Raw genomic sequence first — 1,113,964 nt, 5'->3', positions numbered from 1 at the left:
ACGTTGGCTTTGCTCATATGTTTGCCTGGATGGAGGAGCTGGAGGGCTGAACTCTAATGGGCTTTCGGGCGGTCTCCCCAGCTAAGTGATCTCAGGTAGTTATATAGTAACTCAGGGCTCCCAGAGAGAGCGTTTTCAGAGGTTCTGGGTAGGAGTCAAAAGTCTTCCTATAAAATTGTCTTGAAACTCCCAGCATGTCACTTATGCTGCATTCTATTGATCAAGCAAGTCACTGAGGCCAATCCAAATTCAAAGGAAAAGAGATTATTCACTTTTCAACGTGAAGAAAACCAAAGAATTTGTGGCCATCTTTAGTCTATTGCTCTGTTATAGAATTTTGAGGGAAGTGGTAACAAAGCTATTATAGATCCGCTTTCCCCATTTTAAGCCCAAAAACCATGTCAGTTTTTTAAGGTGAGAAAAATTGGGGTGGGAGTAGGACCTAAATTCTCATTTCTAAAAAATTAAGGCAAGTGGCTGGCTGTGCAGCTATGATACGGAGCAACAGTATCACAGACTTCCTCTATCAAAGAGTTAATCCAACTGTTTGAAAATTGTTGACCTCAAGATTCTAGGCTTACAATCAGGTTAGTTTCAGACTCTATTAAGATTCCAGTTTGACATTAAGAATGTGAGGGTTTTTTCAATATGAGTCATTTGAACTCTTACCACTACTAGCTACATTAAACCTTGGTTGGACCTTCAGTCATGCTCTGAAGGAATTGTGTTTCAGTTTAACTCTTTGGAGAAGCTTTCTTTTTAAAACAGACACCATTGACAATTATATTTCATTTCTCTTGTATTATTCTATATCTCATTAAATCTTACTACAGTCCTCAAAAAAATTTTAAATGTCAACATTTAAATAGACCCAGGAACTTACTGATTATTTTAGAGTTTAAGTTTTCTAAAAATCACCTAAGGGAGAAAGTACAAAACAACAGCAATTAATTAAAATGCAAGGCTCCAAAAGAATCCATGAATAGCTTCAAGCAATGATTTATAAAATACTATTAAACACATATATCTCATCATCCACCCTGATTCTGAGGTGGCAGAGTGGGTCAATCCTGAGGGGGTATACATATTTGAACTATTACCTCTTCCTATGCCAATTGAAGTGGGAAAAGACTACCATTTTTTTTTTTTTTTTTTTACCATTACCATTCTCTACCCTCCACTTATTGGAAAGTTAAAAATGTGCTGCTTACTCTGACATAGCCCAGCTCTGGTCTCTGTGGAATCTGAAAACTGGTCTCAGGATTGCCAGACAAAATATAAAACACCTAGTTAAATTTTGATTTCAGATAAATAATGAACAACTTTTAGTATAATATTTTAATAATTTTCATTATGATATTGCACATAGATTAATATGTTGCATAAATAAATATGCTATATCTGGGACATACTTATACTAAGAGAATATCTGCTGTCTATCTGAAATTCAAATTTAAGTGGCCAGCTTGTATTTTTATTTGCTAAATCTGGCAACCCTTGTCTCAGGAGCATCTCTCTTCTTCTCAAGTACCATAATCCTTCAGCAGAGAAGTGACCTCTTGGGTATTCAGAACTAAGTAATGAGTTTTTTTAAGGCACATTGTGCAATGCACTCACAAATAGGCAGAGGAAGGAACTTGCAATAAGTGAAAGTCAATGAGATATTGACATTGGATAGGACCAGGAGAGGGGAATTTGTAGCTGCAGATGCCTCTAACTTAAAGCTGCACTGATACCTGTTAAGCAAAATTAAAGTATTATAAAACCAAAAAACCCCAAAATTTGCATTTGTATTTTGCACCAAACATATCACCCCCGATTTGTTCCTTCTCTACCCTAAGAGAATTCTTATTTTCTGGAGCATAAATGTTTAGGGTTGGGTAGAATATTTCTCCCAGAAAGTTTTCCCAAGGAAAACTACCCTATAGTTTATATAGTTGAGAAAGAGAACCAAGGGATTCCCACTGGAGAAAAGAACAAAGGAGTAAGAGTTATTAGAACATCAGGTGAAAATCCTGTTGCCCTAAGTCTCCTTTTGGGAGTCTAAAAAGACTCACTGAGGAGAATGAATTTGGGGATGTTTTGAGGAATGGACGCCCGCTGTCTGGGATGCCATCAGACAGAGGGATCATGGAAAGAGGAAAGAGAGGGCCAGAAACTCTTTCAGATAAAGATTAAGTCACGCACACTTGATAAGCACTAGCATCTTCGGGTAACGAGTGGGGGATTTCGTTACACCTCAGTAGGTCTGCCATGTGGATTCTGGCCTCTCTTTACAGTTTTCCTTCCATCAGAACTTTGTTTTGTGAATATGATGGTGCTCAACTAATATCAGAGGTGACATGGCCTCTTTGGGAACGTGTCTGTTTGTGGAACCCTAGTGGGCTGAGTGCTGTGTATGCAAAGGAAAACACCGCAGGGGATGCTCCTCTTTGCCTCCTTCCTTCCTCCAAGTAATTAGCTCTGTGAGAGAATTCATCAGGGGAAGGATGCAGGTTCTCAGCACCTATGGAGTGTGACTGTCAGGCACTGCCCTGATTTATTTGGCTAAAATTTCTAAAGCCAGAGTGACAATATAATATGTTCTACTCCTCACTGAGTCCTCAACCGGCAGCAGAACTCTGGTTATCAGATCGATACCATCTGTGGATGCAATAAAAATATCTTAATGTTACATTATTCATTTTAAGGAAGTCACTTATCTACAGATGATTGGACAAGCTTTTCATTAAGCACCTGTTTTTCATTTTTATTGTAGTGAGAAAAAATAAGGATAGAAGAGAACTAAATAAGAATAATACATATTTTGCACTCAGAAGACCTGAATTGAAACTCTGGTCATGTCCCACACTTGTTAGTTCTGATTTAAGGTAATTTTCCCGGCAACTCAATTTTTTACATATATAAAACAGATACAATGGTACCCAACTCACAGGGTGGTTCTGGGAAGCAAATAAAATTAAACATGCAAAAATATTTCTGTAACTCACAGATTTAGAAAACAAACCTAAGGTTACCATAAGAGAAAGGTGGTGGGGGGATAACTTAAGAGTTTGGGATTAGCAGATACAAACAACTATATACAAAATAGATAAACAAGAACCTACTATATAGCACAGGGAATTATATTCAATATCTTTTAAGAACCTATAATGGAAAAAAATATATGAATAACTGAGTCACTTTGCTGTACATCAGAAACTAACACAACATTGTAAATATGTGTCTATAAAATTTTTTAAATAAAAATTTTTTAATGTTTCTATAAATTAGTTTGCTACACAAATTTTCATAAGTGGATAAATATAAATAATTTTTCTCATTTTAAATTTCTAAATTTTAAGTAAGATTCTCTCAAATTAGCCAACTTTGAGTCTTTAGCATTAACCTAGACTCAGAGAAAAATACATCTATAATGGAGACAAAATTCATTCATTGTAAGTTGATGTTCCTGTTCACAAAGGTATAATACAAATAGAAGTAATACTAAGATAATAAAGCCAAAGTAAATATAGAGTGTGTTTGCATATCACTGATTTGTCTGAATTTTATAAATTTTGTACTCCATATAACAAAAACAGAATTTCAAGTTGTGGAAATCTTTAGGTTGAAAAAAATTACTATTATTCTAAAAGGTAAATTTCTTTCTGATGTAGAAAATTTAAAAACACTATAAAAAGGATTTAAACATACAAGATAAACTAAGAAAATTATTTACAATCTATGTGACCTATACAGCTTCATATCCTTATTATACAGAGAAGTCGTAAAATGAGGTGGGTGGGGAAACTCTTTCAAAAAAGAAAAACAATCCAATAACCAAACAGGCAGAAAGGCAATCCAGAAAAGACAAAATATATACAAATGCTTAATAAATGTGAAAATATACTTGTCACCACTAAAGTAATACAAATGAAATCAACATTTTTTGATCTAACATATTGACAAATTATAAATTTTCTGAACTGCCTAACAGTGTGAGTGGGGAAATAGACCCATTCATGCATTGTTTGTAGTAATAACAATTGCTTTGACTTTTCTGGAATCACATGTATCATCATGTCAATTATCCATAAACTTTGGCCCAGGAATTCTATGTCCAAGATTTTATCCAAAGATATTAACCCTGTAAATTTAAAAAGATGTACACAGAAGTATGTTTCAAAATAGTGAAAAAATGTTCATAGGGAATGAGTAAATAAATTATGGAACTTGTGCAGGGGGAAACAGCACAACCATTTAAAATGATGACATAATTCTGTAACTGCTGACATGAAAAGATGTCCATGATATGTGACCTAGTGGGGGAAATAAAAGGTTACAGTGCATGCTGAATATGATCATATTCGTATTACATTTCAAAATTATATCTGTATGTTTGTATATATACATGGGGAGATGTCTGATAAAAGTGGTTATGCAGACCGATAGAAGAAGTTACCCTTGGGTTGTAGATTTTCATATGGCTTTATATTTTATTTATAATTTTTGGTTTAATTTAAATGTTTTACAATGAACACATCTGCCCTTTCAGAATCATATAATAAAATCAGTTGTCCCATGATAACCAACACAGATGATCTCCACCGTATAATAACAGAGAAGAAATCTCAAAAGACTCCAAGAAATTATAATTGGAAAATAAACATAATAAATACCAAATAAGAATAGTTCATTTTAAAAATAGAAAGCAAGGAAAGAGTTCTCCTTTATTTCAGATTTTTTTCTTCTTTGAGAAAAACTATTTTCCTGACATGTTGAGAAATTATAATACGTATAGTATATTTACATAAAGTATACAATACATATAATGTATTCAAAGTATAATTACTTTGAAAAAGGAAACAGTTGCATAAATAATGTAAATAGCATCTTAAGGTCTGTGATTCTCAGTGCCTCTCCCATGGATTCTTCCCATCTCTCTCCTATGTTCTGGGTTCTTCTATTGTTCAACCAATTCTGTGTCTCTTGTTACTACTAAACACCAATTCTGTGGCAATTGCATAACCAGTGCAGAGATTCAGATAGCTCCATTTTTTCACAGAAATTTTGCCCATTTGTTCTAGTAATGACATTATTATAAGATCAAAATACATTTGTCTTTCACTATTGACTGGAAGTGCATTTTAACTATAAAATACATAATTTGGTCAATAGGCCACCAGCTGGAAAAAAAGATTCCTTTTTCCGTCTATGAGATGACGATCATACGAGGCCCATTTGTCTGTTTCATTCTCCGCAGCTTAGGCAGTGGGGCAGAATCACACGTATAAAGAGCATAGACAGTGTAAGAACAAATAGCTGGTAAAATTTCCTTGAAGAGCAGCTGACAGCATTTAACCTACAAAGCCCAGACGTTTCAAATGATAAAAGGATGATGCAAAATACAAACTCTCCTTCCTGTCAAAGAGTCAGAATCCCATCCAGATACTTCCCCTAAGAGAAGCAGTTATTTGGATGCCAAAACTGTTTCGCTTTCCACTGCATATAAACTCATGGCATGTATGGGACTAAACGTTAAGATCGAAGCTTGCATGATAAATAGGAAAACCTAGGAAGAAACACTTCGCGCTTTGATTTCTGGCTTTCCAAAGTAAAGATCAGTAGGCTCCTCCTTTGTAGCTCCTGGTACTAGGAGGCTCCCCTGAGATGCGTTGTCATTACAGATAACAGGTAGTCAAGTTTATGCCTTCTTTGAAACAAAAGGTTGGCTTTAATTCTCACTCACAATTCACAACATGGCTGAACCCATTTTAAATCAATATACTGAGCAGTTAAGCACTGAAATTGGTTTGGAAGCAGATCACCAGACAAGAATGGAAAAGCAGCACTGATCTCAAGCCAGAAAGGAAGGCTTTTGTAGTAGGGTGGTTGCTTTGCTTTATCTGCAGGCAAAAACCTGAACTGACTGCTGAGTCTTCACTGAGGTGCAAAGTACAACCTGGACCACAGATCTTCAAACGGTAGTATGTAGAAGAAAGAATCACCTGGAAAGTTTGTTAAAATGAAGATTCCTGCCGCCTGCCCTAAGATTATTATTCAAGAAGGCAGGAGCGGTGCCCAGATAACTGCATCTTAATAGGTTCCCCCTCCCACCCCCTGCCCCAGTGTAACATGTAGAAGACAGAGAACAGTCTGGCTCAGAAACTTGAAGAAAGCATTATTGGCTTCAGGATACCTACTGGATTCCTGGGTCTAGGAAGTGCTGCGTATCAAGTTGAGATTAAAGCAATAAGCATTTCCAAAGATTATTTTGAGTGGACCAAATTTCAGACGAAGACTCCAAGGAAGTCCACATTTAAACGACCAAATACTTTTACACAAAGATTTTAAATGCCCTAGGAATCGATTCACTTGTTTTTCTCTATGCAAACAAAATCCTTACTTCAAAACCAAACAAATCGTTTGTAATATGGAGGATGACCTAGTGATTCAAGACAACCTCTGATTTAAGGAGAGAAGTAAGAGAAAAGAGGTTTCAGGTGTTTATGAAAGATTGCCAGTTAGATCTTAAGTAGCAATTCTAGAAAAGTAAGAGAATCATTGACTGTGGCTTTCAAAGCAAGATCTCTAAAATTTATCCATTATTGTTGTGGACTAGGAAAAGCATGGCTTTAAGCAAACATAGAAGAGTCTAGAATACATTTCAAGGAACCTTGCTATGCCCTGAACCTAATCTCTAATAAACCTCCTATGATGCTAAAATTTGGCTACAATAATACTTATAGGATAATACTGATCTATAAATCAGGGGATAAGTTATTCAAATAAGCTGATTTTTCACATACATTAACATTAGTCCCTTCAGAACCACATTTCCTTGGTTTTATTTAAACTTTTGGATGGAAACTTTTCTAAGAGTTATTATCTATTGTCCTGCCTTCTTAAGCATGTTATACTGTCTATAATCTTCTTGATGATTCAAATGCATCATTAAAACCATCATTTGTGGCACATATATAGAAGATATCATACAATTACAGAAAGAAAAATGGCCAAAAAATCAGAATTCCCAAATTCCAATCCCCAGAGCCTACTCTTACTTGGCATGTTACTTAAGCAAGTTTGAGAGTCAATATCCTCATCTATAAAATGGAGATGATACTACTTGTTCTGCATATTCCAAAATGTATTGTGAAGATCCAATAAAAACAATTAAAATAAATCTTTAATAAATTTTTAAGTATCACATTATGGGCATGACAGGCACTACACATACCCGAGAAACAGATGAGGAGCCAAAGTGGTAGAGACAAAGTAACTCACATGTTTATCTCTGTCAACCTCCTGCCAGCTCTGCACGACTACGTCACTGCTGTCAGAGTGTCTGACATCTCGTCTAAATCCTGGGAACCATTCGTAGAAACGCAGGGCCTGTGATCTACTTACAGAAGTTCCTGCTGAGACATGATATTTGAGTAATAAAAATGGGAAAGAGCTTTCAGTTTAGTCCCCTTTAAACACCCACTTATTGTTGAAGTCAGACTCTGGAAAAAGTGAACTGATAAGAATGGTTTCGGCCTTCAGGTTACTTAAAATGCTGGGAAACAGAGGAAGTGGTGGTGAAGACAACATGTGTGAACATTATTTCAATATATAATGAGAGCAAAGGGAAGATAAGGAGCCCATTGGGTAGGGATGGCTTGTGTGCAGATTAGTTGATGCCAAGGAAACTTCCTGGAGAACGAGATAGATAAAATGGTAAGAAGAAAGAGCATTCCCAAGAGGAGGAATGGCATGAGCAAAGGCACAGAAGTATGAAATACAGTGTATGGAGGGAACCGTGAGCAGCTCACAGAACTTGAAAATGAGAAAAAGGAGGGGTAAGAGGAAGTCAGGAGGTAGATGTGAATTCAGTCATGAAGACCCTCAACCGGAAGTCTGAGCGAAGTCTTGTAGCTTGTCGGGATCGTTAGAGGAATGGGAATAATATTTGCAGATTTGCATTTAGGGAGATCTTCTTGGTAGAAATATAAAGGAGGGAATGGGGAAGGTTATGTGGACCAGAGAGATGGTTATGTTGCCACACTGAGACCCAACTAGAGCCTTAGTAATAAAAATCTATGGGGTGATGGGTATAATAGGGGGATGGGTACAACTCAGTGGTAGAGTGCATGCTTAGCATGCACAAGGTCCTGGGTTCAACCCCCAGTACCTCCATTAAAAAAAAAAAAACTGAAGTGCTCTGGACAGCAAAAAATGAGAACTAAGCAGCAGCAGCATTACACTGCTGCACTGGGATACTCCCAGGAATAAAATGTATTAGAATCATTCTTAGACTTTTTGACATTTTAGCTGCTCAACTACAGCTTTTTTTTCCCATCTTACTTTCAGGTGTTCCATAGTGTTTGTAAGTTGAGGATGCCAAGAAATGACTTCTGGACATATATTACAAATCACTCTTGTACAATAAGACTAAACAATCTTAATTCATTCTACAAACGACAATGTGCCAGATGGTGGTGTTGAGAATACTAAAATAGACTCCCACCTGGCCCTAAAGGAGCTTATTAAGAACTTCAAAGAAAGGAAAGTCTTTGGTAGTCAGTCCCTCTTCACCTTTGTCTGTCTCTTTGTTTTAACTTGAATTCATTTATTCTGTTTTTGATAATCCTGAGATGAGTTTATTCCAGAGGCCTTCAACCTGGTGGAGGATCACCTGAGGAGCTTTCAAAAAATACCAACGCCATGGCCTCAATATCACATCAACTGAATCAGAATCTTGGGTGGTGAATCCCAGACATTTATAGGAAAACAAACACACGCTTCAGGTGATCTGAATGAGAAGCCAGGTTTGAGACCCATAAAATATTTAGAGCTAAAGAGGGACCACAACTAGGAAGGAGAGGAGTTTGTTGTCCCCGATAACAACTGAGGGCAAATACATCCCCCAAGCCTGAGGAACAACAAACAAAACACCCAGCTTTCTAGGTATGTGGGTCGTGGGGGGGAAGAATATTTGGTTAAATGATGTCTTTTTTTTTTTCCCTCAGTCAAATCATCATCTAATCCACTTACGTTTGGACCTACAGAGCATTTAAACTGTCATCTGGCACTATGGTCATGGAGATCTGGGGAGAAGAATGTTATCATTTATTGCTAAACTTCTGCTGGAAAAGAATAAACTGTGGAAGTAAATCTCCTAAAATTACTTATCTAAATTTGAAATTCCTAGATTATACATCATGACCAAGTGGGGTTCATCCCAGGGACACAAAGCTGGTTCAACATACGCAAATCAATCAGTGTAATACATCACATCAACAAGAGAAAGGACAAAAACCACATGATCATCTCAATCGATGCAGAAAAAGCATTTGATAAAATTCAACACCCATTTATGATAAAAACTCTCGCCAAAGTGGGTATAGAGGGAACATATCTCAACATAATAAAAGCTATATATGACAAACCTACAGCCAGCATAGTACTCAACGGTGAAAAACTCAAAAGCTTCCCACTAAAATCTGGGACAAGACAAGGATGCCCACTATCACCACTCCTATTCAACATAGCCCTGGAAGTCCTAGCCACAGCAGTCAGGCAAGAGAAAGAAATAAAAGGGATCCAAATTGGAAAAGAAGAGGTAAAAGTGTCATTATATGCTGATGACATGTTACTATATATAGAAAACCCTAAAAGGTCCACACAAAAGCTACTAGAGCTGATTGAAGAATTCAGCAAGGTAGCAGGTTACAAAATTAACGTTCAAAAATCAGTTGCATTTCTTTACACTAACGATAAATCAACAGAAAAAGAAAGTAAAGAAACAATCCCCTTTAAAATAGCACCCAAAGTAATAAAATATCTGGGAATAAATCTAACCAAGGAGGTGAAAGAATTATACACAGAAAACTATAAACCATTGATGAAGGAAATTAAAGAAGACTTTAAAAAATGGAAAGATATTCCATGCTCTTGGATTGGAAGAATCAATATTGTTAAAATGGTCACACTGCCCAAGGCAATCTACAGATTTAATGCAATCCCTATCCAATTACCCAGGACATATTTCACAGAACTAGAAAAAATCATAATAAAATTCATATGGAACCATCAAAGACCTAGAATTGCCAAAGCATTACTGAAGAGAAAGAAAGAGGCTGGAGGAATAACTCTCCCAGACTTCAGACAATACTATAGAGCTACAGTCATCAAGACAGCATGGTATTGGTACCAAAACAGACATATAGACCAATGGAACAGAATAGAGAGCCCAGAAATGAACCCACAAACTTTTGGTCAACTCATCTTTGACAAAGGAGGCAAGAATATACATTGGAATAAAGACAGTCTCTTCAGCAAATGGTGTTGGGAAAACTGGACAGCAGCATGTAAAACAATGAAGCTAGAACACTCCCTTACACCATATACAAAAATCAACTCAAAATGGATTAAAGACTTAAACATAAGACAAGATACAGTAAACCTCCTAGAGGAAAACATAGGCAAAACATTATCTGACATACATTTCAAAAATTTTCTCCTAGAAGAAATAAAAGCAAGAATAAACAAATGGGACCTAATGAAACTTACAAGCTTCTGCACAGCAAAGGAAACCAGAAATAAAACAAGAAGAAAACCTACGGAATGGGAGAAAATTTTTGCAAGTGAAACCGACAAAGGCTTGATCTCCAGAATATATAAGCAGCTCATACGACTCAATAAGAAAAAAATAAACAACCCAATCCAAAAATGGGCAGAAGAGCTAAACAAGCAATTCTCCAAGGAAGACATACAAATGATCAAAAAGCACATGAAAAAATGCTCCATATCACTAATTATCAGAGAAATGCAAATCAAAACTACAATGAGGTATCACCTCACACCAGTCAGAATGGCCGTCATTCAAAAATCCACAAATGACAAATGCTGGAGAGGCTGTGGAGAAAGGGGAACCCTCCTACACTGCTGGTGGGAATGCAGTTTGGTGCAGCCACTATGGAAAACAGTGTGGAGATTCCTCAAAAGACTAGGAATAGACTTACCATATGACCCAGGAATCCCACTCCTGGGCTTGTATCCAGAAGTAGACAAGAGCTTTTAAAGGGGAGTTTCAGGGGTGTTCAAGCAGAGGGAGGGGCTACATGCAGAACAGCGCAGTCAGCTCTGTCATCTTGAAATTACTCAAGTGGTGGTCTGATCAGGTCCTCTTGATTGTGTAAGTACAGTTAGTAATCTTCAGTTCCAGGGTCACTTTGTTCCCATTTCCTTGAGGCCATTGCTGAGAATTGTAGCAGCTTTTATTATGGCTACAGTGTGGTCATCCTGTAGTTAACCTCTCCCACCTGGTGGGGGTTTCAGTATCTACCAAATAGCTCAAAGCATATGGCTCAGAACATTAACTATAATCTTTGAGGAGGGTCTAAAGTTCTATGAGTTTGTTTAATGACTAAGCTATTAATATTTTGTTCTGCTTGACTATTTCCCTTTGCTTCTGTATTGTCTCATTTCTCTGACTAAACTTATTTTTTGACCAAAGTTTTTCTACAGACAAGAGGCAGGTGGGACATAGGATGGTGGGGGTGATGGGTGGTGTCTGTCCTGGGAAAGCCCCATAAGGTCCTGCTCCATTTCACTTTGAGTGTGAATCCTGCCAGCCTCCATGTGAGAACGTCATCTGATTTCCACTCTGAGATCTCGTGGCATTATGCTCAGAATCTATAAAGTGAGTCACAGGGGATCCTCACCCAGAGTCACATGCACTTTTAGTGCTGGAGGCAACAGCAGAACTGGATCATATTTCATGCAACAGAGAGCGACAGATGTGGGGGTGGGGTGAGAGAGGTGTTCTCCTTTCTCTTTCCTCTTGAATTTTGCACCACTTTGCTTGTCAAATACAAATGCTTTGGCAAAGTGCTTCTCATTTAGGGCAGACACTGTTGAATAATATCTCTTGCTTCGACTAGGAACATCTCACAGAAAAGTAGGGTGACTCCCCTTTCTACATCTGTTACAACACTTACTAAGGCAAAGCTGGAAAACAGGCATTACAGACAGAAAAGCAACCGTGTTCACCAAGGACTCCAAGCCCAGACTCCCATTATCTGTCTCTGCCTAAATGAGCCACTGAAGAGAGCAACCTACAGGTAAGGGAAGGCCTCCTGCACACGTTCTCATTCCCTCAACCCTGTGAGAGCAGGCCTGTGGAGGAGGTGAGCAGGGTTTGCACAAGAGAGCTGGCGGATGTGACTAGCTTGGCATCTCCAGGCAGGGAGAGCTGCAGCTGTGGGACCGCCCTCTGAGGCCTGCGCTCCCAGCCATTTCCCCCTAGGCCTCCCCACTCAGCATTTGATTCCCAAGCCTGCTCGCCCACTCCCAGCATCTCAGAAAATAGGTAAAAATAGTGCTTGCTGGAGACAAACACAGACAGTGGAGACGAGCTCTTAGGCAATGCTGGAACTGGACAGTTTAGGATGAGTCAGAGCCCCCAGGGGCAGGAGCAATCTGGTGTTTAGGATGCCCGGGAGTCCGGTGTGAGGAGCATGCGCTGTGCAACTATGAGGGCTCTGAGGCCGGGAAGCCTGTCCTGCTGCACAGCTCCCGCCTCAGGACAGTTCACTGAAGAAAGGGAACAGTCTGGAGCGACTGTGAACGTGCTTGGCTCCATTCACAAGAGCAGTGGGAAAGCTTGATCCAGCACATGCTGAATGCAGTGCAGTTTTCATTTCCTTCTCCAGGGAGCAGATGGGAACCATTACAACCAAAGGATCCAAGGGGAGAAGAAAGCCTGCAGTAAGTTGGGAGCAGTTTCCTGCTGTCCCCAAAGACACATGGAAGGAAATGGAATGTTCTAGGAAAAGATATACCAGCCATTTGCTAATTAATTGAACCATTTTGGAGCAAAAAGAAAGACAGGAGAATAAAAGAAAAGAAAGGATGGAATTAAGTATGAATCAATACATATTAAAGAAGTGTGAGACTGCCCCCGGAGGTAAGGCCTCCTCCCAAATGTCCTCCTGGCCCCTGGCCCCCTCCCACCACCATGCTTAGCCTGGGAGTGCCCTCTTCCAGGTGAGGACCATTCCCTTGCTTTAAACCAGTGCCCACAATCCCACTGGAGCTCAGTTTCAGGGGGCCCATGGTGAGTGTGCCTCTGAATCCCAGGACCTCCAAATCTCAGTAGTATTCTCTGAACTGTGCCTCATGCAGTGGCTTCCACAATTTAGTAGATTCCCCCTGACCTGATTGTGGGGATCATGAAGATGAAATGTTGCCCTTTTATTTGGTTATTTTACCTGTTCCCAGGCAATGTAGATAGGCAGTAAAATTAATTAAATCAACACACCCCATTACCACGCCTACTATTTCCTCAGAATAAGTTGTCACTCTCTCTAAGAAGGAGGATTTTCCCCTCCAAGGCTGTTTTAAAATGGTAATACAACCTCTACTACAAATGTAGGAGGACTGGCAATAAAATGTGCAAACTTATTTTTTCTAAATTTAATTAAACTCACGTAGCAAGGATGTCTTTTGGAGCCATAGTTTTCAGCTGGGTTCAGGTATATTTGAGAATGTTTAAAGTGTTTTGCAGGAGGGAGTCGGTGAGAAAAGTCTATTTGCAGAGCAGATCAAACAGACTTCTCTCACTGCTGCCTGCCCCAAGTGGAGGGGCCTAAAGATTCCCCCTGGGAAAGAGGACAGAGCTTTGGGGTAAGGAGTTTAATCTGGTAACAAAGCTTGGACGGGGGAGACAGTTCTTAATCTTTCAGTTCACGGACCCCTTTGAGGATCTGCTCAAAGCATTGGACCCTCTCCACAGAAAAATTTACATTTGCACCTACAACACTCAGTTTCTTACACAATGCCAGGAGCATTCTCAGACTCCTGGAAACCTATCTAGGGATCAGTATCTATGGTTTCACGGACTCAGGAAGGCAATTTCCTTAAAGTTCCTGCTTCTTGAGAATTGACTGAGAACAGCACAGCACGCCCTACCCAGTGCCCTGGATGCAGGCCTGGTTGTGGGCAGAGAGGAGGATATCTTCCTCAATTCTGTAGCACACTGGCCACCAAGTGACACTGTTTTGACATTTTGTGTCTGGATTCCATTCCAGGGGGCAAGACAGTTTCACCCACTCCACCCCAGGCACTCCAAGGACAGCCACCAGCACTGCACTCTGTGCCCAGCAGAGCACAGATGCCATGGATGTGGAACACCCGTGGAAGAGCCCACCAAATTGTTATTCACCCTCCCGAGTCCAACAAGGGTCCTCCTGCCCAGGGCCACTTGTGCCAATAGAAGGAGACCAAGTTTGGTTCAGAAGGAAAGAAAAGCTTTATTCCTTAAATCAAAGAATGGAGCCGAGCAAGCCTCCACTCTAGAACACACACCCTCCCCAGCAGGCCGTGGGCGGGGCTGCTTGTAGGGATCTCAACAGCCAGAAGGGGGCGGAGTTTTCCAGGGGAAGGCACAGCTGTGGTGTGCTTGCTGCCGATCTCAGCGCAGGCGCGGCGTTTCCGCCCACAGCCGGCGGCTGCCATCTTGATCGGGGGTGTAGGGCGCGTCCTTTTGTCTGAAGTGCCGGGACAAGGCCCCCACACCCAGCACCCTGTGAGCAACTGCAATTAGACTAAGCACCAAGGAAACAAAGGTTAGACCTTTTTTTTTTTTTTTTTTTTTTTTTTATCACCCAGATTCTGTTTATTTCCTGGTAATCTTAATGGGCTTTGCTGGTGACAAAAGCCTTGAGAGGTGGAACTCAAGTAAGCACGGGCAACATCACTACGCCAGTAAAAAGCGGGTATAAATCGTTCAGTGGTCTCATGTGTTCCCACAGGCTGGTGAGGCCCAGGGACAGTCAAGTTATACGTAATAATTGCCTTCTTTAAATTACTATTTGGAATTTGTTACTGGAAAATGTTAGTCTAAGATACGGGGGCATTTCTGGAGTAAAGAAGGCAAGCCCTCAAAACCCCACCTTACTAACTTATTTTTAGCACCTCAATTTAATGTTGTCACAACGATTAAAATAAACACTTAAGGCAGCCCTTGAAGTAGACGCCTTTGAACACAGCCCTCAGGAAGGAGGCGTGTGGCGGGGTGGCTAGAGTTCTGTGAGGGGCTGGCATGTCTGCATATGGCCAGGAGGAAGTCGTTTAATATGCAGAGGTTCAGTGTGCCCACAGTGTCAGGAAGCCACAGGGACTTGCTGAATTTTGGAACTAAATCTGCCCGCCAAAGAGGCTCTGTAATTGAGATCGTTGTCTTTCTGCTACTATTCTGATTTATCGAACTCCCTACTCCACAATTTACCGGCATTTTCTTTCTTTCAGTGCACTGAGCTATCTTATGATGGCATTGACAAAAAATAGAACTGCAACACTACTGTTATTAGAACCTGTGCCATCAATATAATGGGGAGAGGGTGGTGCAGGAGTGCTGGTAATACTGATGCCTGAAATAGAGCAAATTTAGATCCTGCTTGAGTTCACCTGTGAACTTGAGCAGGTCAGTTTACCAATCCCAATCCCTTAGATGCAAGATGCGGGGTTCTGATTATCTGGAATGTACCTTCTAATTATAATCATGACCATAATACTTTGATTTTGTATGGATCTTTGATGGTCACAAAACACTTTCTCTCATTCAATTTGGCCTGTTAAGAGCACAGGCTCTGGAGTCGTACATACTGCCTGCCTGGGTTCAATTTCTGGCTGTATCTCTTAGTAACTGTGTGACCTAGGACAAAGTATTAACCTCTCTGTGCCTCAGTTTCCTCTTCTGTAAAATGGTTGTATTCTTCATGATTGCTGAGAGGAGTAAATTAGTTGTTGCATATAGTAAGCTTAGAACCATATTTGTTTGGTATAGCATAACTACTCAAGGAATATAAATATTAATTTTTTTTAGTTTAATCCATATCTGGGTTAGTGCCTACTTTTAAGTTTTCATTTGATTTCTTTCCTTTATTATTTTGTTACATATTTGGGGGGGAGCTCTATGTTATCATTTGTGGAATTAATTAATTTGGTTAATAAATTTGAGTTTGTAATGGCCAGCTTAAGTGCATCCTGTAGCTGAGGGCTGAGGTCGTTTGAAGCTGATACTTACTATGATATCACTTGTAACTGTCCTTTTGTCCCATTTGTACCACTCAGATGTCCATAGTTTCTTAGGTAGTTTACTTTGCTCATACATAGAATTCAGCCAATAGGTCAGTATATATGTGCTGAGTCACTCTTCCATGGAGATGAAGTGGCTGAGCACCTACAAAGTGATTTAAAGGTCACTAAGTCCTATCTGCTGCAAATAACTTCAACCACCTATAACCGCTAACCACCTTATCCTCCTAACAGTGTCAGTGTTTCTTTCTGCATGGTCTGAAATATCCATTGTGACTGTTTTGGTGACAAAGGTATAAGTCACTTCTTTGGAGCCAAAGGGAAGGAACTGCTTCTAGAAGGTATAGACACCACACACACACACACACAGTCACACAGTCACACACTCACACACTCACACACTCTCTCACTGTAAGTTTACTTTTCAAAGCATTTTAATGTGAATGTTCTCATGTGTACCTCCCAGTACACCTGAAGAACCAGTTGATATTATCACAGTGTTACAGAGGAGGGAACAGAGAGAAGCTAGAAGAGTTTGTTATCAATTTGCTGAGCAACCAATAAACACCCAGCATTGTCTTCAGGGGACTCTTAAAAATAGAAGAGCTAAATTTAAAAGAATTAACAATTTAGATTTGCTTCCTTGCTCCCTTGGAAGGTAGAAATTATTTTGAGAATTTCTAGATGACTTGGATTAGTCACCTTGAAAAGTAAAGAGAACCAACTATGGAGGACAGGAAACTAAAACCAGGTGAGTTTCAGAGGAGAGGTCAAATAGAGGAGGGTATCAATGCATGATTCAAATGACCAGGATAGTCACAGTGAAGGTCCTTAGTAACCAGAAGCTATGGCAAAAGGCTGGGTAAGGGAAGGTGGACCCTGACTACAGGGTCAGATCCCCAACAATGCATTCAAGATAAGCAAAGCCAACAGCAGACAGTGTGTCCTGGGACCTGCCCTGTATCTCACACAGCCCATGTAAAGGCAAGGTTCTAGGTGCTGGTTTACTCACAGAAGCTCGAAATTCTGCCCATTCTGACTAGAGGATCAGTTGAGGGCATATTAATCACCAGGAGAACTGCTCCCTGATATTGCCTGATTGTGATGATCAATTTTGTATGTCAACTTGGCTGGGCCACAGTGCCCAGATATTTGGTCAGACATTATTCTGGATGTTTCTGTGAATGTGTTTTTTAGATGACACCACATTTTTTTTTTCTGTAAAAACACAGAAACATTGCAAGAATGGTAGAGAGAACTGAAACATAGACTTCATTTAGATTCGCAGATTATCATCAGTTTGCCCATTTGTTTTCCATATAATCTTACTTTCTTCTGAATCATTTCAGAGTAAGTTGCAGCCATCTTCACATCCTTGTGCCTGTAAGTAATTCATAGCCTGATTTTCTAAAATAGAGGACATTCACTTTAAATGTATAATGATCAAATCAGGAAATTTAACATTGATACAATATCATTACCCAATTTAGAGACCTCATTCAGACTTCACCAGTTGACCCCAAAATGTTCTTTATGTAATTTTTGTTTTTTTACCTGAATTGTGGATGAACACATTTCACACATTTTGACAACTGCCTTAACTTCTTTGATAATTCCATCATCTTTTATATATCTGTATTTACTTCTATTGACTAATTTTTTTTTTCAGGATCCAATCAAGGATCATGTACTACATTTAGCTTTTATGTATCTTTAGATTTCTTTAACCTACCATAATTACTCAGCCTTTCTTTGTCTTCTTTGACATTGACGTATTTGAAAGACACCAACATTTTAAATTGGTGGACTTTGTTAAAGCAGATTACTCTCCATAATGTAGGTCATCCTCATCCAGTCAGTTGAAGGCCTTAACAGAACAAAGACTTAGCTCCTCCAAGCAAGAAAGAATCCTGCCTTTGGACTTGGACTGCAACCCTCCCCTGCGTTTCCAGCTTGCCACCCTACTTTGAGGATTTTAGACTTACTGAAGACTGAGGGCCTCCTCAATAACGTAAGCCAATTTCCTTAAAATCAAGCTCCCTATATTTATTAAATTTTTATTTATATTTATATACTTAACATTCACATACATCCTGTTGGTTCTGTTTCTCTGGAAAACACTGACTAATGCGCTGACACATAGCTTTATACATTTCAGAGCAAAATGACTGGTTTCTCTGGAACCACTAAGCTTTAGTATGCTTAAAGACATGAGGTATTCTATTATGTCGAGAGGTAGTGTCATGCAATGAGTAAGCACATGGGCTCTGCCTGGTTTGAATCCTGGTTCCGAGACTTATTGACAGCAATAACTTAACCTCCCTTCTTCTCAGTTGTTCTATCTAATAATAATGGCTTTTACCTCATAGAATTCTTAAGGGGTAAATCAGCTAATACATATAAAGCATTTAATACAGAGTCAAGAACTTAATAAACTCTCAATGATATTAGCTATTATGTTTCTTGCTTCCCATATCTGGTGAATCATATTGTGTCAGGAATGAACAGACCGAATACTCAGAATCCCAAGAATCCCTATTAAACTCCTGCACCAACATATTGTGTGATTTCCGTGATGCCCCCACTTCTCTGCTATAAAATGGAGTAAAACAGATGGGTTGTGAGTTAATGAGCACATAAAGCACTGTGAAGTCCTTAGATAAAAGGTGCCCCTGAGCCCTGTTATCACGACAGGCAATTGAGTGTTATTTTAGGGCAGGTTTTATATTTTTAATATATTCTAAATGTTTTTTTGGTCAACATGTGAGGTGAGGTAAACAAAGAGGTGTTAGAACAAAAACTCATAAACAGTGGTATAATCACCTCTTGGCTTGCACTGCCTTATTGTATGCAATTCACTGCCCAAAGAGTTTGAAAGATAAAAATCCTGATTTTTCTGGGGTTTACATTTTCTGGAATCTGATTCTGATAAACAAGGCGATGCCAAGTCTACTTCTGTGACTTGGACAAGTTCAAGCATTTGTAAGTAAATCATAGCTATTCATTTTTTTAATTAGCATCAAGCCAGAATCAGCATCTTTTCCCAAGTGGACTGTTTTTTAGAGTATTTCAAAATTCCATAATACTTCCGAGGATACCAAGTCTTTTCTAATCTGTGAATTGCAAAGATGATCTTCTTTCAGTCATTAAAAGGAATATAATAAAATAACCATAATTATGCCCAATGCATAATAGACGCTTCCAGAGGTAGCATGGTTTAGAACGGGACCTGGATTTTAGTTCTCTTTCTGGCACTTACTAGGTTGTGACCTTGGCAAATTACTGACCTCGTTTTTTGGTAACATAAAGTAATGTGTAACTTCTAAGCTATTATGTAAAAATTATCTAACCCTGTGCCCAGCACATATTAAATATTTCCTCTTCTCTGGCCCTATGGTGAAGGATCTTACAACCTTGATGTGATCCGAGAGCCCTCAGTTTTTCAGGTTATTCTCTTGAGGGTTCACCTGAGTTCACAGCATATAAGAGAGTTATAATTTTGATTATTGCCCCCATGCCTTCTAGCAGAATTAACAGGAATCCCTGAACCTGTTTTTTTCCCTCATATTCCCCAGCTAGGAATTTTATGCAGTAATGAGAATCAGTGGGACCAAAGATAGCCTACTGTTCCTAAACCTGTTGCCAAGGACCACAGGCCAGAGCCTGAGGCAAGTGAACCCACAGCTTTCTGGTGCTCCCTGGAGGCTGCCAGCAGCCTGCTGCCTCGTGCAAGGAACTTCGGTCTCTAAAGAGCTATAAGGGGAAATTCAGAGCCTCACTTTTACATGTGTGATATATATATATATCTCTCTCTCTCAAGTTTTCACCATCAGGCACCAACATCCATTTTGATTTTCTCATATAGAGGTGTTATCTTTCTTTCTGTGTTCATTAACTTTCTATCTCTTGAGATGTCTGACTCCTTTAGAAGAAGTAATGATAAATATTGGAAAGATGGTCATAAAAACGAGCTACTGGGAAAATGCAAATCAAAACCACAGTGAGATACCACTTAACATTTTTAGGATGGCTATTATCAAAAAAGCAGAGAAAAACAAGTATTGGTAAGGATGTAGAGAAAATGAAACCCTAGTGCATTGCTGGTGGGCATGTAAAATGGTACAGTCACTATGGAGAATAGTTTGGTGGTTCTTCAGAAATTTAAAAATAGCATCATCGTATGATTCAGCAACTACACTTCTGGGTGTATACCCAAAAGAACTGAAAGCAGGGGCTTGAACAAATATTTACCACAATTTCTTTAAAAAAATTAATTTAAAATAATTTCTTTAAAAATTAGCCTACCAAGGAGAACTATATGTCTTTAATGAAAAAGTATACAGAGTACTTTTTTTAAAAATAGTAGATTTTAACCTCTAGAAGTAATGAATATTCTGTCCTTAGCTTGGGCAAATGTGTGGGCATATACAGAGTGTGATAATATACACTGTCTTTCTATCTACTTTTCTCCATTTCCTTTTTAACAAAAGGACCAGACCAGTCCCTCAGCTGAACTGTAGGTGGGTAGTGATTATCTTTAGCAGCTCCCTTCACACCCTAAAATTTCCTCTGCCTCCTTTTTCCATTCAAACAAGCTCTCTGGAAAGAGAGAAAACCCACTCATACTAGGGTAAAATAACTCATCACAGCTTAAATTGAGTGACACTCTCCTCTGGTAATGGAGAGGTAGATTTTGACTACCCTAAAAATCCTTAGCTGCAGGAATAGCATTCTTACATTGAAATCTGAGACTCCAGCCAGAGGATGAGATAGAGTACTAGGGGTTTAATTTCATAAGGCACTTGACATCACACCATGTCACTATTCAGTTATGGCTGGTCAGGCTCTGAGTCATGGAAAATTTATTTTAATGCTGTATCAATTGTATACCCTTAGTAAATTGAGATTAGGAACAATGTGATTTATGTGCTTTTCCATATTAGACCACATTAGTTCATTCACCCATTACATGACAACTGTGTGCCCAAAACCATACTAGGCTGTGGACATTCAAAAATGATGAGACATAGTGACTCGTCCAAAAGTAACAGGAGAGTTAGTCAAACACAAGATTATGAATAACTGTATGTAAATGGCCCTTTTCCCTTCTGCCAGGGCTGGCTTGGGTGAGCCTCACAGGATTGTGCCTGCTTTTATTGTAGTATTCACTGACTCATATTTAAATTATAGGTGTTTATGTCTGTCTTTTCCACGCTTCTGTAAGTATGAGATGCATCAAAACATAATGTTAGATTTGCATGTTAGAGTGATCCTTCACGTTTTCTGGCAGGTAGCACTGTCTCATTATCTGTTGTTGTGGAACAAATGACTTTAAAATTTAATGGCTTAAAGCAAGAATTTGTTACTTTTCATGATCTTATGAGTCAAGAATTTGGCATGGCTCAGCTGGTTTGTTCTGCTTCACATGACTTCAGTTAGGGTTACTAATGTATCTGCATTTAGCTGGGAGCTAAGCTAGGGCTGGAACCTCCAACGATGCCCTCTCATCCCACAGGGCTTCTCTCACTGTGGTCACTAGTCATTCATTAGTCTAGCCTACATTTCCCTGTAATAGGGTGGCTAGGCTCCAAGAAAAAGAAAGCAGAAGTTGCCAGAATTCTTAAGACCTTGGCTCGGAAGTCCTAGAATATTATTCCTACCACAGCCTACTGGTAAGACTCAAGAGGAAGAAAAATAGGCTCAGCTTCTTGACGCAAGGAGCAGCGTGAGCATACAAGAATGGGAGGAATTGTTGTCTGCCGTGTTTGGAGGTGATGTACCACAATAATGTTTTTTTAAAACCCTCTGAATTACCACAAAACCCAGAAATACAGAGTAAGTTATAATAAACATCTATTTAGATGAAAATCTGAGCTCTCAACAAAGTACTGAAAACCCTAGAGGCCAAAAATAAAGAAGGAACTAAAAACTAGTGTAATGATTCTGTGGCTGCCGTGGGGGAAGGGGACATTCAAATGATGAAATACCAGATAACAAAAATTGAAATTGAAATACTGAAATAAATTACTGAAATGGGAAACTTTGACATGGTTGAATTCCAAAAAAAAAAAAAAATGGTGAAATAAGTTGCAGAAGAATATGCATAGTATGATCCCACTTATGTGAAATTTTTAAAATTCATAATAATATATATGTTACAGATAAAATCCATGTATAGTAAACATGTAAAAACCAAAATAGGAAGGATAAACACCAACTGTAGTGATCTCTGAGGGGAGAGGGAAAGGGATGGGACAGAAGGAAGTATACAGATGACTATTGCCATATTTATAATGTTTTATTTCTTTTTAAAAAATATGAAGCAAATTTGCCAAATTAAGATTTAGCAAAGCTTAATGGTGAGGTATAGTTTTACTATAAACTACTTTAGATTTCTTCAATGCTTGAAATATTTCATGCACTTTGTATTTTTCAAGATAAAAATTATTGTGGCAGTCCAGGGGGTATTTGGGAAGGGATGTCAGTGGAGACATGGCGGCAAGTATAGGAGAGAGCGAAGGAAGAACTGAATTATGCTGTGGCACTGAGGATGGAGAGGGTCCTGGATGCAAGGCACAATCAAAAGCTGGTTTCAGTATACTTGTTGACCAGTTGAAGGTGAGTGATGTGAAGACAGGGAGGAGACTGAGATTGTGTTGCTGCTACCAAAATAAAAATTTCTGAAGAAGGAGCAGGAGAACATGTGAGGAATAATGCAATAAATTCAGAGTTGGATAGTTTGAGTTTGAGGTACCAGTGAAGCATTCATTACAATGGAGAGTCACGTACGTGGTTAGAAGTGTGGGTCTGCAGTTCAAAGAAAAAGTCCCTGGGCTAGAGATACAGAACGAGGAGTCGTCATAAAAGTGTTAGTTGATGCCATGCTGTTCCAAATCTTTGGTGAGACTTGAATGATATTCCAGCAAAGTTCAATGTTTTCTCACTGACAGGGAGTTCCTAATATATGATGGTCATGAACTGTGCAGAGATAAGTGTCAAAACATGGTATTCTGGATCATCTACAAGACCTCTCCTGTGTCTCAGAGCTTTTTCTGCTCTAGGAGAAGCAAGACATCCCTAAGAGAAGCATTTGCCAAATCCCAGACAGAATCTGCTCTGTTGGCTCTCTCTACATCTGTGCTCACCCTCAGTAGACCAAGGCCAAGGGACAGCTCTGAAAGCAGCTTAACTTTTAGTAGCCAGCATACATAGTAAGTAACAGCCAGGCTGGAATCTGGAAGCACCAGATAAGGAAAGGCCCAGATCTGTGGCTTCCAGAGCCAGTTCATAGGCATGCAACAGGTGCAGTCACACAAAGCCCCACTCTCAGAAGTGCCCTGTGCTTGGTGAATAGATCCATTGTTGCCACCTTGAATTCTTAATGACATTATCTTTGAACTTGTGAGTGAAGTTCAAAGAGACAGTGGAACAGAGGAGATAAACATGAGCATGTCCACAGTAACTTGCCAATCATCTACATACAGCATTCGTAATTGTTATGCAACTTCCACAGAAAATTTAACATGTACTTTGAGTCTTCCTAAACTGGTGTGCATCATGGGTCCACCAGAATTCTGTGCTTATTCTGTACTGACACACCTGTGGGGACCTTGTCGGTCCCAAGAGGTCATGCTTTTCATGTGAACCAGAACTTGTTTCAAAGAAAGTCATGGTATTCTAGGAAACACAAATATCCAAAAAACCCTATTAAATTCTTTCTTATTTGTACCACTTAGCTAAAAGTTATGCTAAAATTTATGACAGAAAAGAAAAGGGAAAGAATAGGACAACCCGGAGTCTCTTTTCCTCCATTTTCTTCCTTGCTCATCAGTAAGCCAAAGATAAAGAGTATTGGTAGAATGTCTGGGTAACAATAAATGAGCAAAACGGTTAGTGATTTCAATTGGTCAGGCAAGGAAGAAATACATATGTAGGTATGAACTGTAAAATATTGGTGATTCCACATATGAGTTAAATACTTACTAAAATTGGCACTGCACAATATCAAGATGAATAGTAAAATCCATGCTGATCAAAATTTTTATTTTTCTTTTCTTAGAATGATTATCCCTATTATGTTTTTCAAGTAATGAAATAGTTTAAAAGGCAAAGCTTTATATATTAGTAATTCTTAACAGCACTTTTTCCTGCTTGTTGAACAAGGCGCATACATTTTCATACTGCACTGAGACTTTTTTCCTTATTTACTTACCAACCTAGAACTTTTTATCCTTCTGCAATCACCAGGTTTCAACTTGTTACTAAGGTACTGAAAAAAGGTAGATGGAAAAACAACCGAGAGATGAGTAAGCATTAGAACACAAAATCAATGCTGAAATGCTCAAGTCACTGACATGTTTTAAAGAATGCATAGGTTAAATGCCTTCAAATTTACATTTTAGGATTTTCTAACAAGGATGTAAACAGATCATTTGAGCTCATACCCGTAACACACTTGAAAAAGAAACAACATATTCACAGTGTTTCTGTACTTTGGGATGCTCCATCCTACTCCATCTGTATCTTCCTGTCCTGCCTCAAGCCTGATGTAGGGTTTAAGAGAGAACCAACCTTCACTCCCAGCCTAAGACTCCAACATCTAGTGAATTAGATATGTGGTGTCCCCGTTAAATCGTGGTTCTCTTCAGAAAGGTATGTTCACTCTGTGTTCTATTCACACTCCTCTCCTTTTCCTTTCTTGGGTTTCTTGACTTCTTTCAGGATTCTTCTCAGGGACACTCCCCTTACTCGCAGGATTTGGAGCTGGGAGAGAGGGAGCTTCCCAGGAAGCCGTCCTGGTGTCCTACAAGTCCCGCCTGGAAGTGAGCTGGTTGTTTCCTTACAGATGTTGGTCATGTTTCTCTTCACAGTTGAGACAGACTTGGGATTGCTTCCCACCTCCACAGTTCTGGTCAGCCTAAGAGGTATTAATGAATCTGTTCCACCCATGCAGCAGTTTGAAAGATGCCCAGTAGTGAGTGGTGAAGAAGTTTATGACCCCCCTGTGACACATCTTGCCTCACTGTCAGCCTGATTAAGGCTAACGCCATTTCCTGGCAGCCCCATGTCAGGTGGAGGGGAGGAAAACCGGCCTTACCTGTGCTCCAAAATGCCACCTTTGCTTGGATCCCAACTCCACTTTTCCTCACAAGGCATTCAGAAATTTCAGGGCTCCAAGCATCACACTCTTGCCCCCTGGTGGACAACGTGGTGTAGTTTTCCCATGCTGAACACCTAGGTGGAGTATTTCTCCAAGCTTGGTTATTAATTTGACATCTGAATCCCAGTAAGTGACCACCCTAACACATGCTGTCTCTAGAGCAGTGAAGTATTTTGCCATAGATTGGGCAGTTTAGACTCTTACTTAGCTGTCAGTATTTCTCAGTCATCAGTGTTTTCCACCACTGAATTATGTATTGACATTTCTATTGCCCACAGAAAATCCATTTTTCTAGTCCCTGACAAGCTGCTTCTTGCAAAAAATTTTTAAGTAGCAATTACTCAGTACACAGCAGCCACTAAGCATCTAGGGGATCCAGTCCCCAGCAGTGAGGCTGGCCAGAAACTTCAAATTGTAAGAGCAGTTCAGTCACTGACCTCCTTTTCCCTTCCAGGAATGACCCCCATTTCTTAAGAATTAGGTGAGGGTGATGTTTGGGTCATAAAAAAATGAATGTCCAAGCATTTTTGGATAAAGTAACTATCCCACTAGAATACAACCAGATACTAGAAAACTCACGCAAAAAATTTTACTTCCTTGTCTTACAAAGGGTATCTACTCAAAACTACTGCAGTGCCATTCTTAATGGAGAAATTTTATAATTTTTCCATTAAAAAGCAGTATTGGGAAAAAGATAGATACTATAACCACTTGTATTCCACATTGTACATTGAGATACCCCATCCTAGCCCACCAATATTTTTTTTTATTCCAGCCAGCAAGCAAAGAATATAAGTAAAAAGATAAGGATTAAAGAAGAAGAAACTGAATTCTATTTATTTACAGGTGATATAAAAATACAAAGATTTTTTGAATTATTTGCGTTAATAAGAGTGACTGAACATAAAATCAGTATTCAAAAGTCAGTTGTATTTCTTTATGCCACCAGAAACCAAGATGTAAGAAAGTGTGCATTTTAAGAAAAGACAAATTTTTGGACCAATTAATCTTTTAAACATATTACTTTTAAGCAGCTAGTACTTAAACATAAAGTACATAGGAATTAATCTAATAAAATATATTTAAAACTTTAATGGAGAAAATTATAAAACTTTATTGCAAGTCATTAAAGAACATCTAAATAAATAAAGAGGATAACTTGATAGGGAAACTCAAATCCTAAAAGTCCCAACTGTCTAATTAATATATAGATTCCATACATTACAATCAAATTAACCTAAGGGTTATTCTAGAAATTTTAAAAATGTTTAAATTCCTAGGGAAAGGCCAAAGTCGGAATCACCCAGATGTTGCAAGGAAGGGAGATGAAGAGAGGAGGTAGAAGACTTGTCCTTGAGAGATTAATTATAAAGTCAAAGAATGATTGGCAAATTGGCAATGTAGCAGCGAAGAGAGCTCAGAAAGAGACTGACAGCATATATTTGGAAATGATGTGACAGAATTAGTACTGCACATGACAGGTAAAGAATAAACCACTCAGTAAACAGTACTGGGATGACTGGATATCCACTTTAAAATAAAACACAGTTTATCTCTACCTCACAGTGCACACAAAAATCCATTAAAATGACTTAAAGACTTGAATGTGAAAGGTAATTAAAATAGACATGATGAAATTTTATTTTTGGTTTGGGACTAGGTAATGATTTTAATCCAAAGGGCAGCCTAAGTCCAAAATCTCAGATGAGAGCTTTTAAAATGTAGTACAAATAAATCAAGGAGCCCAAGGGAAAGCAGCCAAGATGCAATGTACTATTCAAATAAATAGTCAGCAAATTAAAAGTAATTAAACCTATTAAATCTTCATTAAATCTGTGAAAATTATACCAAAGTGGAGAGGCATTCCTAGGTGCACACAGTCTTTAGCATCTTACAACTTCTTGTGAAATGTTCCTTTTATCATTAAAGAATAACCTGCTTTCGGTCTTAAGTGTTCTCCCCACAGACAAAAACACACACACATACACACACACAGAGTGGTAACTATGTGTGTGATAAATGTGTTAACTTGTTAGTGGTAATCATTTCACAATGTATACATATATTAAATCATCACATTATGCATTTTTAAAAATTACATCGTACAACCAGATAGATGGATAGATGGATAAAATTGCTTTTAAAATTTTTTTTTAAAAACCTCTTTGTCCTAATAAAACTTTTTATCTTAAAGTCTATTTAGTGTGATGTTGATACTACTACTGTCCTTTTCATTGGAATTTATTTGATATGTCTTTTTCCATCTGTTTACTTTCAACTTCCATGTTTTACTTTGCCTAGGTGTGTCTCTAATGGGAGTACGCATTTTAAAACCAAATAAGCTCTATCTTCTTAATGGTATGTTAGGCATTTGTTCCATTATCAGATTTATTTGAACTTATTTCTACCACCTTATTTTTTCTGTTAATCATGTTTTCTTTGCTTTTTTCTTTCAAAATCTCTATCTTTCTGCCAAACAGTAAAAGGACCTTGGAATACTGTCACAATGACAGCTTCTGCTCCACTGTTTTCTAATATTTTAGTCCAAATAATTCTTTTTATTACTGATTTCTACTTGAAGACCCTTTAGACTTACCACTGACTGTATTTGCTAACCATTGCTTCTTTATTCCACTCCTTTTTGAGTTTAATTTCTTCTTGAAGTACATTCCCTATCTGTATATTTGTTTCCACTTCGTTGATAGTTTAGCTGAGTATATTATTCCAGGCTGACAGAAAATTTTCCTTAGAACCTTGAAAATACTATTTCATCTTCAGGTATCTTTTATTGCTGATCAGAACCTGCTGTCAAATTTTCATCTCTTTATAAATAATCTATGTTTTCTCTCAGCTTGGTTTTTCTCTTTGCATTCTATAGTTTTACCATGTGTTTGGATGAATTTGTTCTATTCTGCTCACAACTTTGGTTTCTTTAATTTTGAGGATTCATATTTTTTATCACTTCAAGGAAAGTTTAAATATTCAGTATATGCACTTTTTGGTTCTATTCTCTATTTATCTTTCCTTTCAGTATTTTTCTTTCTTGGTGCTATATTCAAACAATTCTCTTGTCTTTCATCTTCAGATTACTATTATCTCTTGTGTCTAATCTGCTTAATCTGTGTTTTGAGTTTTCCATTTGTATGGCTGTATTTTTAATTTCTAGATACCCTAATTGATTCTTTTTTTTTAATCAGTCACTTTTTCATGGTGTCCTTGTTTGTAATAGTTCCAATTCCTTTTTTAAAAAAATCTCTTGACACAATTTGAACAATCCTATTTTAATTTTTTTAGTTTGTTCTATTATCTGCAGTTCTCAGGATACTAATTATGTTGTTTGTTGACTTTGTTGATATTCACTAAACTTATTTTTTGTGTGATGTGTATTTTTTATTGTGAGCTAATTTCCCGGAAGGAATTACTATTATTAATTATTTTATTTTAGAATTTCTTTTGTCATGAAAGTGTCTTACAGAATAGGTTTTTACTTGCTTCTCCCAGAATCCAACAGGTTTCAAAGATCCTAAATATGATTTTATGGTGTGTTCTTAGTTTGTGAGTTCCTGAGCCATGAATTATTACAAGTTTATGTCCCACATCTGGGGGTGGTACAAGCTTAAAATTATAATTTCTAATGTATGCCTTTTCTTTTCCACTCAAGGTAGTGGACAAATAAAAACATCTTCACTATTTCCTCTCATTAGTGATCAGAGTTTGATCCCCCTTTAACAAATGGGACAGTTCATCCAAGGTCCAGGCTTTGTCCAGTAGTCTCAGTTTCATTTTCTGTACATTCTCAGGACTGAGGCCACTGCTTATTCCAACAGGGCATTTAGAATCCCAGCTGACAGCTCCAGTTTGACTTCAGCCTTTGCTCATTACTTTAACTTTGATATTTCTCGTCATGTTTGGCACCTGAAGATTTCCTTTTCTTTATTTTGAGCTTGATTATATATTCACAATTTTTAAAAATACACCTTTTATCTAACATTTTTATGAGTTATGTTGTGGTAACCTATCTATGTTAACTTAGTCCACAATATTAGTAAAAGTTTCATCAAAGGAATTCTTTTTTTTTTACATTTTAATTCTCACTCAGTATTACGGGTATTGCTAGTTTATCTTTAATTGTCCTTATGAAATAATTAATACATACATAAAGGAACAAAGACTAATACAACAAAGAGAAATGCACCCACTACCAATCTTAAGAAAAAAGTACAAATAGAGCTACCTGTGTACTCATCTCTGATGGAATACCCTTCCCTCTTTCCCAGAATCCATTTTCATGAATTTGGTGTTGATTCTTCCCATGCATTTCTTTGTTCTTTTACTACAGACTTAAATATCCCTAATGGCATGATTGTGCATATTTTAAACTTTATATGTGTGTATGTGTCTGTATGTATAATATTAAATTGCTTCCTTTTACTCAATATTATGTTTTCAGGTTGTGTCATGTTAACATATATAGCTCTAGTTCATTAATTTTAACTGCTGTGTAGTATTCCTTTTTGTGGCCATTTCACAATTTATCCATTCTCATATTGATGGATATTTATATTTCCATTTTTTTGCTACTTTTGACAATGCTGCTCTAAACATTTCGTTGTGTATATGTACAAAGTTTCTATAGGAGAAGATATGCTAGGTTGTAGAACATTTGCATTTTTAGCATTATTAAAAATAACAAATTTATTCAGAGTTGTTGTATAAAATGTATAGGTAGTGCCTTCTTTGTACTCAGTAAACACAAATCTTCTCTCATTTTCTTCTGTCTCAGTAGTGTCCACATGGATTGCAGACCTTATACCAAATAATCTGTCCTATTCTCAGGTCCCAACTCCCAAATCTCCACACAATCTGGTCACCATCCTCCAGGTCTTCTACTTCCACAGGCTGAAACTCTCTCAGGTAGAAGGAGTACTTGGTTGGCTCTACCACCTCCCATTTTCTCTTGACTCAGTAGAGGAAAATATCCCAACCACCTAATAAGTGTACATTTTTTTTTCCTCCTTTCTAGCTCTTTTTTTTTTTTTTAAAGGAAATTCTCTTGTGAATTAAATTCTTCAAATTTTGACACAAGTGACTTTCCAGCTTAAATCAGTACATTAATCTGTGTGTCCTCTTTGGTCTTGTTTTACACGTTCATTTCAACACTTACTCAAGAGGAAACACTCATTCCTTTGCTTTGTACATAAAAAAAAACTTAGTCTGATCCAAAGATTCTGGGCTTCATAGCTGACCTTCAGAAATTATATAATAATGTGTATATGTGCTTATGTACATTATACTGGATGGAAGGTCTGTGATGTCCATCAGATTCTCAAAGAACTCCATGACCTCATGATAATGGATAATCACTTTTTACTGATAGAATGTATGTCAGGTGCATATGGATGAAGTCAGCCCCGCTGGAGCCTGATGGACTGGAAGGGTTCCTTGATATCTCTCCCTCAAAATAGACAGCTCCCTTGCATAGGCTGGGTCTGTTTCTTCAGGGAAACAACTATAAAACATAGGCTACAATTAAGTTTATCATTCTGGCCTATAATTTTTAAATGTAAATTATAAATCAATAACCTTGTCTGTCTTTGTGTTTCTAAACACAAAACCACAGATGAATAAAGTATCTAAAAGGTGGACACATCCGTATATTTCTTCTAGTCAACTGAAATGATTGTAATTAGTGAAACATTTACTCCTTTAAATGTAGTATCCTAGAGATTCTTTTTAAAAATCATTTAATATCTATCTCTATGGGACTTCAAAGAAATTGTTCAGTATTATAAAAATAATAATATTTTTAAACTTAAGCTGATTGCTAGGTATATGTCTTCTTAATTTACTGTAGAGAACACATTGATGAAGTTCCAACTAATATATTCATGGAATATGAGGCATATAGCCACCAAATTCATTTCTGAATCTCTCAATTGATAGAGTAAATTGCTCACAACAGAAACATTTGTATTGGCCAAGCACTGTGGTTTGATTAAGTTTGCTCATTTATTTTATAAATCTGTTGTAAAGCCATTAGAAGAGTTTTATTACTCAAATTACGAGGTTGAGTCAGAGTGGCCTTTTAAATCTATAAATTAATTAGAACTCTATTTCTAGAGCACTGAAATATTCACCCCTTTCTTTCGCAGAATTTATTTCCCTTCTCTATTACAAATAAACTGTGATTTAATTCACAATTCCCCAGTTGGCTGTCATTCATATGTATCCCTCTTGAATAGACCAGCAAATAGAATTATAAATTTTATTCACTATCCATTTCTAGGGAGATAAGAGAAGCATCTTATAGAAGAAATTAGCCTTAATCAAAACTTTGTCTATATTCAAGATGTAGCCTAAACACACATCCAAGAAAGGATGACCAATATTTGTTCTCTACACAGAATTCTTTTTAATTTCTTAATAACTTTATCGTGCAACTTGCCTCAGCTCAGCATTTCTACTTTCTCCTCTTTTTTTTTTTTTGCCATTGCTTTGTTCTTTCTACTACTTTATCATCACTTTCTTGATATCCTTTCTAATGTCATTTAACAGTTCATCTTTATTCAGTGTTTTTCCACAGCTAATCCTCTTATACCAGGTTTGGCTTGTGCTTTTTTTCTAACTCCATTCAAAATCATGCCTGATTGCACCCATGTGGTTTAGGCAGGACTGACTCGACCACCACTACCCCTCATCTCTGTCACGGTTGGTCCAGAGATAGGTAGAAGATCCAGGGTGAGTCAATCTGGGAAAAGAGTTAAAAGAGTTCTCTTTCTTCCAGAGTTTTCTAGACTGATAGGATTTAAGATGAGAGCTATTGAAATCTTACTACCACATTAGAAGAGATTGAGGACGATGCAGCCACAGAGGAGAGGAGAGGACAGAAAGCAAAAGAGACAGATTCAAAAGAGAGTGTTTTTGAACAACTAGATCCAGTTGTGCCTGATAAATTCTTTAACATTTAATTTCCATGTGAGTAGTGAGTTGCTTAGACCAGTTTGAATCATGTTTGTTTTATGTGAAAGTAAGATACCTTATTTTGTTTCAAAATGTGTTATTTCTATTTAAAAAAAAAAAGGCAAGATATTGCTACCAAAATTCTAAATATGCCCCATAGAGTAACATTACACCAGTCAGGACACACTGGATTACGAGGAAAGGAAGCCAGTTCCGAGCTTGTCTAAGTATTTGTTTTATCTCTGTGAAGTTTCAGAAGTGAAGCAAGCCTAGCCATGACCGGGTACCAGAACTCAAACACTCTTTTTATTACACTGATTCTCCATTAATTCCTCACTTCAGCTTGACATCATTTTCTTTTGCTTCAGACAGATTTTCTCCTTGTAGAAATTGTGTGACCACTGGCAGTTCCATAACTGCATCCACATTCGGGTTTCTTTGCTCTTTAAAAGAAAGGCTATGTTTTCTCCAGCTCCCAGTCATTTGATTATCCTTTCCTTGGTCATAGCTACACCTACCTGGGGGAAAAAAAAATCACATGGCAAATCTGTATAGTCTGTAACTAACCCACCCTGAGTTACATGTTCACCTCTGTGGTCAAGAGGAAGCCTCTTATGATTGGTGATCCCAATAGAACCACATGACATTAGGGCACATGGAAAGGGTTGGGAAGAAATTTTCCAAATGGAAAATAAGATGTGTAAGATTTCAATTAAAGATGTGGGGTTCACCATTCATGTTTAACTCTTCTCCCTCCCAAGACCCCACTAAAATGAGGAACTAACCCAATCAAAATCATGAGACTGGAAGAAGTAATACTAGTGGATGACAGAGCTCAATACAATGGAATGTAAAAATGAATGGAGGAATGGAAACCAATGATCTGGTTGGAAAACGTCAAATTCTTAAGAGTGGCAGAAAGTGATAATATCTGGAAGGACCTGAAATCAGCTGGCATGAATGAAGTTGGGGATAAAGTGAGGTGTTGTAAAAAGGCATAGGTTGAAGTCAATATATGGAGTGGTCAGTCTCCCCTGACTGCTCACAGGCAGCATTCCAGAAATTTTCATCCGCACACAGCACCATAACAATCCCCATTCAGGAGACTAAAAGTTCTTTCTCTACAGAATTTGGATGAGAGGCACTCAAGTCTCACAGACAGCCAGAAACACAGAGGTAGGGATGTGGGACATGAAGTTGATAATAGGGAATTAATTAACAAGCTGTATGTGAATCTCCCACCCCTGTGTTCCATTACATTTTTGTACAGAATGCTGGCAAATTGAATATACAGTCCCAAGAAAGAAAGGTAAGTTTCTACAAGAAAAACCATGTAGACCCAGAGAACTGGCACTTTGAGGTCAGTAAAATGGCTGGATCTCTGCACAAACCCAATAAGATAAAACCTGCCAAAAAATAAGGCCCACATTTTTAGAATCTTTTAATCAGAATTTGTAATGCCTCACTCTTAAATAGGAATGAACACTAAGAGATTACCAGACAGTTAAGACATTTCCAAAGTAAAAAAAAAAGACATTAAAAAAATGTATAAGGAAAACAGAGTATACAGAGATCAAAAGAGAACTTTTTAAAAACTGTAATTAGAATCCTGAAAAAGATAAGAAAATAATGGATGCATAAAACAAGAAAAGAATCATATAAAAAAGACACAGAATATTGGAAATTAAAAATATTCAAGGAAGTGGAAGAAAAAGTCACTGAAAACTCAAAGTTAAACAGAGAAAAAAGAAAACATTATATATATATATATATATAGAGAGAGAGAGAGAGAGAGAGAGAGAGAGAGAGAGAGAGAGAGCGAGAGAGAGCGCACAGAGGTTCAAGTTAAAAAGATCTACATCCAACCAAGATGAATTCCAGAAAGGGATCAAAGTACAAAAGAGAAGTTGTCAAAGAAACAATAGGAGACTATTTCCTATAATGAAAGGATGTGAGTCTCCAGATTTAAAGAGGTCACCGAATGCATGGCACATTAAATGGAAAAAGACCCACAACAATGCATCAGGAATAAAGAAGATAGTAAAACTTGCCAATATAAAAACTTTGAGGCACATAAAAATAATTGGGGCTGAAAATGGTGTTGATGTCTCAAGAAATAGTGTTCTAAATGATTAGACAATGGAGCAACACCTTCTAAATGATGAAGTAAGATAATTTTCCATTTCAAATTATCACTTAAATGTGAGTGTAAAATAAAGACATATTTGGATACACAGAGGATAAGACATGTTGCCTTCCATGCAGTCTTTCAAAAGGAGCCACTGAAGAATGGAACCCAGCAAAATCAGGGAGTAAAATGAAAAGGAAGACAATCAGAAATGTGAGGGAAAATGGAAACATCCCATTAAAGCAGCAAAAAGGGCTCCAGGTAACTGGCCCTGCAGCACATAGTGGAGTGAGAGAACAGAGACTTCAATCAGATGTCTTCTAGAAAAAAACTACTCAACAGTTTAGTTTCACTTATGGAGCGTTTTGGTTGAGGGCAAGGTTGGGGAGGATATATAGATACCCAGTGGTACAAGTGAAAAAATCTGACAAGGTGAAAAACTGCTGCAGAAAGGGAGAATGTATCATAGCATATGCTTTAGCTCTACAAAATAGTATTTGCAAGGTTAAAATGATTTTACACTAAGTATTGATTTAATTAAAAATAGCATATAATAGGAGATGGGGAGGAGGAGTAAGGTAGTATAACATCTGTCATAATGGGATGCCTAAAATTAATAATTTGAAGAAATAGTAGCCTAAGTTTGTCATTTAGAAATATGAACTTAAGAATAGAAGAAACAGCAAGAAGAGTCAAAAGACTGTATTTGAGTAGCAAGAAATGAAAGCCTAATGGTACTTTTTGATTTTTCGACCATCTGCATATATTACTGATTTGTGACTTCCTAAGTAAATTCTTTAAAGCAACAGGAGTTTAAAATGAAATGATCTTTTGATGCCTATTTCACTAACTTAGGCTTCATTTGTTTATCAGAGCTCTGAAGACAAGCCACATTGACAGACTCCTTTGGTTTTAAGTCTACACAGGCAAAATTCTAAATATTTAAAGACAAAATACATTTGTTGATTCCATCAGTGTAATCTATTTAAGTATATATAACTGATGTCTCACTTAATTTCACCTGGTACTTTACTGCATTTCTATGACAGGATTATAATGTAAGATTTGTACGGCTGCTGGCTCTGTTAGCGAAGCACTTGGCACCCCACAGTTAAGAGGCCCCTAAGATTTGTTAGCTCCTTGAAGTCTTGTGGGTTTTTAGACACACAAATCCTAAGTTTAAGAAATTGTCAAAGTAATCTCTAATAGACCAGGAATTTAGGTCAGAAAATACTCCAAATCCCTCAGACAGGAAAAGCTATAAATCCTTTAGATTTCTTTGGAGGGCCTGAAGAGAGGTGATGTGTTTAAATCTGTGAATTACATGACAATATTAGATTACCTTGGCAAATTCCTGCCATGATGCCACGCTCCTGGGGAGAGCAAGTCCATACGTGTTACATTATACCCATAGAGAAACAAAAAATTGCTGATTTCTTTCCACTACCCTGGCCCCTTCCACTGCCTGATCCTCAGAAGCCTCTGTAGAAATACTCAGTTGCCTTGGGTAGAAAAACCAGACCAAAAGGATTTGGCCAAAAAGTTGATGAGATTAAAACTTTTCGTCCTTTTACCTTCAACTCTTCAGCTCTTTCTAGTTATGTCCACCCAACTGCTCTCAGGAGGGGTCCACAGCTTAGGAGTATAAACCCCTGCTTAACCAGGGTTAGGGATAGGGGTATACCTTACGTTCCTCACTGGCAAATCATTCCCACCCTTCCCAATATCCATCCCCTCTGCCCAAGGTCAGACAAAGGGATCTTCTTATAAAAACAGAGGAAAAAAGACACACTTTATCTACCCTATAAATCACTCCCATTAAGTCTTCTCCACAACCCAGTAAAGAAACAAGCCAAAATGTTTATGGGAATAATCTGGCATTTCTCAGAGAGTCTGCCAGATTCTACCTCCCTGTGCCCCAGCCTAGAAATTAAAGGCAGTAAGCTCGGTGGTCAAGGGGCTGACCTCTGTTTTCTGTCTCAGCAATCACCAACTTTCGATGCCTGATGTCCAGCATCTTAAAAACTGAAAACTGTTTTTTTACATATTGTTTGTTTTTTTAATTTGTTCTGTTTCCTTCCTTTTTTTTTTTTTTAATTGTTTCAAACAGAGGATAAATCTGGCTGGAAGCAGATTGCTTCTTTTTGTTTAGGCTTAGGTGTCTTGTAGGAAATCTCATCAAAGTGAGATTAAAGAGCATGCAAAAATAAAGGACTAAGACTTGTAGAATTCTGGTGTAATCTGCCTGTCTACACACAAAAAAAATTATGCATGTAGCCTGTGTTTATTAAAAAATCACACTCTGAGACTATTTTATTAAGTTATATAATATATAAGATAATCTGGGTCTGGGTAACAGACAAGGCCTATGTGTCTTTAAGTTACTTACTCATTTATTCATTCAACAGCCAACAATTCATTAAGTATTTACTGATCACCTATTATAAGCTAGACACTAAGGGTACTGGAGGTAAGGCAAAAAAATCAGGCAAAGTCTTTGTCTTTATGTAGTTCACATTCTTTGAGGGGACACACAGAAAATAAATCACTTGAAATAGTTTTAAATACCATGAAGAAAATTAAACAGCACTATGAGACAGAAAGTGATGGGTGGTGGGGAAGAGAGGAAGTTCTGCTTTACCTGGCTCCTCGGGGAAGTTTTTGCTAAAGAGTTGGCATTTAAGTTTAGACTTTAAAAAGCAAAGAAGAAACTCTGTGACAGTATAGAATGCGGTGGGAAGTGGGGAGACATTCTAAGCAAAGAAACCCCAGGGTGGGCTAGAGCCTTGTGCATTTATGAGGTTAGAACAGGCCAGTGTGGTTGGAGACTAGGGGGAGGGAGGAAATGTGGGATGAGATGAGGTCTAAGAGCTAGCAGGGAGGTTGGCCATGGCAAGGCACTTCAAATTTATTTCATCTCCAATGGGAAGCCAGTAGGGGGATTTGGCATAATCAGATTTATGCTTTAAAAAGTTAACTCTGGCTGATGTGTGGGGCAGACATGGTCCAAGTATGATGGGATGGAAGCTTGGTCTACAGTTGTATCACTGGAATTGCTGAGAAGTGATCATGTTTGGGATATATTTTGCAGATAGAGCTTACAATACTTCATAAAGGATGGGTTGTAAAGAAAACAAGGAATCAGAGATATCTGTGGCCTGAGATGCTGGCATGATAGATGTAGCATTTTCTGGGAAGGGAAAATCTGGTGGATGAGCAGCCTTTTAGAGGTTGTCCAATGCCTGAGTGAATATGTCAGTTTAACAGTTGGACACAGAAGTTTAGAGCTGAGGAGAGAGGTCCCAGTTAGAGATTTAGGATTAACCAGCACATTTTGAGATCACCTAGTAAAAAACTATAGAAAAAGAAGAGACTCGGTATTTTGTTGTAACAGAATCATAGACACATCTTTCATAGATGTGGTTACCTGACCTCGGTTAGTAGACTTCACCACACCAAGGTTCTTTGACCAATCTGTTCTTAGTTCAAGAGACTTATGCTTTCATTTAATAGCTCAGCTGATCTGTTCACCTTGAGGTTAGTCCTCTCTATTTTATGTATGAGATATAGTATTGGGTTTCTGCATTATTCCTGAAACTAACCTCCTATTTTGTACCCAAACTCTAGAATGTGTGTTCTTGTCTTGCGCAGGGACTCATCTCTTTCTTCTGATACTAGCACCCCACTTTCCTATGGATAACCCATTCCATATGACTCAGGAGGGAACCTAACTAGGAGAACCAGTGAAAGAAACTCTTGCCCCAGGCCATAGTGATTGGGTTTAAAATCATCGCGTGATCCAAGACAGGCTTATCTGAACCAAATATAAGGACTTCTATAAGTGCTATCAGAAAAGACATCTTTCTTTGAGGGGTTTTAAACTCTTAAGATACATGTCTTTTTTTTTTAATTGAAGTTACAATGTGTCAGTCAGTTACAGAGTGTCAATTTCTGGTATACAGCACAATGTCCCAGTCATGCATATACATACATATATTCATTTCCATATTCTTTTCCATTAAAGGTTATTATAAGATATTTAATATAGTTCCCTGTGCTATACAGAAGAAACTTTTTAAAAATCTTTTTATGTATAGTGGCTAACATTTGCAAATCTCAAACTCCCAAATTTATCCCTTCCCACCCCCTTTCCCTGGTAACCATAAGATTGTTTACTATGTCTGCAAGTCTATTTCTGTTTTTTAGATGAGTTCATAGTGTCCTTTTCTTTTCTTTTTTTTTTTTTTTTAGATTCCACATATCATATTTTTCTTTCTCTTTCTGGCTTCACTTAGAATGACAATCTCTAGGTCTATCCATGTTGCTTCAAAGGGCATTATTTTATTCTTTTTTAAGGCTGAGTAGTTTTCCATTGTAGAAATATACCACAACTTCTTTATCCAGTCATCTGTCAATGGATATTTAGGTTGCTTCCATGTCTTGGCAGTTGTAAATACTGCTGGTGTGAACATTGGGGTGCATGTATCATAAGATACACGTCTTGAAGTAGTTAACAGCTAGGATATAAGTCTTCTAGTGCCAACAGAAATCTTGCCTGCCATTTGAAAGTCATTTGATAGAATATTTCTGAGAAATAGAGATACAGAACCTTCATAATCCCATTAAAATACTCCATCTTATCATGCCTAAAATTACTCCTGTTCTGTGGACTTTAGCTAAATAAGCTAAAAGGACTTTTCCTTAACTAATTTGAGTAGAATTTATATTACTTTCAACTAGAAGAGCCATGGCTAATATATAAACTTATACATGAAAATGGGATATGGCAGGCAATAGACCTTAAATTAAGGAGTTGACTGAGTCCAGGTGGAATGTTACGTGGTCATAGAATAGTTGATTAAAATTAGGTGTGTTTTGTTTAGGGCTACAAATCATGTGCTTACCCAGGCTGTAGCTTCAGGGAACTTTGTGAAAAAGATATCTGGAGACTACTGCTTCTGGCCAGGATGAAAAACCATAGAATAGAATTGCCCCTTTGCCTCAAACAACTGAAAAAATAAGAAGAAAAGAAGCAGTGGTTTTTCCTACACTGGACAGTAGGCAACACAGGACAGTGATTCCATAAGAGTTAAAAAAAAGAAGAAGAAGCCCACTGGAGTAAACTCTAAGATTGCTGCAGTTTACTGCCGAGAGAAATTGCTGCAGCTTACTGCTGAAAGAAAGTTTCCAGGATACAGTGTTGAGACGAAGAAGACAAGCAGAACCCAGGCTTCTCTTGAGTTGGAAAGGCAAAACTGGGGGTTCACAGAGGCCATGGAAGCTAGAGTTTTGGTAGAGCATCGGAGATGACAAGAACTGCAGTTAGAGGTCCCCACTGCAACCAAATCTTCACCTGAGTCTTGATCTTTGTATGTACGTGAGGAAACTGCCAAAGGCCCTAGAAAGAACCTCCTGAAGAGGAAAGGTAATCACTGGACCTTGCACAAAGCCAGGAAGAGTTGCTGTCTCCTCCAGTCAGAGTAGACAGGTGGCATAATGCATGAGGCATCAGGTGGAGTGCTCAGCAGGGCACTGACCCACTAGTGGGCAACATCGGCCCTAGACTAAAGGCTAATCGGGTTCCACATAACAGAGCTTAAAAACAAGCCTCAAAAGATTAAATTGTTACAAAGTTTATTAAACATTTATCTAGGTCCCAGAATAAAGTTAAAGAATATTTTTAAGTACACGAATATTCAGCAGCCAGCAAAATAAAATTTTCAATATCTGTCATATAAGCAAAAACTACCTACATTGAGAAAAGCAGGAAAATGGGATCCTTAATAAACAGAAAATCATTAAATCAAATTGAACCAGAAATGACACAAATGATAGAATTAGTAAACATCAACATGAAAATAATTATCACAACTATATTCTGTACGTTCACAAATGTGGAGGAAACATAAACATGTTACAGAAAGACATGAAGCATATACAAATGGTCCAAATTGATCTTCTAGATATGAATAATACAATGTCAGAGATTAAAAATACCTGAAAGAAACTGGAACCCAAATAGACCTGACAGATAATACCTTTGGAATCAAGTTCCACCATTATTCACTTTCTGCTCCATTTTTGCATAAGAGTAGCCATTAGAAGTATCCATTATATTGGGTGTTTTGAGGATTAAGTGAGCTGACAAGCAACTCAGAACAACCCCTGGCAAACAAAAAGAACTCATTAATACTAGCTACTAATAGTAGTGTAGGGGAGCAAAATTTGCCCCCTCAAAATGTGTCTTTCTGGTATGAGGATTAATTTAGGCTGATTATTTTTAAAAAACAGAAGACTCAGATGTTTTTCTTGTTATCTCCCCTTAACTGCCTAAAAAAATTTAAAGGACCTATTCCAAAAAATGGAGCTATCATCAGAGAGAGCTACAAAAAATATGGTTGGCAAGGGAACTTGGCAAGGTCCATGGTGTATACCATTGTCTCTGCCTGGTGTAGCAAACATTTGTTTATCAAACAATTGGTTTTTCCATCTCCATGAGAATTACCTTCCTCACCTTTGAAGTCCTAAACCACTACGCCAACACCTTCTTTAGTGTTTAGCTGAAGATGGTATTTAGGGTGGTGGCTTTGGCCATTTTGACAAGTTACTCAGTTTTCCTGGGTCTCTCCCATGTATACATGTTATTAAATTTGTGTTTGTTTTTCTTCTGTTAATCTGTTTCATGTCAATTTAATTCTTGGTCCAGCCAGAAGAACCTGAAAGGGTAGAGGAAAATTTCTTCTTCCCTGACAACAGTAATATATCTTATTTACATATTTCACCCAATTGCTCTGCTGTGTTCCAACTCTTTCTTGATTCCTCAGCTGCTAACTGTGCCTGCTTTGACCAACCAGTTACCTGTTGTCATTCTCATTGACACCTCCAGTTTGACTGAATTTCCTTTTGTCATCTGCAGCTGGTTATGATAACAATGCTTTACCCTTCCCAAGGGCCAGTCTAGTTTCTGCTTTTTTCCCTCCTTGCTTTAGTTTGTCCTGCTGTTTATCAAATTCACTGTTCTCTTTCTGACAACAGGGAACCTTGAAAGTCATCCAGTTCAATCACTAAAACTCCCACTGTGATATCTTTTATAAAGAATTATTTTATTTTTCTAGATTAAGAAGTTTATTTCAGGTAAAATATAATATACACAAATGAGTTTTGCAAAGGTTTTATTACTGAATAACTAGTTTGACTAAATCTTGAAATAAAAAACTTATATTTTAGTTAAATGTTCTTTAATACTCATATATCAATAATATGTGAAATAATAGTGTATTATATAACATATATTGCCTGGTATAGACTATTGAACTTCCACCCTGAATTTATTAATGCAGTTTCTGCTAATGAAAAATAATGAGCTAATTACATTAATAGTAGCTATAATTTTTGAGTAATTGATGTACCTGGGAAGGTTTTTATATGCTATCTCATTTCATTCTCAGCATAACTCTACGAGTTTTTACTATTGATATCTCTGTTTTATAGATGAGAAAATTAAGATTGAGAAAGGTTAAATGACATGAAATTCACATAATTGGGAAGTTGGTGATGCTGGATTCTAATCCATGTCTTTCTGATGCAAAAACCTGAGTTCTTAACCACTCTGTTATATGGGACAAAAATGAAGTAAATGCCTTAAATAGAGCTAGCACTTTCATTCCACTTTGAATAATGTATTACTGAAACACAAAATAGGAAGATACTTAAGATCAAGGTTAAGAGGGCTCTGGAAATCTACAGCTAGAAATAAATCTTGGAGAGAGAAGACAACTATACTGTACCTTGAATCATCCATGAAGTCAAAACAAGTATGAGGGCTAACTGTAGTTAGAAATCAATTTCTTTCTCATTTTTCATAGCTTCTCTTTCCCCACACTTTGAAGTGTCCTAATCTGCTTTCCTACTGTGGCTTATTTCTGGTAATGTATAGTTGGGATAACAGCATCCTCACACCTAGTGGGCTGTGTAGCTACTCATGCTGGGAATGGTAAGGATCGTGAGGAACTGTGGAGGAGAATACAAGCCACCATCACTTCAAGACAAAGACATAAGCTCTGGGATGGTGGGAACTGACTGAAGGCAATAACATCAAAACCACAGGAGCACCTTCACATGTGAAAACAAAACTCAGTCAGTAGCAGACTGACAGAGTACTTTGATGAGAAATAATATATTTTATTAAAGAAACTGCTTCTATTTGTTAAAAAGTGTGCCTTCAGTCATAAAATACATATTCATTTATCCTACAAACAAGTATCTAGGTAGGCACTATACTTGGTACAGAGTATGCCAAAATAGATAGATAGATAGATAAATGTCCTAGATCTCTAAGTCTTCATAGACTAGTAGAAAGATCAAATATGTAAATACTTTGATGCCCAACAGCAAAATACTACCAGAAATATACCTGCATTTAAACAAAATTGGGTTTATTATTTGCTGCAGCAAGGGAGACCTCACACCACAAACAAAAGGGAGCTTCAGAGGGTGCTGGGGAGACTTGTAGAATATTGGCTCATGTTAATAATTTGGGGGATGTTTCAAGGAAGCAGGGGTTTGCTCTGGACTAGGTGCTGCCAGAAAGTGGGAGCAATTCTATAATTGTGTATCTTAATACTCTTCATCTAGAAAGAGGGTGGAATGGAATGGGGTTAAACCTATAATTGGTTAGGAAGCAGCAGTTACTCAAGTTAGCTGGGAAAGAAGCAGATGTGACCATTTTTGTCATTAGCACAGTGTTTTTGTTTTTGCCTGTGCTTAAATGTGATTGTGGAGGGTTCTTGTTTTTGTTTTCCTTTTGTGATTTGCCACAAAGGAAACTCAGATGATTTTGGTGTTCTGTGAAAATGTTCCATTCAGCAGGAAACAGCATGGAGAATAGGGCTGCTTTTTTTCCCCTTATTGGGAGTTATACCATGCCTTGATAAGTGCTCAGTTATAAGAATACACAGGTATTGTGGGCGTTTGAGAAACTGATAACTTCTGCTTACAGATAGGTATCTTTAGAAAGGAGGTTCATGTGAACAGTGTCTTGAAGGATGCACAGGAATTTACTGGCTGAAGGAAAGATCAAAGGTCATTTCCAAGCAGAAGCAACGTGTGCAAGCAGATGTGGGCACACCCAGCATGATGAGGAACTTTGGGTAGTACAGTATGCTGGCATAAATGAGCTAACTGAGTTGAAATTGAGGCTGTCAGTTGGTGGTGGTGAAGTCATGAAGAAACTTGGACTTCATGCAGCTGGTACTATGGATCCATCAACAATTATTTGAATCAGAGGATGACATAATCATATCTGAGTTTTAGAAGGTAGATTTTGGCAGCCATGTGGAGAACAAATTAGTCTGAGGAGAGAAAAAAAGACAGAAATAATTAGAAAATTTGTTTAGGCAACAGATGATGAGTGTAAACTGAATCAGTAACAATGGAGATGAAGGACATAAAAGACATGAGACATTTCCAGTATAGAATCGACCAGACTTGGAGACTGTACCCTCTACTAAAATATGTAAGCTGCATAAGGGGAGGAATCGCATATAATTGCTCACCACTGTGCACCTAGCAACTAATACTACATCTGGCATGCGGTAGTTGCTCAATGAATATTTGTTGAATTAATAAGCAAATTGTGAGAAATGAGTTGGGGAAGAAAATTTCAATGAAGGAGAAGCAGTAGATGTTTCTAAGTTATGGTGCTGGGTGAATGGTGATTTAATAAACTGAGATAAAGGAGCATATTTGTGGAAGAAGAAATTAGTTTGATTTTGGATGAGCACACAAAACAAATAGACATTGCTGGCTTTATATGTTAAATTTTTTCAAGGACTATTTTTAAAATGAAAGTAACCTATAGTGTGTTGATTAGCCAAATAAGAACTCAAGAGTCCCAAGATGTTACCTTATAAGAGGTTAATAAGTTCCTTCCATGCTGAAAACTATTTTGCAATAGATGAAGGTCCCAGACTTATTTATTATATTTGGTCTCTAAAGAGACAGAGCTAAAAAGTAAAGTTCTGGAAAATATAACTGGCATAAGAATGAAAAATTTTCTTGTCTTTACCATAAATTATTTTCAGCTTTATGAAGGTATAATTGACATACAATAAATTGCACATATTTAAAATCTATATTTGATGAGTTCTGGCCTATTTACACATCCCTAAAATTGTCACCACAAACAAGATAATGAGATAATGAGTATATCCATCACCTCCAAAAGTTTCTTTGTTCACCTTTGAAATCCCTCCCTCCCTCCCTCCATTGCTCTGTCCCCTCAAACCCAGTCCCCAGGCAACAACTGATCTACTTTCTCTATATATGCAGTATTTAGAATTTTTATGTAAATGAAATCCTACAGTACGTCTTCTTTTATGTCTGACTGCTTTCATTTAGCATAATTATTTTGACATTGACTCATGTTGTTGCATATATCAAAACTTCCATTTATTTTTATTGCTGAGCAGTATTTCATTGTATGATATATGAACAATTTCTTTGTGGAATCTCCTGTTGATAAACACTTAGGTTGCGTGATGGTTTTAAAACAAATTCTTTGATACTGTTCCCTTCAAGAGGTGGAACCTAATTTTCCTCTGCTTTCCAGTATGGACTGGACTTAGTGACTGATTTCTAATGAATAGGATAAAGCAGAAGTGATGGCATGCAATTTTTGAATCTAGGTCATGTAAGGATTTTGGACTTCCTCCTTACTCTCTCCTAGATCACCTACTCTGTGGGAAGCTAGCTGCCATACTATGAGGAAACTCAGGCAGCTGTACAGAGAAGCCCATGTAATGGGAAACTCTGGTCTGTCAACAGTCATAAATGAGTCTTGCTGGAAGCAAATCCTCCAGTTTCAGTCCAGACTTCAGATGACTGTAGCTCCTTGACAGCTTGACTGCAGCTTCATGAGTTACCCAGAGCCAGAACTGCCCAGTTAAGCTGCTCCCGAATTCCTGATCCACAGAAACTGTGAAATAAATGTTTGTTATTTGAAGTCACTAAGTTTTAGGGTACTGTGTTACATAGCAATAAGAAACTAATGTAGGTTGTTTCAGGTTTGGGGCTATTGCAGGTAAAGCAGCTATAAACATTTGTATACAAGTATTTGTATAGATAAACATTTTCATTTATTTTGATTTACTGTATATTTTGGCACCGTTTTTATTTTGCCTTACATTGTTTCCATTCAAGTGTCAAGTTGACCAAGGTTATAAGCTCCAGGTACTTATTTACTATTCTACACAGTGCTTAGCCCCACCAGTTGCCTAGTATAAATGATCAATATTTTGAACTGGGATAAATTGAGAACAATAATAACTGCTCAAAGGACTTTCAGTAAGCATCTGAGAGGAGAAGGGAGAAGATGATTCAGTGTTGTTGGTGGGTGGACATACTGATTGACCTCCCCTATTTCCACCTGGTGAAAAATGAATTGATTTGCTTAAAGTCCAGAGAGAGAATGCAGTTTGGAGTCCACAAAGAACTTTACAGCCTCAGGTGATATGAATTCTAGTTCGAATACTACACATAAATGTGGAGAATTAATCCAACTTCATCCTGGTGAAAATCTGAAGTGGTATGTTTCTCAAAATAGAAATAAATGAACTTTATCACATTGCCAGAGAGTGTCTTCTCTCTTTCAGTTGCTTTTCAAGTAATCTAAGTTGTGCTTAAGTGAACTTATCATGGCATTGAGAATTTGAGTAAGATTTATCTTCCAGCTTTCAGACATGGCTGGAGAGAGCATGTATGCTGAAATACATGCAGGAATACCTTGATGTTGCTCAATAAGTGTCTGTGGATTCTGTTCCTTTATCTGATGGAAGACACTGAGATTTTTAAAGGGGTTGAAATGTGGGATTTGAAATAATCGGCTGCATAAAAAAAATGTTCTGAGCAAAGGGAATGATACCAAACTTAACCACAGTGTACTGAATGATTCAGTTGTTACTGGGAGGTGGGACTCACTGCGTAGTAATTCTTGAGAGCTAGTAATAATGGGAAGTTTTAAAAAATATTCTTGAGATTTTCTTTTTTACATTTTCTTATCCTACTCTTGCTTCCATTCTGCCAAAAGTTTGCCTGGGGGAGATTTAGAATTGTTAAAACAGGAATGTAAAAAGGAAAAAAAAATAGTATTACTATTCAGCTTTTGACACCAAAATTCAGCAACCTTTTTTGGAGAAAAATAGAGCAAACAGATTTTCTAAACTCCTTTATCTCCTCCTTTACAAAGCTGAGATTGGTAATCCTAGTCATGATGTCTTGCATAAGGGAGATCCCATCAGCACAGGGAGAGGAAGACAGAAAACAAACCCATTCTAGGCATGGCTGATTAGGAAGTGCAGTAGTCAGAGTGGAAGGAAGGAGAGTGAACAGGAAGAGCACCAAGGCTCCTGCTGGCACTGCTTACAATAAAGACATGGAGCAACCTAAATGTCCATCAACAGATGACTGGATAAACAAGCTGTAGTAGATACATACAATGGAATACTACTGAGCCATAAAAAATAATAAAATAATGCCATTTGTGGCAACATGGATAGACCTGGAGATAATCATTAGTGAAGTAAGCCAGAAAGAGAAAGAAAAATACCATATGATATCATTTATGTGTGGAATCTAAAAAAAATGATGCAAATGAACTTATTTATAAAACAGAAATGGACTCATAGACATAGAAAACAAACTTATGGTTGGGGTGGGGGAGGGGACTGACAAATTGGGAGTTCAGGATTTGTAGATACTAACTACTATATGTAAAATAGATAAACAACAGGGTCCTACTGTATAACACAGGGAACTATATTCAGTATGTTGTAATAGCCAATAATAGAAAAGAATATGAAAAGGAATATATATATATATATAAACTGAGTCACTATGCTGTGCACCAGAAATAAATCACAAAATTGTAAACTCGGTATACTTCAATATAAATTAAATAAATAAATAAATAAATAAATAAATAAATAAATAAATAAGGCTGCTGCCGCCCTCCCTGCCTCAAGTGCCCAACCTCAAAGCACAGACTCCTGGGTCAGAAACAAAAGACTATTAATCATAGCAATACCATTAGCTAGAGTGTCAGTATTTGCATAAACTCCTCAAGACTGAATGCCCACAGTGTGACAGGAAGGAAGCTACCTCACTCCTGCATATGTAGTTGACTGCACTTCTGAGGTTAGGAAATCTGGATCTTTTACAATGGACAGTGAGCCTGTCTGACCTCAGCCCTGGAGGGAGACGCTACCTTATTATCCCTATAGGGAAAGAAGGGATTACTATTGAAAAGATAATCTGTAGCAAGGCAGTCAGTGCCTCTAAAATGTTCAGAAATTTGGAACCCATAGAGAACTGTGTCCCAACAATCATGCCTGATTTAAAAAAAAAAGAAAAACCCATTAAGATAGGCATATGTCACTCATTTTGCAGAGAAGGTAGATGAGGGTCAGAGAAGTTAAGGATCTCACCATAGGCCCCATAGTGGTGCAGTTGGAATTTACACCTAGACCTATCTCCCTCCAAATCCTCTCTCTCCACCAAGCCACTCCCCAGACCCATGCACATTTATGGTCTATGTTTCTGACAAGCCAAAAATCATGACTGAATTCTTTTAGGAGGAAAATTTCTATCAGCTTATTGATCAGCTTACCCAGGATGAGAAATGTTATTTCCTGAAAGATATGCCAGAAGAACTAGAACAAAACTTTACAAATGAGTTTAGCATGCCTCCCCAAAAATGGGATGTGTTTACAGTAAGACCCCAAATTCCAATTGTCAACAAAAGGCAGAGAGGAAAGAAAGAGCTGTTGTCCAAAGTGAAGGAATATCCTATGAATGTGAATGGAGCATTTGTCTTCTGTTGTGCATTTCCAGAAATTGAGCTGCCGCAAGTCTGGGAGGAGTGGTAAAACTATATCCTAGGAGGATGGAAAAGAAGAGAGAGCATTTTTTTTAAACCTGGTCAGATTTGGTAGCTTATCTCCAAGATGGCCACCATCAATTTCTTCCCTCCCTATGTATACATTCCATTCCCCTCTGGAGAAATAATGACTATTCCTCTCTTTCTTTACCCACCACCTTGAGTCTGAGCTGGACTTAGTGAATTCCTGTACAGTAAAATGCAACAAAATTGGCATTGTTACCAAACTCAGGTTCAGCTGCTCATCCCTCAAGAATCCAATACTGAGAGACAACTGTTGGGTAAAAGGAAAGATAGCTTATTGAGGAAGCCAGCAATCCTGGGGAGAAGTGATTTCATGTTTCAAAGAACCAACTCCCCATGTCCATCAAGGGCAAGAGCTTTTAAAAGGGGGTTTCAGGGGTATTCAGGTCTGGGGTGGAGCACGTGTAGAACAGCACAGTCAGCTCTGACAGTCATCTTTGAATTGGTCATGGAGGGGACTGATCAGTGTCATCTTGCTTGTTTTAAGTGTAGTTTGTTCCATTTCCTTGGAACCAGTTCTTGGAATTGTGTAAGATGGAGCAGCTTATGTCATGGCTATCATCTGGTCATCATGTAGTTAACTTCTTCCACCTGGTGGGGGTTTCAATATCTGTTAAATAGCTCAAAGAATATGGCTTAGAATATTTTTGAGGAGAAACTAAAAGTCTTTGTTTAATGACTAAACTATTGTTATTTTGTGTTATTTGATTGTTTTCCTATGCTTCTGCATTTTCTCACTTCTCTGATTAAATTTGTTCTTTGGCTAAAGTTTTTCTACAGACAGGAGGCAGGTAGAGGACAATGGGTCTGTTCTGGGAAGGCCCTATAGGGTTCTGATCCATTGCAGCATTCCAGTACTTCTAAGACTAGATCATAAGAAGTCTTGGAGCTTCTCTACGGTTCTCCTAAAACACTTGCACTGGGGACAGTGTAAAAAGTCTAGCTACCCTGAGATTGTCATGCTGTACAGAAGCAGAAGCTGGCCTCATGAAGAGATAGATGTCCAGCCAGCCCCACACTTCCAGGCATGCTTGCGCATACACTGGTAATGTAAGCTAAGTAGTCATCATTTGCATTGGAAGATAATTGGAAGTTTAAAAGGGCAATTAAAACTTAAAAATAAATATTTTGCAGAGTTACTCTAATGATGTTTGAAATCTCTTTCAGGGACTGACTGACTGACTGGAGTTTGGTAAACATATCATTCAAGAGTGGCAACCAAGGGCAATTTTACCTGCCAGAGGACATTTGGCAATGTCTAGAGATGTGGTTTGGTTGTCACAACTAGGATCAGGAATGCTACTGGCTTCTAGTCAGTTGAAGCCAGGGATGCCTTTAAACATCTTATGGTGTACAGTACAGTTCCCCACAACACAGAATTATACAGCCCAACTGTTAATAGTGCTGTAGTTGAGGAACTGTGTTCTAAGATACCACAGGTAACTATATTTGAATAAGTGGTTTGGCAACCTATTTCTTATTTGAAGAGAGGCTTTTCTTGTTCAAATTTTCTTGTCATTTTAAATGTTTATATGAATCAGAACATATAGGTTGAGCCTAATTCATAAAGATACTTTTTTTTTTTTACTGATTTAGTTCATTATTTCACAGTTGATGTACAGAGATTGTTAGATTTCTACCCAATATCTAGTCTCCCTTTTCCCCTATTTTATTATAGAACAATAATTTTATTGTGGGCAGCAATGTGCTCAGCTGAGACTTTTTCTAGCCTCCCTTGCAGCTAGCTGGGGTGGTCTTGTGACATTGGTTTGGCCAATGAGATAAAACTTGGTTGTAACTGGGATGGGAGTGCTGAGGTTCTCAGCAAGCTTTTTAAAGGGGGCTGACTCAGCTGGTGCCTACACTTTGGTCTGTCCCCTTCTTGCCATCAAGAACATGAACATGACACAGAAGGTGGATCAGTAACCTTACGACCGCAAGGTGACAGGCACTCACTGAGGATGACTGAGGGGCAAGAGAAAAGGTATGTTGGTCCCAGAAGATGTTGTGGAATGGGAATGTCAGGTCTCTACTGCCCATCTTGCCTTTTCATTACAAGAGAAAATTAAACAATGTGTTTCTCCATAACTTTTTTCTTTTTTGTTTGTTTGTTGTGAAATATAGTTGGTTGACAATGTTGTGTTAATTTCTGTTGTACAGCATAGTGTTTCAGTTATACATATATTTATATTCCTTTTCATATTCTTTTTCATTGTAGGCTGTTACAAGTTATTGAATATAGTTCCCTATGCTATTCAGTAGGACCTTGTTGTTTATCTATTTTATATGTAGTAGTTAGTGTAGTATTTATTTGGCAGTTTCCTTGAGGCAAGCAATGCACTAGACACTGTGGATTTCAAAATAAGTTCTGTATCTTCTATAAGCTAGTATCTAATGTGGACAGAGACAGGGCAACAATCATATTATCGTAGAATAATTGTAGGACTAGAGATTGGAAAATAGGAGAAAGAACACCGAAGTAGGAAACAATGCAGGAAAGTCTTCAAGAAGGAAGAGCTCTGGACTGAAATTATGTGAATAAGTAGAAATATTTCAGACCAGAGGCTGGAGAAAAACAGACCTTATAGCAGGGACACCATGAAAAAACATACCTGATGTATAAGTCTAGTTGTAGAAAATAAATTGTGATTTCCTTTAATAGTATATGGAACAAATAGGAGTAAATCAAATCTAAAATCATTAGAGGCTTCTGAAATTTTGACTGGAAAAGTATTATGACTGATAACGTAAATCTCCAAAGAGAAAATCCCAAAAAATAAAGAAATTCAGAATCTAACTTTCTTCATCATCTAGAAGTTAAAAATAAAAGAAATAAAAAGCACAAAAACAAGTTTAGCCATAGCTAAGAAGAGAAGATTTAAGGCAGAAAAAAGCTTTTTAAGGACCCAAAGCCAGCATTAAATGTAGAGGTAAAGAATAAAGGAGCATTAAAACCAGCATGTAGGAAGCATTAAATGTAAAAGCGCAGGTTAAACTTTGGAAAATAAGTTTGCTTCTGTTGTTTTCTAAATTCTTTTTCAGGTTGGATCATTTTTTAAAATTCCATTTAAAACCCAGGAGATCTTTATGATCAACAATCTAAAGTCTCTTATGCTATCACATGTTTTCAATTTTCCCACATTTTCCCTTTAGAGACACACAAAAAAGGACCCAAAGACCATCATAGCATTTTTATAATCATTTGCTGCAATGAAAACACCCAAGAAAATGTACCTGATTTCAAGAGACACATTTCCCTTTGCAAAATACCTGTTTCAAAGTGGAACAAAGTTGTTTTCTTCAGAGAATACTTTGAAAGCATGGAATACCACTGAAGTGATGCGTGTTAAAGGGCTGTGGACTAACATAAAACCAACACCAGAACCCCAGTGCACCAGGTTGGCCTGGTTATGCTTAACTAGGATCCAGGCTCTCTCTCTAGGCACTGAGAAACCCTGTTTTTGAAAATTCAGTTATTATATAATGATTTCAAAGTAGGTAATTGGGACTTATGCTAGTATAACTAGTGTGTGAGTGTCCCAAATACAAAGTATACGATGTGATGATCCCTTTGCAGAAAGCAGAAGCCATGTCATCCCCAGAAGAGCTCATTTAGATTGTTCTCATCCATGCACAGCGGTTTTCTCAAAAATATTTCTCAAAGTGTGGTTCTCAGACCACTTGCACCCATAAAATCTGGTGTGCTTATTAGAAGTTTCCTTGGTGCTCTCTCAGACCTAGTGAATAAGAATCTTTAATTTGATTCTTAGGCATGCTAAAGTTTAAGACCCATGTCTTTATGTCAAGAGTCCAGCAAAATTTTGCATAAGGAATGTACTAACTTCGTGTTGAATTCACTCAGTATATAAAATAATACTGAAAATGTGAATATTCACTTCTTAAACTAATAGTATTGAGTGTTATTAGCCTGTGTTTACATGATGAGGTGTCTACATTTGAGGAGGAGAAATAACTAATGATTCTCTATTTAAGAAGTAAAATATTTCATCAGATTTGTCAGAGCCAGTGAGCCATCATGGTAGGTATTAATACCATGTCCTCAGTTCCCACTTTGGAAGAGTTTGGTGGCGGTATGTTTCTTTAGATGCAGGAGTCTGATTCACATATCTGACTTCTCTGGAAAAAAAAAAATTATTTTAAAGTACGAATGTGGCCTGGGCCAGGAAAGGATTGCTGATTTAATTTGAGAGGCAGAACAACCTGGGATAATAGCATTAAAAAGAGTTGAAGTATGTTGTACCTACAGGATATTTTTCAGACATGTGATATATCTATTAAAACACCAATCTTAAAAATCATGCTCCCCTATAGCTCTTTTCAGTATACCTCACTACCCCTAGCAAAATGTTATTAATACCTTGGGAGGGAGGGTAGGGTAGTGGAAGGAATTATATATTCATGACTGAATAAATAAAATACATCACCCGTCCCTTCACAGCTCATTGTTCCTAAGGTGGATTCCCAGAAGACCCGACCCGTTGGTTAGCCAAATACCTCTAGTTTCATGGAAATGTATAAGCTGGACCAGATTCCTCTTACTGCCGTTTTGAGGTCATGAGAAAGATGAGCGAGCAGGGGAAACTCCAATGAGAAAAAGTCCCAGGGGAACAGACACAAGCCAGAGACAGAGAAGAAGAGACTACAAAGCCTCTGAATGACTGAGGTTGGTTTTCCAGTTCTAGATGACAGGAGAACTAGGGGAATGCCTTTAGGTGTTCCTGTGTTCCTTGAGACCTCTGAGTACCTACAGGAGCACCTTTCCCCTTTGATGTGAGCTCTTTAGTGGGCCTCTGTTCTTGCAGCCTTGAAAAGAAAATAGAGTTCCTCATGGAATGTAATAAATAATCGTGTAACTTCCATTCAAAGCATTTACAATGGGGATCTGCCTCCTCACTTGATTTCATTAATAGCTTGGCCTCTCTAAAATAGCTTCTGGGTCTTTTATCAGCGTTTTGTTGCATATCTGGTGGATAAGAATTACACAGAGAGGAAGGTATTTGGACTCAACTTACACTGTCTTAACCTGGGTAACCATGATCTTTAATCAGATGAATTCTCTTTAAGGGATGGAAACTAACACTTAAGTACGTTGCATGTGCAAAGATCTTTACATAATTAGTTTTTAATCCTCACAACTTTAAAGGCTCAGACTCAGGGAGGTCTGTTGACTTGTTCAGTGATCAAAGTTAGAAAACAGTGATGTTCATACATAATCTAGGCCTCTGCTTCTTAATTCAGAACTCTTTCTACTAGAGCAGTGTCTCACAAAATATGGTACACCTATCAAATATGCTACCCAAGATTATTTCAAATACATTCTGAAGAAACATTTTTAAAGTTCAAAGTTATGCATTTAATATATATGAGAAAAATAATTTGAATCACATTTTATTGAATATAAGTGTTTATATGTATATAGTAAATAATAGCACAGATGGCATCTATATGGCAAAAATCTTGAAGAAAAATGATTGCAGTTTGAAACTCACATCATATCCAATTCATCTGAAATGATAACACCTCAAAAAACTGTTCAAAACTGATTCAGTGCCCATATTTTAATATTTGGTTATAAGTCAAATATTTAGGAAAGTATGGGACTATAGCAGCCTATCTTCATATTATGTTGCAATGATTCATGTGTAGAAGGCTGTTGTATTTTGTTTTTCTATAATCCCACTAATGTTGTTCCTGTTCCAGATACTAAAGCGTAAAAAATATGATCTTTTTCTACATCTAATACATATGCATTAAAATTGCTGAGTAATAGTATGAGCAAACAATATAAACTGTTCTAATGCTTTAACAAATTCTAAAAAGATTTAAGCATAGACTGAACAGCTTTGTACATTTTGAGAATGGTCTCCAAGTAATCAATAAAACAGGACAGGGTCATGTTATGATGAAGGCCAAGGGACTTCAACCTCTGAAGAAATATAATAATCCTTCAGTGATATACTGCCTAGGGTGTCATACCCAAATGATAAAATGGATCTGGGAAACTAAAATGACCAAGAAATCGAAATGGTTAGTTACTGGACACTTTGGGCACAAACACAGGAACACTCTCAGCCAAATAGAAAATCCTTCTTATATTAAGTCTGCAGTTCTTTCAGAGAAATGTAAATGTTCCATTAAGGAGATTTCTAACACTGAATCATTATAGGTGCACAGGAGCCAGAGTATGGTGGCAATAGGACTGGATTAAGAAGGAGTCCAAATTATATTCTCTCAGCTCCATCCTCTACTAACTGAGAGACTTTGAGTAAGGCTTTCACCACCCCAAGTCTCCATTTCACCACTCAGAAGTTAAGAATAAAAATACCTAACCCACCCAGATCAAAAGATTATTGTAAAGGTACATTATATATTGTAAAGTGCTATGTACCTATGTTAATGCTATGCTTAGAAAAGTAGTTACAAGAAGGTTCAAATTTTCCTCTTTATAGTGAACTTTGCTTGCTTTATTTTCTCCTGTTTTGCAATTTAGGAGAATTTTTGCAATTCTTTTAGGAAGCAGTTATTCTGGAACACAGAATAGCATTTAGTATTCAAAAGTTGGGAGAATGTTTATAATGGGAGATAGGGGAAATCCTGTATTAAAGAAAGGATTTTGTCCCCAGAACCATTACAGCAGATGAGGTGGTTTATTGAATGAGATGGTCCAACTTAAACAAAAAACTACTCTTCTTAGAATTCTAATGAGGAATATGTTTACTTTTCACAACATGGGCTCCACTTGTCTGGTGAAATATTGGAAGTGAGGAATTCAAGCTCTCTGCATCTGGCTCATGCCAGTTGTTACTAGTTGGTTTGAAAATGTTGTCTCTTTCTTTTAGTGCCAACGTGGATCTTGCTGAGGTTCTGAAAGTCTATGTCATCATTTGTTTTCTAAGCCCTTATGAGGTAAAATCACTCTAGGAGAAGCTTTAATCAGCAGGCTTGCTGAGTGAGATGGATGCACAGTTCCACGTAAGTATAAAAGGCACTTTTTTTTTTTCCTGTTTAATTACTTTAGAAGCAGTTCTGTATGCCTTGATAAAGTCCCTTTACTTTTGCCTAAGACAAACACTGCCCTTGAAAATCACTTGATACCTTCTGCTCTTGGTTAGATGTCAAATCTGATGAACATTTCTAAAAGCCATTTCTCTTCCAGATGACCTATGAAGGTTGTTTCAAGTACTGTGGTTCTGAATTGCATTTTATTTCTCAGTAATATTTTTCTGCTCAAATATTTGGAAGAAAGGTTGCTTATTGTACCCTCTAGTGGTGATTGTGACATTCTTCTTAAAAATATATTTATTTCATTCTTTGGCCTTTTCCTGTAAATTTACTACATATTTACTTAAATATATATGTATTTCATTCTTTGGACTTACATTGTAAATTGTACAGTGTAAAAGCAATTTATCAATCTTTAAAAAGACACAGATAATGAAAATCATTTGCATTACACTATTATGGTGTTTATAAATGCATCAAAAATGGATTCACAGGAGATTGACTTATTTTCCTCATATTTTATTAACCCAAATTTTATTCCACTTTTTAAAAATGTTCTAACTCTCCTTTCTTCCATTTTGGAATATTGTCAGTAGGCAGTTATTCACACCACTGGGAGGAAGTATATATAGAACTCTACATACCCTAAAATGTCATTCTATGTTGGTTTAGAGTTCCTTTTAATTCGTGCTTCGTTATGAGTACATCTCATTTTCTAAGAATTCACAATATTTGAAATAAAATAAAGCCACACATGAAACTTCTGATTCTACAGTAACTAGGAATTTATCCACTATTCCTTTCCTTTTTCACTCTGCGTTCCCCACCCCAAGATGGACCAGGGCACATTTTCAGACTGAGGAGAAACACAGGCTTGGGAAGAATATCTGCCAAGATTGTTGCTGTGTCTCTGTCTACATTCTTCTCAGGTAGAAATTTAATTAGATATTTTCTTCCAAAGTTCTTGCTTCCAAATTCTTAATCAGTTACAGTTTGTATATAGATGATGAGAATAAAGGCAGTTAAGAAAAACAAAGGAGATAATCAAGCAGAACAGGTGGTTCTCAACAAAAACTCGAAATTAAGACTTGTCTGCAACTGAGAGTAATCAAGAGATAACCATAAATTAAAATGACTTTAATAAATGGATAAAAATGTCTTGTTTCTGGATAAAAAGATTCAGTATTTTAAGTTTCAGTTTCCCTAGATTAATCTATAAATTCAACGACAACCCAATAGAATTTTAATAAACTTGACCAAATGTTTCTAAAGTTTATCTGAAAGAATGTGCAAGTGAAAATAGCCAAGAGCAACAACATTAAAATAAGAGTACCAGTGGGAAGGACTACATTTAATATGTGTTTAAAGGTGATATGAAGCCATAATAAATAAAACAATGTTATCAGCACAGTAAAAGAGAGGTGTATCAGTGGAATAGGAAAACAAACAGTAATATGTGGTATTTTAGTAAATGCTAATATTAACATTCTGAGTTAGGAAAAAGGGGGTTAGAACAACTAATTAACCATTTGGAGAAAAAATACAAAGTTTTCCTTCTCTCCTCACACCAAAATATATTCCAGTTAGATCCATGAATTAAAATTTGAAAGACAATAAAATACTAGAAATAAATAAGAATTAGTATTTAGTAAATCTTGGAGTGAGGAAAGTACTTATGAACATAAAATGAAACCCAGAGACCATAAAGAAAAATATCTATAAATGTACCACTACATATATTTAAACTTTGAAATTATTCATAAAAGTCTTCCATAATTATAGTCAGAAGGCCAAAACTGGAAAAATTCTCATAATATTTGTGAAAACAAAGTGCTAATTTTCTAACTTACAAAGAGCTCTCTTTAGTCACCAAGAGAAAGGCAACCCAATAGAAAAACAGGCAAAAGATGTACATAGGGAAACTATGGACAAACAAATACAAGTGCGCAGAAAACAATGAAAAATCTTGCTCAGCCTCACTATTGATTACAAAAACACAAATCTAAACAAGCTTAAAAACTTCACTGATCATCTTGGCAAAAATGAGAAGAGTTGATAATACAAAATTTGTGAAGCAGAGAATTTCAGGTAGGTAGGAATGTAAATTAATATAATCTTTGAGGAGGTAAATTTGGCAATATTTTTTAAAATGTTTTTGACTCAGTAATTTCACTTCTATACTTTTTAGGACTTTATTCTACAGGAATACTTTGCATGAACATTCTGAGATATATGTATAAAGCTGTTTTTATGTTATTAAAAATGACCCAGATGCCACTGTGGAAAATAGTATGGCAGTCCCTCAAAAATAAATAAATAAATAAACACAGTGACTTAATAAAACATAGTAATTTCATATGATCCAGCAATTCCACTTCTAGGTATATTATACCCAAAAGAAATGAAAGCAGGGACTCAAACAGCTATTTTGAACATGTACACCCATGTTCTTATCAGCAGTATTCACAATAGCCAAAGGTAGAAGCAACCCATGTCCATCTCTGAATGGATAAACAAAATGTAGTACAGTTTGACCCTTGAACAATGCAGATCTGAACTACATAGGTCCATTTATACTATAGTACTGCATGATCCATGGTTGGTTAAATCTGTGGACATGGAATGGCAGGTATGGAGGAACTTTGGATACGGAGGGCCAACTATAAGTTATATGAGAATTTTTGACTGTGCGGAGGCTTGGTTCCCTTAAACCCCCGTGTTGTTCAAGGGCCACTTGTATATACATACAATGAAATTTTATTCAGCCTTTAAAAAGAAGGAAATTCTAACGTATGCTACAACATGGGTGAACCTGTGAAAACATTATACCAAGAGAAATAAGCCAGTCATAAAAGGACAAGTATGGTATGATTCCATTTATATTAGGTACCTAGAATAGTCAAATTTATAGAGACAGAAAGTAGATTGGTAGTTGCCAGGAGCTGGGGAAAAGAGAGAATGGAGTTAATGTTTAATGGGTAAGTTTAGTTGGGGAAGATGAAAAAGTTCTGAGGCTGGATGGTGGTGATGGTTGCACGACAGCGTGAATGTACTAAATGCCACAGAACTGTACACTTAAAAAATAGTTAAAATGGTAAATTTTATGTTATGTATGTTTGACCACAATGAAAAAGTATTGGATGATATATGTTGGGGTACATATCACATTTATATTATCTATTAAAAATATTTGTGGCAGTATCCAAAAAATTATGAAAATGTTCATCAAAAAACTGTAGTATTGACACAACATTGTAAAATGATTATAAATCAATCAAAAATGTTAAAAAATAGTAACACAAGTGATACCATTTATTACTACTTTTTACTCCATCTTAACCTTCTCAGAATAAATTCAACTTGGTCATGGAAAAAAAAAATGACTATAGTATAACCATTTAATGGAATAGCATGCAGCTATTAAAAAGAATAATGTAAATATGTACTTATATGGAATGATGTACAAGATACATTGTCAAGTGAAATAAGGAAATGGAACAGAAATTATAGTTATTTTATATATTTCTTTTATAAAAATAATTTACATCAAGTTAATCAAGGGTAAGACTGTCTAACCTATATGATGGAAGAAGTGTCATCTTTGTGATTGTCTTCTTAGGAATACAGAGTCATATCTCACCCTTGTATATAGGAGTTGGGTTTCCCTGTAAGAGATGGATGTTCTTCACTGTCAGTCTTACTAGAAAGAGATTCATCCTGGGACAAAAAATGGGGGCTTAATGAGCAGGAATTAGACTGAGTTAAGGAGAAAATTTTCCTCCTTTCTCAGGGTTTGATAATGGGAGATTGTGAGAGGACAGGAGCCCTGACCTGTGCTCAACCACTTGGAAATAAGCTAATGACAAGTTAGGAAGGTGGCTCAGCCCAGAGAGGACCCCAGGCATTCTGTACACCAGCTGCAGCAGCTATTTATTTTTCATCTTGGATTTCCTTCACTTAGTACCTGTCCTTCTATAAGGTCAGCAGGCCAAGGACAAATTACTGGAGAGCCTCTGTCACTGTGAAAGGGCTGCTATGTCCTGTGGAGTCAGGATGGTGAGTTTCATGCCCAGGGCAAGAGGGGACAAGAGGGGAAGAACCCCAGGGACATGTTCCTTAACAGATGTTAGGGACCAAAAACCATTAGAAGTATCTGAGGGACATTCTTGTAGGGGATTCCATTTTAATCGATACAGAAGATGGGGAATGCAGAAAGACAACCTAAGGAATGGAAGAGAATATTTGCAAAAGATGAGACTGACAAAGGCTTAATTTCCAGAATATATAAACAGCTCATACAACTTAATAAAAAAACAAACAACCCAATCCAAAAATGGGCAAAAGACCTAAACAAGCAATTCGCCAATGAAAACATACATATGGCCAACAGGCACATGAAAAAATGCTCAATATCACTAATTATCAGAGAAATACAAATCAGAACTACAATGAGGTATCACCTCACACCCATCAGTATGGCCATCATTTAAAAGTCCACAAACGGTAAATGCTGGAGAGGGTTATGGAGAAAAGGGAACCCTCCTACACTGTTGGTGGGAATGTAGTTTGGTGCAGCCATTATGGAAAACAGTATGGAGATTCCTCAGAAGATTAAAAATGGACTTACCATATGATCCAGCATCCCATTCCTGGACATATATCTGGAGAGAACTTTATTTGAAAAGATACATGCACCCCAGTGTTCACAGTAGCACTGTTTACAATAGTGAAGGCATGGAAGCAACCTAAATGTCCATCGGCAGATGACGGGATAAACAAGTTGTGGTATATTTATACAATGGAATACTGCTCAGCCATAAAAAGATAATAATGCCATTTGCAGCAACATGGATGGACCAGAAGATTGTCATTCTAAGTGAACTAAGCCAGAAAGAGAAAGAAAAATACCATATGATACACTTACATGTGGGAATCTTAAAAAAAAAAAAAAAAAGACAAACTTATTTACGAAACAGAAACAGACTCACAGACATAGAAAACAAACTTATGGTTACCAGAGGGGAAAGGGGATGGGAAGGGATAAATTGGGAGTTCGAGATTTGCAGATACTAACTAACATGTATAAAATAGATAAACAAGTTCATACTGTATAGCACAGGGAACCGTATTCAATATCTTGTAGTACCTTATGGTAAAAAAGAATATGAAAATGAATATATGTATGTTCACGTATGACTGAAACATTATACTATATACTAGAAATTGACATAATATTGTAAACTGACTATACTTCAATAAATGTATATATACAAAAAAAAAAAAAGAAGACAGAGGAGAGGCCTCACCATCATGGTCTGAGTTAGAATAATTATAACCCAGATATTAACTAGAGTCTTTCTGACCTTTAAAAATAAAGGTGGTTCAACACGCAACCCCAGTTTAAGTCCTTTAGATCCTAAAACTTCCCCCAAGTGCTCTGCAAATTCAAGGGGATCAGGCAGCAAAGAAGGAAGGGATTTAGCTCTCACTGCCCCCTCTAGTGTGAACTCCTTTCACATAGCTGCAGTGCAGTTTGATACTCAGTCCAATGACCTGTTCTCACAAGGAAAGCTCCCTCGCATCCAAGCATTCAGTGGATACAACAATCTTTACTAGACCTCTGGGGGCCATGGAAGAGGCGGCATCACCACTGCACAGGAAGTGGCGTGAAGTCCCCATGAGAGATTTCTGGTCCCTATGTGCTTCCTGGAACCTCAGCAGCATGAATTCTCTTCACTCCTCTATGCAGTCTCACAACTTCCTCTCTCCTCCCCCTAATTTTTTCCTGCTGATTATTTCTTCTCAACTTTGCCTATTGCCCATTTTTGGATGAAAAAATGAGGAGAAAGAACTTTTCTCCCAGTCTCACACAGAGCAATTCTGTCCTAGTCTCTGAAGTTTAGGTATCAGCTTACACTTCAGCCAGAACCTTAAAGGTTCACCTTTCAACTCAGTCATATATTAAGGTGTTTTTTCAGCCACAATCTATAATGAATTTTCAGGTCAGCAGTTAACATAGAAATATTTCCACCTTGTCTAATATACATAAATTAATGATAGATGTGGATAGCCTCTCAAAGGACTAGGAGACAATTTACTGAACTGTCAACAATAAATTACTTTCATTGTTTTCATTGGATATTTTCAGTGACTTGAATTTTTACAACAAACTTCTACCTCTTTCCTCTGGAACTTCAAAGGTGTACCCCTTGCCTTTGGGGTGCTCACAGTGCACAGAGCTCAGCTATCAATGCCAGTGTGATACAGCTGATCAGTACAGCTTGTCCCTCGCCATCCAAAGAATGAAGATATTTAACTGCATTATCTGTACTTGTCTTATTAATTTTATATGCCTGTGAAACATTTTCTGAGTGACAACAGACCCACTTTCTGTCTCCCCAGAACCGTTAAGTTGCCACAAATTCCTAGTTTTGACCTATCTCCCTAATGGGATCCTTCTAAATAAAATCAGCATTTGATTTTCTCTGTCATTCATGCTGCAATTTACCTTTTGTCAGGTTTTAATTGGAAACATCCAAATATTTCCTCTAGAGCTATAATGCCTAGGAGCCAGTTATGGTGTTAGGTGTTACTTTTCTGCTTGTCCTGATAAGAAAGCCAGGAAATTTTAATTCTATCAATTTTTTCCTAGGTTTAGAATTTAAATTCTTTCAATGTATTTATGAAATGAGACAAGCTGATATCAAGAACAGTATTCAGTAATTGGAAAGTGAGTTACCTTTTATCTCTTGGTTGAAAAGAGGAAGTAGGTCAGTTCCTTGTTAAAATTATTAGCAAATACTATTAATAGCATGGTATAAATTACTAGAGGAAAGACAGCCTAATTTGGATATTCAAACAGGAGGCAATAGCTAATTCATTCTTATTCTTAAATATGTTAAGAATGCAGTGGACCTATTTTTCAGGAATCAAAGTCCTTTCTACCTTACAAAAATAAACTAATCATGTGCATCAAGCCATTTTCCCTACTCATATCAAATATCTGCTAGAAGGGTTTGTTACAGATGTATATTTTAGCCATGTATCTCAAGTGTATGTGATGGAGAGAGAGATAAACTTGAGAATATAATATTTATGACATGGAATTACTCATGCCCCTTTGTTTTAGATCCTTCTATGTGTGTTTCTGTCACAACTGTAAAACTAAAATTTGAGTAGATCTCTCTGCATTGGAGTCTTCTGGTGAAAAGATTTAAATTATCCATCCACCAAATTGTTTCCATTTGAAATAAATCTTGAGGTATTTATAAATATCATCATTTCAAAGGCCAGGAAATGATGTCTATGCCTTTGGCTTATTACTAATCCAAAAATAAAGTTGTCTTGGAGGTAACAAGATTCCCAAATAGCCTCAGTGTTTGCACACATCAGAATTGATGGCAATTTGGAAGCAAAATACAAAAGCAAACACTTCTCAGGAAGAACTATGATTTGCTGCTGTCTAATTCTGTCTAACTCTGTATGAAACATTACCAAAAACCTACTTTACTGCCTTACTTGTACATGACTTAGAAGGCTGGTGACACTGTCTTTCACTGTTTAGAAAAGGAGGAAACTATATTTCAACCAGACACAGAAGGAAACATCAAAACTTCTCTAACTGGAATTTTCCACAACATCTGACAACATACCAAAAGCCATTGGGACAAATGTGCTCTCAAGTGCTGTCCTACTTACAGTTTCCTGTCCTTTCTAAAGGTTCTTCATTTTCAGCTCTGCTTCTGGAGGAATACTGGCCAGAATTCCAGGGAAAATGCTTCCCTGAGTAATGCTTCACACTGAGCTCCTGCAGAGACCAGGGAGATCCTTGACACTATCCTGTGAACAGTTGCTCCAAGGGAAGTCAGAAATCTAATCTGCAGGAGGAGCCTTTGGATCTGTCATGGTCCCGGACTCCACAGGATTCTTTCTGAGCCTTTCGATTGGGGATTAAAGCAAGAACACTAGAGCTTGAGTCCCTGCCTTATATCAGTTTGAAAATTTAGAACAATCTTCAAAGATGCAGGGACTCAATTCTGAGTTACAATTTTGTCAGTAGTTTTCTCACCATTTCCACACTGAATGAATGTCTCTTCAAGCTCTGCAGTTCTGTAATCCCATGGATGATTTAACTTGAATCATGATTCTATTACTTGGTAGTTACGAGAAACAACCACAGATGAGATAGACTCAGTAGAGTCTCCATCTCCCCTCCCAAGGATATTTGTTCTCGGTTCTTGCTGATCCATTGGGCTTACATTGCCCTCAACCCCCAGTTCTTTATATTCCTGAAATATTTGACCACTTTATGTGATCGATTTCCAGAATGCTGATTTCCTTCAGTTAATTAAATTTACAGTTACATATTAGTTTATTGTTTTAGTTTTGAAGTATAGGAAAGAAAATATTTTCTCCATGTATTCTGTTTTTCTCCTATCTCTTTAAGTCATTATTTGGTCCCCATAAGTTCAATTTTGTTCTCTGATTTTTATCATGGCAGTGAGGTCTCTTTAGACTTGAAACAGTGTCAAGTTTCACTGTGTAGTATTTTGCATGTCCTGTAAATTGTTCATGTAGCTAATGCAACTTAATGAACACCCCAGGACTCATGAGAGAATTGCTTGAAGAAACAGATGACTTGCATGGTAAAATTTGAGAAAGTGGCCCCACAGTCCTCTCTATTAGCCAAACTAGGTCTTGTCCTCACATTCACCCCTTTACCAGCTACCGTAGTTCTATGAGAGCTTACACTGTGCACACATGCTTTTGATGCTAGTGTGGGCTAGTTGAAAAGTTAGAACCAGTATGGTCTTGTCTGTCTTGATGGAGTGCTTTTCTTCCAAAAAGTAAAGTAAGATGAAGCTCACTTTGGAACCTCATAGGGAGTTTTGTGTCCCGTCCATAATTCATATGTTGAAGTTCTAACCCCTAGAACCTCAGAATGTGACCTTATTAGGAAAGAGGGTCTTTCGAAATGAAGTCGTCAGGGTGGGCCTTCATCCAGTATGACTGGTGTCCTTATGAAAAGGAAAATTTGGACACAGAGACACACATAGAAGGAAGATGCTGTGAAGAGACACAGGGAGAAGACAGCCTTCTACAAGCCAAGGGGAGAAGCCTGGAACAGATCTTTTCCTCACAACCCTCAGAAGGAACCCACCCTGCCAACACCTTGATTTTGGACTTTCAGCCTTCAGAACTGAGAGACAGTAAAGTTCTGTTGTTTAAGCCACCCAATTTGTGATACTTTGTTATGGCAGCACTAGAAAGCTAATACAGAATCCAAATGTATTTAATTGCTTTCCTCTTTAACTTTCCTCCAGTACCTTTATTTTAATTGCTGAAATGTTCACTGTGATGGTCTCCTTTCTCCTTCCTGAAGCTTGAGTTGTAAGGTGCTAATTCTTTTAGATGCAGGCTACAGTGCTTAAGGTCTAGCACCTACAACTTGAACTTAGATTTTTGATGTCACAACTCTGGATAAACACCTCTGGAAGGTATTCATAATAGTAGCTATCATTTGGTGAGCCCTTTGTATGTGATAGCTCCTTTAAAGACATCACCTGTCACAGAAATTCTAGGAGATGGGCAATGACATTATTCCCACTATACAGGTGAAGAAACTGAGAATCAGAGAGGTTAAGTAACTTTCCCAGGGTCACACAGTGGTTGAACTGAGATTTGAACCCAAATAATGTGTGATTGCAGAGACTATATCTTTGCAGAAGTCAAGTAAGGTATGATCCCCTGACCAGAGTGACTGCAAAAAAAATTAAATGCCACAAATAGTGCAATGACTAAATAAGTTATGGTTTGCCCATGTAATGAAATATTAAGCAATAATAAAACATAATAATGATTTCATGAATATTTAATGGTATAGGAAAATGCTCACAATGTAATATTAAGTGAAAAAGTGCTGCACTATAAAATCTCAACTTTATACTTTAAAAAATGATAGATAATAGAACGTCAATGCTGATCGTCTCTAGCAATTGGATGAAAAGTGATTTTAATTTTTTCTTCATGTTTTTCTGTACTTCCTAAATTTTAAAAAAATGGCCATATATTACTTCTAAATTCCACAAATTAAGGTATAATGAAGCCTCAACATTTCTAAAATTAACTTCTCCCAATCTCTAGCATTGAAAAAAAAGGAATTTATCTTTGTTTTGTCTGAGACAGTCATGGCCACCTCAGTCCTGTGTTTGGATTAGACTCCTTAGTTTTCATAAGCAAATGTCAATTCTACCACCAGCTCAACTGACGCTGATAGATGTCCTTCATCACTGTCATAGATTACCTGTACTCGAACATCTCTCCACGGAGTGTAACCTTGAATTCCACTGTCCAAAACAGTTAAAAAGCTTGACTATTATACATTCTGGCAAAACTCCCTGATGGCCATGTAGTCTATTTCTCTGAGATTTGACATTTTACCACCGAGTCTTACAGCTGAATCCTACAAACACATTTCTGAGCTCCTTACAGAATTAGCCTTACTGAGCTGAATTTGGCCGTGAAATCATCGACTTGCGATGAGGGATCTTATTAGTAGCAATCCTGTGAAACCCATTACTGCATTAAATGCAGAAGTGCTGTTGAAACAGTTGTTCACCATCTCATTTCATCTTAGAAGGGAATTTTTCCCCAAGTCAAAATCACCGTGATATTTCTAAGCAGTGAGTTTGTTTTAATCTTATGGACACCGTAATTTGTATTATCAATTTAAAAATTACAGGCCCCCCCCCCCCCCCCCGTTTTAGCTGCTGTAGAGCTCTGGGCCAAATACATGGTATTCCTTTAGTGAATGTCTGGTTGTATGATCTCTGATTTTCTTCTGGCACTGATTTTCTTGGTTATTTTTTTTTCCATTTTTGTATGCTCCTTCGAAGTATATAAGGAAGGAGAGGAAAGAAATGAGTGAATAAGTAAATAAATCGATGGATGAATAAAAGCAAATTTTTGATGGGAAATTATGGCTGTGATTTCAAATGAACACAATGAGCAGGGGAGTTTGCTTGCTTCATCTGTTTTTCTAGAATAATCTACAGTGATTCAAGAATTACTGACATGATGAAAACATTACAAATGGAAGATTTTCCCACCACTTGTTTTCAAGAGGAAGAACAGAGTCCAAGTCCCAGATACTTGTACAGCTCTGAAAAGATCCCTTGTGACAATAGGAACAACCTAAAATGAACTATTTTCTCAGGGAATAGGCCAGCTACTTTGGCCTCAAGTGGACAAATCAGAAAGGCAGGAAAGAATGACTTTTTTCATTGTTTAAGGCAGAAGTGATTTTTTCTTTGTTTCTTTGTGATTTTCCAAGCTCAGATTCTGCATTGCATCCACTTGTTTCACAAACTCCTGTACTTACAAACTTTCAACGTTAGAAAAGTGAAGACGAAGCCAAAAATTAGAGCAAAGGAATGCATGCTCTGCCTACCCCACAACAGTGTGAGCACTTGATCAGAGCCCTCTTGCTCCTGGTACCAGTAAATCTACCTGTTCATACCTGAGAGAGCTTCTGCAGTTCCCCTCTCCATTCCCTTGTCCTCACAGGATTTCCGTCATCTGTTGTATTTTCCACTCAGCATTTAAGCACGGTGTTTCCACTTTCCCTGGAGGCAGCGCTTGAGCCCTTTCCTGTAAACAGCAATGTGACCTGTCTTAACACTCCCTCCAGACCAATTTTTCTCTCTCAGGTGCTGAGTCACTGAAGGGAGGCAAGAGAATTTCTGTGGGAAGCAGTAGTCAACTGAGAAAACAATCATTTCCCAGGACTTAAAAGGTTACTTTTAAGAGTGAGCAAATTCGGGGTGGAGGGTGGGGGTGGTTAGGAAAGTGGGCAGGAAGGTTGTGCAGGGTAAAAGGCACAAAGTCTTGTTTCACACAGTTTGTGGAAGATTACATTTCATAAATGAAAAGGGTGTGCATGGAAAATTCCCTTATTTAGCAGCAGAGAGGTAGTGCATCAGCCCTGTGGTGGGATGGCAGAGAGTTCTGTCGAGCTCTTACACTTTCCCACTGGCCTCCGCCTTCCGGTTTTTCTCCCTTTTAACAGGAAGATGACCTCTGCTCCTCCTATAAGAGAAGGATACCGACAGGGTGAGTGTCTAAAGAGTTCTGACCCTTTGGATACCTGGATTTAGCCATTGATCCTCAAATACCCACTGCTTCAAAATCAGTCTCAGTATATTGGAACTTTCTTTTTTATATTTCCCAAAGGCTACTGAATTAAACTTTTTAAGCAAAAGAATGAAGTGAGCAGGATATGCAGGGACAGTTTGATGCTATGAACTTTTTAAAATGGATATTGGTGTCAACTTCTTACGAATCCACAATAATGCAAAATAAAAGCAGTTTTAAAATGAGTACTAGTCCTACCCAAACACATGGGAATTTCCCACAAAATAATGTGTGAGTGTGATAATCCAACAGCCGCCCCTTGCAAATCCTTCCTGTATCCCAGTCATGGTGCCAGCTGCCATTTGAGGAGCAGGATCTCTTTATAAATACATTATCTTACCATCCTGGCAAGAACCTTATGAAGTAGGTAGAATTATCCCATATCTCCAACAAGAAAACTGAAGCTCAGAAAAGTTAGGTCATTTATCTAAGATTATAAGACAGTAAGAAACAGATGTCTGGTGTATCTTAACTCAAAGCCACTCTACTTCCATTGTTTGACTGACCAATCTGCTGTACTGACCTCTATCTAACTTCCTATTCTCAGCCACGCTGTGGCACAGTACAAAGTTTGGAGTTGTATTCCTTAATCATTCACCATTAACTGAACATGGTGCACAGTTGTCCAAGTCTTGATTTCCTCAGCTCTAAAATTTGGATAGCAATGTCTACCTACTGTGTTAAAACCATTAAATGAGATAATGCATGTAAAACATAGCACACATTGCCTGGCTCATACTAGGTGCTTAATAAGTATCAGAGCATTACCATGCCATTCTTTACTTACACTGAAATGCAGTGTGGTATTTAAACTTTTTTATGTGCTATGTTTCCCCCATTAAAAAAAAAATCCAATGGTTCATACTTCTTTTGTATCCTCTTTGTGTCAGAATGCTATTGATTACATTTTCTGGAAACCAAATTTATACTGAAGTAAACAGGAAGAAAATCAATTATCTCACATAGGAGGCTGGTCATGCTTGAGGGGTGGTTGATTCAACAATCAACAGTGTCATTAAGGAGCTAGAATCTTTTTCTCTGCTCCACCATCAACAGGATCTGCTTTACCCTAAGGCTTGTTAGTGGTGAAGGAGGGCTATGATAGCCTACAGTAACCAACAACAATCACACTTCATTTATTCTGAAAGGGAAGGAAGGCTACCTCCCTGTGGTTCCACTAAGGGCAGTAAGGCTTACTTTCTACAATCAACTAGTCTCTCCTTGCATCTCATTGACCACGTTGGCTTTAGCTTGCCCACCCTGACCCATTCACTGGTAAAGGGAGATGAATTTTCAGGATTAATTTGATTAACCATCTGAAGGGAAGTTGAATTTGTCCACTACCCTCCTCAAAGCTAATATACTGTAGAGCTCAGTTACTACTTCTTCAATGGATGAAAGACAGAATAAGCTTATTTATGACTACAGATGGAAATTCTAATAATATCCAGAAAAGAGATAATGAATTGTCACAAAAGTAAACTAAGTCTTTGATTCCAGAGCCCACAATGCCTCCATGCCATTGGATATGCAGAAAGGAGTGGTAAGAATATCCCTCTCATATATACTTTTGCCTTAGACCAGTTCTGTTGTGACACTGATTAACTTAGATTTATAAGTATGCTTTCTCAAGGGCAGAAGAAAAACAAGACCCTTAACACATTATCTATAGCTGGTTCCCCAAGAGATGATTTAGGTGGTGCACATCCAGTACATTAAATAACATTGAATTACAGAGGACTTGATTTCTACTCAGCTGCTTTTCAGTCCTCCTGAAACTATCAAAGCAAAAGCTAGTTTAATGCACTGAGTCTCTTAACATTCTTTAACATGTATGAATCTCCCTTTAACAAGGATTTAGGCTTGGAGCTTTGGAGGACCTCTACCTGGACTTTTTAAATCAAAGTACAGTCAGTTATAATGTGTGAATTTCTGGTGTACAGCATAATGTCCCAGTCATGTAAATATATATATATATATACATATATATATATATATATTTGTTTTATATTCTTTCATTAAAGGTTGTTACAAGATGTTGAATATAGTTCCCTGTGCTATACAAAAGATATCTGTATTTTATCTATTTTTATATTTAGTGGTTAACTTTTGCAAATTTCAAGCTTCCAAGTTTATCCCTTCCTACGCTCTTCTCCCCGTAACCATAAAATTGTTCACTATGTCTGTGAGTCTGTTTCTATTTTTAGATGAGTGCATTAGTGTCCTCTTTTTTTTTTTTTTTTAGATTCCACATATGAGTGATATCATATGGTATATTTTTCTTTCTCTTTCTGGCTTCACTTAGAAGGATGATCTCCAGGTCCATCCATGTTGCTGTCCTTTTATTTTTTATGGCTGAGTAGTATTCCATTGTATAAATATACCACAACTTCTTTATCCAGTCATCTGTTGATGGACATTTAGGTTGCTTCCATGTCATGGCTATTGTATATAGTGCTGCTGTGAACATTGGGGTGCGTGCATCTTTTTCAACTAGAATTCCCTCTGGATACATGCCCAGGAGTGGGATTGCTGGATCATATAAGTCCATTTTTAGTTTTTTGAGGAATCTCCATACTGTTTTCCATAATGGCTGCACCAAACTACATTCCCACCCGTGCAGTAGAGAAGGGTTCCCTTTTCTCCACACCCTCTCCAGCACTTATGTTTGTGGACTTTTGAATGATGGCCATACTGATGGGTGTGAGGTGATACCTCATTGTAGTTTTGATTTGCATTTCTCTGATAATTAGTGATCTGAACATCTTTTCATGTGCCTTTTGGCCATTTGTATGTCTTCATTGGAGAATTACTTGCTTAGGTCTTCTGCCCATTTTTGGGTTTGATTGTTTTTTTTCTTATTAAGTTGTATGAGCTGTTTATATATTCTGGAAATTAAGCCTTTGTCAGTCACATCATTTGCATATATTTTCTCCCATTCCATAGGTTGTCATTTTGTTTTACTTATGGTTTCCTTTGCTGTGCAAAAGCTTATAAGTTTAATTAGGTCCCATTTGTTTATTTTTGCTTTTATTTCTATTGCTTTTATTTATTTCTATTATTCTGTTATTTCTATTGCTTTTTATTTTTGCTTTTATTTTATTTCTATTGGTAGACTGCCCTAGGAGAACACTTACAAGATTTATGTCAGAGAATGTTTTGCCTATGTTTTCTTCTAGGAGGTTTATCATATCTTGTCTTATATTTAAGTCTTTAAGCCATTTTGAGTTTATTTTTGTGTATGATGTGAGGAAGTGTTCTATCTTCATTGATTTACATGCTGCTATCCAGTTTTCCCAACACCACTTGCTGAAGAGATTGTCTTTTATCCATTGTATATTCTTGCGTCCTTTGTCAAAGATTAATTGGCCGTAGGTCTGTGGGTTTATTTCTGGGCTCTGTATTCTGTTCCATTGATCCAGATGTCTGTTTGCATGCCAATACCATGCTGTTTTGATTACTTTAGCTCTGTAGTATTGTCTGAAGACTGAGAGGGTTATTCCTCCAGGTTTGTTATTTTTCTTTAGTATTACTTTGGCAATTCTGGGTCTTTTGTGATTCCATATATATTTTAGGATTATTTGTTCTAGTTTTGTAAAAAATGTCCTGGATAATTTGATAAGGATCACATTAAATCTGTAGATTGTCTTGGGCAGTATGGCCATTTTAACAATATTGATTCTTCCAATTCAAAAGCATGGGATATCTTTCCATTTCTTCAAGTCATCTTTAATTTCCTTAATCAGTGTTTTGTAGTTCTCCATGTGGAAGTCTTTCACCTCCTTGGACAGATTTATTCTTAAGTATTTTATTGTTTTGGATGCAATTTTAAAAGGGATTGTTTCTTTACTTTCTTTTCCTGCTATTTCATGGTTGGTGTAAAGAAATGCAACTGATTTCTGTATGTTAGTCTTGTATCCTGATACCTTGCTGAATTCTTTTATCAGCTCTAGTAGTTTTTGTGTGGAGCTTTTAGGGTTTTCTGTATATAGTATCATGTCATCCACATATAGTGACAATTTTCCATCATCTCTTCCAATTTGGATCCCTTTTCTTTCTTTTTCTTGACTGATTGCTGTGGCTAGGACTTCCAAAACTGTGTTCTCTTTTTCTAGATTTTAGTGGAAAGGCTTTCAGTTTTTCACCGTTGAGTATTATACTGGCTGTAGATTTGTGATAAATAGCTTTTATTATGTTGAGATATGTTCTCTCTGTACCCACTTTGGTAAGAGTTTTTATTATAAATGGGTGTTGAATTTTATCAAATGCTTTTTCTGCATCTGCTGAGATGATCATGTGATTTTTGTCCTTTCTTTTGTTGATGTGGTGTATCACTTTGATTGATTTGCATGTGTTGAACCATCCTATGTCCCTGGGATGAATCCAGCTTGATCATGCTGTGTGGTCTTTTTTAAGTGCTATTGGATTCTGTTGGGTAATAATTTGTTGAGGATTTTTGCATCTATGTTCATCAATGATACTGACCTGTAATTTTCTTTTTTGGTAGTGTCTTTGTCTGGTGTTGGAATCAGGGTGATGGTGGCTTCATAGAATGAGTTTGGGAGTACTCTCTTCTTTTCAATCTTTTGTAATAGTTTGAGAGGGATCGATATGACCTCTTTGTATGTTTGGTAGAATTCCCCAGTGAAGCCATCTGGTCCTGGACTTTTGTTTGTAGAGAGGTTTTCAACTGCTGATTCTGTTTCATTTCTAATGATCAGTTTGTTCAAGAGGTCTATTTCTTCTTAATTCAGTTTTGGTGGACTACATGTTTCCAGAAACTTGTCTGTTTCCTCTAAATTGTCCAATTTGTTTCCATATATATGCTCATAGTATTCTTTTATGGGTTTGTTTTTTGTATTTCTGTGGTATTGGTTGTAATTTCTCCGTGTCCCTTTATTATTTTGTTTACTTGTGTTCTCTCTCTTATTGGTGAGTCTGGCCATACCTGGCCTTTGAAACGTTGTTTCATTTTCCTTTCAATTAGTTTTACAGTTACCTTGTATTTGTGATAAACAGTACTGGTCTTTCCATTTGAGGTAATGATAATGAGGTAATGATGTAAAATTTCCTTTGAAAACAGTCTATTTAAGGAAAAAGTCAAGTAAAATAGTAATAAGTTTGGAGAAGAGGTTATACATGGATATGTTAAAAATTATGAACTAATATGTGGTGCTCATGGATATGGAAGAAATATGAAAGTTATAAAAAGACTAAAGTTTGAAGAACGTTTACCTGGGGTAATTAGAGAATGATTCCAAGAATAATTTAAATTCAAGAATAAAGTCTAGCACATAGAATACAAACTTGTGGTTGCCAAGGGGGCGGGGGTGGGAAGAGATAGACTGGGATTTCAAAATTGTAGAATAGATAAACAAGGTTATACTGTATAGCACAGGGAAATATATACAAGATCTTATGGTAGCTCACAGAGAAAAAGATGTGATAATGAATATATATATGTTCATGTATAACTGAAAAATTGTGCTCTACACTGGAATTTGACACAACATTGTAAAATGATTATAAATCAATAAAAAATGTAAAAAAAAAAAAAAAAAGAATAAAGTCTAGCAAAGAGGGTAATTACCTCAGGAGCCACAAGAGGGCACCGGATGAGTGACTATAAAGCCAATTCGATCAGTGCAGGTCTTCCTTACCTAAGTCCTTGTTCCTCAAAGTGTGGTCCAGAGCCAGCTGCATTAGCATTGCCTGAGAGCGTGTTAAAAAGGTAGTCTCTGGCCCCACCCCTGACTTACTGAATCAGAATCTGAATTTCAACAAGATCCCCAAAGTAATTCTTATGCACATTAGCATTTGAGAAGTACTGACTGAAGCTCAGCGCTTTGGGGTCTTCTTTGGGTACTCTTCTCTCTTTGGGAACAGGGCTGACGTAGTTATAATTTTGAAGAAGTATATTTGCCATGGATTCTACTACTGCTTAGTCATACTACTTAGGTCTGAGTCCCAGTTCCTCCTCTAACAGTACAATTTGGGCAAGAAAACTGCACTTCCAACACTTAAAACATTGCTTTGATAAACAGGTGCTCAACAAATGGATGGATAAATGAACAAACCATTCAGACACAGAAATCATATTTCCTGACAGTATTTCTGTGTTCCTGCCATCCTTTATTTTGGCAGTTTGATGGAAGATGAGGGTTTATTTGTGCCTTTTAGTACCAACTGCTTTAAATCTTTTTGTAACAAGACAGGAAATAGATGTTCCCACATATACACATACCTGTTCAAATATTTCTGCCACATTCAGGTGAGTTTTCTCAGGGCCTTCCCCCATATTCTGGTGTCTGCTCTTACTAATATATAAGACCCTGGCTGTGCAAAGCATGTATGGGTTGAGACAAGTAGAGTTTGAGCAAGAAAGGGTTCACATTCTGATTATTTCATTGGTTTCAGACTATCTAGGAAATCAAGGTAAAAATACATTTGTATTTCCTTGTCTAAAAATCAATAGGTTATCGAAGACAAATATTAAAAGTGACTTGTATACTTCAGGGAGTAGAGCTAACACCAAAAAGAATACTCCAGTATTTTCTCTTTTAATAGGTACAAGTGCATGGGATTTAAAAGGCGGTAGAATGCTCCAAAAAGTCTAAAATACAAGGCTTCCTGCCTCTGTAGGCTTTGTGTGTTTTCCAGTCATTTAACCACTACAAATCAATGAACAGTTGAATGGTTTATTCATTAGTTCTGGTGCCAGAAGATATTGAGAGTAAAGAGAAGTCTAATTGATGGGGTTATTCCTGGGCTGAGGTGAATCTTCCAGGCTCCATCATTGAAACAGTACAGGGCAACTGGCCAGTAACTCAAGAAGGAGGTTTTCATAACCCTAACCATAAAACCAGTGCACAGATCTTTCCCTACCATTAACGTCTAATAGTGGGATAACTCTTCTTCATTTCTAAAAATGTAACCTTATGATTTCATTTTTATCTCCATTCACTTATTCATCCATTCAACACATTTTTGAGTACCTTCTAAATGCTAGGGATAGAGAAGGAAAAAGACAAACAAGGTCTCTGCTCTGGGAAAACTGACTTCTAGAATGTGAAAGAGGAGAGAGGCAACAGCCAAAGAAACAAAGATTACTTCTGCAAGTTATAGAAAAAGGAAAAAAAAAATAACAGGGTAATGTGATTGCTCATGTGGAATGTGAGCACACTTAGAACGTCCCATCAGGCAAAGGCTCTCTGAGAATGTGACATTTGCTCCAAGATGCGAATGGGAGTTGGCCATGCAGGTGTTGCAGGAAGAGACTTCCAGTAGTGGACAGCTACAAAAAGGCCCCAAGGCAAGATCAGATTTGGCCTGTTTGAGGAAAAAAAAAGACTATCAGTGTGTCTGTATCACATTGATCAAGGTAGAGAGCGGTAGGTATAAAAATATATTGACAAAGTTTCAGTAAATGAATATATTTCTGTATGGTGGCGGGTAAGATGGAGATCACATGAGAGAACAACGTAATGAGCTTAGAAGCCCCAGGCTCTGCTGTGATTCCACTTGTTTGTACTGCCTATGGTTACCTAATGGTTGTAGGGAAAGAAAGATGCTTTGCATTATTGGGGTTGGGTTGACCCTCAGAAGTGGACCTATTGGAATGATCTTCACCATGAGCAGAAATGGTATCTGATCTTATCCATTTATGTTGTTATGTTGCACACTGAGTTATTTTGGAAGCTGCTCAATCATGGTGGAGCTTGAAGAGAAAATTACAGTGTAAAAAATCCACCCCACTCATGAAGAGTTTTAGATATTAAAAATGTTGTACCTATCAGTAACTGTTATAATTAGCTCCTGCTGAAAATCTGTGTTTTTTTCAGAGTATCATTTCTCTTCATAATTAGTTCCATAATTTCCCCATAGAATATGATCCATTTTATCTGAACTGCTAAAATTGAACACTAGGAGTTGATCACTGTCTGTCTGTAATTTGCATTGCTCTTTATCCAAGAAAATATTAGTTCTTATCAGCCAGATAGAGATCTATTATGAATGTCAATGTAACTTAATTAAAGCATAATATTAATCACAATACCATCTTCCAGACTCAAATATGTCCCCGATGATATTTACTTGCCTAGAAATTCACTGATGAAATGCAAAAATAAATCAGATAAAGGCATTTTTGATGAGTAGGGAGATTTAACCAAAGCCTTTCTTAATGAAAAAATAAGGTAATAGAAAGCACGGAAGGAACTGTATCTGCCAAATTATATCCAAAACAGGATCACAGTAAAATAAGAAATTGTTTTACTGATGTTAGACCTAAACATTAAGTAATATTTTTTAAAATTCCGCATTTTGTTGCACTGTGCTATAAACAACAAGTTCATAGCCTCTACTAGTTTCCTCATATTTTATTCATTACTTAAGATGCCCAAAGCAGTTTTGGACATTAGAAAAAGCTCAGGTATAATCACCATTTTTTACCTAGTGTTTATATATGTAAAAGCATAAAAAACTGAAGTGTATTCTGTATTAATGAGGGTGACTGCAACTTCTTTGGGGAAAATTGTCCATTTCTTTGGAAAAATATTTTAATGAATCTCTGGCTAGAAAAGATAAGGCCCAAAACTTGGTGCTAAAGCAGTATTTTGAGGTTAAGGGAGTATTCAGGCAATGAGGTATTATGGAGAGACAATAATTTTCTCCATATTTAGATAAAAAGTTACCTTCCCCGAATGTAGAGGTTTTGAAACTTCCTGGTTGGGGTGGAAGTTGTCCCAGAAGCAGCACAGTTGTCATCTTGAAAGAGGGAAAGAGAAATCTGAGAGTGGCCCTAGCCACAGGGGAAAAGGGGACAAGAGAACACCTAGAACAAGAATCATTTGCTGTCCATCCTCAGCACTTGGAAAGCACGTGGCCCTTCCAGCAGTTTCCTGGGGTGAGGGCCGGAATAAAGAAAGAGTGACTCCAGAAGGTTAAAGAAGTTTGTGTATACTCAGTTCGTACCTTCAGTTATGTCAGCTGAAATGCTTTTGGATGCAAATAGCAAAAAGCCAACCCAGACTGAACTAAACAGTAAATGGGAATTTGGGGCTCCACAGGCTGAACCTTTGTCCGGAGATTGTGTCGGGTGAGGCAAGATTCAGGGAACAGGCCCTGTAAGAAATGGTTCTTCAAGCCTGCCTTCCCTCATACATCAGCTTTGCCCTCAGGTTGGCTTCAGCAGACGGCTGCCAGCCTCAGCCGGGGCCACCTGCTCCTCATTCACATCTCAAGGAAGAGAAGAGGCAGGCTTCCCCCAACCACTTAGCAAAAAAATTTCATGTGCTGATTACCTAGGCCTGAATCACCTGATCTAATAAGATACCAGAGATACAGAATTACTCCAGTTGGGTTTAGATATAGCAGATCTAAGCCCCAGACCTGGAAATGGAGTCAAACCTACTTAGAATAGTGTGAGGGAGCCAGAGAGGATAATTAAAAGACAACTTTGATATCCTTTATAAAATCTAACAAACTTTCTGAACTTTGGCATCTAAAAGAGTTTTGGGAATGAGTTTTTGGTCCACTAAAATTTCAGTGAATACTCAAGAAAATTTAATTTTATTTATGTTTCCATAGCTGGTACATAATAAAATTATCTTAAACTTAACAGTCCTGTTTTCTGAGAGTTAAACAGTACCCATTTAAGCTCTAGTATTTTTTACTGAAACTTACCATACTTTAGAACAGAGCATTAATGAGCAATTTGAAAGCTGTTAAGAACCAACCAACTCAAGAATTCTCATGAAGACAGAAGCTGGGTCTTGAAAGAACTTGTCGGTCTTGAGACAGCACGGGGGTTGGCCTTTCATCCCCACAGACAGAAGCTAAAGCACACTGCCCACATACAATGCCAGCTGTGCAGCCCCAAAAGGGAGCCCAGCTGTGAAGCTCAAAAAGATTTTCCAGGACTCCCTCTGGGCATCCTTGCGCTAGAAGTTGAGGCTCTCCCAATAAATATCAAAAGTCTGAGCAGTAAGAATTCCTGCCAGCAGTGCACAGTTGGAGTGATGCTTTAAGCAGCAAGCAGTATTTTCCAGATATAGAGATTCAGCGTGCTGGGAGATTTGCATGGGGACTGCAGGCTGTTTATCCTCGCTGACTGACGAGGATACGTACGTGGCTACTGCCCTTTTAGACATGAATTAGATAGTTCAGTTGTATTTGTTTTAAAACAGTAAAGAAAGAACTAACAAATAATGAAGGTGAAGGTTTTTCAGATGGAGGAGACCCTGCACTCAACCTCAGGCTAAAATGGAGCATGCTTCACTTTCTTCCTGAATGATTTAGCCATTTGCTTATTTCTTCTTTGAATGTATACATGAGGTTGGGGAACACACCGATGAATATCTATACCACACTTTCAAAGACCTCATAGGAGTACATACGGAGATACAGGAGTCATTATCTTTACGATCTCTTTTTGATTTACACTAAAATTGGTCTGGCAAATGCTTCCCTTCTAAAGGCTTTCATGAACTACACTTGGTAGAACTGTATTTATTGTCTATTTAGCAAAGTCTTCAAAGATTAAGAAACGTGGATATTTGCATTTTAAAGAATGTTGACTCCCTTGTTTATGAACTCAGCCAGGAAAACAAAACAAAGTTGGGTGACAAATGCATTATGTATGTGAGTTTGTTTTAATTGATTGATTTGAATAATTTTCATCGTGCTGGTTTGGATTGACAGATAGTGCATGCTGTTCTGTAGCTGCTGCTGCAGACTGTATTAGCCTTTTCTGAAGGAGGGCAGTTTTTCACCTGGGCACACTGACCTTGGGCAGAAGAACAGACTGTGTGCGGTAAATTCATCTCAACTGTTGCAAAGATTCTCAGCTTCAAAAATATCTGCCTTGCAGGTGCTAAAATCCCTATCCCTGTACCTCACAGCTTAGAATTCATTGTAGGAGTCATCTCCTAAAATGTAAATATTACCGGGAAGATCCTTACATTTAGCCAACTCGCATCTGGTTTATATAGAATGTTTCCTTGAGTTTAATTTTTTGTCTTGCACATTCTGGCTGGGGGTGGTAGCTAAGATTTTTTCCCTTACTAACTAAATTCTCTATATTTGGGTTGTTCCTCCTTCCTATATACTTGGCTGTAAAATTGTAACTCACAGACACACACACACACACACCTATTTATGAAACCAATTCCCTGAAGCATGTGCCACAAATAACCATTTTTATTGATGTAATTATAAACTCATTGATAATAGTCATGCATTTTAGCCCTCCTGAGCTCAGTGTCACATCCTATTCTTGCTATTCTCATTTGCCATTTTCTAAAAACAACAACTACAACAACAAAATGTTGCCCTGTTGCTAGATAACTTTGGCAATATTGTATGTAGCCCTCTACTTTCTTCATTCTCCTCCTTCTTGTGGTCTAAGTATAATTGCCTTTCTTCTGAAGACTTTATCTCTATTCATGGTTGCCATTGTCATTGGGTAACTGTTATCACATTATTGTCACTATTGAATTCAGTGATGAGAAGTGACAATTTGCTCATCCTTCCACAGAATAGAGAATTGACATATTCTTATGATGCATCTGTGTGAAAGAGTTCTTTTCCTAGAGGTCACATTCCCAAAGAAGGCTTTCAACACTTGGCAACCTTCCCTCTCTAATTTGTCTCATCTTTCCAACCCCTATCATAATCCCTCCCTTTCAAGAAGTAGGTTTGTGAATAGAGCGTGGTCATGCTTTGTGTGTGATGATAAAATTCTGAGAGAAAGTAATTTTATAGATGTTTCACCATGAAGGATGCTCAGTCTATGAACTGGTAAACATCAGCAACAATAAAAATGACAATAACTATGACTTTAGCTGTGGGCCTGTTGTGTGCTGGGCGCTGCTAAGTGATTTATATACAGTATCTCATTAAATCTTCATAAACTCTATGAGATACTATCACTCCTGTTTTATAGATGAGGAAGCTGAGATGACACTCTGAGAGCCCAGATCATATGCTCAGGGGTAGCAGAACCTAGGTTTCTTCATCTATGATGTGACTGATTATAAGGAGCAACATCACTTTAATAATATTTTTACATTTAATGTAAATGTTCATCATAAGATGAATCGAATTCAGAAACATTAAACTATAGAAAAACATGCACATGAGAACAAAAAAATACTATATATACATACAACCTACTACCATTCTTTTGCTTATAAATTTAAAATTTCCCTAATTATTGTTCCAAGTAAATAATGTAACTAACAACCAGTATCCTTTAATTTCATTGTTTCCCTCATTGACACCTCAACCTCCATCTCCCCACTACCATTTAATAGGGCTCTTTCTAGTACATGTATGCCTAATAAGTAGTTTATTTTTTCCCATTTTTTAACTCAAATTTTTAAATTTTTTATTGAAATATAGTATGATTTACAGTGTTTCAGGTGTACAGCAAAGTCATTCAGTTATACATACATATGTATTCTTTTTCAGATTTTTTTCCATCATAGGTTATTAAAAGATACTGAATATAGTTCTGTGCTATACAGTAGGTCCTTGTTGTTTATCTATTTTCTATATAGTAATATGTATCTCTTAATCCCAAATTCTGAATTCATCTCTCCCCATCTTCCCCCTTTGGTAACCATAAGTTTGTTTTCTATATCAATGAGTCTGTTTCTGTTTTGTAAATAAGTTCATTTGTATCATTTTTTAAGATTCCACATATAAGTGATATCATATGATAATTTGTCTTTCTCTTCACTTAATTCACTTAATTCTACTTCTAGGTCCATCCATATTGCTACAAATGGCATTATTTCATTCTTTTTGTGGCTGAGTAATATTCCATTATATATGCCACATCTTTATTCATTCATCTGCTGATGGACATTTAGGTTGCTTCTATGTCTCAGCTACTGTAAGTAGTGCGACTATGAACATTTAGGTGCATGTACATTTTTGAATTAGAGTTTTCTCCAGATACATGCCCAGGAGTGGGATTGCTAGGTCATATGATAACTCTCATTTTCAGTTTTATGAGGAACCTCCATACTGTTTTCCATAGTGGCTGCATGAATTTACATTCCCACCACAATATAGGAAGGCTCCCTTTTCTCCACACCTTCCCCAGCGTTTATTATTTGTAGATTTTTTGATGATGGGCATTCTGACTGGTGTGAAGTGATACCTCATTGTAGGTTTGATTTGCATTTATCTAATAATTAAAGATGTCGAGCATCTTTTCATGTGCCTCTTGTCTATGTGTATGTCTTCTTTGGAGAAATGTCTATTTAGGTCTTCTGCCCATTTTTTGATTGGGTTGTTTGGTTTTTTGATATTGAGCTGTATGAGCTGTTTCTGTATTTTGGAAATTAATCCCTTGTCAGTCACATTGTTTCTATATATTTTCTCTCAGTTCATAAGTTGTCTTTTCATTTTGTTGAGGTTTCCTTTGCTGTGCAAAAGCTCTTAAGTTTAATTAGGTCCCATTTGTTTATTTTTGCTTCTTTACCATTACTCTAGGAGATGGATCCAAAAAAATATTGCTACAATTTATGTCAAAGAGTGTCCTGCCTGTGTTTTCCTCTAGGAGTTTTATAGTATGTACTCTTAAATTTAGGTCTTTAATCCATTTTGAGTTTATTTTTGTGTTTGGTATTAGAGAATGTTCTCATTTCATTCTTTAACATGTCCAGTTTTCCCAGCACCACTTACTGAAGAGACTGTCTTTTCTCCACTGTATATTCTTCCCTCGTTTGATGTAGATTAATTGACCAAAGTTGTGTGGGTTTATTTCTGGACTTTCTATCCTGTTCCAGTGATCAATGTAGGGATTTTTGTTGCCAGTACTATACTGTTTTGATTACTGTAGCTTTGTAGTATAGTCTGAAGACAAGGGAACCTGATTCCTCCAGCTTCATTCTTCTTTCTCAAGATTATTTTGGCTATTCAGAATCTTTTGTGTTTCCATACAAATTAAAAAGTTTTTAATTCCATTTCTGTGAAAAATTCCATTTGCAATTTGATAGAGATTGCATTGAATCTGTAGATTGCATTGGGTAGTATGGTCATTTTAACAATATTGATTCTTCCAATACAGGGATGTGGTATATCTTTCCATCTGTTTGTGTTGTGTCAATTTCTTTCAACAGTGCCTTACAGTTTTCAGGGTACAGGTCTTTTGCCTACTTAGGTTGGTTTATTTGTAGGTGTTTTATTCTTTTGGATGTGATGGTAAATGGGATTGTTTCCTTCATTTCTCTTTCTGATAGTTTGTTATTAGTGTATAGGAAGGAAGAAGTAATTATAAAAGAAGAAATAAAACTGTCACTGTTTGCAGATGATGTAATACTATGCATAGGAAATCCTAAAGATGCCACCAGAAAACTACTAGAGCTCATCAACGAAATCAGTAAAGTTTCAGGATACAAAATTAAAACACAAAAATCTGTTACATTTCTATACACTAACAACTATCAGAAGGAAAAATTAATAAGTATTTTCTAATTTGTGAAGAGGTACCTTTGCAATTAGTAAACCTGGAGGCAAATCCCACCTCCACCACTTGCCAGATAAATCATCTTGAGCAAGATGATTCGCTGATCTCACTTCTCTGGGTGTATTTTGTTTACCCTTATCAAATTTTTGATAGGGAGACAGATTTATATAAATGGCTAAGCCTCCCATTAGCCTGTGACTTCTTTGAAGTCTGTCTTTTGTTCCTGATATTTCTCTGTGGTACCTTGCACATACTGAGGTAGGTGTTCAGTAAAATTTATTTAATCACACTTGTTAATATGCTTTTTCCTCAAATGGTTAGCCACAGTGTACTGGTGTTATGAGAACTAATCAAGCGATTTGGGGAGAACTACTTTCCATTTCTTCCCTAAGAAACATCATCTTAGAGCTGTGCTTTCACTTGTTCCTTGAGGACTTGCTGCAAAAGGCAAAGACTTTGCCTTTTCTGAAACAAAACTCTTACCTTCTCGAAAGTTGGATTTGTGCCTTCTTCCTTGAAGAAGAAAAAAGGCACAAATGAATGATATAGGAAGATTGAAGACCTTGTAATCTTCAGTAAATTGGCTTTTAAAAATGTTTCATGGAATGAATAGAACAAATTTTGTCTGGGTCCTATAGATGAATTGAAACTTTACTCATCAAACATGGCATAATAACAGATGCACGTTTACAGTCACTCCTTTTTAAGAAAATAGCCAGTTTAAGTGCATAAATTAAGCTATAAAATATAGTAGGGGACATCTATTTCCTAAATGCTTTTACTTAGCTAGTGGTGAAATAAACAGATTAGCTTAATTGTGGCATTATTGTTTTGCAAAGCATACTAAACTCTTCATAAATGCATAGGTGTCAGCCATCTAAAAGGAAAGAGATAGGAGATAAGCCTCCAATTTAATTAGGTAATTAGTCATTTAATTTCCTTTGTCTTTTATTTGTTTTCTATTTCATTTCATCTCATAGTTCTTTTTATAAAATAACCCAAATTAAACTGAAAAGGAGAGATAGATACCCTGCTTGACAAGTTGCGAGAAAAGCTCTACTTGTAATCAGCCAAAAAATAAAGATAAACCAGAACAAGAACCTGAATGTCAAATATTTGTTTAAAATATGGGCTTATGTTGTATTTCCTTTAAGATTTTGAATTTTGGATATAGTGGAACGAATCGCTGACGTTTAGGTTTCCCAACTCTGGAAAACAGAAATACGCATTTTCCCTGTTGTGATTTATAGGTTTCCCATTACTTGTTTGATAATTAGCCTCTTGTATCATGCTATTTCAACCATATCAGAGTTCAAAAAGCCCAAACACACTAGGGTGTGGAGTCTACTTCAAGGGCTATTGATTACCTCTTCCCATAATAGACCTTGTCTTTTATCTAACCAAGGTTGTACCTATTTTGTGGGAGTTGTAAAATAGTTTTCTCCTTCTGTTTTCAGGAATCATGTTTTCATCGTAAGCTGCAGATTTTTTCAGCCTGATGGCAACACCATTAGACTCAGGTTGGTAAATACACTCTGTAAGTGCTATCCTCCCCCAAAGCCACACCCAAGCCAAGTATCACTCATTGATCTTTCCTGTGTAGCCTGTATTTAAACTTGGAATTTAATGCCACATACCAGACATCAGCTACTAAAGCAATCTCAGCATAAAACTTTTATGCCAATCTATTAGACATAATCTATCCCCTTCCTTTTATTATTCTATGTACTATGCTCTTAACTAAATTGTTTCAAGATTCCTTTTCTAGCTGATCAAATGGCCTCTTGCCTTAAAAATATTCTTCTCTTGAATTACAAAGTGATATTCATTCACTGGGACAAGGAAGAATTTCCTTCATGGAGGAAAAAGCCCTTCCGATAGGAATTGCAATCTTGAGATTTGCTTTGCACTTTGCCTGAAAGGAACGGGCAAAAATTTAATCTAGGGGCTTTGTAAATGAAGACACAGAATCAAAACTGTAAGGTAAACATGCAGTCTTAGATCTTTATATCTTTTATGTGTATCTGCTTCATGCATTCTTAGAGCATTTAAAAATCAATTGAGTCGGAAACGCAGTATTTATCTTTGCCCAGAATTTATACTTTCTTTCCTATGTTGCTTAAAATAGACTCAGCCAGTCAGAAGTGATCAGCTTCTAGAGACAAAATATGAATTTTGAGTTCCTGTAATAGCACAGTATTGTCCCTTTGATATTTTTATAATGTGCTCATTTGCCTTAAGTTGGAATGTGGAAACGTCTTCAGGATTTGTTTAGCAGCAGTGCAGAGCACATCAGTTTTCACTCATCATAAACTGTGGTGGGAAAAGGGCAGATATTTCTAGCATTTAATTAGGAGTTACGTCCCTATATGATCTGTTCCTCTAGATGAATTTTATCTAAGTTCTAACTAATTTTATTAGTTTAGGTAAAGTCAAGTAGATCCTGCTGGAGTTGTTAGAACCAGAAGATAAATGGCCCAGCACACCTTGACTGTGGTAGATTTTTTTTTCTTTCTTTTTTATTTTCATTGAGGTATAGTTGATTTACAATATTATATAAGTTTCAGGTGTACAACATAGTGATTCACAATTTTTAAAGGTTATACTCCACTTATAGTTATTATAAAATATTGTCTATATTCCCTGTGTTGTACAATGTATCCTTGTAGCTTATTTATTTTATATATAGTAATTTGTACTTCTTAACCCATACCCCCATTTTGCCTGTCTCCCCTTTCCCTCTCCCCACTGGTTAACACTAGCCTGTCCTCTATAGCAGCAAGTTTGTTTTTTGTTACAGTCACTAGTTTATTTTTTAGATTCCACATATAAGAGAATTCATACAGTGTTTGTCTTTCTCTGTCTGACTTATTTCACTTAGCATAATACCTCCAAATTCACCTATGTTGTTGCAGATGACAAAATTTCATCCTTTTTATAGCTAAATAGTATTCCATTGTGTATAAATTTATACCACACCTTTATTCATTCATATGTTGATAGACACTTAGGTTGCTTCTGTGTATTTGGCTACTGTAAACAATGCTGTTATGAACACTGTGGTGTGTGTATCTTTTTGAATTAGTATTTTTGTTTTCTTCAGGTATATATCCAAAGGTGTAATTGCTGGGTCATATGGTAGTTCTGTTTTTTGGTTTTTGAGGAACCTCTATACTGTTCTCCACAGTGGTTGCACCATTTTACATTCCTACCAACAGTGTACAGGGTCCGCTTTTCTCCACATCCTGGCCACAGATTTGTTATTTGTGATCTTTTTGATGACAGTTATTCTGACAAGTGTGAAGTGATATCTCATTGTGGTTTTGATTTGCATTTCTCTGATGATTAGTGATGTTGAGCATCTTTTCATGTGCCTGTTGGCCATCTGTATGTCTTCTTTGAAAAAATGTCTCTTCAGGTCTTCTTAAGTGGGCTGCTTGTTTTGTGTTGTTGATGTTAAAGTATATGAGCAAAGAGTGTTCTGCCTGTGTTTTCTTCTAGGAGTTTTATGGTTTCTGCTCTCACATTTTGAATTTATTTTTACATACGGTGTGAGGAAATTTCTAATTTCATTCTTTTACACGTAGCTGTCCAGTTCTCTCAGCAAGACTTACTGAAGAGACTATATTTTCTACATTGTATATTCTTGCCTTCTTTGTCATAGAGTAATTGACTATAAGTGTGTGTGGGTTTATTTCTGGGCTCTCTATTCTGTGGTAGATTCTTGATTAGTATTTTCTGAGTAGTTTGATGGTAGTGATAGAATACTGATATCTTCACGCAAATCTCAGTAAGATGTGGTACAAAAAATAGTGGTTTGAGCTCCCCATCTCCATGTGGTAAGCAGATCTCTCCTATAATCATGTCTGGTTGGAAACATAAAAATGAAGTTCAGATAAAATATGGGAGCTGAAAATATAACTTAATCACCTTCACATCCCTACTGGAAAAGGAAACATGGATCATATCTATAGGTGTTATACAAAGGTATAGAATGAATAAGGTTTCCTAGGGGAGAGAGAGTTAAACATTTTATAAAAGGCAACAATGGAATCCCAGAGTGAAACACTTCTTAAGAGCTAAATCAGCTCAGAGAAAGAATCTGAGAAGTGGTCTGAGAGTTAGGAAGAGAACCAGGAGGTAATGGTGATAGGGAAATCGAGGGAGAAGAGAGTTCCAAGAAGAAGGAAGGGGTTTACCTTATCAAAGCATTTTTGGATAGAAGAGTTAATGTATAGCAGGCTCAAATTTAGTTTACAAAGAAAAGAAGTATCAAAGAAAGTAAAGGTAAGCTTGTAGTTAAGATTGTGGAAGGTTGAGAAATTGTTTACCATGTCACTTCCATTTTTATGAGAAGTTGAAGGTAAAGTCATTTAATAAATATATATGGGGTGAACTGTGAAAGTTTGGGACAACTACTGTGCAGATGGGAAAAAGAGGCAAGTAGGAATAAGCAAAAATATTTTAGAGGGCTTTGAGAATCCAGGTGAGGCTAGAGGATACAAATTGTAGTGGCACTAATTTTAAGTTACCATACTAGTTCCTCTAGCAGCTCAGGTGCACATGGCAGCAGGGAAAGATTAGAATGAATTCATCCTTATAGTGCATTTATAACACAATGACTTCAAAAGATGGATCAGAAACTAATGGTAGCCAAGGTTGGACCTGGAATCCTTATTCAAAAATATCAAAGACATATGGAGTGTATTTTAAAGCTTGAACTGGAAGTCAGATCATCTGCATTCTATCCGTGACTCTGCCACTAACTGGCTGTGTGACTAGGTTAAGTGACTAGCTTACCTGTCCTTCACTTTTCTGGAACGTAGCCCATCTGTAAAATGAGAAAATAGAAGAGGTTGATCTTAAAGTCTCATAGAGCTCTAAAATATGAAGTCTATGAGTCTTTCTCTGTGATATTAATTTATTTATATAACAAGTGTTTATTAATTCACAGTATGTGCCAGTCACTATTTAAGACATGAATTATAGCAAAGAAAAACTAAGATGATTTCCTTTTCTAAATTCTAGAGGGAGAAAACAGCAATAAACAAATTAAATGTGTATATAATTTTAAACAGTAACAGGTGAGATGAAGGGAAAAAAACACAAAACACAGCTGACCCTTGAACAACATGGGAGGTTACGGGCATGTGCCCTTCAAGCGGTTGAAAATCTGTGTATAACTTAAAGTCGGCCCTCTGGCTATGTGGTTCCTTTGTATCCTGGGTTCTCTGCATCCACAGATTTAGCCAACCAGTGATTGTGTGGTGCTATAGTATTTACTATTGAAAAAAACCCATGTTTAAGTGGATCCGTGTGTTCAAACCCGTGTTGTTCAGGATCAACTGCAATGTGATAGAAAAGGACTAAAAGGGAGGTAATCTTAGATTGAATTGGGGAATGAGAAGTATTTCATTACAAATGGTAAGAGTTGCTTTGTTCTTATGGATTGGGAGTGCTCTCGTTCGATCATAAATCCATAGAGAGCAGGAGTGTGACTCTGAATTTCCAGTGCCTTGCTCATGTTAGATGTCCAAAAAACCCTTATTGTTGATGGAAAGAATGAATACAACAAGTGCTGTTCAGTTTACTTAGAAAACTACATTGTAATTAGGACTCACAATTCTAGTTTTTGCCCGCCTTTCTTTGGTTTAGTCTTCTGATTGACATTAATATTCTAGGTAATGTTGTTCATCTCCATGTTTCTTTGGTTGGTTTTACATAACAACAGTTTCCTTTCTTCCCTAAGGGTTTATAAAGTTGGGTATCTGTGTATCATCTTCTCTGGTCCTAAAAGCTCAGTGTCTAATCATTTTTTAATCTGGAGATACATTTGGATGTTAATACTAGCAACTTATGAATTAAAAATTGAGAACCTAGTCTTTCTTCAGGCATTATAGAAACATACAACAGTATTTACTCTAAGGAAATAATATTACTGTGTACATCATTTCTACATGCTGTACAGGATTGTATGGTTCAATGGCCTAAGCTTTGAATATAAGAACTGACTTTAATGTCTGTTTCTGAAGCTCCCTCTGTAGAAGTGACTTCATCTGGAAAATGAAAAGTGAGTCCTGTTGAATAGTTGATGTAATGGTGAACCCTTCCAAAACATCTGAAATATCATTTTAAACAGAAGATAAGAAAAAAAATGGTTAAGTTCCAATTAAGGAAACTATACTTAAGAGGCTATGCTTTAAGGTAAAAGATGAAAATTTAGTATAAAAATTTCAAGAGGAAAAAAAGTTACTGTATTTCTAACAGTGTTTTTGAAATGGTCTGTAATGTCCAAAGATATTTGACTCAGCCTTAAGTAAAATCTATTTCACTTAACAAGAGTTAAAAGTGATTTAAAAAAATCTAAAACAGGGAACAACTCAAACGGATAAGCAAAATACTCATAATCAAGGCATCTAGGATCCCTGACAACTTTTAGGAAACTTACTTTATTTGCCTATGATACATTGCACATCTGTAAAATTATTTGCCAGTAAAAACTTTAATAAAGGTAACTTTTAATGTCAGATAAAGTGCTTTGTGGAAAACTATGGAAATCTGGAATTTTAAAATCTGATTTTCCTTTAGAAAGTAAAATAATATCCCACTGGAGACTAGGTCAGTTTTGTGTTGGCATAATCTTAGTCATAGCTAAGCCAGAAATGAGGAGAAATGAAACGATTAGACTCAGCAGAGCAAGTACAAAATATCTAATTGGAAGCATGCAAGGAAATTTATGACATTTGAGATTTTTCCACCAAAATTAAACCCTTAAGATATGTGGCAGGGTTTGACTCTAAAACCAAGTCACACCTAATGACTCCTCTACCGCATAGGAACAAATGGAGCCCAGCCCAGATTCAGGCTAGTCACTTTATTACTGACACTTTCTATTGTGGGAATTTCCACTTTACAATTCATGGTAAAATCATAGAAAAGGAGCAAACATTTTTGCCACCACTGAGAAAGCATCTTGTTCTTAGCAAGCACCCACACATGGTGTCTAGAGGCTGCTGCAAACCTTATGTTTCCAAAGACAAAGGGAGAAAGTCATCCGTGGATTGAAGTTCAGTCTCTGGTTTGTAGTTCAAGCCTTGCTCAAAAGGATTTTGAGTTAAATGATGTCTGGAGCAGAGTATAGAAGAAAGAAAAAGTGGTCAAGAAGGCAGACTTGGGAAGTCATGAGACTAAAAAGATTGTTTTCTAGTATTTTGAAATTTTCAAAATGTAAAAAGTCAATTTACAGTTGACGGTTGAACAACATGGGTTTGAACTATGTGGATCCACTTAGTAAATGCTGTGGTACTATATGATCCACAGCTGATTGAATCCAAGGATAAGGAGGATTGACCATAAATTATACTTGGATTTTCAACTGGGCAGAGAGTCTGAGCCCCTAACTCGTGTGTTGTTCGAGGGTTCACTCTGCTTCATGTATTCCAAATGGCTTCTTTGATGCTTGGAGAAACATCTTTGTAAGGTGACCTCTAGAGGCCTTCCAGGGCTCCACTGATTATTTTGAAGTAAGAACCAGATGATAACTTCCTTTTGGAGTTTAACTTGTGCTTTTCAGTGTGCATGTCATGAGTGGGTGGGTGAAAATTTTATAGATGTTTTTGTATCATTTTACAGTTCTTCATTTTGTATCATAAATTGTAGGAAATGATATTTTAAATGTACTCATTGACATGGTGAACAAAGGGATATAAGCATGTATTCTCCAGGAAAGTCCGCAATCACCCTGCAGTCTCCTTTGTGTGAACTAGACATTCATAATTGTGTTTGATTAAAGCCAGGTCCTCATGTCTTATTAAACTCCATATTTATGTAGCAATTTTACTTCTTTGATGTAAAATCACTAATTATTTCCTCCAATGCTCCTTTGAGGTTGAGAGAGAAGCATTATTAATCCAATTTTATTTCTATATATGATTAACTAAACCACTTTGACCCAAAATGAAAGCTAGTTATTATCTCCCTATCATCCTGGTACAAAGTGTTGGCATACATAAATGGTGAATTTAAAACTGTCAGAGGTTTACCCATAAAACTGGATTTCTGCCTACGACTAACACTGTAATGTTCATTCTTTACCAGTAGAAGTGAATAAAAACATCATATTGAAAATATTTATAATATATATGACTCTAGCTTAGTACATGGCTTGTCAGACCCTGGCCTGCAGTTCAAATCCAGCCCACCATTTGCTTTTGTATGGCCCGCAAATGTAGTCTTTACATTTGTTAATGCTTGAAAAAATTCAACAGAAGACTATGTTGTCCCACATAAAAAGTATATGAAATTTAAATTTCATTGTCCATGAAAAAAGTTTTATAGTAATACAGTCACACTCTGTTTTCATACTGTCTGCAGCTGCTTTCACACTGCAAAGGTTAAAGTTGAGTAATTTTGACAGAAACCGTAATGACCCACAAAACCTAAAATATTTACTAGCTGACCCTTTACAAAAAAAGTTTGCTGAAACCTTACATATAATGTATAAAGTGGTTTGCATCCCAACAATAAATAGCCCCACAGTGAAGAACAGTATTCATATTTGATTCAAATGAAATATAAAATATAATAAAGTTGTCTGAGGTTGAAATGTTTAAATTATGTAGACATGTAAGAGCTGCTATTCCACAGAGAAAATATTCATTGAGACAGTGTATACACAGGTGATTTTAAAATGAAGTTAATTGCTGTTTTAATAAAAGAAAAATATTTAATTATATATAGACATGGAAATGAATCTATACATCATTTTCATTTGGAGGCACACTGATCTATGATATAAATTTCTTTTGGCTATAACTCAAAAAAGCAAAGGACAGAAAAAAATCAGTAAAGATCTTGGAGAGATAAATAATAACACAATTAGTATCACAACTGAGTGAGTTACAATAGAATAAACATGCTTGGTGAAGTTGTGAAATGCCTCCTGAATTCCACACATCTGCACATTTTTTCAATGTTTAGTTCTATTTTGGAAGTGTTGGCACTCTTTCTGATAATGATTAAAGACTAAATAAATAATTTTTGTTGGGGGAGGGCCTAACCCATTGGTGGAGCATGTGCTTAGCATGCATGAACGAGGTCCTGGGTTCAACCCCCAGTACCTTCATTAAAAATGAATTAAAAATAAAATAAATAGATAATTTTGTATCCTACTAAGTGTAGTAGCCATTTACAGTGCTACCTGGATAATCAGCATGAGTCCTTAGCCTATTTAACAGTTTGGATAATAGGCTGAAGCCAGACCCGGGCTTCTGAGGTAGTACAGTGTTCTGAGATAGGAGAATTTAGGATTATTCATATTTTAATGTAAAAAGGCTACACAATCAGAAAGGGAAATAAGATCACTCCTTGTTCATTGATTATACCTACTTGAAAATAAATGCTAATGTTTTTCAATCACACCTTGCTTGATGCTTTAATTCTAAAATTCTGTGCATGTTCTGGTCTTTACCTCCAATAATTTATAGGAAAGTAACAACTGGCAATAAAGAGAATGGGATTCTCATGGAAGGAATAAGAATGACATTACAGGAGAACCTCCAGGACACAGGAAAGGGGCTTGGCTAACTAGAACCCCCATAGCAGTGGGACTGGCTTGGCTAAGCAGAACCCCTCCCAGTGTAAGCCAAGAGTCACTGCATCAGCACAGCGGTTGCTTTACCTCCTTTCTTGATGGTGGCTTATTTCCTTCCATCATTGTTTCTGTGCCTATTTCCATGACTTGCTAAATTGAGATATTAATCTTCAGGATTCAGAAGCAAGAAATCAGAATGCCTGGAATTTCTCAGGAATTCCTAAAATCATAAGTTGTCTGTATTTTCCACAATACTTTATGTGTTGTTAGGTAATGATAAATGATCATAACTAAAGAATGAGTCGTTTTTCTGTGAGATCATATAGATTTTTTCAGAGTAATAATAGTTACTATTATTATGGTCCTAATATGCTAGTATATAAATATATATAATGTAAATATATATTAACATGCAAATATAAGCTATATAAAGTATATAAAATATATCATATATAAATATATTAATTATATACTAATATGTAAATGTATATAGCATGTAAAAATAATTTCCACCTGATTATAAAAAAGGCACTAAAAGAAGGCAAAATAACACAAAATAGATGTCAAATAAAAATAATTTTAAAATTAAAATAGAATGCCATAAATATTTAATATTTAAAATTTCATTCTTAAAGTAAAACTTCAAAATGCACCTAGAATTAATTGCCTGTTCAACCTAGAAAATGTTCTTTTATTTTGCATTGATATTGGTCCAATTAAAAGTGTGACCGTAAGTGTTCTCAAGTTGGGCACTAGAGTATAGATTGTTTCATAAAATTCATTTCTTTGTTTAATGATGAAATTATTTTGTCTGCTTCCCCTGATTTTGGTTTTGTTGTTGAAATCAATATGGCTTTTGATAATTCAGATCTTGGATCTTTTTCTGATTTCATATAGTAGTACTCCACAACACACACATCTTTTTCTCTCTGTATTTTTCTGTTATAGTGTTTACAAAGGTCTGTAGCCTACAGTGAATGTTCAAACGGTGAAAACAAACATTATTAAGTAATATTCAAATAATTTAACATTCAGATCTCCTAGCAAGGTTTATACAACTTCATAGAATTGTACATGAAAATTGCCAATTTAAGGACTCATTTTGCTTCCAAAGCTTGTTTTTTGGAACACTGCTCATAGGATTTGTATTAAGTGTACTATACATATAAACTTCTTAATTTCTTTTAATTTGCAAGAATAAGTCATCATTAACAAGAAATGGGTCTACACTTACAATATGGCCACAGCTACAAGCAGGACTGACTGGGTTGTAACCACTTCACTTCTGTATGTTCCTGTCCTGTTCCTGGGAATATTAATTTTTGACTCTACAAGTCAGTGTTTCCTGTTCCTTCCTGTTTGATTTGACACCAGTGGTTTCTTTGGGTCCAGCGATGTCTCCAGGTTGATTTTTCAGCTTTAATTCTCACAGGAGAATTACAATACCTGTCCCCATTTTCTCAATTTCTAAACTGACTTTCCTAGGGATTCAGCATACAGAAGCATACAAATTTCCTGAGAAATGCTGGGAAGGAATTTCCACAGGGAAATATTACAACCAACAAATCCCCCTCTCTCTATTGAAGCATCTTTACTGGGCCTCATAACACTTCTTACTCAGAGCTTTCTGCTTTCCTTGAGAATATGTTCTCCGACTGGCCCAGCTCACCTCCATTATCACCTCTTTAAGCAATGCTCTTCTTTCCAGCTTGGATCAGATGCTCATCTCTGGTCCAACCAGCTGTGGCTTGGAGGAAATAGTGTCAAAAGATCTAAAAGCTGCTGCCTCTACTTTGGTTAAGAGGAGGACAGCTTTTACTCAAACAGAATTTGTAGGCAAGCTGGGCACAGTGATTAACTGATATAATAGTATCCCTGTGGCTTGCTATAGCTTCCTGTTAGGGAAAATGCTGCCTGTAAACTGAAACAGCAAAATACCTCTACCTTGTGAAGAGTGGGTCCCTTTACCCTCCAGCCCTTTTAGTTATTCCGCACCTGAACACATACAGAAGGTTAAAACTGAGGCAAAGCTGAACTGCTCTGCAAAATAAAGAGAGGAGAAGGCATATTGGATTTGAGTATTACGGGAGGGAAACCCAGAAGACAGGAGCTAGGGAAGGGGAGGACCCTGTGAAGAGAAGAGTCCAGGAAGAGTCCAGGCACAACCAAGGAAAGGATTTGAAAATCAGCAAACAAAAAAAGCAAAGTAGGAATTGGGTGTCTTTTCTTCTAGTGGTATATCTTCTTCCTTTGGTTTATTTCCTTCCGTTCTTTTCCCTCTTTGCTTTTTCACATTGTTACAAGATAGTATTAAAACAGAGACTTTGGGTGGTCCTCCAAAATCTCTTCTCTCTTCTCCTCTGTTCATAGAGCCCCTGACTTTTGGCTACACACATGGCCATCCAGATTGGAGACTACACTTCCCAGCTTTCTTTGCAGCGAGGTGTGACCACTTGACTGGTTTCAGGCCATAGGGATCCAGGCAGATGGAAGGATCATGTGCCAACTTCTGGGAATCAAGCTTCAGAGACAGCACAGGTGTCCTTTGCCTTTTTTTCCCTTCATCTCTTTTTATCCTACTGCCTAAAACACAGATATTTCCATCCTCAACATTGAGGTTGAGTCCGTGCATATCAGAACATCAAGAGTAATATCTGTTATGTGTTACCTGTACTGGCCCTGGACAGCCAAATGGACTTTTATTTAACAAAGAAGTAAGCTTCTATATGCTTTAACCCACTGTTTTTTAGGAGTGTCTTCACACACATTTATACTTAAGTAATGTAGGTGCATGGATTTTGCTGTAATCCACCCTTTTCACTTAACACTATATCATACATTTTTTATTGCCAAATATTGTTTATAACTGCTATAGACTGAATGTTTGTGTCCCCTGCAATTCATATGCTAAAACCCTAACCCCAGTGTGATGGTATTAAGAGGTAGGACCCCCATGAATGGGATTAGTGCCCTTACTAAAGAGACCCCAGAGAGCTCCCTCACCCTTTCTATCATTGATATTGGAAGCATCTGGAATTGTGAGAAATAAATTTCTTTTGTTTATAAGCCATCCAATCTATGGTATGCTGTTAGCCTGAACAGATTAAGACAGTAATCATAATTTTTAATGGCTGTTTACAATTTCATCTCATAAATGTGCCACAGTTTATATAAGCACTTCTCCATTATTGAATGTTTAACTTGGCCTTAATTAATTAATTAATTTAGCTGTGAAAGCGTAATATACCCATTTCTACTAGAAACACTAGTATGTAGTATAAGATCTGGATAATTATTTTTGCAACTATCCAGTTACCATGACATTATTTATTCAATTTCATTCTCATCCCATTTTGATTTGTGCTGCCACTGTCATCTGATACTAAATTCTTGTATATTAATTTCTAGTTTATTTATTCTGTTCCATTAATCTATGTATTCTTAGGCCAATACTCTGTTTCAATTATCATACCTATAAAATGCCCTAACTATGAATAATATGTTAAAATATTTGAACTTTTTTTTCACTTGGGTCAAACTATCTTACCCATATATCTTATAACCACGGTTTCCTTTTTAGAGCTGAGTCTATTATTCAAAAACAATGCTACTAATAATGATACTTTGCTTTCTCACTAAACAATATTTATTTCACAGCTCCTTCATATGTATTGTTCCATTTGAGTTCTAAAGGGAGCTATTATGACATTATTCAGATTAGCCGCATTCAACTACTCTGTCTCCCCAAATTTGAAACCAGAGGATTTTAAAAAGAGGTTACAAGTCAGGCTCTCTGAAATTGTTCTGAAATGCTCCTAAGGAGACAGCTGCAGCCCCCAGTGTCTGCTGCAGATTATAGATGGTGTTCCGCAGTCAGGTCAGAGCCCGTTAGCTTCTTGCTAACTTTTGTTGCAGCTGTCTGTAGTCACGCTGAGCATGTGAGGTCCAGTAGCAGAGACCATCAAAAAACTGTTCTCTGCCTGCTTTAAAAATAAATCCTTATAAAGTAGGACAAGTAATTGAAGCTTTGTAATTTTTCAGCTTGGGGACTCAACTCTGATCTTAAGTTGATGAAGCATTAGTAGAAAAGAAGTGAGAAGCCGTTCTTTGAATAATAAAACATGAGACAGACATTTTAAAAGATTTTCAGTTTGTACTGCTGACAGCAGGACGATGTACTCAGAGTTCAGCGGACTTCTGAGAATAGCATCTTTTATGTACAAAGAGATATGGAGAGAGTATATTCTGTACTTTTAGTGTTTTAACTACCAATAAGATATGATTCAAGTGTGGTAGGACAAGAAATTCAAGCACTTCTAAGGTCATGTAGTTTTTAGAAAAGCTTCAGCGCCATCTAGGTTACTGGAAATGTTCTGTGACTGTATATCTATGCAAGTGTGTTTTTAAATGTTGTAAAGAAAACGTTATAGCCACTGTAATCAGTAGCAAGAAAGTAAAATAGAAGTCTGATAAGTCAAGAAATTCCATAGAAATTAACTTTTACATTGAGGCAGCCTAAACAGAAAAATGGGTTATGTGGGGATAACGATCAGATTGGAAAGGGATTGTTGAGGGTACTAATCAAGCCATGAAATAGCTGTCGCTTAAGTCAAGCTTCTTAAATCAATATGCTTGTGCATTTTGCATATGCTTATTCCTGTGCTTATAAAGTCATAGGAACTTGATGAGAAAAATGACACTGAGCAGTAGAAAGGCTGCTCCAAGCCAGAGTTTCCCAAATTGGTTCCATCAGAACAAATTGCCATAGGATTTAAACACATGTGCCATGGAAAAGTGTTCCATGCTTACCGTCGGGTAGGGAAATGCTGGACCAAGCACATTTCTACACTCCAGGACTTCTCTGAGCCTTCAGTAGACAAGGCAGATAGCGCACTTCAGAAAGGGCTTTAGGATGCTGCAGGTCCCCAAACTTAATTGACCTCTGCTGAGGCAACCTATTCCCATCTCCTGGAAAACTGGTTTGGAGAATACAGCTGAAAAGAAATAACATAGCTTTTCAGACTTCTTTCCCAAAAAAGGCAGGTAGGCCAAGAGAGCAAACAAACACTTTCACTGATATCTTGCAGACAGAAAGTTTGGGACTCTGGTCCTAGAGAATTGTGGAATAGCTTTTTAACATCAGAAAAATATTTTAAAATTACCTTAAAACAGAAGAAGAAAACTCAGAGTTCCATTATAAAGTTGTTTGTTTGCTTCATTTCTAAAATTGAATTTTAGATCTTGGAAAGATCTTAAAAGAACACCGCATTTAGCCAGTCCTCTGATTTTACAGAGTGGGAAACCGAGGTCCAGATCAGTTAAGAATTAAGGATTATTCAATTAGTAAGAACTCCAACGTGGGATGAGACCCCAGTTCTGACAACGCTCTGTTGTGCTCTTAGTGTCATAACTCCCGAGCAACAGGTCAGTTATTTTTCTGTTGTTTTTTGTTTTTTACTGAGGTATAGTCAGTTTACAGTGTTGTGTTAATTTCTGGTGTACAGAATAATGTTTTCTTTTTTATTAAACAAACAAAGAGAAGAGGGAAAATTCTTCCCTTACTCAACCCTTCATCCCACAACTCTCTCCAGAGTTAATCATTTTGTTGCTTTTTTATTTTGTGCCCAGATACCTGTACTTCTCCAATTTATTCAAAACTGTGTTGTTTATCTGTTCATTTATCCAATAAATGTTCAGTGAGCACTGACTATGTGCCAGCTATACACAGCTTGGCTTAGTTTAGTGTGTGATCTAGAACATTCGGTGATAAGCATCCCAACGAAAGTTAGATGGCCTTTTGTTGTCCCTTCTAGAAAGTCTCCCTTGATTTCTCACAAATCGAGAAACCTGGCCTTTAAGTTCTAGAAGGGACAAACTCTTAACTGAGTCTCTTAGGGGACAAATAGGTGTAAGGCAGATGAATAACGGCTGGTCACAGTGAGAGTAGCACAGAAGCAGGGAAAGCGTGTCATGTGTCTCACTGCTGCTAGGGGCTGTGGCAGGGAAGCAAGTTTGGAGACGTAGAGAAACACCAGATCATGACAGGCCTTGTATCCAGTGCTGAAGATCTGGATCTCACATGTTCAAACGATCTGACTGGCAGCAATGTAGAGAAAGGATTAGAGTGAACGAGGACAAGAGGCTGTGGCAGTGTTCCACGAGAAAAGTGATGAGGGCCTGAAATATGACATGGAAGCAAGAATAGAAGCAGAGAGCCTCTCCTTCCAAGAAATGTGAATGTGGCCTAAAACCAGGAGATGAAAGTGAGAGTGGAGAGGGGATTGGTTTGGGGTTTATTGTGAAGACATATCTCAGGGCTGACTGTTAGACTAGGTAGTCTGAGTGTAGACAGAGAGGGGAAGTAATTGAAGATGACTTCCAGGTTTCTGGCTTAAAGATAGATGACATTGCCCTGTCCTGAGCTACAGAGCAGTTCTAAGCACAGGCTTCAGGGTCAGATTGCCTGGGTTCACGTTCTATTCCATCATTCCTAGTCCAAGAACCTAAAACAAGTTACTTAATCGCTTTGTCATTTTGTTTTCTAATCTTTAATATGAGGTCATTTAAGTAGCCTCTATCTCATAGGGTTTTTATGAGAATTAGATGAGACAATTCATGTAAAGTGATATTCTGTAAGTGCTCAATAAATACTATCGTAGATGTTTGAATTTTTTTCCAGATTTATGGATTAAACAATACAGACACTCCTCTGTGATAGATGTATTTTGAAACAGATTAATTTGAGAAAATATATTGTTTATCAAAGAAAATTTATTTTCAGCTATGCACAAAAGACAAACATCCTGCTTCATTTACTCATTCAGTATTCAACGAATATTTGTTGAGCAGTTATTATGAGCCAAACACTATTTCAACTGTTTGGCACAGAGAATAAGCCAGGAAACAACAACAACAAAAACAAAGATCCCTGTTGTTGTGAAGCTTAAATTCTAGCAGGAGGAGATAGTCAATAAAAAATAAACTTAGTAAAAGAGTAATGTTAGAGTGTGGGGAAAGGTGGTTAATGCTATCAAAACAAAAAATGTAGAGCAGAGTAAAGGGGATTAAGAGTTGGGGTTGGAAAGTTGAGAACAGAGGGTGAACAAAGGAAAGTTGTAATTTCAAGTAGGGTCATCACAATTTAAAAAATGGGCAGAGGATCTGAATAGACATTTTTCCAAAGAAGACATACAGCTAACAAACACATGAAAAGATGCTTAACATCACTAATCGTCAGGGAAATGCAAATCAAAACACAATGAGATGCCACCTCACACCTGTCAGAATGGCTATCATCAAAAAGAAAAAAAAATAACAAGTATCGGCAAGGATGTGGAGAACAGGGAACTCTTGTGCACCATTGTTGGGATTGTAAATTTGTGCAGCCACTATGGAAAACAGTATGGAAGTTCCTCAAAAGATTAAAAATGGAACTGCCATATAATCCAGGAATCCCACTCTAGGGTATTTATCCCCTCCAAAAAACGAAAACACAAATTCAAAAAGATATACGCACTCCAGTGCATATATGCAGCATTATTTACGATAGCCAAGATATGGAAGCAACCTACGTGTCCATCCATAGATGAAGGGATAAAGAATATGCAGTAGGAGAGATGAAGGCCATGTGAGAACTGGGACAAAGATTGGAGTGATGCAGCCACAAGTCGAGGAATGCTTGGAGCCACCAAACCTGGAAAAGGGAAGGAAGCCTTTTCTCTTGAGCCCTTGAAGGGAGCAAGGCCCTGCTGACACCTTGATTTCAAACTTTTACCCTCTAGAACTGTGAGAAAATAAATTTCTGTTGTTTTAAGCTGCAAAAGAAAAAAATGAGATGCAGTGTATATGTATACACACACACACACTAGAATATTGCTCAGGCATAAAAAATGAAATTTGCTATTTGTGACAATATGGATGGATCTAGAGGGCATTATGATGTGAAATTATTATGTGAAATACATACACTGTTATGTGAAATGTCAGACAGAGAAAGACAAATACTGCATGATCTCACTTATATGTGGAATCTAAAAACAAAAACAAACAAAACAAAATAAAAATAGGCTCAGAGATACAGAGAACAAATGGGTGGTTGCCAGAAGAGAGGGGAGTGGAAGAGTGGATGATGTAGGTGAAGAAGATTAAGAGATACGAACCTCCAGTTATATAATAAATAAGTCATGAGGATCTAATATACAACATAAGGAATATCTATGGTCAGTAGTATAGTAATAACTTTGTATGGGGACAGATGGTTACTAGACTTATCTGTGGTAATCTTTTCATATGCAAGCATCGAATCATTATGTAGTATATATGAAACTAAATAATATTATACATCAACTATATTTAGATTTTTAAAAGATACTAAAAAATAAATGAATACACTGTTACACTGCTTTAAAAAATTAAATAATCAGGATAAACCTTATTGAAAATGAAACATTTTAAAAATCACTTGGAGAAAGTGAAAAAGTGAACCTTAGGGATCGTATTACTTTGCTAGGACTGCCATGACAAAGAACCGCAGACTAGGTTGCTTAAACAACAGAAATTTATTATTTTCTCACAGTTCAGGAGCCTAGAAGTCCAAGGTGAAGGTGTTGGCAGGGTTGGTTTTTTCTGAGGCTTCTCTCCTTGGCTTATAGATGGCCATCTTCTCCCTGTGTTCTCACATAGTCTTCCCACTCTGTGTGTCTGTCTAAATTTCCTTTTAGAAGGTGGATTAGGATCCACCTTGTTTGCCTCATTTTAACTTAATTACCTCTTTAAAAGTCCTGTCTCTAAATACAGTCACATTCTGAGGTACTGGGGGTAGGACTTCAACATGTGAATTTGCAGGAGACACAGTTCAGCCCATGGTAGGGATATTTCATGCAGACGGAATGGCTAGTACAAAGGCCTTAAACTGGGAATTTTCTAGAGGTATTTGAGGAACAGCAGGTATTTGAGGAACAGCATTTGAGGTATTTGTGGAGTGGAGTTGGCAGGGAGAGAGGGGAAGGACAGATTAGGTAGGGCCTTGCAAGCCATTGTAAGATCTTGGTGTGTTACTCTGAGTGAAATGGAAAATCATGGCCAGGCTTTCAAATAGGGAAGTGCTACATTTACTTTATATTTTAAGTCACTGGTTGCTGTGTTGAGAACAGACCACCAGGAATAACAGGAACAGGGGGACCAACTAAGAGCCTCCACCATGAGCAGGGACCCAGCAGAGGGGATGCTGAGAGGTGGAGAATGTCAGGATGCCTTTTGATATTTATATATTTATTGATCAAGCTTTTATTGAGTATCTGGTATTTGTCATGGTGGCTAATGGGGGTGGGGAATGGTCAGGAATGTGGCTGGAAAGATTCATAATAAAAATGAGGTATGAAAAGAGGAACTGAATGTTTTTTGTTCAAAGAGAAGAAAATAAGAGAAAGGCTTATAAAAGTAGTGGAATATAAAACCATTAAGTACTTAGAAGAAAATATAATTTATTAGAAATCCATTTCAAATATCAAGAAATGTGTTTATAAAACAATGAAGAATGTCATGCCAGTTCTTCCCAGGAGCTCTGGTACCACCAATTTCCCCTTACCTTTCAGCTTCTCTCTTCATTCCATTTAAAATAAAACTTGACATTTTCCTCTTTCATACATCCAGACATCTGGTTGCAGCATGTGGGGCATTTCTAAAGTACTGAAAGGGGAAGTACTGATATGAAACAAAGGACAAGACAAAAAGCGGGGAAGAATGGCTAAGAGGAAAGAAACAAGGGATGCTTAGTGAGGGTGATGGGCAGTTCAGCCAGCCTCCATGCCAGGGATTCACGGAACAAACAGAAACTTTAAACTGCATTTGATCAGGGATTAAAAGGAAAGTGATTTAGCTGTTACACTTTGGGTTAACAGCTACCACACTTTAAAAGTACACTCATTACAAAGCACCATGGACTGACTGAGTGGCTTAAAGAATGGAAATTTATTTTCTCATAGTTCTGGAGACTGGAAGTCCAAGATCGAGATGTGAGGGTTGAGTTCTGAGGCCTTTCTCCTTGGCTTGTGAATGGCCACCTTTACTGTGTCCTTGCAGGGCGTTTCCCCTGACTCACCCATTCCTGGTGTCTTTCCTTGTGTCCAAATTTCCTCTTCTTATAAGGACACCATTCAATCCCTGACAGTACTTAACCAATTTCATTTAATATTTTTTAAAAACTTCATATATTCCTTGAGTCTGTGTTGGAGTTTGACTTACAACTTTAAAGAGAATGCAAACTTATGAATGGAACATAAAATACTTTAGTCTTCAGTAGAATTGCAACAAAAATACAATAAACATTATTTGAACTCACTACCTTTTCAACATTAGGAAGCAAAAATTTGATTAGCAAAGTGAATCTTAGGACCATGTGTTAACAACCAGTTTTTTTTCCAGGTAGTTAGGTTAGTTAGCTCCTTCTATTGTTCTGTGAACAGAACAAAGACACAAGATTTATTTTAATTCCATGATATTATGTATGAATCCATGTATAAATCGTGGGAAGCTAAATGCGTAATTCCCATCATGATACAATGTGACCAGTTATTTTTCATTTATTACGTTTTCTTAGGATAATACATTTCAGAAATAAAATCAAAGGAGAACTTTCTGCATTTTCCTTTTTAAACATTCTTCCCAGCTTGAGAATAATAATTATGTCTATATTAAAGATTGGCTGATAAACTAGTTTGGAAGGATGTTAATTATAAAACTAAAAGCAAAAAAGTTCATTTAAAATACCGTGTGAAACCACTTCATATTTCTTAGCATACTTCACTCTTTGTGGAACAGAGGGAACTATAGTTTCGGCTAAGTTTGAATAGGAGTCAAAGTATTTATTACATTTTATGGAAATTGAAATGTGTGTGTATATCTGTTGTATTTTCTAAACATTTTACTTTCAAGTGCAAAGAAATATTTATCTCTCCAAAAGACACTTGTTTCTTTTCCTCCACCCTTCTTATCAAAGAAAATATGATCACTGAAGATATAGCAAAATCTAACTTCGACTTTACAGCTGTTGGAATTTCAGTCTCATAGCTGTCTTGTGCTCATGTCTGAACATTTGCTTATAACGATGCATTTAGGCAATGGCTGCTACCCTGTGTTAATTTCACAGTGGGCAATGCTGTCAGTCAGATTGCCCCATTTTTTCCAGCCTATTTTTTCAAGTTGCAAATTCTAAATAAGTAATCTGTTAAATTATTTCACATAATTTAAAAATGGCATGTCATCACCATCAGCCACCAAGTAGAATGATTTAATTTTAAATCTTTCCTACATTTGCTCACTGAAGAACTGATTTTGTGATCAGTTTGACCTTTTACCAGTGTAACTGCCAAATAATTAACAATGATAAATGATCACCATTTGAAACATTTTTAACCGATCATTAAAGGACAGCATACTTTTCATACAAACTATTTCTTTTCTATAAAATACTAGAAATACTTATTTATTTCATCCATTCAACACATACCAAGTGCCAGAAACTGTCCTCAAGTTTATATTCCTAAACTAAATAAAACAAATAAGGGATACAGTATATTAGAAGGTATTAAGTGGTATAGAAAAAAATATAAGCAGGAAAAGGGAATTGGGAGTATGTATGTGAGAGTCAGAGGGTGCAATTTAAACTAGGACGGTCAGAAAAGATGAGTGAAACGTGTGGGTGTCTGGAAGAGGTCTCAGTCTTCCTGACTTGTCTGGGACTAAGGAGTTTCCCAGGATGTATCACGGTGCTAAAACTAGGGCAGTCCCAGCCTGGGAAACCCAGACAATTGATCACCACAGGAGTGTTCCAGATAGAGGAAAAAGAAGAACAAAGGTCTTGAGAGGAGCGCATGCCTGGCAATTTCAGGAACTAGTAAGGAGGCCAGCATGGCTAGGGAGGAGGTGAAGTCTGTCATATGAAGGGATCACTTCATATACGGCTTTGGCGTGGATGCAGTGGCACTCCTCTGGAACCCACTCCTCAGGCTTGATCCCCTCGTCACTGGCTGCTGCCAGTTGGCTCAGCTGTGTCTTTCCCGAGTACTTGCCTTCAGCTGCAGCGGCCTGCCTCCCCCAAAGCTCTCTTTCAGGGAGCAGTCCATGACAAATGGCTAATATGGGAATACAGTGTCCTGGCCCCTGCCCTCAACCTGGTCCACCCCAGCTTAGACCTCTCCTTAATGCTGTCTGAGGCCTCATTTGTAACCAACTGCAGTTCCATTCTTCCCTCTGCCTCACTTTCTTACAGGTGTACTTCCTGGGAGCACTCCCCAGTAAACTTTCCAGATGCAGCTCTTCATTTTAGCAACTGTGTCTAATGAACCCAAGCTAAGACAGTTCTTGAAAGTGATTTTGAGAGATATGCAAAAGCTTTGAAAGGTTTTGAAAGAAACAGAACCCTGAAATATTTTCTCTGTCCCTCTTTTTTTAGGCATTGAAAAATATTGAACTTTCTTAGTCGCCTATTTAGGATTATTCTCCTGAACTTTGTTGCAATTATTGCATGGATGGGAGAACTGGGCTAAAACCCAACTGGAAATTTTAGGTCTGCTGAATAGTTGGCATTTCCCTCTGTGCCTCAGAATGTGGGCAGTGGGTGGATCAGCTCCTCAGCTGAGGCAGAGAAGTTCGTATTTTCCTAGATGGATTACATCATATGTTGAATTCCATTGTGTTACTGGAATGCCAGTTGCTGTTTTAAATAAAGTAGGTACATCAAAGTGCAACAAGCAAAAGGGAAATCTTTGCCCTCAAGGACTTTAGTCTCTGAGCTTCTTTATTGAAAATGTTCAATAATAAGTGGCTTACTCCAGCATAACTCAGGACTTTAATTTCCTGTGGAACAGCAACTTGTTGGTAGTAGTGAGGGAGATGAGGAAACATCAAATGGGAAAACAATTTCCTTCTTTCTAGTCACACACAGTCACTCCAACGTCCACCTACCCAGGACATGTAGTAGCTGCATTTAATATGTTCAGTATTTTCATATTTCAGGCATCACTGAAGAGCTTCGAGGCAAACAATAGGCTCCAAATTTATCATACTTAGGAAAACAATACATAGGAAAATATTAAGCAGGTAGTAGCTCTACTCTTTATTATGTACATGAAGAGGCCTTCGTCCTTCAGTTCAAATGGTGTTTTTGACAAACTTTCAGTGTAAAAGTCTTCCTGACATACGAATTTGTTCTGAGTACTTTTGGATTTTCTATATGATTGTAATTTTTTACAGCTGGTTTATGGTTAATTGTGTTTATGGTCTGTGTGTACAGTCTTAGTTGTTCAGACTCAGAAATGAAAAAAAGCAGGGTCTTTTTGCTTGGTAAAATATTTAGAAATCTGGGGAAAGTACAGCGGTTTGAGAATAAGTAGATCTGAATTTATTCCTGACTCTAAAACTTACTCAGGTGTAACAGACCTTGGACTGAGAGGTCCTGTAACATGATGAGGTTCTAAGAGACAAGCAGATTTCAAATTTATCTTCTACATGAATTTAATTTTAAAAATGGACAGTGGTGGGGACACAACTCTGGATTCTGGGGCTCACTAAACAGCTTCACAGCCTCTAGTAAATTCCTCAATCTTTCAGAGCCTTGGCTTCCTTGTCAATTTGACAAGATTGGTACCTACTCCGTATAAGAACTGATTACATGTATTCATAGATGTGAGCATGACTTGAAAACCAGAAAGAATAAGGTGTTATTTTTCATTTTTAAAATTTTTAAATGGAAATAAAGCCATGCATTCTCTACCCACGTTAATATATGAGAAATAGAGATTCCACAACAAACACATAGTCATCAGAAGGTCAAGTTCAGCTGCTATCTATGAGAAGTACACTAGTAGGGAAGATAAGAAAAATGCCTAAATCATATTCTGCCTTGAATTTTACTTAAATGCCATGTGGAATTGAAAATAAAATATCAAAGGAATTCCACCCCCTCCCACCAAAAGTTAAAAGAGAAATAACATACAATTAAGTAAGGTGAAGCTTCAAGAAAGAAGCGAAATTAAGACATGGACCTTGTGTAAAACGAAGGATTTCAACAGGCAGAAACAGGAGAAGGAAGTGTTCCAAAAGAACGGAAGCAGGAAAGCACGGACCTGCTTCTGAAAGCGTCAACAGACCAGTTTTCTTGTAGCACAGAAGACGGAAAAGTATGTAGAAGATACTGGTGTGGAGTCTTTGAATGCCCAGCTGAGAGGCAAACACTCAACTCAATCATCAATGATTTTAAACGGAGTTGTACTTTGATCTGAGTTATAATTTTAGGATAATAATCCTTTAAATGTGCACTGAAAAAGACAGATAAAAACTGAGAACAGGGAGAAAGAGGTGATGGATTAAGTCTGCTTGTGCTGCCACAACAAAATACAAGAGTGGATGTCTTAAACAACAGGAAGTTATTTTTCTCACAGTTCTAGAGACTTGAAGTCCAGGATCAGGGTGCCAGTATGGTTGAGTTCTGTTTGGAGCTCTCTTCCTGGCTTACAGGGGCCATCCTTTGATTTGTCCTTATGTGGCAGAAAGAGAACTCTGATGTCTCTTCTTATAAAGACATCAGTCAGGTTGGATTAGGGTTCCACCCTTATGACCTCATTTAACCTTAATCACTTCCTGAAAGGCCTTCTCTGAGATACAAGCACATGGGGTTTTAGGGCTTCAATATACGGATTTAGGGAGGACACACTTTAGTCCCTAGCAGATGGTTACTCTTACTAAAATACTGTAGAAGAATACAGTTATCTAAATGTGGGTGATAAAGTAGGAATAAAAAGGAAAGGCAGATGCTAGTGATAAGCTTAATTCGTAGGATTTGGAAAGTAGAAGTGAGAGATGAGAGTGAGGCAGCCTAGGAGGGAGGAAAAAGCCAAAACTAACTTTGAACTTCTCCATTGGCATGAATGTTTGCTACTACTAGAAAGTGAGGCTAAAATAGTTAAAAAAGAGAAGCTGGGCTGTGTGCAGAGCTGGCTTCATGGGCATAGGGCCTGTGTAGCCCAACAGGACCCCACTCTCAGAAGGGAGCCATGCAGATTTTAACACTCTGCTGTCTTGAAATTCTTAACAGTTTCATCCTTGAACTTTCATTTTGTAAGTAGTTCAGTGGGACAATGGAGTATGCCAGTGAGCAAAGGAGATACACACAAGTGCATGACCTCAGCATCTTGACATTGCATTTGTCTTCAAGTGTCCCACGGGCACAGAACTCTGGTGGACCTACCACGTGTGGAGTTTAATGAGACTTGAAGCATGTTCTGCCTACATCTGAGTAAATGGGACCCCAAGAGGCCACACCTTCCCTGAAAACCAGAACTTGTTGAAACAAAATGCAGATATAAGACGATACCACTCTAAGAAACATGAATGAGCAATAAACACTACAGGTCCTTTCTCATTTATGTTACTTCCCTTTTTAACCGACCAGTTAGGCTGAGAATGATGACGTAGAAGGAAAGGAAAAGACGGGATAAGCCATAGTCCCTTTCCTTTTACTCCTTCCTTATCAGTAAGCCAAAGGGACACAGTGCTGGTGGGATGCATGAGTATCAAGAAGTGAAATAAAACCAGCTGAGTTAGTTTTGTGTAGTGTTTCTACTGTTCTGTTAAGAACAAAATGAATATGCACATACACAAGTTGTGTGATTTCTGTGATTCTGCATATATTAAATTTTTTGTTTCTGTTTGAAACTGGCCTTGCATGACATAAAGATGAATGGTAAAATTCAGGCTAATCATTAAAATGTTTTGTCTTTCTTTATGTAGGATGACATTAAATATCAAATAAAAACACCACGACAAGTTGAAAGAGACATCATGGGAAGAAAGGAAAAGCTTTCTATTTTAGTACCTTTAATAGTACTTTTTTCCTACTTTTCCAACAAAGGGCCTTTCATTTTTATTTTGCACTAGGCCCCACTAGTTATATAGCTGGCTCTCAGTATGTGTGTGCCTATGTGACAGAGAGAGAGAAGTAAAGAAGGAAAAAGAGAGAAGGCAAACATGCAAGTGTTTCTACTCGTAAGATGTATAGAAATCTACTATGTGCCAGGCATGTGGTCCTGTATTAGGCACCTAATACAAAACTGAAGAAGATAGATTGCATTTGGCTGGTAGAGAGTGATGAGTCAGATTTGGCACTTGTTGACTTTAAAATAACAGTGGAACTTTCAAATGGAAACAATCTAAAAAACAGCTGGATGTGTATATGTGGTGCTTTTAAAAGACATGAAGATAGAGATATCAATTTGAAAGTGATTTGCATGGAAGGAATAGATGTTATAATAGAAACAAAAAGATGAAATTGGAAGAATAAACTTTAAAACAAATTGTATCACTTACATGAAAAAAAGCACTACTGAAAGACACAAAAGAAGACTTGAACAAATCAAAAACATATGTTCTTGTATATGTATAAATATATTTATACAATGGAATACTACTCAGCCATAAAAACCAACAACATAATGCCATTTGCAGCAACATGGATGCTCCTGGAGAATGTCATTCTAAGTGAAGTAAGCCAGAAAGAAAAAGAAAAATACCATATGAGATCGCTCATATGTGGAATCTAAAAAACAAAAACAAAAACAAACAAACAAAAACAAAGCGTAAATACAGGACAGAAATAGACTCACAGACAGAGAATGCAGACTTGTGGTTACCGGGGGGTGGAGGGTGGGAAGGGATAGACTGGGATTTCAAAATTGTAGAATAGATAAACAAGATTACACTGTATAGCACAGGGAAATATACACAAAATGTTATGATAACTCACAGAGAAAAAAATGTGACAATGAGTGTGTATATGTCGATGAATGACTGAAAAATTGTGCTGAACACTGGAATTTGACACAACATTGTAAAATGATTATAAATCAATAAAAAATGTTAAAAAAAATTAAAAAAAATAAAAAAACCATGTTCTTGTATTGAAATAATCAGCATCATAACAACGTTAATTCTTCCTAAATTAATCTATAAATTTAACCTAATCTTAATTTAACTGTAAAAATGCTTACATTTTAAAACTAGACAAGCTGATCCTAAAGTTTATATGTAAAATACATAAACAAGAATAGCCAGGAAAATGTCAGAAAAGAAGAAAAATGAGAAGGGACTCCCTTTTTATATAATATAAAAGTACAGCAATTAAAAACAGGTGGGAGCATGTTCATCAGTAAAACACAATAGAATGTTCAGAAATAGACCACAAAACACAAGGAGGTGATAAGAATGCACTTCAGATTGAGGAGGGAAGGGAAAATTATTTAACAAATGGTTCTGCAGTGAGTGGATAGCAATTAGGAAAAAAAATTGGATTCCTACCTTAAACTTTGCATATAAATGAATTCCAGACAGATCAAAGATCTAGGAATAAAAATAAACCCATAAAAGTACAAGAGTAAAACATGGGAGATTTTGTTTTAAATAATATCAGCATAGAAAGGGCTTTCTAAGTATAACCCAAAACAAAGATGCCATAAAGAAATGACTGATAAATCTGTTTACGTAACAATCACAGAAATCTTACAGGAAACAAGACACAATAAAACCATCTTACATAAACTAAAATTTGAGGAATAGTAAATACAACATATATTAGAAGCAAATTCCGATAAGTTAATAAGAAAAAAGACCAACTCTTCAATATAAAATAGGAGTGAGGGAGGCAAAGGATAGGAAAAAATAGTTTACTAAAAAGGAAATACAGATCACTCTTAAATGTATAAAAAAGATGCCAATCTTCACCCAATTATGTACTACATTAGATGCTATGTTTCACTTATCAGACTGGCAAAAACCAAAAAAATTTATAATACAGTTACCAAGCATTGCTGGAGGAGCTGTAAATTAGTATAATCTCAATAAAAGGCAAGTTCACAGTAATCAAAATAACAAATGCACTTTTAGCATTTCTAGTCCTAAGCAGTTATCCTTTAAGTACAAGATGATGTTTATGATAGATTGTAATAGAGTTGAAGCTGACTAAGTGTTTAGCATTAGAAGACTGGTTTAAAATGTTATATTTTCAAATAATGAAATACAATGCTGTCTCAGGTGTACTGGTAGGAAAAGAGCTCTAAAATCTATGTTAAGTACAAAAAGTAATATGTAGATCAGGGTACATATCATGCTAATATGTGTATGGGTAAATTGTACATATGTATGTAATTATATATATTGTAAATATATATATATATGCACAACATACATACACAGACTCACATTTATAAATGCATAGACTATTAGAAGGCTCCTCAGGAGACTATAATCATGGTTGCCTCCTAGAAGAGAAATTGCTTAGGTGGGGATCAGGGAGAAAAAGAGACTTATTTTTGGCTGTGTATTATTTTGCACTTTTGAATTTGACACTAAAGATGTATATTACTCAGAAAAAATCTTTTTATATTAAGAGGATCAATATTTAAAACCACTGAAAGATTTGAAATGGGTTCGATCTCTGAGTATAAGGACATTAACGTACAAAGTCCAAGGACCATGACAGATACCTCTATTTGAAAGGAGAAAGAAGTATCAGCTAGACATCAGAGCAAAGTGGACTGAGAAATAGGAAACAAGATAAAATGGTGTCACAGTCATTGAAAGAAAAGTGAGAAGGAAATAAAGATTTTTAAAGGAAAAGATAAATACATTTAACTCTAAAACAGTCTTAAAACCTTGCATATTAATATTTGCAGAAAAAAAGCATGACAGATAAAAAAGATCAATATACTTAATATAAATCAAGAAAAAACATTCTGATAAAAAGAATGATCAAAGAACATGAAGGGACAGTTCCCTAAACAAGAAAATACAAATTTCCAGTAAATGTAATTAACTTGTAATTCAGGAAATGCAAATTATATGAAGAAGAAATCTTTGCCTATACACTTAAAGAATTTTTTAAAAACTTAATACAATTCTCAGTGCTACTGGAAACATCAGTTGAGACAGGGTATTTGGAAAGCAGTTGGTCAGTGTATATCAAGAGGCTTTATAATTGTTAATAACTTTGACACTGTAATTTCTACTTCCAGGAATTTCTACCAAGGAAATAATCAGTGATCTAATGTTAATGTTGTATCACAACATTATATTTTATGGCAAAACAGAAGTCAATCTCAGTGTTCACCGATGTGTCAGTGTTCTCAATGTCTCCTTTCTCCAGCTTTATAGCCTTCCAATTAAGCCTCTATCTTCCTGCAAGGATATTGTTTCAAAATTACAAATGTAGTAAGAAAGACAAAAAAGAAGGACAACCCCTTTAGTGCTTTGTTGAATGCCGATAAGATAAAGTCCTTTGAATGAGTGAGTTCAAAGCCTTGCCTGAATTTGTGTTGCCTTTCATTCTGGCCTTTAATGCCCATCTTGATTCTTCTGTCCCAGGCATATTGAGCTGTTCATAATACCTTAACACACCTGGATGCTTTATGCCTCTGTACCTTTGCTCAGGTGCTTCCTGTGCCTCAAGTGATGCCTAAGTCTGTGCCCATTTGCCTGATCAGCACACACTATTATTTTAATTGAAGTATAGTCAGTTAATAATGTGTTAGTCTTTGGTGTACAGCATAATGATTCAGTTACACACACACACACATACACACACATATATATATTTTAGATCCTTTTTCCTTATAGGTTACTACAAGATATTGAATATAGTTCCCTGAGCTATACAGTAGGACCTTGTTGTTTATTTAATATACAGTAGTTAGTACTGCAAATCCTGAACACCCAATTTATCCCTCCCCTCTCCTACTCTCCTTGGTAACCGTACGTTTGTTTTCTATGTCTGTGCACTTTATTTTTCAAAAACTCAAGTGTACAGCCTTTCCTGACTCCTCCAGGTGGAAGCAATCACTTCCTCATTTGTGGTTCTACTTTTTCTTTTAGTGCTTTATTTCATTTCCTTACGCACATGTCTTCTTTGATAAGTAAACTGTAAATCACTTGATGTCAGAGAACTATCTTACGTTTTTATTTCCAGGGCCTGATTTAGAGACTAGAAAAACTTAACAAATATTTGTTTATTAAAAAAGAAGGAAATGAGTGGTAACAGTATCAAGTACTATAAAGAGGGAAAAGAGGAAGAAAATTCACTGAATATGATAAATAGTCATTGTTAACTTTGAAAGAACTGTTTCAGTTCATTAACTGGGGAGGCAGCAAGTAGTGAATGAATAGTGAACAAATAATCGTTTTAAGTCTGGATGACTTTTCCCCCCAAGAAATTTATTACTGAATGGAACAGGAAAGAAAAGATAATAGCTTAAAAGAATTTTTTGAGTTTTGGTTTTTTATAAATAGATAGAAACTTAAGTATGTCTATAGGCAAAGAAGAAGAAACTATACCCAAAGGAAAATCTGATGTCACATGGCAAGATTAGTTTTACAGGAAGATTTTAGTCCAGTCTTAAAATATGAACACTGTAAGCGGTTCCACTGTTTATGCATCACATTTACTACTGGTAACTAGGATGAGGAACTTCTATTGGCTCTGCCATTTTCCCAACCCAGCCTTCCTCAAAGGAGGGGATACTAATCAGATAAATCTAAAATTTGACCACACCTAGTCAGGCTCAGGGTCGGTGTGTATGGATCCTGGGGGTTTTATTTGTCCTCTGCTTGCCTACTTAGTAGTAGGCATTGGGAACAAACAGGCTTTCTCTTTTCCTCTTTCTTGTAATCTCATATGAGACTATTTCCATATCTGTTAACCTTTCATATTTTCCATTTGCTTATCTTCAGTATAATTTCTTCAGATTTGTCCTTTAATTGACCAGTATTTTTATTCAACTCTGCCTAATATGTGTTTTAACTAATTGAGTTTTTTTTACTTTGACAATTCTATTTTATATTTCTGAAAGCTTTATTTGGTTTGTTTCCTAATTTGCCTGGTCTTATAGGGGAGCCCCTTATTGCTTACTCATCTTGTATTTCATTAAAAAATTTTTTTTAAACATTTCATAGTAGTGTTTCATATTTTTTGTTTGGTAACTTGAATATTTGACACCCTTGGGGGACTAGAGCTGATGCTTGCTGTTTCTGATACTCTCATGAATTTGCTTGCTGATGTATTTCTTATACCTATTGATTATGAATTCTCGTTTAGTTGGTATTAATCTGTGGGAATCTTGAGGACTTAAACTAAGGGTGGGTTTCTCCAAAAATCCTCTTCTGTGTGGAGCTGCATGCCCTACTAGTGACCTGGGAACACTGTAACCTCTTTTCAGGTCTCCAGCTTCAGGAGAGAGCTAATCTTTCATAGTTCCCCAGCTTGCCCCCAAGCTGGGGTATTGGTAACCAGCATCAGGTCAGTCTGCCCTGGTGGCTTATAGCCCACTGCTGTGTTTTCTTTCCCCCATGTCCTGTGAACCCAGAAGTGTGTGACATTTCTCCTTCTGTTAGCTTGTAAACCCCTTCCAATCAAGCCTTCTCCTCCCATTTTTCTGCCAAACCCGTTCTTCCTAAGATTGCCAGTAGCCTGTATGTTGCTAAATACAACAGCCACTCCTCAGCCTCATCTTTGTTGCTGTAATGGTTAATTTTATGTGTCACCTTGGCTGGGACATGCTGCCCAGGTATTTGGTCTGGATGTTCTGGTGCAAGTGTTTTGGGAGGAGATTGACATTTAAATTGGTGGCCTTTGAGTAGAGTACATTGGCCTCCTTAATGTGGGTGGGCCTCATCCACTCAGCTGAAGTCCTGAATAGAACAAAAGACTGATGTTCCCACGAGAAAATTTCACATTAGAAAAACGTGAAACTGCATGTTTGAACTGCAGCATCAGTCCTGCTTAGGTCTCCTGCCTGCTAGCTCACTCTGCAAATCTTGGGCTTGGCAGCCTCTATAATAAGTATAAGCCGATTCTTGAAAACAAACACATTCAAATGTACTTACATACATCCTACCTCTTGGTTCTGTTTCTCTGGGAACTCTAATACACTCACCCTGTTAGTAGTATTTGACCGAGTTGATCATTTCCCTATTTTTGAAATATTTCTTTACTTGATTTCCATGATAATACACATGACTGGTTTTTCTCCATCCTCATAGTTTGTTCCTTTGAAGTCTCCTTTGTTGATTCCGCCTCATCTTCCCAGTCTCTAGATGTTGGACTACCCCAGAACTGACAACTGAGTCTTTAGACTTCTCTATACTTGCTCTCTTGTTAATCTCACTAAGTCTCATAATTGTGACATTATCTTTATGCTGATATACCAACAAATCCCAAATGTATATTTCCAGCCCAGACCTCTCCCTTTAACTCAGGCTCAAATTACTAGCTGCTTTATTCTAAATTTTTGCTCATTATCTGATAAGTATCTCAAAGTTAGTATTTCTGAAACCAAATCAATAAGCCCACCTCCCTTTCCATCCCCCTCTACCCAAACTATTCCTTCTTAAAATTTCCCCTTTATTAAATAGAATAATGTTGTTCTAATTGCTCAGGCCCCAAACCCCAGAGTTATCCTTGGATTCTCTTTTCTTTTCTTCTGACACCCCACATCCAATCTGTCATGGAATCCTGGATCCTTAACTTATAACCAGAATCTAACCACCACCCACCACCCGCTGCCTCAAGGCTGAGACAAGCCACAGTCACCTGGTCCTGAGTAGTAAATAGCTCTCACCTCTTGGCTAGCCTTTGAGTTTATTCTCTGGACCCAAGACATTCAGTTTCACATTCAGCAGCCAGAATAAGTCTTTAGAAGTACAAACCCCACCTATTACTCCTCTGCTGAAAACTATTCAAAGCTTTTTCAACTTGCTCAGAGCCAAAGCCTCAATCTTTAGAACTCCTTAAAAGACCCAACATATTCTCTTTTCCCCTCACCCCTACTCCCCTCCACCTCCCTGCCCCACAGGTATGGCTTCTCCTCGGGGCCTTGGATTTGTTGTTTCCTTTGCTTGAAATGCTCTTCCTGCAGATGTTTGCAGAGCTTCCTCCTTCACCTTACCCAGTCTTTGTTCGAGGGTCACTTCTGGTGATGCCTTCCTGATATACACTATAGAAAGTCCAACCTGTCTCCCATTCTCTATCTTTGTCTCTTCTTTGTTTTTCTCCAGAGCATGTCTCTGGCAACTGCAAATTTTACTTCTTTTTCTATCTCCCCCTCACTGGAGTATACGTTCCATGAGGGTAGGAATTTTTGTTTTTATCTCTGCTGTATCCTCAGTTCTTAATACCATCACTCACAATAGAAGACACTCAAGAAGTATTTGTTGCGTAAATGAAAAATATTGCTGTAAATAACCATTCTCAGCAAGGGTGTGGGGAAAGATGCAATCTCTCACATTTGGGAAGGTGAGTATAGTTTGGTGCAATATTTTTAGAGGTTGTGCGTTCTCCAGTGAGCCGCTCACTCACAGTGAATGTGTCTGCACCTAGATCTGCTCAGCTGTAACCATTTTCATAACCTGCCTGGCCTCTGCAGTCTGTTGAATTTTCCACCTTTGGCCCACAGGTACTTCTTATTTTGATCTTCCCTTAAATGACCCTCTCTCTGCTTATGCAGCCACAGCAAGAATGCTCAGAAATCTTCAACTAGCATGTTCTTTAGTGCCTCTGAGCCACTGTACATACTCTTCTGCTTTTCCTCCATTTTCCCAGCCTCAACAATGTCAACTCTTTCTTCTAGATTCTGTTCAAGTGTCAAAGCCTCCATGAAGCCTTCACTGGACATTGGTGATTACTCTTCCCTGGGTCCCCATAGAATTTTGTGTAGAACTTAATGATAAGTCCAGTATGTATCACATTGCATTGAGTGGTTGGGTTCCTGTCTCCCACTTAGACGGAGAGCAAACTCCTAACATCCTCAGCGTTGTCTCCAAGTCTCTAAAGCAGTGCTGGCACCGCATTTTTGGTTGCACGAAAACGTAAATCATTGAAAGTCTTTCCCATGTTTCTGTTCACTCCACCTTCTTTTCCAAGTGAAATGCTTTAAAGTTGGTCGTACAGCATTAAAATGGCCATGGAAGCCTCTAAGCATCATTTCCGTGCAGACAAGACACCCAGGATTGTTTCACAGGAGGGTAAGCTGAGCACTGGCAACAACTCTTGTCCCAAATTTGCTGCCATACTTTCAGTGAAAATGTCTAAACTGTAGTTGTTTTCATCTTAGGACTGGTGATAGAATACATTTGTTGGCTTATTTGCATGATTTTTTATACAAAAAAATAAAGGTTTCAGAATAAAATGGTCAACCAGGGCCCACCCCAGGGCTCCCTTTCTTCAAGTCCCCAAAGGGAAACATACCTTTTACTCCTTTCCTCCCCTAAATCTTAGATAATATTAATGAGGCATGAACCTAGCTTGTGTAACATGTTTTGAGCACTGATCCACAGTGCCGGAATCAAGTAACTCCACACCCTAAGAAGTGGCTCTAACCCAGGATGACACAATCTATGTTTGTCAAATTGCCAATTTAAAAAAAAAAAAAATTGTTTAAAGGCCCTTTGTTACATAATAATGTTTTATTCAGAAGGAGAAGAAAAGTTGACTGATACAAAAGGCAATTCTTTCCATTTTCTACTTTATCCCATAAGCAAATCAATCCTTTGCTTTTGTGTTGCTAGTGCCTTGTCCAACTTTATGCAATGGGACTTCTCCCAAGCTGCCATTCAGCTGCTAAAGTCACGGCCGAGTTTCACCACCTCTCCAGAGCAGCTGGAGAGAGTGACAACGTGGGAAGAGTCTGAACCATAGCTGGAGATTATTTTTAAATGTGATTTATCCCTCTTTTGTTCAAGAACACAGAATTTAAACACACACGCACAGAGATAAACAAGGGATTCGTTTCTGAGCACAAGAGAATTGAAGCTAGGAGACAACATTTTCGTCTCTGACCTCAGATTTTGAGAGTTTAGAGCAAAACACATTGCTTGATGGCTGAGGTAAATGTTGACTTTTGTAATCGGGCTGAAGACTGGAACACACTGGAAAAACAAAAGTAAACCTTATGACTTGGACCAAGCTTATTTTTAACATTCTTTTCTGTCTTACTAATAACTAGGACCTAGCCCCACATTGAAATACCATGTAACAGAAACTAAGGAACTTTTCTCTGTAACTTACCTCATAATACCTTTTAAATGAGACCTGACTCTCACTATGTGGATTAAACTTGATAATCAAGTGCTTTGACCTCTTCAGCTTTGAATAAGGTATTTTTAGATCTCAGTTTTTTAGACGTATAATGAACATAAGTAAAAAACATTCTGATCAAGCAAAATTGTGTTTTTTTACCCTAATCATGAATAAATTGAAGAATTTTTCTAGGCTAGGGTTTTAAAGACCCATGAACAAACCAGAAAAAGATGATACTTGAATGTAGGTTTTTAATATACACTGATGAGCCTAGAAGTAATTAACATAATTTTGATATTTGAGTGGGTAGTAAAATATGTCACAAAAATTGCCTTTCTAGTGTGGGGTTTAGAGAAGCACACATCCTGCAGTGACTGACTGTTCTTTTGTTGGCCTGGGTCCCATCTCTCCCCTTTTCCTCTCTTCTTTGGAGGAGACTTCCTCCTATGATGGGAGCTGCCAGTGATGATCTGCAGTCCTCTACTTCCCGGTCCAATCTTGTTCTACTGTTCACAGTGTTTGAACATTCATATGACCCAAAATATTAGCTACCCCTAATGTTTTTTCTACATGAATGAACCATCCTTAAGATGGAGGATATATACCCAGTGCCACCTGTGGCTCTTCTCCTTATAGCCTAAAACAGACTCATTTGCTGTCAAACAAATTGCAGACAAGTCAGAAACAAACAGGTTTGGAAGAAGGGGCTGAGAAAGATGCTGACTCTACTTGGGTGTCTGGTTGTGGTCTCTGAGGTCCTCAGGAATGCCATTCTTCCCTCAGTGCTCCCGAGCTACTTAAGTGTTGTTCCAGAAACTCCATCACGCTCCACGCTGATCCAGTTCAAGTTGGCTTTGGTACCTATAACCAAAGAGTTCTGATTCAGGAACAGATGTTTGGGGCATAAATTGTGTTAATATGTAATGGTACTTACTAGAAGAAAATATATTGGGCAGAAACTATAAAAATTGGCATAGCCAGTTTATTGTTCTCTATTATGCAATGTGTTGTATATTGCCAGAAGCATTGAAAACAGTTTGCCTGAACAATTTGCTTTTAACTTGGCCTCCTTAGTAAATCTGTTAGAAAGCTTATATTAACTGAGTGACAGTAAATTGATCATTGAAATTAGGGACTTCCTTAATCTGAAATTTTATTCCACTTTCTGTTACTCAGAATACTTTTAAAGCACTGTTGTTGCCCAAAGATCAGCCCCGTCCCTGATGAGCCAAATAATCCAGAGACAAGGTCTTGGAGTTTAGAAGAAAAGAGGCAGTTTTATTGCTTTGCTGGGCACAGCAGGCTAGTGCCTTCAGAACTGTGAACACACCTTTGGGATGGGTGGGGTGGTTATATAGCCAGAGCTCAAACAATAAAGCATAACAATCAACAGAATCATTTTCTCATCAGAAGACAGAATGGCGTCATGATGCTTCCAGGTGACCAATTCTGTGGAGGCTATCGGTTGGATCTCTTTATCTCCTAAGCACTCAAGGTGTGGTCTTGGTAATTCAGGCTATTTTGTAAGGTTAAAGTCCTGTGACCTTCTCCCTGGAGATCAACTCAGAGACCAAGCATGATTATAGCTTTTGATTATTGGAATAAAGTAGAAACAGTAAGATCAATAGCTTTAGTTTTAACAGTGGGCCTGAAACTGTGAGTAGCAACCAGTCAGTCAGGTCAGTTGACCGTTTTAAGGGCAAGCATAAAAACAAGCAATCTGTTAGCCTAAGTGCAGCCATTTTATTAATCCTCCTTCACTATTGATGTTCAAGATATAAACTTGTATTATTTCTAAATTATGCACCACGTCTCTTTACACACATATAGATGATACTGCAAGTATTAATAAACTTTCAGCTTTACCAGCTAGTAGTCAGGAGGCCTGGATTCCAGATGTTTTGTGAACTAAGTCTAGGGCTGGGTATGTTACTTAACTTTTCTGGGTCACAGGAAAATGAGGATGTTAGAATAGATGGGATGTCTTCCAGCTTTAAAATCCTATGACTCCACTACTATGAAAAGAAGTCAGTTTTGTTAGAAAAAGGTTTTGCTGATTTTATAAAAATTCAAACACTGCTTTTTACTCTTTCCTTTGACCTATTCACCAAAAACATTTTGTGAAAGTGTCATTGGGGGAAAAAAACCCACTTGATATGAGTGACTGCAAACTATGTTGGCCTTGGAAAAAGTTCTGTTGTCTAAAGGACTCCAAATACATTGGCTTAAATGATGAACTAATAGGTGGCCAAAAGCAACCGCCCCCAAAAAAACCCAAAACAAACAAACAAACAGAAACCTTAAAAGTGTTAATTATTTATATACTTTCAGAACCATGAAAGTACATTTTTAAAAAAACAGATCCTCTTAATTTCCTCAGTGAAAGAGAAATTTTAAGCTTGGAATTAAAATATCAAATATAAAAACTGGTAAAATGAGTACTCAAAGTAATTTATGATAAAATTATTAAATATTTTTCTTAAAAATTCACTAATGTGCAGTATATGTACATTGTTAAAATAAAACCTTTAGATTTGAAAATACAGTATCTTGACAATTTTTCCAATACTGATTTTTGAAATGTTAACTACTCCCAAAGGCAAGAGTTGCAGAATGAATACCAGCCCAGTGCTGCAGCTTTGGCATCACCATCTCATAGCTTTGTGATTGTGGTTTGTTAGGCAATTTTGATTGCAAGATACAGGAATTCAAACATGTGACCTCAGGGAGTAGGGTGTTGGAGTTTGGTTCCTATTCATGTGGTTTGTAAAGAATATATATGTAAATCAGAAAGACTGAAATCTCAGCCCTGATATCAGGCTTCCCTCTCAGGAATAACAGAAAAGTTGAACAACCAAGCCTCCTAGTGGGAAAGGAATGCAAGCTAAGTTGGGCTTTTTGGAGCACAGAATTGGAAGGCTATTCAGAACCCAAGGCTTCAGTAGGAACTTCTGGATCTCTTTTTTAGAGCTGGAGTCATCCCAATCACCTGAGAAGTGCTTCAGAATTACAGATTTTGAGGCCCCAACTGCGAAGGCTCTGGTCTAATGTACCTGGGAGAAGTGCTGTAAACACTGCTTTTTAAAAAGCTCCCAGGTAGATTTTGAATGCCCTGCTCTATGGGTTGTCTGTTTTGCTATTTTCTTGTGTCTGCTTGCTGATTGATCTGCTACCAGTTGACTCCCTCAGCTTCTCCTGTGTGTTTCTTATACACAGGCTCAGTGCCTCACCTTCTTCAAGCCTTAGCTCAAATGTCACCTTCTCAGATAGGCTTTCCCAGTTCATGTCATGGAAAGTTTTACCCCAGCTCCTGGCACTTCCTAGTTGCTTTCTCTGCATAATGTTTATCCACTACTTATCACCTTCTAATATGCTATTTGATTTATTTAGTTATTGTGTTTATTGCCTGTCCCATCCACCAGAATACAAGATCCATGCAGAACTGTTGTGTATTCTGTTCATACTGTACCCCCTGCACCAGAAACATGAAATGCTTAATAAATGTTTGTTGAACAGATGAGTGAAAGGATATGTGAATGGATGTTTTCCTCTTAGTCATTGGCTGACGTTATCTTCTGCTCACTGGTGACCTGTCAGAGCCCTTGTCACCACTGTCCACTCTCTGGGCCCCCTTTTGGATCCAGCTGCCCAACTTATTGTCTGATTGGACCAGCTTTTTTGGGTTGAGTTTTTTCCCAGGTCATTTTTTAAATGGGTGTGAATTGGCTGTTTATAGGTCAGGTACCTTCCTAGGGGTAATCAGCAGTGATTCAGGGATTACACAGCAGAGAAGAATATTTCCTGGGGCCACCCCTTCAGCGGGCCTGTGGGTGGGGCAGTTCCTCCAAGAAGCCTATTTTGGTGCAGAGTGAGTGTTCAGCAAATTACCTAACCCTGCTGAGCTTGGGTAAAATGGCATTAACAGTCTATCTTATCTCAGTGAGTTCTTCACAGTTTCCAGAGAACAATGTTTGGGAAACATATGCACATAAAATACTAACTTATTATAAAAATAAAACAAAATGAATGTGAGAAGTTGTATAATTTTAGATGACATTTAAATATGGCATTTCATGAAAAGCCTTAGTGGAGAAATTAGGAATTTAGGAACTTGGAATTTTTTTCTCCCCACTCCTGAATGTCGTTCAAATGTTATTCTTATTTCACATTGATTTCTATTTGGCAGGGGATCCCAGTGTTTCCAAAGTGATATTTAAGATGAATAAATGCAAAGATCCACACTCAATCTCCAAAAACAAATTGTACACAAACAGGTTAGAGGTGACATGGTTTTATAGGAGTGTATGTATTAAAGTCCTAAAAAGGATTTGAGGGGTTTTGTTTGTTTTAGTTGGCAAAAACATGATATTTATGAACAGTGTGGAGTAGTAGAAAAATATGAATGTGATATCAAGCTGAATTTTGAAACACCATCATAAAGATGCAGCAAACCGTATTTCTCTTCTCCTCTCTTTATACCTGGACTACTGGACTCAGTTCTAGATGCCACATTTTAAGAGGCCCTAGAGTATGTTTAGGTGAGAATGTATGGAGGAGATGAATGAGGCACGGGAGTGGAGGGTGGTGTGAGAAGTCATATGCTATGGTTGCTGACTTCAGATGTTTAAAAGGCTATGTATTATAGTAACCTATAATGAAGAAGAATATGAAAATGAATATATGTATGTATATGTATGACTGAAACATTATGCTGTATCCCAGAAACTGATGCAACGTTGTAAACTGACTATACTTAAAAAAAAAAAAAAAAGCCTGTGTATGAAAAAGGAACTGGGCTGTTCTGTACTCAGTACATCTTAGTACCAGATTCAGAGTGACTGGGCACTTTAATACACATTGTATTCATATTTATAATAATGATGTAGGATGTTATTATTGTCCTTTAGAGTTGAGCAAACTCATACTTGGAGTTGTTTTGTGCTTGTCCAAGGTCATACAGCTAGAAGTTATGGAACTAGGCTGTAACCATACCACTTTGGAGTTGAAATCCAGGGGTGTTTTCTACTAATACCATAGTTACCTACCAAATGTACAGGGAGACACATTTCAGTTCAAAGTTGGGACTCGCTGGGCTGTTCAAAGATGAGTATCATTGTGAAGTAGTGAGTGGTTCCCTATCACTCAGAGTTCAAGCAGATGCTGGACAGCTACTTTGCAAGGATCTGGTTCTCTTCAATTTATACATATATAAAGGATATATTTACCTTATTAACAAAATACTAAAAATGAAGCCTAATCATAGAGCCAGAGGAACTGCAGAGGTGAGGCCTGGTGAATTTAAGTGTTCATTCAGTAGTTACAGGAAAATACAGCACCCATACTTTGTTCTCTGCATTTAGGCTAATGTGTTTTCTGTTGCAGCTGTTGCCCCTTATCTAATAACTGGGTGATACAGTGTGGAACTAGAGGGTATGGAAAGAGGAAGGGCAGGGATGTTTGGTGAATTACTATAATAGGTTATTTGGCATGATCTTGCTTTATTAAAACAAGCAAAGAATGCAAGCAGTATTAGGACAGGGCTTAAAATGGTAAGTAGAGAATGCCAAATTGTAAAGGAAGGAGGAACAGAATACTGTGGAAGGTTAAGTAAGGAAGACAGGGACTGTGGATTGCACTGTAATTCTCTCTAGTTGGGTAAATGCTCAACATCTATTTGTTGGAATGAATGGTGACATTAGTACTTGAACAAATATTTAAAGAGAATCTTCTTAGTGCTGAGTCCTGTGCTATGTCTGAGAGACAAAAATGAACTAGATACAAATCTCTATCCTTTTAAGGAACTCACAGTCAAGTAAGAAAAGACCACCAAACAAAAGTAATGGGAAAAAACAAAGTGCTAAGGATTGTCGTAGAGAATAGATCAAAGGTTCCATGAAAGTAGAAAGGAAAGAGTAATTCAGTACAGGTGGGGAAAGTGAGGATGCAGGTGTGGAAGAAGGAGGGGATGTCGAGGAAGATTCCAATGAGGAAGTGATGCATTATCTTTACTGTGTTGAAGGGTAGTAGGAGTTCTCCTGATTAAATAAAGGATGGGTTTTGGACGGGGGTAAACATACAAAGTCATGGAGACAGAGCCTACTAAATCTGTGTGTATGTGGTGGGAGTTAAAGTTGGAGCTGAAGAGGTCTGGGAATCAGATCATAAATGGCCTTAGAAACCATGGTAATTTCTTGAACCTGATTATCCAGGTGGAGAATCTCGGAAGGATTTTAAAGAGGGAGGCTGTGTTTTTGGAGCATTCTCTGGCAGTCATGTGGAACAGAAGCAGAAGTGAAATTAGAAAGGCTTGACCTAAAGAATGGCAAAGAGGCTGAAGTTGTGGAGACAGATTATCAGTCACAGAATGAAGAGGAGATATTAATCCTTGAGATTTTAAATCAGAGAACTTTAGTAGAGAGAAACTTAGTTGCCGAGTTGTTAGAATGGTAAGATTTTTTTCCATGGAATTAGGTAGTACTTAAGTGAGTGGCACAGTGATTAATAAGTAAGGCCTGGGATTGGGACCACATGGCTGCCTTGAACTTGTGCGTATTAGCTGATGACTCTTGAACTGAATTCAGGAAATGACATAAAAACAGCGCAGTAAAATTGGAAGAGCAAGGACTCAGGTTAGTACATTGGGAGAACTAGAATTGGTGAAGATGGGGAAGTAGCCATTTGTAGATAAATTTTGGACTGTCCAGTGGAAAGATCCTCCACAAAATCAAACGCCCTGGATCCAGCCCCTTTTCACTATAACACATTCCTTTCCAGCTCCCTTTATCCTTCAGCCCCACCCCACACTGTGGGGAGACCTGTCTCCTGGAGTCTCCTAGCAGTGAGCACTTGGGGGCAAAGGAACCCCAACAAACCCGGGATGACAGTGTTAAAATTTTGAAAATCTTGGAGACCACAGACTCGACCGTATGTATTTCAACATGAGGACAGAGGACTTGCAAGGCGTCAGGTCGGGGGTGGTGGGGTCCTTCCTTCAGCCCAGGCTGCCTGACTCTAGGCCCAGTGCTCCTTCCACTGTACCCCACGCTGTTGGGGGGATTGGGAGCTGAGAGCTCGGCGAGTGGTGAGGATTGCTGGGGCTGCCCGGGGGGGTCAGAGGCCCCCTCCTCGCCCAGAGCCCAGCCCCCAGCCCGGGTGGGACTCCCCGCCCCGCCCCGCCCCGCCCCGCCCCTTTCCCGTGCTGGGCGGGGTCGCTGCGCCGCCGCTACCCGGGCGCGCGCGGGGTAGCGCGGACGCGGGTCGGGCCGAGGGTGTCGGGAGGTCGCAGGGCCGCCCGCGCTGCTGCCCCTTGCCTGACACACAGAGGGGCCGCGACGCGATTTGCCGCCAGTGACTGGAGCCGCCGCCGCCACACCGCCGCTCGGGCCCGCTCTGTCCCCAGCCCTCCTTCCTCCCGCCGGGCCCTCCGCCTCCGCCCGCGCCTCGCTCGCGTCTCCGCGTCCTCCCCACTGCTCCGGAGCCGCCGGCCGCCAGCGCCAGCACCAGCCAGGTGAGTGTGGCCGCCGCGCGGCCCGGGCGGCCCGGGCGGGAGGAGCGCGCAGGCCCCGCGGCCGGGCGGCGAGCGCGGGCGGGTGGAGGCGGCGGCGGCCGCGGGCCTGGCTTTCTTCTAGCGCGCGGGCAGCGCTACTGAGGGAGGGACGCTTCACCCCCTCTCCGCCGCCCCTCCCCCGCCGCCGCAGACAAAGCACCCGAGGTGGGGAGCCCAGCGGGTGGCTCCTGCCTCCGCGCCGCCTGCCGGGTGCGGCCGAGGCCCTCAGAGCCCCGGCGGCCCGCGTCTCCCGTCCTGAGCGCCCGCGTTCATTTCTGGGTGAAAGGAACCCGAATCATGCAACAGGTACGGGGGTTAATCCTTATTTTCCGGCGGGTCTCGTCTACCCGCCGTGAGGGGACCAGATGTGGCGTCCGGCTCGGCGGCGAGTCCCCGCGTCCGGCGTCCGCGGCTGGTTTCTTTGTGTGGCCGGTGACCAGCCCTGCCCGGTGGGTGTGGGGGACGCCGGCCCGAGATCCCCGGGCTGCGAAGAGGCTGCTGGACGCCTCGCTCGCGGCGTGGGGCTTGGTTTCCCTTGGGCTTGCGGGATGTTAACATCCCTTCAGCCTTTGGAGGAGTCACAAAGGGAAGGGAGAGCGGGTTGGCAAAAATACCTGGCTGTGCATTTATTTTTTTTTTTTTAATGTGAGGTAAATTCATATTGGAAAGGAACCGCAGTCTGGCCGGCTCTTAAGGGTTCTTGTGGCATTTCACCCTGGAATGTACGGTTTGGACTTGGCTGCTGCTGTGACAGCCCGCCTGGTTCTTTTGGTTCTTTGACATCTTTTTCTTTTACACAGACATAACCCGAGAAGTTGAAAGTGCTGTTGAGGGAGTAACTCGATAGCAGCTGTTTGACAGGTCGCCTCTTTCTTCACATTCTGTCTGTGCCAAGTATACCCACCATGCATCCTAGCATAGGTTGGCATACCCTCAAATTAAAATTGCCACTCAGAATACCCCCATGTTGGAAATACTATCCCGTATGGTTTTCTTTGGTTTGATGAGCTTTATTTTCTTAGGTGTGAGTAACTTTTTTCACCCCAAAAGGAAGAATACAAAATAAAGTACAGCTTATTTTTGTTTACATACCTTCGGTCATGCTGTTACCTAGCTGGTTTCATTGGTATGCTATTTTAGTACAACAATACTAAATGGAAGGAAAATATCTTCCTTTTGCTTTGAGCAATAAAATACTTCTTTGTTTTAGAACCAGGAAGCTTTTACGTAATACTTTGTGTGGACGAAAGTTGGTGACTGCCTTAACCCATGACCAAATTCATGAAAAATCCCCAAAGGACTTAGAAAGCATTACACAACTCTATAGGTTGTTTTTATATCCCAAATTCTGGGAAATCATTTTGTTGTATATTTATTCAAACAATCTAGACTAAATTTAACCTTAAAAATCGGGCCTACTCTGTAAATACCCCAGCATTAGGGAATGAAGTGATTTCATTTAAAGAATTTATCAAGCATTTTAACACCTGTGAATAATAATTGGAAAGAGCTGATGTTGGACCTAGAAATCTGACAGCAGAATGCAGAACGTAGAAGGTTACCACTGGTGGGTAGAGGTTGCAGAGTTCACCTGCTTGGGTTTTATGTGATTGATGAGCTTATCTGGAAACTAAATGTCTACTAATTAAAAAATATTTTTATTAAATACTACATTTTGACCTTTTTAAAAACGTATTCTATAAAGACTCTTTGAAGCTCTCTCTTCTCCCTAAAAACAAACGATATTAATAGGACTTTGAAGAAATAAAATCATACCAAATTAATCTGATTCGTAGAAAGTTTCTCTGGCATAATTAGTAATTTTGCTTTATAAAAAAATGCCATTCATCTGTGTAACATCTAACACCAACTTTCAAAGCTGTTAGAAGCAGCAGGAACAACCTCCTGAAAAAAGTAGGATATTTACTAATAAAAAGTAGCCCAAACTTAAATTTCTGCAGGTTTCTTTTATTGAGATATGTAACTCATATACCATAGGATTTGCTCTTCTAACATGTACAGTTCAGTGGTTTTAGTATATTCACAAGGTAGTGCAAACATCCCTAATTCAAGGAACATTTTCAGCATCCTGAAAGGAAACCTTCCTACCTAATAGCTACCACTCCCATCCCCACTCATCCAAACTTGGCGACCTCCAGCCTATTTTCTTTCTCTGGATTTGCTGATTCTGGACATTTCATATAAATGGAGTCATATAGGTATGTGGCCTTTTGTGTCTTTCACTGAACATAATATTTTCAGGGTTCATCCATATTTCATTCTTTTTAATGGCAGAATAATATTCCACTGTATGGATGTGCCACATTTTGTTATCCATTCATCAGTTGATGTACATTTGTATTGTTTCCACTTTTGGGCTATTATGAGTAATGTTGCTATGACCATTCATTTACAGGTTTTTGTTTGGACATATGTTTTCAGTTCTCTTGAGTGTATATTTAGATGTGTACTTGCTAGGTCATAAGGTAAATGTTACTCTTTGAGAAACTGCCGAACTATCTTCCGTGGCTGCTACACCATTTTACATTCCCATCATATAAGTATGAGGGTTGCATTTTCTCCAGCACTTGGTAATGTCTTTTTGATGGTAGTGATTGATTCTAGTGGGTGTGAAGTGGTATCCTGTGGTGGTTTTCATGTGTATTTCTCTAATGGCTAATGATGTTGAGCATCTTTATGTTCTTACTGGCTGTTTGTATATCTTCTCTGGAAAAATAACTAATTTATAATAGTTCCTAAGTTTACATTTCTGCATGTATTTTCTCATTTAGCCTTTGAAATATTCCTATAAAATAGGTTTATCCCTATTTTATTGCTAGGAAACTAAGGTGCAAAGAGGTTAAATAATTTGCTGATTTTTTAACCTTCCAGAGTTAGTAGGAGTCAGGGTGTGAATGTAAACTCAGGTCTTCTGACTGTGCTTCCTGCATTCTTTCCACTTTGTGAGGCATACAGAAGTTAAATTCTGTTTGCAGATTTGCTTGGCTAATCATTGACAGACTCGTGGGGAAATAAGTAAGTTAAACCAAACAACAGCAAAAAGCAGGTGCTGTGGCCACATTGCCTCATAATCACCAGATTTTATTATGCTTTTTTGAATATATTCTTTGATTTCTCCTTTCCTAATAAGGTAGATATGATTTCTATATTTTCTGTGGGGAAATAAGCCTAGGAATGGCTTCTTAGTGGCATAGCTAGTCCTAGTCCATGTTCGCTGAGACATCGTGCTTTCTATTCCTCTGCAGCTTCCATGTTCTCTATTTTCCCACTAATTTATTCTCTTTCACCTTAGAGTAATTGAACAATTTCACAGTTTTTGTGAACATTAGGATTTTTCTGGGTTACACTGAAATTAACTTTTATTTTTGAGCAGGGCAGTTTGCCAGTTTCACTTTGAAGTGCAGGATTACCAAAGTGTGTATTTCAGATTACGTACTACTTACTCTGTAGACATAGCAGGTATGCAGAATTCTTAACTCCCGAGAGGGTAGGTAGAAGGTCATGTTATTTATTCATCTTTGCATGTCCATTGTCCAGCATTGTGCCCAGAAATACAGCAGGGACACTAACCTTTGTTAAATGAATGAATACAAATGCACTTTTTCCCAGTTGCCAAAAATACCTAATAAAAGTTATCTGATAGTCCTTCTTAGAATAAAAGCAGTACAAACTCTAGATAAGGAAAGTATTTCTTATTCCTGGTATATAACCTAAAAAGCAGTAAGTGACAAAAATTAGAACTTAAAACTTACTAGCACGATATCTTATGGAAGAAAGTAACTGTTATTCCATCCTGGGGTTAGAAAAATAGGCTCTAAGAACCTGGTGGCTGGCAGCAGTGCTTAGCTCAGTGCCCATTTGGGAGTTGGACCCTGAGTGTTTGTTCAATAAATGAATGTCCAATGAATGAATGAAAGAATTATTTTTCACTATAACAAGTAGAGGAGATACATCAAATGAATATTAGGCCCTGCTTTTCATTTATGTATTTTAATTGTCAAAAATGATGCATGTTAATTATAACAATTCAAATAATACAGGGGTATATAGAGTAAAAGCCAAAAATCTCACTTTACTACTTGTCCCCTTACCTTCCTTCACCACCAAGACTCCTCCTGTCCCAGGTGACCTTTGTTAACAGTTTGAGCTTTTATTTCCAAACCCTTATCTTTATATTTATGTATGCATAAATACACATACATATACTCAGACATACTTAGTACATACATGTCTGTTCACAGTGGTTTTTCTCATACAAATGGGATCATACTACACATATGCCTTAGTTTTTCACTTAAATATATTAAAACTTCTGCATCTATCATCAGAAGATAAACAATATTTATGCTTCATTTTTAGTTTGCTGTTCTTGATTGGTTTTAGTGTCAAGATTAAGCTAACCTCTAAGAATGAATTGGTAAACTCCCTTTTTTTTCCTCTGTATTCTGGAATAGTTTAAACTCTTCTGCCCTCTAAACATTTGTTGGAAATTACTTGACAGTCTTGCAAGGAGGGAAGAGAGGTGGGACAGCCTTTCTGATTTTTCCTGTAGTTACTGTTCTATCAAGTTTTGGCCATTATTTTCTATTATATTTTTGATGAAGAAGGCCTTCCCACTCATACTTCCCTTTCTGCTCTGATGAATAAGTAGACAAAAGTAAATGATTAAATGAATCAATTAGATGCAAGAGTATAAGTGTTTTCTCTGCTCTTACTAGTTATATAACCTTAGGCAAGTTACTTTCTTAAGCTTGTTTCCTTATTGTAAAATGGTAATAATCCCTATATCACAGGAGTCTTGAAAGTGTCAAGCGAGATGTGAGCTAACATATGAAAAACTTCAATAGTTGCATCTAATAAAAATGAAAAGAATTATACTAGCCTGTAACATGCTATACAAATATAGATTTGTCACCATAGTTATTGTAAGTTGTTTTAGCTTAACAACAGGAACAAATTTAAGGATAAAGGATGGTGGAGCTAGGGAAGGTTTCCACTAATATATTGGAAGGATCTATAAAAATTTCCAGGCCATTTAGAATTTGCTTTTGGTAGACAATGATTTCTAGGTACTTGTATACTTTTGAGGCATACAAGTCGGGGAGAGTAGTAAACAGACGTGAATTAATTATGCACTGTCACTTACGATTTTGGATAAGTTAGTTTCTCTCAGTAAAATGGGATAAATACACCTACTTTACAGAGTAGTCATGAGGAAAGAGATTAGTTCCTGGCATCTAATACGTGTTCAAATTGTTAGGTTTTTTTTTTTTTTTTTTTTTTTGCCAGTAATGAATGCCCAACAGTGATGAATATGAGGTGTTGGGTTCTGCTATTTTAAGGCTGCTTGATGCAGTGGAAAGAACCCTAGTCCCTAAGTTTAGAGTTTTAGTCTGTATTACACTTTCTCGGCACTGACCTTGGACACGTCACCTGCTAAGCTCCTTCTATTTCTTTACCTATTAAAAAAAGAACAAGAGAACTGAACGCTTATTAAGGATCTGTTTTACATGCAGTTTACTAGGCAGTTTACAATTCTTACCTTATTTAATCCGCCCAGTAATCTTATCAGATAGAGGGGATTGTCATTTCTCAATTTTGTAGATGAAGAAACAAAGGCACAGGGATTAGATTTTCCAATGTCCATTTTGTGGACACCCAGTCCTGTCGATGTTCTTTCACTCATTACAGCTATCCCCTCCTGGGGTGATAGGGTGTGCTCCTGTGTACAGGGAATACCAAATGAGGAGCATATTGCCAACTGAAATACTAAGTGTATTAAAAAACTAAACCAATGAAGGATGAGACTACTTACTTATTAATGATTTCCATTAATAAAATGCAAACAGAATTGTTAATGTATTCTAATGCCTCTGCTTAAGAGTACTAATTTAATTTTTTTAATACTTGTATTGCTCATAATTGTTTTACCTAAATAATTTATTAAGCTTCATTCATTTCCAGTTTGACCAGGTAAAAGGAGAGGGGTTAGGGAGTGGTTGTAAAGGGAAAGATAAGCTTGTTTGATGGTGGGGTGTGTGTGTGTATTTATGTATGGATCTAGGTATGTGTATATATATATATATATTTGAAAGAGTTGAGAAGTACAGTTCTCTGACAGTTTGGCATTTACAGAAACTACGGATTCTTGGAAAGTAGGGAAAATCTGCATTATAATTCATTGTCTGCTAGAGGACTTATGGAGTCATTTAAAAAATGAACCTGCCTTTGTCAGCTGGTTTGTAAAGAGCTATTGATTATATTCTTCAAAGATAGTAATATTGTCTTTCCCTTTGTAGGGGTTGCCAAAGCGTTTGCTGTGAATTTTGTTTGATATGATATGATATTGATTTGGCATTTCTGCAAGCCTTATGCCAGGGATATGCAAAGCAAAAAATGCTGTTGGGACATCACAAATTAAATTGCGATTCAGTAGTAGTGTGGAAGGTTTAGAGATTATCTATTGAGGCTTCAGGTGTCGTTTTTATTCTGTTTAGTATGAGTGGGAATTCCTATGTTTTGGTTAGAATTTTTATCAGACTAGGCTTGAATTGCTCTCTGTTAATTCTCACTGATATTGAATGCTTTTTTTCCCCTGCAGGAAACAAAGCATTGTGAGCTATGTACTACAGAACATGTTACAGCACATGTTATGTTACAGCTGTGTTTCAGAACATGGTTCTTGCCTTCAGAGGATTTACATTTTGTTAGGGAGGCAATGAAGGTGGAAACCAAGTAAAAGGACACAGTTCTCAAAGCATTTGTCTGCTCTTTGTAAAATCAGTTTTGCTGCATTGGTCATTGGTAAGGCACCATAGATTCTCCTGATGGACACTATCAGAAACAGCCCAACCCTTTGAAAACAGTAGTTGTGAATCCTGTATATCTTGTTCATTCTGTAGCGTTCATTCTCTTTGCTTTGTAAAAATTATTGTTTGGTCTAAGTACCAAGAATAGTTTCTCTTCTGAGTACTTTTCTGTTTATCTCCTGGAGTGTGGACTGGGTTTTCCTTTTTGTGATGGCTACTGGAAAGCCAAAGCCAGATTTGTGGCCCACCCCAGAGCATATAGGTTTTATGCCGTACATTTTTTCAGTCTTTTTGTAAAAATAATTTTTGGTGTTTTCTTTATTCTTTTGTTGTTGTTTTTAATCTATTAACTTTTGTACTTCATGTATTCTTGAAAGGCTCATTAATCCTTTCAGAACAAAATAGGGGTATGTGAAAATAAATATATATGAAATCCATGGAGGAATGTATTAAGGCAAACAGATTAATGTAATAGAGACCAGATATGGTAAATAGGTTATATTTCATTGGCCAGCTTAATTGATAATGATGGCTACATGCAACACCGAGTTAAGAAGTAGTTGGAGGCAGTGTGTGGATTTAGTGGGAAAGGGTGCTGTAATCATTGAGTAGTGTTGTCATGGGTATAGGGGTAGTGATGGTGTGAGTTCCTGTATGTGCTATCCCTCTTATAAACAAAATATACAGGATGCTGAATAACACAATAGGTGGGTGACTTTAAAGTTAGGAGCTAGGTTTTGCTGGGAGAGATGCGAATTTGGGGGATAAGCTGACTTGTTGGGGTTGGTAGTCAGATTGGTTCAGCTACAGCAAAATTGCAGTGCATAAAGAAGTGAGGTTCATGGGAAGAGTGAGAAAGGGGATGTGGGAAGCCTTATTAACTGATAGATTGAGATTAGATTTTTTTAATCTCCTAAAATTTTCTAATTAATCCCCTATGTTATTTCTAGGACTTTGCATTAGCTCAGGTCCTTGTCATACTTTTCATTTAAAAAATTGAGTACATAATACATTTATATGTTTCAAAATTTAAGTACAAGAGGCCACAGTCAAAAGTATTTTATTCCTGTTCTTCAGTTACTGAGTTCTCTCCTCTACATAGTCAACCACTGTTACCAGATTCTTTTGTGTCTTTCCAGAAGTATTTTATATATGCATATGTGCTCTCCCTTCTGCATTACACAGATGATTATACCTGTGCACATACTGCTTCTTCCAGAAAGATTTTATATCTTTCACTTCTTGGAGATTTTTTTTTTTTAACAGAAAAATTCCATAAATACTACCAAAAGTTCCCATATACACTTCACTCAGTTTCATTTCCCCCTAATGTTATCATCTTATTGTGGTACATTTGTCAAAACTAAGAAATCAGCTTTGGTACATTACTGATAACTAAACTCCAGAGTTTATTTGTATATCATCAGTTTTTCAATTAATGTTGTTTCTGTTCCATGATCTCATCTAGAATACATTAATTTCACCTAGTTGTCATTTCTCCTTAGTCTCTTCTGGCAGTTTCTCAAGGACTTTTTTTTTTTTTTTTTTAATGACCTTGACAGTTTTGAGGAGTACCAGTCAGATAGTCTATAGACTGTTTCTCAGCTTGGGTTTGTGTGGTGTTTTCTTCATGATTAGAATGGAGCTACGGGTTTTTGGATATAATGCACAAAGTTGAGTTGTCTTTCTCATGTAAGGGTGTACTACCTGATATTTACAAGACATCACTGGTGATGTTTAACTTAGATCCTGTGGTTAAGGTAGTGTTTGCCAGGTTTCTCCACTGTAAAGTTGGTATTTTTCCCTTTCAGTACCTAATTTTTGAAAGTGAGTCACTAAGTTTAGCTTACCCTTAAAGTGGGAGGGGGAATTAAAAGCACTTTCTTTTTAAAAATGTAATATTCCTTTATATGAATGTAATATATGTTTTAGTCAGCTATTCTTCTGTTGATATGTAGTTTGATGAATTAGTATATCATGATAGTTAAGAGAATAGGCTCTGGAGCTATCCTCCTTGCGTTCAAATCCTGGCTCACACTAGCTGTTTGGTCTTGGGCTACTTTTACTTGGCTTCCTACTGTATCTGTACAGTATGAATGTTAATAGCACCTACCCCATAGGATTGTTGGGAAGATTAAATGAGCAACTGTATGAAGTGTTTGAACAGTGTTTGGCACTATACTAAGTGCTAAATAAATATTTGCTATTACTGTTATTGATTTTTAATAAATAATACAGCACTGAATAACTTTGCTATTTCAACACAGTGGTGGGGCATGTGAGTATACCATTGGATAAATTCCTAGGAAATGAGTACTTGTATTTGTAATTTTGATAGATATTGCTAAATTTCCCTCCATAGAGGTTACACCATTTTGTATATCCACAGGGGATGTATGAAAACATCTGTGTTTCTATGTCCCTTTTACCAGACTGTTTAATCTTTTCTCATTCATTGATGCATATCTTTTACTATGAATTCATTTGACCATTTTTTCATTGAGCCATTTTGAGAGTTTAGATTTTGAGGCTGCTTGTTGTGAAGCACAGACAAGCTGATGAATGCCTGTGCTTCATCAGCTGGGAAGTGATGATAAAAAATGTTGTTTGGGGGAAATAATTATAGTTACTAGAAAAGGAATACCTTGAACTGGGGAAAGACTGGCAGAAGCACTGTTGTTGCAAGATGGACAACATGAGAGTGGGACACCAAGTTGCTGGCCTCTTTTCTGGTGTGACAGCATGGTGTCTTGGTAATTGTTGTTTTAGGAAGAATCAGCATCTTACACTTGAGTAATGAATGAAGCTGCAAGGGTGGAGGTTGGTTGGAAAGGCTGCAGTTACCTTAAGGTAAAACTGGAAGTTAATCTGACATAGCCTTTATGATATTCATGTTTATTACACTGCATAATAATTAGGCAGAAATTAAAAGCCAGTCAAACATGTAATTGTAATTAACATTCAGTTTTAGAAGTTTTTCTTTCCCAGTACATTCTCCAGTATGTACAATCATTGCCAGTTGGTAGTTTTTTTTCCTGATATCATGTATTATGTGCTATTTAATTGTTGGTATTGCTGAAGTGCCTCCCACCCTGCAAATGCACTGTAAGAAACAAGAGTGCTGAATCTTACTTAGTTGGATGGCGGGATGGGAGAGGGAGTAATGGTCCTTTGCTCTTGTCCTTAGTTGGAGTTTCATGTTTGGGAGCCCATGAGCCCAACATAGCCACTCCTGTCTTACACACCCTTCCCTTCCAGACATTCATAGTTTGTTTTCTTCTCTCACACTGGAGGCTACAAGAACTCTGGGGCATGAGAACAGATTGCTGGGAGTTGGAGGGCAGGAGAAAATGACCACCATTCTGAAAGAAGGAAAGGAATATCACACCAAGAGAAGGAAGTGGTAGCTTGAAAATGGAATCTGGATCCTTGGAATTAGAGATTCCTTGGCTTCCGAATAAATAAGGTTAATAGAATGGACAGGGCAAAGGAGAGCTCAAGTAACCTATTAACTCTGTTGACCCAGTTCCTCTAGGCATGATATCAGCACTAAAGCAGTATTCCTAGTGGACTCAGCAAAATAAAAAACAAATGAAGCTCCTGCTCCCTCAGTCAATCTAAGTCAACCAAAAAGTGCACATTTCTCCTATCTGCCTTAAACTACAAAGTGAGTCTGTTGAAGAACAGTTCAGTCCTTGCTTAAGTCCTTTATTAATTTGAATGGGGAAGCTGAAAGATGATGGCCTTGTGAAGGCAGGAGGATGCAGGATACCCTGTGGGTGGTAGAGAACTTAGAACGCAGGAGAAAGGGGCACTTAGAGGCAGCTGAGAAGACAAACGGATTTTTTTTTAGAAGTTTTACCATGTCCTGGATTATATTTACTCACAGACAAGTAAAAGCACTGTTCCAAATATTTCCTCCCTGTAGGACAGGCAACTAACCAGACGTGAGTTTTGAGTTGTGGTGAAATGGAAGCTGTTACTACTGCTTTGAATTTAGATTTTGTATCCAGTTTACTTCAGAATACCTAAGAACTCCAAGATCAGAATGGGGAGTGTTGCTTTAGGGCATCTGAATTAAACAGATGACAACATTTGGACTGCAATTTAATTCTATCTTAAACATACAGTTTCTGTTAAAATGCCACTAGAGTTAACCTGCTTTTATACATTGTGACAATATTTAAACCTATTAGTTACTTACACATTAGCGTGAATATTTAAGCAGATAAAATTACTGCTTTTCTCATTAATACTTGACTGAGATCAGATACTAAGGAAATCAGAATATTGGTAGAAAAGGAGAGGTAATTTTATAATTTACATCTTTTGTGCAGGATCATGTGGGACACTGCACTTGTTAACTTTGGGTGACATTTAAGAATTGAGTGCAGCCAGGTGAAGTAGAGCAGATTGGAGCCAGGATAAGTCTGGATTAGCACAGGGCCTGGCCTCTTTAATCATTTCTGATATGGTGACTAATATCTCCCCATCCACCCCTATTTGATCATTGTTACCTAACTTATTTTGCAGCACATAATTCAAATATTAGAAAGTGGGAAAAGGTTTCAGTGAAGTTTTCCACCCATCTGTAGTAAGACAGAGAGAGTTTCCTTTAGTAGTTACACCTACTTCCTTCCTGCCTACCCCCTTTCTCCTTAATACCTGGTAACCATCAGTCTAGTCTCCATTTCTATAATTTTGTCATTTCAAGAGTGCTATATAAATGAAATCTATAGCATGTAACCTTTTGGGATTGATTTTTTTCATTCAGCATATTTCTCCATTCATTTAAGTTATTACACATTTAAGTAGTTTGTTCCTTTTTAATTACTGAGTAGTATTCCATGGTGTGGATATAACACAGTTGGTTTAAACATTCACCAATTGAAGGACATCTAGGTTGTTTCTATCGGCTGTTATGACTAGAGCTGCTATAACATTTGTGTATAGGTTTGTGTGTATGTGTGAATATGAATCTTCATTTTTGGGGAAAAAATGATCAAGAGTATATTTGCTGGGTCTTATGGTAGTTGCGTGTTTACTTTTTAAAAGAAATTGCCCAAATGTTTTCCAGAGTGGCAGTATTATTTTGCATTCCTAGTAGAATGTATAGAGCACTGTGAGCCGAGTTTTCTCTATTCCCCCTTCCCTGCCACTTATATGTTGAAACCCTAACTCCTAAAGTATCACAATGTGACTGTCTTTGGAGATAAGGCCTTTAAAGGGGTGATTCAGAGGTCTTTAGAGTGGATCCTAATCCAATTTGACTGATGTCCTTATAAGAAAGAAATTTGGACACACATCCTTGAGGGATATGCATACACAGAGGAAAGACCATGTGAGGATGCAGTGAGAAGTCAGCCATCTGCAAATCAAGGAAAGGGGCCTGAGAAGAAACCAAACAAGCTGACACCTTAATCTTGGACTTCTAGCCCCCAGAACTATGAAAAAATAAAATTCTGTTATTTAAGCCACCCAGTCTGAGGTATTTTATTGTGGCAACCCTAGCAGACTAAAACGGTGAGTGATCTAGTTTTTTTTGCATCCTTGGCAGTGTTTGTTTTTTTGACTTTTTAGTTTTAGCCATTCTGATAGGTATGTAGTGATGTTTCACTGTGGTTTTACTTCACATTTTCCTAATGATATTGAACATCTTTTCATGTGCTTATTTGTCATCTCTGTGTCCTTTATCGTGAAATGTCTTTTCACATTTTTTACCCATTTTCTGTTTGGATTGTTAGTTGTTGCACTGTTGAGTTTCAAGCATTCTTTTATATATTCTAGGTACTAGTTCTTTGGTAGGTATGTGGTTTGCAAGTATTTTTCCCACTCTGTAGATTGTCTTTTCATTCTCTTAATGTGGTCTTTCACAGATCAAAAGTTTTTAATTTTAATGAGGTCCAGTTTTTCAGTTTTTCCTTTTATAGATTGTGCTTTTGGTGTCAAATCTAGCTTAGCTCTAGATCCTGAAAGTTGATTCCTAAAGTTTTAGAAAAAATTTTTCTTAAAGTTTCATAGTTTTCTGTTTACATGTAAGTCCATGATCCATTTTGAGTTAATTTTTGTATAAGGTGTGATCAAGGTTCATTATTTTTGCCTATGCATATCCAGTTGCCCCAGAACCATTTGTGGGAAAGGCAATTTTCATTGAATTGTTTTTGAACCTTTGTCACAAAACGATTGAGCATCTTTGTATTTTCGGGTTCTCTGTTCTGTTCCGTTGATCTGTGTGTTTACCCCTCTGCCAGTGTCACAGTTTTGATTGCCACAGTGTATAAGTCTTGAAATCTGGTAAATGAATTCCTCCTGTTTTTATTCTTTTCTTAAATTTTTTAAGCTGTTCTAGTTCCTTTGCTTTTCTGTATACATTTTAGAATAATCTTTATGTCTACAAAGAATCTTAACAGGAGGGATTTTGTTAGAAATTACATGAAACTCATCTATCAATTTGGGGAGAATTGATATCTTTACTATATTGTCTTCCAATCCACGAACATGATATGTCTCTCCGTGTTTTATAGATCTTCGATTTCTTTCATCAGCGTTTTGTATTTTCAGTATGGAAGGATTGTACATCTTTTGTTAGATTTATACCTAAGTATTCCATTTTTTGGAGTAATTATAAACAGTGTTATTTTTCAGTGTTCACATGGTTTTTTTTTGCTAGTATATAGAAATATAATTGGTTTTTGTATATTTATCTTGTATCCTGCAATCTTGCTGAACTCACTTATTCTAGGAGTTTTTGGTAGATTCCTTGGGATTTCCTACATGAACATTGTCCTCAACGAGGCAGTCGTATTTCTTCCTCTTTGACCTGTATGCCTTTTATTTCTTTACATTGTCTTATTGCACTGATTAGAACTTCTAGTACTATGTTGAATAAGATTGGTGAGAGTAGATGTACTTGCCTTGTTCTTTATCTTAGGGAAGAGCATTCAGTCTTTCACCATAAAGTATGTTAGCTGTAGGTTTTTTTGTATAAGGTCTTTATCAAGTTGAGTGTGTTCCCCACCTTTCATAGTTTTCTGAGTTTTTATCATGTATGAATGTTGAATTTTGCCAGTTGTGTTTTCTATAACAACTGATACAGTTACGTGATTTTTCTCCTTCATCCTGGTACATGGTGGCTTACATTGATTGATGATTTTTGAATGTTGAACCAGCTTTGCATCCCTGGAATAAATCCCACTTGATTATCACCTTTTTATATATTGCTGAATATTATTTGCTGCTATTTGATTAAGGGTTCTTATGTTTATATTCATGTCTTTGATTTTCATAGTAATACTAACTTTAGAAGATGAATTGGGAAGTGTACCCTCTTATTCTGTTTTCTGGAATAGATTGTGTAGAATTGATATAATTCCTCTCTAAACATTTGGTAGAATTCTCCAGTGAAAACCATTTGGGTTCAGAGATTTTTTTTGAGTTCTGTAAATTATAAATGTATTTTCCTTGATAGCCTTTAAACAGCTATTCGTATCATCTGTTTCATATTAGATGAGTTGTAGTTTTTATTTTTTGAGAAAGTGACCCATTTAGTATGAGTTGTCAAAGTAAAGTGTGTAGAGATGTTCATGGTACTCCTTTCCCCTTTTGCTGTCTGCAGGCTATAGTGATAATCCTTGTTTCATTATTGATACTGGTAATTTGTGTTTCTTCTCTCTCTCTCTTTTTCCTTTGCTCCTTTTTTATCCTGCCTCCTTAAGGTTTTTTGCTCTTGAGGTGGGAGCTTAGATTATTGATTGGAGATTTTTTCTCTTCTGACATAATGACATATGCATTTAGTGTAACAGCTTTTCACATTTAGTTTAATAAGTAATAGCCGTGTTCCACATTTTTTGATATATTGTATTTTTATTTTCATTCAATTCAATGTATTTTTCCCCCCTTGAGACTTCCTGTTTGACTCTATGGGTTATTTAGGAATGTGTCACTTAGTTTCCAAGTGGTTGAAGATTTTTCCATTTATCTTTCTATTGGTGATTTCTAGTTGGATTCCATTGTGGTCAGAGAATCATCTGTGTGATTTCAGTTATTTTTAACTTGTTGAGGTGTGCTTTATGGCCTAGGGTCTATCTTAGTATGGTCTGTCTTAGTGTATGTTCCATGGGCATTTGGGAAGAAATACATATTCTGATGTTGTTTGGTGGAATGTTCTATGAATGTTAACTACATCATGTTGGTTGACAGTGTTGTTGAGTTCTGTATCCTTGCTGATTTCTGTCTAGCTGTTCTATCAAATTTTTTTTAATCAATCTTTTTTTTATTGAAGTATAGTCAGTTTACAATGTGTCAATTTCTGGTATACAGCATAATAGTTCATACATATACATACATACATTTATTTTCATATTCATTTTCATTATAGGTTACTACAAGACATTGAATATACTTCCCTGTATATATAATAACTATAGCAAATACCAAAACACTTTACTGTATGGAAGAAACTTGTTGTTTATCTGCTTCATGTATAGTAGTTAGTATCTGCAAGTCTCGAACTCCCAATTTATCCCTTCCCACCTCTCCCCCCACTGGTAACCAAAAAAATATGGAACGCTTCATGAATTTGTGTGTCATCTTTGCACCAGGGCCCTGCTATTCTCTGTCATTCCAATTTTAGTATATGTGCTGCCGAAGTGAGCACTGTTCTATCAATTGTTGAGAGAGGGATGTGGAAGTCTCCAATTATGATTCTGGAGCTGTCTTTTCAGTTCTTTCAGTTTTTGCTTCATGTATTTTTCAGTTCTGTCTTTTGGTACCAACATGTTTAGGATTGCTATGTCTTTTTTTTTAAACATTTTTTATTGATTCATAATAATTTTACAATGTTATGTCAAATTCTAGTGTAGAGCACAATTTTTCAGTTATACGTGAACATATATATATTCATTGTTACATCTTTTTCTCTGTGAGCTGCCATAAGATCTTGTATATATTGCCCTGTGCTATGCAGTATAATCTTGTTTATCTATTCTACATTTTGAAATCCCAGTCTATCCCTTCCCACCCTCTGCTATGTCTTCTTGATGGATGACCCTTTTATCATTCTGTAATATACCTTTCTGTCTCTAATAATTTTCATTTCTCCAAAGTCTATTTTATCTGATATTAATATAGCCACTGTTGCTTTCCTTTGGTTAATGTTTATATGATTTATTTTTTTCCATCCTTCTACTTTCAGTCTACCTTCATAGTTGTATTTGAAGTGTTTCTTTTTTTCCCAGCTTTTTTTAAACAAGTGTAGTTAATTTACAATGTGTTACTTTCAAGTGTACAGCAAAGTGATTCAGTTATACATGTGTGTATATATACTTTTTTTATTCTTTTCTGTTACGAGTTATTACAAGATGTTGAATATAATTCCCTGTGCTATACAGTAGGTCCTTGTTGTTTTGTATATTTATAAAATAGTCCTTGTCTATTTTGTATATAGTAGTGTGTATCTGTTAATCCCAAACTCCTCCTAATTTATCCCCTGAAGTGAGTTTCTTTTAGATACCATATAGTTTCTTATACGCATCATGTAGTTGGATCATGTTTTTTAATTCACTCTGCTAATATGTCTTAATGTATTTAGGCTTCAGTGTAATTTTAGATGTGTTACGGTTTAAGTGTGCCATTTTATTTATTGTCTTCTGTTTATCTCTCTTTTTCTTTTCTGTTTTTTTCTTTCTCTGTTTTCTTCTTTTCCTGTGGGTTACTTGAGTTTACTTTAGAATTCCATTTTGATTTATCTATTGCGTATTGGATGATACATAAAATCAGTTTTAGTGTTTGCTATAGGTATTATATATACAAAACCTATTATAGTCTCCTGTTGTCATTCTACCAATTTGAGTGAAGTATAGAAGCTTTACCTTCCTTTTCATAGTAAAGGATACAACAGTAATTTGTCTTAAAATGTTTTCTGCACATATATTTAGAACCACATGAGACAGTTATAACTTTTTTTTTTGTCAGACATAATTTAGAAAAGTCATGAGAACAAGGAAAGCCTATTGTATTTACCTTTTTTTTTTAACTTTTTATATTTATTTATAATCATTTTACAATGTTGTGTCAAATGTATTTACCTATATTTTCGCTAAACTGGTTTCTTTTTTCTTTCCTGATATTTGGAAGTTCCTTCTCTTATTATCATTATTTTTTTCTGTTTAGAGAACTTATTTTAGTTATTATTTTAGAGTATGTCTGTGGGGGACAAATTGGCTTGGTTTTTTTCATCTGAAAAGGTCTTACTTCTCTCTCGTGACTTAAGGTATTTTTGCCGAGTATAGCACTTGAATAATATTGGGCCACTTCCTTTTGGCCTGCATGGTTTCTGATGAGAAATCTCTGTCATTTGAATTGTTTTTCCCTTATGGGTAAGGTTTTGTTCTTTTTTGAATGCTTTCTCTGTCCTTAGTTTTCAGAAGTTTGTGATGTGATGTGGCATAGATTTCTTTGGGTTTATTCAATTTAGGGTTTATTCAGCCTCTTGAACCTGTAGGTTTATGTCTCTTGCCATACTTCTTTAAGTACTTTTTCAGTCACCCCCTCTCCCTTTCATCTTTACTTCTGGGACTCCAGTGACACAAATATTAGATCTTTTGTTGTAGTCCCACAGGTCCCTAAGGATACCTTTATTGGTTTTTCAGTCTATTTTCTTCCTGTTGTTAAGATTGGATAATTTCTGTTCTCTCTCCTAGTTCATTGGTTTTTTTCCCTCTGTCCCCACTATTCTGTTTGGAGTCCATCTACAGAGCTTTTTTAAATTTAGTTACTGTATTTTTCAGTTCTAAAATTTCCATTTGGTTCTTTATATCTTCTATTTCTTTGCTAAGATTTTTTTGTTTCTTTGTTGAAGCTTTCTATTTTTTCATTTGTTTTGAGCATGTCATAATTGCGCATTGAAGCATTTTTATCGTGGCTGCTTTAAGATCTTTGACAGATAATTCTAACAGCTTTTCATGTGGTCTCCACTGACACAGCAAGGATGAGGGGCACTGGAATATGGGGCTCATTATCAGATGAAAGTTGTGGCTCTGTATTTGGCCTTTTGTGACACCTGCTCCTAGCTGTGCCTCGTTATATACTCAAGAGGATGGAAGTCTAGGCGCCCATTCAGCCTTTTCTGGCATGAGTAGAGGTGAGGTCATGGTTTTTTTTTTCCTGTTGTTTGGCTAGAGTAGCGTTGTTATTGCCTAAAAGTTTTCTTTCTTGCTAGACTGTCTCTTCCTGGTCTTTTGGCTAAAGAGAGATACATGAAGCAAAAATAAAGTCCAAGAAACTCACCGCTGACTCGTTCCTTAGGTCCTTAGGTTCCTAGGCAGTCTGCCTTCCTCTCTCCACCTTTCATAGATTTCTTATGATTGTTTTATGTGTAATGTTTAGGGCTTTCAGTTGCACTTAGTGGGAGGAATAGGGTAAAGTACATCTTCTTGGAAGTAGAACGGCCTGTCATTCCTTTAAAAAAAACCTGTGACTCTCATTGCCTGTAGATGAATATCTTAAGTTTCTTAGTCTGTCATTCAGGAACCTCCCCAAACTATACACAATCTTAGCTTTTCTTTCTATTTCCAGTTACTCCTTCACACCATCATACTGAACTTTCTTCTGTTACAAACGGATTCTGCAGTTCTAGTCTTTATACCCTGACCTTGACCAATTTTTCTTTGGCTTGAAATGCCTCAGTCCTTCATCTCAAGGCTATAATTCTCACCTTGTAACTTGCAAACTTTATTAGGTGTTTGACTGCATCATCAGTTGTTTTGGAGGATATGAAGCTGAAATTGTTGTAAAATGTCAAAACAGTATGTTCTGTATTATAATAATTCCATATTCTTTTTCAAGTAAGGGAATCATTGTAATTTTAGTTGTTAAAATATTTGCATCACCAGCAAATGATCATGGAAGACCTACTCTGTTGAATAATAGACTTAAACATTGAAATGCTGTTAGGTAATTTAGAGATTTACATTTACTTGAATGACAGTTCTTGAGGAAACAATATTATTAGTGCTAAATGATACTTCAGTGTTTCAGTCTGTGTTAATAATTGCAAAGACATGGCCAATAGTTTTGAATCCTAGCAGCATGTTATTGTCAGCTGGGGCGCTTTAAAACAATTCCTTTGCCCAAGTCCAAACCCCAGAGATTCTGATTCAGTTAGCCTGCAGAGGATATATTTTTTTTCTCTATATATATTTTTATTGAAGTATAGTCAGTTTACAATGTTGTGTCAATTTCTGGTGTACAGCACAATACTTCAGTCATAATGGGAACATTTATTCATTTTCATGCAGTGGATAACTTTTAAAAGCTCCCCAAGTGATTCTGATATATATAGCTGGGTCTAGAATCAGACTATCCAGAAATGTAAGTGAACACCAGTGATTTCAGTTACTTTTAAGGTTTTGTCCTGGAATGCTTCCAGCTATGCAGCTTTGAATTTTGTCTTCCAATGTTTTTACTTTAGCATATTTTAAAAATCCATGTTGTATATCCTGTAAATGACTCACCCATGAGATCGTGGTATAAAGCATTATATGAAATATCATCTAGTTTGCAAAGAGAAGACAACATTTTGTGAAAATATTTCTTAAGACACTTAAAATTACTAAATCTAAGATTTTTTGAAAGATTTATTTTAATAAACTGTTAATTTTCTTTTTTAAAAAGATGGTTGTAGAAAGTGAGATAATATAGCATCCTATTTTACAGTCCATTTAACCTAGAGTTATTTGTTAATAGTATTAATCTAGGTGAGTATTTTTTGTAAAACTACAACACATAGGAAGAATATAGTATCTTAACTAGTTGTAAACAAGGCATTTGCCACTAGAGTAGAGAAATCAGACATTGGTAGTGACTAGTAAGCATAGCACTTGTGAATGTCTTATGATAAAATTGATGTAGGCATTTGGGATCTAAGTAGTTAGTATGTTTCACTAAAAAGGTTAACAGGACCTTCAGTTTCAATAATAAAATCGGTTACAGCTAAGGAAAGAAGGGCAAGTCAAAAGAAGAAAAAGAAAAAAGAGGTCAGTTAATAGAGAATGTAGAGAAAAAAATAGGATCAAAGACAAGAATTCAATTAACTTTTGTGACAACAAAGCCTTTCCTATGAGGAAGAAGAAATTAGGTGCTCTAGTTTGTTCTTTATCATAGGAACACTTAGTTTGGCTTATTCTATATGACCTCTATAAGCAAAATATAGAAGATTATAAAATAACACTGGCTTTTTTTCTAGGGTTAGTAATTTATTAAGTAATCTTTCCAGTAATATAGGAACTGGCATGACTGAGGGGACTACTTCAAAAGATCTGATGCTTTATATTAATTTAATGAATGATGGTGAGAAAATTATTGAATCAATTTCAAATTAGTACTTGCTAGATTTTCTGTTTTTCTAAATATAGTTTATAATGTAAGTATAATATTTTATTTAATATATTTTAAGTACTTAATATATTACTGATCATAGGAATTTTAAGGAAAAATCCAGATTCCAGAGTTTTCATCATGCCAAAAGTTTTCTAGGGCTTATTAGTATCATTATACTTAGAGATTCATTTCAAAATTTGTACACTGTAGTTGTATCTCAGCCCTTATGGTAGGAAATAGAGGTGCCAACTTCTGTAGACTTGTCTCTGGTGAGCTAGGCTAGGGGAAGTCTCTGTACTCCCAGACATTGAGGGGATGTTTTGAAGTTATTCTCTATGCTACTGAAAGTAGATCTGTTGCCATTTTTGGCACACATGTCTGATTACTAGTGCTTCTTATAAAAAATAATTTCTTATTCCTAAAGAGAAGGAGCTATATCTTTATGAAAGATTGTAACCACTTAAAATATCTCCAAACTAACTCAGCCATTTGTCTTCCATTATTGAGTTCCTTCTATGTGCTAGACAGTGTACTTGTCAAATGTCCTCATGCGATTGGACTGGCAAGTATTGTCTACAGGATGGGCTGGCAGGCTAGAGACGCAGGGAGAACTAATGTTTGACAGTCCATTGAACCAGTGTTTGAAGACCATTGGGCAGGAAGAGCTGATATTGCGGATTAAGTCCGAAAGCAGTCTATTTGGAGAATTGTCTCTTGTTAGGGGAGGGTCAGTCTTTTTGTTGTATTCAGGCCTTCGTCTATTTGGATGAGGCCCACCCATAGCATGGAATGCAGTCTGCTTTACAAACTAAAATGTTAATCTCACCTAAAAACATCCTTGCAGAAACATTCAGAATAATGTTTAATCAAACATCTGGGCACTCTGTGGCCTAGGCAGTTGACACATAAAATCAACCATCAGAGTCTTCTCAGTGGACAGAACTAAGACACGCACACCTACATCTATATTTATTAAAAACTATGAGTACATACTACTTTCTTCTATTCCAGCCATCATTGTGGGGTTCATTGGAGCCTCCCTCCCCACTTTCCATATTTATAACCCCCTTCTTTATCAGTGATAAGTCTGGCTCCCATTATCCACAGTTTACTTATTTATTTGCTCAACCCTAGGATACACAGAAAGTAATTCAGAATTATTGATCCTTAAAACACTGTGGAAAACAAAATAAAACGTTTCTTGGAAGCCACTGTTCAGTTTTTTGTTTGTTTATAGCCTGAGAGTACTAGTAAAAACACTGTATTCAAAATTTACTTGGGTTAGTTCTTCCCTTCCCCTTTCCTCTTTAGTGTAGTTGTATTTGTTATTTGAAATGCCACTAGAGACATTTGTTTTTGTTTGATTTCTATTTTAGGGTTTTTTTTTTTCCCCTTTCATCCTTGAGGATTTTATTTTTCTTTGAGGATGTGAAACATTCTCATGCTTATAAAAGTTAGAACTTTATAGAAAGAGCGGTGTTAGTCATCCCTCCCATCTCTTCTACTCCTTTTCCAATCCCCCATCCATTCCACCCATTCTCCCCTACTGCCCATAGGCAGTTACCCTAAATTTCTCTTTTATTTTTGGTTTCTCTTTGCACAAGATGAGCATATACAGGTATATAGTCTTCTTTCTCCTTTTACTGCACAAAAATGTATGTAGCACACGACAGGCATTCTTTGGCACTTCGCTTTTTCCACTTAACAATGTATACTGGATATCTGTATTATTTCATAGGGGATCTTCATTTATTTTTAGAGTCACAGAGTGCCCCATTGTGTGTCTGTACCAACTCTGTATTCAACTGTTACTATTCTGTGGACATTCAGGTTACTTCCTATTGTATTTTCCAATAACAAGTAATACTGCAATGGATAATTTTGTGTAATATGTTTTTATGTTGTTGAAAATGTCTTCCCCCTTATTTTGTATATTTGTATTTTCTCCTTGTTTTTTTCTGTTAACCTTGTCTATTTTCTTAATTTAAAAGTCCAAGATGTTGATTTATGAGTTAGATATAACTTTAGAAATTCTCTACCTCATTAATGTCTTTTTTAAATCTTTATTATTTCTATCCTTGTGTTTTTCCCTTTGGTTTATTTTACTCTTTTTGAATTAGGAATTTATTTTTATTATTGATGTAAATGTTCAAGAATATGGATTTTCCTGTTTTCAGCTTGTATCATTTTCATATTGTTTTTGAGAAAATCTGTAATTTTGGTTTGTACTTTTCTGTTTCATTCAAGTTGTTTAATAATAGAGAATTTTAAAAATTTGGGGTAAAGTGCCCTTTTGTTTTGTGATTCTGTTAGTAATGTCTAATATTTTAGACTTGTGAACAGCCTTTGTGTTATTTGTACTTCATAAATATACTGCTGCTTTCTTTAAGACATACATATAATCTTTTTTTTTGTCAGTATTCATATTCACTTGAAGAGGAGAGTAGTGTTTATTACCAGGGTATAAAGTTTGATATATATTATAAGATTTACCTTATTTTAAAAATTTATTCTTATTTTTTTAGCTTAAAACAGAAATTTATTCTTTCACAGTTCAGAAGGCCAGAAGTCTGAAATCAAAGTTTTGATAGGGTTGTTTCCTTCTAGAGCTCTGAGGGAGAATCATCCTGCACTTCTCTCTCAGATTCTGGTGGTTGCGGGTGATTCTTGGCATTTGTTGCTTGTAGATGCACAAGTCCAATCTCTGCATCTTTTTCTTCACATGACCTTCTCTCCCTGTATATCTGTCAAGAGTTACCTTGTTTATGTTGTATGTTATGTTTATGTTAAGTTGCTTATATTCTTAGTTAAGTTCATGAGTGTGTGTCAGTCATGTATTATTAAAGTTGTTTTTCTGAGTCTTTTTGCATCCCTTTTAGTTTCTGCTTTTTACAAATAGTTGCTGTGTTATTTGATGCATAGGTTTTTTTAATTGTTGTATCTTCATTGTGTAATTTGGCTTTTAACATTAAATGCTGTTTCTCTTTGTCACATCTAATGCTCTTTTGATTTGAATTCTTTAGTATCAGGATCACTACTTCTGCTTTTTTACTGCTTCTGTTTCTGTTTGCTTTGATATCCCTTTTCCTGTCTCTTTAATTTTTAGTCTTTTTGATTTACGTGGTTTTAGGTTGTCTTATTTTTATATTGAAGTATAGTTGATGTGCATACAATATTATAGTAAGTGTCAGGTGTACGACATAGTGATTCATAATTTTTAAAGGTTATATATTCCATTTATAGTTATAAAATATTGGCTACATTCCCTTATATCCTTATAGCTTATTTATTTTATACATAGTAATTTGTACTTCCTGATCCTCCACCCCTATCTTGCCCCTCCCTTAGGTTATCTCTTGCATATAGCATTTAATTAGGCCTGTTTTTAAGAGCTGTGTTAAAAATCATTTTCTGTTAATGACTGTTGAGTTTGATCTCAAGTTTGTCATATTAGTTTGTTATATGTATATTGTATGCATTGTTATATTTTTCTTTGTTTCTTTGTGATATGCTTTCTTTGCACTTCCATTTAAAAAATTTGTTATTATAGAAGTTACCTGTGTACTTATACCTTTTTAAAATGCCCTCTTCCTTGCTTTCTTGTTTAACTTTCTATTGTCCTTTATTTTAGTTTTTAATAGTATGCTTTGATTCTTACCTGTTGCTATTTCAACAGTGAGTTTATTCTACATCTTTCTTTTTCTCCCTCTTCGCCTATGTTTTTAGTTGAATTATATCTATTTCATTTTCAAATCTTAACTGCAGTGCTGTTTTGCTTTTAGTTCTGTAGTTAAATATGTTAAATCCTCACCATCAAACTTTCTCTGAAGTCTCCCAGTCATCTGTTGGTTAGATATATTTCAGTTTTTAGCAGATTTCTTAAGAAGAGCTTGTGGGCACAATTTTCTGAGTTCTTGCATAGCCTTGATACTGGAAGGACAGCTTGGCCAGAAACAAAATTCTTCATTTGCACTTTCTTTCCTTGTTTATTACAGTGTGGCCTTGCTTAATATGTTGTTTTTGAGAAGTCTGATGCCAGTCTTAATTTTTTTTGCCCTTATAAGTTATTTGACCCTTTTGCTTGGAATTCTTTGTTTTATTTTGCCCTTTTTTTTTTTTTTTAAGTCTTACAGTTTTACTGGGATATTTCTTATAGTTTATTGTAGCAGGTCAATTTTCCCTACTACCTAGTGGGTACTTTTAATATGTAGAGGTGGGTCTTTGGGTTTTGAAAACTATTTTTGGGTTATAGTTTTAAATATTCTATTCCAATGTTTTTTCTTCTTCAGGGACTCCAGTTACACGTAATTATATCTTCTTCGTCTATCTTTCATTTCAAAAACTTTCTATGTATTTTTACTTTATTAATTCATTTTTACCCTTTTGATTCTTTCACTGTTTTCTATCAATGCCTTTTTAAAAGTTTTGATTTGAATTTATTCTTGGGCACCTTGAATTTAGTCTTCAATTCTGGTAGGATTTTATCTTTTTCCTCTGTCTTTTTAACTGAGTTCAGTCATCACTTCTTTCATTTGTTTGTTTTTATTTTTTGGTTTTATATTTTTGATCCAAAGTGTTCTTTTCATATACTGAAGGTGTATTTAAAGAGATACAATTGAGTTTGGAATGTTTATTAATGTTTTGTGCTTTGTTATTGATTTAGGGGGTATTTTTCATCAGTTTAATTGTTCTGATTTAATTTTATAGTAGTTTTATATAGATGAAGATTGCTTATGCCTCTGCACTTCTATGAGCAAGACTAATGTTTTAGGGACTTGTGAGAATACTTATTTAAGAGTACCCTTCTCTGTCACTGTAGCAAAGTATAGTTTGTTTGTTGGACATCTTTATTTCCTTTGTAGTGGAGGATTTGTGTGTCTTTCAGTTTGCCTCAGTAGTTGATAGGTATCAAGGAAGATTCGTGGAAGGAGGGGAGGATCTTAAGGAAGGAGTTCAGGAACAGTGTTTGTTTTAGTTCTAGTCCTTTTAATTTAAAGCATTGAAGCCAATGTAATGAGCTTACTAAGCTAAAAGGGGATTTAATGAAAGAATTTTGGGATTTCACCCTACACAGAATGGCATCTGGGCCCTCTTAAGGTGCTGAAACCAGGGTGAGAGGTGAAGCAACCTGCTTGAGGTCACACAGTTGATAGGGGCAGAGTTAGGATTTGACCCCAGGTCGGTCTGACTCTAATTCTTAATCATTACAGCCTGCTACCTCTGCTTGTTTTCCAGGCCTGCACAAACAGTACAGAAGTCATTAAAAATGGAAGATGCTTCTTTGTTCCCTCTTACCTAACTGGTATGCTTTGTACTAGAATCAGTGGCCACTTCAGGAAAACCTCTTTAAACTTCAGTCGTTTTTCTGTAAAGTAAACAATTGGCATAGTTTCTCACTTTAAAAAATTTGATTTTGTGCGTTCTGTGCCTCAACAAAAATTAATACTCTTTCTAATTGTTGTTGCCACAGTCTCATTTCCAGACTGTAGTATTAGTTGATAGCAGAAATGATATTGCTTCAATTATTAGAAATACTTGCTGTCAAAAGCTTCTTTTTGACTGTATGGAGGAATCCCAAAGTTTTCTCTGTGGTTCTTTTGTGAATTTGACAGACCATATCATCTGCCAAGTGAGATGTGGGTGCTAGAGTCAGGAACCATCCAAATACTGCAAGAGAGAAGTAGAAGCTGGAGAGTATTTATAGATATTAAAGTGAGAAAGTGAGATAGAGGAGGGGCTGGTGAATACTGGGGCAAAAGTGAAGATACAATTTCAGAAAATGGAAAAAAAGGTTCATGTTAAATAGTGACTTTTTCCAAGTATTGAACTATAGATAGTGAAAACTCACTTAGGCTGTAAATGTAGTAAAGTTAAATAAGCCATTTCTAAAAGCCGAAATTTAGAGTTGGCTCAGCGTAAAGAAGGCTTTTTAAAATGCCTCTCTTCATTCATGATCCCAATGGACCTGGTCCCAAGATGTTTCAGTAAAGGTCCCTGAACTATGTAATTCAATATTCTTTTCAGAGTAAATGCATGGTCTATTCATAGTGCTTTGTCAAGTTTAAAATTATCTAAGCTTGGTTTTCCCTTGTTTTTTCTCCTACTTCCTAATTTTTCTGCCCAGTGGCACCTAAATGAGAAAGCTGGCAGGATTATAAGAAGGCAGTTTTCAGTGAACATTTATTGTGCATTGGTCATGTGCCAGCCTTGGTCCCAGGCAAACAAATGGACACATTCAAATGACAGCCAACACCTGCTATTAGATTTCAGAGATAACTTTTTTTGGCTTTATTGACTATATAGGTAAAATAAATTGTTACTAAATTTGGAACATGCTCTTAAGTGTTAATGTGTTACTTGCAAAACTTTTGCAATCTCTATTTTGGGTCAAACAATAATTAGAGTCTTCACCTAAGAGCTCTTCCTTTCTTCTGACCAGTCACTACTATTCATATGTTAGTGTCCTGTTCATACATCAGTGAATGCATATTGTAAACATAGATTTTTGTTTTCCTTAGTAATTTAATTACTTATAAAAGAGTATAATATAGTGATAGTGGGACGGAGACTGCTGAAAAAATGACTCCAGTCACAAAGTGAGAAAGACCCAAAGGGACAGGAAACAAGTTTCCAGTGCCAACAAAGCAGTCGTGAGAGCAGGGATTCCACCTGCCTATCTGCTTTGTATTTATTTATTTATTTATTTTATTTTAAAAAAGTTTTTTTTTTTGAGGTTATTTGTTTATTTTTTTAATTGACATATAGTCAGTTACAGTGTGTCAGTTTCTGGTGTACAGAAATGGGAACCCTCCTACACTGCTGCTGGGAATGTAGTTTGATGCAGCCATTATGGAAAACAGTTTGGAGATTCCTCAAAAATCTAAAAATAGACTTACCATATATGATCCGGCAATCCCCATCCTGGGCATATATCCGGAGGGAACTCTGATTTGAAAAGATATGTGCACCCCAGTGTTCATACCTGCTTCTTTTTATCTTGTTATTTTATGTGTAAGAATTTGTTTCCTTCTCAGCAGTCTTACATGGGGACCAAATCCTCAGATCTTTCTACAGAAAGAGCTTTAGGATATGATGGTGAATATGTGAATATTTTAAAATTATGTGTTGTCTGTGTCCTGTCTCTCCTTGATTTTGACCTAAAAAACTACTGCTCAATGCAAAAAAAAAAAAAAAAAAATTGTAAAGGATTGTAGCTTCCTCTTTCACAGTATTGGTATGTTTAAAGATTTAGTCTTCTTAGTTTTGTCATGGACATTTTCAGACATACAAGAGCAGAGAGAGTAGGAGTAGTAAAATGCACTCCTGTTTACCCATCATCTGTCTTCTTTCAACAGTTATCAACACATGACAAGTTCTATTCCATATATGTTCCCCCTGCCCATTATTGATGCAAATCCCAGACATACTTTATTTATAAATATTAAAGTGTCTGTCACTAAAAGATAAGGTGCTCTTTTTAATAAATTTAACCTTATTGTCCTTACACCTAAAAAATGAACAGTTCTATTTGAGAGATGTTGAAGACCTTTACTATTCATATTTTAATAAAGGTTGCTATGTTAAGAGCATGAGAAATAATGTCATTTAAACCTTAGACCCAGCCTTAGGTTTAAATGCCAGTTTTGCTGCTTATTAACTGCATGACCTTGGGCAGATTAACCTCTCTATCTCACTTAGCTTCAGTTTCCTCAGTTGCTCAATGGTAATAACAATAATTCTAACCTCATAGGATTGTTGTGAGTTATAAATAAAGCGATGAACACAAAGTGATTAGGATGCTGCTTTATATATAGAACATTGCCAGTAATATTAGTCATTATTGTTATTTTATTTGGAGGTATAAAGAATTATACAGATAACTAATTTTACATTCCACCTTTTATTGTAGGTGATGCTTCAAAGTGATTTGCATTCAGTGATCCTCTAAGCCTTTGATTTTTAGGGAATGCCAGAAAGTCTTAGTATTATTTTAATTCAAAGGCACAGTTTACACTTTCCTCAAAAGCAAACTTGATATTTTTTTAAGACATGTGATACTATTGGAAGTAATAAACATTTAACCTTTAATCAAATCTTGGATGCCTTCATGTGTGTTGGTATGAAAACTTAGAGATACCCTAAGAGATAAGACCATTATTTATAAATACCACTTTGGTTAAAAATAAAAAGCAAATCTAAATTCTCTTTATACTTAAAGTGATAGTTTGGGCAACTATGAACATAAAAGTGGTATCAGTATTATTGCATATACTCTCTTTTCTTCCCTCTATTTAATCCATTTACTCTTTTTTTTTTCTTATTATTTTACTCCATCCAGAATGTACCATGTTGAAAGAAATTTGTCTTTGCAGCTGAAGTTCTTTCATAGCAGTACGTTCTAATTATAGTGGGAGTCAGGGGGACAAATTGTTCAGCATATGCAGTTCATTTCACAGACTTTCTGGAACATATTGCTTACATATTTTTAGTTTAAAATTTTTAATACTTAAAATGAGCATCATTTTCATCCAGATTTTCCTGATTTACCAAATGGGCAACTCTGTTGTTTTTTTTTTAATTATTTTTTGACAGCTTTATTGAGGTAAAATTTATAGCCATAAAATTCATCCATTATAAGTATACAATTCAGTGATTTTTAAAAATAGATTTAGAGAGTCATCACCATGATAATTTTAAACATTTCCATCACCCCAAAAAAGAATTTGTGTGCCCATTACCAGGCATTCCTTATACCTACCTTAGCCCTAGGCAACCCATAATTTACTTTGTCTCTATCGATTTGCCTGTTTTGGACATTTCACATAAGTGGAATCTTAGAGTATGTGACCTTTTCTGTCTGGTTTCTTTCATTTAGCATAATGTTTTAAGGTTCATCCATGTTGTACCATGTATTTATACCTCATTCTTTTTTTTTTTTTTTTTTACTGCTGAATAATACTCCATTATATGGATGTACCAGTTTTGCTTATCCATTCAGAATTGGTGGACATTTGGGTTGTTTCCATGTCTTTAGTGTTATGGATAATACTGCTATGAACATTTTTGGGTAAGTTTTTGTGGGGACATATTCTGAAAAATTATTAACGTGTATAGAAATAATAGTTCTCTGTTATTTGTGTGTTTTTAGTTTTGATTTTATTATGCAGCAGTATAGTGTAGTTGTGCAGCTCTGTGCAGGGTTTTAGGAGCCTGGATTTGATGTTCCACCTCATTGACTTAGAAGGGGGAATCTATGTGTGTAGACCTCATTTTCTACTCTAGATTGAATGTGTGTATCCTCCCAAAATTCGTATGTTGAAAACTGGTTTCCAGTGTGATGGTATTTGGATAGGGCCTTAGGAAGTGGTTAGTACTCTTATGAAAGAGACCCCTGGAGAGCTCCCCTCTGTGGATCAGGAAGTGGGCAGACACTGAATCTGCCTGTTCCTTGATCTTGGACTTCCCAGACTCCAAAATTGTGGGAAATAAATCTCTGTTATTTTTAAGTCACCCACTTCATGGTATTTTTGTTATAGCAGCCTAAACGGAGCTGTGAGAAATAAATTCCTATTGTTTATAAGCCATTCAGTTTATAGTGTTTTTATTATAACAGCCCAAACATATTAAGAAAGTTTTCCTTATCATTATCAGTAAAATGAAAAAGTTGGAGTAGGTGCTCTTTATGGTTCTAAGTTCCTGGTAATAAATCAGCTAATTTCTGTATGACCTTGGGCACATTACTTCTGTGTGCCTCAGTCTTCTCATCAGGAAAAAATGGGGATATTAATGGTAATTGTATGTTGTTCTGAGAATGAAACACTATTCTTGAAACAAACTGTCAAGCTGTGTTACTTGTAATAAATTTGTGACCATTTTATTGTGTTAGTCCAAGAAGGCCTTAGTGGGAATGCTTTGACTGTGGCCTCTGTGGAGGATCAGTGATAGTAAACCAGTAATTGGTGGAGGAAGGAAAATTTAGTTGCTAAGAATAGTTGCCATTTACTGAGTGCCTACCATTCAGGAGTATGTGTCTTATATTACTTTGTTCCGTGTGATAGTGGTGGGACATTACACTAAAAAAGTCAAAGGATGTGTAATATGTTCAGTGTTGTTCTTGTAGTTTTACCTCAAAAAATACATTACAATGTACTTTTTTTTTTTTAAGTGGACTTTTAATCTGGTGGAAAATAACTTATGTCTCACTGGCTTTGTTCTGCTTGGGTAATGCCATAATAATTTCCATTATCTGAGCTGTTTTTACTCTTTTTAGTTAACTTAAACTTTTTTTGAACTTAAACTTTTTAAACTTTGTTTTTGTACTATGTTTTTAACTTTCTTTTCAGTGTGGTGTTTGGTATGTACCAAATGTTTTCATTACATAAACAAAAGAACTTACTGTACCAAAATCTTAATTAATGTTTTTTTATATATATATAAATATATATATATATTTTTTGTGTATATATATATATAAAAATTCATTTGAACAAAAGTACTCTTTTAGTGCTATCCAACATACAAACAATTGGATGCTAAAAATTAATTTGTATGCCAGTTATTTGGAATTAGAAACCTGATGTTACATCTGAGCCTCTGTTCAACTTTATTCGACTATTACAGGTCTGAATTAGATACAGTCTGAAATTAGCTCAATAAAAGGTATGTATGTTTGCCAAGTATAGAGGAAGAACACTTTTTTCTAGGATAAAGTTCAGTAGAGAAGAGGTTTAATGATGACCCAGAGAAATTTTGAGATAGAGGAAGGTAGGAAACACCTACAGCAGGTGAAGAGTAGTTGGGATCTAGAAATAAGACCATGAGTTTGTAAAGTTAATATGGTGGGTTGTACTTTACCTGATGATGAAGACCTACCTAGCCAGGTGAACTCAGTGGACACATCCATTGCCCTGGAGAAGGAAGTGTCCAGGCTTCTTGGAGCTCAGTGCAGTACTCAGATGCAGAAACCATGCAGGAAGAGAGTGCACCTCAGAGAGCTCTGGCAGCAGGTAAAGAGGCTCTAGTTGTGGGATGCTCTATAGCTGGGGATGCCAGAAATATCTTTACCTTACTGGAATTCCACAAGCCTCATTCAATTCTCTGAAGCAATATTCCTTTTTTCTTTTCCTGCTCCAATTTTGGTGAAGAAGCAGTCAAACTCCTGAGAATTTATCAATTAACACAGACAGGAAAAGCCAAAGATTTGAAAATTTCATACAGTTAAGGACTTTTGAAGCTGGACCTTCAAAAATGAACGTTTACAACTGCTGAGGACTTGATAAAATAGCTAGAGAGGTGAGGAAGTCCTCAAAGAACTGACTTCCCTGTGCTTTTGACTGTAAATATGTGTCAGTGGCTCCTGCTGAGAAAGGACAGGGCAGCAAGGGTAGGGGTAGCTGCTTATCTTGTGGGTTTCAAAAAAAATTTACTTTTATTGAACTACAGTCAATTTACAATGTTGTGTTAGCTTATATTATTTTTGAAAAGGGTTTTTAAGTGATAGGCTATCATAACCCTTAGCTTTTGAATTTTTGAAGTATAAATACAGTGTAGCACTTTTAATGTCCCACTGGACCTTTAATATAGAATTTTCTTGTTTTTCAAGGTAGATTGTATTTTCGAAGAAAACTCAAGGCTTTCTCTTTCCCTTTCTTTACTCTGTTTCTTCTTTTCCCCCTCCTTCACTGAATAAGCTAGGTCCTGAGCCATCTGTAAAAATGGTATTATACGGTGATGCTTTAACTTTCAATTTTATTTAGAAGAATTACTGTTTTGGATAGGTCTATCTTGTTGTGAAAGTTAACCATTTTATCATTTTCACTTAAAATCTATACAGAAGGATTGTTGTTCTTTCACTTAGAGCTGTAGATATTATTGTAAAACCAGATTAATAATCATACACTGTCACTTGCAATAACAAAAAAATGACATATTTTCAACTGTTGATCTGCTTTACTGATATATTTTTCCTAAAGTTGAGTAATGTTTACTTCTGCATGACTTTATATATGGATACATAATAGCATAATGGGCCCAGTTAGGTGGTAGTGAGTTCTTCTGTGTGCTGTTTTGCTTTAATTTCTAAAGATTGCTCTTGCTTCGTAACAATACTTGAAGGTATTCCTCATCTGAACCTAAGGACAGCTATAGTATTTCTTCTGGAAATACAAGGCTAAGGAGCCTGTGTTCTGATTTTGTTCATTGCCCTATGTGTCTACATGGTGTAGACTTATTAGGGATGATTTAGTTAGCCAGCCTCAGGCTATCCTAATGGGTTTCACTGATTGTTAAAAATGCTTTTCAAAGAATCTAACTACATTTTCCAAATAAACTGGTTGATTTATACTTACTGAGAGAGTAGTTCCAGTGCACCCACTCATATCATCAATTACAATCTCTTATAAAGTATAATTTGCCTAGTCTTGATTAAAAGGCCTGCAATTCTTTTTTCCTGCTGCTTAACAAATCCTCTGCTGCCCTCTTATGGCTGCCCATTGGTAGCAGCCATTGAGGTCCACTTTACCATCATCATGGGCCTGTCTTTCTCTGGGGTCCAGTAATTTATATGGCTGCTGGATCTGTGGGAGACTGTCCCACTAGAAGAACCTGCAAGGAGCTGCTTTGAAGGAAAAGTATTCACAGTGTGATCTACGATTACATCACAAGGTATTGACATTCAGGTAATTGTGATAATGTAGAGCTCCTGGGGTATGTATTTTACTTTATTGTTTGTTTCGTGTTTGTTCATTTGTTCTTTCATTTATCCATTCATTAATTAGATGTTTTTTGAATGCCAATGCTCAGCACCTTGCCTTGCCTCCATCTAGTAGGTGCTTATTATAGATTTGTTAAATGAGTGAATGAATGAGTAAATAAATAAAAAGATAAATGAGACTTGGTCTCTGCTCTTGGGGAGACAAAAATAGCAATTTAACTGCTTGGTTGCCCTAATTTTCTTTTTTTAACTCTTCAAGATCTTGAGAAAGATGTTCAAACTAGAAGATAGATACAAATATCAGATGAAACTTAGTTTCCTTCTATTTCTGAGAATTCATCATTCCTAACTGTAGAAGGGCTGTTTTAGATAGGATTTATTTTGCACCTAGGAATGATACTAATTTACTTCGATGTTTCTTGCTTTTGGTTGAAGGTAATGTGCAGTCATGGTTGCACATTTTTCTTTATGTTCATCGGTCTCCAGGGCACTTCACCTGCTATAAACTCTGGCTTTCTGCCTCTTTTGTATATAATAAATTGTGACTTAAAATAGGTCATTTTAAATGACCATATATGAAATGTGACATGTTTGTGTTAAGCATGTTGTGAATTGTTAAATTCTACCATTTTTAAACCTGCTTCTCTTGGCAAGTTTTTTTAAAAAACTTGTTTTCCTTGCCACTTTTCATTAATTCTTACCAGGTATATGTCCATCATTGACTTTATTCCTTCTTTGATAGTACAGTTCACTCAAATATTTTTAGGTTGAATAAGCTGCTTATGAAAAATAATGATCTATATCTACCCATTGGAGAAGAGCATTAGCAGATACCTCATGTTATTTAACATTTATTGTGGTGATGGTAGTAGATGGTTGTATTTTGCAAGATTTTCTGTTTCTTTTGTATGTTTTGTACATTATTTTAATTATTCTATGAATCAGAGATTAGGCAGATTTGGGTTTTTTTGTTTGTTTGTTTCTTATGTCTGTGTTAATGACTTGAAAAATCTAAAACAAATAAATTTTAAAAAACCAAATTGAATTGGAACTAGTAGTACAGTAATCATTGCTTTTCATTACCCATCAGTTTTATAACAACGAAAGAGATTAATGGAAAGGAGACTCTAGAAGGGAGGAAGATACAAAGAGTAAATCTTACAGCTTTCATCTCTTGACTGCTTCACAATTTTATCTATCAGTTTAGTTGATCTTGGCCCACACAGCCAAAAACCTATTATTTTTCATTATTTTAAATTACTTTTTCATCACTTTCAAGATGTTCTTTTAAAAAAAAAAAGCTGTTGGATTAAAAAAAAAATTTATTTTGCCATGCTGAGGTGGTTTTCTGAAGTCATGGAAAATTTGGATAAAGCATCTGTCTCTCAGGAGACTGATAAAATGTAAGAATGCTTCCGGATGTCAGAGCCTGCCAAGATAAATCTAGACCAGAGACTGAAACCATCGCCCTTTTGTGCTTTAAGTATTTGGAGAACACAGTGGTGAATATCTGGCACTTGTTGGCATAAAATTGATAACCTGACTTTCGAGGCTTGGGTAACAGGTATGACTTGAAGGGTCACCTGCAGCTATCATTATGTATGCTTTGTAGGATCTTTTGAATTCCAGATGTTATTTTCTCTTGGGCACTGGTTAATTGCGTTTTATTGTGGCCAGGCTTAAAACTTCTGTGTGTTGATGGACATTTTCATTCAGAATAAATGGCCACAGATCAAAACAAACAAACAAATAAGCAAACCCAACCACATAGAAGAAACTGCAGCATGGAGTGGTTGCAGATATGATCTACCAGACTCTAAAAATTGCAGTTTTGCTGCCTGTACCAGTCGAGTTTCTCCATTGACTAAAAGATAAGCCTGCTCTAGCTAATTTAAGGGGAAAAGGAATTTATTGGAAGGATCCTATATAACTCACAGAATTTCTATATATATATATATATATATATATATATATATATATATATATAAATTTGTGGTATATGTATTATTATATATAATTCTCTAGATTTTTTAAATTTTACATATAGCTAGAACTCCATCTAACTCAGTTGGCGAGATGTCACTGGATGTTTTCCAAAATTGTTTTATTGGTAAGCTGATAGTGTGATGTGTGAACATTGCTGCTGGAACCAGATTCCCTGGGTGTGAATCCTGACTTCCCTTCTTACTAGCTTTGAGATACTGGGCCACATTTAACTTACCTTTGTAAGCCCTACTGTACTTTTCTGTGGAGTTAATAATAGTAGTTACCTCACAGAAGTATTTGAAGAGAAATTAATCTAAGTAAATCATTTAGAACAGTGTTTGCCTTGTGGTAAACACTTGGTAAATGTTAATTTTCGTAATCATTATTGTAAGGTTTTCATATGTGGTATTTGACAAGCTGGTCACAAGAGAAAGGGACCTGAGATGTGTCTGAACCATCTGCTTCTTGTAGAGCTGGATAACAAACTCATCAGGTCAAGATAATGATCTGGAACCATGAAGTGCTACTATTTTAGATTAAAAATGTAAAACGTGAGCTTTCGCCTCATTCTTCATGCTAGATATCTGTTAGCATGGGCTGATACAGAACAAAAATGAGAAAACAATTGTAAACAAATATTCAAGGATAAAACTTGCAAAGAATGTATCATATTTACTTTGAGAGCATGCTTTCTTTTGTAGACAGGTGCAAAATAGTAGTGATTTGTTTTTAGTTGTATATGCAAAAGCTGTAAAATAATATACTTCTTTAATTAGTCTTGCTTATTATTTAGTTGCATCTGACAAGTATTAAGACTAGATTCTTTTTTTTTTTCTTAAAAATCTTGAAATTTTTTTTTTTTCCAAAAGGCAGGATTGTGACTTGAGTTTAAGCTCTAGCTGACAGCACATTGTTTGAAATGGGATAAGTTCATAGCGAGTGTTTGCTGAATAAGTAATATACTTTCATATAGAGACATTTTCTGCTCTGCTGGAGAACTATTTCCAAAAGCGTATGCTTTCTGGTAATAGTAGTTAAATTAATTACATTGTATCGCATATTTGAAAGACCTAAGAGAGTAGGTCTTGAAAGTTCTCATCACAATAAGAAAATTTTTGTAAGTGTGTGCTGTGTGCTAGATTTATCGTGGTGATCATTTAGCAATATATACAAATACTGAATCATACTTTATATCTGAAACTAATACCATTTTATATGTCAGTTATATCTCAATAAAAAAAGAGGAGGCTGTTTAAAAAAAGTATACTTTCACTAAACAATCCAATTTTACAGTGTCCTCCAAAAAACTCACTATGTAGTGATGGTAGGTGGATGTCAGGTGGGACAAGGGAAGGAAGGATAAAATGTGATGGAGAATACTGTTTCAGACATGAAACTAAGTTTAGGTGGATAATATAATAGAACCTTTCATTTTCTTGTTCTGTTTTGTTTGAAAGGTCCTGCTTTTTTTTTTTTTTTTTTTTTTTGAAATCCTGCTTTGATAGTGTACTAGGCTGGCCAAGCTTCCAGATGCCTGTCAAGCCAAAGCTCCCATTTAGGGGAAACTGTGCTGCCCTTAGCCTTTGCTGTATGCATAGTCCCATTTTGTATTTAGACATAACCCCTGGCTTTGCCTGAGTGGACACTGGAAAACTAAAGCAAGATAATAGGGCTTGGTACAGAGAGATCAATTGAGCTAACCAGATTTTTCTCTGGAGAATTTAAAATACAAAATGTGGAGTAATAGAGATAGTTAACAGTGGGGACAGAAATTAAAATAGTGTATTAGGAAATATCTTCAGGTAAACGTGAGGATAAGATGTGTTACCATGTATTATGCGGAAGCAAAAAAATATGAGAAATCTGGGAAAGCCATTAAATAGTGGATGTTAAAGAATCAGATGTTTGGAATTAAGTTGTGTCACTAATAAGGAGAGTACTAGAACATTGCCTGTTTGACTGATTGATTCATTCAACAAATAATATATTTAGTTACTGCTGTGTACCAGACACTGTTCTAGCCCAAGAGCATTGCTCTGAAAAGCAGTTAAGCCAGTGATTCTCAACTGGCTGTTACTTTGCGTCCGAGGATATTTAGCAATGTCTGTAGACGTTTTGGTTGTCACAACTGGGAAGAAGGAATGGTGTTGGTGTTCTAGTGGGTAGAGGCCAGAGGTGCCACTGAATATTCTACAGCGCACAGGACAACTCCTTACAAAAAAAGAATAAATAATCTGACTTAAAATGTCAATAATGCTCAGATTGAGAAACCTGGGTAAGCTGTAATAAGTACAGGCATACCTTGGAGATACTGCTAGTTGGGTTCCAAACGACGACAGTAAAAAGTAAATACGTCAGTAAAGCGAGTGTCATGAATTTTTTGGTTTCCTGGTACATGTGAAAGTTATGTTTATACAACACTGTAGTCTGTTAAATGTGCAATAACATATTTAAATAAATAACATACATACCTTAATTTAAAAATTTATTTTATTAGTAAAAAATGCTAACCATCATCTGAACTTTCAGCGAGTCGTAATCTTCTTACAGTGATAACATCAAAGATTACTGATCACAGGCCACTATGACAAATATAATAATAGTGAAAAAGTTAGGAATATTGCAAGAATTACCAAAATGTGGCACAGAAACACAAAATGAGCAAATGCTGGTGGGAAAATGGCCCCAGCTTGCATAACACAGGGTTACCACAAGCCTTCAATTTGTAAAAACAGTAAAGGAAAGCATAAAAAAATGAGGTATGCCTGTGGATATTTCATAGAGTAATTATCTTGTAGTAGACATTTAACTTTCTGTGTTTTCAGAAAGGAAGATTTACTGGAGGAAGTTTACTGGAGTGAAATGGAGGCCTCCGTAATATTACCCATTCTGAAGAAAAAACTAGCCTTCCTTTCAGGTATGTTTTCTTCTTAAGATTGTTAGTTTTTATTGTATAAACTTGTTTAAACTTTTTTTATTTGATAAGTTTTACAGAAATGCATTTCATTTTTCTGTGAAGGTTTTGTTTTAAAGGTATTTCTGAGACACTTTTTACTCAGAGTGGATAGCTATGCGAGCCAACTCTGTCACTGTTGGTACTTGGCAGGCCAAATTTTATTCTGTTCTGCAATTTGATTAAAATGACCTCTATAAGGTAAATGTCATGATGTCTCACTTCTCATATAAAAATGAAATAATTAATACAGGCTGAGAATAATTGACTAACCAGCATCTAAATTAGTTTCTGAAATACAGAGTGATTCGTTTTTATGATAGCTTCCGTCCTAGCTTTTGTCTTCCGTCTTCATACAAGGAGGAGTTATGAAATATACGTCACATGATTTTCGCTTTCTACTGTTCAAATTTGGATATACAGGCTTGAATTTACTGCCAGTTATTAACCCAAAGTCTACATGAACTAAGAAGAGTCAAAAGAGAAGCTTTCAGATATTTGACTAGTGTGAAAGCAGTGGTGACATTGAGTGTAGCGACTTTCTGGAATTTTAGATCATTGAGTAAATTTGCACATGTTTTATAATAGGTACTATGGCCCACCTATTTAAGATTGTTTATATTATTTTGCTCTTTCTCACTTACTCTTTTTAGATCCTATCAGAATTGATATTTAGGCTACTAATGTCCTTTTTCAATGTACATTGTATCTCTCTGTAAATTGACATGTTTTTCTAGTGTAGATTATAAAGGACAAAAGAAGATACTGAATTCTACTAGTATTATTGTTTCTTTATTTAATAGTATTTTCTTTTTTTAAAAAAACTTCTTCCCTTACCAGTTGACATGTACATTCTATTTTTTTAATGATATGAATGGTATTGTAGGAAATGTTCTTATTCATAGTTTGTGCATTTTGTACAAGTTTAGCAGTATAAATTCCTACAAGTGGAAGTGTTAAAAGACTTTACATTTAAATTTTTGTTAGGTTTTGTCAGATTGCCCTCTAATAATATTGCTTCAATTGTTATTTTTCCCACCAGTGTGTGAAAATGCCTGTTTGCCCATACTGTTGAATATTAACTATTTTTAAAAAGTCTTTATTAGTGACTTTTTTGCATTCTTATCACACTTGTCTCTGTGCAGCATTTGACTGTGATGACCATACCTATCTTGAAAATCTTTTTCTTCGTGGCATCTGCCTTCTTTTGCATGTACACTGGTGATTATTTTATTGTCCCTTAGTGAAAGCTGAAGGCATGAAATTAAATGCTGTCCTGATTGTTACACCTGTCCTCTGCAGACAATTTCACAGTGGGTCAGAATGCTGCAGTCCAGATATGAACCTATTTGCAAATGTTTAATGCAGGGATCAAGCTTAGTGATTTTCAAGGAGCAAATGAAACTTTTCTTAGCCCAACTCCTCTTGACTTTCTCTGTTGACTGTTAATTATTTCAACTAGTAATAATAGAGAAAAAAATTTCAAACCAAGAAAATCATTCAGGGGAGACCGTTTAAAAACCATGGGTACACCATTAAAAAAAAACCTGTATGCTAAACAAAAAAAATTTGCAGTTAAAGTTGAACCATTTGAAATTGCCATTTATTGAGATTAAACAAGGTGGTTGAATATCAGTAATTTATATGTTTAACCTGATAAAAGACAAATCGTTTATGGTTGGTACATCATGAATTGCATCCTTGTCATTCATAGGAGTCATTTTTTTCATTTCACTCCTTTCAGTTTTTAGTGTTAGAGATCATACAGAATTGTTTCTTTTAGTATTTGCTGGTTTTTTAAGCTTCTAAAATTGCCATGAATGTCAGTTGGGTCAAAAGATGGGCTTCAGTGTGAAAATCAATCATGTGGGGAACTTTCAAAGAAGCTATGTGGGTATTAAAGTATTGATTATATTCTAATGCTTATGGAAAATTGAGGAGGACTTGAACATCCATGAAATGTTGAACATCCATCAAATCTAAGTGCTTTCCACTACCTGGCTTTCAGACTTCTGTATCCAGGTCCCATACACTGCTCGGTCGCAAAGGGCTTTTCCCTTTATTGCCTCATAAGCAAAGAATGCCTGTCTGACCTTTGTGAGTTAACTTAGATCACGCCTCATCACAGAGTGTTCTTATGACTTGGTTTATAAATTCTACCCATTTTTCTTAAGTTTTAATTTTTCTGTGAAACTTTTTACATTTATCATAGCTCTTACCATTTTCTCCATTAAAAATCCCTTTTAATAATATTTTATATGTTTTGTACAACACAGCTTAGCAAATAAACTGTCATATTTCATTCTATTTATTATGTCTTAAAGCTTTTTTTCCTAGGTTGGTTGGAAATTTGTTTTGTTTTACTTGTAAATACTTACTGTGCTAGGCACACAATAGGTATTTGATGAACTGATTTGAATAAGAAGCAGACTAAATGGAAGAAGTTAAACAAAATGATAATTGCTGTGTTTAAATGAAGATTTCATGGGTGAACTTTTTTCCTCTTATTTTTTCCAAATTTTGAATAATTTTGCTATACTACTGTAAACATTTACAATGTATAAAATAAACAGCCATTAGATAGTTTTTACTGGTGTCTTAAACTTGTAATTGTTTTAGTAACATTGGATCCAAATATATATTACTCATTTAGTTCTTTAATATCTATTACATGTTAAATTTATGTATATTTCCCCTTAACAGGAGGAAAGGACAGACGAAGTGGACTCATTCTGACAATTCCATTATGCCTGGAACAGACAAATATGGATGAGCTGAGTGTCACCTTAGACTACCTACTCAGCATTCCAAGGTGACTCTAAAGGTGTCTTTTCTTAAATTTCAATATGTTTTCATTTACTTACTAATGATTCCTGCTTTTGTTAAAGTATACTTTGCTATATTATTTTATGAGCAGTGAAATTATAATTGAAAACACTAGAATCAGTAATTTATGATGCCACAGCAGATAAAATAGACTTTATGCTCCTGATGCAATGAATGATACAGATTTCCAAAATGTACGTACTGTCAATTTTTAAGGAACACAAAGATTGAGCATCTGTCTATATCCCATGTAATTTAAGAAAACTTAGAGAAATGAATTCAGTAGAAAGCATCTTATATTTAGGTAGCTATTTCACTAGATATAAATATATCTATGTTTTAATATATTGAGTGAAGGCTATTTGGAGTTTAAAACATTTTTATATTAAATGCAAAATTTTTTAAATATTTTAATCCAAAGATCCTTGAATTTTTAATTGTTATGTTTCTTGAGTGAAGACAAAACTTAAACCTTTATATTTGCATAAGCCTACCCATTACTTCAACAACAAGAACGAAAAGCCCCCTCCCCAGCTTCTTTTCCCATATGTGGTATTTGGGGGCTGAAGTATGACTACATGTTAGAATCATCTGGAGATGTTTGTTTGTTTGTTTGTTTGTTTTAATTTTAATGCCTGGGGGTCCACCTCCAGAGATTCTGATATAATTGTTCTTGGGAGGCCTGTTCATCGAACTTTTAAAGAATTCTTTAAGCTTCCCTGGTAATTCTAACGTACAGCCAGATTTGCAAACCACTGCCATAAAGCACGAGAACGAGGACAGATTTTTTTTGTTTGCAAAATACAGAGGTGGTAAAAGAAACAGAACTCTCTCTTATATTATTGTTATGTTATGCTCTTAAGCTCCAAAAAGTGAACTTTAAACATTTTATTCAGAGCAAACAATTCTTTGTATCATTTTCTTTTATTATTATTGGAATTACTGACGTAATAGATTATTTCATTTTAAACCACCTTGCAGAATACAGGGTTAAAATTATATTTTAGAACAATTGACTTTAATCACATCTACTTTCAATATTGATCAATAAAGTAATGATTCTATTACTGATCACTTTTTTCAATATTGGGGAAATAGAGGTCTTCAAGTGAAAATTCTCACTTTTTTTACTTTTTTGAAAGGAAAGTTATCAGACCTCACAGTGTATTGGTATTGAATAGCCTTGCTAATTCTCTGAGCTGCTTGTTGCTAATTTGTATTATTCGTCATTAGATAATAAACTACTTTTAGACACATTGCTAACAAATTATGAAAAGATATTCATAGATCCATAGATGGTTAAAAGTAGTTGGGGAATTTAGAGACCATCTGAACCAACTGCCTTATTTTATAGTTGAGGGAATTGAGACTCAGAGGTTAGTTACTTTAGTATTACACAGCTAATTAGTAGAAGAGCTAGGATTGACATCTGCAGTTCCTGACACCAATCCAGGGCTCTTCATACTGCAGATGAATAGAGTACAGTGTAGATGCATTTTAGGTGAGGTTTTGAAGTTAGAATGTAATGCAAAAATTACTGATAGTCAGAATTATCCTTGAAAGATGCCTAAGGGAGGATTAGAGACTAATAACCTATTTTTCCATGAATATGCTAGTTTTCCTCCAGCATTGGGACATACGACTGAGGGTGGGTTCCAGTAGGCTTGTGATTAGGTTTGTGATAAGAAAATGCACTCTTATATATTAGAATCACTCTCAACCCCCCAAGATGCTCACACTGTAAGAGACACTGGATCCCTGAGATGGGCTAAGGGACTAGCAGTTTCAGTTTTGTCTCCTGTCTGTTCACTGCTTGTGTGCAAGCAGAAAGTACAGTGGAGGGCAAAATAGCTAATACTGTTTAAATTTTCTCTCACTCTCTTTCTTTCTTACATATATATACATGTAATACTCTTTCAGTATAAATTATACATGACTTCTGCATATCTACACATACCTGCCAGCTAGTAGAGAAGATAAAAGTTGAAGCAAGATGGAAGAACTTATTCTAGCAAGACAAAACAGATACCTGGATACTTTATTTTTGATAATTTTTCTGCTAAAGTTTGACTTTCTCAAATATTTGTGAAAGCTCTGAATTGTTAGCTGTCTGCTTTCTTGGATCAAACTCCTGTAACTTTGGCATTTAAAATGTAATTGGCAGCTTTCTATCAGTACTTGCCATTTCATTAGAGAGTTAGAGTGTTTTTGAGCTCTACATTGCAACTCTGGACAGCAGTTTATTATGTGCAAACTTAAAAACTGGCTTTTCTCCTTCAGAATGCCTACCATTCAAAAACCACTTTTAGATTGTATTATGAGAAATTTCAAATATACAAAAAAGTTGAAAGAATTGTACAGTAAACACCATTTGCCCATTGCTTGGAAGCCTGCAGCCAACATTGTACTGCTTTATTTTATCACATGTCTATTATGTGTTTTCCACCCCTCTTTCCATCCCAGAACTGTTTTTAAGTTTATCCTTGTCACATTGGGCTCAGCTTGAGTCTGGAAGGGGTTTCCTCTTTTAGTGTGTCTGCAGTTTTTGTGTCATCTGCTTGTGTCTCCCATCCCCTGCTGTTAAAGCTTACTCCTCCCAGCTGTGAATGTCTCTAGACAGCTCCAGCTGTGTATGTAGCTAGCTAATGTGGCCTCTTCTTTATAGGAGATGTCCAAAAATAGCCTTTTTTGGCAACGAACATGTTAACATTTTGAAGATAACACCTTTCAAAGTTATGTAAAAATAAAAAAAACTATTCAGTTTCTTACTTGTATTTTAGGCTTATTTTAATGACCAGAGACAAGGTGTGATACATACCTATTTTAAATGGGTAACAGTTGAAAATGGGGGCATTTCCTGATTCCTTTTCACACAGGTTGGCCCTAAGCTTTTTTGTTTGTTTCAGACTCTTGGGCTGAGAATAGAGGAGAGATTCAGGTTAATTGTAGCTTGATCTGAATACTAGGTTATGTTCAGGTAACTCCTTGTATTCAGATCTATGTGGAGTTCAAGACTAGCATTGCTGCCCCACTTTCTGTAAAGGGCTTTTACTAAAGAGTAAGAAAGACTGACACATTTGGGCCAACCCGAGTGTTTAATTTTAGGAGATTACGGTAAACAGAATTTTTCTTTTGTTTTCCCAGCCATTGCTGTACCTTTTAGACATAAACAACAAGATCAGAAATTATGAGTCCATGATTCAGAGAGCAGAGTCAAATCCAAGATTCCCTTATGGAGGTAAAGACAAGAAATATAAATTAATCTGTAAATCTTTTCATTAGAAAGTAAATATTGAGATTAGCACTAACAAAAGCCTCACAAGTAGGTGTTTATATCATTTCTTTATGTATTTCAGAATTTTAAATCAACAGCATATTCACACTGAGTGTGTAGAATGAAATTTGTTTCAGTACTATTATACAAAGTGATTATAAGATACTGAGACTACCTGCTTTTTAAAAATACATGGTAAAACATATACATCAGTGTTTCTCAACCTTTTTTCCCACTATTACCTTTGTAAGGAGCCCTTTTAGGTGGTTTTTCCTATTCGCTTCTTGGTGTCATAGAGTTTACTGCGGAGTCACAGTCTTTATTAGACTGTGAGGTCCTTGAATGCAGAGCCATGTTTTATTTGTCTCTGTATCTACAATGCTCATAAAAATGATTTGGAGACCTTAGGTATTCGTTATATGCATATTGAAGGAACAAACCAGACTTAGCAATAGATATCATAGAAACGACCTAAAATAGATCATCAAAGGAAATACAACAACTGTATAGCTCTATAATTCTTTAAAATGGTGAAATTATCATATGAATCCCATACAAGTAGTTTTGTAACTACCAGAATTCTGTAGGGCATATATTCTGTATGTTCAGAATTTTAAAAAAACTATCTTTGGACATTTTATTTAAAGAAATTTATAGAACAGACAGAAGTGGAGGCCCACGGCCCTTTCTCCTCATCCCCAATTCCACTGCAGCGCTCCGTCCCCCACTTTTAAGGAGCCTCCTTGGAGCTTACAGCACTCTGCAGAGCAATTAGAAGGTAGTTTGAATATGTATGTGTGTGTGTGTGTGCGTGTGTGTGTGTGTGTGTATAAAAAACACTAATTTATCATTGATTTGTCTTTCTAGACTTTAAAAAGTTCAGTATAGTCTGTGAGGATGTGACTGGGATGGCTCTTCTCTGTTTTTTTTTTTTTTTTTTTTTTTTTTTTTTTTATGGGATAAGCATCTAAGAAAGTTTGAGCCTGTGCCTTCCTTTTTTCTCCTCAACAAATGCACTTGTGGCAAATAGAGATATAATTGTGTTGACCTCTTCAAAGCACTGTAGTTAATTGCTCTGAACATGCTTTTTCTGTTCATGAGTGCTTTTTAAATACTCATTTCATTCATTCAGTGAATATGTATTGAAAACTTACAGTGTCCCATTTTAAAATGTGACACCTAAGGTATTATTTCCTTTCTTTGCTGTATTTTTTTAAACATTTTTTATTGAGTTATAGTCATTTTACAATGTTGTGTCAAATTCCAGTATAGAGCACAATTTTTCAGTTATACATGAACATACATACATTCATTGTCACATTCTCTTTTGCTGTGAGCCACCACAAGATCCTGTATATATTTCCCTGTGCTACACAGTACAATCTTGTTTATCTATTCTACTTTTTGAAATCCCAGTCTGTCCCTTCCCACCCCCCGTCCCCCTGATAACCACAAGTTTGTATTCTATGTCTATGAGTCTCTTTCTGTTTTGTATTTATGTTTTTTGTTTTTTTTAGATTTCGCATATGAGTGATCTCATATGGTATTTTTCTTTCTATTTCTGGCTTACTTCACTTAGAATGACATTCTCCAGGAACATGCATGTTGCTGCAAATGGCATTATGTTGTCAGTTTTTATGGCTGAATAGTATTCCATTGTATAAATATACCACATCTTTTTCATCCAGTCATCTGTTGATGGACATTTAGGCTGTTTCCATGTCTTGGCTATTGTAAATAGTGCTGCTATGAACATTGGGGTACAGGTGTCATTTTGAAGTAGGGTTCCTTCTGGATATATGCCCAGGAGCGGGATTCCTGGGTCATACGATAAGTCTATTCCTAGTCTTTTGAGGAATCTCCATACTGTTTTCCACATTGGCTACACCAAACTGCATTCCCACCAGAAGTGTAGGAGGGTTCCCTTTCCTTCACAGCCTCTCCATTTGCCATATATTTTTAATTTTTTCTGTCTTCTCTGTTTCCTTTTCGAATGCTTAACTTCATGTAGTGGGATGGCTTAGTTGTCAAGCTGGACTAGTACAGCGGTAGCCAGGCTAATTTGTTGATACCAAGTTCAGACTTGTACACCATGCATTGTGAAGACAAGAAGGACTAGGTCTGCACTCTTAAGGGCAGTCTTTCAGCCTTAACTGCTATGCCAAGACCTTGAATGATTTGTCTCACCTTTTCGATTAATATTTCTAGAGCACTTACCATGCAAGGCACTTAGTTTTAAACTAAATACTTGTATTAACTCAATCTTCAAAATAAGGATAAGCTAGATACTACTATTACCCCTATTTCATAGATAAAGAAATGAGAGCAGAGAAATTAAGAAGCTTCCCCAAATTAATGAGCAGTACCTTTGCTTATATTCTGCTTGCTCTATACCTTGTTATGTTAAATTTTATTAGCTCCATTATATAGATACTTTCCAGAATCTTCCAGCTGTTGTCCAGACTTACAGCACTTTTCATTTCTGACTCTTTAGGCATTTAATCATAATGTGTTTAATAATTCTTGAATTTTTACATATATTATTTGTCTTACCTTAAAACAATTTTTCAAAGATGTATGTGGTTTCCCTAGTAACATTTAAAAAAAAAAGGTGATGTTTGTGAGTTTAAAGTAGTCCCCGCCTTTTCACCTTTCTGAGTGATCTTAAGCTCCTTGAGGGGAGAAACTGTGTTTTATAATTTGTAGTTTTTCATAGCCTTTTGCAGTACCTCATACTTAATCAGTGATAGGTAGTCACTGGGGTCAGTGGATTTGGGTTTCTCTTTTTTACTTTCTTTTACTGTTTCAGTTTCTTCAGAACTCTGTGTACTCAAAAGCAGACTGACTGAACATTCTCAGAGTATCTTACATTTTCTTGGAAAATCAAATAAACATATAGAAGTTGCAGCTCAGTAGAAGCTATTTTGATGGATGAGAAGTTTGTCTAGGCTGGTCTTGCTTTTATTTGAGAACTTTAAGTTAACAATGGACCTGAGAATTTCCTTATGGGTAATGATTGGGAGGCATTTATAAAAAGAATATCCTATATTTCAGGAAATAATAGGTTAATGGTAAGCCATTTAATTCTCATAACAGCCTTACGAAACGAGCACTATCATCCTTATCTCCATCTGACATATAAGGGAACTTAGGCATGGGAACAGTGGGTAATTTAAGTATCTAGACCAAGAAGATGTGGTAAAGTAGGGCTGGGAGGGGTTTTGGACCTGGCAGTCCGGCTCCAAGCCTGTGTTCCTAGTCACTGTTGCAGCTACCTCTGTTATAATCACAGTGCCATAGCTATTGATAACTGGTAATACTCATTCACGTTTAACCTGGATCTATCACAAGTGGTAGCCGACATATGAAAGTAACTCTGGTGAACATAGTACTATAATGGAAATGTTGAAAATCTTGTTTATTTGTTTTAAATATTTTCTTTCAACAGTATATTCAGTGTATATTTAAAATCATACCATTTTCTTGCTCAAAGAGAACTTACTGATCATCCAGTTATAGAATCATGGAATGTCAGGATTGGGAAGTACCTTAACAATCATCTAGACTAAGCACCTTCAGTCATCTAGACTAACCACTTTACCCATACTTAAATCCTCTTTATAGGAATGCTGCCAAGTACTTGCTAGGATGGATCTTGATCGGATTATTCTAATTCTGTAGAGATTCAACATCTACAGGAGTTACCTTTACATATTTCTCTCAAGTTTTGATTTTTTTTAATTCAAATTTGGATTTTAGGTCAGTTCTTCCTAATTGTAGAAAAACTCATTTATATTGTAGAAGAAACATCAGAATGCAGAGACTTAATGACTTGCCAAAAATCACACAAATTAAGCTTATAAGTCTTAGTCACTCAGTAAATATGTGAGATCCTACAGTGAGTTTCTTGTCTCATTCTAGGTGTTGAAGAAATGGGTGAACAAAGGCCCAGTCCTTGCCCTTATGGGCTTTATACCCTAATGATCAAATGAATATTATAAATGCACAGTATGTTGGATGTTCATGAGTGCTGTAGAACAGATAATGGAAAGAGTTAAGGCAGGGATGGAATGGGAAGGAGTGTGTGGCAGTGTTTTACACAATGGTAAGATAACATTTTACCAGAAATGATTGAAGTAAGGACCAGGCCCTACAGATAGCTGATGAAAGAGCATTTTAAAAAGGATGTTTTAGACACAAGGAGTAGTAAGTGCAAAGGCCCTGAGGCAGGAGTGGACTCAGCATGTTGTGGGATCAGTAAGGAGCGTAGTTGGGTGGAATTGTTTCAGAGAGCTTCAGAGGTTGGAGTCAGATCTTAGAGGACTGTAGGCCATGGTCAGGGCTTCAGTTCTGAATGAGAAGGAAAGCCATTGTTACATTCTGACTGAGGAGTGATGTGATGTGCATCACCTAACATTTTTAAAGTCCCTTTGTATTTAAAGCACTATGCTAGAATCTGCCATGTCAGTAAAAACAGTATTCTTGCTTTCTGGAAGTGTGCTGTCTAATGAAGGTAAGTTGTAAACAAGAATTATAAAGCATAACTGAGATTAGGGCCATTACTCAAGTATAAGCAGAGCTCTCTGGGTGGAAAAGGACCCCTTAGCTGTAATCAAAGGAATTAGTGAAGAGCTACAGAGTACTGAACCCAGAAAATCCGTTGATAGTCTCTTTCTAGTCAGAGTGAGTGAGCTTGTTAGGGAGCCTCTCCCCTCTTAATAGCTTTTTTAACTCAGTCACTTCACTCTTGAAAGGCTCTGATGGAGTAGAAACAAGGAGGCAGACAGGGTCTTAGTAGATTTTTTGTTGTTGTTACTGGTCTTAAAATGATAAACATGTTAATAGTAGTGCAGGAATTTATTTATATAGCACATCAGCTACTCTAACATGCCCTTTATAAGGGACATAATATGCTTCTAGATTAAGTATGTTCTTGTTAAAAACAATTTAAACCAGCACTCCACTTGGAGGAATGAAATTTTTAAAAAAATCATTCCTGTCAAGTAGTTGAAAGATCACTTGGTCTTGCAACTTTCAAATATGTAATATCTTTGGATTGTATGTTTTTTCTTTGTCTGTCTCAGTAAAATGTGAGAAAATTATGATTGTGTATTTTTAAGTACTCTAAAAGATAAATTTAGAGTATTTTATGCCATTAAGATCGCTGCACATGGTATTTGCAAGCTTCATTATTTTCTTTGTCTTAATACGCAGATTGATTTAGTGTGCTTTGAAATACTAAATATGTTGTTTGTGTAAAACTTACGTGTTTAACAAAATGATTGTTTAACCTGAGCCTCAAAGATATAGATGCCAGTGACAAGAAAGTGCCAGATTATGGGTATGGCACACTTCTCTTGGCTCTAGTCCTGAGCAGAGAAGGCCCTTCCCTGGACAGCTCTGTGTGTCTTAGCTCCCCTTCCTGCAAGTTTCCATAGTGCATTGCTAGAGTCCCTGAGTTGCTGCCACTTCTCTAAAGACCAACAGACGGCTGCCCTAATAGGCTGGTCTTTCTTGGGCTTGTATCTTCCCTAAGTCATAGTGTTCTTTCTTACCTGATCCCACAACTAGCAATTAGATGTCAGATTTGCTTCCCCCAGCAAGTCTTTATGTGCTGTTGCTAATCCAGAAGTGATCATTGTATTGCCTCACCCTTTTTACCCACTAAAGAATGCTTAGTGAATCCTTTTTTTTTATAATGCAAAATCCAAAAATAGAATACTATAACATTTTTATTAATATATGTCACTTATAAAAAAAATCACCCTTTTTAAAGTGTATAATTCAGTGGTTTTCAGTATATTCACAAGGTTGTGCGACCCTCACTCTCTAATTCCAGAGCGTTGTCATCAACCCTCAAAGAAATCATATACCCATTAGTAGTCACTCCTCATCCCATTCGCCCCTCCTCCCAGCCCTTGGCAGCCACTAATGGACTCTCTGTCTCTAGTGGCCATTCGTAAAATGGTATCATATGATATATGAGCTTGTGTATATGGCTTCTTTCACTTAGCGTAATGTTTTCAAGTTTTATCCATGTTGTAGCATGTATTAATACTTCATTTCTTTTTATGGTTGAATAATGCTCTGTTGAATGGATTACCACATTTTGTTTTTCTGTTCATCAGTTGTTGGACATTTGGGTTGTTTCTGATTTTGGCTATTATGAATTATGCTGCTATGAACATTTGTGTGCAATTTTTTGTATGGACATGTGTTTCGGTTTCCTTGTGTCTTGAACACTTCTCTATTTCCTTTGGAAGTTCAGCTTCTGTCCCTGCCTACAGAGGCACCTGTTCTTCTAAATCTTTCACAATATCATCGTCATTCTTGTTACCTTACTGTTCCTGTATAGAACTGGATGTCACTTCTCCAAGATTCCTCTTGAGGTTAATGTGAATGCTTGGAGTGAGTAAGGGAGGATTAGTAAAATTCCCTGGACTGTTGAATTTAAATCTCAGGAAAGGGTCTACTATTAACCTTTCCTATAATGTAGGTGATTGGGAGAACTTTGAGGAGAGATTTTACTACCAAATCCTTGACCTGCTAATAAGAAAACTATATTTTCTTCCACTGTGTTAGAGGAGGGCAGTTGAGATCCTTGCATTAAGCTGATTTTATAAGTAAAAATAATAATAATAATAATAATAATAATAATAATAATAATAATAATAATAATAATAAAGCTATGTAGTTTTTGGTCTTAGGATTAAGTTTTTCCACGTTGTTGCATTTTACTAGGGTAGTCTTCTAGGAAGTGTTTAGTCGGTACTGGAATAATTGAATATGATATATAACAACACATTTTCCAACACTCAAGATAATATTTTGTTGAGAGGCTAGTGAGACTATTTGAATGTTGCTTCCATTTCTTCTCTTTTTCAAAAGAACTCCAAGAAGCTCATTTTTAATGGTTTAATAATAGCTTACCTGTTTTAAACTATCACTTCACAAACCTTACACTTCAAGCAGGAAGGAGAGACAAGAACTATATACACACTTGGCGGTCATTAGACTTCACTGAGATCCCATTTTACAGATGAAGAAATTGAGAGGCTAGTGAGACTATTTGAATGTTGCTTTGATTTCTTCTCTTTTTAAAACATTGATTTACATGGTTTTAGGGTAATTTTCTTTCGAAATTAGCTTATTAAATTGTCAGTGTTTCCTGAAATGAGAAAAATAAATTGCTTGAGAAAACTGAGGATACTCTGAAGAATTTTCTTTATCGACAATGTAAACCAAACCAAGTGAGATTAATGCTGCTCCATTTATGATTCAGCTGTAAACTTTATTTAAGATTATGAAGAATAAAATATGAAGCTTGTTTTAATACTCTGATTTTGTTTTATTTCAGTGAAAAGTGTAAGGCTAGAGGATTTACTGTGATTGTGGACGGCAGAAAATCACAGTGGAATGTGGTGAAAACAGTAGTCTTAATGCTACAGGTAATTTTATTTTTGACTATCAGGAAATGGTCTTATTTTACAGCAATAGATAAGATGATAACAGCAAATGCATTTCATTTATTGGACTGTGCCCAGGCTTCTCAGGAGTGACCGAGTTCTGAAATGCACAGATCACTGTTGGACTGTTTAAATTCAGTTTTTACAGGTTAGACTCTTGAGTGGTAAAATAATTTTCAGCCACATTCCAAAGGTTTTGCAAATGATCAAAAATAATTTGTCATGTTTAAGTAATTTAAGCACGTAGGCAAGTGAGTCTCAGAGTGTGAGGGCAGAGGATATGAGACCCACCTGGGAGCTTGTGCACACTGCAGTATCTGCCTCATCCCCCTTCTGTCCCTTGATACTATAGGCAGGGAGTAGGACTGGTTAAGTCTAATCTGAAAAAGCCTCTCAGGTGGTTCTGATAGGGTTCTCCTCTCTGTTCCCCTCTTTCCTCCGAAAATACCAGGAGTCATGATAGTCTTATATTTACGTCTAATCCCGAAGAAATGTGCTGGAGAGCTGTGTCCTTGGAGCTTTAGCAGCTCACAAATAAGTATTCCATAAATAGCTGTGGATACAGAGCCCCTCATTTGGTCCTAGTCTTGTGTTTTAAATTTCCTCGTGCTCCTCACAGAATACTTCTGTGATCCCTTGCCTGTAGTAGGTACCTAGTAGATGTTTGTTGATTTATTATGAGGGTATTGAGGATATTGTGATCTGAAGTAGAAAAATAAAACATTTGAGTGATTGAAAGGGGGTAGATTGCTCTCATGTACCTGGGTTTCCTTAGAAGGGTTTGTACAGAAGGTAAAAGTTACATGAATTAAATAAAAGAGATTATCTAATTTAAATGAAAGAGAGTGGAAAGGGCATTCTTGGCACGGACCCTGACTTACTGATAGCTCAGAAATTAAGTGAATGCAGTGAAAGGAGCTGATGGCAGGCCAATTGGGGGAAATATGTTGGCTGTTAAGTGAATAGTAAACATTCAGTTAGGTAAATACCAGTGATTGAAAGAAAGGTCAAGAATTCTAAATGAATTGGGAAATAATTGGTAGCTGTTTTAGGGTTCTGTGGAAAGGAATATAATTAAGAATTTTAAATGATAACTAAGGAGGATGATTCTTAATGGTTTATTTTTTTATTTGGGATGATTAGGAAAAGGATTCGAGGGATGGAAATGGTGATTTTAGTTTTTAGCTTTTAGTTTTTGTGCTTAGTGTGACTCAGGTACTGTACTCGGCTTGAGATGTAAATGTGATCTCATTTAATTTCATCCTCCCAGACTTGAGAAGCAGGTTCTATTATCCCCAAAGGTCAACTGAGGCTCAGGGATTTTACATAACTTACCCAGGTTCTCATGGTGAACATGGGAGAGAGTCACGAGTGGAATTCAGCACAACCTAAGCCCCAGGTGTAGGCTCTATCCTTTCCAAGTGTGTATTTACCAAGTGGGATGTTTCTGAGGTGGTCCCCACATTATCTACTCATCATCTTGTTCTTAAATGGTTGGCCTAAACCTTCGTCATTAGAATCACTCCTTTGGTTTGGAAAGGACATAGCTCCAGTGGATCAGTTTTTTAGGGAGCACAGGTTCATGTCCCATAATAACTTTCTGTCAGATGTGTTCCCGGCACTTTTATATTCCAAACCCTGAAGATTAACTCTTCTCTGTAAAAGTTGTTAAGATAACTACTAGGTGAGAAATCCATTCTATATTTAAATTGAAAGATTTTCTATCCTCCTCGTCAATGATAATAATTATTATAATTATATAACTTATTCAGTAGTGCCAGTTATGGTCTAGAGTTTGTCAGTGAAGTTTTATTGTTTCCATGTTGTTGATGGTGCTTTCACACTACAGCAACAGAATTAAAACAGTTGCAGCAGAGACTGTATAGACCTTCAGAAAGAATTTACTGACCCCTGGTCCAGAACATCTGAAACGGTGTGGTGGAACTTTAAAATCAGATCTGGTTTCTGTTCCAGCGCCATCCTTTACAACTCTGTTCCCTTGGACAAGTTACTTTAGTTCTCTGAAGCTCAATTCATTCTTCTGTAAAATTGGGAGAATGAGATCCACTTGTCGTGAGTTTATTTATTCAACAAAGGTTTTGGAGTATTTTCTGTATACCAGGTACTGCCATAGGCACTGGAGATACAGGAGTGACATGGTAGACAAGGTACCTGCTGTTGGGAAGCCTGTATTCTGTTTGAGGAGTCAGACAATAAGCAGTTAGGCAAATTACTAAATAATGTAACATCAGATCATGAATGCTATTAAGAAAAATACATTGTAAAAGGAGACTGAGCAGATGTTGCTGCTTTTAGGTAAGGGTGGTCAGGGAAGGTCTCTCTGAAGAGGGAATATTTGAGTAGAATCCTAAATAAACTGAGGAAGTAGTCCTTCTAGGCATAGGGCAAAGAACATTCCAGACAGAAGAAACATCAAGGGCAAAGTCCTGAGGTGGGAACAGACTTGTCACATTTCAGGAGATGCCAGAAAGTCATCGTGGCTGGGGTGGAGAAGTGAGCTAAGAGGGGAGAGGTGTGAGATGAAGTCTGAGAGGTCATTAGGGCCCTGAGCTTGGAAGGCTATCTTGGCTTTGGTAAGGGGTTTGAATTTTGTTGTGAGCATGAGAAAATGTGAAGCAAGGAGGCCTGCTAAGAGGATATTTCAAAAGGCCGACTACTTTGGGGATGTTAGCAGTGCAGGTGGTAGAAATGTAAGATATATTTTAAAGATGGATTCTGTGGGACTTGCTGGTAAAATATATGTGGAATGTTCATTAACTCAGTAAATGTTAATTTTCATTCTTCAGGTGATATGAATAACCATACCTAGTAAATGTGAAATAGTATTTGTCAAAGATTAGCTTTGTCCTCTTCTTCAAGTTAATCACACAGAATCTTGGCTTCTTTATATAATGGCTGATAAACTTATTTTGTGAGAAAATTGCTTTTAAATTATTGGAAGAAATTCTCCAAGGTGATTGTGTTAGAAAAAATTTTTTCATATCATAGAAAGGCCAAATTTAATAATTTCTCAGCTTAAAATTGTCATGTGGTTTAAGTATATTCCTATTAGAGAGATTCAGTAAAACAAAAATAATTCACGTGTACTGTCTGTATTGCTTTGTCTTTTGAAACCTTTTCTGAATCAACTTATCTTTTAAGTATTTCTTTATTACTATGTATGTTTTGAATTTTGGAGTTATTTATCCTATTTTGTTATTTTAATTATTTTCCAAAGGTCTCTTAATTACTCTGCCTAATCATGAATATCTAATAATTTGTACTGTTAGTAAGTTATTCATTTATGTGTATAATTTATAATTTTCTGTATTTTATAGAATGTTGTTCCAGCTGAAGTATCCCTTGTTTGTGTAGTGAAGCCAGATGAATTTTGGGATAAGAAAGTAACACATTTTTGTTTTTGGAAAGAAAAGGATAGACTTGGCTTTGAGGTAAATATACTCTATTAAAAAAAGCAGAAGTGTGTTACATCTTTAAAAACAGCAGTTTGCTGGAGTGATTTTGTCTGTTCTGCGTTGGATACTAAGCAATGCTTAAATCAGTGCCTAAGTAATGATTAATCTGCAGTTGAGGCAGGGAGAGTAATAGCTCACTGGTAGAGCATGTGCTTAGCATGCATGAGGTCCTGGGTTCAATCCTTGGTACCTCCCATTTAAAAAAATATATAGAGTCAACATTTCAGATATTTGTTGAATGAATTATGATTCTTTGTCAAAGACCACAAATGCTCTCTTATTTTCATCACTCTTTGTGAACTCTTGAATAAGTAGAACCTTTTTATTAAAAACATTTTTATTATATTACATTATTACATAATGAGGGGGCATTTAACTAATACTTGGAAATCCTAAACATTTAGAAAATGAAGCTAGAGCCTATTTTGTATGATGTCATAATTATTTTTTAGTATCTGATTTGATTTTGATACATGAACACATTTATCCATCCTTTCCTATTGACATAACAATCTCCCTCTTTTTGTGTGTGAAACAGTCCTTCAACAACATGGATTTCAACTGCACATGTCCACTTATAAGTGGATTTTTTCAGTAAATATATTGTCAGCCCTCTGTGTTTTTGGTTTTAATATCTGCAGATGTGGAGGGCTGAATATATTCATTGTACTGTGCCGTTTTATGTAAGGGACTTGAGCATCCATGGGTTTTGGTATCTGCAGGGTATCCTGGGACCAGTTCCCTGCGGATACTGAGGGAGGACTGTACATCTTATTGTAGATCAGAAAGAAGTCCTAAGATGGAATATAAATTTAAATAAATCTGTTGTATTTTTCCTTCCACAACCTATTTATCCTAGATTCCTAGTAGGAGAATTGATAGATACTAAACAAAGTGTGGAGGCATTGAAGGGTACAAAGCCTAACCCACCCCTGTAGAATATAGAGCCTTGGAATGTTTATAGGAGTCAGACAATAGACTCATTTTGGACTTTACCATACTACATTAGTCATTTTTATTTTTAATAAAGTCAATGTCAGTGTGTTTTTGGTAGTGAGGAAAAGTTGCCAAGGTATCTCAGATAGATTTAAGAAAACCTAGTTAATTTTTAAGTGAGATAGCTTGAAATGTCTTAGAAATGTGTGAGATTTTTCTTCATTTAAAAAGGTAAGTGCAATAAAATTCATCAGTTTTAATGTGCAGTTCTGAGAGTTCTGACCAATACAAACACATCTGTAACCATCATCACAATCAAGAAATGGGGGAACGTCACATCACTCCAGAAGTTCTCTCATGGTCCTTTATAGTCAGTTCCTTCTTCCATCTTCCTGACGACCACTGATCTGTTTTATGTCCCTGTGGTTTTGCCTTGTTCAGAATGCCATATAGGTGGAATGATAAAGTAGGTGGCATTTTTAATCTGGCTTCTTTCACATAGGCATTTGCATTTGGGATTCACACATGTTGTTGGATGTATTGGTAGTTCCTTATTGCTCAATAGTAATCCATTTTGTAGATGTACCACAGTCTTTTTATTCATTCCCAGTTGGCTACACAGTTGAGGGACATTTGGGGTTATTTTAGATTTTGGTGATTACAGATAAAGTCACTATAATCATCTGTGTATAGGCTTTTGTGTGAATTTTTACTTTAAGGGATAAAATACCTAGGAGTGGGATTGCTGGGTCATATGGTAAGTGTATGTTTGTTTAACTTTATAAGAAACTTCCAAATTGCCAGTTCCATGGTGGCTGTATCATTTTGCATTCTTACCAGCAGTGTGTGAAAGTTCCAGTTGCATCTTTGTCAGCACTCAGTATTTCTTTGTTTTTAAATCGTAGTTACTCGAGTAGGTGTGTACAGGTATCTCAGTATGGTTTTAACTTGCATTTCTCTAATGATTAATGATGTGAGTATATTTTTAAGTGTTTATTCGCTATCTGTGTATGTTTGGTGTTGGCTGTTCAACTCTGTCCATTTTTAAGGCTTTTTGTTTTCTTATTAGTGAATTTTGAGAGTTCTTTATGTATTTTGGATAGAAGTTCTTTATCAGATATGTCATTTGCAAGTACTGCATCTCAGTCTGCTTGCTTTTTCATTCTCTTAACCTCATTTTTTGAGGAGTTTTTAACATCTAATCAAGTCTAATTTTTAAATTTCCTTTTTATGAATCAGGCTTTTGGTATCATAGCTGAGAAATCTTTTGACTAACCCAAGGTCACAAAGATTTTCTTGTTTTGTTCAAGATGTTGTATAATGTTAGGTTTTATATTTAGATCTGTAATCCATTTTGAGTTAATATTTGTAAGTTATAGTCTAACAATATGTGTTTTATGACTTTGGGTACTTTAAGTTTGTTAAGGTTTGGTTTTTGACACAGTATATGGTTTATCTTGCTGACTCCTTCGTGCATATGTATTCTGTGTGTACTGTTCTTGTGTATCCTGCCCTTGTGGGTGAAGTTATCTGTAAGCGTCAAGATTGTTCATACTGTTGTTCGGGTTTTCTGTGTTCTTTGTAATATTCTGTTTATGTATTCTGTCAATTACTGAAAGAGAAATATTGCACTCTCTGACTATAATTGTGGATGTGTTTCTCCTTTTCTTTCTATCAGTTTTTGCTTAATGTATTTTGAAGCTCTTTTACTGAGCTTATAAAAATTTAGGATCATTATGTCTTCTTGGTGAGTTGACCACTTTATCACTTCATTGTTAAATGTCTCTTCCTTATCCATGATAATATATCTGGTTCTGAAGTATACATTGTCTGATACTACTCCAGCTTCTCCAGCTACTCCAGCTTCTCCAGCTACTCCAGCTTCTTCTTTTTTGGGGTGGGGGAGAAGGGAGAGGTAATTAGGTTTATTTATTTACTTTTTTAGTGGTAGTATTGGGAATTGAACCCAAGACCTTGTACATGCTAAGCACGCACTCTGCCACTGAGCTACACCCTCCCCTCCCTACTCCAGCATCTTTTGATTGATGTTTGCAAATTTTATCTTTTTCCTTACTACCTGTTTACCTGTTATCTATTTACCTATCTGTTTCCTTACATTTAAAGTGGATTTCTTATAGATATAGTATATTTGGGTCTTGCTTTCATATCCACCCCAATAGTATTTGTCTTTTCAGTGGTTTATAAGACCATTTGTATTTAATGTAATTATTAATATTAATATAGTTGGATTTAAATCTACCATCTTGCTAGATTTTGTTTTTTTGTTCTTTTTCTGCCTTCTTTTAGATTAGGGATTTTTATTATTACATTTTTATTTCCGTTATTGACTTGTAATTTATATCTTAGTTTTTTTCCATTGGTTGCCATAGGTTTACAATATGGATTTTTAGTTAGTGAATTCTTATTTTCAAGTCACCACTTCACATACAGTGGAAGTTAAACAGTATATTTCTGATACTTTTCTTCATTATTTACATGCATTTTACTTTTACTGTACTGTAAGCATACAATATATTGCTACTGTTTTTGCTATTGACAGTGTGTTGTCTTTTATAGAAATTAAAATAGTAAAAATGAATTTCATACTTACCTACACTTATGCCATTTCCAGTGTTCTTCATTTCTTTTCAGTTTTTTGGCTGGTATATTCCTTTTGCCTAAGGAACTTACCTTTAACATATCTTGCATTGTAGTTCTGTTGGCATTAAATTTTCTCAGCTTTTCTTTGCCTGAAAAAAAAATCTTCATTTCTATTTCAGTTTTGAAAGATATTTTCATTGGGGATAGAATTTTTTTTCATTATTTGTTTAGTTCTTTCAGCACATGAAATATATCACACCATTGCCTTCTCATTTCCATGGTTTCTGAGAACTTTACTGTTATTTGTATCTTTGGTCCCCTGTGTGTTTTTGTTTGTTTCTTCCCCTTGGCCAGCTTCAAGATTTTCACTTTGTTTTTGGTTTTCAGAAGTTTTGTTTTATAACATCTAGGCATGTTTTATTTGGTACTTATTCTGTTTGGTGTTCCCTGCACTTATTGGATCTCTGTTTTGATGTCTGCCATCAATTTTGGAAAATTCTTGAAGACATTTTCTTTTTAAATATTTCCTCTGCCCCATTTTATTTTTCTATTCCTTCTAGAACTCCACTTGAATGTATGTTAGACCATTTAAAAATTTCTCTCCATTCTAGATTAGTGTTCTATTTCATTTCTAGCCTCTCCTTTTTTTTTTTTCTTTTGGTGTTTCAGTTTGGGTATTTTCTTCTGCTCTATTTTCAAGTTCACTGTTTCCTTCGCTGTGTTGAGTTTGTTGATGAGCCAGTTGTAAATTCACTTCATCTCCATTATCATGTTACTGATTTGTAGCATTTCTGTTTGGTTCTTCCTTACGGTTTCTGTATCTGATGAAATCCTCATTTGTTTTGCATGTTGTCTTGCAGTTTTTCCATGAGAACCTTTAGCATATATCATAGTTATCTTAAATTCCTTACCCAATAGTTCTAGTATCTGGTATGTCTTACTCTAGTTATGTTGTTTGGTTTTACTCCTGACAGTAGGTTGTTTACTTTCTTGCTTTTTATATGTTGAACATCTTGTTTAGGACTGAGAGAAATCATATTTCTTCCTGCACATGGGCCCATCTTTTTAGCAGGGTAAGGGAAGGGCTGATTTAGTCTAGCCAGGAGCTGAATTGGCTTTGGCTTTTGTTGTTGCTCTTACTTTCCTCAGTGCACCACAGGCTTCAAATTTCAAATTTCTCTGGAGTTACATTGTGTTGAAGATGGGGCTGATTTGCCAGAGAGCTTTTTTTTTTTTTTTTTTTAATTCAATGTTTGTCCTACCATCAGCTGTAGATCTTTCCTCTGTACTTGTGCCTCAGAAAAGGTCTCTCTTTGCAATAGACTGCTTTTACTTATTACTCAGTGTTTGTCGGTGGGGCACTTTCTGTTGCTCTGAGTTAGCCTCAGTCTGTGGCAGCTCTGTGACCATGGATCTGAGGGTAGGGCCCTCTTCCCCAGCTTTAGGGGGCCCGTGGTAGTCTGGGATCATAATATGTTCCTGCCTCCACTAGGATAGAGAGTTTTTCTTGCCGCTTCCTCCCAGCTGCAGTAGGGCTTTATTTGTGCTTTCTGGTCATTCAGGCTCGCTGACCTCCTTCAGGATAGAAGGCTTTGTTCTCTAGGGGAGATAGAGTTGAAGAATCTAGTCTGCGCTTCAGCTTCGTCTTTCCAGTGGTGATCGCTGTTCCCTCCCTCAGGTCTGTTTTCAAGTGTCTTATACTACGTACCCCCCATCTCTCTCATGAGTCCTCAGGAGGCCTGTGGAAAAGAGCTTGCAAGTGAGTTTGAATTTTTATTGTGTCTTTGCGTCTCGTGGGTTCTGTGCTTTCACACTGAACCACATTTGGCCTTTAGCAATTCATTAAAAATTTTAGCTGAATTCTTACCTGGCTTGTATCATGCCTGGTATTTTCCTCAGTAGGCAAATGCTCTGGCTCCATCTTTCCTGTAAGGATGGTATTTCTGTAGATTTCAGGTTAATTGGTTTTCCTGTGGACTTAACTCTGATGGATTAAAGAAAACTTACTAATTTGCATTAGTTTGTTGTTGTTGTAAGGATTGGAGCAATGCTCTTTCCAGCTTTCTACCTATCCTAAGCGGAAGCCAGATGATTTGTTTTGTTTTTCATTTTTATCTTGCAAATATTTGTCATTGGTTGACTTGACTGTGTTGTAGACTTACTAGAAGGGGTGTGCTGGCACTGTAAGGGAAGGCAGCCCTGGCTGCTGGATTGCGTTAGGAAAGGTATTACCCTGATCGTTGCATGGGAAACTGCATCCCAGGGAGGAGAATCAAAAGTGTAGTGAAGGAAGAAAGTAAAAGCTGAAAGCAGTAGGCCTGAATATTGCCATGGTGAGCGAGTACTTCAGATAGGCAGGGAATTCTGCCTTTCATGCCAGAGGCTTGCAGGAAGTGTTGCTCTGAGAGAATGCAGTGACCACAGGGTGGTGGTTCAGAAACTAATCCTGTGAACAATGGGTAGGAGCCAAGACCTCTTTTGTGAGGAGCCTGTCCCATCGTGCTTAAGTATAGGCATCTGCTCAGAAATGCTCTGCCTAGTTGAGTCTCACGCTGTATGAATTCATAGTGACTATATACTGTGTATCTTGGAGGATAAAAGTAGAAGACAGAATTCCTGTCTGCCTTGATCTGATGTCATAGATTGATGTTTTAAAACTTAAGTGTTAAAGTTCTTTATATCAATATATTTTCTTTGTAGACATTGAAGAGATTCAGCTAGACTATTTTCTCAAGTAAGTAAGCACTAGGCACTTAGTTAAAAGCCTAATGTCCTAATCAGATGAGTGTAGTTTCAAATGCTGGCTAATATTCTGCCAAACATATTCAGCTTTAAGGGGCAGTTCAACACCAGCCATTAAATGATACTTAGAGCAATGTATAATTAAGTTCAGCATAGATGTTTAATTAATAGTTATTTTTCTTGATGTTATTTTGGATCATTTGGGTTGTTACAATTAAGCCTCTGTTTTGTATGTATTCTAAGTAATTTTTAAAGGGTAACTTTATTATGAGTACTGTTCTTGTAAGCAAAAATTTGTGTTTTATTTTATAGAATTATTCACAAAAAAGATTTATTACCAGCTGTCCACAATATTCATCAAAGAAACACCAAGTCATCATTTTAATGACAACCTGTTCCCACAGTTTCACATTTTCTTGCCTTTGATCCTTCCTAAATTTTTTCTTCTAGATGACCTTCCTCTTCTTCACTTCCCTAATGTTTTCCATCAGCCACTGAATATTAATCTCTCATTGGTCACCTGAATAATTCTTTGTATATCCTTCCTGTCTCTGAAATAGATACCTTCTTGTTTAGTTTCCTTTTTAGCAACTCAGATATTCCAGTACTTTCTGATCTTCAGCAGCATTGTACCAAGTGGCTTTGATACTTTTTGCTGGTTAGATGATATAATTAACCTAATGATAAGGTAAAATTTAAGCAGTACTAGCATTAATCTTATCCTCAAATTGGGAGACTAATAATCAAGAGGATCTCACCTTCTCATTCTTTATTGTCATTCATGAGTATAAGTGGTTTTTTGTTTGTTTGTTTTTACTGGTATTGATAACCAGCCACCATTCTAAATTTGTTTCTTTTTCTCTTATTACTGCATCTGATCCTGTTCTTTTGAGACCATGGTAGTTAGGATTCAGGACCAAAGACTTCCTTCATGTTTCTGTCCAGAACAGTTCTGGCTCCATCTATTCTGACTTCTATTTAGTTTGCAGAAAGTTATTTTCTTCAGTGAGAAAAATATCCCCCAACAAACAGATACAAGCAGACATACACATTGAAATAGTATGTATATAACATACAACACACATATGAATCTGCACTAAGCACACAACGATACATACAAAGATGCATTTTCATTCCAGATCTTGCACACAAATTGTTAGCATAAGTAAAACAAAAAATAAAACATCTGAGTGCCTGTCCAGTAAAAGGTTCAGTCAGTCTTAGGTTCTTTGGAAATGTTTTATTAGGAAAGGGTAAGTGTTCTAGTTACAGATGGAAGAATAGGAGTAAAAGAGAAATAGGTTTTGAATGTTTCTGTAAGTTAGATTCCAGACTAAAAACTTTCACAAATGTTTTGACTAAAGACCATATGGTAAATACCTTTCTCCTCAAATTTGTTGAGCAATGGTATGTGCTAGTTAATAAACTATTGTGGTTTAGTAATTTAATTTGTCTTGTCTTAACCTCTCTAAATATATAAAATAAAGGAAAAAGTAATATTTATATAGGACTTTACTATTTTAAAAATGTCATGTTATTTCCTTTGAAAGGACTTGGCAGGAATGATCTTTTTCCCTCCTCTTTATAATTCCACTGTTTTATTCTTGTTCCCTTTGTGCTTGTACGGTTTCAGATTTCCTTGGAGATAAATCTGAAATTTAGATTTTTGCTTATTCAAGCGTATCTACTTTGAATGTAACTGATAAATCTTTTCTTCAAGAGTTTAATTGTGTCCATACATATTAGAATATTCATGGAGATGAGTATTTGAAGATAATTAACAGTTACTTACCAGGTAAAAATTAGAATATGATCCCCACCCACCACATTCTTGAATAATAAGATAAAGCTTATGTTGAAGTGTGATTTTCATAAGGATAAAATCATGATTCTCATGTAAATATAAAATAAGTGTAAGTCAAACATACGCAACTCATTAATGAAGTTGTCAGTAATTTGTGAGGTATGATTCAATCCCTACAGAGGTTAGTACCTATTAATTAGTCTGTAGAAAGTCAAAGGTACAAGCTCAGCACTGCATGAAAGAACATCCAGTAATACCTTTGCCCATTCCTAAGATTTAGATAGTTTTTCTGACATGTGAATTAATACTTTTTTATAGGAGGAGATTTTGTAAAATTTGAATCTGGATATTAGTGACATACTGAACACTCATATCACTGCAGAATAATAGAAGCTACTTTTTTTTAATGTATTTTGTTTTTTAATTTTTAATTTTTTTTGGTGGGGGGAGGTAATTAGGTTTGTTTGTTTATTTTTAGAGGAGGTACTGGGGATTGAACCCAGGACCTCATGCATGCTAAGCATGTGCTCTACTGCTTGAGCTATACCCTCCCCCCTTAGAAGCTACTTTTTGAAGTTAGATTTTTTTAATTTTTCTTATCTCTCTTTAAACTTTGTATTCCAAGACTGGACTATTGTTATTTAGTGTTTCCCCACGTGATTTTCCAAATTGTTAAATCCTTAAAGGAAGAATCATATTTTAAAATATTCCCCTTTTTAAAAATATAAGTAATTTTTTTCATTTCAAGTACATTAGTTGTTCTCTGTACTTTTGATCTTATTTTTGTTTTTGTTTTAAGATTCCACATTTTAAAAGAGATGCTGTTTGTCTTTCTCCTTCTGACTTAACTCACTTGGCATAATGCCTTCAGAGTCCATCTGTGTCCTCACAAAAGGCAAGACTTCATACCTTTTTTATGACTGACTAATATTCTATCACACACATGCACGCACGCATGCACGCACACATTAATCACAGTTTCTTTTTCCTTTCATCCATTGATGGACACTTAGGTTGTTTCCATATCTTTGCTATTGTAAATAATGCTGTGATGCTGCAGTGAACATGGGGGTCCTTGTATCTTTTGGAAGTGGTGTTTTTATTTCTTCAGATAAATACCCAGAGATGGAATTGTTGACTCACATGGTAGTTCAGCTTTTAATTTTTGGAGGAAACTCTGTACTGTTTTTCATAGTGGCTTTACCAATATGCATTCCCACCAACAGTGCACAAAGGCTCCGTTTTCTCCACACTCTCACTGACACTTGTTATTTCTTATCTTTTTTGATAATAGCCATTCTAACAAGTGTGAGATTATACCTCGTTGTGGTTTTAATTTGCATTTCCCTTATGACTGATGATATTGAGCATCAACTGTATGTCTTCTTTGGAAAATGTGTATTCAGATTTTCTGCCCATTTTTTAATAGATTGGAGGGTTTTTTGTTATTGAGCTGTATGAGGTCTTTATACTTTTTAGATATTAGTTCTTTATCAGATAAATGGTTTCCAAATATTTTCTCTCATTTAGTCGATTGGCTTCTCATTTGTTGATGGTTTCCTCTGCTGTGCAGAAGTTTTTTATTATGATGTAATCCCACTTAATTTATTTTTGCTTTTGTTGCTTTTGCTTTTGGTGTCAGATTTTTTAAAAAAATCATTGCCAAGGCCTCTGGGGAGCTTGCAGTTTGTGTTTTCTTATAGGAGTTTTATGGTTTCAGGACTTACATTCAGATATTTACACCATTTTGAGTTAAGTTTAATTGAGTTTAAAATCTTTTTAATTATTAGTTAACAAGTCAGTTGGAGATCTGTGATTCAAGATTTATCACTCAGCTAGAAATCATAACCAGTATGGTGGTTTTATTTCAAATGAAACACTGGTCAATAACAGCACAAGATTCATTGGTATTTGTTATATATAACAACTTAATAAGGAGCATAAGAATGGTAATAATTTTGAAAATTTTCCTCAAGATGGTTATCCCCAGATGTATAAATTATACTCATTTTATCAAAATTGTTGTTTCAGTATCATTATGTCTTTAGTATGCTAAAAATTATGGTAAAAATGATAGTATATAATGTTATTAAATCAAATTTGGGTGTTTAGTTATGAGGAATTGAAAGACTATACACAATCAGAGTTGTTTTTCAGGCCAGGCTTGCAAACCTTTTTTCGTGTATAGTTGCTTAAAAAGAAACATAAAAATTACAAAAATAAATGAGTTGGATTTTTGTAAAATATAAAAGTTAAATTTTAAAGATCAGATTATAAAAATAGTTCTTTTTTATGGGATAATGCCATTTTCCATCCTAATTTACATGTAGTCTTTTTTTTTCCAATTTACACATAGTCTTAAAATCCAATATGAAAGTAGATAATTTTAAAATTCTGTGTCTTACATAACTATTTTAAAATTAAAGATTATGCATTCCATTTGTTAGATGGAAAAAGCCAAAATTGGTCTTTCTTTTTACTTTGGTATAGTATGTTAAGATGGTATTATGAAGTTGACTTTAATTCAGTACTTTATAATAGTTTAGTAAATTCCTTTTTTAGGCTTAAAATAAGCTCATTGCATACCTATTCTATATTATGTTCTGGAAGAAATGATAAAATACTGTAGAAAGGAGATTTTCATTAATGGGAAATACTGCTTAAGTGGCGTGAACTATTGTAAAATGTTCAGTACCTTTGAAAAATAAAGTATTTTTTGAAAAATCAAATGTTGAGTTCATGGTTCCATCTTCTCCATAAGTAAGGAATTGTTTGATTTTTAAGGAGATTGGCTTTTAAGCTAGAATATGGTTTTTCTATCAGTTAATCACTTAATTAGAGTAGGTGACAATATCAGTAAATATTTGAAAGTTTTGTAGAAGATAGTGAAGAACTGACTATAGTGTGTTTAAAATAATATTCCAATACTATTATGTACACTTGTGTCTTTTTGTACTTTTAGTATTTTTGCTCTAATTCAGTGATTTTTTAATTTGCTCTATTTCTTATTCATTAAGTAGTCACTTACTAAAGATTTTCACAGCTTTTTCTGTAGCTTTGGAAAATACTTCTTTAGAATTTTCAGCAATTGTCATTATTTTGTGTTTTCATGTTTAGAATCATAGGGTGAAAAAGGGTCAGACATAATATATGTGACTTCAGTGTGATATTTTGGACCCTTATTTTCTAACCTTGCTTTTAATTTTGGTGGATTGCTTTAGGGGACTGGTTGTGTGTGTGTGTGTGTGTGCGCGCGCGCGTGTGTGTGTTTTCCCCAAATGGAGGTACTTGAGATTGAACCCAGGACCTTGGGCATGCTAAGCATGTGCTCTAACACTGAGTTATATTCCCACCCACCGTGGATTTTTTTTTTCAAATTATTATTTTTTCCCTCTTTGCCAGGTAATTAAAACATTTCCCGTAAGATAAAACAACTTCCTGATTTATATTGCTCTATGTTCAAACTTTTATACAGATATGCTGTATTAAGGGCTTCTTTAAGAACTGTAACAGAAAGGAATATAGGAAATCTTAGCTAGTATTTTGTAACTTAAAAAGCTGTAATGAGCACTTTAGAGAAAATCACCTAGTATGGGGTTCCAAATTTGTTTTCCACATTGACTCTGAATGTGTCAGTTTTATCTCTCTCTTTTTTTAATGCAGATCATTTGTGTTCTAATGTTTCTGTGCTTTTCTAACTTCCAGAAATCTCTCTGTAGTTTCCTTTTTTAGCACTCTTAATTTTACTTTAGGCCTAAGTTTCTCACCCTCCCACTCCCAGGAAAACATAGTGTCTTACTTTTGCTTGTGCGTTTGAACTTGCTCTTTTTTTTTTTTTTTTCTTGAAATCATATCCCTCTGTGACACTTGGTGTCACTTAGAATGGAGTTGAATTGTCTGTTTCTTTAAACTTGGTTTGTCCTCTTAGAAGCAGTTGTCTGTGGTTTGTATGATGCATTCTGGCAAGTGGTGTCATTTTCCAAATGCATGTGAATAGTTACTTTCCTTTGTAAACAGAATGTACTTTCACTGTGCATTGGGAGGAGGGCTTCTCTTTCCTCTTTAGGATGCCACTCCTGACTCACTTCAAAAAGGTGATTCTTAGGTGTATAGCGTTTTCATACAGTAAGATTCTTTCCTATTATTACAAGATCTTTCTAAAAGTTGTTTCTCTCGTTCTTTTTGAAACATACATTATCCAATAACATAGAAAAAGTTATGGCTGATTTGCCAGCCTCCTCTGCAATTTCTCCTCGCTCTCACTCTCTCAAGTAAAGATGAGATTATTGCAGTGGAAACTGAGATGCTTCACCCAGTAGATAGTTCTCTAAATTGTTAATTTGAAATGGTGGTGGTTTTGAGTCAGTTGACTGTTTAAATTACTATTTTTTTTTCACATAAAGTATCTTAAAAGCTAAATAATACCTGGTATACAATTCTGTGTATCTACATGGCATATCTACTATTTTCACTTTGAATAGCCATTAGTGAATTTTATAAGAATATGGATTCTATAAAATTTTTGTAATGATGGAGAAAATTCACTTTATGCAGGTCTCTGTAATTATGATGTTCCCTTGTTTATGTGTTTTGTGTAAGTAAAAATATCATAATAGCAATAATCCTAGCCAACTTTAAAAAAAATTATATTTAGTAAGGGATAGTAAATTCTCAAATATATTTTATGTCAAATTATATTTTATGGAAGGAAGTGAATCTGTGATATTTATATTTAAATTGATTTTAGGAAAAAAGAACTTGTAAGAGGAGTATTCAGATGTAAATAAACTTTTGCCGTGCATAACTGAATTTTCCATTTGGCTTACTAAACTTGAAATCCATTGCTAATGATTTTAATGTATTCAGGAACTGAAATGTAGAAAGTTTATATAATGAGATTAACCAGAGTGGGTAGAAAGTGACAAGTGCCCTTTATTGGGCAGGTCACAAGTCATATATTAGAGAGAATGGTCCAAATTAAATGTATACAATGACAGCTCATTAAAATTGTGTCCTCTTGGAGCCTAAAGAAACATCAGAGAGAGTTTAATGCGGCTGCCTTCTTTGGCACATTGGGAAAATATGCCTGGAGTGAATTCCTTTAGGTTGACTTCTACAAGTCTGTGAATTTATGGCAGAGCTAAGGCACAGACCTGGAATGGCTGGCTCCTGGCTTACTATCCTTCCATTTGTAATACAACAATGTTTAACCTAGGAAAGGAATTTAGAAATCATTTGGGGTATTCTAGTAAAGCCTTTGACCCTCTCTTCTATTACCACCAAAAGGACAACAACATTTAGATTTAGTTAGAGTATTTTCAGCAAACGTTTTAGAAACAAACCAAAAAACTTTAATCTACTTCTTTTTATGAAAGCATTATACAACTCTCTCTGGAATAGTGCAGAAATAAAAAGCTCACTTACTTTGTAGAAGCATAACTTATTTATCCTCATATTCCCAGCTCTAGAGTACATAGATTCTAATAAACAATACTTCCAATAAATAAATTTAACTTCCACTAAATAATGAATGTTGAATATTATTAAAATGGTAAGTTTATAAGATGCATGATAGCAGTTTTCCAAAAGATTTTTTTCAGTATTTAAATTGAATATTGTGCCAAATAAGGAGAGCAGACTAGAAGAGCAGAAGGACCATTCGTTATGTTTTACATCTGTCAAGTTTTCTCGTCAGTCATCTTTTCAGGAGAGAGTACTCTGGAAATGTTCTCTTTTCAGATATGAATTGACACTCAGTTTAGCTAGTAGTTTATTTCCTCATGGAGTTAATACATACTTTATTTCATTGTAAATATATATCTAGTTAATCGATTGCTAGACATTTTTGGAGCAGGAAAAGCCCCTCCCTGAAATCTGACTGTGTTTAGTTTTCCTAGTGTGGAAGTATCTGTCTTGATCCCAAGAGAGGAGTTGGTGGCAGATTAAATGGTTTCTATGGTCTAACTTCGCTTACTGTTTAATGATTAACATCATGCCTGTTTCTAACAACTAGTCTAAAGAAGTTGCATTAAACAAGAGGGTAAAATGAAGGCCCTCTGTGACAAATTTTTCACTAATGGAAGATGATTTTCTCTTTTCTTTTTATTCTGTTTGTTTTAAATTAGCTCCCATTATTACCTAAACAGGGGAACAGTGAAATTGAGATACACTCAACTCTTCATACTGGAAATAACATTCAGTTGTCTTTTAAAATAGATAAGCATAATAGTTTGCTGTTATTAAACTAACCAAAAGTATAATTTGCTGTTCTATTTTTTTTTAATGGAAAAATAAGAGGCACATGAACTCCCTCTGCTTTCCTGTCATCTCTGCCTCCGGATTTTCCATTTTTCTCTAACCTCCTTGCTTGCTGCCTCAGAAGAGTTACCTTTTTTTTAGTCTGAAGTTTAGAGCTCAGGGTGCCCCTTCTGTCAGTCATTCCCTTCTTCTGTTGATTCTTTATGTTTTTAGTATTTTAATGTCGTATTTAGTACATATTCTTTAAAAAATTCTTTAAAACATGAAGCTTAATAATAAAACAAACACTTGGATACCCACAACCCAACCTAAGAACCCAAATAACAATACCTTGAAACAAATTTGAGTGCCCCTCCCTGATCTCATTTACCTACCCTCCATCCCTTTATACCTGACTTATTTGTGCCTGTCCATCTTTTGTTCATGTTCTCGTTCTGTGTGTGTGTGTATTAAAAACATAAATGAGAACAAGACAAAATTTTTAGAAAAATAGGGAATGTTTGTCTTTTATTATTCTCTTATATTTATTTCTATAGAGTTGCCATTTAAGAATATTATTTATTCCTAAATAATATATTTAATTTCACTTAATTTTGGCTTTATAAAAATAGGATCATGATTTTAGTCTTCAGTGACTTGCTTTTTCTCACTCATCATTATATGTTCGATACATGCTATTCTTGTGGTAGATGTAGTTGATTCATTTTCACTGCTGAATGTTACTCCATTCTGTGGATAAAAACAATTTACTTGTTCTCCTGTTGATGGACATTCGTGTTGTTTCTAATTATTTTGCCATTATGCATGATACTTATAAACAGTCATATATGTCTCCTTATAAATATGTGTAAGATTTTTCTGTTTGCAGAATATTCAGGCATAGGTTATAGAAATGCTCAAATTTTCAAGATAATGCCATACTGTTTTTCAAAGAGGTGTTCTAATTTACATATCCACTTACAGTGTGTAAGAATTCATGCTGCCCAATAGCCTTGCTAACATTTTGATACTGGCTCAATCTGGATATTTATGAGTCATTGTAGCTTTTTCTTTTCTCACAGTGTTGTTGGGTATCAGTGTTTTTCTAGTCTCATCAAATGAGTTGGAGTGCTTCCTGCATTTCTATTCTCTGGAAGCGTTTGTTTAAGATTGAAATGATGGTTTTTGATACTGATTGATTAAAGTATAGTTGATGTACGTTGTTATATTAGTTTCAGCTGTACAACGTAGTGATTTAGAATTTTTATAGGTTATACTCCATTAAAAGTTATTACAAAATAATGGCTCTAAGTCCCTGTGCTGTACAATATATCCTTGTTGCTTATCTATTTTGTACATAGTAATTTGTGTCTCTAATTCCATGCCCCAATCTTGCCCCTCTCCCCTCCCCTGTCCGCGTTGGTAGCTGCTAGTTTACTCTCTATATCTGTGAGTCTGTTTCTGTTTTGCTGTATACATTTGTTTGTTCTATTTTTTGACAAATAGGTGATATCATATAATACGTGTTTTCTCTGTGACATTTCGCTAAGTATAGTCATCTCTCGATCCATCTATGTTGCTACAAATGGCAGAATTTGATTCTTTTTTAATGACTAAGAAATATTCCAGTATGTATAAATTTATACATATATATAAAATATTTGTATATACACATGTACACACATACATATATGTCTGTATATACACACACACCCACACACCACATCTTTATCCATTTGTCTATTGATGGACAATTGGGTTGCTTCCTTATCTTGGCTATTACAGTGTTGCTGTCAACATTGGGATGCATGTATCTTTTTAAATTAGTGTTTGTGTTTTTTTTCTGATTATATACCCAGGAGTGGAATTGCTGGGTTATATGGTAGTTCTGTTTTTAGTGGGTTTTTTTGAGAAACCTTCCTTCTGTTTTCCACAGTTGCTACACCAACTTACATTCCCACCAGCAGTGTACCAGGGTTCCCTTTTCTCCACATCCTCATCAACATTTTTTATTTGTGGTCTTTCTGATGATGGCCATTCTGACAGGTGTGAAATGATAATCTCATTGTGGTTTTGATTTGCATTTCTCTGATGATTAGCAAAATTGAGCATCTTTTCATATGTTTGGCCATCTGTATGCCTTTAGAAAAATGTCTGTTTAGGTCTTCTGCCCATTTTCAAGGTTATGCCAGAGATCTCTTAATCTGTTTTCATTTTTAAAAATTAGTTTTTCTTTTGGTTTTTCTGACTAGGGGATTTCCTTTATCTGTGCATTCCTGTGTATCAATCTGCTGTTCATTTCTTCTATTTTTTTTTAATTTCAGTTATTGAATTATTCATTTCTGATTGGGTTTTTTCTTTTTTCTACTTCCTTGTTAAGTTTCTCACTGTTCATCTATTCTTTTCCCTAACTCAGTTAACATTCTTACTACTAATGCTTTGATTTCTTTATCTGGTAAATTGTTTGTTTCTATCCCACTGTTTTTTTCAGGCTTCTTCTCTTGCTTTTTCAGTTGAGACCAGTTTTTCTGCCTTTTCATTTTGCTTAACTTTCTCTGTCTCTATGAATTTAGGTGAAACAGTTACCTATTGGGTCTTGAAGAGGTGTCCTTATGTGGGAACATTCCTGTACAGAATGCATATTCCCAGTGCCTTTGGTGAGAGCTGGATTTGACATGGATGTGGATTCTGTCTTTCCTCAGAGTGGCCGCTGTCACTTTGATAGGAGGTAGGGCTGGAAGTGGAAGGACTAGAGCTGCAGTCGGGTGTGAGGTGAGGCTTCTTTGCTAAGTGTCCATCATCGCCCTTTCAGGGGTGGGGTCTCATCCCAGTTTGATGGAGAAGAAGCCCTAAGAGTCAGGCTTGAGCTGGCTCTGTTCCCTTTAAGTGTGTACTTTCCCCAATCCCAACATCATGACCCTTGACCCGGAGTGGGGGAGTGCTGAAGCAAGTGGGGTCTTTGCGTACTCTCGGCTTATGTGGCCTGCAGACAGAGGTCTGAGCAGTGCAGTACTCTGCAGGCATCAGCAGTTGTTTCTCTCTCCCTGCTCAGATACAGCCTAAGATCCAGGTCTGCTTTGCCACTTACAGCCAATCACTGCCTACAGCCTCTGCCACCATTGTCTTGTTGTGAAGCTGCACCACAAGGCAGGCAGGGCCACGTGGACTCTCACTGTGTATCGGGGAGTGAGCTGTTGTGGAGTGGCCACCTTAGAGTTCTGGGCTGCTTCTGATGTGCTGCCTGAGTATGTGCCAACAGTGGCTGCTGCTACTCTGGGACCAAGTTGCCTATGCATCTCACAGCTGAGCTTTCTCCCGGTCATGGCACCCCTAGATCCAGTGCCGCCCCCAGGACTTGTCACCCAGTCTGTGGCTTGAACTGCTCACACTCCCCAGGATGGGTCTCCACCCATAAAATCTCTTCTTTCCTCTGCATCTCCTCCCAGGGACACAGGTCCTGACCTGATCTCTCCTCTTCCCTTCCTACCTAATTACATGTGGATCTTTCTTACAGCCTTTCTTGTACAGGAGTCTTTGCCGATTTCCAGTGAGAATTGTTCTACATGCAGATATATTTTTGATATGTTAATAGTGGGGAGATGAGTTCCATGTACTCCTTCTTGGCCATCTTGATTGATCCTTTGTTCTTTGACTTTTAAAACTCACTTGTAAGTTGAATGGGCCTGGCATTTTCTTTCTGGAAAGATTTTTTTAAAGAGAGTTTTTTATGTATCTTAGTTTTTTAGTATTCTTATTATAAGGAGTTATGAACACATAAAAAAGTAAACAATATTACAATTAAATCCGTGTATCCCTATATCCATTTCCAACAACCATCAACGCATGGTCCATCCTGCCCCATCCTTACCCCTGTCCACTTCCCCCAAGGAAGACTTGGGACATTATAGTGAAGGAAATTTAAGACATTTAAGTTTATCTGAAAAGTTTTCTAAAAAATAGCCCAATACCATTATCATTAATAATGATAATAATATCATAAATAATACCTTAAACAATTCCTTATTATCAAAGAGCCACTTGGTTTCAAATATCTAGTTATTTGGTGAATGTCATAAAAGGATTTAATCATATATAAAATATTATATATAAATAATACATTTTAAATTTTATTCATAAATTTATACATAAATTATGAATGCACACAGGATTGATAGATTTGAATCAGGATCCAGATATTGTCCACATATTGTGGTTGGTTTGAGATGTCTTTCCAAGTGGATAAATTTTAAAAATCTTGATGATTTCTGATTTGGTTGATTATTGATTTCTAACTTAATTTCATTGTAGTGTTAGAATGTTATGAGTTATTTTCTTTGAAATGTACATAAAAATTTTCTTTATGACCTGATACACAGTTGTTTTTAGATATTTTTGGCTTGAAAAGAGTATGTAATTCTCTTATTGGTTATGGGATTTTGTATTAGTCCATTAAATTAAGCTTTTTAATCTTAATTTTTCTTTCTCTTGAACATTTTTTTTCCTTGAAGAGACCATGATGTGTGTTTTGTAGGGTTTTTCCTTTTAGTGAGCATCCCTGTGATGTAATTTAACATATTATTCTGCTTTTTCAAATCTTTGTATTTCCATGAATTCATAGTTGGATTTAGACAGGTAATTATATTCATATTTGATTTTCTTTTTCCAAGGCTGTTCATTGGTGTTGATGTTTCTTTGATCATGAGGCTCATAATAGTTACCTTCTTTTTCGTGAAGTTAGTAGCCATTGATGTTCAGTGCCTAGATCCCTTAGTTTATTAAAGAGTTTAAATTGGTATGCAAATTGTTACATCTTTGGCCAGTGGAAGCCTTTTCAGGACCTTTTGGCACAACCCTAATGTCTTGAATGGCTTTCTTGATACCTGGATAAGAAGATGTTCCAGGCTCATCATGTGTATTTCCAGCCCCACACCTGGAATTGGCCTTTTCTCTGAAGATCATTGATTCCTTTAGTGGGAAATGGTATTTGAAGACAATAATCTGGATGCTAGGAGTATGCATTGGTCATTGTTTCTAAACATTTCAGTGGACAGAACTAGAAAATTTATGTTATGTGTGTGTGTGTGTGTGTGTGTGCGTTTATGTAAGATGATAACTTCAGTTCAAACTGAAGACCATAAGGGTAACTTTTTCCCTCTTATATCTTCCTTCTCAAGAATTCTGTTTTCTCTAGGGCATCAGGGATAGCACAATAAGAATACCCTATATTAGTCATTTGCTGTCTCTTCATTAAGTGATTTCTCAATAGCAGTGTTAAAACTACCAGTAGCAGTATGATGACTGAAAATGGAAAGAATCTAGTGATTCAGTTCACTTCATTGATTTGTAAGTGTTCTGTTTTTTCTTATGTCAGTTTTGAAAATTACCTTTTTTTGTAGGAATTTGTCCATTTCTTCTAAATTGACATAGTTATTGACAAGAGATTGTCCTATTCCGTATTATCTTTTAAACCACTACTGTCAGTGTAGCCATATTCTTTTTATTCTTACTAGATATTCATGCCTTTCTTTTCTTCTTGCTTTGTTTTATCAGGACTTTGTTGATTTTATTTTAGTTTTCAAGGAACAAGTTTTGGCTTTATTAATTTCTTAATTTCTCACCTCCTTTCTTCTCTTTTATTTGGATTTATTCTATTGTTCTCCTCCTACCCTCTGCCCCCTAACTTCTTAGGTAGGTCACTTAGCTCATACTGATCAGCCTCTCTTTTCTAACATGAATATTTAAGGCTCTTAATTTCCATTAAGTGTGTTGTTAACAGTTTGTTATAAACTCTAATTATGATAGGATATATTTTTCTCTGGTAGTTTTATGAACTTTTGGTATCATGGTTTTGTTAGCTTTGTAAGGTGATCCCCCCACCCCTCACCAAAGCATTTTGCAGTCTTGGTGATTTCTTTCCCTTCTTATTATTGTTTACATTATAAATTCACATATAGTATGAATGTACCTAGTTTTGCATATTGGATCTTTCCAAATTTTTCTTTCTCTGGAAGTTCTTTCACAAATCCTCCTTATGTTGTTATTGGTTTTTTCCTTTTTTTTCCCCCTAAGTTTGGTTTATTGAGGTATAATTTATATACAGTAAAATTCATCCCTTTCAGCCTACAGCTTTATGAGATTTGACAAACACAAATAGTCATAAATCCTTCACCACAGTTAAGGTACAGAATAGTTCCATCATCCCAAAAGGACTGCTCATGCCACTTAGTAGTCACCCCTTCCACCGTTCTCTCCATGGTGCTTGTCTTTTTATTTTCAGACTGGTTGGTTTCTCTGTAACCTTTGCACTCTAAAGAGTTTTCAGAAAAGTTACAGCTTTGTAGATTACCTGGCTTTTGTTGTTGTTAGGGTAGGAGTGGTGTTCCTTCCATCTGGACACATTGTTTTTCTTACCAAGTTGTTTTTTTTATTTTTTGTTTTTTGTTTTTTTGGTAATAGCAACTTTCCATGTATCATTTTTGCATTAATAATACCATTTGAATATTTTTCTCCCACATAATGTATTTTGTTTTATATTCATGTAAATCTTCATTAAAATTTTATTTAGTGCTAAAATGGTCTCGGTTCATTTTATAATTCTTTTTAAGTTTAGAATTAAAAAAATATCATGTTAATACGTAAGTTTCAAGTTTAATTAATTCTCTGACCTTCACCCTACTTTTTAGTTCTGTTTTTCAAATTAAATATTAGTGTATGTTAATTGAGTTTTACTCTGCTACTAGAGGGCATGTTTTGTTAATATATAATCAAAGGAATGTTAGAAAAACTTTACAGTGTATAACTTTTTGATTGCCAAATTTATTATTCATTTCTACTTATTATTTTAGTGTACGTAGCTAATTTTAAGGCCATATGAAAATTCTTTGCTGAATACATCATTGTACATCAATAAGGAATTGATTTTTATTGCCAAGAAATTATTGATATTTCCAAGTGTTTCACCTGAGCTGATAGTGTGTCTTATTTTTTACAGTGTGGTATTATAATTGGTTTATGATAGCTTATTTCTTAGTAGATATCCACAATTTATTGAATTGATTTTAATGTTGTTATATTCTTTAAATAAATGATAATATATCATCATGTTGGAAACAGTATTGCATATTTTAATCAATTTTATCTCATTAGTTTCACGACATTAATAGTGGCTCACTAAATTTTTTTAACCTTTTTAGGTTATTTTAGTGTCTGCCAATAAATTGACTCGTTATATAGAACCCTGCCAGTTAACAGAAGATTTTGGTGGGAGTCTCACCTATGATCACATGGATTGGTTAAATAAGAGGCTGGTTGGTATATTACAATGAGATAAAATGTTATTACATATAAATAAGATATATTTTGATAACTTTAATCAACTGAAATGTAGATTGTTTTCCTTTTTATAAAAATGAAGAAATATAATGCATACCACCTGATAGCATAATGCTTGAAGGCAAATGCTGTGGAGTTAGGTACTCAGCTATTATTGTTGTTATTAGTAGAAGTATTATAGTCAAAGTTGTAAATTTTTGAGTAGAATAAAAGAGCATAATTTCCTGAGAGATAATCTAATTGATACACCATTTTCAGAGAAGATATTTAGACATCAGTTCGAGTTGAAGAGTAGTTTGACCAGGTTAAGGTTTTCATTTCTGAAAATACATCTTCTTTTCCAGGCCAGACTTAGGAAATATGCTGCTCTGTATAATATAGCATTGTTTAATCAAATTGCTAGGGACTGAAAGAACAACCTTCAAATTAACTTAGTTTAGATTATATGCTAATTTTATTGAAGAATATTGAACTTTTGGATATTTCAGAATGGATAACCAATTCTATTTTCACCATACTTGAACAATGGTATCAGACAAATGAATGTCCATTTCATTGTAAAGACTTCCACAAATCCCTTTTTAGAAATATTTTGAGAAATTATGTTAAAATTATAACTAATTTATTTTTGTAATACATGCTTGTGTGTAAAACTCTTATTATGTGCAACCAGAATGATTAACAGAATAACATAAAGAAATGTTCCATAACTGGAATTAGAGCATTAGAACTGGTCTAGCTAATGTTCATGTAGTTAAAACTATAATTGGTGCAGATGTTTCTCAAAGAAACATAGGAATAAAAATAAACTTGTCTGATTAAGGAATAAAAGTAATTTATTAATGTATTTAAATTTTAAAAATTTATTATCCATTGAAATTATTAATTATTTTAGGAAGCAGTTTTGTCTTCATTGTTTTCGGAAGTGGTTGGTTTTTGTCTTCTGCGTTGTTGTGCTCCAGTGATTGAAGTCATTTAGAGAGGGAACCAGAATCCTGCATGGCTAATTCTATTGGTCTTAGTTGAAAATCCATACATATATATATATATATATATATATATATATATATATATACACACACACACACACACACATACACACATATATATGTATACATATATATCAACTTTTAAGATTATTCTTAATATGTTAATAAAATCTCATACTGTAGGTTTTTGAGAAGTTTACAAAGGAATCTACATCATTGTTAGATGAACTTGCTTTGATTAACAATGGAAGTGATAAAGGAAATCAGCAAGAGAAAGAAAGGTAAATGTGGCTAAGTTACACTTTTGCAAAGCTATGATTAATCTGATAAAAGATGACCTCTATTGTTAAGGCAAGCTGAAAGAACTAAGGTGAGCAAGTCTCCATTCAATCAAACTTACCATACAAAAGTTGAACTAAATTTATTTTTTAATTTTTGTGAATTTGCTTTACATGTAAAATTTACTGATTTGAATCCAAATTTCTTTACAGAAGACTTTTTTTTGATGAATAGTAATATATTTAGCTTTTTCTGACACTAAAATATTTGTTTTGCAAGAAAATGTTTTCAAAATGAAACAGTTTTCTGCCTTTTTAGAGTTTTACTTTGCTTGTAAAGAATATGGAAAAGGTTGCAGCCTGAAATAAAATCATTACAATCTTATTTAAATACATTAGCACTTAAATGCCGATCATGTAAAACTCCTGTGTCCTTGTAAAATATGTGATATTCATGAGTTCAGCTTGGGGAATTTAGTTTTTATGACATTGGATGAAGTATTTGTTCATTTGTATTATCTAAATGTAACTACCTAGATTTATTATTTTATATTGAATTTTTCACCCTTAACAGTTTTCATGCCAGTTCCCTTTCCCCAGGTAAAAAGCACTGTAGGAAGCAAATTAATCCTCAGTAACAAAGTAGTCACTAGAAGAGTAATTTTTCATTAAGAAATTTGAAAGTTTCAGTACTCATCCTTGTCTATCTTATTTGAACCTGAACTTAAACATACAGTGGGACCTTGATAGAATTCATCTTGTTATTCCATGAATCTAAATATAGTCACAGACTAGTTAACTGAGATAATAAGGTAAGAGAGATGTGAAGTCATAGTATAACACCAAATCTTGATTTAAAACAAAGTAAAGATATGAAAACAAATGGTTTGAATGTAAATCTAAAGTTACAACAGTTAGGAACATAACTGTCATATAGATAGAGACTATATAAAATGTAGATGTAAACATTTTACATATATGTAAATACAAATATCACACATACACACCTATATGCTGTGATTTAGGAATTGAAAATGTCACACAAGTTACTTGACAAAAATTTGCCGAACCTCTTACTTTTCTGAGTAGTGCAACAGAGGAAGTTTGGTGTTTCTCAAAACCACGTTCTTCAGGAAAGACATCCTAAGAGGGTGCCTGTAGAAAATGAATTTGCAGTTATCTAGTGTAATGCTGTTTATTATGATTCCCTCTTTGGGAATGACTGAACGTTTGCAGATTATAGGTTCTGAGAAAGCACTGCAGTCAAGAAACCTGTTTAATTGCTTCCTTTGTTTCCTATACTTACATACCAGTGGAACCCCTTTTTCTCCATCTAATAATGTCTCATTCAGTGTTTTGGGAAACACTGGAAAATGATTTGCGAGGCTGCGTGAAAATCAAGTAAAATCTTGTATTTGTTAACCCCTCCCCTAGGAACTCAAGTGTTATTACTTGGTGTCTTTTCCCAGGTAATAAAGTCCCTCTTGAAAATTTTCATCACCTTCTTTATGTCAGTCCTCAGGAAGCATCTAGATGTAGATCAGCTGACAAAAGTTTGAAAGCTACAGAGCAAGACCTGTCAGTTACAGCAGCAAGGTCCTAGGCTTTGATTTGCCATGCACCCTATCTTTCCTTCATCTTCTGCATATCATATGTGTTTAAGAAAATAAAGGCCATAGTCCAGCTTCAAATGAAACAGTTAGTACAGGGAAGAGAGTACAGCTGCTAGGGGGCACAAACACACAAATAATCAGAGACTGTTGGCAGCTCTCAAAGGTTGCTGTAGGTGAGTGAACTCTTGATGGGAGGATGGCTGCATGCATTTCTAGTGTTAACATTCTTGGGTTATTATGTAGTGACAAATTTCATTTTGAAGCAAATATCTTATCCAGGGGAAAGTACTAAAATTGATTCTTTCAATATATTTGAAATAATACTATACTTAATAATAAATTATATTTTTCCAAGTAGTGTATTTTGTCATTTGTCATGTAGAATATCTCTTTGTCTACTAGTGTTTCATTATCTCAAATGGACTTCCTAATGCTTAAGAGAAATTAGCCTGGTAGAACAGTATACTTCAGATTTTCATCCTTGTATGCCTCTGTTTTGATAAGTATGTATAAAGGATTTTCTTAAGTTGTATAGATAGAAATACATATTTTTTTTTTTTAACAAATCACTCTTTTGGTGCTTGCCAGGTCTGTGGATTTAAACTTTCTTCCATCAGTTGATCCTGAAACTGTTCTTCAGACAGGTGAGATGAAAAAAAAAAAACTTACCAGTGTTAGTCATAGTCCATTAAACCAATCATGTATTAATTGACTCCTGAAATAAACATTGACTGAGTGTATTATGTGGTAGAAACTTAATGGAAAGTTTTTCAAACTGCTCTTGGTTTAACCTGTGTTAATATACTCTACAATATAAAAAATTTGTTAATAATGATAAATTATCTCTCCTTGAAATATTTGAATTTATTTCTTAATCTGTGAAATGAAGATAAAAGTTTCTATTTCATTGGATTGCTATGAAGATCATTGAATACTCATTGTTTCTAGCATTGTATTTTTGTGTATTTTCATTTTCATTTCATTCTCTCAACAGCCCCTTGAGATAATTAGTATTATTTTCTCTATTTTGTACTTGAGGAGCCAAGGCTTAGAGAGATTAAAAAACTTGCTCAAGATCAAATAACTATTAAGCTCTATCACCACAGCATTAAAAATAGGTCTAAATCCAAAGCTAGTAGCTGTTTTACAGTCATCTGTGTAAAAACAGTTAATACTTTGTAATAGCCTTGTACATAGTGTGTGTTCAGTGCTGTGTGGCTTGTACATTCCAGTCCAAATAGCTCTAGTAGTAGTTTCACAAACTGTAGAACATGTTGGAATTCTTTTAAATGAAAATATATTTTGTTTCTAATTTATTTTTCTAGTAATAAGACGTAATTCTAATCCTACTGCATAGTAGGCAGTGTTCTAAGCACTTTACATATGCTAACTCATTTATCCTTCACCACAGCTCAGTGAAGTGTAGGTATTACTGTCATCCTAATATTAAATGGGGATACTCAGGCATTAAAAGTTTTAATAATTTATGCAGGTTTCACAGCTACTAATGATAGAGTTAGGACTTGAACCAAGGCAGTTTGGTTTCAAAGTATGGTCTTTGAAGTCATTATGTTTGTGCTGCATGGAAATGGTATCCACAAGGAAAACGTTAAAGGTACAGTTGTCAAAGTAAAAAAAAAAAAAAAAAATGTATTCTGATCCTAATGACTTTATGGAAATATATATGTGAATATATGTGTGTATATGTGTATAGAAAGACTTTGCATAAGTCTTTAAAAACAGATGTTTTATAATGTAATATAAAGAAATAAATTCTGAGTATCTTTGTTGTATTGATTCAGTTCTCCCAAGATTTTTCAGTATGATTTGGATCTTATTTCCTAGAAGAAAAAGAAATATTTGTAATCTGTGAATTTTGCTACATGTTTAGAAGATATAATAGACTGTCAGTAAAAATATTGCTTTAGATTTAAACTTAATCCCATGTTTGTATTTAACGTTTTAAAAGCTGCTTAAGCCATTGAATTAAGAAACTTTCTAGATTTGTATTTTAGAATGGAGTTTAAATGCCACTAAATTCTTTTTTACATGCTGTTAACTCAAAGTAGGGGTAGAAGGAGTTTAAAGAGGAGAGGTTTAGAACAATCTTGGATATTTGTCAGACATTGGAAATAACTCTGTCATAAAAATTCTGTTTCTATTACTGAAAGCCATTTTTTAAAAATTGAAGTATAGTTGATTTACAATTCCATGTTAGTTTCAGGTGTACCACAGAGTGATTCAAATATATATATTCATTCATATATAATTATATATATAACATAATGTATTTATATATATAGTATAATTATATACATTCTTTTTCATATTATTTTCCATTATAGGTTATTACAAGATATTGAATATAGGTTTTTGTGCTATCCAGTAGGTCCTTGTTTATCTGTTTTATATATAGTACTGTGTATATGTTAAAAAGCCATTTAAATTTAGGACATTTTCTTGAATAAAGATGAAGAGAAGAGAATTTAAATATCTGCATATTTATTGGCTCCTAAATAGTGATTGGAATAATATCCTGGAAAAACAATTTGCAGTTTATTTACTTTTTAATTTTAATATATGTAACAACTTTAGGTGTTGCACATTCTATAATTTTAATTACTCATGCATGAGAGATTTTCTGTATGAGTTTGCTGTAATCAAATAATATTGGATGTGGTTCTCAGACTGGTATGACCCCTCAAGATTCCTGGTCAATATGTTGTAGAGGTTCGTATAAGTAGAGATTATTAAAATACTATTTTGTACCAGGAAAGACTTCCCCCGTTTACTATAATCATACATTTGTTACACATCAACATTCCTTTTAGGTGCTATGATTTAAGTATATGGGTTAATACTGAAATCCTACAAGTTATTGCTTAGTATTGGTTATTACTGTCAGACAAAACATACTAATTAATACTATCAGATAGAAATCTCAGATTGTAATTGTGCTCCACAAGGAAGGAGGATTGGTTGGCACAATATCCTGAGCAGTGAATCCACCAATAACAAGATTGTGATAGATCTAGAAAATATATATTGCTATATATACACTATATATTTACTATATAGTGTAGCATATTTATTTATGACACATCTTCCTCGACTTACAGTGTAATTAGCACCCTGATAAACTATCATAAGTTGAAAATATGTCGAAAATGCATTTAATACACCTAAAGTACCAAACATCATAGCCTCGTCTAGCCCACCCTAAACTTGCTCAGAACACTTACATTAGCCTAAAGTTGGTCAAAATCATCTAAAACAAAGTATTTTTTGATAAAGTGTTGAATATCTGATACAATTTGTTGAATAATACGCTGAAAGTGAAAAACAGAATAGTTTATGGGTACAGGTTGGTTGTCAGTGAATGAGTTCTTTACCCTCATGTTCTTATTGCTGACTGGGAGCTGCAGCTCACTGCTGCTGCCCAGTATCACGAGAGAGGACTGTATCACATATTGTTAACCCAGAAAAAGAATACAAATTTTGAAGTACAGTTTCAACTGAATGCACCATCATAAAGTCAGAAAATTGTAAGTCAAACCATCTTAAGCCAGGGACCGGGATACAATTATGATATATGACATAGCATATAAATATACTATATAGTATATATATCCAAATATATGCAGTTTTCTATTTATTTATATATAAATTTAAAAATTGCATTTTAGTACTTATGACCATGGTAGGTAGGTAGGTAGGTAAACAAATAGGCAGGTACGTTCTAAAAATAAGGGGTTAGAATTGAGAAGATTAAGAAGGAAGGGTTGTATTTATGAATACTAACTATATGTATATGTATCTTTTCATTTTAAAGGACATGAATTGTTATCAGAATTACAGCAGCGCCGATTTAATGGCTCTGATGGAGGGGTCTCATGGTCTCCTATGGATGATGAACTGCTTGCACAGCCACAGGTTATGAAATTATTGGATTCACTGCGAGAGCAATATACCCGCTACCAGGAAGTTTGTAGGCAACGTAGTAAGCGTACACAGTTAGAAGAGATTCAGCAGAAAGTGATGCAGGTAGGTGTCTGATTGAATATATTTAACTCTTTTTTTATTCTAAATGTGGGGGGGGGGTTTAAATAACTGCTACTCTGTACTTGATTTTATACTAAGCCTTATTTACACTACATAGAGAACTTTAGAACTATCAAACCAGACTCTAAAATTATTTTAATATGTGTGTTTTTACATGATAGTATTTGCCTTTAAATTATATTACTTTTACAGTGATGACATTGAGCATTCAGCTCACTCTTTCAGAATGAACTTCAGAAATAACTAGTTGCTGGAAACATTACCTGTGGTACTGTATTCTTGCAATAAATATCATTTTATTATTGATTTTGATTTATTTTAAATTTCTAATAACTTTTTAGGTTTTTGTTGTTAATTTGGGCATTATGAAGAATTTTTCTATCCTAGCAAAATGGTAACATGTAATATTAGTAATTATAATGTTAAGTTCCATTATTTTATGATACTGATAAAAATTTTGAATATATTTAATACTTATGAATTTTAAGTTCCTTTTAAAATTGATTTTTATAAGTAGACTAAAAACACAAAAAATCAGTAATACTAAGAAAGACATTTGTATATTTAGACTACGTTCTGGATTTTCATCTGTTGAATTATTAAGAAGTAAATCCTAAGTATTTCACTTAAAAAATCCAGATTAGAAGTGTCCCAATGTTTCTATCTAGATTCATTCATTAGATAAGTATTTCTTAAGTGCTAATTATGTAGAAGACCTTGTGCTAGGTTTTCTATAGAATATAGAGGTAAACTTGGGTTTTGCTATTGTTAAGCTTAAGAGGGGATGAAGTGTTAGATGTCACAAGGATATGACTGGCATTCATAGGAGGGATTATTCCTCTGGTTGCAGGTGATTCAGGAAGACTTAGTAGAAGAGGTAGTGCTTGAGCTTGTCCCCTAAAACATGTGAAATTTCACCTGACACCTCCTGAGGTTTTAAAGGAGAATTGGCATTTTGTGGAGGAGGAAGAATAGATGAATAAAGAATAACAGCATGAAATCCCAAGTTCTGTTGAAGAAAAAGACAGCAGTAGGCACCAGGGGAAGTAGTTGGCCTTTGAGTCTTGGAACTTGATCAGCGAGCACAATCTGAATCCCAGTTCCTCCACTTACTTACTGTGTGATCATGGTCACACTATTCACCCACCTGAGCCTCAGTTTGACTTCTTTCTTTCTTTTTCTTCTTCTCTTTCCCTTCCTTCTGTTTTTCATTAACTAAAATAGGGATAACAGGATCTCTTCGGAAAGGTTTATTCAAAGAACCCAACACTCGATTAATGGTAGCTATTATATTTATTCCCGTTGAACTCGATTCCAGTTTAGCTGTTGGAAATGTTCTGTAAAGGGCCAAATAGTAAATGTTTAGGCTTTTGAATCATAAAATTTTTATTGCAGCTATGGCTGTTTAACTCTGCCATTGTTACTGTGTAGTCATTATGTAAACAAATGTGTTTGGCTGTGTTCCAATAAAACTTTATTTAAAAACAGATGATAGGCTAGAATTGGCTTGCAAGCTGTAGTTTGCTGACCCTTGACTAGAGCATCAGGGGGGAAAGGGCTGAAAAGAAGGAAGAAGTTAGATCATGGAAGGTTTTGAATTCCAGGAAAAAGGATTTAAGCTTTATCTCATGATGACTACTTAGAAACTGAAGATTTCTGAGCATACATTAATTACATACAACTTTTCCTATGTATTATATTTGTAAGTTAAAGATAGCTTGTTTTAAACCCAGGTAAACTTCAGCCAAGTAGCTGAGAGTATCTTTGGAAACTATAAATATGGAATAGCATAGTGGTATACAAGTTCCCCCGTAACCTGGTCCACCCTCTTGTACCACTTCCAAGGTCTTTGCTGGCTTGGGAAGGAATTATACTTCTCAATGCCCTAGCTTTCTCCTCAGTCCACTGAGGAAAACAATAATAATACCTACTAGATAGGGTTGTTATAAGGATTAAAGAAGATAGTTTTAACAAAATGTTTAGTGTCTGTCACATAATGAGTTTTTTTTTTTTAATGTCTATTTGTTCACCCATTTTTTAAAAAGTGAATATCTACAATAGTTTGACATTGTGCTAGGTGGAATGTAGTAGTAAGTAAAAACAGATAAGGTTCCCACCTTAATGGTACATGATTACATGATTACACAAATAGTTGTGAAATTGCCTCCATGCCAAGTCCCAGGAAGGAGAGTGGAGGGAATAAGGGTGAGAAAGAAGAAGATATCAGAGATGAATGATTTTTCTGGGTTGCAAGACTTGTGGATGGTGGTGTTGTCTAATTAGGGAACTCTGGACCCGGTTTGGGTGTTTGGGTGAAGAAGTTGTGGAAAATCATGAGTTTGGTTTTAGACATGTTGAATTTCAGGAGATGTTGAGACATCTAAGAGAAAAGATTTATAAAGGTAGTCCCAAACAGTTCCAGAAATGAGAAGTCTAGCCTGGTGACATACTTGTTTGCCATCTGTGTGTGAGTGGTAATTAAAGCATTGATGTGGGTGAGAATTGCCCAAGGAAGGAGCTGAGGGTAGGTGAGAAGAGGGCTTTTTCACTGAGCTTTGAGGAACTCTAGCATTGAATGATAAGATACAGGAGTGTACTCCTGAAAAGAAGGCAGCGTAGGTTTGACCAGAGATGAAAAAAAATGAAGAAAAATGTGAAGAGCTCTGTGTCATGGAAGCCAAAAGAAGAAAGCGTTTTGGGGAAGGAGTTGGGAACCCTGTTAAAAGACTGAATAAGAGGAAGACTTACCATGACCACTAAGAATCCATACAATCCAGGTCACTGATGATCCCAGGGCGTGGAGTGGCAGAGCCGGTAGCACAGTGGAGTGAATTGAGGACTGAGAGTGAGGGGTGGTGAAGGAGACACTAGGTGTAGAGACCCACTGACAGTGTTGTCCTTTGAGATGAGAAATAGAGCAATGCCCAGAAGTGGGTTGTATTAGTTTGCCAGGTCTGTGGGAGTGAAGTGCTACAGTCTAGGGGGCTTTTCTCGTACTTCTGGAGGTGAAAGTCCAGGGTCAGGGAGTTGGCAGGCTTGATTCCATCTGAGGGCAGTCAGGGAATGGTGTGCTCCAGGCCTCTCCTGGCGTGCTGATGCCCTTCTTCCCTCCGTGTCCTCACATCATCTTCCCCCATACCTCACTGTGTCCAAACTTCCTCTCCTTTTGAGGACACCAGTCGTATTAGATTAGGGCCCACTGTGATAACCTCTTTTTAATTTAATTTAATTGCCTCTTTAAAGACCCTGTTTTCAGATGTATATGGTTGCATCCTGAAGTACTAGGGGTTAGGATTTCAACATATGGATTGGGGGTGGGCAGTACAATTCAGCCCACAACTGAGAATGTGTAGTTTTGTTTGTTTGTTTGTTTGCTTGTTTGTGTAATATAGGAAACTGAGGTTTAAAGGCTAGTGAGAAGTGTCTGTTTGGAGGAAGGACGTGAGTATACAAGAGAGAAAGAATAGTTAATACTATCAAGTTCCTGACAAAGTGAAAATGGATGGACTCTAGAGCACAATTGAAGGGATTAGCTTTAGAATGAAAGAGGGAGAATTCCTCCTTTTGTAACAGGAGGGAGATGGGTAGGGTGAATCCAGAGGTGCCCCCATGTATAAGTCAGGCATCAGGAAGATGAAGAAGTTCCTGAGTGATGATTTCTTTTTCCTCCCCTCTTCACTCCCTCTCTATCCTTTTTTTTTTTTTTTTTTTTTTTTTTGATAAAGTAAGTGCCAAAGGTAATCTCCTTGGTGGTACAGGTTTGGGGGTGGGGGTACAATGGTTAAAGAGGATTAAAAGTTTAAATGGATGGGAGATGATTCTGAATTTTCTTTGTGGGGATTGGAATAGTAAAATTACCAGGGAAATGAAATTGTATTTTTAGATAGTGATGATCTTGAACTTATGGTGGAAACTTCCTGGCTTATTGTGTGACCCTGTCAATTCATGGCTGGCTGTTGACGTGTAGGCACAAGAGAACATGGGTGATGGTATTCCTTTAGCATTTGTGCTTTGCTACATCAGATTAATAGGTATGATAAAAAGACAGAGGGGCAAGGGAATTCATGTATTGACGTGCATTTTTGGAATGATGAACCAGCTCAGTTGAATAAAGAAAAAGAAATTAGAGAAAGAAGATGATGATATTTATAATGATGGTGATGATGGTAATGAGATTATTGTTAAAACCAAATAAACTTTATTACAGTTCAGTTTTCTTTATGACCATTGCATGTGAATTGGTTAGAACATTAATATTCATCATGTGATGGTTCCTGCACTCTGTTTATCACAGGTCACATTTTAGGGAAAGATCTGTTTCCTTTGCTGAAATGATCACTTAAGTTCAGCTATACAGTAACATATTGATCATGTCAGCACATTGAGAGCATAAACTGAACCATCTTTAGTCTTGCACATTTGGGGAAAATGAAGTTTTTTGTTGTTTATATGAGGACTATTATAGAATCAAAATCATAATCATAAAAAATACTTCTGCTTATGTAAAATTAGTGAAAATTGAAATTTTCCAAATCTTTTTTTACTGACTTATTACTGAAAACAAAAACATAATGAAAAAGAAACCAGTAGTTCTACTAGATAAACTGATAAGTAATAACCATTGTAGTTACCCGTCATTTATTCCCCACAGTTTAAATTGCTGCTACTACATGTAAAAGTCAGATTTCACGTGCTTGACATTTGCTTGATATGCCCTTCTGCCTGGTTTGACCTCACATTCTCTCATGCAGTCTTCAGAGATCAATCTGGCCATGAAAAAATGGTGGATAGTCACATACATTTTTGGCCTCTACAAATGTTTGTCATGGTGGATTTTAAGAGCATATCCAAGGATGTACTTTGCATAAAAATGTAACCATTTGAGAGGTCACATTGATATGGATTGTGCATGAAACTGGTTTTGCAGTAAGTTAATATTCAGATTGAGCAAGATGTCTTGATTAAAATTGAATTCTATAACCTAGTTTGGCAAACCACCATTATTAATGCATTTAAATAGACTTGTTTTCCTGGGGCATCAACCTCAATTTGCATAGTTTTTACTTGAAATAGTCATACATCGGTGTCTTCATTACTGATGTTGCATACTAAGGAAGATTACTTTCGGCATACATTAAAACTACATGTATACTTGACTATGTAACTAGCTTTTTGTGCCAAGGAGATGTCTTTGCTTTGTTGAAAATTTGAAAGTTCCATGCTGATGAATTGTTTTTTCCCAGGTAGCATGATGTATATTAACCTGCTTTTATTTCTAAAGTACTCTAAGTACTCAAAGTTTAAATGTTTATGTAATGCTGTCTTAGGTTTTTAAAAATAATATCTAACATATTAATTAGTTAAAATTTGAGATAATTTCATTCCACCCTTATTTTTAGAATTTAGAGATTTCTAATGAAATAATTTATTAAAAATTATTTAGAATACTTAAATACCATTCTGTGTCTGTTTCTGTATTGATATTCATAATATGTATGAGAATGAGCATTTGAGTCCCCAAAAGGGAATGGAAAATTGTTTCAAAATGTTTATATAAACTTCCTTAAAACCTACTTTTTATTTTAATTTTTTAAAAGCACAGAATAAAACATTTAGTTCAGGGATTTCCTTGAGAAACCTGTGGATTTTTCTGTAAAATGCAGATGTGAAACAAAGTTTATAGAGTGAATAAACATAAGGAGCTAGGCTTTTTCCTTCAGAAAAAGTGGGAGAAATCATAGAGGCTTACAATTATTAGTATCATCTACTGTGCTTAATTGTCTTACATATAATGACTGGTATAATCCTGACAACGGCCCTGTGTAGTAGGTAGTATTAACACCACTTTAAAGACGACAGGCCACCCAGTCTTTCAACTACTAGGAGCAGAGCCGGAAGTCAGAATTCAGAGGCATGCCTAATGCTTCTCCAGGCTGAACTGCTCATCTGTCTCTTTTGTGAAAGAGTATTACTTTCCACAGTCTAACAGAGACAGACAGGTTCCTAGTACCCTGCACCTCCAAAGATAGCTCATACAAAAGTGTAAAGCAGAAAGAGTGGAGATGTTGGGGAACAAAGCATTGTATTCTGAAGAGCACCTGACAGCGGTTTGTGGGTGAATTTAGTACTCTGAAAGCAGAATTTAGCTAAGTAAATTATAGCAGTTAGGTTATTCTAGTGAGTCACAGATAATACTTAAACTTACTTTGTGTTTTTGAATTTTTGCTTTCTATTATTAAAACCTTATAAGGAGAAGGTGGAAGCAATAAATATATTAATATTTAAGATACTAGGACATAAATGGGCACAGACACGAAGAGAGAAATCCCCAAAGATCATATACTGTTAGTAAGCAAACACTTGCAATTTATTCAGTCTCACTGCTATTTAGAAATGTATCTGAAGAGATTTCTGTTTTTCACTTGACAGAAGTATTTTAAAAGCAGTAGTCAGTTTGTATACCTTGAAAAGGTTATTCTCAGTTAAAACTTTTACGATTTGAATGTTTCAAATAGAAACAAGTGTTTTAGAGAGTAACTTTATAGTATATACTATTAACTGTTAACATTACATCATCATTGGACCCAAAATCTCTATTGAAAATGTTTTTCTAGGAAAATAGTAGAGAATTGGAGAGGGGGAAAAAGCTGTTATATAACTGCTATGTATATGTTCATCTTAGAATTACTTGGACTTGGTGGAAATTCTAAGTAATTCATGCTCAACAATAGAGAATTGGAGTTGTGAAAGCAGGTATAATAGTTATTTGAGGTAGTCCTTTGGGGTGGGTTGATTGGTTAGACAGATGGGAGGGAGTGAGGGAGGAAGGCAAGCAAAGAGGTTGGCCTTCTTAAAAAAGAAGTTCGCAACCATTGACAATTACAGTAACTGTAACTACATGGAAGTGAAAAATGTAGGATAGAACTTACCTGTACTCTGTGAAATTGGGCTGTAGCATTTAAATCTAGAGTAACCTGAAAATGAATGCATGTGAAAATTAATGGAAAGAAATATACATGATTTTTCCCTGTGATGTGGTACTTTCACATGATTGTTAAAATTACATGAACTGTTAGATTTTAAAACAAATATATTTTAACTTGGTGATAACTATGGAATGCACTAACAACTCTTATATAAAGTTCTAAGGTGAGCCTGTCTGTCCACTGGGTCTATAATGTGTTGCAGAGCCATCCTCATTCAATTCTTTGGAGCTGTCTCGAGTTTAGATTTAGAGCATAACCATACATCTTTTGTTGAATTCCTTATTCTAATTTAGCTTAATAAATAATTGAGCTTGGTAAAGCTTGAAAATATTATTTTTTCTGTTAGAATTACTTCACTGTGTCTGTATAGTTTTAGAATATATATGTTTGTGGGTAAACAAAACCCTTTTTCCTTCTGCATGAATTGGATCTTGGCTTTAACTGTCTAGCTCTGTTCCCTTGAAAACCTGATAAAAATTAAAATGTCGACTGTGTTACTAGGTTACAGTTCTTGCAGTAAAAATTGTTCTAGATCTGGACTAGGAGAACTGTTATGGACTAGGAGAACTGTTAATATTTGGTGGAAGGCGTAACTTCGGGCATCCTTGAGCTCAGTGACTTTTATAATGGGCATGACCCCTACGTGATACGAAGTTTTGATGCCAAAGTGTGTCCCGTATGGATCTCATCTCCTGAACTGTTGACTCGGCAGGGACTCGGCAGAAGAGAAACACCCAATGCTGCTATTCTGGCAAACATCCTTCTGAGTGTAGGTGGTGCCAGTGGGACTTCAGGTAGTCTTGTGGGTCTGAATGTTTAACTGATCCTAGGAAGACCCCTAGAGGGTATTGCAGTAGTATAATTCTATAGTTTAAAATTTTCTTTTCAAAGTGAGAAAAGCAGAATTTTAACTTTATATCAGTTAATTCATTCTGGTTTATCAATGCTTTGCAAAGAACATTAGACTATAAGTCAAGATACAAGGCTTCTAGAACTAGTTTTTAAATAATTATGTTACCTTAAGCAAGTCACTTAATCTCTCTGAAACTCAGTTTTCTTAAGTGTTAGTTTGACCTATGTCGTTTCTGATGTCCCTTCCAGTTCTAAATCCTATAATTCTCTGATTTTCTTATCATCATAAGTTAATTTTTAATCCTCTTTTATGGAAGCATTCCAGATTTCTTTTGACTTGGCAGATAGATAGCTGAAAACCTAAGGTGGTAGAGTGTGCATTCTTTCAGAGTTAGGCTTTGGAAAAGTTGTCATGTTATAGCTGTACAGTTCCAAAAGAAATGTTTACTGCCTAAACAATAGAATGTAAAGAATTTAAGTTAAAAATACTTGAGGAATAGTGGGAGGGGAAAACCAATTAGAATTAAAGTTTGGAAAGCTTTTGATTATTTTGAAATTTCATCTCAACTTCTATTCATAGGTTGTGAACTGGCTCGAAGGGCCTGGATCAGAACAACTACGAGCCCAGTGGGGGATTGGAGACTCCATTCGGGCTTCCCAAGCCCTACAGCAGAAGCATGAAGAGATCGAGAGCCAGCACAGTGTGAGAGGCTTTTTCCTTTGCAAGTTACAGTGCTGTTATTAATGTGTATAGTTAATGGCACATGTGGTACTAAGTGATAAGTTGCTATACTTTGATTTAGGGGCATGAAGTGTACGGTATATTTAATGTTTAATGGCCATCAAGTACATTTTGGCTACTTAGTACATATTCATTAGAAGTTTAGTTTTGGTTTTGTCTCCAGTATAATTTAATTATATATTTTTATAGAAACACAATTTGTAAAATTTTTAATTTAAAACTACCATAACAGAAGAGTAATAGTACAAAAATAGAACTTTCATCTGTAGTCCTGAATTTAAAAAGTATAACCTCAAGAACAGGGATTGTAAGTTAAATACAATTTATTCAGTATGTTTTTTTCAGCATAAAAGGAAGAACCGTTATGTTGGAACCTGTGAAATGCATGAAATAGTAGTTTTTTCATTTAAGGGATTTCATCTTTAAGTCTCTTACAAGTACTAATTAGGAAAATTGCAAAGACAATATATATATAGTTGGACCCTGCGAATCCACGAGTTCCACACACATCCGAGGATTCAACCAACCAGGGATTGAAAATATTCAGAAAAAAATTCCATCAAGTTCTAAAAAGCAAAACTTGAATTGTACTGTTTTAACCAATAGGTGGCACTGCATTGTCACCTTGTGACTAGGTTGTTTCATGCAGGTTGCGTGAGTTAGCTTATAATGTTTAAGATACTCTAATATTTTATTAAAAGTTTTCTCTTTGTGAATAAAAGTCAACACCTTAAAGCCTGTATTGGAATTCCGTTAGTCTTATGAAATTATAAGGACAAATTTCTAGAATATTGATTGCTTAATATGGGTAGAATTTGGAGAAATTTTTAATACGCCATGTTGTGTTAAAACAGTCAAGTATTAAATTTTACACTCTTTATAAAAACATAATTCAGAAATAAAGCTAAAAATCCAAATTGATTAGGATTTTCAGTACTAATATATGGAAAATAAAAATCCTACTAATATGTATTTTTTTGTTAAGGATTGACAATGAGAGTTTACTTGGTTTTTGAGTACTAGGCAAGCACAAAAGAAAAAATACTAAGGTATATAAAAATGATTATAGTAACTTAAATTTTAAAGTATTTTAGTTTAGTAATTTTATTTTATCTTTTTGGTGGAGGTAGATAAGTGGTAGGAAAAGCACATGATAAGAACATGCAGAAGCATAAATCTCTGAAGTTGCTTTAGGACTCTCTCAGTGTCCTCCATCCCACAGTACTGACCTCTGGTCTCCAGAGAGAATACTGGTGTGCTGTGCCTGGTAGTAAGCAGCAAAACAGGTCTACATGAAGAATCAAGACCTCATTTCTTTGTAACCTATTAGCCGAAGTGAGTTGGCAGTGTTCCCCCTAGATTAGGATTTCTGTATCATGGTAGGAAGTGTAAATACCCATCGTTTCACCAGCTGTGCAACACCACCAATTCGTACATGTTTCCAGAGTCGGTCCTGATGACCACCTCTGTCCTAGTATGTGAACATTCAAGTACATTTCTTACCTACCATCCTAATCCAGATCCCATATCTTGGGGTGTGTGTGTGTGTGTGTGTGTGTGTGTGTGTTATGAAATAATCATTTTCTATACAGTTAAATGTTCATAAGAGATACACCAGAGAATGACTATAAGAGATACACCAGAGAATGACTATAACTGAACAGACTTAGCCTGTTCACCTAAGGTTCTGTAAATTTCATATTCCCCTGTTTCTTCAGAAGGAATGTTTTGATTAATTACGTGTGTGTGTGTGTATGTATGTGTGCGTCTCAGATTTTTCCCCCCACATCCCAGAGAAACTGGTTATTTCTTTATGAAATCTCAGTTCTAATTTCAGGTGTTAGTTTTATGAAACATACTAGTTTTTAAATTGTTTACATCTTTGGTCTGGTTACTAAGGCCTGTATTTTGCAAGTTTAAACCAGGAAAAAAAGCAGCTTCAGGATGGTAATTCTTAAACCTTAGTGGTCATGAGAGTCACTTGATAAAATGCCTGTTGCAAAGCCCCACCCCTATAGACTCTGATTTAGTAGGTCAAGGGGGAGCTTAGGTATTTTTAATAAGCACCCCAGGTGAGCTGATGTAGATAGTTCTCCCTGTAACAAATACTATCCTAGGACTCTAATCCTTTTGTTTACTACTTTTCTCTGAATCATTGCTATTACTTCTTCAAAGAATTGGACCTATTTAGTTAGAGTATTAACTAAATTTGTAAGTACTATAGATAGACTGTGAAATCCCTTTCTGTTCTAGAACACAATGGTGATAATTTTCTCAGGCAGTGTTTCCTACTTTAAATCAGTCAGTCTCCATTAAGCTTTATAATCACTGTGTGGTTTTAAAAGTATTTTACATATATTACCTAACTAAATCCAAACAATATCCAATAAAGTAGGTAAGACAGATATTATCATCACTGTTGTACAGAAGGCCCTCTGTATCCATAGGTTCTGCACCTGCAGATATGGAGGGCTGGCTGTGGGGCTTGAGCATCCATGGGTTTTGGAATCCCCGGCACCAATCCCCCAAGGATACCGAGGGACAACTGTATAGAACAGGATTTCTTGACCTTAGCTTTATTGATTCATTTATTGATAAACCTTTGTTGTAGGGGCTGTCCTGTGATTGTAGGTATTTAGCAGCATCATTGGCCTCTACTCGCTGGATGCAGTAGTATCCCTCCCTCCCAGTTGTGACAGCCAAAATGTTTCTAGATACTGCAAAACATTTTCTAGGGAGCAAAATTGCCTCCAGTTGAAAATACTGTTGTTAAAAAGAAACAGCTTCTGAGAGACTGACTTGATGAAGATCACACCCTTAGTAAGGAAATAAGATACATCTTGAATGTCTTCCAGTGTTCTTTGCACTACATCGGCAGTGTTCTTTGAATATGAATACACAGATTGCATCATCCGTGTATTCATATTCAAAGATTCCATAGTAGTTCAAGCAATAAAACAAAATGGCAAATTTGAGAAACCCAGGTTTTAGGTATAGGGCACAAGAGTAGACGATGTTTAGACCAGTACCTGTTACCTACTTAATTTAATATCAACAAATCTTCAGTGCCTCATGTAAAGTGTCTTATATGTTCATTCAGTACATGCTAGTTGAACACATACTAGATGTCACATATTGTAGGCTCTTGGGTATATAGCACTGTCTTGTAATATAAACTTATATTCAAGTTGGGGAAAGAGCGAATGGAGAGCAATGTAGGAAAGGCTTCTCTGAGGTGATGACGTTTAATCGGAGACCTTGAAGTGATCTGAAGGAGTAATTCAAGCAATGGGCAATTCAGATGGAGGATGCAGCAGTGAAAACACCCTGTAACAGGTGCTTACTTGCCATGATAAAGGAAAAGCAAGTATGTTGGTGATGTTGTAGTGCAGTGAGCAAGGTAGGGAGTCACAGAAAACAAAGTTTTGAGAGGGGGAGTTGGGTCATGTGATTTTAGCCCACAAAAGGGAATTTGAAGTTTATTTTAAATGTTACATGAAATCATCGGAGGGATTTTTGAATAGAAAACTGATTCATGTTTTTAAAAGATCACCTGCTATTGAATGAAGAATAGGGAGAAGAGACAAACGATGAAATAGGAAAGTAGGAAGCTATAAGAATGGGGGCAGCAGCAGTGATGAGAAGTTGCCTGGTTCATGAAGTTGAGCCGGGAGGACTGGCTCTTGGAGGAGTCAGGTGTGTGGCCTATTGACAGTTAAGTGGGGAAAACTGGGAGAGAAGCGGGTTGGGAGGCTGGAGAATCAGAATCTTTGGGGGGTAGATTAAATTTTACACATCGACTAGTCATCCATGTGAAGATAGCTAGTAGACAGTTGGGTAGCAGTGTCTGAAATTCAGTAGATGGATCAAAGTTGAGGATTATTAATTTGCAAATTATCAGCCTATAGATGTTACTTAAAGGCATGGGACTAGATAAAAGCATTCCAAACCCAGTGAGTATTGATTTAGAAGAAAAGAGCCTTTGGTAAACTGAACCCTGGGTCACTCCTAAAATTAAGAGGGCAAGGAACCAGAAGGAAAGCCAGCAGAGGAGGGTGGAAAGGAGATGTGTGTCTCAGGAAATGAGAAAAAGTTGTTTCAAGGAGGAGGAAATGGTCAAGTGCAACTGCGAAGTCCAATAAGATAAAGACTGAGAATTTGAGAAGAGTGAGATGGACAATTCTGAGGAGAGTGAGTTGAAAAAAGAATAGGAAATGAGAAAACAGAGTGACTATAGAGAACTCCTCAAGAGAAGGGGGTGTTTTTTTTTAGTTTAATTTATCTGTAGTAAAATGCACATATCTTAAGTATTTATTTTATTTAATATAAGATATACAACTTATTTGTATGCTGATGAAAGTAATCCAGTTGAAAAGAGAGAAGATAATTACAAGAGCCAAGACTTAGTTAGACAATGGAGGGCAGTCTGTAGAGCTCAGTGGAGGGGTTGGGCTTACAATCAGGCACAGTTCCTTTGTTGTATTAGTAGGGAGGGCAAAGCATTGAGCTAAAGACACAGGCCAAGTCATAGATTTGTCAGTGAGAAAATGAAAGTTTTCTTCTGATGGCTTCCTAGTGAATTAAGAAGTTGGATTTTTGGCTGAGAGTGAAGAGGCAAAAAGAGAGTGGAGATTTAAGGAGTGAATAATCATGAGAATGGGAAACTGAATTGACTTGGGAACTGTAGTAGGGTTGCTAAAGGCTCATTTGAAGTTATTTGGTCATAACTTTAAAAAGACACCAGTCCATTTGGTTGAAGTAGTCACACAGATAGGTATTTGGAAAAGGGGGAAGTATTTTAGTATCTTTCTGACCATTATGGACATTCTTTTTTGATACTGCACTAAAATTTGAAAAATAACTGTATTTTCCCAAAAGACACCAACCCACATAGTTGTTTTTATCCATCATATTTAACTGTTCTAGGCACCCAGCAGACAGAGAAATCTTGTTTGAGGTTTTGCTGAGTGAATGTGATTGAAGGAAGGAGAGCAGGGCATGAGCATGGGTTGTGCCCCAGGAGGTAGTTACAGCCTCTGACCAAGGGTAGAAGTGAAGACATGAAGCTCCTGAGTGCTGGACGGTAAAATATGCTGAGGTCAGTGGGCTGGTGGACCTTGTGAGGCTGTAGGAGTGGACATAACTAAAGAATGTGAAATGGAGAGTGGGTAGCTGGTCGTCAAAGAATGAGATTCTTGAAATTAAGATTTAGGGGCTATAAGTAGCATGTGATAACGACAAGATTTTGTATTGGTTGGAGTAGGTAGCTGAGGTGGGGTGAGGACAGGGTAGCTGGAAATGAGGGAGGGAGTCAGGGAACTGAGAGTTCAATGTTGGATGGATGTCTACATGGTGGAAGTCAGTAGGTAGCTGGCACTGAGAGGAAGGCAGGGAAGTTCGTGCATGCAACAGGAACGGTTGGCAGAGTGTAATCTGACAACATGCATTTTACAGGAGGTGTGGTTTTTGAGAGAAGAGGAGAAGAAGAAATGGTCTGGAAATAGTAATGAGGAATGAGGCAGCCAACTCCCTCACCTCCAGCCTTGTGGTAGGTTGGCTATGGAGACAAAATTAGCAGTCATTTATGAGGGCTGCACGGTTACCTGCTTTCTCTAAGAGTGACAGGTTTCATGTAGAACAAAAAAGAGAAGGGGACCTCTAGAAGCCAGGATGAGGGAAAAGATTTTGCTATTGGCAGGAGTGAATTCCAGGGATCACAGTGGAAGGATTTGAGTGCTAGGGACTTTTTATCCTCAATTTAAATAATTTTGCTTTGGAAAATTCTCAGATATGTTACTTACCATATCCAGAGATAATAAACTGTAATGTGTAGTTCTTCAGGAACTGATTTGATCCTTTACAACATCTGTTTTACAGGAATGGTTTGCAGTGTACGTGGAACTTAATCAGCAAATTGCAGCACTCTTAAATGCTGGGGATGAGGAAGATCTTGTGGAACTGAAGTCACTGCAGCAACAACTTAGTGATGTTTGTTATCGACAGGCCAGTCAGCTGGAGTTTAGGCAGAATCTCTTACAAGCAGCTCTGGAATTTCATGGCGTTGCCCAAGACGTAAGTGTCTACTCTGATTGCTTTTCTTTTCTTCAGATTATCTGAATACTTATCTGCACATCATTTTTGCAGGTTTGCATGTCCCCTAATTATTTTTCCGGTACAATAAAGTAATTTTCTGGTGGGGGAAATAAGATAAATATCTTTGATTAAAAAAATGCTTTTTAATTTAAAATTTTAAGTTATTCTGCATGCAACTGAACTTATTTTTGTCTAAATAGTCCAAACTAATAGATATATTTCATTTTGATACTTTCTCAGTGTTCATGCTTTATAACATACATTGAATTGGAAGTTTCAATACTTTTTTACATTCTGCTGACCTGGACATACTTCTTTGTCTTTCTGATGCATGCATCTGTATGTTCTCTTTCAGAAAACATCTATTCTAATTATTTGTCCTTGTCTTTTAACAGCATAGTCTTTTTCAAGTATAATTGTAATAACCTCATTAGATATAAACCTCATTAATCATTAAACACTTTAGATGCTGATTACATCAGGGTTATCTCTTTGGTGTCCCTCTGCTTTAGTTGTCTCAGCAGTTGGATGGCTTATTAGGGATGTTGTGCGTAGATGTAGCACCAGCTGATGGAGCATCGATTCAGCAAACTTTAAAACTGCTTGAAGAGAAGCTGAAAAGTGTTGGTAAGCAGATTTTAAAAATGCTGAAAACATAAGGGTTCTTTTTTAAAGAATTATCATTTCCATAGTTAGACAAGTCAACTTATACTGAATTATGATTATTTATAAGGAACACAGAAAAAATTAGTATGAAAAAGGCTTTATTACCTTAAAGGGTGTAATTTATGCTACAATTTTTATTTTTCATTGTTGGTCAATCACCCTTCCTTCACTGGGCCTTTAGCCTTTCTTGTTTACCCAGCCATATCTACAGGTGCTATGTCTTGCATATAATATGAAGTTATTTGTAGTGCATGTATAAACTGTAATTAGCTGTGAAATGTTCTGTGGCAAACCTTGTATGCCCCAAACTGTGTTTTATGCAGTGAGTTTTGTTGCTCTATCCTAACCCTGTGAAAAAATGGTTGGTTTGGTTCTGTGCATTTGTTTCTCCGAACTGGGAATATTGCCAAGGTGACATACTCTCCCAGGAGAGGATGGTGCAGTTTCATTAAGCAAGTTCTCTCACTTGACACCAAAACCTTTTAAATTTTACTACGGTGGGAAATACGATGAATTTCCCTAGGTCATGACTGGGAGAAGTGGATAGTGGATGTAAAAATGGGAGGGCAGGGTGGTATTGAGAGGGACAGGAGGGCAAAGGGGACTGGAGGAGAAGAAGCAGAAACTCAAGGCAGAGATTTAGTAGAAAATGCTGACACATCATTGAACCAAATTAATTTTGAAGGGACTTGAGGCAGTGAGTTTGAAAATTATGTTTGTACTGTCATTTTATTTACTTATATAGTCATTAACATAATACGTCTAGTACATGTTTAGTATTTAATATGCCAAATGAAGTTTGTTTCAAAATGTCAGTTTTCTTGAGCTATACTTTTCCTTCAAAAAAGAAAAAAGAATTCCAGTGTACTTGCCTAATTTAGAGTCTTTTAAGCCTAAGTGTTACTTCTCTTTGGGTGTAAGCTGGACAGTGCCTATACTCAAAATGTTCAGTATCCTTTTACAGTGAGAATACATTACTTGAATGTTTCAAAGTCTTGCAACTCTTAAACATTTTTTTTGAACAAAGTATTTGTCTTGTTCTCCTAAAAATTGGATTACGTAAAAGGAAAATATTGGAATTTTTTCTCTTCAAAATAGAAATTCTCACACTCTCTTCCTGCTTTCAATTTTGAAAAGTAATTATTATCTATGGAAATACACCTTTTGGAAATTTTCTTTAGGGAGAATGAGTGAGAGGGAACTCCAGTTTGAGCCACATTTAAAAGGTTTTTATTGATTAAAGTATCCAGAGGGTTCCATCTCAAGATAGTTTAATGTACCAATGTTGTTATATTTGGAATCCAAGTACAGTATCTGCTGTAAGGATTTACTTGAGGGAGGGAAAGCATCTCTTGTTTAAGAGATTAAATCCAGTAACTTTTGTTTTAGATGTAGGATTGCAAGGTTTGCGTGAAAAAGGTCAAGGTCTTCTGGATCAGATCTCCAATCAGGCATCCTGGGCCTATGGAAAGGATGTAACCATTGAAAATAAAGAAAATGTGGACCACATACAAGGAGTGATGGAAGACATGCAGCTTAGGAAACAAAGGCAAAGTTTAATGTTAATTTTTGCTAAGACAACATAACATTAAAATGAAAAGTGATAGAATTTATGTTCTATAGTAGGCATGTAGTAGGTTTTTGGTGAATGTAATAATTGTTGTATATAATTGTACTAACAAATAATGACACTTTTTTCAAATAATGAGTACCTTTTCCCTTTTTACTCTCTCGTAAAAATTTCAGTTTTGCTCAGGTATATTCCACTTCATATCCCCAGTGTAGCCTATGACTCTTCTTTCTTCTAAGAAAACCCTTTTTTGGAGAATTTTGCTTTTTCCATTTTCATTTTGTTTATTTAGAGTTGCTATTAAGACTGCCATCTACATTGATCTGTTTCTTCATCTAAACGTCTCACAAATTGTCACTCATCCATTGTTCTTATTTTTGCTCTAGAAGGGTTAGACGGTATTCTCTGGGTAAGATGATGTTTAGTTTCATTTGATATTTGATATTGAACTAGGAATTTAAAGAATTCTTTGAAGATTCAGTCAGCAATGGTAATTGCAGAGTATTGCAAAGTAAAGGATTAAATTAATATATGCTAGTATACTCAATCTAGCATGATTGTGTGAAATTTTTGCACACTTAGAAATTTTAGGGTCTTCAAGAAAACCTCACAGAAACTCTCCCACTACATCACAGAGAAAATAGTCATTAGACAGAAAGTTTTTCTCCCCTCTTATCTGCAAACATATCCTTTCATTATTTATCATCACAAAGGAGGATATAGTTCTGCTCTTATCAGAGCCGTCTCCCCCCATGTCTCCTCACTCCATCAACTCCCATTCCCCATTCTGACCCCTGCTTTTCATTAAAATGCTTACATTCCTCCTATTAAAAGAAAGTTAAACAGTTACACACACACATATATACCTTTCTCTTAAACCCTTTGTCAGGAAAGAGAGCTAAATCTTTGAAGGTCTAATCTGCACTTATATAACTTGCTCACTACCTCCAATTTACTGTTCCACCCTTCTCAGTCTGACTTCTATCCTCACTGTTTCACTGAACTTTGTATTGCCACGTGTAATAAACACTTGATCTTGCTCAAAATCTAGGGAATACTTTTGGTCCCGACATTGCTTGACCACTCTGAATAGCATTAGGCACAATTGACTTTTTCTTTCTTCTTGAAACTCCTGACAGCCTTGTCTTCTTTGAAAACACCGTTATAGCTCTCATCCTGGCACTCTGTTTCTTCTTGGTTTTTTTCACTGATTTCTTGTCCTCCAGCTAATTTCACTGCTTTCAAGGTTTGTTCGGAGGCCAGATTTTCTTATTCCTCTGTCTTCTCCTTGGGCAGTCTTCACTACTTTAATGGCTTTCTTTAATATGACTATACTTAGTAGTTCTGGCTCTGACCCAGAAGCCTCTCCTGTGTTTTGGACCCATAATTCCTCTTGCTGTCTGAGTCTCTCCACCTGGATGCTCCATATATTACTTAAAACTAATACATACAGATTAGAATCCTTCTACTCCAAAACTTGTTCTTTTTCTTTAATTTCCTCTCCAGGTTAAAAATACCATCAGCTGTGGAACATGGGATTTATCCTAAGGATTTACTAAAATCCTTACTCATCCTCATCCCTTACTGCCTAATCAAATGCCTGAATTCTGCTCTCTCTGAGTCATGAACATTTCTTTTTTCATAATCTTAGCTCTTATCTGCCTCTGGCCTTGCTCCTCTACAGTCCGTTTACATAAAAGCAATTTCTGTAAAGCACACTTCTGTGTCACCTAACTTCCTTGTATAAAATTTCTCAGATGAAGTTCAGTCTCTTTGCAGTAGTGTGGGAGACCCTTCATAACCCAGTCCTGCACAATCTTACCTCCTTTTAACTTTCCCACAAAACCACACAGTTGTTTGTACTTTCCTGAATGTGTCATGCTGTTTCATGTATCCATGACTTAGAATGCTTCTTTCTTCATTTTCTGCCAAGTGGATTCCTAGTTAGTCTTCAAGACTCAGGAATGCTTATCTTTGGAAGCTTTTTTTAGATTTCTGAGGCAGGTTTGTTACTTTCCTCCCGATTCTCATACAGCTCCACAATAGTATTTATCACGTTGTTTAAAAGTCTGTCTCCCCAAATGGGACCATGTTAGTAGTGGAGACCACATTTTATGTTTTTCAGGCACATTATCCAATACCTGACAACGTGTTGAATATGTGTATAGTATTAACTTTCATCATTGGAGTGTCTTACATTGTCTTTTAGCCTAAGATTTTAAAAATACTTTCCTTCAGTCCCTTGTAGAATTACTTAACCAAGTTGCATTTCAACAATATATTATGGGTTTTTATTGAGGGGTTTCTTTAAAAAAAAAAGCCTTAAAGTGACAATGACTTCTCTATTATTATCAAGATTCTTTAAGAGCATCAACTGTGGTGGAGCCCACTGCCTCTTGGGCAACTTGGTATTGGTATTTGGTACTGCATTGAGTTTCCTCTGTCCCATCTAAAGCATATAGAACTGCAGGGGAATGAAGGGAATGGATCAGAGCTGAGCTAGATCAAGTCAGCTTAAAAGTGTAATCTGTATATTTTCCAGGCAGACCACGGCAAAATTAAAAAATGCCCTGAATTGTGTTTCTCTACACTCCGAAATCCATAGTTTCTTTTCTTAAGAACATAGATGGAGATTTTTTTTTTTAAATTAAGAATTAGATATTTCTGGATAATGTAATATAATGAAAAGTTAATTTTTAAAATTTCCTTTGAGCATCATCCTCTAAATTAATATTTGAGAAACTTTACATTTTTATTTTGAAGCTTGTTTAGTGCTAATTGGCAATGGATATTTCTTTGAGTTTTAGTGTACTACTGTGTTTATGCTTTGCTTCAGTATTTTTCAGAATCCATGCTATCCTCAAGAGGGTTTGTGATTCAGTATCATTCAGGTATTTTGAGGTTTTGATGTAATGTAGATACAGTTAAAATTCTTACAAATCAAAACGAAATAGTTGCAGTCTCCATAGTATAGGACTAAGTATTTTAGTTTACTGTAAAACAAGCGTGCCAGATGGTGGTGTAATAATAGTTATCAACAAAACTGAAATATTACCCTGATTTATGTTTGGATTTATTAGATGTGAAGACATGGTAGATGTACGAAGATTAAAAATGCTTCAGATGGTGCAGTTGTTCAAATGTGAAGAAGATGCTGCCCAGGTAAAGATCAATCAGACACATTATGCACTTGTCTTTTCTTAGAAGATTGATTTTTCCTAACTATAGAAATGTACTTTTCATGGGCCTAAGAAAGTGAATTTATTAAATCAGACTCTAGTTTATCCTGTTGAAATAATGAAGTTTTGTATTCCCAGTTATGTAACTGGTCTCATTTGACTTATCTTCTCAATGAAATGCTCTGTTGAGCTAGAAATTGGGGTTGTTTGTTATTTATTGCTATTGATTTGGTTGTCAGTTATATCCCAGGGTGAAGGCTGATGTAGCACATTGCCTTTTAAACCACAGGAGGGTTTTTAAGCTAGATAAACAATTTGCTATCTTTGTGTAGTTAGCATCAGAAAATGTGGTTCCAGCCTGACTTAGAGGAAACTTACTATTTTAAGTAGTAACAAAAATCTACAGTGACATTCCAATAAGATCTATATTACAGAAACACATGATCTTCCGTTAATATAAATCATGTAATAATATTTTTAAAGGAGTGCTTCTCTTTCATAGGTCTGGTCTTTAGATTTTATGTAGCTTGGCATTGAATGAAATAAGCTGTTAAGAACAACTTGGGTTATAACTAATGTGTTAATCACATTGTACTAATCTTTCTTTTTATAAATATGCTGTTTTGATATAAGAAGTAAAGAGTTATGAATCCAGCTTCACTGTTACTTATTTTCATTTAGGCAGTAGAATGGCTAAGTGAACTTCTGGATGCTCTGCTTAAGACCCACATCAGATTGGGCGATGATGCTCAGGAAACGAAAGTTTTACTGGAAAAGCATAGAAAATTTGTTGATGTTGCACAGGTGCGAAACTGGTTTATCTTCCTTTTCTACAAACTCAGCATTTGAATAGCTTTCTGCATGATTGTAAAGTAACTTAACCCTCCAAGTCCAGTAGGGTCAGTTATGTTATTCCAGAAATATCACAGAATGAAGAATATGTCAACTGGTGCATCAAAACTAGCCTGCATAAACTGTAGAGGGATTTTCTTTCCCTGAATACAGGTTCTGTTTGCTTCCTCTGGTTCGTCATATGTATTGTGGTATTTTTTAGGCAGTAACTGTTCATTCATGAAAGTTAATGTGAACTATGTGTTAATATCAGTAAATTGGAAACTCAAGTGTCTGCATCTCACCAGTGTTAGCATAACAACATAGGGTTTTTTTTTTGCATGTAAAAAGTATCTTAATTTATTTTCTGTAATTATTGAATTCACATTGCAACAGTGTGGTTTCCTATATAGAATTTTAAATGACCATTTCCACACACTTGTTTTGATCAAAGAGTGAGCAGACTTTTTTTTTTGGCCCATGGAACTGAAGTGGAAAAAACAGAATAAGAGAGGAAAGCCTAATAAGAAAAAACTCAACTAAAAATTAACTGAATGTATTGCTTCCCCTTCATTATTTATGCATGCAAATAATTTGTAGTAGTAAGTGCTGATGGAGTCATTCATTATTGATTTCTAGTAGTGTTACTTAATTGCAACCACAGTCCTCCTGCACACCTGTCCATCCCTCTTTTCAGAATTCTTTTATTGTAATTTTATGTTTACTTTGTCTTTTTTAGAGCACTTACGACTATGGAAGACAGTTGCTACAGGCCACAGTTGTGCTGTGCCAATCTTTGCGTTGCACATCTCGATCATCTGGGGATACACTTCCTCGACTGAACAGAGTATGGAAACAATTTACAATAGCATCTGAAGAGAGAGTACATAGGCTGGAAATGGCTATTGCATTTCACTCAAATGCTGAAAAGGTTTGCTTTTTTAAACATGTGGTTTCAATAGTGTTTATTATGTATGTTTAAAATCTGTTAATTTTAATAATGTAATTTTGTAATTAGTCTGTTTTTTAAAAATTTCTATTAATTCCATTATTAAAAGTTTGTTTAGATATAATGTATTGTCTTAGAGTGTCAAAGGCTCTTAGTAATCCATGCTAGTACTGGAGTACCATGGTTAGAGGAATGGAAACCATCCAGTAGTCCTCTGTCAGCAGTGCTTCTCTCCTTGCTAGACCTGATGCCTAGAATGTACTCTCTGTTCTTTCAGGTGTCATAACTCCCATCTGTTTCATGACTCCAGGAAAGGAAACTTGCTTTGGTGATTGCTACTAATTGTCATAAAATTTTTAAGAGGTCACTTTGTAATTTTGTAGTGTTAAAAGTAGAAACTGTCCAGCTAAAATTATGAGAATAAGGATAAAAATAAAACCTTTTTTATGTGTTATCTGTAAAGATTCATTTTAGAATTTATTATTTAATGAATTTATTAGTCCAAGAAACCAAAAATGAAATATGCTCGGTTATTTGGGCAATTTTCAAGAGAACCTTTTTCTCAACTGCACCCAAGCCTTATTTCCATTCCAGAGGGGAGCCTTACTATGTGGTTAACTTTGTTTGGATCTGTTAACAGTGAAAGTTTATATGTAGGGAATGTTCAGTACAATTTAAGACACTTAAGAGAAACCTAAGATGTAAATGTGATAGCTTTAGTCCATAGAGCAGAAGAGATGTTGCCAGGAACCTCAGGAAAGAGGTAGTCTCTGTCTGTGTTATGCAGTACCTTTGCTGGGAAATGTCCATAGTTAACTCTTTCTGAGCTGGTCACTTACTCTACCGGTATGTGTTTTAGTTTAAAATGGGCCTAATGATGATAAATGAAAGTATACAAAAGGTTTAGCTTGTCTGCTGAATGTTTTAATGAAAACTTTTTATTGAAGTATAGCATAGAAAAGTGTACAGCTCAAAAGTTACACTCAGTGAATTTTCAGAGTGAGCACACCTATATAATCAGTGCACTATTCAAACAACAGAACGTTACCAGCACCCTAGAGGCTCCCTGCCCTGTCTTAATCACACTGCTTCTGCTGCCCATTCCAGGGTGACCACTGGCTTAATTTGTAACACCACTGATAACTTTTTAAGATACTGGTTTTTAAATGTATCTGCAGGACATTTTAAAACCTAAATCTCTGTAAGAGGTCATGTAAGAATATGGTTGAGAGTTTTTTCATAGAAAATTAATATTCCAATATTTTTCTGCAATTTAGCCTTTATCATGCTTACAATAAGCTCCACTTAAGATCATATTTTATTGCATCAACCTATGTAAAGCTTTTTGTTATCAGATACTATTTTCCTCTTGACTGTGTTCTGTTTTATACCATTAAGCATAAATCCAACCACAGCTATAAGCTAATTATACAGTACAATGTTTGGGAAAATAGTTAAATTGAATCTAGACTTTCAGAATATGAAAATGTCCTTTATAAGTAACGCTGAAATAAACATAATTGGATAAAGTAAAGTATAATGCAAAAAAAAAGTTCCAAAAATACTTTTTCTTTCCCCCAACTTTTACGGTTTGTTTTCTTGTAGATAAATTTTTAAAATTATTATTATTTTTAATCTGGAGTGTATCTTAGACTCATAGCACATCTCTGTTCAGACTAGCAACTCTTCCAGTGCTCACTGGCCATATGAGCCTGGTGGCTGCTATATTGACTAGTGTGGGTCAGTACTTGTAGACTTAACTATTACACATTTCAGCATTTTTCTTTCTTTTCTTTTCTTTTGTACCTTTTAAGTTTAAATGGTAATTGTTAAGGAAAAAAAATATCAAGGACTATAAGAACTTCCTGTATTTGAATGATAACCTTATCAGTTTACATCAGTTAACTCAAATCAGCAGATCTGTTTTTAAAATAGCTGTAAAGTTTCTAGCTAAGTCATCACATCAGTTATGTGTTTGTACTTGGAGTATATGTTGTTAGTGTTTATGTTTTCTTTCATTTTTGAAGTCTCTAAGCTCTTTTAGGTCAAGTTCTATATCTCATTTCACATCCCAGGCTGCTACATCTACATAAAGTAAGTGTTCAATAAATAGTTGTTTAATGAATGACAGAATACTACTTGTTAAGCACAGTTTGAGCTTAGTTTCCAAATGGTAGTCTAGTATTATTTTTTCCTGGAACTCACTATAGACCTTTTTGTACTCCAATTATATTATTAGTAGGGATTATATATTTCATTTTGTTTGAATTTCTTGAGCCAGCTTTGTCAATAAGAGATCAAACTTCTACAGCAGCATACGTGAAGATGCTGAGAACAAAACTAAAACACCTTTAGTCTGCTGAATTTGCATGAACTTGATTCCCTTTCTGTGTCTCTTGATTGATATTGCACTTTTATTTATTGCAGATTTTGCAGGACTGTCCAGAAGAGCCTGAAGCTATTAATGATGAGGAGCAATTTGATGAAATTGAAGCAGTTGGGAAATCACTTTTAGATAGACTGACTGTTCCTGTAGTTTATCCTGATGGGTATGATACATGTTCTTATAATTTGTCTTTGTATCACTAAGGTCTTAAAGTGATGTCATCAAGAGAAGAAAATCTATTTTTTAAAAAGCCAAGTAAATTAGCTTTGGTCCACATCTTTAATTTCTACAATAGATTAGTTTAAAACGAAAAATCCATACTCGGCTCTTAACAGCAGTAGCAGTTGGTACTTGATGCTGTCAAATGTATTGCTTCTTAATAGCTTGCTGTAGAAGAAAGATCACTGACTGGGTTGACATCCTGGGTTCTAGCCTTGACTATGCTGATAAAGAGTTGGGGGACTTTGGGTTTCATTTAGGGAAGGGACTGATGGTTAGTGAGCTCAAAATATATTCCAAGCCCTGAGTTACTTCACCCTTATTACTTTTGACCAAACAGTGCTAGGCCAGTACAATTAATCCTGATTTCCAGATAAAGAAACTGAAGCTCAGAAAGATTAAGTAAGGAGCTCAGGATTTCATAGCTTCTAAGTGGAATTAAAATACAGTCTCAGGTCTGTCTGGCTCCAAACCCATTCTCTTTTCACTGTCTTATATGGTCTAATTTCTTCATTTGTAAAATGATGCGGTCATGATTCCCATGTTCCTTTCCATTTCAGATAGTCGATGATAGAAATAAAAAATAGTCTCATGCAAATAAGTGGACTGGTAAATAAATCAGGAGCTTTATCCCTGAGGAGCTAGACCTTCTCAATGAAAATAATATAGAGATAATCCAGAGGATATTTAATTCAAAGAATAGAGAAACCAAACCATTAAATAAACTATCCTTATACTGGAATATAGTGTAGTGGATACAGTTATGGGCTCAGGAACAGTATTTGTTGGGTTTAAATCTCAGCTCTACTGTTCACTAGCTGTGACATCTTGGGCAAGCCACCTAACCTTTCTGTGTCTCAATTTCCTCATCTAAAAACAGGTATATAGTATTCATACCTCCTTAGGTTACAGGGGTTAAATGAGCTAAATGAGCTAAATGTATGTAAACAACTTAAATCTGACACATGGTCAGTGCCACTTGTACTGTGTCATGAACTGAAGATGATTGTTTGGAATTGATACTGAGAAGATACAACTTTATTCCCATGAACAAATATTATGCATAGTCTGTACTTCGATAATCTCTACTCATACCTAAATTTGAACAATCAGAAGCAGCCTAAAGTCTTGTTGTACGTCTCCAGTGTATAAAAGATAATAAAATCTAACAATTTATAAATTGAGCCAGTAACAATATTAGTAGGGTGCTTCTGGTTGTTCCCTTCCAGAACACCCCCAAACCCTATTTCTGCATTTCACAGACAGTTGTCACATAGTCAGTTTCTCATTCTACTCAAGTAAGTCTAGGAGCATCTACCCCTGGTGTTTTTGTTTTTCTTTCTTTCTTTTTTTAAATGGAGGTAATGGGGATTGAACCCAGGACCTTGTGCGTGCTAAGCACACACTTTAGCACTGAGCTGTACCCAATTCCCTACCCCTGGTATTTTTCTTGGGTTTCTCCTGTGTTCCACAGCTTGTGTGTCATTTTCATTTTTAAGGTAAAAGAATAAGGTAATGCTGTATGTTCAAATTTCACAACTACCACCTTTAATATTTAGAATTGTTACTTTATTCCCTTTTATATCTTAATCTGTTTATGCTGTGTAAAGTTTGTTTGACAGTAGGTTTAGTCAGATTTCTCTTTTGTAACATTCTCCTAGAAAAATAAAAGAACTTTAATTAGATGGTCTTTCTGGATTCACTGCTTAAAGACCCAGGTTCAAATCCTGGTTTTCCCACTATGTGATTGTAGTTAAATCATTTAATTTTCCAGGCCTTAGTTTTCTCATCTAAAAAATGAAGAGCTTCACCACATTATTTCCACAAACTCTTGGAGCTCTAAAAGATTCTGTGACTCTGAATTACAAGAAATTTGCAAATAGAATAAAATTAAATGATTTTACCTATTAATGTCTCAAATAATGGCTTAACATTAAATGTATATTTTACTTGCCAGCTAGATTAGATAATTGGTGTTCATAGCCCTTCGCACGGAAGTACACATACAAATTTTACATTTGTGTATGCTTATGGGCCCCAGGCTGAAAGCAGAACGTCACTGTTGTAGTGTTTTGTTTATTGTTGCATTGTTTGGTTTATTAAGATTATCATAAGTACACATGATAAGACATTTGTACCACTAATTATTTTTCTCAGCATGTCTTTATATATTTTATGCCATTTTAAAAAAAAGTTTCTCCTACCGAATTGCTACTGAAAGATAAACAGTATGGTCTGCAAATGAACTAACGCCATATCATGTAGGTAATATTTATGGTAATTTTTGCTTCCTTTTGCATTCACTTCAGTCGGTGAATTTGTCTTGATCTGATTGGGGGTTTTCTGTTTTGACTTTTAGAACTGAACAATATTTTGGGAGTCCAAGTGACATGGCCTCTACTGCAGAACACATCAGAGACAGGATGAAACTAGTTAGTCTCAAAAGGCAGCAGCTGAGACATCCCGAAGTGATGACTACAGAGAGCTAATAGCTACCTTCTTCCCACAGATCCTGCAGTTCATGATCCCGCATGTCGTCAGCATTCTACAGCATTCGCTACAGTACTTAAAGATGCATTTCACAGCAGGATAAGCCTCATTTCTTTCCATTACACATTTCTTGCTACATGTTAACACCTTGCAAATACCAAGACATAATTATTTAACATGCTTTGAGACCATAGACTCCAAGTATCTTGAAAGAAGGAACTGTAAACATTGCACTGAAAACTTGCTTTAAAGCTTTACCTGACATGTCAGTTTGTAGATGAACAACTGATAATAAGCTTTGAATGGTGCTAATAAGAGTTTAGGAATTCTCTATATAAAAAATGGTTGCCCTTCCTCCCCAGGTGATGTAGTAAATTTAGACTGTAGTTAAACTGTTATTAGTAGACGGTGGTGTCCTCAAAATTTTCCTTTGTAATTCTTCAAAATTGCATTATTTTTATTGTGTCAGTATGAAGAAAACTTTCAGATCTTTGATATATCATATTCATTAAAAGACATTTTCCTATTTGTATTGATAATGTATTAAAAGTTGTTTGTGCTTAATAAAAGACTTCTTTTAAACATCTTATTTAATTTGGTGGTTATATCCTATTTCCAAACATGAGTGCCTTATTTAAAAGGGCATTCTTAGGGTTTTGAGGATGGTTTAATATTTGATAATTTGTTTTTCATGTTGATTGCATGTATTTTAGCCAGAAATCTCATATGTAAGCATGTGTATATAATAAGCATGTTTTATCATGAAAAATAATTGTTAAGAACAATTTAGATCTTTAAGAAGTTATGAATGGAATACTATTTCTAATTTTTCTCATCTTCAACTTGAAAAAATATCCAAACTATTAACTACCCTGAAGATATTTTGTCTTTGGGGGAGGAGGGCTGGGGAAGGTGGTGTATAAGTTACTTAAGTATAATCCTTTATATCAGAGTAATCTTTCTGGAACTAAAAATAGCAATTGTTAATAAAATTTAATTTCTCATGACAGACTAGAAGCAAGATTCTGAAGTAGTCTAATAACAAAAATTGTACAAGTCTTTTAGAAATAAAATTTATAAAATGTGCTTTTAAGTTTATTTTAAGTTTGAAATCATAAAATATGTAATTTTTGTGTTAATTTTTATTTCAGAAAATGTTTTTGAGAAAGATATTTTGTAGTCTGTGGTCAATACAAAATTATGCAAAGAATTGTATGCTGGTTCCTTTTCGTTGTCTACAAAAATGCTCATGTATCTTCCAATGCAAAAAACTTCCTCTGAGCCTGCTGGTTATCTCCAGCCTTCTTCACTGCCAGACTTCTTGGAGAAACCCGTATTCATTGCCTCTACATCCTCATCGCTCACTGCTAAGAGCAGCATCTGGCAGTCTGGTTTTACACAGCACTGCAATGAAACGGTTCTCAGTGGGCTCCCAGTTACTGAACTGAATGACTTTTTTTTTCCCCTCTGTCTGCATCCTTTGTTCATTTCTGCCTCTGCAACATTTATATCATTGAGCAGCCCTTCTTAGACAGTGTCTTCCTTGAGGTGTTATCCTCTGCCTAAGTATAGTCACATAGCTCTTACTTAAAATGTGTCTACTAAAACGTGCTCTCACAGCTTCTGTCATTACAGTGCTTCTGGAGGTATCTCATCCTTTGGCTTTCTTTTTTATCCCAGTGTCCTATGTTACGTATCTGGTCCAAAGTTCTAAACCTGTACTTGCAACTCCTGCTTGACATTGCAACCTGGGTGAAGTTATTAATTGTATTTTTCACCTTTCTCCTCTTAGATAATTTTGGTTAAAGATGCAGCCTTTTTTTAAATAGTCACATATGCCAGATAATCTGAGGGCCACATTCAGCTGGCTCCCTCTTATACTGCCATTGAGTCTGAGAACATCCAGGAAGTTTTTTCTATGTTTGATAATCCTCTCCGTCTTTTAGGTCATAACTTCTATGAGTATGAGCTTTTGTGATTCTTCATTTCAGTCTACATGATGGTGCTAATCACATGCTACAACTGTTCATGTCTCTCTACCTGCTACATTATAAGCTCTTTTGAGGGAAGGAATCTTGTGGGACTTCTCCAGTTCCCAGCCGTTTGCTCATGTGTAATAACTGCTCAGTTCCCCTGTATGTGAATGAATGTTCTGTTGTAGGCATTAGTGATAATCCCTCTTATATTGTAGTCTGAAGTATGTTTTAAACAGATTTCCTAAAGTTAGGGCTGAGTTATGAGTGAATCTACTCATCAGGAAGTCATTTGGTATTTTAGATGCTTAGATATTAGCTGATTTAGATACCTAGTTATAGTCAAGATCTGTTTCTTCTACTGAATTGCAGAGTAATTAGAATGTTTTTATTAAAGACTATGCCAGAAAGGAACTGGATTGTAAGTAATGAGACTCCTTAGTTCTACCATCAACTCACCTACTTATTGTCAAATGAGTTAATTTTTGTATGCCTTAAGCTGTCCTACCTACAGCAAGAGTAAAATAAGGCACACCTGGAATTTGCATATTTCAAATGAAGATGAATATGCTTTTAACGTAGTAAATATTGTTGCTTTTCATTTGTAACTTTGCTGCTACTTTCTATATGTATATCTGTATATACATAAACAGTTATGAATGAAAACCCAGCAATGCCCTAATGTGATTTTGTTCATAGAGTCACAGTTCACTTAGAGTACCTGTGAAGGAAGTGACTGCAGTCTGTTTGAAATCAACGTTGGCCTGCAAATATAATGGAGAAAGAACCATCTTTTCTAGTTGGTATATGGCACAACTTGCCACATTATTTTAGTGCATCTCAGGGAATTATTGAAGAGTTAATTGGGCTAGCTTCGTTTTGTTTTGGTCTTTTATCTTTTGCTTTTGTGTTGTGCATTTGTTCCTGTGTAAGCTCAGTTTATAAAGGCAGTTTTGGCATCCGTTCGTGAAGAACGGAGCTTTGATGAACAGAGTTAAGATGCGAAGGTGACTATCTCAGATAAAATTGACTTTGTTCCCAGGCCTCATTGTTGATGACCTTCCTCTGCTAGGTGACTTCCTGGTAGTGTTGATAAAACTGTGCACGCAGCCTGCCAGCGAGGAAGTCGATGGCAGTTCGAGACTTCCTTGCTGTGTAGAAGAATGGGTATTTCTCTGACTTTATAGGCCTTTAAATTGGCTACTGCTCCCAAGTGTTACCTAGTATTAATGTGTTTGTTGTTTGTTTCATTACCCTGTCAGTTGACATACGGAGTGTGCTACTTAGTGTATTAGTATTAATGTAGTTAGTGGCATACCCCTTAATAGGAACATGACAATTACTTTTCTGATAGTGCTCAATCCTACTCTCTGATCTAAACCCATTGTAACCAATGGCATGATTGTGAGATTAGTTGAGCCTGCCTTGCTGTGCATTCTGCATTTGGAGAAGGAATTCAGAATTCTCTGCTACATTGTAAGTTCCTTGTCAGAGTGGATACTGCTGTGTGCTCTTCCCATCCTCACAGGTCTGTAGTAAAAACGCTGTGGTTACTAAAAATTAAACATAGTATAGTTGCTAAATTCTTCCACATCTTGAGCCTATTGAAAACGGTATAGGAAATTATGATACATGGGTAAATATCTTCAGTGACGAGTTGTGTGATTGGGGTGTTTTTGTTAAACCCCCATGGCTGACCAGTTAACCTAATTAGCAAACTTAATCAGTGTTAAGTTTCGATTCTAAAAATAAAAAGTTTCAGTTGGGGTGGAAAATACGCTTCTGGTATGTAGGGCAGCACGTACCTTGATGAGGCAAAATGAAGTACAGATCTATCACATGACGTTATGACTTTAGTGTGTGCTACGGAAAATCCAGGTTTACCTGAGAAGAATAAATAATGGCAGGAATAGTAGAGAAAATATAAAGGTTAAAATAAGAACTGTAGTGAATATAATGAAAAGAGTTTGAAAGTTTAAATACCTGGCTTCAGAATCTGGCTTTGCCATTTACTGACCTTTGTAAAAATCACTAAACAACCCTGGGTCTGTAAAATAGAGAAGTCACATTAAATAATTTCAAGAATGAGATACAATCATGTTAAAAATGTTGAAAACTAAAATGTTCAAAATGGGAGGTATCATTGCTATAATTACCTTTTCAGAATAGAAAATGGAGCATTCTTAATCTTGTTCTTGTCCCACATGACAATCATAGGGAAAGGTAACATCTGTGGTCACTTCCTGATGCTCCATGTCCCTTAATTCAAAACTATATACTGAAAATACCAAGGATGGGGTCAGTGAGCACATCAGTAAATAACAAGATGCTCAAATCTGACAAATTAACTCTTTTATGACAGGACGATAGACCAGCCAGTTGGAAGACAAGTGAGGAATATCGTCTACTTGCGGCTGACAGGACAGGACAATTCCATTAATAAGTAAGTAGAAAGTAAGTGTTATGCTCAAGAGTGGATCTTAGTGAGTCAGCACCAACCTGCAGCAACAAGAGCACAAATCTGACCACTGTTAGTGCTGTTACGGTTAGAGAAGAGCAGTCTTGGTAACTTGAGTAGTAGCAATAACAGAAACAAACTGGTCCTATCATGGAGACTGGCAGAAGTAAGACGCTCCATGGAACAGCATAAATACAGGGGAATGCTGAAGACTGGGAGGGGCTCGTAGATATGACACTGAATGGCATGGCTGTACTATTTTAAAGCAGGCTTGAAAACTTGAAAAAACTAGTCCATGTGCTTCAAGAAAAAGCAGAGCCTGTCCTAGAACATGAAGAACTTAGAAATTGCAGGCAAAGCCAGAGCCATGACTACGTAGTGTGAAAGCAGTAAGTAAGTTTTTAAGAGAATCAAGATTATTTTTGTTAGAAAACTCTTTGGAGGCAATATACAACAATACCCACGTATAATGATACAGGAATTCTTAGCAAATAACTAAAAATACTTATGAACTGCTAGTTCTTACGAGCAGTATTGTTATGGATCTTAAATCAGGCATGTGGAAAACTACTACTGACAGAAGACTATTGAAGTCTGAAGCCGTTTTAGTGAATCTCAAGGTGCCACCTTAGAAGTATTTACAAGTCAAATGCCATCTCTTTAGAGTGACCCCCAAATGTGCCCCTCTTTGGAGAGATAGGCGAATGATTCAGATGTCAGGGCCTGTTCACCGTGTTCAAGCCTCACGTTATGTTTTGGGTCTACACGTTTATTACAGTTACCCTGATTCTTTCTCAGTTTTAGAAGTCAGGGTAAAAACAGAATCTCTGCTTGGTGTTTTCCCTGAAGAGAGTGTGTGGTGGTGTTTTTTTTTTAAATCTTAATTCTGACTCAACGTTAGTTACACAGCCAACAATGATCACTGTATGTATTAACATTTTTTTAAGGTGTGAGGAGATCCGTATGTTTGACAATTTTCAGCCAGCATAGATTTGAGAGCTGATTGCTCACCTCACACTCAGGAATATCCTTTCACAAGCTCAAGTTTCTAAATGGACACTATTGGGAAGAGTTTGATGATTATGTTGCTGTGAGATCAGTAATGAAATCCTCAGCATTATTTGGTAAGCATTGCACCCTGAGTTTTTCCCCTGTTTTATTGTAACATACAAAAAAGTTAAAATTTTACAGTGTACTTACCACCCAGATGCTAGTTAGCATTTAACTGTGCTTTATCACGTCTGTCCACCTATCAGTTCATCAAATCCAGATTATTTTTAATGCATTTTAAATTGCAGAAATCTCTACACTTTCTACTGTATTTAGCGTACATATTATTCACTAGAGTTCAGTATTTGCTTACATTTTAATTTTGATGTAAAGTGAGCATACAGTGAAATGCATAAATTTTACGTGTGTATCTGCTGGGTTTTGGCAAGTGCATACAGTGCTAACAAAATACAAAATGTTAGATAATTCCCACATGGCCATTCCAGTCAGTTCTTGTCCCCACGCCACCCCCTACAGGGAACCACTGTTCTTTTTTTTTCCTACCGTAAATCAGATTTGTTTGTTCTAGATCTTTGTGTAAATGGAGTCACACAGCATGTCCTCTTTCTAGATGGCTTCTTACCATGTTTTGGAGATTTATCTATGTGTTTGGGTATGTTATGTTAATAGTTCATTCCTTTTTTTTTATTGCTGAGTAATCTGTTGTATGACTATATTACAGTTTATCCATTATCCTATTTATAAATACGTGGTCTGTTTCCAGTATTGGTAATTATAAAGCTACTCTGATTATTCTTAACATAAATCTTATGTGAACATAGGCTTTCGTTTCTCTTGGATGAATATCTAGCATTAGAATTTGTGTCATAGGGTAGTTTTAAAAGAAACTGCCATAGCTTTTTTCAGTGTGGTTGTGCTGTGTCCTGGGTTTTAACTATATTTTGGATATGTAAGTTGTTAACTAATTTTATGACCCACATTTGAAATATGAGAAGTAGGTTTGGAATAGAAATGGCATTTTTATGGTTGGCAGTTGATGTTATTTGAGGGAAGCAAATGCCTGTCTGCCCAAAACAGTTCCCCAAGTGGTTCCTATCCCTGAAATGTTAGCATTGGTTTCACTCCTTGAAATATTAAAGCACTTACCCAAACATGGTGATATATTAACTATAAGAAACAGCACTGGTTTGTTATATTACAAACTTTTGCCACCCATTTTCAGTAGGTAAAGTAAGACTGGTAGCTGAACAGAAAAGATTACTTCTGTTTAGTAAGGGTAGAAGGGACAGTAAAAACATGTATGGCTAGTCAGTCCCAGGTACAGCAATGTGAGAGAACCATCTGGACAGGGAAGTCCTCCAAATGGTGGTCAAGAAACCAGAAAACTGGGTGGGGAGAATTCTACCTCAGAGTTGTGCATAGGGGATAGCTATGTTTTTGCAGGATATTTTAACCTTTGCAAGTCATATTTTTAATTTTGTCTTTTCAGTACCACCCAGCTATAGTTATTTCACACCCCCAGTGACTTCTATCCACTGTGTCTTACCCTCTCTGCCTGTTCTATTACATACTGCGGTTATCTGTATAAGCCTGTAAAAGTATAATCATATGTACGTTTCCAGTGCTTGTGTTCAAAGATTTATGTATGGTCCATCCAATCTTTCCTATTCGATTTTTAAGGGCTGGGATATTTGGCTTCTACTGTAAATCCTTATAATGTTCCATACGTTGTATATGCAATAAAAATGTTAAAAACTATAATTAATGGCAGCAGATTTTGATATGTATTTCCTTGTTATGTTATCACTTTGGACATTAAGTTTGGTTTCTGTTAATAAAGTATGTTCATCAAATCTAGGGAGAATTAAGTTATACTGGTCTCTATAACATAATCTCGTGAATTCAGCATCTTTGAATCTGTTCACTTTTTTCGTAAAACTTTAAATTTTTTTCTAACAATATTCTCTCTCTCTCTCAATCTTTGATTAAAGCAAAAATGTAACTCCTTTATTCTGAAATAATCTGGAGTCTTAGAAGATAGACTAAACACACTTTCCCTTGTGCCTCTCCTGTCTTCAGCAGCTCCCATCCTATGTTCCCACAGGCCTAGCACAGAAACTCAGGGCTTTCTCTTGAGTCCTACATTGTCAGAGATTGTTAGGTTCTCATTACAATAGGTAGTGGTTACATTTCTTTTGTTCCTAACAAGAAGACCATTTTTAAGACTGAAAAGACAGATGTGTATCTGGGATAGGGGAATACATATTAAAACAAAGTTGGCTATACTTAAAATAACACAATCATATTATGCTAAACATAATGACAGCTCCAGAATGGCTACTGGGAATTTAGAGTTGCCAGAATTTGGAAGTCAGCAAGCCTTACTCCTTGTCTAGTGATGTTAAGTGTATTTGAATGACAGTTGAACATATGAGCAAAATGTGTATATGAAAAAGAATGTAACTTTATTATTAATATTTTTTTTCATTTAATCTCCCATTAGACACGATGTATCCACAAAGTTGTTCCACCTTCTGTGTAAAGTGTACCCAGAAGTATTCTCATAAGCATAAACTCTTATGTGAAAGTTAAAATGAGCACAAGAAATACCCAGTTTTTGTCAGGACAGGAAGGAAGAGAATTAGAGTGATAAGAAGTCAAAAGTTATCTAATAAAAAAATAGATGGGAAAACTGGAAAAGAAGTAAACCATAATTTAACTATCTTTGGAAGTTTACCTTCTACTTTAATTACTTTGACTATTTTATTAAAAGAATCTAGTCTTCAAAAGATTGTTATAAATATGTTTATAAAACAACAAAATGTTGAAAACAACCCAAATGTTTAAATAAATTTATCCTGTATAGAATATTATACCACTGAAAATGTTGTTATAGAAGTATATTTATTGAAGTTGTTAAAAGTCTATTTATTGAAAAGGAAAGATATTCATGGTGTATTATTGGGTGAAAAAAGGCACATTCCAAAACTATAGAAATATTCATTTTACAAATAAAAATAGCTGTTTATAGAACTTGCATAAGTTATCTTTGAGATGTGGAATTAATAGATCATAATTTTCTTTGTTACTTTTATTTTCTGACTTTTTGTTAAAATGAGTGTTTTTGAAAGAGCTTCTAAGTATAAAAGGCCTAGCAAGTATATTCTTGTATTCTGAAATATCTGTTGCAAGAATTCTCAAGGTGAAGTAGGAAAAAATACATATGAAAATCTAGGGGGGTAGAATTTTAAAATTCAAATCAGTATAACTTTCATTTTCAAAATTCTACAAAAAGTAAATATTGAAGTCAATGTCTGAGATATGCAGAAGATAGCATCATGGGTTTAAATACCTTGAGAAAACAACGTGCATTGAACTCTGCTTACATCTCTCTTCAGGTCTATTCCAAATTATTTTGTATAGGACAAAACTGCATTTTAAGAATGGACAAGCAAAGAAAATATTCTGTATGGCGATTTCAGTGATAACTCTGTTGCTGCAGGTTGATGATAATGAAGCCATGCCTGTATTGGAAAGGTCAAGTACCTCAATCCCAGGATCACGTTTTCCTCCAAACCCCTGAAGATAAGTAATCTTGCCAATGTCTATTCTTAGTCAAAATGAAGACTAGAAGGAAACATGAGTCAGTAGCAACACTTGACATTCCTGTTTCTCTAATCCATTTTATTCTTCTAACCAGAACACTCTCAGAATAGGACTATTAGCTCTACCCGGTTGTCTACACAGTTGCATCTATGAGGAAGTCCTGTACTGTTGACACGACAAGGCTTTCTTAGAGTCTTGTGTTAGAACTGGGAACACATTTTTCCATCAAAATGATTAAAACGTAACTGGTCTCCTTCAGATACATTATGGATTAAGCAGGCGACTCTGTTGAATGACCTAGAAATTTAGTTAGGATTAATAATATTACTGTATGTTGCAAGTTGTGAACACCTGACCTACCAATAGATTTTTAGAATGTATTTATTATTTGGAAGCTGCTTTTGTGCTAAGAAAATGTTTAGAGCTCATAAACCATAAAGATACCTCTCAGGTAATTAGGATAGAAACATAGATTAAGTTTCAAAGGAGCAGCACAGTACATTATAAACATGTGGTTAGAACTAGAATATGTGTTCTAGATCAGTGTTTATGAAACTGGACCGTGCCCACAATCAACTGGAGATCTTATTAAAATGTAGATTCTGAATCAGTAAGTCTGGGATAGGACCTGAGGTTTTGCATTTCCAACAGTTTTCCAAGTGTTGCCAATGCTGCCAGTCTGCAAACCACACTTTGGATTGCAAGATTCTAGAATATCTTATAAAAATTTAATATGGAGACTTTTCAGAGACATTGATTATCTTTCAAATTATCTCATTTCTGTAATTTAAAAGAATGCAGATGTGGCATTTTGGGAAGTATGTAAAATAATTTTAGTGACCTCAGAAGTCAGATATATTTATGAAATCACCAGGTTCAGGAAAAGTATATGGTAAATTTTAGCAAATTCACAGTGAAGCCTGAACTTATATTTCTACTGTCTCATGACTGAGGGATGATGGTGGTCAACTGTGCCTTTTTGCTTTATTCTTTTAAATTATGTTTAATATAATAATAAAGTGTAGTTATTGTTTTTTAAAAAGTACTCTAGGAAATACAGAAAATACTCAGAGTAAAAACTGCCCGTAAGTCATCAATGCAGAAAACCCACTTATATTTGATGCATTTCCTTTGTGTATCATCTAACAAGATTATACCACTATTTAACTTTAGTTTCTGATTTTTACAATATTGTAACATAAAATTTTCCCATTAATATTTTCCCTGTGTAATTCAATATCTGTGTAATATTCAGTGATAAGTAGATATCATAACTATTATTGCTATTTGGCAAACATTTTTTCATTCCTTCTTTTTCTTTCTTAATGCTATGGTAAGTAATGCTACAGTGAACATCCTTGTACTTAATTTTGATTGCATCTGTCCTTGAGATTGATTCCTGAAAGTGGAAACATTTGTTTGGAATGTATCCATATTTTAAGGCTTTTGATAGTTATAACCAAATTGCTTTCCAGAATGTTAGGCAAATTTATACTTCCCATCAAAAGCTACAGTGCCCATTTCATGGCACTCCTTCCAGTACAAAATGTTACTGATAAAAACTCTTAACTGCCAGTGAGGGCAAAAATAATTTAATAATTTAGTAGTATTCATTGTGTTTCCCATTGGTGACTTGTCTATTATTATGTTTGTGTTCTTTTCCTTTGGAGTCTTATCATTTTTCATTTATTTGTAGAAGCTTTTTATACAACAAGGGTAATAATCCTTTATGATACTTAGAGCAGTACTGTTTGTAGTTTGTCATTTTTTTTAATCTTTATGAATTTTGGTATGTTAGTATGTTTATTTTTATAGTGAAATCTGTTAACTAACCTTCATTTTGATTTCTTACATTTCCTTAAAGCTTAGAAAAATTCTCCTTCAGCTTAAATTTTGTTTTCTTGTGCATTTTAATTTTTTACTTTTAAATACAAAAGCAATTTTGGTACATTATGTGAGATAATGACCTAATATGATAGATTTTTCTAAATATCAAGTGTTGTAAACATTACTTATTGAATAAGCTGTATCTCTCATTGATTTATGATACTACTTTGAAAATACACTGAGTTCTTAAGTTTCTTGGGCCTGCTTCTGGGTTAGCCGTTCTGTTCTGTTGACTAGTATATCTATTCTTCTGCCAGTACCACACTGCTTTTAGGATTTTTTTGGAAACAAAAGAAAAATCAGAAGTTCTTCTTACAGCATTACATAGAAGCAGATTTTACCTATTCAGATAATTTTTTTGGTGGCATAAGTAAATAAAGAAAACCTCGCTGAATGAGTATAGATATCAGAAGATTTAGAAGAGTGAAAAAAAAAGTTATATGCTTAAAGATGATTAAGACAGAAGAAGAAGGGAAGCAAAGAAACAGTAGCTGTAGAGCATGTTACTTGAATGGGCACAGTACACAGCACAGAGGGAGAACAAGACAGTATGCAGAATGCAGAGAAGAAAAGGTGTAAGAGAGAAGAACAAAATAGCCATAAAGTGACAAAAATGGAAAGGAAGGAGAAAATGGAGAAACAATGTGAAGATTTGTGAGAAGAGAATAATGTTTGTAGTGTTATAGTATAAATAGATGAAGTATATTTATAGTAGTATGTTTTCATATAAAATGTAATAATACACACATATAACAGGGCCCTACCATTGAAGTAAATAAAGATGGACAAAAATAGTATGTTGTATCAACATTAATGACAGATAAAATAGACTGAGACAAGAACCTAGGTCCCCAGACTAGCAAACCAGTTTTCTCTGTGGTCAGACTGATGGTAAAAAGAATTTACAAGTGTAGAACTTATCTGGACACACCTCTAATTATTAGTATACAGTGGCCCTTGAACAGCATGGGGTTAGGGGCACCATCCATCTGCTGCAGTTGAAAATCTGCATATAATTTTATAGTCAGCCCTCCATACCCACAGTTCCACATCCGTGGATTCAACCAAGTGCTGATTTTGTAATAGTGTAGTACATATTTATTGGAAAAAAATCCACATGTTAAGAGGACCCATACAGTTCAAACCCATGTTGTTTAAGGGCTAACAACTGTACGATGTTTGTTTATAGTTGTTCTGTATCTATTCAACATTGAGTTTGCCTTAGGACACGAAACACAGAAAACAGAATACAGGCTTTGGAGACAAACAAGCTTTGGCTCTGCCATCTAGAGCCAGTGATTAACAGTCCCTTTTTGGTGTTGAGTTGGCATGAGTTGTCACATTAACCTTGTAATTTTGGATAAGTTATTTAGTATATCTGGGTCAATTTCGTGAATAAAATGATAGGAAATCCCTCAAAGTGTTTCTCATAGTTATATGACATTGTAAACCCTTCAGGAGGGTAGCTGGCACATGGGCACTGCCCTATAATGAAATTTTTCCCATGATCTCCCTAGACTGCAAATTCCTTGCGGGCAAAGGCCTCATGTGTCTCCGTCCTTGATGTTTTTCTGGTACCTAAATCAATGCCTGGAACATCAGAAGTGCACAATAATTATTTGTTGAAAAGTGAGTATTTGCATGGACTCTAGTATGGCATCAAATTTTTGTTGTGTTTTGTTTTTTAACCCATCTGACCCTTTTAGAGGGCTTTTCCATATGGGATACAGTTATGATGGTAGAAGAGAGAGTAGGCAAGACCACAGATTTTCTTTCTGAGGTTCCACTTACTGAGTTTAAAAATGCCATCTCTTCTCATCAAGTGTCCTCTAAATGCAGGTTCTTCTGGAAGGGGCCACAGTTTAAGTCAGCATCAACTAACACATTAGGTTATGAACCCCCTGGTAGGGACTGGTTAACAAATAGGTAAGGGCAGGAGTGGATAGCACTGAGGCAAGGGGCCCTGGGCAGGTGGTTTGCAGAGGTGACAAGGAAAGAACAGAGACTGTGAGGGCACAAAAACAGACATACTGTGCAGTTCTCCATGAGCTGGTCTGTTTTATTCTGCAAAATTTCCACATCCAAATGTAGTTAGGAGATGGAATTCTGCAGTAAAGTTCTAAATAAAACATATATAATTCATTATTCTAGATCATACATTTTGAACCAAAAAGCTCCCTTCCAATTTCTTAATCTCAAAGTTTTGTTTTTAAAGAAGTGAGTTTGGATTCATACTTGAGTTTGATTTAAATGTGCCTTTTCTTCAGCCATGTTACTTATCCAGGCCTCCTGATGGCCATGACTGAGAAAATTAAGGAAACTGTCCAAATATTATTTAACTCATATGCTCTCAAGCCTAAGCAGTCTGTGGATGCTGATGGTGAGGATATTGTATTGCAATAATAATCAAATTTTCTGAGTTGAGTAATAACTCAAATTAACTGTATTATTTGTTCTACCACTTGTTTGACCAAACCTGTTTGGCTCACTCAGCCAAATCTACCTGTGGTCTATGGGTGACTGAGGATACAGCCAAACCATCCTCCCATCCTGTCCAGGTATCTACAAATCAAGGCAGACAAAAGTGATTTTAAAAGTAGGAAGAAAAATCTCCTGAACATCCAATAGTCGAAGAAGAAATCAAAAGGGAAATTTTTTAATGCCCTGAAACAAATGATAGTGGAATCACAACATACCAAAATCCATAGGTTGCTGGAAAAGCAGTTCTAAGATGAACACTTATAAACATCTAGATAAGGAAAAAGAACTCAAATAACGTACTACTTTGCACCTCAAGAAACTAGAAGAAAAAGAACAAACTAAGCCAAAGTTAAGAGAAGGAAGAAAATAGCAAAAATCAGAGCAGAAATACGTGAAATAGAGACAATAAAAACAATAGCCAAGATCAATACAACTAAGCTGTTTTTTGAAAAGATAAAACTAACCTTTAGCTAAACTATGAAAAAAAGAAGACTCAAATCAGAAATGAAAGAGTATATACCACAAATGATACCACAGAAATATGAAGGATCATAGAGACTACTTTGGACAAGTGTATGCCAACAAACTGGACAACCTTGAAAAAACTGATAAATGCTTAGAAACAGAACCTGCCAAGACTGAATCATGAAGAAGTAGAATATCTAAACTTTCCAATAACAAGGAGATTTAATTAGTAATCAACCCCCCCCCACCAAGGAAAATCTAAAACCAATGGCTTCACTGGTAGATCCTACCAAACATTTAAAGAATTAACAACTGTCAAATTCTTTTAAAAAATTGAAGAGGAGGAACATTCCCCAACTCATTTTACAAGACTAGTATCACTCTGATACCACAGCCAGATAAGGACAATTTAAGAAAAGGGAACTACAGGTCAATATCTCTAATGAATATAGATGCAAGAGGAGAGGGTTCAAGATGGCAGAGTAGAAAGATCCTGAACTCACCTCCTCCCAGGGATGCAATAAATCTACAACTAAATATGGAATAATACCCTCAGAAAGATACCTGAAAACTGGATGGACAGAGCCTCCACAACAAAGTTTAAAAGGACAGCATTAAGATGGGTAGGAGGGTTGAGATACAGTCTCACCAAGGGGGAAATAAACCACACCTCAGCCACAGCAATCCACAACTGAGAGGGATCACAAAGGTATGGATCTTTTCCAAGAAGAGTGAGGGAGCTGAACTCCACATCAGGCACACTAACTCCTAAATCCTGCACAGGAGAAAGGAACCCCCCAAATAAAATACCTTTAGCTTTGAAAACCAATGAGAAAGATGTCCAGAAAAACTGTAGAACTGCAGGGAATGGAAAACCTTCTCTTAAAAGGCCTACCTATCGGCTCACTCAACCCGAAAATAAACAAAAAACCCAAAAAGCAAAGAAACAAAAAAACACCACTAGATTGAAAAGTGTATGGACCATAGGTGAAGGGGACCCACTTACTAATCCTGAAGCATCTACCAGAGAGGCAGGAGCCAGTTGGGTTGCTCCCTGGGGATTGAGACAGGGCAGGAGCCATTTTTGTGATCTCAAGTTACCTTACTAATGTTGGCACTGGTGGGTAACATTTTGAAAATCTCCTTCTAACCTTTTAGTATCATTGGGCATGCCCAACTCAGAGTGCCACCCACCCCTGCATCTCAGCTGGGCCTCACAGCCAGGTAAGCAACAGCCCTGCCCATATCATGTATAGAAGCCATGGCTGGGCCCTGCAGCTGGTCTGGGTACCAACCCCACTAACCAGTGTGCTGCAGGGGCAGCTGTGGCCCCACCACAAGAGGCGGGCACACACAGCTCACAGAGGGGATGCCTCTTGAGCACCTGGCTCTGGTGTCTAGGCAGGATTGCACCTCTGAGCCCCACAGGACATCTCCTAAATAAAACTACTCCTTCAGGACTGTAAGAGATTGCTGATTTACCTAATACTTAGAAACAAACACAGAGAAATAGGCAAAGTGAGACAGAGGAGTATGTTCCTGAAGAAAGAACAAGACAAAACTCAAAAAAAGAACTAAACAAAATGGAGATGGGCAACGTACCTGATAAAGAGTTCAAATTAATGGTCATAAACATACTGAACTCAGGAGAAATGTGGATGAACATAGTGAAAATTACAACATGATGATAGAAAATATAAGAAAATACCAAGTAGAAGTTATAAATGAACTGAAAAATATACCAGACAGTTTCAGCAGCAGATTGAAGTCAGTGAGCAGGAAGACAAAGCAATAGAATGCAACCAGACAGAGTAGCAAAGTGAAAAAAATAATTTTAGAAAGTGAAGGTGTCTTAAGGGACCTTTGGAACAACATCAAGTGGAGTAACATTCACATATAGAGGTCCCAGAATTAGACAAGAGAGAAAAAGGACCAGAAAAATTATTTGAAGAATTAAGACTGAAAACTTTCCTAATTTGGGGAAGGAAACAGACATCCAGGTCCAGGAGTCCAAGAGAGTTCTAAATAAGATGAACCCAAAGAGAAACAAACCAAGACCTTATAATTAAAATAGTAAAAGGACATAAAGAGAATCCTAAAAGCAGCATGAGATAAACAACTTGCTACATACAAGGGAAACCCCATAAGGCTATTAGATTTTTCAGCAGAAACTTTACAGGCCAAAATGGGGCATGGCATTTTCAAAGTGCTTAAAGGAAAAACATTTCAAACAAGAATTCTCTATCCAGCAAGGTTTTCATTCAGAATTGAAGACAAAAGCTTCCCAGATAAGCAAAAATGTAAGAAGTATCACCACTAAACCAGTCCTACAAAAAAATACTAAAACAACATATTTAATCTAAAAAGAAACTGCACTAATTAATAATTAGAAAACAAAGAAAAATGAAAGTATCACTGGAAAAAAGTAATTATAGTAAATATATAATAAAGGTAGTAGATCAGTAATTTATAAAGTGAGCTTGAAGGTTTAAAGATAAAAGTAGTGAAGTTAACCAAAATTAGAATAGTTAACGGATGCATAAAAAAAGATGCAAAATGTTTCATCAAAAGTATAAAATGTAGGGGATATGTAAAAAGATAACGCTTTCGAATGTGTTCAAATTTAAGTTGCTACCAACTTAAAACAGGCTATTTACATAGGATGTTATATGTAAATTTCAGAGTCACCACAAGAAAAAAAAACCCTATAGTAAACACAAAAGAAAATGAGAAAGAAATCTAAATATAATACATGAAAACTGCCAAAATACAAGGGAAGAAAAGAAGAAACAGAGAGGAGGTACAGAAACAGCCAGAAAACTATTAACAAAATAGCAATAAGTACGTACCCATCAATAATTAGGTGCAAGTGCACTGAATTCACCAATCAAAGGATAGAGAGTGGCTGAATACATTTTTTATAAAAGATACGTCTATATGCTGCTTACAAGAGATTCACTTCAGAAGAAAGGACACACAAAAATTTGAAAGTGAAGGGACAGAAAAAGAATTCAATGGAAATGGAAATGAAAAGAAAGCTGGAGTACATATACTCAGATCAGACACAATATACTTTAAAACAAAGACTGTAATGAAAGAAGGACACTACCTAATGATAAAGAGGGCAATTCAGCAGAAGATGTAACATGTATAAATGTAAATGCACTCAACAGAGGAACACCAAGATATATAAAGCAAATATTGATGGACTTAAAGGGAGAAATTTAAAGCAATACAATAATAGTTGGAGACTTTAACACCCCACTTACATAAATAAATAGATCATCCAGACAGAAAATCTATGAAGAAACATCTGACTTACATGACACATCTGACTTTAAACCAGATAGACTCAATAGATACATACAGAATATTCTATCCCAATATTAGAATACACATTGGACAACTTGGGAGAAATTGATAATATACAATATTTCAAGACTAAATCATGAATAAATAGAAAATCTGAGCAGACTAATTACTAGTATTGAAATTGAATCAGTGAACAAAATTCTTTCAACAAAGAAAAGCCCAGGACCAGGCAATTTCACAGCAGAATTCTGCCAAAGATTTAAAGAAGAGTTAATACATATCCTTCTCAAACTATTTCAAAAAATTGAAGAGGAGGGAAACCATTCAAACACATTTTACAAAGCCAGCATTACTCTGATATCAAGACAAGGACACCACACACAAAAAAGAAAATTACAGGCCATTACCCTTGATGAATGTAAATACATAAATCCTCAACAAAACTAGTAAACTAAATCCAATAATGCATTAAACCAACCTCAAGTGGGATTTATTCCAGGGAAGCAAGGATGATTAAAAATCTGCAACTCAATCAGTGTTATACATAACATTAACAAAATGAAGAATAAAACTTACATGATAATCTCAATTGAGGCAGAAAAAATATTTGATGAAATTCAACATCCATTTATGATCAAGGTAACCTACAGAGTCAATGCAATCCCTATCAAAATTTCAATTGCATATTTCACAGAACTGAAACAAATTATTCTAAAATTGTATGGAACCACAAAATACCCGAGATAGTCAAAGCAATCTTGAAAAAGAACAAAGCTGGAGGTATCATGCTTCCAGATTTCAAGCTACACTACAAAGCTATAGTAATCAAAACACTATGGCACTGGCATGAAAAACAGAAACACAGATCAAGGGAACAGAACTGAGAGCCCCCAAGTTAACCTACACATGGATAGATAATTTTTGACAAAGAAGCAAAGGACATACAATGGAGAAAGTATAGTCTCCTCAGTAAATGGTGTTAGGAGAACTGGACAGCTACATGCAAAGGAATGGAACTAGATCCCTATCTTATACCATATACAAAAATAAATTCAAAGTGGATTAGGCTTGAATGTAATAATACCTGTAATACTTGAAGCCATAAAATTCCTAGAAGAAAACAAAGGCAGTAACCTCATTGACATGTCTTAGTGATGTTTTTGTGGCTCTAACTCCAAACACAAGGGAAGCAAAAGCAAACATAAACAAATGAGACTATATTAAACTAAAAAGCTTCTGCACAGAGAAGGAAACCATCATCAAAACAAAAAGGCAACCTACTGAGTGGGAGAAGGTATTTGCAAACCATGTATGTAATAAGAGATTAACATCCAAAATATATAAAAACTCATATAACTCAACAACAACAACAAAATCTGATTTAAAAATTGGCAGAGGATTGGAATAGACATACAGATGGCCAACAGGTACATGAAAAGATGTTCAACATCATTAATTATTAGGGAAATGCAAATCAAAACCACAGTATCACCTCACATCTGTAAGAATGGCTATTATCAAAAAGACAAGAAATAACAAATGTTGTAGAGGATGTAGAGAAAAAGGAACCCTTGTACACTGTTGGTGCAGCCACTATGAAAAACAGTATGGAGACCCCTCAAAAATTAAGAATGGACCTATCACATGACCCAACTGTCCCACTGTTTGGCATTTCCAAAGAACGTGAAAACACTAATTTGAACTTACATGCACTCCTATGTTTATTGCAGAGTTATTTACAATAGTCAAGGTATGGAAACAACCTAAGTGTTCATCAGTGGATGAATAGATAAAGAAGATGTGACACACACACACAGTGGAGTATTATTCAGCCATCAGAAAGAATGAACTGCTGCTGTCTATGAGAACATGGATGAACCTTGAAGATTTTATGCTGTGTGAAATAAGTCAGATGGAGAAAGACAAATGTCATATCATTTCACTCATATGTGGGATCTAGAAAAACAAAGCAAATGGACAAGCAAAATAAAAACAGACTCACAGATACAGTGATCAGATTAGTGGTTACCAGAGAGGGAAGGGGTTGTGGGATGGCAAAAATGGGTGAAAGAGGTCAAACTGTATGGTAAAGAATGGTAACTAGAGTTGCAGTGGTGATCACTTTGAAGAGTGCAGATGCAGATGCTGAATTATAATGCTGTATACCTGAAATATATAGAATAATAAAAAATATATGTATAAATGCAAAAATTCTCAACAAAATAGTATCAAACTGAATTCAACAGCACATTAAATGGGTCATACATCATCATCAAGCAGGATTTATCTCTGGAATACAAGAAATTTCAACATATGCAAATCAATAAATGTGATACATTACATTAATAGAATGAAAGGTAAGAATCGTGATTATCTTGAGATGCAGAAAAAGCATTTAACAAAATACAACATCCTTTCGTGATAAAAACTCTTAAATTGAGTATAGAAGGAATATACTTCAACATAATAAAGGCCATGTAGTACAAGCTTACAGCTAATATACTCAGTGGCGAAAGATTGAAAGCATTTCCTTTAAGTTCAGGAACTAGGCAAGGATGTCCACTCTCACCGCTCTTATTCAACATAGTACTGGAAATCTAGCCAGAGCAATGAGGCAAAATAATGAAAAAAAATGTATTTAATAGAAAGAAAGAAGTTAAATTATCTTTGTTGCAGATAGTATGATTTTATATACAGAAAACCCTAAAGGTTCCACCAAAAAAAATGAAATTAGTAAATTGCGTGATATAAAATCAACATACAATGAAATACCTGAAAAAAGAATAATGAAAACAATTCCATTTACAATGGCACTAAAAATAATAAAGCACTTAGGAATAAATTTAAACAAGAAGCTGAAAGATTTGTACACTGAAAACTACAAAACTCTGAAGAAAGAAATCGAAGGAGATACAAGCAAATGGAAAGATAGCCCATGTTCATGGATTGGAAGAATTAACATTATTAAAATGTCCATACTAAAAGTCATCTATAGATTCAATACAATCTCTATCAAAATTTTAATGGTGTATTTCACAGAACTAGAACAAACAATCGCAAAATTTGTGTAACCCCCAAAGGCCCTAAGTAGCCAAAGCAATCCTGGGAAATAAGAACAAAGCCAGAGGCGTCATACTTGCTGATTTCAAACTATACTACAAAGGCATAGTAATCAAAACAATAGACCAGAACAGAATTAGAGCTCAGAAATAAACTATCCCAGTTATGATCAACCAGTATTTGACAAGGAAGCTACTAAGAAGATTCAGTGGAAAAAAAAGAGTCTCTTCAGTAATTGGTGTTGGGATAACCAAAGGCAGAAAAATGAAATTGGACCCCTATCTTACAGCTCTCACAAAAAATAACTTATAATGGACTAAAGGCTTAAGCATAAAACCTGAAACTGTAAAACTCCTAAGAAAACGTAGGGGAAACTCTTGACATTGGTCTTGACAACTATTTTTAGATATGGTACCAAAAATCAATAAAAGCGAAAATGAATAGATCAGATGACATCAAACTGAAAAACTTCTGCACAGCAAAAGAAATAATCAACAAAATGAAAATGCAGCCTATGGAATGGAAGACATTATTTGCAAAGCATATATATGATAAATGGTTAATATACAAAGTATATAAAGAACTCATATGACTCAATAGCCAGAAAACGAATCCAATTAAAAATAAAAGAACTGAATAGACATTTTTCCAAAGAAGACATACAGATGGCTAACAGGAACATGAAAAGATGCTCAACATCACTAATCATCAGGGAAATGCAAGTCAAAACCACAATGAAGTACCATCTCACACCTGTTAGAATGACTATCATCAAGAAGACAGATGACAGGTGTTGGCAAGGATTTGGAGAAAAGGGAACCCTCATGTACTGTTGATGGAAATGTAAGTAATGCAGCCAGTGGAAAACAGTATGGAGGTTCCTCAAAAAATTAAAAATAGAACTACCATATGATTCAGCAATCCCAGTTCTGGGTGTATACCCAAAGGAAATGAAAACAGGATCTTGAAGAGATATCTTCACTCCCATTTTTATTGCAGTTTTATGCACAATAGCAAAGATCTGGAAACAACCTAAATGTCCGTCAGTGGATCAATGGATAAAGGAGATGTATAAATATGCAATGGAATATTATTCAACCATGAAACAGAAGGAAATTCTGCCATTTGCAACAACACGAATGGACCTTGAAGGCATCGCACTAAGTTAAACAAATCAGAGCAAGACAGATGTGAAATCAAAAAAAAAAAAAAAAAAAAAAATCCAAACTCCTAGAAACAGAATAGAATGGTAGTTACCAAGGACTGGGATATTGGGACAATGGGGGAGATATTGGTCAAAGGGTACAAGCTTCCAGTTAGAAGATAAATTCTGAAGATTTAACGCACAGCGTGATAATTATAGTTAACAATACTGTATTATGTACTTGAAAGTTGCTATGAGAGTACATCTTAAATATTCTCACAACAAAAAGAAGTGATAATCTGATACGATGGAGGTGCTAGCTAATGCTATTGTGGTAATCATTTTGCAATATATAAGTGTATCAAATCAGCACATTGTACACTTTAAACTTACACAATGTTATATGTCAAGAATATCTCAATAGGCTGGACAAAATAATTGCAATACTAACATTTCTAAGTCTAAAGTTTGTGATACTTCAAAGTATCTTTAAACATCTCCACAGGAATTTAAATACTTTTGCAAAACACCTTTTAAAATCTAATTAATGTTACAACACAGTTTACTCATTGATACACTGTTGGCAAGAAGGAGGAAGTGATGTATTAGTAATTTCACAAATTAAACTACAGAGTGTGGTAGTTTAAAGAAGGTTGGAAAATGTGACATTAACATATGACCTGAAAAACTAGTGAAAAGGCCAGGATTAGTGGATTAAGATAGTCAGGATGTCCCCAAGCTTTAAACATGGTCCTATATTCCTCTACCTTTTATCTGTATTATATTTATGTATGTATATATGTATGTATGTATGTATGTATGTATGTATGTATGTATATGTGTGTATGTGTATATATAGATAAAATAATCCAGTGAAAAAGCAAGTAAAGATAGGCTGAATATTCAATGTACTAGTAAATTTCAAAATGAATGCTAGTTATAGGTATTTCTCTCCTCATGGATTTTTTCTTAAATACCAGAGAGATACATGGAAAAATGGAAATCATGTATCTTATTTTAATTATTTATATTTACACTTACCTCTATGAACTATGGAGAAATTCGTAAAATACAGTTAAGAACCTGAGAAATTAAAAGAACATAAAATAAATTTTAAATGGACATTTGTTAAGCAAATACTTTCATGTTTTAAATACAGGAAAAGATGAGTATCAATGCAATAATTCATACAAATGATTATACAAATCACTAAACAATCCTACAGTGAATGTTGCTAGAAAAATTGATTTCCATTCTTCTGTGTGATAAATTCTTAATAATGTGATTTCATTTTAACCAAAAAAAAGGAAGTGCTATGAAAGCACACCCAAAGCAGTTTGTTTATATATTAATACAGTAATAATTTATATCCATGTATAAAACTGTTCTGTATTATGATTGCTCACATTGATTTAGGAAGTTCTTTAAATGGTTTCTTCTCATTTTCCAGGACATTTTAGTTTGGTATATTTTCTATATTATAAAGCTTTCTTGCCAAATTGCTTAGTGTGTGTATCTGTTTTTTCTAATGGAGAAAGCTGAGAACAGAGTTGTAGTTTTGTATTTGTGTTGTTGCCTTTTAATGATGCTTCATATAGTATTCCGATTCAGAGAGCTCTGTCCAGGAAGTGCTCAACCTGTGCAGGCTAATTGAGTGATGGGTTTGTATGGACATCTGTATAATTTTTTATCTAACATTAGGATAGAAGAACCTACTCCCTGTGGCATTAGAGCAAAAGACTAAGAGGGAAGTGGCTGGGTTCTCGACTCACTAGCTTCATGGACTTGAATAAACCACTTAATTTCTCTTGCCTCAGTTCTCCAGTATGACAGAATGAACCATTCTGCCCTGATTCAAGTACAGTTATCCCTCGGTATCCACGGAGGATTGGTTCCAGGACCTCCTGTGGATACTAAAATCTGCAGATGCCCAAGTCCCTTATGTAAAATCTTCAGATATGGAGGGCCAACTATACAAGGTTGTTGAGAGGTTCAACCAGGTTAATTGGTTATAAATTTTACAAATCTAAGGGATTTAATGAGGATGGGACTGATAAAGGAAATAAGGGCCTATGCACAGCAGGTATGCAACAAACATTAGTGGTGAGGCTGTCCATTTACCCTGATAGCAGGAGAGACATGCCAGAGCATAATGACAAAAAGTAAATTGACTGCTTTTGAAGTCCATCCTTTGTTAGGGTGGAATTTGTGATAGGAAACTGGTTTGCTTAGAGTGGTGTGAGTTGTGTGGGGTGGGGTGCAAATGACCTGCTACTTTTGTTTCCATTTTTGATTTCCAGGTTTTTGTGAGTTTCTCTCATCTTGTTTCCTGTTTTTCCTAAAAGCCTGAGTATATGAATATCTTTTTTCCTGCAGGTGTTAGTAACTTCTTCATCCTTCCGGACATTCTCAGCAATCATTGCCTTTCATGTGGGTTCTACGACTCGGGTGAGTGATGTATTACCAAAAACGGAGATTATGATAGCAAGGGGCTTCTGTAGGAACACTGGTGTGAGATGTTCTTACTGGGATGTGGATCTCAAAAAACATACAATAAATTTTTACAGACTCAGTTAAAAAAATATAATCTACAGTAGAATTCTGTTAAAATTGGCTTTGTCATTAAACTAATGCCAGTAAACATCACCCCATACAACTGAGAAAGCCCATTATAACACTAAAAGAGTCTTAATATATGTAACATGATCATCTGCACACATATGTATATTATGCATTTATAAAATATATACATATACTTTAATTTTTTTATGTCTTAGTGTTTCATAATAAAACATTATATAAAAAAACCACTTTCTCTTTTTAACTCTTTACATATTTCCTGGTTAGAATCCATCTTTCTATTTAGAGTATCTGATTCTTATACTTAGTTTTGTATTATTTTTCTTTTCTTGGCAAAAATTATAGCTGCAGAGAGAAGTGACAGCTCACCCTCAGTGCCACTGCTGGGTTTCCTAGCAGCTAGAAGGACTGCTGCTCTCAAGACCTCCCCAGAGATTACTCTGGGATGGAAATTCTCAGCCTCAACTGGAGTTTAGCAACAGTAAGGAAAACCAAAAGAAGTGTAATTTTCCAAAATCAAGTTAACTAAGACTCCTGTCCTCTTATGTACTCACCCTCCCTGAAGGGTTACTCTCAGGATACTTCTTTAAGGTAACAGGAATTATATCAGAGAGAGAACCCTGCTACATTGAAGCCTGGGTGCTCAGCTCAACACAGCTAGGAAGTCTGGTGAGTTTAAATTTTAAAAATAAAATTTGCACATGGAAGCTTTTCAGTGATTTAGGAAAAAAAAATCTTTCCTGGCTTGAAGTGTTGCATACCTCTCTCCCATTCAGAAAAAAGTTTTCTCAGACCAATAATAGCCACATATTTGCTATTTATTTTAACTAAAGCCTACACAAATATTTGACAGTTTTCTAGATTTCATTGCTCTAAATAGAGAATTTTAGGAAAAGATGTACATAATCACTGAACAAGTATTGATATCATTGCACTCATCATTTTTGGTAAACCATGGCTTAAAATTATAATAAATACAACCATCTTTGATCTTTCACCAAGCTAAGTATCCTTTGAACTTTCCCCAGTTTTCTTTTGCCTTGTTTTTCTTACCACTTAGAGGAGGGAAATTTGCTGTATATTAAAGTTGCTTGTTTATAATTCTCCCAGTTCTTATGGAGAGGCTAAGGATTTATATGTCATTAAACACATGTAATTGTAAGGAAATCTGTGGAAGTCAATGCACAGAGTGTAAAAATGTTACGAGTCATGATATTTCTTAAGTGAAACATAAGTATCTATAAAGAAACATCCCGAAGGGACACTGTATTGACAATTGTGCTTTGGGTGCTATGGAATTCATCCTACCTCTTGCTTTCATTTGACTCCTACAGTCTCTTCTCCATGGAGGGTTTCTTTAACAACGTTAAGTCAAATGATGTTATTCCTTGGATGAGAACCTTACAATAATGTCCCATCTCACTTAGAATGAATTCCAGACTCCTTACCGTGGTGTAAGAGCAGGGTTACCATGTAACTTAGCATCCAAACAGCACTCTTTCGAGAGTGAAAGGGGCCTTTACAAGTAGTTATGCCAGGGCAACAGGTGTCACCTCTGATTGTCCCAAGCAAGCCAGGGTGCTGCTTGGCAGATCTCATGTTCTATCAGTGTCCTCTTCCCTCAGTCCTCACTTAGCTCCAGCCACACTGACCTACTGGATGTTTTTCTGACAAGCATGTCCAGCCGCCTAGAGTGTTCTTCCCTGAGATATCTGCATGTCTTGCTCTTTTCAACTTAATCCTGGTCTCTACTCAAATCTCATCTATTCAGGAGAACTTTTCTGACTCCTTCCTGAGGTAGTGTCCCTCTTCCCCTGTTGACCCTTACCTTCTTACCTTGCCTTGTTTTTCTTCATAACACTTATAACATCCTGACATAATTATATATTTTTTGCTTATTTAATTCCTAAATTGGTTATGTCTCCCCCACCAGAAGGTAAGCTCCATCAGTGGACATACTTTGTTTCATTTATTGCTGTGTGCCTGGCATCTAGAACAGTCCTTGGCACCTAGCAGATATGTAATCATACTCAGTGAATGAACAAATGAGTACTGACATAGAAGAATAAGTTTATGGCTAGAATGGAGGCTGTTTTTAGAGGAAAGAGCAACTTCAGTTTACTTAATGGATGTTCATTAAGTGACAATGCTTGTAATCTAAGAAATAAATGAGAAGCACCAGGAAGAGTATTACATGATACAAAGAATTAGTTAAGGAAATTTTGTCTAAAGATGACGTTCTAGATATACTGATTTACAGTGAAATGTTTTAACCACCTAATTATATTGAAATAATTTCCTCCCTGGTAATGCATATTTTGTCTTTCTAATATATTTAATCCATCTGGGTTGCCTACCAAATGATGTAGTTCAACCTATTTTTTAAAATTTACTTCAAATTTTGTGGCAGTTACTAGATTTAGAAAATCCCTTAACAGATGTTGTATTAGAAGTAATAATGTATAACTATTAGAACACCACCTATGTACCAGGCATTAAGTGTTTTACAAATGTTATTTTATTTAATCCTCCCAGCAAACCTATATGATGTGGATATTCCCATTTTCTCCAGTTTGCATTGAGGAAACTGAGGCACAGAGAGTTAAAACAGTCTGACTTCAGAGCCCCTAAGTTGTTGCCTTTGCCAAATTGTATCATTTTGTTGTTGTTTTGGGATCACTCTCAGTTTATTATTCCTGTTAATCTCTGTATTCTGATAGAAATACCCTGAAAGTATCCCCTGATTTCTCTGGCAAATTCTAAATGTTATCTTTGGTGATTCAGTCTACTTAACCACTATCTGTTGTCTTTCCTTTAGCTTTTTATCACTGTGGATTTCTGTCTTGGTTATGTATTTCACGGTTTATGGTCTTTTTCACTGGAATGCCATCTTTTTGAAAGTAGAGACCTCTGTTTTGCCGGCTACTATATTACTACTGTGCAAGTGCTGGTATGTAGCAAATGCTCATAACTATTGGTTGCATGAATAAATAATGAATGAATGAGTTGTATTAAAACTGCCTTTTTTTCCTGTATGACTGATGTGATTCAGTCAGTCTGCCAATATTTATAAGCATCAATTCTGTGCCTAGTACTGTGCTCCATGTATATATATAGAGAGCATTTGCTAAATGTCAGATCCTCTTCTAAGCACTTTATGTAAAGAAACTCTTTCAGTTTCTACAATAGTTCTTTGAGGAGGTCTGCAAAGATCCCCCTCCCAAAAAAGAAAAAAAGTTAACACGTGACTCTTTATGTAGGGAGCTTTAAATCTAGTTAAGAAATAATACCAATGGAAGTGAAATAATTAGAAAACAATACAAGTTGATAATACAAGCATATAATTGTTAAACTGTGAGTTACAATTAAATTTTGAGGAGGGGGAATATAAATAGATATTTCAGCTTTTAAAAGGAGTTGATACCTTATCTTGGTCTTAAGTGATGGGAGGAATTTGGATAGATGAAGGGAAGAAGAGGATGATTTTTGTGGATAGGACAACTGAATTTAGGTAGATGATCTTTGGGGCTTGGGAATAATGGTGTATGTCATTAGGCAGGTAGGAGGGACCAGATCATAGACAGCTTTGAAACTCAGGTGGGAAAGGCTAGACCTGGGGTGGCTGGAATCAGTGAATCACTGTGTGTGACTGTGTGCTTGTGTGTGTATGCATGTGTGTGTGATTTACAAAGCCAGAAATATAAGTCTTTCCAGTCACTTAATTATGTGAATTAAATGCAATAAAGATTGTAAAGCACTTATCCCCGTTCCTGGCACATAATTAGCTAAATGGTAGCTGATATTATGACAGCTACTATTACTAACTACTATTATTATATACCTGGCAAAATTTGCCTTGAATTTTAACCTGGATAAATAGACTTATTCTGGGTTATTTATATCCCATCTATCTAATTTGTCTTTATAAAGTTGAATACAATTTAACTAGTAATAGTATTGATTAAGACAAACGCTCATGATGAAAAAATGAACAGACTCCACACATATTCCAGCAAAAAAAAAAAATGTTGTTTTAATGATACACCCATATTCAGAGTTAAAAAAAAAAATAATCACATGATAAAGTTTCCATGCTGTCAGCTACCTATATTTCATGAAAATGTGCTATGTGTCACTGTGGAAAGCAGTGTGGTATTTCCTCAAAAAATTAAAAAGTAGAATTACCATGTGATCCCCTAATTCCATTTCTGGGTATAGACCAAAAAGAACTGAAAGCAGGGTCTCAAAGAGATAATTTGTACACCTATGTTTATAGTAGCATTATTTGTAATAGATAAAGGTGGAAGCCACTCAAGTGTCCATCAGTGGATGAATGGATAAGCAAAATGTAGAATATATACGCAATGAAATGTTATTTAACCTTAAAAGGAAAGGAAATTCTGATATGCTACAATATGGATGAACCTTAAGGACATTGTGCTAAGTAAAGTAAGTCAGTCAAAAAAAGACAAATACTATATGATTCTACTTACATGAGGTACTTACAGTAATCAGTATCACAGAGATGGAAAGTAGAATGGTGGCTGCCAGAGGTTTGGGGGAGGAGGGAATGGAATTACTGTTTAATGTGTATAGAGTTTCGGTTTTACAAGATTAAAAGGCTTATGGAGATGAATGTATTTAATAACTCTGACCTGTACACTTAAAAATAGTTAAGCTAGTAAATTTGTTTTGTGGTTGTACCATAATAAAAGAAAAATTGGGTGGGGGGGGTGTGCTAACTCTACAGAATCCAGTTATAGCTTTTGATTCCCCATGGAGGATTTTTCACTAAAATTCAGCTAGTATAAAAACAGGCATTTCCCAGAGGGATAAACAGAGAAGGCATAATAACCTCTGCAAGATTTTCTATAAACTTCAAAGAATATGAGAATGCCTGTGAGCTTTATTTGTTTTGTTGTGTGTGTGTGTGTGTGTGTGTGTGTGTGTGTGTGTGTGTGTGTGTGATGATAGGGGAGGCAGAGTATAAACAAACTGTGGCTCAAAAAGCTTTAAAAAAAATCCATCTAATTATAGTGTAGCAATTTCTTTAGTACAATATATTTTATACTTACTGTTCTCCAAACTGTTTCCCAGAGTTAATAATGAAATTTATAATTAAATAGCTATACTAGATGAAGAGACATAAGCCAAGGTTCTAAATGAGCTAGATGTGGATGGAGAGGTCTGAACCACAGAGCTTCTGAAGGGAAAAGGACTAAAAAGTTGAAGAGAAGAGATGTAGAAAGCAAGGGAAGGAGAGAAAAAAGTGATTCAAGTCTTTTGAAGATTTTAAAGTCAAGAATTTGAATTTTTAAAAAAAATAGTTAGAAACCACTTAAGTTCATGTATGCAGTTTGCATTATTGCTCATGTCCACCAACGCAGAAAACATTTTCCATGCAACACTTGCCTGCTTCATCTCTTTAATAGAAAGAAAGGTTGTCAATACACAGAAAGGCACTACCTCTGCTGCTGAATTACTGGATTAATCTTTTAACAAAGTCTTAAAGTATTTCTAATTCCTTTGGCCCTTAAGCCTTGGAATTAATCAGAGTTTCAGCCATGTTCTTTCTCCTCACCACCTCTCTCCTTCTTTTCCCTTCATGTGAGCCTGACTCCACACATTCCACACTGCTCTCCACACCCTTTACACAATCATCCATCTTAAGTGGGGCTTTGTGAACATAACCGCTCTTCTCTAGCCGTGGTTGGGACAGCCTGCTGCCAAAAGCTCCCTTTGCCTCCTGAGAGCCTTTATGCAACTAGTGACACAAACTGAGTTTCTAACAGTAGGATTAACTTTGGGTGAAAGTCCACTATGTATTTTGGGTGTGGGTCACTATTTGCTGTTCTTGTTGGCAATGTACACAATGGCTTAAGCAAGGCTACTTTGAGCATTTTAGTTTAGGGTGTGGAAATTATGTGACATAGTTGTCAACTCTTGGTTTCTACTGAGGGCAGTTAGCTGAAAACTGGTCTTGCTCAGTTTCAGTTTGTTTGAACCATCTATTTTCAGGAGGAACCAACCTTCAACACTGAGGCAACCCCAGCGAAGAGGTTGGGTTGCTCCTCTGCAAACTCCCCATCCCTGCTGTAAAGTGAAACCATTTACAGTATTTCCTACATCGTGGCATCTCTTGGCATCTGCTCTCCTAAGCTTGCTCCAAATGCTCCCTTCGTGGCCTCAGGTAAAGTTTGTGGAGCTGGGAACTGGGATCCAGGGTGGTTTTCTTTTGCTGGAGCAGCAGGAGACCTGGGATAGCTACATAATTGCAGAGCAGCCAAGACATGCTCTGGGAAACAGAAATAATTGCTGAACACCAAAGTATATGTAAGAGCACTTTTCCTACTTTGATTCAAGAATATCATCATGAACCTTAGCAGAAAAAGCAGTGGTGCTAACTCAGTCTTCTGAACATTGGCCCTGAACCTGTTCGTGTTTTTAAATTAAGCTAAGGGTTTAAACAGCGAATGGACTCATTTAACTCTGTTTATTGCTATATCCTTGCTGTCTCCTCCATTCTGGCTTTGTGCCAGAGATTTCTGATGGCTCCAGCAGCTCTGGAGTCAGTATCTTTGATGTGTTTGCATCTGACCTCTGACCTAAGCTTCAGTGTTATTTTCAGCTGTTTCTTGACAGGGAATCCAACAGCTGCTGTTTAATACCACAGACAACTTGTGACACACGCTGAGTTTCTAGCAATAGGATTAATATGCTGATCTTGGGCTCTGATTTAAGCTGTCTATAATTTTCCTGCACAGGATGTGGGGGGAGAATAAAAACCAAACCTGAAGTACAGTGTTACCCTTTTGTAGAAAGTATAGCAAAATATACAGTGTTAACCTTTAATAAAAACAAACAAAACAAAAAAACCCCCAAACCCAAAACATTTTCTTGGTGCAATTAAAAGGTAACAGCAAAGTATGTTACTTCCTAGTAGCTGTGATCACCAAACTTGAAAACACTGTTCAGTGGAGTAGATGGTCACAAAGAAATCCTGAAATGGTAGATACCTATTGATAAATGCTCACTGAAATATTTTTTAAATGTCCCCAAGAAATCTGAGGCTCTGAGACAATGTGACCATTTCATATAAACTTCATTTGACAAAAGGCAGTGAGTTTTAGAAAAACAGATTAATCTAAAAATGTATTTCAAACAAATTTGTGGCTTAATCCCTAAACAAATACCATAACTTATTTTTAAAGTACATTTTTGGAAGTTTTCTTTGCATAAAGGAGACTTTATGAATCTGAAAAAGATTGATACCCAGGTTAATGCCTGGCTGGTTTCAGTCCATCATAACTGTATAGATTCAATGGCAGAAGTAATTTGGGTTGTTAGTATGTAATTCTTTTTCCATTTGCTATCAAACATCAGCTAATAGGCAGAGAGCTAGACGCTGCTCTCTGCATTTAAGATAATGGCCAAAATAACAGGCGCTCAGTGTTACCATACTAGGGGTGTGGCGATTCTTTCCCGTTCTTTCCTCTCTCTCTCATGATAAACTCAATGGGGTTGTCTATTTTTAACCTCCTGTTCTTTCCTTTTGGCAGCATAATCAGTATGAGCGGAGCTCTTTCCCTGAATGAATCCAAGTAACCCCAGTGGTTGCCTTCTGAAATGACCAGCAGACACACTTCTATACAGAGGCTGCCCAAAGTGTAAACTCTGGTTCTAACGTACCATGTCCAGCCAAGGAAGTCCTGGTGTGGAGTTTTCTACGACAACAGTCAGTTCAGTAGCTGTGCAGGCTGGGGACTCCAGAATCGTTATAGCTGTCATAAAGGTAAGCTAACAACTTCCTTTCCTTTGGGGGGCTATGGGCTTCTTGCCGTGTGTGGCTAATTCTAAAGAACAGTCCACACAGTTGGCAGTACACAACATGTAGAGAATAACCCAGCAAGTACATCTTACTGCTTTCTTAAATCAGCAGCTAAGTTTCAGCCAGTTACTAGAGTTTCTCTTTCAGTTAGTCAGAAAACATCTACAACAGCTTGATTTTTTAAAAAAGCAACAAAAATCTCTACCATATACTTTCAGTTTGGTTTTTAAAGATAAAGCATTTGTGATTACAAGTTCATGATTGCCAGGCTGAAAAGTCCGGTGAACCTGTGAAACGTTTGTGATTTTTGAGAGTAGGTGTGATGGAGGGAAAGAAGGTCCCAGCAGATAAGGGGTGGCATTGTTTTGAGCATGACAGAGCGCAGGGAATACCTAATAAGACGCTGCGACACGTGCCCTCTGCAGCATTGGTTTTGACATGGTAAAGACACTAATAAATCCTTGTCACGTTGTTGGGACAATGAACAGGGTTGCCAGCAAAAGTGCAAAGGGCATGTGTCAAATTTGCTTTTAACAGCAGGAAGTTAAATCCACTTGGGGCTTAAAGATTTTAGCATGTTTTGTGTCAAGAAGTTTGCCCTTCTGCAAAGACGACCATACATCCTTAGGCTGAAGAAGGGTCCATGATTTTATTTCCTATGAGGGTGTCTTGCAAAAATCTCTGAGGCATTGTGTTTGGATTTAGACGACTCCCCACGTGAAGAATTCAGTGTTTGATGAAGGGACTCCAGCAAACAAGCTGGTGTTCCCCAGCCCGTTACTTTCAGGACCACCCTACACCCCTGGGCTTAACTGAAAGATTTTTCTGGCCTTTTGTAAGAAGCATGGACAAGTCCTATTTAATTACACTTAATTGCTGTGAATCTTAATGTTAATGTGAAAATTTGTAACAGGAAAGCAGAACTTGACACTGAGCAGAACAATTCAGTCTAGAAGCACTGAATGCAAAGTGTTCCTACCAAGGCCGAGTCCCCAGGACTCATGAGTCTTGGCCCCACGTAAACAGGGCCTCTGCTGATTCTTTGACCTCTGTTATTTTCAAAGGCAATGAGTGGACATGGAAAGAAGCCTGAAGCAAAAGTAGCAAAAATGGATAATTTGCATGTGATTTTATGAATCTTTGAGTAATTGCAAATTCCAGCAGTGAGGGAAAAGAGGCTGACTTACTGTTGTTTTTTTTCTTTAAACTTCTTTCTCCTCAAATATGAAACATTTCCTAGAGTGGGATGAGGAAGAATGTGTGTAAATGATAAAAGAATCAGAGGTTAATTTCCAATAAGAAAAAAAATCTCTAAAATTATACTACAAACTCTTATTTTAAGTGTGTTTCTACGAATGTGCTCTCTGTCCTCCCTCCCCTGCTCCCTTAATTCATTGCCATCACATATGAAATAAACTCAAGCTACTCAAAGTGGAAAGTCCATCTGAAAGGAATAGAAGTACCTGTGTCTGATCTGTATGGGCTTATTGTTTCCACACAGCCTCAGGGCACCAATGATTGAGAATAGACGTGTGGTTTTCTCATTTCTCTTTAGCAATTCACATAGCCACACGTACTTGCCCAGTGGTGTTTCCCCTTGCATTACAGTTGTTGCTTCTTAGAAAAACAGTTCCTTAGGAAATGCAATGATGAACTATATCTTGGAGCAGTTAAAGGGTCTGGGTGTGGAAAACAAGTTGGCTGCATTCAAATGGCAGTAATCATACAATGAATTTCACTGACATTTTTGTACATGCTTTATTCAACAACAAAATTTGGAAAATATTATGTTTTAACTTGAAAGTAAGCGAAAAATCAGGTGCTTTGTCTGCTGATAATTCTTTCCGGTTGATTGAGCAAGGTCAGTGTGAAAATACTAATCAGCCCACATTGCATTTATGAAGCCTTTCCCCTTTGGTGAAGCTTGCACCCTACTTGTCCAAATCATGATTTTTATAGAATTTGGTTTTGTGAGTGGGAGAATGTAAAATTGTATGAATTATTCGATAACTTTGTACTACTTGATAATATATAATCTATTGTACATATTCCTCATTTGGGAATTTTTAATTTAAATCCAATAGGCTAAGAGAAAAGAATTTATCCCCCCAAAAAGTAAAAAAAAAAGACAGGGCATGGATTTATATTAAAACTGTTCTATTTCAATTTAAGTAAGGCCTAACTGGAAACTAAGGAAAAGGAGAAGGGGAAGGAACAAAAGGAACTAAAAGTGCATTTTATTTCACTTTTATTTTTAGTGTGGCAAATGGGTACAACTGCAGTTGGCTGAATCACAGCCCAATCTTTTAGAAATTGGAAGCAGTCAAGATGAAGCCAAAAAACTTCTTCATGATCATGAACTTCTTTTGGCCAAGCTCAAGGTAAGATATTCAGATATGAAGCAGATACGAAATTTAAAAACTAAAAGCTTTTTCTTACACTTCCCCTCGACTCCCCTGGTGTCACTGGCCTATGGCCATTTTAACATAGTGCCAGAGAGATAATGGAAAAACACTACAGTTATTTATGAGCAAACACCAGCATTGGAGAGAAGTAACAAGATTTTTTTTTTTAACTTTCTCCAATGTGATAGAATATATGGAGTGATAATATTTTCACTGTGGAGAAATAAGTAGTTTCTTTTTCCAGCTGCCTCAGTGAAAAAAAAAACCATAATTTTTCCATTTTAATGCATTATACTGTCAAGCCACAGCTACAGATCCAAACTTTCTATAGTTAATTATACCTGCCAGCAAAAATAATACAGAGGCTTTTTTCCTCTGTTGAACTGTTGGAAAGATCTGATTTTATATTTAATGTTAAGAGTTCGTGAAACCAAAGAATATCTTCAGTAAACAGAGTTATTATTACATATATGTTGTGGTTATTTAGTTAAGAATCTGAAAACAATGTTGGTTTGAGATTGCCAGATAAGGTATCTAATCAGGGACAGGAGACCCAGCGCAAAGTGAAAATGTGGGGCTCCCTGCTCAAAAAGCAGGAAAAAGCTTTTTCTTGACCTGTCATGGTGTTTTTTGTTTTTGCTTTTTAATATGCTTTTTGGTGTCTAGCTCCTTCAGGCATGGGCATATGTGTGGGTGAGTGCAGCCCCTCATAGGTGCTGAGCCTCAGCCACAGCTCAGTGCACAGGGTGTGGGCCTGACCCCAACCTGTCCCAGGCTGTGCCCTGACCCCTGTCAGGGAAGATGATAGAGGTCACTGAGCAGGGGCACAGGGGCAGATAGGATAGCCAAGAGATTCTCTCCTCCGGAGGCAGGACCACAAGTGAGATGAGATTCCCATCCCACAGCACTTCCTCTGTTGTCCTATTGGACTTCACTTATAAAACACACGTTCAAAGATAAAATTGTGAAGAATTTCAAGACAGTGAAAGGTAAAGAATAAACCCCAGGTAGCTTCCCCTTCTGAGAAGGCAGCCAACCTTGTGAGTAATAACCCCCGTAGGCAAATGAATGTCATCACTAAGATCAAAGAAGTTCGATTCAGAAGCCTGCAATGACTAGATGTTCTGTGTTTTCAGTCCTTTAATATTACTGGCTCCTCTGAACATCTAGGCTGGAATTTACACTTGCTTCCTAGATTTAGAGGCAGATCTGATCTGCATCTGACATACACCAATAGTGGTTTTCTGATTGGACTGTTGTAAAAGTAAATAGGTAAATCAGACTGAGGAGTTGAAGAAATTTCAGCCAGTGCTTCCAGGTCCACTGACGAACTGTGGGTGGTGGGGAAACTCACAGCAGTCTGGCTCTCTCAGGCTATCTCTTTTCCCCACAGCCCTATCCTTGTCCAGGCCCACAACTCCAGGGAGAATTCTTTCTTGAGCAGAGGAGTTCATCTCTCAACAACTATGCTCTAAAGTGCACACCTAAATCCATGCAGGAGCTCAGCTGGAAAAGGGTTTTCCAGTTAACAGTATCCATCTTCAGAAGGTGCTTGTAGTTCTCTGTTGTAAAGTCTTGTCCTTTTATGCCCATCTTCTGGCTGTGGACTAACCTTCTGGACTTCAGGCTTATTATCTGTGAAAATGATTGGGAGAGGATGAATCAAAGGTTCCTTTCTATAGTGGATCTTACCATAATGTGCAGTGGAATAGGGAGACCACTCTCCCTCTCTGCATGTGGGTCTAAGAACACGAGGTCTCAAGTAAAAAGCCTTCTGGCTTCACATAAGCCTCTACCCATGACCTCTTAATGTCCATCTTCTGTACCCTCCCTAGTCCCAACCACCCTATCAAACCAGCCTCTTTTCCCAAGAAATTTTAAGTAGTAGTATCATCTCCCAGTAGTATTAGTTTAAAAAAAAAAAAAAGGAGTCTGAAGTCTGTTTCAGACTTGCTTATATAAAGAGTTTTTAAAATAAGAAAAATGTGAATTCTATGTTGCAAATGGGTAGATCACTCATTTAATCAATTTACTTAGTTATTATTGCTGTTAGGATAGGTACAGTCTTAACCTATAGCAGGAAATTGTATCCAAGTTAGTTTTAATATGAGCTTTTTGAATGATAGGAACATTATTAGTTCAGTAAGCCAATAATATTTAATATTTAATGTTCATTCCAGTCCTTTTCCTCTGCACAGGACCTTGGGATTTGTTCTAATTATAAAGAAGAATATACTCTTAGGAGTGGTGGGAGTGTGTAATGGTTCTGTGCTGAGTCCACTTTGCTTTGGGCACAGCAGTTAGCCTCTCTGCTCTCAAGGTCTTTATTGGAAAAATTATGATAATAACAGATACCCTCAGACACCTAAGAAGGAAGTCTGGAGGAGAAATGCAATGATTTATGGACGTTCTTGCTGACTTTAAAAGAAAAAGTAGGGTAATTATTTTGTTAATAATTAATATATCAGAGAAGTTTGGATTTTAATTTGATAGAAAAGCTGTTTTCTGCGTTCCATTGAAAATTATCTCAAACCCTAATAGTTTAGACTAAAAGCAAAAATTCTGGAAACACAGAATTTTTATGAGTGTTTCTAATGTTGGTAATGTCTATACCCTGGAGATCGTATTTTCCTTTCAGCAGTGTACTTAACCATTCCAGTGGAGTACCCAAAGAAAAAATATTTCCCTATTTTCAGAGGGGAAAACATAGTCATGTGGAAAAAACATTTATTCCCTAAAGGCATCTAGATTCCCAAACCATTTTGATTATTTCTAGTGAGAAAGAAGAAATTCAGGAAATGGGAGAGGGAGATGTAAGCAGGCTAAGCTCTGTTTGTGGCCACTGTGAACACTGCATCCTCAGGTGGTTCAAGGAGGAAAAGAAGGGTTAGAGATACTTTAGAGATGTTGCTGAAGCTTTCTTCCCCTCAGCATCAGTCCTGCAAGTAACTACAATTGCTATTTGCCTGGAGGAATTACGACTATAAGAGCCAAGAAAACCTCTGGACCCTAGTTCCTATATTTGTAAATATATGATATTAGCATTCTGTTTACTTAAAAATGAAGAGTTAAAATATATTAGTAGTAAAGTTTAAAGTCTTACTAAAACTTATTCCTTAAATAAGAGATAGTATGGATTTCTGCTATAAACTGGAGTATTTACTATGAATGCATTATTTAAAAATTCATTATAGTAAAATATATGTAATAGAAATTTGCAATTTTAACCATTCTTAAGTGTACAATTCAGTGATAATTACATTCACAATGTTGTGCAACCATCACAACTATCAACTTCCCAAACTTTTTCATCACCCCAAACAGAAAGTCTGCACCTATTAAGCAATAACTCCCATTCCTCCCTTCCCTAGTTACCTCTAATCTACTTTCTGCCCTTGTGAATTTATCTGTTTTAGGTACTTCATGTAAATAGAATCATATAATATTTGTCCTTTTGTGTCTGGCTTATTTCACTTAGCATATGATGTTCTCAAGGTTCATCCATGTTGTAGCATATATCAGAAGTTCATTCCTTTTTATGCATGAATATTCAACTATATGGATATATCACATTTTATCTATTCATTCATTTGTCCATGGACACATGGGTTATTTCTACTTTCCAGGTATTGTAAATAATGCTGCAGTGAACATTGGTGTACAAGTATCTGTTTCAGTACCTGTTTTCAGTTCTTTTGGGTATATACCTAGGAGTGGATTGCTGGATCATAGAGTATTTCTATGCTAACTCTTTGAGGAAACACCAAAATATTTTTCACAGCAGCTGTGCCATTATATTCCCCCCGGCAATGTTCAGTTGTCCCAGTTTCTCCACATCCTTGCTGAACTTGTTTTCTCTCTTTCTCTCTCTCTCTCTCTCTCTCTCTCTCTCTCTCTCTCTCTCTCTCTCTGTGTGTGTGTGTGTGTGTGTTTAATTATAGCCATCCTATTAGATGTGAAGTGGTATCTCATGGTGGTTTTGATTTGTATTTCTCTGATGACTAATGATGTTAAACATCTTTTCATGTGCTCATTGGACAGTTATATATCTTCTTTGGAGAAATGTCTATTCAAGTCATTTGTCCATTTTTAAATTGAGGGTTTTTTTGAGTTATAGTTCTTTATATGGTCTGGATATTAATTCTTTATCAGATAAGGATTTACAAATATTTTCTCCCATTCTGTAGATGGTCTTTTCACTTTCTTGATGATGTTCTTTAATAATGTATTTTAATAAAGTAAGGCTGTGTGACTTGAACTATGTATATTTACATATTAGAGAAAATTTTATAGCATGTGTGTTGTGAACGTGATGAAACCCTTTAGGACAGTATTGGAAGAGGACTAACCCATTTTAAGTTAACTATTTCATAGCAGTGTTTTACCCTAAAGGTTTACTTCATATAAGAGATTCATTTTTATTCCTCCCTATTTTCTTGTAGGCCCACAAGTTAGGAAATTCTACTCTCTCAGAAATGTTGAAGAAGGTGCTTTCACCCATGTCTCCTCCTCCTTTCTCTTCCCTGTAGGAGTGAGGGGGACTGTGTCACCCAGTTGGTGATATTAGGAGAAGAAGTGGCCACCATGGGGAAGCCTCAAGGGCCCTCTCTGCAGACCCTGAATGCCCGTGGGCTGCAGGTTCTCTGTTTTCTCTGCTCCCGCTGATTTGACTAAATGTCTCTTCATGGCAGAGGCAAGCCATAATCCGACTTACACAAGGCAGCAGAATATGTGTCTGTACCTCAGACCCAGCTCTCTCTGTAGGTGGGTCCCAAAGACTAGATATTTAAAAAGAAAAAGTAGAAAGCCAAATTGACCCCATTCTCCAGTCCACCTTTACCAGTAATAAGAGCAGATGTTTTGATCCATATCTGACCTCAATGTCTATTTCTCAGTTGATTTGGAATCTTGAAGGGAGAGAAGTGAAGTTAGTTGGCACCTTCCAAATTCCAACACTTAATTCATCTGTGGTTCAAAGGCATCTGTGTCTTGGTGTTTCATACATGTAAAATACCTGTCATATTTTCACTAATCATTTTGAGAAAGGTCACCAAAATATGATAGGAACAATGCAGGGTTCCTGAGGGAGTGGAAACTAGTGGGCAGTATAATTTCTCTTTTAGGCTTTTGGAAATGGAGAACTTTTCCACTTAAAAACAAAAATAGTATTCTCACAACTATGAAACAGCAAAACTTCTTAGTGATTTTCCCTGATTGACTTAGCACTTTGCTAGTGTGCAGGGTGTTTCTTTTCCCAGATACTCAGTTCCACTGAATAGTATGGAGCTGTGGAGTGAAATAAAATTCGAATAACATCCTTTAGATTTGAAAAGTGCCATGTACTATCTTATAAGCTACTGTTTTATAAGATAAGTTGGCTTAAGAGAGGCTAAGGTGTCCATGAGCATAGGCTTCTCAGATATGGTGTTAAGGCACATTAATATAGCAAATATCACAAACAATTTGTTACTAGTTTGGCCTAAGCAGCAGATCAGAGTATGACTGTACCTAATGAAGTGTTGATGCAAGTTAATTTACTAGAGGGGAGGGAATTGTATAAGGAGAAAATTTTGTTGGCACAGAGACTGAAGAGTAAAATATTTGGAGAAGACACTGTCTTATCCCTGTCTTGGTTCAGCAGTTGGGGTTGGGTTGGACTCCCTGGCAGAAGCTGAAGGGCCTGAGGGAAACATGAGGCATTCACCATACTGCTTTGTGGCTTGGACACCAATTGCATAGAATCTGCAAGAAAGAGCAGCATCTCCCACATTTCTGCAGGGAACAGAGGCTTGGTTATAGCAAATACTGACAGCTTTGTTTGACAACTGTAGAAGGACCCAGTACACAGGGAGATTATGGTAGGTTAAAGATGGCCATAAATTCTTTGGCACTCCTGCCATTGAGAAGTGGGGTCTATGTTCATTCCCTTAAAACTGGACAGACTCTGGGACTGCTCTGACTAAGAGTTCAACATAGATCATATGGTGCCAGTTTCCAGGTCCAGTCTCAAGAGACTGGTCACTTTTACTTTCTGTGATTTCAAATAGTCAGTCCTGGAACCTAACCAAAGTGAGAAAGTCAAGGAGCACTAAAGAGAGGCCCATGTGAAGAACTGAGGGTCCTAGCAACAGCTCTGGCTGAACTGTCGGCTAACAGCTGACTGGCTTGCCAGTCCTGTGCATGAGCTGTCTGAGCCATCTTGGAAGTTGATTCTCCAGGCCTGACTGAGCTTGCCCTGAAGTCTTACCCACTAAGCCCTGCCCAAACAGAATCATGAGCAAAAGGAATAATTGTTGTATGGGGTCACTAGAATGTGCAGTGCTTTGTCACAGCGATACATAACTGGAAAAGACGGCAAGAGCAGTGGTGCCTTCCTCTGGGGAATCTGAAGCAGTACTCATGAATGGAACAGGGCAGGCAGAAGAAAACAAGGGTTTTCCTGGGGAGGCAGTTGAGAAGTAGAACTAAGATTCTCTAAAATGAAAGATGGTGTGATAGCACTAATGATAAATAAAAAGGAAATTCTGAAGTTTGTGAATAACCTACTTTTGGAAAAGTGAAAGCAGAGTCAAAGATGTCTATTACAACGTTAGTCTCTTTGACTTGCATTTTTATATACTTGATCAGGAGGAAAAGTTTGTGGTTACAATCTGGGGATTATGCGCAAAATATTATGGGTATATTTTGGAAGGAATGACTAATTCTGACAGGAAAGCTGGGGGAAGCTCGACAAAGAAAGTGATATATGTGCTGTCGTGGAGGTGAATATGAGTTTTCCTGACACCGTTGACCAATTTAAAGGACAAACAATGGACTGGAAGGAAAATATTTGCAATTTATATGACAGTCAAAGGGTTATAGTCCTTCACATTGATAAGAAAGACAAATAAACCAAAAATAAATAAATAAAAAATAGACAATTCACAGAAGAGAGGCAGATTGCCAATAATCCTGTAAAAAGATACTCAGCATCAGTAATGGCCTGCAAAATGAAAATAAACAGTGATAAAAGATAAATCATTAATTGCCTAATCATTGCCCAATGCACCATTAAAAATTCAAAATATTGATAACATCTAGTGATGGAGAGAATGTGAGGAAAGGGGCATTCTGCTTTACTGTTGGTGATTAACACAATCATTTTGGAAACTAGCAAGCACTGACATGTAAAATGCTCACATCCTGAGACTCAGCAACCTCCCCTCTGGGAATCTGTCGGTAAAGATGAAAGTACTAGTGAGGATATAGATATGAAAATACTTTGCTCTGATACTGAGCATCTTTTCACATGTTCTTCATACAGTAACCTAACTGGAGACTAAACAATGCCCAACAATATAGAAATCAATCTATAAGCTGATAATTTATGCTTCTTTTATACCGTGGAGGATTATGCGAAACCCTAGGCTTCTTGCTGTAAAAGAGACAAACTCTTGGTTGTTTAAACCAGTGTTGGTTTGGCCTTATATTATTTGTCAGCAAACACATTTCTGTTTAAAAACTGGGTCAAAAACCAGGATCACAACTTGTATTTTTGAGATCATGGTCCTGTAGCTCCCGAGCTATTAATTATTTAGAAAGTAGTGCATCTTTAAAATATAAATCTACAGGCAAAAAATTGTAATGAAAAGTAGGACCCATAGTCCTTATCAGTTATGATGAAAGGGTCCTGGTCCAAGATTTGGACTGGCAAGGCAGAACTCTGACAGTTCAAGAAGTATAAACGAGGGGTGGCAGAGGTAAGATGGTAGCACAGGACCCACTCACCCACGCTCCCAGTCTTTAACAGTACTGAGTTAGAATAAATGTTAGGATAAAAATACACTTTTTGCATTCCATCCAGAAAGCAACAGATATTTGTGCTCCAGAAAATACTTAAGTATGTATTGTGCTTAACCAAAAATGAGGGGATTTTATTTTGTTTTGCTTATTTGTTTTAAGACTACTACAACTTCTTCCTGATTAGCCTTACCCAGAATGCATCCTTTCTAAACTATAGGCATGTCTTAGATATACTGTAAGTATAAATATGTAAAACTGAAGAGGTTTTCAAATAACATGGCTATATCATTCTCATGACAAGTTCATCTAGCTACTAGTCCTCAGAAGAATAAGGTAAACCTCTTCTGATTCTGTGGTTAGCCCTGCCCTTCAAATTATCTCTGTCCTTCATCTCCTACCTAACACATACTTGAAGTTCAGGGACTTACTTGAGCAAGTTTAGAATTTTTGTCTTTAAAAATTTTTTTTTTCTTAAAATTGAATACTGGTTCCAGTTCCAGGCAAGATGGAATAAATAACCACCCCCCTACCTCCATTTAATGCAACTATAAACCCTGGCAGAATGTGTGTATGCTGAGGATGCTGAAAGGAGGAACTAGCAGATAGATTAGGGAAAGAGATCAGAATTCCGAGGACCACCAAGCCAGCAGTGTTATTGTTCTTCTCTCTTCAGTATTACCCAGCTTGGATTCAAAGGCAAGCTGACACCCTGTATGCATCAGATATGGTGAGAAAAGTATGCATCAGATATGGTGAGAAAAAGCTCCAGAAAAGTCTTCTCTTTTGGGTCTGAGCACTAGAAAGAGGACTTCGTGAGTCAGAGAGAAAGGAGGGAAATACTCTGCTTTTGTTTTTGCTTTGCGTTTTTTCTCTTCTCTGCCCCAGTCCAGACAGTCCCTTGAAGCCAGCAGGGGAACCTCTCTCTGACGAGAGGAACTGTGGTCCCAGAGCTTGTCATAAGTTCACATTCCTTTTTTCCTCCTCTGTTCTCCCCACTGCTTGGTCCTGCAGACACAGTGGTAGGAAGGAACCAAAGCCACAGGTTTCAAGCCAGAGGACCAGTAAGGGGGCTTCTAGGTACAGATTTCAGGTGCTGGGTCAAGCCTGTGAAATGGGAAGACAGAGAAGGTGAGAGAGCAGTCTCTTCTTTCAGCTCCATGACCCATGCTATGTAGATGGCTATCTGATTTTCTTAAAGAAATCGTAATTGCTCTGTCAGAAGAGAAAGACCTAAAGAAATGAAGCTGTTAGATTCAGTTTCATAGGATGTGTTTGTTTTTTTTAACTTTAAGTTTCAGCTCAAAACATATCCCAAGTTTTTACATAATTGAAGCTAGAGAAACACAAACCACTGAAGGCTATAGCTAACTGCTTTTTGAGAGCCTAAGTTCTTTTGGTTCAATGATCCCATAGGCTGTTAAACTTTTATTAATGTGTTGGTAAAAGAATACTTTGCTAGTGTGTTATACTTCTTAGAGCAGCCGTAAATAGAAATACATAATATGAACTACAAATGCAATTGCATATGTAATTTCATTTATTTATTTATCTAGTTTTATTGAGAAATAATTGGCATACATCACTGTAAATTTAAGGCATACAACATGGTGGTTTGAATTACATATATTGTGGAATGATCACCACAATAGATTCAGCTACATCCATCTTCTTATACAGATACAATAAAAAGGAACGAAAGAAGAAAAGGAAAAAGAAAAATTCTCCTTGTGATGAGAACTCCTAGGATCTACACTCTTAACAGCTTTCCTCTATATCATGCAGCAGTGTTAGCTACAGCATTGTGTTGTACATTACATCCCTAGTATCTTGTAACTGGAGGTTTGTAGCTTTTGACCACCTCTCTCCAATTCCTCCTCTCTACACCTTCTGCCACTGGTAACCACCAACATGTTCTCTATATCCGTAAGCTCAGTTCTTTTTGTTTTATTTTTAGATTCCACATGTAAGTGAGATCTTACAGTATTCCTCTTTCTATGTCTAACTTATTTCACTTAGCATAATGTCTTCAAGTTTCATTCATGTTGTTGCAAATGGTAAGATTTCTTTGTTTTTTGTGGCTGAATAATATTTCATTGTATGTATATACCACAACTTCTTTATCCATTCATCCATCGGTGGACATTTAGGTTGTATCTCTGTCTTGGTTATTAAAGAATGCTGTTATGAACATGGAGGTACAGATATCTTTTGAGTTACTATTTTCATTTCCTTTGGATATTTTCCCAGAGTATATCATTTGGGAGTTGTATTTTCAATATTTTGAGCATCTGCCATACTGTTTTCCACAGTGGCTGTACCAATTTAAAGTCTCACCAACAGTGCACAAGGATTCCTTTTTCTCCACATCTACACCACCATTGTTATCTCTCGTCTTTTTGATGATAGCCATTCCATCAGGCATGAGGTGTAACACTAAAAAAGTATCTGTGTAAATGTATTTGTGCATGTGTTTTAACTATTGCCATTGATTTTACTCAAAAAAGTAATTTCTTTAAAATAAATTATGTAAGCATTTTGAAGCAATGAAAATAAAACTTTGTGTTAATACAGTTTGAAAGGCTGACAGTAGAAGACAGTAATTAATGGTGAATTGTGTGGTTGTGAGTTCTGGAAGCATTATTGCACATTTCATTAATAATTTCACATACAATTAGTTTATTGTTCATTGTTCATTCATTGCTTAAATATTGCTCAGTGGACTTTTTATGATTTTGTTGCTTAATAGTGCTAATAACATGGGAGGCCAAATGCAATTCAGGTTCTAAAAATAGCTGGAAGGATTCTGTTAACATGCCTTGGTTAATTTTGCTTCATGTTGGTTAACAGATCATTAAAGATTGTATATTTTGTTAGTTCAATTATGAACATAAAGCAAGGATATACTTTTCATTAGCATATTTAAAACTTGGACTAACAAAGAATTTTTCTTTGTGTTGCTTAATTCATTTATTAATATTTCACATATGACCTGTTTTCCTTTCTGATTGTGGCTAATGGTTTAAGTCCTGAATAATAAACAAAAGAGAGGGTGCAAATGTTACTGAAAAAAATTATCTATAATAACCTGAGTGAGCTACCAATGTTTATTTGTTATTTAATGTTTTATGCTTGGAGAAGCACAACACGGTCTGTATATGGTTACCTATATAAATGAGGTAAAGGTTTAAATCTTTGGTAAAGCCTGCTTTTCAGAATTAAGTCACCCACCTGGAAAAAGTACTGGATAATTAATCAAGATTAGGAGGAAAAATTCTGGATTTTTTTTTCTTCCAAGATCAAAAAAGATTTCCATATTATCTGAGACTTAAAACTGTTCTGCAAAAAAGTTTAAGTAAACACAGGAGTGCCAGACAGCATTTTCAATCCTCAAATTCTCATTTTGGCCAATTCATTAGTCATTGTGAAAGATTACTTTTAACAGAGCAGGTTTATACTTCTCCAAAAAAAACTAGCTAAACTTGCAAATAGGATTTCACCATACCAGAATTTTCATCAGCTTAGGAACCCAGTATAGAGCTATAGAATATCCTCTGTGTACACAGCTCAGAATTGGGTGCACAGAGGGTTATGGGCATGAAACATTACAGAATAAGGACTAGTTCCTCCCCTTGAAAGGCTTGCAGAAGATACAATGTTTACTACCTATTGACGATCTACTATGTGCCAGTCATCCTACTCACATCAACATTGTGAGGTAAGAAATACTCACATTTAATAGATGATTAAACAAGTTCAATAGTGGCTTTTGACCAAGTTCCACAATGGCTTATGTTGCTACCATTCCAATTTATATAGAGTTAGGATTAATACTCAAAATATATCCATTGCCAGATAATTTATGAAAAACTGTATACAAAGTGCTGACAGATAGCTCATACAAGAGTTATCAGCCCAAGAGATGAGAGTGTTTGGCTCTCAAAGGAAGTAACAGGTAGAAATTGGGAGTCAAAATGATGTTCCAGATCAGAGAATGGATTGGCGAATCTGTTGAGACAAGTGTAAGCAAGATACGCAAAGGCATGTGAAGAGCTCTGCTGGGAACTATCCAAAGATGAGGCTAAATCAGTGTGGAGGATAAAGGTTTAGGTTGGAAGGCAGGACATGTGAGGCTGCGCCATTAGATTTGATGGTGGCCAGGAGTAGGTTCTTAAAGCAGGGGGAAGATCAGATAAAAATGGAGTTTGAGAAAGGTTACCTTTGTAACAGTGTACGGGGTGGACTTGAATGGAAGATTACTGGCATTAAAAGATGTCGATGGAGACTTAGAAACTTAGACTGGAGTTGTGAGTGTGAGAGTAAAAGTCAAATTTAAAAGTCCTTGTTATAGCAGGTTGCACAGTATGTTATGTATAATAGAAATATGTTTTTGATGAATTAAGCTAATAAGTTGTAAAGATGATATTATAGAATCAGATAATTTATTTTACATAGAGAGTGAGGGAAAAGTTCACAATAATCCCAAACCTTAAAGCCCATAGGATAAGAAAAATAGATGTCCTCCTGATGTTATTACATAATTGTTAAAAGTGATGCCGTTTTCAGTTGGAATGTTCTATTTGACAGATTGGAGGTTACAAATATCATTTGCTAGAGTAGTTTCAGGGGAGCAGTGATGTGGACACCAGGTTGTGGTTGTGTAATGAATGAACAAATGTGAAGAGAAGAATCAGAGATAGCAAGAGTAAGCCATTCTGTAATAAATTTGACGGAAGCAAGAAGGTAATGCTGATTGTGAGACACAGTTTTGTTAAAATGGGAGAGACCAGTGTTAGGGGAAATAAGCAGTCTTCACTTAAGTAGTGGAGTGTGGGAATTAATGAAGTTTGTTTACCTTGAACCTGAATTTCCATGAGGTATATGGTGGTGAAATTTGGAAGGAAAGGGATCAGTGAGAGGATTATAAAGAAGATGGATAACCAGAGGCTCTTACATTAGTGACCAAGGGCAAGAGGAGTAGGAGGCAGCTCTCAGATTCCAAATGGTCATAATAGAATTGGTCTTATAATATCCTGGGTGGAGAAATCTGGGACAGTGACTTAACACTCTAGTGTTCTCAGTCTGATGACTGCTTCTCCTAGAGCTCTAGGCAGTTCAGGAAACCAATGGATGATATGAAAATGAAGTCTCCACTTGGGGCAGTTAGGGGAAGGAAGACTGGCTGGTGTAAGAATCACCTGGGAGTTTAAAAAAAAACACATGGCTCATATATCCAGGCTCCAAACCCCGTGTCAAGAGAATGCCAGGATACCTGTACGTTTTAAAAGTATTTTGCAGTAATTCTGATGCACAATAAAAAATAAGAAGCTTTGACCCAAACCAGAGGAAGCAACTACCATCAAATAACCACACTGGAAGGCTTGAACAGAGGTGCAATCAGTGGAATTGGAAAAGGGCCATGGAGGGTTAGCGGCAAAAATATTCAGGGTCACATCACAAAAGTTTGCGCAAAAGGAAATTTCAAGACAGTATTGGATAGTGTTGGAAACAGCAGCGTGTTTGATGAGTCTGCCATGAGATTTGACAGTGAGAGAGTTACTGTTGGTCTCTGAAACCTTTCTGGAATGCTCGCCATTTATGCTATTAACCACATCCTCCTCTGAGTCCCCTCTGTAACTTGTAGCCTGCCTGCCTCTACTATAAAATCTGTTTCATGGGAAATCCACTATGTTTCATTTTTGTCTTCTTCATTAGACTATGAACATATTTCCCCCTAGAGGCTAGCACTGTGTGTGGATTTATATATTCAAGAAATGTTTGTAGAATGAATGCATAAATGAATGAGTGAATGAATACAGGTATCTATTACATAATTTCAGGAACCATTCATCTCTGTGTAGTAAAAAAAAAGAAAAAAAGAAAGAAACACATAAAAAGAGACTATAGTAAAGAAACAAAATACTGACAATTTAATGGTACATACCTCGCTCTTCTTGCTCAAAACAGTTCTGAGGGTTTTAAGAAGACTCAATTATTAATGTGTAGAACATTTGGGCTCCTAAGAGAACATGGTGGAACTGATAAATTATTCTTACTTTAGTTTTTCTGATTTGTATCATTAGTCTTCTTTTAACTGAGCAGGAGGATGATACTCTTTTTTTTGGAATGCTAAGTCCCCCTCCTCCGGGAAGCGTCCCCTGAGCTCCAGTACTACTTTGGGCCATCTCTCTTTGTATGTTTCCACTGGGCTTCTCAATCAGCACCTCTTTATGTAAGTACAGTCTCACACTCTTATAAAGTCCTTGTTTAAGTGTGGCCTATATTATGTGTTAAAAGTGTGGTTTATGAGTACTTACACCAGAATCATCTTGGGTACCTGTTAAAAGGAGCTATCTAGAGCCGGATGTGATGAGTATGGATAGTGCAAGGCCAGCCCACACTTGGCCCCTGCAGCTCTAATGGGCTCTTCCTCATCAGTTAGTGTCCTTTTAACATTGATTTGCTTAGGGTTTGTTGTTGTTGTTTTACATATGTATGTTTCTCCTGTGTGTAAGCTTCCCTCTGGGCAGAGATTGTGTTGGCACATATTAAGTTACTATCTGGATCATTTTTTGTCTAAATTAGTTGTAAGAATTTTGGAGCCTAAATCCTGACATACATATGAATATAATACAGTGGACTTTCATCGAGTACTTACTATGTGTCAACCACTTTTTAAAATTTAATATGTGGTATCAAATATTAATACTATTTTAAATGCATTAATTTGTTTAAACCTTGAAATAATTGTGAGAGGTAAATTTTATGAGAGGCAATATACCTGGCAGTTGAGCATGTAAACTCTGACTGCCTAAATATGAATCCCAGTGTTGCTGCTTAGGTGTGTGACTCTGGGAAAGTTACCTACCCTCTCCATGTCTCAGTTTCTTCACCTGTAAAATGGGGTGATGATAGTGTCTACCTCATAAGGTGGGTGTAAGAATTCAATGAGTTAAAACATTGAAAGAATTTAGGACAGGGCTTCACAACAGAGTAAGTGTTGAATGATTATCACGTAATACTGTTTTTAGTCCCCATTTGACAAATGAGGAAACTAAAGAACTTGTAAACTATTTGCTGCACAGCTGGGGAGCAGTGGAGCTGGGACTCCAACTCCAGTGGTGTGCTCTGCACATCTGTACTTGGCACATGGCATGCCTCGGCGTTAGCTGAAGGGTGAAATCCCACTCATTCTAGAGGCGGGGGATTATAAGGATGTCACTTCTCAACTGACTGAAAACGAGCACTGAGTAATTTCTCATCAGTGTTCCAGCTGTGGATCTTACAGGATTTACAGGAGTCTAGTTGCAGTTACATCAGGATGGCTCTGCTCTGCTGGACCAGATTCTCTGTCGCGTTCTTGGCTCTGTGCTTGGTGTTGCAGGGTGGGGAGACACAGAGGAAATGTAAGAGATAGCCTTGGCCTCCAGAAATTTATAGTGTATAATAACATAGGGGGAAATGACCCTGGGAGACCCATGAAGCAATTAAGTAACAGTGAAATCACAGCATCAAGGCACTGGCTGATTAATTAAGTCCCCAGATGAAAGCTGATGATAATGAAAGTAGTATAGGCATGTCCAGGGGAAAAGAGGAATTGACTAAGCTGGAATGGCTTCATGGAGAAGGTAGAATTTAAGGTCAGCCTTGAAATATGGGGCTGTGGGAGTAATGGGTGTGAGAAGTTTCCTTTCTGGGGCAGGGAAGAGAGCTAACTCTTTAAGACAGAAGTAGCTGTCTCTTTACTTTGGCTTCATCTTGTGAACAAATGTTAGTTTAATACTTGTATTTGTTTATCTTTGTGTTTGGTACAAAAACTTCCCAGTGTTCTAGCTTTCATCAAGTCTTAGGGAATGTGTCACTCTTTGTTGTTATTTTCGTTTTTTATTTAAGCGTGGTAGAGTTCGGGTTCTCCAGTAAAACACACAATGGCATTCTTGATAAGCCTTCAGGACTCTGTTTTTCCGGTCACATAAAAAGCTAGAGATCTAAGGGAAAGGTAGTAAAATCTAAATAAATCCAAGGGTACAAACACATCTCTCAAACAGAAACCACTGCTAATAATCTAATCCAGGCACCTGTAGATTATTTCTAATTACATTATTTACTTTATTTCACAAAGCAGACATGGAAGTCATTTATATGCAAATACCCAAGAAGGAAAAAATTAAGAATGTACATTTATGAAAAATAATGTAGAGCTCTTAGGGTGCAAGGAAAATCTGTTTCAAAATATCATCTTTTATTGGGTCTGTACAAAAGAAACTTTTTTGAACAAAAATTATTTTGCAGTAAATTGAGAAAAAGAAAATACCTGATTCTATTTACATTTAATTATAAAGGGACTAAGTTGTAACTTTGAAAAGGAAAGGTGGTTCTGGCATTTTCCTTTATGAGTAGATTTTATAGTGAAACTGGCCTTTTACGGGCCTTTAGTAAATGGCTCTGGTTTGAAAAATGACCAAAAAACGACAAACAAAAAACTTATTTTTTTGAATCCGAATTGATTCAACACATGTCAGAATTTTCCAAGTTAGTCTTCTTAATTTTGTCTCTGTCATAGCTCATGTTACTGACATTTCCTAGCAACAACAGAACCAACTGATATTTTGCTAACTTGTTTTAGCACAGGAACAACTGAGAGTTAAAGAGTTGCCCTGAGAATTCTTAACTGAATGAGGACTGTGGTCAGCTTTTGGTTAGAGGCTATTTCTACCCAGGACAGCTGTGGCCCTTAGGGTTTTCAGCAGCCTGTTAGCTGCAGCTTCTGTTTCAAACTGGAAGCCAACCAGACATGTAGTTTTGTTATTTTCGTGTCAGTTAGCATTAGGGGCAGCCCTTACAAACAGGGCAGGGCAATAACACCTTCAAACAGGCGTGTGCAGTTAGGTTTTCACAGCTGGAATTAGGTGTGGCATGTTCCTTTCTCTTGCATCAGAAAATGTTTTAAGCCAGGAAGCCATTTTGCTTCCGTGCTGTATGTATAAACTAAAAATTAAATTCAGTAAGTGTGATTTACAGAGGAGGGTATAACCTATGTTGATAGTGAAATAAAGGCATAACCTGCCTGTAAAAGGAAGTATGTGATTTCCAAAACATTTATGATCTTACCATTATCTTACATTTTGGTGACCGTTAATAATGATGGTGATGCTAACAGTTATTAATCTTTGTGGAAGACTGAATAGGGACCAGGCACTTGGCTGAACACTTTACATGCATCATCTCATTTTCTCCGTGTAACAATATTGGGAGGAAAGCACACTGCCTCTGGAAGCCACCATTCTGTTTTCAGAGAGGTTTGATGACTTGCTCAGGGCAGGTTGTTGGCTGAGCTGGGACTCCCACTCTGATTAATACCTAGTTTGTCATGATCTTCACACTTTGTTGTATCCTGAGGCCTCCTGGCACAAACTGAGCTCTCAAGCCTCATCCCTCTAGAAGTGTACACTTGATTTCACAACAAGTGCTATCACATCACAGCCAACACTGAGGATGCCTTGGTCAGCAATGGGGAAGAGTGACCTCAGTCTCATCCAGTGCCTGCATGGAGGATTCCATTCCAATGTGCAGAGCCTTAAGTCCCCAGGTGAAGTTAGTGTGGGTTGGCCCAGAGAAACACCTGCCAGGGGATGTAATATAGCTCACATACAGGGCTAAGGACAAGGTTAGGTGAAATTATACTTTTAGATTTTAGTTTTAAAGCTCTCATATGGTTGAGTAGGAGAACAAAATACACCCTTGTATTGAGACACGCAAATTCTTTCTATGGAATTCTTTAGATTCTAAGAAATAATAATAATAACAATAAAGTCTCTATTACTAATTACTTTATTATTATTATTATATTATAATTATATAATAACTATATAATTATAATATTATAATAGTTATTTAGTATAATAATAAAATAACAAAAGTAATTTTCTTATGTCTTATCTATTTAAGTAATCTTCCTATCACTCTGAGTGAGACTAAGAGCTATGCTGATGTATTTGAATTCCATCCTTAATATTAATTATTATTAGTTAAAAATATAATAGAATGTTATATTTTTAAAAATTACTTATGTGCTTTAGAATGTCTGGTTATACACTTGAAGGCTAACAAGGCATTTTTTTGTTTACTTAGAACGTACATAAGCAGTGGTTAGAGTTGGTGTGCCTGCACTTAACTTGGGTAAATGAAACACAAGATCAAATAGAAAGTTAGGAAATAAAAGTGTGTTTTGGTTTCATTATTACAATTCTCATGATCAGAATCTGCAACTATGAGTATCTTTTCATCTACTACCATAAATTATTGCATTTACATGCTAATGCAGTGGGTCTACTGTCTCACTTGTCTCATTCAACAGATTTTGACTTAATGTATTATGAATGTAAGCATTGATCTAAGCTCTTGGGATTCAACAGTAGACAAAAATGGACAAAAGTTGCTGCCCTCTTGAAACTTACAGTCTAGTAGAGGAAGGCAGATAGCATACAAGTAGTGTGAAAAATAAATGCGGGGCAACAGTATAGACCCAGATGCCCAGAAGAGTCTCAGTGTATGCTCAGTGTCATTGAGTTCCATCCAGCTTTACTCATTTACAAGATTTTATTTTATTTATTTTATTTTTGTGTATTTTCAATTTTCACTACTTTTAGAAAGAATTCTAACTTCATAGGAGGTTGCAGAGTTAGTTCAGAAGGTACCTGTGTAGGCTTCACCCAGTTTCCCCCAGTGGTTACAACATACATAATTATAGTATAATACAAAACCAGGACTTTAGTGTTGGTACAATGTATGGGCATAGTTCTGTAACATTTTATCACATGTTTAGTTTAGCGTAACCACTTCTGCTATCAATGTACAGAGGATTCCTTTACCACAAAGCTCTCCCTCTACTACTTCTTTATATTAATTTGTATCCCCCTCCCAGGCACCATCCCTAAACTCTGGCAATGACAAATTTGGCTTCCACCACTATAATTTCATCATTCAGTAATGTTATATAGATGGCCAACCGGCATATGAAAAGATGCTCAATATCACTAATTATTAGAGAAATGCAAATAATCAGAAAACTGCAGTGAGGTATCATCACACACTGGTCAGAATGGCTGTCATCAAAAAGTGTACAAGTAATAAATGCCAGTGAGGGTGTGGAAAAAAAGGAACCCTCCTACACTGTTGGCAGGGATGTAAACTGGTGCAGCCCTATGAAGAACAGTATGGAGTTTCCTTATAAAACTAAAAGTAGAGTTACCATATGATCCAGCAATCCCACTTATATCTGGAGAAAACTAATTCGAGAAGATATATGCACCCCAATGTTATAGCAGCACTATTTACAATAGCCAAGACATGGAAGCAACCTAAATGGATACAGAATTTGTGGTAGATAGATAGATAATGCGATATATATATCACTGGAATATTACTCAGCCATAAAAAAGAATGAAATAATGCCATTTACAACAACATGGATAAACCTAGAGATTATCATATAAAGTGAAATAAGTCAGAGAAAGACAAATATCATATGATATCACTTATATATGGAATCTAAAAAAATGACACAAAAGAACTTACTTGCAAAACAGAAAGAGACTCACAGACAAACAAACTTGAGGTTATCGTAGGGGAAAGGGGTAGGGGAGAGGTTTAAAAAAAGAATGTTGTATAAATGTAAGTATACAGTTTTGACTTTTTCCAGTTGTCCTTCTTCACTCAGCATAAAGCCCTTGAGATCCATCCAAGTTGTTGTATGTATCATAGTTCATTCTTTCTTTATTGCTAGGTAGCATTTGACGGTATGAATGTGCCAGTTTGTTTATTCACCCATTCAGGCACATTTTAGTTGTGTACAGGTTTTCACTATTACAAACAAGGCTGCTAAGAACGCTCAGGTGCAGTCTTTTCTATGGACATAAGTTTTCAATTCTCTGGGATAAATACAATTGCTGAGTCTTATGATAGTTCCATGTTTATTTTTATATGAAAGTACCAGATTATTTTCCAGAGTGGCTGTACCATTTTACATTCTTACCAGTAATGTTGAGAGATTCAGTATCTTTACATCCTCACCAGCATTTAGTATTGTCACTGCTTTTTAATTTTCTCTTCTGATGAGTATGTTACAATAGTATTATTCTCCTACTATAGAATAATCACTTTACTTTTGATATAAAGCAAAGTGTGAAGTGCAAAAATAGAAAGAGAAATAAAACATATAATAGTTTTTGAGTAGCTTTGCCTACCTGAACACTGCTAAAAGTGTTTCTTTATGAAATAAATATTACGTAGTTAAACTAGAATTACTGACACAAGAAACAGAAAGTGTAGCATTGAGTAATCTAAGAATACAGTAGTGAGTCCTCAGTGTTGATAGGTCTTTGTAAAGAACATACCTCTCTCACCGTTAATGTTCTGTATATATGCAATTAAGGCTGAAGGAGTCATTTTTTTTCCTAAATGTGAAAATGTAGACCATGAACATATTTTATCAATTCCTGAAGTCTCTAGGGAGACCCACCAAGAAGATAAAAATATTTGGGGTATGTATTGAGTATTTGGATTTGTATTAAGTATTGTGATCCAAACAGACTTTAGTCTTAAAATGGTAAGTAGACAGAGCCAATGTAAACTGTGTAACATTGCCTCAGTGGACAGAGTTTTATTTTTGAATCACCAAATAATAGTTAACACTGACAAAGCACAGGGCTCTGAACTTGGAGCTATGGGAGGTCGAAGGAAGTCGGGCATGATCTGGTTTTTGGGAACTTATAGTCTAATGGAAACTGGATTTTTTAGAATTGGCTTTTAAGGAATTATTATCTGAAAGAAAGTTTTAATGACCCATCTCAGAATATGAATTTTTATTTCTCTATTTGTTTGTTTATTTACTTATACTGAATCACTAGAGGTTTATTTTATAGTTGTACCTTTGTGAAATAATTTTCCTCTCAATAATTACCAAACCTTAGCATGCAGTAGTGGTTGTCTATCTCCAGGTTTCATCTAATCACATAATAAAGAGAATAATATCAGATTTCATGCATTAGCCTTTATAAATTTACAGTCTTTATCATATCCCTCAGCACACTGTTTAGTACAGTTGTGGTTTCTTTTCCATAGAAAGACTTTCTTGATGAAGGAAGCAGGCTGTTGATTTCCATTCCAGCAAAGATCCTGAGTGTGAGTCCAGGATATTTTTTTGTCATTTCAGTTGTGCCATTGGGACATATTCCCCCACAAAACATACATTTCAAAATATATTTGTTGGCAGTGCAATCCAGTCACTTTCTACATTTCAGAGCTAGTTGTGTTTATCAAGAGTAAAGCAAAAAAAAAAAAGAATTCTACCTTCATATCACCATAATATTTACATTGCACATATAGTAAAAAAAAATTACCATGTTAGCAATATCTGTGCAATAATTTAAGTTTCAATAAGCGTATTTTCTGGCTTTATTTGTTCTCTGAGTTGAGTTTTCATACCATTAGCCAGTACCTGAACGTGCTGAGCTAAGGTGTCATTGGAAAGTAACTGACCTACCTTCTTTGTGCAGATTCACCAACATTTGTAAGCAGCCTTCACTAGTGTCTCAATGACTGTTTATAGAATCTTAGTCTTCTAAACACAAAGGGCTACTTTATAAAAATCACTAACATGAGGTATTCAACATCTGAATCTGCTGACTTTTTAAGTCAAAGCTTTTTCAGAATATAAATTTTGAGGCATTGATCTTACTTTTTTGCTGTTTACTTTTTGTGATAATTTTATTTTGAACAAATTAAAAAAAATATTTATTGTACTTTCCTGTAGGAAATTCGAAAATGGCTAATACAGTTCTTGCTCTCACCTAGCTTATAATCTACACAATTTCAAACTTACTCTTTCACAGTCGTACTATAGAGTGAAATGTAGCATCCAGATTAGAAAGGTGAAAATAAAGTGACAAAGGAGTCCGGAGAAAGGAGGGCTTGCTTTTGGCTAGGGTGAATAGAAGAGTTTCATGGAGGAGGAAGCGTGGGAATTGGGATGTGAAGGCTAACAGGTTGTGGACAGGCAGAATGCAAGTGTGAAGTATCCTAGTTAAAAAGAGCAGCAGAGGCCCGAACAAATTTTGGTGTTCTGTGCAAGAGACTGACCTAAGTAATAGAATTTAACAATCTACTATTTTCAGAAGTCTCCAACATTTTCATTCTTTGCTTTTAAGTACCCTGAATTACCTTCTCTTTAATGGTAAAACTCAGATTTTTTTTCCTATGAACAAGAAACTTTTACCTGTATCCCCTAGTCTGTGTTACAGATAGACTCTGCAGCGTCAGGGAAACATATGCAGGATATGCCACATATATTTGCTCTTTTAGAAAATTGCTATTCAGGGGACCATTTAATGCTCCACTGAAGAGAAAATCCATAATCCTTTTTGTGTGCTGCATGGCAGTTGAGGTGGTATAATTTCCATAAAATATGCTATACTTAAAACCAGCGATTTCAAAGCTACACTTAAAAAGATAGAGTGCATTTTTCAAGTATCACAGAATGGCCTTGGTATCCTATTGTTTCAGAACCCAAAGGGAAATAGTGCGTTTTAGCATCTCTTTAAATAATCAGCTTTATGATGTTGGTCAGAGTGTCTTTTTCTCAGATCCAATTCCAAAATACTTTCCTGAGTTTAATGACTAACCAAGTGAGAGAGGAAAACTTAAATTAAGCTGGCCTTGACTGAGTCCTGAGGCAAGCCATTTTTCATGGATTGCTCATCTTAGAAGCCCCATATCTCATTGTCAACACAAAACCTGCTTACACTGTAAACTGGGCATTCCATTTTGTTCTGTTTAACAACTAGCTTAAAAAAAAAAAAAACCTAAGCAAAACCAAAACATGTTATTACTGCTACTGTCAATTAATCTACATGTTTTATTTGGTGACTACCCTAAGGCTTCTTTCACCTGAGAATGGATTTTTTAAAATATCTGAGAATAGTTTTTTTCAAAGTAAGGACAAGAAATCTGTTTTTTTCTTTAGACTTTGAAAAATTGAAGTTTTTTTTTTTTGCACCTCAGATAGTGTCTGATTTTTCTTTGTGATGTTTTGTATAACCCAACTGCCACTTTCTTCCAATTTAAAGAGGACGCCAAGGTGAAGGGAGGACTTTATTATGCTCTAAAACAGGTGACAGGGAATGAGGGTTTAAAGAAGGACTCAGAGAAAACTCATGAAGTGGGGATCCAGGTGTTTTTACCCTGCCTGGAGCAGAAGGGAGGGATTACCACCTACCTCATACCCCTGTAAAGCATCTTTCTCCCCAGTTAAGACATAAGTAGGAACTGGAAGATCATTTGTAAACTGGACAGGGCTCTCCAGTTTACAGTGGAATGATGTGACTCTTCAGCAGAGCTAAGGCTGTCAAAAGATAAAACTAGAGTTACTATCTTTTTTTTTTTCTTTTGCAAAGGTCAGCTATTAGATACAAATCAAAATAGTAAGATGTGGGGAAAGTTGGACTCACAGGTCTCTGGTAGGCACTTATTTTTGTTGTAAGTCATTATTAAGAAGTTCAAGATATCTGGGTAAAATTAAAAGTTTGGTAATTGTAACTCACAAGTATTTCTGCTGTGTGAAAACTGAAATTCCAAATGAATCAACAGATGCATTTTTATGGGTGTGCAAAATCTCCCCCCAAAAAAAAGGATTCTCAAAGCATGGGGCCTGACATAGGAAATATATTTGGCACTTAGGGTTTGCCTGGAGGCCAATTTACCCTAACGTCACTGTTTCTAGCACCTTCTACCCTTTAGAAGCATAGAGTCTCAGCAGCTTTTACAGTCCAGCCTCCTCTGCTCCTGGCTCCACCACAGTGCCAACCCCACCCCACCAGCTTCAGCTGGAACTCAACCTGTTTTCCATCAGGTGAAGTTTAACTCATGCATCAAAAGAGATGAGGTATTAATGTGTCATTCCTCCCACTCACTGATTCATTCAGTAGTTAATGAAAGCAGGTACTGGATTCGATGTGGGCAATACAAAGATGGCTATCATAGTTCCTATACTCCAGAAGCTTATTTGAAGCTAAGCCATTTTTGGTGTCTTTTCATTTTGAAAAATTTCAGTCCTACAGAAATCCTTCACCTAGATTTACTAATTGTCAGCACTGTTTCATTAGCATTGCTCTGTCTCTCTCTCCCCCTCTCCCTCTCTTTCTCTTTCAACTTTTGTTTTTTGGGGAAGAAAGGGGTCTGTTTAAAATTAAGCTTTGGACATCAATGGATGGATATTTAAACAAGTCCAATAAGTTTGAGGGGACTTCATCAGAAACCTGTATAAAATATAGGGGGAAAAGAGAGTATAGGAAGGAACCAGGAAATTCTTAGATTATTTTCCAGGTATAAAAGTTGTCGATAGATAGCTGAGCAACAGGAAGAACACATACCAAGGCCTCAGAACTGACCCAGGGTGGAGAATTAGGAGACCTGTAAGTAGTTTGGCATCATTGGACCACAGGCTAGGGAGAAGGGGATTGAGGAAAAGGTCCTGAGACAAACAGGATGGACAGGTAGGCAGCAGCCAGATCACAGAGGGCTAGGTGTGCCACAGAGAGGAGGTTTCTCTTTATCTTATGGTTGATGAATAATCGTTGGTATGTTTTAGGCAGAGGGTTAGCTACTCAAGTTAAAAGTACTGCTATAGGGAGAAATTATTAGACACCCTGTTAAGTCCAGGTATAGAAATATTTTGGGAACTGGTGGGTTTTTAAAAGCTCCAATACTCATCCATGAATAACTGTCCTATTTTCCATCCCCAGAAGAATGGATATGTGGAAGAGTGCTTCCAAAACATAGTTGTACATCATAATCAAGTGAGGGCTTGTTGTTGTTGTTGTTGTTGTTGTTGTTGTTTTTAAACATAAATCCTGTTTTTTTACTTCAAAGCTGTTGAGTCAGAATCCTCTGAAGTGGGGCCTGGGAATCTGCATTTCCCAAAGCTCCCCCCAGGTGGCACTGGTGTTGCCAGTTCGCTGCCTAAGATTTGGGAACACTGAGCAGTAGAGGGAGGATGGGGAGGATTCAGTTGCAGAGGTCTTTGCAAAGGGCTCAGAACTGGTCAGTGCCCAGGACAACTCTACCAAATGCTATGGTAATACATACATCATACTAGCCTGCATTGCTCAAGACGCCATGTCATCTCTTTGTGACCTTGGAGGGTATCTCATAGTCAGGCTTATTGTAGGGGCTCCACAAATATCTGATGAATGAGCGTTGTTTAACCCTAATGTTATCGAAGGGGATGGCTAGCATTATGTTATGCATCTTTGGCACAAAATACTGAAAATACCAATTTATTAAAATAAATGATACAGATAACCAAAGCCCAGATAATTACTCAGACTTTTCAGCAACTCTGTTTATTTTTTTAAAATCAAGACAACCATTTTCATAAAATGTCTGCTCTAAAGAAGATAACAGAATATAGGAGATGATATCAGTCACTTTGTGAACACTGTCACAGTGAGACATTATGGGCTTAACTAAGAAACCGCATTGCCTGGGACTCCTTCTAAATCAGTTATCATTACTGCATGATTGTGACAGATAATCTAAGTAATGACAGGTGGAGGTAATTATGGTAGTTAATCCAGACAGATATTAAATAGCGGAGACAGGAAAAATCATTTAACACTGAACTTGACAGTTATCTCATGATGTTTATTTCAAAAGTGTTTTGAAATAAATGTTATGAAATATTTTATCATCTTACTTGCTAAAGAAAGAGATAGTATTACTGGACAACCATTAGTTAACATTTCATTATAGATGTCAAAACCGAGATTCTTGTTAGACCTTGAAAATTTAAGTCCCTCAACTGAAAATTTCTGACCCTCAACTACTTAAAGTTTTATTTAAACATTGTGGATGTGGGGAGGGTCTGGATGGGCAGTCAGAAAGGGGATGTTGGGGAAAAGAACTGATCAGGGACTGACACTTTTCTCTGTTCAAAAGCCACTTTGATGTTTATCAGATACAGTTCTTTTTTTGTTTTAAATAAATGTTTAATTTCAGTGTTCTTTCTGTTTTTACTTTTTTTTTGAAATATAGTCAGTTTACAGCATTGTGTTAATTTCTAGTGTACAGCATAGTGATTCAGTTAAACATATGTATATTCCTTTTCAATTTCAAGATACTGAATATAGTTCCCTGTGCTATACAGTAGGACCTTGTTGTTTATTTTATATATAGTAGTTAGTATCTAACTCTCAATTTAAAAACAGATGTGATTTTAATTTGTTGCATATATTCGTTAAGTAATTTCAGTTTGGAGAAGCCGTGAAAAATGTGACCTAAATAGCTGAATTTGTTGATTTGTGTAAGTAAAAGGATCAGGCATGGCTGGATCAGGAACACAGTAATGTTGTCAAGGCTTTGTCTCTCCATCTCTTGGATAAGCTCCCAAACATGGCTGGTAGCAGGGCCAATCAGCTACATCTGGTCACATCCTACCAGAGTGATAATTCTGGTCTTTCCAGATACCTCTTGCAGAAAGGACTCTGGAGGAACCAGCTTTTCTATGCTTGGATCATCCATCCTTGAATCAGTCACAGTTTCATCCTTGAGCCAATGAACCAATTTGTAACTGGGATGGGTAACTCTTATGAGCTAGCCCTATGTCATCACCTTCTCTTGTCAATGGTAAAGGAACAGTGTTGGCCCTTCCTAAAGTCATGTATTGTGGGTTTCTCACATGAAAGAAGGGTTCTATTGACAGAGAAGAAAAGGGCTGTACTTTTGGCAAAAAGAAAAGAAAAAAATCAGCAGGTCCACCATGGTGACTTAATTTTCTCATTTCTCAAGTGTTTGCTTGTGAGGAAAGGAAGAAAAGGTACAGTCTTCAATGGCAAAAACAAATTATGCCCTACCAAGAGAGAAGAAACTGCATTTCCTCAACAGTACAAACAATGGTTTTATTCTTGTTTTTTAGTAAGATCTTGGATATTATAAGCCTCTCACCAACCCCAAGTTTAATATTAACTCCTGTTATGAAATGTGATAGAAAACAAAGTTAAACATTTCATACACAAAATTTCTAGATTTCAGCTACTTCCTGTACCTTGCAAGTGATAGGTACTCAATAAATGCTAAGTGAATTAATGGATTATTGTATCCCAGAACCATGGAACTTGATAGAACCCTAGAAGTCACCTAGTTAATCTCTTAGATGCACATGGACATCCCCTACAGTATCCTGCAGAGAGGGCATTGAATACTATTTGAACAGTTTCTTGTGATAAACCCCCACTGTTTTCCTCTCAGAGAAAGGAAGGTTTGCCTTATAGTAACCTCTTATATAAAGTATTTAGAAGCTAATAACATTGAACAAAGGTGCATTCACATTGTTTAATTGCTTTTCTTTTTCCTCTCCTCCTAAGCCCCATGCATATAAAATGCAAACGACAAATTACAATTAAGTGATACCTCAAGTAATGTTACCTGCCAGTGAAGCTCAAGTGAACAAACTGGCCTTTGTCCAGGGAAATTTGGAGAGAATTCTGGCCAAGGAATTGATTGGAGAGAGACAGGGAAGGAAGCCATAGGGCATTATTTCAGGTACAGACACCTCAAGGGCAGCCTTGGAGCTGTCTGAGAGCAAAGCTGCAGTAATGGCTGTACTGGGTAATTGACACCTGGGCCAATAGCTGGTTTGGCTTCCTTGTGGCTGGTAGAATTGTATTTTCACTGGTATTACAGAAAAGACAGAAATGAGATGTTGCCTCATCTGCAAGTTTAGAAAGTACAAAGTATCTGAGAGAAGTAGCTTATATTAGGAAACACACACGATATTGAAGCAGGGGTTGGGATGGGAAGCAAACATTCCATACCTCTTGTATTATTATTTGTTAAATCTGGTAACAGAAGTTCATTAGAGTGCACCGTGCTTGTTCATTGCACTATTACTCTTTTCTTGTTATTTTTTCCACAGGTACATAAAATATGTAGGCAATCTCTAAATACATCCTATTTTGGGGTTAACTTGCTCTTGTTCTGTTCTGTTGGTGAGTTGACTAGAACACCCTAAAATATTCTCTGAATTTTCATAGGTTTGGTAATTTCAAAACTCTCAAGAAGCTAAGAGAAATTTGGTGGCTTTTAAAACTAAATTTTATGCTCTTCTTTATTTAGGATGTATTTTAGATTACCTGATAGAGAAGACAATGTGTGGTTTCAAGAAAACTTCAGAAAATCTGTATTCAGATCTCATCTGTAGGAAAGAAATTTCAGATGGTATCTTAATCCTGACTCTGAAATGTAATGACTAATAACTGAAATGCTTGGCAGTAGAATTAGAATCAGATTGACAGTAAACTATAATATCTATTAATTCAAAGACTGTTATATTTGTAGATAAACACACAGTTCACCCATCAGCAACTGGCTATTATTCTTAAAAATTGGTCAGTAGTATGCATTGTGTGGTGAGTTTTGAAATAAATTTGTCAGGACAGTTACTGGCATTAGAAGAAATAGCAGGAGACGACTATAAACGTTGATTTAGAATATATTTTATATCAGCATTGGCAGTGTGGTTGTGATAATGATAGAACATGTTTGCTTTCACATGTTTATTCTGGTTTAGTGATGGATGCCCCAGAAATGCATAAAAAGGAGTATGTTGACATCTTCCTAGTCATTCATATAGTCTTTAGCCCAAGGGAACTACAAATCCCAGAATGTAACATTCCATTCTTATTTAAACATGGATTTTAGAAACTAATGGACCCAATTTGACAAAACAATTGGATTTACCATGAAGCCCAAAAATGCTAAGAATTTGAACTTTACAAAACATAGAACTTTGTCAAGTTTATTACTTTTCTACATTCAATATTAAGTAGTAAATGTTTTTACTATCTATCCTATCTGCATATGTGATACAATTGCTTTCATACATTAAAAAAAGTAATCATTTCACCATAGGGAATTAGTGTAAAATTTAAGGACAAAATGAGCAATTGAGAATTTTTCTGAAAGAATAGTTCTTCCTAAAATATATGTTATGTTTTGAACTTTTATCAGTTCTGATACTGTTACTGCAGGCTATCAGGACTGACATGTCACGATAGCCACTTCAAATCAGAAATAGCTTTTCATTTCTTATTAGGGATATGAAGTCATTTTGTTTATTCGTTCAAGGACCTCAGTGTGTTCTCCTTCCAGTGGTTTTATAAATACACAATAATAAAACTAGTAAGTAAGTACCCATAAATATAATTAAAATAATAGCTAACACTATTGAATGCTTACTGTATACCAGGCACTATGCTAGGAGTTTCCATCATTACTTCATTTAATTTTCATAAAACCTTATAAAATAGATATTACTGTTGTTCCCATTTTGTAATAAACCAAGACTTAATGAGAAAAAGTAACTTATAAAATGTGCAGAGCTGCTACATGAAGCCAGACTGTGGACCCCAGCTTCTGTGTCTTAATCACTGTGTTATATTGCATACCTTGCGTCACAAAGGAAACATGATTATTGTGTAATGTGGCCACTGGAGGCAAATTCATCTCCACCAGTGGAAAAATACCTCAATGTACACGATTTTTTGTTTGTTGGAAAACATCATCTTTATACATGAAAGACAGGATATTACCTCAAAATTTTCTTCATGAGCAAACTTTGTTTCCTCTTGTGAGAAGTAAATTTTTAAATTTCCACAAGAAATGTTAAAGTAGACAGTTGAAATAATCCAGAAATAAGCACTAAGCAAAAAAAAAAAGATCTTTATCTCACTTACCAGGTGCGACTAAATGCATCAATCAGATTATCTGAGTAATTGCTCAACTGTTCACTCATGTTTCCTGGCAGCATGTACTTCATAGCTATTGTGATTCCACAAGAAGAATGTCAGCTACTCTGTATGTTTGTGAGACGTATCATTTTGCTGTGTTTATGATGCTTCCTGGGAGCTTCACACCATCCATTACCCTGTCCTCAACCTTCAACTTTCTTGCATCAAACTTTGGAATGACTTTCACCTTCCTGGCTGTGTGAATCCCGTCATTTCTGCCTTGTTCTTGAGGTTTCCTGATTTCCAGGTGTTTTGCTATCCAGCACATCTCTCCCCTCTTTAAATATCCTCTCCCAATCTTTTTGGTTGAACTTTGTGCTTTTTTCCACCTGTAACTTCTCCCCTCTTCTTACCTTCCCCAAACGGTGCAACCACAAGGCTGGACAGGCAGAAGTGGTTTCTTGTTGGCCAGAATGTATTGAATATACAAGTTGTCAGTATAGAGCATCTCTGGTGCAGTGTGCTCTCACTGGAGCTGCACAGTCAACAGTTAGGTGCCCCCCAGGCCCCACTTAGTACCCTACTTCCTGTGTCACATTGTTTCTCAGCTGTGCCTCCCAGATCCCTGGGAGTTCAGAGATACATTCTCAGATCTATGAGCACCTAAAATAATTTCAAAATTTTAATGATTATCTTAAAATATTCACTATAAGCTGCTAAATTTCAGAGCTTACACTTGTGCTTGTATTTTTCATTTGGTGTCACTGGAGAGGCAGTTTGACTCTTTTAGTGGTTTCTCAAACTGGAAGTCCACAAACTTGTTATCTGAGTTTCTAAGTTCTCGAGATTAAGAACCACTGCTCTACTGTACTGGAAATGGGCCAGGCTACTTATTCCTTATGCATCTATTGTGTACTTCTGTGAGCCTTGCACTCTGCTCCATACTGGGAATTTAAAAAATCCCTGTCCTCCAGGGCTAGTAGGAAGTCAGATACGTAAAAGGACAATTTTAGTATACTGTAATAGTGCTAGTTAGTTGGTACAAACTTTCTGGAGAATAACTTAACAAGTGCATCAAGAGCCTTGAAAATGTGGGATGAGCCTTGACCCAATCATTCTACTCTTAGGAATTTGTTTTTTGGAGATAAGAGAGATCTACAAAGATTTATATGACAGGATGAAGAATTCAAATGAAATGAGGAGATTGTTGGAATTGAATCAACCCAGTATTACTCACAATAGTTAAAAATGGAGATCAGATTTAATAGTTAACAGTAGAGGAATACTTAAATAAATTATAGCCTCCCTGTTGATAGGCTATTAGACAGCCACTAAAAATAATAATTCTATAAAATGCTGAAAAGAAAAGAATTCATAATGTTAAGCAGAAAAACAGCACAGCATTTAACTGTCTATATCAGAGGTCAGCAAATCTTTTCTGATAAAAAATCAGGTGGCAAATATTTTAGGGTTTGTGGGTCATATGACTGAGTTGAAACTATTAAAACTCTGCTATTGTATTGTGAAAGTAGGCACAGACAATACATAAACAATTGGGTATGGTTGTGCATCAATAAAAATTTATTTGACACATTGAAATTTGAATTTTCTGTAATTTTTATGTGTCAAGAAATAGTATTTTTAAAAATTTTGTTTTCTAACACCTAACAAATGTAAAACTCATTCTTAGTTTGTAGACCATATAAAAATGGATGGCAGGTTGGACTTGGACTGTGGGCCATAATTTTCTGATCTCTGATCTATACTATATGACTTTAAGTGTGTGCATGTGTTCAGAAGTGAATTGAGAAGTAGATGGGTATTAATAAAAAGCTGAATCATCAAAGAAAGAAAAACAGTACAATCAAAACTAGATGCCCCCCCCCAATTTTTCATATCTATTACAATTTGTACCATTTGATTAAGAGATGCTTGAAAAATTCTTGCTGAATGGGTGAAAGCATGGATGAGTGACTACATCCTTGAGTAACTTCAGGTTCCATTAGATGTTATCCTCTCTGAATCATAAGAGTCATTGAGGGTATTATCATATTTGGACAAATGATGGTTTGGTTTTAGCTTTAATGGAGGATAAAGAGCACCTTTTCCATTCAAGTGAAATACTTTCTATAGATCCCTGTTGATTGAGGATGGTTTAAGTACCATGGAGATAATATAAATTTTTAAACTGTAATATATTATACAAGTATTATTATTTATATTGCATTATTATTCGTGCATTAATAAATAAGACATGCCAAAATGAGATTTCTCCTCTTGTAGGTATGCTTTCTGATACTGATTTTTCATTTTACCTTATGGTTTTTGCTAGTCTTCAACCTGGAACAGCTTCTTCTCTCCAGTTAGATAAGAGGTTCATCTATAGCCAAAAGCAACTGAGAGAGCCAATTTGAGGTGGGAGCAGCACAGGCTCACTTTAAGTGTTCAGAATTATACCTCCTGAGGTTGCCTGGTTTTCATTTCCACAGTACATAAATCCTATGACATTTTAAAAAGAACTCTTCATGTCTAGATAAGAAGTAAGAGAGACAGAAGACTTGTGGGTTGTCGTGAGTCGTTTTCTATCATGGGAAAGCTGGGTGATGTGGCAGTCTGGGGGATAAGGAGGCAAAATTTGGTCTTGTCTAAGAAATTTTTTTCTAATAACAATGGAAGGCTTTGCTTCAAAAGTAAAGGAGCCCTGTCACTGTAGAATGGGTGCTGTGCTGTGGATTTGTTAGACATTTTCTAAAGTGGATGTCAGATTAGGACAGCTGGCCTCTAAACTCTCCTCTAATCGCCTGTGAAATAAAATGAAATGATTTTCAAGAGAAAATAAATGAAACCTCTTAGACCTCTTAGGGAAAACCCACACTTTCTACTGCAAACATTTATTGAGCCACTACTCTTTGCAGGGCATTCAGTGTTTTCTCAGTAGGGTTGCTGTTTGGTGGGACAATCCTTCATCAAACCCCTCCCCCACAAACTACACAAACATGTTGTGACAACTAGAAATGCCTCCACATGATAGATGCTGGAGTTGTAAATATGAGGGAGACAGCACTCAGGTCTCTTGTGTCTCCTTGATTTGAAATCATTATCATTAACATGCATGGGTAGTATGCCCTCTAGCTCTCTCCATTAGTACATTACTTGGCGTTTGTGTTTCAAGCTACTTAAGTGGTACATCCTGCTCCTTGAGGGGAAGAAGGAAGAAAGAGGTAGTCTCCTTGGGGGCTCAGCAATGGGGATTAAAATAGAAGAGTATTTTCTCAGTGCTGGCAGGATATGAGTGAGCACCAGTTTCAGAAGGGAAGGCCTGGCCAATTGGATGACATGGTACATGGGCAACCATAGAAAGTTGGAGAACACTAAAAGAATTGTGTGGCCTTCCTAACACCTTTATCAAGGCTGGGGAAGAAGTATCACAGAGACCTAAGTACTATACATTAGAAACCTGGATAGTGGAATTTGGCTTTGGGTACAGATCATGTTCCATTCTGGGAATCTCACAGAAATATACTTCAGCTGGTCATTATCCAGGTTTTGGACTGGTTAAGAAATATCCCAGTTCTGTGAATCCTGCCTGGTTCACCCTGTTTGAGTCCTCTCCCCCAGTATTTCAGACGGTGTTTGTTTGTTAGGGGAACATTGATCTGTACCTGGCCGCTGATCCCAGCACCCCATGAATGATCTAAATTCCAAGAGAATTTGGAGCACATAGTTTTCTGCCAGTCCTCAAAGCAGATGTCTACTGGCTTTCTTGGAGAAAATCCCAAGTGTAATTTGTACCAAATTAAACTCAGAGGATTCTACGAGAATATTCTGACTTTGGGATTACAGTGAATAGAATATTTTGCAGTTCATACTGAAGGTCATGGGAAAGCCCAAAGAAACACTGGAAACCAGAATTGTAGTCCTTTAAGCTGCTTGCCCCTAAAACCTCTGCATCACTGATTTATAAAGTGTTGCTTCAATGGGAAAAGAACAGTGTTTAATAGGAATTATTTTATATGTGTTTAATAAGGCTAAAAAAATACTTCCAAAGACAAACTTATTAGATATAGAAGAAGCAAACTTTCACATCTATCTGACCACCTCTTTGTCTATTTTGAGACATTTCATTGAAAGTTAAAGTGTTCACTAGCTTTGCTCTAGAATGAATTCATTGCCTGTTATTTCTTCTTCTCCTTGGCTTGTCTGCAATGGAATTATTAAGTTTTCCTACATTCAGTTCTTAGAACAGTCTTTGTAATATGAACAAGACATCTTGGAATTTAAAACTCCTAGTGTAATTATTGAGCTAACACCCATCATAAGTAGAAACTGAGGCCATGTTATTCCATTTCAATGACAGACACTATAAAGTGAAAAAACATGAACAACGCAGAATTAGCCAGCCCTCAAGATAATCTAAAGCTTGTCACATGAAAAAAAATACCCAGATACTATGCTCTCAAATAGATAAGAAAGTATTCGCATTTGCTCTAGCTGTCCTGGCAAATTATTTTTTATTTTTATTTTTCATCCTGGCAATTTAGACTATCATTCGTGTGGTTTAGCCTAAACACCAAAGAGAACAGAGCAAGCACTCATTCAGTGGATCTCTCTGAAGAGTTCACTGGCATGTTCAACACACTCTCCTGAGATATCTTTTGAGTTAGCTATGAAATTATCAGGCTCTGGTCTAGATTTTTTGTTTTGTTGAATTATGAATTTTATCTTCCTTTTTTATTAAATATGAGAGAACCTCGGATGTATGAGCCATAACAAATGATTTTACATTTGTGAATCTGTCTGGCTGTGCTAGGGTAACAGGCAACCCCCCAGCAGCAGTGGCTTATGGGAACGGGTAGTATTTCTGACACTATGTGTTGGGTTCGTGGTAATTACAGTTCAATTTTGCATGCCTTATTTATTTTAGGATCCAGGCTGAAGGAGCAGCCCTTTCTATGAAAAGAGAAATGGTAGAATCACTCATTGTTTAATAAACCTTCCTCTCAGGAATGGCACACAGAACTGCTCACGTTTCACTAGTCTAAGCAAGTCACATGGATGAGTCGATGTTAGAAGGCATGAGAGTGTACTTTTACAGGGAGAAACAGCAGATAGCTAGGAACAATAATACAGTTAAGGTGTGTGATGTATCTTAGGATATAATTTGAAAGTATAAGGAAGGAAGGAACTGTTCTAGGATTCTAATGGAGAAGCTCTGGCTCACTATTCTAGTACAGCAAATGGCAGGGTCTTTTTCTTCAGAATAGGTCTATTTTATGTAATTGCAACAATAAACATAACATGCACCTCAGTGTATATTGCAGCATTATTTGCAATAGTCAAGAATTGGAAGCAATCTAAGTGTCCAGTGATAGGTGAATGGATAAAGATATGGGATATATATATGCATATATATGATGAAATATTATGAAGCCATAAAAAGAATGAAATCTTGCCATTTGTGAAAACATGGATGGATTTAGAGGGTATTATGCTAAGGGAAGTCAGTCACATAGAGAAAGACAAATGCTGTGTGATTTCACTTATAAGTGGAATCTAAAAAACCAAACAAAAGAGCAAACATAATAAAACAGATATAGACTCATAAATACAGAAAACAAACTAGTGGTTGCCAGAAGGGAGGCAGGTGGGGAGATGGGAAAAAAGGTGAAGGGAATTAAGAGGTACAAACTTATAGTTTTAAAATAAATAAGTCTCAGGGATGTAATGTACAGCATAAAGAATATAGTTAATAATATTGTAATATTTCGTATGGTGACAGATGGTTAACCGAACTCATAGTGATGATCATTTTGTGATATATAAATCTATCAAATCACTATGTTGTATATTTGAAACTAAAAATATTATAAGTCAACTATAATTCAATAAAAACCTGACATTCATCAATTAAAATAGCAAAGTAGACAGCTCCAATGGTCCATCCCTCTAAAGAAACACTGAAAAAGCAAGCAAAAACTGTTTTAATCAACATTGTCAGAACTTTGGAAAGTAGTCAGAGGTTTATAGCAATCAAGTGCACACTGAAACAAGAAAAAGGCAACTTAAAAAAGGGTAGAAAAGCTTTGAGGTAATTTTGCTTGCCCTGTCCACCTGCTCCTGAGTTTAGCAGAGACTTAGAGTGAATTTAAAAAAAAAAAGACCCAATTATGCTTTGTCTACAAGAAACCCAGTGTGAATATAAAGACATAGATTAAAAATAAATGGATGGAAATGTTTTTTATGTTTTTTATTGAGATATAGTTGATTTACAATATTACATAAGCTTCAGATGTACCACATACTGATTCATAATTTTTAAAGGTTATACTCCATTTACAGTTAGTATAAAATATTGCCTGTATTCCCTGTGCTGTATATCCTTGTAGCTTATTTATTTTCTGTGTAGCTAGTACTTCTTAATCCTCTATCCCTATCTTGCTCCTCCCCCACCCCTCTCCCCACTGGTAATCACTAGTTTGTTTTCTGTATCTGAATCTGTTCCTTTTTTGTTATATGCACTAGCTTGCTGTAGTTTTTAGATTCCACATATAAGTGATATCATGCAGCATTTGTCTTTCTCTGACTTACTTCACTAAGCATAATACCCTCAAAGTCCATCCATGTTGTTGCAAATGGCAACATTTCATCCTTTTTTTGGCTGAGTGTGATATCCCTTCCTCCTTGTAGGTTGCTGCATGAGGGGGGTGGGAAATAGGTGCTGACTATCTCTCTGCCTCCTCCCCCATCTTGATGTGGGCTTCTTTCTTTTTTTTTTTAATATCCTTAATTGTAGAAGTGCTGTTCCATTCATCTTCAGATCTTTCTCAGAAAGAATTGTTTTTTAAGTAGTTGTAGTTTTGGTTTGTCTGTGCAAGGGCATGAGCTCAGGGTCTTCCTCTGCTTTCATCTTGATCCCACCTATCAGATGTTTTTATATTTCATTTGGCTTTTCAATAATTTTTTTAAAAACTCAGTTCTTAAATTTTTCTCTAATTTATTAATTTCTGATTTTGCATTTAATCGATTAATCCTCCTTTAATTTTTGTTTTATCACTATTTTTTCCTAAATGGTCTTTAATTATAGTTTTTAATTCTTCATTTAATCTAGGAATAATTTTTTAAACTGTTTTCTCAGAATTTTTAAGAGAATTGTTTTATCATCTGGCCTTTTGTTGTTTATTCCTACTTTTATTGCATTGTGATCTGACTAGGTATATCTACTTAAAATACTTCAGTGTCATAAATATAAATGTCATGACTGCATTATTTTCCCTGTGGATTGTGCTGTTTATCAACATAAAGTGATTTTTTTAATCTTCAGTGATTTTTGCTTTGATTTCTAATTTGTCTGAGATTTATATTGCTAGTTCTCCTTTATTTTTGTTTGTCTTGCCTGATATATCTCCTTTCTTTATTTTCAAATGTTACGTCTTTTTATTTGAGGGGTGACTCTAACAAAAATAAATTAGTTTAATTTTTTCCCTTAATCTGATAATGTTCGTTTTTTAATTAAAAAAGTTAACTCATCCATTTTTAAAAACATTTTTTTATCGATTTATAATAATTTTACAATAAAGTTTGTTTTTTTTAAAGCCGGGGGAGGTTTAATTAATTATTTTCAGAGGAGGTGCTGGGGATTGAACCCAGGACCTCATGCATGCTAGACAAGCACTCTACCACTTGAGCAATACCCTCCCAACTCATCCATTTTTTTTATGTTAACTGATGTTTAATCATATTCCTATATATATGTATTGGTTTTTTGTATGTGTCCTAATAAATATGTTCTTTTTTCTTTTGTCTTCTTTGTTGTATTTTGCACATGTTTAGTTTCCTCTTCTGCTGACATTTTATAATTTATTCATGTTATTTTCAGCCTGTTATGTTAAAAACTGTGCCTTTATTTTGGTGCCCATATCAAGAATGAAACAGAATCTATGGGCTCCTCCTCCTGTCCCCATATGAGATAATATTGTAAGCACATGATCCCCTTCATCTTCCATAATTTGTTCAAACAGTCAACAAAAATGATAGATTTTTACATCATGACTGTTGACTTTCAAGAATTTACTCAACATTTACGTTAAGCTTCACAAGCATATTAACAATAACAATTATTTAGAATAAATAAGTTTTACTGAGTTTATGTCTCAGTTTTTTTTTTTTTCATGATTACTCCTTTCTAGTTGTATTCCAGTTAGTTTTCTTTTTCTGAAGTGTAAAGTCATAATGGTATTCTGTACCCCTGGGAATGTAGTTGTGCATTTCTGATAAATCTCTACGGTGTTGGAGCAATGTTTAAATGTGGGTGCCTTTAGCCTCTCCATGCTCCCCAGTTTACTAGTCTCCATTGCTCCTCCCGCTTGCTTTATCTACCTGCCTGCATAGCAGTTTATGTTTATGAATTCTCTTCTAGATTTTCCTAGACCACGTATAATTTCAAAATTTCAAGGGTTTAAGATATGACCCCAAGTTCTTACACTGAGTGACACTCTGCCTTGTGCCTTTTCTTTCCTGGACGTAGGCTTTGGAAGACCGAGTGTGGGAACTCTTGCAGGAAGCAGACAAGGCGGCTGAAGAGAACAAGGATCAGAGTCAGGTCTATGATGCCATGGCCGAAACGCTGGGCGAAGCATGGGCAGCCCTGGTCTCCATGCTTGAGAGAAGAAGGGAGCTTCTCAGGTTGACCTCTGAATTTTTTGAAAATGCCTTGGAGGTTTGTGTTTAAAAAAACTTCTCCCTTCTCCACTTTAGAGCAAATGGATAGCACTCCTAAAAATGTTTTATTTCCACAAATAGACGTTGCAATCTGTTCAAAAATGTCAGAATAACCAAGATATATACATTTAATTTTTGATTGTCAAAAAATAAAATTGTTAATATTTTAAATGTAGGCCTTCAAACAAAAACTAAGTACAGTTCATTAAAATTGATAAATAGTAAATAAAAATGGGAATTCTTACTCATAAGTCATTGTGATATAATTACCCCTGGTTATAGGATTACTAGGAAATTCTGGTCTAATGTGTTCTTGTTAACTGGAAGTTGGAGGGCACAATTTAATCTGCTGCTTATGAAAAGCAATTGCAGAATATTCGATAGAATGTTTACCTTATAAGTGAAGCACTTTACAGAGTGCTTTCCTAAGGCCTATAGACGAGTTTTCATAGTTTGAGCTCATTAAAATATAAGGGAAAGACAAAATCCTGGGCCTAAGGTGGTCATTTCCCCCTATGATTTTTCTTGAATTCTGCAATTTTTTTTTGAGGAACCCAATTTCAAAATGTGAGACTCAAAGAACATTATCAAAAGAGGAGTTATATTTAGTGTAAGATAGTTATTGGAAATCTCACTTTTTCTCTGTCAAGTGGCAGTCCATGCCTTTGGTGTGGGCACACTGCTTCATCATGATAAAGCACTTGCTTTGAAAAATACGACATTTCCAAACTGAAAATTCAGGACTGAAATCCAAAATAATGAAGGAAAGAAGATTAGTAATAGAACATTAAAATTGGGGTAGACAATCTCATGCATCATAAACTCATTTAAAAGTTAAAAGGAGGAGCAAAAACCGTATTGTAACTTTCAGGGTTTGTTTTTCACAGTTTGAGCACTGAAATCCAGCTCAGAATTCATTTTACACATCATTTTGGGAAAAAGTTCCACACACAATTTTCTTTCCTGAGAAGAAATAAACCAGGTGAAATACACCTACAGGCATCAAGTTATAGATGCATCTAATTCCTTTCATCTTAGTAGATGGGGTGTGGGTGTCAACTACCCTTGAAATTCAGCTTGTTTGAGCACAGGAAGTTATCTTTTTTCAAACATTAAGCCCAATATTTGTTTTTCACTGTGTAGGAACATTAATGCTAGGTGATCTTCTATGTGATGAGAAATGACTTCCAGATACTGCATGAAGTAAAAGGAAATATAAGTCAACTTGTAATTCAACCCAGCAGTCTGATTGCTAGTGAAAAAGTGAATTGTTTCTTATATTATCCTGCTTCCAACTTTGTGGACCACTTCATACTTAGTTGAAGGCAAACTCCTGCATGATCTTCCCTTTCCCTTGTGTATGCCAAAGCAATCTTCATAAGTGATTTAAAAAATGATGGAGGTGATATTAAGGATAGGGTCTTTGAAAAGTGTCCCTCTGTTGCCACTTCTATCCTGTACAAACTATCCAAAGAAGAAAATTGGGGAACAGAAAATATCCACAAGATAAAAGTTAATAGAACTCTAGGGAAGCTTTTTCTGAGTGAAGTATTGTTTGTTGGTTGGCTTGTTTTTTTTTTTTTTTTAATGTCAAACAAGTTGAAATACAGATATAAGTTACACAGTGACTTCAAAACTTCTTGTAATGTTCTACAGGGAAAAAACAAATCACCTACCGGGGTTTTGTTTTGTTTTTTTTTCTCTTTGAAGTTTCTCTTCGAAGAATGTTCTTAAAATCAGCTGTTAGAAATGGAATTAATTAGAGATGTAAATGTGTAGATTGGATCCCCTTTTGAACCACGTGCATGCAGGAGTTCTTTAGAAATACAGAATGGCTTCTTACTGTGTGGTTGGTAGTACAAGATGGCTTCAGGCTCACGGTATGCACCATCAGATAGGGTATTCTCTTCTCAAACACTGTGCTTTTTTGGGACACTGTCCCCAAGCGACGGTGGCTTGTGTCCATCTGGTTGTTCTAACAGGATGGTGGACACCTTCTCTGCCTTTCAAAAGGAGACGTGCTCATCAGTTTCTCTCTCATGATCCCATGCCTTTAAAACTGGATTTTATATGGCTATTGTAATAATCAAAACACAGTAGATCTTGTTAATCAAACAGTCACATAAAATATTAAATATTACTGAATCCAAAGATGAGGGTGTGGATAAAACTTGAAAAAGAGGACAAGCATGGTGATAGGCTTTTTTTTTCTTTCTCACTAGTACTTTATAAGTTTATTCTATTCCTGATCCAAAGGTGAACATGTTGATTAAAATGCTTTTATAAATGATAATAATTACCTTTGAACCCTAGTTATTTGTCTACTGCTATGGATATACTGTACTAGCATAACCAAATATTTTGCCCTTTTCTAAAATTTGCTTCTAAGATTATTCCCCTGAGAATTTTGTCATCACTTAAAACATCTCCTGTTCATAAGTCCTAGTCTATGGAGAAACACACAAAAGAGAGACTGGTCATGTACCTCACCATTTAGGGTGTAAAATTGCTGTTCCTTTTGTTTTTGAAACAGAGGAGAAACTTTCCATTTTTTCATTCTTGCTGGATCTGATTTCACTTATATTTATATGGAAGTACATAAAATCATTGATTAAAAATGCAAACAAAGTTAACAAAGTTACAAGTTATAGATTTAAAAGCTAACAGTTTACCACCCCTCACCTATCCCTAATCCCATTCCTTCTCATAAAGGTAACCCTTTGCTATGTATCTTTTGGATCACTTTCTATACTAATACACACACACACACACACACACACACACACACACATTTGCTTTGTATAAGAAACGGGATTAGGCATCGCTTCTCGGCCCTTTTGTTAAAATCAAGTGTAGAAATGGGATTAGACTATGTATTATTTTGAAACGTTTTTCAGTTCTAGGTCTAATTATAGAGGAAAAAACCAACTATATTTCAACCTAAATGGGTTTTTAAGTTAAATTTACTAATAATTATGTAGGTACTGTTTAGCGAAACTTGTTGTTGTTGTTTGTTTGTTTTTTAGCAGACTTTGGTTATTCTTTAACAAACTGCTTTAGGATGTTGACAGTGGCTGTATTTGTTACATACAAATTATTGAAACATAATTTTCATTGAAAATTTCAATAGACATTAGAACAGTAAACAAACTGGTTTATTTCAGCGTACATAACGTATTTCCGGATATGAAGGGAATGCAAAGGAACAGGAAGAAAGTTCTTATCTTGGCACTTTGTAGACTGACTACATGCAAACACACCCTCATACAAACACGTGAGCCAGCACACATCACACACACACATCATCATACAAACACAAACCTACGTAGTCGGCTGAGCCATTAATTCATGAAAAACATTTACAAATAACTGAAAGTGGCACATTGGTTTTTATTTTTTCAAATGTTTTTCCCCTGTATTTCTGTTGCAGTTTGCCATTAAAATAGACCAAGCGGAAGATTTCCTCCAGAACACTCAGGAGTTCGAGAGTGTTGAGTCGTTAAAATCACTTCTTCAGCTTCATGAGCATCATACCAAAGGCAAGAAATATGTCTGTTCTAACCTAAGCTTTTAAAGATTTTAATATAAGGATGTTCATGTATGACAGTATCTTTTTAATTTATCTGATTATGTAAACCTCAACTAGTTCCAAATCAGGTTAAATAGAGCCTTAATTTTGGTCATCGTCTGGAAGGAAGATCTAGTTGTAAATGATTCTCAGGGGCAGTAGAAGAAGAGCCTCTGGGAGATTCAGTTATTCAGTCTGCTGGATCTTAGTTCCTGGGGAGGGACCATTTCCACCTCGCTCATCCTTCTATCCTCCGCATCTAGCGAGGTGCCGGCACATGGTGGGTCCTCATGAAATATTTCTTGGTTGAATAAATGATTGAATCCAGTATCTTTTCCTTCTAAGGGTCAGCAAATGAACTTCAGCCTTTAAATAACAGTTCTGGATAAGGAAATTTCCTTTCACTATTGCAGTTTTTAAAAGTAGTGAACTTCTTCCAGATAAAAATCTCGTCATACACTATATAAAATTATCTTCAACTCCTTCTGAAACAACTATAATAAAGGTTGTCTAGTCATTAACCAACAATTTGTATGGTGGGCGTTTTCCACTAGAATTTGGGATGAGCCAGGACTGTAATAGGGAAGGCATTTATGGAAGAGCAACTGTTTACTGTAACTTTTTCTGTGGAAGCAGGTTAGATAAATAGACAGGAGCAATGACTTCTATTCTTCCTAGCGAGTTCTTCTAATTATTGCTGCCCAGTAGAGCTGAGTACAAGTGGATGGCTTCCTGAATTCACTTGTCACAGTCCTAACTCAACTTCTCACTTCACAAGCCAGATTGTAGGGGCAGGGGCAAAAGGTGTTTTTAAAAGCACAAATAGATTTTGTGTTTATATCACCCTTCAAAGGACCCTAGATAATAGATCATTATTCTTCTAAAACTCAAAGATTAAAGGACTCAGTCTTTCCTGTGTACACTTTATGAGATCCTACCACATGTGTACATGTAATTTTACCTGATGATTAGTCTGTAGGACCTATCACTAACAGGGACTATATACAGCGTCAAAAGTATCCGCATTAGAGCAGCAGCCTGCCCCAGTTTTTACAGTGCAGCAATCTAGCTGGGTCCAAAGAGGGTAAACAGAATGACATGAAATTCCCCTTAGGAGACTTGGAGAGTGAATCGAGTCCATGCCACTGAGATGGTTCTCTGGTCTCAATTCAGTCTTCATCCAACCAACATGATCATGACGCAGCAATTTTACCTCCTGAAACCTGATAGTGACTGATGTTTTTGTGGAAGAGGTTCGGTACCGAGGCAATTAGATGAAAGCATTTTCCGAAGGGACTGGGGGTGGGGGTTGTGGAAGTAGGGACTTTTCCATAAATTATTGGGGATGGAGCTGGCAGGGGGAGTAGCCTTAATGCTGTTTTGCTGCTGTTAATGTTGGCTCCTTCAGGTCCTAGGCTCAGTGGCTCAGTGGGCCAGTTTTCCTGGGCACATGCTGCTTTGTTTGGAGGTCTTAGCCTGCAGCACCCTGGCATCCAGCTGATGGTGGGACCAAAGCCCTGCCTTTCAAGGGTAGGCTTTGAGAGTCCATTGGGCCTCCTCTTAATCTGCAAAGTTGGATAACAATGCTAGCTGAAGACAGGAAACATAGTTTACTTTTGTGATGACAGAACATTCTTCCATCCTGATGGCATGTTTATCATGACATTTTTGTGCCCCTTCTGTGTGATACTTGAAGCACAGGGATTACAGGAGACTCCAGTAAGGATATCGGGCTCCCTATTTATGCACCCAAGGGCTTTGTGGTTATAAAATGGGAGTTGATGAAATTTATTAAACAACAGATTCAGTGGGATATGATTAAGATGAACTGATCTGAAATGCATATTAAAGGACAAAACTCTGATTTTCAGTTAAGGACTTCATATCTGTCTTAGTCTGTTCAGGTTGCTGTAACAAAATGCCACAAATGAAGTGGCTTATAAACAACGGAAATTTATTCCTGCCAGTTCTGGAGGCTGGACGTCTGAGATCAGGGTTACAGCGTGGTCAGATGAGGGCCCCCTTCCAGGTTTCAGACTTCTCATTATGTCCTCACACAGGGGAATGGGTTGGGAAGCTCTGTGAGGTCTCTTTTATAAGAACACTAATCGCATTCATGAGGGCTTCATCCTTACGGCCTAACCACCTCCCCAGAACCCCACCTCCTATTACCATCACACTGGGTATTAGGATTTCAGCATGTAAGTTTTAGAGGGGCAAACATTCAGACCATAGCAATGTTGTCTTTAAATTTAACAAAATTAATTACAGCTGTAACTGCAGCTAGCCATTATAATAAGGTTCTGAGATGCTGATCAGTGAGTAGCACAGATTGTGAATGATGTTAGGATGAAAAGGCTAATGTAACTGGGAAAACTGTAAGCAAACTTATCCCTAATACTTACTCTATTTCAAAACCTATACTTTTTCCTTCTTCAGCAATGCTAAGGCTCTGTTGCATGTAAGAGACTTACTCTATAGCATTTTGGAGGTCAGAACCAGAAAGAATGGGTTGAAGTTTTTGCCCTCTGGAAAGTTACAGAATTAATTTGTCCCCTCTTCTACATGACAGTAATTGAAATAGTTGAGGAATAACATGTTCTCTCCAGTCTTCTCTCCTTTGGGTGAAACATGCCTAGTTAAAGTCTTTTCCAGCAAATGTGGTTTCTAGATTACTTACCATTCTGGTTGCCCTCATTTCAACTATGCATAATTAAGCAGTATTTTCTGAACCTATGCCAGCTGAGAAAATCAGAATCATGTACTGGCCCTTGTCCACAGTAAGCCTACAGTTTGATGAGGCATGTACACATATATTGGTGAATTCTCTCTGTGCGTCTTGTGGGTCCCTCTGTTACACCACCCAGCACTCTGTGTAGTCATAATTCATTTCCCTCTTTGTCCTCATCACAAGATTGTAAGATCCTAGAGGACTGGGACTAGTACATCTCTGAATCTCTTGGGCTTAGATAGCAGTCAACTCAAAGTATGTTTGTTAAGTGTTATTTGTATATAATTCCAATGTAAGACACAGTAGCATGAGGCAAAAGTGAGCAATAAGCAAGGCAGGCACATTAGGAAGAGAAAATTGGTTCTAAGTTCTGGAGGATCACAGTCATACCTGCCAGTTTTTGCAATGGCTTTATTAACATGAACATAATATCTAAGAAACTTCCTTGCAGAAGCAATCATTTAATTACTTTTTCTTAAATGTTATATATATTTTAAATGTAGTTTAGATACAGATCCATTGGGATCTATTATACTATTTTCTCTACTTTTGTGTATACTTGAAAATGCCATTGAATGAGGTTAAGAACATCATGTTGTAGTTTGGTGCAGCCATTATGGAAAACAGTATGGAGATTCTTTTAAAAACTAAAAATAGACTTACTATGTGATCCAGCAATCCCACTCTTGAGCATTTATCTGGAGGGAACTCTAATTAGAAAAGATACATGCACCCCAATGTTCATAGCAGCACTATTTACAATAGCCAGGACATGGAAACAATCTAAATGCCCATTGACAGGTAACTGGATAAGGAAGTTGTAGTATATTTATACAATGGAATACTACTCAGCCATAAAAAGAATAAAATAATGCCATTTGTAGCAACATGGATGGACCTAGAGATAGTCATTCTAAATGAAGTAAGCCAGAAAGAGAAAGGAAATTACCATATGATGTCACTAGTTAATGACAGGAAGAAATACTATGTGGAGACCTGCCGCCTGCCCATACTTCCTGTGTGTGTGTGTGTTTGTGTGTGTGTATGTGTGTGTGTAATTGTTTGCGATGTCCTAACAAACTCTTTAATACAAAGGAAATACATATGCCTATATATGGAGGATCAGTCATACCGATTAAAACTATGCAAATCTATATGTATAACTGAATCACTATGCTGTAAACTAGAAATTAACAAAACATTGTAAACCAACTATACTTCAGAAGACGATACAAATCAAAACTCTTCAGTTTGATGGGAAAGGGCTTCTATAGCCTGCTTTCACCTCATTTTCCGTTCTTCCTTTCCCTTCCACATAAGATTTTTTTCTAAATAGATAGGTTTTTTCTGCCCCTGTCCCTCCCATCTTGTTCATGTTTGCTTCTACGTCTCCATTTAAGAGATCTACGTTAATTTTAATGTTCTCCCTGACTTTTCTTCTTCTGTTTGAATTATCCAATCCCCTGTCCTGCTTCAAGTCTGTGGTTGTTTTTGTTGTTTGTTTCTTTGTATTATTAACTCCTAACCAAACTGCCCATTGCACCTAATTACACCTTTTCCACTCTGCACAGATAATACCACCTAGTACTTTATTGGACAAATCTAGGCCATGTGGCATAAACTGTTTCAAATTCTTTCCTTTTTATCTCAAAATATCTCTTTACAGTATCTTCACTTATCTCAGTCTTTCTTCCAGCTCTCAAAATAAGATGTCAATTAAAAGAGACAGTTGGCCCAACTGCCACAGCCTCCTCATTGCTGTGTGGTTCACTGCTGAATGCTAGGATGCTAAAGTAGAGTGCCATAGCACAGTGGAAAGAACACTGAGCAACTAATCAGAATGTGTGGCTTTTAGCACTGATTAGTCCATTTCTAGTAGAGTGGATGTATTTACTCTTTAGATTCTTCAAAGTTCTCCCATCCTAAAAATAAAAAGTTTATTTAACCCTGCTGATAGTCTATCCTTTTTTTTTTCCCCTTCTAACAACAAATGTCTCAAAGATTGTCCTCTCTTGTTGACTTCATCACTATCTTCCCACTTCTCAACCTGGTAACTGGGCTTCTGTTTCTATCACTTACCCATCACAGAACCCCAAGTCTTCCCAACATCTCTTTTTTACATCCCTAGAGGACTGCTGATCTCTAGCATCTATAGCTCTCCTAATTCTCCCCCCTCTTTTAATCATTTGATTTCATTCTAGCATCTTACAAAACTTACTGAATGTCTCTCCTGTGCCAGTCACTATGCTAAGTGCTGGGAATACAGTCATGGTCTCTGTTCTCATATTGCATTGGAGCCTAGTGGCAAAGACAGATGTTAGTCAACTAACCCAACATATAAATGTAGAACTATAGCTGTGATAAGAGCTGTGAATGAGAGGAACATTGTGGTGTAAGAACACTTGATAGGAGGATTTGGTCTAGTCTGGTTTGTCTTTTGAGGAAATTGACAATGACTAAGACCTGAAATATGAGTAGAATAAAGGTGGAGAAGGAAGGGATTGAGGAGAATGATGTCTCTGGCAGAGAACGCAGTGAAAAGTTCTGAGGCAGGAAGGTGTACAGCATGTGTGAGGTATTTAAAGAAGATACGGTTGGAGATAAAGAGATTGAGACGATCTCAAAGCAAACATACGGACCAGATCATGCTAGACCAGAAATCATGTTAAGGGGTCTATCCTTAATTCTAGAACAATGGGAAGCCATTGTTTTGTGTGTGTGTGTGTGTGTGTGTTTGTGTGTGTGGTAGTGTGTTTAGAAACAATCTTCCTGGCTAATACATGGAGAATGGATGAAATGGATTGGAGAGGAGATGCAATTAAGAGGTGACTGCACCAGTCCAGGAAACAGATGATGCTTTCTGTGTGGGGGTAGAGAAAAGTATACAGATGCAGGAGATAGAGGGTGAAATAGACAGGTCTTGATATTGATGGGGTTAGGGAGAGGGGTGCGTCATGGATGACTCCTAGGTTTTTGGCTTATGGGGAGTGGATAGTTTCCCAACTGCTCCTCCAATTGATCCCCAAGTGAGGTTGCTCGTCAGAGTGTTAGTCTCAACTCCCCCTTTCCACACCCTTCCTTAGTGGTCCTTCAATGTTCAGGCTTGAACTCCCATTTCTACAAGATGTTGCCCAAACCTGTAATGCTGTTTACTTCAGAGAGCACAAACTGGTGGCTTATTTGGCAAAGAGCCATGTTTTGTTTATCCTTAAGTATTTTTTAATTAAAAAATGCAAATTACAAAACATTTAAAAATCAGAAGCTTTCACATAAAAATCTATGTTTATAATTCCTTAAAAAATTGGAAGCCACATCAGTACTGAACCCATATTCCCTCATGTCCACAGTTGGTCAGAACTGGGTGACAGCTGATCCTGTGAGACTGAGCACACATTTTCTGCTTTGCCATCGTCCTTGGCACCTGGCCAGCACATTTACTGAGTTCTTGTTTAGTCACTGCAGGCAATATCCTTTAAACCTCAGATTTAGTCCAGCCACCTCAGGATGCAGAATGCTCCAAGGAGGGTAGGCAGCTCAGCCAGCATCACACCACTGAAAACCAGCTGAACCAGTACCCAAACCCCCTGGTCTTTCAACTCCTCGCACTGAATTACGCTGTTGTTGAAATTCAGCATCCTACCGTTCAGCAGTCAGTGCCATAGCAATTATTAGGGTGAGGTATTCGACCAGTTGTATTGTAGGTGTTTTATGTTTACACATTTGAATTCATATGAAAGTTACATATATTTTAAATTATATGAAGAGCCCACATTTTACTCTAAATGCTTGCTCATCTCACTATTCCTTTTTCTAATTCTCTTCTAGAACTCTTAGAACGATCTCTAGCCCTCTTAAACAAAAGTCAACAACTCACTGACTTCATAGAAAAATTCAAATGTGATGGACCTAATGTAAATCCCGAGATGGTTCAGGGAGCTCATAACAGCTGCCTGAAGATCGACAGCCTTCTTGAACTTCTGCAAGACAGGAGACGGCAACTAGACAAGTACCTGAAGCAACAGCGGCAGGAACTGAGTCAGGTTCTGCAGATATGTCAGTGGGACCAACAAGAAAGTCAGGTAACCCAAAGGGACATTAATGGGGTCCTGACCTTGACTCGTGAAGCTTGCTTATTATGTGGACAGACTGTTTTCTAGGACAGTTTCTCAGTCATCATGGTCCAATTCTTTGATCTCTGATCCAAACTACCGTGTTGTTTTCCCAAGGAAGTAATATAAAAACAAAGATTTTTATTTCTTCTCATTATAATACTGATTTTTTAAAATGGGAGAATACCCATGAGCAGATTTGAAAATGACTGTGTTCTATTGCTGGATTCTTTTTCTCACTTCCTTCTAAGTCACTACTTTTAGGGACATTACTTTGAAAGTCTGAAATATTCATTGCAATTTTCTTTAATGTTGCAGAGACATGATGGTGCTGAATGGTTGTAGATTGCTGCTAATGTCAGTGAAAAAGTCTGTCAGCCCCAAACAGAAATAATGTTCTTAGAAGAGTAGTCTGGTACCAATGGAAAAATTTGACTTTGGCCTATGGCTGGATGCACAGTGGTTCGAGGGCTTTGGGGTGGGAGGTTGATGAGTTTGCAGGCTTGTTACAGCTTGTTACCCAGATTGTGGGCCCAGCTCTGATCAGTTGTCCGTGTGCTTGCTATGCATTCCTTCTGTCCCAATCACTTGAGGGAAAGAGTGGTTAGAACTCTCTTTGCAAACCCCCAACTCCAATGTGTAGGATACTTATTGCTGTATTTCTGACCGCCCCAATCATGCTTTAATCTGTACAAATTAAACAGAGAGAATTTTCAGGGAGAGATGATGTAGGAGGTCTCCTGGTCTGGATGCATAGAAAATGGGCCTTTTCACGTGTTTTATATTATTGCTCTGATCCAACTGGAGAGATCAACATACAGATGGTAGCAAATATGAGTCCAAGAGAAACTGATTCTTATTTCAAGCTGGAAAAAATGAGGACTTAAATGATGATCAACCTTTCAACTAATACTTACTGAATACTTACTATGTGCCAGGTTATATTATAAGTACTGGGAATTACAACACAAAAGATAAAGTCCTTTTCCTCTAGGAACTTTTCTTCTAAAGCATTTTCTCAACTTTAGTTCTATTGACATTTGGTGCTAGGTAATTGGTTTTGGGAGACTGTCCTGGGCACTCTAGGGTGTCCAGAAGCATTCCTGGCCTCTACCCACTAGATGCCAGTAGAACATACTCCAGTTGTGATGATTAAAAATGTCTCCACACATTGCTAAATGTCCCTTGGGGGGCAACCTTGCCCCTAGATGAAAACCACTATTCTAGTGTGATGAGAAAGACATATGATAAACAAATGAACAATGATAAGTGCTATAAAGAAAATCACTGAGGGCAGTGAATTTTGACTTGTGTTGATCTACTTTTAATCAGAAAAGGAATCATAGAAGGTCTCTCTGAGGAGATGGCAAACCCCCAAGTGCAGATACCTGCAGACATATAGTCTGCATGCTTTTTGTCACCTCCTTCTTCAGGTCACTATATACTTTCCAGCCCACCTCCACTTCAGCCGTCTACCTTGACTTCTGCCAGCTGCTGTCCTGCTTCTGCTGTTTTGCCTGCCAACCCATAGCCTCTCCCCAGTTTGTCTCTTCTCCCTACCCGACCTTCACATGCTTATTAACCAGAATGCTGTTACAAATGCAGTAGTCTTTTACTGAAGATTCTAGCATAACAAAGGAGAAGTAATGCTCAGGACAAGAACATTGTTTATCAGACAGCTGTTTTTGAAGTTCCTTGTCCTCCCTAACATAAGTGGGTCCATTATGGCACTCTCTCCCTCTCTTTCTTTCTCTTGCTCCCCTAATCCTGACCTGACACCGTATTCTCAGAGCTGCTCTCCCCTTAAAAAGAAACTTACTCTTATTTCTTACTATTGAATTCATAACCCCAAATCCCTGGCTCTGGTGCTTTCAAAAACCCACTAAAAACTCCTCTTACTTTATATACAAAGTAATTTATCCCTTTTAAACCACAACCTCTCTTATCCAGAGACCTTCTGTCTGCAAAGAGGCTTCCCAAACATGGAACAATTTCCCAAGAATGAAAGAGCAGATGTGAGGAATCTAGAAAAAATTACACAAATTCTATTTATAAACCAAAAATAGACTTATGGACGTAGAAAACAAACTCTGATTACCAAAGGGGAAGGGCGGGAAAGGGATAAATTAGGAGTTTGGGATTAACAGAAACCCACTACTATATATAAAATAGATAAACAACAGGGACCTACTTTATAGCACAGGGAACTGTATTCAATTTCTTGTAATAACAATTTTATTTGTTTATTTTTAAGATAGTACTTTTGCTTTTGTTTCAAGACTATGGCAATAATCATCCACTTGAATCCTCTGCAGTAAAAAAAAAATCACATAAAGATTCAAAATGAACTATGTAATCTAGTTATATGCTTAAGGAAAATCTAGATACCTTGCCAACCCTAGAAAGCAGAAAGATGTCTTAATAGTAACCAAAGTAAGAGAATACAGAAGATAATAACATTGGTGAGTTCTCTAACTTAGGGGGTCTCATATGTTGGGAGAGAGAGTGTATGCTCTTTTTTGAGGGGGTGCTCTTTAAAGCAGGATTAATTTTTTTAGAGCGGTTTTAGATTCACTGCAAAATTGAGCAGAAATTGCATTGTACCCTCTGTTCTTACACATGCACAACCTCCCCCATCATCAACATCTCCCACCGGAGTAGTACGTTTGTTATCATTGAGGAACCTACATTGACATATCATTATCACCCCAAATCCATAGTTTACACTAGGGTTCATTCTTAGTGCAATATGTTCTCTAGGTTTGGAAAAAATGTGTCGTGACGTGTATCTACCATTGCAGTATACAGGATAATTCTATTGCCCTAAGAATCCTCTGTGCTCTGCCTGTTCATCCCTTCTTGCCTAATCCTTAGCAGCAAGTAGTCTTTTCTTCTGTCTCCATAGTTTTGCCTTTCCCAGAATGTCATATAGTTGAGATTATACAGTATGTAGCCTTTTCAGATTGTCTTCTTTTGCTTATTAATATGCATAAGATTCCTCCATGTCTTTTCATAGCTTGATAACTCATTTCTTTTTAGTGCTGAATAATATTCCATTGTCTGGATGTACCACAGTTTATGTATCCAGTCACCTATGGAAAGACATCTTGTTAGTTTCCCTATTAGTTTCCCTGTCCTGCCTCTCTGGTTAAACCTTACAACTTATGAATTCTTTCTCATTCAGTTCCTAGTCTTTCTCCTGGGTTTAGCATTATTGTTGTTTGTGTCTAAGTCTTTTAAGACTGTTTAGTCGTCAGAGGCTGCCATAGGTATAGTAAGGCTTTAAGAATGCACAGTTGTAGTTAAAAGAACTAGCTTTCATTTAGACTACTTCTGACAGTCTAGAACCAAAATCAATTTAGCAATAATCTTAAGGATAAATATTATTTTAAATAAAATTGGTCAATAAATAAGATAGTCATTTCCTTAAATATAAAACTTAGGCTCTTAATCTTAAAATACCCAATGTTACCTTTTCTTTTGCTAAAACAGTGTCAGCAGTAAGAGTAATTAATAACAACCACTGTCGTTTCTGTGGGTTTGTAAGGCCACAGATCCTGGGGCCAGATTTTTGGCTGGGTTCAAATGCTGACTCCACCATTTACCAGCTGAGAAACTGAGCAACTGTTTAACCTCCCTCAGGCTCAGTTTTCTGTAAAATGTAGTTGTAATAGTACCTATACCAAAGTGTTATTAGTATCATCAAATGAGTTGTTGTATGTCAAGTGCTTTGAACCTGGCATGTGGAAACTGCTGTATTAGTTTTAGTGCTTTTTATCATCACATCTGAAAAGGACAGTGAAGACCCAACACATTAGATACTCCCCCAATACCACCCCTCTTTGCTCACATAAAGACTGGTCTTACACTGAAGACTAATTTCATTATTTATTTTGCATTCACCAGGAGTGATCAAATAAAAGTCACTTTTATAATCTCATCAGCCATTCTTGTTCAATAGGCACTCAATTAATAGATTAAAAGAAAAAGGTAGTATTTTTTCTACTTGTGACTTTAAAATGTTCATTTATTAATGAGTTAAAAATGTAGATGAGATCACCATCCATACAGATAATTGCTACAGCATTTGACACACTGCCACCTTTTACACCTTTATCCAAGAATGAGCATAGTCACAGGCACACACACTTTTATTAAAGAAACAACAAAACATCAAACAAAAACTAATGGAATTAACCCACACATATTATCTCATTAGCTAATATTTTAGTAAATTGAACAAGTCATACACATAGTCTTGCAGCAAAAGCATCATAGATAATTTTTATGTGGTATTTCACTGAATGAAGCACAATTTTAACACCATCTTATTGATGAGGAGGTAGAGTCTCTCCAATTTCTTAGTATTATAGACAGTAACTCATGTTTACTGTGTTTTATTATGTGAACAAAGGAATATTTTAAAACCCAGGTAGGTACACACATAATCATCTTACCTAAGTTTTCAGGTTTTTCTGAGTGTTCCATTTTAAAGTTCTGTTGATGATGCTATGGGGAAGAATAGCATCAGGGACACCAAACTGAGTGTGACTCTGTACTTTGAGTTCTATTATTATGTTCCTGGATGACCTACCTGATAATCCTAGGATGCTGGAACCACAGAGGCACGTGTTTCATTGGAGGGTAAAGATATTTTTGTCAGTTCTGTACTGTTTTTGAGGGAACATAGGCGCTGTCAAACCTTACATTAATACAGTATCAGCTTTGTCAATCATTTTAGCCATGTAAGAAAAAGGAAAATTAAATGGAGGATTAGAGCAAAGATTACTGATGAATAATAATGTGGGTGTCTGAATATCTAATGCGCCTTCTCTCATAAGAACCATTTAAAAGATGCATTTAGTGCTTCTCTGTTTCTAAGTGTCTATGGCCTAATGCTTTTGAACTATGATAGTTCAGCTAATTCTCCTTTAGAAAAAGAAATTAAGTGACCAGAATGATGGTAACTCAAGATTTACATCAATTGCAGAAAAAAGGCAAATGGAAACCACATGCTTTTCTGTCTTAATTGGAATGTGATAGACTGAAAAACGTAACCACAGCATGTTCCCTCTTTATCATTATAAAAATGTGCACTTGTTTTACATTTAAAGATGAGCAGCTGATCTTTTCCCCCAACTCCAGCAGCATCTTATTTTGCAGATAATCTGCTTCATTAATGAAAATCAGAAGCAGCTTGGAGTATTTTGTGCATAATTAATTATCTTGGCAAGAAGATTTATGAATGTAATTTTTCTCATTTGCTCCAATCAGGAGTAAGTGAGACAAACAAATAAATTAAAACTAAGTTATTCGTGGTCTCTTTGTACAAGACAGTATCAAGGACATCTAGGAGAATTAAGTAAGACAGAAGGGCAGATGATCTCTTTTTACTACCCAGATCACATATACATACAACATACATATCTTTGCAGGAGGAAAAATGGGTAGTAGAATTCACATTTGGAAGGTTTTATAATTTGAGTACCATGTATATCATAATCATGTAACTATATGCAATCATATTCTTTGTCAATAGGCAATTAAAATGCTATCAGTGATGACACATATAAGCACAGCCTCAGGGAAACAGTCTTGTACCTGCTGGACAACTGTAAAACTGTGTGTGTGTGTTATGTGTGTGCACGTACATGTATAGTCTCCTTTATAGGATTCTACCTTCTAACTAGGATTTAGAGCTTGAATGGTTGACCAGCTTAAATTAATATGAGTTAACAAAAGTACCTAGCTTAGTGGCTACCACATAGTAAGCTTTTAAAAAAATCTTACTTTATATATAGCTTTTTAACATTGGATGGCATAAGAGCAAAATAAGGGTTGAATTATCTTCCTGATATTGGTATCCAGTAGTTCAGTCCGGTCACAGATACACGTGACTTTCCAACACTCATAGGTTGCAATTTAGCACAGAATTTCATTTTAGCACATAGGCTATCTCTAGAATTCACTCTAAATTATACCAAGGTAAATGCAAAGTGTCTTAAAGTGTTTGTAGAAGAAGTATGTGGTTTTGTAAGCAATAGAACCCCCTCCTAGTTAGAATGCATGCTATTACTATTACTTTCAAGGACATTGCATGTCAATGGTAGAACAGAGGGACTCTGGTACAGATGATGGGAATGTCCATCCCAGCTTTCACACTTATTTTGCTATCTGTTAAGCCCTATTACTGCCTCCTTCCAGTACTCTGAGATCTTCTTCCTTGCCCGTGGTGCTGGAGATTGTTGGCTTTCCTTCCTCAACACCGCTACAACCACATACTGGGTAGGCAGTGGGACGCGTTCTCTCCTCTACTGTCATTTTCACGGTTCCCGAAGACAAGCAAAGAGGCTCAATTAATTTTAATGCTTTTTATAGGGAGACTATAAGCAAACAAGCTAAATGGTACATTTTGAAAGGATTAAGACATTCTTTAAAATTTAACAGTTATGTATCCTGTCAGTATGATAGTTTCTGACTCTCTTATTTTCCAACAACCAGGTGTTTACACGAAAGCTTCAGTATGAACTTCATTAGGCTGCATTACTTGGGATCTGGGATGGTAATATGAAAATGTCAAGCTTTGCTCTCACTCCCAGGTAGCCCTGTAGCTCTGAAATGTCCGTATGTCTTTCTCTTTCTCTCTCTGTCTTTCTCCTCTCTTTCTCTGTCTCTCTGTCTCTCTCTCTTTCTCGCGCGTGCGTGTGCGTGCACACACACACACACACACACACACACACAGAGTGAATGGCTCCAGATCACTTAGGGTGGTATTCTAAGTTATATCGGGAAAACCATGCCTTAGATAGATATCTTCGGCAGAGATACACATCACCAGAACACTGGGCTGGGTCTCTGTTTACTTTCTTGAAAAAAAAAAAAAAAGACTTCCTTCCACTACTGGCAGGATTCCTCTTAATGACTCAGAGGTAATGCTGGAAATAGAATTAGGCCAGAGACTACCACTGTACTGATTTTATTCATTGGAGTAAACAGTTTCCACCATTAAGTAGTTGGAGGTTAAGAAATACCTAAGCACAAACAAGAGTTGAGGGCAATCTTGGGAAGGGAAGATGTCCTTAGTGCCATTTTTCTTTAAATATAGGTGTGAGAAGAGAAATGATATGTTAACACAAGTCAGAATAATTAGAAATGATATGTTAGCAGAAATCAGAATAATTAAATATGTAAAATTACAGTTTCAGATGAGGAGATAGATTATCTATGAAGCTGTTAATAAAGGAACAAAAATTTTTCCTTAAGACAAACAACATATTTTAGTTTTCCTACTATCTATCTATAGAGAATACTGGGATTTTATAGTTTGTTGAGGAGTTACTAGTACCTTCCAGTTGACTTCAGTAACTCACGGAGGGCTTCCAAGTTCTACCAAAAAAAAAAAAAAAAAAAAGATTGAGAACTTTGTCCTCCTGGAATCTCTGAGATGAAGTCCAAATAATAACAAGCCAATAGTTAGATCAGTCCCAGACTACATCTAAAAAGAAATGCAGTCCATGTTTTTGACAGGAATTCTTTCTTTCTCTGCTTCCAAGTCCTCAGGTACAAACATCAGAGACACAACTTTCCTGCCTCTTCTCCTAATACTCTTTATCACCTAATGGAGCTAATGGATATTGCAGTATGGTTACTGCCTAGTTAAATACAGAGCACGCTTGACCAGGTTACCTAATACAAAATAATGACAACTGGTTTCCCTACTGTAAAAAAAGGAAAAGAACAAAACCTTCTGGGAGTTAAAATGGTTATTATAATACTAACATGCCTTTAAAATCAAAGTAGACATTAGAACTGTCACGTGTGACCCTCAGCTATAATTGACAGCACCTTTGTGTATGTGTGCATTTTTGATAATTAGAAGACAGAATATCAAGATGTCTTGAGTTAAAGAAGGTACATAACTGATGCCTTTCTCCTGCTTTATCAGGTTTTTGTCTCTCATAGTAACTGATTACTTGGCAAGAACTCTTATGCACAAGGAAAACAGAATGAAAGTAATTTGGAGAGATTTTCATCTTCCCTTAAGCATTTCTGTTAAGATGTTTGAATTGCTCATTGCTAGCTCGCCTCCTCCAGCATGGTTTTAAACAAAGAGCAAAAAGTAAGACCTGATCTTGGATTGTAGTACAAACTGCAGAAAAAGAGACTGTGATGGCTTATGGCAATCTGATGCCCGGCTTTGGGCTGCAGCAAAAGTTCACCTTCCTGCCCCTTGAGTTATTTATCCTCGACCATCAGAAAGTATGTTTCTGTTGCCTATGCTTCCTGTGTGTCAGTCCTGTCTTTGGCATGCCCCGTTTGGGAACTGGAATTCTCAGTTTGTGCTTGCCATCGCCTCTGCCTGCAGCTGGCCTTTTCCTCTGAGGTGCTCTTCCTGGCGGGCCTGACCCACACATCAGTTTCCTCTCTAATATAGTACTTCCACTGAGCCGCCGTGATTATTCACAGGACTTATTTCCATGTTAGAAACAGATTCTGTAACTGTATTGTTGTATTCTGGTTTTTAATCTTAACCAGATTCATAGTCATAGCTTAATAAGAACCATCCCTCTTCCCTGGAATCCTTTGGTTCTACTGATGGATATGATGAGGAGAAAAAACATTGGATAGGAAAACGTGAATTCTGGCTATGGCATTTTTGCCTCAACCTGTGGGACTTTCTTGTTGGTTGTGTGACTTTAGATGAATTACTTACCCTGATTGGGTCTCAGTTTCCTTATCTGTTGAAAAAGCAAGTATCTCCATCACAGGAAGGCTGTAAGGATTGCGTGAGATAACTTGTGACCTGCCTAGAGTAGTACCTGACCCCTCTATGGGAAAATCCTATTCATTTCTCATACTTTCTTTATTCTTATCTCCCATCAGGGGGTCAAGGTGAGATGAGGTTATTCAACAAACAAAAACTAGCCTTTCCTTGCCCAAAGCCGATACGTTCAATAGTGCCCTCTACCAACCTTCCCGCTCTTCCTGGTACCTCCCTGCCTCTACTCTCCTTAACACAGCTTCAGTTCACTGTACCTGAAAAAATGCTTACATCTCATATAATCAAATAAAGAAAACAAAAGTTGGGAAGAAGTCCCTTTGTTACCTCTGCTTTCCTTAAAGCAGTCATCTGATCCTCCTTTTCCTTAGCCAGTAAACTTCTTTGAGTCATTAGTTCTACTTCTTCCCCCCATGCAGTGGTCCATTAATGTTTAGCAAAAAGTATCTCATCCCACCATTCTCTTGAGTTTGCTATCTTAAATTGTCCTTAATTGAAACTCAGACCTTAGATCTACACTTAACAAAAAAAGGATATTCTGAATATCCTTGAATTACAGAACCATCCAATAAAAAATTGTAATTCAAGCCACATATGTGATTTTAAATTTCTGTAGCCGTGTTACAAAAGTGAAAAAAAGTTAAAAAGGAAAAAGCCACATAAAAAAGTGAAAAGCAATAACGTATTTTTAATTCGACATACCTAAAATAGTGTTTCAACATTTAATCAATATCAACATTCTTAACAAGATATTTTTATCATTTTTGTACTAACTCTATGAAATCCACTCTGCATTTTATACTTAGAGCACATTGTAATTTGGGCTTGTCACATTCCAAGTACTCAATAGCCATGTGTGGTTAGCGGCTACCGTACGGGACAGTGCAGGTTTATACCATTTGACTGAGTTTTCGTGGCATCCCTCTTTAACTTACAAGGCAGCTCCTGACTTTTGTTGGACATCCCTGATTGTACCTTCTTTGCATCTTTCCTGGTTTCCTTTCCCTTTCTCTCTGTCTCCCCCCACCCCCCATAGGTGTTTCCTCTCCACCCCCCACCTCCCCTCTGCAAAAAAAAATCTACCTCATTCCTTCCTTCTCTACCATAGTTCAACCTCCTCTGGGCACTGAATACTTAAAATGTCATGTCAGACAGGTGAGATGACCACAAACACATCACTCAGGTCAATCTGAAAGGTAGGAACTGGGAAGAGAAAGGAAAAATATTCTCATTTTCCCCTTAATCCGTCATTGCCCAGAACCAATTCCCAGTACATACTCTGACTTTGTTCTTCCTTTCTTTCCACATCTCCCCAGCTCTTGGCTCATGTTTTCATCCTTTTGCAGGGACCATGTTCTATAGAATGTCTCAATGCATCATTCACTGTACTTATCACTCAGGCTTTGGGACAGCAGCTGATATAATTTAAATGCTTATAAAAAGTGCTCTTGGAATATCTGTGCAGCTGTCTGCAATAGCTGCTCACAGCATGACTGGTTTACATTACGGTTGACATGCTGTTGGTTATTTAGGGTGTCTTGCTTTTACATCAGAAGGGCTCTGAGTGTCTATTCTGCATGCATCTCACAGCACACAAAGTAAATCTGATCTAAGAGGCTGCTCGTGTGGACTGCCTCATGATGAGATATCACACCCCCACAGTAAACTATTTTCTTCTGAGTTTTGTGCCAACTTGTTTGTGTATTTCTTCCCAGGATGTGTTTGGTAGTAGAAATGTGGAGATCTATAGAGTCAGTATGCTTTATCAGGCAGGTCAGGAGATGTGGAAAACCACCATAGATCTTTCACTACATTCTCTTGTAGGTAATAGTATTGCCGTGCCCAAGAGAAGAGTATCCTTTGGGGGTTGAACTAGTATTTGCCAAATCTAGGGGATGAAATCAGTAGATACCTTTTAAAAATCAAAACAATCTCTCTTTCCCAGCTTTCATCACTGCTGGCATGTATTAGATGACAAGTCTTTGACTCACAAAATTGAATGGGATTATCTGAGGGTTTAGACTTCTCACCTGTTTTTAGAGATTAGTGAACACCTGTTTGTCCCCATGTTTTCTTCACTCAGATTCTATATTAACTTTCCCTATTAAAGCATTCTTGAGATTTCAGAGTTCCTCCCACTTTAGCTAAAAATAAATAAAACTCACTCCCAGGACTTCATAAAATAAATGATCTCTGAAAGTTAGTTATAGTCATGATCCATTTTTCCTTGATGAAACCTTTAAATCATTCCTCTAGTTATGTTTTTATGTGAGCTCACTGCATCTTTTGTGAGAAATTTTTATAGAAATTTAATACATTAATGAACAAATTTTATAGCTCTTGATAAAATACTCTCTGTGGGCTCCAATACGCACATTAAATATATCATCTAGTTCTAACTGGGCTGCCAGAAAGACAAACTATCTTCAAATAACTGTGACTACATAAACATGGTACTTTAGATACAAGGACCAGCTAGAGTATGTATTAGGCACAGGTTAGCAAATATTCTGAAGAACATGAGGCATATTTCACATGAAACCTGGTACAAGGTCACCATTATTCTTTTCTTTGCGCTGACGATAGCCTAACATGCTGGCTGACAAAGGCTTCCAATTGGCAGAAAGCTGGAGAAACCATCTTGCTGCCTATTTTTACTGCCTGGTCATACTGGAAAAAAATGAAGTGTTGATATAGACATTTGATCTCCTAATCAGCTTTGTTATATCAGCCCTGTAATGGTAGTGGAGTTTATTCCATGTCAGCGCTAACTTGACTTCTGTGTAGAATGTGTCTGTGTGTGTTCATCGTGTGTGTTTATTGTGTGGAGCTTCAGAACTAACCTAGCTTTGTCCTTGGCCACCTGCTTCACACACTTCTCCATGTTACAGGAGTTTAGAGAAATACTGCAGCTGTTGTAGGCAAGACAGCCTCGGCTGGAGAAAGTCATAGTATAATGCTGGGCAGTGTGCACCGTTTTGAGTGGGGTACCAGGATTCATCTTTCAGGTTTGAAGTAATTTTCCCTGATGACCAGGGCTGTAAGACTTTAGGTGACCCAAGGCTGACAGCAGGACCCAATGGAAAGAGCATGGACTTTGGAATAATGTAGATTCGGGGACAAATCCCGGCTCTGCCACTTCCCATATGGCCCTGGATAAGCTGCTTAACCTACCCTCATCTCTGTGGTGCCGATATTATACTTGTTAGGGAACTTTTGACAGAGGAAGAGATGATGCCCAAAAAGCAACTAGCAAACTGTCCAGCATGTAGTGGGTTTTTAGGAATCAATATCCATGATGTGATCATGAGTACAATGCTGTGTAAGATTTGACAGTAAAAATCCAGCTCTCTTTCCTTTAATTGGGGTAAGGAATCTGCATCCAGAGGCCACATGTCATCAGTCCCATGTCAAATTATATCATCACTTGGAAAGATACAGCTTCTTTCAAGTCTTTTGTTATTTATTGTTTTAACAGTATAAGGCACGTATTGTAAATCAAGTAAGTGAATGTGAGTCATGCTCGTAGCCATTTATAATGTCAGTGGAATTTTAATAACTTCTTCCATTCATTTTCTGAATACAAATTTTCAGCAATTATAGCAAATTAAGTATTTTCACATCATCTTTTAATAGTATAAACATAACTCTACATATACTATTTAATATCTTCATGTGAGTCTATGTAACAATACTCAGATTCATAATCTTATACAGGAAAGAAGATATGTATTCTAAAAGAATGCATGATTTATAGATTGCATGGGGATCTATTTTGGTTCTTCTTTGTTAGGAGACTGAATTATTTCCTTCATGCTTTGTAATCCACTGAAATGATATATCGTTTTCATGATTTTCAGGTATTATTTTGTTTTTTCTCTTAAGCATGTAGAGATTGAAGTGAAGAAAAACTAAAAACCTGATCATATTAATTTAACATATGAGTTGAGTTTATATGAAAAGAAATTAAAGTAGCTTAAGTTTTGAAAGGTTAGAGAACTGTTTCTGAATTTTTACTCACTTATACTAATCATTTAAAATGTAATCTCTTTGTTGCTTCTTACCTAGGTTACTTGTTGGCTTCAGAAAACCGTAAGAGATTTACAAGAGCAAAGTCTAGGTTCATCACTTTCAGACAATGAGGACCTAATTCGTAAGCACGAGGAACTGATAATAAAAGCAAAGGTAAGAGACACATTAAAAAAATAACTGAAAACTGCCTGGACTTCTTTCGAATACACTTTTATAGGTAATTTAGAGGAGCACTCAAACCTCTCTTTGTATATTTTGCTTGCTGTTCCCATTTATATTTCCCTAGTTTCTTAACTTGCTTTGCATTCCTTAGTTTTAGAAAAAGTAATGGCTACCAGTCGGACAACTGCCTGTAGGTGTGTAGATGTGTAAAAAGGAACCACAAGGTGCTGAGGGCACGGGGAGCAGAGCAGCCATGTGGCGGGGTGCCTCTCACCGCTCTGTCCTGTTATTTGGAAATTAACTCATTCATACATGTAGGTCTATAAATATTTTCCAAAATTCTTTACAGGTGCTCTATTTTGATCTGCAAGAAAACATAAGTCCATTTGTAGTAAATTGAGTGGAAACAGTGAATACTTTAATCAGTATCAAGACTTAGAGAACTTTCTGTTATTAATGTCTTGTGTGGTTGATAGTTGTAGGTACAGCTAAGTCACGAAGCTCTGGAAAGCAAGGGGCCAACACTACTTAACAATAGTTGAGCATAAAGAAGACAAAGCAAATAAATATTTTCATGTTTGGGAGGATGGGATTTGGAGGAGTCGGGGCAGAGGGGGCAGCCGATGGCATTTATCTAGAATTAAATCACCTTCTATGGATCGTGATGCTTTCATTTGTCGTTTTTTCGCTTCTCTTTGAACACTGCAGTATACAGAGGTATTCTGAATGTGTGGTTTGAGTATTTGCCTGACTGATAAAGATTCAGTTACAGAAGACTGTGACAGCTGGTGATTTTTTAAGTTCTTTAAAAATTTTCAATATTTAGTTTATCTGTTTGGAAAATTAATTTTTATTGAAGTTTTATAGCAGTTTATTCTGTGTATGTGAAACTCATGTTTTATCAATGAAAATGCTATCAAAATTCCTAAATGCTAAGTACAGTAGATGACCTGAATGCATAGGATGGTAGCTTCCTTTAAAACAAATAAATTAAAACACTGTATACACATAATTTAGATATACTTTGGGGTTATACTCACTGTAACTGTGGATTTAATCATGGTTTCTCACAGCTTTGAGGACAGTTTGGAGTGGAATATTTGTGAACATAGAATCTCAGTTTAGCTTATATCATAGTTTACAGTTCACCTTTGTAGCTCTGATACGCATAAATAGAAAAACATATTCTTTCCATCATTATCCCTATGTTGTAGGCACAAGGGGTTTAAGAAATACATTTTTAATAGTGTATATTTTCTTATATAATATGCATCATAGAAGATTTCAGAGCTGTAAAAAATAAAAGGAAAATAAAAGTGAATCCTGCAACCCTCAGATGATCATTAAGATAACCATTATTAATATTTTTGTGTACTTCCTTTCAGTTTTTCCATTCACAGCCCTAGAAATACATAGCATTAGAGTCATGCTTTTTTTTCATTTTTAACTTTGTCATAAATATTTTCCTGTGTAGCCTAATATCCTTTAACTGCAAAATACTTCATTCTATGGATGAATTCATATTGCAGGATGACACATTTTAATTACATGTGTAAGCTAAGCCATATGAGTACCCAAGCAAATATTATTAAAAAAAAAAAAAAACAGGTGTGAATTCCTGAAAAGCACCACTGTACTCAGACAGATTGACTACTTCCTTTCAGGGTCCCGAGCCTCTCAGGAACCAGTTACCAGATCTCATGCAGTCCCATGCACTCAGTAAATAGTTTTTGAGCCAAACTGATTTTAGAAATTGAGGCAGAGAAGCCTACTTTTCTATAGCATCCTTGAAATTAAATTTATTTTCTAAAAAAAAAGTATGTTTCCTTTGCTAGGAGTTCCTGTTTTATTACTTCCCGTGAAGTGTTATTTATGGTATAAAATTTTCCTTCAACTATGGGCTGACCTATGGAACCCCCAGTCTCAATACCATCTTTACAGATTATCAACACATCAAATATCTATTTAGAGATGAATGCTCAAACATAACTTGTTGATAAAAAGTTTTTTTAAGACAATTGTCATCCATTTGGGACACTATACAATCCAATGGCAAGATAACTGGTTATTCAGGGCAGCAGAGGTCCCTGAGTCACATGGGTTGAGAGAGACCCCATTGGTGTAAATGTGGAAGAGGGAGTGACACTCTTTTCTGGAGTGATCCAAGATGGCTTTCCAGAAGGATGGGGTTTTTGAGCAGATGGATAGAGTATGAGTGGTTGGTTAGGCGAGGGTGATCATTCCTGAATCAGGTGGAATAAGGCAAAACAATGACCAGATCAGTTTGTCTATGACTAGAGTTGAAGGTCCTAGCAATGTTCAAACCAGAGAAGACGCGTTGTCTCAGAGGTAATACTTATCCACAGCTGTTCCGAAGAGAAGTGCTAACAGTGCATGTTCGTTACAAGGAAGGAAACTTCACAGCTTGGAAAATAGAAAAGAATTCTGAGGCCGTGGAAGGTGAGCCTAGGTGGCCTCAAAACTCCCTTTATACTTCAGTCCCATGAAAGAGAGGATATAGATTACAATAACAGTTATGCTTGTTAAATTTAAAGCAGCACGCTTGTGAAAAACACCTTCTCAGAGCTGGCTGAAATTGGATGTCACTAGACTGGGAAAATAGCAACATTTCTTAAGTCTGGGGACAGTATTTCATTCATCTTGGTATTCCCAGCACCTAAGACAGTGCCTGGTATTGAAAAGGATGTTTAATTCACGTCTGTTTTCTAAGTCTTTAACTGTGTGGAAGAAAGAAACATTCTTTTAGTTTCTCTCTGTGATTCTCTGGTGACTTCAGGTAATGACTGATCTATCTGGCCATCCATTATCATTATTTATTTTTAAATGTTTGGCCCTCAGCATGTAGTTAACACAAACTCTCTAATTCATCCTAAATCTCTGGGTTGGCCACTTTCTTGGCCCTTCATTCTCTGTCTTCCTCACATCCCCATTCTCACAGGCACCTACTCTAATGGGTTCAATATGAGTCTTTAGACATATTCCCTTTGCTAAAATATATACATATATATATATGTATATATATATAATATATATACATTTAATTTGCATTAATGGTATTAAGGCATGGATTTCATCATGTTTCTTCCCACAATACTAGTTGCATCTGGCCTACATAGTTCTTTGTGTTCTTCATTATGGCAATTCATAGATGCAGAATAACTTTGGAAAATCCTACTACGTAAATATTGATGCCCTACTTCTACCCTTCATAATTTTAATTACCTCTCATTTCTTTATCCTTTCTAATACCTCATCTTCTAGTCCATTGACTCTTCTACTGCATTCCTTCTGCTATTTGGCCCTTCTGCTGAGTTCTTCACTTCAGCTATTACATTTTTCATACCCAATCCCTCACACTGAGTCTTCTTCATGACTTTTTTTCTGCTTCAACAGTCTCATGTCCTTCTTTATATCCTAAGATGAGCTTTATTAATCTATTAAATTTTTGGTCTGTCCAGTGTGTTCATTCTGTGTCCTCTGATTTAGGTATTTCAGTGTGTTGCTTGTGACCAGATGTTATTTTTCCCTGTGAGTCAATATTCCCTTGGATATCAGTAGCTTCACTTGGTAAGGCAAGGGAGGTGTGACAGCCAGTGCTCGAACTTGTCCTTTTCTGGGTGAATTGGAGTGGGGGTTGGAGGAGATGCCTCTAAGTGCGGAGAGCTCTTGTTGTTACAATTAGAGCTCAACCATTTCTAGGTTTCTTCTCTACCCCAGACACATATAAGGAGGGGACCCCTTGGGGGATCTCCCACTGATTGGACTCTGGACCTTGCTTTGTTCCAAGACCCGTTTCCCATACCTTCCTAGCTCACGTGGTGGAGAGTTAAAGAGGGCACACTCAGAAACAGGTCACGTTGCTTACCTCTCATATATGAGCTGTGGTCGGACTGCAGTGCTATCCTGATGTTTCTCTCCTCTGGCTGGTACTGGGCTGCGGCTACTCTTTTGTTTCCTGAGAAGGTACATTGACAGGCAATGGCCAGGCAAATGGGGAAAGAAAACATCATACCCAGGAAGTGTTCCCCTAGTATATCTCCTGTCTAGAACATCCCATCTCATTTTACTCCAGAAATCCATGTGGCCCTGACACTGCAAGCCAGCCATCTTTTGTCTCCTAAAGGAAGGTTCTCTTATCTATAAACTTTACCCTCACTTTGTTGGCCTTTGTAGGAAGGACAAGCTACATAATTTGTGGGACCCAGTTTAAAATGGAAATATGGAGGCCTTTCTTTAAAAGTTACTGAGATTTCAATACAGCAAGAGCAGGGCATTAATCTAAGCGTGAGGCCTTCTAAACACAAGTCACTTGTCCATAAAGCTGATCTTGTTTATAATGTTAGGACTTCTGAAAGGACCTAAAAACCTTTATTTTCCTTAGCCACCTTTACTAACCTCTTCCCACCTGGATTAACAGATTTTCTAAATATAAAGATTACAATGCTATATTGGGTTGCACCTACATAGGAAAAACACAGGTTGGAATTCCTGCTGTCACTCACTTGCAGTCTTGGGTACACTTACCCTCTCTCAGCCTCACCTTCCTGACCTGTAAGGAGGAGCCATGACAAACTCAACTAGAAAATATTTGGGCAGGCACTCACATTTTAGCAGTGGCTCCAAAAATGTAAAAATGTTCCCTTTCCCACCCACTGTGTAAACATTCAAATAGTTTTCATCTGTGGTTTTTCAACGTCATTCCTTGTTCTTAGAGAAGGAATCCAATTTTATATGTCCTTAAATGGGAAGCAGCATATTACACTTTGGACTTTTTTTTTTTTTTTTTTTTTTTTGAGTGTGGGTATGAGGAGAAGAAGGGGGGATGTTTCTTTCAAAGGAGATTTAACATAGAAATAAGACCTCACGCTGCGGATTCATTAGTGAACCTCATATAAATAATCTGGTAACACAGAGAAAGTAGGTGTTTCTGTTCCCCACAGCTAAATCGAACAGCAGGGAGCTGTTCTGTATTGCCTGTTAGTTTACTCAGTAAATTCTTTCTAAATAAACTTTGAAAATTACTCTATTATTTCTTTCTGGAATATATTCAAATAAGAAATATGACAATTATCACATCTCTTAATAAATGTAATATCTTACTCAGTATGTGTTGAAATAACTGAACTAAAGGTTTTTTTTTTTTAATACAACCTTTGACTATGAGTAATTGTATCAAATTATACTTCCTTTACTAAATACTGAAAAATATTTTCCTCTTACATATGTAACAGATAAAGAAATAGCAGATATGGATGAATATAAAGCACCTTAGGTCCTTTTAGATTTTAATCATATATCAATTTGATGCCCCAAGGCTTGAATTCAAACTTTGGAGCTCAGAGTTGATTATAGGGTATATCAAAATGATATGTTCACAAAACTTCCTTATTATCTCCTTTGAGGAGGCATAATCATTCCTTCTTATATATATCAAAAATAATGTTCACACAAGAACTGCCTTCAGGAACCAACCTGTACTTCTGTTGAGAGGAAAAATTTTCCTCTTCCAATTTGGGTCCAGTGATTAGGACCCTGCAAATTAACTGACAATAACAGGAGTGAAAGCAAGGTTTATTTTCACACAGTGCACATAGGAGGTACCAGTAATGGAGAACTATGCAATAGCCCAAAGTAAAGTTTTATAAAGATCGATTTAACAATAGGAAGGTTTTTAGAGCCTCAATAGGAGAGTATAGAGGTTTTATTGGGCTTTTTGATTATTAAGGAATGAGCAGCCTGTCTTCTTCCTGGCTGGAAGCTTCCCAGTGAGAGGGTTTATGGCCACTGAATTCATACTTCCTGGTGCTAAGTGTCAGTCTTCTTTCAATCAGGAGACTCCCTGGAAAGGGGTTAATGGCAGCTGTATTTTGGGGAGGCTCCACTTAAGTTTAGATAATACTTCTTTCTGTGGCTACTAATTATTTAGCTGTTTTCAATGTAAAGTAATTTTCGTACCATTGTGGTGGACTATGGATCCCCCCAACTTCTGTAGTGTCAACCCTTGGTTCAGTTCAGGCCCTTTGTAACTGGTTCACACTAGAATCACACAGGGGCTTTGACAAAATCCTGAAGTCTGGAACTCATGCCCAGAGATTTTATGTGGTTTGGGGAATCAAGATTAAAAAAAAAAAATCATTGTCAATCTTAATATATTGAAGTTTTTATCAAAAATGAAGTCCATACCTCCTATTTCTTCTAAAAAATGGAAGACCTGGCAATGTCATGCTCCTCTTTCCATATAGACATAACTCTTGCCAGGAGCCTAGTAATAGCTAGTTCCTTTAGAAACGGCATGTATACTTCAGTATGCCACAGTCCCCGCCATTCCTCATTACCTTCCTCTCCCACCTTTGTTTCAGTCATTTACATTTTGTGCCCGGCCCCTGTAAGCATTTGGATTTAAGACCTTATGAGCAATAATGTACAATTTAAATGGGGTAGCAGCTTAAACCGATTTGCATTTTAGAAGATTACATTGGGGAAAATGTAAATGATAAGAATGAGAAGAAGTTATATTGAAGACAGAAAAGTCTATTAGGAAACTACTAAAGTTTGAATGAGAGTAACTTTGGATGGGGCATGGTAGTTCCTGAGATGGATGTTATTAATGCCCATTTTAAAGGCTTACAGGAAACTTAAAGTCTTATTCAAGGTGTGGATCCCAGACAGTGGCATCTAGAAGTCATTAGAAGTGCTGAATCTGACTCCACCCACCAAACCTACTGGATCAGAATCTACATTTTAGCAAATTCCCTCAGATGACTTACATTCACACAAATGTTTAAGAGACACTGACTTAGAGGATTTTCCCGTATATCTCATGTATATCCATGTTCTCTTTAATTTTCATAGATTACTATAAATTGTTTATAAAATTTTTGATTAACAAATAATCTTTGAAGTTCTGGGAGAGAAGCAAACTGAAAATGAAAATGGTGTAAAGAGACGTCATCTTCAATGTTTTAATATAGTAGAATTCACATTCCTTGGCTTCAAGATTAAAACCATCTTCCATGATTCATCATCTAATCTGATTTTCTAAGTCACTGAACATATTTTCCAGTTGTTGCTGAGTGATTTCATAAATTGGATTTGTGATCTTGGCCTTAAGTTCCTTCAAATTATATTATTTGGAGATCTTAAAAAATACCAATGCTTAGGTCCCATGAAAACTTTATTCAGAGGAAAAAGTCAAATTTAAAGTTATAAAATGTGTATATATCTATGAGATAAGGAAGTAAAGCAGAATCTCTTGCAAGCTTATTTGAATAATTTAAATGCATAATTATCATCAATAGAACCACTACAAGAATGTGACTCTTTAAAAATGTTTATTATTTTATTTTTCTGATTACATAATACATTCTCATTTTTGAAAAATTAGAAAATACATAAAAATAAATAAAAATAAAATTATTCATAGTTTGTGGGTATGCATGAAAATGAGGAGATATAAAACATACAAAAATGAAATATTCCAAAACTGTGTGTTTATGTGGTATGTATACACTGTATGTGTGTATGTTTATATATAAAACTGTGTATGTGTTGTTTTGCAGTGTGATTTTTCCACATAGCACTATGTCATAAGCGTTTCTCCATTCGAATGCATATTTTAAATATGTTTATTAATGATTATGTGTTATTCAGCCATGTAGCTATATCATACATTATTTGAGGCAGCAATACTAGTATCTCAGATTATGATAGTGGAGTGAATGTATACTCCCAGGGCCTAGAGTTAAATTCCAGCATCTCTGCTTACTTCTGATGTACTCTTGGGCAAATTTCTTGTATATCTGAACCTGGGTTCCCCCTTTGGTGAAAGATGGAAATAATTGTACCTAATTTATGCAACTGTTGTGAAGATTAATTGTGTTCTTATACAATAGTACTTAGCACAATGCCTCACACAAGCACAACATAATATAGGCTTTAAAAAAATGGTGGTAAAATAAACATAACATAAAAGCTACCTTTAGTGACATTTGTAAGTTCACAATATTATATAACTGTCACCATTATCTAGTTGCAGAACACTTTCATGACCCTAACAAGGAATGCCATTCCCACAAACAGCCAATTTATTCCTTTTTCCCCCCAGTCCCTGACAACCATTAATCTTTCCATGGATTTACTTATTCTGAGTAAGTTATAAATAGAATCATATAAGTAGCCTTTTGTCTCTGATTTCTTTCACTTAGCATGTTTTCAAGATTCATCCATGTTGTAGCCTCTGTCAGTACATTATTCTTTTTACAGCAGCATAGTATTCCAATGTATGAATATACTACATTTTGTTTATCTGCCCATCACTTGATGTTGGATTGTTTCCATTTTTTGGTTATTGTGAGTAATGCTGCTACGAACATTCACAAGTTTTTGTCTGAATACCTGCATCCAGTTCTTTTGAGTATATACATAGGAGTGAAATTGCTGGGTCATATGATATTTCTACATTTAATACATTGAGGAATCATTTATACTATTCTCCACAGCAGCTGCACCATTTTGTGCTCCCACCAGCAATGTACAATGCTTTCAATTTCTCCACATCTTCACCAAAACTTACTTTATGTTTCTGTTCTTATTTTATTTTTTCTAGCATCCTAGAGTGTGCGTGTTAAGTATTATATCATTGTGGTAGTTTATATGCATTTTCCTAATAACCAGTAACTCATGATGTTGAAGATCTTTTCATGGCCATTTGAATATCTTGCTTGAAGAAATGTCTTTTCAAGCCCTCTGCCTGTAATGTCTTTTTCTGAACAGAAGTTTTTTATTTTGATGAAGTCAAATTTATCTATTTTAAATTTTTTTGCTTTTGCTTTTGATGTCATATCTATGAAATCTTTGCCAAATCCAAGGTCATAAAGATTTACTTCTATGTTTTGCTAAGAATTTTATCGCTAAAATTTTTAGCTCTTCTATTTAGGTTTTTGCTTGATTTTGAGCTAATGTGTATGTATGATGTGAAGGAAGGGTCATTCTTTGACGTATGGATACACAGCTGTTCCAGCAGTGTTGCAGAGACTATGTTCTTTCCCCATTGAATGGTCTTGGAATCCTTATGGAGAGAATTGACCACAGATGTATGGCTTTATTTCTGAACTCTCACTTCTATTCCATTGATATATATGCCTGTCCTTATGCCAGTACCACATAGTTTTTGATTACTCTAGTTTTTGAAGTAAGTTTTGAAATCTGAGTGAGTTCGCTTTGTTCTTTTCCAAGATAGTTTTGGCTATTCAGGGTCCCTTGCAATTCTACATATTAGGATCAGCTTTGCTATTTCTTAAAAAAAAAAAAAAGGCCATTAATATTCTGATAGGGAGTGCATTGTACTTGTAGATGACTTTGGGAGTATTGCCATCTTAACAATATTAGATTTTCTGATCATGATCACAGGATGTCTTTCCACTTATTTAGGTCTTCTATAATTTTTTAAACAATGTCTTATGTAATTTTCAATGTATGAGTCTTACACTTCGTTGGTTAAATTTATCCCTAAGTATTTTATTCATTTTGATGCTATTGTAAATGAAACTGTTTTTTCTTAATTTCCTTTTCAGATGATTCATCACTAATCTATAGAAGCCCAACTGATTTTTGTGCATTGATCTTGTACCCTGAAACTTTGCTGAATTAATTTATCAGGTCTAATAGTTTTTTGAGGATTCCTTAGGATTTTCTGTGTATAAGATCCTATCATCTGCAAATGTCCCTTTCCATAGTCATTTGTCTCTTGCTCATTTGATTGTTAAAAAGCCATTCTTTCAGTGTGTTTTAGACAGAGCTTCTGTAGTGCACTCATGTATTACCTGGGGATCTTAAAATGCAGATTCTGATTAACCAGGTATAGGGTAGGGCTTGAGCATCTGCATTTCTAATAAATTTCAATATAATGTTGATGCTGTTGGTCTCTGGACTATCCTTTGGGTAACAAAGGTTATGAAGGAAAGAACTGCAGAAGAATGAAAGAGAGTTTAAGTGATGGAGTTGAAATATTAGGTCATTGTAAGAACTTGGAAGAGATGTAAGTCTAAATAAATCTTTGAGTCTGTTAAGGTATGGACATGATTGTCTGAGCTTAGAACTTGATCTGTTGCAATTCTATTTTCCTTGCTTGCATTTATTATTCAGGTAATTGAAGATCAAAAGACAAGTATTTAAATTTTCTGATTGTTCCTTTTTTTGAATAGAAATATTTCCACAGAAGTAGCACTTATATGAACTATTTAGTACAAAAGGAGCTACTTGTAGGTCTCTTGAGTGGTTCAGGAAGTGTGTAGCAATATCTAGACTTCCTATAATCATTCCCAGGTTGTCCAAATATTTTCAAAGTATTTTATTTCACAAGTATTGTTGAGCTATTCTCTTCTTATTGTGGTATGTATTAACCTGTATAAAGAAGCTGACTATTCTATTTGAACTTCCATTACATCCCCAAACTCCTTCATTGAAGGTATGCAAAAAAATGGTAAAATCACTTAAAAACATATTGCTTCAGTAAATCAGCTCACGTCATCTCTGATGATTATAAGGAAAATCTGCAAAACGAAGCAGAGTTTGTTACTTTTATAATGTTTCATCTAATTTAAAAAAATAAAATGGTGTCTGAATCTGAAATGTCTCAAGGCAGAAATTAAGTGAGTCTCCAAACAGGAGGGACACCTGCATTAGTGCATTTCAATTCCTCTGTCTTCATTTTAGCGAATAATTTGTTTTACTTGTCTGATTTCTTAATGAACTTCCTAATTAAAAGCAGATGTCATTTTCCACAGAACATAAATTAGAAACAATTTCATTACTAACAGGCAGAATATGTATAAATAGGGTTGAATTTGCCTGCAAGCATTGGGAAAATCTATAAAATGGTGGGGTTTTTCACTTGGTGACCCTACTCTAGCGTTAACTTACACATTAATTCAAAGCTTAGTGAACCATATACCTTCATGTCCAAGGGAAATTTAGCTTAGAAAGTCTCTAGAAATGTTTATGCCTATCTAAGAAGGAGATGAGTTAAGAAGGCAAATAAAGAATAGTGTACTCTATGATCACTAGGTGTAAAACTGCCTACTGTCATTGCTTGCAGAATCTTCACCAGCTCATTAAGTTTAAATGCCCAGAAAATTTTTTCCTGTTTTTTGTAAGTTAATGACTTTTACAAAAATTCCTCATACATATTCTTTTCTTTCTCTTCTTCTTCTTCATCCCCTTTCTCCTTTCCCTCTTCGTTTTCTTCTTCCCTCCTCCCTTCTTCTTTTTGTCATTTGTCAGCCCTTAAATAAAAATTCCCCACAAAGCATGGCTTCTTATAGCTACTATTACACCCAAGGTAATATTACTATCATAATGATAATACTGAAATTGAATCTATTTGAGGTGGATCCTGGAAAGACATTTTCTTATGTCTTAAAACAGTCATGCCTTAAATCCCCACAACTTTCCTGTGCTACTTTAGCATCCATTTGGTGACATTCAGTGCCATGGCCTTAGATTTCCATGGCATTCTTTTTTTTTTTTTAATTGAAGTATAGTAAATTTACAATGTTGTGTTAGTTTCTGGAGCACAACATAGTGATTATATATATACATATATATGTATATATATATAAAACTCCTTTTCGTATTCGTTTTCATTATTTCATTTCATTCTTTTCACTTCATTTTCATTATTACAAGATATTGAATATAGTTCTCTGTGCTATACAGTAGGATGTTGTTTATCTGTTTTATATATAGTAGTGTGTATCTGCTAATCCCAAACTCCTAATTTATCCCTCCCCCCTTTCCCTTTTGGTAACTATACATTTATTTTTATGTCTCTGAGACTGTTTCTATTTTGTAAATAAATTCATTTGTATTATTTTTTAGATTACACGTATAAGTGATATCATGTGATATTTGTCTTTCTCTATCTGACTTCCTTCACTGACTATAATCTCCTGGTCCATCTATGTTGCTGTAATCCATGGCATTCTTTACTTCAAAGGCCTTTATTTCAGTTTCCCCCTCCTGTGGCCACATTTGTTTCCATGGCATCACCCAAAGTGCTCTCATCATACCCCCATTCCTTTCACCCCTTCCTGGCTTCCCTCTTTGTACTATTCAGCACAGACCAAGGCTATTTGTAAGCAAACTCAATTGCCCATTTTCTGTTTCTTCCTACTTCTCAAACAAGATGAAACAATTAGCACAATTTTCTGACTAGATCTATTTAAAAAGTAAATGATCTATTATCAGTTAGCCTTACACATTCTTTTCTTTATCAGCCATTAATTCCCTGCTTATGTCACCCCTACAACCAGTCCAAAACTTTGAGGCTCTCTTAGAATTCTCAGCCAGGCTTTCTCTAACTTCATAGTCACTTAGTCATATGAAGTCAAACTGCTTGGTCTTTTCTTCTCTGTCCTTTTTGTCTCTTACTTCTCATCTCCCAGTGTATTTCCAGTTCCCCTCTTTTCCAAATTTAAGCCTTCATACACTGTTCTAAATCCCACCTTTCCCATCTCTTCATTTTTTACCTCTCTTCATTCTTAGGACCTCATTTTCAGTCCCCCTCTCTTCTTCCTTTAATTATACTTTAGTCCCTCACAAAATAGAAAACATAAACACTGCTGCTCAACCCTTAAGGCACTGTTACACCTTTTTCATGACTATTATAACAGATTAAATTGTGTCCAGCAACATTTATATGTTGAATTCCTAACCCCCAGCCTCTCAAAATGTGATCTTATTTGGAAGAAAGTAGGGTTATTGCAGATATAATTAGTTAAGATAAGGTCATTAGAGTGGACCCTAATTCAATATGACTTATAAAAAAGGGAAATTTGAACACAGAGGCAGACACACATAGAGGGAAGATGATGTGGAGAGACAGAGGGTGAAGACAGCCGTCTATAAGGCCAAGAGAAACAAGAGATGCCTGGAACAGGTCATTCTCTCACAGCCTTGAAAAGGAACCAATGCTGGTGACACCTTGATTTCAGATTTCTAGCCTCCAGAACTGTGAGAGGATACACTTCTGTTGTTCAGGCCACCAAATTTGCTGTACAGTTGTCCCTCGGTATCCGTGGAGAATTGATTCTTCCAGGATACCCCGCAGATATCCAAATCTGTGGATCCTCAAGTCTCATAGTCAGCCCTCCATATCCTTGGATTCTGTATCTACAGATTCAACCAACCATGGATTGTAAACATTAACAGTATACGTATTAAAAATAGTCTGTATATAAGTGGACCCTCACAGTTCAAACCCGTGTTGTTCAGGGGTCAGCTGTGTTTTGTTACAACAACCCTAGGAAACAAATACAACTACTTCATTCTCGGCCTCGCTAGCTTCCCCACCCACTAATTCTTTATTAGGAGAAGCTTCTCTTTTTCAAGTAACAGATGGCTAGAGGCCCTCTGTGCACTTGGCCTCTGTGACTCCACCTTCTCTAGTTCTCCCACCTCTCTGATGGCCCTTGGCTCCTTCTAAATCCCCTTCAATGCCATCTCCTTCTCCATTCTCCCTTTGCATATAATGCTTAATCGTTGGCTCTTTTCGCATTTCATTCTTAGTGCATGCGAAATTGTCTTATCCTGCGGCAACAAATACAGGTTTTATCTTAATGATTTTGAGCCTTTTTAAAAGATCTGCAACTCTTACATCTTTTCTCAACTCCAGTCTTCTTTTTATAAGTTCCTGTGAAAGATTTACACACAGATTTATTACCAGCACTTCTAACTCAATTTAAATTATTACTTTCTCCTTTAAACCTTCCTCCATGTTTCCTCTTGGCTAAGGAAATTGTAGTCCTTCAGTCACCCAGGTTAAAGACTTCAAAGTCACATCAGTCCTCCTCTTCCCTCACTTCAGATCCCCTCTCAGTTTTAGTCAGTTCTTACCTCTGTCTCCTTCTTGCCTTCTTATCCCAGGCTGACTACTTTAGTTTCTCAGAATCTTTCATTAGGTCTCCTGCAATTATGTTGTGTAGTAACATGAATCCGAGACTACAAATTACAACATTTATATGAAATATTGCTGGTTTGCTGAAAAAATTACTTTTTCAGTCAACATAAGCCTGATTCTGAGTTCCTGTCCTGGTGAGATATTCAATCTCTGTCATTATTGGAGTCCCCTTTCCAGGCTTTTGTAAGTGTCCTGGGCCTACAGGGAAGCCATGCACGTCCTTGTGGCAGTGCCCCAAGAGGACCATGCCTCTCCACTCGCCTCACCTCACGTCCAGCCTTCCTCCAGCTCTGGCCAGGTCTCTCTGTCTCTCGATGGCTCTCACTTCCATTTCTCTCTCCTTTAACATATCTGACATAACCTCCTCATTGGACTTACTCTTTTTGCAAAAGACAGGAGAGGAAATGACTTGCAGGTGAGTCCACTTTGGGTCTTAATATAAATTTCACTAAGACAAGAGGGGCATAGAAAATACTGACTTTCTTCTTGAAACAGGGCAGATAGGACAATATAGGAAAAACACAATAAATCATCCTGCCACATGCCTAACTAGCATCTGGGCCTCCGGTCTTTCTGTTCTGCAGTTAATCCTTTGTGACATCATCCAGGTTACCTTCAGACAAGCAGAGACTAGGCCACTTTTCTCTGAAGCATCTCCTAAAACTCCCTTTGGATACAGAATAAAATACAAACTCTTGTGACATTTAAAGCCCTCTTTGACCTGCCCTTTGCCTGCTTCCCAATCTGTAAGTCTCCCTGCATTGAAGCTTCCATGGACTGCTAATGGTTCCCGTGCCTACCACAGACTTTCTCACCTCTGAATCTTGGTTTAGTCTGAGGCCTCGCATGGAATTTCTTTTCCCTTATTTTCTTCCTCTCCTTTTTCAAAGTTAATTAAACAATTGTAATTGAGTAGAGTGAAAAACAGGCAAGCCTGAGGTCAGAAGGTAGTTACCAAAGAGGAAGGGGAGTAGAATGAAAATAAAGTGTGCTCTCAGTGAAATCAGGGGCAAAGTGTTAGCAAAAAAGCTAAGCAGAAACAGAAGCCGAGAATAGAGTTTGATATGTAATTCAAGATTGGGCCCAAGAGAAACTGGCCAAGAAGCAAGACAAAGCACCACACTCAGGATGCCTAGATAATATTTTGAGGTCAATACATTGGGCAGAAAAGGTCTGTATCTGCACTTCAGCCTAGAGGATGATCTTAGTTGATGACCTTGAGGCTCAGCATTGGTCCAGATTCCTTCTCCGAAACCCTTGTTGATGCCTCCAGTACTTGCCTTCCCTTCTTTTCTCGCAGAGTGTTGCTTATTGCTCAGTTAAAGCAGTGAATGCCTTCCTGGCATTTCAGCTGATCACGTGCCCAGTTTCTCCACATGTCCTGATTTCCCCACAGCTGGGAAATTCTCTAAAACAGGGACCATGACACATTCATTTCTGGATTTCCTGTAGCACCCAGTAGAGGGGTCCAGGACATGAGTTAAACACAGCTAGTGCTGATTGCGGCGGTGGACAACTCCACTGGAAAGGAAGCTGCCAGCAAAACGTTACCCTGAGTCTGCCCTTGCTAGACTCCTCAGTTGCTGTTCATAAGTGACTTTCAGTTCGGCTGGGAAGTTGTGAGTCACTCCCTACTGCATGATCATCTTCAAGGCTATCAACTAAACACAGTTCTGTTCGAATGCTCCAGATTCTGAGGCAACAGAGAAATAATGGCTAAAACTTGATGAAGGATGGACTCAGTCCTGCAGTTCTCAAGTGTTAAGAGGAAAGCAATCTGATTCACACTAATGTGTGAATGTCTGCTAACTTCTTAACCATCCTTAACTTCTGTTTTTCTTTTTTCTTTTCTTTTCTTCTCCGCTGCCCTGCCTTACCCCTGATTTTTGAAAGTGAATGTTTTATTAACCCGAGGACAAGAGTCCAATTTCAGGTAATGTTGAAAAGGCAAGTAATATGCAGAGTGACTAAAGACAACGCTGCCTCTAAGTTGCACCTGCTGTTAAGGACAAAGCACCACAGTATTTGATCATCTGAAGCTGCCCTCTTGCACAGTCCTGAGATGGCCAGTGGGTGTTGATGGGGAGTGCAGGCACAGAAAGGGTGATGCCGGCTGCTTAGATTCTTTGCAAACCTGGTATGAGATTCGGTGCTTCATGAATCCAGAGATTTAAACGTTTTCTCTTTTTTTGAGTTTTATTGAGGTATAATTAACACAAAATTGTAAGATATTTGAAGTGTTTATTATGGTGATTTGATACATGTATACATTGTAAAAGGATTCTCTCTATCTTGTTAAATAACACATCCATCACATCACATATTTATCTTTGTGTGTATGTGAAAACATTTAAGTTCCACTCTCTTAGCAAATTTCATTTGTATAGTACAGTGTAACTGTGATCACCATGTTTTACATTAGATCCTCAGACCTCATTCATACATGATGTACCACCACCATCACTGACATTGGAGCTCCCCCCTCACTCCACAACTAAATTCACTGGCCTAGATGAAGTTTTTAGAAGAATGCTTGGCATAAAATAGGCCTGCCAAATAAACATTTGAACGAATGACTGCTTCATAATTTTTGTTGCTCTTATAATTGGGATGTTTATTAGAAAAGATAATTGGCTATTGTCGCTATATAGGAGTGTTACTCGTTTTCTAATACTGATCTTGTAGATAGGGACTTTGATAAACTCTTATTTAAATTATTTTTTCTAGATTCTCTTGCTTTTTATGTATGGGAAATTATACATCTACAAATAATGACAATAATGTTTCATCCTTTCTATCTCTAATACATTTATTTATTCATTTATTTTGTTCAATTGCATTGGATAAGACCTCCAGTAAAATGACGACTGGTAGCAGTGATAGTGGGCATCTTTGTCTTGTTTCTGACTTAAAATAGAATGCATCAAATGCTTCATCATTAAGTATGATGTTTCTATTGGTTTTTTGTTCATTTGTTTTATTTTTTGTATCTATCCTTTGTCACATTTTGGATTTTTTAAAATCATGGATGGACATTGAGTTTTATTGAAGTGTTTTTCTGTATCTTTTGAGATCATCATGTGGTTTTTCTCTTTTATTTTGTTTATTTGGTAAATTACATTTCTTTTTTTTTCAATATATTTAATTTACTTTTGGACCAATATATTCTCATTGTTAAAAAATTAAAGGTGCTTAAAAAGGTCTGTCATTTAAAATTTCTTTTGCATCTCTATTCACATCTGCTCGAGCCCTCCCCCTGCCCATGCCAAAAGTAACCACTGTTATTAGTATCTTATTATCTGTCTGGCTTCTTTACATTACATAAGCAAATACTATTCCTGTCTTGTCCATCTTTACCTCATTGGTGGCCTGCTGATCTCACTGTTCATCTTGCTTTTTTTTCATTGGTTATGTTTCCATATTAGTTAGAATACAGGCAGTGTTCTTATTCTTTTGTTATTGCTACAGAGTATACCATTGTATAGATGTGTTTATTTAAACTGTCCCCACAATTGATCTTTTAGATTGCTTTCAGAGATTGAGTGTTTAGTTTTTCTGTTTAATAAGATTTTTCTTAACATTTTATTTTTTATTTATTAACTTTATTAACTCTTTTCCCTTAACTTTTAATTTTGAAACTCTACACAGCAAATTTGAAAGACTAGTACAGTAAATTCCCATATACACTTCACCAGCTGTTAAAATTCTGTGACATTTCCTTTCTGTATCTCTCTGTATGTATTTACATATATATACTTTTTCCTGACTCATTACAAATAAGTTGTGAACATCATGTGTTTTCACCCTAAACACAGTCATCCCTAAGTATTCACAGAGGATTTCTTCCAGGACCTTCACAGATACCAAAATCTGGAGATGTTCAATTCCTTCCTATAAAATGGCATAGTAGTTGGGCATTCTGGATGGATGAATTCTGCATCCATGATTCCAGAGGGCCGACTGTATTTCAACAGATGTCCTAATAACAAGGATGCTTTCTTTTATTGCTATAATCCAATTACTACACCCAATAAATTTAACATTGACTCAATCATATTTTCTGTGTTATAGTCCATTTTCAAATGTCTTCAAATTGCCCCAAATTGAGGATAATGCATTGCATTTGGTTGTCACATACGTTTGTTGTAAACTCTCCTTGCGTGGCTCGTGTAATAATGTCTTTTCTTCCCTGTTTCTCTTTCTCTGATGTGGGCTTTTCATTCTCCTGCCATTGCACGAGTACAGCTCGTGTCTACATCTTGTTCTTAACTCTCTCCTGTTCTCATTCACCACACTCCCCTTTAGTGAGTGGTGCTTTGCCTTCAAATTTTTTCTAAAGAATGTTATTTACAAACCTGTCTTTGGTCCTGGCCATCTTATCTGGTCCTGAACAGCTTTCATTTGGGCATTCACCCATGGACTCAATTTTCACTCTCTACCCACCTCTACTCCTCTTTTGCCTGAGTAACTCCCACCCACTTGTTTTAGGTCTTCATACTCATACTTCACTTCCTATTAGAAACAACTATTAATTTTCCAAATTAGATAGTTCTATCTCCTTTATGGTCTGGGATCATCCTGCACATCTCCTTGGTAACAGCTGACTCCCTTGCTAGGTGCTCTTTGTGGGCTGTCTTCTGCTTGAGTCAGCCCCTTGTCTTCTCCCCAGACCCACAGCACACTCACCAGTTGAAACTCCTGCCCATAACTTTGGATCCTGTAAAAGGGCTTCCCAGACTCCCCGAATCAGAATTGATTTCTCCTTCCACTAAATACTTGTTTTGTTTTCCATGTAAGCTTACAACGGTCTCTTTTGTATTAGTTAGGTGTTATTAAGAGGTGCTAAACGATGCTTTTTATATTGTACCACATTCAGTGTAGGAGACTTATAAAGTGCTCAGCATTTGCTGCTGGTTCACAGATTACTGAATATGGAATTGAGAATCCTGTGCATCACATAGTTCTTAGCAGAACCAGAGCCTATAGAAAGGGAGATGAGTTGAAGAAATTGTAGCGTTGACTAGATTTCGTTAGAAAACAAGTAACTTCTTCATACCATTAAAGGTATGATTTTCCCTTATAATAAGGATATAGTATGTAAGTATTATAAATATAGTTATAAGAAGTTTGCAGGGAAAGTTAAAGTTAACCATATAAGTGTATAGAAAAGTTTGGGAAAGAAAAGTTGATCAATTTTATACCTTCTAGCTTTTTTTTTTTCAATTTTAAATTCCACTTTCCTTTTAAATCAGCAGCTCTTTGCTTGACACAATAATGTGAATAAAGTACAAAGTGGAAAGAAACGTCTTGGCTTCTATTTGAATTAAGACTAATGATATCCAGCATTGCACCAGAGCTGTTTTACACTCACGATGGGTTGGTATATTAATCATTTAAGGAGTATGAAGGTAAAGACTTTATTTGTCACTTTATCTTCCATAGCTTAAAATAATACTGAATGAATAAAGTAATTTGTAAACTGAAGTTAAATTGCAGATTTGGGAGTCATTAATATAATAATATAATTTTCAGAGTCTAATTAGTATTAGTTGAAAATTTTGAGATTAAAACTACTATTATTATATAATCCCTCCCCATTTATTGGTATGATTACACAGAAATTATTCTAGGTTACCTATTCATTAAATATTTTAGAATATACTAGTCCAATGGTTCCAAAATTTGACTGATTGTATGTATTATTATTTGTTCCTGATTTCAGATGAAATGCTTCAGATTTTAAAAAATACATATTCTTCCATCTTACCAATTATAATTATGATTCAGTTGATATGGAGTGAGTGTGAGAATGTGTGTTTTAAGAAATTTCCCAGGAGATATTGATAGCCAGATTTAAAAGCCAGTGTTCTAATCTGTATCTGATGTTCCTCGTGGGTAAAATATTCAGGTACCCCCCTTCCCAACGTAATCTGTTTGATTTAGGGAAATCTTCATGAGAAGTGAACATCAAAACCTAATAATTTTTCCCATAGTTGAATTATTTGTTGAGATTCTGAAGATGTCTCCAACAGATTCTCTAGAAAATTAGAAAGTATGTCTTTGGAAGACATTGATATAAACTGGGACCACCTAGTCAGCCAATGGCACACTCCGATTGTAGGCAAATTGGGTTAGATGAAAATAATTTGGCCAGCTAGACTTTATTAATTTTTCTTAAAATTGGAAGTATCAGTACCTCCAAATCTGGCTCTGCTCCTTACTTAAATCAACTTGAAGAAAATGTGATTAAGAGGAACAAAAACCTAACAAAAAAAAGGACAAGACACTAAAGGAAAATATAATGATTCTCAGAATACACAAATCTTGGGACAATTTCTTCCCAACTTCCCGTGTAATTAAATTTTTATCTCAAAGCTATGCTGAACTAAGGAAGAAGAAATAAATGTATTGCTGCTCCAAACATTATTTTGAGGATTTGCTTATGAGTGTAATTTGTTACGGTTTTATTAGATTTAAAAAAATTTATTCTGCCACACATCCATTTGCTTCAGTATTAGCAACAAGCACCCTGCCCTGTATAGCTGAACAACAAGCTCCACTCGGTGGCCAAGCACTGAACAGAATCAGGAAAATAAGAAACTTCCAAGCCGTGTTTTTTCCTGCAACTCCTGAAATATTTGAAAGAACTGAGAAAAAAAGAAAAACAGCCACTATTATTCAAAGATGACTTTGGTGACACCTTTCATTTCTGCTGTAGACTGTCAGTACCAATTCCTGAGGGTAATTATGAAAAATGTAGCTAAAAACTCAAATTTTAGTATTGACTGAAATCCAAGAATCTGAAGCATAGCCAATTCACCACTGAATTTACAGATGTTTCTCTAGAGAAGCAGAAGCTTATACGAAACTGTGGTGGCTGTCGTTGCACCTTGGGAAGTAAGGCTCAGGAAAGCAAAATGCCCTGCTTGAGACCACTTACTAAGTTTGGAATGAAAAGTGGATTTCCATTTCTCTGCTCTTACCCACGAGGTCTCTCTGATTCAGCGGCTGTGATTTCTGCCTTGCAGCTGGGAGCTGAAACCCCGTCTTCGTTCATCTCCAGGAGATACACAAAATCACAGTTCGTCTCTGTTTGCAATCTGTCTCTGTCTTTGCTGAAATGCATCACAGTGAGGGCAGGGTTCCAATGGCCTGTGGACACTGAACTCAACACTCATCCAAGAGTGGGATGAGAGCCATATCTCCAGGATGAACCTTGCTTTGGTATAGGTCACCTAGAAATGCCCAGGGGAGGAGCATGAGAAGAAACTGTGGCCCGGCTTGCAATCCAACTCAGCAGAATCAGGAACTTTCTGCTTTTCAAGGGCTCGCTGCCACTCTTCAAAAGCAGAAACATTTATTCTAAAAAAATTCCTGCTCAAAGCAGACTTTCAAATATTCTCTGATTAAAATTGCCAGGTTTATTTTATTGGGACCATCTGTTAATGCAATCATGTAAAATTCTACGATTTGATGTTAGCGAGTTAATTCTCCTCAGTGCTAAACCAAATGGGGCTGTAGACTTAGAGACTGAGCAAGAAATGAGCTGTATCTAATGAGACAGCCTCCGAAATAGCCAGGCTATGAGAAGAGCATGTCAGCCGGACACATGCTTCTGCCAGATATGATATGGTGCAGTCATCTTCACAACTGATATTTTCTTCACAGTTTACAGACATGTTCCCTATTGATTCTTGTTCTTCTCCCACTTAAAAACTGCACTCTGAAGTCAGATTTATAATGAAAATAATTTCCCACATGGTGTTGGGCCATTAAATCCCCCCACTGACTTCATCAGGGAAGTTTTCATGTGAATAAAAGCTTACTAAACATGCTGTGATTATATTGGGGTTTTTTTAAATTGGAGTAGCTAATATTTTTACTTTTTAAATTGACTTGCTGGATCATTTTGATACCAATCCATCATTTCATTTAAAAAAGATAACCTGGGACTGTTAAAAAAAAGGAGGGGGTGGTTAGGGAAGAGAAAATTATTTTTGCCTTCTGTCTGTCGGCGCTAATCCTCTTAAAAGTCCCCTTTCAATCAAGGGATCCCAGAGAAGCTCAATTTCCTCAGCAAATGGAACACTGAAAGGTACAGTTTAAAAGGGTTGCTACTGTGAGTGAAAAAGGAAACTAATGGAGTGACCTGTGGAGACACCCTGAGCCCAGGAACACATAGCGCACACGCCTTTATTGGGTCAGAGATACGCATGTCCGTCTGTCAAACTGAAAAGCCAAGGAAATGGCAGGCTTTGGCTTTCTGCTGGTGGGCACACGTCATGGAAATATTTTATTGCAAAGTGACTGAAACGCAGTCAGCGGTTTAACACTTAGCAGGCAGGCAGCAATGGCTTAGAGAAAACAGACCAAGATTTTCTCCCTTGGGCTCCTCCAGCCTTGACAACAGTGACGACTAAGGTTTTTAAGTAGTGTGATGGATTCAGATGAATCTGGAAGGTTTTGTCTTGAAAATAAAATAGTGGAAATGTCCCCTAAGAAAAAATGGCTGGGGAAATACATCACCTGAATGATATAGAAAAGCATCAGAAACTGCCTATAGATCACCCAAAGAATACATGAACCAATTTTCTGAGAAGATTGAATAGAAATACTGAATGGACCCAGCTTCATTTACTGCCCACAGACTTCATGTGAAAATGTAATTAAGACTGGGACTGGAGAATGAGAAAAGATAGGAGGCACGAAATGGTCTTTACAGTTTCCTCGGAAGGTCACAGCCCACTTTTTATAACATATTATGAAACACAAGGTTAAAGTGGGTTTTCGAAGACTTGGCTATACTCCAGAAGTCTCTCTTTAATGTCGTTTGCAGAATTTATACTAAAGGCAGATTTATAAACTCTGTTAAGAGAATAGGTATTTCTCTTCTTTTTCGTAGAGAAGCACTTTATTTTGGTTCAGTTGCTAAGCAAAATATAGCTCGAGTTTGGGCTATAAAATCTCAGTTATATATGTAAGATAGCATGTTTATTTAAAAATAACAAGGCTTCTGACTTCAAATCAGAAAATTCCAGGGTCATATAAAGATTTGCATCATTTTCAAGGCCTTATCTAGGTCTTGTGGAAGTTTCACCTCTGTAGTTCTTAATGGGTTTAATCTTCCTGTGATGTAAATAGCACTGTTTATCACCTCTCTGAGGAGCGGAGACCAGGAAACTAGATTTTAGAGTCAAACTACCTGAACTTGAGTTCTGGCTCTTTCACTTACCAGTGTTGAGACCTTGGGCAAGTTCTTAATCCCTCTGAGCCTCAGTTAACCCGTCTATAAAATGAGGGTAATAATAGTTCCTACCTTGCAGGGGTGTAGTGAAGATTAAATACTTGTAAAGCATTTAGCAACGTGCTAGCATACAGAAAGAAAAATCAACCCTTACCATCTTGCAGACAGTTAAGACCCCAGCAGCGCAGAGTTTAGTTTGTCCAGGGCTAGCACATGATGGCTATAACCTGCTTCTCTATATCCTAACGCCTTCTCCACTCCCCTTCCTCCAGCTCTCCAGGCCTCTCCTAGGTCCTCTGTATTTGTTATGTGGTCTTCCTTTACCAGGCACAGAAGATTCTGGTCAATGCCAACTTTCTGAAAGAATGACCTGCTTTACTCTATATCTTCACACATTAAGCCCTTCTTCACTTGAGTTCATTGAGGATGAATGCCCCACAGTTCTTAGCAGACAGAAGTGAGAGAATAGATCCAAAAGACAGGAAATGGACTAATTGGGTAGCTGGAGGGATAGGGACACAACAAAAAAGGAAAGAAACACAAAGACTTTTGAAAACAAGTGAACCCGTAGGTGATTCAGCTGCTTTTAGCTACAACTACAGTATTCTCCAGCGTTGTTCCAATGTTCCGGAGCATTGGTCCCCTGAAGTGATTAGGAAACAAATGGTTTCTTGGTTAAAAGAGTCTGTCCAAAATGTTTTATACCACGTTTTCCTCCAGGAGTCTTAATGCTTAGTAACATATTAAAAATTCTAAGTACTACAGCAAAGAAACCTGCTTCATTTTGTTTATCCCATAATACTGATCAATACATGACACTGACCCATAATATTTGGAGACTCCTTCCATTATTATTTTAGAACATTATTGTTATTTGGGGCACTAATGAACCGTGATAAAACTGATGGAAAGAAAAGTGGGACTAACACTTAGTGAGTGCCTATTACGTGTGCCAGAAATCATGTAACTGCTTTAGAAATATTTGCTTTTTCCCAATAAGGCTAAGGTAATGGTTTTTGAGTACGAGGGATAGTTACAGGGCTTTACAAAAGAACATCATGGCACGAATTAGCTGTCCTTAAGTGGGGACAAAATAGCTCTTTAAAAGGTGAAGGATCTTAAGAACTCCTGTAGCCCGTCTTCATGCCCAAGACTATTGCTTTTGTGCTTGCTGAGAAATTTGAAGATTCTGGAATCTCCCTACCCTCAGTTCCCTGGAATGTAACATTGTATACAGACCTGTGAGTAGTCTTGGTTCTTCCCCTGATTGGATATGTAACCTTGAAGAATGTACTCCTCTGAGCCTGTGTAAATATTGGCAAAAAAATAACATCTTACCTAAGTTAGTGAGGGTTATACTTACAAACCATAAGCTTATAATTGGTGCTCAAAAAAACACCAGTCCCTTAATCTGCCATACTAATGCTTGCATCCATTGACCAAAATATTTTTTCTCTTGCACAATTACTCAAACAGGGTCTATGGAGTCCATAAAATAATATGTACATTTTCTATTTTCGACATTCACTAATTGTTATTTAAAATACTACCATTTTGTGTGTGTGTGTGTGTATGTGTATGTGTGTATAGGTAGGAGCAGCATATGTTTAATCCATTTAATAATGTGAGTATATATAAAATTACATGAAGTTTAAATATTGTTAAAGGAAAGGACTATATTTTATTCTTTCTTTATATTCCCCAAGACGTCTATCCTAGCCTGGTCCCAGGTTCACAGTATTTAGTTGTCTCGTGAAATGAATGAATGGAAACAATAGTGGTAAATTGCACTAGCATCATACTTATTTTGTACAATATAATATACCAAATGTAACTTAATAATGGGACATTTACACTGGAGAATAAGCCAGGATGGAATCAGACTGTGATTTTTGAAATTTGGTGCTAAATTTCTGATGATTTAGTAAACAGCTTATGCTTACCACTCAGTCTCAGCTGAGATGGGTACCAGAAAATTCACTAACAGGACCTCCATGTTAGAGACAAGCATTATTTTATGAAATTGGATCTGGCTTCAGTTCTTTTGAAAGAAATTTGACTTTCCCTTCAAATAATATATTTGGTTTACCTCAACTCTTACTTTCCTTTTTGCTTACTGTTTTTCATCCTCATGCAACAGAAAAAAGCTACCTCTTTTCCTTTTCTGAAATGTTTATAAATCATTAATAGTGAAACACTGGGAGGTGAAACTAGGGTCAGGAAGGAGAGAACACTGCACAATAACAGCTATTAACTTTGTGGAGAATAACGGATCTTCATTTCAGTTCTAAGTATAGACAGATGCGCAAACAAAAGCCATAAAGTGTGAGATTTCCTTTCTTTTCTTGTGCACATTTGCCCACACTGGCAGCAAGGCTGAATTATAGGAAAGAAATGTTTTTATACTTAAATGAAAAAAAAATAGGTAAAAATGAGTTCGAGATTGAAAAAGGCTGATGACTGTGTTTTGGGTGTGTTTTCAGGTAGTGTTAATGGAAATGGCAAGTGATCTGAATTCAGGGCAACCAGACCCTCCATCAGTCACCTGTCCCAACCGACCTGCCCCTTTCTGCTCTCATCCCCTCTCCCTTTTTGGCCTCTTTTCTGTTTCCTTCTCTCTCTCTCTTTTTAATCTACATCTTGGTACTCAAACCTGGAATGTAGCATTTACTCCTTTATGATCTGAAAATATAATGACAGGTATGTCTATATATTTCTGGTATATTCAACACATCTAAATGTCCTCTGAGTCTTCCCAGAGATTACCAAGGGGAGGATGTGTCCAGTAAACCGAAGCGTGATCTCTTGTAGGAATGGCTCTCCGTGGCTGAGAAGCTGCAGAGTGAGGCCCTTGGGATTCTGCTGTCCAAAGAACATGTGGAGAAGGAACACCTACAGCTCTCAAACCAGAAACTGAACCGGCTTCAAGAAGACTTGGGTCGGCTCATGGTGGAAAGGAAGACCTGGTTAAAAAAGGCAAATGATTTTTTCAACAGCGCTAACAAGGTCAGTGTGAGGTGGAGTTGGTAATATGAGGTAACCAGAGCAAACCAGTAAAGGGCACTGTTACTTCAATGGGCAGAACACATCACAGGAGTCTAAACTCCACGTAGAGTTTCAAAATTGATAGCAACAGAGAGGTGCTTTTAAAATATATCACTGTCATGGCCTTTATTTCGTTCTCAAAACTGAGAGACTCTATGCTTTGACATGTAAAGGGTCACTTAGGAAAAACCCAGGAGAATTTTATCTTAAACCTCTCATTGGTCTGTTTGAGGGGGATCCTTGTGCCAACATGCTAGTATTTCTCCTGGAGGAAAGGAACTATAAAATGTATCAAGGCTGAAAAAAAACAAAAAACAAAAACCTTTGAAACTTTTTCCAAAAATTTATCCTTTTTAAAAAATCCTCTTTCATTTATTAAGTAAAAGATACATAAATATTGCAGGCCTTCGGCATGCAAACCATAAGGCTCTGGTTGGCTGCCCAGCCTTGGTTTTGCCTTTTTAAGTCAGCCAAAGGGAAATCTTGCTTTGGATTGTGTCCAGGTCTTCTTGAGTGGGAGAAGAGCTCCACTTCTCTTGGCTGATTCATTTAATATTGATTGTAGCAGGTGGCTCTTATTGCGTGGTAATGTTCCTGTGTTCACATCACTCGAGTATCTGAGGCTGGTGATATTGTTGGAAAATGTTTCTACTTTTCCCAATCTAAACACCTTCAAACTGCTTTATTGAAATGGATACCTTAAATTTCACTGATGTTTTTAAAACTGGCCAGTGTGACAGGAAATAAATGGGGAGCCCCCAGAAGCTAGATATATTGTGATTTAAAGTCATGGCATCAACAATCTGATTACAATGTCCTGGTATATATCAAAATAGCTACTTAATTTTGAATTTCGTTACTAATAGGAAACTTGGAAAGCATGAATAGTAAAGTTCCAAAATAGAGATGCTAGAATTATGGTAAAAAAAAATGTTAAAAAAGTATTTGTTAAATTATTTGCTACTTGGGATTTTTTTTATTTTAAGAGAAGAAACAGACATAGCATGTTTCTGAAGCTGTTGAGCTAAGTCCATGGTACTTGCTGGTTAAATTTCTCTTCAACAGTCTTGTTTTTGAATAAGAGATTTTTAAACTTACATTACATTCTCATTCTACAAAATGAGTGGGTCATCTGCTAGTTAATTAATGCTATATACTGTTTCTAAGGAAAACAGTTATATAGGACATGTTGCTATGATGAAACAGTGCTTCTAGCCCAAGCCCGGTAATTTATAGCCCTACAAAATGTGGGGTTTTTCTCTCTCATTCTCACTCTCACTCTCACTCTCGCATCCTCTGCTCTCATGATCTGGTTACCTTGCCAGGGAGATTTTTTTCTTCTTACATTATTCCTGGGCCTTGAGGGAGAAGGAATGCTATCTCTTACAATAGTAATTTTTTTTTAAAAAGTTGAAGAATGGAGTGGCAGCTTTCCCAAACTTACACAGTCATTCAGGTCCAAACTTAACAAATCCTATTTCTTAACCCCGAAGACCTGACTTCTAGACCCCCGGTTTAATGACTTGAATGCCATGGCTTTCAAATTGTGATTGTTCGGTTAGGACTTATCTACACTACAGTATTCTCTATAGCCAGGTGGTACTTAGAAAGATGTAGAATTCATTTTCCTTTTTCAAAGCATCGAAGAAATAATTTCCAACTCCAAATCTGAGAATTTAGTTTGAAAGATGCTAGATACTTTTACCTCAGCAAAAACAGAAGCTGGAGTTTGGAAAGTAGATGTTTAAATCATGACTCTTGAAATGAATTATTAACCATATTACTAAGAAGCAATAAATGATGAAATAATGTTGTGAGTAAATCCATTTAAATTAAAGAAGGAAATTCTTCTCAAGACTTGTAAATGGTGTTTTCCTTCTTGATTTATATTGTAGAATCTCCAAATTTTATAAAATTCTTACCACTTTACCCCATTTTTGGCATAACACTCATAAATAACCCTAGTTAAAATAAAGCACTGGATTTAAAACATTAATATAATTTCAAAATCCCTTAAAATATTTTTTTCTAGTCTGAAAGGTTTGTTTTCACCAGCAAAAGAGTATTTTCAGTTTACATCATCAATTTATCTTCAAAGCACTGAATTTTCCTTTTGAAAATTCACTTTATTGTGCCTTGAGTGCACTGTTTTCTCACTGTGATCATTTGCATCATTGATGAAACCATGCTGCTGTGAGGGTCTGAGATTTTTAACCAGCTATCTGGCTAACATGTTAACTTGTCACAGCTCATGGATGCTCAAAGAAGACATGTGACTTCTGAATCAGTTTTGGAAGACTATTGTCACAGCAAAAGCAGTAACCAGAGTGTCAGATGTCACATCAGTTCCCTAGTCCCCAATTACGTGGGGGCAGGGCAGATGGGCCCCAGTGGGTGATGGCACCGCTGTAGGTGGCATTCAGGAAAAGAATCCTTAACTTGGGGAATTTACTGTTTAATAGCAAACGGTAAGCAAGCTTGTTCTTTGTCTCAGAGGAAGACATTTCCTCAGCCCTGAAGGCTGCAAACCCAGTACTGAGAAGTGGCCCAGACAAAGAGGGATCAGAGTCAGGCGTTCTCGGCACACCAGTAAGATGGATGGGAGCAGCAGAGACTCGCCCCACGCATGCACATCTGGACGTTAGCGCTAAAAAAAAAGGAAGTTGGGGCTTTAAAAAAAGATACTTACCTCAAAACCAATTTCATTCCTGATAAATGGAATTATTTTTTAACCAACAGTTTCCTGTTCCAAATTTGTTAAAGCTAGGTTAATGTTTTTCAATTTCTGTGTCAAACACCAGTACGAAGAAATGTTAGTGCCATGAGTATGAATGAATGAGTGGCCCGCTTGAGGGTTTGCTCAGTAAAACACAAAACACACGATTTTTAAAATAACCTTTAACCTTTCTTTGAATTTTGTTAAAATAAAAAGGAATAAATGTCATAATCTCATCTGCAAATGGAGTGTTGTTAGTAAGATTTCCATTATGTATTTATTTCCTTTTTCATCCAGATTTTTATCATATGTTTCTGGTATTTTCTGTTGTGGTCATCTGGAAATCCCCCTCTTTTCCCCGTATTTCCTTTGTTTTTATCTGTTCCTCTCTCTCTACCAGTTCTACCAATATCTAGGGATATTCTTATTTACTAGAAAAATGTCACAATAGATTTTTTAAGTGAAGTTGCTGAATAAGTGGTGTGGCAAATTTATGAGAAAAATTACCCTTTTTCTTTAGTGATTCATTTATTTAATATTTATTGAACAAGTACTATGTGTCAGGCACTGTTCTGCAGGGAATACAGAGGAGAGCATACAAAAAAATCTATAAGCCAATGTATTTCCAATTTGTGAAATTCAGTAAAATATGATTATCACCTAATTGTCCACATTGCCCAGAGTGCCCCAGTCTTTACTCTGTAGCTTCAAGAGTGAGGCTGATTAACTTTTAATCCTGTTGGGGATTGATGATTACCCAAGAGCTTGTTTCTTGCCTTGAGAATGACTACCATCTTCAGCTTGCCATGTGACGGTTTGTACCTGGAATGACTGGAATGAGCAGTAGGTGGCGATGTTAGCACACATGACCTCGAGAGTAAGGTTACTACTGCTGCTTTTCTTTCTTTTTTTTTTTTTTTTGAATTGAAGTATAGTTGATTTGTAATATTATATTAGTTTCAGGTGTACAACAGTGATTCAATATTTTTATATATTATACCCCATTTAAAATTACTACAAAACAATGGCTGTATTACCCTGTACTGTACAGTCTATCTTTGTTGCATATCTATTTTATGCATAATGGTTTGTATCTCTTAATCTTATACCCTCACCTTGCCCAGCCCCCTTCCCTCTCCCTGCTGGTAACCACTGGCTTGTTCTCCGTATCTGTGAATCTATTTTGTTATATATATTCATTTGTTCAATTTTTTAGATTCCACATACAAATGAAAACATAGAGTATTTGTCTTTCTGACTTATTTCACTACGCATAATACTCATAGGTCCAACCATATTGTTTCAAATGGCAGAATTTCATTCTTTTTATGGCTGAGTAATATTCCATTGTGCATACACACACACACACACACACACACACACACACACACACACACACCCCACATCTTCTTTATCCATTCATCTGTTGATGGGCATTTAGGTTGCTTCCATATCTTGACTATTGTAAATGGTGCTGCTATGAACATTGGGATGCATGTATCTTTTCAAAATAGTGTTTTCATTTTCTTCAGATAAATACCCAGGAATGGAATTGCCGGATCATGTGATAGTTCTATTTTTAGTTTTTTGAGGAATCTCCATACTTTTCCACAGTGGCTGCACCAATTTACATTCCCACCAACCCAGTGCATAAGGGTTCCCTTTTCTCCACATCCCTCACCAACATTTCTCATTTGTGATCTTTTTGATGATAGCCATTTAGACAGGTGTGAAGTGATATCTCATTGTAGTTTTGATTTGCATTTCTGTGATGATTAGCGACGTTGAGCATCTTTTCGTGTACCTGTCGGCCATCTGTATGTCTTCTTTGGAAAAAATGTTTATTCAGGCCTTCTGCCCATTTTTTAATCAGGTTTTTTTTTTATGTTGAGTTATATCAGCTGTTTATGTATTGTGGATATTAGCCCCTTATCAGTTATATCATTTCCAAATATTTTTTCCTCATTCAGTAGTTATCTTTCTCTTTTGTCAGTGGTTTCCTTTTCTGTGCAAAAGCTTTTAAGTTTAATTAGATCCTATTCATTTATTTTTGCTTTTGTTTCCTTTCTTAGGAGACAGATACAAAAAAAAAAATTCCTACGATTTATGTCAGAGTGTTCTGCCCATGTTCTCTTCTAAGAGTTTTATGGTTTCAGGCCTTACATTTAGGTCTTTAATCCATTTCGAGTTTATTTCTGTATATGGTGTGAGGAAATATTCTCATCTCATTCTTTTCCATGTAGCTGTCCAATTTTCCCAGCACCACTAATTGAAGAGACAGTCTTTTCTCCATTGTGTATTCTTGCCTCCTTTGTTGTAGATTAATTCACCGTCAGTGTGTGAGTTTATTTCTGGGCTCTCTATTCTGTTCCAGTGATCTGTTTATCTGTTTTTGTGACAGTATCATGCTGTTTTGATTACTGTAGCTTTATAATATAGTCTGAAGTCAGGGAGTGTGATTCTCCCAGCTTTGTTCTTTTTTCTCAAGATTGCTTTGGCAATCAGGGTCTTTTGTGGTTTCATATAAATTTTAGGATTATTTGCCCTAGTTCTGTGAAAAATGTCATGAGTATTTTGATAGAGATTGCTTTGGGTAATATGGACATCTTTAATAATATTAATACTTCCAATCCAAGAAATGGAATATCTTTTCATTTCTTTGTGTCATCTTCAATTTCCTTCATCAGTGTTTTAATTTTCAGAGTATAGGCCTTTCATCTCCTTGGTTAAGTTTTTTCCTAGGTATTTTATTCTTTTTAATGTGATTTTAAATGGGATTGTTTTCTTGCTTTCTTCTTCTGACAGTTCATACAGTTCAGAAAAGCAGCAGGTTTATGTATACTAATTTTATATCCCATGACTTTACTGAATGCTATTGATGCTTTCCACAAAACATATTCAAGTGGAGATTGGACCATGTAACTCAAGAACCCAAGACACTCCCTTTGCATTTTAGAGTTATTCACTGTGTTTGGTGAACTTACTTGCTAAATCACTTAGCAACAAATGCTAGTATGGATTGATTGTCAATACTGGCTGATAGCCGATTGAAGAAGAGTTTCCCTAGTTACCAGATGTTGCTAAGAGTTATGAGGACATGGCATGAAATATGAACATAGCCCCTATTATAGTAACTCATCTTGATCCCCTCAAATTTTCATCTTTCATGATTATAGATGATCTTATTTATTATTTCCTAGCATTTTCACAAAAAAGAAGCTCTGGTTAATATGTATTGATCATCCAAAATGTACTTATCATTGTTTTAGGAATGTGGTTTAAATCAAACAGAGATAAATACACACACACACACACACACACACACACACACACATACACACACAACTATGTTTCAAGAGCAGAACAATGGGAGCCTGTGTTTACATGACAACGATGATTAAACCTAAAGCTGTAAAACATGGCTGATGGGTCACAAAGCTCTCCATTCCCAGGCATACGATTTCACCAGGGAGAGCACAGAGAGACCAAGATCAAAACCACGTGGTCTGGTTCTTAGGTGATCAGCCTAAAAGCATGGGTGAAGCAAAAATCTGGGGCTACCAGACAAACATACCAGAGGCACTTTGAAATGTAATGATTATCATAGCTTCTCCTGCTTCTGCCATCACTGCTGAAAAGTCAGTATCTTTTAAAAAGATGATGTTGCTTTATCAAGATACTTACAGTGATGCAAAACAGTAATACCTACAACAGCTTAATAAAATAAAATAATTAAGCATTGAGCTTGGTACATTTTTAAAAATTTATATACACATTGTTCTACCTTTTTCAAAATAGATACATTTTAGCCCGGATGTAGGAAACAATTCACTAAAAAGCCCAGTTATAATACGAATTGACAGAAAAAACCTGCCCAAGTGGAGGAACCAAAGAAATATTATCCAGAAGGAATTTGTTGAAGTGATAGAAATGAATTCAAGTCATTAAGCTAATTGTCATTAGACATCAAGGAAAGTGTAACTGCTTTCAGTTTCATAATTCTTAAGCAGCCTGTCTCAGATTTCTCATTGCCAGAAAACCTTCCCTTTCTCTTAGAAAAGCAACTTGCTTTTACTCCCTCCCTTCTTATATACTTGCATTCAGTTAATATGTTACATACCTGTAGTTGTCATGCATCATATAGGAACTCGAGCTAAAGTAATAAAAGATGTAATCCTTGCCTTCCAGACCCCATCATGCTGGCTTAGAGGAGAGGCTAGGAAACAGAAGTGCTGTGTGCTGTGGGGAAGCCTTGGTGGAGTAATCCTGGGGTGTTAGATCACACAGAGAGGACACCCTTAACTTGACCCAGGGAAAGTTTCAGGAAGGCTTCCCTGGACTAGAGGCTCAATGAGCTGCATTTGGAAGGTTGGGCAAGAAGGGGTTGCGGAAGGCTGCATAGTACACTGCCGTCTCACATTTGGGGACCCTAAGGTCATGTATTTTGCCGAGACCGTAAGGTGTCAGCCATGAGTGGTGAGAGGCAAAGAGTGATAGAAGAAGCAAGGGTTCAGGAAGCGTCTTGAATTGAATGCTAAGAAGTTTCTGTCTTACACTAAACATGTCCTTCAGTATGCAGAGATAGTAAGGTGTTGAAAAAGTCCTGATGGGGCAAATCTCCTCGTGTAGAAGCAAGTGATAACTTAAAATACTCTCCTCTTGTACTCGCTCTAAGAATGGTTTTAAAAACCCTTGGTTTTAGAGCTCAGGGACAGGCTATTTAAACCACAGTAAGTATTTGATAAATATGCTAAACTATTAGCATGCAATTATTAAATATCTATCTATCTAAAATAGAAAAGTTATCAAAATCAAGGAATACCTTTAACATCTTAACGTCTCTCATGAGAACCCACAACTCGTCTATATTTAATGGTCTTATAATCCAGACTTTCAATTTTATTGTCACTTACTCATGAGTATCTTTCACAATAAAGCTATCAACTGACTTCTGAGGCATGAATGTATTAATTGGTCTCCCTCCTATGCACAATTTCAGATGGTTGTACCTCTTCCTTGACAGTAAATATATTCTTCCTTGTATTACAGGTTAATTCAGGGTAGATTTACTTTCCTTTGCTAAATTAAAATTCCTTCAGGGTAAGAAATATGTCCATTTTACTTTGTGTTCACCAGAACAGTGTCTCCCAGGTAGTAGATGCTCAATAATTATTTGAATGATTGAAAGCAGTAGAATATTAGAAACTGTGGAGTTTCAAGGCCAGCTAGCTACATTGTTCATAAGAGATTGTCTTGATCCAAGGTAGTTGGGATGAGATCATTTTGAAAGAGGAGAGCTTAATTACTTTAATACACAAGATTTCAAACTCAGTCTCTGTGTCATATCTGAGAAGGAAAGTAGTGATGTATAAAGAGACTTGTCATCACCCATATCACCTCCTCTGAGTGGTCTCCAGGCAGCATTAATTGCTTATTTCTTATTATTCCCATAGTATTTCTCTGTGCTCCTTTGAGAGAGATTACCTTAAGCATCTTCATATGCCACCTAGTGTTCATAACATTTTGTATAATGAATGAATGGATGACTGGCCATGTGACAAGTCAATTTACATTTTGAGCTTGAGTTTTCTCTTTTTGAAATTGGTCTAACAATTCTTATCTACTTCGGGGAATATTCGGGAATGAAAGTTCTTACAATTGGTGATAAATGTACAAAATCTTTTCAGGGGAGAATTAGAGTGGAAATAAACAAATGGAATTTAGAAGATGAAGTGAATATTTAGAAACATTTGCTAGGATGACACTTCTGTAAAATAATACAGTGGATTTTGGAACCAGGCTGCCTGGATATGAATCTGATCTCAGACATTTCTTAGCTCTGTGACCTTGGGCAGTTACTTACCTTCCTTGTGCATCCAGCTTTCTAATCTGTAAAATGGAAATAATAACTATATGTACCTCACAGAGTCCTTGCTCCATTTAAGTGAGTTAACACATGACTAGTGCACAGAGCAGCTAAGCGCTCACTAAGTGCTAGCTGTCACTTTGTCATTATATATGCATTTATATATGTATGCATTTAATATGTGCTCACTGCTCTAGCATGACTTCAGTGCTTTTGTTCATCTTCATATCCCCAGCACAGAGCAGAGTACATGCTCCATAGATTTCAATAAATATTTGTTGAATAAATGAAAAAAAGAATGCTCTGCACATTGCAAATGGACATACTCTGTGTTAATAATCCTAAGATCATCCTAAAACCACTTAGGTCAGTTTAGATCAAAGAAAATCAGAAATTATAAACAGTGACTAGCTGGCTAAAGTTCAGCATTTAACATTTCTAAGATGGACTCATCTCAGAAAAAGTTAAGAAGTGGTCAGTACCTAAAGTGCCTCCATGCCTTGTAAATAATGTGCTTCAGATACATGCCACTTTCAATCTCAAACTCCTCCTTTTCCGAAGTTTTTCAGCTTTTCAGATTGTGAGGCAAAAGCCTGCTTTAGGTACTCATGATTTTAAACACCTTTCATTAATATCGCTAGTCTACCTTGTAACACTAGTGACACTGAGGGAGTTCCGGGGCCGAGCATCCACAGGCTTGGAGAGGCAAGGAGTCAGCCGGAGCAGCCTCAGGGGACAGCAAAGATCGGGAGCTGAAAATCCCATCACCCTGCTGCCCCTGGCCTTCAGGGCATTTGAACTCCTGGGCAGATTTGGGCAAGACCTGAATTAGCAATCAGCTTGCCACACTGGGAGCCACTAGAAGTTGTCTAGGTTGTGTTTAGGGAAAGAAACGAAAGCTTTTGGTCTTGTAAAGTACTGAACCCAGGGGAACTCTAAATCTCTGCAGATAGTGCAATTCAGTGCTCTTAATTAGAAGCTGAATTGAGTTTTGTGTCCTCGGTAATTATAAATGATTTGACCAAAACTTATTCTCCACCCTAGGGATTCATGAAAGGAAAACATTTTAAGGCTCTGCAGTAGTTTTTGTTGTTGATGTTTTAATGTTGATTCTCTTCAAATTAGTCAAGAAGCAAATAATATTACTTATCAAGCATCTTTGTGGAACAACACAATGTAAGAATTATGCTAGATGATTCATGGTTCTTGCTTAACTTATTAATCTCATAGATATTTTTAAAAGAATAAAATGTGCCATATCTTGATATCTCTGCTTGCATCCTGTGCTTAACAAGGGAAAAAGGAAAGATCTTTATTAGTATCTTAGAGAGCAAAACCTAAGCAGTGCCTTAATCTTTCCCAAACCAGGGCCAAAAGGGCTAAGTCATCTGCTCCTTGTCCCCTGAGAGGTACCATATAGAAGAGCCAAGAAGAGCCAAGAAGTGTCAGAACCCAGAGGGAGAAAATATTATCCTTGGGCCTATATCTTTATTTATTCTAATCCAGTCGCATAACCTCTATTTGACCATCACATAGAAGGTTAGAAGAAAGAGGGGGATGTGATAGGAAAAAACTCAAGGTAAAATGTTAATTCCAAAGGAGTTTATGTGGAGGTCACAGTGTTCTTGCCAGAAATAACCTGTTGTGCATCGTGTGTGCAACAAAAAGAGATTCCTTCCAGCCTGGATCTAGCGTGTCGAGTTCCTCATGGATATGCTAAATAGAAAAGCACTCAGTTCTATTTCGGGGGTAGATTAAGTGAGAACAGTGATACTTAGATCATTTCTGGAATTGGCACATGGATTCCTCATCAAATTCTGCCTGGGAATAAGACAAATGAGCTTTGCATATGATCTGGACAGCCACAGATAGTATAATCTTGAGAGAAGTCTCTTCTTAAAATTGAGACATTTCACTATTTCTGTGTCTATAGATTATTCCTGTTAGGCTTAAGTTAGGATTAAAGATAAGGAACAAGCTGTTTTACAGCATCCAGCCTGTCTTACCTATTGCAGTTATTTTGTAAATATATTGTTGAGCTAATGCAAGAAAGCAATTGCTCACCTCCTCTCTACTGCTGTAGTTCTATTAACTGTGATGCGTAGAGAAATTAATAGATAAATGCTTTCCTAACACTTTGATCTCTTTGAAAAAAAGTTCTGAAAGAAAAGTTGTCTATTTTAATTCTAAGTGGTTGGTTGCATTGGCCCTTGATCTACCACCTCCTCCTTCTAGTGATTGTTTAGCCCTTCGGTTTATTTCCCTGCTACTGGGAAATGATACTTTTCTGATAACATTCAGGAATGAGGTGGAGTCACATCACACATGCATTTCATGTACGTGTGGCTTTAGAATCTAATTGCTATGAAGATGAGACCAATGCCCAAGGATCGGAGAGTAGCAGCTGTTCAGTTGAGTTCACAAGATGGGAAATCCACATAGAGTGAGTGACAGGCAACAGGTGGCCGTGCTCTTCTCAGTGATTTTTCAAAGATGTGTCTGTTCAATCAAGATTTAGAGTAAGAGCCAGTAGGTATTTCCTGAGTACTTACTACATTTCTACCATCACGGCCTAGTTACTTTCATATTTTTTCCTTCTTTAATTCTCAAGACAGTGACAAACATGATATGTATTAAGGTTATAGTGGCTTAACATTAAGATAGAATGGAGTTAAACTTGTAGGCAGGAAAAGGCACTTTTGAAGTCTCTGTCCTGTCCCCGGTCACAGTAAGAACTTGAGGATTACTTTAAGGAAGGAGAGAAGTGAATGTCCTGACATCTAAGTATACATTTCCGCGTATTTCTTCCTTTAGTCCAGTTTAGTGGCTCTCAGTCCTAATTGTGAGTATGCCTTATTGTGAGCACTGGTTCACATACACTAAACTTTAAGCATGATTTAAGGGAGTTCATAATAATTTTGACTACACCAGATTTTTGCTTTAGGCACCAACTTTAAAACCAACCCTTGATTAACAAGAGACTCCATGTTATTCAAAATAAGCAATACAATTACAAATATAAAACAAAATTCCGGAAGCAGTAGTTATTGCCTGGTGGTGTTTCAGTGTGTTATGGAAAGATCGAGAAAGCCATTCAAATTATCTTTTTAACATCAGCATCTCAACACATTTGGCCCTGTTGCCAACTGCAGGAAAGAAAAAGGATCAGATAAGGAGGAAGAGTTCTTCAGGTACAAAATTTCTTTAATCAAACTGTCTTTCTGTTACAGTCCTTTATCGCATAAGGGAAATCACTCAATCTTTCTCTGTATCTTTTCTCACCTGTAATAAGGAAAGGTAGACGCTATTTACAAAAAGTAAGTTTCAAACCCCACTTTTCCACCTAGGATTAGCAGCCTTCTTGGAAATGCCTCTTTTCTTAAGCCTCCCATAGTAATCCTCTGCTACATGACCTTATAGCTCAGAATTTAGGAGCAGGGGCCTCAGGGCCAGACAAAGTGACTGCAAATACCAAATATGCTGCTTAGTACAGATATGACTTTGTGCAGTTTGTTGAACTTCTCTGAGACACAGTTTCCCCAACCCTATAAAGGGGATAGTTTCTCACTCCCTCCCATGGCTGTTAAGAACAGTATGCCTGGAACTCAGCAGACATTGAAAAATATTTGTTGACTGGATGAAAAGTAATGGTGAAACACATAGTAGAGAAGAAGCACGTAGTTCTCCTTAAACTATGGTGGTTATTTTTATTACTTCCTATCATCTACTAAGTAAGTGGGAATGAGTTTTCTTTATACCCACGAAGTAAATGCAAAGAGCAGATTCAGGAGACGTGAGGACATTGGTGGGAAAACAGAGTATCAACATACAAGTAGTATGACCGTATTTGAGAGATTTCATTTGTAAATTCAGAGTTCGTCCAGTTCCAGTTCTTCCGTTAAGACTCAGCTCCCTTCGATAGTGGCTGGGTGTGGGGGCCCGGGTGCTTTGGCATGGCTGCACAGCTGTAGCCTCTACGTTTGGCTTAAGCTGTGTTCCCTAGGCGTCAGCCCAGCCCTGCTCCCCTCCCTGGTCTCTCTCAGGTCTCAGTGGTATTAGACTCATAAGACCATCGCTCTCATTTCTTGAGTCTTCTGTGGGGTCTTCCTGTTTCACCCGATGGGCCCCTGCCGAGCTCACTGGCTTCCACCTTAGCTCAGGCAGGCTAGACTTCAAGGTTCCTGCTGACTAGGACAAGTCAGGCTTACTGGGGTAGGACCATTCTCCAGAAGGCTGTGGCACGTCCTGTAAGATGGCTTCTTCTAGGAGAGCCAAAGGGCAGCATGGCAGGAGCTCCCTTGCTGTTCACCTTCAGCTTACCTAACTCATCTCCTGATCCAGGCCCAAGTGCCCAGGTAGGCTATCAGGAGACCTGTGAAGACCACAGGGCTTGGCTCTCTTTTCCTCGTATTACCACAGTCCTCTTTTACTGCTTTTCTATCACATACTCTTCCTTCTTAATGCCAAGTAGGCCTTCATGACCAAAAGGATAGTGTCCTCTCTACTCTGTGTTAACTCTGTAAGTTTCATCTCCCATTCTTGGTTGTTGACCTCCTAATAAAGGAAGAAAACAAAGGAATTAAAAAATCTCTCAAGACAGTATCTTGATTTACCAAGTGATTTTTTTTCTTCATAATCCTATATTGCATGTCAGAAGCCGAATATTACCTTGTCTTAGGCTTTGCACTGCTTCAGAACCAAATTCCAATCTTCTCTGTAGGCAGATGGATGCCTTGGATGGAATAGACAGAAGATCTCATACTCAGAAAAAGGCAAGGAGCGAAAAAACCCCAAATTTCTTGAATACTTCCCCATAGTGATTTAGGTTCAAAGTGCAATTTATTTGGAATTTTTAAAAAGGTATTACAGAGATATTAGGTTATGAAAGTCTGCATATTTTTAAAACATTTCATCCATTAGTTGTTTACAGTATAGGATGTGCAAAAAATAAACCTGGCTCCCCAAACTCTCTACAGTTATAACTGTATTGTATAGGTACATTCTCAATGTAAACTATTTGGGTAATTTTATGGTGTTGACATTTATCTGTGCTGAACTGAGCTGTGATCAGTTTCCCTAAATGGAGCCTTAAAACTGTACAGCTGTTTTCCTAAGACTCAGATTATTGTTTTTGGTTATGATCAAACCAATAAATTGTATGGGCTGGTTTAATCTCCAGTATTTTGTGTACACATTGATGTAGACTTTATACTGGAAGAACAGAAAATGAAAGTATGTTTTATTTGGCAGGCATTTGATGTACTTGGAAGAGTTGAAGCTTACCTTAAGCTCCTTAAATCAGAGGGTTTAAGTCTGCCTGTCTTGGCAGTGAGGCATGAGGAATTACACAGAGAAATTAAAGACTGTGCCACTGATGCTTTGCAAAAGGGACAAGCCTTAATCAGCCAAGTAGCCTCCTGCAGGTAAGTGAAGTCTATCCTTTCCTTAGTGTAACAAGCTTTTTCACAGTTTCCACAACCTCCTAAAAAATAAATTGCATGATTTTTTTTCTACCACTGGTGTTTTGCTGCATTATGACATGGCTTTAAAGGATCTATAGAATTTTTGTCAACAGTGATTCTGAACACAGCATTGCTCGTCCAGAAGTGAAGTCAAGCCACATTCTGACCTGAGGACCTGGAGATGCTAAAGCTTTCTTTCTATGAGTTTCTGAGGAGGGGAGAGGGAAAGGAAAACTGAACTTTCCTTCTGTATATTTTTCATGTTCTAGTACCTTCATGGTATTACTTCCTCCCTTTTAATTCATGAATCTTGAGTCTACCCTGTCCCTTTTTTCTTTTCTGTAAAAAATTAAGTTTCAAAATTCCCTTTCATTTATCACCTTGATGGCTCGCCAAGCCAAACCCTAAGTAAAAGATGACATTGCTAATAATAATAATAGCTCCCTTTTTAACAATTGAGAGCCCACTCTGTACCAGGCTCTGTCTCAGCAGCTTTGGGAGCATTGTCTTATTAATAATCCTCATAGCAGCTCTACAAAGCAGATACTATTCATGTTCTCTTTTCACAAGCAACTGAGATACAGAGAGGTTAAGTAACTTGCAAAGGGTCACACATCCAGTTAGTAGTATAGCCAGAATTTGAACCCAAGTGCATGGATCCAGATTGATGGTCTAGTGCATCCCAGACCTCATGCTTTTAGCCAGTGTACTAGGGAGGATTGTTTTGATGAGCACATTCAGTGAGTGTATCAGCATGAGCTTAGAGTTAGGTGGGAATGAGGAAAGAGAAGGACCTTGAGAAATAGGAAAAGAATGCAGTACGAGAACGTATGAGAAAGAATAGGGATTGGAAGACAAAAGGGAGGTGACAGGGCAGATGATGGAACAGATGTTGGCTAGGAAGAAATGATGGCAGGGCTTGTGTTTTGACAGAGAGAGAAAAGATTTGTGCAGCTGGGGTAAGCCCAGTTTTTAATCTTCCACATCCACACTCTCCTTGAAACCTAGAGACATTAGATTTGAAGAACAATGAAATAGGTCAAATATGGTAAAAAAAAAAATTATTTTATTTCTATTTAAACCTTCTTTATGCTCTATTTTAAATGTGTTGCAAAGTGTTGATTTAGTAAGTTTGGGTTTAGGAGATTTTCTTTTCAGAAGATAATTTGAATTTGGACAGATATATGTCACCAGGGCTTGTGATGGTTGCTATGGGACCATGCAAAGCCAAGATCAGAAATAATCCAAGATTTTCCAGCAGGAGCTAGAAAGCTGCGGCTATGAGACGGGCAAATGATTCTCATCTTGGAAAAACTAACAATATCTATAGTTACTAAGTGTCTTTAAGTCCAAGCCATGCGTCAGGTGATAGTGTGTCCACCCCGCTCCAGGAGTCTCAGTATGTCTGGCCCCCAAGTATGGGTATGAGAGCTCCTTTCTCCCCTCCCCTGCTAAAGATCCAGTCTTCCAGAATGTAGAAGTGTCTTGGACCATGCAGAAGATACCCTCTAGGGTTCCTGGACTTGTTGAGCCTGGGCTCAGGGCACATGCTGGACACTGATCTGAGTCGTGTCATGATGGACTAAGTGCTGAGCTCTCCAGCCATAACTGGGGAATGGTCCCATGTCAGCTTAGCATGTAGGTCTCAAAGCACAGACAGATAACTGTTTCTCAGTTGAGGCCACTCTTTACATGTGGTACTTTCCCTGGCCTTGGGCAGTTTCCTTTCATGCAAGGATGAATCAGGAGGCAGCCAAAGGCCCCTCTGCAGATCTCATGATCTGTCTCTAGTACGCTGCCTCTGAAATTCTAGGTGTCCTGGCCTCCTCGAAGTCTGATCTCTGTCTCCTCAGCTCAGCAAGACCTCTGGGCTCTGTTTGGTTCCACCTCCCTGAGCTTTGGTCTGGAGATTACCTCCCAGGCAGCAGGCAGATCCAATCACAGCACTCACCTTCCTTTCCCTTCTCTCAGGGGTCGCTGTCCTGTGCCACCTGTCGTTCAGTGTCTGAGAACCCTTGTTTCGTGTGCTTTGTCTGGTTTTCTAGTTGTTCAAAGCATGAGGGTAAATACAGGGCCTGCTTCTTGGCATCAGTTTTGATGCTTCAGTCCTGGAGTTGGAAGGCAGGTCACAATTTAGTACTCCTAAACTTTGTCCTGTTTGCTCTAATCAATAATGCTTTGTTTTCAGTATTTAAATTAAGAGAAGTGCTTTTATTTTATATTACATTCTATTTTCAGGGTTTTAGTGACTGTTTTTGGCAATCCATTTGGTAATGGTCCACATGCTTATTTACTTAGTTGGTCTCATTCTTTTCGACTCCTTAGGTCTTTCTAGTCTTAATTTTTAATCTATATTGTTTCTCAAACGGGCTGTAGTTCTATTCTTCAGGCTGCAGACTGGATCTTAACAGAAGACGTCATAGGTAGAGACCATTTCAAGAAACTTGAATTAGTGGTTAGGTAACTGGATTAAAAACAATAATTAGCAGTGTGAATTCTGTCTACATTCTATATAAATGAACTTTCATAGTAGTTCCAAGATATTTGGTTGCCCTGAGATTTCACAATATTTTACAAATCAATACTATTTCATTTTGCAAGAGGAACTGAAGGTAAAGTGCAGTTGTTACTTGGAAAAGGACATTTCTGATTAGAGGGTAGATGTAGAATAGAAATCCACTAAAAGCTGAATTGAAATGCATTAGAATCTCAGTCGTGAACTAGAGCCACATGTGGCTACTGACCTCAATCCCATGCATCCCATCTGGGACTTGCTTTCCTTCTTCATCTAACGATTTTTCTATTCGATGACCTGGGTTACCATCACAGGAAAGAAACTGAACCTAAGAAGGAGATTTCAAATTGCAGCCATGGCTGTATTGAAGGTAGAGTTTAGACTAATGGCAACAAAAATAAACATAAATTTCAGCAGAGAAAGGTCCACGTTACTGAGCATCACAATGGCTTTCTTGACTTCTGAATGCCAGCCACACTACCAGGACACAAAACACTAAAATACGTACTGTCTGACATTTGAAAATTGGTGTGGGTAAGAAACTTAGGACCTAGTATCAAAGGAGTTTTATTTCATGCATTCCGAGAGCCAAACAATGCCAGGACTTTTAAACTTAACTTCTCTAAACCCCAGTTTCCTCATCAGTAAAATGGAGATATACATTTTATAGAGGATCTTTAAAAATCAGATGGATAGCACCACTCTCAGCACATAGAGAACACCCAGTAAACAATTGGTTCACTTATTTTTTTAACCTTCTATACAAAGAGTTTTAAAAGCAAAATACTGAGTTACATGTTGTTTCAGATGGCTACGACAGAATCAGCTGCACCAAATCATACTCATTTTCATGAACTGGGGAAGCTTACATTAGAAATACAACAGATAAACATTTATCCTGAGGTAATAAAAGGCAAAATTTAGTACTGGGGCAGATAGGAATTTCAGAGACCCTTAGATCTATTTTTTTTCTATTCTTTAACACAATAGGACTTGAGAAATTCATATTAATCTGTGATGAAGCTTCCCAGTAAATCTGAGAATTTTGTCATTATTTTTCTGTAATTATTTTATTATTAAGAACAGATCCACACTGTTTTTCTATCCTGGAATCAAATACCTTTGAAGTTGGGGAAGCCTCACAAAATAAATAATGCTTATTTACATATTTCCTTGCCTCTTTCCTCCATATACTCAGGTGATAGAATAATTCTGAGTCATCCTTAAATTGTTTATTACCTTTCAGAGTATCTGTCACATAACCTCAATACACTTTAATGTGAAAGGCATTTTAGTGCACTCATCTGCACTTAGTTATGATGCGGGTTGCTGTCATGGGACCTGATAATGGTCAAACCAGACTTACAGTGAGGTTGAAAGCTCCTGGAATCCAGCCCCCTCACTTCCTCCTGGGCCTTCCCTGGCATCATCATAGAGCACCGAGTGTAAAGATAGCCCAAAGGTGTCCTGCTACTGAGACAGGAGGGAAGAGAACAGGGCACAACCATTAAAAGAATGACACAGCAATTGAGGATAGGACAGAAACTGGTTAGAACCAACTCGGCCCAAGATGGCAGAAAATTCAACTTCCAGTAGACTTGAGCCTCACTGTAGGCTCATTGTTATTGCATGCTAACTGACACACCCACAGGTGCCATGAGAGTTTGGAGGTTGGCCATAAAAGGCCAAAAAGTGGGTGGTAGCCTAATTTCCTAGAAATACCTGCCCCTTCCCCAAAGCAGATGGAATAATCCTCCTACTTGTTAACATATGAAATTACCTGGCCTATTAAAACCTCATGGCTGATCTTACTTTCCTAGACAACTCCAAGCTCCAGCGCTGCCTCTCTCACCTTTGAGATGGCCTGCAATCTGTCTATGGAGTGTGTATCTCCCTGTATAAACTTACTTTCACTTTACTGTGTCTCACTCTTGGATTCTTTCCTAAGACAAGAGCCTAGTCTCCAGTAACACTACCAAGCAGAAGTCTCTATTTATTAAGCCACAGGAAGCTGTGATGATTGGAAATGCTGGGTCAGAGACCTTGGGTGAAGGTGGAGTTTTCCACAATGGGACAAAAACTAGAAACCCTCCTTTTTAGGCACGAGGAAGCTTTGGGGACAGTGGGTATTGGAACCACCTCTTTAGAGAAGGGAGACACAATCCCAGGCTCCTGTGATCTAGATGGGTCAAGTGTAGGAATGAGACTTGAGAGAGCCATTGTTCAATTTGATAATCTAAGATGGGTGAAGGGTCTACATCTTCCAGCCAAGATGAACATAATCAATACCTACCACACAATACTTTTTGAAGTTCTTTGTGTTTGTCAGCTGTCTTATGGTTTCATTTTTCACTCTGTGGCGTTCTGAGTCATTCCTTAATTGACTTGTGACAGCATCATCTCGTCATCCAAACCATGACATCAGCTTGAGGTCAGCCCTCAAGGTCAACTGTGTCGGAAACCTCTTTTATGTTCCTTAGCTAAGTATTTACATACTAGGCATCTTGTTTTGAAATGTTTAGGGGCTGGAATGGCATAAAAGGAAAGTTTATGTCATGGCAAAAATATTTTAAAAGATATTAAAGATAAAGCAAATAAAAATAATCCCCTCCCTCCAACAAAACAAAACAAAGAAAATCAAAAACTCTTTGAATCATAGAGTCATCTATGGTCACATTTATAGGAATTCTACCAAGCATTTAAGGACTTAAAATAACTATTTTGGGTTGGTTTTTTTTTTTTAAGTTTGATGATATATTTAGATGGTAAATGTCAGACACTGAAGTTTAGGGAATTGCAAAGCTGAGTTCTTATGAAAACGTTAACTCAGCCACTTTCCAAATATTTTTATATCCGTGTTAAGTCGTTCTCTTTAGAGGCTGAGTAAATGTCATAACTGCAGTCTGGTCCTGTTAACATTGTTAAGGCTTTTATAATTCTGACACTCTTAGTATGGAAGGCACCCAAAGTTTACCCTTCAGTTAAATCTAAGAGTAATTAGATTAGGCTCTTGTACAATATCTAGGAGCCCTTCATTACAATATGAAAAATTATTCATTTATGATGTCAATGATGTGGTGGGAAATAGCAAAGATCCCAGAGTGAGAGGGTGTGGAAGTGCAGAGTCTACATAGGAAGGCTGACTAAAGGGGCAGAAATCTGTGCCTTGGACAACTGGAGTGGGGAGTTCTCTGCAATGAGGGGGCTTAGAGAGAAAAGAACACAGAAAACAGAGAGGGAAAGATGTGAGTGAACATATTTATGAATAAAATGCTCATCACAGTGCTGTTTATAATAGTGCAAACCTAAAAACCACCTAAATATTCCCAGAAAATAGGGAAACGTTTGAATTGTTTAAGGGCAAGCACAGTATGGAATATTCTAAGCCAATATTAGAAGGGTGCTTTGGAGAAATATTTGAAGACAGATTAAGTATTCTCACAGTATAATTTAAGAGGGTCAAGTAGGATTCAAATCCCATATATAGCGTCATGCTAACTTTGGAGGAGGAGGGATGGAAAGGACAGCAAAGAGAAAACCTTTTTTGGAAGAATATACATTAAAATGTATTTTTATATTTTCTAAATTACCTCAGATGAGAATCTTGGTCTGTTTAACTCATGCTGTGCCACTTTTATCTGAGGATTTCTGTCATCAATCATGGATATTTTTCAGCAATTATCTCTTTAAATATTGATTTTCTGTTTTTCTTTCCTTTCCTCCTGTACCTCCCAATGGAGGAGTGTTGGAGCCTCTCAGTCTGTCTCTCAGGTGTCTGAATTGTCTTTCATATTTTTTATTCCTCTCTCTCTTTGCATTGTGTTCTCAGTGAATCCCTCAGATTGATTTTTCTCTTTTGTTAATTTCCCCTTTGTTTTCAGCCATCAAATTCTTTTGTTTGTTTTCATAACTATATTGTTTTCATTTCTAGGATCCCTGACTCTTTCTTTTTCATATCCAGTTTTATTTGACTTCTGTTTTTGTTTCAGAGTTCTTGTTCTTTCATTATGGGTATGGACTTTTTCCTTTATCTCTCTGGTAATGTGAGACATTCTTAGACTGAAGTCATTTTCAGATTGCTCTGCTTAATTTTTGCCTCAGGTACAGTACATTTAGGTCTTGATGGCTGAAGGTCTTAGGATTCATTTTCCTCAGGTGTTTTGCGATTGTAGCTTGTCCTTCTGGCTGGGAAGTGTTTGTTCTTCAGCTTTATTGTCCTTGCTTTGTTCTCTCCTCTTTTCTTTCTCCTCTTTAGTAGCTTTGCAATGACTTCTACCTGAACTCACAGGGGCTCCAGTCCAGAATCCATCTTCTGCTGTTTGGTCAGGGTCACTCAAGGTCCCATGGAGATACTGCGGCTCTCAGAGATGCAGCCAGGAAACCAGATTGGGGAGGAGTAGGGGTTCCTGACTGCACTGCTAAGTCTGATTCCTTGGCTCCAGTAGGAGTTGGTTAGAGCATTTTCAACCTTCTTTTACAAGAAGGATGGATGCCATCCCTGTTGCTGATTTCAGGTAGAATCCTAGCTGTGGTGCCCTTCATATAGGACATTTTGGTCTCTCTGGTCCCATAGGAATGGAAATTGTGGGCATCTCTGCATGGATCTGGACCAGACCCCAGGAACCCTATAGCTTCAGCCCCAATGACTACCTGCTGTTCCTTCATTGCCATGTGTACAGAAGAGATGTGTGTGGGTGTGATATTCATTTGGTGAGCAGTGATTCTCAATGTAAATCACTTAAGTCAGAAAAAATTATTATAAAAACATGCATTTCACTTCTGCAGTTTGAATGGCACTTTTTCAAAGTAGGGATTAAAAACTAGAGGGTGGCCGTTGTTTCCTCCAAAATAAAGATGATAAACACGAATCATTCCTGTCAAGAGCAGTAGCAAACTAAAGATAAAGGAGGTATTTTTCTTTATTTTCCAAGTATAATTTTTCCATAGACAAAAGGAAAAATATGATCAGCTGATTCCTTCTGTTGAGATGGAGTAAGCTGTCAAGTGCTTACCATCTGGTTCAGCTCCTAATCCAGATGGGCTGCCAATGGTAATTTATGAAAGGTTTGAAAGCAACTTGCTGCTTTCAGGAATCATCAGAACGCATTAACGTTGGGATTTACTCCCCTCCCCCAGCCCCAATTTGCAACAGATGCAAAGACAGGGCAACTGCTTCATATAGCAAATGTAATAGTCTATTTTTTGTGCCAGAAGTCAATATGTTTCTGCTCTCTGGGGAAAAATCAATCATTTTTCTTTCCTCCTTCCCTCCTCGATACTGGCTCAATGAATAGGGGAGAAACTACTCCCATGATGGAGTTTCATACAAATGTCTAAGGAAGCCTTCCCAGTCTGTCGTTTCTGAGTATCTGTGATGCTTGAAGAAGTCAAAGTCAGTGTCAGGACTAACCTGATATACCTCATGCTCATACTACAGACAGGACCTGTCTGATCCATTCTTAGACAGACAGCCCAGAGGTCAGTCAGTATTTCCAGTGCAAATTTCAGAGCCACACGTTTTTGGAGCTGGAGGCTTGTCCACTGGGAGCCCCTAAGCCACTCCATCAGGCAGCACATGAGCTGGTGGCTTCAGAATCGGAACCAAATGCCCAGAGTCTTTGTTCAACCAAATTTCTGTTATCTGTCCTCAGTTCTTGTCCCATCATTTATTTAATATTACCAGTGAAGTAATAGGACTCATTTCTGGGTGGCTGATGGAATTCTATTAATGTATTTTCAATTCATGTACGAATTGTTGGCAGAGAGTGAGGTCATATTTTTCCTTTGATCAAACCATCTGCATTTCAGGCTTGGAGAAAATTGGCAATAAGCATGCTATCCATGTTTTAAAATGTTTTGGAACGTTCAAAAGAAATGTCTGGAATCAGTTTTTCAAGTCTCTAACTGAAAATGATGGAATAGGGCTGGTTGTAACCTGCAGATTAGGTTTTCACTAAGGAGGAATGGAGAGGGAGTGGCCCTGGGGTTAGTGTGACAGATAGATTCCAACTGGGAGTCTGGCAGAGGGAAAGGATTAATACCCGATCAGACAGAGATGATCTAGCCAAGGACATAGAGAGGCGAAAATAGGAGCTGGCTAGGGTAAGCGAGATAACTGAGAACTCCTCGTACTGAGGAGGGGATCTAAGCCACAAGTAAGAGTGAATACACATGGACAGGCAATTCAGTCTGTCCCTATAAGGCTTGGAACAGAGAAGGAAAGTATTAGTCAACCTAACTATAGATGCTAACCCATCAAAGAAGAACTTGGGCAGTCTGTGCATAGCCTAAAACTTCCGTAAGTGGGCAAAGGGCAAAGTCCTCTTTGCTTAAAAACTATTGGAAACTGTTGCTAGTGACAGTTTTACACAGTAACTATCTGTGCATATGTTCCTTTTCCTTAAATCTGTGTCTTCTTTTCCCTTAAATATTGATCAAAGTGTATTTTATTTCATTTGAAAATATGCACTGATCCACTTCTTTCAAGGCTGTGTGCTCAGAGATGCAGAGGATAAATGAATGAAAAGAATCTTGTCTTTCCTGTAAAGAATTGATAATACAATAGATACACAGGATAAGGCATAAATCACCACAAAATGAGACCCAGTTCTCCTAGGTCATTGAAAAATTGAAAATGAATGGTCCATCCCAAGACGGAGAAGGAGATCCTATTTGACTGGTTTTTATTCATGTAAATTAAAATTATAAGTTGCTAAAGAGCGATATTTTTATGGAATGATTGCTTGATTTGGTTTTGTTTCCCCATTTCCATTCTCTGTGCTTGGAGCGGCCTTTGGGATGTGAATTTGAACATGATGTCAGCCCTCTATTGGTCACTTTGCAAACTACAGACAGACATTGCATTACCTGGGGAAGCCAGCCAATTTCAAGAGCACGCCAGCAAGGCTAATCCTGTTTCCATCAATACTCAGTTCAAGGGAAAGTGAAATTTTAGACGAAGAATACTCCCCATCCTCTGTGATGTGTCACAGACCCAGAAAAGGTACCATGAGTTGGTAAACAGTGTGGACCCTAGATCAGATGAATAGGTTCAAATCCCAGCCCTGCCATGTAATACGTGTGACCTGGGCAAGTTACTGAGCACTTATGTACCTCACTTTGCTCATCTGCAAAATAGAGATAACAGTTATACTCAGATCATGGGATAGTTACAAGACATAGAAGAGATTACTTAAAACATTAAAAATGGTGCCTTGTCACAGTAAGAGGTCAATAAATGTTTTTAGAAAATATTTACCCATTTACTTTGACAAACTTTATTTCTACAGTGCTTATTCACTTTTTCTTTTTTCTTTCTCTTTCTCTTTCCAAATTTGCATATTCTACAGAAAACTATTAACATATAAGACAATTGGGCTTTTAAGTGCCTTTTTATCTTGCCATGTCTCAAAGCCTAAAACCCACTCAAATTATGACTAGTGTTACCAGTATACTGCTTTTATAGGATTTGTGGATGTAAGTATGTTAAGAATTATTTCTAAAACTCTCCTGATTTCTTGATTATTCTCTTCGCTGTCTCTGAGTTATTAAAATGCAAACCAACTTGTTTTTAGTGTAACACCTGTGGAACACAGTGTATCAGGAATAAGGTTCTCCTCACTCCCCAATTAAACTTCTCTGGGACCCCGTGGTCCCACGGGACCATGCACATTCCACAAGATTCTCAAGCTGCCTGATGAACTCTCAACTCTGGCAGCCTCATTGTCATTCCTGTGAAGTCACTTTACCTCTCAGGCATTTGGGATCTTGCCCTCATTTCATTACTAATTAAATTCATTTTTACAGAGTCATAAATTAATTATTTGAGATAAAACTACTGAAATCTATACCTCATTCCAAGATCTTTTTTAACTCTGGGTAATTAAATGTAAGTGTTTCCATGTTAATCTTTATTAGTATTGGAAGGAAATGACTGATAGGAAATTAAAGACTTCAACTTCTTACATAGAAGGAGAGGCTCCATCTTGGGGTAGGTTGAAAATTAGAACATGCTCATTCCATCAGCAATGTTCTTTCATTGTCTTGCATTGCTAATAAGCCTAAGTTGGAAATGGTTAGGAAACTTGCTAGTCTGTCTTTAGACCAGAGCAAATGGGATCCAAGTTCATCTGTTGTTTTAAAGGCATTTTCACTTTATGAGTTCTTATGTCACTTTTCTTTTTCTCATGAGGCCAGCACAGGTGAGAAACAACAACGTGGGGCTTGGTTTCTTTTTATGAACAAGTACATTAGATGTACTTGGTTAGTGATTAGTGGTTAGTGATAGCTTGGTTTTCATCTATGAATATAGCCTTGACCATTCTTAAACATGGAGAACAAGGACCTTAGTGTTACATAAATATTTTACCATATTGGATCAGTAAATGTTTTGTTAATTGGCTGATGCACATTTCTATTCAAAGAGCATCTTTAGATAAATGAAGCTTTTCAATAACACCCCCAGGAAAACTCTTGGCAAACATACTGTGCTTTTTGCCATAAGGTTTTCAAAATATCTTACAGAAATATTAAAAAGTGAACCTTTAGAAAATAAGATTAGACCTGGTTGCAAAAACCCATAAAACTCATCTTTTCCCTCAGGACTGACTGACCTAAACAAAGAAACATATTTTGTTTTGCTATCTGCTGTACCAGGACTATAGCTACTTAACTTCTGTTATCCTAAAGCCTAAAGCTTGGTAACTTTTATCAACTCATGCTTATCATGAAAGATTCATTTTCAAATGTTCCCTGTTCCTGGGGCTTCTCCCTGGGGTGGAGTGAACTAACAGCTGGCTTGCTCCATTCAGCTCTCGCGTGACCGGTGTCCATGAGATGATGGGCTGCATTAGGGGAAGAGTGGATCATCTGACGCAACAGTGTTCCGCGCACAAGGAATTTGCTCTGAAGAGACAGCAATTAACAGCCTCAGTGGAGGGCTACCTAAGAAAGGTGAATTCATAAATACGTCCTTCTTAAGCTACTATTTAGTTGCAGCTCCTTATCTGGTGAAAATAGTTGACGGTCTGGCAACTGCAGCATGGGGGCATGGTGGGAGGATAGGGGTGTGTCTCCATAGGATTCTCTTCATCACATGTTAGACTTCATATCCCAACAAAATGAAGTTGTAATTCACTACTGCTCATCAACTATCCCTGCCCCAGGTTGCCAAAGCTAGATAAGTCATTCTAACTGCTTCCCCAGCCCTGAACATGTTCACACAAAGGCAGTTCTCAGTTTGCACAGAACTATGTTGACTGAACCATGTGCATGTTGGGATTGTATCCTCCTTGATTTACATGGTTCCATGCATGGTTCCAACACACGCATTTTGGTTAACATGGCACTATACAGCACAAGAACAGCAGGCAGATACCAAAAATGATGTGTAGGGGTTCTAGGAATCAATTGCCATTATCACACTTTATTGAACTGAACCAGTACAAAGGACCTGGCTGCTCTGAATAAAACCGTACATGTGAAAAATCCTCTCTACAGAGTGAATACAATGGTTTGGAAAATTTTATTTCCCATTCTCAGAGAGGAATAAAACCAGGCAGCTACTATTTGACTAAATAAAAAATTACTTGTCTGTAGGTGGGATTATAGCAAAAACTAGTAATATCTCAATGACATTAATGCTAATGAACTGTGTTGCATAGTCTGGGTCTCAAATCTTCAGTGCTATTTTCATTTGTTACTGTGAACTTGTGTACCTGACTTACACCAGTAGATTAATAGACTTCACAGAGAGGTCATTAAATAACCACATCTCTATCTAAACTGTCCTCCTCGCCTGTTATTGACCCGGAGATGGGAATTTGAGCCTTGTTCTGATGCTTGGGTCCAAGGAGATGCCAAATATGGCAGCAGCTGTGATGCTGTGCTCCCTAGCGCCGGAGACTCACGCTGATTTGGTGGTGGTGGAAAATAGAGGAACTCAGACGGCTGCTGCTACTTGTCTTACTGCCAATTCAGAGCCAACTGGACTCTGGGATATGTGGACTTTAGACTGAGCAGGGGGATGAAGGCCGTAACTGAACTTGAATAGAACCCTTTAAAGGTCTCTCTATTCATTGATTCATGTGTACTGAAGACCAAATCATAGTCCCCTACATTCATCAATTAAATCACCGAAGTGTGTCTCTGTGTTTTATTATTACATGTACAGCATGTGGTGCAGCCCCAGGTTTCCTTGGCCCTAAATATAGTAATCCATAAGGTGATCTCATACTGGACCTCTGCTTCAAAATATCCCTGTAGCTTGGGACCCATTCAGCTTACAGTGGATGATTCTGACTTAATGAACCAGAAAAATTCATCCCTATTGATGTGTTGACAAGTGCATTATCCATTCTAGGTAATAGAGATAATAAATTCTTAGAGAATGTGGATTCTTGCCTATACCTCATTGCTGTTAATGAAAGAAATATCTGTAAACATATACCCTCTATTGGTGGTTAGTAGTATTACCTCATATGAAGAGCAGTATTATTAATAGAAATATGTAATATATAATATATAAAATATTGGGAAATTCTGAATTATTTAAAACTTTTTAAATTAAAATGGATATATGAGTATAAAGTATAATGGGAATGCAGAGAGTAATATTTACCTTCTGTACACATACGTATACATATCTGCCAATACATAGTCCTAAGGCTGCAATATATTCCTTATTCCTAAAGGTGGAATTGTCCATTCAGAAAATCAGTCCAGCACTTTCCAGTGCAATGGATGTCGGTTCCAGCCTTTCTGACTCAGAGAAGATTTTGAGTAAATATCTGGAACTAGATATACAAGCTAAGGTAAATAAGATAAGAGTTGTTATTATGGTTATTTTTTACAAATATGATTTCTTTTCTTTATATGCAGTAGCTATAATACTTAATCCTAGCTCCCTTGGGGGCTGCAATCCTAAATTGGTATTGTGGCAAGTAATGACTTAAAAATTCTTACTGTTATGGGTATCTAAATTACCTATATTTATATGTGCATTTATTAGGGCATTATGAGGGCTCACTGAAACCTGGCATTAAACACTCATTTGGCCCTCTTTTCTTGCCTGGGAGATGTTAGCAACTCCTTTTTGGAGTGCCAGAGAAGGCAGGAAGTGTGCTTCTCCAAGGATATTTGTGATTTTCTGCTAGAGTGAGTTGCAAAAGAAAATTACCAAAAGCAACATGCGTGAATGCAAGATTCCAGGAAGCAAAATAAATTATAATCTTCTTTGCACACCCAATGTTTAGAGACAAAAAATGCCCCCCCTCTACCTGGTGCCTCCTCTAACACCCTCTCACCCCTTTCACATGGGACTTAGGTTCAACTATTCCTGCTAGCAGCTCTGAACCTGCAGTGAAGTCCCTGCCTGCCCCAGCAGGTGTTTAGGAAGGAGAGGCACATGCCCCAGTCTGCAGGAACCAGCCTCACCACGCCATCAGTTCTTGACAGAAGAGTCTCCTTCACAGACAGCGCTCCCACCGGAAACTCACCAATGAACCAGATTTTTTTTTTAATGGGGTGTTTTTTATTCATTATTTAAAATGTCTAAAATGAAATGTATGTCTGAACTCAATTTCTTTTTTTTATTTAAAAAATTTTAGAAGCAAGGAGGAAATTGCATGGGGAGAAACTCCTGCCTTCCTCCTTCCCAGAGTGCTCTCTGGAAGCAGAGCTTGTAAATTAAAAGTTTATTCACAGGAGTACTTGGGAAGCATAGTAAATACAAGCGGGGGAGCACTCCCTGCTTGCTGCAAATGAGAGTGGAGCTTTTGTCTCATGTTTGCTTGAATCCTAGCTCGGTCTCACATGAAATTCTACATGGCTCTGTTTGGCAATTGTGTCTGTGGTGACTACGATACCTCCTCTTCCATTGAATCAGTGGTTCGATTTGATATGCCAGAAATTGCACTCAACAGAAAACGTTGGAGAGCAACCCTAAGCAAGTCCGTTTCACTCTTGATGTTATTCAGGCTTCACGTGTACCATTTTCCCTGTACTTATTTTAAAACTCTTGTGGATGGAGACTTTAATAGGACTACATAATTGATATGGCTTTCTTTAACAAATTAAAAATGAGTAAATAAGTTCTATAAACTTGTCATCTCTTCTATAACAAAATTAGTTTAAGAATTTTCTAGAGCTCTTGGTAAATTTAATAAAGCAATGATCCCATATAATTCTTTTATTTAAATTATTTTAAGCATTTCTGCCTATTTATTTTAGACCCTTTCTTACTAAATATTCTATTTGTGGCTCTGAAAATAGAATGTTCTAAATAAGCAGTATAACTGATAGAGTGAAAGAATAATTTGAGATGGTTTTTCATTTTAAGGTGCCTTTTTCCCGAATTTTGAAATATGTGCCTTTTTTTTTTTTATTGAGGAGAGTTTTGTTACAAGTTCAATTAATAATCGTAATAGATGGTGGTAGGGAAGGTAATGGAATGTGAATGTTCATGATTCCCCTGTCAACTTCTGACCCCCGTGCTTTGCTTTCATAGGAGACAGCACATGAATTAGAAGCAGCTATGAAACTCTTGACGGAGAAAAATGAATTTGAACCTGATGAAGTGGCATCGCTTTCTTCTAAAGCTAAATGGCTAGAGAGAGAATTAAACATACTTGGCCAAAGCATCAGCTCCAGATCACAAATCCTGCAAACTTATGTGGCATTTCTAAAGTCATCAGAGGAGGTATGGTACCTATGGGCTGACGAACTTTGGCAGCATGGTATCTGCCCATCTTCCTGTTTTCTATAGGAATAGAAGCCCTCACAGGTTGTTCCAGATCTTCTACCCCAGTGCATGTACTCGTTTATATCCACTTTGTTCTCCAGGGCACTGTACACAAACTCGAAGAGTAAGTTATTTTACTGGAAAACAATACAAGGGTATGTGTAGTATATATAAATAACCAAAGTGACAGTGTTGAGGCACTTTTTACTATGGCCTACAAATATTTACAGTATCCTATAGAACAAAATCGTTAAAAAAAGTCATTTTCTATTTAAAAATAAGTCATGAATCTCTTTGAATATTTAAACAATTCATGTGATTTATCAAAAATACACAGAATTAGAAATTATGGGCTGGTGGGTCCAGTCTCAGATCTCTCTTGCATGTCTTCTGGGCATTATTTTGACTGGTTTGTACTAAATAATCTGTAAAATTCCCTTTGGTAGACTAGGATTCTCTCAAAGGTCCCAGCTTCTTGAAGGGGACAGCAGTATTAGAGAAGTACTGGAGTCTAACCTCATTTAATTCCGGTCCCAGTGCACCCAGGTCCCCATGGTTCACTCTTCTTTCAGGCAGGTGGGTGCTGGTTGAGTGGGAGGTGGAGCCAGCAAGGTCCACTCAGGGGTAGAGCCAACCAATGTTAAGTGCGTTCCCAGTTTCCATCTTCTCCCCCTAACCCTCCCAACACTCTGACCCTTACTTCCCCGGGCCACCATCCTGCCTCCCCACGTCACCTCTGTCAGCTCTTCTATGATACTCTGAGTTCTCAACCCTCTGGAGCAAGGCCATGCACAGGCCCTGGAAATCTCAGGTAACCACTGCGCTGCCTCCTTTTTCTTTTCCACATCTTTCTTTTCTTTTTTTTTTTAATTGGAATATAGTCGATTTATAATGTGGTGTTAATTTCTGGTATACAGCATTGTGATTTGGTTATATATATATATATACACATTCCTTTTTCATATTCTTTTTCATTATAGGCCATTACAAGATACTGAATATAGTTCTCTATGCTACAAAGTAGGAAGACTTCCATCCACATCTTTCTTTTTTGTGCTTTTTTTTTTTTTTTTTTTTCAGTTTTCCTTGGCTCTGAGTTTGGCAGAGGTATTACAACTGACAGGTTGTTCTGTTGATTAATATTTTTCTCAGAACTTGAAATGGCAGAGGAGATACAGAGAAGTACTTGTTTTTCTGCACCTTCATTGCCAAAAATGTACCTTCTTGGGCTCTCGCTCAGCGTCTACCTCCATGGCCCACTCTGGCCTCTGGAACCAGAAGCCTGGGAACTAGGGCTGGAATTTTAGCTTTGCAGACAACACTTTCCCAGAAGGACCTCATGTCCTTTCATCTTCCCCGCTTTCACTAAATCTCTTTTCTTTCCTGGTGGAGCCAGAGCCTTCTGTCCTGACCTTGGCCGTGCTCTCAGTCTGTTAGTCTCCACCCCTTCAGGCTTTTCCTCTTTTCTCACCAGCTTATTCAGTTCCATTCTACTCCCCATGCCCTCAGCTCCCCACCCTCCACCCTGTCTGATTCTACCAAGTCCCAATACTAGGTCTGTTCTCTCTGTTTACTCAGCTTCTCTTTCCAAGCTTCTGGATGCTCCTGCAGAATCATACAACTGTGCCGATGGGCGCTGTTACAGATTTATGGGTCTTGACCTCAGCCAAGTCCCCCATATGCTCTCTAGTTGGTGCCCATTCACTCTCAGTTCTCAAACCTCTTCCTGCAGTTTCAGTTCCTGAATCTCAGTCTGTGCCCTTACCTTTCATGTGACTGAGGAAAAATGAGTCCCTTGAGCCTACCTGCCTTGACTCCCTTCAGCTTTCAAACCTGCTGGTGTATTCACCCTTCCTCCACTGTCACCAGTAAAGCGTAGTTTCTCTGTGTGTCCAATGCTAATCAGCTATCAGATCCCTCCCTGCATGCTCCTGCAGCCTTCCGAATCTTGCTTCAGCATCCTCTAATGTTAAAAATTTCCTTTTTCTATTCCTTCGTTCTCTTTGGTCTACAGTTATGTCCAAATGGTTTTGCCCTCACTAAAGCTACCACTCTATAATTTTCCTTCCCTTCACATCTGGACTCCTGAAATGGGAAAATGACATTTCTTTCCTCTTCTTGCTGAGCTTCCCCAATCCTCATCCCACTGTGTTTATTCACTTTCCAGTCCTGCCATTTACCACCTCTTCACTCCATTGAAAATGTTCTTATAAGCGTCTTCTTAGTAGGTGACAGGTGAAATGGTGCATTTTCAGTCTTCATCCCACTTAACCTCTCTGCCACATTTATTTAACCTAGTTGCTCATGCTCACCTCCTTTGACTTTTCTTTTAAAAAACAGACTTATTGAGGTGTAATTTACATAGCATAAAATTCGCCTATTTTAGAATGTAATGATTTTTATATCAGTTATAAAGAATAGAGTTGTGCAACCATCACTGCACTCCAGTTTCTGTGTATCTCCATCACCCCCAAGACGAGCCCTGGTGTATGCTTTTAGCCAGCCCTGGTCCCCCACCCCGCCCAGCCTCAGGCAAGCATTGATCTGCTATCTGTCCCTCTAGATTTGCCTTGTTTGGATATCTCACGTAAGTGGGATCATTGTGTCCACTTCTGTAACTGTTTCTTCTTTTTCCTGATTCAGTTCTCTGTTCCTGAAGCGTGTTGGGTCAGAGAGTTCTCGCCTCTGCTTCCTCTTTTCTATGGTCTGTACACTTTCCCTACAAAAATCACCCCCTCACACACACCTATAGTTTCAATTCACCAGTAACTCAAAAACGGTTTGAGTTTTTAGCCCCACTCTTTTGAGCGCCGCACCAATGCTCCTGTGCTTTCAACTTCCAATCATACTAATTACCTACATGTTCTGTAGCCTCCTGAAACTCAACAAAACACAACTGGTATCTGTTCCTCAAACGTGTTTCCTTCTGTATTTTGGTGTTAGATTAACGACCCCACCATCTTTCAGAAGTCCTACGAAGAAGCTCAAAGTCTTTTTCCAATCCCTCTTTTAATGAGCTCTTACTCTGTACTAGGCCCCGAGCTTTTCATTCCTGATTTCATTTAATCCTTATAACGCTTGTCTGTTTATTTACTATTATCTCCATTTTATAAATGATGGAAACCGAGGCTCTGAGAAGTTAGGTGTATAAGATCAAATAGGTAGTAAACATCAGTACTGAAGTTAAATCTCCAATCTTCTCCCTTTTGCTTTTTCATATTTCAAAGGCCATGCTATCCCATGTCTTTAGGGACAACCTGAAAGCTTTCTGAATTCCCCTTCCTCTTCATTTGTACCATCCCTTCCTCGGCTCAGGTCCTCATCATCTCTCATCTAGCTTAAAGAAGTTGTATCTGCCTGGTCTTTCTGCCTCCTCTAATTTTCCTCTTCATACCTTCCCAAAAAAAACAGTTATTCTAAAGCAAATCTGATCTTGTCACCTCCTGAAATTCAGATAATATGACAAATGTAATTTGTGACGCAAGCTCTAACTTTACCAAAAAGGGATAAAGTATTAGAGTTTATCATTAATTCACTTAAAAAAGAAACTAGTCCAGATTCAAAGGAATCCCTGTAATGCCATCATTCTTACATTCAAGGAGGATTTTTTGAGCAGTTGGAAAAGAAGAATGAGTTAAAGTTTACATTTTGAGAATTTCACATAACCAAAAGCCCATCAAAGGGGCTTCTTTTGAAGTCCTGATGGTTGTTAGGTTGATTCTGAGTCACTGTGATAGCTGTCAGTTGTTTCAGACTAACAAGAACGTGTCACATCGTGGTGAGTACAGTTAGAAAACAAGTTGAAGCCTGCTGGCCATCTTTATCCCAGCACAGTGATGGCTCCAGCTTCTTTCTTATCACTCAGTTTGTGCCACCTGGATGTAGCCCACACCAGGATTATTTACCATGCGCTAAACTAGGCAGCATTTTATACTTGTGCCTTACACTTGTTATTCCTTCTGTCTGGGGCCGCCTTTTCCTATTCCCTCTCACCCTGGACGATTCTGAAAGGCACAGATCAAACCTCACTTTCTTTGTGAAGTTCTCCCCTGTTTACTCTATGTAGAGTTGGTGGTCCCTCCTCAGGGCGCCCATAGCATTGTGTGCATACTTGTCTTTGTCTTGTAATAATTTGCTTATGGTTCTCTTTCCCCCAGAAGCATCTTGGGGAAACCAAGGAAATAAATGCTTAATTCTTACTAGAGAATCTTAGGAGACTCTATAGACGAGGTAGCATTTTAACTATCTCATGAAGAATAAGTAGGAGCAGAAAACTGAGGAACGATCATCCTGGGCTAAGGAAACGTGTGTCAGCAAAACAGAGGCAATAGAATAAATGGAATATGGAAAAGAGGAGGGAACTTCTGTTTCTGAGAGCCCTTTGCAGGCACTAATTTAAATTCACAATGATGTTAGAAATCTTTAAAATATGGTGACTAACCATTGCCTTAAATTTCTTATCCTGTGTTGATTGCCTTTGGTAGTTATGAGCTCTTTTTTCTGAGTGTTGTCCTGTTGGCCAATTATGTATTCAAAATGTATAAACATTGCATCAAAAATTTTCTGCTATTTCTACAACACCCAGTTACATGTTTATCTATCGTTCTACAGGCACATTGATTTTATATAATCTCTGTTTAAAGAGAGTGATTTAAAATAATCTAGTACTGCTTATATTGGTTAGCAAATGAGAAAGTATAATTCTAGGGAGGTGAAGTAATATACCTCAATAAGATTAGCTTATGAAGCCAGTTTAATATTAAAACTTATTTGGAAAATTCATAGTTATTTATATTCTTTGGTTCTGGTTTATCACTGATTAGAAACACGTGATTTACTAATTATGAATAATTTTTCACTGACTTACATTTCTTTCTAATTTGTATTCCTTGATTGTATCTGTTTATCTTTCTTCTGAATTCTAAAACTCAGCTTTAAGGGGAACCATGTAAAAAATAACCACTAGTCTTTGATATAAGTTGTCCCCAATTGTGAAACATACACATATATAATACATAAATATGATTTTGGCTATAGTAAGTAGGTCTTATTAGTAATAAACTTGTCTGCTCAATTAACTACCCAGTGGTAGTCAGTCCAGTCTGTCAACAACCAAAGTAGAATTTCATATCTTTTCAATAAATTGGCAATATTTAATAATTATTTAAAGAATTCTGAATGTGGTTTCCAGTTAATTTTTATATAGGCTTTTATTAGAATCTAGTATTTTTTCCTTTTAGAAATGTTTTTAAGTGTTCTTAACTTTCATTTACATTTTTCTTTCTTTAGGTAGAGGAGCAGTGTCAGAACCTAAGGGAATTCTACCAAACTAAAGTCCCAGGAAAGGAAGAGGATGATGCTGAAGTCAAGCGTTGGTTTGTCTCAGTGGAGAAGCAGTGGCAGCTATTTTTAAAGCGAAGTTTCTTAACTCAAGACCTAGGGCTTGAGATCCTTAATTTAATAAATATGGTGAGAATGACATTAAATGAGTAATACCTTCTGCAAGGGTTACTTGTCAAAGTCAAAATCATAAATTAAGAAGTTAAACTGTCTGTTATTCAGCCGTGCTGGTTTAGGAAGTTCTTTTTAGCTTCATTCAACCTAGACTAGTCCTTCTGAAGCCCAGCATTTATGTACTTCTTTGGTCCTAGACCTCTTGTTAATTTATCACGTGAAGGCAATTTTATCTAGAAACAAGTGACTATAATCTAAATGCAACATTATTGTTATCACATAGAGTCCTCAGTTCACCCAAAAGTTCTGAGTTATGTACTAAGAGCATGCAACAAAATCCTTGTAAAATTTCTAGAGGCTTAAGACAATATCTAGGATGAATTTTTATTTTGAAGAATTTCTTACAATAGCAGATCTTTTTATAGTGAGGCTGCATTGTATTTAGAAATGTACCCTAAACTTTAGTTGTCGAGTGTCTGTAAAGTATTCTAGAACTGTTGTATCGACCTCAGACAGAAAGTTCTCTATGGAATTCTTGAAAGATGGCTAATCCACCTCTCCTTCAATACCTCAAGGATCTTCCTAACAAAACTGTTCATTTTATTGTTAGAAAAGGCCAGTTGCTAGAAAACATTTTTTTTAAAGCTTAAGTCAAATCTTTACATCTGGTTCTAACCCTCTGTAGTTACACAGGGGAAAAAAATATTCAGATTTCATTTCTCTTACACAAGTTTTTCAAACATTGAAAATAGTTGCTGTGTCTAATTTGAGTCTTTTCTGCAGCTAACTAGATATAAGTCCTTTCTTTTAGGAGGTAGCTTTATTTTCCTCTTCATCCTAATCCTCCCTCCCAAAATTTTCCATGGTTTGTCAAAATCACTGATAAAATGTAAGCAAAGAGTAAAGTACAACTTCAACACAAGTACAAAATTCTTAAGTCTCATTCTTAACTAATGAGACCTAAGATTATGCTAGCACTTTTAGCAGTGATTTCACTTTGTTGGTTCATACTAAGCTTGTGATCGAACAAAACTCTCATTACAGTTTTATTGCAGTTTCTGCCGAGCTCTCCTATTTTATATCTGTGTAGCCTATTTATCTTTTCTATACAAATGTAAGCCTTTATATGTATTCTTATTTAATGTCATTTTGTCAGTTTTCACTCATGATGCCATTTTGTTACACTAATTTAGAACCTACTATCTGCTACCTCAGCCGTCTCTCCCGGGTTTAATTCTGTTCCTTAATAAATAAGCCTCTTATGGCTGCAATTAGATCTTTAATAAAAGTGTCTGAGGGGCAGCTTGAGGTCCCAATCCATAAAGAAACCAGGTGATTAACCAGTTTTTTAAACAATCATAGATGATCGCAACAGTGCTTTACTGTTTCACAACTTTTTTTAAAGTCTGTAATGGAAGATACTACTCAAAAGAAGGTCTGTCTACCTAGTATCCTATCAATCATGTAAATATAATTTGGCATAAATCAGATTGACTCCTAGTGATCCAGGGGTTCTTTCCAAAGTGCTCACAACCTGCTTGATCAGTGATGACTTTATTTCACTGATTTTCAATGTAAAGCTTCCTGATCAACAAATTACATAGCCCATTCTTTCCACCCCATTTGAAAATCATGGCATTTTTCCTTTCTCTAATTTTCTGGTCCTTCTCCTATTTTCTGTAGATTTGCAAAGATGACTGACATCTGCAATTTTCTCAGTACTCTGACATGTGATGATTCTCAGTCTGGAGCCTGAATTCATTTGGAATAGTTAGGCTCCAACTATTCTCATCTACTTTGAGCTACAATTTCCCATTTATATTCCTTGTTTTAAACTATGTTGTTTGGAGACCACTCTTCTTTCGTGTGTGTGTGTGTGTGTGTGTGTGTGTGTGTGTGTGTGTGTGTATGTATGTCTTTTATATTTTTTTCCTTTTTCAGTTTTATTGGGTACAATTATTACATAATGTTTGCACTCTTCTTAAATATATATGGAAACAAAATATGCATTAAATAATTCTAATTTATCTAATACTATCTTTAAGCATCAGAGAAAACTTGCTGAGATTTTGCCTATGTTCTGTTACGTAGGTGCTTCACTGTGAAAGATAAGTTATTTTTCACTTGGAACATTTAGAACGTATATTTTCTTTTTTTTTTTACATGACATAAATCCATTTTATTTTGGAAGATATTTCTCAAAAGGATATGGAGTAAGAGGGATTAACAAATGTTATCAATACTTACTCTTCTTAAGGAGAGCAGAAGGTATATATTTACTAATATAAAGACTAAAAGTAAATCCACACCAAAAATACATAATAATTTATAAACAACTGCTTCCTTGAAACAACATGTTATTTTAATAATTTCCAGCCTAGATCAAAGTTTTGAGTCCTGGAAGTAATTTTTTTAACATTTTTTATTGATTTATAATCATTTTACTATGTTGTGTCAAATTCCAATGTAGAGCACAATTTTTCAGTTATACATGAACATATATATATTCCTTGTCACATTTTTTTCTCTGTGAGCTACCATAAGATCTTGTGTATATTTCCCTGTGCTATACAGTATAATCTTGTTTATCTATTCTACAATTTTGAAATCCCGTCTATCCCTTCCCACCCTCTGCCCCCTTGGCAACCGCAAGTTTGTATTCTATGCCTATGAGTCTATTTCTGTTTTGTATTATGCTTTGTTTGTTTGTTTTTGGTTTTTTGTTTTTTTTTTAGATTCCACATATGAGTGATCTCATATGGTATTTTTCTTTCTCAGAAATTTCTGGCTTACTTCACTTAGAATGACATTCTCCAGGAGCATCCATGTTGCTGCAAATGGTGTTATGTTGTCGGTTTTTATGGCTGAGTACTATTCTATTGTGTAAATATACCACGTCTTCTTTATCCAGTCATCCGTTGATGGACATTTAGGCTGTCTCCATGTCTTGGCTATTGTAAATAGTGCTGCTATGAACATTGGGGTGCAGGTGTCATCCTGCAGTAGGGTTCCTTCTGGATATATGCCCAGGAGAGGGATTCCTGGGTCATACGGTAAGTCTATTCCTAGTCTTTTGAGGAATCTCCATACTGTTTTCCACAGTGGCTGCACCAAACTGCATTCCCACCAGCAGTGTAGGAGGGTTCCCTTTTCTTCACAGCCTCTCCAGCATTTGTCATTTGTGGATTTTTGAATGATGGCCATTCTGACTGGTGTGAGGTGATACCTCATTGTAGTTTTTGATTTGCATTTCTCTGATAATTAGTGATACTGAGCATTTTTTCATGTGCCTATTGATCATTTGTATGTCTTCCTTAGAGAATTGCTTGTTTATGTCTTTTGCTCATTTTTGGATTGGGTTGTTTGTTTTTTTCTTATTAAGTCAAATGAGCTGCTTATATATTCTGGATATCAAGCCTTTGTCGGTTTCATTTGCAAAAATTTTCTCCCATTCCATAGGTTGTCTTTTTGTTTTACTTATTGTTTCCTTTGCTGTGCAGAAACTTGTAAGTTTCATTAGGTCCCATTTGTTTATTCTTGCTTTTATTTCTATTGCTTGAGTAGACTTCTAGGAGAACATTTTTGAGATGTATGTCAGATGTTTTGCCTATATTTTCTTCTAGGAGGTTTATTTTATCTTGTCTTATGTTTAAGTCTTTGATCCATTTGGAGTTTATTTTTGTGTATGGTGTAAGGGAGTGTTCTAGCTTCATTGCTTTACATGCTGCTGTCCAGTTCTCCAAACACCATTTGCTGAAGAGACTGTCTTTATTCCATTGTATATTCTTGCCTCCTTTGTCGAAGATGAGTTGACCAAAAGTTTGTGGGCTCATTTCTGGACTCTCTATTCTGTTCCATTGGCCTATATGTCTGTTTTGGTACCAATACCATGCTGTCTTGATGACTGTAGCTCTATAGTATTGTCTGAAGTCTGGGAGAGTTATTCCTCCAGCCTCATTCTTTCTCTTCAGTAATTCTTTGGCAATTCTAGGTCTTTGATGGTTCCATACAAATTTTATTATGATTTGTTCTAGTTCTGTGAAATATGTCCTGGGTAATTTGATAGGGATTGCATTAAATCTGTAGATTGCCTTGGGCAGTGTGACTGTTTTAACAATATTGATTCTTCCAATCCAAGAGCATGTGATGTCTTTCCATTTTTTAAAGTCTTCTTTAATTTCCTTCATCAATGGTTTGTAGTTTTCTGTGTATAATTCTTTCACCTCCTTGGTTAGATTTATTCCTAGGTATTTTATTACTTTGGGTGCTATTTTAAAGGGGATTGTTTCTTTACTTCCTTTTTCTGTTGATTCATCGTTAGTGTATAGAAACACAACTGATTTTTGAACGTTAATCTTGTAACCTGCTACCTTGCTGAATTCTTCGATCAGCTCTTCGATCAGTTTTTGTGGGGACCTTTAGGGTTTTCTATATATAGTAACATGTCGTCGGCATATAGTGACACTTTTACCTCTTTTTTTCCAATTTGGATCCCTTTTATTTCTCTCTCTTGCCTGATTGCTGTGGCTAGGACTTCCAGGACTATGTTGAATAGGAGTGGTGATAGTGGGCATCCTTGTCTTGTCCCAGATTTTAGTGGGAAGCTTTTGAGTTTTTCACCATTGAGTACTATGTTGGCTGTAGGTTTGTCATATATAGCTTTTATTATGTTGAGATATGTTCCCTCTATACCCACTTTGGTGAGAGTTTTTATCATAAATGGGTGTTGAATTTTATCAAATGCTTTTTCTGCATCTATTGAGATGATCATGTGATTTTTGTCCTTTCTCTTGTTGATGTGATGTATTACATTGATTGATTTGCGTATGTTGAACCAGCCTTGTGTCCCTGGGATGAACCCCACTTGGTCATGATGTATAATCTTTTTTATGTGTTGTTGGATTCTGTTTGCTAATATTTTGGCATCTATGTTCATCAGTGATATTGGCCTATAATTCTCTTTTTTGGTAGTGTCTTTGCCTGGTTTTGGTATCAGGGTGATGGTCGCTTCATAGAATGAGTTTGGGAGTATTCCCTCCTTTTCAGTCTTCTGGAAGAGTTTGAGAAAGACTGGTATGAGTTCTTTGTATGTTTGGTAGAATTCCCCGGTGAAGCTGTCCAGTCCTGGACTTTTATTTGTAGGGAGGTTTTTTATTGCTATTTCGATTTCATTTCTAGTGATCGGTTTGTTCAAGTGGTCAGTTTCTTCTTGGTTCAGTCTTAGTGGACTGTATGTTTCCAGAAACTTGTCCATCTCCTCTAGGTTATCCAGTTTGGTTCCATATAGTTTTTCATAATATTCTTGTATGATATTCTGTATTTCTGTTTTATTTGTTGTAATTCTCCATTTTCCTTTCTTATTTTGCTAATTTGTGCTCTCTCTTTTTTCTTCCTTGTGAGTTTGGCCAGAGGTTTGTCAATTTTATTTACTTTTTCAAAAAACCAGCTTTTGGTTTGATTGATTTTTTTGTGTGTTTTTTTTAAATCTCTATTTTATTTATTTCCTCCCTGATCTTTATGATTTCCTTCTTTCTGCTGCCCTTTGGGGTTTTTTGTTCTTCTTTTTCTAGTTCTTTCAGCTGGTGGGTTAAATTGTTTATTTGGGATTGTTCTTCTTTTTTGAGGAAGGCCTGTATTGCTATAAACTTCCCTCTTAGCACTGCCTTTGCTGTGTCCCATAAATTTTGTGTGGTTGTGCTTTCATTTTCATTTGTCTCAAGGTATTTTTTAATTTCAGCTTTGATTTCCTCATTGACCCATTGGTTTTTTAATAGCATATTGTTTTGTCTCCATGCTTTCCTTTTTTTCTCCTTTGTTTCTCTGTTGTTGATTTCTAGTTTCATGGCATTGTGGTCAGTAAAGATGCTTGAGATAATTTCTATCTTCTTAAAATTGTTGAGGTTTCCTTTGTGCCCAAGTACATGATCAATCCTAGAAAATGTTCCATGTGCATATGAAAAGAATGTATATCCTATTTTTGGGGGGTGTAATGCTCTGAAAATATCCACCAAATCTAATGTTTCTTTTGTATTATTTAGTTTTTCTGTTGCCCTATTTATTTTCTGTCTGGAAGATCTGTCTAGTGATATTAATGTGGTGTTAAAATCTCCAACTGTGATTGTATTCCCATCAATATCCCCCTTTATCTCTGTTAGTAATTCTTTTATGTACTTAGGTGCTCCTATTTTGGGTGCATATATATTAACAAATGTAATATCCTCATCTTGTATCACTCCTTTAATCATTATAAAATGTCCTTCTTTATCTTTCTTTGTGGCCTTTGTTTTAGTCTATTTTGTCTGAAATCAGTACTACAACACCTGATTTTTTGGCTTTTCTATTTGCATGGAATATCGTTTTCCATCCTTTCACTCTCAATCTGTATGTGTCCTTCTCCCTAAAGTGGGTCTCTTGTATGCAGCATATTGAAGGTTCTTGCTTTATTATTCAGTCTGCCACTCTGTGTCTTTTGACTGGAGCATTTAGTCCATTAACATTTATAGAAATTAATGATAGATGTGTGTTTATTGCCATTTTGAACTTATCTTTGCAGTTGATTTGGTATTTCCTCTTTGTTCCTTTCTTCTTCCTTTTGTGGTTTGGTAATTTTCCTTTGTATTATCTTGGATTTTATTTAGTTTTTGTGACTCCCTTGTAAGTTTTTGGCTTGTGGTTACCATTTTCTGTAAGTCTATTAGCCCATTACTATATCTCGAACCTATCCTGCTGAAAACAAAAAATTTAAAAAAGAAAGAAAAAAAATACTCTATATTTTCTTGTTTCCCTCTCCCATTCTTAATGATTTAGATGTCTTCTTTTACAATTTCGTATTTATTTTATTTGTAATTCATGAGTTATCACCTTTCCAGTTGTGAGTTTCTCATTTCTGTAGCATCCTGCTGCTTTTCTATTTAGAGTAGACCTTTAAATATTTCTTTTAGCATGGGTTTAGTGTTGCTAAACTCTTTTAGTTTTTGCTTGTCTGTGAAATTCTTTATCTCTCCTTCTATCCTAAAGGATAGCCTTGCTGGATAAAGTATCCTAGGCTGCATCTTTTTTTCATTCAGGACTTTGAATATATCTTGCTACTCCCTTCTGGCCTGTAGTATTTGTGTAGAGAAATCAGCTGAGAGCCTTATGGGGGTTCCCTTGTAACTCACTCTTTGTTTTTCCCTTGCTGCCTTTAGGATCATTTCTTTATCCTTGACTCTGGCCATCTTGATTGTGATATGTCTTGGTGTGGGGCTGTTTGGTTCTTCCTGTTTGGGACCCTTTGAACTTCCTGTACTTGGATATCTGATTCCTTCTTTAAGTTTGGGAAGTTTTCAGCCATGATTTCTTCAAAAACCTTTTCAGTCCCCTTTCATCTTTCTTCCCCTTCTGGGACCCTTATTATGTGAAGATTGGCATGCTTTATATTATCCCATAGGTCCCTTATGTTGCTTTCATTTGTTTTTATTTGTTTATCTTGCAGTTGTTCTGATTGGGTGCTTTCTGTTGTCCCGTCTTCTAGGTCACTAATTCGTTCCTCTGCATTAGCTAGTTGGCTTTGCACAGCCTTTAAATCCATTCTCATCTCAGCCAATGAGTTTACCAGTTCTACTTGGCTCTTCTTTATAGCTTCGATTTCATTTTTGACATATTTTATATCTCTAAACAATATCTCTTTTAGTTCCTTCAATACTTTGATCACTCCTTTTTTGAAATCTTGATCTAGTAGGCTATCGATGTCTATTTCATTGATTGTTCTTTCAGGGGATTTCTTGTGTTCTTTTAATTGGGAATGGTTTCTCTGCTTCTTCATCTTGCTCATACCTCTCTAGCACTGTGGCTTATGGAGTATCAGTTATCTATTGTGGTCCTTAAAGGAGTTTATTTATTTATCTAATGCCGATGTAGGAATAAAACAGATTTTTGGCGTCTTTGTCTTTTGAAGAGCACAGTGTTCTGTTGGAGTTCCGCAGGTGCTCTGGTTGGCTGAGTGGGTCCGTGGATGTGAGTCTTGGTCTATCTGTGGGAGAGGGTGAGCCACAAGCATCCTACTACTCCACCATCTTGGCCTCGAGTTAGAACGTGTATTTTCTATCTCTCTATCCATCCATCTTTTACATTTTACGTTTGTTCAGTATATCTTTTTCCATCTTTTGATTGTGTACTTCTCTAATTTGCACTCATGAGAGAATTTACATATTTGCAAACTGCACTTTTTTGTCTATACTTTTTATTACTAACTTGCTTTTGAGAAATTTTATTTTTCAGTTTTAGAATTTCCAGTTGGTTCTTTTTTGTTAGATTTATATTGCCGATGAAATTCTCTTTTTCATCTTCTCTTTCTCCATATTTCCTGTACTCTGGTGACCATATTAATCATGGGTATTTTGAAGTGTTTCTCAGCTAATTCTACCCTCTGGATCTGGAGTTGATTCTTTTCACTGCTTTTTCTCTTGGTTTCTAGTCATGGAATCCTATCTTGGGATGACACGTGAATACCTATCAAATGCTGGGCATTATCTATAAAAAACTTCCAGGGGTTCCAGATGGTGTCATCTTCTTTACCTAGGTGGATGTTGGTGGAAGATCACTTAAGTCAATCAGGAGCTGGTGGAGTTGAGTCTGGAGTTGAGTCCTGTAGAGGTTCCGTCTGTTTTGCTGATTTTGGGCTCTCGGCGTTTTCAACTTAGAGCTTGGTGCATTTTCTGAGGTCTCACCCTGGCAGGTCCCCATCTCCAATTTTGGGATTTTTGGGAGACTGCTTGAAAATGTTCACTCTGCTTTTCAGAGGGTTTTGCTTAAATTTTTCAATCCACTGCCCTGTACAACCTCAGTATTGGGTCAGTGTTCTGAGATGAAGATCAAATGTGCCCTTGAAGCCCTCTACCCCAACAAATGTCTGTCAGAAGCTCTACTGGTTTCTCTGTCCCCCGGTAAATCCTTATGGTCAGCCTCCTGTCAGTACACAGAATTGGGATGTGCCCTTGGCTAGGGTAAAAGAAGTGAAAGGTGAGCTCACCACTCCCAGGGTCATCCTTTTCTGGAGTCTTGGCCTCTTTTGTTCTTGTTGCCTTCAAATAGCTGCTTCCTGCATTTTATCCAGCTTTTCTGTTTGTTCTCGGCAGAAGTATTGCCGTGCCACTGGCTACTCCATCCTACTCAGAAACGAAAGTCCTTTATTATTTATTTAAAATGTTCAAGATTGTATAGTCAGATTTTTATTTAAGATCCACAGCAGGAACCCATTCAAAATTATGTTTTATATCTATTTCTAAATAAACTTACATTGCATGGTATTCATATGTCCATTTAGAGTTTTCAGAAATAGTATGCATTTTACTACATACCTTGGTGGTCTTTTATCTTAATATAAACATGGCCACTTAACCCCAAGGTCTTTAGCACTGTCATATGATAAATAAATCACTCCTTATTAATAAGAATTGAAGTCCACATAATGCTTGACTTCATTGGTTCAGTGACATTCTGAAATATGAAATTGTTGGTAAAGCAAGTAAAACAATTTTTTTCCTCTTCATATCTTTTGGATCATTAGACTTTTAAACAAACATTTTGGTGAAATATGATATCCAGTTTGGTTGTTAAGAAGGAAGAAGACCAGCTGGGATTTTCTGCTGAGGGTTCTGCTCTTGATTGGGTTGCCAGGGCTCATATTTTCAAGCTTGGGATTAAAATTTTTTTCAGTTCATCTAAAATCAACAAGATCAGAGAAAGTGATTTAGGACAGATATCTGGCAGACATCTTGGTGAAAGTGCCAGTTTACTAATTTATAGTGGGGAATACCGAGAATACTACCTGGAATGCTGCCTTCTAGTTAGCAAGGTATCTGAAAAGCAAGATGTCAGAAGACCACTCATTGTCTGTGAATCTACATGGAAAATGGGTAATTTAGTGCCTTATTTAGACCAGATTATGGCAGATTTTCTCATGACCTTATGCAGAAGTAAAATGAGTGGTGTGTTTACTAACTAGACCTCAGGCAAATTATTTAATCTTCTTGAGTGGCCAAAATAATAAGTGTGCCAAATACATAATCATTCTTCTTGAATCCTGCTAGCCAGACATCAACAAATCCTACCACGGCTCTCTCTTTTCTAGACCTCATTCAGTTCATGTACTCTTCTAATTGAAGTTGTAATTGACATGCTGCAAATTCCAAGTTTACATTAAATTATACATATTACATTTTGATTAATAGTTTCTTAATGACATGTGAAAGATACCCTATCTTTATTTATAGCATAGGTAAAAAATATGATTTGCTCTGGGTCCTGCTGTGACTCTCTAATATCTTTCACAATATGTGCATCTAGTTCATAATAATTACAGAATACGTTATTTTATTACCAGATCCCCAAATTCATTGGAGAAATCTCATTTAGCACCTGCAGGTTTTTTGCAGTTAAACGATACTTTATAATGTCTACATTAATATAAAAATATAAATGCACAATATTAATATCATTTAAAATAATTTAAAAATGAGATGGTCTGTTATTTAAAATATCCTGTATATATTCATGACACCATCTTCTGAGTATAACCTAAAAGGTCCTTTGACTTTTAGATACCCAGCTATCATTGCCATTATAGAAATCCATGTGCAGTTGCTCCTTAGAAATTCAGGAGTTTACTGAGAAAGCCTGGCCATCAAAGTAAAGATTATTGTTTTGCCAAACAAATATTATGCTTTTTTTGATATTTGGACATAAAAAAAGCACATGGTCTTACTCTTTACCTCTCTTATCCTTCTACCTCTAATTGAATTTCCCCTTATTTAAAACCCTTTTTTAAAGGATTTCAAATCAGGTAGCTAGAACATATGAAAGTTGGGAAGAGAAGTCTTGGAATTTAGATATTGTGCTTTTGGTGCACAATAGAGACACAAATATAGAGATACTGTTGGCCTTCCATATCCGCAGGTTCCCAAACCATGGATTCAACCAACTGAAGACTTAAACATAGTGCACTGTCCACAGTTGCTTGAAACCAGGAATGTGGGAACCCACAGATATGGAGAACCAACTATGGGACACTGGTATCCAATCATTTTTGTGTCTGTGGAGAGTCCAGAACCAATCACCTGATGAATACCGAAGGACAACTATATATAGAAGCACATTTCGGTTCTCACAAAAGAAAGTAACTTTAGGAACTACTCACAAGGAAAATTTAAAGTAATTGTAGTATATACAGTGGGATAGTTTTAAAAAAAACAGGTGTGGAACAATCTACTCCCTCGTGTTTCTTGATACTGAGATTTTGACATATTCTAATGTGTGTTAAAATGAAAGATGGAGCCCACTTATGCATTGAAATGATCTCAACTTCAGAATTTCTGAATCCCTGTGATCATTCAGTCATCCCTCAAGTCCCAGGAAATAAACAGATCCTAGAGGAGGGGGCTCAACACCAGTAGGGTCATGAAGAACTTGGGACCTGATGTCCAAGCATAGATTATGGGTTATAAGAGCCCAGCTGTGTCCCTGCACAGACATTTCATACTTTATTTGATATCAGAACTGTGCTCTGCTTTGGCTATGATGAAGTGTTTGCCTCCTAAAATAGCTGTATGCAAAAATGTTGTATTTCTTGGGAAAGAAAAGCCATTATATAGATGATTAATTTAACAGGCAAAAGCAAATGAAATATTAAATGTGAAAAATGAAGTGCACGTTATGGAGAACACTATGGAGAACCAGAAGGCAGAAAGGGAAGAACTGAGCCGCCTTCGGACAGCATGGCAACGTAAAGCCACGGCAAGCAAGCCTGTGAAACAGCAGTGGGGAGCCTTCAAAGAGCACCTTAGAAAGGTGAGGGAACATGCAATGGGTATTATTTAGCCTTAAAAAGGAAGGAAATTCTAACATGTGCTGCACATGGAGGAACCTTGGAAGCTTAAGTGAAATCAGTCAAACACAAAAGGATAAATATTGTGATTCCACTTATGTGAGGTACCCAGAGTAGTCAAATTCATAGAGCCAGAAAGCAGAATAGAGGTTACCAGGGGCTGAGGGGTGGGGTGTCAGGGGGAGCGGAGAAAAGGGAGTTAAGGTTTAATGTGCACAGTTTCTGTGTGGGAAGATGAAAAAGTTCTAGCAATGGATGGTGGTCATAGTTGCAGAACAATGTGAATGTTCTAGTGCCACTAAACTACACACTTAAAATGGTTAAAATGGTAAATTTTGTTATGTGTATTTTACCACAATAAAAAAGAGGGCCTGTGCTTTTGTTCCTTGGTGGTTTAGAACCACAAGCTCACGCTGGGTTGTGTGTTTTCATGGGAACTGAGAAGTGTGATGACACACCATGGTCATCTAACTATCTAATGTTTATTTCAGACTACTCACAACTTAAAACTTCTTCAGGAAGCACTTCTGCCTGTGTCTGCACTTGACCTTGGAGGGAGTCTCCAGACCATTTTAGGTCTACGGAAAAAATGGAATGAAATGAAGCCTCAGTTCCAGGTGAAGAGACAAATTGATGGCCTTGGGTGAATAGAAAAAGAATTAAAAACTGTTCAGTTGAAGCTCACCTAATTAATTTTAATATTCTGATGAATTACTTTTTTAAAAAAAAAAACAAAGGCATAGCTTGTCTAGAAATCCACTTTAAAAACACATTATTTTCCTGTTTTACTGCAGTGTTCTGTATTTGATAATACTCAAACATTCAGGCTACAAAATGACCTCAATATATTCTTATCTTAGATTGTTTAATTTACATTAAATTATTTTCTTATTAATGTATTTCTCATATATATTTACTCTAATTATTTTCCTAAGGGGTACAGACATGTTTTAGATTCAGATACCACAGAGCAAGGATACTCAACCTCTGACACACAGGTTCTGCTGTCCTCTGTCCCTGTAATTATCATGTGATGTCACTCTCCCCACCCACTGGCACCCCAGGCTCCTACCACCATCCCAGGAATTCTGCTGTGCTCTCCCGTTCTCCCTCTTAGAGAGCCCTCAGGGTGTGAGGGAGAAAACCATGAGTCATGTTCCCAGGCCCGGACTGCTGATGCATTCCACACCTCTGCCTCCTGCCACTCCTGAGCTTGACACAACTGCTAAAAAAGTTTGCACTCATGTTATCCTCCTGCCTGCATTCTTGTTCTTTGCTGCAAAGTTAAGATATCAGTGTTTCTGTTTGTCACTACTTTGTAAGTGTTGGCTTTAAAGAATCCCAGAACCAGAAGATTAAAGATTCCTTTAGGGAATATTTAATTTAAGTTCCTTTAAGACAAAACTGATGTGATACATAACTACCCTGCACACACATACACAAAGCACACACATCATTGTGGCCCAGAGTGAACTCTTTCCTCCAAACTCTTAGAAAATTCAACTAGCCCACCTCTTAGGTTCTCTGTTATAAACCCTGTGTTAGACATGTCTGCATTTCATGTGCGCACACGTGCACACAGCCCTACACATGAGCAAGAGTGTGTGTGTGTAGATTCCTCTCAGTCAGGGACCATTGCCAAGCTTCTTTAGCTCTGTCACTGTGATGTGCATATACTTGATGCCCATATGCTTGACTTCAACTTGAAGACCCTTTTTAGGTCACTCTTCTGCAAGTTGTCTCCTTAGCCTCAGTCATTTCCATTACTTGTATCTTTGACCTAAGATCCAACCCTGAATTTGTAGTGGCTTCCTCTTTGAGCTGTCCACCAGGATCTGGATTCCTATAAGGGATATTTGAGCAGTGCTGGAGAAAATGGAGGTGGTTTATCCCTCCCTGCAAGTGGTGGCTATTTGTGGATTCTGGAATGACTGCTTTTAAAGCAGCATAGCTGCTGTGTTGCTCAGCTGGTGGTTCATTCTGGTCATCCTTTTATCACAGAGGACAAGTAATTGCCCCCAATATATTTTTATACTTACCTTCTTTTGGTTTTCTTATCATGCCTCCTGATTCTAGTTGTACTAGATATCAGAGATGACCATGGTTTCACAGAGTATCTAAAATACATTTATTTAACATTTATTTAACACCTAGAATACTTGGTGTGCCATAGAAATACATGACTTTCCATTTCATCACCAAAGTTTGAAACACTTTTTTTTTGCATTGCTCATAATTAAAAAAAAAAATTTCTGAGTAGATGGGGATGGAGCAATAAATCCCCAGCCTCAAGCACAGTGCCTGGATCTGTAGGGATGAGGGTGAGGCTCACAATAATTATTTGTTAACAAGTAAAAGAGTTTTTTATTGAGATCTCCATGTAAAGTAAAAAGCTCTCTAAAAGCTCTATTTCTTTTATTGCTTTCAACTTTTTAGCAACTCAGTGATGAGGTTCAGTACATTATAAAAGAATCGGAAGAGCTAAGTGGCAGAGGAGCCCCTGTGAAAGAGAAGTCTCAGCAACTAAAGGACCTCATTCACCTCCATCAAAGCCAGAGAGAGAGAATCCGAGATTACGAGGATATCCTGTATAAGGTAGTCCAGTTCCACCAAGTCAGAGAAGAGGTAAGACTTACCAAGAACGTCAAGAAGACTCTCAGTTTTAAAATATGAAATTTAAAATAAATTACTGTGTAATAAGTAAAAGCCAAGTTGCTCATTCTGATATTAGAAGCCTTCCGCAGTCTGGCCCTGATTTTTCCCTCACTGTGCTGCATCCTCCTCTTTGTTCCAGCCAAACCGAGCTCTTTGCTGGTCAGAGACAGCGCCCACATTCCTAATTCCAAACCTTGACTCTCAAGCTGCCACTCCCTAACAGGTCCCCCTCTGCACTCTCTACCTTCTAAACCCTCCGCCTAACAACACTACCTCACTTGGAGTGATTTTTTTCTCTTCTAAATTCCTCAAATCTTATTGTTTATTCCGTACATCTGTCATTTTTAGCTCCTTGATTCTTAATTACTTTTGTTCCCCTAAATCAAGTGTAAGCTCTATGAGGGAAGAAAACAAAAAAATTGTTTTTTATATCTCAAGTACCAGATATCATAGAGCGCTCACTAAAACTTCATAGTGATTAGCTTCTATTAATAGAAAATGGAGACGTATTGAAATCTCTTGAAAACAGCCTCTGACTTTACTCAGATAACAGGCTGACATCTTGCTAAGGTTTTAGGTTATGAGCAAAGAGAGTGTTTTCTTCTTTAATAGAACTGACAGTGTTAGCCTTTCAATTTTACCCTACTGATTTGCAGCATTGTTAACACTTATTTGTCTATAATACTAATAATTTTAGATGGGCTTGTCAGCAGTTGACCAGCTAGTTAAATGTTATGGAAAATAAGCATTCTTTAAAAAGCTCTGTCTTTGAGAAAGACAAGTACTGTATGATATCACTTACATGTGGAATCTAAAAAATACAACAAACTAGTGAATATAACGAAAAAGAAACAGACTCATAGGTACAGAGAACAAACTAGTGGTTACCAGTTGGGGAGCAGGGGTGAAAGCAGTATAGGGGTAGGGGATTAAGAGGTACAAACTATTAGGTATAAAATAAGCTACAAAGACATATTGTACAACAGAGGGAATATAGCCAATATTTTATAATAACTATAAATGGAGTATAAACTTTAAAAATTGTGAATCACTATATTCACCTATAACATACAATATTATACATCATTTGTACTTCAATAAAAAAAAAATCTGCCTTCATAAAAATATGAACCCCAGGTTAAGTGTTAATGCCCTAAATTCCAGCTGGGACAACTCTTCAGATCAAGAGAACTGGAGTTTCTGGAGGAGCCAGAGGAAATGGATGATGCTTACACTGCCCAGCTTCTCCTCAGTCGCTCTCGGGAAAAGCAGGCACACGCAGACCATCTCTATAAACTGGCCCTTTCCTTGGGGGTGGATGTCATCTCATCTGTGCAGCGGCCCGTAAGCTACCTAGAACACCATCATTTGTACCTAATTATAGCTGGGAGTTGAGTTGTAGTATGGAAGAAACCAGGCAGACTGCCCGGTATATGTTAAATTAAAAAAAATACATTAAACCATTGGGATACTTATTTGTGGTGGATTTCTACCACATTCAAAGAAAAACATTTTAAGGAGAAAAATCTGATTTAAAAAGTCTTGTTTAATACATCTATTTCATGCTAATTTTAAAAATTACAGAGCTGTGCATTCTATAATGGCAGTTGATTTTTCATATTTGAAATATGCCTAATGCAACTAAGGAACTAAATTTTTAATTTTATTTAATTTTAATTAATTTTAATTTAAAACCAATACCCAAAATAGTTACTGTCAAAGTTTTAAGTATATTGGAAACAATTTGGGAATGCAACTCTACTTTTTAAACTATAAACTCTGTGAGATTTAAGTATAGATCAAGTGTTTCTGATAGAAATTTAGCAATAGTTGAGATATGCTCTAAGTGTGAAATACACACTTAATTTCAAAGACTTAGTACAAAAAAAGTCATTTTAGTATTTTTAATATTTGGTTACATGTTAAAATGATGTAGTTGGACAAATTGGATTAAATAAACTATATTATGAAAATTACTTTCATCCGTTTCTTTTTCACTTTTTAGTATGACTGCTAGAAAATTTTAAATTATTTATGTGGCTCATGTTGTATTTCCATTGGACGATGCTGCTTTAGCATGTCAGACCTGAAAGGAATCCTAGACATCATCGGGCCCAGGACCTTCATTTTATAAATGAAGGATTTGGTCTTAGAGAAGCTTCTTTATCCATAAAAGCCCAGAGTGGCTCTGGGCTTTGAACAGTAAGCATCCTGGCTGTACCCAGGGCTCTGGAAACTAGTCGTTGGGCCTGCTTGAATCCACTGGAGTGACTTTACCAAGGAGCCTAAGAGAGATGGAAATAATTTCAGATTGAATTTTCATAAATAACACATTGGGCTCTGATTTTTTTAAAAAAATCCATTTCCAAGTTCTTAATTTGAGAGAAGAAAAAGTTATGTTAATTCTACCCAATATGTATAATATTAAGAAAAATCATAATGGCCAATTTTATTTCAAAGTTCATTTAAGATATCCACTAAATTATATGGTATGCAGTGTATCCAAAGTATTTTTTTAACTGAAAGACATAGAAATACAAAATATCTGTCGCCATTAATAGAATCTGTTTTTACTAAGAAGAAATTTTCTTTTTAAAAAGTTTAATTTTATTAGTAAATTTATTTTAAAAAGGAAGAAAACAAGTAAGACGTCTCATTTTGCACGAATAATGTAAATTGTTCTCCAAGTCTGGCCTTGGCCTTGGCCTTGGCAGCCCTCTGTGCTGAGAAAGATTGGAGCACTTGCATAATGAAGCTGAGGTTAAGCTCAACTTGACAGGAAAATTATAGTGCAGAAGCCAAATGTTTCTAATGCATATTTTATGCCTTTTGAAGTAAAAATTATACCTTATAATGAATGGTGTCTCTGGGGAGTTCGATGTGATGAGCAAATCTTTAAAACTGAAGTTTTAAGACTGGAAATGTGAGGGTTTGTCTTTCCCAGGATTGGGTGTTGAGTGTCTGGTTTCTGTCTGAAATCATATGCAGAGATGCTTATGATAAGTAAATCCGGAGCCCATTTTTTAATGTCCTTTGTGAGTTTCACAATGCAGGTGAATAACACATTGGTTTCCTTGCTGTTTTGCCGTTCCCTTCATCGATGCCACTTCTCTTTCACTTTTAGAACTGCTGTAATGTTTCTGCCAAGAACCTGCAGCAGCAGCTAGACCTCCTGGAGCAGGATGGTCTACAGTGGCGAGCCCGGGCCGAGGACTCTGAACGGGCTCTGGCCCGCGGCGTGGAGTTCTGCACCACAAGGGACGAGATAAGCGAGGTGGGAACTGGCACAGCGCCCAAAGCCACTCTGAACCTAAAGCATATGTCTCAGAATCCACGTGTGTGTCACACACACACCCGGAGTGAATCAGGACCCTTTCTTTTCACCCTTGACCTTTAATTCACCAAGCAGTGGTCTCAGGGCTCAGAAAGTCTGAGTAAACATTAAGCTCTCACAGTTGATGAAATCAGTATGTTGTCAGTGCATAGAAAACCTAGAATGTAGTATTGGGTTTTTTTGTTTGTCCTCCTCTCCCCCGCAAACGCTTAGAGCAGTTGTTTTGCTTGAGTGGGTACAGCCCTCATGGGCAGAAGGGTGACACCCTCCGGGTGCGGCCAGCTCCTGCCTGCTGATTCTATTTAAGTACTGTTGACTCATGATGAAGCAAGTGCTAAGGGCCAGAGGGGAGCAGGCCTGCTGCCTCAGAGGCTACAAAGTGTTATCACCAAAGTCAAGTGGCTGGTTTCATATTTACTCAAACTTGAGTGGCTTCTCTGGCAAAACAACTCCTGGAGAAAAAGAAGTACCAGATGAAAGGTATCCTCCGAGTCCATGCACCCCCCACGCACATAATTCCACCTCCTCTCCCTCAATTCAACCCACTCCCCCAACCCCCAGATGTGTCCTGAGCCACAACCACCACCCTCCCCTACTTAAACTTTCCATTTGGAGGTTTGATTGTTCTGGGAGAGAAACATAGGGCAGCAAGGGTCCTGGTTCCTGACTGGAATGGACAGCAGAGTAGAAGGTACCATAATTCCAGATTTATCTCCTTTTAGAGCAAGGGGTTTCTGAGTCCAATAATCACAAGTCCCTTAGGAAAGTGAGTGGAGGGAAAAAGAAGTGGTGAACCTTCTTGAATCATTTTGTTTATGCCTAGTTTATACAGTCTAGGTCCAGTGAGTAACCAATATTATCAAACAACATGAGGGCATGGACGTGAGTATAAGTAACTAAACTCAAACCGTGGTCTAGCGCATTTATCGTCCACAGGCAAGTGTAGGAAGGGAGCATGGCTGGGAGGAAAGGAAAAGGGGGAGGGCAGGAGAGGCCACTTGGATCCCATTCAGCAGGAGGGAAACAGGAACTGACATCAAAAACGGTTTTCAGTTCAGCAGGACTGGAGAGTTTCTGCTCAGAGTCTGTGCCCCAGGGGGTCACTGTGGGCTAGAGACTCTTACTCCACTCAGGGTTAAACCCCTCGTGTAGCCTGCCCTCTGTGGTAGAATGGCCTCTGTGTGCAGTTAACGCTTCAGCCAGGGCTCCTTGAAGAAAGCAGTCTTATTTCTTCCCAAGGCTATAAAATTTAGATTCACAGTCATGGAAGTGATTTGTTTACCATCTTTCCCCGAACTTATCTTCTGTCTTCTCCTCCTCTTCCCCTACCTTCCCCCTTTCTCTTCCTCCTCTTTTTCTTCATCTTATTTTGGAAAACTTTTTAAAACTTTCCTTGCTGAAAATCTCTCTCCTGGCTGTGATGTTCGGCCCTGTTTTGGTGAAACCACAAGAGAGCAGGCTAAGGCTTATTCCCAGCTGCTGAGGCTCAGTGTCCCCCTTCCTGAAGCTCTGTGGCATTTATAGAGCTGGGTCTCCCTGTCAGGCCCTTCCCACAGTCTTGCTATTTACAGGGCTGTATCGTGATGAGCCTGTGCTGGGAGCCAGTGGGCTGGGAAGACAGATGTCCCTTCCAGTCACAGTAGGGACATCCCAGGATTGCCTGTACCATAACAGGAACAAGAAACCAGATACGTGCGGGTTTGATTTAGGAATCAGATATCACTGTAACATGATCTCAAGTAGTAAGAGAGCGATTCTTCCTATTTACTTCAACTTCAAATTCAACCAATCTTTGATGTAGGTTACTGTTTTGTATTTAAAGGATCTTTGAAAATTTTTGGCCCTTTCCCCCTTTCCTTACTTGTAGAGATAGAGAAGGCATGTCACAGTATATCATGCACAACCTGGGCTTTCCAACCACAAGCCTAATGGGAAAATCATCAGAAGGAATATTTTTCAGTGCCCTTTAGTAAAATAAAGATAGTGTGTCCTAGTTTGTATTGTGAACATCAGAGCCAAATTTTAGTTGCAATAATATTTGACACCTAGATATTTTTTATTATTATTATCATAATTAGCATTTGGTATAAGTACTTAAAACACTATGTAAAATTAAAAGCAATATGTTACACTAATTTTTTTGGTATAAAAAAATAGAGTCAGATGCCCCACCGGGAAACTAGACCAAGCACAGCATTTGATTTTTTAAGTTGATTTTAAAACACGTTATGCTTCCCATGCATTTAAAGTGCTTCTTGGAAGTTTACTGACTCTGAGTTGCAATTGATTTGGGAGGATCTTCATTTCTTAGATGAGAAGACTGAGGTATATACTGTTTTCACTTGAGTGGTGTGCTTCAGGACTGAGGGGTTCCTGCTCACACTGTTTCAGGGCATCAGCTTTGGGCTAGAGGCTCAATTGTTGGGTGCCAAATGTCACCTGTTAAACTCAGGGTTCACCATTCAGTTGATGTTTGAGCCCATTTCAACTACTGCATGGTCTGATGCTAAATATATCCTTTCACTCTGCTTCCTCCTCATCTTTATTTTCTAGCATATTTGTTACAAGCTGTTCATATGATCTGATATAATAGTACAGTTCATTTGGTTATTTCAACCAAGATTACTTTCTTACTTTCTTGAAGATGCCACAACTAACTTAGATGGTTTTAACTGCACTAAAGGCCACAGAAAAAGACTCAGTACCTCGAGGCAAAATAAAACGAGGTGTTCTAAATGTGATTTTTTAAAATGTGATATAATATTCCTTAAAGGCAAAGAGCCATGGTTTTGTTCCTTGATTGTCTTTGAATAACATGTTATTATTTTCTAATTTTATATAGTATATAACACATAGTTAATTGTAAGACCTCATTTTCTCCATGACTACTAGAAAACACAGTCCTCAGACTACCAGATTTTGCGGAGTTTTTTCTCCCCGTTTCACACAAAGGTACATTTGTAGGCAAGAATGTTGAATCTCAGTGTACATCTTCTTGCCGGGCAATATAAGTAAGTTGTTAATACACAAAGCATTAGAGAGGTTCTCTGCCACATTACATGACAGAACACCATCAGTTACTTACTCTTTACACGTCTTCTTTAGAAAAGTAGTAAGTTAATATTGAGCATGTTTTCTTCTTGCAACCTGACCAAAAAAATTACTTTCACATTTACATGATGTTAATGGAAATTTGTCACTGGAGCCTCATTATGGGTCACAAACAATTACTTTGCTGAAAAGAACAGTAATGACAGAATGGATTGGTATTCATTTTCTCAAAATAAATTTTGTGAACAGAAGCTTTCATATAATTATATTACTTCAGCCTGAAATTTTTACACTGTAGCAACATCTTACCCATCAGGAAGGAAACAGAAAAGGGATGGAGATAAATATATATATATGTATTCCGTATGTCAGAGTCTTTTGTTCCAGTCACATGGATTCTTTTGTCAATTTGAGTAAGTGGTTTATCTAAGCTCCAAGAAGATAAAGAAGATTAGAAGCAGTAAATTAGTATAGGGAAATAGTGCCACAGAGATATATATACACAACTAATAAAATTTAACTTCCTGATACTGTTTGGTGCTTTGCTATTGACAGAATGGCTACAGACAGACATCAACTGGCAGGAAAGGAAGGAGAAAAAAGAGGGTATAGGTGGGCAAAACCCCTGATGGGGCTGCAGTATGGTGTAGTACAGATAATTATTATTTTCCAGATTGGTGGTCTTAACTCACCATTTTAAGGAAAAAAACCCCTAATTGTCATCATTCAACAAATATCATCATGTAGCTACTGTGTGCCAGGCCATACATAAGAAGACAGAAGTCCTCAGCAAACTAAGAGTCTAGGGCAACTTAAAGCCCAGGGGACCTGCCAGTCACCAGTGCTCATTACTAGGCCCCACTGTGAGTCCATTTGGATGCTCTAGGTGAGAGGACAGAAAAGGTTATAATTTGCTCTGAAAATGTCCATCCATGGGGTTAAGATCTGTTCAAAGTTTGGTGTTTAACATTTGCAAAATGACTCTTCTTGCTGAAGAAGATAGAGAGCTGAAGGTTAAAATCACAGCTCTCATGTCCAGAAAATGAAACTGAAATATATTATGAACACACAACACTTGTAGAGTGGATAAAGTAACTATTACTGAGATAGGCTGCCATCTTCCATTTAAAATGCAGCAATTGTCTTCTCTTTCCAAGCTTCCCCACTTCCTGCTTTTGCAAGACTGGTCGTTAGCACAGGAAGATAGCCGTGTGGTTGCTGTTTGGAAGGAGGCCAAGAAAGTCTCGTCCCCAAGTCTCCCCAGCACTGAAGGCTACATGTTCTACCGTTAATAATTGTAGCGAGTCATTCAGGTTAAATTATGAGTCTTTGAGTCCCTTCCTTTCCAATGCAAGCATCCCTGGGAAGTGATACGGTTGCATCCTTCTTTCTGTTTCTGGAAATGAGCATCAGAAAGCTGTTTTTTCTTTTTTCTGGAGTGGACAAAATGGTGGGTGAGGAATGAAGCTTGTGAAATAGACATTAAGAGAAATGGACTACTTGTTTTGTATTTTTGCTTCTGGCCAATCATGGGTCATAGTTCCAACGAAAGGCTTTTGTTTTAAATACATTTTCTTAGTTTTAAAATGTCCCATGTCCCTGCCATAAATCAGGTTGGCCAGCCACAGACTCGCAAATAATACATTCATGTGCCAAAGTGGCCTCAACCAGCTCCGTCAAGACTAAAAATAGCAAGCCAGCCTCGTTTTTGTCCCTCTCGTTCTCTTCTGCTTCTTCTCAAGGAAGTTTCACTTATTCCTGACCCTGAGAGGGGCCTACTGCTCCCTGGGAAATTTGGAGAAGATGCTCATTCTGCTAGTTTCAAAAGAACTAGTCTTAAAGTCTTAATGATTTTTGTTTCCAATTCTAGATATAATAAATCAATCTGCTTATTCCGCAGCAAATATGGAGGAGCTGAACAAGTGGAGAGATAGGAAAATCACACTATTCATTGGAAAAAATATCTTTCTCCTGATTTTCTTATGACTTTCAGAAATTTTGTTAGTATGAATTAGAACACTGTTGAAAGATTTTGAAGAGGGTAAACTTTCTCTTGCCCCAGGCTTTGGGTGTCTTTTCCTGTTTCTGGGCTCCTGCGGAGCAGTTGTCTTAGCCATCGCCACCATTCCCCATTGTTGACGAGCTAACTAAAGTTAGAAACAGCTGCGTGAACAATGATGCCACAGCCGGGCAACCGTGGCACTCAGTTCCTTTAAAAATATGATCACAAGTTATGTGGGGATTAGATGGGAAGTTAGGTTTTCATATTGGAATGTGTAGGTAAGAAAATCAGGCACGGCTAGATTTTTCTGAAAATCTAGTTGCTGGAGGTCATTCCTGCCTGCTACCGTCCCTTGCATCTGCTGTCACCCTGAATTTGAGTTGGGAAAGGCACAGGATTTAAAATGGATTTCCAGTGGGCTCCAAAGAGAAAAGTGCCAGCAACTTTGTCAAAGGAGCTCATGTGTCAGAAAGAAACTGATCTCATTTCACATACCCATAACGCATGAACATACTTTGGCCTTATAAATCATCTTCAGTGGAAGTGCATACCTTCTGAGGCCAGCGGAAATAAAATCAGACTCATCATTTATCAGTCTTAAATTTCTTAACCTAAAGTATTCTTAAAATGTCATGGCTTCGAATTAAAGTGTTAAGGCTCAGCCTTTCTTCGTTCAGCATGTGGTTTTCAAATAGATGTTGATTTTTCCCATTTAAACAAGCAGATGTGACCCAGTGGTTATCAGGTTGATGACAGAGCTCCTCTTCCTTTCTTTAGACTGACGTTTATAATATATAGTATGTTCCAGAAACAGGGAAAAGAGACTATAAAATTTTATTTTCCAATGGATACATGTTAGTGACCGTGTTTTTTCTTTTCATTTTCATTTTTATTTTATTTTTATTAAAAATAAAACTTCTATTTTTAACTGTAGTAAAATAAACATAATATAAAATTTACCACTTTAACCATTTTAAGGGTCCAGTTAAGTGAGATTATGCACGTTCACATTCTTATACGACCATCACCACTGTTCATTTCCAGAACGTTTTCATCATCCCAAATGGAAACTCTGTACTCACTAGACAGGAACTCCCTACTGAGGACATGCTTTTTAATGCAAGAATCTCTGGTTTCCTCAGATGTGGTAGTAATTAGTTGCAGATTATGACTTCAGGAAAAAAAAGTTCCTGCCAGAGTTTTATGTGATTAACCAACAGTGGTCCCTTTACATCTCAATCCTGTAAAATTGACCTCATTTGTCCTTTCCCACTAATATCAAATATGTGCATATTAAAACATCAAATGTCAAAGAGTTTAAATATTAATGATTTATTTCAATTGAATACGATCTTTTAAATATTTTCCTGAGTTCTAATAGAGAAATCATTTTCAAATTTTAAAGCTATAGTTCCTTCCACTCCTTTGGAATATTACCGATTTATCAGTTTGAATGTTTTATGTGGTCTCTGGCCTTATAATTTAAAACTAATGTTCAACAACTTCATTTATCTTATAAAATAAGCAACACTGTTTAAGTATAGGTGTGGCAGGTACAAAAATTGCATTAGTGTAATAATTTCCATGTATGCAGTTTGGCGGGGGCTTTATAGATCATTGTCTTCAGGAAGTGGAGATAAAGGTCAAGGTTTTGTTTTTACAATATGCAGAATTTGAAATAAGCATTTGAGAAAGCAGGCATTTTCTAGGGAAGATATATTTCTCTGTATTGTAAGTCTATACTCCAGCATGTGCACAGCCTTTATTCCCTCCCAAATAATTTATTTGCTGTCTTTGAAAAGAATTTTAATGTCTTTCTGACTTTTCTTGTCATAGCTCAAATTTATCAACCGTGACATTGTTCATTCTTGGCTGTTAAATGCTTCCATATAATCTGAGAAGGTTTATGTTTTCCCTGTACTTCTCATTGCTGATAATATGAAGAGTGAGCTGCCTGTCAATATGTTTATCCTTCTTGAATATGGAGAAGGGCACAGAAAGCGGTGTGGTTAATGGAACTAGACGGCTTAGAAGTTTGGTTCACTGGTAAAGTTGAACTGTTTGTTCTTAAGAAAGTCATAATCTAAGCCGTTTTCAGTGGATAGCCATATACTCTGTTGATACACAAGTTAGCATGGCCACCATCAGTAGCAATTGGCATTTTACATTCCATTTTTGAGGGACCTTTGAAGTTAATGGCTTGTCTCTAAAAAGTAAATCTCTTCTGGAAACTGCCTGTGAAAAAATTTTGTAACTGAATTTGGGCAAATAAAGTCCTTTTCCTACTGCTGGTTCTCATGTTGGGTGTCACCTTTCACCCCACTAATGTCCTCATTGGTCTAAATGTCAACACTCCATTGACCTCTGCAACATGAACAGCTCCTTGGAGCCTTAATAAATGTATTCACGATGGGTGTAAGAGTATTACACTATGGAAGGATCTGAGACAAATGTTAGTACACAGAGAACAGAATGAGTTGGAAAATGGTGTCAAATTAATTCGAATACGAAAATTAGTATTGTTGGTAATGTATGATATGTTAAAAACTTTCTTGTTTGAAGGCCAAAGGATGTTCTGTAACTATAATATTAATTATAAATTACAAATTAAAAAATACTAAGAACAATTTATAATTACCTATATTTTGGGGATATGTCTAGATTCACATTATTCATTCACTTAGCAGACTTATTTTCTATTGAAAGTCACTCTGAATACATTTTGAAGGTTATGAATATTTTGAAGTGTAGCTATTTTGATTTATTGCAAGTGAATATTAGGATTCTCATTTTAAGAAAATCACCTCTTTCTTCTTATTGAACTGCAGCTCAAAGAGTCATTCAAAGACATCAAAAAGAAATTCAACAATTTGAAGTTTAATTACACTAAAAAGAATGAAAAAGCTCGAAATCTGAAGACTCTTAAATATCAAATTCAACAAGTTGATATGTATGCTGAAAAATTACAGGTAATGAGAAAGTATGTGTGTGTGTGCTACTACAATGATTGCAAATGTTTACATGTCAATTCTAGGTATCTAACCCTGGGGCTTTTTTAGAGCATTAGGACTGAAAAGAATGTTTTCAATTTTTGTAACAATTGGGTACTTCATGTAAAATACATTACATTGATTTATCTCTTGAAGTAGCTCCAGAATGATTTCTGCCAAACCTGCCCAGCCTCACTATTTCTATTCTTGACACACACACGCACGCACGCATGCACACACGCACGCATACCCCCTGCTTTTGTACACCCTGCTTTCTTTCCTTGCACCCACCTATGTCAGGAACTTCCTCCACTGCTCCTGCAGCCCCTTATACCTTCCTTGATTATCTCATATCCTGGCTAGATTATTTGAGTGCCTTTCTCAGGAGACAGTGAGCTAATTAAAGACAGTAAAATATTTCATTTTATGATCACTGTCTTTTTAAAAACTCATAGTATCATTCTCAAAATATGGACTAGATCCTGGTGTATAGTCAATTTTATACATGTTTGCTGAATGCTGAATCAATAAACTATCTGGAGGAAAATGCATTCTTTCCAAAATGTATTTTAAGAATTATGACTTTAACATATCATAATGGAGGAAGATATAAAAGTTTTTCCAAGTTTTCCCCCTCAATATTTCATCACTAACTAGCCTTGGAAATAAAAATTGAATGTCATTTTAAAATGTTTGTTTTGCACAGGTTTTGAAAAGGAAAATGGGAAAAGTTGAGAATAAAACTTTTTTCTTAAATTATCCAAATGATAAAGCAAATGTCCTTTCAGAAGCCATGAAGGATTTGCAGAAAAATGTGGATGAGTTTGACAAAGTTGTGACAGATTACAGGAAGAATTTGGACCTGACTGAGCATCTCCAGGAGTTGATAGAAGAGGTATCCTCTTCTTGTTGTAACGTTATCCGTGTTGTAATACTACTTTTTAAAATTACTCTGCTGCTTTAAAACAATGCGGCATTAGCTATTATTGTCATTAAATTCATGCATCATGTTCCTTTTCATGATTATTTCCTTAGGATAATTTCCTAAAGTAGGATTGCTGGGCCAAAAGGGATGCATGTTACAAGGTTTTGATTGTGGAAGATTTTACTAATTTATTCTTCTTACCAGCACCATAAGAGAGGTTCTCATTTCTCCATAACCTCATCAACTCAAGATGTTTAACCATCAAGGAATTGCTGGATATCTGTTAAACTACTCAAAATGACTTTTTATTTCACAGATTTTGAAAATGTTTAGAAAGAAAGGTGATACTTGGATTTTTCAGGTACAAAAATTGTTATTGGTGTTATTTTGTTTTTGTCAAGAGGATAAATGGAAAGGTATACATAAATTATATGAAATGTGACAAGATAAAGTTATTTGCACACTTCATATTGAAGAAACTCTACAGTTGAAGTTCCTGAGTGTTCTTTGTAGCCATTATTCTGAGATAGAAAACATCTCTCTCTACCACAAATGCAATAGAGCTTTTAGACTTCACAGCACATTAAGGAGGACCGTGATTATCATTCTTGTGTATCTGATGTATAGGTTCGCTGTACTTCTGTGGCATTTATTTAAAGCCAGCTCCTAACAGAGTCATGTGTTTCTATTTCTCACTCAGCCTAAGTGATTCTGGCCTTGCTCAGACACATTTCTTCCATCACAGTTACTTATTTTTGGTGAGAAACTGTCTCAATTCTCCACTGTGCTTTGAAAATATGACTATTTTCTATTAAGAAGAGTTTAAAGGCTATTCTTCAAGTGATATTTCCTCAATCTGTAGACTAAATCTTATTCTTAAAAGGGAATTTGTTTATTGGAGTGTTATTTGGGCAATACTTCATCCGTGTGTTAATGATTTCAATTAATGAGGCTGGATTTGTGTGTTTGCGCTCTTTCCTTTAGCTGACATTTGGATTCTTTTTAGCGCCATATGCTTTTCATACTGCCTGTTCTTGTAAGCCTGCAGCATTCATTTTAGGAATTATGCTTCAGGCACATCTAGGGAGGCTGGAAAATCAAACGAATTTCCATACTTCTTTCTTATCTGACTCTCATTTCCAAGTGCAAAAGTATATGACCATGTTTTGATCTTTTCTATATTAGGCCTCCGGGAGTTCCCACTAATGTGAATATAAATGTTGAGGAAATTGGAATTTGATACTTCAGTGGTCAAAATGAAGAACTTTGGAAGGACGGTGTCTCTTTAATCTATGTTTTGTCCCATTTTAATTTAGTGTCACTTTTGGTATGAAGATGCAAGTGCTACAGTTGTAAGAGTTGGAAAATACGCCACAGAGTGCACGACAAAGGCAGCTGTGGAAGTTCTCCACCAGCAGTTCCAAAAGTTTATCACACCCTCAGTGCCTCAGCAAGAAGAAAGGATTCAGGAGATCAGTGACCTCGCTCAGTGCTTATATGGTGAGGTCTCTTGTAAGATACCTAGTGATTCACCATTGAATGAATCTGTAGTGAACCTAATCCAGCAGAAGGCAGAGCGTGACAAGACCTCAGGGTCCTCACTCCACCAGCCTATTCAGGGAAAGGGTTCCGAGAGGAACGAAAGTGACCAGTGGGGAGTAGAGGAAGGCGCCCCTGGCTGCAGGAGATGAAGCCTGTGGATCTCTAATGACCGTTTGTAGACCCTCCTTCTCTATTCTCTTTTCTTCCCCCGTCCCAGCCATTCATCTTCAGGGTAATAAAACCAGAACAGTACTCAGCTTATGCAGACAAAAAAAAATCTAATTTCCACTGGAGTGATTCCTCAAAAAACATACAAAATTCCCATAATAGTTTAGGTAGGTAGAAAGCTAAGACTGAAGTCTACAGTCCTCTCATTTCTATGAGGGTTATGGTTCATGGATATAAGAGAGCTGGAAGATTTCCCCTCATCTTCCTCTCACTTGTGGAGTGAATGGAAGAACCCAAATTATCATCTCCCAGGTTGGCTTTCCTCTTCTCTGTGACTGTCGATCTGAGAAGTCTTTCTCTCTGAAGGAGGCCACCATTTAAAAGGCCTTTGGTTGGTGACAGTCCTTGAGGGTGCAGAGGAATAAGTTTCATGAATTCCCTGACAGTGTTAACTCTGAGGCTAAGAGTAATTCCTGGTGATTGGGCAAATCTAGCCCCAGAAGAAGACAGCAGCAGGTGCTGTGAAATGCTTCATTTGGCTGCCTGCAGCTGCTGCTAGATGAACATTTTCTCTCGTACCTGAAGCACTATCTATGGATAGCCATAAAAATTTTGTAGGACAATAGATATGCAATACCTAATATTACATTATTGAGAATAAATTATTAATGATTTTCCAAAGGAGAAGGGTAGAAATATAAAAATAATAAAATACAGATTTTATATAGATTGAAAATTAACAGAAATGAATGTGATGTTTCATTCGTACTGTAGTTACTGTATAAGTGCACTAAAAAATTCTGGAGACACTTGGCTCCTGTAGAATGGTTTATGTTTTCCTCTATTATTGTATTTTTCACACTGTAGCATAATCACCTTTTCATTTGTCTGCTCCACTGACCATAAGCTCCTGAGGGCAAGGAAAGTGTGTTTTATCACTATATTTCAGTGCCTATTCAATTTCAGCACATGGTAAGTACTCACAAAGACCCCATAAAAGTTATGTTACCTTCCCATCACACACAATCCCATATCCTGCTTTGTTTGTATTCCTGGCCCTCATCACCAGCTGACATATTGTGTAGTTATTTGTCTGTTGTTCCCTTCCAGAGTAAAAGCTCCTTAAGAGATGAGATTTTGCCTGTTAGTTCACTGCTTCATGTTTCATACAGGTGCTTAACAAATATTTGATGAATAAGTGACCCACTAAATGAATAAATGAATGGCATGGGTCTTTATCCACTATGGATTTTAAATTTTTTTCATCAAGTAAGATACTTTAGGAATATTATATCAACTTTTGCTGGCCACCCAGGCATTATTGAACCCAGAATTTTAATGCAAATAAATTTATCTAAAAAAAAATGTGTGAGTACACATTATGTACCAGGAGCTGTGATTGATATAAAGACATATAAGACCTAGTTCCATCATTCAAGAATCCAATCTATGCCTAGAAATCACAATATAGTAAATGCAATGAGAAAGGTATAAAATGCGTGTATTAGTTTGCTCGAGCTGCTGTAACAAAATACCATAGACTGCGTGGCTTAAACACCATAAATTTATTTCCTCACAGTTCTGGAGGCTGGACGTCTCAGATCAAGGTGCTAATAGAGTTGATTTCCGCTGAGGCTTCTCTCCTCTTGCTGCCTCTTCACATGGACGTCCCTCTGTGCACAAGAACCCCTATTTCCCCAGTGTCTCTCCCTCTTCATATACAGACATCATCATATTGGTTTGGGGCCCCACCCTAATAGCCTCTTTTTAATTTAATCACCTTTTAAAGACCTCATCTCCAAATATGGTGATATTCTGAGATACTGGGAATTGGGGCTTCAGCATATTAATTTTAGGAGGGACACATTTCAGCCCATAACAATGTGCAATACTAGTTTAGCCTAAACTGTGGAGTCCAGTAGTCCAGGTTTAAATCTCTACTCCTCCAGTCATTGTCTGGGTCACCTGAGGAGATTCCTTTGTGCCTCAGTTTCCTCACTAGGAAATGCAATAGAACCTATCAGAGGAGGATTATGTTAACTAATGCATATAAAGTGCTGAGCCACAGGCAATAATAAGCACTCGCCCCATGCTAGGTCTTCGTAATATCATTCCAACAAGGAGAGGTAAAATCCAGTTGGGAAAGGTTCAGAACACTTTCACAAAGATGTCGGCATTTGAGGTAGACCTTGAAGAGTGAGTAGGATTTGTCAAGCAGAAATAGGGAGGTGGGGGAGGGCCTTCCCAGTACAGGAAAGAATACTCAGTGGCTGTGGGGAAGAGTTGCTGGTTGAGTTTGGCCAGAGATGAAATAGGTGAGAAAGTTAGGGTGACATACTTTTGAGAGAGGCAGGTTGAAACCATATCATGGGGAGCCTTGAATGTAGGCTCTTCTATGTAGTGAAGAACCACTGAATGTTCTGAAAAGAAGAGAACTGATCAGAATGGAGCTTTAAGAATACTCATATGGCAACACTATTTGGGTTACATAAAATTAACGTGGCACAGCAAATGTGACAGTTTTTCTAGAATACTTGGTTTTTTCAAAAATGGCTTTATGTATGTATGTATATATGTATGTATGTATTTATCTGTTCAACAAGTCTTTATTAAGCATTTACTATCTACCAGCCCTTACAACTGGACACTGGGGAGATAAGTTCTTGCCTGGGACTTTTTTTTTCCCTGCTAAGGATTTTACTTTTAAATATAATTTTATCCTTTCTCCCCAGGTTTTGAGGAAGGACAGAAATGTGCTGAGAAAATAGTGGCCAAACACAAGGAGGTCCTTGAATCTGTTACTGAATTATGTAGCTCTCTCACAGAGCTGGAGGAAAAGCTGAAGGTAATTTCTTCTTACCAGAGTATGTATTTTTAAGTGGTATAAATAAAAATGTGTTGAGCAAGTGTCTTCTGGTGCAAAGATGTTCTAATGAAAATTCTCAAGGGACAATGTGCACATTTGTCTCACAGCTTTCTAACATAATTATCTGGGTGTTTCTGATAATTCTGTTTCTTTTCTATCATGGCAGAGAGAAATATTGCTGAGAATGAGGGCCAAATAAAATTAAGGTGTCTCGTTAACATTTTCATGGATCACAACTTAAAGAATAAATGTGTGCTGGTAAAATCAAAATCAAGTCTGTATTAAGTAACCTTACGTTTTCATTCATAAATAATGAACACAGGTGGTTTTTTTCCCTCCAAATTGTGGCCCCAAAGAAAATAAAACTAATATTCAGGTATTATACTCATTGAACATCTAGCTTCATGAAAATATTAAAATAATCATTAGCATCTTTCATGGAATAAAAAATTGATGGTAAAAAATACAGAGGAAATGTGTTTATGACTCTACCTAGGCAAAATCCAGTTAAAAGAGAGAAATGTACACATACATTATTTTGTCTCTATCATGTTAAAAAATGGTTTCATTAGTGCTGTGTTTGCAGCTGGCTGAAAGAACCAGAGTTATTTAGGATGAAGACAATGGCAAGGTTGCTAAGCACACAGGCTCTAGGGTAAAACACAGCCCCCCAAGGAATGCCAGGTCTCCAGATGACTGGATTTGTGATTTGGGGGAAATTCCTTAATGGCCCAGAATCTCAGTTTCCTGATCCATAGAATGGACATAGAGGAGTCTCATCACAGAGTACCCCTGAGGACTGAACGTGAAGACACCTGTGATTATTCTCGTAATTGCTGTTGTTATCGAGATATAACTGTGCTCTTGCAGTTCAAAGCAGAATTATATCTGTTCTAGCAACCATTTTTTCTGTGTAAATTTCCATGTCGTAAATTTGAATACCATCCCATTCAAATTAGTTTGCTAAGCTTTCTATTCAGTGGGTGCCCAGTCAAATTATCTTTTTCCTTTGGTTGAGAATCTAGATTTTTCAACTTTTTTACCATTTTACATAACACTGTGGTGAACATCTTTGTACATGAAAGCTTTTATCTTTCTTTCGTATTATTACCTACACAAAAATTCTCCAGGGCAGATTTGGGTAAATGGTTATAAAGTTTTCAATGTTTATATATATATTTTGCTTTCTGGTTTTTTTTTTTACAATTATAGTGCCACCAGTAATGTATGAATGTACCATATAATTTGTATTATCTTTTTCAACATTTGTCATTTCCTCCCCACCTTCACCCCACCCACTGAGGATCTGTTTCTTCCCCTGACTTCTGTCTGATACACAGCCTGAAAATCGCTGCTACTTCTGACTCTTTGCTGTTGCCTATAACATCCCTTCCATTTAATAAAACCTATTCCCTTAAAGTTATATCCCTTTCCAGCTTTTCACCTTCATGGCTACTGTTCCTGGAAACTGTTTCTACCCCCTCTCTCCACGTCCTCTTTCTCTGATACTTCTGCACTCCCTGAGTCAGGAGTGCACCCTCTCTTTCTCATCCCCTATCTGTTACTTGGATTCTCTTTTCCTGTAGTCAGGAGCCTCCTAATTATTCACTCTAGCTAGATGCCCCTTTCTGAATATAGTTCTGCTAGTGTCATTTTTTACATTGAAAGTACTTCGCTACAAACTCTTCCTTGCTTAGCGAGTCAAGTTCAGACTCAAGGCCTTCCAGTGTTCTGAGGCTGATGGTCTTTCCAAATCACTGTGATTCTGCATTCATTGTAGCTTCCTGTCTCACTGGTCTACCCCCTACATTCCTAAGTTTCCTGCTTCTAAATTTTGACAGTAGCCACTGCTTATCTGCAGTTTTGCTCTCTGTGGTTTCGGTTAGATGCACTCAACCTCGGTCTGAAAATATTAAATGGAAAATTCCAGAAATAAACAATTCATTAGTTTTAAATTGTGAGAGACCACCTTCACATAACTTTTGTCACAGTATATTGCTATAATTATAATTGCTCTAATCTATTTGTTATTAGTTATTGTCATTAACCTATTACTATGCCTAGTTTATAAATTAAACTTTATCATAAGTATGTATGCACAGGAAAAAACATAGTTCATGTATATAAAGTTTTTGGTACTATCTGCGGTTTCAGGCATCCACTGGGCATCTTGGAACGTATCCCCTGCAGATAAGGGCCGACTACTGTACTTCACGTACATGACCTTCTATCTCTCTTATCTAAATTGTTGATCCCTCAAAGCCAAACCCAAATACTGCCTTCTCCACAACTCTTTCCTCAGCTGTATCACTCCCCCTCTTACCTCCCAAAGCATCTGTGTTCCTTCCTACCAGTCATCGCATATAACCATCACTGCCATCCCAGCCTCTCTACCTGATCATACTTGAGGAAACCCCTGTTCAGTTTAGAGTCTCACACAGCACTTAACACTACGCTTTCCCTAAAACAAGTTCTCCAGAAGGTGTTTTGGCGTTTGTAGTAAAAGCTCAAGGGATTGGCACAGAAAAGAATCATTCAGGAGCTCAAATAGTCTTGATGTGGGTGGATACAAAAATGAGGAAGGGCCTCTCTGGCAAAAAAAAATAGGCATCAGCATCGCGCTACAAGTTACAGCCTGAACAAAAGGCTGTCAAAGAACGCTTACTAGCACTTTACAGATGTTAGCATGCGAGCATAAATGCCTAGTTTTCATGTCTGTAGGGTTGATGCTATGACTCTCTCTTGTGGAGGTTACTGAAAAGGAGGCCCAGAAATCCCTGTCAAGGCTGAAATAGTGAAAATAATCCTTTCTATTTGTATAGCAGTTTGAGATTTACAAAGGATTTTGATATATATTACCTCTATAATTTCCAAACAGCCTTATGATGGACATAAGGCAGATGTTGTTTTCTTTGTTTTAGAGAGAAGTTCAAAGAGGGTGAAAGAGCTCTGCTTGGAGCCCCACACTCAGTAGTGGTGGATCCAGAACGTGAACTCAGCTACAACTCAAAATCGAGTACTCCTTCCACCACTGCCACTTGAGAATTAGCACTCAGGTGTGTACTAAAGCAGAGTAACTTATCCAGTGATACAAACCAGTTTAAGTTTTAGAGTTGAGAGTAAAAGCTGAATCTCCCCAGTAAAGGTCTCCCCAAATCCTCCAGGTTGGTGTAACATATGCATTTGAAAAGCATGCCTATTTCTCTTAAGACTCATCTGATGCCCATGTTCCAGGCAGTACAGAGCATCTTCTGTTGCAGTATGACCTCATCCTAACTGGTGTCCTGTCACTTGGTGTGCCTGTGGCTCCCTTAACCTTCACAGAGTCTCTGCAGCTCTCACACTGGCTTCGCAGCAATTTGCAAACCCCCTGTCCTTCCATGACTAAAATGGAGCCCATGAACTGCAAGGGCAAAATACCATCCCCCGCAAAGCATCATTGTTCTCAGTTATTTTTTTCTTTACCTATACTCAGTGGTATTTCCTTCCTCTTTTCCTTCCTTTGAATCTCCCAAACATTTTGCTGATGTAAATTCTTTGGATTTCCTACTTTGTTCTCCATCAGGATCTTCAGCCATTTCTACCTCATTGCTGCCCCCCAGATTCTCCCAGTGGTTTAAACTGCCACACACAATGATTTTTCTCTCTAGAGGATGTTCCTGTAGGTGTATTCTATTGTAACAGTGACTTTTTTCCTGCTGGGCCTTTGAACAACCAGTTTTTTTCTGAAAATGAACTTTATCAAAGGAATGAGGTGGGAAGGGAGCCATAAGCTTGAAGGGATAGCTTTATAAATCACATCACGGGAGTGTGTCCATCTCTTGTGGAATACATTTACTGATGCATTGCAAATGGTCTATGTTTTTTCCCAAGTGGTTACTGTGTGGCATTGTTCCCTCAACTTTCCTGGCCCAAGCTCTCACTAACCATCACTTTGTACAGCAGGGAGATGTTGTAAAGATGAATCTGAATATGGAAGACTTCCATGATGATTGCGTCGACCTACTGAAAGAACCAGCGAGAAGTAAGCAGACAGTATTTAATAAAGAAAGGATTAAGGTATGTAACCTCAGATATTCATTTTTGTTTTGAGGTTAGAGTCATTGTACATTGGAAAAAATTTAATGGAAGCCTTCTTATCTATCTGTATCTTCCAGTGTAAATGCCTTACCCCTTACTTCCTTTCTACCCCTTTCTTAGTCCTTCTTCTCTCCCCTGTGCTTTCTCTCTGTGCCTCCCCCTCCCCCCCACTGAATACTGGAACCATAGCATTTCACAGTGGCATTAAGACAGCCGTTCAAATACCATACCGTTGCCAAAAACTTTTGTTTCTCTCATCTTTAGCTGCCTTTACTGTTGGCCTTAATATATTCAATCCCAGCTTCAAATGTATTTCTCCTCTTCATCATACCACCAAGATGTGATTCTGTTGTTTTATATTACCCACTGGAAAAACTCAATACATCAAATTAGATTGTATCTTGTTCCATAGAATCCACCTCTAAGATGATATTTATAGGTACATGTACTAAAACATAGGATGCAACTGAAATACAAATGCTAAAGTATTCAGAGAAATGTTAATTAAAATCTATGCATTACAGATAGATTAAGTATGCAGCAAAAACTGCAAATACTCACAAAATGCAAATGCATTTCAAAAACATTATTCAAATCACATCATTATGGATTTTTTGGTATAAGTTGCTCACTCTCTATTCATAGCAGCTGGACTATAAATAGCTCTTGACTTTAGGCTTTGCCAAGTTTACTCCCAGTGTTGGTCTCTCTCCCAAGGAACTGAAGGAACAAGCAGAGTCAACATTATTCTCAGCTACCCCCAAATAAATACAATATACTTTTTGTGACATGAGAGTTAGAAAAATTCTGTACTTGTTGCATGGATAGAGACTTATCTTTCCTTAAAGTAAATACAGTTCTTACAGCTCTCTTATAGGTCCATAGTCCTTTTCCATAGGTTAAATCCATGTCAAGGTCTAGTGTAATTATACATCCACCAGGCAGCAAGTCCCATTAATTAAGCAAGCTGACTTTTCTGGAGGATGGCTTTGTAGCCTTTAAACCCTGATTCCTCTCTGAGGCAAAGGAACCTTAATTGTCTTGTTGGACCTTAGTCTTATATCAGATAGTCTTTGGTTACTTTGATTGTCTAAATCAGGACTTCTCAACCTCCGCACTGTTGACATTTTGGCCTAAAGAATTATTTGTTGTGCATTGTAGGAAGTTTAGCAGCATCCCCGACCTCTATTGACTAGATGCCAGCATTGTCCTCCTCTGCCCAGTTGTGACAACCAAAAACGTCTGTAGGAATTATCAAATACCCCTGGGGGGCAAAATCAACCTTGATTGAGACCAACTAGTTGAAACAATAAAGAATAACATTAAATGCATCACATTTTCTCAACTAAGTTATAAGAAGTACTAAATCCAACATCTTATTATTTATTTTTTAAATCCTGCACATTTTTCTACATTGTCAACCCCACACATTTACTAATTAGAAACAAAAGTTATTGCTCCCAGAGCAAATACACTCATTTATACTTCATAAAAATGGTTTTTCTTGCTTTTATTTATTTTTCTTAGAAAAAAATTAAAGGAAGAGACTCCTTTAAATAAAAAAGCAAGATTTGCTTTCACTAAGAAATATTTGTTTCAATATAAATTGAAAGACATGAAAGATCACCAGTTATTTAGGATAAAAGTGAAAATCCATAATTACAGCTGTCAAGATCTCTCACTGACCTCGTTTCACATATACGTTCTGGTGCAATTGACAGAATGAAAGGGCAGCAATAATCTTCACTTTTTAACAGCTCAGTCGCATTTACCCTCTTATTGTCTCTATCATTTATATCATGGGTCAGATGTAATGAGTTCCTGAACACCATGTGGGCAGATAACAAGAAGCACCAAGTAAAAAGCTTATCTGGGAATCACTGCATTCCTTTCTAATACCCTTGAGTGGTATTGTTCATCCTCAGAAAATTATCTGAGTCAGAAAGAGCAAGTCCACCAGCTGTTACAAGAATATATTCAGCACAGGATTTTCTCTTGGAGATAGTAAAGTGCTCCTTATTTTTCTGACCCCAAAAATAAAGCAGGTGAAAATAGACAACTCAGTCAATGCAATGCCTATCGCATTGCTAGCAGATTAGTGATGGTGTTTGAGTCCCTAGGTGAGCACCGAAGCTCAATCCACAGGAATGTCTGAAGACCCCTAAGGTTAAACAGAGGCACAGAGCACTAAGAGCCTTGCCTAAAATCACAGAATCATGTAAGGCTTGCGATGCCAGCATTTAGAGTTACAGAATTCTAGTGCTAGAAGGGATTTAACAATCATCTGATCAAATCTCATTTTACAGTTGAGGAAACTAAGGCCAAAAGAGATTAAATATTTTGCCCTCCAAAAATCACAGAAAGTAGTGTCAGAACTGGGCAGACAGCCCAATTCTCTTGAATTTCAGCCGTGTAACTTTTTTCACAAGACCAAAGGGGAGCTCCAGGAAACTGCTATGAATATAAATAAGCTGTTTTGTAATGATGCTGTAGATTCCCATGACAATTTTTTCCTCTTTCCACTCATCTGTTACATGATGATTAGTAAAGTAGTAGCATGAAAGTACTTTCATAGCAAATAGTTCAGTGGGGTGCTTTTATCAAAGTGGGTGATGGGGTCCCTGGGCCCTCTTCCACTAATCCTGATCACCTGCTGGGAGGGGTAAGATGTTCTTGAGGCATTTGGAAATGTCTTTGGAAAAATTTGGTAAGGGCAAAAGTGCTCTTCACCACCCTTCTGTTCTTTCCTCTTGTCCTCCCCAAATGCTCAGAGGTAGCAAAGTCGCCCCTTGACTGCCCAAGTCCCCTTCCAAAGGCCTTCCCAAGAAATGTCTTTCATAGACCAAGCTCTATGTTCAATATCTTTCTTTATCCACTTCCCATTTACCTTCATTAAGTCTTATGTATCCCAAGATAAGACTATCTATTGTGGAGGTATTTTAGAAGATAAAGTCTTATGGTGTTCCCTTGTATTTTCCAACTAGATGGCCCCCGTCTTTGTGGACTTTGAGAATTGGTGCTACACACTTAGTTCAATGGATGTAGAGTATCATTAGGTTCTCTCCTCCTGACATTCACTTTGTTTGCCTACATGGCAATGATTGTAGAGCCAGGTGATTATGTCCATCAGCGGAAATTAAAGTTCAGAAATCCCAATGGAGATAAGATCTGAAGCTACAGATTTAGGATTAAGTAAAAGTTAATTGACCATTAGTTATGACAGTGGGTGTGGTCTTTGAAGGGAAAGGTATGTAGAGAAGATGAGAGAATTTAAAGGCAAGATCACATACCATTCATATATTTAGAAGGTGGGAAAATAAAAAGAAAGTTAACAAAGACAAAGAGCAGCCAAGGCTATGAGAGAAACAAATTGAGAATGAGCTATATTTTGGTGAATTAAATCAGAATTTCCCAGCCACTTCACCAGAACTCATCAGATTGATACAAATATGCCCTGTCTGTGCTGAGATATACAGAATTATCCACCCTTTTCTGGAAAAACACACACACACTTTTTTTCTACTAATAGCAAAAATGGTTTCACAGCAGAAAAATGTGAAAAAAAAATAGTATATGTGAATGTTTGGAAATCATTTTCATAAAGAACAACTAGTAGAGCCAGGAAACTATAGCTCTGTAGGTTTTAAAAGGGATTTTTATAAAATTCCACAAGGACTTAAAAACTGAAGGCTTGTTTGCATTTGAGAATAAAGGCAGAAGTGCCTAGAATCCAACATGGATTTCCTCAGAAAAACTTCTATTAAACCCACCCTATTTTGCTTTGTGAGATGATTATTTAATCGAAAATTCTAGGTTAGTTCCATAGGCAAAATTTATTGTGATTTCAGGAAGTCAGTCATTTGATAAACACACTCATGATATCTCTTAAGGGAAGTGGAGAAATTTGTGAACTGAATGAGTGGTCAGTGTTTGGTCCTAATTAAGCCCAAGAGTGTTCATCAGTGTCAACCTGGAAGACAGTTTGCCTTGCCTTGGGGAGACATCTGGCTGTGTCCTAAGCTCTGCAGTGTTCAACACTTTTGTCAACGATATTATTAGACAGAAGAAGTCGGAAATTTTAGTTGATTAAAAACTCACTGTGAATCAGTAGTCCCATGTGGTTCTTATAAAAACAAAAAAAGAACTAACAAATTCACTTTCATAAAAACATCACATAGATCAAGGAGATGATGATTCCACTGATTACTGTCCACCTGGAAAGTAAATGAATCCTGGAAATAAACATAATTTAGGGAGCAACATTAATGAATTGAAATGTTTCTAGAAAAAGATTTGAGGAAACTCTCTATTTCTGTCGAAGTTTATTTGGTAGTGTTATTTTTGGCAGAAAGTATTTTTCTACTTCAGGAATCATAAGAAGTGAAAAAATCCAATATCCTTGGATTCCCTTCTTGAGTCTGGCACCATCTGAAAGTGAGACACAGGCGTCAGGAATCAGGAACCAGTAAAAGCTGGACTGCAGCACATGGATCAGACTTTTCTAGTGGGTTTCCCAGAACTTCATTCTCTGATTTGGATAGACTTGCCTACCCCGCCACTTGGGTGCCCAGCTAGACAACACCGGCTTCCTGTCCAGAGGTTGTTCATACATTAGAGCCAACATGCATGCACTGGCTTGGTGAAAGGCAGATCCAAAAGAGAGGGCTTTAGAGAGAAAGAGCTGAGCATGTTTGGTCTCTTTTCCCAAATCTGCAATGAGGTAAGTCAGTTCCTCCCCAGGAGGGAGTTAGGAGTGGGAAAACTAGCCTGGACTTTGAGTCAAGTTTCTCTCCTAATCCTGTTGCAGATTTTCCATTTTTAAACATTATTCTCCCCTGAAGAGGTGTAGGTTGCCCACAGAAGTCATTGAGGAGTTGTCTGCCCAGATGATCTCAGATCGACAAATGTCCCTGCTCTCCTGTGAAGGAGCTAATAGCCCAGTAAGAGTGGGACCTCCCAGAAGGTGCCCAGAATGATGAAAGTTCCGGGAGTCAAGACAGAAAAAGACCTGGGGGGTGTAGGACCAAATTTCCAAAGAGTCAAAGGGCTGGCAAAAGAGGAGGGCAGTTGGACATTTTCTTTGTCACTGAGGAGGCCAATTCAGATCCACTGGATACTGAGGGAAGGCAGATCTGTGCTAAATAGAGAAAGTTATCCTTAACACAAATAAAGCATAAAATTCTTTTTATAGAAAGCACCCTTTCAGGAAAGTGTTCAGAGGCTGCCAGAATGTCACAGAGAAGAGGAGAGTCTTAGACTGAACAGGAGATTGGATCAAAGTCCCCATGAAAAGGAAAATGAACATTCTATTTTCAGAAGAGCTAGAAAGAGAGGCAGAGCTAAGCTGTGGTAGGAAAACCAAAAGAAAAGGAACATTTCTTACTAGATAAGGATTTATTTAGGAATTTTTTAATTGAGAAGAACTTTTAGGCACTTCTGGCTTTAGGTCCAGAATTTATACTTCTCCTCAATGGCTGAAGGAAACCACTTTCTCTCAGCTGGGTTTGCACTTTCTCTGAGGATAAGTCATATCTGTGGGATGGCAGAAGGAACACTAACACTGTTTCGTTTGGTTTCTAATTTTCAACCGGAAACACATTTAATTCTCAAAAAACACTTTAAAAGTGTATGTCAGGAGCAGGACTATGGGCTAAGACGAAAAACTCGGACATAACTTTCTCATGTGCAAGCAGGATCAGCCAGACAAAACCCAGTAACTGTTAATTAAGTAAAAATGCCCCTGAAATGCGGAGGGAAGTCAAAGAAAGAAGTGGATATAAAGTAAGCAGGTTGGGATGGATGAGATCCTTTTCAGCTTCAAAATTCTTCTATTATTTTTTTTGAATTTAATAGATTTTAATCAGTTCTAGGGTAACTCAACATTAACTTGAACTGGTCGTTTTTTTTTTTTAATCAACCAAAGTCCATAGTATACACTAGGGTTCACTCTTGGTGTTGTACATTCTGTGGGTTTTGACAAATGCATATTGACATGTAGCCACCACTGTAGGATCATACAGAATAATTTTATTGCCATAAAAATCCCTTGCGCCCTATCTATTCATTCCTCCCACCCTTCCTCTCCTTAAAACCCTGGAAACCACAATTTTTTACTGTTTCTGTAGCTGTGCCTTTTACAGAATGTGATTTGGTTGGCATTGTACAGTTTGTAACCTTTACAGACTGGCTTCTTTCATTTAGTAATATGTCTTTTAAATTTCTTCCATGTCTTTCATGGCTTGATAGATCATTTCTTTTTTTTTTCTTTTTTCACTGCACATATGTTTTTTAATTTACATATATATAGTGTTCATTGTTTCTAAGAATGTTTAGAGCTTTAGCTTTTTAAACTTACATAGTTATCAAAGAAATAAAGCCAACCACAAAATAAAAATTAATTTAAAAAGATACATACACTCTGCTATTAACAGCAACGTTATTTATAATTGCCAAGATATGGAAGCATCCTAAGTGCACATCAATAGTTGAATAGATAATGAAAAAGCAGCATATATATGTGTAATGGAATACAACTCACCCATAAGAAAGAAGGATATTTTGCCATTTGTGGCCCTTCATTCACTTTTTTTTTTTTACTTCAAAAACCAGAATTTTATAACCAGCATAAACATTACATCAAAAACAACAAAATGCCTAGAAATAAACTTACAGCTTCAATATTCTTTTGAGTCTATGCCAGAAGGGATATTTGAACCTCTTCTCAAACCAGAGATGGACGTGGATGAGTGGGGAGAAATTCTAAAACAGTGTAAGCAGGAGGCAGATCAGTTTTTCCCAGTCTCCTAGCATGACCTATGCCCCACATGGGACAGAGAGACAGGAGGCAAGTGTTCCTCTACTCTATCCTGGTGTGTCTACCTGTGAAAGGCTACAGTGTGCAATTGTTCCATTAATACCTAGCTCCCCACTAGGATGTCATCCCCAAAAGGGACAGATCGTGTTACTTTGACTCACCATTTGTCTCTCTGATGCCTAGCTCAGTACCTAATATATAAGAGGTGCTCAATAGATATTTTTCAAGGTAAGAATAAAACTAAAAGGCTTTTCAAAAATAAACCAGTCATTAAAAATGACTTTCTCTGTATGAGGTACTACAGTTGTCAAGTTTATAGAGAAGGAAAGTCGAAGAGGTTGGGGGAGGGGAGAATGGAAAGTGAATGTTTACCAGGTACAGAGTTTCAGTTTGGAAAGATGAGCATGTTCTGGAGACAGATGATGGTAATGGTTGCACAACAATGTGAATGTACTTAATGCTGCTGAACTGTACACTTACAATGGTTAAAATGGTAAATTTTAGGTTGTGTATGTTTTACCACAATCTTTTTTTTTTTTATTGGTTTTCCTGAGAGAGGAGGAGGGTTATTCTAGGAGGGTCTGAGGATCACCTAACAAGGGAGCCCCTGATGTTTAGGGACCATGTGTTCCATGAATTGTAGATGAAAAAATAAACCAAAGAGGAATTTGCTGGTAGAAGAGACTCGTCAGATCATGATTTGAAAGATATGGACCCAGTCCAGCCTCACCATCAGAGATGAGAACCAGGGCCCTCTCTCTTCTGTTTCGCAAGGTTTGTCACCTATCACTCAGAGACTAGAGGTCACTTTACCGACTCCTTGGTCATGATGGGGCTGTGCTCAGGTTAAACAGACAAATGGTATCAAGTTCTGTGATGCCATTGCCAAGGCCTTGAGCTGTCACTCACTGCAGATCTTCTCAAGTTGTCTCTGAAGTCGAATTTGAGATCTGGAAAAAGAAAAGTCAGTGACTAACTCGAAGCTTTGCCTTTTCTAATTTGAAGGGGCAGACCCCGCTAGCAGACGTCTTGGCCATCAGTGGAGCAGAAGACATGCAGCCACTGTCCTCCGGCAAAGAGGGTGCTGCCCAAGGCCTGCTCCTGCCTGCAGACATGCTTTTAGGAGAAGAATATGAGTGTGTCTCACCAGATGACATCTCCCTGCCCCCGCTCCCGGGAAGCCCTGATTCCCTCCTTGCTCCGTCTGACATGGAGGTGGAGGCAGGTGCCAGCCCCTCCCTCAGCCTTCACACAAGCACCTGCAGGATGCAGATGGGGGCCAGTGGTCCAGGGGAGGCCTGGGATTCTGGCCTTCCACCACCTGCTGCTTTTGCGGATGTTTGCAATGATGAGACAGAAACATTTTCAAGTCATTTGGAGAAGCCTTACCCCCAGTTCCAAGCTGAGCCCCCATTGACATCTCCAGGATTTCTGGAAAAGAGTACTGCCTTCCACAGAATCAGTGCTAAACCTCCAGAGAGCATGCCGAGTGAAGTGCATGAGAGAGCTTTGCAACAGCCCCCCCAGGCTCAGGGAAGTTCGCTAGAAACACGGGAGAAGCTGCATGTTGATAATAACGACACTAAAACCCGGAATAGGCTGCATGCTTCCCAGGATGTGTACTCAGGCCTCGGGTTTCAGCCAGGCCCCAGCCAGGCCTATCAGAGGCAAATGGTTCCCCCAGAAGAGATTAAAAGTACATCAGCAAAGAACAGCATGGTCAGCCGGGCTGGCCAGGCTCCTACTTTCTCCAGACTCCTGTCTAATGTAACTGTCACGGAAGGTTCTCCAGTGACTTTGGAAGTTGAAGTAACAGGATTTCCAGAGCCTACACTGACATGGTGGGTAGCCTATAATGACAAGCCGTGAACAGAAACAAATCGAATCACTGAGCATATCATTCTGTGGGCACTAACTTAAAGGTTTAGGGACGGCTGATTAATATCCTACGTCACTGCAACTCTGCATGATCCAGCCTCACATCAAACCCCCAACTCTTGTTTTAATAACCGTATAGCTAACACCCTTAAGGGAAAAAAAGTAACCACATACAATAATAATTTAACCAACCTCCAAAAGCACCGCAACTTAGTTGTACTATTTTTTTTGTATCATTTTAACATTCCACATTTCTAAAGATTGGGGTTGAACTTCTTTCCTATTGTTTATTTCTATATACAAGCATGAAATTTTCTTGGTTTCACATCTTGTATGATAGCAGAAACCTTAATAAGCATTTGGGTTTTTCCCTTTTCTGTCATTTATCCATTTCATCTCTTCCCTCTTCCAACAGAGTCACACATGCCACTTTTGTAATATTTGTTTGTTAAGATTTCTTTTTATAAGTTTCTTCAATGTGAGAGATGGAATAAAACTATTTCTTTCACAGTTGCTTCCAGTGACAGGTAATAAATCCATTTTTGAAAGGTGGTATAATAACTGAACTGTGAACAATATGACTTTACTCTAGAGATGTCATTATTTTTAAGCCGATTTGTTTTAATAAAAGTAAACTGCAGAATACAGGTTTTAAATCACTGTTGATGTAAAAGCAGTTCTGACTTTCTTAATATGCAGGGTACTTTTAAGCATTTAGAAATTTTTCAACCTTAAGTATATTTATTTGAGGACAAATTTGCAAATATGTGAGTACGAATTTATAGTTAACAAATAGGATAAGTAAGATAGCACTTATTTATCATAATGTTTCAGTAGATATTAAATTAACGATTTCAATTATTGTGTGTGTCCATTGATGGTACTTGAAGTGTGGATCAGTTATCTAAACAATTTATGAGAAAATGTTGGTTTCTCAAATTATTCAAGGAAACTGCACTTGGGCCACGGTGCAGCCATGTGTGCCTCTTGTCTTATTTTGTTGTTTTTACAATTGCATGTTTTTTACAGATGAGGACTTTCATATTTATGAATTTAAAAGATATTTAATTCATTATTAAATATCTATTCACTCCAAAGAAAAATGTCTGAAGTGTTTCTTGTTTTTGTCCACACCACGGATGACTTGGTTAGCATTTACTGTTGAGGAACCACTATAGTATTGTAAAAAAAAAAAAATCTTGCCCTCGAATTTACAGCAGTTGTGCCCAGTTAACAACTGGTGAGCTATCAGGAAATCATTCTCAGGACTCTCAGAAATAATACAGAATTATCACTCAGGTGGTGGGAATAGAGAATGATTCAGGTTTGTCACTCCTTGTGTGGAGGAACATGGGCATAAATAAACAAGAATCTATAGAGTAAACAAAATACACAAATTATTTGCTTTATGAAACGATGCAACTGAAGGCTTGTGTTCATAGGAAACTTTTAGAAACTTGTCATTAACAGTGTTAAATCCAGTTGCATAAATGCCTTTTATAATTAGAAATCATTTTCTTCTAATGAAATTAATTCACAAAAATTAAATGAACCCATCTCGCCTAGAAGTGCTACGTAAGTACTTCCTCTAAAGCGGCACTTTGGTATCCTTGTGTGGATCTTGTGAGTTGAGGATTATGGGGAAGATGAATCTTGCAATAGATTCCAAGATGTCACAAGCTACTGTTTCGTAGTGGCTGAAAGAATGTCACAGACCAAATAGAAGATCCCATTTCCCACTTGAGTGATTGTTGCCGTGAGCTAACGGTGGCCCAGTGTGACCAGGTGGCCTGGTTTTTTAAGAGGCATTGGATATCTGAATTTTCATGGGCAATATTCCAATTGTTAAATGTCCAAAAATTCAATTTTTAAAAAACATGGTCTGAGCCCATCAAGCACCTCTCTGGCCACCAGTTGTCCACCTCCGCTTGAAGGGAAAACAGCCCCACCAGAACTTGTAGTTGCTGCAGAGTTCCTGCTAACGCTAAATAGAAACTATTGCAGTAGTAGTGGGCTGAATGCTGATGCTTATTAGAACTTGAAAATAATGTGAATAAACAGTGATCCTGACTTTAAAAACTGACTCTCTGCTTCAGGTACAAGAAGGGCCAGAAATTGTCTGCAGATGGGCACTTGCAGGTTTTACACAAGGAGACGAGACATTCGGTGTTCATTCCGAAGGTATGTGAGGCAGATGCAGGCATCTATGTGGCTCAAGCCCAAAACTCTACTGGCGTTCTCTCTTCCAGTGTCATCCTCCACGTGACAGGTAACCGCGGGCCACCAATCACAAGAATAAACTGGATCATGCTGTGTGTCATCTACATTAGCGTGTCCCTAATGTACTGGATACTCACACGGTAACTGTGAGGTTGGCACCCGCGGATGTCATTCTCATGAGCCTAAAGGACAACAGTATGGCTGTTTACTTTCCTGCATCTCCCTCCAAGTGTACCTCCCCACCAAGTGTACCTCCATTCTTGCCATATTGCTTATTTGGCTGATACCACTGCTCATGAAATAATAAGATTTTCTTTCATGTTTTAATGTACTTGAAGAGCTTAGGTAAATCATTAGCAGTGGATAAAGAAACACTTCTGTTCTCCAGAAGGTAATGTATTCAGTATAAAACATAGTCAAATGACACTCTGTTTATTGCCTTATAATTTAAGAGCATGCCGATCAAGTCTCCCATCAGCATGCAGTTGTGAATTATATTTCAAATCCAATTGTTGGAGAGTCTATTTTTAATTGTACTCATAAACATCTCTTTGTAGAGTAACAGTAGAAATGTTGAACTGAAGTTGTAACTTCCATTATTGCATAAGCCGTCCTTTAATTTTGCTTTTCATGTCTTGATCTCATTTACTGAAGTGCATTCTATGTAGTTTCAACATAGCCTGGACTCCTAAGTCTGAGGATGCCGCTGTAAGTAGTCATTCCTCCTGTTGATTTCATGGGTTTGACGCTGAAGAAGAGATGCTCTGTCAACTTTAAATGGAGCTTCAAACTTCCATCAGCTGTGCATGTCACAGAGCAAGATGGAGCACAGCTTCAGGGGTGGACCAACCATATTCTCATCACTCTGTTGACACATTTGGGGCAGCCACGTGTATACAACTGCAACCAGTTCCTCCTGCTTCTAATCTTGATTCTGCTGCTGACAATTTTTTACAGCCTGTGGTAAGGCATTGTAGTGCCTCAGTTTCCTCTTTGGAAAATAGGTTCATCATCTACCTCTTAGGCAGTTGACCATTTTCATTCCTTGTCTTGTAAACGTCTGGAAAATGAAAAATACTCTTTGAAGGTGGAGGGTAATTATATTGTTTAATGTAATTTGTCATCATACCGCTTTCTGCCCACTCTTTCTCTTTCAGATGTTGTTTCTTTAAAAATATTAAATTAAAGGAGTGATGTTGGTATGTGATTTCCAACTATTTGCATGTAGCAAAATGATGTTTTATGAATTGGAGCTTAAACTCCTTTCTAATTTCTTAAGACTATATCCTTTTCAAAGATTTGAAATTAAACTCAGGAGGATACATTTAGTATAATCTCGAGGTATATAATAGGATAACATAAGATGAATTGTATCCTTTCCCTGTAATTATCACTAATATTGCAGAATGTTCTGTGCTTTTCTGAAATATATCATTCAGAAAAGGGGATCATTTTAGTTCCTTTAAAAAATAAACATGTATAAGAGAGGCATTTGTTTTTAGATTTTAAACATAGTCTTGTCATGTTAGGGTAAAATCTTTAGTTGAAAGAATATTCATTATAGATTTTTCATGAAGCAGATGAACTAATTATGTTGCTGTAAAGACTGTCTACAAATAGTAAAAATACTTAAATTTAATATATTCAAGTTGATATTAAAAAGTTACTGAATTTTATCTGAAGATGTGAAATGTGTGGCTAAGTAAAAAGTTGCCATGTATTTTCTTGTGCTGTGTCTTCAATGTAATAAAAAAGTTTAATCTCTTAATTTTCTTACAGATTTTGACAGAAACCTATTAAAAGCTTATGTATACAGCCTTCTAGGAAACTCATAGTCTCTTACCTCTCCTGTCCTTTTCATCTTGCTAATTTAGTGGGATCTCCCTTCCCATTTTGTCAGCTTGGGTGAATTTGTGGTTTGGGGTTGTTGGTACCTGGGAGTTGCTGGTTTACCTTACCTGTTACATGCTGTTAAGGTAAATCCTTTGGGGAGCAAGGTGGGATATACATATATCCATGGTGTATGACCAAACAAGGCATATAAATCCTCTGATATATTTAATTTATATCAAGTATAGGTATATATATATGTGATATGTATACCTTATGTGATATATATATGATGTATATCACATATTTGTACACATACATACATAGAGCTCAAATATTAGGTAAAAGCATTATGCCAATATTCAGGATATAGTTCATGTAGCTGTCTATCATCTGTCTCTTCATCCATCCATTTACCTACCTACCCACCTACCTGCCTACGTATTCTTCTGAGCTATTGACTATCTAGTAATTCCCACAGCAATGAAGATTAATCAGCTATTCGGTTATTCTTCTGGTTATAGTTTAATTTCAAAGACTTCAGTGTGATTATCCCTTTTGTTAAAATTTTTGTCTTGATCGAAAGTTCTCCTTATGAACGTGTGAACCAAAATTATTGGTTAAAAATGAGAAACCTAGGAAATGGATATGATGTTTCAGTTTTAAGAAATATACATGATTTATACCCATTTATTTCTAGAGTAAATTCTGGACAGTTAGTAACACTTTGTAACAAGAAAAAGAAAATGTCAAGAAAAAGTTAAAAGAGCGTGTACTCGACACCCTGAAGGAATGCAATACAAAATGTGTTTTGAGCTTCTCACAAGGTAAAATCATTGAGTTTTCTAGTTTTGATTTTCTTATAGAAAGACATATAAACATTTGAAGGTAAAGTTTTCACATTCAATTCCAGGAGAAATTTGCCAGAGGGATCCTTCCATTTGAATCTTTGCATATTCTATAATATCTAAAATATTTGGGGGAAAAAAGCAGGAAAATTTAACTGTTTCATTCAATAATGCTAACCATCACTTATAATCAAGACACAAACCGCTTCCCCCAAGTTTAAATTCCTTCAAGTTGTACACAAGTGCCTTAGTACCTGCCTCTCCATTCCCAGCCTCTGTTCCGTCCCTTCTGATCTGCCCCACAAAGCGACATTTAACTTCACATTTTACCCTGTCATGCTCTTACTTCTCTCCAGTCCTTCTTCCCAGAGCACCCTTACTGTATTCCACCCTGTCTTCATGTGGCTTAACTCCTGCTTTTCCTTCCAGGTCCCTTTGAGACACAACTTCCCTCAGGAAGCCTTCTGACTCATCAAGTCCAGTGTAGCCGTTCCTGCTACGGGCGCCATCAGCACCTGAGCTGCCCATGTCATGTCCCTTAATTCGGTGCATTGGAATCGCATGTTTGAGCATCTGTCTCCTGGCCAGAGTGCGGGATCCTCATCAGCAGGATCTGTGACAGCCCTGTTCACCGATTGTATCCCATGCACTTAAGACATAGTCACACGCCACAGTTCTTGAATTATTGTCAGAGGTAAGCAAAGATAAGCCTAGCTTGTTCTTTTCTTTCTTTTCTTTCTTTCTTTCCTTTTTTTTTTTTTTTTTGGAGAGAGGGGTCAGGGAATGTAAAAAGACAAAGATGTATTTGTCACCAGATTATTCTTTTATATAATGGACATTAACCAGTCAGAATCAGGTTCTAGCCATAAGGAATGCATAAAACTCTTTCACCTAATCTACAAAACTTAAGTGAGAACTTATCAGATCCTCTGGGCTACACCCTGATTGAAAATTTAAACTTGAAGATCTATGCTAGCTCTAGAGGTCAAAATAATACAGAGGTGAGAAGAGGCAAAATCCAAGATCATTGTTCTGACATTTAAAATCAGGTGTAATCAGGCATAAATCATCATCAGGTGTAACTGTAGAAGTGCGTGTCTCCCTTCTCAGTGACTAAGTCCAAACTGCCAAAACCAGAATTTATGTACTTCTTTAGAACACTACACAAATTATCAATATTTTATTGTAGCTGGGGTTTGGTAATCTGGTTGGGAATAGATCTCATTTGAAACTCATTCATAAGTGTAAATATAAGAAAAAAAACAAATCCAAGAACTTAGATTATTTGAATTCTAAATGAAGGAAGGAAAAAACAAAACATCTTGTTCCACTTTGTTTATTTTTATTCATGACCATTCCATACTAGAAATTGCCATCTGAAGCTTTTGACATTCCTGTTGTAGGGACAGTATTTTAAGTGTGTCCATAAAATAAGTTAGCTGAATCAAAATAAAATATCTCCTACTGGTACTCTGATATTGTGCGTGTCAATGCAAATTCCAAACCATGACAGACTGTTCTCCATTTATAATAAGCAGAATCTTGAGCTGCATCAGAGAGCCAAAAGATTTGCATTCACTAAATGAAACAGTGTTCTGCTTAAAGCAACAACAATTCATTTTCTCTGCACTATCTTCGCATGAGATGAGATTTGAATGTTATCAGCTGTGTATGAATTCAGTCTCAAAACAGAAAGTAGAAAGCTGCTAATTTGGCTTTTCCCCAAGAACCCCCACACCATGATTCCTTGTGTTGATGAGAGTTTATATAACATCATGAACCACCCAAGCACTGGGGGTGAGGGTTGGATGCCTGACACTCCTCCAGATGAATAAGTCTTTGATTCTGGAGTCTGAGTGTTTGGCCAGATAGCTCTTCCTTCTGTTCAGTGGAAATTTCATTTGTATAAGCCAGGACCTGGCAAATCCAGTTCTTTGGATCCTCCTTTTTTATAGCATAAAATTATCACCCTCTCCTCCTTAAAGGACAAGGGAAGGAATTGTATAGACAAGAATGTTTGTGTGCACATATTTCCAGTCATTGCAATCAAAACCTGGTGAAATTGAAACGTATTTTAACCACAGGAGCAGCTGAAAAAATTGATCCAACCTGATTTTTCTTTAAACCAGAACAGTAATAGTTACATAATTTGAAGTTTTCAATCTGTATTTGTATGGCTCCCTGCTATGGCTCTTTTCCCATTTAGAGCCACTTAAATATCAATACTTTCATCAGAACTAGCTAATGAAACACACTTTTCCCTTTGTCATTCAACAACTGTTCTTTTCCAAGAACTTTATTGATCCAAACAACTACAAGATGGTAGTTTTATCTTACATGAGCATTAAAAATCATATAATGAAATCTTTTGAAGGTAAAAATTCAAGAGATGAAATATGAAGGAGCTTTCTCCACGGCAAATGGTCTATAACCTACATTATTCTAATGATGCCAGAAAGCTGCCTTTCTCTGTAATAAGTATTCTGCAAACCCCCATACAAAGAGGCTGTTGGCAAGCAGGGCAGCTGGAAATGCAGACAAAGTAGAAAACCAGGTACCTGGCAGGATGAGAAAGGCTAAATGCCCATCTGCTCCAAAGCGTCTTTTCCAGCAAACATTGCCATGTGTGCTGACCCTGCTTTTGATTCAAGTTAATGCAGCTCCAGAAGATGCCTCTTTAATGCATATTTATTAATTTCTGTTATTTTTAAAGGAGTAAGAGAGTTTCTCATCACATCCTGGTCTGGGTTATCAGATTAAACAAGAATATTTCCCTCACCAGAAAAACTGAAAGATTCTTGTGAGTAATTGAGATATGTGGGAACCTGAAGGATTTGTCTGCTGTGTTCCACTAAGTGTTCAGATATGTAGGTCCAGAGGGGAGAAAATAACCAAACACCAGGGTGAGGAAACTGAGTCAGCTTTGGGTTTCACCCTCCCTCTCAGTGTGAATTTCCTGCAGATCCACGTAATGCCTCCTGAGAGGAAGCTAGAGGCCACACAATAAAATGTCTCATGACATTAGAGGATTGTACTGGTCGAGTAGTGTCAGGGTGAGCCCTAAATCCACAGCTGGTATCCTTATAAGACAGACACGGAGACACAGAGGAGACCCATGGGAAGAGGCCAGGTGATGACGGAAGCTGATTGGTGTCACGCAGCTGCTGAAGGCCATAGAACAGCAGAAGTGGCAATGACCAGAAGTGAGAAGCAATGAGGGGTTCTTTCCTAGAGACTTCAGAGAGTGTTTGGTCCTGCTGATGCCTTCATCTGGAACATCCAGCCTTCAGAACTGAGAAGGAATACATTTCTGTTGTTTTAAGTCATCTAGTTTGTGGTGTAATCCTCCCTTGGTATCCCTACGGGATTGGTTCCAGGGCACCCACTCCTCTGCAGACACCAAAAATCCATCCATGCTCAAATCCCTCATATAAAATAGCATAGTTGGCAGTGAGGGCCAACTGTTCTTCGTTACAGCAGCCCCAGGAAACCAGTGTACAATGTTTTAGAGAAGTCCGTATGAGTATTTATCTGGCAATGAAACTCCCAGAGACATTCATTAATAGACACCACCCAGCCTTTCCAGTGAGCGCTCCTGGGGTATGCTGGAAACCCTTGGTTCTTATCTTGATTTGGGGGATCACTTTGGTACATTTCAGCCAATCAGCAACTCTTCATCTTCTACGTGCACATTGCCCCTGAGTGCACCACAGTGCTAGGTGATCTAAAGGAAGCAAAAGCCCTTCAAGATAAGACCCTTAATGGATTTACTACTTTCTTGATGATGATGCACAGGCATGAACCAGAAAAGAACCAAGAAAGGCAACATGTAATTAAAGTGAGGACAAATGGGCTCTGGAGTCAGGGGGAGGCAAAGGGAAGCTGGGGTTAGAAATGTGAACCAATGTTAGAAATGTGCATAAAACACACCTTATTTAACAAATTTAAAGGAAGGATAATCATACAAAGCATATTTTTAGACCACAGTGGAATTAAACTAGAAATCAGGAAGATAACTGGAAAATCTCCAAATATTTGGAAATTAAACAACACACTTCTAAATAACACGTGGGTGGGAAAATAAATCTGAAGAAAAGTTTTTAAATATTTTGAAATACATAAAAATACAACTTATAAAATATGTGTGATGCAGCAAAAGCAGTGCTTAGAAAGTTATGACATTAAATGCTTGTATTACAAAAGAAGGAAAAACTAACACTTATAAATAAGCTCTGAGTTTAGGAAACTAGAGGGAAAAAAGCTATTTAAGCCTATGACAAACAGAAATTATGAAAATTAGAATATAAATCAGTGACTTTGAAAACAGGAAAATAATAGAGAAAATCAACTTAACTAAAACTTGTTTCTCTGAAAAAATTAGTAAAATTGATACAACCTTAGACAGGCTAACCAAGAAAAGAGAGAGGACACAAATTATCGATATCAGAAATTGAAGAATGGTCATCTTTCCTGATCCTTGGACAGTAAAAGTGTAATAGGAATACTAAGAGCAACTCTGTGTCCACAAATTTGATAACTGAGATGAAATAGATCAATTCCTTGAAAGATACAGACCACCAAAACTTGCAGAAGCAGAAATAGACAACCTGAAGACCCTAGTCTTTTTAAGAAATTGAATCAAAATTAATAAGCTTCCAAAAACGAAAACCATAGGCCCAGATGGTTTCACTGGTAAATTTATTAAACATTTAAGGAAGAATAACACCAATTCTCCACAATATCTTCAAGAAATAGAAGTAGAGAGAATACTTCTTAACTCATTCTGTGAAATCAGAATATATCAGGTAAAGATATTAAATAAAACTACAGACCAATATCACTTATGAGTATAGATACAAAAATTCTTAACACAGTACTAACAAATTAATCCAACAATCAAGAAATCAAATCCAACGATGAATAAATAAAATTACACATACAAGTGGGATTTGTTCCTGGTATGCAAAGGCTGGTCCAATATTCAGAAATCAATCAGTGTAATCCACATCTACAGACAAGAGACCAAAAATCATGTGATTATATCTGTTGCTTCAGGAATAACATTTGATAAAATTCAACATGTGTTCATGATAATTAATTTAAAAACTCCCAGAAAACTAGTAACAGAAGAAAATTCCTCAAGTTGATTAAAAAAAAAAAACCATTTACAAAAAACCTCTGACTAATGTCAGACTTAATGGTAATACTGGACACTTTCCCCCTAGGACTGGGAAGAAGGTCAGAATGCCCTCTCTCACCACTGTCATCCAACATGGTACTGAAAGTCCTACTTAGTGAATGAGACAAGAAAAGGAAGTAAAATTTATGTAGATTGGAAAAAAATAAATGCTTTTATTTATAGAAAGCATGATTTTCTACATAGAAAATCTCAAAGAATTGTTCAAAAACTCTTGGAACTGATAAATGAGTATAGCAAGTTCACCAAAAACAGAAGGTCTGCACCAGCAGTACCCAGGAGAAAGGCAGGGAGCTGGCAATAAATGAATCATGGTGAATCAGGCATCTTTAGAGGCCAAGGCAAAGGCGGACAACCTGAATTTGTATATTTTCCATAAATTGGTTATAGACATCATGGATACTTGTAATCTAGTTGCAGCATCTCACACTTGAGTTTTCTGGTAGCTTCTTGCATTATTCTGGGAGGGTTTGAGAGGTAAATTACTTGAAGGAAACAGTGCTCAACAGAGCAAGGGAATATTTGATGTGGAACATAAATCAAATTTGATCATTTGCTGCCGTTGTCATTATCAGAGAAAGAGAGAAAAATCAGAAAGACACTGTAATTACAGCATTGTAGAGCTGAGCTTTCTCCAACAATGGCATAATGATATTAGAAGAAAAGAGCTCCCCTGGGCCTCCGACATCAGGTCCCAGAGTGGATGTTTTACCAGTTGGTACTCTGCTGCATGGCAAGAATGAATGCATCTCCTGTGGATAAGTACTTTTCCCACCAGCAACGATGGACTCATGCTGCTAGTGTATTTCTAATATTTCTTGACAGAAACCAGAGCTAAAATATGTCAGCCATTATATTATACTTTAAAAAGTAATCAGTTTAATAAAGTCATATTTTGGTCTATTAATTATAAGATGGAATATAAATGGCTACTTTAGCACCTACATTTAACTGGAAACGTGGGTGAAATTAATCATCTTATATTTTCTAAATGGTTAGTATAAGTGCTTTCTTCATTTCCATATTCTTGAAGGTAATTTGGGGGCATATATATCATTTGTCTAAAACATAATGGTATTATACTTTATCGCTTAAAAGAAAACTAACTGATACACCACAAAAACCAAGTATTAAACTTATATTTTATCAAAGGCCTTGTAAATATAATCATATAAACAGCGGAGCACTGTTTCCACCCCAACCAGGACTTAGAAATGGGTATGCAAGCAAAGCACTCTTGTAGTTTTTGTTCAAATCTGTGGCAGCATATTATATAGTTGCACAAATATTGATTTACTATTACAATTAGAAATGGATTGTGACCACCATGAAGAATGGCCCAGGCATCACAGAATGTGCATGTGAGAGTCATGACCAGTCTAAGGTTACAGGGCTGATTTTCTTGGCACATGAGTCCCATTCTTCTGTGCTCTGACTCTAACCCATCATAGATAAAAATTCAGTAAGTTAGAGGGATGGTACCACCTCACAGAGAACCTCAGAATTAGAAAAATCTATTTGGTTTCTTTAAATGTGAGAAATTGTTGATTGGCTTAATCACGCTCGTGTAGCATAGTGCACCACGTGTCGTTCATACCATTGTGAATTGATAAAAACCATTTCAGGAGTTTTGGATCTCTGTGATGTGTGGGTATGTGTATGTGTGTGTGTGTGTGTGTGTGTGTGTGTGTGTGTGTGTGTGTGTGTGTGTGTACCTATTTCTTAGTATGAATTCTTATCTGTATAAATTAGGTAGTGTATAAAATGCCCAAGTGATCAGATTAGGAAAACACCTCTTGTTAATGGTACCAGTGCCATGGGCAACTGATGACCAAGAGTTGATAGAAAAATAGGCTTTCTTCTTTCAATGGTGGTGTAATATAGACATCTATTTATGTGCATGCTACAAGATACTCAGCACAACTCCAGTTTTTTAAGTGTATAAAGACCACTGTATTTCAGACAGAATTCCCAGATTACTGGTATAAAGTGGGGAGGGCAAATACTATAAATATATATATATATATATATATATATATATATATATATATATATATATATATATATATATATATACACACTCCAAATATAAATCCATATTCCTCACAGATAACAATTCAAAAAGAATTATTTCTAAATAGAACTTGGAGGTTGCTTTTATTTAAATGTACTAATAATATCATAAATCATGCTTGAGAAGTGGCAATTTTTAATTCATCAGCTATTGTGTTTGTATCTTCCATATGAAGTACTGAATGTGGGTTCTTAAAAATGGATTTTTCTCCAGCTCATTCCTCAAGCATACATGATTATTGTAGGAACAAATGTTTTGTGTGTTCATTTCTTTTTTCTTGCTGATGGTTTATACATGCAAATAATGAAATGTATATTATGTTTACTAAGTACCTGGAAACCATGTAGAATTTACTTGCCTGTTTCTTAGCACCACTGGGAGTTCTTTAAAATATAGTTTAACATTAAATTATTGTAGCAGTAATAACTTTAATCTGATTTCCTTATTCACATTTTGCAGATAGGGGATATTTATTCTTGTATGAGTATTGATTCGTAAGTGCTCTTAATAAATGCAGTTGCTCTAATTTAAGAAAGAAAATCTTCGTGGTATTTAATATTTGATAGGGAATATACTCCTATTTAACATCCCACTGCAGAACAGTGATCTGTTTGTAACAGGACAGTAATGAACAAGTGAAGACAGTTTTCTAAAGTCAAATGTACTGGTTTTTCCCTATTGGTATACTCTTTCACCATGAAAAAGGAATTGAATTCATTTCTCCTATATTTTCTTACCATGTCATTAATTTTAATGGGAAAATGTTTAGAAGCTATGAAATAATAAAGAATTTGTTTTGCCTGATGCTAAGTAACTAACTACATACTGCATAGATAATTTTAACCCTATGGTCGTATTAAACATTTTTCAGGTTCATGGAACTGTGCTGGTGAAATTCACTGAAGCTGAATTCCATGTCAGACATAAACAGGAAATATTGTCTAAGGCAATAAATAGGTGAGATGATAAAGACAACATGTTGAACAATAGTGATAACAATACAATGAAATGACAAATGGGCCAGAGAATGGGAACCCCTGAAGGAAATGCAAACCCAGTTATGACTGTATGTTAATATTCTTCTCTGTGATGTTAAAAAAATCGTGTTCTCCTCCTTTCTTCATTCTGTTTTAGAATAAACACACACACATAAACGTACATATGCATACACATCCATATATGTCTACAAACTTGCATATAAGTGAATCTAACTGTATCTATATCCATAACGGGTGTCCTCTGAAAATCTTACAAAGACTTGGTGTGGAAGTCATCCCAGGCATCCCCCTCTCTCTCCATATGACCACTCCACCAGGACTGACCCTGTCAGTCCTTGGACTAGCTTCAGGAACAACTCCTCCAGTTTAGTAGGCAGACACTGTCATGTAAAGCTATAAGATTTAGCCTCTTTGAACCAACCTGTAAAGTTTCAGATTGGTAGGAAAGAGGAACATTTCTCCATTGTGTGTCCACACTTGGCAGCCCTTCCTCTTCATGCTCGTTTCTCTTCAAATAAAAAGTTAATATAAGGTAAGAGAAAAATATTTTTTGCAACTGCTTTAGAATTACACATCTTAAAGACTCTCAGGAACACTGAGATGGATTGGCAGTTTCCTATAGTAGAAACAGTAAAAGGAGTTAGCGTGGTAGGGATCATTCTAAAATCTGTAAAGTTCTGTTTGGAAATGAATTTGGGTTCAGGCATCACATGTTCAGTCAGACAGTTTTGACAATGTGTGGTGTTTAGGCAATGGCACCAAGAACTCTGCAAAATAGTTTTCAGAATAACTAACTTCTGTGTTCTAAGCCCACAGTGCTACCCAGCAAAGTCTCTTAGGGGCATACTAGGTCAGGCAGATTATGATGACTATAGTGCTTGTCTGTTTGAAAATATGCCAAATATTTATTCAGAACAATGTCTGAATAGGGGGGAAAATATTCTCTGCATTTAGAACTCCTTTGGGGGAAACAATCAAAAACCACTTGCAATTATACTCAGAATTATCTGCCCCGCCAGTGAGCATAAATAGCTAACAAGTCAATGCCAACATTAAATGACCTTTGGAAAGTTCAGCAACGAGTTCCCAGAGCATACTGTTTCAAGTGACCTAAAAACTTGAGTTACAGTGTGATCACTTAGATGTTTTGCAATAAAAGTAACTAATCTAAATGTTAGAAGGTTATTAACATCCATTGCTGCCATTTCTGTAAATAGAGATTACCAAGGAAACTTTGCTGTTCATGTCATTAGCATTAAAGTATATTTTTGACTCTATATACGGTACGAAGTTTATTTGGCTATTTTAATAGCATTGACACATATTAAAAATTAGTAACATTGATAGTTAAATTATATGACAGCCAATGTCATATAATTTAACTTACACAATATAGTTTAAATTATATCGGAAATCAGCAAATTGTAACTAAGGTTCACTTTTAATTTAATTTTTTAATGATGGATATGACTTTACATGTCTAATCTAGAATTGACATTTGCAGATAAAGTAGATGAGACGTCTACTTTATTGATGTTACTCTGAGGAACCTAGAGGCATCGGAATCTTTTTTTAATTGGATAAACAGGCTTTTTTGTCGAAGTTGTTGTGGATCTTTTTATAAGTTAATCAAAATCCTTAAATAATGCTTATTAAAGTAGTGGAACACTGATTTGATAATATATCTCATGCATTTGAGCCTGTTTTAATCATCTTGTATTCAAATAGAAATAGAAATGAGCACTTGTTTTAAAGATGTGGACTATTCTGTATTACTCCTCTTAAACGTTACTATTTTGAAGAACTAAAGACTAAATTCTAATCCTAGCTCTGCTACAGAAGAGCTCTGAGGATTTAGGCAACTAAAATCTCTATCCCTCATGTTCCTTGCCTGTGAATGATGGTATAAATTAAACCATCTCTAAAAGTGCTTCCAGATCTCTCTGATCTCTAAAGGGTATTAAATACAAAGTATATCCTTGGTTTTCTCATTCAAACAGGCAGATGATATTACTAAGGACTTGGTATTTGGGGCCAAATGATCAAGAAGCCAGCCAAGTTTTAGAACAAAATTTAAAGAAAATTTCCTGGGAAGCAGAAAGCAAATAAGAACTTTCTTTGCTGGGAATAGTACACGCTTGGCAGTCATAAAAAGTTCTCTTTATCCAATAGAGAAGAATAGAAAAATATTTCTGGACTCTAAATAGAGTCAGTTAAAAACATGGTATACCCAAGCACAGTCAGGCTCTTATTCAACCCCTAAAAGTCCCAGCCTCAATGCCCTTTAATGCAGAAATGCTGCTGGCAGTCTGTGACTCAGCTGAATGATAAAATAACTGACAATATAGCATGTAGTAGTTGTTGGCAAATTATCCCTATGTTAGAAAAGAGAAAGTTGATTGGCATAGATCTTGTTATTCTCTAGGGAAATGCAACCCTAGCAGAACATCCTCTTATGTGTGGAGCGAATGTAAAATTGCATATTGGCATAATAGAACACAAAAAGTATCTGGGTGTGTTTAGCATGTGGAATCTTGAAGAACTTCATAGAAAGGCAACCTCATAAGACTGTGGCACTTAAACAGGGTTATCAGCACGTCCACCCACATAATACCTGATTTAAAGGAAGGCTTTGTGTCAGTTCCAAACAATTAAAAAATTTTAGCCTTTATTATATTGAAATGAAGTCAAATTGTTTTTCTATTATGGTCTCTTTTGAAATAAGCTTTTACATATTTCTAATGCTTTCTTCTAAGTGGTTCACATAAATTAGTGTTTTTTTAAAAAACATTGTTTGATTCTTGATCTACTTTAGCTCTTATTCTTAGGTAGAAACAACTGTTTGTCACTTTTTAAACAGTATCTTTTTTACATTACAACTAGAACACGTCATAATTTTATTCTAAATTGAACTTAAGCCTGGATAAAAATATTTTTAGTGCCCAATATGTTCAGATACCATTTTCTTTGTTTTTTTAAATTTTCAAAAGAAGAGATTATATGTTTAATTAAGAATACATATCTAAAAGGAAAATCTGATTTTGTCAAGTTATTAATTCTGGTTTTCAGAGTGAAGACAACTGTGAAAGAGAAATTATCTTAGCCTTTTCTGAGTGACTACAACCTTGTGCCCCCATTCCAAACACACACACATTCATTCTCTACCAGTGTGACCAAACCAAGGAAAATGAGAAGCAGGAACATAGTTACACAAGTCAGAGCCAAATAAGAGTAAAAATAGTACCTTAAGCTTTCAGAACCACCAGTTTCCAAAGAGAGCCAGAGGACAGAGCAATTGCTATCTTTTCAGACAGAAGTCACTACAGCTTTCCACTCAGCTTCCCTGTGATAGAAGGTAAACTGCAGTAAATCATGACTCGATGTCCCGTTACGTAGCACATAAACAAGGGGCAGTGTTGTTGGTGTGCTTTACTTGGAGAATATGCTAATGCATATGCTTAATAAATGGATGCAATAAACACATTCTGCTACACCTTTTAATTTAATAGAACGCTTTTTAAAAAATATTCATTGACCAGATCATGTTCTATGTGGAAACTGGATTTTGCTTGGGTTTTGAGAAGAAGGTTCCATAAGATATCTATATACTTACTAAAGTTACTTAAAGAAAGGAAAATGTGGTTTTCATGGTGTATTCCTCTAAGGCGGGGTTTCTCAACCTTGGTGCTATTAACATTTGGGGCCAGATAGATTTTTGTTGTGTGGACAGTCCTGTGCATTGCAGAATTTTCAGCAGCATCCCTGACTTCTACACTCTAGACACCATTAGCACACACCCACCTTCATTTTTGGAGACAGCCAAAAATGTCTCCAGATATTGCCAAATATCCCCTGGCATAAAATCATCCCCAGTTGGGAACCACTGTTCCAAAGATACAAGTTAGCACAGCCTTGGTCAGGATCTAACAATGGTGCTTTGTCAGAAAAATTTAGGAAATAATACCTAGCAATTAATGTGGCCTTCACTAAACAACTGTACTGCTGGGTATTTATTTAACCTCTCCTTTTATCAATTTTTTCCTTAAGTGGATTACTACTATCATGGATAGATTGCTAAATAGTTTTAGTTGAAGAAGTTTGTTATATGAGCTGAAATTTCCAACTTATCACCCCCTAGTATAATGATATTGATGATGTTCAATTAAATATATCAACTAGAAGCCCACAAAATTCCTCAGATTGGAGTCTACATCCTCCTGGAATTTGATAGGAAAAAATGTGGAGAATATCATTTTTTGGTAAAGAGGCTCGATCCATTTGCAAAGGCTACATGCACAGTTCCAAATGTCATCGATATTAATTCTGTTTAAATCTGTGCCTATAGGATAGTCCTTAAGGATGTGACTTTTTAGTCTGGAAACCTTTACTCTGACAGATCTGCCATAAAGCATGAATATTTGTAGCTTAAGAACAAGTTTCTTCTCTCAGGTCCTTCTCTTACCCTTATGTGAAGAAAATAGAATTTAACAAGATAACTCTATTCAAGAGTCTTAACATAAAGTCACCTTAATAGGTTTTGTTTTTACTTTTGCTTTTGTTTTTGCTATTTCATTCAGGGAAACTATTGGTGGTTGTTAGATGTTAGAAGACTGCAGTAAAAAGAAAACTGAGCTTAATAAATACTTCTGAAAATGAACACATTTAAAATAATGCATATGTGTGGCTATCAGCAATTTCAAATATCTTTTTCTTGTTTAGTACTAGACAGAATGCCAGCATTTCTAGAAAGTGTTGGACCTGCCACCTCCAGGAAGGAGATTTGATTCCACACTGTAGTGTCTGGAATATTGGCTTATGAGTTGTGACAAAGGAACTAAAGCAAGACATTAATAATTGGGGGAACTGTGCGTGGGAAGGGAGTATATGCGACTCTTGGTACTTCCTGCTTAATATTTCTGTAAACTAAAACGAATCTAAAAATAGGCTATTAATTTTTTCAATGGCTTGGAAGAGGAAAAAACGCTAATTTTTGAAGTGATAAAAAGTGCAATCTAGTCAAATTGTGGTTCTTAGGCATAAAATGGAGGGCTTTTAAGCATCGCTTAGATTTTTCAGTTGTGACACTGTTTAATAATAAACCTATTTTAAGAGAAAAATATTATTACGAGTCCTAAGAATATTTTTTAATTGAAGTATAGTCAGTCACAATGTGTCAATTTTTGGTGTACAGCATAATATCCCAGTCATGCATATATATATATATATTTGTTTTCACATTCTTTTTCAATGAAGGTTATTATAAAATATTGAATATAGTTCCCTGTGCTATACAGAAGAAATTTTTTAAATCTATTTTTATATATAGTGGTTAATATTTGCAAATCTCAAACTCCCAAATTTATCCCTTCCCATCCGCTTTCCCCCGGTAACCGTAAGATTGTTTACTATGTCTGCGAGTCTGTTTCTGTTTTGTAGATGAGTCCAAGAATTTTAATTTATATTACTTTTAATACCTTATTACTTAAATTTGTGTAAATATTAAACTAAATATAGGTCCCTTATGTTTATAACTCTAGGGAAAAAAAATCTGCAAACCAAAGAGAAACAAAACAAAACCAATGAAATATTTATCAGCATTCGTCAATGTGATAGATGACATGTGGAAACCAATCACTACTTAAAATGTGAATGTGGTCTTACAGCAAGCTACAAGGGAAGGCAAATGGCCATTCAAAAGGTCGCTCAGTGAGCATGGAGTTAGAGGGGTAAGTTTGAATTCGTCATCATTAGGCTTGGGTGGTCTGAGGGGCTTATCTTCACAATGCGAGGAGGGTTCAGTGAACGTGTGGGACTTTCAGAGGGTGCCCTGCCTGCCTTCTTTCAGATGGTGCTGGAAGGAGTGAGAGGAGCTAACACCTGCCTTCTGTTGCGCTCCATTTCTGAACAACATGTTCATGACTTATTAAAACAGTCGTTTTTTTCTTTGCATTCTACTCTGGTCTAAAAGCCGTTCTGTCTCATTAAGGTAAATTTGAAAAATCTGTCTACTATCCAGGAACAGTCTATTGCTCAACCCTAATAGGTTTCCTAATAACAACCCTATTTCCCTGAGTTTTGAGTTCTGGGGTCTGTCTCAGTGTTGCCTTTACCCCTTAAGCAGATTGCCACCCCCACCCCTCCCACTCACTGTCAATGGAGGTCTTTAATGAGCCAACATGTATCCAGTCATTTCTCATTCAGTATCAAAAATCCAATTAAAATATTGATTGTCTACAAGCAGTAGCAAGTATGATATGACATGTCTTTGGAAGCATAGTCATGTATTCAAGCATCCACGTGTCTTGTGCTGTGAGGTGGTGTGTCCCCGACATTCAGTATAGACTGAGCTAAATACCTGAAGCAAATATGTATGAACTCATCACAGACACGGATGCTGGTTTTTTACCCTTCTCTGGGAAGAATTGGTGGGTGTTTTCTATTTTCTATAAGATATTCTCCAGCTCCCATTCTATTTTTCCCTCCCCTTCACAAAAGAAATTTCTTGAAAGAGACTCATACACTTCCATCTCCCACCACTTCATGGAAATAACATCTCCCTAATGTTAAAATGACATTGAATCCAAATGGCACATTCCAGCAACATTTGGAACCATTTATTTCTCCCTCATTCTTAAAATATTCATTTCCTTTGGCTTTTGTGCTACTATTCTCACCTGGATTTCCTATTATATTTCCTTCTCAGTCTCTTTGCCCATCTCCTTCTCCTTTTAATTGTTGCACTTTCTCAGTTATCCATCCGAGTTCCCTTCCATGCTCTCCTGGGAGATCATTCACTCCCAGAGTTTCAGGTGCCAAACAAATGAGCCAAGAGCTGCTGAAGGTTCACCTCCAGTCCGGACTCCTAGTGTATGCTCTGGATCTTATCATCTACTCAGCACCTTTTTCTCCACTAACCCCTCAGCTTTGCCTGTATCAGAAGTTATCTTTTCCCAAGACAAACTTGCGTCTCTTCTTAACCCAGTAAAAGGCATTATTACCAACCCACTTGCTTAAGCCAGAAATTTTGGAGTCATCCTTATGTCCATTACCCTCACTCTGCATTCTCTAATCCCTAACAACTCATAATCATCTCTCAACTTTGACCTCTTCTTTTATCTTCATTGACATCCCTGTGCTCTGGCCCTGGGAGACAGCCTCCCTCCCTGGCCTTCCTGCCTCTCAAAGAGGGTTATTCTTGTCCCTCTTGTCTGATATAGGCCCAGAGGGGTTATCACACAACTGGGTAGAAGTAAAACTAGGCTAGAACCCAGATCTCATACTTTCCAGCTATACCTTATCTCTGGCTGGGGACTTCTCCCTGCTTTAGCATGGAAAAGGACCCCTTCCCTACCCCATTCATTCCGTCTTCCCCTCTTCAGCTGTGTGTCAGGCTCCAGCTGTAGCAGTGTGCTCTTAGATCCAACTTCTTGAATACCATGCGAACTCCTTTCACATGGGAAGGGATGTTTTAAAGACCTGGCTTATATTCAAAGAAGGCATTGGAGACAGTGGGAAGATAATCCATTTTTGGCCAGGCTGATGGATGGGCCATACTTAAAGATCCCTCGATTCTAAAGATTCTTGGGTCAAACCAAAGTCTTTCTGTGTCTGGCTTTCATGGAAGGGTGACTTCTGCTTTTACCCACAACCGCCTAGCCAGTCTCCCCAGCAAGTAGAATTGAATCCACACTATTTCTAAAGTTAAGATGAACTGTTAAATTAAGTTGTTGGGTTTATTGATTTGGAACTGCATATAAATTCATCTTATTCCTACCTTAGTACAAAGCTTATGTCTTTTATACTTCTAAAAACTCATTTAATAGAGTGTCCTCAGGAGGTAATGGCTATTTCTAGGAATTTCAATAAAATAAAACAATGGGGTGGACTATCCTCCTCATCCCCTAACTCCTATTTTAATATGATTACATTTTTCTATTTTTAAATGGGTCACTGACCTGGAATCATCAAATATAGAATGGCTAGGAAGAAAAATATATTGAGTTAGATCTGGAACATTCTATGTGAGATACTGTTAAGGAAAAAACTGGATACGTGGCATTAGTTTCAGAACATTTATTCATCAGATACTACTTGCAGAATAAAAATGTTGAATGTTGGAAGCTGATGAATTAATCAACTTGAAAAAGGCTTTCAAAAGGACATAACAGGGGAAGGAATTATCAGAGAACAAATTGAATTAAAATATATTAATTATTGGGAGCCATCACCTCTTACTTTTGTTATGTTTTCTTCAGTGTCTATGGTGAGATCAGTAAAATCTAGTTATATTCCTTTATAAAAGTATCTGTTCGTGATGATTTGGATTATGATTCAAACAAAATGAGATTTATCTAATTCCATTGTAAGGCTATAATTTCTGAACATGAATGTTCCACCTTTTCAAATCTGTTGAGAAAATTTTTCTAAAGAATAAGAAATTCCTTACATATGCTATTTCTCTATTTTAGATAGCTTTTTCCTCCTATTCTACATAGCAATCATCTTTATCGTAGAAACAGAAAAAATAGATAAGTGAAAAATAAGAATGTCAAATTAACCCATAATCTACCACCCAGAGACAATAGTTATTAACATTTTAGTGCTTACATTTCCAGGCTTTTTGCTGTGTTCATGTGCATGCACGTGTGCACGCACGCACACACACACACGTGTATATAGGGTCTATAAACATACATGACACCAGTGCTCTCCATCCAAAGACTATCAGGAGCACATCCATAGCTAAACGGGTTGGGTTTATTGCTTGTTACCACAAAGGAGACCACATACCATAGGGAAGTACAGGGCACTTCAATAACAGGAAGTTAGAAATGACTTAAGACAGAATTTGGGCTTGTGTTAGGTGACTTTGGGGAATCCGAAGGAAACCAGGCCTTGTGGATTGGAGGCAAAGGTAAGTTTATGTTTGAGTATCTTAATAAATTTCATCTGTAGGGCAGGAAGAACAAATAGAGGTAGAACCTGTAAGCGGGTAAAGCAGCAGCAGTCACTCCTATTAGCCTGGAGAGAAGATTTCTGGGTCATTTTTGTAGCTTGGACAACGTTGATGTTAGTGTCAGACAAGATGATGGAGTGGTTTCCTTGCCGTCTTTATCCATCATGGTCCCAGAGTGGCCTTGTTTGTGTTACTGTTCTGTGATCTTGTTTCTGTTTATCAGAAGGACACAAGACCTAACTGTGAGCACCTAACCAGCTTCTGGATGTCGGGGCCTGCTTTTCTCTTTTTCAAAGCTTAGAGAGTTTTTAAACTTCCTCAGGGTCTTATACTTGTTACTCTTCTAACCTCTAATGAGTGTAGTTTCTGCAGGGTTGATGATTCTGTTTTCCTCCTCTGGGTTCCTATAAACACCTCTAGCCCACACCACAGTCTACCCACAGAGACAGGAGGAGATGAAGGCTCACATACAGGTAACCAGGGTGTCTTCATTCTGACCGAGATGAAAAGAACTTGCAAAAAGTGAAACTTTACTGCTAATGCTTTAGCTTTTTAAATGGCAGAGTAAACATTTAACACTTCGATCCAAAATGACGGCCAAAAGATAGGCAGTCTTTTGCTCCTGGAATATTCTCATCAGCTGGCGGCAAGGCCTGTCTTCTCTGGCCCACTCCAATCTCATTTCCTTAAAACAAGCTTCAGGTTTCAGAGAAAGTCAGGCACCAAATAGTCATCAACATATCTCTCTGATAAATGTGTTCATTTCTTCAGGAAACGGTCCATGGGGCACTATGTTAGCTTGCCGTGGCTGCCATAACAAAGTACCACAGACTGGGGGCCTTAAACAACAGAAATTAATTTTCTCAGTGTCCTGGAGGCTATATGTTCAAGAGCAGGGTTGGTTTCTTCTGAGGCTTTTACTCATTGGCTTGATGATCACCATCGTCTTTGCATAACTTCACATGGCCTTTCCTTTGTGTGTGTCTGTATCTTAATCACCTCTTCTTATAAAGACACCACCCTAATGACCTCATTTTAACTTAGTTACCCCTTTAAAGAATCCATCTACCGTCACATTCTGAGGTACTAAGAGTTAGGATGTCAACATATGAAGGGGAGGAGCACACAGTTCAGCCCATAACAAGCACCCACTATGTGTCAATCATTGTTCTGGGCAGAGTTTCACTTGTGCCAGTTCAAGACCAAACGGGGGACCAGAAAGTCAGCAGTGGAAGATTATGTACTCAGTCAGTATCTCAAGTGATGTAGGGTTTCCAAGAGTTGCTGAAGACTTAAATCAGGGAAGTGAGGTGAAATTTGTATTGCAGAGTGCTTTTTGGTTTTGGTGTGGAATTAGATTGGTGGGACACAGAACACATCCAGAAGCACCAGTGAGGAATCCGATACTAAAGCTGGAAGTAGCAACAGGACTGTCAGGATTCAGAATACATCTAGGTGGTAGGATGAAAAGAATTTATTGACCTCTCAGAAGCAGATATGAGGGAGAGAAAAGACTTAGGAACAAGTCCCAGTGTTCTAACTTGGGTGATTGGATAGATTGTGACTTGGGTGATTGGATAGATTGTGACTTTATTAACTCAGACAGAAAAATCAAGATGAGTAACAGATTTATAAGGAGTTCAAGCTTGCTGTTTTGAGCCTGAGATTCTCTTGGAGATACCCAGTAGACAGTGAAGTGTGAATGTGGCGCTCACGAGAGGTGAGAGAGCCAGAGACATCATTCTGAGATTATCGAGACGTAGTGGAAGCCTTGAGTGTAGATGAGTTAAATGCAAGGAAAGCACAAAGAGTACGAAGAGGCAGAACCTGAGAAAAACCAACACTTAAGGAGAGGCAGGAGGCCCATATACTGAACATGTAATGTCTAGAGGTGGTGATGGGAAGCTCGGGGAAACCAGAACGTGGCTGTGTGGACACTAAGCAGTTTCCACCAGGTGAGGTCACAAAGGAAGCAGCATCCTCTAGGGAGACCCACATTTCCGCTAGGCAAGGAGGTGGCAGAGCACTTGGAAAAGACCGATGATGTAGAACGTCGTCTGGTTACAGTGGACTGGAGGTTCCAGCGGGCAGTTCAAGAGAGGCAGACACAGTAGCAGTAGCAAAGAAAGATTTTTCCAGAAGGCTCGTTTCCTGCCCCAACTGTCATATTTATGTGACAGCTGCTTTTTGTAAGTGTTTGAATTTTGTTTGCTCTCTATAAAAGTAATGCATGCTCATTCCTAATGTCCAAATTGCATAGCTAACACTTCAGTATACGAGGCCTCTTTGCAGTCGTTTTTCCCCTGCGTGTGTAGAATTTTCCTTGTCTAGACTTCGTCAGCCTTTGGTGGCTCTCATGCATAGAATAGCAGTTTAAGGGGGTGTCTTTCATGGAGAAAGTTTTTTTGTTTGTTATTTGTTTTGTTTTTTATTCAGTAGATTTTATATGTTTTAATTTTATGTTTTAATCTCACAACTGATTTTAGATATGTTACCATAAAAATTAGTCTTTTTAAAATGAAAGTAATATATGCTCATGATGAAAATACAAACACTTCAATCAAGTATAAAGTAAAAAAAGCTTTTTGTTAAGAATTTCTTAAATGTCTGTATTTGTTATATGAAGTTGATTATTGTGTTTTTTTCATTGAAGTACAGTTGATTTACAATGTTGTGTTAGTTTCTGGTATATCTTGCATAGTGATTCAGATATATAGATATATATATATATATATATATATATATATATATATATATATATACACACACATATACATACACCTTTTTCTATTCTTTTTCATTATAGGTTATTACAAGTTATTGAGTATAGTTCCCTATGCTATACAGTAGGACCTTGTTGTTTATCTATTCTGTATATAGTAGTTTGTATCTGCTAATCCCCCCAAAATTAAAAGTTTTCCATCCTTGCTTTGAGAGAGCTAGGCCCAACTATCTAAAGGAAATCACTCTTAATAGATTTTCTGTATCATTCCAAAAGTTTACTATAAATTTTCATTAAACAAATATTTAATGAGCACCTTCCATCTAGGACAGCACTGTACCAGAAGTCAGGGATTTAAAGGCCAACTGAACAGATTTTGTTGCTTAAAAAAAATCTATAGAGTTTATAGCCCAGTGGAAGTATCAGGCAATAATTAAGAAAACAGCAAAACATGCAAACAACAACGAGCAAGTAAGAACTATGACTGAAATAAACAGATTGCTGTGAGGGAGAATAACAACATTGGATTATATTCCACAACTTGCTTTTCACTGCTGCCCTAGCCATCTTTGTGAGGTAATGTGGGTCTAACTCACTTTCTTTAGTTGCTGGATAATACTCTTATCATGGTTATACCATATATCATTCAACCACTCCCCTATTGATTGACATTCAAGTTGTTTCCAAAATTTTTCAACTTAAAACATTGCTAAAATAATCATCCTTATACTCGTACATCTATTTTCATTTTGAAGCATTTGACTATTTACTGACACATGTATACAAATATTTCCCTCAGTCTTTTGAACTTGTAGGGTAGGTTGTGCCATCCCAAATTATTGACTTGGTAAATTGTTCAGTCTTTATGGCATCTGAGTTTCCAGTGTTGCTTAAGATAGTCTGTCCAACTTGTGAGGCTTCCAAATGTTTTTGTAAATGTAGTTATAATATTTTGTTATGTTCTTTTTACTCTTAGATATTTAATCCATTTGAGATTTATGTTATATGGTATGAGGTGCCTTCATCTGAATAAATATTCAGTTATATCAGCACCATTATGAACAAAACCATCATAGATTCATTCCTCAGATTTGCGTGGATCTATTTCTGGACCCTCTATTCTATTGAATTATTTATTTTTATATTACTGTGCCAATACCTGGCAGTTTGACTGCTGTAGTTTTATAGTAAGTTGTAATTTCTGGTAAAGCAAAGTCCCTTTCACCATTATTCTTATATTCAAGAACTGCCAAATAGTCTGTGGTATCAGTATAAATACTCCCCCTTGGTAGACATGTAAGGTGTTTCCAGCTTATATTTCCTATTACTAATTTCTAGAACAAATGCTTTTTCATTATGTAATATAATTCTATGTGGCACAAATAGAGAATGAAAGCCACACATTAATGTGTCTGTGATCTGTGTTGGGCTCATTTATTAGTAGGTGACACTCTGGTACACAGCTGTATTATAAACATGATTCAAATCCACATTTCTCCTAAATTAACTGCCCTGACCCTATACTGTTACTCACAACGTGTCAAACCCACAAATGTTAAACCTTCAATGTCAGGAACCTACTGTGTAAACAATTTTCACCCCACTGGATTTATTTTATTGGTATTCACAGCCTTCTGACCCTCAGAACTTCAAGGATCAAATGCTTAAATGGCCTAATCCCTTTAATATCTTTTCCTAGTGATAATTCCTGCTCACACTCACGGCCAGATATTATCCCCTACAGTCTTTAAACAAAACTCTTAGAAACAGAGGTATGAGGCAGACAGCTTGGCTTGGCTGGTTCTAACACCGACACGTGACATGGCTTCATCTTCAAAGCCCTTTCGAGTCACGAGTCACGAGCACAGGAGAAGCGATGAGCAGCTAGTGTCTTGAGCCTCCTCCTGTAGCAGCAGGTCCTGACACTGAGAGAGATTTGCCTTCCATGCTGACCTTCCCCAGGGTGTTTGCTTGTCTCTCATACATTTACCAAAAGATCCATGCAGCATCCCTAAGGACTTTTCTACATCAACAGTCTGAAATCCAAGAGCATAATTATCAAGCTGGAAGTGGATTTACTTACAAAAATATAAATTACTTGGTTAAGTGTAAAGTAGCACTTATTATTAATGCCAGTGAGAAAATGTGGATAACTTTACAACAGGGAATGTGAACTTTGTCAAAAACTCTTAAAGGTAATGGTTAATCACCTGTCAGTCAATCACACAGAAAACTAGCATCCTAGCCAGAGTGCTCCTGGCTTTCAGTTTCAATTTCTGTCAAAGGGACACCTGAGAGATGCTCCTTACCAGAGATCTTGTGACTATTATAAATCCCACCCACAGGTCAGGGGGTGAGGCCCCACTCTCGTTCTTATTATTTGAAACTTGCGCTAAATCTCTTCAACCCCTCATTCAGTTGCATTTAGTGAGTTGCCTTTTAGTGTGATGCCCTTGACTTTTGTTAAAAGGTTCCACCCAAAATACTAACGTATAAATTAGGTCACTACACCTGCTACAGATACATTATTAAACACTATATGTTCTGTATATCACTCAGGACCCTCTCTGTAAAGTTGTGCACAATACGTTTTTAAAATTCAGTGTGAAAAAGATTGCATTTCCCCAAGGAATTGGTACGCTTCCCTCTCTAGATTGAAAAGCATGTCTGTTTATTCTTTAACTTTCAGGAGGTCCATCGTCACACCTGAAGATCAGCGATGGCAAATGTTGTGGCCTTCCTGGTTTGTGAGCGTATGTTGTTCTTTGACAGGGTTTTAGTTCTCTACTCTGTTTCTATTTTCTCTGAAAGTTACTCTTTATTTGCATTTCTCTCTTATCATATTTTATCCCCTTTGGCTGAAAGCCTCAGTTCTTTTGTGGAATGAAATGGAAAGTTTCCAGCTGAGTTACCCTTTCCAGGAGAAGCTCTCCTGTTTTTTAAATTTTTTTCATGGTGGTACTGGGGATTGAACCCAGGACCTCGTGCATGCCAAGCATGCGCTCTACCACTGAGCTGTACCCTCCCCTCCAGAACTCTGCTTTTGTTTTCCCTTCCTCTGCTCTGCTCCATCTCTGGGTTCGTGGGCACTTATTGTCTCTCAGTTATTTTGGCTCTGCCCTTCCCATCGTCTCTCCTCACATTGTTACGTAGCTCTCTTGTCTTTAGAACTATTAAGTGAAGGATTTTATGCTGTCTGTTAGCCCCCATAGTGGTACATGGAAGATCCTCACAAACCACTTGAGAAGAAAAGAGAGAGAGGAGGGATGAAGAGGAAAGTAAGAGAAGTCTGAACGTAATGTAAAAAATACTTGCAGCCTGTAAGGGAGAAAGGGCAAGGTAGAAGTCTATTGGGAATTGAAACAACTATCTAGTAGTGAAGGTAAATGCTTAGGATGGTTTACTGGGGAGAGAAGTTTTGATTGTTGTCGCTATACAAGGAGATTAGGTCACAGGCAGACAGGAGGCACATGCAACTCAACAGCATAACTGAAGAGAGTCTAGTGAAGGGACGATTATGAGGTGTGGGCAGGTTCATGAACATGAACAGGAGGTGGTGCAGAGCCCTGGGAAAAGCCACACTGCACCCAGCCAAAAGCACGGGAAAGGAGCAGTTACCAGAGCCCAAAGAGATCACCTGCAGGAAAGGGTCCCAGACAGAGCACAGTCACAAGCAGGAGGTTATGGCCGAACTACAGACAGGTAAGGAGGGAGCCAAAGGAATAGCTTCCCCAGCCTCCCTCCCATAGGGTGGAGGGGGGCAGGTGGTGGATGAAGGGCGGCTGGAGATTATCCAGTACCCTGCACTTGGCTGTGTTTATAATTAGGTGAGGAAATGTGGGTGGGTGGTGGTGGTATTTGACTAAGAATTCGGAATAGATGGGGTAAAACAGAGGGTAAAAGGCCTGAATCTCTTCAACAGACATACACTATCTTCAGAATTCCATAGGAACAGAAATCATTACTTAAGGCTCAAAAGATCTTTCAAATATTTCTTGCTGTTGTTTTCGAGACAGTAGAGCTGCCTTCAAGGTCATTTGCAGATTTTTGTCCTTCACAGGCTCTTTTACTGTCAGATGATCCACCCCTTAATATATCAACTATATGAAAACATACCCACCATTAATGCAGTTGACTAGTTAACATAACTTTTTTGTAGGCATTTGATAAACATCTGTTTTTTTTTTTAATTTTGCCGATTCCTTTTTGTATTTCAGAGAAGAACTTATTTTTCAACTCCAAAGACATTTTTGGCCCCAAAAGAGCCCTTAAGCCTTAGGTCTGAGCCTGCAGTGGTTACTGGATAAAGTGAACTCGACCACCTCCCTCTGGCGTCTGTAAAGCTTATTATTTAATGTCACCTCCTATGAGCATCTGCTAGTGGTTGGATTTGATCTGGTTTAAGGTTTCCTGTCCCAAGCTTCCAGAAACCCAGCTTATTTCTTCTTTAAGATTCCAGTAGTTTTGGGGATTTGCTTTAATTCTACATATAAATGTCATGTCACCTTCTGGCGTCCTTCAGGGAAAGACATGATTTGTATTTCTGAGCTCACTTTTGGACCTTTCAGAGATTTCTTAGAGAACACTGTTGTGGACATTCAGCTGTGTAGTTAGATCATAGATCAAATGAATATTACCAAGCACAGAAATGATTTGCTTTTACGTCATGTTTGACAGGGACAAACAAACTAAATGCCTGTCGTCTGTCAGAGTCTCACTGTCCTGGGCCCTGTCACATTCATTCTGTCATTTAATCTTCCCCCAAACCCTTTGAAGCAGATATTATGATCCCCAATTTACAACTGACAAATCTAAGACTCTGAGATGCAAGTGAGTTGCTGAAGCCCGCATAGGGGAGGAGCGAATTTCCATGTGCCCTTGGAGTCAGGGCTACAGTGAAATTCAAGACTCACTTCATGATCTTTCTTATTGTGGTAGAAGTATCACACATGTCTAAAACAATCTTTTTGCATTTAAGATGCCGTTGAGTGTGTCAGCAACTACTAGTACACCTGGAAACAACTGTAGGAATCAATTAATTTGATCTTACTTGGAAGTCATAAAAAGCAGGGGGCAAAGAGGTCTCTTCTTGAATTGTAAGCATCACTTCCTTGCCCCCAGTGGAGCTTTGCATGCCTTTACAACTCAAGGAACACAGACGATACACCATTAGAACAGGTCATTTAGGTCAGCACATTCTTCCCTATGCACATCCTGAATTTCATTTTCTACTTCCTTGTATGAAAATAGCTCAATGATAAGCTTCTATTTCAACTCTGAAACACTTTATGAGTGGAAGGGACTTTTTAGATAGAATATTACTAGATTTGACTGTGCTTAACTAAAATGCACGCTCCTTGAGAGCAGAGATTCTGCCTATTGTGTGCATTGCTATAATTCCAGTGCTTGAGTGGTGTTTAAAACAGTAAGAATGCATAAAAAATAATATAGTGAATTATAAGAGCCATTAATGTTACTCTTTTGTCTCAGAAAGGATTTTTACATTAGCCTTAAAAACTGTACCCATTTCTCAAATAACTCACAGTAAGCCCTTCCCTGAGTCATTGGTCCTCTGGAGCATAAACAAAGTCTGACCACAACCACAGTTTTGTCGATGGAGTTACTGCCTGAGTTTTACACATATGCTGGTCTAGGCTTCAGTCGTAGATTACTAAGAATTTATTAGAAGTTTATGTGGACCATGAGCTCCAAAAGTACAGGAACCAGCTGTCTTGTTGGTCACCACTGTCTAGCATAATGCCTGGCAAAAGTCACCACTCAATAGACATTTGTTGAGTCAATAAACAATGACAGAATCCAAAATTATAACTTACTGCAGTATTCAGCACTGAGCATATTCTTAATACATATTTATTGAATTGCATTGACTATAATGTTCAAAAAGAGAATCACACCATGCATTCCAAAACTAAGTAGGCATTATATTTGAATTATCAGCTGTTTAGGATTATCTATGGGACTCCTCCCTGCTGTTTGGTAAATTAAGATCTAACTGCATCAGCAAAATCCCCAAATCTAAGTAGTATTTGGTTTCCTCTGGACTAGCTCACTATATTCCAACTATGGAATATTTAATTTTAAAACTAGTGCTTACCATGATAATCCAATAATATGGCCTCTTTCCAAAGTAGTATATTAGTTATTTACTAACTGGCCTCTTCTTTTCTTTCCCTTTGCCTCCTTCCTTCCTGCCTCCCTTTCTTCTTTTCTTCCTTCCTTTCTTAACTCTGAATGTCACTGAAGATATGAATGCCAAAAGGCAAGTATTTTGACAATATTGCAAGGTCTAGAAACATCCAAGAACAATGAGTAGACAAACAGCTTTGGAGGACAGACACTTGACCTGACATCTGTAATATATGGTCCATCTTCCCTGTTTTTGAGCACCAGGTCTAGATGACACAAACATCAAGATTCTATTCATTCATTCCCTCTAGTTCCCATAAGGATTAAAGCGGTTCCACTTTGGTTCCAACAAATATAACAAGACATTAACATTGCTTCACATTAGGTTAAATGAATCTAAAAATGCACATTCACACACACACACACACACACAAACATGTGCACAAACACATTTTAACTAGAGAGCCAATTGGTGAACACTGCAAATTAGAAAGATCATATGACATTTCTAGGCTTGCTTTGCCTTATGACTGGCAGGTTGCCTGTAACATGGACTCTAGTTGGGAATAATTTTTAAGATATAGAACATGAAACTATACGTTTGTTTCTGAATGAAGCAATCAAACAGGATTTTGGCAGATAGAATCTATAGTAGGGAAAATGATACCAGCAATACAGATGCCACTGCTTACGTACAGAAGACAAATGTTTAAAAAAACACATCTTGTCTATATAGCTGTACTAAATCAGTTGTCCAAGATATTGTAGTTCTGTTTAGTGTTAAGAAGCTAATCACTATATAAATAACATAGTATGAAATACTCAGGAAGTTGAAAAGTCAAATGTATGTCTAAGTTCTTCCACATCAGGGGACTTTTATTATAGCCATAGATTTAACTTAAACTTTAAAATTTTAGTCTATTTTATTAAGAAAAATCTCTTTTCATTATCAGCATGACAATCTTCTTCCCTCTTGGTGAAGTTTTACAAATCTCTCAGCTGAACTATTATAAAGCTCTTCTGGTATGCTCTTTGTATTTGAAATATCTCTTGCTTGAAATTAAATTCGGTCTTAAAATAGCAGCTATATCATCTCCTAACCACTTCCCATTAGTAGCAGCAAACTCCAGAGATTAGCAAAGCAGCCTTCATGTGCCTGAAAAAGAACCCTATGGATGATTTAAACAGGAGATTTGTCTGCTCATTAAGGATCAGTGCATGTATATTTGTAAATATTAATGCCAGAGGAAAATGAAATCTAAAAAAAAAAAAAAAGAAAAGAAAAGAAAAGAAAAGAAATCCTGTTACCGTATGTACTAAATCTAAGCGGAGTTCAGATTTTGCCTTTCATGGTTATTTCTTGCAGGGCCGCGTAAACACATAGCTCATTAACGTTGGCTTCACTCTCCCCAAAGGACAAGTGGATTCTGGAGAGTGTAGATAGTATAAATGAGCTGTCTTCAATGCTGAGGTTTTTAAGCACTGATTCTTCAAAGAAAGTGAAGTCTTATGCAGGAGATAAATTCCCTCATCTGTTGTCATGATTGACAGGTCCATTTGGTTGCTTGTGTGGGGGAGGGGAACAGGAACGGCGCCTGACTCAGGGCAGAGCCCTCAGGCTTGGAGCTATTTTGTTTGATTGCCCACAAGTGTCTTCTATTGTCACAAATTCTCCTCAGACCAGTGTTGTCAGAGTTTAACAGGGGCCACAGGTGCTCTTCCTTCAGCCTCAATAGAGTTATTCTCTCAGTAAAGTTCTATTTCCCTGGTAAAGCCTCTTTTGAGGGGCTAAATTTAGCACTGCCAATCAAAAGAACAGGTGGTCCGTGCCTACCAAATAGGTCCTTCTCCCATCATGCTTTCCTGGGAGAGCCAATCACCTTGCGCCCTGCCCTAAGGCTGCGGGGCTGTCAGCAGATCTGGCAAATAAAAGGGCAGGGCCCGACCCCTGCTTTCGAGCAGTCGTGCATTCCCAGCCTCGCCTCGGGTGTAGGGATTGCATAGAAAAGCAAAACTACACAGTCTCGACTGTGTAGTTTTGTTTTTAAGTTTAGAGGCTCACCGATTCATGTTGGAGATGGTCGACAAAACCAACTCTAGATAGGACGTCGTTTCAGAAGCCACCTGGGGCTTAGTCCCACCCTTTTTGGGCACTCTTGAGAAATCAGGTGAGCAGCGTCTTTTCTTATTAGTAGAGTCCCTTCCTTAGTGATTTCTATTTCTAGTTAGCTTTGTGTGCTAAACGCCTATAGAGAGGTGTTTGTCTAACTACTTGGTGCTGGGGCTGTCTGCTCTTTGAATCTGCTGGTTAAATTCTGTTTTAAAGTAGGGGAACGCTTTTCTTTAAGAAGTTCAGCGTTTTAGCATATCAGCACAGGCAATGATTCAAATTGTTCAGATGCGCCTAATATTCTAAAAATTTTAAAGATGAGGTCTGAAATGGTGATAGAAATGTTTGCTTCTTTTATATAGCCTTTTTTTTTTTGTCTCTTGAGAATGTTCAAGGTTATATTACTCCGTGATAAAGTGAGACACACCAAGAATAGCTCTGATAAAATGCATGTGGTATCAGCTACACCCTGATGACTTTTTAAGGGAATCAACTGCTGAGATATCAGTTGCAGGACAGTGACAGAACACTTGCCGGCTGTCAGTCAACGCTGGAGAGTTTATTTTGGGAACATGACATTTTAGATGCATACCTCCAGCTCTAATTAGACAAAGGGCCCTCAAGAGCGAGTGCTAAAGCAACAAAATTTACCTAAACAATAGGAATAGAAGACCAATTTAGGCTAGTTAATTGCAATACATTTTAATATTTGGAGAAAAAAAAGGAAAAGCTATAAAATTGTTTTCTAAAATACTCAGAATTTCATTATGTATTTTAATTCAACTCAATCAAGTTACATGATATGAGATAAATGTTGATGCTAAGAGGGTAAGAAATGTTTTAGAGACTTATTTTGAATTAAACGTTGATTTTTCCATCTTCCTGGGATTGGATCACTAGTTGTAAATGCCTATACATACATAGGTGTATAAAACATAAATTGTGTAAAAGAATACAGCTATTTTTAGAAGATGCACTAGCTTATACACAGGAAACGTTACACACACAAATTGACTTGTCCTAAAGATAATATGCTATGATAAGAAGTTCTTGACAATAGTTTCACAAGGAGCTTTTGGATATTATCTGAATTTTTCAAGTTTAAATTTTGTCTCAGAATTCTAGTTTCATTTTCTTTTTAACTAAGTGAAGAAAGTTACAGTAAGGTACAGACTTATCACTAGAAAGAGTATTGCTCCATAAAATTTTAGTAAATAGAAAATTTTATGAAAAATAGCAGTGAAGCAATTGACCACTGAAATCTTTTTTTATATCAGAATAGTGGAATAGTCACATTGAGTAATAAGGTATTTATGCAACAGAAAATTCTTCACATAGTCTCTCTAGGCAAAGCACTTTCTTCCATATAACAAAAGAACTTAACTTCCAATTACATATTTTTTATTTTTAATATTTATGCTATGAAAGCCTAGGTGTTTTCACTTCAACTACATTTCAGACCAACTTCCATTTTTCAGAGCTGGCACATTAAAATCTCAAGTATTTTTCTTTCAGATCCATAATAAATTTTGGCCTACTCAGTTGAAGTAATATTCAGGAAAATTTAAACTTAACAGTAGCCACATTTATTGAGCAGGTACAATATGAGGAAAGATTAAGAAACAGAAAGCTCTGTATGCTGTCTGCAGAAGGTTTGCATAGTTGACAAGTCTTTCCAAAACTTTTCAAGGGAGGAAAGAAAGTGCAAAATTCAAATTTTTCATTTTGATGACTCTTAAATATAAGTCACCTGGATTACTTAAAGTAATAGTGCCTGAATCTTTCTCAACTTTATAGATACAGTGAATGAAAAATATTGAGGGGAAGGAAACTTTTTTAAAATAATTCTTTCAAACGTTGAACTGATGCAAAGATTCATTTTAGACTTTTCACACATCTCTTTTATTATCCGTCACTATCTCCAGCTTTTTCCAGCTTTCCCTTTCTCCAACTCTCTCCCAGATTTCCCCTTTAGTATGACTGAATTTCCCTCTTTGACGAGTGCATTCCTTTTCTCTGCTCGCTTGAATTTTTTTCCATTTTCCCTTACACTTGCTACTCTGTCAGGTTACAAGTGAACTCAGAGGCCAAAGTCAAGCCACAAACACAAGTCCTGCCCATCACTCTGGGCCCACAGATGATCAATGAGCAACCTGTTTGGAAAATGTGTATCTCTGTCATCTACAGAGTAGCTCCTTACCTGAGACCGTCTAATTTTTTTCTCTTCCTTTTCAGAGTGCCTAAAAAGATGACAACTCAAGCTCCGACGTTTACGCAGCCGTTACAAAGTGTTGTGGTACTGGAGGGTAGTACCGCAACCTTTGAGGCTCACATTAGTGGTAAGCTCACCCCTTCCCACCATTCCTTTGTCTTCCTTGCCCCCTCTCCAGTAAGTTAACTTTGCTGTGGGACTTGATGCCAAATTTAAGCCCTGCTCTCACTGTGTAAAACTGGCCCAGCTCTATGGAAGGGCCACTCTAAAGGTATACCGTTCAGAGTCCTGACAAAATATGACAATATAATGGCTTGAAAATGTTTTATTCATGTTTGTAATTCCACGAAACAAAATAATTAGCATTGGATTAAAATTACCGTCAGAATCCAGCTGCTAAGTAGGACCAGATTTGGTTATTCTATATTTGGATATAGCTACAGAACCCGACTGGAAGCCAAGAACTCCAGCCTTGGAGGGGCCAGCCAGGGAGCTGCTGGGCAAGGAGCCTGGGGCTGAGCGCTCTCTGTGCCTGAGCCTCTGTGGTTTTATACGGAAAATAATATAACTGACTTTCCTCAGAGACAGAACTTTCAGTGATGAGCTAACGCCTACGTATTTTATTCTTTCATTTTCAATCTTTAATAAGTTATTCTAGTAAAAATCAAAGCCTTTCCAATCATTTTGCAATGACAACCAAAAATGTTATCTACCACTTGGGTTCCTATACTAAAGAGACACAAACAACCCTAGAATTTTATTTAAAAGGAAGTTCTGTGTCTTTTTTTCCTCTTGTTTTCCTTCTTTATAACTCAGTTCAGGGCTGGTTTTGAAAACGGATAATTTCTGGGACCTGTCATCATGTAACATAGTAGGGGTAATCTATGAACTCTATTGTAAATAACCTCCAAATTAATCAATATTGTCTCCTTCAGTATTGTAACTGGTCATGTAAGATGATATGGATTAATTAAAAGACGATGTTTGATGCACTTCTATGGTGCATTGTTCCTCTTTTTTTTAATTTTATGGCTTATAATAAAGATATAAAATAAGATTTCCTTTTCTTTTCTCTTTCCTTTTGTTTTCTATTTTATGTATTGATCTTATTCATAACCGGATAACACTTTCACATTGCACAAACATCATGTAATCATTCTTCAGTTTCTACTGTACATGTATATAGAGACCAATTCAGTTCTTCTCATGCATGGCGAACTCTGACTCCCAAATAATTTACTTATTTATCTTGTAACACTCAGTAACTTCTGAACTGAGCAGAACACATAGGGCTTCAGCGGGAGTTTTGCCTGCTTGTGGAGTCGTGGAATTCAGTTTCCCCATAGCTTTTTGTTCCTTCACACTTTGTGCTAATAAATTCTTAGAAATATACCAATGAAAATATTTGACCCCACGAATTAGTCAAATAAACTCTTCATTTGGCCACGGTGGGAGACTGGCTAACATGAGGACAACGAAGGAAGCTTTCTCTTGCTTATCTTTACCTCCTGAGTTCGAGTCAGATTACCAGCCTTGAGGCCAAATCCAAAATAAACCAGGCCCTGAATTTACCTCATGCCTCCTGGAGGCAGGATTTTAGTCTACTTCAAACATCAAACCGTGTGCTTGTAGTCTTTAGCCCCACAATTCATGGTGGGCGAAGAGAACTTGGCTTTTCTACCTGCAAGTCCAAGTATCCCTGTTGTTCTGAAAGATGAGGTTTGGCTTCATGTCTGGTTGTATGAGAAGCTGCCCCTCCGCAGGATGGCATTTTTACTGGCTGCACATTTGAGAGGCAGGAGGGCTCAGGAAGTCAGTGTCCCTGTCCCCGCAGAGGAAGCTGAGAGACGAGTGTGTCCTCTTATGCTTGTTAGGTCAACCTGAGACCCTGTGCTGCTTTTGCTCCTCACTTGTTTTTGAAGAGGGTAACAGTCACACTTTATTCCGGTTTCCTTGGCTCTTCACTTTTATACTTCTCTTTCATGATTTTAATGATGTCTATTAAATTGCATCAGATAGCACCCTGGGCAGGAGGGCAGGAGATGGAAATTCTTGTCCTTTGTGTGCCACTGCTAACTCAGGGACCTCAGAAAAATCATTAAGACTTTTTTGGCCTCAGTTTCCTCCCCTATAAAACGAAGGTGCTGGCCTCTACATGAACCCACAGTCTTCTCTCATGTGGGTCTGCACTTCGATCACACAGCTGTCAGATGTTCACTGTCATTAAAGAGCATTACACTCTGGGTAGCTTTTACAGTTTAAGACAAGGGAGTGAACATAATGGGACAGAGCAGAGGACCTGGCAGTGCCCCAAACCTAAAGATGAATTCTCTTTGCTCTCCAGGTTTCCCAGTTCCTGAGGTGAGCTGGTTTAGGGATGGCCAGGTGATTTCTTCTTCCACTCTGCCCGGCGTGCAGATCTCCTTTAGCGATGGCCGCGCTAGACTGACGATCCCCGCCGTGACTAAAGCCAACAGTGGACGATACTCCCTGAGAGCCACCAATGGATCTGGACAAGCAACTAGTACTGCTGAGCTTCTCGTGACAGGTAGGCTGGAGGGGACCAGTCTGTCCTCTGCACCCCTCCCCTAGACGGCATCTCCAGGACCTGGGGCGGGGGGTCCACAAAAACTACTGAGCACAAGTAGATGCAGTGTGAGCCTAGAGAAGGGCCCGCTTGATGCTGAACTGACAGCAAAGTTGATGGTCTTGTGGAATTTAATTCTCCCCCTAAAAAAGGCTGAGAACCAGTTCCTCCGTACACATATTAACACTCAGAAGTTTATTAAGGAAATATTAAAAATCATGTTTCTGAGCAAGTAGAAAGGCTTGGAGCCTTGTCTACATGCCTACTAAGGAAATAGGTGTATCTCCAGGAATTCACACTTTAACCAGCACCTACATGATTCTAATGCTGGTGGTCCACAGACCACCCATTTAAGAAATACTGCTGTAGGCTATAAAGTTTAATAATTCTTCATTTACTTTCAATTTCTAAAAACACTACATGGTAAACCTACAGAGAAAAAGGCCAACGCTTTTGTGATTCAAATGAATGACACAGTTTTCCCAGAAAAGTTATCACCAATCTTCATGGTCTCTGTCACTTGTCTCCACCCTTTACTTCCTGGTAAGACACTAATACACAAAACATGGCATTACTTCACATAGTACCTAACAATATCTTTCATGAGCTGCATAATGTTACATGTGTTTATCCAATAAATTATACCTTCAGCACTATTCAATTATAGAGCTATTATTGACCTAAACAGATGGCGTATCAGGTGACATCAGGCATGAACTTTAACATAAATCCAGAAAGTTCAGAAATGGAAAATGCACAGGGTTGACAGCATCTGCTGTTGTTTATTGCTCAAAAACGTCAAAATTAATCCCATTCACACTTTGCATTTCATTTATAAAAAAATTTCTAACATAATTAACAAAAAAATCACTTTCTGTAGCATAACTAACATTAAATCTTGTCATTATTTGGATTAACATTTTAAATGCAAGTAAATATTTGGGTTATTTGAATACTGATCAAGTTGGAGATGATTTAGGATTTTTAAATTAAATTAAAATTTAATGATTCTCTGAGTCACAGGTGCACCCATCAAACCAGCCACTGGAATTCTTTTTAATGCAACTTACTGAAATATGTAAAGTTACCTTAACACATACTAATATAGTGCTAGATGTGAAGTTGGGAGGTACTGCTGGAAAGATTCTCTAGAAATGTTATAACAAGATCTGGGCTTTTTCTTGGAAGAAAAAAAATGGTGGCCTAGAACTGCTGAACAAAACAAAACAAAACGGTGGCGGGGCTGCCATCTGCCATCTCCTGACTCCATTCTTGCTGTCATCTGATGGATGAACTGGGCTCAAGGACAGTCAAGGATGTTTGGTTCAGCAAGTAATCTGCAAGTCATTGCCTGATTTTGGAACCAGAGCGGTGGTTATTTAAAAATAGCCAGCTGGGAGCACCCTGGCTGGAGGTCCTGATTTTTTTCTCTTCCTACTGCAGCGGAGACAGCGCCACCCAATTTTGTTCAACGACTGCAAAGCATGACTGTGAGACAAGGAAGCCAAGTGCGACTCCAAGTGAGAGTGACTGGAATCCCTACACCTGTGGTGAAGTTCTACCGGGACGGAGCTGAAATCCAGAGCTCCCTTGATTTTCAAATTTCACAAGAAGGCGAGCTCTACAGCTTACTGATTGCAGAAGCATACCCCGAAGACTCCGGAACCTACTCAGTAAACGCCACCAATAGCGTTGGAAGAGCTACTTCCACTGCTGAATTACTGGTTCAAGGTACGTGCTGGACGTTGAGGAACAGGGAGGAGGGGCGAAGACTGATTTAGGACAAAGTGGGGCTCAGGGACCACCTGCCTCCCCTCTGCAGTCTGGGGATGCTGTGAGCTGAAATCAAAGCTGGCTTTTCAACATCCACGAAAAGTCTCTTGAGATTCTATGCAGGAGTTCAGAATCATTGAAACCATCTGTGTTTTTTAACCCCACTAAAAACTGGAAAGTATTTCAATTAAGTCATCTGTGTTTTCAAATTGTTGACAAATAATACTTTAAAAAAATTCTAAGTAAATTCGTATCTAGTAATAAATACTATCTATGTTTCAACCTAATTTATATTCATACAAAATCTAGAGCTTTCTGCATTTTTCTCCATTGGAACACCTAGAAAATCTTATTAACTTTGTAGTCAGAATGAACATAATCCCTTTAAATGGGTCCTTGTGCCCCCTCCTATATATTTCTCTTTCCCTTCCTACAGGTGAAGAAGTAGTACCCGCTAAAAAGACAAAGACAATTGTTTCGACTGCTCAGATTTCAGAAACACGACAAACCCGGATTGAAAAGGTTTTTTTTTGGTTTTGTTTTAATATATTGTCCATTTTTAAGCCTTTCAGATAGGTGCTTCACCAACTATTCCTCCTCAACATGGGCTTTTTTTTTCCTTCTTTTACAGAAGATTGAAGCCCACTTTGATGCCAGATCAATTGCAACAGCTGAGATGGTCATAGATGGTGCCACTGGGCAACAGCTGCCACACAAAACACCTCCCAGGATACCTCCGAAGCCAAAGTCGAGGTCTCCCACACCACCATCCATTGCTGCCAAAGCACAGTTGGCTCGCCAGCAGTCACCATCGCCAATAAGACACTCCCCTTCCCCAGTCAGACACGTGCGGGCACCGACCCCATCTCCTGTCAGGTAAAGCCTTTTAAAAGAGATCAGGTCACTATGCATTTTTTGAATTAGGTTTAATCCAATAAGAAGAGAAATAGAAGTAAGCAGTCAGACATGTAGCATGTGATAAAGGCGGTAAACCTAGAATATACTGATTGATTTTCATAAATCCTCACTATCCACAGATATGTTAGAGAACTTTATAAACTTGGATTCTGAATTCTTATTTGTATACCATTTAATGAATATGTGATTTGGGGCCAAGAAAAAACATAGGGAAATGAGAAGAGCACAGAATTTAGGGTCAGAAGTCCTGCATTCAATCAGCTTGATCACTTGCTAAAATGTGATTTAGGAAATAATAATAATAAAATAGTTGCTAATATATATTGATCACTTTCTCTATGTCAGACATTTGATTGGCACTCTGTGGACATTATCTCGTTAAATATACACAGCAGCCTCTAAGAATTAGCATCCCTAATTTTATACATAGGTGACTGGAGCTAAAGAAGTTAAATAATTTGCTTAAGGTCATTTGTAAATTATAGAGAATCACAGAATAATCTCAAGGTGTGTTGTGAGGATTCAGCGAGGTCATTAGTTGAAGGTACCTTGTAAATGTAAAATAGTTATACAGGTGTTCTCTGGCTCTGATATAATAAGGAAAACCTTGTAAGTGTTTTACATGTGCTTGTATTATTTTATCTAGAATATAAAATGGGTTTCTGTTGGGTTTCTAGGCTTAGTTAATATGAAAGTATTTTACAAAGTAAGCATCTATCATGAGGGCTCAGAAACTATATAGTCAAGTGTAAACTATCCATAGCAAATTTGAAACTTTGGATTTTGGCTTAACATGCTAAGGTTTTTTGTTTTTTTTTTTAATGCAGTAAACTGATAAAAGGGGAAAATTTGGAGTAAACAAAAAAATGTTTCTTGATCAGTTTAAATTAATTTTTAAATGTAGAAAAAGTTCCCCTGCCAAGAAAAATTTTAAAAGGATAATAAGTAGATAGTTCATCTAAAAAAAAGTAGATATTTCATCTCAAACTTACTGTGAAGTTACTATAGTCAAAACAGTATGATTTGGTGAATGACAATGCATCAGAGGAGAAGAACAGAGTCCAGAAACAGATTCAACTATCCAGGAAATTCAGTTTTTAATCAAAGGGACCCTTCAGTTCACTGGGGAAAAGGACATTTTGCTCGATGAAGAATGCAGGCCCGATTATCTCTCCGTTTGGGAGAAAACAAATAAAAACCCCCTCCTCAGAGCACTTACAAAATAAAGAGAAAATAAATATAAACCTCTACCTCACACCACTCAGTTTGACTAGAGAGCCACATTTCAAAAGATAAACAAAAAACGAGAACAAAATTGGTGAAAACATTTATAGGGAAGAGCGTTTAAAAATAGATTTACAGATTTCACTACATAAAAATCTATCTATGGCAAAAGGGAGGTCATTGCTAAACCAAAGAGTGCATTAGTGAAAAAGTTTTAAAGGTGCCTCTTCCTCAAGGTGCTTCATTGCCTCTGCTGTGAAAGTGTTGTAACAAACACGCAGCGGCTGCAGAGTGAGTGGTACAGGTCTGGCATCAGTGCGGAGCCCACACAGCTGCACATGTGATGTGGGGTGAGGCCCCCATAGGGAAGCCAAATGAAAGCAGTAGAGCTGGAAGGAAATGCTTTCTACACTTATGAGAAGAACTAATACGCCAGGTGTATCAAAAAGCTTCCACAACTTAATTACTAAAGAAAAAAGTGAGCAACACAAATGAAAAAAATGGATAAAAGGCAAGCATTTCACACAAAGAGGCCATGTAAATACCCAACAGATACATGGAAAAATGCTAGATATTTTCCAATCTTGATTACATTGACCACCTAAAAAAGTAAAGATATTGGTCAACATTAATATGAAGCCTTGACCAAAAAGTTCGTCTAGCTATCAAATAAGAAATGTGCTCTGTCTCTGGTTAACTCCAAGTTTGCACACTGTGAAATCACAAGGCAGGCCCAATGTGGTTTCTCAGGGCCTCACCATATTTTTAATCCAAGCCGAGGGTCATTTAGAATTATAGAGCTTCCCTGATTCTGTGGAGCATTGTGACTGTCTTAGAAGTTCTGAGAATTCGTTAGTAACCATCCCAGTTATTTAGCCTGCAAGATTTGCTTTAAAATAATTAAGAAATTAAAATACCAATATATGGAGAAAATAATGGTTATCCAAGATAAACAACTTCCTCAAGTGCTTCCTGGTTTAATCTTGATTTTTTTGTCATAGAGTAAGGCAAACATATTTCATTGAATAAGGTACATTGTATCTAGCTGCGACCAGGGGATTATTTTTTATTGTAAGAGCAGAAATAAGCACTTTAGTGACTCAAATTACATTGATTTTCACAGTTATGGGCTTCCCTGCAACCTGCTGCTGATCACTCAAGTCATGCTAATCATGTCTTTAATTCTGTTTGAATTAAACCCACTTTACTAGGGACAGCAAAAACAAGGCACACGTTGAAACTTGCAAGTACATGTTACTTTGCTTTTCTTCAATTGGTGTAAACCCTTTGTTATTCTAAACTAGTCTTTGTTAGAGTTCTAAGGCCGTCACTTTCAGAATAGAGCCATGTTCCCCTAGATGTCCTGTCAGCTGATTACAACTCCACTTAACAAAACGTAAATTGATTTTCACCAAAAAACTGTTAAAGAAAATAAACATTTCTTCACGAATTTGGTTAATATTGTAATGTTGCACTGTTAAGTTACTCAGTAATTTAGAGCAGGTGTCGACTGCACCTTGAGCCCTAGTTAGAATAATTGTTTCATTTATGATCAGTGTATGTTAAATACCTTGTGCAGTGCCAGAATACATTTATAAACGTTTTCCTAGATACAGTAAACGCAGTGATAAGGCAGTACTGCCACCTAGAGGCAAAAGTGTAATAAGCCTTATCAAAAGAAATTAAGGAAAATTTTATCTTAAAATAGTTGACTAACCCATAGAATTATTACTGTAGCTCAGGAACTGTCTTTTTTGGCTATAAATGCCAGAATTTAGCACCCAGATTCTTCAACTGATGCTACTGCACTTTGGACACACATAAAAAGCAATGAAAACCATTTTGGAACAAACCACCTTATCTATTTAATCACAAGCTATTGAATCCTTAGGTTTCAAATTAGCCAGTTACCACAGCCTCTAGAAGGATATTTAACAGAAGTCCAGGGTATAATACAGTGATGATGAGGGTAAAATACAGAAGAAATTTTAAAGAGCAGTTCACCACACTTTGACAAGAACAAGTTTCCAAAGTGTGTTGCACAGCTTACACCCAGAAATGTTCCTCAAAGAGTAGTGAGAAAACCTGGAGATTTATAAGGCATATGGGCACAGTGAAGCCTGTGGGAAGTTCAGCAGGGAAATGAAAAAGGTTTGCCTTATTTAGCCTTGAGCTGCACAGGCGTTTAGATTACAGAAACTTTTCTTCCTTCAACACCTATTTGACATCCCTTCACCCCCCAGAATTGGGAGTACAGAGAAGTTTAGAGTTATGATTACTTTATTTGCTGTGTCCTTTCTTTGGCTGCATTTGAAGGAAGCACCTTCTGCTGTCTTGACTTTTCTGAATGCGAGAAAGTGGGGCAGGGGACAGAAATCTTTAGCTTAGAATTAAATCTAATTTTCTTACAGAATTACAAGCAGATGAGAATAAGGCTCACTGAGATTTAAAACAAATTACTTCCAAGTACATTATTTGCCCCTGCACAGGTTATTGAGCTACAGATTTTAAAACTCTGCCTTAAATTAAACACTTACAGGTTTTTCTTCCATTATTCAAATCTGATGACCCAGAGAGCTGGTTTTTTTGTCTCGGGGTTCTTTGACTTCTGCCATTTGGTTTTCAGGTCCGTGTCCCCAGCAGGGAGGATCTCCACGTCCCCCATCAGATCTGTTAGGTCTCCGTTACTCGCCCGAAAGACTCAGACGCCTACCGTGCCCCCAGGCCCCGAAGTTCCTCCGCCTTGGAAGCAGGAGGGCTACGTGGCCTCAGCTGAGGCTGAGATGAGAGAAACCACGGTGACAAGCGCTACTCAGATCAGGACGGAGGAGAGATGGGAAGGGAGATACGGGATGCAGGAGCAAGTGACCATCACCAGAGCGGCTGCCGCTGCCGCTGCCGGTGCTGCAGAGGTACTGCCAGAGCAGTCTTGTTTCCTTTTTCTTCCTTTCACGTTCTGCTTTCTCCTGTCAGAATCCTGCCGTGAAATGAGTCTGTATAGGTTGAAGGGGAAATGCACAGACGGATAAGAGCAGAACAGAAACTGAAGACCAGATTTGGCTTATGCTTTGTGAGGGCATTTCTAATTGGGACCAAGGCTCTAATCCGTGAGATTTTCATGACACACAGGTTTTAGCCAAACATACCGTATCTTTCTTGTCAGTGATAAATGCTTATGCATGTGTTTGTTTCACTCTAGGTAGCTTGGTTTCCAGCGTTCTTTTTGTATTTTCTACTGGGCGTGTCCTTCCCAAAAGTAATGGGCTTGTTTGTTGCCAATGCAGGTGAAGCAAGAAACTGACAAAAGTGCAGCTGTTGCGACCGTTGTTGCTGCTGTTGATATGGCCAGAGTGAGAGAACCAGTTATCAGCGCTGTAGAGCAGACTGCTCAGAGGACAATCACGACTGCTACCCACATCCAACCTGCTCAGGAACAGGTATGCATGGGGCCATCAAGACCGAGTTTTGCATGTGGAGGTCCCAGGTGGAACCAATGCTCAGATAGTTTTGAGGACAGCGCTGAGCCCATCCTCGCCTGGACTTTGATGAGTTTCTGAGCAGAGGGCAGTCTAAGGTACCAAAGGTGTTCAAGATACAGATGCCCCAAATACCCAGTTTATGTCAGGCAGGTAGGCAGGCAAGAGTTAGCTCTCAGAAAGTCAATACAGCAAGTCGGACGAAGGATCCACAGGGCACTTCTGAGATGAAACAGGCAGAGGGTAGCAGAGCAAGTCCACTGAACAAGAGGGTGTGTGCGTCCCGGGCTCAGTCTCTCCAGGAGCCAGGAGGGAAGCCATTATTTCAGGGCTGACATTACCTTCCTCTGAGCTTCCCCCAAAGACCTTTGCTTTTACTTTCCTCCAAACAAATGTGACACTTGATTCATAGCTGAAAGATGTGATAAATCTTAGATCATTTACCATCCTCACATTTGAATAGATTTTCTGTTATAGTTTAAAATCACTCTAGCTTTCCTCTTTATCCTCTCCTGTGTGACATTTCTGCCTTCATCCTGGTTTATTATTGTAACTTTTTATATAAGGTGCATTAAAGTATTTCTTTCCTTTCCCCTCTGAAAATCAGATCCAAAAGGAGGCAGAGAAGATGGCTGTCACTAAGGTAGTAGTGGCCGCCGATAAAGCCAAAGAACAAGAATTAAAATCAAGAACCAGAGAAGTAATGATGACAAAACAAGAGCAGGTGCATGTAACTCATGAACAGGTGAAGTCCGTTTTTGATACGAAATTATTGTTGTGATTACCAGTGTTGAGACAGATGATAATGTTTACCTTGAAGGGTGTTGTTTCATGGGCAACATGGTTGTTAGTGCACTAATAAAATCCCCTCTATCTCTGTAGTCCTGGGTGCTGGGTGCCAGAGTCCCTTACAGTCACTTAACGCTTCCCTTGTGGACACAAAAGGGATCTCTGTGAACACATGCTGGGAACTGAGACAGGGGTCGCATCTACACTGACTGGAGTTGCACTGACTAAACATGTGACTATGATGAAGGTAAAGCCAGGAGGGAGAGATGGATACGGAAGCAGGGACTGGGAAGAGTGGAAAGGAACTCTGAATACACATTGCTTTGAAACAGGCTTAGCAACTGTTTCCTGACTCCTTAGAAGAACATTTGAACATGGATTTGAAGGGAGATGGACAGCAGGTCCTTCCCAGATCGAATGACCAGAAAAAGCAAAAAAGGGCAGCCCCATGATGGGAGGCATTGAGGAACCCAACTGATAGGGTGGTTGGCCAGTGAAGCCAGTTGTCAGTTGGGTGGATTCAGAAGATAACTTTCAAGCCTCTTTTAACCCTGAGATCCTGAGTTTCAGTGATGATGCCTGAGGACAGCAAAGAGGCAAATGGGGGAAAACTGCCCCTCTCCCCCCATAGACACCATAGGTGTCCAGATCCAAACACAATATCTTTGGGGGGGGGGGGTTAAGGATTTGGAAAACATTTTGCCTGGGATGTTTCTAAAACTTTTCTCCTTATATCTCAATTTTAGAAAAGTAAGTCTTGGTATTCCAAACCATCACAATATTGAGAAAAATTTTCGAAGCAACAATATACAATTGCAGATTATAAATTGTCTATGCTTGATTTTTCGTGTATAAAATTGAAGGGTCAGAAAATATTACTTCTAAAGTCTTCCACTCTAATACCTTATGCTTTAAGATCACCTTTAGATGACAGAGTGGTGCAGATAACATTGCCATATATCCATTGATAAAAATTGGAAGTCTTTTTAAAGAAGACTGCACTCTCCAAAGCAAACAGTGTTGAATCCAACTTTTTTTATTTAAGCAGCATAACTTATGATTCAGTTAAAGAAAGAGCATGGTCATATTAACAAAAATGAGATTATTTTATTTAGTGGTATCTCTGGAAAAAGGACTTCTTTTACTTCCTGTATGTTTAAATGTTTACTTCCTAAATGTTTATATTTAATAAACATTGTGTCACTTCCATTAGAGATCAAGTGACAGTAAGATGTTGTTTTTATCACTGATTTCAGATAAGAAAAGAAACTGAAAAAGCATTTGTACCAAAGGTAATAATTTCTACGACTAAAGCCAAAGAACAAGAAACTAGAATAACTGGAGAAATTACTACGAAACAAGAACAAAAACAAATAACTCAAGAAACAGTAAGTCCAATTTTATAAATACCTTGTAATTTGTTGACAAATATAGAATTCCAGCCAGCTACATGTACCCTCTGACCAAAACCTCTAAATGGAGGAGTCTTTTGTGCTTTTTCTTTTTGTTGTTTCTTTATGTCTACTGTTGAAACTCGTGATGGATATTCTGCTCTCATTGTACAATTTTCCGTTCAACTGATCAGTTTGGGGGAGATTGTCTGTCTACTTAGAATAGTGTGGGACACACGAGTGATGTGTCTAGAGCATACTTCAGTGGACGACAGACGTCACTCCAGCCCAGTTAGCCACTGGTAAAGTCAGTTTTTTCACACACAGCCTAAGCCCTCAGTCACTTAGATTGTAACATACAAACTTTACATAGTGGTAAGACACATGTATACACCACACACACACACACACACACACACACACATCAGCCATGAACAGTCCAACCAAATACCGAGGGAAAGTGAGGAATTACTGGACATCAGGGATGACCAGGACTTCTTCAGAAAGTGCCCTAATTCCTAGTTGATAAACGGTGACCCAGAAGTGTTTGCTGCTTTGATACAAGAGAGCCAAGTTGGAACAACCTCAATGTCACCAAATCTATTTCTCTCCCATGTATGAAATCAAGCTTTAAAGGGTCGAGAAAGAGCCAACTTCTGAATTCTTTCATGTTCAAGTAGATTTTGGTGACCTTGAGGGTGTCCCAATTTGGCCAACCTCTCTTGATCTCAAGCTCCTTGCTGATCCCAGAGCTACTTTTTTTCTTTTAGTTGAGGTGTATTTGATTTACAGTGTTGTGTGAGTTTCTTAAAGAGGTCCAGCTCAGAACACTGTATGCTTAAAAAGTTGACCAGAGGCTGTTGGATAAAATTCCCTCTCCTTCCCGTGAATGAGAGATTTTGGATGGACAAGAAACCTACTTGGCATAATCAAGGCATAGAAATCCCTGTTGCCATTACAATGCTGGTGACTGGCAAGTTCCGTCTGACTAGAGCTTTCTAGCCATTTGCCAGTGGGCACTCACTCAGTTCTCTAATGTGTCAACATATCTCAGAGAGGAGACATTTTCAGTTTCTAGGACAATTTGCTAAGGGGCAGGTGGGCAGAAGAGAAACCCATTCCCCAGGAAGGCTAGTCTGGTTTTTAAACCCAACGGTATGCCCTTAAAATGGAACTGTGATACCTTCTCTCTCATCCTGAAGCATCCTGTATTCTCCTGAATGTGGCAAGGATATCTTGCCATTTCTTTTGTGCCTTTTGAAACTCAAATCTTGCTTTTACCCTGAAAATCAGATAATACAGAAAGCTGAGACAGCTGCTGAGTCCAGGGTGGTAGTTGCCACTGCAAAGCCCACAGAACTAGAAACAATTCTGGGAGCTCAAGAAGAAATTGCCACACAGCAAGATCAAATGCACATAACACACAAAAATGTGATGACTTCCTGCTGGTGTGAAATTCACTCTTGTTTCATTCCGTTTGCAAGCCACCTACATTTTCATCCTGGGTCTTAATCATCACGTTTTCACCTCTCCCTCTTCTTATAAGTCAAACAAAAAACTTCAGAATCTCTCAGGACCTTTTTGCTACCTACTTAGCTTTCATTGCCACTTTCCTCCTAACTTTTGAGCATTCTTTGGGTTGTCACTAACACAGTATCACAACTCACTTTCATATTTAATATTTTTCTACTGAAGATGCCAGTGTATAAGTCAGTTGGTAAAATGCAAAAGTATGTGTGATTTCTGACTGTGCTGGCATTTCCCATAGATTATAATAAGAATAATGTGAGACTGAGAAATGCATCCTTTTATTGCTCATCGCATTATTTCTTTTAGATGGAACTTTTCTTATTGTTACCAGTGAAACAGTATGGGTGATCAAAGCAACTCAAATGATTAAATGTCCTTGAGGAGGAAGAAATTTGTTTCCTTTCTCAGTTTTGACTTACATTTCTTTTATTCAAGGTGGTATGATACTTAATGACGATTTTTCTCATCTTTTTCTTGTCATATGACCAGATGATGAAAGAAACTAGGAAAACAGTGGTACCCAAAGTCATAGTTGCCACACCCAAAGTCAAAGAACAAGATTTAGTATCAAGAACTAGAGAAGGCATCACTACCAAAAGAGAACAAGTTCAAATAACTCAGGAAAAGGTGAATACAGATATTCAAAATGGGAAAAGTTTATCCTTAAACTAATTTCTAGTAAATCATTAACTACAATGTGGTATGAATTATTAATCTGTATTTTCCTTTTTGAATCTCCAACTAAAAGCAAAATGGTAATTGTGTGACTGCTTACCATTACTTTTATCTGCACACTTGATTTTCATCTGTAATGTTTGTAATTCACTTTATTCACCATCATCCTTTGCATGAAGATGAGCATCTTTAGCCTGATTTTTAAAAACAATATATGGAATCATCTTCAGATTTTTTTTTGATATTTAACATGTCTGAGTTTTGTGATTCCCTGTCAGTACGTCCAAACACTGCCCAGTGAAAGTTAACTTCTTTTTTGTGGTTAACCCTGAATAACTTTGTCTTGCATCCCCACCAGGAGGGGGGAAGGGTCATACCATATGTGTCTGAAGCCCTGTGCAATGTAAACCTTAATTTTACTGTAATAATCAGATGAGAAAGGAAGCTGAGGAAACTGCCTTGTCTACAATAGCAGTTACTACTGCTAAAGCCAAAGAGCAAGAAGCAATACTGAGAACTAGAGAAGGAATGGCTACTAGACAAGAACAAATTCAAGTAACTCATGAAAAGGTGACTATTGCTGTTCCAAGTGTGAAATCCCCTGTTATAACACATTAATACCCAATCTCATGTGAAATCCCCTATTGTAATACATTAATCACCCAATCTCAGAGTTTCTTATGACCCTATTAACCAATTTATTTTTAGATATACACTTGGAAACTAAAAAAAAACCCCAATTATTTATTATTGTTAATATTACTATGTATTACTTTCCCCACTGATCTCTTCATTATTATTTTCCACTTTTTATTATTGACATCTAGAAATTCTCTAGAAGTTGATGGTTAAAATTGCATGCAGGCTAATTTTTAAGATACTCCATACACATTTTTTTTAAAGTGTATAAGTAAAGAATGACTCTTACTGTCAAGAATATATATGTTTTGAGGGGGTGATAAATTCAGCATATTACATTATTCGAGAATGGACTCATTTCAGGAAATTATTCATAATTTTTATCATGTGAAACTTTTTTTTTCCTCCCTGTAAATATCAGATGAGAAAAGAAACTGAGAAAATTATAGTGCCTGCTGTAGTAGCTCCCACTAGAGCTGAACAAGATGCACTATTAAAATCTAGAGAAGAAATTACCCAACCAGAACAAATACACATAAGCCATGAAAAGGTTATTTGTAGCATCTATTGGTGGCTATGACAATTCCATGAAATAACCTACTTCCCATGACACTGTACCCCAAATTATCTATTTACCTAATTTTCATCTTTATTGCTGATATAGTATTTGGAAATTAGCAACTGAAGTTTTAAAAATTTTTTTAGTGTTATGACTGAGTCCTGTCTGTATTTCCCTCAGTGTTGTTTTATATCCTTACATCTTTGGGTTTTTTCCTAAGACGTGATTTAAGATCAACTTTTTAAACATTTACCCAAGTCTAATATTGAATGGCATATCAGCCATTTAGAAGTTCTCATTGATAAAAAATTCCAATATGTATCATACTTCGTAAGTGATTATATTTGCACTTTTGTTTGTTCCAAATCACATAAATTTGAAGTTTTTTGCTGTTATAAACTAGCTAAGAATGGAAGCTGAGAAAATGTCTATACCCAAAGAAATAGTTACCACTGCAAAATCCACTGAACCAGCCACACTGCCAAGAACTAGAAAAGGATTTGCTGTTAGATAAGAACAAGTTCATCTTTTGGGGGAGGAGATGAAAACTGATGCGGTGGAGGTGAAAAGCATTGTTTCTTCCCATTCCATCATCAGCTCTCATAACTTTTCATCCATCATGAGTCATCGTGCTCCTGCTATTCAATTTAACTGCTTAACTGGTCCGCAAAACGTGAGAGACATTTAGATTCAGTCCAGTTCCTCCAGGGGACGGGTTAGCATTTCTATTGTGAAACGCCAAATTAAATAACACTTTTCTTTGTGTCTCCTAAATTAATGCTTAGCATATGACTGGTACAAGTTGGGGTCTCCTAGTCCAATTCTTCTTCCTGATCATCTGGGTTCCAAAAATCTGAGGGATATTAGAGTCCACTAGGAGATAAAAGCAGCTGCCAGCGTAGAGGGCTCGTCATGCTTGTCCACCAAAAGAAGTACATGAGTCCACCAGCAAATGTGTATAAATTGATACACAGTAACTCAGGAAAAAAATATATGGATGTTCCCCCAATTTAAAATACCCTACCATAATCAAGATTCTTTTTTGCATAAATTTTAAGTTAAGAACGACCTTCATATATTTCAGCTGGCAAATGACAATTACTTTGAGCCTAAGTTTCCTCATTATTAAAATAAATAAAACTAAAACTCAACTTATTTCATAGACTGGTCAAAAGATTCAAATGAGATAGAATGTAAATGCAGTATTTCTACAAGCAAAGTAACATATATGTATAATCTGTTGAAGATGTTAACATTTAAAAACATCTGTAAAATTAAAATCAACTGATGGCCTATATGGTTTTAAAAAAGAAAACAAAAGAGATAAACAAACTTAACTTAGCTAAGCCTCACTTATATTTTGTAGTTTCCTCTAAGATGCAATCGAAAGGGAAGATAGTATTTGCAACCCTTCAAGGTAGATTAGATTGTGGCTTCCTAGAAGGAGAACTAGATGAAGCCTGTGATCACCAAAGGCCCAATTTCATCTCAAAAACACCTCATTTATATCTTAAATGGTTCAGAGGATAATTTAACAGATATGAAGATAGCATACTTGAAAAACATTTTAGATGCAATCTAGATTCTGTTCACAGCAGCAGCAAAGAAAACTGGGCATTAATAAAATAGTCCAGCATTCTTTTAAAGAGCGCCGATGCACACAGTGATGCGATTTTTGCAATACGTTGATAACATGTGAGCCACATCAACCGTTTTTTTAAAAGAGAAACTCCTTTGCAAACTGTTTGCGTCGATGATCATCAGATTCATGGAAATGAGAAAACAATATTTGTTTCCTTCTTCACTTTAACTTTCAGTAATAATGAAAGTGAATTGAGCTTCACTGTGAAAGGTTGTTCTCTTGAATCCAAAGATGATAACATTTTCATTTTCATCATAATATCTCCATTCATGTGCTTTAAGAAAGAGACTTCTAATAGATTACAAAATTTTTATCCCTAGGGAATTATAAGTAAATTAATATGTTCCCTGCATCTTCACAAGCTTTCATGTTATCTCAGATTGGCATGCAACTGTACGACTCTGTAGCAACTGATTTTTCTCGATAGGGCTATGACAGTATTTGAGTGAGTTTCTATCATCGCTGTCATTGCATTGACACCAGACTAAATGATCAGCAGTAAAAGTAATCAGTGAAGATAACCAGCCCCAAAGTTCTGATTTCACAAGTGCTAACTGACTGTCTGCCATGGACAAAACACTAGACAAACTCAAAATCTCCTTACTGTTTCATAGATGTATAGTGTTATCCTATGTTGTGTTTATGAGATTTAATGTCTAATGCAACAAAGCAGGGATTTATAGAGTGTATCTAACTAGGTGTCTGTGCGTCATAATAATCAGTGAAATATTTAGTTCCTAAATGCAGTTTGGAGTCATGTTTCTGGAGACGTTAACATAGCTGTATAACATGGGTGCCTTCTGTCTGTCATCACTCATCTGTTCTTAACGACTATCCTGGGAGGAGCCCCAACCTGACTTTGACCTTACTGTGTATTAATTCTGGAAACCTTGTCTCCAGGTGGGCGTGGGGAAAAAGGCGGAAGCTGTAGCCACAGTGGTGGCTGCTGTAGACCAGGCCCGTGTTCGGGAGCCGAGAGAACCCGGGCATGTTGAAGAGTCACACGCTCAGCAGACCACTTTGGAGTATGGATACAAGGAGCACATTTCCGCCGCGAAGGTAGCTGAGCAGCCCCCGCGTCCAGCCTCCGAACCCCATGTTGTCCCTAAAGCAGTCAAGCCTAGAGTGATCCACGCTCCTTCTGAGACTCACATCACAACTACTGATCAAATGGGAATGCACATATCATCACAGGTGAGTCCGCCCCCTCCCCCAGGGTTGTTCACCCCACTCACGGGGACGCATGCTTAGCTGCCATGGTCCTGTGGTGAACAGCAGGGTCACTGAGTTTTGTTTTGATGCAGATCAAGAAAACTACAGATCTAACAAGTGAAAGATTAGTCCATGTGGATAAACGCCCCCGCACAGCAAGCCCTCACTTTACTGTTTCAAAAATTTCTGTTCCCAAGACAGAACACGGATATGAGGTAAGAAGTTAGAGCATGACGAAGAAATGTTAGGCTCAGAGGTGGGAAGCATCTCACGTGTGATGTAGAGTATCTTTGGCATGGGCCAATGTGGGCCTCTTTTTCATGTGGTCTTTCTGCCTTCCTGGTGAACTTAGAAGCCCCTAAAATTTGGTTTCTGAAACTCACCCAGCCTGGTGAGCCTAGGGTAGCAGGTGATTATCTTACACCTCTGAGAAGACACAAATTCATCCAGGCTTTTCTCTGTTTCACATTTCGTAAAAGGTGGTGTGTTACAAGTTCAGTTTTCCTTACGCTGGATGACATTGCAGAGTGACTTAAATGGGAATGGATATCAATAATCAAGCAGACATTGAGACATCATATGTTCATATACTCAGTGTAGCAAGATGGAGACGTGGTCCTGTGCGGTGGTTGGGCTGGAATCACATGGCTCTGCATTAGCATCCCTGGCTCTGCCCCTCAGCTCTGTCGTCAGGGGCAAGTGAATACATGGAAAAACTTTAGCAAGTGGACAGTGCCTCCTAGCCCTCAAAATTAGGCACAACTGTTTTTATTTTATACATCCAAGACATTGAATCACAACCTTGCATGTTTCAAAGAATTGTAAGGTCCATTTAAAACCTGTCTTTGAGATAGTCTCAAATTATTATTGAAACTAAGTAACCACAGACAGCATCAGAATACAAAGAGTCAGGAACCCTTTAAAGTATTTTTCTAAGTGTCTCCATTTACACCTTTCACACAGGTTTGTGGCTGAAGCCTAAATGTGCTATTTTGAAGTAGTTCTTAGGAATTAACCAAGTATTTTTAATAATTTCTTGATGTTTAATTTCTCACTGTAGTATTTTCCCATATGCCTTCACTGAGATGGTTAAGTGAAAATTCATAACCGAGCTTTGGAAGACCCCTCAGTCCCTTTATGATACGAGTATAAAATAAGAAACCCTCAAGACAACTCTTTAAGAAAGATATTTTCAAATATATTTTCCAAACTGGCAGGAATGACAGTGAGCTTTATAACTGGCTTATCGCTAGCTGACTTTTCATTAACTGTGAGAGCAACAGTGAGAACAATAAAAAAAAAAAGGACCATATAGAAAATAGACTCTTGCCACAGGAAGGCTAGAGGCAAAGCGCTTCCTAGTGATGACTGGGATGGCGGTTAAGTATGTTTATTTTCTGACTCCGTTTCCATTTAGGCATCAATAGCCGGTAGCGCTATTGCCACATTACAAAAAGAGTTGTCAGCCACGTCTTCTGCTCAGAAGGTCACCAAATCTGTGAAGGCACCTACCGTGAAGCCTGCTGAGGCCCGAGTGAGAGCGGAGCCCACCCCTTCACCCCAGTTCCCCTTTGCTGACATACCAGAAACTTACAAGAGTCAGGCTGGCATCGAGGTGAAGAAGGAAGTAGGGGTGAGCATCACTGGGGCTGTGGTCCGTGAAGAGCGCTTGGAAGTACTGCAGGCTCGCGAAGCCAAGGTTGGTCCCTGGAGCCCCCGCCGTCTTATCCTTCCCTACAGAGCAGGGCCAGGCGCCTGCCAGTCTGTACTCCAGAAGTGGTCCACCAGGCGTCCTGCCTTTCTCCTTCACCATGCTCGCACTTCATGCTGTGGAGCGTGGTGTCAGTTGGAGCTCTTTTTTCTCAAATAATTCTTACAGTTTTACACGTGCTAAGAGTTTATGAGATTTCCCCTAACTTCGTGGACATTTTGTTAACATCCTTTGTAAAATTCGTAGGTGACAGAAACCGCAAGAGTCCCTGCACCGGTTGAAATCCCTGTTACTCCACCAACTTTAGTCTCGGTGAGTAAACAAATTGATTGTGTTTGAACCCTATGCATGTCGGATCAGATAGTTTTAATATCTGCAATGATCAGTTTCTCAAACTGGAAAATGCCATTAGTGCATTTACAAATGTAAATTTTAAGACCATATACTACTTGGCAAGGAAAGGGGGACCAACTGAAGATTGCATGGGAAGCTTTGTTGAAGAGGCAGCATTTGCTGCTGAGACTTTAGGCTTGGTTGGGATTTGAATATGTGCAAATAACAGAGGATACAGAGTTGCCCCATTGTATGGTATTAATACATTTCCACCTTACAGACTTGAAAACACCTTATATTTATTTCAAACTGGGAATATTCCAATATCCAAGGGAATTTCTTTACTAGAAATCTTGATCTTAAAAAAAATCTTTTATAGAATCTTGATCTTAAAAAAAAAATTTTAATGACAATTAGAATTAGCAAGGTCAAGTCCCCACATTTGTTATTATATATATATATAGGGTTGATGAGTGAATATGCACACGTATCAATACTTCCTTTTTCTTGTCTCTTCAGGGCCTGAAAAACGTGACTGTTATAGAAGGTGAATCTGTCACCTTGGAGTGCCACATCTCTGGATACCCATCCCCCAAAGTGACATGGTACAGGGAAGACTACCAAATAGAAAGTTCCATTGATTTCCAGATAACCTTCCAGAGTGGAATTGCTCGTCTAATGATTCGTGAAGCCTTTGCAGAAGACAGCGGACGGTTTACTTGCACTGCCGTGAATGAGGCTGGGACCGTCAGCACATCCTGCTACCTAGCTGTGCAAGGTTAGTGGCCACACTCCCGCATCCTTCCGCACCTGCCATCACTCTTACCTGACACTTCTTTCCACAAGACGGTTTCTGCACACTTCGTCATGGAATCCCCTTTTAGAATTGAAGGGTAGATTATGGAGTCAATTTAACTGTCATGCTAAGCAGATGTCACTAAGGAAACAAACTAATGCCTTACTTACAAGAGAAACTTCTGTCTTCTTCCAGTGTCAGAAGAGTTTGAAAAGGAAACAACTGTGGCTGAGAAAATTACCACAGAAGAGAAACGGTAAAACATTTTTTTTGCTGATGAATTTTTGTTGTAGTAGTGTTTTGATTTTTCAGTCCCTAAACCATTGGCAAATTGTAGTGCAGAAGCTAATATGAAGGGAATTCTCTTCCCAGCTTTGTCGAGGCAAGAGATGTGGTGATGACTGATACTAGCATCACAGAGGAACAAGCAGGGCCTGGAGAACCAGCTGCTCCTTTCTTCATCACAAAACCAGTGGTCCAGAAACTGGTGGAAGGTGGGAGCATTGTCTTTGAATGCCAGGTTGGCGGCAATCCAAAGCCCCATGTCTACTGGAAAAAATCCGGTGTTCCTCTAACCACTGGATACAGGTATTTTGATGACTGAATCTGATAGAGTTCTCTGTGGTTTGTCTGATACATATATGAAGCCGAGGGAGAGAAGTAGAATCACTTACTCACCATCCCTCAAAGGTAGGCTCTTGCAATAAGGAGCCTTCATAGTGTGCTTAGGGGTATTTTCATGTCTTTGTACAAACTGTTAGTGAGAAATAAAGCAATGTGACGATAGCGGATGGAAGATAAATTTCTTCACAGTCTAGTTTGATTCATTTATAGTGCTAGTGAAATAGAGAAAATTTTGTGGATTTTTACACATAGGCACAACGTATTCTTCTAGAAAGAATCTGAAACAACTTTCAATTAAAATGCATAATAATTAAGTCACCAAAAGATAAAAGAAAAAGGGTCATGTAATGAAGAGGAAAGCTAGTTATACTTATACATGAAAACCTATGCTAATAAGTTTGCTGCACCTGAGTATAAAGTTTAGCTTTGAATTTCCTGCAACTTAAACAGTCTAAAAATGTAGCTGTCATAGCTTAATGAGAAGAAATGTAGTATACCAAAGGCTTAATATCAAAATGTTTAAAGAAATGTATTGTTTTGATTATTCATTTGATCTTCACAGAAAAGTGAACAGAATAATGAACAAAGAGAAATATATAAGTGTTTAAATGACCTCATCATTTACTAATGTAAACACTGAGGCCCCTTATTTCCATATGGTTGATTCTAGGAGGGTTATGTTCTATTATTTATTTTAAAGAACATATGAATATTCTTTAAAATAAAAATTTTAACTTACATGGCCCTCATGACTCATGTCCATGAGTTTTCCTCAATTTTCAGACATTTGATAGTTACATTCTATGGTGGAACTTAGTCCCATGTTTAAGATCATTGAACTTTTTTTTTTTAATTGAAGTACAGTCAGTTACAATGTGTCAATTTCTAGTGTACAGCATAATGTCCTAGTCATAGGATCATTGAATTTTATACTACAGATCCACATAAGGTTTATTTTACTCCCATAAGGGTGATTTAAGACTGAAATTTTTTGTTTGTTCATTTCCATAAAGATACAAAGTGAGTTACAACAAACAAACTGGTGAGTGCAGACTGGTAATTTCGATGACTTTTGCTGATGACGCTGGAGAATACACTATTGTTATTCGTAATAAGCACGGCGAAACTTCTGCATCTGCCTCCTTGCTTGAAGAATGTAAGTGCCACTCTGAATAGCTCCGTGTGCATATAGGAATGGAAACTCAGGAAAGTAGCAGTGCTGCTCGATTGTCAAAAGACTTATTGCATCATTCTGGTTCTGATGCTGAGGCCCGTCTCTGGGTGTAAATATTTCTAGGCATATCATGCCTTTGAAAATGCAGGGATTCTAAATCCAGTTGCCTTCCAGATTGAGGCAGTTAACGTAAGTGAGCATAGTGAAACAGTGGCAAACTGGAGAGTACATGCCCTGCCTCAAGGGGGCAGCAGCTTCCTACCCCCACGTGCTGTCGCCAGCACGCACGTACCAGGCAGGCTCAGTGTTGCTAGAGCATGCGATTAAGTTTTAAAGAAAAGCTAGAAATCAGGATTTTCAATATTCGTAAATAATTTGGGAAAAAAGTGTGATAGCATTAGGCTAAAGGAAATGTGTCTGTGGGTCTCCATATACCTTTGCTTAGATGTTCACATTTTTAGTGGAACATCCCATGCTGTGTCTCATTTGATCTGCACAAAATCCCTTAGAGAAAGTTAGGATATTATCCCCATTTAGCAGATAAAGTACTCGGGACCTGGAAAAACAAATGAATTACCAAAAGCCACCCAGCAAATTAGGAAGACCTCTAGGGTAGATCCCAAAGGACTGACTGCTAATACAAAATTCTTTCTACAATGATAATGGCTGCTTTGACTTGTTAATGTAAGTTTGTCTTTTGAAATTCAATGTAATAAGTATATATTTAGCACCTTGACAGTAAAATTTGGTAACTCTGGCTTTTGGTTACCAACTTTCTGTAATGTAAGATTTGCTTGAATGAACAGTGGCATGAAGGCTTTTTCATAAGAACATTAAAAGGTAACTTACGTTCGTAACTCCTAGCTGATTATGAGTCACTGATGAAGTCCCAGCAAGAAATGCTTTACCAGACACAAGTGACAGCATTTGTGCAAGAACCTAAAGTTGGAGAAATAGCACCTGGATTTATACGTTCTGAGTACGAAAAGGAGTATGAAAAAGAACAGGCCTTAATTAGGAAGAAAATGGCCAAAGATACTGTAATGGTCAGAACTTTTGTGGAAGACCAGGTGAGTATAACCATAATGACTAAGTGAATCATTTCATAAATTATGCTTTGCTCCCACAATGCCTCTCTTTTGTTTGATATCTTCATTTTCAAGTGATGGATCAGGGTTAAACTACCATAGGCAGGTCCAAGTTCATTGCTGAAGAGTTTCTTTAATCTTTATTGCATGTGGCACATCTGTCTTTAGAAATAGAGATTACATATATTCAGGCAAAAGACAAATACTAGCACCACCAAGTTCATTACTGCCAAGGTTCCTTCATCCATAAGGTGAATATTCAAATGTAACCCATCCTCTTTGAATACCATTGACCCAGGATGCCTCAGCATGAACTGACAAAGATGACTGTAATGCAGATTAAAAAACAAAACAGTGACCCATGTAATTGTCACTGAAAAACTAACAAAAAAGCAAAAACAAGCAAACAAAGCCTTCTAGATTTTTTCTCTCAGTTGAAAATTTTAATCAAATCTTATCTCTGAGACTAACACTCTTAAAGAATTTCTATCAGTCAGGATATATCTTTTTAAAAAACTGTCATCTTTTTCACTCTGCAGGAATTCCACATTTCTTCCTTTGAAGAGAGACTTATTAAAGAAATTGAATACAGAATAATAAAGACTACATTAGAAGAACTTCTTGAAGAAGATGGAGAAGAAAAGATGGCAGTTGACATTTCTGAATCTGAAGCTGTGGAAGCAGGATTTGATTTAAGAGTCAAGAATTACAGAATTCTTGAAGGGATGGGCGTTACTTTTCATTGCAAGATGTCTGGGTATCCATTACCCAAGGTAAAATGCAAACATTCGTCAGACCTCTGTGTTACAGTAAAGACACTGATAGGTTATAGAATAACTATTTTATCTATATCTATTCACATATGCATGATATTTGCAGATTGCTTGGTACAAAGATGGCAAGCGCATTAGACATGGAGAGAGATACCAAATGGATTTTCTACAAGATGGCAGAGCTAGTCTGCGCATACCTGTTGTTCTTCCGGAAGATGAGGGCATCTATACCGCGTTTGCCAGCAATATTAAAGGAAATGCAATTTGCTCTGGGAAATTGTACGTGGAGCCTGCTGCACCATTTAGTGCCCCAACCTACATACCCACGCCAGAGCCCGTGAGCAGAATCAGGTAAGACTCCCGACAATTCAGCTTGATTAGTATTTGAATTGTTTAAAACACCAAATATCTCAGTAGCAAATTGCTGTTGTGTTGGCAGTGGGGGGCATGGGGGGGGCGGGAGAAACTGAAGGCTGAGATAGCACAGACATTCACCTTAGCCACACTGATGGTTGATTGCCAAGTTTTTCTTTCTTGCCCATACGTAAGATGAGCAAAGCATTTTCATTAGTGTGTTATTTGTTTTGCCAGTGCTATAGCTCATGTAATGAAAGCTATAAAGGTGTATTTAACACCTGATTTGACATAAATTATCTCTAATTTATACAATGACCCTGCAGTGTAGGAATTATTACTATTTTGGAAGAGGGAACACTGAGTCTCCATGATCCTATAAAAATTCCCTTGGTTCTCAGCCTGCCTGTGTGTTAGTGTCAGCACTTCAAATCTATTCCAAGCCAATCTGCCTGCAATGTATGGATAGGGTTTTGGTTATTTTTTTCAAATATAATTTCTGTGTTTTTCCTCTTCAGGGATAAAGAAGTTTATTTTTCTTTTTCCATAAATGTGTTCGTTTATTTATTTAACTGATCAATAGGTAGTGAGATATTTTGGTAGCCGAACCAAAAAGGTTTGGTGACTAATTAAATCCAGGTGGTGAGGGAAAGACAGTGTTAAGGACCATTCTAAGATTTTGAGGCCGGGCTCCTGGCTGGGTTGATCAACTGCTGACTGAGATTGATGGTATATAAACAGCACAGCTTTGGGGACAATAATAATGTATTCCGTTTTGGATCCAGTGAGGTTGAGATACCTTCTAATATGTACACAAAGTAAATTCTAAAATAACATGAAGAAAGAGGTTCAATTTGTTGCGTTTTTCTCTATACCTCTTGAAAAGATTCTGCTTTGCCTTTGTTTTTCAGATCCATCTCTCCACGTTCAGTGAGCAGGTCTCCAATACGCATGTCTCCTGCACGGATGTCCCCTGCACGGATGTCCCCTGCACGGATGTCCCCTGGACGGAGGTTGGAGGAAACAGATGAGTCACAACTTGAGAGACTGTATAAGCCAGTCTTTGTGTTGAAACCCGCTTCTTTCAAATGTTTAGAAGGGCAAACCGCCAGATTTGACTTAAAGGTTGTGGGTCGACCTATGCCCGAGACCTTCTGGTTTCATGATGGTAAGTATAAGTTTTTTCTCACAAATCATTAACACAAGATTAAGCTTGTATGTGCATCCAACAATTTTAAAATAACAAACTATTTTAACATATTTTCCTTTTTACTTTTTTTTTTATAGGCCAGCAAATTGTCAATGACTATACCCATAAAGTAGTCATTAAAGAAGATGGTACCCAATCACTAATTATTGTCCCTGCAACACCTAGTGATTCTGGGGAGTGGACTGTGGTTGCCCAAAACAGGGCAGGCAAATCGTCGATTTCAGTGATTTTGACTGTAGAAGGTATCTGCTCTTGAGGGAAAAAGAAAGTACCTTGTGACTTGGGTTGTGAACAGGTAGTTCAGTCCTACTCACTGTGAACCATGACCTTTCTCTTTCAGCTGTGGAACATCAGGTAAAACCAATGTTTGTGGAAAAGCTGAAAAATGTCAATGTCAAGGAGGGTTCCCGACTTGAAATGAAAGTCCGAGCTACGGGTAACCCCAATCCTGACATTGTATGGTTGAAAAACAGTGAGATCATTGTACCTCACAAATATCCAAAAATCAGGTAAGTTTACTTAAAAAATAATAAAACTAAGCTTATTATACAAATCCAGTAACCAGAAAAGCAAAGACTACTTCTGTATTGATGATTTTTTTCCCCTCACTTTTTATAGAATTGAAGGCACCAAGGGAGAAGCTGCCCTTAAAATCGATTCCACTGTCAGCCAAGACTCTGCCTGGTACACGGCAACAGCAATTAATAAGGCTGGCCGAGACACCACAAGATGCAAAGTAAATGTTGAAGTCGAGTTTGCAGAGCCAGAGCCAGAGAGAAAATTAATCATCCCACGAGGGACATATAGAGCAAAGGAGATCGCAGCCCCAGAACTGGAGCCCCTCCACCTGCGATACGGTCAAGAACAATGGGAAGAGGGTGACCTCTATGACAAAGAGAAGCAACAGAAACCATTTTTCAAGAAAAAACTCACTTCCTTAAGACTCAAGCGATTTGGGCCTGCCCACTTTGAATGCAGGCTAACGCCAATTGGTGACCCAACGATGGTGGTGGAGTGGCTGCATGATGGAAAGCCACTTGAAGCAGCCAACAGGCTCCGGATGATCAATGAATTTGGGTATTGCAGCCTTGATTACGGAGTTGCATATTCCAGAGACAGCGGTGTCATTACTTGCAGAGCCACTAACAAATACGGAACAGATCACACATCTGCCACCCTTATTGTGAAAGACGAGAAGAGTCTTGTGGAAGAATCTCAATTGCCTGAGGGGAGGAAAGGCTTGCAGAAAATTGAAGAATTAGAGCGGATGGCTCATGAAGGTGCCCTTACAGGTGTAACAACAGATCAGAAAGAGAAGCAGAAGCCAGACATTGTCTTGTTCCCAGAGCCAGTAAGAGTACTTGAAGGGGAGACTGCCAGATTCCGTTGCCGGGTGACAGGCTACCCTCAGCCCAAAGTCAACTGGTACCTCAATGGGCAGCTCATCCGCAAAAGCAAAAGGTTCAGAGTTCGCTATGATGGCATTCATTATCTGGATATTGTGGACTGCAAATCTTATGACACAGGTGAAGTCAAAGTCACCGCAGAGAATCCTGAAGGTGTGACAGAGCATAAAGTGAAGCTTGAGATCCAACAGAAGGAAGATTTCAGGTCTGTCCTTAGGCGAGCCCCTGAGCCCAAGCCCGAGTTTCACGTCCATGAGCCTGGAAAACTTCAGTTTGAAGTACAAAAAGTAGACAGACCTGTTGACACCACTGAAACCAAGGAAATTGTGAGGTTGAAAAGGGCGGAAAGAATTACCCATGAAAAAGTGTCCGAAGAGTCAGAAGAGCTGCGGAGTAAATTCAAACGCAGGACTGAGGAGGGCTACTACGAAGCCATCACTGCCGTGGAGCTCAAGTCTCGTAAGAAAGATGAGTCCTATGAAGAGCTTCTAAGGAAGACAAAAGAGGAACTTCTCCACTGGACCAAAGAGTTGACTGAAGAGGAGAAGAAAGCCCTTGCTGAAGAAGGCAAAATCACTATTCCCAGTTTTAAACCTGATAAAATTGAACTTAGTCCTAGTATGGAGGCCCCCAAAATCTTTGAAAGAATCCAAAGCCAAACAGTGGGCCAAGGAGCTGATGCACACTTCCGGGTCAGAGTGGTGGGAAAACCAGACCCTGAATGCGAGTGGTATAAAAACGGTGTAAAGATCGAACGCTCCGACCGCATCTACTGGTACTGGCCCGAAGACAATGTTTGTGAGCTGGTCATAAGAGATGTGACGGCGGAGGACTCTGCCAGCATCATGGTAAAAGCCATTAACATAGCTGGGGAAACCTCAAGCCACGCATTCTTACTGGTCCAAGGTAATTTGAAATTCCTTCCATTTGATGGATCTGTTTCTATTTATCCATGAGTATCCAGTGATGTAGTCTTTTTATTTTCTTTTCCCACTATCCAAATTGTGAATTTAATTTAATATAATGTGATTTTCCCCCCTTTTTTGTAGCCAAGCAATTGATCACTTTCACGCAGGAATTAGAAGATGTTGTTGCTAAGGAAAAAGACACCATGGCAACCTTTGAATGTGAAACTTCAGAGCCATTTGTCAAAGTGAAATGGTATAAAGATGGTGTGGAGATTCACACGGGAGATAAATATAGGATGCACTCTGACAGAAAAGTTCACTTCCTCTCCATACTGACAATCGACACGTCTGATGCTGAAGACTATAGCTGTGTACTTGCGGAAGATGAAAACATAAAAACAACAGCTAAACTTATTGTCGAAGGTAGTAAATAATGATTTCATTGTTTACTTAAGTGTTAAAGTCACCCTTAGCATGTGATAAAATTAGCTATGCAGTTTTCATTTCACAAAAAGAATTGTTGGGAGTTAGATACAAGCTTCAGAGCAAGAATCATGATATATACTGCTAGTTAAGAAGATTAACAATTTGGATTTTTTTTAAAGCAAGGTTATTTTGATTTCTGGTCTTTAGAATTTTTATTGGGATATAATTCTGTGCTTTAAAATTAATTTAAAAATTAAAATAACTCCTTTTTATTGACAATTTATTTCTTAGTCCTGCAGTGAGAGATTAAGAATATTCCTGAGAGAATAGGGTCAGAGAAGAGGTCTACAAGGGGACAGATAAGAGATTTACAAGGAATTTTCTCTATCCTAAGAATAGATGTATAACTCTCCAGAGAAATTAATTTCTCCTAATCTCATGTGTCAGGTGCAGTTGTTGAGTTTCTGAAAGAACTTCAGGACATAGAAGTCCCAGAATCATTTTCAGGGGAGTTAGAGTGCATTATATCCCCAGAAAATATAGAAGGCAAATGGTATCATAATGATGTGGAGCTCAAATCCAACGGCAAGTACACAATTACATCTCGCCGTGGACGTCAGAACCTCACAGTAAAGGATGTGACCAAGGAGGACCAGGGAGAATACAGCTTTGTTGTCGATGGGAAAAAGACAACCTGTAAACTGAAGATGAAACGTAAGTCTTCCCATTCCTTCAGCCTGCAGTGAGCATCTTTATGATAATAAATGATCATAACGTTCTTTTTTCTCCCCGTATTTTGCAGCCCGCCCCATTGCTATCCTACAAGGACTTAGTGATCAAAAAGTCTGTGAGGGTGACATCGTTCAGCTTGAAGTTAAAGTGTCCTTAGAGAATGTGGAAGGTGTATGGATGAAAGATGGCCAAGAAGTGCAGCCCAGTGACAGGGTTCACATTGTGATAGACAAACAGTCACACATGCTACTTATCGAAGACATGACCAAGGAGGATGCTGGTCATTACTCCTTCACCATTCCAGCCCTTGGACTGTCAACCAGTGGGCGCGTCTCTGTCTACAGTGAGTGCAACTTACAGTTTTATGTGTACACTTGTCAGGCAAGGTAGAGGGCTTTAATGAGGAGGCATTTCCAACAAAATTCATATTCATCAGTATTTTATTTTTGTGTGTGTCATTTTGCAGGTGTTGATATAATAACACCTCTCAAGGATGTTAACGTGATTGAGGGCACCAAGGCTGTGCTTGAATGTAAGGTCTCAGTCCCTGATGTGACGTCTGTTAAATGGTACTTAAATGACGAACAGATCAAGCCTGATGATCGCGTGCATGCCATCGTCAAGGGCACAAAGCAGCGGCTAGTGATTAACCGGACCCATGCTTCCGATGAAGGACCTTACAAGCTGGTGGTTGGCAGAGTTGAAACCAGCTGTGATCTCTCTGTAGAAAGTAAGAATTCTTCCATCTAACTTGGTGTTATTTTAAGCATTCTGTTTTCCCAGGGTAATAATAACTCAGTGGTTATTTTATTTTTTGCCCCCAGAAATTAAAATTATCAGAGGTCTTCGTGACCTTACCTGTACAGAAACCCAAAATGTGGTTTTGGAAGTTGAACTGTCCCACTCAGGAATTGATGTCTTGTGGAATTTTAAGGGCAAGGAAATTAAACCCAGTTCTAAATATAAAATTGAAGCTCATGGAAAAATATATAAGTTAACAGTTCTGAATATGATGAAAGATGATGAAGGGGAATATACATTTTATGCTGGAGAAAATAGGACATCTGGAAAACTTACCGTGGCAGGTTAGTACGTTCATCATTTAACCTAAGTTCTTACGTGGGGCAGTTGTTTTAAGAAATTGTCGCCCATTTCCTCCCGAATTCCCACCAGTTTCCCACTTCCATGCCTCTGCTTATGCTTTTCTCAAAACTGGTAATACTCTAAACACTGTCCCCCTCAGCATAAATTCCACATGTTCTTCCAGGAAGATGTACCTCAAATGTCATCTCCTCCGTGGAGAACTTCCTTGACCTTCCATTTGTATAAGATTTTGCTCCTCCGACCTCGGGATCACTTTATATGTATCTCTTTCATGGCCCTGCCTCAAATACCTGTCTTATTCCCCATTTCTTCTTGTCACACCTGAGTATAAGCTCCTCAAATCTGGAACTGCCTCCTTCTCACCTTTGTATATAGTCCAGTATGCTGCACATGATAGACGGTCAATTCACATTTGTGGGACTGAACTCTATTTAAGCTCTCCTACTGTAAAGACATATTTCTTTTTTTTATCATTCTTGTTCCTTTCCCTTTTGTTTCATTTGTTCCCTTCATCCTTTTTTATAAACCCAATGAGTATTTTAAAAATATAATACAATGTGTGTATCCTCATGTCTCTTTCTTGTGACATGAAGTAGACCATTCTCATTCAGCAGAAGTTCCTGGCTTTAAAATGGAGAATCAAAATTGTAAACCAAATTGTCAAGAAAAAACTAGAAGTCATCATTAATTGGTTTTGGTGCATTATAATATAAGTACTGAGGAGTTGGAATATGACATTGAGATTAAATTGCATAGTCCATAACATCTGGTAGTAAAATCAAGTCAGATTTGATAGTGTATCTTCTTTGGTATGACAGTTTCATTGTTTATACTTTATTACATTATAAGATTTCCTCAGAGATATGACCATGAAAAAACTTCTGAAACAAACTTTCAGATCCTACGCTTTGATATTTTTTAATATAAACTACATGTTTTTAAATGCATGAAAGCAAGAAAAAACCAGGAGCCCCTATGTAGTTTCACCCAAGATTTTTGAAGTACCTACCATGGACTGGACACTGCTAAGAACTCAGAATATCAAAATTAATAAGGCGTGATAGTCTTCTTGAGGAATTTGCAGTTTAGGGAGGAACGGATACGCTAGCAACTAACTTGCTGAACGAGTAATCATCTCTGTGAGTGGACGACAGCACTGAAGGCAGTGGGGGAGAACTTCACGGAAGAGATGACGTTAGGCAAAAATAGTGATTTTCACTATATAGTAATCCCTAATCTTCTAGAAACATCGATGACTAGACATTTTGTTCAGCAAAATCTTTTCCAGTCAAATGTTAGACACATTTCCAGGAAACCATCCTTAGAAAACTAAGTAGAATGCTTTTGAAGAAGGAACTGGGTTAGAGCCCACCCATGTGATGTGATGCACATTAAGTTCTCAGAATTCTGTATAGCTTAACAGTTGCTTGTCCTGTGCAGAACCTTCCTGATTCCACTGTTTTCCCTCGTTATCAATGATAACATACTTAGAATGAGGGCTTTCTGTGGTACCTTCTCAATATGGGTAAAAATTATTTTATTAGACATTTCATAATCAAAAATCATGTTTTAAAAATTGATATTTTATATTTAGTTGTGTAAAGATTTCTTTATAAGTATTTTTAAAGGACTCACCCTTGTATTTCTCTTGTTCCCAAGGGGGTGCCATCTCTAAGCCACTCACAGATCAGACCGTAGCTGAATCCCAGGAAGCGGTGTTTGAATGTGAAGTTGCCAACCCAGATTCGGAAGGCGAATGGTTGAAGGATGGCAAACACCTCCCGCTGAGTAACAACATCAAAAGTCAATCTGATGGCCACAAAAGGAGACTTATCATTGCTGCCACTAAACTAGATGATGTTGGAGAATACACCTACAAGGTGGCCACATCCAAAACATCTGCCAAACTCAAAGTTGAAGGTCAGTGACATAATAGCAGATTTATCCATTTCAAGTCATGTTATGTTTTTTGACAGTTACTTTGAAAGTCAAGTGGTATAACCATTTTTGGATGCCATAAGTCCATATTTCACAAAATCATTATAAACTCTCTGAACTTTCTTTCTGAGCCATATACCACAAGGTGCGAGATTGTCTATAAGACGGGTTGATGTGAGGGAGCCAGTTCTTAGGTACCAGCCGTGGAACAGCTAAATTAGATGCTCCCATTCTCTGTTCTTCTTTCTCTTTTCTCCAGTCCATCGATGAAGCTGTTATGCATACAGCTATGCAACCTTCATCTCATTCAAGTGTAGAAAAATTATTATATGTTGTACATTTCAAGTCGGATGCCAGGTTTTCCTGAATAGTCTCAAAAGTGTTTTTTATTTTAATTGAAGTATAGTCAGTTTAAAATGTTGTGTTAATTCGAAGTGTCTTTTAAAAACACTTGAGATGCTACATAACTGTAAATTTTTTGATAACCATTCTTCTGCAAGATGACCAGGTAACGATCTCATTGTGGACTTCTCTTACTTGGTGGTCTCATCTTTATTTTCTAAACGGATCATAAATTTGTCTTCAGCTGTCAAAATTAAGAAGACTCTGAAGAACCTCACGGTGACAGAGACGCAGGATGCTGTTTTCACTGTTGAGCTCACACACCCTAATGTAAAAGGTGTCCAGTGGCTCAGAAATGGGGTTGTGCTGCAATCCAATGAAAAGTACACCATCTCAGTCAAAGGAAACATTTACTCTCTGAGGATTAAAAACTGTGCCGTTGTGGATGAATCCGTTTACGGCTTTAAGCTTGGAAGACTGGGAGCCAGTGCCAGACTACATGTTGAGAGTAAGTTGACTTAGAAACTCTTTACCAAGTTGGCCAACTCACGGTTACCCTGAAGTTAAGCATATCACTAAACTGCTTCAACCTTCCTCATTAGCCGTCAAGATCATTAAGAAGCCAAAGGATGTGACTGCCTTGGAAAATGCCACTGTTGCCTTTGAAGTTAGTGTTTCGCATGACACAGTCCCCGTAAAATGGTTCCACAAGAACGTGGAGATTAAGCCGAGTGACAAACACAGGCTGGTCTCAGAAAGGAAGGTCCACAAACTGATGCTACAGCACATCTCTCCCTCGGATGCTGGCGAATATACAGCCGTGGTGGGGCAGTTGGAGTGCAAAGCTAAACTCTTTGTGGAGAGTAAGTATGAGGCAGCCCCTGTGGTATTTCTAGGTGATCCCCATGTCTTCATTCGTTTGCTCACTTCCTCTTTTTTTTTTTTAAATTAAATATATTAACTGACATGCTCTCTGATTTTCCCAAGCACTACATATTACGAAAACCATGAAAAACATTGAGGTACCTGAGACCAAAACTGCCTCCTTTGAGTGTGAGGTCTCCCACTTCAACGTGCCTTCCATGTGGCTGAAGAACGGCGTGGAGATTGAGATGAGTGAAAAGTTCAAGATCGTGGTTCAGGGAAAACTCCACCAGCTGATCATCATGAACACCAGCACAGAGGACTCGGCAGAATACACGTTTGTCTGTGGCAATGACCAAGTCAGCGCCACCCTGAAAGTGACCCGTAAGTTAAAAACAAAACTACACTCAATAGACTCGGTGTTACTCTATATCCTACATTCCTCCTTCCTGACCAGTTACCTCGAGTGCAGCATCTACTGTGTGTTCACACTGAGATAGGGACCAGCATCCCCATCTGGATAAAATTTTCAATTAGAGCAGCGTTGAGGGGCTCTCTGTAAAGACTCTCCGGTGTCTACTGCTTGTCTTTTCCATTCCTGTGTCACTTGTCTTGTAGAGGGGGGTACCTGGATACTGCCGTAGCTCATCTCTGAACTGTGAGCACTTTAACAGATGTACTAAAAACATCCCAATTTTCACTCTTTGCCTGTTACAACCCACATCATATTGACACAAAATCCCTTTGGGTGTATCTCCTCCCCCCTTTGCAGCAATCATGATTACATCCATGTTGAAGGACATCAATGCTGAAGAAAAGGACACCATCACCTTTGAGGTGACGGTGAACTACGAAGGCATCTCTTACAAATGGCTAAAGAATGGCGTGGAAATCAAATCAACTGACAGGTGCCAGATGAGAACCAAAAAGCTCACCCACTCACTGAACATCAGGAATGTTCACTTTGGGGATGCTGCCGAGTACACCTTTGTGGCTGGAAAAGCTACCTCGACAGCCACTCTTTATGTGGAAGGTAAGGTTTCATAAATGTCATATCTATAAAAATAAATGTCAGACACACTATATAAAATATGAGTGTATCAACTAGAGAATGGATAAATAAAATGTGATATATCCACACACTGAAATATTATTCAGCAATAAAAAGAAAGTATTGATACATGCTCATCATGGATGAGCCTTAAAAAACTGTACACTAAGTGAGAGAAGCCAGTCACAGAGGACCTCATGTCATATGATTTCGGTTATAGGAAAAGTTCAGGCGACACAAATCTATAGAGGCACAGATCGGTGCCTAAGTCTGAGGGGAGGACGATGGGAGAGGTCTGGAGGGTGATGACTAAGGGGTGCGTGGTTTCTTTTTGGGGTAATGAGAATGCTTTGAAATTGATTCTGATGATGGTTGCACAACTCTGAATGCACTGGAAACCACTGAACTGTATGCTTTAAATGGGTGAACTGAATAGTTGTGAGTGATATCTTAGCAAAGCTGTTAAGAAGGTTAATTTTTTTTACATGCTGTTTTCCAGCTCGTCATATAGAATTTAGGAAACACATTAAGGACATTAAGGTTCTCGAGAAGAAGCGAGCCGTGTTTGAATGTGAAGTTTCTGAGCCTGACATCACTGTGCAGTGGATGAAAGACGGCCAAGAGCTGCAGCTCGTGGATCGGTCAGTCGTTCTTCTTTGCCACATCCCAGTGATTCCTGGCTTCCTATGAGTCATCACACATTAAACCTCAGTTTCCATTTCCTCCATAGAATAAAGATACAGAAGGAGAAATATGTCCACCGCCTTCTGATCCCATCCACCCGGATGTCTGATGCCGGGCGGTACACAGTGGTGGCAGGAGGCAACATGTCCAGCGCTAACCTCTTTGTAGAGGGCAGAGACGTTCGCATCCGAAGCATTAAAAAGGAGGTTCAGGTACTGTCTGCGTGCTGAATTTTTGGAGAAATCATCAATAGCTCATAATCTGTAATTTTATCATTCGGTTTTTTTGACTTTGAAGTTTTGCAACTATAATCTTCTAAAAGTGAAATCAGCTTATCCCTACTGGCTCATACTCTTGTGCTGACATCAGTTTAGTCAGTTTTCTCTCACGTAGGGAGTAAGTGTGTCCTTAGCAGCTGTCTAAATACTTTAATTAAAGCCGCTGTAGAAACCTCACTGTCTAATAAATGGCCACTTGCCAAGCAGCACCAATCCAAAAAGAACTAAGGTTTAAATTGTGGTGTTCACACAGTAACTAGAATGAAGGGAATTCAAAATCGGGTGGCATTTTCTCAGTAGCCTCCTGCTGCGCAGGGGCAGGTATACAGGGACTTGGCTGGGAACACTCTCTCTGAGGTCCAAAAGGAAGACCAGTTGGAGCGAAGCTGAATTCCTAGCAGGGATGCTAAGCAAACGCCTTGGCTCCTGACTATACATGCAAAGCTTGTCCTCGTGGGTGCCAGCCCTCCCACACGGCATCTCAGAGACAACATGGAAAGAGAAGCATCACTGGGGTTCATGTTTATCGTTTGCTCATCCAAGGAGAGCCAGGCGTTACAGACCTTAGGCCACGGCGAAAGAGCCTTCAGTGGGAATTCAGACAACCTGTGTGTGTCCTCCATCCTTTATTGTCCCGTTCTGAACTTTGATTTCCTCACCTGTAAAAATGAGGAAATCCCACCTAGCCCACAAGGTTATTGTTCACATCATATGAAATCAAACCGAATAGGAACTTAAAAGAGCTTTGTCAGTGATAAACAACCCACAGATGTAAAGTGTCAGTCTTTCTGTTACGATTAATTAAGAAGCAAACATTACCTCTTTGGGGCAGCCTCCGTCCTCAGCGCAGGTGTAAGCATGATTCTGTGCAAAAGAAGTTTGGGCACCATTTGTCCAAGGATAGGCAGGAACGTAGAATGTGCTGTAACCCACCAACTTTCTATATCATAATATGTAGGTTTGGCATGCTCTGCGAATGAGCTGTTTTTATTTATTTTTTCTTTTTTTAAATGGAGGTACTGGAGATTGAACCCAGGACCTTGCACATACTAAGCATGTGGTTACCACTGAGCTATATCCGTTGTCCCACTCCCTGCCATGAGCTGTTTTATAAACAGGTTAAAACTGAAAGGAAACAAGGGCTTCAATTTTCTTTTTATATTGCTCCATCAAAAGGTTATTGAGAAACAGCGTGCTGTCGTGGAGTTTGAGGTCAATGAAGACGATGTTGATGCCCACTGGTATAAAGATGGCATTGAAATCAATTTCCAAATTCAAGAAAGATACCACTACACGGTGGAGAGAAGAATCCACCGGATGTTTATCTCTGAGACCAGGCATAGTGATGCTGGTGAATACACCTTTGTGGCAGGAAGGAACAGAAGTTCTGTTACTCTCTATGTCAACGGTAGGTAGAGATATTAACACATTTTGTGCATCCATCTGAAATCCTCCCCTTCAGCTTACTAGAGTTCTGGTTATTCCTAGGTGATTTCTAAAGACCCCCTAGTATTCATATGTTTGCAGCTACATTTATTTTCACATTCTACCTATGGAAAAGGGATGGCAACTGTTAAAGGACTAAGATGTCGTTTCCAGAAAGCACCTGATGGCTAGATTGTTACTTAGTTGGTGAACACTATGAAACATCCACTGTGTGTCAGTTATAATGGACCCCAAATGGGTTTCTAGATACAGCATCCAGCTGTTCTCTTCTCTGCCCTTGGCCCTGACTGCCTAGGTACTAGTAGCACTATAAGTGGTGGGGGTGTCCCCAGCCTTCATAAGGGAGTGCCTGGGAGAACCTGGAGAGCCACAGGCGAGCTCCAAGCCCGAGAATCAGGGGCTCTGACTTCAGGGGGGATTCCACGTGCCACCAAGTCCTCAGAGGAGTGCCAGTAAACCAACCACTTTCCTCATCAGAAACCTTAGAGCTGAATTTGAGGCTGGTCTAAATCTGAGACTATCCTACGTACACGGAAAGAATGGAGCCTTCACCCCTGTCCTGACCTGGGGTCCTGTCTCTGAATAAATACCCCTGAGACAGATGAAGAAACACTTAAGAGTAATCACAGGGGTCATAAAAGCGAACCACATTGCCAGCATTCCCTCAGCCCCTAGAAGACCAGTGCTCACTGTACCCAGTTATTTCGATTTTTACATTAGGGGTAGAAAAGCTGAGGCACTGAGAAGTAAAGTTCTTTCCACGTGGTCGTGTCAGAAACCAGCCTCACAGAAGTCATTTCTCAGCAGAAACTAACACAACATTGTAAATCAACTGTACTTCAATTTAAAAAAGTCATTTCTCCTCATTTCTTGGTTCCAGGAACCACCCAGTTCCCCTCACTTATCACAATACTAAGAATATGCTTTAATTAGCATAACAAGAAAGTTGAATTTTTAAAATCTACCTAACTGCCTTTAACTAGATCTAAAATGACGTTCACTTATTCCTTTCATCCAAGAAATGACTGTGACGTGTATGCAAATACTTGCAAAACAAACAGACCTGAGTGGGATGAGCCACCTCACCACGTGATTTGCCCAGATGACTTTTAAAAATAGGAAGCATGTGGAAGTTGTTCTCAAATTCTTTAGGGTACTGTCCATTGCTGCCCCCCACCCAGACCTGAACCAGGAAAGGGGTGACCACGTTATATTGAGAAACTCAACACTCTCAGCACACACACCCCAAATATCAAAAGTATCTTTCTGAAGCTATATCCTCTACTTCTGGACAAAATTCCAGGTTTTTCTTCCTTCTTAGCACAAAGAATGTTCTAGCATTCTGAGGCAAGTAAAGGTATCACAGTTCCAAAGTTTTGTTTCTGGGCACATAACCTTACCTGATGACAAGTTAATGCAGACTTTCCCGTGATTTCTTGTGTTTTCGTGTTTTTCATGGGCTGTTTGTTTTCTTTTACTCCCAGCCCCAGAACCACCCGAAATCCTGCAGGAGCTCCAGCCTGTTACTGTGCAGTCTGGCAAGCCTGCCCGCTTCTGTGCTGTGATATCCGGCAGACCACAGCCAAAAATTTCCTGGTACAAGGAAGAGCAGCTGCTTTCCACTGGCTTCAAGTGCAAATTCCTTCACGATGGGCAAGAGTACACACTTTTGCTCATTGAAGCCTTCCCGGAGGACGCAGCTGTCTACACCTGTGAAGCCAAGAATGACTACGGGGTTGCCACGACCTCGGCCTCACTCTCAGTGGAAGGTAGAAATCCCTCGCTCCCTCTCAGTTTAAGATAAAACCTAAGAAACCGCTTTTGTGTTCACTGTGTACATTTAAAAAAAAAAACACAGTGTGGAGCGCCTAAAAGTAGACTGCTCCCCAACTTTGAGATTTTGAAAATGCTCCACTGCCAGAGAAATTCAGATACATTGGCATGTTTATTCCACAGTCTGTAGGGCGATTTAATCCTGACAAGTCTTGTGGTCCCTTTCTTTAGTTCCAGAAGTTGTGTCTCCCGATCAGGAAATGCCAGTTTACCCTCCTGCCATCATCACCCCACTTCAGGATGCTGTCACTTCTGAGGGACGGCCAGCCCATTTTCAGTGCAGAGTTTCTGGAACAGGTAGGTTTGCAAGCAAAGGTATAATTGCTAATATTTTAAAAGAATGATGTGAAGAGAAGGTGTTCTCACCTTTTCCTCCCTTACAAACATCTCTTGTGCATAATTTGAAGTTTAATGAGCATCCTGCAGGAGACTTACTTGAATTATTGAATGAAGGATTAAATCAGTATTTTCCACTACCAGACTGCACACCTAAAAATTGATTAAGGTGGTAAATTTTATGTTATATGTTTTTTTTAACCACAATTTTAAAAAAGAATTAGATCAGTGTTTTTCAATGTTTTAAACTTCAAAAAAATGCCATCTTTTATGATTATAGTTGCACTTATGTTATCTCTTGAAAAAACATGGCAATATTACAATTATTATTAATTATAATAGTATCTACATGTGTTTCAAAAGAAGTGTCTGTTTACATGGAAGATGTTCAGTCTATGGACGGTTCTTGTGTGAAAAGGCATATTCCTTTGGAAGGCAGTATCTGGTAGTCCAAAGGCAGGGCCATTATGATCAGAGAGGTTGGATTTGAATCTTGACTCCCCTGTGTGACCTTTGGCAAATGTATGATTTCTCTGGTTCTCTTTCTCTCATGAATAAAGTGAGGATAATACAGCATTTAATCTTAGAATGTACATTTCATGAGGCAAGGGTTCTTCATACTGAGAACCAGGTGCCTGAAAAGCAGTAGCTACTAAAAGAAGAGCTCCATGAAAGCAAGGGTGGATCCTTGTCCAAGAATAGCTCCTTACCTAGTAGATACTCAATGAGTAATTGCTGATTGGACAAAAGAATGACTGTTAAGTGGCTGATACCAGTCACTTGGGGCCATTCTCATGGTTATGTGAGATACCCCGCACCAGCCCGTGGCACAGCGCCCAGCGCACAGTCATCTCTCAGTCTGTTTGCTGTTATGATTTTATCGGTGCACGTTTCCCAAACACCACCACTCCTTCCCTCACCCCAGGAGTCTGACCTTAGTAGAATGAGACAAAACGTTCGGAGCCATTTCAAGCTGATGATGATTGTAGACTGACCTCAGATAGGCACAACGTAAATCAGCTTTATCCCAAATGAAGATCATGCCCTCATTTTCTTGGCTTTTGTGTACCACCACAAGGAGAAATTCTCAAAGTGTGGGCATTTTGAAGCATTCCTAATAAGTTTGTTTTGGTTATTGTGCTTCTCCCATTAGTTTATGACCCAGTGTCTACTTTGCCAAGAGCCATTTTCCTAAACAAGTTAGTGTTTCAGTTGGGCTTCTATCACCTAATGATTTCCTCCTCTGGGTGGAGATGCTGATTTAGAAACCAAAGAGAGCGGTTTGATTTAATTAAAGGATATGAAGTATGTAAAGCACTTATAGGCATGGCTGGCAAGTGACTGGTGCTCAGTACACTAATTTTATTATAACCATTAAGAGGAAATATAGAGACATAAAAGTCTGGCATTGGGTGCCCAACATGGATAAATACTATGGACTTTGTGACTTCAGAGCAGTATTTGAGAAATACTAAATACTGAGAAATAAGGACTGATTTGGTAATATCCTACTAAAAAGAAAAATGCATTTTAACATCAAATTCACTAAAGCCACAATAAATAATTTATCCATTCATTGGATTTTTTCAGGAAAATTTTCAAATAAATATACATGTACGTGGATTGTCTAAAGTAGTAGTCTTAACTATATTTACACAGTGCTTTTTAATTCATAAATCATTTTTAGTTTGCCTTTAAGGTGTTACAGAAATACATTTGAAGCTCTCTATAAGACTCCAGTTGGGGTAGAAAGAGACAAATATCTTTTCTATGGGATTTATGTCTTCAAATGTTTGAATGGACTTTATAAATTCATGAGATCATTAACTCTCTCTGTGTGGTAGTATTTATACACATATAGAGGTTTTAGCATGCTCTCGTAAATATATTTTCTATATGATAAAAATTAAATTCGTTGAATAAAATGTGCTTTTAAAATAAAAGCTTACCAAATCACATAGTTTCATGCCCCTGGGACTGAAGATACTTACACAACTTCCTCTGACCAGGTATTGCTCTGAGAAGGTAACTATAGCTCTGCCTTCTCCAGAGGCATTGGGAAAAAATAGGAGTCTTCAGAAGCCCCAGTCTCATGTTTTTAGGAACTCAGTACTTGCTGAACACATGGAACATGGTCAAGCAATCTGGTGGTGCTTTCATGTGAAAATGTGTCTACTGAAGGTCTCTCGTGCCACCTAGTGGTAGAAGAACAATTTGGAAAAGTAGAATTTTAAAATGTAATAACGCTAGATTTTTGCTAGTGGTCATGCTACAGATACGAGTTAGTATCATTTGGAGGCTTACAGAGTGACAGCTAGCTAAGTGAAATGATAAATAACTAGTTTAGTAATGAGGAATGCCCATCGTTCATTTAAGCATCTGTTTCGTTTTATTCTACCAACGTTTGTATTTCTGCTATTGAGACATCATGCTAGGTTCTGAGGATGCCGGACCTGCCTCCTGCCTGCATGCAGGTCAGCGTGTAGGTGAGGAGACGCACATGTGCAATTCGATCCCAAGGTGTAAGCGCTGTAATAGCCCACCTACTCAGTGCTGTATGTCTGGGAGACAGTCAGAGAGATGCATGGACTAAACACTGAAGAATTAATAGGATCATCGAGCACAGTGGTGCTCCAGGAAGAGAACAACACTTAGAAAGTCGTAAAAGCTTGCAAGAACACTTTATGTGCTGGAAACAAGTGGTTTAAGTATGGTTAGAAAGTGATGTAATGGGTGGGCCAGAAGCTAGAAAAGGCAAGAATCAGATACTGAAGGGTTTGCTATTCTATGCTTAAAACTTGAGATTTTATCTTCTTTACTTTGAGGGACCACTGAAAGATTTTTAAGCCCCGTATCATGGGTAACATGATCAGGTTTGCTTTTTAAAGGCAATGCTCTGATAGTGAAAGGAGGAATCAATAGATATGGGAGTTAAGACTGGAGGTAAGGGACCAGGGAGAGGCTATCATATCATAATGATAGACTTGGAAAGTGTTGACAACGAGGGGAGTCCAAGATGCGGGTAGATTGTGCAAGAATCCAGGAGGTAGAACGAACAAGATTTAGGGACCAAATACAACGGAACTGTGGGGTGAGGAGCAGGGGCAGTGGGGCGGCCCCACAGAAGCCATGAGAAGCCAGTGACATAGACAGTGGCAGCCCAGCCAGAAGCACCAAGTCCATTACTAAGACAGATCTTACCCCTTAGCTCATTTAGTATTGATAATTCATGCCGGTCCTCCTGCTTCATTCAGTTCCTCCAAAGGAAGAAGTTGTCAGTAGGAATAAGTGGGGAACCTTGTGAGAGAGAGAGAGTACCAAACTCTTCATCCTTTCCTTTCCACTGAGTGTGAAACAAACAAACCAAATATTTGTAGGATGACTGTTACACTCCAGGTGATAATATGACTTTATATTCTATGGCCCTGTTTTGTTTTGTTTTTTCAGTTTTGCAGGGATGGGGGTGGGAATTAGGTGTGTGGCCCTGTTTTGGGGCACACTATTGAAGGCATTGCTGATCCCATGTGATGTTCGACTTTCTCATTTTAATGACTGATTTGTGCCGCTGGTTTCTAAAGCCCTTTCCTATGTGTATGTCATTGAATTCCCACAGCAATTTTATGCAATGAAAAGCCCATGAATTATTATGCATCTTATTTTGCAAATGAGAAGACTGGTCCAGAGAGATGAAATCAAACATTGGGTCACACAGCTGGTAAATTAGAGTGGCAGGATTTTATTTCCTACCTTACCTTGCTACCTAAGGAAGTAAAAACATTTGTTTAATTAAAAGGAGAACTTGTAGTTGTAAATGACTACTATAGTGGAAAGGCAGGGGGAACCTTCATAAACCAATATTAACAAATGCAGACAAGTACTAGATGGTTGGACTATTTATTAGAAGACCCCTGTGGATGGTATTGTGATAAGGAAGTAATATAGTGTCAGTATATTCCAAAAACAAGATGGCTTTTAATTTCAGCTTTTAAAACAAGTATCTAAATTTAAATCCATTCTTGACCAACAGGGTCATTGCTTTAATGGAAGTATAATATTTTTAAAAGTGCACATCACCTTAAACTATAACAACATAATAATATGTTATTTTATCCTTGCTTTTGGGTTTTTATTTTCTATCATTTTAAGATGATTCAAATCCTTGTATGGAAATAACTAGTTTTATTATTATTTATTATTACTGCTACTTTGAAAAAACCAACTATATCTAAGATGCTCAAATTCCATGATCCTTTTAATTTTAAAAATTACTTTCTGTGGGGCTAAGACTTTGCAGTGCTTGCTCCTTGGTAACAAAATAATAGAGATTCTTATTTCTTCAGCCTTCATGGGTGTCTCTTGTAAACTTTATGAAATGTTGATTTTCTCGGTTCTATTTTTGATGGCTCTCTCTGCCCAGAGTCGAGATTTTCCTCACTTCCTGTCCTAGTAGGCAACCACAATCCCAGATCAGCCCTTTTATGATGACTAGTTTCTCAGGACAGCCTTTTTCTCAAGGTTTTCTCATTGTCAAAACCTTGTCCCTGCTTCCATAGCATGACATGCAAATGGTTTAAAAAGATATAACTAAAATGGTAAAATTTTAAACCTTAAAATGTGTCTGTAAGCTGGATTTTTGTAGAATCATGTTTCCTTCTTAAAGATAAAAAGAAATCATAGAGGATCAGATGTGGCATGCCCAAAAGAAAAGTATAGTGTTACTGAGATAAATATAAAATTAGTCACCAATATAGTCTATAATGTGTTTGTAGGTAAACAGAAATATCCACTTGTTCTGTGATTTATTTACTTTAAAAATTAAAAACATTATTTGTGGGCTTTTTAATTTTTTTAAAATTTGGGGTTGGTTGTAATTAGGTTTCTTCCATTCTTTCTTATTATTATTTTTAATGGAGTACTGGGGATTGAACCCAGGACCTTGCACATGCTAAGTACACATTCTACCGCTGAGCTTTACCCTCCCCCATTCCTGTGATTTAAATATCCCTTTCTTTTGTGATACAGATCTAAAAGTGTCTTGGTACAGCAAAGATAAGAAAATCAAGCCATCTCGGTTCTTTAGAATGACTCAGTTTGAAGACACTTACCAACTGGAAATTGCTGAAGCTTTCCCAGAAGATGAAGGAATTTATACTTTTGTTGCCAGCAATGCTGTCGGTCAAGTATCAAGCACAGCCAGTCTGCGACTGGAAGGTACAGTAAAGCAACTTTATGAATCACATTTAAATACAGATCTAATCTCATAATGTCAGTAACCATCACTAAGGATTTCATGTAAATCATCATTGGTCCTACCATTCTCTTTTAATGCAATTAATTCTTTCCACATTATATGCGATGTTCCCGCTTTTCAGTTACCCTTCTCGTTATGAATCACAAAGCATCATTTTTCTTTTTGCCCTGGTTGGTCTCTATAACATTTCGTAATGTCGTGCTCTCATCACCGGCTTCTATGCTTCCTGATCAGCATGTATCAGAACAGGGAGAAAGATGCTAAAGAAATAAGTAGATTTGTTTTCTCATCTGGCTGGGATGAAAATTAATTTTTTTTTAATCTGAGTGTTCCCATCCCCTCATTTTATTGACACAGTTCTGATTTCACAGAAGCTGCAGTTGATGATTTCAGGTCTGTACACCAGCTGGATGTTCACCAGATGGATATTCACCATCATTCAGAGACTGCCTGAGGGTTGAGGGGCTCAGCTGTGAGATGGTTTAACATTGGTTACTTGGGGCTCTTAAACTGCAATCAGAAACACTCCTTCAGTATCAGGGAGGTGGGGGGCACTTTGATTCAAAATAAGATAGTATTTTTCTACAGTAAGACTATGTTTCCTAAGCTAATTTAATCTCTGTAGTATTAAACATATACAAATACATGAAGATTTAGGGCAACTTTGGCTTTTTTCCTTGATTTTAAACACTTGTTACAATAACCAGATGTTTTCTGGTTAAATAATTAATTGATTTAATGTGGTCTACAAAAAAGAAAAGCTGGTTTTACAACCAGAGGGGGAAAAATAACAGCAGAAAGCAAGAATACCTAAACTGAATTGCATACTCCATTACTGCCTTCAAGAAGAATGTGGTGAAGTTTCTTAGACTGTTTATGTCTCAGCATGTTTGGCAAATGGAAGGACACTTGTGTGACTTTGAGTCAATAATGGCATACACTGACAAGGCATTAGGATTGGACTGGATTTCTAGTCCACCATTGAAATTTGCAGTGGGTCTGTAGACAACTCCCAGTGAGTTCTGGTTTCGGTGCCTGGCAAGACATTAAAGATTGGCATGCTTCTTTTCAGGATTTAGCAAACTTGAAGAAGTTACATCAAACTCTCAATGGCATGTCTCTTCATCAGTTTCATTTAAGAAGGAGGCCCTTGGCCAAAAGCCTGTCTTCATTCAGCCTCTCGCAAGCCTCAGGGTGCACAGCGGGGAGACAGTCAGATTTCATGCAAGGGTTTCTGGCATTCCCAAGCCAGAAATCCAGTGGTTTTATAACCAGCAGCCAATGCTACCAACAAAAGATGTAGTGTTCCATTTTGAGGAGTCCACAGGCATGGCTTTAATGCTTCTAGTCGATGCTTACTCGGAGCATGCCGGGCAGTACTCTTGCAAAGCCGCCAATAGTGCTGGGGAAGCCACTTGTGCAGCTACGCTCGCAGTGACTCCGAAAGGTAAAGAAAGCCCAGCTTGCCTCAAAGACTTTGATGTGCTGCATCCCTCCTGCTCCACTGTTACTAATGAGAGTCTGCTGTGTGTCTCATGCATATTGCAGTCAGTCCATAGTTTACTAATAAAGTAACACCCAGGTCCCCCTAAGTCCTTAACTAAGATTTAACCGATGTACTTTAAATCTCACTGGAGTATGCGTCCCATGCATTACACTAGTCATTCTTTGTTAGGTGTCTACTTTTGCTTGACATTTTTTCTTTTCTAAACAACATCTCATCATTGCGTCATTAATGATCGACTTGCTACGTATTGTTTATAACAATATGGAGGGAGAACAAATGGTATCCCAAAGAGAGTCAGGAAAAAAAAGAGAGAGAGAGGCTATGTCACTCTGGATAGCTGCAATGACAACAGAAGGAAGGAACCAGATACTGTGTGGCATCCTCATGAGACTTCATCATCCATTCATCACTGGATCACTGGGAATGAACTTTCTTCTGTGTGAGCCTGACATCCTAGAGCACACTGCGTCTGGCCTGCTGCCTCCAAGTGACGATGATGTCTTTCATCTTCATCTTCCATGCCATTTTATGTGACTAACCTAGCCAAGTGACAAGGCTGAGGTCTTACAATTCTTTTCTTTTTCTTGTCACTTGATTACACAGTGCAAGCCCTAGCTAGGCAGAGTTCTGGGGAAGATGTAAGAGATCCACCAAGTCCTAGGCAGGGCAGATTCTTTCACAAAGCAGGAGAGCAAAATATCCCAAAAGGAAATTAAGTCATTTCAAGGATCATCATATGAATGTGAATTTCAGGTTTTGGAAAGTATCACAAAGTTCCACCTACACAGCTGCATCCGTTCGAGATGTCAACCTGCACCGTACTGGATCCCTTTCACAAACTGCAGAAAGCACTGAGTTAGCTGAGAAACATATTGAAGAACTGATGGGTGACATGCCGAAGATTCTCCTGCATCTTCAGGACCTCTCTGTAGAGTGCAGCGACACAGCTCAGTTGCTCTGTGTTTTAGAAGATAAATCTTCCATTGATGCAACCTGGACTCATGAACGTGTAAAGATAGAGGAATCTAGGAGAGCAAAGCAGTCACAAAATGGAAATACTCAGTTTCTTACTATGAGTAATATTCAGCTGGTGGACCAAGGATTGTACAGCTGCCTTGTACACAATGAGTATGGAGAGGAGACCACATCAGCAGTACTGAGAGTAGAAGGTGGTTATTTGATTTTTAGCTGTGACTTGCTTCATTTCATCCTCATCGCTTTATGCAGCCTTTCCAACATGCAAATACAATCAATGAATATATTAATTAGAACATCCTTAAATTAGCACTGTATTCACAAATGACTTATGAAAGTCAGCCAAGTCATTGGCCAAACTTGTTATGAACATGTAACTTACCAGTCTAGAGTCAAGGAAAGTTCAACTTTCAAATCTGGGATCAGAAAGTTAATGTTTGTTTCATAGGTGCTGGGTTTTTTTTTCTTCTAATATTTATCAAATGTGCCACCTAGAAATTGTACCAAAAAAAGGTTAAGATGTTATGGTTCATCGTGTATTTTTTTAGTATTATTGTGCCTGGCACTGTCTGGACCAAAATTAGTGGTCTCTAGATATTTTTCAATAAATGATGCTGCTTTCTCAGATACTCCCAGAATTGTAGAGTTAGCTCAGGGCAAGATCATTATTTTAGCTGTTATTGTGCTGGATTCACTACTGTGTCTGGAAGGGCAAGGATAAATTTGGGCAAAGGATAGCTTCTTCCTTTCATCCATGGACTTTCTTCTTAGATACTAATGAAATGAGAAAAGTATTCTTCAGGTGCTAAAAGCCTGTGCTGTGTGTCTGCAGGCAAAGGACCTTCACTGACTCCTATCGAAGGAAGCTGGTGGAATTTGGGCATCTCCAGGAGCCTGTGGAGAGCTGTGGCCTCTAGTTCTTCCCTGGTCTGGCCATACTATTTTTGAGGCATTACAGATGAGCAGGGGGCAATACCGTGCTATGTGCATGGCCATCTCTGCCCTGAATTTTGAAACAGAGTCATTAATTCCCTTAATGTATCTACAATCCTCACTCACCCAAAGGAGGATTTTTTTTCTTTATTAATCTGACATTTTGATCTATAGCTATTTCTGATTAATTTCCATAGCCTTGGAAAGGAATATCTCAGGGACTGAGGTCTAGTTGTGCATGTTAGATGGAATATTCCACCATCCAGAAAGTTGACCCTCAGTTTCACATAGCTGCTGGCTAGCGCTGTAATGACAGAGTAACTATCTGTCTGGAGTTGCGGTCTACAAGTCATGTCAGTGACAACTGTGACAGTTTCTGCAGCAAGATAATTGGGAGCTGGCTGTGCTGTAGAGGTGAGAGACATAGAGGTCTTTCAACTTGCTTCCTAAAGAAACTAATGCCATAGGACAGTGCTTGATGATCCTGTTTCCAGGGTGGATTTGCTTCAGGATTTCCAGTTCACTCAGTTCTAACTGATTATATTATTAAAATGTTCTTGGAGCATGAGCTTTGTTTTTTTCCCTGGGAAAGCCCAGACTGCTGTGCTTAAGAAAGTTAAAAGATAAGCCCACTTCTAAGTGTTTGAAGAGTGATCAGGCACAGTTGTCTAATTATCTCATATAGTTCAGTCTTGATCTGTTCCTCTTTTTGGAGGGGTAGCTAATAACTTTACATAGTTATCCACAAAAATCAAGTAGGAATGTGAAATCCCCTAAGTCTGTTTGAGTCAAGTTCTTATGTGCATACTGAGCATAGACATATCATATCTTAAGTTTGGGAATTAACATGCTGCTTCCCCTCTCATCCTAATGACATTTCATCTTCTCTAAATTCCGCATGTGTTTTACTCTTCCAAACACAGCGAATGCATTCCTTTTCCTAACTTTATTCTTACCCAGCAAAAGAATCACAAACCAAAGCAGTTACCAAAATTACCCTTGATTTAGACACTGAAAATATTAAAACACTCAGAGAGTCCCAAATTAAAACAACCTGTGAAATAAAGAGAGAATTGTCCAAAAAAAATCAAGTTTGTCGTTAATTTCATGTCGAAGACCACGAGGAACTGAGAAACGGCGTCAAGCACACTGACGTGTCACGCGGACCAGAGACTGAGAGTGGTACCCGGGCACCCTCTTTCTCCAGAAGCCACCCAGAGACCATTGAGTCTAAAGGCTGTGTCTTTTCCTTATGTAATAAAAGCAATTTTGAATTGAGGAGTCTTTGTTTTGCTCTTTATTATTGGACTTTGTGTAGTTTAAAGTTTTAAAGGTGGTTCAAATCCAGGGTGTATTTACTAGCAGAAAACTCTTAATTCTGCAGAGAAAACTGAGAATAGCCCTCAGTTAAGAGTGGCGAATCAGAAAATGCATGTTCCTTCTAAACGTGATTTCATCTCTTAGCAAGTTTTCAGTCAAGACATTTAAAATATATGTTCCTTTAGTTTGTGGATTGCTCTTCTCAATGCATGTAAAAGGCATGGGGAATTACAGAACTAAAAGAGGAAATTGCACAGAGAACCTAAAATAAAATTGTTTTAAAGTCTTTCTGTCAACGTTGTCATGTACTTCATCAGCTCATTGATTTGTTTGGCATGGATTTGGGGGGATGCATTTGTGGGATGTAGTTTTCTATTATTATAATAAAGAGAAAATTGTAATTGCATAAATCATTAATTGATGCAGAAAGTATACAGAATTAAACATTAAAATCTCTTTATATGTTTTTCCATTCTAGCCCCTGAATCGATTTTGTATGAGGGGATTGGACAGGAGATTGAGATGGAGATGAAAGGTATTGTTACACTGAATGTGAGATTTAAATAGAAATTCTGAAGGATTAATAGAATCCTTGATCTGCCTTCTGTTAGTATCATTGAGAAAAATGACACAGATGTACAAATATATCTCTTCGAGTATATATTACTATGTCGCATGCCTGATGTAGTATGCTGATGGTTACATGCATTTCCCAGTAATTTATTTTATGGTGATTTAAAATCTTGTATGTAAAATTTATCAGCCACATTCAACTTTGTGTTTGCAGCCACTTTCAAAAGCGTGTCTTAGGAAAAGTCGTCATCTTACTGCATGAAATCATGAAGTAGGAATTTGTTTTCAAAATCACAGTGAATTAAACTGAACAATAGACAATAACCTAGCTGTCATTTTCAGAATGCAATGTCATGAAATGCTACTTTCTTCAGGGTGTGTGAAAATGTTACATTCCCATTCTGGTTTACACTTCATGCACATACATCATTTTAACATTGATATGTCTCTTACACTGGCTTGCAGATAGCTGCCTTATGTGATCCTTATTGCCTGCTTTTCTTTGCATAACATCATGACTTTGTGGCTGTATTAGTTCGAATAAACGCCTTCTCATTTTATTTTAGCTGATTATTTCTGATTATAGTTCTTGTATATATATATTTTAAATAGTTAATTCTCCAAAAATATAATAATTTAATCTACAATCAAAAGGATCAGAAAGGGCGTTTATTCCACTCTCTGCAAGTCAGGTAAGATTTTCCTCTTAGCCATCAAAAGAACAAGGTTTTCCCGCTCTCAAAACAAATATGCACAGGAACATGTTATTTTGAAATGCATTTTTGCTTGTTCAAGAAGAAATTTCAGCAGTTTGAAGAAAAGACCAGACAACGAACGATTTTCGTGTCAGAATCTTTTAAACAGAGCATGGTGTTGCGTTTATTCGAACAAATATGGTGAGTGAATTTTTTTTCTGGATTTGTGAGAATCTGTAGCATGCACTTTATTTTATTTCCTATTTTTGCAATTTCATTTATTTTCAACTTTTTCAAATCCTATGGAAAATAGTAAAATGCTTTATAATTTAACTTTTTTCCAGAATTGTCCTCTGAGGAAGAATCTGAACATTCAGATCGAGATGCCCGGGATGCCTTCTCAGATTCTGAACATCTAGACCACAGCTCCATGGCTGCTAAAAGATATGCGAGTAGAATATCATCTACAAGCTCCTGGCCTGAATATTTCAAGCCTTCTTTTACCCAAAAACTTACGTTTAAATATGTTTTAGAGGGCGAACCTGTTGTCTTTACATGTAGATTAATTGCCTGTCCAACTCCAGAAATGACTTGGTTTCATAACAATCGACCTATCCCAGCAGGCCTTCGTCGGGTTATAAAAACAGAGAGTGATTTACATCATCACTCTTCTAGCTTAGAGGTGAAAAGGGTCCAAGATAGAGATTCTGGAAGTTACAGATTATTAGCAATTAATAGTGAAGGGTCTGCTGAATCAACTGCCTCGTTGCTTGTTATTCAGAGAGGGCAAGATGAGAAATATTTAGAATTTCTGAAAAGGGCAGAACAGACACATGAAAACATGGAGGCTTTGGCTGAAAGTAGAGAAGATAGGATAACGGTTGACCTGAGGTTTACTGGCTCTCCCTTTAACAAGAAACGAGACGTGGAGCAGCAGGGAATAAGGCGAACTATACACTTTAAGACAGTAAGTCCTGGCAAGAGAACAACCTTAATGTGTGGTGAAGAATATTTAGAAAGTAAATCTGACATAAGGGGATGGCTGAATGTGGGTGAAAGTTTCCTGGACGAGGAGACCAAAATGAAGTTGCAACGTTTACGGGAGGCTAGAAAAATTTTAATGGAGAAAAGGAAATTATCTCTGTTGGAGATGTCATCTGAAATAAGCTCAAGAACTCTGAGAAGTGAAGATAGTGGTACGGACATGGTGTTCTCTAGAGAGGAAATACAAAGCAGGTCTGTAGCTGATCTAGCTGATGATAATGACAAGGCAGATAGTTCAGCTGAAGGTGTTGTCCAAGATCCACACATCCTGCCTAATCTAATGGGTCAAAATGTAGACTCTGGAGAACCTCCCACCAGCTTTCAGACCACTGTTGATGAGGAAATTCTACAGACTGAAATGAGAATGAGCCATGAGGCATTTCTAAGAGAAGACCTATCAACAGGCCATTTATATGGTAAGAGTCCAGTAAATGAGAATATCCAAGCAAGAGAACAACTTGATGAAGTGATGACCAAAACTGACATTGTAGGGCCATCTAAAGATCTCATGGATGTAAGTCAGAACGAGGAAATATATGAGACCCCAGAAAAGGTGCCTCAAGTTATTATGCCATATACCAGTGACTCTTTTGATACAATCATAACTATTAAAGAAAATGAAGAGCTAGATAGTGAAAGAATTAGACAAGATGATTTGAGAGAATTGGAACACCCCATTTCCACAAAAGTTGACGAATTCATAACTGAACAGGAAGACAAAACCACAAGATTTTTTGAAAGTTCTTTCCAAAACCGTCCTCAACGTTGCCCACCTTCATTTCTTCAAGAAATTGAATCTCAAGAGGTTTATGAAGGTGACAGTTGCGAATTTGTGTGTCATTTTCAAGGCTATCCCCCACCCATAGTGACATGGTATAACAATGATGTACCAGTCCCACGTAATCGAGGCTTTATCACTCATACCTTCGAGAACTATTCCACTTTAACGTTTTCTTCCGTTCTTCCTCAAAATGAAGGTTCTATTACCTGTGTGCTGTTTAACCAATATGGAACAGTAAAGACAGCTGGTACACTTGTAGTGAAAGCAAAACAAAGGCATGATGTCGGAGCACGTAGAGTCCCCGTGTTGCATGACTACACTGATGAGGAAGAAGAGCTGATGTTGGTATTTGATCAAGCAAAAAGCATTCATCCATCCTTGAGACAAGAGGATGTGTTAAGGACTAACCCACCAGCTCCTCTCTCTGCAGATGTAGAATTGCTTTCATTTCCAGTAGAAATTCAGATAACAGCAGCTACTCCTACCCCAGAACAAGATAAAGAGTCAAGAGAATTATTTCAACTCGAGGAGGTGGCGCCTAAGGCAACACCTCAGTCACCAAAACACAAGTTTATATTTTCGTCTGACATTACTAATGAGCCGCCAGAACTGTTACAAGAAATGCCAAAGCATGCCAGGTGTAGAGAAGGAGAGTCCATAGTCCTTGAGTGTTTACTGTCCGGTGAGCCTAAACCAGTCGTGACGTGGTTTCAAAATGGAGTCCTTTTAAAGCAGAACCAGAAGTTTCAGTTTGAAGAAGTTAATTGCAGCCACAGGTTATATATTCATGACGTTCATTCTCAAGATTCTGGAAAATATAAGTGTGTTGCTGAAAACAATTCTGGAACAGTTGAGAGTGTTTCAGAGCTAACAGTGGACCCTGTCACTCACAGGGAATATAGTCAATTAGAAAATATGGGTAGAATTTCTGCCAGGTATTCTGAAGATCAACAAATTCCAGGAGAATCTGTAAGAGCACATTTTTATGATTATCCAGCTGGTCCTTTTACTCCACAGTCCAATATAAAAGAATATTCCGTAAGAGAATATTTTCAAAGCCTTGAGACAGTTGAACAGATAGACCAGAAAGGTCCAGTTTCTTGTACATCTTCCAGAGAAAAACTTCCCCGATTTGTGCAAGGTGTCTCTAGATCTGTAAGAATCAACAAACCTGTCAGAGCTGAACTCATACGATGTCAGGATGAAGAGAAAGAGGAACATGTCAATGAAAAATCAAAACTATACCAAGCAGAGGGGACTGTTTATCCATTTCTTGATGATTTTGGTGAAGTTAAAATTAGGAAAGAGGTTAGAAATGATTTTGGAGAACTCAGTGAACCAGAAAGGGGAAGTGTGCAAGAATATGCCCAAAGTGACTATTTGTCGAATATCCCTCCTGAGAGAACCTCTGATACTTACAATACCAAAGAATCATCCATCATTGTATATGAAGAGCCTTTTGGTGAGGAGAGATACTACCCAGGAAAGAAGGTGAAGCATAGAATCATTGCATTTGAAAAATTACAACACGTGGAAAAAGGATTTCTAGAAAAAAGACCTACCAAGAAATCATTTGTGAATCCTCCTCCAAAGAAGCTCGATGACAAAGACTTTTCATTAAAGCAAAATGAATCAAGATTGAGTAACCTAGACACAAATATGTATCAGGCAGAGGAAGTGTCTCCAAACGCTGAACCAGATTCATCTAATGTTGTGATGAATTTAAGACTGCTTTCTTCTCAGACTCATAAGGAATTTGAAGTACAAGAGAGGGAACAACAGAGGGAAATAGGTCTTCTAGATCAATCTGCAGTTTCTGAAAGAGCTGAACAGGAAGCACCTGTTACAATTGACCTAAAGCACCATGATGCTCAAATAGAAAATGCAGATACAAAATTTCAAGAATTAGATAGTGATCAACCAGAGGAAGCTTATTTGAAAACTCAGCATCCTGCTTCTGAAACAACAGATGCTGAGAACATTGTATTTGTGCTAAAACAAATGTATTCTCATTTAGGAGATCCTGCTAAGGAGTTTCAAGAGCCAGAAACTAGGCATCAGCAGGAAACACCATATAAAGAGGAAGTTGTTAGCACTGAAGCATTACCGTCCGATACACAGAATACCTCTCAAAGAGTGCCAAGTAACATATTTGCTGAGCCAGAGATTTCTTGCAGTAAGGAGTTTTCAGATAGGATCATGACGGAGAAAAGTGGTAGTGATGAAAATGCCTTTGATTTGGAGAAAGAAGTCCAACAGATACAGAAACAAAATTTAGAAATTTTAAATACCGTGTCTCTTAAAACTTTTTCAGAGGAGATCCGTAGTGAATCACGTGCCCAACTTCAGACCTCTTCTGCAGATGGAGGAGAAACAGATATATCTGAGAAAAATGGAGATGGAAGTTTCATTTCACATTTGAAAAAAGCAGCAAGTGAGGAAAAGCTTTTGGAGGTTTGTGAAATGGAGAAAGAAAATACTTTGGAACCAGAGTTGGCATCATTTCAAAAGCAGGATCAAGGGACTCAGGGCTATGTCACTGGAATCTGGGGAGACCACGTAGGTGAAGTTCAGGAAGCAGACACGCTCCACAGCAAAGTCTCCCTGAGTCAGTGCTCTCCATTCTCGATGACTGAGGAACAGCAGAAGCCGAGTGAACAAATAAGTGAAAAAACGGATGCCTATGGAGAAGAAAAATGTTACAAGGAAGTTCAAGTTCAAAATGAAACCTCTTTCTTCACTATGGAAAGAGAAAAGATAGAAACTGGTTCTTCTGAAAATCTTCCTAAATTGGATGAGGCACATACAATGGAAGTAACGGAATCTGAGCCCTCCCTAACACAATACTTACTTACTGCTGGAAAGCATGAAGTTCCTGAGACTAGAGGCACCAAACCCAAGGCAGAACTTGTCCAGAGTGAATTGATCACATCAATGGAGGTTGAAGAAGTAACTTTCAACACTGTGTATGAGTATTACAACCAACAACAGGAATCACTAGGTCGCCCTTTTTCTCCGGAATCTGATGTTTCAATTGATGTGGCAAGTACAAGCAGTGAAGACATTTCTGAGCTAGATCAGTTTTACACCCCACCATCCTCTGTTGAACATTTTGAAACTCCAAAATCTCCTGATTTATATTTTACTCCTTCAGATACAACTAAAAAACCCTCAACAAATGTGGGAGGTGAGACTATTGAAAGAACCACACCTTTAGAGGAGGCTGCTGAAAGGTACTCGACACCTTCCGAAGGTGAGGTGGCAGAAAGATATTCCACACCTGCGGGAGAGACACTGGAAAGATATTCCACACCCCTAGGAGAGACTCTAGAGAGATACTCCACACCCCCAGGAGAGACGCTAGAGAGATATTCCACACCCCCAGGAGAGACGCTAGAGAGATATTCCACACCCCCAGGAGAGACGCTAGAGAGATATTCCACACCCCCAGGGGAGACACTAGAGAGAGATTCTACACTTTTAGGAGGAGAAACAGTTGAAAGATACTCTATTCCTACTGGAGGACAAAACCTTGCTGGAAACTTTAAAAGGTACCCATCAAAAATAGAAAGGGAGGACAGTCCATCAAGTGAGCATTTCCAGACACCTACAGAAGAAAGAAGCTCAGCTTATGAAATGTGGCGTTCGGATTCATTTGGCACGCCCAGTGAAGCCATTGAACCAAAAGACAATGAAATGCCTCCATCTTTTATCGAACCTCTGACAAAACGGAAGATCTATGAAAACACAACCTTGGGCTTCATTGTTGAAGTTGAGGGCCTTCCAGTTCCTGGTGTGAAATGGTATCGAAATAAATCTTTGCTCGAGCCAGATGAGAGGATCAAAATAGAAAGGGTGGGGAATGTGTGTTCTTTGGAAATTGCTAACATTCAAAAAGGAGATGGGGGAGAGTATATGTGCCATGCTGTAAACATCATAGGGGAAGCAAAGAGCTTTGCGAATGTTGATGTAGTGCCCCCGAAAGAAAGAGCAGTGGCACTCCCACCTCCAGTAACACATCAGCATGTCATGGAGTTTGATTTGGAAAACACTGCATCATCAAGGACACCCTCTCCTCAAGAAATTGTCCTAGAAGTTGAATTGAGTGAAAAAGACGTTAAAGAATTTGAGAAGCAAGTGAAGATAGTCACAGTTCCCGAATTTACTCCCGATCATAAAAGCATGATTGTGAGTCTAGATGTTCTTCCATTGAACTTAGCAGGTCCAGCTATGGCGTCAAGTGAGGAAGAAGACAAAGACTTAAAAATTGACTTAGAAGTATTCGAAATGCCTCCTCGCTTTATAATGCCTATTTGTGATTTTAGAATTCCAGAAAATTCAGATGCTGTGTTCAAATGTTCAGTCATAGGGGTCCCTACTCCTGAAGTTAAATGGTATAAAGAATATATGTGTATTGAGCCAGATGACATTAAATATGCAATGAGTGAGGAGAATGGAAGTCATACCCTTAAAATTCGCAACGTCTGTCTTTCTGACAGTGCAACATACAGGTGCAGAGCTGTGAATTGTGTAGGGGAGGCAATCTGTCGGGGATTCCTCACCATGGGAGATTCTGAGATGTTTGCTCTGATGTCAAAGAAAAGTAAAGTGACTTTAAGCAGTTTGAAGGAAGAATTAGTCTTAAAGAGCAAATATGCAGACAGCTTTTTTGAATTTCAGGTGGTGGAGGGACCTCCCAGGTTTATCAAAGGAATTTCTGACTGTTGTGCACCATTAGGAACAGCAGCGTATTTCCAGTGTTTAGTCCGTGGCTCTCCGAGGCCTACGGTTTACTGGTACAAAGATGGGAAACTGGTACAAGGATCAAGGTTCAGTGCGGAGGAAAGTGGCATAGGGTTCCACAACCTGTTCATTACAAGCTTAGTGAAAGATGATGAAGGTGAGTACAGGTGTGTAGCGACAAACAAGTCAGGAATGGCGGAGACCTGCGCAGTGCTCACCCTGACTTAAAGTTCCTGGTGCAAGCTGTTAGTGCCTGTGGAATGATGAGAATCAATCTGAGTGCTCTCACATTTTCCAAATATAATAATTTCCAAATAGGTCTACTTTGTTTAAACACGTCACATTGAAAAACCCCCTGGGAAAATAGTTTCTTTATGTGGAAATCTCTTGTTCGTAATACATGTAAATATTCTGTCATCTAAACTGTGGAATCATCACCTGTGTCAATTCTGCTGTGAATCATCAAATACAATTAAACGTCTCCTTGGCTACCTACTTGTCTGTATTTCTGCTTTCTCCTCCTTCCTCCTCCATGAAGTGTTTTAGCAGGATGCATTCTGTTGTAGCAGATAAACTATATAGGCAAAGTAAAATGTGAAATGGAAGACCATGTCAGATGACCACACAGACAAATTGGTAAGGTAAAATCTTTCTGCTTTGAGTCATTTTTGAAATGATAACTCTTTTGCATCTAAATCCATGCTTATTTACTTGGACTTCCAATAAACCAAACAACAACAGAAACCAGCTTTGCGCAATTGGTAGCTAATGCTATAAGCTGTTTTACATTGCAATCTTAATATTTTTTGGCTGTTTTAAAAATATTTTCATTATTAATATCCCTCTTAAGTGTTTTAACTCTTGCTGGTTTTGAAGGGACCAATGATGCTCTCTTTGTGGGTGGAGTTTAGACATTTGCAGAATTTGCAAATAAAGATCTTTCCACTTTTGGTGGGGAGGGTATAGTTCAGTAGTAGAATGTATGCTTAGCATGCACGAGGTCCTGTGTTCAATCCTCAGTACTTTCATTAAAATAAACAAACAAACGAAAGTCTAATTACCTCCCCAACAAAATAAATAAATAAATTTAAAAAATTTTTAAAATCTTTCCACTTTTGGAAATACCCCATTTTCTCAATTTTTGAGATAGCACTAAGTGTAAAATGCAGCATTAATTTGATACTAGCCTGGGGGGGAAAGAAACTGCTGTGTTACATTTATATATAGATTTTAAACTGCAGTCCAATTTCAGAATCTTTAGAAAAAGAAGGCAGGATATCTTAGTATCGAGGGGATATGGTAACTAGTATTTCCAATTATATACAAGTAACAAGATAGTAAGCTTTCCTGTCATTTTCACTGAATTTCACTTTTAAAACTAACTAGAAATCAGTAAGCTTTTAAATTTAAGATGTATATATGTTTCTAAAGTGACTCTTTTTGTTTTTCAAAATTATAATTATAGTAAATTCACAAGATCCTTAAATTGTACTTATGTATTAGTGAACTAAATTTTCTCATGGAAGATGTAATAAGTATAAAGAAATTCAGTTTTTTTTTTAATCTAAAAATGAGGGGTGAGACCAAAAGACTAGAGGTGATCATTCAACTCTGTGATTCTGTGCCATGACAGTGGTAACTTTTTAAAATATAATTTAGAATAAAGTTTAGTTTTGTAATAGATGACAACAGAAATAGTAGAACACAGTAATAAAATTGTGAAACTTCTCTACCTCCATCACTAAATTACTCACTGTTACCTAATGACTGTATTTGTCCTTTGCATTGAGCAATTTTTATGCACCATGATCATACTAAAATATTAATTTTCATTTAATTTTAAAAATAAATATTTAATTTAAATTTAATTCTCAAAAGAATTCATATATCCAATTATATCTTTTATGTTTCCTTCATCTGTCAATTTTTTTTATTCCCATAATGGAAATTCCCTAAAAGCCTTTCAAATTAAAGAAGAAACTGGGAGAATGTGTACAATATGAAGCAGTCAGGCTCACACCCCACCCACCCTATCCAACAAAGAACATTTGCTTTGCTTGTTTTGAGTCACCATAACTTTTTGAGACAGATACAATATTGTGGAAAAATAATTTCTATTTCAACCAATGAGCACACAATATCTGTGATCATAATTATAGATATAATGTAATATATCACATCATAAATCCCAGAAATAGAACTAATTCTGTAGTTTAGGGACTTAGAATTTATTCTACTTTTGGTCACATAATCAGTGTTTAAATAAATTAGAAATTCAGGTCATGACAAATACGATAAGCACACTTTACCCAAACATTTACAACTTACCAATAGTTCAAACTTGTTCTTAAGAAAAAGAAAAGAAAAGAAAAATCTTTAATGCCTTACAGGATTGTCAGGAAGAGCTGAAAAATACACTTTTACACACACAAGAAGGTAGGCTTTATTTGATTTTGCTCATTGGAATTCTGTAAGTGTCGAGTGCATTGAACTTGAGGGTATTCAGAATGACAATGACTGAATAAAGAAAAATAAGCCTTGCCCCACACTTGGCTTACTTACTAATTGTTGTAGGTAATTAAATGGATTTTTTTTTAGTTTTCTGACTCAGGAGGTACATAACTTAAAAGCCTGAAATATTAGTATCTCTGATGCTGGATAGGAAATTCATTGTATTTTCATAGTAGAGTTTAGACATAATTACTGGCTGTTAAATCTACATGTATTCCTAACTACACCTTTCATGTTTCAGCCCTCTTGAATTTCATTTACTATCTGTTTTAATGGTGAAATACCATGTTTTAAACTAAGGGAAAACAATTGAAAGTATTTCAACATATTAGTGAATAGGGGTGTTTTCACTGTATTGACATTCATTCCCAGGTATTTTGGGAATTCAAGTGAAGGGAAAGCTGACATGAGTGATATATTACAGATTAAATATAAAGTGGGCACCATGGGTATGTGAAATTAATCAGTGGCTTTACAGCTTACTAACTGGGTAATAAATGAGTCTGTATTCTACATGCTACAGGTAGGTTTGTTTGACCAGTGCGTTCACAGCCAGCAGACACTGGGGTCCTGCCTTCTAAAGCTTATACATTCAAACAGAAAGGAATTAAAGCATGAGACTATTCCATGTGATGCAAATGGAGTGAACTAATAAAATAGTAAACCTCCTTTTAGGTTAGGTAATAAAAGCAGTATTAACAGCTGTTCTACACACCCAACACTTCATGAAAAGCTGATTTCTTGTTACCAAATTACATGTCTTTCATCCTGTCACTCAGGACACTGTTTAAAGAGTATCTGTTATTCACTGCTTGTTTTTCTGTTCAATAATACTATATAGGTATTTCTCGCTCAATAAAATGTAATCAAATTTTTAACATTGGAACTTTCTCTCATTTCTGATTCTCCCACTTTCTTAACTTTTAACATCAGCCTCATTATAAAAGCATTGTTGAAGTAATATGGCAATTTACACAGGCAAAAGAAGGCCTGCATTTCTAGTAACTAAGAACAGATTAAATCAAATAAAATTCAAATTAAATATTTCCTGTAGCCCCTTATTTGTAATAGTGGCTTCAGTTTATAAGCTGTAACTAGAACATAGATGTTCTATTTTTGAAATAAGCAGTTTTCCATTTGATAATGAAGATCTCAAACTCAAGAAAACTCTAAATATAAATAATAATTCTAGATCTTTTTAGAAACGTATTTAAATAATCCTGAATTCTTTTATTACAAATATTTATCCAGCAGTTTTTCAAACTTTAGAATTGGGATTCTATCGCAAAGAGAACTCATAAGAGCATCTTTAAAATTTATAAACTCTAACACAAATGAAGTGGATTGAAAGTTGCATCAGTGCAGTATTTATAATCATATAATATGATATAATAAGCTAAAGTGAAAATTTTAGAAATGTGCTTTTTGATAAATTAATCTTGAAATAATCTAACGATTCCAGGAATGAAGCAGGAGACCAGCAATTGGTGCATAATTCTTTGACTTCTCTTTTGTTTGTTTATTAAATACTATTGATTATACAATAATAATCCTTTTTCCCCACGCAGAGTTTTCTAGTTCTCTTCTGTCTGCTGAGCAAGAAAGACTTCAGACTGATAGCTCTGGCATTCATTTATCTAGTAGAAATGAAACACTTGAACTTCTGTCTGAACCTCCAGTTCATTCAACTAAACTTGATTCCAAAAAGGAAGGCAGCGTCCCAGTTTTCATCAAAGAGGTGTCAAATGCTGAAATAAACATAGGAGATGTAGTTAAACTGTCTGTTACTGTCACTGGCTTTCCCAAGCCCCAAATTCAGTGGTTCTTTAATGGAGTAATGTTAACCCCTTCAGCTGACTACAGATTTGTTTTTGATGGTAACGATCACAGCTTGATCATTCTGTTCACCAAATTTGAGGATGAGGGAGAGTATACATGTATTGCCAGTAATGAATATGGACAAGCAATTTGTAGCGCCTATCTGAAAATAAATTCCAAAGCCGAGGGGCTCAGAGAGACAGAACCAGAGGAGAAATCTCCAGAAAAGCTTGAAGGTCCTTGTCCTCCTTACTTCCTTAAGGAGTTAAAACCAATTCGCTGTGCTCAAGGGCTCCCTGCCATCTTTGAGTACATGGTGCTTGGAGAGCCTACACCCACTGTTTTGTGGTTCAAAGAAAACAAGCAGCTTTGCACCAATGTTTATTATACCATCATTCATAATCCTGATGGTTCCGGAACATTCATTGTCAATGACCCTCAGAGAGAAGATAGTGGTCTCTATGTCTGTAAAGCAGAGAATGTGTGGGGTGAGTCCACCTGTGCCGCAGAGCTGCTCGTGCTTCCGGAAGACACACACATGATTGATGCCCCCTGCAAAGCAACGTCCATGCCAGAGGCACCTGAAGATTTTCCACAGACATCCTTAAAGGTCCCCACATTGGACTCAGAGCAGGAAATTGCAGCTTTTGTAAAGGACACCGTTTTGAAAGCGGCTTTAATGGCAGAAGAAAAGCAGCAGCTTTCTTATGAGCATATTGTTAAAACCAGTGAATTGAGCAGTCAAGTTACTTTAGTAGCTGAGCAACGGCAATCCACAGTCATGCTGGAGCAGAAGATGCCCACTCCTGAAAGCACCAGGGAACATCCTTCCATCAGTGGCACTATTAATGTTCAGCCTCGCAAGGAACCACCTCCCAATTTACAGCTACAGATCGTCCAGTCCCAGAAAACCCTCCCCAAAGAAGATATTCTAATACATCAAGAGCCTGAGTCCCAGGTGGTTCTATCAGGTACTGAAAATATCTTTCCAAGTGCCATGTCCGTAGAAGAAATTAGTCCATTAACAGCTGAGCCTCTGAAAACTTTATTAGCTGAACCTAAAGGGAGTTATCCACAGTTGTCAATAGAAGAAACTCCAGCCCATTCATACCCAACCTCTGTGACTGAGGAAGTACTTTTACCAAAAGAAAAGACAGTGTCCACAGTGGAGAAAGAGCAAAGAGTGACTCTTCAAAAACCAGAGGCACAAAGTGCTCTCATCCTGGAGCGGAGCTTAGCTGAGGGTCACGTGGAAAGAATCCAGGGTCCTGACGTCCTGATCTCCCAGGTCCCTTCAGAACACACGGGCACAGAAGATGAAATCTTGATGGAAAGTGCTGATCAACTAGACAGTGCAGGGCAAGATTTTGCAGCCAGGGTTGAGGAAGGCAAGTCCTTAAGGTTTCCGTTAGCATGTGAGGAAAAGCAGGTACTGCTCAAAGAAGAGCATTCTGACCACTGGGCAATGCCCCTGAACCAAACCACTGAGTACACAAAAGAGCCCATGGCGATCCATGGTGTGCAGGAGGTGCAGGGAAGTGACATTCTTTCTAAGGAAAGTTTGCTTTCTGGTATCCCAGAAGAGCAACGACTACACCTGAAAACTCAGATCCGCAGAGCTTTGCAAGCAGCAGTGGCCAGCGAGCAACTGAGTCTTTTCTCTGAAGGGTTAAGAAACATTGAAAAGGTGGAGGTCAAGGCCATAAACTTCACCCAAGAGCCCAACTGCATTATGTGCACCTACCTTATTACGTCAGTGAAGTCTCTGACTGAAGAATTAACCATCATTCTGGAAGGCATTGATCCTCAAATGGCTAACTTGAAAACTGAACTTAAGGATGCTTTGTGCTCTCTAATATGTGAGGAAATGAACATCTTAACAGCTGAGGAGCCTAGAGTTCAGAAAGGAGACCAAGCAGGCTTGCTGGAAGAAATGGGTACTTTTTCAGAGCCACAGAAGGTTGACACGATCACGGAGCCAGAAGTTGAATCTAAATATCTGGTCTCAACAGAAGAGGTCAGTTACTTTCATGTGGAAAGTCAGGTCAAAGCTGTGACGACCGCAACTACTTCCACTGCCATCTCTGGTGAGAAGCAGGGTGGGATCCCAAAACCATCAGAGGAAAAAGAGAAATCCTCTGAAGGTGATACTGAGGAGGAGGTCGGCCCAGTAGAGATCCAGGAAGCTGAGGGTGGCTTCCTCAGGGAGGATGGTCCTGTTGTACGTACGCCCTTGGTGGACACCATGGCTGAGGAAGGCGACACTGTAAGCCTCACGTCATCCATAACAGATGCCAGAGAGGTGAACTGGTATTTTGAGAGTAAACTGGTGCCTTCAGATGAAAAGTTCAAGTGTTTACAAGATCAAAACACATATACGCTAGTCATCGACCAAGTCAATACAGAAGAACATCAAGGAGAGTATACGTGTGAGGCCTTGAATGACCACGGAAGAGCAGCGACTTCAGCAAAACTCACTGTAGTCAAAAGAGGTTGGATTTGAAGGATTAAGTGGATCCAGTTCTAACATTCACTGGACTGGAATGATTTAGGTTTCCTCACTGAATTTTCACTTATCTGCCATTGCCAGAATGCAGTTTATTTAGAGTAAGAACGAAATCTCAGACATAATCATGGTTATTAACCTTTCTCCTTTTCCCTTACTGCCTTACTAGGTGGTATCTTATATCTACACTGATACTTATTTTTAGAATAAGACATATTTTCATATATTTCACAATCCTGATACATTTTTACTTAATTTTTACATGAAAATACTTTAATAATTTATAATAAAAAGCTGTCAGTGAACACCTAGTTACCCCGAAATCCCCCGTCTCATCCCTAAATTCAGAATAACCATGATTAATTGTCCATTTGTGTGTCTTGTTCCGATTTCTTTTTTGCCGTTGTTTCACTCTATCACTTTATTTAGTGTACGGTGTTTTTTTCACGTTGTTCTCAGTATTCCTAGTCAGCATGGTATATTTAAATATATCACGTTGCTATGCATGTAAGCATCACATTTTAGTCGTTTTTTTCACTATTCACTGAAAAGTTAACAACTGAATATGTTGAAAGCTGCTTATTGTCTTCTCTTGCTTTCAGTGATCTTTCTCATTTTCCAGTCACTTGTCTTAAACAGCTACAATCCAACTCACCAGTTTCAACTGTTACACTTCATTAACAGCAACAAAAGAAAGAAAAGAAGAATGTGGTGAACCTGATAAGCAGGTGTGCTAATGGCCTCTGCTTCCCTTTGCAGCTGCCCCAGTGATCAGGAGGAGAATTGAGCCCCTGGACGTAGCCCTGGGCCACCTCGCCAAATTCACCTGTGAGATCCACGGTGCCCCCAATGTCCGGTTCCAGTGGTTCAAAGCTGGCCGAGAAATCTACGAGAGTGACAAGTGTTCTATTCGATCTGCAAATTATGTCTCCACCCTGGAAATCCTGAGAACCCAGGCTGTTGACTGTGGCGAGTACACCTGCCAAGCTTCCAACGAGTACGGCAGTGCCAGCTGCACAGCCACGCTGACTGTGACAGGTAAAGGCCGTGCACTGATGCAGGTGTTACTCCGTCTCATGTTACTGCCTGTTTTGCTTCTCGTACAGGTGCAGGAAGTGCTTGTCCTCCTCACTGGAGGGACCAACAGCCAAGGTGGTGACAACATGGCTAGCTACTGCAGAGCATGTGTGAGACAAGGAATCATTACTGACCATCGTATTTCTAACAGTGGTGAAAGAAAACACTAAAAACAGTTCATTGTTTTGAGATTAATGTCGAGGAATCACAAAAGCAGTGGTTCCTGAGAGTTTGGAGGTTTTTTAGGGGGGATTCTTTTTCTTTTCTTTCTTTATTTTTTTTTTTAATGACTAGCTTGGTGGAAATGTCTTAGATAACTGCTAATACCCTGGCTTGGCCCTTAATATAAAAAATTTCAGGACAGTTTGGTGCTATTAAAAAATAAATGATTTCCCAGTGTATTTAATAATTAGGAACCAGTTAACCAATTAAGAACAGAATTACAAAATGAAAAAACTCCAGAGCATAAAACTAAAGTTGAACAAATCCTAGTAAGATGGGGAGCTAGTGCAGGACTGCAAACTAAGACTCTCAGCCTAGGCTCTGTTGCTAATTTAAAAATAAGAACAACTACGCGCAGATTCTGTTCTCAGTTTTCTAAAGACACATAGGATGACGTTCAAGTAGTTAACACATACCAGATGTTTGAATTCCCTTATTAGCAAAAAAATGTGTAGCTCTTTCCTTTCTCTCCGCCCACCCCCACCTCTCTCGTTCTCTTTTCTGCTTTCTTCTGCCCAAGGGAAAGTGTGAGTATGAACTGTGGTTTAGAGTCAGGGGTAGCAGTGACTTGTATTATTGAAAGAAGCCATGTGCTATATGTCAACGTGGGATTGTCCCTTGGTCTTCTTTTTCAATGAGAGCACAGAGGGGAAAGGCAAATGCTGCACATCTCTTTGACTTGAAAAAATCAGGATCCCTGTAGCTTCCTCTCCTCTACAACTCTTTTATATTAGAAACTCCACACCCCAGGCCCATGGTGACCCATCTAGTGGTTTTCACTTTTTGTAATCAAACAGTCTCAAAAAAAAAAAAAAAAAAAAGAGCCTTCATGCAACCAAATGCATGACATTATTCTTAATGACACTTTGGGAAATTTCTTTACCCAAAGTAGGCCAGCTGAGCAATGGGGACTAACACTTGAGCTTCAAATCACAAGAGGAAAGAAGGAAGAAGATATTTTTTTAATTGGAAAGAGAGATTCATAAAGGCTAGCTTCCAAATGCAGAAAGGAAATGGAAAATTACTGCTATAAATATTTTTACAATTTTGAAATGATTAGCGGATGCTTTTAAAGTTGAGCCACTTAAGGGTTTGCTGGCGGTTGACGTGAAGGTTATAGAGACTACTCAAACTTTTTATCGCTTGATAGCCCTACTCTTTAGAAAAGTCACGTACATCTTCTTTATCTTCTTTATATGGTCTTCAAATTTGCAAAATTAAAGTGTCAGCTGAATTGTTTATCACATAGCTCAAACAATTAATCAGCTAGTAAAATGGACAAATATTTTGCAATAGCAAGTTAATGTTGCAAAATAAAGGAACATTTGTTCTTTCCTTTGATAGCGACATTTAAAGTGCCGTCTTGCTCCTCTGTAAAAAAACACTGTCATCTTTGCCTTCAACACATCTTTTCATCTTATTAATACATTACCTTACTTTAAATAATATCTTATATCTATCAAAAATTATAATGCATCTTTTCTCTTTCTCGGAATGTATAATTACAGTGAGAGCTTTGTGGGGACAAAATATAATGCTGAAAATGTTTCTTTTACAGAGGCATATCCACCAACCTTTTTCTCCAGACCTAAGTCCGTTACAACTTTTGTGGGTAAGGCAGCCAAGTTCCTCTGCACAGTGACAGGGACTCCCGTGATCGAAACCATTTGGCAGAAAGATGGTGTTGCCCTCTCGCCTTCCCCTCACTGCAAGATTTCAGATGTAGACAACAAACACATTTTAGAACTCTCAAATCTTACAATTCAAGATAGAGGGGTTTACTCCTGTAAGGCTTCTAACAAGTTTGGAGCTGACATCTGCCAAGCTGAGTTGACCATAATCGACAAACCGCATTTCATTAAAGAGTTAGACTCTGTACAATCAGCTATCAATAAGAAGATCCACCTTGAGGGCCAAGTAGATGAAGACAGAAAAGTCACAGTGACATGGAGTAAAAACGGGCAGAAACTCCCCCCTGGGAAAGACTATAAGATCTATTTTGAAGATAAAATAGCATCACTTGAGATCCCTCTGGCCAAGCTAAAAGATTCAGGAACCTACGTTTGCACAGTTTCCAATGAAGCTGGAAGCAGCTCTTCTTCAGCAACAGTGACTATCAGAGGTAAGAGATGTGCAGCAATCTTCACTCCCTTCTCTGAAGGGATGCCCCAGTAGAAACACTGTTGACAAACAATGCAGCCAGTGCATCTTGTGATGAAAATAATTTCATCCAAGCAAACACTTTGGTTTGGGAAAATCCTGGCATTGTTTGATTTTATTTTTTCAGTCTTCTTCAGAATTCAGTTAACTCTTGTTTGCTTAAAACTGTCTGCCAGTAACACAGCTTGCTTCAAATGTTTTCAAAGAACTTCAAATGTCTGGGCAGTCCTTAACAATCTTCTTTTGTAAAATTGCTTTTTGTATGAGTAGAACTTGTTTCTGTTTGTTTGTTTGCTTGTTTGTTTGAATCGAGTCTGGGAAAGTGTTTTGGAATCATGGAAGCAGAAAGTGGTGGCATACACCACCACCTTTTCAGAAATGTTGTGAAGATATTTTATGTGTGTTGTGTGTCCCTTTGTTGCATGATGTCTGCTTTTCTTTTGTGTGGTTTATGCTTCAGGTATCTTTTCCTTTTTCTGTTCTGTTGACTGCATGTAGAGCCACCATCCTTTGTGAAGAAGGTGGATCCCTCTTACCTAATGCTCCCAGGTGAATCAGCACGCCTGCACTGTAAGCTGAAAGGCTCACCTGTGATCCAGGTTACTTGGTTTAAAAATAACAAAGAACTTACCGAGAGTAACACAATCCGAATGTCTTTTGTCAATTCGGAGGCTGTGCTCGATATTACGGATGTCAAAGTGGAAGACAGTGGCACTTACTCGTGCGAAGCAGTGAATGACGTGGGCAGTGACAGCTGCAGCGCTGAGATAGTTATCAAAGGTTTGTTGACTCCATCGCAGTCCACTGTGTTTCTTGTGTTTCTGAGAAAAGCTGTTCTTTTTCATTGCTTGTCACCCGTCACTTATACAATGCTTTCGTGCTTTTGTAGAACCTCCTTCTTTCATCAAAACTCTTGAGCCAGCAGATATAGTGAGAGGAACAAACGCCCTCCTTCAGTGTGAAATCTCAGGCACAGGACCATTTGAGATTAGCTGGTTCAAGGATAAGAAGCAAATTCGGAGTAGCAAAAAGTACAGGTTGTTTTCTCAGAAGTCTCTCGTGTCCCTGGAGATATTTTCTTTCAATAGTGCGGATGTTGGGGAATACGAGTGCGTTGTTGCCAATGAAGTTGGGAAGTGTGGCTGCATTGCAACCCACTTATTAAAAGGTTAGTGCCCGAAAAGCGCGGTCTCTTTAATAAATTGTCAAAATCGCTTTTTTAACCCGTGGAAGGAAAACTGGTCCTTTTTTTTCTTCTCCTAATCCCTGAAAATATGTTTTGCCTTTGGTTGTGACCTGGGACCCTAGGGACCACCCAGGCTTTAGCTGGAGGCTAGTGCAATATTTAATTTCTAGTAACAAAAGTGAATTGCATGATAAACAATTTTGTTGGCTTGATAACCATGTATCTTCTATGCTTTCTCTTGGATGGAATTATAATTCCTCTTGAATTTTATTTTTTTCTTCTAATTGACCAATACTACAGAGTAGATCATTGTAACCTCAATGAAATTCTTTTTTACGATGTTGAAGTGTTTGGAACTTGATAAGTTTTGTACGCTCTCTCTCTTTAACTAGAACCACCCACCTTTGTCAAGAAAGTAGATGACTTTACTGCACTAGCAGGACAAACCGTTACCTTACAAGCTGCCGTGAGAGGGTCAGAACCCATTTCTGTCACTTGGATGAAAGGACAAGAGATCATTAAAGAAGATGGAAAAATCAAAATGAGCTTTTCCAGTGGTGTTGCGGTCTTGATAATCCCTGATGTGCAGATTAGTTTTGGTGGCAAATACACATGCCTGGCTGAAAATGAAGCCGGAAGCCAAACATCTGTTGGGGAATTAATAGTTAAAGGTTCGTATGGGAGCATTTTAATTTTGAGTTGATCTTTCCTTTTACAATGAAACCTTAACACATAGTTCGGAATTCTTACTATTTAATACCATTGTAGAACCTGCCAAAATCATTGAGAGAGCAGAACTGATCCAGGTGACAGCAGGAGACCCAGCCACGCTGGAGTACACCGTCACAGGCACCCCAGAACTTAAGCCCAAGTGGTACAAAGATGGGAGACCTTTGGTTGCCAGTAAGAAGTATCGACTAAGTTTTAAAAACAATGTTGCCCAACTCAAATTTTATTCGGCTGAACTACATGATAGTGGCCAGTACACATTTGAGATTTCCAATGAAGTGGGCAGCAGCTCCTGTGAGACGACTTTCACTGTACTAGGTTAGTATCTTTAGAAACCTAGGCTACCCATTCCTTTGAAACCCAACAAATGACCAAAATGAAAATCACTGAGCACTTTCCCCCATTGTTCTCTCTTCTCTTCTTGTGCCACAAACAGATCGAGACATTGCTCCGTTTTTTACCAAACCCCTACGCAATGTGGATAGCATTGTTAGCGGTGCCTGCAGGCTGGACTGCAAAATCGCTGGCTCCCTCCCCATGAGGGTGTCTTGGTTTAAGGACGGTAAAGAAGTAGCTGCCTCTGACAGATACAGAATAGCCTTTGTGGAAGGCACGGCCTCTTTGGAGATAAGCAGAGTAGACGTGAACGACGCAGGGAATTTTACCTGCCGAGCCACGAATTCCGTGGGCAGCAAAGACTGCAGCGGGGCCCTGATTGTGCAAGGTTGGCTGGGGGGCTGCATTTCATTCTTACATAGATCACGTTCAAATTAAGGCCTCTTCCCTTCCATCGCACCTCTTAACTCTTTGAAATTCTTTCTTATACCCCTTCTTTAGAACCACCCAGTTTTGTAACCAAACCTGCGTCAAAGGATGTTCTGCCTGGCTCAGTCGTTTCCCTGAAAAGCACCTTCCAAGGGTCTGCTCCTCTCACAGTCAAATGGTTTAAGGGTGACAAAGAGCTGGTTTCTGGTGGAAGCTGCTATATCACCAGAGAAGTCTTTGAAAGTTCCCTGGAACTCTATGTAGTCAAGACCTCTGATTCAGGCACATATACCTGTAAAGTCAGCAACGTGGCTGGAACCATGGAGTGCAGTGCAAACTTATTTGTAAAAGGTTTGCATTGTTTCCTTGACCTCTTTGTGTTACAATTATAAATTCTTTCCTCTTCCTCATGTTTCTTACCAACTTCCTTCTTCCCACAGAACCTGCCACATTTATTGAAAAATTAGAGCCATCACAGCTGTTAAAGAAGGGAGATGCCACCCAGCTAGCCTGCAAAGTAACGGGCACCCCTCCAATTAAAATAACATGGTTCGTGAACGATAGGGAAATTAAGGAGAGCAGCAAACACAAAATGTCTTTCGTGGAGTCCACTGCGGTTCTAACACTTACAGATATTGCCGTTGAAGACAGTGGTGAATATATGTGTGAGGCTCAGAATGAGGCCGGCAGTGACCACTGTGGTAGCATTTTAATAGTCAAAGGTTTGTGTTCATGTTATCCCCTTGTGTTCCCAGAGTTGTGGCTCAGAGCCCAGACTCCTCCCCGTTAACTCACAGTAACTCCTTTCCTACTATAGAGTCACCTTACTTTACCAAGGAATTCAAGCCCCTTGAAGTGCTGAAGGAGTATGACGTCATGTTGCTGGCCGAGGTGGCAGGCACGCCTCCCTATGAGATCACTTGGTTCAAAGACAATACAACACTGCGAAGTGGTAGAAAGTATAAAACCTTCATTCAGGACCAGCTGGTGAGCCTGCAGATCCTCAAGTTTGTAGCCGCAGACGTGGGCGAGTACCAGTGTCGGGTGACCAACGAGGTGGGCAGTGCCACCTGCAGCGCCAGGGTGACTTTAAGAGGTTCGTGTCAGTTCTCATGGCAGACTGGCTTTTCTGCGGAGTCAGCTCTTTTTTTTTTTTTTTTTTTTTCGGTAAAGCCAGTTTTTCTCTAGAGCTAGCATTGATTGAGAATTCATTCTTCCACTAGAACCCCCAGCCTTTGTAAAGAAGATTGAAAGCACCAGCTCCCTCCGAGGAGGCACGGCTGCCTTCCAGGCCACGCTGAAGGGCTCCTTGCCCATCATGGTGACTTGGTTAAAAGACAACGATGAAATCACCGAAGATGAGAACATAAGAATGACCTTTGAGAACAATGTGGCCAGTCTGTACCTCAGTGGCATTGAAGTCAAGCATGATGGGAAATATGTCTGTCAGGCCAAAAATGATGCAGGCATACAAAGGTGTTCTGCATTACTTTCAGTGAAAGGTTGGTTCAGAAAGTTTGCCGTGGGGAAATGGCCAAAAAACAACAAAAACAAAAAACAGAGATGTAAGCTTTTCAGCAGAGCAGTTGACAACCCATACCTCTCCCTTTGTTTTCTGCAGAGCCTGCCACCATCATCGAGGAGGCTGTGTCTATAGATGTCACCCAGGGAGACCCAGCCACTTTGCAGGTTAAATTTTCAGGGACCAAGGAGATTACAGCCAAATGGTTTAAAGATGGTCAAGAACTGACCTTGGGCCAAAAATATAAAATTAGTGTCACTGAGACAGTCTCTATACTGAAGATTATTTCTACAGAAAAGAGAGATAGTGGAGAATATACTTTCGAAGTCCAAAATGATGTCGGGAGGAGCAGCTGCAAGGCTAGCATTAATGTGTTAGGTTGGTACAGCTTTTCTATGGGGAGAAACTGAGCATTTTTAGCTCCTTCATCTCTTAAAATTTTAGAGAAACTACAAACGGGTAGATTGACCTAATATTTTGGTTTTTTGCTTTTTCATTGCGTAGATCTTATCATACCTCCCTCATTCACCAAAAAGCTGAAGAAGATGGACAGCATCAAAGGGTCCTTTATTGACTTAGAATGCATAGTGGCTGGGTCACATCCCATAAGCATCCAGTGGTTCAAAGATGACCAGGAAATAACAGCTAGTGAAAAATACAAATTCTCTTTTCATGACAACACTGCTTTCTTGGAAATCAGTCAGCTGGAAGGCGCAGACAGTGGGACCTACACCTGTTCTGCCACTAACAAGGCAGGCCACAACCAGTGCAGTGGCCGTCTGACAGTCAAAGGTCGGCAATTTCTGTCTCCAAAACCTATTGCTCTCATTTCTTAGTTCTTTACCTTTGTCGATCTGTTGTAAAATAAACCTTCCTTTCTCCTTTTGCTGCTGCTTTCACCCCAGAACCCCCTTACTTCATGGAAAAGCCACAGTCACAAGATGTGAATCCCAATACAAGGGTTCAGTTAAAGGCGCTGGTGGGTGGCACTGCCCCCATGACAATCAAGTGGTTTAAAGACAACAAAGAGCTGCACTCGGGAGCAGCTCGCTCAGTTTGGAAGGATGACACCTCCACCGTTCTAGAGCTCTTTTCAGCCAAAGCTGCCGATTCGGGGACCTACATTTGCCAGTTAAGCAACGATGTTGGCACAGCAGCCAGTAAAGCCACTCTCTTTGTCAAAGGTCTGGTTTCTCTATCTCTTCGCTGTCTTGCTTGCCTTGATTTTCTTGGGGTGGGGGAAGGGATGAGGCTTAAGAAGGCAATTTTGCTTATTGGCCTTCCATTTAAAAAACTTTCAACGTCACACATTTTTCCCCATCTTTAGAACCTCCTCAATTCATTAAGAAGCCCAGCCCAGTGGTGGTGCTGAGGAACGGACAATCAACAACATTTGAATGCCAAATCACAGGCACTCCAGAAATCAGAGTTTCTTGGTACCTGGATGGGAATGAGATAACAGCCATCAAGAAACATGGCATTTCCTTCATCGATGGTTTGGCCACTTTCCAAATTTCTGATGCCAGGGTAGAAAATAGTGGGACGTATGTCTGTGAAGCTCGTAACGACGCAGGCACGGCAAGCTGCAGCATTGAATTAAAAGTGAAAGGTCAGTTCCTGGATCTCCTTTCCTTTCTGGCTGTGCTGCTGGCTAGGACTCAGAGTTCCCCTTGAGTAAGCTGTTCTCTGTCTTCCTTTTGAATCTTTAGAACCTCCCACCTTTATCAGGGAGCTGAGGCCCGCGGAAGTAGTCAGAGACAGTGATGTGGAGCTGGAGTGTGAAGTTATGGGAACGGCTCCGTTTGAAGTCACGTGGCTGAAGAACAACAGGGAGATTCGAAGCAGCAAAAAGTATACCCTGACTGACAGAGTGTCGGTGTTTAATCTCAGTATAAACAAGTGTGACCCTTCCGACACTGGCGAGTACCAGTGCATTGTGTCCAACGAGGGTGGCAGCTGCTCTTGCAGCGCTCGAGTCTCTCTGAAAGGTCAGTGAGCCACACCGGCAGCCGGCTACCGGATAGAAGTTCTGTAATGCTCTTTAGTTTTATGGTTATGGGTAGGAGCTCAAATATACCTCTTCTTTTCACGCTGTCTAATCACAGAGCCGCCATCATTCGTTAGGAAGATAGAAAATGTCACGACTGTTTTGAAAAGCTCTGCCACCTTTCAGAGCACGGTGGCGGGCTCACCTCCCATCTCTATCACCTGGCTAAAGGACGATCAGATTCTTGACGAAGATGATAATGTTCATGTTTCATTTGTGAACAATGTGGCCACACTTCAAGTCAGATCTGTGGATAACGGGCACAGCGGAAGATACACATGTCAAGCCAAGAACGAGTCAGGCGTTGAGAGGTGTTACGCCTTCCTTTTAGTACAAGGTGTGTAAGCAAGTCCCCTTCAAAGTTATTCTGTGGAGACCATTTCATAAGCAGTTCCCTATTTCCGGTGGCAATATCACTGAGACTCATCCACATTTTAATTCTTACTACAGAGCCTGCTCAGATCCTAGAGAAAGCTAAATCCGTTGATGTCACTGAGAAAGACCCAGTGACTTTGGAGTGTGTTGTGGCCGGAACGCCAGAACTCAGAGTGAAGTGGCTTAAAGATGGGAAACAAATTGTGCCCAGTAGGTATTTTTCGATGAGTTTTGAAAATAACGTGGCCAGTTTTAGGATCCAGTCAGTAATGAAGCAAGACAGCGGAGAGTACACTTTCAAGGTGGAAAATGACTTTGGAAGCAGCAGCTGTGACGCCTACCTGAGAGTGCTAGGTTTGTGTCTTGGCCCCGGTCAGCCTCCCTTATGTGTGTTATGTCCTTTGTACACAAATGGCAGCATATTAATGCGTGTGTTTTGCTATTTGCTTTGGGCAGATCAAGATATTCCTCCATCGTTCACCAAAAAATTAACCAAAATGGATAAAGTCCTGGGCTCTTCCATTCATATGGAGTGCAAGGTTTCTGGCTCCCTTCCCATCAGTGCTCAGTGGTTTAAGGATGGAAAAGAAATAACTACAAGTGCGAAATACAGACTTGTCTGTCACGAGAACACTGTGTTGCTGGATGTTAATAACCTGGAATTAGAAGATACTGCGAATTACACATGCAGGGTCACAAATGTTGCAGGGGACGATGCATGCAGTGGCATCTTAACTGTAAAAGGTTAGAATTTCTTTACCTCGTCCTGATTCTTCTTTGTGATCACTTGTAAAATGCTGCACTCTTTCTTGGTATCCTCTAGAGCTGAAAGTCTCAATAATTCTGTTTCTTTAGATACGTGTTTATTGAGTTCAAGAAATATTTGGTCATTACCTCTTTTCAGTAATGTTTTCTTATACGTCCGAAAAACTATCAAAATAACTATGTGGACTTTAATTATATGTATTTCTTTTAAAATCTGTAGAACCACCAAGCTTCCTAGTGAAACCTGAGCGACAACAAGCCGTTCCTGATTCTACAGTGGAATTTAAAGCAGTACTAAAAGGAACCCCACCATTCAAAATAAAGTGGTTTAAGGATGATGTGGAACTTGCCTCTGGACCTAAATGTTTCATTGGCTTGGAAGGGTCAACTAGCTTCTTAAATCTCTACTCGGTGGATGCTTCCAAGACTGGACAGTATACTTGCCAAGTTACCAACGATGTTGGTAGCGACTCTTGCACTACAATGTTGCTTGTAACAGGTGTGCAAGTTTGATTGTTTTGTGTTTCTGTCTGACCTGTGGCTCTGGTCTGTTCTGTAATCTCTTACAATGCAGCTACCCAGCCAAGAAAGTACCCTTCTTCCTAATGCAGTACACCCTGTTTGCCAGGCACTGTTCATGTTTTTTTCTTGCCTACATACTACCTAATTGAACCTTTGTTATTTATATCTATTCTGCTGCCTCATAATCTCTTTTCTTCACTCTCTAGAACCACCGAAGTTTGTAAAGAAATTAGAAGCATTCAAAATAGTGAAAGCAGGTGACTCAGCACGACTTGAATGCAAGATAACTGGATCCCCAGAAATCAGAGTTGTGTGGTACAGAAACGAACACGAGCTCCCACCCAGCGATAAGTACAGAATGGCTTTCATTGACTCAGTGGCCGTCTTACAGATGAACTATCTTGGTACTGAGGACAGTGCAGACTTCATTTGTGAGGCTCAGAATCCTGCTGGCAGCACCAGCTGCAGTACCAAGGTTATAGTAAAAGGTAGAAACCTCTTTCTTCTGTTCCTCCTTACCTGAAACCCACCTTCTTCTCCCCAGGGTATCAAAAGTTCTTCATTCTTTTACTGTCACTTTTAGATTCCATTTGAGATCACAGAATATTTTCTCAAACTAGCATTATTTCCCTTTTTAGATAATTTTTTCTTCTTAAGATTTGCTTACATGCAGCCAGTCATTCTGGGATATTTTTCTTGTGATTCCAATGCCACAGTTCTGATCACCTCAGTATATTAGCTGAGCAGTTCAAATTTGATGTCTCAGAAACACACAGAAAAAAACCAGCTGGGCATTTTAAAATTAATTTTGCCTTCAATCAGCTTATAAATATATCATCATCTTCACTATAATCTTTATCATTAAAAACAAGGAATATTTACTGCATGTATATAAGGTTCAAGCAATACAGGTTTTAACTTTACATTTACAACAGGACAGTTATATATGTTTTTTTCTCTCTGAAGAATCAGTTCCTGTTTTTTGAAATTTTATCACTGTACCTTAGTGCAAATAGTACTAGTATTTTCCAGAATCCTTGTCACAAAGTCCAAGTTTGTCATGTTGTGAGGCAGCCATTGCAATAACCACTTGTTGAAGTGGACGACGTAGATCACAGACATTGTGATAACTTCCAAAGGTCCCAGTTCTAAAGCATATACCAAAAAAATCCATCCCTAAAGTCAGGATTCCACATCTCATGCTGATAATATTGATTCATATGCTTGGGTTTGGGAGGTTTATTTGGTTTTTGTTTTGTTTTACAATTTTGCACCAGTCTTCACCGTACAAGAGAAATTAGCAAGGCAGAGTAGACAGAATGTTGAACTGCTCAGTAGGGTCTGTGGCTTCTCTGAAGCTCTTATCCCTCAACACTAACGTGCTGGACCTATTGTAGTATCTTGACTCTTTCATCCGATTTAAAAGCAAAGAAGTGAAAACATTCTATTAAGTGAAGCAGCCCAGTTCATGAAGAATTCTTATTTTTTACAGAACCACCTGTCTTTAGCAGCTTCCCTCCTGTGGTAGAAACCCTTAAAAATACTGAAGTTACTCTTGAATGTGAACTTGCGGGAACACCACCATTTGAGGTGGTGTGGTACAAAGATAAGCGGCAACTCCGAAGTAGCAAGAAATACAAGATTGCATCCAAAAATTTCCACGCAAGTATTCACATCCTCAGTGTGGACACTTCAGATATTGGTGAATACCACTGCAAAGCACAGAATGAAGTGGGAAGTGATACTTGCGTTTGCACTGTAAAATTAAAAGGTAAGCCTTACTTCCTACACGTGGCAGAAATGGCAGGAACGTGCAAAATGCTTATTTTTTTCCTCTCTCTCTCTTCCATTATCTGGGCAATCTTTTCAACAATCTCCACCCATCTTTCTCTGTTCAGAACCACCAAGATTTGTCTCCAAACTGAACAGCCTCACGGTTGTAGCTGGTGAGCCTGCTGAGTTACAAGCAACCATAGAAGGCGCCCCGCCTATTTCTGTCCAATGGCTTAAAGATAAGGAAGAAGTGGTTAGAGAAAGTGAAAACACCAGAATTACATTTGTGGAAAATGTTGCAACTCTGCAGTTTACCAAAGCAGAACCAGCTAACGCTGGGAAGTATATCTGCCAAATCAAGAATGACGGTGGAGTGAGGGAGAACATGGCCACACTGACTGTCTTAGGTTGGTATAATACGGTACAATAGTCTTGATAGAAGGAGGGGCCAAACTCTGAGATGACTTCCTAAAAGATACTAGTAAGAGTCTCCTTTTCTGAATTTTTAGAGCTATATTGATCCACACCTATTTCAAAGGTTTAGGGGAAAGGACCTAATTGACCTTGCAAACACTCTCTTTCTGTGTCTATGATCCTAACAAAAATTAGCCATCTCTTCTACTATTTTCTTGATTGATTAGCAGCTATACTATGACTGTCTTTGGTTTAAGCACGAAAAAAAATTGGGAGCCTAGCCTATGCTACAAGGAAATTTTGTTTCCAAGGTTCTAATTATTAAAACCAACGAGAACTCCAAAGATCGAATTTTGATAGGGACGGCTTGCACTGTCATCTTGGGGCATGTTACTGTTCAGTTTTGCAGTTGTTTGGATAACAGGTTGCAAAAAATTGTCTCTAGCACCTTAAAGTAGAGCAAAAATACCGAGTAATTCATAATAACATGTAGGCTTTGCTCTAAAGAGAGTCAAGTGCAAATCAATATGTCTTGTCTCATGTACATTGATTGCCTGAACTGTTTTGGAAGTCAGCTAGTGTACAAACACATTTCTTAATAATAAGTCCTATCATTTCATGGCATCGTGTAATTATGGAATCCCATTTTAAGGTCGAGAGACAGCGAGAACCCTACACTGACCCATTTTATTGGAGGAAACAATCTTAGTGAATTTGCTAGTAGAGACAAGGGAAGGGTAACAGACTTTGATGGGCGGCTGTCGCATTTTATTTCAGAGCCTGCAGTCATTGTTGAGAAGGCAGGACCGATGACAGTGACTGTAGGGGACACTTGCACTCTGGAGTGTAAGGTGGCTGGCACTCCCGAACTCTCAGTTGAGTGGTACAAGGACGGAAAGCTGTTGACCAGCAGCCAAAAACACAAATTTAGCTTCTACAACAAAATCTCTTCCTTAAAGATTCTCTCCATCGAGAAGCAGGATGCAGGCACATACACGTTCCAGGTTCAAAACAATGTGGGAAAAAGCAGCTGCACAGCTGTGGTTGATGTTTCAGGTTGGTTTCAATCTTTTCCTCGCATTTCTTAAGCACATTTCTTTCACAAGTTTTCATCTCTCACATCTCCTCTGTTCTTTCGAATCACGAGTCTCTTGCCTCTCCTCACATAGACCGGATGGTTCCTCCCTCTTTCACACGAAGATTGAAGGATACTGTTGGGGTGCTGGGTGCATCTTGCATCTTGGAGTGCAAAGTGGCTGGATCATCGCCCATCTCTGTTGCCTGGTTTCATGAGAAAACCAAGATTGTCAGTGGAGCAAAGTACCAAACCACATTTTCAGATAATGTCTGCACATTGCAGCTGAACTCTCTGGACTGGTCGGATATGGGCAATTACACATGCGTGGCTGCTAACGTTGCTGGGTCTGACGAGTGCCGTGCAGTGCTGGCCGTACAAGGTCAGTGTTAGACACTCATGCCCTTTCTTACACAATTCCTCTTTGTGGGCACATCCAGGTTGACACACATTCCAGCGTATTCTTTTTGCTTCATAGTTGCAAGTAAATTCAAAGCTGACGGGATCTTTTCATTGTCCTCCATGTCTGTGTAGAACCACCCTCTTTTGTGAAGGAGCCTGAACCTTTGGAAGTACTGCCAGGCAAAGACGTCACCTTCACAAGTGTTATTAGAGGAACCCCTCCATTCAAGGTCGGCTGGTTCAGAGGTGCCAGGGAACTGGTGAAAGGAGACAGGTGCAACATCTATTTTGAAGACACCGTGGCAGAACTGGAATTATTTAATGTCGACATAGGTCAGAGTGGGGAATACACCTGTGTGGTTTCTAACAATGCTGGCCAAACATCCTGCACTACCCATCTCTTTGTAAAAGGTTTGCTTGAGTATATTTGTTCTTCCTATTTTCTAAGTGACATCTCTGTTCGTGTTTTTACTATGTTGAACTGCTGTACTTTGTCCCTCACCAGAACCAGCTGCATTTGTGAAGAAGTTAAGTGATCACTCTGTGGAGCCAGGGAGGTCCATCATTCTGGAGAGCACCTATACTGGAACACTTCCCATTTCAGTCACCTGGAAAAAGGATGGTTTTAACATAAGACCATCTGAAAGATGCAGCATAGTCACAACAGAGAAGACTTGCATCCTGGAAATTCTGAACAGCACAAAAAGGGATGCAGGACAGTATACCTGCGAGATTGAAAACGAGGCAGGAAGCGATGTTTGCAAAGCTCTGGTATCAACATTAGGTGTGTTTCTTATTCTGTCTTAAATGACTGGCATTCGTCTAACATGAGGCTTGGTTTGTTCAGTTTTCTTTAGCTTCAGTGGCTGATTGTGAACCTTTCTTCTTTAGAACCTCCTTATTTTGTTACGGAACTGGAGCCTCTGGAAGCATCAGTGGGAGATTCGGTCTCTTTACAATGCCAGGTCGCTGGGACACCAGAAATCACAGTGTCTTGGTACAAAGGAGACACCAAGTTACGGCCAACTCCTGAATACAGGACCTATTTTACAAACAATGTGGCCACACTTGTTTTTAATAAAGTGGCTATCAGTGACAGTGGCGAGTACACGTGTAAAGCAGAAAACAGCATAGGAACTGCCTTTTCTAAGACTGTCTTCAGAATTCAAGGTGATGCTGTTATTTCAGAAATTAAGAAATTTCTTTTTTTCCTTAACTCCTTTAACTCCATGGGGAAATTTGTATTTCCTCTACTAATGTCTCAAGTGTTACTTGTCTTCCTACAGAGCGCCAGCTCCCACCTTCCTTTGCGAGACAGTTAAAGGACGTTGAGCAAACTGTTGGGTTACCAGTTACACTCACCTGTCGCTTAAACGGCTCCGCGCCCATCCAAGTGTGCTGGTATAGAGACGGGGTACTGCTACGAGATGATGAAAATCTACAGACATCGTTTGTAGATAATGTGGCAACTTTAAAAATTTTGCAGACAGACTTGAGTCACTCTGGCCAGTACTCCTGTTCAGCTTCTAATCCACTTGGGACAGCATCTTCTAGCGCACGACTGACAGCAAGAGGTTTGTTCCCATGTTCACCTTTCTCTTTTCCAGCCATGACTTCTTATTCATTGTCAAAATAGAAATGGCCAATAAAAAAGAAGAAAAAATAAACATTGCCTTCTCTTCTCATCTTCCAGAACCTAAGAAATCTCCCTTCTTTGACATCAAGCCTGTGTCTATAGATGTCATTGCTGGGGAAAGTGCTGACTTTGAGTGTCACGTTACTGGTGCTCAACCAATGCGAATCACTTGGTCAAAAGACAACAAGGAGATTCGTCCTGGAGGAAACTATACAATTACATGTGTGGGAAACACTCCACACTTGAGAATTCTTAAAGTAGGCAAAGGAGACTCCGGTCAATATACCTGCCAAGCGACCAATGATGTTGGCAAAGACATGTGCTCAGCTCAACTCAGTGTAAAAGGTATCATTACGTGGCATTTGCCAGTATTTGTTCTTTCCCATGTTGTGTCATTGTCTTTGAAAACTTGCTTTAGTTTTTATATGTTTGGGATAAACTAGATCACATTAGATCATGTGTATTAGTGTTGGAAGCAACATTAATTGAAATTCTGTTTTCTCTCTGTATTGTTTGTTAGTGTGTCTCTCAGTGTAATCTTGTCAGTGTTATTTAATTGAAGTTTGTTAAATGTGGTTTCAACTATCCATTCTTTTTTCCTTCTTTCCTTTTATATGGCATTCTGACTTACCATTTTAATCAAATACTTTGATAGTACATTAACTTATATGTTTTAGTTTATCTATCCAAACTATAAAAAACTAACTTATCAATTAAATTATCTATTAAAATATTAGAAGTTTACTTAGTAGAAAAGATAGTATATTTTAGCACAAAGTTCTCGGAAACTGTGTATATTCTTAATAATAAACTAGTGTAAATAGGTATTCACAGAATCTTCAACTGCAAACATAAGCTGTTTTTTCCTTTGACTTACTAGAACCTCCAAAGTTTGTTAAGAAATTAGAAGCTTCAAAAATTGCAAAGCAGGGAGAATCCATCCAACTGGAATGTAGAATAAGCGGTTCCCCTGAAATTAAAGTTGCGTGGTTCCGAAATGACAGTGAACTCCATGAAAGCTGGAAATACAACATGTCCTTCGTGAATTCTATGGCCTTGCTTACCATCAGTGAAGCCAGCACCGAGGACAGCGGGGACTATATCTGTGAGGCTCATAACGGTGTTGGGGACACCAGCTGCAGCACAGCACTGACCGTTAAAGGTTAGACACACTAAGCATTTTTCTTCCTTCTCCTCTAATTTAGATTCTTTCTCAGGAGTGTCCTGAGCTCCAAAATAAAAAGACTAGTTAAGGTGATTTGCTTACAATTCTTAAACTGGTTTTTATGAATTGTCATTTCCTGTGTTAGAATACGCTCATTTGGTCACATCAGGCACACGATGATTCTAGACTCTAAAATTCTTTTTCATTTTTAGTAAGCAAGTGTTCTCATCATCTATCTTCTTTTTTTCTGGTAGCACCTCCTGTTTTCATCCAGAAGCCTTCCCCAGTAGGAGCCCTTAAAGGGTCTGATGTTGTCTTACAATGTGAAATTTCGGGAACTCCCCCATTTGAAGTGGTGTGGATTAAAGATCGAAAGCAAATTCGAAGCAGCAAGAAATTTAAAGTCACTTCGAAAAATTTTGATACAAGTCTTCATATCCTTAATCTTGAAGCCTCTGATGTGGGAGAATATCACTGCAAAGCTGCCAATGAGGTGGGGAGTGACACGTGTGTTTGCACTGTCAAGTTCAAAGGTTTGTATACATGGGCACAAAAACATATGCCTCTTCCTTCATCTTTTCTTGCTTGACCGATAAGGTATATGGCTGTGATGCTCACTTTTTTGTCTAACCACAAATTTCTTTCATTAGAACCCCCACGATTTGTGAAAAAGCTAAGTGACACCTCAACCCTTATTGGGGATGCTGTTGAATTACGGGCCGTAGTGGAAGGTTTCCAGCCCATTTCTGTTGTTTGGCTGAAAGATAAAGGTGAAGTCATCAGAGAGAGTGAAAACACGAGGATTTCGTTCGTTGATAACGTTGCAACCCTCCAACTTGGGAGCCCAGAAGCATCTAATTCTGGAAAATACATTTGCCAAATCAAAAACGATGCTGGAATGAGAGAATGTTCAGCAGTCTTGACTGTACTAGGTTAGTACAGCCTGAGAAAAAAATCAGGTTGAATGACCCACGATCATTCCCTACAAATGTTATTCTTACCAAATAATACATTGATTACACTCTCAGTTTGGAAGATGACTTTGTATTAAGTGCAGTATACTTCTTCTTTTAGAACCAGCCAGAATCATAGAGAAACCAGAACCCATGACTGTCACTACTGGAAACCCTTTTGCACTAGAGTGTGTGGTGACTGGAACACCAGAACTTTCAGCCAAGTGGTTCAAAGATGGAAGAGAATTATCTGCAGACAGCAAACACCACATCACATTTGTCAACAAAGTGGCTTCACTTAAAATCCCTTGTGCAGAAATGAGTGACAAGGGGTTATATAGCTTTGAAGTAAAAAACAGTGTCGGTAAAAGTAACTGCACTGTATCTGTCCATGTTTCGGGTGAGTACTGTGAGGTTTTTATGAATATATCATTTTTTCCTGGGGAAAAAAATACGGCTTCTCTTTAAACAGAAAACTCCCCTTCTCCATGTAGATCGAGTCGTGCCGCCTTCCTTCATCCGTAAGCTGAAAGACATCAGTGCCATCGTGGGGGCCTCGGCAGTTTTGGAGTGTCGAGTCTCTGGCTCAGCCCCCATTTCCGTTGGCTGGTTTCAGGATGGAAATGAGATCATTAGTGGGCCTAAATGCCAGTCCAGCTTTTCAGAAAATGTCTGTGCTTTGAATCTGAGCTTCTTGGAGTCCTCCGACACAGGCATATACACGTGCGTGGCCGCCAACGTGGCCGGGTCTGACGAATGCTCAGCAGTCCTGACTGTTCAAGGTCAGTCCGCAGGGACCAGGCTGCTCCCTGGCTAGCACCTCTGCCATGTGGCTTAGCGCCCGCCTCGCGGGGGATTTCTTTATTTTGCCTTCTTGTGTTGTCTTAGTGTCCCCTTTCTTTAACTGCTCACTTGGATTTCTTGTCTCTCTTGATCTCCCCCACCCCTGGGGTATCTAGAACCACCATCTTTTGAACAAACCCCTGATTCTGTCGAAGTTCTGCCTGGGACGAGCCTCACGTTCACCAGTGTCATCAGAGGCACCCCGCCTTTCAAGGTCAAGTGGTTCAAAGGCAGCCGCGAGCTGGTGTCGGGGGAGTCATGCAGCATCTCTCTGGAGGACTTTGTCACGGAACTGGACTTGTTTGAGGTGGAGCCGTTGCAAAGTGGAGACTATTCTTGCCTCGTGACTAACGACGCGGGCAGTGCTTCCTGTACCACACATCTTTTTGTGAAAGGTTTGCTCTTTTCTCCAAATCGTGTCTCTTTTACATGTTTTCTTTCTGATTCTTTACCTGAAGATGTCAATTTTGCCCACACGTTTTCTCCTTCTAGAACCAGCCACCTTTGTGAAAAGATTGGCTGATTTCAGTGTGGAGACAGGAAGCCCCATAGTCCTTGAGGCCACATACACTGGCACACCTCCCATCTCGGTGAGCTGGATGAAGAATGAGTTCCCCCTTACACAGTCTCAGAACTGCAGTATTACCATGACAGAAAGATCTACGATCCTGGAAATTCTCGACAGCACAATAGAGGATTATGCACAGTACAGCTGCCTGATAGAAAATGAGGCTGGTCAAGATATTTGTGATGCTCTGGTGTCTGTCTTAGGTGTGTTGACAGTTACCTCTTTTCATTGCTCTCTTTTCTTTCTTTTAAAAAACATCCTCTTTGAGTTTGATTGATTGATTGATTGATGACTATCCTTTGTACCTTAGAACCACCTTATTTTATCGAACCTCTGGAGCACGTAGAAGCCACCATTGGAGAACCTGTAACTTTACGGTGTAAAGTGGACGGAACCCCAGAAATTAGAATTTCTTGGTATAAAGAACACACAAAGCTACGATCAGCTCCTGCATATAAAATGCAATTCAAAAATAATGTTGCCTCCTTAGTAATCAACAAAGTGGATCACAGCGACGTGGGAGAGTATACGTGCAAGGCTGAAAACAGCGTGGGGGCAGTGGCTTCGTCATCTGTGCTTGTTATCAAAGGTGATGATGGTTTTCTTTAACAAGTCTTGCTGTGTGTTGACAAATCCCATTTCTTAAAAACATCCCAATTTTAACGGCTTGGGACATGCTGTGGGTGTTTTCTCACTGGTAAATAAGGATCTTCTGTAACTTCTTTACAGAGCGCAAACTCCCACCTTCCTTTGCAAGAAAACTGAAGGATGTTCAAGAGACTCTTGGCTTCCCAGTTGCGTTTGAATGCCGCATCAATGGCTCAGAACCTCTTCAAGTGTCTTGGTATAAGGATGGGGTACTTCTGAAAGATGATGCTAATTTGCAAACATCTTTTGTTCATAATGTAGCAACTCTTCAGATTTTGCAAACTGACCACAGCCACGTTGGTCAGTACAATTGCTCAGCCTCTAATCCTTTTGGGACCGCTTCATCCAGTGCCAGGCTCCTTCTCTCAGGTAAGTAGCTAACACATTACCCTCTTCATCAGAAAGCAGCCTCACTGCTCCAGGCCACCAAAGGACTGGTGCCTCTTAGTTTCTGCTTCGTGTCTAGGAGCATGAAAACTGAAGTCACCATGTTGGTCTTCATTCTTTTCAGAGCATGAAGTGCCTCCTTTCTTTGATCTAAAGCCTGTATCAGTAGATCTTGCTCTTGGAGAAAGTGGTTCTTTTAAATGTCACATAACTGGAACCGCACCGATCAAAATCACTTGGGCCAAAGATAACAGAGAGATTCGCCCTGGAGGCAACTACAAGATGACTTTGGTTGAGAATACTGCCACTCTGACAGTTCTCAAAGTAGGCAAAGGTGATGCTGGGCAGTACACCTGCTACGCAAGCAACGTCGCGGGAAAAGACTCTTGTTCTGCTCATCTGGGTGTACAAGGTACTTGTTCGAGTGAAGTAGCAAGGTCTCATTTCAGTATCATAAAATGTAGGAAGAAGTGTGGGCTTACAAGATATGGTCTAGTAATGAGAAGTGATCGAATGGATCCAGGGACTTCAAAATGGGGTCAAGTTTTTTTAAATTTTTTGTTTAAAAAAAATAAAACTGGCAAAATGTGGACTGAAGGTCCATCTTCAAAAGCTAAAAATAGAGCCTAGAGAGAGAGTGAACAAAAACTTTTCACAGAATTGCAAGAAAATCCAAGTTGGAGAGAAATTATCTTAGGACAGTGAAAGCAAGTTGTCTCGGCTGACTTATTTTCCACAGTAGATTATAAATTAGTGGATTTTGTTCCTCTAGCAGGTAGCAGAGCCCCAAATTTTCAAGCCCTTCAAGAAGAGTCAGGTTGTGTCAACTTCTTTTCCTCCACTAGCACCACTGAAGTAATAGTGGGAGCCAGGGGCTGGGGGCACATCAACATCTGACGTTACCGAAGGCAGCCATGTCTCTCGGTAGCGTGTTCATGGCTGCTGTGGTCAGAAATTAAGTACTTAATGAGCTATTGGTCTAACCCATTAGAGCATTTTTAAAGGCTTTTGTGGCGATAGTTTATAAATATCTAGAAATTAAAATGTAATTAGATTTAGCAGCCCATTTAGTCTATGACATATAGCTAATTATTTTTGTCTCCCAGAACTTAAATTTTTTGCTTCAGTTAATGAAGAAAGCATTGTTCTCCCCACTTCAAAGAGAAATTATGAAGGTTGAAGAAATATCTATTTAAGGCCTATAAGAGAAAGTGGCACTTTAAAAATATTAAGATATCTGACCCAGTTCTGCTATTCTGACTCCTCATGGTACATAACTGATACCTTTGCAGCCATAGAAAATAGACAGTCCTGCACTGGTTTACATACAAGAAAGTAACTAAACTCTCTTAATCCCTGTAAACCTCCGAATGCTTCCACCAGCAGATACATGTGCTGTCTCTGATCTCACGCTAAAGAAGCGATTCCTTTGCTCATAGGAGGATTGCACAATAAGGATTAATGTCTCTTCCTTCTTCTTTTTGTAATAATACTTGATGTGGGTGCTTAAAAAACTAAATGTATTTAATTTTAGGAATTTTCTATTTAGGTGTCACTTAGCTCTTCTTTCTTGAACCGCATCAAGTAAATTTGTTTTCTAGAGCTAAAGACCTCTTGGTTTGACTTCTCACTTCATCCTGAATTATACATGTCTTTTCCATCTCTTCCCTTGTGTTTTCTGTTTTGGTTCCATAGAACCACCCAGGTTCATTAAGAAGCTAGAACCTTCAAGAATTGTGAAACAAGATGAATACACAAGATATGAATGTAAAATAGGCGGGTCTCCAGAAATCAAAGTTTTGTGGTACAAAGACGAGACTGAACTTCAAGAGAGCAGTAAATTCAGAATGTCGTTCGTTGACTCGGTGGCTGTGTTAGAAATGCATGATGTCCGTGTGGAAGACAGCGGAGACTACACGTGCGAGGCCCGCAATGCAGCGGGCAGTGCCAGCAGCAGCACCTCCTTAAAAGTTAAAGGTCAGCTTTTACTCATCTTTGGTGTTTTTCACATTCGCCTCCTCTCTAGTTGTCCTCTCAGTTCCTGTTTGACTCTCCATCACTCTTCTAAACATTGTAAAGGATGTGGTAGAAAATTGGAAGTGATATGTTCTCTCTGTGGTGGAATGGCAAACTGACTCTTACCTGTAACTGCATACTTAGAGAATACATCCTGATTTTCCTTCTTTCCTAACTCAATTACCTTCCAATTTTAGAACCACCCACTTTCCGCAAAAAGCCTCATCCCGTTGAGACCCTGAAAGGAGCTGATGTTCACCTTGAGTGTGAGCTTCAGGGCACACCCCCATTTCAAGTTTCTTGGCATAAAGACAAGAGGGAACTTAGGAGTGGCAAGAAGTACAAGATAATGTCCGAGAACTTCCTTACGAGCGTCCACATCCTGAACGTCGATACTGCAGACGTTGGGGAGTACCAGTGTCGAGCCACAAACGATGTGGGGAGTGACACCTGTGTTGGTTCCATCACTCTGAAAGGTTAGAGTGGCTTCACTCTCTTCTTACTATTTTCCTTCTCATTTCAGTGCTCTGTGGGCCCCTCAGCTATTGCTCCATCCTTTATCATTAGTTGCCTCTCCCAGTTTTCCCTTTTTCCCTTTCCAAATCTTTTTATGTTTAGTGTGCATCCCATTTCTAAATCCTACTAAATACCCTTTCAGGCAGTTTTCCCAAGACGTTTTGACTGGATTTAGAAAGGCAGAGGGACTGAGACATTGAACTCTTTCTGCTTAATACAAACTCTAATGCATCCCTGCTCCCATTCTCCAAAAATGCCTCTTCTATAAGAAGTGGAAACAATGCATGATCACTAATTAGATCCCTTGAGCTCATGACTTTGAGGGAAATACTCTTCACCCCACAAATTTTAAATCCCCAATTTTGCCTTTTTCCCATCAGCACCACCAAGGTTTGTGAAGAAGCCCAGTGATGTTTCTACCATCGTGGGTGAAGAAGTTCAGCTCCAGGCTACTATTGAAGGCGCTGAGCCAATTTCCGTGATGTGGTTCAAAGATAAGGGAGAAGTTGTCAGAGAAAGTGATGACATATGGATTTCTTACTCAGAAAACATTGCAACCCTCCACTTTTCCACAACAGAAATAGCCAATGCCGGGAAATACACCTGTCAGATCAGAAACGATGCCGGAATGCAAGAGTGTTCCACCACACTGTCCATCCTCGGTTAGTGAAAATAGAATGTCACCATGAGAACAAGAACACGCCTACCAGTACCTGTGTCTTCTTGAGTTTTTCAATGTGATTTTAACATCCGAATACAATTTGCCTCTCATTCCAGAGCCTGCAGCGATTGTGGAAAAGCCAGAATCTATCAAAGTTACCACGGGAGATACCTGTACCTTGGAGTGCACAGTCACAGGCACGCCCGAACTCACTACCAAGTGGTTCAAGGATGGAAAAGAGCTGACAAGTGACAGCAAGTATAAAATAAGCTTCTTCAACAAAGTATCTGGCCTCAAGATTATTAACGTGGCGCCCAGTGACAGCGGGGTATACAGTTTTGAGGTGCAAAACCCTGTGGGGAAAGACAGCTGCACAGCCTCAGTTCAAGTTTCAGGTTGGTTGATTGGGTTTTTTGTTTCAGTGTTATCATAGTATAGTTCCTGATTTATGTACATGTGTATGGGCAGCTTCAATTCTAAGGTGGGACGTGAGTCTGACATCCTCTGAATCAGGAAGATCAGAGGTACAATACTTGTAGAGCTAGAAGAAAGCCAAGTCCAAAAGCTCTATCCCTTTCTCTTGGAGGAGTTTCCACGATTCAAGGTAGTGGGAGTAAAACTTAACCCCTGTATAAGGAGTAAGGATACGTGGTCTCATACAATCAGTTATGTTGGAATAATTCTCTACATAATGATTCACAGCAAAGAGAAACCAAAATTCCTAACACATCAACCAGTACATCTTGTTCACTCATTCTCAAGGCTTTCCATTGTGTGAAGCCACAGGGAATTCTTTGATACCCACGCAAAAGAGCCAAGTGGATCTGGAGATATCCCATCAAGAAGACAGTAATTCTCTTTTCAAATTGTTTTATAACTGATGCCCCTTGTTTGTTTGATTTTTATCACATTCAGACCGAACTGTTCCTCCTTCATTCACAAGAAAATTGAAAGAGACCCATGGCCTATCTGGTTCCTCGGTAATAATGGAGTGCAAAGTCTATGGATCACCTCCAATCTCTGTCTCCTGGTTCCACGAAGGAAGTGAGATCAGCAGTGGGAGGAAATACCAGACCACCCTCACGGATAACACTTGTGCTCTGACTGTGAACATGCTGGAAGACTCAGACGCTGGTGACTACACGTGCATAGCTACCAACGCAGCTGGTTCTGATGAGTGCAGTGCTCCTTTGACTGTGAGAGGTCAGTTAAAACTACAGCAAAACAGAACTGCATTTTGTTACTGATTAACCGTTTTTAATCATCAAAATTCGAAAGTATTAAGCTTTTTCTGGTATGTGCTTTTTTGTTTAGAACCACCATCTTTTGTTCAGAAACCCGAGCTCATGGATGTTTTGACTGGAACCAATGTAACTTTCACAAGCATTGTGAAAGGAACACCCCCTTTCAGTGTCAGCTGGTTCAAGGGTAGCAGTGAAATAGTACCAGGGGACAGATGTAATGTGTCTTTGGAGGATTCAGTTGCTGAACTGGAGCTGTTTGATGTAGATGCATCACACAGTGGAGAATATACCTGCATCGTTAGTAACGAAGCCGGCAAAGCTTCTTACACGACACACCTACACGTGAAAGGTTTGTTTGACCGCTGTCCTGCATTTTTTCAGTCGTGTACATGAAGCAACAGACCTGTCCGTATCTGTGTGTATATGTGCTTGACTTCATGTTTTCAATTTCTCTACTCTAGCTCCAGCCAAATTTGTAAAGAAGCTCAATGATTACAGCATAGAGAAAGGAAAACCCCTGATCCTAGAAGGCACATATACTGGAACTCCTCCCATTTCAGTCACATGGAAGAAAAATGGCATAAACATAGCTCCTTCCCAGAGGTGTAATATAACCACAACGGAAAGATCGGCAATTCTGGAAATTCCAAGTAGCACAGTAGAGGATGCAGGACAGTACAACTGCTACATTGAAAATGCTTCTGGGAAAGATTCCTGTTCAGCACAAATACTGATCCTAGGTTTGTTATGATTGTACTTTCCTATATTTATGCATAAATAACCATACCAGCGTGTCTCCTTCGTAACTGATTCCCTCTCTTGGCTACAGAACCACCATATTTTGTCAAGCAATTGGAGCCTGTGAAGGTGACGGTTGGAGATTCTGCCTCTTTACAATGTCAACTTGCTGGGTCCCCTGAAATTGCAGTGTCCTGGTTTAAAGGAGATACAAAATTGAGACCCACTGCTACCTACAAAATGCATTTTAGGAATAATGTTGCTACACTGGTTTTCAACCAGGTCGATACTAATGATAGTGGTGAATATATATGCAGAGCTGAAAACAGTGTGGGAGAAGTTTCTTCATCAACTTTCCTGACTGTTCAAGGTGATTGCAATATTTTTGAAAATGAACAAATGTATGTTTCTTTTGAACAGTATTTTAAAAATCTGGCGAGGGTCTTCTTTTCAGGACAATCTTTCAAAATGCAAAATTTTCTGCTTAAGTAATTCTGTCTACAAGTTAGGAGCTTATCTTTTTCTATCACCTTTATGGAGAGAGATAAAATGACTAATCTTCAGTTGGAAGGATCATGTCATCATTTCAAGAAAAATGAGTAATTGTATTTTTTAAATTCCACCCTATGCGTGTCTCATTCAAATTGCTAGAAAGCAATCTAAAAGTCAGAATCTGCCACATATTGGAGATGTGCCTTAAACCAATCAGTTTCTTTATTGGCTTACATATTTTTATACCTACCATGCATCAGGGTGGCCTCAGAGTGAAACTTTTGCTCCAGAAATTTACCTGCTTTTCCTTGTGGCCAAGTTAATTCAGGAGATGTGAATACCGCCTAATAGTTTTATAAAAATCCTGTTATCTGTATAACAATAATTGTGAGAATATTCAGCACATTGAAAAAGTCCAGAAGCATTCATTACTTAATTTCCATTCCTACAGAACAAAAGCTTCCACCATCATTTTCTCGACAACTGAGAGATGTTCACGAAACGGTCGGGCTGCCCGTTGTCTTTGAGTGCGCCATCAGTGGATCGGAACCTATCTCGGTGTCTTGGTTTAAAGATGGCAGGCCATTGAAAGATGGCCCCAATGTACAAACATCATTTTTAGACAATGTAGCCACTCTCAATATTTTCCAAACAGATCGGAGTTTTGCAGGCCAGTATTCCTGCACGGCTACAAATCCTATAGGTTCTGCTTCTTCCAGTGCCAGACTTGTTCTCACAGGTTTGTGGATTCTTAAACTTCTGTTTCTGTAATTACATTTTTTTTATAGCCAAATTTGAAATTAGGGAAGGAGGATGTGTGTAGATGGGGACGATCAAGGTCTGGAGCCTGCAACCTTGTCTTTCTGCTCTCCTCTTAGAGGGGAAGAACCCACCCTTCTTCGACATCCCTCTTGCCCCTGTGGATGCTGTGGTGGGAGAGAGCGCAGACTTTGAGTGCCACGTTACTGGGACACAGCCAATAAAGGTCGCCTGGGCCAAAGACAACAGAGAGATACGAAGTGGCGGAAACTACCAGATCAGTTACCTGGAAAACAGTGCCCATCTGACAATCCTGAAAGTAGACAAAGGAGACTCTGGCCAGTACACCTGCTATGCTGTCAATGAAGTGGGAAAGGACTCCTGCACAGCTCAGCTCAATATAAAAGGTACCTTGGTATATCATATCCGAAGGGTGCAGTTTTTATTAGGACAAATGATATTTATGGCATTTTAAAACAAATGACATAAAAATGTTTCAAAGGAAATAAGTTTCTCTAGAGAAAAAGTGATCTTTTTAAAATCTGTATTTCTCTAAAAGTTTTATATATCCTACATAGCACTAAGACCACCCTCCCTATTTCTTTTAACAAATATCTGATTTTGTAACTGGCCATAAATTATTCTTATCATTTATCCTATAAATCAAAGAATAATCTTGTGGAAGGAGGCCAAAATGTTAAGGAACGTACACTGATACACTGTGTTTGATTGATCAGCTTTGACTTTGAACTAAAAATATGACTTCTCTTTCTTGGAAAACTTCCTATTAATAACCTACTTTTGGATTCCGTTTCATATATCCTTGAACTTTCTTACAGAGCGGCTCATCCCACCAAGTTTCACTAAAAAACTTTCGGAGACAGTAGAAGAAACAGAAGGGAATTCTTTCAAACTCGAGGGCCGTGTTGCTGGCTCCCAGCCTATAACTGTTGCCTGGTACAAAAACAATATAGAAATCCATGCAACACCCAACTGTGAAATCACCTTCAAGAACAACGCACTTCTGCTGCAAGTCAGGAAGGCGGGCGTGGGCGACGCTGGTCTGTACACGTGCAAAGTGTCAAACGACGCAGGCTCTGCTCTGTGTACGTCTTCAATCATCATCAGAGGTGAGTCACTTTCACAGCCCCCAGACGTTGGGTTTTCCTTTCCTGCCAGTTAGACAGTTGTGTGTGTTTGTTCTGACATCTTAACCCAGTAAGTTATAACAGATATAAATCTATATTATTTAATTGATTTGCCACAATTGCACATATTTAATAAAAATATGTATTATTTGTAATATAATTACGTGGCCCAGCAAAGTAGTATCATATAATAAATGGACTGTATCTTAGCTTGTAAATCATATCCTAAAATTTTCTCAGGTAGTTAGAAGTCTAAGTCTACTTTGAAATTCATGCATAAGTGACATATAAATTTTTATGAAGCACATTTGTTTTGAAATTTAAAAAAATTTTATCATTGAATATTGCATTAGCTTTGCTTATTATGAGTTCTATCACATTCTGAAACATTCTCTTTTCTAAGGATATTTCTCCAGGATTACTGTCTGACATGTATTGCCCAAAGCTTTTAGCCTGTAAATGAATATTAATCTCATACAAAAGGGTAAAATTTGCTCAAAAAGAAAAACAAGGTGTGTGGAAGTATGTTGCATATCATTATGAATAAATACACAGTCATAGCTTGAGGCAAAGAAATAGACTGTATTGTTTAAGGAGACCTTCTGATCCTCTAACCATAATGGCTTCATCTAGATAATTTTGTTGCAGTTCATCAAAATCACTTTACAGGCTAACCTCCTTGAAAAGCTAGGACTAAATTACCAACTCTGATGGTCTAGCTGGCCATTTCAGGGTGCACAGACAATAGGTTAATATAATTAATAGATTAATATTACTAAGAAGCTAATATCATTACCTTATAATTCAAATTTCATCACTCATTTAATAGGACTTAAACGCATTTAGTTTCAAACACATTTAGTAAAACGAAAAACATGTGCTTAGTGGTGACATATATTCATGATTCACATTCAAGATGGCTTTGCTATTGAGTAGATAAATAATTTCTGTAGAATTCTGAGGCTTTCTATATGTAGAATTTTAATTCAATAAAATCATTACGTAATACCGGGTTATTCATGACCTTCCTATCATATTATTTTTGTCTTCTTCATTGGTTTTCAGTTGCACATTTGAGCTTCAGCCCCTAATTCCTTTGGGCAAAGATTGGATTTTAAATGCTACTGTAGCTGCCTTTAATAGCAAAAGATGAACATCAGAGAAAATCACATATTAAGATGTGGGCTCATGGATTACTCAGTGGTTGGCTTTCTAACCAAGGGGTTAGCAAGCCCTGCATATCATGAGCAGAATTCTCCAATAAGCCCTTAGTTTTTAGGGTTCAGTGAAAATCCACCTGCGTGCAGGTTTGAGAAAACCAACAGTGTGCTCTATGACACCAAAGTTTATAGTAACTGCCAGTGCAATGTTTGCAGTGCTTAATCAGGACACAGATGCTGGGGTAATTCATGGGCAGCATGGCTCTATTCTTTGCTTGTTTTTAAACCTTTTTCTGTTTTTAAAATCCAACAAAGGTAACTAATGTTTTCAGAGAGAAAGGCACAAGATTAATTTCTACTCTAGAAACCAGTGCTACCTATGAGAGGCAAAAGTTGTCTCTTTTCTAGGATTTAATGTTCCTCATGAAGATACCTTTTTAATTCTAGAACCGAAGAAGCCACCTGTGTTTGACCAACACCTTACTCCAGTAACAGTGACTGAAGGAGAATTCATGCAGCTCAGCTGCCATGTCAGGGGATCAGAACCGATCAGGATCCAGTGGTTGAAGGCTGGCAGGGAAATAAAGCCCTCAGACAGATGCAGCTTCAGCTTTGCTAATGGGACTGCTGTGCTGGAACTCAAGGATGTGGCTAAAGGAGATGCAGGAGATTATGTGTGTAAAGCTTCCAACGTGGCTGGAAGTGACACTTCCAAATCAAAAGTGACCATTAAAGGTACAGACACCTCGAAACTTATTTGGATGAAGTCAACTGCTCGCGTTTATTTGCTTTGCACAATTTAAATGAGTTCAATTATATTTCTAGAAATATCAGTTATTGCTCATTTGCAATTTGTAACCTGCTTATTATAATTGAAATATTAGATAATTTAATGGCAATAATTTCCAGACAGACTTTCTGAAAGCACCCCAGGTTCATATTTCTTGACCCACTTTTCACCATATCCAGGAGGATGTAACTAAGTGAAGTTCCAAAAATGATGCTGTAATACTGTGACCTAAGGTAGCCTGATGCTGTACCCCTGAAGGAAATCTGTAGAAAAGCCAAGTCTAGGAATACAGAATTTGATACTGTTAATGTGATTGTAGTCCAGTCTGCAGGTAATAGCTGCAACTGGTTATAAATGTCTCTGAAACTGCTTTATCTTCTATAATCCACTCTCATGTAGAGTTCATGTGATTTATGACACTTCCAAACTCCTAAAGCTTATTTTTCAAAGGAAATTATTACAATTTTAAGGTAATTGTGATAACAAAACATGTAAAATGCAAATTTTTTTCTAGACAAACCAGCTGCTGTCCCAGCAGCTAAGAAAGCAGCGGTAGACGGAAAACTCTTCTTCATATCAGAACCTCAGAGTATCAGAGTTGTCGAAAGTAAGTACTTCATGAAAAGTACATACTCATCTATCGTGTGCCTTTTACTACTGATTTAATTTCAGAAAAACTGATTTTGGAAAATTAAATTTGTGACTGATTTGTTTTCATCATTCCTTAGAAACCACTGCCACATTCATTGCAAAAGTTGGAGGTGATCCAATTCCAAATGTTAAATGGACAAAAGGGAAATGGAGACAGCTGAACCAAGGAGGTCGCATTTTCATCCACCAGAAAGGTGACGAAGCAAAGCTGGAGATTCGAGACACCACAAAAACCGACTCTGGATTGTACCGATGTGTTGCGTTTAATAAACATGGTGAAATTGAAAGTAATGTTAATCTACAGGTGGATGAGAGGAAGAAACAAGAGAAAATTGAAGGAGACCTTAGAGCAATGCTGAAAAAGTAAGTTCAGTAAAACACCACACACAATAATGTACTGTTCACAAAAAGGGTCTCTCAAGAAGCATGGACCGTCCCCTCAAGGTTCCAGATTGTGAAAGAACATAAGCATATAGACATTTTAACAGAAACAGATAAGCAAATACACAATATTTGGGTGCAAGTTAGTGGTACATGAATATCAGTATCTGCATAATCATGAGAAAGTTTTGAGAATGAGGTAAATTTTTATTAAAATTTTGAACAAAGGAAGTGGCTTATAGAAAAACCCGTGTGTGTGTCGGCATGACATTTTTGTTCCTTTGTGTAATTTCTCATGCTCTGAATGGCTTTCTAGATCAGCTGTTTTAGACATTTTCCACAATTACGAGTAATTTCAGTACCAATTATATTTCAGCAACATTGTTAATCAATTAATCAACATTTGATTTCTACACATCTTTTCCATGATATGATATATATTCTTTATGAGTGCTTTCCATTGCTCTTATTGTTTTTCCTTTTAATTCTTTGATTAACCCTTTTTATTGTGAAGTTTACAAGAATATTTGTTATTCACAAACTCTTTGATCAGATTTGTATACTTTCATGACAGTTCCAGCCTTAATCCACTGCATCTCCAAACCCACATTTTTGGTTTGTTTCACGGTTAACATGGTAAAATTAATAGTTCTTGAATAAAGGACATAGAACTAGTCCTCTGTGAAAAAAATTAATTACAGTTATAATCCTTGAATAATGATAGACAATTCAAAATAAGTAGAAGACAGGTGATTCATGTTTATTTCTCTTTTTTTGGATTATAAATAACAAAAACTTGCTTCTCGCAGTTTTGAAGACTGGAAGTCCAAGATCAAGGTGCTGGCAGATTCAGTGTCTGGCGGGAGCCCACTTCCTGGTCCATCGACAACAGTCTTCTACTGTAGCCTCACATGTCCTAAGAGACCTATGTTTATTTCTTATTTCACTTAGGACTCCAGCCTTAAAGAAAGGAGCTGGAGAAGAAGAGGAAATTGATATCATGGAACTTCTCAAAAATGTTGATCCAAAAGAATATGAAAAATATGCCCGCATGTACGGAATCACTGACTTCCGGGGTCTTCTTCAAGCATTTGAATTGCTAAAGCAAAGCCAAGAAGAAGAGACACATAGATTGGTATGATCTTTTGTTAATAGTATCATCTTGAAAATTTCACATTTGAAACATCTAACATATGCACTTCGAATGTCCAGAACCCTACAGTTGTATAAGAACATTTAATAAAAGCCTAAGCAGCATCAAGAATGGAAACTGAATGTAATCGTGCATCCTCTAATTCAAAGTTTATTTCATATGGAATACTTAATACTTTTCTTTTCTCTTCAGGAAATTGAGGAAATAGAGAAGTCAGAGAAGGAAGAAAGGGAATTTGAGGAGCTTGTGTCATTTATTCAGCAAAGGCTATCCCAGACAGAGGTAAACTGAATTATGCTGATCACAAAATGAACAAATTATTACTGGCAATTACAACGGAAGGAGTGACTAATGCATTTTAATTCTTTACTCTCCTAGCCTGTCACTCTGATCAAGGACATTGAAAATCAGACAGTTTTGAAAGATAACGATGCTGTGTTTGAAATTGACATTAAGATTAATTATCCAGAAATCAAGCTTTCATGGTACAAAGGGACTGAAAAACTGGAACCCAGTGATAAATTTGAAATAAGCATTGATGGTGATCGACATACACTCAGAGTCAGAAACTGTCAACTTAAAGATCAGGGCAATTATAGATTGGTGTGTGGTCCACACATCGCTAGTGCTAAACTAACTGTAATTGGTAAGTAGAGGAGTTTAAAAAAAAAACTTGTGAGATTAGTTTACTGTTGAGTGTATCACATGTGATATTGAACAAAATGTGAATTGTATCATCCCAACAGAGCCTGCTTGGGAACGGCATCTTCAGGATGTTACTTTGAAAGAAGGCCAGACTTGCACCATGACATGCCAGTTTTCTGTGCCTAATGTAAAATCAGAATGGTTCAGAAATGGCAGAATCTTTAAACCCCAAGGTAGATATAAGACTGAAGTGGAACATAAAGTCCATAAGCTGACCATTGCAGATGTTCGAGCAGAAGACCAGGGCCAGTACACCTGCAAATACGAAGACCTTGAAACTTCAGCAGAGCTCAGAATTGAAGGTGGGTGACAGACCACGGCTGGAGTTACTACAGCATGGGTCAGTGGCAAATGTTGTGCAGGACCTCTGCAACCCTGCCGTCAGATGTGTCTCAAAGTGTTCGTGTGTGCTCATTTCCCAACACACAAAACTCATAGCATTCACTCACATCTCAAAATTCATACAAAATCAAAAGGGAAGTGTTCACATAAATGCCACTTCTTTTGCATAGTTCTTCTTTTTTTTTTTTTTTTGACCAGAAGCAGATTTCAGTCCAAACTGAGAAATGACTTTCTAACAGTTATTTCTGGTAATCCAAACTGAGAAATGACTTTCTAACAGTTATTTCTGGTAAATTTCATAATTCTGCTAAATCCAGGAATTCTTTACAAATCTACTAAACTCCATAATTCTCATATCTATGATTTTGAATCCTAGAAAGAAATCTTGGAACGAACCAGATTTCATGGCTGTCTAGAGGATTTTGGCTAGAAGTTGACATTTTGTTTATAGGAATCAGTCTGACTCTATCTATATGAAACTTTATAAAATTAACAACATATGTGATGTGTGATTAGCAGCTATTTAAAAAAAATAATTATTTCCTAAGAATATCACATTCCAGCCTTCTGAATCTCTGAAATGAAGTGGAATCTCAGGATTTAGGTGCCACAATATTTGTTTCCTAATCGTGGATTGCAGGCACTGTCCGGAGACATCCTGAAGCTGTATTCAGCAACATTTGACTCTGTTGATAGCCTCTGCTTCCAGGTGTTGGAGCCCATTGAGAGCTGTTGAAATAACAACCATATGACTTCTTAGTTACATAACTATTTCAACTTTTCTGACTTGCTTTCCAGTCGATAGCAAGGTTGTAGTTTACATTCAAAAATTTTAAATAGTTTTCAATTTAAAGGATCCAGTTGAAACCACTTATTTTAAAAACTAATCGCATATTTTTGTACGATCCTTAAAAAAAAGCTCACCAGAGTACGTATGACATCTAAGATGTTCATTCCAGCCTTCCAGATACAATTTTGCAGAAAGACCTCCACTCCAGCCCATTCTACTAAACACCCTGCTGTCCCCAGTGGATGGACTCCATGCCTGCCCCAAGGTGCTTGCAAAGCAGGTTTCAGAACCCTTGAAAATGAATCCTTTGAAATTTAGAAGTACAGATTTCCTATTAAGTTTGAAATTATTTCACAGGAGTTATACAGGTCAACTAATAAGCAATTCTAAATCCTGAATAGCAAGCAGAATTATTTTACAGAGGAAAGGAAGAATTTCAGGGGGAATAAAGTATACAGTAAAATTAAGTTTATGTTCCGTTTATTTAGAACCTCCCATTTCACTAACATTTTTCAAGTTTAAATTTGACTTTGGGGTATAAGCACCCTGGACTATTGCCTTCATGTAAGTATTTTAAGGACTTTCAAGGATTTCTTTACACTTTCATACTTTGATCCTGTAGGAATACACTGAAATCTTGGGATAATTTTTTGTTACTGATGCAAAGAAGTGCACTTTCTTCTTGTTTTATATTTTCAGCCTTTTTTCTGCTATTTTCCAGTTGGATAAAAAGATGGAGACTTTAAACGTCTTGGGGGGAAAGCACAGCGAAAGAAATTCTTCCCTGTGCAATCTAACTTTGAACTCTTTTTGTACTTAAACAGCTGAACCAATTCAGTTTACGAGGCGCATACAGAACATCGTGGTGAGTGAACATCAATCTGCCACCTTCGAGTGTGAAGTGTCCTTTGATGACGCCATTGTAACATGGTACAAAGGGCCAACAGAACTGACCGAGAGCCAGAAATACAACTTTAGGAATGATGGTCGGTGCCATTATATGACCATCCACAACGTGACCCCAGATGACGAAGGTAACTTAATAGACAGTGTCCCTGTGAATTTAGAATTTAAACTTTGTTTTTAGATTTCTGTCCTAGTTTACCCTTAAACGTTGTAATTCTATCTAGATTACTTTTTTAGGAAAGAGGAATATAAATAAGTACTTGCTGTTTGGAAATAAAGAAATGTTATTTGCAAACATATCAGAAAGCAAGCGTTTTGTGATTTTTTCCCTTAGGTGTCTACTCAGTAATTGCTCGACTGGAGCCGAGAGGTGAAGCCAGAAGCACAGCAGAGCTGTACTTAACAACTAAAGGTCAGAGAACAAAACACCCCATTAAAATCACACGGCCATCTGAAACAAAGTAGCCTGCCAAGACCATTCTCAATTTTAAAAAACATCATTTTTTTTTTCTTTTGCAGAAATCAAACTTGAGATGAAGCCTCCAGGTAAGTTAAAAAAAAAAAATCAATCCTCGCTTACAATACATTTAGTGTAATTTTGTAAATAATAGAAGCCAAACGAACATATCTACAAATACGATTTCTTTTTTTCAACAGAATGTTTTTCAGGAAAATAATACATGTTAGGCTTTGTGAGTTTGGGAAATTAGAGGTTCTGAGGTCACATTCAGCTGCTATCTAGTATCAAGCCAAACGATGTGGCCATAGAACAAAACACATCTTCATAGGGAATAGATTTGCCTGTGTGGTTACACACAAAAGAATCTTAATATCTTTGTGTCTGCATATTAGATTCTGCTGTTGGAAATGCCTGGCAGTCAAACACACCTTAGTTGTCTAATAAATATCTGTGTCTTCAGTCTCTCTGTGCTTATCATTATTAAATGTCCCTTTCAGACATTCCTGATTCCAGAGTTCCAATCCCCACCATGCCTATCAGAGCGGTGCCACCAGAAGGTAAGTCCCAGCGCGCGACTCCTGAGCCTGAAGCGGCAGTACTCCACCCCCCCCAACCCCGCCAGGACATTACCTACGCCAAACCGCAGCATAAAGCAAGAATAAACCCATCCACGTCATCTTCGCCTGTGTGATTACAAATCAAAGCAAAAGAGTAGTTACAGTTATAAATAAGTGCTATTTTTATTCTGATTGATGAATTGGTACTCTAACACTTTTGAAGTACTGCAAGAAATGCATGAGACTTTTCATTGTATTTCACACAAAATAAGAAACCAAACCATGTTACTTATAATGGCATTTATTTTCTTCAGAAATTCCTCCTACGGCTGTTCCTCCTATCCCTCTGTTGCTACCATTACCTGAAGAAAAGAAACCACCAGCAAAACGTATTGAAGGTATTACATGTTATTTGCCTGGATGTCAAAATAGAGAATGTAACTATTGCAGACCTAGAAAATTGTTTAATGAAACACGTTGGCCCTCTAGTGGTCAGCAGGTTGAACTGCCTTTTAAAATGTGAATTATTTGCTCTAAGTATTAACTAAGTTATGTGAGACATGCGCCTAAAAGTCTGAAAATCATCAGACAAACCAAATACGATGTTTAATATTAAAATATTTTTAAAGAAATAACTTAAGCATTAGTGGCAAACTGATTACACATTTCATATTTTCCTAACTACAATACATAACAATAAAATGATAGAATCAAATTCTAGTGAAGCTTATAGAAATAAAACATATTAGGTATAGTCAAGGTGAAGATTATAGCTTGTGTTTTTTCTCAGTTACACTATTAGCTACTTTTTAAAATTCACCATTTTATACAAAAATTATGATTTAAAATATTTTTGATAGATTTCATTTTTCTTTAAGCTAAAGAAAGAGCTCTCCAGTAAACTCTTGAGTGTGCCAGAGAATTGTCTTTTTCAAATGTTTTAATAGATAAATTATACTATTTGTGTCACCAAGCTGCTCAACTAATTAGTCATCAGACTTCCTTTCCAGAGTTCTGGGGAGTTCAGACTTGCTGTTAGAATTCTCCCAGCATCATCAGGAAAAAAATTCTACATGTCAAAGTCACATTTTTCCAAAGCCAAGCCACCATTACTGTAGTGGTTTCCCAGGGTTTGACTCGCTAGTCCCCTAATAACCACTGCAATTGGTGTCAAAAGCTTGAGCTAATTTTCAGTCAGCTTCAGGGGAAATTCAGTTTAAAAAAAAGGACACTTCCAGCTTTATGACTCAATAACAAAGAAAAACATTTTTTTAAATTTATATGAATATAGTTAACTATATTTCATCTACTTCTGATAGCAAAAAGGAGCAAGAATCAAAATTCGTAAAATGGATTTCCACTTCTATTTGTTGTCAGGAATAATAATTTATCTTAATGATTTATTCTTTGAGTGTTAGTGTCAACATGACTAAGTTTAAATACCCAGTGGGAAACTTGAGAAATTAAATTGTGCTTTAAAAATGCAAAACAGTGTTATTTATTCATGAGTACTAGGAGCCATAATCAAGTTATGGTCAGGGACCACGATCAGGGTATAATGTCAGCAACAGTAAAAGAAAGTTTCCACCTTATAGCATAGATAGGACTTTACTGTTACTAATTCACTTCTTAGTCTTTTTCCTGACATATTTAAAGTGTTCTTACCTAAGTGAAACAAAGAAGAAAAGATGTACCTTTTCTATTCATGATATCACTTAGGCTCACCCTAGATGTTTCGAAAACTTTAAGCAAGTATAAAATCAGTGAAGATGTAAAATCACCCTACATATTCTCTCTCCTTCCAAAAAAGTTTTCTGCTTTCAAGTCCGAGGTCTTTCTGAAACAGGTGTCTTGGAATAATGTGCAGAGTCTCTTGTTACCATCAAAACATGTGAAAAAAATAAACCATTTCAATAAACCTCCTAGTTTCCTGAAAACATTTTAGTAATTTACATCTGATATCTCATTTTTCAGTGACCAAAAAGGCTGTGAAGAAAGATGCTAAAAGAGTCGCAAAGCCCAAAGAGGCACCACCTGAAGGTAGTACAGTTAATCAAAATTCAGTCTTACTGCCTTTCTCTTGGTTAACATTTAAATCCCAAATAGTGGAAGAGAGAGGAAGGGTAAGAGTGTGAATTCACAAAATGGTACCGTATCCTTCACTCATTCTCACCCTCCTCTTTGACTCAGTTTTTACTTTTTCTTTCTCAACTTTCTTGCCACACCCCTTTTTTCTTCCCCTGTCCCCTTGTGCCTGTGTCTGCCCATAGCACCCAATGGCAACACTAGAGAGTTCTTCTTATCTCTGGATGGTAATTTAAAGAAGGCAACAGCTGGTCTAGTACAACAGCTTGTCTTGATCGAGTCGCACCAATAGAAGGTCAAGGGCTGGTGCTGGTTTCAAGGGGCGGCTCCAGCCAAAGTCAGCATCCTTCCTGGTTCACCTGAGCTAAATGCCAGTACTTACAGAAAAAAAAAAAAAAAAGAACTATTTTGCAGGAGGACCAATTTAATGACTATTTTTTCTTTATCCTAGAAAGTTTTTAGGAAGAAAATTGGATAACTAGGTTTAAACAAATATTTTTCTCCAAGAAAGCTATTTGGCTAAGATTAGAGCACAGGAACCTCCTAACAGGAGAATCCAGGAGCACAAAGCACCATTCACTGAGACTTCTTTCTGATTGGTGATTTGTGAAACATTATAGAATAAGAAGCAGCTCAAAAGCCTGGACTTTACTGTTATTCACTGAAAAAATTAAACACGCGTTATTTTTTAGCATTAGGCATATTGAATATTCTCATGTTTCATGTTAATTTAAAGTGTTTTAAATCAACCTAAACTAATAAAATTTCAGCCTCCCTGCATTCTCATTAATACAGCATTGCATAGCATTTCTGGGGAGCTAAATTTGGACATTATATAAGTCTTTGATATATGACTAGTAGCATCAGGTCATACACGTGACTAATAAGGGTGTGCAAGGTTAGTAAGCATTAAAAAATGCATAATCTAAAAATAAATGTCTGCTTTATGTTTTTACAGTCCCAGAGGTTGCCAAGAAGCCCCCACCTCCTACTGCTTTAATTCCAGCAAAAGGTAAATGCAATTACTAAATTATTAAATATTTGACTCTATTTCTGAGAGCTGCATCTCTGCATTGTATTCTTATTTCTGTGTATCAGGCTTCTCACTTCCTGCAAAGTTGTAGCATCTCCTCTGCTCTAGTAAAATTAGCATTAGCAGGGATGGCTACTACCTGTTGCTCTGATACCAGGAAAGGAAACACAGGCAGACGTTTGTGCAGCCTCAGGGCAAGGAGCACGGGGAAAGAAGTGCTGAGGGCTAGAGAGGGAGGGGTCACCCCTGATTGTTTCAGCTGTAGCTAAGGCAAATGTTAAGAATCATATAAATAATGTTAGCCTTCATTTTCTTTAAGTTGTTCTATAAAAGCAATGGATTGATTTGGTTACATAATTCTAAATATTATCTTTATTAAACTGAAGAGTTATAGTCGATAGTCTAAAATGTAGCTTTAAAATTAATACTGTTTTTAAAAGAATAATTGGACATTTAAATAACTAGAAATATTAAATATAAATTCCATAAAATGATCAAATATTAAGATAATCCATGGGGAAAAGAACTAAGGATTTTGCACCCTGGAGCTCTCCTAAAACAATGGAAGATGTGTTCTATTTGATAATATTTGCCAAATGCCATTTTGTTCACACCAGAAAAACCCTCAAGTTAAGAGGAGAGTATATCTTGACACTCCTGACTGTGTTCCATAATAGACAAAAATGCAAACAGAACCAACACAAAAAATGTAAATGATCAATATAATGCTGAGATCTGAAATACTGATATTGCTTTACCACATTGACTTTCATTTAGTGAAATAACTATATGGATATAATTAATATGCTAATATTATCTTTTAAAATTTATTTATTTATTTTAGCTGCTGAAATTATCGATGTATCCTCCAAGGCGGAAGAAGTGAAAATCACAACCATAACCAGAAAGAAGGAGGTTCAGAAAGAAAAAGAAGCTGTGTATGAGAAAAAGCAAGCAGTCTATGAGGAGAAGAGACTTTTCATAGAATCTGTGGAAGAACCTTATGACGAACTAGAGATGGAACCATACACAGAGCCATTTGAGGAACCTTATTATGAGGAACCAGATGAAGACTATGAAGAGACCAAGGTCGAAGCTGAAAGGGAAGTTCACGAGGAATGGGAAGAAGATTTTGAAGAAGGGCAAGAATACTATGAAAGGGCAGAAGGTTATGACGAAGAGGAGGAAGAATGGGAAGAGACTTATCAAGAAGGAGAGGTCATCCAAGTTCAAAAGGAGGTTTATGAAGGAGTGTATTCATTGGGTAATTTTTTTTCTCTCTTCCTCATTTTTGCTCAGTTCTTGATATTTTCAGTGTTATTAACCTGATTTACAATAGATATGAAATAGATGACCATTTGCATTTTTTAAAGTTAGGAATCTTTAGAAGCTTTAACAGTTGTTTTCTTCAGTTACTTTCATGACATTGTAAGTTGAATCATTTCATCCTATTATGGAGACTAAATTGCAAGTGCCCTTTTCTAATGCGGAAGTTCAAGTTTTACTTTCACTGCCTTGCTGCATCTCTGTTTGATCCTGCTTCTAAATCCAGCAGGAAAAATCCCTTTAGCAGTAAAGTTCCCAAATATACAATAATTTACACAGTTCAGTGTTACTCTTAACTTATATCATTTGCCAATTGATACACTCTAGTAGAACCTACCTACTCAAGCACCCCTTCTTATTCCTGTGTTTTTGTTAAAGAATCACAAGAGAGGAAAATTCCAGCAAAAGTGCCCGAAAAGAAAGCAGCACCACCTCCTAAAGGTATGTCGTCAGAATGATGTCAATAGGTCAGAGCATCAACATCGTTATCACAGCTTGTGGGCAAAGATGTATGAATCACCAGTTCAATCCAATAGGCACAACTTCTTCTCAAAGCTTCATTGTAGCAATGATTTTTTCCCTAAGACTATCTACCTGATTAATTTAATGCAAACATAAAAAGATGATAAAAAGATTGTTATGGTAAATATACAATAAAATATAACCAAAATACTTGAGGTACAGAAGCTTGTACTTAAACTTCAGTGCAACAAACGTGTCTCTCTCTTTTTTAAAAAAAAATGAGAGAAAAAGAGACTATTTTAATAGAAATTCTAAAAGTACTGCAATTTCTTTAAAATGCTTGCAGTTGTAAAGAAGCCCATAGTTGAAAAAATTGAAAAGACTTCTCGAAGAATGGAAGAAGAAAAAGTTCAAGTCACCAAAGGTATTATCATTTAAAACATCCTAGTACCATGTACACAAGTAACCTGTTTATTGATATATAGTCACATGTTAGTTGTTTATATAGTCCTCTAAACTAATATATTTTAAACTTTTGTGCAAAACAATATTCTTCACAATACAAATATATTTGTACATATTTTTTAAGTACCTGAAGTTTCAAAGAAGATTGTTCCACAAAAACCTTCTCGGACTCCAGTGCAGGAAGAAGTTATTGAAGTGAAAGGTATACATTTTTGTCTTTTAGCTACAAGTTTTAAACATTTTTATTGATGTATATGGTTATGTATACATATAGTCCTGAACAATTCACGAATCTGAAATCACCAAAATAAATACATATTATGTACATTATATTATATAATATACATTTGACATTGCACATTTATATAATTTAAGTTAATAATAACATTATCTATGTTTTTAGTTTGGCTTTAAAATTACATAATTTTTTTTTTAAATTTAAGGAAGGTTTTGTGTTTGATCACTAGTCTTCTAACTTTACTATGCAATGCATTCCATTCCATATAATGGTCCCCATCCTCTCACTTGTATGAATAAACCCTAATGGATTTGGGAAAGCACCACATCCCGTGTGAAGAAGTTGTGTCTATTTGATTCCCATTTAATACTGTTTGATAAAGGCTGCATGGGTTGTTTGTTCCTGTAGATCAAAACACGCTTTGTCTTCTTGTCAATGCTGAACTTGTTCTCAAGCTGTCTTATTAACCCACTCCTTCTGTGTCTAAGGACTTAAATATAGTGTACAACCCGTGTATTTGATCTGATGTCTCAACCTGGAAAAAGATGTACTAATGTGAAATACTCTCTTTAAAGTACCGGCTGTACATACAAAGAAGATGGTTATTTCAGAAGAAAAGATGTTCCTTGCTTCTCACACAGAGGAGGAGGTGTCAGTCACAGGTATCAGGCACATTTGAATCTGGGGACTCAAATGGAAGGGCTTCTGATGGATACGTATCCCTCTTCTTCTTACCTAAGCTGTGATTGTGTGGCCATCCCTGTCTCCTTGTGAATCTGTCATCTTTTCATTTCACATTTGTCTGTTTAAATTTGCATTTAAATACTCTTTGTAAATTATAATTACCACCCACAGTACGGCACACCAGTAACTAAAATGTACATTTTTTAAAGTCCCCGAAGTACAAAAGAAAATCATTACCGAAGAGAAAGTTCACGTCGCTGTTTCCAAAAAGACTGAGCCTCCACCTAAAGGTATTAGTGATTCATTCTAAGTTTAAAATCTTTTAAAAGTTCCATAGTAAATATCTGAATATTTAATAGATTTAGTCACACAGTCTGCAGACCTAGAGCCACTGTATATAAAGAACCTCACAGGGGGATGAGGAGACCATGAAGAGGGTCCCAGAGAGAGGAATGAGAATTCTTGGAGGCTCTGCCCCCCGCCCCACTTCAGAGAGCTTACAATCTAGTGACCAGCTATTAGGAAATGGAAATGCAATGTCCTGGAGCCAGCTGATACCCGCTCACCAGAGCTGATGGTTAGATTTTCAGGAATTTTGCTAACCAGCGTTTAACACCTCCATGATTAAAAGTTACATTATATAAACTTACAATTAAATAAATTATATTTAAAACTACGTTAATAAATGCTCAAAACTCACTACTTCCTATTTTACTGCTGTCTATGTTTCTGAAGTTGTTTGTCAGTTGCATCTGTGTGGTGGAAATACTGGGTGGTTGTGCACTGCTGCGTATCCCCTCCCAACTCTACAACAGCAGTGTCAAGGCTTTTAGCCAGGATGTGTGTATTTGCACCACCAGGGTAGTCGGAACTTGGAAATCGGCAGCAGAAACAAATTAGGGCTCTCCTCCCACCACCAATCTCTCCCACCCCCAGTCAAATTGTTAAACGATTAGAATACAAAAATTATTTAAGATAGTCTAATGCAATTGTTATAACACAGCTGCTTTATAAAAGTTTCTAAAACTGGTGTCTGAGGAGCAGGCACTGCACCTCTGAGGAAGGGATGCTCCTCCTACTCCTACTTGTTCTGAGGAAGGTGGAGGTTCCTGCAGTTAGAAGTGAATAACAGCCACAGCAGTTTCTAATTAGCTACTGGTCCCTTGCCTTTTATCCTTGTTTGTAACACATAACTTTCTTGCATTCAATTGGTATAAAACCAGAATGTCTACTCTTTGAGTCTCGTAACAGCATATGCCTTATCAAAATGCACAATTTCTCAACAACTGCCCATTTTTTTTTTTTAAAGTCCCTGAGCCACCCAAGAAACCAGTCCCAGAAGAAGTGGTCCCTGTTCCCGTTCCTAAAAAGGTGGAACCCCCACCAGCCAAAGGTAGAATCATAGTTTTGAAAAAAAAAGTCACAGTGTCTGTCTTCTTGTACCTTTTTCTATGGGATCTGTGTTAATGGAATAGCACCTGTAAACCATTTGTAATATATTTAATTCTGTGTATGTTGATTTCATTAATTCGTGGCAATATGTTATGTAAGTGCCAATAACACTTTAAGACTCCAGACCATGTTGATTGGGTCTTTGTTGGCTTCATGTAATATATGTAGTGTCTCTATGGTACTGATGTACTTAGCATGGATTTTCATTACGGGTAGAGCATATTAAATTACTTCCTAAATTCTTACACTCTTATTGAGGAGTTAAGCTTTAATGTAATCGTAAGTATCTCAGAAGGAGACTAGAGTTCTCAACATTGTTTCAACAATGGTGTCTTTAAAGTTCCTGAAGTTCCAAAGAAACCTGTGCCAGAGGAGAAAAAGCCAGTTCCTGTGCCCAAGAAGGAACCTCCCGCTCCCCCGAAAGGTACACCAGAACTGATCACTGGGCAGCCCTTTGCCCCACATGCCAGTCCTTTGTTTTATACAGTCTTTGTACTATGCTGTCTTTTTATTTCGTGTCTTTTACATGCCCCTGGTGTTTTCATTTGTTTGTCAGCTTCAGGAACTGTACTCTTGACATACATTATTTATGATACCAAACATTAAAAGAAGCTATTTTTAAAAGTAACTATATCAAACTGCTATCTTAAATTTTTAATATCTTCCTTCTCTTCGAGAAAGAAGAACTGTTTGTGAAACTCATATCCTACAGGGATGCTTCTAAGAAAAACCCTTTCACCCCTGAACTATATGACTTGTTCTTAATAAAAAACATTTCCTGAGTTACAGTGAGATACCGGAGAGAGTTTGGCAGAACTGAATGTTAACTAGATAAAGACGTGCACAGTGCTGCTGGTAACTGCCACTCCTCTGAAAAGTCAATAATCCGTGCTCTTGAGTAGTTGGAAACCTCAGTTTTTGACACTTTTCACCATGTTTCTTGAGACATTAATTGAACATCAATATTTGCCGTAAATGTTACAATTATCTAATTAGTGAGTCAGGGAACCTTTTAGATAGGTATGTTTGGATTCAGATGTGCTAATCCTTGCTATGCTTTTTTGGATTTGGTTGGTTTTGGGGGTTTTGTGATAAAAGACACTACTTCATGGAGGTTATGCAGCTACAAACCACACATATCTGGTCAGTTACAGAGAAATTCAGCATAATCCAGCTTGGGAGAAAGCAGACTTACTGAAATCATGCATTTTAAGTTGTTCTCCCCTTTGCCTGATTTCTCTATATTTTCATTTTCTTCCCGAATCAGATCTACTTCTGTCTTTCTCAGGCTCCTGGCTATTTCAGAGTTTTTTATCAAATGATTTTTAAAGAATAATCTCTAATTACCTAATCATTAAAATAATAATGATTATGTGAAAATAAAATATAATGATTATAATCAAAAGGTTATATTATGAAAACCAGTACTAATACCAAAGTCTCTTGGTCACTCCTAAGGAGACAAAGAAACATGTCTTATTTATTCATAAAAATAAATACATTTAGTAACATGTATGTATAAACCTCTCATGTATGCACAACATATGATGTACACGCATAAATGTGTATCTGTATAATTATATCAAGATACTACAAATACAAGTGTAGAGGTGCAGGGGTTCATGAAAACTGTCAATATCTTATTTAAAATGGAAGCAATTTTTACCGATAATGCCTGCTGATAAGCTACATCTGCCAGTTAAAACCTCACCATCATCAACACTTAGAAGATGTAAATTAAACCCATTTGTAAACACTTTTTGGGTCATAGACCCTGTAGAAAACTAGGGAGATTATCTTAGAGAAAAACACATATATACATATCCACAAAATTTTGCATACAGAACTCCCCAAAGCCACTGACACACGGATGTCAGATTGAGAGAGCTACCCTAGCATAAGTGTTTCTTGAGTTTTGTACACACTACACCAAAAAAAAAAAAAAAAAAAACCAGAAGATAAATGGAAAAAAATAGTAACGATAAAGATATACAACGGTTCTAACAACATCTTAGTCAAAGGTAGTCTTAGGTAAATTCCACCCATTGTCATTATAGACTCCATTTCTCGAGATTTCATAGACTCCATTTCTCGAGATTTTTCTATATACCATACCCACACGCTATATTGTTCGTGTAATTACTGACTAATTAGTTTTTATCAAAAGTGTACTAATACATAGAGAAAGAATGAATTCTGTACACATTCTTCTTGTATATAACTCATTTTTAATTGTCTGAAGGCCTCTGTAACATTACTTGGGACATTTACCACGTTGTGACCTTTAGAACACAATAGTTTAATTTTCTGCATTATTTTGCCAATGCATAGAAAATCTGTAACAACTACATAAAGATTTGTGTATGTGCCTCTGTCCATTCATAAAAGTGATCTATATCTGAACTAACATTTTATTTTCAAAACTTTAAGTCCCAGAGGTGACCAAGAAACCTGTCCCTGAAGAAAAGGTTCCTGTTCCTGTTCCAAAGAAAAAGGAAGCTCCACCAGCTAAAGGTATAGTGACTTAGTAAAGAAGCTCTATTTTTACATCTTGAGTCCGAAACATTTTTGTGTTTAATTATCTGTTGATTTAGTTTGTGTAATTCCAAATGAATGTTTTATGGTGTAAGAATTCAACAAAAGTGCCTGTCCACCTGCCTACTTTCTTACAAAATAACTGGCCATTAGCTACTTTGGAAAATATGAAGTCAACTGTAAAAATTAATGTCTTTTCAAGTTCCTGAAGTACAGAAGAGGGTTGTCACAGAAGAAAAAGTAACCGTCATCACTGAAAGAGAGGAATCTCCCCCACCAGCAGGTACCCAGTCCTATCACCATGAGATAACCTTGTCTTCCCTTCAAGCTTCTTTAATTGCATGTGTTCTTTCATGGGCCTACCATTTCTGTGTTACTCATTTACTTTGCCCTTCTGAGAATTTTTAAATCAAATACTATCCTTTAAGTGCCAGAAATACCAAAGAAGAAAGTTCCCGAAGAAAAAAGACCTGTTCCTCGGAAAGAGGAGGAAGTTCCACCACCAAAAGGTATTGTCTCTCCATCTTCCCAAGAATCACCTTTATAATATTATGTTCCAAGGCAAATGATGATTTTGTTAGTTTTGTGACATATGTGCACTGTGAGTATGTATCTGTGTTTCGTGTTGGGCTTCAGTGAGATAACAGTGAGGTTCTAAAAGTGCACAATGTTTTTAAAGTGCCAGCTCTGCCCAAGAAACCTGTCCCAGAGGAGAAAGTTCCTGTGCCAGTTCCTGTCGCTAAGAAAGCCCCTCCTCCCCGAGGTAGGATTTGTTTCAAGCCTCTGACAAAAGTCTTTTAGCCAGTGGATTCTTTTTCCTATCTGGTGTCTTCTTGTACCCACCCTTTGTCTCTCTTCAGATAGAATTTTTGTGTGTATGTACTCGTGATGTGTACTTGTTTCCCATTTTGCTAGTGAAAGTGGTGTACTGTGCTAATCTTCCCCCAACTTTAGGGAGAGAGAACTGTTAAGATTCTTGATGTTTAAACTTCCACTTTAATGCTTTCTTAAAGCTGAAGTTTCTAAGAAAACTGTCGTAGAAGAAAAAAGATTTGCTGCTGAGGAAAAACTATCTGTTGCAGTTCCTCAAAGAGTGGAAGTCATGCGGCACGAAGGTATCTGACCGGAAGTGAGGGGAGAAATGAGTTTGCATGTGTTTCCTCTGCATCTTCTTTCCACACCGTTTAATTTAGAAGTTGTCTTTATCAGTATCTGTCTATTGTAGCCTCTAAGACTGAGTCTTTTGTGTCTCTGTTGGTCCTGAATCATTTTAAGAGAGTGAATGGGGTGCTGAAAACGTGGTAATTGTGAAAGCGGCCACACTTGGACCTAATTTGAGTGTTCTTCTCAGTCTTGGGCTGTAGTGCCCCCTTATCTGAAATCAGCCTGCTCCTTCTTCTAATGAGGAAGTCCTATGGACACACCCTAAGCAGCTAGAAGAGCATTTTCCATCTGGAGGGAACACATGGCTGTTATCAGTATTTCAGGATATTTAGGCTGAATTTAAATTAAATCTTATCTTTTAAAATATCTGCAGAGGAGGAATGGAGTTACTCAAAAGAAGAGGAAAGAATATCCGTTTCAGTTTATAGAGAAGAGGAAAGAGAGGAGGAGGAGGAGGAAGTGGAGGTTACAGAATATGAAGGTAAACAATGCAAATAAGCCAGAGGTGATCTGGAGTCTTGATGAGCTATTTTCCTTCCCAGATGGTTTTATCTGATTAATGAAAGTGACACAAATTCAGTGAACATCGACTGACCTTATTGTTGTATCTTTTGAGCAAAACACAGGATTCAGGAGCATTAATTAGAGTACACACCCAGGGTATTGCTTCTCCTCCCCTCTTATTTGGCTATATAGAAAACAAGGCTTCATGTTTAGGGGTAACTAATGGTGCAGGTGTCTCCATATACTTTTATCCCTCCGGTAGACAGGACTTGGTTTCAATATATAGTGGGTTGGCAGAATCTTCACCTTGGTAGTCTGATGTCTAAAACATGGGTAACATAAAGCACAACTCACTAATGCGTCCTGACTCACAGATTTTGAATGAGTAAGAAACTACATTACCTTATTATATTCCAGAAGTCAAGGCCAGGTCTGAGAGTAAAACACTGAACACAGAGTTTTTAAAATATCTTGTGTATGGAGAAAATAATCATATAATATCTTGAATTAGATCATCTAGTTATTCAGATGTTCCCACACCTATAATGCTAGTTCTCTGTAGTTTAAGGATTGAACAATGAGCTTTATTTCCATGTGGGGATAATCTTTTGATGAATTGAGACACCACTAGGTTTAGTGCTAAAATCCGGCATTCTGACTAAAGCTGTATATCTGAAAGAACTTCACTAAGAAATTCTAATGTAGTTCTGCTTTAAAGAGAAGTCAATAGGTGCCTTAACAAGTTAACTGTCTTCCCAATGAAAAGATGAATAGAATTGTACAGTTAGATGCCCTTGAGTGTGTCTCTGGCTAACAAAACATACCCTGCCTCTTCTCCACTTGGAAGAAAATGCATGTGAAATCCAGACATGCGGTCTTAATGCAATAGCTTAGAGCAGAGCAAGACATGACTCCCTAGAGGAAGCTACCAGTTCTGTGGTGCTTCCTGGGAAAGGCCGAGATGTTGGGCATAAGTCAGGAATGTGATGGATTCAAAGATGACCCCATTCCTTCCAGAAATGTTTGGGAAATCAAACATAACATGTACATGAGGAAAGTTCTCCTTGCATGAATATAATTTTATTTTTTGACAGTATGCATTATAAATGCATTTTAGTACTATAGACTCTAATTAAAAGGAGAGACATTTTAAGATATTCTTATGTTTTCATTAGGCTCAAGAAATTTAGAGAAGAGATGGGGTTCCCTGTTAATGTTACTTCTAGTGTTTGTAACTAGATCTTTCTATTCTATAATTAACTTTATACACATAGGCTTAAAAATCATATGAAGACTCTTGCCTTATCCTACCATACCTGCCCTCAATAAACTGGGAAAAAAGTCTTGTTTCCAAGTCTTCAGTAGGTTTTTCATGTGCAATACAGGTCTTTTCTTTCTTGTAAACCGATTTATGATTCCTCAAGTATATGTTTCTGAAAGCCCCTCAGCCTTCAAATCTAGAGTGTTATGTTATTTTTGAAACTTATCTTCAAATTCCTGTGTTCTCGTACACTTAGCCGCTGGAATTGTTTTTCTGTCTTGTACTTGTCCTGTTCCTGTGAATACAAGCATTGTGATCTTAATAATACACTTAAAAATGAAATCACTGAAACGTATCTCCCATAGTCCATTTGTTAGGGCGTGTGCTTTGATTAAAATCTTTTCCTTTGGGTATTTTAAATGAGCACAATCAGGGATTTGGCACATGGTAAACCTTTACTATCTTAATGACTCTTTGACCTACTGAAGTACAGCTGAAGTTAAAGATGAAAGTCACTACAGCTAATCTTCTTTAAAATTGATGTCTTTAAAGTGATGGAAGAGCCTGAGGAATATGTGGTGGAAGAAGAAGAAGAGCTGCACTTGGTTTCTGAGAGGGTGGAAGCCGAAGCAGTTGAAGGTATCCTGATTCTGAAATTAACTCTGGCCCTCTGTGTGTCTGGCTCGTCCCCTTCTTAATGTTCTCTTGTAGTTAATTTCTTGTCTGTATCACAAATGTTGATAAATATCATGTTTATTAAGAAGAGTCTTTAAATTTTTATTAAAAAGAAAAATACCTTCTACAAACGTATTTTATCATCTTTTCAAGTGCCTGAGAAGAAAATTGTACCCAAACCGAAAATTCCGGCTAAAATAGAAGAGCCTCCACCAGCTAAAGGTACAATTCTCTCTTAAAGAAACGAGATGCCATTTGTCTTAATAGCTCTAATAATGCCTTCCGTTTTAAAACTGCCTGTTTTTGTCAGCACATATGTGTAAACATTTTTAGTGAATGTAGTCATAAATGTTTGTGTAATCTGTTTAAAAAATGAGTTCTTGCAGGAAGGGTTGTAGCTCAGTGGTAGAGTGCATGCTTAGCATGCATGAAGTCCTGGGTTCAATCCCCAGTACCTCCATCAAATAAACAAACAAACGAACAAACCTAATTACCTCCTCCTCCCCAGAAAACAAGAAGTAAATAAATAAATTTTTTAAAGAATAATCTTAAAAAAAAAAGAGTTCTTTACTCCTAAACCAAGTCTCTTCTTCTGTAATACAAACTAACATTCTTCAATCTAATCTTTCTAAAGTTCCTGAAGTACCTAAGAAAATTGTGCCAGAAAAGAAAATTCCTGCTGCAGTTCCCAAAAAGGAAAAGGTGCCCCCTGCCAAAGGTATATTGGTTTTCCTTTATTCCTGAGTAATGCTTGTGTTTTTAAATCTTAAATTGATTCATTCTTCAACTTTTTATAATATTAAGAAGAAAATAAGTGTGCCTGTGTTGCGTGTTTTCACATTCATATGCTTGACTGTGTTGCCCAATGTCTTTTAAGTGCCAGAAGAGCCAAAGAAACCAGTTCCTGAGAAAAGGGCTCCTCCCAAAGTGGCTAAGATAGAAGAACCTCCTCCCACCAAAGGTAAACGAAATCCCGCAGCTCAGCAACTAGAAACATGTCTTGTCCTCGGTTCTCCCACTGCTGTCCTTGGGTTGCACCTTTTACCTGGAGGCTATTGGTCTGTGTTGGTGGCAGTGATGTATTATTGCCTTGTCTGTGGTGGAATATTACTTACCTGTTGTGAACTTTCTTTGTGTATACCTTGTAAAATTATGTTCTAAAATCACAGTACTTTCTGGTTAATAGATTTTTTTAAAAATTCCACTTGAAGTACTGTAACCCCCTAATCCTAAAATTATCTTTCAAGTGACTGAGAGGCACATGCAAATTACCCAGGAAGAAAAAGTTCATGTTGCTGTCACTAAAAAAGTGGAGCCTCCAAGACCAAGAGGTACATGGGGCCTTTCAGTACACAGAATATTGTACTTACCTGAGTCCCTTTACCAAATACACTAGTTGCGGGTGTTGGATTTTGTTGTTATTGTTACAGTTGTTGTTTTATGTTTGAAATTATGAAAATGTCAAGTCTTTTATGTCTGAGTTACTATTACACAGCTACCTTTTTGTGGTTTGAATGAGGAAAACAATTCTTTAAAGTGAAATCTGTCTTTAAAGTGCCCGAGGAACCCAAGAGAGCTGTTCCAGAAGAAAAAGTTCCAAAACTCAAACCTAAAAAAGAGGAGGAACCACCAGCCAGAGGTATAACAACTTCTCCTAGAATCTAAATAAGCTTGTAGGTATTGAAACTAATCAAAAGAAAATGGGACCCTTAGGGAAAGTAAGTTAAATACATATTACAAAGTATATGATGCACATATACTATTCCCTATCACCTCAAAACTAAACATTTCTGATACCAGAAAATATTCTCTCTCTTCTCAGAAAACAAAGTACAGCTCCACCAAACATGTGTAGATACTTTCCCTTAAAATGTACTTGTCTTTAATGTATCCTTGTTTGTCTATATGCTAAACTCCTTGACCAAAGTGCTTGTTTCGTGTGGCAATCTTTGACTAAATTAAAAATTTTTTAAATCCTCGGTTTTCTACCTTGTGCTAGTAGAGCTTATGAAAATACTTTAGAATTAAAGTGAAGAAACTATTATTGTAGCAGAAGTTTCTGACTCATGTTTGTTTGATAGTCATTGTTTATGCTGTCTAGTTGTCTTTTTTAATTCTCTTATAAATACTACTTGATCTTCTAAAAGTTATTCAATGTCTTCTAAGTATTAAGTAACCTAGAAAAAGTATTTGTATGTATATTAAACCATGTTTATTTCCCAGCCTGTTGGTTTTTCTCACCACTTAAATGAAAATGTAAATGATGAGCACAGTGACGGTCATCTTTGTCCTTAGATTGTATGTACACGATTTCTCTTAACACATATTATTCCAAATCTTGCAATTCACTTTTCATAATTACTCTCTTTAAAGTGACTGAACTCAGGAAAAGAGCTGTTAAAGAAGAAAAGGTATCCATTGAAGTTCCAAAAAGAGAGCCTCATGTTGCTAAAGGTACATTGTGCTTTGACTAAATAATAAAATGAAGCATGAAACTATTCAGCTCTCTGCCTGCTAGTTCCTAATTTGACTCCCGTCCTTATTGTTGACTAAAGGCAGGGAATCTAACGTTGGAAATCATAAATAGCAATGTACACTCTGTAATCCCTTGACCAGCAAAGGGCATTCAGGGTCTCCCATAACCAGTGCATGAGACCATCACCAAGGAATGACATCACAGCACATTGTCACAGTCGTCCCTAAATGGGCATCAAGTAAAATGCTGCTGTTGTCAATATTATTCCAGAAGTAACTGTAACAGAAGAGAAAGAATGGTCTTATGCTCGAGAAGAAGAAGTACAACGGGAAGAGGAATATGAAGACTATGAAGAATATGATTATAAAGAATTTGAGGAGTACGAACCAACAGAAGAGTACGAGCAGTATGAAGAGTATGAGGAACGCGAAGTCGAACATTATGAAGAGTACATCACAGGTACGAGCAAAACTGCAAACCTGACGCTACATCAAATACATGCCCATTCCATTAGAACAGGAGAAAATTTTCTAATGCCCCCCAAAATTTGTAAAGAACTTTGTTTTGCTGGGTGAATTCAGAATTTTTTTTCTGTAATAACTTCTAGGAAAAAAATCTCTATAAATCTTAAGGTTACAGTTAGGCTTTGGTTCTGGGAATAATCCATTTTCCCTCTCATTTTTGTTTATATATAAAATAGCAAATGTCACTAAGTTTCCCAAAAAGGTTAGGAGTTTATCTTCAAGTGGTTGTGATCATTCGAATACAAGAGTTAAAATTTCTGAGCATCTCTCATTCTGAAGCTTGTTACTATCAAGCATGATAGACTGTTGATAAAATACACTACCCTTGGGGTTCTCATCATCAAAACTTGACAAAGATTGGTTCAAAAGCAAAGAGAGGGAAGAAGGCTAACACAAACATTCCTGTTTTATCTAATGAAGATCATATTTATAGGTATATAAGTCGCTTCCAAAAAATTGATTTATTTTACTCGAAGAATAAGTTTCTATTGGAATTTTGAAATGCATCAATGTTCTTTTGCTTATTCAATTTCTGATGTTTTGTAGCTGAATTTTGAGAATTTTCTGTGTAGTTTTACAGATAGAATTAAAACTCAATATTATGTGGAGAGGAGTTTTAACCATGATTTTGTCTACCTGAAATGATAACTCAGTATATAAGAGAGAGTCATAATTACCTAATTAAAGTAAATAGAAAGGCAGAAACAGCAACAGTAAGTTTGTCTTTTAGACCTTCTTCTACTTGGATCTCTGATTCTCACTCACCTCTAGAGGCAATGGCTACCCTGTAGATAAGATGTATTATTTTAATTCTCTGAGTCCATTGAAGAAATACCATTTTTAAACTTATGTTCTAAAGTCTAACATTAAATACCCTGTATGTATTTTTAAAGAACCTGAGAAGCCCATCCCAGTAAAGCCTGTCCCAGAAGAACCGGTTCCCACCAAACCAAAGGCCCCACCAGCTAAAGGTAGAGTGAGAAAGACATTATCAGTTACGAGACCTGTGGTTCCTACAAGTCTGTCATGCTCCAAATCCATGTTGATGTGGCCGTGTACCATTCGCGTGTGTGTTTGGGGATGTTATGTTGTACATCGTATTTCTTAATTTTTTGTTCTTACTACTCTTAAGAAATCTGGTTCAGGTTTTTAAATCTGTTAATATTGATATTTTAAAGTGCCAAAGAAAGCTGTCCCTGAAGAAAAAGTACCAGTGCTCATTCCTAAGAAACTCAAACCTCTACCGCCCAAAGGTACATGGCAGCGTAATAACTACCAAAAACATCTTTGTTACTTATGTTCTGGAGCATGTCTTACTACCTTGTATCATGTTCTTTGTTTTCACTGAATGTATTGTTTGGTCCTGATTCTTGCCTTTCACAGTGTTTCATGTATTTTTATTTACTTGGTATTCATGTGGTTGGTTTTAATGGTCTTCAATAATATCTTTAAAGCACCTGAAGAAGCAAAGAAAGTTGTTGAGGAAAAAATACACATTTCAATTACCAAACGTGAAAAAGAGCAGGTGACTACTGAACCAGCTGCTAAAGGTATAATTTCCTTCCTCGATTGTGGTTTTTTATAATGTCTCTTTTGAAATTAAATTAGCTATGTTTTGCTTTTTTGTTGTTGTTCTGTGTCTTTTCAATTAATCATTAGGAGGATATTAGATGTAAAAATATGTAAGTACAGGATAAAAAAATAATGTTACCTGAAAAGGAAAAGTGATTTCAAAATACATTCACACAAAATACATATCATACAATGGCTATGTCCTAACACATGGCTGCAATACACATAAAATAGAATGTTTGGATTTAAAATCTGTGACCATTTGGCACATTCCTGACTTATCTAAATTGGTGTAGTGACATAACTACATTCACCATAGTTCAGTATCTGTTTATTGATCCTAAAGTCATTTTGAAGATTGAAAAAAGAGTCAACTCAGTGTCTAGCCATGTTTCTCTGCTTTTTACTAGGTATTAAGTAACTTCTCTGCAATTTCAGAAAGTATACTTATCCAGAAGTAAATTTAGCTTTTCAGTAAAGGATGTTTTCTACAAGTGGAGATACCTAACACTAAACATCATTTCACACTTGGATTCTGCTGCCTCAGACTTCCTTGAGTATTTCTGTATGTTTTTATGCTAATGTGGTTCAGAATCCTTTCCATGGAAAATATGAAGTTTCTTATAGATGAACAATCACATATCTATCACATGAGAGGCAGTTGCAAAATTATTCTGATTAACAATTGCATAAATATCACGAGAGGCACTTGCAAAATTAGTCTATCTCCTTCAAGTACAACAGAGCAAACATTGGCTGGATAGCCTGTTTCTGACAGTAAAATGTCCTTATACTTAATATTTCAAGTGCCCCTGAAGCCTAAGAGGGTTGTCACAGAAGAAAAAGTACCTGTTCCTAAAAAAGAAGTAGCAGCACCTGTTAAAGGTACCTAATACCACTCTTTTTAATGTGTTGTCTGTCTTCTTTGGTATGAAATTCATGTTCAGTTCTATGTGCAAAGTTCTTCTTCTGTAACAAATGGCAATGTTCCTAACGTGTCTTAATTTTGTTGAGTAATTGGAAAATGTCCAAACCAAAGATAATATCTTTAAAGTGCCAGAAGTACCTACAAGAGAAGAAGAACCAGAAGAGATTGCCTTTGAAGAAGAAGTTGTCACCCAAGTAGAGGAATATTTTGAAGAAGAAGAAGAGTACCTTCATGAGGAAGAGGAAATCGTAACTGAAGAAGAAGTGGTACCAGTGATACCAGTCAAAGGTAGTTTATATCTCCCGCAGAGGGATCGTTGGAGTCTGGGTGTCCAATTTGGTCAGATTCTGGGGGTTTTTTTAGCACCAATGACCAATTTTGCTAATTTTAGAAACAGACAATTTTAGATACTGAAGTATGATTTCTGCAGTTGCTTTTCACATTTTCTATCTTTTCTGCAACAATTTCCAAAAATTTTAATGATATCTTTAAAGTGCCTGAGGTACCCAAGAAACCTGTTCCAGAAGAGAAGAAGCCTGTTCCTGTTCCCAAAAAGAAGGAAGCCCCACCAGCAAAAGGTACACCACCACTGAGATCATGAGCATATAACAGACTTAATCTACCTGTCAATAGCTGTCTTCTGACTTCAAACCCTTGTGTGTGTTACTATCTGTTGTTAGAAATGTTAACTGTCTTTTATGTGGATGTGTTGGTACTGTTAGTAAGAACTTACTGATAAACAATATCTTTAAAGTGCCTGAGATTCCTAAGAAGCCAGAGGAGAAAGTTCCTGTGCCCATTGCTAAAAAAGAGAAGGCTCCACCAGCTAAAGGTACATCTCTTTATATCCATCAGTGGAATAATGTAATAATTTACCCACATAGTGTAACTTGGTGAGCCGTATCAGTTCTTTCCCCATGACAAGATTAACAATATTAATGCCACAACCACCCTGCTGGTTGCCGGAGCAGTTTACTGTGTATTCGTCTCTGAATTTTACCATCAAAGCATGCCGGCGTTTCATGCTGGGCTCCTCCTCTTTAGTGGAAAGTTCTTAAAGTAAAATAAATTCTTAGGGTAATACCAAAATGGACAAAAATCACCATTTCCTATACATCATGTGTTGTCTTTATTATCAGTCTATGTTTTTTCAGTGTTTTTTAATCTTAATTTTTGTGCATTTCCTGACCTTTGTGTTGTGGATATTATAACTGTTATTTTCCACCTTAAAGTGAAATTGTTAGGGTATCTGTGATACTTCAATAAGGTCTAAATGGTAGGATTCTTATCTATGAGTAAAAAAATGTGACACTAACCCTATTTGATATCTTTAAAGTTCCTGAGGTACCCAAGAAACCTGTACCAGAGGAGAAGGTGCCAGTTCCAGTTCCTAAAAAGGTGGAAGCTCCACCTGCCAAAGGTACCTGAACTTGCAATGTCATAATGGTTTTTAAATTTCAAGTTTGTATATGAGTGAAAAACTAAATGGTTAAATTAAATTAAATTCTATGCTCTTTGGGAATGCGATTTGTTACTATTCCTTTATGAAAGAGAAAGTATTTTATTTTAAAAGTAAAATTCTTCTTGAAATAACTTGGTCATATTCTTATGACCTTGTCTTAATATTTTTGAGACCATACTTGGACTCAAAGTTTTATGTTGTATAAAATTTTTCTCTGAATCATTTCTTTAAAGTGCCAGAAGTCCCCAAGAAGCCTGTGCCTGAGAAGAAGGTGCCGGTTCCTGCTCCTAAGAAAGTAGAGGCTCCACCTGCAAAAGGTACATCACTTCATCATTTAATGTCTGTGGGAAAAAAATTACAGTTCTTATATTTATGTACAAATTTCCTCATAACATTACATGTTATAAACAGTTGTCTATCTTGTTAGAAATATAAAAGTCAGGTGTTTTGTGATCCTTTTATGTGTCTGTTGCTCTAAGACATATAAAATAACACATTCTTAAAGACAAATAATATCTTTAAAGTGCCAGAGGTGCCCAAGAAGATCATCCCAGAAGAAAAGAAGCCAACACCTGTTCCGAAAAAAGTGGAAGCTCCACCACCCAAAGGTACATTAATCTCTAACAGAACCAAGGCAGGAAGGACCACTAACTGGTATTATACAGCCTCACTAATTATAATTAATGCTTGATGACATTGACTTTGGTGACAATTGATGCTTTACGATCACAGAATATTTGCTTTTCATGTTGTCCCATTGTTATCAATATGGTACATGAAAGTGATGCTTGTACAATTGAACGAATATCTTTAAAGTGCCGAAGAAACGCGAGCCAGTTCCAGTTCCTGTTCCTGTAGCTCTGCTTCGGAAGGAGGAAGTTACATTTGAAGAAGAAATTGTTCTTGAAGAGGAAGTTCTCCCTGAGGAAGAGGAAGTTCTCCCTGAGGAAGAGGAAGTTCCCCCTGAGGAAGAGGAAATTCTACCTGAGGAAGAGGAAGTTCCCCCTGAGGAAGAGGAATTTCCACCAGAGGAGGAAGAAGTTCCTCCTGAAGAAGAAGAAATTCCTCCTGAGGAAGAAGAATTTGTACCTAAAGAAGAAGTTCTTCCAGAAATTAAACCTAAGGTGCCAGTACCTGCACGAGGTATGGCAGCTCTTCTTGGAGTCTTCAGGCCTCTATTGTGTTGAATTCTGCCTTCCTGTTACTTTATTCATCTCTAATTTTATCTATGATGCTTTACTCTTTACATTTTCTACCATCTAAACCTTAGAAAACATCCAAAGCATGTGTGCTCTTAATATTTTGTGTCTTGTCTTATGTGTTTGTCTATTGTAAATTATCTGAATGTCTTTTCAGATTTCATGATGTGAAGTGTTATTTAGTTGTTTGTGGTCTTATTCTCATGTGTCTTTTTATTTTATATATAATACTGTACATGTGATTTTTAATGTCTTAAAATGAATGTTTAATTTTAAGTGCCCGAAGTACCAAAGAAACCTGTACCAGAGAAGAAAGTCCCTGTTCCAGCTCCTAAAAAAGTGGAACCTCCACCACCCAAAGGTACACCTCCCCAAAGTTAATACACATTCTTTATCCATATGTTCACCAGAAAGATTATGATAGAACTGAGATTTAGGAAAATTGATATTTATAAACTAGACAGTCACTGTTTACTTTTAAAAATGTTCTGGAACACTGATACCCGCTTTTCGTTGGATGAAAGCAGTATTCAAAACCAAAGATGAAAGGAAGTGTTGTCCCAAAGCTGCCACAAAATTTCTATGCAATTCCCTATAACTTTATTAAGCATCATAATTTTCATATAGATATATTTCAAGGCTAAATTTTCTACACGAAAAAGATACCTGAAAAATATAATGAATAAATCTTCCTAAATGTCTGTCCTTCAACCATTTAAGTTTAGTGCCTTTATAAAATCAGGATGAAAATATAAAAGAAAGATTAATGTATTTATCAAAACACTGAGTAATACCTTATATCTTCTGATAAATACATGTAAGTGGTAGCTCAGCAGGTTTTGTTTTTAGCCTTGGCTTTGTGTCTTGCTGTGTTACCCTGAGCAGGTCCTTTAAATGATCTGAGCCTAAAGTTCTCCTGTAAACTGGGGATACTAATATCAGTCCTAGTGGCTCAGATATTATTGAGAGGATAAAATAAAGTAAGGTATGTGAAAGTATTCTATCACTAAATGAATAGTATACAGATTTATTACAGTCAACCAGCTCGTAGTCCAGGACATGTATTTATACCTCAAAGCACAATAATATTTTCTGCAAAAGTTGATGGCATTACTGCTTAAAATAAGCATGACCTCTCCACCAGGTTAAATAGTCTTATAATCAATGAAATGGTAAAGCTGATCCTTTATTGGATTTCAAGAACCAGAAATATTTTATAGATAATGACTTAATAAATTACTGGTGAAATTTAAATGGATGAAATGACAGCATCTCTCCTGTAGTATTTGAATAGGTTGCTGACCCCTTACTCCACAAAACCTAATTATATCATCACGTTTGGGCTCTCGACTTACATTACGTCCCTATCCTGAGCAACTGTTGCATGTTGGTCTTTCTGTGTGTGGACTTCTTGTGTTCTCTCTCTTATATCCCTCACAATGAATTCTTGTCATAAAATGATGTCTTTAAAGTGCCTGAAGTTAAGAAGAAAGTGCCAGAGAAGAAAGTGATCGTTCCCAAGAAAGAGGAGGCTCCTCCTGCCGCAGGTACTGCTGTTCCCAAGCAAACTAGACACTGCCATTTCTTTCTTCACCTGTAAAAGCCAGAATGTCCCATCTCAGTACTTGTTAACGTAACTTACATTTTTGTGGTGTCTGTTGTCTCTGTGTCTGTGAAACTGAACTTATGAAATAAAATAATATCTTTTAAGTGCCTGTGGTGCCTAAGAAACCTGAACCAGAAAAGAAGGTGCCTCCTCCAGCTCTTAAGAAAGCAGTGGCTCCTCCTGCCAAAGGTACATCACTCCCAGCAGGGATGTGTTTGCTGCCCCAATGCTGAACTGTGATGCCAGCCGCTCAGGATGTTCAACATAAAACGCTGGCATTGTACAGTCTGTCGTGTCCAGTTGTCACTGGGACTCTGCTCGCTGTGTGTGTGCTATGTCCGGTTTTCCACTTTGTGTATTTTTTGTTGATTTCTCTGTGTATGTTGCTCCTAAAAAACAAAAATACTAAACTTGTATATCTTTAAAGAACCTGAAGTGACAAAGAAACCAGTTCCTGAAGTACCCACTGCTCCTCCTAAAAAAGTAGAGGCTCCAGCAGTAAAAGGTAGAATATCCCTTTAATGGACCCTTTATCTTCATCCACAAACCTCTTATTTGTGTCTCATTAACTGATTCTGTGCAGTGTCAGTGTTTCATCTCATGCATGTGCGTTCTTATGTTTATTCTCTTGGGTTGAAAAATGGGGCACTCAGTCTTTATGTACTCTTCTTGGTTCTTGCATTTTAAGTGCCTAAAACAATCAATATCTTTTAAGTTCCTGAGGTACCTAAGAAAGTGGAAGAAAGGCGAATCATTGTCCCCAAAGAAGAGGAAGTTCCACCAGTTGAAGGTAGATGACTCTCTAAGAAAACAGCATTTTCAAAGTCATCACTGTCTTATTTTTATCCAATATTTTAAGAAGGCAAATGCACATTTCACTCCAGAAAATAAACACATTCAGACTCTAAAAGAAATTATTACTCACCTAATAGAAATTGGATAGGTAAACTAAAAACCTATTGAATCTCTCTTCTTGCATGCTTAGCCTGTTTGTTTGCTGTTTGTTTTACTATAATGAGTATCTTGGAAGGGAAACTGAATTTGCCATGGGAAATTCGTCATCAGATGAGTTGGTTGGCAATTATGAGATTAGCTTTTCCAAGAGGAATTCCAGTTAAGCCTGAGTAACTGGTGCAGAAAATCTGACTTCTACCCCTAAGTGATTGACCTCAAAAAAAAAAAAAAAAAAAAAAAAAAACCCTCCATTAAAAATAACAAATTTTAACTAGGTGCTACTCTCTGAGGTCCTTCCCAGTACTTAAATTCTGTGAAAGGCCTACCATATTTTGAAGACCCAGTAAGACTTTTTTCAAGGATGAGTGAGTTTTCCATGCATTTAGAAGGCTGAGCTATGAGTTACTTGTTTTGATCAGACAACCTCAGTTTTCAGATATATCATTTTAGTCTAATACTCAAGTGAGTTATAAAAATAATTTACAAAATAATGATCTTTTTAAAGTGTTTGAGGAGCCTGAGGAGCCTGAGGAGCCTGAAGAGCCTGAAGAGCTTGAAGAGCTTGAAGAGCCTGAAGAACCTATTCCAGAAGAAGAGATCCCAGAGGAACCACCGAGCATAGAGGAGATTGAGGAGGTGGCGCCACCTAGAGGTACACTGCTTTTATGAGTTGGACATTTAAAAGATGGTGTTCCAAATCTACACCTAAGATTCATCAGTATATTTTTCTTATATCATATCAATAATAAATTGAAGATGAATTATTACTGACACAATTAGAGAATTTTATGTTATTGGTACTTTGATTTTTTTTCCTGGCCAAATGCTATTATAATACTTTCTCACAGTTTTCAATCCTTAGTTTTTTCTTCAGTATTAAGGTGGGAAAAAATCTATTTCTATGAGCTCACTTTTTAGAATAGTTCTTAGGCTATCATTGCTGAAGATTATGATAATTGCTTGCATAGTTGATACTATAGTTGCTTATAGAATTTCCAAGTAATATCTTTCTTACCTTCAGCATCAGTACTTTATATATACAATTACTATTTAGGTTGCTAATAGCTTTTAAAAATAAATCAGTGTTTTGTGTTTGGGGGGTTTTTTTGTTTGTTTTGGGTTTTTTTTTTTTTTTTTTAGTATATGGCTGTTTTTCATTGCATGTCATTTTTCAAAATGTCCATAAAATATCTTTTAAGTGCCTGAAGTGGTTAAGAAAGCAGTACCCGAAGCACCTACTCCTGTTCCTAAAAAAGTGGAGGCACCACCAGCTAAAGGTATAGCAAATCCTGATTAATAATATCTTTAAATTCCATTTATTTTCTTTTTTAAAAAACAGGAGTATCTTCTTTCATTGGTTTCTTAGAGTTATTTAAATAGCAAACTTATGATATTGATTTAGAACCTGTGAAAATATAACTCATTCAATTGTTTTAGCCTTTTTTGGAATGCTGATGAACGATTATGTGTGTGTGAATTATTCCAGAAGATTCTTATTTTAAATAGCTGAGAATTTAAATGTCAATAGCACATCTCCCTATACTTATATACATTACAATGGATCCCCTCTTCCCAACCTTCAATTCCTAGATTTTATCCCATTACATAAGTGGAGTCTTCTCACATAATTATTACAATAATTATGTCTACTGTATTATCTGTTCTGATGCTTAGCTAGTAATTATTTTAAAGAGCCTCATGTCCCTTTTTTAATATCTGGCCAGAGCATTCAAGGTTATTATTACAAAATGTCTATTTCTCAGTGCTTCCTAGTTAGGTTATGCTTCAGTAGTGCTCTGACTCGGCTGGGTTGTGCTGCCCCATCACAGTAGATGTCCTCAGCAGACTCCACAGCGCCCAGCAGAACCTGCCACCTATGTCAAGGCTTAAGTACTCTGTGATGCTAATCTCTTCAAAAGAGCCTTCATCAAATTAAAAATAGTACAAGTAGGCCCAGTATTGGTAATCCCTGCTGTTTAAAAGCAAAATAGGATAGCACAGATTCTTTGCGGACATATCTTCTTCTAAAGATAGGGTTAGCACAAATGAATGATCAGGGAAAATATCTTTGTTGCCTCTGAAATCAGTGTTCAGTGGTACAGAGTGGCTCTTTCGACTCTGATTATTGTAATACTGATGTTGTTTCTGATGCTTTTATTTCATGTTTATTATTGAGTATTGTCAGCTAACTGAAATGCCTAATATCTTTAAAGTGCCAAAGAAGGTTCCTGAAGAAAAAATACCTGTTCCTGTTCAGAAGAAGGAGGCCCCTCCAGCCAAAGGTACATCTTCTCTTTTTAACCTGAACTTTCTTTTCATCTTTTTTTCATTAAGATTTGGATGTTTTATGTCTTTGTCTTGATTGTTTTTGATGTCTTCTGCTATGAAAGCTTGCTCTTGACATTCTTAAATATTAAAACTATGTCTTTAAAGTGCCTGAAGTACAAAAGAAATTCCCAGAAAAGAAAGTCCCAGAAAAGAAAATCCCAGAAAAGAAAGTCCCTGAAAAGAAAGTCCCTGTGCCTAAAAAAGAAGCTGTTCCCCCAGCTAAAGGTACTTTGGGGAAGATCTTTGATTTTCATGTATTGTTGCATGAAAGCCTTTTTTAGTTGTTTTTATTTGATATTTTGAACTTACTTCTTTATTTCTGCTGTATTTAAAGAAAAGCAAATCTCTTAAAATAGATGCTCTTTCAGGGAGAACTGTCCTTGAAGAAAAAATATCAGTTGCTTTCCACAAAGAGGAAGTAGTAGAGGAAAGAACAGAGTTCGAAGTAGTGGAAGCCCAAGTGGAAGAAGCTCTTGAAGAAGAAGAGTTCCGTGAGGTTGAGGAATATTTTGAAGAAGAAGAGTTCCATGAGGTAGAAGAATTCGTCAAAGTAGAAGAGTATAGAGCTGAAGAAGTTCACAGAGCTGAAGAAGTCCATAGGGTAATAGAAGTCTTAGAGGCTGAAGAAGTGGAAGTATATGAGAAACCCAAAGCTCCACCTAAAGGTATATAGGGAGTTGTGCAGATATTACAAATTGCTTTCTGTTGCTCTTTTTTTTTTTAAGCACATTTCACGTTCAGTTTGGAACACTAGAAACCCACTTACTTTCCATGATAAAATCATGGAATTCTTTAAGCATGAATTTAAACTACTTGATGGCAATGATTGATACGGAGTAGAGATTAACCACAGAGTGTAATTTTAGCCAACAAGATGATAATATTTGCTATCTACTTACCTAATGAGGCCATCGTATGAATTTGTGGAATCTTTTTAAAGTCCAAGTAAGGATGTTACATGATTGTTACAGGTACCAGAATAACTGGCTAGTGTCATCAGTTGAATGAAAAAGAACCTCCTCAGTTCACTGAGGAATTTACATGTTCAGGCCAAACAACCATTGTTTTGTCAGCAGTTCAGTCAGCTGTTCACAAACTGATAATTACTTATCCAAAGCTTCTACCGTTACATATTTTCATTAGAGAAATGACATTAAGGAAGGAAATGAAGTGTGGTAGCAGCACCTGCATTCTAGCATATTCTGATGATAAGCCATAAAGCAAATACATTCTCTGCAAGACCACTACAGATGTTGAACAAATTAATAATACGTGTGTAATATGAAGAAATGTGTGTGTGCTTAGAACACATGGTAAATTTACAATACAGATGAAATTTATCAAATTCAAGTTTTTCTTGGAAATAGATGTGTATAAATTTTTTAAATAGGAATAGATAAAGCATTTTATGAGCCCTCATGGTACTAACTTTAGTCATCACGCACCATCAGACTTCAAGAGTTCATTCTAAACCCAAAACTAATATCTTTAAAGGGCCTGAGATATCCGAGAAAATCATCCCTCCAAAAAAACCACCTACTAAAGTTGTTCCTCGAAAAGAGCCACCGGCTAAAGGTATTTTATTGGTGAAAAATTACTTAACTAAATTTACATACAGTAGCACCTTGGCTGCTTTACAAGTTTGCATTCTTCTTGTGTTTTCGTCTGTGTTTTGTGTTTTGGGAATGTCTAAAACAAACTAATATCTTTAAAGTGGCTGAAGGTCCAAAAGAAGTTCTACCAAAAAAGAAAGTCACTGTTATACTTAAAATACCCAAAGCAAATATCCCTACTAACCAAATAGTGAGCCCAGTTTGCCTTCTTTGGTACTATTTGATTATATATTCACCAGTTTGCTTACTGATAAATCCATGTTTTCCTATTAATTATTAATTTAATGACCTAGTAAATATAAAGACATAGTGACTGTGTGTTGAATGTCCCTGTTGATCTTTTAAGCCTCTTGAATTTCACAATAGAAATAAAAAACAATATCTAATAAGCAATATATACTAATATCTTTAAAGTATCTGAAGTATTTAAGAATGTTATTACTGAAGAAAAAATACCAATTATTCCACCAAAACAAGCAGAAATAGCACCAGCTGAAGGTGTCTTATTCATTTTTCTTTCAAATCTTACAATTCTTATGTGGAAAATTCCCCTGGATTTTGTTGTTGTATTTGTTATCAAAATTTAATTCCTTTTAATTACGATAATGTATTTGATAAAGTGATGTCTGTATTTTATTATCGTGGCTATGTTCTGTTCTGTGTTTACATTTCTCTTTTGCTCTACTTGTTAACAATCTTTTGAATGTTTAAAAGTAAAAGAAATTATTACTACTATCTTTAAAGTACCCGAAGTACCCAAGAAAATTGTGGTGGAAGAAAAAGTGCGTGTTCCTGAGGAGCCCAAGATCCCACCAGCTAAAGGTATCTGCCTTTGCTGATTCACTAGTAATATGAAACTCCCTTTTACTTACTCACTGTGGAGAGGAGAGAGAGAGAACGTTCTCCCCTCAGTGCAACAATCTGGTTGAATGATGTAAACTTCAATGAATGTTCTGTACCGTAATCCTCCCTTTTGTGATGACCCTCTGGGAACAAAAGCTTAAGCCTAAATTTTGTTAATGTTTGTATTGATCCTCTTCTTAAGCAATAATTAAGCAATATTGACCAACCCCTCAATTTCTTTTTCAAAAATAATTCATTTTGGAACCTCTTGTCAAGTAGCTCTGGAAACAAACACATTCCAAATGACGATAGAAAATGATGCTGTATCCAAAGGGCCAAGTCTTTCTAATATAACGAATCAAGAACTCATCAACAAGGCCATCTAGAGAAATGCATTGACTGTGTATTTAGTTGACCTACAGCTTTTGAATTTTTGACATTCTCCTTGTCAGAGGCCCCATTCTGTCTTGATATTTTATATCCAAATACGAAATTCTTAAAAATAAAACAAACAAATATCTTTAAAGCACGTGAAGTACCCAAGAAAATTGTTCCAGAAGAAAAAGTTCGTGAAGCTGTTCCCAAAGAGCCTGAAGTCCCACCTGCTAAAGGTATACACTGATACTAGTCACAACATGAAATGATTCTGTGTTTAGTTACTCATGGTTGAAAGTGACTGTGTGATGTTAAGTATTTGTTATTTTGTCTCTTTATTTCCTTAATATCAAATTTATTATTTATAACAATTAATATACTAATATCTTTGAAGTTCTTGATGAAGTTCTTGAGGTGCATAAGAAAAGTATTCAAGAAGAAGAATCACGTATAGTTCTTTCTGAAGATGCAACGATATACAGTGAGTGTAGAAAAATCGGTGGTTGTCTTTGGTTCATTCATGTTTGTCTTCATAGCTTTTAAAAGTAAATATATCTTGTAAAAGACTAACATGCCAAAATTATTCATCTAAAATTAAATAATCTCAGTGGCTATTAGCCTTAGACAAGGTACATTTCCTCATTATTTTAAAAAAAATGAATAGTCTTGTACATATAATGTTGCCTAGTTTTAGAAAAGTCATTTGTCTTGTTGAATTTGTCATTGTCTTGTCTTGTTAATGTCTTCTGTGTAGCAAATGTCTTCTGCTTTTAAGCAGTTTATTTTTTCAGACCATAAGGCAATTGACTTTAACTTCAGAGTAATATTTTACTTGGATTTTGTAGAATCAAAATACTTTACCATTAGTGTTTTTAAACTCTTCACAACAACTGTTGGAAACATTTTGGTAATGCTGCTCAAATACCCATAGATTCACAAGCCCAATAGAACCTCAAAAGAATTCTCAAGCCATTTTTTTTTTGCTTTCATGAAAAAGTATGATTAATTTGAAGAGTAAAATAATATGAGTAATCAAATATTCTAAGTAGAATACTATTCAGTAATCTGAAGAGTGAAAATGCCAATAGTGAAGATATTCTTCCATTTTTTTAAGTCTATAATTTAAAGCCATTTTTTGTTATCCTATAATAACAGGTTATGATAAATATATATATGATAACTCCCTCCTTTGAGTACCCTTTTTATACTTGAGTTTGGTTATGATTATCAGCCAGTCTTTCTTTCTAAAAACTGGAGAAGTCTTCATTTTATTCATTTGCCTTATTTTCCAAATATTTAATCTTTTTTATTTTTCTTTTCTGCTTCTAATCCCTAAATGGCTTTCACATTTATATTAAGTATGAAACCATAAACTAGATTTGGTTTGAAAATACAGATAACTAGGTTACTGAAAAAGGAAATGGCTTACATGAATTTCCAGTAGGTCAAATGTAGGAGAACTCTTTATGTGCAACTCAACATCGACTCTGTTTTTTAAGACTAAATCCATAAAAATTAACAGCAATAGGAAAATTTTACCAGTAGCTTTCTGCAAAGTAGAATTATATAGTAGTCCCTGGTCAGTGAATTCCTCAATTTTATTATTATGCTTATTAGAAAAAAAGTGCTGAGAGTCCTGTATTATAAAACTGGAAATGAGGCTTTTTCCTAGTCAGTGCATTATTGTCACTAATTTGGGTCTGTGTACTACCAGTAATTTGAGTCATTTGTATGTCTATTTTGTATTATATCTTAATGCTATTCTTTATCTATCTTGAAATGCCTCTGATTTATACATACTAATATCTTTAAAGTTTATGAAGTATCTGAAGAATCAACTCTGGAAGAAAAAGTACTTGTGACTCATCCTCAAAAGACAAAAACCAAACTAGCAAAAGGTATATAACAACAATGATCTAGTAGGAAGAAAATTTATTTTTGGTTCATTTTTTAACTCAACACTTTCTTTCACCATTTATATAAATATAACTATACTCATATCTTTTAAGTGCCTGAAACACCCAAGAAAGTTGTTCCAGAGGACAAAATATATGTGACTATGCCTAAAAAGAGGGAAACACCGACAACTAAAGGTACATTTCAGCAACATCAAACTTGGATGAATATCTTTGGCTTCAAGACTCAAAAATTGCATGTTACATAATTTACTGTTTTTACAACTTCTAAGTGTAAACCTACTAATACCTTTAAAGAGCCTGATACAACCAGAGACGTTTTTCCAGAGGTGGAGTCTACTGAGGCTGTTCCCAAAATTCCAGAGCATCCTCCAACTAAAGGTATAATTCTTAGCTATGGAAATCTAAATAAGAAAGTCTTTCTTCGTCAATCTGAAAAATATGTTTAGTGTTTTGTGCAGATTTTCACAGCCTCTAATGCTAAAACACTAATATCTTTAGAGCACCTAAGATACTCCAAGACTATCTATGAGTTACCCCCAGAATCAAGTCCCACTCATGCAATGAATAAAGATAAACTCTGGGAACAAAAATTAAACTTCTAACTTAAAGTTATAATATCTGTTAATATACCTAACTTTCTTTGTCAGTCATGTCTTCATGTCTTTGGCTTTTCTCTCTTAAAAAATACTAATATCTTTAAAGAGTTAGAAGTCTCCAAGGAAGGTGTTCCAGCGAGACAAGCTCCTGTTACCAAAAGAAGAAAAACACCACCACCAAAAGGTACAAGCCACAAGAAAGTCGACTTCCTTATCTCATGATTGTAGTTGTACTTAACACATGTAAAAATACTAATATCTTAAAAGCTCCAGATGCTACCAGAGAAGTCACTTCTGAGAAGTGGTTCCCCCAAAGCAGCAGCTCAACTGAGTATATGCATATTCCCATGAGTCATAAAGGGGAAAAAATCCTTAACTTATACATATAGAAATGCTTGGGCTATAAATTTTATCTATGAGGCCTCTAGGGGAAAAAAAATACACACACCCACACACACACATATAATGTGCAGATGGATTCTTCAATAGCAAATGGCTATTACTGTTTCCTTAAAAAATAAAATACAGACTAGCTAGAAAAAAATCTACATGAGCTCACTTATAACATTTATTTCCCTGAAACTAGACTGAATTGGCTCACTCCATCCCCTTTAAAGCAGAAACTAGTGCCTTCAAATAACAGAGGTGCTTGGCTGTAGACCATAAGTCAATAATTTAAACTCTCCATGGGACTGAAATTCTAGGATATAATACAACTACCAGTTGGAATTGCTCTTCTATTAAAATAAGCTTACTACCAAAAACAAGTGTGTGAATTTGAAATAACTGATTTCCCCTAAGACTTAAATATCATAGAAATTTTTTCAGAAAAACATGACTTAAAATAAAATATTAATTCATTGTGGAGCGGTTCTAGCTGTAATATCTCCACCTGGGAGCCTTCTAAAGCCAAGGCGGTTAAAACCAAAACCAGTTAAAGCTGGAATTCTGCCCTGAATATTTATTTGCTCCTCTCACTGTCTTTTATTTTTAGAGTCCTACATTTTCCTATTTTGAATATTTGTAGATAAATCAAAAGATGGGAATGTTTTAAGACATTCAGAAAAAAGCAATTTCTTCACAATGCCCCTAATATTCTGTAATTTAAAGAATATCTGAACACTTTAACAGTGATTTTTCCTCAGTCTAAAATCTTTTAGTTGTTTTTCCTTTCTCCTATACTTGAAAAACAATCACCTTTTTATAGGGCCTAAGATGAGGGTACAAAATAAAGCCATTCCAGATAAGAAGGGAGCTGTTTTATTCTCCTCAAACTTATAACAAAATTATGCATTGTTAATTATTTTAAAAATCAGTTTTTTTCATTTACCGCTGAATTTCTGTCATCTAATTCTCTATACACCTACCATTCAAAGAAATAAAATAACTAATATTGATAGTGCCTGAGGGGACAAAAAAAATAGCTCCTGATAATCAACTATTCATACTGTTACCAAAGAATTAGATTCAGGGAGCAAGGCGGTCTCCCAGTCTGGGGCATTCCTGTGGGTGGAGTTACAACTGAAACTCCCCATTGCTCTTCATCATTCTGAAATACCATGCATTAATATCTTTAAAGTGCCTGAATCACCTCAAGAAGTCGTTCCTGTAAAGGAAACACTCATGGCTGCTCCCCCTGAAATTGAAACACCTTCCACTAAAGGTATCACTCATGCCTTCATCCCTTCCTTCATTTATTTAATAAATACCCATTAGGTGCATTGTGCCAGGGAGCTGGGGAACAAAAAACAAAGACCAGATTTGATTCCTTTCTTCAAGACTTTATACTTCATCCAGTTCTTGAGGGAAGCATCCTTATACCCATAAAAATTACTTTGATTCTGTTAATGTCATTAACGTCTCCACTGATCCCTTAACCTCCCAGTGTAATACTAATATCTTCAAACTAGCTGAAGCTGTGAAAGAAGTTGCTCCTGAAATGAACGTATCTGAGGATGTTCTGAAAGCGCCAGAACCTCCACCTGTGAAAGGTACATGTCACCTCTGAACAGATACTGAAGAAGTCATCTGTCCTCTGTTCTTAAGACTCTGTTTTTCTAATGTTCTTCGTAACTCCTAAATGTAAATATACTAATCTCTTTAAAGCATCTGAAGCTCCACGAGAAGTTCCCTCTCAAATGAAAATATGTGGCAGTTTCTATCAAAACAGAAAACCCTCCTATTAAAAGTATTCATTCAAGAAATGCTTTGTGAGGCAGGCCTACAGTGTCATAGGAACTCTGCTGGGTGCTGGAGAAGGGCGAGCCCCTCTTCTCAAAGATCCTACTAACCTTACCATTTGACTTAGTTGATTGGTAGGGCAAGGAGAAGACTAGAGACGAGGCTTCTAGAAAACTCCGTCTGCTAACTTATTGTGGTTACTGTTTTCAATAATCATTTTAACTCTGACATGTGAAATACTAATATCTTTTAAGTGCCTGAAGATGTTCAAGAAGGTGTTCCTGCAAAACGAGTTCCTTCCAAAAAAAGAGAACCTCCACCTGTTAAAGGTACAAGTTCCTATTCCCGCAAGTTCAAAAAGAAAGAACTCTTCTTGTCTTGAAACTATTTTATTGTTCCTACTGATCTTTGCAACACTCAATTTTAAAATATTAATTTCTTAAAGTGCCCGAAGCTCCTCAAGGAATTGTCCCTGAAAAGAAGACATATGTGGTTCGTCACAAAAAGCTTGAAGTCCTTCCTGATGAAGGTATATGTTGCTAAAAGTTTGGAAAAATGTCTTTTCCTATATCAATGTGTTTCCTGTTTGTCCTGATTCTTATAACCTCTAAACAAAAAAATATTAATATCTTTAAAGTGCCTGAGGCTGCAGAAGAAGTTGTCTGGGAAGAGAAATTGCCTCCTCCCCAAAAGCCTGCAGTTGTATCTGTCAAAGGTACATTCCTTACAACTCCACTGGATGGGAGAGGGAGGGTTATGGAAGGAACTGCCTTGCTAGCTACCTGAAAAGTGCTTCTGCTGTGTAAGTGTGCTTCTTGTCTTTGTTGATCCTTGTGACTCAAATGTAAATTTACTAATATCTTCAAAGTGCCTGAGGCTCCTAAGGAAGTTGCCCCTGAAAAGAAAGTACCTGTGGCACCTCCTAAAAAGCCAGAAGTTCCACCTGTTACAGGTATTTGTCATGAATCTTAGGTTTAAGAAGATATAACTCTTCTGCTCTTGAAAGTATTTTGTTCCAGTGGTCACATAACGCCTAAATGTAAATTCACTAATATCTTTTAAGTGCCTGAGGCTCCCAAGGAAGTTGTCCCTGAAAAGAAAGTGCCTGTGGCACCTCCTAAAAAGCCTGAAGTCCCACCTGTTACAGGTATTTGTCACAAACTTTAGGATAACTCTTCTGCTCTTGAAAATATTTTTCTCTAGTGATCTCATAACTCATAATATAATTTTACTAATATCTTTTAAGTGCCCGAGGCTCCCAAGGAAGTCGTCCCTGAAAAGAAAGTGCCTGTGATGCCTCCTAAAAAGCCAGAAGTCCCACCTGTTACAGGTATTTGTCACAAACCTTAGGCTTAAAAAGACGTAACTCTTCTGCTCTTGAAAATATTTGTTCCAGTGACCTCAGAATTCCTAAATGTAATTTAATTAATATCTTTTAAGTGCCCGAGGCTCCAAAGGAAGTCGTCCCTGAAAAGAAAGTGCCTGTGATGCCTCCTAAAAAGCCAGAAGTCCCACCTGTTACAGGTATTTGTCACAAACCTTAGGCTTAAAAAGACGTAACTCTTCTGCTCTTGAAAATATTTGTTCCAGTGACCTCAGAATTCCTAAATGTAATTTAATTAATATCTTTTAAGTGCCCGAGGCTCCAAAGGAAGTTGTCCCTGAAAAGAAAGTGCCTGTGATGCCTCCTAAAAAGCCGGAAGTCCCACCCGCCAAAGGTAGTCACTTCCATGTTGCTGTGTTTGACACTGTCTGTCTTTACTCTGTCTAATCATGAAAATACTAATATCTTTAAAGTACCTGAGGTGCCGAAGGTAGCTGTCCCAGAAAAGAAGGTGCCTGAAGTTATTCCTCCCAAACCGGAAAGTCCTCCTCCTGCAGGTAAAGTCAATGATAACATAACAGGGATAAAAATAAATGCTATTTTTGCTAGAAAAATTACATGTATAAATCCCACTACATAAAGGTGATATAATTTTAAAGAAAAAAGAGTCAGCAGGTATCCAAAATATCTTGGTGTATGATTACATGATATTGTGATTAATTATTTTCACCTTCTCTAAACACAAATTACCAATATCTTTTAAGTGCCCGAGGTGCCACCAAAGGAAGCCATCCCTGAAAAGAAAGTGCCTGTGGCTCCTCCTAAAAAGCCAGAAGCTCCACCTGCTAAAGGTATTTATCCTTCCATGTTGCTGGGTACCTGTTTCAGGGGGCTGGGAAAAGGTGCTTAGAAGTGTCTGCCAGTTTCACAAATGGCATTTGCTTGGGTAAATGTGTTGTCGATATCCCTATTTTTTAGTTTCTAACTAACAGATACTAATATCTTCAAAGTTCCTGAAGTTCCTAAAGAAGTTGTACCTGAAAAGAAAGTGCCTGTGGCTGTGCCCAAAAAACCAGAAGTTCCACCTGCTAAAGGTATTTATTCCCACTGCTGTGTTAAGAATATATATTGTCTTGTCCCCTTCACTATCATTATAGTATATGCCTTCAATATTCCTAAATTCTAAACTTACTAACGTCTTTCAAGTGCCTGAAGCTGCTCAAGAAGTTGTCCCAGAAAAGAAAGTTCCCAAGGCACCACCCAAAAAACCAGAAACCCCACCTGTCACAGGTATATGTTGGCCCTGCCCTCACTCTGCAAAAGAACTATGTCTTCTGCTATTGAAAACAGTTTTAGTCTATTGCCCTTTGTTAACTGAAGTGTAAAACTACTAATATCTTTCAAGTGCCTGAAGTTCCCCAAGAGGTTGTCCCAGAAAAGAAAGTTCCCAAGGCACCACCCAAAAAACCGGAAGCCCCACCTGTCACAGGTATATGTTAGCCTAGACATCATTTTGGAGAAGAAATGTCTCTTCAGTTGTTGAGAATGATTTTAGCCCATTGTTCTTCTTTAACCTAACTGTAAAACTACTAATATCTTTCAAGTGCCTGAAGTTCCCCAAGAGGTTGTCCCAGAAAAGAAAGTTCCCAGGGCACCACCAGAAAGACCGGAAGCCCCACGTGTCACAGGTATATGTTAGCCTAGACATCATTTTGGAGAAGAAATGTCTCTTCAATTCTTGAGAATAATTTTAGCCCATTGTTCTTCTTTAACCTAACTGTAAAACTACTAATATCTTTCAAGTGCCTGAAGTTCCCCAAGAGATTGTCCCAGAAAAGAAAGTTCCCAAGGCACCACCCAAAAAACCGGAAGCCCCACGTGTCACAGGTATATGTTAGCCTAGACGTCATTTTGGAGAAGAAATGTCTCTTCAATTCTTGAGAATGATTTTAGCCCATTGTTCTTCATTAACCTAACTGTAAAACTACTAATATCTTTCAAGTGCCTGAAGTTCCCCAAGAGGTTGTCCCAGAAAAGAAAGTTCCCAAGGCACCACCCAAAAAACCGGAAGCCCCACCTGTCACAGGTATATGTTAGCCTAGACATCATTTTGGAGAAGATATGTCTCTTCGGTTCTTGAGAATGATTTTAGCCCATTGTTCTTCATTAACCTAACTGTAAAACTACTAATATCTTTCAAGTGCCTGAAGTTCCCCAAGAGGTTGTCCCAGAAAAGAAAGTTCCCAAGGCACCACCCAAAAAACCGGAAGCACCACCTGTCAAAGGTATATGTTAGCCTAGACATCATTTTGGAGAAGAAATGTCTCTTCAGTTCTTGAGAATGATTTTAGCCCATTGTTCTTCATTAACCTAACTGTAAAACTACTAATATCTTTCAAGTGCCTGAAGTTCCCCAAGAGGTTGTGCCAGAAAAGAAAGTTCCCAAGGCACCACCCAAAAAACTGGAAGCCCCACCTGTCACAGGTATATGTTAGCCTAGACATCATTTTGGAGAATAAATGTCTCTTCAGTTCTTGAGAATGATTTTAGCCCATTGTTCTTCATGAACCTAACTGTAAAACTACTAATATCTTTCAAGTGCCTGAAGTTCCCCAAGAGGTTGTCCCAGAAAAGAAAGTTCCCAGGGCACCACCAGAAAGACCGGAAGCCCCACCTGTCACAGGTATATGTTGGCACTGCCCTCACTCTGCAAAAGAACTATGTCTTCTGCTATTGAAAACAGTTTTAGTCTATTGCCCTTTGTTAACTGAAGTGTTAAACTACTAATAACTTTCAAGTGCCTGAAGTTCCCCAAGAGGTTGTGCCAGAAAAGAAAGTTCCCAAGGCACCACCCAAAAAACCGGAAGCCCCACCTGTCACAGGTATATGTTAGCCTAGACGTCATTTTGGAGAATAAATGTCTCTTCAATTCTTGAGAATGATTTTAGCCCATTGTTCTTCATTAACCTAACTGTAAAACTACTAATATCTTTCAAGTGCCTGAAGTTCTCCAAGAGGTTGTCCCAGAAAAGAAAGTTCCCAAGGCACCACCAGAAAGACCAGAAGCCCCACGTGTCACAGGTATATGTTAGCCTAGACATCATTTTGGAGAAGAAATGTCTCTTCAATTCTTGAGAATGATTTTAGCCCATTGTTCTTCTTTAACCTAACTGTAAAACTACTAATATCTTTCAAGTGCCTGAAGTTCTCCAAGAGGTTGTCCTAGAAAAGAAAGTTCCCAAGGCACCACCCAAAAAACCGGAAGCCCCACCTGTCACAGGTATATGTTAGCCTAGACGTCATTTTGGAGAAGAAATGTCTCTTCAATTCTTGAGAATGATTTTAGCCCATTGTTCTTCATTAACCTAACTGTAAAACTACTAATATCTTTCAAGTGCCTGAAGTTCTCCAAGAGGTTGTCCCAGAAAAGAAAGTTCCCAAGGCACCACCAGAAAGACCAGAAGCCCCACGTGTCACAGGTATATGTTAGCCTAGACATCATTTTGGAGAAGAAATGTCTCTTCAATTCTTGAGAATGATTTTAGCCCATTGTTCTTCTTTAACCTAACTGTAAAACTACTGATATCTTTCAAGTGCCTGAAGTTCCCCAAGAGGTTGTCCCAGAAAAGAAAGTTCCCAAGGTACCACCCAAAATAACAGAAGCCCCACCTGTCACAGGTATATGTTGGCACTGCCCTCACTCTGCAAAAGAACTATGTCTTCTGCTATTGAAAACAGTTTTAGTCTATTGCCCTTTGTTAACTGAAGTGTAAAACTACTAATATCTTTCAAGTGCCTGAAGTTCCCCAAGAGGTTGTCCCAGAAAAGAAAGTTCCCAAGGCACCACCCAAAAAACTGGAAGCCCCACCTGTCACAGGTATATGTTAGCCTAGACATCATTTTGGAGAATAAATGTCTCTTCAGTTCTTGAGAATGATTTTAGCCCATTGTTCTTCTTTAACCTAACTGTAAAACTACTAATATCTTTCAAGTGCCTGAAGTTCCCCAAGAGGTTGTCCCAGAAAAGAAAGTTCCCAAGGCACCACCAGAAAGACCGGAAGCCCCACCTGTCACAGGTATATGTTGATCCTGCCCTCATTCTGCAAAAGAACTATGTCTTCTGCTATTGAAAACAGTTTTAGTCTATTGCCCTTTGTTAACTGAAGTGTTAAACTACTGATATCTTTCAAGTGCCTGAAGTTCCCCAAGAGGTGGTCCCAGAAAAGAAAGTTCCCAAGGCACCACCCAAAAAACCGGAAGCCCCACCTGTCACAGGTATATGTTAGCCGAGACATCATTTTGGAGAAGAAATGTCTCTTCGGTTCTTGAGAATGATTTTAGCCCATTGTTCTTCATTAACCTAACTGTAAAACTACTAATATCTTTCAAGTGCCTGAAGTTCCCCAAGAGGTTGTCCCAGAAAAGAAAGTTCCCAAGGCACCACCCAAAAAACCGGAAGCCCCACCTGTCACAGGTATATGTTAGCCTAGACATCATTTTGGAGAAGAAATGTCTCTTCAGTTCTTGAGAATGATTTTAGCCCATTGTTCTTCATTAACCTAACTGTAAAACTACTAATATCTTTCAAGTGCCTGAAGTTCCCCAAGAGGTTGTCCCAGAAAAGAAAGTTCCCAAGGCACCACCAGAAAGACCGGAAGCCCCACGTGTCACAGGTATATGTTAGCCTAGACATCATTTTGGAGAAGAAATGTCTCTTCAATTCTTGAGAATGATTTTAGCCCATTGTTCTTCTTTAACCTAACTGTAAAACTACTGATATCTTTCAAGTGCCTGAAGTTCCCCAAGAGGTTGTCCCAGAAAAGAAAGTTCCCAAGGCACCACCCAAAAAACCGGAAGCCCCACCTGTCACAGGTATATGTTAGCCTACACATCATTTTGAAGAAGAAATGTCTCTTCAATTCTTGAGAATGATTTTAGCCCATTGTTCTTCATTAACCTAACTGTAAAACTACTGATATCTTTCAAGTGCCTGAAGTTCCCCAAGAGGTTATCCCAGAAAAGAAAGTTCCCAAGGCACCACCAGAAAGACCGGAAGCCCCACCAGTTTCAGGTATTTTTACCCCAGTCCATATTCTACAGAGGAGATACCTCCTCTGCTCTTGGAAATACTTCTATTCCATCAATCTCTTTAACCTAAGTGTAAAATTACTAATACCTTTTAAGTTCCGGAAGTTCCTCAAGAAATTGTCCCTGTAAAGAAAACACCAGTGGCACCTCCCAAAAAGCCAGAAGTTCCACCTATTACAGGTACCCGTCACTTACCTTCGATTTAAGAAGATTAAACTCTTTTGCTCTTGAAAATATTTTGTTTTAGTGATCTCATAACTTCTAAATATAAATTTACTAATATCTTTTAAGTGCCTGAGGCTCCCAAGGAAGTTGCCCCTGAAAAGAAAGTGCTTGTGGAACCTCCCAAAAAGCCAGAAGTTCCACCTGTTACAGGTATGTATCATGAACTTTGGGCTTAAAAAGACGTAACTCTTCTGCTCTTGAAAATCTTTATTCCAGTGATCTCATAACTACTAAATGTAAATATACTAATATCTTTTAAGTGCTTGAGGCTCCCAAGGAAGTTGTCCCTGAAAAGAAAACACCAGCGGCACCTCCTAAAAAGCCAGAAGTTCCACCGGTTACAGGTACCTGACACCTTAGATTTAAGAAGATAAAACTCTTTTGCTCTTGAAATTATTTATTCCAATGATCTCGTAACTTCTAAATGTAATTTTACTAATATCTTTTAAGTGCCTGAGGCTCCCAAGAAAGTCATCCCTGAAAAGAAAGTGCCTGTGGCACCTCCCAAAAAGCCAGAAGTCCCACCTGTTACAGGTATTTATTATCAACCTTAGGCTTAAAAAGACTAACTCTTCTGTTCTTGAAAACATTTTGCTCTAGTGATCTCATAACTTCTAAATGTAATTTAACTAATATCTTTTAAGTGCCCGAGGCTCCAAAGGAAGTTGTCCCTGAAAAGAAAGTGCCTGTGATGCCTCCTAAAAAGCCGGAAGTCCCACCCGCCAAAGGTAGTCACCTCTATATTGCTGTGTTTGACACTGTCTGTTTGTCTTTACTCTGTCTAATCACAAAAATACTAATATCTTTAAAGTACCCGAGGTGCCGAAGGCAGCTGTCCCAGAAAAGAAGGTGCCTGAAGTTATTCCTCCCAAACCGGAAAGTCCTCCCCCTGCAGGTAATCATGAAACTCTCCAAACTGGTTTGTTTTTGTTTTTGTTTTTTAAACACTCATCTTAGTGCTGTAAAAACAAAAAATATATTTGCAAAATATTTCATATACTTTTAGTCAATTCTAGCATTAAAATGAGCTTGTGTCTTTAAAGTGCTCGAGGAGCCTGAGGAAATTGCCCCAGAAGAGCCTCCAGCTGAAATTGAGGAAGAGCCAGAGCCCACTCCTCCTCCAAAAGGTACTGGCCAGCCGCAAGGCTACTGTAGTCCGTCTCGCCCTTCTTGTCCTCAAAATCCTGGGCATGATGAGCTTCCCTCCTTTTTCTCACTCTTCTTCACTGATTCTAAAACATAAATTGTAATATCCTTAGTGACCGTGCCACCTAAGAAACCTGTCCCAGAAAAGAAACCACCTGCCGTCGTTGCCAAAAAACCTGAACCACCACCAGTGAAAGGTACTTTTCACTGCCACTACTTCCTACAGAAAAATGTCTATCTTTAAAATGCTATGTTCCACCACTGAGCTTAATGTTTTCCGTTATGTCATGGAAACTCTGAGCTAAGAACTAAACTAATATCTTTTAAAGTGCCTGAGGTGCCCAAGGAAGTTGTTCCTGAAAAGAAAGTGCCTCCAGTGGTTCCCAAAAAACCAGAAGTCCCACCTGCTAAAGGTACTTGTAACTGTCCATTGTTTGATGGAGGTGGATTCAGCCTCCATCTCTTAAAAAGTATTTTGTTCTGTGTAAATGTGATGAATGCTTACAAGTGATTCTTCATAATGTTAAAATGCTAATATCTTTAAAGTGCCTGAAGTTCCCAAAGAAGTTGTTCCAGAAAAGAAAGTAGCTGTTCCCAAAAAGCCCGAAGTCCCACCAGCTAAAGGTACATGTCACTAAAGAGATTCTGCAGAAAAGCACTTACTCTTGGTCTCAAAAGTGGCTTATTATAGGAAACCCTTTTGTTTGTCAACATCTTATATTTACAACTACAGATCTACTATATTGGATGTTTAGGGTTTTAAATCTTTTAAGTAATAATCATTTTTTTTAAGCTGGTGTATTAGAAGAGTTTACTAACACAGTTTTGTTAATCTTAATGGGCCACATTTTCTCACCACTATGTGGATCCAAGAACAGATCTCTGGCCTAATTATGAATTTTGTTCTTGGATCTGTCCCTGGGTTATTTGAACTAGATGTAAACTAAATATGTTAGACATTTTATGTACTCCTGAACTACCCAGAAGTAAAACTAACTAATATCTCTTAAGTGCCAGAGGTGCCAAAGAAACCTGTCTTAGAAGAGGAACCAGCTGCTCCTGTCCCCAAGAAAGCAGAGTCTCCTCCTCCAGAAGGTACACAGAAGACCATTAATGATCTTGCCACTGTGACCATTTCTAATTTAAGCCTTGTTCCTCTTCTTTTCTAATTCAGTATATCGTGGTCATTTTCTGTTCTTTAATTATTTGTTCTGCTTCATCATTCTTAATCAGTTCTGAGCTCAAATCTATTTTGAGTAATTAGTTAGCAGCCTCTATATAGGGTATCATTAGCAGAATTAAACAAAGCTTCTCTAATGTACACACAAAGTAGGATGAGAGAACTAATGACTATAGATGACATTAAACACCAAAAGGGCTTTTCCAGCATTCAAATCAATAGAAACAGAAATCAGTGCATAGAGAGAGTTCGTCTTAACAAAAATAAGATACTCATCAAAACAAGGGAAGAAAACAAGATTACTATTTACTGTGTTTCACATTCTGTGCATTTTAGAATATAGTTCTGCACATTGAATTATAATTAACTCTATCTTTAAAGTCTGTGAAGAACCTGAGGAAATTGCTCCTGAAGAGGAAAAGCCAGTTCCTGTTGTGGAAGAGGAGGAGGCAGAAGCCCCACCACCAGGTACAAGACAGGATCCACCCTATGGGAAAATACATCATTTGATTTTTATGTTTATTATATATCTTAGTTAAGGTAAAATGTCAGTCTTCCATCTCCTTACTTAACATTTGACCTTACTGGCAAAAATAAAAGTCATTTGTACACATAAAACTTTGGTCCTACAGAATTTTACAATATGCATACCAGAGAAATAAGTGCTATCTTTTTTATTCATTCATAGCGTTAAACTTTTCATTGTAATCATCTGACTCTAAAAGAAATTCCTATCTTTCAAGTGCCTGAAGAACCCAAGAAGATTGTTCCAGAGAAGAAAGTTCCTGTCATTAAAGAACCAGAAGCTCCACCTCCTAAAGGTACTTACAGTAAAGTAAATAGTTACTTCATTTGTGTGTGCTGTCTAAAATTTGACACTCTTCCCTTATTATGTATTGTGCTGTACTATGTGTTTAACTGTCATCTATATGTTACAGTGCTAAACAGACTTGTCAAATTAATGTGTACTATTGCATCTTGTGATTTTATACTATTAAATTCTACTAATATCTTTAAAGTACCTGCGATGGCAAAGAAAGTTGTCCCAGTGAAGAAAGTCCCAATGGTTAAGAAGCCTGAAACACCAGAAGTTAAAGGTATTCACATCATCACTGACATCATAATTTTTTTTTTAAAAACTCTGATATCTTAAAGTGGAATCCAATGAGTTGTCTTCACTGTTATGAACAAAAATGTCCTTACTTTGTTTTCATTAATTTTGATGCTGCTCTCTTAAGTATAGATTCTTTAATCTTAACACTTTTTTCAATGTCTTTAAATACTCTTTTTAAAATAAAACTAATATCTTCAAAGTGTCTGAGCTTCCCAAGAGACTTGTTCCAGTAAAGAAAGAACCTGTGCCTGTTACCAAAAAACCAGCAGTCCTGCGAGAAAAAGGTACCTACCATGAAGAAAAAAATATGTATTTCTCTGAATGCTGTCTGAGCATTTTAATAATAGTTCTTAGAGCAGAAAATACTGAAGTATAAGTATTTTTATAAAACACATTTTACAGAAAAAAGGGGGAAATAATTAAGACAAAGAGAGAAAAAGAGATAGACAAGCAGGAGAAATCCAGCCTATCCTGAAAGATAAGGTTGGGTACAAAGATGACAGTCATATTTTGGAGTTCTGGAAATGCCAGTATAAGGCACGTACTTTAGTCTGTGTGCAGTCGGAAGTTCCAGAGTTTTTGAAGCAGGTGTATAGACTAATAGGAGTTGGGCTTCAGATAACTGGCAGCAGTTCAAACTCTTAGAAGACAATGATAATAGAAAAGAGTTATTGCAGTTACTTAAGGTCTTTAAGAGCTGGATGAGATCAGTGGTGATAGAAACGGAAAAGGAGACTGGATTTGAGAGAGATGGAGATCAAGTTAGTGTCTGTTATCAAGGCAATTAGGGACATAGGGGAGCCCAAGATAACTGTAAAGGTTGAACCTAGACGGTCATGAGAATGGTTCACTGGGTCCCTGAACTGATGTTAGAAGATAGTGAATATATTTTTCACTTCTCAGGTATAAAAATTGGGAGTGTGCATCTGGAAGTGAGGAAAGAGATCAGGGCTAGAGAGGTAGATCTAGAAGTCATCGACATGGAAATAAGAGCTGAGAGAGCAGGAATGATTGCTCAAAGAATGTAGAGCCAATTTTTAAAAGCATCAGAGTTAGACCAGTGGGGAACATCTACATTTAAGGATATACAGAGGATGAGAAGTAAGTGAAGAAGGCTGTGAAGACTCATTTATAAAATTAGGATGTCCCAAAGGGCACCACACCTCCAAAGCCATTTTCCACACAAAGTCTTATAAGATGAAGTTCTTTCCCATGTATTCTTTGCATGCTCTTTGCAGAATCTTGCACATCTTCTAAATTCTTAATGGTAAACAAATCAATGTCTTTAAAGTGCCTGAAGTTCCCAAGGAAATCATCACAGAAGAGAAAGTGTCTGTTCCTGTACCTGAAGAACCAGAAGCTCCACCTGTCCAAGGTACATGGCTGCTCTGTAAATCTTGGAAAGATGACCATCATCTTCATCATCTTGCTTTGGTTGTGGATGGGTCTTTTGTATCTATCTGTTGTCTGTCTTGTGTAGTGAAGTTATTGGTATTGGAGTCCAAGAATGTGTTACAGAGTATAACTAAGTTGATATGTTGAAAACTAGCAGCTGCAGTATTCTATTCTGAATTCAGTCTAAAGTCAAATACTATGTTTTTTAAGTTGAAGAGTCTCCTGAGGAAATAATATATGAAGAAAGAGCATCCATAACCATTGGTAGAAAAGTGACTCCCCCTGTTGAAGGTATATATACATATATTTACATATATATAAATTCTAATTTTTTTAATCTTGTGAAAAATCCTGTTAGAAATACAAAAGTATTTATAGTGTGACATTCCTTCTTGAAATTATATGTAAAAGCATTCCAGCACATGTTTGATGGCTTCATTTTTCAAACTGTTATACTTCTTTTAAAGTAGAATCTTTGATTATCTTGATGGTAATTAGAAATTCCAAAAGATACAGTTTACTGAGGCAAAACTGGAATAACTGGATCCTCAAATGATAACCCAACCCCGGATTTTAAAAGTCATCTCTTCTGCCATCAATATACATCAAATAGAGTAGTTAATAGAAGATCTGAGTACACAAAAATAGAGCTCTTACCTCTTCTTCTATGTAGGCGAATTTGTAATTGTATATTTTCGTTCTTACGATCGTGATCTTTGCATCTATGTGAGTCTTTGGGAAGAGCTTTACATTACAATCTCTTATCCTTGTCAACATTCTTTAAAGAACGTGAAATTGAGAAGTACGTTGAGCCTGAAGAACCTGAACCTGAACCACAACCGGAAGAAATACCAGTACAAGGTATTCAGTTCATTGGACTCAGGTCTTCCTTACCATGCTCTTCATCTTGATACATGTATATATGTTTTATGTTGTTCTACGTGTATAGGTCTCTTTACAACTATATGTAAAATGTCCTGTTTTAAATGTGCATCTCAGTTTTGTGTATTCATATCATTTGTACTGTGTATTTCACATCAATGTGGCTTATATGGGTGCTTCCTTTGTTATCAGTGCCTGTGTTCTGTTTCTCATTATCTATGTACAGTGTTGATATTTGTATGTCTTATGTTGGATACCAGTATTATGTATCCAAAAAAGCAAACTTTCTTCTTCATAAATGTACTTAAATTTCTATTGAATATACTGTACATCCACATACCAATTAACATATCCACGTACTAACACTCCTGAAATACTCTTTTTAAGAACCTGAACCCGAAAAGGTTATTGAGAAACCGAAACTCAAACCAAGGCCCCCAGCTCCTCCTCCTGCTCCACCCAAGGAAGATGTGAAGGAGAAAATATTCCAACTTAAAGGTATAAAATGCCACTTCCAAAGTTTTATTAATGTGCTTCAAACTTCTATCCAGTCATCTGAAGTGCTGCTTGCAAGAAATGTATTTTAAAAGTGTGTACTTTCAGACATGATCAAGCTGTGGGACTTGGATAGAGACTGGTGTGTTATGCTGCCCTAGGTGCCTGGCCAGGCCACGCCTGCTGCACCGGGTGTCACAAGTGCACCAGTGATAGCTTCATCCTGGCCATCCGGATACAGGGCTGTCGGACTAACTTTCTCATGTGGAGTGGGGTGAAGGGATTTTCTGATTTCAAAGCCTGGTTGCTATGCATATCTTTGGGATCTTGTGCATGTGGAATGTATAAGAACACTCTGCAAGGTATTTTTAATATTGCAGTAACAAACTTATACAAAAGTCAAGCCGTATTCTTAAGGAATTGCATATGCTTTTAAATCTACTATGATAATATGTTTATGGTATCCAATAGCTATGTTTATATACCATGAAAGGTACATGACTTATGAACCACCTGTCACTGCTCCCCCCGCCTTTTTTTGCAACTGAATAAAAGCCCAGTTGTGTTCTGTGATCATCCTCAGCATAGCCAGAAAGAGTGGTTATGGATACACTTGACACCCAGCATCTCTTCCTATTGTTAAACTTACCTTCATTCTCTTTGCATGTAGGTTTTTCTTTGAATTGATTCAATATTACTTAATTTTTAAAATAACATCTTTGAAAGCTGAAATAAACTAGCCAATCACAGTATTCTTTTTATTTTAATAACATGTCTTATTTGTGGTGCCATGAGATTTTTTCCAATCTAAAATAATCTAGATATAATCTTAGATGCGCACTTTCCCCATACTCACCTATACATGGAAAAAACCAGAATCTTCCAAAGTAAGAATGGTTTCCACTGATTCTTGGCTCTCTACAACCCTCCTGGCCTATAGGGGGAGCTTCTGGCATTTTAGCAGACACAGAAAAAGTGGGCACTTCTTAAAAGGGTACCCATTTGTTGACTGATATTCCATGAGGACACAAACTTAAATACATTTCCCTTCATGTAAAATTTATATGCAAAGGAAAATTTCTTCCTCCTGCAAAGAACAAAAATTATCTTCCTTCTCAGCCAGACTTGAACTTACTAAACTTTGGAGTAAAACAGCAATCTGTTTTCATGGTTTAAACACTTCCTGTATGTTCTTTAGTGGCTGTTCTTGGCTGTTATTATTGCTTTGGGGTTCTAAGCAAAGCTTGGTTTTGATTCTTGGAGCAAGTATTTAATAATTTGTTCAGGCCAGTCTAAATATACAAATAATAAAAGTAAGATCATATTCTTTGAAGCTGTTTCGAAGAAGAAAGTTCCTGAAAAACCGCAGGTTCCAGAAAAAGTGGAGCTGAAACCTCTGAAAGGTATTTCACAGTCTAGAAAATGCTCATAGCAGTGTCCATTCCTTTGACTCCTTGCTCTTCCCTGTCCTCAGAATGTTCTTATTCTTCTAAGATCATCAGAGTAGTCTCATTGATTCCTTGTGTTTCTGTAGCTTTTATGGTCCTGGCTCATGAGTGTTGCTTTCTTTGTCTCCCATCAATTTCATCCGTTCATAAATAGATGTTGTTTTCTTTGTCTCATCTATGTATGTCGTCTTGCATTTTCCTAAACTAAAAAAAATCACATTTTACTGATTAGCTAAAATTAATTATCAGGGCACATCTTAGCTTAAAATTCTGAGAGCTAGTAGTAGAAAGCTTTGGAATTTCACATGAACAAAACACTATTTTAGCCAGTGTTATAAGCACTAAAAATAAGTCATGTTCTCCTTCTATACTATTAAGATGATTCAGAGGGATTGCGCTGTGGCTTTCTTCTCTCAGACTCTCAGACTCCAACACATTGTTTCAGGTGTACAGATCTCATGTTGTAGGGAAATTTCATTATCACTGCGGGTCATTTTTTCAAAATTTATTTCTCTTTAAAGAATATTTTTCCCTACCCAAATTTAGGCCCTAAAGAAAAATTAAAGAATCATAAAGGTCTAGAAAACATCTATTAAAAATAAAACTTAATTTTTCTAGTAAGTATAGTAAGTATAGCAGTGTTCCATTGAAGTAGTCAGCACATCCAGAAAGTCCAATCTGTCCTGATTCACTCTGAAATTAGAAAAAAATCACCCATCTGAATATATATTTCCTGATTTATAAAATAGAGATTGCAAAATAATATTACTGTGGATGCTAACTAGTGGAGGATTATTACAGAGCCACTCAAACATTAAAATTACATGTAATGACATATAATGACTTTAAAATCACTGTTACAATGGTGTATTCTGCACTGAGTCTCAATTGTCAATAAGATCTTTAAAATAAAACAATATGGAAAAACAAATGCAAAGATATAGTCTCACTATGTCCATTAGATAAGTAAAAAATATGCCAACCCAACTTACGTGAATTAGCTACATGGTTATCTCTCCAGTTTAATCAATGAAAAAGGTTTACATGAAGAATATTGGTAACTTTAAAACAATATTGAAGGCCAGCACAACTTACCATGGCTGAAAAATTTTAATCTTTAACTGTGAAATTTTACATAAAATTCTTGACAGGAAAAATCACTATTTAAAATGAAATATTTACATATTTGCCTTCTGTATGTTTAAAATATGAAGTAAGAGTTAGGCATGGTTATTTTTATCACATAAAACAAAAACGATTTGATGAACTGAAAATGTCTTATGTAGAATACCAAATGGGAAATTTTATAGAAATATTTAAGAATTCAGATTTTATGTGTGTTAATGAATGTTATAAAAAGACAATGTTTTAAATTAGATTTTCATTGACATCAGTAGAGAGGTAGAGTGGTTCGATAATCAGTAAGTGTTTCTCTCTTTCTTCTCCATTCAAATCCATGAGGGTTCTGGTAGTAATAGGAGGCTGCTCTTTATAATAGTATCATCTGCCATGCCCAGTGTTCACTGAAGATTCAAGAGGGAATTAGCTTGGAATTCCTTGGGTCTCTTTTAGTCTAAATTCAAGAACATTTCCTCATCCATTAAAAATAAGCTCCAACACCAGCTTTCAAATTCTATAGTTCTATCATCTTAGGTTAGTATTATTTCAAAAAGGGGACCTTTAAGAGAGGATACTACTCTTCTGTTAAGAAAACGAGACATGGCCCTTTCGCGACATCAGGTGATAATCCAAGATCCCTTGCCTTTCTTTTCTCATCAGTGGAGAAGACTGAATAATGACACTAACACCTACCAGTATCTTTTCAATGTAATTAAGGGTCAGGGGCATACCAAGGTAGATTTGGACAATCTACAATTGCAGATTGGGGAAGAGATGCCGTCAAGAACCTAGTATTTGATGAAAGATTCATAAAATCAATGTAGAACATCTTCTGAATAAATATGATAAATATATTTGCCTGCAGTTAATGCAATTGAATTTCATCACAAGGTTATATAGATATTTGCAGAAGAAATAACTTGCAGGGTATTATTTGCTTTAAAATTCTGTCATATTTATGTACAGCAAAAATATTACTTATGCACCGTAGCTAACTAGTTTTGAAAGAGACATTTTTCTTGTTGAAATTTACTTTTTACATGAATTCACTTCAACATTTAAAATCATATTCTTTTAAGTGCTTGGAGCTGAAAAGAAAGTTCGCAAATTACTTCCTGAGCCTAAACCAGAACCAAAGGAAGAAGTTGTTCTCAAAAGCGGTATAGTATTTTCAGCCATTATGTGAGCTTCAAATATGCCGAAAATAGACTTGAAAGCTTACAAAATGTTTCTGTCCCCTGGTTTTCTTTTAATTAGATTCCCAGTTTATGAAAACTCATTTGTAGTTTCATTAAAAATTAAGAATGCGATCATTTCCGTATCTTTTTTTAAAAAAGACAGAAATTTTGTGAGCATTCAGAGTATCTTGAAATTTTCAACAGTAATAAACAAAACTAAATTGATAATATTCTAAACTAATAACAATGACCATAGCTGTCACTTTCATAATAAAATTATGTAGTAAATGCACTTAACCTATTAAATACTCTAAATTACACCAAAATATTTAAGCCTAAACTCAGCATTCAGTTTTGAAGAGTGACATGGGATCACCGTAACTAATAAATAACATTTTCTAAAAACTGAATGTTTCTTTCTACTAATAAAATATTAAAGAACTAGGAGCAAGATATTCAAATGAAAAATCAAGTTCTAACATTTTCTTCACATAGAATTACCTATTTCTAGACTATATTTCTTTGTCTATCTTGACTACAGTGAACTTTATACTTATTTAAGTACTTCTTATTCAATTGTACTATTGAATTTTGATTAGAATTTGTTGCTATTCAAATTATTCATTTTGTGTTTGGGATATTTCTGCCACGGATTTGTCTCTGAACAGACGTGTCTACCTACGTAGATATAAAGTGACTCTGAGTGCTATTCTAATTAACATTACAAACTTTGATTTTTTTAAAACATTTTTTGTGTAAAATGCCAGTTTCCCAGTGCACCAGCTTGCATGCTTTTCATTTTCCTTGCCTTGTACAACATTTACATTTGTCAAGCTTATTCAGCATCTTCATTAGTTTGTCTTGGTTTACATATAAACCTTTTTGTCTTTTAAGTTCTAAGAAGGAGACCTGAAGAAGAAGAACCTAAAGTAGAACCTAAAAAAGTAGAAAAAATTAAAAAACCTGCAGGTAGGAATCTCAGTAACAATTTGTGAAATTATCTTTTAACAAATTGGACATTTAACAAAAGGTTTATCTTGTAAACATAAATGGAGTTAAATGTAAACGTAGCTTCGTATTTCATCTGTGACATAGCCTGTGTTTTTCCATTGTCTGCTTTCTGTTTAAATACCTTTATCGTTCTCAAATCCATTCATTCATTTCCATACACTTTTTAAAAAATAATAATTATTATTATTATTTTGCCACGTAAGTTTTCTGGTAGAAATGGTTGTGAAGTAATCAAGTTTGCTGCAAAATAATGTCATGGGAGGGTATCAATAAATGTTTCCCAAAATTTGGGGGCTTTTAAGTGGGTTGACTTTTATCATTAGCCTGTTCTCAAAGAGTGTATTTGGAACTATTACGGAAGTGATTTAGAAAGGGAGAGCTAATGGGTTGGGAGGCAAGTGGATGGAATAAGAGAAGAAAAGTAAGTTGAGGCAGAGTCAGAAGAGAAAATAAAAATTAATTGATAGAAGATAAGGAGTTTTTTTAAGCCATCAATAGAGCTTTTGAAAAAATAATTTGATCTGATTATTTCAGATTAGTTGATTTGTAAGCATTCAAATCTTAAAATGACACTAAAAAAACCCTTATTATCTTAAAGTGCCAGAACCACCTCCAAAACCTGTTGAAGAGGTTGAAGCACCTCCAGCTGCTGTTCCCAAAAAAGAAAGGAAAATTCCTGAACCAACAAAAGGTACAAACTTCCTGGCACTTTCTTGGTTGTCCCTAAAAATGCAAATATGCATCAATTAAAATGTCATGACACTGGCATAAAAAATTGAACACATGAGCTTGATCTGCTCATCTTATCCAGCTTAATTTTTTTTTTTACTATTTCTCTCTCATGTGCAATTGCCTCTTGACCACCCATTTGTTAAATAAATTACTAAGTTTTAAACACTAAGAAAAGTTTATTAATGGGCAATGAGATGAGTAACAACATTAGAACCAGTAAAACTGCCTTACCATATTTTCCACATTTTGTTTAAAATGCAAAATAATGTCAATCAAATAGGTCATTTGGTGACTATAAATGTATAAATTCTAGTATCTCCAAGATACGCTAAGTCTGCCACTTTTGGTTTAACTTTGTGAAAAACTTCAAAAATACTGTGATAACCTGCTTATTACTGTGAATTGTTTCAGTGCCTGAAATTAAGCCAGCAATACCTCTCCCTGCACCTGAACCAAAACCAAAGCCTGAACCAGGTAAGCAAGCTTATCCTCAGTGTCAACAGTGTATACCTTCACGTTTCACATGAATAATGTGCAGTTAATAAAAAAAAGGGAGTAAAAATCTACACTCATCAAATGATTTCTAACATCCCAATGTATTTTCAGATTATATTGTTATATTTTATTTAATATAATATGTTAGAAATAGGCAAATGTATTATTATATTGTATATAGTTAGAATGTATTGTTCTCTGAAAAAATAGATATTGGGAGATTTTAAAGTTACATCCGAGAAGGCAAATAGGCCACCAAATAAGGTTTCTGGAAGTGACAAAGGATACATTAATGCAATGGACATCTTTCTACAGAGGTGAAAATTATCAAACCACCTCCCATGGAGCCTGCTCCAGTCCCCATCGCTGCCCCAGTCACGGTGCCAGTAGTTGGAAAGAAAGCAGGTATTTATTCTGTAGTTTTCTTTTTGCTTGTTTTGATGGCTTAATAAAAACTTCATTAAAATACAAGCCCTCGTTTGTTGAAACATAGGCATCATTTCAACTGTGGGAGTTTATAAATTCTGGATTTTCTTCATCTGCTGTCCTTTACCAATCTAACCTCTCACCCAAGGGTGAGATTTTGATTGAAATGCACATTCCTGCAAAGCACCATTTCTTTATATGCTTTTGAGATGGAGTAATGAGTATGTTCAATGCTGATGAAAACTAAGAAGACAGGCAGATACTCTCCATGGACAGACTTATAGGAATCCCATGGAGATTCAAATTTCCCATCTGCCCTATAGGAATCATTTCTCAGTTTTTGAAAAAGACTATCCTTGGGGATAATGAAAAAAGTTCTGGAAATGGATAGTGTTGATGGTTGCATAATACTGTGAATATGCTTAAAGCAGCTGAATTGTACACCTAAAAATTGTTAAAGTGGTAAATTTTATGTTAGGTGTATTTTACCACAGTAAAAAGAAAAAAAAAGGCTGCATTGTTCAGCCTTTAAATCTATGTAAGAATTTAGATCATTAATAATCTTCTTAAAGATTACTGACTCAGCGGTATAGTTATCTCAGGTACAAACTTAAAGTACCTAGTTGTACATGAAGTATGAGTAGTTCATCTCTTAGGTTATAATCTCAAAACCGGAAATGAGTTGATGTGTATCAACCATTGATAAGTACACATCCTGACTATTTAATCTTTGACTATTTCCTTCATTTCTTTAAATTTTAATTTCCTAGTCTATAAGATCAGAATGGTAACTATATCTACCTAATAGGATTATTGTGAGGATCAAATATATGCAAAACACTTAGCACAGTGCTTGGTACATAGTAAGCCCTCTAGAAATATTTGGGGTTTTATTGTGTTTAATAACATGAGACAATATATTATGTTCTTCAGGCTGTAGTTTAATTTTAATACTTATGTTAACATACTTTGTCACTGATATTTATGGTTTGGGCATTATATTCTTTCTTTTGTGATTTCTATATGATACCTTTTATTCAGAAAAAGACAATAACCACCATTGAGCTAATTAAGTATATGTAAAAATACAGCTTTTCTCAATTCCCCAGAGCCTGACACTAGAAAATTGCTTCTACAGTTTATACTGCCCCTGCGTTAATTGAATTAAACTCTAAGTGTAGGAACTATCTTGATTCTGCCTTAGTTCACTGTCTAACTAGGGGAAATCTTCAAAAGAATACATACATTTGTAGCACATATGCTTTCTTTTTCTCTAGTCTTCCCTGGATTGGTCTGCCCAACTTAATTAAAAAAAAATGCTTTTGGTAACTTCTGAGTTATTTCCCTTTTGCCTATGTTGATTCTTTGTTGACAAAAACTTATTTCCTTGGTTCACATAACCAGCATATACAGAAACATATAAAATACTCTGCATAGCTAGGCAAGAGTAAAACTCTTCCTCACAAGGCAGGAGTAAGCCTTCCAGAAATGGGAGAAGAGTAAAGATACTTGCTGAAAGTAATTTTTTCATCCTAAATACATTGGCAATTTAGCTTGGTCACATCAGTCTCAGAATATGCCTTCTTGGAAATCTCAAAGTATACTCCGTAGGAATCTCATAAACGAATCCAATTTTTTCTTTATGAATTAATATTTGTAATAAAGAGCATGACTCACCCCACATGGTTTACTACTAAGCATGAAATAAGTCCAGAAATTGTTTAAATGCTGAGTTTTCTTTAATTTCAGAAGCCAAAGCACCTAAGGAAGAGGCTGCCAAGCCGAAAGGTCCCATCAAAGGTAAGATTCATGTCCCTGTACCTGAATTGTAATCTGTCTCTCTGGAAAACTTTGCATTCAAGGGGAAAGGAATTCAAAATTTACAACACTCTTTATTATTCCATTGATTCTGCTAAGACTAGTATATCTTCTGATATTGCAACTAATACACCTCTAATATTATTCAAGTGGGTATTATATAACATATATGTGTATATGTATTAGCATAGTGAACCCTATAAGTCCCTAGCTTCATTCTTCATATACTTCATATTTATGCATGACAGATAAAATAATTAGAAATTCATCAGGACATTTTATATTTGGCATTAAAACTTGAGAAAATAAAGAGCATTTATTATACATGGATTCCTATGCCACCTGATTTTCCTGTCTGAAAGAAAGGAGTATAAATTCAGTTGCCCCTTCACTTGCCTAGTCGTTAATTTGCTGTTCTTGTCTCCTAGTTGCTCTGTCATTTGTTTTACCCAGCAGGCAGCCAAGTATATGCTTTCTGACCTTTATTCAATTTTTAATTTTATTTTGAATTAGGTGTACCCAAAAAGACTCCTTCACCAATAGAAGCTGAAAGGAAAAAGCTAAGACCAGGAAGTGGTGGAGAGAAACCGCCTGATGAAGCCCCGTTCACCTACCAGCTAAAGGCTGTGCCACTGAAGTTTGTGAAAGAAATCAAAGACATTGTCTTGACTGAAGCAGAGTCAGTTGGCTCCTCTGCAATCTTTGAGTGTTTGGTCTCCCCCTCCACTGCAGTTACAAGCTGGATGAAAGATGGTAGCAACATCCGGGAGAGCCCAAAGCACAGATTCATCGCTGATGGTAAAGACAGAAAGCTGCACATCATTGATGTTCAACTCTCTGATGCTGGCGAGTACACCTGTGTTTTACGTCTGGGGAATAAGGAAAAGACCTCCACGGCAAAACTTATTGTTGAAGGTAATTTCCAGTCTTCTGAATGTGGTCCGTAATAAACTTTAACACAATAAACCTCAGTAGCAACTTTTTATTGTCCTTTAAGACAAAATGTCTTATTTCCAAGTTTTATTCCACTGAAAGCATTGTATGTATTGGAAAGTCTCTGCAGATTTTTAATACTGAAATTCTCTACAGAACTTCCTGTGCGTTTTGTAAAAACTCTTGAAGAGGAAGTCACAGTGGTCAAAGGACAGCCATTGTACTTGAGCTGTGAGCTAAACAAAGAGCGTGACGTGGTCTGGAGGAAGGATGGGAAGATTGTGGTGGAGAAACCCGGCAAGATTGTGCCCGGTGTCATTGGCTTGCTGCGGGCCCTGACCATCAATGATGCAGATGACTCCGATGCCGGAACATACACAGTGACTGTGGAAAACGCCAACAACCTGGAGTGTTCATCCTGCGTGAAAGTCGTAGGTTAGTCCTTTGCTGGGAAATTTTGTTCTGCTGATTAATGTACAAGAAAAGAGAAGAGAGAATTTTATTGCCCAGTATCAGGATATCAGCAGTCTTATACCTTATCTACAAGAGGGAATGTCTATCTATCTATATCTATCTATATCACAGCAGATTAATTATGTCCAGTTTTAAGCATTTTTTTTCTATTTCTGAAATTTACTAAGGAAGTTATTTATATGACTTGTTCAGATCATAATTATTTTTCTGACCTCATTTTCATACAGAAGTCATTAGAGACTGGCTGGTGAAACCCATACGAGATCAGCATGTGAAACCCAAGGGGACTGCTGTTTTCACCTGTGTTATAGCAAAGGATACGCCAAACATTAAGTGGTTCAGAGGATATGATGAAATCCCCTTGGAACCAACTGACAAGACAGAGATTCTGAAAGATGGAAATATTCTATACCTCAAAATTAAGAATGCTACACCAGAAGACGTTGATGAATATGCAGTGGAAATTGAAGGGAAGAGATATCCTGCAAAGCTGACACTTGGAGGTATAAAAATCTTAGCTTTTGTTCTAAAAGATAAATTTTGTGTGTGCCTAAGGCAAAATAATACACACACACACACACACACACACACAAAAGAAAGCAATGTTAGATTGTTTAAAACCTTACAGTATTTCATCCTTTACCAATACAGAACGTGAAGTTCAATTGCTTAAACCAATAGAGGATGTTACCATTTATGAGAAAGAAAGTGCAAGCTTTGATGCAGAAATATCAGAAGCAGATGTTCCTGGACAGTGGAAACTGAAGGGAGAACTTCTAAGACCCTCACCTGTGAGTAATTTCTCATTTTAAGTTGTTAGTCGTATAAAATAACTACATTCTATAATCAGGTTTGACATTCAGATTTGGTTCAACAGTGATGGAGTTATTTCCGGCTTCTGAAGCCTCAAAGAGGGAAAGAAATTTGATGCACTATTTGTGGACAACTCAGACAATTTTTTAAAATTTTATGATAAGACATTTTTACTTATTTTTATTAGTAATATTATGGTTATTTTTATGACTCTCTAGGAATCTGTATCTGAAATACTTTATCTCATTCAAATGCTAACTCAAATTATCATTTTTCAGACTTGTGAAATCAAGGCAGAAGGTGGAAAACGCTTCTTGACTTTGCACAAAGTCAAATTGGACCAAGCCGGTGAAGTTCTTTACCAGGCACTTAATGCATTTACGACAGCCATTCTGACAGTAAAAGGTATGGGCCTTTAGAACTCACAGAGTAGTCTCAACTGCATCTTACATCCCTCTGCATGCTGAAAAACCTCATTCTTAATGTTTAATTTTCAGAAATTGAACTTGACTTTGTCGTGCCCCTGAAGGATGTCACAGTCCCAGAAAAGCGACAGGCTCGATTTGAATGTGTCCTCACTCGAGAGGCAAATGTTATATGGTCTAAAGGACCTGATATAATCAAGGCATCTGACAAGTTTGACATCATTGCCGACGGAAAGAAACACATTCTTGTCATCAACAATTCTCAGTTTGCTGACGAAGGGGTCTATACTGCTGAAGTGGAGGGCAAGAAGACCTCAGCACGACTGTTTGTTACAGGTGAGACCTGGTGAGATCGGCCTTTAACATCTCATTTAGGCACATGAATAGCTGACTTCAAAGGTAGAACACCAGTAGCTGTAAGTGACCATCGGCCCCATGACCTTATTTTCACATTGCCATCAAAACAACCCCCTTAATTTTTTTTTAATGGAAGATAGCTGCATTTGAAAAGATGTCTAATAAATGCCATATGAAACAGCTCTCTTCTACCAGGCAGGTTAGAGTGGAATACTTCTGAAAAACTGTGTTTCTGAGCATAGTATCCATGCTTGCTTTGCAGGTATAAGACTGAAATTCATGTCGCCTCTTGAAGATCAAACAGTGAAAGAAGGTGAAACAGCAACTTTTGTATGTGAGCTTTCTCATGAAAAAATGCACGTAGCCTGGTTCAAAAATGATGCCAAACTCCACACGAGCAGAACTGTACTCATCTCATCGGAAGGCAAGACTCACAAGTTGGAAATGAGAGAGGTGACCCTGGATGATATATCCCAGATCAAAGCTCAGGTTAAGGACCTGAGCTCCACAGCAAATCTCAAGGTCTTAGGTAAATGTGGCCACCCATAACCAGGTAGCCAGTTTTTGGTTGGTGGGAGTGGGTAATAGTTAAATATTTTGCAACCTGTAACTCTTCAATAACCTTTCATTTTCACGTGCTTCTGATTATCTGCTAAATGTCTTTCACAGAGGCTGATCCTTACTTCACCGTGAAATTACATGACAAAACTGCAGTGGAGAAGGATGAGATTATCTTGAAGTGTGAAGTGAGCAAAGACGTGCCAGTGAAATGGTTCAAAGATGGTGAAGAAATTGTGCCTTCACCCAGATACTCCATCAAATCAGATGGCCTGCGCCGCATCTTAAAGATCAAAAAGGCAGAACTGAAAGACAAAGGCGAATATGTGTGTGACTGCGGCACAGACAAGACAAAAGCAAATGTCACTGTTGAGGGTGAGCTGCTCAAAAATGTTAAAACTTACCCCACCTGAACCTGTGGTTTCTTTGTTCAGTCATTCTCACAAAACTGTATCATTTCAGCTCGGCTAATAAAAGTGGAAAAACCTCTGTATGGAGTAGAAGTGTTTGTAGGTGAAACAGCTCGCTTTGAAATCGAACTTTCTGAACCAGATGTTCACGGCCAGTGGAAGTTAAAAGGAGAGCCTTTAACTGCATCACCTGTAAGTCAAGATGATCTATCACACAGGGGGAAGTCTCGCAGGGTTTTTGGTGAAAAGTGATACCTTTATGGTATGAAATCTCTTGATTATTTGTAGCAATAACCAGTTATGAAAATCATGTTCTTCTTTCTCTTTCCTTCTAACCCCCTCTCCAAACAGGACTGTGAAATCATTGAAGATGGGAAGAAGCACATTCTGGTCCTTTATAACTGCCAGCTTGGTATGACAGGAGAGGTCTCCTTCCAGGCTGCCAATGCTAAGTCTGCAGCTAATCTGAAAGTGAAAGGTATGCCCTGCCTGCCAGCCACCCTTTGGTATTTTCTTCACAAGTCTTCCCGAGGAGACGTGAAATTGATCAGGGGCCATGAATGGAAGTACGTGCTGGCTTCATCCACACCCTCCTCTTTTTTCAGAATTGCCACTTATCTTCATCACACCTCTCAGTGATGTTAAAGTCTTTGAGAAAGATGAGGCTAAGTTTGAGTGTGAAGTATCCAGGGAGCCCAAAACATACCGTTGGCTGAAAGGAACCCAGGAAATCACGGGCGATGACAAAATTGAGCTGATAAAGGATGGCACCCGGCATGCGCTGGTGATCAAATCTGCTGCCTTCGAAGATGAAGCAAAATACATATTTGAAGCTGAAGATAAGCATACCAGTGGCAAACTGATCATTGAAGGTAAATGTTTTTATCAGATAGGCCACCTTTAAATGATTTGTTGTTGTTGTTGTTGTGGCTTTTACATATCCTCCTTTAAGGGCTGGAATTAATGAGCTTTTTTTTTTTTCTTGATAGGAATCCGACTCAAATTCCTCACTCCACTCAAGGATGTCACAGCCAAAGAGAGGGAAAGTGCTGTGTTTACCGTGGAGCTGTCCCATGATAACATTCATGTCCGCTGGTTCAAGAACGACCAGCGCCAGCATACCAAAAGGAACATCTCAATGCACGATGAAGGGAAAATCCATTCCATCACATTTAAAGACCTCTCTATTGATGATACCTCTCAAATTAAAGTAGAAGCTATGGGGCTGAGTTCAGAAGCAAAACTTACTGTGCTTGGTGGGTGCCTTTCTTTCAATTTACTTTTATTGCATTCAATTCAGCAGAAATTTGTGGAGTATCTAATACATAAAAGTCTCTCAAGTGTTACATTGCGTGAAAGCAACCCGTGTCCTTAGAGAGCTATCATATATGTTATCAGGCTTATTTCTAAAATATTTTTACCTAAAAATATGAGGATTTTGAAGTAATAAAGATTCAGGCTCACAAAATAGCCAGCTGAAATCAAAATTAAAACTCAGAGGGAGGGTATAGCTCAGTGTTAGAGCATTTTCTTAGCATACACGAGGTCCTGGGCTCAATCCCCAGTACCTCCATTAGAAATAAATAAACAAACAAACAAACAAACAAACAAACCTAATTACACCCCCCCCAAACTCAGCTAATTATTGGGTCCTGTCATGTTTAAAATAGGAATATAAATATTTCCTATTTCCTCACTTTATGAAAATTATTTCAGAAAAATGTTTTTCAAGACTCTGGGAAACACAGAACTTAATAAAGCTTACTTAATAAATCTCATTGTTTTTCCTGGGCCCTTAATATCAAGCAGATTACATATGAAGTCTAACATATATAGAAACTATTAAAGGCAAACTATTAATTGATATAAGAAAAACTAATAATGTGAATCTGAATGCTTACAGGTAAACTAGGCAGAGTAGGTTTGCTAAGAAATTAAAAATTTAGCTGAATTGTCAAGGAACACATAATTATGTTTGAAGCTAACTTTCACTGTGTCTTTCAAACTACTGTTAATAAAATACTTCAAAATATAATATAGATGAATTGATCTTGAAAAATCCCAGGCATTGGTTCCCTTTCTAACATTTATTAGAGAACTTTTGAAGATAAAACATGTTAAATGAGTGGAAGCATTGTGCAATTAAAATACATACCCAGACCTCTGTGAGCTGCCTCTGAAACTTTCTAAGAGATTTGCATCTCCCTAGGTGGTTAATAAAATTTTTTCACTTATACTTTACTTGCAGAGGGAGATCCATACTTTACAGGAAAGCTTCAAGATTACACTGGCGTAGAGAAAGACGAAGTGGTTCTACAGTGTGAAATTAGCAAAGCAGACGCACCAGTGAAATGGTTTAAGGATGGGGAGGAAATAAAGCCATCTAAAAATGCTGTTATTAAGGCTGATGGCAAGAAGCGCATGCTAATCCTAAAGAAAGCCTTGAAATCAGATATTGGACAGTACACCTGTGACTGCGGGACAGATAAGACCTCAGGAAAGCTTGGCATTGAGGGTAAGGAAATTTCCACGAGTTTCACTCTTGAAGCTGTTGGAGTTATTTCTGCCAGAGGCTAATGATACATGCTGACCCTTCACTTTTCTAGATCGGGAAATTAAACTGGTGCGACCCCTGTACAGTGTGGAGGTGATGGAGACTGAGACGGCCCGCTTTGAAACCGAAATCTCAGAAGAGGATATCCATGCCAACTGGAAACTCAAGGGAGAGGCACTACTCCAAACACCTGTAAGGCTATTTCTAAACTTGTCAACAGCTAGAGGAGCTGTATGAAATAAAAGAGGACAGGAGGAAAGTCAGAGTGCATGCAGGGCACTTAAAACATGGTGTCAGGTTCTCTGTCAGACCTGAAGCCAAAGAGAAATATTAGGGTTTATGTATGGGCACGGACAGGCACACTTGCATTAGTTTTCATCCAGAATAGTGGTTTAAGGTTGTAGATATTCTGTGATGCCGCTCGTTGGTTCAGAATTATACAGCTAAAATAAACACTGCCTTCATGAATAGTATTGCTAAGCTTTGTTTCACAAAAATACTCAAAATTATAGTCTCACCAATCATTTGTGACATTCCTTTAATTAACATATTATATCCTCAGAAAAAAATATCAAAGATGATTGCTTCCTATGAACCCTTTTGTTTCTTTTGGTACAGGAGTGTGAGATTAAGGAAGAAGGCAAAATGCACTTCCTTATTCTGCACAACTGCCGCTTGGACCAGACCGGTGGGGTGGATTTCCAAGCTGCCAATGTTAAATCTAGTGCCCACCTCCGAGTAAAACGTAAGTATTACGTGTTTCTGCTGAAAATTAACTATATACTTTTGCAGCAAATGAATGTGAGTGAAATTAATTGGCATTATTTAATTAATTAGAAAACATTAAAATATATAGGAACTGACTTTCTTGTATTTACTTCTCTGACATTCTCATACACATGTGGTTCAAATTCTAAAGCTTTGGTAATTTCATTGACCTAACCATTTGAACAAAAGAAAATTAAGCAAGTCAGAATCTCCTACTTTGTAATTCTTTCATTCAAAGTAGATATACACACAATAAGAGTCTAACTTAGAACCCTTAAAGACCACATCCTTCAGGCGGCTGTACAACTACAGCACCATACAGATAACTTTTGCTGTGTGGGCATTTCAGACTCCAGAGGGGAGGCGGGCAGCATCGGGCTAACATTTTTGGAAGGTGCAAAAGTGTTTATGGATCAGACAGGCTATGTGATTGAGGGGCCCTTGTCCTCCCCCAATCAGAGTCTTAGTTATTTTGGAAGTCACATACCTATGTAGCAAGAGGAACTTGACGCCTGGCAGAGACAGATGCAGCACAGACTTCTTGCTGACCTTGTGTATTAGAACGAAAGGGCCCCTACAGATACCCATTCTCTAGCCACCAGCTCTCCCCTCCTCAGCACCAAGGGGCACGTTCTCATGGGAGTTTGAACAGTGGGCAGGCCTGTGGCTCTCTCCTTCTTGAAGAAAGCAACCATGGAGATTAAGAACTAAATCAGTCCTGATTCTTTTGGCATTACAAAATGAGTGATCCAAAGCCGTTTCCTTCCTCTCGCCAAGCACGAGTCATTGGTCTTCTGAGGCCTCTGAAGGATGTCACAGTAACTGCAGGGGAAACAGCCACCTTTGACTGCGAGCTGTCTTATGAGGATATCCCAGTGGAATGGTATCTCCGAGGGAAGAAACTAGAGCCCGGCGAGAAGGTAAAAAGCAGGCGTGCAGTTGCCTGTCTTGCTCTTCCTTTTTCTCTGGGTTCTTCTGTCTTCATGTGTGTGTTCCTAGTTCTTTGCCTTCTTATGCCCCCTACTCTCCCTTTCCCTTTCTTTTCCCTACTCAAGCCTGATTTCTGCTGAAATTGTAAAGTAATTGTAAAGAAATTCTTCTGACTTTTGTTGGGTTTAACCTGGTATTTTTATCGAAATGGAAATTAAAACTTTAAGTACAATTAAGTTTTAGTCTTTTGAGGAAAAGGCAAAACACTCACTAGTTATCAGTGATAGTTTGTTTAATTAACTGGGAGGCAGGAAGGATCAAAAAGGCTTTCTGATTCGATGCATGGGAACAACAGTACAGACTAAGTTCTATGGCTAATTCTCACCATGCTATCTAGTGTTCTGCGTATAAGGGGATTAAGAGGAGAGGATTGAAATTCCATTTCAGGCAGTTTGATCAAGTAGTTGAGATAGCTTCTTGGGCAGATCTGCTCTTCAAGCATTTCTTCAAAGCTATTTTTAACCCTCAAGTGCTTTGAGCTCTGCACATTCTGGAATGCAAGTGGATTATTTAAAGTGCAACTGATGGTACTGGCAAGAGAGGAGGGCTCCCTGATTTTCCGTATGTATGAACAAATATGCTTTACAAAGTTTTAGGAAATAACCAGCTTCTGGTGTTGGCCCAAGATTTTACCCATACGTAAAAACCGAAGCAATTATTCAGATAGGCCCAAAATACAATTTACCCAAAATGAGCAATGTATTTTGCCCCCTAAAACAATGTGTTTTGTCAAAATTATCTTGATAAGTGCCTTTAATTTTGAATTCTTGAAATGAAATATATAGCAAATGTCCAACGTGGGTTGGAAATAAAGCACAGGGCATTACATTGTCCTGTGTCAATTTTTTTTCCAGTATTTTAGAAATAGCATCAAATGTTACATCGAGGCTTCAATAGAAATCAAATTTTTAAGACTCACATAATTTAAAAGGAATTTACTTTAACAAAGAGCCACAAAGTTAATTAAAGTATTACAAGGAAAATGCCTTTGAACACCTGTTCTAAAACAAAACAAAAAAACTAGTGTTCTACCAAAGTGATTAAAGGGTAATTCAGTTAACAGTCATCTTCGAGTTAAAGTCTGTCTGTTATACGAACAGTAATGACAAGTAATTTGATCTCTCTTTTTTTTTTTTTTTTAACTAAAGATAGAAAAAGCAGTCAAATGTTCAAATTGCAGCGAGAGAATAAGTTAAATGTGAGGAAACCATCCTCATGGTGAGGCCTTCTAAATACTGAGCTGGGCGATGGAGGCATCTCCACCTTCAAGTTTGCTTTTTTTTAATGTGCATTTATCCAATTAAGTGTGTCAAAGGCAGAGGATTGGCTGACTTTTCAAGATCCTTTCTAGATAAATTCATGATCTGAATAAAGGAACACTGCTTAAGGACAAATGATACTATTATTCTGCTACTAAATATCTTTTGGTCAAATGAAGAGATTTTTATTATAAGATCGGTTTCATTGGTTCTAATCAATGAAAACTATACTATTTTAAATTAAAATGTAGACTTCTAAAAATCTTAGTTACATTTTACTCAAAAATATATACATATATATATATATATGTCTTATTGTCACTAAACTTTCTTTTCTCAGATTAGAAAGGATCACCTTACTATAATTCTGTAGCACCTCTTTGTGTCTCTCTTGGCATAGGAATTTTAATCCTTTACTTTAGCCACCCAAATACTTCAGCTTTTTATGAACTTGCTCTTATATTACGTCAATGGCTCTTTTTTTAAAAGAACTTAAATATAAGCTGTGAAGGAATAGTCATTTTATTATATTTTGCAGGTTTTGTTTAAATTAAATCTGTCAGAACAAACTTGCTATTATCACTTTAACTCAGGCCTTTCATCTTTACTTCACAGAATGTTTAGCCTCCGTAAACTACATCAACCAAACAAAAACACATTATTGTATTGGGTTATCAAAAGAGAAAATTTCAGAAATGAGTATTTCCCCCCTTTGGCCATCAGTTCAAGAAGGACTGCTAAGTCCTAAATGGCCATTGATAATTTTGTATTTAAACTTTAATAGTTTGGTTGATTACAGTCCTAATGTCTATTGCATTACAGCAGTATGCTTCCCTTAAAAAATAACGATATTTTAAGGATAACCTCTAATATTATCTTTATATAATCTACCACAAAATCTTCAGCATTCACATTATTGGTTTATTTTTATAAGATACCTGTTAGTTTTTGGCCCTTTTTAAATGTAATCAGCATACACTGTCTATGAGCTATTTATTGAGAACCACTATGTTCTTAGCCAAATTCTTGGTGATAGAATATTCTTGAGTAGCCTCAGAGAAATTTCCATGACAAAACAATGTGTAATAGACAACATATATCTGTTGGTGGATTAGAACCTGGATACTTTTAAAAATGGCCCTAAATCACAGTCCAAATTTTAAACTGAAAATTTATATTGAAATGTCATCATAAAAACAGTTTTTTTCCCATTCAATATATTAATATAACCATGCCCAGCTCTTCATCAAGGAAAAACCTTTATATGAAACTTTATTCCTGACTCTTTGTTTTACACAGCATAGTAACAGTTCCACTGATAAAACAAACAAACAAACAAACAAAATTTTTTACATTATTCTTAACTATAAGTAAACCCTGAAGCAGTGCAAAATCAATCTCGATGACAGGGCGCAGAGTCTTATGGAATTTTGGATGGTAGAACTAGAAGAACCTCCAAATGTCTCACGGTTTCCTGTCAGGTTGTAGCCTGATTTTCAGCTGCACAAATCACAGTTATGGGACCTAATGACAGCCCATATCAAGGCGGTGTGTTCTTCTTGATAATTCATTTTCCTACGACAATGCCCCTTCAAACCACCTAAGGTTGCATTTACAACAAGAATTTATCATCCAAATGTTAACAGTGGTGGCAGCATTTGTGTCAATATTCTAAGACCACGTGGTCTCGTGCTTTAACTAGTTCTGAAGTTCTTTTATCCATTTGCTCCCTGCCACATGAACAATTATAGCCCCGTCTGATACCTGATTTTCCCAGTCCTGAAATGCAAATATCTGAAGAGAAGAAGAGTCAACATCTTCACTTGTGTTTTTGAACAAAATATTATTTTAATCACAGGTTTAGTTGGTTTGCAAAATAATTTTAATTGCTAAAATAAATGGGAAGAATTCTAGCTCGTTGCACAGCAAACACCTAGCATTTAGAACATGAAGTTTACTTTCAGCTTACTATATGCAATCATCTTTTTCCTTCCTTTATTATTTAGCTATTCTAAGTTCTTCCTTTATATAAATATAAACCCAGTAGCAGAATGGAGGCAGATATATATGTATACATATACATACATACACACACACACACACACACACATAAACATTTGCCTAGGCATTTCACTATAAAAGGCCACCTAGTAATTATGTAAAGGTAACTATGAAACTACAAAAGCCTAAAATTTCCTCAAAAGATTCCAAACTATTGGTTAAAATCATTTTCAAATACATACATGTTTTATAATTATAAAACAACTTGGAAAGCAGTATTTCAAACTGTTTACCTGAATGAACTAAATGCACCTCTGTATATTGGATTGCACTTTCATATGTTCTTTTGTGTCTCCAGTTCTACTGATACATAATTGACATACTGCACTGTATAAGTTTAAGGTGTACAGCATAATGATTTGACTTATGAAATGATCACCACAATAAGTTTAGTGATCATCCATCCTTTCATATAGATAAAATTTTAAAATATAGAAAAAATTTGTTTTTTCTGTGATGAGACCTCTTAGGATTTACCCTCTTAACAACTTTCATATATAATGTACAACAGTGTTAATTATATTTATCTTGTTGTACATTACAGCCCTAGTACTTATTTATCTTATGAAAAGAAGTTTGTACCTTTTGATTACCTTCATTCAATGAGCCCCCACCTCACACCCTGCCTCTAGTAAACACAAATCTGATCTCTTCTGTGAGTTTGTTTGTTTTTGAAGTATAATTGACCTACATCACCGTGTTAGCTCTTGGTACATAATATGTTGTTTCGATTATTTCTATACATTTCAAAATGATCACTAAAATAGTGTGGTTACCATTCATATATTCTTAAACTGCACTTTTTTTCAAAAAACTAGGTGGTCACACGTTCAGAAGGAAGAGTTCATACACTTACTCTGAGGGATGTAAAGTTAGAAGATGCTGGAGAAGTTCAACTAGTAGCAAAAGATTTCAAAACACAAGCCAAACTCATTGTGAAAGGTAACTGCATGGCTTATTTTTTTAAAAAACATGTATAATATAGAGGTTCATAAATAATGCCAACTCTCAATTATCTGTATATAAGTACCATAAATCATTAAAATCCACCAAATATCAGAAAGTGTAATTTTGGCCTAAGAAAATAGCCTCATAGACTATTAAAAAAAAAAAAAAGCCAAAATTGGCTAGAATAGGTTTTACTTCGTCTTTCCATCCCCACTGTTTTTATTGCATTCAGTTAACATCTGGAGGAAGAATTATTATCAAAGTATCCATCACTCTCTTAACTAAGAGTTGGCTATTATTTCCTCAGTGTTTCATATTCTTTAAAAATGCTTTTCCTCTATATACAAATAATGATGAAACATCATTATTAGAGGAAAACATCTGAGTGAAATCAAAATTTACAAATGAAACTTAAAAACAGAAAATCCCTGGAGATGTGAGAGGAAAGTTGAGGAAGTGCTGAAACTCTTGGAGAAGGAAAGGAGAAATACCTTGGCTAATTAGTATGATTCTTTCAGAACCCCCAGTTGAATTCACTAAGCCTCTTGAGGACCAGACGGTCGAAGAGGAAGCCACAGCCGTTTTGGAGTGTGAAGTATCACGAGAAAATGCTAAGGTGAAATGGTTCAAGAATGGAACAGAAATTCTCAAAAGCAAGAAGTATGAAATTGTTGCTGATGGCAGGGTCAGAAAACTTATTATACACGGCTGTACCCCAGAGGATATTAAAACATACACTTGTGATGCTAAGGATTTTAAGACTTCCTGTAACCTGAACGTCGTGCGTAAGTATTCTTCTTACACAGGACTTTTCATTTGCAACTCTTTGATAACAAACAAACAAACAAAAAACCACTTTTTGCATGCCCTTCTTGCCCTAATCGCATTTCTTGGCAACTTAAAACAGTATCAGTACTGACATAACATGATCCTCTATGTGTTTAAAAAAGAGAGAGAGTTCCTTCTGCCACATCTGGTCTGAGAAGGGCAGGCTGATCACATTTTGCTATGCTTCTCACTGAGTAGTGAGCAGACATGCTGTTTGTCTACGTGGGGTTTAAGCCTACTGCAGGAATATCCCAATACAGATGAGGACAAATTGAATTTTAAAAGACAAGAAGGGAGCCATGATTAAAAAAAAGAGAGAGAGAGAAAAGGAAAGGAAATGAAAGCAATTTCCACTTGGAATAAAATGAATTCTCAGGTTTGAGAAACCACTAGAAAACGAGCGTGAAATTTCAGTTTGAATAGGAGCATGCTAGAGATTTGCTGTAATACGATCAAGCCCACTCACGTAATGCCATCTCTGAGAATAAGAATGGAAAAGAAGATGAGCGAAGCCTGGATTCTTTGAGTCCTATAAATGAAAAGAGCACTAATGGTTTTTAGCATTACTTCTTCCTCTGGTGAAATATATAATGTCTTTTTTTCAAAATGCCACATGCTAGCTCATTTTTTTTCATTCATTCATTTGTCCAGTGATAACATTTTTCAGTCTGTCTTTTTGTGCAATACTTGCTGCTTGGTTTAGTTGCTCCCCATCTGTCAATAACTATAAAACAGTGGCTTTGATTGTGCTTCAACATGCGTCTTGTATTTATCCTTTCCACTTTGGTTGCTTTGCTTTAGCTTATGACAGAGTAGCTTCTTGGGTCTCCTTCTTCACTATGTCATCTACTTTGTCGCCACTCCAAGAAGGCTGAGCAGATCTTCAAGCCTATAAGCCAGCACTTGTGTTCCAGAATCTCACTGATCAATAAAGGTCATCTTGGAAAAGACTCACAAGTACCCCTGAAAGAAGGAAGGGCATGTGGGAAGCTCTCCAATCCTGTGCATCCCCCAATTTAATTCTGGGGATAAATGAAACAAGAGATATTAAAAAAAAAAGCCACCCTCCCATGCAAAACATGTTGCTTTGTCGCACTAATGGATTTTGTGCCTGACTTATACGTGACGTCTTTGAAGTTGACACACACAAAAAGCTGAACGTATATGATTTCAATTGCAGACTCAAGCCTCTTAGCCATAGACAAGACTGATCATAGCTCTTCAAGATGCACTATCGTTGAATTCTTCTAATTTCTTAAAGACTATGCTGCTTGCCTTAAATAAGATAATGTTTCTTTGCTACTGGTATTTCTTTTGACAGTATCAACTTTCAACTCTGGAGAAGATTTTTCTTCCAGCTATCATTCAGAAGAACTGAGCTGGTGATGATAGATTAGATAGACAGACAGACAGATAGAATTAGTTGGATATATATAGGTTGCCACATAATTTTATGAAAACTACCAAGATGTAAAATGCAAAGTATCACACCTGAATGGGAGCTCCAAATGATTTCTAAGCCAGTTGTAGCCTGTTAAGATGGAAAGGCCTGCAAAAGACTCACTTTTTCTTAATACGTACTACAGTAATGTCAGAGTGACTTTCTAGAAACCTCATTTTGAATTCTGATGACCTTCTCTTACAGCTCCTCATGTGGAATTCCTAAGACCACTCACTGATCTTCAAGTTAAGGAAAAAGAAATGGCACGGTTTGAGTGTGAAATTTCCCGAGAAAATGCCAAGGTCTGTGATTGTGTGGTTGCTAACTTGTGTTGTTGGGTAACTGTGTTTACTTTTGGTTAGCCAAAATGGGAAAAAAAAAAAAAAAAAAAGGTTAATCAAACCTATCTCTGATCATCACTTTTCTTTTAGATTAACGATTATTAGATTGAAGATGTCACACTTCAGTATGAAATACATACTTGATAGTACATACTTGATTTAACTGTTCTCTTTTTAGTATTATTCATTTACTATGACTTGAAAAACACTGGACTCTCAATCAGGAGATTTAGAAATTATTCATTTGAACCATATGAAGTTGCTGTTTTCTTAGGCTAAAAACAAGTATCAGTAATTTCCTATGTCTCAACTAAGTACTCCTGGTTGCTACTAACTACCATTGGCAAGTCACCTTTGAGTCATGGTTTACACATCTGGAAAGCAAAAGAGCTGGTCTGCATGATCGCTAAAGCCCTCTACTGCTCTAAACTTAATATGGTCCCATTATTTTTAATAACTGATAATATCACAGCTGCTCACTTAATAATAACTGAGGAAATTTGTTCTTGCTTTTTGGGGTTTAGCTGTATTTACCACTTCGGTTCTTCACAAAATGATGGCTGCTTTTAGAAAAGCTTAGGAAAACAGTTCGCCTTAAGGACGCACGAACGTGCAAAGGAAAAAGAAAACTGATAAAAGTATTTATTTATCTTAAATATAGGTTCAGTGGTTTAAAGATGGTGCTGAAATTAAAAAGGGCAAAAAATACGACATCATATCTAAGGGAGCCGTCCGCATTCTTGTCGTCAACAAATGCCTACTGGACGACGAAGCGGAATATTCCTGTGAAGTAAGGACAGCGAGAACTTCTGGCATGCTGACAGTCCTGGGTAAGAGTGAAGTCTTTCTTTGCAGGAGTATATATGTTGGGGGGAAAAATTTCCAGTTTAATTCAATTTTTTTTTTTAATTTTTCTTGCAGAAGAAGAAGCTGTCTTTACAAAAAATCTTACCAACATTGAAGTTAGTGAAACAGACACCATAAAACTGGTTTGTGAAGTCTCCAAGCCTGGGGCAGAAGTGGTTTGGTACAAAGGAGATGAAGAGATCATTGAAACAGGTAGATACGAAATCCTTACTGATGGACGGAAGAGAATCCTGACCATTCAGAACGCTCACCTTGAGGATGCGGGCAACTACAACTGCCGACTCCCAAGTTCTCGAACTGATGGCAGAGTCAAAGTACATGGTATGAAAGTTACAATGAAGACTATTTTATTTTAAGAAAACCATACTGGTTGCATTTAAGGTACAGATGCTTACGTTTTCAATATCTTGCGCCTTTTTCTTTCCAGAACTTGCAGCTGAATTTATCTCAAAGCCTCAAAACCTTGAGATACTTGAAGGAGAAAAGGCTGAATTTGTCTGCTCTATATCAAAGGAAAGCTTTGAAGTCCAGTGGAAGAGAGATGATAAGACACTTGAATCTGGAGATAAGTATGACATTATTGCTGATGGCAAGAAGAGGATCCTCGTGGTGAAAGATGCCACTCTACAAGATATGGGCACTTACGTAGTCATGGTTGGGGCCGCCAGAGCAGCAGCTCACTTGACAGTAATTGGTAAGTTTGTTTGTATTTCTTGGGTTTACTTCTGTTCGCATCTATTACTGCTTCATACTATGAAGTCCTGTTGATTGTTTTCAGAAAAACTCAAGATCATAGTTCCTCTGAAGGACACCCGTGTGAAGGAACAGCAAGAAGTCACCTTTAACTGTGAGGTCAATACTGAAGGTGCCAAAGCCAAATGGTTCAGAAATAAAGAAGCCATATTTGACAGTTCAAAATACATTATTCTCCAAAAAGACCTGGTCTACACCCTCAGAATTAGAAATGCACGATTAGATGATCAAGACAACTACAGTGTATCTCTGACCAATCACAGAGGTGAAAATGTTAAGAGTGCAGCCAATCTAATAGTAGAAGGTAAGACACTTGGACAGCATTAGAAATTTTTAAAATCAACGTCTATTATGAAGACAGTTAAAAGCAACCTTCTTCTTCTCCTTTCCAACAGAGGAAGAACTTAGGATTGTTGAGCCTCTTCAGGATATTGAAACAATGGAGAAGAAATCTGTCACGTTCTGGTGCAAGGTCAACCGTCTCAATGTAAGACTGAAGTGGACGAAAAATGGAGAAGAGGTGGCTTTTGACAACCGTGTTTTATACAGAATCGATAAATATAAGCACTCTCTAATCATTAAAGACTGTGGCTTCCCCGATGAGGGTGAATACATTGTCACTGCTGGAAAAGATAAATCTGTTGCTGACCTTCTCATCATAGAAGCCCCTACAGAATTTGTGGAACACTTGGAAGACCAGACAGTTACCGAGTTTGACGATGCTGTCTTCTCCTGCCAGCTCTCCAGAGAGAAGGCAAATGTAAAATGGTACAGAAATGGGAGAGAAATCAAAGAAGGCAAAAAGTACGTGAAAGCTACTTAATCTCTATTTCTGTAGCTATACATACACTTTTGGCAATTTAGTGGCCGTTAATGCAAGCTAACCAGTAATTCAATCTCTTCTTTTAGATACAAATTTGAAAAGGATGGCAGTGTACACAGACTCATTATTAAGGATTGCCGGCTGGATGATGAATGTGAATATGCTTGTGGAGTAGAAGACAGGAAGTCTCGAGCTAGACTCTTTGTGGAAGGTACGTATTAAGTGGAAGGACAATTTTAATATCAGTGCCAGCTTTTAAAAGTTGTTAATCCCAGTACAAACATGTTTGTATTTATTTCACATTTTCTTTTCAGAAATCCCTGTTGAGATCATCAGGCCTCCCCAAGACATCCTTGAAGCCCCTGGTGCTGATGTTGTCTTTTTAGCTGAGCTCAACAAAGATAAGGTGGAAGTCCAATGGCTAAAAAATAACATGATTATTGTCCAGGGTGACAAACACCAGATGATGAGTGAAGGAAAGATACACAGACTACAGATCTGTGATATTAAGCCCCGAGACCAGGGTGAATACAGATTTATTGCCAAAGACAAAGAAGCCAGAGCTAAGCTTGAACTGGCAGGTAGGTCCCTTTCTTTTATTTTCAAATATCTTCACAATGTCACAGATACTGTGTATGTTTCAGATTTCAGTTTTCAGATTTCAGTGTATGTTTCAGATTTCAGTTAATTAATGAGAAAATGCTTTTGAAAGCCTTTTATTCTTGTTAAGCCCTATCCACAAGTCAACTATTCTAATTCCTCCTACCACCAAGTGCCCCGAGTCAGAAGAAATTGACAGCATTGCTTTTTACATGCCAGAACCTAGAAGAGTTCCTGGCACATGGCAGCTGTTGATTGATTCCTAGAATTAACCTATTGCTCTGAGAGTCTTCCCAGCAAATCCAGACCTAGAGATGGCAGCATTCTTTTCTTCTTTCCAAATCCCTGTGGAGCCTCTTAGGTCTGTTCTCATCCTGACCCAAGCTTCCAAGGCATCCTTATAGGTTGGCATTTGAAAGAGCTATTAATATACCTCTTGTATGTAAGAACAAGTTTGGTTTATCATGAACTAAGTATGAGGTGTCTACTTTATACAAAAAGAAAAAAAATGTTTTATGCTCTATGTTTAGTTCTTTGTTATTATTGGCAAAGAATGGAGATTTTATGGTTTCATATCATCCTTAATCCTCTGTTCTTCAGAGTCTGATAATTTGCAGAATAAGCTGTGAGAACTCTTAAGTCAGCTAAAGTTCTCTGCTGTAAAGTGACTGTGATATGCCTCTAAGGTTATGTAATGAATATTTGCTAACAAATGCATAGTGAAGAAGCTAGGGCATAGCTGGACTACAATAAATCACTCAAAAGCATTCACATGTTATTTTTCTCACTAGCTGCACCTAAAATCAAGACAGCTGATCAAGACCTCGTGGTTGATGTTGGCCAGCCCCTGACAATGGTGGTGCCCTATGAGGCCTACCCCAAAGCAGAAGCAGAGTGGTTTAAAGAAAATGAACCCCTTTCTTCAAAAACCGTTGATACTACAGCTGAGCAAACTTCCTTCAGAATTTCAGAAGCCAAGAAAGGGGACAAAGGAAGGTATAAAATTGTCCTTCAGAACAAACATGGAAAAGCAGAAGCATTCATCAATTTACAAGTTATTGGTAAGCCCTGGAGTCACTCAGACTTTACTGTCAAAGCACAACTAAAAGCATGCTAACACACTAAAAAAAAAATTTATATGTGAATTTCAGATGTTCCTGGGCCAGTACGTAACTTGGAAGTGACAGAAACATTTGATGGTGAAGTGAGCCTCGCTTGGGAAGAACCATTAACTGATGGTGGAAGCAAAATCATAGGTTATGTTGTTGAAAGACGTGATATCAAGAGAAAGACCTGGGTTCTGGCCACTGACCGTGCAGACAGTTGTGAGTTTACTGTCACTGGACTACAAAAAGGAGGAGTTGAGTACCTGTTCCGTGTGAGTGCAAGAAACAGAGTCGGCACTGGTGAACCAGTAGAAACTGACAGTCCTGTCGAAGCAAGGAGCAAATATGGTAAGAAGTTAAGTAAATTGTAAACTAGCTTATCCTTTCTTTTATTCCTGAGATAACCTGAAGCCTGTGTTTTCTTCTGTGATGAAATCCAGATGTTCCAGGTCCTCCTTTGAATGTAGCGATCACTGATGTGAATAGATTTGGTGTCTCACTGACATGGGAACCACCAGAGTATGATGGAGGTGCCGAGATCACAAACTACGTCATTGAATTAAGGGACAAGGCTTCTATCAGATGGGAAACTGCCATGACCGTAAGAGCTGAAGACCTGTCTGCAACCGTCACTGATGTGGTGGAAGGACAGGAGTACAGTTTCCGGGTCAGGGCCCAAAACCGAATCGGAGTTGGAAAACCAAGTACAGCCACACCCTTTGTCAAAGTTGCTGATCCAATTGGTAAGCCCATCAAAAAAAAAAAAAAAGAATTTCTCTATTAAATCCAGAAATTAAGCCTCTCGATTAAAATAAATCAAATTAAAAGTTAATGAGAAGGAAGAACATCAGAAAAATTTGAACAAAATTGTAGAATTTTGTGCCCACTTTTATCCAGTGAATTCATTAAACCTATTTTAATGGGTATGATAGAAATGATAATAGCACCATCTTAATAAGTTGTCACTGAATTAAATGGTATGCTCCAACTCTTTCTTCCATTCCAGAGAGACCAAGTCCTCCTGTGAACCTAAATTCTTCAGATCAGACTCAGTCATCAGTTCAGCTCACATGGGAACCTCCTCTGAAAGATGGAGGAGGCCCAATATTGGGCTATATCATCGAACGATGTGAAGAAGGAAAAGATAATTGGATTCGTTGCAATAAGAAACTTGTCCCTGAACTGACTTACAAGGTAGAGCATGTGCATCTAAAGAAAGAGTCAGTATATAATCATGGACTTAAATGTATGTGTATTTTTACAAATATTGATTCATAATTTTAGGTTACTGGATTACAAAAAGGAAATAAATATTTGTATCGAGTATCTGCAGAAAATGAAGCTGGTGTTTCAGATCCATCTGAAATTCTTGGTCCTCTGACTGCTGATGATGCATCTGGTAAATGGATATTTTACTTTTAGATGTGGGAACAGCACATAGCTACTTTGGGGTACCAGGGACTTAAATATAAGTACTGGAAACTCATTCACTTTTCTCTTTGGTAGTTGAACCAACAATGGATTTAAGTGCATTTAAAGATGGCCTGGAAGTTATTGTCCCAAATCCTATCAAGATCCTGGTTCCAAGTACGGGCTATCCAAGGCCAACTGCTACCTGGTCTTTTGGAGATAAAGTACTAGAAGCAGGGGACCGTGTGAAAATGAAAACCCTGTCTGCCTATGCTGAACTTGTCATTTCTCCAAGTGAACGTCCAGACAAGGGCATTTATACACTGAAATTAGAAAATCCAGTGAAAGCAATTTCTGGGGAAATTGACGTCAATGTAATTGGTAAGGAACTAAACTTTTGTTATCTAATTTATCTAAGGTGATTTTGACAGTATTAACAAATATTGGTTCAAGCTATTAATGATGACTTCTGACTGCATTTTTTTTTTCAGCTCGCCCAAGTGCACCCAAAGAACTGAAATTTGGTGAGATAACCAAGGACTCAGTACATTTAACTTGGGAACCACCAGATGATGATGGAGGAAGTCCACTGACTGGTTATCTTATTGAAAAGCGAGAAGTCAGCCGGAAAACATGGACTAAAGTGAGTTTTGAGCAGCATTGCACCAACTGCAGAAAAGAGAGTGGGGGAGATCCCAGAATGCCATGCAGTTTATCTGTTTTTATACATGAAACATATTTCCTTGACCTTGCTTTAAAAGTGTTGATGCTAATGCTTCCTGAGGTAGTTCAACCAAAATCTGGTATAATTGCTTCATTTTTAGCAAGACTTACCAAATTTTAAGCTGGATTTGTTAAAAAATAAAACTTATCTACTCATGTGGTACCTGATTAAGTACCCAATGTACCCTTTTAATATATAAGACATTCTAAGGACACTAAGTACTTAACTCCTTGGTAATGGTCCTTCTTCTCACACCACTAGATTACCTTAGTTGGCCTGATCTGCCATTTTTTTTCCTCCTCAGTTTATACCATTACTATTTTTTACCTTGATTTATCATATTTCTAATAACCAAGGTGGTAGAAAAAAATCAACACCTTGTTTGCCACCTTTTGAATGTGTACAAACTATGAAACAGTTATCCCTTATATTAAGGGTCAGATGTTATTATGTGCCGTACTTTACAATTTTTCTCTAATATGAAATTCATATAAGAATAATCCTTAGCATTCAAAACAACTTCTATTTGTAACCTTGCTCATGGTAAAAACCTTTTGACTTGGGCAAAGAGTTTTTGGAAAACAGCTTATTAACTGTATTGCTTTGTCCCAGGTTATGGACTTTGTGACTGAACTAGAATTCACAGTTCCTGATCTTGTTCAAGGAAAAGAGTATTTATTTAAAGTCTGTGCTCGTAACAAGTGTGGCCCTGGAGAACCCGCATATGTTGATGAACCTGTAAATATGTCAGCTCCTGCAAGTGAGTACATTCTGGATGATTTCTTACCTAACCTCTTGTTACCTGTTTTTGCTTTTACAACTGGAGTTGAAGTTATGGGGGAAAGACACAGGCTGGCAATATGGAGATTTCATAGATAGCTTATCTAAGACTAATTCACTCTTTAAACTGTTATAGCGGTTCCAGATCCACCGGAGAATGTTAAGTGGAGAGATCGAACAGCCAACAGCATCTTCCTAACATGGGATCCACCTAAATATGACGGTGGGTCACGCATCAAAGGATATTTAGTTGAAAAATGTCCACGTGGTTCTGATCGATGGGTCGCCTGTGGAGAACCAGTTGCAGAAACAAAGTAAGTTTTATAGTTATTTGGCACAAGAGTAAATGTTTACTCTTACTCACTAAAATGGGCTTTCTTTTGGAAAATCAACATGTTAGGTTTAGAATTTACCTGGTGTGCCCATCTGATTTTTTAAACTTCTGCTGATTTACCCTTTAATCGAGGTTTTCATTAGTTAAAATATTGAAGCAATTAATTTAAAGGATAGTATTATACCAGTGGTATAAATTTTGGAAATATGAATATTGCACAATGGAATAGATTAGATGCATTAACGTAAAATCTTATTTTGTTTTCTGACAGAATGGAGGTGACAGGTCTTGAAGAAGGCAAGTGGTATGCCTACCGCGTGAAGGCCTTGAACAGGCTAGGTGCTAGCAAACCAAGCAAACCCACAGATGAAATCCAGGCTGTGGACACCCAGGGTACTTATTTTTGGTTTTTGTTTACCAGCCAGACCTGTGACTTTAATTCTGCATAAACCTACTAACATCATAAATAATCTTTTCCAACTCAGAGGCTCCAGAAATTTTCCTCGATGTGAAGCTGCTTGCGGGTCTCACTGTAAAAGCAGGAACTAAGATTGAACTTCCTGCTACTGTAACTGGCAAGCCTGAACCTAAAGTAACTTGGACGAAGGCAGATATGCTTCTGAAGCAGGACAAGAGAATCACCATTGAAAACGTTCCTAAAAAATCCACAGTGACAATTGTCGATAGTAAGAGAAGTGACACTGGCACGTACATCATCGAGGCCGTGAACGTCTGTGGTCGGGCGACCGCTGTGGTAGAAGTGAATGTCTTAGGTAAGGGAGGCTCTCATTTTAAAAATGGGCAAACTCATTCGAGCTACTTTTAAAAATAATAAAACACGATTTAAAAAGTGGGTTTTTTTCTGAGTGTATAATGTCATCCACAGATAAACCTGGACCCCCAGCTGCTTTTGACATCACGGAAGTCACCAACGAGTCATGTCTTCTAACATGGAACCCACCACGTGATGACGGTGGATCTAAAGTCACAAATTATATCGTGGAGAGAAGAGCGACTGATAGTGAAGTGTGGCACAAGCTTTCGTCAACTGTCAAGGATACAAAGTTCAAGGCAACCAAATTAACACCCAATAAAGAATATATCTTCAGAGTTGCTGCAGAAAACATGTATGGTGTTGGTGAGCCAGTTCAGGCCACTCCAATAACAGCCAAATTTCAGTTTGGTAAGTCGCCCATTAATCAGTAGGCTTTAAAAAAAAAAAAAGGATGCTTGTGTCAAACTTGGATTTAGGTGTCATATTTATATATAGGACATATAACATGTTACTATCCTGTCTACAGATCCACCTGGACCTCCAACTCGCCTGGAACCTTCTGATATCACTAAAGATGCAGTGACTCTCACTTGGTGTGAGCCAGACGATGACGGTGGCAGCCCAATCACGGGATACTGGGTTGAAAGATTAGATCCTGATACTGATAAATGGGTTAGATGCAATAAGATGCCAATAAAGGACACAACATTCAGGTATGCCCAAGTTTTCATCAAGATGTTAAAATAGCAATTTTTTATTCTTTAGCTTTCTTTCCTTTTGATTAAATATGATTATATATTATTATACAGTTTTTTATTTACTTTTCTATTACCACATAATTTCAAAAATGATATAAATTCCATTGAAGGACTTATTTCTTAATTTCTTACTGTAAAATATCAAACTTTCTGGAAGTTTCAAAGGGTTTGGTCCCCCAGCATATTATGACAATGATTATTTTTAGAGGTTCTATAATTAGATAGATACATTTGACCAAATCGAAAGTGTATGACAATTAAAGGGCAATTTTTACTTTATATTGAAATATTTTCAGTTAAATTTCCAAATTACAATAGAAATAAATTAGCTTCTTCTATGTAAAACAAACAGAAGTTTCTGCTTCTTATCATGGTATTCAACTCACACTTTGTTCCTAATTCAGAGTGAAAGGCCTCACCAATAAGAAAAAATACAGATTCCGTGTGTTGGCTGAAAATCTTGCAGGACCTGGAAAACCAAGCAGATCAACTGAGCCAGTCTTAATAAAGGATCCCATAGGTATTATTTATATACGTCTGTGATTTTGAAACTTATATTAATTCCTTTTGACAAGTCTAAATAATGATTTCATTTCGTTGGCTTGCAGATCCTCCATGGCCCCCTGGAAAACCAACCGTGAAAGATATAGGCAGAACATCATTAATGTTGAACTGGACAAAGCCAGAACATGATGGAGGGGCAAAGATCGAGTCTTACGTCATTGAAATGCTAAAGACGGGAACAGAGGACTGGGTCCGAGTGGCTGAAGGGGTTCCCACCACTCAGCATTTGCTCCCAGGGCTCATGGAAGGGCAGGAATACTCATTCCGAGTTAGAGCTGTGAACAAGGCCGGGGAGAGTGAACCCAGTGAACCCAGTGACCCTGTGCTTTGCCGGGAGAAGCTCTGTAAGTCACTCTTGGTTATTGCATCCTTGCTGTATGATCTCCTGGCGATCACTAGAGAATTTAGTGAAGACTGAATATTAGACAGTAAAAAATTGTATTTTCTTTCTTCAGATCCCCCATCACCACCTCGCTGGCTTGAAGTTATTAACATTACCAAAAATACGGCAGACCTGAAGTGGACAGTTCCTGAGAAAGATGGAGGGTCCCCTATCACCAACTACATTGTGGAAAAGAGAGATGTGAGACGAAAAGGCTGGCAAACAGTGGACACAACTGTCAAGGACACCAAGTGCACGGTGACCCCATTGACAGAGGGTTCTTTATATGTGTTCCGAGTTGCTGCAGAAAACGCCATAGGACAAAGTGACTATTGTGAAGTCGAGGACTCTGTCCTGGCCAAAGACACCTTTAGTATGCTCTCTAACTTTGTCTTTGTGACACCATTTGTAAAGGATTATCACTTTTCCCTCTCACTTTTCTAACCACTGAATATTTTGCTTTCAGCCACCCCGGGACCACCCTATGCTCTGGCAGTGGTTGATGTCACAAAACGACATGTTGACCTGAAGTGGGAACCACCTAAAAATGATGGTGGAAAACCAATACAGAGGTAGAATTTTAATTAATTCATAAAGAAAAATTTGCATTTGGCTGAAAATTCTTAACTGTATTAATGCTAATGAAATGCTTTGCTATTTCAATAGATACGTCATTGAAAAGAAAGAAAAGTTAGGTACCCGTTGGGTGAAAGCTGGAAAGACCGCAGGACCCGACTGTAACTTCAGAGTAACTGATGTTATTGAAGGAACAGAGGTCCAGTTTCAGGTTCGGGCAGAGAATGAAGCTGGAGTTGGTCACCCAAGTGAACCCACAGAAATCCTGACCATTGAAGATCCAACAAGTAAGTAGTGCTGATTAGACAAAGGATATTTGTATAGAGCTTGAGGATGAGATTGTGGATGTGAATGTTTCACTCTTTTTTCAGGTCCTCCTTCACCTCCCCTTGACCTACACGTGACAGATGCGGGGAGAAAGCACATTGCCATTGCTTGGAAACCTCCAGAGAAAAATGGTGGAAGTCCTATTATAGGATACCATGTTGAAATGTGTCCAGTAGGCACTGAGAAATGGATGCGAGTTAATTCTCGCCCAATAAAAGATTTGAAATACAAGGTTGAAGAAGGTGTTGTTCCTGACAAGGAGTACGTTCTGAGAGTGAGAGCCGTCAATGCTGTTGGTGTCAGTGAGCCATCTGAAATCTCTGAAAACGTGGTTGCCAAAGACCCAGACTGTAAGGACACAGTTTCTTTTATAATTTAAAAAATGGGCTTTACCGTGCATTGCATTTTTGACATTTTTTTTTTTTTACCTCTTTTGGATTCTGTCTCACAGGCAAGCCAACAATTGATCTGGAGACTCACGACATTGTTGTCATTGAAGGTGAAAAGTTAAGCATTCCTGTTCCCTTCAGAGCTGTCCCAGTTCCAACCGTTAGTTGGCATAAAGATGGCAAAGATGTTAAAGCAAGTGATAGATTAACAATGAAGAATGATCACATCTCTGCACACCTCGAAGTTCCCAAGAGTGTCCGTGCAGATGCTGGAGTCTACACCATTACCCTGGAGAATAAGCTTGGCTCAGCAACTGCCTCAATCAATGTCAAAGTCATAGGTAATCATTCTTTGATGATACACTAGACATTCTTCACATGTTGGGAAAATTAGTTAACTCTGCAGTGTTAGGATAAATGGCTTCATGAGTTGACCATTCGTAAACTGAATGTCCTTTCAGATTATTTCTTCCCATATGAGAAGCAAAGCAATTCTAAAGCTAGTTAAACTCTGATTACACCAACTTACTTCTGTTGTAATTATTTCCATGTGAAGTACTAGTATAAATAAAAGATACAGCATACCCAAAAAACATTTAAAGAACCAGTATTCATTATTCATTGTATTTGCATTTTTTCATAGTGTTCTCTACCAGGGTAGTAACATTTTCTGCCCTCTTCCTCCCCACACATGGATGGTATTTGGGGGTCCATTTTTGCTTGGAACAAAGGGGAGCTACTGACATTTAGTAGTTGGGAGCCAACGATGCTACATGGTCTGCAATGTAAGGGACACTCAGCACATCAAAGATTATTCTACCAAGATGTGAATAGTCCTACTTAGAGAAAGAGTGTGCTATTAATATGCTGACTTTTCAGATTACAATAATAATTATCAATTTGATTTCTAACAGGCCTACCTGGACCATGCAAAGATATTAAAGCAAGTGACATCACCAAGAGTTCTTGTAAATTAACCTGGGAACCTCCAGAATATGATGGTGGAAGCCCAATTCTTCATTATGTCCTGGAACGCAGAGAAGCCGGGAGAAGGACATATATACCAGTCATGTCTGGTGAGAACAAATTATCTTGGACTGTAAAAGATCTCATACCAAATGGTGAATACTTCTTCCGTGTCAAAGCTGTCAACAAGATTGGTGGAGGCGAATATATTGAACTGAAAAATCCAGTCATTGCTCAAGATCCAAAGCGTAAGTTTGGGCATGAATGTAATGTAGCTAGTAGTGAACATGCAATTTTTATTTTAAGAAGATGGGTTCCCCATTTTAACAGTTTTTTCTTGTCTTCAGAGCCCCCTGACCCACCTGTAGATGTTGAGGTTCATAATCCCACAGCTGAGGCAATGACTATTACATGGAAGCCACCTTTGTACGATGGAGGGAGCAAGATCATGGGTTACATCATAGAGAAGATTGCTAAGGGTGAAGAGAGATGGAAGAGGTGCAATGAACACCTGGTACCAGTCCTGACCTATACAGCAAAGGGACTTGAAGAAGGAAAGGAATACCAATTCCGTGTGCGAGCAGAAAATGCTGCTGGTATTGGCGAACCTTCTAGGGCCACTCCTCCAACCAAAGCTGTAGATCCTATTGGTACGTTTTGTTTAATGGGGTTGCCATTTCCCCTTGTAAAACAAATGAGAATAACATTTTGCCAGATATTTTAATCAGAATTGAAACAAGTATTGTTTTTAATCATTACAGATGCCCCGAAAGTCATTATGAGAACAAGCCTAGAAGTGAGGCGAGGTGATGAAATAGCGCTTGATGCAACTATTTCTGGGTCACCTTACCCAACTATTACATGGCTAAAGGATGAAAAAGTCATCATACCAGAGGAAATTAAGAAGCGAGCAGCACCCCTAGTTAGGAGGAGGAGGGGTGAAGTTCAAGAAGAAGAGCCATTTTTCCTGCCTCTTACAGAACGTTTGAGTATCGACAATAGTAAAAAAGGAGAATCTCAGCTACGTGTCCGAGATTCTCTCCGACCTGACCACGGGCTGTTTATGATCAAAGTTGAAAATGACCACGGTATTGCAAAAGCTCCCTGTACTGTCAGTGTGCTAGGTAAGTAGGTAAAACTATGCTTCCCGATGGAAGAAAGTTAATATCAGAGTTTTAGTAAAACACAAAAGTAAGGAGTTTGGGGCAGGGTCGGGGAGTTAAAAGAAATGGGAAACAGCTTCAGCAAGGTATTCTCAGTCCCATTTTCTTCTCCTGGCTATGTAAAAGAAGTCAACTGACTTTGTTATTCATCAGCTAATGTGATACAAAGATAGACAGACGTAGGAAAAACAGAAGCTGATGTCAGAGAAGCACACTAAACATTTACATTTTCCGTTGCAACCATTTCTACACAAATTTTTAATCACTTCTTTCTTTCAATACCAGATATACCAGGACCACCAATCAACTTCATATTCGAAGATGTTAGAAAGAACTCAGTCCTCTGTAAATGGGAACCACCCCTAGATGATGGTGGCAGTGAAATTATAAACTACACTTTGGAAAAGAAAGACAAGACAAAACCTGACTCAGAATGGATTATTGTCACTGCTACCCTTAGACATTGCAAATACCCAGTGATGAAGTTGATTGAAGGAAAGGAGTACCTCTTCCGTGTAAGAGCTGAAAATAGGTTTGGGCCTGGACCACCATGTGTTTCAAAGCCACTTACAGCTAAAGATCCATTTGGTAAGGTTCTTTAGCATCTAAACTTTGCCTTTTTATCATACGTTGGTATCTACATTATCACAGCTTGTAAACTTGAATTCTTATCTCATACTAGGGAATTAATTTAAGTATGCCCCCTCCCCTTTTTTTTAATCAGAACCTCCTGACGCACCTGATAAGCCCATTGTGGAAGATGTTACCAGCAACAGTATGCTAGTGACATGGAATGAACCAAAAGATAATGGAAGCCCCATCCTGGGTTACTGGCTGGAAAAACGTGAGGTTAACAGTACACACTGGTCTCGTGTCAACAGAAACCTTCTGAATGCTTTGAAGACCAAAGTAGAAGGCCTATTAGAAGGTCTCACCTATGTCTTCAGAGTATGTGCCGAAAATGCAGCTGGACCTGGAAAGTTCAGTCCCCCTTCAGATCCCAAAACAGCACATGATCCAATCTGTAAGTAATCCCTTAAGAAGAAAGTAGGGTACAGCATGGTCACTATAATTATCAGTACTATATTATATGCTTGAAAATTGTCAAGAGAGCAGATCTTAAGTGGTATCAAAAATGGTAATTATGTGAGGGGGTAGGGGTATTATTATGTGGTACAACATTATCGTGGTAATTATTCTGCAATATATGCATGTATCAAATCATCATATTGTACACCTTAAACTTACATGTGGTATATGACAATAGGATCTATTAAATAAAGCTGGAAAAAAATCAAACTAAACACTAGCAATAGTAGACGTGACTACAGACATGTCTCTTGAGGTTGCAATGTAAAATTTCAAACATCTGTATAGATAACTTGAAAGTTTCACAAAACAGTATTTACCCATATACCTGCAACACACTGGGGGGAAAAAAAAAGAAAGTGGGATAGCGTAAGCTACTGTACATTTTAAAACCATCAGTGAGTTCTGATTTGTGTGTCTGCATTCATTCTAGCTCCACCTGGGCCACCTATCCCGAGAGTCACTGACACAAGTTCTACAGCTATTGAACTAGCATGGGAACCCCCAGCTTTCAATGGTGGTGGGGAAATCATTGGTTACTTTGTCGATAAGCAGCTGGTTGGCACAAATGAATGGTCACGCTGCACAGAGAAGATGATCAAGGCCCGTGAGTACACTGTCAAAGAAGTCCGAGAGGGTGCCGATTATAAACTTCGAGTGAGCGCTGTCAACGCTGCAGGTGAAGGACCACCTGGAGAAACAGAACCTGTGACTGTGGCTGAACCACAAGGTACTTAAAAGTCACATGAATAAGATTATGGATGTTTTCCCAGTATGGGATTTTTTTTTTTTTAACTTTTTTTTAAATTGAAGTATAGTCAGTTTACAATGTATCAATTTCTGGTGTTTAGCACAATGCTTCAGTCATACATGAATATACATATATTTGTTTTCATATTCTTTTTCACCAAGATATCAAATATAGTTCCCTGTGCTATACAGTATAAACCTGTTAATCTATTTTATAGGATTTTCTTTTTCATCTTTATTTCATGATTGTTCTCTTTCAACAGAGCCTCCAACTGTGGAACTAGATGTTTCTGTTAAGGCTGGAATACAGATAATGGCTGGGAAAACTCTTAGAATTCCAGCTGTGGTAACTGGTCGTCCTGTGCCAACAAGAGTGTGGACCAAAGAAGAAGGAGACCTGGATAAAGACCGTGTTGTAATAGAGAACGTTGGAACCAAATCTGAACTAATTATCAAGGATGCATTGAGAAAAGATCATGGCAGATATGTGATTACAGCTACCAACAGCTGTGGTTCCAAATTTGCAGCAGCCAGGGTAGAAGTTTTTGGTAAGGAATATTACATGGATTTCCATAGGATTTTTCCCAAGTGATACTGTCTTACTGCATTGATTTTTTTGTTGTTGCTGTTTTATTTTTCAGATGTCCCTGGTCCAGTTCTTGACTTAAAACCTGTTGTAACAAACAGAAAGATGTGTCTGCTTAACTGGTCTGATCCAGAAGATGATGGAGGAAGTGACATCACAGGCTTTATTATTGAAAGAAAAGATGCTAAGATGCATACCTGGAGACAGCCAATAGAGACTGAAAGATCCAAATGTGATATCACGGGTCTCCTTGAGGGACAAGAATATATGTTCCGTGTGATTGCCAAGAACAAGTTTGGCTGTGGCCCTCCTGTTGAAATAGGACCAATTCTTGCAGTTGATCCACTAGGTAAGAGAGAAAGTTTTCATTATGTTTTCAAAGTAAAATACTGACTGCTTCTAGTTATGTCATTTATGTATTGAGATTTATGGCTTCAAATTTCCAATAGTCTCAAGACCTATGGCTGGAGAGAAATAAGAAAGGTAAACCAAATAACTACCAGCAACTTTAAGAAAAGCATATTTGCTATATTTTCAACGTAATTTTTGCACAAAACAACATAGTTTTGTGTACTGAAAAACCTGAATCACTGGAGCTTAGCAATAACCTAAAAATAGTTGAAATATTACATCTTAGTAATAAAATATACTGGAGAAATTTAATAGTCTACTACTTAAAGAGAGTTCATTGTTTCTGAAAGACTACAGGACAGATAACTGCCTTAGCATAAATGCTTTGGCCTCCTTTTAGCCCTCAAGTAGTCCCCACACTGGAAGGATATGGAAGCCCCCAAACCAGAAAGAGCCACCAAAGAATAGAAGACCAACCAAAGGAAATCTCCTTCACCAACATGAACAAATATAAGGCCCTAAAATTGCACACACTTGGTAATACACACTGACATCCCATCCAGGAAAGCAAAGTCTCTGAGGATGACCCATTCCCAAGAGACAGAGGAATTATTCCTCCACCACCACTACCTCCCCCTAGAAACCAAGATTCCATTCTCACTGTAACAGCTCATCTCAGAATGTCTATTACTGCTTAAGTTACCGCTCTGTGCCATAAAGAACAGAACAGAGTTGGGTTGCAGTAACAGTCAATGGATTGGGTCAACCTTTACCATTCAAAGCTTGTTCTGTTTTGTTTGTCAAGACACAAAACTCCAGCAGCATTACAAACATTCTCTTTCCACTCCATTTTAAACCCGCCCTTGAGAGAGCATGGTTCAAAGTGTGTTCAGTAGACATATCCATTGTCTGTTAATAAGAGAGGAATGCTTTGCCCTCAGCTGGTCATTCAAAGCAAAACTTCAGAGACAGCCCTCCTCGTTCATTAAAATTAGAAGTTTCCCCAGTGAGAGAGGTAAAATATCTAAAATGCAAAATGTAAAAAAGCATATGTGTACCTCGGTTTATTTTTAATCAATAATCTTGACTATCGAGTTTACTAAGAAAAATTCTGCCTATATGAATGCCTGTAATCCTGGTACATTTTTAGTATTTTAAAGACAGATGTAACATTATAACAAACAGAAACCTGGTTTTCACATAATTAATTTAAGTGAAATGTTATTTTTTAACATGAATGTTTATTTTATTCTTGTCATTTCATTTCAACTTGCTTCTGGTTAAAGGCCCTCCAACGTCTCCCGAGAGGCTCACATATACGGAAAGGACCAAGTCCACTATCACCCTTGACTGGAAAGAGCCCCGCAGTAACGGTGGCAGCCCCATCCAAGGCTATATTATTGAAAAACGGCGTCACGACAAACCTGACTTTGAAAGAGTTAACAAGCGACTCTGCCCAACCACGTCTTTTCTGGTTGAAGACCTCGATGAACACCAAATGTATGAGTTCCGTGTCAAGGCTGTCAACGAAATTGGTGAAAGTGAACCGTCCCTGCCTCTTAATGTGGTCATACAAGATGATGAAGGTGTGTGATCTGAACATAATAATGATTTTAATGTACTTTTAGTCACAGGTAGAGCAAACAGCCTTATGACTTTGCTATTTTTTTCTTTCCCTTTTCTTCACAGTGCCTCCAACTATTAAGTTGCGCCTGTCTGTTCGAGGAGACACTATCAAAGTTAAGGCAGGAGAGCCTGTTAACATCCCTGCAGATGTGACAGGCCTTCCAATGCCTAAGATTGAGTGGTCCAAGAATGAGAAAGTGATTGAAAAACCCACTGATGCACTTAAGATAACCAAGGAAGAAGTATCCCGAAGTGAGGCAAAGACTGAGCTTAGCATTCCCAAAGCAGTCCGGGAGGACAAAGGCACTTACACAGTCACTGCTTCTAACCGCCTTGGCTCAGTGTTCCGAAATGTTCATGTTGAAGTATACGGTAAGTGACGTGCCTTCTTATAAAAATACAAAATCTGGTGTCTGTTCAAGAATTTCCTTCTCAATCTCCTCTGTTGGTTCCTTTTCAGACCGTCCATCCCCACCAAGAAATCTTGCTGTTACTGACATTAAAGCTGAATCTTGCTACTTAACATGGGATGCCCCTCTAGACAATGGTGGCAGTGAAATCACCCATTATGTCATTGACAAACGCGATGCAAGTAGGAAGAAAGCTGAATGGGAAGAAGTCACCAACACTGCTGTAGAGAGGAGATACGGGGTAAACTCTTCTAAGTATTTTCTTATGCACGTTAAAAGGACATGACTCTGAATTAACACCATTCTAGCAAAACCTTGGAATTTAATGACTAAACTCAAAACCACACACAAAAACCTTTAGTATAGTTTTCAGCACCATGCACTTAAAGCTACTTAGTAAATACTATCTGATACACAGATTGTCTTTTACTTGAGCGATCCACAATTAGGTACAATAAATTTACACATTCTCATTTTAAAAGACTTTCTCCATGTTTGAGTATGTATATCTATTTGAGTTTACAGATGTACTTCTTTTTAGAGTCTTCTCTACCAAAATAGTCTGAATTTTAAAACAAGTGAAAATCAATTTAAGAATATTATTTTTAAGAAATTATTATTCATCTGATTTCTAGATCTGGAAACTTATCCCTAATGGTCAGTATGAGTTCCGAGTTAGAGCAGTGAATAAATATGGAACCAGTGATGAATGCAAGTCAGATAAAGTGGTCATTCAAGATCCTTATCGTCCACCTGGACCTCCAGGAAAACCAAAAGTTTTGGAGCGCACCAAAGGGTCGATGCTAGTGAGCTGGACTCCTCCTTTGGACAATGGTGGCTCTCCAATTACTGGCTACTGGCTGGAGAAGAGAGAAGAGGGAGGTGCCTACTGGTCACGTGTTAGCCGAGCACCAATAACCAAAATGGGATTGAAAGGCGTGGAATTTAATGTTCCCCGTTTGATTGAAGGTGTGAAATACCAGTTCAGAGCAATGGCAATCAACGCTGCGGGAGTCGGCCCTCCCAGTGAACCATCGGATCCAGCTGTTGCAGGAGATCCCATATGTAAGTATGCTTCCACTTCTGGAATTTGGAAAGGGCAGAGCCAGTAAATGCTCTTAAATTTCTTGTATTTTTCTATGCTAAGTTATTATATTAAAATAAAAACTTTCATACTTAGACTATTAGAAGTATGTTTGTGTGTATACACATATACACAAATTATTCACACATATCTAATGTATCTGCACACATACGTATACATACAAAAAGTCATATAGTTTTTACTCTTAGATTAAACCTAGGATTATATGAGGAATCACAATAATAAAGACCCTAGACTATGAGCTCCTCTCTGCTCCCATACCTTACATAAACCTCTGTCTCATTAATTTGATACTGTGGAAATTCTCTCTCTCACTAAACAGTCAGACCATCCAGTGTGCGTTCAACAAAAAGCAAAATGTTGTTAAATTTTCAATAATATTTATTGCACAAAGATACAAGATTTTCAAGCACAGTCTGTGAGGTCAAATAAAAAACTCTGAAAGATCCATGAGCAGATCAGTTCAAAAATCAGAGTCTCTGTGGGGAAAAAAAATCAGCTCTTTATTAAAAAGACAAAATAACCTAAGTTCTATATGGAACACATCTATAAAATGAATTATTCATTCGTTCTGCGAGCTAGTATTAAACATATGCTGCGTACAAGGAACTGTCCTAGATGCTGGAGATGAAAGAGCTATGGTTAAAAAGATGAACAGAGTCAAAGAATTTCTGAAATTGTAAAGCACTGTCAGAAATGTAATGGACTGTCATGTGATTGGGGCAGGGTCAACGTCTACAATAAAGGGCATTAAGATTAGCTTGTGTTCAAAGGTTTACCAGCAAAAGATGAAATCATTTTTTAATTTTAATTTTATGGTAAATTAAAATAAGTTTTTAGTAGAAAAATATTGCAGAATCTCTTCAAAGGAATCTCAAAAGTAAGATAGCTGTTCACCAATTGTATATAAATAGTCTTTCTAATCCCAGTCGGTTGTTTGCTTTCTTTGTTTTAGCATTAATGCTAAATGGAAATAGACTGTCTTAGACTTCTCTAGAAAGTAATTTATTCTTTTGGCATTCCTATTTTAATAGTTTAATAAATTATGATCATGTATAATACAACATTCTTATGGTGTATAAATCTAGCATCCAACTTCAAAACTTGATGTTGTTTTTTTTTCCTCTTATTAGATCCACCTGGGCCACCTTCTCGTCCAGAGGTCAAAGATAAAACAAAGTCAAGCATCTCACTAGCATGGAAACCTCCAGCCAAAGATGGTGGCAGCCCAATCAAAGGATACATTGTAGAAATGCAGGAAGAAGGTAGTACTGACTGGAAGAGTGTAAATGAACCGGACAAACTCTTAACTACCTGTGAGTGTGTGGTACCAAATCTGAAAGAGCTCAGAAAGTACAGATTCAGAGTAAAAGCTGTCAACGAAGCTGGTGAATCTGAACCAAGTGACACAACTGGAGAGATCCCTGCCACTGATGTTCAGGGTACTAGTCCTTAATCCATTTATATATTCATCTTTTGATCTTATTATGAAATTGATTAATTTACTGAAGATATGTCAATTACTTTTTGGAAAAGGTCAGCTAAATCCTGTTATATTATCCATGGTATTACAGAGGTACCGGAAGTTTTCATTGACATTGGAGCACAAGACTGTCTAATTTGTCAAGCTGGCACACAGATTAGGATTCCTGCTGTCATCAAGGGACGCCCAACACCAAAATCCTCTTGGGAATTTGATGGAAAGGCAAAGAAGGCAGTGAAGGTAAGAATTTATAATTATCTGTATCTCCCATTGAATCACTCTAAGGAATAGTTACACTATAACTGACTATCTTCTTTTCTAATAGGATGGGGTTCATGATATCCCTGAAGATGCACAGGTAAAAAAAAAATATATATATATATATTATATATATAGAAATGATTCAGAATCTGATTGACTTCAGTACTGCTTTCAATTTATTCAACATATGACTAATATTTCTTTCTTTGCAGCTGGAGACTGCTGAAAATTCATCAGTAATTATTATTCCAGAGTGTAAGCGATCTCATACAGGCAAATACAGCATCACAGCCAAGAATAAAGCAGGACAAAAGACTGCAAATTGCAGAGTTAAAGTCATGGGTAAGGAAGACTTTAAAAGTTACTATGGAATAAGAAAAAATTATTTTAAACAAAGAACCACTGTTTACATTGTGATTTGCATCCAACAGATGTACCAGGGCCACCCAAAGATCTGAAAGTCAGTGACATCACAAGGGGTAGTTGCAAACTTACATGGAAGATGCCAGATGATGATGGAGGAGACAGGATCAAAGGCTATGTTATCGAGAAGAGGACTATTGATGGAAAAGCCTGGACTAAAGTCAACCCAAGCTGTGGAAGCACCTCATTTGTAGTTCCTGACCTCATCTCTGGACAGGAATATTTCTTCCGTGTACGGGCAGAAAACCGTTTTGGAATTGGTCCACCTGTGGAAACCATTCAGAGGACCACTGCCAGAGACCCAATATGTAAGTTTTTAAAGCTAAGATTAAAGTAGTTTCCCAAATTTGAAATATGTTATTATAAACAATGCCTAATACTTCTTTTAACTATTTTTAAAGATCCTCCTGATCCTCCTATTAAACTCAAGATTGGCCTCATAACAAAGAACACAGTACACCTGTCATGGAAACCCCCAAAGAATGATGGGGGCTCCCCTGTCACCCACTATATTGTTGAGTGCCTTGCATGGGATCCTACTGGGACAAAGAAAGAAGCATGGAAACAGTGCAACAAACGTGACGTGGAGGAACTGGAGTTTACCGCCGAAGACCTCATAGAGGGTGGGGAATACGAATTCAGGGTCAAAGCCGTCAATGCTGCAGGAGTCAGCAAACCTTCAGACACTGTTGGCCCTGTGATTGTCAAAGACCAGACATGTAAGTACCAACATATTAACAGAGAATGTCCTCTTTATGAATGCGTTCCGGATATTTAAGAAAAGTCCAAAATAAAAAGAGATGTCTACATGGGGAAGCTACCAGGGGTTGAGTCTGGACATGGGCACATGACCTAATTGCTCATGCCCTCAGCTTCCACAGAATTCTCATCTTTCCTTACATATGACCTTTCCCTTATTGAAAGGAGATGATATTTGGCATTTCCTTCCTCTCATTTTCTCCACGGCAGGCTATTTTACACACCAGAAGTTAAAGCAGTTCCTCTGCAAGCTCCTCAAAAGGGGCAGAAAGTAACCAGTCATTTGCTCAGCAACTGCTAAGACTCATTTATCTTCACAATCAAGCTGCTTTTTCTCTATTTGATGAAAAGATATATCCATTTTAAGAGATAAGACATACACACAAATATAGTAATAATTCTTCCTCTAATTACTGTTACTACCATCACTACTGCTGTGTAGTTGTTAGTTCCTTCTTCTAAATTTAGGAGAGCTGTAGTCACAACCCCCTTTGCATATTCTTATACTAAATTCATGAAAATTGAAAACTGCTTTGCCTCCATTAGCAGTTATATTTCTTAAAAGGGAATTCATCTCAGAATGAACATATAGTAGGTCCCCTCATAACACTGCAAACATATTAAAGGGAATATCATGAAAGAACACTCAAGCCTAAGCGACTATAAATTTCACCTTTCTCTACCCTTTTTCAATATCTACAATCATAATGATGCCACATGGGAGAGAGGCAACTGCTGATACATAGCCACATGTAGATCAGTAAAGGATGATGCCACATGTATCTGCTCCCCAAACTGGTATAAACTAGATGCAGACAGATCTGTTCTTTATATCAAGCAGGGCTATAAAGCCTGACTATAGTAGATCCAGATAACTTTCTAGTGACTGTGAATTCTACTTTCCATCCTTTAGTGCTCTATGTTCCTAATGATGATAGCTTCTTTTTTTTTTCCTTTAATAATCTAGGCCCACCTTCAATTGAGCTAAAAGAATTCATGGAGGTTGAAGAAGGAACTGATGTTAACATTGTGGCCAAAATTAAAGGTGTGCCTTTCCCGACACTAACCTGGTTTAAAGCTCCTCCGATGAAGCCTGATAAGAAAGAACCTGTTGTCTATGACACCCATGTCAACAAACTGGTGGTGGATGATACTTGCACCTTAGTTATTCCACAGTCTCGCAGGAGTGACACTGGCCTATATACCATCACAGCCGTGAATAATCTGGGAACAGCATCAAAGGAAATGAGACTGAATGTCCTTGGTAAAGATTTCATGGTTTTATTAAAACCATGTGATTTTCTGTTCATAAACGTAGTATTTGGCTTTAAGATCATTCTCCTAATAAAATTTTCTCTTAAAACCATTTTAGGTCGCCCTGGCCCTCCAGTAGGACCGATAAAGTTTGAATCTGTTTCAGCAGATCAAATGACATTATCTTGGCTTCCACCTAAAGATGACGGTGGGTCTAAGATTACCAACTATGTAATTGAGAAAAGAGAAGCTAACAGGAAGACATGGGTACGTGTCTCCAGTGAACCGAAAGAGTGCATGTACACAATTCCCAAACTGCTGGAAGGCCATGAGTACGTATTCCGAATCATGGCCCAGAATAAATATGGCATTGGGGAGCCTCTTGACAGTGAGCCTGAAACAGCAAGAAACCTCTTCTGTAAGTAGGACGTGCTTCACATACAAAGTCATTCTTATTTGTGTTTTTCATAATTTCTCATACATCAATGTGATTTTTGTCACAGCTGTCCCTGGAGCACCTGATAAACCAACAGTTAGCAGTGTGACTCGTAATTCCATGACTGTCAACTGGGAAGAGCCAGAATATGATGGAGGCTCTCCTGTGACAGGATACTGGCTAGAAATGAAAGATACCACTTCGAAGAGATGGAAGAGAGTTAACCGAGATCCTATCAAAGCCATGACTTTGGGTGTTTCTTATAAAGTGACTGGTCTCATTGAAGGTTCTGATTATCAGTTCCGGGTGTACGCCATCAATGCTGCTGGTGTGGGTCCAGCAAGTCTGCCCTCAGACCCAACGACTGCTAGAGATCCAATTGGTGAGACTTGAAACCATTCCTTGCCCCCATCCCACCAAAAGTGCCATGGAAAAGTCAAGAATACTAACATATGCTGCTTCTTTCCAGCCCCTCCTGGCCCACCATTTCCCAAAGTCACAGACTGGACCAAATCATCTGCGGATCTGGAGTGGTCTCCCCCACTAAAAGATGGTGGATCCAAAGTAACCGGATACATCGTTGAATATAAAGAAGAAGGCAAAGAAGAGTGGGAAAAGGTAGCTAACACTTGGCGTTATGGAAATGGACTATGAATAAACTAAAAATGTAGTTATTCTCAATCCCGTTAACTCCTATCTGTACTTTCTGGACTAAGAAATAAAAGAAAGCCATTTAATTTAACAGATAATCCAAACATCTGTTATGTCAAAAATCTAATCAAAAGTTAAGTCATGCTATTGTGTAGTATCTTTTAGCTATAAAGCCTGAAAAGATGGATGAAGTGAACAATACAGTTTTTTTTTCTAATCAGTTGACAATATTATAAAACATAATTTCTGGCATTCAGTATTTACCTGTAATATCTGATCCCTAAAACCTAAATTGACAACAGTTCTCCCAGAACAAGTAAATATGCCATTGGTTATGCTTTGGAAAGCTATTAAACAAGAAACTACAAAGAACTACAGTAGTTTCTCCCCCTTATCCAAAGGGATACATTCTAAGACCCCCAGTGGATGCCTGAAACCACAGATAGTATAGGAAAAAACATGAGAGTTCATTACTAATGGGCAGGTAGCATATACAGTGTGAATATACTGGACAAAGGGATGGTTCACATCCCGGATAGGGATGGAGCAGGATGACACAGGATTTCATCACACTGCTCAGAATGGTGTGCAATTTAAAACTTATGAATTGTTGATTTGTGGAATTTTTTTCCATTTAATATTTTCAGATCTTGGTTGACTTCGGGTAAATGAAACACAGAATGCAAAACCACAGATAAGGAAGGACTACTGAATTCTACTTATAAATGCTTGTGATTTCTCCCTAGGCTAAAGATAAAGAAGTGAGAGGAACAAAACTTGTTGTGACAGGATTAAAAGAAGGAGCATTCTACAAATTTAGAGTTAGAGCAGTCAACATTGCTGGCATTGGAGAACCTGGAGAAGTCACAGATGCCATTGAAATGAAGGACAGAATTGGTAATTATTAATATTTCTATTATTTTACCGAGAGTTAGTTTTAGATTGGAAATGAAAAGCACATTTGTTATTTTCAATTGTTTTCCAGTATTACCTGACATTCAGCTGGATGCCAGCGTCAGAGACAGAATTGTGGTCCATGCTGGAGGGGTGATTCGGATCATTGCCTATGTGTCTGGAAAGCCTCCTCCAACCATTACCTGGAACATGAATGAAAGAGCATTACCTCAAGAAGCCACCATTGAGTCCACAGCCATTAGCTCATCCATGGTCATCAAGAATTGCCAGAGGAGCCACCAAGGCGTCTATTCTCTTCTTGCCAAAAATGCAGCCGGGGAAAGAAAGAAGACAATTATCGTTGATGTATTAGGTAAAAGCTTTCAATTTGTCCATGCAACTTTAAAAAATAACATTTTATTTCATCTACAGCAAAGCTCTATTATTTTAAAAAAAAAAAAGCTGTTACAAATATTTTGGAAAATAAGAAAAATCACCCACAATCCCATTGACCACTATTAGCATTAAAAAAAACCTCCTCGTTGCTTTTTTATCCTATACATATTTTATATGCTTGTACTCCTACGATAAATTCTTGTGAGTTGCCTTTTTATATAACACATCACCATAAACATTTACTATGTTGTTATATAGTTTTCATAAAAGCAGTGTTCCTGCAAATGTACATGAATGTTTAACAATTTGCTATGGTTGACCATTTTCACATCATAGGACCTGCTGGTTATCATCATAATGCAAAAATCCCTTTGAAGTTTTCAGTATTCTAATTGAAGAGAAGCATCATATTTGGTTATCAATATTGCATTTTTTAGTCACTGAATATCGAGTCGAATGCTACAAGGCTTGTTCATGCCTCTCGCTGGCTTTATTCCAGTGATTTGCTCAAAAAGTGAAGCCCTCCCACCCAGATCTCTCTCTCAGCCTATCTCTAGGCACAACTAAACTCCAAACACCCAGTTTTTATGTGAAAATAACCAGTTTTCTATTGGACATAATTAATATTGATGAATGAAACTGGCATGAGGAAAAAGATTTCATTGAGCAACAGTCTTTCAAGCTTCTAGGTTGTTTCAAACTGCTAAACAGTCTTTAGTCCAATGGTTATTACTTTAAGAACTAGTGCCCTTCCAGGTTAAATTCCAACCCTCTCAAAGGTCATTCTGAAATCTGGGGTCTCCTGTGCTACTCAGATTTACTGGTCACCCAGAAAAAATTCTCTCATCCTTTCTCCTCTGAAGAGTAAACTGGACACAAAAAGTAGCCATGCCATCCTCACCCCTCTCCTGTCTCTGTGTGTTTGTCTCCAAACATCTCCCTCTTATCTAACTCATAAATTACTGGGGGGAAATATATATATATATATATATTCATTCTACTAAAGCAAGGGCAACCAGTAACTATTGCAAACCTATTTCATTTTAAAATATGGTTGAATATAGGTACCAAGGAAGGAAAAAAACAACTCAATAAATACAAAATCTTACTCTAACTCTTTTCATAGCAACATTTTTGTCTCCCTTTTAAAAACGGAGGGTAACAAATATTGAGCCCTGTAGTTCATTGAGGTTCAACAACTGGAAACCTTTTCCTCTTATTTCCAGATGTGCCAGGCCCTGTTGGAATACCATTCCTGCCTCACAACCTAACCAATGACTCCTGCAAATTGACATGGTTCTCTCCAGAAGATGATGGAGGCTCTCCAATCACCAATTATGTAATTGAAAAGAGGGAATCTGACCGCAGAGCATGGACCCCAGTGACATGCACAGTCACCCGACAAAATGCTACTGTCCAAGGTCTCATTCAAGGAAAAGCCTACTTTTTCCGAATTGCAGCTGAAAATAGTATTGGCATGGGCCCGTTTGTTGAGACAACAGATGCACTTGTCATAAGAGATCCAATAAGTAAGTACAATTTAAAACAATTTCATCCTTAGTCATTTCTTCATTTATTTAATAAAAGACTATAGTGACAAAATTAGTGTATAAATGCCAGTTTCGTTCAATTTGTCAAGAATTCCTCAGGTAAATACCCAGTATCTGATGTGTAAATACCCAGTATCTGATGTTGGTAGTATTGGAATGTGATCATGAAAGAGATTAAGGGAATATATACGATTCTTCAAATCCTTTCATGTAATACTACACTGATTTTTTTTTTAATTTTCAACTTAATGGCATAAATATGAAGTATTTCCCTAACTCTAAAACTATCAACTCTGGAGAACTTTCCTGAATTATTTGGCCTCAGTGAACCTCCCTATTTGCTTATCTGGAAATTAGATTATATTGGGTCCCTTTTAGATTTAATCATTGTATGTTAAGATCTCTTTTGCTACTTAGCAAAACAAATAGTTTAATGTTTAAATGCAATTCTCAAAAAGTATTATTTACTACATTCTATTACATTCTTTTTTTTTTTTTTTTGAGTAAAGGTAGATTTATTTAGAGAGTTACATACTGCATAGAGTGTACACTGTTTCAAAAGGCAAGAGAAAGGCCACGAGGTGTAGGGGTTGGGTGCTCAGGTTAAAGTAAAAGTAGATACACATCCCATAGACAGAGTGCGGGCCATCTCCAAAGAGGACGGAGTGAGAGAGGCAGCCATTCTACTACATTCTTAATACGACATTTGTTTCACTGTCATTCCACACTTGCAGCTGTACCAGAGCGTCCTGAAGACCTAGAAGTCAAAGAAGTTACTAAAGATTCTGTCACTTTGACTTGGAATCCTCCAAAGTATGATGGCGGATCAGAAATTATTAACTACATCCTAGAAAGCCGTCTCATTGGAACCGAGAAGTTCCACAAAGTTACAAACGACAACTTGCTTGGCAGGAAGTATACTGTGAAAGGCTTAAAAGAAGGTGATACCTACGAGTACCGTGTCAGTGCAGTCAATATTGTTGGACAAGGCAAACCATCATTTTGCACCAAGCCAATCACTTGCAAGGATGAGCTGGGTATGTGTCAAATGCAGTTCATATTTTGCAAACTTGTACATCTATAGATTTATCCTAGGACATCAGTCCAGCTGACTTGCCTTTATAATTGTAATTTTAGCTCCTCCGACGCTTGACCTCGACTTCAGAGATAAGCTCACGATTCGAGTTGGTGAAGCTTTTGCCCTCACTGGCCGTTACTCAGGCAAACCAAAGCCCAAGGTTACTTGGTTCAAAGATGACGCTGATGTGCTGGAAGACGATCGCACTCACATAAAGACCACTCCTACGACACTTGCTCTAGAGAAGCTCAAGGCCAAGCGTTCAGATTCTGGCAAATACTGTGTGGTTGTGGAGAACAGTACAGGCTCCAGGAAAGGGTTCTGTCAAGTTAATGTTGTTGGTAAGTATTATGTAGCAAGAAGGAGAGAGACCCTGTTCTTTCCAAAGTAGATGTGGAAATCACATTTTGTGCTGTGATTTTTTTTCCTTCAGACCGTCCTGGACCACCAGTAGGACCAGTTATTTTTGATGAGGTGACCAAAGATTACATGGTTATCTCTTGGAAGCCACCTTTAGATGATGGAGGCAGTGAAATTACCAATTACATTATTGAGAAGAAGGAGACAGGCAAAGATGTCTGGATGCCCGTGACATCTGCAAGTGCTAAAACAACATGCAAAGTTCCTAAACTGCTTGAAGGGAAAGATTATATTTTCCGGATATATGCTGAAAATCTGTATGGAATAAGTGATCCTCTGGTGTCTGATTCAATGAAAGCCAAAGATCGCTTCAGTATGCATTATATTTGGTTTTAATGATTCAACATTTGAGGTTGTTAATAGGAAGAATTAAATTTCTAATGCATTTTGCTAATGTTTGTTATAGGAGTTCCTGATGCACCTGACCAGCCAATTGTTACAGAAGTTACCAAAGACTCTGCATTAGTAACCTGGAACAAGCCAAATGATGGTGGAAAGCCCATCACAAACTACATCCTGGAGAAGAGGGAAACTATGTCTAAACGATGGGCTAGAGTTACCAAAGAGCCTATCCATCCACACACCAAATTTAGGGTTCCTGATCTTCTAGAAGGATGTCACTATGAATTCCGGGTTTCTGCAGAAAATGAAATTGGTATTGGAGACCCAAGCCCACCATCCAAACCAGTCATTGCTAAAGATCCAATTGGTATAGTACTAAAGCATTCATTCAGCTTTCATTTTATCCAGCTTTGTTGTCAGCTATATTCTAACACCTTTTTGGTTTTTTCTTTTATTATGCAGCTAAGCCAAGTCCACCTGTTAATCCTGAAGCAATAGATACAACATGTAATTCAGTTGATCTAACTTGGCAGCCACCCCGTCATGATGGTGGGAGCAAGATTCTGGGTTATATTGTTGAGTACCAGAAAGTTGGAGATGAAGAATGGAAAAGAGCCAATCACACTCCTGAGTCATGTCCTGAAACTAAATATAAAGTCACTGGTCTTCGGGATGGTCAGTCCTATAAGTTCAGAGTAATAGCAGTTAATGAAGCTGGTGAATCAGATCCAGCTCATGTACCAGAGCCAGTGCTAGTAAAAGACAGACTCGGTGAGTAACATGTTCTCAGCTGCCTTTGCAAGGAAGATAGGTGTTCCACTGTCTATGCTTCATTGGAAAACACAGTAACAAATCAAATCTGAAAGTACCATTCTCTTTATTCTAGAACCACCTGAGTTGATTCTTGATGCCAACATGGCAAGAGAACAACACATAAAAGTTGGTGACACTCTGAGACTTAGTGCCATCATCAAAGGAGTGCCATTCCCAAAAGTAACCTGGAAAAAAGGAGACAGAGAGGCTCCAACTAAAGCACGAATTGACACTACTCCAGTTGGTAGCAAGCTTGAAATTCGTAATGCTCTCCATGAAGATGGTGGAATGTATTCCTTAACAGTAGAGAATCCAGCTGGTTCAAAAACTGTCTCAGTAAAAGTACTCGTATTAGGTAAGAATTTTAGTACATGATGTATTTAATGCAATGGCATAAAAAAGTACCTTTTAATACATTTCGAGCTCTTATCTGGATGAAGCCATACACATAACTGCATTATTTAATACTTTTCAGATAAGCCTGGGCCACCTAGAGATCTGGAAGTCAGTGAAATTAGGAAAGATTCTTGTTACCTTACTTGGAAGGAACCACTGGATGATGGCGGTTCTGTCATTACAAATTATGTGGTTGAGAGGAAAGATGTTGCCAGTGCCCAGTGGTCTCCTCTTTCAACTACATCAAAGAAAAAGAGTCACATGGCTAAACATCTTAATGAAGGTAATCAGTACCTCTTCCGAGTAGCTGCTGAGAACCAGTATGGACGTGGTCCTTTCGTGGAAACACTTAAACCCATCAAGGCTCTGGATCCCCTACGTAAGTTGCTTTCTTTAGATACAAAAGTACTTTTTGATTATCTTTGAGAGTATTATTTATTCATCACGATTTCTTCTTCCAAAAAGATCCCCCAGGGCCACCCAAGAACCTACACCATGTAGATGTTGACAAGACTGAAGTGTCCCTTGTTTGGAATAAGCCAGATCGTGATGGTGGCTCTCCAATCACTGGATATTTGGTGGAATATCAAGAAGAGGGCACTGAAGACTGGATTAAGTTCAAGACTGTGACAAACTTAGAGTGTGTTGTCACTGGACTACAACAAGGAAAGACTTACAGATTCCGTGTAAGAGCTGAAAATATTGTGGGTCTTGGTCTTCCCGACACAACTATCCCAATAGAATGTCAAGAAAAACTAGGTAATGATGAGCTTGGCATTATTTTCTTTCTCTTTTAAACTATTCGTATTGTGAAAATCAAAATCTAATTTCCTCATGTTCACTTTCCAGTGCCTCCATCAGTGGAGCTGGATGTGAAATTAATTGAAGGCCTTGTGGTAAAAGCTGGAACTACAGTCAGATTCCCTGCCATTATAAGAGGTGTACCCATTCCTACTGCAAAGTGGACAACCGATGGGAATGAGATTAAAACAGATGAACACTATACAGTTGAAACTGACAACTTCTCATCAGTTCTTACCATTAAGAACTGCTTAAGGAAAGACACTGGGGAATATCAGATCACAGTTTCCAATGCTGCTGGCACCAAAACCGTAGCCGTACATCTTACTGTTCTTGATGTCCCTGGTCCACCAACAGGCCCCATTAATATTCTGGAAGTTACCCCTGAACACATGACTATCTCATGGCAGCCGCCTAAAGATGATGGAGGAAGCCCTGTGATAAATTATATTGTTGAGAAAAAAGACACCAAGAAAGACACGTGGGGTGTTGTCTCTTCAGGAAGCAGTAAGACAAAGCTGAAAGTCCCACATCTGCAAAAGGGCTGTGAATATGTTTTCCGAGTTAAAGCAGAGAATAAGATTGGTGTTGGTCCTCCCCTGGACTCCATACCTACTGTTGCTAAACATAAGTTTAGTCCTCCATCTCCTCCCGGTAAACCAGTGGTTACTGACATTACTGAAAATGCGGCAACAGTGTCTTGGACTCTGCCAAAATCTGATGGTGGCAGTCCAATAACCGGTTACTACATGGAACGTCGAGAAGTAACGGGCAAATGGGTGAGAGTCAACAAAACACCGATAGCCGACCTGAAGTTTAGAGTGACTGGACTCTATGAGGGAAATACATACGAGTTTAGAGTTTTTGCTGAGAATCTTGCAGGACTAAGCGGTCCATCCCCAAGTTCTGATCCAATAAAAGCCTGCCGGCCCATCAAACCACCTGGACCACCTATTAATCCTAAGCTGAAAGACAAGACCAGAGAAACAGCTGACCTAGTATGGACAAAGCCTCTCAGTGATGGTGGTAGCCCCATTCTGGGCTACGTAGTGGAGTGTCAGAAAGCTGGAACAACACAGTGGAGCAGGATTAATAAAGATGAACTGATCAGGCAGTGTGCCTTCAGGGTACCTGGACTTATTGAAGGAAATGAGTACAGATTCCGTATAAAGGCAGCTAATATTGTGGGAGAGGGAGAGCCAAGAGAACTAGCAGAGTCTGTGATTGCAAAGGATATCCTTCACCCTCCAGAAGTAGAACTTGATGTGACTTGTCGTGATGTTATTACCGTTAGAGTAGGCCAAACTATCCGCATTCTTGCTCGGGTAAAAGGCAGACCTGAACCAGACATAACCTGGTCTAAGGAGGGCAAAGCATTGGTCCGAGAAAAGCGAGTTGACCTAATTCACGATCTGCCTCGTGTTGAGTTACATATTAAGGAAGCTGTTAGAGCTGACCATGGCAAGTATATCATCTCAGCTAAGAACAGCAGTGGGCATGCCCAAGGTCATGCTATCGTTAATGTCCTCGACAGACCTGGGCCTTGCCAGAATTTAAAGGTCAGCAATGTAACCAAAGAGAACTGTACAATTTCTTGGGAAAACCCACTAGATAATGGTGGCTCAGAAATAACAAATTTCATAGTGGAGTATCGCAAGCCAAACCAGAAAGGCTGGTCAATTGTTGCTTCAGATGTCACTAAGCGATTAATCAAGGCCAACCTTTTAGCCAACAATGAATACTACTTCCGAGTTTGTGCAGAGAATAAAGTAGGTGTTGGGCCAACCATTGAAACAAAAACTCCAATTCTGGCTATTAACCCTATTGATAGACCAGGTGAGCCTGAAAACCTTCATATTGCAGATAAAGGAAAGACATTTGTCTATCTGAAGTGGAGGCGGCCTGACTATGACGGTGGTAGCCCAAATCTGTCATATCACGTTGAAAGGAGGCTGAAGGGCTCTGCTGACTGGGAAAGAGTGCATAAAGGAAGCATTAAAGATACCCACTACATGGTTGACAAATGTGTTGAAAACCAGATTTATGAGTTCAGAGTGCAAACGAAGAATGAAGGTGGAGAAAGTGACTGGGTAAAGACAGAGGAAGTTGTTGTGAAGGAAGACTTGCAGAAACCGGTGCTTGATCTGAAATTAAGTGGCGTGCTAACTGTCAAAGCAGGCGACACCATTCGACTTGAGGCAGGTGTTAGAGGCAAACCGTTTCCAGAAGTTTTATGGACCAAGGACAGAGATGCTACAGACTTAACAAGATCACCAAGGGTCAAAATTGAGACCGGTGCTGACTCATCTAAATTTTCTCTCACTAAAGCAAAGCGAAGTGATGGTGGTAAATATGTAATTACAGCAACAAACACAGCCGGCAGTTTTGTGGCCTATGCCACTGTCAATGTTTTAGATAAGCCTGGTCCTGTGAGAAACCTGAAAATCGTTGATGTGTCCAGCGACAGGTGTAGTCTTCACTGGGATCCACCAGAGGATGACGGTGGCTGTGAAATCCAAAATTATATTGTAGAAAAATGTGAGAGCAAGCGAATGGTTTGGTCTACCTTTTCCTCTACTATCTTAACACCTGGTGCTACAGTAACTCGTCTCATAGAAGGAAATGAATATATCTTCAGAGTCCGTGCAGAAAATAAAATAGGCACAGGGCCTCCAACAGAAACTAAACCAGTCATTGCAAAAACCAAGTATGACAGACCTGGACGCCCTGATCCCCCTGAAGTCACTAAAGTAAGCAAAGAAGAGATGACTGTGGTTTGGACTCCACCTGAATATGATGGTGGAAAGTCTATCACAGGATACTTTTTGGAGAAAAAGGAAAAACATTCAACACGATGGGTCCCTGTCAACAAGAGTGCGATCCCTGAGAGACGTTTGAAAGTACAGAATCTCCTCCCAGGACATGAATATCAGTTCCGTGTCAAGGCAGAAAATGAAATTGGAATTGGAGAACCAAGCTTGCCCTCAAGACCAGTGGTGGCAAAAGACCCCATAGGTATAATGTTCTTGCTTTTTCTGGTATTACACCAACCCTTAAACTTAAGCACAGAGGTATTAGACAAATAAGTTAAATCCACAACATCAAAACTTTATGTTAGCCAATATTTTCCCAAACAGATCTTTTACCAAATCGCATAAAATGTACAAACAATGGTAGATTCTAATTTTATGAAGGAAAATAAGGAGGACTCAGTACTTGAGAAATTGAATGTACTATCTGTGATTAATTAAGGATAGACTATAGAAAATTACACATTAAAGTATCACTAATAGTAGTTAACCACATGTAAATTTATTCTTACACAATTTACTTTCAGAACCACCTGGTCCACCAACCAACCTCAAAGTGGTTGATACAACCAAAAGTTCCATAACTCTTGGGTGGGGAAAACCAGTGTATGATGGTGGTGCACCGATAATTGGATATGTTGTGGAAATGAGACCGAAAATAGCAGATGCATCACCTGATGAAGGCTGGAAAAGGTGCAATGCTGCAGCACAACTTGTTCGCATGGAATTCACTGTCACCAGCTTAGATGAAAACCAGGAATATGAGTTCAGGGTGTGTGCCCAAAACCAGGTTGGCATTGGGCGCCCTGCAGAACTAAAGGATGCTATTAAACCTAAAGAGATCCTAGGTGAGAACCTATTTTATCACTTGATTGACTCATGTTTCACTTCTCACATGATTTCCCCACATTCCAAAGTCAACTAATGGCTTTTGTGTTATTTGCAGAACCTCCGGAGATTGATCTGGATGCCAGCATGAGAAAACTGGTCACGGTGAGGGCAGGATGCCCCATTCGACTATTTGCCATAGTGAGAGGGCGACCAGCCCCTAAGGTCACTTGGCGAAAAGTGGGTATTGATAACGTGGTCAGAAAGGGACAAGTTGATCTGGTTGACACTATGGCCTTCCTCGTCATCCCCAATTCTACGCGAGATGACTCGGGAAAATACTCCCTGACGCTTGTGAACCCAGCAGGGGAAAAGGCTGTGTTCGTGAATGTCAGAGTATTAGGTGGGTTAACAAGCTTCTTCCTTCCCTTCAAAAACACCTAGTTAATAATTAATAAGGAGGCTGAGGAGACTAGCAAGTCTGATTTTGTGGTTCTTTACAGATACTCCCGGACCTGTGTCTGATTTAAAAGTTTCAGATGTCACTAAAACATCATGCCACGTTTCCTGGGCCCCTCCTGAGAATGACGGTGGGAGCCAAGTAACGCATTATATTGTGGAGAAACGTGAGGCAGACAGAAAGACGTGGGCGACAGTCACCCCAGAAGTTAAGAAAACGAGCTTCCACGTCACCAATCTTGTCCCTGGGAATGAGTATTTCTTCCGAGTCACTGCTGTCAATGAGTATGGCCCTGGTGTCCCAGCCGACGTCCCCAAACCAGTGCTCGCCTCAGATCCTCTAAGTAAGTTGTATCCTTTCTTCCTCCTTTTAACTCTAGTCCTCGACTTCAGCAAAATCAAGATACTGAATATTTTAATCCACTACTGAAAGGGCCTTAACTTATAGAAACATGAACAGTACAAATAAATATCTCACTCACTCACTGAAGACTTTTTCGATCTGCCTCATCGGGTACCTTTTTTTTTTTCTAATGGAGGTACTGGGGATTGAACTCAGGACCTCATGAATACTAAGCACATGCTTCTACCACTAAGCTCTACCCTCCCCTCTTCATTGTGTACTTTTTATGTTCAACATACCAAGCCAAAGTATGTAGTTCCCATATACCTTGAAGCAAATGGCATACTACAGCATTTCTGTATATTTACAGAGGGATTGGATTCGGTTACCTGGATAGTTTTTTCTTAATCACTTTTTTCTTCTAGGTGAGCCGGATCCCCCAAGGAAACTAGAAGTTACTGAAATGACCAAGAACAGTGCTGCATTAGCCTGGTTACCTCCCCTGCGTGACGGAGGTGCTAAAATCGACGGCTACATCATTAGTTACAGAGAAGAAGAGCAGCCTGCAGACCGCTGGACAGAGTACTCGGTGGTGAAAGATCTCAGCCTTGTTGTCACTGGGCTAAAGGAAGGAAAGAAATACAAATTTAGAGTAGTGGCCAGAAATGCTGTCGGCCTCAGTCTGCCAAGAGAAGCTGAAGGAGTCTATGAAGCCAAAGAACAGCTGTGTAAGTAGTCACTGAGTCATTTTTAATCATGGGATGAAAGTTTCCGAGAAATTTTCTTTTGACATGTAGACATTTCTCCCTGAGGAATCTTATTCCCAGAAATACTTGAAATATAGTAACGATCTGGGGTTTTGAAACATTTGGGCCCACGAAATGTAGTAAATACATTTCAAATCATGACACAGTACACACCTATATTATGTAACTCAAAGAAGTTTCATGAAGCAACACCCATCCAGATTACGTATGCTGGACTCTGATATTTTCCATTTGTTTCAATCTCATTCTTTTTAAAAAATATTGGCAGAAATGCAGACATTAATTTGAACCCATTAATGGGTTGCAAACAGCAATTTGAAAAACACTAGTATAGTTCCCCACCAGAAGAAATTTAACCTCCCCACAAAATTAACATTATTTTCCTTTCACTTTTAGTGCCACCAAAGATCCTCATGCCAGAGCAAATTACTATTAAAGCCGGGAAGAAACTCCGAATTGAAGCCCATGTGTATGGAAAGCCTTATCCGATCTGTAAATGGAAGAAAGGAGAGGATGAAGTTGTCACATCCAGCCACCTGGCAGTGCATAAAGCAGACAATTCTTCAGTTCTGATCATAAAAGATGTTACTCGGAAAGACAGTGGTTACTACAGCCTCACTGCAGAGAACAGTTCTGGGACAGACACTCAGAAGATCAAAGTTATCGTCATGGGTAGGTTAAGCATTAGACAAATGGCCATCTAAATATGCAGATCAGAAACATTTTTTTCCCATCAAACCCCTGTTCTTATGTTTCTTTCCCCTGGGTTCCCACAGATGCTCCCGGGCCCCCCCAGCCTCCATTCGACATTTCTGACATAGATGCTGACGCTTGCTCCCTGTCATGGCACATCCCTCTTGAGGATGGAGGCAGTAACATCACCAACTACATAGTGGAGAAATGTGACGTAAGCCGAGGGGACTGGGTGACTGCACTAGCTTCAGTGACAAAAACGTCCTGCAGAGTTGGAAAACTGATCCCCGGCCAAGAGTACGTCTTCCGGGTCCGTGCTGAGAATCGATTTGGCATTTCAGAGCCTCTCACATCTCCAAAGATGCTGGCTAAGTTCCCATTTGGTATGTTTCTTTCAGGGAAAGAAAAATTATATCTTATTTCTAGTCTGTTACTAAGACTAGAAACTGACATTTCCCTTATCTTCATCTCCAGATGTTCCCAGTGAGCCAAAGAATGCTCGAGTCACCAAAGTCAACAAAGACTGCATATTTGTGGCATGGGACAGGCCAGACAGTGATGGAGGGAGCCCTATTACCGGTTACCTGATTGAACGCAAAGAGAAGAACAGTTTGCTCTGGGTGAAAGCTAACGACACTCCTGTCCGGTCAACTGAATACCCCTGTGCTGGCTTGGTAGAAGGCCTTGAGTATTCATTCAGAATCTATGCCCTAAACAAAGCTGGATCCAGCCCACCCAGCAAACCCACTGAATATGTAACTGCAAGAATGCCAGTTGGTGAGTAATTTTCTTGGGGGGGGGGTATTATGAGGACACATTTCAATCTTGGGAATCTCTAAAGGTTACTACTTCTATTCAGGAATGTGTTCTGGGCAGTACTGTGAAATACATAAGTTTAAGATAAATGCTGAGAATATCTCTTCTGGTTTCAGATCCTCCTGGAAAGCCTGAAGTTATTGATGTTACCAAGAGTACTGTATCCCTCATCTGGGCTCGTCCAAAGCATGATGGAGGCAGTAAAATTATTGGCTATTTCGTAGAAGCTTGCAAACTTCCTGGTGATAAGTGGGTACGGTGCAATACTTCCCCTCACCAGATTCCCCAGGAAGAGTATACAGCTACTGGCTTAGAAGAGAACGCTCAGTATCAATTTAGAGCAATTGCCAAGACTGCAGTAAACATCAGCCAGCCTTCTGAACCTTCGGATCCAGTGACCATCGTTGCAGAAAGTGGTAAGATTCTGTTGAACGTTATAGGCAAGGTAGATAGGAGAAATATACATCATGAGTGCTAATAAAAAAATAAATCTACGTCTATGGTAAAAAAGGACAAGTAAAATGATAGGTACTTTATATACAGACACTAAAAATTATGATTATGGAGAATCTTAATAACATGTTAAACTAAAAAGCACTATACAAATCTGTGAGGACTGTCTAATTTTAACCATACACGTGCACAGAAAGATGACAAAGAAATGCACCAAAATGATAAGAGTGAAGCTTTAAGGATGTTGAAGTGACAGGTGCTGTTTACTTTTTTTCTTTATACTTTCAGCATTATCTGATTTCTACATTAAACCTGTATTTCTTTTATAATGGATATGTTACTCAAAAAAAAAATCCCGTCTTGAAAATGACAGAGCACATGAATTTCCTACTTTTATTAACAAGAATTATATAATATAGCTTTGCATATATTAAATCCTTTTCTCTTCTTTCTTTCCAGTTCCTCCCAGGATAGACCTGAGTGTGGCTATGAAATCTTTGCTTACTGTGAAAGCTGGCACTAATGTTTGCCTGGATGCCACTGTTTTTGGTAAACCAATGCCCACAGTCTCTTGGAAGAAGGATGGCACGCCGCTGAAACCATCAGAAGGCATCAAGATGGCCATGAAGCGGAATCTGTGCACCCTGGAGCTGTTCAGCGTGAACCGAAAAGACTCAGGGGACTATACCATCACTGCCGAAAACGCAAGTGGCTCCAAATCGGCCACCATTAAGCTTAAAGTGTTAGGTAACTAAAGCATTCAATGAGAATCTCATGTTTCACTCTGGGTTAATGTGATGTAAGAGAATTTACAAAACAGTATGTGAGAAAAGATTACAAAAGATACATTAAGATAGGTAATCACGGAATTATCCTCATCATAGAACAACAGCGTTTTACGGCTAAAAAGACCATTAGAGATCACATATTCTAGGGCATAATTTTACACATGAGGAAATTAAGATTTGGAAAAATTAAGTAACTTCCAACGTTGTATAGGAGGTTAATGACAATCTAAGGACGGCAGCCCAGGTCTCCAGACCACCACTCTACACTTTCCCCATTTCATGTGTGTTAGTGAAAGACTTGACTTTCCTTTCTTATCCTTTCAGATAAACCAGGTCCTCCAGCATCTGTAAAAATCAACAAAATGTATTCAGATCGTGCAATGCTTTCTTGGGAACCTCCTCTTGAAGATGGAGGCTCAGAAATCACCAACTATATTGTTGACAAACGTGAAACAAGCAGACCCAACTGGGCACAAGTGTCTGCTACTGTACCCATCACCAGCTGCAGCGTGGAGAAGCTGATAGAGGGCCATGAGTATCAGTTCCGGATTTGTGCTGAAAATAAGTACGGAGTGGGCGATCCGATCATAACTGAACCAGCAATTGCTAAAAACCCATACGGTAGGAACGTTTTGCTATGGTTTTTCATTTCACTTTTTGGATATTACCTTTTAGCCTGGGATAGTAACAGTTCAATCAATCTCTGCAGACCCACCTGGACGCTGTGATCCTCCTGTTATTAGCAACATAACCAAAGATCACATGACAGTAAGCTGGAAACCACCAGCAGATGATGGCGGCTCACCCATCACTGGCTATTTGCTTGAGAAGCGGGAAACCCAGGCAGTTAACTGGACCAAGGTCAACAGAAAACCCGTTATAGAAAGAACGATAAAAGCAACAGGTCTCCAAGAAGGCACTGAATACGAGTTCCGAGTTATAGCTATAAATAAGGCTGGACCAGGCAAACCCAGTGATGCATCCAAAGCTGCGTATGCCCAAGACCCTCTGTGTAAGTTTTCATGAAAGAGTCCCATATCCTGTATTATAATCAGCACTGAACAATCAGGAATGAGATTTTAATGAAAATTTCCTATTATTATGTATCCTCAGATCCTCCGGGCCCACCAGCTTTTCCCAAAGTATATGATACAACCCGCAGCTCCGTGAGTCTATCTTGGGGCAAGCCAGCCTATGACGGTGGTAGTCCTATCATTGGCTACCTTGTTGAAGTAAAACGAGCTGACTCTGATAACTGGGTGAGGTGCAATTTACCACAGAAGTTACAGAAAACCCGCTTTGAGGTCACTGGCCTAATGGAAAACACAGAGTATCAGTTCCGCGTGTATGCCGTTAATAAGATTGGCTACAGTGACCCCAGTGATGTGCCCGATAAACACTGTCCCAAGGACATCTTAAGTAAGTATTACTGGGAGAAATGTACAGAGCTTTCCCATCAGTCATCTTCTAAGAGGGAGTAGAGAACTCCCTTACGCAGATTTACAACCCTTACAAGTGTTAGGGCTGGTAACCCTACAGGCGCATTTTAGGAGAGCTGTGTTGGTACTTTATTGTGTAACAAGCCAAATGGAAAGCAAGGTGATCTGTGGCCTTGAAATGCTTTTCTTACCTGAGAATTTCCTGTCTTCAAAAGAATGTGGAATATAGGAATTTCATTCTGAGAACAAAAAGATTTTTTTAACTAGGTGGTGAGCTACTTATTCTTAGATTTTTATTTTTTCTTCTAATCCACCCCTCTCCGTACGTATGTAATTGGTAGTGCTCCATCTTAATTTCCTTTCTCACCGTTTCTTCTACTCACTTATTTTCCCTAACCATTTCTCCTTTTACTCTGAATTACTTGGATTACACTTCACCTCTCTGTACTTTCCTTCCTACAATGAAATAAAGAAAGTCAGAGTACGTAATAGAGTGCCTTCACTGGAATAAAGCCAAGAACCAATCATCTACTTTTAATATACAGATAATTTAAGAGGATGTAAGGTTCATGAGAAAAGGAGATGCAGATCCTCCAAGGAAAACTCAGTTCAGCCTATAGAATATTGGAGAATAGAAAGGTCGATAATTGCTATAGAGTAATGAAATAGTTGGCCAAAGTTTTAAAGATTATATTAGGGATTTTTTAAAGAAGTAGACATCAGTTTTGGAAGAGAAACCTATTTTAGGAGTGATCAGGCCAGTCCTTGGAAATACATTTGACCATTAAATTATTACTTTAACTTTCTTCACTCCAAAATTAAACAGTTCCACCAGAGGGAGAACTTGACGCTGATTTGAGGAAAACACTCATATTACGTGCTGGAGTTACAATGAGACTGTACGTACCAGTAAAAGGACGTCCACCTCCCAAGATAACTTGGTCTAAACCAAACGTCAATCTAAGAGAAAGGATTGGACTGGACATCAAGTCAACTGACTTTGACACTTTCTTGCGCTGTGAAAACGTGAACAAGTATGACGCAGGAAAATACATCTTGACTCTGGAGAACAGCTGTGGTAAAAAGGAATATACCATTGTAGTGAAAGTGCTTGGTAAGTCTACTTGGAAAAACAATCCATGTATGTTAAAAAGACGGTGTATTTATTTTTTACGTATTCATTTCTTATTTACCCACTATTTATCCAGATACTCCTGGGCCACCTGTCAACGTGACTGTCAAGGAAATATCCAAAGATTCTGCTTATGTTACCTGGGATCCGCCCATTATCGATGGCGGAAGCCCCATCATAAACTACGTGGTAGAAAAACGTGACGCAGAGAGGAAGTCCTGGTCTACCGTGACAACGGAGTGCTCAAAAACAAGCTTCAGAGTCTCGAACTTGGAGGAGGGAAAATCCTACTTCTTCAGGGTGTTTGCTGAAAACGAGTACGGCATTGGTGATCCTGGTGAAACGCGTGATGCCGTCAAAGCTTCCGGTGAGCAAGCGAGCTACCACCCCCTCATTTTGAGTGACATTTACCTTGGTTATCAGGGGCTCGGACTTATCATTTCTCCTTTGCTTTAGAAACCCCTGGACCAGTTGTGGATCTGAAAGTGACTTCTCTCACGAAGTCATCTTGTAGCATAGCCTGGAAAAAGCCTCGCAGTGATGGTGGAAGTCGAATTACCGGATACGTAGTCGATTTCCTGACTGAAGAAAATAAGTGGCAACGAGTTATGAAATCATTAAGCTTACAGTACTCCACAAAAGATTTGACTGAAGGGAAGGAATATGCCTTCAGAGTGAGTGCTGAGAATGAAAATGGAGAAGGGACCCCAAGTGAAATCAGCGTTGTGGCAAAGGATGATGTTGGTAAGCCTTCAGCCATCATCTTCATCTTCCTTTTGTCATCAAAAGTACATTCTTGAGCCCTACTCACTGGCTTATATAAAAATCCTTTAAAAACTGTAATGATCTGAAAAAATTAACTGCCTGGCATTAAAAATAACCGTAACTTATAACTCTGTTTAACAGTGGCTCCTGACCTTGACTTGAAGGATCTACCTGATTTGTGCTATGTGGCAAAAGAAAACAGCAACTTCCGTCTAAAGATCCCCATAAAAGGCAAGCCAGCACCATCTGTGTCCTGGAAGAAAGGGGAAGACCCTCTAGCAACTGACACGAGAGTCAGTGTTGAGTCATCTGCAGTTAACACAACTCTTGTAGTATATGATTGCCGAAAATCTGATGCTGGAAAATACACAATCACACTGAAGAATGTTGCTGGCACCAAGGAAGGAACTCTCTCCATAAAAGTTGTTGGCAAGCCTGGCATCCCCACTGGACCAATCAAATTTGAGGAAGTCACAGCGGAAGCCATCACCTTGAAGTGGGGTCCTCCAAAGGACGACGGAGGTTCTGAAATCACCAACTATATCCTAGAGAAGAGAGATTCTGTAAACAACAAGTGGGTGACATGTGCCTCAGCTGTCCAGAAGACCACCTTCAGAGTAATGAGACTTCACGAGGGTATGGAATACACCTTCAGGGTCAGTGCGGAAAATAAATACGGTGTAGGAGAGGGCCTGAAATCGGAGCCAATTGTTGCTAAACATCCATTTGGTAAGTGTCTCAAGGTCAGAAAAGCATGAAGCAAAACATAGTTTTGGCTTATTTATGATATGTTCCCTATTGTAAATCCTGCACTACCTACCTTTTCCTAGATGTGCCCGATGCTCCCCCACCTCCCAATATTGTGGACGTCAGACATGATTCCGTATCTCTAACTTGGACTGACCCCAGGAAAACTGGTGGCTCTCCAATTACAGGTATTTAGTTTGCACTTATCTTACAGCATGTACATTAATATTTTTTCCAAATCTTCCTCCCTGAAAACAAGTTGAATGAATGTGTGCTCCTTATTTATAGCACTATCTGCACATTCAAAAATGTATTTTCCTTTTGGTACATTATGCATTTGGTACATTAAGCTAATGCTTAATTTCAATGAAAACCTCCTAATATAATAGTTAGTAACGGCTTTCTTAATAATACCAATTTTTGTAAGTTAAAATTTTCCCACAGAAGGTACAATATGTATATTCCAAGAGAAAAAAAATGGCCCTATGATTAGATAATAAAAGTTTAGATTCTAGTAAGAATGATTATTTATTCCGTATGTCCATATATAAATTACTTGGGCAAAAACATACATATGTTTGTGTGTGTATATATATATATTTAAAAATCAGGCTACATTTGTAGTTTCTATGTGAAGTGACACATCACTGGGTCTTTTGTAGGGTATCATATCGAATTCAAGGAAAGAAACAGCCTTTTGTGGAAAAGAGCTAACAAGACTCCTATTAGGATGAAAGACTTCAAAGTGACAGGTCTAACTGAAGGTCTAGAATATGAATTCCGAGTCATGGCAATCAATTTAGCAGGAGTAGGCAAGCCAAGCCTACCATCAGAGCCAGTTGTGGCACTTGATCCAATTGGTGAGTCATTATACCAAGAAAAACCCAGGTGTATTTTCTTCATAAAGAAAACATTGGTGTGTGTTTGACTGTTTCTCTCTTTTTTTTTTTTTTTTTTTTTGCTTTATTTTAGATCCTCCTGGCAAACCTGAGGTTATTAACGTAACAAGGAATTCAGTGACTCTCATTTGGACTGAACCCAAATATGATGGTGGTCATAAGTTGACTGGATACATAGTGGAGAAGCGAGATCTTCCCTCTAAGACTTGGATGAAAGCCAACCATGTTAATGTCCCAGACTGTGCCTTTACTGTAACTGACCTTGTCGAGGGTGGAAAATATGAATTCAGAATTAGAGCAAAGAATACAGCAGGGGCTATCAGTGCTCCATCAGAAAGTACAGGAACCATCATTTGCAAGGATGAATACGGTAAGTCTATTTACTTTTTATGCACATTGAAAAAAATAGCAAAGTAAGCCTCCTTCCTTTTCTGATTAAGTTATTTTTTTCTTTGCAGAGGCACCAACCATTGTCCTTGATCCCACAATAAAAGATGGGCTAACAGTTAAAGCTGGAGACACTATTGTCTTGAGTGCCATCAGCATTCTTGGCAAGCCCCTTCCAAAGTCAACTTGGTCCAAGGCAGGAAAAGACATAAGACCATCAGATATTGTTCAGATATCTTCAACTCCAACATCTTCCATGCTCGCTATCAAGTATGCCACTAGAAAAGATGCTGGTGAATATACCATCACTGCTACCAATCCTTTTGGCACAAAGGGGGAACATGTGAAGGTGACCGTCCTCGATGTACCTGGTCCCCCAGGTCCCATCGAAATCAGTAATGTTTCTGCTGAGAAAGCAACACTTACATGGACACCTCCCTTGGAAGATGGTGGCTCACCCATTAAGTCCTACGTTCTTGAAAAGAGAGAAACCAGCCGACTTTTGTGGACAGTGGTTGCTGAAGATATTCAGTCTTGCAGGCATGTGGCAACCAAACTTATCCAAGGAAATGAGTACCTCTTCCGAGTCTCAGCTGTAAACCAGTATGGCAAAGGAGAACCTGTAGAGTCTGAACCTGTCAAGATGGTAGACAGATTTGGTATGTAGAGCATGCAAGGGAACCGACATGTAAACATTTGCGGCAGAGTTGAGAAAATCGTAGATTTCTCATAAATTTGCTTCCTTTTCAGGTCCCCCTGGCCCTCCTGGAAAACCAGATGTGTCAAATGTCACTAAAAATACTGCCACTATCAATTGGAAAAGACCAGTTGATGATGGTGGCAGTGAGATCACAGGATACCATGTAGAAAGGAGAGAGAAGAAAGGCTTGCGATGGATGAGAGCAACAAAGACGCCAGTTTCTGATCTCAGATGCAAAGTAACAGGACTGCAAGAAGGAAACACCTACGAATTCCGTGTCAGTGCAGAGAACAAAGCAGGAATTGGTCCACCTAGTGAGGCTTCAAATCCTGTCCTAATGAAAGATGTGGCATGTTAGTATTTATCTTTTTCAGCACAGCTCATTTGGGAGTGCCAGTATTTTATATAATTTATACAAAAGCCAAACTCTTCACACATTTGTGTCTTTGTGTCTTTCTCAGACCCCCCAGGACCACCTTCAAATGCACGTGTCACCGATACTACCAAGAAATCTGCTTCGTTGGCTTGGGGCAAGCCTCACTATGACGGTGGACTTGAAATCACTGGCTATGTTGTAGAGCATCAAAAAGTAGGGGATGATGCCTGGATAAAGGACACAACAGGAACTGCCCTCAGAATCACTGAATTTGTTGTCCCCGATCTTCAGACTAAAGAAAAATACAATTTTAGAATCAGTGCCATCAACGATGCAGGTGTTGGGGAGCCAGCAGTGATTCCAGATGTTGAAATTGTAGAACGGGAAATGGCTCCTGATTTTGAACTAGATGCTGAGCTTCGAAGAACACTTGTCGTGAGAGCAGGACTCAGTATTAGAATATTCGTGCCAATCAAAGGTCGTCCTGCTCCAGAAGTGACATGGACCAAAGATGATATCAACCTTAAAAACCGAGCTAACATCGAAAATACAGAATCATTTACTCTCTTGATTATCCCAGAATGTAACAGGTATGACACCGGTAAATTTGTGATGACCATCGAAAACCCTGCCGGGAAGAAAAGTGGCTTCGTTAACGTCCGAGTCTTGGATACACCAGGACCCGTCCTTAACCTGAGGCCTACTGACATCACAAAGGAGAGTGTCACCCTGCACTGGGACCTCCCTCTGATAGACGGGGGCTCACGTATAACAAACTATATTGTGGAGAAACGAGAAGCAACACGGAAATCTTACTCCACGGTCACCACCAAGTGCCACAAGTGCACATATAAAGTTACTGGCTTGTCTGAAGGATGTGAATACTTTTTCAGAGTCATGGCAGAAAACGAATATGGAATCGGTGAGCCAGCAGAAACCACAGAGCCTGTAAAAGCCTCCGAAGCACCATCACCACCAGACAGTCTTAACATTATGGACATAACCAAGAGCACAGTCAGCCTGGCATGGCCTAAACCAAAACACGATGGTGGCAGTAGGATCACTGGCTACGTGATTGAAGCCCAAAGAAAAGGCTCTGACCAGTGGACCCACATCACAACAGTGAAGGGACTGGAATGTGTGGTGAAGAATCTCACTGAAGGGGAGGAATACACCTTCCAAGTGATGGCGGTGAACAGTGCAGGGAGAAGTGCCCCCAGAGAGAGCAGGCCTGTCATCGTCAAGGAGCAGACGATGCTTCCAGCATTGGATCTCCGCGGCATTTATCAGAAATTAGTCATTGCTAAAGCTGGTGACAACATCAAAGTTGAAATTCCAGTGCTTGGTCAACCAAAGCCCACAGTTACATGGAAAAAAGGAGACCAGATTCTTAAACAGACCCAGAGAGTTAATTTTGAAAATACAGCAACTTCAACCATCTTAAATATCAACGAGTGTGTAAGAAGTGATAGTGGGCCCTACCCATTAACAGCAAGGAACATTGTGGGAGAGGTGGGTGACATCATCACCATTCAAGTCCATGATATCCCAGGGCCACCTACTGGACCAATCAAATTTGATGAAGTTTCATCTGATTTTGTCACCTTCTCTTGGGACCCACCTGAGAACGATGGCGGTGTACCAATAAGCAACTACGTAGTAGAAATGCGACAGACTGACAGCACCACGTGGGCTGAGCTGGCAACTACTGTCATACGCACCACCTATAAAGCCACTCGCCTTACTACCGGAATGGAATATCAGTTTCGGGTAAAAGCTCAGAACAGATATGGAGTTGGGCCAGGCATCACATCAGCATCAGTAGTTGCCAACTATCCGTTTAAGGTTCCTGGGCCTCCTGGTACCCCTCAGGTAACTGCAGTCTCCAAGGAGGCAATAACAATTAGCTGGCACGAGCCTCTTTCCGATGGTGGAAGCCCCATTTTAGGATATCACATTGAAAGAAAAGAACGAAATGGCATCCTCTGGCAGACAGTGAGCAAAGCGTTGGTACCAGGCAACATCTTCAAATCAAGTGGACTTACGGATGGTATTGCTTATGAATTCCGAGTGATTGCAGAAAACATGGCAGGCAAGAGCAAGCCGAGCAAGCCGTCAGAGCCTGCGTTAGCTCTGGATCCCATTGACCCACCTGGGAAACCAGTTCCTCTCAATATTACAAGACACACAGTGACACTCAAATGGGCCAAGCCTGAATATACTGGAGGCTTTAAAATTACCAGCTATATAGTTGAAAAGAGAGACCTTCCTAATGGACGGTGGCTGAAGGCCAACTTCAGCAACATTTTGGAGAATGAATTTACAGTCAGCGGCCTAACAGAAGATGCTAGATATGAATTCCGTGTGATTGCCAAAAATGCTGCTGGGGCTATCAGCCCACCGTCTGAGCCATCAGATGCTATCACATGCAGGGATGACCTTGAAGCACCACGGATAATGGTGGATGTCAAATTTAAGGACACGATTACAGTAAAAGCAGGTGAAGCCTTCAAACTGGAAGCTGATGTTTCAGGCCGCCCACCTCCAACAATGGAATGGACCAAAGACGGAAAGGAGCTTGAAAATACTGCAAAATTAGAAATTAAAACAGCCGATTTCTCTACTAATCTGGTAAACAAGGACTCATTAAGAAGGGATGGTGGTGCCTATACCCTGACAGCAACTAATCCTGGTGGTTTTGCTAAACACATCTTCAACGTCAAAGTTCTTGACAGACCAGGCCCACCTGAAGGACCTTTAGCTGTATCTGAAGTGACATCAGAAAAATGTGTATTGTCATGGTTGCCACCACTGGATGACGGGGGTGCCAAAATTGATCATTATGTAGTTCAGAAACGTGAAACCAGCAGGCTGGCCTGGACCAATGTAGCCTCAGAAGTCCAAGTGACAAAACTAAAGGTCACTAAACTTTTGAAAGGCAATGAATACATATTCCGTGTCATGGCTGTAAATAAATATGGAGTTGGAGAGCCACTGGAATCAGAGCCTGTGCTTGCAGTAGATCCTTATGGACCTCCTGATCCACCCAAAAATCCTGAAGTTACAGCTATTACCAAAGAATCCATGGTTGTCTGCTGGGGACATCCTGACTCTGACGGCGGAAGTGAAATCATCAATTACATCGTGGAGCGGCGTGACAAGGCTGGCCAACGCTGGGTGAAATGCAACAAGAAAACCCTTACCGATTTAAGATATAAAGTGTCTGGACTGACAGAAGGACATGAATATGAGTTCAGGATTATGGCTGAGAACGCTGCTGGAGTTAGCGCACCGAGTGCTACCAGTCCGTTCTATAAAGCTTGTGACGCTGTGTTTAAACCTGGTCCCCCAGGAAATCCCCGTGTTCTAGACACAAGCAGATCCTCCATTTCAATTGCTTGGAACAAACCCATCTATGATGGTGGTTCCGAAATCACTGGGTATATGGTTGAGATCGCCCTGCCAGAAGAAGACGAATGGAAGATTGTCACTCCACCAGCCGGGCTCAAGGCAACTTCTTACACCATCACTAACCTCGTCGAGAATCAAGAATATAAAATCCGCATCTATGCCATGAATTCTGAAGGCATCGGGGAACCTGCCCTTGTGCCTGGAACTCCCAAGGCTGAGGACAGGATGCTGCCTCCAGAGATTGAACTGGATGCCGACCTGCGCAAAGTTGTGACTATCAGAGCTTGTTGTACCCTGAGACTTTTTGTTCCAATCAAAGGCAGGCCTGCACCGGAGGTGAAGTGGACCCGGGAACATGGAGAATCTTTGGATAAAGCTAGCATTGAATCCACAAGCTCTTACACCCTACTTATTGTCGGAAACGTAAACAGATTCGACAGTGGCAAATACATACTAACTGTAGAAAACAGCTCAGGCAGCAAGTCTGCATTTGTTAACGTGAGAGTACTGGACACGCCAGGCCCTCCGCAGGATCTGAAGGTAAAGGAGGTTACTAAGACATCTGTCACCCTGACGTGGGAGCCTCCTCTTCTCGACGGAGGTTCAAAAATAAAGAACTATATTGTTGAAAAGCGGGAATCAACAAGGAAAGCGTATTCAACTGTTGCAACAAACTGTCACAAGACTTCCTGGAAAATAGATCAGCTTCAGGAAGGCTGTAGCTACTACTTCAGGGTGCTCGCTGAAAATGAATATGGCATCGGGCTGCCAGCCGAAACCGCGGAATCTGTGAAAGTATCAGAACGCCCTCTTCCTCCAGGAAAAATAACTCTGGTGGACGTCACAAGAAACAGCGTGTCACTCTCTTGGGAGAAACCTGAGCATGACGGAGGCAGCCGAATTCTAGGCTACATCGTAGAGATGCAGAGCAAAGGCAGTGACAAATGGGTCACGTGTGCCACAGTCAAAGTCACCGAAGCCACTATTACTGGATTAATTCAGGGTGAAGAGTACTCTTTCCGGGTTTCGGCTCAGAATGAGAAGGGCATCAGTGACCCGAGACAACTGAGTGTGACAGTAATCGCCAAGGACCTCGTTATTCCACCAGCCTTCAAACTCCTGTTCAATACTTTCACTGTTCTGGCAGGTGAAGACCTCAAAGTTGACGTTCCCTTCATCGGACGCCCTACACCAGCTGTGACCTGGCATAAAGATGATGTACCACTGAAGCAGACAACGAGAGTGAACGCAGAGAGCACAGAAAATAACTCACTGCTGACGATAAAGGAAGCCTGCCGAGAAGATGTTGGACATTACGTAGTTAAACTGACTAACTCAGCTGGTGAAGCTACTGAAACCCTTAATGTTATCGTTCTTGACAAACCAGGGCCTCCAACAGGACCTGTTAAAATAGATGAAGTGACAGCTGATAGTATTACTCTCTCCTGGGACCCACCAAAGTATGACGGCGGAAGCTCTATCAATAATTACATTGTAGAGAAACGGGACACGTCCTCAACCACCTGGCAGATTGTGTCAGCTACTGTTGCAAGGACAACAATAAAAGCTTGCAGATTAAAGACTGGATGTGAGTATCAGTTTAGGATTGCTGCTGAAAACAGATATGGAAAGAGCACCTACCTCAATTCAGAGTCTGTTGTAGCCCAGTATCCCTTCAAGGTTCCTGGTCCTCCTGGCACACCGTTCGTAACGCTCTCCTCCAAGGACAGCATGGAAGTGCAGTGGAACGAGCCAGTCAGTGACGGAGGCAGCAAAGTCATTGGCTATCACCTAGAACGCAAGGAAAGAAACAGCATCCTCTGGGTTAAGCTGAATAAAACACCTATTCCTCAAACCAAGTTTAAAACAACTGGCCTCGACGAAGGCATTGAGTATGAATTTAGAGTCTCCGCAGAGAACATTGTGGGTATCGGCAAGCCAAGTAAAGTGTCAGAATGCTACGCAGCCCGTGATCCATGTGATCCGCCAGGCAGGCCAGAGGCGATCATCGTCACAAGGAATTCCGTGACTCTTCAGTGGAAGAAACCCACTTACGATGGCGGAAGCAAGATCACCGGTTATATTGTTGAGAAGAAAGAATTGCCCGAGGGCCGCTGGATGAAAGCCAGTTTTACGAACGTTATTGACACTCAATTTGAAGTCACTGGCTTAGTGGAAGATCACAGATACGAGTTTCGGGTTATAGCTCGAAATGCTGCAGGCGTGTTCAGTGAGCCTTCAGAAAGCACAGGAGCAATAACAGCAAGAGACGAGACAGAACCACCACGAATACGTATGGATCCAAAATACAAAGACACAGTTGTGGTTCACGCTGGTGAGTTATTCAAGATTGATGCAGATATTTATGGTAAACCAATACCCACCACTGAGTGGATAAAAGGTGACCAGGAGCTTTCAAATACAGCTCGACTGGAAATAAAGAGCACTGATTTTGCCACCAGTCTCAGTGTAAAGGATGCAGTACGTGTCGACAGTGGAAACTACATCCTGAAGGCCAAAAACGTTGCAGGAGAGAAATCAGTCACTGTCAGTGTCAAAGTTCTTGACAGACCAGGGCCACCTGAAGGACCTATTGTTATATCAGGAGTTACAGCAGAAAAATGTACACTAGCCTGGAAACCCCCGCTCCAGGATGGTGGGAGTGATATCATAAATTATATCGTGGAAAGGAGAGAAACCAGCCGCCTGGTTTGGACTGTGGTTGATGCCAACGTGCAGACTCTCAGCAGCAAGGTTACCAAGCTTCTTGAAGGCAATGAATATGTTTTCCGTGTGATGGCCGTAAACAAACACGGCGTGGGCGAGCCTCTTGAATCTGAGCCAGTAATTGCCAAGAACCCATTTGTGGTGCCAGATGCACCAAAGGCTCCAGAAATCACAGCAGTGACCAAGGACTCAATGATTGTTGTGTGGGAAAGGCCAGCGTCCGACGGCGGCAGTGAAATTCTTGGGTATGTTCTTGAAAAACGGGATAAAGAGGGCATCCGATGGACGAGATGCCACAGACGTCTGATTGGGGAATTGCGCTTGAGAGTAACTGGACTCTTAGAAAATCACAATTACGAGTTCAGAGTCTCAGCCGAGAATGCTGCTGGCCTTAGTGAACCAAGCCCACCTTCTGCTCACCAAAAGGCCTGTGATCCTATTTATAAACCAGGACCTCCAAACAATCCCAGAGTCACTGATATTACCAGATCGTCTGTCTTCCTTTCCTGGGGCAAACCAATATATGACGGAGGCTGTGAAATCCAAGGATACATTGTGGAAAAATGTGACGTGAGTGTTGGTGAATGGACCATGTGCACTCCACCAACTGGAATCAGCAAAACAAATATAGAAGTAGAGAAGCTGTTGGAAAAGCATGAATACAACTTCCGTATTTGTGCTGTTAACAAAGCTGGAGTTGGAGAACATGCTGATGTCCCTGGACCCGTTACAGTTGAAGAAAAATTGGAAGCACCAGACATTGATCTTGACCTAGAACTAAGGAAAATTATTAATATAAGGGCAGGTGGCTCCTTAAGGTTATTTGTTCCTATTAAAGGCCGTCCTACACCGGAAGTTAAATGGGGAAAGATGGATGGGGAAATCCGAGACGCAGCTATAATTGACATCACTAGCAGCTTCACCTCTCTTGTTCTTGACAACGTCAACCGATATGATACTGGAAAATATACTCTCACGTTGGAAAACAGCAGTGGAACAAAGTCTGCCTTTGTTACTGTGAGAGTCCTGGACACGCCAAGTCCACCTGTTAATCTGAAAGTCACAGAAATCACGAAAGACTCAGTATCAATTACATGGGAACCTCCTCTGCTGGATGGGGGATCCAAAATTAAAAATTACATTGTTGAGAAACGTGAAGCCACAAGAAAATCATATGCTGCAGTTGTAACAAATTGCCATAAGAATTCGTGGAAGATTGATCAACTCCAGGAAGGATGCAGTTACTACTTTAGAGTCACAGCTGAGAATGAGTATGGTATTGGCCTTCCTGCCCACACTGATGAGCCAGTTAAGGTTGCAGAAGTCCCACAACCTCCAGGAAAAATAACTGTGGATGATGTCACCAGAAACAGTGTCTCCTTGAGCTGGACAAAGCCTGAACATGATGGTGGCAGTAAAATCCTTCAGTATATTGTGGAAATGCAAGCTAAACGCAGTGAGAAGTGGTCAGAATGTGCTCGAGTCAAGTCCCTTGAAGCAGTAATTACCAACCTAACTCAGGGAGAAGAGTATCTTTTTAGAGTTGTTGCTGTAAATGAAAAGGGGAGAAGTGACCCACGGTCTCTTGCAGTTCCAATTGTTGCCAAAGATCTGGTCATTGAGCCAGATGTAAGACCTGCATTCAACAGTTATAGTATACAGGTTGGCCAGGATTTGAAAATAGAAGTGCCAATTTCTGGGCGTCCTAAGCCAACTATTACCTGGACTAAAGATGGTCTTCCACTGAAGCAGACTACAAGAATCAATGTGACTGATTCACTTGACCTCACTGTACTCAGTATTAAAGAAACTCATAAGGATGATGGTGGACATTATGGAATCACCGTTGCTAATGTTGTGGGTCAGAAGACAGCATCCATTGAAATTATAACTCTAGATAAACCTGATCCTCCAAAAGGACCTGTTAAATTTGATGAAGTCAGTGCTGAAAGTATAACATTGTCTTGGGAACCTCCATTATATACAGGGGGCTGTCAGATCACCAACTACATAGTTCAGAAGAGAGACACAACTACCACAGTATGGGAAGTTGTTTCCGCTACTGTTGCCAGAACTACACTCAAAGTAACCAAACTGAAAACTGGTACTGAATACCAATTCAGAATATTCGCTGAAAACAGATACGGACAAAGCTTTGCCTTAGAATCTGAGCCGATTGTAGCTCAATATCCCTACAAAGAACCAGGCCCTCCAGGCACACCATTTGTCACAGCCATTTCCAAAGACTCCATGGTTGTACAGTGGCATGAACCAGTCAATAACGGTGGAAGCCCCGTCATAGGTTACCACCTTGAGAAAAAGGAAAGAAACAGTATCTTGTGGACAAAAGTCAACAAAACTATTATTCATGACACCCAGTTTAAAGCAGCCAATCTTGAAGAAGGCATTGAATATGAATTCAGAGTTTATGCTGAAAATATCGTTGGTGTAGGCAAAGCAAGCAAGAATTCAGAATGCTATGTAGCCAGAGATCCCTGTGACCCACCAGGAACCCCAGAAGCAATAATAGTTAAAAGAAATGAAATCACTTTACAATGGACCAAACCTGCATATGATGGTGGAAGTGTGATTACAGGTTATATTGTAGAGAAACGTGATTTGCCTGAGGGTCGCTGGATGAAAGCCAGCTTCACAAATGTCATTGAAACCCAATTTACTGTGTCAGGTCTTACTGAAGATCAAAGATATGAATTCAGAGTCCTTGCAAAGAATGCAGCTGGTACAATAAGTAAACCCTCTGACAGTACTGGACCAATAACTGCCAGGGATGAGGTTGAACTCCCAAGAATTTCAATGGATCCAAAATTCAGAGACACAATTGTGGTAAATGCTGGAGAAACATTCAGGCTTGAAGCTGATGTCCATGGAAAGCCCCTCCCTACCATTGAGTGGTTAAGAGGAGATAAGGAAATTGAAGAATCTGCTAGATGTGAAATAAAGAACACAGATTTCAAGGCTTTACTTATTATAAAGGATGCCATTAGAATTGACAGTGGACAGTATATCTTACGAGCTTCCAATGTTGCAGGTTCTAAGTCATTCCCAGTAAATGTAAAAGTATTAGATAGACCAGGACCTCCAGAAGGGCCAGTCCAGGTTACTGGAGTCACTGCTGAAAAATGCACTTTAACATGGTCTCCACCACTTCAAGATGGTGGCAGTGACATTTCTCACTATGTTGTTGAAAAGAGAGAAACAAGTCGGCTTGCCTGGACTGTTGTTGCTTCAGAGGTTGTAACCAATTCTCTGAAAATTACCAAACTCTTAGAAGGGAATGAATATATTTTCCGTATAATGGCTGTCAACAAATATGGTGTTGGAGAGCCTTTGGAATCTGCACCAGTACTAATGAAAAATCCTTTTGTGCTTCCTGGGCCACCAAAAAGCTTAGAAGTCACGAACATTGCCAAGGACTCCATGACTGTCTGTTGGAACCGTCCAGATAGCGATGGTGGAAGTGAGATTATTGGTTACATTGTAGAGAAAAGAGACAGAAGCGGCATTAGGTGGATAAAATGTAATAAACGCCGCATTACAGATTTGCGTCTAAGAGTAACAGGACTAACAGAAGATCATGAGTATGAATTCAGAGTCTCTGCAGAAAATGCTGCTGGAGTTGGAGAACCAAGTCCAGCTACAGTTTATTATAAAGCTTGTGATCCTGTGTTCAAACCTGGCCCCCCCATCAATGCACACGTTGTAGACACCACTAAAAATTCAATTACACTTGCCTGGGGTAAACCCATCTATGATGGTGGCAGTGAGATCCTGGGCTATGTAGTAGAAATCTGCAAAGCAGATGAAGAAGAATGGCAAATAGTTACTCCACAGACTGGCCTGAGAGCCAGTCGATTTGAAATTTCCAAACTCACTGAACACCAAGAATATAAAATACGCGTCTGTGCCCTCAATAAAGTTGGTTTAGGTGAGGCTACCTCAGTTCCTGGCACTGTGAAACCAGAAGATAAACTTGAAGCACCCGAACTTGACCTTGACTCTGAATTAAGGAAAGGAATCGTCGTAAGAGCTGGTGGATCTGTCAGAATTCACATTCCATTCAAAGGTCGCCCAACACCTGAGATCACTTGGTCTCGAGAGGAAGGTGAATTCACAGATAAGGTCCAAACTGAAAAAGGAGCAAACTATACCCAGCTGTCAATAGATAACTGTGATAGAAATGATGCTGGAAAATATATTCTCAAGCTAGAAAACAGCAGTGGATCAAAATCTGCTTTTGTCACTGTGAAAGTTCTCGATACCCCAGGGCCACCACAGAATTTGGCAGTCAAAGACGTGAAAAAAGACTCCGTCCTTCTGGTATGGGAACCACCCATCATCGATGGGGGCGCAAAGGTCAAGAACTATGTTATTGACAAACGTGAGTCAACCAGAAAAGCATATGCTAATGTGAGTAATAAATGCAGCAAAACAAGCTTTAAAGTTGAAAATCTTACAGAAGGAGCCATCTATTACTTTAGAGTCATGGCTGAAAATGAATTTGGAGTTGGTGTCCCAGTGGAAACTGTTGATGCTGTGAAAGCTGCTGAACCTCCATCCCCACCAGGAAAGGTTACGCTCACTGATGTGTCCCAGACCAGTGCATCGCTGATGTGGGAGAAACCTGAACATGATGGTGGTAGCAGAATCCTGGGGTATGTCGTTGAAATGCAGCCCAGAGGAACCGAAAAGTGGAGTGTTGTGGCTGAATCCAAAGTCTGTAATGCAGTTGTTACTGGTTTGAGTTCTGGACAAGAATATCAGTTCCGTGTCAAGGCTTACAACGAGAAAGGACAAAGCGATCCAAGGGTGCTTGGTGTTCCCGTCATAGCCAAGGACTTGACTATACCACCTACTTTTAAGTTACCATTTAACACCTATACTGTCCAAGCTAGAGAAGATCTTAAAATCGAAATTCCTGTCATTGGCCGACCAAGACCTAGTATTTCATGGGTCAAAGATGGTGAGCCTCTTAAACAGACGACAAGAGTAAATGTTGAGGAAACAGCTACGTCAACTATTTTGCACATTAAAGAAAGCAACAAAGATGACTTTGGAAAATACACCGTAACAGCAACAAACAGTGCAGGTACAGCAACAGAAAATCTGAGCATTATCGTTTTGGAAAAGCCTGGACCTCCAGTTGGACCAGTTCGGTTTGATGAAGTTAGTGCAGATTTTGTGGTCATATCTTGGGAACCTCCAGCCTATACTGGTGGCTGCCAGATAAGCAACTACATTGTAGAGAAGCGAGATACAACTACCACCACTTGGCATATGGTATCAGCAACAGTTGCAAGAACAACAATTAAAATAACCAAGCTGAAAACGGGCAGTGAGTACCAGTTTAGAATTTTTGCAGAAAACAGGTATGGAAAAAGTGCCCCCTTGGATTCTAAACCAGTTACTGTACAATATCCATTTAAAGAACCTGGGCCACCCGGCACTCCTTTTGTGACATCAGTCTCAAAAGATCAAATGCTAGTGCAGTGGCATGAGCCAGTTAACGATGGAGGCAGCAAAGTTATTGGCTACCATCTTGAACAGAAAGAAAAGAACAGCATTCTGTGGGTCAAATTAAATAAGACTCCCATTCAAGACACCAAATTCAAAACAACTGCGATTGACGAAGGCCTGGAGTACGAGTTCAAAGTTTCTGCCGAAAACATTGTTGGCATTGGCAAGCCGAGCAAAGTGTCGGAATGCTTTGTTGCTCGTGACCCATGTGACCCACCAGGTCGCCCTGAAGCCATTGTTATTACAAGAAACAATGTCACACTGAAATGGAAGAAACCTGCCTATGATGGTGGCAGCAAAATAACAGGTTATATTGTAGAAAAGAAAGATCTGCCTGATGGCCGTTGGATGAAAGCCAGCTTTACCAATGTATTAGAAACTGAATTTACAGTGAGTGGCCTTGTAGAAGACCAAAGATATGAATTTAGAGTAATTGCAAGAAATGCAGCTGGCAACTTTAGTGAACCATCTGAAAGCACTGGTGCCATTACCGCACGAGACGAAATCGATGCACCAAATGCCTCGCTGGATCCAAAATACAAAGATCTCATCGTGGTTCGTGCAGGAGAGACTTTTGTCCTTGAAGCTGACATTCGGGGCAAACCTATACCTGATGTTGTTTGGTCAAAAGATGGAAAAGAGCTTGAAGAAACTGCCGCCAGGATGGAAATTAAGTCTACTATTCAGAAAACAACTCTTGTCGTCAAAGACTGTATACGTAGTGATGGAGGACAATATATTCTGAAACTCAGCAATGTTGGTGGCATAAAGTCTATACCAATCACTGTAAAGGTACTTGACAGGCCGGGGCCTCCTGAAGGGCCTCTGAAAGTTTCTGGGGTTACTGCTGAAAAATGTTACCTGGCGTGGAACCCACCTCTACAAGATGGCGGTGCTAGTATTTCACATTACATCATTGAAAAGAGAGAGACAAGCAGACTCTCCTGGACCCAAGTTTCAACTGAGGTACAGGCCCTTAACTACAAAGTCACTAAACTTCTTCCTGGTAACGAGTACATCTTCCGTGTCATGGCTGTGAATAAATACGGAATCGGAGAGCCTCTGGAATCTGAGCCTGTTATAGCCCGTAATCCTTATAAACCACCAGGTCCTCCTTCACCACCTGAAGCCTCTGCAATCACCAAAGATTCTATGGTCGTGACATGGGCACGCCCTGTAGATGATGGAGGTGCTGAGATTGAGGGCTACATTCTTGAAAAGCGTGATAAGGAAGGTGTTAGATGGACCAAGTGCAACAAGAAAACACTAACAGATCTTCGATTCAGGGTAACTGGCCTTACTGAAGGGCACTCCTATGAATTTAGAGTTGCTGCTGAAAATGCAGCTGGTGTGGGTGAACCCAGCGAGCCGTCTGTTTTCTATCGTGCGTGTGATGCTTTGTATCCACCAGGACCCCCAAGTAATCCCAAAGTGACAGACACTTCGCGCTCTTCTGTCTCCCTGGCGTGGAGTAAGCCAATTTATGACGGTGGTGCACCTGTAAAGGGCTATGTTGTGGAAGTCAAAGAAGCCACTGCTGACGAATGGACAACCTGCACTCCACCAACAGGATTACAAGGAAAGCAGTTCACGGTGACCAAGCTTAAAGAAAATACTGAATATAACTTCCGTATTTGTGCCATCAATTCTGAAGGTGTAGGAGAGCCTGCAACCATACCTGGCTCAGTTGTTGCTAAAGAGAGGCAAGAGCCACCAGAAATAGAACTCGACGCTGATCTCAGGAAAGTGGTTGTTCTGCGAGCCAGTACAACGTTACGCTTATTTGTCACTATCAAGGGTCGACCGGAACCTGAAGTGAAATGGGAAAAGGCCGAAGGCATTCTCACTGAGAGGGCCCAGATTGAGGTGACCAGCTCATATACAATGTTGGTAATTGATAATGTCACCAGATTTGACAGTGGTCGGTATAATCTGACACTGGAAAATAACAGTGGCTCTAAAACCGCTTTTGTTAACGTCAGAGTTCTCGACTCACCCAGCGCCCCTGTGAATCTGACTGTAAGAGAAGTGAAGAAAGACTCAGTGGTGTTGGCTTGGGAACCACCACTTATTGACGGTGGAGCTAAGATCACAAACTACATCGTCGAAAAACGAGAAACGACAAGAAAAGCATATGCTACCGTTACAAATAATTGCACCAAGAATACTTTCAAAATTGAAAATCTGCTAGAAGGATGTTCTTACTACTTCCGAGTCTTGGCTTGCAATGAATATGGGATTGGTTTGCCAGCTGAAACAACTGAACCGGTTAAAGCTTCTGAACCACCCCTCCCACCTGGAAGAGTAACTCTTGTGGACGTGACCCGTAACACAGCCACGATTAAGTGGGAGAAACCAGAAAGTGATGGTGGCAGCAAAATTACTGGTTACGTGGTTGAAATGCAGACTAAAGGGAGTGAAAAATGGAGCATCTGCACACAAGTTAAGACTCTAGAGGCAACTATATCTGGCCTAAGTGCTGGAGAGGAGTATACCTTCAGGGTATCTGCCATTAATGAAAAAGGAAAAAGTGACCCAAGACAACTGGGAGTGCCGGTAATTGCAAGGGATATTGAGATAAAGCCTTCAGTTGAGCTTCCTTTCAATACTTTCAATGTAAAGGCTAGAGACCAACTTAAGATTGATGTTCCATTTAAAGGAAGACCTCAAGCTACTGTAATTTGGAAAAAAGATGGTCAGGCTCTTAAAGAGACAACTAGAGTCAATGTTTCTTCTTCCAAGACTGTAACATCACTAACTATTAAGGAAGCTTCAAGGGAAGATGTTGGAACTTACGAATTATGTGTTTCAAACAGTGCTGGATCCCTAACTGTTCCTATTACTGTAATTGTTCTTGACAAACCAGGACCTCCTGGACCTATACATATTGATGAGGTTAGCTGCGACAATATAACCATTTCTTGGAATCCTCCAGAATATGATGGTGGCTGCCAAATTAGCAATTACATCGTTGAAAAGAGAGAAACCACTTCTACAGCATGGCACGTAGTTTCACAAGCAGTTGCAAGAACATCCATTAAAATTATTCGTCTGATAACAGGAAGTGAGTATCTGTTCCGTGTTTGTGCGGAAAACCGCTACGGAAAGAGCTCCTACAGTGAATCTTCAGCCGTTGTCGCAGAGTATCCATTCAGCCCCCCAGGTCCTCCTGGTACTCCTAAAGTTGTGCATGCCACAAAATCCACCATGATAGTAACCTGGCAAGTGCCAGTTCATGATGGAGGAAGTCAAGTAATTGGCTATCACCTGGAATATAAAGAAAGAAGCAGCATTCTTTGGTCAAAAGCAAACAAAATGCTCATCGCTGATACTCAAATGAAAGTCTCTGGCCTTGATGAAGGACTGATGTATGAGTATCGTGTATATGCTGAGAATATTGCTGGAATTGGTAAGTGCAGTAAATCCTGTGAACCAGTCCCTGCAAGAGACCCTTGTGACCCTCCTGGACAACCTGAAGTCACAAATATCACAAGAAAATCAGTGTCACTTAAATGGTCTAAACCACATTATGATGGTGGAGCTAAGATCACGGGATACATTATTGAACGCCGAGAACTACCAGATGGTCGGTGGCTGAAGTGCAATTATACTAATGTCCAAGAAACATACTTTGAAGTAACCGAACTTACTGAAGATCAGCGTTACGAATTCCGGGTGTTTGCAAAGAATGCTGCTGACTCAATCAGTGAGCCATCTGAATCCACTGGACCTATTACAGTCAAAGACGATGTTGAGGCTCCAAGAATTATGATGGATGTCAAGTTCCGAGCTGTCATTGTTGTCAAAGCTGGAGAGGTCCTTAAGATAAATGCGGACATTGCAGGGCGACCTCTGCCAATAATTTCCTGGGCCAAGGATGGTGTAGAAATTGAAGAGAGAGCAAGAACAGAAATAATCTCTACAGACTATGATACCTTGCTAACAGTGAAAGACTGTGTCCGACGAGACTCTGGGCAGTATGTGCTAACACTGAAGAATGTCGCGGGAACTCGGTCTATGGCAGTTAATTGCAAGGTTCTCGATAAGCCTGGTCCACCAGCAGGACCACTTGAAATAACTGGCCTCACTGCTGAGAAGTGCTCTCTTTCCTGGGGACCACCTCAAGAAGATGGCGGTGCAGCAATCGACTATTACATTGTAGAAAAACGTGAGACAAGCCGCCTTGCTTGGACAATATGTGAAGGAGAGTTAAGGACAACATCCTGTAAAGTAACCAAGTTACTCAAAGGCAACGAATACATCTTTAGAGTAACAGGCGTTAATAAATATGGTGTAGGTGAGCCACTAGAGAGTGTGGCTGTAAAGGCACTAGATCCATTTACAGTTCCAAGTCCTCCCACGTCTTTGGAAATTACATCTGTGACCAAAGAGTTCATGACACTTTGCTGGTCGAGACCTGAGAGTGATGGAGGCAGTGAAATCTCTGGATACATAATTGAAAGGCGAGAGAAAAACAGCCTGCGATGGGTGCGTGTAAACAAAAAACCAGTTTATGATCTGAGAGTGAAATCCACCGGACTTCGGGAAGGATGTGAATATGAGTATCGGGTATATGCAGAAAATGCTGCTGGCCTGAGCCTTCCAAGTGAAACCTCTCCCTTAGTTCGGGCAGAAGATCCAGTGTTCTTACCATCTCCTCCATCCAAACCCACAATCGTGGACTCAGGCAAGACAAATATAACGATTAGCTGGGTTAAGCCCTTATTTGATGGTGGGTCCCCAGTAACCGGATACGCTGTAGAATACAAAAAGTCTGATGAAACTGACTGGAAAACTGCCATTCAGAACTTAAGAGGCACGGAATTTACAATAAGTGGACTAACAACAGGAGGCGAATACGTTTTCAGAGTAAGATCTATCAATAAGGTGGGTGCTAGTGATCCCAGTGACAGCTCCGATCCCCAGATAGCAAAGGAAAGAGAAGAAGAACCTGTATTTGACCTTGATAGTGAAATGAAGAAGACCTTGATTGTCAAGGCCGGTGCCTCGTTCACCATGACGGTACCTTTCCGAGGAAGACCAGTCCCCAACGTCTCCTGGAGTAAACCAGACACTGACCTCCGCACTAGAGCTTACATTGACTCCACAGACTCTCGTACATCACTGACTATTGAAAATGCCAACAGAAATGATTCTGGAAAATACACATTAACGATTCAGAATATTTTGAATGCTGCTTCACTGACCTTAGTTGTCAAAGTTTTAGATTCTCCCGGTTCTCCAGCCAATATTACTGTGCATGATATCACCAAAGAGTCTGCAGTGTTATCCTGGGATGTTCCTGAAAACGATGGTGGAGCACCAGTGAAGAATTACCACATAGAAAAACGTGAGGCCAGTAAGAAAGCATGGGTCTCTGTGACCAACAACTGTAACCGCCTCTCCTACAAGATTACCAACTTACAAGAAGGGGCGATTTATTACTTCAGAGTCTCTGGAGAAAATGAGTTTGGTGTTGGTGTACCAGCCGAAACAAAGGAAGGAGTAAAAATAACAGGTATGTTTTAAGAACAAAGAAAACCTAGATTTCCATATTAGATTTCCTAGAATAGTGTGAATCATTCTAATTATTATTTAATTTTTAGTGCTTTTGGTTCACACCTCAAGTAATTCACACTATATACCACAAAATGAAATCTTACCGACAGAGTTTTTAATTGATTAAAAAAAGTAGAAATTGACATAGCTGGAATTGGATAATACATGTTGAATATTTTATATATATGTTTAAGCATAACTGAATTTGAATTTGACTGCACAATATAGTGTGAGTGTGCAGAAACTGTGATATTTCTTACAAAATTGTTCATCTCATTCCTCATTTTTATACCCATGATAAATATGGGATAAATTTTATCATTTAATCTGGTCATTTGACAACTTGATTTGAATGCTATGATATGGAATGGCAAAGCCTGGGCAAGTGTGGCTTGGTTCAGAAGCCAAACTAGTCATACAAAAAGTAAGAAAGACTCAAATCAAAGTAACTATATGGCCTTCATTTAAAATTTTTCTTTTGACAATGCAGGAAGAACACATGTGGGGGAAAAATGTTTCATAATCTTCCCTTTCTTCTGATATTTTACTTTCTTAGAAAAACCAAGCCCACCTGAAAAACTTGGAGTAACAAGTGTATCCAAAGACAGTGTTTCCCTGACCTGGTTGAAGCCAGAACATGATGGTGGAAGCAGAGTTGTACATTATATCATTGAAGCACTAGAAAAAGGACAGAAAAACTGGGTTAGATGTGCCGTGGTAAAGTCAACCCATCATGTTATTTCTGGTCTGAGGGAGAATGCTGAGTACTTTTTCCGAGTGTTTGCTGAAAATCAAGCTGGTCTGAGTGACCCAAGAGAGCTGCTGCTTCCTGTTCTCGTTAAGGAGAAGCTAGGTATGTCTAATTTTATAAAGAAGCAAAATTTGAAATTATTTGCATTGATTTAATTTTTAAAAACTCTTTTTCACCTTCATCTGCCATACTCTTATTTTTCAGAACCACCTGAAATAGACATGAAGAATTTCCCAAGCCACACCGTCTATGTTAGAGCTGGTTCAAACCTTAAAGTTGACATTCCAATTTCTGGAAAACCACTGCCCAAAGTGACCTTATCAAGAGATGGTGTACCCCTGAAAGCAACCATGAGATTTAATACTGAAATTACTGCTGAGAACCTGACCATCAATCTCAAAGAAAGCATTGCTGCTGATGCTGGAAGATACGAGATCACGGCCGCCAACTCCAGTGGAACAACCAAAGCTTTCATTAACATCGTCGTACTGGACAGGCCTGGTCCCCCAACTGGCCCTGTTGTGATTAGTGATATAACTGAACAAAGTGTGACTCTCAAATGGGAGCCTCCTAAGTATGATGGCGGAAGTCAGGTTACCAATTACATTGTACTCAAGAGAGAGACAAGTACCGCAGCATGGACTGAAGTGTCTGCAACAGTTGCAAGAACCATGATCAAAGTCATGAAACTGACCACAGGAGAAGAATACCAATTCCGCATCAAGGCAGAAAACCGCTTTGGCATCAGCGATCACATAGATTCAGCTTGTGTGACTGTCAAACTACCATACAGTAAGTTGTCAAACTTTTCAGACATCCCAGGTTTCCCTTTAAATGTTTTAAATGTCTATGTTAACTTACGGGACTTCTCTCTTTTATAGCAACACCTGGACCGCCATCTACACCATGGGTCACTCATGTTACTCGAGAAAGCATCACTGTGAGCTGGCATGAACCAGTGTCCAGTGGAGGCAGTGCAGTTACAGGATATCACCTGGAAATGAAAGACAGAAACAGTATCTTATGGCAAAAAGTCAACAAAATGGTCATCCGCACAACTCACTTCAAAGTCACAACGATCAGTGCCGGACTTATCTATGAATTCAGGGTGTATGCAGAAAATGCTGCTGGTATTGGAAAACCCAGCCATCCTTCCGAACCAGTCCTAGCCATTGATGCCTGTGGTATGTATTTTTCACAAGGAGGACAGTTCTGATTGCTTAAAAAAATGCAAACCTTATTTCTGCAGAGCAAAATAATGACATAAATGCCACTAATCTGCTTTCTGTTATTACCACAGAACCCCCAAGAAATGTCCGTATCACTGATATTTCAAAGAACTCTGTCAACCTTTCATGGCAACAACCAGCTTTTGATGGAGGAAGCAAGATTACAGGCTACATCATTGAGAGACGAGATCTTCCAGATGGCAGATGGGCCAAGGCCAGCTTTACCAATGTCACCGAGACTCACTTCACCGTCTCTGGCTTGACTCAGAACTCCCAGTATGAATTCCGTGTCTTTGCTAGAAATGCCGTTGGATCCATCAGCAATCCATCTGAGGTTGTAGGTCCCATTACTTGCGTCGATTCTTACGGTAAGCATGTTTAGCACTTTGAATCTCAACAGCAATTTAACTTAGTATTTTGTCTTATGGGTCCTAATCTATAGGATAACTTTCACTATGCACCTTAGTTAGATCATAAGAAATTATGAACTAGCTGGGAGTCTTAGGAAAATTCCTTAACCCCTCTTTAGGCCTCCTGACTTCACTGTAAAACGTGAGATTTAGACTACAGGATAGCTAAAGGCTTTCAAGCTTCAACCTTTTATGATTCTTTGATTGTATGAGTTGCTGCTTTCACATTTTTATTTTAAATTTTCGCAGTCAATAATAAAATCATGGTTGAATGCCCAGAGAATATTCCTCTTAAATAAGTGAAAGACTAAACAGAGGGATTAATGATGATAATATTAGCAGTAGCTAACATTTACTGGGTACTTTCCATGAATTCTCTCCCCTACTTCTAACAGCCTTAACGTTAACCAGTTTTACAGAAAAGAAACTGAGGTTTAGAGTACTTATATCCTTTCCCCAACATCAGGCAGCTCACTGATGACAGAGTGAGGACTCCCAGAGACAGACTGCAGAATTCTCTCTACATCGCTGTCAGCCCAAAACACACATAGTTGACCATTCTGGAAAATAAGTGGCACACTGAACTTAACAGAGTCTTAAAAATTAAAACTTCACAAGAATTCACCCTACAACACTTTTTCTAAAAGTCCCCCATTTTCAAGGAGGAGTCTCTACGGTGTCTGAGCTAAAGCATCCACTCCCGTCCTCACGCTGGGAATCCCAGGGCTTCTCTGTATGAACCAGGCTTTGTGAACTGTGCATCAGTACTTGGGAGACTGCAAAACAAGTCACATTTCATTCTGTTTCTCAAAAGTTCCAAGCAGCCTGACAGAAAATCAGTCCAGTGAAGTACAGAGTTCTGTGAGTAGGAAATTCATAACTCGACGGACCAACATGAACTGCCCCCACTTAGATACCAGTGAACTGGGAAGGGAAACTAAGAAGAATAGGAGGTGCTTAGAGGAAGAGGAGGGAGAACCTAGAATGAGAGAAAATGTAGAATGCAGCTTCTCCAATGATGTTCTCACTGCTGTATCCCATTTTATCATTGGAATAAAACACCTCAGAGACTTTAAAGTACCTTTCAAAGGCGTTGAAGTCCCTGTGCAACTACTGCAGTGTCACTGGGGTACAAAGCTTGCTCGCCATTTTTCTTCCCTATCTGGGAGAGAAGAGCGGCTTATAAAAGCTTAAATGTAAATGTACAGGATCAGAACTACTGTTTGTGTATATGTTAATTCATAAAGGCCAGTGAGATTACTTTGAAGTTGTTGCCATTATTTTTTTAATCCTTATAATCTTTTAAATATTTCTCATCTGTTTTTCTTGCAGGTGGACCTGTGATTGATTTGCCTCTAGAATATACAGAAGTTGTCAAATACAGAGCAGGTACATCTGTGAGGCTCAGAGCTGGCATTTCTGGCAAACCTGAGCCTACAATTGAGTGGTATAAAGATGATAAAGAGTTACAAACCAGTGCACTGGTGTGTGTTGAAAATACCACTGACCTTGCATCTATACTCATCAAAGAGACAAATCGCCTTAATAGTGGAAGCTATGAATTAAAACTAAGGAATGCCATGGGTTCAGCCTCAGCCACCATCAGAGTGCAGATCCTTGGTAGGTGCTGAGTACAGGCCAACATCATATTTTGTTTGCCTAAAACTTAATCACTTTAAATTAGAAGACTTCTAAAATTGACTAATACAACGTTTTGTTCTCTCACTGACAGACAAACCAGGACCTCCAGGTGGACCGATTGAGTTTAAGACCGTCACCGCCGAAAAGATAACTCTTCTCTGGCAGCCTCCAGCGGATGACGGTGGTGCCAGAATCACTCACTACATCGTGGAGAAGCGTGAAACAAGCCGCGTGGTGTGGTCTATGGTGTCCGAACATTTGGAAGAGTGCATCATTACAACCACCAAAATTATCAAAGGAAATGAATATGTCTTCCGGGTTCGAGCTGTGAACAAATATGGAATTGGTGATCCACTGGAATCTCATCCAGTGGTAGCAAAGAATGCATTCGGTGAGCCATGGTTGCATCAGAAAAAGAAAATCAAACATTTGTAAATGTAACAATACATATCAGCTATTCGCTAGCTTATGAAGATGTTTTCAGAGCTTGATTGATTTTTATTTTCTTGTGCCCCATATCTCTTCTCATTATCATTTTTTTCACAAGGTGGAAAGTATAATAAATGAATCTAGTATTCTTAGCTAGGATTTGAAGATTAAAATATAGAATTTATCAGTAATGTTCATTCTTTAAATTCATTTTCCTCTTCCTTTCTAAACAGTTACACCTGGGCCTCCAAGCGTGCCAGAGGTGACAAAGATTACCAAGAATTCAATGACAGTTGTCTGGAGCAGGCCAGTTGCAGATGGCGGTAGTGAAATAAGTGGCTATATCCTTGAGAAACGAGACAAGAAGAGTCTGGGATGGTTTAAAGTCCTAAAGGAGACTATCCGTGACACCAGACAGAAAGTGACAGGACTCACAGAAAACAGTGACTATCAATACCGTGTTTGTGCTCTAAATGCTGCTGGACATGGTCCATTTTCTGAACCATCTGACTTCTACAAAGCTGCCGATCCTATTGGTAAGTGTGGTGTCTTCACCTGTGTCTTCTTTCTTGTCGCCAAATTGTACATGATCACGTAACTACTGTATTGTGAATGGCTGTTCCAGATCCTCCAGGCCCACCAGCTAAGATAAGAATTGCAGATTCAACTAAATCATCCATCACTCTTGGCTGGAGTAAACCTGTCTATGATGGGGGCAGTGCTGTTACCGGATATGTCGTTGCGATGAGACAAGGAGAGGAAGAGGAATGGACTGTTGTCTCTGCCAAGGGAGAGGTCAGAACTACAGAATATGTGGTATCTAACCTGAAGCCCGGAGTCAATTACTACTTCCAGGTATCCGCGGTAAACTGTGCTGGACAAGGAGAACCTATAGAAATGACTGAACCCGCACAAGCTAAAGATATACTTGGTACGTACCAACTGGTGTGACTGTGTTTTTATTTTTTTTTAATAGAGTACTTCCAGGAAATCACTCATTTTCATGCATTAAAATTCATTATCCATGTCCATTTTATGTCTACAGAGGAACCAGAGATCGACCTGGATGTGGCTCTCAGGACCTCCATTATAGCTAAAGCTGGTGAAGATGTGCACGTGTTTATTCCCTTCAAAGGCAGACCTCCTCCTACTGTCACATGGAGAAAAGATGAGAAGAATCTTGGCAGTGACGCCAGATACAGCATTCAAAACACTGATTCATCTTCACTACTCATTATTCCCCAAGTCACTCGCAATGATACAGGCAAATATATCCTCACAATAGAAAATGGAGTTGGTCAACCAAAGTCTTCAACTGTGAATGTTAAAGTGCTTGACACACCAGCTGCTTGCCAGAAACTACAGGTTAAACATGTTTCTCGAGGCACAGTCACTTTGCTTTGGGAGCCTCCTCTCATTGACGGAGGATCTCCCATCATCAATTACATCATTGAGAAGAGAGATGCCACCAAGAGAACATGGTCTTCAGTGTCACACAAATGTTCCAGCACATCCTTTAAGGTGACAGATTTGTCAGAGAAAACTCCATTCTTCTTCAGAGTTCTTGCAGTAAATGAAATTGGAATCGGGGAACCCTGTGACACTACAGAGCCAGTGAAGGCTGCTGAAGTACCAGCTCCTATACGCGACCTCTCAGTGAAAGATTCAACAAAGACATCTGTTACGCTGACCTGGACCAAGCCTGACTTTGATGGTGGTAGTGTCATCACAGACTACATCGTGGAAAGGAAAGGCAAAGGCGAACAAGTGTGGTCACATGCTGGCATAACTAAGACATGTGAAATAGAGGTTAGCCAACTCAAGGAACAGTCAGTCCTGGAATTCAGAGTATCTGCCAAAAATGAGAAAGGACTGAGTGATAGTGTCACTATTGGGCCAATTACAGTGAAAGAACTTGTGATTACACCTGAAGTTGACCTGTCAGAAATCCCTGGAGCACAAGTCAGTGTGAGAATTGGGCATAATGTGCACCTCGAATTACCTTATAAAGGAAAACCCAAACCATCTATCAGTTGGTTAAAAGATGGTTTGCCACTGAAAGAGAGTGAACGTGTTCGTTTAAGTAAAACTGAAAACAAACTTACTTTGAGTATTAAGAATGCTAAGAAGGAGAATGGAGGGAAATACACCATTATCCTTGATAACGCAGTTTGTAGAAACTCATTTCCCATTACAATCATCACACTTGGCCCACCATCAAAGCCCAAAGGACCCATTCGATTCGATGAAGTCAAGGCTGACAGTGTCATCATGTCATGGGATGTGCCTGAAGATGATGGAGGAGGAGAAATTACTTGTTACAGCATTGAGAAGCGAGAAGCTTCACAAACTAATTGGAAGATGGTGTGTTCGAGCGTGGCCCGGACAACTTTCAAAGTTCCTAATCTGGTCAAAGATGCTGAATACCAGTTCAGAGTTAGGGCAGAAAACAGATACGGAGTCAGCGAGCCACTTGTGTCAAACCTTATTGTGGCAAGACATCAGTTCAGGATTCCTGGCCCCCCAGGAAAGCCAGTTACATACAATGTAACTTCTGATGGCATGTCACTAACTTGGGATGCTCCAGTTTATGATGGCGGCTCAGAAGTTACTGGATACCATGTTGAGAAGAAAGAAAGAAATAGCATCCTCTGGCAAAGACTTAATACATCACCAATATCTGGAAGAGAATATAGAGCTACTGGACTAATGGAAGGCCTGGATTACCAGTTCCGTGTATACGCTGAAAATTCTGCCGGCCTAAGCTCACCTAGTGACCCAAGCAAATTTACCTTGGCTGTTTCCCCAGTAGGTAAGTGACTGAGAATTATTCAAATCTATTTAATTCAGCAACTGAATGTACTAGTGACAAATCGAACACAGCTTTTCTTTTACGTTACCACCTTTTCACATATCTTCTTATCACTAGAGAGCTGGTCAAGTAAAACAAGGGAGATGATTTTAAATTAGCCTAATAAGGTAATTGAGAGTTCTTTTTTTTTAAGACTCCAATACAACAAAAAAAATTGCAATTAGTGGCTAAAATGAATTCAGGCGATTTATCCACTTTATTTTTCTTCCATTGAGGATTAAGAGTTGATTACAGAAATAATGACACTTTTAACTTCCATATAATTTATTTAGACCCACCTGGCACTCCTGACTACATTGATGTCACCCGGGAAACCATCACACTTAAGTGGAACCCACCGTTGCGTGATGGAGGCAGTAAGATTGTGGCCTACAGCATTGAGAAACGGCAAGGGAGCGATCGCTGGACTCGATGCAACTTTACCGATGTCAGCGAATGTCAGTACACGGTTACAGGACTTAGTCCTGGGGATCGATACGAGTTCAGGATAATTGCAAGAAATGCTGTTGGAACTATAAGCCCGCCCTCACAGTCTTCTGGCGTTATTATGACAAGAGATGAAAATGGTAAGCGTTTACAACTGATTTCCAGTGTCACTAAGATCATGTATGTTTTTTAAAAAATATTTTAGCCCCTAGTCTGTAAAATGGGAACAGAAACAACATTTCATACAGATTACCAAAGGCTGTTAGGCGGATGAATTAGATGTTCTACCTTTCAGATGAAGAGGAAAAACATGTAATTAGTATCAGTTCTTTTTACCATGTCTGTTATTTCATTCCCTTTCCAAATAAACAGCATGCAGGTGGGAATGAGTTTTTAGCTTTGTAATTTCAGACACTGAAAATCAAGGGAAAAGCTCTCAAAAAGAACTGTCCATCTCTTCTGAAGTTACTAAAATACAACACAGATCCAACAGCACAACCATCGCCTTGCTTGAGTGCAGCTGATGGCCTCCTACAGAAACGAGCAGTATTAGGAAGTAAATGATCTGTAAATGTTTTGTTTCTCAATTTACAAATGGCAATGCAAGATTAATAACATGACAGACATCAGCAAAGGAGATAACCCAATAATATGCAAATGTTTAACCCCACAATCTAAATTCTCAATTATTAGTCCTACTTTCAAAATAGCCCTTAGTGACACAGTATAAGCATTACCTTTCCAGGCTTTAGGATATGGTACCAATGAAAAACATGGTTATTTATGTCTTTATTAAGCCAAACTAATGCATATTATTTCTATTTCTTTTATAGTTCCACCAATAGTAGAGTTTGGCCCTGAGTACTTTGATGGTGTCACTATTAAGTCTGGAGAGAATCTCAGAATTAAAGCTTTGGTGCAAGGACGACCAGTACCTCGAGTAACTTGGTTCAAAGATGGAGAAGAAATTGAAAAGAAGATGAAAATAGAAATAACAGATGTCCTTGGATCCACCAGCATCTTTGTTAGAGATGCTACTCGGGACCATCGTGGTGTATACACAGTGGAAGCCAAAAATGCATCTGGCTCCACAAAGGCAGAAATTAAAGTGAAAGTACAAGGTACTCCTAAAATAGCTTCTTAATCTTACAATTTACAGGACCTGGATTAAAGACATGCCTGATTACATTTTAATGAGCAAGGGAAAAGAAACTAACTCTGGAACCTTTTTCTTATAGATACACCAGGAGAACCAGTTGGGCCAATAAGATTCACCAGTATTACTGGAGAGAAGATGACCCTGTGGTGGGATGCTCCACTGAATGACGGCTGTGCTCCTGTAACTCACTACATCATTGAAAAACGGGAAACCAGCAGACTTGCTTGGGCACTAATTGAGGATAATTGTGAAGGCCACAGCTATACTGCCAGTAAACTAATAACTGGCAATGAATACCAATTCCGTGTTTCTGCAGTTAATAAATTTGGTGTTGGCAGGCCACTGGATTCTGACCCAGTGGTTGCTCAAATACAGTACAGTGAGTGTCCATTTTTACTAAGTGGTACTATGTCATAAGATTCACTTCCAAGCAAACGTGTCTAACGGATTACTTCTTTGTTTTCATTTTACAGCTATTCCCGATGCCCCTGGCACTCCAGAACCTAGTAACGTAACAGGCAATAGCATTACCCTGACATGGACGAGGCCAGAATCAGATGGGGGCAATGAAATCCAACAGTATATCCTCGAAAGGAGAGAAAAGAAGAGCACTCGATGGGTGAAAGTGATCAGCAAACGACCAATCTGTGAGACAAGATTCAAAGTCACCGGTCTGACCGAGGGCAACGAGTATGAATTCCATGTCATGGCTGAAAATGCTGCAGGAGTAGGACCTGCCAGTGGCATCTCAAGACTAATCAAATGTAGAGAACCAGTCAGCCCACCCAGTGCTCCCACTGTGGTCAAAGTGACAGACACATCAAAGACAACTGTGAGCTTAGAATGGTCCAAGCCAGTGTTTGATGGAGGCATGGAAATAATTGGGTATATTATTGAAATGTGCAAAGCTGACTTAGGAGACTGGCACAAGGTGAATGTAGAAGCATGTGTGAAGACAAGATACACAGTCACCGATCTACAAGCTGGAGAAGAATACAAATTCCGGGTGAGTGCTGTCAATGGTGCTGGAAAGGGAGACAGCTGTGAAGTGACCGGCACCATTAAAGCTGTTGACCGATTAACAGCTCCTGAGTTAGACATCGATGCCAACTTCAAGCAGACTCATGTTGTCAGGGCTGGGGCCAGTATTCGCCTCTTCATTGCCTACTCTGGTAGACCAACTCCAACAGCCGTGTGGAGCAAACCTGACTCAAACCTTAGCATTCGGGCTGATATCCATACAACAGACTCCTTCAGCACCCTCACTGTGGAAAACTGCAACAGAAATGATGCAGGGAAATACACCTTTACCGTGGAAAACAGCAGTGGTAGTAAGTCAATCACATTCATGGTAAAGGTGCTAGACTCTCCAGGCCCACCTGGCCCAATTACCTTCAAGGATGTGACCCGGGGATCTGTTACATTGATGTGGGATGCCCCTCTCCTTGATGGTGGTGCCCGAATCCATCACTACGTGGTAGAGAAACGAGAAGCAAGTCGCCGCAGCTGGCAGGTGGTCAGTGAAAAATGCACTCGCCAGATCCTAAAGGTCAACGACCTGGTAGAAGGCGTTCCATATTATTTCCGTGTTTCTGCAGAAAATGAGTATGGTGTTGGGGAACCCTATGAGATGCCAGAACCAATGGTAGCCACAGAACAGCCTGCTCCACCTAAGAGACTCGATGTTGTTGACACAAGCAAATCCTCTGCGGTATTAGCTTGGCTTAAACCTGACCATGATGGAGGCAGCCGAATCACTGGCTACCTGCTGGAAATGAGACAAAAGGGATCTGACTTCTGGGTTGAGGCTGGTCACACCAAACAGCTGACTTTCACAGTGGAGCGCCTCGTTGAGAACACTGAATATGAATTCCGTGTGAAGGCCAAGAATGACGCTGGCTACAGTGAACCCAGGGAAGCCTTCTCTTCGGTCATCATCAAGGAGCCTCAAATTGAGCCCACTGCTGATCTCACTGGAATTACCAATCAGCTCATAACTTGCAAAGCAGGAAGTACATTTACCATTGATGTGCCAATCAGTGGTCGTCCTGCCCCCAGAGTAACATGGAAGCTTGAAGAAATGAGACTTAAGGAGACAGATCGAGTGAGTATCACAACAACAAAAGACAGAACCACCCTGTCTGTAAAGGACAGCATGAGAGGTGACTCTGGAAGATACTTCTTGACCCTGGAAAATACAGCTGGTGTTAAAACATTCACCGTCACAGTTGTGGTCATCGGAAGACCAGGTCCAGTAACCGGCCCCATCGAGGTCTCATCTATCTCAGCTGAATCATGTGTCCTATCCTGGGCTGAACCTCAAGATGATGGAGGCACCGATATTACTAATTACATAGTTGAAAAGCGTGAGTCGGGCACAACAGCTTGGCAGCTCGTCAATTCCAGTGTCAAGCGCACTCAGATTAAAGTCACTCATCTTACAAAATACATGGAATATTCTTTCCGTGTCAGTTCAGAGAACAGATTTGGTGTCAGCAAGCCCCTAGAATCAGCACCAGTCATTGCTGAGCATCCATTTGGTAAGAAAAATGAAAATCATATTTCCAAGTCTCTATTAATTAAATATTTCCCCTAAATTTTCTAAAATTGTATTCACATTTGATGCCTCTGTTTATATTTAGTCCCACCAAGTGCACCTACCAGACCTGAGGTCTACTACGTGTCTGCCAATGCCATGTCTATTCGCTGGGAAGAACCCTACCATGATGGTGGCAGTAAAGTCATTGGCTATTGGGTTGAGAAGAAAGAACGTAACACCATTCTTTGGGTGAAAGAAAACAAAGTGCCATGCTTAGAGTGCAACTACAAAGTGACCGGTTTGGTAGAAGGACTGGAATATCAGTTCAGAACGTACGCACTCAATGCCGCAGGTGTTAGCAAAGCCAGCGAAGCTTCAAGACCTATGATGGCTCAAAACCCAGTTGGTAGGTATCAAAATTTAAGGGTACATTTGTTGTTCATTATTATTATTAATCACCACCATCATCATTATTATTGGTACTAGCGGAATTCAGAGTTGCGTTTTTTAACCTTTTTTTTGCATCACTTCCAGATGCACCAGGAAGACCAGAGGTGACAGATGTCACAAGATCAACAGTATCACTAATTTGGTCTGCCCCCGTGTATGACGGAGGCAGCAAGGTCGTGGGCTATATCATAGAGCGAAAGCCGGTCAGTGAAGTTGGAGATGGTCGCTGGCTGAAGTGCAACTATACCATAGTATCTGACAATTTCTTCACCGTTACTGCTCTCAGCGAAGGAGATACCTACGAATTCCGTGTATTAGCCAAGAACGCAGCAGGCGTAATCAGCAAAGGATCAGAATCTACAGGCCCCGTCACTTGCCGAGATGAATACGGTAAAAAAAAAAAAAAAAAAAAGTCAATGTTCTCCCTTTAAATTATCATAATTTCTGTGAAAATAAACTATCCTATGTTTACTCACATCTGTTTTGCCTATGACAGCTCCACCCAAAGCCGAACTGGATGCCAGATTACAGGGTGATCTGGTTACCATCAGAGCAGGCTCGGATCTTGTCCTCGATGCCGCAGTTGGTGGCAAACCTGAACCCAAAATTATCTGGACCAAAGGAGACAAGGAACTAGAGCTCTGTGAAAAAGTCTCTTTGCAGTACACTGGCAAACGAGCAACTGCTGTGATCAAGTTCTGTGACAGAAGCGACAGTGGAAAATACACTTTAACAGTTAAGAATGCCAGTGGGACCAAGTCCGTGTCTGTCGTGGTCAAAGTTCTTGGTAAGCATGTTCAATGATCTTTGATTTGCATAGCATTCTCAAGCGTGAGCAGAAAGAAAGCTCCTCATCCTTGCTCATCCTTAACCTGTTTTAGATTCCCCTGGCCCATGTGGAAAGCTCACCGTCAGCAGAGTCACAGAGGAGAAGTGCACTTTGGCCTGGAGCCTTCCTCAGGAAGATGGAGGAGCAGAAATAACTCACTACCTTGTGGAAAGACGCGAGACTAGCAGGCTCAACTGGGTGATTGTTGAAGGCGAATGCCCAACCCTATCCCATGTAGTTACTAGACTCATCAAGAACAACGAATACATATTCCGAGTGCGGGCAGTAAACAAATACGGCCCTGGTGTGCCTGTTGAATCAGAGCCAATTGTGGCCAGAAACTCATTCAGTGAGTATTAACACTTTTAAACAACTTGGTGGTTGAAATGTAATGGGATCAGGGGGAGGGGAGGACAGTCACACCAGGAGTGATTTTGTGTAATTTTGATCATCCCTTTATTTTCATAAAACCATAAACAGCTATTCCATCACAACCTGGCATACCTGAAGAAGTCGGGGCTGGCAAGGAGCATATCATCATTCAGTGGACAAAACCTGAATCTGATGGTGGCAATGAGATCAGAAACTACCTCGTAGACAAACGTGAGAAGAAGAGCTTGCGCTGGACACGTGTCAACAAGGACTATGTGGTGTATGATACCAGGCTGAAGGTGACTAGCCTGATGGAAGGTTGTGATTACCAGTTCCGGGTGACCGCAGTAAATGCTGCTGGTAACAGTGAACCCAGTGAAGCGTCCAACTTTATCTCCTGCAGAGAACCATCATGTGAGTTCCGAGAAAAACAGAAAACTAATGCCCATCAAAACCATAATACAAATAATTTTCCAACATGCCATTTCCAAGAACCTGTAGAATTTATGAATGGTCTAGAAAGGCATATACTTATTAGAAGGATCTTAAATACAGCCTAAGATAGAGAACATTTTAACTACCACTTCTGTTGATAAGTTAGTAGCTGAAAATTGTTGCAGTATTTTCCAATCTATGAAAAAAATAAATTATTCTACTATCAATGTAAACGGGTTATATTTTACAAATCTTCCTAATAAGAAAGGATAAAAATTCACTGTAATGACATAACTACTAAAAAGAAAAAAGACAAAGTTTCCCTTAAGAGGCTTAGCAGAGCATCAAGTTTCTAGTATTTCAATAAGCACCTAACAAAGTAATTGCCACCAGAGTTTTGAAAATAAGTGGTGAATCACGAGAGCTGCAAAAATAAGTGGCAAATCATTGTACAGAGTTTAAGCCCAAGAACTAAAAGGAGTAAGTGACTGGGTCTGAATAGGGGAAATAGAAAACTGACTTCTATACTTTTTAGAAATGTACAGGTTACAAGTGATATTAGCCTGTCGAAAGCTGAGCAACTAAAGAAAAGTTCCTGAGAATGGATAAGCAATGAGTTTAGCTAGCAGGACACAGATGGCTAGCCAAAGTGGCCAGAAAGAAATAGCCACCTTTCTAAAGAAGTATAATTCTTAAAATAGTAATGGTAATAATAGAGCATACACTGCTGTCCTGTAGTGTCAGAAAAGCCTAGTTACAGTACAAGATAATCATCTTGGTGAGTGTGGACAAAGAATAATGCCTTAGTGAGTTTTGAAAAATCAAAAATACAAATCTCAAAGATTCCTTATTTATGTAATATCCACATCCCCTTTTGAAATTCCACAGATACCCCTGGACCACCTTCTGCTCCAAGAGTCGTAGATACCACCAAACACAGCATCAGTTTAGCGTGGACCAAGCCCATGTATGATGGTGGCACTGACATCATAGGATACGTTCTTGAAATGCAAGAGAAGGATACTGATCAGTGGTACCGAGTGCATACCAAGGCCACAATAAGAAATAATGAATTCACTGTGACAGACCTTAAAATGGGCCAGAAATACTCCTTCAGAGTTGCAGCTGTGAATGTGAAGGGTATGAGTGAATACAGCGAGTCAACTGCCGAAATTGAGCCCGTGGAAAGACTAGGTATTTATAAGATAAGCTTTTTGGTGAATTATTTTCTCATCATACCTGTTCATGCATTAATTAAGTTTTGACGTTAACTTTCCAGAAATACCAGATCTTGAGCTTGCAGATGATTTAAAGAAGACTGTGACCATCAGAGCTGGGGCTTCATTGCGGCTGATGGTGTCTGTATCTGGAAGACCACCTCCCGTCATCACATGGAGCAAGAAGGGCATTGACCTTGCAAGCCGGGCGATCATTGACACCACTGAGAGTTACTCTTTACTTATTGTGGACAAAGTTAACCGGTACGACGCTGGCAAATACACCATTGAAGCCGAAAATCAATCCGGCAAGAAATCAGCAACAGTCCTTGTTAAAGTATACGGTAAGCATTTGTCTTTGACTATGCTGTGTATATATATAGTGTATATATACCTTGCGTATCTTTTTAATGTGACTGATCACCTCTTTAGAAAGTAACTATGTTGAATATATTTTCCTGCAAGAGAACTCAGTCAACCCATCAGGCAAGTAAGAAGCATGGATTTTTCGTTCTATTTTTTAGATACTCCTGGTCCCTGTCCTTCAGTGAAAGTTAAGGAAGTATCAAGAGATTCTGTGACCATTACTTGGGAAATTCCCACAATTGATGGTGGAGCTCCTGTCAGCAATTACATTATTGAGAAGCGTGAAGCTGCCATGAGAGCATTCAAAACAGTAACTACCAAATGCAGCAAGACACTCTACAGAATCTCCGGACTCATAGAAGGAACCATGTACTATTTCAGAGTGTTGCCAGAAAATATTTATGGCATTGGAGAACCCTGTGAAACATCTGATGCGGTTCTGGTCTCAGAAGTGCCTTTGGCACCTACGAAGCTAGACGTGGTCGATGTCACCAAATCAACTGTTAGCCTTGCCTGGGAAAAACCACTCTACGACGGTGGCAGCCGACTCACTGGATATGTTCTTGAGGCCTGCAAAGCTGGCACTGAGAGATGGATGAAGGTTGTCACCTTGAAACCCACCATCCTAGAGCACACTGTTATTTCCTTAAATGAAGGTGAACAGTACTTATTTAGAGTAAGGGCACAAAATGAGAAAGGTGTGTCGGAACCTAGAGAGATCGTCACAGCTGTGACCATACAAGACCTCAAAGGTACGTCCCAAATCACCAAAAAATAACAGTAACGGTAATGTAAAATGAAGGAAATACAAAGAATTCATAACACTTTGTCATTAGAAACAATACTTAGGAGTAAATATCTCCTCTTTCTCATAGTGCTGCCAACAATCGATCTTTCTACAATGCCTCAAAAGACCATCCATGTCCCAGCCGGCAGACCAGTGGAGCTGGTGATACCGATCGCTGGTCGCCCACCACCTACTGCTTCCTGGTTCTTTGCTGGGTCTAAACTAAGAGAATCAGAGCGTGTCACAGTTGAAACTCGCACTAAGGTAGCCAAGTTAACCATCCGTGAAACCACTATCAGAGATACTGGAGAATATATACTTGAATTAAAGAATGCAACTGGAACTACTTCAGAGACCATTAAAGTTATCATTCTTGGTAAGGATGTGGGACAAAGGCAAAAGCAAGTTGTTGATGTTCAGTCACCTAATTTTGATTTGAAGTGGAAGTTAATTTCCTGGCTTCCTTTTTCTTTCATAGACAAGCCTGGTCCACCAACTGGGCCTATCAAGATTGATGAAATTGATGCTACTTCAGTTACCATTTCTTGGGAACCACCTGAACTGGATGGCGGTGCTCCACTGAGCGGTTATGTGGTAGAGCAACGTGATGCCCATCGTCCAGGATGGCTGCCAGTGTCTGAATCAGTGACTAGATCAACCTTTAAGTTTACCAGACTCATTGAAGGAAATGAGTATGTGTTCCGTGTGGCTGCGACCAACCGCTTCGGAATTGGCTCCTACTTGCAGTCTGAGGTCATAGAATGTCGCAGCAGGATCAGTAAGTCCCTGGACCCTTCCACCATTCTCCCCAATTCTGATTCTAAATGTTTACAGAAAGGAATTTGTTTTTAATATGCCCTAATGTCAGAAAAAATAGGTCACAAAATTGACCCCAGGGTCTTTCTCAAGTTCCTAAACCTCCTTTTGTTGTTTGTTTTCAACGGGGTTAAAAATTATTTTAATGAAAGAAAGAGAGGAGGAGAGAGTTAGGGAAGGATGGATGGGAGGGAGGGAAGGGGAGAGGGAGGAGTGTCACAGTGAGAAAAAATAGAGTACATGCTTAATAAATGTTTATAAAATTGAAGAAAATGAGGAACACCAAGTACAAAAAGGAAAACACTAGAAAAATAGTCACAAGAGTCTTAGATACCATTTTTAAATGGTATATACGAGACAAACTTACACAAATGTATGAGTCTTTAATTTATCGCTATTGCCATGTTGTGTTTACTTCTGTCCTGCTGCAGGTATTCCTGGGCCTCCAGAAACATTACAGATATTTGATGTCTCCCGTGATGGCATGACACTTACCTGGTACCCACCAGAAGATGACGGTGGCGCCCAAGTAACTGGATACATTGTGGAGCGCAAAGAAGTGAGAGCAGACCGGTGGGTCCGGGTAAATAAAGTACCAGTGACGATGACGCGGTACCGTTCCACTGGCCTTATTGAAGGCTTAGAATATGAACACCGTGTCACAGCCATTAACGCGAGAGGAAGTGGAAAACCAAGCCGTCCTTCCAAACCCACCGTTGCCATGGATCCAATTGGTAAATGTGTTTTGTATAAGTTTACTGAGGTATACTTTAATGTTGTAACATTCACCCTCCTGAAATATGTAATTCTGTAAGTTTGGGGAAATGTACTGTTGTATAAGCACCACCACAATCAAAAAATAAAAGTTCACCTGTATCCCTTTGCCATCAATGCCCTCTCTGCTCCAGCCCTAGCAGCTTTTGACAAATAACTTCTTATATTCTTCTCTTGAGTCTCTTTCTCCCTCTTTAAAGTGGGACTCACAACATATGCCCTACATCACAGTTAAAATTGTAAAGCAAGTTAATATTTCTGGAAGCACTTTAAAATCTGATAAATATGAAGATAGTAGTAGTGATCATAAATAAAGCACATATAAGATAAAGGAAAAAGCAAGAGCTTTAAGTGATTTTCACTGATAAAATGAATTAAATTGTTACAAAATGAGAAATACTCTAATGTTTACATTCCATGTTTCCGCAACTCTCTGAATTTGTTAGGTGGCACATTTTTCAGCCCTGAAACAACTTTAACAAGTATGTTGTTGTCTTATTCTCCTCCTTAGCTCCTCCAGGAAAGCCACAAAACCCAAGAGTTACTGATACAACAAGGACATCAGTCTCCCTGGCTTGGAGTGTCCCAGAAGATGAAGGCGGATCTAAAGTCACAGGCTACTTGATTGAAATGCAGAAAGTAGATCAACATGAATGGACCAAATGTAATACCACCCCAACCAAGATTCGGGAGTATACTCTAACACACCTACCTCAGGGCGCCGAATACAGATTCCGTGTCCTAGCTTGTAATGCTGGCGGACCTGGGGAGCCCGCTGAGGTGCCAGGAACAGTCAAAGTCACTGAAATGCTTGGTAAGACATGTGATCATCTACTTTCTTCTGCCTTTTGCCTTAAGACTTATTTTCTACACGTGCCCCCCAAAATGCTCATTGTAATCCTATCTTTTTCCCCAGAATATCCTGATTATGAACTTGATGAAAGATACCAGGAAGGTATCTGTGTAAGACAAGGTGGGGTCATCAGACTTACCATACCAATCAAAGGAAAACCATTCCCAATATGTAAATGGACCAAGGAAGGCCAAGATATTAGCAAGCGTGCCATGATTGCCACCTCTGAAACACACACTGAGCTTGTAATCAAAGAAGCAGACAGGGATGATTCTGGCACTTACGACCTGGTTCTGGAAAACAAATGTGGCAAGAAGGCTGTTTACATCAAGGTCAGGGTGATAGGAAGTCCCAACACTCCAGAAGGGCCACTTGAATATGACGACATACAAGCTCGCTCTGTGAGGGTCAGCTGGAGAGCCCCTGCCGATGATGGTGGTGCCGACATCCTAGGCTACATCCTCGAGAGGCGAGAAGTGCCTAAAGCCGCCTGGTATACTATCGATTCCAGAGTCCGGGGTACATCTCTGGTGGTAAAAGGCCTCAAAGAAAACGTGGAATACCATTTCCGTGTTTCGGCGGAAAACCAGTTTGGAATAAGCAAACCCTTGAAATCGGAGGAACCAGTCATACCAAAAACACCATTGAGTAAGTTTTCCAAACACAACACTGTAAAAAATCCTCTTTTGTTTCTAAATGAAAGCCACCAGCTTAAAAGATTTGGGACTGTGCTCTAACACATGTGTTTTCCACTTATACACCCAGACCCTCCAGAGCCTCCAAGCAATCCTCCAGAAGTACTCGATGTGACCAAGAGTTCTGTCAGCCTATCCTGGTCCCGACCCAAAGATGATGGTGGTTCTCGAGTCACAGGATATTACATTGAACGCAAGGAGACATCAACTGACAAATGGGTCAGACACAACAAGACTCAGATCACCACCACAATGTACACTGTCACCGGGCTCGTTCCTGATGCTGAGTATCAGTTCCGCATCATCGCACAGAATGACGTTGGCCTGAGCGAGACCAGCCCTCCCTCTGAACCAGTTGTTTGCAAAGATCCATTTGGTAAGGAGAGGGTTTTTGAAGGGGTTAGAATCAGAGAGGGAAGCCATCTTTGGCCTTCTTTTATTTCAGCAGAAAGCTGATTTCCTTTTCACCTGTTTTAAAATATTTCAGATAAGCCAAGCCAGCCTGGAGAACTTGAGATTCTTTCAATATCCAAAGACAGCGTCACCCTACAATGGGAGAAACCTGAATGTGATGGTGGCAAAGAAATCCTTGGATATTGGGTTGAATATAGACAATCTGGAGACAGTGCCTGGAAGAAGAGCAGTAAGGACCGCATCAAAGACAGGCAATTCACAGTCGGGGGTTTGCTAGAAGCCACTGAATATGAATTCAGGGTTTTCGCTGAGAATGAGACGGGGCTGAGCAGACCTCGAAGAACTGCTATGTCTGTAAAGACGAAACTAACATGTAAGTAGCCATTAGTTCTCTGCTTATGGTTTGCATAACTAAACAACATGTTAAGGCTAATTCTTCTTCTACACTAAGTAGATCTCCACAAACCTTTATTGGAGAGCAAGTGTTTGGAAAGAAATCACTTACTTTGACATATGCACACACAGGGAATAGTTGATAGGTTCTGTAGGAAGTCATTTCATTCCAAGCACATAACCTCAGCAGCGGACTGTAAGGTGCAGTGAACAAGCATATCCCCCAAGCAATTTCTCCCTTGAATACAGTCGGGTTTTTTTTTTTTTTTCAATATGCCTAATATGACTTGAAGGGTCAACAAACATACTTAAGTGAACAACAAATGTACTTCCGTGAACCTAAGTAAGGGCAAAGATACTACATATCTACAGAGAACTCAGATTTCCCCGAGCCCTTTTACCTCATTAATGCCCCCCAATCACAAAAAGTCACTCTACATAATAACGTGACGATGTGCTCGTGGAATCCTTGTTTTCCAGATGACCCCCCAATCACTGTGAAGACTTTTTAAGAATTAGACTCATGTGTAAATCATGGTGTCTAATAAAGTATTAGTCAATAGGATGAATTCATTCCTGATGTACAATGACAGAGGATTACAGATCCAGTAGTAACAATGCATTAATGTTATCTTCCATATCCTACAGCTGGAGAAGCCCCAGGAGTACGCAAAGAAATGAAAGACGTTACCACCAAACTGGGCGAAGCAGCTCAGCTGTCATGCCAGATTGTTGGGAGGCCCCTACCTGACATTAAATGGTACCGATTTGGTAAGGAGCTCATACAAAGCCGGAAGTACAAAATGTCTTCAGATGGACGCACACATACTCTGACAGTAATGACAGAGGAACAAGAAGATGAAGGTGTTTATACTTGCATAGCCACCAATGAGGTTGGAGAAGTAGAAACCAGCAGCAAGCTTCTCCTGCAAGCCACACCACAATTCCATCCCGGTTACCCACTGAAAGAGAAATATTATGGTGCTGTGGGCTCCACCCTTCGACTTCATGTTATGTACATTGGTCGTCCCATACCTGCCATCACTTGGTTCCACGGCCAGAAACTTTTGCAAAACTCAGAAAACATTACTATTGAAAACACTGAGCACTACACTCATCTCGTCATGAAGAACGTCCAACGCAAGACTCATGCTGGGAAATACAAGGTTCAGCTCAGCAACATTCTTGGAACAGTGGATACCATCCTTGATGTGGAAATACAAGGTATTTCATTTTCAATTTCAGTGTTTTTCATTTTTAAAGAAAACAAACAAACAAAACAGATCTTTGGAGATACACTATAAAAACCACTATAATTGTATTTTCCTCCAACAGATAAACCAGACAAACCTACAGGACCAATTGTGATTGAAGCGCTATTGAAGAACTCTGTGGTGATCAGCTGGCAACCACCTGCAGATGACGGAGGCTCCTGGATCACCAATTACGTGGTGGAGAAGTGTGAGGCCAAGGAAGGGGCTGAATGGCAATTGGTGTCTTCAGCCATCTCAGTGACAACCTGTAGAATTGTGAACCTCACAGAAAACGCTGGGTATTACTTCCGGGTTTCAGCTCAGAACACTTTTGGCATCAGTGATCCTCTAGAAGTCTCCTCAGTTGTGATCATTAAGAGTCCATTTGGTGAGTACAAACTCTTGTACAACCTCTGCAATCTTCGCAGGACAAAGTTCCATCTTTACATGAGACTTTTTTTTTTTAACAACTGTCAAACATTTTAAACTCTTGACTAGTATATTTAACAAACATCTGTGCAAATAATTTTAGACCTCAATGTTTCATAAAGATCAGTCTTTCAATATACCTAAAAACTAATCTTCATTGTCTATCACATTCCAAATTTGAACATACCTCATTACTGTTTACTCCTATATTTTATTTTATTTTGTTAATTGAAGTATTGTCAATTTACAATGTGTTAATTTCTGGTGTACAGCATAGTGATTCATGTATACATATATATTCCTTTTCATATTCTTTTTCATTATAGGCTATTACAAGATATTTAATATAGTTCTCTGTGCTATACAGTAGGACCTTGTTGTTTATTGTATACATAGTAGTTAGTATCTGCAAATCCGAAACTCCCAGTTTATCCCTCCACACTCCCTTTCTCCACTGGTAACCCAAAGTTTATTTTCTTACAGAAAACTTTTTTTAACAGAAATAAGTTTGAAAGGAAATAGCAAAGATTCAGATAAGGGACAAGTGCCTTTATCTCAATTAAACTGAATTTCTGTGTATCTAATATCTTAGCCCCTTTGTCTTTAAAAGGAACTTTGTGTTTTGATAAGTCTCTTAGCATAAAGTAACCAACTTCACTTTTCTGTAATAACTATCCTTAATAAAACATTAGGTTCATAACAGTTTATTTTTTTTTAAAAAGTTTTTAACAAAGCTGTTTGTTTCATCCCATGAGTCAAATGCTTTTTGTTTGTTTTAAATAGAAAAGCCAGGTGCTCCTGGCAAACCAACTATTACTGCTGTCACCAAAGATTCTTGTGTTGTGGCCTGGAAGCCACCTGCCAGTGATGGAGGTGCAAAGATTAGAAATTACTACCTTGAGAAGCGTGAGAAGAAGCAGAATAAATGGATTGCTGTGACAACAGATGAAATTCGAGAAACCGTATTTTCAGTGCAAAACCTTATTGAAGGTCTTGAATATGAGTTCCGTGTGAAATGTGAAAACCTTGGTGGGGAAAGTGAATGGAGTGAAGTATCAGAACCTGTCACTCCCAAATCTGATGTCCCCATTCAGGCCCCACACTTTAAAGAGGAACTGAGAAATCTAAATGTCAGATATCAGAGCAACGCTACATTGGTCTGCAAAGTGACTGGGCATCCGAAACCTATTGTGAAATGGTACAGACAAGGCAAAGAAATCATCGCAGATGGATTAAAGTACAGAATTCAAGAGTTTAAGGGTGGCTACCACCAGCTCATCATTGCAAGTGTCACAGATGATGATGCCACAGTTTACCAAGTCAGAGCCACCAACCAAGGAGGATCTGTGTCTGGCACTGCCTCCTTGGAAGTGGAAGGTAAAAACAAATCAGTAAACATCTGTTTGGCGCTAGATTACATATTAATAATCGAGTGGGAGGTGTTATTCTTAGTGCTGGGTATTACTAAATTATGTTCTTCCTTCTTTTATTCTGATACAGTTCCAGCCAAGATACACTTGCCTAAAACTCTGGAAGGCATGGGAGCAGTTCATGCTCTCCGAGGTGAGGTGATCAGCATCAAGATCCCTTTCAGTGGCAAACCAGATCCAGTGATCACCTGGCAGAAAGGACAAGATCTCATTGACAACAATGGCCACTACCAAGTTATTGTCACAAGATCTTTCACGTCACTTGTCTTCCCCAATGGAGTGGAGCGAAAAGATGCTGGTTTCTATGTGGTCTGTGCTAAAAACAGATTCGGAATCGATCAGAAGACAGTTGAACTGGACGTGGCTGATGTTCCCGACCCACCCCGAGGAGTCAAAGTTAGTGACGTCTCACGAGATTCTGTCAACTTAACATGGACTGAGCCGGCTTCAGATGGCGGCAGCAAAGTCACCAACTACATTGTTGAAAAATGTGCAACTACTGCAGAAAGATGGATCCGTGTAGGACAGGCCCGAGAAACACGTTATACTGTCATCAACTTATTTGGAAAAACAAGTTACCAGTTCCGTGTAATAGCTGAAAATAAGTTTGGCCTGAGCAAGCCTTCCGAGCCTTCAGAACCAACCATAACCAAAGAAGATAAGACCAGAGCAATGAACTATGATGAAGAGGTAGACGAAACCCGGGAAGTTTCTATGACTAAAGCGTCTCATTCTAAAACCAAGGAACTCTACGAGAAATACATGATTGCCGAAGATCTTGGGCGTGGTCAGTTTGGAATTGTCCACCGTTGTATTGAGACCTCCTCAAAGAAAACATACATGGCCAAATTTGTTAAAGTCAAAGGGACTGATCAGGTTTTGGTAAAGAAAGAAATTTCCATTCTAAACATTGCTAGGCACCGCAACATCTTATACCTCCATGAATCATTTGAAAGCATGGAAGAATTAGTTATGATCTTTGAGTTCATATCAGGACTTGACATATTTGAACGCATTAACACGAGTGCTTTTGAACTTAATGAAAGAGAAATTGTAAGTTATGTTCGCCAGGTCTGCGAAGCACTTGAGTTCTTACACAGTCATAATATTGGAAACTTTGACATCAGACCAGAAAATATCATTTACCAGACAAGAAGGAGCTCCATCATTAAAATCATAGAATTTGGTCAAGCCCGTCAGCTGAAGCCAGGGGACAACTTTAGGCTTCTGTTCACTGCCCCTGAATACTATGCACCTGAAGTCCACCAGCATGATGTTGTCAGCACAGCCACAGACATGTGGTCACTTGGAACACTGGTGTATGTGCTGTTGAGTGGTATCAATCCATTCCTGGCTGAGACTAACCAACAGATGATTGAGAACATCATGAATGCAGAATATACTTTTGATGAAGAGGCATTCAAAGAGATCAGCCTTGAAGCCATGGACTTTGTTGACCGGCTGTTAGTGAAAGAGAGAAAATCTCGCATGACAGCCTCTGAGGCCCTCCAGCACCCATGGCTGAAGCAGAAGATAGAAAGAGTCAGTACTAAAGTTATCCGGACATTGAAACACCGACGTTACTACCACACCCTGATCAAGAAAGACCTCAACATGGTTGTGTCAGCAGCCCGGATCTCCTGTGGTGGTGCAGTTCGATCTCAGAAGGGAGTGAGCGTTGCTAAAGTTAAAGTGGCATCCATTGAAATCGGCCCAGTTTCTGGGCAGATAATGCATGCAGTCAGTGAAGAAGGAGGATATGTCAAATACGTATGCAAAATTGAAAATTATGATCAGTCTACCCAGGTGACTTGGTACTTTGGTGTCAGACAGCTGGAGAACAGTGAGAAATATGAAATCACCTATGCGGATGGAGTGGCCACCATGTATGTCAAAGACATTACCAAATTCGATGACGGTACCTACAGATGCAAAGTAGTCAATGACTACGGAGAAGACAGTTCTTATGCAGAGCTGTTTGTTAAAGGTGTGAGAGAGGTTTACGATTATTACTGCCGTAGAACCATGAGGAAAATTAAGCGCAGAACAGATACCATGAGACTCCTGGAAAGGCCACCAGAATTCACCCTGCCTCTCTATAACAAGACAGCTTACGTGGGTGAAAATGTCCGGTTTGGAGTAACTATAACTGTCCATCCAGAGCCTCGTGTAACATGGTATAAATCAGGTCAGAAAATAAAACCGGGTGAGGATGATAGGAAGTACACATTTGAGTCGGACAAGGGTCTTTACCAATTAACAATCAACAGCGTAACTATAGAAGATGACGCCGAGTATACTGTCGTAGCAAGGAACAAATACGGCGAAGACAGCTGCAAAGCAAAGCTGACTGTAACCCCACACCCACCTCCAACAGACACAACCTTAAGACCCATGTTCAAACGGCTACTGGCAAACTCAGAATGCCAAGAAGGCCAAAGCGTCTGCTTTGAGATCAGAGTGTCTGGCATCCCCCCGCCGACATTAAAGTGGGAGAAGGATGGTCATCCTCTGTCCCTCGGGCCCAACATTGAAATTATCCATGAAGGCTTGGATTATTATGCTTTGCACATCAGGGACACTTTGCCTGAAGACACGGGTTATTACAGGGTCACAGCCACAAACACAGCTGGATCCACCAGCTGCCAGGCCCACCTCCAAGTGGAACGCTTGAGGTATGTCAAGCAGGAGTTCAAGACTGAGGAGGAGCGAGAAAGACACGTCCAGAGGCAAATTGACAAGACGCTAAGGATGGCTGAAATTCTTTCTGGAACAGAAACTGTGCCACTGACCCAGGTGGCCCAGGAGGCGCTGAGAGAAGCTGCTATCCTTTACAAACCAGCTGTGAGCACCAAGACTGTAAAAGGCGAATACCGCCTCGAGACAGAAGAAAAGAAGGAGGAGAGAAAACTCCGTATGCCTTACGAAGTACCAGAGCCACGCAAGTACAAACAGACCACCGTAGAAGAAGACCAACACATCAAGCAGTTCGTGCCCATGTCTGACATGAAATGGTACAAAAAGATCCGTGATCAATTTGAAATGCCCGGGAAGATTGACAGAATCGTACAGAAAAGACCGAAGCGCATCCGCCTTTCAAGATGGGAACAGTTCTACGTGATGCCTCTTCCTCGCATCACAGATCAATACAGACCTAGATGGCGGATCCCCAAACTGTCCCAAGATGATCTTGAAATGGTGAGACCAGCCCGCCGGCGTACACCTTCTCCTGATTACTACTTTTACTACAGACCAAGAAGACGTTCTCTTGGGGACATTTCAGACGAAGAGTTACTCCTCCCCATTGACGACTACCTGGCGATGAAGAGAACAGAGGAGGAGAGGCTGCGTCTGGAAGAAGAGCTGGAACTGGGTTTTTCAGCTTCCCCCCCAAGCCGGAGCCCTCCACGTTTTGAGCTTTCGAGTCTGCGTTACTCTTCACCACAAGCTCATGTCAAAATGGAGGAAACAAAAAAAGACTTCAGATACTCAACCTATCACATCCCAACCAGGGAGGAGACCAGCACAAGTTACGCGGAGCTGCGGGAGCGGCATGCCCAGGCCTCGTACCGGCAGCCCAGACAACGGCAGAGAATCATGGCTGAGAGAGAGGACGAAGAGCTGCTGCGTCCAGTCACTGCCACCCAGCGGCTCTCAGAGTACAAAAGCGAGCTGGACCACATGGCGAGGGAAGAAAAATCAAGAAAGAAATCGCGACGGCAGAGAGAAGTGACTGAAATTACAGAAATTGAGGAAGAATACGAGATCTCAAAACACGCTCATAGAGAGACATCCTCCTCGGTGTCCAAGCTCCTGAGGCGACGGCGCTCCCTGTCTCCAACATACATCGAGCTAATGAGGCCGGTGTCCGAGCTGATCCGGACCCGTCCACAGCCAGCTGAGGAGTATGAGGACGACACAGAAAGGAGGTCACCCACCCCAGAGAGGACTCGCCCACGCTCCCCCAGCCCCGTGTCGAGTGAGCGATCACTGTCAAGATTTGAGAGGTCTGCAAGATTTGATATCTTTTCCAGGTATGAGTCCATGAAAGCTGCTTTAAAAACTCAGAAGACATCAGAAAGGAAATACGAGGTTTTGAGTCAGCAGCCTTTTACGCTGGACCATGCCCCTCGAATCACACTGAGGATGCGCTCCCACAGGGTACCCTGTGGCCAAAACACACGTTTTATCTTAAACGTTCAGTCTAAGCCAACTGCCGATGTTAAATGGTACCACAATGGTGTAGAACTCCAAGAAAGCAGCAAGATCCATTATACCAACATGAGTGGGGTCCTGACCCTGGAAATTCTAGACTGTAATATTGATGACAGCGGAACATACCGTGCCGTGTGCACCAACTACAAAGGTGAGGCTTCTGACTACGCGACCTTGGATGTCACGGGAGGGGATTACACCACCTACGCATCCCGGCGCAGAGATGAAGATGTCCCCCAATCTGTCTTCCCTGAGCTGACAAGAACAGAGGAATATGCAGTCTCATCATTTAAGAAAACATCTGAGATGGAAGCTTCCTCTTCGATCAGGGAAATGAAGTCACAGATGACAGAGACCAGGGAAAGTCTCTCGTCTTATGAACACTATGCATCCGCAGAAATGAAAAGTGCTGCAGTGGAAGAAAAGTCTCTGGAAGAAAAATCCACACACAGAAAGATTAAGACGACTTTAGCAGCGAGAATTCTCACGAAGCCAAGGTCCATAACCGTCTACGAAGGCGAGTCTGCAAGGTTTTCTTGCGATACAGATGGTGAGCCAGTACCAACTGTGACGTGGCTGCGTGGGGGACAAGTCATAAGCACTTCGGCCCGCCACCAAGTGACCAGCACAAAGTACAAATCAACCTTTGAGATCTCTGCAGTCCAGGCTTCCGACGAGGGCAGTTACAACGTGGTGGTGGAAAACAGTGAAGGCAAGCAAGAGGCACATTTTACTCTGACCATTCAGAAGGCCAGGGTCACTGAAAAGGCTATGACATCACCACCCAGAGTGAAATCCCCGGAGCCTCGGGTAAAATCCCCAGAAAGAGTTAAGTCTCCAAAACGAGTGAAATCCCCAGAACCGGTCACTTCTCACCCAAAAGCCGTATTGCCCACAGAGACAAAACCCACACCAACAGAGAAAGTGCAGCAGCGACCAGTCGCTGCCCTACCCAAGATAACTCAGTCCCTGAGAGCAGAAGCTTCTAAAGATACAGCAAAGCTGACCTGTGCAGTCGAAAGTAGCGTATTATGTGTAAAAGAGGTTGCCTGGTATAAAGATGGCAAGAAACTGAAGGAAAATGGGCATTTCCAGTTTCATCATTCAGCAGACGGTACCTGTGAGCTCAAAATCCTTAACCTCACCGAATCTGACTGTGGAGAATACGTTTGTGAGATTTCAGGTGAAGGTGGAACTTCCAAAACCAACTTCCAGTTTAGGGGACAAGCCTTCAAGAGTGTACATGAGCAGGTGTCAAGCGCGTCAGAAGCCAAGAAAGCGGCTCAGAAAACTGCTGAGTCAGCAGAAACCAAGAAAGCAGTTCCCAAAACTGCTGAGCCAATCGAAACCAAGAAAACTGAACCAAAAGCTCCTGAACCAATTTCCTCAAAACCAGTCATTGTTACTGGGCTGCAAGATACAACTGTTTCTTCAGACAGCACTGCTAAATTTGCAGTTAAAGCTACTGGAGAACCCCAGCCGACTGTCATCTGGACAAAGGATGGAAAGGTAACCAGTCCTTATATGCCCTTTAATTTTATCTTCTACAAAAACTAACCTCTTCCCTCTTGCCTAAGTCCCAAAGAAAGTTTTAAATTAAGTCACTTTTTAAAACTCTTATCACTTGCATTCAACAGGCTATAACACAAGGAGGTAAATATAAACTCTCTGAAGACAAAGGAGCATTCTTCCTAGAAATTCACAAGACTGATACTTCTGACAGTGGACTTTATACTTGTACAATAACAAATTCAGCTGGATCTGTGTCCTCCAGCTGCAAATTAACAATAAAAGGTAGGTTGGCTTTTATTCTTATCACTTTCAGAAAACAGTATTTAGAAACATTACTAAACACTCTTCCTTACACACATACACAAAGTATTAAAACTGTTTACCAAGTTACAGAACACCATTTGTACACAAATGTACAAATACACATGTTTGACTATAGCATATACTTTTATACTTACTAAGTGCCTAATTGCATGTGCTGTTATATAAGATTCCATCCAGATTATATAAGATTCCTGCTCCCAGAAATGTTTAATAAAGTCAGGTGAATTTACAAAATGGTACTTCCCTAAAACTGCTCTCTTGCTAATTTTCCAAAGCAGTGCAAAGTTAATGAAAGAGTATCAGTTTTCCCAATTAAAATTAGTTTGCTTTCATCTCAATCTTCTAAAAGAATTTTTATTTAATCAAAATCTCCTAAATCCACACGTCTCCTAAATCCTTCAACTGTTTTAAAAACTTTTTTCCCTTAAGTCATAAGAGTCATCTTCAATGTAGCTGAGTTTAAGGAATCTTTACACGGATCTCAAGTCATGCATAATAACCTTCCAAGGCTAGGACTGAAAAAAAAAAATAGGTATTACTACACTGCATGAAGAAGTCAGTATTTTTTCCTTTGTATATTATTCACTTGCATAATCCACAACAGTAAAGGGTAGGGCCTCTTTCCAATTCAGTTTGCCTTACAGAGGTTTCTTTTTCAGTTGTAAAAGACACTGAGATACAGAAAGTATCTACACAAAAGAGCTCAGAAATTACATCCCAGAAGAAGGCAGCTGTCCAAGAGGAAGTTTCCCAAAAAGCTCTAATTTCTGAAGAAATCAAGATGTCAGAGGTCAAATCTCAAGAAAAGCTAGCCCTCAAGCAGGAATCTTCAAAGGCTACGATTTCCGAAAAAGTCAAGAAATCAGAAGCGACCTCCCTGGAAAAATCCATCGTCCACGAGGAAATCACAAAAACATCACAGGCTTCTGAAGAAATCAGAACACATGAAATTAAAGCATTTTCTACTCAGATGAGTGTAACTGATGGTCAGAAGGTGACTTTAAAAGCCAACATCGCTGGCGCCACCGACGTAAAATGGGTATTGAATGGGGTAGAGCTCACTAACTCCGAGGAGTACAGATATGGTGTCTCGGGTAGTGACCAGACCCTGACCATCAAGCAGGCTGGTCATAAAGATGAAGGTGTCCTCACCTGCATAGGCAAAACCAGCCAAGGAATCATCAAGTGTCAGTACGACTTGACCCTGAGCAAAGAACTCTCAGATGCTCCAGCCTTCATCTCACAGCCCAGGTCTCAAAATGTTAATGAAGGACAAAATGTTCTCTTTTCTTGTGAAATCAGTGGCGAGCCATCCCCAGAAATTGAATGGTTTAAAAACAACCTGCCAGTAAGTTTAATTATGAATATATTACTGAAGAAAATTTTAAATACTCCATCTGCTCCCGAAGAGCTCAAAGAAATTTTCTTCTCTTCTTTTTAGATTTCTATTTCTTCAAATATCAGCGTAAGTCGCTCCAGAAACGTATATTCTCTTGAAATCCGAAACGCATCAGTAAGCGACAGTGGGAAGTATACAATTAAGGCCAAAAATTTCCGTGGCCAATGTTCAGCTACTGCTTCCTTAACAGTGCTTCGTAAGTATATCTTTACCATTTTCCTTACTCACTTAAGACCTTTATGTGGTTCTTGTTTTTTTGCTTTTGCCTTCTGAGCACAGCAGACTCTTAGGAGCCTCGTTAAATTCCACATGTAAGAGGCATAGGAATTTCTGTGTGAATTCATTCCTACGGTCAACGTTTCTTTACAGCTAAACAGAAAATGGATGAGTTAACTTTCAAAGCAAAGCTACCAAGTGCCCTATTACATCTATTTTCAGAATGCACAACATAGAAATTATTTTCTGTATAACTAATCATTTTTCTCCCAGTGATTCTAGCACCTGCATGTCATGTAATGATAGAAATACAAGGATTCGTTTCTGGGAGACACTGAGCTAGCTCTTGACAACTGTATGTATGTATTTGCTTCTGCTTCCATGGCAAATTGTTTGGTTTACATTTCTGAGCGTGTGTGTTTAAGTTTTCTGTTGCCATACATCAACGTCAGATGTCACCCATTAACCAGATGTCACTGATGTTCACCGTGTATCTGCTATGCTCCACAGCTCTAGTTGAAGAACCTCCCAGAGAGGTAGTATTGAGGACAAGTGGCGAAACGAGCTTGCAAGGAAGCTTCTCGTCTCAGTCAGTCCAAATGTCTGCCTCCAAGCAGGAGGCCTCCTTCAGCAGTTTCAGCAGCAGCAGCGCTAGCAGCATGACTGAGATGAAATTTGCAAGCATGTCTGCCCAAAGCATGTCCTCCATGCAAGAGTCATTTGTAGGAATGAGTTCCAGCAGTTTTATGGGAAAATCTAGTATGACACAACTGGAAAGTTCAACTAGTAGGATGCTTAAAGCAGGCGTAAGAGGTGAGCGAAAAAAATTACTGGTAGAGGCAGATAAGCCTAGTAGCATGGTGTAGTCTTTAGTACATACAATTCAGTAGAAAGCAAAACATGATTTCTTCAGTGATTCTAAAACTTTTGTTGTTGTTATTGTTCCATAAAGGAATTCCACCTAAAATTGAAGCCCTTCCCCCTGACATCAGCATTGATGAGGGCAAAGTTTTAACAGTAGCCTGCGCTTTTACGGGTGAGCCTACCCCGGAAATAACATGGTCCCGCGGTGGAAGAAAAATTCAAAATCAAGAACAACAAGGGAGATTCCATATTGAAAACACAGATGACCTGACGACTCTGATCATCATGGACGTACAGAAACAAGACGGTGGACTCTATACCCTGAGCTTAGGGAATGAATTCGGATCTGACTCTGCCACTGTGAATATAAACATTCGATCCATTTAAGAGGGCCTGTGCTCTCATATTCAGACTCCTTAACCTTTCACAAACGATTCACATGGACTAATCTTTCTGATCTGTAAATACTTTAAAAAAAAAAAAAGTAGTTTTGTATCAACCTAAATGAGTCAAAGTTCAAAAATATGCCTTTCAACATTTTCATAATTGTTGACCTAAGAAAATTATACATTTTCTAGTGACCTGTACATACTGTATATAGCCGATTTAACGGTTATGAAGTTTTGTACCATTTATTTTATGACATTTTACAATGTAACTATTGAAACTAACTGTTGGTAGGAGAAAGTTTCTCATGGAACGAATACCCTGCTCAACACTTAAATCAATCTCTGTGCCTCAACATAATGTTGATGTCTAAGTATGCCTCAGTGGGTTGAGAAATTCCCCATTGAAGATGTCCTATCCACCTAAACGATGCTGTGCACGTCACCTGACACGTGCACCAATACTTACGGAATCAGAAATGTAAGGCATTGGTGATGTTTGCATTTACCCTCCTGTAAGCAACACTTTAACGTCTTACATTTTCTCTGATGATGTCACACTCAAAATTATCATGACTTAAATATTACCAGAGCAAAGTGCAACGGCCAACACTTTGTTCGCTCATTTCACACTGTCTCCGACCATAGAGAGTGCCTGGGTAGCTTGGAAAAGTAACATCACCTGGCCATCCCCTCATTTAACCAAGCTATTCAAGTATTCCTATGCTGGAGCAGTGCCAACTCTTGGAGGTCCCGGGGTGCAGCCAACGCCTTTGTGTGGTAGCTCTAAATTTAAATTATACCAGAGAAACCGGGGCAACTAAGCAATGAGCCACAGCAAAAAATAAAGAACAACAAAATAAAGCTGTCGTGAAATTAAAAAACAACAATATTACTAACTGCCCAAAATATCAATTTGATGTAGTTCTTTTATGCAGGTTTAAATTCAATTGTTAGTTATAATTGTTGGACCTCCTTGAGATAGTAACAACAAAATAAAGCAAGCTATGTGCACCTCAAAATGTGTGATTGGATGTTTTCTGTGAATTCTGGGGTTGGGGAGGTATGTCCCTTTGCAAATCACAGAAATGATCACAGATGAGATAAAGCAACTCAGGTTAATAAGTTCTTTAGAGCTAATATTTAAATGATTCTGTTGAATGTATTCAACAACTTTTTAAAGCGCAGATATTCTCATGGATAAATTTATCCCCCCAAATTAACAAAAATCCCCCAAAATAACAGATTAAATCTTCTAAATTTATTATCCAGAAAAATATTTTCATGGGAGCTGATTCAACCAAATCCAAAGATACTAAACCTCTACAATTCACAATTATTTTGGGCTAGACAGCAACTCAAAGATGAGCAAGATGATACAGACCCTGCCTGACAAAGAGTGTAGAAGGGAAAATGACAATTTCAGGGAAAATGATCAGTTGTGCTACTGAATCTGTTATTGACTGTTACAGCTCCAAACAGAACAAAAGTCCGCAAAACTAGACAACTCGCTTTAAATGGTACCATGCTTTTTAAGAAACAACTGAGCTTTTTAAAAAACCTTTAAAAAAAGATAATGAAATAGTACCAGAAAAATCTGCATTTATCCACCTCAGATAATCGTAATTGTAAACTTGTAAAATTGATTCTTTGCCTACGTTACCTCTTAAATATAAGCCTAAGTTACAAATTAAGTACAATTAGCTCCTAAATGTAAGTCCAAGTGGCCAAAGCAAATAGTCAATTCTTAGTCCCCAGAGATCTTGGGTCTTCATTAATGTATTCAGCAAGTATTCCGTCTTAAGTCAGATTCCCTAAAAGCAGAGCCTAAGACAGGGGCTCTCATATAAAGTAATTTTTTGAGGGGCTGCTCCCAGGAAAAAGGGAGTGAGAGAAGCAGAGCAGAGGGGAAAAGCTAAGCAAGAAAGTAGTCTCAGCAGGAGCTTCAGCCCCATCCCGCAGGGAGCATAAATTGTACCAGAATTGATTCCACCTGGGAGCAAAGGCGCTGACCTTTTGTCTCCCTTATCTGCCAGTCTGTGGCTACAGGCTGTGAGCTTGTGGGGGTGGGGACGGGGAGAGGGAAATAACCCCCCAGGTGAGGGGGCACCCCTTGGCCGGAGCAACTTATGCAAACTAGGGGAGCCAAACAGCCAAGAGTCAAGAAACCGGGTCCAGAAAACAACCTGGAACTGGGCGGCACCAACAGCACCCACTTCACCATCAAACAACTTGAAATGCCTGTTCTTACCTTAAAACGAGAGAGGCAGGAGGGCGAGTGAGTCCTGGGTGGGTCCTGGGGGCGATTCCCAGCTCTGACAGACTAACCCTCTAACGCGTCCCATGCGTGGCCAGGTCCCGTCCGTGCCGCTGAGAATTCTAAGGCTGACAGGGTTTCGCACTTGCCGGTGTTGCAGCTCCCAAACCCTGAGAGGCAGTTTGGGCCGGGGGCAGAGGGAGGGGCTGCGATCTTTCCAGCCAAGGAACTCCGTGCTAAAGGCAGGACCTGACTTCCGCAGGGCCCGCCTTCTTCTGACGTATTAGCAACAGCGCACGGCCTAGGAAAGCAGCAGGGTGTGGCCAAGTGCTCGCACCTGAGACGACTGTGTGCGGAGGATCCTGGGAGGGCCTTCAGAGGCACTCCAGCTGGAACAAGAACCCCTTCCCGTGTTTACCAGCCAGCCTCCTTCCCCCAGCCCCTCCAAGAACCGTGCTCGCCCGAGGAGGGTGGGTGGGGTTTCCTGCTCAATCCCGCCTCACCTACTGCAACCCCAGGAGTGGCTTCCCAGCATCTTGGCATTTCCGATTCAGACCAGCTTTTCTCTCCCCCAGTTGGCAGGGGACGACAGAGAGGAGAAAGCCGGTGCCTTTTTCCTCGTTCAATCCATCCAATCCCCAAAACCTGTGAGGAATAGTCACTCACCCTGCCCCTCTTTTTTGCTGAGTCCTTCCTATTTTATAAACCCCACACATGGCCACATTGAAAAGGAGTATAATGTAGGAATTACACATCCGCGCTCAAAACCCAGACTTCCAATTCAAATCTAGGATCTGCTATTGCTACTGTTGTTACCTGGCACACGTTACTGGCCGCCTCCATCCTTTGATATTCTCATCCGTAAAACAGGAATAACAATAGCATCAACCTCACAGGTTTTGTGAGGATTAAACAAATTGCTACGTGTGGAACCCCTAGAGCAGTGCTGGTACAACAGCTGGTAAACATCAGCAATCATTATATTAGGGACTACCATGGAAAAAAACATTGACTTTAGGGACCAGAGAAGCAGCATTGTACAGGGGACCTAGGACGGGCCTCACTCATGATCACTACATGTATTTGGTTTGCTAGGGTTGCTGGAACAAAGTACCACAGACCGGGCAGGGTGGCAGCTTACACACAGAAAGGCTAGAAGTCCAAAATGAAATGAAAGCATCAGTAGGGTTGGTTCCTCCCGAGGGCTGTTAGGGAAGGATCTGTTCCAGGCCTCTCTGCTTGACTTGTAGATGATCAACTCCATGTTCAGTGTTCTCCCTGCAAGCCTCTGGGTCCAAATTTCACCTGTTTAGAAGGACATCAGCATATCAGATTAGGATTCACCCTAGTTTTACCTCATTTTAACTTTATTATCTGTGTATTATCTGTAAAGACTGCCTCCAAATAAGGCCACATCCTGAGGTACTGGGGGTTAGGACTCCAACAAATCTTTGTGGGGTAAGGACAGAATTCAACCCATAACACTAGACATGATGAACAGGAGACAACAGATCATTTTAAGAAGTGTTTTGATGGGATTTCTCAAAAGATGAATTTATCATCTCTAACCAGTAGGAGCTGATTATATAGATGAACCCTGTAGATGCAGGGAGATAGGGAAATCAGAATACAGTTAGTAAAATAGTAAGTTAAATGACAGTCTTCATGGTGACTGATTCAAGAATGTTCTATGGTTGTGCTCCAGGAAGAGAAAGTAATTTATATTTGTTTATTTTGCCACAAGTATAATTTTGAGAAATTCAGGCTGAGAAAAACCCAGCTTCCTTGTAATAGGCCTTTTGAAAACAGATTTGCCCATCAATTTTTAGTCTGTTATAAAAACAGTTTTATGCCTTTTGGTATATCTGGGTCAATATTTCCCAAACTCTTCCTTGAGATGTTGGTAGATGTTGTGGGAAAATTGTCCCACAGCCAAAGAAACTTAGGATTTAGGTAACTATACTTCTTTATGCAGGACTTCTCAGAGCCTTCAATGAGCTAGTATATGTTGTGATCCCCCAAGAGGCGATACAGTGCCCCCTGAACTTATTTGGTGATGGAACTGCTTTCATTGGTACCACTACATGTGATGCAGGATGATACCGGCTACTGTAGGTGAAAACACGTAAGGTGTGAAGAGGACTAGATCCTGGGGAGGAACTGGATACCACCTAAGAAATGAAATTAAGTGTTAGGATTAAAAAAAAAAAAAAAAAGTCCAAGGTGTCTAAGAGCACACTGCTCACACTGCTGGGGCATCTGATCCAGAGAGAGAATTGGGAAACAGTCATGTTAGAGGAAGTTACACATAAAAGCTGTGACCTGAAGGGTGGGGTGAGCTAAGGAGATAAGGCAGAGCTTCTTCCAAGCAGAGGAGTCTTGCACATGCAGATGTCTGGGATGAGGAGAGTAGGATACATTCAAAAAAGTAGAAAAAAGTGTTACTAAGAGTGTAAAGGAACTCTGAAGGGCTGGAGGTGAGAGGCAGGGCTTCATTTTAAGAAAAGGTGGGAAGCAGGTAAGAGAAGTGGGCAGATATGCCACTGCTTTCCCATCTGTCAGGAAATCACTGCAAAAGATAGCATGTCCTAAAAGTTAGGATTCCAAACCTGAAATCATGCTTAACCTAGAATCTTTAGGGGTACATGAACTCCCTGCATTCTGCATCCCCCCCCCCTTTTTTAAAGGGACATGATTCCTAGTTTCATTTCATTTTTAAAGATGACAGTGATTCAAGAAGTTTAAGAAATACTGCCCTACATGTTTCAGAGGGGGAACAGGCAGGTAGATGCCCAAGCCATCTAGGCAGCATCTACACACAGCTCCCCTAAAAAGAGGCAGCGATAAACCCCACTTTGGGAACTTCTTCCACACAGCTCTGATGCTCAGGATTCCTTTCCTTAAGCAGCCAGGAGGGGCCGCTGTTAACAAGCCTCGTGTTGTGGACAATCGTCCCTCAGTATCTGTGGGGGACTGGGTCCAGGACCCCAGTGGTATCAAAATCTGTGGATGCTCAAGTTCCCTATATAAAATAGCGCAGTATTTGCATAGAACCAAAGCACATCCTCCTGTATACTTTATCTCTAGATTACTTATAATGCCTAAAACAATGTAAATGCTATGTAAATAGTTTCTGGTGCAACAAATTCAAGTTTTGCTTTTTGAAACCTTCTGGAATTTTTTTTTCCAAGTATTTTCTATCCACTGTTGGTTGAATCAAGGGATGTGGAACCCATGGATACAGAGGGCTGACTGTGCTCATCTAAAAGCCCTCAAAACAAATGCTCCTTCCTAAGGTTACAGTAGGGACAAATGCTCTGAGTTATAGGGGAAATCTCGTGGATGTTGAGGGCACACTGTCTGACACCAGTCTCAGCCTCAGAGAGAAACATGGGGGCGTAATTCTTCCCTGCAGTTGTAACACATGAATGAAGTCAGCGCTTTGTTGATACCTGCCAAGAACAACTCAAAGAAGCTGGAGAGAAGGGACACCAACAGGCCCATCAGGCCAAGAACAGAAGGGAGACTGAGATGCCCTGTCCTGATAAACAGAAGGACCATTATCAGGAGAAGATTGAGGCCTCCTGGAGAGAGCTACCAGAAGGAAAGGAGGAAGTGGAGAACACTGAGATCCAGGGTCTTCGGATAACATGCCAAATTCAGTTAGTAGCAGAGCTGGATCTAGAAGCCAGGGGTCCGTTTTTATCACTGTGGTCCTACCACTCCTTCACAACTGCAAAAATCAAACCTGCTGGAGGTAAGAGGGCAAGAGTGTTTAGAGAGGAGAAGGCTCTGTCCTACTTCCAGGTCATTTCAATTCCAGGGTAGACAACAAAATCCTTTCAGGTCACTCCCTATAAAAAGGCCCTGCAGAGTAAATTCCTCTTCTCAGAAAGCTAAGGCCAGAAATGCTGAACCTTCTATTGGCATCTGCACTAGAGCCAGGAAATAGGGTGCTTATCTGACCCAGATGTCATGGGATCAGGGGTGGGAGAGGCAAAAGCTTTGTGGAAACAATGTTATGGGCCCTAAAGACAACAGAAAAGAACTTTTCCAACCTACAGGAAGGAGGTATCCTGACAAAACAATCAGCCGGATTCCGAGTGGGTGCTCAGACAGAGGAGAACCTAGAATGTTTAAGGCAGGGGACTGTGCCCATGATAGAAGTTTCTGAAAATTGGGAGCTGGGTAGATATTATTTCAGAGAACTTGGATGACTTGGTTTTATTCATTTCAGTTTGAGACTCAGATGAGTACATTTTTTACTTAAATTTCTTTCTTTTTCAAAGAAGAATTCTCAAAATAATGGTATGAATGAGGAAGTATCCTTACAAGGACTATACTCTTTGTTTTTCCTTAATACACAGGCAGCTGCTAGAAGGGACTGAAAGAACACGGCCTTCAGCCTGTGACCATTCTTTGAGCTCCTTTCTCTTTCCCCATCTTAGGAGAGAGGTATTTGATGGTGATGGTGATAGTGCTTGCTGGTTGTTCCCTTCACATGTGCTCTAGATCAGAAAACCATCTCTAGCTGTTAACCTGCTGACGTGAGCACACGGTACGAGTTTCACTTTCCAACCCGGTATGAAAATGTCACAACTTGCTTAGGACAGAAAACCAGAGAGAAAAGCAAAAGGCCACATATATCAAGACCAACATTTACCCTAATACCACCTCCAACAGTGCTTCTCAAACTTTAAAGTGCACAGAGATCACCTGGAGGTCTTGTCCAAATCCAGAATCTGGTTCAGCACATCTAGGGTGAGGACTTGAGATTCTGCATTTCTAACTCAATCCCTGAAGCCAATGCTGATGATCCTCAGACCATGCTAAGAAGGACCTGGAAAAATGTTTGACCTTTTAGACAGTTAAATGATGATCCCAAACTTTAATGCTCTCTATATATACCTCTTCTGAAATGCAACCATGAAGAGTAGGAGTTTCCACCTAGCTCAGTGGTTCTCAACCTCGGCTATCTATTGGAATTACTGGGGAGCTTTAAAAAATACTGGTAACTGGATCTCATGCCCAAAGATTCTTCTGTAATTGGTCTGGGTCAACCTAGGCATCAGTAAGTTTAAAAGCTCCTGGGGATTTCTAATGTAGAGCCAGGGTGGAGAACCCCTGATCTCGCCAAATAAAGTGATCCATTTAATGTTTTCATTTAAAGGTGAACTGTTTTTCTCCTAATATCTTTTCTCACATCACAGCACTAACTTTAGTTTAGCCAATCAAATTTTACATTTAAGTGTGCAGCAAGTCAGTTGTCATATATATATATATATATATATATATATATATATAAGCAAAGGTTTACCCTTCCTTAAACCTTCAAAAGTTTTCTTAGTGACATGGCAAATTTATTAAACATTTTCCCCCACACTGTTGACATGGCTCAGTTTTATTGATTATAAAATTGCTACAATACTTTAAACAGGCAGGATTTTCATAACAAAAATATAGAGTACACCTTTTGGCATTTGGAAGAGAAAAAAAGAATACTTACAAAATACTTATACATATATCTTTTAATGAAGTTTATTTTTCCCCAGGATTAAAAACCCTATTCTGAAATTTTTTCAAAATTGAAGTGCTTAATTATACCAATCTAAAGCCATTTTTGCTATTAGGTTACTAGGTTTATTTAGAGACTAGCTTTCCTGTCAATTTCAATATTTCCAATTTATTTAACTTCTGAAGTTACATTTAAATACCCACAAACTCTTGTTGCAAGAAACATTATATGTATTAGTTACAACTAATAAAGACATTTAAAAGGAAAAAAAAATCATGTGTTTGTTTTCAGTAATATTTATACACACAAAGAAAAAGCTATTTTAAAAGAATCATACTTTCTAATGCTTGCTTATTTATGTTGGTGTGCAAATGTGAATAATTAATACTATTCAACTAGTTAACTTAAAAAAGTGAAAATTCAGGAAAGCCAACTACAGTTAAGATAGTCAATTTATCTAAACTATTAAAAGTAAAGCAGTGAGTTTTACGTGCAAGGGAGAATTAGAAAGCAAAGAGGAATATTCACAACATAGCACTTAGCAAGTGGTCAATGAATACTGACTGAAAAAAATTTTTTAAAAGGTGAATAAATATATAACCTATCCTAAATTTAGATGCCCCCTATAACTCCCTACCCTTCCCAAGTGATTCTTTTCCAAAACAGTCCACCAAATACAGAGACACTGAGGAGGCTATTTTGAGGGACTCTATAATCAGCATTTGAAACTGGAGAAACAATTACAAATATCAAATACTGCAACTAATATGATGTTATGTGTCAATTATACATCAATTTCTTAAAAAAAGAAACTATTTCGTTTGGGCCATTAAAAATAGAGAAAAAAGAGAAAATGAATAAGACAGGAAAAAAAGGACTTAGAATTGAAAATTCATATGACTATCTCTTTGGCTAATTACAGATAATACTGGAAAGCTCTTAGAAACTTTTAACATTCAATCATGACTTTAATAACATTCAACCATGATTTTTATAACATATAACCATGGTTTCTTCAGAGCTGGTAAACAGGGAAGGTTGAGATAACATACAGAATTTTGAGTAACACAGGGTTAAAAAAAATCACAGTGAGTCTTATTTTCTCTAGATCATGCTAGTAGAGAACTTGGACTTAAAAACATCATCTAAAATTATATCCATTCCCTTACTCCCTTCATACTACCCCTCAAAAGAAAGAAAAACACCTGCAGGTGTCAAACCTGAAAGTGACAGATGCAAATATTACAGTTGAAGAAGCCCCGTGTGCCCCCAGAAAAGAGACTGTTAATGAGGACAAAAAACTATAGGTCATTGGCAGGTACATTTTGCCAGGCTTCATGACTCAAGATAAATTTAAGGACACTGTGTGGCCAACTGAGCCTGATTCACAAAAGCAAGAAAGAAAACTTGCAATCTGTACATCTCCCCCACTCCCCCAAAGGCCTATATTTTTAAAACACTTCTAGGAGAAAAGAAGGGCAACTCATCTCTCTAAGGAGGTTTGCTACTTACACAAGCCCACAAAGGAACTAAAACTCTTCTCTCAAGCGATGACTAAGGGTGATCTAAATTCAAAAGATGACTTATGCAAAGCACTGGTCTGCTACTGAATTTCATTTCCCAAACTCATAATTTTTAAAGTTTTTTAAAAGTATAGCTAAAAGTTTTTCCTGAGCGCCACTCAAGGTTGCAAAGGTCTTCAAATTCACAAAGGCACTGCTAGTAAGTGAACGGTGTGCATTATACACGCACATGTGTACACTTGGCCTGAATAGAGAGGTGATGGGGTATTTTTGTTTCCATTTAAAAATATATACATATGGCTAAGTTCTTCCTCATGTGACAGTGGAAACTGAAAACAGGTAATAAATTATGAGTTGTTCACATTTGTCTATTGTCAATGCTTAAAAACGTAATCTAGCAAAGTTATGCAAAGTCAAACCATAATCACTGCTCTATATTCTGGGTGACAGAACATTCTTGCCACCATTCCCACACCCTCTCACCAAGCCCACGGCAGACATCACAAATCAAGTCAGTCAGTCACTCCCTGCGGATCCTGGCCTCGAATTCAGAGTCTCCAAAAGCCACAACTAACTGAGCAGAGCTAGCACAGAAGGAAACAAAAACCAAAAAGACAGGGTGCCAACCACAGTCACGATGTTAAACCACAGGTACCTACTGCCATACCCTTCTCTCTGGCCAACAACTGCAAAACAAGAAAACAAAATAAAGTCAAACAGGAGCTGTATATGTGACTTGTATTCTAAGGCCTCACCCAAGATGGGAGCGTAATGGCAAGGGGCAGTCATCTGGGTGTGCAATGCTGAAGGCGTGCTGAAACACCTAGATACCCAGCAACCACAAATGCCAAAGGAAAAGGGCACAGTATAGATACTTCCTATTTAATTCAAGTACAGAGTCAGATTCTGGTGGTAAGACTTAAAAGGTATTTATTGGATGCTCATTTGCCATATAAATTTGTCAAATGAAGGTTTTTAATCGTGTAGTCATATATACATTCCAAGGCAGACATCTGGACGCTTAACCTTTACGGTCTCTAGGCCACACTTTTGATTGCACAACTCTTATTTTGACCAGGTCATGGGCTGCTATAGCAAACTTATTTTATCCTTTGTAGCTTAACTTGTAAAATTCAATTGTAAAACTAAACATAAAGCTATATCTCAAAACAAAACGATTTCAAATTGCATTGTCCACAACCAAGAAACCGTGCATACAAAATTGCATGCACACACAGAATTAAAGAAAAGCACTATAAACTGCAGGATTGTCTTTCAAAAGAAAATGGCCTCATTCTAGCTATCTAGAAAAAGCAATCAATTCATAGTTCCTTGCATAGAGGAATTAAAAAAATAAAACAGCTAGAATGCCTGCCAGGTCAACAATGGTATAGGTCAGAATTATTCTATGTCACACATAAGAAACACTTGTAAAGAGATACAGAGTCATCTCTTCACATAGATTTCCCGATGCATCACCTAGATGTGCCACTGTTTATTTAACCACCTGGCTTTGGATGAGCTGATCTGAACAACTGAGATGTATGCTTACATAAAATAAGTCAATGCACAGAGGAAAGTTCTGGAATACACACCAGAAGAGTGGTTATCCCTGCGAGAGTGGGGGTGTCAAGGTGAACTTTCACTTTATTCATATTGTCTAAGTGATTACTTAATGAAGAGAATATATTCAGGTACTGTTTTAAAAAAACTAGAGGATGGGTGGTAAATAACCCAGCTCTCTCAGAGTCTGACGTCCAGAGTGCCGGGAGAGAGACCACAGCAGTGAGTAGAACTGAAACGCTTTCCTAGAACCCCTCCTTTTCATTACACATAAGTCATTACTCGTCACTCCTACACTGCTACATCTCATCCAAGATGACCTCTGCCCACTGACACCCAGAGAGGCTGGCAAAGAAGAGTGTGTGGCGTAGCTCCTGGCGACCACGGATCCCTTCATGCCGTTCTCTCTCTTTTGTCCCTAACTGTCCCCATGCCACCAAATCTGGTAATAGACTTTATATTGAGATTTAAGTGGGTAAAATAGTCTTTGTGACAACTTTCAAAGGCACAAAGATCATCAGCAACATCTTCCTCTCACTCTGACAGAATAAAACTAAGGAGAAAATTCATTACAAAGTCATACCTTTTACTCATCTTTGATATTCTGACTACATTAGCCCTCACTGATGTCAAAGGAATTGCTTAATTTGTACATTAATTCATTTGTTTTATCTATCACAATTAATCCAAACTTAATCCTCCCTTCCATTAATTCTCGGTTTTATAAATTCTGCATTAGTTATTTATTCAGCAACTAACACTAGTCCAGAAGCATATTAACTAAAATACTAATTGGAGAGGTAATTTAAACACCTAGTATTTCAGGATATGGTAAAATATTTATCATTCTAATCAATCACATGTGAATTAATCCTGGTTCTGTGTATCCTGGTGGTTCTTGTATTCTTGTACTTTAACACCTTTGTTATGAGGCTAAAATAAGTTAAAGCAAGTGGCCCACAGTAAGTAAGCATTTTATTATCAAAGAGACCAAAAAAAGACTAGTTAGGGGGAAGAAAAGCACATTATGGGACAGAAAGGGGAAATTCCTATGAAAGTATACTAGATTAGTTGCTGCGTTTGGAGAAGGGGCTCCAAAGATGTAGGCATGAAAGTTCCAGAGATGCAATATCAAGGCAAATAACAAAGGGACACAATAAAGACAATATATTCACACCTAGGGAAGGGGGAAATGCCAGCATCAAGCTCACAGCAGGCACTGGTTCATCACAGCCATGTCTACCTGTCATCTATCCCACCAAAATTATCCTGGTAATATGCAAAGAGGTTGTTATTCACACAAAGCAACTGGCCATTTCTTTTGTAGAAAAACTTCTCATCCCTAGTGGTATTGATATTTACAGCCATTTGTCACAACCACAGGACTCTACTTTAATGAGAAAGAATGCAAGTCTCCTTACAAATAAAAATCCCCTCCCCCAAAGTATGCAACTCACTATCCTTAAGAAGAGTAGTGTGAGCACCTTCTCACATTTCACCTCTAAGAGTTATAATTCAGTGTTATCATACACTCTTAACTCGGACACAAACAAGATAGTTAAAATAATTGAGCAAATGTAGGCATTCTGCTTCATATAAGTTCACATTTTCTGAAAGTGTACCAACATTCACAAGGTCATTGATGCAGAGACTGGAGTCCACTATTTCTCTACTTCTATACTCTATATATTCAAAAAGTATCACATCTCCTGGCTGTAAGGCATAATAGACATCTCCATTATTTTGTTTCCTATACTTCACATTTAGATAATTAAAATAGAACACAATACCAATAAAACTTAAAAGCACATCAAAATTGTCACCATACGCTTTTAAACACTTTTAGAGTAACTGTTACTGATTGGATTTTTAAGGCTTTCACGTGTCTTAGATAACACCTTACATCTGAACATTTCATGTGAAGTCTAGTTAAATATAAAGTCAAAAATACCAAACACTAGACTTTCCCATGTATCAATAATTTTTCCTTTGGTGAAAACATTTTTTATTCAGGCCTAAATGGGTTACTAAATTAAGAGTGATAGCACTAATAATAATAATGGTAACAATATTAATAGCTAATACTTATTAACACACACTATGTGCCAGGCACTGTTCTAAGTGCTTCATATGTATTGATTCTTCTAATCCTCACGACAACCCTATGAGGTAGGTAGTACAGTAAAACCATATTAATTGAAAATCATTAGAGAATGGAAAGAATGAATTACAGAATTAAGATTAAAGAAATTTTATTTTCTACACACTGTTACAATTTAAATCTAGACTTTCAGTTAATTATGGTAGACTGACCACATGTATTTATTTTCTCTACCTTCAAAACCCCACGAAGAAGACATTGAAGAGATACTATGTGGTATTAATCCACAAAGAGAACCAACTACATAGCCATGAGACTTCAACAGAGTTTATAAAAATAAAAACCAGAAGGAGGTGTGATAACTAACCTAGCAGAGCACAGGAAGTTAAAACCTATGTACCCTAAAGGGAGAAGCCAACAAATACAGCCAACCAAATATCTAACAAGTTTAGGACTTGGAAGTAGCAAGTACCAAAAAAAAAAAAAAAAAAAAGAGTGAGGCACATGGCTGAAATTAGGGCTAGAAGTCTGTAAAATGAGCAGATGGACCCCAGGTCCTCTCCCCACTCTCCACAGCCAGACAACCCACCCACCCCCAACCTCCATCCCCAGGAGAAACTGAACCTGAAGGTCACCAAACACAGAGGAAGACCGGGGTGGGTGGGGTGGGACAGGGCGTGGAGAGGCTGAAAATTGAAAGATTAAGTAAAAGCCACCATACAAACTATGGGGTCCTCAGCCCTTTTTTTCCTACCCTACTGCTAGAACCCAGGAATTCTTTCTAAAGAAACTGAATGTCCCCAAAGAAAAGACCTCCTTTGAAATTTAGGGAATTCCAACAAAAAAGGCCAGCTCTCTGCCTGAAGGCAGATAACTGATAAACCTAGCCCACAAATAAAGAACCATGAAGTTAGCTTTTTAGTACCTGATTCTTAATATGAATGGATGACTTTCCCAACTTTCTAAGAAAGGCTTCAGAATGGAAGACACAATCTAAAACAAATAAACAGAACAGGAAACAACACAAGAAACAGGAAAGACATGAGAAAAAAAAAGCCACAATCATCTTCATGAAAAAAGGACAGAGAAAAAAGATGTCTTAGAAATTAAAATATGTAGCTAAAAAAAAAAATTCAACACAAGAGCTGGAGGAAAACAAAAAGAACAATTAAAAAACAACTTAAAGAACAACTGGTGATGAAAGATTTTTAAAATCAGAAGATCAATCTGGGAGATCCAACATTCAAATAACAGCAATTCTAGAAAAAAAAGGATGAAGAAAATAGTGGAGAGAAAATTATCAAAAAGATAACACAAAAGTTTCCCAGAATTGAAGTAGTCAAGTCTGTAAATTGAAAGATTCCACCAAGTCGAGTACCCATCAACATGAATGAACAAAGATACCAACATCCTCATGAGACGCTGAGGGTAAAGAGATGCTCTTAAAAGCTTCGAGCATAAAAACAGGTCCCATGTAAAAGAACGGTATCAGAATTTTCACAGGAGTCATGAAAGTGGAGCACTGCCTTTAACATTCTGAGGGAAAATGATTTTCAACAGAGATTCCACACTACCAGCCAATCAAGAGTAGAGACAGTTTCAGATCTGTAAAGCCACAAAATCTTTATCTCTCATGTATCTTTTCCCAAGAATTTTTTGGTGGTGGATGTGATTTGGCAAAAAAAAAGGTGCAGTAAATTATGAAAGGATCCAACAGACAGGAGATTTAACATGAGACTGAAAAACAAAGGGAGTCCCAGAATGACCACCAAGCCATGCATGGGCCTGGAGAGCAATGGTCCAGATGGCAGAAGATGAAGAGGTGTAGAAGAAATGTCCCTAAAGGAAAAAGGGGGAAAAAAAAAGGAATTGATAGATTATCTGATGTTTTTCAGCATTTAAGCCTTTGGATAATCATTGTGACAGGCACTTAAAAAACTAAGCAAATTTTAGAAGCAGGCAATTATTAATTCCAGGTAAAATAAGGTTCCAGTAGAAAGGAAAAAATTATAGGAAATAATCAATAAACATTTATATCTATTGATTTAACGAAAAGTTGTGATTAATCTATATTGGGAGGGATGCGGGAGGTAAGGATATAAGAAAAGTAAATCCTGCCTGTCATAATTCAAAAAATCATTTCTAAAACTGACAAATCAAGAAAAAGTAATAAAACCTATTTTCAAATAGGAAGGTAAATACTAGGACAAACCACTATGAGCTAAAAGTGCGTGTCTCTGGGGCACTACGCTGGGGCGAGGGGGAACTACTCCTTCTCATTATAAGCTATTTGATTTTTTAAACTATGTGTATGAATTACTTTAGTAAAAAGAAAGTTAATTTTTAAAATAAAGAAAAGAATTCAAACTTATTCAAACAAATTCAGTTGAATTCAAAGAAAGGAGGGCTGTGGAACTGGAAAGATACGAGAAGGAAGCCCAACTATCAGCTACAATTACTTACCCACTGGGGCCATCACAGAGAGACCTCCTCGAAGGAGCTCCTGCAGCCTCACCAGGCTTTCTTACAGACCAGGACACTCCCTCTGCACCAAGTGGCAGTAGCAAGGCCCAAAGGACAGGCCCAGAGGCACTTCATTTAATAAAAGAAGTAAAGAACTGGTAAAATCCAAATTAACGATATTATAATGTACATGGAATCAGTACAAACAGCAATGTAATATTAACATATTACAAGGATATATTTCCTGAGATCTTATGATAATTTCTAAACACTACATGTAATAATGCATAATGAAAAGCTACAATTCAGGGTGAAAGGTTCCATGGCGACTGTCAAAATGAAGATACTTTATCCCCCGCCTTGGAATTTAAGTTTAAGCAATAGCATCCATTTCTGGACTTGTCCTGATTAAAGATTAACACAATAATTTAACATAATATAACAAAGTTCAAATTTGGTCCATGTACAAAAGAATCCTTATCAAAGTTGTTTTAATCATAGAGGCCTTGAATTCTCACACAACAGAAACCAGGCACTTGAAAAACAAGCACTGGTTTTGCTTAGAAGATCACTGATATACCAAGAGTCTCCAAATTTCTCAATAACCCCATGGCCTAGATAAAGCAAAACAAGAACAATCAATAGTTATACATTACAGAAAATCCTGACAAGCTAAAATTGTTATGAAATTGTTCTTATTTGGTTCATCTTTTTCTTAAAATTCAGAAAAATCAGGCCCACTGGAAAATACACTGGGCTCCTCAAAATTCAAGGTTCTCTGAAGCTTTATAGATTGCTTCATGCTACCAATTCACTGATCAAACCCTAGATATAATTAAAGATACACTGATATTCCCTTTTAAAAAAAAAAAAAAGGATTTCACAAATGTGTTGGTTCCTAAGGGAAAAGAAGTGGCTCCAGTCACAATAAAAGCCATGCTTAGGAATGTAACAAACTTGTTCAGAGCACCTGTTTCAAAGAGAAAAAAATGGTATGAACCAGAAATGACTACTGTATTTAAGAAAATATTTATAGAAAACTGTTCAGGAACTCATCTTTTTTGATAAAGCAACAGAAAATGGATTTATTTTCTATGAGTTCAAAAGCTTTGTTATAGTGTTTTCAGTATAAACCTACTGGTTCAAGAAAAACTCCCAATCAGTAGCACCTTGACCTTCATGGTCTAATAACTACTTGTTCTTACCACAGAAAATAAAAACAAAAAAATAGAAGCAAAAAATCTGATTACTTAATCATCATTAAAACTTACATTATCAAACTTCTTTTCTCTCAAATTATACATATGAAATACAACATACTAGCAAAAAAAGATTCCACTTAATATATATTGCCTAATGACCTCTGTGCTATTTAAAAATCACTAATACTTTAAATAGCATACAGTTTATCTAAATGTATATCAATGTATATAGATTGTTTATGTCCATTTAAACTTAAGGAAGAAAGCCTTTAATTACAGGTTTACTTTAATAAGGAAATACCAAATATTAACTCTTTAAAAAATTCCCACATAAACTTATAACAGAAACTTAAAATGAAATAGGTCACACTATTCCTAGCTCACAGGCAAAAAAGCTAAAAATATGTCTCATTTGTGTATTTACTATGAGGTCTGAATATACATACAAAATCAAAGCAACAAAGAATATTTACACTCGAAAAAGATTAGACAATCAATAAATGTAAAAAATACAATGTATTATATGAAGAGTTTGAATGCAAAAACCACATATTTATTAAACATATGATTAACTTAAAAACACCAAACCAGTTTGTTTTAAAGTGCTCCTCATCCAAAACCTTGGACAAAACTGTCACTCCAAAGTGAATTGAAAAAGTTTACAAAGCAAACACTGACAATAGGTATGGACAGGCACTACCAAAAAAATGCTATTTGTTCTTCAATTAAATAATGCCATTCTCAAGTTATGTAGAGCAGTCACCTTGACAGATTCCTTTTTTTGTATAAATATTCATAAATAAAAAATGTCTAGATATTCTAAAGAGCTGCAAACAGTAATACCTTACAACAGCAGCTTAATGTCTATTTTTAGGAAAAAAGCACTAAAATCCTCTTCCATTGCAAGTCATTTATTTCTCTGGTGGAAGTGAGCAAGGTCACTACAACATTAACCTCTTTTCTAGAACAATGCAAATAACAATGTATACATATCTTAAATTTGGCAGGTCATAAAAGTTAGGATGCAATCATATTTTTGATGCAATAGAAAAATAAATAAATAAAAACTAAATATTTTAACCCAACATTTGGTATTGATAAATCAGTAGTGTCAACTTCATATATGAAGGACAACGCAGTCTGGTTTTTAAAAAATCTTCAATGTCATGATATTTGGGTTAAAAATACTTTGAATATTAACTGTTTTCTTTTTGCTTAAAGGAATATAATACAATCACCATCAAGCTGCGACCGAAACTCATTTTCAGCTGGGGTAAAGTGACCATTTGGTCCATGGCACACGTTATATATATCACACTTCTGTCAAACTGAAACCTTAAGTTTATAAGATTTCATGTTTATAAGCTACAATACACACTGACTAAGCTGTCAGTCCCTCACAGTTTTTTAGAAAAATATCTACATTTGTCCTTATGGATGTCAAAATGTTACACCATCATTTGTTTAAAAAAAAAAAATGCACATTCATACTGTGAAGTTATTAGGAAAATACTCTTGCAAATAAACTATATAAAGATAAAATACACTTCAAAGGTATGTGGGTTGTTTTTGTTTGTTTTACAATATTCTATAAAGTGCTGAGAAATCCTAAGGGAAAAACTACTCCCTAAAACATAGTTTAATTACAGCAGCTTTTGCATAGCAATACTTAAAGGAAGTTGGACACTTCTGTTTCCTCAGGAAGAGAAGGATGGAAGAGGATCTTCTGATTCAGATTTTTTTTTGGCCATAAGTCTGTTTTCTTCAGGAATGGTTGATGATGCCAAATCTCCATTAAGTGTATTTCTTGAACAGTGAACAGGTCCTATTAAAAAATTGATTAAAAGGTTAAACATCCTATCAATATGAATTCCACTCCTCCATGAAAGAACATTTTCAGTTCAGGAACATGAAATTCCTTTAGATTCCTGCTAATTATTTTATCATTTGTTTAAAAAGAGTAAACTCTAACTTTTCTACTACTGGCAAGCATAAGGAGAAATGTTAGAGTTCATGAGATAAATTATGAAACTATCTGATGCAGAGATACTTTTTTGTTAATTGCTAGAACCAAGGCCGGCACATAATGAGCAGTCAGTAAATATTTGCTGAACTGAATTACTCTTTCTTAACGACTGCTTTTCCAGCCTGATCATTTTAATGCCGTTAATATCTTCCTCATTTCGAGGCAAAGAAACCAAAAAAGGTTACAGGCTTAACCCAAGATCACATAACAGAACTAAGACCAATACACATCTTGCTCTTTTCCTCACAAGACTTTCTGAGCAAAGCGGACAAGCTACCTCACACTGAAAGGTGCCATATTTCCATTTGGAAAGCAAACTCACAAAACTATCACTGCAGCTGCAAGTGAACACATTAAACACACTTGCATGGTCCTGTTCAATTTTACATGTACGTATTATTTGAATTTAACATGAACATTTATTACTTTCATAAATTTTAAAACTCTAGTTAATATAAAGTAGAAGCAGCTACATCTCTCAAGGAAAAGAACATGCTGAGATAGACTTTCAACTAAGATTGCCAATTTGCAAAGCATGTACTTTCTAAGAAAGAGTACTAAGTCAGTTTCTGCTTTGTCAACCAACTAAGACACTAAACTTCAGGATGAACAGAAGGAAATATAAGGATAAAACTCTGACCTACCATATACTTGCCAATTTTAAAAAGTTCCAGAGAATTGAGATATATGTATGTATTTAAATAGTAATGCATGTGTATATGTGTGTGAGTGTGCATGCATGTAGGGTAACTAGTTTTCTCACACTCTTTAATAGCTAAATTGGGGAATGCTAAATGGAATAAGCCATTTACATTTAGATCTTATGAAAACTGTTTTCAAAAATTCAGAACCAGGGTGCCTAAAAAAGAAGAGAGCAAAGGAAAATGGCTGGCTTTAAAAAAATTACCTTAGCTATCACAAATGAAAATAATCTTTTTAAAAAAAGAAGTGGCATTTAAAGAAAAGGACAAGACAGAACAGAACTCTTTCATGAGCTCTGGATGGAAAGGGTGATGTATAAAAGGCAGAAAGAGTAAGGTAAATTGGAATGTATAGTACCTTGCATCAGGCAACATTTTCTCCCATACTTAAGTGCTTTAAACATCCATCTTCCTCTTTTCCTTATCTCTTCCAAGTTGTACGAAATTGGCCCAGTAAAGTTCCTTTCTCCCATCCCCTTCCCACCCTCACCCTTTTCCTTCTTTCAACTTTTTACCCATTGCCCCAACTTAAATTCAGAATGGTAATGAGCAGAGCAGTGTTCCATATCAATAAACAGATTTATTTATTTAAAAAATAGGCATTAAAAAAAAATGTCATCAACTTCTAAAGATCTGAAAATGACCAGCAGTCCCTTTAGAATCTCAACCATCTACATTCTCCTCTAATTAAACCTGTTTAACCCCCTGGGTAAGCAAAACAATTCTATCTTAATCAATGTTTTCATTATATTCAAATACTAGAAATCCAACACCATTGTTTCGTCCCATTTCAGCCATACTATGAATTAGCTGGGCTCTTCTAGGCAATCTAAAGAATCTAACCACCATTTACCATGTCATTGCCATAAGGGAAATAAAATCTTGTTCCAAACAGCTGACTTACAAATAAAGTCTTGGAACACAATCTGTTCCTTAATTGAGAGCTGTATGTAGTTTTTATCCCACATGTTGCAGGGGTAATAGTAAAGACTTTGAAAAGCAGTAGTCTAACAATGAGTTTCAATAATAACACCAAACTTGTGTTCTACTGGAAATCATGATCACTACTGTCTAAGTAGATATTCTGTCACGTTTTCAAAGCTTTTTCTCTGAAGAGAAAAATAATTAAATTTTAACATAAATCACAAAACCTTTCCTAAAGTATTCAATCACAGTATGTTGCCTCTTCAAATAAGAAAGAAAAAGGTACAGGAATAAATGCTACCACAATTCACCACTGCTACCAGAAAAAATTATTTTCGTTGGCCATTTCCTATTATTTAAGTAACAATGCTGATTTTTTTTTTCCTTTGAACTTAGAACTTGCCTTTATTTTCCTATAGAATCCTATGCAAAATTCATGCTTCTAACATGTTTTTTAAATGCAAATGTAGTGGGAATAGAAGATTACCAAGAGATTACTAAAATGTAATGGGAGTAAAAGCTTTTGATATTTCACATACAAATCTAAGACATGGTAATTACAAAGAGATGCTAAGTACTTCTCAGTAACAAAGGTGTCTGTAAGAGGATATGTGAGCTTTTGTTGATTGTGTGGTATTTGCTTAACTCTGAATTAAGGAATTAATCCATGGACAAAGCACAGCATTCACTGTCAGTATCCTTCATTTCTACAATTACAGAGCCCTACAATAATTTTGCTGAATAGGCCAAAGGGGAGAGACAGAGCCCTTCTAACTTACTATCTGGGTCTTCAAGAGGAACATCATTACAAGAGTCTGTATCTGAGTAGGTTCTTCGGCGTCTCTGGGAGAGTCGGTGAAGTGTAGACACTGGTTCTTTTATAGAGTGGCTACTCCTGCATATTAAATAAAAAGCTTTAAACTATAAGGACTTCAACAAATGAAAACATCCTCAACTTAACTGCAGTTTTCAATGACTTCTCTTTACTTGAAAGAGGACCTATATTTATACTCAAAGTTCTATTTTAGCAACATTCTACTCCTTCAGAGGTTAGACTGCACACAAGTCAAAACATTTAGAAGCTGGTAAGCTGGGAAATATGGCCTATGAGCCAAATTGAAAGGAAAAGGGTACAATGAAGGACTTCTTTTACAGAGGAATGTCCAACTAGAGAGAAAACGTATCAGATGATTGACAAGTGTTTGAAAACTAAAAGTTATGGATTTCACAAGTGCGTATTTCTTGGGTCAATCCATATCTGGTCTAAGATAGCAGAGCAAAGGGGATGGGCAAGTAGTACTGGAGCAGACCAGAAGTCAACGCATTGACAGCAGCAAGAGCAGATAAAGATGGCAAATGGAGGCTAGAAAAACTATTTTTTAAAAACCAGCCTGGAAAACCAGAAAACTAGAAAAATCTATGTAAAAAATTCAACACAGAAGCAAATCACCACCACTCAATGGCACCTCAGCCACCACTGTATGACCCACCATTACTGTTCTTAATGACAACCTTGATTTATCAGGAAAAAAATAAAATTTTAGGGGTGCAGGGAGTGTAGCTCAATGGTAGAGAGCGTGCTTGGAGTGCACAGAGGTCGTGAGTTCAATCCCCAGTGCCTCTGTTAAGGAAGAAAAAAAGTTGTAAAATTCTTATTATATTTCATTTAATAAGATAGACAGGATAAAATACAGTTCAGAAAAAATTCTATCATAAAAATAAAAGTTTTTCAAAGATATAAAGCTTCTATCTCCCTGGAAAATTCGGTTGGTGAAACTCTTCATTCCTGGCCAGAATTAGATACATATATCATTGGACTCCTCTGAGCACATAATAGTTCAATCAATTACATAGTCATCCGGGGGGGGGAGGTGACAAAACAATAATAAGGAGCCTCAGTTAGCACTTATTCTTTCTCTTTGTAGACACTCAATAGATGTTTATTGAATGAAAGATTCTTTAAATTCTACAGTGCTTTACAATTTTCAAAAGTCTCACACACATAACTTCATATAATCCCATAACAACCCCCTTTTCCCCTCTACCCCTATATTAATGTAGAGAAATAAATACTAATGTCACTATAACTTCATCACTTTCCAAAGAACCAAATAAGACAACCATAGCAAGTTAAGAATATTACCTACCATGATAAATAGCCTGAGATATTGGCAAGATCTAACTGGAAGGTTAATTTTTTAAACATGTTGATATGAATATATACTTTAAAATATCAATTGCTTTTTCTCTCTTTTCAGTAATCTTTAGCTCCTAATAAAATAAACAGCTCAGCATGAATATATAATGCTATAAAAAATATAGTAAAATGAGCCTAAGCTTGGAGCCTTGATACATCAAAAATGGATTTCTATTAACCATCATTTAATATTATTTCAAACATCTAAAAAAGGTACGATAGCTGGCAAGGTGCTTACTTGCAGGTTAATTTAATTCACTCATTTTTTTCTTTACTGACTGCCTATTGGGCCAGGCCCTATACCAAGGACTAAAAGAAATAATGCTGAGCAAATCAGAACTGGAGTCTGTCCGTACAGAGTTAACATTCCACACCACTCTGTTAAAGGCCCAAAGAATTTCCCAAAGTAGATATAATTTTGAGTGAACTCGGTCAAAAAGTTATTTTACCTCTCTGAACTGCAAGAACCAGGGTGGCTGACAGAACGCTTCATCTAGAAATTCAAGAAGAAAATAAGCATAATCCATATGTCAGGTAGAATAAGACATCTCTAATATCCATTATTATAATTAATATAAATTTACTCAAAGAAAAACATGGCTGGCCCCCAAATTTATTTTTCATAGACTCAAGTACCATTATTAGCATAATTTCCAGCTTTCTCCCTAATAACCATTAACTGAAATTTTTCTCAGCACATACTAAAAACATGCTGGATTATTTTCTCAATACTAGAAACTAAATTTTATAATAGATACATAAAATGTGTGTATGTATAAAAATATAAAAAACAGTATGCTTTACTAGTCCAAAAAAATCACACTGTTTGTGATAAAAAGGAGCATCTAGCAAGCCAGAAAAGAAAATATTCTAATAAACGTCTCCCTTTTTTTTTAAAGGGCAGGAACAGCCTGGTAGGCAAGCTTTTCTTTATCATTCATTATTCAGGTAGCTATTACACAGATGTTCGAAAGTGTGGTTTTCATAGAAAATAGCATTAATAATTCAAGTCTTTTAAGAACTCAGAAGATGAACCCTAAGCCTCAAACAGATTTCTGAAAACATATATTTAAAATACAAATAAGTACATAAAATCCATCAGAGCATTAATAAAAATGACAAACATGAAACACAATTTAGAAGATCTAACTACTCCACCAAAAAATAAAGGCAGCCAAGTAGATTATTACAATGTTTAGCAATGTAGCAGAAAAGAGAATTTTATATTAAAGGCTAAGGATAGTTGATTTACACACGGGGCTCAAGAGTCTTACAAGTCCAAGTCTAACATCTGCGTTACATACATGCCTTCTACAGTTGCTCTGAGAAATCCCAAGTGAAATGATAACAATATGACCCAGCCAATTTTTAGTCCAGGGACATCTAATGTGATTAAAATAAAGATGCAACTGGACATTAACATCTCCTTTAACAGAAATCACTTCTTTTAGGATTGCTCACCCAGCAACTCCCCCACTACAATTATCAATCTGTGGATCAAAATGACAATTGTTTGAACTTCCATGGTGATCTGAAATACAACTGAATGCAGGTTAATTTAAAGAGGAACACAATGAGATTAACTACATAAAGTGGTTATAAAGTTAATTTGGAATTCTCAAATATTTCAGCTTTATTTTTCATTTACATGTTATTTAAAAAAAAAAAAAAAAAGGAAAACGATTGTCCCTTAAAGACTGTCTGATGGAACACGCTATGTTATGTGTCTCCAGAACTATTTACCATAAGCCAGAATTTTTACTTTATGTATGAAGTAAAATGTCACAGTAAGGAAAAGTAAGTGGCCTCTAGGAAACTGACATTTCTGGATTAACTTATTTCCTGTTATGTTACTACTGGTAAAAGGTTTTAATTTAAAAGAGACAGTTATTACAGTTTTATATATAAAATATATATATGATTTGTCTGGACTATAGAACATTTGTAAGAGAAGGCATTTTCCTCAGAAGTTCAGTGCAGAAACCAGACAGGTTTGAGGTGTTCTCATTTTATCTGACTCTAAGGTATATCTTAAAGTCAGATGTACCTTGTACATCAGCCTCAGGAACACAACACAATACATCTATCTCAAAAGACTGGGGGTTTTGTTCAACTATATGTGTTACTTACCAGTTCACAGTTTATCTAAAATTGTTCTAAAAAGCAACATTGTCAAATTGTGTTTTACCAAACACCACAGTTCTGTGAGATGTCATTAAGAAATAAACAAAATGGTTTAATTGTCAAATAAATTTCAGAAACCATCTCTCCTCAGAGATTCATAATACACTTTAGCATAAAAGTGGTTCTAAGAAGTTCTGTGACAGAGAAATCCAATTTGTTTAAGTTAACCTAGCACTTCTCAGACTAAGCCGACCACAGAACTCATTTTCACGGTACACCTATCTCAGAGGATGTTGTGAGTCCATCATAAATTGATTAGAAAACAATGGTCTGAATAAATTTAGGTAATCTCATATGACCAAATTTGCTGTGGTGGGTAAGAGAACTTTGGAGTAAGTTGTACCCTATTCTTCCTTCCAACAAATAAATCTTCAGATAATTGCTAAGGTAAGAGCCAGATGGCATTCTTCCATCTGCAAAAGGGCATCTGAAAATAGTTTGATTAAAAAAACATAAAGTCTCATCAAACCTTATCTCACCTCCAAGTTCCCCACAGCATGCTAGAACAAGTTCAATAGCTTGAAAAGGACAACAAATTCACCAATCTCAGCAAAAAAGGTACTTGTTGTTCAAAGTAATCAGACAGTAAGACCCTAACATTATGGACCTAACATTAAACAGGTCAGATTTTCCTCTGATGTAGAAAACATTTCACTTTACAGATGAAGAAAATGAAGTCCAGAGAGATTAAGTAACTTGTCTACTCAGAGGGTTCAAATCCAAATGCTAACTACAAAATATTGTTTCCCATGTAACATGTTGTTTAAAATCCCTTATAGCTCCCTTAAAGATTTGCATAATTTTATCCCCTTGTGAGTAAATCATCACCCCATTGTGGTGTTTTTTACCAAGTAGAAGAGTGCTCCCCAACCTTTTCGTGTCACAGCACCCACAGAGCATTACACTGTTTTCCTGGAGCACTGAGGGAAATGGCACAGCCCTGGGGGGGTTGGCGGGTGGAAGGAACCAGGACCTTGGCACATGCCAGCCCAGTAGTTGAGAGGCTCCCATATAGAATCTGAGTACAATCAAAAGAAACTCAACCTGTTGACTATTTCCCTCCCAGTGCCATTTTCCACCCTTAAAAATAAGAACAAAAACAAAACCACATGCAGTATCACTGGAAGAAAAACAAGGAGTTCCAACCATTTGAACAGGAGAAGGTGACACAGGAGAAACTAAGGGATCCGGATGAGACAGCTGAAACATCTCAGGTTTAAACTTGGCGTTCGCTATCTTCACACATTCCTCAAGCGTTGTGATGAATGTATTACATGTGGCACTAAGTAGAGAAGAGGCTTCATTCATGTTCTGAAAAATTACATACGAAGAGTTGAACAGACTCATACACCTTATAATCAGTAGTGAAACATTACCTCTAATGGACACCTTAGTAGGTCATGTTCAAATCTATTTAAAATGCATTATCTTAGAAAAGTGAAGCAATGCACGAATAAGAATTATGTCTCTCAGGTAAACAATGCATGAAATTAGACTCCAAGAAAAAAATAACTCTTGCACTTAAATCAAATATCATATTGAAAAATCGTGTACAAAAATTTCTCTCAGGTAAACCTAACCTAAAGAGTAAATTTCTAACTGTCAGAATTCCAAAGGTGGTCACAGCAATGGAACACCATGAGAGTTCCTTAGTGGCAGGTAGAACTCATGTCTATCCCACATCCATTCACCCACTTCTTCCTTGGTACAATAAAGACTCCAAGTGTTTTTTAGGACAACACAGAGCGCCCTGATCCTGGGGGATGAATATAGACAGGTTTAAGCCAGTCTCGGCTATTCTGTGACCCTTTGTCAAATACTCACTTTTCCTAGTTTCCACTGACCCAGACTAAAAAGATAATGAAAAGTCTGCTGGGGAGTTTCTGGGATTTTTGTTCCCTGATAAAAGCCAAAGACAGCAAATAGAGAATGTCTCTCTCCACCCTGGCCACCCCACTGCCTCCTGCCTCTGTGCGACCTTGCAGTCACCTTAAAGCCTCAGGCATAAGGAGAAAATCCCAACACACCAAGAACAGCAGAGTGGAAGGATGGCACAAGCTGGGTCCCTAACACTGTCCCTGAGCCACGGGAGCAGATGTGAGGGCGCCTACTTCCAGAGGGCCTGTGGTGAAACAGTAAGTGCCTCAGGGTTTAACGCACTTGAACCAAATGAGACCCACCTCACCCAAGATTCCTCCCCAGTAGGGGCAGGCCGCAGGGGAGGTGGGAAGATTTGTCATCCCACTTCTCCCAAGTCAGGCAAAAGGGGACAAGGAACCATGCTGGCACTTCATCCAGAGAGCAGTAAGGCTCACTGGTCCCACTTTATCAGAAAGACTGAGTCTGTTTCATAGTCAGGTCCCACAAATCTGAATTTTGATTGCTACATCACTGTTTTGAAAAGGATTTTTTAAAGTGACTTTATAAGGCTAAATTATCAACTCTTCAGTAGTTAAGCTAGGATCTTACTACAAAAGAAAGAGAATAGCAGTTGTCCAATAAATTCACGCAGTCAGCCTGGAAAGCTTCTTCCCCACCCCAACCACCAAATTATCAACTGGCTTCAAAGACAGGCCTGATTCCTCGGACAAATGTGCTGCTTCCTGCTTTACTCTGGTTGTACACACATTAATCTGTAAGATGCTACAAATTTCCAGATACTCTACATCTGGAGAGGTCAGAATGGCTGAGAATAATGCATTTTGAAAATGCTTCTCTGTCATCTTATGGGAAGAAGCTCACCCACCAACGTGCTGCAAAGCATAATCAGACATGAAAGGAACATCTCTGATCTACCTCTATGCTGGGAGATGAACAATTCTCATCATGGTGAACAAATTCTTGGATTGTATGAACTTGCTGCATTAGGAGGTCACAGTAGAGGCGAAGCTCAGACATTTTGGTTTTCAGAGATTCACTGGTTTCACTTATTTCTGAAACGAAATATACAAACATTCATTTAGATCATTTTCATATTTTGGGGGCAAAACAACAACTGGAATCATTAAAAAGCAAGGCAATAGATAGAAATACCTATAGCTTAAGAGATGAGACCTTGGAAACAGAATATAAGCGCCCTGAGGAAACACCTTCTCTTTAGGTAACTGGAAGAAAACTCATAGTCATACGTCTGTCATGAAGTTTAGGTAGATCAGCTTTCAGAGACAGGGTGATGGCAATGAATGCCTCATACAGAATATTTCCATTCCATTACTCATCTTTCATCTAATAAATAGTTGTATTTCTTTTTTTGTGAATTGGCTTTTCTTGTCCTTTACACATTTTTCCAGTTCTGATATTTGGGTTTTCTCTTAATAATATATAAATTGATTTTGATAATTTATAAAAGTCTTTATGCATTAAAGATGGCAATCTTTCATCTGTCCTATATATATACTGAAAATACTTTCAAGATCTGTGAGCTTTCTTTCAATTTTCTTTATTGCATATTGGTATACAGAAGTTTTTTTCATTTTTATGTAATTAAAATTGCTGTATATAAATATTTATTTTCTTCTGTTCCTTTCATAGCTTCATTTTCACATAATACTGTTTTAGGAATTTTTTTATTAAGAGCCTACTTTTTCTTTAATACTTCCAGACAGACTAAACAACCAGCCATAATCTCAGCCACTCACTTACCAAAACCTTCTAAACTAGATGTGTAAGCAGCAAAAGAGGGAGGAAAAATATGCACAGTAGATCCTGGTGCTTCTCCATATTCTTTGAGTCAGTAGCACTGCTTTGTGGTACAGCCACAAAGCCGCTCTAGCCAGAGTGAACCAAAGCAGCTCTATATGCCCACTTATCCTAACCTAAATTAATCTCTATCCAAATCTAAGTCCACGTCTTCTTTTTAATGGTAGTAAAATATATATAACAAAAGTTACTATTTTTAACTATACAGTTCGACAGCATTAAGTACACTTATGTTGCTGTACATCCATTACTACCATCCATCTCCAGAACTTTTTCATCCTCTCCAACAGAAGATGTACACATTAAACACTAAGTCCTCATTTCTCCCTCCCATAAACCCTAGAAATCACCACTCCACTTTTAGTCTCTATGAATTTGACTTTCCATAGAAGTGGAATCATGCAACGTTTGTCCTTTTGTGACTGGCTTATTTCACTTAGCATGTATCCAAGATTCATCAGTGTGGAATATGTCAGAACTTTCTTTTTAAGGCTCAGTAATATTCCAATATATATACATATATACACACACACCATACTAGGTTTATCCATTCATCTGCTTATGGACACTTGGGTTATTTCCACCTTTTGGCTATTACAGCTATTCATTCCTTCTTGTTCTACCCTTCACCATACTCTACCCAGAGTGTTCTTTCATATATTTGAAAATTGTTATAAATTCGATCCTCAGCCTTCATTTTTCAATACCCATAATTTAGTTGCTTTTGCTAACTTAAATAACTTCCATTGTTTTTAATTATAAAATACAAACTCAGTGAAAAATTTTAAAAATCAAAACTACATAGAAAAAAACCAGTTATCTCATTACCAAGATTTAAACACTGTTATTATTTTCACATTATATCTTCATATAATTGAACTAATATCATAAATTATTTGCTTTGCTTTTGATTTTTATTTCATCTTTTTTAATTGGCAATATTTATACATGATAATGTGAAAAAGTACAAAGGGTATACAGTGAAAAAAGTGAGTCTCCTTCCCATGAATTCCATTTCCAAAAGTAACAACTTGACCAGTTCTTATATATCTTTCCTGAGCTGGCCAAGGAAAAGCTATGTAATTTTGAATGCTGCTCTTTTCAATTATCATTTAACTTTGGGCATTTTCTCACATCATCAAAATTCCATGTAAACATTTTACTGGCTACATAATATATCAGCCTATGGAAGCACTATCCAGTTTACTGAACCATTCCCCTAAATTTAAACCTTGGCAATGTTTACAAATTTTCCATTATAATGAACATCTGAAGATTTGTACATCGACCTTCTATATTTCTGATTATTTCTTTGGGATGGAGTACTATAAGTGAACATGACAACTTACATTCATGTTTAAGAAAATATTCTCACCACAAAGGAAAAATGTATAGTTACCTTTTTCCTTTTTAGTCCTAGTATCAGTCAAACAGGCTTTGGAGCTTCCCAGAGCAACCAGCCACCTCTGTCTTTCAGCTGCATTTACTGCCTTCATATAGAAATGCTGCTCTCCTGGAATGATTAATTCCATTCTTGTGTTGTCTGCTGAATGGACTATAATGATAAACAAAGGGGAAATACAGTAATGAACTTAAGTAATTTAGGGAGAATCAAATCATCACTTACACAGTATTAGATGTTTCAGACCTGAAACAACAAACCATGACTCAAGAGGCAGACAGTGCCACTCCCTAAGGAGCTATCCAGTGGCAACCTCCAAGCTATCATTCTTACATATATCCAGGCTGGCAGTGGTGTCAAAGTGACGGCAGAATATGAAAAAGAAAACAGCAATGAATTAACAACTGAAAAGTGAGATCTAAGAACTGACTCCCTTGGGGCCACCTGTACCACCTTAAATTTATGTGCACTGTCACACTACACATTTTTCACTAATGTCTTTGAAAGCAGTCTGTGTTTTGGTACCCACCCCAAGCCTAGGTTAGTGCCTGGCATAGAGATAAAGTACAATAAATAGTAACCAAGGTCACCTTCCATTAAGATAATAGCCTTCAACTAATAAGCATATCAAAATCACTTGCATGAGTGTTTTAACATCTCTCCCTCAACACCCTCCTTTTCCTCTTCTACACACAGCCCCCTACCCTGGATCTCTGACAAAAGAGACTTAATGAAGAATTATGCTGAGCCAATACTAAATCTCTGTAGCAAGACTGAATTTGTGTTATACTGTCATTAATCAACAAGTATTTACTCTGCTCAGAGCAGTGCTGGTAGAGGCGAAGATAGGAGAGGAGGAAAAAGATGTCTTTGCTCTAATAAAAGGAACAAGTTTACCCAGGAAACAAAATGATAAGCTAAAAATATTCAGAACACCTAAATGTTGAACTCTTTGGTACAGAGACTTCATGTGTAATTATAATGAAAGGTAAGAAGAGGCAAGAAATTTTAAAAGTCTTCAAGAAGGATTTGAGGACAGCAGGATTTAATTAAGAGGAAAATGGAAAAGAAAAGGCCTAGATGAGGAACTAAATACAATATGTACTGAGGCGGCCAGGAGACAGGCCTAAATAGAGCCTTGTGTGGGATTACAAAGTAATGATATTCATGAGTGGACAAGCTGAGTGGAGCCAAATTATGAGGGGCCCAGAAAGTCTGGCAGAAGCTCTAATTTAGATGATTAATTACTGAAAATGTTGATCAAATGCTGTGTACTATGGCAAATAAGTGCCACAAAAGTTTTGCTATCTTATTATTCTACTTATATAGACCATTCTTGGATGTAAACAGCGAAATACATAAACATGCAACAATCAATGATGGGTGCAAAAAATTTTGTCTACGACTACTGAACTACTGAAATCCCAAAGTTCCCAGAGTAATTCTTTTTGCTACTTGCTAATACTAATGAAAGCACCAATAGCTACCTTAAAAGAAAATAATGCTCTAATTTCCAAAGATGTTGCTACAAGATGAAACTGTAATAAGATTTTAGTTCCATTTTTAAATATATCAGAATTTATGGGTCAGTCAAGGGTTCTCCCCTCCAAAGTAGTAACCTGAGAAGGTAACAAATTTAAGAACAATGCTCCCAAAACATCAAGTTGCTAGGAAAAAATGGACAAAATCTCTATAAAACTGTAAAACATTACTGAGAGAAATTAAAGACCTAATTAAATACAGGAATATACAGCTTAATGGATCAGAAGACTTGTCAGGAACATAATTCTCCCCCCCAAAATGATATACAGACTCAATTCCAATGAAAATTCCAGCAGATATTTGTAGAAATTTATAAGCAGATTCTAAAACATATAAAAAAATGCAAAAAGCCAATAACAGCCAAGACAATGCTTAAAAAGCACAATGTGAGAAGACTTAGGCTATCAGATACTAAGAAGTGTAAAGCTAAAGAAATCAAGATAGTGTGATACTGGCACAAGAATAGAAAAACAGGCCCATGGAACAAAAGACAGTACAGAAAAAGACCTACACACACACAGTCACTTGCTTTTTGACAATAATGTCCTTATGATGTAGTTGGTGAAAGGTTGTTCTTTTCAATACATGGTGCTCAGTCAATTAGATACCCATGTGGAAAAAAATGAATCTTGACCCCTACCTGACACCACATACAAAAATAAATTTTACGTCTATCACAGGCTAAAATAGACCTAAGTATAAAAGGTAAACCAATAAACCTTCAAGAGATTTCTTATATGGAACACAAAAAGTTCTAATGAAAAAAAATTTTTGACATTGGATTTTATTAAAATCAAAAACTTCTGTTCATCAAAAGATATCACTAACAGAATGAAAATGCAAACTACAAATCAGGAGAAGTATTTGCAGGACAAAAATTCATTCAGGCTGTATAAAGAATTTCTACGAATCAATATGAAAGATAGCCCAATTTAGAAACGGGGCCAAAGGCTTGAAAAGGGACTTCAAAAGAAAAGGATGTTCAAATGGCTAATTAATATCTGAAAAAATACTCAACACCATTAGTTACTGAAAAAAATACAAGTTAAAACCACCATGAAACAGCACAATGTACTCTAGAAGTACTCGAAATCTTAAAACTGCTCATGCCAAGTTTTGGCAAGGATGAAAAGCAACTGGAACTGTCATACTCTGCAAGTTGAAAAAATAAATTGGTACAATCCTTTGGTAAACAGTTTGTCACTATCTGTGACAAGGAGTCTCTCCTTGATCAAACCTGTCAGGCTCCTCTGAGCCCTCTGTTAGACTATGCTCCACCTTGGGCCTCTCTGTCTCTGTCCTAGCAGAGTTTAATTTTAGCAAACATCCTGCTAAGTCAATTGAGCCCCAATTCCCTACCCTCAATATCTGATCACCCTCCAAATCGAACCAAATTCCTCTTCCCGCCACCCCCCAGGTAATATCTGATCACCTTGACCTGCCTTCATACAAATCCCGTTAGGTCTGTTTAACCAGAATCCCCCTTTTATCTCTTCAGTTTCCTCTTAGTAATTTTCCATCCACTGATTCCCCCACCCTGCCCTCCGCCACTCTGCTCCTTGGCTATAAATTCCCACTTTTCCTCGTTGTACTCAGAGTGGAGCCCAATTTCTCGCCCCTACTGCAAAACCCTATTGCAGTAGCTCCTATACCTATCCAGACAGACCTGAATAAAGTCTGCCTTACTGGGTTTTTGAAAAAACATTTTTATTGAAGTATAGTTGATTTAAAATATTGTATTAGTTTCAGGTGTACAACATAATGATTTAAAAATCTTACAGATTATACTCCATTTACAGTCATTATAAAACATTGGCTATATTCCCTGTGCTGTACAATATACCCTTATAGCTTATTTATTTTATACCTAGTAGTTTGTATCTCTTAAGCCTCTACCCATATCTTGCCCCTCCCTCTTCCCTCTCCTCACTGGTAACCACTGGTTTGTTCTCCCGATCTGTGAGTCTGTTTCTTTGTGCCTCACTGTTTTAGCAAACGTCAAGAGTAATCTTTTCTTTATTATCTGTTGAAGCTGAATGTATGAATATCCAATGCCTCAGCAATTCCACTCCAGTTCTACATCTATACTGAACAGAAACACATATACATCAAAAAAAAATATTTAAGAATGTTTCTGGCAGCTTTACTTACTATATTCCCCAAATGTGAAAAACAAACACCCATCAATACTAGAATGGATAGCCAAACTGTGGGACATTCATACAATGAAAATATTACACATTAATAGGAATGGTGAAGTGTTACACAGAATAACATAGACGAATTTCACAAACACAGTGTCGAGTTAAAGAAGCCAAACACAAAAGAAAATACTGATTTACTCCATTTATAAAATGTTCAAAAGCAGGAAATACTTATCTATGGTGATAAAAGTCAGATTAATGTAAACTTTTAGAGGGATTAGTGGCTGAGGGGACAAGATTATTATCCCAGCTGGTAATATTCTAATTCTTGATGTAGGTGGTGATTCTACAAGTGTGTTCATTTTGTAAACATTCTTAAGGCTCAATATTGAAGATTTACGCCCATTTCTGATTCTTACTCTTTAATTAAATGATTAAACAAATAACAATAACAAAAATGCTGCTGTGGCTTGAAAAAGTTCTAGAGTTGCCTTAGAATTCTGCCACTAAGTCTTTCAAATATCCTCAAGGTTGGCAAATCTCTGAACTTAGAATGTAATTTGATTTGATGCTCATCAAATCTCATTTGGAATCAAATCTGAGGAATAAAATGAGACAAAACCATCATTTTAAAAAATAAAAATTAAAAACTCATGCGTTGAATATGCTTTTCTTGTATGAGTTATAAAAATAAACCAACAAAATTACACCCCACATAGTTCAGGGAACATGCAAGTAACACACCAGGCTGAAGTGCTTCTGTATCTTATATGGCCATGACCCCTTGCAGGGTTTAACACTCTCTCCTCTAATGCTTTAGTCTTTCTTTCAGTTCTCTTTGAAGAATTCAATACTTTTCATTATCATTTTGTCTGATCTCTCCCTATCTACTTCCACCCCACACATAACCTACCACGCACACAAATGAATCAATGGTCCGTGAAACCTTCCTTCATGAAGATCACAGCATGACTTAGAGCTTTATCTCTTCCCCTTTAAAACAGAACAGTATGGAAAAGGAGTGGGGAGGGTAACTTTACAGCGGAGAAACCTGACAGACACTACCTCAGCCAGGCGGTCAAGGTTAACATCAAGAGTGATACGGCTGATCTCTCAGCTCCTCACTTCCAAAATGACCAAGAAAAGAAGGAGCAATGGTCGTATCAACAAGGGTCAGGCCTCTTGCAGCCTATTCACTGCACCAGCTGTGCCTGAGGACACCATTAGGGCCATTAGGAAACACGGAAGAGGCTGCAGCCATCAGGGACATTTCTGAAGTGACCATCTTCAATGCCTATGTGTTTCCCAAGCTGTACTTACATTGAAACTGCATTACTAAGTGAGTTGTGCCAGTCACAACAAGATAGTCAGGAATCATGAAGTCTGGATGGGCCAAACACCTCCCCATCCCAATTTAGACCTGTCGATGCTGCCCCACGACTTCTACCAAAGCCCATATAATGAGCTAAGTCCTTAAAGACTGAAGAAAAATTGTCCTCTGGGAAAAAAAAAAATTTTAAATGGAAATTATACTTTGAAAAAAAAGTGTGATATGTCATGTTGATAGCATGTACTCCTGATATGATAAGATGAGAATGGCACTTTACCTCTGTGATCTTCTCCCCAAAACCCAAAGCCCCAGTCTAATCATGAGGAAAACATCTGACAAATTCCACGGAGGGGCTTCCTATAATATTCCTGAAAAGTCTCAAGATAACAAAAAAAAAAAAAAAGAAAGAAAAAGAGGAAGAAGAAAAGGAAAGGAAAACATCTCCATCACCCAGGAGAGCTTATCTCCAATTCAGCAAAGAACCAGAGTTTACCACTCTGTCTTCATACTTCATCAAAATCCTACTGGGCTGGTCTCATGACCTTTAGAGTTCAGCTTCCAATCTTTATAATACTTTTCTACTAGAATGAAAGAAGACACTGGTAGACTCAGCATGGACACTGAAGTTGCGTCCATAAAAAACTGCTTTTCAAGTTCAAATCAGAAGACCAGCACTAGTAAATTCAAAGTATATTTATAGAGGTAGAAATATCAAAAAACTGTGTTTAACAATGCCAAGTGCCACTCCTGAATGCTAAAGAAATAAATGGCAGCAGAAGATCCCTACCTGGTTAGAAGCGCTCTTCTCCTCTTTTTTGGAGTATGCTGAAGAACCGCTTACTTACCTAATTTCAAATTCATCTAACTCCATATATTTACTTACCTTTAATTTCACAAACTGCCATCTTTATACTTCCTTTGCTCCCTTTGCAAACATCATCTTGTGAATCATAGTAGGACAGGATTCCATTATCTAAAACAAACCAACGAGGCTGCCAACCTACAAAGATCATAAATAACAAAAGATCAATATAAAATTATTTTCATCACATAGAAAACTATGATTTCAAAATTTACCATCCATGTCATTTCTTGGCTCCAAAACAACAATTTGATAATGAAATTTTTAATTGCCAAGACTTGCCCAAAATATTCTTGCATCAATCTCTATTTGTCGGGAGAGATTTCTGGAGAAACCTCTAGATCAGCATAACTACAGGGAATAACACCTTTATTGTGGCTCACAATCTTGTCATTAACAACCCGTAAGACCCATCTTTAAAAACAGCCCCACACAGAGTACACCACAACTGCCCCCTTTTTTCTAAGGGAAATAGAGTTGGGTTATGATGCAATGGGAAAAGCAAAGGAAGACACGGATTCTAGCTCCAGTTCTATCATTCTTTAGTTGAATAAACTGGGACAAATCTTTTCATCTCAATAAATATCAAAAATCCCCAATCTCCAAAATGAGTGGACTGAACAAGAAGACCTCTCAGGTGCCACTTAGCCCTCTAATTCTTAATTCTGCAAGGTGACCTCCCCCCTCCTATAAAATACTAAGCCAACTCCCTTGCACACAGTGAGTGCTGAATGCACTCCAGTCTCTCACACAGAAGTTGCATACCCTGTGGGGAGAGCATGGATTCCCACCACTGCTCTCTTCTTACCCTGCTGTTGCACAGCTCAAGCAGAAATGCTAGAATGCTAGTGCAATCATTCATTTAACATTTATTCAGTGACTACAGCACACAACTATCACAGACTTGGCTCGAATGCAAAGCTGAGGGTGAAGATGATGGCTTTCCTTGAAGCTCAACTCCCACTCTTACAAACCAAACTCAGTGTTCCCTGAAATCTTATCAAGTATGCTATTAATTTACAACAGTTCACTGATTAATAACATGGTGACCATGCTGGAGGCACTGTGACTGTCCTTGTTCTTTCTGTGACTATTAAATCACCATTCAGCCTGGTCACTTTAGACACTGCCCGCTGTATGATTAGTCAATTTAGTTTTTCAGGGGCCAAAGAGTACCAAGACAGTGACAGATAGGGGAATCATCCTTACATCTTGATACAGATCCAGGATTTACCTCCCCAAGAGGCTTTACTGGTAACACTTCTGAAATGACAATGCTGAGTCATCATAAAAAGGTCAAATTTCACAGCAGGGAAAGTCATAATACAGTTCAGAGGGATGGATATTCGAAAACAAGTTTCAGATGCTTGGAAAATTCTTTTCATGAAACACTATTTTCCCTAACGAGGCCTAGCAAATTAAAAGGAAATGTTCTTTTGGTACATGAACTCTATCTTGTTCATCACTGCATACCCCGCACCGGGAATGGCGCCTGGCACGTAACAGGTCCTTTAAAAAAAAAATGTACGTCTCAAGTAACTGAATGAATGAATGAGTAAATACCAGAAGACTGAGATACTGCCTGTTATGCATGAGTACAGACATGCAGTATCCTCATAAGAGAATACTGTATTGGGGTGCATAAAATGATGAAAACAGTATCTTTCCAAACATTAATTCACCTTGGCAAACAAATTATAAGCAAGGTGCGGAGAAAATACCCTCCTCTGCCCCAGGTCTAGTGCCTATAAGACAAATTATGATTTTGTAAACCTGCACTATTTTGATTCATTATCTCTTTAAAACAAATATTGAGCAAAATGATTCACTTAGAATTTGCACCAACTTGAAAGGGGACCATAGTAAAATACATTCGTCTAATTAAGACTGTTAATTACCTCCACACACCTTTTTGAAGAAGTATTTAATAAAACAATCTCTAATTGACTGACATATATATATATGAGGGCTATATCTTTGAGAAAGATTCATAGCTATTTCCTTTTTCATTATCTTTTCAAAAAACACATTCTTTTTATCTCAAACTACCAAATGTTACTGAAATTCTTGTTCTCTACAAAGGATTCTCAAAAAACACTATCATCAAACTGGAAGGTTCCTTAAAGATCACTTAGTATAAAGAGTTGCTCATCCTTCTGACCTAAGATGAACCAAAGGTAATAAGCAGCATGCCACTGGGCCAAATTTAAATGTTAAAAATGGAATTCTTCCAAACAAAAGATTTCATTTCATCAAGTTCCTACAATGCTTACTAGCAGTTAACTGAAATGCTCTGCAAAGATTAAAACCTTAAGCACACATGGTTAAAAGCTCAACCAGTTGGTGCCCAGTGATAGGAGATGAGAAAGTGGGTCACTGAGAGCACATTTTGCTCCAGGAATAAATCATGACTTAGTAATCACCCATTCCTCTGGTCTATGCATAAGTGGTTCCTCATATGACCTCCCAAGGCTTGTGCTTATGAATGTTGCAATGAGATGCTTGCATCTCAAAGCAGAGTAACTACTGTCTTAAAGTTAAACTAAACAGTATAACTGTTCTCACAACTGCCCATGTGAAAATGCCTAACAAAAAATATATGCCTCATTTTTAAACAGTTTCCCAGAGCAGGGGCTGGGAAGGGATAAACTGGGAGTTCTAGATTTGCAGATACTAACTAATATACATAAAATAGACAAACAAGTTTATACTGTATAGCACAGGGAACTATATTCAACATCTTGCAGTAACCTATGGTGAGAAAGAATATGAAAACGAATATATGTATGCTTCTATATGACTGAAGTATTGTGCTGTACACCAGAAATTGACACATTGTAAACTAACTACACTTCAATTAAAAAAAAAAAAGTTTTCCAGAGCCCAGAATGAGAGAATAGAACTTGAAATTGCTGATGAAATGTATTTATCCTGAGGGGCTGTTTTTGATAAACAAGAGACAATTTCCAGAGAGAAAGAGAACAAAGCATAGTCAATAAACATAGCTCAGATAGCTCAGACACACATTATTGCACGATGTATGTATTGGAGTTGGGGTGGGCAATTACAGGTTTATGGTCATTAATTAATGAATTAATTGAACAAGTAGATATTTCTTGGTTCTTGAATTTTCATCATATCTATAAAAAGTATTTCTCCAACACTTTGAAAAACTTATATTAAATCAACAGCCAATAAAATAGTCGTGGCAAAACACTGAAAGTATTTCCACTAAAAATCAGGAGTCTGCTAACTCTATTATTATATAATGCTGTAAGTCCTTAGCAATGCAGTGACACATGAAACAGAAACATGGCTTGTAAACAAATTATGACATGTCAACAAATGAAATACTGTATAGACACTGAAATGATGTTTCCAAAAATTTTGAAAGACATGAGAAATATTACTGTGAGTGAAACTGTAGGATGTAAAACACTGTGTCTGTGGATCAAAGTTAACATCATCAATAACTGACAAATTGACATCATGTGCCTTCTGAGAACTTAACATCAATTATATGGTGTTTTTGTTAAAACAGTATAACTTGAACCTAATCATGAGGAAACACCAGACAGCTCCAAACTAAGGGACAATATACAAAATTAACTCGTCTTTATTCTTCAAAAATGTCAATGTTGTGAAACAGTAAGACTGAAAATTTAAAAGGCATAATCAAATGCAAAACAAAAGTTTCCTGTTAAAACATATCAGTCATAGAAATAGTGACATTTCAAAGTAAACAAATAAAACATCCATGTATCATAAATGTTAAAGCATTTGCTGCTATTAGTCTGTCTTCAGCATCCCAATTAATCAAAAGAAGAGATAATTGTAGCTCAGTGTGTATGTCTCGAAGTGTTTACGTGCAGATTTTGTACGAGGTCAGGTGGACACAAGTTGAATGTACCATACAATTACTAAAGGGCTCAGTATAACAGTGGAACAGTTGGAACAGTGAATAAGCAAGCAATAATCAAGATTTGCCTATTATACTAGACCAAGAAATCTGTTTGGTCTTTAAACTTACTTTAAATCCATTCCCCTTCCTTTAATTTGGTGAGATCATAGAATTCTAACATTTCCTCTAATTTGGGGAGATCATAGAATTCTGAAGTTGGAAAACACCTTCAGGATAAACTAGTTGATCACCCTGGCCCTATCAGACTGAGATTAGAGAAAGTGACTTATCCTTACTGTTAGTTGATGGCAGAGATGGGGATGCAACTCAGATTTAAGGCTCTAATACCAGGCTGTTGGTGTCATGGAAAAGGGCCCTTTCTTGCTGGTCTCTCATTTCTACAGAAATACCTAGCTCTTTGGAGTTCTTCCTTTCAACCGCTTTCGTGGGTGAAATTGACTTGCCTGCTCCACCTTCTGTGTATTACACTTTCTTCCACAACTTCTCACACACTTGAATTTTAAACCATAAAGATACTTCATTGATGATCAACCCCTAAGAGAATATTACCTGGAGACAGCTTTCAAAATCATGCTTGCTATGCTCGAACAATTTCAACAAAAGAAATTTTAAAATACACAGTGTTGCTAGGGAAAATTAAAAGAAGTAGTGAAAATATTTCTTAAAATTAAATCTTGATCTTAAAGGGTCCATTCCAGTTTATATTTCATTCTATATCCCAACAATCAGTTATTAACAAAATGCTGAAATGAGTGTGAATAGACAGAATGCAACGACTTACGCAGAGTGACCAGGAATTGTTCAGGAAGCTATAGGAGGAAACAAATATTACTACACAAGCAAAGAAGTGGTCGGATGCACTTCCCATCCTCGGGATGGTGGGTAGTCTCGAACTGTCTCCTGCAGAGGCCAAATGGTTCTTCCAAGGGACAGAGAGAGGGATTAAGCCCAGGAACCAAACAGAGCCAATTCTATGTGAGGGTCCCGGCCGGCCAGGCAGAGAGAGGAGGAGCCCCTGACTTGCCTGCTCCGCAGCCTCCCCGCCACCCCCCCGGAGCAGCCGGGCCCTCATACCTGTGAGATAGTTGGTCCACTTGTACAGAACCCCCTCCATGCTTCAGAGCCCGGCGCCGCGCATCCTCCCGGCCCGGCGCCTGCCGCGGTGATGAGGGAAGCGCGGAGCCTGGACAGCCCCTCCCGGCCCGCCCCCAGCCGGCACCGAGCCTCCCTCAGCCCGCGCGCGCCGCCGGGACGTGGCGGCCCTCAGAGGCCGGGACGACGGTCGCCGCGTGGAGCTCGGGGGCCGCAAGGCGCGGGCTCAGACATCCCTGGGAGAGCCCTGGCGGCGGCGGCGGCGGCGGTAAAACTGCGGCCGCGGCCCCCCTCCCGCTCGCGCTTCCGCTGTCCCACTGCTCCCTCCCGCGCCTCGGCGCTTCCTCCTCAGGGACTGCCTTCTTTTCCCTCCAGGCTCCTCGTTTGTTTTCATTGACCCCGGCGTCGCTTTCACTTCCTGGATGAAAGGGGCCGGCTCATCCTGGGAAACCCCTCCCCGGCGGCGGGGTTGGAGGAGCGGGGCCGGAGGCTGCGTGAGGAGGGCGGGCCGCCGGGGCTCTGACTCTGCGACCTCAGCCTCCCTCAGCCCTCGGCTGGCGGTCCCGGGGCTCCCACTGTCCCCGCTGCTGCTGAAGCCTGGACACACCGGCCGCCGGGGCCTAAGCCTCAGCTCCCAGGACAGCCCGACTCGGACTCCGCTGCGCGCGCAGCCCGCGGACGGACCCGAGGACGAGCTCTCAGCGCACGCGTCCTGCAGGCAGTGACTTAGGCCTCGCAGGTTTTTCAAAACAGCCTCAGGTCCTTCCGGTGACTGTTTTTTTAAAAAAAAAAAAAAAGGAAGAAGAACCAAAGAAAAGAAAAAACTTCCTATGTATGTTTCCTTCGTATCCTCCTCACACTGAGGGAGTCCGAGAAAGTATCTCCAAGGCAGGCAGCGTGCCGCTGAGAGTCGTCCGGCAAGAAACCGCTAGGAGCGGTTTTGTCATCCCCGCTTATTAGACAGACACAACTTCATTTAGAATATAAAACATGGAAGCAAACTTGAGTTTATTTCATTTCAAAAAAATGGGGCTTCCCCCTAGGCTTTATAATTTTTTTTAAATCCTGTTTGGAAATGATCATCATCTTATATAACTGACAATAATTTTCCGATTCATGGAATTTTGCAAACTTTAAAGCAAAGCAGATATAGCAGGCTCAATGCTGCAGCTTTTCTTAGCATCACCGAGGTAGTTAACATACCTCCCCTTCCAAATCCTAACCCAGGCCTTAAGTGGTTTAGGTAAAAGTCTTTGGGTATTCACTTGGAAATAAGGTGATTTGATGGCTAAAGAGATGGACAGAAGGATGTGTAATAAATTAAATACGTGCAGTTAAATGTTAATGACAGAATCCAAGTAGAGGCTGTAAGACCGCGGTAATAGGGTAGTAAAGTTCATTTGTTCCTGTGTGTTGGAAAGTTTTTCATACTAAAATGTTAGGAGGTGGGGTTATAAAGCTGACTTTGTGTCGGACTTGGTCAAATCCCTGCTGCCTAGTAGCTGTGAGATTGAAACAGAATGCCCATACTCAAATCACCTCGTTTTCCCATCTGTTCAATGTTTATAATTACCGATCTCGCAGACTTGGTAAGAAAAACAACCCTGTCAAGAGCTTTTCCCGCACGCCTACAAGCCCTCAAACCAAGGGCGGCCCCAAGTGGTGAGGGGAGGAAACGCAAACCAGCAGCGGGTGTGGAACGGCTGGAGTGGGCTCTCGGGAAAAGTCTCTAACGCTGGCGGGGAGGAGCAGCACCTCTGCTCACTAGTGTGTGGCTTAGCCTGGACCTCCTAATGCATGACTCTGACCCCGAGAAGGCGCTTCAAGGATAACCCAGAAGCAAAACGCTTCCCCCGATGCTTGCCAGTTCTCTAAGAGTCTGATGAGAAGCCTTTCACGCCCAGAAATGGTAATCGTATTCTCTGACTACGCCATCCCGTCTTTTTAGTTCGTCTTCTGCCAGCTTTATTTTGGGTAACGTTAGCGTTCCTTTTGAACCCTGGGGAAACTAGCTGTAAAATACGCCGACTTAGCGGGGAGATGCGGCGTTAAGTGTGCACCACTGCCTTAGACTGAGGAGAGCCAGCCAAAGCGCGTGGTACCGCGGGGACAAGACCAGCTGCAGACGCAAAAATTCGCTGGCCGGGAGGCGGGCGGGGCGAAGCGAGGCCCCGCCCCCGCCCTTTGTGACGTAGGACAATGCCTGCCACGCGTCGGAACTAGGTTTCTGGGGCGCGAGCGACACGAACGAGGGTACGTGGTGGTCATCTGCGGCGAATTCCAGGAGTCATGCATTTCTTATTTAGATTAATCGTTTTCTTTTACGTGTGGGGCATTTTTACTGCTCAGGGGCAAAAGGGAGAGGAGGAAGTGAAAATAGAAGTTTTGCATCGTCCAGAAAACTGTTCTAAGACAAGCAAAAAGGGAGACCTGCTAAATGCCCATTACGACGGCTTTTTGGCTAAAGACGGCTCGAAATTCTACTGCAGGTAGGAAATGATGGGAACAGCTCCTGGGTCCAGTTGATGCAATAAATCTACCCTCCGGCCACCAACCAGAAGCCTAATTGGTTGGTTGGTTGGTTCTTGTTTTTCTTGTAAGAGTTGAGCCTTTTATTCCTAGAAAGGGAAATCAGATTTGGTGCATTTCCCTATTAAGCGGAATATTAGTTTTTAAATTATTGAAAAATTTGGCCCAAGAAATTATCACAGATACACTACTCCACACTCACCCCTGACCACCGCCATTATCCTTGAGACCTGTAGAAGTAGGTCAAGAAACTGATTGTAAGAATGTTCACACTTTTCCTGTCGAGTAGTTTAAGAGATATTATCTGGTGTTCATAAGCATGATATTTACTGGCTGGGGGCCACTTTCCAACTGTATCAAGAAGCCACTACAACAATGACATTACCTGGTGACTTCTGGGCTCTGTGTCCTTCCATCTGCCCTTTCGTCCCACTACTGCCTGCTCCGATTTAATTGGTGGTTTATTGCTTACAAGAATGTCTTTTCTTCATCTGCACTATTACCCTATAAAAATAGGATTGGGGAAAGTTAGTTCTTTCTATTTAGAAGAAAATAGAGACATTTAATAAGAAAAAAGATACAAATTTTAATTACAGTTCAAATGATTTTTGAGGTTAAACCTGCACCATCGTTTTTTAGAACAAACCAAGGGAGGTTAAATAAGTTATTTGGACAAGCCATGCAGCAAGTCAGCGTCAGGAGACCCATTAAAAACTTAACTGTTGAGTAGTTTTTGTAAAGATGACAATAAAAAGGAAAATAAGATGACTCCTAATGACCAGCTTTGGGCAAATCCTACCTCTGGCTATTATGAGGGTAGTTTGACCCAAACACTCCACCAGGGGTTTCAGAATGAGTCCTAAAATAGGAAAAGAGATGGTTAGAAAGGACTCCAATTTTAAATTATAACTAATGGCCAGCTGTATTTTAAAGTTTGATTTTATTTTTCTTGAAATCAGCTTACCTAAGTGTTTTTAATTATAGCCGGACACAAAATGAAGGCCACCCCAAGTGGTTTGTCCTTGGTTTTGGACAAGTCATAAAAGGCCTTGACATTGCAATGATGGATATGTGTCCTGGAGAGAAGCGAAAAGTGATTATACCCTCTTCGTTGGCATATGGAAAGGAAGGCTATGGTAAGGTGTTTTAATATGTATATGTCTAAGTTATATTTAAAAATAAATCATAGACATCTGTGTATATAGTCCAAAAAAACAGAAAGCAGAGTCTCAAAGATACATTTGTACAACCACATTCATGGCAGCACTATTCACAATAGCCAAAGACTAAAAATAACCCAAGTGCTCATTGACAGATGGTGGAATAAACAAAATGTATATACATTCAATGAAATAGTATTCAGCCTTGAAAAGGAAGGAAATTCTGATACATGCTACAGCATGGATGAACCTGGCATACATTATGCTAAATGAAATAAACCAAACACAAAACACAAATACTGCATGATTCCACTTCTGTGAGGTACCTAGAGTAATCAAATTAATAGAGCCAGGAAGAGAAGGGTCAAATAGGGAGTTGTTATTTAATGGGTATAGAGTTTCAGTTCTGCAAGATGAAAGAGTTCTGGAGATAGGTTGCAATGTGAATGTACTTAACACCTCTGAACTGTGTACTTAAAATGGTCAATTTTATGTTACTTGTATTTTCCCACAACTACAAATTTTGAATTGCTAAAAAAAACTGAACTAAAAATCATAGAGGAAATAATGATAGGCTATAGAGTCCAGTAAACTTTAGCTGTATCTAGTCCAGTCCAGCCCAATCCCCTCTTTTTACACATCAAGAAATTAAGACATTGTTGCAATACAGATCTCTGGCCAGAGTCTTTTATCCCACAGAGTGGCAACACTCATAATGATGGTGTATATTTTATAAAACTCCACTTAGTCATTTTAAATTTGTTTTTAGTATGTATTATTACTACATAAATGTCTATAGCAAATATTTTGGTAAGCAGTACCAAAGTCAAATTTATAAAACTCAGGAACCTGGAACATATGATTTTAGAGTAAAAGGACACCATTGGAACATTGTAAAAAGAACATCTGAATAAAACAAGCTGTTAGTCACTATTATCCAAAGTCAGGAGAAGCCTTGAAATATTGAAGAAATGAACTGCTTCTTTCGGGATCTTACCTGTTTTTTAAATCCTAGAGTAAGATCTGAGAACCTAGGTAAAGCAGATAAATGAGGAAAGTGCCTGCAGCATGTATAAGCACATATGACCTGTTCTAGAAATGGGCAAGTTCATAAACAAGTGGTTCACTAACCTAAAAATACAAATGACCTACCAGAATACTCAGTTTTATTCATAGTTGAAGAAAGAACTTAAAACAAAAATGAGACACCATTTTCACCCATCAGATTAGCAAAGACATAAAAGTTGGCAAAGATATAGAAAAAGCAGCAGTGACACAGGTTATTGCCAAAAATGTACATCATTCAACCTCTCTGGTAATTTCTATCAAAATTTAAAATGCACGTATCCTCTGATCACATAGTTCCAAATCCAGGAATGTGCACAAAGGTATATCTTAAAGAACATTCACTGCAGACTTCTTTTGGGTAGCAAAAGACTGCATGCTATCTTAGTATCCCTCAATAGGAAATTAGTTTAAAAACTTATGCTGTAGCTATACAGTGGATTACTGTGCAGCCAGTAAAAAGAATGAAGTAGAGCCGTATGTATTAATATGTTAAAATAAAGAGGGACAGAATATATTCCTACAATGAATATTTATTGAGCATCAGTATCAGACTCTGTCCTAGGCACTGCACATAAAGCAGTGTACAATGCAGAAACAACTCCCTATCCTCAATGAGCTTACATGCAAGAGGGGAATTTCACATATGCATCATGTATCTACATAGACTATATCTGAAAGAGAAACCATCTGGTGACATTAAGTATTTCTGGGAAGGAGGCCTGAGGGTCAAGGGTGAGGAGATTTCTTTTCACTCTGTAATATATTGTACTGCTTAAATTTTTAATGTGTACATGTATTAAATATTTCTTACTGAAGTATAGTTGACTTAAAAAATCTTAAAATGTTCTCAAAAAATTAAAAATAGAACATATGATCCAGCAATTCTACTCCTATTTATCCAAAGAAAATGAAAGCACTAATTCATAAAGATATATGCACCCCAATATTCACTGCAGCATTAATGCAATTGCCAAGACATGGAAGCAACCTAAGTGCCTGTCAATAGTTGATAGAGAAGGTATGGTATATATACAATGGAATATTACTGCACCATAAAAAAGAATGAAATCTTGTCATTTGCAACAACATGAATGGACCTGGGGGTATTATGATAAGTGAAATAAGTCAGACAGGGAAAGACATGCATTAATTTTTCCAAAAATCATTAAAATTAAAAGTGGAGCAGAATAGAGAAATTTTTACAAAGGGGGAAAATGGGCAGTCTGGCAGAGGGCTAGTTTCCATCTTGCATTCTCAGTTGGGTCCTTACTTCCTACTGCTGTGTGAAGATTATAAAGAATCTCTATCTTATTCTATTTAAATCCCTTGCTAACTCCACCTGTTTTAAATATTTAGGATATATTTAAAGTAATTAAAGATTTTCTATGATGATATATTATCTCTAATCTCCAATACTTCATTGAAATGGCATGCCCTCTTTGAGGCTGTTGGTTTACTCATTAGGAGAAATTATTCCCTAGCCTATTCTTTCCAGCAGAAGCAGGGAATCGCTGCCCCAGTTTGGATTGCAGGTTGGTTAAAGGTGTAAGTCAGACCCAAACAGATTTGAAACTCCTAAAGAGACAGTTCCAGATAACTACAGCTTCATTTTCAGTGCTTTTAGCCAATCATTTGGTCCTGTCACAATAGCTCCCACAGAATCATAATTTATGTATCCTATTTTTAGTTGTAAAGGAACCTAGGGAAGAGAGAGAGAGAATTGAAGATGAATTAAATTGAATGCAATCTTGTCCTAAAAATGCTGTCATAGGTTGAGGCCAATTCTAGGCAAAATGATATATGCCTTTCAGTCTCTTTAATCTCATTTTCAGAGTTTCTCTTTCTCATGTAGATACCTTCACCTTCTGCCTGCTACCACAGCACCCATGCCCCTCTCTGCCTAGAGCACCCACATCCCTTATCAATAGATGCTCCTCCTGGGTCCCAGGACCCACTGGCAAATGACTACTTAGTTTGTCCTTTTTGTAAACTAATTTATACTTAGGTATGTATAACTACCCAGTCTGCCTAAGCTGTTAATAAGCCAGACCCTTGCTGCAAAAATGTAGAAATTTAACTTGAAAGAAGCTAGTTCATATTCAATTTGAGGTGTCTTCAATATATAGAAAAATAGTGAATCTCACTAGTAACACCACCAACACCTTTGTTTTACTTATAAGGACACTCAGACCCAACAAAAGTGTGCTCTTTGAAATGTAGTTAACTGCTAGTTTACCTGCATTATTTATAACAGTTTACTTGATAGCTTGGATTAGATTATTTTAAAAGCTGCTGTGTAGACCATAAGTAACTGCTTAACAAACAACATCTTGACTGAATAAACTTTTTAAAATAAATTGTTACTTAGGCAAAACATTCTCTGACATAAATCTTAGCAATGTTCTCCTAGGGCAGTCTACCCAGGCAATAGAAATAAAAGCAAAAATTAACAAATGGGATCTAATTAAACTTAGAAGCTTTTGCACAGCAAAGGAAACCATAAGCAAAACAAAATGACAACCTAAGGAATGGGAGAAAATATTTGCAAATGATGCAACTGACAAAGGTTTAATTCCCAGAATATATAAAGATCTCATACAACTTAATAATAAAAAAAAAACAAACAACCCAATCCAAAACTGGGCAGAAGACCTAAACAAGCAATTCTCCAATGAAGACATACAAATAGCCAATAGGCACATGAAAAAATGCTCAGTATCACTAATTATCAGAGAAATGCAAATCAAACCTACAATGAGATATGACCTCACACCAGTCAGAACAGCCATCATTAAAAAGTCCACAAAAGATAAATGCTGGAGAGGGTGTGGAGAAAAGAGAACCTTCCTACACTGTTGGTGGGCATGTAGTTTGGTGCAGCCATTACGGAAAACAGTATGGAGATTCCTCAAAACACTAAAAATAAGACTTACCATATGATCCAGCAATCCCACTCCTGGGCATATATCCAGAGGGAACTCTAATTTGAAGAGATACATGCATCCCAATGTTCATAGCAGCATTATATAAAATAGCCAAGATATGGAAACAACCCAAATGCCCAATGACAGATGACTGCATAGAGACGTTACGGTATATTTCCATAATGGAGTACTACTCAGCCATAAAAAAGAATAAAATGCCATTTGCTGCAACATGGATGGACCTAGCAATTTTCATTCTAAGTGAAGCCAGAAAGAGAAAGAAAAATACCATAGGATATCACTCATATGCAGAATCTAAAAAAAAAAAGGAAGAAAAAAGGACACTATGAACTCATCTACAAAGCAGAAATAGATTTGCAGACATAGTAAACAATCTTATAGTTACTGGGGGGAGAGGGGCTGGGAAGGGATCAATTTGGGAGTTTGAGATTTGCAAATGTTAGCCACTATATATAAAAATAGATTAAAAAAACAAGTTTCTTCTGTATAGCACAGGGAACTATATTCAGTATCTTGTAATAACCTTTAATAAAAAAGAATATGAAAACATATGTATGTATATGCAAGACTAGGACACTGTGATGTACATGAGAAATTGACACATTGTAACTGACTACTTCAATTAAAAAATAAAATAGTTATTAAGGTCTAACATTAGCTATAACTTTATTTTAGGTGATGCTAGAAGAAGTCTTTCCTCTGCACAGTATCCTTGCCTCATGTCACAGAGCACCCCTGCATGTCTTGAAATGCATGTGACTGAGTTGTTAGTGCTTTAATTAACAGTGCATGTGGTATGTATAGATTCTTTACATTAACTCCTACATCTTTGATCTGCTTCTCTAAATACAATTAATTGTATAGCAAATGCATATTTTCCTCTTTATACTATAATTTTTTGCAAGGAAAAATTTAATTGGCAATATGTTCTATGTTTACAGTAGAATTTTTTGGAAACTTTGACTTCTAATATTTTTTCTTAAGAAATGTGAATTTATGTTTGAATTTGTTATTAATTATTGTCAGAAGTTATTTTTCTGTCATAAACAGATCATAACTGGACAGAATAGGAATGGATTTTGTAAAAATGATCATTGCTCTAATGATCTAGCTCTTTTACTCTAAAGTCAGGTAACATGTGGTACATTTGTTGGGATGGTCACATTAGTCATGTGATACATGAATAGATTTTTTTTTTTTAATGTCCTGGCTTTGGAGATGATTGATTCACTTCTCCTTTTGGCTGTAACTTTCAGGCTTTTTTTCTTTGGATTATATATAGATTCTTCAGTGAGAAATCTCCACTTTTTCATTTTAAATTACTACTTCCTTCAAAGAACAAACATTCATTTTTTTAAATAAATGACAGAGGTCATTCATTCAACAAATATTTGAGTGACTATAATGTGCTGATGACACAAGCCACCCATGCCTCTTAGCAAGTCATTTCTGCAGCTCATTTTTATGACTGGTCATTTGAAATAGCCCATAGCCTGCTAAAATCATCTATGACATCAGTAAATAGGTTAACTTTATTAACAAGAACTATTCAACTTAATACTTAAAAGGTTTTATTGTGTTAGAAATATCTTCATAAAATTCTTACTGGTTTATTCTGTCATAGCACTACTTTTTAATGTCTATTAAGAATTTGAAAGACAAGTATATTAACACAAATATCTTATTCATACTTCCAAATAATTGAACAAAATCATTTTCTAAAAGGTACTGATCTTTGACTTTTTCTGTGAATTTCTTCTCAGCACTAGCTCTCTCCTCATTATAATGTTTGGGTATATTAATAAAAATTACATGATTTATATTTATTTCAATTTATTGAGGACATAATGGTCCCCTAGGTCCTTAGAACTATCTTGCTTTGAAAACATATGGAAAAATTTTTCCTAAAAAATATTTAGAAAGCAGTTTTTATATGTATGAAATAATATAATCTTAATGCTGTAATGGCTATTAGTGAATAAATATTTGAACATTATCTTCATGTAAGTTAAACTCTTAAAATTTATACCTTTAGCAGAAGGCAAGATTCCACCTGATGCAACGTTAATTTTTGAGATTGAACTTTATGCTGTGACCAAAGGACCACGAAGCATTGAAACATTTAAACAGATAGACACGGACAATGACAGGCAACTCTCTAAAACCGAGGTAATTCAAATAGATTTCATATGTACAATCTAATTTTTTCCCACAATTTAAATACATTTGTGTTACAACTGTTTTTTTTAGTTCTACCTAATATGGGCTACTTTCCTTTTATAGAGCTGGTAACAGAAAATTAAGTTCCAAGAATAAAATGTGCTTTTCAATATAAAACCTGAAACTAAGTCAACCTGTTCAATTTCCCTTCTCCCTGCAAGAGGGTCATTAAAATCCCAAAATAATCTCTACAGGGCATTTCCAGCCTCCAGACTACAGGAGCAGATCTTTTTCAAGCAGCACAGTAGGAATTTGTAATAGGGCAAATAATTGCCACCTCATAGGATTGTGAGGATTACATGAGATTATTAAAAGAGCTAGCAAGAATTTTGAATTGTGGCCCAGAAAGTTGGTAAACCGGGGCCAGGAGTTCAGTCACCTAGCTTCTGCACCCCAGTTGGTCTTATATATGAATTGAGGGCTCAGTACAGATCTCAAGGTGCAGTAACTCTGGAAAACACCATGGAGATTCCTCCTCAGATAATTAAGAATATAACCACCATATGATCCAGCTATTCTGGTTCTGAATACTTACCTGAAGAATACAAAAACACTATTTCGGAAAGCTATCTGTAGTCCTGTGTTATTACAACATTATTTATAATAGCCAAGACATGGAAACAACCTATCAATAGATGAATTGCTAAAGAACATGTATCACAGGTATACAATGGAATATGACTCAGCCATTAAAAAAAAAATGAAACCTTGCCATTCACAACAACATGGATGGACCTTGAGAGTATTATGCTAAGTGAAATGAGTCCAACAGGGAATGACAGACACTGTATGATTTCACTCTTATGTGGAATGTTTAAAAAAACAACAAATGAATGAAATCAAACAAAAACAAACACACAGATACAGAGGACAGAGTAGTTGTTGCCAGAGGGGCAGAGGGGAGGTGAGAAGGTGGAATGGGTAAGGAGGGTCAACTGTATGGTGACAGACAGAAACTAAATTTTGATGATGAGCACACTGTAGTGTATACAGAATTTGAAATATGGTGTACACATGAAACTCATATAATGAACACTTATTTTTTTAAAAAGATCTTGAAGTAATAATTTTTGTTACACTTTCTCAGTACCAGGTACAATTATAAACCTATAGTGTGTGAACTCATTTAATCTCCATGACAGTTTATGAGGTGGGACCCTATTGTCATCCTCTCCATCTTATAGATGGGGGAAATGATGCCCAGATAGGTTAAGTAACTAGCTTAAGGTCTCACAGCTCTAAGTGTCAGAACAGGATTGCAACCCTAGCAATCTGGCTCCACTACTGTGCTCTAACCATGAGTTTACCCTGCCTCTTGCAGGGAACTTCCATCATGGACATTTCAGGGCTAATGCTTGTTTCGGTGACGTCTTGTGCCTTACTTAGTCCCACTGACTCTACTCTTTGTTTAAATTAGGTAGCCCAGCTGTCTCCCCTCTTTTTTGGAGGCAGTTTAATACACATAGCTAAACCACCTAAGTAATAAAAGACACAACCAGATCATTGATTTCAAATGATGGGAGTGAGCCCCTTGTCTCTGTTTTTTTCCCTCTCCTTCTCCAATTCTTTACCCACCCTTATTCTACTTCCTCCTCCATATTAGTAAGGACTTTTTCCCTGAAGCTCTTTGGTTGGTTAGTGATGGAAGAGGAATAAGGGAGTGGGAACACGCCCTGCTCTGTAAGAAGAGCAGCAATTAAAGGGGTGGCAAACTGTTCCCTATGTGTTTTTTCTGTTGACTCCTTATCACCCTCTTTAGAGTGAACAGCAGCTACAGATGAATTCACGTAGTACCCAAGAGCTCAGCCTGTGCACACAGACCGTTCAGTATCACTTGCACACCAAGAGACATGTTCATCATTATGAATACACCTCAGTAAACCTTATGGGACCTTCAGTTCTTTTCTGGAGAGTGAAAGTAGAGAAAAGCCAAAATAGTGGCCTGCTTAGCTACGGTTTGCCCAGATGTTTCTCACATATCAACTGCATTATCACAAGTGAGAGTGATTTTGATTTTCATATGGTTGAATGATAACAGTAACTGTCTTTTATTGACACCTGTAAACATGACTCTAAATCTCAAATCAATCCCACAACATAGATACTATTTCCCTCCTTCTACAGATGACAAAACTGAGGTACAGAGAGGTTAAATTACTTGTCCAAGTGTACAGCAAAGTCTGGATTTGAAACATGAACTAAAACTACCTTCCTTCATCATCAGAAAGATTTAGTCAGTTATTTCTGCAGTATACATAAGATGGGGGAGAAATGAAACACAGTATTTTTATTACATTATTACAAAATAGAAACAGTGTGGAGCCCATTGCCAGCAAAATTAAGATCATGTTCTTACCTACTGCCTTTTTGTACCTCTTCACTACATTGTACTAGGAAAGTACATTTTGAGAGTCAGCAATATTGGTTTAATATATATATATATATTTACTTACATATAAACTGAGGAATACTTGAGGCTGTTTAAAATTCTTTGCACCTACATAGGAGGCTCAGTTGGAAGAAAAAAATGCATCTTTCTCATATAGGACTGAAGTCCCATTTGAGAACAGTTGATAGATCCTTCATTAAGATTCATTGATCATTCTAAAATAAGGCTTACTCAACAATGGATTGAGTTTGGAATGTATTGCTAAAAACCACTCAGGGTTCAACTTCAGCCTTCAAAAACACTGTTGCTTCTAAAACACCCAGCCTTGCTTAACATTATCTTCAAATCATCATGCATTGCTTTATTTAGTTATTATATGTAAATATACAGTATATATAATTTATTTATGTAATATATATAATTTCCAATTAATATAATTGAGTCACATATATAATTAGAAATTTTTTGTAGCCACATCTTTAAAAAGCTCTCCGCCAGGGGTCTTGCAGACCCAAAGGATGAAGGACCACCCATTTCTCACTGGCAGAGTCTCCCCCTCCCCAGACCAAGGCCCCCCATGCCAAGCTAAGCCTCCAAGTGCATCCACTAACCCTCAGCTCCAAATCTGAGCCTCATACCACACAGATGAGGAACACTCCCTCAGGTGCCCCGAACTCACCCAGCCCCCCTAGCACTTGCCCAAAAGATGTCTCCTCTCTGCCAGGGAGTCAAGAAAATCCAGTGCTGAGGCCTCAAAAAAAAAAAAAAAAAGTAAAACAAGTGAAATTAATATATCTTGCTTAACTCAGCATATCTAAAATATTGCCATTTCAACATGAAACCAGTATAAAAATTATCAATGAGATGCTTTTTTATTGTCTTCAAAATTTGTGGTTTATTTTACCCTTACAGTAGCTTGTCTCAATTTGATCTACCACATTTCAAGTGCTTAATGGTCATACGTGGCTAGTGGCTACCACGTTAGGCTGTACTTATGTGTCTTTGCTTAGAGAAATGTCATAGAGAAAAGGGAATACTTCAGAATACCTGTTCTTTATTTGACATTATTATTAGAGAGATTATCATAGTCTGTAGATTGGGGGAGAGCTATAGAAGCATAGAAAAATTAGGAAAGTTAAATTTTATTTCAAAATCTGTGGTTTGGTTTTATTCACTACACAGCATATTAATTTTAGAGATTACAGAAATGCCAATTTGAATTTTATTCACTAAGGGAATCCTTGAGAGTGAATTTCCTTTGATAATGTGGACAGTGTAGATTACTGGAAAGCATTTAGTTTCAACAAAATTTAATTCAGATGTTAATCTCTGAGTATGTACCACTAACCACCTATAATCTCAGGGGAAGCTAATTTGAAGATCTGTTTCTCTTCAGAAACTTGCTTCAAAGGTTGATAAAATAAAACCTCAAATAGCTTTCAAAAATTTTATATCACTTATTATAAGTAGTCTTAGATACGAGTTTCTTTATGTAAACATTTCTTCAAAGTTGCTGAAAATTTATTGTGATACCTTTTTATTAAAGAAATATTATTTTGGCCCTCTAGATAAATCACTACCTGAAAAAGGAATTTGAAAAAGATGAGAAGCCACGTGACAAGTCATATCAGAACGCAGTTTTAGAAGATATTTTTAAGAAGAACGACCATGATGGTGATGGCTTCATTTCTCCTAAGGAATACAATGTGTATCAACATGATGAACTATAGCATATTTTTATTTCTAAATTTTCTTAGCTACCTACTGTACTTTATATATAAAGCAGTCACTTTTCTCCAAGTTGTATTTTCTATTTTTCCCCATGAACATATTTTGATCCCCTCAATACATGTAATTTTGGAATAATAAATGTGAGACTGTTTTGCAAAGTTAACTTTCAGGTAAGGCTTGATTGTGTTTCCTATTGCTTTATTCTGTTAACACAAATTGTATCACCATGAAATCTACCTCTGCATCCCAGTGGGCAATTTTTCCCCTTCAGGTTATTGGAGGACATCTATGTCAAAAACCTGCAAACTCTTCCCAACTCTAACCTTTATGGCATGTATAAATATGTAAATATCCAATTTCTAATATTTTGCATGTTAAAGTACCCCATATTTTTTAAATATTCAATGGGGACCCAGGAATTTAACATTTCATTCATTTATACGTTTCATAGCATTACAGATAGTAGGATATAAAAACCATAGGACCAAAGAGTCTTCCTTTAGTATGCATGCAGGAAAGTATTAGTTGTATAACTCTGTCCCACAGAGAGCCTCAACATAGTCTCTGCTTTTTGGTGCAAGTTTCTGGCCTTGCATATTTGTTCCATTGGCTAATGTTTATAAAGTTATTTGATCAGACCAAAGGCTCTGTACCTCTATCTTAAAGCAGGCATAATAAAGTCTGTACCACTCTGAGTCTTGTCCTCCCTCAGACATCATTATAAACATACTACGCCTCTTCTCGTAGGTGTTTATATCTACCATCCCCAACTTCTTGTCTTAATAGTTTTAAATTGCTGCTATGGTATTTCTTAGTTTCCCTTTCTCTAGGTATCTCTATCCTATGTCACTTCCTCATAATGTTCTTGTTATTAAAAATGAATGAGCATTACAAACTGATATGCTATCAAATTTTTGATGTGTAGAATTTATTTTACACATGAGGCTACTTGAGGATAGCAAATGAGGATGCAAATGAGGATATTAAGTGTCATGGCAATTCTGTGTCATGGTCAAATCATCGTGGTCCAACTTGTTGAGAGTAAGAAGTAAAGAGATGCTGTAGAAGATCATGTCGGTGCCCAAGAAAGGACATATTTATTGGAACATGTAAGATTTTGCCTATTGCATCTGCAGAAAAGTGTGGTTACGCAGTAAAGAGTTCTATTCAAAACAAGTGAGTTCAAAACAAAGCTTTTTCCAGTTTTCTGGAACTTGCTCTTTCCAAACCATTGTTCATTATTCATCTTTTAACCTCCTTAAACATACTGCCAGAAATCCTATAATTTAGAAGTATAAGGGTAACATACAAAATTACTCAGCCATAAAAAAAAGAATGAAATAATACCATTTGCAGCAACATGGATAGACCTAGAGATTATCATACTAAGTGAAGTAAGTCAGAGAAAGACAAATATATGATATCAATTATATGTGGAATCTAAAATAATGATACAAATGAACTTATTTACAAAATAGAAATAGACTCACAGACATAGAAAACAATCTTATGGTTACCAAAGGGGAGAGAATGGGGGAGGGATAAATTAGGAGTTTGGAATGAACTGATACACACTACTATACATAAAACAGATAACAAGGACCTACTGTAAAGCACAGGAAACTATATTCAATATCTTGTAATAACCTATAATGGAAAAGAATCTGAAAAAATATACATATATAACGGAATCACTTTGCTGTACACCTGAAACTAACACAACATTGTAAATCAATTATACTTCAATAAAAAGAAACACTAGATGAGTAGATATCACATATGCATAGCACAGAGTTAGACACTTCATAAAACAAAACCCTTTACTATCTTTTCTTTCCTCTTAATTTTTCCTCATTCCCATACCTGGTTTTATAACTCCTCATTTACTCAATCATCAACTTTCATCCCTTTACTTCCCTTAGAAAAGCCTGCTCAGTTGAAGTAAATTAAGTTGATAACACAATATTCTGTTCTGGTTTGGAAACCACCCCCATTCTCTATATCCATATAAAAAAAGTCACTAGAGTCTTTTTTGATCAGTCTACTCATATTTGCACTTGAATCATATACTCTGCCCAAAACAAAAATACCATAAAAGATACATTTAGAAATTATTCTATAATACAAACTTTCTAATTCTACCCTTTCTGTCCCATTGTTTTCATACAAAGTACTTTCAAACTTGTATTTTAAAAAATTACAGGTGATGTTGAATGAATATGGAGATTTACTCTAAAACTCTAACCACATTTAAAAAGTTAAAAAATAAAATTTTAATCATTCTACATATAGTATACAAGTATTTTGTATTTACACAGTTGTCTAATGCCTTCATAGGCATACACCTAGTAGTGAGTGCTATAATATATACTTTGAGTTCTGGAATTTTTTTAATCGAAGTACAGTTGATTTACAATGCTGTGTTAGTTTCAGGTGCACAGCAAAGTGATTCAGTTTTATATCTATCTATCTATCCATCTGTCTATCTATCAAGAGATATACATTCTTTTTCAAATTCTTTTCCATTACAGGTTATTACAAGATATTGACTATAGTTCCCTGTGCTATACAGTAGGTTGTCTATTTTATATATAGTAGTGTATATCTGTTAATCCCAAACTCCTAATTTATCCCTCCCCAACCCTTTCCCCTTTGGTAACCATAAGTTTGTTTTCTATGTCTGTGAGTCTATCTCTGTTTTGTAAATAAGCTCGTTTATATCATTTTTTTTTCAGATTCCACATATAAGCGATATCCTATGATATTTGTCTTTGTCTTCTTCACTTAGTATGATAATCTCTAGGTCCATCCATGTTGCTGCAAATGGCTTATTTCATTCTTTTCTATGGCTGAGTAGTATTCCATTGTGTGTATGTGTGTGTGTGTATATATACCACATCTTCTTTATCCATTTATCTGTCGATGGACACTTAGGTTGCTTCCATGTCTTGGTTATTGTAAATAGTTCTGCTTTGAACATTGGGGTGCATGTATCTTTTCGAATTAAGAGTTTTCTCCAGATATATAACCAAGAGTGGGATTACTAAATGATATAGTAACTCTTTTTAGTTTTAAGGAAACTCCACACTGTTCTCCACAGTGGCTGCACCAATTTACACTCCCACCAACAGTGTAGGAGGGTTCCTTTTCTCTACACCCTCTCCAGCATTTATTATTTGTAGACTTTTTGATGATGGAGTTCTAGAACTTTAACACAGTATTTTTGTAATTATTTTAATAATGATGCATAGCAAATGAAGAATTTAAGTTGTTTGTGTATAGAAAAAGTTTTAGATATCTTACACAGCAGATGAAAAAGATCTCTCAGAACTGAATATTTTAAATGTTTTAAACATTTTCAAAGGAAAAAAGAAACGTGTCCCAGCTGCCTTAACTTTAAAATGACAGTAGTGAGTTTTTATGAAGACAGTACTAGCAAGCACCTATATATGTTCATCACAGAACAGCAGGCTGTTACTATCGGTCACCCTTAACTGTGTACACAAAACCCTGCACTGAGCTCAGTGTGCTTATAATGTGATACCACAATTAAACATTTAGGATTACATTAAATTATTAACATATTTTTCTCACTTTACCAGACCTAGGGCAATAGTTAAAGCACCATAAGGTGCTTTTTGTGTACTTTTATCATCCTGTGTACTCTTATCATCCTGAAACGCTAAATTAAAAGCTAATTTAAAATAAAATTGGTATTTAGAAAATCTCTATGCAAAAAATTATCTAAAATGACAGACTAAATCCCAAAATATACTTCTAAAGTGACTGATAGATTTTATGAAGGAATGTCTACATTCTGAATTTTATATTTAAACCTTTTTCAGTATAAACAATATTACTAACCTTCATGACAATTTATGAGGTAGACACCATTATCATCTCCTCTTTAGAGATGGGAAAAATGATGCCCCGACAGGTCAATTTCTTGCTCCTTTCCCTCTTTAATTGGCTATAATTCATCAAAGCAAACCTGGATAATTTTGAAAAGGTGGGTAGCATGGTTGCACCTAAAATACCAGAAGGGTACATTCACTTTCCACTTTATTTCATTCTCTTGTGCCAAATATCAAAACAAGGAACTGCATGAAGTCTCACATACTTCTGCCCATCAACAGAGCACTGAAAGCATCCATAAACGGTCTCTCTTTTAAAGTTCCCCATTCCACAGAGTATACAAGGTCCTTTTGGAATATTGTGATTAAGTAAATTAACTCGGATATGAGTCCCCTCTTTGAGTGAAATATCACTCATGCTGAGAGGTTTGTCATAGTAGTCAGAAAAAAGATCATCTAAGTAAAGCTGTGAACGAGAAATGGCGTCCATCACTCTTCTATCTAAAGAGACAAAAACAGAAATGTGTTAGAAATCAAATAAAAAATACATAGCCAAGCTGCATTTATAAATATGTGAATCTAAACCATCATTAAATATGGTTTTTAAATTTGAATTCTCCCTTAAAGACAGGATTATTGAATATATAGTCTCGTGTTAATCTGAGAAGAAAAAAATCTTCAGTGGACATACTTCTTTCAAATAGTATATTTCTCAATCTGTACAGTAGTGCAAACGTTGCTGTTTCTTCCCTTTCAAATCCTCCTTTTGACACAGAAGTGACACAAAGGTCTATAAAAAAGAATTTTAGAAGGTGTTATAATTTGAACAATTCATTTTATTAGGAGTTTAAGTTGTGGTTGAATGCTGATACATGCTATTCATTCTATTTTTTTAAGTTAAATTTTATGTATTTTTGGAAAAGGTAATATTTACATCATACAAAATTCAAGAGTACAAAAAAAAAGATGCAGTGATAAATAAGTCTCTAGTCTGCGCTGACCCTAACCTCAGTTTTACACCCCAGTTTTACAAGTATTTACACTGTGAATACTTCCAGAAATACTCTATATATTTCACAGGCATAAAGGAATTTGTATGCATGTATGTAAGTATGTATATATATATAAAATTCTTTGGGCTCCAGTAGTTAGATACACATTTCTTTAAAATATTATAGAAGAGGGGAGGGCATATAGCTCAGTGTTAGAGTGGGAACTTAGCATGCATGAGGTCCTGGGCTCAATCCCCAGTAACTCCATTAAAAAAAAAAAAATGAACAAATAAACCTAATTACCTCCCCCTACAAACAAAAAAATAAATAATTAAATAAAAAAAAATCATAAAGATTATTCTATATCAGGATCTTAAGTGCTACCTAATTCTTAATGGCTTCATAGTATTCTGTTGTGTGGGTTCACCATTATTTAACCAATTGCTGATAATATAGCTCAAGGTTATTTCCAATCTTTTGCTATTATGAACTGAATACCCTTATACCCATATCATTTCACATATATGTAAGTTTATCTGTAGGATAAATTCCTAAAAATGTAAATAAGGCTAAAATACATACATATATACATTTAAAATTTTGATGGATGTATCATTTCTATCAGTTTATACTTCTCCTAATGATCAATATAATTGTAAAAACCTACAGCCTTTAGTATCCCAAATAGAATTTAATTAGCATGTTGTATTTTTTTTCTGGACACTCTATTCCCTCCAACAGAACTGCAGAAACAAAAACAGGTCTAAAAATGTTTATAAATGACCATGGCTAAGGGGCTCCCTTGCCTAGTCCTTCGGGCTACACCTAGACTTGAGCTGATGGGTCTCCTAACCTTAAAACCTGTGAAATGTAGAAGCTGCACTGAAGTATTATATAAGGTGACAATTTTAGGGGAAGCACTTGTACCTTTAAGGGTTTTTTAAGCGAGAGTCTGGGGTGAGGGGAGCTGAGTCTATGATAGGAAAAAGTGAAGAAAAGTTGTCTTTGGGTATCCTAGTTTGGGTGCTCTGACACCTTGAGGCATCTTACTGTCTACTTACTCTATTTATCATCAAAAACTACCTATTGGAAGGTCATTTTTTATGTTCCCATGTCAAGAAAATACTCTGTCAGTGGAATGTATTCCACCTCCTATTCATAAATGTACGTGGGATGGTGAGAAGTCTACCACCTTCACCAAGAAGCAGGAAAGAGGTAATAGGTAAGGGGATTGAAGGGTCTTTCTGGGTTATTTTGCCCAAGCACAAGACTGACAGTACTTACAGCATCACTCTTCTCCTATGAGGTATTGAGAAAGGAGAATCAGAGACAGGGATTCTCATTAAATCCTTCTTTAAAAATATAATCATTTCAGTGTTTCATGCAAATCATTCACTCACCAAAGGCACCATCCAAGTAAATGAAGAGTTCAAAAACACTGAAAGCTATGGTTGTGTGTGCTGGAAAAACAATAGCTTTGTCCCTTCCCTTGGGATTCTGTTCATCCATAAAATGAAACTATATTAAATAAATAAATAACATCATTAAGGAGCATAACATGTAAAGATAGATTTTTGGAGAAACAAAACATTTTTTACAATCCTACCAAAAACAAGAAAAAACACCTCTCCAAGTAAAGAACTGTCCTACTTGAATTAAACTTCGTATAACAGAGATCCAAATAAATGATCCAATGAGGATTCATGATCTACCTTAGGAAATACCTCTCACCACTTTCACATTTACTTTGTATCAGAGCCAATGATTAGTGCTACCACAACAGTAATGCTCCCTGACATAGAAATCTTTTTCTTTCAACAGCAAACCTATTGCCTTTAATTGCTACAGTTGTTTTTAGCCTACTCTGTCCACTGTTCCAAAGCCCCCAGAGCTTTCAGTAGCTTTTCCAAGCAATCACCAACAATTAAGTAAATGTATATTTCAGTTCATGCCTCCCAAATGAGCCAATATTAAATGACTGGGTAGGCACCTAAATGTAGCCACTGAACAGAAACTTCATTTGCAAAGACTTGAAAAATTATCATTGTACCCTATCTTTCTAATAATTGATTTTCATAAAACAAATCAAGTCATTATTGTGTATCATTATTAGGTGAATGACAAGGACAAATAGTATAACGGAGCTAAAAATTAAACATATAACTTTCAAGATTTTTAAAGGATTTAACAATGAATGAAGTATGTTTGACTATTGACAATGTTATTTTACAAAAATTAATGTAAAAATATAAATTCAACTTTTAAAAACTCAAGTATGAACCACATTACTTAAAAATATAAGAATTCAACATAAGCACTCAATTTTTATTCTTAAAACAACATTTAAATACTAATAGGAGGTGATAAATGAATTCACCAAGGTAGCAGGACACAAGATTACCATACAGACGTCTGTTGCATTTCTTTACACTAACAATAAAATATCAGGAAAGTTATAAAAATCCCTTTTAAAATCACATCAAAAAATAAAATATTTAGAAATAAACCTGTCCAAGGAGGTGAAAGACTTAGATGCTGAAAACTATAAAGCATTGATAAAGGAAACTGAAGATGATTTAAATAAACAGAAACATACTTCATGCTCTTGGATGTCAAGAATATTGTTAAAATGGCCATATTACCCAAAGCAATCTATAGATTTAGTGCAATCCTTATCAAATTACCCATGACATTTTTCACAGAACTAGAATAATCTTAAAATTTACATGGAATCACAAAAGATCCAGAATTGCCAAAGCAACACTGAGGAAAAAAGAACAAAGCTGGAGGCATAACCCTTCTAGATTTCAGACAATACAACAAAGCAACGGTAATCTAAACAATGTGGTATTGGCACAAAATTAGATATGTGGATCAAAGGAACTGAACAGAGACTAGAAATAAACTCACATACCTAAGGTCAATTAATCTACAACAAAGGAGGCAAGAATATACAATGGAGAAAAGAGAGTCTCTTCAGCAAGTGGTGTTGGGAAAGCTGGACAGTCACATGTAAATTAATGAAGTTAGAACACTCCCTCACATCATAAACAAAAATAAACTCAAAATGGCTTAAAGGCTTAAACATAAGACAGGACACCATAAATCTCCTAGAAGAGAACATGGGCAAAACATTCTCTGACATAAATTGTAGAATGTTTTCCTAGATCAGTCTCCCAAGGAAATAGAAATAAAAGTAAAAATAAACAAATAGGACCTAGTCAAACTTACAAGTTTTTGCACAGTAAAGGAAACCATAAACCAAATGAAAAGACAACCTACAGATTTGGAGGAAATATTTACAAGCAATGCAACTGACAAGGGCTTAATTTCCAGAATATACGAAGAGCTCATAAAACTCAATAACAAAAAAACAAACAACTCAATCAAAAAATGAGCAGAAGACCTAAATAGACATTTCTCCAAAGAAGACATACAGATGGCCAATAAGCACAGGAAAAGATGCTTAACATTGCTAATTATCAGAGAAATGCAAATCAAAACTACAATGAGGTATCACCTCACACCAGTCAGAATGGCCATCATTAAAAAAAATCCACAAATAATAAATGCTGGAGAGGGTATGGAGAAAAGGGAACCCTCCTACACTTTTAGTAGGAATGTAATTTGGTGCAGCCATTATGGAGAACAGTACGGAGGTTCCTTAAAAAAATAAAAATAGAGTCACCATATGATCCAGCAATCCCACTCCTGAGCATATATCCAGAAAAGATGAAAACCCTAATTCAAAAAGATACATTCACCTCAATGTTCACAGTATTGCTATTTATAATAGCCAAGACATGGAAACAACCTAAATATTCATTAACAGATGACTGGATAAAGAAGTTGTAGTATATTTATACAATAGAATACTACTCAGCCATAAAAAAGAATGAACTAATGCCACTTGCAGCAACATGGATTTACCTAGAGATTGTCATACCACTTGAAGTCAGTCAGACAGAGAAACACAAATATCATGCTATCACTTATACATAGAATCAAAAAAAAATGCACAAATGGACTTATTTCCAAAACAGCGAGAGACTCACAGACATAGGAAACAAACTAATGGTTACTGGAGGGAAGGGGGTAGGGATAAATTAGGAGTTTGGGATTAGCAGATACAAACTACTATATATATAAAATAGATAAAACAACAAGGTCCTACTGTATAGCACAGGGAACTATAGTCAATATCTAATAATAATCTATAATGAAAAATAATATGAAAAAAATGATTAAAAAATGTATAACTGAATCACTATGCTGTACACCAGAAACTAACACAACATTGTAAATCAACCATACTTCAATTAAAAAATATATACATAAATAGTAATAGGAGGGACTCCATTGTGCACATTATTTCACAAGGATTAGTGTTCTGTTTGCATTATTTTACACATTTATAATTCAAATTTTCTTGGATTTTTTTCACATTCTAAAATAAAATCATTACTGTGAAAAATTCTATATACACTGCAGCTCTTTAATCTTAACATTTGACAAAATACCCAGGTCTAATTATAAGCTGAGTACTTTAAAACAAAATTCCTATTGCAGCTTTTTAGTAAGAGAAGTCTGATGAATGTGGTTTACCCGCATGGCTTCCCCACGAATTCCAGCGTGCACAGACAGTGAGCACTGTCGTGTGGTTCGAATGCTTTCCATGACCACACACAATACTGCCTTTCTGCTGCTCCTTGACTGACGTATCAAACTGTGGTCAAAATTAATTTTTCTAAAATAAAGAAGACATTCTCAAGAATCTATAACATCTAATTACATATAATCAAATACATATTTTGCTTATCATGTGTTATTATTCATGATCTACCTTGTTTAAAAGTAAATCAAGGCAGCCCTAATATAAATCAGGAAGAATGCACAAAAGAAATTTAATTATCTGCCTCTCCTTTCCATTTTCTTAAAACATGCTTATTATAGGAGTCTGTTGGAAGAGACTCTTAGTATATTTGTTGCAAGCAGATTCATGAATTCTTTTAATCTGATAATTTAGCAAATGTGTGCAGAGCCAAAGCGATTCTGCAGAACAATTAAATATTCTGTTTAAACAGAATGATTTTGGATATCCACACTTACCCAAAATTTGGATATATTACTAATTTGTAGTATTTCAAACAAGTCAAATAAATAAAGCACAATAGTAAACTATAACATGAATGTTTTAAGCATTCTTTGTAATGAAGTTTATATAATTAAAATATTTAATGACAACATCAAAGTATATTAAGACTTATTATACTGACCGTGTAGTAATTTCCTTGAGTAACGTTGATACCTCCACTTCATGTTTGGTTACTATACCAAATGAAGCTTTTACTGCAATTGAATCTGATCCAGTAACGTTAATTCCAACGTCGTTCACAATATGGTTGCCTCGCCTTCCATAGAGTGAAACATCTGATTCATCTTCATAATTCAGTAACTGATAAGATGAAATACCTTTAAGGAAAAGAAATCAATATTTTTTAAATGTCTTGAATTCGTCTATAGTAAATTATATACAGTAACATGTTAGTTTACTATTTAAAACTTGATTACCCAAATGTTGAGAAAGGCAACGTTTCAAATCACAATTGAAAAGAGAAATTGAATTAATCTGACAAGAAGAAGAAATAAATATACAGAGTACTTTAAATGAACTCAAATTCTCTGTTCAGCTAGCAGAATACTTAAGCATCATGATCCACTGGCTAGCTGAGAGGAAAATTAGTGTTTATAAGAAAAAATTTGTTAAAATGTCAATTTATTTCCTAATCTAGCCTATAATACATTTCAGTTTACCAACCATAATAACTGAATCAAAAAATAAATAGAAATTATTTTCTCTCATTTGACCATGTGAGATAGGTAAGATTAAGTAATACCCTCGTTTTATAGATGAAGAAATATATTGTTATGTCATATTCTAAGTTGACTTGGTGAAATAATTCCTAAAATAACTGTAATTAAATTATATGGTAAATAATTTTATTCACTTGAAAATTATTCAACCAATGAGAGATTTGATATTATACAAACTTTAGGCATTGTTAATCTGAATAATATTATTACTGCCACAATAATAAAAGTTGCTTTCATTAATAAAAATATGTAAATATTACAAACGTAAGAAGCATATACAGTCTACGTTTAGATTACCAATGATACAGCTGAATGGGTAGTCACTCACAGACATTTAAACTTACCTGCAGAAATTTCTCTGTCTCCTAAAAGAATATCTTTCAGCGTAAAAGGTGTTGAAGTAAATTTATATCTAGGAAACAGGAAACATCGCTTCTTTTTTACCACCAGACTCAGAGGCTGGTATTTATCAGCCTCACTGAGGCTTGGAACAGGAACTAATCTTCCTCCATCTCCAACTTGCTTGACAAAGCTCTTGGTAGCAGCAGCAAACATATTAATATGGTATCAAAACGCCATCAGCTGCAACCCTCAGATAACAAATCCATATATTCAAAGGGAGTCAGACAAGCCTAAGTCTTGCTTGAGTTTAAATATAATTATACACGTTAAAAATACAAAGCACGGTTTCATTAAGTAGCTTACCAGTGTACAATTCACAACACTGCCTCCCCTGGTGTGCTCAAGTAATAAATTATAGATTAACAGTGTAAACTGATATCCTAAAGCAAGTCTAATTGGGAACTGCAGTCTATAACACTAAAATATACACAAAAAACTAGTAATTTTAAAATATCACCAATGTCCTTGATGAGGGTCACAGTTAATAGTGGTGTGCCAGGTTTGAAGGAAGCGTATAACCCCGTAGGGAACAATGCAATTTAGCCACTGGCATTAACCCTGGACACCATCTACAGTGGATCTAGTCCAAAGGGAATTCCTTCACAAGTCCATCATGCCAATTTTGGCAACAGAAAAGTACTGTTTTGAATCCTCATGGTATATAGTTCCTTCTTTGAACATTTCGTTCACTTTCCTTATATACTTAAAAAACCAAGTGATTAATATAAAGATAAATTCACAAATATAAGGAAACAATTATATGTATAATTTTATAAAATACTAAATTAAAGCCATACAAGTATAAACTCTCATTCAACAGGTTTCTTACTCTGAAGCTGGCACATAGACATCTCTAGGAAATGAGATCCAGATGTACTTGTTTTCTTTTCATTTCATCCATATTATCCTAGTTACTCAAACTGTAAAAGAGCTACATAAAGTTTACGCGTGTTTTTAAGGAATTGTATGGCTAAAACTTTTTAGAAACAAATCTGAGTCCTGAAATAATGCACTGCTACCGACTGCCAGTTATGGACAACATGTTTTGAAATAGTGGCTATGTGGTACTTACAATAAGATTCATTAAAACATAACAGTGGATAGTAATCAAGATATATACATATATACAGGGATGAGGGGGAGGAAGAAGAACAGGCTTAATTCAAATGTCCCTTTGATTTGATTCTGGACATTCTTTTCATTTTGCTTTCAAGTATCCAGGTTTGAGAGTCATCTATATATATGTATGTATATATATATATGGTTTATTTATATATATTTATGGTTTACATATATATATAGTTTATATATACGGTTTACATATAGTTTATAGTTTGTATATATTCTTCATATATATAGTTTAGTTTATATATGGTTTATACATATAGTTTATATATATATGGTTTATATATCATTTACATATATATGGTTTATATATATAGTTTCTATAGTATGGCTTATATATAGTTTTTAATAATGTCTCCTCGTCTGAATAGCATTACTGCAAGACTGTCTTCCAAAATAACGAGAAAGCACAAGGAGTCATTTCTGCAAATGGCTAGAAAAACCCCTAGAAATGATACATCTAATGTCGCCGTGTGATTCCCACCAAAGGTGGCGCATCCCAGGCAAACGCCATTACAACCACCACAAGTGTGCAGAAACAGTATTTAATTGGAATCGGGTCAACAGAAAAGCCTTCTTTTACACCTAATGTGCCTTGCTGGTATCTGCTAGCCCAGCACTTACCACTCAACCTAAGCCTCGAAGACAATGGAGCCCACCCTGGGGGGAGAAAAGTGGATCTCCGGACGCTCCCGCGAGCACCTAAAGGCCGGCCTCCTGGACAGGAGCCCACCGCAGCCCTCAGGAGTCCATATACCGCGAGTCTCAGACTTCGCACCCAGGCTCAGGGAGGCTCTCTGGAAATTTTGCACTTGGAATTTTGAAATCATTTTCTTAAAGCGAAGCAGCCCTCCTCCTCCAGGCCCCCAACCCCGCCCAAAATAAAGGGGAAAAAAAGGCTGAGCTTCAGGCCTCACAGCCTATGAGGCTTGCCCGAAAGACAAGCCTCTCTCTGGGCAGGAAACGGGCTCCTTTTAAGGGCACTGAGCTGCAGTCTCCAAGCACCGCTGGGCCGAGGGAGGGTACCGGCTGCTGCTGAGGGATGTCCGGGCTGGGAGAGGAGGCGGGGCCGGGCGCCCCTGAGGCCAGCGAGCCGGTGGGCGGAGCCGGCAAGCATCTCTGCCGGAGCCCCGGCAGCAGGGGGCGTGGCGGGGAGCCAGACCGGCGCTGCTGCACCGAGGCCCCGCCTCCGCCCCCGCCCGTCCCCTGGAGGGACGCAAGCGAGGAAGAGAGGGGGAGTTGGAGGGGAGGAGGTGGTGGTGTCGGCGCTTGATCGCTCCTCTCGGGGACCGGCCAACCCGGGGAGCAAGGACGTCGCTCCGCACTGCTCTTCCTCCTGCCGCAAAGCCGTCCCTTCTCCCCATGTCCCAGAGCAGGCATCGAGCCGCGGCCCCGCCGCTGGAGCGCGAGGACAGCGGGACCTTCAGGTCAGCGCCCAGGCGGTCGGGACCAAGCCGGGCAGGGCCGGTAGTGGTGGGCAGGAGAGGCGGGGGCGGGGGAGCCGGCTGTCCAGCGGCATTCTGGGTAAAGCCCCCTCCTGGCGCTCGCGCCCCCGCGTCTGAGGCCCGGCGGCTGGCCGGCACTCGGCCCCGCCCTCTCGGCGGCGCGCGGGCCGGGGTCTGCGGCCCGGTCCCGCCCCTCTTGCGGTCTCGGGCGGCAAGGATGGGCTGAGGTGGCTCGGGTCGCCGCCGTGGGAAAGGGGTTTGTAGGCTTGGTCCTGGGAGGTTGCGGCACCCATGTCCTCTCGATTCCCCTGCGAATCCCTCCTACCCGCATTCAGGTTATCTCCATAAAGACCTCCCTCACCCTACCCGTCCCTGCCCGCTGCCGGCTGCCGGCTGCCCGCCGCCCGCTGCCCGCCGCAGCGGCGCCCGGAGACGCGCGCCTGGCCGACGGGGAGCTTCGGTGTCTCCCGCGTCACCATTAGTGGCTGTTAAAAACTATTCTCTGTATGCTACTTCCCTCCCCGTTTTGACATGCAAAGCACAGCTTTTTTCTGGTTTTTCTAGTTTGGGGAAGATGATTACAGCTAAGCCAGGGAAAACACCAATTCAGGTATTACACGAATACGGCATGAAGACCAAGAACATCCCAGTTTACGAATGTGAAAGATCCGATGTGCAAATACACGTGCCCACTTTCACCTTCAGAGTAACCGTTGGTGACATAACTTGCACAGGTCTGTATGCAAAATTAACCCCGATGACCATGTGTGTTGGCAGTCAAGACCTGGTATCCCTTTTCAGTTTGGAAAAGTACCCTTTTTACCAGAGACATCGGTGAGAGCGGTCTCGTAAAACTGAGACCTTGTATCTCATTGGGTCATTGGGACTTTCTAACTTTTCTGATTCTCTAATTTTCTCTTCCCCAGATACTAAGAGAAGCTCAGAAACATACCCTAGGATCCTCCTAGGGTTCTTCCAAGAATTAGGGAGAATCAGGAAAGGTTCTTGGAGCAGCCATAGCTGAATAAGTACGTGCTGTCAAGTTTCAAAGGTTGTAGCAGATGCCAGGAAGCATGACCCCAGACTCATTAGGCACTTTGGGCCCATAGTACCACACTGGATTCTGTATTGAAACAAAACGAGGAAGGCAGAGGCTCAACTACACTGTATTGCCTATAGCTTCTAGTTCCTGACACTGTGTAGGTATCTTAATGAGATGTTATCACTTTTTTATACATGAGGAAATAGGTTCAGAGAGATTATAAGAAACATGCCCAAGGTCACAGAGCAATGAAGTTTCAAAATTCGGATTCACCTTATTATGGTTATTGAGCTTGAGCAAATGATAACTGAAGTAGCCCATTTGTAGATGTTTTATTTCTTATGTATCTATTTAATTGCAATCACACAAAAAATTGAGTACTAAATTTAATTTGGAAGAATGCCTAAAAGAAATTTAGCAAGAAGACTGAGATTCCACCATCTGGTAATCTGAAGGCATCATTTGTTTGTGTCCCTGAAAATCTGAAGTCTGCTATTTTCACTGAAGCCACTTTAAGAAAATTTTGCAGCTTTTTTGTCTATGTGAGGCAGGTGGATTGTAGCTCGATTCTAGCTGGATGGTTCTTCATATGACCTATAGAATCAACATTGCATTACTGCTTTGGCTAGTCTGTTTTTAAATATTCAGTGAAAATTCAAGAAAAAGTAGCCTGTTTCCCCTCAGTCTGTTTTAGATCAGAGATTAACAACCTGTGGCAGCTGCCTAGGCCTCCTACTTTTCCCCACACTGCCCTATCTTCCTGTGTACGCTTACCTACCTCCACAGATTCACATACTGCCTAAACACTGGTAATTCTGAAGTCTCTGTCTTCAGTTCAGGCTCAGTGATAGAACAGTGTTTCAGCCTGTGCTTGCTGGGCATCTTCACACGGATGACCGAAAGATGCCTCAGTTTCTCATTGTCCTAAACTGAATCCATCTTTTTCTCTCTCAAATCCATTCCCCCTGCAGTCCCTAGCTCAGTAAAGGCACCACCATCACCCATTTGCTCACAGTAGAAATTGGGTTTTGTCTTTTTGAGTCCTTCCCCTCCTTCCGCCTGTTGTCCAGTTTGCCACCAAATCCTGCTTCCTAAATCTCTTGAATCTGTCTGCCCCTCTCGTCTTCCCATTGCTACTGTTGGAGCCACTTGGATTATAGCTACAGTCTTGTAGCTGCTCTTTTAGCTTCTAGTCTTATGGTGTCCACACAACAACCATACTGTTCTTTCTGGCATTCATATCTGTTCATGTACTTCCTCTTCTTCTTAAAATCTATTCAGTGGTTTCCCCAACACCCTCTAGGTGAATACAGATTTCTTAACATGAGTTAACACCTGAAAGTGTGACTGACAGCAGCATTAATATCAACCTGGACGCTTGAAATAAGTGCATAATAGACTTACTGGATAAGAGTATGTGTTGTGTTCTAACAAAATTCCCAGGCAATTTATAAAGTTTGAGATGCACAAATTTAGGAGACCATTCTTTGACCTCTCCAACCATTCACCTCTCTAGCCTTTTATCTCAAAATTCCTTTCCTCAGGCCCTACTGCACCAAGCATCTTGGGGCTTGAGAACGCCGTGCCCCATGTTGCCTCTGAGCCTTTGCAGGTGCCCTTTTCTCTTCCTACAGTGCTCTTCCTAATCCCCCATCCCTCTTCACCTCACTCATTTTTACTGATCTTTCAGGTCCTTGCTCTGCCTTCATGAAACCTTTCTGAATTCTTACCAAGAGCTACCTCTCGCTTGGGCAACCCTACAACCTGCACATAGGCCTACCGAAATATTCCTTATTGCAGATGTGTGTTAGAGGCAAATCTCGCACGCTAGTCTGTATGCTCTTTAAAGGCAGGGACTCTGGTTCTCTACCACAGTTGACCCTTGAACAGCACGTGTTTGAATTACATAGGTCCACTTATACTTGGATCTTTTTTAGTAGTAAATACTACAGTACCACACCATCCATGGTTGGTTGAATCTGTGGTTACTGAGGAAGCTGAAAATGGAGGAACCACAGATACAGAGAGCTGACTGTAAGTTACAGGTGAATTTTCAAAAGCACAGAGGGTTGGTGCCCCTAACTCCCATGTTGTTCAAGGGTCAACTGTATATCCTTAATACCTGTTTAGTGAATAAATGAGGATGGTTTGTGTGTTCTCTAACACTTGAGGGCCACACCTGAAATTTATTCCATGTCCCTTTTCTTCCCTCTGCACCAGAGGAATAGACATCAGCATTCTGATACCACTTTGGAAGGGTTCTCAACACCTAGTTTGAATTCAGAAGGAAGAAGATTGAATTTACAGTTACTTGTGTGGTTGCTCACTGACATTAGGCATCATCTGTCTCAGTGATTAGTCAGGTCTATTCCCTTCTGCCCCCTTAGCTACCCATGTAAGGGATAGAGATTGTATGGAAGATGCATAATATAATGTCATCTTCCCTATATAAACCTTCCCCCTCTGTACCCAGCATGTAGCCATGATAGCTTCGCAGAGCAGAGGGGTTTAATCCAGTATAGGAGGGGCTGTTAGAATAAAATTGTGTACAATTTGCTGTCAAACAGTGTTGCTGTAAGTGGCTCCTTTAAAGGGAACTTCTTGCTACAGAATTTCCTCTCTAGGAATAAGGAAGAATAAAATACCAAGTTGTATTTCTTCAGAAGGTGTGACATGGTCTACTTTATTATCATTTAATGTAATAAACATGTACAGTGTACACATAAGGATTTTTTTCTACAGGTGTACATAGAATTAAATACCTAGATCTTTTAAAATCATGGGGTTTTAAAATGTGTTGATTCCATATGGTGAATATTTTATTACACTGTATAACTGTTTATAGTGTATTTTTTTATTACCTAGTGTGTATATATATAATGTGTAGTGGCTTTGTTCTCTATTATGCAAACATTTACACAAGCCCCACGTTTTCACAGCATATAAAGACTTATTTTTTTAACCTTAATTCAGGTGAAGGTACAAGTAAGAAGCTGGCGAAACATAGAGCTGCAGAGGCTGCCATAAACATTTTGAAAGCCAATGCAAGTATTTGGTGAGCTAAATTTCTTTGTATTCTGCAGCTCAAAAATATCATGGTTGAGGTAAGATTAAAAGTTTGAACATGCTCACAAAAGCAACAAAGTAAAAAGTTCTTAGTCTAGTTCTGAAATCCTGTTTCCTTGTGGAGACCTGCCATCCCCAAGGACAGCTTTATCTGTAAGAAATTACGTCCAGCAATTAACTGTTAAATGAAGACTCTCATGAACTAGGCTTTTCTTTTTCCTCCTTTCAGATGATGTGCAACAGTAGAAAACCAGAGTGTCTCTGGCAAATACTTTACTGTATTTATTTCTGCACTGAAGAAAATAAGGTGTGAGAGAGAAAAGGATAAGCTAAAAGTGCTCTTTTAGGATTTCTCATTTGGAAGGAGACAAAGAGATTTCCTTTTGTTATAGAATGTAAGCCAAATACAAGAGGATGTTAAGATATGCTGACTATCTTTCCAAAATAAACTCGTTATTACTTTAGGTGTTTTTGGAAAGAGTGTTGGTCCTGTGGTAGCTCATGTATCATAAAGTGGTGTCCTTTGGTTTCTAATGGGCACATCCAGGAGCATGTTTTGCCTTCAAATTCTTCTCTGTATATGTACTCAGATATACTTGGAGTACAATCTGGTATATCTGCTCATGGCTGACACCAGAGGCCCATGGGCATTTAGGGTGGGTTTTTCTATTTCCCAGCCATAGCAACACATGGCTTAGGGATGTAATTAGGTTCTCATGCAGTGTTGGTCCCTTTTTCTAAGTAATTCTAAACCATCTAGGTAGTTTGGAACCAACCAGGGAAAGCCTTGAATCTCACAAAATGCTGCTTGATTCTCTAGGTTCACACATTATAATTGATTCATGCTAACTTTCTGGACATGCCAAATGTCATGGCAGTTTTTGGATTTCCCCCTTGCTGGTGATAGTCATGCTATTTCTGTGCAACCCAAAGGTCAACCCAAAGTGTATTTGTATATCCGTAGAAATGAGCATCCAGTGTGTCCTCCTTCCACATGGACACTTCACTTTCTCGCCAAAAAAAAAGGCTAACAAGCTTTACTATGTATTTGTGCTTCTTGAATAAGATGGGAATTATTAAGCTGTAAATCAGGCTGAAGTTGGCCTGATTTGATAGAGACTTTCTCCCTTCTCCATCACAATTATTTGGGTAGCTTTGGTATACAATGTTTATATCTTATCACCCTCTATAAAAGCTTGAAATTCTGGCAGTTAGGAACGAAACATGAGGAGATGGCAATAGCTCAACATCATTGGTCCTGGAAGAAATGACTCTTCAGTTGCCTGGGTGGTGGTAACCTCGGAATGCAGGACCCATCACCCAAGTAACTGGTAATTTCACACTACTTAGAGGAGATTGTTATCTTTTTCACTAATCACAGTCTCCACTCACGCCAGCCATCTATTTTATGCAGGATATATATAAATCCTTGGAGGATTATTCTAGCATAGAGCAGATGACAGATCAAACCAGGTCTTTCTTCCATAATTATTTGGTTGAAAAAGCTACATTTATGATCCTTATGATTCACATTGCCAGGTTGGATTTTCTGATTTGTTAGTCTTCTTCCCTTTTCGGGTAGGCTAACAATGGTATGCTTTATTTACATTTTTATTGAGCACATATTATATATAAAGCACTGCAAGGCTTATGAAGGTAAGTAATACATAAGGATTTAAAGTCTGAACAGGGGAGAGGTGTGGTGAAGGACAGATAAATTACATGTAAGAGTGTAGAACTTATGGTAAAATAATTCATTTAAAGGGTCAAACCAAATGTTATAATGGTTCAAAGAAGGGGAAAATTATGTCCATTGGGGTGAAAGAAGAGGCTCCTGAGAGAAGTGGCATTTGAGATACACCTTGGATGAGGGATAGATCAGATTCTCACAGAGGCTGTGGGCAAGAAGGGCGTTCCATGTTGAAGGAAAGGCAAGAGCAAAAGCTAAGTAGAAAACGCCTGTCCTTTATTTGATAATTTGGAGGAAATTATTTTGTTTTATAACACTTTATAAAAATGTTTAGCTTTGCAGTTCCTGACCCCTTAATGCCAGACCCTTCCAAGCAACCAAAGAACCAGCTTAATCCTATTGGTTCACTACAGGTAAGCAGCACAGTTTTTCCATACTTAACTTTCTGTCTACTAAAAAAAACGTGTCATAAATTTTGATAGTATCACAGGGGCCAAAAGAAGGAGTTAATATTTTAAAGATAAGGTGGCATGATATATCGTTTTCCAAGTTATGATCATTAGATATTATAGCACTAACTTGAAATTCTTTTCATATTTATTTACATTTTGGATTTTCTTCCATATACAGTATCTGCCTTTGGTTTGTGGAATTGTTATTTGAGATCAACAGGACCTCAGTGCACATGGGTAGAGTGTTTCATATTTTAAGAATATTTCTTGCCACCCTTGTGACAAATCTCTTTCTACTTCTGTTGAGACAGAAGACTTTATAAAGTACCCAAATTGGGTTACCTAACTCAAGAAAAGGGGAAGTCGTCTGCTTATTTGCTTATTCTACCAAAAAATTTACATATATTCAGCTTTGAATTTCTGCATGCAGAATATCCTTCTTGCAGATTAGCCATGTGCTCTGTTGGACAACTCCCCTCCCTGTTATCCAGCCAGTCCTTTGGTCTCTTTCCTGCTCTATGGGTTTTTCTGTAGTTTTCTTCTCCTTTCCTCAACCTCGTCCAAGTGTGTTTGTTTGCTGTCTGTTCCTCATCTGCTTTTGATCAAATACAGTTAGTTAGGCAGCCATGGGTCTGGAAGGTCAGAGCGAGGACCGGAGACGCTTTAGGAACTGATGACCTGTAGATGTCCTTTCTGATGTTCCCAAAGAGAGAGAAAGTAGCTTGTCTTTCCCCTTGAACTCTTTTAAGCCATAGTGAGCTGACCTCATGGAAGAACACCATTCACAGCAGGAAACTGCGTCAGTTTGGTATTCTGGGACTATCTCTGGGAAATATAGGGTCTTATCTCATTTTTTCATTGTAGAATATTATTATTCTTTTCAAACATATGACTAGAATTGGGATCCAAATCATGAAAATATCCTTTATGTAATTGAGCCATTGCATAATGAATATTACGACTAAAGCCTCATCTCGATTTTCTAGGAACTGGCTATTCATCATGGCTGGAGACTTCCTGAATATACCCTTTCCCAGGAGGGAGGACCTGCTCATAAGAGAGAATATACCACAATTTGCAGGCTAGAGTCATTCATGGAAACTGGTACTTACTTCTTTTTACCCTCATACTTCTGAAGACATTGGAAATATTTTCAGATGATGAATGACCATAGAAATTTCTGTTGTGATTTCTTTTCAACTGTTTCTGTGGGGGAGAAAATGGACACACTCCAAGTCTACTGTCTCTAACTTTCTGCAGTTGAATTTAAGTATAAATATTTGGTTTAAGAATACTTATACTTGTCAATTTGATATTTTTTTAAATAATGGGTTGGTAATGGAAAGGCAAATAAATAATTGACTTTTTAAACAGCGTTCACTGATATAATAGTAACTTGAAAATCACTTTGGAGAAAAAAGCAATAGTACTCTTATAGTTTCAACAGCTGTTCTAGAAGATAGGGCTAGGAGAAGATTACATTTGAAAACAAGATGATTAATGAGAGGCTGATGGCAAAAAATTGCAGTGAGATTAAAAAAAAGTAGACGTTAACCTTTTGAATTATAGCATCTTCTATATTGTAAAGGCCATAAGCTATGAGGGGGGAAAAAAGTCACTGAATATAGTTGCTAGTGAGGATTCCTATTGTAACTTCTCCAGCATGTTTTTATCATTTTCAAAGTGGCTTGTAATGGAATTTTACCTTGGCTAGATACTAGTTTTAAGTAATAAGCAACTGTTTGTGCTGGAGAGGTAGTGTTGGCCAGTGTAGAAAGCATTGGGCCATAAGCAGGAACCTCGGCTTCCGTTCCTGATGCAGCCCTTCATTTGCAAGATTAGGCAAATTGTTTAATCTCCCTGCCTGGGCTTTTTAAATCTATAAAACAGAAGCATGGAAGTAGATGCTATTTATGGTGTCTTTCAACTCCAGCATCTCCTGTGCCCTTCTTATTCATGTTGAGAAAGAAATTCCACATAGTTGTCAGTTTATAGGACATTGAGAGATAGGAGTTGTAATTCAAATGTACCTTGGTAAGTTTGAATATTTGATCAGAATTTAAACCAAATATGGTTCATTAAAGTTAGGCCTAGGGAAATATAACTGTCAAAGGAAAACAAAGTATAATTATTAAAGATAAACTGTTAAAAGAAATGCCTTCAAAATGTAAGAATTCATAGCTGCATGAAGCATAACAAACTAAGATATTAGGTCAGTAAAAGAATAGTGTACAAAAACCATGGGCTTGTTCTCTGATAAAACACAATAATTTAAACATTTGGTCATTCTCTGTGGACGCTAACATTTTCAAAACCTACCATTGCCTTTTTCTTCTTTTAGGAAAGGGGGCATCAAAAAAACAAGCCAAGAGAAATGCTGCTGAGAAGTTTCTTGCCAAATTCAGTAATATTTCTCCAGAGAACCACATTTCTTTGGTGAGTTACGATCAGAGATCCACGATGTTAATGCAATTAAGCATCTCTTGCTGTAGGAAACTTCTCTAGATTGCTTTTTGTATCGATACTTTAGGGTTGCAATTTTTAAATTCTCTGAATTGTTTAAAAATCTCTTAACTTATACAGTACCCCAATTTTAGGTGCATGTTATAGGTGAACCAGGGTCACGGGCATGACCAGGTAAGAGGGCTTGGGAGGCACAGTCAAATTCAGAATAATGTGATGGTATCTAAAGATGCTGGGCCAGTAGTGCCACTTTTACCTTCAGATTGACAATGCGTTCACATCTCTTGGTTCATCCATTCATTTATCCACTCAGCAAACATTTAGGGAAACTCGTATTTTGTGCCAAGCTTTCTATCAGGTACTGGCATATAGTGAATTAAATCTCGAGCCCAAAGGAGTTTGCAGCCTACTGAAAGAGAAAAGAACCCTACACACTGGTCCTTACAGAAGGTGCTTGGGAACATAAGAGAAGGATCCAACCAAGATGGGGTTTCAGGAAGACTTCTTGGAGGAAGTAATATCTAAGTCAAGACCTTAGGATGAGAACAGGAAAGAGTTCCAGAGAGAAAAAAGAGCATGTACTAAGACCCAGGAGTGAAACATTTCACGTGATCTAGAAACTCTAAGTAGTTCGGAATGGCTGGAGCACACAGTTGGAGGGAGGGGGTCTCAAACAATAGGCTAGAAAGGTAAAGAGGGATTGAATCTTGAAGGAACTACTATATTAAGGAGATTGAACATTATCGTGACGGTAGTGCAAAGTCATTAAATAAGTTTAATCTGGGAAGGACAGGATCTAATTTATATATTAGAAGGGAAATCACTGGCTGCATTATGGTGAGTGAACGAATATTGGAATCAAAGAGACCTGCTACAGTTACAGAAAGCAGATGAGAAACAGTGGTGACCTAGACTAAGGTAGTGGCAGTTGAAATGGTCAATTTAAAAATTATTTAGAAAACTGAAGTGAATGGGGCATGGTAATTGATTGGCTGTAGAGAGTAAAGAGGAAGGAATAAACATTTTTAGCTTGGCAACCGAATAGATGATGGTACCGTTGAATAATCCAGGGAACATAGAAAATGAGTAGGATTTGAGGGGGGAGCAGATAATGAGCTTAAACTTAGGATATATTGAATTTGAAGTGTTTGTGGAGTAGCTAAGTGAAGATACTGAGTAGGCAGCTGGGGGTACAGATACAGAGTTTAAGAGTATCATGGGCCACACATGATACTTAACTTGAGATTCTGGTATTCATAGGTAGGTATGTCTTATGGCACATTATCTGAGAGTAGTATGTTAGGTAGGAAGTGAGAATTGAAGATTACAGCAGTATCCTAAGCTTATGATAAAATAAGGGCTCATTCTGTAGGAAAAAAAGACTATACATGAACAAGTAGTATAATTTTGGTTTTACTTCCTTAATAGAAAAATATAACACTGCACTAACTTCTTTTAAAACTGGGTCAGAGATGACACCAAAATCACAAAACACAGGTTTGCAGGTGAATTCTACTAACTCTTCAAGGAAGAGATATTTTCAGTGCTATTTAAACTCTTTCAGGCAATATATATAACAAAGAGGAAGCTTCTAAATTTATTTTCCAAAACCAACATAACACTAACACTAAAATCTGACAATAGTAAATCCCAGTGTAACAAATTATGGATCAATCTCTCTTATAGTGAAACACTTTAATGTTGAGTAGAACATTAACAGAATGATATTCCATAGACAGAGAGGGTTTACTTCAGTAATGCAAGGATATTTCAACGTTGGTAAATCTATTACTCTAATTAATCATATTAATGGGTCAAAGGAGAAGAACAATCTCTCAGTAGATGCCAAAAAGATATTTAACAGTCATAATTGATAAACACTTTTAAAATATCCCTATTGTGATTTAAAACATATACCTCAAAAAAAAAATCAAAACCATGGTTATGTGTTATATCCATTCCCATAATTTCAGAAATAAAACAAGGATGCTCACTGACACCATTTTTTTAAACCTTATTCTAGAAGTACCAACCAACATAATTAGACAGGAGAAAACAGCAAGAGATTAGAAATAAGAGATAAAAATGATCATTAACTGCAAATAATATGATTGTATCCCTATAAAACCCTAGAGACAAACTACTAGAAACAATAAGAGAATTCATCAAGGTAACTGATCATAAAGTTAATATTCAAAATCAATACCTTTCTCATATTATTTAGAGTTACAAAGGTAACCACCAGAATAATTAAAAATAGAAAGTTAAAAATTACTGCTTCTGGAAAGGGGATTTTTGCTTTTATAATTCTGTACTATTTGATCTTTTTGGTTATATGTGTATATTACTTTGATTAATAAAATTTATGAAGCTTGATAACATTGGTCATTTATATCTGTCCTGAAAAAGTATGCTAGAAAAATTTAATAATTTTCCTATTTACAAATATTAACAGGTGGAGTATAGAAGTTTCCATTCTTAATAGTAGAAAAGAAGATAATGTGTTGGGAAATAAACTTAAAAAGAATGTGCAGGACTTACTAGAGAAAAACTTTAAAACTCAATTGAGACATTAAACAGATTGAATACATGTAAAGCTATCTTTTTATTTTTGATAGAAAAACTCAATATTGTAAGTATATAAAAAATGTAATATAATCTCAGTCAAAATCTACAGAATTCATTTTGGACATTGATAAAACTTACAATTAAGTTTGTCTCTGAAAAACAAACTCCAGAATAACCAAGAAAACTAAAAAGGAAGAGTATGGGACGTGGGGTTACACCTCACCAGAGAATAAAATGTACTGTAAATGTACTATGTAACTATGTTAAAACAGGTATTTGTACTGGAGTAGACAGAGGGTAGGTATAGATGTGAATCCATGTAGGAACATAGTACATGACAACAGTGAGATTTCAAATAAATGGATGAGAGGATGGATTATTCAACAAATGATGTAGAAACAATTTACAGACACATTTTAGGAGGGGAAATACACATACATACACACACACACACACACACACACACACACACTTCTGTTCCTTAAAAAACTAAAAATAGAGTTACCATACGATCCAGCAGTCCCACTCCTGGGCATATATCTAGAGAAAACTCTTAATTTGAAAAAATACATGCACCCTAGTGTTCACAGCAGCACTATTTACAATAGCCAAGACATAGAAGCAACCTAAATGTCCATCAACAGATGAATGGATAAAGAATACCACGCAGCCATAAAAAAAGAAACGATGCCATTTGTAGCAACATGGATGGACTAGAGATTATCATACTAAGCAAAGTAAGTCAGACAGAGAAAACAAATATCATATAATATCACTTATATGTGGTATCTAAAATATGATACTAATGAACTTATTTACAAAACAGAAATAGACCCACAGACATAGAAAACAAACTTATGGTTACCAAAGGGGAAAGCTGGTTAGGGAGTGATAAATTAGAAGTTTGGAATTAGCAGATACAAACTACTATATATAAAATAGATAAACAACAAGGACCTACTATTTGCACAGGGAACTATACTCACTATCCTGTAATAACCATAATGGAAAAGAATCTGAAAAAGAATATATATACACACACACACATAAATATATGTATGACAATCACTTTGCTGAATACCAGAAACTAACACATTGTAAATCAACTATACTTCAATAAAAAATAAAATGAAAAAAATAAAATTCTTAGCATGGGAAAGCCTTTTTAAGCATAACTTAAAACCTAGAAGCTGTAACATAAAAAAATTCATAAATTTAACTACATAAAACCTACTGCACAGCAAAATGTGGGTAAATAAAACCAATAAAAACAAAGTGAGAAGAAACTGTATTCAACACATGACTATGAAGGAACTGTTTTCACTATCACATATAAAGCTTACACATCAATAAAAAGGACAACCCAATAGAAGAAATACAAATGGTGAAAAAAATGTTCAACTTCATTCATGCAAGCTGAACAAGATACAGTTTTCATCTGTAGATTGACAAACTTACAAAGTTTGACCATACCTGGTATTGGCAAAGGTATGAGAAAACCACACCCTCCAAGACACTTGATGGGAGTATAAATTGGTTCAGAAATCAGTTTGGAATTGTGTATCAAAGTTAAAAACATATGTTCTTTGACTCAGCAGTTCTACGTCTAGAAATGATTGCAGAGAAAGTCATCCAAGTGCAAAAGAGTTTCATTGTAATATTGTTAGTAAAAGCAAGAAACTAGAAACAACCTAAAGCCCACAGTTGGAGACTGGTAAGATAAATGTAGTGCTTATATGTTCAGTGATACGAGAAAAATGAACAATACCAGATATAGAAAACTCATTCTTTTTGTTTAAAAAGATTATATTTGTGTGTGTACTTAAATATGCATAGAACATTTATGGAAGGATACTGAAGAAATGTTTCATAGCAAGTATCTTTAGGGAATGGAGCAGAACTCTGGGGAAAGAATGGTAAGAAAGAGACTCTTCATTATATTTTTGTTCTTATTGCAGGTATTCTTTTACTATATGAATGAATTATGATTTTTGAGTATTTTTTAAAGTTAAGGAGCGTAAAATTCTATTTAGTAAATTTTGCAGTTTACTTAGTTCTTTATCATGACCATCCCTATGATCTTTTGAAAATCTCTTAACCTCTGTCAAGCTCATTGATAAATAGAAACTAAGGATATGCTGACCTACTTATTTCAGAGAGTAGTTGTGGTTTTTCTAACAGCATATGTGAAAGCAATTTAAGAACCATAAACTAACATGGAAATGTAAAGAATTCTAACAATGGAAATGAAAAGGTAAAGATATGGGGGAAACAAAGAAAAGAGGAAAAGGAGAGAGAAAACAGGAATAACTAAACTCATTTGGGTTCTGAGACAGGTCTGATAAGAATTTTTTTTTACATCGTGCCATTCATTTGAATGACTTGTTCTCAAACTTGCACATTTCATCTTTCCTATAGTTTGTTTTCTGCTTTACAGCCGTCAGATAGATTGGTATTTAGTACAAGAAACCGTAAAGATAAAGTTTATTTATATTTTAATTTGTAAGTTGCTCCATTAGGCAGACTCAATTATAGTTGACCATTGAACAGCACAGGTTTAAACTGCTCGGGTCCATTTATACGTGGATTTTTTTCAGTAGTAAATACTACAGTACGGCGCGGTCCATGGCTGGTTGAATCCATGGATGCAGAACTGTGGATACTGATGGCTGACTTAACTGCGGGGAGGGTCAGCTCCCCTAACCCCCACGTCGTTCAAGGGTCCACAGTATTTACTGATTTGCTTATAGTGCTCTTAAATATGTTACACATTTTAAAGTGACCCTCACAAAATTTGACTGAGAACTTTTTATTATACAAAAATGTTTTTAAATACTTCCAGGATATTATTGCACATCCTTTCTTTTTTTGTTAACATTGTGGTATTTGTTAAATGTGTATACTTGTTAGTGCTGTCTGGGTTACACTGGAAAGTTAATTAAATGGAATCCATTTAAACATGCTTTATAAAGTACTAAATGTGAGTACTTAATTCATACTTATAATAGCACTGGAACCCAGTCCAACTTAAGAGTCTTAATCTTCACCTCTGTTTTTCAGACAAATGTGGTAGGACATTCTTTAGGATGTACTTGGCATTCCTTGAGGAATTCTCCTGGTGAAAAGATCAACTTACTGAAAAGAAGCCTTCTGAGTATTCCAAATACAGATTATATCCAGCTGCTTAGTGAAATCGCCAAGGAACAAGGTTTTAGTATAACATACTTGGATATAGGTAGGATTTTTTTCTTTGGCTTATTGCAAAAACTGTTCCTTTATAAAATATGTTTCAGAAACAAAAACCTCTATTACTTTTTTTTTCCATTGATCAGGGATTCTGACTGTATATAATTACCAGAGCAGTAATATATCATTGATACGTCCCATTCTTATAAATAATAAACATAGAGGTAAGATCCATCCAGTTATAATAATAAAAACAACAATCACTAAGATATATAGAGTTACTATGTGCCAGGCACTGTTCTAAGGACATTACATATTTCAACTTACAGAATCCTCAGACTTATCCTGTGAAATAGATTCTATTTTCCTTATGTATAAGTAGAGACAGTAAGGCATGGAAAGGTTAAGAAACTTGCCTGAGATGACATAGCTAGTTAGTGGTAGAGCCAGATTAGAAGATACGATGTCTACTAAACTAGCCCTGATGGGCAGCTTGACAAATAAAAAGGCACCTACATTTCCAGAGCAAGTACCAGGTTTGTGGGGGCCAGACCCCTTCTCTTTGCATTAATGCTGCCAGTTCCAGGGGATGAATGGGGACAAGTCAATTTATAGCTTTATGTCATCTCAGCAATCCTCTTCTATATTTTCTCTAGCCCATAATCATTTGGATAGACAAATGTGGACAGATTGGAAAGCAAGTCAGTGTGGATTTTCTTTTAATGCAGTTTATAACTGGCTTGTGTGTGTGGGTGGGTGGGTGTGTTCATGTGTGTTTTGGTGCCTTGATTTAATATCAGTATAGCATGTGAAGAATTTGATATCCCTTATTCCAGCTTCGGTGAACTGTGGGGACCTAGCTTGTCAGAGCTACTAGCACTGGGAAAATAGGGTGTTTACAGACTGAAAGGACTTCAGATTTTCTCTGCTACTTTGGGTCAGGTGCAATGTCTTAATATACTAAGAATGATGCAGAACCTGGTGAATAATGCAGAAAGATGATGAGAAACTGGCTGATTGAGAGACCATTCATACAAAAATATTATTTCCACTTTGCTGAGTGTTTGAGACAGAGAGATGAATAAGCCATGTCATGAATATGACTATGGGAGGTTTTGAATCTGTGGAAAAGAAACTTGAGATGATTTTTTAGATTATGAATTAAGGATGCCTTTGAAATGCTTCTTACCAATTTTAAGAACTAAATCATTCTTGTAAATATAGAATAGCAGTCTAAAAACCACAGTCAATTAACTTGACTAACTTCTTTACAGTTACTTTCAAAAGAACCTCAATGTTCTCTGAAGAAGATACACAAATGGCCACCAAGCATGTGAAAAGATGTTCACTGTCTTTAGTCATCAGAGAAATGCAAATCAAAACCACAGTGAAGTACCAGTTCACACCCACTAAGATGGCTGTGATGAATGAAATAGGAAATAACCAAGGTTGGCAAAGATGTAGGGAAACTGTAGCCCTCATACGTTGCTGGTGGGAATGTAAGATGTTTCAGCTCCTGTGGAAAATACAAGTTTTGCAGCTCCTCAGTTGAGTTATCATATGACCCAGCAACTCTACTGCTAAGTATATACCTACAAGAATTGAAAACTGGCATCAAATACCTGTATACACACGTTCATAGCAGTACTATTCACAATAGCCAGGAGGTGGAAACAGCTCAAAGGTCCATCAATGGGTGAATAAGTAAATGAGTTGTGATATGTACATGGCATGAAATATTACTCAGCTATGAAAAAGAATGAAGTTCTTACATATGCTACAATATGGATGAACCTCAGAAACATTGTACTAAGTGAAAGAAGCCAGACACAAAAGGTCACATATGATTCCATTTATATGAACTGTCCAGAATAGAATAATCCCTAGATTGGTAGCCACCAGGGGCTGGAGGGTAGGAGTGGGGATAGGGAGCAACTGCTTAATGGGGATGGTGTTTTCTCCTGGGCTGATGAAATGGTGAAAATGTTCTGTAACTAGATAGAGGTGGTGATTGCACAGCATTGTGAATGTACTAAATGCCACTGAATAGTTCACTTTAAAATGGTTCATCTTCTGTTATGTGAATTTTACCTTAATTTTTAAAAGAACCGAGATGCTTGAACTAGAAACCCTCTTCGCACATTAAATAGTCCCATTGTATCTGGAAATTTTATGCTATTATTGACACTAGCTGAAATAATAACACTTCATCATGACCACTTATCGTAACTCACCTGTTTCTACTTCTTTCCTTGCCTCAGTAAACCATCTTTAGTAAGAGTGATTCATCAGTTGATGAGAAGACCATTTGTTTTCAGGGTTTAGGTATTGTTTTTAAAACATCCTGATCCATATACAATATAAAATTAAACTCTCTGCACTGACTTATAACCAAAGAACATGATGTCAAAGGGAGGTCTTTCCTGAACCATGTGTTTCCTGGTTCAAATGTCTACTGAAAATAACTCTATACCTTATAATGGAAAATACAATCTCTCCAGCCCTCTTGCAAAAGTTTTTTTCCCTTTTAAAAAAGTTGCCATGTTCAGTAATTTACAAGCACTATTCAACTAGCCACATTAGAATTGCCTTAGGAGCTTTTTTTTTTTTTTTTTTTTTTTAAATAAATGCAGGAATCTGGCCACTCCAACCCCAAGCCCTGTGTTTCTGATTGAGCAGGCTGGAGTGAGGCTGGGGTACCTGTATTTTTTTAAAGTTCCCCCAGGTGACTATGAGGCAGCTGTATTTGAGAACCACTGTAGTTGGGCAGTTGTTTATACAAGGAAGACAAAGATAGTAAGTGGAGTGGTTATACCATAGATGCTTATGGAGAAAGACAGTCATAAAAACTATTGTTTTTACAAAGGATCTGCTCTATTTGCATGTGGCATTAACCATCATGTTTGATTATGTCATTGCAGAAGAACTGAGTGCCAATGGACAGTATCAGTGTCTTGCTGAACTGTCCACCAGTCCCATCACAGTCTGCCATGGCTCTGGGATCTCCTGTGGCAATGCACAGAGTGATGCAGCTCACAATGCTTTGCAGTATTTAAAGATAATAGCAGAAAGAAAGTAAACTTGGAACAGCTTGGAGAAGCCTTCAGTAGCACATATGTTCCCCTTTCACCCCTTCCCAAGTAAATCCTTTACTACATTTGTGTGTTGTTTCTAAATTTCTTAGATTCCCATCAACACTACAGATTTAATTTTCTCCTCGTAGCTGTTACCAAACAGTTTTTAACGGCTTCACCTTTGTATTGGTATACTGTATTTATAAACTTTGTACCATAAGCAGACTGTAGCACCCATTTTACAGTGCCATGTACATAGAAGGAAAAAGCTGCATGTTTGTTGTTGATGATGTTGACGATGATAGTGATGATGAACTAAAACCGCTAGCAACAGTCTTTCCTACTGGTGCTCAACCTCTTCCTTGCGAAAGGCTTTGTAAAGGGGTTTCGAAGGAAGCCCCTTAGACTTAACATTGAGGAACGCACTTACAGGCTTTTGTTGGATATGATTGTTAAACATCAGGGAACATGATTGTCTGCTGTGTATCTGAATCCATGTAATAAAGAGCTATTGTTATAATGGGTTCTGTTCATTTTATTAAAGTGCTACTGACTTGACTGTGGCCCTGTTTTTTTTTTAGCCCTTCTTGTGAGTAACACTGTAATGTGGATATTGTGTTATTTAAGTATCTCTAGTTTACTTCTAAAAGTCAAAGGTAAAGAAAAAAAAGACCTATGGCTTTAGCAAAAATTTACAAATATATATGTGATGAATCACTGTCATATTTTCTCTGAGCATATGCAGTGTTGTCTTTTTCTTTGACATAACCATTCACAGATGAACTTGAAGTTGAAAAAGCATTAAAATTACAAAAGCAAAATTTTCCAGTGCACTCAATTCAGTTACAAGAATGTTTCAAATAAAGTAATGAGTGCTTAAAAAGTTGGGAAATAAGTCTCCTGAGCAAATTTTAATTTTGCCTTTTGTGTTAACTTATATCATCCTGTAACACCTCCAGTCTGCCATCTGTCAGTGCCAGCTGACAGTGCTACCTTTGTAGATCAGGGAAAACCTCAAAGAAGAGAGCTCTCAATAATAAAGTTAGGTTTTGACAATCTGAAGATTGTCAGCAGGAAGTAGGTAACAAGTGTATTTCTGTCTGGAAAAATATTTTACCTGAGTGCAATCCTTTGAGAATAAACTACATAATAAAGGGAAACCAGTGTATGTAACTTATTTAAAACCCTAAAGAGCATGTAACGTAGTTTTACATTATAAGCTATAATATGTCAATTAAATCATGTAATTTTAGGTACTTTTTGGGTGAGATTAAGGAACACACACACTGGAAATGAAATTTAGGCATTAACCAGAGTTTATGGGTATTAAGATTGGATTAGTTTTGGGTGTTTATGGACGCTGTAGAATAGAGAGGACACAATGAACTCACTCTAGAGATGACCTCAGACCCTCTGCACAGTAAAAATGCCCACTGTGAAGGGGGTGAAGTCACGGGAAGATCTCATAAAGCACTGGAAGAAGAGGATGAAGTCCAGCTGGGGGAAAGGACAATATAACTGGGTTCTAAACAGTTAATGTGTATTGATAAAATGATGAGAACTGAGTATAAGATGCCCAGAAGTTACGTTCTTCCTTCTGCCTGTGCTTTCCCTGCTCTGACTCCAGAGGAAGCAAGCATTCTTAAAGAGACTGCTCCAATGTCACCTCTGTCAGACTGTCCAGGTTTTCTCAGGAGTTAGCTGCACCCTCCAGTTAACAGTATTTTGTTAGGCTCTTAATGAATAAAACTGGTGTACTGTTAACCATGTTAGGTGAGTGACCCAAATAGGCTAAACAAGTAACTATGCCTGTTGCATTAGCTGTGTCAGTAGTGAGAAAATACACTGTGTGGAGGTTATTGCAAGTTCCAATGGGAAAATCACAATGCAGACTCCATGGGTTCTGGATTAAGACCAGGCCATCTATGGTGGAGAAGTAAACACCTTTCGGCAAACATCTTGTGATGTGCTACTGCGCCCTGGTAGAGATGTAGCCTCTCAGGACAGGATGCATGGTAGCCAAAGGGCCCATCAGCTTCAGAGTTGCCTGCGGGTTCAGCTGAGAACTTTGGGTTGAGATCGTATCACAACCCAACTTTTTCTGCACAATACCAGTCTCTTATTTCTTCCACCGATGGTGATCTCCAAAGCATTCCCTAAATAAAAACCTCCTGCCGCTGTCTCTTCCTGCAGAGCCCAACCTGATATACAGTTATAGTTTATGATAAAAATATTAATTAGAAAAGTCAGATAAATCATCTTATTTACTCATGATATAAAATGCAACTCTGAGATACTTTTATTTCTCTTTAGATCATATATCTTATGCCTTTTTTTTTTTAAATGGAGGTACTGGGGGTTAAACCCAAAACTTTGTGCATGCTAAGCATGTGCTCTACCACTGAGTTATACCCTCCCCACTCTTTTGCCTTTTATTAAAAAATGTTTTTGCAGGTCTGTGTGGGTGGTGTGTGTATTGCTCCATGACAAAACATATTTGCATTTTGAAAAGATTCTTCTTGACATCCAAAGGGAAATGTAGGAAATGAAATAGAAACGATCCTAATTTGAGGACAAAGCCTACCATGAGTAAGGCTACATCTAGAATAACACTGCACTTCAAGGGCCAAAGGACAGTTAAAAATCATGGAAGAGCACATACTACAATATGAGTTCTAAGAAGTATAGACTCTAACCCTGAAAGCCTCTGAGTATTAGAACTAGGCAGCTGCTCTTAATAGACTAGACAAAAATGAATTTATTTTGATGCACTGAAGTTCAGCTTTATCTGAAAAATTGTGAACGTGTGGAAATTATTAAAGATGTGGTCCACTCTGAACATTTTACTAGCTTGACAGCATATTCAGAATTATTCACAGACAGGAGATCATAATGGCTTTCTGCTACAGGTAAAGCTGATACCAGAAACAGGAAGCTTGGAATTGTTGGAAGATAACAAACCAAATCTTGCATTTATTCTATTTATCATTTCCTGATTTCTGCATTTCCCTTTGTAAATTTGCTTAGGTTAGAAATTATCCAAAGGACCAGCTTCAGAGAACAATGTGCAGTGAAAATCTGGCGGCTGCTACTTGGTCGATTTGAACAGAGAGATCAGAGTCGATGGAATGGCATTGATGTCTATCTGCTTGTCTGTTTGGCCTGGAGCAAGAGTTGGGTGTCATGGGAAGAAGACCTGAATAAGCTAGTTCTCCCTCCTCTACCAATCAGAGTGAGTGGATAACTGCAATGTGTCTGCTGTATTTTGTGCTAGTAGATATAACTGAAGTTTGCAAAACTTACATATATCTCAGGTAAGAAGAAGCACAAAACAGGCAAACTATGTTCAAGTACATAGGCTAAAACCAAGGAAAGTCATGGGCTTAAAGATGTCACCATTATACATTTTTTAATGAGATGAAAAATTAAAGCACATTTAGGTGCTAGATTAAAAATTAAGAATTATGTGGTAGACTAAGTGCTGGGTGCTATTACAAATATTTGCATTATACCTTCATTCCAATGAAGTCTCCTTCATGGCCAGATGGGTGTGTTACTGCACAGTATTTATTGATTTGAAATTCAGAAATTGATAGGAGTACCATCTATGCCTGATTTATTGGTTTGTTTGACTTGTTTTGCTTTATATTCCTAATGAATAAAGATAGATCTTAATGGCAAAAGAAAGCAAATTAAAGATTTAATATTTAGTTCATGCAAATAAACAGGACTTAGGCAATAAAGCACTTAAGCAAATGTCCTCTTTTTATTCACTAACAGTAGGAGAGTAATAAAGATTAGTAGTAATCGGGACAAAACCAACTCATGCAGTGGTGCCTCTGTCCCATTGACTATCTTGTGCTTCTAAGCACTGGGTCAGGGACAAATTTCTAATGAGCTTTAGACTTTTAAAGAACAATATAGCCAGACTTTTATTAAGAATTTACTATGTTTCTTGACACTGGACAAAACATTTCACATATATATATAAAGCCATTTTACTGTGAAGCTACATGGTACAGTAATTAAGTGAGCAGCTCAGAAGTCAGACAGGCTGGGTTTGCATTCTAGCTCCAGCACTTAAACTGCTGTGTGATTCTGGACAAGTTGCTAAACCTTCCCAATTCTCAGGTCCCTCATCTCTCATGTAAGTGTAACTGACTTCTGCTTCCAGCATGAACAAGTAACAGATTCTGGGCTAGCCCTCTCTGTGTAAAAACAATTGTAAGACTGGACAAAAGACACAGGGCAGCTGTTTTCAGATACTGGACAACAACACAGACTGTGAACCTGAGAGAGGGGAAACACCTGAGCTGAGACCAAGGGTGCATTCTAGACTGTGCATGTCAAAGATTTTATTTGACTCATTCAATAATGAGGGAACCAGTAAGATGCCCTGCCCAATTCAAAGAGCATTTGTGAAGCTGAAGTATTTCTTTATAGGAGAATAAGATTGTTGGGTGAGATACAAAACTAGTTAAACTGTAAATTTTGGGGTTGTCTGTTCCACAGAAATTTATACTCCTACCAGGAAAAAAACTACAAATAAACAAACCTACAAGTTAACATATATTATCACTAAGTCTGGAAACTTAAATCAAGAATAAACAGCAAGTTGAAGAGGGTGTGTAGAAAAGGGAACCCTCCTACATTGTTGGTGGGAATGTAATTTGGTGCAGCCACTATGGAGAACAGTACAGCGGTTCCTTAAAAAAACTAAAAATAGACTTACTATATGATCTAGCAATCCCACTCCTGGGCATATATCCAGAAAAGACAAAAACTCTAACTTGAAAAGATACACGCACCCCACTGTTCATAGAAGCACTATTTACAATAGCCAAGACATGGAAGCAACCTAAATGTCCATCAACAGATGAAAAGATAAAGAAGATGTAGTATATTTATACAATGGAATGCTACTCAGCCATAAAAAAGGATCAAATATTGCCATTTGCAGCAACATGGATGGACCTAGACATTATCATGCTAAGTGAAATAAGTCAGATAGAGATAGACAAATACCATATGATATCACTGATATCTGGAATCTAAAAAAGTGATATAAGTGAACTTATAAAACAGAAACAGACTCACAGACATAGAAAACAAACTTACGGTTACCAAAGGGGAAAGAGCCATGGGGAGGGATAAATTGGGAGTTTGAGATTAACAGATAGATACTACTATATAAAACAGATAAACAATGAGGGCCTACTGTATAGCACAGGGAACTATATTCAGTGTCTTGTAATAACCTAAAATGGAAAAGAATCTGAAGAAGTGTGCAACTGTATCACTTTACTGTACACCTGAAACTAACAAATCAACTACGTAATCAACCGTATATAGCATATATATATATATATATAAAAATATATAAAATCAACTATATGTCAATCAATAAAAATAATAAACAATAAGTTGAAGTATATTACGCTGGATAATCCTGAAGAAGCTGTCACTCCCATGTCACTGAAAGGACATGCCACCCACTTTTTTTGGTCTCATATCCAAGTATTAGATAGTTTATCTTAATAGCTTCCATTTCCTCAGCTAGAAAATGAGGCCTATTCATTTATAATTCTCTGAATCCTGTTGTCATGCCTGCAAAGTAATTCTAAGTGGAACCTCTATTATCAATTAAAGGGATCTACAGAGCAGTGATTTATAAAGTGTTTAGAAGGCTCACCTCCTGGTCTAGAACACTGAAGAATAGTATTAGAACCTTGCTACACCTAGGTGTTTACCCTTAACTTGAATGATATAAAATAGCATTTCATATTATTACTAACTGTTAAATTACCAAGAATTTCCTGGTGTTTAATTGCTGTGTCAAGTGTTTTACATGGATTAACTCAATTAAAGATCACTTCAACCCTGAGACAGGTACTCTGATTATCCCATTTTATAGCTGAATAAATGAAATTTAGGTGAAGAGGTAAAAATATCTGTTTAAAACCATCATTGTGGGAAGAATTGAACCTTCTGACTGTAAATCCAATGTTCTTTCCAGGACCTCACAATATTTGGTCACCCTGAGTCACTGTTCTGCAGCATTCTTGAATCCAATGTTCTTTGCTTCACAGACTCTTCAATTTCTCACCAGTAAAATAGGGATAACCTGCTCTACCTTCCTCCCAGGTCTTTAGGAAGATGAATGAGAATGAACGTGCAAGTACTTTGAAAACCTTGAAGATACACATAATGTAAGGCATTCTCCTTACCAAGTTATGAAATTGAGGTGACTCACTCAAACAGAAATTCCTTCTATAACATTTCAACTAAGCCTTGAGGTATATAGGCTTATGAGATGAGCAGATTAAACATTAAAATCAGATAGCTTACATTCTTTTTTTAATATCGTTTCTGAAATGCGCCCTATAATTTACACTTACAGCACGTCTAGTCAAACCACATTTCAAGTGCTCAACTGTCACATGTGGCAAGTGGCCCCTTCACTCAAAGTCCACTGATTCAAATGTTAATCTCATCCAAAAAATGCCTTCACAGAAAGAGCCAGAATAACGTTTAACCAAATATCTGGGTACCAAGACCCAGCCGAGTTGACATATAAAAATTAACCATCACACCCCCTTGAATTTCCATCTCATCTATTTCTTTCCTTTCATTGGGAACTGCAGCAAACAGGTTATAATGACTGTTACCATTTCCTCAACTTATTCCTTCATCTTAATAACCTGATCTGATCCCACAATTCTACTGACACTTTCCTCAGAGTCACTCATGATCTTCTCATTGCCAATAGAATGGTAATTCTAGAACAGTGTTTCAAAGATTGCATTCCAAAGCTTTCTTAAAAAATAGCTTTTATACTACTGATAATTTTTTAAAGATTATACATTTAAATACAGTTGGTAAACTTTGGGTTAAGCAAGTTTATTTATTATAGGACTTATCAGGTCCCTTTAAAATCCCCCAGCTGGGATACAGTGTGTAGCATCTTCCAAATTTATTTTGGTATCAGAATTTTTTAAACACCTTGTGGGATTAGCTCAGGGGACCACACACTTTGGAGAAAACTATTTTACTTCATTGTCTTAAGTTTTTATAATTCTTATTATAAGCTTATAGCACAGTTTTGACGCAGCATACACACCTTTTGTTTATATTTTTTTCCTATCTTCACTCCTAATATCCAGTCTTACTCCTTCTGAGTATACAGTGTGTCATAACTTTTCACACGTCAAGCTTCAAGAATTGGTGCCATACACACAGGATGTACTCATAACAGCTAGCTTTACCTTAGAGTCTATTAACTTATAATTTAGCAACTGTCTTTAACCATATGAACTTCAGCATATTGGTCACACAGCACATGGACCACCCCTGCTCCTCAAATCTGCAATAGGGATCTCTACTTAACTCTGCCTGCTCACAAACCACACCCAGCCTTAGGTAGAAGATATTAGCTACCATCCACTCACTTCCTGCTCTCAGTGAGCTCAGAGTGGAGTCACAGGCAAAGCAGAGCTCATGCAAGAATGATCTAGCTGAAGATCCTCTGAACTTGATGGACATTACAGTAAAACTCCCTTAGGTTTGTCCCTCTACCTGGTTTGAAGAAATCAGGTTTTCCCTTAGCATTTGACTTTAGGACCTGTAAATATAATTGCTTTTTAGATAAATCATATCATAAATCAATTTACCATGGTAATAAAACATAACTTGCTTAATGTAAACTGCTCCCAGGGGGTTCTGATCAAGGGCTGAATTTTATTTCATTTGAAATGAGGTCAGTATTTGATTTTGCAAGTTAAGTGACTTTGACTTTTTACTCTTGGAGGGAGCCTAAGATAGATGAAAAGAAATTTCCTTTTCATACATGTGAGAAATAAACTTTTTTTTTTAACACCCATAATCATCACTGTGACCGTTAGTCCAAGTTGAGGCAATCAGTATGTTTATCAACAAAACATCTTCCCACTGAAGGACTGGTACTGGCCCCTCTGTACAAGTGCTATAAAATCTGAAGGAAAAACCATATTGGTACCACTTTACGGCCAATTTCTACCCTCAGGACAAGATCGATATTTACTATACCTATTTCACAGTGAAGATACCCCTTCTGAAAAATTCCTCATAAGAAAACTCCTAAAATTGCTCAAGCTCCCGCGCTTTCTTCAGCCTACACTACTCAATCCTGCCTTGTGTGTGTGTGAAGTTCTTCCCCTTTGTCAACAAAAGATGTCAATTGACCACGACCGCGCTGATTCAAGGAGCAGAGGCTCCGTGTCCACACAGGTCGGCCCTGCTCAAGCAGAGTCAGGACCCCCGTGACCTTCTTTAGGGAGAGAGGGGTCGGGTAAGAGGTGTCCCAGCGCCAGTCCGCGGGACAGTGGGGTCCCAGTGCGAGCCCAGGGACCCCACAGGGAGCAGTGCCGCTGCCACCCATGCGGAACACGCTGGCAGGGGCCAGGGAGTCCGCTCGCCCACGTGGACACTAGCCCGGGGAAGGCAGCCCTCGAGTACCGCTCCTTGAGGGGCGGGGTCGCTGGAATGGGAGGCCTATGGGGTTGAGATCATCAAGAGGCTTGTACCAACGGGCTGGGGCGAGGCCCCTGGAGGATGAGCTGGGAGCACAGAGCCGCTAGGGAACTGAGATACTCAACGTGCAAGGAGTGCGGGATGACAGGGAGATGGCGTGGGGAGGAGACACAGTTTAGAAGTTGACGTGAAAAAGAATGAGTCTTAATAATTAAGGAACACCACCAGAAGATTAGAAATAGGATGTACAACTTCATTCTAGCAAAACAGATTTTCATTTGTCCAATGGAAAACAGCAAAAGGGGAAAATAAGTTTTTTTAATGTACATTTGGTAAGGAAAAAAAAAATAAGAAGACAAGTAATATAATAGTCAGGTTAAAGACAAAATTATAAGTCTCAGCATATTTAGTGTTGAATGACATGAAAGCACTACATGTGAAAATATTTGCAATACGACGAGCATTACCTAAGGGAAATGTATGACTCTATATTTTACTGAAAACACAAGATGTAAAATATGGTATCAAAAACAGTAATTGTGAGGGGAGGAGAGTACAAATGCAGGATTTTAAAATGCATTTAAAATTAAAACATCAGCAACTTAAAACAATTGTGTGTGTGTGTGTGTGTGTGTGTATGGACTGCTATATAAAAACCTCATGGTAACCACAAACCAAAAATCTATAGTAGGTATACACATAAAACAGAAAAATGAATCCAAACATAATACTAAAGATGCTCATCAAATCACAGGAGAACAAAAGAGGAAGAAAGGTTAAAAAAAAAAAAAGACCTACAGAAACAAACCCAAAACAATTAACAAAATGGCAATAAGAACATTGGAGGGCATTACGGTTAGTGAACTAAGTTAGAGGAAGACAAGTACTGTAATGATATCACTTATATGTGGAATCTAAAAAATACAACAAACTAGTGAATGTAACAAAAAAGAAGCGGACTCACAGATATCGAGAACAAACTAGTGGTTACTAGTGGGGAGAGGGAAGAGGGGAGGGGCGAGATAGGGGTAAGGGCTCAAAGGAAAAAATTTTTTAAAGAAAGAAAGAAAAAAGAGTTGGCAGTTGAGACATACTGCACCCATAACTTAGACATTTTTAGATTCCAATTTGAGGGCAAGGAAACTAACTTTTTTCCAAGGGAAGGGGTAAATCTTGTGTGCATTAATATTTGGAGGGAAGAGCCTGCTGTTGCAATGTGGCCTTGGCCAGGGGCAGTACCACCAGTTGTGTGCTCATGGTATGCCACTGGGTGATACACATGGAGAGAATTGACACTATACTTTATGGTTTACTCTTGGGCAAATGAGGCATTTGACATGCAGAGGAATATTGCTGGGAACTTTGCTTGATAGGAAGCCATTATCAAGGCCCAATGCCAAAGGGGAAGCTTGTTAATTCAACTTCCCTTGACGGCTAATAACTTGTAACAATCATTACATGGGTTACTAGGTCCTGCCGGGTCCCAGCTTGTAAGCTTCTTGCGGATTAAAGTTACCCCTATGGACAGGCTATGATTAAACACTTTATCTCCATTAAGTTCTGGCAGTCTCTAACTTCCTTATGTTTTTTTAACCTAAGAATATATTTAAAAACTTTTTGCTTTGAAGCAATTATAGATTCATAGGAAACGGTGAAGGTAGTACAGAGAGGTCCCCTGTATCCCTAAATGGTTTTATCTTACGAACATTATCAGAACAAGAAAATTAACAATGGTACAACATATATGTACATCTATGTAATTTTAAAATTTAAAATATACCCAACAAAATGTACCATCTTAACCAGTTTTAGGTGTATGGTTCAGTACTGTTAAGTATATTCACATTATTGTACAACCAATCTCCAGAACTATTTCGTCTTGCAAAACTGAAATTATGTACCCATTAAACATTAACTTCTTATTCTTCCCTCCCCCCAGCCCCTGGTAACCACCCTTGTACTTTCTGCTTCTATAAATTTTGTAAGTGACTTATATAAGTAGAATCACACAGTATTTTTGTGACTGTTTTAATCCACTTAGCATAATGCCCCCAAGGTTCATACGTTGTAGCAGGTATCAGAATTTATCACCTTTTTAAAAAAATTCTTTTTCTTTTTTATTGCAGTACAGTCAATTTCTAGCATACAGCACAATGTCCCAGTCACGCATATACATACATATATTCATTTTCATATTTTTTATTAAAGGTTATTATAAGATATTGAACACAGTTCCCTGTGCTATGCAGAAGAAACTTTTTAAAATCTTTTTTTTAAATATAGTGGCTAACATTTGTAAATCTCAAACTCCCAAATTTATCCCCTCCCACCCCCTTTCCCAGGTAACCATAAGATTGTTTACTATGTCTGTGAGTCTGTTTTGTAGATGAGTTCATAGTGTCCTTTTTTTTTTCAGATTCCACCAGAATTTACTTCCTTTTTAAGGTGGAATAATATTCCATTGTGTATAAATACCCCATTTTGTTTATCTATTCATTTGCTAATGGACACTTTTGTTGCTTCCATCTTTTGGCTATTGTGAATAATGCTGCTATGAACGTGGTTGTGCAAATATCTTTGAGACTCTGATTTCAATTATTTTGGGTATTGTTAGGGGCTGAATTTTGTCCCCCTCAGATTCATATGTTGAAGTCCCAACCCCTAGTATGTTAATGCATTTGAAGACAAGTCCTTTTAAGAAGTGATTAAGTTAAAATGAGGCCTTTAGGGTGAACCCTAATCCAGTCTGACTTGTTTCCTTATAAAATGGAAGTTTGGACACACTGAGAGCCATTTTCTGAAGTGTATGTTTTTTAGTATGGTCTTATTATTTTTCACTTTTTTTCTTAAAATTGCCTACAGTATTTTTTGAAGTTGCAGTTTACAGTAAATACATTTATGATTGTTGACATCTTCAATTGCTTCTCCCTCATAGACCTAATATTTTTGATTGAGAAACCACTTTTTCTATAAGTGCTGAGGTAATTGGTAAATTTGGGGCAAATTCTAAATGGAGGATATTCTAAATATCTAACACTTTTAAATTGTGAAATGTGTAAAATTTCAGCCCAAATATTTTCAAAAGCACTGTCCTTTGTCATCAATCCGAGTGCCTTAAGCAAAAAAAAAAAAAGGGGGGGGGTTGGTTTACAACACAAAATGTGTTCAATAAATGGTCTCTGTTTATAATTCTTTTGAATATTTTGCTAAACCCAGATGCTGCAAAACCATTGGTTGTTCTAATTCATTCCATTCAGGTAAAGAATTTAAATTTATCCAATTAAAAATAGGGGTTCTGTCAAAAGGCTCTTTTTACAAATTTGGATATTCTAAAGCTCAGTTAGAGAATTTAAAGTTTACATCTACATTGTCTGAGTCTCATTCAGTTTGTTTGGTTCCTTTCTTCTGCTTGAAGGGATAAAATTCAGTGTCTTCCTGTTTGGAAATTTTGTTTTCAATAATTGCAATTCACTAAAAATTTCAAAAGCTGAAGTTTTTGGCTTTCTACTCATTAAATATTTAGACTAACAATTTCCAACTGATTTTGAGCAAAGCAAAACCAAAATTTAGAGAACTTGTTACAAAAATGTTCAATACCATTGCAAGATACTTAGAACAATTTACAAAGTAGTACTTCAAAGTACTATTCAAACATTTTAAAATTCAACTGATGATAGTAAAAAGAGTATATAACCATCTGAAAACAATGACTTTTTAAAAATTCTACATCAGTTTTGTCATAAAAATTTTGTAATTCATTTTCTTTAACTGGGTATGTATAAATATTTCTTAAATTTGACAACTCTTTTATTGGTAAGATTTCTCAGTTTGCTTGAACACACAATTATGAAATAGGTTTGTACCATAGCCAATTCCTTGTGTATTTCTACTCTGGAGGTTTCTTAATACTGTAGCTTTTCATAACAATGTTGAATTTTTAAACTGAATTTATAGTGTCATTCACAAAGTAGGGTCAGGTATTTCACTTCTGATGTAATTGACTCCTAAAAGCTTTACTTCAATCACATGTCATATGAAAAAACTGAACTACTTTTGGAATTATTTCAATTGATTTTCCATTTGAAAATCTTATGGCACTAGTATAAAATTGGCATTATTGTGTACTACTTACAATAGCCAAGACACAGAAGGAACCTAAATGTCCATTGACAGATGACTGGATAGAGAAGATGTGGTAAATGCATACAACAGACTACTACTCAGCCATGAAAAAGAATGAAATAATGCCACTGGCAGCAACATGGATGGACCTAGAGATGATCATGCTAAGTGAAATAAGTCAGACAGAGAAAGACAAATAACACATGATATCACTTATATGTGGAGTCTAAAATATGATACAAATGAACTTATTTACAAAAAGAAACTGACAGACATAGAAAACAAATTTATGGTTACCAAAGGGGAAAGGTGGGAGGGAGGGATAAATTAGGAGTTTGGGGATTAATAGATACATACTCCTATATGTAAAATAGACAAACAACAGGGACCTACTGTAAAGCACAGGGAATATCTTGTAATAGCCTACAACGGAAAAGAATCTGAAAAATAATATAAATATAACTGAATCATATATGCATAAATATAAAACTGAGTCACTGCTGCACACCTGAAACACTGTAAATCAACTATACTTCAACTTTTAAAAAATTGTCATTAATTATCTGCAAAATTCTTTTACTAATGGAGCCAACACACCAACAGCTACTGCTTCATATTAGTGTGCACGTAAGAAATTTGGACTCAATACGAGTAAAAGTAAATCAGAAGCAGAGGCATATGACCTGAATGAAAACTCATGCTTCACAGAGTGATATGAAAATACACCTTCTGCTGCGGTGTGTGTTAAATCATCACTCAGGGATGATGTTCTTAAAATAACTGACTTTTCCAGTGCCCGCTGATGCCTCTCCAGCAGATTTGAATCTTCTGGTATTTTCTTTAAAAAAAAAAAAAAATCTGGTTTTCATGTTAAGAGACCGAATGGACAGACAACGGCCAGACCATATATAACAATAGAACTCTCACCCACAACCTCTGCAGCAACCGGCCCAGCACCGTCAGGACTTAGTTGATGGCCACCAGCTTCCCTATTTTTGCCTTAGCTTCCAACTCAGGACCAACCAGAGAAAGCCAAATATTCTTCCCAAGCTAAACATATGAAATATACTGCTTCTAGTTAGCCTGCCTCTATCTTCCCTATGTCACCAGTTTCCAAGCATACCTGAAATTGTTTTCCAATATAGAACTTTCCCACTCCCCCGTCTGCCTCTGAGTCTCCACCTAACACAAGGGTGGTGGCTCCCTTACTACAGCAAGCTCTGAATAAACAGCCCGTGTTCACACTTGGATGGTCTTCATTTATTTCCACAGTGTGGTCATTGATTTAATGGTGGATGAAATTACCAGAGTGGTGGATGGTTTAAGTGCTGATAAACAGTTTATGCAAGTTATATATTCTTCATTCAACTTTCCTGAGAAACAGAAATTCAGTACTTAATTTTCACCTGGACGCCACTCTCCAAATTCTTTTCTATCAAGCTTTGAATTCTGTGAATGATTTTTCACCTAATAGATAAATTTTCTTCCTGGTTTTGAATGGTACCTTCTGATTTTTCTAAACATTGGTAAGTGGTCACAGCTGAACCTGAAGTGTCTGGCTCTTCATGTAACATGCAAAGAAAATTCCTGTTTCGTGTTTTGACTCATCAAGGGAAGGACAACCATTTGGAACAGAGAGCCCTCACAGAGAAATGCGCTATACAAAGTTGACTATTCTTATAATGTTGGGTGACTAAAAGTATCATTTACATTTAGATTCATGTTAGTGCAATGACCTGGATGACTTCAGCAATTTCAGTTGGCACTAAAATGATCAGACTTTGAAACAACAAAATCCTATCTCAGCTAAACCCTGGTTTAAAGCCCTATGAAAACCAGAATTCTCTAACATATTGAACTGAAAAGGAGAAGAATATTTGTTTGCAATGGAAAAGTCCTGTAAATCATAAGATTCTTCTCTCAGCCCTCCTCTCTAAATAAACTCACCTTCTATTCTCATTGGCAAATGAACTTGTTGCCTAAAAGAGCCAGTTGAGATTAAAAAGGTAACTTCTGATCAATTTCATCCTTGGGGAGCAGGAGGAAAATGTCACAAAAAGCCACAAAAGAACCTGTGTGAATCTGAAATAAAGCTCTTATTTGAGAGTGAGAACCTGAAGGTGGCATGGAAGTTCCCTGGGAGCAACTATATGCCAGTCCACTGGGTTGACAGCATTCTTACACAAATGAGAATTGACAGGGAATCTGTTTTCTGTGCTGAGGCCAAAGCTGGGACTGGCTGGTGTGATGGAAAACGTAAAAAAAAAGCTAAAGAAAAATACCATATGACATCACTCATATGTGGAATCAAAAAAAAAAAAAAAAGACACTAATGAACTTATCTACAAAACAGAAACAGGCTCACAGACATAGTAAACAAACTTAAGGTTACCCGAGGGAAAGGGAGTGGGAAGGGATAAACTGGGGGTTCGAGATTTGCAAATATTAACTACTATATATAAAATAGATAAACAAGTTTCTTCTGTATAGCACTGGAAACTATATTCAATACTTTGTAGTAACCCATACTGAAAAAGAATATGAAAAGGAATATATGTATGTATACATATGACTGAAACATTCACTGGAAATCGACACATTGTAAACTGACTGTACTTCAAAAATAAATAAAGAAATAGAAGGACCCAGCGGCAGGCATCTATTTAGAGTGTGGCTTTCTATGTTCCTGCTTTCTTCATCTTTAGAGGTACATGCCTTACTGGGTGAGTCTGCCTAGGAATGGATGCTACTGATTGTCTCCCCAGTTGTTACCTGTTGTATTTCCCCATTTGATTAAATTAATCATTCTCATGGAAACCTTTACACAAAAGATTTCAAAACATACTTGCTTATATGATTTGAATGTAATGAAGAAAATTCAAAGTTATTTTTTTCAGATACTTTTGTTTTCTTCTGTCTGCAACCTTCAAGTGGAGCTGTATGCGTTTATTCATTCAATAAATATTTCTTGCATACCTACAACAGCCAAGTGTTGTTTTAGGTAAAGATGACAGATGTGTAAGAGAATCATTTTGGATGTCTCAGCTCTAGCAACTGGTCAGTCAATCCCATGTTACTTAATGACAGCTTTTAAACTTCCTCTGCATTTGCACGGTGCAACTCACTGCCTCCTGCTTTATGAGTGCCACTGTGGGAGGCTGAATAATAGCCCCAAAGATGTCCTAGTCCTAATCCTCAGAATCTGTGAATGTTACTTTAAATGGCAAAAGGGATTTTGCAGATATAATTACATTACATCCAGAACTGGGGAGATTACCCTGCATTATATGTGTGGGCCCTAAATGTAATCACAGCATTCTTAGAAAAGGAGGGAGATTTGACTACAGAAGCAGAGATTAGAAAGATGTGGTCACAAGCCAAAGAATGAAGACAGCCATCAGAAGCTGGAAGAGACAAGGAACAGATTCTCCCTTGGAGTTTCCAAAAGAAACTAGCCCTGCCAATATCTTGATTGCAGCCTTGTAAGATTCCTTTTAGACTTCTGGCCCTCAGAATGGTAAGGAATAAATATCTCTTGTGTTAAGCCACTAAGTTTGTTCCTATTTGTTAAAACACCAACAGGAAACCAATACAGGTATAGGCCTAGGTTTTGAGTATAATTGGAATTTATAGAGGTGGAATCTAGGATATCTCTAAAAGCACTAATGTCATTCATGAGTTAGCAGTTTTGCAGATTACCCCACTGACCGGGAAAGATAAAAGTTCTTCCTTATGGTTCCCCAAATCTATTGAGAAGGCAGTGTAATGAGATGGCCCTTTGGGAATAGACAGACTCTCCCAAGAATTTGTCAGCTTTGAAGCCTGCAAGCCCTGTACTTGCCCAGCCTCAAGACCCAGGAAAGAGCCTGCAGTCAGCGACAGAGATATCAATGGTTTAATGGAAAAGGGGATCCTACCTGTCTGAAGCCAGGTCCTGGAGCAACACCTCAGCAGAGGCGGCAGACCGCAGGCAGACAGCAGGCAGGATGTGGCCACGGTCTTGGCTTCCAGTGAGGGAGGGGGGAGGTTACCAGTTATAGGGGCAATTAATGTCAGGTTGGCTCATTGGTTACCAGGGAAACTAACAGAAGAGCACGGTCCTCATGGGCCCTTTGTTAAGCTATCCAGGTGGAAATTGTTCTGATCTAATCAGAACAAGCACTAGCTGGGGCTGGGGGCAAGTATGTAGGAAGGTCAGCCAGGTGAGTAAGGTGTAGGTGAAGCAGACACTCATGGAGCAGGCGATGTGCAGACAGCAGGAGAGCAGCCACCTTGGGTGGCCTGATCATACGGCTCCTAACATAATACTAGCTTTAGGCCCTTTCACTAGTTCAACCAGACTGTGGAAAAGCATCTTTTTCACTGAACAAAATAAAAAAATGTTCAGAATGTTTCATTAAATATCATTAATTAGGTTTCGCAAAATTGTGAGGAATTTAGAAAATGACTTTGACCTCTCAGGGCTGATGCCATGAATCTGAACATTACTGACTGAAGAAGCCGTGTGGGGACACCATCCTCCTGTGTGGTCGCCTAGTTAGGTGCCCGCATGTCTGGGTACCTCTTAGAAGGAAATGTACAAAATCTAACGGCCAGTGCAGGCCCACATGGGTGATACGAGTGGTGATATTTAGGACCAGTCTTGGTTTTGTTACTGACTAGGGTCCTTGGACTCTTCAATCAATAGAAACTGATAAGAGGCCAGAGGAGGGATTCATGAGAGGCTTTACTGGGACTCGTGCTGCAGCACGAGGGCAGGAAAACAAGTAACAGGTGCCCCTGCTGGCTCCCTGAGGGAGGGCGAGCTGGTTCCTTAATAGGGTGAGGGTGGGAACACACCAGGGATTGGGCCGGAGGTGGTGTGCCCACCCCCTTGGTGGTGCTGTGTATAGTACCCTGTTTTTGTTCCAGGTCTCTCAGAAGTGGCAGCTGGGTTTTGGTCTTCTTGTATCTTATTGGTCCTAATTTGCCCCAATTGCACATGTGTAGTTATTTTTAGTCCCTTAAGTTTTTGTATTCTATTGCTAAGGAGACAGTTGTCCAGGTGCAAGCACTTGTCCCAGGTCCCAGCCTATCTCAGTTTGAACATCGTTTGACCAGAACTGTGGCAAGATTAATGAAGAGGCTTTCTCTATCATTTTCCTTTACTCTATATGTCAAAGATAAATGCCTTTGGAATGCTTTGGAGAATTAACCTGTAAAGACCTCACAAAATGACTGGTACATTTTGAAGAGAGTGTATTAATTGCATAAATATGAATGTGCTTTATTCTACATGGGAAAAAAGAATAGAGGAAGATTTGTTAAGAAAGGGCTTAAAATACAATTTTAAGGAAGAGAAGCTTAAAAAGTAACAACCAAAAAGTTCTGTGATAGCAAACAGTAAATACTGAGCAATGCAGTGGAGAATTAAGCATTTAGCAGGGAGAGACTTTGGGAAGAAAGGTTGGATATAAAGTGGTTTAATTTTCTTTGAAAGAAAAATCCTCATTCTCATATTTGTTTCCCTAAAATTCTACAGCTAATGATCAGAATTTGAAGGGTGTTTTAAAATATTGAGTTGTTAGCATCTGGGAAGTATACTTTTGGTCAAAAATGATGGATGATTCCAGGAGTAATCAGGAAATGCTGAGAGTGATGTCTGGTTTTATCCTGGACTACCTGTCATGTGGATGACCTTATTATACACTTGAGAGCTTCCTGGTAGGGACTGAGTTTTGTAGTTTTCACTATTTCCCCCCCAAAATTTAGGAAGCCCATCTAAACCACTGTTTAAAGGAAAGAACAGCCCTATTAGCTGAGCCTGTATGGAAAAGCAGCAGCTGCCTCAGGCAGGCAGCTATTGACACTGCACTGCTCCCGCCGAGCGGCTGCCAGACAGCCCCCAGAGTTCTAAGTCAGGCCAACATACGGCCCTCAGGATTCAACCCTCACCATCAGATGGTTTTTCCCTCTGAGCAGATGAGCTACCACAAACTCAACTGTATTTATCTCAGTGTGCCATCCAAATTTTATCAAGTACCTAGGAAGCTAAAACTAAACCAGAAAATCACTACGTACAAGCCAGCAATAGTGTAATGTAACTGTGGCTATGTTCACCCATTAGAGGTTAATTCCTGGCATGGTTTTGTTATTGGACTAGGGAACTGATTTATGGTAACAGTTTATGTATAAGCACAAACTATGCGAATACAAGTTTCATCTACTGTGTCCCTTTGCTACTTATTTTCAATTTGCTTTCCAGTTGCTTTATTACCAACAGCAAATGCCAGGACATTTCTTTGACATCTTGAGTTCTCATCATCTTTCCCTCCCTCCAGCCCTGTAAGCTAAGAAGTTCTGGTGTATACACTTTTCAGTAAAGGACACAAAGAAGAAGGATTTCTTTGTGTGTTCCTGCCACTCATATCAGAGCTTCTCTGTAGAATCCTGGGGACACAGTTCCAGGAGGGGCTATGACAAGATTCTCATGTCTCCGTGATAGGACAGTGCCGGGATGGGGCCGTGCACACCCTGTAAGCGCACCACAGTGGACCAGATGCTGAAAGGCGCCAGGGCCTGTGTGTTTAACATATTCCTGCAGGATTAAACCAGATCCACTACCAACATTTGTTTCAGAAGAAACTGATTTGGGGATTCTAGTGACCCAAACGTCTGGTATATTGCATTTCTTCCTCCACCTCTGCATAAGAAATGAGACATGGTGCTCAAGACTGATAAATCCTCTACTTACAGTGTATAGAAAGGCTAAAACCAGGATACGCTATTACTAGCTGATTGGAAGTGCTTTCACCCGTGACAGATAGAAAACATTCCCTAAGTATTTCTGAAAGGGAGAATGTGGATGAGTGAAAGCTAATCCCTGGGGGCTTTCCCAAAAGACCAGCCATGGAAAACACAGATCTGTGCACTCTTGAGTTTCCTGCAGCCCTCACAAGCTACAGATTCACTCCTAGAATCTAGAAACAAATGGAAAACTGAAACCAGCTTTCTAAATCTTTTAATATAAAAAGTTCAAAATTCAGGAAAAAGTCCTGTGTTCTAGTGCTTGATTTAAAAGTTTCTACATTGTTACTATGTGAAAAAAAGAGCAGGAAATATAGTCAGAATAAGCACTCAGTCTTTATAGCCTATTTTAAGTCTCTTGCTGGAGGTAAAAATATGTACCTATTTCATGGAAAGGTCATTAGAACATACTATTCACAAAAAAACCCAAGGCTTTTTATGTGGTTCATTTAAAATGTACTGTTTCCTGTGTTCTTACAAATGTGACATTTTGGTATACAACATTAATCGAAAAGGTACAACTCTTGTTTTGAGGTGACACAGATTAGACAATTTTTTAGTGAATAATTTAATTACAAGCTATTTTTCTGTAGAAAGTTGCTTGAAATTCTATCCCTGATATAAGATAAAATTTAATTTTTCCATCTCAAAATGACCATATGCAAACTCACAGTACATGACTAGTGCCTTTATACCTTCAATTATAGGCAGAGTAATTTCACAGTGGAGTCATTTTCCAAGAAGAATTTTTAAAATATATTATTAAATAAATCATTTTCAGGGCAGAAGCTGATCTGGATAAAGAATTTACAGCTGTACCTCATTAAGAAAATGTCAGTCAGGTGATCAAGAGCGTGTTTTGTTACAGAAATTCCGCGTGGCTGCCACCTGCCAGGATCCCATTAGCCAATTTAAAGACCATGCCCTTCCTTAGAGACAAAGACCAGGTGTAAATGGGAGTGGAGGGTGGGGCAGGGGAGGTTGATTCAGGGCTTTGAAAGGCAAATTTCCCATTGCTTGGGCTAGTTTTACAGTCTGGTTCAGCACAATCTCACCTTGTAGGTTTCGTTCTCCATTTTATTTGGGGGGGGGAATTAGGTTTGTTTATTTATTGGAAGCTGCACTTTTATTGTCATGCTCAACAGTTAGGGAGTTTTTATATATGAAATGTTCAAATTAAGAAAACACAAATAATCTAACAATCAGTATATTTAAAAATAAATTTAGGTGAATATACACATAAATATTCAAGATTTACAATGTAGCTGTGGAATTCCCTAATCAGAATTTTTCACATATGTAACATTAATAAAAAGGATGTTACTAACCACTAAGAAAACCCTAGATAGCTAATAAAGAACTCATACCCAGGTATAGAAACCTTACAACTCAATAATAACGAGACAAGCAATCCAACTTTTAAATGGGTAAAACATTTAAATAGACATATGAACAAAGGAAATACATAGATAACAAACAAGCTCAGGAAAAGATGCTCAACATCATTAGTCATTAGAGAAATGCAAATAAGTCACAATGAGGTACATACCTATCAGAATGGCTAAAATTGAAAGGACTAATAATATTAGTTGTTGGCAAGAACGTAGGGTAACTGGAATTCTGATTCACTGCTAGCAGGAATGCAAAATAGTACTTTCACTTTGGAAAACAGTATGGCAGGGTTTTATAAAGCTACACTTAATACTTACCACGACTTAGTAATTCCACTGCCAGGAAAAATAAAAACACACTGGCAAATGAAGACCTGGGCACAAAGGTTTACAGCAGCTTTATGCATAACGGCCCCAAAGTGGAAACAACACAAAGTTTTGTTAATAACCTGGTATCAATAAATTGGTATACACCCATACAATGCATTATAATCAATCAATAAAAAATACTAAATACAACATAGATGAAACTGAAAAGCATTATGATGAGTAAAATAATGTAACTTACACTTCAATCAACACTGCTTAAAAAATCTTTTTTTTTAAATCAGTCTAATTTTCCACCTTAGGAAGGTAGAAGAAAAGCAAGTCAAACATAAAGTATAAGGAAGGCAATAATGAAAAGAGCAAGGTCAATAAAGTGGACAAACAACTGAAAAAAACAAAAGCTTTCTCTTTGCAAAGATCAACCTCAAGCTGACATGACCAAGAAAAAAAGAGAAGACCCAAATAACCAAATAAAAAAGGGGCTATCAGTCCGGATCCCACAGATGTCAAGAGACTAACAGGAGAATATTCTGTTCGACTTTTGCATCAATACACTCTACAACTTAGGTGAAATGGACAAATTCCTTGAAAGAAAAAAATTACCAAAGCTGACTTAAGAAATATAACAGATGAATAATCTTAAGTCTATTAAATAAATTGAATTCATAAATAAAAACTCTCCCAGGAAGAAAACTCCAGGCCCAGTTTGCTTAACTGGTGAATTCTATCAGATATTTAAGGAAAAAAATAATACCAATCTTACACAAACTCTTTTTAAAAACTTCTTCATTTATTCTACCAGGCTAGCATTACCCTTATGTCAAAGTCAGAAAAAGAAATTACAAGAAAAAAAAAATACAAGCCAATATTCTTTATGAATATTGACACAGAATTCTGTAACAAAGTATTAGCAAACTGAATCCAGGAATATAAACAATGAGTAATACATCATGACCAAGTAGGGTTTATTGCAGGAATACAAAGTTGGTTTAACACTCAAAAAGCAATGAAGTATAATTCCCTATATTTTCAAAATAAAGGAGAAAAATCATATGATCATCTTAATTGATGCAGAAAAAGCACGTGAAAAATCCAAACATTCATGATTAAAACTCTCAGTAAACCAGAAAAAAACCCCTCTTCAAACTGATAATTTGTTAAAACAAACAAACCTACAGCTAACATCATATTCAATGAAAAATGAACACTTTTCCCCCAAAGATCAGGAACAAGGCAAAGACCTGTGTTCTCACCACTTGTATTCAACACTGTCCTGGAGGTCTAGCCACTGCAGTAAGAAAAAGAAATTAAAGGCATACATACTGTGAGAAAGAAGATATGATGATTATGGACACAGAAATCCTAAAAATACATTTAAAAGCCACTAGAATTTAGTAAGTGAATTTAGTAAGGTCACAGGACGCATCGTCAATATATTAAAAAATCAACTATATTTTTATATACTAGTAACAAGTAAAATGAAACTTTAAAAATGCCATTTATAATAGCTTCAAAACACATGAAATACTTAGTGACATATTTAACGAAGTATTGGTTAAGACCTATACACTGAAAACTACAAAAAACTGCTGAGAGAAAGTGAAGAGCTAAATAAACGGAGACATTTACTCCACTCATGGACTGGCAGTCTCAATATTCAGATGTCATTTCTTGCCAAACTGATCTATAGAAGTCAACACAGTCCCAATCAAAACCCCAGCGTTGGGGAAACGCAAATTACCATCACAGTGAGACACTATCTCACACTCCAATATTGGTAAGTACATAGAACAACGGGAACTTACACAATGCTGGTCAGTGCGTGATAGGACCACTTTAGAAAGTTTCTTAAAAAGTTAAAATTACATGCTGCCCATGACTCAGAAATTTCACTCTTAAGTGGAATTGAAGAGGAATGAAAAATACGAGCTAAAAAGCAGGATATGAGAAGGCTAAGAGCAGTCTTGCTCATAACAGCCAAAAGCTGGGAAGAGTTCAAATGCCCAACAACAGGGAAAATAATTATGTCATGTTCATACAACAGACATGGATTTAAAAACATGTTACATGAAAGAAGCCAGAGACTACGAATACATATATAAGATTCCATTTATATGAAATTCAAGAACTGACAAAACTAATTTATAGTAAGGGAAATGAGAAAGCAAGTTTGGGCCTGTGGTAGGGGGCGAGGAATTGACCACATAGAGGAAGAGGGGAATTCTTGGAATGCCAGAAATGTCTTTACTGGGGTTGTGGTTCCACAGGGATGTGTATCCATTTTGCAAAACTTATTAAGCTATACACTTCAAATTAGTACATTTTACTGTTTGTAATTTTATACCTCAGTAAAATGTATTTAAAAAGTAAAAACTAAAATAAAAAATGAATTGTCCTTGGTCTGCTCTGTCTAAAAGCTACCACATCGCATTGGGGCAGGCTGAGGGGACATCCACAAGTCAGCTGAGCAACTACCAGCTGGCCCAGTTTTCCAAACCATCCCTCTAACTTCATAGACGACTTCAGTGGGTATTTCAGCCAGTCTTTAGATTCTTGCTTTGTTTTGTTTCATTTCATTTACTGGTATTGTTTCTTGTTGTATGAGTTGATGTGGAGATCCACCAACCCCCGCCCAAATTCGGTTCTTTTCTTTTCCTCTATCACCAAATTACACTTCTGTCTTTTCTCTCAAGAGTATATTTATTCCCGAGCATGAGGGACATTCCAGAAACAAACAACTATAAAAATGTTCCCAAGAATGACGAGGAACTATCATGCCAGGAGCCAGATAAAGAAGAGCTTTGAGCTCCAGATGCAGATGAAATTCTCCCACCCTGACCACCGAAATGTCTACATCTTGGAAGTTATTATTTTTTTTCAGACTCAGCCCCAGGATTAACTGGCTGCAAATAAGCCAGTTTCAAAACCATCTGCTCCATATACGGTTAAAACTTTACTACTAAGGCCTGTCTGTGTAGTTTTTCTTCAGTACTAAGAGGAGCATGACTTCAAAGTTTTTGAAAAACCAGGATGTTGGGCAAGTTTTTAGGGTTGGCAGATCTCTGCCATGCTTCTTAGTAACCACAGCAAGTTTCTGCCTCATTGACACCACAAAGCAAGGGCACACACATGGTAAGAGAATACCACACACAACTCCATGTGGTCTCCATCCCAAACACAAAGGCCCAAATACTGAGCAGATACAGGCACCAAGACACAAGTTACTTTTCTGATGGAACAGGGAACACCAAAACTGTAACAAACAATTGTGCTGCATTTTCAAGACTAATAAGATCAAAGACGATGTCATAATCCCAATAACAACAACAACCATGTAATTCAGTAAAATAATTCAGTTAGAAAAGAAGAAACAGTTATCCAGAGGTTGGACTTGACACAAATGCACCCGTTAAGACAAGAATAAGCCTGGCAAAACCAAGTTCTTTGAATAGCTGAGAACTACAAAGCCCAAGCTTGGGCAGGGGCAGAGCAACAGAATCCTTCATAGACACACAAAAATGCCCTAAAAAGGCACAAGAAAGAAAATACTTTTACTACAAACACACACATGTGAGACTACTTAGTAAACAGAGAACCAATATTTATTACCACAATAATTTCTGGAACCACCTTACACTGCTTACCAGTAATAATAAATGATGCTCCTAATGGTGACCTTCAGTCATCAGGAAACATCAAAGTGTGCTCAGTACCCCTTCCTAAAAACAGCAGCACGTGCAATTTGTCTATGAAGGTGGCCAAAGAACAGTTATAACCTTCATCACTTCCCTACTTCACTTTTAAGTCCTCAGGCCGGTCCTCTCCCGAGGTCAGGCGTGCGGAACGCCCACTTCTAAGGGCAGTGTCCTGGCATTAGGAACTCTACCCTAGTGTTCACTCTCCTTAGAAATGGAAATGGTTCCAGACAGAATTTATGTCTATGTCCCAGCCGTCTGCAGAACCACGACACAGATTAAATGATTTTTTTTAAAGTTTTCCAGCATATTTCGAAAATGAGATTTCTCCTGTTATTATACAACTTCTTCCACAGAAAAAAAAGTTCTTCCTGGGGTTACAGTTGGCTGAAAGCAATGAATCTTGTTTGGATCAGGAAAATGCACTTTACAGGTACAAGGTAAATGAGCTTCAAGTTCTGCACCCTCTTTAACAAGCAGCCTGTCTCTCACAGAAACCCGCCGAGTGGAGTCGGAGGCTGCGGCTGACGCCCGGGACCCCTTGAGACCGGCATCCCGCTTCGATCTGCTTGTGACCGTCAGCATTACTGGTGCCTTTATCCTGGGCAGCCCGAGACGGGCGAGGCGCGCCCGGCGCCCAACGCCAGGACGGGCGGGCGGCGGCTGCCGGACACGGCCGCGCACAGCCGCTCATGGCCCCTCACCGGCTTGGGAGGCGGGACCGGAAGTGGCAGGGCGGGACCTCAGCTGCGCTCGCCCGCGGCTTCCGCGACGCGTTTGTTCTTTAATCGAAGTAACTGGGGATTGAACCCAGGCCCTCATACATGCTGGGCATGCGCTCCACCACTGAGCTGTACCCTCCCCCCTTGTAGGTTTCAGAGTTTTGCCCTCCCTACTCTTCACCTTCATATGACAGCCCTGGCAAAGGGACGGAAGTCACAAAAGCGACGAGAAGCCACGCAGGGCAGAGTGAGTCACAGGTCACTGAGCTCTAGTCAGTTTTCAGTTCTTGAATTCCTTGGCCACGACAGGAATGTCACTATGAGAAAAACGACAAACGGGCAAGGGAGTGGGCGGTTAGGCCAGCCCACCCTCATGGAGGTTCCCTGCCTGCCTCAAAATTCCCTGGAGACTGGGAGTGCTTGTTAAATTGCAGCTTCTCGGTCTACACCCTGGATCTATGGACGCAGAATCTTTGGAGGGAAACTCAGGAATCTGCGTGTAAACAAACATCCTAGATGATAACTTGGTCCCCCGGGATCCATCCACCCGCCCCCAAGGAGCCTGATGACCACTTAGAGAACTTGTTTTTCTTTTTCAGATTCCATTTCTCTTTTATTCATCCATGCCTTTTCATTAGTATTTAATGCCAATCATGTTGTATTTGACAGTCTCTAGAAAGTTTTCGACTTTTGAGCAATAGGCTTTGTGGGGAAGGATAAAAGGAATAAGCTTTCAACTCGCACAGTTGCCAATGGCAGGAAGTTCTCTGGATTCCGACACTTCATTTCCATTTTTTTTTCTCCAAAATTAGGTTTAGCAACTTTATTTCCAGATGGGAAGTAAGAGAATTAGAAGAGACGAAAAGCAGCCTTCCTGAGCACTGGAAGTTTCAAATGTCTGTGACCCAAAAGTAGGGCTGGGGAAGCAAATAATAAATAACAGCTTAGGCTGCTTCCCTCATCATCGTCATCAACGTGACGTCACTTCAAGAGCCGTCGTCCTGGATTCCCACGGCTTTGTCAGGGATTCTTTCATTCCAAATAAGACAACCACTCCCCAGGACATCCTCAGCCCTGCCAGCCAGTTCAGTGTTACCATTATTTTTGCACCCCGAAAAGATGGAAATGAATGAACTTACAAGGCTATTTTGATGTGAACATAATTTGTTTTCTAAGTATTTCAAATCTAAAATTTTACTGGGCTACCAGACCTAGAACTTCGTGAGATCGTCTTTCTCTTGCAACCTGTCACCTAACTGATGGTGGATCCTGAGGTAGCGGCATGGGCGAGGCTTGAGGCATATTTCTATCGTATATACTCACAGCCTATTAGAAAAGTTCCATATGCAATTAATACAAGAAAATACGCAGGTTTTGAAAAGTAATGAAAGTAGGTCAGTGATTGCCTCGAGGTGGTGGGGTGCAGGGCAAAGGGATGATAAAGGGGCAGAGGAAACAATGGGCGATGATGGGTATGTCCACTATTGTAATTGTGGTGCCCGTGTCAAGTGTATAGGTATGTCAAAATGTATCACATTGTACAGTGAAGATGGGTAAAGTTTACGGTATGTCAAGTCATACCTCAGTAAAGGATTTAAAACAAGCTTGAAATGACTGAAAAAAGTTTCTAGCAACCACATTATTTCTTAAAAAACTGAATGAGAATTAAAGGGGGCAGGGATTGGTACCTAAGATAAAAGAAGTGGTACTTTTAGCATTATTCTGCCTTCAACAGTATTAAGTTGTTGCTTACCCTTTTTACTATAAGTGAGAAGAAACAGGTAGAACTCAAATAGAACTATACATTAGTTGCTGAAAACTTGATTTTCCTCTCCCCAAAATTGCCCTAATTCATATTTAGAAGGAAGATAGGAAAAGTTTTTTTTTGCAGAAAATAAAAGCATTCTTGTTTTATGTTTTTTCCCCCACCCATCTGGAGATACTGAGGAAACTAGTAATATGTAATTATGGGGTAATTTTTAATCCATGAACATTTAATAAAGTGTTCCACAGAAGCTAAATGCAGTGAGTGGTTCCAATATCCCACTCTGCAAGTGCACATAAATACTGCATATTTTATAAACTCTCCATTACACAGAAGAATAGATGTGAATCCCTGCCTCTCACTATGTTAGGACTAGAGGGAAAGAGAAAATGAATCAAGTAAGGAGAGTTATTTTGGAGAACAGAAGGATGCATATGACTGACAAGTCTGTAAGCTGGAAATCATGGGGTATTTTAAAGTAACCCATGAAAAAGAATGACGTAATTAAAAAAAAATAACAGCAAAACCTGAGTAAATTTGCACCCTGCATGACAGCATACTGCCACCTGTAATCTGCCTTAATCACAGGGCTTCATGTGTTTAAGATGCTGGTTCATCACAGCAATTTGTAAAGAATTCATTCTTCTTTAGATCTTACTTTGGAAGAATTAAAGTTAATCCTTTCTTAAACAATTTGCCATTTTCTCTAATAGCAAAGGCTTCAACAAAAGTTTTACAATTCAGTCACAAACATATGCTCTTACAATTATGTATTAAAAGTTAAAGTCAGGTTTAACAGAATGGTTCATGCAATGTACAGTTTAAACGTATCAATTTTACGAAAAATTCAGTTAAAACTCAGAGGATCTAATCCTAGTTTGATCAGCAGTATTTCTAAATGATTGGGAAGCTTTTTGGAAAAAACAAAAACAAAAATAAAGAACCCCATACATTTTAATCTTAGCTCCAATGACATTTTTTCCATCTTTCCCCAAAAAGAGCATTTCTAGAGCACAAAATAGATTCATAATTGTTTAATTAGATACATTTTATATACCCTGAACATAATGGCTCCCATAGAAATAAATCTTTTGTACACAAACTTTATTTACTCTGCCATATTCATAATATACCAACTCGAGTCAAGTGCAAACATTTATTCCACCCCCTGGTGTCTGAGGAGCTCTGCTATCACAAACACTCCATTATCTGGATGACAGAGAACAAGATTAGACAAGATGGATAATTAAAATCCACAAGGTACTAACATAATGTACATTCGATTATGATTATAAACTTGTCTCCAGCCACAGCTGTAATTAGAACTAAGCAAAATAGTTGGGTCATTTTCCTCTTTAACTGCCCCCAGTGCTCCTTAGGGTGGGATTTAATGTAATGATTGTTTAGTGGAATAGCTGAAAGGCATGGGGTCAGAATAATGAAGAGGTTTGGAAAATCGACAACCTGGCATCCCTGGTATTAAAAACTCCTTGGTTTCTACAACTGAGAATTCAACATTACTTATTAATTATAAGTGTGCTATGAATAAAGCCCTCTTTTAACTGGAAAAAAACAACTCCTTGGTTTCTCTTACCAACATACATTCGGTAGTTTTGATGTCACATATAATTGATACGTAGTGTGAAAAGGTATCTCAAATGAGGTTTATTTTTACAACTGCATGGAAATTATGGGGTGTTTTAAAGTAACTCATGAAAAATGACTTAATTAAAAAAAACTCAATAAAATTACAGCAAAATCTGAGACTACATTTATACCCTGGGTAGCAGCATCAGAAGCAAAATAGTTTCTGGTCGGGCCCTGTGTGTGGTGTGTGCTGTCGAGCTGTTCCATCTAGCCACAGCCACGGGACCATCGTCACTTCTTACTGCTTTCCTTCATGACCAGCTCAAAAAGATGAAGGAGCTTAGGAATAAATCACAGCGGAAGTATAAAGATATATTAAGTCCTCCTCTATCCTATGTTGTTTTAGGGTGGAAAAGTGCCCCCGAAATAAAGATTTACATAAAATTCTAAGAAATAAGTCAGATTTTATCAAGAATGATCTAACATATATTCTATCCTTTTGCTGTTTAAACCAGTCTCAAAAGCCCCAAGATTCTGCAGATGAAAATTCCAAACAGAGTAAGTCTCACAATGCTATAATCACCAAATAAACAAAAAGTGAAAAAGAAATGGGGGATGAACCAACCAAAAGAATGTGGGTATGAACGTTCGATGAGATTTGTGAATCAGGTACAACAGAAGTGTTATCCCAAACTGAAATGATCACTTGAACCAGAAGTCTAATCAGGTTATCTGAATCTCAAAAGAGATTCTAACTCTGGGATATTATAAAGAATGTGGCAATTTTAATTAACTTGACATTCTTCTCATTCCCATCTTGAAATCCTAATCACAGTTTCAGGTTAGCTCTGACCAACATTCACCTACCTGACTTGTACCTTGAACTTACTAGGTAGTCAAGGTCCATTCTACTAGTTACTCTTTCTCAATCATAACCCAATGCTAGGTACAATGGTTGCTTCCCTCATGGGTCCTGGGTCCTCTTGCAGCTGCCTGACTGGCATATCCATTGGTCACCTGGTGCCTCACCTTCCTACTTCCTTAGTACCTTTACTTTGCAGAGTTCTTTCCTTATTTTTAGGCTAAAATTTGGAGACTCTTCAGGGAAGTGCTAGTAAGTGCAGACCAGAACTACTGGAAATACTATTTAAAGCTTTACCAATTATGGGAGAACAGACTTTTCTGAGGAAGTCAACAGTCATTCAAGTCATTCAGTCAACAGAATTCTAATTGTATTTAAAATTAAAGACATGTATCTCAAGATGCAGACAAAAGGATGGCCAGATGAATGAGCAGAAAAAGACTCGACAACAAAGGGGAATTTTACTACCATGGGGGAGACAGCTGTAGAGTTAAAATGGAATGAAAGGCATTGAGACACCAAGGGAGGGTGTTGCTTACGTGCTCAGAGCTGGCAATGGATTAGGGAGTTTCCTTGACAGTGAAATTTCATTCTACACCACTGCATACTGTACACAGAACATAAGGACTCAGATAAAAGGAGGAATGAGTTTCAGGATAGCTAAGGCGTGCTCCACCTAGTGGAGACGTCAGAGTTTTCCCTTACGCTCTCAGCAGTCTCGTGATAGTGGCATAGCCATTATTAGGAATGCTTTGAGGAGGAGGAGAAACAATGCTAAAAACCAACACCTTGTAACACAACGTAAATGTCAGTAACCTTGTCAGAGTTTAAAATAACACTTAAAACCTGATGCTAAGAAACTAAGAATAAAAACCTAACTGAGAATAAAATATACGTAATTTTATAATTCTCTAGGGAAATCTCTAAAGAGTTTTTTTTTTTTTTTACTACATAGGCATTTATATAGTCATCTGCAGATAGAAATTCAGGAATACCAATGCAAGTTCCTACAAAAATAAAAGCCTCTGTCTATTAGTGAAGGAAAAAACAAACCCTGAAGTCTGCAAAACACATTTCTGCCCCTCCTCCTCTCCCTTTTTGTTGGGATGGATAAATTCCTTAATTAAGTTTTACCTCTCTGCCAATAGCAAGGTAAATGCTCAATATGTGGTCATGTATCATACAGAAACACTTGATGAAAACATGAAATATGATTTTGCATAGACCTCAATTAAACAATGCAAATAAGCTTTTCGTATTCTTGCTTCTGTTCCCAGGGGAATTCCAACAGTGCCAATGGGTTGGACACAGGATCGAGATGTGGGTTACACTGCTCTTCACTCAAAAATAGTTATGCTGAAATGCTCCTAAACCCACAGAGAAATTCTATATGCTGCTTGTTATTTCCTTTCAACATTTTCACACTGATGCCAAGTGTTCAAACCAAATACAGGTATTGCCAAATAATAGGGCACACTGGGAGGTTAGGTGGAGAGGGATGGTTTATTAGCTGTACGTGGGACAGGAAATTGATGAGCAACGTGAATACAGAGATCTACTTAGCACACCTTTTCCTTCTTGACCTTCAGACACTCCATACAGTCACCAATATATCAAAGTAAAGCACATGTTGTTCACTTTTTTCAATCCATTTAAGTTAGTCTCATAATTCTTCTGATCCCAGGAAGCGAATCATGCCATGATTCAAAAGCTCTGTCCTTTACATAAACCTAGGAGCACACATTTAAAAAATGATTTATTGTACATCTTTGCATTTCTTAAGGCATGAACAATGGCGTACAGATGGAACAGGTTGTGAGAAGCATCACGTCCTTTTTGACAAGGCCAGCACAAGTACACCACATCAAACAGACACACTTGAAGTCTGAGCTGACCAACAGCCGTGGCCCAGGAGCTCCTGCAAGGAGGGGATGGCGCTTCCGGAAAAGGGACCCAACACGTGGTTCACGTGCAGCTTTGCTTTAAACTCTCTGGATCAGCTTTAAGCACCAGTTACAGTTTGTTTTCCTTTACAAACTCTTCAGACTTTGGATTTTATATTCTGCTCCTTTTATTCTGCTTTTCAAGGAGGGTGCGGATTTTTTTTTTTTTTTTTTAAGGAACATGGTTGCAGCAAAACAGAAAGGATCCGAAAGTGGTCAGGGGCCTTGTCTAATGCACTTCTGAAAGTCCATTATAAAGATGAATAGAAAAGCAAATGGCCGGTTTTCAGCCGACCCAGAAACCACGCGGAGCTCTAAGAAACATAATTGTGCATAGTTATTTATTCATTCAGAGCGTGATATGTTGGCTAGCTCTACATTCCCAGTTTACCAGAGAACAGGGCTGTCTACTTTGCTAAACCCAGGGTCCTTTCGCAGCTCCCAATAGGTGTCATTAGAAACCCAGGCTTCTCTTTGATTGGCATCAATCACTTTTCTGTGAAGATATAGAAATCCTCATTAGACACAAATCACATTAGGTGACCTGAGAGCTGGACACTCCCCTGTGCATAAGATGTGTACATATAAAAAGTACTTTGTAAGCCTGTTAGTATCCTATCTGCTGATTGATGATTTGACTATTTTGACCACAAATGAACTCATTTTTGTTGTTAAACGTTTGAAATGGAAGTAGGTAGGGTCACGGGGAGAGGGGCTTAAAGTGTAGGAATAAATCACCTCCAGGCAGGACTAGAAAATGAAGTGTTCCCAACAAAGCATGTACGAATATTCTAACTAGAACTTCAGGCCCAGACTCACAAGAATTTTCTCTGCTTCACCTGTGGGGAAAGTATGCAAGCTCAGTGGCTGTAAGAGCCTCTGCAGGGCGCAGGCCCAGTGAGTGCACTTTCAACAGCTAAAGGGCAAGACTGAGCTTCTGCTCCAGGGCAGACATGAGACGGCAACTAGGAAGGATGCGAGGTTATTCCGAGCTGATCTGTCCTGGCTTTGGAGGGCAGCAGATGGATTTGGAAGCTACAGCTTAGTCTGTGTGATGTTTATATAATCCTGTAATAATCACCCATGATCACACCACAGAAGGATCAAATCTGAACGGATACAATCTCCAAATGATAGAAATAAAATTAACACTAATGAAGCCAGAACGACCTCGTGGGCAGTGGGGTCCCACCTTATTTCTGAGTGAGGGATAAGTTTCTACCATTCTAAAGGGTGTAGCTGAAGGACAAAGAGGCAAGACCCTCACTCTTTACTGCTGCCCATGAAAGAAAAGAGCTGTTAAGGAAAATTTATTTTTATGATTACGGACTTTTCACAAGATCAATATGAATCAATATTTTCACTGTCAAAACGAGTTACCAAAATTGGCTTAATTTCCCACCTCAGATTTCCCTGGATGTGAAACTATCCCTCATTTTCTTTTCACTTGAAGTTTTTTATTGCTTGTGGCGACCATTGGCAAAACTTGAACTTGTGATGGGAATAAACCGACTTACTTAAAAAATTTTGGTATATGTTCAAGGTTGTTTTCTTCCATGTACCGTCTTCGAGATCTCTGGAGTTCCTCTACTCTTTGCTTCTCTGCTGCTGCTGCTTCTAAACTTCCTTCTTCCAAAAATCTAAGCAGAAAGCAGTTTATCTTTGAATATATGATCCTCTTTTCTTAGAAAAACATCATCTCATTTATATAAACTTAAATTCTGGTTGCTGTGAACACACACAGTGACCAGTGTAACACTCTGATCATGTCCTCTCACCCTTGCCCAAGGCCACACTCTCTCCATCTGCCATCAATTAACATACTTCCTGTGTATGTGAACTGAATTTTTGTGTTCAGCAAGAAAATGGCAGGAGTTAAAGGTAACTGGTTGGCCCTGAAGACTTTTCTGTGCTATCTGGGATTCCAACGCAAGGTTTTCAGGACAACTGGAGAGTCTGGGGCTAGAACATCATGAAGTCCCTGGCTGTGCTCCTTTTCCATTTGGTCATAAAGCATTTGTTAAAGGCCACAGGATGGAGGATGACAACTGGCTGTTCTCCAGCTACTTTTGGAACAGACTGAGAGGGAAGGAGTTTTCCTATTTTATTGGAGACAGCAAAACTGGAGGAAAAAGAAAAGGTAACAGTTGGGGAAAATTCCAAAAGGCCACAGAGAGGAAATGACTAGTAAATGAAATTCAGAAAGGGAATACTGAAGTCAAATTGAGAAAGGCAAAGCAGACTCAATGGTGATTTGCAAATATTTAAATTTCAAAATGAGAGAAAAAAAAAAAAACCCAGGAATACAATATGATACATGTTGTACAGGAAGCTTACTGATAAGTTTGAATGTCAACAGTGAGACTGCATGTTCTAGAGAAAGAGAGGGAAATACAAGAGAACTGAATGGTTGAACATTCAATACTGGGAACATTTTGGCAGGAGACAGATAGAGCCACCAAGTCACTGGAACTTGAAAACAATCTTGGATGAAATTTGTATGGCCTATAGAATTTCTGCAAAAATTCTGTAGGAATGTACAACAATGAGTATAGAGCTATGTAAGAATAGTAATAAAAAAAAAGAATCAGAAGGTATTAAAGGTACTGTATTTTGAATATATCTCACAAAAACATGTTGGGAAAAGTCCAGACTTTTACTCAAAGTATTTCTAGGTGTCTCTGTAACTTATCCTCTTATTGTTCACTGAAATGGATAGAGGGGATCAATTGTAATGGTAATGGACAGAAACTGAACTTTTGGTGGTGAGCAGGCTGTAGGGCAAACAGAAGTAGACATAAAATGCTGTACATATGAAAATTATACAATATACTACATATATAGTTACAATTATATAATGTAATACCAAAGTTACAGCAATAAAAATTTTTTAAAAAGATACTTTATGTCACAGATTAATAGAAGTAAAGAAGTACAAACACTGGGTGAGGAGTGATTTCATATTTAGGGAAGAGTTCAATAATCTGCAGACTTTTGGTAAATTTTGGGGGAGACTTTTTGTTAAAAAACATCTGTGTTATCTTCTGTGGGGAAGTTGTATTAAGCCAGTCTTCTGTTACGCTCATACTCTGAGTACTCTTTTACCTAGGGTAGAAGACTTAACTACTACTGAGTGAGTAAGAGGATGAATGAATGAGTCAATGAATAAATAAATACATGATGGTGGTGAAAGTAAGCCCTGATGACTCCTGTAGTGCCATGCCATGATCTAGTGTTCATTTTAGACACTGCTGCCATGCTCACCTCTGATCTGGCCGGAATCGGGCATCTGTCGGTGGAAGGAGATCTTTTAGTACAGGATCTAACTCGTTGAGCTCAATAGCAAACCTTGTGAAGCCATAGTAGAGCTCATAGTTGGTTGGCATGGAACCTAGAATGGGGCCAATGAATCACTGTGAGAGGTAAAGAGGCTTACAGGACATGCAGATGCTGACTTAAGCTGGGTGCTTAATTAACACTCGCATTAATATTAAATTTATAGTCATAAATATTAGATCATGAATTTTTTGAGTGGATTAAATTGGTTATATTTTGCTAGATGGTACACTTTATGTTGATTATCAGAACTGGTAGATTCATATAACTGATAAAATCCAGCCTTCAAAATAACACTTTGTACAAATAATAGTCTTCATTGGCTAAACTACACCATAACTTTTCTCTAAAATATCCAGTTGGGTAACTAAATGCTAGGGTGGCTAACTATCACCATTAAGATTTTCCCAGAAACACAATTTACTTCCATTTAGAAAAGAAAAAAGATGCAGATCTAAATTAATGTTTATTGGCACTTTTAAACCAATTTCAAAGGCAGAATCTTTGTATGCTCTGCTCATTAATGTGCTCCAAGCTCCAAGAACAAAGCCTGATGCTTAGTTAGTACTCAGTAAGTAACTGTCGAATGAATGAACTAACCACTCTACCACCAGGGAATTTCAGTACTCACTGACGTCTCTTAGGAAACCAACAGCCAATTTTAAAGTTCGGGATTAACTGACAAAATCCCAGTGAAAATAAATGTCATGTGGAGACTTGTTTTATTGTACTTGATAATTAGTTATATGCTAGTGTTATTACCAGAACTCTTCTGATGTCTTTTATTAAATGTCAACATATTGCAGCTCTTTGCTGCTCAAATAAAAAGATCACTTATTCTGGGTAAATTATTGAACTTGTGGATTATGGGTGTTTGTAGACCTTCCTTTGCTTTACTAAAACAGAGAATAAATAACATGAGTAAGAATTTAAGTTTGTATATTTCAATCATTTGAACTCTTTAATAAGTAAAGCTAGCTTTTTAAATGCGGGCATTAGAGAGATTCTTACATCAAGCCCAATCTCGGACCACATGTCAGATTTGGCCTCAATTTTACACCTTCTTATTATCAAATATTAGGACTTATTTAACTTACATAGTAAGTGTAAATTAACTATAATTGCCTTAATCATCTATGTTTTTAATCTCAATACTGAAGAAAACGTATGGTGAACTGCATGGGATGATCCGACTACCTTCTGCCGCCACCCAGAGGCAGGACCCGCATGCTGGTCTCACCTGGCCTCCAGATGCACTTTGCCGAGGGGGCCACACCGCAGTAAAGCCCTTCATGCCACTTCCCAAACAGCCGGTGCACCACCTTCCCCTCCTGATCCATCACAACCCCCTGGACCTCATTCACATTAGAATTCCAGTAATTCACCTGGAAAAGCCAAACTCCAGTTAAAACACTTGCTCTCTTTAATAACACTCATCCTTATAATTTCCATAAGGAAAATGTTCTTAACCTTGAAGTTTCTCATTCAAACCATTTCCAGAAATCTATCTCAAGATGTTTTATACGGAGGGTGGCTTTCTAAGGGTTAGCTGGCTTCACTTCTAAGAAAGCGATGATCCCACTCCATGCTAGAGCATGGAAGCACAGCATGAGAGGGCTCAGTGTCTATCTTAACTGAATATAATTAATAGGTTAGTCATTTCTTTCTCTGAGCCTCCTGTCTTGAATTTTGCTCATAGATTTTAATGACTTTCAACTGGCTACACTGTAGACATAATTTGTAAAATACTTTTCACAGTATCTGTGAGTGGCTAAGTTTATCAGGAAGACCTGGTTCTAGCTCTCTTCCAGCCATGCTCTTCCCCAAGGGGTGCGACGTCTGTAGGAAGTGATCCACCTGGATCCCATGGCCCCTGTTCTAGATCAGGCGCCAAGTATGCAGGATCCTAATTCCCTGTCCAAATGGCTCTAAGCTTATTCCACAGCTCGCACAGGACTTTCCTTGGATTCATCCACTCAGTGTGTGAATCACTGGGCCTAAAGGGTGGCTGTTTGAAGGGGTGTGGACAGAGCTTGGATGTGTGGGCTGAACTGCCTATGTGTGTGTGTGTGTGTGCATGGCCTCTTGCAATGCAGGGCAGAGCCGGAGTGGGGAAGGCTATGGGCCAGACTGGCTCTCCTGCTCTGCCACGTGTCCAGCCTGGAGCTCCCAAGTGTCCAACCTGGCTTTGCAGGTTTTGTTATGAAAAATACTTTTGTCAGGGTGAAAGGATAGGACATATTTTATTTGACATCTTGTGGGCTTGATTTACATACTTAAATACTTACATAGACAGTATAGGGATTTCCATATTTTGTACTCCTGCCCCGAGCTCTACAAGTATTTAGGGCAGGCCTAAATGGAAGTTTCTCAGAGTCTACAAAACTAAATGCACACGTTTACTGACATCATCCAGTTAGAGCAAAGAGTGATCCTGGCTCTTCAGTTTGAAGCCACTTAATGAGCCCATAAGAAAAAAAGGGGAAAAAAAGACAAAAAGCTAACATCTTCTCTTGGTGATTACAGGTACTGCTTTTTGTTGAATTTATTTAAGATTATATATCATAGCAGCAGAGTTGGATAAGCTTATAGGGACTGGAAACTACCATCTACTGCGCGTCCTCAGAAAATGACAACTGCGTTTATATTTAGTTCCCTAAAACAAGATCTCTTGAATATGTTGTAATCAAGCAGGCATAGAAATAGAATATAAACCAGGAGACTTGTTAAAGGCAAGAAGTACTTTCTGGAATTTTACTTGATGCATTGATTAGCTGCTTAAAAAAGAAAATTCTTTAAAAAGAATGTTTTTCCTGTTGTAAGAAAAAATGATGGTGCCTTTTTTGACCTCTACATGGTCAGATGTCCGCATGCCTGGAGCAGCCCCAAGAGCTGGTTCTGCTTTCTTACCTAAAATGTCCATAAGGATCAAGGGTACAGGATGAACTCATTGCTGCTATTTAAGGTAATTGTTTTATTTCTTCCCTAGGAAGCATTTCATGTCTCTTTCTTTCGCTGTTGTAAGACATTATTTACCTTGACAAATGTGAGTTTGCAAATGCAAACACTGCTTTTGGTATTTCTAATGGTTACTTCTCCGTAATGCTCTATCCATCTCCTCCCACTGAGAATGTTGTGTATGCATGTGGTGACCTTATTCCACACGTAGAAATCACCATACCTAGTGAAGAATAACAACGCTGATTAAAAACAATGGTCACAATATATATATTCCTGTTTCTACCAATGAAAATATCCTTTGGCCAAAGCTTCCTTTTCCCTCATCTCTCTCTCATTTCTTTGTTGGAAGTTTCTATGTGGTCAAGGACATTTATGACATAAGTCATTCATTTAAGGAACATTTCAATGCTTTCTATGGGCCAGGGGCTAAAGCTACCAAATTGAATAGGGCCTGTTTCCTGTTCTCCTGTAGCCAATAGTAAGGAGGGGTAGATGGACACGTATGAGAGCATGGCAGGAGTGCCCTTAGATCTGCCTGGAATGTGGAAGACCTTCTAGAGGAGGCTGGGTTTGGGCTAAGCTTGAAGGTTGGATAGGAAGGTACTACAGGCTGGGAAAAGCAGAGACAAAGCCACAGAGGCCAAAAGAGCATGACACATCTGGGGACCCACGTGTGGCATGCTACAGGTGAGTGGGCGTGGTGGGAGGCAAGGCTGGAGAGTGGGATGGGGTGGATCAGGGAAGGCCCTGAATGCACATCAGTGAGTCTGGATTTACCCTGCAAACAATGGGCCATCAAGGAAGGTTCCTGGGAAGAGAGAGGCACAGAGGCACAGTAGGGCAAGATGTTAGGAAAGACTACTCTGAGGACATTGTTTCAAGCTGTGAGTTGAAGACAAATACGTGAGAAATTGAGAAAAGATCAATGAGCATAGACGGCATAAATCTAATGCAAAGTGTGTAGGATTACAGAGTTTCTGCCAAGGAATGAGACGACAGTTTCAAATCGCCTTTAAACTTGCACATTATGTATATGTACAAACAAAATGCTATTTCAAAATAAAATGCTTCTGAGTTTCTAAAAAATTTATGAATGGTATGCTGTAGGTACTGTATATACCTGGGCAAACTCTCTTTCTCATGAGTTTGTAAATATTGAAAGTTTATTTTGTGGTCCTGGGAATTCCTCCCTCTCCCTACCTTCCTCTATATCCAATCTACCAGCGAATTCTGTCATTCAGATTGACAAAACCAAAACAGAACAAAATCAACCAAATGAAGGAAAAAAAGGAAAAGCAATCAAGCCTTTGGCCTCAATGAAAACATCACTTAATTTTAATATGTATAGGCAATATCCTCTGGACAACAACCCTGAGAGGATTCCACTGCTTCCTCAATAAAATAACTTAGATATTAAAAATACTAGCTGGGTCTAAGATGAACTCAAGAGTGAAATTATAAATATATAGAAAAGAAATGGCTAAAAAGAGAAACTTTCACATAAAATCCAAACTAACATGGTGACCAGGACAGGCAGGTGTTGACTGATGAATGGAGGATGTGAAGAAATAAAAGGAATCTTTGATACATATGCTGAAGTTCTCATTTGCTTTTGTGCGGGTCCATTCTCAAACTTTGAGGAAGTTAACAGAAGCATTGATCATACAGATAAATTGCTCCCTGGCACCTTCTAGAGTTTCAAATACACATTTCTGACATAGAAAAGCAGATAAGAGACCAAAAGGAAGATGAGAGCAACCTACTTTGGAAGCATGACATTCAGGGTTCCAACTGGCAGGATTTCCATCGACTTCCCCCAAAACTTGTTTTTCCATCTGATATCTAAACGACATAAGGCAGAGGACAAGAAATACATATTGTATATCTAGTCATTTTACTCTAGAAATGTGATTTTATATTATACCTTGCATTTGACAAAGAACTTTTGAAATCACAATTGGTTCTATATTGTTTTAATATGACAAGTGCCTGAGGATGGCCCGAAGTGAAAAGATTAACTGTGAACCAAAAAAATCTATGTTTCTCCATAATACATGCTCTGTATGTGTTTTCAACACATAAAATTAGGAAAGGCTTCGAATAATGTGTGTGTGCACATTCATATATACACATACATAGACTCTACTGTGCTTTAATATCTACACAAATGTTAAGTTTTAACTAAATGGTGGAAATACTTTGTATGTATATGTATATACATATATATGGTGTATAGTAAAAATAATTGCAGATTGCAGTACCATTGATTTATATACACATGTATTTGAAGAGCTGCATGATTTGGGAAAACAGTAAAAAACTAAACAAAACAAAAAAAATCCTGTAAATACAGATAGGTTAAGATTTATGAGAAAGTAGGATTAATTTAAGGTACATGTTCCTGTGCTAGTTGTTAAGATACCACCCAGGGCCCAGCACTTTATCTCACGTGATGGGTTTATGTTTTACTTGTGGACACTCAGGTATATCTGTGCATTTGTAATAACTGCTTGATCTCATTTTGATAAAACTAAGGGAGCTTAGTGCTAACTCCACAAAATTTCTGAATCTTTGTTATCCACAAGAAATGGTTTACTTTCTTATTCTGCAATAAAGTATAGTCACAGTGCTCTATCATTTTGTGTGTTTTTAGGTTGAGGAAGTGCATTGAGAAGAGTCATTTTGTGACCAGTAAAGCACCCTTCCAAATGTGAAGGAACTATTCACACTTCATGGTAAATTTTTCTAGAGGGGTTTTGAAACTTTTTATTCTAGGTGAGCTTGCAACATTCTAAGTGAACAATGGGTATTGCTGTCCCACAGGGCTTTGCTTTCTAAATAAATAATCCCATCTCCTAGATGACATGGTTTCTATTCAAATCAGGAAATCCAGTTTCTCAAACTGAACTCCACACCAATTACCAATATTCTCTGAGTTCTAAAAGTAGAAATCTGAACTGAGTACTGAGTCACCTTTGGAAACTAGAAACTTTTGTATAGGCTCATCAATTGGATTTTGAAGTTATAATTGAAATACAAACCTTGCCAAAACACAAAATTCTTGGATTCACAGTGACAGGCAGAAATGGGTGGATGATGGCTAACCTAATAGTTAAAAACAAAAAAGGCAATGACATCAGTGTTAAAACTTCCGTAAATGATAATTTTTTACAACATATATTGGCTACCCTCAAATAAAACTACTCAACTCATCCATCTTTATTAATGAATTAGTCTCAAAATGTACAAGTAAACTACTGAATCTTTTTATCTTTTAAGACACTTCACACTTAAACACATTTAGAGGGGGCAATTATATAGATAAGCTAAGTGAATTTTCTATTAACTAGTATTATAACCCACCTCAGTCAGATGTTTATCAAAAAGCTCTTTGTATCATCAAACAGCCCTCCTACAGTTTCTACACAGAAACTTCACTGAGTCCAGTGGGACTTACCTGTTCTGAGAAAAATCGGAATCCTTTGTCCTCTCTAATGCATTCGTAAGTCTCCCCAAGGACAGGGTTGAATGGCTTACTTCCTGCTCTGAAATAGGTGGAGCAATATCCTGAAACTGCAAATGCAGCAATAAGAACCTGTTAAAACATTTAAGAAAGGAAAATAATATAGGAGAGACTACTTCCAGGTCTGTTTGTCCCCTGTTCCCCAAGACTTTATACACCCCTATCATTGGGTGCTGCTTTGATGGCATTTGCGTTTTCTTTAATTTGCACAGACTCTTCATACACTCGTGGGGATAAACAAATAAGTGGAAATGAGGTTAAACTCCTTGCTTGGGAACCAACAGGCAACTGAGGCCAAATATTCCTCAGTCATCTGCCTGCCCAATTTCCTGAGTATCAGAGTTCAAAGGTTCTGAAAGCCAGAGTGTAGGTTATGCCATTTGGACAGTTTTAGCACCACATGGAGTAGAACAAACAGGAGGTTACCTCCTCAGATGTAAGTCCCTGAACAATGCACTCTCCTGGCATTCAGGAAGAGCTGATGAAACAAGGCTCGGCATGTCTTAAACCAGCAAGGAGCGTGAGACCTTTACTTTCTAACTTCAGAAACACTTGGAACCAAGAATCAATCACAAAGTATGTATCTCTCAGTCGAGGTATCTGGAACTTTTTGGCCCTGCCTGGTTTGTGCAAACGGATTCCTCTCTTCCCTCTGCAGTGAGAGTATTAGGTAGCAACCAAACATGCCATCACAACGAATTCTGCCTCAGCCCAGGTCTAGGGTTGGCACATCCCCAAAGGGTGCTGCTCTGTTATTTACTACCATGCGCTCGTAGGGATTGTCCGTTTCCGAAGCCTTGTCCAGAAGCTCACTGTATTCCATTTCCTCGCAGAGATGCTGCAGAGTATTGAGTGGCTCGTTTAGCTCCACAGGCATGGAGACTTTAGACAGGTCTTTACCAATGTTGTTCCTCAAGATATTCCACAGGTTAATGTTACTGGTGTCAGGACAGGGCGCGGGCAGGCATGTCCGACGTCCGTTTCGGAAGGCTCCTCCTGTAAGCTCCCCGTTCAAGACTGGGAGAGGGAGAAAGATAAGAATCACAGTGACAGATATTTTGCTTTTCTGATTTCCCAAAATCTGGGAGGGAAAAAACCCTTTCAAATAATTCTGATTGTGATACATTTTTTAAGCCTTCATTATACTCTCTCAAGAGTGAATGGAGTTATTTCAATACAAGGTTGCTCATTAAATGCACAAAACTTCAGTGTATAGCTGTTTAAACAAGGCGTTAAATATACTTAAGTATTATTTGAGAAAAGACAGTCAAATTTTTAAAAATTAAATATATTTAATACGAAAGACTCAAAATTTTGGTTTGGGCAAGAATTAAACGTTTTCATTTAACCATTTACCTAACAAAATTTTCAACCATTTGCCTCAACAGATTATACAAAGACAAAATTCATTCAACAATCAGCTGCAAAAGGAACAATTAGTGAGGGGGTCAAAATGTTCCTTGAGTCATCAGCGGTGTAGCTTGGCATGGAGATAGAACAACCTGGAAGCTCAAAGGATGCATACTTTGCCGAGAAATGTTGTCTGCAACACTGGTGTTGTCTTCAGATATGTTATCACTCACATCACTGATGTAGGACTCATCATCGGAAGCCTGAGGAAGGGAAGAACAGGGAGAGGATCAGAATTCTTGTTCACTCTTGAAAGTTCAGAGAAAGCAAACAATTAAAAACAACAGGATATTGACCAAATGAGAAGCAGAGGTCACAGTATGAAATGTATTTGGGATACATGCAATGAGCAACTGAGAGTCTTCTGTGAGCCAGAATACAGGACTGCCAGAGAGCAGCCTTTTCTCTAAGTAGCTTCCTGTCTTAGTTGAGCTGTGAGACTGGGGGAGGCCAGGACATAACCAGAAGTGTTTCAGTTCAACGCAGTAAGAATGTGCAAAAAAGGAAGCCCTGTGAATCCCCCTAAAGGAATCAGGAGAGGCTGCCTGGAGGAAGCAGTACTTGAACTGGGTGTTGGAGGATGCAGGAGTTGCCAGTTGTTAGAAAGAGGAGAAGCACAAGAGGAAGGGGTCTGCAAAAAGGCAAGGACCGCAAGGGAAACATTTATTCTAGGAGCGCTAAGAAGTTGAGTGGCTATAACAGGGTAGGGTGAACGAGAAGAGGTCCGACCTGAAGGGCTTTTCATGTGAACATAAAGGGTTCACACATAAACCTCTGAGTTATGAAATGCAAGGGAATGGCACAGTTATATTTAGTTCTCAGGCAGATCCTAGGCAGCTTTTTTAGGGAGGCCAGATAATAGGATACCACATAGATCCAGGTAAGAAATACTGACCGATTACACTGAGACGGCCACAGTAAGGATCAAGGGGGTAAAGCTGCATTTGAGAGCCATGTTTGAAGTATTAACAGACAAAATTTGGCAGATGATTTGGGGTAGCAGGGAGAGATTTCAGGACACAGAGAAATCAAGAATTAAGCCACTCTCTCCATGAGAAAAACATGGAACTAAAATGAAACCAAAGTTCACATAAGAATAAAATGAAGGGGCAACATATGTACTAAGGGGACTTAGAACAGATAAGAAAACAGAAGAAGTAACATAAAGCCACTCAGAGGAATGGGAAAACCAGTGTTTCTCCTAGAGGCAAGAAAGTTGTTGATACTTATTTACTTTCTTCAAAATGGAAATGTGCTATATTGTTTCTGAACATAAAAACAAAACATTCTTATTGTAAAAAATCAGAAATTACATGAGGGTAAACAAATGATATGAAAATCATCCATCCTATCACCTAAAAGAAATCACTTTTAACATTTGGTGAGTATTACCCTCAATTTCAAAATGCCTCTGCAGATAGATACACCTGTCTTTAGATACTGAAAAGGGGGATTGGTTGACATGCTAATTCATTGTGTTCTGAGTATATTTCCATTCTCATAAATATAGCTCTTTGTCTTTACTTGGAATGGCAACATATTTCATGAGATAGTTATAACCCAAGGAATTTAACCAGCACTCATGTGGCTTCCAATTTTTTATTATTTATAGACAATGTTTGGATGAACATCTTTGTAAATATATTTCTGTAAATCTGTTTGGCAATTTCATTAAGACTTATTCCCAGAAGTGAAACTGCTGGGTCAGATGAGTCACTTTTAGGCTTTAGCTGTGTGTTGCCAAACTGCTCTCCTGACAGATTGTATTGCATTAAGTTGTTCTTACCAGCAGTGCATGAGAGCATGCATCTCTCACATCTGCTTAGACACTATACATCCTCAATCCATATTAGGATCCATCTAACAGACATAAAAGATCTCTTTTTAAAGTTTGAATTTTATCTTTACTGAAATTGTTGTCTTTCACACATTTTTCAGTTTGTCATATAAACTTCATTCTTTTCTAGTTTGCAATTTATTTCTTAAGGTTGTTTATGCTGCTTTTGGGGAGGCATATAAAAATTTTAAATTTATATGTAATAAAAACAATCAGCCTTTCCTTTAAGGTTTCTGGATTTATTGCTGATGTTTTCAAAATTAGTTAAGAAGAGTTCATATATTTAGGGAGACAGTATTATAGACAGAATGATTTTATGCATAAATGAATAATGGTAGTTTTGCTTTTGTACCCTGAGCAAGTCTATAAAGATGGCAAACTGAGAATGAAGTCTTTTTCTGATTTGTATTTTCCCACTGCAGCTGGCCTCCAGTTCCCACTGACTGCTATGAAGTGGAAGGTTTAAACCATCAGGATCATGAAAGTCACATTTTTGATAGAAATAAAAAGTAAATCAAACTCTTGTGTGTGATTTCTCTGAAAAAAGCTAATCATATCCAATTATATTAGAGGAGACAAAAGCCTGCCCCAACCAAATTCATGTTGCAGGGCATGTTTATTACATAAACATTTAGAAGCTACAGTCTATTCATCTTTAACTTTTAATCTTGCCCAAACTAATATACGATAGAAATGGTCCAATATCCACGTCTGTGTAGAATATAAAAGAATTTTACGATGACAGCGGGCCCTGAGTAAGATCTATATTGTCATAGGTGTGAGCAGTAGGAAACAAGGGAAAAAACAGAAACTTACCTAGACTTGTCATCTTGCTTAACTAAGCACTTTTCTGCCTAAGTGTTCACATCAAATAGCCAAGATTCCTCAGTATTTTCCTTCACTCCTCTGCCTTTTAGCACTCATTCCCCACATTGATTTACTCATCAGGTTCTGAAATTTCTGTCACCTAAATACTCTCAATTACATACATTTTCCTATAGCTTCACTGCTGCTCCTCCAATTCAACCCTCCATCAGGGCCCCGCCTAAATTACCCCATCAATCTCCGTAATGAGTCTTCCTGCCTCCTTTCTTGCCCCCTCGAATCCATTTTCCATTGGGCAGCCTGATCAATCTTTCCAAAATGCAAATCTGATCATGTCCCTATACCCCAGTGTCCTTAGGAAAACAATCTAAACTCCTTAGCTGTCATACGAAGATTTGTAATCTGAGCTCTGCTCTCAGCTGCAGCCTCTTGCAACCTCTGTTCTGGAGCCTTCCAGAGGCCACCAGAGTGCTTCCTGGAGTTATCAGTTTGCTAAAGACACCCCATGTCCCATTCTGAAGCACAGAGAATGACTTTCTTACTTTCTTACACACTGGAAAGAACTAAATTACACATCCGTTCCTTGTGACTGTATCTTACAGGTTTTTATAAAATGACTCTTTTTACTTAGATCTTCTCCCTTTATCATTACACTCGGTCTTAAGTATTTGAAGAGGCTGGACCAGGAGATAAACCCAAGTGACAGGCACCTCAATGTTCTCAATGTTACTAAGCAATTGTGTGTGCATGGGAGGGGGTTGTTGATGGATTCATTTGGACATGCTGAATTAGAAGTTCTGTGGAGCACCCAGGTGGCAATGTCTCACGGGCAGCTGGTAAGTGGATCCTGAGCTGACCCCTGCTCTGTCCCCAGACCTGCTTTCTCCTTGAGCTGCAGACTGAATACCCAAATGGCTGCCAGGTAGCACCACTGAGAGGCCTGTTAAACTCACAGCCTCTTAAAGTGAATGTATTATCTCCATGTGCCTCTGTCCTCTACTACCTTGCCCCTCCCTCTGCCCCTGGATTCATTCACTCTTGCCCCAGGGGCAGCACCACCACCTTGCTTGGACTTGTGCAATAACCTGCTTCACACCGTCCTCATTTCAGTAGTGCCTGTGGCTGGTGCAAGTGGCAACTGGGCACCGGGTCAGATGTGCCCCCAAGAACAGAAATAGGGAAATTCGGTTGCTCTCAGAGAGGTACGCTACAGTCATCAGATGATGGGTCAAGCCCAGATAATGTCCAGTCAAGTTTGTCTGACTGAACAAGGACAAAGAACTTGTCAGCTATGGGAGCCCAGAAAAGGGAGAGTCAGAAAAGAAAATGCTGGTAGGCAGCATGTCTCCAGCATGGTGCTCCCTGGGGGTGTGGAGACTAGCTCACAACACAAATTTCCCATTTGTGTGGCAGAGAATCCCTGTAATGGAGACTAAAGTTTGGAGCTATTACATCCTGGCCCTCCCAGCTTTAAAATCACTCAGCTCACTTCTGCTCCTGTTTCTTCCCTGCTCACCAAACAACTGCCTGACTAGAATCAGGCTTCCCAGGCAGATTTGACTACAGGGAAAGAGACATAATCAGCAAGCAATGATTATTTTGTCCATCTGATAACATCAATTACTATTATGAATAATTTAAACTAGCTTGTGAATGTGAGTCTCTGTGAATCTGTTAATTTATGACTTGGAATCTGAGAGGCAAGTGCCCAGCTGGGTGTGGTAACAAATTCAGTACCTGATACAAGAATTCTATTGCACCTTTTCTCTATTATAAAAGTTACATGTGTTCATTATTTCTTTCTATTTTTTACTTACTTTTGTTTCTAAAATCACTCATAATTTCCAACATCCAAAAAACAACTACTACTAATTGTCAGGCTGTTTCCTTCCAATCTACTTTCCATGCATATGGAAATAACATTTAGCAATTCTTTCATCTCCTTTTTGTAAAAATGCAGTACAGATTTGCAATCTCAAATGACAAAACTCCTAAACAATTGTGTGGGGAAGAGTTTTGGCTGCTTCCCCTATGCCAAAAAAAATTCAAAGTGTACTTGACTAAATTTCAGTAAAAGAATTTCTATAACCTGACTAAGGAAGAGATTTTTGTTTCCAAGACCTTGCCAAGATTTATTAGCATGGAAAGCAATCCAATAAGCTTTTATGGCAGCCAATGGTAATCTCCCCAAACCACAATTACCCAACTAGACATGTGAAAGACATTAGTCTTCTAAGCTCAATTTCATGTCTCTGACAAAGGGGTGTATGTGTGTGTGTGTGTGTGTGTGTGTGTGTGTGTGTGTGTGTGTATGTGTATGCACAAATATGAATGGTAATTTCCTTATTCTCTCACTCTTTCTATGTTTATTAGCTAGTTTCCTTCTATAAAGAACTCTTATCAATTATTTATTTAACATTAAATATAAACTGTACAGGGAAGTCAGAATAAATACTTGATTCTTTTTATTCATAAAATTTAAGAGTACTGGGTTGGTACCCAGAGTGTTAAGGGCTCAGTAAATGTGAACCAATACAGCCTGGCTTCTCAATATGCTTTTGGCTTTGCTACTATTTGGACATCTTACTATGCTGTTAAAACAAGTTCCATAGTCTTACCTTCTTTAACCCAAACTTATGGTCAGAAGCAGCTAGGGTTGATGCATCAAAGAACTTTACCTCATTCTCTGACGAGCTTGCAGAGAGGAGCACCTCTTGGGCATCGAAGAACTCAGAGACTGACTCTGACATGGAGAGGCGGCTCTCATTGGCTACTTGCTGTGACAGCGGGAGACTGACATGGATTTGCTCACCAGCCTACAGAAAAGAAAAGTATATGGTGTAACAAGGTCCTACTGCATTGCACAGGGAACTATATTCAATAGCTTGTAGTATCTATAATGTAAAAGAATATATACATGTATAACTGAATCACTATGCTGTACACCAGAAACTAACACAACATTGTAAATCAACTATACTTAAATTAAAAAAAAGCATTTCTCCCCATAAGAATAGCTATTTGTTCAAATCAGACCACGATGTACTAGTTGGATTTCTAAATAAATTCACACCATTTGTTAAAAGAGTGGTGACCACAAGTAATTTTCACTTGCAACTGAGTAACGACCACTGATATGTTTCCTTCCAATATGCCTAAAGAATCCAAAAGGTACAGTTGAAAAGTGAGTTCATTTTAAATTTCTGCTCAATTGATATCAAGTGGAATTTAAAAGCTTGAGCCCCTATCAATAAGCTGAATTGACTATGGAGACAAGTTCATTCTCAAGTGCTTAGGTCTGTCATTACTAAACATATTCTAACCAGTACACTACACCTCAAGAAATATTTGTAGAAACCACTACATACAGGCTAAGAAAACAATCTGCAACACTAATTTTTGATACAGAATACATAAAAGTCATTTTCCAATTTGATCATGAATTTCAGCCAATGAAACATATGACTAGAGTACTGAATCTTATTTCAAACTGTATTTTTATTCAGTAAGTGATAAATATTGTTTTCAAAGAAGCTATACAAATTTCAGTCAGAAAAGTATGTAAGAGAACTATAATTTATATATCTTAGTACACATTTCAGGTTGAAAAGAAGATTCAAACCGAGACTGTTGACTACTTTTTGAATGACAAAGTTTTAGAAATACTTCTAGATTCGAGGCAGTTGAGTGGGCAACAAGTGCCATCAGAGATATGGGACCCCTGGAGGTCCCTGGGGGTAAGGTGGGCAACTTACATCAAAGAAGAGCTGTGTGGGGATGGCATTTCCTGAGCAGTTAGAGGGCAGAACCTTTGCCCCTGAACATCTCTAAAAAAATGTATGTTTTTGGTGTAAATATGGCCTTAGTATTAGTTAAAACTCTCCCCAGGTATTACTACTGAAAAGTATAAATTCTCATGGCTAAAAATGATAATTTTATAAAGGGTTATAAACAGAATTACACATTCAAGTTTAGCCCAAATACTGAATGTTCTCTCACCCTCTTACCATTTCTCCAAAAATTCTTTGAAAAATGTTATAATAATAGCCCTTATCTCAGAGAATCATTGGGAATGTCAGATGAGATAACACAGGTAAAGTGGGTTAGCACAATGCCAAGCACACAGGAAGCATTCACTTGACATGTGTTCAGTATTAATAATTAGCGGCAGCATCAGTCGTAGCAGCACTATTAGTATTATCTTAGCAAGGTCAGGTGACGTCTCTTCTTAGATAGGACTTTTAAAACAAACCTTAAGAAAACTTTTATTAAACACCTTCTCAGCTAAAAGTGTTTGTTTCACATATCACGAGTCACTGATGATAACGAACATTTCAAATGAAGACCGAGACAGAAAATTCACAAGCTGGAATATGTGTTCAGCGGCATCAGATGAATCCAGGAATAAATAAAAATAGACAACTAATCGCCAAGAATAAATAACGTCAAGCTCATGTACATCTTTCACTCCAAAGAACACCGAACTGTCAGCAACACAAATATTTACGCAGGGAATCTTATCAGCAGTGGAAAAACTGTATAAAAATTAATTAAAATATGCAGTAGATTTAGATGCTATAAAATAAGTACTCTACATCTATTAAAAATGTGTCTTACCTCATCAGGGCTAGGAATAATATTTACACTGACAACCTGATCACAAATAATAGATTCTGAATGTATTCTGTTCAATCGACTCCTTAGTTCAGCATTCTGGTTGAGTGCCTTAAAATAATAAGAACCGCACATGTAATTTCAAATTATTAAGCAAGTATAAAACAGAACAAGCACACATGTACACTTTAGACAACAAACTGTATGATGTTCTTAGTTGTAACTTTTGGAGCCATCATAGGCCAGATCCTACTCGTAAGAAGGAAATAAATGGCTCAGAAATAAGGTATTCATTTTTTGCAATGTAAGACTGGCAGTCTAAGTAGTACTTAGGTTAGTGGGTTGAAAGAGTTCATGAATTTCATAAAAATGATTCATGGAATTTTCTCTCCTTTAGAGTCAGGCCCATTACACCTGAGCCCAGTCTACCACCACATATATATCACATTTTGCACACGAGTATAAAAACTTTTGATTCTTTCAAATTTTTTTGGTTCCAGTTTCTAAAGTTTGGGAGTTGTTTCAAAGCCAGATAGTTATCTAAAAATTATTTGGAAATGGAATAAATAGTGGACTGACTTTATATTTTATAGAGTTGTATTTTATTCTGGTGAAAGGAAATAGTTGTAGTTTCATTTTCCAGGAGCACATAATTAATTCCTATGACAGTGTAACAGAATTAACTCAAGTGTAGACCAAAGGTGTCTTCATTGAACAGTGTGGACATCAACAAGCATAACAAAGAACACATCATGGCAAGGAAACTGACTCTAAGATATCTGTCTCCTACGACTTTTAACACATCCCAAGCCAGCATCAGTAAAACACCACCTGCTACACCCCAGTTCAGTGCGTGTGGTGAGAACAGCTTTACTTAAGCATGGAATCCCTACAGGGGCTCTGTAGACAGAGGTACATGCATCACTTTAGTGAATGGGAACCTCTTCCATAAGACAGATAACTGGTAGTTAACTGGATTATATCAAGTCTCAAGTAAAAGACCTTTGTGAGGACAAAGCCCAGTGAAAAGCTGGACAGCTCCTTTCCTTCCCATTAAAATCAGCAATGAGAAGATGGAAGCGAATGTTTCAGAGTGGAAGTTAAATGTCGGGCCTTACTGAAGAGGGCCTCTGCCCCAGGCAATGAGAATGCTTCTTTTCTTCTTAAGGACTCAATGAATACAGTAATCCAATACACAGACAAATATCATATCATATAACTATAACTCTGCACCTAGGATAAGTTACGAAGTGGCTAAACTTCACACTTGCATTGAGCAGTGCATAGTCCTTGAGCACAGAGCATAGAAGGGCCTCTCCTCTCTCCCTTCAACCCAGCTCTTGCTTCTTAAAGAGAAAACTGTTCTCTCAAAGCTTTTGCCTTTTGCTTAAAGTCTTTAGAACCAGTTAGTAAAAGAGGTGTAAAATAGAACATTTGGTCTTGCGGGCTGTCAAATATTGATGGATTAAACACAGATCCTGCAGTCATTACATTTGCAGATAGGAGGAAATATGTGTCCAGTTCTCTGAGAAAACAGGGATGTTTTAGTTAGGAAAAAAGTGACCACTTTTCTACTTTTTTAATAAATAAGCCATGTGATTCCTGATAACTTTATATTCAGCAAAAGTGCTCAGAATCATTTTTCTTAAGAAGTAAAATCTCAAATGCTTGAAATTTGGGGGAAAATACTGCATCACTCCTGTCCTTTGTGACTACTTTGCATATGCTTATTTGTTCCTTCATTATTTCTCTGTCCACAAGTCCACTGCAAGTTGTCTTAGTTATTGAAATAACTGGAACCAGATAATTTGTTGTCTTGGAAGCAGAAGGCTTTGTTGTAGGTTGTTTGATGGTTTTAATTGCAGACTCACAGTCTTGACCTCAGGGTTTCACACAAATCTCAACAAAGGATTCCACCAAAGTGACTATACCTTCTGTTGCCACTGGAACAGAGCTAACAAAACAACCCCACGAAAACTCAAGGGCAAGGATAAGTAATGGTTTCCCATAGGGTGGGCATTTTAAACCCAGGTTTGTCATTTATGAGAAAACTTGTAGAACTGTTTGCTCTGGGTAGTTAGGAAAGTTAAATTCTCATTTAAGCTTTCATCTCGTCCAATATTCATTAAATGTGATCCTCCCTACAGGTGTGTGTGAAGCCGGGTAAGGTAGCCTCTAGCTGACAACATCAATAGGAAATGAGCTGAAAACTAAAGGAATGTTGTATTGATAATATATATGCAGTGGTAGAAAAATGTTACATAGCACCTTAAAGCGTGGCAGTAAGTACTATTCCAACCCTGGCAACCCGGAGGGTCGAAAGTGTAAGCAGAGGCGGAGCATGCAGCGGCCCATTTCTGTGCGTCATGCCAGGGGCTCCTCCTTTTGCCTCAGTCACACAGACTGTGTCTGAAGGTGGCTACAACCAGGTACCAGGAGCTTTGCAGCGTAGCGCCCTCGGGAGTGCTCAGGACCACGTTTGTTCCTCCCCTCTCTGAAGTGCTACTATTTTCTCTGTACGATATTATAGAAACATCCTTGGGATGTTGAGGAATACGGGTATTTTCAGTGAAATGACGCTATTAGTGACAATTAACATAGAAGAGCCCAGACAAGTGCAGAAGCAAGATATGGAACGCACCCGAGGAGCACGAGCAGTGGAAAAGCAAGGAAAAGGAGGCCCAGCACCAGCCACTCGCGCCAGCCCAGGAGCAAGAAAAGCCATGGACATGTGTAAGTCATAAGGCTGCTCTATCAGTGGCACGTGGGGCCAAGGCCTAGCAGACAGGAAGCGCCCTGGGGCTCAGGACCGGGCCTGGATTCTTTAGGAAGTCTCACTACTTGGCTTCCATGAGTGAGCTCAGACTGCACTACAAACTCCACAGAGCATGCTCCGTTCCCCAACCTCGTCTCCCTCATAGACATTCAGGTGTAATATATCCGAAAAAACACGTCATTCCTGACCAAGCTATAAAAGAAGTTGCTATTTTGAAGTCCTAGCCTGATTTAATTGCTCAAACCCTTACTTTCTTTGTTATTGACTACCATTCATTTACCCTGGCAGACAATGGGTGAGAATTTACTTTAGACTGAGTGAGACACTGGCTTCACCTATTCATTTTACTGAATGGAACTGTGGGTGCTGGAAGGAAACATGGAAACCTGATGGCTGGAGAGGGATAGGAAACGTATGGCAAGACGGAATCATCAGAAGGCTTAAACCTTTTTGATAAAAGCAAAACCAGTTCAGGAGGAGTGAGAAAATGAGTATGAAAACTGTCAAAACTAGAGCTATCAAGAACCAAATCCTGGGTATCTCTTAAAAATCACCTTGTTTCTGATTTCAAACTAAATACTACTGTAGCATATTTGGAAAATGCAAAAGTAGAAAAATATTTTTAAAAATTCATACCTTACTACCCAATCCACCAACTTTTGGTAGCTTGGTATATTTCTTTTTAGCTTTTTTTTTTCTTGTGCATTTTCCACATTATTTAATGGGAACATACGTTACATCCTGTGTCTGTCACTTATTCTTTGTACACAGATATTTATTTTATGTTGTAAACTGTTCACAAATATGATTTTAATAATTGCAGATAAGTGATTATTTTCTGATATTGGGCATTTATGCTGTTACTGATTCTTATTAGAATAAATAATGCTGCCATGAATGTTTACATGCATATTGGTTTTCTACCTTCAGCATTACTCCCTTAGATTACACGTATCAGCCACGGACCAAAGAGTCAAAGGATAAAATCTTTCAAAGGCTTTTAATAAATATTGTCAAATTATGTCCAAGATGACATCAATTTAAAGTTACTGGATAGCTTAAAAAAAAGATGTAAATAATTCTATGAAGAATATTTTCATACACAAAAAATTTGGCCAAGTCTTAGGGCACGGTAAAATTTAGGAATAAATAAATACACTTAGAACTTGTATCTCAGCCCAGAATATTTATTTTGGATGTGTAAAATGTTACAGACAGGAAGAATGGCAAATACTATGACTGGAATTTTAACTATGCTGCTCTGTGCCTTGAGCCAATTTTTTGCTTACATTCCCACACATACCACATTTCACTGATTCTAAGCTGCACCATTCCCCCCATATTAACACCTCTGAAGCACTGTGTCAGCTTAACTGACAGGAGCTTATTCTTTCTTTGCAATGCACAGAATGATGGTACATTTAACAACTGATGCCATATTGATTTAATGAAGTACAGTAATTCTAGATGGAGTACAAGAATTACTGCTGCTCATGTTTGTACGGGCCCAATTCCCACTGCATTTAGCACAAGCTGTGTACAAACTATGTGGCCAGAAATCAAACCAGTAACAGTGACAAAGGGTAACGTACTGAAGACAGACACAGGTCAAGTTGAACCTTTTATCAGAGTAATCTAGGGTGCTGAGTTTACCTTAGTCTTACTATGTATACTATTTGATTCTGGTGTTCAGGGTACTACAGCTGCTTGTGAAACAAAGTCACTTATAAAGGGATAGATGCCACATCAAAATACCTTGCCCCATAGGTTCAAATCCAACATCTATGCTGCCTCTCAGGTGTAAAAGTTTACTTTTAACGTTTATGGGGTAAAATAATAGAATTATGTATGTCTTTGTGTACATATAGATCAGTGATGAAATATACTGTAGAAGAGGAATTCATTATACTGTTCAGCCTTGCAAATTATTAGATGTGCAAGGCAGGTAACAATTCATGCTGCACAGGTAGTGAAGAATGGTAATTTTATATATTTTATTATGTTATGTGCCTTCTAAAGGATGATGGAATTTGCCAAGTTGATATATTTAAAAGCTTTATTGAAAAGCAGCATTTTAATCATTAGACATATAACAAATAGGACTTACGTCAAATAAAAAATAAGCTTTAAAAATGTTAGACTAATCTAAGAAGTTATTTAAACACAGTCTCTCTCTCTCTCTTTCCTTTTCCTAGGGGAGACATGGCTTGGCAAATGTTCATTAAAAAAATACCTGGGGTTTAACTGATGACACTTGAATAGGGATCAAAGATGTCTTACCTAAAAGCACATTAAATGTGAAGTTATTTTATTATAAAAACATACTCAGAACAACCCTCTCAATGTACTCAAGCTATTTCATAGCTTGTTCAATCCTAAGTGCTATATTTAAAATGAAAATGATAAGAGTTGACCAACCAGCATGGCTCCATCGGTTAATTGTTTCCCATCTTAGTCTCCTTATCTGCTAGTTCCTTCCCTTCATGATACAAACATACTGAGATGACTGCCAAATCCCAAGGCTGACTTTCAACCCATATATCATTTGCTGCTAAGTCAGATCCTGTTAACCTTTTCTTTCTTGAGATTATCAGAACTCTTTACCTTTGATCTCAACGGTCATCGCTACCTAAATTTGTCGACTATTTGCCCTGGGCTTCCATCAAAAGATCCCCTCACCCCTTTTTTTTAGCTTGTCCTTTAAATACTAATGTTCTCTATGACAGCATCATTGACCTCTTTTATTCTGATTGAAAACACAATGCATCAACATCTATAAATTCACTGATATACTGGGGTATCCACATCTTTCTCTCTAGCCAAGGCCTCTCTCCAAAGCCCTCAAGCTCAGGAGGATACAATCTGCCCAATGGGAAGGTGTGTACAGACACAGAGATGTGAACATGGCCTAAAGGCTATGATAAGACAGAACTGGAAGCACTAAATTCTCTAGTAGGTAGGGTATAACTATCCTTATAGTCCTAAATTATTTTCATATTTTTGAGTTAAAAAAAAACAAAACAAACAACTAAATGTAACAACCAAAAAAAAAAAAAACAAAAACCTACTGAGGCTCTACTTTTATTTATTATTTGTTTTAATGGAGGTACTGGGGAGTGAACCTAGGACCTCATGCATGCTATGCATGCGCTCTACCACTGAGTTACACCCTCCCCCAGAGACTCTAATTCTAAATGCAAATAAATACATTTAGACAAGAGAAGAGAACATTTAACCCAAAGCATCCAAAGTTGCTGTAATTTTGCTTTATTTTACTTTTATCATGTTGGTATCAGCATCTTCCTTGTGAACCACTGCTGTCTACTCAGGTTTGTCAAGGACCGATTCTACCACAAAGGCTGATCTCTGGCTCTGCTCACAGCTCAGGGATCTCTCATGTCTCTGAACAAATCTAAACCACCCATGTGCTGCTTGGAATGGACTACAGTGTGGTCCACTTAATTGCCTCCTGAGTAAACACTGCTCATCTCACAAGTCAGATCACGAGCTACTCAGAACATGGCCAGGGCTACTTTTACCTGGATGTTCTACATCTTGCACTGGACCGAACGTACAGGAGTTGAATGAAAACAATGACTAAATGGATGAATAACTGCCTAAAATTTCTCTTCATCATCATTTCTAATCTCACCTGATCTCCTAAACCTAGATCTTGTTTTATCATTCTCTGTTTTACCAACAAGCAAGTAAAAGCAAGCAAGCAAGAATCAAGCACATTTTCCTATTTTTCTTAGTACAAGCTTATCTTTTATCACTAAGCCTTCAGTCATTTAACACATCTGAGGAAAATACTACAACATGTAGGGGGATGAGAGTGTATTTTACACATTTACAAGGTGATAGATACATGTTCATGAACCATTATGTTGATCTTTCTGATTCATGAGCCTTTCAGATCATGATTCAGAAGACCGATGAACATGCACTAAGTGTTCAACAGATAGGTGACTTGAGAATATAGTCCAGGGCAAACCAGTAAAGTGGGCTTGTCTGCGGACTGGCACGACAGACGCTGCTTCGAACGCTCAGGCTCTCGTGCCCCTTCGTTTTGCACTGGAAGCAGCAGATGCACCTCAGCTGACAGGGTGTGACAGTGAACAGCAGAAAGTGGGCTCAGGTAACAACATTCAATAACAGGAAACTTAACATTGGAAATAAGCTGACAGTTCAGGTACATAAAACATGGTGAAACAGTTTAAGTCTAACTGATAGGGACTGAGGGAAAAACTATTCAAGCAGGAGCTGACCCACATGGAAAACCACTTACCCAGGATTTGCTTGCTCCTTCGCTCTGATCCAAGGCACCAGGAAGTGAACAATATTTTATATAAACACTGAGTTCTCACACAAAATCAATAACAACATAGAATTCTCAAAGGAATTTTTAAAGGTGCATTTATAGACTAAATGAAGACACTAATTCAGAGGAAGTGCTCAGTGTCAGAAGCATAACTGCAGTTTTCAAGGCTTTTGAACAGAAATTTCAACCTTGAAATACATAGGGATTCGATTAGTATCAACAAGATCAATGCAATATAGATTGAATAATATATATTATAGTGTTATATATATATATTGAAACATAAAAGAGTCTAGCTTCAGGAGGCATAATTTATACAGGAAGAAAATCCTAACAGTGCAAATCAGAAAAGAATAAGTAGGTAATGGTAATCAGTACTTTTCAACAGATTAAAATGTACTGTAAGTTGGAAAAAATAGTAAATGTGGAAGATCTGGTAGATTTGGTCTATTTAACATTGGGTCGAACATATTTTGGAACATAGTTTAGATGTGGATATCAGTCATGTATAAATGCGTGATTCTTTTTCTAAAACCAGGGATTCATAATAACCATAGAGAGGATTAAAAGTATTCAATTGGGCAAAACAGCAGTTATGTGTGCAAGCAAGTTTGGTTGATTTTTGCTCTTACCTTGATATTTTTTGGAGGAAAAGAAATAAAACTGAATATTGACATTGCACTGTCTTGGGAGAATTTCATACAAATGTGCTTTCCTGGGGATGGCCTGCCTCCGCACCTATCTTTGGCTCTAGGGTTAGGAATGTGCCATGAGAGTGAAACAAAACACTCTCATTTACCTGAGACAGTGACTGTCGGAGCCGTGCCATCTGTGTGCTGTGGCCTTTGTTGTGATCCTGCTCAGAAACCATCTGCTTAAGCTTCTCCTTCTCTATAGCTATGCTATTAAATGCAGACTTCAAAAGAGAATGCACTGGATCGGGGAGAAAAGTGAGAAACAAAGATTAAACAGATCTAGAAAGAATATGTAAAATTATAAACTTCTCAGCACTTTAATTCATGCATGGATATTTTCCGGAAAGGTTATGTTACAGTCTAATTAAAAGTCAGCCTTAAAATGGAGTCTATAGAATATTTATACACAACACAAATATGGTAATGGTAACTAATCAGGATGAAAGTTTTAGCATTTCACACCAGACTGGCCAACAAAGACCTGGAGGCAGCATATAATATATCAATTTTAAATCTCAATATTTAGAAACTAATCTATAATTTCTAGAAGGAAAAGGAAACAAGTTTTATTCTGCCATGTTTAATGATAATATGTGAGCAGTTCTGTGTACAATGAAGCCTCATGCAGATCATTTAGAACTATCTAAAAATTATTTCCCTAAAGTGTGCATTCAAAAAAGATCATTTTATGACTCCTGCCAATATAAATCAGTCAGCTGATTGATAAGTGCTGACTAGTTCTCTTTGGGATAGGAAATGATTTGGTCTTAAGAACAGCACTTGGATTACTTTCTCAGCCAAGAACATCTTGATATCAGAAGTGCTTTCAAAGAGAGTACAAACTTCTAGTTATAAGATGAATAAGTTCTGGGGATCTAATGTATGTATGTTGGTTACAGTTAATCATACTGCATTATATACTTGAAAGTTGCTAAGAGAGTAGATCTTATATGTTCTCACCAGAAAATGAAATGGTAATTCTGTGACATAATGGAGGTATTGCTATCGTTATGGTGGTAATTATTTTGCAATATATAAGTGTATCAACTTGACATGTATACCCCAAATGTGCACAATGTTAAATTATAAATGTTAAGCTATCAAATTATAGCTTAATAAAGCTGGAAGTAAAATAAAACAAAATAAAAGCAACAATAACCCCCCCCCATTTCTGCATACCTAACAACGTACATTGGTAAAATCTGAGGCAATCTTCAGTTTTGAAACAAAAAGGTTAAATTTCCAACTCCTATCTTTACAATAGCAGTTTCTATAAAATGCAAGTCTTCTAAAACAGAGATCTCCTTATTTGAGAAAGGTTATTTTTAAAAGAAGTGGAGTAATTTAGCACAAAAAAGTGGCCTGAATTAAAGGGGAAAAATGGCAGGATCACAAGGGACTCACCATCTATTGATTTACGTGCTACATTCTAGTTGTCATCAATTTTATGGTAATAACTTGATAGCTGAAATACATTAACCCCACTGGCAGCTCTAAAAGTGGACTCTCACTGATTTCAAAATCCATAATTCCTCCTAAAGAGTTCACTCAATAGTCATAGAAAAGCCCCCCTTTTTTTTCTAGCACAGTGGAAAAGAAAACATGTTGTTTCAACAGAGGCTTTAAAATTCTGTTGAAACTTGGATTTCCTGAAAGCCTCGGGATTGCAACCAAATATACAAAGCTTTCCTGGGGCTACTTTCAAATTTATCCATCTTCCTTTAGAAGCTGTGCTATATTTAATTCACACAGTTGTCTCATTCTACCTGCTCCTATAACCCCGTATTAGAAGTAAAAGTTACTGGCTTTCTTGGCCATAAATCTATGCTGTTATATAAACAGAAAAGCATTGCTCTAGTCTAATGACATGACTAGCATCCAGCTAAGAAATGTAATAAAAATGTGTAAGGAGTAAAATAGCAGTAGAAAGAGAGCTGGCCGTACAGAATCTCAGCTGAGAAATCCACAGGAAAGAAAAGGGGCGGGGAGGGGGAGATGATTTTGCTTAACTGTTTCAGGGTTGTGGAATTAAAGAAATACCTGACAGTACATCTTTGCTGATGGTTTGAGAGTATAAATTTTTTGTTGACTTCAGCATTCCCAGAGATGCCCGCAGCATGCCCCTTCTTTTCCTGAGCCACTGGGCTCTTCAGTATTATGGGGGATACTTGAGATGTTTCATTTAACACACATTTTCAAAAATATCTTATAACCTATTACCAGCAGCCCCAGAGGAAACAAATGTGATTAATTCATCATAAGGTGCCAGTGACTGAAAGTAACATAAGGTATATCTTTCTCTAAGAGATTACATATTTTATAAGACAGTGCCTGAGAAGGTACCATCAAAAGCAAAAGACAAATTTCAGTGGCTGAATTAAAGGTGGAGAACACTGTAGCAGTGAGGGGAGGGAGTTAATTCAGGAGCTGAGCTTTTCTTGGTCAACACAGACAAGACTGCCTAGTCCATCTACACTCCACGAGCCTGCTTATTTATTACACTTTACTCTCTGTGGCTGATGACAGCAGTTAAACATATGCAACATGCCTTATTGAAATTTCCTATCAAAAAAGAGACTCCACAGTGGGGTGGACTTCCCCTCCCCTCAAATCTGGACTGGCCTATGAAGCTCTGCCCAGTGGAGTGCAGTGGAAGGGACACTGCTCCAGTTCCAGAGCTGGCCTTGGACAAGGCTGGTCACTTCCATTCCAATCCGCTCTGTTCTTTTGGAGCCCTGAGATGCGGTGGAGAGGGAGAGAGACAGTTGTGTGCAGCCTCTCAGCCTCCAACCAAACTGCGGGGCACCTGGATGAAGCCACCTTAAACCATTCAGCCCAGCCTCCAGCTGAGTAACACTGAGGGAGCCCAGCCAAGGTCACGTGGCACAGAACTGCTTAGCAAAGCCAGCCTGAACTCCTGACCCACCAACTGTAGCTACAATCAGTGAGTGCTGTTCAATTTAAAAAAAGACTCAAACAGAATCTATTTCTTCTTTTTTTTTCCCCGTGCAAAGGCTAACGTGCAAGTATGTATTAAATGATGAAAAACATGCTGAGTAATAGTGTCTGCCAGCCTGCCTAGAATAACCCTTTCTTTCTGCCTTTTCTCTCCATTCAATGATACTTTCTTTATTCAGTCTGAACTGTAACCCTATGATATGTGTTCTCCCAGGAGGCAAGCATCACATCCTGCTTCATTTTGTCTATAGAGCTCCAACAAGTGTATAAATCATTTAATTTTTCTACCATGACCGCCCAGACACGGATAAGAAAATACATGGCAACTTTTCCATCAAAGAAGAGAGCTTCTCTGAAAGGCACATTACATTGGTTGTTACCTTTTTGTGCAATTAGACAAAATTCTTCCTGAAGCTTTGTATAATCTGTTGAACTTTCCAGAGGGTCGGTGAGGTGGCTAGGGGGAGTCTGAAATTCAATATCTGCACAAAGGTTGGGATTGGAGGAATGCAAGCGAACCGGGGACATGGTAGCACTGAAAGGAACCTGAAAGGGGAGGACACAAATTATTAAACAGCAAACAGCACATTGTTCCACATTCTCTTACACAGAAAAGATCTCTTCCATTCTCCCCAGTAATAGAATCCTCTCTGATGACACACTCGGAGACAGCACTCATTTATTTTGCAGGTGGCTGGGGTAGGAAGGAGTATCGTTTCCCGGAGCTGATTTAGTACTGCCACTGACTCCCTGGCTTTTCCCTGTCTCAGGAAGAGATGACTACACAATGACAGGGAGAAGAGGCATAATCCCAGGTAAGCTTCAGCTCTGAGCCCACTGAAACAGTACCGGCCGAAAGCAGTCTGAGCTGTGACGCAGCTGACCTTCTCTTACAAAGTCTGGGTACTCACATCAGAGGGCTTTTTATGCCCACTTCTTTCTGAGCCTGGAGCAGGAACTCACTGAACAGGTGACAATTCAAGAGGCACACATACAGAAAGATTCACTTGCTCCAATGCCATTAGAGAAAACATAACTCAGTTTAATACTAAATACAGTAACGGTTTAAAGGACTCACAATTAAATTTGAAATTGATTTATCAAAATATATTTGTAATGAAATATATATATTATATAAATTACTGTAGTTTACCTTTGTATGTTACACATAACTGTTATACACGAATATGGCTTATGAACTGGCCAATATGGAAAAGCATTAAGTAAAAAAAGTCATATTACTATAGATTTTCCCAAATACTAGAGGTACTTCCTTGCCCAGGCTGGATCTGGGCTAAGATTGTGATGGGTGGAGGCACAGCACCTTTCCCTTTCCTTCTGGAAGGTTTTACCTGACCATTACAAATGCTGTTAGTCAAACATTCTTGGGAAATGGGAATATCAATTCCTCTTGTAAATCAGATTACCAGTAACCTCCCCTAATTCTTACTGCACAGATGTGCATTCAGTTATCTTCAAGAATCAGACTCTTAGGCTCCTCCACAAGCTGAATTTTGCATAAATTAAAAGATAATTCACACCCTCTATCTAACAGAAAATATGGTGGAGGAGGAAGGAACCAGTATCTCGCCTGATTTAAATGTATGTCAGAACCCCTTCCTTTTTTCATTTTTTTGATATATCTTCAAAACTCGTAACAGAAAAAGAGAGGGGGGTGGAGAGAGGGAGCGAGTGAGTATATGTCTGCACTGAGGGAGGAGGATGGAGGAGATGGAGATCCCAAAAATCTATCCTGAGCTGCAGTCTGTGGGTCTGTGTGAGGAGGGCTGCTGAGACTGGAAAGCGTCCTTAGAATGGAATTTGTCCTGGAATGGAGTTATTTATCTCAAAAGATATCCAGGGCTTACTGGGAAAGACAGCGAGCATGTTCAGAGAAGCTAAGCATGTTACTATAGAATATCTGAAGCATTTGGTATCTGGAGTCATCAAAGTAAGTACCGCATTCTCCATGGGGACCTTGGCTACACTCGGCTGGGAGATGTCACGAACTTGTGTATCTCATCAGGATCAGAAGTTCTGGCTATTCCAGAGAAGAGACTTAAAAATAACAGATAAGCCACTTGAGAAAATGGAGTCCTCGGGTTCAATATTGCTGGAATCTTGTCCGGGTAACTTTGTGCTAATAATGACTGAGGTTTTTTAGGGTATCTGTAAAGGAATAGGATTTACATGGAAGAATATTTGAAGACAGATAAAGAAAATTTCTGACCTTGGCTGTGGTGATGCTAAATCTAGAAAGAACAGTCAGTCCAAGGTCCTCTAGGAGCAGGGAATTCACGTAAAGGTTGGTAATTAGGAGGTCATGGGGAGAGACTGTGACCTGAGGAAATGGATAGACCAGGGAGTTTTCAGGTTTAAGGATATGGCTTCCAGATACAAAGAACTAAAAAACACTTCAGAAAAAGGAATGTGGGTGTTCAGTGACAGGAAATGAAATGTCTTGAGGATCATGGAAAAGGGTTTTATCTGCAGCCAGGTGCCCTGAACACTCCAAGGACTGACACGGCACAGGGGAGGGTCTCTTACTCTGAGTGGGTGAGGAGGCTGGGGGAGAGGTGGTAATGGGAGGCCATGAGCAGTGGAGGCCCAGAATGCCCAGTAAGGACCCAGACTGTCCCTGAGATAATGCCTCTCTATTAAAAGTTGGAATCAGACGCCAAGAAGAAAAACATATTACAAATTTGTATTTTGTACATAATGGAAGTCTAAATCAGCAATTAAAGCAGTAAAAAGGATTTTGTATCTAACCCACAGGAAAAGGGACTTGGAATGCTCTATTCAAACTGCAATCAGACAGTTCCCTGGGAAATTGAAAACTAATTTTTATAAACTTCTAGCTGAAAATGTTTATACTGATATCTTTTTTTGTTAAAAGAAGTATATGGAATGGGTCATTTTAATCGAAAAATTCATGAAATGAAATTGAGAACGCAAATTGAGATGTATTAATCTAATTCTAATTGAATATCTCTGCAGCCTGGGGACTTATTTATTCAGTTTTTTTATTCATCAATTTGAGTATCATGGGATTCCAACATTTAAATGGTAACTAGGTTCTCTGTTGGTGATGACTGGAGTGGGAGCTGTCTACAGCTCTTAATGTTTGTACCCGAGAAACTTCAACACTGAAAATGTAGCTTTATACCCTTCTCAGGAAGGAAATTCAAGGCTTCCTTGAAATCCTGTGACAGGGAGTAAGCCTGATCCAGGAACATAAAATAATTTCAGTTTGGAAGCAGGCTGTGAGGAGATGCTTTCATCACCTGTCTGTAAAGCAGTCAAAAGAGGAATCAGATTGACGGTGGACTATTGGCATAGACATTTAGCAATAGTAAACATGAATGATAAAGCGAACACACAACAGGAGGTCTAAGGCAGATTCTGAGTGTATACCACTCAGGGAGCTGTTGTGAAGAGTGTCCTGCTGCTGTTACTCTGCGTTACAGGTGCGGGGATCCTGGTGTGGTGTGCTGGTTGCACTGGGACTCTCTGTCTTCTTCCATGGGGAGGGCCAGTGTTTCTCTTTCCCAATCCCCTATTCTGTTGGGTCTGGCTGACGTTGCAAGTGGACCATTACTGATGCTAGTACTAAGAATCAACGAGAATAAATCTCTGAAACATCTCGGGTGTACTTCTCTTTGGGAGCAATCTCAGCTGCCCTAGACACCTGAGTGGGTGAGGAGAACAAGTGACTGAAGTCATCTGGAAGCATTCCAGGTAAAAGGGCACCTAGCAGGATAGCGTAGGTGCAAAATGTGTGGGCTAATTTCAGTGTTGAAAAGAGGAAGGACAGGGAATTGAGGGGAACCACTGCACTAAAAGAAACAGGAGGGCTGAGTCGTCAGTGACAGCTCACTGAGATGTTGGCGAGGGGCCGAGGGAGCCAGTGGAAGGTCCTACTAGATGCTGTCTTGCTCTGGTATGAAGTTAAAAAAATCATAAACCCTAGGGGGTTTGGAGTCACCGTTCTCTCTAGGTATTCCTGAGTACATTACTAAATGTTGCCAGCTTTTCTCATTAGATGCTCTAAGTTATTCTTAACCTCTGTGGTCACAGCTGTCCTGTGGGGAAGTGAACATCAATATCTCCATCTTTCAAAAGCCTTTTCTCTTGTACTCTTGACTAAAAAAAATAGATCTGTTCTATTTAATAGGTTCTAATCCAAGTTTTATTATATTCACTATATGTATCTGCAATCAAAAAAATGAGCACAGTAGAAACACAATCACTTCCCTGCATGCCATCCTAGAAGTACATTATTTAAAGAAACAGCATTTTCATAAAATGATTGACCTTTCCTTTCCATACTGAGATATTGTTCTCACCCTAATAATCATTTGGATTTCTGAATTTTTTAAATGAAAGATTACATTTAAGAATTTTAAAACTGGGGAGAGGGTGTAGCTAAGTGGTAAAGTGTGTGCTTAGCATGCATGAGGCCAGGGTTTAATCCCCAGTACCTAATTTAAAAAGAAAAAAGAATTTTAAAATTAATTTTACAGGTATCTATTGTCAGAATCTGTTACCATATCAGTATAACATAATTTATTCATTTGCATTTTAATAGATGCATAAGATAGACATTAACCATGAAATCAGCTTCAAAAATTGGTTTGTTCAAATGTTCACAAAACTGAGTTTAAGAGTCAGTCAGTCCCCTAATTCCAAGTCACTGGTTCATTTCATAATCAAAATCAATTCTGTCTGAAACAATTCAGCTAAGTACCCAGATATAAAGCAAGAGTCAGTCACTAATCCTAAAGTGGAAAACCAACAATCCTCACTTTAGTATCCATTCTCCAACAATGCAACCAAAATATTTTCATATTTGTCAGCAGTTTTAGTCTTAAAATACATTCCACCATCAGCAGAAGTAAGACTGTTATAATTCAGGAAAAATTCTCTAATAGCCAAAAAACTAATGTCTCTGTTTGCTATGAACTCTGTATTTAAAAAGTTGATAGGATGTTATGATTAAGCAAATATTATGATTTACTTTTATCCAGCATAAGGTTCTTATATTGACATATTCTATTTCACATTCACCATGGACAGCTCATTAATCTAAGTACCTTACAATCAATTTGAAGTTTTGGTTATTTGCCGTATCTATCTCATACCTCCTCCATCCTCCTAAAATCCATCCTATTATCTCTTAAGAAAATACCAAACCAATATCTAGATGTGAATTAAACACCATTTAACTTTATGGTTTTCTCCTTATTTTTCACCTCAATATTCTCTGCAGAAAACAATTTTCCTTTGCTGAGTATAAATTTGGGTAGCCATTGAAAGATGACATCAAAATTCACCTTTTCTTATCCTCTCACTTCTTTATTCTCACATCCTTTTCAAATAGTCACACTGCTACAAAAAAAAGCACAATTTATGTCTGTAGTAACATGACTTTTCTTAGAAAAACAGAAATCAGTTAACAAAGGTTTTAAATCAGTATGGCAAAAAAAAAAAAAAAAAAAACCAACAAAAAACAACCCAAAAAAGACCCCCAAACAAACAAACCAAACCAAACCAAACCAGTATCCTTTAAGGAAATCTCACACCTCAGTTTTGCAGCCTTGAACTTAAATTGTGTCTTACACTGACAGTAGAGTTGAGCTCTGAATTACTAAGAGTTTTCCATCGCAAACTTGAATACCGTGTGTGCCACCTGCCATGCAAAGACAGCCAGGGAGCATGCGAGAGCTATGCCAACACGGGAGAGGGAGACGGCTGATGCCACCGCATGGGAGTGGCACCCTCGGAACAGGGGAGGTGACGCTAGCACACAGTTTCTCATTCTTATGAAAGGTCCACTTGAGATTGAAATCCACTCACTGTTGTAGCCACTGCTGCTGCTAGCCTCTGCCGGCGCCGAGTTGTGCTGAACTGGCCCTTCGCAGATGGCCCTTCCTGACAGTGAATGAGAGAAGAGGAGGGAGGAGAAAACATGGGGTAGGGGAGAGAGAGGACAGGAGATGGGAGGATGAAAGATAATCAGACAAGGGAGAGGGAGAATTTTTAACTGAAGTTGACTTTTGCTCAATCTTAGCATTGAAAAGCTCGAAGGGGTATTCGTGTGGTGAGAGAAGTTTATCATTCTCACGACAGAACACCCAAACACTTAAATTTATTCGCTGAAGATAAGCCTTACCCTAATAGGAGATGGGAAGTTATGAATTGATGAACAGCTTACCATTTCAAGGTAAAATAAATGTACATACTCTTTTATTCATGCAATGCCATGTTATATGAAGTTGAAAGGCAGTCAATAAATGGAAGTAAAGAAAAAAATAAGTTCAGGAACAAGTGATTAAATAAACAATGCACAGAGGCTAAAACAAACAGGTTGTAATGAGAGTCCAACTCCCCATTTTTTCTCCTACTATAAAGTCTCTGGGATTCAATATTAAGAATGGTATTGGGATTTTTTCAGGTTGAAGAATTTTCCAAGGAGGAAGCCAGTTTCAATGTCCACATTGTGTTGGAATAACACCTACAAAACTCAACTATGGAAATTTGAAAGCGTAAGTTTCATTTAGTGATGTGTACCTATGCATAAACCAGTAGAAGAATTCTAGAGATTCCTTTCTTTCTCTTTTTTGGTAGACAGGATTAAGGGATAATAACATTTCCTTCTAATCAATTCAACTTTGCCTGCACTTGACAAACCCTAACTCTTCAAGGCTGTGAGCAATAATCTCAGTTCCAATTAACTGAAACTAAGAGTCACCTAACAATCCTGTCTGAGGGGGGAAAAAAACCCAATAGCATAGCTGTGTTAATGTTTTTGAAACAAGAGAAATAGTTTAAATTCTTATATCTCTAATCCTCTTTAAATTTTCCAAATTACATTCACATTTATCTTCCATCTTCATAAATCTTCTGTGTACATATATGAATATGTTTATTACACACAAACACACATACACAGATAACCTGTTTTACACAAAATGTTTTCTATACAAAATCCCTTTATGTCTAATGCAGAAAAAAAAAGAGAAAGAACTATTTTTACCCCTCAGTGTAATCTGAGCATCTGTGAGATCTAGGTTAGCTACACATGAATGACATCAGCTCAGTTATCTGCTATCCCATACTGACTACTAGTCCTCATACTCTCCAAAACTCAGGGATCTAGTATTTAATTCATGCTACTAGCAACATAGGAAATTAAGCCGCAGTCTCTTTTGTAGCAATCCTTATAAAATCATTCTCTTCCTGCCCTCCTCTACCTCATTTAAAACATAACCAAATTGTTTCTGCATAATAGTGATACTGAGATTGTTTATCAGAAACAGAAATTTGAAGCTGGGGACATAGGAAGTATTTTTTCTAAAAGGTAATTCCACAGAGCCTTCTAGGACAACTGTTGCCTTCAGTGAATTACACAATGGATTCCTGAGCTAGCTTCCCAGTAGCTTTTAGTAGAAATATGGCCATATGGGTCCAAAATTTAACCTTCATATTCAAATCAACAGCATAATCTAACTCAGGTGAAAATAAGCAATGAAACATCCAGTATAACATGCTCATCATTTCTACTTCCCTAAGGTCAATTTTTAAAATGATCTATTTTTATAATTATTTCAAAATTATAACTACTACGGAATGCTGAATACGAAGTTCAATAAAACAACACCCACAATAACAGCAGCAGTAACAATAACCACCATGACCACCACCAGACAGTCTAGGTCCCTTCACACGTGGCTGGTGGACCAAAAGTTCCAGACTAGAGAGGGGATGAAAAATAAGCCATTTACTACAAAAAGTCTCTCCAGTTGGCCACAACAATGACCATCCGAGAAAGTGGTTCAAGTAATGAAATGATTATGGGCTCAAAACGAATACTGAGCACCATGAGATGGGATTCTAATGGTCAAGAAACATTTAAAGCAGGAGGGAAAACCTGTGCCTTAGGGAGAAGGTGGTGGGTATGTTTAACCTACGACAGTAAAAACAAATGCTATGCCCTTCTGTGGGTAAAATACTGATAACGTTTAGAGCAGTCACAGTCATCACTGGCTGGTTTTATAGTTCCCCAGCCAAGAATGCATGCTGAAGAAACTTCAAGTGACTTCGCAGTGGTAGAGAATGGGCATCCTGAGGGATCCTGGAAGGCATGTTGGTTTGGGTGAGCAGAAGATGCTCAGTCTGCTTAGTCTAGGGATGGTACTCAATTCTGCAGCATTCACCCTATGATCCTTTGGCCAGTTCAAGTGCAAGTAAGGTTTCTCTGGGAATGATTAATAGCTTATTGCCACCTCTCAGGCTAGTTGTTTCCATTGGAGTTGGAACTAAATCTCCTACTTTAGAAAGTTTAATGTTTTCTTTGAGTGTGGGGATGAGATGATTTCAATTTCCCCTCAAATAATTAAACCAGAATCACAAGGGCCATTTTGTTACTCCCTGGCAATACAAAAACAAGGCAAAATAGCATAAACAAAAATGTAAGAACAAACAAACCATCCAAAAATGTGACAGGAATATCAATGAAGACTATTTTCCTGCTTTTTTAGCAATGTCTTTTGATGACTGAAAAAGATTTTCATAAACTCTCCACACGCTGAAAAGCACAGTATCTAGGAGGGCTATTCAGAGTTGCATTCTGTTTCCTTCAAAAAAAAAACTGAGTGATATGGAGGCCACAGTGGGCCTTGCTACCACAGCAGAGCAGCCAGGGGCACTCACTCAGACTCACTGAGAACGAACCTGCTCCAGACCACAGCTGTGAATGGGAATCTGTTTACCCATATCTTATAAAAACAAGATTGAATTGGTATCTATCCACAAATGTATATGTTCTTATGATGCTGGCCTTCTTCAATTATTTTACTTATAATGGTTCTTTTTTCCTGGCTATGATAACCATAGATTCCATGCTTAAAAACAAAAAACCCAAAACTCACAAAACTAGACAATCACACACTCAAAAGACATGAAACCGCCAAAAGCAATTTTAGGTAATTTTCTTGTGAAGTCATCTGGCACATCTGTCTCTACAGTATTAATTTTCTGAATAGAAGGAAAAACACACAAGCACATACTGAACAAAAGACCACAAAAAATTGTGTTCATAGAATGTGGATATTCTAAATAAAAAACCATGGATCTTTAATTCTTGTGAAAATTTATTTTCAAATACAGCAGATTAGCCAGCAAAGCAACAAATAGTTTGTTATTTACACATTCAGAATTACAACACAAAGAATGTTACCAATAAAATCGGAATTAAGGAAGAATTATTATTCTTACTTAAAAGACACTGAAGAATTCTAAAAAGCAGTTCCTTTATTACCTTTGTGTTAGAATGTAGATTGATTTATAGTGTAATAAAAAGAAAAGCAAAATCATAAGTCTAATTTTGATTGTGCAGGGAAGAGTTCTTTATAATATAAAGCTAGGATTGGAGTAGAAGAAATTCTAGTTTAAAGATCTGAAAGTAGCATGAATTTTGACATAAAAGGTTTTAGGCATTTACCATATTTCATATCATTGTGATGTAATGTGATAAGAGGATCTTAATTTAAAAATTTAAAACTATTCATTCAACTAAATAGCTAATTTAAAATGAATTTCAAGAAAATTTATTAGGAGCCATTAAGAATTCAGTTGAGATTTTAAAAGTGATTGTTGATGGCCAATAATACCTATTTTTGTAGAAGCATAGAATTTTAGAGTTGAAAGGGAATTCAGAGATCATTAAGTCAACTATCATCACTTTACCCAGCAGCTAATGGAAGTCCAGAAAATTTAACAGAAATGCATGAGATTACACTGCCAGGAAATCACAGTGATTAGACTAGAACCCAAGTTTGTTAATTTCCAGCTTATTGCAATCCTCACTTATTGATAGATACAAAGTTTGGACAAAGTTAATACATAAAAGGCTCTTTTAAAATCTAGTATTTATAAATGAATGTTCATTACAACCCATTTGATTTTCAGTATAAATTTTTAAGGTGACTTTTTGTTAAAATATGTTTAATGGTCCAGAGACCATAACTGAGAATGAAAATGCCACTTTGCAGCCATATTACATAATTTTAACTTCTCTTTTAAATTCTTTTTTACTCCTGCCAGAATAAGAATAGATTTCTTGCTATTTTAGATAATATAACTCACTCTGAAAAGCACTAGCTTCAAAGTAGTTATAAGCTGCTTTAAACCTTTTAACTTCTATGAACTGATGATATATAAAGACTAACATATTAAAAATATATAAAAATATGAATGAAGGAAAAGTAAAGTCTGTACCTGCAGTTGTATTTTTGTGTCTTTGCTGACACTTTTTGTTCTCCATCGTCTTGTGACTCGCTTGTCTTTCTTTGAAATATCTACACAGTTAGCCTATGTTACACAAACAGTTAAAAGCAACAAAGTATTTTTAAGTTAACACAGACGATACAGGCATAGACAAAGAGAGCACAGCAAGTTAGTAAAGAGTCATTGTTAGACGCCTAAAGCAAACTGGCCAGGAGATAAAGGCATAACTGATGCACAGTGGGCATTAAAAGCAGAGACAAAAACTTAATCATAAAACATATTTTTCTGCTATACAAAATGAAAACAGGAATAGAGATCTTTAGCATTTTTTCCTACATGAAAAGACAGTAATAATTCTGAGAGGATCTAACTTATAGCTTCACAACTATCATTTCTAACACAACACAAACGTGGAAGAATGACTCAGATATTTACTTATTGGAGTTAGTTTGTATTTCAATGTAAGACATTTCAAAAAGACATCTTAATTAACACAATGACATCAAGATTCAAAAACATTAAGAATAACTCCAGAATATAAACTAATCTGTGCTGTAGTTATTGTCCTTTAAATGTTACCTTATATATTCACAGAACAATCCAGTAAAACTTCTGAGTGAATATCTTAAGGTCCTTTGACCAGCAGCAATAATATGTTTACCTGCATGTCAGTAAAGTTAGGTGCTGACTGAGTTCTCTGAAGTATTTCCAAATTTTGCAGGAGTTTGCTAAGTTCCACGAGGTTTGACTGGCAGTGTGCAAGGTCTAATACAAATCAGAAATAAGAATATGTTAGAACTGGGCAGGGAGAGGTGGTGATGGTGATATAAGGCAGTCTATCCAAATTATGTATTTGCATAGATCAGGAAGATGCATGTTTACAGAACAATGATACCGGCAAATCAAAGAGAACAGACCCTTCTCTGGTTTAGAACCATAAAATCACTGATTATTTATTGAATTACTTTAAAGCCCACTCTTACAAATGAACAGTTATTAGTGTAGAGAGTCATTAAAATCTCAGTGAAATTGGATGTGCCCATTTTCCTGCTGAGGTGGCCTCTGTCACCTTAGAAGCACCCTCAAGAGAACTTCAGCAGTTGTATGGTTTTGTTATTAGAAACCTGTCTGCCTGCTCCTAAAATAGTTTACAAGGTGGCTGCCTGGAATTTGGGTGGAGTCAAAGTCAAGTTCAGAAAAATAAGATCAAAGTCAAGATGAACATATTTATCTGTAATTGAGCTCACTAACAATGTTGCAATGATTTCTTTAAAATCTATTAGAGACATACTAAACAAAACCAGATATTCTCAAAGTGTGTTCCCTGGACTAGCAGCAACAGCATCACTTGGGTATGAAATTCCTTCTGCTTGAATGAGTTTCTTCATTCTGTTTAGAACGAAGAAATGACTTCTAAACTAAAAAACAATTTTGGGAGGTGTACTTGAAAACAGTTTTTAAAGATGTGCATACCAAAAAAATACCACTCAAAAACTGACTTTGTGAAACTACAGTCAAGAATATTGAGTTTTAGTATTACATATTCATTATTTTAATTATTAATTAATTATTATCATATTTACAACATGGCTCCCAGTTATGTGATAACTTTTACATGTGTACTGTTTAGTAGAGACTGCAATAGGGCACGTCTATGAATCTGTTATATCATAAAGTGGTTTTTCCTATTTTTGTAGCCAGTTAATAAAAATTTCAATTATATTATCTCTGTTTCTCATTAAATCTCAAAGGTCTGAATTGTTATGGATATGGTACAGGCAACAAAATATCACTGTTAGGTTGCAGTTAAGGATTAGCTGGGTCAAAAAGCATAGATAGTTGTGTTTGGGGATTTTTGACATTTTTGGTGGGTTTTTTGCTGCATATAAAATAAAATAGATGGCTAACTGCTATGAGGGTCTTTATCAGGACTCAGGATCTCTGTACACTTGACAGAGAGGAGGGCAGCAGCAATACATCGGGTCCAGGTCTCTTCCAGGTCCCTTCTCTTGGCAGCATCTGCCTTAGGGTGGAGTCTGGGTGGGCTGTTCAAGTGCGGCTGTTGATCTTCCAGGGAACTCTGGGCCATCAGTGGCCTTTGAATTCCTTAAGAAAGGAAATCACCCAGTGGAGGTGGTGGAAGAAAGTGCTAAGGGGGCTGGTGCCCTTCAGCCACCAACCCCCTTTGCAGGGGAGGCAGCACGTTTGTACTCTTCTCATTTCCCCCACAGAGAAAATAAGGTGAGTGGCTTGGAAGGGTGGAAATACAGACGACAAAAGGGAAGGAAGGAATGAGGGAGAAAACTGCCAAGTTGGAAGGGAGGGGTTAGAAGGAAAAGGAGAAAGGAGACGGCTGAAGAGACCTATATTTTAACTGGCCTTTTAAAGAACAAAACTACATCACAAGCACTGTGCTGGGAGGGACATTATCTAACAGTACCTACCCACTGAGCCTTCTATCCAGTAAATATTACATTCATACTTCTTAATAATTGTGATTATTCTACACAAATGGTACCTGTAGTGTAGCACAGAAATCTAGAAATGGGGCTTAAAACCCTTTCTAACAGAATGGAAAGAGAACTTGATAAATGAACTCAATTCAAGGCAAAATCACCCAAAACTAGGAGTCGGGAAGTGTTGATTTACTGTACATTTCTCAGCTGCAGTATTGCTCGAGTGGTAACAGTACCAGCCACCCTCTTACCTTCCCGACGGAAGTAGCAACTGAGATGGGGGATGAGACGATTCTTTGCAAACCAGAAATCGTCTTCATGGAGTATTAATTGCACTAGGCTTAGTAATCCTTCTGGGACTGTAACGTGGAACAAGTCACACCATGCCTTGACATTTCTATCATTTAAAATATGGAAGAAATCCTCGGCTGAATTTCACTGCTCGCCTAAGTGTACAGCTGTGTGTAAGGAATACAAAGATTTGCCCAAGACAATAAAAACATCTTTAAAAAAAGAAATCTCTAGAATTTCAATAAATTAAGATTAAATCTAATTTCAGAATCTGGGAAAAAGGGAAAATTATGCTAAGAAAGGACTCCTGAGATAGTTTATAATAGTAAAAAACTAAAAACTTAAGTATCTAGCAGTTTACTTATTTTCTCAACATCTCTACCTTGTTCCAAAAAGAAACATGTGACCCAACTGTGGAATGATAAAATAAATTAAGGTATATTTAAAAATATCCATTTATTATTTCATTTAGGTACCACTGATTGGGAAGACATTATGCACCCAGCACAGTTCAAAGCACAGGGAATGCAGCAATCAAGTAAGATTCATGGAATTTACATTCTGGTTTAAAACAATTACACAATAATCTATATGTTGAACTATATGTATCCATCTTTAATGATGGCATATACTGGTACATAAGGATGGCATATAGATTATTAGTTTAATATTTTGTTTCTACGGAAAAAAAACATTCTCCAAGAGCCAAGCAATTCCCTTACATATTTGAGAAGATCTGGCTTGAGAGAAGTCCAGATCTATGAATAGCTATTCTCTCTAAGTATTAGAACTATAAATGTGATATATTACGGGTTCAAGAGGATGCTATATAATGAACTTCTGAAATGCAACCAACCACATTATTGTAGACTCTATGAAATGATCGGGATAGACCAAAAAAAGTGCTGTGGGAGTTTAGGAAATGAACAGTTACTGTGGTTTGAGGTCATCAGAGCAGACTTAAAAGAGACAGAAGAAACTTTTGTGGGTCTGGAGGATTGATGACAAGGAGTCAGCAAAATAGGAAGGTGGAGAAGGGCAGAGAGGGCACTGCAGGTTGGGAAGAACAGCTTGTGCAAAAGCATGGAGGCAGGAATATGCAAGTATGTTCAGGAAATAGCAAATAAGTTTAGGTGGGCCTATGACGGCAAGGTTGAAAGGGCAGGCAGGGACAGAGAGCTGAAAGCTGAATGTTAAGTGCCTGGCTAAGTAGTCTGGACTAGAGCCCAAGAGCTCATGGAAGACCACTTGAAGGGATTTTTGCAAAAAGTTATTTTAAGAAATAGTGGTCTTAAGCGAATATTATTTGTAGTGAACAAAGAATTGGCTCTGAAGTTAGTCAAATGTGGGTTAGCTGGACTCCCAGCCTCTCCACCATGGCAGCTGTGCAATCAGTCTTGGGCAGATTCCTCAACCTCCATGCATTTCACTTTCCTCATCTGCAAAGTGGGGACAGGAGTAATACCTACGTCTCATAGCCGAGGGCAGTGGGATAATGTCTGCTCAGTGCTGGCACCGGCTGCAAACATGTTCAAGAACAGTAATGTCCCAGGAGCCTCTGAAACGATGGAGCCACACAGCAGGAGACTGAGGGTGAGGGTACCAGTCAGAGGCTGGGCAAAGGGTGGGCCTGAGTTAGGACATCGGAAATGGAATTTCAGAGGAAGGGGAGGTGAGGGGGAGGGGAGACGGGGGAAGTCTTCAAAGAAATGACAGAGCTCAGTCTCAGCTGAATGAACAGGCTGAGTGGGTTAAAGATGACACTGAGGTTTCAGGAGGAGTTATAACAGCAGTACTGACAGAAACAGGGAAGTCCAGGAGCTGGGAGCATTTTCATGGAGGAGACAGAGAGTCTGATTTTAGGCAGGCTGAGAAGAGCGTGTGACAGAGTGTGGAGAAGGGTCAACAGCAAGGGAGAGGGTGGGACTACAGCACAGGTGGGATACAGAGGTCTGAGATTTAAAGAGTTTCCAGCCTTTTTGAGAGAAATGTGGTGCACATGGTAAGACCGCCTAAATTTGAATCCCAGCTTCACCATGACTGGCTGTGTGAACTTGGTCAAAGTGAGCTAACTTCTCTGTACCTAAGTTTTCTCACCTGCAAAATGGAGTTGGAAGGATTAAATGAGTTGATGCATATAAAACACCTAGAATAGTGCCTGTTGCACAGGAAGTCTGCAGTACCTATTAACTTCCCCCACAGCCACTGCCACTACCACCACCACCATCATCATTATCATTACCACCACTACCACCACCACCGTCACCACTGTTATCATCAAAAGAGAGATTGCAGTTGAAACTCTAAGCATGCCTATCATCTCCAAAGTACAGAGCACAGTCATTAGGATCAAGTTGGTCAGGATCAAGCTCCAGCTCTGACTCTCATTACTATTACTGAAACTAAAAGCAAAGACTGAATCTCGATCACCCCCACAACCAAGGCTGGCCAGAAGGGAATCCCAGTGAAGCAGAGGAGGAGCAGTCAGAGAAAAAGGAAAACTTCACAGGGCCTAAAAGAGGAGGCTCATTAGAGAAAGTCCTGCAGGGCGGGTCAGAGGATGAGGCTTGAGAACACAGCATAAACCAAGATGGCCTCCTGCTGCCAAGAATGCTTTTTCCATAGAACGAAAAAGGCAAAGTAAAATTATGGGCGAGAAGCTGGAGTCTACAGGCTGGGGGCAGGAATGAGTGAAGCGGGAAAGACTTCGGTTGTTTCATTATCGCACTAAATCCTGAAGGAGAACAGAATGGCAGGACAGAGGACACAGGCAGAGCAGTCAGGATGGGGGGCAGAAGGATCACCCCGAGACTGGGGAGAGGGCCCAGGGATGGGCCACAGAGGATTCTGAAGCACACAGGGCGACAAATACATCCCCCCAGCAGCCAGGGGCTTCCTGGCATCAAAGTCAATGTCTATTTATTTTTATCAGATGAATAGATTCTGTCCCAGTAGACTGTGTCAATCTTTTCAACAATGGAGGTGGCCATATTAAATGCCACAAGCATGTGTGAAGCGGCAGAAACTAGAGGAGAGGCTGAACTGTCCAGAGTGAGCACTGAGGCGAGCCTACAGTGTTCTAGGGAGTGAAGCTCAGCTTCTTTTCCCAACCTGAGTCTATTAAAGTCAAAGTAAAGTCTGTGCGTTTTGTGAATGTATCCAAGTAAGATCCTTTTAATGGGATGTCAGCTGGACACACTTTATGAATATAATGGCCCCCTTAAAACCATATTTTCACATAAACATTGAGTTTGAGATGTGAAGACAGCTAATAAAAATGTTGCTGACTGAGTTCATGCATGTGTAGAGCAAAAAAAATTGGTTGGGGTATGAACACAGATAGCTAAATTTCAACTTTTCTAAGCAAGGACGTAAAATAATCTAACATATCCTTTCACCATAATTTCATAAAAGAAAAAAATTTAATATTAAAAAAGTTACACCCAGGGTGGGGGTGGGTATAGCTCAGTGGTAGAGTGTGTGCTTAGCATATACAGGGTTCTGGGTTCAATCCCTAGCACCTCCATTTAAATAAATCAACCAACCAACCAACCAACCAACCTAATTGCATACCCCCTCAAAAAAAAAAAGAAAAAAAGAAAGAGTTTTTTAAAATAAGGCCGAACATCATCTCAAAATAACTTTTAAAATTAAACCTAGCCTTATTAAATACTTGATATATCATTGGTTTTCTTTTTTCATTTTTGAAGGTCAAATGAAAACTGTCTCACAGAGTGGAAATGGTCTGCAGATCCAGTTTGGACCAATGGGCTCAGGCTAATCACAAGAAAGAAGAAAGTTTCTGCAGATTAAGAGGCTCAGAGATGGTGCAGCGAAGGAATCGTGTATTAGTTCAGAAGATTTAATAACCGATTCCTGGTGGAACACCACCACCAGGTAACTGGGGATGTAAGATGCAGTATACGTTTGCTCTATATCGCCAGCAGCTGGGAAACAGGAAGTTTGTTCATGGGCAAGATGGAGCGGCAGAGAAGGCAGCTGTGGCAGGGACCTAGCAGACTGTCAAGAGGGAGGGTGGAGGGTGCTCTGGAGGTAGCACTCAGCTGTGTGATCCCCCCAGGGTCCAGGGTGCGGGAGGCTAACCAAGCCAGAAGGGAGCTGGTAATGCGATGAGGGGGAGCGCTGAAGTAAGTGGCAGTCGGGGTAGGGGCAAAACCCGATTCAGCTGTGAGGATGCAGGAGAACAGACAGGTAAGAAGCCCTAGTCAAGGCAAGGAGAAGATCTGGGGTATAAACAGAAGAAGAAAGAAAGATGGAGGCAATCAAGGGGGCTGGGAGGTGGGGAAGGTGAAAAGTGCAGTACCCACCCACAATCTGCCCCTTTTGTGTCTGTTTCTCTGGCTCATCCTGAGAGCCCACCCCGGGCAAGAACTAACCTTCTGCACACCTGTCCATTTCTTCCGAGTCCTGTAGCCAGGCCGCCACTTTGCTCTGCCCGGTTGTGCAGGTTGCAGGGAGGCTGTTGCTGCATGGTAAAGGGGACTGCCATGGAAAGCTGTTTGGGGGCACCTATGGTGAACAAAGGAAGAGTTTCGTTAAGCAGAAACAGTACATTTAAGTCACTAAAAAGAAGACAAGCATCTTCAAATTGACATTTAAAAAGAGAGGAAAAAAGGGTACACTCAAAATATGTAAGAAGCCTCTTGGCTAAACGTGGTATGAGCTCAGTGAGGCCAAAATTCATCAGCAATAATGGCACTCATTAAGCTGCCATCTCCACCGCACAGTGGAGGGGAGCTCATTCAAGTCCGTTAGATCTCAAACCCATGAGGACCTACCAACTCAAATTTTCAATAGTTTTGAATTTCTTAGTTAAGTTGTCCTTCTTACAGCAGTCTAAACTCATGATGGAATGCCTTTCCTTCCCGAAAGCTCTCAGTACTCTATAACCAACTCACGGTCTCATCAGCCACTTAAGTTTCTTAAATACATTACTCACCAGCAAGCAACTTCGCCATGCTCTGAAAGCACATTGAAAACTGTACATATAAAACGGCAATCTCGGCCAGTTATTATTATCTATAGCTGACAGACTTTCCATTAAAAGGGATTTTATGTGAAATAAATAAAAGTTGTATGATGTATATACATACTAAAGTGATGGCAGTAAACACTCAGTGAAAAAAAGCAGAAACTTATTTCCCCCAAAGCCAAAACTTTAAAATTCCATATTTGACTTTAATATTCAATTACAACTGATTTTGTCTCTTCTACATCACAACAAAGTGAAGGATGCACATACTTAGCAAACCCAGACTTACTTATTACCTGCACAGGGCCACAAACCAATTAAAATTCAGGAGTCTCATAATTTGATGCTTAGAATGCAAGCTAAGTGATAAAAAGCTCTTTTCACTCTTTATTGCATTTTGATACATGTAATGGAAATCTTTCACCAAGTTAGATCTTAGAGGTGTGTCATTTGTAACTAGAGCAATAGATCTAGGAAAACCAGCGTTGAAGCGCTTTCTTATTCCAAGGCAAACAGTGGGGAGGATCTGGTTTCAGTTCTCCATTCTCAGATGTCACCCAAGTTATTTAATAAATAACACAAGGGATGAAAACAATACATCTTTTATCAACACTCTGTGCCAAAGACACAGGCAGAAGCTGGAAGAATCAAAGGATTAAACATTTATATTTTTTAAATATTCATCTGGGATACATTTCTTACTTAATTTGGACTAACTCTGGGATTCATTCTATTTTGTGCTGAGAACACAGGAGGCCTAGAGAAACTTGGGGACTATCTTGAGCATCTTGCGTTGGATCATTGAGTTTCCTTTCATTTCAGAAGCGGTTAGTATTAGGGATCCCCTAACACCCTGTTCCTAGGAGAGAGATACTCCAGAATGAAATAAGGTTTGAGAGCCTTGTGAAATACAATTAATGGGACTTAAAAAAGTTAGCTGGGAGAAAATTTTTGCAAATGAAACCGACAAAGGCTTGATCTCCAGAATATATAAGCAGCTCATATGACTTAATAAGAAAAAAACAAACTACCCAATCCAAAAATGGGCAAAAGACCTAAACAAGAATTCTCTAAGGAAGAAATACAAATGATCAACAGGCGCATGAAAAAATGCTCAATATCACTAATTATCAGAGAAATGCAAATCAAAACTACAGTGAGGTATCAGCTCACATCAGTCAGAATGGCCATCATTTAAAAGTCCACAAATGACAAATGCTGGAGAGGCTGTGGAGCAAAGGGAATCCTCTTACACTGCTGGTGGGAATTCAGTTTGGTGCAGCCACTGTGGAAAACAGTATGGAGATTCCTCAAAAGATTAGGAAGAGACTTACCATATGACCCAGGAATCCCGCTCCTGGGAAATGACACCTGCACCCCAGTGTTCATAGCAGCACTATTTACAATAGCCAAGACATGGAAACAGCCTAAATGACCATCGACAGATGACTGGATAAAGAAGATGTGGTATATTTATACAATGGAATACTATTCAGCCATAAAAACCGACAACATAATGCTATTTGCAGCAACATGGATGCTCCTGGAGAATGTCATTCTAAGTGAAGTAAGCCAGAAAGAGAAAGAAAAATACCATATGAGATCATTCATATGTGGAATCTAAAAAGAAAACCAATATAAATACAAAACAGAAACAGACTCACAGACATAGAATACAAACTTGTGGTTGCCAAGGGGGCGGGGGGTGGGAAGGGACAGATTGGGATTTCAAAATGTAGAATAGATAAACAAGATTATATTGTATAGCACAGGGAAATATATACAAGATCTTGTGGTAGCTCACAGAAAAAAACAATGTGACAATGAATATATATATATGTTCATGTATAACTGAAAAATTGTGCTCTACAATGGAATTTGACACAACATTGTAAAATGACTATTACTCAATAAAAAAAAAAGTTAAAAAAAATTAGTTAAGTAATTCCACTGAAATAGCAAAACTAACTTCATTTCATCCAATTTGCTTACTCTCGCAGGTATTCCACGAGGTTTTTCAATGCTTTGCAAAGGAAACTTGGATATATGTTATTACATACATCCCTATGTAAGAAAACAGAAAAACGAAATCTTCGCTGAAACACACTTGAACCCAACTCCTTGTGGCAGCCAGTTATTCACAGATGTCTCTAGTCTCGGTATCAGGTGCTAAGTGGGAAGCTGGAAGACCCCTGGGCAATGCAATGTGGCCATGGTTCAGAAAACTTAATTATTGAATCAAAGGCAGAAACAGCTGTCTCCCTGCCTATTGTCTTAACTTTGATTTTTAATAGGGAGCACCTCTAGCTTTTCAGCAATACAGAAAAAGAACTCTTAATACAGCCCAAAGAACAGCTTCAGCCTCCCTTAATCTGGTACCTGGTATAATGGAAAAGACACTGATTTTGGAAACAGATGAGGATTCAGAGCTTGGCTCAGCTATTTAATGTCTATGTAACTTCCGGAGAAAATTCTTTACTGTCTCTGAGCTTTGGATATATTAAAGACTAGAAATGAATGAATGTTAAATGCTTAACACAGTGCCTGGCCATTTGAAAGGGCCACTACTTACTGTCACATTCTCTAGCCCACTTGTTTAACCTCGTGAGGAATGTCACTGGTCTCTCTCATGGTCATGTATATACTACAGCTCAAGGAACAAAAGCAAGTTTCATGTTCAAAACTTTGTGGTCTTCTTATTACCACCAAAGAAGACATCAATTTGTAGGTGCTGATAAACCCAATCTTCACTCTACTTTCTAATATTCCTACAAAGCCATATAAAATTAAGATGAAAGGAATAATAACTGTTAATTCTCTTGGTGACCCACATTTCCACCTAGTCTACACTTGTAAATAACTTTGTTAAATGTCACTATTGTCTTCTGAGGGTTAGTTTACAAGCAAATCTTCTCTTACTGGTTTGTCAAATGAGACTCCATTAACATGTTTGCATAATTTTCCAAGCAATTTCTGGGCTGATTTTTATATAACAGTCATACCTTTCCATCCACAACAGAAACATTAGCAGCCGGTGAGGATTCAGCTGTGGAGGTTGAAGGAAATATGTGAAAACTAGCATCTCTTGGTGATCTCACAATTTCGTTCTGCCGATACAATCGATGATGGCGCAGTTTGGAGACCCACGCGTCAAACCAGTCCTGGGATTTCACCTAAAACAAAGAATAAGAGAGGCAGGTAATGGCGAAACAGATCTCCTGTTTACAACTGGTACAGGCAAGAGATTTCCCTTGATATTGGCAGAGAAACTGTTGAAAAGTGACTTTACCTTCAAATGATAGATGTGTTCTTCTGTGTCAAGATCTATTCTCCGAGCTTTCTTTTTAATTGACATAACAGAGAGTCCGACATCAATGCTTCCATGGACCTTCCCTTTTTGAATCTGAAATCAAAAGACTAGTAAATAGCCTGGCAGGATGTGTGATTTGATATGTCTTTGTGTTGCAGTTGAGCTTAATGTAATCTTTAACTTATCTATAGGAGATGGAATAACACATTTCCTTTACAAAGAAGATCTAATGGCTGAGGTTCTGAAGTTAAGGTCCTTAATCTGAGGACAGCTGAAGTTGCAGTGAGTTCACACCAATTTCAATAAGTAAGACTATTCATTTCTTATTCCTGCTTTTGGCATAACTATTATGTCAAGTCTTCATAATTCTAGATCACACAGTTTATAGCCTAAAAAAGATATATTTACTGGTTCTTAAAATAACTAGGGTCAGTCTTTGACCACAACCCAGAACATCCCCAAGTAATCAGTCAGAAGACAGCTGCTGGGGGAGAATGGGGCAGCTGGGACCGAGAGCCCGGAGCAGACAGCTCTTCATTCTGGCTGTCCTCATCTGATCAAGGACACACAGCTGATTCCATGAAAGAGATGGGGACAGAACTGAAATCTGAGCCCTCCATTAATTCCCCTATACACAGTGATAAGAAGAGTATTTTCTAGTTTTGCATGCAAACGGTGACTTTTCATATTAAAGAAAAATAATTTGAAATAATTTTAGAGTCAGGATTCCCAAGATAAAAGGATGTATAAAATAGAAATGAAGTTTATAAGACAGGTGTTAAAAGGACATCGATGAGGACAAATGTTGCTTTAAATCTCAAAAAAAGCACGTAAAGCATGGTTTATGGAGAGATGCAGGGAAAAAACCCTATTTGGGTTTTCTCTCCAAGACAGAAAGGGCAATTTTTATTAGTGTGGGACTTTCAGGTTTAAGGTTCTGTTTCAAACAATATACATCACAATAGTTAAATCATCATGCAGCAGTTTGAGATTTTTTGCTAGCTTGATCGTAAACACAAAACACACCTTCCATGAACATGGAACTTCGGTGGCTTGTTAAATCTTACAGGCACAGAAATGCACAAAGCTGGTAACTACAGCACAAGACTTGTACACTATGCTGTTGACTCACTTTGAGCAGAATTCTAAATCAATCTTTGGAACATGCCCTGTGTGCTACTTACATCAAGTGGCGCCTTTGAATACTTTAACATTCCATTATCCAGGACGAAAAAACGCTGCAAGAACCAAACAACCCCCGGTTACTGTCAGGATTTTGAATTATATAAAACATTCACGAGTGTAGGTTGAACGTTGCTTGGCATTTGTCGTCAGTATGTTTGATCATTTTCATGTATTTGAATTCAGTGCACCTGGCCACAGTCAGCCACATTAAACGGAAAGGGAACCTGAGCTTGAGTTCTGTACTGTTTAGCTACTAGGGTTTTCACACATAATCCAACAGGGATGAAATCTTTCCACCAGAGTTCTTCTTAATGGGGGCGAGGGAGCAGTCCCAGGGCCTGAGCTAAGACTTTCTGAATGAACCACACTGGGGTGTGTTTGGAAGTGAGAAACAAGAGTAACCTGAGTTGGGTCACCGTGACGCTGTGAGGAACTTGTCTACAGGGAATGTTGCACCTTGAAGATCAACTCCTGCATGTCCCTGGCTACCATGAATAATTCTTAAAAATGCCCATGTCTGTTACAGAAGCCCATGGACTGGACCTATGAATAATGAATTCTCTGGAAAGTTTAAAAAGTAGCCTTATCAATATGCTTGCATCTCCACTTGGCAAAATGCTTGCATTTCACTGTTAGTAAAAGAGATTAAAAATTATTTCTGAACCATATTAAGCAGAAAAAAACCCATACACATATATATACATGGCAGTTTTTGTCTCTTCCAAGATACTCCTGGTCCAGTCCCAATGAATCAGCCGTTTTTGCTTCACAAACCTCACGAACTCTCTGCTATTGATTTCCTTTCCGCGGACAATTGACAGGAGAACAAATAGTTCCCAGAACCGAATCAAACAGTGGGTCCAGTGCCCTCTTCTAGTCTCTACAGATGCAGGGAGTCTTTCTGTGGCTGAGAAATTACTCTGCTGGGAAGTTTTTGTGTGACTCAGGAACTCTTAGCTGCTGAAGTGGCAGGCAGTCAGGCCTGGAGGCCCCCTGCACAGAACTAACAGAAGGCCACTGTAACCCCTTTGTTACAGGTTCTGGGGAGGCGGGGGATCAAGCAAGCACTGGAAGGAAGAATCTCTATAGCTGAAAAAGACTTGGTTACCTAGGACTTGGGCAATCAAATAGGCTGATGCTTGAATAAATATCTGATGTCATTAGAGACCAGGAGAAAAGATAATTTAAGGGAGAACCTCTAACTATTTTCACAGCAAAATGTTCTAAGGCATGGTCCAGAAAGAGTTGCTGCTGACTCACAGCCAGTTTGGCTGAAACACGGACTGAGAGCACTAAATTAAAGTCAGCAATTCAGATAACACATGTTTCTTGGACCCCTTTTTTCTATTTTCTCACGCCTATCTATCTATCTAAGAATTTTAGCAGGGATAACCTATAGGATGGTCACGGGGAAAGAGAATGAGTGAAGCCACCGACTTGAGGAATTGCAAAATCGTAAGATCAGAATGAAAGGCAAGGTGATTCCAGGAAGAAGTACGGCCAGTTGAACAAAATCCAAAAAATAACAAAGGTGGAGAGAGACCCTGGCCCTGGTATAATATTATGGGTTCTGGGGAGGGCCAAGATTTACGACAAGTGAGGGGAAGAAGACTCTTTGACCTGTTTTTATTCCATCTTCAGAGACAGGGAATTGAGGCAACATTTTCCATCTGTTAATTTTTAAGTCCTTCCCTTAAATTGCAAAAAAATATATTTCTTTGAAGATATAATCCATAACCTTCCTGCTTGGGCAGTGGGCAGCCATCGCCCAGCCATTTGCACCCACAAATCCACCTGCCTTGAGATGAAATCCATGCAGCAAGTAATGAACCTGTTCTCACAGTGATTTCAGAGAAGATCCTGGTCATCTACCAAAGGGCTTTTACTGAAAATGGAGGACAACTTTCCTACCCTTACCATCACAGAATAAATTCTTGCCACACAGGTCATTACAACAATATAGTGCAAAATACCTTCACCATACTTAAAACTAGAAGATGGAAAAAAGATGTGGAGTAGGGGAGAGAGGAATAAACCATATACGTCCAAGGGCAGTAAACAGACTTCCAAGATCAGTGATATTCCATCAGCAATAGGGAACTGGTTCAGTAATGGTGGGATACAGTATAAATCCCTTCAACAGAATACATACATGCATTTAAAAACATCTCAGAATACTTAATATGAACATATTCGTACTAATTTAAGTTAAAAAAAGCAGAGTAGACAACAATATGTCTCAACTGGATTTTAAATATCATGTAAAATGTTTTTTCCCTTGCATACAGATATTAAGCAAGATCTTAAGATCTCAGACTTAAGTATGACAGATTGCGGCCTGTATGGTTAAAATAAGCCTTGAAGGTTAGCTTTACACATACCACTATATTCTTGGTTTACCACCTAATGGCACCAAATAAGAGCCTCTCTATTTATGAAGATGATCTGAAGGTGAATATGATGAAAATGTTACCTTGTGCCAGCCTTTTAAAGGCCATTTTCTCTTCTTTAGCATAAAGCCTTCATGTTTGTCTGGTCTCTGGACATTGGTTTGGCCTATTTTCAGCCCTTCTATAATTTCCCAGCTGTCAGCTTCCTGAGAGAAAAGAAGAAAAGCAAATCACATGTTTCTCAGTGTTTGATGACACTTAAAGCAGATTCTTAAGTAGAAGTTGCTTTTGAAGAAATACTTGACCCACCAGAAGTATGAACAACATTCTGGGGCAAATTCTAACATCAGACACAGCTATGTACTTATCACTGCAGTGAGAGCGAGTTTCCGGGGACACCTGCAGGTATGCGGGTCCAGCAGAGATGAGGTGGAGCTGGAGTCTGGGGTAGGATGGAATTTTGATTGCCTGCATTCATAAGGTTTAAAATGCATTTTCCCAGACAGTTCCTTTGCACAGAGGCACTTTAAATTTTAAATAAGACCACTTTGATGAAACATGTTCAATTAGCACATGGGCCTGGCTTTCTGTGTAGAAATGAAAAGTTTACAGCAGCCTAAGTGGCTCCTAACCTATTAAGTTGAAGAGCAGTGCTGTGGGCATCTGTTTCCTCTTGGGGAGGCTGCATGCATTACAGAGAGCACATAAAACACCCAGTTCTCCAAACACACACCAAGAAGTCCATGCTTTCGAAGACGCTTGTCCTGAGATTCACACATCCTTGGGAGCCCATGGAAAGAGCACTACATTGCACAGCCAGGAATCTGAGATTCTAAAGTCCAAGTTATCATCCTCCTCTGTTAAAAACAGACTAAATCATGGTTTCCTCTTCCATAAGATGTTTTGTGCGTCTTTGGTGTTAAAAAAAAAGTTTTGAAATTCAATCGTCAACATTTAAAAGTCAAAAGATTTCAGACTTTAAAAACCCAAATTTCTAGCGTTTTGTGAAAGCTTAAGATCTGGCAATGCTGGTCCTGCCACAAGGGCCGGCTGTCCATCTTCAGTCTGCCCCAGTCCCCCCTGGGCCTGCTTCCATGCTGGGTACCTGCTCCTAAGCAACATCCTGGGTTTAAATCCTTGGACCAGGTGATTTCCAAGGGCCCATGCAGCTCTGAAGTAGCCGTTGACCTGGCAAACACTCATATGCTAATCTTGGGCGTGGAGCACAATTAAGCAGAAGCAGAGGCAGGAACGAGGTCACATCCCAATACAACTGCTACAGTACTGCCCACGGCACAGGGAAGCAAAATCTCTCAGCGTAACCTGCTCAGTTGCCTTGGCTCTGGAAAGCTGGATACAGCTCCCTGTGTCAGGGTGGCCCCCTCTGCAGAACGCTCCATCCCAAATTGACTCAGGAGGCTGCCTTCTGAGAAGATACTGAGGTGGGAAGCCCCATAAAGAAGACCAGCAGGACCCCTAGGCAGGTCTACTGCTCTCCTGCCAGCACCATCCGGTTCCCTGGGCCAGTGGCTCTAACTCACTTTTTGCCTCTGAAACTGCTTACTTCTAGGAAAGTGGAACTTACCCCTAAAATTCTATTGGTTCCCTGAGCTCACTCCTGATTGGTTATTTCCTTCACTCATGATTGGTCCATTTTCCTAACTTCTGATTAGTCCATTTGTAGTACTTCATTTGCATGGAGCTCACTCCTGATTGGTTATTTCTCTCACTCCTGATTGGTCCATTTCTACAAAGCTTGTTCTTAATTAGTCAACTTTTGTTATACCTTATTTGCATACAATGTTGCAAAGTGTAAACTGGTAGCCTATAAAACCCTGTGTAAACCTACAGATGGGGTCCAGAGCTTGGAGTGTTAACTCCTCTGGGCCAGCTTGCATAATAAACCTGAGTTCTCCAACTCTCCGAGTGCTGCTTAGTCTCTCACCCAGATCCAGGTTGCTGTCACAACTGAGCTGTAACACCGAGCTGTAACACTGAGCTGCAACACGTTTTTTCTGCAACATTTCGTTCTATCACAAATCATCTTTAGGCCACAGCACAGAGGCTTCAGTGGAATGGCAATGGGTGCATTCCATCTCGGGGCAGATGGACCTGCTGGCCCAGATGTCTGGGTGGGGGCTTCCCAGAACCTGCTGCAGGACTGTGAGGCTCTGACAGGACCCAGAGGCGAGGAGGCCCTAACTAGTTACTGATGTCGGCCACGGGGACAGGAAGGGAGACTCATGTCTCTTTCCCCTGTCTTCTCCTTTCATCTCAGAAGCTGCTTGCCCTATGGCCTAGTCAAGTCTACATTTAAGTCCAAAGACGTGTAAATGGAGTGGGATTTTCACAGACAATTATGTTTCCAGGAGATGTGGCTGAACAGTGCTTCATGTAAACATCATTGAGCTTCTGAAGAGCCCTCTAAAGCCAGCATCATGCTTCTACCCAAGCCCAACCCTACCACCACCACCACCCCTGCAAACTAATCTGAGACCAACGTCATTTCTCCATCTTCTTGGTCATCTCTGAGGGGTGCCTAGTGAATGAACTACATCCCTATATAAACACACCTACCAATGTTCATTTGGCAACATTAAGAATCCTTGAAAGGATCTGTCAATTTCCCTTCACATAAGACAAAAACCCCAAAAGTGATTTTCTACCTGAAGATAATAGTATCAATAACTGTGATGGATCTGGTCAAATGATTTTAAAAAAGTATTTCTGATAAGGCAATTTCAGGCTCTGCACCATGTTTTTTGGACAATAAAGGCATTATCATCAGTAGTACAAAGCAGAGCGCTTTGGAATTTTCATTTTTTAATATTGAATTGCAGTTCAACAGGTGAGCATTGCTTTTGAATAATGTTAGAACAATAGAAAAAAACAGTAGGTTCTTATATGAAGTCCAGTATCTTTGGCTTTTTATTCTCATCAGCAAAGCAAAAAAAAAAGAAAAAAAAAGACAGATTTTCATTCCATAAAAATGATGGATTTCTACTGATTCTTTTGAGGAAGTATCTGTATAATCAAGAAGTCAAAAGAATAACTTTCTACATATGTATACCTACATTCAGTAGAGCTCTCTGTTCTTAGAAAAATATCAGATGTATTTAATGACATTTCTATTTTCAGTAGCCCCTCCGCGGGACAGCACCTCTAGAAGAACAGGATTTAAAAAAAATTTTTTTAAAGGAGGTTCTGGGGATTGAACCTAGGACCTTGTGCACACTAAGCACATGCTCTACCACTGAACTATGCCCATCCCACCCAGAACAGCATTTTTATTTTTGGCTAGATCTTATTTGAAGGCTAGTATTCATCTTTGATTTATTCCAGTGTGTGTGTGTGTCTGTGTGTTTAAGATGAAAACTCTGGATTACTTGTGAAAATGGAAACATTTACTATAAGTACAAAATGCTTCTTGAATTTTTTTCTAATTAAACTCAGGATGTAATAACAGCTTGTCCCTGTGGAGCTATGGCTACTGATTTCTATCACAGCAGTTTTTTTTCTTCTTTGGGAGTTTAATTACCCAGGAATAAGAATGAAGGGGGAAGATAAATTACACAGAAAGGCAAAAAGTTAAAATGTATTTTTTAAACATAAATGCAGCAGCTCTGAACAAATAATTCCACTTACTCTGATTCAGTATTATTAAGCCCAGCAAAGAAAGAAAATGGGAAAAATCCTAGCTCTTACAGTTAAATAAGCTGTCAAACAAAGAGGCAAAGGATAAAGCCAGAGCAAACAACTCTATTTTAACTATAAATGCTGATGATAATGTTGCAAATTAAGTATGTAAGAAATAAAATATCCCACCTCAGGACTTAGTACAATCCATCTCTATGCTTAGTAGACCAGGTCTGTCTTGAGAAAGCTAAAATAACTTTTGGAAAATTGAAGGCTGTTTTTCATAATTTCAGCTGATATTAATTTTCTGTTTTAAAGTCACCAACTTCCATAGGATTACTTGTAATAGAAACAGAGGCAAAAACCCTAATGTGATCACGTCAGCACTTGAATCGGACACACAAACATTTTTGCTATTATACAAGTTTTAAAAATACTTTTGATCTAATAACAATACCTAAAATCAGAAAGTAACCTAATAACAGCCCTAGTCTGTTCCTTTGGGAAAACAGAAACATTTGCTTTCTTACTCTGTGTGCGTGCAGGCCTGTGTGCATGGGTGGGTGGGGGATACGGGAAATGCTTTAGGAGGTGAAAACACCAAACAAAGTATTTGAAAAAATCCTAAGACAGGACTATATGTACTTCGAACAATGTTCTTCTGCCACCAGCCAGTGCCCAGGAAGCCCATCTCCTCTCAAAGGGGCTAAGAGATGGTGAGATGCTGTGGTATCTGGATTGAATGGGACCCTCTGATTTCATGGGGTCCCAAGAGACGTGTTATCTATTAATGCAAAAACACAACAAGAGTCTTAGTTGTACAGCAAGATCCAAACAGGCAACTGCACGGAGAAGTGATGGGAAATGGATGCTGCTGGCGCCCTACGTGGATCCCTGAATCCAGCCAGTGGACCCATGTCCCAACTGCTGTGAGCACCATGAACTGCTAAGGCTAATAGCTCCCTCCTTCTATGGGGAGCTGCTGTTTGGCCAAGCCAGGGCCTCCACACCCGGGAAATTATGCGTTAGTATTACCTCCCCCACAGCTCTCAACAATTGAAGGACACAAGGGTACAAATGGCTGAGGGCTCCCTGACTCCGGGGGAGACCAACTCTGATATAATCCATGCTCCAGAGCCCACCACAGGATCAGGCTGAGGGTAGACGCCAGCTGAAACCCCCTCTTGCTTAGCAACGACACCTGCCCTAGCCTCTTCGCTCATGCTCTTTCTCCTGAGGTCCTCCCTCAGTAGATCAGAAGCACCCTAAGCCATCTCAGGTTGTCCGAGAGAACCTGACAAAAAGGAAGAATGTGAAATAAAGTAATGAGTGTGTCAGTACCAACTGCAGGCTATGCAAGATGGTCTGGGGCTGAGGGTGGATTAGGGAGGGAGACAATGAGCAGCATTTGAAAAGGGGTCCCTGTGGGCCTAACTTAAGAGAAGTTCGAGTTTTCGCTAAATGAAGGAGCGGGAGGGGAGCAGGACAGTATTCTGCGCAGGCCTGGCGGAAGGAGCCCAACAGCAGAGGAAAGAGATAGCATGGCCAGTGGAGGGAACTGCCTGCAGATGGATGGAGCTGGATTATAAAGTGAGATACCAAAGAGGCTGGAGATGCAGCCGGTGGGCCACGAGGCGCCAGAGCAAGTCCTGCGTGTGTGTGTCGCTCCCTACTCATTTTACCGCCGGCACCTCTCCTTTTCTATGCATCATTCTCCGAGTCTTCCTTCCTCTGTGTCTCTCTCACCATCACGGTCTTTGTCTCCCACTGCTCTAAATGTCACACACTTCCCAGCTATCTGACTGCGGACAACTTACTTATACTCCAAGTCTGTTTCCTTATCAGTAACATGAGAATAATATCAGTACTCACTTCATGGAGTTGAGGGCTGACTGAGAAAATACCTGTATATAATCCAGTGCCTGGCTCAAACTGAGGGAGCAATGTTAGCTGCTTTCTGCATCGCCCCTGTACTGATTTATCCTCTCTGTCCTTTAGCTGTGTATGAGAGAACTGAGGTTCCAAAGAGATTACTAGTTATATTTACCAAGTAGACACTCTCTGTTTGCCATTCAAATAGAAATAAGATCGTTTCCCACTTCTAAGTTATTTTTGTAGTTCAGTAACTCCCTCTTTTTTAGTTTCGCAGTCTACCCCTGTCTGATACAGTAACTTTAATGCTTATAATGGGTTCAAAGTATAAAGAGTTACACGTGTCTATAACACTAGTGTAGTAGAGTGTTCTTTCAACAAAACATTCTGTCTAATACGGGAAAAGCAAAGTGGATGAATCAGTTACCTATACTTAGAAGTTAAGCTTTGGGGGAAGGAAAGTTTTTTATATTTGGATTCAAAATCCCCCTGCTTTCTATTTTCTGAGTTTCTCAGTAAGGAAGCCAACCCACTGAAAACCTCAGGGAATCGAGCAAGGGATGGGGATGAGTACGATGGCGTGTCCTTGACTTTTCTTTGTGATTCTTGGATTTCAAATAAATGAATTTAGATGTTCCTTTAGTCCTAGGAAGAGAAGGCTGAAGAGGAGGGAACACTGGCTTCCATGAAACAGAAAACGTCTTCATCAATAATCGGCCGTGTTCCCCTCAGACAGCTCACTGCCTGGAAGGCCAGATGGAAGAAGGGGACTGGAACTCTGAACGTACTACAGGTCCTCTGAGGACAGACTAGTTTACCCTGAAGGTGGGGTAAAGCTTAATCCCTGCTCTGCTACTTAGCAGCTTTTTTGACTGTGGACAAGTTACTAACTCTTGGTTTCCATATTTATGAAGTATAAGAAATACCCACACTGTATGGAGCTGCTCAGAGGATTATATTAAACGGGATCATGTATTTAGGCACTTAGCACAGTGCCTGGTACACAGTACATGGGCAGTAAAGGGGCCTGTTGTTGTTATTGCTGGACCCACTGACTTTTTTCTCTTAGCTTTAAATAGAATATTAGCTCAACTCTCCAACAGGGAAATGTCAACTGTTCCTCTTGACCCTTTTCCCTTAAAACAAAGAGAATTCTGGACATCTGTACATAACACTGCAAATTCCAGCAAAATACACTTTCATCTCTTTCCTCCTTATAGAAAGAAACGTAAGCAAGCCTTATGCAAAGACACCCCATGCACTGGAGCAGGAAGAAGTGGAAGAGCAGCCCTACAATGGGGTCACCGCTACCTTCGGAGAGTCAGGTGTAAGAGTTACAGTTCAGCTGGCCCCAGAGTGGGCATCGTGCCATCTGAGAAAGCACCACATTCTGGCACTGACCTTGGAGAGGGGGCCCGGCTCCGGTTCTAGCAGCTGCCGACTTACAGAGGGTTCGGTGCTAGAGGAAGAAGTCCTTTCCAGTATGTGGATACTCTGAAAATAAATGGAAGTAAACACAGCCGAGGATTAGACAACCCATTTCTCATGTGGATGGATATGGGGGTGAGATCACACAGATCACAGTAAAAACAGAGAGCTATGTTAAAAATGACAAGTTCCTCAGGGGACCAAAGGCAGCAGCAACTGGAAGAAAAATGCCAGCACAGGATTTCATTTTTTCCCCTTATGAATTTGCTGCTGGACTTCTGCTAGAGAGAGGCAGAGAGCTCACAAATTTCAAAAAAACACAGAATACGTCTCAACATTTTTATAACTTTATGAGAATGGAGGTACACGTACTACTTAAACAATTAGCCTAACATAGAAATATCTGCTCATTTCTCCAATGGTGGGAGATACAGAGAAATGTCTACGTCAAAAAGCCCAGAGCCTAATGCCATTTAGTGTCTAGAGTTTCTTATAATCGGTATGATAATCACATCATATTATAATATTATAATAACATGATAATTCTTAAATGCACAGAGAAGAAAACAATTCATCAAACGTAATAAGTAGTAGATGTCTTTTACAAAGACTATGAAGAGCATTCATAGACCAGTGAAATGACATTCCAACAAAATAATAGGCAAAGTACATGAATAGGCAACTTATGCAGAACATCTGAAAAGATGTTCAACCCCCAACCACAGAGGTATTCAAAGAAATGAAAACCAAAATAATAATGATTTTTTAAAAATGCATCACATTCAAAAATAGATCAAGGTTGGGGGAAGGAAAGACAGTGTAACTGGGTACAGTCTCTCTAAAGAGAAATTTTGCAATTTTATTTAAAAGTCTTAAGAAAAAAAAGTACATGCCTCATTGACCCAGCAATCCCATAGCTAAGTCTTTGAGGAAATAAACAGATTGGTGTGCAAAGACAGAGGAACAATATGTTTACTAAAGCATTATTTTACTACAGTGAAAAAAAAATCTAATACAGATGAGAATCGCACAGACTTACAAGGAAATACCATGCAGTGATTCAAAATGACAACATGGATTTCTGTTTATTGATATGGAAAAAATATCTGTGATGTTCTGTCAACTAAAAAATCACGCTATAAGAAGTATGTAGAATACGATGATGTTAAACATATAATCAAACAAATAATCGAAACAAATTCCAGAATGTTAACAGTAGCTATATAGAAGTGGTGCGATTATAGGTGATTTTTAATTTTTTCTATTTTTTTACTGCAATAAATAGTTATTACCTGTGTATTTGGGAAAAAAGTAAGCACTTTATATGGGGGGTAAAAATTTGAAAGACATTAAATAAATAATTCAGTGGAGTTAATATTTAGACATAATATTTAGATAAAATTTAGATACAGTAACATTTTTACTCTAGTTATAACATTTCATTGTTTCAATAGACAAGTTGGATTTTATTTATCTTATTAAGGTTTCTATTTTTAATAATTGGAAAATTCTCAGATTAACGTTTATTTTTTCATAGAGAAAATTATACTTTGACCTGAGCCAAATTATTCTAAATTTTTTAAGTTTTCAAGCTTTTGGTTATTTCTATTACCTTGTAAACAAGAAGTCTGATCTGAATGCCCTTGTAAGTCATTTATTAGAGACAGAATAACTGAAGTGAAAGATTTATGAATTGCTCCTATTTCTCCAATTTGTGAGGAAGTGGAAGAAATAAGAACAGATATTTTGGGGCCAAATATAAAGCTGGGCAGGGATTAGCAAGAATTCCTAATCTGACAGCCAAAGTGTCCAAGGACAATTTTAGCATTAAATGGGACTCTGCTCTTTCCATCCTCAGATTCCCCTGAATTAGCAGGGAAAAATGATAAATGGGGCTGAGTGTCCATAATATGTGCCAGCACCTTTTGTGGGAGTATCGGAAGCAAGGGCTTATTACCAAGTGAGATACAGGTGGTGTGCGTTCAGATGTTTACAAGACAAAATGAGAACAAATGACCCGGGACTTGCATTATTTGCTTGTTCATGCTGATATTCTGGATAGGATCCTATTTAAAACATATCAGCCAAATTTGAAATTTAAATTTATTCAGAGATCATATAATTAGGAACTAAAAGGAGAATTGCTGTTGTTGTTGAAGCAAAAAAATGTATTCCCTTCTTCTGGGACATAATCATCTCCTCCCACACCCTTTCATTTTCTTTTTTGTGTTTTAAAATGGCAAAAGTAATATATACTCATAATAAAACATACAAATACAACATAGAAATATATAAAAGAAGTCGAAGTTCCCACCCCACTGCTGCTAACCCTCCCTCCCCCTAGCTTCTGCAGCAGTGGTTCTCAAAAGCTGGTCCCATGAACCCTGAGGGTCCCCAGGGCCCTTTCAAGGCATCTGCAAGGTGAAAACTATTTTTATAATAATACCAATATGTTATTTGCCTTTTTTACTCTCAGGGTCTCACATACAGTGGAGTTTTTCATAGGATTCATTATATGTGATATTGTAATATATGAAACAGAAGTACATGTAAGAATCCAGCTGTTTTTTATTAAGTCAGACATCAGAAAGATTTGCAAAAATGTAAAACAGTTATCATTCTTTTCACTAAAATTTGTTTGGGGAATTAAAAAAAAAATGTTACACAAGCTAGCATGGAATGGGTCTATTGCTAAGTCTTCAATAATTTTTAAGAGTGCAAAGGGTTCCTGAGGCCAAAAAGTTTGAGAACTGCTGTTCTTCAAGAATTACTATGAAAAAATTTGTGATTATTATTAAAATAGAGAATTCCAACTTGTATTTATGTTGTTCCCTTTCTCATAATGCTTCTTATGAGGAAAAGCATTTTTAAAAAATTAACACATTTCAGAATTTCTTTACAACCACTTAAACTACCTTGAGCTAAATTATACAAACCTACTCATTAATAACCCAAACTATCCTGACATGTTACAGAAACCTATAAGAGGAAAACCTGTTTCAGGTACTCTTCAAATATATCTGAGCAAAACTTCTTTAACTGTAAATTCTATTAATATATAAAAAACATAGAAGTATTTTTTAAATGCCTGAGTTGATTTTTCTAAAAAAGAACTATGAGCAATAAAGATAGATAGGTGTTACTGTATTACAGAAATATAAAATGCTTCCAAGCGCCTCACAACAAATAAATAACTTTGAGATAATTTCCTACAGGAAGAAAACAGTTTCTAATACATCATTTTTAAAAATTAAGAATTAGAGTCATTTAGAAGCTATACATTTTAGTACCAGTTCTTCCTTCACTATTTAATAGAGTATCAACCCTAAAGATCAGTAAAGCAAATATAATAAAGCAGAACACCAGAAACTGCCAGTGAAATGTGTCATTCTTCATTCATTCATTCATTCATTCATTCATCCACCCTTTGGTTCAATTAATGAATAAGTTATTGGGCACCTACATTGTGCCGGGCACAGATGACAGGGTGACAGAGAACAAAATAGACAAGTGAATTGCTCCTGAGATGATTATATTCTATAGAGAGGTCTTATCATACAAAAGACCAAATGAGGGTGAATAAATTTTTGTAAACTCACGTATTAAACCTGTTCCATGTTTAATTTACTTTCACTTTAATTTTTCCAGTGTGCTAAAAAAAAGCCTGGGCTGCTTCTTTTTTTTTTTTTTTTTTTTCCTTGGTAGGTAATTTTTGGCACAGGGGAGATAATTAGGTTTATTTATTTATTTTTAATGGAGGTGCTGGGGATTGAACCCAGGATCTTGTGCATGTTAAGCACACACTTTACCACTGAGCTATATCCTCCCCCTGGCTTGGGCTTCTTTTTAAGGACTCTTCTCTATCTTCATACTTGCAGGTTGCTGGGCAGTAAAATATACATACATTGCCTCCCGCTCCCTCCTTCCCTCCAACAAACAAACATGGTAAGAAATGCAAAACTTGGAAAGAAACTTGACCTTAGCAACTACGCAGGCAAGAAATAAAGGATTAACTGAAGAACTCAGACGGGTGAAAGAAACTAAGTCGCCTAACTTCCAAAGCAAGCCACAGACAGAAATCAATTTAGGATATTCAAAGTACGATAAAAATGAGTTTTGTCTTTAGACAGACCCGGAGATAGTTAAAATGTTGCTAGGAGTTTGTGGGTCAGAAGCGTTAGTGACCAAAGTGGGACAAGAATCTGTAACATACCTACTGCAGTACCTGTCACAGAAAACACAGTATTAGTTTCTTCTTTACCTGATTATACAAAAGTTTCTATTAGGGAAGAAAAGGAAGACATCCATTCACTGCAAACACAGAAGACTGTAGTACACAAACCCCAAATTTTGTTGATTTGCCAAAGAACAGAGAATAGTAAAAACATTTACTAAGAAACAGTAAGTAAAGGAATATTTTTATTACCATAAATGTATGTATATATTTAACTGAAATAAGTAAAGCATAATTTATAAAACTACCAGCTGGTACCTATTATTATAAATGTATCTAGCTTCAAAAAATAAGCTATTTAATTTAACTTTCACAGTGATAATGAAGTAGCCAAAAGCTCTTATATAAACTTACAGTCTTATTATTTGTACATTATTAAAACCTAAGTATTATCTATCCAATAATAAAATATTAATCCACCACCTTCAGAATTGCCTTCAAACTGATGGTATTCAAAGCCAAAAGCATACCCCTGAAGTTATGTAATCACACACGACCACTAATAATTTTTAATGAAATATCTAAGTACTTGAATACTATGTTTTTATATTGGCAGATATGACGAAGACAGCTGTCAAATTTGTCATACTCAGTCTTGGACTCTAATTAAACTGGGTGCTCCCTGGAAGCAGGGACCAGCTCATCTTCATCTTGGTATCCCACCCCCTTTACCCCTCACCCACGGCATCCTAGCACAAGATCCTGCACATTGTAGCCAGTCAAAAATTTCTGGAATTTTTCAGTATTCTCTGATCACAGTTCCTCAGCAATCATTATCACAGGATCAGGTATAAAATTGCCTTCTAACTTCATCTTGGAATGATAAAAATCACAGCTGTAGAAGGACAGAACTTTTGAAAACATTTTAAAATAAGGACTTAACTTTTAAAATGGAAACATCTGGTGAATTAAATTACCGAGCTCTTGTTTATTAGATTTAAAACTATGACTGGTCAATGGAGAACACAAAAACGTAATGTAGCAACATCTTCTGTAACAAAAGTTAATTCTTCTCATAATGCTTCCTTTAAGAACATAATTTGTGCTACACTTCTTTGGACTTTTCTTCACAAGCTGGCTATTTTCATATTGTTTCATGGTGACTTGGAAACACATGCCACATACCTTCAAGGTGTTATTATATAAGCAGATTAAATAAAGGGTTACATAAACTTGTTAATTTTTCTTTGAAAATCAAGTTTCCTTTCAAATACTAAAATCACAACTTAATTTCTAGGTCAGTGTTTTTTCTTTTCTTTTTTTTTTTTTTTCTAGAGCAGTTTTAACTCCACAACAAAACTGAGGGGAAGGTACAGAGATGTCCCATATACCCTTTGCCCCCACACAAGCATAGCCCTCCCCCATCATCAGTATCCCCCACCAGAGTGCAGCTGTACAACTGATGAATCTAGGTTAATTCCGATCAGTTTTTAAGGCACTGAGAACACAAAGAGAAGGTCAATATACTCACCCGACCTTTGGTCGCCCTACTCAGAAAGAACTGATGCATATTTAGCTTAAAACCAGGAGTCTACCACACATATTCTGCAGCAGCTCTTTAATTTGGTAAAAGTTTCTTCCCCGGGTAGCGTTCACTGATCTCAATACCTCCTGGGCAGCAAGCAGAAATCTGCCAACATGACTGCAGTCTGGTTTACTCAGTATCAAAAGATGTGGGTAAACAGACAGACAATAAGACATTTAATAATAGGCAAACGGTTTAGTTGCAACTCCTGCAGGGAGAAACATGACTCTCAGGATGAGCATCCACGGATCTGCTGAATGGGTCTCTTGGCTTATTAGGCTTCTCATTTACCTTAACTTCATTTTAGAGACATAAAGGAATGGCTGGAAATATTTTAGGCTGCGGCTACCAATTTCTGTATAGACTCACTTACACAAATTTAGGATAGTAATAAGAATTGGGCTGTTGCCTTCTGAATGTTAACTTCACTGGAATTGTTCACCTGATTATCTTATCTAACCTATTTTTACATTCATGAATTATACAAAATATTTTCCAAAAAAAATCCAAAATTATTTATAAATTTGGAAGTATTTTCTTATTCAGTCTTTTGGCTGTTAGGCTTATTTCTCTTCTAGTTCTGTCTAATTTTGGCAAAGTAACACTATTTCAGTGATACTGGTAACCTTTCTATGAGAGTGTTGATGATGATGATAGTGGTGACAGTTAATATTTAGTGCTTTCTATATGTCTGTTTTTGTGCTTTACATGGATTATTTCATTCCATTTTCATAAAAAGCCTTTGAATAATGACTATTAAATTTATTTTATGGCTGGTTGAACAGAGAGAGGCACAGTGAAGTTAAATTAATGACACAAAGTCAGTAAGTACTGGAGTTGGAATGAGAATCAAGACTCTATGGACTCCAAGCTTTTAAGTCTCCTGCCTGCTACTGAAGTTAAATCTAACGTTAAATGACAAAAAAATTACAGCAATTTCAAGTAGTGTTTTCCCTCAAGACTAACTGAACACATCAAAAGGCATCCTGTACCACAACCTTCCATGGGAACAGAGAGACAGAAATGAGTAAAACAAAAAAGAAAAGATTACAGCACTATTAAATACAGTACAACTTCAAAGTTTGTTTCCAAGTTTTAAGAACTAAGAGCAAGCCAGCTAGCTTTTACTCCTGGAACGCAATGTCTGAGGCAGAGAAAAGAACATAAGTTTCACAGTTACACAGACAAGCACACCAACTGTCATGCTGCTGTTTACCACGTGCCTTGGGCAAATCATGAACCTTTCTCAGCCTCACTGTTCTCTCTCTGTAAAATGGGCATGTTAATGTCTACCTTAGAAGACACTGCAAGTCACAGAGTTGGCACCCAGGGTATGGACAGTGCTGCCTAGGGGCTGGCACACAGCAGGCACTTAATAAATGGTAGCTAACATCTCAGCTATAAGTGCTGTAAGAATAAATGTTTAGGAATCTTGCGTGTTCTTACTGCCATGGAAAGATGTGTCCAAACGCCCTGCATGTACAAAACCTGCCTGCCCCTTTGGAAGCAAAGAATCCATACCTGATATGGCCATTATGTTATCCAGTCAACGTAGTGCCAGTCATCAGCACCACCTCAGGACCTCAGTATCACAATTTACTGAGAAAGCTGACAAAGTGAATGGAGACAGATGCCCTAGATACTTGCCAGGGGGAAAGCAACAGCAGTGGATGGTAACACATGTCTGCATCCTTCTAAATGCCTCCTGTAGAAGAGGTGCACCGTCTTGCCTGCTGCTTTCTTAAAAACGGCCTTCAGGGAATTATTTTTATTATTTTTGGAATAGCACAAAATATTAAAGTTACCAAAGCCAAAAGGCCATGACTGAAGAAGTAGTAATTCTACTATTTTCTCTATAGTAACAATTATCTTGCTCTCACTGAAAGAGGGCAGAATTGCATTAATAATAAATCTCTAAGTGCCACTAAAATGAATGAAAGTAGAAAATTTTAGAAATGGTGGCTGGGAAAATTCCACACAGCACACCTGGGAAACCCTGAAGGGAGAACCAGCAGTCATCACACTCTTGACTCTTCCTGCAGAGAAACATGAAACTCATTAAGAACCAAGAGCTATGGCCCCACTTTGAACAGGTCTGTTGTTGGAAACCCTGCATTGTAAGAAATACAATCAGGACCCAACAAGTGGTCCATTTATAGCCAAGAGTAGTTGAGTGATCTTGACGATGAAGTGGTAAAAGGCATATGAATAAACAGCATTTTAACTCCCAGGGCTGCCTTTAAGTAACGCTAGAACCAGGACTGACCTGTGGGCTTGCTCCTTACCTGTACTCTCAACACTCACAAGCGAGCAACAAAACTACTGAAAACCCCAGCAACTATGATCATGCTTCATGACAGCAATTATAAATTAACAGCAAATAAAAGGGACAAATACTAAGCCACTTCAAGAGCAAAGGCTCTGGAACATGAGAGTTAATAGAAACTCTGCATGAGAGTTAATAGAAAAGGCAGGAGAATAGCTCCGTCTGACTCAAGAGAACACTAAAGTCAAATTAACTTGTAATTTTCTACAAGGCTATTAAAATGACCCAGAACAAAGGTTTTCAGTATGATAATCACTCACATATTTTGATAACAATACAAGCAAAAAAATCACATATATATTTAACATTTGCATGTGTATATTTGGGGCAGAGCTGGTTTGTTTTGATCATCCTTGGAAACTCAGAGCGTACATACCTATGAATGCTTAAATGTACTCATAAAGATTTACTGACTGGATGAATAAATATTTGTTACAACAGATACAGTGTCTGGGTTCCCACTTTTGGAAAACATGATTGAATTACTATGAGATAAATACAGAGAGTTAAGAGGACAAAGAATGGCCCAGTTTCTGCCTCAGCATCTCAAAAATGGTTTGAAAAACTTGCTGTAAGTTTTGCATCTGGCACGTCGCACCTGGCATTTTAAATCTGAAGCTTAGGGAGGTAAGGCTTACAATTTTATTATTAAAACAGCTGGCATATATACTGTGTTACCATATTCCAAATACTGTTTTAAAGCTATATACATATGCACATTAAGTCACAAAATATGACCTTGAAAAATATGCATTTTTGACTATAGAATCAATACATATTCACTGCAGAAATTTGAGGGGAGGAGACAGAAAAGAAAAAAGGAAATTAAAGCCACCCACAACCAGCAATAATCTCTTCTAATATCTTGGTATATTTGCTTTCAGCTTTTTAAAATGCATATATATGTTCAATTGTTAAAAAAATTGGGATTATGCTATATTTTTATTTAACAGCCAAGTTTTTCCAATTAACAATATATAATTTCCCCACAGCCTTAAATATTCTTCAAAAACATCTTAACAGCTGTATAATATTCCACTGTATACCCATGAGATAGGCTATTAAGTTAACTCCTTGCTGAACATCAGCTTATTTCTAGTTTTTTTAATACTGTGAATGTACTTTGATAAACATCTTTGCACAGAAATCTTTACATGTATCTTTGGTTGTTTCTTTAGAATACATTTTTTACAAGCTGAGTTACCAGGTCCCATGGTATGACTTCTTAAAGGACTTCAGATACATATTTAGATACAAATTTCCGTCCAGAGAAGTGGAATTAATTAATATGCTTAGCAGTAGTGCACGAGAGTGTCCATTTCCCTGAAAACTCACCAAAATTGGCCATTACCATTGTTAAAAATCTGCTCTTAATTTGGATTTGAGGTCAAGAAGTCTGGCACTTTAAAGTATATGACATGCTGTACACTAGAAAGTAACACAACATTGTAAACCGACTATACTTCCAAAAAAAAAAAAAAAAGTAAAGTATACAACATGCATGTGGCTTTCCTTTACATCTGCGACTGTATTTTAATTACAGCCCAGGAAAGTTTCCGTGGATACTAGGCAGAGGGACAGTTTTCTATTTGTCCAAGTTGAAAAATCAAATAAAGCCATTTTGTAGACTTATGGTCCTTCGGCATGATGTTTTTATAGTCCTAATGAAACACCTGAAAATGCATTCTGTAAGAGCAGTGACGTCCAAACTTGGGAATAAGTCTCCAAGGAGGCTTTTAGAAACAACAGATTCCCAGACCTCATCAACAGCCTACAGAGGAGATCCTTTAGGGTTCACAACTGAGGATTATGTAGTTCTCTCTACTTGGTGTTGTGCCCAAGAACCAAACAGGCAGTGTTCATCTTGGCTCTGACGGTTTTGCTGCTATAAACATGCTATCCCAAACCGGCCAGCTCCAGGTAATAGGAGATAACTTCTTAAGTGAGCAACCATGGCAGGCGGTGAGAACCAAAGTGTCCTGGCAAACATACCAGGGCAAGCAGTGAACAGATTCTTTCTTGGATAATGCTGAGTTCTAAATCACTTGTGGGTAATCAGTGTCTGACTGCCAGGTGGCAAATTTCCTTCCAGTGGTCTCAATTTCAGTACATTTGACACGAACCAAACACATAACTGTAAACACCAAGCAGCAGTGACAGCGATCTCCAAATGGTGGAGACAGCAAGAAGTCTGTGGGGTTGCTCATTTTGTTTCATGGGAAAGGCTAATCACAGCCTTCAGTAAACAAATAAATGATCAAAACTTCTCATTCCAAAAGCAATACATGGAGTGAAAGCACAGAAAATTTAAAATTCAGGAAAGTACAGAAAACATAAAATTCACCTTTGATATCAGTGCTTCACGATAATTATTAACATTTTCGTCTATGTACCTTCCAGTCTGTTGCTTCCCAGGCCACTGAGGATCTGGAAAATCATTATTATTTCTGGAGGTAAAAACAAGGAGGCGATACACAACTCAAAAAATAATCAACAAAAAGAAAAACAAAAACAAAAAAAAAATGAAAAAAAATTGACAAATGCTGCCTGACAAAGTTCACTTAGACAAGGACAGAAGGCCCTTCCCCTGGATATCAGCTTAAAATGAAGCAAACAGTGGAGTGGTCAAGAACAGGGGCTCCAGAATCAGGCTTCCAGGGAGAAAACCTTGTCTTAGCTGCTCATTAGCTGCAGCCAAGACATTTCACCACTTCATGCCAGAGTTTAGTTCTCTAAAAAGGTGATGATAGTTCAGCCTTCTACAGGAAGAACTCATGAAATATCAGCTGTGTTATCCTGTTGCAGGGGTTGGTCTATTATTCATGAATTTTGTCTAATATTTAGACTTTTTAGAACATCCAATAAATTTTACAAAATGCACCTAAATCGCAGAAGTTGGTCACAGGGTGAGTTTTTGCAAGCAGGTATTATTTTCCCATTGATATTGGTTATAAGTCCTGAAAGTTAGGTTCCATAGGACGAGTGGAATCCCCAAAAGGCTCAGTTGGAGCCGAGTCAGGAATTTAAAGATACCGAGCACCGAGGGCTTCATTTTCCAGCATCACTCTACAGAGGACACTGCATATTTTCACGTGAGGTTAGTATTTCTCTCTGAACTGAGAACTGGGCGCCAGGGTCATCCTGCAAATCCCTAGATCCACTGAATTCTACAAGTTTTCAACTGAGATACTGGCAGATTTCAAATTATATTCCTCCTCCTCACTGATAAGGCTGAAGATGATTTAACTTGGAGGTTAGGTATTTTATCAAGAATGCCTGAATTTTTTTCTCAAAAAATTAGAACATATTTCTCACCAAAATTAGAACAAATTAGAATATATTCTTCACAACTAAAAGATGGAAACAGGTTCATATTCAGAAGATAGAGATACTATACTTCCAAGCTGTACCTTGGTTATTTCACGTAACAAAGCTATTTGAAGAAGATGCTTCAGACATTGAGCTGGAAGAGACATATTCCAAGTCAGTTCATGGATATGCTAGGGGATATTTTTATCAGTCTGTTTGTCCAGGAAGAAAACTTGTTCTGAAAACCCTGAACATAAGTATAGTCATTGATGAGGAACATTTTTACTTTCTGGTTTTCTAGATCCTTCTTCACTGATAATGAAAATTGCAAATACAGCAGATGCTGCTGACATCAGAACTAGGTGATTATATGGTAGTAAACCAGCCCCTGGTCACGTTGAGTCCCACTGAATCACTGCTGGGGAACAGCCTTCACATGTTATCAGCAGACATTAACTGAATGGACCACAGTTGGTTTTATTGTTGATGACAGTGTACAGGAAATATTTTTAGATACCCACATAATTGAAAGCTTCTTCTATTAGTTGTTGAAGATTGATCATGATACTGATTATATATTTGATAAAAACTGGCAAGAAGATTAACTACCAGCCTCTTATGACTTATTAATATCATTTTCCCATAAAAAGTTCTTCATTTTATGATTTCTGAGCTTCTCCAAGCTTTAAATCACTATAAGGAATAGCTGGTATTTTTTTATTTGATTTTTCATTTAAACAAAAAGATTGATTCATTTGAGCATTTTACAATGTCTAACCCGGTAGAGCTATAACAATTCACTCTAATAATAGACACTGTCACCTGGTAATTATGCATTCCAAATCCTAAGTTCTTAGAGCAATAGTGTCTGATTTTCTGAAATGACTTGATGATGACACAAATAAAAATAATCATTGGCTCCAAACAGGAGCCCCACTTTTAAAAAATGCAGGTCCTTGGCCTGATCCCAAACTATTGAAATTGTCTCTACAGGCTGTTCTCAGTCTTAGAATTTCCTAAAATATGTAATCATAAGGGTAATTATCAAAACAAACAAGCAATAGATAAACAAGATTATACTATATAGCACAAGGAAATATATACAAGATCTTATGGTAGCTCATAGAGAAAGGAATGTGACAATGAATACATACATGTTTATGTATAATTGAAAAATTGTGCTCTACACTGGAATTTGACACAACATTGTAAAATGATTATAAATCAATAAAAAATGTTAAAAAAAAAAAACCAAGCAAAATCTAGTCAGCTGGTCACACACTTAGCCTACTACGTAACTTTACTATAAAATAAGTACTATGAGAGATTGGGAAGCAACAGCTCTTGATTTAAAACAGAGTTATCTCCCACTCTACCAACTCTATTTTTAACATCTGTGCAGAATGCTCCCAATGCTTTGCTTTTGTTTGATATCATAGCCTTCATGAGCCTCAAGCCATTTATTCTACCACACAGTCACCGTCAGCAGCACACCGGAGGGTCTGTGCTCTCCTAGGACCTTCTGCCACCTCTGGACCACCCGCTGTCCCCAGGAGACTCAGCACTCCCAGCCATACTACTTCCTCCCCTTGTTGTCATCTCCCAGCCACATGGTTATTCCTGCACAGCTATTAAGGCCTCTAGAACCTGGTTTGCAATCTTCCTATGTTGACTCCTCATTCATTTGTCCATTCAAATACATTTGGGGCCATACCATAGGTGAGGAGCTGCAGGAGGGACTAGGGATACATTATTAAACAAAATAAAACCCCTGTGTTCAGGAAGCTTACATTTCAGTGTTAGGGAATACAGGAAGGGGATACAAATATAAACAGATAAATATGTAACATGTCAGGGAGTGGTTCATTCTCCAAAGACAAATGAAAGCAAGTAAGTGGGCAGTGAGTGATGAGAATATACAGGGGAAGGCAGAGGAAGGCTAAAAAGGGTACATTTGGAGAATGAGTCGTGTGTGAGCACATCTGGGGATACTTGGAAAAAAAGCAAGCTAGGCTGAGGGGCCAAAATTGCAAAGACCCTGAGGTGGGAGCATGTTTGGCACATCTAAGGAAAATGCTGGGAGAACTAAGTGAAGCGGAATGTGCTAGGAGGCAAGACCAGAGAGGTACATGTGGGTCTAGATTATGAATGACCTTGTAGACAACGGTCAGCAATTCAGATACTATTTGGAGAGAGACAGGAAACCACTGGAGACCTCGGAGCCAGTGAGAGGCTTGATTTGACTTAGGTTTTAAAGGGATCGTTCTGACTACTGTATAAAAAATGACCTGTATGTTGGTCAAAGGTAGAAGCAGGGAGACCAGTGAGAAGACTATGGCCATAGTTTGGGTGAGAAATGATGGTGGCTCAGATCGGGGGGCGGGGAAGAGGTGATAAGCAGTGATCAGATTCTAGGTACATCCTGAAGGTAGAACCAGCAGGACTTGCTGAGGGTCTAGAGGTGAGGTGTGAGGAAACCAGATGAGTCAAGGATGGCTCTTGGTAAGGTTTCTGGCCTTTCTGAATGAAAGGGCAGAGCTGCTGTTTACTGAGATAAGGATGATTGGGAAGGGGCAGACTTGAGAGGGAACTTCAGTTTGGGGACATGTTAAATTTGAGATGCCTTCCTAACACCCAAGTGGAGATAATCTTTGGTCACTTAAGTATTACTGTGGCTGACTTACTGACATCTCAGATCAGGGTTCATAAATTCAAATGCTTTCAGGGGTCAAGCAGGAAACATAAAAAAGTATTGAAAGACAATAAGGAGAGGTGGAGACTGTGGCTGATGAGAGAGTACACACCCCATCTAAAGGGAAAGCCATTCCTGAGCCCAGTGCTGCCATTTGGGAACTGGGCCCAGAGTTCCTAGATCTTCTTATTTCTTAAGAGAAAGAAAAATCTGGATTTTCGACAACCAAACCTTAGGGAAATAAAAAAAGTTCCACAATCTATCAAACTCAAGAAGTGTTTAGTTAAATCAAGTTCTGACTGCAGGACTTATCAGTGTCCTTAATTTATAAATTGCAAAAAGAGATTGTGTTTAGTATTTCTCTAATTTACTTGACAGGAGAACCCTCTTTTCATGTAGTATCTCAAGGGACAAGCATTCCCAGCCACATTCTTTGGGAAATGCTGGTTTATGTAAAAGTCCTAGATGTCTAATTAACCCCTTCATTTCCTCTTTGAAAAATTTTGGGAGTGTATTTCTCGCAGCTTAAGAGTCAGAGTGATCACACACACACACACAGAGGCAGAGCCGATTTTGTTAGCTGTTCTAACATCTAGTATCAGACTCAAACTATAAATGGAGCAATTACTGAAGTCTTCCAACTTGTTAAATGCTAAGTGGGGCCTTGACCCTCTCATTGGTGAAGAAACACTTAGTGAAATCACAAGGGCACTGAATCACTTCATTTCCCAACTCCTCTCCCTCTTTCACCTGTTGCGCTATATAATTTAGTGGCAGGAAGGGCGGCCAATTACTACTAGGCCCTTGGCAGATGTTCTTTGTTTTACTTATCTATGAGGAAGGAAGATGGGAGAGGACAAACAAGTCTGGAATGGAAGATCTGCAATAAAAAGACAAGACAAATATTGTAGGTCTTTAAAAATATCCTCTAGGATACATTAAGTTATTTGAGCTGCAAGGTTTGTCTCTGAAGAATTAGAGTGTGTAGTTTGAAAGATCTCACAATACGAATGAAGAGGTCAGTATATAAAAAGATAAAGAACAGAAAAATGTGAAATACTGTCAGAAATTTCTATACAGTTTGAGAAGGGAAAGGTCAACGTGGGTTTGAGTGGCCAGTGAAAGTGTCATAAGAGTGAGTCCTTGAAGCATAGAGAGGTATCGGGTTGAGAGGAGGGTGGTGGGAGCTCCCTGCAGGAAAGACAAGGGCAGAGGTGGAGACGAGGCAGTTTTAGGAACCAAGAGCAGATAAGACTGCACAGGTTTGGAGACAAAGTGGGACACTGATGCTGGATCTGATCATGATGGTCTCTGGACACTAACTAAGGAAATCCAGCCTTAATCGTTTAGGTAACCAAGAGTCCTTGAAGGGTTGTGAGCATCAATCTGCCAGAGTAAGGAACCCTGATCTCATGAGGCCATAAGGAGCCAGTGAGCACTCAGCAGGATCCCAGGGGTGAGGTGATGAGAGTCTGGACTAGGGGGCGGACAGTGACACTAGGAAGAAATTATGATATTATGAAGGAAGAAATAATCAGTAGGACTTGTCAACCTACTGACTGTGGGAGAGGCAAAGAAGAAAGGAATGGCTTTGACCCTGGTTCTAAGAGAGATTGATCATCCTAATAGCAAACTGGTTTATACACACTACTTAAGCTGACCATGGTAGAAATGCCCATTTAAGTAACTAGTGATCTGGGACTAGAACACGGGAAGGACGGGCAAATAATGTGCAGTAAGGTACCACTGTATTCTCAGCTGTGTGCGAGATCCTTTACCTGTAAGATCAATTTAGGAGAGAAATAGGGATGGATTCACAATTTGGGACTGTGTACATAGATGTCAGTCAAATCAGAGAATGGTAACATTTGGTGAAGACTAATTTATCACTTTATGTCCTTTAACTATGAAAACAGTCATCACACAAAAATAGATGTATGTAAAAAACACTACGCCATATTATGTCATGGATCACTCAAAACTTCTGATTTCCTTAAGACTGGATTTTAAGAAATGATGAGACAAGGAGACAAAAAAAGAACTGTAATTTGTTCTTTATTCTCTCCCTTGAGGGAGATGAACAGACATAAAACAGGAGGCAGGAAGAAAACAGAGGAGAAAATATTTGGGAAGAGTTTCCACCTGCTGAGACAAATAAGAATGAAAGTAAACTCCTTAAAGAATAATAACCGTTTGAACATCGTCTCTTACTTTTCTAGAATACATTATCAATTTACGGACATGCTCCTTTATTCCTTTCATAGAACCTTCCATTCTCAAGCCAGCCAGGAGTCACACATTCCACCTTCTCCTCCGGCAGACCAGGGTCTCAGTTCCCCGCTGTTGTCCTGCACGCCCAGCCAGGACCTCAGGTGCAACAGGCAGACCATAATGCCTGACACATGTTTCTGCAGCAGTCATCAGTCTTTTCCATTTGCCACAATTCTCCAGGGTGAGCGGGGTCAATCCCTTCTTTCCCTCAGCAGCCAGAAAGGCCACGCTGCTTAAAATGTCTCTCAGTTTAAATGCCCAGGGCAAGGGGAAAACGGAGAAGCCATAACAAGAAAGGACAGGGAGGCAGGTGAAGGGTAGATTGAAAATGCAAGCTTAGAAAGCCTCTCAGTCTGCAGCAGTAATTTAACGTAAATGTGTTTCATTCATGGTACTTTTACTTTTTTTTTAACTCTAAAAATATAACGCAATAAACATTATAACTGTGTGTAATCACAGATTTAGTTAATGGTATAACTGCTTTTAAGGAACAGAATGTAGATGTCTTCTCGCATTCCATAACAAAAAACACCAATGCAAAAAAATTCCCCAAGAGAGAAATTTCTGCTTTAGAATCTGTGCAAGATATATACACAAGGAAACTCTGATTCTTACAGATTCCTCTGGAATCTCTTGCTAGAAATAGGGAAAGGAGTTCTGAGAGGGTTTGTAGACTGAGGGTTCCCTAAGGACCACCCCCAGAAGTGCATTCCCACCATCTGGAAGAACGAATTCTTGCGTGGAACTGGTTTTCTCAAGACCCAGTTCTGTACATGGGCGATTGAATAACTGATGTTTGTACTTCTAGAAACCAGGCACATACTTTGAACATAGAAAATGAGAGGAGGGGGGAATTCTGCAACAATGTTCAGTAACTGTCCCCCATAAAGGAAAGTTTTTATTAAAAGTTACCACCATCTGCTTATTATGAATTTCTAGTTACACAACAAGAAATTCCATCACAAGATAATATTGTAACGGCAAATGATAAATATTCAGACAAGTGCTGGGCAAACCAACCACCTGTTCTGACAAGGAAGAGAATTCACAGGACGAATCCCCACACAACCTTGCCTGCAGAACAGCCCCTGAAGTCGTACTGAAGCAACTCCATAAACAGGAATAATTTATATAATTGGCTCAATGGGCTAATTAAGCATAAATAATTTACTTTCTCTATTGACTTTAAATATTGTCTGAATTCTCACTTCCTTCAATTCCCTGATTTCCACAATTGTATTTGTAACCTCATTTCTGAATCTGTTACCAGATTCCATGGAGCTCCAAACAGAAGTTAGCGTTTGGCAGACCGGTGAGAGACTTAAAGGAAGAAGACCTTTACCACCTCCATGAATGAAGAGAGAGAGCAGAAAATTCACATCCCAGTAGCTGCATCCTGCCTCCAGGGACAGACATGAGGAGGACACTGCGGGCTTTGCTTGGCCACCCTTCCTGTGGTGTGTACCCTAAAAAAGGATTATTCTAAATCACAGCAACTCAAGAGCAGGATGTTCATGACATTGTCAGGTAATCTATGGAAAACAGCAAGTTTCCCTGTGGAACAAAAATCTTCACAACAAAAACTTCAGAACGAATTAGCAATCCCATCATATCTTATAGGCACTGAATTAGCATAAAATGACAATGCCCTTCTCTTACCTGTCTACTGTCCCTTTGGGAGGATGTTGAAGAGGAGGCACTTCTATGGGTTGGAGTGGATATTTTATGAGCAGGGGATATGCACTTCTCGTCTGAACTCATAGCTGCAGTGAGAATCTAGTTGTATGCACTTACGATCATTCCAATCGTGTCTCAAATTCACAGACAAAGAAGCAGATGATTTTTCAGCTTTAGTCCATTTCATGAATCAGGTTTGGCTAGAAAACAGGGGGCAAATATTGAGGATATCCAAAACACCTAAAAACAAAATGAACAAACAAAAAACCTCATGTAAATAATTTTAAAATGAATTAAAAAATCATTATATTTAGGAAACAGTACTAAAATGTTAGTGAAATGAAGAAGTCTGACACATTAGAAAATGTTATTTCTTCTTCCAGATTTTAAGGTAGAGGATAAAAGTGTTAGTATGCAACAAAAGTCTGTCAACATGGAAAACGGGAAGAAACCATATGCTAACGTGATAATTCTTCCCTTATACTCTCTTTGCTTTAGAGCAGATTACAATATTATGTTCTGGATTCTCATGCCAAAGGACATCAGTTTCTTCCCTTGAAATGTAATTTCCCCTGCTCGGTGGAATACAATAAGAGCCCCATCCACGTTTATCATCAGTTTAGTTCAGCCACATCATACTTGTGATGGTTAAATCCGACACAAAGCAGTCAGTGACAAGAGGCAAGACAGTTGATGCATTTTGTGAATAATATGATCCAGCGTTTGGGAAGGATCAAAGAATACACATATCCACAGTTATTTGTACTCCAAGACCACAGCACACCTACATATGACTCTCAACAACCAACAGGCTCACAAGCATCTACAGATTGACAGGCATGCCCCAGGACTGCAGTAATGCTTGGGGTTGCTTCACTTATCCACAGCCAAGAACCACTTCACTTTGTCATTTGGATTCATACAAGGAAAGTCTTCATTTTAGTCCTAGGGCTAAAAACTTGTCCCCAAGAGAAGCATTGTTCAATTGGTAACACAGGTTGTTAGGAAAAAAATTTTAAAGGAAAGCATGATGAGTGTAAGATGAAAAGCTCATACAACAATTTGCGACCCCAAAGACTGACAACTAAAGTGAACTTTATCCTCTTCTAAGAAGGTCAAAGGCCAAGTTCCGGCCTCATCTTAATAATAATACCTTGAAAGCAGCACAGAGCCCTTGGGTTAAGTACTTTAGCACAATTTAGAAAAGGAGGCTGTTCGTGATGAAGAGAAGTCAATCATTAGGCCAAAGAAAAGTGAGACCTGGGCTTCAGAGGGAGAGACAGTTAATGAAAAAAGTCAAAAAAAGATGCTGATGCATGGGACATTAGGAGGACACGATGCAAGGGACATTCACTGGGTCTGGAGGTCAGAGGTTTCCCTATGCAAGTGGGTTTGAGGTGAGATCTGAAGGATAAGAAGGCATTAACCAGGTGTCTGGGTGTCCAGCTGGGCATGATCAAGGAATGCATGCTGGCCAGTATGATCAGAGGACACAGAGACGGTGACATGAGGGTCAAAGGAAGGCAGAGGTCAATCCCTGCAGCGCCTTGTAGAACATGTTTAGCATTTTGATTTTTATCATAAGCATAAGAGACCATCAAGTGGTGAGGTATAACAGGATCTGTGTATTTAAAAGATTACGTTGGCAGCCACGAGGAGAACCAAGTTGGCGGAAGTAGAGAAGATGAGGGAGGCCCAATCAGGAAACAAGAGACGATGAACTAGATGGTTGGTAGGAAACTCAGCACCTAGTCCTGTCAGCTGTGACCTGATACAGAGGAGGAAAAGCAAGGGTTGAGGATGATTCTCAGGTTTCTGGTGTTCCCAGTGAGGAGGGCTGGCCCAAGGAAATCCAGGATTGACAGCAGGTCATGAGTGTGGTTTCAGACGTGTTAGCGCTGACATACGTTCAAATGGAGACAAAGGCAGGTCTGCAGCCCAGAGAAATTTAGGCTGGAGACAAATGCTTAATAGATTATGTCAATGATACAAACGTATTGAGGGAGTGATTTATGTATACATTATGTACACTCTGCAAGTGCAAGTAAATTAAATTTTATACAGGCTTATGGTTACATTTTAAAAATCTGCAACAGTTTGTTAACAGATTATGTGACCCTGAATGTTATCAAGATTTTAATGCTCAACTGGTTACAGAGAATATTGGAAAGAACAACCCCAATAATTAAAAGGCAAATTACTATAAACTGGGGAAACTGGACTTCTCAGTGAATAGAAATTGTAAGATTTCAACTTCATCGTCACCACAGGAAAAATAAAAGCTACTTACCCCCCAACACTGGAAGCCTTCCTCTTGAAACAAAACTAGTGTTTGGGCTAAAAGAAACAAAAGCGCTGAGGAGCTCTTTTGTTGGCTTGAGACCACGGTTTGTTTAGTTCTGGCAAAAGGCAGTGATAACAGGACACTTGCTAGATGATTAGCTAATCCTTTTGTTTTACGAAGGCATTCTAATAAGTGTGAGTACAATTTCCCAAGCCAAGCTCTGGAGCCAACAAACAGAAAGCAAGAATGCTGCTCAAATTCTTGATGTGAAGCACTTTGCTTTCTGGTCCAAGATGTTTTAAAGCTAATACTTGAGCTAAAAGTATGGAGGTTCTGTGATGTGCTCAAGTGCCCCAGGGGATCACGCCGAGACAACCAAACTCATTAAACTCTTATCCCATTTGGAAGTAAATTTAATCCAAACCACATCAAGGGCCAACATTTCCTCTGATGTACTTTCGTTTTTTCCTAACTGCATCCAACTGTATTTTCCTCATTAACACCAATGCTAACACCTTGGTTTTTGTTTTAATTTAAAATGACATTTTCAGGGTAACTTTTCTTTGGAGAAAGGGCAGCATTTTTGTTGAAGTATAACTATGAATATCTTGAATAATATCAAGAATGAAGAAAAGGTGAGTGAGAGAATTTAATTCATTCCAAGAATTGTTTCTGAGGTTACTATTGTTTTTTCTATTATTTAAAAAAATCTTTATTAATAAAAAAGTTTCAAGTACCTAATATAAGGTTGAATGAAATGACCTTTAAAGATCCTTCCAACCTGATTATCAATCAAATGTCTGATCACTGCTCTATTTCAAGATGCATTACAAAACTAAGTCTAAACTCTGTAAGTTTCATCTATTTTTAATACCGAGTGTAAGAATTGCTGTGGCTTTAAAAAAAATTTCATCTCTGTCAAAGCACATTTTCAGAAATCACCTAAACAAAATTCTAAACCTATTTTTTTAGACCATAGATTTTAAAGTCAACACCAACATAATTCCTACACTCAATGAGAAAAATACTGCAGCTGAAAATAACAGCAATACGAGAGCCTAACATCTAATTTTCCTGTCTCATTCCTCCTTCATATCAATGGGATCACTACAATTTTTTCTAAGTGCTATAACATTTGTATTTACACTGAGTGACATAAAATTCAGATTTATAACCCAGGGACCTAACTAAAGCAAAAGGTGGCAGGGAAGACTTTGAGAACTTGCATCATACACTGTGTGTGTTCAGAATGCCATTTGTAGCAACATGCATGGCCCTAGAGAATATGATTCTAAGTGAAGTAAGCCAGAAAGAGAAAGAAAAATACCATATGATAACATTCATATGTGGAATCTTAAAAAAAAAAAAAAAAGACGAGCTTATTTACAAAACAGAAACAGACTCACAGACATAGAAAACAAACTTACGGTTACCAAGTGGGGAAGTGGATGGGAAGGGATAAACTGGGAGTTTGAGATTTGCAGATACTGACTGGTATATATAAAATAGATAAACTTTATACTGTATAGCACAGGGAACTAATATTCGATATCTTGTAGTAGCTTATGGTGAAAAAGAATATGAAAACGAATATATGTATATTCATGTATGACTGAAGCACTGTCTGTACACCAGAAATTGACACAACATTGTAAACTGACTATACTTCAATTAAAAAAAAAGAAAGAAAGAAAGAAAGGCATTTGAAACTGGGGACTACTCAGCCTGGGCTAAGTTATGATATGATAATACACAACTCCAAAACCTCAAGGGCTTATAAGGAAGGTTTATTTCTTACCCACTTGCATATCGTTCAGAGGTCGGCTGCAGCCCTACTCTATGTCCTCTTCACTCCAGGTGGAAGGAGCAACTTGCACGTGAAGGAAGAAAAGAGCCATGCAGAACTATTGCTTGTAGGGGCACATGTCACTTTCACTCACATTTTACTGGCCAAATCAAGTCACATGGTCAAACTGAGGTCAATGATGCATGAAAGTATAATCCAGAGGGAGAGGCACAATAACGTAACATACTATATTTACCACAGGAAAAGATTAAAAGTACAGAAGAAAATACTTAAATTGACTCTAGTTTCATCACCTAGAAATAATTTTGGTTAACATTTTGGTTACACTTTAACCAAAGTAGAAGAATAATGTCCATACTACCTGCAATATGCTTTCTTCAATCAACAATATACTGCTAACAGCCTTCCCTGTGAACAAAAAACTTCAGAATCATCATCCTTAATCACTACTCTAAGGCCACCACACAGATACACCACAATACATTTAACCATTCTTCTAGTGGGACAATTAGATTATACTTAGTATATTTTGAAACAATGACATTTATCACTGAAGAGTTCACAATTATATATTCACTTTTGACTATTATAACATGACCTCTTTGTTCATTGTAACACTGTTTTGCTTTATTTGATATCACCTGCTCTCTTTCTATTTGTAAGTAATTAATGAAACTTGTCCATGTGTTTACATATAACTTTCTATATCATTTTGTACTATGTGTTCCTCTAGTAATGATTAGATTGGGTTGTTTAAAAAATCTAATTTTAGTGAAGCTTTCCCCTCCACTCCTTCCATTTACTGTTTAATTAATAATTGGCCTAGCCCCTGCCATATTATTTTACACTTTCTATTTTTCGGTTGTTTCCTTTAATGCTTGATGGCTTTTCCTTTATAACCTGCCTTTCCTTATAATACTGATATTTATATGGTTTTAACTGACTTTTATATTTGCCATTGATTTGAAACATACAATTGCCCCTTTAAAGTTCTATTTCTGTTCTCCTTCAAATTTCTCTAACTATGCTAGAACATAGAGTGACAAAGTAAAGAGTAAAATGGCATTTTTCAAGTCTTCCCTTGAAATATAAGCCTCCCCACCCTCTGCCAAAAAAAAAAAAAAATCAAAATTTTCTCCTCCAGTCCTCTTCTCAACTTGGTGATTTAATCTGGAGTTCTAGAGAATTACACTTAGGATTCTAGAGCAATAGAGAGGAGCCGTTACCACTTTTTCTGTTTGGGGCCAACCGGAATCTTTAAGGGTGAAGACAGACTAAGAAAAGCAAAGCTTTTTCTGCCCTTTCTCAAGCAGTCTCTTTTTCTGCAAGGGCAGCTGAGGTTTGCCATAATCAAGACTGGGTAAACTCTCCTCCATTTGAGATCTCACCACCACAGAATTGGGGTCCAATCCTCCATAGTTTTGTTAGTGTTTGGAGCTATTGATAGTCTGTCTTTTCCAGTATTTGCACGCCTATTTAGAGAATTAGGAGGAGCCACATTGATGATCCTGGAGACAAGCCACCCGGGGCAGGACATTCCTATCAACTAACCTTATCAATGCAAATGTCATTGTCCTGCTGGGTAGAATACATTAGTTTTCTATCAAGATCATCACCAGAGCAACGAATGCCTGTTGTCATTATATATTACAGTCATTACAATGTCATTATATATTAAAGTTTTTTTTTTCCTTAAACAGAAAGGGTAGAGAATCTTTTTCATTCCTAAGGTCACTAACCCAGAGGTGAGAAAAAAAAATCAAGGACTTATTTCAAGAAAATAAACCAGAGACTTCCAGGAAACATGACAGTGTAAGATCTGATAAAGATTTTCCTAGAAAATGATTAAACAGCAAGGACTAAAAGGATTAAAAAAAAAAAAAGACCATTAGTATTTACACTAGGGAACAGCGGCCACTACATGACATAAAATCTAAGGAATCACTTCATTCAGGACCAAAACAGAATGTATGAAACCAACATATGACCCCCCCCTTCTCAAGACAGTGAAGTGGTGTTACAGGAAGAAAGTCTGGGAAGCTCCGCCAGTTTCCTCCAGACTGGAGACGCAGGAAGCAAGAGGCACAGGGAGAGGGCTGGCCACAGATTAACAGCTTTCAGAGGCCACGGAGGCACAGCTCTGCTGGCACAGCAGGTCCACAGCTTCCTCGCCCTTTGCTACTTCCCTTAGTCTTGTCTTCTGGCGAGCTTCATGGACACATCCCAACGCACCCCCACAATACAGCCTCCTCTCCCCAAGCTGGCTTCTGGAGTAGTCATTTATGACACTATGGAGGAAAACGTACCCAGAAACAAGTTCTCTAACTGTGACCATCCAAGACTCTAATCCCTCCCCACACTCCTAAGGCTCTTCACACTAAGTTCTTGAACAAGGCAAACCTACACTCCACTGCACCCTACCCTTCAGGGTGAATTTTTAGATGATTTGAGTGCTAATCAAGGAAATATAAAGGCAGCCAAGGATACCTGGCACAAATAATCTTTTTTTTTTATTATTAAGGTATAGTCAGTTTACAATGTTGTGTCAATTTCTGGTGTACAGCATAATGCTTCAGTCATACATGAATATACATAAATTCGTTTTCATATTCTTTTTCACTGTAAGCTACTACAAGATCTTGAATATAGTTCCCTGTGCTATACAGTATAAACTTGTTTATCTGTTTTATATATACCAGTCGGTATCTGCAAATCTCGAACTCCTAGTTTAACCCTTCCCTCCCCACTCCCTCCTGGCAAGTATGCATTCTATGTCTGTGAGTCTGTCTCTGTTTTATACATAAGTACAAATAATCTTTGACAAAGAGTAGATTTTACACAAAGGAGTTTTAAAAAATTGTGTGTGTATAAATCACTGTAGGAAGGTGGGTATAGCTCAGTAGTAGAGCACACGCTTAGCATGAGCAAGGTCCTGGGTTCAATCCCCAGTACCTCTGTCAAAAACAAACACTAGGAAAAACTATTCTCCCAATAGGAGAGAAATCATTATGTGCAAGAGATAGAGGACTTATTTGGAATGTTAATCCTTAGCAAAAGAAAGGTAGAGAGGTAGCTTCAGAGCACAACTGCTTTACATTTGCACATTTTTCTAGAAAAATGGCATCTCTGAGTAAGAGATAAGACAGGCTCAGATGCAATGGGAACTGGTAAAAGTAAGAAATTAGGGAAACAATAATGACATCATAATTTAAATGCAGTGATTAAAATATTAATGAAGGACAGGATGATTCTGCAGAAAAAATGTAGTCAATACATAGATTAGAAACATAAAGTTGAAGAAATCATCTTGCAAACAGAAAAAAGGGCAAGGAAAAGTTAACAGATAATGGAACTTAGATTTACTGATACTGATGATTCTGAAAACAATTCCCGAAAAAGAAAAGAAACAACATTAAAAAACATTCCTGAACATAAGGAAGACTTCAACTTGGAAAATGAAATCTTTATCAATAATAAATTATCTTTATCTGGTAAATTTAAAAAATCTTTATCAGGCAAAATTGGTTTTAAAAAAAGCAATTTCAAACTAAGACAGATCCTAGTGAAACTGCTGAATTTAGGTCACACTCTCTGAAGCAATTCAATAAATTAAATATTAATGAAAAAGTGGAAGCAAGTAGGGGTTAATCCTAGAAAAATTTTAAAATATACTTTTCTAACTATGTCTTGGGTTGAAGGAAAAAAAATCAAATTGATACTGTAGAATGTTTGAAAATAGACAAAGTAGACACCAAAAGCACTCAATCCTGCCCCTCTCCCTGCCTCCACTCTTTCTCTCTGAGTGATAGGGTGGATTCTCCAATTAACTCAAGGGTGAAAGACTAAAGATAAATGCAATCGCAGAACATTTAAAATAATGTCATGAAAATATTACACATTCAGAATCACGGAACATAGCTAAAGCTATAATGAAAGGAATATTCATGGTCTTAATCACTTCCATTACTAAACATTAAAGAATAAAAACAAACACATTAACATTCATAATTTATAAATTAGTAAAGATACATTATAGGGAAAGTAACTATAAGCACTCTTGGATTTATCAACCTAATTATTTTAGTTTATTTATTTATTTACTTAAACTTTTTTTAATGTAAAAAAAAAAAAAAAACCAGGAACCATAAATACAGAAATAAGGTTATAAAATACAGAAATAAGGCTATAAAAAGTGTATAGCCAAGGAAGAGAAGATACTAAATTATGAGATAACTGTTGCAATCTTTAAAAGTTACTAAAACTAAAGTCAAGTCAGAATATTCTACAATCACCCTGACTTACAAGTACGCCATATAAATATATCTATTCCCAAATATTTATGAATTCCTAACAAATACTGGAATACCTGCCTTTATATGGTTGTGCTATTCTGTACACACACATACACACAAATCAATCCAGCATCAGGCTTAATGGTGAAAGATTATTACCATTTCCATTAACATCAGAATAATGATACTGGTTATCACCCTACTGCACTGTGTTCTGAGAGTGCTAACTAATGAATAATAAAATTGTCCATCTGAAATTCACATAAGAATCAAATGAAAATCAACTAGAAAAAGAAATGTCAATAAAGTAGCTGGTTACAAAGTATACATACAACTTGATTTTTAAGTAAAAGAATCCAATTTGAAAAGGCTACATACTGTATAATTCCAACTATGTGACATTTTGGAAAAGCTGGAACTCTGGAGACAGAAAAAAAGATACGTGGCTGCCTGGGGTTGGGGGTAGAGAGGAGATGACTAGGTGGAGCACAGAGGAATTTTAGGGCAGTGAAACTATTCTGTATAGTGGACACACGTCATACATCTGCCAAAACCCACAGAATATAAAACACCAAGAGTGAACCCTAACGTAAACTAGACTTTGGGTGATAATGACCTGTCATTGTAGGCTCTTCCATCATACTACCCTGGTGTGGGATGTTGACAGTGGGAGAGGCTATGCATGTGTGGGGGCAGGGGAGGATGTGGGAGCGCTCTGTACTTTCTGCTCAATTTTGCTGTGACCATAAAACTGCTATTAAAAATAAGGAGCAGCTTTAAAAATTTAAATATATTTTACAAATTTGAAATAAAATTTTAATTTAAAAAAACCCAAATATGTGTTTATATCAGTAAGAAAATTACTCAACAAAAGGATTATGTAACAACAACTTCAAAAAAATAAAATAGAAAAGCTGAATCCCTTGTCTCATATTTTAGATCACAATGTATTTCAAGTGGCTTAAGTTTTAAATGTAAAATGACAGCCATAAAAGCAGTAGAAATATTTTAGGTAAATATTTAATCACCTTGGGATGAGGAATAGCTTACTAATCATGGCAACAAAACTAGTATGCATGAAGAAAAAAAAACTAGAAAAAAATAAATCTATGACAAAGGGTTAATATTTTTAACAAAGAAAGTTTTCTTGCAAACCAATGAGGTAAATTAAAATAATATCAGAAAAATGGATAAAGAACAGTCTAAATCTTCTTCAGTGATTTAAGAATTATTATTCTACTTACTTATTTTAACTTCTCATATGGAATTTCCCCTGAAAGTCAGCTTAAATCAGCTATTTTCTAATAGCACACTAATCTCTGTGAAATAATAATGGGATAATGTCTTTATTGGAGAGCTGAAATTTGAACTGATGTATTCTCTAATTGGGACATCTGTCCCTAGATTTAATAATTATATATTCTCTCCTATCCAGTTTTAGTTTTGTACTTGGTAGGAAATTTATATTCCAGGAACATCAAAAGCTCTTTCCTCCTAGTTTAGGTTTTATTGGGTTTTGGGGCTTATGCATTGGATTGTTCTCAGAACTTCCAAAAACTGTTAATTATAAAGAGATTAGGGAATACTTCCTTAACCTGAACAACCAAACTGCCTCTTACACTTTTTCCTCAAGCAATCTTTCTCTGGACATCTACTAATTATATAGTTAAGAAAACATAAACAGCCTTTTAAAAATAATCAGTGAGTAAAAAAATAGTACATCAAAAATATTATTTGAGGTCGGAGTCCTAAAAAGAGATCACCCACCTCCTTGCTAGCTTCCTCTATCATGTTAGGGAAAAAATACCAATTAAAAACAGCAGGCTCTTACCAGGTGCCAGGCCTGGATGTCAAGCACTTTCCACTCATCTTCCGGGACTCTCCTGTATTCTTAGAGCACAGATGAGGAAATTAGGGCTTAGGAAGTTTATTAAACAGGGTCCTCAAATTGGTTTCAAATCTATTTGACATCAAAGCCCATGCAACAAATTCTTTCACTGAGATTTACCCTTAATTAACTATAAATCAAAATGAATAACCTAAACAAATCAAGTTTTCTACAGTATGGTACATTACTGATGGCATACAATACACAGTTAAAGAGGGTTCTTGACCTGGGCTCCTGAATAGGTTGAGCACATTCTTTAAAGTCCAGAAATGGTATGAAAAGTGTTGTACATATATGCATTTTATTTTTCTAGGGAGACACTCAATAGCTTTCAACAGATTATCAAATGGCTAAAAGAGTACATCCTTGGAAGTCTGTATTTCTAAAAGGATTGTTACCAGTACAGTTTTTTTTTTAAACCCATGGGCACGAAAGCTGTACAACATATTTAATATAGTGAGATCACGGGACATTTTATTTTGATGGGAACAACAAGCCACGGACATCCCTGACAAGACCATTTTGATACCATCACTTGACAATTTTACCAGTGCTAATTTTATAAGAATTGTCAGCTACTTTTTCACTCATCATTTGCCTCCTGGCCCATGCTAACTTGTTTTGAAAGGAAGCTTGGTACTACCATAATACATATGTTAATAGAGAAAATAATATTAGGAAATATGGTTCCCATGACTTCTAATAGGTATTGATTATCAGCAGAGAGTGGACTTTTTGGCAATAACAGGAAACATCAAAGATTTTTGTCTCTGCTTTGTGACCCTGAATAATGAATGATTCATAAATCCATGCTGAGTGTATGTAAACTCTTACTAAGGCACCAAGTGACCTGAGTAGCAGCACGAGTCCCATTAACTAGAGGAATTTACTGTCAAAACAAGTTTCTGTACTGAGTTGAGGTATGCTGAAGAGTAGCTAAAGCAGACAAAATGGTTTAGGTTAAAAACGTTCCTGAATAGGGGGAGTGTATAGCTCAGTGGTAGAGCGTGTGGTTAGCATGCACGAGGTCCTGGGTTCGATCCTCAGCACCTCCATTAAAATAAATAAATAAATACCTAATTACCACCCCTCCAAAACAAACAAAACAAACAAAAATGTTCCTGAATGAACTCTGATGCATTGCTATAGGTAATGTAAAATGGTGTAACTACTACTAAAAATGGTTCCTCAGAAAATTAAAAATAAAATTACTGTATGACTCAGAAATTCCAGTTCTGGGCATATACACAAAAGAATTAAAAGCAAGGACTTGAAAAAATATATATATATACATATACCCATAATATATATATATACACACATACATATACATACACTCATATTCATAGCAGCATTATTCATAATAGCCAACAAGGAGAACCAACACAAGTGTCTATCAATGAATAAATGGATAAACAAAATGTGACGTATTTATATAAGCATATCTCAGAGATATCATGGATTTGGTTCCAGACCATCACAATTAAGCAAATATTGCAATAAAGCTAGTCACATGAATTTTTGGTTTCCCTGTGGATATAAAAGTTATTTTTACTGTAGTCTATTAAGCGTGCAACAGCATTATGTCTAAGAAAATGTGCATACCTTAATTTAAGAATACAAAAGAAAAAATTACAATAATAACATTCACGATCACTGATCATAGACAACCATTACAAACATAATAATAATGAAAAAGTTTTAAATATTGCAAGAATCACCAAAGTGAGAAAATGCTGTTGTAAAAACAGCACCAATAGCCTTCCAGGATGGCTGCAAACCTTTAAATTTGTGAAAAACGCAGTATCTGTGAAGCAAAATAAAGCAAAGTGCAATAAAACGAGGTATATCAGTAGAATGGATCATTATACAGCCTTCAAAAGGATGGAAATTCTGATGTATGCTACAACATGGATAAAATCTGAAGACGTCATGCTAAGTGAAATAAGACAGATACAAAAAGACAAATGTTGTATAATTCTACTTCGTAGAATATTATGTGAAGGACTTAGAGTAGTCAAATTTACAAAGACAGAAAATAGAAGAGGGTAGCCAAGATCTGTGGAGGGGAAGTGGAGTTAGTTTAATGGGTACAGAGTTTCAGTTTGGAAGATGAAAAAATTCTCAAGATAGAAGGTGGCTGTCTTAGTCCCTTTGGGCTGCTACAATTAAACACCATAGACTGGGTGGCTTATAAACAACAAGCATTGATTTCTCACAGTTCTGGAGGTTGGGAAGCCCCAGATAATGGCACTGGAAGATTCTGTGTCTGGTAAGGACCAACTTTCTAGTTCACAGATGGCCATCTCTCACTCTGTCCTCAGATGGCAGAAGGGGGGCAAGGGATCTCTCTGGAGTCTCTTTTGTAAGGGCACTAACTCCATTCATGACTAAATCACCCCTCAAAAGGCCTACCTTCTGATACCATCACCTTAGGGGTTAGGAGTTCAGTGTTTGAATGCTGGGAGGACACAAACATTTCAGACCACAGCAATGGTTTTATAACATGCAGGTGTTAAGTTTTTTATATTATTTTGTGCTCAGGTTCCATCTTTATAAAAGCTTTCCTAACCCACTGGAGAAAATGGTCACTTCAGTCTATCACTTGCATACTTATGCATACATATGTTATTGAACATGCATTGCACTGTGTTCACTTGTGTTGATTCTGTACAATCTTTGAGGGTGGGGACTATGTCAATTTCAACATTACAGTGTGACGTTATGGGCCACAAAAAACACTCAGATGTTTACTGGGCTTATCATTTTATAGTTAAGACTTAAGTCCTCCATTCTAGCCATTAAATACAGGTGGTTGTGCCCACAGTCTGCCACAGCCACCCTCATGTCAGGTCTGATTTTATTATATTTGCCCAAAGATAATCCAAATGATTTACAGATTGGAGTTCCCTATCTGTTCAGCAGTCAGCTAGAGAGAAAGACTGTACAAAGTTCAACATTCCCAAGAGAAAACCTCCAGGTTGTCCTAAAAAAAGACCCACCGGGCTGCTAATGGTGCTCTAGAGGCCTGGGGCATTATTAGATTCTATTCTTCCTGGTGTCAAGTTGTATGTTAGGAATAGGAATAAGCGGCAGCAGTGTAATTCTTTCAAAACACCACTGATGGGTTAGCCTGGCTGCAGAGAATTACTGCACCTGCCACCCACCTAATTTACTAGCCATTATCTACCTAATCACAGATGTTTCACAGTCAGAAGGCTTCAGTAGAATTTTTAAAAACTGTCATCCCTCCAGAATAGCAATGCTCACGTAGACCTTTACCCACATATCAGAGTGCCGATAATTAAATTCTACTTGTGTTAGGCATTCAGCAGGAGGGTTGGTTTCAATTACTGCTTATTCATTGTTACAGGAGAGGAGAAACAGCTAGCAGTGACTGAGGATCTACTGCCAGGTCCTGGTTCTCCTGCCTTGTGAACTCATTTAATTGGGGTGTGGCAATCTTTGCACACAGGTAGTAGTGACTAGAGCCAGCTAACACCGGCTCAGGAGTCGACCATCTGCGCCTCTCCCCAGCTCAGCCTTCAGAGACATCCATCCCCTTGGGAACTGAAATTGGCCAAGGGGGAGTATGCATGCCGTGTAAATCAGGGCCTTTGGCGGGGGGCGGGGGTGCATATATCGTGTGGTGTTTTTTTCCTTTTATTTTTCCACAAAAAAAAAATCCCATGGATCGCCTGGGTTTGGAACCAGTCCTAACTCTGCCCTTCCCTAGCTATGAAACCTCAGGCCCTTTACTTAATTTCTCTGTGCCTCAGTTTCTTCATCTATAAAACAGAGACAATAACATCTACTTCATGGAATTATCAGAATTAAGTGCAATAATCTGTGCAAAATGTTTACTATTATTATGCATCCTCTCTGACTCCTCCCCCTCCCCCAAATGACTCTGTGAGGGGGAAAAAGACTTGAGGACACGCTTGTATCCAAGAGATCATCACCTTCCTCCATGAGCAGGCTCAGGACATTTAAACCTCAAGACTTCCAATTTTGAGACTGATTTGATCTATGACACTATTTTATTAAAAGCCTTTATAAAAAAGGTTTGCCAATTTCCCATCAAAGGATAAAGAATATATGGGGGAAAATGCATAATTTTACAAAAATCCACAAAATAGAAACGAATGTATCAGTTTGTCTTTAAATGGATTTTGTGGCATATCCTCATTAAAATTAAGTCTACATATAAATATAAGAGAACGCTCAAATAACACACTAAGATTATTTTAGTGTCAAAAATACTAGAGATATTGATGTAAAGTGAAGGAAAAGGGGTCCTAATGGTTTGAGGTCCAGTTAGTGTCAAACTCATGCTACTCTATAATTAACAAAGAAATGGATGCAAAAAGCCTGACCTCGAGACTTCCTTTCTCAGCAGATCAAACTGTGATCTTAAACCTCAGAGTCTTTGCTTCCCCTGTGCAGGGAAGATAACTTCTGTGCCCAACTCACCTCATGGGACTTTGTGGGAATCAAGAAAGAAAAAATTACTTCAAAATATACACGCATGGGGGAGGGTATAGTTCAGTGGTAGAGTGTATGCTTAACATGCACGAGATTCTGGGTTCAATCCCCAATACCTCCATTAAAATAAATAAATAAACCTAATTACCTCTCACCCACACAAAAAAAACTTTTTTTTAATTAAAAAAAAGATTTAAAACGACACTGAAAACAACAGTAAAGGGACTTTTTTTTTTTTTTAAGTGAAACCCTATAAGGGTTTTGATGACAGTGGACATTAGCAACAGAATTTGGAGACTGGAATACAGATGAAAGTAGAGAAATGATATCTGGTTAATTAGTGAGTCCTGTCACAAAGACAATGAGTGGAAGTTGAAGGAATTCAAAGGAAGGCCTAAAATGTCACACAATATTGAATTGTGATGGAAAAAGCAGCTACTTTCTCCTAAATTCCAAGCTAGGAAATGCCAGTGCTATCTACTACAGGGCTTTTAAAAGGTGGTGCCAGGAACATGTCACCAGGAAATTATTCCAAATGCAAATTCTTTTAAATTTAAATACAGCTGATTTACAGTATTGTGTTAGTTTCAGGTATACAGCATAGTGATTCAGTATTTTTGCAGATTATATTCCATTATAAATTATTACAAGATAATGGGTATAATTCCCTGTGCTATGCAGTAAATCTTTGTTGCTTATGTATTTTATGCACAGTAGCTGGTATCTGTTAATCCCATACCCCTAATTTGTCTTTCCCCCTCTTCCCTCTCTTCTTTGGTAACCACAAGTTTATTTTCCATATCTGTGAATCTGTTTTGTTTATACATTCATTCATATTGTTTTTTAGATTCTACATATAAGTGATATGTAGTATTTCTTTCTGTCTGACATTTCACTAAGCATAATATTCTCTAGGTCCATCCACGTTGCTGCAAATGGCAATATTTCATTCCTTTTTATGACTGAGTAGTATTCCATTGTATATATGTATGTGTGTGTATATATATACACACCACATCTTCTTAATCCGATCGTCTGTTGATGGACACTTGAGTTGTTTCCACATCTAGGCTATTGTAAACAGTGCTGCTATGAATATTAGGGTGCATGTATCCTTTTGGATTAGTGTTTTCCTTTTTTCCAGATATATACCCAGGAGTGGAATTTCCAAATGCAAATTTTTTAGCTCATCCAAACCAGCAAATCAAACACTCTGAGGCCCAGCACTTTGTGTTTTAACAAGACTGAAAATATGCAGCAGGTGTAGAGGGTTGCCAACGGGGCCCTGCTCTTCACAGAGAATAATAGTATAGTATTAGACGTAGATTCACTCCCAAGTAATAGACCTAAAGCCTCAGAAAAAAGGAATTAAAAATTTTCTCCTCAGAATTAAAAAAAAATAAGAATTTTAAGTGATAATTAATGTATATATTATTTAACATTTATTGAAATGGACTTTACATTACAAAACGGTTTTTAAAAACCTTAGAAAGCTCATGGAAAATTTTTACTACAAAAATAGTACCTCCACTTATGAATAAAGAAGAAAATAATGCAAAAATAAAAATAAAATTAAAAAAATAAAGCAAAAAGCTCTACTATGAACAACTCTGTTGTCTACTAATCCTTGGGATTGCAAAAATTTCTTGGATCCCAGATTCAGAAATAGAAAGAGATAACCCAGTCAATGCCTTTGACTAGACTGGAGGTCAGCAAACTTTTTACACAAAGGACCTGGCAGAAAACCTAGGCTTTGTGAGCCATACAATCTCATCATAGCTACTCCAGACTACCCCTGTACAGCAGTTCCCCCTTATCCGTGGTTTCAATTTCTGAGGTCAACCCTGACCTGAAAATATTAAGTGGAAAATTCCAGAAATAAACATAAGTTTTAAATTGCATGCTGTTTTGAGTAGCATGATGAAATCACCTGCCGTCCTGCTCCATCCTGCCCAGCTCGTAAATCATGCATTTGTCCAGCGTGCCCCACCCATTAGTCTACTTAGCCATCTGGGTTATTAGATCAACTGCTGCGGTATCTTGGTGCTTGTGTTCAAGTCACCATTACTTTACTTAATAATGGCTCCAAAGTGCAAGAGCAGTGATGCTGGCAATAAAGATCTACCAAAGAGAAGCTGTAAAGTCGTTAAGTCCTTCCTTTAAGTGAAAAGGCGAGAGTTCTTGACTTAGGAAGGAAGGAAAAAATTGTAAGCTGAGGTTGTTAAGATCTACAGTAAAAACAAACCATCTATCTGTGAAAGTGTAAAGAAAGAAAAAGAAATTTGTGCTAGTTTTGCTATCGCATCTCAAACTGCAAAAGTTAAGGCCACAGTGCATGATAAGTACTTAGTTAAGATGGAAAAGGCATTAAATTTGTACAGTAAGATATTTTGAGAGAGAGAGACCACATTCACATGACTTTCATTACAGTATATTGTTATCATTGTTCTATTTTATTATAAATTATTGTTAATCTCTTTGCCTAATTTATAAATTAAACTTTATCATAGGTATGTATGTATAGGGAAAAACATAGTATATATTAGAACAGTTCAGTGTTATCCACAGTTTCAGGCATCCACTGAGAGTCTTGAAACACATCCCCCATGGATAAAGGGGGGCTACTCTAGTGGAAAAGAAGCCATAGACAAAATGCACATGAACGAGCATAGGTATGTTCTAATAAAACTTTATTTACAAAGCAAGACTGTAGGCCAGATTTGCCTTGTGGGCTATAACTTGCTGACTCTTGAACCAGAACTCACCATCCAAAGAGTACAATAATGAAAGATTAGGAAGAATTCTTGGGACCAGATATTGGAGGATACTTTCAAAGATTATAGATTACTAAAGAGCTTTCCATGACAGGTCTGTTTATTTGTGTTACAGATGGCAAAGCATTTACAAAGGAGATTCTGAATTTATTGGCTTCTTGCCACCTTCAGATTTCTCCATCTTCTCTAACATATAATAGAAGGTACTTTATGCTTAGAAATACACAAACTGAAAAGTACTAACAAAAGGGTAGAGAAGATTTGTTTTGATCAGAGAAGACTTTTACCTATGATACCAATTTTATTAAAAGCCCCTTGTGACAAAGATTTGCTAATTTCCACCTGAAGGATAACATTCTAAGTAGTCCAAGAGTATTTTAAGAAAATGAATAAATGTTTTAAAGAAGGTAAAATGTAAACTGACTCTTTTTGCAAGTTTAGTTAACTTTGTAAAACTTAAGAAGGTGAAATGAAGCATGAAAACGGGTAAAATTTGTTTAGTTCAAAAATGAGTGATGAGACAAAAGTCTATACAAGAACTCTTAACCACCCACCATTCTCCCTACACACCCCTCCTACATAGTCTGACCTTCTTATCTTTGCCAGAGTATACTCGATGTAGTATAAATTTTGGTATTTCTTCACCGTTCTTTTTCTTTTAAACGTTTTATTCTTGAATAATTTTAGGTTTTCAGAGAGAGTTCCTATATACCTTCCATCCAGGACTTCCTCCAGTTTTCAGAAACTGACAAAACAAGAGATTTTAAAGCTTAACAATTTATAGTGCCAGTTGAAAAAAAAAATTAGACATTTGAAAATAAATTCAAATGCCAAATTTGTAGCTACTGTTTAAATAAACTATATAGTACTTTCAAATTTAGTTTTCTAAGCATGAAAATTTAGTCAGCAAATCACCCTTCAGTTCTCAGCTTGTGTCACCTCGAAATAGGCATATGCCCTGTCATTTTTCTGCACAATATTCTTTGCATTTCCTTCACAGCATTTATCTCACACAATAGTTAACAGTATTTGTGTACTGGCTTATTGTCCATCCCCAGAGACTTCACCTGTCACATTTCCTTCTCCCCCTGTTATAATCTCTGTGCCCAGAATAGTGCCTGGTGCACACTGAGCAGAGATACTCAACAGACTTTGCTGGATGGATGAATGAATGAATGAACGAGAGCATGAATGAGCAAACACTTTAACTATGGCAGTATGGCAGGGGTGATATAAGGCACATGATAAAAGACACATCTATTTAAATTGCCAATGTTCCTTTACCACCAGCCATACACAGTTGAAGTTTTAGAGATCCTATGTGTTAGTCTATCATCTTTGTAATCACTTCTTACTGAGGCAAAGTTTAGAACTAAACTATTTGGAAAAAACAAAAATATGGATTCCAACCGTATCGTGGTTTCGAAGACATTCTAGAAAAGCTTAAAAGACTAAAGGGGAGTGATGCAGCTCTCCTATTCCCCTCAACTACCTACCCCTCAGCTTCAAGTTCAAGGAATTACATGGGTTGTAGGAAAAAGAAAGGAAGGATAGACAGAAGGCTGGAAGGAAAGAAGGAGGGAAGGAAGGAAAGCAGGAGGGAAGGAAGGAAGGAGAAACTACCTATTCCTATGTTCTCTATGAACGTTTACAGTTCTCCCGACGTCAAATATTACAAAATATGTCCAAAAGTCAAAGTACTTGATCCCTTGACCAAACCAAGGGAAAAGGAAGTCACTCCAAGATAAACATCCATAAAAAAATATCCTTTTATCAGATAGAAAGAAGAAGGACAAAAGTGCTGGGGCACTGTCAGGCTCTCTGCTTCATTTAGATCATTTCTCTTTCTTCTGCTTCTGGGCCTGTGCTGTGATGAATGGTCACTAATAAATGCACTCAATGCAGCACAAATTGGTCCACCATCCAAAGAGTACAATAATCCCACTGTCACTTCTGAAACATCTCCCGCCTATGATGTCATGAGCTGCAAATAACTCAAATTATCTGATGAACTAAAGACTTAATAGACTAAATCTCACTGCCAAGAAACATATTGACATTAATACTAAAAAATGGAGTTGCGGGAAAAATTCATTTTAGACCACATACATAAATTTTAAAAGACCAAAAATAACGACATTAATAAAAGGTAAATAAAACTCTACATTTTTTCTCTATGTAAAAATAGAACAATTAGTAGTAGTAATGCTGAGATTATTCATTTTAAACTATTTTACTTACTTAAAGGATAAAGCAGATAAATTTGTGATGTTATTTTGAACCAATATTTTCAGTGTAAGAGAAAAAGAGATATATAAATATAAAATCAAATAATATTAAAACACCATAAAGTTAACTTGGAAAAATCAACATGAACTCATAATTATAAAATCAAATAATATTAAAACACCATAAAGTTAACTTGGAAAAATCAACACAAACTCATAAATGTATTTCTGACTCTTTTCTCTGAAACAGCCTGGAAACCCTGACAACTGATAAGAATGAGCACCCTTATTGCCCAGATTGTAGTTTCTAAATTCCATTTTCTACTAAAAGGAACCAGAGCTCCTTATAATGACTGACTCTTAGATTGAACTGTGAAATGAATGAGAGGAGCCTGAAGTATCCTGTTGTGCCAAAAAACTAATGGGACGTGGGTGCTTCTGGGATCTTCTGCAACTTGATCTGGGTGCTGATTATATGGAAATTGTTCAGTTTGTGAAAATTCACTGTGATTCACTTGTGATAGCTTCTCTTTTCTGTATGTATATACAGGAACCAATCTGAAGGGGCTCTCAAGGAACAAAGAGCACCCAGAAAAAAAAGTCACTATAACTAGTCAACACAGAACAAATATTTTTAAAATTCATGAATTTACAATGATCCTCAAGAAAAAAGGGAATTCTTCCCCTAAAAATACAAAGAAATATCTTTGATCATCTTTTGAAGAAAGCTCAAGTAAAATGGTATCAGCATAGTCCATTCTCATTGAATATTCTCTCCATTTTTACTACCTGAGGGAAGAGTCTTATGACCCTCGTGATGGGTAAAAGGGAGCAGACGTCAGCTTTCTAGCCATGCCAGGGCTGAACACTCTTCTTCCAGTTTCTCCCTGTGTTATATTTGCTGACTGGTGGCCTGATTTACTGGGTTTACCCTTTTCACCACATTTCAACTTGTTTTATACGTCAATAATAGCTTTCAAGGCCCTTTGGTTCGATTTTTTTGGTCCTGGTTGTCCTTTCCTCAGGGAGTTAAGGGACATGGAACGTGGAGCTGAGAACAGGAATGCCAAGAAAAAGAGATAAAGAGGCTTTCTGAAAGCACTTCTGAGTGTACATGCACACACACTAATTCCTATGACAAAAGAGGGATGAAGTAAACACATTCCATTAAGGAAATGAGATGTTGGTTACCTGCTTTTTCCCTTTTAAGAAGAGTTTAATTTCTTTCTCATATAGTCAAGTCACAACTCAGCAGATGTGTGGAAACAAATTTCCAGTTACTTTATTTCTATGAACTTAAACCTGATAGTCAAAGAGATGCATATACATTTCATCTTTACGTGCGGTCAAGTATCAAGAGATCCCAGGCAATACTGACCTAGGAGATTCCACGAGATAGAGCAAAAGTAATGCAGCCAGAGCACAGTAAACTATTAGAAATAAACATCGAACCCAGCCAACCTTCTTTCTTGTTTGCTTCAACATTAAAAATGAATATCCTGAGGCCCAAGATCTGCGTAACAGGCACTATGCGTTTGAAAAATGGGTTGTTGGGATAAGAACCACTGTTTTAGGATCAAGTCAGCTTCCCTGCTATCTGTAAACTATGATCAAACAATTAATATTTGAGTTTAACTATGATCAAACAATTAACATTTGAGTTTAGCAGACAGAAAAGTGCTATCCTCGTAAGGACCCCATGATTTTAAATGCTTTTCGTGGTTAAAGTTCTTTATTACCATATAAAAGTTGGATTCAATATCAAATGAACAGGAACATTCCTGAAAGTAGTGCAGTTCCCCAATAATACATAGTGATCAAACATGGGGAAAGGGTTTTGTTATTAACTACAACTCACTGTTCTTGAAGGTATATCTGATTTTGATGGTGAGATTTCTCAATGTCAAAAGTTCTACACCTGTAGATGGCACAGCACATAGATCACTGAATCACCGTGGTGTCCAGAATGAGTAAGAAGCCGGAAGATGGACTCTAAATGTCTACAGGTATCATTCAAAAAGAAGCCGACTCAATTAATCACTTTTACCTCCCTGGACGGAAACAGACTGATCAGGGAACGGAACCCTTAGGCTATGACGTATCAGACTCTGAGATGATAATCTCAAGGGCTGGAAAAAATGATTCATACTTTATCAATATGTAAATGAGATTTCCAAACTAAGAACAATGGACCATCTGGTTTTGGATAAGTTTTCCTTCCTCATAGACAAGCCAGACAGGTGTCAGCTTAACCTCAGAAAGCCATCATTCTCAAAGTACATAAATTTTATATGTAATAATAAAATGCCAAAAGGGAAAAAAGACTAAAAGACAATTATGTGGAAACTACAGGGAAGTGATTTCATGTAAGTAGAGAAGAAATTGATGCTCAAAGCAGGAATCTTGACCTCAAAAGCCTGCAGGTGCCAGGCAAGTGACATAAATCCATAAGGCTGGTTGGGTTAAGTACTTAGGTAGTGGTAAAGACTACCAAACTTCAGTCCTTGAAATATTAAGAAGATCAGACCAGATTTTTAATCTTCCAAGAGAGGCCAAGTATCTGATTTTTTTATGTGAAATTTCTAGATTGTCCAATGTTGGCAATTAACTCCATTTTAAAAAAAGAAAACTTTTACAGGTTAAAAAAAATTATAGTCTAAAACTTGGCCTGTAGGCCACCAGTTTGCAAGCTGTGCTTTAAAATGTAACTTTAAATACTGTATAGCACAGGGAAATATATACAAGATCTTATGGTAGCTCATGGAGAAAAAAAGGTGACAATGAATATATATATGTTCATGTATAACTGAAAAATTGTGCTCTACACTGCAATTCGATACAACATTGTAAAATGATTATAAATCAATAAAAAATGTTTAAAAAATGTGAAAAAAGTAACTTTAAATAGTGCAGTAATAAACAAAGTTTCTGACACAATAATTATACTAAATAACTGAGCCTTGGTTTCTGTTCTCCAGGAAGGAGCAGTCTGTGCAAGGAAAGGGTAGAAGTGGTATCAAGAACATCTGTGAGCATTTCCCAAATTACAGATGTTGCAACTATCACCACTACCATCACCACCACCACTGCTGCTGCCCCTGTGCCTCAGAGAAAACGAGTCTGAGCAGAGGACACATGTTGCAAAAGATCCGCAAGAGCTCTAATGGTACACCCTCGCACGCTGGGCGTCACTGATCTTAACAAAGCAGAAAGCTTTGTATAACTGGGAGGGATGTGTCCAAATTGTGAAGACTCAACTCACTGGGCCTAAGATGTCAAATGGCATATGTGAGGTGGCTCTGAAAATAATAAATGCAAATAACAAAGATGCCAAGGAGCCCAGAGTGAACATTGCTGGTGTCATATTAGTTATTTCAGTCTCATGTGCAAAAAGAATACAGTCAGTTGTCAACCTGTTCACTATGGAAGATCATAAAAATGGGATGTGTTTGCAAGAATGTGTGTATGCAGGCACTTGTGGGTCTGTGTACAAGTGCATATATGACGAAAGCAGGAATAGCTCTTTGGCCACTTGCAGGCTTAGCTCTGCAGGCTCATTACTCGAAAAGGGAAGGGCAGTGTCTTATTTTCACATGATGCCAGACTGCAGACAGAAAAAGATTAAATAACGTGGCATGTTTTTCTACTTCCTATCCTTAAAAAAATTACTGCAGAACTTTTAATAAGATGGCTAAACATAACCAGAATTACCACATCTTATTTTTGGATCTGATATATACATAAAAAATAGAAAGAAACACGTGCCTATGATGTAGTAATATCTCACTAATATTTTGCTATCATTAAGCACTGCCTAATCTTACCCTGCTTTTGACTTTAAGCTTGCATTCTCCTAACTCACCTTGTAACTGGGAGTCAAAGTCTTCTGGGCTGGCTTTAAGGTAAAAGCTGTTCAAGAGGTTTGTCCTCAGGTGCCTGCAGCTTTTTTCCTGGGAACTTGGTCTGTCTACTGAGCCTGCTGGGGTTATCTGGTAAATTACAGGAGTGGCTCCTTGATTTCCTTCTCTTGCTCTTCTGCAGAAAGGGGCAGAAGCTGAAAAAGAAAGAGTACAGTCATATACTACATCTCCACTGACCTTTCATGAGCCTCTGTGGCCAAAAGAAAATTCCTTCCAGTTTATCTTTTGAGGAGAAAGTTCACAAGGGATGGCATCTCAGCCATTTACCACCTTTGCTCAATCCTATGCCATCTCAAAGATTTAACCCTTGAGCTCCTTACCAATCAGTAAAGTTTACATCTTCCCTAGAGTTGGGAGTAAGTAAACTCTCAATTTATAAACAAATATTTCCTAAAAGGACACAAAGCATGTCTTCCAGAAACACATTTAAACCTTCAATTAATTAAATGTAAACTTCAGTTTTTAAGAACAGTCACTATGAGGTGGTTCCCTCACATATGCACATCAATGTACAATCCCAATAGCCCGATAAAGACTGATCACTAGCTTCTAGGCTGCCTTAACGCAGTAGAGGCAGACTTCTCTCGTTACTGCCAAACTCCTAGAACAATCCTCAAGCAGAAAGAGCCGATTATACTGACAAAGCATAGTGTTCAACTTGACATAATTCCTCAGAAGGCAAAGAAACAATACTTTATGAGAAGATAAAACATGTTCACTTTAAGTTTAAAATGGAGGACCATACATCTCAGAAATGTTCTCCTAGGGCAGTCTACCCAAGCAATAGAAATAAAAGCAAGAATAAACAAATGGGACCTAATGAAACTTACAAGCTTCTGCCCAGGTTTGATTATTTTTCAAGCCTAGTCTTTCATTCTTAGTTTTTTTTTTTCTTTTTACTTATTGAAAAGAAAAAAAAAAAGAAAATGCACAAACAGGTATTCTGAAAAGTTATGATTTAATAAAAGTGCAAAAACAGGTCTGTCCACCCAGTTTCTTATGCTGTGATACACTTTAAATACCATTTTTCTGCAAAAAAGTGTTTGTTCTAAATGCCTCTTCACCTCTACAAAAATTTAAAAAGGGATTTAAAATTTTCTACTGTGTTGTAAGACAATTCTGTGCATATTATAATTCCTAGATAAAATTGAATTGATGACTATGATGGTGGCATAGAAGAACTAGGGTTAGGGTTCATCAATATTATTTTTTGTATGCTCAGCATTATGTTTATTTTCTGCAAATACTATTCAATCTATGCTCATTAATCCCAGATAATAATAGGCAGACTGAATATGAATCATCAGCTATAGAAATTCCCCTACCCACCTTTTCCTTGCTTTTCCCTCTGATGGGCTCTGCCAAGCTTAGGAGAGGGAGAGAACACTGAAAGAATATGGTAAAGAAGCCCCCTGTGCTATACTGCAGTTCTTTTTGCCCACTCCATCCCCATTCCTCTTCCTTTGTCTTATTCTCCGTAACTTCTTACCATCCTATAGTAGCAAATGGGAAGGTAAGGGAGAAGAGAAGACCACGGGGTAACATCAAGGTTTTCTCTCTGTCTCTGTCCCCCTAGTCCAGCAGCAGAGGTGAGGGAGAACGGGAGGGGTGCATCTTGCTAACCACACCTAAGGAATGCCCCGCCCTTCTGCATCATACACACTGCTGGTGTGTCCTGTCTCCAGCCTGTGTAATCATACCTTGGCTCGAGGATCATTTTCCACTTCACTCGTCTCTTTCCCTACAATCTTTGCTTACATCCTTCAAAATCCAGCTCAAAAGTACAATTTCCAACTCTTTCATCAATCTTCCCAGCTAGAAGGAAGCAGCTTCTCATCAACACCTGGTACTTTGGTCAATTCAACTGATGTGAGGCTGTCCTGGTCCTCCCTCATGTTCTGACACCTCTTATCTCCCCTACCAGACTGCGTTGACTCTGGGAAGCTACGACCAGACCTTAGTTCGCTGCACACAGTAAGTGTGAGAATTAAAAAGTGAATTTTGTAAGGTTTCTACTTATACATACTTTGTAAAAGAGCTTGTTCTGAGACTATAATTAATGTTCATATGGACATTTTGTACAATTTTTAAAAGGACAACAACCATGATAAAGTATAATGCCTTCTATAACCTTCAGGGGGGATTACTGCTCTGCATTAAAAATGACCAATCAATCAATACATGGTTCAGATATAATCAATCATCTCTCATAGTTACTGAAGCCAGAAATATTAGGAATATTTGTTTTAATTAAGTTTCAAAAACTTGGTTAGGACAGTAAGATTTATATGGTCACGTTCAAATTCCAAATTTCCAGGTGACTCAGTTTTATTCAAAAACTAGGAAGTCAACCAAGTGGCAACAAAACTTTATTTTAATTAGAAACTGTACAAGGTCTTGTTTTACCTTGCAGATCAACTGCGTGTGGGGCTGAAGTCCAAAAGTGCTAAATTAATAAAGTTCAAGTCTGATTACTCCTTCTGACAACCCACATTGAAGATTAATCCTTAAAGCTCTCATTAAAAAATAAACTCAGAGAAGGGAAGAGGTAGTTTCTTTCTAAAACCATAACCAAAATTGACACTTTAAAAGAAAACATATCTGAATTTTTACCAACACACACAAAAGGAATCACGTTCTAATTTAATGATATCCTCTGCAGCCCAAAAAGACTTCTGACACCCACCTTCAGAACTATTCATAAATCAAAAGTTGGAAAGGTTGGAAAGGTTGATTTGAACAAAGTCTCCTACACTAGCCAGTACTTGAGGGAGTCTGCAAAATCTCACCAGGGGAGTTTAGTGATTTGGCAAAGGTTCCTTCCGAATGGCTCACTCAGGAAGCAAATGATCCATTATCTTTGCAAAAAAATTTTTCCTATGAATCGTGTGACTAATCCTCCCACAGCCTGAATTTTTCCCACTAGACACAACGTTCTTGTCCAGCACACTCCCCACACATTCCACTCATGTCTTATTCAAGCCCCTCAGGGCAAAGGATGTATTCTATTCTACCAGAGACAAGACTGTCCCGTGTAGCACTAAGTTAATGCAGAGAATGCACAGTGGAGGCCAGATAAAGCAAGCTCCATCATTCTGTAAAATACGGAAGAAAAGATCCTTAAAATAGTAAAGACGTTAAAGACAACCAGAATAACCAGCAGAGTATATTTACATAAAGTTAGCGTCGATATAGCAAAGTGCATTTCACAACAAAAATAAGAAATGAGACACTTCTATTTCCTGTACAGAATGTAGCCCATGGTTTTGATCAAAGCCCACATCACTTCCACAAAAGACAGTTTTGTCTTAATCTGGGGTTAAACAGCCTAAATTGCCTTCCAAGAAAACTGTAGCCCAAGACATGGCATATGATCTTTCCTCATTATCTTGCTTACTTTGTCTACTGTCTCCACTAAATACCTTAGCTGGTAAAGAGATAATTATTTTGCTTTTCTCAGTGGCTACAATGTTTCCACAAAAAATTGATTTTTCTCTTCCTATCTGTGATAATCTTAAGTACACTGAGAGTTTCGACACTGTGTCTAAATCCCTGGAGAAAGACTGAGAAAAGGGGTTCCAAGGAAAATCTCCACTGTTGGCATAGTAATAAAAGGGAAAACAAAATGAAGAGGTTCTAAGGAAGGGATAGATTTAAGGAAACAAGCTAAGTTTTGGATAAATTAAAAGAAGACTGTAGAGTTTGCTGATGTCTCAGGTCACTGCTGAGAGACTCCAACATATTCTAAATGGAAATACGAAAATATGACTCACGGAACCGTTTCAGGAAGTTCTCTGACTAATGCCAAAAGTGGTTATTGATTGGGAGAAAACTTCAGGGAAAACTTAACCTATTAAACAAAAATATGTTTAAGAAATGCATGAATCCTGTCAGAATATTCATGTGAGAAAAAGCCAGGGAATTTGGAGATTTATGAAAGCCTCAGATCAGACTTCCTTCATGAATTCTGATGATCATACTATATTTACTTGATAGAGCAGGAGGAAAAGTAAGGAAATACTATCATCAAAGCTTACCAATCTATATTTAAATCTGTAAAAGAGTTATGAAAAAACTATTTTAATTCAATTACATCAGCTTAATGTTACCACTAATTTATATTGAAAGTGACTTACTAGCTTTGTGACCTTGTGCAAATTACTTTACTTCTCTGTGCCTCAGGTTCCTCATGTGTAAAAATGCAGCTCTTTCTCGGAGGATGAAGCAAGTTAATGTATGCAGTGTTCAGAACAGACCCAGCATACAGGAAGCGCTCAGATGCTAATGCTGTTGCTGCTCCCCTGAGTCGCATCTCCCCAGCTAGCTTTACCTGATACTCCTCCTCTGCCCTTGCCTTCTCCTTCTGGGCTCCCCTGCGTGGTCCTGACTCATTCCGAGGACTTCAACCTATCATTTGCTAGAGACTGCTGAGTCTCTCTCCAATGCTGGCATCTTTTCCAGGCTGCATTTCCAACTGTCTAGTGGATATTTCCATTGGAATATATCATGAGCACCTGAAACTCAGTGGGTCTAAAAATCAAGCCCATAATCTTTCTACCCTTTCCCCTTTCCTCTCCTTGTCCTCTGTTTTAGTTAATGACATCACTATCTACCCTTAAACCCAGCTAGAAATGAGTTACTTTTCGTTTCTTGTTTTTAATAGACTTTATTCTTTTAGAGCAGTTTCAGGTTCACAACAGAATTGAGCAGAAAATACAGAGAGTTCCCACATAGCCCTCCCCACTCACACATATATACTCCCCTTCCCTCAACATCCCTCATCAGTGTGGCATATTTGGTACAATTGATGAACCAACATGGGCACTTTATTACCAACCAAAGTCCATAGTTTACATAAGAGTTCACTCGAAATGGCAGGTACTTTTAACTATTTTACGTGCAACTCTCCCATTTAACTCACCCCAGGTCCTCTGACATCTGTCTCCTTTTTTTTTTTTCCCAGAAGGTATGTTGTCTTTTTTTTTTTAATGGCTGTACTACTGGGGATTGGATCCAGGACCTTGTGCATGCTAAGCACATGCTCTACCACTGGGCTATTACCCTCCCCTATCACTTCTATCTCTAAATGTCTTTAATAGACATGGCTCTCTTTTTGCCATCTCAGCTATCTCTACCCTAGATTATTTATATCTGCCTCTTGGTTTCTCCGCTTCGAATCATTCTCTTCTCCAAGCCATCTTTCATTGCCATCAGAGCCATCTTTCTTAAAACATACACTGGATCACAGTATTCTCTACTGCTTGGGGGAAAGGGGTCTATAGACCTGCAGGCAAGCTTCAGAGCACCTGGAAACCCTCTGAAATTGGATACAAAAATTTGTGAGCCCTTGATCAAAAAAGAGTCATTGTCTGAGAAGACAATTTTTAAACTGCTAAGCAGGGTGCAATCTGTAATCTTAAATTGCATGTTAGTCACTCTCCTCATGTTCCACCCTGCTTTAGGTACACTGAACATCATATTTTCCTCTAAACGTGCACATCGAATGCCATTTCGCCTCTCTGAGCCTTTACATATTCTGTTCCCTCTACCTGTGATGCTCTTCTCTGCCTGCTGAGCACTTGAGCATTCTTTAAGTCCTGGCTCAGGCCTCAAATGTCACCTCTGTAATGCCCTGCCTAAGTGCAAAAAAATGCATTCACAACAAAAGAGACACTAAGTGGATTTCTGGTGTCTGTTTATCATATCCTGATCTGAAATTTCTTAAATTCAAAGCTTCATACTATACAAAATAAACAGCCTAAAATATTTAGACACATAATGTGTTTCCTTAAGTCTAGGGAATCCTTACCTGTGTCCTTGGATTTTAATAAGATCAAGAGTAAAGACCCTGGAACCTAAGTGCCTAGGTTCAAATCCTGGCTCAGCCATTTACCAGTAGTGGGACCCAGGTTACATAGCTTCGCAATGCCTCAGTTTCATAATCTGTCAAGATAGAGAGAGTGACAGTATCCACCCTTCAGGATTATTCTGAAGAGTAAATGAGTTTATATGTAGAGTACTTAAAACTATGTAAGTGTTTGTTGTTATTATAATTACTTGTTAAAATCAATGGCCAGGACAAGAGGTTTCCACAGATAATCAGAGAGCAAAACTAACTGACCTTACCACATAACCCTCAAGCTTTAGCCAACTGATTTACTTAGCCAGGGAATACAAAAAGGGTCCCTTTTCACCAATGTTTTTATCAACTGAAAAGTGTTTCAAGTCTACCTGATAAAATTCAGATGCTTCTCCTTTGGCTTCCCGTAGCTAAAAATATCACCTCAGAATATTTCCAAGGCGCAGCACAGGTAGACTAATTACTTCACACACACACACACACAAAGAAACCCAGAGCTGCTCTTTACTGGGCAGCGAATCAATGGGCCCCCTCATTGCTTACAAAGTGCCCAATATGAAGGGAAAATGCCAAGTAGGAAATTGAGGAGAAAGATAAAGGAGCTTAATGACTCAGCTTTCAAACAAACCAGCTTGCTTTCTAGAGAAATGGAATATTAGGCATTTTAGCACCATCCCCACTTTGGTAAAAAAAAAAAAAGTGAAATGTAGATCCTAACATCACTGAACCTGGGGAGGAATCAAAATAAGTGATGTAGTGATGTAGCTGACTTTCATCTGAGTGATAGGACTGCGCGATATATTTGGCACTGCCTCTGTGCAAAATTTCCAGCCAAAGAAAAGCCATTTGACCCAGACCACACAAACTGCAGTTGTGTAACAGTATTTTTTGTTCCCCAGAAAAGAAATCCAAAAGGATCACTTTACTCTTTATGAATAATAATACTTAATAATCAGGCCTAAGGTAAAACACTTGAGTTAATATTTGAAACTAAGGAAAGAGAGAATAAAGCCCAAATTCCTTATCCTAGCATTAAAAGTCCTCCATGATCTAACTCCAACTAACTTTCCAACTTTATCTTCCATGGCAGGCTTCTTGAAATCATCAACCAAATACAATTCCTTATAGTTTCTCCAAACACACCCACTCTCTGCCCACCCTTTGTTTCCTCTAACTACAATAGTCTTCCCCTTACTTCCCCAAAGTCTAAATTCCATCCTTCCCTTAAACCTTGCATGGATGATGTGGCATCATTTCCTATGGCTTAGCTAGAAGTAATTCTCCAGGTTTTCAACTTTCATAATCCTTGCCCAGCACCTCTTGGACTTCCCTCAGTTTACGTTGACCAGCATTTCCTCAGAATGGAGGCTCTCTGAGGGCAACATCCATACCTACTCCATGTCTCTAAGCCCAACTGCACCGTGGCACATCTGCACATGGCAGTGCTCATGCTTTTTGCCAAAGTATGCAAGAGATATGCGTTAAGTGTGCTAAAGCTCGTGACTGATCACTGAAACTAAAAGGAAAGGAATACGCACTCAGACAAGCTTTGCTGAAGAAAGGCTTCAGTTAAAAAGATACACAATAAGATTTGTTTTCTTGTGAAGCAAGGTGAGAGATGAGAATTTTAATGCTTACTTCCAGGGCAAAGAAACCACCATTTACATTTACCAACTGGTGATTTGCCAACACCTACTAACAGTAGTGCTTTAAAAGCTTCCCTCCCACTCATGTAACTAGTAATACACCACCAAAGTTAGAGAAGTCAGAAGATAGCTGGTTCTGTATTTTACCTACTATAGACTCAAAACACTGCTCACCTTAGGGCTTGGATAAAGAGTTCTCGAGACCTGTGTATATAGTGATACTTTCAATCATCATGCCCAATGTGCCTTAAACTCTAAATATTTAAATACCAAAATGCAAAAATCAGAGAATCTGATACATAACAGAACACATAAGTGCCAAAAGAGAGGGAAAGACTAACAAAAGAACCCCTAAAAGCTATAGTCTGATACAGTTTGGGTGGAAATTCACTAGTCCTGATAGGCCACTTGGATGGCGCTAACTGAAACATTTACTGGATCACAGAGGAAAGGTTGACTTCACTCCGGGGTGATGCTCCAGGGCTGTGCTGATCAGTATGTTTCTGCCAGACCACTGAACAGCTGCCCGCTGTCTACAGTCCTATATTCACAGATGACATTTCTCTGTTACGTAATGTTACCGTTAGGTAAATGAATTTGAATACGCACTCTTACACATAAGTAAATTTTTCTAAACCCCAAATCCTGAAAGAATAGATGACTTAAGTCCTAAATCTAGATGAAAGAACATGTTTACAGGAGTGTCTGGACTCTGAGTCATGCCAATGGGAAGTTTTCTGTGGAGTTCTCTACCTGAGATGGCTTTCAGATCAATGACATTTGGAACATTCAGTCTCCAATATCACGTTGCTGGTGTCTCTTGGATTACTGGGATGGCAACCAAATCCTTCAGGCAGGTAGCAGGAGACTCTGTTTTAACTTACTCGCTTATAAAATAACTAAATATTCTTTTAAAGTACAAATGTGCCTACCACATACAAACTGAGGTCAAAATAATGTTAACATTTGTTAATAAATTAGGTGAACATTGTCAGTGGCACCACCACACATAACAGTTTAAAATGATAAAATAGACCCTAAATAAGCATCAGGTTTGTATATGTAATCTGTATTTTTTTCCACACATGGCTTAACTGAGTAACGCTGGCCTAATTTATCTTTGAGTCACTCTCTTTTACCTCTTATGCTACTTTGATGGAATTATTTCAAGTGGCCCCATTTCTTGCTAGATTTCTATTTGGTTTCCACAGTGACTGACTTGTTTGCTCATTAGACCACAAAAAAGTTTGACAACTAAATCAGGCCTATTAGCATTCTTATGACGAAAGCTTACTGTATTTAGATAGATGGTACTGGCAGTAAAATCAGAATAAATTTTAAAATGTTGAGACAGTGAGCAATGCCGTCCACTACAATTCAAAATTGTTTTTCTGGAAATTTAATTTGATGCATTAAAACAGTGAATGGAGAAAACAAGGTAGATTATGCTATCACATAACAGCAATTTTCCTTGAAATCGAGTGCTTTCTTTGGGCACAAGTGGAAGCCTGTGGTATCACAGAAGGACCAGGGGCCTTGGAGTTAAATAGGCTTATTTAAAATCCTGGCAATGACATTGTCTAGCTATGAAACTGGGTAGGTTACTCATCTAATCTGATCTTCAATTTCCTTATCTGAAAAATGGGGATTTGGGCTTTAACAAAACCTAGTTCAAGTTACTTTGGAGACTACAGATGGTATATATTCAGGATCTAGTATCGCACAAACCCAATTACAAGTGCTCAAATGCTACTTGTGTAAAGGTTTTTTAACTCACAAATTTTCAGACTTTAGAATTATTCTTTGGTTCTTGTGACACACACACATAACTTACGTAAAAACAGACATTACTGAGGAGTGTGTATGGCTGCCAATTTACATACTTTCTGATACAGGACAACTAACACCAGACTAAAATTTTTTTCTTTTTAAAAATTGAGATTGATGGATTATTCTAATACCTCTACAGGTCATACAGTCATCCTTCCGCATCTGTGGAGGAGTGGTTCCAGGATTTCCCAAACACACACTCTCTGCAGATACCAAAATCCAAGGACGTTCAAGCCCTTTACATTAAATGGTATGGTATTTGCATTTAACCTATGCACATCCTCTTGTACCCTTTAAATCATCTCTAGATTCCTTATAATACCTAATGTAAAAGCTATGTAAATACAAGCATACTTTCCTTGTTTTACTGCTCTTTGTTTTATTGTACCTCGAAGATACTGCGTTTTTTATGTTGAAGGTTTGTGGCAATCCTGTGTCAAGCAGGTCTATAGGTGCCATTTTTCCAACAGCATTTGCTCACCTCATGTCTCTGTGTCACATTTTGGTAATTCTCACAATATTTCAAACATTTTCATTACTATTATAATATTTGTTATGGTGATCTGTGATCAGTGATCTCTGATGTTAATGCAAAAGAGATTACAACTCACTGAAGGCTCAGATGATCACTATCATTTTTTAGCAATAAAGTATCTTTTATTTAAGGTGTATATATCTTTTTTAAAGACATAATCTATGGTATACTTAATAGACTACAGTATAGTGTACAGCCAAAAATTTCGTGTGACTCATTTTATTGCGATATTCACTTACTATGGTGGTCTGGAACCAAACCCTCAGTACCTCCAAGGTATGCCTGTAGTTGCCCGCACACCACAAATGTAAGTTTTGCTTTTGAAGCTTTCTGAAATTGTCTTCCCCTGAATATTTTTGATCCGTGGTTGGTGGAATCCACAGATGCAGAACCTGCAGACATGGAGGGCTGTAGTCTCTTCAGACTACAAATGTGCCACCCCACAGGGAAATTACATGCAAAAATCATTGAAATGTTTATGTCAAATATCCAACTTTTATGAGGCTCATAGAAATAAAGACTGTGAATGTCAAAGTTCACAGCACCACAACTAACTGGTAGCTGTCATGCAGTAATTGGCTAAGAGCCCAGTCTCTGGAACCATCTGGGTTCAAATTCCTCTCTGCCCCTCTCCAGCTGTGTTACCTCATGAGAGTTATGTCTTCTCTTTGGTTTCTTCATCTGTGAAATGGAGCTACTAAGTGTATCCATTTCACAGAGTTCTAACGAGGACTGAATAACAGCTGGTCCACAGGAGGTACCTGATGTCAGCTTTTACTATTACTAAAGCAGCTTTGTCTGACAGTCATACTGTATGTACAACCAGACTCAAATTATTCATGGCCATACTTTTTGGTTTTTCTTGTTCGTCCCCTTCACCACAAAAAGAAAACAAGATACCTTCCTTGACAAGAGAGCCAAATTGAAGAATCTATTGGAAAGCATTCCTGGCCTGATTCTTGTCCTTCTCGGTGTAGAGCTGACCGAGCCCCCCCTAAACTCTGCTGCAGGGCTCTTTCGGAGTCCACAGTCTTCCTGTGGAAGGAGTGGAGGGAAGCTTCAGTCAGGAAACCATCCCTGCACCAGCCACTGTGTTATTACGGCACAGTGCGCGACATCCTTAATTTTATTCAGTAGCAACAGTAGGACAAGAGTTCTTGGCACAGAGCAGACTCCTAACAGTTAGGATTGTGGAATGAATGGCATCAGGAAACTGACAAGGGATACAGCTGGAAGCCTCGATAACTGTAAAGGTCAGAATTCAATCACTGGTTACCACTATGCTCTGCTCTCATATTTGCCTTCCTTCCATTCAAATACTGATTGAATGCTTACATTGTGCCTGGTCATGAGGGTTCAGAGTCTGGAAATACGAGCAAGACTAACAAAGGGAAAAACTCATTCTCTCCCTCGAGTTATAATGACCAAAAGGGTCTTTACACACTTTGATGAACTTTACTGAAACCTATAAAACAATTCAGAATCTGTATTTAAATTCTCTTACATGGTTGGTGGGAATGTAAATTGGTATGACCACTTCAGAAAAATGTCTTCTAAAGATAAAAATACTGTTTGATGCAGCAATTTCAGTCCTGGATGTATGTTCAACAGAAGTGAGTGCTTATGTCTATCAAAAGGCAAATTTGAGAATGTTCATAGCTGCTTCATTCATAAAAACCCCTAACTTAAAATAATCCAAATATCCGGTAAGAACAATACACAGAAGTGAAAAAGAATGAACCATGGATGCAAGCAATAGTAACAACATGGGTGAATCTCAACCTAAAGAGAAGCACTGTATAATCCCATTTATATGAAGTTCAAGGACAGGCTGAATTAAAGTACAGTGACAGTAGTCGGTACGGTGGTTACTATTGGGTGGTACAGACTGGGAGAGGCCTGAAAGAACCTCCACTGTGCTAGGAATACTCTGTATCTTCATTTGGAGGTAGTTTTGCACATAAACATAGATAGAGAAAATTAATTGAGTCTACACGTAGAATTTGTGTACTTTGCTATACTATACATAAGATGTACCTTTTTGAGAAACAAGTGAAAAACACCATCACCATCACTCATTCATTCACCCCAGTGAATGCCTACCACTACGTTAAGCATTGCAAGCATGGTCCTCATTGTCACAGAGTTTGGATGCTAGTGCAGAAAATCACTTCACTGGTAGGACTGTTCATTTGGCAATATATCATATACCACCTTCTGACATCTCACCTGTATTGTTCTTCAATTACTTGACATTTTATATCTTGTTCAGATTTATGGCTAATCTAACTTAAAATGTAAATTTCTTGGTTGTTTTTTAATCTTTCTATGCCCTTAAATGCCCAGCACAGCATCTTGCACAGAGCAAGTGTTTGATAATTTGTTTATTAGTCTATCACATCATAGTACCTCTCTTGGTCCAGGTTTCCTGGCCGATGTTCTTTTTTTCCAGATTTTCACTTTTTCCCACCACCTATGAAGCCTGAAAATCTATAAAAGACTTAAGATCGTACACAGGTTATATTTACATATATTATACCTATCGTATTATATCTACTAGTAGAGTGTTGGATGGGGCTTGTGTTATTCTAAGATTTCTTTCATTAAACTTTTCAACCTACAATAGATTGAAACTCATCCTATACAATTTCATCCTATTATAGAATTCTGTAATAAGAATATGTAAGTGGGGAAAGCACAGATATAATCGATAAACTCATGCCATTGGAGAGAAAATGATAAACCTTGCTTTGATAGCTTGCAGTGCACTGGCAAAAAACAAAAATAGCCCTGCCTCTCTGGTTTCCCCTTCCCATAGGGCTCATGGCCCTGCCAATGCCATATGTATCAAACTGCCCAGAAAATATCCCTGAGAATGACATGCTTATTAATTTTTCTAGTATTATTTTTTTAAGGTGACTTTTCTAAGGATCTCCAATTTTAAAAAGCCAGGAAAAAGCATGAGTCCCACAATCAAATGTAGTTAACAATAGTTACCATTGTTCTCAAAAAAAGGGCAAGAACTGTGGTTACTTTAGTTTCATAGTTTTCTTCTCTATGGTCTTGTTAAATATAGCAGGTCTTACATGATTCTTCAAGCTGTTAGCACCTGAAGTCACAAGACTCTGAGGGTTGCATCTGGAAGTCTCGGCCTCTCTCTATGTGCTAAGGCTTCACGGTGACGTTCCTGCTGACCTGCTGCATCCCAGCGACTGAGCACCATCTGTCCCCTCATAGGAGCTATGCCCACTTTAGAGATGGAGCAAGTTGATCAGCCCCAAGCGCTGGGGCTTCCGTGATGGAGCATGCTGACTTGACAGAATCAGCTTCTGATTGGTTCTTTCACTGGTTTTCAAAGGGAGAAGCCCAAATGCTGCAGTGCTTTACTGTCTGTCCTCTTCCAAGACAGCTGCCCACTGTAAATTACAAGGTGTTGTCCTGGGGACAATCATCAGAAGTCATGCTCCAGATTGTGACAGGTCAGTGTTATGTGCCGAATTGTGTCCCCCCACCTCCAAATTCATATGTCAAAGCTCTAACCCCCAGTGTGACTTTATCTGGAGATAGAGCCTTTAGGGAGGTAATTAAGGTTAAATGAGGTCATCGTGTCAGCTCTGATTTGATAGGACTGGTGTCCTTATAAGAAGAGACACTAGAGATCAATCTCCCTCGCCCCCACCCCCAGCACACACAGAAGCCACATGAGGATACTAGTGAGAAGGTAGCTGTCTACAAGCCAGGAAAAGTCCTCACAAGAAACCAACCCTGATGGCCCCTTGGCCTTGAACCTGTAGCCTCCAGAACTATGAGAAAAAAATTTCTGTTTAAGCCACCCAATGTGTGGTGTTCTGTTATGGTAGCCCTAGGAGACCAACACAGTCAGCAAAGGGCTGGAGGTTAGCCCTGTGCCAGGAAAGTCAGAGAACATACTACAATAGTTCATTGGGCTCAGCGTGCTCCTTGAATCCCCTCAGCACAAAAAAGCATTTCTTAGGACTGAAACCAAAGTTCCCAACAGGCAGGCCCTCCACACCTTGCCTCATCCCACACTACGTCTGTCACTCTTTCATTTAATTCTTTGAACACATACTGCTTTCTCTGCCTGGAAAACACATCTTTTCCTTTCTTTATCATCTAGTCAATCCTAAATCTGCCCAACTGTCAGCTCCCCAGGGAAGCATTCTCTGATCCCGCAGGCAGGGCTGCATCTCTCTGTCAGTCTCATAGCACCCGCGTTTCCGCTTCCACGCTTACCACAGTTTGCAATCAGAGATTTCTGTGATTTTTTTTTTGAAGCATATGATTTAACCATGAATCTGTGGCTACGTGGTGCTCAAGCGTCTAAAGAACAAAGTGGAGAAGGAAGGAAAAAAGGAAGGGAAAGAGGAGAGGAGAAGAGCAAGAGACAAAGAGAATGAATGAGAAAGGTTTAAGAATGTAGGACATCGTCCTAGTCTGTCGGGCTATAACAAAACACTACAGAATGGGGAGCTTGGACAACAAACATTTGTTTCCCACACTTCTGGAGGCCTCAAAAGGCAAGACCAAGGTGCGGGTAGATCTGGTGAGAACCTCCATTCTGATTCGCGGACCACTGTCTTCCCCTGGGTTCTCACAAGGTCAGAGTGAGGAACTCTCTTTATATAAGGATACTAATCCCATTCATGAGGCTCCACCTTCATATCACCTCCCAAAGGCCCCACCTCCTAATACCATCACCTTGGCGGTTAGGGTTTCAATGTATGGATCTGGGGAGGGCACATTCCGTCTACTGCATGCATGCTTCAGCCTTATCAGATTTAGGTCAGTGGTAGGGGAGCGTATGCTGACCTAGCTCACAATCGTCACTAAAATGTCATCATGCTTACAACAGCTGGCCTACATTTTCTAAGTCAAAGCCACCAGACAAGCATCAATGACCTTTAATACAGCTGTGGGACTATTCAATTCTGGAACCTGAAAATGGCATGAACTAAATTAGACTATCCTGTGCAAACTTTTGGGGCTGTATTTAGTCATTTTACACACACACACACACACACACACACACACACACACACATACTTTTTAAAAGGAAAACAAATAATCATTACAAAATTCTAAAAAAGGTAAAATAAAAAAAACCACTATGCCCCACTGATAACACTCTTCTTTGAGTTTTCACACTCCCTGGAGGTCTACACCAGTGATTCCCAACCTAAGGCCCAAGGACCCCTTGGATATTATGCAGTTGTTTCTAGGGGGTCACAAATACACCTATAGAGCAAGTATTGCCTGCAAACTGAATACACTAAAACCCAATCATTATCATGTTGAAACCCATGAAATTCTGTGTGTTTAAAGGGTCCTCAGAGAGTTTATAGAGATTACTTAAAATTGGTCCTGTTTCCCACTGCACCGATGGAAAAAGCCCATCTGTGTCTGAGCCAAAACTGTTTCCAACCTCCTTATGGAATTCACAGGATATACAAGAAGAAATACGGTCAGTATTCACTAATCAACATTTGTGAATTGCCAAAGGAGATGATGTCTTGTAAATTCAAAGAGTTGATGTGATGATCAGTTTGGACATTTGTATGAGAAAAATGGTGCTTCCAATCGAGTAATTTCAAGGACTTAATTTTCTTTTTTTCATGTTTATGGATTTTACTTTTTCGTGGTTAGGTAATTTTCAGAACTCAAGGGTAACTGGAATATCTTACTAGACAAAGCAACCTGCATTCATGAGTTAGAAGAGTATTAGAACTGGGCCCCACGCACAGCCCAGCTGTGGGCCATAATGAAAGGAGGCCCGGTGCTCAGGTGCACCATGTTACCGTGCCACAGTCCCCTTTTCTACTCCAGAAAAGGCTTGGTGTGACGCTGGCCAGCAGAAGAGGTAAAAGCACTTGCTGAAAGACTACTATGTCAGAGGCTTCCTGATATCCTGAAGCCAAGTTTAAATTTATCAATCATCATTTTAGAAGACACTGAGAATTTTCTGTGTCTCTTCTAAATAACAAAGACACCTCACACGTAGACACCTCAGTATCCCCGTAAGCCCTTAAGCTTTCTAACCAAGGTGTTTGAGACACACAGTCAGAGAGAGAAAGACACAATCTTCAAGCATCCCAATACAGCCAAAAACACACTGACCAGGAATTGGATGTCTGGGTTCCGAGTCACAGTTCTGCTGCTTCAAAGTGCGCAACTTTGTGCAAGTCACTGAGTGGCATCACTGATCTGTTTATTTATAAACCAAGGATGTGAGGCTACCAGATGATGGCAAAACTCATTCCAGCCCTGAAAGACTATTCTGTGTGTACTTTTGCCCAGGATCACATTAATACTTCGCTTTTGGAGAAACATATTATAGAACTAGTTCTCATGTCAGAACAGAAAAGGTGCAGTTTAAAAAAAAAAAGGTTAAAAAATAAATCTAACTTTTAAAAATCCATTTCCATTATAAGGTTGGAACTATATCTACAAAATACTGTGTCTGGAACTTCTGACAAAACAAGGGATGACACAGTGCCAGGTGCTAGGTATACTGAGTACTATCTGGAATGTGGACATAATTTCTCTAACTCTGAATTTCAGTTGTATTTGATTCTCTACCCCTATTCCATATTTTCCTAATTTATTAATTCCAAGAAACAGTGAGAGATCTAGAAAGTCAAGAATTCTAATCTCTTTGTATCGCTTTCCCCCAGAACTTTTAAAAATTAAGCTTTTATTTTTTAGAGCAGTTCTAGGTTCACAACAAAATTGAGAGGAAAATACAGAGATTTCTTATATATCCCTGAAGCCACACAGGCACAGCCACCCCCATTATCAACATCCCCCAGCAGACTGGCACACTTGTTACAACTGATGAACCTACACTGACACATCATAATCACCAAGTCCACAGTTTACCTTATGGTTCACTCTTGTTGTTGTCCATTCTATAGATTTGGGCAAATGTATAATGACATGTATCCAGCACCGTAGTATCTTACAGAGTATTTTCACTGTCTTAAAAATCCTGTGTTCATCTGTTCATCCCTCTTCACCCCCACCAACCCTTGGCAATTATTGATCTTTTTCTTGTCTTCAAAACTGTGCTTTTTCCAGAATGTCTTGTAGTTGGAATCACAGAGTATGTAGCCTCTTGAAATTGGCTTCTTTCACTTAAATAATATGCATTTAAGGTTCCTCTATGTCTTCTCATGTCTTGATAGCTCATTTCTTCTTAGTGCTGAATTATATTCCATTGTCTGGATGTACCACAGTTTATTGATCCATTTACCTACTGAAGGACATCTTGGCTGCTTCCTAGTGTTGGCAGTTATTAACACAGCCACTATGAACACTCCTGTGCAGGCTTTTGTGTGGGCATAAGTCTTCAGGTCTTTTGGGTAAATACTAAGAAGTGTGATTGCTGGATTGCGCAGTAAGAATATGTTTAGTTTTGCAAGAAACTGTCAATCTGTCTTCCAACGTGGCCAACACCATTTTGCATTCTCACCAGCAATGAATTAGAGTTCCTGCCGTTTCACATCCTCACTAGCATTTGCTGTTACCAGTGTTTTGGATTTTGGCTCTTCTAATAGGTATGTACAGGTATCTCATTATTGTTTTAATTTGCATTCCCCTGATGATGTATGATGCGGAGCATCTTTTTGTATGCCTATTTACCATCTGGGTATCTTTCTTGGTGAGGTGTCTGTTGAGGTCTTTGGCCCACTTGCTAATCAGGCTGTTTGTTTTCTTACTGTGGAGCTGTAAGAATTCTTCGTATATTCTGGATAACAATACTTTATCAGAAGTGTCTTTCACAAATATTTTCTCCCAGTCTTGGATTTATCTTCTCATTTTCTTCGCATTGTCTTTCACAGAGTAGAAGTTTTTAATTTTAATGAAAGCCAGTCTTTTCCGTTTTTAATTTAATCCCCCTAGAGAGGAAGGCTATTAAGCTATTTTTCATTGAAATATCAAAAGGAAACCTGCCATTATAACATTGCATTTCATTGATCTCTACTTCAAAATATTAACACTTCTTCTTTTGACTATTAAGTTTAAAGAAACTCAATGACACTTCCTTTATGTATCTTGATTCATGAAATGCTCCCCTTGGAGACATATTCTGAATAATAATAATGAAATGGAGTTTTCCTAACATTTTGATACCAACCTTAAAGGCCAATAAAATTTGCATTTTCCCCATCAAAAGCAATTCTCTTTTGCAACATGCATTAAAGAAAATTTGAAACAACTGGGGATATTCAACATATTTATTGTAGATATTCAATTTGAAAAGAGACATCTTTTTAGACTGGCATTTTAAACATGTGTGGCCAAAGTTTTTCTAGCAAAGCAAAAAAAACAAAAACAAAAACAGTTAACCTCTGCATTTAATTCTGAATCTCCCTATGGATTGTAAGTAAAGTAATCCAAGTTTGCATCTCTAACTATGATAACATGCAAACATGCAATGTTTTGCCTTAGATATTGACTGTGTACATGAACACATATGCTTTCCAGACTAACCTGGGGGACACTGAAGCCAGGCTTCTTGCCTCCACCCTGTATAATAGAAAATTGTCAAAATGTCTTACACATTACCTCTCATTAAACAACAACAACATTAAAGTCAACATCAGTAGGAGAAATCCAACAAAAGTGATGACCTAGAGCTCTCTTGACCAAAAAGGAAAATCAGAACCACCAAGGGTATAAGGGGCTTGTCAGCAGTTAACTTTGCCTTGCTTTCACATACCAAATTTCTCATTGCCAGAGGTAAAAGCCCTTTTCCAAGAAAAAGTCCAAAGTGAGAAAACTGTTGAAGGAGGGTCAACTAAAGTTGAAATTTGCTCAATACAAAATTCTGCGTTTGAACTGCTGTAATCTGTTTTCAGATCTCTCTACTTCACACACATCACTTCACAACAAGGCCTCCAGCCATTTCTGTACTGCTAAAGCCAGTGACTAATATTTGAGTTTCACCTTCCTGAACTCCTTCTCTACTCTGACAGGTTCAAACTTAGCTTTTATGAAAGGGCAAAGGTGTAGGTAAAAAATAGACCATGTCTATTTTAAGATCCCTTTGCAGTTCTATTTTCTATAATTTCATTAATTATTTCCTTGGCTCTTTTTGCATTATCTTATAGTCCTTGCTTATTCATCCTATTCTTTTCCACCTAATCATCACTTTTTCCTAATCTTCAATTTGAATTGGAAGGATCAATATGAACTCATGAAGCAATTTATATGAAGGTAAAATTTCCTAACTTTATCCTTTGTAAAAACCTATAAATAATAACCAGCTAAGTAGCAGTCACCACCACTAGTGTTTATATTGTGTCTTGAAATACAGTTTCCATTAAAAGGAACCAGAGCTTCTTGGAGAAATGGCTGATTTCCAGTCTGGAAACAAACAGTACAATGAGTGAGGAACGTCTTCCTATCAAAGACTAGTAGGACCATGTTATAAATAAATAGAAAGATAAATGGACGATTGATTGATACATACATACATACATACCATACATACAGCTCAGAAGCCAACTGGAAGAGGCTCCCCTAGCCAAAAATCAGACAATTTGATCATTAAATAAAATAATCATTAAATAATTACTGCAAATGGGTTGAATATATTAAATGTATTTAAATCCAAAAGTTCATTATGATTGAAAAAAAACTATTGGTCACCTGTAGAGGAGGCCAGTTAATCAACTCATTTTGAAAGTGATAAAGTAAGGAAGAGAATCAGCATTTATCCTGCTTTTCTATTACAAGCCATACCTCAGGATAGTTGAGGCCTTGATAAAGGACAGTTTCTCTTTATAGAAGATAATCATTATTCCAGCTAATAATTGAAGAACAAATGATAGAATTAGAAGATTACCATTCTGCATTTCCTAAGGAATGAATGAGACCCTGGCAATGATCATCAATGGCTGTTATGATTATCAGAAGCCAGTCACAGCCTTTAAAATTTTAATGTGGGGAAACGAGTCATTCAGTATTGACTCAAACTTAAAACAAACAGCAAAGGGAATAAAGTCAAAGTTATTTTTACCTTTCAAACTCTTCTTTCCAATCAGTTAAACAAAATACGAGTCATTCAGCAACATCAATATATAAACTTTCTTTGGGGAAGAAACTGCTGCCTGTCAAAGAAGCCAGAGGCACCTATAAATTAGTTCACTGCTGGGTTCACTGCTCTACTTAAGAGCTTTTCCTATATAAATTCTTACACATTTTTTCCCTAAAAGCTAAAAGTAAAAGGCATTTTGCTTCTTATTTTTTGTCTATGTTGTCCTTTTCTAACCTAAAATAGAGATCATTGAGTTAAAGAATTCAAAGAAAATTCCCTACAGAAGGAAAACACATTTGGATTTAATTCTGTTGAGCCCTCGCTGATTTCTTTTAAATAAAACGAAATGAAATGCAAGCTCTGGGTACAGTAATTTAGCTACTATTTTGATCATTTCTCTTCTACTTAATTAGTAAAACCGGACCATTAAGAAATCCAATTAAAAATGACAAGACAGGTAAATGACTTTCTGGATCTTACAATTATCAGTACTTGACCTTAAAAAATCAGCACAACCTCGAATGGAATTTGATCAAGAGGGCTCCAAGAATATACAGGCAGAGCCATTAGGAGAAATCAGGCAAGGGCCTGGGGGGTGAGGACGCTCGCCTGATAAGCAAGTGACTGAGTCAGCAAACTTCTTCACGGTGCAGCACCTCTTTCCTCAACGACCTTCGGAACAATCAGCTCTGTCACTGAAGAGAACGCAGGGTTCTCTGTACGCAAAGAAAAACTGCGCGTGTCTCTAACATGAGCTCAAACAATGATGACATGAGACAAGAGCCTGAGTTTTCTCAGGTTATCATTTAAGGAATCACCTTTCTGTAACTATGAGATGAAGATATATCTCAACAAACAGCACTAAACTCAAGGTCGAGAGAGAGCTTCACAGCCATGATGCTGAACAAAAGAAGCCAGCCTGAGAGATTTCACTCGTATAAAGAGTTCACAAACAAGCAAATTAGCATCAGATTGGGGGTTACTTAAGATGGGTGGGGAGGTGCCTGAGAAGAGACATAAAGGACCTTTCTGGGAGACGGAATTATCACAATAGGGGAGTAAGTTACATAGGTATATTCATTTGTCAAAACGATATAGCTAAGATTAGTGCTTTTCGGTGTATGTAAACTTTATTTTAAAAAACAATAAAAAACCGCCATCATTACCATGTAGGGGTAAGAGCTGGTGAAGGTATGGATGATATAAGATGACAAGAATATGGATAACTGTAGAGGATGGATGATGAGTACATGGGGATTCACTGTACTATTCTGTTCACTTTGTACATGTTCGAAACTCATGCTAAAGGTCTTTAAAAAAAACTAGAACTTTCATCCCATCTGTGCTATTTAGTAGTGGTTAGATCTCTGGGCAAAGCTCCACCTTTCTGAACCTCGTTTTATTAACCTATAAGCTGGAAATAATGATCACTGCACACCTCACTCAAAACAACCCTGGGTTGTTGCTAAGTATCAAGTAAGGCAATGGCTGCAAAAGTAACTTCTAAACTGTGAAGTAGTGTATAAATATAGAAAGTTAATAATAATGAAGATTTGTCTTTATTAATGGATCACATTCCACCCTGGACCAGTAGAACAGATCATTAATATATTTCTTTCAACAGAAACATGAGGTGTATCCATTTGTTTTTCAATAATTTTTGCCTGAAAAAAACAGTAATAGAACTGATAAGTCAAAAGTATGGATAATACAAATGCTATTCATATCTGGTGACAAGATGTACTATATGATTTATTTTGGACAATAGTGCAAAAATTTTGGCCTTTAGAAGAAGTCTGAGTGTCCTGTGCACACTTCAACTTGATGGCTGAGAGAAGATGCCTAAAACCACATCACAGAAGGAAGATGGTTTAGGATTTTAAATGATGTAGATAATTCACATGTTCAAAATTGAGAATCAACCCTTATAAAATCCACTGAAGCTTGACCATCAAGAACAATGTTCATTAGTTCATATAAAAATCACATTAGGGATAAGAAACATTAAATTCTTCATGCAAATTGGTTATACTTATAAATTGGAAAACTAGACTTCTAAACACCTGGCTCCCCGATGAATATATACATTCAACTCAAGGAAGCCCAGTGGACATATGGGCTTTATTTATTTACTTTTAAAAACTTGTCTATTAGGCTAAACTTAGTTACAACTACCACAAAATACAAGCTGGAGAGAGAGCGAGGGCGAGAGAGAGACAGAGAGAGAGAGAGAGAGAGAGAGAGAGAGTTTTCCAGATGTAATTCTACCCTGATGTCCCAGTCTAATTTCCAAGAGTCAGGGTGTACCCTGAGAAGACAAACAGGTTGGCCTGGTGTGCGGTTGTTGGCCCAATTTTCAAAGTAAATAAGCATGCCAAAGTGATGTTTTTAAAAATCACATACAATCTTATTCAAAAATATAAGAAGATCACCTGGATAAATTCTCTTACATTAATCTTATCTTCAAATAATAGACATATGTACCAAATGCCTACTTATAGTGCTCCGCTGTGTTAAGATCTGTTTTTGGAGAACATGTTCCTTTCAGTTCCGCTCTCTATCACGGCCTCTAGTTTTGCATGAAATGAATGACCTGGTGCACTGCTCAAGTAGCCTCAAATGCCATGTCCATTTTTTTCCATATGACTTTCCTAAAAAGTGCCAGCCAATCCTGCCAACTACTGGGTTTCAGGACGGCCCAAGGAAAACCATCTGAGCTGCTGTTTATGAAACCGCTAAACAAAAAATATGATTGACACTGTTCACGTCTTATCCCTTTGTTACAGCACATTACACAGCTCCTCAGTGAACAGGCTGGTCAATTCAAGAAAAATTAAGACTTGAAGCTAAGACCCCCACTCCAGCTATTACCCTGTTAGCAAAATCTTCACAATCTAATTAAAGTTAGGTTCTAAGTTTGCATTTCCCCTTACAGTTTAACATCTCCTATTCATGGAAGGGATCCTTCCTCTAAGAGGCTATGCTGATTTCTCTAAACACCAGCGCCTTCCTTTTTTTTTTTTTTCTCCCTCTAAAACATCACAGAGCTGTATAGCTTTTCTGCCAAAAAAGCGCAGCTTCCCAATGTCCATGAAACCACTTAACTGCCCATGTGGTCCACCAAATCACGGAGCTGAGCTTCTCAACTGTTTCTACTAGATTCTGCTTGCTCCCTTTTGTAGCAGAGAAATCCGACATAAAGGTCAAACCACAGGATGATGTGAATACTAAGGCTTGAATGGATTCATTCCATGGATTCTGGACCAGATAACTTCTTCAAAGATCATTTTTAACTCTAAAGTTCTATCATTCAGAAGGAAACACTGACAAGTGGGAAAACAAAGGAATTTAGTGAGAAAGAGCAGGAAGTTTGAAAGAAAGTTCTACAGAATTTTGGACTGAACCATTCCTCTGTCACCCCCTCCTCTAAATCAGTTCACTTTATCAAGTCTGTTCCCACTTCTCCTCTAAACCCAGGCCCTGATATCACACTGTAATATGAAGGAAATGAAGGTGAGGGGCTGAGTAATTTGGTAAGTAAGCCTCAAGACAACTTCTGTAGTACCCAACCACCCAATCAATGGAGCAAAACTCTTACAGGTCTCAGCCAGTGGAGGGTAATGGTATTGAGACCAGAGAGCTACCTCCTTGAAAACTTCTGTTCCAGACAGCATCAGCAAATAAATATTACAAAACAGTAGACCCCAAAGCTCTGCACGATGACCTGGGGAACACTGTCTATAAATACTAATACCTGAACCCCACCCCAGTCCTACTGGTTCAGTCTCTGGTATGCACCTGGAAATTAAAATTTTAAGAAGATCCCCAGGTAGGTGCTAGGATTTGCAAAACAGCCTACTCTGGTTGCCACCATGGCTAGTCTTTCTCAATTTTCATCTGGTATGCTCTCAGTAGAGTTGCCAAAAAAATACAGGACAGCTAGTTAAATCTGAATGTTAATTAAACAAGGAATCTTCTAGCATAAGTATGTCTCAAATATTGCATTTAACACTATAGTTTTATCAAAAAAAAAAAAAATCCCTTGTTTGTCTGGAGTTCAAACTTAGCTTGGTGACCTATATTTTTATTTGCTAAATATGGCAACTGGCAGCCCTATCTCCACTACAATGATGGATAAAATCAATGTGCATGTAAAAAAAATAACACTAACTGTTATATCCATTTTTGATTTGCTGGCTCTGAATGTAACCCTTCAGAATATAAAGCATGTAGATAATGCAGCAAAGTAAGAAAATGAGCATGATGGTATTATCGAGCTAGTCTCAACTGCCCCAACTGTGACGTGGAAAGGGCTGGACCAGATCCAAAATTCCATCAAACTACTGAACTGCTAACAAACTTCACCCATATCAAATTCAGTCCTCAATGTCTGAACTTCTCATGTCACCTAGAGGAAGTTTCCTCACACACACACAAATATGACTGACCAACTCAATTTGCTGCTCATTTCTACTTCTCAAAAGCAATTCCTGAAAACTATTTTCTCACAACTCATCAATGGTGACAACTACTCTTACACAGTGATCTGAATGTTCTCTAGTATTTGCCACCTTCTATAAATTCTGTTCACAGTGCTCTACATCAGAAATGTTTAGGAGTTACAGAGAAACCAGTGCTCTCTCATACTGATCACACCAGGGGCCATGATCACACATGGTAATCCTTGATGTATTGCTTACCAGAAGCTCATATTATTTTAGTAAAGATCCAAAATTATTCTGAGACAGAGTTGTGCCATGATCTCATCAAGCCAGGAAGGAAGGAACAGCAGACATCTAATTCATGCTGACCAGAGACAGTCTACAGTATTAGCGTTAATCATAAGGAATGGGGTAGGATTTATGTCTCTCTGCATATCTAAATTTAGTTCCATTCAAATGCCCTATGTGTTAGTTCCATATAGACAGCATCTAACTCAGTCATAGCTGTTTAACAAAGACCCCCGAGCTCCTCTCTAAAATCTGAGTTTAGGCACTGACCATGTGAGAGCAAAAGTCTATTTTTTGTTTCCCTCAAGTCTTCTCCCCTGCTTTAACTATTTTGGTTTGGGCAATTATGCTAATTATTTCAGCAAACTACGGTCCATGGGTCAAATCTTGCCCTCTGCTTATTTTGTAAGAAGTTTTTTTGGCCCAGAGCCATGCCCATGTATCTTTGTAGTAATCTCTGGCTGCTTTCAACACTAGGACAGCAGAGCTGAGTGGCTGGCAACAGACTGTATGCCTCATGAACATCCTAATATTTACTACCTGGACCTCCTATAAATTTAGCCAATCCCTGTTGTAACTGACTAACATTAACCCTATTTTTAAAAAGGAGAAATGAAGTGGCAACATTCAAGGCTCTACACCTTTTGGGCAACACTTTTTAAAAAATGGATGGTAGCTTTTCAATGCAGAAATTATTTCCAGTGCTATCAACCATGAGCCCTTGCAATCTCCAAGTGTGGGAGCACAAACTTGGGTTAACAAACTTTGATATTGTAATAATTGCTTTTCCCAAATCATATTCTCACCTTTATGTATTATCACCTTTATGTAAGCACATAAGAAATGTATAATCAAAACGAATGCTTTCTATATTTGTCATTATACTGCTCCTTCAAGACAAAATATTCAAAAGCACAAAAGACTAAACTCTCAATACCAGTCACCACCTTATCTGTGGAACTTAGCTTAGTTGCCTTGAAGCTGCTTTGCTCGCAGGAATCTGAGGAATCGGCTACAAACTGTCTCCTTGCCTTAAAAAGCAGACATGCTTTGCTTGCTTTGTTTAGTTCAAGGTCACAGATTCAGGGCTGCTTGTGCTTACGGAAAACCATAACTCGTCCCTTGCCCTAACCAGCAGGACATGCTTTGCTTGTCAGGCATAGGTGGATGGTCACAGAAGACTATGACGTATCCCTTAGCTGGGAACAGCTGGGCTGCTTAGCATGCTTAGACGATTTCTGATCATTGTATAGAGACTCTGTGGTGGTCTGGGTTATCAATTATTTGGAACACTGTAACCTTGCTCATGATTGTTTGTAACCTTCTCTCTAAGTATAAATTAAGATTATAATGTTTCTGTCTTGCATGAACTAAAACTGCTCACCTGCATCCCTGCACTGTACACTATGCCCCTTACTCATTCCTATGACATATTTCACTTTGATTCCTTGTTTGACTATTCTCAGCAAATACAAGAGCTTTGGAGGACCTCGGCGAGTTGGTCTCCAGCTTCCTCTCACTCTCTTGACTTAATAGTCTTGAGTAATCTTGTTCTTCTGCGGTGGGACTTTTGCTGGACAAAATCCACGACGATCAGAATCCACATTCAAGTGCCCAGGGAACATTTTTGGTGTAGTAGCTCATCTGGTCAAGTGTAGTTTCAACAGAACACAGCTCTTCAGTCTCAGATATTCTTAAGAATACAAAGGATAAATCTACAGGCATGGAAATATGAAAAGCACATTTCTTTCTGCTCAGAGCCCAGCATGTCAAAAGGTGAAATAACACAATGATAAGCACACATATAGGATGGCTGCTGCCACCGTTATCTGTAGTCTGATGAGGAAAATGCAGTAGAACAGGAATACAGAAATCATCTTCATTTGTCACCAGTGCCTATGAGGGTATTGTCGCTGTTACAGAAATTAAGAATTTAAATCAACATAGTTCTGTGGCTTCACTGCTTCGGGCAGGAAGAGAGTGTGATCAGAAAGAACAAATGCCTTCAAATCCAAAACTACTGTGAGCCTTAAGAGATCCCGACACAGGTGCCTTGGAGGACAGATCTGATGGCCAGAATGACACACGATGGTTTCTGGGAGGCTCTTGCTGAACACCGCCTCCTCTGCAGTGACCAACCATGAAGGGCCCCTTGTAATCTCTTTTCTGCTCCCATAGAAAGCCCTTGTAGGCAAATCTGGCACACACAGGTAATGAAATTTTATACTACAGAAAATTAAACACAGATACTCGTTGAGTTGAGAGGAGCAGGAAGAAGAAGAAGAAAAAAGACCCGTAGTAACTGTTGCTAAGTTTGACTTTACAATATTGACAGAGTAGGGTAGTTTATCAGATAAAAACTTTAAGAACTGGGTCTAATCCCAGCCTTCAGCCCCTACTAGGATCACAGTGGGCTGTCCTACTGGGACAGAAGCAGGGCTGTGGCTCTTTCTATATGGCTTTGGGTCTTATTCCCCCATTATATACCATCTTTTACTCCCTGAGCCCACCACTTCCTTGTTTGCCTAAAGGTAGGTCCCAGGCCTGACATCCTTAGGCTCCCCCTGGACCAACGGAGAATCAAATACACACCCACATCCCTGGGCAAAAAAAAAGACATCCCAGCTCACCTCACAGCCAGGTGCAGCCAGAGCTCAGTATGTTTATACTTTTTTTTTTTTTAATTCAAATATTTGACGAATGTCTCCTTATCTGCCAGGGATTGTACTTAGGGTTGAGGCTCAAGGGTGAACAAACAGACACAGTCCCAGGCTTCCCAGGGCGCTGACAGGTGGGGCGACGGGGGGAGGAAGATATCAGATAAGTAATCCCTCAGAGTCTAAGATTATATTACAAATGAATCTCAGTCTAAGATTATGAGTCTATTAACTATGCTCGGTCTGGTGAAGGTGAAGAGCTGGGGCTGAGAGCGTAAGGAGGAATCCTCACTGACATCACAGATCTGAGAAGGCTTCTGCTCAGCAGAAGGAGCATTTAAAAAGAAACCAGAAGGAGGAGCAGGAGTTATTCAGGTGAAGAAGGAGCTGAGGAGAATTCCAGGCAGAAGGAAGAGCAGGTACAGAAGCCTCAAGGACGAGACAGTGTGGCCTGGTCAAGGGAGGCGAGGGTGAGTCTGGGAAGAGAAGCAGCGGCCTTCCAAATCAGAACAGGGACTTGTATTTGCCCTGAGTCCAACAGGAGGCTGTGAACAGGGGAATGAAGGGTTAGAGCTGCATTCTTAAAAGACCATCCTGTGTGTGGGGACTAGTCCTGAGGAGCAAGAGGAGAAGCACGGGCTAGGCGCTGTTGAGGCAGGAGATGGTGGTGGCCTGCTTTAGGGGCAGCGGGGTGGGGGGTTGCAGCAGGTGTGCAGAACTGTGGCATTACTCAAGATATATTTGGAAGGTAGGATCAACAGGGGATAAGAATAAATGAGGGAGAAAGAGGTACCAAGGTATCTAATTTTCAGGCATGAGCTCCTGGACTACAGTGCACCATTAGCCAAGATAAGAAATACTTTGGGAAGACACTGTAGGGTGAAGCATCAAGAATTCCATTCTGTAAAACACACAGCAGATCTGTAAAGAGTACACTGAGATTTTCTAGGTTCTCTGTAAGCCTCTGTTCTCATCATCTATAAAGTGGGAATTATGGGACCACCTATATGGCTGTTGTGAGAAAATAAGCTACTGCATGTACAGTAAAACAGCATGATTCCTGGCACACAATAATCTCAATAAAACTTTAGCAGCTATGGTTATAACTCTGTACTTGAAGTTTGAAATCTTGAAATCTTATCAGTGACCTGAGGAAAAGTGTCCAGTAGGCAGTTAGATTAACTCGGCCCTGCAGCTCAGAACTCTCTCCTGCTGGGGGAGTGGGAAGGATCATGCATGCTCAGTCTTGCTGCTGCAAGACTATGAATCAAACAGCTAGTTAGACATACTATAATAGCAATTGAAGATTTACTTATAAATTGGCTGAAAGGTCAGTGACTGGGTGTCAACAGCATAGAGATGGCATCCAAAGTTGCAGAAAACAAAATAATTTGATGCAGAAGCAAGCCTGGAGGAAGGAAAACTGAGGGTGAAGGAAAACTGAGGGTCAAGGACTGAGCCTGTAGGGAGTAAACTCAAACACAAAACAAATATTGAAAAGTTAAAGGAAAGTAAATAGATATACAGAGGTTCTATATATTTTAGTCTATTTCTCCAAACAGAAAAACAACAATCAATCTTAATAGGGAAGTCAGTAACTCTACGTATGAGAAGTATATACAAAAATATACTTGCAAGAACATTCATTATAATGCTATTAACAGCAAAAATGACCTAAAGCAACCTAAATCAAAAATAGCAGACTGGTTAGGTAAAAGGATGGTACATCTACGTAACAGAATAAATGTACAACTATTAAATACCATGCCATAGATGATTTATTGGAAAAATGTTCACATTTTATCAGCATGTCAAAAAAGGAGGCTACAAACTAGCATACACAATATTTTGTTTGAAAAAAGACACAATAGAAAAAAAAAAAAAAGCACCAGCAGGGCAAACAATACCAGCAAATTAACAATAGTTAATTCTGGATAATAAGATTTTAGGTGACTTTTTTCTTTCTTCATACTTTTTTGCTTTTCAAATACCAGCGTGAGTAGATGTTACTTGTATGATAGAAAATGAAACAAATCAGAGAACTCTCATCTCTTCCTCGAAAATACCCGACACTCTTTTTCTCAAATTCCCAAACCAAAGCTCAAGAGAAACACTGAGACTGAAGACTTGACACAAATGTCTCCATCCTCCTCCTCACATTAAAAGGAAGCTGACACAACCGTCTGCACAGAGAGCAGTATTTCCCTGATCCTTCCTTAATGAAAAAGAACCATGTTCTCCACCAGTGGCTGTCCTTTTCTGATCTAAAAACAATGAACAGCAGGGTTGTGAGTTGAACTACATTCTTTGCTGATCTTTAACAATTTGCACTGAGAGAAAAATCATAGAAAAAAATTCATTTCCTTGTAGAAAGAGAAAGCCACACAAACCTTCTGTTTGTATGTATTTACATACCATCACACCTACAAAATGAACCTGAAATTTCTTTTCAGGAAACATTAAACATTTTCGGAGGACCTTTACTTCCCCATAGTACTCTTATATTTATCAAGAAAATTTACATTGCCCCTCATCTAAATAATCAATAAACTTCACAAGGGATTAACCTTTTTCTGATATAAGCAAAATAACAAAATCTTCTTTTATCCTGGTACTTACTATCTGTGCAATCTTGGCCAAGTCACTTAGCTTTTCTTAGCCTTGGTTCTGTCACCTAAAAGTGAGGAGAATATAACTTTCCTTGCAGGAACTTCCAGGTTTGGAGGATGATAGCAGCTGCATGGACCCAAATCTCTCTTCTGTACACATCCTTCCCCAAAGACCACAAATCAACAAGAGGGCAAATGTCATCAAGAGACCCAAGCCACTAAGCATTATTAGGGACAGAGAATATCACAAACTTCAAAGTCCCTGTCCATGGAGAAATAAACACCAGTTTCCAACACAGTTCCTGCTGCTGCTGCTCAAACCAGTGGGTGTGAAGAGCGGGGAAGCTCTGTGAAAAGGAGAACAGGGGCAGAGATGGCATAGAAAGAAAGTCAGCCCCGTGGAGGGAAATAAAGCCCTGCACTGAGTGCCCACATACCACACACAGGTCTGAGACTGGTAGTTCTCAGCACCAGCTGCATGGAGAGCAAGGGCTGGAAAGTGAGAGAGGCCACAGACCTCAGAGAAGTGCTGCTTCTGGAAGAGAAAGGAATAAAGGAAGGAGTAGTGCCATGGCAGTGAAGGAAGGAGAAATGAAGGGGGGGGCACCCCAGACCCTCACCATCACCACCATCATCCCTGAAGAAATGTGCCTCTGACAACCATGAGAGCTCCTGAACCCATGAAATGCCTACCAATGAAAGATATCAGCACAAAAATCAAACAGCTGCTGAAAATTCTCCCCACCCAAAACCATGAAGCAGAAGAAAACTGTAACACCACATTCCAAACTGAATTAAGTATCCTCACACAAGCACTTGCAGAATTAAAAACAAACTCTAGAATTAGAAATACAAAAGTTAACATCAGACATGAACAAGAACAAAAAAGGGAAGAAATGCAGTGAGAGTTGACTGAATTCAAGAAAATGAAGAAAAAGACAAAAGGATTCTTTCTTCAGAACTGAAAAATAAGTTATAAGATGCCCAAGAGAAAATAGATTTGATTTGAAATTTAATAAGGAACACAGACACATAAAAACAACACAAGCAGGAAACAATCAAGAACTGGAGATGTTTGGGAAATGGTGAGAAGAGTGGGGTTCACAACAGCATGGGGGCAGGTCACTGGGAGATAAAGTTGACAGGTGAGACTGGAACCAGATTTATTCATTTGACAAATATTTCTGAATGTCTACTGCACGCAGGGCCCAGTCACTAGTCACTGTGAATGGAATTGGCTCTTGCCCTGTCAGGAAGACAAATGGGAGTCAGAGACCTTTAATCAGGAGAGTGACATCATCAGACTAAATTAAGAGGACGGTAACTCTAGAGGGGAATGGAAGACTTTCTGGAGTGGGGAGAGACTGAAAGGGAGGCTAATCAGGAGGCCATAATAAATAATTCCAAGATAAAAGCATCAAGGTTTCCTGATGACCCCACCTGAAGATGACATCAAGGCTTCTATTTTGGGAAACTGGAGAATGATTCCATAATAGATGGAAAGAACTTCTGCTCCATTTTGGGCACAGTGTGATATGATATGTAGAGATTGGAACCTTGGGAGAACACAGGGGTGGTCATCTTTTGGTGGTAGGGGTAGCTACTGGGCAGGAACAGATGGCCACGGATAATTCAGTTCTTATGCCTCAGAAGACCACGGAACTCTGGGGGTGTCAATGTTTCAGGAGCAGAGAGGTAGAGCACTGGAAGACAGAGCAAAGCAGGAATGCAGCCAGAAGGGACGATGCGAGAATCTAGTCCACCAGAGAAGACATTCAGGAAACAGTGGCTGGTCTACAGAGGCAGACTGTGTGGAGACCAAGGAAAGGAAGGACTGAGAGACAGGAACTCAAATGCCATTGGGGATCTTACTGATAAGGAGTTTCGGGGTTGGGTGGCGTGTGCGAATGGCTTTCATACAGAGAGATTCAGAAAATGCTCCAACAGTGAAGGGAAGAAAGGAAATAAAGACTAGTGACACGAAAGGGAGGTTAAATCAAGGGAAAAACTGGAAGCAGAGAGACAGGTGAGAACTAGTGGTCAGGTCAGAACTGCAGCAGCACCAAAGAGAGGACAGAAGTGATGGAGCGAGAGAGGAAGGGGCCAGGGTCTGGATGGAGGCTACGAAGTTAGCTCTCAGGGTCTCTTCCAAAACTATGAGCACAAGGGGTGCAGGGGCTGTGCAGGTACCACAGGCCAGCATCCCTGTGGCACATGAATCTTTCCCTCCTTTGAATTCCCAGTGTGTACGATGAAATTTTAGGCTGGGGCTTAGAATCTAAGGCACGGCTTTGTGGGCCAGTTCTGCCACTTACCACTTACCTATAAACCTGTGAACACATCTGAATTCATCTGAGGCTCAGTTGTGCCATCAGTAAATCAGATACAACAATACCAGTCACACACCACTCCCACCTCCTTCAAAGAGTTTGCAGTGAGGCCCCAAAACACAGTGTACACGTGCATGCACCTTGAAGATGGAAGAGCCCTGTGTGTACATCACTGGATCTAATTATTTCACGTATACTTATTTCTCACTAGAGGAGTATTTGTTCAATCTGCGTGCATTCCACACATGGTCTAACAGAGTATTTTGTACACAGGTGTTGACCATGCACTGACTTGGACTAAGAACCAGCCTCCTCTTCATGAAAGCGTATAGCTGAGTTGTTTTCTATGTCCCACCACAACACAGGGACACCTGGTTCCCAGCCTGAGTTTTGAGTCAGACTCCTAGCAAACAACAGAGTTCACTGCATATACTTTGTAACAGCATTTTCAAACTAGCAGAAGTGCAATTATGAATAGGTTTCCATATGTTACAGTGATTTATTTTAATTAAGAATAAAACAGAAATTATATTTCAAGTATACTCAGCCACTGGATCTAGAAAAGTCATTCTAGAGAAAAATTAACCACCATATCCCAGCTGAGCAAGGAGACAGGCACTACGCACACAGCCCTCCTGAGTGGTACAAACCCACTGGCAGTGGAAGACACGCTTGAGTTCTGCCGAATCACCAAGTAAGAAGGTGCTACAGTCAAATCCATCATGTCATTTCACATTTGCATCCCTGTTTCCCCTGAAATGGAGCATACTCTGGAAAAGTGTGTTTTAATATGGCTGCTACAGCTTTACCTACCATTCAATAAAAATCCTTTTATTACAGAGATAATGTTGCATCTGTAACTTAGCCCTTTGCAGGGGGTAAAATAACACATATGGAGAAAATACATTTTTTTCCACTACCAAAGCAGCAAATTATTTTTGCTGTTCTACACAGTACAGTAAGGCTCATACATTTTAAACAACCTAGATAAAATCCGTTTTTCCATTGGAGGCAAGTCTCAGTAGTGATTTAAAATTAAATTGTTAACCAAGTGTCAGGAGCCGTGAAATAAGCATAAGCGGTAGTCTCCCTCTGAACAGAAACACGGATGTTCAGCATCACATGAAACGCTAGAAGCATACAGAGTCGTAGCATCAGCTACTGAATGCCTTCAGTAGAGCCATCTACCACCTTTGACACTTCCGAGGAAATGTCAGGAATATAATATTATTATTCTCTTTTTATAAAAGGCATTCACTTATTCATACTCATGCAACATATTATGCCTCTATTATGTGCCAGACGGTGCAAGAAACTGGGGATGTGGTGTCACACCAAACAGACGCGTTGTTGCTCTCAGGGACTTATGGTCTGATGTGAGAGACAGATTAAAAAGTTAAACAGCTAAGCATATGATTACAAATACTAAATGCTAGAAGGAAATGATATTGGTACTATGAGAAAAAAAATAGTAAGAGGGACCTAAATTAACTTAAGAGGAGAAGGATTCTCAGAGGAATTAGCATTTAAGCTAAGACTGAAGGCCGAAGTGGGAGGGGACACTCCAGCCAGAGGGAACAGCATGTGCAAAGGCTCTGAGGTAAGAAAGAGCTGGGCATACTAGGACCTGACAAGAGACCGGTGAAGTTTGAGCAGAGTGTGCAAGGACAGGAAGGCATGAAATGAAGTGATATTTGTAGGTAGGAGCCAAGTAATTCGGAGCCAAATTAAGGATTTGGGTTTTGGTTTGATTGCTTTTGTTTCCTAAGTGTAATGGGAGGCAGTTAAAGACTTTAAACAGAGTAGAGACAGAACTGGATTTGTATTTTTAAAAGAATGGATAGAGGAGGACAAGAAATTGGAAACCCATGGCAATGGCAGTGGGAGAAGAGGGTGTGTTTGGGATATATATTGGAGATGAATGATAGGACAGTTTAGTGTGGGTGGGGGAGAGCAGTGACGGAGAGAGGCATCAAGTAGACCCCAGGTTTCTGGTTGGAGCAACTAATTAAATGGGGAGACATCTCACACAAAGACAGGAGGCAAAGGCTTAGTTGGTAAGTAGAGGGGAAAAAATGTCGCTTTTGACCAAAATGTTAAAAAGTTAAAGATACCGGTGAGATCTCCACATGAAAATGTTAGGTAATTGGTGGGATTAAATGAAACAGAAATGTAATGCATGTGCTGTTTCACTCTTATGATCCAGATTACTGGCTCAACCAGGGAAAAATGTTGTTCAAGCCTTTCCATCCTCTCGCTCACCTCTAGATACAGGCCACTCCCTGCCAAGGAGCAGGCCAGTGAGATGGGAACGTAGGTCCTCTCTACGAACTGTGAACAGTACTCACTCTCAAGCAGAGCAATTTATATCCTGAGAAAGCAGAGAAGTCTTTGTAATATACCAGCTACATGAGGTTATAGATTTTATAAATTTCTATACAGGTTATCAATTTTATATGGCTTATACATTATATTTGTATATAAATATATTAATAAAATATATGAAATATATAAATATAATTTAAATAATATTTCCATAAATAAATTTTATATCAGAAAATACAAGTTCATTTTTGAAGGTCTTATGTGTACATATATTGTGTATATTGTTTCATAGCTGTATTGTAAAAAAACTTAAAATGAATAGTTTTTTAATGTTTAACACAGGAATTAAATGATTAAGTGAGCTCATCTAACATTTCTATGATAAAAACTTAGGGCATTATATCCTACTCGGATTTTGGCCAACTAGCAGCATTTTGAAAAGCACTACAAGATGGTATGAAATCACTGTTTGCATCAACCACTGATTCATGGCTTCAGGTTACAGGGACTCCTAATCCATTTCTGATCCCTGGGTTGATTTTTGTGTTTTTTTTTAACCAATTTCCAGCATTCAAAATTCTTTGTTCATTCAAAACTTCCACCGATTTAAATAAGAGCAAAAACTGCCGGAGCAGGCTTGCCACGCTTGACTTCTGGCAGGGCGACATTTAACACCGGCCAGACAGCCAAACGAAAAGATGACATCATCCACATCCGCTGATTCATGAAGAAGGGAGCAAAGAGGAGGAGGAGACGGTGAAGCCAAGAGAGATGTGGGAATTGTGAGTGCATTTTACTGGAACAAGGCTGCTGAGCTGGACAACTGCTCAAAAAGGTTACTGGTGGCCAGTGAAGAAAGAAAGGGAAGGCAGGTACTTCGTCAAATGAGATGGGAAAAGTCAAAAACTACTGGTTAAGCAGCAAGTAAAACGCAGAGTTTTAGCTGTGAAAGATTTAGACCAAAGTGTTCCCTTTTCTTTTTCTGAGTGCACATTTTTCCATATCTAACCTACTTAAAAACAGAGCTTCTCAATCACCCTTTCACAAGACATATTTTAAAATCATCTTAAAGCCTCTCTTGTCCGAGGCAATCATGTTAACTTACACAACTTTATAAGACATCTTTTTTAAAGTCACAAAATACAACTTCTTAACTGACCAACATACAACATGAAGCAAGATAACTTCCAGAGTAAAAAAAAGCCTATCTGTGCTATATGTGCTTAACTGCCTTAAATATAAACTTCTGCCATGAATACGCATCCATGTAGAATGCCATCAGCACATCTAAGGTACAAAATCAAAATGAATTAAATAGTTAATTATAAGCCATCCCCCTGGTCATAGAACGAAATCCCTAAAGAAAAGCAAAAAGTGATTGTAATCCATCATTGTCACATCATTTATTCAATACATGTTTCTTGAGTACCTACTACATATAAGGAACTGTGTGAGATGCAATGGGCAAGGTGATCAATTATGGAACCAAAATTAGGACACTGAGAAGTACGAATGGGCCTGTGGAAGCAGTCAGCAAGGTTGGTGGTACAGAAACAATAGTAGCAATTATTAACTTTTCTTAAGTGATTATTATGTGACTGGTTCTCAGTTAAGCACTTTTGAAGTTATTATTTTTTATTGTGGTAAAATACACAAAGCATAAAATTTACCATCTAAACCATTTTTAAGTGTCTAACACAGCGGCGTTCAGTACACTTACATTGCTGTGCAATCAGCACCACCATCCACCTCCAGACACTTTTCCTGTTGCAAAACTGAAACTCTGTGCCCCTTAAATAACACCCCCCATTCCCTCCTCCTCAGCCCCTGACAACCACCATTCTACCCAAAAATTACGGTTTCATAAGTATAGCCAACAATATACTTCTTCTGTATGAATCCACATGTGTTTAAAGGGTATCTTTTTCAACTAAAACATTAAAATCAAGAATCAAAATAAACTGGACTTAGATTTCTGTATAACAGGATATTAAATCTGGATTTTAAAGAGAGCAGCATATTAACTTATTAATAATATTTCAGAGAGAACAAAAAATTTTACTGTTAAAATTTTAAATATTAATTTTATCTTCCCTAATCTTTATAAAATTTCTATTTTTTATGTTTATTATAATACTATTATACATGTACAATATTTATTAATAAATATCATATTTTGGATATAACATGCACAAAACCTTTTACTGTTGTGCTGTACAACCAAAAACATTCAGGAACCATTGAAGTAAAGGACTGTAATACAATTAAGAGAAATCAACGAAGGAGGGAAGGTGAGGAGTTTGTTTTGTTTTTTGTTTGTTTGTTTTTAATTTTATTTATTTTTGAGGGGGGAGCTAATTACGTTATTTATTTATTTATCTTTAGAGGAGGTACTGGGGATTGAACACAGGACCCTGTGCATGCTGAGCACTTGAGCTATATCCTCCCCACCAGGAGTTCATTTTTGAATATGTTGCAACGTTGAGTTTCATGTGTCATGTAGAAGATGAAACAGAAATATCTAAAAGGCAAAAGGACACATAAGCCTAGAGTGCAGCTGAGATGGAATCTATATTTAGAAATCATCTACATAGCAGTGACCAGAAGAGACATGAGAAGAGATGAGAACTGTGAAGAACACAGCTGAGGCTGACACAGAGGAGAGTTCCCAGATTTAGAAAGTATAGTAGAAAGAGGATCTAAAGGAAACAGGGAGATAGGAATAGACCCAAAAGAATACATTAAGACGGATACCATAAAAATGAAGCTACAGTGTCAAGTGTTGCAGCAAATTAAGGAACTGAGAAAAGGCCACTTACTGGATTAGGCTGCCAGAAGGTCACTTTGGTCCTCTGAGAGTATTTTCGGTAATGAGTGGTGTCAGCAGCCTGATTCAGGACTGATTGAATGGTGAGGAAATGGAGATAAGGAGTGTGAGGAGGCCACAAGGGAAACTTGGTGATAATGGAAATGAAAAGAAAAGGAGAATGGTAATAGATGGAATGGCTTGGTTGCAAGAAGACTTTCTAAGGTAGTGTCTCACCTGAGGGCAATTTTGCTCCTTGAGAGACATTTAGCAATGTCTGGAATCATTTTTGGTTGTCACAACTCCAGAGTGCTACTGGCAGCTGGTGAGTAAAGGGTTGCTGCTAAGTATCTTGCAATACACAGGACACCCCCTACAACAAAATGTCGATTGTGCCCAAAATATCAACATGTCGATAGTTCAGAAATCCTACTCTAAAGAGTATTTTCATACGGTGAGAAGTTACCAAACTTAAGTTACAAAAAAGGAAGGATATAATGACAAATCAGGGTCTCACAAGACTGGGAAGGTATATGATTAAGGGCAGAAGCAAGGAGGTGAGAGTTGGAAAAGAAGACCTTTAAAGTTGTTTGAAACAGGAGGAATGGAAGTAAGACAAAAAATTCACAGAATTGGAGATCGAAAAGAAGAAAGTTGGACGAACTGACATCTAATGGCCTTGATCTTCTCAGAAAAGCAAGCAGCAAGAATTCTGCAGAGATATGGGGATGGAAGTATGGTCTTGAGAGAGGAAAACACTTCAAACAGCCCCTATGGAAGTGGAATCAATTAGAGGGACATGAAAGGTTTACCAAGTATCCATGAGGACCTGGCAGGAGAGGGAAAAAAGAATACAACTCAGTTCCCTGAATGTCCACAACAAAAAAGTTATTTATCCTAGGAGCAAAAGATAAGAGAATGACAAAGCTTTCTTAAGGTCAGGATTTGCCAGATGGATCAGAGAAGGACAAGAGGTATGAAAAACTAGGCAGTCCTGCTGAGTCAGCTTACTTGATGTCCAAACTATGGTAATGACACCAAAACCAGATGAACAGAGAAGACAGAAAGAAGGCTGGGTGCCACAAGAGGGACAAATAACCAGGTCCGGTAGGAGGAAGGAAGAGGAGAGAGTGATAGGAAGTCAAGGTCAAAGACAGTAACTCTTTTGGGGTCTCAAGTCTCGGAGGATAAATTGTTTCAAATTTTGGTGAGGTCCAAGACAAAGCCATGGCTATAAACTAATTCTGACATCCAGTGAAGGCAGAGAAGACTCCATCCTGGATTGCACCAGCCTTAATATACTCCTACCAGCATCAGCCTTTAGAGATCACTTACTTATCAATGCGTTTCTGTTTAGATACACCAATCACACTTTCACTAGATCCCCTTGTATATCCCACAGCACATGTCAGTGACATGGCCATCTGAAGTCAGTGGAGACTGTGTCACCAGGGCTAGCTGGCCCACGTGGAACTCAAACGTCTCTGACGTCAAACTCTCCTGAGAGTTGCACACGTGAAAGATGATACAATGATAGAGTAGCACATAATATTCCTCATTACAGGAGAAACTTCATGACCCACAGCTATTGCTATTCTCCACTGGGGTAATGAATGAATCTAACTTTACAACAAAGATAAAATTAGCTTTCTTTTCTTGCCTTCTGAATTCTGATTGCACTGTAGAAGACACAAACACCATTAAGCACTGTTCCCTAAATTTATCACTTTCTTGCAAGATCAAGGTGTAAGAAACAGTTTTATTTCATCATCATTTTAGCAGCTATCTTTCAGTATAAGGCCTGTTTCAGCATGTCCTATCATCTTAAAGGGACACTAATTTTTAAGGGACTGAAGCAGCTAGAAACATGGATTGAACAGAGCAAATGACTTGGGAGAAAACATAAAATGAGAATTTAATTTGCATAAATAAATAAAGCCTAACTAGTTCAAATGATATAAAATTGAGACATTCTAAAATTGACATTTTAATATTCTAATTACATTCCAAAGTCAAATAAAATAACCAAATGTGAAACTCAGTTTTCAGAGAGATACTGAAGACACAAGGAATAGTTCTTTATGCTTAAAAAAAGACTTTACATTTTTAAAAAGAGGAACCAAACATCTAAATATTAGGTCATTAAGCCACAGGAATACTAATATTCATCAAGTGCTGTAAAGTTTTCTCCAAATACGGATCGTATCAAATTATCTCCTCTAATGAAGGGAAGAAGAGGTAGAAATATTAGACCAAAAAAAAAAAAATACAAATAACCTCAAGACTGTTTAGATATATATTTACATAACAACCCTCCCAAATATTATACAATTAAATAACTTCAAGCATCAGGAAAAATGCTGAGGCCTTTTGACAATCTATAAATAATAATTAGGATAGTTTTTATTCTACCATGTCTTATTCACAAGGGTCCAGAAAAATAACATCTAACCAATAATCTACATATTAACGACTTTCTATGTATAGTAGCAGAGAGTATCCAGCAACTGAGATACTCTGGAGCTCATCAGAGAGGTTGTATAGAAGCTACCTACACATATTTGATAAGACAAGTGGTAGAAAGGAATAGGCTGACCCACAGACAAGGTAGAGCAAGAAGGAAAAAAACCAAGGACAAACTCTCTGAATCAGTGGTTCTCAGTTATTAAGGAGCTTCATAAATCAAACAGACTAACAAACCCCATCCTGGGGAGTCTGATTCAGAATACATGGGGTGGGGCCCAAGCAAATGGGCTTCGTAACAAGCACTTCAGATGATTCCAAAGCAGGTGCTGTGTGGATCAGCTTTGGAGAAACACACTCCAGATTATAGAAAGGAAAAACAAATAAATTGGACCTTAACAAAATTAAAAAAACATCTGCTCTACAAAAGATCCCATGAAGAGGATGAAAAGATAAGTTATAGACTAGACAAAATATTTGCATATCTGAATAAACTCGGTTGATTGTACCAATGTCAATTTCCTGGTTTTGCTTTACACTATCATCATGTAAGATGTTACCTTTGGGGGAAAATGAGTGAAGTGTACACAGGACTTCTCTGTACATTTTTTGGCAACTTCCTATAAATCTGTAATTATCTCAAAACAAAATTTTTTAAAAAGTGACTACCTGTCTGTCTAGCTATCACATGGATGACAAGCTGGTGGGTTATACTACAGCCTGAAATATTATTTTATTACAAGGGCTGAAGTCCAGCAAAGCTTGATAATTCAAAACTTGTGAAATCTTCAACAATAATAACCTGAAATGCACAGGCATACATACTCTCCATATTAATTCAGATGTAAGTATAAAAGTTGTTATTGCTGCTACCATTATTACCATCCCATTTCCCAAAGCAGTGTTATGACATGTACCACAGAAAATGAGTGCATTATATGACTTCAGATGTATATTGAATTAACGTTAAGAACTGCTATGAAAATATTTCATTTTCTCCTATTAATGTAACACTGAGTGAACATTAGTTTTTAAGACTTGATCATTAGTATTATTCAAAAGCTAAATAAAGTTATAGAGAAAAGGAGAAGAATGACACTAGAGAACTATCACCATCTCAATATACAAAATATGTGTCAGCAAGAGTATTTTCAGTGTCTCTAGAATTTAGCATCCCTATTATTATGAACAATAATACTAATTAATTACTAGTACTCATAAGGGAATTACTATGTGCCAGATATTGGGCTAATAATGTCATCATAAGTGGATCATCTTTATACACACAACAACCCATGAGGTAGACACTGTTATGAAAGATGGGTAGAGAGGGTGATTAAATAGCTTGTCCGTGGCCAGGTCTCCTATGCATGACATTAAAGCTCATGCTATAACTACTGAACATCTAACTGAAACCCGGCACTGCCCCCACACGTTATCACCACCTTACTTTCCCAGAGGATGAGGGATCCCCCAAGTCTGCTCTGAAAATGTCAGAGAAATTAAGGGCCCCAGCTTGTGATAAGGTTTTCAGTGTGACACTGAACATTTTAACAACCAGCTAGAGTAAATAATAATATCCACAGTAATTCCACTTAGTGTGGATGGATAAACACTAAAAACAGAAGGGCCCGAAATGGAGTCCTACTCGCAGTCCATGGCGAAGCCTCAACCAATTCAGAAGAAGCAGCCACAACAAAACACAGCTGAGCAAAACTGATGGAAATGGCTACAAGTTTCACAAGAGCAAGGCCATTTTACAGGAATTAGAAAGTCATCAAGAGAAGTGGTTATCCAATTTCAAATTTCACTTTTAATCTGTAGTTCATTTCTGAAGGCAATTTAAGGTTACCGTTTGAATATTTTCTCAGTTTTTTCCTTAAAGGGGAGGCCCTGATTCCAAGCCTCTACAAAGACTGAAGAAGCAAGTCTCAACTATTTCTACACTCAGAATATTAAACATGCTTCTCAAATCAGCTGTCCTGAAAGTGCTTGAAGAACTGTAAAAAGTGGGAAATAATAATTTACAGTGCTCCATATTACGAAAATGAAAACATTCCAGGCAGTACACCATGGACAGTTTCTAGTCAAGCCATCAGGAAATCTTTTCTATATAATGATTTGTTATCCAATGTCAGTTGCAATTACAATTTATCTGATAGTCAAAAAAAAAAAAAATCAGGTATGCTGAGTCACTGTGAACTGTTTCTCAGAGAGACCAGTTAACTAAGAAGACCTGGGGCCCAAGGGCAGGTCTTAACTCCACTATATTGAATGGAAAGATTCTAAGGCTATCTTTGGAAGACCAGTTTGGAGCTGTTAATCAAGGAAAAAGTACTGAGCTGAGTGAAAACTCAGTGTTCTGGAAATAAAGAACAATACTCCATGTGATTTCAAGACAATGGAAACGTAGCAAGGGGAGGGTATAGCTCAGTGGTAGAGCGCATGCTTAGCCTGCAGGAGGTTCTGGGTTCAACCCCCAGTACCTCCATTAAAAAAAATTAATACCTAAGTAAATAACCTAACTACCCCCCCCTCAAAAAAAGGGCGGGGAGGTGGAGTGTTAGGTTTCAAGACAACTGAAACAAAAAGCAAATGTAATATGTTATTTAAACCCTGAAAGTAACAAGCTAGGTAACTCAGTTTCCTCCTCTATAAGGAAATAATAGTAGCTAATAATTATTTAGTGAGCTGTGGTAAGGGTAACACCTTCACATTTAGCTATCACAACCACCTTATAACATAAGTAGTATTATCCCATTTTACATATGAGGAAACTGAGGCTCCAGTAGGTTCAATAGCTTTTCCAAGATCATACAGCTGGCAGGGCCAAAGCTAGGATTCAAGCACTTTGAATCCAGAGTCTTTGCCTGCCCTTAGCCGTGATACCCTATGCCTCTTTGACTAGAGGTTTTTGAACTTATCTCTTTGAAATCAAGGTGCTTGTGAGAAAGCACCATAAATTATTGATCTATAAACTCTAAAGTTAATATATATCTTTATGTAGTATAAAGTTATCTTGGAGTAGAGTCTGGAATAGGCAAATAGCAAAATAAGGCAAACATTTAAGGAAGACAGGTAAATCTTCAAATAGAGGAAAGCTGTACTATAATTTATTTTGTCTGTGAAGTGAGAAAAGGTAACTATTGTTTATGGCTCTGAACCCTAAAATACCTGTGTCCAGTTCATAGGAGCACAGTTTGAGAAACTCTAAAATGGATGTCAAAGACATGTAAATTTGAACAAAGATTAACCTCTTATTTGTTTATTTAAATTAATTAATATGCTTATTAGATTTGCAGAGATTTAAAAGGATGCTGTAGATGGCAAGGATGTAGGGAAAGGGCCACTCATGAACTGCTGTGGGTGGAAATGTACAGAGATATTCAGTGTGGTGCTAATTATGTAACAGAAAGTAGAAGCCACAAAAAATACTCCACAAAAGGGATTGATTAACTTACAAGATGCTATAGTCTTTAACACTGCAGATTTATATCATTAATATGAAACTTATTTGTGCTATAAGTTAGAAGAGAAAGGCAGACTACAAAACAGTAAAAAAGTATAATCCCATTAAAAAAACATTTATGGTCTAGGTAGCAGACGCACCAAAGTGTTAATGGTTATTATTTCTGTAGAATGAAATTGGAACAATTACATACTCGTTCTTTGAATAATCATACCTAAAGGTAAGTCCTGCCTTCCATAAACGCACCACATAAAGCCTTCTCCTTTTCAAAGGAGGATAGTCAGGGGCTGATCTTAGTGATGCAAATTTTCTTTGGTACCTTTCAAGTTCAGACATATTTCACAGCACCTTTAATACTTCCTTAGATATTATATGCTTCCATATTTCATCTGTTTGACTTTTCCAAGGAACCCAATATGCCAATGAAATAATAAAAGCAAGGCTAAGCTCTAGGTTGCAAAATAAATCAAACTGTATCCATCTGTTGTGGTGAGACTGCAAACTGCCTTCAGTGTCCACTCGCCACTTCTTCCTTTCAGGAAGAGAACTTCCTCCACCACCCTACCTCCACAAATTTTAGCTTGGCACATTATCATCCAGCCAGTCTATAATTTACAGCCTCCCTTGCAGCTAGGGATGACCACTTAGCTCTATCCAATGGGATCTGAGCAGAAGAATGTGTGCAATTCAGCCTTTAAAAAAGGAAACTGTCTACTCTATTCCTCTCTCCCAGCCACCAACCTAGAGGCAGGATTCACAAGTGGTCCCAAGCAGGAAGCTTCTACTCTGTAGATAAAGCCAATACTCTAAGTGATTGGAGAGCAACAAGGTAAGAGAGCATTGGCCTCTGAATGGCCTCTATACCAGTGGTTTTTCAAATTTTTGTGTATATCAGAATCACCTGGATAACTTGTTAAACCCAGAGTGTTGGATCCACCTCCAGTTTCTGATTCACATGTGCAGTTCTCACAAGTCCCAAGGTGATATTAAGGCTGCTGATCTGGTGGGGAGGGCTGGGAGAACACATCTTGATAACTAATGTACTAGAACTGGTCTTTCATTAAGGTGGTCACTAGCCACAAGTGATTACTGAGCACTTCAAAGGTGGCTGGTGAGACTGAGGAACTGAATCTTTAATATTATTTAATTTTAATTATCTTAAATACCAATACTTGATTCAGTTCATGGAAAACTTTAAAATATGTTTAGAACATCTTGGGTATGTGAAACTACTTTTTTCAACTGTATATTTTATGAACTCTAAATACAGATCAAATCTTTCTGATGAAAATTTAGTGCCTGAGTTGATATGTGCTATAAGTATAAAATACATATAAGATTTTGAAGACTTATTAAGATAAAAATATAAAATATTTCATTAGTAACTTTATATTGATTATATGTTAGAATATTTTGACTATATTAAGTAAAAAATATTATTAAAACTGATTTATTTCTTTTTTAACGTGGCTACGAGGAATTTTAATATTGTTACATAAGTGGCTCTCATATTTTTATTGAATGGTGATGATCTAAATTATTATGTGAATGAGAGAAAGCGGGAGAGAGATTTTCTATCTTGTATGAGCAGTTAGTTTTGTTTGCAGTCTCTTTGTAACAGCTACTTAGCCTGAATCCTGTTATCCTCCTATGCAAAATGTACAATTTCCAAATTTCTGGTGATAAATGTACTATGCTACTGTTCTTTTTCCACTCATCTTAACCCTTTTTTGCTTGTTTTATTCAACCTCAATCTCACAGAACTGGATTAATCACTATCACTATTAGATTCTACAATATCTAATATTGCAATATGCAACCATGAACCCACCACTCGACTCAAAAATTAGACTCTGACAGTAACTTATCTATCCAAACAGCCCTTCCAGTCGCAACCTCCTGGTTCCCACTAGCTGAGGTAACAACCATCCTGAATCCCATACTCAATATTCTACTGCTTTCCTTTCTATATATTAGCATGTCATCTACATGTATTCCTAAAAACTATGGTTATGATTTTAGTTGCTTTTGAATTTATAGAAAAGGGCACTACATGTAATATTTTTAGATTTTTTTCATTTTGTATTGTTGAAACATCTATGTTGCAACTCTTTCATTACACTTTATTTTGCTTGTGGCATATTTCCCACTGGGTGAATATACTACAGTTTACTCATCCACTCTCTTGCCCATAGACATGGGGGTTTTCCCAGGTTTTTGATGTTGTGTACAGTGCCACCAAAAATACTTCTGTATATATGCGCACAAATTTCCTTTACATATATACTTAGGAGGAAAATGTTGGAAGTGTGGTCAACTTTACGAGATAATGCCAGAACTGTTTTCTAAGGTAGTTGCATGAATTTACTAGCAGGGTAGGAGATCCTCTTGATTAACACATCTTTCAATTTTTCCAATTGAATGGGTATAAAATGGCACCTCACTGTGGCCCTGAGTTGTATTTCCCTCCAAATCACAAATGATGTGGAACATTTTTAATATATTTATTGGCCATATATGTTTCCTTGTCTGTATCTATAAAATAACCATTCACATCCTTTGTCCATTTTTCTAGTATGCTAGTCATGCTTTTCTTCTTGATTGGTAGGGCTTCTTTGTATATTCTACTAATCCTTTCATCTTTTGTGTGGCCGTATAATGAACCTCACACACCCATCACCCAATTTCAAAAATGATCGATTCATGGCCAATCTTATTTCTAAACCCCTACTTTCCCTCCATTCCCACAAATTATATTAAAGCAATAAAAGACATGATACAATTTCAATAATGTTTGTTTAGATGAAAAAATTCTTAATTTTAATGTCCAATTTGTCAAACTTTTATATTAAGTGTTTTTTGTGTCTGAAGAAATCTCCTTCTTTGAAGACTAAAAGCCTAGAAAATAAAAGAAAGAAAGAAAGAAAGAAAGAAAGAAAGAAAGAAAGAAAGAAAGAAAGAAAGAAAGAGAGAAAGAAAGGAAGAAAGAAAGGGAGGAAGAAAGGAAGGAAGGAAGGAAGGAAGAAAGGAAGAAAGAAAGGGAGGAAGAAAGGAAGGAAGGAAGGAAGAAAGAAAGAAAACACTTAGGAAATTCTTTCCTATGGCCAAGCCTGAAGTCTTAAAGTTTGTTTGTTTTTCCTGAAATTTAAGACTTTGATCCTCCTGGAGTTGACTTTTTTTTGGTATAGGATATAAAGTAAGGATCTGTTTTCATCTTTTCTCCTAAGGATAATCATTAATTCTTAGCTCCATTTACCGAATAGCCCTTCCTTTTCCTACTGATCTGATATACACCAAAAGTTCTAAAGCTGTGTGCAGATATATGTTATGGTCGTGAATTGTATTCTCCCAAAATTCATATGTTGAAGCCCTAACCCCCAATGTGACTGTAATTAGATACATGGCCTTAAGGAGGTAATTAAAGTTAAATGAGGTCATAAGGGTGTGGCCCTAATCCAACAGGACTGGTGTCCTTCTAAGAAGAATAAGAGACACCAGGGGAGTACATACACAGAGAAAAGGCCATATGAGGACACAGCATGAAGGAAGTCATCTGAAAACCAAGACAGTTCTCACCAGAAACCACCTCTGAAGCATCCCCTCGATCTCGGACTTCTAGCCTCCAAAACTGTGAGAAAATAAATTTCTTCTGTTTAGGCCACCCAATGTGTGGTGGTCTGTTATGGAAGCCCTGGCAGACTAATATAGCATGTTTCTGGGCTTTTTATTTTACTCTACTGGTGAATTATCAGTCCCAGTGCCAGTGCCAGTGCCACACTAAATTTCTACAACTTCATAACAGGTCCTGATATATGGTAGGGCAAGCCCATACTCCTTACTCTTAACTTTACACATATTTTTTAAGATCAAACTCAAGATTTAACTTACTCTCTAATAGAACATCGCTGACCCCTCTTCTCTTTCTACCTCTTGCATTTGATTGGCACCACCACACCCAAGCCTCATCCAGTTTCAGATTGTTCCCCATACACATTCCATGGGAACTGGTCTCATGCTTAGTATAAGGATCAGTAAACATGTTGGTCATACAGAACATGCTCAATGAAACTGTCACTTTATGGCTCACAGGAGAGCAGAAGTGTTTCCACTGTGGCCACTAACAGTGCCAGAGCTTCAGCCAGCAGGGAGCTGAGATTGGTGCATCCTCCCTACTTTTCACTGAAAAATAATAATGCAGAGGACCTAGCATTAAGAAAGAAGATGTTTAACTATGGAAAACACTATGGAAGTTGAATTTATTCTGAAGGAGGCTAGGAAATTCCATCATTTACTACAGTCATTATTTCCTACTACATGCCAGGCACCCAGCTAGATGCTGGAGAGACCACGACAAATAAAAGGAAGTTCATAATCTGAAGGACCTGAAGTCTAGAGGGGGAGAGACACACTTAAAGAAATAACAGCAATTGTAGAATATGCACTAGACTCAGTGTAGCATAAACAAGGGAGGAATCAACTGGGAAAATCATAAGACTGACTGGTGTTCCTGTTCTGCTGCCCAGCGCCTATAAATGGCATTCTTTTATAAGTGACTTCTCTTCCAAATGCTTGCTCTCCCAAAAGGTAAATAGATCCTGAGAGAACAGAGGAGACTCGCACATCATGCTAGTCATTCTCCATTTGCCACCCAACCCCCTTCCTGATCCATTATCTAACGTTCTCTTGCCCTTCTCTGAGCTCCAGGAAGCTGACTTCTATAGATTGCATCAGCCAAGATTCCTTATAACTGCAGATGGATTTGGCTAACGGAAGACGCAAGCAGAAATCAAACAAGAGAGGAGAGGAGAAGGGAGCTGAGGTATTTACACTCACCCCCATCTCCCTGCCTGCTTCTGTCCTGGCTGTGGCTGTTTCTATACTTCCAGCTCCATGGCCAGAGCTCTCACTGGGTCCCAGGAGCACTGCTTCCTCCCTTGTTCCTTCTGACCTAGAGATGGGCATGTTCTCCACCACTGCTAGACCCAGGGTACTTAGGGGTTCTCTGGACCCTGTCCTCGCCTCTTGCAATCTTTCCTTTATTAAATGTCTCTTAATTAAACCTTGAGAATACGACATCTCTTACCTGCCAGGACTCTGACTGAAACCATGATTATCTGGAACTATAAAATCCAATCTTTAGAAAACATCTGAGCAGAGCTTAAGTTTTCCAAGGTCTGAAATCCAGACAACATTGTCAGTGTGCAATACTAACTGAGGGACTACCTTGGAGAGCACATTTTACCAAGTGCTGGATGTGCTGGTTTTGATTACAGTAAAATCTGCATCTCTCCTGTACCTGGTTCTGGGTATTTCAGCAGCAAGTCACAGACTTTTTTTTAATAGGATGAATTAAGCACCTGACAGAGGGTTTGGAGGGTAGAGAACGGCCAGCTCACTGGTGTCCCCAGATAGGCTTTCTTCCCAGGGCTACACAATGCCCTTCTGCCCAAGCCTGCGTTCCGCTAATTCGAGCAGCTAGAACACCCCCACCTGTCATAATAACCATTCGAGTATAACACAGAAAGTGTTCTGTTAAACAAACAAACAAACCTGACTTTAACTATACTAGTTTCCAATCCATAATGGTTCTGATTCATGGAAGTAGCAAGTAAAAGTGGGTCTTATGATTCTGAGTGGCGTAATTCTAATTACAGAAAAATTACTCATGATTTATTCAGGCTACAATGGAGAGTATTGGAAAGAAAATATTAGTTCCTTAAAGCAGAGTTGATCAAATACTTCCTATAGACAAGTCTGTTTCCATGAAAAAAAAAATTTTATTGTATACTTCTCAGAAGCCTCCACTATTATTTTTGTCTCCCCAGATATTTATTTATTGATCATGGATTTTTTTCATAAGCATAATTTTCAGTCTTCATTCTCAGTGTCTTTCTGCTCACTCTGGGCTATGGTGTTTTCTTATGCATGAACCTTTTGCTCGTATTTATTATTTTGATTTCTGCCACTGACTTCAGTGCATCCTTCTCCTCCTTCCGGCCTCTCTTCTATCTCTGTTCTCTTGATCCTCTTTTCCTTCATTCTCTCTCTTTGCTGAGTTCATCGTCAGATCACGGCATAACCTCATCTCCCCCAAACATTAGTAGTGTCCTAAAACAGACAAATGTACTTCTGCTGCTACTCTAAAGACAGAATTTCTCCCTTCGGATGTGGCATTCCCACTGGGACTTGGGGCATTTGATTAGAAGCAAGTGAGGTTGCCTGGGCAACCGCTCCAAATTGTCCTAGGATGCCTGGCAAGTGTGTTTTACGCAGCCTGATGTGAAGGTCACACTAGCCAACCCTGTGACAGTTAAAGGCTCAGTCTCTGTGCAGTCAGCCAAGGGCTCTGGGAACATCCATCAAGATGATCTCAATAACATTTGCATAATCATAAAATTGTCAGACTCCCAAAGCCGTAAGGACCCATGTGAACAGACTATTTCAAAGAGACAAAGATACCAGCTTTGAGAAGGAACAACAATAGGTGAGTATGCTAAAATCATTCAAAAGAACACTTTAAAAACCAACCAGATGGAATCCAGTCACTTAGCTGGAGAAAACACTCCAGCTACTCCGTTTTCTCAAATGATTTAGAAACAGTTCTACCCCAAGGCAAGGCAATAAACAGAAGAGCCTGGAAGAAGTCACTCTGTACCCTTTCTCTTTCTTTTTTTACAATTTCGTTAGATCAGAAGTGTTTAAAACATTCTCAAATCCCAAGACCCAAGACAAAAAACATGCTCACATCCACCAAATTAATGTTACATTTGACTAAATCTTAATCAAAATTCCAATCTAGTGGGGAAAATACTTACAATGCAGAGAAGAAATCTATGTCCCTAATACATGAAGTGCTCTCACAAAACAATAAGCCAAAACAGGAATATACCTAAAGAAAATGGGAAAAGCAAACGAGCCAACTGACCACAAGATTCAAATGGCCAATACACAGAGACATGCTCAGCCTAAAAAAAAAAAGAAAAAAAGAGATGCAGTTTCAAACAAGGAAAAGAATATGAAAAGGAATATATGTATGTTGTATGACAGAAACACTATGCTATACACCAGAAATTGACACAACATTGTAAACTGAATATACTTCAATAAAAAAAATGAAACAAGGAGAAACCACTCTTCACATAACTGATTGATAAAGAATCAGAATAAACTTTTGGGAAAGTAATCTAGTAATAAGTCTCCCAAGCCTTCAACATAGGTTCTGCTTTGATCTAATAAATTCTGTACTTAAGAGTTTAAGTATGTAATCAAGCAATTGCCCAATCATGTACACGAAGATGTTCACCACAGTACTGCTTATTAAAGTGAAAAATCAGGACACAATCTATGTGTCCAACAAATCTTCACAGCCATTCTAAGTAATGATGTAAATATAGTCACCATTACGGAATAGTGGTTCAAATATTTTCTCTGGTTGGAGCAAGGGGAAAAAGTGAGAGGTTTATAAAGTACTATATGTCCATTTTTATTAATATACATATATAATAAATAATTTATAGGAATATAAATCCTAGGAAAGAAAATCTGGGTATTTAACACCAAATATTATCTGGGTGTTTAACTCCACATCTGGATAGTGGGATTATGAGTGATTTATATTTCTTGGGGGAGGTTCTATCTTAAATTTTTTCTGCCATGAAGAATAAGACTTCACACAACATTTAGTTTTAAAATGTTAAAAGGAACTGTAATTACCTTTCATGCACACCAAGATTGTTTTATTTTTTTTCAGCAAACGTTTGCGTTAGGCCAGAATTAGTAAATCTCTTTACAATATCTGAGTGTCTACAAATTAGAATATAGAAGGCCCTCAAACATCTATGAATTTTAGGTAGATGGATGGACAAGAGATTAAAATGGCATCATCAGCATCAAGCCAAGACAGTACCTGGGGAAACTGCAGGGTGGCTCCCTGACATAACCACAAAGTCGGAACACCCTGGGGTTGGATGAGAACATGCTACATTCACTGGTTACAGCCTCCATGAGGGTGATTGCTTTAGCAGATGCCTTCCCTCCTTCCCCTCCAAACCCAATACACAACACAGAAAAAGAGAGAAAAGCTAACACTGTAAAACAGAGAAGATGGGATCTGAGAGTGGGACCTAACATGGGATCTTTTAAACACAGGGCCCTGCAGTGGTTTACTCCAGCTGGGACAATTTAAATGTTGTGCCTGGGAGGGGTCACTTGACAGTCAGATCTGGGCTTAGGAGAGCAAAACTATTCATTTTTATCTGTTCTGACAAGTAGAAGTATCTCAAGCTTGCTATTTCATGTATTACCAGCTGTGAAACCAGCTCCCTTCTACCCCCAAAAACATGGTTGGTTGACTGAATCAATTATTCTGTGAGTATCACTCACTAACCAAAGCCATGTCTTTGCAAACTCAACTCACATCTCTGTAAGAAAACGCTGTATGTGACTGATAGATACTGCTAATTTTTATTCTTAAACTGAAGATCAGCTAAGATCATTACGGGGCTATTCAGAAGTTTATTACTTGGGAAAGGAGAGTGAAAATTTTATAATACACACATACACTTATGCACAAAATTAACAAACAGGTTTAAAACAAAATAATCTTAGAATTTAATTTACATTTCCAAAAAATCATGTTCATAGCTTCATCAACCCTTGTAGGGTGCTTTCCTTCAATTTCACTCAATGACAGACTCATTTATTAACAGGCTGTGTGTTTACTTTAAAATGCATTCCCTTAAGTAGTACTATGTGCTTATTAGGTATTTCCTAGTGATGTTTCTACCCCACACTATAATAGTTGCCAATACCCCATGCCCACCCAAATTTAACCAATGCCCCTCAGATTCTTTATTTTTATTCAGGTTTGCATTTCTTGTTTCTTTTCTTTTTTCTTTTCTCTCTTGGTTTTTTAGGCACTTGCTAAGTGCCCATCTCTAAGCTGTGAACAATAGGGACTTCCAGAGGCTTGTTTTGTGGTGGTTAGAATTTACAGTTGATGTGAATAGTCTAGCTGAAATAGCCAAGCCTCTGAGTGGAGGGGAGACAAAGAGGTTCTTTACTACAGAGAGTCCTTGAGCTGCCTCAGTGAGCTGAAGAGTCAATTACCTCCGAGGAATGCCCATAACGGAGCCAGCATTCTGGGGCAGAACATGGCTTAATGGACACAGCTCAGTTATCCCACGAGGGCAGTTTTTTTCAGATGCTTTCACTACTCAGCCACATGCTAGCAACATCCTATTACTGCATTTTCCCATGGAGTGTCTCAGCAACATGCAACAACCCAAAATCGACAGGGAAATCCCACTTCAGGAGATACTCCTAATGTCAGCACCAGAAGCAGAACCACAAGTGACAGTAAGACTAGGTACACGACAAACTCATGATGCTTCTGCGATAGCACATTTTACTTCCAAAAAAACCATTTTCATTTCTTCATTTTTCTCCATAAAAGAGAATAAGAATATGAAATAGTTTATAAACAAGTTCCAATGAGAAGTTTGCTCATTTTTCAACTTAAAACCTTCCCATTAATCCAGGATAGTCAAGTAGCACAAAAGAACTTAGTTTCTCAAGTCTTGGCCAAGCCTGTTGTCACATCCCAGCTTTTGGTTATACGTACATGCAGATTTTATCAGCACACGGCAGTCATCCTACTGGAACTGCATGGGAGCAGTGTCCCTGTGATCAGCTTGGAGAATATAGTGTGTGACTTCATCCCCTGCCCAGTATCTCTGGCCTCTTTCCTAGGCACTCAAAATCTGAAAGCTTTCAGAATTAATTATATTCTCACATTTCTGAAATCTTCATAACACCAGTTATGAGGATGTCCTGAAGTTGTTGCCTTGAAATAGCATTGCTCAGATGGCACCAGGTGATGGTGGAGGTGGTTATTTAAATCTCCACATCCTGCTAGGATTTACTGTCCACAGTTCAGCATACCGAAGATGGCATTTCACAATGTCACTAATTGCTCCTGACACGTGAGGTTTACCACTGGAACCTCTGAATATGAAATGGGTCTTGGATTTAATAGTGCATAATTAGTTCCTGTTTCACTCCAAAAGGAGAATCTTGCCAGAAAGGGGTCCGATGGGATGGCTTTCAGCAGCAACATGCACTGATTATGAATAATTACGTGCTAAGAACTAGTCATTCGGATGCTGACATAAAATTCAGCTTTCCCTCCCCCAACTGCTAGTGTAATAAGCAATACGAGACTCACTATCTGTAGATTCTTATTGATACTCAACTAAATGTCACTCTTGGACCCTAAGGCACTATCTGTAGAACCCAACTGTTATGGGACTAATAATCATGGGCTTTAAAGTAGGATTGAAACACAAGTTTAGAAATTTACCTTGGATTTAGAAACTTGATTTTGCCACCTACCATTTTTGATTTTGGGTAAATTGTTCAACTTCTGTGCTTCAATTTCCTATTCTGAAATATGGGGATAAAAAACACCTGCTCCAAAATATTGCTGTGAAGATTCAATGCGAATATAGATAATGCAATCACCACATTCTCGACCAATAGTAAGCATTCAATAAATGGTAAGTATTAATAAAACTTCATTTGTTACTAATAGTGCATTGCTAAGAGTATGATTTAGATTGGTCTTCCTCTTGAATAAGGGCAAATTAGAAACAGAACATTATGTCTATACTCCTTGAAGCTACAATAACAAGAGAATCAAGTCAGGGTGTTGGGCTGGGAAACAAGAAAACACAAGCAAGGAACTATGTACAAGAGGGAAAAACTGAGATTTGATAAAAGGAGGGGGAACAAACACAAAAAGAAGAAAGAAAAGTCAGTAAAAGAGGAAGAAGTTGAAAGAGAAATATGGAAAAAGAGGAGATACGAGGTGGAAAAAGAGGAGATACGAGGTGGGTACAGAGATATTTGACAAACAAAAGAGGAAAAAAAGAGAAACAAGGGGAAAAGGCATTTCTGTTACCAAACCAAATACTTCTATTACTAGTTTTAAGATACAGAAAATAAGACCACACACAGCATCTGGTCAATAATAGCTCACATTTCTTTAACATACTCTCTTTTTTAAAAATAATGCTTATATATAAGACAAACCAGGCAGAAACTTTTCCCCTGAATTTATATTAGAGGGCAAAGAATCAAGAGTAGGGACATCTCACATTCCCTTAGGCATTTCCTACTCTTAAAATCTTTAACATTCTTCAACTTGCTCTTTAAAAAGCACAGTCTGGTTGGCCACTGACAGCAGGAACAAATTCTATCCTCATCTGGTCAAAGAAAAGGGAAATTGAAGTTAGTTTGGATTTCAAAAAGCATTTACACTTAAAAAAAAAAAACTTTATTTCAAAACAATTTGAAAGTTACAGATAAATTCCCAGAACAGCACAAAGAACACTGATATCCCCTTAATGCAAAAAGCCTCCTGAAGTTTTGCCAACTATCCCACTGATCTCCTTTATAGCAAAAGGCGCCAATCCAGATCACTCATTGTATTTGCCATGTCTCTCGGTCTCCTTCAGTCCAAAACTGTTCCTTGATCCTTCCTTGAGTTTCATAACTATTAAAAATGCTCACAAAAAAAGTTACAGGGACAGTACAAAAATAAATCTGTTTTCCCTTCACCTAAATAGGCTATTTTTCAGTCTTCAGTATTTTTCTAAACCATTTGAGAGTAAATTATGGACACAAAGCTGCTTCACTTCTGTATATTCCAGTATATACTTCCCCAAACAAGGACACTCTCTTACATAACAACCATAAATCTTCTTCAATCTGGAACAGTTCTTTACTCTTTCCCTGTCTCTCTCACCCTTGACAATTTTAAAGAGTCAAATCGTTTTATTCTCCTGGGTGATGTGGGTCACCCTTAATTTGGGTCCATATGATGTTTCCTCATGACCAGATTCAAGCCATGTATTCCTAGCAAGAAGACCCCAAAAAATGATGCTGTGCTCTTCTTGGTGCATCATCTCAGGAGACACAGGATGTCAGATCATCCCATGACTGATGGTGTTAATCTTGATAACCTGGACAAGTTTGTGTCTGCCAGTCTTCACCATAAAGTCACCATTTCCTTCTTTGTAACTAATAAGTATTTTGTGGAAAAACACTATGAGACTATGCCAATATCCTGTTCTCCAATAAACCCCCACCCACTCACTGACATCAACCGTTTTCATCAACCATCACTGTGATGTTTGCCAAATGATGATTTTTCTATTTTCTACCCTTCTACATTTATTAGTTGGCATTCTCCTGTAAGAGCTTTCCATTCCCCACTCCCATTCATTCATTGATCAATACAGATTCATTAAATCTTAGTTCATGATTTATAATACATTACTACATTATTTATTGTCATGCTCCAATTTTTCCAGATTTGAATGGTGAGAGCCCCTTGCACTTGCCTTTTTGGAAAGCAGATTTAGCAAATACAATTTCATGTACCCAGAGGTATGTTCAAGGCCAAAAATCTCTGCTTTTTCAATTTGCTTTGGGAGCTATAAGACAACCCAGAAATCATTCATAAATGTTAGCCTTTTTTTTTTCCTTTCCCAACATTTACTGGCTGACATTCACTTTAATTATAAACAGACCTCCTCTGAGAATCAACTGTCAAGTAACTTTCAAAATAGAGTACCTATATTATCCTTTATAAAAAGATGGAAGAACTAAAAAAGAATCTCTGACACCAAGCATCTTTCTTAAATACCTCCCTTGCTTCAGGACACTCCTAAGGTGATTTCATACAAGCTAAAATTCACACTGGCATCTCAACAGACATGAGACAATGGGTGTAACACACCAGACCTGGTATAGACCCTCAGTAAGTGGCAACTGCAACCTTTTGTCCTTTTACCTGCCCCAGAACTAAACATCCTTTCCTCCTCTGGTACCATCCACTTCCGTTACTGGTCCTGTCAGAGTTCCCATCTTTCAAGCAATAAACTTCAAAGTCATCTCCAAATCGTCTCTCTCCCTCACTCAACTGGTAAACTCTGCTAGTGCTAGAATCCAGCCTCTATTTCAGACTCCTGCCCTTAATACCCTCTCCTTCCCTCACTTCACCCTCCACACGAGATTCCTCTTCCTAAATAATATGAACAAGGCTCTCACCAGCAGATAGGACCCTTCTCTCCCTGCCGAGTAACGCTGGATCCCAAGCTTGGTGCTCAGGACACTTCACACTTTGACACCAAACCATGCCTCCCTTGAATTCCACACTGCAACCCCACAGACTCCAGGCCTGCAATTGTTTGATTACTCACTTGTCTACTTAAATCCACTGCAAGGCCTGGAAATACAGGGTGATATTCTGCCTCTTCTTGTATCTCCATTGCCCAGCTCTGTGCTCAGTAAATGTTGGCTTGTGTTAATAAATAAAAAGGGGACCTGGGAAAAATTGTCCACTTATTCGAAGCACTACACACAAAAGGGACAATTTTCCTAGAATTTTATTATAGATTCACATTTGAAGTAGTTACACATTTGTTCTGGGTAGTAGAATAATGAGGTTATTTGGCATACTACAGCAGGATTGGTAAAAATCTCTTTAAAATAGACATTACTTCCATAGCTAATAAGAAGTCCACTGAATAAATATTTAATTACCATTCTCAATCCCAGAAATGCCAAGTTTGGTTGTTGCTTGCTGGGTTTTTTTTTTTTTAAGGTAGATTATGCTTTTAAACTGGTGCTTTGCATCAAAGCTTTCTTTGATGGTCAACCTTTTGTGTCAAGTTGGCTAGTGGCTACACCTTCCAGTTATTCAATTCAATGTTGGTTTTACTATGAAGGTATTTTGTAGATGTAATTGAAGTCCATAATCAGCTGACTTTAAGTATGGGAGACTATCCTAAATTAACTGGGTGAGTCTGCTTGAATCAGTTGAAAGGCCTGAAGAGTGGAGCTGGGGCTTCGCTGAAGAATAAATTCTGGTTGTGAACAGCAGCCTTGCCCTCCCTATGCCCAAGAGTTCCACCCTGTCTTCCCTGACCTCTTGCCTTACAGACGTCATACTTGCCCAGCTGGCCCCTTCAATCATGTGAGAAGGCTGATTCCTGCAACAAATCTTTTCTCTCTTACTGGTTCTGCTTCTCTGGCAGAACCCTGACAGATACAATCTACTTCTAGAATAAAGGGGGAAACAGTATGCAACAGCTGAACAGTTAACAAGATCTAAATAAGGCTTTCACAGTATCGCTACATTATGGAGTGGGAAGTGTTCAAGTCCTAGATCATCTGATACCCCATATTCAAACATAAGTACAAATACACATAACATATGTCACAGCTTCTGTCCAACCATACTCATTATACATCTATTTGACAAATATTTGTAATAAAAAGCACTGGGGAGTGAATGGTGAGCCAGACAGGCATGGTCCCTGCTCTCAGGGAGTTTGTAGGCTAGTAGGAGAATCAGGCATCAAAATAGTAATTATACAAATGCTCATTTAATTATAATTATGATGAGTATTGGGAAATACAGGATGCTGTTTGGCATATTTAGCAGGGGAATCTAACCGACTGGGGAGAGCTTTTGAAAATGTCACTGAGGACTGTCACTACAGGTAAGACTAGAAGGTAAGTAGACAATTGACAGGCAGAGCATAAGAGGAAGAGCATCCCGGGCTCAGGGAACCATTTGTACAAAGGCCTTGGGCAGGGAAGGCTCTAGATGAATTCAAGTACCTGAAAGATGGCCAGCGAGTCTGAGCTGTTGTGAAATAGGGATGAAGAGCTTACAAATCAAACGGCCACACCAATGAAACCTGTTGTTCTTCGGAAACTGGTAATCACTGCACACTTTAAAGAAGATTGTGACGTGACTGGATTTGTGGTTTACTACTTTTCTAGCAGCTGGGTATAATTTGGAAGGAGGCAAACTGGATCTGGGAAGAGCAGTTATAAGTCTTTTGCTACAGTCCAGGAAAAAGACAATGGGCACATGGACAAGGGCAGGGTGATAGGGATGGAGAGAGAAAGCTGGAAGAAAAGCAACAGGACATGGAGTTGCACTGGATCATTTTCCAAGTTGAGAAGCCAGGGCGAGGGGGAGGGGACAGATTCGGGAGAGATCACGATTCTGTTTTGGGCATGCACAAGTCTGCAATGCCTGTAAGATAAAATCCATATGGAAATGTGCATCTGGAATCTAGAAGATCCCTGGCCCAGATAAGTAAATGTGGGATTTACTAGCAAAGACAGAACTTGATGAGGTAACAGGAAAGGAGGACTGGGGGGTTGGGCGGGATGTAAAAACCCATGGAGCACAGACGTTTTAAGTGGGTAGAAGAAGAGCCTGAAGAGGATCAATCAAGAAGATCTACACTCACAGAGCGCACATTCATTTATACAAGTAACTTTTCCCAGAGCTATTTTAGTTCAGCTTCCACATTCAAAAGGGTGCACATTTTCACTGAAAAGGAAATAGGAACCAAGTGTGAGGGTAACAACTTAGGGAAAACCCAATTTGAATGGATGTGAATAATTTCCACTAAGGTGTTTTCTACAATGGATACCACCTCACTGATTACTGTTTGCAATAGTTATTCAGTCTTTGGGTCAGACTGTACTTTCCAAAGTCACTTCTTATTAACACTAATGACTTGGCCCTTTATGTATAATTAGTTGAGGCGATTAGTTGCAAGGCTCACATTAGAACACACTGCTTTAATCTTTTGAAAATCGCTATGTGCCACGTTATTCTAAGAGTGCCTCACTTGAAAGAAAACACTGAACCGATAGGAAGTACTGATTTTAAAAAGCTCTAAGAAGAGTGCCCTGGCCCCTAAAAGAATCACACAAATTAGTGCAGGCTCAGTGACTGAAAGAACTTAGGCTCCAGGAAAGGTCGCATTTAAATTAAAATTGCACTTTCTCAGGCTAGGAACACTTCTTGCCTTAGTCCTCCCCATTAGTACCATACAAGATATGTCAGAGAAAGTGCTACAGTGTGTTGAGGTGCAGAGGGCAATTTGCAAGGCGGCCTTATTATAGCTTATAAAAACAGGCCCAGCAGAGGCCCACAGATCCAGCAGTCATAACAGCATGATGCACAAGTTGGAGCTTAACGAATATTTGATGATGACATTTTTCCTCCTCTGCATGCTGTTACAAGGTAGCCCCCAACTTATCAATGGGACTTGTGCCAAGTCTATTACCTGAACCCGAAACACATTTTTCCTTAAAAGTTGTGTTATAAATGGCAGAGCCCAGGCCATATGTTAAATCATAAGAGTTTAACTAGAGTTTCTAACCACCATTTGTAACAATGCTTTTGTGAGGAAAATACATCGGGCACAACTTAGTATTCCAAGGATGTATCTTTCCTCGGCAGCAGTCCCAGAATGGGCAAAGATGCCACTCCTCCTAGCAGTAGGAAAATGACTCACCTGGCTCCAGGCCGGCAATGTGGGCAGAGGGGTAATGAGGGGGCAGCAGTTGGGAGCCAGGGCCAGTGGCTGCCACGTGACAGATCCAAATCCAAAGATAAGGATGTGGGGGTTACTTCACAGTGGGGTAGGGGAAGATTCAAGCCCTGGCAGGGACGGAGAGATAGAGGAGAGTTAGGATTCCCTACCAAAATGACATGAGGCTGTCGTTAGAAGTAAGCAAGTGCTGGAAGCAACTATGTTCTGGCAGGAGCCATGAGAGGAAAGGTAGTTCTGGGGCCAGGGACAACCTGAAAGGTAAGTCCTAGGCAAGACCAGATAGTAACTGAAGACTGAAGGCCCTTGGACCTTCAGGACATCTTGTTATCCAAAGTCTCTGAAACATATCAAAAGCGATGCCTGCCTGTACACAGACGGGCTCTCTGCCTGACCTTCCTAGGATTGCCTAGGTGGCTCAGGACCTCTCTGGCTTCATATCTTGGTCTGCTCATGCAGTCATGCCCCATTTGGAGCTGGCAGCTTAGCTCCAGATGACCATCTTCACTCCAGTCCTTGTCCAAGCCTCTGCTCCATTCCAGGAGAGAGTGGTCATTTATATGTCCAGTGTACATAAGGTATAATGTGTCTACATTGGTCTTCCAAAATTGATATCTAAACTTAAAAAGCCATCAAGACACAATGTTCAAAAGATTGCCATCAAATAGGTTGAATCATCTAACAGTGAGGTACCAGTCAATCCTAATTGCAGAGGAAGGTCAATTTGAAAGTCTTTGTTGACTTCTTAAATTTTTAATGTACTTACAACTTTTATTTTTAATACAGTCTTATTTTTTCAGAATATATATAGCAATAGTATGGACAGAAGTGGAAACAGGCAATGTCTTAAAAGTTCTTGTAAGTTATTTAGTAGATAACAAAATGGTAGCCAGGCTTATGGTCTTCAGGTAGAAGCTTAGGAAACTGTTTTCTGTGAAATCTTCCCTGACCAAGAGAAAAAAACCCTAAAAATATTGCTGTGGCAGTGAGGGTGGGCTTCCTTACGGAACTGGCTCTGTCTGTGAAGACCTCAGCTTAGAAGTCCTGTTAAATGCTGGGAGCTTCTAAATCAGCTCCCTAGTGACTCACCCTTAAAAAGAAGTAAAAAATTAAGGATTATCAGCTACCTAAGGAAAAGCTCTAACATGAAAGACAGACCAAAAAAAGCAAACAAAAGGGAAGCAACATGAAGAAACAGGTTGTACAGGGAACAGAAAACATAAATATTCTTAGAGGGGTAAGAGAAGATATTGTTTCCAAAAACAAGAAAGAAATACTTTAAAAAAGAAAAGAAAATTCTGACATGAAAAACTTGAGAAGGGCTGGAAAATAAAGCTAAGGAATATCCCAGAAAATAGGGAAAGAAGATTAAAAATGAAGAAATATGAAAAAAGATAAGAAAATTAGAAAACCAACGAATCTTGAAGTCCAATATTCAAATAAAAAGAATTCCGGAGGGGGGGTGGAAAATAGAGAAAATGAGAAAAGAAAATCATCAACAAAACTAAAGAGGTTTCAGATCTTAAGGACCTGAATTTTCTAGACTGAACTTACCCACCAAATACCCAGAAAAAAATGGATTTAAAAAGAAAAAAGAATATTAACTCACAGACAGAAAGCAAACTTGGATTAGATTCAAAAGATGAGGTTTTAGAATAGCTTTGGTCTTCTTAACAGAAACACTGGAAGCTAGGGGGCAATGCCTTAAGTATTCTGAAAAAAATTTATTTCCAACCTAGAATTTTATGCCAAGTTAAACCACCAATCAAGAATGAGAATAGTGTAAAAGTATTTATAAACATTTAAGATCTTAAAAAGAAAAAGGACACAGAAATTGATTTAATCCTAAATACATCAGTAATCACTTGAAATGTAAGATTAAATATTCAAAACTAATAAAGACTTCTAAACCGAAAAAGAAACCTAACTTTACGCTGTTTACAAGAGACAATTTAAATACAGAACGGTTGAAAGTAAAAGCCTGGAGAATGGCAAATGGGTTAGCTAGAGTAATGGCATACAATATAGACTTCAAGGCAAAATCACTAACAGATCTTTTTTTCAAGTATTCCATACCGACAAAGGGGTCAATCTACCAGAAAGACAGCACAATCATAAATAGTATGCACCCAATAATATCACTTTAAAATTTAGAAAGGAAAAAATTGATAGAACCGGAGAAAAAGGGCAATGTAGAGATGAAACAGAGGTTTGGCCAGATAAGACCACAAGCCAAAGAACACCAAAGAATGCTGGCAGTCTGGAAGCTGGAAGAGGCAAGGAACAGATTCTCTCCTAGGGCCTCTGGAGGGACTGTGGCCCTATTGACTCCATGATTTCAGCCTGGTGAAACTGAATTTGAACTTCTGGTCTATAGAACTATGAGAGAATAAATTTGTGTTGTTTTAAGCCACAGGGTTTGTGGCAATTTGTTATAGCAGCCATAGGAAACTAATACACCACCCCACTACACCCATACACACAGAGGAACTCACTTAGGACCACCTTTATAAGCAGGGACCCACCAGTGAGGTAACTTCTCATTTAAAAAACTGAATTCCTATAAGGGAGAGTCGGTAAAGAGGCTACTAAATCCTTTGATAACGGAATTAAATCATTTTGTAAGTGATTCAACATGATTCAAGTTTTCCAACTCTCTCCTCACCTTGAAAACCAGAGGAGGGTTAACAGTATCACTAAATATGCAGGTTACACTACTATGGCCTCATGGTTCTGTGTTCTGACTTTGTGTCCCATTGGTCTACTGTAAAACTATCAAGCAATGACACTGATTTTCATATGCATCTGTGGACTCAGTCTCATTGCTACATCTTACATGGTAATCCCTGACCACAAAATACTATGTAATCTGTGAGTTCTTGTGTCCTTTTGTGTTGACATAATAGCTTTTTACCCATACAGAACCCAAGAAAGATCTTTTTCTGTCTCATTCTGCCTACTGGAAAACACTTTAATTCTTCATACAAGACAAAAACTAGATGCTGGTTTTCTTAGAATGGCCAATAGGATCAATCTTAATTGCATCGCCTTAATATGTTATACTGTGGAAAAATTAGATGCATAATCTGATTAATCAGCATACTGAATAGGCTTGAACAGCTGAAGGTTATATACTGACTCAACTATGACTAGTTTCAACAGCTTGAAATGTAACCTTAAAAGATGGCAGAATTAATACTTTCTTTGCCCAGCCCTCAATACTTTGATAGTCAAGAGCCAAATGCTTCTAAGTGTGACAAATGATCATTCTAATTAAAACTGATCAAACACTTAGCTGTGCTGCTTAGTAGTATAATGCCCTTAAGAGGATTAGACAAACAATTCTGGAAATATACAAAGCCATGGTGTTTGTTAATGAATTTCTGATAGAAAGAATAAAATACTTAGTGTTTCAATAATGACTACATGTAACTTCTCATTTGTCCAAGTGAATGACCTAAAAAGGATTTGGATATATGTACTGGAAATGTCTGCTACTCTATTGCTTGATTTTTGCTCTCTGCCAGTACTTTTGATGAAAAGAACTGCAATACATCTAATTTATCAGTGTTCTCCTTATGATGAGCACTCTTTATGTCTTGCTTAAAAAAAAAACTTTGCTTATTTTTTTTTCTAGAACATGTCAGATCTACAATCTACTTAGAACTGTTACTGGACATCAAGGATTAATCAGAAGATCAGGTAAAATTATGGGGACTTCCTTCTCTCACATCACTTTCACTGTCATCATCCAGGGCCAACCACATGCTCCCTTGTTTCTTTGAGACCATTATAGCCATTGTCAACACCATAGAGAACTTAGGGCCTTCAAAACTTTTTACTTGCCATCCATCACTCTTCATCTTTGACTCCCTCATTTCCTGATCTAGTTAATCATGAGCTGTCCCTTCAACCTCTTCCTTTCTAGCACTCTCATCTCTCCAGTTCCTCCCACAACACAAATTTCAATCTTAGCAAGAAGAAAGCAGTATGGACCAATTGGTTCTGAAGCTACAAGAAACTGGGTTTGAAATAGGATTATACAATTTACAAGGTGCAGGAATTTGGCAGTCACTTTACATTCCTATTTCCTCATCTGTGATATTGAGAAGGGCTGGGACTAAGGTTAAGAGGATGGTGGGGTGAGGTGTGGAGAAGGATTATCAATAACAATACCTTTTGGGCCTATTGTAGGGGTGAGAAATAATGTATGTCAAGCCCCTGGCACAGAATAGACACAATACAGACAAATAAATAGTAGCTAAAAAAAGAACAATCAATCAACAAATCAATAAAACTACTAGCCAACTCACTCAGTTGCTTCTAACCACTGCTGGAGAAAGTCTTTCCCCCTTAGCTAGGCCTTCCTATTCAACATGTTGACTATGTAAACTTTTACCATGACTCCTCAATTTCTCTATTTCACTCCTCTGTCCGCCTCCTCACTTTCAACAGATCCCAAGAAAACTTCCACTTCTAGTCAAGATAAAATAACAAGGACAGAATTTACTTTCCTATCTGAAACAAGCAAAAAGGGGACAAACACATGAAGAAACAGTTTTCAAGATATTATCAGGCAACAAAAACAGTGATCTCTGAAAGACGGGAAAGAGATGAGTCCTCAAGTTGTACCCACTTGTGCCTTGAGTTTCCAGCTGTGGAACAATGTAGTATTTTTTCTACATCTATACATGCAAATCAACCCTAAGGTGTACTGTGTGCCAGGTCAGGACAGCCTGGCAGCCAGGCAAGTCATGGAATTCAACCTCTCAGAAACTCAGTTTCCTTCTCTCAAAATGAGGGAGGTAGACCAGATGATTTCTAAGATTTCTTCTGTGATTCTTGTAATGTTGGAAAGGTTAATGTATTAGTTAAGTCTTAAGTACTGAACTAAGAAAATATAATGACAGACACTTCTGGCATCTGTTTGCCACAAAATATTCTCAAAGCAATCCCAAAAGAATCATTATTTTGAAGAATGGCCATTCTTTTTCAAGCTATCATCCTGATTTTATGAAAATCAACTGCCTATCAGTGGCCAAATCCCAACACTGCCTACCAATATTTTCTTTAGACAGAGTTTTAAGATTCTTAGCTATCTTAAAATCAGAAAAGATGACTTTCATCTTAATTCTCAATAAAATAATAACATACATTTGTAAAGCAAACAATTCTTCAAGTATTTCTCTAAAGGCTTTCTGGAAAATTCATCTATTTCAGAAAGAAAATTTTAAGGAATGACAGAAAAAAACATAAAATTATCAAGTAACACCCTCCTCTCACCATACACAGTAATACATTCTGGCACAAAGCACTTTTAGATGTAATATTATCATCTGAGTCACATATTTAAACTAAAACTTGGGGTAGACATATGAGTTAATTTGTCAAGGACAAAATTCTACCACCACCCTAAAAAAGAGATCACTAATTTCCCGTTTTAAGTACAGTCATCATACCTATGCCATCAAAACAGAAATGAAGAAAGTTACCTCATGATTTGTGAGTAGTTTTTAAAGTGTCTCAAGAAACAGAAACTTGCTTGCATTTAACTCATAAGTTATTGCTTTGCAGAGAGACATGTCAAATAGCCTGTTTTAAACCAAAACTAACCAACTAAAAAGCTCTAGTATCTTCAACTTAAAGAAATGCATTTTAGTTGTTTACTGTACTCTTGGCTTTGAAAAATGTAATCCTTTAACCTTGTTATTTCACATTATGTGGTCTGCTCACAAAGAATAATTAAGCCTTCTTCTCAAGGTATTTTTAAAAGTACTTCTTCCATAGAGAAACAAATAATTGTCAGTTAGCTACCCTATAATGGACATTTAAGAACAGAAGTACAGCAGTGCTTTATCCAAATATGTATTTCCTGAAGTCTAAAGATTAGAGTGTAAATACAAACTAAACAAACCTACAATTAGCATTTCTAATAGCAAACAATGTATAGTGTAATTTTATACAAATCAATTAACAAAAATTACATATTCAACAACTTACTGAATGCCCACTATATAAAAGGCTATGTGATGTAGGAGTTAAAAAGATGAATAGATAGAGCCTTCTAGTTCTATGAAAAGACCTTTAATAGCATTAGTTTGTGGATCTAACAAGTGAAAATAAAAAACAACCCTTAATAGTTATCAGTCCCCCTAAGGCACCCCATGACATCTGAGCAGTCACTCAAAGGCAGATAAAAGTTGAAGACTCATTACCTCTGTGAGCCAGGGAACCACAGGATGGAGTTCAATACCTAGGTAGTTTAATCAGTCTGGCTTCTAAAGACCCAGAAAAATACTTAGCAGCAAATATGCAAGCATCCTCAGGAGCAAATGAACAGAAATATTAAGTGTATGGAAGGGGTAATGGATGGGATTTAGGGGGAACAGCAGAGAGGGAGGAAAAGAATGTTCATTTGTATTTGTCTAAAGTGGTATTACCACAGTAAAGCCAAAAATTGAAATGCTGCCTTTGTATCCTGACACATGGAAGCTTTCATTCGAATTTAGAACACTGGATTTTATGTTTATGTTTCTTCTAATCACCAATCGGGATTAAATCTAAGAGCCAATAAATTCTCTACAGTCATTTTAGTTTTCATATCTTTAATGCTACTAATTCTATAATAATGATGATTCCCTAACATTACTGGTGATATTCGGTTAATATTCACTACAGGCCAGGAGAGCACAGAACACTCAACACAACGACTCAAGACTTAGCTCCCAACAGTATTCCAATACTACAGTGAAGGAAATCACTTGGGCAAATTACTTAATCTTTTGTGCCCCAGTTTTCTCACCTCTAAAACAGAGCTAATGATAGTACTAAGCAATAGCATTACTGTGAGTATTAAATGAGTTAATTCAAATAAAGTGCTTAAAACAATGCTTGACACATAGTAAATGCCTATGTATCAGCTATTATTATGTCTACATTTTCACAACACTTGGACAACTTTTTTTACTAAGCCCTCTCATAAATCCTCATTGAAAAATGTTTTTTAAAAATACGTCTGAAGGGCTAGACTGTTAGAGGATATGTAATGAAGGCCTTAAAATGTTCATATCTCTTAATCCTTAAAAAACTAGCCATTCTAGGGAATAATCAGGTATCTCTACACAAGGCCATTCATCAGGTTATTTATAATGTCAAAAAATGACCTAACAGCCCAACTAGAATTAAGTAATCAATTCCCAACAAAGTCTCTCTGGCCCCCAGGAAGATAAGGCGGGAATGCTTTTCAAGGTCTTTCTTCAATTCTCACTCTCCTTAAATTTTCTATAGTATTTGTAATAGCCCATTTCTCTTCTTAGAAATCCTTTCCTCTCTTGACTTGGGGACAAGACTCTCAATCTTCTGCCTATTTTTCTAACTGTTCCTTCTCTACCTCAGATTTCTCCTATACTTCCTATCCATTAAAAATATCATCAGTTCCTACATTTTTATCCCTGCCCCTCGTACCCACAAAACCGCCTCAGATGCTTCCCAGCCTCCAGAGATAAAGCATGAATCACATTCTTGGTATGACATTTACCTCATTACACTTCATGTAATACTAAATTATGTCTCCTCTCCCTTATTGGATAAGCAGGTTCTTAAAAGCAGAATCAACAGCTTAATCATCTTTCTTTCTCCCTTAAGACCTAACAAAATCTCTTGAACATAGTTATTGCTATAAGTAACTAAATGGGTAAGCATATAAAATACTTTTAATAGATTATTAACATTAAAACAGAGCCTTGCAAACACTGTTGACAATTTTCTCATCTGTCTCAAATTAGCTTTTGATTTGTAAGAAGGCATAAGAGACACTGACTGTATTTACATTTTACATAATGATTTCCAATTAATGAATATTAATACATCTAATTTTCAATTAACATGCTAAAAATGATAACAGCTAGAGTTTACACAGCACTTACTATGTACCTGTTCTAGAAAATGCATATGCATTAAATCACTGTATCCTTGCAATAATGCTTTGTGTACTAATGCTTAGGTACTATTTTTATTCTCTTTTTAAGAATGAGTTAACTAAGGCAGAGAAGGGTTAACTGACTTATGCAGGGTCACACAGCTGCACAAAGCAAAGCCAGGATTTGAACCCAGGCAGCCTTGGCCCCAGTCTGGGCTTGTAATCCTAACCCTTATCTAGTCATTCACCATAAAAATCTAATTTTACATAAGCATTTTTTAACTCATTTAGAATTTTTTATAGAAACTTGTTATTCATAAGTAATATATTTTTCTGTATATGAAAATATATAAATGTATATAAATATATCGGTGTTAACTACATCAAAGTTCTGACTAAAAGTACACATATACAAGGCACTAATGCTTATTTCATAATGCCAATTTTGCATTAAATATTACAATATTTTAAGTTACTTTAACCTATTTCTAAATGCTTAAAGATATTACCAATCTAATATGGAAACTTCTTGACTATCTTGGGAAATTTATATTTTCATACAGATTTTTCTATATTCTGTATCAATTTTTAAGTTAAAAAACTAAGAATTTTCATAAATATGTAACATAAATCACACAAATGCTACTTAGCACTAGGTGTCACACAGGACAACCACAATAATGTTACAGTCTTATTGAAAATGACAATTTAATATATAATGTCAGGTTCTTAAAGGGTATATTTAGCCTTAATTAACTTCTTACCACTAGAAAATAATCTCTACTATTACAAAGTCTGCTTAATTCTCAGATATTGTTCTATTTAAAGCTTTTAGGTTAATAAACCCAAATACAGTGATGGAGAATTCTACTATTAAAATGCAAAAATTTCTAATCAACAAAATTCTTAATACATGATTAGCTACTGCTGAAAGGCCTGATTTCTCAGCAGTTAATTTTTTAAAGAAAATTGTTTTAGTCTCTGCCTGACCATAAGTAAAAACATTCAAGAGTGCTCAAAAGAAAAATCCCTTTGTCTTAAAAGTAATCTGCCCAAACCAGACTTTTTTTTTTTTTTTTTTGCCCTTTTTAAGAATGTAAAACCTAATGTGTATATCCTCCACTCCAACAGGCTCATCCCCCTGGTCCTTTCACTTACTGTTCCCTGTACCAGGAAAGGATCTGCACCCAGACCTTTTCACAGCATGACCCTTGCTATCATTGAGGCTCAGCTCAAATGTCTCCACCTAGCAAGGTCTTGCCTGGTCAGTCCACCCAAAGAAGCCCACTGTTACAGGCTGAATCCTGTCTCCCAGAAAGACATGCTGAAGTCCTAACCCCCAATACCTAAGAACATGGCCTTAATTGGAAATAGGGTTGTTGTAAGGTAGTTAAGATGAAGTCTGTGTAGGGTTGGCCCTTAATCCATTATGACTGATGTCTTTATATGAAGGAGACACACACAGAGACAGAGACACAGGGTAGGAAGCCATGTGAAGAAGGAGGCAGAGATTGGTTATGCTTAAAAACTTTAAGTGTAACTACAAGCCAAGGAATTCCTGTGGCTGTCAGCAGGTTGAAGAGGCAAGGAAGGATCCATCTTGATTTTGGACTTCTTGTCTCCAGGGCTGAGAGAATGCATTTCTACTGTTTTAAGCCATCCAGTACATAATGCTTTGTTATGGGAGCCCTAGGAAACTAATAAACATACCACCACCGACCGCTCTTGCCCCATCAGTCACCTTTATTGTCCTCATAGTTCTTAACAGAATTTAAAATAGCAATGTACTTTTTTTTTTACTGACTGTCTTCCTTCATTAGAATGTCAGTTCTGACTTCAAAGCACAAAGCCTGGCACACAGTAGATGCTGAAGAATTATTTTCTCAAATAAATTAATGATCCTGAGAAAAGACGATAGGATTAGAGAATGTCAAAATAATTCAATGCCAATATTCAGAGCAACTATAAACCCTCCCATAACCTAATAATAAAGTCTAATACCAGATTTACCTAGCACTGAGAGTGACTTCGTACCATCTTAACTATCCTGCACTAACTAGAAAATGAACCTCTGAGCCAAAGAAAACTAGCTTCAGCAAAATGAGGAATAAGAAGCATTTCTTACTTACTACTTCAAAGATGCGGCTGAAAAAGAATTACCTCCGTATTTCTTAAGTGTCAGAAGACTCATCTTGTGGAAGGACAGCACGTACATGTGTCAGAAGGCTGACGGCTAACGAAAGGAGAAAGCAAAAGATCTTCAAGGGAAAAAAAAGTTACTTAAAACTAAAAGGAGAAGAATTCTAGGGTTATTTGGTAAAGGAGCAATTCGTGCTGTCCCACAGCCGAAGTCCTCTGTATTACAGGCGTGAACAATAATGGACAGTCTTAGAGTTAACCAGCGTCACTTACTTTAGCGGGCTCTGTTGTTGGGGATTCTACGTGCAATTTTTTTTTAAGTGAAGTATATAAAACATTCTAGAGAGATACCTGTTTTAAAAAAAAAAAAAAAAGGTTTAAAATTAAGGCGGGGGGCGAGTTCATGTTTAACAGGGGTATCAGTTGTGGGGAACACCTCTTTGCATGATGATGTCAGAAAAATGAAGGGTCGCAGGGCAGGGACGTGCACTCTAAGGGAAGCTACCAAACGTCCAACAAGTGACACTCAGGAGCTTTAAAGACAGAAAAGAGTGGTAAAGAGGCCCGGCCCTGAAAAAGGGGCCCGCCCACCTCCACCCTGCTTGGGAAGGCAAAACATACAAGGAGGCAACCAAAGGAAGTCGCACAGTGGAACAGGACAAGAAACTGAGGAGTTGCAGGGCATAGAGACTGCCTAGGAGTTTCACAAAAAACCAGTTAAGGACTGGTAGGACAGAAAAGAAGAGAGCGTCCGGGGCGTGGAAAAGGCGATGGTCGCGCAACGGCGGCTGGGAAGGGACAAAAAGCCTCTAGCGCGCAGGGGGAAGGGCAGCACCCACGGAAGCGGCCCTTCCCGGGGTGGGCTGAGTTTAGTGACTGATGCCTGCTTTCCCCCAAACTGGCCAGAAATTGGGTTTTTCTACTTAGTCTTTGTACATGTGATAAACTAATTTTCAAAGAACCAGACTGCTGATCACTTAAAAAAAAAAAAATCCTGCTAAATGTAATCATAATTAGTATCTTATTTCCAAGTCACTTCTGAATTTACAGTGCCACAGGGCAGATAAGCATTAAATCAGTCATCAGTGGAGAAGTCTACAGGAAAAGTGTAGTTATTTTGGTTATTCGGATTCTAGGTAAATGTGAATTTAAGGTAATGATTAATAATTGTACTTTCTATCTACGTAGGACTTACTAGTTCTCTAAGTGTTTTCACATACTAATTGGAAACGTGATCACACCAACAATGACTGTTTTGCCCTCATTTATCAGATGAGGCTCCCAGAGGTTACTGGTCCAGGGTCAGATGCTTAACAAGTGGAGAGACTGGGAATAGAACTTGGGTATCCATGATCTCTCCCTGGGCTACTGGGCTCTTCCTGTCAAAAATACACTGCTCCTCCAAAAGGCGTGTATTGCGGTAAAAAGCACCGCAAGACAGAAGGCTATTTGCAAAGACGGATGTATCGGAAAAAGAAAAAAAAGGAAGTTAGATGTGTGGCAAGAAGAAGCAGTGTAGCACAATGTATTTAACATATGCTGCTGAATCTCTTAAAGAAACGTAAATGTTCATTCATGTCAGATTAAACCTGCGCACAAAACTCCATTAGGAATTAGATACACTAGATACACAGAGTAAGAATCAATGCATCCTGAAATTTCAACAGTCCTGGAAAGTTAAGGAAAGGGTCTTCCAGATACTGCCACACATCCCCTACAAAGCCTTCCAGTGCCTCCTCTTCTGTGATAAAGAGCTTCTCTGACCACTCCCCATCCACCTATATCATTCTTTGCTCTTCAAATCACCCTACTTTGACATCAAAAGCTTCTCATGATGTGCCACTACGAGGCTGCTGCCTATTCTTCTTAGTTTCTGAATAAATTTATTTGGAAAAGAACATAGTTACTAAAATATCAGAACTTCCACAGAGAAAAAGGATGCATATTATTTACTGGATTCATTTATTAGGATAAATACTTAATCCTGACTTCATGTCTCAAGATTAAAAGAGACTGGTATAACACCTTTCCTCTGTATAACTGGTGAATGCCATTCTGATTTAAAATTACCAATTCCAGATGAAGGGCTATGTCTATTAACTTTGAATAAATATGTATTCATGATGGTAATTAAACTATTCATTTCTTTTTATGAAAATTATTTTGCAGCACAATACCTCTGATTGTTACCAAGTTTTTCCTTTTCTTCAGTATAACCCATAATTATTCATATTATTGATTATTAAAGTCATATCAACATATAATTACTCTTCCCAAAGTTATGACCCACTAACCATTCAGTTGCTTCCTTGGCTTTGTCCTTCTTACTATTCTATAGTTTAATATTAGGTACCCCTTTGCAGACTCTAGGAGGGCAAAGGCACGATGAAACAATCACTGTACGAAAGCATATGCTTAGGAGTAGAATACCAAAAATGGCTTCAGAAGTAATTATAAAAATACTCCATGGAATGGATTTCAAGAGATGAAGAGTTGGGGAGGGTATAGCTCAGTGGTAGAGTGTGTGCTTAGCATGCACAAGGTCCTGGGTTCAATCCTCAGTAGCTCCACATAAAAAAAAAAAAAATTAATTAAAAATACATAAGTAACCCTAATTACCTTCCTCCAAAAAACCAAAAACAAAAAAAAATTTTTTTTAAAGAGATGAAGGGGGTCATCTTATCTATAAAACAAGGAGGATGGAAGAGATAGTAATTCCCAGAATGGACACTTTTAAAAAATACAGATTCCTGGACACCATACCAAACTTCAGGGATAGCAGGCTCTCAAGATTGTGGCCCATAAAATAACATTTCTCTCTATTTTACCACTGGAAGCTGCATCTGATGGGGTTGGAGTGGCAATTAACAACATCTCCATTTCTGTGCTCTCCCAGTCTCGGGCTTCTGCCACCCCTTCTTCAATGTCTGTTCTCCTTGAACTCTCACCTGTAGCAGGGTACACCTTGGTCCTGATCAACTCCCCTGGATCTCCTCCCCAGGAAGACCAGTTAGCTGGGGACACAGTAGCAAGGGCAAGGAACTGCAGAGAACCCAGGTGTGCCAACTCTGTCCCAAGGGACAACCGCTTCCGGTTTCCCTCCTCTTTTGAACATCAGCCTGTCAGGGTAGTAGTGAGGGTGAGTCTTTATGACAATGATCATGTTCTTATATCAGCACAGAATGAGACCGAAAGTTCCAAGGGAATGCTATTGGTTACAACTACTTAACATACTTTAGCAATACGAGTGATTCCCAAGAAATTTAAAAATTATCTTGGTTTGAATACATAATATGTTCAAATCACAGTAAAAGGTGCACTATATTAATTAGTGTGCTAAATAAGTGTCCTTCCCATCCCCACCCCAACCACCCAGTTCTCTTCCCCAGAGGAAATCACCATTACCAATTTATTGTGTCACCTTCAAGAGACAGTCTCTACTATCACAAGCATAAAAATATACTTATAAAGTTATACTTAACATCAACGGCCATATACTTCTCGGCACCTTATTACATCTCAAGGATCATTCCACGTCAGCAAATATAGAACGATCTCATTCTTTTTAACAGCTATCTGGTTTTGTTTCTGCTCCTTATTTAACCAGTCCCATAGTAATGGGCATTTAGCTCTCTTTAAATCTCTTGTCATTACAGACAAAGCTGCAGTGAATGTCTTGGTGCAAATTCATTTTGCGATGTACAGGTATATCTGTAGAAAAATTTCTTAGATTTCCTGGGATGAGAAGGTAGGTGGATTTTTAAATTTTATGGCTGGCAATAGTACCAAATTGCTAGCCATAGATGCTGTGCCATTGTGTACCCCTACCAACAATGTATGAGCCTCTCAGTTTCCTCAAAGCCTTGCCACCATAAGGAATTAACAAATGTTAAGATCTTTGCCAATTTAATAGGCTAAATAGTTTAAAATTGCATTTGTCTTATCTTGAATTGAGTATAATTTTATATTTAAGTGCCACTAGTGATTCCTTTTCTGTGAACTGTTTGTTCCTTTCCTTTGCCCCTTTTTCTATTAGATTTACAGTCATTTTTTCTTGTTGACACAGAGGAGCTCTTTGGATATTAAGGAGTTACTCTTAGTCTACGACATGTCATAAGTAGTTTCTTCCTGGTGTGGTGAGGTTCATCTCCTGCCTGTTACACATACTATCTTTTCTTGAAGTTTAATTTATCAATCTTTCATCTTATGCCTTCTGTATTCTTCAAGATGTTTAAAAGCTTTTTCTTTATGTGTACAGACACATAAAGAAATCTTCTATAATATCTGATCTCCATAAGCCTTCAGATTCACACTTTTATTTCCTCTGTTGGCACTTTTTGAAGTGAAATTGGAGGACAAGCTGGGTTATAATATCCACCCACTTCCTCCCCTGACCTTCCCGTTCCATTATCCTGAGTTCTTGTGGATTTTGCTCTTCCCTTCTCCCTTGCTTTCTTCACAGAGTTTCACATGAGTGCTATATTTGCTTGACCTACCATGGAAAGCACACTCTCTTTATAGTTCTTGCTTCAATTTTTAGTTCATTGAGATCAAAAAGAATTTCATTAATGTCTTTTCATAATCAACATGCCACTCAAATTGTGCTCCTTATTCTATTCTAGGGAAATGATACAACCAAAACTGTTCAGATTGTTGCCTGATGGGGTGCAAATATGCAAAAGCTTGTCTAGCTGCTACAGATAAAACAGAAAGCAAAAATGTCATCTTAATTTAAAATAAAATCAGACTCTTCACTTTATCTCCAGAAACGACACATAACAAAATTTTTAAAATTTTCATGTTCTTTTAGATACTTTATTGTTCAAACTTTAGTAGTTGGTCACAGTATGTTACTTGTAGCAACACTTTATTATGTGTAAAAAAAAATCAAGGTAACTTCTTCAAATGTATGACAAAACTTAAGCACTGGTTTAGGAAGTGTGAAATAAAGCTATTGCTGGAAATTGAGGCCAGGTTTATTTTCGGTTTGACTTAAAAAAAAAAAAAGATTCTAAAAATATAAGGCTGTTGTTCTCCCTTCGACTTCTACATTCTCCAAAGGTGGATAGGTCTCAAGAGCTACAGTGAGAATTGCCTCAATAAGATGCAAGATAAAAAAGTAAAAGTTGATATTCTACTCCTGACTTAATTCCCTCTACACTTTGTTTTTGTCTCATATTAGCTTAGGGAAAGACAATCACAAAGGAAAAGAGAGAGGCACAAGATAATTTAATTTTCTCTGTCCGTTGCTGTTTATTGGGTTAAAAGACAAAGCTGTGGGTATCAAAACAGCAAACACCAAAAAAATTTAAACAGTGATATTTGCAATGTTTATTCCTCTAATCATCTCCTCAAAAACAAGGCCTTTTCTCTAAAAATATAAGAAAAGTTTTTAAAAATATGCTTGATTTCACTTCCCACACCAACCACTCAAGGAGAACGATAGGAAGGTAGCTTAAAATCCCACTGCAGAGGTTGCTGTTGGTTCATTTTCTTATTCACCTACGCATCATTTGGGGAAGAACTTTATTTCCTGTCACCAACAACAGAAGTAAATTATTTGGCATATTCTCTGCTAACTGGAGCTAGTGCCTCACTGGGCAAGTCTCTGGCCCACAGTTTTCCCACCTAGAAAATGGGAGACGTTAGAATTGGAATAAAAGGTTTTTTCAAATCTCTTTCAGCTCTAACACCTCAAGCATCATCACATCAAGCAAATATAAGAATTTCCAGTGTCTGGGTCCTTTCTTCATATAGTTTACAAACTGACCTGTAGGTTTTCTCGAACAGAAAACCATATAATCCGTCATCTCTAAAGAAGAAGATAATTTTTGTGTATTAATCATGAAAGCTTTGTACTCAGTCCCATGGCACTGGTAACATATATAAAATGATAATCCACCAATATTTTACTTGAATGTTTTTTGCCTATTTAAACATATTTTTATTTTTTAAGCTTATTTATCTACTTACTTACACTTATTTTAAGATTTTCGTTACATAGTTAGTTATTCTCTCTAACCCAATTATCCCTTAGACAGTCCAGAATATCAGGCTACTTGGGTTGCCCTCCTTTCTAGCTCAGCCTTTTGTCAGCTTACTATATAGATGTTCCACGACACTGGCCCTATCAGATGGAATTCCCTCACACAGGAGAGTTTTTACTTTCAAGTAATCAGCCAAACCACGGTAAGAAAGAGTCCTTGGACATTTCTGCTTCCTGTAATTCACCCTCCCATTGACATAATCCTTTTACAGATAGTTAACATTTACATTCTAATTCATTTTAATATAAAAACTACATTCATACTATACACAAAGAAAGTGAATATAAACTTATAAGAAAATGGGTTCATATAACCCACCAGAAACTTCATCTTGAGACCCTCATGACTCCACACACTCAGTTCCCTGTAATATCCAGGTTGGAACTCTTAATAACCATTCATCTGTGTTTATTTTCTATCTTTTCCTCTGAAATTCCATTCAACACTGTAATGTTCCATTCCCCCAAAATCTGAATTCACCCATCCAACTATCCTTCCCCTGACCTCTGTCTTTCTCCTATTTGATAACACTTAAGTGTCTTCATGACAAAAGGACTAACCATGACTAAGTCCTTCTAAAGCCTTCTGCTTTTAAAAAGCCAGTAACATAAAACTACATTTAAAGTAACTGTTCTTTGCAAGGGCTACATTTTTTCCCCCAAAGCACTCTCAACTGAAGGAAGTCTAAACATAAATCTGGAAAAACTTTAGGGAACAAAAGAAAAAATAGATACTTCATGCAAATTCTAAAACCAAAGCCAGATTCACCCCACACACATGCATACATATTCAACAGTAATTTGTTTTTGGTAGATTCTGTTTTGGGTAGACCCTTGAGGGCAAACATATGACCCAGCACCTAATATGGTTTCTGGTACATACTATGTGTTCAATGAATGCTGGCTGAATGAAGAAGAAAGGCACTTGATGTGTGCCATGTCACCTCCACATGAGAACCACAGACACTGGTCACCTCTCTATGAACGTGATCAGCCATGGGGTTGGCAATCCAGTGGATGGATGCAGAACTGCCTCAAAGCTCATGGAAACTCAGAACCACACTAAAAGGGCAGACTACCAAGTTCAGTAACTGAGATGGACATCAAGTCAGTTATCCCTAAATTAATTTTAGTTCATTTTCTTGATCAAAGCTACTAAGCACACTTTGGATTTCAAATCATTTAACATATATCTAATTAGGGGATATAAGGAATGTGTAACTGAAGCAAGGAATGTGGATAATCCTCCCTGAATAACAGAGGCTTATAGAGTCCTTTATTCTCATATGAGCTATTTTGATAATTTCTGATTTTATTGGTATGCACAAGCTTTTTTCCTGGGGACGTCTGTTTTTTTTCTCTTTTTTTCTTTTTGTATTAAAGATTTGCCACATTGTCATTCGGCTGCTTTTGAAACTACCAGCAAGATGTTCTCCAAATCACTATGCCAAGGAAAGGCAATTCAACACACACACACACACACACACACACAAATGTTTGTATTTGATGGTTTGTGTTTGCTTGTTTCACTGGCTTGTGTAAATCAGTACAATTTCAGAAACGGTATTGTATTTTGGAAAATAATTTGGCAATATCTATGAGTTGAATATACACACATTCTACACAATCAACAATTCTATACCTTGGTATTTACCCAAGAGAAACACTTGCCCATGTGCCTCAGGAAACATGAATGATCAAAGCAGTACTCCTTGCAATCATTTAAAAAAAAAAAAAGGCCATCGGTAGGAAAGCAGGGAAACATATCATGTTACAGACACATAATGGAATATTGCACAGCAATGTAAGTCAATGAACTATGTACAGCCTATGAATCTTAGTGACATAATGTTGAGTGGGAAAAAAAAGGCTCAGACACTAACAGTTAGTATGAGACCTTTTTTCAAAATTAAAAACAAACTAAAAACAAACTAATAATTATTACTTAGCCTTTGCAGTTAAAAAAAAAAAAGTCCCTCTTTTGAGAATTCATGCCTTATCCTTCCAAATGAGACCACAAACTCCTGAGGGCAGGGACATCTTTTCATTCTTATTTGTATTTCCCACATGCCTAGACCATTGTCTTCAACAGACCGGTGCTCAGTAAGTAATTATCCATTGAATGATTACTGAATGTTACTTAGCCAAGGCATTTTAATAAAATTTAAATCTCCTTAGTCCAACAATTTCATGAATAAGTCACATAAAACTTTTATCTACTTATGCATTAACCTAATTCTATTTCTGCAGTGATGCTACAGATCTTCAACAACAAACAATTCATCCTAGAAGGACTTTACTTTTCCTCTTGGAATAAAGTTAACTAATATAAGGTACAGGCAATCTAAGGACAAGAAAACTTATATTAAGCAATCTTGTAAAAGTCCAGCACAATCACATTATACCATAACCAAAAGACATCTGATAAAGCATCATAACTTAAAACTGAGATATCTGGGAAGAAACCCATCCACTGAATGGATAATTGAGTTATCAACATCAAAACTGAAAATATGAGCAAGACCAGGATTTTTAGGCTTTCTAAAAAAATGCAAAGATTATAATTTCAGAATATTTTGTTTCTACTTTGAGAAAAAAATTATTTTTAGGGGGAAGCACATGACATTCAGGGCTAAAAGAAATAGTAGGAATAATATTCCACCAACTGGGGCCCTCTAAGCCAAAGAGGGCTATGCATATTTTCTGTAGATGATAATAGCCCAGTTACACTGCAGCCTTCCTTCGACCTTGGGAACTCTGCTCACTCTGAGTTACTGTGAGGTCTTCTGTTTCATTTATTATTAGTCTTTGTATCTGCAATGCTGTAGCATTGGATAGGAGTATCAACACTGTGAGCCCCCAGACCTTAAATTGTAGAAATGCTTCCAAAAAACAAAGGGGGAGGAGGCAGGGGGAAAAATACAACCAAGAGGAAAATAAAGTTAATGATATTAAGACAGAATATTTAAAACGTTTACCTTTGGAAAAAGACCACAAGTATGAATCAGCTCTGTGATATACAACTATCCATTAGCATGCAATTTTTAAATTTAAGACAAGATGGTCAAGAAAAATTATTTTGTCATTTTGGAAAAAAAAAATCACAATTGGCTAAAACTAGTCCAGCGATTTAAAAACGTAAATTCTTATAGAGAAAAAGCATATAGGACGTTGCACCCGGGAGAAAGAAAGAATTCGGCAACCCAGTGGGTTTCACTTAGTTTCATGTCATTTGCTTCATGTCCATTATGTAATGCTTTCCCCAGCTTTAGTTCTCTATGTTTAAGCTACCGTTCAGGTATATCACAGATATGCCACAAAATCAGTATCTGGTCATAACTTTCAAAAACAGCTTAATAGGTGTCATACAGATGCGTCTATATACATCAGTGGCTTGAAAAAAATGTGCTGGTGTCATTACTTCTCCCCGGCTTCCTCCTCAGGTCTCCCATCCCCTCCTCCCCCAGCATCCCCGGCCACACGATTTTCGAGCAGTTCCCGGCTCGATGCAGGGGAAGCACGTCTTGACTGCAATGCAAACCCTGTCCCAGTCTGAACCAGGGAAGGCGGGCTCGGCCCTGGCCGGGGGTGTGGACGAAGGCTGCAGAGAAGGCTGCAGGGGAGCCAGCAGCGGGTGGGCAGGGGTGCCCCGTGAGGGCAGTCCGCAGTGCACGCGCACAATAAAACCCAATGCACAACTTCCCCAGCCGCTCTTCTCAGCTCCCCGGCTTCCCCGAAAGGTGCGGCGTAGGCGTTAGCTGGAGCGGGCGCGGGCGCGCGGGTTCGGTTCTCCGCCGACAATTACATCAGTCCCTCTCCCTGCCCCAGCTTCCATCCCAGCAGCCTGGGGGAGCCGGGGCGAGGGGGCGGTGAGGGGGGATGCAGGCGCGAGAGCCGGCAGCAGGAATTCCCCACGACGAGGGGGATGGGAGAGCGGCGAACTGGGACCGTGACCCAGACGCCCCCTCCCACCTCGGCCGCGGGGCGGGACTGGCACCACCGTCCCCGGCTCTTCGGCTAGTGGAGCCCCCGGAGGGCTGCGATGCCTCAGGGACCCAAAGCCCGGTAGCTCGGCCGCGGATCCCTCAAGGTCCTGGGCCCTCCGGCCGCTCACAATACCCCCGGGCCGTGGTGCGGGCACTATAGTCCCGCTCCAATGGTCCCCTCCGCAGCCAGGACACCTACCTGCAAGACAAGCAGCGTTGTCGCGGCTCGTGCGGCGGCAGCAGCGGGAGGCGGGAGACAGCCCCGGCGGACAGGCGGGCGCGCGGGCCGGCCGGGGAGCGGAGGCACGGGCGCCGCCTGCGTGGAGCCGCGGTCTCCTGCACGGACAGCGGCGGTGGCGGCGGTGCTGCGCCTCCAGTGGTCCGCCTCGCCGCAGCCCCTCCTCTCCCACGGGCGGGGCGCGCTGGCGGGGCGGCGCTCCGGGCTCCCCGCCCCCCGGCTCCCGCTAGCCGGCCCGGCTGGAGTGGAGCCGCGGGCAGCGGGCGCTCCCGCTGCGCGCTCACCCTACCTGGCACCTTCCGGCGCAGCGGGGAGACCCGCGAGTTGGGCACGCCAAGCCTCCGACGCGCGGGGTCTCACTGCCTGGGCTCACCTCCGACCCGGCCCCGGTGGAAACGCCTACAGGGGTTGTCCAGAGATCACAGCCATAGAGCCCTTGACCGGGCATCCCCGGGCCTGAGAGCCGTAGAAGTGAGCCCGCCCGCCCTAGCTGCAGCCAGCGGAGGTGAGCCAGCCCTGATTCGCAGGGGGTGACTCCAAATGGTCCCCGCGCTCTAGGCCTGGAGCGCATCCTATCCGAGCACCGAGGGAGAGCGGATTGAGAAGGGAACCGCAGCCCGGAGACCTTCCCAGAGGCGCTGCCCAGCCCCTGTCTCAGGCCAGCATTCAGGCTAGTCATTAAACAAACGAAACTGTGTGTGCCTGCTCCCCCACCGTCCCTGACACTCCGGAGCAGAAACTTCCCAGGCCCAGAGAAACACCTCGCTACAATCCATTCCCCTCCGCCCCACCAACCGATGCCCGAGGGAAGATTAATCTAAAGGCAAATTTGCTGGGAAGGATGGGGTAATTCTGCACAGACGTTTCCTCTGTAAATGGATGACTGAGGAAATGTCAGGAGTATCTCAAAATATTTGTCATCACCATCTTCATGAGAAAAAAAGTCCACAAAACAAGGATTGTAACAGGAACTACTACAGAAACAGTGCTTTGGGGGCTCCCTTGGGGTCCAGATGGGTGAATGGGGGATGGGGGGAGCGGTGCCTTCCAAAATTGAAGATACTGCTACCCACCAAGGCAACTGTGATGGCATTTCTCTGTTTTCTGTGCTGATAAAATCCTGATTTGCTATGAAACACAGTCAATTTGTTTGCCCTCATTCTCACACACCATTTCTCTTGAATCTCCAACCTCACCTTTTGGATTCGTTTCTTACAGCCTAGCAATGTTCTCATATAGTCATGTCATAAAACAATAGACCCTGCGACACATTACAGTTTCATATTAACTCCTTCCCAGTAAAGAAAGTCTCTTCAAAGGAAAGACTGGGGTGCTGACCTTCACTTTACCATCACCACCTTTCCACTCCTTCCACCTGGGCTCCATCTACAGAAACTCTACTAAAACTACTCTCTCTGCAAAAAAAAAAAAAAAAAAAAAAAAAAAAAAAAAAGCCAAACTCCACGTAAGAGAAAATACAAGGGGATAAGAGAGCACACACAGAGTCTTTAACCCAAACAGCTGCTTATCAAAAATTTTCACTGAATTTCTAATAGCAGAGAACCATAAACTATTGGGGAGGGGAAAGGAGCTATCACAACTGAAACCTCATGTTTTAATCTTAAGACTGCTAGCATGCTTTTACTCTATTGCATAGTATCTCTGTGTGTTTTATCATTTTAAAAATAGGCTTTAAACATCAGGGGGAAAGTCTCCTACCTGTCTCACTGATAAATGATCAAACAAGATGTGATGGCACTTCATCCATCCATTTGGAGAAATGGGTGGAATAAAGTGATCTGACACTGCATGTCAAGGTAGTTTCTCCACTCTCTGTATCACAATATTTTGAAAACTAAGCCTGGCATACATATGTAAATATGAATAACAGGCTTTTCACTACTTTTTTAGCAATGGCAGGGTTATTGCTCAGAAGTTGCCAGAAAGCAATGTTTTTATTAAGTGTCTTCCTGCTCAGAGTTTAGATTACAAGTCATATGTTGGCTAAAAGGATCTCTGCTTCCTAAGCCAGTGCTTTAATTTGTCTCAGAAAGATTTGTTTATGGATTTTTTCAGTGAAGGAAGATACTGATATTCTTAAACTATCACTAGTAATGCTATAATTTCATCATATGGAAATCAACTGAGCCTTACAAGAATCCTAGCCCCCACCATCAGTTCTTTTCATACAACTCTCACACTTCATTTTCATTGTAATTTTTCTATGCATACGATTTTAGCTGGGATTTCTTAGGGAGGCTGAAATGCCAATGCTTCACTGAAAGATGCAATCCCAGCGCATCCAGAGTGATGAAAAGAGACATGTGACAGGGAAGAATGGGCAGCAAATACTTGGTGATATGTCACCAACCTGGTCTATGCCTCATGAATCTGGGAAGACACAGCCAGTTGCTTGGCCATGTGACGTGTCTATGGACAGGCTCTCAGAAAACATACCCAGAAACAGTCTATTAAAGCAAGGACCAAAGAAGAAATTTATCTGAAGCTGACTCCCATCTCCTATATCTCATTGGTCAAAATTTCCCCTAGTGGTAATTAGCTCTCCCAGCTTCCAGTTTGAGTCATCTGATTTTTTTTGGCAAAGAGAAACAAACCCCATGCTCTGCAGCCATCGTAAGATACTTCTGCAGGATTGTTCTATAGGCAACTTGGTTATGCTGGAAACTATGTTTCCCAGAATCTCCTTTTCTATCAGCTTACAAATCTGTATTTGTCTGGATGGACAAAACTGAAGTTGCCTGAGATTTGAGTGTCCTTTTAACGAAAGTGAAACAGTAGCCATTAAACTCTGAAACTGTCACTGGTTAGATGCGGCAAGAGACAAGTATCTGGATACAAGAGTTCTTGTTTGTTCTCACTCTTCTCTTCCCTATGTTCTCCTTGGCAGAATAACTGTGACCACTGTCAGGCTAACAGACATCATGGAGGCTCACAGAGGTGGTAGTCACAAAGAGCCCATCCCCTTCTGAAGACTTCTACCCCAGCCTTCTATTTGGTCCCACTACAGCAGCTGGATGTGCCCAACTTCTGGTTTCCTCGCAAGCTCAGACTCCTTTGCCTGTGTCAGGGCTGGTCTCTGATCTTTCATCAGCTCCTTCTCAGACTCTTACTTCCCCAGCTCCCCCCACAAATGTGGAAGTCTAAATTTCTTTAATAAATCCCTTGTTTAACACACGCTGAGTGGTTCTGCTTCCTTGATTGAACCCCGTTGGCCAGGGGCTTAAACTTGTGGCTAATCTGCTCCAGGAGGCCTGCACCGGGTCAGTCACTTGAGGGGCAGTGGAGGCAGGACAAGCAGCTCAGAGACCTGGACAAACGTGAGGCCAAGAGAAGCTGAAGAGGTCCTGTCCTGTGTCCTATTCAAGTAACAGATATAGACATAATTTGCTTAGTATTTGTTCATTGAGTGTTCAGCCTTGAAAATATTTTCATTATTACTAAATTAACCTACTTTGATGAATCATTCCATATTATCAAAATGAACAATGGCTTATTTTACCTTTGTTAAGATGTCATTTTTGGTTCCTTGAATGAAAAACAATAAGTCAAATCTCAGTCAGAAAATTGTGACTAGTTTCTTCCCCCAGCTATGGAAGCATCCTATCCGAGTTTCTCATTTTGTTATAAAGTTGAGCAAAAAGATGAGCATTCTCTTTGTCATTTACTCTTTACAGAGTAGGGGATTTTTTTGCTTGTTTATTTTTGCTTTTTTACAAATTTAACATTTTTATAATGTCAAATGAACACAGTGAGAAAATCAAAAGGCAAAAGTCTTTGAAACAATGAGTTCTTGCAGGAAAGATGCAATGTTACCTAGTGCTTCTAGGGTGAGGGGCCTTGATCTACACTTACCTGCAGCTTGTTTGTTTGTCAGATGTGATGCTGCTTTTGAACATGTGCATACATTCCCCCCACCCCAATTTCTACAATGCTCTATAAAAATCACACATATTGTTGAAACTTTTCTTACCAAGAATATTGCCATCAAGAACTCCTGTGTGGAAGACAGAGTATTGGAGAAACAAATGGAGCATAACCTTTAAAAACTATGAGTCACTCTATTGTACACCTGTAACTTATGTAATATCAAACTCCATTTAATGTCATATCCTTCATTCCCGACACTGTCATGATCTGCTCAGATGACTTGCTAATCTAGCCCATAGAATAGTTATCTCCACTTCAGAGTGACCCTTTCATTCAGAGTGCTTATCAGGGAGCCTACAAGCCTTGAGAATTGGGATTCTGTTGAGGTTATGGGTTGTAGGGGCAGGAGTGGTTTTTGCAAGACGGTACTTGCTTCATTCATTTAACCCAATAAATATTTGAGTGTCTGCTATGTGTTAGGCATTATTCTAGGTGCTTGAGATACGAGTGAGCAAAACATAAAGCCTGCCTTCATAGAGTTTACATTCCAGCAGGGGGAGGCAGACAATTAACAGTAGACCTAACAGATAAAGTAAGTTACACAGTGTATTAGAAAGTCATAAATTATATGGAAAATTTTAAAAGCTGACCTCACTAAGACAGATGGAGGTGAGTAGTCAAGTTGCAATATTAGTTAAGTGGTCATTCTGGGCCTCACTGAGAAGGGGATGAGGAAGTTAGCAAAGCAGAGGTACTGGAATGGGAGGTTCCCATTTCAGTCAGAGAGACTGGTCACTGCAAAACCTAGGGAGTGAGCATGCCTGGCAAAGAGGCCAGACTGCCTGGAACAGAATAAGCATGGAAAGGAGTGTAAGGAGAGAGAGGTAATGGGGGGTAAGACCAGGTAGGGCCTGCAGGCCATTGTGAGGACTTTGGTTTTATTCTGAGTGAGATGGGCACTGATTACAGATCTCTGCAGTGGAGTGAAATGATTTTACTTGTTTTAAAAGAGCTACTCTGGCTGCTGTGTCAAGAACAGCTCTAGAAGGGTGAGGGTAGAAGCAGGGAGGAGGCTATGCCATTGTTCAGGTGAGTGATAAAGCCGGCTCAGGCCAGAAGGTAAGAAAATGGCTGAACTTAACATGCACTTTAAAGGTAGAGCCAGCTGGACTTTTTGGTAGATTGGATTGTACTTACTGATGAGAATCTGCATGAGTTATGATTAAGACTTATTTTCATTGTACTATTCACTTGTTGGTAAGGTTGTGGGAGGAATCATGGGGCCCTGCTGCATCCAGATATTGGAGAATGCTGATCACTGGCAAAGATCCCAATGCCTGAGAGTGACTGTTACAAGTGATAATATCTCCATTCTCTGGACTTTTGTAAAACACACACAAACGTGTACACTCAAACACAGAATGAGTCCACGTGGAAAAGTAGACTATTTAGGCGTACAAACCCCTTAGGAGCAGAAAAATTAAAAGTGAAGTATCCCCTCCAAATTGTGGAATAAAATCAGCAAAATGGAACCCACTCTGTGCTTTCTATCCTGCTGCTTCATAGCCCAGGGACGAATTTCAAATAAGACTTCCTTCTCAATCAATACTCTTATGAACGACTCCACTAATTTTTCTGTTCATCTGCTTTTGTGTCTCACTGAGACACTCTTTGGTGTTCTCATTCAGATTCCCCTGACCTATCCACACCCGACTCCCCAGAATTCTAGCCTGAACACGGTTCTTTTCTTTGGTTCCATTTAGCAGAGCTGACAACCACTGACATTTCCAAAATATCTTCACTAAACAGTAAGAGCAAAGTAAATGAAAATAACTAGACAAAAATACAAATAACTTAAATATGGCCTCCATTCTAAGATAAGGTTCCAGGTTCTGAGTTAATTTACATTACATTTACATCACAGGTTGTACTTTTCCAGGTAACTTTCCCCAAGGGCTTCCTGCCTCTCTCTTGGCCAGGTGTCCTCTGCCTACCATCTCACCTTCCCAGCTCCCCCGGAATAATTTAATCATCCAATTTTTCTGTCCTGTAGACAAGCATCACATACCCAGATGCATACTAAAGATTGCTTTGGATCCCCTCACAGAGGCCTGTTTTCAGTTGGAAAGAAATGTCTCTTGAAAAACTAATTGTGAGGGTTTTGTTGATTTATAAATAAATAAACTTCAGTGTTCTGCTCTCTTCAAAGCTGAAGAACTCAGAAGAGATGTTTCTGCCTTCCCCAATAACAGGGCAATGAATTCATCCGTTATCAGACCCCAAGAGGTTATACTGACTACAGAACAATGTGTAGGCATCAGCATAATGGTAGTGTAGCCCAAATGAGCACTGGCTTAAAATAGCAGAAAGGGAGATTCTCTGAATTGCTGCAGCCAGGGAAGACATTTAATATAATTATGAAGAAAGTGTAATAACCCTCTCTTTTCTGACCAATCAGGATTGCCTTCTAAAATGAAATACAATTTAGCACTGCACTTATCAATACAATAGCCACTAGTCACGTGTAGCTATTTAAATTTTCATCAATAGTAATTAAAATTAAATACAATTGAAAATTGGGTTCCACAGTTGCACCAGCCACATTTTAATGCTTAATGGCCACATGTGGCTTGTGGCTGCTCTACTGGACATGCAGAATTGAACATCTCCATCATCACAGCAAGTTCTATAGGACAATGGTGAGCCAGAAGATATTCTTACCACTGAAAAAGAACAGAATTTAAAACAATTTTCTTGTGTTCAAAGTCTTGAGTAGAACATGAAACTTTCAGGAGTAAGATTAAAAATTGCAGGCCTCACAGTTAGAAAAGAAAGCTTTTTTGTTTCCTATGTAACAAGTTTTAGGACATTTTGGAACATTTTGGAAGGAAGCACCACCTATTTAACAATCAATGGATGGCAAAAAAAATCTATGCTTAATGTGAATTTTAAGGTGCATAAACGGAGAGTAAGAATAAATATCCTAATGTATGAAGTGGAGCCCCAATGTAGATTAATTTAGGTGGAACAGAGAAGAGAGGATTTGCAGAATCGGGAAAAGAGCTTGAGACTAGACCAAAAGAGATGTTATTGTCTTAATAGCCACATCTGACAAAGAGATCTGGCCAGTTCTTTAGTGAGAAAGACTTCTAAATCAATAGGAGAACACCAGTACATGTCTTTTATAGTTAGCTACATATGATTTTGCTTAATTACACAGTAAAATTGTATGTAGTGAAAAATGATATGTGATATCAGAGAGCATTCTAGGATTGTAAAAAAAAAATCAGATGAAGATTGTTTTTTAATGAAAACTAAAGGTGTGAATAAAGCAAATAGAAAATATAAAGAAATCTTAGAAGGTAGATAGATCCCCATCTAATACTACCTGGCTCTAATTATTTTATTTTAATTTACATTACCTTTAAATATAATATTCCCTATGTTGTATAGTTCAGATATATATGATTTGGTTAATTCATTCATCCTCCTAAAGGTTTCTGTCTGGGAAATTGATTCTTTTGAGGACTGGCTATCACCAGTCATATTTTGGTTGCTGTTAACCATTTAGCTCCTGTGTATTTGATAAACCTGTTGCTGCAGGATGACGGTCAGGCACAAATCTTCTCCAGAAGTAGACCCCTTTTGATGAAGGACCCAGAACTTGATTCAGTGTAAGAAGTGGGGGAGTACATTTTTTCTTTTCTTAAATAATGAAAACAAGAATTATACACAGACATACACGTACACAATTAATTTTGAAGCCTCCCCCACCCTCATCCCATGATTTAGCATGTTTCATAACATAATTTGAATGTTCATATGACTTCAGTCCTCCACCCTCAAACATAGGTAGCAAAACTATTTTAGTCCTATGGTGAAGTGAAATACAAACTTCAGTCTATTTCAGTCTAGGTGCCAAAGGAAGCTAAGCAGAGTTTGATTAAGAGAAGAAAAAAAAAATGTGCCTAAACGCAGGAAGGAAGCCTTGACAACAAAGCCAACACCATGCGAGCTACTGATTCCATCCACCCCACCATTTTCTTACTATCCACTAGTGTCCTTCTGCTTTTCGTGTCCCTTTCTGTCCAGTTTCAATTTCAGGGTTCACCACTATAATTCTCCAATAACGTATCTTCGATTCCTGTACTGCTTTCTCTGATGGGCTAAACTGCAGCCCTGTAAGAACCTAACTACCCCACATTCTCTTGCCCTGCCTCTGAGCAGCTGAACATTGAAAGAGAAAATGACACATTGGCTTCACTCGACCTTTGGAATCTTAGTACTTAAAAGTGCTCTTTCTACAACACAGCCATCATACCACCTTCCAGGTAGCCTTCTTTTTTTTGCCTCTCAAAAATACTTTCATGCTTTCTTTTCCATCCTCAAATCTGCTACCTCACGCTACTTCAAAACTCTCAGCTGACAATCTTGCAATCTTAGTTAAGGAAATACATACCATCAAACAGGAGCTTCACGCTTTCCATTTTCACCCATCTACAAGTAAGGTTCCCCCTCTTAGAGCCAAAGACCCAACATGTGTTCTGGATCCCAGCTGCTCTAGCCACCTCAAGGACTTTGCTCCTTGAATTATCACCTCCTTCACCTGAGTTGCCAACTACTCCCGTTCCCTGGGGTCATTTCCAACAATATACAGACAAGTTCTGATGTTGTGCATTCTGAAAATCCTCCCTTGCGATTATCATAGTCTCTCCAGCTACTGTACACTTCTCTGTTCCCTTTCATGGCAAAATTTCTTCGTCTTCTCAATTCCTCTTCACTCCACAGGACTCGTCAATCTGGCTTCAGCCCTGCAGTCCACCAGAACTGCTCTGATGAAGTATCATAGGTTGTTCTTATGACCTCCATGTGGTGAAGTCCATTGCACACCTTTCTATCAACATGTTACAGGACCTTTTAGATGCACTTGACAAGTTCACTACTTCTTCCTTGAAACATTCAATCTTCCCTCTTGATTTCTGGGCAACCACACACTCATGATTTTCCTTCTATATCTCTGACTCACCTCTCTCAATTTCTTCACAGTTCCCCTTCTACCAATTTCTAAATGTTGGGGTTCTCTAAGCTTTCATCCAGGGCCCTGGATGCTTTTCTCTAGGTATTCCCTCCAGTCCAAACCTATTCTCTGAATTGTAGACACTGTTTTCCAATTTCCTACTAAACATCTCCATTTAATGTTTCACAGGTATTTCAAGCTTAATATGTATAAGACTGAACTCATTGATTTTTGTTCTACCAAACCTATAGTGTTTCCTATCTTGGTGAATGATATCATATTCTACCTAATTGCTCAAGTCAGAAACCTTACTTGTCATATGTAATCAATCATCAAGTCTTGATGTTTTTCCCTTCAAAATACATGTAAGATGTCAGTGTGAAGTTGTTGTTTTTCTCTTCTCTCACTGGAAATCATATAAAAGCAATAAGAAGTATGAAAGAAAGAAAGAGAGAAAGAAAGAAAGAAAGAAAGAAAGAAAGAAAGAAAGAAAGAAAGAAAGAAAGAAAGAAAGAAAGAAAGAAAGGAAGAAAGAAAGGAAGGAAGAAAGAAAGAAAGAAAAAGAAAGAAAGAAAGAAAGAAAAAGAAAGAAAGAAAGAAAGAAAGAAAAAGAAAGAAAGAAAGAAAGAAAGAGGAAGGGAGGGAGGAAGGGAGTGAGGAAAAGGAAAAAGAAAAGAAGGAAGACAGGAAAAAAATTCACAAGCCATATTTCCCTTTATACTAAGGAACAAAACAAGTGGAATAGTTCACTCAAAGCAGCGGAGATCATGTAGGGATGCACTTAGTAAAAGTGGAGAGAGGGTCCGTGGATGTAAATGTTAGAGACAGCAGAGAATGTCTCTTCAAGATGACTAGTACACCTTTATTTCCAAAGTTGAAATCCCTTGCTTATAACAGTAGGGACAAGGTACACATGCTGGCCATGGTAGTATCTGGGACCTGTTTGGTTCTGAGTAGCAAGGGAAGAGGATCTAAATGAGGAAATACAGAGACAAGCTATATTTACAGGAAGCAGTCTGTCTCAAAATGCATTGTGAAAATCCACTGTTTGTGTCCATTGGTGAAGGAGAAGTAAAGGCTAAGCAAAATTACACAAAATCAAGGTAAAAACATTTCAGCTAGCCTGTGACTGACTCTGCTCCTTCTACCACATGAACCTGTTGCAAATAGTCGTACAGGAAAAACTCAGCTGCTTAAGAGATAAGTATTCAAAAAGAAATGTGCACAGGATCCAAACACAGATGCTACACAAAGAAAAGAAGAAACAAAGGGTTAATAAAGTACGTTTACCAGAAGAATGTTTCCATAGAGCAGCTGAAAATTATGATCAGACATTTTACCATGACTCTTAAGAACAGAATGAATGAATCTCCTCTATGAGAAAAAACCATAAAACAGAGCCAGAAGAGCTCATGGAACAGATGTTAACACAACAGGAAGAAATGAGATGTGAACTGATAGAGCACTTGGAAGAGTGGAAGGAAAAAAAAATAACCCCCATGAAAGCAAAATGGTAAGAATACATGGGCAAATAGGTCTTGCTGAAAATACAGATAGGGACGTTTTGATGGTAATGAGGAAGTGAGCAAAATGACATGGAAATGAAGAAAAATTTTAAAGGATTAGAAAGTAATGACAGATATAAAGGCAAGCAAAAGACAGCAAATTGCATAACTGAAGTATGAGGAAAACAAACAAAAGTAATAAAATAATACTTAAAGATATAATTATGGAAATTTTTCCTCAGATAAAAGAATACTTGAAACTGCATCTTGAAAAGATCCAATATGTACAAGGAGAAACTCACACAGACGTAGCCTACTAAAAGTTGCTGAATTTCAAGAAATAAGGAAAAAATAAGGCTGTCTTCAGGTTTCTTTATAGCAACATACAATGCTAGAAAATCTTTAAGTAAAAAAAAAAGACATGAGTCAAAGATGCTATCTAATTGCTGCTCAAGTGTAAAAGCATAAAACAAAGTTTTGAGCATGCGTATTGTTCCCTTGAACTCTATCTACTTAATGATTCTATCACATGACAAACAGACTAAACAAGAGGTGACCTGAGAAACTGCTCCAGAGGACTTGCAGGAAGCAATGAATATATTTATCTAAGAACAAAACAGTATGTGGATCAGGGTAACAGAACAAAATGTAAATCTTATATGCCTGACAATGCAAACATGAAAAACTAACAAGGGCTATAAGGTGCAGGAGGAAAGAAAGTAAATTGTGCATAAATATTTTGATTTCCTAATCTTTAATAGTTAAAAGTCAGTGAATAAATATAATTTAAAAAGTATGTGGTAGAGAAGAAGTAGGGGGTGGAAGAGAAAGTATTAACTTAATCAATGCTTATGGTAGGAAAATAGTAGAAATATGTGAAAAATAGAGGACTGGGGCATTATATAAAGGGAAAAAAATCAAAGGAAACGGACAACTAGTGATATATTTTTTAAAATATAAAACAATTACAAAAATAATATGAAAACATTTGAGGCCAAATATATCTGTCCAATCGAATGAATATAAGTGGGCTAAACTCACCTATTTTTTTTAAAAAAGTACGTTTTGCTTATATCACAAAGTGAATTCAGTGCTGTATTCAAAAGCTATGCCTAGAACAAAGTAGTTTAGTAAGGGTAAAAATAAAAAGATGGGCCAAAGTAAATTAGGCAAATGCAAATAAAATGGAAGCAGAGATTGTGATCTTATACGAGACAAGGTTGGAGTCAGGCCAAAAACTATTACATGAAAAAAGTAGGGCCCTTTATAACATTCAGGAGTACAATTCACTAGAAAAAGGAATAAGTCAAGGATGTTCTAGAAGTTAACACTAATAATTATTTAACACTCTAAGGTACTAGCTAATATAATTAGGAAAAAAAAAACCAGATGAATGGAGTACAGTTACTATAATTTGCAGATGATATGATTGTATATTTGGAAAATCCAAGGAAATCTTACAAATAGTAAGAGAATACAATAAAGTTGTTAGTTATAGAATTAGTATACAGCAATGAACATGTATATCAGTCTCTCTAAACCAATCAGAATGGCAACGTGATGGAGATACACTACTTGTCATGGGCCAAATGGGCCCAAAGAACTGAGATCAGGAGTGAGGTAAATCCCACTCACACAATAAGGGGTAGTTTTCCCAAAAGGAAATCTAAACACTGTTTGAAGGGAGAAGGAGGAGTGAATGCTGGGAAGGCAATAAACAAATGTTCTCAACCAAAGAAGGATTCGATATTTTAGTTCTTAACATTAGTAGCTGCTGCTAATCTCATGTCATAAGAAGGAACAATAACAAACAGTGTCATGGTTACTAACCAAAGATGTTTAATGAGAAGCTAGCAAAAATAGTAATAGTGCTAGGTATTTTATTTTATCTAGCAGTATTTAAAATGAAGTAACGGTATCTCAAATCTTGATAATCATAATATGCTGTTCCCCCTTACATCTTCCTGCCTTCCCTCTCCTGTTCTTTATTTTCTTTTTTGGCACATAAAATGATCCAGATAAGTTGTCTAAAAAGGGGGCATTTTTAAATCTGGGCATATGTGTATTAAGAGCTTCTTGTACATGTTGTTATATAAAGAATGCTGGCTTATCTGTATGCTGTAATCTATGTATGAGGTCAATAACTTTTTAAATATACATCATTTGGTTTGTTGTAGATTATTGGGTCCCAAATGCCTTACCAATTAACAAGATACTCATATAATTCAATTATGATCATTCTCCTTGGATAGTTTAAAAGAATTTTTTTAAGCCTAACTATCGCTTGTCTTTTTATCCCAAACTTTTGCAATAACAATAATTGTGTTGAATTGAATACATACTCATGACTTTCAAATATAAAAATATCACTATTGCCTTTAGAAGTATACTTTGGAGAAGACTGAAAAAAAGAAACAAAGTTACTTTGGCTATCTGAGATATGACTGGGAATTTCTTTCTCAGAATGGATTATTCTTCACTAGATTAAAATTCAGTAACTGTTTAAATTAGATAAAAAATACAACATTCATGATCCGCAACCAAATTGACTGAATTATAGTAATACAGCAGTGGAAAGATGACAGATATCATTTGTGTGTGGGAAGAACATGGTAGCACGTTTTGATGGATTTCATTATGACATTTGTCTCTAGCAAGTATTACTGGAGTTGGGATGAGAATCTTAAAAGTTCTCCCCTCCCCACCCCCAATTTAGCTTTGTTGATACACTGGACGTACAACATTGTATATTTAGTTTGCTTATATTTTTGACTAATATAATCTATATCCTAATCATAAATCATTTCACAGATATGCAAGTATATCTATAATATGAATTCCCATAAGTGGAATTGCTGGCCTAGGGGTGCATGCTTTTAACATTCTGATCAATACTGCCAAATTGTCTTCTTAAGTGTTTGTACCAGTTTATGTTTACAAAGGATGAGAGTATTTGTTTCCCCAAGCCTTTACAACACAATGTGTTAGGAAACTTTTTGATTTTTTGCTATTTAGACAGGTGTGATATGAGTCAGATAACTTAATGAAAAAACATTGTGTGCATCTTAGCAAGGATGGCATTCCCACCAGGTTGTACATCATAGTGTTATCACAATAATGACAGAATGGAATGTAGAATGCAATTTATTCTAGTATTAGCATTAATGTTAAGAGGTTAGAAATGAACCTTAATCCTATATTTATTATTAAGAGTCTAATAGGGGCATTTAAATTTTCAAGTAATGGGGGAATCTACATAATTGAGGAGTACTTATAAATGTGGAGATTCAGTAAAATTCTCAGGATATATGCCCTGTTTCAACATCAAAGATCCAAGATTAAAACTGAAAAAGGTTTGATAGGCATTTGTAAAGTAAATGCAATCATGGATGATTAGATTTGGAGATGATATGGGGGAGGAACTGAGAACAGTACCCTCCATTCTCTCACCTTTCTGGCTTTGAAGATTGCTGAGGATCCAATCTATAAAGGAGTCATTTTAAAGAAAGATCAAGTTGTGGACAGACTACCATTCCTCAGATTGTCCTGTCAGTATTACTTACACTGTTGTCTTCAGTGGCTACGCAGAGCACAGGCGGTGCCAGCAGCAGAATCTAGGTGACTTCTGCTCTCTGGTCCCCTAGAATTCCCCTTTCCCCTGCCCCTGGGCCTGAGGGACTCTAACACTCTTCTCTAATCAAGTGATATTAGACCCACGATGAAAGTGAAAACATAAAGTTTAAAATCTTCCTGCTACTCTCCCTTTCTTCCTCCCTCCCACCTCCCCTCCCTCCCTCCCTTCCTTCCCCACTTTTCTTTCTTTCCTCTCTTCCCATCTTTTACACTCCTTTTCTTTTTCTGTTGTTCTTTTCATTCTTCCTTTCTTTCAACACACATTTACTGAAGGCTTTCATAAGCCAGGTACTGTGTTAGTCCTGAACATATTGAGATGATGCAAGAGTCACAGTTCTTTGAGGAACTGACAGTTTGAAAGAGAAAAGTGCAAATGGAGCATTCTCCGTTCATTTTCATCACTTGCTCTGTTATAGCTACTGAAACAATTTATTTTAGCAGCTTAAATTTGTTTTTGAAATATAGAAGTGTAAATCATAGGAACATGTTTTCAATAACAGAATAAGTGCTCAAAGCTGGCCCTATCACTAATCAACTATTTTATTACATATAATTTTAGATACTTCAACCCAGTTTCACCAGAGGTCTGATCTGCAATTAACATGCTATCTTAGTAAAGCATGACACTTACGAAATTGATTATTTCAATGATCGTCTACAATGTATTTATAATTAAATAATTAATGTTGATTAATCTATTGTTTGTTTCTCATCCTAAATTAGTTATTTTTCCTTTATCTGGGAAAGGATTATTATATTGTCCTATAGTTTAATATATTGCTCATTTAAAATCTCATGTTAATTTTGCTTACTATTTAGAGGAGGTCCAATTTCCAATAATACTACGACCAAACTGATCCAGAGCAGAATGGAGACATCAAGAAAATCTGAGCTTATCCTCCTGTTCCATAATGGGCACTTTGTGAGGCACTGGAGATTTTTTTCCTGCACCTCTTTTTCCACAAGTTAACTTAGGTTAATCATTATCACTATTTTATGGCTTTGAAGGTCTAGGCTCTCAGAATCAGGGGTTAAATAATGTTACATATTTTTAAAAACAGAATTTTAAAGAAGTTTATTTCTGATACATAGAAGAGTAACATCAAATTATTTTAAAAATTATGACAGTGGTTAACAAGATAATAGAAATTTCCTTGTCATAAAGTCAAACTTGGTTTCACTCTTTTTAAAGAAAGTAAAATATATTAATGCATTAAATGTAAATATAACTTCTATATAGCAATAGCAATAGATGAACTTCTATTTAACAGTAAATTATATAATTTGGCTTCCTACCATGGGGGTTTTAAGTCATGATATTTAAAAAACATAGAGTCTTATTTTCTTAGTTACAAAAAGCTCTATTCATCAGAAAATGCACTTTTTGTTCACAGAAACAGATGGTATGTAATATTTGACCTTCTCAGAGATGATAGAATTGAAAAATACATGAACAAGAATATAAACATGAATTTTGAAATGCTGCAGGTGAATACACAATTCCTAGTTTAAAACTCTCTTAAAATAGAGTACACCTCTCATCAAATACTAGGTCTTGTCTTTAGACAATGGACCTGAAAGAAGACAGGCAGCTTGGAATGAAGGACATCATACATCAGAGTAATCTGCTTTTCTTTCATATCTCTTGGAAAAGAGGAGAAAAATAAGACAGCAGGGAATGAAGAATTCAAACTCTACTTATCAAGGTTTCAAATGTGTAGTAGACACAACTATTAAGGCTTCTTTGTATAGTAGACACACATTGGGTTGGCTACCCAGCTCACAGTGATTCCCCAAATGGCCATATTTGTCCTACTCATGCCATCCCTCATTTGGGAGAGTTGCTCATCCTCTCTATACTCTGAATGGGAGGGGCCATTGGTTACAGAGTAACCCTCACCTCCCAAAAGGATATGCATATGACTCGAGAAGAGTTAATCATATCACACACCTTTGGCCACTGTGATTGGTTCAGGGGATGAGTGTATGATTTAGTCTATGGCAATCAGTGCCCTTCCCTGAGATTTCCCAAACTGGGGCTAAGAGGAAACACTATTTCTGTTTGGTTGCTAAGCTATGAGGATGAGATTAGATCCATCAGGGGCCATGTTTCTAGTCTTATGTGGCTAGTAGGCCCCAAATCATAAAGCTAATGATCAAAGAGAGACAGATTCAACATGTGGAGAGAGGAAGAGAGAGAGTGAAAAAAACTTTACCGCCTCACACTCATCAGGATGGCTACCATAAAAAACAAACAAAACAGAAAATAATAAGTATTAGGAAGAATATGGAGAAATTGGAGCTCTTGTGCACTGATGATGGGAATGTAAAATGGTGCAGCCACTATGGAAAACAGTATGGCAGTTCCCCCAGAAAATTAAAAATAAAATTACCATATGATTAATCAATTCCACTTCTATACATATATGTAAAGGAAGTGAAAGCAGGGACATAAACACATATTTGTACACCTATGTTCATAGCAGCATTATTCACAATAGCTCAAAGGTAGAAGCAGCCCAACTGTCCACTCACAGATGGACAAATAAAATGTGGTTTATATACATACAATGGAATATTATTCAGACTTGAAATAGGTGGAAATTCTGACACATACTAAAATATGGATGAACTTGAAGGCATTATGCATAAGTCAGTCAGGAAAGTACAAATACTATATGATTCCACTTATATGAGGTACCTAAACTCATAGAAACACGAAGTAGAATGTGATTGCAAGGGGCTGGGGGAAGAGGAAAATGAGAAATTGCTTAATGCCTATAGTTTCAGTTTTGCAAGATGGAAAAGTTTTGGAGATTGCATGCACAATGATGTGAATATACTTAAAATGCTAAACTGTACACTTAAAAACTGGTTAAAATATGAATTTCAAAATACACAACTAGGAATTTGAAAAATTAAGCAATTCTTAAAATCATTAGAAGAGAATATGAGTTAAAATCTACATAACATAATGATGTCAAAAGTAAAAGCCATACCAGAAAATGTCTATACATACAAAGAATGTGTTAATGCTGGTTATCTGTTGCTCTTGGTGTTATGGTGACTTTTTTTCATTTATAACAAATTATTTTTCTGTAATAAACATTATTGATTTGCATAATCAGGAAAATTGATAAGTAATTTTTAGTAAGGAAAAATGAGATACTAGTTTTTTCTTTCATTCCATCATTCACCAAAGGTTGTAAAGAGTTATGAAATTCAATGTTGGGGAAGGTATAGAAACAAGTAGCTTTATACATTGCTCATTGGAGTATCATTTAACACAACCTTTCTGGAAGGCAGTTTAGTTGTATACATCAAAAGCCTGAAAAATGTGTGCATTCTTTGAGCCAGCAATTCCACATCTGAGAATTTATCTTAAGGAAACATACCTGTAGCCCAAATGTTTAGCTACAAGCTTGTTCATTGTTGATCTCAGTGTGTGTCATACTAATAAGAAACTGAAGGCAAACTTAAAGTCCAACAAAAGAAAAATGATTTAAAATAAATTGTAGTCATATTTAAAATAGGATACTTTGTAGCAATTTAAAATTGTGTTGCAGAAGAATAAGAAAAAACATGGGGTAACATTCATGCTATATGGTTAAACAGTAAGTTTTACAATTGTATAAGTGGTATGATATGATATCCTTGTGTAAAAATACATTAGCCCAGGAAAAAAAGACTAAAAAGCATGCCTTAAAGTGTTACCTGTACTTTTTTCTAATGGAACGTGGATGATTTCTGGCATAGTGTAGTAGGTGAAATGTTTATAGATCCTCCAAAGTCAGTCAGGCCCAGATGAATGGCGTAGGATTGAAAAAAGTGATTTAAAATAATAAAATTTATTTTGCAATTTTTTACAATATACTCAAAAGTTAAAAAATTTAAAAATTCTTTTACTCTGGTGTTTTCTTTATGAGATACCACTATGTGAAAGAAATAAAAGAAAACAAAGCCACTTCATTACCTAGTAAAACAAAGTGACTTAACAGACATTTCTGTTAATGGAAACTAATATTTAAATGTGGCTTTCATGCTCTCTACTAGTGAATAGAAATATGAAAAGATTATAAAGTTATCTGAAGGCAAACTGTTTTATTTTCTACTCTATTGCAATAATCACCATGTTTCCATAATATCTACCCTTTTTCCATAATCACTTTTTTCTTCTAACCTTCTTAATCCTCACCTGAATTCCAGTCCAGACACATGTTTTACTTTCCTGAAATCTCCTGAAAATCCACGTTTTAAAAATGACTCACTTGGATAATGAGAACTAGAAACTACAGATGAATTTTGTGCTGTACATCTGATTCTACTTACACAAATAGACGGAAACTCTGGGGAAAGGTCTTTGACATTTTTCTTTAAACTAATGAGAACACTACATGCATAAATCATCAACAGAGGAGAAAAAATTATGTAAATCTTTAGTTGGCTCCTTTAGAGTTGTCCTAGAATATAAAAATCAATCTGATACCAGAGACTATACGAATAGATCTGAAATCTCACAGAATGAGAAAGACTCAAATAACCTCAGCTCTTAAATAGAGCCATGGAGATAACCTTTAAAATGAAAAAGCTGAGGCTAATTTATATTTTAAACTAAAACAAAGTTTTACACCACTGATTTCTGAGGTCTGTGATTTGACAAAACTCATATCCTGATAATCAAAAACACATAGGACATTACTTATCATGATGGAACCATAAGCTATCACTTTCAAATCTTGTTAAAAAAACAAGGGCACAAACTGAAGGACTGAAAAATGACCAATAAAGTACCAGTTTTTTTAAAAACAGAAAAGAGATAACTGGGGACAAATACAAACAAACAAGCTTAACGTCTCCATTTAGACAAGACCTTGAAGTATTAAGTTGCAACATTCAAATGATATTTTGTCTCAATAAAGAAAAAATGAAAGTAAGGGTATTTGGTAAAAAGGCATATCATATTTATATAACTTGAATAGTTTAAAAAATATTTAGAGAAATCCAAAATGTCCTATTTTGGCAGAATTTTAAATCTCACAGCCCTAAGGATGGATTACTGTTTTCTTAACCTAAAGATTGACTTGTATTGCCCATGGTCTATCAAAAATAGATGTTAACAAATGAAATCAAGCTAATTTATGTCTCTAAGAGTTAAACTTCACTGTTTCTGCAAAAAATGATTTAATCTGCCAGTGCTTGTGGTAAAGAATTTATAGCAATTTTTCAAATTGGAGAGGTCCCAAGTAGTAGTTTTCCCAAGATACTTCCCAAGGACTTATTATAAGAGAATTTCAATCGAAGTGTAAATGGTGAAGAGGATTGACTGTGTGGATTATTCAGTAGGGTACCAAAGACATCCATCTTACTAATGCCAACAGATTAGTTACCTTCTTTCCGCTATTCTTTGGGAAGTGCTCTAAGCCATAGTAAGCCTCAAAATACATTCTTTCTACTGCAAACTCTTTAAGAAGCATGATACATTGAGTCCCAACATCTCAGTGAGAATTAATTACTCTTTGGAGAAAGGAGGAGCCATGTGATATGAATATACTGGACACAGATCACTGGGAGGCCAGGGTTGAAAGGGAAAGAAAACAGCAAAGAAAAGGGAAATGGAGGCAAAAGCAAACTTGGCCTCCATCTCTGTCTTGCCTCCTCAATGCAGACTGTGGCTCTTGCCTATGTTCTGTTCCCATTTTTAGTCTCTATACCTTCCCATTTCCTGCTAGCTGATCAAGAAACAGAAAGTGGATAAGGTGAGAGAACAAGTGGTTTAATTTTAAATGTTATAAATTATAGCTTTAATAGTTAAAAAATTTAGAGGTAATGATCCTTCTTGGTTCCACAGAGAAATCGTCAAGAGAGGATGGCACAGGTTGGCTTCCCTGAGAAGCAGACTCTGAGTAGAATATTAGCAGGCAGGAGGTCTATGACGAGCATTCCAGGGATCATCACCGACTTAAGGGAAGGCAAGAGAAAGGAAAAGGACTGGCAGAGGGAGAAGTTGAGCTGTGATGGGTTCTCAATGAAAGCCTTAGCCCTTTGGAGCCCTCTGAAGATAAGGTGACCCTTTGGAGATGCTCAAATTGGCACTAGAGGGCCAGATCTTTATACTCCCACATGGACAGTGATTGGATGCAGAGCTCCCTGGGATGGGCGTGTGACCTTAGGCAAGGAAACGCTCTTCAGCTGAGGCAATCCCTGAAGGAGGGCTGACAGCTGAGGACTGTCTTGTCCACAACACTCATAGAAGCTTTGGGAATAAGGCCTTCAGTCCTGAATCCCCCTGAAGGGGGATCTGGGTAGTGTATCATAGTTCCCACCATAGAGAGGAAATTATTACCTACTACAGAGCTTGATATGTATAGTCACTCAAAAAACCTTTGTTGAATAGATAAACATTGTTTTTGTCTTTCAATTGTTCACCCCTTCCCAACAGAAAAATGAATGTGACATTATCAAAGCTTTTACAGATGAACTGCCTTCCATACTAGTTTTTGTCATGTAGAAAGCCTGGCAAGAAATCCTTGTAAAAAAAAGAATGAAGATACCTGTGAGAATCTGCTGTAACTTAATGTGCAAATAGTTTTGCATTTTTGAAAAAAAACTTTTCATTTTGAATCAATGTCAAACATACAGAAAGCTTGAAAAAAGAGTATTAAGAAGTTCTGTTATTTGAACAATTTGAGAATAAGTGTCTGACTTAATGCCCCATTACCTGCCAATGTTTTGTGCATACTTCCTAAGTACAAGGACATTCTCCTACCTCACCATAATACAACCAACCAAGATCAGGAAACTAACATGACATGTCACCACCAAATAATCCTTAGACTCTGTTCAAGTTTTGCCAAATATTCTGATGTCGTTTAGAGAAAAAGGATCTAGTCCAGAATTAAGTACTGCATTTAGTCCCATGTCTCTTTAGAAGTCTTCAGTCTGGAACAGATCCTTAGCCTTTACTTGACTTTCATGATGTTGACACTTCTGAAGATTATAGGTCAGGAATTTTTAGAATGTTCCCATTTTAGCTCTGTCTAATGTCACCTTATAAGATTATGCCCCTTTGGCAGGAATCTCACAGAACTGATGAACTGTTCTTACTACATCCTATTTGGGGAGGGGGTGTTCCACATCTTCAATTTGTTCCATTACTGGGGTGTTCATTTGATTAAAATGATTTCTTGTAGGATCCTCTACCATAAAGTAACCCCATTTCCCTTTTTAATCCGTAAGTATTTTGTAGGTAGGTACTTGGAGGCTATGTAGATATCTCATTCTCATCAAACTTGCAACTTACTCATTTATTTGTATCAGTAGGACTCATGGATTCATACTTCATTCAGTGGGTTATAACTTGTTACTATTATTAGTTATTTTGATTCTCAAATTGTTCCAGATTTATCTAGTGGCATTCACTTCAGGCTGATTTGTGTGTCCTTTTGACATGGCCCCCTTCATCATTTTGAAGGAAGGGCATTTTCTTACTTTAAGCACAAAAAGATATTCCAAGTTTACTTTGAATTTCCTCTGTCCTAACCCTGGAATCAGCCATTTTTCTGAGCCTCTTCTTAAGACCACATCTCCCTTAGTGCTCTGAACCCATCATAAGAATGTACAAGAAATGCTATAAGAGGAGTTTATAAAAACTATGTAATGGATCATTTCTTGCTTTTTGAATTTGAAAGATACACTCTCTGCACTTGAAGTCCCAAGCTCCAAAGGCAAAGACTTCATAAGAGTTCATTACATTGGATAGAAATGTATCTTTAGCATATCTAGGAAGTAAGGTAGCTAACAATTTGCATAGGATAGTACACTTGTATAGCCAATGCTGTGAAAAGTGATAAATCCTGTTTAAAACTGCTCTATAGTAAGACTGTGGCTGCCAGTTCAGCAGTGTGGCTGGTGGACTTCAAGCAGATGATACGGGTTTTGTGTCTTAATGGAAACATTTAGTATGAAAATAATCTCTAAGTCATGAGATTGCTGTAAACATTACATGAGATAGTGCTGGTAAAACTGTCATGTAAGTTGTCAAGAGCTATTTTAATATAAAATGTTACTTAGAAATGCTAATAATCACTTACCGGTTACAACTTCTAAAAGTGAACACCTTGATCCCAAGAAAAACCAGTGTGACAAAAAATGATTAGCCTTTTAAAAATGTGAGATTGCCTTTATATGCCCTATTTTTTCACAGGACCTTTAATATACCTCAAATTGTAATTTTGCTGAAACCTCTCTGATGAGTGTGCTATTACTGCTTGTTAACTTTCTCACATGCTTTGTTAAATTCAGAATATTTTATTCGTTGGGGTCATCTACATAAAAAGTGTTTGTTAAGCTATTAAAATTACTGAGAATGAACTACTAATGAAAATAAAGTCTGTAGCTCTTTCAAAGGTAAGAAAATGGGTTGTTAAACTATAGGTGGACCTGAAGAGTCAGTTACAAAGAAGAAGAAATATTAAAGAATTCCCACTTGCTATTCAATGGGAATTTTGTTGACGAGATAAAACTAATGAATTACTGCTAATTTTTTTAGTGTAACAGTGGTATTGTTTTTCAGAGTCCTTATATTTTAGAATACATACTGAAATATTTTAAAATAAAATGTGAAATATATTTTTGCTGAGGGAAGTAGATGAGAGTGTAGTTCAGGTATCAGCAAACTTTTTTTTTTTTATAAGTTGCTGGATAATAAATATTTCTGGCTTTTCTGGCCATACAATCTCTGCTGTAACTACTTATCTCTGCTATTATAGCACGGAAGCAGGCATAGACAACATGTAAATAGGAGAGCATTGCTGTGTTCTAATAAAACTACTTATAGAAACAGCCAGTAAGGCTGGATTTGGTATGTGGGTCATCATTTCCTAACTCTTGCTATAAATGAAACAAGATTTATCCGGATTAATCATTATGAAACTCAGTCATGGGTACATACAGGTCATTACACTATCTTATGCATATATATACTTGAAATTTTCCAAAATAAATTTTATATAATAAAAAGTCAAAAAAGAAATAAAAGTTTGGATAAGAGGATGAGATAGCTAGGTTGTGTTAAATATATTAATACTTAGTATACACATTTAAAGGAGTTTATTTTAGTGATCAGATTTACTGGCAAGAATACAGAACTATTTTCTATTTTTGTTCTATATAATTTGCCTGAACTTTTTTTTTTAATGTACTGAATTTGAATATTTATGTCTATCTTTCAAGAAAATGGTTATTTTTTTTTTATAATGGACTAAATTTCGCATACTTAAGTGCTAAGAGATGTTAAAACAGATTTTATGTTTAAAGACCTCCGTAGAAAATAAGAGAGAGCCTCCTCATAGGATTCCAGGACTTTGGGTGGCAGTGCTGTTTAAAGTACAGGGTACAAGGTGTCCTCCTGCTGTAAATCTTTGGCTTTGGTACATAACATGTGAAAGAAAAAAAAATACACAGTTTAGAAAAGAAAAAGACACAACTTTGTTCAAGAAGATAAACATTTCTGTGAGCCAGGAACAAAAAAGAAATGCAATGAAGAAAGTGGGAGGTGGAGTCATGGACTTGCTGGCCCTTGGGTGGTGAAGTAGGTAGAAGCAATTGAGAGTCTATATCCTTTTAGAGAATAGAAAATAAAAGTGCCCTAGAGAAGATGGAGACAAGGGACAGGTTCACTGCCTAAAACTAGGAGCTGGGCTGGTGATCCTCACTTACCCGGATTCCCTCACAAGGAACCTTTAAAAAGCTATTGACCATGGCTTGGCACCACGGCTTTATAACAGCTGCATGTTTCTGGAAGCAGGAGCACAGAAGGGCAGCCTGGCAACCAGTATCCCACATACTACCATGGAGGATGTGACACACTGCTGGCCCCTCCCTGTACCCATATCCTATACCATTCTAAATGAAGTTCTTTACACAAAAGACGGTATACTTTTCCACCCTTTGACTTTGGGCTCAAGTTGTGGGACTTGTTTGGCCAGTGGGATGTTAGTGGATGTGATGAAAGCAGGGGCTTGAAATGTGCTTGTCTAATGTTCTAATGGGGCTTACCCTCTTGCACTTCTGTCCCGTCAATAAAGAGAAGTTTTCCCCAGGGTAGCCGCTACCCGACATTCTGGGCTCCAGCATGGATATCTGCAGAGCAGAACTGCTCTACTTGCCCACAGACCTGTGATGTGGAGCAGAGCTGCTTCAGTCACTGCTGCCTGAAGCTCCTCTAGCTGACCTGCAGACCCACGAGAGAATTGCACGTCACAGTGTTACATGTCTCTGAGATCTTGTGGTTGTTTGTTATGTAGCAATAGCTAGCTGATATGGGAAACCTAATACTGGGATGCTACTGTAACAAGAACCTAAAACATACGGTATGAGCTTGGGGAACAGGTGGTAGATGGCAAGAAAACTGTTATAGAAGCTGGAAAAATGGAAACCTGTATTTGGTAAAACTGCTGCCTGTAGTACTATGAAAGATAGGATGGTTTCTAGGCTTATGCTGAAAGTATGAGCAAGTTACTTTTAGTTCCATTTTATAAGGTGCTATAAAGAGATAAATTCAGGAAAAAAAAAACAAAACCCTGCCAACTTGCACGAAGAATTTAGAGGGATTTAAAGAACTTAGTACTTGCTTATTTGAAAAATAAAACTCTACATCTCCAGCCAGTAAGAGTCTCAGATTCAGCTTAGGGGAAATTTTAATTGAGGGCATTGCTGTAACTCCCTTTACTAAGACATCTGAGAGAAGGTGAAGCCTGGAAGATCCTCTCAGCTGGACAAATGGGTTTCTATAAAATTTAAAGACAGGGTTCCTCAGAAGCCCAATGGGTGGAAGATCATAAAAGAGTGCAGTATGAGAGGCATGTCCCAAAAAGAATTGTGGGTATGGTTTGTCAAATAGAGTTCACTGAAAACAATACATAGAAAATGTATGTTTTTGGAGAGAGCTGTATTGGCAAATACATCACCAGCCAGGAAAGAGACTGAGATGTAAAAAGACCTCAGGGCCAACAAGGTTTTACAGGCAGGACGTAGCTGAGAAAGCTTCTTAGTATGAGAACAGGCATATTCTTCAATGCCCTCTTTGGAAGGTGAAACCAAGAGCAGTGGAGAACAATGGACTGGAGACCCACTCCAGGGAGCAGAGTTAGGGTCTAATCAAGGAAAATTGCTTACTCCTGGAGTAGTGGGACATTTTCCCGACGGTATTTCAGAACAAGTGAATGCTAATGCCTTCTGATCCTCTCCTTTTTGATTGAAGAGTTAAATGTCACTGTCCTAACCTTGTTCCATCATTCTATGGTAAGGGTGGGGTGGGGGGAGACTACACACACACACGCACGCACACACACACTTCATAGGTTTCCAGATCAAGGAGAACCACATTTAAGTCTGATGTACCTCATAAGATTTTGGATTTTAATCCTGATGCCATGATTGGAAGATGCTGTTGGGAGTCTTGGGATAAGGATGAGTCTGTTTTTGCAGTGAGACAGATATAAATTGCCTTGCAACTTTGAAGCTACTCTCACAAAAGGCAGAGTATACTTATCTGTTCCTTGATTTGGGGCTCAACTATGGGACTTGCTTTAGCCAATGAGGTATTTGTAGATGTTACATAAGCAGGGGCTTGAAATGCTTGCACAATGTGCTCTTGCCTTTATGAGATGAGCTTCCCCTAGATAGCTGCTTCCTCCTCAGCCTGGGCTCAACAATGAACACACCTGGCACTACCCCAGTTGATCATAGACTTGCAGTTTGAACTAGAGCTGTCCCATAGCCTCGTGAGCAAAATCAATGCTATTGCTGTGTACTACTGAGATTTTGAGGTTGTGTTGGCCATAACAAATGAACAAGGGGAGAAATCTCAAAATTGTCAGTGTAAGATCTGGTTTGAGACTGGAGAACCTGGGAACTTGTTGGTCAAGTGCAAAATCCTTAGATAGTGAGTCGTGGGTAACAAAAGCAGCTTTCCCACTCAAAATGGACATGAAAATCAACGTCCCAAAGTACATGAAGACATCTACCATTAGGAAACACTGCCACAAGACCAATAATCAAAACAATGATTTGCTCCAGACTAAACTGAAGTAATAGGACAATTTAAAGAAAGAAAAAAAATGTTTCATATCCTCAAAGAGATGAAGTGATACATACAGTCTGAAAAAGAATAAAACATTATGAAACAAAATCAGGCATGACTCAGTAACAGGTAGAAAGAGTAAAAAAATGAGAAAAACTGCACATTGAAATAAAAAATTTAATGGGCATTCTTGACTACACAATCAGAAAGAATTACTATATCTGAAGGCACTGGAAAATGATCAAAAGCAGGTAGAAACTGAGGGGAGTAAACATTTTGAAAGGAGGAAATCACATTAGGTAAGATTCGTTTATAAAGCTTTCTGCCTGCGGGCACTATCAGGTCCTCCCAAGTGCAGGAATGCTAATACTCAGAAAAGTGCAGTTTTACTGGCTTGAAGGGTCAATGGGCAGAGTTTAAGGATGCCCAAGTAACTCTGAATGAGGGAGGATACCCAAGAAAGGACAGAGTCACAAAATAGAGTCTCAAAATCTCTGACAAACCTCACCCAAATTTTTGGCTGACTCCTTTGGCTACGTTTGGGTTGGAGAGACCATAACAGGTCTGGTGGAAGACAACAGCTGGAAGGCTGGAAGCGATGACAGAAACTTTAACGGCTGCTCACTGCAAAAGACAGAGCTGGAAACTTGAGTCCACATAAAAACAGTGCCTGCTATAACAAAAAGAAACATTCTTCAGAAGAAGATAGTAGAATCCAGAGTCTCTACAATGACTTATTCTCAGTGTCCTGTATACATGAAAATGTTATTAAATATGTGAATGTTTATTGCAGCTTTATTCTCCAAACTGAAAGCAACTCAAATACCCATCAACAGGAGAATGGATAAATAAATTGAAGTTTAGTCTTATAATGGAAAGTTACTTGGCCATGAGAAGGAATGAACCACTGATATACACAAAGCATGGATGAATCTCACAGACTTTATGCTGAGTGAAGCAGATAAGCACAAAAGTGGGTATGTTCCATGAATGTGATAAGGCAAAACTGTATATTGTGATAACAATCAGAAAGAGGATCATCTCTTGTGAGACTGATTGGAAAGGGGCATGAGGGAATGTGCTGCTCCAAGGGAAATGATCTGCATTTTGAAGGAGTGTGGCTGTCAAGAACTCCGAAGGGCCTGAGATTTTTACCCTGCTTGCAAGATAACAAGTTAGCCTAACACAGTAAACGAGAAAACATCACTAAACATGTGAACGTTTGTAAAGGACTTCATTATCCACAGCACAATAAGCAGCCTGAGCTTCATGTTTGCATTGGTTCTTGCCTCCTAAGCCTTACAGGGGGTGACACTGAGAGGTCCAGATGGATGCTGTGCACATAGTTAAGTCTGTGACAGAACTGAGGAACCTTAAGCTTAGGGAACCTAAATCTTTTATAAAAGGCAGTAAGTCTGCCTGTCCTTTGCCCTGGAAGGGGACATTATCTTTACTATACTGGACAGTAAACAAACCAGCCTCTTGCTCCAGAAGGAGACTCTGTCTTCCAAGACTGTTCTCTATATAAACATTCCTGAAAAGAGACAGTGCCTGTTTGCAAGAAATGGAGACTTGTAAGGAACTCACAGAAACAGTCTCTAACAGTGGGTTATAAGAATGCATGCATTTGTCAAAATTTATTGAATCTTACATTTGTGATTTGTGCACTACACTGTAATTTAAAACTCCAAAGCAAAACAGTAAGACCTTGTAAAACAAACAAAAAAAAGAGACTTAAGTGTGGACAAGTGAAGGGGGACAGAAAAAGGTGAATTCTTTCATTCTGGCAAATCCTCTGAAAGTGGTAGGTTTAGGAGGAACCAGCCTGCCTTACCCAAGTGGCAGCTGACCCCATAACACACTACACCATTTCTTCAAAATACATCATGATTAAACTACACTACATCAGGGCAAGAAAGTTTTTCTTCTTCTCATCATTGCATTCCCTGGCACTCAGTAGTGCTCAATATATTTGTTAGATAAACTTGTACAACCAGGGTGAAAAAGGAACCAATGCTCTGACCCCCAAACTACTGAGTCATCCTCTTCATCCTGCCATCTGTAATCTTTAACTCTCTTGCTTTCTTCACAACATAGTTTTGGAAGGATTTGTTGTTGCTGTGTAATATTCAATTTGTGTGTGTGGTGGTTTCTGAATTGTTACAGCCATTGATATTTAGTGTAGAGGTCAAGTGTGGGTTCTGATTAATTCTGCCTTTATTTGAAGCCCAGCTTCCCCATCTGTTGGCTGTGTAATCTTGGGCAAGTTACTTCATCCCTTTGAATGTACTTCAGCTCCCTTTCTTTAAAACAGGAACAATAGTATCTACTTCATAGGTTTTGAGATGTGTGTAAAGCAATTAGCCTGGCAAACAGTAAGGGCTCAATAAATTTAGCTTTTTCTAAGAAGCAGTTTTAGACATTCTGATTGCTTCATCAGTATCCATTCTGTGCCTTCCCATTATATAGCAGTCATGTAGTGATCCCTTTAAATAAATCAGGCAAATCCCACCCACTCCAGGTAGCGACTCAAGTAAACCATACATAATCTGAAAGTCTGTGGCATCTGTATGATCACAAGAATGATCAACTAACTGGTCAAACAGATCGCATATATGGCCCTACTAAGACATGTCCTATAATAAATTTTTTCCTTAATGTGAACTGCTTTTTCATCAAAGGATAAACCCTACTTGGCAATGGTGAATTGTTCTTCGGACATATTTGTACCTTCTAAAATTTTGAGGTTTGCATTCATATTCCTGGGTGAACTAAGAATCTATAGCTTTAATATTAAATTGCCTTTAAGTTTTGATGTCAGGGTAATGTTAATCTTATCTTTACTATGTTCCTTTTGTTCCCGAAGTGCTGCATGTTTAATTCATTCATTTTCCCTTTCTATGCAATGGCTATCAATTTGCCTTTCAGTATTACTTTAAACACATCATCCTCTACTTTTTTTTTTTTTTTTTGCTGTTTTGTTTTCACTATATTTTACCGCGTTTTTCATGACAAAATAGCTGTTTAGAAGGTTTTAAAGTTATTTTCCAGATGATTGTGTTTTTTATTTTCTGGTTTTATTACCTTGTGGTCAAAGAACAAGACCTGTACAACTTCTGTCCTTTAAAACGCACTTCAGGGGAATTATCAGGTTCCAAGGATGGCTTTCAGCTTTTACACTCCACTCAGCTGCTGATGTAGTGTCAAGCAGGTGGGCACCAAATGCTGGCCTATTTCATTCCTCCAGGAAATCCAAGGAAGCCCAAAGGATCTAGCTTAGGATAGAAAAGAGTAAGAGATTTCTTTGCAATTTGTCTGTAGTTTTGTTTTTTAATCCTGCTGTAAATATTCTAAATCAGGTGATGTGCAGAAGTTATCTTTCTGGGCCCCCTGTGCTGCCTTTGCTATTCAGTGTTACTATCTGATCAATTTGTAAACTATCCCATTTGAGAAAAAGTTAGATCCTCTTTTCCATTATTCCCCCCTACCCCAACTGTTAAGGGACATGTCTCCCATCTATTTGATTCATGTTAACGATACTTCACAGATCATTGTGCTAAGGTCTTCAGGACAATATCTACACCACTTTTTAAAGGCCTTTGTGTTTCTACATTTTAACCCTATATTATCCTGCATATAAACATTACAGTTTGTGGTCTTCACTACTTACTGACTGTAATTTAATAGTGAATATACAGTTATCCCGCCTTATATTTCTCCCATAAATTGTAATCTGAGGTACTTTATGGGTTAGGTGTGCATGACAGAATTTGAGTGAAAGCTAAGTCTCTTGGAGGAAGCAAATTATTTCATTTTGTTTTTAGAATTAAAACAATCTAAACAGTTTTGATCTTAATTGCTTTTCCTTTTGACTTTTGTCACACATACAATTTTTTTTACCTTTTTCAAAGATTTGGACAGGAGACATTCTGTTATTAATTTTATTGTTAACCACCTTGACAGATTTCACAAGATACTTGAAGTTACATTTAATTTTCAAATTAAAAAACAGAAAGTTCGAATTTTTTCATTACAAAAGATAAGAATTTTACTATTGACTTTATCCCCCCAAAAGAAACTGCCATCCCTTCTTGGCCTTCATTAACTTAATCTGGGGTAAACCCCACTTAAAGATTTTGAGGTAATTTAATAAATCTCTTGCTTTAAGTGTTACATTTGCAATAATTATCCTGTGTTATTCTAACAGTAATGCAGCACTGATTTCAATACTCACCGACTGGCCTTTCTTTTCTCATTCTCTTATTCTGAATTTTGATTCATTCTGGTAGTGTACTGATATATTCAAGTAATTTTTTTTTCTACAAAGGGTAAATGAGTAGTACGTTCCACATCACAGAATCCTTTTCTGTTACCATCACATCTGGATGAGTAGAGGAATCCTGAACTACACAACTCTGCAGACACTGCTCCATTCCAGCCGGCATCTAATGTGCAGAAGAGGATCTTCAGACTCGAGCCTTTTTTTTAAAATTGAGGTTTCTTCTATTAAAACTACTGATTGTTAACTTGTTTTGTCTTCTTTGGGAACATCTCTTATTCTAAGGATGAATCTCAGTGATGAACCTTTTAAATCTCCACCTTTTCTCTCACTATATTCATCTGAGGGTGCTCTGGGTTTACTGTAACTTATTTAAGTTGCAGAATCCAAAGAAAGCTTATTAAGCACAATACATACATACATTGACGAAAACAGTTCTGATCTGGTTGATGAACAACTTGGGGGAAACCCCTCCATCTTATCTTCCTTTTGCTGGCTCATGAGGACCCACAGGGTTCTGAAGCAGTTTGATATTCATCGTTCTTCATTATGGGTTCAATTTTCTTTAATTCTGTGACTATTTATTGTTTGACAGAACTTAGAATTTAGCTTCTTGCTTTCTTTTCCTACTTTTACTCTTCTCATGTCCTCATCATCATAATGCCCAATTGCACCAGAGAAGGAGTGAAAGCAGATATTTTCTAATATTTCTTGCTTTAGACACACTGGAAGAATAACGCAAGCCCCTCCTTCTAAATGCCTTAGGATATTGCTCTTCTCTCACCTGCAGAAGTGTCTGTCCCATCAGCCTCATGTTGATATTGCTTAATGCATTAAGAAACTAAAACTTTAAATGAAATACAAGACACAAAAAAATGCATAAACCATAAAAACTACCACTCAAAAAGTTATCACCAACTTATCACCATGCTGGTCAAGAAAGACAAGATTATCAGTACATCCTAAGCCCCTCTGCCCCCTTCTGACACCTCCTCGCTCAATTCTGCCTAAAGGCATGTTTTGGTTTTGAACCCTTTCATAGTGGGAATCACAGTATTTTCTTTTGTTGGCTGGTTTGTCAACATTATAATATTCATTGAAATTGTTACATGTATTTAAGAGTTAACTCATTTCCTTGCTATAGGGTATTTCACTGTATCCATTCTATTGATGGACACTATGGTTGTTTCTACTTTGAGGCTATTACCAATAATGGTTATATTATTTTGGTACACGCATTTTCTTATTTTTGTTGGATATACACTTAGAAGTGGAATTGCTGAGTTGATGGTAGATATGTTTTAGTGTTAACAGACATTTATCAAATATTTCCAAAGTGGCTGAACCAATTTATACTCCCACCAGCAGTTTATGAGTGATTCTGTTGCTCCACACTCTCACCAACATCTGCTATCGTCAGTATCTTACTTTTTGCTGTTCTTATCAGTGTATCTTACTGTAGTTTCAAAATGCATTTCCTTGATGACTAATATTACTGAACATTTAATAGATTTAAAAAATTATTCAACTTGCATTAATTGTCAAAGTAAAAAAGAGAATGTTTTACTGTTTCTTTAGAAAAGCCTAGGAATTTACACAACCTTCCCTTCATCTGCTAAAAAAAACAGAAAAACAAAAGCAAAAAACTGAAATCCCTTCTTGGTCTTCTTTTATGAAGTGCCAGTTCAAACATCTTGCCCATTTACTCATTTCTCAATGAGGATGGATTTAACCAGACCACTCAAGTAATGATGTAATATCCAGCACGTGGTCAGAAATGTTAGCTCCATTTCATTCTTCCAGGAAACCCAAGGACATGCATCAGATGTAGGATTAGGGCAGAGAGGGTCAGGGATTTCCTTGCAACAAGATCAAAGTTCTTAGCATAGTGACTGGAAAGAATACCTTAAAAAAATCCTGCTGTAAGTATATGAAATCTGCCAATGGGCAGAAGCTAAAAGATCTTTCTGGGTCACTTAAGCTGACTCCGTCATTTAGCTTTGCTCTTCTGGTCAGAGGTGGGATCCCTTTTATGACCCTCCCCATCACCAGGTGAATGCCAGTTGTGGTTTTCTTGGTTAAGGAAAAGTTCTAAGATAATGCAGATTCAGAGCTGCTAGTTAAGAAATGCACAACGAAAGCCTTTTCTGATGGGACTTCCACAGCTGTTTCACATTATTAGAACAGCCTTCTATACACAGGTTAGTAAGTACTGTTGGATGACAGGAAGCTAAGGTCTCATTTTACTTTACACAACAATGTGGAATATGAGTCAGCGATTTAAAAATAATCTATGCCTTATGCTTTGTTTAGTAAAATTTTTTCTAGTTTCCACTATTCTTATCTAAGTTTCTATGAATGATTCCAATTTTTCTTCTTACTTGAATGTTTTCATGGGTATTTTCTGCAGAAAATTGGGAGAAGGTTGCAAGCATTTGTGTTATTTATATAGTCTTTATTAGCTTTTATTTTCTGGATGAGAAAACAGGTTAAAAAAGATGATGTTGATATCATTTATGAAATATGCTACTGGGTGAACTGAAGACTAATAATATCAATAATATGATACATTCTTATATTACAGGTAACTGGAAGCTATTAAACAGATAGAATCTGGGTATTCCAGGCACACTGGTAATCTTGCAGGATGATGTAAGGAGATCCATTTCCATTTTTTGTGTGAAATATTTTGACATTGCAGGGGAATAAAACTGGGCTGGGTGAAAGACGGGACTACACTCAGTGTCTGTGATTCCCAGATTTGGGGTAAAAGTAGTAGGAAATGAGCCCTTGTTAGGAGCTTCTGGTGAAGGGATAAAGCCAAGATGGTACTAGTGGGAGATGAACCTGAAGGAGCTCATGATGACAAAGCAAAGATAGGTGCTCTCTCTCCACATGTAGTCTTTTCCTTTGCCATTGCTGGTCTGATTTTGACATTGCCAAAGCAGGTCAGCCAGCCTCAGTGCTCTCAACAACTACTATATTCTTCCTAAAGTCAGTCTTACAAGTAGCAAATTGTGATTTCCTTCTCCACCTTCTCCCAAATGTCACACTGATACTTATGTTTCTTAAGTTACTAATGTATTAACGAATAACAGGAAGAAAGTTTTTTTGTGCCAATGGATCAATAATAAAAGGACCACAAAAACTAACTTTAAGGGCCCAAAACCAATACAAGAGATGGACTCTGTCTGTGATGAAAGGAAAATTATGTCTTTTTGTACATCAGATCTTCCAGTAAATTAGATAACTTTTAATTAGATGACTTTAAATCTCTTCTTTTACCATTAAAAAAAGTCCATAAAAATAACAGAAGTAACAAAATCCTAAGAACTCTGGCTAATGAATGCTGTGACCTATGTATTACTAACATTGGAAAATGATAGTATATGAACAAGAAAATCAGTAGTAACACCATTTACCTACAAAACCAGAAATGGAGAGAGAGGGAGGAAAATTCAGAGTGTAGATTCACAGGAGTACCTGTAAGCACTCTGGTTATCCTACTGTGCTCAATATTCTTCCCAATTTCTGTGGAACATAGCACTTGCCTTTTCACATAATTCCTGATTTTTACATCTCAAATACAAACAATTTCCCTAGAACAGTCTCCTGAGGCCTTCCTTCCACCAATTCTGCAGCGCTGTGGTCAGAAAGGCAGTCTCTAGGGCACCACAGTGGCTGTAGTCTTGGTCAGCTTGCATGTTAGCCAGCTCACATGGACCCTGACATCTAGACATTGGCTGCAATTCACATACAACAGTCATGGGCCTCCCTCTTCCTACGATAACCACTCAAATGGATTTTCAGAAGGCCTCGTAACTTTCTCAAACTGCAGTGGGACCTGCCTATTCTCCTGAGGACAAGTCTTTTCTAATTAAACACAATTAAAGCATGGTCATTGTAATGAGTGAACTGCAATTTCATGTTTTAACTAAATTATTTCTGTCTGATCCCCTAGCAATACTGTACCTTCAGTTCCCAGGATCCGTGGATCTTGAGTTAGTTTCTAGAAAAGGAAATAATGCAATCCATTTATTAGAATTCAGATATTAAAATGGAACTCTCACTTAATAAGGATGACCTTTATGTTTTCTCTCTTCAGTGAAATCATATGTGAAAATAATGGCCAAGATTTTTAATAGAGCTTATTATCCACATATGGAAGAAATAAAACTTGCATGTGGCTGTATCGCTGGGTGAAAAGGCTATATAAATATTTCATTTGTTTTTGCCCTTTCTGATTGTTAGTTTTATGCATTCCTTAAGAAATCTGACAGTTAAACTGCACTTACAAATCAACAGATTTTTTTTTTTTTGGTTATACCAAAAAAGCATTCACTTTGTAAGAGGATTCACTTTAAGACGGCAAGAATACTTACATAAATATACATGTATTTCTATACTCTTGTGATTATTCTATTTCAGTTTTTTAGACACTGATAAAAATCACCTTCATGTACCTTTGTCATTTAAAAAGAACGACATATACTTATGTACTTCTTCAGAGCCAAAATCTGATAACTTATGAACATAATTCACTTCAAAATAAATGTAAATTTAAAAATTAAGTCGAAGCTTTAAGTGGTATAAAGCAAATGATTACCATTCTTTACAAATATCAAAAAATATCTGCAATGTGAAAAAGCTGGCCTGACAGTTTACTATTTGTGAGACTGCTTCTGTTTTTCAGTTTTTTATTGTAATTCATATGTACTGATCTTAAATTGAGGGAAAGCAGATGCTTAATTCTAAAAAATATCCAAGGTAAAAACACTTGGAAACTTCTCAATGTCGTATTTTACAACAGTCCAACCTAAGGTCCAAAATATGGAATCTCTTTAGGCCAGTATATTACAAAGTCAATGCCAGTGACTACTGGATCAGAATCACTTTGCGAGCTTGTGAAAAACCCACCCCAAACCTGCAGAATCTGTGTGCCTGCGTTTTAAACAAATATCTGAGGTGATTCTTGTAGACACCAGTGTTTAAGAGCCACTGCTTTGGACAATACAAATTCTATCATTTCAGGCTCAGTGCGTTAGGTAACATTGAAATGCTGCTGTTTTTGAGTGGCAATGTTTATCACCACCTAGTGGTAAAGTGTCTCATTTCTTTTTTCTGTCAGTTCATTAATATTGAGGAAGTGGAGAACAAAATTCAGAGAAAGCTAAAATTTTAGAGTAATAATTTCTTTAGTATTTTGCATTAACTTTTGATTTGGGATAGGGTAAAAAAATTTTAAAAATAAACTTGTAAATAAAACCGCACCATACCATATGAATAAAACACAGTATACATTCCAGAAATTTTCTTAAAATCTACTTGTAATACTTGTGCCCTGTTAGTTGCATGCCTCTAAAAACACACTTATTTCACAGTGCAAACTATGATCCTCCTTCAGAGATCCAGGGATGGTGTATATTAGCATATTAAAGGCCCCGGAAGTTTCACTGGCAAAAAAAATCTGTGAATTAATAACTGAACATTTCCTAAACATGTCTGACCATGAAAATTTCTTTCCTAAAGAATATTTATTGATTTCTCTCAAAACAACACTATTTCAAGGAACAGTTTGGGACACGATGCTCTAGAAGCAGCAAATCTGATAGCTGCTTTCAGCACCTGCGATGTATCGTCTAAGACCCGACAATAATTTTACAAGAAAGTTTGATCATGCTTTATTTTAAATGTTATTTGTTATGTGAACCACATAATTGAAACAAAAGTTTAACTGTACTGTTTATTAGCATTTTTTAAAATTAAAACCCCACTATGTTGGCAATTTTAGTAATGATGTATACACAGTATCAAAATATCTATATATTGTGTTCTTATAGCAAAAGTGCATATGAGTAGTAAACATTTGGGTGAAGACTTTTTAGTGGATGGGGGTATAGCTCAGTGGTAGAAGGCATGTTTGTCATATACGTCTTGGGTTCAATCCGCAGTAACTCCATTAACAAAGAAATAAAAATAAAGTTTTAGGAATCAACTGCAAAAGACAGGAAAAGTAGGAGTAAGGCTAAATGATTGAGAGGATTAAGATTAAATACACACTGAAGCCAAAGTGTTCACTGAGTCACACAATTGGGAGAGAAACACAAGAGAAGTTTGCACTAAAAGAAAAGCAAAAAAAGTATAAAAGCAAAGAAGTGTTTTGCAGGTAGACAGCTATGATATATATATATTTTTAAAGAATTTATATGAAGGACTGAAGGAAGTAAACCTGGATGAGGCACCCAGCTGAAATCATGACTGTTTGCTGGAACTGGCTACCTGACCTTAAATGTAGAATAGAAAATGTGGGATTATTTAATCTGCATAGAAAATTTGGAGGGCAGGAGGGTATATAAGAGCTACTATGTGAAAGAGTCAACTTCTTCTATATGGTCCAGTGAAAAACTTAAAGACTAATAAGTCAAAGTACAAGGAAATCAGATTTTATGTCAATTACGAGGATTAACCAAAGACGCAATGAACTTGGATAGGAGGTAGGTAGCTCCTAACTTTTATATTATTTAGATTAACCACCTGACAGGAATATTTTGGGGAGTATTCAAGCATTACTTGAGGGGTAGAGCCAGATAACCTACAGGGCACAATTTAATTCCAATCTGTGAAAACGGAATTATGTGTGCAGTAAATGAGTTTGGGATGAATAAATCTATCTGTTGGTAATTAATTCTCAACTCTCCTCACTTAGGTTTTTCATTTCTAAAGACACCATTTGCTTTCTTTTTAAAGTATGCCCTTTGGTTCACAGAAAGATACTCGGTTCAATTCTTGTTCAGTAAGTCTTGCCTGAGAATTAAGATAGGAAATTTTCTTATCTCAACTTGCGAAAATTACTGATTCAAAAAAAGGAGTTTAATTTTCCAACAGAGAGATGTCCAAGTATGAAATATGCTATTATGCTCAGTTGAATTTAATCTTTTCCCTATTTTTAATTTAACTCAAGATGTGAGAGGCATAATGAGGTAATTAAGTGATGTTTTAACAGCTGCATACCATTTATAATGTCTTTTTTTTTTTAAGGTGCCAAACTCTCAGCTTAGATATACCTTTAGATATACATGTCATTCACCACAAGAAAAATTTTTTTCTTGGATTTTCAGAATGCAGAGTAGGCTTCTAATTTTTAATCTTTTTTGAAATGACTATTCTTCCTCTTAGCCTGTTCTGAAAATTGCTTTCATGCCATATTTTTGGAGTGGCCATTATGTTTTGTATTTGTAGAGGGAAAATGTCCACCCCTCCAAAAACACTGATATTTATTTAAACTTACTGAGAATAACTTAAATTTTCTTTATTTTCATTGCTCTATAATCTTAAAAGATCTTTACAAAATTACCAACAAATTTTGGTATAACTATAAAAATACAGTATAAAAATATTTCTAATGATATGTCTTTTGGCTCCTGCTTTAGGTAAGTGTAAGTAGCCAATCTACGTGAGTAGACTGAGTACTCAGCAATGGTCATATTTTATTGAATCTAAGATGCAACTGATTGAAAGAAGCACTTTTATTTTATGTTCCACTAAGAAAGAAAAAAAAAGGTTGTCAATTACACCATGGCACACAATTGATATATAGATATTTCGAATTTCAAAAGTGTAAAAATGTGAAAAAATGTGCATCTCAAAATCAATAAAATATGTCATTCAAATTCTAAACACTGTCTATTAAGTTTTATCATTCTCATCTTTCACATAAATAAGGCATGATTTAGTTAAGCAAAGAAAACTTTATTTCTGCCACACATGACAACATATTGCTCTAAGAAACAACTACTATATTAGTTTTATCATTAACGTGTGGTTTAAAAATACATGTCAACAATCCCTGCTCCCCAGACAAAACAATACTGTGCAGAGACTATCAGGTATATGAAAAAAAAAAGCTGTCAACTGTCCACAGGGAGTGCGTCCAGTCACATTTTCAGTCAGTCAGCTGAGGATTATGTCATTATTTAGTCTCTGTTCTGTAGAAAGAACACAACACAAGTATGAAAATCATCACCTGAAAGGAAATAGCTATTGTATTTAATATTCCTAAAATCTTAGGAATTGTTTCTTTATTTCAATATACCCAGTGTTATCTGCTTACTTAATTTTAGATGCCCCCAAATAAGCAAAACCAAACTTACTCATAAGGATGATGTAAGCAGGTACTGAATTTCTGGAAGCAAAATGCTGTGAATTAATACAAAAATCATGCCTGTAAGGATTACAGTTTTGAGTTTTACCCCTACACACCAGGCTGATGGGTGGGTGTTTGTATTTGTCTTCTTAACCATGAGTCCGACTACAGCATGTATGAATGCTGAAATATTTTGTTCTCTTGGGTGGCTAAACTCAATTAACCATCATTGTTCAACCATAATTGAGGAACAAGGATAAAATTCAAAGGGATTTTCCTCAAAACAGTATGTCAAGATGCAAAACACAGGAAGTGAAAAAAGTGAGATTTGTACTGTTTTATGTGATTTAAGAAAAAGGATATGGACCTATTAAACACACACACACACAAACACACACAAATCAGGATGCTCTGAAATACTAAAATTTCTATTTTCCTCAAATAGAAGGAGAAATACATTTTTGCACATCAGACCCATCTCAAAATAGAACTCAACCACTTTCAAAGTGATATTCTTAGGCCAGCTTTTTCTCCTACTTCTTTGGCACAGCCCAGTTAATCCTAGACTTATTCCTCAGAGACAAAAGGAACTAGGCTTCATGAGCAGTGTTTGTGTTCTCTTGAAATTAAAGAAACAAATAGAAAAGTGCCCCTCACCTACCCCCAAAATCCTCAATGGCTACAATCATGTAAAATTTATGAATCTTTCACATACTTCACTGAACCTTAAAATAATATATTTATTTAATGTGCTAATAAAGGAAGAGATTCTCATTATGAAGTCCATGGTAAATGCAGAATCAAAGCAAAAATACACTTAAAAAGCTATGCTGCTGCTAGAAGACACTCAAAACTAATATAGTTCTTCCTGTCCTACCATATTCAACTAATCTAACCCTACTTTATCTTGGCCCTAGGTATGTACAACAGCTCAATAAAGAGAAAAGGACAGATTTCTATTTCATGACTAGTCAGTCATGCTGAAGAATATGCACTTCCTCTAATGGAGAAAATTAGAAGAACGTACATCACTTCTATGGGGGGAAACATGGTATTATAAAGCTTTGTTCTCACACACCTGCTGGCCACAAGGTAGTTTTATATCATTAAATTTAGTTTCTGATTGTTTGGATGAGATGACATCTCAATGGTTTCACTGAAATCAGCAATATGAGTTTTAGTTCACATTTGCAAAGCAGCTTTATTTTATAAGGAATTTTGCTGACTCATTTTCTCTCAATAACCTTATTAAAAAAAAAATTGGCCTCAAAAGGTGACGAGATCTGCCTAATCATAGTTAAGTGTCAGAGCTGGAATTTCAACCCAGATCTTCTGACTTTAATATTCCATTCTGTATAAATAACCATTTAAAAAGGCTTATTCACAGGAGTAATTTATATATTTTTCTCGCATAAAAAGTTAGTATTATCTTTTTTTAAGGACAAAGATTCTTTAAATAGGAGTAAGAAGTAATTATTACTTATATTTTGAAATATTCACAAGCATGAATACATTTTTGCATGCTATTTTAGAAGCTAGCTTGTCTAAACAGAATTCAGTTCTTAACATTTTATTTGTAAACACGAAAAACTGCTTTGTTATATGAAAGACTTGCTTTTTTTTTTTTACTGGCAAATTGAATATTTCTACATTGAACGGAGTAATGGGAGTGTATTCTGTAATTAAATAAGACATAGAAAACATTTCTAAATTGGGATTATTCATAATGGGCACTTCCTATTGGCAGCTACCTTCTGGAAGGAAGAACTAATCACTTGACCTGCTCTATCAGAGGAAGGGTCATCAGCAGTAAAGCTTTAGACAGTTCATTCTGATACTTGCTAGATCTCATAATTGGTCAGAAAGAAAACTTGGGGAAAAGAAAATTGCTGTCAAGCCAGTAACTTCAAACTGAATCTAAAGTGCTTGGCAAGTGCTACTATTTGACCAGCAGTTGACTTGGGAAGCTGGTGTGTGAGAACAGGGAAGCTCTGAACTTCCCCTGAAACTCAGAATTCATTTCCAGAATAAAAAAGTGAAAGAGTTGAACATTTCTAATTTTAAATAACATTGCCCCAAACCATGGAGATATAAACTGTTCTAGAAAGGGAAATTTAAGTTTAATTTTTTAAAACTAAAAGCAAAAGGAATTCATATAGCTGTATGTAGCATTATTTTTAATAGACAAGTTTTTGGTAAATTGTCAAAGTTATTTTTAAAAATACATATATATGCACATAGAATATTTTCTGAATATGTAGTTTTAATGGACAAACTCACAAATATAAAAGTGCATAAAAACAGCAATATTTAGGTTAAAAGGTCTAAAAAGATGTATTATAATTGGCCCTCAAACAATGTAGGGGCTGGGAGGGTGGCAAGCCCCCACACCGTGTATCACTTATCATAGGCCCTCCATATACACGGGTTCTCCTCCATGGTTTCTACATCCACAGATTCAATCAACCCCAGCCAACAGCAGATGGTATAGTACTGTAGTATTTACTGGAAAAAGATCCATGTACAAGTGGACCTGCACAGGTCAAACTTGCATTGTTTAAGGCTCAATTGTTTTTGATACTGCTTTTTAGGCATTTCATTAGTTTATGTCAAAACATTCCTTATAATGACTGTCAAAAATTATCTCAATTCATAACTCAAGACATTACTCCTTCAAGTTAAAAATCTTTAGAAATACTTCAATTTTAAAGTTTATGTAACTATATAGTAAAAAGTTTAATTCTTAATATCTAAGACATCCATACATATACAAAAATACCACTTAATTTTCTAAACTGAAATCTGAATTTATTTTATAGAAAGAGATATTCTCCCAGGAAACTCCAAAAACATTTTTTTTTTAAAGTTTAAGAAGTTCAAGTGTAAAAAATATATTGTAGCAGGGTAGGGGTATTGCTCAGGGGTAGAGCACATGCTTAGCATGCATGAGGTCCTGGGTTCAATCCCCAGTACCTTCATTAAAAAAAGAAAAAACTGTAAAATTAACTCCTGAGCTGTGGATTTATCAGCAAACTTTTAAGCCACGGTGCTTTTAACCAACAACTTCTAAATCCTTAGAAAGGAACTCTATACACATTCCCCTCATTCAGATTAAAAAGAGCTTACCTCAAGAATCAGTAAGTTCTCTGTCGTTTGTTAGATTCTTCTCTTGGGGAATCTGCCAGCATAACTTTAAGTCTGACTCCATTCAGGATCTTTCCATGTAAAGTAGTAATGGCATCATTAGCACTTATTCTATCTGCATACTTGGCATACCCCACATTTTTTCCTGACACAAGGTAAACTTCGATCAGGTTACCAAAACGGCTGCAACAAAGTAAAACAAAGATCAACTGAAATTGATAAATACAGCTGCTCAGGTCTAGAAGTTGACGTCCATTCTGGACTCCTTTTTTACTCCTTCCCCAACATCCAATCTCTAATTCAAATCAATCTTCCTTCTTAAACACTTCCTCCATCAGTCAATTTCTCTTCATTCGCACTCAGGTCTCCTTCTTCATTCAGAATATCATTATCTTTTTCTTAGATTACTCTAATACCTTCTTCACTAGTTTCCCTGCCCACTGGACTTATTCCTCTCCAATCTACCCTGTCTTCTGGGGGAAATTTCTAAAAAACAGATATGATCATTTCCTCCCCAAAAGTCCCTTCAGCAGTTCCTCATGCCTACAGGGTAAGGAAAAACTCCCTGACATAGCTTGTGGGCCTTTCTTGACTGGGTCCTTGTCATCTTAAGGCTTCATCCTCCCTGAGTCTCTCAAATCTCCTCTACTAATGACTTCCTTTCACATTCTCTCTGGCAGCAATTACTTCATATGCCCAGCTTTCTTCCCTGCCTAAATGAATTTATCCTTCAGCTCTCCACTAGACCTTGCTTCTTTCAAGAAGTCTTCTCTGAGTTTCTAAAGTGGGTGCCCCTATTTATTCCAAAGCCTGAACATTCTTTTCCACAACACCAATCTCACTAAATTTCCTATTTACTTGTCTGTCTCCTATGTGTGATTAGTTCTAAAAGGACAAGAACAATTATGTCTTGTTCACATAATATGTTTTATTTACACACTGTCTCTGGTACTTAGCAGTGACTGTCTGGCATAGAGGGGAGGTTCAAGAAGTAAAATTAAATAAATCAGTTAAATAGAAGTCAAAATACTTGAACCACATCCCTGATATTTTGTGATGCTCTTTAGTAAGCTTTATATCTTTTTAATTCACTAACATTGCTGTAAAGCAAATAGGAAAAAGACCAAAAAGGAAAAATTAATGTTAAAGAAGTAATATTAAAAACAAAAGTCCTCTGCCTTTTAACACTTCTTGTATGATCTTCCCTACGATCAAGTAATTGTTTACTCAATGAATTATTTAATTCTTTAGGGTCCAACAGAGTGCTGACAAAATAGAAGATGCTTAGTTAACACTGTTCAGTTGAATTACAACTACAAAGGAAAAGATATGTGAAAAGAATTCTAGAGGACAGGTGTATATAAATGTATCTTCTATTAAGAAACAAATGATTTGTTCATTCTATGCAAGCAACTTTTCAAAACAAAACTATGTGTTTTAAGTTTGCAAAACAAAATAAAAGGAAATTCTGTGTGGAGACTTAGGATGTGTAAATAATAAAAAAGAGAAGGAAATTATCATGTATTTTAAAAGGTGATATAAATAAGGGCTTTTTTAAACCATAGAACAAATCATCTCTGCATGAGACACAGGAAGTTTTAAGACTGTGAGAGTGCTTAAATGACTGGCTTAAATAAATTATATTATTTTAAAGTGTAACTCTGTGGAATTGAAATCTTACCAGAATATATCCTCTAGTACATCTAAAGGTAAAGGATGAGGATTAAACACGATAAAAAGTCTTTCTTTCACAGGAGTGTCAGGAGGGGCTTTTTTCTTGCATGATGGAAGTACCACATCTGTCTGGATTTGAGGCAGCTGTGATCCAGAACTTCCTCCAAATTGCTGTTGAAGAGTTAGGGACAAAATGACGAAAAGAAAAACTACACTTTAGGGATTTTAAGTCAAGAGCTAAAGAGATGTGTATCATCCGTGGACTATAGTTCTGAAAATTTTCTTATGCCAGTAATAAGCAAAGGTCACATTTATTTTATACCCTAATGATGTAGTGTGAAGGTTAAATTTTTACCTACTTACCAAAAATTGCTGCTGACTTGGGTTATTCCACACCATTGATGCAAGCTGTGCAGCTACCATCTGCGTTGCCATTTTTCTAAGGAGACTAGAGATAAGAACTGGTAATTTACAGAAAACCAGAAATATTCAGTCTCCTAACAGTAAAACAGTCTTGTTTTATGTGACTTCCTCACCTGAGAGGGCAGTTGCTTTCTATTTTTACTCTCCAAGTCATACCATGTACACCCAAAATTTGGCTTTAGACCAGCTCCTGGAATGGTACTTACTCTGTTGCATTACTCCCATCATCAATGAAGGAAACACCTATCCGATTCCCAGGAGGGTACTGAAATCCATGCAACTTGTATTTTGCATAAATAGCTGATGCTACATTAAAATACTGAACCACTCCATGACCTAAAACACAGTAGAGAATATACAGGAATTAAAAAGAAAGCAGACTGGATCCTAAAGCCTGTGTTACCACAAAAATGAAACAATATAGAAAAACACTAATATCACACAACTAGTAAATATATAATCAAATGTGTCAGAAAACCAAGTTCTCTTTTGCATGTGCTCAACAGCTGTGTTCCTACAAAGCAAAGTGTAAATCAGATTTTGGTAAAAATATGAACATGATATTTAAAAAAAAATGGGATCACTAGCTTAAGTTCTGTCAAATGAATTTAAAGTTATTGGTATTTCTTGTATGACAGAGATACATCTAAGAAATTAAAATTTTTCCCTATCATGCTGAGTAGGAAATGGAATGAGAAGTGACATATGAAAAGAATACATAGGCATCTTGACTAGCAGCAGTGGTACAGAGAGGAAAGGGATACATGCATGAAATATAAGTCACATATTTCACACTCCTTTAGCTAAGGGGACAAATTTCAGTTCAGGAAGGTGATGCTAAAGGCGAGGATTATTTACACTGGAGCCCTTATATGGCAAGCCTAAGAGCTTGTAACACAACCAAAAGGTTTTCATGATATATTTATAATATAACTCACTTTGGGAAAAGCAATGTTATAATTTAATGTTCCTCTCTAAACTCAAGCATCTCCACATTTTAATGAAATTAAAATAAAACTCAGAAGCAAATGAACATATAAAACTAATTCAAATAGGATTCTAACTGTATGTTACTTCTATTAATAAAAAGGTGTTTCAGTGATACACATATTTATCAGATACAGTCAACTAGAGAGACAATAGAGAAGGTAAAGGAATAAATACATTTCAAAGTACCAGATAAAAGGGAGAGAAAACACAGAATTACATATAATAGTAAATGTGCCAGAAAACACAAAATCGTGCCTTTGAGTCAGAACAAAGAATAATAGCATAAAACTGGGTTAAATTTGGAGATGGTACAAAGTAGGTCAAATGGGAAGTCCTGCTAAAAGACCAGTACTGGGTAGGGTAATAGTGAGTTCGTGGGGGTGTCTGCATGAAGGACGGAGCACTCTAGGCCCATCAGCCCAGATAATCTGACTCACTTATCTACTTCCCCTCAACATCCATAAAGACACCCTAAAAAGACTAAATCAAGTATATTTATAGTACTGGAAGGGATACCAAGTATGATTTCTCTGTACCTCCAATTCCTTAAACCAAACCAACAAACCCTTATTTACTGAGTGCCCATTCTGTGCCAGGACTTACATTAGACATTTTACATACAGTATTTCTAATTTTTGCCTAACCTTGGCATGAAAGGTACTAGTAATCCCATCTCACAGATGAGGAAAGAATGGCTCAAAGAGAATAAGCAATTTGCCACAGTCTTAGAGCTACGTGTTACTGCGGGGATTTGCAGCTGAGTTGGCTGCGAAGTGGAATGCCAAATTTTTCCCCTATGCCACAAGGACTCTATTTCCTTAAAAAAAAGTCAAAAGGCTTACAAGAATACAAAGATGGATTAAGCTAACACCAGATAATAGATTTAATCAATTAATGACTTAACAAGTTCAAATGGCTGATACTAGAGCCTTGCTTCTATTAAGAGTGGGGAGAAGCAGAGAGAGAAAGAAGTAGAGCAATTATGACACGAATGGAAGGAGTTCCATTCTGAGCAATAAAGTTTAAGAAAAGACTTAGGGATGAGAAGGAAACTTAAATGGTTTTGTAGCTTTGCCTAGCATTAATCAAGAGCACAGAGAGAGACCTTATCCTAGGTAACTTCTGTTGTACAACTGGAAACAGAGAATGCTCCATTTTGTGGGAATTAAAATATTTAAAAAATAAATGAGTCTGGGGGGACAGCTCAGTGGCAGAGCACATGTTTAGCATGCACGAGGTCCTGGAGACTGAACCTGGGTTCAATTTCCAGTACCTCCATTAAAAACAAAAACAAATGAACAAAACAAAACAAAAAGAAAGAAAAAAAATGACTCAGTATAAAGGAGACACATTCCCAGGGACTTCTTTATTAAGGTACCGCTGTATTTGAAAGTTTAAAGTGGAGGAAAAGGAAACAAAACTGTCACACAAACAGCATCTGACATGAAAAGTGCCATGGAGAAAAGCTATTTGAACAAAACACAGTATATTTAAAAATAATATAGATGGTATTTTACCATAATTAGAATAAGGGTCTCGTTGAACTTCACAGTATTCCAATCCTGGTACTATATCAAAAATGCTGAAAAGCTGCTCTTCGGTGAAAGGAACTCTTGATACAACTGACAGGCGTTTGGAGATGGCTTCCTGGCCTCTGCTGTCATTCTTGTCAAAACTTGAAAATTCAGATTGTTGTTCTCCAACAATATTGGAAAAAAAACCAATCTTTAAATTTCTATACATTCAAAGACTCATTTAACACTTTAGGTACTAAAATAAAAGGAACTGTCATTCAGTCCCTTGTATGAACAAAGGCCCTGCATTCTGTAGTATGCTCTTGGTCATCAGCACTATCAGAAAAGACAATGACGAGAAAACAGACAACTCTCCCCCACTCCCCTGCCTCAACACAGAAATACAGGCAGAAATATGTAGTCTAATTTCACAGGAATGCATTTACTATGCAAAACTGCAAAATATGGCAAGTGTTCACCTAAAAGGAAGCTTTGCCAAATAACATTTACAGGTCTTACTTTCAACATTCATTTCCCCCTTTTTTAACTCCCACTTTTGTCATTCCTTTCCTTTCTCTACTCCTAACTTTAAAGTAGCAGTAGTTTCGGGATAGAATTTTAGGATTCATACTGAGGGTTTATCTGTATTTGTCTTTCATATTTCTTGATCAGCTGCACGGAGGCAGAAGCTCACCTCCCCACAAATGGCAGTGACATAGTGTAATATTTAGATAATGCATTACTAACCATAAAACCTGTAATTGGAAATAAGTTAAACAAAATAAGTGTTAAATGTTAAGGAAATGAGGCATCATTATCAGCTTCTTAAAAACCCTATAAATTCTTTTATTCACTCTGTGAGATTTACAGGCTGCTGATAAGAGTATTAAGAAAAACCCTCCAAATCAGATTGCATATATTACTTATACCATCAAAGTAAAGATAGCCCCACTTACCAAATGGAAACATATTTACTCTAGGTTCATGTCCCAAAGTCTCCTGCCTCATATTACTGTAATAATCTTGTTCTGAGGATTCAGATGCTTTATTTTTAGGTTCAGCCAAGATTGCCCTAAAGCCTGAAAAAGAAAATCCATAAAGTTCAAACTTTATAGCAAATTTAACACAGCTACAAATATGCTTGATTGATAGCGCTTGACTTAGCTTTATAATTGTGTAAAACAAAATCCACACAGCCATCTCCACCAGACCTACTTTTTTGCCCTTTGGAGGATGGTTAAAAGTAAATGAGAAACAGCCAAGAATCCCAAATTATGAGTCAATATAGACATGAAAGATCAGCAATTCAGTGTTATCCTTTCCAGTCTCCCCCTACTACAGATGACATCGTCACTCATTCTCTCAGGCAACTCAACATCAAAATCTAACAGTGCCTCTTCACACCCAGCCTGTCAATAAGTTTCTTCCTTTGAATTACACTTAGAAGATACTATCTTTTACTCCAACTTCCCTGCCTCTGTTTTAAAATTAGATTCTCTTCAATTAATTACAACAACCCTTTGACTGATCTTTTTGCCTCTGGATCAAGAGTTTTTAACTAGGGGTTCAAGGATGAACTTCAACAGGTGGGAAGGTTCTGAAACTTTAAACAAATGCTTATACAATATGTGCGCATGGGCATATATCTAGGGAGAAGGCTCATAGCTTTTATCATATTACTCAGTAACTCCAAAAAGGGTAAAACCAGCTGCTTTGAATTCTTTCTCTGAAAATCCATCCCTGATACTGTGGTTAGATCAGCTGTTCTAAAACAGTTTTTGTTATTTTTTTCCTTTTAGAACAATCTACAGGGGAAATTCTAATGTGGACTAAGCTTGAACTCTTTATAACCTCCCATATACGGCTCCAATGTACCTAGTTCACTTTGTTTTATAATCTCTCAACAGGAATATCATGCTTTACTCAGAAGGCTGCCTTCACACTATAAAGCAAAGATGTATTTATTCCTAGCTCTGTACCTTTACTAACACTGCTCTCACCTTCTGTCCTACCTACTCCATACCAGATGCAAACCTTGCCTCCAGATGTACTCACATGCTTGTTCAGTGCACTTGTTTTCACCAATGATAGACTGTATCACATACTTTTGAACATTTTCTCATTTGGCAAATTTTTATTGAGTTCACTACAAATGGCAGTATCTTTGGTAGAGATCTCAGTAAATCTTTACTGAGCGATCACTACTTTATTGTGTACAACTAACAGCAGTACTAGGTACTGGGGGTGGCTGAAACAGACAAGACATACACTTTGCTTTCAAAGAGCTTTAAAACAAAAAACAAACAAACAAAACACAACCCTTCTATTATTCTTTATTTTTTGCCATTTAGATCTTGGCTAACCAATTAGCTATGAATCCTTAACTGCCTGGGTTGCTATATACTCCATTTGTATACCTCTACTCACATTGATGAGTATAGCACAGATACTCAATTAATGCCGGCTGACTGAGAAATTTATGAGAATCTGAGAGAAGTTTTCGGTGTGTACCTTAGGGTTATCTAAGAGTTATACTGAATACCAATAATTATTTCCAGTGCAAATATGTATTTTTATAATATCCTGAAACCCACTAACTAAATTATTCTACATTTCCTTTCTAAAGGTCAATATAACTAGAAATAAGACAAGAAAGAAAATTTTCCTTGGCCTCTTTAAATTTCTTATTCTTCAGAATGTATACCAGCAACAGCAAAAGATCCAATTAATATCACTCTAGCTTGAAATTAACTCAAGGTGTATTTACTTACCTATGTTTAGTAAACTTTAAAATTTCTATCAATATTTATGTATTTATTAGTATACGTAATTCTATTTAGGGTTTAGGTCAATTATGAACAAATATTACAGAATATTTGAATTTTTCAAAATATAAAGAATAAACATTAAAAAAAACCCCAAACCTGAAAGGATAGGTCAATTTATTTAATACTTAAAGTTCTAATGTAATTTAATAAATCCCAAAAACCTTTATAATAACAACCAAAGTAGGATAAGAGCATTTTCACTTACTGAGTTAATGCAGTTGCTCATATTTTTCAAGACAGTGCCTCAATGAAAGCTTAACCACAGTCCCAAAATAATTTTCACCCTAGGACTATAAATATTCAAATTCCCATTGCTAAGATTAAATTAGCAGGTATGGTTATTAGCAAAAACCAGTAGTAGACTATACTAGAATAATTAGAATTTTTTCAAATGTCTATAACAATGTTAAATGAACACATCCTTACTTCGATCACAGTTTTCTATTGCTTGGGCAGCTTGTGATGGTTTTAAGTATCGCACATAACCCAAACCTTTACTTTCTCCAGTTACTTTATTCTTAATAATGCTGCAATACTCGATATCTCCATATACCTATGAGAGTTAAAAGAAATGATTAGAGTCAAAATTAGTAACTGAACAGATTTTAGAACTAACTTAAAGTTTGTTTACTTATTCTTCTTGTGTGCAAAAAAAGAAATTAGAATTTACAGCTATTTTTAATAATGAAGTAAAAATGTCACAAACTAATGAGGCACTAGAAAAATAACCAGAATAAAGATATAACCAAATTATTACATAACCAAAATAATAATGCTTTTTATTTACTGAGCATTTGCTTTACATATATCAGTTCACTGTTACAAGTCCTTCAAGAAGATTAATATATATATACATAAAACTGCCTATGTCACAGACAAGGAAGCTGGACCTTAGAGAAATCAAATAACTTGCTAAAGTCATTGGGGGAGAGTAGGAATTTGTACATGGTCTGGAAAGCTCCAAAGTCTTGCTCAGTGGTGGTGAAGAGCAGAGGCTCTGGAACTGAACCTTCTTTATTCAAATCTTGGCTCAGCCACTTATTAACTGGGCAGCTGAGTTGTCCCCACTGTGCCTATTTCCTTACCTGTTAAATGAGGCTATTAGCTGTACCTACTTCATAGGGTTGTTTTAAGAGTTAAAAGAACACACGTAAAGTGCCTGTATAGGGTGGTCAACACTCATTAAATATTAACTGTAATTATTTGTCTGCCTTCTAACAGAAGCATTAAGTGAATTGTGTATTCTTCTGAAAGACAGTCAAAGTACACCCTTAAAACTCACTGATTCACTCAGAAATTTAACATTCTATGTAAGAAATATGTGGTAAATGTTTAATGTTAGCAGAAATATGGGATATAAATTCTTAGTATTGTATATAATTTTGATATACACAAATATATATCATATATATTAGTAGCTACTAAATATTCAGATAAAAATACCATATTTGTTCACTTAGGAAAAGATAAAGAGTTTATAAATATATAAGGTAAAAACTTGTTTTTTTACTGTTGGAAGAAATATGGAATATATATTTTTAGAACTGGTTATTTTTGAAGTATTTTATTTAATACTATCCCAATTGCGGTAGGACAGGGGAAGTTTGAAAATTACTTTTTACTGCTTGTTTCTTTTCTTTCTTGCTTGCTGCCCACTTGATTCAGAGTACTGGCAAGATAGTAGAAAAATGATATAAATTACAACTCAAAACAATTAAAAAATTGCTTTTTAATAATTTTTGTGAAAGTGTATCACTGAATATAAAATTCAATGGCTAAAAAGATTTTAAATTGTCTTCAATTTTCATTGACTATAATCTAGCTATACTTCAGAACTATAGGCAGATTTTTTTTTTCCTTTAAATATAACTCCTTCAGAGGCCTAAGTTTAGGACAAAAACTATAAAGGATAAGCTTTTCAGTGACTAAGTACGTCAACAGGCCATAGGCTTGTATAAACGCAAGATAATATAGTTCACACACTCGGCCTTGCCAGACTGCCTCTACATGACAGGCAATAGAGAGGAGTGGTAAGAGGGTGCTGTGAAATTTTTAAAACCAAGAGCAGGCTCTGGATTCAGACAGCCTAGGTTTAAATCTTGGTTCCACTACCGACTGGGTATGTGAACTTACTTAAAACTTGTGAGCTTTATACTTCATTTTCCTGAATCTGTATATTCATTAAATGGGGGAAGGGGCACAACCATTAATGTTTTCCAGGTTCTATATATTTTTAAAAAGTTAATTCTTAATAGTTAGTTTTACTATTTAAAAACTAGATTGAAATTGATAATTTAAAAGCAGTTATTTAACTCTCCACCACCAGTCTAATGGTCTAACTCAAATAACACAGGATTTAGTAACCATACAACCAATTTAAGATTATAAGTTATCACAGAAGCTAGCTGACGAGAAAACATAAGTACCTTAAATTTTTCCCGTAGATCTTCTTCTGTGTAGGACTTTGGTATCATAACAAATATTCTTGTAAGTTCTTCATCTTCAACATCTCGGTGACTTCCAGATGATCTGGACTGAGCAATGAAAACCTAAGAAACAAACAAAACCCAAAGAATAATGTGAGAATATCGGTCAACTATTTTCCTACTCCTTCAGTACACTTACTTCATCATTATTTTGAGATTCATGTTAGGTTAAATGCAATGTAATAGAATCTTACCAAAAAAGTTTTTTTTTAAAGTAATGTTTACTGTAATAACTTTTTACATAATACTAATCTCTGTATTGTTTTTCTCAAATGTGTTTTTCCTTTTGCATTTTTTTTTTTAAACCAAGAGCAACAGTCAGTGCACTGAAAGATAATGTGTACTCTGCAATTGTTGGGTAGTGTTCAATGAATGTCAATTGCACAGTCAATTAATAGTGTTTTTAAAATGTCAAGTATCTTTACTGGTTTTGTCTACTTGTTTCAGAGACTAACAGAGGAGTGTAAAAATCTTGAATTTATCTTTCTTCTTTTAGTTCTATCAGTAATGCTTCATGCACTTTGTAGCTCTATTATTGGCTGCATAAACACTGGGACTGTTATCCACTTCTTGATGGATATGATGGATATTTTCATTCTTAGGAAATTATCCTCTCTGTAGTATCTTTCCTGTTGAAGACCATTTTGTCTGATACCACACCAGCTTTTTCTATCCTTTTACTTTCAACCACTTTGTATCTTCATACTTAAAGTGTGTCTGTTGTGAACAGCATTTAGTTTGGCCTTTTAAAAAAAACCCTGACATTCCCTGTCTTTTAATAGGAGTGTTCAGCCAACTTATGTTTAATATTGATACAGCTGGGTTTAAGTCTAGATGGTCATATTTTTAATTGTTTGTTTCTACCTCTGAAAAAAGGTAACATAACCATATTCTGGATCATCTCACTGATCATCTGAAAACCAGCCAGAAAATATACAGAGTGAACTGAGGCTCTTTTTTTCTGCTAGCAATTTAGTTTTATTGAAATAGCATCTATGACATTTAATTTGCTTTGTGGTACTGCTTTTATTTAATTTATAAAACTGTTTGGGCTTTATATTATTCCAGAGGAATATTAAATCTTTAACTATGATTGTAGATAGAGCTGTAAGTGTAAGAATTTTAATGGCTACTCTTATTTTGTTTATAATTTGAAGAAATGTAATAAAATTAATATAAATTACCACACAGGGCCCTTGAGTTTTTTTTTTTTTTTTTTCTTTCTTTCTTCTTTGTCTTTAAAGGGGGGGCTGTATACCATCAAAGTATGAGAAAACCTGGACCCATGAAATTCCATAGTAGGGGGTGGCAACTAAAAGGACAAAGAATTTATAAAGCCATGTGATTTTAGAAATATTGGAGAAGGGAGTTGTTATGCTTGCTTGGAAAACAGGTGTCACATAGATGTACAATCTTGCTTGTAAGATACAGCTGGAGATATATCCCTAGATAGCATCTATTTCCAGTTATTCCTTTAATAAACCTACACTACACACCAAGCGCTCTGTAAGGTATTAGTAATAGAGAACTGAGTAGCACAGAAATGGCCCCCTAGAAAGTTACCGTTAGTCCAGTGGATCTACCAGTAATGGATGGTCAACAGGGAAATACAAATAGGGAACCTTTAAGTATATGAGAAGACATGAGGAGAAAAAAAAGAGTCTCAAATAAGATTTGAGATTGGAGGTGCCATCAGATCACAAATTTATAAATTTTAGAAGACTGGAACTTTTCAAATTTCTGATAAAGAAGACAGTACGTAAGGAGAACACATGTATAATAATTAACTACCTACTGGATAATTTCTCCTGATATTTTATGTTCACAGACTATGGGCTCTAAATAACAGGCATTCTTGCAAAGCTAAAAACTAAGATTTTTCTCATCTAGTTTCTAAGTTTACCCCTTTCCTCAAGATAATGTAGTTGGTCACTCACAGAATGACTCTTATTTGCACAGTCTTTTCTGGTTGTAGGCCTATATTAAAATTTTCTTATTTGTCTTATGGGGCTTTGGAACTTTGCAAAAGCAAAGTACATGAGAAAAACTGAAGCTGAATTAATTTAACTGGAAATGCTGAAAAAACTGTATTCCAGTGGAGGACAGCCCAAGCTGAAGCTGTTGAAGAATGAATTTAAGACTGTTTAGCTAGGCACTGTAGTGTAACAATCCTCTGGCAGAAAATAAGTGGACAAAAATGTGAAAAACAAAACTTAAACTTTAATTACCTTTGGGGATTTCCCTGGCTAAAAGGGAGGCGGTACATTTTAGTGTTGGGACTTTTACTTCTCTTGTAGGAGTTTAATCAAGGTTTCAAATTTGGGTCATTTTGCAGGGGTTTTCCAGATTTCTGTGGTTCATTTATACTCACAGTATAAAAATCCTCTCTGCTAAGATCATAATTATCAACCTAGTGCAGGAGTTGGCAAACTACAGCTTCCTGTTTTTCTACAGCCTATGATTTAAGAATTGCTTTTACATTTTTAGTTGTTAAAAAACAAAGAATGTGTGACAGAGGCTGTACACGGCTCACAGAGCCTAAAATATCTACTGCCCCTTTATAGAAAAAGTTTGCCAACCCCTGATCTATTATGTGCTGTGGCCTTACGCTTAATTTCATTGATCATCTGTTCTGACTCATTTCAGAGGGTTTGGGAGGTGGGAGGAGAGGGAATGTCTACTGTCTACTGTGCTGTTGGTATATTTCCAGGCTTCTCACTTTTTTTGTGGACGGAGGTATAGGGAAGACCTCCAGAGAGAAATATTTCTGAATCTTTCATTTACATAAGTCCATTTAATACTATTTTTCTATTTTCTGTACTAATTGGGACAATTTTTTTTTAAAGTTGAGGAAAAAGAGAACTTTGTGGAAAGCGCCAACAGAAGTACATACAGAGCAACTATTTCTACAGGACAGGTAAAGGGTACAATTCAAGCAACTGCCAGATTCTTGGGATTCTGAATTGAGTACACAGCAAGGAAGGAATGACACGTTGGCTATACTGACAGAAACCCCAGCTATTGACAGTACTGAGGGCTGACTTTGTGCCAGGCACTGTGCTAAAAGCACAGATTAAGTCAAACAGCCCTCAAAATCACCCTTCTTGTCATGTGTCAATATCTTAATTTTACAGACAAGTAACTGTGGGAACTTAATATAAGTAACACCAGGGCGAACTAAGAGTATACACAGAAGCACTTAATAATACAATTACACTACCATTACAATGATTTCACTCTTTTTAAGGCAGTTTACTTTGGTCTGCTTTCAAAAAAAATTGACAGTAACAAAACCTAGGCTATCAATACCGTCACAAAGAGGGTTTATTTAAACTAATTTTTAAAAATTACAAAAGTGTGATGAACGTGCAGTAACAGTTTTAATCGCCTGTAGTTACATATGCACAATGAATGCATACTTTTGTTTGGTACTGTGAAAATACCTAACACCAGAGGGCCACAGTTTAAGGTACTTTTATCAAGTTGTTAAGCCCATACTTACCTGAGGAAAAGCAGAGTTATCTATTTTTACACATATGGTAAACCGGGAAGTCTGAGAGAGGAGGGTCGGAGAAGTCCTCAAAGTAGGCCAGGGCAATCCAGAGCTCTGGATTAGTGACGGCGGGAGTGAGGGAGGCCCAGCCTCTGCAGCTCTGCAGCTCTGCTGCCCTAGTCGCCTCAGCTGCCCGGTGGGACTCGGGGGCGGATGTTCTCTCGGCATCCCCCACTCCCACCCCCCCGTAGAGCCTTCGGGCGGGAGGTCTTGAGAAGACCTCTCCCAAGGCCGTCCTCCCCTCCCCACGCCCTAGAAAGCCAGGTGCTATCCAGTCCGCTCCCGGGAGCTGACGTACTACCCCTACCCCGCCCTGACAACGCCCCCGGGGGTACCCCGACCCAGACACCCCGCACCTTGATAGGCTTCGTGTCGTTGGGGCTGAGGCACTGGCCGTGCATCTCCTCCATGGCCCTGCAGGCCTGCGAGCTGCGGGCAAACTTGACGAAGGCGATGCCCTTGGACTCCTTGGTGTGCTTGTCCCGCACCACCCAGATGTCCTGGATCTCTCCGAAGGGCGAGAAGCGCTCCCTCAGCACCGACTCGGGCGTGTACTTGCTGATCACCAGGAAGATGCGGCTGTTGGGTGGCTCGTCTAGGCTGTCCACACCCGGGCGGAAGCCTCCGCCGCTCGCACAGCTGCCCGCTTCGTCCATGGTGCTCCACCCCGGCGCGGGAGCCAGGCCGGGATCCCCTTTACTCCTTCTCGCTTCCGCAGTGCCCGCCACCGCCGCTATCGCGACACCAGCCGTTGCCAGTCCGGCTCCGCTTCCGGAAGACGGAAGAGTCTGGCGCACTCGCGCAGGCCGGCCGGCCGCGGAGGGCGCTGGCTTCCAGGGAGCGGCCTGCAGCGCCCCCTAGCGACCCGGAGGAGCCTGGCGCAGTCGGACTCAGCCCGCGGAGCCTAGGCCCACACATCAGGCGTGCAAGCGATCCTGGTTTCCTGTAGCTAGAACAGCCACGTCTGGTGCACGGTCTTTACCATCGCTGGCTCTACCCCAGCCCCAGATCCCCCTGGGAGAAGGACTTGTTCCCCAAACTTGCCATCTTGATCACACGCTCACTAGAAGACCTCTATAGGACAGAGGTAAAACTGTTACAGTCTTATAGCTGAAAGAAACTGCTGAGATCATCCAACTCCAGCCTTATTTGTTGAGAAAATTGCGATGAGGCCCATGGAATAGCAAAAGGAAATAGAGATACAAATTAAAAAGCCCAAAACAGAACCAACTCCATCTGCTGATCTACTCAACTCCCACAAGCACCCGTGGGTGGTTTGAGGGCAAAAAGAATGCATTGTGCAGCCGTGGAACTAGACGAAATCCTAAGGTGCAAGCAAAGTGGGAAATTTCTATGACTTCTAAGGCTTCTGATTAATGGGCCTTGAGGAGAGGTCCTCATAAAACTAGCAGAAATCCAGAACCAAGGCAGTGGCACTGGAATGAAGTGAAAGGAATAAACTAGAAAATGGCCCAGGAGCAGAGCTCCTTAAATGTTCAAGTCCAGGCTGCTAAGACCTGGGTTGCTATGAACGCAAACAGATTAATACTGTTTATTGTGTGCTAACGGTGAGCCAGGCTCTGTGCAAGGAGCTACACATACAATGGGGAAAAAGAAGAACATAATGCCTGCTCTCAGAGAGCTTTTTTTCTATTGTGGAAGTCTTACATGAAAATACATAATGCAAAGTAATATCAGATTGTGTTAAATGAGCTTGGACAAAATACTTCAAATTTCCAACTTTAGTTTCCTCAACTGTAAAGTATAAATAATATTACCTACTAAATGGTGTAGTTGTGAAGCTTGCTTAATTAATTCACCCATTTTATTAAGCAAGAAATATTCTCCCCTGTCTACTTATGTTGGGCACTGTGCTATATTTAAGTGATATAGTATTAAACAAAATGATCACTCTCCTTGCCTCATGAAGTTAATAGATTGGCCTTGTATAGTTAGGGTGACATGAGATAATACATATGGAGCTAATAGTTTAGGGATCAAATGAGATAATATGTGTACAATGCAAAATAGAGATTAATTTTCTTGTCCACTTTGACTATGGTGTCCACTACCCGACTCTTGATATGGTGTAGTTGTATGATGGCAGCTAACAGTTAGGGATTTGAGGTTCTCACCATGGCTTTAGCACAAGATTGTGATATTCTCCTTGCATTACATTCTGCATCCATAAAATGAGGACTCTCTTTACCCTAGAACTTAGCATGTCAAGGAAGTACCTTAACTTTCTGCTTTTCTTTATCTTACCCAGACCAATCAAAGTGAATGAAAACAACGTGGTAATGTAATAATTTTATTGATGTGAAGAAAGCGCAGATTCTAGCAATACTATTTGAACGCCAGTGCCATCTAGTGGAAAATGTATAATTTTCTTAAACTGCACTGACTGGGAAATTTCTGTTCTTCGTAGAACAAGATTGCTGATTGGTATCCTGAAAATTTTACAGCAGTATATGTTTCCAGAGCAGTTAATTTTATTTTAGGAGGGATAAAAGATTATATGAAACAAAACCAGGTTCAGAAATCTTGGGAAATGCTGGGAAAGCAACAATTCTTTACCATCTAATTATGTGAAATACCATATATTCAAGGAAAATAAGAACTTTAATTATAAGTTTCTAAAATACAGTAAACATTTTTTCTTTGACTTATCTATTTATTTTAAACAGACATATTGAGATATAGTTCAAATATCATACAACTCACCCATTTAAAGTGGTCAGTTAAATGGTTTTTAGTATTCAGAGTTGTGCAACTATCACCACAGTTCTAGAACATTTTCTTCACTCAATGACAGATTTGTTATGTTTCAAATTATATCAAATCATATTTGAACATGAATCACATGTAACTGAAATAGCTAAAAATTCTGAGGTTTGAAAGAATGAATATTAATTGGTCTTACATTAAAGATGTGCTGGGCATTTGCAGATTGAATTAAGTCAGAACATGTAGTCTATAATGCACAATTATTAGAATGATAGACACATTTATTTCACATGAAAGTCATATTTCCCTTGAAATTTTTTCTTCTGCAATTCTTATTAATTTTTTTAAACAACAGATGATATTATAACTTTTTTAATGGAGGTACTGGGGATTGAACCCAGGACTTTGTGCATGCTAAGCATGTACTCTACCACTGAGCTATATCCTCCACCTTTGTAACTTATTTTTGAAATGAAAGGATAAAATAGTAAATTCTTGTTGTTTTACAAACTTTCTCTGAGCTATCATCTAATTACAAGGAGGCTTACTGGTTATTGTTATTAGTCTTCATTCATTATATTTAAGTAAAAATGTTTTGCTTTATTTGCAAATTTTTAATAGATTTTACTGCTGATATTTATCGGTGATCAATTAGAAACTTTCAGACTGTTCTGTATGAATACCATCTCTATTCTTCCCATCTGTAAGGCTACTGGCTACTGATAAGGTATCCAGGCACCTAGCCTGGCATATGGTAGGCACTCAAGAAATGGTAGTCTTCTTTTTTTCCCTTGAGTTTACGTGTCTTTGTTTGAGTTTGAGAATAATACTTAACATTACTTTTTTTCCCAGTATACCTGGTCCTTTTGACTCAATTTGATGACATATGTCTTTTAAATATGTAGCTCATAGGGCAGAACACATAAGTACCACTTATATAGTTTCATTCAACCATCTGGTAATTGTGGCTATTTAAATTAAAATAAAATTAATAAAACTAATTAAAATTAACTCTAATTAAAATAATAAAAAATACAGTTACTCAGTCACATTAGCCACACCTCAAGTGTTCAAAGCTACTTGCGGATAGTAGCATCCACATTGAACACTTCCATCATGTAAGAAAGCTGTATTGGACATGTCTAGAGAACTAGAATCTCCCATTTACCTAATACACAAAATTTAATAAATTAAATTATTTTAACATTCCTATTTCTCCGTTACAGACGTACTACTCAAGTCTCCCTGAATTAATTATGTAACCACAGGTAAACAACTTTATCTTCTCACATTTTCCTAGACACAGCTTTGACTTTTTCACTTGTCTATCTTCAATATCCTCGTCTTTCCTCACACCTCCCTCCTTTGCTCTTTCAGGACTCATTCTGTCTCCGTTTCTATTCATACTCTATTCTGCTCTTTTGGCCAGTAACAAGCAGCTTGCCCCCTCGCTGTCAGTTCTTTTTTTTTTTTTTTTAATGCAGCTTATTTATAATGCTATAATTGTTTATGTATTTAAATCTTGCCTCCACTGGATTATAACTCACAGAAAATTGGAGCTGCAGTTCAGTTTGTCCTTCCAAGTTGCTTGGCACAGTGTCTTGCCCATAGTAAGCACTTATTTCATTATTTCGTTGACGTGATTTGATTCCTGCAATCAAATACTAATGGACCTTTCGTAAAACGTTGAGTTCCTACCTCAAGTAAGACTGGTACATGTGGTGAATATACATAGATAAATAGGCTTGGGACTATTACGCTGGAAGGATACTCACTCTGTCACATTTTGCCAGCCATCGACAGCTTGGCGGTGCGAGGCTCTAAGTTCCTGCGAGAGTTGCGATCCTGCGGGATTTGGGGGCCAATCGGCAGCGCCGATGGAGCCTGGCCTGCCATTGGCTAACGTCCACCGGAAGCACATGCGGGCTCGGCGTGAGGTGCTAGTCTTTGAGGCGCTACAGCAGGACCGCCAGCCTTGAAGTTGGGGCGCAGTGCAGTGACTCTAAGGGTTCTCTGGGGAGGCGGAGGACGTTGCCACTGGCCCTGTGGTAAGTATGAGACTAGCTAGGGGGCAGTGGGCCGGGCACTTGTGTGGTCTGAGCACTGGTTATGGGCCACAATGCAATTTGAGCCTGGCTTCGCCCAGGGAGGAGTTTCCAACCATCCGGCTAGTAAGAAGCTCGCCTTAGCCCCAGCATGGTGGGTCCTGGATGTCCGTAAGTGCAACAGAAAACTATTTCTATCAAGAGGCGTCTCTGCAGCCTCTGTGATTTCTGGGTGGGGCTGATTCACAGTACAATCTTCAGCCCTTGGTTGGCAGAAGTCAGCTTCCAAATGGATGTGGCATGGAATAGCCCAGATTGGGAGTTGGAAAGCTGGATTAGAGGTTCCAGGACAGCAGTTTAGAAGGGGGGAAAGGCTGTAGACACCTGGGGGGAAGGGTGTGTTCGTGGACTCGAAGTGATTTACCCACGGTCACGTCATTGTGATGCACTCTACTTCAGTACTTTATTCACTACAACATGCAGAATCTCACTTAATTTTTTTTTAGTCTATGTAGTAATCATTCTTAAAACAGCCTAGTGAGCTTCCCCTCCTTTCATCACTACAGTTATGTGGGTTTTGCAAACTTTAAAACATTTAATGGTGTCTTGTTTTTACCACATTCCTCTTTTTACAGGCAAAGTTAGAAATGACAGTGATTGTAGGTACCAGTATTAAAAAGTTTCTCACTCCTCTTTAAGTACGCTCACACAGTTAAGTATCTGCAATGTGTCATACGGTGTGTTCAACACCGGGTTGCCTAGATTACTCTTAAAAGGGTTATAGATTTTATATTGCTCTTTCTCTTACCTTTCACCATCTCTCTGTACTTCTCACCAACTTGTTACTTTAAACAAGCATCTCAACCCCTATGTGCTTTATTTTCCTTGTCTGTAAAAGTAGAGATATTAATAGTATCTTTCTCACTTGGCTGGTGTGAGGATTAAAAACAATAATATATAAAGGGCTTAGACTATGCCTGGCATATAGTAAGCATGTGTGTTTGTTACTGTTATCCTGGTCTATTTAGCTTTAGAATTACTTCCTTTTTGAATGAGCAGTCATTCTCATACTAGATGTTACATCTTTGCTTATTTTAGTGAGATTTACTTAATTACTAAATCCTAGTGCCAAGTGATTACGAGACAAAAGGAATTCCCTTGATATCCTTCCTAGTTTTCTTGTCCCTTCCTTTGCTGCCTTTGTTGAATTTACTGGTTTTAATGAACTTTAAAGAAGGTCATAGATATTGGCACAGCAGTGATTAAAGATGGCAGTAGTGAGTGTTTTAATTGTGTTAAGTACTGGTAGTCTGAACAGGGACAGTGGATATTTTCTTATAACTGACTTGCATGTTAAATCTGCATAAGTAAAAAAAAGTTTCTGTTTTTTCCCTTTTAAAAAAAGTCTAGTTTCCTGAATTACTGGTAAAATTTAGTTGGTATAACAATCAATCTGATTTTTCTGCTTTATATAAAAACTGGAAATTTTCTTTAACTAGTACTGAGATGACATTTTGTTTTTATATTATATAAACTTTATTCTTATAGTGAGTGCATTTTGCTAAAAGGCCATAAATTTGTTTTTGTGACTAAAATTTTCCTTACTGTGGTCCCTGTTCTGAGCAAAGGCTCAATGAATTCTGTATCTATACAGACGGTTGATAAAACTCACATAGGTAGAAACTGAATGCAGCGTTTTGATTGAAGTTTGGAATTTTAAAGTAAATTTCTCTTGGGTAAAATGTGTTTTCTTACTCCCCCTTTTATCAGACCTAAACACTTTAACAGCTGAGTTGTTCGGATACTGCCCAAAGAAAACTTCTATCTTACCTTTAAGTGGATTATTGACACTGTTTTGAGTTTTTACTTAGATATTAAAAAATTAGGAAGATAATAATTTTGCAGTTTACTGTATATGAAGTACTAGCCTCTCTGTGAGTAATAGAGTTAAACAGTATTGTTTTTCAATATTGTCAGAATAACACAAATATTTTCTATTTCTCAACTGAGTTATGAAGATAAAAATGTGCTTATAGATGTACTGTCAAAGAATTAGGTATTATCGTAATTTCTGTAATGGTAACTCTTATGCTGAATTCCATCCCCACTCCCACCTCCCCAACACCCGTACTTCAAAGAACACAAACTGTAGGAAAACAAAACCCAGGTATTGCATTCATTAGCATTTCAAACTACACTTTTTCAATAAGTTAAAATTATTATAATTTTAATTATTTTAATCATTTTAGATGGAGGAGCATTTATTTAGGTACATAACAGAGTTTTTGCCAGTCTTAACCAAAATATCTTTATACAAAATTTATTGTATGTATTTATCACCACATAATAAAATCTTCCCTACTTAGAACCATGTATTTTTTCACTATATGCACTAATGCTGACTGAACTCCTAGTGTTATTTGATTGCTCTCAGGTAATGCTTGATCTGGTCTGATCATTTGTTTACAGCTGAGAGTGTAAAGTAAATAGGAAATTATGTATTACATGTAGCTTGCTGTGACCTCTTTTCTGTATAGTTTTTTATTTTATAGTTCTGTGTAGTATTGCAGGCACTTAAGTACTTATAATATTATATTTAATCACCTTTCCAATTTGTTTTATCCTTATTTCTAAGTAAGGGGATACCAATTTAGACCTATATGCTTCACATCATTTTTTGCACGTGCACTTTTTGGAAGTGAGAAAAAAATAGAATATCGTTGACCTAGATAAATTATTATAATTGTTTGAAGGCTGAAATAAAACCAGGCTTATACCAATAGCTATAGTTTCTGAAGTTGCTATAGCTAGAAATTTAAAATAAATGTGATAAATAAGATGATTAAGTCTTCATAAAGTTGGATGCTATGTGTTTGTATTTTTGAGCACTCAGATTTTAAAGCATGTGTGCTTTAAATTATATTTTTGTTTAATATCGTTAGTATTTACCTCACAGTGATGAAATTCCTTTTTGTCTAGCTTTACAAATCTGATACTTTCTTTGGTCTGTGGCTTAATTTTCATTGCAGAACAAAATGGGAGATGCTGAGGCAGGCAAGAAGATCTTTGTTCAAAAATGTGCTTAGTGCCACACAGTGGAAAGAGGTGGAAAACATAAGACCAGTCCAAATCTCTGCGGCCTTTTTGGCAGAAAAACAGGACAAGCACCAGGATTTTCTTATTCCGATGCAAACAAAAACAAAAGTAAAAACTAGGCAGTTGTGGGAGAGAACCAGAAACTTTGTAGCAAAGAAGAAAGCACATGATTTGATATTATAAGAATTTCCTGATTTGCAGCATTAAAAATAAAATCCACATGTTTATATTATGGAAATACTGATTTATATCATAAGATCTGTGTTTGGATGATTGGTCAGCTTTTTGATCAGAGAAATTAGCAATCCTCTGTGGCATAGGTTTTTTGCCTATACAAGGAATTTCATTTTATGCAGTACATTTATCTTGAAAAGGCATGAGCTAAATTTGAAAATCAAATTATGTTTTATTGGCATAATGGTAATTTTCTATTTCTAGTGGTGATTCTTAGTAGGGTGTGGGGAATGTTATATAGTTTGAAAAGTATATTCAGTCTTTTCTTTCTTGGTGGAAGGTGTGTAGATGACAATTAATTTTAGGGTTGAAATTAAAAATGATTGCAAAGACTAATATATTGCAAAGCAATTTATTACTCCTAGAAATATCTATATATCTATCTATACATATAGTTAGTATTCATTTAAAAATAGGGTACAACTATTTTTTGAACTGTTCTTGGGATCCCAGCATTTCTCGCAGACCCAAATTTCAGATCACTACTACACTACAGTTTGGAATGGTTTATATTTTATTTTATTTTTTATTTCTTAAAAACATTTTTTTAATTCTATTTTTTATTTATTTTTTATTTTTTAGGTGGGGAGGGAGATAATTAGGTTTATTTATTTAGTTTTAGAGGAGGTACTGGAGATTGAACCCAGGACCTCGTGCATGCTAAGCATGCACTCTACCATTTGAGCTGTATCCTCCCCTCATTTCTCTTTTTTTCTAATTGAAATGAAATTCACATAACATATAGTTAGCCATTTTAAAATGTAAAATTCAGTAACATTTTAGTGCATTCACAGTATTGTACAAACACCACCTCTCTGTAGTTTCAAAACTTTTTCATTATCCGTGAAGAAACCCCTGTACACATTAAGTAACCACTCCCCATATTCTCCTACCCCTAGCCTTTGGCAACCACTAATCTTTGTCTCTATGAATTTACCTACTCTGGATATTTCATATAAAAAGAATCATATAATATATGACCTTTTGTGCCTGATTCTTTCACTTAGCATAATATTTTCAAGTTTCATTGATGCTGAAGCATGTATCAGTACTTCATTCCTTTTTTAGGGCTGAGTAATCTTCCATTGTGTGTATATAATACAGTTTGTTTATCCATTAATCAGCTGATGTTTCCACCTTTTACCTATTATGAATAGTGCTACTATGAACATTTGTGAAAAAGTGTTTGAGTTTCTGTTTTCAGTTATTTTGGATCTATACCTAGGAGTGGAATTACTAGGTCAGTTAACTATGTTTAACTTTTTGAAGAAAAATCAAACTGTTTCCACAGTGGATGTACCATTTTACTTTCCCATCAGTGATGTAGGAGGATTCTTATTTCTCCTATGCTCACCAACACTTGTTATTTTTTGTTTTTCTTTTTTAATTGCCATCTTAGTGGATATGAGGTAATGTTTGATGAGTTTGCTTTGTATTTCTTTAATGATCCTTAATGTTGAACATTGTTTCATATGCTTGTTGGCCGTTTGTATATTTTCTTTAGAAAAATGCTTACTTATATTATGTGAAATTTTTTATTTGGGTTATTTGTCATTTGCTTGCTGAGTTATATGAGTTCTTTATGTATTCTGGACACTAAACCCTTATCAAGTAAATGATTTGCAAATGTTTTCTCTTATTTTGTAGACTTAAAAAATCTTTATTTTTTAAAAATTATATCTTTTGATACACAGTCGTTTTTAATTTGTATGAAGCCCATTTATCTACTTTTGTTGTTTATGTTTCTTCTGCTTTGTATGTTAAATCTAATAGTCCATCACCAAATTTAAGGTCATAAATATTTATCCTATGTTTCTTCTATTAGTTTTATAGTTTTAGCTCTTATATTTAGGTCACTGACCCACTTTTAACTAACCAGAATTAATTATCACTAATTTTTTATATGGAGTGAAGTAGTGGTCCAATTTCACTCTTTTGCATATGATTATCTAGTTGTCCTAGCACTGTTTGTTGAAGAGATTCTTTCACAGTTGAATGGTCTTTACACTCTTGCTGAAAATTAATTGGCTATATGTTAGGGTTTACTTCTGGACTTTCAATTATTTTTCATTTATTTGTCTGTATATGTATACTTACACCAGTACCACACTGTTTTGGTTACTGTAGCTTTGTAGTAAGTTTTGAAATTGGGAAATAATGGCCCTCCAACTTTGTTTTTATTTTTCAGTATTGTTTTGGCTATTCAGGGCCCTTTGCAATTCCATGAGTTTGAAGATTACCTTTTCCATTTCTGCAAAAAAAAGGCCTATGAAATTTTGATAGAGATTGCATTGTATCTGTACATTGCTTTGGGGAGTATTGTCATTTTAATAGGATTAACCTTCTATTCTATGAACATAGGGTACCTTTCCATTTATTTAGGTCTTCTTAAATTTCTTTTAGCAATGTTTTGTAACTTTCAGTGTACAAGTCTTTTATGTCCTTTGTTAAATGTATTCCTACATATTTTATTCTTTTAGATACTATTATAAACAATTAAAATTTTTTTTTTCAGATTGTTCATTGCTTGTATGTAGAAACACAACTGATCTTTTTATGTTGATCTTGTACCGTGCAACTTTGCTAAATTCACTTACTAGCTCTAGATTTTTTTTGTGGATTCTTGAGGATTTTCTGTATACAGAATTATGTCATCTGTGAATAGACATAATTTTATTTCTTCCTTTTAATTTGGGTGGCTTTTATTCCTTATTCTTCCCTAATTGCTCTGGCTAGCACTTCCAGTAGATTTCTGAATATACTGGTAAAAGTGAGCATCTTTGTCTTGTTCCTGATATTAGGGGCAAAGGTTTTAGTTTTTTACCTTGAATATGGTACTAGGTGTGGGTTTTTCATAAGTCCTATTTTTCATATTAAGCAAGGTTCCTTCTATTCCTAGTTTGTTGAATGTTTTTAGCATGAAAAGGTGTTGGATTTTGTCAAATGCATCTTTGAGATAATCATGTTTTTTTCCCAGTTCTATTAACATGGTGTATTATATTGATTTTCTGATGTTGAACTGTTATTGCATTCCTTGGATAAATCCTACTTTGTCATGATATTTAATTCTTTTAACAATGTTGTTGAATTTAGCTTGCTACTATTTTGTTGAGGATCTTTGCATAAGGGAAATTGGTGTGCATTTTCTTATGATGTCTTTGGGAAAGTTTTAAATATAGATTATTTGCAGTTGTAAGTCCTCTTCATAAGTAACGTGAATTTAGTATTTTGAAATTTCTTAATGGGTTTTATAGTGCTTGTATAGACTAAAATACTTTATCTGATTAAGCTTTGCACACCTTGTTATAGGAGAAGGATTTAATAAGGGGAGTTGGCATCTTGTGCACTATTTTTTCTTTTTTGAGTGCACACTGTCAAAAGAAGGGTTCATTTAGGTTGTTTCCATGTCTTGGCTCTTGTAAATAATGCTGCTATGAACATTGGGGTGCATGTAATGTGTCTTTTCAGTTAGAGTTCCCTCTGAATATATGCCCAGGAATGGGGCTGCTGGATCATATGGTAAGTCTCTTTTCAGTTTATTGAGGACTCTACATACTGTTTTCCATAATGGCTGCGCCAGACTACATTCCCACCAAAGTGCAGGAGGGTTCCCTTTTCTCCACACTCTCTCCAACATTTATTGTTTGTGGACTTTTTAATGATGGCCATTCTGACTGGTGCAAGGTGATACTTCATTCTAGTTTTGATTTGCATTTCTCTGATAATTAGTGATATTGAGCATTTTTTCATGTGCCTATTGGCCATTTGTATGTCTTCACTGGAGAATGGGAGAAAATATTTGCAAATGATGTGACTGACAAGGGCTTAATTTTCAGAATATATAAGTAGCTTATATAACTTAGTATCAAAAAAACCAAACAATCCAATCCAAAAATGTGCAGAAGACCTTTAACCATGTTAAATGTACAGTTCTGTAGAATTAAGCACATTTACATTGTTCTGCAGCTGTAACTACTGTCCATCTCCAGAACTTTTTTATCTTCCCAAACTAAAACTTTGTAGCCATTACACAGATTCTGGAAATCATCATTCTACTTTATGTCTCTGCATTTGACTACTCTAAATACCTTATATAAATGTAATCATATAGTACTTGTCTTCTTGTGACTAGCTTATTTCACCTAGCATAAAATGTTCAGGGTCATTCATGCTGTACCATGTGTCATAATTTCCATCCATTTAAAGGCTGAGTGATATTCCATTGTATGTATATACCACATCTTCTTTATTTATCTATCAGTGGACGCTCTGATTGCTTACAATTTTGGCTATTGTGAATAATGTTCTGTGAACATGGGTGTACAAATATTTGTCCCTGCTTTCACTTCCTTTGGGTGCAGTACCCAGAAATGGAATTGCTGAATCATGATAATTCTGTGTTTAATTTTTTGAGAAATAAGTGTACTATTTTCCAGAGGCTGTATCATTTTATGTTCCCACCAGCAATACAGAAGGTTCCAATTTTTCCACATCCCAGACAGCACTTGTTATTTTGATTTTTGTCTGTTTGTTGATAATTGCTTTCCTAAGGTGTGTAACATGGTATCTCCTGGTGGTCTTGGTTTGCATTTTCCTAATGATTAGTGATGTTTAGCACCTATGTTGTTTTTTTGAAAAACATCAGTAAACGGATAAAATTTTTCTTTTGAGAATAATACTTTATAGGTATTGTTGAATTACTATATGCTATTTGCATTTTTGGGTCAGTGATAATTGAAGTAGGTTTTAGGAACAAATTATTTAAATTAACTCATGATTTGCTGAGGGTTCTATGCTAACAAATGATACAACTAAGATTCAAACTCAAGTCTTGTTGGACCTTTAAATTATATCATGGGATTAACATATTTGCTAAACTAATTTATTATAAGAAATTAATCTTTATCTTTTGCCTTTTGTCCTGTCAAATCTGTTAAAGAGGCAATAGCACACATCAAATCATAAATGTACTAATAACTTAAAAAATATTTTGAAATCCATGTACATTATATGAAAATTCAAATAGTTCAGAAGGGTACGTCCCAGTATGAGTAATAGGAAATTATGTATGTTCACGTCTCCCTGTTCTCCCCTATTCCTTTCCCTTTACCAACTAATTTTTAATGGTAATATTATTCTTTATAATTTTAGTGGCTACATTTATACTTTAAGTTAAATGCCTCTATTATTTATCTACTTTAAGCAAGATCTGTTCATTCTTCACTGTGAAGGATGAGAAAATCAAAGTAGTTATACAACATCCCATTTTTTCATACTGTCTCTTAACTCTTACTACTTACATTGTTATTTCTACTCTGACATGATATATGTATAATATAATATATATTATATATATATAATTTATATCCTATGTAACTCTAATTACCATATTTGCTTTAACATTTGTCCTGCATTTAAATTGTATTAGTGCATTTTCCCAGCTTTTACCATAGTGTCTGTGTTTATCTTTTGGTTGGTGGAAAATTACCTATCAGTAGTTATGCCAAGAAAGAATTATTAGAACCATTTTACCCTAGTTCTTTGACATTTGAAAACATCTATGGATTCCCATTGCCCTTGAATATTTTGGCTAGACGTAAAATAATTGGATGGCCCTTCTAATTCCTCAGGATTTTGTATGCTTCATTTTGAATTATTCTTTGGAGAAATCTGAAGCTGATTGTTTTTCATTATAAATTACTTGGTTTTATTTTTATTCTATTCCCTCTAAGTTTCAGTAAAAATCTTACTGAAATTTAGTAATTTAGTAGGCTATTTGTAAGCCTTGATTGATCTATTTCATATTTTCCTGGGAATGCATTCTTCCAACTGGTAGATTTAAGACTTTTATTTTTGAAAATTTTCTTGAGTTATATGTTTTAATAATTTTATAGTATTTCATTTATTTGTTTAGGAAATCTTACTTGGGCCATCAATTGTGCATATTTTGGATATCTTTTGTCTAAATATCTTCTATATCTGGTATTTTCCTTGATTGTTCAAGCTTTTCATTTTGTTTTTATCAATATTTTCAAGACTGATTGTGCTATCAGCATCTATTCTTTCTGCTGTCATTTATGTCTTTTTGTTTTATCATTTTGTCCTTGAACCTTTGTAGCTCTGCTATAAGCCCTTGATTCATAAAGACCTTTTTTGAGTCCATGGGAATTGCTCATGGTTTTTATCTGCTTAATGTATATAATTTCTGATGTGTATTTTTCGTTTAACTTTTGTTTTTTATATTCTTTTCTGTTATGTGTGTGTATGTTGTGTGTATGTGTTTTCAATACTCTTTTGTGCTGATTCCTTTTTGACTATTACTCTTCTTTTGATGAAGACAATTCTTCCTAAGAGAGAGAATCTGAGTGTTCCAATTAGTTATAACACAGTTATGTGTTAGAGATTTGTGTACATGTGTATGTTTGTTGGGGGGTTATTTGCCTCTTTAGTTGACAAAGACCGGCAGCTGTAGGGTTATCCAACACCTTAAGTTTCTCTTTTATCCTGTAATAAGATAGAATCTTTCTTTTAAAGATGGCATGCCTGTGTTTTCTTCTTTAATCCTGGCTCCCCTGCCCCCCATGGTGTCAAAATGAATTTAGGGAGACTTTCACAGCAAGCCAGTATACATTCTATTCTTTTTGCTCCAAACAGGGTTATAACTCTGTCCCTCATGATTTGTCACCTACTTTGGAGAACTTTTGTCTTCTTCTTTTGAAATCATTAGTGACAGGAGGTGTCCTTTCACTCTGGTCCAGGTTTTATGTCCTTGGTAGTCTTCTAATTGTATCAAGTTTGGGGATATAGGTACTTCCTCAGATTTTTTTTTGAAACTGGAGTTAGCATTTCTGTTTCTCTGTTTATGTTCTTTTCAACTGGTTTTAGAAAGGAAAAAAGTCAGAGGCAACCTTTGTTTCTCATTGTAAAACTGGATTCCTGAAATCAGGAATTTTGATTGAGATCTGGACAGAGGCAGTTTGGTATGATTTGCAGGAAAAACATGGAAATTTGAGTTATAGTCACAGGTTCTTGACTCTATGTAGCCTTGTCATTTTAGGATAAGTTGTTATCCTTTTTTTGGGTCATTGTTTACTCCTCTGCAAAATGAGGGTTTGGATTAAGTGATCTCGAAGATATTTTCTAGAAGGAACTCTGATTCTAGGAGGATGGCGTACAGCTTAGGCACAATGTGTCTGGGTTGGTAGTTCATTGATGTACCTTAGAGAATCTTAAACAGCTTTGGACTTCTACAAGGAAGCCAAAGAGTAGCTCACCAGAGACTAATTTTGGAATTTTCTTGTAGGTCAGAAACTATAAGTATTGCCAGTTATAATAGTCTTCCTAGGAGTCCAAGAGGAATCGTTGTTCACAAATGTAGGTCACATCAGAAAGTAAGCCTTACAGATGTAACTACACAAATTTAAAACTTATTTTCACCTTTATAAGTGTTATCTGGGGAGAGGAGACTCTGATGGAATATTTGGAGAGCCCAAAGAAATACATCCCTGGAACTAAAATGGTCTTTGCTGGTCTTAAAAAGAAGAGTGAGAGAGAAGATCTTATTCAGTATTTGAAACAGGCAACATCTTCATGAAATGCTCTTACAACTTAGAAAATATTAGTTATAAACCAAATTTTCCAATTTCAAATATTGCATGTTCAAATAATTCATATTTGATCTTTTTTTGATCAGCCTGTAGTAAGTTTAACATTTTAAAATAAAAGTTGATATTTTTGATTGTGTGTAATCTACTGATCAAATGCCCCTCAGAGTGTGGTTACTAAGGATGTGGACAAGGTCAGGGTGGAGGAAGAGAGGGAAGGAAACTAAAATTTATTGTGCTTCAGTAGTCTCTACCTGTGCAAAATGTAAGTCTGGCAACTGCTATTGATGATGGAGATAGCTTCCACATACTTATTTCTATGCAATGTTAATGTAAATGTAGCAGACGTTAGGTTTAATTTTCATTAAGCTATGTTTGGTTATATGCTTACCTTTTATTATAAAGAATACTTAAGGTAGCTTTAAGAAAAAAATAGGGAAAATGAAGTCAAATATTTGATCTTAGGAATATTATTAGGAAAAAAAGCAAGTTGTTGACCCTAGGTGACATAAAAGAAAGCCTAGAGAGGAGAAAAGCATGTCCCATGTTAATAAATATTGATATCATGTAACATATACTCTTTTTGCTTTGATCTTTTTATGTTACTTCCAATCCTGAGTTATGTAAAGCTGGACCACAGGGAGGGATAGCAGGAACCCTGAGAGAGAGGAATAAGGAAGAACAGTCCTCACCCTAAATATGGAAAACCTACCACCTCACAGTAAGTGGGGGTGAAGCATGGTGGGGCAGGATGACAGCAGGGCCTGTGTGGAAGGGAACAGTGGCTCTGTGTGGTGTGAGATGGTCCCAGAAGTGGCTGTGAAATCCTACAAGTACTATATCACCCAAGAGGTATGGCCCAGTGCAAGAGGAAGCTGTTTCCTTACCGAAGAGCTGGATAATGGACTGGTTAGGGTCAGGGTCATTATGGGTGAGGATAGGGTATCCATTATCTCATATCCACTTTACAGCAACACCCTGTAGGTTGTAGTTCTGCATTGATGCTAGAACGCAAACTTGGATCTTCTAGTCCAATTCTCGTGACTTTTGCCATACCATAAAGATAACATGTTAGCCAGTGAAGTTATTAGCAGATACCACTACTGAGAAAATATCCTGTCAGAAAGTACCCAGAGTGAGGGGAATATAGTTGAAAAAGCTGTGCTTTCCAGAACAGTCCATTAAATCATCTACGTGCCTGGGGTCACTCTTAATGCTTCTGGCAAGTGGGAGAGAATGTCCTCCTCCTAGAGGACATTCTCCTTGTATAGGAGAGCATGTCCCTGGGGGCCAAGAGGGGCTCTTAAGCAAAGCTGAGCTTGTGACTCTCTGGAGGAGTTCTTTGATAAGGGCAGTGACATCTGTCGGGAGTCCATCATGTGTTAGGGATTTGCCAGTGTCAGAGCTGAGTTGGGTTTGCAGGGATGTAGAATTGGGTGACATACCTCATATCCTAATTTGCATGAGACATAGAGCTCTGGGAGAAAGAACTTGAACTCAATTCATATTGATAAGTACAGTTCAGATTTATACAACCCTGATTGATAAACTTAGTGGTACTGAGAAGAAGCCACATTGCATGAAGGAGCAAAAAGTCCTCATGTTTGGAGTTTAAATACTTTTTGACTTACGAGTGCTAGTAGTAGAAAGAAGATAGTATGAGGAGAGCTGAAATGATAAAAGGCAGTTGGGTGGAAATGGAGAAGTATTAAGCAGATTTTTTTGTCTATTAAAAAGTTGTTCAGCTAGTGATAAGGTGTTGAATGTTGCTTTACATTGATGTTTATCTTGGTAAGAGCAAAATAAATAACTCTTTGCTGGTAGCAGTGTTTCTAATATTAGATAGGAAAAAATTTGGAGGAAAATTTGCAACTAAATGCAGTAATTAAAATTCTGTATTATAGTCTTTATCATTGAATGAATATATGTTGTCTTTGAGAGGCTTAAATCCATCTTAGGATCAATTTACTTGAAGGGACTACCAGATGATGTGGTAATTTTATATTGTGCCAATTTAGCTAAGTTGAAACTGTGTTTTCCAGAACTCTGTTCTTTGCATGGTTCCTGGTTAGGGCTGGTCACGTGAGAAATCTTCCTGAGATCTGGAAAGCAGCAGAGTTAGGCCGAAGCCTTTACTTTTGGAAGGTTAGTGTAGAGTCTCAGGGGCAGCTCATACTTGTTGTCACTACTCCACTGACAGCAGCCTTTGGGTGGTGAGGCGGCAGCCAGGCTCTCAGCACCCCCAGCTCCTACCATTTCTCTTTCAGCTTTTCTGAGTCCTGGACCAGAGGTCTAGCGTATGTGCTGCTTCAGAGGGGAAGGCTTAGGTCAGTTCATCCATATAATCAAGGTGTGAAATGGTGAGAAACAGACAACACTGGTACCAGTTTGTCCTCACAGGTTTGTCCTTGCTCTCCACAGTTTACTCTCAGCTCTTCTTCCCGACTACCTGCCCTGCTGACCTACAGCAACTTTAGGCTCATCACCAGATGCAAAGTCAACAACCTTCCATAATCTTTACCAGCTCCCCTTTGTGGTCTTAGCACCTTTTCTCTGATTCTTCAGCTGTCCCCTTCTGGGACATTATTTCCTCAGCTTCTTTCCAAATTGTGTGAGGTCTAATCTGTATAGTAATTCCCTTGTTCATATCACTCATGGTGGTCCTGTTTCCCTGGTCAAACCTAACTGATACAGGCACCGTATCTGTGCAGCATATCTTCTTGTGAGTAACAGGAACATCTAGGGGAATTACTCTCAGTACTCTTTAACCGAAATTTGGTGTACCTTGACAGAGCAAAGGAAAGAATAGCTAACTTTACAATGATCTAATGTTGTCAAGATATTAAAGTCTGCCAGTATCTCCTAAACCTGAATTAAAGATTCAGTGGAAAAAAGACTCCTGTTAATAAGATAATACATTCCTATTATTGTGAAATCTAAAAAGAAAGTAACTATCCTTGTTTTATAGCACTAATAATGGGAACCAGGAGATTTTAGTGACCAGAAATGTTATACTGTTTGCATATCAACACAAAGATATTTGAAAAGCGCTGTGGACAGTTGGATGATTATGAAAGATGTATATTTATTGCTTCCAGCATAGACAATTTGAATATATATCTTGATAAGGATCTGGAAGAGTAAAGTGTTTCATTTAATTAGAGTGAAAAATGTGAGATTCGTTAACTTGGCAATTATTTGTGTGTTTCAGAAGGAACAGAGAGAACCCATCAGAGTGCAATGGAACATTGTTAGTTCCTGCGTTCTTATAATTTTTACACTACCAAGTGAAGTACTTCCCAGCTAAACCTCTAGTCAGGGCTTCTTGTGGGAAACAACATACTGTTTATTTTTTAAGCAGAGTAATTTTTTAAATTGAACCCTTGAGTCCTACAAGATGTGTATAATACAGCGTGATTTTGAGAATATTTTATTGGTTTATTCTCCCTTATCATCACTTCTAAAATATTAACAGGGATAGGAATTTAGAACCAATTTTCTTCTCTGTATTTTTCACTCAGTGATCATTGTCATCAATGTGTGTGTTTGAAATCACATGCAGCTTTTCATCTTGAATTCCACATTCCCCACGAAGTCGGGCCTCATTTAAGCACAGAGTACTGTGGTAGTAGGGCAGGTGGGAGTAGGGAGCCACTGTAGGGGTGGGGTGTTGTATGAAGCAACAAGAGGATGACAGGCACTAAGAAGTCAGAGGGAAAGGGGTAGAAAGGGGCAACATCTATAAAATTCATCATCTATAAAATGGGGGACTTGGGCCAGATCTCTCATTTCAAATATATTTTATTTACAGAACCATTTGTTTAAATGCAATCCTCTGCCAAAGAAAATTCAGTATTTAATGCAAAAGCACTTTGATTGGGGAATGGCCGGACACACTCCCTACCCTCCCCTGCCCCCCACCCATATCCTTTCTCCCTGCTTCCTGTGAATAGAACTGTTTTTGAATTAAGGAGACAGAAGCTAGAAAATGTTTGAAAACTATTTGTTCCCATATTTTTATTTTATAGTTGAGAAAACTGAAATTTAGAGACTTTTCCAAAATCAAACACCTACTTAGTGTTAGTCTTCAAAACTGGAACTAGAACTGGGTCCTGATTTCCAAATACCTGAGTTTTCTACTTTAATGTGGGGTTTTGTCTAAGTCCACACAATTTTAATTACCATTGTCAATCCACCTTACTCACATTAAACTTTCTTTTATAAAACTGCAACAATGATACAGAACCAAAATCTTTGAAATAAGATCTTTCTGTATTAATCCTGCCAAGAGGTTTATTTTTAGTTAATTTTCCTTTTTTGGAATAGTATGTGAAAATTATGACTATATAAATGCTGTTTGATAATGAAAATAGGGATGATGACTTTAAACCATTGTGTGCCCATCTCTACCACAGTAAGAATGTGATCTGTTACAGTGAGAGGTTATTAACATATGAGTTTATTTAATTAATATTTATTGTGTAATGTGGCAGCTGGTCTCCAAAGATGGCCCCCAATAAACTGGCTTGCAGGTATTCATGCCTTTAGGCACTGAATCTAGGCTGACCTTGGTTCATTTTAATGAATTGAATATGGTAGAAGTGATGCTATATACCAGGGCTGGTCTTAAGCTTTAAGAAGCCCTGGCAGGTTCCACTTTTGCTTTTTTGGAAGACCTAAGCCACCATGTGAGAAGTTTGGCAATCCTGCAGGGAAGACCACATGGAAGAAACAGTGAGTGAGAAGGCCTGAAAATGTAGAGAAAGAGACATAAGAGAAGGAGAGGGAAAGAGATTGATTGATTCAGCTGGGAGAGGAAGAAGGGATGAGAGAGGTCATTTGATTCAGCTGTACCAGAGTCACACTGAGCCCAGACTTCAGCCATCTCTGTGAAGGGGCCACACAGAGTAGGCCATCGAATCCAGGTGACTGCAGCCTAGAGATTGTTTCATGTTTGT

At 37.8% G+C, this 1,113,964-nt stretch overlaps 10 protein-coding genes, 3 long non-coding RNA genes, 1 other non-coding gene and 1 pseudogene across 97 annotated transcripts; 8 read left to right on the top strand and 7 right to left on the bottom strand.

Annotated features, from left to right (window-relative positions):
- The first annotated feature begins 31,720 nt into the window (after positions 1 to 31,720).
- On the top strand, positions 31,721 to 42,672 carry LOC116663688. Its single transcript, XR_004319966.1, has 3 exons — positions 31,721 to 32,142; positions 38,835 to 38,841; positions 42,661 to 42,672. It is a non-coding gene; the product is annotated as an uncharacterized LOC116663688 (long non-coding RNA).
- An 81,193-nt stretch (positions 42,673 to 123,865) lies between these two features.
- Positions 123,866 to 245,876, top strand: SESTD1 (SEC14 and spectrin domain containing 1). Of its 5 annotated transcripts, XM_032479846.1 has the most exons (19): positions 123,866 to 124,177; positions 161,947 to 162,038; positions 164,778 to 164,886; positions 175,532 to 175,622; positions 178,979 to 179,092; positions 200,630 to 200,743; positions 201,941 to 202,038; positions 204,237 to 204,292; positions 207,481 to 207,692; positions 216,129 to 216,251; positions 222,168 to 222,362; positions 222,896 to 223,010; positions 224,439 to 224,598; positions 227,700 to 227,781; positions 228,480 to 228,602; positions 229,369 to 229,560; positions 232,006 to 232,127; positions 234,378 to 234,444; positions 234,543 to 234,671. In XM_032479846.1, exons 2-18 carry the CDS (start codon positions 161,984 to 161,986, stop codon positions 234,406 to 234,408), a joined length of 1,992 nt encoding a protein of 663 aa, XP_032335737.1. In that variant the 5' UTR covers positions 123,866 to 124,177; positions 161,947 to 161,983; the 3' UTR covers positions 234,409 to 234,444; positions 234,543 to 234,671. The 5 variants fall into 5 exon arrangements, with proteins under 5 accessions (XP_032335737.1, XP_032335736.1, XP_032335734.1 ...); XM_032479845.1 differs by lacking the exons at positions 234,378 to 234,444; positions 234,543 to 234,671 and adding an exon at positions 243,618 to 245,876; XM_032479843.1 differs by lacking the exon at positions 234,378 to 234,444 and having other exon boundaries at positions 123,867 to 124,177; positions 234,543 to 241,972.
- Positions 139,601 to 139,702, bottom strand: LOC116663954. The gene has a single exon (XR_004320305.1). It is a non-coding gene; the product is annotated as a U6 spliceosomal RNA (small nuclear RNA).
- A 127-nt stretch (positions 245,877 to 246,003) lies between the features above and the next one.
- CCDC141 (coiled-coil domain containing 141) lies at positions 246,004 to 441,149 on the top strand. 8 transcript variants are annotated; one of them, XM_032479842.1, is made up of 30 exons: positions 246,004 to 247,237; positions 258,447 to 258,518; positions 258,996 to 259,319; positions 261,469 to 261,600; positions 264,669 to 264,840; positions 266,210 to 266,442; positions 268,737 to 268,859; positions 306,969 to 307,160; positions 310,593 to 310,701; positions 317,287 to 317,540; positions 330,418 to 330,534; positions 356,577 to 356,771; positions 370,643 to 370,815; positions 382,180 to 382,321; positions 384,061 to 384,180; positions 385,875 to 386,066; positions 391,398 to 391,577; positions 403,209 to 403,388; positions 403,917 to 404,042; positions 405,862 to 406,050; positions 407,245 to 407,424; positions 409,205 to 409,354; positions 417,296 to 417,436; positions 418,164 to 418,352; positions 419,699 to 419,882; positions 422,825 to 422,937; positions 426,901 to 427,017; positions 434,858 to 435,693; positions 437,827 to 437,911; positions 441,058 to 441,149. In XM_032479842.1, exons 6-30 carry the CDS (start codon positions 266,341 to 266,343, stop codon positions 441,094 to 441,096), a joined length of 4,428 nt encoding a protein of 1,475 aa, XP_032335733.1. In that variant the 5' UTR covers positions 246,004 to 247,237; positions 258,447 to 258,518; positions 258,996 to 259,319; positions 261,469 to 261,600; positions 264,669 to 264,840; positions 266,210 to 266,340; the 3' UTR covers positions 441,097 to 441,149. The 8 variants fall into 8 exon arrangements, 7 of the variants coding, with proteins under 7 accessions (XP_032335733.1, XP_032335727.1, XP_032335732.1 ...); XM_032479836.1 differs by lacking the exon at positions 441,058 to 441,149 and having other exon boundaries at positions 258,996 to 259,131; positions 437,827 to 439,670; XM_032479841.1 differs by lacking the exon at positions 441,058 to 441,149 and having other exon boundaries at positions 426,904 to 427,017; positions 437,827 to 439,670.
- On the bottom strand, positions 431,288 to 435,375 carry LOC116663687. The gene is made up of 3 exons (XR_004319965.1): positions 435,242 to 435,375; positions 434,666 to 434,802; positions 431,288 to 431,466 (listed from the first exon to the last, which is right to left on the bottom strand). It is a non-coding gene; the product is annotated as an uncharacterized LOC116663687 (long non-coding RNA).
- Positions 441,150 to 468,667: 27,518 nt separating the features above from the next.
- TTN (titin) lies at positions 468,668 to 738,638 on the top strand. 50 transcript variants are annotated; one of them, XM_032479784.1, is made up of 358 exons: positions 468,669 to 468,890; positions 471,068 to 471,171; positions 473,389 to 473,592; positions 475,075 to 475,362; positions 475,841 to 475,926; positions 476,036 to 476,280; positions 480,173 to 480,458; positions 480,831 to 480,983; positions 481,630 to 481,767; positions 483,068 to 483,199; positions 485,222 to 485,359; positions 485,840 to 485,977; positions 489,148 to 489,441; positions 489,552 to 489,674; positions 490,877 to 491,158; positions 491,417 to 491,482; positions 492,023 to 492,281; positions 492,495 to 492,555; positions 492,672 to 492,887; positions 493,937 to 494,079; positions 494,962 to 495,167; positions 495,725 to 495,958; positions 496,065 to 496,309; positions 497,224 to 497,480; positions 497,600 to 497,764; positions 497,863 to 498,031; positions 498,141 to 499,834; positions 499,978 to 500,259; positions 500,710 to 500,976; positions 501,065 to 501,337; positions 501,461 to 501,724; positions 501,819 to 502,079; positions 503,758 to 504,018; positions 504,623 to 504,886; positions 504,981 to 505,241; positions 505,366 to 505,626; positions 506,015 to 506,275; positions 506,793 to 506,934; positions 507,024 to 507,189; positions 508,432 to 508,663; positions 510,186 to 510,470; positions 510,706 to 510,831; positions 515,893 to 516,081; positions 521,335 to 521,391; positions 536,287 to 536,565; positions 538,385 to 538,948; positions 539,485 to 539,766; positions 539,876 to 540,154; positions 540,565 to 540,843; positions 540,941 to 541,219; positions 541,338 to 541,625; positions 541,739 to 542,017; positions 542,107 to 542,388; positions 542,484 to 542,762; positions 542,890 to 543,168; positions 543,288 to 543,566; positions 543,693 to 543,980; positions 544,094 to 544,372; positions 544,516 to 544,797; positions 544,898 to 545,176; positions 545,294 to 545,572; positions 545,686 to 545,964; positions 546,067 to 546,354; positions 546,596 to 546,874; positions 547,104 to 547,385; positions 548,390 to 548,668; positions 548,796 to 549,077; positions 549,862 to 550,140; positions 550,254 to 550,541; positions 550,694 to 550,972; positions 551,067 to 551,345; positions 551,453 to 551,731; positions 551,848 to 552,135; positions 552,255 to 552,542; positions 553,078 to 553,359; positions 553,617 to 553,895; positions 554,013 to 554,294; positions 554,437 to 554,715; positions 554,810 to 555,097; positions 555,275 to 555,553; positions 555,651 to 555,929; positions 556,037 to 556,315; positions 556,456 to 556,743; positions 556,886 to 557,173; positions 558,457 to 558,738; positions 558,975 to 559,253; positions 559,674 to 559,955; positions 560,071 to 560,349; positions 560,870 to 561,157; positions 561,269 to 561,547; positions 561,660 to 561,938; positions 562,028 to 562,306; positions 562,880 to 563,167; positions 563,307 to 563,594; positions 564,027 to 564,317; positions 565,943 to 566,230; positions 566,800 to 566,892; positions 567,014 to 567,299; positions 568,269 to 568,452; positions 568,663 to 568,752; positions 568,849 to 569,116; positions 569,217 to 569,477; positions 571,132 to 571,341; positions 571,548 to 571,625; positions 571,733 to 571,759; positions 572,171 to 572,230; positions 572,545 to 572,628; positions 574,205 to 574,270; positions 575,274 to 575,327; positions 576,193 to 576,612; positions 577,053 to 577,115; positions 577,483 to 577,560; positions 577,726 to 577,803; positions 578,415 to 578,501; positions 578,733 to 578,813; positions 579,833 to 579,916; positions 580,316 to 580,399; positions 582,406 to 582,489; positions 582,713 to 582,793; positions 582,939 to 583,019; positions 583,190 to 583,273; positions 583,524 to 583,625; positions 584,048 to 584,155; positions 585,992 to 586,078; positions 586,268 to 586,336; positions 586,749 to 586,832; positions 586,992 to 587,075; positions 587,362 to 587,445; positions 587,670 to 587,753; positions 588,488 to 588,568; positions 588,861 to 589,049; positions 590,008 to 590,085; positions 590,293 to 590,367; positions 590,569 to 590,664; positions 591,494 to 591,571; positions 591,741 to 591,902; positions 592,109 to 592,192; positions 592,369 to 592,446; positions 592,951 to 593,034; positions 593,310 to 593,393; positions 593,601 to 593,684; positions 593,893 to 594,219; positions 594,553 to 594,636; positions 595,748 to 595,822; positions 595,987 to 596,070; positions 596,309 to 596,386; positions 596,597 to 596,671; positions 597,341 to 597,487; positions 598,035 to 598,112; positions 599,049 to 599,117; positions 599,269 to 599,388; positions 599,532 to 599,828; positions 600,658 to 600,738; positions 601,521 to 601,598; positions 602,147 to 602,230; positions 602,389 to 602,475; positions 603,809 to 603,892; positions 604,004 to 604,087; positions 604,208 to 604,291; positions 604,616 to 604,693; positions 606,089 to 606,172; positions 606,420 to 606,500; positions 606,945 to 607,019; positions 607,136 to 607,219; positions 607,328 to 607,405; positions 607,559 to 607,642; positions 607,754 to 607,837; positions 607,937 to 608,020; positions 608,131 to 608,214; positions 608,325 to 608,408; positions 608,488 to 608,571; positions 608,779 to 608,865; positions 609,025 to 609,108; positions 609,221 to 609,304; positions 609,420 to 609,503; positions 609,619 to 609,702; positions 609,818 to 609,901; positions 610,017 to 610,100; positions 610,216 to 610,299; positions 610,415 to 610,498; positions 610,614 to 610,697; positions 610,813 to 610,896; positions 611,012 to 611,095; positions 611,211 to 611,294; positions 611,410 to 611,493; positions 611,609 to 611,692; positions 611,808 to 611,891; positions 612,007 to 612,090; positions 612,206 to 612,289; positions 612,405 to 612,488; positions 612,604 to 612,687; positions 612,803 to 612,886; positions 613,002 to 613,085; positions 613,199 to 613,282; positions 613,394 to 613,477; positions 613,588 to 613,671; positions 613,778 to 613,861; positions 613,972 to 614,055; positions 614,139 to 614,222; positions 614,371 to 614,454; positions 614,587 to 614,670; positions 614,803 to 614,886; positions 615,020 to 615,097; positions 615,485 to 615,568; positions 616,035 to 616,121; positions 616,397 to 616,474; positions 616,673 to 616,750; positions 616,968 to 617,051; positions 618,059 to 618,142; positions 618,373 to 618,453; positions 618,949 to 619,023; positions 619,432 to 619,542; positions 620,874 to 620,942; positions 623,186 to 623,266; positions 624,179 to 624,253; positions 624,894 to 624,986; positions 625,439 to 625,501; positions 625,838 to 625,927; positions 627,698 to 627,748; positions 628,280 to 628,681; positions 628,856 to 629,134; positions 629,401 to 629,676; positions 629,825 to 629,964; positions 630,265 to 630,391; positions 630,484 to 630,747; positions 631,031 to 631,297; positions 631,438 to 631,701; positions 631,789 to 631,928; positions 632,088 to 632,214; positions 632,342 to 632,608; positions 632,726 to 632,992; positions 633,985 to 634,251; positions 634,343 to 634,482; positions 634,909 to 635,035; positions 635,836 to 635,978; positions 640,187 to 640,310; positions 640,835 to 641,101; positions 642,790 to 642,887; positions 643,588 to 643,756; positions 643,848 to 644,114; positions 644,221 to 644,487; positions 644,572 to 644,850; positions 644,942 to 645,350; positions 645,456 to 645,580; positions 645,684 to 645,950; positions 646,761 to 647,030; positions 647,121 to 647,423; positions 647,516 to 647,818; positions 648,082 to 648,269; positions 648,360 to 648,474; positions 648,582 to 648,866; positions 648,977 to 649,128; positions 649,822 to 649,969; positions 650,126 to 650,303; positions 650,595 to 650,716; positions 650,809 to 651,096; positions 651,210 to 651,506; positions 651,625 to 651,811; positions 652,261 to 652,376; positions 652,465 to 652,764; positions 652,876 to 653,175; positions 653,269 to 653,374; positions 653,469 to 653,665; positions 653,750 to 654,055; positions 654,157 to 654,435; positions 655,009 to 655,308; positions 655,408 to 655,710; positions 655,822 to 656,184; positions 656,509 to 656,811; positions 656,948 to 657,247; positions 657,746 to 658,042; positions 658,326 to 658,610; positions 658,704 to 658,997; positions 660,286 to 660,585; positions 660,689 to 660,997; positions 661,086 to 661,276; positions 661,671 to 662,100; positions 663,274 to 663,582; positions 663,715 to 663,863; positions 663,949 to 663,981; positions 664,097 to 664,226; positions 664,316 to 664,615; positions 664,709 to 665,026; positions 666,034 to 666,330; positions 666,439 to 666,738; positions 666,824 to 667,138; positions 667,226 to 667,374; positions 668,154 to 668,304; positions 668,393 to 668,674; positions 669,924 to 670,226; positions 670,982 to 671,284; positions 671,385 to 671,666; positions 671,759 to 672,058; positions 672,152 to 672,454; positions 672,550 to 672,858; positions 672,974 to 673,255; positions 673,376 to 673,675; positions 673,762 to 674,055; positions 674,146 to 677,112; positions 677,435 to 677,755; positions 677,854 to 678,138; positions 678,239 to 678,538; positions 678,963 to 679,265; positions 679,701 to 679,976; positions 680,081 to 680,380; positions 680,472 to 680,774; positions 680,930 to 681,229; positions 681,726 to 682,013; positions 682,379 to 682,675; positions 682,764 to 683,066; positions 683,168 to 683,473; positions 684,320 to 684,607; positions 684,702 to 684,992; positions 685,082 to 685,369; positions 685,532 to 686,119; positions 686,221 to 686,325; positions 686,800 to 686,997; positions 687,110 to 687,406; positions 687,495 to 688,082; positions 688,174 to 688,476; positions 688,585 to 705,690; positions 706,288 to 706,584; positions 706,687 to 707,274; positions 707,364 to 707,666; positions 707,783 to 708,079; positions 709,454 to 709,741; positions 709,854 to 710,153; positions 710,425 to 710,727; positions 710,817 to 711,122; positions 711,237 to 713,003; positions 713,336 to 713,629; positions 714,323 to 714,610; positions 714,728 to 715,027; positions 715,122 to 717,188; positions 717,291 to 717,593; positions 717,722 to 718,027; positions 718,134 to 718,424; positions 718,519 to 718,815; positions 718,947 to 719,252; positions 720,162 to 720,467; positions 720,553 to 720,834; positions 721,015 to 721,608; positions 721,732 to 722,019; positions 722,122 to 722,421; positions 722,891 to 723,193; positions 723,745 to 724,047; positions 724,150 to 724,734; positions 724,852 to 725,157; positions 725,269 to 725,568; positions 726,237 to 726,812; positions 726,924 to 727,229; positions 728,054 to 728,647; positions 728,771 to 734,424; positions 734,553 to 734,709; positions 735,411 to 736,099; positions 736,193 to 736,346; positions 736,877 to 737,179; positions 737,319 to 738,638. In XM_032479784.1, exons 2-358 carry the CDS (start codon positions 471,081 to 471,083, stop codon positions 737,615 to 737,617), a joined length of 104,118 nt encoding a protein of 34,705 aa, XP_032335675.1. In that variant the 5' UTR covers positions 468,669 to 468,890; positions 471,068 to 471,080; the 3' UTR covers positions 737,618 to 738,638. The 50 variants fall into 50 exon arrangements, with proteins under 50 accessions (XP_032335723.1, XP_032335675.1, XP_032335703.1 ...); XM_032479832.1 differs by lacking the exon at positions 736,877 to 737,179 and having other exon boundaries at positions 468,668 to 468,890; XM_032479812.1 differs by lacking the exon at positions 485,840 to 485,977.
- A 12,071-nt stretch (positions 738,639 to 750,709) lies between these two features.
- Positions 750,710 to 778,638, bottom strand: PLEKHA3 (pleckstrin homology domain containing A3). Its single transcript, XM_006194563.3, has 8 exons — positions 778,248 to 778,638; positions 773,273 to 773,389; positions 767,371 to 767,526; positions 765,069 to 765,205; positions 763,419 to 763,583; positions 760,538 to 760,581; positions 758,671 to 758,786; positions 750,710 to 756,065 (listed from the first exon to the last, which is right to left on the bottom strand). The coding sequence occupies exons 1-8, from the start codon at positions 778,285 to 778,287 to the stop codon at positions 755,938 to 755,940; spliced, it is 903 nt and encodes a 300-aa protein (XP_006194625.1). The 5' UTR covers positions 778,288 to 778,638; the 3' UTR covers positions 750,710 to 755,937.
- On the top strand, positions 772,192 to 773,240 carry LOC116663685 (annotated as a pseudogene).
- Positions 778,639 to 779,972: 1,334 nt separating the features above from the next.
- FKBP7 (FKBP prolyl isomerase 7) lies at positions 779,973 to 792,470 on the top strand. Of its 2 annotated transcripts, none has more exons than XM_006194565.3 (4): positions 779,973 to 780,754; positions 781,779 to 781,930; positions 788,006 to 788,136; positions 792,145 to 792,470. In XM_006194565.3, the coding sequence occupies exons 1-4, from the start codon at positions 780,555 to 780,557 to the stop codon at positions 792,304 to 792,306; spliced, it is 645 nt and encodes a 214-aa protein (XP_006194627.1). In that variant the 5' UTR covers positions 779,973 to 780,554; the 3' UTR covers positions 792,307 to 792,470. The 2 variants fall into 2 exon arrangements, with proteins under 2 accessions (XP_006194627.1, XP_006194626.1); XM_006194564.3 differs by having other exon boundaries at positions 779,985 to 780,754; positions 788,003 to 788,136.
- LOC116663686 lies at positions 780,773 to 781,860 on the bottom strand. Its single transcript, XR_004319963.1, has 3 exons — positions 781,759 to 781,860; positions 781,594 to 781,653; positions 780,773 to 781,298 (listed from the first exon to the last, which is right to left on the bottom strand). It is a non-coding gene; the product is annotated as an uncharacterized LOC116663686 (long non-coding RNA).
- A 3,099-nt stretch (positions 792,471 to 795,569) lies between the features above and the next one.
- On the bottom strand, positions 795,570 to 849,180 carry PJVK (pejvakin). Of its 5 annotated transcripts, none has more exons than XM_032479781.1 (6): positions 848,319 to 849,180; positions 802,430 to 802,625; positions 801,759 to 801,900; positions 798,554 to 798,671; positions 796,853 to 796,951; positions 795,570 to 796,662 (listed from the first exon to the last, which is right to left on the bottom strand). In XM_032479781.1, exons 3-6 carry the CDS (start codon positions 801,828 to 801,830, stop codon positions 796,370 to 796,372), a joined length of 582 nt encoding a protein of 193 aa, XP_032335672.1. In that variant the 5' UTR covers positions 801,831 to 801,900; positions 802,430 to 802,625; positions 848,319 to 849,180; the 3' UTR covers positions 795,570 to 796,369. The 5 variants fall into 5 exon arrangements, with proteins under 5 accessions (XP_032335672.1, XP_032335671.1, XP_006194628.1 ...); XM_032479780.1 differs by lacking the exon at positions 848,319 to 849,180 and adding an exon at positions 805,179 to 805,410; XM_006194566.2 differs by lacking the exon at positions 848,319 to 849,180 and adding an exon at positions 803,372 to 803,922.
- PRKRA (protein activator of interferon induced protein kinase EIF2AK2) lies at positions 805,737 to 824,098 on the top strand. Of its 2 annotated transcripts, XM_032479782.1 has the most exons (8): positions 805,738 to 805,981; positions 806,564 to 806,733; positions 810,015 to 810,096; positions 812,132 to 812,210; positions 813,236 to 813,353; positions 814,591 to 814,685; positions 820,341 to 820,515; positions 823,388 to 824,098. In XM_032479782.1, exons 1-8 carry the CDS (start codon positions 805,917 to 805,919, stop codon positions 823,543 to 823,545), a joined length of 942 nt encoding a protein of 313 aa, XP_032335673.1. In that variant the 5' UTR covers positions 805,738 to 805,916; the 3' UTR covers positions 823,546 to 824,098. The 2 variants fall into 2 exon arrangements, with proteins under 2 accessions (XP_032335674.1, XP_032335673.1); XM_032479783.1 differs by lacking the exon at positions 806,564 to 806,733 and having other exon boundaries at positions 805,737 to 805,981.
- A 2,695-nt stretch (positions 849,181 to 851,875) lies between the features above and the next one.
- Positions 851,876 to 1,038,235, bottom strand: OSBPL6 (oxysterol binding protein like 6). 6 transcript variants are annotated; one of them, XM_032479772.1, is made up of 27 exons: positions 1,038,103 to 1,038,235; positions 958,007 to 958,198; positions 934,369 to 934,626; positions 916,326 to 916,418; positions 909,500 to 909,622; positions 907,026 to 907,079; positions 905,821 to 905,934; positions 905,534 to 905,704; positions 901,936 to 902,068; positions 895,453 to 895,556; positions 894,783 to 894,875; positions 890,361 to 890,435; positions 884,885 to 885,050; positions 881,651 to 881,784; positions 880,819 to 880,842; positions 873,758 to 873,865; positions 871,819 to 871,956; positions 866,594 to 866,681; positions 865,832 to 866,085; positions 865,003 to 865,140; positions 864,587 to 864,650; positions 863,309 to 863,387; positions 861,621 to 861,765; positions 859,825 to 859,969; positions 858,513 to 858,639; positions 856,766 to 856,888; positions 851,876 to 855,744 (listed from the first exon to the last, which is right to left on the bottom strand). In XM_032479772.1, exons 3-27 carry the CDS (start codon positions 934,468 to 934,470, stop codon positions 855,636 to 855,638), a joined length of 2,904 nt encoding a protein of 967 aa, XP_032335663.1. In that variant the 5' UTR covers positions 934,471 to 934,626; positions 958,007 to 958,198; positions 1,038,103 to 1,038,235; the 3' UTR covers positions 851,876 to 855,635. The 6 variants fall into 6 exon arrangements, with proteins under 6 accessions (XP_032335663.1, XP_032335664.1, XP_032335665.1 ...); XM_032479773.1 differs by lacking the exon at positions 894,783 to 894,875; XM_032479774.1 differs by lacking the exons at positions 880,819 to 880,842; positions 890,361 to 890,435 and having other exon boundaries at positions 1,038,103 to 1,038,234.
- A 26,188-nt stretch (positions 1,038,236 to 1,064,423) lies between these two features.
- On the bottom strand, positions 1,064,424 to 1,094,102 carry RBM45 (RNA binding motif protein 45). 13 transcript variants are annotated; one of them, XM_014567600.2, is made up of 12 exons: positions 1,093,657 to 1,094,102; positions 1,089,688 to 1,089,810; positions 1,087,688 to 1,087,814; positions 1,085,390 to 1,085,512; positions 1,084,437 to 1,084,622; positions 1,082,136 to 1,082,265; positions 1,081,870 to 1,081,954; positions 1,081,514 to 1,081,677; positions 1,079,815 to 1,080,015; positions 1,072,518 to 1,072,554; positions 1,068,501 to 1,068,711; positions 1,064,424 to 1,067,541 (listed from the first exon to the last, which is right to left on the bottom strand). In XM_014567600.2, exons 1-9 carry the CDS (start codon positions 1,093,954 to 1,093,956, stop codon positions 1,079,823 to 1,079,825), a joined length of 1,431 nt encoding a protein of 476 aa, XP_014423086.1. In that variant the 5' UTR covers positions 1,093,957 to 1,094,102; the 3' UTR covers positions 1,064,424 to 1,067,541; positions 1,068,501 to 1,068,711; positions 1,072,518 to 1,072,554; positions 1,079,815 to 1,079,822. The 13 variants fall into 13 exon arrangements, with proteins under 13 accessions (XP_014423086.1, XP_032335659.1, XP_032335660.1 ...); XM_032479762.1 differs by having other exon boundaries at positions 1,064,430 to 1,064,939; positions 1,067,351 to 1,067,541; positions 1,068,501 to 1,076,530; positions 1,093,657 to 1,094,101; XM_032479766.1 differs by adding an exon at positions 1,076,696 to 1,076,741 and having other exon boundaries at positions 1,067,299 to 1,067,541; positions 1,068,501 to 1,076,530.
- Positions 1,094,103 to 1,101,107: 7,005 nt separating this feature from the next.
- LOC116663681 (cytochrome c, testis-specific-like) lies at positions 1,101,108 to 1,108,996 on the top strand. Its single transcript, XM_032479759.1, is given in 2 exon segments — positions 1,101,108 to 1,101,279; positions 1,108,851 to 1,108,996. Coding segments are annotated over 2 exon segments (318 nt in total).
- Positions 1,108,997 to 1,113,964: the final 4,968 nt, after the last annotated feature.

Source organism: Camelus ferus, chromosome 5, assembly GCF_009834535.1.
Source record: "Camelus ferus isolate YT-003-E chromosome 5, BCGSAC_Cfer_1.0, whole genome shotgun sequence".
Lineage (NCBI taxonomy): Eukaryota > Metazoa > Chordata > Mammalia > Artiodactyla > Camelidae > Camelus > Camelus ferus.
Note: the sequence above shows the minus strand (reverse complement) of the source record. Positions and strands in the feature narration are given on the sequence as shown.

Coding starts and splice junctions, on each gene's coding strand:
- RBM45 (XM_032479768.1), bottom strand. CDS start 1,093,956: ATGGACGAAGCGGGCAGCTGTGCGAGCGGCGGAGGCTTCCGCCCGGGT. Junction 1,081,955..1,082,135: donor GATGGGAGTAATGCAACAGA/GTAAGTACCATT, acceptor TCTTATCTCTAG/TCTCCTTAGAAAAATGGCAA. Junction 1,081,678..1,081,869: donor CAAGTCAGCAGCAATTTTTG/GTAAGTAGGTAA, acceptor ACTCTTCAACAG/CAATTTGGAGGAAGTTCTGG.
- PJVK (XM_006194566.2), bottom strand. CDS start 803,582: ATGTTTGCTGCTGCTACCAAGAGCTTTGTCAAGCAAGTTGGAGATGGA. Junction 796,952..798,553: donor TTACTTGGATGGTGCCTTTG/GTGAGTGAATGA, acceptor TCTTTTTTATAG/ACCTTTGTGTCACTTCTGTG. Junction 796,663..796,852: donor AAATATACTATTTGAAAGAA/GTATGTCCACTG, acceptor TTGTCTCTTTAG/ATAGAAGAGTGATGGACGCC.
- TTN (XM_032479833.1), top strand. CDS start 471,081: ATGACAACTCAAGCTCCGACGTTTACGCAGCCGTTACAAAGTGTTGTG. Junction 666,739..666,823: donor AACAGCAAGAAACCTCTTCT/GTAAGTAGGACG, acceptor TTTTTGTCACAG/CTGTCCCTGGAGCACCTGAT. Junction 720,468..720,552: donor TGAGCCCGTGGAAAGACTAG/GTATTTATAAGA, acceptor TTAACTTTCCAG/AAATACCAGATCTTGAGCTT.
- FKBP7 (XM_006194564.3), top strand. CDS start 780,555: ATGCATTTCTTATTTAGATTAATCGTTTTCTTTTACGTGTGGGGCATT. Junction 780,755..781,778: donor GGCTCGAAATTCTACTGCAG/GTAGGAAATGAT, acceptor TTTTAATTATAG/CCGGACACAAAATGAAGGCC. Junction 788,137..792,144: donor GGCAACTCTCTAAAACCGAG/GTAATTCAAATA, acceptor TTGGCCCTCTAG/ATAAATCACTACCTGAAAAA.
- OSBPL6 (XM_032479772.1), bottom strand. CDS start 934,470: ATGAGTTCAGACGAGAAGTGCATATCCCCTGCTCATAAAATATCCACT. Junction 880,843..881,650: donor TCCGACAGTCACTGTCTCAG/GTAAATGAGAGT, acceptor GCCTTGGATCAG/AGCGAAGGAGCAAGCAAATC. Junction 856,889..858,512: donor CGATTCCGGCCAGATCAGAG/GTGAGCATGGCA, acceptor CTTTCTGCTTAG/ATTTTTGGAAGAAGGAAGTT.
- PLEKHA3 (XM_006194563.3), bottom strand. CDS start 778,287: ATGGAGGGGGTTCTGTACAAGTGGACCAACTATCTCACAG. Junction 765,206..767,370: donor TAGGACTAAAAAGGAAAAAG/GTAACTATACAT, acceptor ATTTCGTTTCAG/AAATAAGTGAAACCAGTGAA. Junction 760,582..763,418: donor CACCTTCTCCTGTTCAAATG/GTTGGAACTCCT, acceptor TTGAATTTCTAG/ATGAAGCGTTCTGTCAGCCA.
- PRKRA (XM_032479782.1), top strand. CDS start 805,917: ATGTCCCAGAGCAGGCATCGAGCCGCGGCCCCGCCGCTGGAGCGCGAG. Junction 805,982..806,563: donor GAGGACAGCGGGACCTTCAG/GTCAGCGCCCAG, acceptor TGGTTTTTCTAG/TTTGGGGAAGATGATTACAG. Junction 820,516..823,387: donor TATAACATACTTGGATATAG/GTAGGATTTTTT, acceptor ATGTCATTGCAG/AAGAACTGAGTGCCAATGGA.
- SESTD1 (XM_032479843.1), top strand. CDS start 161,984: ATGGAGGCCTCCGTAATATTACCCATTCTGAAGAAAAAACTAGCCTTC. Junction 223,011..224,438: donor AGAGAAGCTGAAAAGTGTTG/GTAAGCAGATTT, acceptor CTTTTGTTTTAG/ATGTAGGATTGCAAGGTTTG. Junction 232,128..234,542: donor CCTGTAGTTTATCCTGATGG/GTATGATACATG, acceptor TTTGACTTTTAG/AACTGAACAATATTTTGGGA.
- CCDC141 (XM_032479840.1), top strand. CDS start 266,341: ATGTCCAGCCAAGGAAGTCCTGGTGTGGAGTTTTCTACGACAACAGTC. Junction 268,860..306,968: donor TTCTTTTGGCCAAGCTCAAG/GTAAGATATTCA, acceptor TCCTGGACGTAG/GCTTTGGAAGACCGAGTGTG. Junction 317,541..330,417: donor GGGACCAACAAGAAAGTCAG/GTAACCCAAAGG, acceptor CTTCTTACCTAG/GTTACTTGTTGGCTTCAGAA.